The sequence below is a fragment of the Capra hircus genome, chromosome 8 (assembly GCF_001704415.2).
Source record: "Capra hircus breed San Clemente chromosome 8, ASM170441v1, whole genome shotgun sequence".
Classification (NCBI taxonomy): domain Eukaryota; kingdom Metazoa; phylum Chordata; class Mammalia; order Artiodactyla; family Bovidae; genus Capra; species Capra hircus.
The window spans coordinates 51,345,208-52,498,640 of NC_030815.1; the positions used below are offsets into that span (position 1 = coordinate 51,345,208).

Sequence of the window (1,153,433 nt, forward strand, 5' to 3'; positions counted from 1 at the left end):
CTGAGTATCTACTACATGTCAGAAACTGTACTTGACCTGGGGATACAGTGATGCACTAGATGGAGATAGTTCCTGCCCTCACATTCATGGTTTCTAGTGAAGGAAACTGGAGAATAATTGACATTTTATGTATCAACCCGATCAAGCATGAGCAACAAGAGAGGCACAGGGTGCTGAGAAGACATGTGGTAAGGATCTACCTCAGATTTGAAATCAGTGAGAGTTCCTGGAGTACAAATGTTTAAGTTTAGTCCTGAAGTTTATGGTAGACAGTCAAATATATGAGAGGGAAGTTGATGATAAACAGCAGCAGCTAGAATGCCCAAAGGTCAATAGAGAGCCTAATACATTTGAGAAATTGAAAATACTTCTGTGTGCCTTGAACAGAGTAAAGAAGTTTGGTTCTGGACAAGAGAATCATTTGCAGGGGCCAAACCACATTAAGGAGCATGGCCTTTAACCTGACGATCATGTGAGTCACTGAAGGGGTTTAAGTAAGAGTGATTTCACCAGATTCATGTTGAGGTAGGATCTATCTGGCTGTAGTATGGAGGGTCAGTTTAAGTAGATGCAAAAGATTGAGGCAGGGAAATCTAATAAATCAGAAGAAAATTGATGCAGGTCTGAGCTAGGATATTGGTACCAGAAATAGAAAGGTTAGAGATTTGGAAGATATTTAAGAGGTAAAATTAACAAAAATTGGTAATTGGACATAAAATAAGGGAACTGATACCGCAGGGACACTGGGTACACATTGGTTGCATTCGCTGAGAGGGAATGCAGGAAAGGCGAGTTATGAGATGGGCAGATGTTATTTTTTTGTATATGTCAAGTCTGACATGTATGTAGTACACCCGAAACTACATGGTCAATAGGCTTTTGAAGTCTGGGTTAGGGTGAGAAGATTTGGAGTATAGATTTGGGTGTCTTTAGTATTTAAAGAGTGGGTTAAGCTGTAAGATTGAATATGATCTCCCAGGCAGGATCCACAGAGTGGAAAATAGCAGAGGATCTAAAGAACGTGAAGATCGAAAGTGCAGGCAGAGGATGAGGAGCCACAGAATGAGACAGAATAAGCCACCAGGGGGAGGGCAGAGAAACAGAAGACTGTCTTGGAAGTAGAGGGATGATGGTTTCTTAAAAGGGGATTGATGATATTGTTAAATACCTTCAGGAAAGATAACGGCTATAAAAGTGTCATTGGCTTTAGCAACAAGTATTTGACCTTGAAGAGAATGGTTTTGATGGCCTAGAAAGAGGGCATGAGACAGATTGAAGTGAACCAGAAAGTAAATGGGAAGGAAGAAAATGGAGATGGACAGTGTTGACAACTCTAAAAATGTTGACTATAAAGGGAAGAACAGAAGAGAGTGAAAACTAAAAGGAGATGTGAGATCAATACAATTCAGACTCTACATATTTTGTGACATATTTTATGATATTTTATGACTCTGCTTTCATTTTTTCAAATCTTTTCTAGTTCTCTGGAAAGTTTGCAGGTCTATGCGATTTTGCAAATTTCTCATTATGATTGTTCCTGGTTGACTGATATTTTTTTCTCTTATTTTAAAAGTAATTTTAAAATTCTTGCTAACTTGTGGTATGATCCAGCTATTGCTGGTATATAAGAATCATACTGATTTCTTAGATAGATGAGATTAGTAAATATAATTATCTTGTTTCCACTCACTTTACTGAAATCTCATAACTATTTATTATTATATTAATAATATATTATTTTAATAGTTAAAATGGATTATGTTGCATTTTCTGCATATGTACATACTGATGTTTTATTTTTATTATTATTAGTATTGTATGCCATTTCCTTCCATGGTCTTTAAGGAAAGGGACTGTTGTAGAACATAAAATTAAAAGAGACCTTGGAAATCACCTAGACTGTTTTCATTTTTAAAGAACTAAGGCTGGGACTTCCCTGGCAGTCCAGTGGTTAAGAATTCTTGCTTCCACTGCAGGGGTCATGGCATGCCATGTGATATTGCCAAAAAAAAAAAGAACTGAAGTTAAGAGCAGTTAAGTCTCTACAGCCACTCATATGTTGTTCCTGGTCCTGTTACAACACCATAAAATAGATGTACATTCACTTTCCCCAGAAGACATCAGCTTTGGGATGGGGGAAGGAATATTAAAGGTTTATATCATATTAACTAGGGTAATAAAATATAACTAATTCAGTGGAATCTCCAGCAACATTTTCAGAAGCTAATTAAATTTTTCTCTTGCTGCTGGTGCCAAAATGTACTGCTTCATAGCCTGACTGGCTGGCTCATACTGCTTCTCCCATCTCGGCAAGACCACAGAGGTGGATTTGGGGCCATCACCGCTCTCAAGTTGCCACGTCTCACTGGAAGAAAGTGTTCTCTTCCTTTCTGCTGGTACTTACTACACTTTTCTCACTGGATTTATAAAAAGAATCATCCCCACCACCAACAAAGGTAGTCCAGCTTCCCAGGCCCTAGGCTGGAGGCCCTTTGAAAGGCTTCATGTTGCTATGGACTAAATGTTTGTGGCCCCCCAAATTCATGTTGAAGCACTAATCTGCAATGTGATCATCTTTGGAGATGGAGCCTGTGGGAGATAAATAGGTTTAGATGAATTCATGAAGGGTAGAGCCTCCATGATGAGGTTAGTGCCTTTATAAGAAGACACTAGAGAACTTTTGCTCTCTCCCTCCCTGCAAGGAAGGATATATATATATATATAGCAAGATGGCTGGCAGCTGTCTGCAAACTGGGAAGATGGCCGTCACCAGAGAGTGAGTTTGCCAGCTCCTTGATCTTGGACTTCTCTGCCACTCGAACTGTGGAGAATAAATACTTGATGTTTAAGGCATCCAGGGCAAGATATTTTGTTATAACAGTCCAGACAGCTATAGAAAGACACAGCTCTTACTTTAAATATTTAAAAACCAAATTTATTGAACAATAATTTATGTACAAAAAGGTGTCTAGGTATGTGACTGAATCTTGACAAACGTATGTCCTTCTGTAACCATTCCAGCCCAGCTGTAGAGCATTGCTGTTGCCCGCAAATTCCCGTGTGTCCCTTTGCTGTCAGCGCTCCCTCTCCAAGCCTCCACTGCATTCCAGAGAACTAGTGATATGCTTTCCGTTACTATATATTAATTTTTTCCGTTCTGTTGTTGTTCAGTCAGTAAGTTGTGTCTGACTCTTTTCACCCCATGAACTACAGGACACCAAGCTTCCCTGTTTTTCCCTGTCTCCCAGAGTTTGCTTAAACTCATGTCCACTGAGTCACTAATGCTGTCTAACTGTCTCATTCTCTGCCACCTGCTTCTCCTCTTGCCCTCAATATTTCCCAGCCTCAGGGTCTTTTCCAATGACCTGGCTCTTCGCATCAGGTGGCCAAAGTATTGGAGTTTCAGCTTCGGCATCAGTCCTTCCAATGAATACTCAGGGTTGACTTCCTTTAGGAGTGTTCATTCTCTAATCTCAAATAAATGATTTACAAGGTAAGTGATCTTTTTTGTTGGACTTCTTTTACTCAGAATGATGTTTCTGGTTTATTGAGATGAAATAGTAGTTACCTCCTTTTTATTTGTAATTATGAATACATCACACTTTATCCATTTCCCTGTTGATGGATGGACAGTGGCATTTTCTCAATTTTTGGCTATTATTTAGCATAGTTCCTATGGATAATTATTTATAAAACACTTGTTACAAGTAAGTACTCTGGACTAAAACTGCTGGGTGCAACTGCTGGTTGCACATTTCTCTGTCCCTTTCTTCTTCCAAATTGCTTGTGGAGTTTTATTTCTTCACGTAATTATGTCACATGTCACTGTCCATATTCTGAATGAATGTTGTTAGAGGGATGCAGATACAGAATTCTGAGAAATTTGGGTGGAAGTTATTCCTGCTATCATTGAATAAAACTTCCATTTTTCTAATCATATTTTTGCCTGAAGTTCTCTTTTGCCTGATATCAGTATTGCTCTTTTTGGTTAATGTTTTACCACTGTGTTCTACTATTCCTATCATTGTAAACATTTGTGTGTTGTCTTAAAAATATGTGACCACAATTAAAAACCACAAATTGTGCTATAATATTTGATGAAATTCTGAAATCTTCTTTCTTACCATCCACCAACCACAGTCCTTTAGAGACAAACATTTAAAATTTCAGCCTTCTGCTCCATATTTGCCTTTATATGTTAAAATAACATATTAAAAATATAAATTTTATTGCTGTATGTCTCAGGGAACTCAAACAGGGGCTCCATACCAACCTAGAGGGGTGGGATGGGGAGGGAGATGGGAGGGAGGTTCAAGAGGGAGGGAATATATGTATACCTATGGATGATTCATGTTGAGGTTTGACAGAAAGCAATGAAATTCTGTAAAGCAATTATCCTTCAATTAATACATAAATCAATTTTTAAAAATAAAATATAAAATTTAACTTTTTTCTTTCGGGGCCATATCTATCAAGTGTGGTAGATAAGAACCTATTCACTCACAGTCTGCTCCCCCATCCTCCTACCATGGACAGTCATGATTCTTGGTTAAATCATTATTCAGAGTTTTTATTTCATGAATATTTCATATTGTTTATGTCTGAAACATGATAATGTTGTACAGTTACATTTACCTTTATGCATAATGTTATTCTTTCCAGTATCAAGAGCTGGTTCACTTTGCCGTTTTCTTTAAAAACCTAATACAACTATTTTTTCCTCAAATTTTCAAGAGTGGTTACATTTATTAGATAATCCACCTATTCCATTTTCTTTCTTTGTGATGTGCTGTCTCTAGCCCTCTATTCTTCTACATTAATGTGGACTTTGGGGTCCAGACTGAATTGTCAGTGATCTTTTTTCTTCTTCTTCTAAGCCTTGAATTTAGCTTTTTGATTCATTTTCATGTTACTGTACCCTCCTCTTTCTTAACAGGATTTCTTTAGGCCCAATAGCCAGAGCATACCAATTTATACTCACTGGGTTAACCTCTAATTTCTGAAATAAGTACAAATCCTCCTCTTCCCCCTCCCACCCCAAACTGCAAGTGACAATGGAGAAAGGGTAAAAAAGCTGTTTAAGGATTTTAAGTATGGGAACAGTGTGTCAAAAATTCTCCTTTAAACCATTACTGGTTGCAAAGTAGAAAATGAGGGGACAGCCGTGGATGCAGCTACTGCCATCGCCCAGTCATGAGATGAGGTGCTCACTCAGAGTTTGGTGACAGAAATGCGGAAAACTGGACATATTGAAAAGATGTAGAAGGAGCAGCATGCCTAGGGCATGGTGACTGATGGTGATGGCAGGGTAGGAGAGGTCAAGGGTGCCCCCCAGGATTCTGGCCTTACGGGCAGCAGTGCCATTTCCTGCGGTGTGGAATACTAGAGGCCGTGACTGAGGAGGAGGAAGAGGACTTGGATGAAGAGGTGGCAGGTGGCAGTGACGTGGCACCTACAGTATACCAGCCATTTGTTGTGTGTATTTTCTAAAGGCGTGATAGTATTTTTTTAGTTTCAGCTAAAAGCTAAAGGTAGTTAACAGCTAAAAGCAGACTGGTTCTGGCAGAAGCAGGATGGAAAGGCCTATTGTCCTGCCTGCTTGGTTCCTGCGGGTGCCTATCAGTTAAACCCACTATTTCTCAAGGATCAAAATACTAGTATAATTGGTTACCTCAGTTAATTCCTTCTGTTGATTCCTTGGGATACCATTTTACATTGAATTTTTTTTCTTCATACTCTTTCCTTCCAAGTAGAAAAGATTGGCCTATTCCGTGAACAGATAAAGTTGGAAGCTGAGTGGAGCAGTTCCAAAATTAAAATGGAAAACAAACTGTGAAGGGGTGCAGAGCTTGAATTGAAAAAAACCAAAAAAGCCTAGAGAGAAAGATGTAAGAAGCCAACTGAAGGAGCCAACCAATTTCAGTAGAAAATTATTGGGATAGGAATATTTTTGAAGGACATGTGAGGATATTTTACCTTCACAGAACACAGTGCAAAAGGCTGCTGGGGAAAAAAAAAAAAGTGAAGGCCTGTTCAACAGGAGAAAGGAGACGGCTATGAAAAAAGGGACTGTTAGATGTTGTTAAATCTCTCACAGTCAGAGTGAAACAAATCAATGATTCTTAAGGCTTATGTCATCTGCATATCTGAGGTTATTGATATTTTTCCCAGCAATCTGGATTCCAGCTTGTGCTTCTTCCAGCCCAGCATTTCTCATGATGTACTCTGCATAGAAGTTAAATAAGCAGGGTGACAATATACAGCCCTGACGTACTCTTTTTCCTATTTGGAACAAGTCTGTTGTTCCACGTCCAGTTCTAACTGTTGCTTCCTGACCTGCATATAGGTTTCTCAAGAGGCAGGTCAGGTAGTCTGGTATTCCCATCTCTTTCAGAATTTTCCACAGTTTATTGTGATCCACGCAGTCATAGGCTTTGGCATAGTCAATCAAGCAGAAATAGATGTTTTTCTGGAATTCTCTTGCTTTTTCCATGATCCAGAGGATGTTGGCAATTTGATCTCTGGTTCCTCTGCCTTTTCTAAATCCAGCTTGAACATCTGGAAGTTCATGGTTCACGTATTGCTGAAGCCTGGCTTGGAGAATTTTGAGCATTACTTTACTAGCGTGTGAGATGAGCGCAATTGTGTGGTAGTTTGAGCCTTCTTTGGCATTGCCTTTCTTTGGGATTGGAATGAAAACTGACCTTTTCCAGACCTGTGGCCACTCCTGAGTTTTCCTTGCTGGCATATTGAGTGCAGCACTTTCACAGCATCATCTTTCAGGATTTGAAATAGCTCAATTGGAATTCCATCACCTCCACTAGCTTTGTTTGTAGTGATGCTTTCTAAGGCCCCTTGACTTCACATTCCAGCATGTCTGGCTCTAGGTGAGTGATCACACCATCATGATTATCTTGGTCATGAAGATCTTTTTTGTATAGTTCTTCTGTGTATTCTTGCCACTTTTTTTTAATATCTTCTGCTTCTGTCAGGTCCATACCATTTCTGTCCTTTATCAAGCCCATCTTTGCATGAAATGTTCCCTTGGTATCTCTAATTTTCTTAAAGAGATCTCTAGTCTTTCCCATTCTGTTGTTTTCCTCTATTTCTTTGCATCGATCATTGAGGAAGGCTTTTAAAATCTCTTCTTGCTATTCTTTGGAACTCTGCATTCAGATGCTTATATCTTTCCTTTTCTCCTTTGCTTTTTGCTTCTCTTCTTTTCATAGCTATTTGTAAGGCCTCTTCAGACAGAAAGTGAAGAGGAACTAAAAAGCCACTTGATGAAAGTGAAAGCAGAGAGTGAAAAAGTTGGCTTAAAGCTCAACATTCAGAAAACGAAGATCATGGCATCTGGTCCCATCACTTCATGGGAAATAGATGGGGAAACAGTGGAAAAAGTCTCAGACTTTATTTTTTGGGGCTCCAGAATCACTGCAGATGGTGACTGCAGCAATGAAATTAAAAGACGCTGACTCCTTGGAAGAAAATTTGTGACCACCCTAGACAGCATATTGAAAAGCAGAGACATTACTTTGCCAACAAAGGTCCGTCTAGTCAAGGCTATGGTTTTTCCAGTGGTCATGTATGGATGTGAGAGTTGAACTGTGAAGAAAGCTGAGTGCCAAAGATTTGATGCTTTTGAACTGTGGTGTTGGAGAAGATCTTGAGAGTTCCTTGGACTGCAAGGAGATCCAACCAGTCCATTCTGAAGGAGATCAGCCCTGGGATTTCTTTGGAGGGAATGATGCTGAAGCTGAAACTCCAGTACTTTGGCCACCTCATGCGAAGAGTTGACTCATTGGAAAAGACTCTGATGCTGGGAGGGATTGTGAGCAGGAGGAGAAGGGGACGACAGAGGATGAGATGGCTGGATGGCATCACTGACTCGATGGTCGTGAGTCTGAGTGAACTCCGGGAGTTGATGATGGACAGGGAGGCTGGGCGTGCTGCAATTCATGGGGTCACAAAGAGTCAGACACAACTGAGTGACCGAACTGAACTGAAGGCTTATGTGCCTGGGTCACGTAATCTTACAGCATTACATGTGCATATCCATGCACATGTGTGTGTATAATATATATATTCTGAGTTATAGCAGGTACCTTGAACCACAGGGAAGAAGACCAAGAAAGGAACTTCAGCATTGATCACAGAGGCATGATTAGTATCATTATAGAAATAGAACTGTGTAACAAAATGAACCAATTCCCCTGCTGAACCTTCATCATTGAGGAAAGATTGTAAAATAATGTTTTCTTCATTCTAAATTATATGTACACTAAATCACACACTTACTCATAAATTCAGGCTGCTTAGAGTCTGATAAATTTATAAGGCCTCTGATGCTGGGAGAGGTTGGAGGCAGGAGGAGAAGGGGATGACAGAGGATGAGACGGCTGGATGGCATCACAGACTCGATGGACATGAGTCTGAGTGAATTCCGGGAGATGGTGACGGACAGGGAGGCCTGGCGTGTTGCGATTCATGGGGTCGCAGAGTCAGACACGACTGAGCAACTGAACTGAACTGAACTGAACTGAACAGGCAATCTTGAAAGATGAATCTACTGCCACTAAATTTATACTTTGCACATGCATTTCTTTGCTATTGTTATTCATTTTATTATAATATTACCATTGAAACATATATTCCCTTTTCAATCCACTATATGTTAATGAAGATGATAGTCTTTTAAAGTGATGAAGAAAGAATAAAGTGCTACTCTCTCCTTTTCTCCAGATATGATGCAAAATAGTTTGTTGACCAGTCAAGAAAATCCTTAGAAACTATTCAGATTCATTTCTAACCAGGGACCGACTTTGTTGCAGGCACTGTGCAGGTGATACCATACATATTGTCTCATCCAGTAATGTGCTTTGGAATTAGACTCTTAAAGTCTGAGCAAACCCTGAAGTTTCTTTAGAACTCTTAGGGTTTTCAAGAGTTGAAAGTTTTGATTATGCACACAAGTTCAATGCTCACAACATTGAGGAAAATTGCACAACTGCAGTCAAACTAAGCTCTCTCTTATTAAGTCAGTCCATGATAACGGTGAAGAATAAATATACTCCACTATACCATCCAAATGCATTATCCACATGATATTAATAGCCATGGGTGCCTGTTCTCAAATATCAGAATGTTCAGTATAATAGAGACTAAATATTTGGAGGGTATAAAGGATTTTTATTTTGTTTTGGTGATAATAAGTTGTAAACAGATCGAAAAGATGAAGACATAAATTTGCTGAAATAATTCATTTATTTATGAGTTGGCTCTGGTGTTACTGCTGCCCCCAGGAGATATTGTATTAGTATGACTAGTTCTAAAGCCATAAAAAGCAACAAAGACAGCTGACAGATCACGACATTCATAGTCAAACATCTGGGCTCCAAGTTAGGCCCTGTCACTCAAAAACTCTGTGATGCTGACAAGTGTCAATTAATCTTGCCTTAAAACGGGAACAATAGCAACACCTGGCTGCTGCCTCACATGATCACTGTGAAGGGCAAAGAATCCAGAGTGCGCGCTTTGTGAATCGTACTCAGATGTGTGTTTCTTTGTCTTTTTCTCTCTCTTTTTAAGTAGAATGCTTTTTCTGAATTGTGACCACAGTGGCAAACTGATTTTATTGTTGAGTTGTCCACAATGTTAATTTGGAAATGAATATTCTAATCTTTTATGTTGAGTGTGAATTCATCTGAGAAGGCTCCTGGAAGGGAGGGAAGCGAAGTGGATTTTAGATTCTTAAAAAATGAAGGAAATACTGGTGATTGAGGCAAGTTGTTCCATAATTTGATACTGTATGTGTAAGTTTTGCTATAATGATTTATAGCAAAACTATAAATCCCCACAAGATGGGAAAATTTATGTTGGACACACTTGCAGCTTTATTTTCATATTCCAAAAAGGCCCTCTGGAGTCTGAGCAATGAGATGCTGAGACACATAAGAGAGATCATCGGTACTCCCTGATTTGTAATCTGGTTGGTTCCCTTGTGGGAATTTTCAGAAACCCTGAGCAGAGAGGCCATAATTCTGTCAACACCTCACACCCCAGGAGCAGGGGTTAGGACTTGATCCTTGGAAGCTGTGTAGTTAAACTTGCACCATGACACAGCGCTAGAACATGCGGGCTTGGTAGGATCTGGCCCCAATACCACAAAAGCCATTGTTCTGAAGAGCTGTCAGACACAGCCAGCTGCCCAGGAACCCTGACTGCAGATGCTGCACCAATGATGCTCAGGGGACGGCCCAGATCTCCAGGGAAGCTGGGAGCCAAAGAGTTCTTGCTAAATCACTAAACTGAAGGAGTGTTCTCAGCTCTATCCTAACACTTGTAACATATAGTTATATGAGGTTTTGAGTTTCTTAAAAATCTTCTACCACATGTCTGGGGAGATTGGAATGAATGAGAATTAAAATGTTGATATGACTTGATCAGAAGGCTGTGTGTATATGGGGGACTGTTCCTTGATGGATTGCTTTCACTGCCCACCCTTCTTTGCCCTGCTGCAGGCCTTGGGAGGCTGACCTGCAAGGGCTGTATCAACTGGCTCTCTTCCTGTCTGACTTCCAGTCTGATGGTCCAGTGGGAGCCCTAGGAGGCCAGCCTTGCAGGGAGGAGATCGGGTAGAGTGTTTCTCTAGTTATCTCTCTGCAGGGTGGCCAGTGGGAAGTTTTAGCTCCATTTAGGACCTGTGCCACACAGCCTTTTCAGACTTTGATTCCAATAGCCACGTTTCCCCCCAACACCTTCAAGCCTGCCTGGGGGAGTGACAGTACACTGTCATCACTGTCCTGGGTTATTGACTTCTTCCTTGTAGTTTCCCTGTTTCCTGCTTATACATAGGGAATAGTCCATTTATTAACTTTTCTACACATATCCCAGCTTCGAGGGTGTCATCTTTTTCCTGCCAAGGCCCTGATACACTAGGCAAGCCAGGATTACTTGTGGCCTACAAATGGTGCAAGCCTAAACTTTACATGCTAAACAGCTATTGAATAGAATGTCGTTCACTTACAGTGACATCATGGGCTCCTCTGTTTCTATTACTTTCGTGATAAAGGTTGATTTCTCTTAGTTCTGTCTTAAAATGTCATATCAAAAAGTGCCTGATTATGTGGTGAGGTCCAAGTCATTTATTGAAAGGAGACTGCCTAACCTGTAGCATGGTTTATTTGATATATTTATTTTGGGTGGAATAAAAAATGAGGTACTACTTTTGTTATTATGAAGAAATAAAATCCCTTTTCCCTCTCCTTTCCTTGTGTATACACTCCTTTCCTTATTAATGATCTGTTGTTTAGACCTATCATATGGGTCTGTCATTTGGAATACCATGTATGGGTACTCTGAAAAATAAGAAGGAAAAGAAAATCTAGCTCCTTTTCAATGTTTATCAGTATGAAACAGTATAATATTTTATATTTTTGATGACAGCATTATGTGGATGAACTTATACATTAATGTATTGTTCTAGTCAAATGATCTAGCCACTTAAGTTGCCTTATTTATGTTTATGATAATATCATATTTTAAAAGTTTAAGCACATACTGTAATTTCTTTTTAAAGTATTATTGTTGCATACTCCTGTCTTTTTAGAGATGCGTTAGTCTTGGACCTTAACTTCACTCCTCCAAATACTTCATGGGTAAAGACATTAAAATGATTATTTTATATCAGAGTTTGTTTTGAGAATATTGTCACACTCAGCTAGTAAAGAACCTGCCTGCAATGTGGGAGACTAGGTTCGATCCTTGGGTTGGGAAGATCCCCTGGAGAAGGGAACAGCTACCCACTGCAGTATTCTGGCCTGGAGAATTCTATAGACTGTATAGTCCATGGGGTCACAGAGAGTCGGACACGACTGGGCGACTTTCACACATTCGCACATGATGGTAGATTAGTGATCCAGGTGGTCTCTTCTAGCTTGTACCCTTCTCTCCTCTAGGAATAGCATTCTCCTTTTCCTGGGAATTGCTTTCCGCCCCATTATATCCATGTGGTTACTCAGAGGCTGCCTCCTTCTTCCATGACTATGATGCTATCTAACCATAAGGCCAGACAATGGTCATGGCCAAAGCTTAGCCAAAAGGAATTCTCCCCGGCACTTTTGTGTAAGGGAGAGAGAAGGATAGTCAGTTCTTCTCTGGAGATGTGAACCACAATTTATAAAACTCAGCCTTCCTTGGCAGCCACTTCTTTTCCATGTGAACGAAACCAATTATTGGCTGTTGGAATTATACTGAACACTCAGATAGTGAGGGAAAAAAGTGGGATCAGAGCGAGTCATTGTCACATTCAAATTCTCTGTTACAATTTTTCCAGAAACACAGGTGCATTTCCATTTTGCTCAAGTGCTGATTGTTGAGATACCCTTCAGTTCTATGAGATATAGTCAATATTATTCTTAAGAACTTCTGATTTGCCTAAGTTTGATAATGGTCTTTGTTAGGTACAATCAAAAGCATCTTGACCAGAACCAATGGCTATAAACATTCAATTCATTAAAAAATTTTTGAGGAGTTATTTTGAGCCAGAGTTGCCAAGGAAAGCAACGCTGTATACAACCTTGTCCATGTTCTCTTATGTGCTTACGTCACAGTAGGAGAGACGCGAATAATAAGGATGACAATAGCATTTATAGTACAACCACCGCAGTATTTTGAAGGTTCTCTATGGGTCTGCTAAGTATTTTACATGCATGATTTTATTTAATGCTCATAATAATTCTGTATGTGTGTGTGATAGCACCCTAATGATGTAATTAAGGTTTAGCAAGCTTGTGCCATATAGCAAGTAATGGTAGATGCAGAATTTGAACTCAGGACCTATTGGACTCCTTGGTCCTGGCTCTTTCTCACTACACCATACCTCTTATAAATAAGGAAATAAAAGTGTGATGTAAAGAGAAGTTCAGAAAAGACAAAGATGACATCATTTGGAAAGATCTGAGAAGTTTGATGGAGAAAGTAGCATTTATATGGGCTTCTAAAGTTAGTAATATGATATGATGGGGGCAGAAAACATAATTCCACACAATCCTGCATCTACGCTTTAAGTGTACTTACAACTGAGACTGGCACAAGGATAAAAATAAGAGATGGCATCAATTCAGTTCCCTCTTAGGCTACATCTTACACTTTGAGTGCTAGTTCTTTCTGCCATTCAAGCTTGCCGCCTGATGATTCTGCCAAGTGTAAGGACTTAACCAGCACTTCTGAAGATTCACAGCCGGGAGGATTTCATTTTGCAGGAACCAAATCTAAAAAAGAAGCAGTCTCGACTGAGCAGGTTCACAAAATAGTGAGCTTGGAGTGCACACGTGCTTCCTGGGCCAGTGAGATTTATGTGACTGCTAAAGCCTGCCTTGTGTTGCTGTTAGGCAACCTGTGTATTGGGTGTCTTCTTTCTCTTTTCCAGGCTCTTTGAAAGCAGGACCTGTTACATTCTCTCAACTCAGCACTGTGGCTTCCTTCTAGCTCAGAAATATGAGCAGCTGTTTGATTCACAGCAAAGATAACCACTGGAAATACCTCAGGGTTGTAAACCAGGGATAAAAGTGTTTTATGTCTATGCTGCCTCTTTTTTCATAGGGTAAAACTAATGATGTGGTCATTAATAACCAGTCTATCTCTATGAACTTTTTGGATAAAAGCGGTCTAGTGAGAACTCTCAGTGAATCTTCCTTGTAGTTATCTAGTACTCCTAGGCCAGTGAATTTCCAGTGTTTTATAGAGAACTTGGTGAAGAATACATGTTGAGTCTACAGTATGCCAGGCACTTAGTGAACCTATATATCACCTCTTAAGTCCTAAACTTTGCAATAACTCTACGCAAAATCCAAAATTCAGAGAAGTTAAATAGCTTGCTGAAGGTCACAGAGCCAGGAGGTAGCAGAGCTGAAATGTGAGTCATTTTCACATAATACGAAGCTGGTTACCTCACTTTAGCAAGTTGTCAGTAAGATCTTTTAATCATTTTGGCTGAGGATATTAAAATTTGGAAATTAGCTCATTTGTAAGGTCACATGGCAAATTGGGAGTTGACTTATCTATATCCAGTCACAGTAGTATGGTTGTACCAAATCAGACTTCTTAATGATGCTGAATATCAGATTCTGATCAGAAATAGAACATGCCGAGGTGAGAAAACCTACTATTTGGAAATAAACAAAGTCAAGCTTTTAGAAAAATGCCTGAGATTTCTGATTTAAAATGACTCGAGGATTGTTATTATTATTATTCTTACAGCTGGTTATCAGTGAGCTACTTCCAAACTTGGCCATTTGTTTTGAAGGTGTTAATGTCAGGCTCAAAATAAATCAATGCTGGGAACCTTCAAAAATAATTGATTGGGCAGATGATCTGTAGGCTTGTTGCACAGATACTCTGTAAAACACTGTGTCCTACTAGGAACTGGCAGAAAAGCAGCCTGCCAATGCTGCTTTTTTTGAAACTAGCCTAACGAGTTGAAGGGCAATAATCATGTGTTATTACACCATCTAGACCTGATGATCCTTCCGTTTATGACTTGTGGTTTTACTTTACATTGTTCTGTCACTGCACTTAAAAAACCACATGTTTACATCCATTAGGTAAGGTGTCCAAGGCACACAGTTAATGGTACTTTTATTTTGTATCTAATGGTAAAAAGAGAGTTCTTTGTTTAAACATAGTGAAGAAGTAAAAAGCTAAAGCTAAATAATCACCTTGGGACTGAGATGCAGGTGAATATATAGTAAAAATTGTAAACATCTGACTATCACAAGCCCTGTTCTTTCCTATGAGTTTCTAACTTTACTCATGTGGGAAAATATGCTATTTGGCCTCAGACTCTCTCCTTGTCAAGAGAACTTTTATGTCTTTAGCCTTAATAACTAAGAAATGTCAAATCTTATCAGACAGTGTTATATACCTCTAGAGTTAAAGCAACTCTATTGAAGAACCTTTTCTAAACTGGCTGCCATAGAAGTTTCCAGGGGGATCTTTAGTGAAACTGAGGCTCTTTTCACCACCTTTGTGTGAGTAATTAAGTCCTGGTAAAGCCTTGCAGATAAAATTGTAGGATTCTAGACTATCCCTTAGGAAAAAATATTTGCCTTTCTTTTTTCAATTAAGAAGTGTAGGTTCATCAGAGATGTGGTAACAAATAAATCCCCTAAATCTCTGTGGATTTACAAGGTAAAGTGGTTTCTTGCTGAGGTCTTTTTTAAATTTTTTTTTTTTTAACACAAAAAACATTTTGCACTGGGGTATAGCTGATTAACAATGCTGTGATGGTTTCAGGTGTCTCTGCTCCCCCAAACCTCCTCCCATCTGGGCTGGCACATATTGCTTGCTCAGGTTTTTATTTGCATCAAGTTGGATAGCTTTTCTGGGCAGCTTTTTTCCCCAAGTGATAATGCAGTTAATTGGGCTTCTTCCATTGGGCCTCCCTGGTGGCTCAGCAGTAAAGAATCTGCCTACAGTGTAGGAGATGCAGCTTTGATCCCGGGGTCAGGAAGATCCGCTGGAGAATGAAATGCACCCTACTCCAGCATCTCTGCCTAGGAAATCCCATTGCCTAGTGGGCTATCGTCCGCAGGGTTGCAAAAGAGTTGGACACGACTTAACAACTAAACAACAACAACCGTTGTGTATATGTACCCTCAGGGCATGTTCTGATTGCTGTTATATGGATGGGGAGAGACAGAGCTTAAAATCATGTGGGAAATCTTCAAGGCCAAGTCTGAAAGTGGCATACCTCATTTCTGCCCATGGTCCAGAGACTGTACTTTATATACAACCTAACTGCCGAAGAGCCTAGGAAATGTAAAGCCACCAATAGGGGAGGCAATTTTTCATTTTAGTGACTGTATTTTTTGAGGGTTGGGCTAAAAGAGTGAGGTTAGGGGTAGATAGGAGAAATCTTTTTCTTAGATTGGTGAAGATTTGCAGTAGTAAGAAGAACAATGTTAAACCTACTGATACTATTGGTTTTTTCCAAACAAACTCCTTGGCCATCTCAATACTAATATCACGACTCAGATTATAAAATTCAAACCAATGCTTTGGCCATTGGAGCCTTGCAATGCTGTTGGCTAGATTTCAAAAACTTTTTTTAAAGCTTTCAATATTGTCATAATCAAGCTGGTCAATGTAAGAAATATCTGGATAGTGTAACCATCGTGTATGTGCTTGGTCATAGCATATCATTCTATCTATCTATTTATTGATCTACCTACCTACCTACATATCTATCTAATCCTCTAACTAGAAAATAGAAGAAAACCAAAAAACAAGGACCTGTTGTATAACACAGGGAACTATATTCAATATCTTGTAATAACCTACAATGAAAAATAATCTGAAAACAAATATATGTAACTGAAACATTTTGGTGTATACCTGAAACTAAACAATATTATACATAAATTATACTTCAATAAAAAATAAATGAATGGCAGGAAAAAAAGCCATTTCTATGTGAAGCTTAGTGGTGGGCTAGTAAATATATTCTAGCTGTAAGTCTTACACATATGAATCCCACCTTTATAGGTTTGCTTGCTAAACTTGTGATCCCAAGCAGCCAAACAATTCACCTTTGGCTGGAAGAAATAGAAGGCTTAGGTATACATACTGTCACAAAGATGTTCTCATTAAATGTGATTGATTGATTGAGTGATAGACCAACCCACTCATTTTACAACTTTAACTGAGGGGCTACTGGTATTAAGTGATGTACCTTTGGGAGGATCAAGTAAGGATAAATATGACATGGCCTCATAGCATATAAAATGTATATCAAGTTATAAAGAAAAATGTTAACAATTGTAATAAGTATTTTAAACCAAATCGGTAATATTTTTTTCCTCTGAGATAAATTCTGACATACTTCTAAAATCCTATAGGATAACTTGAACATATCTCATCTTAACTGTACACACTTGACTGATAATCAAATCAGTTTTATTTCCAGAGTGGGCTTTATTAGAGCCCATCAATTTGTCAGGTTTTATTACCTCCCAATAGGTATTCAGTGATTTAAAGAAATGAATTGACAAGCTTCAGACCATTTCTAAGAGCACCAACTGCCAAGACTCCCCAAACTGCAGCAGGAGTTTCAACAGAGGAAAGAGAGAGTGAAAGGTGAATTGTTTCCATTGGAACATTTTGTCTTTGCAACTCAGGGTGATGTATTTAGGAGTAGGAAGCTATCAGCTCTTTCTGGAGGCACAGGAGCAAAGAAACCTTTGAATCCCTGGGCTTTCGCATCTGTCTTCTATGAGATGCCAAGTTATTCAGAGTGGTGTCAAATTGATCATCAATTTATAACCATTCTTGTTTGTTGTAACATATTCAGGCATTTAAAAAATGAGTTCTATTTTTTCCCTCTTGTTCATCATTTTTTTTTTCCATCATCTGTATTAGTCTACTAGGGCTGCCATAACAAAATACCACAGGTTGACTTAAACAACAGAAATGTCTCTTTTTCAGAGTTCTAGAGGCTGAGAAGTCTAAGATCAAGGTGCTAGAAGGGTGGTTCTCCTTCAGTGTCTCCTCAGCTTGTAAAGAGCTACTTTTTCACTGTGTCCTTGTAGCCTTTTCTCGTTGCCAGCACATCGCTGATGTCTCTCTTCTTGAAAGGACACAGGTCATATTGGATTAGGGCCCCCAACCTTATGACCTCATTTAACCTTAATTACCTTCTTAAAAAGCCCTATCTCAAATACAGTCACATGCAGGGTTGGGGCTTCAACATGTTAATTTGCGGATGAGGGAAGACCAAACAGCGTTTGTCTCTGTTTCTTTCTCTCAAACACTATCCCACTTCACCTTTTAGTTGTTGCTTCTGTTAATATGAAATTCTTTGGGATAGATTACAAATTTTTGAAACCAAAAATAGGAATGTCTATTCCCCTCTGTTGAACATTTCAGATTAATGATATGCATTTGGAAGGAAAGTTAACTGGAGGTGAGGGATAGCATGTCAGTCATGGTTAGAGGGTGCTAACGTGGTGCCTTTTCTTTCTACCCCTTCCCTTTACTGGGGGAGGGAAAATTTCATTTCACATAAAGAGCTAACGTAGACTAGTGGGATTTACACAAAAATTGCTAATGAAATGCTTCTTATTTGGCTTTTAATAAATGTTAATTCCTTTCGCTTTGCTTTCATTAACTTTGTCATTGAAAATAGATTTCTGAGAAGAAGTGCAACTACATTAGGAAAAATCATGTTTCCTAAAGCAGAAATGGGCATCATAATTGTCAATGACAAGCCAAGCACATTTCTAAACGGTCTCAGTTTTATCATAGATGCAGCTAAGTCGCTTTAGTCATGTCCGATTCTTTGCAACCCTATGGACCAGAGCCCATCAGGCTCCTCTGTCCATGGAATTCTCCAGGCCAAAATACTGGACTGGGTTGCTACTACCTCTTCCAGAGGATCTTCCCAACCCAGGGATTAAACCCAAGTCTTTAATGTTTCCTGCGTTGGCAGGGGGATACTTTACCACTAGCACCATCTGGGAATCCCCTGGAGAAGGGAATGGCTACCCACTCTAGTATTCTTGTCTGGAAAATTCTATGGACCGAGGAGCCTGGTGGGTGACAGGGGTCACAAAAGAGTCCGACACACCTGAGTGACTAACACTTTATCATGGGTGCCATGATCCTAACACATTCTGATATGGACAAAGCAAATATATCTCTTAATATTGCAGCAAGCCAGTGAGTGCTTCCACTCAGATTATATGATCCTATAATGATTCTATGTGATTTTTCTCTCTTATTTTTTTTTTTTGCATATTTCCTCAAGGCTCAAGTAAATATTTTCTCAGTCATATCTATTAGACTCATTGACAGCTTTCCTTTTTCCTTCCGATCTGCTGGTTAACCCAGTATTTCTCCATCTTTTTTCACCTCTTTGTTCTTCCTCCGTTATCACCAGCAGGAATTCAGAGATATAAAAAACTGCATGTATGCAACTTTGTAACAACTTCTTTTCCCTAGGTCATCAGCTCAGCTGCCCTAATTGTTTTTTAGTGTAGATAAGCTTATTTGTATGTTTTGTTTCAACATAGAAATCTAGCTTACAGCTAACTGGTTTTGCTAGATTGGAGGAATTACCATCTGAAAAATCGGAGGGAACCTAGGAAATTTATCTATTGACTATACTTTTAAAGGAGCAGTCCACAGGGGTAATTTATATTAAGGTAAAAGCAGCACGGGGCTGGCCTGGGATTTACAGGCACATTTGTTAAAAAGGAAGATACCATACATCCGACCGAAATGGAATGAATGCTTCAATGCTCATAGCGTTCTTTTCATTGGTAAACAATTTGAAAAATCCAGCAAGTGGGAAATGAAACACTGATTTGGTTTAAAATTGAAACATCTCAGATAAATTTAATACTTACCTTAAGGATTAAAGCTTTTTGTGTTCAGAATATAGACATTTGGGCTAGAGTAACAGGGGAGCACATTGTACTACAGACTTGGTTAGCTGACATATCTGTGCTCATGAAGTTTGTAATTCAGTGGGAAAGGAAAAGAAGTATTTGAAATACAATAACTTAGAATTTATAAAGCACATATGGATTTGTATACACTTATATCTCTTCAGGTAAGGCATGTTGGGTGGGGCTCACAAAGCAGAGTGGGAGCTGTCTTTCTTGGTACTGGATACTCATAAAGCTATGGGAATAGATATGTCTATCAAGCTCTCAAAACTAAGAGTGAACATCCTTAAGAGGGAAAGTTAAGTGGAACAGAGTGAGCAATAAGTTGGTAATAGGGAATTTTTGTTTAAAAGTTGCTTTAATGACAATCATTTGTTTTGTTTGAAGGGTAATTAGAAGGCTTTTTGACTTCAGGAGCCTTTTCCAACTAAGGTGGTTTACAGTCAAGTGTTGCTAGCAGTTGTGTGACTCAATAGATTTTCAGTTCACGTTAATTTTCATCCCCACTTCCCTTCCCCTTGGAGATCTTGATTTTAGAGAAGCCAGCAGATCTTGATTTTAGAGAAGCCAGCAGGGAAGGAACATAAACTGAGTTAATTTGCATTTTGACTAGTAGATCTTTTCTATTTCCCATTAAAAAAATATATAAATCACTAGTTTCATACACACATTGTAGATATGTGTTTATGTGTGTGTATTGCCAGTATATTAATGTGGAATTTTGATAATCTATATATTTAATTAAAATCAAAGAAATTAAAAATTTAAATAATAAACTGTATTTTCTAGGTGTAGGACCTAAAGCATAGGATTGGCAGAAGGGATTATAGGATCACAGAATGTCAGTCTGAAAGGGGACCTAGAAATCATTTGTCTATGTGATTCTTCCTCATCATTTTTCATTTGAAGAAACCAGGACTGATAAGGTGAACTGATTTGCCTTAACTTGTCCATGTCAGTGTGGCAAGTCTTTATTAGAAACAATGAAAAGTCATTTGTGGCTAGGTCTGAAGAAATAGGGGCTTCCCTGGTAAAGGTTCTGCCTGCAATGCTGGAGACCCAGGTTCCCCCTCTGGGTCAGGAAGATCCCCTGGAGGAGGGCGTGGCAACCCACTCTAGTACTCTTGCCTGGGGAATCCTATGGACAGAGCAGCCTGGTGGGCTCCATTCCATAGGATCGCACAGAGTTGGACATGACTGAAGTGACTAGGCAACAGCAGCAGCTGAAGAAATATTGATCTAATTAGATAATAGTCTTGAGGTAAAAATTCTTGTGAAGCTCGTACTAGTCAATGAGGTAATCCCTGCCCTGCCTTCTCTCCTGCCCTAAAAACTCAATTCTAGAAGAGAGTAGCAAAAACCTTTAAAGTAATAACTGACTACATTACTAGAAGAAAATGTCCCAACTTTTTTGGTTTATTTTGAAAGATGACTCTCATGTGAATGTGTAAGTTCTAGTCTGTGTGTGTGGGTTTATCTTTTGTTTGTTTTAATTAGGGACATTATTTGAATTTCATCTCATATAGGAGAATGGCCTTGAACCATGGACAAATATCATCATTGTTTTCCACAGCATGACCATCATGCAACCAAGAATCTATAGACTAAAGCAAACAAAACCCTTTTCTTCTTTTGTAAAACAGTAGAGAAACAAAATGTTGTTTTCTTTGATAATTTTAAACTATTTTAATTATATCCTTAGTAAGAAACTCCGAGTTAGAGATCTAAAGAAATGTTGAAAAAATTTTCTTGGTTTATTTATAATAATTAACTTTGAAAGTCTTCTTAGTGTATAATTTTCTAATTGTCTGCAAGTCAAAAACCTATTTATATGTAATTCAAGGAATGTATAATACCTTACTTTAACTTCATCTGGTAAAATCAGTAACATTTGTATTTCTACCTATAAAAATCAGTTCCATGAGTCTATCATAGTAAATGTATTTTGTCATTTATTCAACTAAATTTACCATTTTTAACTGAGCAGAGATAGCTAATTGCTTACCCAAAACCCATTTTTTTCTTCCTGGGCAATGTAGCAGCTGGAGAAAATGATGAGAAGAACAGTGATGTTTCTTCACCTGGATAATGTTATATAAGCTGAATTTTTCTGGAAAATGTCTTCAAAGTTTCTTATCCTTTTCTTGCAACCAGGTGCCTGGAATGTAGTCATGATAACTGGAGTTCAGCAGTTATCTTGAGACAGGAGGTACCAGTGCTGAGTACGGTAGATCTGAAACAGAGATGGAACTTGGTCCCTGATGATAGTCCTGGAGTATCTTTCTTTGCATTTCTTTTACATGAGAGAAAAATAAACCTATGTGTCTCTAAGCCACCATTACTTTGAAATTTCTATTCTACCCAATAAAATGTAATCTCTTCTTACATGCTAAGCTCAATTTCACCAGGGCTTTTTTTTTTTTTTTCTTACCGCCAGCTCAAGAGTTTTGTGGCTGTTACTTGCCATAAAAATATGCTCACTTAATCTACTATGTAACCCAATCTCTTCTGCTATACTTTTTGTCCATTGCTGCAACCATGCTAATCTGCTAAATGCTACCTCATCATGGCTTGTTTTCTATCTACTCGATATTTACTCTTGCAAATGATGTTTTAATTTTTTGTATTAGGCATATTCAAATTTAGATATAAAGTTTGCAAGAAAAAATTTCAAAAGAGAGAAAATACAATACCAGTTTATAGCTCACAAATGTAGAAGTTTCTTATTCCAAATTTTGCTCAAGGCGGAGTATGTTGAAGCCAGTGCAGCTGTGCCTGTGTTTTTTGAATGTTTGTAGTTTGTTATTTGCATATAGAAAAATGTAGTTAAAAATTAAAAAATAAGTGAAACTAAAGTGGAAATAAGAAGGGGAAAGATGAAATTTTAGAAGGCCCTTAATATTTTACTCTGGGGGGGCTAAGTCATTCTGTTAAAGGATGAGATAACAAGTATTTAAAAACAATAGGAATGAAAGAAGCTCTGAGAGAACAATGCGTGACCATGGCAACTCAGTTTTTAAGAGTGCTTAGTACACGGTAACGGAGAAGGCAAAGGCACCCCACTCCAGTACTCTTGCCTGGAAAATCCCATGGACAGAGGAGCCTGGTAGGCTGCAGTTCATGGGGTCACCAGGAGTCAGACACAACTGAGCGACGTCACTTTCCCTTTTCACTTTCATGCATTGGAGAAGGAAATGGCAACCAACTCCAGTGTTCTTGCCTGGAGAATCCCAGGGACAGGGGAGCCTGGTGGCCTGCCATCTCTGGGGTCGCACAGAGTCAGACACGACTGAAGCAACTTAGCAGCAGCAGCAGCAGTCCACTGTCAGTCTCTGAGTTATCAGAATTATGAAATCTCATTGGTTACTGAGAGCTTGGAAATGAGGCTTTAAGTAAAAATAAATTTGGAGTAGGGGAAGGGGAGGAGAATGGGTTTCTCAGCAAGAGATGTTTCTACTACTTAAAAATGTTCCCACTATTTAAAAATTGCATTTCTCATTTTACATATTTCAGTATATACAATTTGTAGACATATAATTCATGTGTTCAATAAGAATCACCTCTTCTACATCCTTGACTTTCATCAGGAATATATCCTTATTAAATACAGAGTGAAAGTGAAAGTTATTCAGTTGTGTCCAATTCTTTGCTATCCCATGAACTATAGCCCACCCGGCTCCTCTGTCCATGGAATTCTCCAGGCCAGAATACTGGAGTGGGTAGTCATTCCCTTCTCCAGGGAATCTTCCCAAACCAGGGATCGAACCCAGGTCTCCCACATTGCAGGCAGATTCTTTACCATCTGAGCCACCAAGGAAGCCCATTAGATACAGAGGGAGGTCCCCAGATCTTTTTTTTTTTTTTTTTCCTTTGCTATGCTGCACAGCTTGTGAGATCTTAGTTCCCTGACCAGGGATTGAACCAGGGATCTTGGCAGTGAAAGCACTGAGTGCTAACCCTTAAACCACCAGGGAACTCCCAGACCCCACATTTTGGTCTTATAAGCCTGTGGCCCCAAAGAAGGCAATATTTCATTTAATATCCACACTTGAATGATTTGGAGAACTTATCTGCCAACTTAGCTTAGGATCCTTATCTTTTTCCTAGGTTTTCTTTCCATTTGTCAAGGAATCCTAGCATCATTTATCAATCCTAGTTGCATGCTTACTGCATTTGGCAGGTGTGAGACTGCAAACCAGTCATATGAGGTCAGACTCTGAAACCCTTATAACTCTGGAAAACCCCCTTTGCTGGTTTCTATTTCTTCTAGAGCTGTTGCCTCAATCCTGTGGCAGAGGTGAGTGATGTTGACAGGCACACTGAATGCTGACAGGCCCCTGAAAGCATGCCTGGGCTTCCATCTTGCTGGCCAGTGAGGAAAAGATGAGGCTTGATTATATCACTGGCTCCAAGTCTGGCCTGTTCCTCTTCTACTGAGGTTGGTGATCTGCTTTCATTCCACCCAGCTGCAGACATCTGACAATTTGTTCAGCCTCAGGGACTTCTCAGATCTAAGGGTAGTTACTTCTGTCTTTGGTGTTCTGCTCAATCTAGATATCCTACAGCAAAACCATGCTGAATAATTCTAAGGGGCACACTTTTCTAGAATACCAGGGAATGATGTTGGATGGAGGAATGCAATGTGGTGTCTTAGTATGGGTGTCAGTTATAACTATCAGTGTCATACTGATACTTAATCCACACAAAGAGCATACCTAGAGTGCTATAAGGTCGAGAACTGAAAGGTCAAGAGAATATGGAAACCAAGGAGAAGAACTATAGTTACCCAGTTGGGCTGAATAAAGAAATAGGTCCTAGGGACTCAACCAATCTACCTGCCTTCTGGGAACTCCAGGAAGTTGAGCAATGCTGTGTTCAGTTGTGGAGGATGAGAGCAGAACCTGAAGTGATTACAAACTTTGTTGACAACCACATAGAGGAATATCTAGGCAGGAAGGGGCCCATTTTCTAGAAACCAAAATAACAGGCATTAGTAGATTATTGCTTTATTTGTGAGTGACTATTGATTATATGTTCTTTCAGCAAGGATTTAATGAATGCTTACAATTCTAGATACTGGGGATATGATGCTCAATATCCCCATGAGTTCCTTGCTGTCATGGAGCTGACATAGCAGTGAGTGAGGAAAGAAGATAAACATGGAAACAATTAATTTTAGACAGTTCTGAAAAAAACAAAATTAGGAGTGTATGCTTGAAATAGGTGCAAGTCTGCTTTTTATGGAGTGTTCAGGGAAAACTTCCTTGAAGGCTGACACTCAAGATGAGAACTAAATGACGAGCATGAGGCAGCCATTCATATGATGAGCACGAGGCAGCCATTCATATGATGAGCACGAGGCAGCCATTAATAGATTTGGGAAAGTGGCATTCCAGATTGGAGAAGCAGCTAGTGCAAAGGCCCTGTGTTAGAATAAGCTTGATGTCTCTCAAGGACAGCAAGGACAGTGTAACTGGAGTGCCTTGAAGGGAGGAGAGAGTTTTAGGAGAAGCTGGAGAGTCAAGAAGGTGCCAGGGTTTCTAGGTCTTTATAGGGAGACTTCAAGTTCCAATTTTATTCAAGTAAGAAGCCACAACATATACACACTATTATATATAAAATAGATAAACAGCAAGGGTGTACTATAGGGTACACCCTTGGGTATAGCACAGGGAACTATATTCAATATCCAATATCCTGCGAAAATTCATAATGGAAAAGAATCAGAAAAAAATTGTACACATATAAAACTGAATCACTTGGCTGTATACCTAAACTAACACAACATTGTAAATTAACTACACTTAAATTTTTTTTAAGGGTAAAAAAGAAATAAGAAACCACTAGAGGGCTTAGTGCAGACAGGTGATTTATATTTCAACATGATCACCATGGCTACCATCTGAGGCATGGACCATACTCAGGGAAATATGGAAGCAAGATCAGTTTGGAGATGTTATATCAGCCTATGTGAGAGAAGGGAGTGGTTTTGAGTAAGGCTGCATCAGTAGAAATATGGATCCTACTTAAACATGCTTGGTGTGAAACAGAGCTGTACAAAAATGACATTTGACCATGCTAAGTGTGGTTTTAGATGGTGTTTACTACAGATACAACATTTGCAAAATAAGAGGACATTGAAATAGAACTCTAGGACTATAGCTTTTAAGAAGGCCCCCCAAACCTAGGAGTAGTGACATGGATATGACATTGAAGACTGAGAGCCGAGCATTTAATCATCCGATTAATGTTTATGGGACAAAAAGCAAATTTTTGTGTTTTTCTCTTAATTTCATGAATTTGGCAGTCCTAACACCTTGTTAAGAGATAGAGAAGTCTCATTAATTTGCATAGGACTGAAAAAGAAAAACAGATTAATTAAATGTATTTTTACATGAGGATGTTCTGTAAGAGTAATTTAGTGTAGAGAGATTATTAAAGACTCACACAGCCAGAATATATGATCTGCATCAACCCAGTCATAAACTTCTGTCTCAGCTGAGATATTTTTCTGGTTGATTTTGCTTCATAGATTCTGTTCCACCTGTGGAGCCCTGTACAAAGGTCACAGGTGTGGAGCCTTGTACCAAGGCCACAGATTTGGAGCCCTGTACCAAGGTCATCTCAGGAACTGGCCAAACCCCATAGCAACAATTACTATGAGCCCCCTGACCCAAACCTGCCATCTTCCTGACCCCCATATTAGGTAAAAATACCCACTCTATTACCCACCATATAACATCCTAACCAATGAGCTAATGCCACTCTCCAGACAGGAATTTTCTTTGACCTGAGGCTGTAAAAATTGGCTACTAGTCCATGAAAACCCACTCCAGAGTTCTTGCCTGGAGAATCCCAGGGACAGGGGATCCTGGTGGGCTGCCGTCTATGGGGTCGCACAGAGTCGGACATGACTAAAGCGACTTAGCAGCAGCAGCAGAAGCCCATGAAAGGGATCAGCTATCCCTGAGTCGGCCTGCTGTTCTAACAGCATCTCCCACTCTAATAAACTCTATTTTCTCCTCATTCTGCCTTATGTCTGGAAATTCTTTTTCAATGCGCACAGACTACAACACCACCTTTCAAGTGGAAGTGATATATCATCTTACCTGAGTCCAGATAAACTGGTGTACTTAAAGAGAATAGCAGTGTAAAATTTCTGTAGGGAAAGAAATGTTATTTAGCAATTTTTCCTAGTGTTTCTCAGCATGTGAAAAGAAAGCTGAGTTATAATATGGATTATGTATGTATTAGAAATGCATATTAATCATTTTTTTGGATCAAAGTCATCAGTCCAGTTCAGTCGCTCAGTCATGTCTGACTCTGCAACCCTATGAATCGCAGCACGCCAGGCCTCCCTGTCCATCACCAACTTCCAGAGTTCACTCAGATTCACATCCATCGAGTCAGTGATGCCATCCAGCCATCTCATCTTCCATTGTCCCCTTTTCCTCCTGCCCCCAATCCCTCCCAGCATTAGAGTCTTTGCCAATGAGTCAACTCTTCCATTAGGTGACCAAAGTACTGGAGTTTCAGCTTTAGCATCATTCCTTCCAAAGAAATCCCAAGGCTGATCTCCTTCAGAATGGACTTATTGGATCTCCTTGCAGTCCAAGGGACTCTCAAGAGTCTTCTCCAACACCACAGTTCAAAAGCATCAATTATTCGGTGCTCAGCTTTCTTCACAGTCCAACTCTCACATGCATACATGACCACTGGAAAAACCATAGCCTTGACTAGATGGACCTTTGTTGGCAAAGTAATGTCTCTGCTTTTCAATATGCTATCTAGGTTGGTCATAACTTTTCTTCCAAGGAGTAAGTGTCTTTTAATTTCATGGCTGCAGTCACCATCTGAAGTGATTCTGGAGCCCAAAAAAATAAAGTCTGACACTGTTTCCACTGGTTCCCCATCTATTTCCCATGAAGTGATGGGACCAGATGCCATGATCTTCATTTTCTGAATGTTAAACTTTAAGCCAACTTTTTCACTCTCCTCTTTCACTTTCAAGAGACTTTTTAGTTCCTCTTCACTTTCTGCCATAAGGGTGGTGTTATCTCCATATCTGAGGTTATTGATATTTCTCCCAGCAATCTTGATTCCAGCTTGTGTTTCTTCCAGCCCAGCGTTTCTTACGATGTACTCTGCATAGAAGTTAAACAAGCAGGGTGACAACATACAGCCTTGACATACTCCTTTTCCTATTTGGAACCAGTCTGTGGTTCCAAACTGTTGCTTCCTGACCTGCATACAGATTTCTCAAGAGACAGGTCAGGTGGTCTGGTATTCCCATCTCTTTCAGAATTTTCCACAGTTTATTGTGATCCACACAGTCAAAGGCTTTGGCATAGTCAATCAAGCAGAAATAGATGTTTTTCTGGAACTCTCTTGCTTTTTCCATGATCCAGCAGATGCTGGCAATTTGATCTCTGGTTCCTCTGCCTTTTTTAAAATCAGCTTGAACATCTGGAATTTCACAGTTCACGTATTGCTGAAGCCTGACTTGGAGAATTTTGAGCATTACTTTACTAGCGTGTGAAATGAGTGCAATTGTGTGGTAGTTTGAGCCTTCTTTGGCATTGCCTTTCTTTGGGGTTGGAAAAAAAACCTGACCTTTTGCAGTCCTGTAGCCACTGCTAAGTTTTCCACATTTGCTGGCATATTGAGTGCAGCACTTTCACAGCATCATCTTTCAGGATTTGAAATAGCTCAACTGGAATTCCATCACCTCCACTAGCTTTGTTTGTAGTGATGCTTTCTAAGGCCCACTTGACTTTGGCTCTAGGTGAGTGATCACACCATCGTGATTATCCGGGTTGTGAAGATCTTTTTTTGTACCATTCTTTTGTGTATTCTTGCCACCTCTTCTTAATATCTTCTGCTTCTGTTAGGTCCATACCATTTCTGTCCTTTATTGAGCCCACCTTTGCATGAAATGTTCCCTTGGTATCTCTAATTTTCTTGAAGAGACCTCTAGTCTTTCCCTTTCTGTTGTTTTCAAAGTCATAGGTTGTTCTAAAACAGCATGTAATATCACTGAACGATCAGTTTATCAAACTCTATATTTTTTTTGAATAATCCACTTATTCAGTCCTTTTTCTTAAGAAACCACGTTTCCTTGTTATATTTCTTCTCAAAGATTTCTAAGCTACCAAGGAAAAGTAGCCAGTAGAGACATGGTTTATGCTTCAAATTCTCAAATATTTATATTCCTTGCTTTGGAAGGAGAAACTGGGATACCAAGAATTTGCTTTCCTTACCTTCTAAACTCAGAAATTTTGAGTTATATTTTCTTCAGTACACTCACATTTTACAATGAACTTCAATTAATCAAATTAATTAGAGAGGAAACAAAGAAACTGACATTTGTTGAATTCCTACTTAGTGCTAGGTATGTTTATATGTATCTTTAAATTTTTTTTAACTTTCTACTTTAAAATAAGGTAATTTCAAGCATAAAAAAGTTTAAAAAATAGTACAAAGGACGTCCAAATACCCTTCATCCAGATTCACCTAGCTTATCAAATTTGCTTTATCATTTTCTCTCTTTTATTTAATAATTTTTAAGTCAGTTGAAAGCAAATTGCACGCCTATCATTACTTTAGCCATCCCTAGTTTAATCTTCAATAGTTAAACTTTTCTTGTGATTTTCCTAAAGACAAGGATATTCAGAAAATTTGACATTGATTCAATATTTTCATTGAATTAAAAAGCTTTTAGTTTTAGAATAATTTTATAGAAAAGATGCAAGGATAACAAAAAATTCCTGCATCCCTCTCACTCATTTTCCCCTGTTAAAACAACTATTACTGTGGCTCATTTGTAACATCTACAGGACCAGCAATGGTACACTATTATTAACTGAACTCCACACCACTCTTACGGCAAAAAGTGAAGAGCTAAAGTGCCTCCTGATGAAAGTGAAAGAGGAGACTGAAAAAGTTGGCTTAAAGCTCAACATTCAGAAAACGAAGATCATGGCATCTGGTCCCATCACTTCATAGCAAATAGATGGAGAAACAGTGGAAACAGTGTCTGACTTTATTTTGGGGGGCTCCAAAATCACTGCAGATGTTGACTGCAGCCATGAAATTAAAAGATGCTACTCCTTGGAAGGAAAGTTATGACCAATCTGGATAGCATATTGAAAAGCAGAGACATTACTTTGTCAACAAAGATCCATCTAGTCAAGGCTATGGTTTTTCCAGTGGTCATGTATGGATGTGAGAGTTGGACTATAAAGAAAGCTGAGTGCTGAAGAATTGATGCTTTTGAACTGTGGTGTTGGAGAAGACTCCTGAGAGTCCCTTGGACTGCAAGGAGATCCAACCAATCCATCCTGAAGGAGATTAGTCCTGGGTGTTCATTGGAAGGACTGATGTTGAAGACGAAACTCCAGTACTTTGGCCACCTGATGCGAAGAGCTGACATATTTGAAATGACCCTGATGGTGGGAAAGTTTGAGGGCAGAAGGAGAAGGGGACAACAGGATGAGATGATTGGATGGCATCACCAACTCAATGGACATGGGTTTGGGTGGACTTCAGGAGTTGGTGATGGACAGGGAGGCTTGGCATGCTGTGGTCCATGCAGTCGCAAAGAGTTGGACATGACTGAATAACTGAACTGAGCACTTTATTCATATTTCACTAGCTTTTCTTTCCCTAATGTCCCTTTTCTTTTCCAGGATCGCTCTCAAAATACCACATCATGCCTCCTGAGCCTCTTACAAAATCAATGACAATTTCTCAGATTTACCTTGTTTTTGATGCACTTGACAGTTTTGAAGAGTATTGTCCTGTGTCCTTTTGATATATCCAATTATTTATTTTATTGAGTACTTTTTTGCTTTTTGGCACAAGAAGATGTTTTTGGTTCATTTTGTTACTTCCCTGGAATTTGCTATTTCTTCAAAAAGCCTTGTTCCCTTTAATAGAGATGGCATTCAGAAACTAACATGTGGACCGTACATAGGCTTATTGATGCTATCGTTGATTCTAGGCCTTTTCAGCAGAGATTTAGGAGATATAGATTAGATGTAGATTCATGTGGCTTCTTACAGATTTGATCCAGCTGAGTGGATTCTTCTTTGCCCTTCCCCATTTCATTTTGTATCTTTCTCCTTCTATGGAGATAATCTGGCAGTTCTAACATCAGCAGTACTTTCTCAATCATTTGTTCAGTTTGACAATGCACAAGAATTAGTTGCAAAATTTCTATACTAATGTCACTATAAAACACACACCTACAAAAGGAGTTCAAGATCTGATTATAATGTTATTTTCTCTCTAGGCTGAGAGTATACAGTTATATTATTAAGTTCAATAGGTACTTTAATTAGTTTTTTTCCTCTCTTGCAGTGTAGCTTCGTTGCTCATTTCAAATACAGCTGTGTTCATTTGTTGCTGTTTGCATTCAGTTTTAGTGTTTTTCTCCATATCTCTGTGGATTTCATTAAATCAATTAATTTACTTTCACTTTCTAGAACAAAGATTAGCAGACTTTTTCTGTAAAAGACCAGACGGTAAATATTTTAGGGTTTTTGGACCATACAGTCTTTGTTGCAACTACTCAAATCTGCTGGTTTTGCAAGAAAGCACCCATAGACCATAAGCAAATGGGCATTGTTAAGTTCCAATAAAATTTTGTTTATAGAAATAGACAATATAATGGATTTGGTCTGTGGGCTGTTGTTCTCCAGTTCTGTACTGGAACACTAAATGCTTTCCAAAGTTAAACTATGTTTTGTTTTGTTTTGGGTTTTTTTTGGAAGTATGCTTAGAGAGATATCACTCCTTCCCCTAACTCTTCCACCCAATGGCTTTTTATATTTTCCAAAGATGGTGACAACACTGTCTTCTATCCCACTTGGCCTTCTGCAATGCCACATTGCTATCCACTCATCAAGAAGTGGAATACACTTCTCTATCCCCTTGAATCTAGGTTGATTCCATGATTGCTTTGACCAGTATAAGATGGTGGAATGCTTATTCTGAGGGAACCCTGTCCCATGTAATGTATACCTTGAGACAACCTTATGTGATGAAGCTCAGGCTAGCCAAAGGAAGAGAAAACAATACTCCCAGTCTCCAGCTGTCCAGTCATCCACTTCTAGCTGCCAGATGTGTGAGTGAAGAAGCCATCTTAGATACAGCAGCTCCAGCAAATGCCACTGGAAGAACAGTCCAGACATATTGCCTCAGTGAGGTTCTCCTAGCCCTCTAGCTGTTCATGCCACCACAGGTGAGACCACAGATATTGTGGAAGAGAGATAAACTTGTTGCTGTCAATTCCTTGTAGGAGTTCTTGACTTTCAAAGCAAAAAGATGCTACTTTACATCTAATTTGGAGGCTCTTTGTTAAGAAGTAATAAATAACCTGGAACATACACTGTTGCTGGGAGCCAGTGTGAGGAACTCCGCCCATGGCAAAGGTCATGAAGAAGGAGGCTTCGACATACGCAAAGGTGGGATTGAGCCTCAGGAAACCCCCTGTTCCCGAGCATCTACCCCCAAAACCAGAGTCTGCCTACTTTACTTTATGCTCTCACCTATACCTCTGACTTTACGGGGGGCTGACCCCCATTACCTCTCTTGGAGAAGGAGTTAACTTACAGCCTCAAGTCAATAAAAATTCCTGGGTGTGACAAGAGTGTTTCAACTTACGAACTCCTCTGAAGGTTATCTAGCCTGCCTGTACAGGTTTGTCCGGCCACATGTGATTGTTTACAGCCTCCCAACCGTGAGAGGCATGAGATGTTTTAGACTTACTAAAGGCAGATTCTTTTGGGAAGTTAGAAATTATTGGTATAATAGGAATTATACTGGTGAAGGGTTTTTCGTTTGTTGTGCCAATAATTGCTGCTAATTCCCTGCCCTGGGTGTGACAAGGGTGTCTCAGGTCAAACCTCTCTGCTGACAGACTAGCTTGTATGACAACCTCTCAACCATAAACAGCACAGAGAGTTTGGAGTATTTTGAAAGTCTTAATTAGCATAGGGCTTTTCTCATTGTTGAGTCAATGATTGCCACCAGGCCTCCATATCCTTAGGCACCTGGGAATATATTAATGTACTTGGAATATAGAAAAGGAAATATAGTAGTTTTTGATGTTAGCAATACTAGATTTTTTGAATTAATGAATTTTCTCTTTTGTTATAGATCACTGTACTTTGTTATAAATCACTGTGTCCTTGTTATGCAAAAATGTGACTTTATCACTATCTTAAGACTAAATAGATCTTAAGGGGAACATTGGTGAAGGGTTTTCATTTGTTGGGCTGATGTTTGCTGCTGAATCTCCATATTCCCTGCCCTTATAATGAATATAACTAGCATATAGGAGAAATAAGTATCAACCTTTAAGATTAATCATGTTAACCTTAGGTTAAATAAATTCCTTTCTTAGTTGTAACCCACTACACCCTCGCCCTATAGGAATGCAACTTTATCTGCTACCTTCAGAGGGTGGCACCTGGTTTAAGAAAAAAACACCCTTGGAAAAAATAAGTTTTTTGGTTATCAGAAAGAAAGGATCATAAAATGTCAGCAGGCCTCATGGCCAGAAGATGATGTAAAACCCCTAAGACCTTTTTTTAATACATTTATGTGAAGCACCTGATTTTGATAAAGGTCAGGACTGCTGACCCCCGCATGAGTTTAAAATTTCCATTTATCTCTATGTGTAACAAAGGGTATAAAAGCAAACCTAAAAAATAAAGAAATCGGATCAGTTTCTGGAAATACTGATTCCCCCATGTCTTTCTTTCTTGCTCCCCATTTTTCTGGCTGAATTCCCATCTGGAGAGTGGGTGCCTGCCACATCTACTTACTTGCCCCGGCTTTTAAGTTCCACGCGAGAAGGAGCCCAAGGAGGGGCACCTTCCGATATTCAAGTGGAGCTTGTGGCCCAATGTAGATGGTGCAAATTCCTTGTCTTGAAATTTTATTGGTATCCCATGTAAACCAAGTTGTTCAGCCTCTTTTTCTTCACTAATATTTCCTACTACACTATCCATTTCTAATCTCTCTCTATATCTTTAATTAAGCAATTAATTCCTAGGACGCTGATTCTGTCTCCACCTTTGAATTACCCTGGATCCACTAGGGCTGGACCCCAGCACACTGTCCTACCTACACCACCACCACCACCATCAACTATACTAGGGCTGCCATGATATGGTCCCACAGACTGGGTGGCCCAAACAATAAACTTATTGTCTCAAAGTTGTGGAGGCTAGAAATTCAAAGTCACGGTGTAGGCAGAGTTGGATCCTTTTGAGAACTGTAAGAGAATGATCTGTTAAGGCATCTCTCCTTGGCATATAGATGGATGTCTTCTTTTCATGTCTCTTCCTACTGTCTACTCTCCATGTGTGTCTCTGTGTCTAAATTTCTCCTTTTTGTAAGCATACCAGACATACTGGATTAAGGCCCATCTTAGTGACTTCATTTTAACTTTGCAGATTACCTCTCCAAAGAGCTACATTCTGAGCTACTATAGATTAGATCTTCAGCATAAGGATTTTGGGGAAACACAGTTCAATTCATTATAATTACCACTGTAGATAACCAATTTCATTTATATCTTTTTAATCATCTTGTGTTGCTTTCTGCACAAACTAAGCAAGCATATATTTTTTTCTATTCCCTCTTTTTTAAAATACTTTCCACTTTGCTTTTTTCACTTAGTAGTCTGGCCTGGAAAACACCCCATACAATATGTGAATATTGTCTTCATTTTTTAAAACAGCTGCATAATACATCAAGTGTGTGGATATATATCATCCATACACCTGTGTATATATATCATTATTACTCAACATATCTCCTATTTGGATATTTAGGTACTTTCGAATATTGTGCAATTATGAATAATGTTGCAATGAATAATCATGTGCATATATCTATTTCCATACTGCTTAAGGTGTATCTTCAGAGTAAATTCAAAGTAACTGTATATGAAATTTCATACTTTTGGTAAATTATCTCCATAGAAATTGTGTAGTTTTTCATTTCTACTGTCAGTGCATAAAAGTAGTTATTATCTATAGCCTCTTCAATAGAATACATTGTCAATATTTAAAAATTTTGCCAATCTGATGGGTGAGGAATAATATTTAAGTATAGCTCAAATTTCTCTTATTATGAGTAAGTGTAAATATCTTTTCATATGTTAAAAAACCATTGTATTGTCATAGTTGTATCATTTTCATATTTTTCCTCATAATTTTTATATATTTGGTGTGTCTTTTTATGATATATATTTCAAACATTTTTTATACATTTGTCATTTTTCTTCTGACTTATTTGTAGATTTTTTTTTTTTTTGGCCATGCATTAGGAAATTTATGTTGTTAAGTTTGCCAATCTTTTATTATATCTGCACTTTGAGTCATGGTTAGAAAGCCTTTCCCCACACCAAAGTTATAGAGGAATCCACTTGTTTTGTTCTATTATAAAGATGTTTTTTGGTTTGGTTTGTTTGCTTAGTTTGCATTTAGATCTTCAATTAATTTGGATCCTATTCTTGCATATGATGTGAGGGAATAGATCTAATTTAAAGTTTAATCTTTTTCAAACGACTATCGCTTTGTCCCAACATTATTTTTTAAAAGTCTATATTTCACCTAGTGGCATGGACTATGATCTTTACTATACACTAGATTTCCATATGATGCTGAGTCTATTTCTAGACTTACATTTCTATTCCATTAGCCTGATCATCTTTCCTTGTCTCATTAATTATGGTGGCTTTATAATTTTTAATATCTGGTAGTGTACTTCTCTCTTTAGCTCTTCTTTTTTGGCACTTCGTAGTTGTATTATTGCATGTTTATTATTCAATATGAGCTTAATTATCAAGTTGTTCAATGCTGGAAGTAATCTTCTTGGTATTTTAAATCAGAGAGAATGGATATCTTGATGATGTTGAGAGGCCCAAAGGAGAACAATCTGGGAGGAATGATGGTTTTTATAGTTTTCTTAACATAGCTTTTGAACATTGTTTGTTAAGTTTATTTCTAGGTTTGTTGTTGTTTAAGTTCATTTTGTTGATACTGTAAATTGAATTTCTCTTTCATTAGTTATATCTAGATATTATTCATATATGGCCAAGCTATTAATTTTTAATGTTAATTTTATATCTTGCTTTTATTGTTTGAATCGGTTTCATTCTTGATTTTTTTTAGAGCTTTCCAGGTATATTATCATGCCATCTTCAAATACAGATCATTTATTTTTCATGATGGCTCTAATTGTTTTTTCTCGTCTGATTGCATTGATACTGATACCACATTAAATAGTTACAGAGTTAGTGTGCATTCTTGCCTTTTCCCTGTCCTTAACAGAAATGCTTCTATTGTTTTCCTATTAAGTTACATCCTTGATTTAGGATACATATGCATATATATACATGGATAAATAGGTAGATAAATAGCTTTGTGTGTGTGTGTGAATTATAAATATTTTAAGATTGAGTTTAATATTTGTCTTCAAGATGTGGATTTTCTTCAGTTGCTTCTTGGAGCACTGTCTTCTCTCTCTAGCCTCACTGCCCATATTTTCTGCTTTAGCCTGTTGCTATATGTAACTGCTATTTAATGTTTGATATAAATTGGTTAAATGTGAAGCAGGAAATGGCTTAGATTTTTGAGTGTATACCCCCAAACACTTACCCTAACGATTGCTTTGGAATTTTCTCTGCTTTCTTGTCTCCATTTTTTTTCAGGTTTGGAGCACTCTCCAACCGCTTTTACCCTCATGTATATTTTCCTTCTAAGCTATTGTAAAACTTTCTAAAGTATTTTTTGCCTAACTTTGTATCTGATTTTTGCTATCTTTCAGGAGTTCCTTCTTTCTATTTTTAGTTTTCTCAAACAGTTCTGAGTTTATTCTGTCAGTTTTAAATATCTTTTTTGTTATTTCCTGGGATTCAGCTAAAGAGGAGGAATCTATCTGGCATCTTGATTTAATGTCCTGTTTGTATATTTGATGTAGATTGACTAATGTGTCCCTCTTCACCCAGGACTTTTTTTGGTGTAACTCTGAAAGCCTTATATCATAGGAACCTTTTCATTCCCTGGAAAATAGAAACAGTGCATCACCATATTTCCACAAGACTTTGTAAAATTACTCTAATTTTCTATGTCTGACAGCTTCAACAATGTCTTCTCCCATACACTCATGAAAGGACAGTTCAGATCACTCATGGGATAAGCATGGTAAAAAGGTTCAGAGTTTTGGTGTGGGGAGGAGGAATGGAAAAATTTAGAAAGAGTATGGCTATCCATGAAGGATAATACATCATGAGGCTCAAAGCAGCTAAGATAGAATTATTGTCACTGGACATTGAAGAAAGGCGACTTCTGTTTCTGTTCTCATCAAAATAATGAGAAAAAATAAGCTTCATCCCACCCGCACACTAATTATGCCTTTTACTTGAATGTTTTATTAGTTGGTTGTGGGTCCACCACATTGTATATCAGGGGATGAATTTCTTTTGCTATTGTCAAATCAAGAGTCTTGAAACATTTTTGTGTACACAATAACTACAGATCCCAGAGAAGAATCCCATATAGATTATCATCTTTGTAATCTTCAACTCATTAAAACTATGGAAGTTGTACTTACTCTAGGTAACAAGGAGTAATTCATATAATTTTGGATCAAAATAGACAAAAGCAAAGAGAAAGTTGTCACCAACATGCAAATCAGGAATTAACTCTTCTCATCTAGTACTTATTTTTCTCTGCAGAATTAGGCTAATGTTGGACTTCCCTGGTGGCTCAGATGGTTAAGCGTCTGTCTACAATGTGGGAGACCAGGGTTCACTCCCTGGGTCGGGAAGGTCCCTGGAGAAGGAAATGGCAATCCACTCCAGTACTATTGCCTGGAAAATCCCATGGACAGAGGAGCCTGGTAGACTACAGTCCATGGAGTCGCAAAGAGTTGGACATGACTGAGCGATCTTCTTCTTCTCTACATGTATGATCACCAAATATTGTAGACAAATTATGCTTTAAATATTCTGTCCCATTGTCTACATACTGTGACTAACTGAAAAGCCAGAGTAGAGTCTGTGGTGGTAAAATTGTGAACCGTGCATAGTGTGTTGGGGCAAGTTCCTGCTTCTTGGAACAAGTTCTCCCTCTTAACTCCCATGTCTTCCTTCCCAGTTGCTTAACCTGAGTCACAGCCATCCCTTTGTTCCTTTCCACCATGACTTCTTGCTGAACTAGAGTCAGATAGTAAGACTTAAAGCCGTTCTGCAGTTCTTACAGGGTAACAGTGGCTCTGAAAGTAAAGAGCAAAAAAACAAACATGAGGATTCTGGGTTCAAAAAGAAAGGACAAGAATTATGTGGCTATTACAATATAGATATTGCATCCAGAGCTGCCATATATGGTTGTATAGCTTTGAGATATGTCTCATAGGACAAAATAAATGTAAAATTTTGTCTTTAAAATGTTGTAGCGGCTGGACAATTCTGATCAGCTGGATCAGTTTGGGGTTGTAGGGGAAGTATTTCTAGGCTGAGGAACCTAAAATGTGGTCAAGATGAAAGAATATATGAAATCAGAAAGTGGGAGTCAAGAACTGGCCTGGGTAAGGTACAAACACAGGTTGGAGGGTGGTTCAGGGTTTAGCTTATGTAGAATGTTTAAGAGGTAAAGTGTACTGATCTAATGCTGTGAAATGCTATTAAATGTATACTTCTAGTCTAGGGTCACAGCTCAGATTAAAATTTGTTAGCTCTTCTCATAATATGGGCACTGAAATGAAAGAGTTTATGTACCCTTTTCTTTGTGCCACTTAATATAAAGGAAAGATTTTATTCTATGGAAATCAAAGCCTAAAAATGAAAAGATCACTTGGAATTCTTATCTTACCTGTCTATTTTGATTCATTATATACTTTGGGGTAAGCTGCTATGCTTTCTTTTTTTTCCCCAGTTTATCTAATTGATAATACTACCTTTCTACTTTTCTCACCAAAATATAAGTAATCATTAAAGTGATGTTATAATCAGAAATATTACAGTAGCTACTATAATAGTGTTACAATGTTAAGTGCTTAGGGTATTAAGCAAGTTAACAATTGACTTTGTGCTTACAGATCAATCCCTAAAAATATGAAAAAGTTGACTGGAGGTGGAAACATATCCAGAAAGACATGTAAGATGAAAGTTAATATAGGTGAAAAGGTAATGGAACAAACACATAATGAACTTACCATGTGCCAGGAACTACTCTAAGCACTGTACATACATTAACAGGCTTTTAAAATATCATTTAGTGAAAGATTAAAGATTCATTTCAAAGAATGATGGGTAATAAAATCAAGTTATTCAGTAAAGTAAGACTACATAACTAAGAAGAAGAATCTCAGAGCACAGCTACATGTTGTGAGACTGGTTGTGTCTTGAGATATACTTGGAACGGTTCATAATCAGGGAATAAGAGAGAAAGGGAAATAATTCAATACAATGTGATCAATGCTGTAGCAGACTGTATAAGAGAAGAAGCACAGAGAATGACTGTTTCCCTACATGGGGGGTGGGGGGAAGCCTTACAGAGAAAATTGTCTGAGAGTAAATAAACAAAGGGCATCTTGAGCTTCCTTGAATTTGGCATAAAGAAACTAAGGAAAATGGAATCTCTTGGGGATATTCCTACTTAAAAGAGAAGTATTTTAAAGCCAATTTTCCTTGAACCACATGTCCAAATAAAATTACATTTTCATTTATCCATATAAAACATACTGACTGGTGTCTATTCAGTGCTGAGGGTTCTTGACTATTTGGCCAGTCCCTGGGAGTCTGCATACTTCTGCTCCCACCAGTTAAGTTGCATGCTTCTCAAAGTCAATTTATTTTCTTCTTTAACTTCCTATGGCTGTTGTACTTAGCAAATGATATAATGTGATTAAATATTTATGCCAGTTGTATTTATATAATTAGGACTTGAATTAAATATTAAATAAATCAATGAAGTGTAAGTTATAAAAAAGAAAAGTTATTATTCCTTTTGAAACAAAACTGAATGCTTTGGAGAGACTCCATAAAGGCCACTCACAAAATAAAGATATTCTAATGAATTATGTGTGGACAAGAGCTATTAAAGTTTAGAGAGGCAATTATAAAACTAGAAGGATCCTAAATTCAAATTGTGACAAAATTGACACACAGTCAGATTTTGTGTCCATAAGGATTTTCACTGAAGTGTCTTGCATCACTTTGAAGAAACTGATACAAAAGAGAGTAAGCAGTAGATTGGAAATAGTAGTCTATGCCTCGTGGATATGATTTATAGAAGAAAGAGCTGCAATTCCAATCACAAATTCTATACTCAAAGGAAAGACCATGACCCTATATCAAATGGTTGCCAATGAATATACATTTATATACTTTAAGTTCAAAGTAAGAAGTCTATAGTATTTGTGTATTTTTTAATAATTTTCAATTTAAAACTTTAAAAAATTACTCAACTAAAAACTGATTCCAACTATGCTTGAAAAGAGACTCCATATGTTTCCATGAAAGCCAGTTATTTCTATTCTTTAACCACAAGTGGCACTTTTGAGTGAATCATGGTAAATAGGAATAAATGATATAAGATGTTATGTGTGTGTTTGTGTCTGTGAGTGAATATTTATGATTAAGAAATTTGCTAAAAATCATAATTATGTTTCTGCCACTTTTGTATTCAAGCCTTACTCTTTGTAAAATTTTATTTTTTATTGAAATATAGTAAATTTACAACATTAACTTCTGCTGCACAGTGAAGTGAATCAGTTACGCATATACATATTCTTTATCATTATGGTTCATCCGGGATATTGCATTTAGTTTTTGTGCTATACAGTAGAATCTTGTTGTTTATCAATCCTACTAATATATGTAATAGTTTGCATCTTCTAACCCCAAGTTCACAATCCATCTTTCCCCCTTGCCCTCTGCTTTGGCAACCACAAATTTATCTGTGAGTCTGTTTCTGTTTTGTAGATAGGTTGATTTGTATTGTACTTTAGGTTCCATATGATGTAAGTGATATGATACTTGTCTTTCTCTTTCTGACTTACTTCACTTAATATGATAATCTCTAGTTGCATCCATGTTGCTGCCCAGTGGTGGGCAGCATTGTCATTATCTTGTTCTTTTTAATGACTGAGTAGTATACTATTGTATATATACAACACATCTCCTTTATCCATTCATCGGACTATGGACAGTTAGGTTGCTTCCATGTCTTGGCTATCGTGAAAAGTGCTGCTATGAACGTAGGGGTACACATATCTTTTTGAATTAAGTATTGTTCAGATATATGTCCAGGAGTGGAATTGCTGAATCATATGATATTTTTAGTTTTCTGAGGATCTTTCATATTGTTCTCCATAGTGAACTGTACATACTTTCATTCCATGAATGGTGTAGGGTGGTTCCCTTTTCTCCACACCCTCTCTAGCATTTATTATTTTTAGGCTTTTAGATAATGGCCATTCTGACCAGTGTGAGGTGGTATCTCATTGCAGTTTTGATTTGGATTTCTCTAATAATTAGTGACATTGAGCATATTTTCATGTGTCTGTTAGTCATGCATATATCTTCTTTGGAGAAATGTCTATTTAGGTCTTCTGCCCATTTTTTCAATTGGATTCTTTGTTGTTTTGTTGTTGAGCTATATAAGCTGTTTGTATATTTTGGAGGTTGATCTCTTGTTGATTGCACTGTTTGCAAATATTTTTTCCCATTGTATAGGTTGTCTATTTAGTTTATGGTTCCCTTTGCTATGAAAATCGTGTAAATTTGATTAGGTCCCATTTTCAAGTCTTACTCTTTTAACATTAACTTTTTAAAAGTTAGTTTGGGTAGGTTTGTTTTTGTATTTCAGTAATGACCACCCTTTGGCCCAGTGCAGTAACACCCCTGGGAAGGATTGGTGCAGGGAGACCGGTCTCAGGCTCCCTCAAAAGCAGAACTCTCTGTACACTGAGAAGCCCTTAGAAACCTCTCAAAAACATTTACATACTGCGTGAGAAACACAGCATGATTACGAGTGCATTTCCTTTAGGGATAAAAATGCCACGATTATTTAACCCCGCAGAAACATCTGTTCACCCTATCAGAAACCGCGTGGCCTCCTTGGGCCCCTTCCCCCGTGGAACTCCTTTCCTTCCTTCCTCAAGTCTCTGGAGGCCCTGCTACCTTCAGGTATCATCCTGTCTTCCAATACAGCAATCCCCACCAGATTCCGTTGCCTTCCCCTCAGGTTCCCCCAGCTAATTCCACTCCTACAAGACAGCCTGGATAGGGATGTATAACCAGTGCATAACAGCTTGTTTGGGACTAGAAGAAATTAAAACCATGAACAACCTTAGAGGCCAGTGGCCAGTACTTTCTAGAAATTGAAAAGAAAATGTTAGCTCTTCATTCCTGGGGTCCCCTATGCTGGGAGTCGGGCCAGCAATGAATAGCTTGGTAAATTGTTCTATGACAAATGTAAATTACCTAAACCAAGGTAGATAAGAAATCGACCTATAGAGGGAAATAACCGCATCCTTTCGCTGTAACCCTGTGGCTGAAGAACGGTCACATCCTCTAAACTCCATGATGATTAGCTCCCTCCCAAACCTCTCTAACAGAAGGAAGGAACAAAGTCTGAGGCTTAGTAAAGTGGGAGACAGCTGCCCTAAGTCCCCTAGGTGCCCTTTGGCCTTCCTAAAGAAACCCAAACCTGTTTTTGTGGCTGCAGAAAATAGCACTCAGGTTTCCATGGCTAGTGGAATTTTTAGATGAAAATTCTCAAAAGTCCTGTGAACAGCTAGGAATGAAAAGATCCTGATGGTGATGGGTATGCAAAGCCCCTCTCAACTGCCCTCCATACACCTGGCCATACTTTAGAAATCAAAACAGGCACTCGAGTAAAGTTGAAGCCGACACTTTCTTGTCAGAACCCAAGCCCCAGGGATAATGCAAACCTCAACCCAAATGAACACACAACAGAAGATGCCACTTTTCTGTTCGAAGGAACAAATATAACTGAGAAGGGAAACACAGATTACAAAAACCAGAGATTATCCTCATGTGAGGATGTGCCCTTGTAAAAATTAATGGAGGTGCTGAAGCTGGATGGAAACACTTCTTTGAGCAAAATTTTCTTCCCTCAAGTGGTTGAGGGAGAACTTTCTGGTTGACAATGAAACACACATTTCCAAAGATGGTGTCTTGAGGCTCCTTCCAAGTCTCCCTAGAGGCCAGTGTAGAGTGGGCAGCAAGCCATGAGAAGACTCAGCATGGGGACCCATCCCAGGCGGGTCTGCCTAACCTCTTGCCACATGGACTCTTGGGGAGCATCCAAGTTGCCTCTGGTCTCAGTTATATCTTTGACCCTTGAGAATTCATTCTCTGAGTCCTTCCTTGAGTGGCTTACCCAGTCAGTTGTCTGCTTCTCAGGGCAGCCCCAAGAACCATCACTAAGTAGAGTTTAGAACCCCTTGTGATTTTTTAAACTCTTCTGGAGGCCATGCCTGAGACCCTTCCACATGTCCTTCCTTGGAAGAATCTTTGCTGTGCCCCTCACACAGAAGCTTCCTGGGTTACAACTCAATCTCCACAAAATCCTTTTGCTCTGGCTCTTCCTTAAACTCAGAAGGGTTTGAGAGTATGTGTCTAGCTTTTGGCTTAGATGTCCCTAGGGGCACTGTGTCCAGGGATACAAGCATCCTATGAGCCAGGTTCCACCAATGTTAGATATGCCTTGGGGCTGGTGCATGGGGATGATCCAGAGAGATGATATGGGGTGGGAGGTGGGAGCGGGATTCAGGATTGGGAGCTTATATACACCCATGGTGGATTCATGTCAATGTATGGCAAAACCAATACAGTATTGTAAAGTAAAATAAAGTAAAAATAAAATTAAAAAATAATAATAATAAAAAAATAAAAAATAAAGGTGGTGTTCTAGGTGCTTCCCAATGCTACTTATGGCAAAATGTCCAGAATGATGGAAACTGGCGAAATGTCTGGAAGGTAAAGCAGTACTGAGGAAGCTTGGGAGTGGAAGGACCCAAAGATTTTGAGACTCTTGGACAAAAAGGAGTAAACTCCATGAACAATTTCTTTTGCAACAAGAACCAGTTAAGAGGTTCAATATTAGTGGGAGTGATAGACATACCTCACTTAGTGTTGGATGGAAGGCTACTCCACAGGTCTTAACCAGCAAGGGAGAAGAAAAGTAGGCTGAGTAAGAAAGAAAGAGGACTGAGGCTGGGCTTGGGCTGTAGCTGGGGCAGACATGGGGTGATAACTGGCAGGGTGTCAGTTGAGCTGTAGCATGACCATGGATGGGGCAGATTCCAGGCAAGGAAGGAGTGGGGATCTCTTAGCTGGTGTTAGGACCAAAGGCCATGAGATGATCCCATGAGTAAGAGAGAAGGGACTCTCATATGCAAGAACCACATATAGTGGTTACGATAGTGAGGACTATCATAGGCTCATTGTGCAGACAAGGGCACCCTAGAGACCTGGCTCCGTGTCTGCCACCCCGGGTGCCCATGGGTGTGGTGGGGCTGCCATGGCCTATGTGCTTGCTCTCACTTGCCCTCCTACTCTTGGAGGATTGGATGGACAACTGTGGTGTCCTGCTTGCCTATGAGTGACTCTAAGGTGTTCCAAGACTTCACTTAGCAGCCTTACCTCAGGAATTTTGGAAAGGGTCCCTTTTTGTTTTCTTCCCAAATCCAGAAATCCCCTCTTTTGATGTCTCTTCTCTCCAGGTGCTCTTTGACGTCAAGGAGAAGGAGAGAGTCCAGCAGTCTACGCGTGCTGCTCACAGGACCTCCTCCAAGAAAGGCCTCTGGTGAGATCAGGTCAGGGACCAAGTGATGTTTGCATCAGAATCTAAGTGTGCTTTGGTGCTAAAAAGGGCATATCCATTATTTTCCAGTTCATGTGATGCACCACACACAGTGCAAAATGTGCTGTTGTTCAGTCGCTAAGTCATGTCCGATTCTTCATGACCCCATGGATGTGTAGCCCACCAGGATCCTCTGTTCATGGGATTTCCCACGTAAGAATACTGGAGTGGGTTGTCATTTCCTTCTCCAGGGGATCTTTTCAATCCAGGGATCAAACTTATGTCTCCTGCATTGGCAGGTGGATTCTTTACCACTGAGCCACCAGGGAAGACACATAATAAGGAATGTCTAAAGAAACCAGGAAAGCAGTGAGTCCTTGGACTCATAAAAATAATCTAGTACTGCAAATGAATAGTAGCTTAAGATACTTTTTGGGAAGATATTATACTACTTAAGAAAAAATTCTAGGTGTATATTTGTTTTCTAAATAGTACTATTAAAATTTCTAACCTAGTTATATTGTTCTTCCTCCCACTCCTGCCCTTCATCTACTTAACCCTGCCCCCAGCCTCTGCCACTCCAAGTAAAAATTTTTTGTTGGGTCCTTTAGTATTTTCCAGAGTTTTTAATGTAAAAGTAGCAAATTCAAATACATTTTTTATCCTCTCTCCTTTTCTAGAAAAAACATATTCTATTTACTGTTTTGCATGCTACTTTTCCACTTGATAGAAGATATTAGAAATCTCTCCTTATTTTTTTGCGCTCTCATTCTTTTTTATTTTTTTAACCAACTTGCATAGTATTGATGGACATTTGTTTTTTTCCCCCGTCTTTTATATTATCAACAATGCTTCAGTGAGTAACTTTGCAAGGTTGCAAGTTTCCTTGTAGAATAAATTTTCATTAATGGCACTGCTGACTGAAAGGGTACATGCATTTATAATTTTTGTGGTTATTGCTGAAAGCCTTCCATATAGGTTATACAAAATTTATGTTCAGACCAGAAATATATATGCCGATTCCCCGCAGCCTTGCCAACAGAGTATGCCATCAAACTTTTTACATTTTTGCCAGTCTGAGAGGTAAATTACATATGAATGTATGTAATTGCTTATATATCAGTATTATCCTCCCCTCCCCTCAATACACACACACACACACACACACACACACACACACACACACACACACCTTTCCACTAAAGATTTCTGTTACATGAATAAGTGAAGAAGATCTCTGGTCTAAGATAGTGTAATATCTTGCTTTTTCAAGAGAAAATAAAAGCCTAACTGTCTGAAACCCACTCTTTGGAGACAAAGGGATAAATGACATGATCCACCCAGACCTAAGCACTGTGTCCTATAAATTCAGGAAGAAATAAAACACTACTGGAAAGTACCAGGTTGTAAATTGCCAAGAAAGAAAAATCTCCCATACGTAATTCTGCAACACTGTCCAGTTGCTTTGATGATAAATGTTTGATGTGAATCTGTTTTTGTCAACCGAGTTATACATTATAAAGTGAGGTGAATCAGTGTCATCAAAAAAGGTGGCATATTACAGTGATTTGAGGAAAGAGAGGCAATGTGGTTAGACAAACCAGAATGGATTTGTACATTTTCTGACTGTGGGCATAATTTGCATCTGTAATTTTATTCAGCAACTCCCAGATGGAGTATAAAGAGATTTCCGTTTTTGTTTATCTTGTCATAGATCATGCTTTTGCTTAAATTAGCCTACAAAAAGTTTTCTTCAGTATTTTGGTCCATCAACATGATCTGTAGTTTATAAACATGTAAGAAACTGCTGACATTTTATAAATGACACCTCCATTTAATTGCCCTCCACTTCCTACTGCATCCCACCACTCTAAGTGAAGGAGCATTTGTAATTTAAAATTAAATTCAGCAGCTTCCTACAGTAATCTTAGTCCCAAGTTTGCAAAGGCTTCCAACTCTATTGAAATTACTTTAATAATTAACCAGTATTGAAGTGAAGTCGCTCAGTGGTGTCCAACTCTTTGTGACCCCATGGACAGAAGAGCCTGTACCAGGTCTCCCACATTGCAGGCAAACACTTTACTATCTGAGCCACCAGGGAAGTTAAGCAAGTACAATGTATCAGGCTGGGCTTCCCTGGTGGATCACACTGTGAAGAATCTACCCACCAAAGAAGGAGACCCAGGTTCGATCCCTGGGTCTGGAAGATCCCCTGGAGAACGGAATGGCTACCCACTCTAGTAGTCTTGCCTGGAGAATCCCATGGACAGAGGAGCCTGGTGGACTACAATCCATGGGGTCGCAAAGAGTTGGACACAACTGAGTGACTAAGCACACACACAGAGACATGTTATCAGGCTATATACTTGTATAAAATTATTAATCCTTACAGTGATTTTATGAGATAGGTATTGTTATTTTCCATTTTAAAATGGGAAACTGAAGACCTGATAGGGTAAATAATTCACCCAATTAAGGATGGAGTCTGGTTTTGAATGCAGAGTTTTGCTCCAGAAAATGGAAATATATATATATATATATATAGATAGATAGATAGATAGATAGAGAGAGAGAGAGAGAGAGAGAGAGAGAGAGAGAGAGAGCATATTTCTTGATGTTAAGTTACTGCCTGATTTCATCCAAGGCTCATTTAGCTGACTCACATCTTTCCCCCCAACTCAAAAATTTCTAATAACTTTAGAGGTCCTAAAATAATAATGATGATAAAAATTTTACCTTGAACCTGACCACCACAAAATTTTTATCTCTTTTATATGTCCTCTTTTAGTCTTTGAACACATACATATTTCATGTAGTTGTAATTATAGCAATCATAGTAACTTTATATATTGCTTTTTCAATTAATAGTATATTGTAAGTATTTTCCACACTGTTACATGGTATTCATAATTATTTTTGATGATTTTATAATATTCTATGCAGTTAACCCACTAAATTGATTTGACTATTTCTCTGTTGTTGGAATCACAAGTTCATTTAAATTCTTCTACAGTCATAGGTCATACAGCAATAAATCACTGTATGCCTCACTTTGAATTACTTTCACACATAAATTCCTAGGAGTGGGTAAAAATGCATAAAAGACCATTTCAATTGTTGCTGTCTTGTCAGTGAATGAGCCTGCCTTTCTCCCCACAACCTCACCAGCAATGGTGATTAATTAATATTTTGAAACTGTTGGGTTAATTTAGCAGGTTGCAATAAAGGGTGAATTATTTATTTGTATTTCATTGGTAAGTTGAATGATAATTCACTTTAGAAACAATAAGAAGTACATTAAACAAATAAACAAACTAATCTTCTAATTTACATCACATGCTTTTTTTTTCTCCTACCTGAACACCAAACTAGGTCCTGAAATTACTGTGTTTGATCAGGGAGAAAACAGCCTTCTTAGCTTTCTGCTGTCATTAGAAAGTGATGCATTATGTTCTGACCTGGGTAACCTTGGTTCAGTGTCCTTGAAGGACCTGCATTATGTTTTCATTGCCAAGCTCTCAATGCACATTGAGTGACATCCTCTAGTGAAAGGAATTGAGGAAGTGGGTAAGAACAGTGAAAGATGTGGGTATAAGATGAAACTGGAGACTCATTATCCTTAACTCATTCTAGTAAGAAAAATGCAAACACAACTCCAAATTGCCACCAAAGTGAAAATCTACACTTTCCTCCATGAAAGACCATCTGCATTGATTTTTTTTTTTCTTGTACCATTAAAGGTCAGAATGAAAATACTTCATCCTTTAAGATTATCCCATAAATAGGCTAGTTTTTGCTGAGCATGAGAATTTTCTCCACTCAGCTCTAATATCTTATTTATCTCCTTCCCTCTACAAACACAAACAGCTTATGTGGTTATGAACAAGCCCACTACAAAGAAAAGACCATATGGGAGCTTTGGTACTATAACTCATAGGGACAAAATGGCTTGATGTACATTCCTTAGACACTGGAATTATTATATGAACCTGATAGTTTTGTCATTTTGCTCAACATACATCACATTTCCTGAATTCCCTTCTATACCAAAAGCATAAATAAGATGCAAAATGACACTACTGAATATTGCAAGGCCTTTTTAGGGTCTGCATTACATGGGAAGAAATGCACAGATGAAACCTGTATCAAGGATCATTTTTCTTTTTCACACATCAAAAAAAGACAGTCTCCAGAGCAGTTATTGTGGTGTGCAGTGCCATAATTTTTGTAATTAATGAGTAAGGCGTGAGGTCCAGAGAGAGTTCTTGGAAGTCTGAGTGCTTTGAGAACACACATGTGCCGTAACTCACTGCCTTAAATTTTTATAGGCCTTATACATTTCAAAAGTAATATACATGCTAGGGTCCAGAGACGATTTTTTTTTTCCTGTATGAATTCTTGTGTTTGTTGGTTGTAGTTTTAAAGAGTAGAGTTAGCCCAGAATAGCTTTTGTAGCAATAAAATGTGATTTTATTGAAGGTCTGCTTTATTGCTACTGAACACAATGCATTTGTTATCTGCTTTTATTTTCTCTGAAGAAAGTCTCAGTGAGAAAAGGAAACCTTTGCAAATCTCTGCATTCTAGAAGCTTACTTCAGTGCACTGATAGCACCATGGATAGCACATTCACATCCATGAAACACTCTGGAACCTTACAGTTGCCTCTTTCGGGTGAGTAATATTAACTCCCTCTTCCAAGTGAAGAGAGGATCCCTCAGGGATGCAACAGGGTCATCACAGTGCCCTGCTCTTAAACCCACAGCAGCATGGCTCCACTGGGAAAAAAATAGCATCTGAGATTTCAGACCAGATTTGGGTCAGAGGGTTAGAAATTATCCTCTCCACATTCCACAATCACTTGTTGCCTGAAGTAGGGCATGAATGCAGTGTCAGTTCTTGTAAACTTCAGTCTTCTGCTTGATAGGCATTTCCCAATCATTCCAAGTCTTTGTAGTTTCTCCTTCTTCCCACACTGAGACAACAGGAAACTGATCAAGGTTGCATACTAAGATGAAGGGCAAGTTTTAAACACTGTTTTTGCATAACTGAAGGCAAGTAGCCAAATAGGTGAAACTTACGTATTTTACAATTGCTGTTTAGTCACTAAGTCATGTCCAACTCTTGCGACCCTGTGGACTGTAGCCCACCAAGCTCCACTGTCCATGGGATTCTCTAGGCAAGAATACTGGAGTGAGTTGCGTGTCTTTCTCCAGTTGCCATTTCCTTCTCCTTTTACAGTGAAAATATGTAATTCCTAGGAAAATTTCCAAAGAGACAAAGACCAAGAAAGATTGGAATTTGCTCAAATCCTTGCAGCCGTAGGTCCATAAATTTGTGCAAAAAGCATACTTTGGAAGCTCATTCAAATACTCTACCGACAGAATAAAATTCACCATAATCTAGACCCTTTTAGGTCTGAGTAAACCTATATGCAGGTCAGGAAGCAACAGTTAGAACTGGACATGAAACAACGGACTGGTTGTTGCTGTACGTCAAGGCTGTATGTTGTCATCCTGCTTACTTATATGCAGAGTACATCATGAGAAATGCTGGACTGGAAGAAACACAAGCTGGAATCAAGATTGCCGGGAGAAATATCAATAACCTCAGATATGCAGATGACACCACCCTTATGGCAGAAAGGGAAGAGGAACTAAAAAGCCTCTTGATGAAAGTGAAAGAGGAGAGTGAAAAAGTTGGCTTAAAGCTCAACATTCAGAAAACGAAGATTATGGCACCTGGTCCCATCACTTCATGGGAAATAGATGGAGAAACAGTGGAAACAGTGTCAGACTTTATTTTTTTGAGCTCTAAAATCACTGCAGATGGTGACTGCAGCCATGAAATTAAAAGACGCTTACTTCTTGGAAGGAAAGTTATGACCAACCTAGATAGCATATTCAAAAGCAGAGACATTATTTTGCCAACAAAGGTCCATCTAGCCAAGGCTATGGTTTTTCCTGTGGTCATGTATGGATGTGAGAGTTGGACTGAAGAAAGCTGAGCACCGAATAATTGATGCTTTTGAACTGTGGTGTTGGAGAAGACTCTTGAGAGTCCCTTGGACTGCAAGGAAATCCAACCAGTCCATTCTGAAGGAGATCAGCCCTGGGATTTCTTTGGAGGGAATGATACTGAAGCTGAAACTCCAGTACTTTGGCCACCTCACGCGAAGAGTTGACTCATTGGAAAAGACTCTGATGCTGGGAGGGATTGGGGGCAGGATGAGAAGGGGATGGCAGAGGATGAGATGGCTGGATGGCATCACTGACTCGATGGACGTGAGTCTGAGTGAACTCTGGGAGTTGGTGATAGACAGGGAGGCCTGGCGTGCTGCGATTCATGGGGTCGCAAAGAGTCAGACACGACTGAGCATCTAAACTAAACTGAACTGAACTGAACTGAAAGATATGTATTTGCTAAGTTGCTACATGGACTCCATTATAAGGGAACTTGCTAGAAAGTAGCCCATTTGGATCTTCCTCATCCTCTTCCACCCCTAAGTAAGACTTCTACGCATACAGGATAAGACTTTTGGGAAATTTCTCTGCGCTATTTCTATTCATTTTTCTTTGCATAAAATGTACCGCAAAGGCCATGGAAACTGAAATGGCTGTCACTGAGTCTATATCGCCAACCTCAGTGTACAGTGTTTTGCCTGCTTTCAATGTCTCCGTTGTACCTTCTTCAGTGAAAGACAAAGGTGTGTCATTAGAGAAACACGTCTTGACAACTGGCAGTGGTAGAAATGTCCTTGGGAGAAGGAAACCGCAATAACATTTCACAACTAGCAGCAACTTCTGGCACTGTATAAGTTTAATTATAATCCTTTAAGGGCCCGTTTCATCTTCTGGTCTTACACAGCTTATTCTGCTCAGGCAAAAGGAAGGGGCAAGTTAGGTAATTATGTAGATGATAAAAAAGCTTTCTTCTACTCCTGCTTTCCTCCTTTAGGAAAAAAAAAGAGAAAAGTTGGTTTGTAAGTTTTCCTTTACACAAAGGTCTATACTGCTTGAACACCAGGTATATGTGTGTATAAATAATATGCATATGCATGTGTGTATATTCTCATATTCACAGAGCATGTCTAGTCCTATTTCTGATGTAATATTATGTATGCATGTGTACTAAGTTGCTTCTGTTGTGTCCAACTCCCTGCAACCCCATGGAATGTAGTCCACCAGTCTCATCTGTCCATGGGATTCTTTGGGCAAGAATACTGGATTGGGTTCCCATGCCCTCCTCCAGGAATATTAGGTATGGGTCTCTACATTTGTAATGCCCCCCTCACTTTCCACACTAATTTCCCTACAAATATAGGAAGAGTGGAGTTAGTGAGAATGTGCTCTGTCAGTAGTGCCTCCTAGAGTTGTAGCTGCAGCAATTTTTGTCCCCTCCTCCCCTAAGGCATTGTTTAAAACAACAGCACCTACTTCAGATATGGTGACTATGGAGGATTGATAAGCTATGTGAATAGAAGTCAGTTTCTTTTCCCAACTGTTTTGCATAAATAAGTATTAGCAGAGTTCATAGCTCCCTCATTCCTTTACTTAGGCTTTTAGAAGCTTAGCGCTGTAACTGACAAATCTGGAATATTTTGAGAAAGGAAAAAAAAACATGTTTGAATTTCAACAAAATAAGGAAGAAGGACTCCATCTTCGGGGTATATGGAAATACATACAGTATTTCCAGTAAGGAATTTTCTTCACATAATTGTGAATATTATTTTCTTTTTCTTACTTTCAGGTATTTTTAAACTGCTAAGGTGAATTTGTGTTTAAGAACCTTTACTTTTAACATCCCATAAATCATATTACATTATACAAAACTGGTTGGCATCGTTAAATAATAATCAACAATTATTATTGTTGGGAATGTCAGGCAGAAGCCTTCCAATCCAGGTTTTTACTCCCTGGGGGCTGTGTGGACTAGAAAAGGTAGTGGAAATGGAGAAAAAGCATCAAGATAAGTAGGAACAGTGAAGAAACATCCATGAGGTAATGGCATAGTCAAGGATTCGTAACTTGTATACCTTAATGAAATTTTCAGTAAAACAAAGTAACATAGGGTAATTTACCTTGAAAAGGCATGGCCTTAATCTATGGATGGTGTGGGAAAAGTCCCCTTAGCCCCTCTCTCTGTATATGGACCCCTGTAATCTGTCATAGACAATGTGATTGACCTGACAATTCAAGATAAATTAAACATCTATGACAGATTTTAAGTTTCTAGAACTTTTGAGGAGCCACTCTAAGTAGTGGAATCTAATCATTGGCAATTCATTTACACTGAATAACTCTGTGAATAGGGACCAATATAGTTTGACTATTAGGCATTTGAGATGATTTTTCACGGTTAACTCCTAGCATACTCTCTCCGGTGTATGGTAGATGTATACTCACAGGAAGCAATATCCACATAGGAAACCTAGGTTATCTTACTAATAGCTGGAAAAGTGCTCAGTGTCTTCTCCTTGCCTGACTTTTCTGGCAAGATGGACTGGAGTATGTGGCCCGTTCCAGGAGACTTGGTGTCTACTCTTCCAACCAGTGGCATAATCAAGGATGGAGAGTCTGTCAAGGAACAGGGTCTTCTGTATTCACCTCATGAAAAACGAAAGCTTAACATTCTCAACTACCACTCTGTTCTGGAGACTGGGAATATGTGGAATGCACATCTCTTATCCAGGCTGGGGATACAGGATGGAAGTTTCATCCACTGGTGTGCATGTTTTCCCCTAAATGTGCACCATATTAAGCTCTTTCCTAATTGCCTCAATGAGATGTTTCTGAGTCTGAACATTTTGACAATCACAGGTGTAGGAACCTGGGTCCAGAGAAAAAGTAAGTATGAAGATGCCTTCTGGACTCAGGTTCCTACACCTGTGATTCTCAAAATGGTTCCCAAACCAGCAACAACATCACCTAGAAATTTGTTAGGCATGCAAATTCTAGAGTTTACTCAGACTTATGAATCAGAAACATGGCATAGTCTGTTTCAACAAGCCTTGCAGGTGATACTGAAACTAAAGTTTGAGAAGCTCTGTTTTAGATGAGTGCTTCAGGAAATTAATGAGCATACAAAACTACTGGGTGTTGTGTTAAAATGCAGACTGAATCAACAAGAGGGGCTTGAGGCTCCTGGGTGATACCAGTGCTGCTGGCCTGGGTACCATACACTGAAAAGCAAGGGTCCAGGTGTCATTATTGCTATGGATATATGTACTTTGGAGAGTTTTAGCCTAGTGGTGAATGTCTTCCAGGCTTCTCAGGGTTCAGTGGTAAAGAATCTGCCAGTCAAACAGGAGATGCGGGTTTGATCTCTGGGTCAGGAAGATCCCTTGGAGAAGGAAATGGCAACCCACTCCAGTATTCTTACTTGGGAAATCCCATGGACAGAGGAGCCTGGCAGCTACAGTTCGTGTGGTTACAGAGTTGGACATGACTTGACAACTGAAATGAAAGTTGCTCAGTCATGTACGACTCTTTGAGACCCCATGGACTATACAATTCATGGAATTCTCCAGGCTAGAATACAGGAGTGGGTAGCCTTTCCCTTCTCCAGGGGATCTTCCCAACCACCAATAACAATGAAAGTCTTTCTTCTTTAAGATGGAAGAATTAACCTTTTTTTCCTCTGGGCATGTATAGAATTTGTCATATTCTGTAATTATTTGTTTGTTTCTTTCTCTTCCCCATTGGTCTATCAACTTATTGAGAGCAGGAAAAACGTCTATATTTGTAGCAACTTTAAGTGCTTGACATATGGAATACCTTGATTATGGATCATAGAGCCAAATTCTGATATCCGTGACTATGGCTTTATCCATATAGCCTAGCAATAAGCAATGTATTAAAACTTGTTGCAGATAGCTTGTGTGTTATTTATTTGCAACCTTATTACTGTTGTTTCCTGTCAGTTCTAGAGAGAATGGTAAAATCCATGAGCTGGAAATTCTTTAAGCACAGTCAGAATAAGGTGAACTTTTTATCTTCAGTGGCTTTGTGTCCAGTGAATAGTGGGAGTGAAGTGAAACTGATTTTGGTCTGATTCCTGGTGAACCAGGGGTTCTTAATGACTTTCCTCTTTGAGTTAGAGATTGTCAGACCCCAGGAGAAAAACAGAAGAGGTCGGCATTCTATCTGGAAAAAGACTGCTCTTACTTTACCATGACAGAAGCTGAAACTCTTTTCTCCCTCTTTTCAGAATAATATGGTCGATAGTGTGGATTATCTCTTTTTCAGTCTGTTTCTCTTTAGTCAGTATGTTCCTGATAAGAATAAAAATGTTTACCTAGCCTGTGAAAATATCTAGTATTTTATTTTAAAGAACCCTGGCTAGAGAGGTCACCTCTCCTTGTTGCATGTCTTTTATATGTTCATAGGAATATTCTCTAATAGCATGAAAATTGACATCACTGGCCCTGGGACAAGACTAGTGAAAGTGAAGTGAAGTGTAAGTCACTCAGTCATGTCTGACTCTTTGTGACTGCATGGACTATAGCCCGCCAGACTCCTCCATCCTTGGAATTCTCCAGGCAAGAATACTGCAGTGGGCTGCCATTTCCTTCTCCAGAGAATCTTCCCAACCCAGGGATTGAACCCAGGTCTCCTGCATTACAGGTAGATTCTTTGCTAACTGAGCCACCAGGGAAACCCCAGACAAGATTAGGGATAATCTGGTAATACCCAACTGAATTGATCATATCTTCACCCAGAAGAAATCCTACTTAGAAGGATTGGACTATGTGTCTTAGTAAAAAGCAAGTCCCACATTAAAATTGGCTAATAGGTAAGAATTCCATGAAGAATATAAGGCAAAACTAAGTGATCTAAACTTACCTGTCCTAATTTTACTGAATGTTAAAGACTTGAAATCACATCTTTGCTGATGCAGTCTTCTATTATATTTATCACAATTAGAGGTTTCAGTAGCGCTCAATACAGTTCTCCAAAATTAAAAGAGTTCCCAAAGTACTATTCACCCAAAAGCCTAAACACATCCTTCTTCCACAAACTACAGAAACCAGTAGGTCGTATTGCATTTTCATTAGATGTTTAATTATCATAGTCCTTCACAAAACATTTTATTTACAATTTCTAAATCATTTCACTTGGGATCACAGCCGTTAGTCTATTAGAAAGATTTTCAGTAGAGTCTGGTTTTAAATTAAGATCAGCTGGCTTTCACAGATCAAGGAGCAGGTAGGAAATCTATTGCGCCATGCAGACTACCAGGACTATAAATTGATTTGGAGCTCTGGCCCATAGAATGTTTACTCTCTAGGCAACTACCCAGAGACATCAGTAAAGAGGGCAATTCCCTTGTTTTGTAGTCATTATCTCTCATATCATAGCATTTCTGTTTCAAGTTTAAATTTTAAAATAAAAATTTTCTATTAATGAGAAAGAATCACCTGAAAAATCTTTATTACATTTGTCAAATGATATTTTGCTCTTGGGGAAATTATCAATCAAGATATGAACCTGAAAAAACATATCTAAAACTCATATTATCACTGGTTTCCTTTGTTTATCCTTAAAGCAAGCTGCTGAGAACTGAAGAGGTAAGCTTCCTTCTGAAGTTTTCAAGTAGGAAGGAGGGAAGTCTCTTATCTTCCTTTAAAAATTTGTGATAGTATCATATGTCATTAGGAAAATGCAAATTGAAACAATAATAAGATACTACTGCCTACCTATTAGAACAGTTAAAATATGGAGCACCGACAGCACCAAAGCTGGTGAGGATGTGCAGCAACAGGAACTCCCATTCATTGCTGGTGGGAATGCAAAATCGTACCAACATTTTGGAAGGCAGTTGGTTAGATTCTTAAAAAATCTAAACATACTCTTACCAGATGATCCAGCAATCATGCTTCTTGTTACTTACCCAAAAGAGTTGAAAACATGTCCGCACAAAAACATGCATGCAGCTGTCTATAACAGTTTTATTCGTAACTGCTGAAACTTGGAAGCAACCAAGATGTCCTTCAGTAGTTGAATGGATAAATAAATGGTATAGATTAATCAGTTTTACCCCTATCGTAGGAGATGTTGATAATATGGAAAGCTATGTCTGCGTAGGGACAGAGGTATACATAGGTTGAATATAGGTAGTCTCTGTACCTCTTCTCAATTTTTCTGTGATTCTAAGAAAATCAGACAATGGACTACTATTCAGCATTAAGAAGAAATGAACTGTCAAGCCATGAAGACATGGAGGAAATTTAAATGTGTATTACCAAATGAAAGAAGCTAAGCTGAAAAGTCTACATACTGTATGATTTCAAGTGTATGACATTCTAGGAAAGGCAAAACTATGGCTTGAGAGGGCAGGCTCAAGAGGGAGGCAATGTATGTATACTTATGGCTGATTCATGTTGTTGCATGGCAGAAACCAACACAACATTGAAAAGCAATTATCTTCCAATTAAAAATTTAAAAATGTTAAGGGACCGTGAAGACAGTATAAAAAGATCAGTGGTTGCCAAAGGGTAGGTAGAAGTGTTAGGAGGGGCAGGTGAATAGGAGGAGCACAGAGACTTTTTAGGGCAGTGAAACCACTTCCTATTATACTATAATAATGGTATATATTATTACACGTTTGTCCAGACATATTGATAGAATGTACAGCCTACAAGTGTGAACCCTAATGTAAACTATGGACTTCAAGTAACTTTGATTATGGTATAGATTAATCAGTTTTAGCCCTCTGGTGGGGGATGTTGTTAATATGGAAAGCTACGTCTGTGTGGGGTATACATAGGTATACATAGGGTGCATATAGGTATACGTAGGGTGCATACAGGTAGTCTCTGCACCTCTTCTCAATTTTTCTGTGATTCTAAGACTGCTGTAACAAAAAGTCACTTTTTTCTAATACAGCAATAAACACATCATTTATATTTTAAAAATCTATGATAGTTTAACTTATGGCCCAGAGAATGAAAAATGTATCTGATTATGAAATGAAAGGATTCTAACTACCGATACTGCATAGTCTTTGTATAATCAAAGTAGAGGGTGTTTAAGTTTTACGTCTTAAAAGTGATGGATCATGAAGAAAGGTTAATAGATTTTTCATTCTACCTCTTCCAGAACAGGGCTCAGGCCAGATTGCTAATTGTTTTCCAGGGTCAAATCAACAGAGGGCACTCAGTTTTGAAAGACATCATTCGTTCTTTCATTCTATACCATTTTTTGCTCAATATACAAAGGAAGGAACCCCATTTAGATGGCATAATGACATTCTGGTGGGTATTTAGAACCCATCTTGAAGCAGCTTCTTCTTTTCTTTTTTGAATACTGTATGTATTTATTTATTTGGCTGTGCTGGGTCTTAGCTGTGGCACATGGGATCCTCTGTTGTGGCATGCAACCTCTTAGTTGTGGTATGTGGGATCCAGTTCCCTGACCAGGGGTTGAACCCTCGCCCCTTGCATTGGGAGCATGGAGTCCTAGCTGCTGGACTGCCAGGGAAGTCCCAAACAGCCTCTTCTGTATGAGAGCACCTCTGCCAAAAGCCTATCCAGCCCACAGGAAAAACTAGGACAGTTATCAACTGCTTAAATTTGGGCAGGCCCTGATGATTTATTCTGATGCAACAAGCAGTAGAATCTAAACGAGGTATAGGAGGCAAAGGAAAAGAAAAGGAAAGGAAGTTTGGTGACTGCTTATACAAGGGCGGTCTCTCAGCACTAATGTGAGAAAAGGAAATGATATTTTTATTTTCATTAAGATGTAGCAAGCATCAATGTCAGAAAATAGATCCTCTTTCCCCATGGCTGGAAGCATATAGGAGCAGATGAGTGGGTGCATTCTTCTGGGCGCTGCTGGGGAGTTCACTAACCCAGATCTGTCACCCTGCATGTGAGCACAGGCCTGTAGGGAGGAGGAGAAGAGACTGAGGAGGACTGGGTGGATCCCTGTTCTAGCAGGCACTTGGCTCGTTCTGGAAGGCCCTTCCTTACTTCATTCCTCAAGTCTGTGTTGAATGCCTTCTCTGTACCAAGACACGGCAGCGCTCTCAGGTTCTTCCTAATCTAATGGAAGAAACAGATAAGCAAGCAGACAACTGCAATATGGTGCCGAAGAATCACATGTAAGGGTTGTAAGAGCGTCAAAAAGAGCATTTACTTCTGACTTGGTTGATTCAAGGAATGCTTTGTAGGGGAGGGTAACATCTAGGTTGATACTCAAAAGATGAATAGGCCAGGTGACACCCCAGTAGTGTGGACAAGAGAGAGGGGCAGGAGCAGACAGGAGGCAGCAGATGAAGGCACTGAAAGAGTTCACAGCATGTTCAGAGGCCTGGAGGAGAACAGGAACATTGTGTGTGTGACTGATGCATGTTCTGGACGGAGGAGATATGGGGCTGGATGGGGCTGAAGATACAAGAAAGGGAAGACGCTTATAAGTTACACTAAGAAGCGTGAATTGTATCAGAGAGTCTCAAAAGCTGTGCTCTGGACAGTTTTGGAACCTCTATAAATGTCCCAAAAGGTATAAAGTGGATTCCATGGGAGGAGAACTGGGATTCTGAGATCTTTGAATAATCATATAAAGACCATGTAGGGAAAGGAAGTAGGGTATATAGCAGCAGCCTTAACAGTGCGAGAAGGATAGTTCATTTGTTCCTTCAGATATTTACAGAAACATCATTATCCACTTGGTGATGGAAATTCAGAGACAAATCAAGGAGTGGTGCTTCCGCAGGATCTCACAGGGGGGTGCAATGTGATGAGAGGTGGGGCACGGTCATTGTAACACAGCAGGGTAAGTGCTGTGGTGACGACTTGTCAAAGGTCCTGGGGAATGCTGGGGGCAGGCAGTGAAAGCTCAGCCTGGCGGTGTGTGTGGTAGGTTAACTGGTGGCTCTCCCAAAAATATGTTCACCCAGAAGCTATGAATATGACCTTATTCGGAAAAAGGGTTTTTGCAGATGTAATTAGGGATCTCCAGATGAGATCATTTGAGATTGGGGTCTTAAATCCAAAGCAGTGTCTGTTAGAGATAAGAGAAGGAGAAGACAAAGACAGAGAAGAAAAGACCCTGTGCAAATGGAGGTGGAAATTCTAGTTTTGTTGCCAAAAGCTAAGGAATGTTTGCAGCCTCCAGAAGCTGGCAGAGGCAAGACAGAACTTCCCCCAAGTGCCTTCAGAGGGAGTATGGCTCTCCCAACACCTGGATTTCACACTTCTGATCTCTAGACCTGTGCAAGAAGAAATTTCTGTTGTTAGAAGCCGCTCAGTTGTTGGTCATTTATTACAGTAGCCCATGAAACTAATACCCAGTGGAAGCTATGCAACTTCTTGAAGAAAGCATGCCTGAATGAAGTCTTAAAGCCAGAGAGAGACAGCTGAAAGGATGTGAGTGGGACTAGGAGGATGGACAAGAGGTAGGGATGGAAGGACATGTGACATGGTGTTCAAGAAAGTGTCTTGAAAGATTGAAGGAGTGATCTTGAAAATGTACTTGTATCTAATTATCTCATGATTGATGTCACCAAGAAGAAAAGGGTTATTATACCTAGGCACATGCCTCAGAAGAGATTTCTGTGAACAAATAGTTTTGGAAAATGATGTATAGACTGCTCGTATTGTGAGACCCGAAGTTCACATAAACACATTGACACCTCAGGGAAATTCTGACTCTTTCCCCTAGAGCTTCCAACTTTGTGCTTGTGTGTATGAGTGTGAAACACCTATTAACAGCTCAAGGAAAATAGTGCTTCCAGAGGGCACTTAGGAAACAATAGTCCGGATAATGTTTGGAGTGTGTTAGGAAGACTCCTTTACCCTATGAAACCAAACTGTCAGGGCTCTTTTCCTTTTTTTTTTCTTTCAGGTAATTTTTTGGTAAATTTTGTAGTTGTGGGAGTTTTTTGCTGATTGTAATAACTGTGTATTTTCTAAAATTAACTTAATAATGACCACTTTTTATTTTTAGTATTTTTTGGTAGTTGTTGAAAGACTAATAATTTGCTTCCAGGAGTTTACCCTGTAGGCTAATGCCTCAGAAAGTTTGAAAAGCTGATTCTGCAAAATGGGTTAAATTGGAACTAGTGTGAGAGGCCATGCAATATCCTGAGAAGAGTGAAAGGCTCAACCTCAGCATGGCCATGTGGTGGATGATGGTGAGGATGCAGATGGAGAAAGTCTGGGCAGAGTAACAAAAGCCAATTCTGGTGTCTCAGGGTCTGGTAGCACCGAAACTTGTGTGTTCACTCAGGCACTGACTCACTTAGACTAAGTGTGGCTTGTCTTTGTAGCTCTTTCTCCCCTGCTCTTTCATTCTGATTTCTGGCCAAGCAGGCAACCCTCTTTGGGGTTCTGAGAGAGTAATCCCTGTGACTGGAGCAGGACAGGTGTCCGTGTTCTGGTCATCTGTGTTAGCTTCTCCTGGGATAACACATCTTTTCCTCAGGATAAGCAGAAGAAGATGAACGACTTTCAGAGGATGACATGTGCGGATAAGTTCTATTTGACCGAAGCAAGCTGCAAATGTGCAATGATTAAGCCAAAGATAACTGAAAATATTTTATTTAAATAATGGCAACAAAACCTCCAAACCAATCTGGGTCTGTAAACTACATTTTATGGTGGTAACTTAAATGACAATTAAATGATGCCAAACACTTCAGAGTCACTCCTGAGCACTCCTGGACCATGGTCCCTAATTTAGTTCACACTTGGGGTTTTGAAATCTTAACCAAAAGCAATTTACAGAAAAAGTTTTATGCCGTGACAAACATTTTAAAGCTATTAAAATTTGATTTGTCTTCTTTCTCTCTCTGTTTCTTTCTCTCGGCTTAGTTTTAGCTTTGTGCTTGTTTGTTTTATAGATTAGGCCTGATTTTAAAGTATCTGTAAATCTTTCCCTAAGTAAAGGACAGCTTGCCGATCTGTATGCAAATGATATACTTGCCTGCCTTAAAAATTTAAGATTGACTTTGAATTGACCCTGTGCTTTATCCCTCAGTGGAGAAAAATGAAAGGATATTTATAATACCTGTGGACATTGTGTATGATACCAGTGGGAGTTTTCTCCAACAATAGATGAATAGCAGAAACATGGGCAGAGTGAAATGTGGCAGATATATGCAAAAGGCAGATTGAAACTGATTTACATAGCTGGGTATTACTTACTGTAGTTCTCTACAGTTTCTGCCTCTCAGATACCCACACTACTATAATTTTTTGTAAAAATAAAGGATACAAAAAACTGAAAAAACACACATATGATCACCTACGAATTGAGTCCCCAAAAGTTTGTAATATACAAGTTTTATTTTTTCTTTCTAAATGTATCGTGATTTTGGTAACAACTAAAGCAGTTTCTTACAGTGACCTTTTTACCACCTGAGGGCAAGCCACAAAAATGTCATTTGTATTGGAAGCTCATATGCTTCAAAATACATACCCCACTGCACATCAGTTTTCACGATTAGCAAAGACATTCTATGTTTTATTTTTTGAATCTCTATTTTCACATTGCCTTAAAAATTAAAATAGACAGAGCAGAACATTGACCTGGGATGAAATATGGATTTTTTTACGCTTCTCTCAAACTCAAATTTTATTAAGGTTATTGAAAATAAGATCATTTCAAAACCAGAAAAACCAAAAGGATAAAATTGCATGAGATTAACATACCTATTCTTATCCTACAACAAATATATCTCAGTCCAAACCTCAGCGATTTCTTGGACCACACTTTCAAAGCTACATTTTTTAGTGTTTGGTTTTGATTTCCACAGTAGCACATTAACCATCCTGTGTTCTCCAATGAGAAGGTTGAAATCTCCCAGGTCACTTGGGCAGTGGCTGGAGCCAGAGTCTTCATATCCTAAGGATCATGAGTTGAGTCTCTTCCCTTAAAGTTTTGCATTCATGGGGTCACAGCGACATAACTGCAAGTGCTGCAACTGAGCGCCCCAAAGACGTGATTGTGAAGCAATGAAAGGCGATACTCTCCTTTCTTTGCCCCTCGTCCACCTTCATTGAAACCTCCTACCCATAGCCTGTTACGTCCAGGGCTCACGGATGCTTTTCTCTTTCCTTTAGTTACCAAGAAACTATCTGATATCAGTCTCCTTCACTGAGTGCCTAGCAATAGATGTTTGTTATTGAATGAATATTCCAGTTGGAGGAGATGAATTAGAAAGAAAGATTAAAGAGGATGAAATGGGTCATACAGTATAAATAGATCTTTCTGGCAACAAAATAAAATAAATCACACGTGTGTCTTCCAACTCCAGTCTTTTTTTCATAGGGTAAATAGGAAGAAATATGGCGAAGATGAGTTGACAACTATTTCAGGAGCAGAAGGAAAATGAGAGGTGGCAGGAGAGGGATAGAACCTTCTGGGAGAAATCAAATTATTCCAATACCTTCCCATGTGTTCTGGCCTGAGGTCATTATTGAGGGCAAAGGACCATTCAGAAGGGAAATTACTACGGCCTGATGATGTGTTCAATAGTAGGAAGGAAAGAAGTCAAAAGACCAAGTAGAAGTTAAACAGATATGTATATAATAGACACAGGAGTATAACAGGGCCCTAAAGTTTGTGGGAGAAAGTTCTGGGTTTGGCAGACCTGTTGCATTTCTTGCCAGCTCTGCAATGCATATAACAAAGCATGGAACCCTATTTCCTTAAGGTGAGGGCTCAACCTCATGGTTCCTAGATAGCTGGGTCTCAAATTACCCTTTCTCTCTGTCTTTTACCTCCTGGTGGTCCCTTGTGTGATAGGTAGGGGAGAAGAACAGGGAATCCTCAAAGAATGTGAGGTCACCTCCCTCTGTGGGAAAGAAAAACTTAGGATTCCTCTCTGAATGCTATGCCGAGTCAAGGAATGAGATTCCTTCATAGCTCCTTTTGGAGTAATCATCAACATACTCCCTGTCTCGTATGCCACCAGTTCTTTATTGGGAGAGGTCAGAGTTAAATAATATGTTGTCTTTACTGGAGGAATTTGAATTTTATGACATTTCTTTCCTTAGGCAGTGAGAAAGTTTGATCCTTGTTAATGGGAATTCTGTCATTATTCAGCTACAGAAAAAGAAAGTGTTATACCAAAGCATTCTTAGCCCTCCCCAAACAAAACGAGGTAGACAGCTTCCTATCCTGCTGGTGCAGAGAGTGGCTGCTGGGAACAGAAGTGCCAAGTTCAAACTAAAAGGGGTATAGACCTCCTACACTGTGACTCTGCATCTCTTATCTTCCAAGAAAGAGAGAAACACCCGGGAACCAGTCTGATGCTCACAGGCAGTCCTCAGTGTTAGAAGCTGGCCTGATACTCACAGCCAGATGAGCTGTTCTCCAGTTGGATATAAACAATCTCACATAATGGAAGCGTCAGGCAGGAGAACTCTTGGTCTGGAAAGATGAGAAAACTCGAGCCCACTTCATAATTTTTTTCAATAAATAAAATCACTGTGCAATCCGCAGAGTACCAAACATCCCCTTTTTTGGCTAATATGAAGGACTGCCCTTCTTTACCAACTGCATTTCACTTTAGACTGCTTTTCTTACAGATACAATTTATTGAGATAGCCTGTCATAAAATTGTTGCTTCTTTCAGACAGCCCTCAATCCAGAAAGCTCCTACTTCCTTAGTCCCAGCCTCAAAATACTATAAATCCTTTCTAATCCTCTCTTATTAAGATACCCATATTTCCTTATGGTAGGTACTCTTCTTTGCTAACAAATCCTCAATTTGTTCATCCACGGATGTGTACCTAGTGGCCTTTGGCTGGAGTGAACTGATACCTCACTCTTCCTGAAATGTAATAACCTTGTCTTCTGTTGGATCCTTCAGGACTTTGGTCACTGCTTTTCACACACCTGCTGCTAAAACACAAATCGAAAGAGTGACGTAGATTAGATTATAGATACATGAAAGTTAGGACTCACATTTGCAAATGAAAGAAAACCCAACCTGAAAACATACTAAGAAAAAAAAAAAGATGAGATCGTTATCTGTAGTGAATAATTCCAGGAATACATTGGGCTGCAAGAATGTCTGCATGGACATCCTGCCATTTGCAACATGGATGGACCTTACCTTGAGGACATTAGACTAAGTGAGATGTCAGTATTAACAAATACTGTATAATATCAATTCTATGTGGAATCTAAAAAAGCCAAATTTGTAAAAACAGAGTAAGGTGGTGGTTACCAGGGGATGGGAGGGAGGATAGGAGAGAGATTGTTTAAGGGTATAAATTGTAGCTAATAGTAAATAAGCCCTAGAGATCTAATGTGCAGTATAGTAAATATAGACCATAATATTATATTATAATCATCAAACTTTCTAAGACACTAGATCATAATTATTCCAACCACTGAAAAGCAATGATAATTATGGGATGTGGTAGAGGTGGTAATTATCACTACAATGGCAATCATACTACAATATATGAATGTATTGAATCAACATGTTATATATCCTAAAGTTTTACAATGTTATATGTCAAATATATTTTGAGAAAAGAGAAAGTCTGTATAGGAGATTGAAACAACATAATAAAAAAATTGTTTCTCACCATCTCTCATTCTTTTTTCTACTATATTGGAAATGTTCATCATTTTTGTTGGTTCTCATAAGCCTGTCACAATGTATCAGCAAAGTGCATTGTTTAGCTGGCCTAGCCTGGGTCATATGGTCCACCTCTGCATCTAGAAATGATCCCACCCAGGCCAAATGCAGCAAGAGCTTGAGATATGGGAACTGTCAGGCTGAAGTTCATTGCACATTAAGAATCTTATTGGCGGCAGGGATTTTAGAGGCAGCGACTGAAAGCTGGATCAAAGAGAGTTTGTGAAAGCATAGGTTTTAGAAGCTGTATAGATTAAAGAAATAGCTAAGTCTTGCCCATGCTTGCTGGTATAGCACTGCTTTAAATAATATTTTAGAACTGGATGGATGTTGATGGGAGAAATTAAAAAAAAAAAGAGTTCAGATGATATGTAGAAGCTAGGAGCAAGATTTTAGTGATTAAAATCACTAAAATTGATCCTTGAACAACATGGAGTTAGGGGTGTCCAGCCTCCACACAGTCAAAAGTCCACATTTAACTTGTAGTCAATACTCCCTGTGGATTCCACCAACTTTAGATCATGTATTACAATTTACTATTGAAAAAAATCCACATATAAGTGGACCCATGTAGTTCAAACTTGTGTTGTTCAAGGTTGTTCAATTGTATAATTATGTGGGGCTAGTGTTTTACATTAAGAAGTGAATACACACACAGTAAAACAGGCTCCGTGGAAGCAAGAATTAACCTAGTTTTCTTCTGCCTGGACAACTCTCCCTGTCACTCTTCCCTGCTTTCCTAGTCATCCTCAGGTCCCAGCTAAAGAACATGTCCTCTGAATAAGTCTTTCCCAGTCCTTTAAAGGTCAGATCCCATGTGCTATAAATTTCACAGCATCATTTCCTTAAAATAACAGGAGAGCAAGGTGTTTGCACCTAGTGTCTTATCTGGCACATATGAGGTATGCATTGGATATTGACTGATAAATTTATTAGCAAACACTCCAACAGGTGTTGGCTAATTTTAAAAGTATTTAAAAGCATACTAGAGTCTTTTAATATAGACTGTATTTTTGTCTTCTTAAGGGTAACAAAGGGTGAGCAGATACTCAGCCACATCTAAGGAGAGATCTAAAGTCTACATTGTGACCTGTGGACAGAGCAATGCCTTTTAGCCTTATAGTCTTGAGAACTGTTAACCAAATGATCACTTGAAGTTTTTGTTCTTGGCAACACCATGATGCTGCAGGAGACCTGAGTCCAAAGTTCACCTGTTTTATTTCAGGTCAATTGAGCAAGAAACAAGTGAGTATCATTGACCTAGCAACATACACCAATGGCTTCTCACATACACTAAAGGCTTTGGGGGGTTTGTTATCTCTATTTCTACTGACATGGTTCTTTATAACAAATGAACTAAGACATTTGTCTATGACAATGGTTTTCAAATTATCACTGGGGAAGCATCACATTTTGAATTTCCAAATGGTTGAGGAATACCTTTTTAAGGTTTCAGTAAAAGCAAATTGCTAATAACAGTAAACTAAAATAAACAAAGCACTTACCTAAGTTTTTATAAGTGAAAAAATTTGCTATGTCAAGTTGCTTAAAAATGTTTCTACACACTCTAAAATTTGCACTTTTCTTGTTTACCTTGGCAACCTTACCTAATCTACAACTGATATGTTGCTATTTGCAATTGCAGAGAAGTCTCAAGACACCAGTTCAGTTCACACATAATGAGTGTGGAGCTTCTAGTAAATTATCGTCTCTTTCTCACCAAATGAGTCTATAAAGGTCGGAAAGGCGGTATCAAAAGATATACTTTCCATTCATATACGGCAATTTGAGAAGGTAACAGTCTTGTTATAATTTGGGGTTCCACGTGAATAACATTTTTTCCTATCAAATATTAAAAATTCAGCAGAAACATGGAAGATACCTAAAAAGGAATGTGAAATGAGTGAAGCAGTTTTTTATTTGGCAATATTTTAAAACTCATTATATACTTTAAAGTGTATACTTCCTTAAAAATGGGGCTCCTTTTTCTATTACCCTGGAATTTAAATAAAAGAAGCAAGTCGAGTAAAGCACTATACCATATTGCCCTCTGACAACAAATTTCAGATCATAAGGATGGTAAATGTGGTGGTGTTAAAATGATTTTGTTAACTTGTGGCCAGTATGACAAGACTTTCGTTTCATACCGTTTGGTTTTATAGACAAAATATATTACTGGGATGAAATCAGATTTCCCTTGACAATCTGTAGGAGAAGGAAGGATCTATAGGAGAACTACATTATCATAATTGTGAGATTAAACACACACACACAAACAGCATCCAAGTTATTCAGCACTGGGACACTGTAAAACTTGATTATTACAAAGGTGGATTGGCATATTAATTAAAAATAAGACTGACATTTGAAGCATATTTTAGATTTCATGGCAAACTTCATCATTCTAAATATAGTTTCAGATAATTATGACACATTGATGCTAAGCTATTTTAGAATTCAAAACCTTTCCATCTTGGAATGGTTGCAGGAAATCAGGGTGTTTCATTAAGGGTGCAGAGAAAAGACAGTGGCTTTATATACCAGGTCTCTTCATATTCTGCTTTTAGCTTTAGCTTTCTGTGCAGGTTAAGTTGATAGAGTTATGCAAGGTGATGGCATTTTGAGTGCAAATGGGATTTGACATTTTGAGTATAAATAAGAATGGTTTGTCTTCTTGCAATATCAGTCACTTTTTGCCAGCAGTTAAAGTGAAACCCACAGAAATGTGGGGTTATTCATTTTCTTGTAAACACACCAAAGAATTTTATATTCAGTTACATTTCCATGAACATTATTTTTACCCCTTTCTTTTTCAATTTATTGCCTCATTACAGGGATTGATAATGATATTTCTTCTAAATGACTATTATAGACGTATTTTTTTTTCAACTATGGCTAGCAGCTGGAGATATAACTTTTATCTCCCCTTTAGGGGGCTTCTTCGGTGGCACTCTTAACTCTTCCTAAGTACATCAAACTTGAGAAACTACTATTCTTCCTCACTCGTTTTTCTTCTAGTGATTTTATTGAAGTGCAGAACAAACCATGTAAAATGCAATTTAGTTTTCTCTCTAATCCCAAAATATGAGGGGAGGAGTCAGGAGCAAACTTAGAAAGGAAGAATAAGATTTTTGAGCTGGAAGGAATGATTAAATAATGCCACCAAGACGTCCCAGCTCCTTTTACAGATAAGGAAAATGAAGGACAGACGTAATTTGAGTAAGCTTACCAACCTAGCTAATTATAGAACTGGCCGTATAACACAGGTCAAAACAAATGACTTGGATGTGTCATTTCACAATCCTGAGCTTCATTTTCTTCATTTGTAAAATCAAGCTGTTAGACAAGATAATCTCCAAAGTCCCTTCCAGCGCCAGTATTTCAAGGATTGTGTTGTCAGACATTTGGGTTTACGTCCTGACTTTGTCTCTTTAGTCCCTGTGTGATTAAGGGGAGGCTGCTTAAACTCTCTAAACCTCAGTTTTCTTGGTTTTACCATAGGGGTTAAATAATTAAGTCAACCCACATTTATTGAGTTTCTCTCTTGTGCTAGGCAATGCGGACACTGATGTGGATATGGCAGAAATGTTCCCTGCTCTTGTAGGGCATTCATCCATCAATTAATTCAATCATTCAAAAAGCATTCTTGAATACCTACCATTTATTGGACAGTTGACAGGTGCTGTAGATACCTGGGGATTAGATGATATTCCTAGAGTGAAGGCAGATGGCTAAAAAGTCTCAGCAGATAGCAATAGGTACTGTGATGGAAACAAATATGAAAGTGAGAGAAGGACAAGGCAGGACCTATGTCCTTTATAAGGAAGCCTTTCTTATAAAAGTAATATTTATGCTGAATCTTTTTTTATTAGTATGTATTTTAATTGGAGAGTAGTTGCCTTACAGTATTGTGTTGGCTTCTGCTATACATCAACATGAATCAGCTATAGATAGACATATGTCTCCTCCCTCTTGAACCTCCCTCTCACCTCCCACCTCATCCCACCCCTCCAGGTTGTCATAGAGCACCAGGTTTGATCTCCCTGTGTCATACAGCAAATTCCCACTGGCTATATATTTTACATATGTAATATATATGTTTCAATGCTACTCTCTCAATTAGTCCCTTCCTCCACTGTTGAAAGTTAAGTTGCTTAGTCGTGTCCGACTCTTTGCAACCCCATGGACTGTAGCCCACCAGGCTCCTCCATCCATGGGATTCTCCAGGCAAGAATCCTGGAGAGGGTTGCCATTTCCTTATGCTGAATCTTAAAGGAGAAAAAGAAACTATGTAGCGTGAAAGAGAATAACCTAAGTGCACCAGAGTAACAAAAAGAAAATCAGTGTAGCTGGTAGTAGTAAGATTAGATGACCATTGGAGAAACATTCAAAGGCCAGACATACAAAGACTTTATTTGAGATTGCTTATTCTTCAGTTCAGTTGCTTAGTCATGTCCAACTCTTTGTGACCCCATGGACCGCAACATGCCAGGCCTCCTTGTCCATCACCATCTCCCAGAGTTTACCCAAACTCATGTCCATTGAGTCAGTGATGCCATCCAACCATCTATTCCTCTGTCATCCCCTTCTCCTCCTGCCCCTAATCTTTCCCAGTATCAGGGTCTTTTCCAATGAGTCAACTCTTCACGTGAGGTGGCCAAAGTATTGCAGTTTCAGCTGAAGCTGAAACTACATCAGTCCTTCCAATGAACACCCAGGACTGATCTCCTTTAGGATGGACTGGTTGGATCTCCTTGCAGTCCAAGGGACTCTCAAGAGTCTTCTCCATCACCACAGTTCAAAAGCATCGATTGTTTGGTGTTCAGCTTTCTTTATAGTCCAGTTCTCACATTCATATATGACTACTGGAAAAGCCATAGTCTTGACTAGATGGACCTTTGTTGACAAAATAATGTCTCTGCTTTTTGATATGCTGCCTAACTTGGTCATAACTTTCTGTCCAAGGAGTAAGCATCTTTTAATTTCATGATTGCAGTCAGCATCTGCAGTGATTTTGGAGCCCCCCAAAATAGTCAGACATTGTTTTCCACTCTTTCCCTATCTATTTGCCATGAAGTGATGGGAGGATACCATGATCTTAGTTTTCTGAATGTTGAGCTTTAAGCCATCTTTTTCACTCTTCTCTTTCACTTTCATCAAGAGGCTCTTTAGTTCTTCTTCACTTTCTGCCATAAGGGTGGTGTCATCTGCATATCTGAGGTTATTGATATTTCTCCCAGCAATCTTGATTCCAGTTTGTGCTTCCTTCAGCCCAGCATTTCTCATGATGTACTCTACCTGTATTGCTTATTCTAAGTTTAGCTAAAAGCTACTGAAGACTTTTTGATAGTAATGGCAAGATAATGTACAGTCACTTCACCTAACATATTTAACATCTCTGTTTGGTGGAGCATGGATTGAGGGGTAGCGGTGAAGGAGAGCGGACCAGGCAGTAGCAAGTTGCAGTAGTTCAGGCAAGAGATCATGGCAGATAGACCCAGTGGAGGCAGAGGAAGTGGGAAGATGCAACTGACAGTGGAAACAGTCTAAGGTAGAGCACTCGGAATTTGCTAATGAATTTCATATGACAATTTTAGCAAATGGCCAAATTAAGGATGCCCTTAGTGTTGGGGACATAAGTTTAGGGATGAGAAACAGGAGTTCCATTTTGGACATTCTGTATTGGAATGCTGCTGAAGAAAGAAAGTAGAGCTGTCAAGTCATCAGTAAGACATGAGTCTAAAGCTCACAGAAGAGCACTGGACTGGAGAAAAATAAAAGTAGGCATCATAAGGAAAGGCCACAAGAATAGATGAGATCACTAGAGAGAAGAGAGACAAAAATGCTTTAGTTAGTTCTGAGCTTTAAGGACTCTTCCATTCGTCCATCATAAAAACAGATCCCCTACGAAAAACTGTCAGAAGCAGTCAGAGAGGGAAGAGGGCATAAAGGCATTATGCTGTTAGAAGCTCCCAAAGAAGAACAGTTCATGAATGAGGGGACTCAGCAGTGTTGAAAATTGCTAAAGGATAATGGAGATGAGAGAAAAACATCTACAGAAACAGGCCCATGATGTTTGCTGGTCAGTTTGTAAAAAGAAGATTGAGCTTCCTATCAGAGGAGAAATCCATTCTGCTGTGGGTTGAGCTGGGGTATGGAGGATGAGAGAGTGGAGACAGCACTTCTGAAAAGTTGGCCTAAGAAGGGAGCAAAAAATAAGTAGTAACTTGAGACAAACTTGGCGCCCGGAGTGTTTATTTTCCTTTTTGGAGATGGAGGTGTTGTACAGCATTGGCCTGCAGGTAATATTGGTATGTGGATAGTAAACAGCTGGTGAAGAGGGAGTGGGCACAGTCATGGGACAGAAGTCGATGTTATGAAACATAAAAGAGGGAACTGGAAAAAAGCAAAGTCTTTGAGAAGCTGAGGCAGGTTGGAGCTTGGAGCACAAGCAGGGGAGCTCAGTGCAGTGTTGATGATGGTGGTGGCTCTAAGGGGCTTTTCCTCGCCTCTGTACTGGCTCTGCCTGAGAAGAGGCTGCAGTTGGAGAGAGGAGTCCTGGGAGTGTAGAACAGCAGTGGGGTCACCACTTATCAGTGCCTTCCTAATGTAAAACAGCAAATTTAGGGGAAAACATTCTTGACAATAGAGACTTAATCACAGAGCAATCCTGGACAGGACAAAGAGGTTTGTAGGGACATTAGCAATGTCCTGTCTGCTCCCTACACTCTGCCACCTAAAACTATTTCCTCTCTTGAGCGCAAAGTGGAGAAAAATTTGGCAACACCTAACATCACTTCTCATGCACTTGCCTTTTTACAAAGCACTTTCCTACTGGAATTTTGTCCAGAAGATACACTCTATAAATATGAAAAACAAAAATGAAAACACATGCAGAAGATTCACCACTGAGGCATTATTCATTTAAACCCAATATTGGAAACATAAATGTTCATTCTTCAGAGACTAATTGAATAAACTATGATACAGTCACATAGTGCTGTAACTATGCTGTTTTGCAGTTGGGGAATATAATGAAGTGGTAAAGAGTGATGTCTAGGATATATTGATAAGTGAAATATAATATGAATTGTATATACATATACATAATTTTTTGATAAGAGATTGCCCCTGAAATGTAAGCCAGAAAGAAATGAAAATGATTATGGGAGGTGGGTAGGCATACAGGGATAGAAATGGGATAAAAATAGTATCTTTTTGAAAATAATTTTTATTTAGTTTTGACTTCTTAATTATGTAAATGTTAACAATTTTCTAAATGAAAAGCAAAATAGATTTGGATAGATAGATAAAGTATTTCCAATTCCAATTTTTGTCAATTTTTATTATAAATCCCTTCCTTTTATTCCTTTTATGATAAATCCTTTCCTTTTATTCCTATATTTATTCCTTTTATCCCAGTGCCTCAGCTCTGACCCTGATTTTGTCAGTTTAAAGATACTGGGTCAGTATTGTCCTGCATTGTACTGATTCTGAGAGCAATTTGATTATGTCCAGCTTGCAGGCTGCCATTCACTGCCATATTTCACTGTAAGTTAGTGACATTGCTGTCTTAAAACACACCGTTAAGTAGCTCTTAATACTCTCTCTTAAGTGGGACTCGACCTCCTAGACCCAAAGTCAAGCAATGTCATGGTCCTTCTGCCTCGAGTTTTGGGGGCAACCTGTCAAAGTGACCCTTGGAAAAACTTCCGGCTATTAGAAGGATAGGTAATTTTCTTAATCTGAAGACCTGTCTCCTTTTCCTGAGCACTGGAAATAGTGGGTCAGTGTGACAGCCTCCTCACTCATTCCAGAAGTAATTTTATCAATTTGACACTGTGACCTGGGGGGGTTGGGGTTAGGAGAGAGTAATAGGATTTAAACTCCAATTCTTTTCAGCTGCTGGCTAAGATTAGCAAATAGAGATAAATAGAACCCCTTTGCTATTTTTATGAATCACAGCTTTGATATAGGCTTAGATTTGAAACATCTGAAATTTCTCCAGAGATGACATATAAAAACTGCCAGTGGAAAGGTACAGAAAACCTATCTTTGGTTAAGGAATCTGGCTCAGTTTCTCTCCCAGACAGCATTTGGGGAAATGATCTCCATAAGGTTTTATTATTACTGATCACTCTATACTCCTTCTTGGGCATTTGTCAACAAATTGCTCCAATAAAAGCACTTGTAATAAATCCCATGTGCCCTGTGGATTCATCGCCTTGTAAGTACAATCCTTCTTGGAGATATTGCTGCTTGGTGGTTCAGTGACTTTGCAATTTAAACAGTAACTGGTAGAAGGAAGAAAACAGCCTCATCTTCCCAAAGTAATGATTTAAAGCTCCTGTGCTGAAGACGTGAGAGTTTCACGGCGCTGTTGTTTCTGTCTTATTTCTGTGTTCATTAGAGTGTGCTCAACTGAGGAGGGAATAGTTAAGTCTGAGAACTATCTCAAATCAAGCAAATGTGTTTATTCACATTGGAGAAGAAAAGACATAGGGGACACATGCTTAAAATAGTCAAACATTAGAAGGAAATATCATTTAGAGGAAACAGGCTGATTGCATTTCCAACAAGGCTGAACTGTAAGCATTGATGAGAAGATACAGGGAGCAGGTTTGAATTTAATAGAAAAATAAATTTTCTGACACTATCCAACGGTGGAACAGATTGCCCAGCACTAAAAATATCCAGGTAGAGGCTAAATAATTCTGTCAAGGTTATAATTTAATCTCCAACATCTCTGTCAATTTTAAGAGACAATTCACTCATTCCACATTCATTCACTCCTTCAAGTATTAATTATTATTGATGAACTGTTATGTAAACTAGGTTACTGCCTAGACATTGTAGAAGCAATGATGCATAACAAGAGATGTACCACTTAATGTCAAAATCTGGTAGAGAGAGACAATGACTGAGTAGTCATAAGTGCATGACGTTAAACTTGAGATGAGTGTCTTGAAGAGAAGGAATATGGTCCGATGACTGCATAGGACAAAGGAAACTTCCTGAGCTTAGTGGTGGTAGAGTGGGATTGTGAAGAAGGGCTTTCCTGCTGACGTCATGTGCAGGTGGAAAGTTGGGAGATGAGTAAGAGTAATTCTGGTATGGATGGAAGGAAGACAAAGGAAAAGATTTCCAAGGAGAATAAACAGCATTTGAAAAGTTTTGTGGAAGGAGAGATCATGGTATGTTTTTACCATTCTTTCCTGGTGGTTAGAATGACCTGAGGCTCTTGTTAAGTATAGCATTTCTAGCCCTTCCTCTTAAAGTATTATCTAGTGGGCTTGGAAATTAATTTAATTTATTCAATAACTTGAACGGTTCCTATCATCAGAGAAGTCTCAGACCTGATGTTAGAGGAACTTTTGAAGGCAAGTGTGGCTGAAGCCTAAAGCTTGTGGGGTTGTTGGATGAGAGCAGGACATGTCCACGTATGGGGCATTATCTTAAGAACAACAGGTAGATTTGTGGAATTGGTAACTGAAAACTGAGGGAAATTTTTCTTTTAGCTTCAGTTTCCTCTGTGATGGAAGGAAGAGAGATGGTTGGCCATACCCAGTAGCAGGAAGCTGTCAGGCATCATCACAGGTCTGAGGAAAACGTAGACGTGAGAGGGCCAGTTAGCTTAGCGAGATTGGTGGGACTGATGCACAGTGCTGAGGGCTTGCTTGGGGTTAGTGATTATGGATTTATAGTGGTGACAGTTTGCCTTGTTGTGTTTTTCTCCAGAAATTAATAAATGCCTAAGTGTTACCAGAGAGAAAACCCAGCAGCAGGGTTGATTCCAAGTTAAAAGTGACAAAATACAAAGATACAAAGGAGTTCAGGGTATCAATGTGTTTTCTTTAATAATTAATTTTTATTGAAATATAATCGATTTGCAGTGTTTCAGGTCACAGCCAAGTGATTCAGTTACGTTCTTTCACATTCTTTCCCACTTCGGTTATTGTAAGACATTAACTATAGCTCCCTGTGCTTTGTAGTGGGTCCCTGTTGTTTATTTCATATACAGGATCACGCATCTGTCAATGCCAAGTCCCTAATTTATCCCTCCTACTCTCTTCCCTTTGGGTAACCGTAGTTTGTTTTTATATCTGTGAAACTATTTCTGTTTTGTAAGTTCCTTTGTAGTTTTTTTTTTTAGATTCCACTTATAAATGATGTCATGTGATATTCACTTTTCTTCAGGTTTACTTCATTTTGTATGGTAATCTCAAGGTCCATCTGTGTTGCTATGAATGGCATTATTTCATTCTTCACCATGGCTGAGTAATATTCCACTGTATATGTGTACCGCTTCTTCTTTGTCCCTTCATCTGTTGATGGATGTCTAAGTTGCTTCCATGTCTTGGCTGTTATAAACAGTGGAACAATGAACATTGGAATGCATGCTCTTTTTGAATTCCAGTGTTCTCTGGATAAATGCCCTGGACTGAAATCACTGGATCTTATGTACCTCTATTTTTAGTTTTTTAAGGAACCTCCGTACTGTTCTCTATAGTAGCTGTACCAATTTGCATTCCTACCAGCAGTGTAGAAATGTTCTCTTTTCTCTACACCCACTCCAGCATTTATTATTTATGGACTTTTGGATAATGGCCACTCTGGTCAGTATGAATGAGAGTAATTTTGAAATGAATGATTATGGCATATAAACTGGATAAGGAAGAAAGTGAAGAAATTAAACAGGCTGAAGGATTGCTTAGCATATAGAGGTCAATATACCAGAGGTTCTGCTGAGTCCAAAGTGGAAATAGTTGAAAGTACAATGTCATAGTCAAAGGCATTTAATATAGCCAGGTTCATGATTTGGAGATGAACAGTCTTGTGTAACATTTATGTCCACAGTATTATGGGTTTGAGATAGATTTCTTAGGATTGAGTGCAGGAAAATTTTATTGGAAAAGAAGCGGCCACATATGCGTGAGAGAAAAGCCTCTCATCTCAGCTGCTATGATATAGGAAAATTAAGACTGAGGATTTTATTTCAAGACATGAACTGTTTTTGCTTTCACTCTACTAGTCAATGTCAGGGTGGCTATAGGTCAGGGAACTGTTTGATGATGATACTGTTTTAGATCATCATAAACCACAAAAACCTTAGGGATCAAGACAGCAATATCTCAGGGTTCAGAGTCAACAGAAATCAGGAGGACATAAGTACCTGAGAACAAAACATGGCAAGTGGTCAGAAGCTGGTGGGGATGATTAGCAACTGGAAGACCTATAGGCACTGAGTAAGAAGCAAAAAGATTGAAAAATAAGCAGAAAACCAAGCAAAATCAGAAACTGAAGTGAAGGCAAGCTAGGTGAGAAAGCAGAAGGAGCACACCTGTAGTGAAGAGTCACCCTGTTTTGACTCATCCTGGAGAAGGCAGTGGCACCCCACTCCAGTACTCTTGCCTAAAAAATCCCATGGATCGAGGAGCCTGATAGGCTGCAGTCCATGGGGTCGCTAAGAGTCAGACACGACTGAGCGACTTCACTTTCACTTTTCACTTTTATGCATTGGTGAAGGACATGGCAACCCACTTCAGTGTTCTTGCCTGGAGAATCCCAGGGATGGGGGAGCCTGGTGGGCTGCTGTCTATGGGGTTGCACAGAGTCAGACACGACGGAAGCGACTTAGCAGCAGCAGCAGAGCTGTGTTATGTCATCCCCATGGCCCTGGTGCAAACTGATCTAGGACAAGCCTGGCCTGCAGGTGGTAGTAAATGAAAACAGCCAGTGATAAGAAAATGTCCGGTTGAAACAAATGCTTGGAACACATGGTCCTTTGTCTTTGAAGATGGTCCTATTATACTTTAGACTCAAAATTGGGATTTTCAGCCAAAAACAATTTCTATTTTCTTTTCTCTGATGTTAGCTTATTAGCCTATTATCCTATATAGGCATTGAAAAATAGGACTGTAATGCTTCACAAGTCTAGAAATAACATTTCTTCAAAAATTCACCAGGTGGAGACTGAAAAATCTAGTGACCTTATCCCACTCTGGACCCGAATCAGTACATCTGAAGCTATAATGCTGCATTTTTAGATGATTCACCTTGAGGAAAAGTTGATGACAAAGGCTGATGAACAATTTTGCATTTTGACCCAGGCAAGAACGTGACTAAGCCTCAGAAAGTCTCACAGTAGATCATGTCTGCTGTGCCTCATCCTTCCTATAGGCCAAAGAGTCCCTGGGCCAGTGTGGTAAGCCTATCTCAAGAGGCAACCCTCTAAACCAGACTGATATCTGGGACCTTGGGATTCCTGTGTAAATGGCTTTGACCCAACTTTCAGAGCCTGGGTGAATCTATTGTTTCAGTCTTTGCTTCTAAAGACAAGAATGGCACCCCTGGTGGGTACACTCTGGACTAAGTAGTGACTGAAGGACACTGTTTGTGGAGGCTGTGGCTGGAGTTTATATACACCACTTGTGTGTCCACGTGGGAGAAAGCCAAGGATAGGAGGGAAGATGGCCAAAAGCCACAGGCCGGGAGCCATGGGCCATCTTTCCCTGCCCTGCCATGTTCTCAGACTTAGAATTCCAAATTCAGACCTGGCCTTTCAGGTTATTTTGAAGTTCTGTTTGTCACAGAAGAGTAGAACATGTTCTATTTAGCAGTCTGTTAGTTTGATGTATCCCTTTAAAATATTTAGACATATGTTACATGGGCCTTCATTTGTATTCTTCCTAAGCCCCAAATAATTGGGATAGACCTGGGTTGATGTGTGCAAATCACTCTAACTTTCAGTAGTTCTCCAATAAGGCATTGTCTTAGGCCTGTTTTTGTATTTGTCTCTCCTGGACATTTTGCTCCTTAAATCATCTCCTATTTATCTTTAAATTTCCCAGCATATAGCTTCCCTTTGCTGGAGCAGCCATGAAGAGACACCCCATATCCAAGGTGAGAGAAACCCCAGTAAGATAGTAGGCGCTGAGAGAAGGCATCAGAGCACAGACAGACTGAAACCACGATCACAGAAAATTAGCCAATCTGATCAGACTTAAATTGAAGAAAGTGGGGAAAACCACTAGACCATTCAGGTATGAGCTAAATCAAATCCCTTATGATTATACAGTAGAAGTGAGAAATAGATTTAAGGGACTAGATCTGATAGATAGAGTGCCTGATGAACTATGGACGGAGGTTCCTGACATTACAGAGGAGACAGGGATCAAGATCATCCCCAAGAAAAAGAAATGCAGAAAAGTAAAATGGCTGTCTGAGGGGGCCTTAAAAATAGCTGCGAAAAGAAGAGAAGTGAAAAGCAAAGCAAAAAAGGAAAGATATACCCATTTGAAAGCAGAGTTCCAAAGGACAGCAAGGAGAGATAAGAAAGCCTTCCTTAGTGATCAGTGCAAAGAAATAGAGGAAAATAATAGAATGGGAAAGACTAGAGACCTCTTCAGGAAAATCAGAGATACCAAGGGAACATTTCATGCAAAGATCAGCTCAACAAAGGACAGAAATGGTATGGACCTAACAGAAGCATCAGATAAGAAGAGGTGGCAAGAATACACAGAAGAACTGTACAAAAAAGATCTTCATGACCACCAGATAATCACAATGGTGTGATCACTAACCTAGAGCCAGACATCCTGGAATGTGAAGTTAAGTGGGCCTTAGGAGCACCACTACTAACAAAGCTAGTGGAGGTGATAGAATTCCAGTAGAGCTATTTCAAATCCTAAAAGATGATGCTGTGACAGTGCTGCACGCAATATGCCAGCAGACTTGGAAAACTTAGCAGTGGCCATGGGACTGAAAAAGGTCAGTTTTCATTCCAATCCCAAAGAAAGGCAATGCCAAAGAATGTTCAAACTACCACACATTGCACACATGCTAGCAAAGAAATGCTCAAAATTCTCCAAGCCAGGCTTCAGCAATATGTGAACTGCAAACTTCCAGATGTTCAAGCTGGTTTTAGAAAAGGCAGTGGAACCAGAGATCAAATTGCCAACATCTGTTGGATCATCGAAAAAGCAAGAGAGTTCCATAAAAACATCTATTTCTGCTTTATTGACTATACCAAAGCCTTTGACTGTGTGGATCACAATAAACTGTGGAAAATTCTGAAAGAAATGGGAATACCAGACCACCTGACCTGCCTCTGGAGAAATCTGTATGCAGGTCAGGAAGCAACAGTTAGAATTGGACATGGAACAACAGACTGGTTCCAAATAGGAAAAGGAGTACGTCAAGGCTGTATATTGTCACCCTGCTTATTTAACTTCTATGCAGAGTACATCATGAGAAACCCTGGGCTGGATGAAGCACAAGATGGAATCAAGATTGCCGAGAGAAATATCAATAACCTCAGAAATGCAGATGACACCACCCATATGGCAGAAAGTGAAGAAGAACTAAAGAGCCTCTTGATGAAAGTGAAAGAGGAGAGTGAAAAAGTTGGCTTAAAGCTCAACATTCAGAAAACTAACATCATGGCATCTGGTTCCATCACTTCATGGGAAATAGATGGGGAAACAGTGGAAATAGTGAGAGACTTTATTTTTCTGAGCTCCAAAATCACTGCAGGTGGTGACTTCAGCCATGAAATTAAAAGACGCTTACTCCTTGGAAGGAAAGTTATGGCCAACCTAGATAGCATATCAAAAAGCAGAGGCATTAATTTACCAACAAAGGTCCGTCTAGTCACGGCTATGGTTTTTCCAGTGGTCATGTATGGATGTGAGAGTTGGACTGTATAGAAAACTGAGTGCCGAGGAATTAATGCTTTTGAACTGTGGTGTTGGAGAAGACTCTTGAGAGTCCCTTGGACTGCAAGGAGATCCAGCCAGTCCATCCTAAAGGAGATCAGTCCTGGGTGTTCACTGGAAGGACTGATGCTAAAGCTGAAACTCCAATACTTTGGCCACCTGATGCGAAGAGCTGACTCATTTGAAAAGACCCTGATGCTGGGAAAGATTGAGGGCAGGAGGAGAAGGGGACAACAGAGGATAAGATGGTTGGATGGCATCACTGACTCAATGGACATGAGTTTGGGTAAACTCTGGGAGTTGATGATGGACAGGGAGGCCTGTCGTGTTGCATTCCATGGGGTTGCAAAGAGCCAGACACGACTGAATGACTGAACTGAACTGAACTGAACATATAGCTATTGCCTCTTGACACATAGTGTTTTCAATGTGATTCACCGCTTCATCCCCTTGTCCTGGAAACTGAAGAGAGAATTGCATCATGCATTGAGATTCTATGGTATAAAACAGAAATAAGTGCAAAAATGCAGAACCACAGAGATCAGGAATTCTCTGAGAATGAAATGCTACCTTTCTTGAAAATTTGTAGAACTTCCAGAGAAAGTTTTGAACTTCCATGGATTGTGGAAGGAGTAGGAGTTCGAGAGTCATATCTAGAAGGTGAGGTGTATTAACCATATCTTATACTTTCTGAATTTAGATGCTTTGACATCCCTCCTCACCTTGGAGGGACTGCCCCTCTCAGCGATGACCAGTTCCCAAAGAGTAAACAATTCACCCATAAGTATACCTTTGAAATGCAAATCATAGTTTTCCTTTGCCCCTCTGTTTCCTGACCAGCTTCCTTCTGTCTTCCTTCTGTGTCCCGCATGATGCGGTGTACCCTCTCTTCTTGGGATTTAGGAGTATACTATTAATCTTTCCTTTGGTAGTGTCTCCTGACCTATTGGCTCTACTGTATCAGTAATAACAAAACGTGGGGCAGCTAGTACCCTTGAACCTTCCCATTGCAACCCTTTCTCTGCTTTCAGTACCTCTCCTGACTTCCCTCTGGTATGGTACTTGTAACAATTTGTTTTTAATGCTGCTGTCCAGACTCCTAGTGAAAATTGCTCCTAGCTTGTAAAGAGGATTCAAGTGAAATTTGTTTGCAGAGAATTCACCTGGTTACCTAAATTTCTTTTTAATTTATTAGTGCTATTTACTTATAAAAATAATAAACATTATAAGAAAAAACTAGTATAAAAGTTTATAGAGTAAATGAGTTTAAAATATACATATAAAAACAAATGCAATGTTTATTACGTTATCACTGTACTTTAGGGTTCTTATTTGAAAGTAAAGAAGTCTACTCTTGCTAACTTAAAAGCAAAAGCAATTTACTGGAAAAAAAAAATTCAAGATACGATATCTGTAGATGGGGGACACAAAGAATGCCACTGATGTGCTAAAGCGTATTTCTTTCTTTAGGAAAATTGAAAAAATGTTGAAGAGCTAGGAATAGATATTTGGAAAGGACAGGAATCAGAGTCATTCTGTGCACTGTGGTAGCAGGAACCCCTGTTTTAAGTATGCATCAGCTCTGTTGAGATTCAGACTCCCAGGGAGATGTCAGATTGCTTAGCTTGAGTCACAAGCCTTCCTCTTGGCTGGGGTACCTTGATTGACAAAGGAGAGAGATGGTCTCTAGATAAAACATTACCAGAAACTGAGGGAATGGATTTATGCAGACTTCAGGTGTTCACTATAATTTTTCTCATGCCAACTGAAAAAAATGTAAGTTAAATTTCAAATGGCAAAATGAGGGCCATAGCCTGGGAGACAGCATTTAAGATAGCTCTAAGAAACTGCTCCAAAGAGAGGGAAGGTTAATATATATGTGATTTTGATAAAAGGGAATTAAATCATACAAACATACTCTTTTTTCAGAAGGTTACTCCTAGTCATGAGGAGCAGATGTCACTATGAAGGATTTTAGCGCTTTTCTAGATATAAGGCAATGCAAGAATTGGGCCCATAAAATCTAAAAATATCTATCTGAAGCCCTGTTCTGCTAGTTTTCCCCAGAACACAGTGTGCCTTATTCCTGACCTCCACCCTGAACTCCTTTCAGGAGTGTTGAAAGTCAGCAACTGCAGCAGTTCATGATTCAGTCTTTGTGGAGGTAGATCAGTTCAGTTCAGTCGCTCAGTCACGTCTGACTCTTTGCGACCCCATGAACCGCAGCACGCCAGGCCTCCCTGTCCATCACCAGCTCCTGGAATTTACCCAAACTCATGTCCATTGAGTCGGTGAGGCTATCTAACCATCTCATCCTCTGTCATCCACTTCTCTTCCTGCCTTCAATCTTTTCCAACATCAGGGACTTTTCAAACGAGTCAACTCTTCACATCAGAGGCATGTGGAGGTAGATGACAAGTGCCAATTTGTAGTTAGCACACACGTCTGTATGTCATGGGCCTTCATTTACAGCAGCACGTACAGATCTACTTTTTAAATAAGATGCAGTGTTTTCTGAGTATGGATGAAGTATCCAGAGGACAAAACTTTTTCTGCACAGAGAAGATTATCCTTGAGCTTCCTCTTATCAGATTAGATCAGCTGATTTTAAACCATAAGGGTTTTATTTGACTCCTTATTTTCATATGCCTTGCTGACCTCAAAGTTTCTAACGTGGCCCACACTGCTTAAACAGCATTGAAAGTTGACTCCTGTCCTAAAAACTACATTTTTATTTGGAGCCAACTTCTTGAAATAAAACTAAGCTTGCATCTGGGTGCACGGAGTGTCCATTTTGCATTCTAGGTACAGTTGCGAAGTGTTCAGTTTGCAAACATGCAGCTGCTAGCTATTTCCATAATAATAACTCCTATTTATTAATCATCTACCATGCACTGGGCACATTACCTACTTTATCTCTATTATTATAGCTACCACAGGAGCTAGGTGCTGCCAACCTCTAGCGACATACAATCTGAGGTTCAGCAGGTGTTAACTGTTTCCCCAAGGTCACGGAAGAGCAGAGCTGGAATTTGAAATCAGCTGCGGTGCATGGATGGAGAAAGTAATGGCACCCCACTCCAGTACTCTTGCCTGGAAAATCCCATGGATAGAGGAGCCTGGTAGGCTGCAGTCCATGGGGTTGCTAAGAGCCGGCACGATTGAGCGACTTCACTTTCACTTTTCACTTTCATGCACTGGAGAAGGAAATGGCAACCACTCCAGTACTCTTGCCTGGAGAATCCCAGGGATGGCGGGGCCTGGTGGGCTACTGTCTATGGGGTAGCACAGAGTCAGACACGACTGAAGCAACTTAGCAGCAGCAGCTGTGCATGGAAACCTAAACTCAGCAGTTCAGCTCAAGCTCCTTTCCTCAGATTCCTCTTAGTGTCTGTGGACATATCTACCTCCAAAGTTATACTGGAAATGCCTCTGAAAGTACAGATTATTTTAAATTCTTATTGTGTATCCCACAGCAGTCATCATGGTGCTTCACATAAAGTAAATACTCTTTTTCTCACTGATGTCTGCTCTATCCCTCCTTTCTCTTTACAAATACGTGTGTGCATATGCATACATACACACACAGATTGTTGGGGGAAAATGAGTTTTTTAAGATGATATAGCTAGCTATTGAATCTTTTCATTTTCTGATGAGCCAATTTCTAAAGTTAATTACTCAGCCATCTCTTCTTGTAGCAACTACCTAACTAAAAAGATTGAAAAGCTAAATAGCTCCTCTTTATAAAGCACAAGGAACCAAACTTTAAAATCTCTAAAGTAACTACAAATGCTCCTTCAATAGTTTATCCACTTTGCTCAGATTCAGAGGGAGAATAAATGAGCCTAAAAAGTCTTGAAAGACAAAAACATTTAATAAGTACAGAAAATAGATTTCAAGGAGCCAGCAAAATTCTAATCTATGCAAGCACAATAGGTTTGTGCAAATTAAAAATGAGGTGAGTGACCTTGGGAAGGAAGATAAGTGCTAGTAAAAGCCAAAACTTAAAAAAAAGTTGAAATACTCATGACTTCTCATCCTAAGATGAGAAGAAAGGAAGGCACTGTCATAGGGATGGTGAGGAGCCATGGGACTGAGGATCATTTGAGCAAAAGTATCCATAGGAAATTAGTGTACTTGAATTTACTTGTACTTGTACTTAAATATACTTGAATTCTAACTTATAATGCAATTTTCCTCTCTGAAATGAATTTGTTATTTTTTTTAAGAGCCAAAGATTGTCTAGGGAAATGGAAAATCAGAATTGAGGAAACTTTTTTTGATGACTCAGATCCCAAATTTCTGATAGTAAGATTAATGGGATTTGAATGTGTAAGGTAGAGAAAGGGAGATTGAATTATCCAACTCTCCATCTGAATTTGTTATAAAGATGGATCAGTGATAAATCCTATAGAAATAGGAGCATTTTAGTATTTCAGGGAGCAATTGATTGAATAATTTTTGTTAATCTAATTTTGAGTTCATGTATACATTTTAAATACCTGGTTTTCCTTGTTTATGGGGCTTAAGATAATTTATCTTTTTTCTTTTTTTCTTGGTGAAATAGAAAAGAATAGCTTTATTGCTTTGCCAGGTCAGAGAAGGTGATGGCACCCCATTCCAGTACTCTTGCCTAGAAAATCCCATGGATGGAGGAGCCTGGTGAGCTGCAGTCCATGGGGTCGCTAAGGGTCGGATACGACTGAGCAACTTCACTTTCACTTTTCACTTTCATGCACTGGGGAAGGAAATGGCAACCCACTCCATTGTTCTTGCCTGGGGAATCCCAGGGACAGGGGAGCCTGGTGGGCTGCCATCTATGGGATCGCACAGAGTCGGACACAACTGAAGCGACTTAGCAGCAGCAGCTTTGCCAGGCAGAGGGCCACAGCAGGCTAATAATGCCCTCAGAACTGTGTGTACCAACCTGGAAGGGGTAATGAGGAGTTTTTAGTAATGGTTCAGAGTCTGTGATCAACTTGTAGACATTCATCTATTTGGTTGGTGGTAAGGTAAGTGGGAGTCAGCATCATCAAGCTCCTGGTTCCAGTCAGTCTGGGGTCTATATGCTTGTGGGCAGCATACACTTAACTTCTCTTACCTGGTGGGGTTTCAGTACCTGTGAGCAACACAAAGATATTGTTATGAGTTTCCCTTGAGGGGGCCTAGGACTCTGCCCCAAGGCCGCACTATTTATTGTTTTTTGATTGTTCCTTCCTTGTTTCTGCATGCCCTCACTTCTCTCTGCATCCTCTCCCTTCCCTAGTCAGCAACTGTTTGAACCTGCCCCTGGAACTCAGGGGAGGTCACGAAGGCAGCCTATTTCCTGTAGTCACGAAATGGGAGACACAGAAAGGCTTTTGTGCCCAGGGGCCCCAGAGGGTCCTGCTCAGTTTCAACCCCTTTTTTCTTTGATACTCCTCAATCTTGAGGAGAACAGGTGTTGGACAAGAAGGGGAATAATCATTCTGAATAGACATGTTAATCATAAACTCAGCAGAGGAACTCAGTTTTAGGGGAACTCAGTTTCAATGTCCCATTTTCTTTCAACCTTCCTCAAATTTTTTAGAGAACGGGGTGACAACCTCTCTGTCTACTTCTGCTGAGATGGGGCATTGCTTGCTTGCTCATTAGTCGCTCAGTCGTGTCTGACTCTTTTGAGACCCCATGGGTAGCCCACCAGGCTCCTCTGTCCATGGGGAATTCTCCAGGCAAGAATATTGGAATGGGTTGCCATGCCCCCCTCCAGGGGATCTTCCCAACCCAGGGATCAAACCCAAGTCTCTCTCATTGCAGATTGATTATTTACCTTCTGAACCAACAGGGAAGCCCTGCCTCAATTTGGGAAACAGACACTTGAGTTCCAAGTCCTGGATCTGATTTTAGCATGAAAGATGGCTCTCAAACTATTCTGTCTGTAAAGACTCCCTGAGAAATTTCTTTAAACTGTGGATTCCTAGCCCCTCACTCCCACCTCAGTCTAAGTCACTTGGGTGGTGGTTTCATCCTGGACTCAGGGCTTTGAATATAATCCTAAGAGATTCAGATGTAGGATCCTAAAACTGTACTTTAAAAAAATATTGGTTTATCTAATAATGTCAATAATATGATTAATGAAACATCTAGATGTAAAGTATCATTAAACAGTCTTCCCGGGTGACTCAGTGGTAAAGAATTTGCCTGCCTATGCAGGAACCACAAGAGCTACAGGTTTGATCCCTGGGTTGAGAAGATCCCCTGAAGGAGGAAATGGCAAACCATTCCAGTATTCTTGCCTGGGAAATCCCATGGATAGAGGATCCTGGCGGGCTACAATCCATAGGGTCTCAAAGAGTCAGACAAATTGGTGTATTTTCCAATTCATTTTTGGTCTTTATAATTTGATTGTTAGATAGCCTAAATTCATGGATATGGTAAAATAAAGCAGAGGATATTCTAATACCATTTGATTATAATTCTTAGGGGGGAGTGATGGATCTTCAAACATAGTGTTCATGTTTGAATGGATATGAAGAACAAATCAAAGTAGGGTCAGAGAGCTGTGACCCACCTCTCCTGAAAGGGGGAAAAGGAGAGCTCCAACTATATCCCTTTTGGTCTTTTTCACATTCTAAAGAAGGCTGAGTGCCAAAGAACTGATCCTTTTGAACTGTGGTGTTGGAGAAGACTCTCGAGAGTCCCTTGAACTTTCAAGGATATCAAACCAGTCAATCCTAAAGGAAATCAACCCTGAATATTCATTGGAAGGACTGACGCTGAAGCAGAAACTCCAATATTTGGCCATCTAATACAAATAACTGACTCATTGGAAAAGACCCTGATGCTGAGAAAGATTGAAGGCAGGAGGAGAAGAGGATGACAGAGGATGAGATGGTTAGATGGCATCAACAACTCAATGAACATGAGTTTGAGCAAGCTCCAGGAGATGGTGAAGGGCAGGGAAGCCCCATGCATGGTGGGGTCTCAAAGAGTCAGACATGATTGAGTGACTGAACAACCACAGCAAACACTGACATGGTCAAAAGATTCTCAGAGTGTTGGTAGAAGTATGGTTTACTGGTAGACATTGCTTCAGTCTATTTACAAATAAGTGCATCTAGTTGTAAGGAGAACATTTCTTGTCTATGTGAAGGTAGTCACAAATTTATAGGCAATGGCTGAGAAACAGTAGCATTACGTGGACAGAATTAACACTTTAGAAATGGGATGTTAGGTTTATAAGATATAGTCTGAGTAGAAGGAGCAGAGTATTATGTAGCTGACTAGGGCTTCATTTGAAATCCATGACTGGAAACCCTAAATGGTTACTCTCTGGCAATCCTGTTACAATCCTTTCACCAAGTATGACAAGCTTAATGAACAGACGTTCTTCCATAAGGATGAAGCAGGAAATCTCTTTACTTTTCTCCTACTCAGAAGAATGACCAAAATTTGCAGAGGTAAATTCAAACTACAGGACGATCTTTATATTTTGGAAGAGAAGAAAGCCCCATGGATTCCTATAATTTTTACCATCCTTATAATGTGTTAATCCACTTAATAAAACTTTGTATTCTGTTCAGAAGGAGTCTCTAGTGGGAATATTCCTCAACTTTAGTACGGATTTTCTATATGAAGTCAATGTAAATATAAGTCACTGTAAGTCAAAATTAACCTTCTAAGCCACTAAAGTAAAAAAATTAATACTTAATACTGTATAATTTAATATAAATTATTTTATTTTGTTTTTTCATGGTGTATGATTCTTTTGTTTATTTTGTTGAAGTATTATTTATTTTCAGTGTGTTCATTTCTGCTGTTGATCAAAGTGATTCTGTTATACATATATATTCTTTTCATTCTTTTCATTATCTTGTTTATCACAGGATATTGAATATTGTTCCCTGTGCTATACAGTAGGACTCTGTTGTTTATCCACTGTATATATAATAGTTTGCATCTGTTGATCTCATATTCCCAATCTATCCCTCCCACGTACCCCTCCCACTTGGCAACCATAAATCTGTTTTTTAGTCTGTGAATCAGTTTTGTTTAGTAGACATGTTTATTTGTGCTGCATTTTAGATTCCATATAAAAGCAGTATCATATGGTATTTGTCTTTCTCTGACTTATTTTATTTAGCATTATAGCCTCTAGGTCCATCCATGTTGCTGCAAATAGCATTATTTCATTCTTTTTACGGCTGAGTAGTATTCTACTATATATATGTACCACATCTTCTTTATCCATTCATCTATTGATGGATTTCAGGTTGCTTCCATGTCTTAGTTGTTGTAAAATAATGTTGCAACATATGTTGGGATGCATGTATTTTTTCAAATTATAGTTTTCTTTTGATATACACCTAGAAAGCGTGATTGTTGATCATTTGGCAACTCTATTTTTAATTTTTTGAGGAACCTCCATACTGCTTTCCATAACAGGTACACCAATATAAATAATTTTAAATTAGGTAAAACCAGTTCACATGTAGTTCATGGTGGGTGAAATCAATGAGGTATAAAATTAGAAACTGATAGATTTATTTTATCAGCATGAATCAAACTGGTTTAAACTGAAAAAAAAAATTGGTCCAACTCATTTAAACTAACTCAAACTAGTTCTAACCAGTCTGCAAGATGATATTTTAACCTGCTCAGTTACTTAACTACCTCATCTCTCACAAAATTTTCACCTAGTCAATCTTACCTGAAATCTTGCCCTCATCAGAAGTTGTATAACCTCTGAAATTTCTGTTTCAAGTAATAAATCACTCTTGAATCATTGCGGTTTATTCTTCTGGTTGCTTCCTGTAGCTTCTTAACTATACCAGTTCTTCCCTCAATGAGTTTTTGCTCCATAATTCTACTCCCTTTACACTCTTCATCCCTCTGCTGTCTCTGTTTTCCTCCTCACTCAACTTGGATTCCATTCATAATTTACCATTGTAGTTGCTTTCTTGAAAATAACAATAGTTCACTTCTCACTCCCTTTTTATGTATTTGTACAGCAAAATTCTAAAATTGGTCAAATCAAATCATTCACTTCTTCTGTTCCTATTCTGGAGGAGCAAAGTACGTGGGGGAACTATCACAATGTAGCTGACTGGCTTCACTTGAAATCTATAATCAGTTCAGTTCAGTTCAGTCACTCAGTTGTGTCCGACTCTGCAACCCCATGTACCGCAACACGCCAAGCCTCCCTGTCCATCACTAACTCCCGGAGTTTACCCAAACTCATGTCCTTTTAGTCAGTGATACCATCCAACCATCTCAGCCTCTGTCGTCCACTTCTCATCTGCCTTCAATCTTTCCCAGCATCAGGGTCTTTTCAAATGAGTCAGCTCTTTGCATCAGGTGGCCAAAGTATTGGAGTTTCAGCTTCAACATCAGTCCTTCCAATGAACACTCAGGACTGATCTCCTTTAGGATGGACTGGTTGGATCTCCTTGCAGTCCAAAGACTCTCAACAGTCTTCTCCAACACCACAGTTCAAAAGCATCAATTCTTTGGCACTCAGCTTTCTTTATAGTCCGACTGTCACATCCATACATGACCGCTGGAAAAGCCATAGCCTTGACTAGACAGACCTTTGTTGGCAAAGTAATGTCTCTGCTTTTTAATATGCTGTCTAGGTTGGTCATAACATTCCTTCCAAGGAGCAAACGTCTTTTAATTTCATGGCTGCAGCCCCCCAAAATAAAGTCAGACACTGTTTCCACTGTCTCCCCCATTTATTTGCCACAAAGTGATGGGACCGGATTCCACGATCTTAGTTTTCTGAATGTTGAGCTTGAAGCCAACTTTTCCACTCTCCTCTTTCACTTTCATCAAGAGGCTCTTTAGTTCTTCTTCACTTTCTGCCATAAGGGTGGTGTCATCTGCATATCTGAGGTTATTGATATTTCTCCCAGAAATCTTGACTCCAGCTTGGGCTTCATCCAGTTCAGCATTTCTCATGATGTACTCTACATATAAGTTAAATAAGCAGGGTAACGATATACAGCCTTGACTACTCATTTTCCTATTTATAATAAGTAATCCAAAGTAAATACTGCCTAACAGTCCTGTTACAGTGCTTTTGCAAATATGGCAAACTTAACAAATGGGCTCTTCTCCATAGGGACAAAGCAGGAAAGCTGTTTCCTTTTCACCAGTCACTGCTTTCCAATCCAATAAGTAGGAGTTCTCTTCCTCACCTACTAACGGCCTCTCAAGCATATTTCATGCTTTCTGACCACTTTCAGCCTTAAACAAATCACATTCTCAGATCAAGAAAAAAAGTATAGCCCAGTCTCAATTACACCTTGGGCTTATCATTCAGTTAAAAGTTCCCCAGCTCTGGGTTGACCCATGGTTTGAAGATTTTCAGTGGAGCAGTAGAGCATAGTCTATATATTCAGTGTTTCTTCACCTTGCTCTTCCACTTCTTTAACCCCACCCCCTTGTTATGTTTCTGTTGAATCCTAGAGGGTCAAGATTAGGAAAGGATGAGTAAAAATGGAGAAAGACCTTTTCACTTAGCTAAGGTAATGAAAATTCTCTCTTGTCTGTCAATTAACCTCTGTCAGTTCAGGTATTCAAATGCTGGCTCTTGTGTTGTCTTTAGGGACTCCCTAACAGAGTTTTCAGTGACCTCCACCCCCAGCAGAGGGAATTTTTGCTTTACTAGTGTTATCAAAATCTTATGACCCGCCACTTCAGTTTCTGTACCCCAACAGCTCCACCAATACTGTGAAAAAATAAGCACCAGCAGCCTTTCAAATTTGGAGTTCCTTCAACCTTAAAGACAAAAAATTCCTTGGACAGAGATGCTATAAGAATATTCATTCTCACTCCCCTCTACGGCGACTAATTGTACCCTATAATAAACAGTACACATCCTAGGTCTGCTGGATCAGCACCTTGATCTGGGCTCTTTTCTTGTTCTCTTATTATGATCAGGTAAAAGCAGGGATCAAGTGTCTGTAGCTCTACATTTTTTTTCCCTTGAGACTCCCTCTAAAGACTCCCTTGGAGCCCTACCTACCTTCTACTGTTTAAAATTATCATTCAAAACTCTGTCTTTCCTCAAAACTCCCTTTCAAGCAATCTTCCTCTGTGAGTTCTAGCGTGTGTATGCTTAGTCGCCTCTAACTCTGTGACCCCATGGACTGTGGCCCACCAGACTCCTCTGTCTATGGGATTATCCCACCAAGAACACTGGAGTGGGTTGCTATTTCCTTCTCTATAGGGTATAGAATGTGATGATTACTAGGCCATTTTGCTATATGTTTGTAGATCCTTCATACAACCTGTCAACTCTGGGGCTTTAACTGAAATTCTGAAAATATCACATTCAGAATTCTTTTACATCTTTGATGTCTTTCTTTTAATCTTTGAGATGACTGTTTTATGGCTTCTTTCTCTTCATATCTGGCACTCATTTTCTCTCATTTCCTCTCAGCTGTTGACTTTGCCTCACACTTTGTGAAAGAACAAATATTGTGATAACGAAGGTAAAGAGGCAGATGTAGCTATATTCTCTATTTTCATTTTTGTTTCCAATAGTAAGTATTCCTTTCAACTAGAATTTATTGTGGTGAAATTTCTGAGGTTATCAGACTTGAGGGCAAGAACTTGTATAAAACTTGTCTTGGAAGACAAGAATAAAGGAGAGAATAACTGGGGCTTGAAACCTGGCCACCAAAATTTAGAGGACACAACTATTTAAACACAGATTTTAGAAATACTCCTCTATTGTAATAGAATGAAATTATGTACAACTTTATTTTATTTTTAGTTTTCATAAACATATTAACACTAGCAAATGTTTATTTATAGCCTCAAATACACAAGGACCTTTATCTGTTTTTTTTCTCCAAGAACAAACAACAGTAGCCCTTAACTCAATGAGTTGGAACAAAAAGGAAAATTTATGTCACATACAAGACATGTTGAGATAGGGTTGTTTAACCAAGAGCTCAATGATGTCAGGAAAGTTTCAGGTTCTTTCCACATACTGCAGTCTGTGGATGTTCGTTTTCCCCTCAGTCTAGCTTCTTGGTGGTAGTCTCAGTCCAAGCATCAAATTTCAACAAGTCAGTTTTGAGAGAAAAAAGAGGAAGCAATCTTCCAAGAATCTCCTTTCATATCTCAATGGACAGAACTGGACCATAAGACATCCTTTAACCCAGTCACTGGCTAGAGATCATAGGATTACCATGACTCATTAGAGTAATTAGGATTTACCCCTTGGTTAGAGATGGTCAAATTCCCTGTGGAGTAGAAATCTGAATTCTGTTTGTAAGGAAAGAGGGAAAGACAGAACCATTGCAGGTGTATAATGAATGTAAAAAGCGATGTCAAATTCCCTCAGCTCCTCTCCCATTCCTGCACAGTATTTAACAAATTCATTCTTTCAGCCGATATTTACTGAGCATACACAATCAGTCAGTTGCTGTTCTAGGTACTGGGGACACAGTAAGAAAGTTCTTCAATTTTTACATCTGGTGGTTACTCCATATGTCTAAATTGTGTTCTTATGATACAGTTTCTTGATATATCAAAACTAGAGCATTGCCTATTGAGTTCCTGTTATGAATCATGAGAATTTAGCTATCTTGTATCACTACTGACACCCTCTATGTCACTCCTACTCTTGTAGTCCCTCAGTGAATCTTCAAATAGGATTTTTAAAGCTGTTTCTTATTTCATAAATCACAGACAACCTCTCCCCCAACCCTCAACACTTAGCTAAAAGCACTTTAGCAACACAAATGTGAAATCTTTCTTCTATCTTTTCCTTTCTTGGAAAATATTTCAATGGCATTTTCAGTTGCTTTTATTTTCCACCTTTTGATGTCTTGGAGGTGGTACCCTTTTTCATATTACTTCTCTCTCAGTCACAGACCTACAGAGAGTGAGACTTGATACTCAGTTTCTTTGGGAATTCAGTAGCTGAGGGCAATGGCAAAATCTGAGGGAAGGCTCTCATTTATAGACAGTGTCTCTTGGTTCCCAAATTTGTAAGATAAGGTCACTTAGTCCTCCCTCCACGATCCTCATCCTCATTTTACCTTTTAGTCTTTATTAGCTATTGGGTTGGCCAAAAAGTTCATTTAGATGTTTCTGTAACACCTCACAGAAAAACTCAAACTTTTTGGCCAACCCGATATAATCTTTCTTTTAATATTGTCAATACTAATAATATTCAGATTTTATATCTTCTCCCTGGATTTACCCTTGTTGACTCTAAAAGTTGAAAATCAATACTGTATTTTGTTAACAAGGCTTTTACATTTTTATATTAAAAGTTTCTAAATATATTTGTTATTATAGTGCTACCAAAGTATGGTACAGCAATCTGCATTTTAAATCTTTTAATCTCATTGTCATAATTAATTTTATAAATAAACAGTCTGTGCTAAGGTTACGAAATAAGCTATGGTATTTTGTTTTAATTTTTAATACCTTATTTTGGTTTAATTTACATGCCATAAAATTCATTAACTTCAATACGAAACAATCAATGATTTGTGGTAAATCTAGAAAGTTGTGCAACAATATCATATTATGATTATGTAAATATTTTCTGTGCAGAGTCAAATAGTGTGCCCAGATTACATTTTTTCCTCCGTGAATCATACCAAAGAAATAAATCCTGTCAGGAGTTGAGATTGGATTTTTTTTTTCTTTCTCTCTTTTAAAAAAATAAGCCACCAATTATCTTATATTATCAAGTTATTCCAAGCTTTTAACCACATTGTATAATTCAGAAATTCCCAACAACCTTTTGGTTTTTTATAAAGGCTTCGTTTCATGGGTATGATTAATTACATCACTGGCCTTTACAACTGGTTTAACTTCCCAGCTCCTCTTTTCTTCCCAGATTTTGGAGGTGGAGGTGGGACTGAAACAGTGGAGTTGGAGGTGGGATGCTCAGTTGTGTCCGACTCTTTATGACCCCATGGGCTGCAGCATTCCAGACTTCCCTGTCTTTCACCATCTCCCCGAGTTTGCTCAAACTGAAAGTTCCAGCCCCCTACAAGGTTAGCTTTCCTGGCCACCAGCCCCATCCTAAAGTGGCTTCCCAAAATCAGTCCATTCACATAACAAGACACCTTTTCGTTTTCATCACTTAGAAAGGTTTTTAGGAGCTCTGTGCCAGGAACAGGGAAGGAGGCCAAGTGTGTACTGCTTTAAATCACAATATCACAAGTCTATCTTCAAATGACTTCCTAGAAATTATACTGGAAGACAAGCATTCTGAGTCTTCCATTTCTCTAAATATCTTTATTCTGCCTTCACACAGGATTGATAGTTTGGCTGAAGATAGTCTTCTCATAATTTTGACAACACTGCTTAGTTTTCTAGCATTCAGTAATTGATGAAAAACTGGTTCCACTATTCTATTTTCTGGTACATAACCTGAAAGCTTTTAGGGTCTTTAGTTTATCCTTGATCTTTTGAAATATCACAGTGGGGAGTCTGTAGAGCCATATCCATTCATTCAGTTGGGCACTCAAGGGACCTATTCATATAAATATCCATGTTCTTCTTTAGGTCCAAAAAATTTACTTCTGTTTTTCTGAAATTTTCCCTTCTGTTTTCTCTATTCTGTCTTCCTAAATTTTAAATCAGATCGATATCAGGCCTCCTAAATAAATCTTCACTTTCATCTTTCTTTACGCTTATATTTTTCTTTTCATGCTGTTCTTGGGTTTTAGTGAAGGACATAGTGAAGGACCAGGAAGCCTGGCGTGCTGCAGTTCGTGGGGTTGCAAAGAGTTGGACACGACTTAGTGAAAGAGCAACAGTAATATTTTTCTGCTTCTTCATCTCTTTGTCCTATATTTTTGGAAGTTTCCTCAACCTTTACTCAAACATGGCTATTAAAACCCCAGAGCAAAGTCCTCCTTACTCTGAAATTTGGGACTGTTCAAGTATAAAAGCTGGTTCCTTATTGTTCAACCTACAGCAAAACCTTCTAATTGGCAAACCCCACTCACATAAAACAGCTTCTGCTCAGCCTTTCTATCACCTATTTTTCTTGTTTGTTTTTAGATTTTCCTGAATGGTATTTTGATTATTTTTAATGATATTTTGATTATTTTTTAATTGAGCTATAGTTGATGTGTAATATATGTTACAGGTGTACAGTGTAGTGATTCACAATTTTTAAAATATTATATTCCATTTATAGTTATTATAAAGTATTGGTTGTATCGTCTGTATTGAACAATATGTCCTTGTAGCTTATTTTATACATAATAGTTTGTACCTCTCAACTCCCTACTCCAAAATTCCCCCTTCCTCATTGGTAACCACTAGTTTGTTATCTATTTCTGTGAGTCTGCTGCTTTTCTGTTATATTCACTACTTTGTGGTATTATTTAGATTACACACAGAAGTAATATTGTATAGTATTTATCTTCCACTGTCTTATTTCACTAAGCATAATACCCTTCAAGTCTATCCAGGCCATTGGCAAGGGCAAAATTTCATTCTTCTTTTTTTTAAGGCTGAGCAGTAGTCTATTGTTTGTGTATATCTCAATACTACTTTTTCTTTTATCCATTCATCTGTTGATGGACTGTTAGGTCATTTCCATATCTCATCAATTGTAAATAATGCTGCTTTGAACACTGAGGTGCATGTATCTATCTGAATTAGTGTTTTTGGTTTTTTCAGCTATGTACCCAGGAGTGGAATTGCTGGGTCATATGGCAGTTCTATTTTTAGTTGTTTGTTTGTTTGTTTGTTTTTAATTTTTGGCCATGATGGGTCTTCATTGCTGTATGTGAGCTTTCTCTAGTTATGATGAGCAGGGGCTACTCTCTGTTGTGGTGTGCCAGCTTTTCACTATGGTGGCCTCTCTTGTTGTGGAATAGGGGCTGTAGGCAAGCAGGCTTCAGGAGTTGTGGCCTGCGGGCTCAGTAGCTGTGGCTTGTGGGCTCTAAAGCACTGGCTCGGGAGTTGTGGTACTTGGGCCTGATTGCTCCGTGGCATGTGGGATCTACCCAGACCAGGGACTGAACCTGTGCCCCTGCGTTGTGATGTGGACTCCTAACCACTAGACCACCAAGGAAGCTCTATTTTTAATTTTTTGAGAAATTTCCATACTGTTTTCCATAATGGCTGCACCAAGACTATGAAGAAAGCTGAGCACCAAAGAATTGATGCTTTTGAACTGTGGTGTTGGAGAAGACTCTTGAGAGTCCCTTGGACTGCAAGGAGATCCAACCAGTCCATCCTAAGGGAGATCAGTCCTGGGTGTTCATTGGAAGGACTGATATTAAAGCTGAAACTCCAACACTTTGGCCACCTGATATGAAGAGCTGACTCATTTGAAAAGACCCTGATGATGGGAAAGATTGAAGGCAGGAGTAGAAGGGGATGACAGAGGATGAGATGGTTGGATGGCATCACCGACTCAATGGATTTGAGTTTGGGTAAACTCCAGGAGTTAGTGATGGACAGGGAGGCCTGGCGTGCTGCCGTCCATGGGGTCGCAAAGAGTCGGACACAACTGAGCAACTGAACTGAACTGAACTGAACCAACAGTATACTGGGATTCCTATTTCTTATTTATGTTCTTTTTGTTGATAGCTATTTTGACAGATCTGAGGTGATATCTCATTGTTGTTTTCATTTGCATTTCCCTAATGATTAGTGCTGTTGAGAGTCTTTTCATGTGACTATTGGGCATCTGCATTTCCTCTTTGAAAAAATGTCTATTCAAGTCTTCTGCCCATTTTTTGATTGGGTTATTTCTTTTGATATTGCATTGTGTGAACTGTTTGCATATGTTGGATTTTAACCTCTTGTTGGTTATATCATTTGCAAGTATTTTTACCCCCATTTGATAGTCTGGTTTTTTGTTTTGCTGATTTCCTTTGCTCAGCAAAAGCTCTCTTGACTGAGAACAGATGATCAAGAATCATCAAGTATTCATAGAAGGCTTGTAACATGAAATGTAAATAAGCTAACTAAAGTTAAACTATCGTAAACTATCAAAAAATTTGATTCCAATGAAAAGAGAGAGTTCTGAAATAAAAAGGGCACAAAAATAAAAACTAGAAAAAGTTAATTTTTTTTAGGGGTTCAGAAGAGTCTTTAAGATGTGTCACTTTGGCATGTGAATTATTTTGAGCAAAAAGCAATGGAGACCCTGTGGGGTTAAGAGAAACTACTGCCCCTCCCTTAACTATCTAGAGGAATTTAAGTTGGAAATTTTCCCCAGAAAAAGAGTTATTACTAGAGGGAAATTTTATCTGAGTGGTCCCATCTATATGGCAGGGTAAGATTCTAATTACCAAATATCTGTTCTTTTTATCATTCTGTCCTTCGAAGCCTCAGGCCCCTACTCCATTCCTTAGCTCAGGATGGCACAGAGACATAATTTTACCTTTCTGATTTTGAGCCTCTCATGTGTATGAACTCTCTGACCCTCTTGTGTATGTAGGGTTCACATACATACAAAATTAAATTTTATTTTTTCCTGTTAATTTGGGTCTTATCAACTTAATTCTTAGACCAGCCAGAAGAACATAAAAGTAGAGGAAAGTTTCTTCCATCCCAGCACTTTCTTGAAGAAATACCATTTTATTTAGCTCTACCTGGAGAAAGATAACAGGGTAGCAATTCATTGCATAGATTTTCGATATAATCTCCCCATTTGCTGCACTTTTTCACTTTTGAATCCATAGCCTCTTTGGAATTTTTGCCTGACTCCCTCTTTAGCTGAAGTTCCCACTGAAAGTATAATTTCCTCTATTTGTTTCCACTGGTTTTTGTTTCTTTTTTCTTTTTTAATTTAAATTTATTTACTTTAATTGGAGGCTAATTACTTTACAATATTGTATTAGTTTTGTTATACGTCAATATGAATCCGCCACGGGTGTACACATGTTCCCCATCCTGAACACCCCTCCCTCTTCCCTCCCCACACCATCCCTCTGGGTTGTCCCAGTGCACCAGCCCCAAGCATCCTGTATCCTGCATTGAACCTGGACTGGCGAGTCGTTTCACATACGATATTATACATGTTTCAATGTTATTCTCCCAAATCATACCACCCTTGCCCTCTCCCACAGAGTTCAAAAGACTGTTCTATACATCTGTGTCTCTTTTGCTGTCTCGCATACAGGGTTATTGTTACCATCTTTCTAAACTCCATATATATGTGTTAGTATACTGTATTGGTGTTTTTCTTTCTGGCTTACTTCACTCTGTATAATAGGCTCCAGTTTCATCCACCTCATTTTTGTTTCTTCAGAAGGTTTTAAAAACTCTCATCTATTAGTGTTGCCCCACATCTATTTCCTTTGTTATTAAGAAAAATATCTTTATGTATCTCTGCTATCATTTTATAGGGTATCTGAGAGAAGACATTGATGCTTTTGAACTGTGGTGTTGGAGAAGACACTTGAGAGTCCCTTGGACTGCAAGGAGATCCAACCACTCCATTTTAAAGAAGATCAGGCCTGGATGTTCATTGGAAGGACTGATACTAAAGCTGAAACTCCAATACTTTGGCCACCTCATGCAAAGAGCTGACTCATTGGAAAAGACTCTGATGCTGGGAGGGATTGGAGGCAGGAGGAGAAGGGGACGACAGAGGATGAGATGGCTGGACGGCATCACCGACTCAGTGGACATGGGTGAACTCCGGGAGTTGATGATGGACAGGGAGGCCTGGTATGCTGTGATTTATGGGGTCGCAAAGAGTCAGACACGACTGAGCGACTGAATTGAATTGAACTGAGAGAAGACAATATGTGTTCTGTTCGAGATCTTGAACAGTGAAACAAATTTCAACTTTCAACTTTTTTGAAATATTTTTCATTTCATTTACTGGCTGAAGGTGCATATGCTTCCCCAAAGAGACTGCCTACTTATCAAGAATTGATTAAAATATTATAGTATCAAATGTCCCATAAAGTTAATCATCTCCATCTATTAAATGCATCCTGAATTATGAAGTCATAAAGTTCATTTGTGTTGTTAATTCTGGTCAATGTTGCTAGTTACTACTCCAACCAGTTTTAGCACGCCAGCTAAGATTAGTCTAGGTGATGAGTGACTGTATTTGGCATGTACTTTACTCTTAAGAAAATTATAGCATAGAATATTCCTAAAAGGATTTTGTGAAAGAAATAAATATTTTTATATTGGGGTGACTTCCAGATTTCTGACAATGATAGACAGTGAGAGGGCTAGATCAACGATGTTAAAATTTTGTTTGTGAAACTTCTAAAAAGAGTTGAAACTTATTTTTGATAAATACCTCTTTTTATATTTTAAGTATGCAATTGTATTTGTCAAAAGAGAGAGCAAGTTTATTTAGAGATACACAATGTGTAGACAGAAAGCGGACCATCTCAGAAATTGAGAGCAACCTGTCAAAAGATTAAATAACTGCAAAAAGTACAAGTATCACATGTAAAATTAAACTATTACAACACTTTAAAATTTTATCCAGTAGAATCTAAATAGAATATGAATTTGTACCTATTTAAAAACACACAAGCAAGTTATCTTTAGTAGTATATTTTCATTACATTTCCCCTTCTGAATTTTATCCTAATGTAATATATATTTAGGTTTAACATTCTTTTTAAAAAAAAATTTTTTTTTTAAATTTTTGGGCACTCTGCTCAGCATGCAGACTCTTAGTTCCTTGACCAAGGATCAAACCAGTACCCTTGGCAGTGAGAGTGCAGAGTCATAACCACTGAACCACCAAGGAATTCCCTGGCTGGAAAGTCTTTGATAGTCTTTATTGATTAATTCTATGTAAAAATATATATGAAAGTAAATTGAAATAGCAATGTATTTCCTGCAACTCGAAGGCTCTAACAGTTAAGTTTACTTTCATTGATTTTCTGTTATAATCATTAGTAACAGCCAGTTGCACTCATCTCACACGCTAATAAAATAAATGCTTAAAATTCTCTAAGCCAGGCTTCAGTAATAGGTGACCATGAACTTCCAGATGTTCAAGCTGGTTTTAGAAAAGGCAGAGGAACCAGAGATCAAATTGCCAACATCCGCTGGATGATCAAAAAAGCAAGAGAGTTCCAGAAAAACATCTATTTCTGCTTTATTGACTATGCCAAAGCCTTTGACTGTGTGAATCACAATAAACTGTGGAAAATTCTGAAAGAAATGGGAATACCAGACCACCTGACCTGCCTCTTGAGAAACCTGTATGCAGGTCAGGAAGCAACAGTTAGAACTGGACATGGAACAACAGACTCGCTCCAAATAGGAAAAGGGGTACGTCAAGGCTGTATATTGTCACCCTACTTATTTAACTTATATGGAGAGTACATCATGAGAAAAGCTGGGCTGGATGAAGCACAAGCTGGAATCAAGATTTCCAGGAGAAATATCAATAAACTCAGATATGCAGATGACACCACCCATATGGCAGAAAGTGAAGAAGAACTAAAGAGCCTCTTGATGAAAGTGAAAGTGGAGAGTGAAAAAGTTGGCTTAAAGCTCAACATTCAGAAAACTAAGATCATGGCATCTGGTCCCATCACTTCATGGAAAATAGATGGGGAAACAGTGAGAGACTTTATTTTTCTGGGCTCCAAAATCACTGCAGACGGTGATTGCAGCCATGAAATTAAAAGACGTTTACTCCTTGGAAGGAAAGTTATCACCAACCTAGACAGCATATTAGAAAGCAGACATTACTTTGTCAACAAAGGTCCGTCTAGTCGGTTAAGTTCAGTTCAGTTGCTTAGTCGTGTCTGACTCTTTGTGACCCCATGAACCACAGATCGCCAGGCCTCCCTGTCCATCATCAACTCCCAGAGTCCACCCAAACCTATGTCCACTGAGCCTGTGATGCCATCCAACCATCTCATCCTCTGTCATCCCCTTCTCCTCTTGCCTTCAATCTTTCCCAGCAGAAGGTCTTTTCAAATGAGTCATCTCTTCACATCAGGTGGCCAAAGTAATGGAGTTTCAGCTTCAAAATCAGTCCTACCAATGAATACCCAGGACTGATCTCCTTTAGGATGGACTGGTTGGATCTCCTTGCATTCCAGGGGACTCTCAAGAGTCTTCTCCAACACCACAGTTCAAAAACACCAATTCTTCTGTGCTCACCTTTCTTTATAGTCCAACTCTCACATCCATACATGACTACTAGAAAAACCATAGCTTTGAGTAGACTGCATAGGGTACTGCTGAAGCCTAGTTTGGAGAATTTTGAGCATTACTTTACTAGCATTGTGCTGCTGCTGCTGCTAAGTCGCTTCAATCGTGTGTGACTCTGTGTGACCCCATAGGCAGCAGCCCACCAGCCTCCTCCATCCATGGGATTTTCCAGGTAAGAGTACTGGAGTAGGGTGCCATCACCTTCTCCGTTGCTAGCATGTGAGATGCGTTCAATTGTCTTGTAGTTTGAGCATTCTTTGGCATTGCCTTTCTTTAGGGTTGGAATGAAAACTGACCTTTTCCAGTCCTGTGGCCACTGCTGAGTTCCAAATTTCCCGGTTTATTGAGTGCAACACTTTCACAGTATCATCATCTAGGATTTGAAATAGCTCAACTGGAATTCCATCACCTCCACTAACTTTGTTCGTAATGATGCTTCCTAAGGCCCACTTGATTTCACATTCCAGGATGTCTGGCTCTAGGTGAGTGATCACACCATCATGATTATCTGGGTCGTGAAGATCTTTTTTGTACAGTTCTTCTGTGTATTCTTGCCACCTCTTCTTAATATCTTCTGCTTCTATTAGGTCCCTACCATTTCTGTTCTTTATTGAGCCCATGTTTGCATTAAATGTTTCCCTGGTATCTCTAATTTTCTGGAAGAGATCTCTAGTCTTTCCAGTTCTATTGTTTTTCTCTATTTCTTTGCATTGATCCTTGAGGAAGGCTTTCTTCTCTCTTCTTGCTATTCTTTGGAACTCTGCATTCAAATGGGTATATCTTTCCCTTTCTCCTTTGCTTTTTGCTTTCCTTCTTTCACAACTATTTGTAAGGCCTCCTCAGACAGCCATTTTCCTTTTGTGCTTTTCTTTTTCTTGGGGATGGTCTTGATTCCTGTCTCCTGCATAATGTCAGGAACCTCTGTCCATAGTTTATCAGGCACTCTGTCTGTCAATCTAGTCCCTTAAATCTGTTTCTCACATCCACTGTATAGTCATAAGGGATTCGAACTAGGTCATACCTAAATGGTTGGAGAAGGCAATGGCACCCCACTCCAGTACTCTTTCCTGGAAAACCCCATGGATGGAGGAGCCTGGTAGGCTGCAGTCCACGGGGTCGCTAAGAGTCGGACACGACTGAGTGACGTCACTTTCACTTTTCACTTTTATGCATTGGAGAAGGAAATGGCAACCCACTCCAGTGTTCTTGCCTGGAGAATCCCAGGGACGGGGGAGCCTGGTAAGAGGCCGTCTATGGGGTCACACAGAGTTGGACACAACTGAAGCGACGCAGCAGCAGCAGCAGCAGCATACCTAAACGGTCTAGTAGTTTTCCCTACTTTCTTCAATTTAAGTCTGAATTTGACAATAAGGAGTTCATGATCTGAGCCACAGTCAGCTCTCATTCTTGTTTTGCTTACTGTATAGAGCTTCTCCATCTTTGGCTGTAAAGAAATGTAATCAATCTGATTTCGGTATTGACCATCTGGTGATGTCCATGTATAGAGTCTTCTCTTGTGTTGTTGGAAAAGGGTGTTTGCTATGATCAGTGCATTCTCTTGGCATAACTCTATTAGTCTTTGCCCTGCTTCATTCTGTACTCCAAGGCCAAATTTGCCTTTTAGTCAAGGCTATGGTTTTTCCAGTGATCATGTATGGGTATGAGAGTTGGACCATAAAGAAAGCTGAGTGCCAAAGAACTGATGCTTTTGAACTCTGGTGTTGGAGAAGACTCTTGAGAGTCCCTTGGAATGCAAGGAGATCCAACCAGTCCATCCTAAAGGAGATCAGTCCTGGGTGTTCATTGGAAGGACTGATTTTGAAACTGAAACTCCAATACTTCGGCCACCTGATGCGAAGAGCTAATTCATTTGAAAAGGCACTGATGCTGGGAAAGGTTGAGGGCAGGAGGAGAAGGGGATGACAGAGGATGAGATGGTTAGATGGAATCACCGACTCAGTGCACATGGATTTGGTGGACCCCAGGAGTTGGTGATGGACAGAGAGGCCTGGTGATCTGTGGTTCATGGGATCTCAAAGAGTCAGACATGACTGAGCGACTGAACTGAACTGAACTGAACAGCCAGGTAACTCAAACCAGTATAAATGTATCACAAATTTTTAAATGTGTTAATTATAAAATGTGGAAGTGTATTGAAAATTAATCTTTTAATGAAATGGATACAGCCATTTTAAAAAAATTCACATTACCATGAATAAGTATTTCTCATTTCCAGAATGAGAAAAAGTTCAGTGTATTTTTTATTCTTGTTTTTACTTTTATAGATATAATCACTAAGGTTTTACCTACACACACACACACACACACACACACACACACACACACACGCCTATCATCTTTCTGTGCCAAAACAGCAGGCTTATACATTATCTGAAGATCTTGCAATCATAATAAATTACTATTGCCTTATAATAGTTCTGGAAGATTTTGAGTAAAGGTAAACTGACCGATGATTATGTTGGGGACAGTGGCTTTTATTGCTTTTAAATACAACTTACAGTAAAACTCACAGGAAAATACAATTTACATCTATGTAACTGAAATGAGAGTTCTGTTAAAAAAATTATACTTAGCCTTACAATGTGAGATATTCCCTGATATTTTCTCTTCTGTCCTCTATTTTTCTTGTCTACTAGATACAGTGTTGCTCAAGAATTACCAAATTTATTTCACAACCCACTGATGAGTAATGATCTGCAGTCTGAAAATCATTGCTATAGCTCAGTTCAGTTCAGTCACTCAGTTGTGTCCGACTCTTTGTGACCCCATTGACTGCAGCATGCCAGGCCTCCCTGTCTATTACCAACTCCCAGAGTTTACTCAAACTCACATCCATTGAGTCAGTGATATCTTCCAACCACCTAATTACCTGTTGTCCCCTTCTCTTCCTGCCTTCAATCTTTCCCAGCATCAGGGTCTTTTCAAATGAGTCATTTCTTCACGTCAGGTGGCCAAAGTATTGGAGTTTCAGGTTTAGCCTCAGTCCTTCCAATGAATATTCAGGAATATCTGTAGTCTGAAAATCTTTGCTCTAAGGTCCTCTGAAAAACAACATTATGTCTTTGTATTAAATATTTATTTTTAAACAATCTTGTAAAGAAAAGCAGTTATATTGAATTCATCTCTGCTTAGGAAAACCAAGCTGTTCATACACAAAGGGCAAGATTCCTTTGGTGGCAGCCAACCCCAATTGTAGGCACTGTGCCTAGAATGAAGTAGTTTCTGAAATGCTACAGAATAGCAGTAAATAAGAAAAAAAATAGCTTAATAGAGAATCAAAGGCCTCACAAGCCAACCTTTTAGATGATGTAAGCCTTCTGTTCTGGGATGATAGAAAAGAGGGCTGAATGGGAGTGGAGGAGGCAGGGAGGCTGGGAAGGAGCAAGATTTGAGAGAACAGATGATGTAAGTGGAAAGTTACTGGATCCTCTTCACACAAATGATCTTCCCAACAGAGTGCTAGATTATCTATGTGTTCCACACATCTTGTAACTGATAACTGTCCTCATTTGCCTTTTCTCTCTAAGAGAAGAAATGTGTGGAATTAAACAAAGGCATCAACTGCCTAAGAATGTGCTATTGGAGTTGGCTTGAGTCTGAGGATAATGAGAGAACAAACACATCATTAGGGTGCAATCCAAGCAACTCAAGAAAATGAACACAATAGCAAAGAGCTGTGAAAAGACTGCTGAAGACAAGAAATGCTTTTTTTTTTTTTAAAGGGAAAATATAAATTTCCAATTGTCCTATTACTCTAAGGAAATATTTTAAAGGGTTCTTTTTACAGTAAGTTAAAAAAAGTCAAAGACAAATGAAACAAAAATATCTCTGAGTTACACAGTGTTATCACTTCCAAATCAAATTACAAAACAAAAAATTAAACAAGATTTATTATCCAGAAATGTATTATGATTGAAAAAAATATCCAGAATACCTAGGACTCTGAACATTTCAAACACCCAAAGCTATCAATAGAGAATTTATTGGTGGGATTATTATTTAAAAAAAAAAAAAAACATTGTCCTGAAATCCACTGGCAAACCAACTGAAATGACCTTCAGTGGATTCCCAGATGGAACTACCTGGGAGAGCTTTGAGAGCATCAGAAAACACTGCCCAACCCAGACCAATTAAATCAGTGTCTGGGAATGAGACCCAGGCATCAGCACTGTTGAAAGCTAATATGCAGCCAAAGTTGAGAACCATGGCTCTAGACCCTTCCTATTCAGTGTCTTCTGTGGACCAACAGCAAGATTATCCCTTGGGAACTTCTTAGAAATTCAGAGCCTCAAGTCTTTCACCAGATTTACTGAGTCAGAATCTGCAGTTTAACAAGATTCTCAGATGATTCTAGTGCACATTAAATATTGAGAATCACAAATTTAAGATACATACTATTAAATTCTGCTGTTCACTGCTTCCTTAATACTGAACTGTTTCTTGAATGACGCTGATCTACATCATGGTATTTGAAGTGAGCCATGTGGCAGCCCTTGCCGTGTTTTACTACCTTTGACTTCTCTAATTACTCAGCGTTGGTGCCCTAATTCCTAAAACCGGAAAGACCAATTCCTGTCTTGATCCTAATTGTAAATAGCCTTGACCCTTCTTGGGTGGGATCTGAATCTTGCTAGTATCCAGTGTCTTTTGCTGAAAATCATATCCAGGACAAATTTTGGTATGCTAATCTTGTTTATTTAATTATTCTTTAGATTAGGCGTCTGAGTTAACACTCAGACCTTGCTCCTGCCTTCTCCCTCTCATGGTTTTCTTTTTCAGTTTCTGTTGCTAATTCTATTCAGAACCCTCCTCCGAATCCAAAAGAGTTATTGTAAGGGCAATTGGCCTTCCTTGCTTACTCTGTTTTTCAAAAATGTGTCTAGAATGCTGAATCCATATATACAACTGGATGATGATGCTACCCAACTGGTTCTGCTAGTACTGGCTTTTCCATGTATATGAACTTTCTGTGTCTTTTTTATTTTATTGGTCCACCAGGCTTCTGGAATGGACTGATGGCCATTAAAATAATTTCCAATATGACCTAGTCCCTTTGCAGTCCACCTGTAACTATAACATTGTTAATCAGCTATCAGTTCAGTTCAGTTCAGTTCAGTCGCTCAGTCGTGTCCGGCTCTTTGCGACCCCATGAATCGCAGCACACCAAGGCTCCGTGTCCATCACCAACTCCCAGAGTTCACTCAGACGCACATCCATCGAGTCGGTGATGCCATCCAGCCATCTCATCCTCTGTCGTCCCCTTCTCCTCCTGCCCCCAATCCCTCCCAGTATCAGAGTCTTTTCCAATGAGTCAACTCTTTGCATGAGGTGGCCAAAGTACTGGAGTTTCAGCTTTAGCATCATTCCTTCCAAAGAAATCCCAGGGCTGATCTCCTTCAGAATGGACTGGTTGGATCTCCTTGCAGTCCAAGTGATTCTCAAGAGTCTTCTCCCATACCAAATAAAAAGTTTAAAATAAATAAAATGCAAGGGCTCATCCAACTTAGACTCACACAGACTTCCAGTCTGATGAACTTTCTAGATTACTTTCTAGACTGATCTAATCTAGCCTAGACTATAAAAGGCCAATCTGGGTCCTGAGATTTAAACAAAGGGTTCTTAACAAGTTTCTCGTTGGAACATATGTTCGAGAACAACAGTGTAAAATAGATAACCAACAAGGACTGACTGTACGGGACAAGACTCTGCTCAATATTCTGTAGCAGCCTAATTAGGAAAAGAATTTGAGAAAGAATGAAAGTGAAAGTATAAATCACTCAGTCGTGTCTGACTCTTTGTGACTCCTTGGACTAGAGCCCCTCAGGCTCCTCTCTCCAGGGAATTCTCCAGGCAAGAAAACTGGAGTGGGTTGCCATTCCCTTCTACAGGGGATCTTCCTTATCCAGGGATCAAACCTGGGTCTCATGCATTGCAGGCAGATTCTTTACTGTTTGAGCCACCAAGAAAACCTGTGTATGTATAACTGAATCATTTTGTTGTACACCGGAAACTGGCTCAACATTGTTGACAAACTGTACTCCAATACAAAATAAAAAGTTAAGAAAAACAAACCAGAAAACAAACCAAAGAAAAACCAAAAAGAAGTAATGTATAGAGTAGAATTCTTCCTACATTCCACTGAAGATAAGCCCTATACAGTAATTCTTCAGTCCCTAGCCCTGCAACTGAATTTATATAAAGTCCCAGCTCTCGTCTTCCTTTTTTCTACCTATATTTGGTTGTATGTGAACCATAAAACTTCATGTCTCATATCCAACTGACTTCTAACATTGTGTATGTGGTAGATAATCAATATATAGTCATGTCAGGTTCCTAAGACTTATTATAAGGAAACCACAGAAGGTTTCTGTGTATAGGGACAAAGAAGGAAAAAAAAAAAATGAAAGAAGAAATGCAAAAAAGAACCTTTACTCAACCATAAAAGTCTTTTTTACTATGTTTCTGGTGAACCTCAACTTATTCCTGGACATATTGTTGGATGGTACTTGTGTAGACATACTCTGAGATCCTGGGGAAAACGTGTCTCCAGGCCCTAGAAGTGAAAGTCTCAAAGGATTCTATGATGACTTACTCCTGTAGTAATAGACTGAATTTAGGGACATGTGAAACTCTGGCTTGATGAAGAATTGATTTCTGAAAGGTAAGATGTGAAATCCCTCCAAAAATAAACATAAAGCTTCATATGGCATTCAGATCATAAGAACAAGATAAGTAGTTGGTTTAGAATCAGGAACTTTTAAGCTGAACAGCTGTAACCCATTTGGGCAGTCGTGCAAAACAGAAAGTTGGCAGACCAGATAGTCTTTTCAGACATTAAACACAAGATGCTTGGGGCCAAAAATTGTGATTAAGAAATCAAATGTTTTCTTTTTCTCCTTCCAACCTGTTCTCAGACTGTGGAAAGTTATGTGATTTTTCTTCTCTGACTCTCTGGTTGTAGTTATTGAGAACTGCCTATCTCTTCAGCCACTGAAGGTCAATTCACTTCAATTCAGTCCAATCCAATCCCATCCAGTCTAATCCAGTTCAACTTCATCTGTCTTTCTTTGGGGGAGACTTATATACACATAAAGAATTTAAGTGCCTTGAGGGCTGACATACCAGGTTGTCTGCAGCTCAGTTCATGAAATGTCTTGACTCTGGTACAATATCTATACCGCTCTGCTTCCACTGAGGACCTAGAAATATGGTTTCTAGACACTCTTCTGCATCTTGGATTCTGTCTCCTCTGTATTTCCCATTTGTCATTTGCTTTTGGGTTTTCTAATCATTTGGTCCTGACCTGTTGCATTTGTGTCTAACAGGCATAACTGACATACCAACTCCCTCCCAACTCTCCCTCTCTTTTTCCTGTGCCTGTCTGTCCCTCTGTCCTTCATTCCAATCTATCAGGCTTCATTTTTTTGTCCCACAGCTTGGCCTAGGAGAGACTACTTCCTTTCAAAGGGTTCCCTTTGAAGTACACATGCAGAAATACGCATGAACATCTGGTGTGAGCCTTTTGTTCAAATTCAACCCCTAGTGAAATATAGAGACAGATAGAAACCCTAAACAAAAGAGAAAGGCAAGATTAATGAGAACAAACACGGGAGAAATGCCTTCATGTCTAGAAAATGTTCGGAACCTGCTTTGGCCGCATTTGAACAGTTGTGTGTCTGGATTTCAGCCTCTTATTTTCTGGTGTACCTGGAATGGATTGAACTTCCAAGAGGCTTGGTGGCAGGATGTAGGGGGCTGTAGTGAAAAGGAGCTGCTGGCTTCTGACTCTCACGAGAAAAGGAGAGAAGTCAGAGCTTCTAGTCAGCATACAAACACCCACAATAGTCATATTGGTTGTTAAAATATGGGAATGGCAGGCTGCTAATTGGTAACCAGCCTCTGCACACATCTTCCACCTATTCTGTTCTTTGGTTTGGCTGCCAGACTACCCCCACAAGTTCTTCTCATGCATCCAGCAACAAAGAGGCCAACACTTTAATTTGTGGATCCTGGGCTCACCCCCTGATTAAATGTTGTAGAAAAGAAAAAACATTCCTGGATGATAACTCTTGACTCTGGGAGGAACTGAATGTTTGGAGCTTCTTTAGGAACCAAAAGAAAGGAAATAATTTTTTAGGATCATCCTAGGAAGTACTTGTAATGCCTCTTGAGCCCTGAGGCTGCCTAGATTCACCCAAGTCCTTTTCCTTCAACCATTCTCCTTATTGATTTGGTATTTGACTGTCTGATGACTTAGTCTTCCTTTTCCTCTGTCCCTCATCCATGGAGCAGGCTCCTTGGAGCCTGCTGTCTACATTAAGCACTACTTGAAACTCTTTTTCTTCTTATAATCACCTCGTCGTTTTTTTTCTGGACAGGAAGTAGTCGGTTCTAAATCTGATGAAGAGTTTCTTCCCAAATGTTCACTCCATAACCCCATGCAGCCATGTGCCAACTTCTCTGCTGCCGCCACCGGAGGCAATCAGGTAGCAGTGAAGCCCAGAACCTCCTGCCGTTATCCTCCCAGAGAGCATCATGGTAGAAGAGAGAGGAACCTATGGAATGAGATAGACCTGGGTTTGAAAGCCAACTTCTCTTTACTAACCAAGCAACTTGAACAAATGACTGATTTTTATGAGTATATTTTCATCTGCAAAATAAAGGTAGATATTACTTCTAAAGAATGAGAAAGAGGAATAAATGAAATGATGCTATTATTGTGATCTGTTTATTTTCTTGGTCTGTGCAGCATTTCTTTAGGGAACCACCCTTTCCTATTTTTATTCTACATAGTTTGGGAATAGAAATGCTCCCATGACACAGAGGACCAGAGTACTTGGCCACAGTGGTTGGTGCTGATATAGGAATATGACCCAAGTGTAGCCAATTAGTATTTTCCTTGAGAATTTGTTGAAGCAGTGTACAAAGAGGTAGGCTCCTTTCATGAGTACATTTTGAATAGACAGTAGAAGGAAAATAATTATCTTTTAAATTATTTGTATCCAGTGTATTGTGTATTTTGAGAATAATGATTACAACAGGGTTCTTCTACTTGTCATCTAGTTTTCATATACATAAAAGTTCTAACTCTACATATTTATTTCATATAAATATATGGTTTAGAGCATTAAAATAGTTATTGATAAAAGGTAGCTATTTTATTTAATCCTTAGATGAGCTTAAGAAAAAATGGAATTTTTTGGTTCATGTGTCATGGAGCTAAAATGGGGTGTTGAGGTAAAGAACTGGCCTTAGAGGCTCCAGGAAGTTTGAGAGTATTACCTCTGCTTCCCGGATAGCCATTGGCTTTATGATCACTACTGTAAATGAGTTATTAAATGGGAACAGGGACATGACCAGAGATAATTTTAGGTCTTCATAATTTCAGTTCAGTAACTCCTAAGAAAAGAGAAGACATCTTTTTCTTTCAGTGTCTTTGAAGGCAACTTCCCCAAAGCATAATTTCCTAAAACTCAGGTTGGTCTGACTTGAATCACTTGACTATTGCTGAAACCATCGTGCTGAGATATATATGTATATGCATGAATGGATGAGTGTGTTGTACTATGTAATTGACATCTTCAACAAAACCATTTGGATAGGGAGATAGCAATTCCTAAAGGAAAAGTAGATAGAGCTACAAAAGAATGGTGGGAAGGAATGCTTGAGTAAGCCAAAACAGTAAATGTCGGCTATGATATCATCATCATCATCTTCATTCTCATATTACCAACCACCATCATTATTATTCTTGCAGGAAGTGTATATGCAACAGTGATTCACTGTCAGACTGATATTCATAGGACCTTTGAAAGCAAAGGGAGAAGATGAGTGTAATAAAAGGTCCTTTGACGAAAGTGACCTGATATCTCTGGCAACAGAATGTATGGATTGTATTTCCTTATTAAGAGGAAAAAGCTAATTTATAGTAACAGATTGTCTATTTAAAATATTAGTGTCAGTAGGAGTTGAAAATAAGTTTTAGATATGCAGAAATTTTGTGGATCAAGTGCTCCTAGAAACAGTGTTCTCACCCAAAAGACACATCCCTGTAATACAGCCTCATGTACTTTGTGGCTTTTTGATGAATATGAATTCAATGTGATTCTTGAACCAGGGGAGCAAAGGCAGTATCTTTTAATAGTTATTTCCTGCATGTCACATCTTTGGTAATAAGGTGCCAACAGGGATATTTGTTGGAAAAGGAAATGACAACCCACTCCAGTATTCTTACCTGGAAAATCTCATGGACAGAGGAGCCTGGTGAGCTATGGTCCATGGGGTTGCAAAGAGTCAGACATGACTGAAGCGACTGAGTACACACACACACACACGCACACACACACACACACACACACACACACAGGGATATTTATGGCTGTGGTTTGTTAGGCTTATTCCATGTACAGTAGAAGACATGCTAAATATATTTCCCTATTTTCTGCAGCAATATTTATTTGACTATATTCTGTAATTGAATTTATTAAAAATTAAGAAAAAGTAAAATATTCTTAGTATAGCACATGAAGGTTGATGTGACAACCGGTTCTGTTAGTATATTGTGGATTTGGAAATTCGACAAATGCAGATGTATACTTAGGCGAATTCAAAAAGCACATTATCGAATTTCTACTTTATATAAATTAGAAAGTCATTTGGGGCTTTGTGGCTTTTGGTGATAAACTATATTAAATCAGCTTTGGAAGAAATAGAGTTTTATGAATTCTAAATTGTATGCATTTGGGCCTTCATCATGTCATATTAACATGCTATCCTTCTTACCAGACATCTAGCACTTAGTAGTATTCATATTCCTTACTAAAAAAAAAATCTAATTTTTTTCAAAACAGAATGAGAACCAGTAACACTACTAGAATTATGTTCTGATTTCAGAAATGGAATCGATATTGCCCATTTGACACTCCTCTTGTCTATCTTTGTTTGACTCTGTGTTAGGATCACCAGATTTAGCAAATAAAAATCTAGGGTGTCCAGTTAAATTTTAATTTCAGATAAACAATTTTAGTATAACTGTGTCCCATGCAATACTTAGGACATATTTATGCTAAAAATTGTTTGTTGTGTTTCTGAAACTCAAATCTAACTGGACATCCTAGATTTTTTTTTTATTTGCTAAGTCTGTCAACCTTACCCCAAAATGCATTGTTTGACTCCTCCATGATTGAGTGTCCTTCTATTATTTTTTATTGTCTTCCTGCTAAAATATGCACGAGGCAAAGGATCCTAAGCTCATTTTTCTAAGATATAAACCTGTAGGCAACCCTCATGGTCCATCTTAGCTTGCTGATATACCCAATAGAAGCATTCATCTGACTCAAAATTAGGCTTTATGGGAGGCAAATCTTTCCTGGTAGTCCCTCGAGGTTATAAAGTACATCACACAGTATATCGTCTTAGAGAATGTCTCCTGTCCCAGTCTTTCTCCAAAAGTGTTACTATGTGAGGAATTTTTTCCCACTCTCACTTTCTTTTCTCCCCAACTTCTTTATCAAACTCCCCTCTCTACTCTCACCCTCCATTGTGTTCAGTTACCTGATCTTCCTCAGGCTTCAGCCATTTGCGTTCACACTCATATCCCAGCAGGTTGAAGGAGCTGTTGTTCAGTCACCAAGTCATGTCCAACTCTCTGAGACCCCGTGAACTGCAGCACTCCATGCTTCCCTGTCCTTCATTACTGGAGAAAGGCAGAGGTAAAAGGAGGGAATGCCGTGGGTAAAAACTACTATAGATGAGATACTTGTAAATATCTTATTGACTTGGATTGAGTTGGATTAAATTTAATCTTCCTCTAACTTTTCTTCCAAAACTAAGATGGTCTAACTTTCTTAAAATAGACCCCCCGCTTAGCATTGTTTGCAATTATATCGTCCTTCAATGTTTTAAGTGATGACTTCTAGCATAAAATATAAAATAAGAATGCCCTTTTTCTTCTTTTTTTAGCTAGCAAGGTCATTATCACAAGCCCAGAAATTATTCCAGGCAGGCAGAATTCCATATTCTGCCCTCTCTCTGGATAAATTGAGCTTGTTTGCAGTAATTTCTCTGTATTTCCATACCCACACTTATTACAGCTGCCATCGTCCAGCAATATTTTTCCCCACTTATCATCATAATAGTTTATAAGTATTTGATGGGATTAAACAGAGCCAACCTAATTCTGTCACTTAAGCAGCCAAATTCATGAGCCCAGTCATCAATATATAGTGATACAATGTCCAGAAACTCATTCTTGCTGGCCATCATCTGTACAGTGTGTGGGTGGGTCAGCCTGGTTTTAAGTTTTGGGGTCAGGTAGATAACCTATACAGCAAAGCAAGTGAATTGTGATATTAATAGTTGAATCAGCTGAACCACTGAGCCACCAGGCTATACAATAGTTGAATCACTTTGCTAAAATCGTCCCCTGAATTTTTAAAGTTTTATATAATCAGTCCTTGGGAACAGTCAAGTGCATGCCTGAAAACAACTGTTTACCTTTTCACTTGCCCAGAATAAATAATGATTATTTTTTTAAAAAAATGATTATTTCTTGGTATGGAAAAAGAGGATTTGTTTACTTTATGTTGCTAACACTAGGACACCCACACCCCAACAACAATCAGGGAAATGTAGCTGGAAAAACATTTCTGAAAAGAAAAATAACAATAACAACAATGATAATAATTTAGTATTAGCAATGCATGTTCAGTTTGTGACCCTGTGGACTGCATACTGCCAGGTTCCTCTGTCCACGAGATTCTCCAGGCAAGAATACTGAAGTGGGTTGCCATGCTCTCTTCCAAGGGATCTTCCCAGTCCAGGGATTGAACCTTTATTTCCTTCATCTCCTGCACTGCAGGCAGATTCTTTACCACTGAGTCACTGGGGAAGCCCATTATTAGCAATAGTATATTCTATTTTTCAAATTATCTGCCTGATGCATTTGTACAAAGACAGTTTCAAAGCGTGATTTTAAAAACTATTGTACCGGGACTTCCCTGGTACTCCAGTGGTTAAGAATCTGCTCTGCAATGCAGGGGATGTGGGTTTGATCCCTGCTCTGGGAACAAAGATCCCACATGCTGCAGAGCAACTAACCCTATGTGCCGCAAGTACTGAAGCCCTGGAATCACAACTAGAGAGTCCATGAGCCACAAGTAAAGATCCCACATGATGCAAGGACGATCCTGTGTGCCATGACTAAGACCCAACACAGCCAAATAAATAAGTAAAATAATGTTTAAAAAATTAAAAATATTGTACTACTAAAAGCTTGATCATCCACACTTGGAGGATAAAAAAAGGTTATTAACTATAATTAAAGCAGAAAGAAAGCTATCCTGCCTCTTTATATGCAATTTCTCATTTTATAAATGATGTGCCTCTAACTTTGTAAATGAAACAGGAAGCATGTACAGAGTGAAAAAACACCCAGTTGAAAAATTGTTAATTTAGCCCAGTGATATTTAAAAATACAGTATAGGGCCAAAAAACTAATGGTTTCATATTATTTTGTGGACCCGTAGCATATTCGTGATCAACTGTTATCTGGATGACTCACAACTGGCTCTCCTATAGCTAAAAATTACCTTTTAAGCTGGAACACATATTTGCATGATGTAAAGATATTATGCGACTCTGATTTTATCTTTCTAACATGTTCTAGATTAACTGATAGAATACTGAGCCATACATGGATTCTATTGTTGGGGCTCACGTGCGTATAAAAAAAGCATTAAGTCAAAAATTTTAAAGCTGGATCCAAAAGAAAATGCACATATTGATTACAACTATGTAAAAGTATTATACACATTAGCAAAGAATAAAAATAGATTTGGAGGGTAATAATCTAAAGTTCACTAGGAGTGTGTGTATAACGTTTGATTTATAATAGTTAAGAAAATACAAAGCATCCTAGAAGGAAAAGTGCCAAGGCAACACTAGCTTTAAAATAAAGTTTTGTACTATTAAAACATGCATGTGTAGCCAAGATAATTTATTACTAGGGATGGATTAGAGATATAGTATTTTAGTCCTTAAAAAAAGCAATAGCACAAGATTAATATTTTAAAAATTTACTTAGAAACAAAACACTAGTGGCCTCCAGGATACCCTGTGCCAATTTTCCCCTCTGAACCATTTTTACAGACAACTTACAACCTCCCTAAATTATAGGTTTATGTGGAAAAATAGGGGGTTGTTGTATAATAAGGAAGCTGACAAATCTTTAACTCTAACAGTACTAGTTATTGCTACTGTAATTTATGCACAGATACTGATTCTAATTAAGTAATAGCAGAGGTTGCCTTTGAATTTATGAGGCTATAATCAGCTCCCTTGTGCTCAATAAATGCCACAGCTACAGTCTGTGGTGTTAATTTCACACTACAGTGGGAACTAGTGGTTGTTGCCAAATATACTCATAAGTCACAGGCAATTTGGATTATTACTGTAGTGTGTGCTGCATCAAGCAATGCACCACTCATAATCACTTTTTAAAGTCATTATTGAGTGTTTGTGTATGATAAGTCTTCTGACATTGACAAGGCAGAGTGCAGTAGCTTTTCTTTCCCGGAAATCATTTCCAGATAAAATAAATATGCTGAGTCCTCTGGAAAAATAATACTATAAGAAGCTCCCACTTCCTCAGCTCCCTAGCTATTTCTGATACATGAGAGCTGGGAACTTGGATTTTTTCCTATAAACTACCCTGCGTGTGATGTGCCCCAAAGGAGAGCACCTGATATGGGGTCACTTCCCTTTGGGAATTTCATGAATTCATGTGACAGGATTTCATAAGTGCCCTGAGCTGAGCTTGCTGGCAGAACTGCATTCTGTTCTTTTCCAATTTCCTGAAGCTGGTTGTGAACTAGAGACCCTCACTGTGAGCTGTAATGCTAGTTACTTTGCTCAAAACATCACAAAGAGGATGAGAAGTAAGCAAACCAGCACACATGAACACAGGATCTCCCTCTTTCTTTTGTTTACTTTCTCCCTTCTATTTTATCAGAGTTACTTTTGACAGCTGGCATTTATGAAGTTCCACCCAGGACTGTGTCACATTCCACATCTTATGCTTAAATCCACAACACTAGAGTGGCTCCTTATCATCCAACAGTCAATGGGTCCAAATGCCAGCTGCGGACAATAGGGGTCTTCTTTGTGACTGAGTACAGTTTTCATTAATCACAGGGACAGCATGTTCTGACTGGTGGCAGGGGCCAAGGTTTCTGTTTGGAATATGGTTGCATCATTTCCTGAGGAGTGCAGCAGGCTTCAGTGCAATCAACAACACAACAGGAGAACCATGTTTTCCTTTAAGGGGCAAGCACAGAAGTCAGGTGGCTCCCCAGGTGACGTTGTTTTAGACCTGCCAAAATCAAGATGCCAAGAGAGACTGAAAGCACTCAAGGAGTTTCACTGTCCCGTTGTATTCTTCCAAATAAAATGACAGAGAATATTAAGTATTTCCGGTATGGCTTTTCATTATTGGCCGAGAGAGGATTCTTTAGACATCTGAAAGACTAGGTTCCTGGAGTTGAAGCTGCTCCCTTGGTGATGGGCTATACAGAGCAGGGTGGCTTCAGCAACCTACAGCCAATATGCTGTGGAGATAATAGGTAATTATTATAGAAAAATGTGTGTGTGTGTGTGTTCTGATCCTTCTTGTTAACTGACATTCCAGGGGCAGAAATTGTGGTCTCATAGTGGCACGTGCTGGAGGAGGGCATGCCTGGAGAATCGCATGGACAGAGGAGGAGCATGGCAAGCTACAGTCCATAGTCAGAGTCAGACACAACGGGGCCAGGGGCAGAAATTGTGGTCTCATAGTGGCACGTGCTGGAGGAGGGCATGCCTGGAGAATCGCATGGACAGAGGAGGAGCATGGCAAGCTACAGTCCATAGTCAAGAGTCAGACACAACGGGGGCGACTTAGCAGCAATGGCGGTGGCACATAATCACGACTTTTCTTCACTTAACTTGTGACACAGGAGGACAAGTCTCTCTTCCAGTGTTGTATGGACACATGCAACAAAAAGTCAGGTCTGTTGCTCTATGAACAAAAAGGCTTTGGGGAGAAAAATTTCAATTGTACATTCTCCTCATTCTGTGCGGATGTACAACTTAGCTTTTGGGAAGGGAAATGGAGACCTTTAATAAACTCTACTTAACAACACAGTCATAGTCTGTTTGTGGTTGCCACAGTGGTGTACCATTCAGTCCCTTCTAGAGGAAAGCTCTTGAAAGCATTGTCAGCACCTCTGTGGATGGGCATGGTGCGGAGACTAGAGAAAGGCCGCTTCCGTGTGACACAGGACTCAGAGGAGCCGGATGTGCACAGGGGCACCTCACCAGCCTGACCACAACTTTTCCAGAGCTGCCTTATGTCTGAGGCTCATTCTGCTCAATCCACTTTCCTTCCCTCTCCTTTTTGCACAGTTATCAGACCTATATCATCACTTGAATTCTCTCTGCTGTCTAGTCCTTTTGCCGTACATGTCTGCAGATACCATCAAATGTCCGCTGGTTGAGAACTGTTAGAAAGTGAGAACACATCTGTAAGGAGAGCAAAGCACTTGCTCCCTTGGGCTCCTGGGTACTTAGGTTCACTGAGCAGTTTTTATATGTAATTGTCACTGTTTAGCTATCGGTTTCTCCCACAAAATTACAAGCTCCTCTTAAGGAACTGTCTTTTGTATTCATTATATTTTTCTAGTCATCTTTTGGTTCTATTTAAAGGGCGCTGACTTTTGTTGACTAAGGGAAGAGAGTGAAGGTAGCAGGAAGAGAGGGGCAGAGAGGGAAGGAGGACAAAAGCAAGCAGCTAGGCAGCCAAGGAGGCAGGAGAGAGTGACTGCAAGGTCCACCTTTCCTCTGTTGGCCAAAGAGGACTATGATGAGTTTATATACTTAAGCCTGTTCATTCCAAGTTCATTGCTTCCCATTTGGGCTTTTGTGCATTCTTTCTTTCCATGTTTTTGTTTGTTAAGGAACCACTCATTTATTATACTCCAAGTGTTGAAATCCTCCTTGGTTTTTGGACCTTCTCATGGTCTCGTCTGCCCACTTTGAGGCCGTTACCAGGCAACAGCTGGCAGCTCGTGGTCCCTCTCCAGTAGTTGACAGCAGTTAGCCATCAATAACGTGATCTCACACTCCAGGGCACCACTCCAGAGGGTGAGTACTTTTTGTTTTGGATTAACAACAACAACAAAAAAATTCTGCACAATGCTTGGTCCCAAATGGAAAGGTAGAGAGGAATGTGATCCATTAACTTGGATGATGTCATAATCCACAAGTGGCAGAAGAGTTGGAATTCCAGCCCTTTCCTTGCTCAGCTCTTCTGGGGTGATTAGCTCTGTTCCAAGACCTTCGGCAGGCCATCGTGTTGTGTTTCTCTAACAGTAAAATAGGCCTTGGAGACTTGGAAAAGAGTTCGCTTATTAAAATTATTTAAAACTCAGACTAGCAGGAATGAGAACGATGCTGGTAGGCAGAGCAAAATCATACTAGTGCCTGTTTGGGCTCATCTTGCTCTCAAAGCCTGTGTTCTTCTAGACAGCAGATGTGCATGTATTCAACAGAGAGGCAAAGGAACGCTCTGTCTAGGCATGACCCAGGTATCACAACCAATGCTCGAAGTCCTCCTAACCCACACACTGACTCCTTCTAAATTTGTTCTCTAGACAGAGGTTTGCCAAGCTTAAAAATTTTTTTCTTTTAACTTTTTAGAGTTCTTAGTCTTTCATATTTTTCATAGTCTTTGGAACAGCTAAAAATATCCTTTGTCATCTATCTTTGACATTAAATAACGCTTTGCCACTGTCAGCCAAATTGGAGTTTTATGGAATCCTAAATTTGTAAGGGATGAATAAATGATTAAACTCAGTAGTCCCCAAATTTTAGTGAATAAAACATTCACCATAGGAACTTATTAGAAATTCAGATTTTAATAAGGTCCAGGAATTTGGAAAGTTTTGGATAAAGTATAAGTTTCCTACAGCAAAATTCGTTTACTTAAAATGCACACTTTGATGAATTTTGGTAATAGTACACAGTTACATCACCTCCACTGCAATCACAATATAAAACAGTTGCATCACTCCCACAAAGTTGTGTTGTACCCCATTTGCAATCCATCTTTCTCCTCCCTTCCCCACAGCCTCCAGGCAACCATCAGTCTGCTTTCTTTTCTGTAACTTTGCCTATACTTCAATGTCATATAAATGTAATCATGTAGCATGGCATCTTTTGTGTTTAACTTTCTCCTTTAATATAAAGTATTTGAGGCTCATCTGGAAAGGTTTTAAGTTTAAATCTAGAAACTCTAGATGATTCTGTGCAGGGAGTTCCATGGTCATACGTTGAGAAGCACTCGTGTCTTCTGAACTTCATTTCATCAATGAGGAAACCGAGGTGTAAATGTAAGCGCATTGTCTGAAGTGAGATATTACTGATAAACCATTGGAATTCTGTCCTTGGAGAGACATCCTTGAGTCAATTTTCCTTGATCTCCCTGTGATAAGAGATTGGGTCCCTGAGCACCTTAACAATCATATAAAGTACTCTGCTTATTTTGGATTCACTTGACCAATGATATGAGATCCAGTGTATGAAAGTCCTTTGGATTTTCTTCTGGGTTACAGGCATGTTATTGCAGGTTATGAAAATCCTTTGGATTTTCTTCTGGGTTACAGGCCAGTTATTTCCAGGCCTTTCCTCAAATTAAGAAACATTTACTCAGAGACAGGTGATATAACAAAATCTTTCACAAATGTATGTTCAAGAATGTACTCTTTAACATTCTTAATTATAGTGTTTGCTTTTGTACATGGTAAAATGTGATGAATGAGACCCCTAACATGACATCAAGAAGCCTCCTCAGGTTCCTCCAAAGGAACTGTGTCTAACTGGCTGAATAGACTTCTTCCTCACCTGCCTATTCCATGCTTCCAGCTGGAAGCTGGTTGCATTGATCCTATAGATCTGGCAGAACAAGGTTTTTCCCCCACTTTTTTACTGGATCATGGTCACTTTGGGAATTTAATGAAAGACACAGAGCCTCTTGGGGGAAGAGGATGTTGAGGGACACACAGGCAGGTGATGTGGGACTAAGCAGAGGATCCAGGACCAGGCAAACCACAGTCAGGGAGCAGCCTGGGAAGGTCCTTGTGGGACTGGTTATAGCTCCCGAGGGCACACTAAGAATGTCACAGCTCCGCCAAGTCATCCCTGCTGACTGAGTCCTGTGATCTTCAGGCGTTCAGGTCTACCCCATGAAAACTACACTCAAGCTAATTTTATAGAAGAAGAAAATGAATTTCTGGAAAGACAGAAATCTGCCTGTAGCCAGTGCCTAGCTTAGTTATGCAGCCAGAATGGAACTCAGGTCACTATACTCTATCACCCATCCTGTGCTGTCTCTGCTATTTGCTCTAAAACTGAACATAGGAGAATGATGTTGAGAAGCGCATCAGCTAGTGACCATTTATAGGCAGAGCAAAAGTCTTCAAGGCCCTCACCATCTGATCATTTATCCACAGGACCATTTTAAAAGACTGATAATCATTTACAAGGCTATTTTCCTTTTTTTGGTTGTTTCTCTAAAAATTGGAAGTGAAACCAATGTCATAAAAATAATACAAATAATCTTCCTTCAAAAATTGCAAAAGAAGGGGGAAGCAACCAGAATATATCCTTTAAAGTAAGCAGACAATTCTAAAGATAATACTCTTGATTTTCATGCATAATATTCTTATATAAATGCTCAGTACTCTTGAGTGAGCATTTGTAACTTATGGATCCTGGAACAGAGTGCTCAGTCTTTGTCTTGAACGGACCTGTGATCTCCCATCACACCCCCAAGTTTGAGGTGAGATGGATAATCCTATGATGACTAGCTTCTGTAATCCTTGTTCAGAACTCCTGAGAGCTAAAAAATGTGAATGCCAAGAAAATAAACAAACTGAAAGCGTGAATTATCTTTAAATTATATATTCATATATATATATATTTGTACACTGCAACAAAAATAAAAAACCTTGAAAGAATTTCTAAACAACACACAACACATGCTAAATGTATTTTAAAAGTTATCAAAGTAATCAAGTTCCTCCACCGTTCTTAGTCTCTCTCTGCTGAATCTCTCTCTCAGTGATTGGCTATGATTGTGTTCTCCCTTTTACTTTGAGTCCTTTTCCTTCTCTTTTCACCTGCAAAACTCTAAATCAATTCATTTCAAGACTTAACTTCAGTACCTGCTACTATGACCTCCTAAGCTTGTTGTTCTGTTCAGTTCAGTTCAGTTCAGTCGCCCAGTCATGTCCGACTCTTTGCAACCCCATGAATCGCAGCGCGCCAGGCCTCCCTGTCCATCACCAACTCCCGGAGTTCACTCAGACTCACGGCCATCGAGTCCGTGATGCCATCCAGCCATCTCATCCTCTGTCGTCCCCTTCTGCTCCTGCCCCCAACCCCTTAAACATTAATTAAGACACATACCTCGTTGCATTATAATGTTTGTTTTCCTGTTTGTTTCCCTGTTAGGTTATGGGACTGTCTTGCTCATCTTTGTGTTCCCTGCACCTAGTGTAGTGCCTGGTGAACAACTGATACTCAGTCCAGCTAGACAATAGAATTAGCGAATGCCACTGCAACCCCTCCCCCCATTCCTTCTTATTGCTGGGTCTACCAACCTCTAGCTCACTTTCCTGTATTCATTGACAGTTTTACCATCTTGTATCTCTTATTCACTTCACTCCACTCCCTCAACTCTTACTATCATCCTTTGAGACTTCTATGTGGTCAATATATCCATCTTTAATATTAAATCAAATGGAGTTTTCATTTTGATTCTGCTTCATAAATTCATTTCCATGGCTCAAGAATGATTCTTCATTTTGCCAAAGTATTTCCCTACCAAAATAATAAATTTCAATATACTGTCTTGTGATCGCAATTTTGTATCCTTCCACTTTTATTCTTCTATTCTGTCCTACTCAATGAGATTTCAAAATGTTAGGGCTTCCAGTTCATTTCTCTGATTATTTTGGGCCCACCCTGACGTATGATTCCTTGTTTGCTATGTCCAAATTGTATGATTAGTCACTTCATTTATCACCTATAGCCTCACCTCCTTTCACCTTCTCTAATCCTATCCCAGAAATCTTTAGTCATATCTGCAGTGTAGTTACAGCCTTCTCATATTAGGACCACTGAATGCTGTTGGAGAATAATGTAACATGACTTTGTAAATTATTGCCAGTATGAATATTTGTATCCAATATGTCTTCTATGCTGCTCAAATTCTTAGGGAGCTGATGACTTTTAAAGTCTTGCTATTGTTGGCAAATTAACTTTCTATTTCAAGTACCTTTTCCATATAAGGCCAGAGCCTCTTGGCCTTACCTTTTCCAACCATTAACTTTGCCCCAGATGCACTACAGTGACCTTCTCTACATGGGCTCTGTCCAAGTAGAGCTTCACTTACTATCTGCATGTGGGCACAGTAACTCACCTTCCATCCTGGGGCTTCCCTGAGAAAATGCAAGGCACCCAGGTATTAGAAAACTAGCAGTGCAGACTTGATGGGGCAAAACTTTGACCAGTAGAGATAGGAGCTACTGGAAAAATTCTTTTCCATTCTCATTCCTTCCCTGGATTGTCCTACAGTCTTTCACAAAGCTTTCTTCATATCTACCTCTGTTAAAAAGCTCTACTTCAGTTAAAAAAAAATGCAAGAGAATCTGGTAAGACCATGGTTTTCAAAGTGTGGTTTCTGGCCCCCTGGGAATACCTGAGACTCTCCTAGGGTGTCCATAAGAGCAAATGTACTTTCATAATAACATTAAAGCATTATTTGTTTTTCTCACAAATTGATATTTGCACTAATGATGCAAAAGCAATAGTGGACAAACACTTTGATGCTTTAAAATGAATCGAGACAGTGACACTAAACTGGTACTTGTTGGATTCTTCACTTCCTCCTGTTCACAGTAAAGAAAATTTCAAGATCCTTGAAAATGTCCTTTTTGAAATAATAAAAATTATTAGTTTTAAATCTCAGTCCTTCAGTGTAGGTCTTTTTAATAGTCTGTGTGACCACATGAGAAGTAAACATAAAATACTGAAATATAGTTTTTATCTTTAGGAAATTGTATAATTATTGTGTGATTTCTCCTTTTGTGTCTGTTAGGGGGCTTCCCTGGTGGCTCAGAGATAAAGAATCTGCCTTCAGTGCAGGAAACACAGGAGACATGGGTTTGATCCCTGGGTTGGGAAGATCCTCTGGGGGAGGAAATGGCAACCCATTTCAGTATTCTTGCTGGGAAAATTCCACGGACAGAGGAGCCTGGTGGGATACAGTCCATAGAGTTGCGAAGAGTCAGACATGACTGAGGCAACTTAGCACACACACACATGATTGTTTTAAGTGGGGGGGTCTCTTAGCTTCAAACGCATTTTTAAAACCCAGCATTTGTACTCTCCTCTCCTCATCATTAGTATTCTTGATGTCATATCTTACGTCTGATTGTTTTGTGTATCTGTTAACTACTTATTGCAGATACAGGTGATTTTACCACTTTTGTCTTTTAACCTCCCTACTACCTTTGTGTGTGGATGATCTCCTACCTTTAGTATATGTTTGCCTTTGCCAGTGAGCTTTTTTCACTTTGTAATTGTCTTGTTTCTGGTTCTAGCTTTTTCACCTGGAGAATTCTCACTAGCATTTATTGTAAATCTGGTTGGGTGCTGAATTCTTTTAGATTTTGTTTGTCTGCAAAGCTTTTGATTTCTCCATCAAAATCTGAATGAGAGCCTTGTTGGGTAGGGTATTCTTGGTTGTAGGTTTTTCCCTTTAATCACTTTAAATATATCATGCCATGCATTTCTGGCTTGCAGAGTTTCTGCTGAAAAATCAGCTGATAGCTTTATGGGAGTTCCCTTGTTTGCTATTTGTTGCTTTTCCCTTCCTGATTTTAATATTCTCTCTTCATCTTTAATTTTTATCATTTGAGTTCATATTGTATGGGATTCTGTGTGCTCTCTGGACAAATATTTTCTCACCCTGACTCTTCTCCTTCTTAAACCCCTATAATTGAAATAGTAGTCCACTTGATGTTGTCCTAGAGGTCTCTTATATTGTCCTTATTTCCTTTCATACATTTTTCTTTCTGTTCAGCAGCAGTGATTTCCATTACTCTGTCTTCCAGCTTACTGACTCATTCTTCTGAATCATTTAGTCTACTGTTGACTGGGAAACTACTGCCTGAAACTACTATTGACTGGGAAACTCTAGCCTTCTAGTGTTTTTTTCATTTCAGTTATGTTGTTCTTCATCTCTATTTGGTTGCTCTTTATATTTTCTAACTCTGTTAAAAACTTCTATCTTCTTGCTCTGTGCTTCTATTCTTCTCTCCCAAGTTTTGTGGTCGTCTGAACTCCTTCTCAAGTGGATTGCCTGTGTCCATGTCACTTAGTTCTACTGGGATTTTATCTTGTTCCTTCCTCTGAAATATGTTCTTCTGCAGCCTCACTTTGTCTAAGTTTCTGTTTGCATGTTTATGTATGTAGTAGGTTAGTTACATTTCTTGACCTTGGAGAAGTAGCTTTCTGTAGGAGATGCCCTGTGTCCCAGCAATGTCTTCCCTTCTCATCACCTAAGTTTTAAGGTCTTAGGGTTCCGCCTAAGAAGGCTGCATGGGTCCTTCTGTTGTGGTGGGCTAACTATGTGGGCAGTCTGGTAGGCTTTGTTTGTCCCCCAGTCTGGTAGATGTTTGCCAGGCTCTGCCTTGTTGTGGATGCTGCTGGCTGCTGTTTAACGGGGCATAGTCATGAAGCAGCTGGCTGCACAACCCCAGGGGGATCTGGGGTTACCACTGGCTCATTGGTGGATGGAGTCAGGGTCCCAAAGACTCTGGAGCTACTGCCCACCCACTGGCAGGTGAAGTGAGGTCTTGGGGTTAGTGCTGGACTACTGGTAGACAGGTCTGGGTCCTGGAATCTGGGTGCAGGGCCCAGGTATCCTAGAGCTCATTTTAGATCACTGGTGGGGAGGCTGGTTCCTGGCACAGTTGGGTATGGGGTTCAGGGTATTTTGAAGCTTGTGTTGACCTGGTAGTGGACAGGGCCAGGGCCAGCTGGTCCCAGGGTAGAATCTGGCTTGCTATCTGTGGACTTGGTTCACAGGCTGTGGGATCATAGTTTTCTTGTTTTGGTATCTTCCCCCATGTTGGATGAGGCTGGTCTAGGGGTTAGTGCAGGCTTCCTGGAGGGAGAGGTCACTGCCTGCCCACTGGTGATGGAACTGGATCTCTGCCCTCAGGTGGGCAAGATTGTGCCTTGGGGAGTGTCTAGAGGTGGCTGAGTGCTCAGGAAGTCTTTAGGTAGTCTGTCTGATGTTGGGTGAACCTTTGTCCCCATCCAGTTACTTGTTTGGCCAGAGGCATCCCAGCACTGGTGCCTACAGGCTGTTGGGTGGGGCCAGTTCTTGGTGCTAATGAGCCAAGATGCTCATTGCCACCAGTCTCCGTGTTGACAAAGTAGAATGTTCCCAAATATGTCTGAAACCAGTGTCTGTTTCCTCAGGGTAAGCTGCAGTTGTCCCCCATCTCTCCAGAAGACTGTCCAAGACCAGCAGGTAAGTCTGGCCCAGGCTTCTATCAGATTATTGCTTTTTCCCTGGGTCCCACTGCATGTGAGATTTTGTGTGTGCCCTTTAAAATACAGTCTCTTTCTTCTCAAGCTGGCTTGAAACTCAACCTTGAAAAAAACTAAAATTATGGCATCCAGTCCTATTACTTTATGGCAAATAGAAGGGGAAAAAGTTCAAGCAGTGATGGATTTTATTTTGGAGCATTCCAAAATCACTGCTGACAGTGACTGCAGCCATGAAATTAAAAGACACTTGCTCCTTGGAAGGAAAGCTATGACAAACCTAGATAGCATATTAAAAAGGAGAGACATCACTTTCCTGACAAGGTCGGTATAATCAAAGCTACCTTTTTCCCAGTAGTCATGTACAGATGTGAGAGCTGGACCATAACAAAGGCTGAGCACTGAAAAATCAATGCTTTCTAATTGTGGTTCTGGAGAAGACTCTTGAGATCTCTTGGGTTGGAAAGAGATCAAACTAGTCAATACTAAAGGAAATCAACCCTAAATATTCATTGGAAGGACTGGTGCTGAAGTTAATGCTCCAATACTTTTGGCCACCTATTGCAAAGAACCTCCTCACTGGAAAAGACCCTGATGCTGGGAAAGATCGAAGGCAAGAGGAGAAGGGGATGGCAGAGGATGAGACAGTTAGATAGCATCACTGACTCAATGGACATAAATCTAAGCAAACTCCAGGAGATGGTAGAGGACAGAGGAGCCTGGTGAGCTACAGCTCACAGGGCCACAAAGAGTCAGATATGACTTATGACTGACCAACAATAAGTCTTTTTCCCATAGTACTTCAGGGCTCCCCAAATTAAGTCCTCCTGCACTCAAAGCCAAGTACCTTGGGAACTCAACTCCCCAGTGTAGGACACCCAGCCTGGAGAGCCTGAGAAGGGATTCAGAACTCTCACTCCTGTGGGTGAACCTCTGCATTACCATTGTTCTCCAGTTTGTGGGTTACCCACCCAGAAGTATGGGATTTGATTCTATCTCCAGTCTTCCCCTTTGGCTGTAGATCTTTTCTGGTAAGTTCTGGTCTTTTCACTGATGGTTGTTCTGCAGATAGTTGTGATTTTGGTGTTCTCATTAGTGAAGATAAGCTCAGGGTCTTTCTACTCCACCATCAAGGTCACTCTCTATTGTGCAGTTGTTGAACTGTAAGCTATACTAGTTGCTGTTTGTGAAATGCCATTTTTACTGGAATTACTGATGAACAGGTTGCACCAGGAAAGCCAGATGTAGACTTAAGTATCTGGCAAATATTTCCTAAAAATGAGGGAATGAGCCTGTCACAGAAAATAACTGAGTGTATCTGTTGCTAATGGTAAAATTCAAGCTTACAGGTGAAAATTAGGATTTTGGAAAACATAGCCACCTGTAAAATTTGAAAGCTTCCTCATATTTAAGGTTTTTTTTGAGACTGAATGTGATATTATCAATGTAATTTTTAAAAATATGCATTATGGGATGTGTCAACATTTGGAAGATCTGCATGACTTTGTGAACCAATGTTTTCCCAATAACCAATGCCTGATGTTAGAAAGTCATGCATAAATAAAAGATCCTTTCAAAATGAAAGACAGATCAATGAATTTATAATTTAACAGAGTATGTAAAGTTCATTGAAGTGGTTTTAGATCCCATATTGCAACTAACCTTTAAGAAGCTACAACTTGGCAAATTTTGATGCAGTATTTATAAGAATATACACAGTTATCTGAAAAGGATATTAAAATACTCCTCCCTCTCCAACTAAATATCTCTGTGAGGTCACATTTTCTTCATATACTTCAACTAAAACAACATAACTACAGGAGATTGAAGGTAGATATGGGAAACCAGCTGTCTTCTATTATGTTAGACATTTAAAAGATTTGTAAAAGTGCAAAACAACTCTACTTTTCTTACCAGTTTGTTATTAAAAAAATATACTTTGTTAAAAGATTTTTTTTTTTTTAAGCGCAAGTTAAATCATGACTTTCATACAGGCATAAAAATGAGCACAGGTTAAAGATTTTACTCTATTTGCTAATTGGTAAGGGAATCAGGCAGATACTATAAACAGTTCAAAAAAATAAGTTAAATTCAGATTTATATGGAATGAAGGTATATTAGTCAATTGTAAAGGAAGGAAAATGGGTTTTCCAGTCTAACCTTTATCAGACAGGATATAATTTGCAAGTCTATTAGTCATCTATAATTATAGAGTTATAAAATGGCTCATAAAAAAGGACAAGTTTAGAGTTTGGTAACCCGGAAAGGGTGTCTTCTACACAATACATAGTTTCACACTGAAATAAAATCTTCTCAACAAATTAATTTTTATGAAAAAAAATTAGTTGTGTTAACAAGAAATAGTATCATCCTGGATTAAAAACACTTTCCATTAGCTGACTTTTTAAACTTTAATGACTTCTACTCTATTTTCATGATCAGACCCTAAAACTTGTTGTTACCAGGAACTCCTTCCCTCCATCCACATCTCACATTTCTTGACACAGTCACAGGTTCTTTCAGTTCCCTCGATCTCACTGTCTGCTTTCCAGTCCCTTTATGAGCTCTGCTCCCTCTTTCCTTCAGCTGTTCTCACATCATTTTCAGTCCCATCATGACTATAAAGCAAGTTTCCTAAGTCACCCTCTTGCCAAAGTCTTCAGTTCTCTGTCTGCCTTTCATCTCCTACATCTGACAAACTCCTAATTTTATAGATCTCCAGTTGATTGCCTTTTCTGTCTCTACTCACAGGCTTCTCAGTGATACACATAAAGCTTGGTGCTCCTACAAATTCACCTTCTCTAATTCTGTGCAGTCTTCAAAGATGCCTTAAATTTATACATTTTATGAGTCATCTCTCTCCAGCTTTTTCCACATCTCTCCAGCCCACTCCACCACTCCTTTCTCCTCCTGTGCATCAGGAATGCATTTACCTCCTTCCTCATACACATACAATAAAAGGATGCCCTCTGGTGAGAACTCCCAACTTCCTGTCACTCCACCCCATGGCTGCATTCAAAAGTAGCTTGGCTTCCTCCTCTCAGATCGCAGTGCCAGAGTCAGGAAGTGTCCTTTCTAAAGCTAATCCCTATGTTTACAAGATGAAACAGACAGGAGCTGTGCCCCTAGTTGAAGGACGTAGCCAAATTCCAGTGACCCCACAGAGAAGGACTCAGGAAAAAAATACCTTGGTCTCACTTACTTTCTGTCTTTTTGTCTTGCAGTGCTTCCTATTGACTGAATCCAGCTGGAAGGAAGAGAGTAAGGGAGCCCACTGATACAATCCATAAAAAATTTCAACCTCCCAGGACCCAGGGTAGAGGGGACATGGTGGAGAGTAGATCTAAAAGCCGAAGGAAAATGTCCTCCTCTTTCAGATCTGGGAACCAAGAAGGATCTTTTAGCATTTTTTTACTCCACTGGAATACGATCTCCATGGCACACCCAGAGTTCCAGTCATTTAATGTGTATGTGTGGCCATGGGAGGAGGGGCAGGCGGAGCAGATTGGAGTGGACTCAGACCCCTCTTCTGTATTCTGCTGTACATCAGGTCCTTTAGCTGGAAAAGAGCTCACCATTCTATCAGTAATACCCCTAAGAGGGTGGCAGCAACCTCACACCTTTCCCCTCATGTGCCTGCTCAAATAGATCCTGTGGTGGACATTCTGTGGCTATGTCATATGTCCCTTTTCCTTAACTCCATTCTCAGTTTTTGGAGACATCTCCACTTCTCCACATGAAAAAATAACCCAGAGGACATCTCTCATGGTTTAGAAAACTCAAGCCAGGAGTTAAGTCAAAAATTAATAATTACCTAAGGGCCCTTGTTGAGATCACCTCTTCCTGTCACCTGCAGCGGGGAGCTGGGCTGAATGCACAACAGATGAGTTCAGAGAGAGATATAATGACCATTTGCCATACTTTCCTATGTGGCTGACTTCGCTCCTCCTAGCTCTTCCATACTTCAGATCCCTTTAAACAAAGCCCACTGTTGTAGCAAGAAATTGATTTTGATATTAAGCATGTATTGGGCATAAAAGTTAATCTGTGTTCAGTCATTGTGTGTAAGAAATTAAACCAGAAGATTTTCCTAGTTCTGAGCCTTGTCGCAAATAAATATGTGCAAGCTATGTTAATGCCATGCTTAAACACACTGTAATAGAACAAGGAAGATGAATATCTGCCCTTCTGCTTTAGATTTGAGGGCAGATTGGATGGGTCTGTGCCAGAGCTATCCTGATCAAGACTGCAAGCAAATCACCTTTGCTGAGATCAGACCTGATAATGGAAATGAATTCACCAAGCTAAAATGTGTTGAGCCTTACAACAGATTTCCTGATGCTCCTGTTTATATAGGCAGATTACCCAACCCCATGGTTCCTAGTCCACTGCACTTGCTGAGCCTCTGCCTGCTATTTTTGAACCACCGATTTATCACAATGAGAGTTTTATTTAAAAGGTACCCTCTGCTCTTCAGAGAACAAATATGAAAATCTGGTTTCTGAAGATATCAGAACCATTTATTTTTGAAGTTGGCAGCATCAGCTGTGAGCACTGCTCCAGGATGGGTCTCTTCTGTGGAAGGAGGAGTTATGTATTTTTCAGAACAAGATTTTCTCCTTTCATCCACAAGAAACAATGAAATATTAAATATGGTATAAAAAATTAAAGGATTTTGAAAGGGAAAGAGCAAGCAAACCACATACCCTTGACTGGCAACCACTGCAGGGAACCTCCCTGATAATAGGGGAGAGAAAGTGGTTGGCAACAGGGCTCTCTGATCCTTGCCTCTGTTCCCCAGCTTCCTGCAGATCAGGCTGCCCCATGCTGGGTGACAACACTGGCTTCTTCCTGGCCATAATGGGGACAGGAACAGATGGGACATCTTTGAGGTAGCTGTCCAAGCCCAGCCAAGGCCCACTATTGGAATACAAGAACAAATAATTGAAAAGTGAGAAAGTCAAGTGGCTAGCTCATCAACTGCTTCCTATTCACAAGTAGGAAGAGATGGCCTGGAATGAGAAAGAGTTGTTTAGGATTTGTAACTCAACCATTTACTCACTACCTGATCTTGGAAAAATTACTTATGTCCTCAGAAGTCCATTTCCTTTTCAAGGAAAAGAGAGACAATATGCACCACCTACCTGGAGGAATCAATTGCAATCACTAATGTAAAGCACCTGGGCTAGAGTAGGAACTTACCACAGTCATGGTAGCTGACACTTACACAGCACTGCTCCTGTGCCAGGCTCTCTCTCAAGCTCTTTATAGGCTAGCTCATTTAATCCTATAACATCTGTATGATATAGGTACAAAAGTTGTATAGATACAACTTTTTTTTAAATTGGAGAATAATTACTTTACAATACTGTGATTATTTTGTTATACATCAGTATGACTTAGTGATAGGTGTCCCCTCCATCCTGAACCCCCTTCCACCTCCCTCCCCACCCCATCCATCCAGGTTGTCACACAGCACCGACCTTGGGTGCCCTGTGTCATGCATAAAACTCACACTGGTTATCTATTTTACATATGGTCATGTTTCAGTGCTGTTTTCTTAAATCATCCCATGCTGTCCTCCCAACAAGTCCAAAAGTCTGTTCTTAGGTCTGTATCTCCTTTGCTGCCCCGTGTGTAGGATTGTTGTTACCATATTTCTAAATTTTTTGTATATGTATTAACATACAATGTTTGTCTTTCTCTTTCTGACTTACTTCACTTTGTATAATAGACCCCAGGTTCATCCACCTCATTAGAACTAACTCAAACGTATTCCTTGTTACAGTTGAGTAATATTCCATTGTGTATATGTACCACAACTTCCTTATCCATTTATCTGCCGATGGACATCTAGATTACTTCCATGTCTTAGCTATTAAATAGTGCTGCAATGAATATTGGGGTACATGTGCCTTTTTCAATTCTGGTTTCCTCAGAGTATATGCCCAGTACTGGGATTGCTATGTTGTATGGTAGTTTTATTCCTAGTTTTTAAAGTAATCTCCATACTGTTCTCCACAGTGGTTGTATCAGTTTGCATTCCCACCAACAGTGTCAGAGGGTTCCCTTTTCTCCATACCTTCTCCTGCATTTATTGTTTGTAGACTTTTTGATGATGGCCATTCTGACTGGTGTGAGATGATATCTCATTGTGGTTTTGATTTCCATTTCTCTATTAATGAGTAATGTTGCACATCTTCTCAAATGCTTGTTAGCCATCTGTATGTCTTCTTTGGAGAAATGTTTGTTTAGATCTTCTGCCCATTTTTTGATTGGGTTGTTCATTTTTTTGGCATTGAGCTGCATGAGCTGCTTATATATTTTGGAGATTAATTCTTTGTCAGTTGTTTCATTTGCTATTATTTTATCCCATTCTGAGGGCTGTCTTTCACTTTGCTTATAGTTTCCTTCATTGTGCAAAAGCTTTTAAGTTTAATTAGGTCCCATTTGCTTATTTTTATTTTCATTACTCGGAGGTAGATCATAGAGGATCTTGCTGTGATTTATGTCAGAGTGTTCTCCCTATGTTTTCCTCTAAGAGTTTTATAGTTTCTGGTCTTACATTTAGGTCTTTAATCCATTTCAGTTTATTTTTGTGCATGATGTTAGAAAGTATTCTAGTTTTTTTCTTTTATGTGTAGGTGAACAGTTTTCCCAGCACCCCATTAGATACAACTTAATCTCCATTTCACAGGTAAAGAAATTGAGGCACAGCAAGTTTAAGTAACTTGCCCTAAAACATACATTTGCTTATAAGATACAAACCCAGGCAGTCTGATCATGGTTCTTAGTCTCTAGACTTGTGCTCTTCACTTTAGAAGAGCCTTATATGGATTAATGTTAATGTCCCCCTACCCATAGTAATAGGCTTCCCTGATGGCTCAGTGGTAAAGAATCCACCTGCCAATGCAGGAGATGTGGGTTTGATCCCTGGGTCAGGAATATTCCTGGAGAAGGAAATGGCAACCCACTCCAGTATTCTTACCTGGGAAATCCCATGGACAGAGGAGCCTGGCAGGCTACAGTCCATGGGGTGGCAAAGAGTCAGACATGGCTTAGCAGCTCAACAACAACAACATAAAATGAATTTTGTTTCTGTTATTTTTGTTTAGACACGGCTCCCATGAATTTGAGAGGATATCATAGGACTTTGCACTTCTTTTTTGCAGTGAATGGCCTCTCTTTTTACTGTTTAAGAAATCCAGTACATGTCAGGTTGAGACTATTCAGTTTAAGCCTATGATGTTCCAAGAGAAACCCACTGATTCAGTTACAATGATGTACAACAGACAAGTGACTGGGTATTTAGGTAGTTTTAATTTTCATCAGGTTGTCAGGGAATTGTGGCAATGGTATAAAGCTGGAGAATCCAGACCATCAAGATGCAATCCTAAAGTTATGATTTTGATGATAAACTTAGTCATCAATTGCCAATCAGTAAGATTTACTTAGCAAAAATGAGTCACTGTCAATTTTATATATGAAAACAAAAGGATACCACGTTAAATCAGGATCTTGGCCTGTCCTGATTTATATATTAGTCTTGTTCTACATTAACTGATGTGTTTTTGTTAATGTGAGTGTGGAAGTCATCAATAGATATTTTTATAACTGATTGAGTTAACCTCAAGTCAACTTCCCAGGTGGCCAATGCAGGAGTTGCAAGAGACATGGGTTCAATCCCTGATCAGGAAGATCCCCTGGAGTAGGAAATGGCAACCCACTCCAATATTCTTGCCTGGAAAATTCCATGTCCAGAGGCGCTTGGTGGGCTACAGTCCAAGGGTTTGCAAAGAGTCAGGCACAACTAAGCGACTTAGCATGCAGTGCTAGTGTGCATGCATTGTGCACTGTATTGTGCAGACTCTGATTTTATTAAAACAGAAAGTTGAACTGAAAAAAAAAAAAGTACATGGAGAATAAATTTCATAAACAAATTTTACATTAATAGGAAATGTGCTGTTTTTTTTTAAAACATTTCATGAAATGAAAGCCTCCTCTGTGATGGAAATGTTTGGGTTAATGTATGTATTCAATAATTCAAGTTTTGGTATGGTGAGATTTCTAAATCTGAAATTATTTGTGCGTGTGTAAATGTGTATATAATCTGCAACAATGACACAGAACATAATCCTGAGCCCTTAAAGGGCATTGAGGTTTGAGAATGGGGTTCCCATGGGTGCCATGTTTGGTTTTTCCTTCAATATACACCTATAAGTTGTTGGCAGTAATTCAACAGTAATCAGACACCATCTGTGATTCCCTCTCTGTTTAATATCAAAATCTCACCCAATATAAATACCCTCCTTCCTCCCATCACCGTGCCTCTCTCTGCCTACCCCAACCCCCACCAAATCCTCCCAACAGACTTCAGGGCTGCTGTCTAATCAGTTTATTTCAGTGAAAGAGGCACACAAGTTACAAAATAATGGCAAGATGAATTTTCCAAATGTCTTAGTGTAAACCTTATAGTCATCTATCAGTAGTGATATGAGCATGAACTAAAGCATAAAAACATTGAATTCCTAAACTAGGTTTATCAGCAGTTCAGCCTGATAACAATTTTACGTTTCTAATTATAGCTGATGATGCAAACATCAGACTAACACTAAAAATACATAAGTTCAATGGTATTTGAGGGAGTATGAAGGGGATTTCTACCCACATATACTACAGCTTTCAGAAGATCTGGACTTTAGCTAATGTAATCATTCAGATAATATATGCACTTGTAGTGTCTTATTTACATAAAAGAAGGAAAGAGATGAGATGGAACTGGGACTTTATCAAAATGACTGCAAAGTAGGAGAGACTGAAATTGGTCTGCTGGACTTGAAACTAATTTGGGGTCTAAGAATATGTGCATCTGGCACCCAACTCTTAGAAAATGTTTATAAATTCTTCTCTGTGACAAATACAATTTATTTTCTTTAAATGTTGACTAGGTACACATTTTTCTGCTCAGTTGCAATGTCAACTGTGCACATCTGTATGAAGGAAAAGATAGTCCTTGGTGTTAAGTGATGGCTCCTTTGCCTTTCTCCTGGCAATGATGCAGCCAATGTACCCATTACTGCTTTCAGTCCCCTTTATTTTCTAGGCCCAAGGTGAGCTAAAGGAGAGAATTCACTCCAAACAAAGAATAAAATAGAAAGGAAGAACAGAGAGGATCTGAGTGTTCATTACCAATGAAGAAACAAGGCAAAGAAAGGTCACAGACTTACGTGAAATGTTCAGGATGTGGAAAGAGCCTGCAGAGTGGGCCTGTACTGTTGGCAAAGAAGGTCTTCATGGGGAGGGAGGCAGTAAGAATAGGCTTGGATTGGTATAAATTAGGTAAAGGAAGACAGAGAAGTGGGAATGATCAGCAAAGACATGGAGATTTGGAAAGATACTGAGTATAGACTTGAGAATTATCTCCACTGAAGGGTCACTTGATGCCTTAAAAAATGAGTTTGCTTTGGTAATATCTTTAACTCATTATATTTAACAGCTTATTGTGTTTTTCTGAATAGATCAATGTACTTTGGGGAAAAAAAAGGAAAGAATGTATATTCTAATTGAAGATACATTGAATATACATATTCACCTCCTCTCCTGTAGAGACTACATTGAAGTGAAGTCGCTCAGTCATGGCCGACTCTTTGTGACACCATGGACTGTAGCCTACCAAGCTCCTCCTTCCCTGGGATTCTCCAGGCAGGAATACTGGAGTGGGTTGCCATTTCCTTCTCCAGGAGATCTTCCCAACCCAGGGATCAAAGCCGAGTCTCCCGTATTGCAGGCAGATGCTTTACTATCCGAGCCACCAGGGAAGCTCTACATTGCAATGATAACAAAAGTTTTTAAAGGAATGGAAAGAGTGTAGAGAGGAGGAAGTGAGTAGATGAGGGACTTCAAGAAACTTGTAGACAATAGTGGTTGAAGTGGTTGAAGTGTTTAGGCAGATGAAACAAGAGTAGAAAAACCATATCCTAGAATGTGCTATGATGGTCTGAAGTACAGAAGAGCACTCACCTGTCTGGATGGGCTAAAGACTTGCAGCCACAGGAATGATAAGAAAGATGGGGTGAACAGAACATGTAAACAGGGGGAGGTTGTTTGAAAGTCTGTGTCTGGCAGCTCTGCTTGCTCCCTGACCACCACAGCAGAGCTGCAGGCCCCCTGGCCATTGTCTCCAGGATCCTTCTCCAAGGATACTAAGCCTGGGAAAGCCATGACCTCTTTTGAGAGTTTTGACTGTTCAACCAAAGACATTCTTCCTTCTGGTCTTTGTATACCACTGAAATATCAGGGAGCTCCATACCTACTTACCATAAAGTTGGTCTTTCCACATCCCCTTACCTTCTACACAGGTCTTCCAAGAAGACCCCCAGGCAAGAAAACAAATATTTCTACTAAACCGAGAAGGAAACATACACCTTCATTATTATATTAATAATAATATCTTCTCAGGAGGATCAAACACAAGGAAAACAAGTAGCCTGAAAGAGAAAGACCACAATTATTAGAGAAAATAGAAATAATTCAGAAAATAGAGAGGGACTTGTTCAAAATCCTCTGGTATTCTCAAAGAGATGTTAGAAGCTATTGTATCCTAAAATCAAATCAAATTGTTATGAAACAGGAACACAGGATAAGTAAGAGTGCTCAGAAATTAAACATAATTGCTGTAAGATAAAGCAGACAGAAATCTATAAAACAAAGCAAAAGGACAAAGAAATTATACAAAAATGAGTGTAAGAGACATTGCAGCTTAATTTTAAAAGTCCATCTTCTGACTCACTGAGGTTCAAGAACAGTAGATTGTAATAAAAGGAAGAGGTGAAAATTATTTTAAAAATTAGGAGAAAAATGACCCACAGATAAAGATAGACATGAGTATTCAGATTGAAAAGTCATACTGAGGGGCATATGGGATGAATACAAAAAAGACTCCTATCCAGAGACATCCTCATGGAACTTCAGAAAATGACGGTTAAAGAAAAGTTCTTAAAACTTCCAGAGAAAATAAATTTAAACTTTAAAGGAGTGAGAATCAGACTGGCACAAGACTTCTTATCATTACCTGTGGATATTAGAAGATAATGAGGAAAAGTTTTCAAAGTACTACAGGAAGGTGGTTCTCAACCTAGATATTTTTCTTTTTCTACAACAGTTGAGGTATAGTACCCATGGTGAGATGCACAGATCTTAAGTGTAGTGTATGTGTGCTAGGTCGCTTCAGTCACGTCCGACTCTTTGTGACTCTGTGGACTGCCACCTGTCAGGCTCTCCTGTCCATTGGATTCTCCAGGCAAGGGTACTAGAATGGGTTGCCATGCCCTCCTCCAGGGGATCTTCCTGACCCTTAAATCAAACCTGCATATCTTATGCCTCCTGAATTGGCAGGCAGGTTCTTTACCATTAGTGCCACCTGGGAAGTCCAGGTGTAGAGCCTGATAAATAACTGCACCATCCAGCTCAAGATGTAGACTATTTCCTTCCCCCCAGAAAGCTCCCTCATGTCTTCTCTCGATCAATACACATTACCTTCTCCCTCAAATAATCGATATTTGAATTCTAGCCCTGTATATTTGTTTCTGAGCATTCTATGATTTTACTCATAGAGGATATACAAGTATGTCTAGCTTCTTTTGACTGATAATTATTTTAATATCATCCAAGTTGTTGGGTGTGGTTTGTTCTTTTCTATTCCTGGTATGGTTTCTTTCTCCATTCTCCTTTTGGTAGGCATGGAGTTGTTTCTACTTTGAAGCTATTTTAATTACAGCTACTGCAATCATTCTTACAAAGTTTTTGTGAATTGTTTGATAATTTCTTTTGTGTGAATTTGAATTGCTGGGTTGGTAATATGTGTTTAATTTAGTAGAAACTGCTATAAAGTATTTCAAAGAGTTTTACCCTCTGATAAGCAATGTATTCAAAATTTCTGTTTAATTTATTTCTATTATTATTATTTAATAATTATTATTATTTAAATTTTATTATTTTATTTATATTAATTTATTTCTATTCAATGTATTCTGTAGTTTCTCTACATCTTAGCCAGTACTTGGTATTATAAATCTTTGTAACTTAAGCCATGTTGGTCAATGCAAAGTGATAGCTCACTATGAGTTTAATTTGATTTTCCCAGATGAGCATTAATACACAGCAATTTATTATCTACTTTTAGCCATTTGGTTATTTTATTTTATTTTTTTATTGAACAATAATTGCTTTATGGAATTTTGTTGTTTTCTGTCAAACCTCAACAAGAATCAGCCATAGGTACACATATATCCCCTCCCTTTTGAAACTCCCTCCCATCTGCCTCCCCATCCCACCCCTCTAGGTTGATACAGAGTCCCTGTTTGAGTTTTCTGAGCCATATAGAAATTCCCATTAGCTATCTATTTTACATATGGCAATGTAAATTTCCATGTTACTCTTTCCATACATCTGACCCTCTGCTACCCTCTCCCCATGACCGTAAGTCTATTCTCTATGTCTGCTTCTCCATTGCTGCCCTATAAATAAATTCTTCAGTACCATTTTTCTAGATTCCATATATGTGTTTTAGAATACGACATTTATCTTTCTCTCTCTGACTCACTTCACTTTGTATGATAGGGTCTAGGTTCATCCACCTCATCAGAACAGAATCAAATACATTCCCTTTTATGGCTGAGTAATAATCCATTGTTTATACGTACCACTACTTCTTTATCCATTCATCTGTTGATGGACATCTAGCTTGCTTCCATTTTCTAGCTATTCTAAATAATGCTGCAATGAACAATGGGATACATCTGTCTTTTTCAATTTTGGTTTCCCCAAGGGTATATACCTAGGAGTGGAATTGCTGGGTCATATGGTGGTTTTATTCCTAGTATTTTAAGGGCTCTCCACAACATCTTCCATAGTGGCAGTATCAATTTTTATTCCCAACAAGACTGCAAGGATGCTCCCTTTTCTCCACATCCTCTCCAGCATTTATTATTTGTAGACTTTTTGATGATGGCCATTCTGATAGGTGTGAGGTGATATCTCATTGTGGTTTTGATTTGCATTTCTCTAGTAACGAGCGAGGTTGAGCATCTTTCCATGTGTTTGTTAGCCATCTGTACATCTTCTTTGGAGAAATGTCTGTTTAGGTCTTTTTTCCACTTTTTGATTGGGTTGTCTGTTTTTCTGGCATTGAGTCATATGAGCTGTTTCTATAATTTAAAAATTAACCCTTTGTCAGTTGTTTTATTTGCTATTATTTTCTCCCATTCTGAGGGTTGTCTTTTCACCTTGCTTATGGTTTTGTTTGATTAAACCTAAAAGCTTTTAAGTTTAATCAGGTCCCACTTGTTTACTTTTCTTTTTATTTCTGTTACTCTAGGAGGTGGGTCATAGAGAATCTTGCTTTGATTTATGTCATCAAGTGTTCTGCCTATGTTTTCCTCTAAGAGTTTTATAGTTTCTGGTCTTACATTTAGGTCTTTAACCCATTCTGAGTTTATCTTTGTGTATGGTGTTGGCAAGTGTTCTAATTTCATTCTTTTACATGTAGCTGTCCAGTTTTCCCAGCACCATTTGTTGAAGAGGCTGTCTTTGCCCCATTGAATATTCTTGCATCCTTTGTCAAAAATAAGGTACTCACAGATGCATGGGTTTATATCTGGGCTTTTTATCTTGTTCCATTGGTCTATATTTCTACTTTAGTGCCAGTACCATATTGTCTTGATGACTGTAGCTTTGTAATATAATCTGAAGTCAGGAATGTTCATTCCTCCAGCTCCATTCTTTTTTCTCAAGACTGCTTTGGCTATTCGAGGTCTTTTGTGTTTCCATGTGAACTGTGAAATGTGAATTGTGTTTTTGTTCTAGTTCTGTGAAAAACACCCTTGGTAATTTGATAAGGATCTCATTGAATCTGTAGGTTGCATTTGATAGTATAGTCATTTTCACAATATTGATTCTTCAGATCTAGGAACAAGGAATATCTCTTTGTCTGTTTATGTGATCCTTGATTTCATTCATTAGTGTCATAATTTTCTGTGTACAGTTATTTTGTCTCCTTAGGTAAGTTTATTCCTAGATATTTAATCCTTTTTGTTGCAGTGATGAAAGGGATTGATTCCTTAATTTCTCTTTCTGATTTTTCATTGTTAGTATAGAGAAATGCAAGTGATTTCTGCGTATTGATTTTGTATCCTGTATCTTTCCTACATTCACTGAAGAGCTCTAGTAATTTTCTGATACTATCCTTAGGGTTTTCTATGTATAGTATCATGTCATCTGCAAACAGTGAGAGCTTTACTTCTTAATTTTCAATTTGGATTCCATTTATTTCTTTTTCTTCTCTGATTGCTGTAGCTAAGATTTCCAGAACTATGTTAAATAATAGTGGTGAAAGTGGATACCCTTGTCTTGTTCCTGATCTTAGCGGGGGATGCTTTCAGTTTCTCACCATTGAGAATAATGTTTGCTGTAGGCTTATCATATATGGCCTTTACTATATTGAAGTTGGTTCCTTCTATGCCCATTTTTCGGAGAAGGCAATGGCACCCCACTCCAGTACTCTTGCCTGGAAAATCCCATGGATGGAGGAGCCTGGTAAGCTGCAGTCCATGGGGTCACTAAGAGTCAGACATGACTGAGCGACTTCACTTTCACTTCTCACTTTCATGCATTGGAGAAGGAAATGGCAACCCACTCCAGTGTTCTTGCCTGGAGAATCCCAGGGACAGGGGATCCTGGTGGGCTACCATCTATGGGGTTGCACAGAGTTGGACACGATTGAAGCGACTTAGCAGCAGCAGCAGCAGCAGCAGCAGCAGCAGCATGCCCATTGTTTGAAGAGTTTAAATCATAAATAGGTGTTGAATTTTGTCAAAGACTTTCTCTGCATCTATTGAGATGATCATATGGTTTTTATCTTTCAATTTGTTAATATGGCATATCACATTGATTGATTTCCTATATTGAAGAATCCTTGCATCCCTGGAATAAACCCAACTTGATCATAGTATATGAGCTTTTTGAAGTGTTGCTGAATTCTGTTTGCTAAAATTCTGTTGAGAATTTTTGTATCTATGTTCATCAGTGATATTGACCTGCAGTTTTCTTTTTTGGTGTTGTCTTTGTCTGGTTTTGGTATCAGGGTGATGGTGGCCTTGTAGAATGAGTTTGGAAGTGTTCCTTCTACTGCAATTTTTTAAAAGAGTTTTAGAAGGATAGGCATTAGCTCTTCTCTAAATGTTTGATAGAATTCTCCTGTGAACCCATCTGGTCCTGGGCTTTTGTTTGGGGGAAGTTTTTTGATCACAGCTTCAATTTCAGTGCTTGTAATTGGGTTGTTCATAATTTCTATTTCTTCTTGGTTCAATTTTGGAAGATTGAACTTTTCTAAGAATCTGTCCATTTCTTCCAGGTTATTCATTTTATTGCCAGATAGTTGTTCATAATAGTCTCTTATAATCCTTTGTGTTTCTGGATTGTTTGTTGTAACCTCTCATTTTTCAATTCCAATTTTGTTGATTTCTCTCTTTTATTCTTGATGGGTCTGGCTAATTTGTCAATTTTGTTTATCTTCTCAAAGAACCAGTTTTTATTTTTATTTATCTTTACTATTGTTTCTTTCATTTCTCTTTCATTTATTTCTGCTCGGATCTGTATGATTTCTTTCCTTCTACTAATTTTGGGGTTCTTTTGTTCTTCTTTTTCCAGTTGTTTTAGGTGTAAAGTTAGGTTGTCCATTCAATTTTTTTCTTGTTTCTTGAGGTAGGATTGTGTTGCTATAAACTTCCCTCTTAGGACTGCTTTTGCTGCATCCCACAGGTTTTGAGTTGTGTTTTCATTGTCACTTGTTTCTTGAAATTTTTTGATTTCCCTTTTTATTTCTTTAGTAACCTGTTGGTTATTTAGAAACCTGTAGTTTAATCTTCATATGTTCGTGTTTCTTACAGTATTTTTCTTGTAATTGATATCTAGTCTCATAACGTTGTGGTCAGAGAAGATGCTTGATACAACTCCAATTTATCACATTTACTGGGGTTTGATTTGTGACCCAAGATGTGGTCTATCCTGGAGAATGTCCCACGTGCACTTGAGAAGGTGTATTCTTCTGCATTTGGATGGAATGTCCTGAAGATATCAATGAGGTCCATCTCATCTAGTGTATCATTTAAGACTTGTGTTTTTTTATTAATTTTCTGTTTTGATGATCTGTCCATTGGTGTTAGTGGGGTGTTAAAGTCTCCTACAATTATTGTGTTACTGTCAATTTCTCCTTTTATGTCTGTTAGTGTTTCTCTTATGCATTGAGGTGCTCCTCTGTTGGGTGCACAGATATTTACAATTTTTATGTCTTCCTCTTGGATTGATCCTTTTATCATTATGTAGTGTCCTTCCTTATCTCTTGTAATTTTCTTCATTTTAAGGTCTATTTTGTGTGATATGAGGATTGCTACTCCAGCAGTCTATTGCTTCCCATTTGCATGGAATATATTTTTCCATCCTCTCAGTTTCAATATTTGTGTTTAGGTCTGAAGTGGGTTTCTTGTAGACAGCATATATATGGGTCATGTTTTTGTATCCATTCAGCCAGTCTGTGTCTTTTGGTTGAAGCATTTAATTCATTTACATTTAAAGTAATTATTGATGTATATGTTCCTATTGCCATTTTCTTAATTGTTTGGGGTTGATTTTGTAGATCTTTTTCTTCTCTTGTATTTCTTGACTGTATAAGTATTTAACATTTGTTGTAAAGCTGGTTTGGTGGTACTGAATTCTCTTAACATTTGTCTGAAAAGCTTTTCATTTCTCCATCAATTTTGAATGAGATCCTTTCTGGGCCCAGTAATCTTGGTTGTAGATTTTCCCTTTAAGTACTTTAAATATATCCTGTCATTCCCTTCTGGGCTGCAGAGTGTCTGCTGAAGGATCAGCTCTTAAGCATATGGGGTTTCCTTTGTATGTTACTTGTTGCTTCTCCCTTGTTGCTTTTAATATTCTTTCTTTGTGTTTAGTCTTTGTTTAGTTTGATTAGTATGTGTCTTGGTGTGTTTCTCCTTGGGTTTATCCTGTATGGGACTCTTTGTGCCTCTCAGACTAGATTGGCTCTTTCCTTTTCCATGTTGGGGAAATCTTCAACTATAATCTCTTCAAAAAATGTCTCATACCCTTTCTTTTTCTTTTCTTCTTCTGGGACACCTATAATTCAAATGTTGGTGTGTTTGATATTGTCTCAGAGGTCTCTGAGACAATCCTCAATTCTTTTCATTCTTTTTACTTTATTCTGCTCTTCAGAAGTTATTTCCACCATTTTATCTTCCAGCTCACTGATTTGTTCTTCTGTTTCAGATATTCTGCTACTGATTCCTTCTAGAGTGTTTTTAATTTCACTAATTGTGTTGTTTGTCTGTATGCTTATTCTTTAATTCTTCTAGGACTTTGTTAATTGATTTTTGCATTTACTCTGTTTTGTTTTCAAGATTTTTGATCATCTTTTCTATTATTATTCTAAATTCTTTTACAGGTAGTTTGCCTATTTTCATTTATTTGGACTTCTTTGTTTCTAGTTTGTTCCTTCATTTGTGTAGTATTTCTATGCCTTTTTATTATTATTTTTTTTTACTTATTGTGTTTGAGGTTCACTTTTCCCAGGCTTCAATGTTGAATTCTTTCTTCCTTTTGATTTCTGCCCTCCTATGGTTTGTCCAGTGGTTTGTGTAAGCTTCATATAGTGTGAGATTTGTGCTGAGTTTTTGTTTGTTTGTTTTTCCTCTGATGGGCAAGGCTGAGTGAGGTGATACTCCTGTCTGCTGATGATTGGGTTTGTATTTTTGTTTTGTTGGTTGTTTAGATGAGGCTTCCTGCACAGGGTGCTACTAGTGGTTGGGTGATGCCATGTCTTCTATTCTAGTGGTTTCCTTTGTTTGAATTCTCACTATTTGATACTCCCTAGGGTTAGTTCTCTGGTAGTCTAGGGTCTTGGAGTCAGTGCTCCCATTCCAAAGGCTTAGGGCTTGATCCCTGGTCAGGAATGAAGATTCCACAAATGGTTTGTTATGGTGTTAAGTGAGATTAAAACAAATATCCAAAAATGAGAAACCAAAGATAAACCCCAGACAAATGGCTGTACAAAATCAGGCGAATAATAATCAAAATAATGGACTATACATGTATACATATATACCCATGAACAAAGTCAAAGTAGCCCAACAAAAATAAACTACAATAGGTTGGCCAGGCTAACAAAGGAAATAAAAAATTACATTTACCGGTTAAGAGCAAAACTAACTAAAGCGCAAACTAGAAAACAAAACTAAAGCAAAGTGCCAAGTGGGGAATAAAGCAATGAAAACAAAACTAACAAATATGTTGAGGGGAAAGGAAAGAAAGAAAAAGAAAGAATAGATATGCAGAGTTAAATAGAGGTAAATGAAGAAGATTTATATCTTCTTAAAGATTAACTGCAAGGGCAAAAGAGCAGTAGAAAAGGCAAAGAAAAGAATAAATGTAGAAAAAATATAATAGATTTTAAAATTAAAAGTTAAAATTTTGAAAAAGAAAAAAGAAAAAGTAGAAGAAAAAAGGAACAAAAACAAAAACTCCACAGAACTGCAAAAGCCCAACAGAGATACAGAGGTTTATAACAGCAATAAAAAGTGTGACTGAATATACACATATACATATACACCCATAAGCAAAGTGCAAACAGTCCAGCCAAAGTAAAGTATAATAGATTGACCCAGTGAACAAAGGACACCAAAAACTCTATCTACCAGTCAAAACTAACTAAAACGCAAACTGGAAAACAAAACTAAAGCAAGATGCCAATTGGGGAATAAAGCAATTAAAATAAAACTAACAAATATGTTGAGAGGAATGGAAATAAAGAAAAGAAAGAAAGAATATGCAAAGTTAAAGAGAGGTAGAGGAAGATTTATATACATTAAAGATTAGCTGCAAGGGGAAAAGAACAGTAGGAAAGGCAAAAAAGGAATAAGTGTAGAAAAAATATTATAGGTTTAAAAAAATTAAAATTATAAAAAAGAGGAAAGAAAGAAAACAGAAGAAGAAAGAAAAAAGGAAAAAAGGGAGAACTCCACAGAACTGCAAAGTCCCAACATAGAGGCAGAGGTTTATAACAACAGTAAAAAGTGTGCCTGAACATACACATACATATACACCCATAAACAGCATGAAAACAGTCTAACAAAAGTAAAGTACAATAGATTGACCCAGCAAACAAAGGACACCAAAAACTTATCTACCAGAACAAAACTAACTAAAACACAAACTGGAAAACAAAACTAAAGCAAGGTGCCAAGTGGGGAATAAAGCAATGAAATGAAAACTAACAAATATGTTGAGACAAAAGGAAGGAAAGAAAAGAAAGAAAGAATAGATATGCAAAGTTAAATAGAGGTAGATAAAGAAGATTTATATATATTAAAGATTAACTGCAAGGGGAAAAGAAGAATAGGAAAAGCAAGCAAAGGAATAAATGTAGAAAAATAATAATAGGTTTTAAAAAATTAAAATAAGAGAAAGGAAAACTCCCCAGAACTGCAAAAGCCCAACATAGAGGCAGGGGTTTATAACAATAAAAAATGTGACTGAGAAAAAAAAAGAGAAAAAGGTCAAAAGCTTAATTAGATTTCATAGTATAAATAAAATCGACAACTAAAACAGAGGGGAGAGAAAAAGAAAAAAAAAGTCCAAAAAGAATCTACAGAACAAGTCAAAACAAAAATAATTGCTTTTCTTGAGTCATTGCTGTCAGAGTCCTTTCCCTTGCTGAGAACCACAGTTAACCTCACCTCCCTAAGATGCCACATAATACCATGCTGATCTCTGGACCTGCTGTGGGGGCAGTTCGGATTCTAATCTGGTCCTACTCCTGTGTGTTCTTGCCTCCAATGTCCACAGCTATCACAACTAGTGTGTTTTCTTTTGTGGGAACTCTCAGTGACCTTTTATATATTCCATAGACACAGAGTCTGCCTAGTTGATCATGTGGATTTAATCTGCTGCTTGTACAGCTGCTGGGAAGGTTTTGGGTCTTCTTCCTTAGCCACACTGCCCCTGGGGTTCAACTGTGGTTTTATTTCCACCTCTGCATGTGGGTCATCCACTGGGGTTTGTTCCTGAAGCTGCCCTGAGGACTTGGGTTTGCCCCTGTGAGGGCCAGGTGTGGAGGTGGTGCAGCTGCCTAGGTCACAGAGTTCTGGCAGCACCAGGTACTCAGGTGAGTTGGCAGCTAGGGCAGCAGGAAATACAGTGCTCTAGAAGGGTATGGCAACCAGTATTGGCCAATACGCTCCAGTATTCTTGCCTGGAGAACCCCCCTCCCTGACAGAGAAGCCTGGCAGGGCACAGTCTACAGAGACACTACCAAAGAGACCCTGCATGCACAGACGGAAGACTTTTTTGCCTGTGGCAGCTCTGCCCCAGTGAGAGTTGAGCATGAAGGTGGCGCAGCTGCTTGGCTTGTGGGGACCCTGGCGGCACCAAGTGTGCAGGGACATGGACTGCCTCCACCGCAGGAGTTATTGCCCTATCAGAGTCTTTTTTTGAGCCTCTTGTAGCTGGCAGTCAGAATGCCTCTTCGGCCAGTCTTTCTCCGTAGCTCCGCCCATTCAAACTCTTAGAGGGCTCCCTTGCCTTTGATCCTTTTCTGTTTGGCTCCTTAGGCACATAGAGGGGCTGTCCCAACTGGGGTCCTACTCTGTTGTTCAGTGCCTCAGGCATTTGATGGGCCTATTGTTCAGCTGCCAATGCTGGCCTGTGTGGGGTAGGGGACGGGGAGAGGCTATGGTGATGGCTCTACACCCTACACATGACTCAGCAGTATTGCCTTGCTTTTCCCACCACAATCTCCTCCCTCACATCCCCTCAATCTGTCTCTCTGCGGTCAACTGCAGTCCTCGCCAGGGGATTGCTCCACAATCCCTAAACTCCAGCTCCCAGCTGCTGCAGTCTGGGGTATGTATGGCTGCGGCAAGGACATCTGATTCTCATTCCATTTAGGCTGCCACAGATCAGCTGTTTCACTTTCAGCCTTAAATGTTTCTCCTCTGACTCAGACAGTTGCCCCATGTGGTGATCGCTCCAGTTTTTCCCCCTAGTTCCTTCCTTCTACTGAGTTTTGCGTGGGTCTGTATATTCTTTTCCGCTGGTCAGGTACTCCTGTCTGCTCTCAGCTGGTGTTCTGCATGCACTTCTGTGTCTGAAGGTGTACTCCTGATGTATCCACAGAGAGAGATTTACTCCATGTCCACCTACTCTGCCATCTTGTTCACGCCTCTATTTTCTTTTGCAAAGTTCCTATGCAGGTATTGGCCCATTTTTAAAAATTGGGTTGTTTAATTTTTCTTATTGACTTTTAGAAATTCTTTATGAATTCTAGATCCTGGCTTTTGTCAGATATGTGTGTTGCAAATATTTCCTCCTAGTCCGTAGCTCACCTTTTTAATTCTTTATTTATCCTACAATTCTACACTTGGTCAAATTGTCCACTGTATATGAGAGTAAAAATAAAGACTTTTTTTAAGGTATACATGTCCCATTATCCCCTAATAGCCTTTCTTAGTAAGCTATTTTGGGATATCCTCTAAGAAGACAGGGGTGAAAAATAAAGAGGAATAGATAAGACCCAAGAAACAGTAGATCCAAGAAAAAATGATAAAAGCTATACAATGGGCTTAAGCATCAGTACTTCTGAGTGGAGCAGGAGAATGCAGAGATGTGGGAATTCACTTTTCCCCCCAGAATTCCCTCAGAATTCCCCCAGAATTTTCCCTGGGGGAAAAAGTGAACTCCATACACTGAACAGCATGACTGATAGTCTAGATAATCCTGAGGATAACGTGAAGGTGAGTTATTCTTCTATGAATAAGAAAAGAGAAAGCAATTACTAACTTTAGGAAAAACAAAAATCTAAGTAGGAAATTCTAGGTCAGATATTATAAAATAAAGTAAAATGTGTCATGATTTTTTTGGATGTGGGATGCCATGATTTTTAGCATTTAATTGATTTGTCATAAGAGTGGGAAATTTGTTTGATTTGAGTTATTAGGATAGAAATATTCTCCTTTAAATTGCTCAGGGTTATGTCATTAGACCTTTTAGAAAAAATATATAAGTCTAGCTTATTACTTGTCTTTGCAGTCATTCACATGTACATAGTTATGATAATGTAAGTCTATTAATAGATTTTTGACTTTTAGAATCAACCTATTTATGTTTGAAAAGAAGAATGGAAACATTAAAAATCCTGATAATATGCAAAATATAAGTTCAGCTATAGAAGAATTGGGCACCATTAGGCTGGATGGCATCACTGACTCGATGGATGAGTCTGAGTGAACTCCAGGAGTTGGTGATGGACAGGAAGGCCTGGCATGCTGCAGTTCATGGGGTCGCAAAGAGTCGGACACAACTGAGTGACTGAAATGAACTGAACTGAACTGAACTGAGTTAAAAATAAGGAGTTAGTTGAACAATGAAAAGCCTGTGCACTGTACTAGAGAGTAGACCATGCTAGCCACAACTAGAGAAAGTCCTCAAGGAGCAAGGAAGACCCAGTGCAGCCAAAAATAAATAGATAATAAAATTTTTTAAAAAATAAAGAGTTAGTTGAGACACTAAATAGGTGATAGAGCAGAAGTAGGAGACATAATGCAAGAATGTGGGTTCTTTGAAGACAAAGGTTTTTTTTTTTTCTTAGTAGGGAAATCTCTTTACTGTTGTACTTCTGGCACCTAGAACAATGCTCAACACATAATTTGCCCTTAACATAATGTGTTGAGTAAAATACATATTCAATGTAACAATTAGAAGAACAAAATATATGCAGCCTGCTACTTGATTTCCACCTCTTAATTCTTTCCTTAAGAAGGCCAGTTTTGAGGTTCCTGATCTCGGCCTCACCCCTGGAAAGAATGTTTCACATGTCTCTTAGTTTCTGTCACTGCAGCCCACTGCCCTTTCTATCTTAGGTTCTCGCATACAGCCCAGTTCAATTCAGGCTGGTTGGTAAGCAAAAGTTGGACAGATGTCACTGGCCTACTCCAGTTCTGTTTCCAAAGAGTTCAGGGGTAGTATCCAGGGGCTGGAAATATGCCCAGTGGGAAGCACAGGAGAATAGGGGCCTGCCATGTGTATGCAGGATGGAACATACACTTCTAAGGGACTAATGCTGAAAGGGTTTATATGACTGAATGAAACAAAGAAGACAACATCAGTTAAACCCACATCTTTGAGGGGCCAAACTATTTGCTGTCAAGAGTTAGGAAATGTATTAAATTGGATTGCCTTCAGTTTAGTTGCTCAGTCGTGTCCGACTTTTTGCGACCCCATGGAATGCAGGAGGCCAGGCTTCCCTGTCCATCACCAACTCCCAGAGCTTGTTCAAACTCATGACCATCAAATTGCTGATGCCATCCAACCATCTTATCTTCTGTCACCCCCTTCTCTTGCCTTCATTCTTTCCCAGCATCAGGGTTTTTCCCATGAGTCAGTTCTTTGCATCACCTGATGCGAAGTTTCAGCTTCAGGGTCTGACATTACGATGAATATTCAGGACTGACTTCCTTTAGGATTGACTAGTTTGATCTCCTTACAGTCCAAAGGACTCTCAGAGTCTTCTCCAACACTTCCATTCAAAAGCATCAATTCTTCAGTGCTCAGCCATCCTTATGGTCCAGCTCTCACATACGTACATGACTACTGGAAAAACCATAGCTTTGACCATACAAACCTTTGTTGGCAAAGTAATGTCTCTACTTTTTAATATGCTGTCTATGTTTGTCATAGCTTTTCTTCCAAGGAGCAAGCGTCTTTTAATTTCATGGCTGCAGTCACCATCTGCAGTGATTTTGGAGCCCAAGAAAATAAAGTCTGTCACTGTTTTCATTGTTTCCCTATCTATTTGCCATGAAGTGATGGGACCAGATGCCATGATCTTAGTTTTTTGAATGTTGAGTTTTAAAGCAACTTTTTCACTCTCCTCTTTCATTTTCATCAAGAGGCTCTTTAGTTCCTCTTTGCTTTCTGCCATAAGAGTGGTTTCATCTGCATATTTGAGGTTATTGATGTTTCAAAATACAAATTTTTGATTTGTACACATTTTTTATTGCCTTAACAAAGTATAGTAGACTGAGTGGCTTAAACAGCAGCATTCTCTGTTAAAAGAGAATTCTTCTTTTAAGGGGTACCTGAACTGAACCGAATCCCATCTTGGGGGTCCCACACTCACGACCTCATCTAAACCTCCCAAAGGCATCTGCTCCAAATACCATCATCTTTGAAGGTTAGGTGGAGAAGGCAATGGCACCCCACTCCAGTACTCTTGCCTGGCAAATCCCATAGATGGAGGAGCCTGGTAAGCTGCAGTCCATGGGGTCACTAAGAGTCGGACATGACTGAGCGACTTCACTTTCACTTTTCACTTTTATGCATTAGAGAAGGAAATGGCAACCCACTCCAGTGTTCTTGCTTGGAGAATCCCAGGGACGGGGGAACCTGGTGGGCTGCCATCTATGGGGTCATACAGAGTTGGACACGACTGAAGTGACTTAGTAGTAGTAGTAGTAGTAGTTGGAGGTTAGGACTTAAACACAGGACTCTTTAGAGGGACACCGATATTCAGGCCATAACACCTAGTAAATTTCAGTTTGATTTGGTTTTTGGTGCCCTTCATTTTCATTTTTATTTGAGAAAAGGAAGTTTGTTACACTGATCAATTTGGGACTTTAAGGACTAGATACATAAGGACAAAACACTGGAAAGTGTCAGAGAAATACAATGTTTGGGCAGGAAATCTCTGTGATTTCCCTTCATTTATAGAAGAAAAAGGAAATAGGATTTTTGAGGGATCTTAAGACTTGATAGAGATCTGGATGCTAATATGGTTAGAGAGAAAGATCAGAATCCACTTAAATCTCAGCCAGTGTCTTCTACAGTGTAAACTACTTCTCTCATTCTTGCCAGTGATCGACCATCTGTGGCCAGCAGTAAGGCATTTGATTTCTGTTGGCTAATTTTAAAAATCATGGCTTTTGTCATCTCCATCTAGAAAACCTTGAAAAATTATTTTTAGAATTTTAAGGAATGGCTGAGATAAATGAGCATCATTGAGAATGTTTAAAGATCATAATAAACTGGAGTAAGAGGGAAACTTCCCTTGATGAAAGATACAATCCCATAAACAGTAAAAGGAACAGGAGAAAGTCTCCCATTGGAATTCGTCTGTTGTGAATATTGGATACATACATTGTTTCTTAAATTGCTTTTAGTTTGGGGAGTCATTTAATAACATGCTACTACTTTTTAAATGTCTGGTTGAAACTAGTAAAATAACCATTTCATCAAGTTTTGTAAAAATTATTCATTTCATCAAATGCATTATCTTATTTTAATTTAACCTTTTTGGGTGAACCAAAAAAAAAAAAAGGCCATATAAGAAGCAAAATAAAAGGTTTATATAGGATATGCTTGAATATGCCTTAGGATTCTGAAAGAGTCTGCAAGAAAAAGGTAATAAGAACTGCCTCTAGGAGGGGGAGTAGACTGGAGAGAATGTTGGCGAGATCTACATTTCAGCACAAACCTTTTGCAGCTTTTGAATTTTGTACCATGTGCATAAATTACCATTTAAAAGCTTTAAGCATCAAATTTGCTTTTAAAAAATAAAGGCATTTGAGTTTTTACAGGTTAGATTTGGAGAACACAAGGAGCTGTCTTGCTGCTGCTTGGAATACAATGTCCTGAAATATCCTGGCCGAATATCTAGAGTCGGGCTGTGGCCTCCACGGTCACTGTACTGTTTTGCTTTGTTATTTACTGTAGCTGTGACGAGGTGGTGTGCAGAGCCCCAGAAGAGAAGCCTGCACCTTAGTCACTGGCAAAGTGCTGACTAGAGAAGTTTTGTTCTCTATCATGTTTTTACAATAAAAACTGGCTGCATGCTCCACTATCTTTTTTTTTGTTTTTCCCAAGTCCATACAAATGTCAAAATTGCATTCACATTTCCAACTATAAAGTTAACATGACCAGCAAAAGGGAAACTGTCCGCTTCCAGGACTTGACTTTACTAGGGATTTTTCAAGCATGAAGTTTTTAATAAGCCCTCTGCATGCAGTATTTCATTTCCTTCAGACGAGACACTACCTCACGGCCTCCACATGGCCTCCCCTTGGCTCTCAGCAGCTGCTCTCTGTGTGTAACCTGCCCAGGGGGCTGTCCAGCCTCCTCCCATGGAACATGGCATGTTTCTAAAGAGATGTAGCAGTTAAAAAATTTTTTAAGAGGTTTGTGTAGCTTCTTCACTCTAAAATCATGAAGTTGCATGTTTATGTGGTTATGGAGAGTACTAGGGACCTGAGCAAAAGCCACCAGTGCTTCAGGGACTACAGGTTTTTTGAAGAACGCTGATGGAGAGAGTTGTGAAGCTTTGGGACTTGCCACTCCTGGAATATCAAATATTTTCTCTTTCTTGCTTTCTTTTTTTTGGACCCCCGAAACAACATTTTTTTTTTTCTTCTTGGAATAAATATGGAATTTAGAGATGAACCTATAACCCTTTGGACATCAGTTTTTTATTAAGTGTTGAGTGGAGTAAGGTCAGCATTTCCAGAGAAAACTCGCCAAGAAAGGTGGTAAATCAGCATTTTTACAATCTACCATGAGAGTTTGAAAAAGCAAGAACTGAAATGACACTGCTGGGAATGACAGACTCTGCTATAATTGCGCACTGGGGCACATCCATATGGGAGGGAAGTTTTTATTTATTCTTCTAGTCATCTTTCCTCTGGTTGGTTGGGCTGGCACTGGGCTGTGTGCTGCCTGTATAACATCTAGGACTGATGCTCTCCAATGTACCATCCATGGAGTGAGGTCAAAGGCTATCATTTATACCTCCACTGGTACTGCTTCTTACTGTTTGATGGGGAAGCGGAGGATGAGAAGAATTTAGAAGCCATGGAGAGATGGGCTCACATGGGTGGGAACAATGAAGAAAATGTAGAGATGGTAGACCTAATACGGGCACTTTTATGTGTATTTTCGGAAAAGGCAATGGCAACCCACTCCAGTACTCTTGCCTGGAGAATCCCAGGGACGGAGGAGCCTGGTGGGCTGCTATCTATGGGGTCGCACAGAGTCGGACATGACTGAAGCGACTTAGCAGCAGCAGCAGCATGTGTATTTTTGGCCTTTGGCAAAATATCAGGCTTGGTGTCCACTTGGATGAGATCTAATTTTGGTTCTTTAAAATAAGCAACAAAATAGAAAGCTCAGGACATGGAGAACCTTAGCAGAGACCCTCTGACTATCCAGAGAGTTACCTACGTCTCTTTAATGGTTTATCTCTGCGCTCACAAGATTCTTTTCTTCGGTACCGTTATTTTCCTTTTATTTTTGATTGTCTAAGATGTGAGCCAACAACCTTCTTTTGAGGGAAGAGAGGATTATTTGTCAGCAAACTCATGTTTGCTTCAAAGTGAGGGTAAGTAAGAACAGAGGCTTATATGCTTATATTTTATATGCTTATATCTTTCTGGGGTTGGGAATGTGGAAGGCGAAATTGATTGGCAGTGCTGTCAAAAGCATATTGACTCTTTTTAATGTGGCTTCCCTGGGCAAGATTAAACAATAACAAAATCTTAGTGTGAATAGAAAAAACTTCTCTAGGGGAATTTGTAAGCATCATGCGTTCTGTTTATTGCAACAGTGTAAAATTTATCTTTCTGAGAAAGGTACATGAAGATCTCTGTGCGCTTTTACTTTAGTAAAAGAGAGAACAGTTACAATTTGCTAATCCCAATTGTTTCCCAAAAGAGGGAAAAAAATCACTCATTTTACAGCAAGTATCCCATATTTTATGGAATATAATATCACTGACTGCAAGAACCACTATTATTTTACAGATTGCTGAAGAAACAAAAAATACTATCAATTAAATTTACATAACATTTTTGTCTCACTTAGAGTTTTTATTTCCTTCTTATTGAATGTGCTGTTTTAGAGTTATTTAGACATAGATTATTATAATATAGAACTCAGGCTTTTTTTTCTTTTTTCAAAAGAAAAACAAACAAATTAAATTGGTTGAGATATTCCAAAAACTTCTTCACGTTTCAATGTTGTCTCTTCTACAAACTTTTTCACTCAAAGCAGTAGATACTGTGATTTTCCACATACTATTGTTACTGACCTGGGTCTTAGACTCTTTAATCAATAGAAATTGATAAGAGGTCAGATGAGAGATTCAGGCAAGGCTTTATTAGGATTAAGGCTGCAACACGGTGTGAAAACAAATGACAGGTACCCTTGCTCACTCTCTAAGCAGTGGCGAGTTTTTCCTTGAAAGGGGTAAGTGTAGGGGTGAGTCTGTGGGTTGGGTGGAGCGGTGGCTTGGGTGGTCTTCCCACCCCCTTGGTGATGCTGCATGCAGGGATCATGTACAGTACCCTGTTTTGCTCCCAACATATCAGAAGCGGCAGTTAGACTTTCGGCCTTTTTGCATCATGTTGTTCATAATTTGCCCTAACTGCTCATGCGTGCATTTGTGTTTAGTCCCTGATATGTGTGTGTGTTAGTCACTCAGTCGTGTCTGACTCTGCGACCCCATGGACTGTAGCTCTCCAGGCTCCTCTGTCCATGAAATTCTCCAGGCAAGAATACTGGAGTGGGTTGCCATTTCCTTCTCCAGGGGATCTTCCCGACCCAGGGATCAAATCCAGCTCTCCTGCATTGCAGGCAGATACTTTACCATCTGAGCTACAAGGGAAACCCTAGCCCCTAATAGCTTCTTTGTATTCTGTTGCTTGAGGAGATGTTTTTCCAGGTACAAGAACTGCAGCAAAGGGTTCCAGGTCCCAGGTCCCAGCCTGTCTCACTGTTATCTTCCATGGTGTCAGGAGGGTTGGTGATATCATATTTCTTTAAAACAATCCTTCATCTTTTCCACAAATTCCTTCAAAACCACTGATACCCACCTTACTACTTTGGATGTATTGTAACAACACACTGTGACAACCATATCCTGACTCTGCCTGTCCAACAGGGCTTAGGAGATGCCTGATTGTTGCAGAGAAGTAAAACATGCAGGAAAAAAAACCCTGTGATATAGAACTGACATCTCGCCTTACAAATTGGAGTTTGTTGGAGGTCTTCTGAGTATACACGATACTTTGGGAAGGACATGTAATGATCTTTTACATTTATATGCCATGATACCCCAGTCCAGTTGTAGGATTCATTCATTTATTCAACCATCCACCCATCCATCCATCTATGTACTCAGTTATAAAATACATTTATTGAAGGCCCAGGCATAATGCTTGATGCTGACAATACAATGATAATTGTAATATAGTAGGGTCCTGAACCTTAAGAAACTTGCAGAAAAATTCAGAAATAGACTTAAACACAATAGTTACAATATGATACTATTTGTGAAGCAACAGAAATATATGGCATCTGATCCCATCACTTCATGGGAAATAGATGGGGAAATAGTGGAGACAGTGTCAGACTTTATCTTTTCGGGCTCCAAAATCACTGCAGATGGTGATTGCAGCCATGAAATTAAAAGACGCTTACTCCTTGGAAGGAAAGTTATGACCAACCTAGATAGCATATTCAAAAGCAGAGACATTACTTGCCACCAAAGTCCATCTAGTCAAGGCAATGGTTTTTCCAGTAGTCATGTGTGGATGTGAGAGTTGGACTATGAAGAAAGCTGAGCTCCAAAGAATTGATGATTTGCACTGTAGTGTTGGAGAAGACTCTTGAGAGTCCCTTGGACTGCAAGAAGATCCATCCTAAAGGAGATCCTAAAGGAGATCAGTCCTGGGTGTTCATTGGAGGGACTGATGTTGAAGCTGAAACTCCAATACTTTGGCCACCTCGTGCGAAGAGTTGACTCATTGCAAAAGACCCTGATGGAGAAGAAGGGGCCGACAGAGGATGAGATGGCTGGATGGCATCATTGACTTGATGGACATGGGTTTGCTTAGACTCTGGGAGTTGGTGATGGACAGGGAGGGCCTGGCGTGCTGCAATTCATGGGGTCGCAAAGAGTCCAACGTGACTAAGCAACTGAACTGAACTGGTTACAAAAAAAATAAACAAACAAACTTCTTTGCTAGGGAAGGCTGAAGAGACCTAGACCTACTGTTTAGATGGAGCAGGGACATTTCTGGTCCCCAAAATAGCCTCACACATTTTTTAACCATACTACACTCAAGCAGAGAGCGTTGTCAAATGAAAAGCACTGCTGTCCACCTCTGACTGCTGTTGGGTTGTTTACGGTGTAAATGCCTATCACTCCATGGGCCTCTCAGGATTGGAGAGCTATAGTCTTAGACAGGGCGTGTGCTATAACTTCAGTAGCACACTAGTAGAAATTGGAGAGGAAGTTGGAAACATGTGGGCCAGAGCCAACAGGGCTAACCCAGGTGTGCAGCTGGCCACAAAGAAGCTAACCCATAGTACACATGACACTAAACCAGGGCTGTGGTCAACTTGGGGCTGACACTCAAGAGATGATCCTAACATTTCCTGGCAGACAACACTGTTATGTCTAGCCAACTGGCAATGTTTTCTTTGCAGTAAGATCCAATCAACTACTGCAATGGAAAAATAGGTTCTTCTGTTGAGCCAGGGAAGGAGTCACACTGCAGTTACAGAGGTTTCAACCTGGGAAAACTGGAACATGCTTATAAGATCAGGGTAGAAGCCAGTCTTGGGAAATCACAGGAAGATTTAGAGAGAAATGTTTTTCAATGGGCCTCTGAGCTCAATAGCTTACCCCAGGCACACAGACTTTATGCTCTAAGACTTATTCTACACTTGTTTCTCTGCATCCTGCCTCTTCCTTCCGGGGATAAGAGACCTCTAAGAGATTCCTCGAGCTACTCAGGATTGGCCCAGAAAATTCCTTGGATAAACCAACAGGGAGAAGGCCTTTATCACAGCTAATGGGGTATGACTCCCACATTTTTTTCTGAGGGAATTGAGATCTCTAGGTGATAAAGAACTGCCAACATTTATCCAACTAGGAGGTGGTGAAGGTGACAGCCTTTGCCTTGAACAGAAGCGTTTGGTTTCCAAAGTCCCTGAGGGGCATGTTGATAACCTAATAGGAATGGAGAGTCCTTCTCCCCTGGGCTTAGCCTCTGCACAAAGGAAAACGATTCCTGCCCATGCATCTTTTCCCCAGTTAGAGGACTCCAGAAGGAAATGTTAGTGGTTGCAACCAGATTTCCTTACCTGAGAGAAGGATTTCCTCTTTTTGTCCAAGCCTGACTTTCACTTGGTCACAGTTCACTAACGGGTGGGATCGTCACATTGAGAGCAGACAAGCATCTTCTGCTCAAAATGGCAGTTTTCTCAGAGCAGACCCTTAGCTCACACTTCTGCTTCCTGCATTCTTCCCTTGGGCCTTCTGTTCTCACACAGGAGGGCCACTTGGGCAGAACTCTTGACCCACCTTGCAGAGGCAGGCTCTACCAGGACCCTTTCTCCCCAGAGGAAGCCAAGGCCTCTTTCGTTTGCTCTCTTTCGTCTCATCTAACAGCTTCCTATCAGTTTGACAGCCCAGATAGTGGGGTCTGGGGAGCCTAGGCAGCTCAACAGTATGCACTGATGATAACTACATGATTTTTTTTTTAAACTTCTTTCTTGTTTCCTTATTACTGGCACTGGTGAGTGTGTTTTGAATTGACTTTCCAATGTGGTAGAAGTTACTAGGTGTTAAGAGACTGAGAGTTGCTTAAACCTCTTGGTCTTAGCCCTGCCACAGAGCCTTTTCTAGAGGGGTCTTGATTATTGAGTATTTTCTAAGATATTTGACATTTCTCACTTCTGCGTTCTGCGTTTAATACTTTTAGCATATAACCTGGAGAATAAAAGAAGCGAGAAACAGGATTTAAGCCCTAAAACCCAAATTCCACCTTGAACCCACAACAGCTTTGTCCATGATCAATGATAAGTACCAGTCAGTGATACGTGCTCAGTAAATGTTTAATTTTATAGAGAAATCAAGTGTCTGTACATCATTAGTATGCTTCATCACAGAAAATATTTTCACATTTTCTAATCAATTAGTCTAAGGACCTTTCTACCTTGTCCTAACAACTAAGAGCTGCCATTTAGCATATGCTAAATAAGCTTCCATATGAGGCAGTGACATTTCTAAATGAAGCCATAAACTATTATGAGTTATTTTCATTCACTAGCATCCAAGACAAACAGTGCATCTTATGCCTTTTGACAGCAATTGTTTGTTTGGAAGAATGTTTTCTAGGGTAATGCAGCATGAAAATAAAATTACTACAATCAGAAAGTTTTGCACACTAAAGAGGAGCAGACAATGTAGAATTGAAAGGAGGCAATGAGTCACACTGTAGGTTGGAAAACAATTCCTGAAACACTTGTGAAATGCCAGCTAAAGAGACATTCAGCTAAGGGATAACAGTTTTATCTAATCAGAATTTTTGGCATGATATGAAATTATTTTCTATGATTAGTGCTTCCTACATGACAGAAGTATCCTTTATATCCAAAATTATATTAAAAATGATGCAAAGAGTCAACTCATTAGAAAAGCCCTTGATGCTGGGAAAGATTGAAGGCAGGAGGAGAAGGGGATGACAGAGGATGAGATGGTTGGATGGCATCATCGACTCAATGGACACAAGTTTGAGCAAGCTCCTGAAGGAGAGGAAAGCCTGGCATGCTCTAGTCCATAGCGCAAAGTGTCAGACACAACCAAGCCACTGAACAACAAATATCAAAAATAAAATCATTTTAAAAAGGAAACAGAAATATTTCTTTCTGTGGCAGTGTCTTCCAAAGAGCGATAAAATGTTTCTTTAATTTAAAATAGTACCTTGAGTTAAAGTTTTAGAGCTAGAGAGAAAGATTTCTTCAGGTGATTTGCATTGTCTTCACAATGCAAAGTTGCTTAGCTAAATTTCTGTTTCTTAAGAATTGTGGTTAGTTGAAATCTATGAAGAAATTACTTTTGGTTTTTGTCAAGGTGATAATCAGTAACTGATTCGACTCAACTTAATTCTTTTGGCCCATTATGTGATGTTGTATAAATCCAAAATTAAGAGAAAAGAGATCAGGCCTGTGAAATGGCCACTGAATATTTAACTGGTTAATCTCCTTTGTGGTTTTGGATAAGTGAATTAAATTTACTGGGCCTTAATTTTCTTATTTGTAGAATTAAGGGAGTAAGCTAGAAGACCCCGTTGGAGGTCTCTCTGTTTTACTCCTCTTTCCTTACCTTCCTTTTACCACTTATTTTACTTGGGAAAAGAAGTCTGTATTTTATAATACTGCCAACCAGTTACAACTATTGCATTTACTCAGACATTTATTTCCAACCCTCTTATTTTATTGCTTCTATTTGTAGGAACAAAGAGATATAGACAAAATGCTTCATGTGTATGAAATAACTACAGCTGGTGCCTTACTCCTCTCTAACATGCTGTATGACTTTCAACAAGGAATTTGTGCTTTAGCATTGTGTACAGGCTTCCCTGGTAGCTTAGCGGTAAAGAGCCTGCCTGCCAATGCAGGAAACATAGATTCGATCCCTAGATTGGGAAGATCCCCTGGAGAAGGAAATGACAAGCCACTCCAATATTCTTGTCTGGAGAATCCCATGGACAGTAAAGCCTGGTGGACTATAGTCCATAGAGTCTCAAAGACTTTGACATGACTGAAACGACTTAGCACATACAAGAGCTACTAACATGCCGTTTGCACTAGATCATGGAGCAGAAAAAAGAAACTATGTATTATGGAAAATCCTGCTAATTTTATCAGACAATGTTGTGCCAACAAGAAAATAATACAAAACTGAGTTCTCAGACTGTTTGGCTGGGTTTGCTTATCTGAATGTATATTCTTTGAAATATCATTTCCAGGTTTATAGTTACTGCTGGAAAGCTTTCTAAGCAAGACGTATTTCTAGTTTGCACACTGTGGTAGCCATCCTCTACACAGTCCCCCAGTGATCCTTGCCTCCTCTGTTAAATAGGGTTGACCACTTCTAACTAATATGGTATTGTGTAAATGATGGCATGTGACTTCTGATGGTAGACAGTGAAAGACATATGGCTCCCACCTTGTATTCTTTGGAATTATTTTCTTGGAAGGAAGTCAACCACTGTGTCATGAAAACACTCCAGCAACTTTATATAAAATTACACATGGTGAGGAATTGCTGCTTCCTGCCAACAGCCAGCTCCAACTTGCCAGTGATTGAATGAGCCATCTTGGAATCAGATCCTCCAGTTTCAGTCCATCCTTCAGATGATTGCTCTTCCAATCATCGTATTTACAGCAGCCGTGAGACACCCTGATCCAGAACCACCCAGGGCCAGCTAAGTTACTCTGGAATTCTTGAACCACAAGAACTATGTAAAATAAATGTTTAGAGTTGTTTTAAGCTGCCACTTTTGGGGGCTTCCCTGGTGGCTGAGATGGTAAAGCTGCTTATGAGGGTCACTTGTTACTCAGCAATAAATAACTAACATACAAGTCAAAAGAAAAGTGTAATGGCTTCTTACTCATGTGTAGGAAAGAAAATGTTCTTTATTTTCTGTAACTCAACATAATCTCCATTTTAAACTTCATTATATCTGATTATGGGAAAAATGAACAACTCATTCTGAATAATTTAGTAACTTCAGATTTTAACACAGGTAATTCAGGATTTTTCCTCACTCCCCGTCTGGCTAGGAGTAGCACCTATGATCAGAGGAAAATAACTTACCTGATGTCATAGTATTAGAAGTACAGATGGAGCTCTTATCCCTTGTCTTTGCAAATGTCCTCAGTGCTCTCCACTAGAATATTAATGGCCTAACAGGTGATGTATTATAAAGGTGGACTTTTCAGTATTCTTTCTAGGTCAAATGCTTTTCCCTGTTTTATCATCTCTGATATTTCTTTACAATCCAAGGGAATTGTATAAGATACAGAAAAAAAATGATAAAGTCTCACCTTAAAATTCTATGGCTTATTGCGGAGGTAGAAGGCCAATGTTAATTTGAATGTGTGAAATGGAAGTCACTCAGTCCTGACCAACTCTTTGCAACCCCATGGACTATACAGTCCATGGAATTCTCCTTCTCTAGGCCAGAATACTGGACTGGGTAGTCTTTCCCTTCTCCAGGGGATCTTCCCAACCCATGGATCAAACCCAGGTCTCCCACATTGCAGGCAGATTCTTTACCAGCTGAGCCACAAGTGAAGTCCAAGAATAACTGGAGTGAGTAGCCTAGCCTTTCTGCAAGGAATCTTCCTGACCCAGGAATTGAACTGGGGTCTCCTGCATTGCAGGTAGATTCTTTACCAGCTCAGCTACCAGGGAAGTCCTTTGAAAGTCCTTTTGTTTTCTCTGTGTCATGAGTTATCCATGTAGTTTTAATACTTGAAAGCTTTCCTGGAAGGGCAGAAAGTAAAAGAAGTTACTTCGACATTGCTTGATTCTTTAAAGCGAATGATCATTTGGGGAGCTTTATAGTGGATGCCTCAAACTGTCTTCAATATTTTAAGATAATTTTTTTTTAACCTGCAACTCTTTGGAATAGCTGTCATGACTCTCTCCTCCGGTCAGATAGAAGTGAGTGTGTTGAATAAATGACTAATAAAACATGTCAGTGATGGAATGTGGGTTATTAGCATTCTGGACTGGAGTTGCCATCTAGTGAATCACATACTTAGGGGCAAGATTCTTTAAAAGAAATTACCTATGACAGTCCATCAGGACAGATGCTGCAAGGTGGCATGTCCCGTCACATGGTATGCCTCAGAAATGAACAAAATCGACCCTTATGTTACCTCTCGTTTGATGTTTTTCCCTTTGTTTCTTAGCCTTTGTTTCAGTACTAGAATTTAAATGACTTTCACCATGTTCTGTGCTCAGTGGCATCTCCAGGTTTAGGCTACTTCATCTAAGTAACAGCCTAAGACACGTTCCTGCCATACAACTCTCCTTCTATTTTTATCATAGCAAAAGCAATCCTCTTGTTAGCCTCTATAATTCTCATATAAGCTGAAGGATAAAAATAATACATTGGGAGGCCACTAGTAAGAGAAATTCTCTCCTTTTAGGAGATACAATTTCATGACCCAATTGTTCTTTTGATTTTTCTTGCCATTTCTTAAACCCCAGGTCAGCATTGCTTGTGAAATAACCTGAGTCCTTAGAATATATTACCATGCCATCAGTAGATGTGTATTTATTTTTCTACCTTACATGTTTTATTTGTTTTTTGGTTGCTTATCTATTTTGCTTTATCATTTTATAGTATTGATTTTTGATTCATTGCATGTCTTTTGGTATATGAAAGCAAGTCATAAAGGAATATCATAACACAGTACAAAAACTGATAACAGAACAATAATATGGAGTTCTGAAATAATGATTAAATCAAAGAAAGATGAAGAAAGACTGGTGTGATGGTAAGCACTATAACCAAGGTCTTAAAATGAGATGATTCCTGTTGTAGTTCATGTATAAAATCAATTTGAGAAACAAACATAAATTCTGATGTTTGAAGCAAGGTGAAAGGCAAGGTATATAAAGAGGACAGTGAGTGTAATTATTATAGTAACAAGTGACACACTGAATTGTAGGAACAGTCAATTACCTTGTCCCTTTGAATTTCCATTGCAGCATTAGGGACTCTCAGTGAAATGTATTCTTGGAGAGACAGGCTAGTCTATTTAAAGTCAAGAAATTCTATGCTGTGAACAAAGACATCTCATTCCCCAAAATAATTTTCACTTTTATACTTCAGAAGCTTAGAAATATTATCCTGCTTTGAAAATATTTTTATTCTCTGTTGGCCATTTCAGTATTGTTTGGAGATCTGTGGACTTGCTGTGTTACAGTGTCTGTGATGGACTCTGTAATCAGAGACTTTCTTTATCTTATAAACTATAGTCTTAAATGGACATTTCCTAACATCAAAATACACTTTGTTAACTCTCAGACAGGCAGTTTCTTAACATAGAAATGCACTCTGTCAACTCTTGTACATTCATCATCAATATCAAAAGTATCTGCTAAGTGGCTATTAAGTATTTATCACCAGAAATATGCTGTAGTGAACCAACAATACATTCTAACTGAAAAATACAGCCTAGTACATTGTTGATAACCATATTACTTTTCTGTGTGAACATAGAAATAAAAAGCCTATCAAAATACTATCAATCTAAAATCAGCAGCATATACAGAAGCAATTACATCACAGATATAACTAAGTTTATCTCAGGGATGCCAAGAGTGGTTCCACATTGGAAAATTATAAATGTAATTCATTATATTAATGAATTTTTAAAAAGCCATATACCAATTCCATTTAAACAGGAAAATCATTTGATAAAATATAACACCCATTCAAATTAAAAATAATTTAGTAATCTATGAATAGAAGAAAAGATTTTATCGTGATAAATATTATTTTAAAATATCTAGAGAAAACTTTATTCTTAATGGAAAACTATTGAAAGTATTCTCTTTAATGATAAAATTAAGATAAGGTGTTCACTTTACTGCATACAGTCAACTTTTATTGAAGGCTCTTATCAATTCCATAAGACACACACACACACACACACACACACACACACACAAACTAAAGGCATGGAGATTAGCAAGAGAGTAATAAAATGTTCATTATTTGAAGATTGCTGATTTATGTTATTTATTAGAACAAATAAGAGAAGAAAGCAAATTGAACATAGATTAAATCAATATACCAATATTAATTTCACTTTAAAATACTAGCTAAACTTTGTTATTTTTAAAACTGCATGATATTTAAAATGGCAATAAAAATATAAGAGCCTTGGAAGTAAATCTAACAAAAATTGTGCAGAACCTGGTTGGAGATATTATAAAACTTTATGGAGAAATGTTAAAGAACACTTAAATTGTGAAATTTATCAGGTATACATATAGGAAGATCCAATATCATAAAGATTTTAATTCTTCCCAATATGATCTATAAAAATGCATTCCAGTAAAAAAACAAAACAACCTCAATAGAATTTTTAAAGACATTCGAAAAGTTGCTTCTGAAACATATATGAAAGAACAAAATGCTAAGAATAGACAATGAGATAGTAGGATATGTCCCACCCACATCAATGCTCATTATAAAGCTTTACTAACTGTGACAGTGTGGTGTTGGTATGGTCTCTGTTAAAAATAGAAGAGGAAAGTCAACAAAATAGGCACATACATTTATCAATACACGATATATTACAGAGTTAGTGTCTTATAATGTTGCTCAGACAATTAGTTATCTATGTGGGAAAAAATTAAATTATGTCCCTACCATAATCATGAATTAAAGGCTTATATGTGAAAGGCAAAACTTTAGAGCATTTAGAAGAAATGACAGAAGAATATCTTTTTGGCAGTGAAATAAGGAAAAAATTTCTTCAATCAAGAGGCATGAAACATCAAAGAAAAGATTAATGTTTGCTTATATCAAAATTAAGAATTTCTGTCTTTCATATAGTAAAAGGCGAAAAAACTAACCACCCCTTCCCAAAAAAGAGGTGAGAAAATATTTGCAACAAATATAACAAGTATATAAGATCCATGTGTTAAAAAATAAAGAAAAAGAACTAAACAGATAAAAGGATAAACAGTATGAATAGGTATTTCCGAGAAGAAACCTGGGGCTTCCCTGGTAGCTCAGCTGGTAAAGAATCCGCCTGCAATACGGGAGACCTGGGTTTGATCTCTGGGTTCGGAAGATTGCCTGGAGGAGGTCGGACAACCCACTCTAGTATTCTTGCCTTGAGAATCCCCATGGACAGAGGAGCCTGGTGGGCTACAGTCCATGGGGTTGCAAAGAGTCGGACATGACTGATTAAGCACACACACACACACACACACCACACACACACACACACACAAAAGAAACCTGAATGTCCAACAAACATTTGAGAAGGTACCTAGCCTCATTAGCAACCAGGAAAATGTGAGTTGAGACCCCAGTCAAGTATTATTTTCCATCTATTAAAGTCTGAAATACCACGTGTTGACAAGAATATAACTAAACAGACACGTATATACTACTTCTTGTGTGCTCAGTTGTGTCCAACTCTTTGTAGCCCCTGGGCTGTAGGCCACCAGCCTCCTCTATCCATTGATTTCCCCAGCAAGAATACTGGAGTGGGTTTCTATTTCCTTCTCCAGATGATCTTCCTAGCCCAGGAGTCCAACCCACTTCTCCTGAGTCTCCTGCATTGCAGGAGGATTCTTTACCACTGAGCCACCAGGAAAGCCCCTTATGTATGCTAATAGAATGCAAACAAGCAAAAATTCTTTACAAAACAATGTATCGTTATCTTATAAAATAAATGTTTACAGGACCTGAAATCCAACAATTCTACTTCTAGTTGTATTCTCAGAGAAACTCTTGCACATGTGCACCATAATAGACTATGCCAAAGCCTTTGACTGTGTGGATGACAATAAACTGTGGAAAATTCTGAAAGAGATGGGAATACCAGACCACCTGACCTGCCTCTTGGGAAACCTATATGCAGGTCAGGAAGCAACAGTTAGAACTGGACATGGAACAACAGACTGGTTCCAAATAGGAAAAGGAGTACGTCAAGGCTGTATATTGTCACCCTGCTTATTTAACTTATATGCAGAGTGCATCATGAGAAATGCTGGGCTGGATGAAGCACAAGCTAGAATCAAGATTTCCGGGAGAAATATCAATAACTTCAGATATGCAGATGACACCACCCTTATGGCAGAAAGTGAAGAGAAACTAAAAAGCCTCTTGATGAAAGTGAAGAGTGAAAAAGTTGGCTTAAAGCTCAACATTCAGAAAACGAAGATCATGGCACCTGGTCCCATCACTTCATGGGAAATAGATGGGACACAGTGGAAACAGTGGCAGACTTTATTTTGGGGGGCTCCAAAATCACTGCAGATGGTGATTGCAGCCATGAAAGTAAAAGATGCTTACTCCTTGGAAGAAAAGTTATGAGTCACCTAGACAGCATATTCAAAAGCAGAGACATTACTTTGCCAACAAAGATCCGTCTAGTCAAGGCTATGGTTTTTCCAGTGGTCATGTGTCGATGTGAGAGTTGGACTGTGAAGAAAGCTGAGCGCCGAAGAATTGATGCTTTTGAACTGTGGTGTTGGAGAAGACTTGAAAGTCCCTTGGACTGCAAGGAGATCCAACCAGTCCATTATGAAGGAGATCAGCCCTGGGATTTCTTTGGAAGGAATGATGCTAAAGCTGAAACTGCAGTACTTTGGCCGCCTCATGCAAAGAGTTGACTCATTGGAAAAGACTCTGATGTTTAGAGGGATTGGGGCAGGAGGAGAAGGGGACGACAGAGGATGAGATGGCTGGATGGCATCACTGACTCGATGGATGTGAGTCTGAGTGAACTCCAGGAGATGGTGATAGACAGGGAGGCTTGGTGTGCTGTGATTCATGGGGTCACAAAGAGTCAGACACGACTGAGCGACAACTGAACTAAACCAAACCATAATAGAAATAAAAGTGTGTTCATTGCAGCACAGTCTGTAATAGGATAAACTGGAACCATCCCAAGTGCCTGTCTATGGGACTATGGAATTAGGTCATATTCACACAATGAAACGTTATGCCACAAAATGGATGAATCTTAAAAATCCAATAGTAAAAAGACAGGATGTATCTTTATGAACATTGAGGTACAAGTATCTCTCCAAATAGTTTTTGTTCTTTTCAGACATATACCTAGGAGTGGAATTGCTGGATCATACAGCAGTTCATAGGGGCTTCCCTGGTGGCTCAGATAGTAAAGAATCTGCCTGAAATGTGGAAGACCCAGGTTCGATCCCAGGGTTGGGAAGATCCCCTGGAGAAATGAATGGCTACCCACTCCAATATTCTTCCCTGGAGAATTCCATGGACAGAGGACCCTGGCGGGTATAGTCCATGGGGTTGCAAAGAGTTGGACACAACTGAGCAACTGAACACTTGAACAACATACACACATAGCAATTCTATGTTTAGTTCTTTTGAGAAACCTCCATACTGTTTTCCACAGTGGTTGCACCAATTTACATTCCCACCAACGGCATACAGATGTTCCCTTTTCTCCATGCCCTTTCTCAAACTTGTTATTTGTGTTCATTTTGATGCTAGCCATTCTGGCAGGTATCAGGTAATATCACATTGTTGTTTTGATTTGCATTTCCCTGATGACTAGTGATGTTGAGCACGTTTTCATGTGCCTATTACATCTGTATTTCCTCTTCAGAAAAATATCTGTTCAGGTCTTCTGTCCATTTTTTAAATCAGGTTTTTGTTCTTGTAATGTTGAGTTGTATGAGCTGTTCTGTATGCTTGATATTAACCCCATATTGGTCACATCATTTACAAATATTTTCCCCGATTCAGTAGGTTGTTTTTCTATTTTGTCAATGCTTCCTTTTGCTGTGCAAAAGCTTTTAAGTTTAAGTAGGTCCCACTCATTTATTTTTGCTTTTATTTCCTTTATTTTAGGAGATAAATCCAAAAAAAAATATGGCTACGAGACATTGGTGACCTGAAGGAGCAAGGTATGTGACTATTTTGGCAGGGATCCTTCTAGACAAAGGTTGATCAAGAACAGGGTACACGGATTGATCATAAGTGTTGGTCTGAGCAACAGAATGAATGGAGGTGACATTTAATGAGATGAAGATAGGTTTGGCCGGTTGAGTGGGACAGGAGACTATGGGAAATTAAGAGTTTGGTTTTAGTTGTGTTTAGCTTGAGATGTTCTTTAAGTCTCCAAACTGAAGGGCTGAGTAAACAATTGGGTAGATGAATTTAGAAGCCAAAGTGCATGTTGAGTTATATGGGGCTGCAGGTCAAAGCACATATGCAGTCATATTAAAAACAGGTTAAAATAACACTAAACATCCCTTCCTAACACAGTCCACTGATTTTTAAATGTAAAATAAATCACAAGAATTGTTTTCTTCCTGAGCAATTTACTCTTTCAGTTTGTGTCCAAGAAGAAAAGCTTCTGATTCAGAGCTGTGGTCTATCATCTTTCTACTGGTCATTTCAAACAGCAAAGCAAGGCTTGTCAATAAGGCTCAACTGAGCAGAGGCAAGGTCCTTTGTCTCACTAGTCTGGTGCTTGCTGGCCTGGTTGTGTGCAGCATCGTGCTGCACTCAGCATTTTTCAGGCATGAAGGCCATGTGGGTTGAAGAGCCACAGCACCATTGAAGCCAGTGCTTTGACAAGCAGATTTGCTCCTTCAGTGGGCTTTCAATGGAGGCAGTATAACAAGGAGGTCGTTCTACCAATTAGTGAATGACAATGGGCTGCAGGGCAAGCCATACCAAGACTCAGCAGCAGTTGTACCTAGAGACCAGAACATCCCATTTCCTCTTCCCCTGTGCCTCACATTCCTCGGATACCAATGTTTCATGTGGTTGTAAGTCCCCAGAAGCTCTTCCACAGCCCAGCAAGGCCTTCCTTCTTCCTCCTGTCTCTTGTGTCAACCATAGCTGACACTATGGTTGTGGGAGGGATCCACGGGTTTCAATTAGGCTCAGCATTGTGGTCTCTAGCCCAAATCTGCTCCCAAACAACAGCCAACACTTGAGATCTTGGGAATAACCAAGCAATGGGACTCACTTAATTCAGAATATGGGATAGTCTAGTTCTTTGTATCTAGAAAGTGAGCATTACTTCTTTATGCCTCCTAAAGATTCAAAGATATATGTCTCAAATATTTGTAATCACAAGGATGTTTAAATATATGAGATCAATGATAAGTACGCATGACTCCTTTGGAATCAAGAAGCTATACATTCTGTCCAGTGTGCAGAACTTATAAATAAAATTCAGATGTAAACTGAGGTTTCCATGACCCTGGAAGATCTCAGAGTTGACTCAAACTCAAATCCCCTCATTCTATGACCAGTGACAGTCCAAAGTCTTCCTTCATGATTTCAGTTAGTCCTAAAAAATTAAAATGCTTCTTGATCCCCTCTATCCTTTATGGTGTTGTTCAGTTGCTAAGTTGTATCTGACTGTTTGTTACTCCATGGACTGCAGCATGCCATGCTTCCCTGTACTTCACTATCTCCCAAAGTTTGCTCAATCTCGTGTCCACTGAGGCAATGATGCCATTCAACCATCTTGTCACTCCCTTCTCCTCTTGCCCTCAGTCTTTCCCTAAATCAAGTTCTTTTCTAATGAGTCAGCTCATCATGTCAGGTGGCCAAAGTACTGGAGCTTCAGCTTCACCATCAGTCCTTCCAGTGAATACTCAGGGTTGGTTTCCTTTAGGATTGACTGGTTTGATCTCCTTATAGTACAAGGTGCAGATGACACCACCCTTATGGCAGAAAGTGAAGAGGAACTAAAAAGCCTCTTGACGAAAGTGAAAGGGGAGAGTGAAAAAGTTGGCTTAAAGCTCAACATTCAGAAAACGAAGATCATGGCATCTGGTCCCATCACTTCATGGGAAATAGATGGGGAAACAGTGGAAAGTGTCAGACTTTATTTTTGGGGCTCCAAAATCACTGCAGATGGTGATTGCAGCCATGAAATTAAAAGATGCTTACTCCTTAGAAGAAAAGTTATGACCAACCTAGATAGCATATTGAAAAACAGAGACATTACTTTGCCAACAAAGGTCCGTCTAGTCAAGGCTATGGTTTTTCCAGTGGTCATATATGGATGTGAGAGTTGGACTGTGAAGAAAGCTGAGTGCCAAATATTTGATGCCTTTGGACTGTGGTATTGGAGAAGACTCTTGAGAGTCCTCAGTACTTTGGCCACCTCATGCGAAGAGTTGACTCATCGGAAAAGACTCTGATGCTGGGAGGGATTGGTGGCAGGAGGGGAAGGGGACGACCAAGGATGAGATGGCTGGATGGCATAACTGACTCGATGGTCATGAGTCTGAGTGAACTCCGGAAGTTGGTGATGGACAGGGAGGCCTGGTGTGCTGCGATTCATGGGGTAGCAAAGAGTCCGACACGACTGAGCGACTGAACTGAACTGATAGTCCAAGGGACTCTCAAGAGTCTTCTCCAGCACCGCAGTTTGAAAGCATCAATTCTTTCATGCTCTGCCTTCTTTATGGTTCAATTCTCACATCCATACATGACTATTATAACCCTTATATCTATACCCATCTGTGGTGTGTCTCCCTTCTCCCATATCCATCTATACTCCAAATTAAAACCTTATATTGATTTTCACATACAAAAAGATTCACTCCTGCATCTAGTGGGTTTGGTAACTTTCCTAAGAGTTTGAATGGGAACATGGAGGGGGTCTGTGGTACACTGTAGGACTTTGGTCATCTCTATAGCTTTATCCCTCTTCTCTTCTCCTTCTTCACCTCCAAGGTCACAGTCAGTCTTTACTATGTTCATAGCAAATTCTGGTTCTAACAAAAAGTATGGCCTCTCTGGACTCTTAGCACCTCCATTTACACAGTCCTTAATATAAATGCCTACCTTTTACTGACTTTGAATCTCACTGAACTCATTCATGATAGGTTCCCCAGAATGCTATGTTGATACGTAATCATCAAATACAAGTGGAGACCCAAGGACCACAGACACATGTGTTGTACATATCTCCTCTGCTCACACATGCTCCCTGTTTCATCAGACTTTACTTACAAAGCACAAGTTCAAAGATGACAAGTTATATAAGAATATCAAGATGGCAACAGCAATTTAATCAAGTGTGTGAAACCCTTCTGAGCATGGTGTTTGTAAGAGTGCACAAACTGTATGCCCCCAAAGCAGACCAGAAAGTGGATCTTCCTGTTCAAGTCAAGTCTTCACATTTCTGCAGTCCTGACTGATATCTAATAGAATGTTATGTGATAACAAACCAGAAATACTCAACTAAGCTTCTCCTGAATATCTGACCTGCAAGAACTGTGAGAGAGAATAAATATTTGTTACACAGGAACAGATAATGGATATACGAGTCTCCATAAAATGCACACTCATTGATTCTAATTCAGGGTCAGGTCATAAGCCAGGAATATGTATTTTAATAATAATCCCAACCATCAGGGAAGTACACATCAAAATCACAATGAGATACCAGTTCACACCCACTAAGCTGGCTGTATTCAAAAAGATAGATAAAAACAAGTGTTGGCAAGGATGAGCAGGAATTAGAATCTTCACACCCTGCTGGTGGGATGGAAAATGGTGTAGCCACTTTGGCAACAGTCTGGAAGTTCCTACAGTGTTGACATAGACTTGCCAGATGAGCCAGCAATTCCATTCCTAGATGTGTACCAAGAGAACTGAAAACACATGTCTATAAAAAACATTGTGCACAAATGTTTATGGCAGCCTTATTCATAATAGTCCCAATGTGAAAACAACCCAAATGTCTGTCAACTGATAAATGGGTTTTGTTTTTTTAACGTGAAGCACAGTTCAGCTGTAAAAAGAAATGCAGTGCTGGTACACGCTGCAATGAAGATAATCCTTGAAACCATCTGATAAAAGAAAGAACTGGGTCACAAAAGGTCACATGGTTTATAATGCCATTTATACAAGATACACCAAATAAGCAAATCCATAGAGACAGAAAGCAGATTGGTTGTCACCTAGAGCTGAGGAGCCTGGAGGGAAAAAGGTATGGTTTGTTCTGGGAATGATGGAAACCTCCACAATTGATTGTGTTGATGGTTGTGTAACTGTCAATATGGTAAGAGTCATTGAATTGCACACTTTAAGCATGTGAAAAGTGAATTATTTCTCAATAAAGCTGTTATACAAAATAATAATCCCCAGATGATTCTAATACCAGCAGTCCAATTTTCACACTTTTGATATGTAAGTCTAGTCTTTTAAAATTGATATTCATTTAAAATAAAAGCCTAACTATAATAAACTATAATAATAACTATCTAATAATAATAACTATATAACTATTATAATAACTATAATAATTCTTTATTGTTGTGTTCACCACTTACACCTTCCTAGAGAGAAAATAGGACACAAGTGAAGAAAAACTGGGGATAAGACAGATCTTTAACTTCAGTCTGAAATTACTTTTAAACTACCTAGCTTTCTTGGCAAAGAACAAAAATGATGACAGTAGCTGTAAGGATTGAAATGAACTCTTGAGAAGAGAACAAGTGTGTCAGTAAGACAAGAAAACATTAATAGTTCCTCTTTATAGGGTGTAAAGAGGAGCTTTAACTTCTCCACCAAGTGGCTTCTTTGCTTGTTCTCAAGACACTCTGGCTAGGCCTGGCCACCATGAGTGTCATTCATTTTGCTTTTTCTCTGAGGTTAGTTAGAGCCTCTTCTCTCAGCTGGGATGAGATGACAAGAAACAGGATGAACCTTATAATTTCAGTGAAAGCAGTTTTTAATTCTGATTTGATGTCTGTTGATGCCTAGCATTTTGCCTTTTCTCTATAAAGCTTGCAGACACAGTAATTATTTAATTGCTCCAGCTCTATCTGTCCTAGGCAGGGTTGGAGCTCTACTGAAGCCGGGGTTGAACTTGCAGAAAGGAAAGGGAAAGGCTCTCTGTGCCCCAGAACTTCTCTCTGGCAGTGCGCGCAGTCCTCTAGTTAATGGGAAAGGTGAAAAACTCCCTGATTTCCACCCTTAACCATAAAATCTGAATGCTCAAAAAAAAGTATGATCTTTTAAAAAATTTTGGCTTTTATATAATGTATAGAAACACTTACATGATAATAGATAGTAGATAAGTAGATAAATTTCTCATGTAACTCATTAACTGAGAATCATTTGCTAGGAATTCTAAATATCGAAGATGACCAATATCATTTGAGAGACTATGAAGTAGAGAAAAGCTGATTGCATGATTGTACTAGTTATATCAAAGATCAATTATGGATTTTTTAAGTTGATAATAAATGCTACTGTCTTCATGATTGAAATTTCATCTGAGAAGAAAAAAAAAAAAAAAGAAAAGAAAAAAAACAGAAAAAAACTTTGATTTCAGTCCTGAGCATCTCCCAGGGAGGGACTGTGAATTGTTTGTGTGTGTATGAAAGTCGCTCAGTTGTATCTGACTCTTTGAGACTCCGTGGACTATACAGTCCGTGGAAGTCTCCAGGCCAGAATACTGGAGTGAGTAGCCTTTCCCTTTTCCAGGGCATCTTCCCAAACCAGGGATCAAACCCCTGTCTCCCACATTGCAGGCAGTTTCTTTACCAGCTGAGCCACCAGGGAATTGTTTATGCTTCCACTAAGCCCAAAGGGCAGCACAATACCTGGAATATAGCTAGTGCTCAGTAAATGCTGGAGTTTACAGATTTACCTTGATAGCTTCCCTACTTCCCTTTGGACACCTCCCTCTTGCTTCCATCCATCCCAAATCAGGATTCTCCAAGTGTTCCAAGTCTGGCCTTGTGTGGCCTTGTCTCTACATAACCTCCTCCATGGCAGGATACCTTATAACAGGGCCTCACTGCATTTCATTGAGCACCGTGTGCTATGAATCGTGAGGCGGCAAAACCACTTTTTAGGAATGGTGAGAATTTACCAGTTTTTCAAACTCTGTTGCTGGGAGAGGGGTTATATCCATCCCCAAAGGGTTAAATCAGTTCCATCTAGCTGTAGAGCCATTAATTTGAGGAAAATTCTTCAGTCTTCCTAGTTCTGCTTCAGGAAGCAAACTCTAGAGCTCATGAAATAGTCTAGCGGGTTCGGGAGGGGAGGAATAGTGGGGCTGCAGAAAGAAAAGAGTCCCCACAAGCAGCACACAAAACCCTGGAACATATCCTGTTCATTGGCAAGATCTGAGTCAAGGGCAATGCAGAGGACTATGGGATTACATATAGCATTTCCCAATATGGTGGACCTCCCAGTCAATCTATTAATTTTAGTTGCCTGTGAGCCTGCAGGATGAATTTGCTTCTTAAAGACCTCTTGTCCCTCACGAGGAGGATTCCACAAATGGGCTTGTTATAGTTGAAAATTTTTACAAAGGTAATGGAGAGTGAGTAACAGTTAGTGGCTGAAATAGAATTTGTCAGCTGCCACCTTTTCTCTCTGCATCAATTTATTAATGAGATCCTCATTAGCCCTCATCAAATGGGAGAGACCTGAAGAGTGGCTGATTTTCTGGGATTCTCCTAAGTCTCTAAAACTGGAAAAATAAATTACCACTTCCTTAGTAGGAGAATCAAGTGGACTGATTGGAATGTTTAAAGTCATTTTCTTTTTTTTTTTTTTCTTTTCAGGAAAACATAGGGCAAATTTGCCACATAGTTCTAGAGATATCCTATTTAAATGAACAGAAAGAAATCAGCAGAGTTTAATAGAAAAAGATCAGCTTTGGTTTTAAAAACTTTTCAAAGAAAGCAAAAAGCACAACAAAATATGTTTTTAGTACCATTAGTTCCTACAGGTAAAAGATAATCCAGTCTTTGTACAGATTTCCATGTCATGCTTTGTACTGCGTGAGTCTGGCTTCAGTGTATTCTTTGTTTATTTTCTCAGAAGCCCTTGTCTCTAGTCTTTTACCTGGAGACTTGAAGAATTTACCTGATGTTGACTGAGGGAGTGATTCTTATGAAGCAAAACTGGAAATTTTAGACACAAAATGAATCTTTAAGGGCCAAGCTTCCCCTCCCTGAAGCTTGGTCTCCTCATTTATGAGACTGAAGAGTCATACTGTATTACTAGGTGACCTTTATATTCTAAGCCTAATGATGATGATAGAACTACACGTATTAGTTTAACTTTCCCAATTCACCTTTAACTTCCTTTTTATTCTTTCATTGGAGTACATAGTAAAGAATGTGGACTTTGAAGTCAGTAAACCTATGTTTAAATCCTCAGTTGGCTCTTTGCTAGCTGTATGACCACTAATGAATTATACAATCTTTCTGAGATTCAAATTGCCTCTTCTGCAAAATAGCAATACTAATAGGGGATGACGATTGAATAAAATGAGCTATATATGGTCATCTTATAGCATCCTCAGGGGATTAGTTCCAGACTTGCCTTGGATACCAAATTCCATGATGTTCAGTTAACATATTTGTGATTCTGCATCCATGGATTCAACAAACCTCTACTGGTGTAGTCACGTGGTACTTATTGAAGAATATCTGTGCATAAGTGGACCCGAGAGTTCAAACTCATGTTTTTAAGAGTCAAGTATACTGTGTTGTGGAGTGAATTCAACCTAAAATTCATATGTGAAAGTTCTAACCCCCTGTACCTCAGAGTGTAACCATGTTTGGAGATAAAAAGAGGTTAGTAAGTTCAGATAGGGCTCTTGTGGTGGGACCTTAATCTGATATGACTAGTGTTCTTATATGAAGAGGAAGAGACACCAAGGAAAGGGCCATGCAGACACAGCGAGAAAACAGCCATCTGTCAGCCAAGGAGAGAGCCCCCAGGATGAAGCAAATCTGTGAACACCTTGCTCCTCGACTTCAAGCTCCAGAACTGTGAGGAAATAGGTTTCTGTTGTCAGAGTCACCCAGTTTGTGCAATTCTGTTATGGCAGCCATAGCAAACTAATACAGCTTTTACAGTAGCTGTATAACAGTTCACTTTAAAACAAATAGTAGCAATTATTACTGTTCAACAAACCTTCGTTGAGTGCCTACACTGTGCTGGGCCCCTAAGAGTGGAGAGCTGGAGAAGTAATGGAAAACAAAGGCAGACTCTCAAGAAGCTCATAGTCTACAGAAAGATCATATATTAGCAATTCATACATGATAGTACGATTAATACTATAATGAAAGAATGTCCTTGCTTTCCAATTTTCCTCCTTTACTATGCAACTTCAATGTCATCCTTAATTTTATTAGAATGTCCCGCCAATCCTAATTACACTTTTCTCATTTCTTCTTTTCCTATTCAACTCTACATGTGCCTGAAGGGATTTTCTTGTTTTCTACTTGGGACTATCTGAATTCTCTATTCTGTACCTTCATCATTCCAATCCTTTTTTTTTTTTTTTTGTCATTTTTAGACCCATCACTAACTCATTTACTGGTTTCTGAGAGTTATCTTCTCAGTCAATTCCAATTGTTCTGAATAGCATCTGTACCTTTCAGTGTGATATAGCTAAGCAGTGGCTTTCCTGGCTCCTCAATTATATTAGGTTTCCATGACAACCTTAGCTTCCATTGATAGTTTTAACTTCTTTAGCTCTGAATTCCAAGTTGTTCCCTGCCCTGCTTTCCTCATTACTGTACTTGAGCACAATATTTTACTGTGGGTTGCTGTGTAATTCTTTTCTGCGTGGTTTTAAGCCAAAGGTGTTTTGAATACGCAGGTGAGGTTCTTTTTAGACACAAAATTAATTTTATCTAGTGTGGGTCATTTAGATTCTTGACAACTGTTGACAGATGTGCAGGGATGTGCTGACTGCAATTACCTACTCTTCAGCTTTTCTACCCTCACATGGTCACATTCACATTCAAAGATAATTGATGGGTGTGTCACCATGTTCATTAAAATTAGGACCCGTCTTGTCACTTAGAAAGGGCCTGACACATATCTAGGAACAAACCTCTAATTTGAGTATTTTATGACTTTTCTATAAGGGAATTATTGTGGATTGAGAAGCCCAGAATGTCTCTCATCTCAGAAACTTTTTTTCCCACTCTCTTTCTAAACTGTAGTATCAATTTTTAATTATTTCTCCTTCTGGGAAGTTGAGAATGATCTTTATTTAACGGTTTATTCAATAAGTCGCATATGGATTCTGCAGCATTTTTGCCTCTTTGGAGTTTTCACCTGTACTTTGTAGGATTAGGACCTGAAAATGTGGTGCAAATTGAAAAATCAAAAGAGCAACTGTGTCAATTTTAAGGATGAGCGGAGGAAAGCAACAACTGGAAAAACAACAAAGGGTCTTGAAGCATGTGCACATTGTCAAGAAATGTAAAAGGCTCGACTGGATTCCATCCAACAGTCACACAAAAGGTGTGAACTGCTAGAGGGGAGAGGGAGCTGAACAACTAGATCAGGGTTTGCAAGAAAGGGATTGTTAGTGGAAATTCCTCTTACAACTGCCGTTCATCACTTTTCATCTTAATTGAGGAATCATATGCTCTAGCCTTCTGGTGTCAACTACTGTGACCCTTTTCTCTCATTTGGCCTCATTCCAAGTGTCTACCATATTTCTCCATCTCTCTCTGTAGCCACCATGATACTCAGGCTTCTTATCTTCTCACTACTGCCTTCCTCCCTTTGCCTCTCAGCTTTCCCTACACTTCCTCTGTAGTATCACTAACTGAGATAATGCTTACTGCACTTAGAACAGTGCCTGGTACATAGTAAGTGTCATTAAAGTTACTATTAGTCATCATCTCCAGCCTAACCATCATTTCTTCTTTTATATTTTCTACATGACTGTGAATCTTGGTTAGTCTATACTCCAAACCCAAACTCTTGAGCTGAATATCTGAGGCTTACTGTTAATAGGCGTGTGTTTAAACATTTCTAAACACATTTAGAAATGTTTTACACATTTTGAATTTGTCACTACACATTTTGTCACAAAGAGTCAGACACGACTGAGTGACTGAACTGAACTGAACACATCTTTAAGGTCATTGCTCAGGGTTGTATCCCTTAACCCCATTAGATTAACATGTGGCTTCTGTTTAGGTCTTAATTCCCCCTGCTCTGGTAACATTTATGTCATCTAACATTTATGCATCATCATTTTATTCCTCTATTTTATTGCTCTGTGCACACTATGCAGTAGGTATTATCACCCTAATTTTAAGATTAAGAAATTTAGCCTTAGAGAAATTAAGCAATTTATTTAAAATGACATAGCTAGACCTGGTCTAACCAAAACTTGGACCGAAATCTATACAAACTGTTTGAACTTCCCCAGGTTTTCTTGACTAGTCTCAGTCTTCCTCTCTGCTAATCCTCTGACGCCATAATCTTACGTTGTTTTTTTTTTTTCCATGTTGGATGGTTTGCTATACTTATTATAATCTCCTCAATCATGTAGTCCCTTATGTGGTAGAGACTGGTGTATCTTTCTTTTAATTGTCATCTTTCATCAAAGAAGATTGTCATCTTTCTTTTAATTGTCTGGATTAGCACTTGGGGTGGAGGGACATGACCAGTGATTGGTATTAGGCTTTCAGCTCTTTTTTTTTTTTTTTTTCTGAACACTCAGCAAGAAGACTCCTGGTAAACTCAATGACTAAGTGTGGGGTGAAAATGCTTAAGTGCTGAGCCAAATTTTCTGTCTGGTGGAAATCACCTGTCATAGCTAAGTATGTTGCATTTTTACATAGCATATAAAAATATGCTATAATTCATCTAGTTTCCCTGAATTGTAGAGCAACATGGGACTGGAGACTGGAAGGAAGGTCTTTATAATGCATTACGTTCCCATGACTGTTACAGGGAACAGTCAACTTCTTTACAGATCTTCGTGAGAATGCAACTGAGGCTTCAGGACTAACTGGAGACTGTGAATTAAACAGCAGACCACTCAGGCATGGGCTTTGCTTCCTGCCATAAATTGAGCTTCTCTAAAATCTTACTTCTATGTAAATGTCACTAATCTAGGATATGCCAAAAATGTAACCTATAAGATGGGATATTCTATGTAGAGTTGGACTTGCTGTATTGTCAGCACAAGAAAGCAAATGAAAACTTGGGGCGTGAAGGTAATACATGCGAGTGAATGTACTAAAGAGATTTTAGTTTCGCACAAGGCTGAAGGGCAAACTTCACCCCTGCCACCTGAACAAGGATTTCCAGGTTTGTTGGTTTTGGTTCCCCCAGCATCCTATAGCAGGTCAGGAAAGACTGGCTGCGAGCTACTGGGAACAAGGCTCATTGCTCTGCTTACTCTTCAAGGGACAGAAAGAATTCTCACCAGCTTTGCACCTACCAGGTATGTCCTTTAAAAGGAAGAAAGAAGAGGTCAAGAATAAGCATTAAATCATCTTAAAATCACACCCCTTTCAAAGTGCAGGTTCTGATGTGATGATTAACTCCACTGGCGATCAATTTAAATGGACTCAACCAGACAGGAAAAGAGAATTTAGATGGAATCATTTAAACAGTAAAAATTTCAGGAGCTGCTATATGAATTTTAAAGGGAACTTGAATGCTTAATATCCTCAGAGCATTGCTTTGCTTTCTGCTGTTTTTGTCTTGGTCCTTTGGAAGATAAAGTGAATGCTTTGGTTAGGCTGAATGTGTTCTAGTCCCCTAAAAGTTGGGTTTTATCTTTGTATTGCATACTGCTGTGAATGAAAATAAGGAAATCTATCTTGCTTTTGTGACTACAAATCACGAAAAATGTTGGACTATGCACCTCATCAAGAAATATATATAATATGTATTTACTATGCCAGCTGCTTCTAACCAGCTACCCTGGGTGCTTACCTTACCCTCTTATAATGCTTTCTGTTCTCAGCTTTTAGTTTTTTCCTTTTGTAGGCTTATGTGGGATCTCTTGTGTTATTGGAATGTTTCTTTTTGTGTTTATTTCTAAAGGATTCATAAGTAGTGTGTGAGGTAAAATCAGAATACTAATGCTACTTATTCTATTTTTACTCACTCATAATTTTCTTTTAGGCTGAGCCTTTGTATTTTGATCAATTTTTGCTTTCAAATTCTCAGCTAAATCTATTCATCTCTTTTGTGCATGAATAGCTCTCTAGTGGGAGATGTAGCTACATACTTGAGAAGGACGAAAGCTTTTACACTTTTGGTACTTCGTGGTTTCGTGACTATGAGTAGTCCTAGTGGATCTGTCAAATCCTAAGGAACTTTTGTAGGTTGTATATTGCATGGACTGCAGCTCACCACTCTCCTCTGTCCATGGAATTCTCCAGGCAAAAATACTGGAGTGAATAGTCATTCCCTTCTCCAGGGAATCTTCCCAATCCAGTGACTGAACCTGGGTCTCCCACATTGCAGGCAGATTCTTCACCATCTCTGCTGCCAGAGAAGCCTCATACTGTTTTTAGGACACTGATTTCAAGTGAAGATATACTTGATCATTTTAACTCACGGTCTTCAAACTGCACTATAAAAATTTCATCATGACCCATTTATGTTTGTAAAAGACTGTGACACACCACATTTGGGATCTTAAATTGGCATCCTTGTGACATTTTATATCACTATTGCCATACTCCTAATTATCCTCCAAAACTAGTTTCTTTCATTATTTGTTCTTTGTTAAAGAAATACAGCAGAAAGTGAAGGAATTTTTATCAAACATCCCTCTTTTATTCGGTCAGATTTTCCAAGGGTCATTTTCTCCCCCTGTGGTTTTGGTTGCTCTTCACTTCAACTCTGAACGGTACCAAACTGAAACAAGGTCTTCCAGGCTAAGAATCCATAACTCACAACCAGTTGTACACATCTCCTAGTCAGGAGACAAATCTGTGAGAGATGAACGGTCCAGCAGAAGGACAATTACCATTGAACAAAAGGAAAAGGGAACTAAAGAGTCGCTATTATGGCAGCATTAGATATACTAAATGAAGTGAGCTGTCCTAGAAGCATAGATCTTCCCTGGCATTTCTCTTTGATGATTTATGATATGGTTACATTGAGTGTCCTTGTGGCCTCATATGCAGCAGACTTGACTTTGATTTTCTTTTTTTTGAGCTTCATTTCATTCCACAGAGCACAGTCAAAGAAAGCCAGAGAGGCATCTGTTCAATGCACTGTGCTCCATTTAAGCTAGCTCCCTTCCTGTTGACAGAGAAGAGGGAATTGGACTGGCAAATTTATCTGGTAGAACAATGATAAACAACACTAGACAATTATTGCCTTTACTGGAATATTCCTTAACTCCCAATATCACATGATACGTTTTCTTTCACATGCTATTTTCCCACACTTACAGAAATCAGACAACTATAATCTTTTTTTAAATTTCTTTCTCTCTTCAACTGAGCTAGATATTTTCAAATTCATCATTCAGTTCAGTTCAGTTCAGTCACTCAGTTGTGTCCGACTCTTTGTGACCCCATGAATCGCAGCACGCCAGGCTTCCCTGTCCATCACCAACTCCTGGAGTTTACCCAAACTCATGTCCATCGAGTCGATGATGCCATCCAGCCATCTCATCCTCTGTTTTGCCCTTCTCCTCCTGCCTCCAATCCCTCCCAGCATCAGAGTCTTTTCCAATGAGTCAGCTCTTCGCATGAGGTGGCCAAAGTATTGGAGTTTCAGCTTCAATACCAGTCCTTCCAATGAACACCCAAGACTAATCTCCTTTGGGATGGACTGGTTGGATCTCCTTGCAGTCCAAGGGACTCTCAAGAATCTTCTCCAACACCACAATTCAAAAGCATCAATTCTTCGGCGCTCAGCTTTCTTCACAGTCCAACTCTCATATCCATACATGACCACTGGAAAAACCATAGCCTTGACTAGATGGACCTTTGTTGGCAAACTAATGTCTCTGCTTTTGAATATGCTATCTAGGTTGGTCATAACTTTCCTTCCAAGGAGTAAGCATCTTTTAATTAGGTTATTTAAATTTCAATATTTCTTAGAGATATAATCACTAAATTCATTATAGAACCATACATATATCATATATGTAGTAACTGGCAAGATTAGAATTCAAGCTGGAAGTGTCAAGAATGAAACTCAAAAGCTATATACCTTCATTACATAATGCTAAAATCTTGCTGAGTTTCCCTATTTCATATACACCATTAATGAAAAAGAAGATATTTTCTATAACAATAACTCATCCTGGGCATTCTACCTTTAAAAGCTCAAATTCAAATTATATTTCTGCATTCTGGTCCTTACACTCATTCTGTTCCCAACTGTAGGATTGTAGTCAAGCATTAGGATAAAGGAGGTCATCTTAGGACAAAAAGAAAGGGACTGTGTTTATTTTAACTGATGTAGAAACATTTCATGTCCAATTATAAGCCATTATTTAAGCCAAACGGGAAAAATAGTTATTGTTTTGATGGCTTACTGTGACATTATGAAGGAAATCATCAAATCACATGACTCACAAAGAAAATGGCATTCTTTTACCAGATGGATGGTAGCAGCATATAATCAGAATTCTGAAATCAGATTTTTCTCTACTTTGGAATGAAATTATGGGTCTGAGTCACATTTGTTTTTAGTTTCATCTTTCAACTTCAAAGATTCTAGTCAGCGGTTTAACATCTAAAGTTTATGAGTTTCTTTTTCATTGAGTAAAAGAGAACATTTTAATTTGTTTATTGACAGTACTAACCCCTCCAATTAGTGTTATATTTGATACTTTAGCTGGATTTCCTTGTGTCTTAGACTGGATTCTTCCAGAAGCAGACTGGAGGAAGCATTTGAGCTCAAGTAGTTTATTTGGGAGATGATCCCAAAACACACCAGTAGAGAGGTAGAGAAGTGAAACAGGGAAGGAAATAAAGCCAGTAAAGTGTATGCTTATGAAACCAGTCACTACAGTGAGCAACCTGCAGAAGCCTTCAAGAACTATTTGTTACCAGTTAACAATGAGATAAATCCAAAAGATGATATAAAACATTTATAGACACTTAAGCAAGTTGACATTGTCATGAAATACACATTGATTTTTTATGATATTTTACAAAAATATTGGCAAGAGACAAACAAAAACTGGTACCTCACAAATCTAAGAGAATTCATTGCCAACAAAACTTCAATATAAGATGCTAAGAGAATTTCTTTAGTCTGAAGGGCAATGATATAAGGAAATGCATATCATTGAGAAGGAGTAGAGAATATCAGAGGGCTTCCCAGGTAGCTCGGTGGTAAAGAATCCATCTCCCAATGCAGGAGATGCAGGATCAATCCCTGAGTCAGGAAAATCCCCTGGAGAAAGAAACGGCAACACACTCCAGTACTATTGCTTGGGAAATTCCCATAGACAAAGGAGCCTGGCAGGCTACAGCCCATGGGGTCACAAAGAGTTGGACCTGACTTAGGGACTGAACAACAGCAACAAAGAAATGGTAAATATCTTGGTAAATGTAAAATATTGTTTGTATTTAATTTTGATAAACAAATGGACTATTTAAAACAAAATAGCAGAGCATTATCCTGTAATTTCAAAATGCATTTAACTTTAATATATATATATATCAAATATAGCACCAAGTTTGCCAAAATTGCCTATGTGATTTCAAAGTTTCTATGTATTAAGTAAAGTATTACAATGTTAACTTTATGTAGACTGTGAGAAGTTAAGGATGTATACTATTATTGCTGAAAAGACTACTAACAAATACAGAGCTGCAACTCTGATAATAAGTAAAATTTAAGGATTTATTAATAATCTCATTTACTAATGCCCCCAAGGTCCATCCATGTGGTCACAAATAGCAGAACTTCCTTCTGTCTCATGGCTGATTTCCTCCTTTTTCATAAACCAGCTGCTGGCTTTAAAAGGAAAATACGTGTTGAAACTTTCTAAAAATTGAGAGCACTATAGTAAAATGCCTAGAAAACCAGAGAAAAATATTCATGCAGTAATAATTTTGAAAGATTATTTAATAGCAGGATACATGTAATTCTACTTTGTTTTAGATATTTGCCCCAGATCTATAAAGTTTATTTATGAAGTCTTTGCAAAGTATCCCCCAGAGCAGAATTTTGTAAACATGGGACTAAAAGAATTTAATGTTATCTATACATTTTTAATTTTATTTGAGGAAAATGGAGTTGAATAAATAGCTAATATTTTGAGGTGATAAAGTGGTCTCGAGAGAGTTTTCCTGTCTTTGCATTCTGATTTAAAAGGTTCTAAATATAAACCTTAACAACACTCTTGGACATCAGCATAAGAAAGATAAAGTGAGTGTCTTTATTTAGTAACTACAGACCCACACTTTGAGTTAGAAAAACATCCTGATATACCGTAATTTATTTTGGGATTTTAAATTTAATATTAGATGCAAAATTAAAACAACATGTGCATGACATTCTGTTGTTCAGTTGCTCAGTTGTGTCGGACTCTTTGTGACCCCATGGACTGCAGCACACCAGGCTTCCCCATCTTTCACCATCTCCCAGAGCTTGCTTGAACTTGTGTCCATTGAATCTGTGATGCCATCCAACCATCTCATTCTCTGTTGTCCCCTTCTCCTCCTGCCTTCAATCTTTCCCAACATCAGGGTCTTTTCTAATGAGTTGACTCTTTGCATCAGGTGGCCAAAGTATTGGAGCATCACCTTCAACATCAGTCCTTCTGACGAAAATTCAGGGTTGATTTCCTTTAGGACTGACTGGTTTGATCTCCTCACAGTCCAATGGACTCTCAACAGTCTTCTCCAACACCACAGTTCAAAAGCATCAATTCTCCAGCACTCAGCCATCTTTATGGTTCCACTCTCTCATCCATATGTGACTACTGGAAAAACCATAGCCTTGACTAGATGGACATTTGTTGGCAAAATAATGTCTCTGCTTTTTAATATACTCTCTAGGTTGGGCATAGCGTTTCTTCCAAGTAGCAAGTGTCTTTTAATTTCATGGCTGCAGTCACTATCTGCAGTGACTTTGGAGCCCCCCAAAATAAAGTCTGTCACTGTTTCCAGTGTTTTCCCATCTATTTGCCATGAAGTGATGGAACTGGATGCCAGGATCTTAGTTTTTTGAATGTTGAGTTTTAAGCCAGGTTTTTAACCACATGTGCATCATATTATGTATGTTTACACAATGGATGCATAAGAAAGAACTTTCTTATAATATGAGATATCCAAATGTGGACATTGTTATGATTACCAGCTGTTTAAGGGTATGAGAGAAGGTTGTAGGATTTTAGACATCAGTATTTCTGGGGGCTCACTCAAATATAAAGTTAAAAAACTAAATGACTGTTAATTCTAAGTTTGCCTGACTCCAACATGGACCTTTTCACCATTACACTATGAATGTTTATTTCTCTGCTGCCTTCTGTGTCCTCTGCCCCCAGCACCTCTGCTCTTCATGTCTGGTTGTCTTTGTCGCTGCGAATATTTGATCATCTGTCCCTTGCTCTCCCTTTCATGTCTAGTGCTTTAAGTCTCCTGCTCAAGCCCCATGATGGACAAACAAATCCAGAAATGACCAGCAGAAGCAGCAGGAAGTAAGGGACATAGGAGGGGAGCAGTAAATAGAAGTAGCCCCTTTTAACTTCAAAGTGTATTGGACTAATCAAAATGAGATTAGAAAGGCTCTAGATGGAGCACCAGGATCTTGTAACTACATATCAGTAGTTAGTGAAAAGGGAGGAATCTGTCTCCTGCATGAAAGTAGTTGACTCCTGCAAGGCTTCTTCTGACCTTCCATTTGCCACCTTTGTACAGACGCTGGCAGCTCCCATGCTGCTTCCTGGTTGTCCAGCTTTATTCACTGACAAAATTTACATATCCTGTGTCCTGTTCCTTTATAATCCTTATGTCACATGTTAGCTATTTTGACAAACTGTTTTAGCAATGCATATGTATAGTTACCGTAGCATCCTTTCTCAGGAAACATGTTGGCCTCCCAGAAACAGGTCTTATTCTCTTCTCTCTGCTCTTTGGAGGTCAGGCCACTGAGGGAGGCATTTGGAAGCCCTCTGAGGAGCCTTGATTGCATTGCGTGGGCAGTTGCTGCTCCTGCCTACTTTTAGGTACCAATTTGAGGAGTATACACCTTCTCTGCCCATCACGGCTTCTTTTGAACAGTCCCAAATAACAGTGCTGTCCAGTATATGGGTGAGGGAAGGATCTGACTTGCCAAGGATGCCCTCCTCTGAGTGGTATTGACAGTGGGTGTGGTGGTGGAGGGGACCCATGAACCATGTGTGCTTCCTAAGAACTGCAAAACACAGCTCTACATCAGAGCACAAGATCTAAAGCTGGTAAAGGCAAAGCCTAGATTGCAAACCAAATTATCCACCTGGCGGTAGCAGCACATCTGGATTTATTTTCTCTATAACATTGGAAAAGCAGTAAGAGAAGGGTAGGAGGAGAGCAAAAGAGAATGAGTCTGGGAAGGGTCTTGGAAAAGCAAGAAAGGGTCATAAAAGAAGAGAGAAACTCTGCTGCTGCTGCTGCTGCCACTGCTAAGTCGCTTCAGTCGTGTCCAACTCTGCGACCCCAGAGACGGCAGCCCACCAGGCTCCCCTGTCCCTGGGATTCTCCAGGCAAGAACACTGGAGTGGGTTGCCATTGCCTTCTCCAATGCATGAAAGTGAAAGTGAAGTCGCTCAGTCGTGTGAGATTCCTAGCGACCCCATGGACTACAGCCTACCAGGCTCCTCTGTCCATGGGATTTGCCAGGCAAGAGTACTGGAGTGGGTTGCCATTGCCTTCTCCGAGAAACTCTCGGATATTCAGATTTTTCAACAGATCAGTAACAAGCATTATTTTAGACAGCAAATCTTGGCAACTAAATATCCTGCTAGTAAGTAATATTGATTTTTCAGCTTTACCAAAGAAATGGCATGCCCTCCAGTCCTCATGAGTGATAAAGCCAGGAGCAGGTGAAGACCTCTGTCATCCTATCTACAGGTGTGGGAGGTGGCAAAGCCACCAAGGCAGGGCAGCAGTCTCCAGGACTTTGCAAGCATAGCCCCTCCGGTATAAACAGGTTGGCTGTTTTCCCCTTATGTGCTAAGATAAAAATAAAACTACCTAACTCCCTCCTAGAGCCCCATGACCAGCTGCCTGCCATTTATTAGTGGGAAAGACTGGGTAGGAAAAATGACTTGTGCTTCCTGCGTTTTGATCAAAATGGACTGAATTTAGATTTTCAAGTTCAGCACTGTATAGTTACTTCCCTACAGAGAACTCTACTCCAGCCTCGCTTCTCCCTCCCCTCCTGTCTGTCTTCTCTGTGTTTCAAATGAAGAGATAGCATAGAAACACCACTAATGGATTTATGGGGCTGGCTATCACTATGACTTCAAGATGCAATTAATTTCCTGAAGCCCTGTGGTCTCCTGGGAGTGGGAAAGGCTGGTCAACCCGAAGAAACATAACAATCTTGTTTCCTTTTTTTTATTTTTATGGGACTGATGGAAACCTATTTCCTTAGCTTGGCTGAAGAGGAAGTCATTAATAACAAGGTTTCCCAATATGAGTTCTGTCTGTATCAGGTCAATATCGTCCAAATATTGTTAAGGCCTCCAAACCTACTGATGGCCTTCAGTCTGACAATGACACGGCTGGCAGTCAGCTTGTGGCTTTCAACCCGTTCACGAGTTGTGTGGAATCTGATTTCTACCTGGTTTCCCGCCCTCTCTCCTAGTCCCATCACCAACCCTCTTCTCCGTTAATCTGTTCACCAACCCTTAGGCATGTTGGAGGTAGTCCTGCCAGCCAACAGTTGTTCACAACGTCACTCCTATCTAGGCTGCCTTTTTCATTCTCTTCCGTCTGTCTTTCTGCTTCTCTGTCTCTGATGCTGTCTCTCTCCCTCTCCTCCCTTCTCTCTGTGTGTCCTCTGCTTCTTTCTGTTGTATTTACTGTTTAGGTCTTAGCTTGATTCTGTCTTTCCCTGTGAAGCCTTTCTTTCCCTCCCCCTCTTTAACTGTTTCCCCAAATGAGGCCCACATGCTCACAGCATCACTATGGAAGCTTTGTTAGAAGTGCAGATTCTCTGGCCCCACTCCAGATCTATTGAATCATATGCTGCAGTCTGAAAGAACCCCAGGAAATTCATATGAATATTAATTTTAAGAAACACCTATTGCCTAGTTCAGGTGGCATTTTATCAACTGTTTCCCCAAATAGATCCCAAGGTCTTGAAGAGATGTGGGTTCTAGCAATTCGTATCTCCAGTGCCATGCTCACAATGGCTAATGGTTCACTGTCATATAGTCACTCAACAAACATGCAGTGAGGCACTGAGCTTGGCTTCAAGGATATTAATATAATAGGATAACATTCTTTTAAGTTTCCAAGTGTATTTGTCCACCCAAGTTAAATTGTCCTGGGGTCTCTACACCAGTCAAAACAGCCAGCTTTAGTGATGTATAAGAAAAGTGGATTCCTCTTTTGCTAGAAAATTAGAATATTTTCTGTGAGCTTTGCAAGATGACCAGTTGGATTTTCTAAATTCCTTTATGTTCTCATTAGCACCTGAGGCTGGCTTAATCATGAAGCCCTTTTATAAGCTACGTGCTTAGCCACTCAGTCATATTCGACTCTTTGTGGCCCTATGGACTATAGCTTGCCAGGCTCCTCTGTTCATGGGGATTCCCCAAGCAAGAATACTGGAGTGGGTTGCCATGCCCTCCTCCAGGGGATCTTCCCAACCCAGGGATCAAACCCAGAAAATTCCAGGTATAAGGTAAGGTAAAGGGACACTTCTAGCTCCTACCAGTCTCAATGAATTATGGCAAGGAAAAATTGGAGGTAGTGAAACAGGTTGTGAGACATGTTGGCCTCAGTTCTATAGCAGGGAGGTAGTATAGATAAATCCAGGGGAAATCCAAGATCAGAGAGGCTTTTGTTCACTTCTCACTTGTGACCATGTAAGCAGGAGAGACCACAGTGTCACTTTGCTCTGCAGGGTCAGGAACAAAATAGAAATCTTAGCTTCCTTTAGGGAATCTACCACTTCAGGGCTAAGGAGGGTTGCACTGAGCAAATGGACATGAGGTATAAAGGAAACAGGCCTTGAGGTACATGAGCAGTGGACACAAAGAGGACACCCAAGGACAGGACTGAGGGATAAAAACCAATTAAAGATTTTAGTAGTCAAGAGTTGGTATATGTCTTAAAGTTAGGTTAACTCTTTACCTAAAATAGGAAGAATCCACAGGAAGTTTATAGGAAGAAACTCCCTGCTTTGTTGCTGGAGATTTTTATTCTGAACTTTGCCATCCTTGAGGAATAGAAACTGGTGTTTCCAAATCCCTCCATTCAGAGACATTGGTTTGGGCACTTGTCAATCACCTGAGGTTCTGGAATGGAAATTCAGTTACTATAATACCTCTTTAAGACCTTCCAGTGAAGAAGGTCTTATCTAGTAAGAACTTAACAAGCATGAAAAATGTATTTAGTCATTTAATGAAATATTTTTCTTTGTTCCTTTTAAAGATACAGTTAGCAGACAGTAAGGTTTAACAATTAATATTCTGTTAAATTAAAAATGTCATAAATCAGAAGAAATCTTATTTTTAAATGGATTATGCATACATATAGAAAAAAATGAAATGAGTAGATGTGGAATAAGAAAGAATGACATTTAAAATGCAGCCCCAAATTTTGGTTTGTGGACAAAAATTCAGATGTCTGAAATGTTTTATACAAACTTGGCTTAGTTCCTAAGAGACACAGAAAATTCAGATAACTCATGTTTAGCTTCTCTAGTGTTTGGGGAGGAACGAAGTCAACAGCAGATGCCTCAGTGGTGTCATATGATGAAAGCTGAGTTACATTTTCACAAGATGGCAGGTCTGTATACCTGAAATTAAACTGTTGAACCACGTCAAAGTCAAAAACCAATAATCCTACAAAACTGAAAATAAATTGCTGATCCTTTCTTATTTTCTCCTGAGAGACCCTATAACAAACCATTATCTTTTCCACCCATCTTCCCAATTTTTGCTCCTCTTATTTTCATAAATTAATAGAGGAACATATCATTGGTGTCTAAACTAATTTGGTTTTGTGGTTGCACAGAAGATTAAATAGTCAACTAACATAAGAGTGATTTGAAGGCCATCTCATCCCCTTTTGTATTCCTTGGTGAATCATTTGACAAGATGCCACCAAGGCAGCTCAGTTTAAAGAACAATATTAGTATGGACACAAAACCAAGAAGCTCAGAGACCACTATCAGCCAAAGTGTGTCTGCTTTTCAAACAGCGAACACATCCATTTCTAACAGTTCCTAATTGTGTGTGACGTGCTGATATGAGGTTTATTAATGGAAAAGGTGAATTTGACTGGCCTCCTAATATAATACACATAACCAATTATATAGAAATGTTTTCAAACAGCACTCCTGTTTTGTTGAGGATAGAAAAGGAAGAATGAAAATAATAGCTGGGGGATAAAGTACAGTGGGATAGTGAATAAGACAATGTCCTGAAACTAAAGAAAAGCAAATGCAGATAAAGCAGGGACTTCCCCTCCTCCCCTGCACTCCAAGCCATCAAGAGAGAACAGGGAAGATGGATAAGGGCTATTCCCAATATCAGGATCTACTTGATGATTTTAAAAAAATAACAACAACCAATAATTATATTAAAAGAAAAGAAAATCACAGAATGACACCAGTTAACAAATTAAAGATCAATACTCTGACCCACTATCTTATGGGATGTGTTAAATTTCAAAAAAGTACCGGACAATCTCTGATGTGGGTGGGGAGTGAATATTCTTGCCAATAGACCTCAAGTGGTGGCATTTCAATGTGATGATTTAAACACCCTCAGTTTTGTTTATTTTATTCAGTTGGAGAATCAAAAACTCCAGCTCATCAATGCTGAAAATATAACTGGATGTAGTGATGCTGAGTCACACAAACTAAACTCATGGAGGCTTTTATAACATGCACTGTGGTTTAGTCACTCAGTTATGTCACACTCTTTGCAACCTCATGAACTGTAGACCACTAGGCTCCTCTGTCCATGGGTTTCTCCTGGCAAGAACACTGGAATGGGTTGCCATGCCCTCCTCCAGGGGATCTTCCCAACCCAGGGATCAAACCCAGATCTCCTGCATTGCAGGCAGATTCTTTACCATTTGAGCCACCAGGGAAGTCCTATTTATAACATAATGAAAACTTAATATTTTACAAGGAACAACATAACTTGTATGAGGAGTAGATTATTCATCCTAACCTGGAAAGTCTATTTTCTTCCTATAGAAAAGTCATACAAAGAGGCAAATAAAATTCAAAAGGTTGCTTCACAAATATGGAATGAAAAAGTTTAATGTCACTAGAAATTTAGAGCCCAGAACTGAACTGAACATCTATATTCACAACAGGGATTAACTACAAAGTGGATCTCTTCTTGCCAAGATGCTGTACTTTTCTAGACATTACTATTCTGACTTTTTTTCTTTTCTGAGTCTCTTTTGTCTCTATATTATGCCTGCTGACTTTCCTCCCTATCCTTCTGATTGATATATTCTTTCTTTAGATATGATAATAACATCAATGCAGGATTATTACTTTTGTTGTCATCATGTTAGTCTGTTCTTTAGACTATTACTATTTTTTGAATTATGCTGAAGCAACTCATCACTCAAAGTATGGTTTAGGGACCAGCAGCATGGGTGTTGCCTGGAAGCTTGTTCAGTTCAGTTCAGTCACTCAGTCATGTCTAGCTCTTTGCAACCCCATGGATGGTAGCATGCCAGGCTTCCCTGTCTATCACCAACTCCCTGAGCTTGCTCAAACTCATTTCCATCGAATCGGTGATGCCATCCAACCATCTCATCCTCTGTCATCCCCTTCTCGTTCTGCCCTCAATCTTTCCCAGCATCATCATGGTCTTTTCAAATGAGTCAGCTCTTTGCATCAGGTGGCCAAAGTATTAGAGCTTCAGCTTCAACATTTGTCATTCCAATGAATATTCAGAACTGATTTCCTTTACACTTGCCTGGTTGGATCTCCTTGCTGTCCAAGGGACTCTCAACAGTCTTCTCCAACACCAATTCTTCAGTTCTCAACTTTCTTTATGATCCAACTCTCGCATACATACATGACTACCAGAAAAATCATAGCTTTGACTAGACAGACCTTTGTTGGCAAAGTACTGTCTCTGCTTTTTAATATGCTATCTAGGTTGGTCATAGCTTTTCTTCCAAAGAACAAGCATCTTTTAATTTCATGGCTGCATTCGTCATCTGCAGTGATTTTGGAGCCCAAGAAAATAAAGTCTGTCACTGTTTCCATTGTTCCCCCTCTATTTGCCATGAAGTGATGGGATTGGATCCCGTGATCTTAGTTTTTTGAATGTTCAGTTTTAAGTCAGCTTTTTCACTTTCCTCCTTCATCTTCATCAGAAGGCTCTTTAGTTCCTCTTTGCTTTCTGCCATAAGGGTGGTGTCATCTGCATATCTGAGGTTATTGATATTTCTCCCAGAAATCTTGAATCCAGCTTGTGCTTCATTCAGCCCAGGATTTTGTATGATGTACTCTGCATATGAGAGAAGGCAATGGCAACTCACTCCAGTACTCTTGCCTGGAAAATCCCATGGACGGAGGAGCCTGGTAGGCTGCAGTCCATGGGGTCGCTAAGAGTTGGACACGACTGAGCGACTTCACTTTCACTTTCATGCATTGGAGAAGGAAATGGCAATCCACTCCAGTGTTCTTGCCTGGAGAATCCCAGGGACAGGGGAGCCTGGTGGCCTACCGTCTGTGGGATCGCACAGAGTTGGACACGACTGAAGCAACTTAGCAGCAGCAGTAGCAGCAGCAACTCTGCATATAAGTGAAATAAGCTGGGTGACAGTATACAGCCTTGACATACTCCTTTCTCGGTTTGGAACCAGTCTGTTGTTCCATGTCTGTTTCTAACTGTTGCTTCTTGACCTGCATACAGATTTCTCAGGAGGCAGGTAAGGTTGGTATTCCCATCTCTTTAAGAATTTTCCACAGTTTGTTGTGATCCATACAGTCAAAGGCTTTGGTATAGACAATAAAGCAGAAGTAGATGTTTTTCTGGAACTCTTTTGCTTTTTCTATGATCCAATGGATGTTGGCAATTTGCCTTTTCTAAATCCAGATTGAACATCTATTGAAGCCTGGTTTGGAAAATTTTGAGCATTACTTTGCTAGCCTGTGAGATGAGTACAATTGTGTGGTAGTTTGAGCATTCTTTGGCATTGCCTTTCTTTGGAATTGGAATGAAAACTGACCTTTTCCAGTCCTGTGGCCACTGCTGAGTTTTCCAAATTTGCTGGTATATTGAGTGTAGCACTTTCACAGCATCATCTTTTAGGTTTTGAAATAGCTCAGCTGGAATTTTATCATCTCCACTAGCTTTATTTGTAGTGATGCTTCCTAAGGCCCATTTGATTTCAGACTCCAGTACGTCTGGGTCTAGGTGGGTGATCCCACCATTGTGATTATCCGGGTCATTAGGATCTTTTTGTATAGTTCTTCTGTGTATTCTTGCTTCTTCTTCTTTATCTCTTCTGCTTCTGTTAGGTCCATACCATTTCTGTCCTTTGTTAGAAGCTTGTTAGAAATGCAAAATCTTGGGCCCTACCCCATACCCACTGAATCAGATTGTGTATTTTAATAAGATCATCAGGGATTTTGATGTACATTAAAGAATGCACTTCCCATCCCTACCTCTCCTTCCATCTCTGTTTTTCTGCTTTTGCCTTTACAGTTGGGTTAACTCCAATTCAATATTGAAAATAATCTCAAATATAAACTCTTTTCTATGCTGGCCCAGTGTGTTTTGAGTTTATATCTTAGTCTCAAGGAATACCTTCATGTCAGATTTTGGGGACTACTTTACTATTGTACCCATAGAAAAAAGCTCTCTGAAAATAGGGCCTGACATTGAACCCAATAGCCTCAATGGTGTACTTGGAAGAAGCAGGCATACTTGAGACATAGCTCTACCATTGAGTGAATAAGCTAATTTCCAACTAAAATCTTCTTTGAGATGGTCAGGATTCTACCACTTGGAAGTTACAGGAAAGTGACAAAAATGGCTTAGGTCAATAGGAAAATTGTTAGCTCTCAAAATGTCCAGGGTTGGGGTTTGTGTCATTAATGATGCAGGAACCCAGAGCATCATGTTGCCAGGCTCTCACTCCCCACCACTCATGCTGGTCTTACTCCCTCTGAGGATGGTTGTCAGCACTTAGAGATTCAGCCCCAGAGTAGCTTACAGCCTGATTTGCAGGATATCGCAAGACAATTTCTGTTCCTAGGCTAGGGTTCAGATATATTCCTGATCAAAGTTAACGAATTCATTTACTGCTAGAGCCAACTATGGAAAGCTGAGGAAGGCAATTATTAAGAAGCTTAAGAAGGAGAAGAAGTAGAAGAAATGTAGGCTCAGAGGATCTGGGCTCCTTCCTCGTCCTGTATTACCTCCAGGAACTGGAGGACCTGCCTGGTACTGTCACAAGATTAGTGGCCGCCCAGAGAGACTGTCTCTTTTTCAATTAAGTGTTATCATGTTTACCTACTTCAGTTTATAATCTGTTCATTATTTAGGTTTCTTTTTCCAGTGAGAGTCAAAATGCATATAAGCTAATCTGGCGCTTCTAAATTGCTCACAGTATATTTAAGATTGAAAGCGAAAAGAATTCTTAACTTTATTCTAATCATCACATCATGGAACTTGCTCTATTGATGTTTGTGTGCGATTCCCAAAACATAATTTTTACATCTGTATGAAAACAAGAACAAACCACTTTGGGGGAGAAGCTTGTCAAGTTTAATCTTGTTTCATATTTGGAGTGATGTCTCATTTAGGGACTATGAACTTTACAGTACTATTTCTCCATTAAAAAAAAGCCTCATAAGGAATCATAATAAAAGCTCAAACTTTATGAATAAAATTAAAATTAATCATCCTTGGAAGGAATTACTTGGACTGCTTACTAATAAGAGCAAGTACAGAAAATGGATCCCACAGTGGCTAATGTTAATTCTTTTCTTCCTTTTTCTCCCCCTAATCAAATATAGCTTGCTTTTAAAAGTATTTGCCTAAGATTAAAACAGAAGTTTATACTCTGTGGTAGAGAAAAAAACAACAACCTTGATTTGGGAAGATTGAACATTCCTTAATTTGCTGAACTCATGCTGTGCTTAGTCATTTTTATGATTGTCTGTCCTACAATAGGATATGAATTCTTCAAGACAGAACTTAGAGACAATACAAGCATCAGCCTTTCATGAAGGACAGAAGTAGTGCATCTCAGCTGATCAAGACAAGATGCTGGGAAAGCTCATCATTTGAATAGCACTTTTAAAAAATGATAGGAACACAGGGTCATTCATGGGGGCAGATTGTCCCCCCAAAATAATGCTGAAGATGACTTATTTCCATAGGTGTGGGCAGAATGTCAGGGAAATGAGAGAAAGCATGGTGCCTTGAAGCTGATGACACTGGAGCATCTTTACTACTGCTAGATATAAAAAGATGGGGATCTAGAGACAGAGCTAAGTATGGCCAGAATGAGGTTGGGGCAAGTGAAATGCTTAAGGTGCAAAATTGAAAGAGAAACCCTCAGGGTCCCTTCTCTGGCTCTGCCTCTTCGCCCCTGCCACATTCCCACCCGAGTGGGCGAACATTAACCCTGGAGGTTTAATTTCCCTATAATTCTGGTTCTCTTACATCATTGCATATAGCCTTGAGGCAGAAAGTGGGAAGACTAGCTGAGGAAGCTTGTCATTTGTCACAGGATGCCACCACTGTATGAGTCTGTGCCCGCTCGCTAGAACAACTCCTGCAGGCAAAGTTAGCTGCAGGGACCTGACCCCAGGCCCCAAGGCTACACAGGACAAGTCCTAGGTGGAGGAGCACTGAGACACAGTCCCCAGTGTCCTACACCTTTGCTTTGCTTTTGACTCTCCCACCCCCATCCCATCAAGTCCAGACCTTTATCACCTTGGAGACAGGATTAGACACACTATTATGTCATGCATTTGAATATCTACTTTTCCAGTGGCAAAGATTAAAACCTTTTCTTTTAAGCTAATGTCTCTATCACAATTTATAACCTATATTATGAAGCTCAAAAGCTGAGCATTGTATATTTATTTCTCCTTGTATTTCTGCTAAGACAACTCTACCCTGAACTGGGGAATGTGGGGAAAAAAGAATTAGGATAGCAGAATATGGCAGCAAAAAGTATAGGCTAAAATTTCAAAACGTAATCTGCCTGCCACCTCCCCCCACAACCCTGTATTGAGTGGTAAAAATTATTCATTTTTGGATATCCCAGTCTTACCTCAAGGCATTGCTTACTCAAGAGGATGATGGCTTGACCTTCTCAATCTGTTCGCTTCCCCACAGCACCCTCAACCTCCTACCCCAGCAAAGGTCCTGATGTGATAAACTGATTCTGAAATTGTCCTAGTTGGGAATCTGGAGAAAGGGGAAAAGAGGAGCATGGAAAGAGGCATAGAGATGGAAGATTAGGAAGGGCTTGGGAGGAAGCTCAAGTGAGAAAAGCAACTGTGGCATGTGAAGGCAGTGTTCAGAGTGGGGAAAAAGACATAGGAGCTTTAAACAAGTATTACAGGTGTTATTGGAGAAGGCAATGGCACCCCACTCCAGTACTCTTGCCTGGAAAATCCCATGGACGGAGGAGCCTGGTAGGCTGCAGTCCATGGGGTCGCTGAGGGTCGGACACGACTGAGCGACTTCACTTTCACTTTTCACTTTCATGCATTGGAGAAGGAAATGGCAACCCACTCCAGTGTTCTTGCCTGGAGAATCCCAGGGACTGGGGAGCCTGGTGTGCTGCAGTCTATGGGGTCGCACAGAGTCGGACACGACTGAAGTGACTTAGCAGCACAGGTGTTATATATATATGTATCTGCTGGTGTTCAAGAGATACATAATAGAATTGAGTTATTTTTAAATTGCTTCTGATTACAAGGACCATGTTCTTTTAACTGTGACTTTTCTCTGGGACTGAAGAGAGTGACTCACATTAAATATCATTCATATCATTCCCTGAAAACACGTCCCTGCCACTCTCCCCTTTCTCTGTTCTTTCTCCTCCTAACCTCTCCCCTTCTTTCTCTCTCCTTATCAGTTGTATAAAGTGGGTTTATAGTTTTAAGGGCTATAAGGGCTGAGATATTATCTTACCCACAAATTTAGACCACCATGGTGATAAAAAGAAAATCATGATCTCAGGTATTTGATCTTCAGTTTTTGGCTTTTGAATAATATTATGTCATTTATTCTGTGCTGTATGTTACAGTCCTGATGTGCTCAGTTGCTCAGTCATGTCCAACTTTTTGTGACCCCATGGATTATATCCTGCCTGGCTTCTCTATCTGTGGGATTTTTTCAGGCAAGAATACTGGAGTGGGTTGCCATTTCCCACTCCAGGGGATCTTCCTAACCCAGAGATTGAACCCACATCTCTTGCGTCTCCTGCATTTGCAGGCAGATTCTTTCTCACTGTACCACCTGGGAATCCCATAGTCCTAATGAGTGTTGCTAAATCTTTCTTGATTCTACCTCATTCTCTCTGTCATGAGCCCATAAGCTCTAAGGGCCTGATTTTCTCCTGAACTTGTCTCCAGCCCAGTGTTGCAACTCTTCTCTTTTAGACTGCAGCCTTCAATTCTATTCGTATTAGTTTCCTAGGTTGGCCTTAAAAGTCATTACAAACTGGGTGATTTCAACAATAGAAACTTTGTCTTCCAAAGTTCTGGAGGCTAGAACTCTAAAATCACGGTGCTAGCAGGGCCGTGCTCCCTCTGAAGGCTTTGGGGAAGAAACCTTCCTACCTCTTCCCAGCTCCTGGTCGGTGCCCGCAATCCTTGGTGTTCCCTGGCTTGTGGCTGCTTACCATGCCTCCACCTGCGCATGGCCTTCTCTCCTCTGTTGTGTCTCCTTTGTATGTCCGTGCCTCTTCTGTTATAAGGACACCACTACAGCTGACCCTTGAGCAATGTAGGGGCTAGGAGCACAGACCTGTGCAGGTGAAAATCCACATATAACTTTACAGTCAACCCTCTATATCCATGATTCTGCATTGATTCAACCTACGACAGATGGTGTAGTGTTGTAGAATGTGTTTAGTGAAAGAAATCCATGTATAAGGGAACTCACGAAGTTCAAACCTGTGTTGTTCATCAACTGTCATTGGATTTAGCATCCATCACAATCGAGTATGAGCTTTCCAAATAGTAGGGTAGTAAAGAATCCGCCTGCCAATGAGGAGATGCAGGAGACTCAGGTTAGATCCCTGGGCCAGGATGATTCTCAGAGAAGGAAACGGCAACCCACTCCAATATCCTTGTCTGTGGAGTCCCATGGACAGAGGAGCCTTCTGGGCTATAGTCTATGGGGTTGCAAAGAGTCAGACATGACTGAACAACTGAACACGCACACAGGCACACACGTAAATCCAGGATGACTTCATTTTAACTTTGCTCATCACATCCAGGTTCCCAGGTGGCTGTGAATTTGGGAGGGCACTATTCAAGCCAGTACACAATTGAAGGCAGTGCACCAAGCACTTCCTCTGCACTTCAAGGCATCATGCCAACCCAAGACTGCCAGCCGAGTCTGTGGCCAGGGCTAGACACTGGACTTGGATTTGCATCCCAACCCTGTGGGTTGCAGCTATGAAAATGCAGCCTTGGGCATTCAGCTTGCTCTGACACTTCAGCTGTCACTTTTCCAGAAATAAATTCACCCCATAGGCTGTGGGGACATGTTTTTGCATGGGGAAAAATTGATTTGGTTGCAATGATGGGGTTTGAAGCTCACTGAGTGCAGCTAGCTATCCAGACAAGGCACATCAACTCGAATGCACAATTCAATTTATCCTTTCACAAAACACTTCAGAGAACAGGGACAGATATATTTTTTACAATGTTTAAACACTTCTCTAGTGCCAATAAAGGCAGAGCTTAGTTCTTGAGAGTCACTTTGACTTAGTGGTATCTTTCTGTGTTTATGGGCTGCCTTGTAATGCAGATTTATGGAACTAGAATGAACTCCAAGTCAAAGCCACAAAGAGGAGACCTTTCAGCAAAGGGCACAAGAAATTACCTCTTGCAATATGAGCTCCTGAATTGGAAAGTGCAACTAAAATCCAAGTTTTGAAAATTAATTTAAAAATTGAAAAAATAGAACAATACCTTTAGCATTTATTTATTAATATATATAAAGATTCACATCCTGTATCTACGGACTGTAGTCAGAGAGGCCTCTAGTTGCTGTGAGACTCCTTGACCACTGAATATTATTACAGCCTGGCTTGGGGCCTGAATTACTGATACTCTGTGTCTATGGGTGCCTTGCAAATCCGCTGGCAGATTGAGATGCCCAGTATAAACTGTGCTGGGTGATAACTGAAACCAGTCACTAGGAAGTAATTTTATAAAATTTAAGGTATATATACACGTACATGCATGCAGTTACTTCAATCATGTCTGACTCTTTGTGACCCTATGGGCTGTAGCTCACCAGGTTCCTCTGTCCATGGGATCTCCAGGCAAGAATACTGGAGTGGGTTGGCATTTCTTACTCCAGGGGATCTTCCTGACCCCGGGATCAAACCCACATCTCCTTACATCTCCTGCATTGGCAGGTGGGTTCTTTACCAGGTGGGCTTACCACTTGGGAAGCCCATATATATAATTTCTTAAAGGCCAAGAAGGTAATATAAATAAAAGAGCTTAGCTGGGCGAGGGCTGCAACCACTCAAGAGTGAGGCCCCTGCTACTAGAAGAAGCAGATACTTCAGTGGCTGTTGCTCCCTTAAAGGGTGAATTTCAGTGACAATACAGCAAGACATTCTTTAAGGAAAACAAAACATCCCAACTTTAATGTAAATTCCTACTTTTAAAAGATGTAGATGACTGGTTAAATTGGTTTGAAAACCCAATTCAAGTAAAATCATTGTTATCATTATCATCATCATGATTGAAGAAGCCTGGTTTCTGCAAGTATCCACTGATTTAAAGTTTCCACCACAAGATTAAAGAGGAAATACCCCTTTTTAGGGGAAATTTCTATCCTCAGCCATATTTTTAACAATAGGTCTGCATTTTTACATAAGAAGACTTGGGTTGTATTCACAACTCTGCTACCAGTGAACTCAAAACCCTCCAGTAAGTTATTTTCTGTACATCAGTTTCCTGACGTGAGACCAGATAACTTCTGAGTATTTCTGTTGTTCTCATTTATTCTGTGATTTTTGTGATGAAGCACCTTGAAGGCAAACATTGTATTCCTTTGTCCAGTGCATAGTGGCTGGCATGTGGTCAGCACTCAATAAGTATTGTTCAGTGCAGGACTAAATGCATGAGTGAGTGAATCAGTGTTATCCCCATTTTCAAGATGAGTAAAATGAGTCCCAAAGATGTTAATAAACTGTAGAAAATTCTGAAAGAGATGGGAATACCAGACCACCTGACCTGCCTCCTGAGAAATCTGTATGCAGGTCAGGAAGCAACAGTTAGAACTGGACATGGAACAACAGACTGGTTCCAAGTAGGAAAAGGAGTACGTCAAGGCTGTATATTGTCACCCTGCTTATTTAACTTATATATAGTGTACATCATGAGAAATGCTGGGCTGGAGGAAGCACAAGCTGGTATCAAGATTTCTGGGAGAAATATCAATAACCTCAGATATGCAGATGACACCACCTTTATGGCAGAAAACAAAGAAGAACTAAAGAGCCTCTTGATGAAAGTGAAAGAGGAGAGTGAAAAAGTTGGCTTAAAACTCAACATTCAGAAAACGAAGATCATGGCATCTAATCCCATCACTTCATGGCAAATAGATGGGGAATCAGTGGAAACAGTGGCAGACTTTATTTTGGGGGGGCTCCAAAATCACTGCAGATGGTGATTGTAGCCATGAAATTAAAAGACGCTTACTCCTTGGAAGGAAAGTTATGATCAACCTAGACAGCATATTCAAAAGCAGAGACATTACTTTGCCAACAAAAGTTCATCTACTCAAGGCTATGGTTTTTCCAGTAGTCGTGTATGAATATGAGAGTTGGACTATAAAGAAAGCTGAGTGCCAAAGAATTGATGCTTTTGAATTGTGGTGTTGGAGAAGACTCTTGAGAGTCCCTTGGACTGCAAGGAGATCCAACCAGTCCATCCTAAAGGAGATCAGTCCTGAGTGTTGATTGGAAGGACTGATGCTGAAGCTGAAACTCCACTACTTTGGCCACCTGATGTGAAGAGCTGACTCGTTTGGAAAGACCCTGATGCTGGGAAAGATTGAGGGCAGGAGGAGAAGGGGACAAGAGAGGATGAGATGGTTGTATGGCATCACTGACTCAATGGATGTGAGTTTGGATAAACTCTGGGAACTGGTGATGGACAGGGAGGCCTGGCATCCTGCAGTCCATGGGGTCGCAAAAAGTCGGACATGACTGAGCAACTGATCTAAACTGAAAGAGTTTACGTGATGCATCTAAGTTTGTACTGTAAAAACAGGCAGAGCCAGTATAGGGAGTTTTGGTCTTTCTGCCCTTGAGGTAGTGAAAGGTAAACCCTGAACACAAATGAGGACGTACCAACTGCAAACTCTCCCGAGATTATGTTGTCAGTCCAGCTGGGTCCATTTCCTTGCTACTGGTCACTTCTCTCTGCCCGTTTTTTTTTTTTTAATTATCATTTATATTTCATAAAGTCACCCTAATTTTAGTGTACAGTTGGAAAGTTTTGCGAACACATAAAATCATATAACCACAACCAAAATCAAGATATAGAGAAGTTCTGTCAAAATTACACATATATTGGGTGTACATAAAGTTGTCCTATGAGTGGTGTTTATTATTTTTCAGACATTTTCTTCTCTGTGTTTCATTTTGGACAGTTTCTATTCCTATATCTTTAAAATCACTGATATTTTCTTCTTCAGTACCTAGTGTATTTTAATTCCATCCTGTATATTTTTCATCTCAGATTCGTGTTGTTCACTCCTAGAAGTTCAATCTGGGTCTTTTTAAAAATATCTTCCATAACTCTCCTTACTGTGCTTATGTTTTTCTCTATTGTTGTCAACATATAAGTAACAGTCATGATTATTTTAATATACTTGGTCCTAATTCCATTGTCTTTGTTACTTAGGGGTCATTTTTAATAAGTTGATTTTCCTATTCATTGTGCATCATATTTTTCTGCTTCTTTTATGTCTGATAATTTTTGATTGGATGCCAGATGCCTTGAATTTTTCCTTGTTTGGTGCTTGGTATTATTTCAGTGAACTTTGTGCTGGGATCCAGGTAGGTTACTTGGAAATTCTAGGGTCTTTTTAAGGCCTTCTTTTCATTTTGTAAAGTGGGATTAGAGGAGCCTTATTGTAGTGTTAACTTTGCCCCAAGATGAAACTGACAGCCTGTTAAGTCCTTTGCCCAGCCCCCATGGGCTTCAGGGTTTGCCTGCTTGTGGGCAGGAATAGGAACTATCCCAGGCCTGTGTGAGCCCTGGTGCTGTCTCCGCCTGCTCCTTTTCTGGTAGTTCACTCCCTGGCCTCGGCTAGTTTCTCCACGCGTTTAAGAGGTGGTTAGTGTGCAGACCTCTGGAGCTCCTGCTCTGTGTACTTCTCCCTGCTCTAGCTGCCTGGGCCTTCAAAAGCTCCCATCTCCATCTCCCAAACTCAGGGAGACCTGGAGGACTTGCCTGGGTTTCCCTTTGCCATGATGAGGCCTGGGAACACTCTGCAAGCAGTAAGTGGGGTGAGAGCAGACCTCTTCCTACTGTGTCTCCTTTCTCAAAGGCCATTGCCCTGTACTGTTTGTTGTCAACTGCCTGAAAAAAAAATAAATCATTTATTTTCTGCTTGCCTATTTCTTTAAGAATGTGTTTTGGGGGAATATAAGTCCAGTCCTCACTGCACCACCTTGGCAGGAAGAAGCCATTGGCCTCTCCGATTTCCTCTCGTTCAGTCACTCGTGAGGTGGCTCTTTCAATGTCTTCTTCTTTAGTCCCTTAACAATGCCTGATTCAGCTTTCCTTCCTTGTCACGTTGTCTCTAGTTTGTAAGTAAATAGGCAATGGGAATAACTTTATTATTTTATTTCCAGTCAATAAGCATGGCTAACTCACTTTTTCAATTAATCTCTGTTGCTTGCAAATTGCTGCATCAGCCACTGCTTCAGTTTAGTATTGTTTCCTGGCACAAACACCCCTCTCCTGAGCTGCCGACCTGTCTGAGCTGTGTTCCCAGCATCTGAATTCACTCTAGACACCACCCCTAGTGTCTCCACTGTTCCACTCATCTCCAAGGTTTTTATGATGCTCATATTCATTCGGAAATTGTTGTGGAGCGTCCACTAGTCCAGCCCTGTGTTGGACTCTGGGAGAGCAGTGGTGGACAGAGACGCCACGGTTCCAGTCTTGGTGAACTTGATCACCTAATGGAGGGAATATATGTCAATCAAACATTCATATTTGTGAGAATACAACTCAGGAGCTATGAAAATGATGGATAAATTTGTCTTTTAAACATTCTTTAGAAAACCATAGCTGAGTAGCAGATATAGAGGGGAAGAAGCGATTGGTTTGATATAAAAATAGAAATTGCTTCAAAATAACCTAAATTGGACATCAAAGTCCATATCCGTGGGGTCCTCAAGGCTTGTTTACAACAAGCTATGAGTGAGAGGAAGCAAACCAGGACCTACAGAAGAGAGATCAGGTCAGAAACCCTACTGAGGGCACACCCGAGGAAGTAATGATACGGCAGTGAGGCAGCCAAACTCCATCCCACAGATGAGTTCATTTCAGTCTCACCCTCATCTCTGGGTACAGCAGAATGAAATAAAAGGAAAACAAGCTCCTCTGAGACTCCATTACTACAGCCTTCAATCACCTGATATTGAGGCTTGAATTTAAATGTGAAGACCAAAGAGTTTAAGGCCAAAATTGTAATTTAAGGTGTTCCTGATAGTTCATAGGGAAAATGAATGCAAATGACTATTTAACATAGAGCAAGATGATAAACTTCAGTCATAATAAAAATACACTGAGATAATACTTTGCAGCTACCAAACTGGTAAAAATACCAAAGTGTCTTGTTTTCTATTCCTGGGAGGTTGCAGAGGAAGACATTCTCGTTAACTACTGACGAGTCTTACAAAATGCTCCTACTTCCATGGAGGAGACTAGTAAAATCGCATACACATCCACCCTTGTACACATGGGTCCTGTTTCTAAGGATCTGTCCCAACAATCTGCCAAAAAAATCACAAGTTAATATCAGCAAGTGGCTAAAAATTGCAGCTCTATTTGTAACAGCAAAAAGCTCAAAACAATGCAAATGCTCATAGAGCAGGAGATGAATAAATTACTGTAATAAACTAAGAAGTTGATTATCAATAAAACACTCTGTTGTATACTGTTTGTGAGACATATTTCAGAAATAAAGGAACTTAAGATGATTGAAAGTAAAACGACAGAAAAATATATATAAAGCAAATGTAAACCACAAGAAGTGGGGGGGGATAAAAAAGTTTATTTTAGACAAAATAGAATTTGACAAGTTATTATAAGAGAGAAAGAAGATCAAAGCATATTAGTAAGTGGTAATTTCATCAGAGGATATATTTCTCACTTTGTCTGTACCTGTACTATAGCTTCAGTTCGTTTCAGTTCAGTTCAGTCACTCAGTCGTGTCCGACTCTTTGCGACCCCATGAATCGCAGCACGCCAGGCCTCCCTGTCCATCACCATCTCCCGGAGTTCACTCAAACTCACGTCCATCAAGTCAGTGATGCCATCCAGCCACCTCATCCTCTGTCGTCCCCTTCTCCTCCTGCCCCCAATCCCTCCCAGCATCAGAGTCTTTTCCAATGAATCAACTCTTCACATGAGGTGGCCAAAGTACTGGAGTTTCAGCTTTAGCATCATTCCTTCCAAAGAAATCCCAGGGCTGATCTCCTTCAGAATGGACTGGTTGGATCTCCTTACAGTCCAAGGGACTCTCAAGAGTCTTCTCCAACACCACAGTTCAAAAGCATCAATTCTTCAGCACTCAGCTTTTCTTCACAGTCCAACTCTCACATCCATACATGACCACAGGAAAAACCATAGCCTTCACTAGACAGACCTTAGTCGGCAAAGTGATGTCTCTGCTTTTGAATATACTATCTAGGTTGGTCATAACTTTTCCACCAGGGAGTAAGCATCTTTTAATTTCATGGCTGCAATCACCATCTGCAGTGATTTTGGAGCCCAAAATAATAAAGTCAGACACTGTTTCCACTATTTCCCCATCTATTTCCCATAAAGTGATGGGACCGGATGCCATGATCTTCGTTTTCTGAATTTTGAGCTTTAAGCCAACTTTTTCACTCTCCTCTTTCACTTTCATCAAGAGGCTCTTTAGTTCCTCTTCACTTTCTGCCATAAGGGTGGTGTCATCTGCATATCTGAGGTTATTGATATTTCTCCTGGCAATCTTGATTCCAGCTTGTGTTTCTTCCAGTCCAGCATTTCTCATGATGTATTCTGCATAGAAGTTAAGTAAGCAGGGTGACAATATATAGCCTTGACGTCCTCCTTTTCCTATTTGGAACCAGTCTGTTGTTCCATGTCCAGTTCTAACTGTTGCTTCCTGACCTGCATACAGGTTTCTCAGGAGGCAGGTCAGGTGGTCTGGTATTCCCATCTCTTTCAGAATTTTCCACAGTTTATTGTGATCCACACAGTCAAAGGCTTTGTCATAGTCAATAAAGCAGAAATAGATGTTTTTCTGGAACTCTCTTGCTTTTTCCATGATCCAGAGGATGTTGGCAATTTGATCTCTGATTCCTCTGCCTTTTCTAAAACCAGCTTGAACATCAGGGAGTTCATGGTTCACGTATTGCTGAAGCCTGGCTTGGAGAATTTTGAGCATTACTTTACTAGAGTGTGAGATGAGTGCAATTGTGTGGTAGTTCGAGCATTCTTTGGCATTGCCTTTCTTTGGGATTGGAATGAAAACTGACTTTCTCCAGTTCTGTGGCCACTGCTGAGTTTTCCAAATTTGCTGGCATATTGAGTGCAGCACTTTCACAGCATCATCTTTCAGGATTTGAAATAGCTCCACCGGAATTCCATCACCTCCACCAGCTTTGTTCGTAGTGATGCTTCCTAAGGCCCACTTGACTTCACATTCCAGGATGTCTGACTCTAGGTGAGTGATCACACCATCGTGATTATCTTGATTGTGAAGATCTTTTTTGTCTTGATTGTGAAGATCTTTTTTGTACAGTTCTTCTGTGTATTCTTGCCACCTCTTCTTAATATCTTCTGCTACTGTTAGGTCCATACTATTTCTGTCCTTTATCGAGCCTATCTTTGCATGAAATATTCCCTTGGTATCTCTAATATTCTTGAAGAGATCTCTAGTCTTTCCCATTCTGTTCTTTTCCTCTATTTCCTCTATTTCCACTGATCACTGAGGAAAGCTTTCTTATGTCTTCTTGCTATTCTTTGGAACTCTATATTCAGATGATTGTATCCTTCCTTTTCTCATTTGCTTTTCACTTCTCTTGTTTTCACAGCTGTTTGTAAGGCCTCCTCAGGCAGCCATTTTGCTTTTTTGCATTTCTTTTCCATGGGGATCGTCTTGATTCCTGTCTCCTGTACAATGTCACAAACCTCCGTCCATAGTTCATCAGGCACTCTATCTATATATAAAGCAAAACTTAACAGAACCCAAGAAGATATTGACAACTCCACTAGCTTAATAGAAGATTTTTAAGATTTGTAAATGCTAGTCAAGGAGAGAAAAATCATAAAGATCATAGAAGAGAGCTACTTTCCTCTAATATCTGGGGTTATTTCCCTTCTAAAAAAAAAATGTACTTCATATCGAAAGACTATATTTCCCAGTTCCCCTGACACCCAGGTATAGTTCTGTGACCAAGTTCTTGCTAAAGGAAAAAATATGAAAGTGACAAGTATACTGTGTGGATCATGCCTTTTTAAAGAAATTGGCTAGACTGGAAATATGAAGGTAAGAGCTAGAGATGGACCAGGAGATGGAGGTCATGTGTTGAGGGGGAAGAGCAACAGAGCAAAAGGAGTGTGGGCCCTGGACACTGTAAATGCTTGCATGGCTTATATCCTAACTGCCGTGTAAGAGGGAAGTAGACCCCTCTTTATCTTAAGCACAGTTTTTGTGGGTCTTTGATTCAAGAGCTACATCACAACAAATACAAAGTTAGTCCCTGGAGATGGAGCTACAGGAACAGAATCTGGGTGACATTTGCTTGGAAGACACCCTACAGGCTCTGAGAATGCAGACAGGGCAAGCTGGAAATCTGGAGGCCTGCACAAATCACTTGGTAAATCTGTCTCCTCTGATACTTTGGCAGGTCTTTCACATGCTGACACAGCCTTCCTTCTCAACTCCTTTATTTTGAATGACTTCAAGGTAGCTGCCAATAAGTTGAAGCAGAATAGGATTGGCAGAGCATGGAGATCATTAATAAAACTCCAGAAGTGAAAAACTGCTGAGATTAGTGCTTTTCAACCTTGTTCACTCAAGCACTCAAAATACACTTTAATATTTATGTAGACCATAGGGGTACATCAGTGAGGCTACTTACAGCCGGTGGTGACCAAGCTGCATGCTCTGGTCATCCCAAGTAGAGCCCAAAGGGAACAATATCCTGGATGTATTTGTGACCTATTTGTGGCTACATAGTATGCCGAGTGCACTGCTTGAAGAGTTCGGTTTTACATATGGTCTTAGGCTATGGCCATTCCAACGTGGAACTGACCAGAAGCAAGCCTAAGAAGCTTAAGGAAGTTTCAAGCCTAACTTAAAAGATCTGTCCTTGTTGACCTCTTAAAGTAGTTCTCAAGCCCCCAAGTCTGGAGAGGCTGGAAATGCCTGTAATGTGAATATCATTGCCTCACAAAAGAGGTGCACCTTCTCACAGCCTCTTCAATGTGCCAGAGGACAGGTAAGGGGCAGGAAAACTCCTTCTACTGGCAAATCCAAAGGACAAAGGGATTCCTGCCAGATCTGAAATGACGCTGCAACATGGGCTAAGCAAGAGTTTGCTCCCACTGTCAGGACAGCTAATCTTCACATGCCAGTAGCATTGAAATTTTCCTGTGAAGGAATGATTCCTGGGTGTTGCTAAAGTCCCCTTTTTTCAGTGAGGAGTTTTATTGCCAATATTCTATTCATACTCCACAACTGTGTAGGAGGCAGACAAGGGTGAGCATATAAACAGCCTTCATTGTAAGTGGCTGGGTCTTACAGAGGCAGGCCTGATGGAGTGACTAGGGCCTCTCCCAGCAATTCTGCACTTCTGCAGGGGATTGCAGGGACAGATTGTTATCTAGGGAGGAAAGGTTGCATTATGTGTAGTGAGAAGTATACACTGGCATGGTGGATAGGCATAATAATTATCATAACAGCCCAGAATTGCTTATGCTCAGACTGCTTTGGGAGAAAAATATACTTCTCCCTTAAGTCACAGACTTCTTGGGCCTGTGCTATTAATATATCTTAACCACTGGCATATAGCTTAACTACTAGAGGCACAGAGTAAATTTGAAAGCACAACCAAAAAAGCCAAAGGAAACATGCATAAGCATAGTCCTAGAAGCTACTTTTAGAATTATTTAAAAAAAAAAAAAAAAACTGAAACAATTCAAATATCCATCAAGAACAGAAAGGATAAATGTTATTTGTCAGACAGTAGAATATAAAGTAGTGGAGGAAAAAAAACAGGAATAAGCATGAGTCAACCATCACAAACATGATGTTTAATGAAATAAATCACAGAAAAATGCAGGCAGAATGATTCCAATTATGTAAAGTTTTAAATGATACAAAATCAGAGACTTATTGTTTAGGTATACATTCATAGGTGGTATATTCGACTCTTTGTGACCCCATGGACTGTAGCCTGCCAGGCTCCTCCATCCATGGGATTTTCCAGGCAAGAATACTGTAGTGGGTTGTCATTTCCTTTTCCAGTCAATCTTCCCAACCCAGGGATTGGACCTGGGTCTCCCGCATTGTAGGCAGACGCTTTATCCCTCTGAGCCATCAGGGAAGTTCATATTCATTATGGTGGCTGATTTTATGTGTCAATATGACTGGGCCACAGGATGCCCAGATTTTTGTTCAAATATTATTCTGGATGTCTCAGTGAGGGTGTTCTTGGATGAGATTAAACTTTGAATCAGTAAAGCAGATTTCTCTTCCTAATGTGTGTGAACCTCATCTAATCAGTTGAAGGCCTGAGTAGAACAAAAAAGACTAACTCTTCCTCAGCATGCATGCTGTCACTTTAGTTGTGTCCAGCTCTTTGCAACCCTATGAACTGTAGCCTTACAGACTTATCTGTCCATGGGATCCTCCAGACAAGAATACTGGAGTGGGTTGCCTTGCCCTCTTCCAGGGGATCTTCCCAACCCAGGGATTGAACTTGCCTCTCTCTGGCTTTAGCAGGTGGGTTCTTTACCACTAGCGCCACCTAGGAAGCCCCAACTCTCTCTCTTCTGCTAAGTCACTTCGGTTGTGTCCGACTCTCTGTGACCCCATAGAGAGCAGCCCACCAGGCTCCCCCATCCCTGGGATTTTCCAGGCAAGAACACTGGAGTGGGTTGCCATCTCCTTCTCCAATGCATGAAAGTGAAAAGTGAAAGTGAAGTTGCTCAGTCATGTCCGACCCTCAGTTACCCCATGGACTGCAGCCTTCCAGGCTCCTCCATCCATGGGATTTTCCAGGCAAGAGTACTGGAGTGGGGTGCCATTGCCTTCTCTGACTCTCTCTCTAATAAGAGGAAATTCTATCTGTGTGATTATGTTTGAACTGTGATATTTGCTTTTATCCTGCCTTTAGACTCAAACTGGAACATTGGGTCTCAAACCTACTGGCCTTCAGGCAGGAACTACACCATTGGCCTTCAGCCTTGGACTAGAACTCCACCAAGCCTCTCCTGGGTCTCCAGGTCGCCGACTTAGCCTGTGGATCGTGTGACTTGCCAGTGTCCATAATCACATGAGCCATTTCGTTATAATAAATAATTTTCCCAGGCTTCCCTGCTGGCTCAGTGGTGAGGAATCTGTCTGCCAATGCAGGAGACACAGGTTCCATCCCTGATCTAGAAAGATCCTACATGCTGTGGAGTAACTGAACTCATGTGCCACAATTATTGAGCCTGTGCTCTAGAGCCCAGGAGCTGCAACCACTGAGCCCACGTGTCACAACTGCTGAAGCCTGCTCACCCTAGAGCCTGTGCTTTACAACAAGAGAAGCCACTGCAATGAGAAGCCCACACACCTCAACTAGAGAGTAACCCCTGCTTGCCACAACTAGAGAAAAGCCTGCACACAACAACAAAGGCCCAGCACAGTCAAAAATTAACAAAATTTTTTTTGATTCTTAAAATTTTAAAAAATTGTTTAAAATTTAAATTGTTTCTTCTCCCTATAGAACCTTATACAACTGTTTGAAAGAATAAAGCAAGGATGATTAATAATAAATTGAAGGCAATGGTCACATCTGTTAGGGACAGGGAGGAAAATCCATTCAGAAGGGGACACACAGGAGACGCTAGTGATCATGACGATACTCTTTTGCTTCATCCGGAGTGGTGAACTTCATGGATGTTCACCTTATTATTAGCCTTTCAAATGTATTTTTATCGTATATTCTTTTTATATGGTATGTTTCACAGAAAAAAATGAAAACAAAAATTTTTTTATTAAAAAAAGTTGCAACTTTGAGAGTGCTGAGAAAGAGGTGAGAATGTCCATGGGTACCTACAGAAGGCTGGGCAGGGGTGGTGTCACTGATTGTTTCTGTAAGGACTTCTGGGTCGATAACTAACATTCATTTACTGACCGCATGAAGGACTTCCAAGTAAATACTTCTTTTTCAATATGCAATTGACAAAGGCAAGAAAAGGTCAGTTGCCTTTTAAAAGTGCCAGAGTCCCCTGGAAGCTCACTGGGACACCACTTTGTGCCCACACACACATTGAGATCATGTGACACCCACAAAGAGGCAGGTATTGGAAACACACCCCTCCCCTAATTTGGTTCTATGCTTCATTGGTTAATTCCACTGGGATTATCTCTAAGACGAAAACTCTTATTCCCTGAAAAACACAAATGGTCAAAAGAAAGCACACAGGAGATCGCTAAATTGAGTGTCAAGGGAAGTAAATTCAGTTCACTCGGTTTTTAAGTATACTAATGACTCATTCATGGAAAAGTTTAAAATCCCCAAATCATTTATCATGCCAGTGAGGAATGTGGAGCTGGATGCTCTCGTTTTAGCTGGATGCAAATTTTTCTTACACCTTACCTTGGAGTATGGAAACACCTACCCTTCATAGTGGAAGATGGTAGAAGGTGTATTTAACATGAAGAAATGTATTACAGACCAATCTATTTAAGTGAAAAGCATATTAGTAAAACAACAAAGAAAACAAGAAAAAGGCAATTGTGCTTTATGAGGCAATTGGAGTGGCTGTGTATATATGTATTCAGGGTTTCGAGAGCTGCTGAGATAGCAAAATAAGACTATCGTTTATTAAATGCCTACTAGGAGTTTTAGACACAGTGTCTCTTTTTTGTTGAAGTATAGTTGATTTACAATGTTGTGTCAGTTTCTGATTCAGTTATACATCTATATATTCTTTTTCATATTCTTTTTCATTATAGTTTATTATAAAACACTGAATGTAGCTCCCTATGCTCTACAGTAAGACCTTGTTGTTACCTGTTTTATGTAGAGTAGTATGTATATGCTAATCCCAAACTCCTAGTTTATCTCCTGCCCCTTTTCCCCTTTGATGACTGTAAGTTTGTTTTCTATGTTTGCTAGTTGTTTTTGCTTTGTGTATAAGCTCATTTGTATCATATTTTAGATTCTACACATAAGTGATATCATATGGTATTTGTCTTTCTCTTTCTGCCTTTTATCACTTAGTATGATAATCTCTAGATCCATCCATGTTACTGCAAAAGGCATTATTTCATTCTTTTTTACAGCTGAGTAATATTCCATTGTATTTATGTACCACATCTTTATCCATTCACCAGTCAGTGGACATTTAGATTGCTTTCATGCCTTATTTCTTACTTTTAATGAATACTCTATGGTATAAGCTTATTATCCCCACTTGACATAGGCAGGTTCAGCGTCTCTCCTGGAGCTGAGAAACATCCTTGGATTGAAGCAGAAAGTACAGAAAGATCTGCCAGCTCTTGCCCACCTTGGGGTAGAGCACTGAAGTGGTGTGATTCTGTCTTTCCTAAGGTTAAACAGGTAATGCCTGCCTATTCCTAAATAACTTGTGTAGTATCTTCAACAGTTTAAAGGGTTGGAACTCTCCTTGTTCTTCCCTCCTTCTTGTCTGCATGCCCTTTTTTTGCCTTTCCTCTTACCCCTTCTTTCTGTGCTCCATCCTCCTCTGTTGGGTCCTGCTTCTCCTTTGGGCCCTGATGTAGGCTTCTTGCTCTGGTTTCCATTGGTCATTTCTCTGGACCATCCTTTACCTTCCAAATGGAGTTTTCTGCAAGCCCTTATTTATGACCCTGGAAAGGATGGTCTAGTGTCAAGATTTTTGCTCCTTCCTCTCATTTCATTTGACAATGAACTATTGAGAATATCCCTAGAGATAAAGTGCAAACTCCTTAACTGGTTTATGTAGCACAAAAATTCATTTAGATATCACTTTATTGTCTTATGTTAAGTCTACTGCAGGAGGCTCAAAGAATGAAAAACTAAACATTCTTTCCACTTGTATCCTGGAAGGACAACCAAGCCTCTGTCTCCTGGACTTCTTGTCCTAGTAATGTGCTTGTGCTTAGCCTCTCCATCATGTCTGACTCTTTGTGAGCCTTTAGACTGTAGCCTTCCAGACTCCTCTGTCCATGAGATTTTTCAGGAAGAATACTGGAATGGGTTGGTTGCCATTTCCCTCTTCCAGGGGCTCTTTCTGACCCAGGGATCAAACCTGCATCTCCTGTGTTTTCTGCACTGCAGGTGGATTCTTTACCTGCTGAGCCATTGGGGAAGCCCCAGTGGAATAGTGAGGATTAATAATTCCTTTGTTTTTCCATAGTAGCACTAATGAATGCCTTTGTTTAGAAGGCCTAAGAAGGATAGAAAAAGATACTTTGATAAGAAAAGTCATGTGACCCAGTCCTAGAGGGAGAACCAATTCTTTGTTCCTGTGAAACCAGGAATACAGGTGAATTGTGGGTTTCATGGGAGAAGGCAATGGCACCCCACTCCAGCACTCTTGCCTGGAAAATCATGAGTGGTGGGACGAGGACTCTGCTTATATTTTTGGCTGTAGTAGATAGCAGGACCTCAGATATACATACATGCTGGGATGCTAGACCCTAAGGCCTACATTTTAGAATCCATGGAAAATGGATATCTCTGCACTGTTCATCATGGATGGAGTGATACTGCTGGCTTTCAGATGGAGGGAAGCCCCAGCCAGGGTACACTGGAGCAGCAGATAGGATAGAGGAAACATTACAGGTTCTCATCAGCTTTTCTGGAAAATGAATACTCCATAATCCCCAGAGGAAATGATCACAAAAAGGTAACTGAGAATAGATATCCTTCAATCCTCAGCAGAAGTAAATTGCCATTTGCTAAAATTAGAGATACATAACCTCTCCAGAGACTAGCACAAATTTATTTCTCCCCAGCGTTGCTTTACCCCTTTAACAAATTGTGTTTTGCCTTACTCTAGTTAAAAGTCTTTCAGTTTTTAAAATACACCATTAGTTCCTTTGCATCCAAAACTTTGTATTTGTCATTATATCTGCTTGAAATACTTCTGTTTCCTGTCTTCTCACCCCAACACATATACACACCCTTGCTGCTGCTGCTGCTGCTAAGTCACTTCAGTCGTGTCCAACTCTGTGTGACCCCATAGATGGCAGCCCACCAGTAGGTGAACAGAAATTTGGAATGGGACCATGTGACCCTAGGGTTGATGGTAAACCTGCCTATTTTGATTCATTCATGTAGCTGACTGAGGATTTGTACTAGTTTAGTTTGGTCACTGCTAAATACAGTACAGAAAACTCACACAGAAAAATGTAATTTTTGTGTAGCCCTGATTTAGAAAGGAACACAAGTGCTAGCAGAGTTAAAAGAGTCCTGCACAGAAATATGTTTCTAATCATAGCTGAAAAATACTAGGAACCTGAAGACTGTCATTTGCCTTTTATTATAAATCTGATGCACTAGCAAAGACCTTGAATTGTTGAGCTCTGGTTACAAATACATGAAATAGTCTTCTCTAAGGAAGTATTTACCTTTCTTTATATAACACTCATTATAAATTAATTCTCTCTGACAACTAACTAGGGAAATATTTTAATCTGAATAGACAAAAATCATACTCTTCTAAGAAGTCACTGAAAGGTCTGTGTTCTGTATTAAGGTTCAGGAGTGATTTGCAAACTAATGTTGTTTTGATGTGTCTAATATACAATATAGTTTCTGAGTTTACCTACGGAATTAGTCCCTCTTGGTACACATTACATAGGAAGCAGTCTTGAAGAATGATAGTGAAATTGAACCTTGTTTCATGTTTTGATTATCTGTATTATTATTACTTCCTCCCTTGAAAGACTTAAAAAAAAACAATTAAAATTTGGGGGGAGTAGAATGAAAGCAAATATTAGTCTGCTGTGCAGACATACAAGTATAAAAATAACACAAATGGTTCAAAGAAACCAAAGACAACTCTGCCCAGTGGGGGACGGGAAGGGTTGTCCTCTTGTCAGAAGCCTATAGATTAAGTTTGCTATATTAAAATCAAATAATACATATTTCAGTCTGAGAGATATTGAAAGTAGAATTATATGTCTGTGTTCCATACATAAAACATCAGCAAATAATTCAGTGGAGGCAGAACAGTTGTTTCTTTGGGTCAGGATTTTGCCAGCACATTTTGTAGCTTTGCAATTCTCTTGAGCAAAGTGATAAAGGTGATGAATGTCTATTTTGAATTAACTCCCGTTACAGTGAAGTGCCAGTTGATCCAAGCGCGTTCAGTCATGACGATTCAAATGTATCTCATTCTTTTTATAAAAATCTGAGCGATACCTTCTTGAAAAGCAAAAACAGACAAGAAGTACACCTCCCTGGAGATAAAGGATGGATGAGAATCATTGAATGGATTTGTGAAATGTCCCTGTCAGATTGCACTGGACGCTCTGCTATTGCTCAATTGCATGGTTGCTCCCCAGCCTTCCTCTGTGTTCTCAACACCAATTCTGTCCAAAGCTGAGTCTTTGGAACTCACCCAAAGAGAAAAGGCATGGCTTTTTATGTCTTCCTAAATCTATTTATGAAATAGTTGTGACCATTCTAAGTAGAATGTGAATATTACATTTTTGTGATAATACATTGAATCAGAAAATGATTCAAATCATGCCTGAAAGATCATCTTTACTGTAAGGAAATTCTGGCCATAGGAGGCGGCATAACCTGCCAGTCAGTAGAAAACCCTGAATTGGAACTTTGCATAATATATGATATAGAATAGCTACTCAATCAGTTTTAGCTGAATTGGATTGAATTGAAATATACTCTAGCTCATAATGCAACGAAGATGACTCATCACTTTACAGATGCTTAAGATAGCTCACAAAGTCATCTCTGGTTGAGAGTGAGAACTAACATTTCTTTAATTTATACTATGTGCCAAGCTTTATGCTAAGTGCTTTACATACATATTATTTTTACTGTTCAAACAGGTATATCTTTTGTCCTTCTTTTTGCTTCACACAAAGAGGCCAAGGATCAGGGAGATTAAGTAACCCAGCCAAAATTATCAAGCTATTGAACAAAAGAAAAAGTCCAACTTGGGACAATCTAACTCCGCAGCTTGTTTTTTTTTAAACCACTGTGTTATAACCAACTATTTTTACTGGCCAAGAAAAAGAATTGAAGGGCTCCAAGTGATGCCTGTCATGAAATACAGACTGTTGATACTAAGGGAGTTGAACTGAAAAATGCAGACAATAGTCTAATTTGACTTCTAATTCTGGTAACTTGGCAAACTAAACTATTCAGAAACTCTCATGTAACAACTACTTGGAGAGCTGGATGAATTATTTTCAAAGTGATATCCTTGAGGCACTTAGCAGGAAATCATACATACACATGTATGCTCATGCACATATCACACACATAAGAAGCATATAGCTACAAGCAAAGATGAAGGATTTGTATTTGGAAAAGGAACCTTGTTGAAATTTAATTCTCATTCAAAATTACAAAACATATTTGAAAAACTCCACTTGTGTCAGTTATCAAGCACAACAAATAGCAGTTTAATGGCTCCCCAAATGGGATAATCGAGCAATATTTTTTACACATACACGTTGTTGTTGTTTAGTTGCTAAGTTGTGTCCAACTCTTTGTGATCTCATGGACTGTAGCCTGCCCAGCTCCTCTGTCCATAGGATTTCCTAGCCAAGAATGCTGGAGTGGGTTGCCATTTCCTTCTCCAGGGAATCTTCCCAACTCAGGGATTGGACATGCGTTTCCTGTATTGTCAGGCGGATTCTTTACCACTGAGCCACCTGGGAAGCCCCATATACATACATATATACATATATATATATATATACACACACTCATGTATACATGCATATATGTATAAGACACATCTGAAATAATGTCAGAAATAGAACCCATTGGAAAATAACATAACACTGAAAGAAATAATAGGCAGATGTCAAGAAAAGAAAAATAAAACTTGAATTTATAAAAATGAAAAATATAGCAATTTAAATTAAAACCTCAATCTATAAGCTAATTAGCAGATCAGACCTGGTGGCAGAGATAACTGGTATGATTAAAGAGAAATCTGATCAATTTTCCAGACAGTAGCTCAGAGATCTGAAGAAATGAGACAAATAAAAGGAGAGTCTAAGCACCATTGAAGATATGGTGAGAAGATTAAACATTATCTAATAGGAGTTCAGACGGAAAGAAAAGAAAATGGTTGTTGGCAATGTTCAATATAATACAATATTCAATGATTGATGCCATTTGTAGAACAAGCAAAAGACACATCTTTTCAGGTGGAATGCATGCAAGTCTCAAAGAATTTATTTGGCCAAAGTTTTGACAGACTCTGTCTTCTATGCCAATATTCAAATCAACTGTAGAGTTATCTATTGTAAGGCAATAAATTAAAAATGCAGAAATCCAAGATAAAGTCATTAATAAAATGTTTTTTCAACAAGTCCATTTACCTCTGCTCAAAATAACTAATCATCAGATATTATTCTCATTGTTTCTAAATATTACTTTTATAGTTTCATAACCTTCTGTGGTTGGCATCTGTATCTTTAAATTGTTTCCTACTTTCATCCATGCAAAACTGCCATCATAGCAATGACAGATCAAAAGAAGTTTGTCTTCGGTAAAGCTCTGTGGACACAATCTAGCTAGTGCTTTTCCCAGAAAGACCACACATTTCCGAGAAAAACTAACAAAATTCATCAACATTTACAAGCTTTCTAACCCCTCAATGAGCAGGTATAGATGGAAAAGAGGAAAATTCAAACCAAGAGAAAACAGGTAAAGAAACCTAAGAAAAAACATCATTCAAAGAAAATACAAAGTAATATGGAAGAAATAAATTCAAGTATACCATTAATCACAGTAAATGCCAATGGGCTAAACTCACCAATTCAAAGATGGAGTCTCAGCTTGCTTTTTAAACAAGTACTGCTTTATTCTATTTAGAGAAGTCATCTAAAAACGTAAGATGACAAAAAGAAAAAACAAAAGGATGGAAAACATAAACCAGCCAAATACTAAGCAAATGTTATTATAGTGAGTAATGCTTAATACCTTCAGTTGAACATGGCCTAAGGGCAAAGACCATGTGGGCAACAGCTAGGATACACTAAGCATCAGAATTATCACATCAGTTTTCCTGGGATGTGACTATTTCATAATTCATGTACAATACAAGGAAGAAAAATAACCATTTTATTATTTTTTCAACTTATTTTTGAGTTGGAGCCTTAACTTATTTTTCAGTTTTCAAAATTTATGCTTTCAAGTATACATATGTTTATTATATGCTGTAAATTTCCTTCATATTGCTACATTCCATGAATATTAATACGCAGTGTTTTTATTGTTACTTACTTCTAAAATTTCAAATTTCCATTATGATTTCTTCTTTTGAGAGGTGAGAATTTCAATCTCCAAATATGTGAGTGTAGCTTTCTTTTCACTTTAAATCATGTTTTATGTTTAGGTATAAAGAACAGATAGTGACAACAGGGAAAAGTCGTTACTTGTGAAAATAATAATTTTTGAGTAAAGTCTATTGGACTAATTGAATCTTTTCTTAGATTTACTATATAAATACTTGAAAGGACATGAAAAGATGTGCAGCTAAGCAACCTAGCTGTCATTTTTATATACTTCAAAATGATTTAACCAGATGTCTATTTATAATGTTTCACTAATTGCAGTGAAACAATCCTTCTCCATCCCCACCCCTTACTGGTGCTCCTAAGAAACCAACCCAAAACACCAATTGACAGCTTGAAAGAATCCAGTGTTTCTGAAAGGACAGACTTTGAGGAGAGAAGCTTTGATGCATTCGGTTACTATCAGTGTCATTATTTGCTTTTATCACAGATTAGAGGAACTTTTGGAGAAGAAAATGGCAACCCACTCCAGTGTTCTTGCCTGGAAAATCCCAGGGATGGGGGAGACTGATGGGCTGCCCTCTATGGGGTCACAGAGGGTCAGACACGACTGAAGTGACTTAGCAGCAGCAGCAGCAGAGGAACTTTTTCATATTTATGAAATAAAGAACTATAAGCAAATCAAGAAATACATTTTATCCCAGCAGAGAGCTTATGATCCTTCATTCTACTTTTGGAAAACTTGAAACTCTTTTAAAAAATATATTTCTGTTGTTTATGGGGACCCAGTATAAGGAATTCTGTTAGACGGCCAGGACAGAGTAAGACAAGGACTTTTTATCCTAGAAATCATGGGGGGACCAAAGAGTTAGTGGTTAGAATTCAGAGAATTCAACTTGGCCATAGATAGATAGATCTAGATAGACACAGATATAGACAGATATCTAAAGATGTATATATATTTTAATTTCAGTAACCTTTAACTGAAATTTAATACATCCTTCAATTGAGAGTGTAGGTAACAAGCCACACAGTAGAATTGGCAATACCTGTCATTTTATGACCTGTAAAAATTATTTTTTGTGTCACATTACAATAATTGTTATAGATATCTTGAAATATTTACACTCATCACAACTTCAAAACTATGATAGTTATTACACCACTTAATGGAGAAGGAAATGGCAACCCACTCTAGTATTCTTGCCTGGAGAATCCCATGGACAGAGGAGCCTGGCAGGCTACAGTCTATGGAGTCACAAGAGTTGGACACGACTGAGTGACTAAGCACAGCACAGCACACCACTTAATAGTTCTTATTTTCTAATAATATATATACAAGTACATATAACAGCTATATCTTTTAAAATATAACTATTGAAAAATGTATCACATCTTTTGGAATCCTGTTTTATTTTATGTGTTAAAAAATAATTTTTTTTTTTTTTGAGAAGGGATCCATAGGCTTAATCAGACTGCTAGGGGTTCAAGGCATAGAAAAGATTAAGAACACCTAATGGGCACTATTGGACTTCCCAGGTGGTGCTAGTGGTAAAGAATCTGCCTGCCAATGCAGGAGATGCCAGAGAGGCAGGTTCAGTCCTTGAGTGGAGAAGATTCCATGGAGGAGGAAATGGCAAACCACTCCAGTGTTCTTGCCTGGAGAATTCCATGGACAGAGGAGCCAGGTAGGCTTCAGCCAATGGGTTCACAAAGAACTGGACACGACTAAGCACAGAGCACACAACAAGCACTATTACCCATTTCATACTTTGGGAGACTGAGACAAAGACAACTAAGCAATTTGCTCAGGATCAGAGTTTATAAGGCACAGTTCCAGGATAGGAACCCAGGTGATCTGGCCCCAGAGTTCACGCTTCTAACCAAGACCTTGTAGCTGCCTCTCTGAGCGCCTACAAGAGCTCCTCCACTAGCCTACAGGCATTCCCCAATCCCCACCACTGTCATCTAAGCCACGCATGCGTGTTTCACCTAGCCGCCAGGTGCGCTCAATTAAACCCTCAATTGGTGTCTTTTTTCTACTGTCCTGCTGGTTCTAATCTTGGCCTACCTCTTCCAGCCTCTCTCCTGTGTTTTCCAGCCACAGCGCTCTTTGAATTCTCTCTTCTTCTTCACCCTTCACTTCTTTCTCATCCTGTGACTTAGGCCCTCGTGTCACTGGTGCAGAGAGGGCTCCCACGGTGAATTTATCAAAGTAAGTTCTCTTCTTCGTTTACTTTGTATGTTAATCCTTTTTCAGTTCTGGATATTGCAAATATGTTCCCCAATTTGGGACTTATCTTTTGGCTTCCTTAATGGAATCATTCAGTGAGGAATGTTCTTAATTTTAATAAGTCAAGTTGAGCAGTCTTTTCCCAGATAGTTTGTGCTTTTTGTTTCTGAAGCAGTCAGATTATCTACCTCCCAGGTCATTGGGATATACTTTTGTTTTTCTTCCTAAAAGCTTAAAGTTTTGCCACTCACATTTAAGCTTTTGAACATTTACAGTTGACAGTTGGGTATTCAGTTTTGTTTTGTTTTGTTTTTCCATATGGAGCTGAAACAATTCTTTATAATCCTTTTGTTGTAGGATATTTTAATTACAGAATACTGTATTTCCTAAGGATAGAATTTGGACTGCTTAACAAAAAGAGAAGATCCTGATGGTCTCTGTGTAGAACTTGCTAGGATTTGTGGTGTGGAGGAATGAAGAAAGCATTTTTCTAGTTTATGCTAAGTATTTTCTAAAGAAAATTAAAACTGGCCAATTTTGTTTAAGTATTCAAATTTTAAATTCCTTAAGAAGGAAGAAATGGGATTATAGACTTGTCAGTCATCTCCATGTGTTTCGAATGCTATTTCTTGAGGTAGTCCTACCTAGCAGTAGGTTCAGCAACTTGGCCCTTAACATCCATCTAGAAGACATGAGGTCAGGGGGAATGCTTATACATACCTGTCTGCATACTTACGTGTCTTTGTGTGCTTGTGTTGGGATTTGCATATTTGCATATGTGTGAAGTAAAGGGAAAAACACAGCAATGGCAGTGTGGCATTTCATCCTGAATAACGTACCCTCCCCCAAGTACAATGAAAGGAGACAGAGGGAGGTAGAGTCCTGGTAACAACACGGGCTGGAGTTGTTGCTTTTATAAACTCATTCATTTAGCCAGGCACCTCTCTTACTCTTATCAGGTGTAGGAAAAAGAAGGGAAGCAGGAAGGAAGTGGGGAAATGGCAGAAACTTCTGTGGTGAGATTTGCATGTACAGCCTTAAAACTTTGTGAGTAATTCTTGGCACACAGCAAGACATGTCAGGGCCTGGTCTGTGGACTTGGAATCCCTATAGATGAATGAAAAGTCACAGCTGAACATCTGGAAAGATAACTGGTTCCTAAGAGTACATGATTATGACTGTAACTTCCCTATTGAAAGAGCAACAGCTTAAGTATTTTTTTTTCCCCCTTAATTGGGCTTTAATCTGAAAATGGCACAGCAAGACTTTATGTTTCAAAGGAAACACAGAGGGAAAAAAATCCTTTTCCAGACTTTTATAGAAGGATATTATATAAAATGAAACTGGATAATTGCCACTGATTCTCTTACTAGGGCACCCTAAGTACTGTGACTGGGTCTAATTCTCAATATATTTTTAGGACATAGTTAAGAGCTCAGAACCTGGAGCGAAACACCTAATCCTCCAGCCACAATTTATCACTTGTTTTTTCTTAAGTGACTGTATTTTTATGCCTAAATTCCTTTATCTGTACAAATGAGGAGAGAAAGTAAAAAAATAGTATCTACCTCATGGGTTTCTTCTAAGGGTTAGATGAATTAATATGTATTAAATGCTTGGTCAGAGCCTGATTGATAATATTATAGAATTGATAGACCCCCACTATCCCAAATTTCCTCTAGCAACTCTGTGTAACCACATGTGCTTGCCGATACAGCAAACTGAGTTAATATGAAATAAAATGCTAATTGGTTTGATTTTATCATTGCTACTTTACCTCCAGGGAAGAAACTTGACATTTTATTTCTCTAAAATGCCCCAGGATCTAGAGTTTGGTAGTTGGTGTTATTGTTCCTAGTTCTTCCATGTTTCTCCCAGTGAGTAGTTTACTTCCCTGCCCATCAGCTTGGCCATGTGATGTGTTTTGGATGATATATTTTGAGCAGAGTTGATATATGCCACTCCCAAAGAGAAACCTAAGGATCATTTCATAATATGGTCTTGCTTTCTTCCCATGAGGGCAGTTAAGGGCAGCTCCAACAACCTGAATCCACTAATGAAGAAGTTATGAATTAGAGTCATCTCCAGTTTGCAGCTGACATGAATATGAGCAGAAATAAACCTTTGTGTAAGGTTTAAATAAACCTTTATATAAGTCTCTTAAGAGTTTATTTCTGCAGTACAACTTACATAAACGGATATAAGGGAGATGGAGAAGTGTTTTAGTTTGGGTAGTAAAGGCAGAAACTGTCAGTCTGGGGGAGGGAGAAGTTGTCCAACACCAGAAAAGAGTATGTTTCCAGGGACCCACACCTACTTTCCCTACCATGCTACTTTTCTGCCTAGAAAAGAGGACTGATCTGAGGAAAACAAACAGCTTAATGCATATAAGTGGGAAGAAATGTTAGTTATATGAGCTTCTGCTGCTGCTGCTGCTAAGTCGCTTCAGTCGTGTCCAACTCTGTGCGACCCCAGAGACGGCAGCCCACTAGGCTCCTCGGTCCCTGGGATTCTCCAGGCAAGAATACTGGAGTGGGTTGCCATTTCCTTCTCCAATGCATGAAAGTGAAAAGTGAAAGTGAAATCGCTCAGTCGTGCCTAACTCTTAGCGACCCCATGGACTGCAGCCCAGCAGGCTCCTCCGTTCATGGGATTTTCCAGGCAAGAGTACTGGAGTGGGAGTGCCGTTGCCTAGCCTCCTCAAAAATGCCCTTGAATACACATCTTAAAGGGTTCAACCATGTTGGCTTTTCTACATGAGTATATCATAAGGACCACCATAAATTTAGGGGCTTCCCTGGTGACTCAGACGGTAAAGAATCTGCTTCCAACGCAGGAGATCCAGGTTTGATCCCTGGGTTGGGACGATCCTCTGGAGCGGGAATGACTACCTACTCCAGTATTCTTGCCTGGATAATTCCATGGACAGAGGAGCCTGGTGGTCCATGGGGCCACAAAGAGTCAGACACGGCTAACTAACACTTTCACCATGAATCTAAAGCTAATAGGGTCTCCCTGAAAGATATGGACTATGTAAGCCCCCACCCAGGGAATTTAGCCCAACCTGAATGGGATTGGGAACCTAGGAATGCCTGAAACTGAATTTCTCACCACCCTTACAAGATTAGAAACTTGAGATATATTTTGTGTACAGTTGTGGTAGTCATGAGTTTAGGCCTACTGTGTTTGCCTGTGTTAGGAGCTTCATTTGAAACACATGATTACTTTAGCAAACATGTTTCCTAAATATTGAAGCAATAACTGAATTAGGGACCTTTATGTTATAATCCCTATGGTGATGAATTTCTAACACGGATATTTATTACTTCTGTATGATTAACATACAATTACTGCTTTGTTGGCTGATATCTTTACCTCATCTACTTCTTCAGAGTTCTTTGAATTATTGACCTATATCCACCCAACTTTCCTCGTCCAAGGGGGTTGCTTTTTAACTTGAAACTTGGATTGTGTCCATGGGGTTCTTTTACTATTGTGCATGCTCTGTCTCCTCAGTTGTGACATACTCTGTGGACTGTGGCCCGCCAGGCTCCTTTGTCCATGGGATTCTCCAGGGAAAGAATACTGGAGCGGATTGCCATTTCTCCCAGGGACTCAACCCTTATCCCCTGTGTCTCCTGCATTGCAGGCATATTCTTTACCCACTGAGCCACCTGAGAAACCCTCTTTTACTATTAAATAACCCCAAATTCTTTTATTCTGTATAAAGCATTAAACTATTTGCTGTGTAGATAAAGTTATTCCTGGTAAGACAGGATGTTAATAGCAGAGTGCCAATGCAAAGTAAGCCCATTGGCAAGAGCCAGTTCCCATCAGCACAGAAACACACTACAATTTTTTCCAGCCTTTACTTCTCTGATCTTATTTTAAACTATGTTGTGACCTTGTTTTGGCTAAAAGCCATAGTACCATTTCTATAACTTTCCTTTCATTCAAATCTCCTTTAAAATTCTGTCAATTGTTATTTCCCATTCTTGTTTCTTTCTTAATTCCACTCCCATCTGGCTTTTACCTCTCACCTGACTCCACTCAAACTGTTCTTACCAAAAGTCACTGATGGTCTCCATATCATTTAATGTCCTAAGGCAGGGGTCCTCAAACTGAATCATCCTAAAACCATCACCTCCCTGATTTGTGGCAAAACTATCTTCTACAAAACCGGTCACTGGTGCCAAAAAGGTTGGGGACCACTGACTAAGGGACTCTCGGTCTTCATCTAATTTGATCATTAGAAACGTTTGGTATCTGATCACTTGACTCTTTCATAGCACATTTCCTTGGTTTTCTTTGTGTGGGTTCCTCCTCATCTTCATCTCTTGCTACTGGAATGCTCCAAGCTTTAATCCTTAGATCTTTTCTCTCTCCTTTTGGTGATCTTATCTATAATAATTTCATATAACTTCTTTATGCTGATGTCCAAATATGCATATTCAACCTAGATTCTCCCCTGCCTCTAGACTCATATATTTAGTCACCTTCTGAAAGTGAAAGTGAAAGTTGCTCAGTTGTGTCTGACTCTTTGCAACCCCATGGACAGTCCATGGAATTCTCCAGGCCAGAATACTGGAGTGGGTAGCCTTTCCCTTCAGGGGATCTTCCCAACCCATGGATCAAACCCAGGTCTCCCACATTGGAGGCAGATTCTTTACCAGATGAGCCACAAGGGAAGCCCTCAGGATCTTCAATTAGAAGTCTTACACCATCTCATTTTTCAAAAATCAAAATTGGGGTCCTTATCCTAAAATTGCCCACATCTGTATTCATTCTCATCTCAGAAAATGGAAATGCCCTCTTTCCATTCACTCAGACCAAATATCTTAAAGTTACTTCTATCTCACCCCTATCTCACCTCTATCTCACCCTGTATCCAAATCATCAGGAATTCTGGTGACTACCTTTAAAAGAGATTCAAGAATACAACCACTTTCCATCACCAGGGTGAGCCAGTCTACCGTCATCTTTGGCTTAGTGTATTATGGTAGCCTAACTTGTCTCCCTGCTTTCACATTTGCTCCTTGCTACGGTTGCTATCAGCAAGACGGCCAGAGTAGTCCTACTAAACTTGGCACAGATTATTTTGAAATTTCAAAGTGACTCCTTATTTCTTTCAGGATTTAATCTATGGTCCTTACAATGTACAGTAAGTCCCCTTGTACTCTCTCACCTCTCTGACTACATTTCCTTACCTATTTGCTGTTTTTTAAACACATTAGGCGCATTCTTCTTCAGGGCCTTTGCACAGACTGTTCCTGATGTTCGGAATGCCTTCCCACCCAGTATCTGCCTGGCTTACTCCACATGTACCTCAAGTAATGGCTTAAATGTGTTCTCACTGATGTCCAGTTGTTTAGTCGCTCAATCATGTCTGATTCTTTGTGATCCGCCAGGCTCCTCTGTCCATGGGATTTCCCAGGCAAGAATACTGGAGTGGGTTGCCGTTTGCTTCTCCAGGGGATCTTCCCAACCCAGGGTTCAAACCCAGGTCTCTTGCACTGGTAGGTGGATTCTTTACCACTGAACCACCTGGAAGGCCCATGTCCACTGATCCTCATAAATATAGAAACCTCCATCCAAAACTGTAGCCCTTCCTGGCACTCCTGGTTTCTCTTATCCTTTCTCTTTTTATTTAGCCAGAGTACTTAGCCCGTTCTGATATTGTCTTATTTATTATGTTTGTTTTTTGTTGTTTGTGTTCCTTTCTGGGAATGTGAGTGCAGGAAATTTTGTTGGTTTTGTTTGTCGAACACCAAGAGTAGTACCTGCTACATAGCAGATGCTCAATAAATATTTATTGAGTGAATAAATAGATGAAAGATGAAGTGCAGTACAGTGTGCTAGTGGTCACAGGCCAGAGCGAAAGCTCCATTCTGGTTTCACTGAGCTGTACTGAAGTGAGGTGGGTCCCTGTGGTTGTGTCAAGCATTGCATGATTCTGAAAGGGAGAACCTCCTTAAATTTTGCCCCCTACCAACTTCCCTACTCATCTCACACAGCACTGGCCCTGGCCAACCCTGGCAACATCTGTTTCTTTTTTTCAATTAATTCATTTATTTTGGCTGCCCTGGTTCTGCACTGCTGCACATGGCCTTCCTGTAGTTGTGGCAAGCGGAGGCTACTCCTTAGTTGCAGTGCTCAGGCTTCCCATTGCAGAGGCTTCTCTTGTTGCGGATCGTGGGCTCTGGAGTACACGCTCAGTAGTTGCTGCACACAGGCTTAGTTGTTCCACAGCATGTGGAATCTTCCCAGACCAGTGATCAAACCCATGTGCCCTGCATTGGCAGGCAAACTCCCAGCCACTGGACCACAGGAAGTCCAGCATCTGTTTCCAATTCTGAATAAAGAAGATGATAAGGAAACAACAAAGTATATCTGAGTGAATTTTAAATTTTGTCCCCCATAAATCCAAGCATATTTTTTCCTTTTTTTCATTGAGTGCCCTACTGATCACAACAGAAAAAAATGGGGGAGGAACTGTTTTCTTCTCAGGAATGCAGGTGTCTTCAGGAAGAGAACTGTGATTACCATATTTTTAAAGGTTATTTGAGTCCACTACAAAAAAAGCTGTGAAGTCATACATTCATCTTTGAAAAACATTGTAATATAATCATTTACTGCTACCAGTTAGACTTAATAATTAACTCTCAATTCAGTTCAGTTCAGTTATTAGCATTTTCCTTTTCAAATATGCAAACATGGTTTAGTTATCTGGGAAATTCTTCCTAGGCTTTAAGAGTTCATATTCAGAAGACTTGAGAGGCAGGGAGCTGCTGGAATGTCATTCACACATTCAGAAACCCTATGCTGCAGCTCTAACTGCCATAAACTCTTTTGTATTCAGATCATAATATTGCTGTCTGTTTAGATTTTTATATCGAATTCACAAAAAAGCCCCCCCAAAGGGGGCTTTTATAACCCAGTACCTCAACTGTATCCAAAATGCTACTCCTTACTTCCTGGTATAAAGATTTCCGAGGAGGAAAGGAACCATCCTAGATTTTTATTCATTCGTTTGCTTGTTTCCTGCTGTAGTAGCAATTGCAGAGATTTAGAACTTCAAAGAGAGAGCTTGCTCCTTAACCAAATTAAAAGTTGTTCTGACTGCTTTAATGTCAGGTTTTATCATTTTGCTTTTCTTTAAGTCACAGACTGAAATTGACATTTAAAGTGCCGCAGCATTATAATTAACATTAATTATAATGGCTATAGCCCAAGAGCCAGGAGGTGGTGTGGGGGGAAGCACAGTGGTCCCTCTTCAGGACACTCTTGTTAAAAGTGACCTGTTACACTCCTCCCTTGTGGCTATAGTTCAGTTTAATTCAACACTGAGCGGAAGGGGACACCTCTAATGTGAAGAGCTGTGAGCTTCTTTTTTGAACTGCTGCTGCTGCTGCTAAGTCGCTTCAATCGTGTCCCTCATTAATACGTAACCTAATCAGCTAAAAAATAAATCTTCCATGCTTTCTCTTGGCACCGCCTTTAACCACGCATGGAGTATTTCTGTCCTTTGCAAGTGACACACCAGAGGTGCAGGCTCTGAAAAAGACTGTGGGCAGTTGTTTTTGAAGTGTCTTTTTGGAGCAGGCCACAGAGAAAAATCCGGCAGGAGCATATGTTTGTAGATGCTTTTTATATCTCAAATGGAAAAAAAAAGGACGAAGGCACTGTAGGGATTGCAATTTACATTTGGATTACTTATTTATATGTTAAACACAGACTCCCTGGGAGGAGTGTTGCTTTTAATGCAGGCCAGGATAGCCAACCATAACCTGGTATTCCTTCCTTCTGTGCAGGCTTGGCCACTCATTCAACCAACTGTCAAGCAAGGGGTTTGCTTCCTACCTAACTGACTATTCCCAGGCTCCCCCAGACTTCTTCACTTTCTTAAGTGTGTGCTAATCTTACACATTTTCCTAAGATACAGGGTAAAATTTGCCTGGAATGAATAAAAATCTAGGATGGTTCCTTTCCTCCTTGGAAATCTTTATACCAAGAAGTAAGGAGTAGTAAAACAGAGGTAATGATAGCTCTTATCTCATATGGTTTGTCTTGGGACCAAATCTGTGTAAGGCATCTGACTCAGTGCTTGGTATATATTAGCCATTATTATTATTATTATATTTCTTATTGGCACCACAGAGTATATGCCTCCCAGGTAATTTTCATAAAGGAAAATATAAAATTCGAGTACATGCTAAAGACTTCCCAGGTTCTGCCCAGTCTGAGCCCACTGGAAAGTAGACACTGAAGCCAGGATATAGGTGGTGCAGGATCATAATGGAGGTTTTTATTCTTCAGTGTGTTAATGTGGCATATCACATTGATTTCTTCATGGATGTTGAACCATTCCTGCAGCACTAGAATAAATTACACTTGATCACAGTGTGTGATCCTTTTAAAGTATTGTTGAATTTGATTTGCTAATATTATGTTGAGGATGTGTATGCCTATGTTCATCAGTGAACCTGGCCTGTAATATTCTTTTTTAAGGTGTCCTTGTTTGGCTTTGGTATCAGAATGATGCTGGCCTTGTAGAATGAGTTTGGAAGCATTTCTTCTTTAATTTTTTGAAATAGTTTGAGAAGGATAGGTAATAATTCTTCTATAAAAGTTTGGTAGAATTCACTCATGAAGCCTTTGGCCTGAAATTTTGTTGATTGAGAATTTTTTGATGGCTGATTCAATTGATCTGTTCATATTTTCTGTTTCTTCCTGATTCAGTCTTGGGAGATTGTATGCATTTAGGAATTTATGGAATTCTGCTAGGTTGTCCAATTTATTGGTGTTTAATTATTTGTAGCAATCTGTTATGATCCTTTGCTTTGTGTGTGTGTGTGATGTCAGTTATAACATCTCTTTCATTTTTGGTTTTATTGTTTTAGGCCCTCTCTCTTTTTTTTTTGATGGCCCTAGCAAAAAGTTTATTACTTTCGTTTATCTTTTCAAAGAACTAGTTCTTAGTTTTATTGATCTGTTATATTGTTTTCTTAGTCTCTGTCTTGTTTATTTCTGCTCTGATCTTTATCATGTCTTTCCTTCTACCAGTTTGGGGTTTTGCGTGCTCTTCTTTCACTAGTTCTGTTAGGTGTCAGTTTGGTTTGTTCTTGTTTAGTTGCTAAGTTCTGTCTGACTCTTTTTGCCACTCCATGGACTGCAGCCTGCCAGGCTCCTCTGGGATTTTCCGGGCAAGAATACTGGAATGGGTTGCAATTTCCTTCTCCAGGCCCATGGATCGAACCTGCATCTCCTGCCTTAGCAGCCAGATTCTTTACCACTGAGCCACCAAGGAAGCTCTATATTTGGTTAATTATTTGCACTTTCTCTTATTTCCTGAGGTGGACTTGTACTGCTATAAAATTCCCTCTAAACGAAGATCATGGCATCCAGTCCCATCACTTCATGGGAAATAGATGGGGAAACAGTGGAAACAGTGTCAGACTTTATTTTTTGGGGCTTCAAAATCACTGCAGATGGTGATTGCAGCCATGAAATTAAAAGATGCTTGCTCCTTGGAAGAAAAGTTATGACCAACCTAGATAGCATATTCAAAAGCAGAGACATTACTTTGCTAACTAAGGTCCGTCTAGTCAAGGCTATGGTTTTTCCAGTAGTCATGTATGGATGTGAGAGTTGGACTGTGAAGAAGGCTGAGTGCCGAAGAATTGATGCTTTTGAACTGTGGTATTGGAGAAGACTCTTGAGAGTCCCTTGGACTGCAAAGGAGATCCAACCAGTCCATTCTGAAGGAGATCAGCCCTGGGATTTCTTTGGAAGGAATGATGCTAAAGCTGAAACTCCAGTACTTTGGCCACCTCATGCGAAGAGTTGACTCATTGGAAAAGACTCTGATGCTGAGAGGGATTGAGGGCAGGAGGAGAAGGGGATGACAGAGGATGAGATGGCTGGATGGCATCACAGACTCGATGGACATGAGTCTGAGTGAACTCCGGGAGTTGGTGATGGACAGGGAGGCCTGGCATGCTGCGATTCATGGGGTCACAAAGAGTCAGACACGACTGAGCGACAGAACTGAACTGAACTGATAATAGTATTTGCTGTGTCCCATAGATTTTGCATTGTTGTGTTTTCATTTTCATTTGTCTTCCAAGTATTTTTTTTATTATTTCTTTGCTTTCTTCAGTGACTCATTAGTTATTTAGTAGCATACTGTCTAGACTCCACATGTTTGTGGGTTTTTTTTTTTTTCAGTTTTTTTTTTCCTTGTAGTTGATTTGTAGTCTCATAGCATTGTGGTCAGAAAAGATGCTTGACATGATTTTAATTGAAGTTTACCAAGGTTTATTTTGTGATGTAGTATATGATCTATCCTGGAGAATATTCCATGTGCACTTGAAATGAATGTGTATTCTGCTGTTTTAAAGTGGAATATTTTCTCTGTCTCCGTCTCCCCCCACTTACATATATATATACACAGAGAGAGAGAGAGAGAGAGAGAGAGTTCGTCTGCTTTAATGTGTCATTTAAGACCAGCATTTTGTTATTGGTTTTCAGTCTGGATGAAGCATTCATTGATGTAAGTGGGATGCTAAAGTCTCCTACTAGTATTGTATTACTGTCAGTTTCTCCCTTTATGCTTGTTAACATTTGCTTTATGTATTTAGATGCTCCTATGTTGGGTGCATATATTTGTACAATTGTACTTTTTGTTGGATCAATTCTTTCATCATTATATAATGTCCTTTTTTTGTATCTTGTTACAGTTATTGTTTTAGTCTGTTTTGTCTAGGTATTGCTATCACAGCTTTCCTTTTTTCCCACTTGAATGGAGTACCTTTTTCCATTTTTCATTGTCAACTTCTTAACTTTAGATGTGAAGTGAATCTCTTGCGGCATTGTATGTACATTTTTAAATCCATTCAGCCATTCTATGTCTTTTGAGTTGAAGCATGCTTTTTCACTTACAATAATTACTGATGAGTATGTACCTATTTCCAGTAGTCGTGTATGAATGTGTGAGTTGACTATAAAGAAAGCTTAGTGCCAAAGAATTGATGCTTTTGAACTGTGGTATTGGAGAAGACTCTTGAGAGTCCCTTGGACTGCAAGGAGATCCAACCAGTTCATCCTAAAGAAGATCAGTCTTGAGTGTTTATTGGAAGGACTGATGTTGAAGCTGAAACTCCAATACTTTGGCCACCTGATGTGAAGAGCTGACTCATTTGAAAAGATCCTGATGCTGGGAAAGATTGAAAGTGAGAGGAGAAGGGGATGACAGGATGAGATGGTTGGATGGCATCACCGACTCAGTGGATATGAGTTTGGGTAAACTCTAGGAGTTGGTGATGGACAGGGAGGCCTGGTGTGCTGCGGTTCATGGGGTTGCAAAAAGTCGGACATGACTGAGCAACTGATCTGAACTGATGTACCTATTGCCAATTTGTTAACTGTTTTCTGGTTGTTTTGTAGTTCTCTTATTTTTTCCTCTTCTCTTGTAATTTGATGATTGTCTTTACTTTTCCTAACATTATACTTAGTCTCAGGAGCCTAATGCACATGTAGGCCTGTTTCATTTTTCAGCTGTTAATAACCAATAATGCCATTTCAAACTCCAATGCAGCTCTTTCCCTAGAGACACACCCAGAGTGCCCTGGTAAATGGGACCAGGAGAGATCCAAACAATATACTCAGGACCAACTCTTCTTGCATCAGCATGGGCCTTGTGATTACATCTAACTATTCAAATGAAACTTCCCCTTTCTAGATGATGAGTTAAATCTGCGACTGGGATGGCCTGTTTTTAGATGTAAAAACTATGCTGCTACTACAGCATCTTTCATTTGATTCTGCAGTTTTTTAAAAAGATGAAACATCTCTTATTAGTTGCAGCATAGAATTCTGGTGATGCCTGTTAAATGTATGGTCCCAGCTCAGAGACTCAGATATATACATGTATATATATACATATATATATAAAGCTACCTGTTATATATTCTACTTGGATATAACTTGAGCCCCTCAAAATCACTTCAACTTCCTAAAATATGCTTTTCTTCTATGTTTCCTACTCAAAAAATAGGAAATGCAATAATCACGTACTCAGTTCCTCAAGTCAGAAACTTTAACATTTTCCTTGGAGCTTTCTTTCCCCTTACTCCTATGTGTAATCACTCACCAAGTCAGATGTTTCTATTGAATAAACCTACGTCTCTCCATCCCCCCGCTACTGTTCTAGTCTAGTCCATATCTCATTTCAACTATGAAAAAAGCTTTCTAATAAAACTCTAGACATTCCTTCTTTCCATCATTCTTCATATTATAGCCAGTATGATGCATCTCAAACACACAAACCTAATCATATCTCTCTATACTGCTTATAATACTTTAATGTCCAGAATTCTGATGATCTGGCATTGCTTATCTTTTAAGGCTTTTTTCATCCCACTATCCCCCTGACAACCTGCTGTTTGTACACTAAATTTCTTTCAGTTCCATGTGTGATCCAGGCTCTGTTTCACTTATAGGATGTTACACAAATATCTCCTCTACCTGGAACATTCCCCCACCACTCTTCACCTGACCACTTCTATTCATCTTTGCTTCTCAGTTTAAATGGTAGTTGAAATCTGGCACTCAGATTTGAGTAATTTCCTTTCCTGTGTACTCATAGCTCCTTTATTTACAGTTATCACTTTACTCTTCTTCAACTCCCAATAGATTATAAATCCTGGGAGAAAAGATCCTGAGTTTGCATCACCTTGTAAAACTAGCTTCTAGTACAGTACCTACTATGTGATCAGAGTTCAACAAATATTTGTTGAATGAATGAATAAATGAATTGTGGGAAGCCTTTATACCCAGTTCATAACTCTCCTACTTCCATCATTATCAAATAAGCATCTAGGCAGTCAACAATAGAATCAAGTCAAGAGATGCCTAGGATGGAAACTGAGTTTCTAAATGTAGTTCTAGAAGAATTTACAGTTCTGTAGTTATCTTTTCTTTTTACTTTTTCTCTTTCTTGATGGTATTTAAAGATAACTCTATTTTTAATTGTATGCATAATCACTTTACATAAAATATTAATCCATTCACCCAAAATAATACTTGCTTTGTTTCTATACCTATTGCAGTTGTGATCATACTGTGTTGTTTTTAAAAACATTATTCATAAACAACATTTTAATGAACTGTGAACTGAAGTAACTCATATTTTGATTCCATTGTTAAAATTATCTCTAGGAATATTAAAGAAATTTTAACTGCAATTAATATGAGCTTGAATTTCCAAAGAAAAGTATTTTGCAGTTTATTGCTCTCAGCTGGGATTTTTACCAGATGGATAGTTGCCCAGATTTTCTGATCAGGAATGCCCTGGCACTTTTTAAGGCATCAGAGTCTCAGATCCCATCTCTGTTGCTATAGAGTCCTCACAGTGAAAGTGAAAGTCTCTCAGTCGTGTCTGACTCTGCAACCCTATGGGCTGTAGCTCACCAGGCTCCCTTGTCTATGGGGTTCTCCAGACAAAGATACTGGAGTGGATTGCCATGCCCTCCTCCAGGGGATCTTCCTGACCGAGGGATCGAACCTGCATGTCTTATGTCCCTTCTGCTTTGGCAAACAGGTTCTTTACTACTAGCGCCACCTGGGAGCCCAACAAGGGACACGGTATCCATAGTGCCTTCGCTTGTGTCATGAGATGCTAGAGCAGTAGAACAAACATCAGGCTAGGAGTTACTGAGACAAGAAGTCCAGTCCTCACTAACTTTTCCCAAACTCTGAGCCTGTAAGAAAGCTATTTAATGTCTCCAGGCCTCCAGTTTTCTTAACATAAAATGCTGATTCTTTTTCCTATGCTATTTACTCCAGAGGAATGTTGACCAAATTCAATGCCAAGATAAATATATATAACTGCTTTGAAATTTATACAGCCCTACACTGACATAGGCTTGATTAGTATCAGATGAAGGGTGCAAATTTATCATTTCTATGTGTATGGTTTAATCAATAGCATCACACTTTTGCTTCTTTTCCAGTTACAAAGTTAAACCAATTCTAGGTGATTTTGAGTGAAATTTTAAATCAGACAGTGGCAAAGCTTTCTATTTAGATAAAGTCTCAATTTTCTCTGTCTTATGAAAATAACATTTTGGCTAATCACTGGAATCTGCAGGAGGAGCAACAGCTCATAAAGGCAGTGTTTAGAAGATGGTCAGAGACAGGCTTGCATGCAGTCAGGAAATTCTATTTTTCACAGCTTTGATGTAGTTCTTATCCCAACTCTCTCAAACAGCTTTTCCAGCTTTTTGAAAGATTAACCATTTTAACTTAAGGAAAGTCTTTTAAAATACTAAAATTATTTAATTATTTGAGTAGTGTTTACCATTGTTTTCATATTTTTTATTTAATATACCAACACAGTGATGAATAGGGCCATTCTTATAGCTTTGTTTTACTCATGATTGTTTCTCAAGTTCTTATGCATGAAAACTTGGTCTGGGATCCTAAAGCTTGACTGACTCAATATCTATTCATGGTATTGAGTAAGTTAAAAAAAACATTTATCAAATATGTCATATTATATAACATATAGGTTGGGGCCGGGGAGAGAAAGATTGAGATAAAAATAATACCCTGATTGACTCTTAGTTCTCGCGGATACAATACATCATAGTGGAAAGAAAACAGGATTGAGAGTCAGATAGACAAGGTTTTGAAAGTGGAATCTGCCATTGCTAACTACAGTGATTTCAGGCAAGATTTCACATCTGTCAGTATCAGTATTCTCATCTGTAAAATACGGATAATAGTGCCTTGCTGGTAGAGTTTGGAGAGATACCATAGAGAAAGTACTGGCGTGAAGTAGGCGTTTACCAGAGAACATCTGTTTTATTTCTCCTGGCACTGGAGCAATAGTTTATGGCTTTCATTTACCCTCCACATTCTTTTCCTGTTATCAAGTGGCAACTTTCATTCAATGCTGATGTGTTGACAAGGTAGGTTTTTTTTTTCCTATTTCACATTTAAAACTTTTGTTTGGTATCCCAGCCCATTGCTCAGCTGTGATTGCATTGCCCTTCAGTTTATAGGAGAAAGGAGTTATAATACAGGTTAGAGAATAAAAAATAATAATAAGTGTCTGAAGCATGAGCAAGAAGCAAATATCAATACAGCCCAGTAGAAGTGAAGGTGAGGCTGGTGCTGAGAAATAGTCATTACCTCACTTCACAACATTAAATTTGTTGAGGGTCTGTTAGGTGTGTGGTACTGTTGCAACTGTTTTAAATGCTCTATTTCATTTTTAGCACTGCCCTCCTTCCATGTTCAGCACAACCATCCCTTTACTTTGTTTAGCTTGGTTCTTTATCTCTTGTACTTTCTTTCCTTGGTCTGAACATCCTTCTGTCTCTCCCTTCTTCCTACTCCATCTATTTAAATCCCCATTCATCCTCCGAGGCTATGGCTTCACTAACATCCTCAGTGAGAACGTTCTGTCTGCTTGAAACCCACCGAGGCATTCCTTCCTCTGCATGCCTCAGTTTCCATATTTGTGAAATGGAGGTAATAATAGAACCCATCACATAGAAGTATCATGAAGACTCTACTGCAGGGTTTATAAATTGCTTAGCAGAGTACCTGTCCTTTAAAAATGGAAGTGTTCTATTATTGATATTTTATCATCACCTGTAGCATCATCATCATTATCATTATTGCTTCTGAGTACCCATTAATTTTGCCTATGCTTTATATTTGATGTATGTTTTATTCTGCCTGATACTGGTGGAAGCTACAGTGTGTTTCCTCCAAAGAAATGTACATTGCTTGCAGAGAGCAAGGCTCTTCCCTAACTGTAGCCCCAGAGCCTTGCCCAGTGCCTGGTGAAGAGTGCAAATTTATGCTTCCTGGGGAGAAGTAGACAAATCCCTTGTTTCCAGAAAGAAAAATTTTAAGAACTTTTCCACAAAGAAAAATTCTCTGTGGTTTCGGTTTAGCAATTTTCATCATGAAAGCTGTCTCAAACATGCAGTGTGATTAAAAGAGGATTTTCTTTGTTGTCTTTTCTTTATTAAATGTTTAATGGTAAATTGGCATTTCCTTTTGCAAGGTAGTCCCTGAGGCCAAGGGTTTAAGGGAAAAAAAATGTGATTATGCAGATTTGGAGTAATGGGGCTCTTATACCCGGGGCCTGAGCCTTGGGAGTTGGTAAGGCCCACTAGAAGGCTCAGTCTGGCATTCAGGTCCCTGGAGAGTCATGTAGCTCGATACTGTCAGACTCGGAGCTTGATGCTGGGCTGAAGAGTCTTGGAAAAAAAGGCTTGCCTCGCCTCATTTCATTAAAACATCTCAGTCTTTGGAGTTTAAGTTATTTTTTAAAGTGATGGTGGTAGTTAGAGTAATATTTCATGTACTAGATTGTATTTCTCTGTGCAAGACTGGTTTACAGGGTTAGCAATTATAGTTTTATTACATTTAGGAGGAAGGGGCTGGATCGTTCTATGCTGGCCACTTCTCTTAGGTTTGAAGATTGAAGGTGGCAGAAGAATCCGTCTCTAGCTACAGGGATCTTGCTTCTATGAAGGCTACCAATGGAAGACCCTCTCCCCGAGGGGTTTGTTGTGGAAGTGGAGGCTGATCTACTGTCTGCATCTTAGGACTGTGTTCTTACATTTGGGAAGCTTTCTTTTTGTAGAGACTTCTAAAGATAAGGGCATTTTTTTAAATTGTACTTTTATGAATTGGAGTTTTGAAACCTAAATAAAAAAATGTAATCTCAAATTTTCAAGAAGTTAGGGGCTTGGATTTGCTCTTGAGGACAAATATTTCTTTCTGAAAGTCTATTTCTATTGACTTTTGGTGGTAAAAAGGAAAGCAAAGAAAAAAAGCAAAGAATCAAATCCATTAAAATATCAAATTTATCTTATTTGTGGTAAGTTTGATCTCTAGATAGCACTTCTTTTAGGATTATTTTTTCCAAAATTGTAGATTTCACTGCCTCTAAAAAATTGCTTTTAAAAATGGGTGTATGTATCTGATTTTCTCATTCAAGCAGTTATCCACACACAAATAGAATTAGAAACCAGAAAATAATAGAAAGTTCTGGGACATGATCTCATCTCATGCTGGTGGAAGATTTGATTGCTGACACCCAGCAAGAACCACGTTAAGGTTGTTGGTTGCAGCCATGGACTGAATTTCCTAGATATTGATGAAAATACTCTTCGTAGTTATTTGTGATTGACATAAAATCCTGAACAAGGTTGTAGGGCAAAACCAAGAGTAACTACCAACGACAGGAAATGCTTTTTTTTTTTTTTTTTCAATGAAAGTATCGAGCATTGCAAAAGCCAATCATCTCAGAAGGTGAGGGATGTGGGATACAAAGTGAAGACTCTGGGAAGCAGAGCTGGAGCCGGTGTCTGTGGCCTGTGATGCCACAGGGAGCAGGCATGGCTCATGTTCTCTTTTCTCTCTCTCTCTCTCCACCCCACCCGCTCTGTTCCAGGGAGTATGGCAGGCTTTCTCCATGTGGAAGCAGGCTCAGAGCTAGACCGTGACACATCCAGGGGATCATAAGGTAAGGAGTTGGGCCCTTGTGGCTATGAGATCAGTTATATCTAGTATTTGAGCTTGAGCATCTATGAAATGTAATCCCCTCTGGCTATACCCCAGTTTTCAGTCAAGTTCGCTAAAGGTTTTGGCCTGGTTTGGGCAGCATAGTATGGAACTAGCTGTGTCTGTGCTTAGCATTTTGATGAGGACAAAAGCGGTTTTCTTACCCTCACTTCCATTTCTTAAGTCCATCTTTTCTGAAATCATTATTGTGGCTTCTGTTCAAGGAAAAATTGACATCTTGAAAATTCCTGAGGTGACTGGGAGCAAAATAATTGGTCCAGGGCTGAGGAGTGAACAGTGATATGGAACCAGTCAGTGCTATGAAAACAACCTGTTTCCTAATCAGATGACAAGAAATCTTTACCAAATGGTCAAGAGAGAGATTTGCTCAGCTCAGTCACTGAATTATATTACCTGAGATGCTTTATCTGGCTATCAAAGGACTCTGCCTTGTTGCTTTGATTAATGATGAACCAGACAACAGAGATAATTTCTATCATATGTGTTTTATACTAAAACCACCCTCAATAATTTTGATAGAATTATTACTATGTTTCTAGGAAAATGCTAGGAGTTTTGTAAAGTAGGGTGAGATGGTAGTAGAGAAGAAAGAACATCCTTATTGTTTTAGAAAATTACTCAATCCTATAGCTGAAAACAAAGATGACTGAATGCTTCATGATAATTCAAGATAATTCCTCAAGTTTTGGCAATGAGAGATCATTTCACAGGTTTTATCAGGAGATGTCATTTCACCAGAAAGAGCACTCCCACCACAACCACAGTCAACAACCCAGTCAGTGTGCAGAATGGCTGGGGAGGTAAAACAGCTTTGGGAGAAAGTACAGTATCTCCTCTCTTCCCTCCTTCCCACAAGATGTGCAAGAATTCTCAACAACCACTGCTCCCCACCCCCAGCCCACATACATACACCACCTTAAAGATAAGGAAAAGGACACACAGGATAACTGAGTTTAAAGTTTGATAGTTGCTTCATGGAAGGAGTACATTCTTACTCCGTGATGGTGTGACTTCCTTACTAGTAGGACTACTAACCATTCCCAGAGCAGTGCAAAGGCCACTGTGGGGTGTGGAATGGCAGCATGGACAGAAAATGAGGAAGCAATACTACCTGCCAAGGTATTCTTGGGCTTCTATAACAAAATGCTGCCGACTGGTGACTTAAGCAACAAAAACATATTTTCTCACATTTCTGGAGTCCAAAAGTCCAAGGTCAGGGTATCAGCAAGGTTGGTTTCTCCTGGGATCTCCGTGGCTTGTTGAGGACTACATTCTTTCTGTGTCCTCATGTGGCCTTTCCGCCATGCATGAGCATTCCTGCTGTTCCTTCCTCTTCATAAAGCCCCACTCTCGTGACCTCATTTAACTTTTACTTACTTCTGTTTACTGTTCTATGGAGGTTTTGAGTACCCTGTAGCCTCCAGGCTCATTACCCCTTTAGGCTCCAATTCTGGAAGGAAAACAGATTTATCTTTTATCCTTCTCAAGAACATAATTTTGGGAGGATTGTTGTGAAGGACTCGATTGTGTTCCCCACAATTCATACATTGAATCCTTAACCTTCAGTGTGGCTGCCTTTGGAGATAGGACCTGCCTCAAAATTTTATACTCATACATTATATTTGGAATTTTAAATATATTTTTCTGCAGTGAATCTTTGGATATCATCAAATGAAAGTGCTGTTCATTTTCATTAAAGAGGATCAAGTAAATGGTTCATTTGGCATATCGTTAGCTTTCAGTTACAGGTGTCTTGTAAGAGAGGAGATTCTTGGGCCACCTGAATCTGTCATCTACTAATGATTTCATGACATTTATGCATCTGGGTTATAACTAGGGCTTGATGGAGGAAGAAGAAGAAGGAGGAGGACAGGGAGCAATGAGGTCACCTCACCCAGGTGCCAATATGGAACACCTCTCTGGCTAACATCAAATGGCAGATTATAAACGGGGGTACAGAACACTTATTTGGATTCATCTGACCTCTCATATTCTTAAGAATCATAACCTCTAAGAAAAGAGACATTATAATAACAAAAGCATAGTTTAAACAAAGTCATAGTAATAATTAGATTTTCAAGGTCATGCTGCCAGCCAAATGAAGGACTTGAAATGGATTTCAGACATCTGTGCAACTAGACTGATCACAATATCCTTGTTATTTACCTTCAAAAAATGTCCTACTGTGATGACTGAAGAAAGTGATAGAAACATGGGACGAATCATCAAAGGTTAAAAAAAAAGGCTGAGGGGGGGGAACATACAACATAAAAATCCTTCCAAATGTGACTGTGACAAAAAGACATCTCTGCAAGTCAATCTATAAAGCATCTGTGATAATTCAGAGAAATTATTTAGCACTCAGGAAAACACTACCATGGAATGATGGAGGGGTCTGGCAGGAGAAATTGTCAGATGATGGGCATCAATCACAGTTAAGTGTGGCGTCTCTGCTGATTACGTGTACCCTGCAGCGAGCCTGCCAAAACAGATCTCTGACACGGTGATGACACGCTGATAGGTGCCTGCGAGAGTGATTGATGGGATGGCCGCTAGCATCTGGGTCTTGAAGGAGCGTGTTGCCATCACTGAGTGTTTTGAATGCAGAGTAATGCTTTGTGATCCTGGCGTTACATCCTGGAAGCTCAGCATACACAATGAGAAAGAAGTGACTCCCTGTGGATTGGCTTTCTATGTGTATGAGCCTATCCTCATTATTTGCTAGAGAAACCAAAGGTTTGAAATGGCCCAAGACTGGCCTGAAGTATAGCAAGAATCTGCAAAGAAATGCCTTTAGAATTTTTTTCATCAAAGCATATGTTTATTGCATTTTCCTCATACTTTATAATGAACTCAAGAATAACACCAACAGCAGCTACCACATTTTGAGTCATTTATACCCTGTATACTTTATGCATTATTTCAGCTCTAACACTTGCTCTACCAAGTGAATATTGCTAAGCCCTCTATATAACTGTGGGACTTGAGGTCCAGAGAAGTTATGTCGTTGGACTGAAGTCATCCAGCCTGTAAGTCGCAGACTTCCTGCTTGAGTTCAGGAATGTCGGGCTCCAATGACTATTCTCTGCCCATTCTGTCGTATCAGTTCAGTTCAGTCACTCAGTCATGTCCGCCTCTTTGAAACCCCATGGACTGCAGCAGGCCTCCCAGTCTATCACCAACTCACGGAGTCCACTCAAACTCATGTCCATTGAGTCAGTGATGCCATCCAACCATCTCGTCCTCTGTCATCCCCTTCTCCTCCCACCTTCAATCTTTCCCATCATCAGGGTCTTTTCAAATGAGTCAGCTCTTCATTTTAGGTGGCCAGAGTGCTGGAGTTTCAGCTTCAACATCCATCCTTCCAATGAACACTCAGGACTGATCTCCTGTAGGATGGACTGATTGGATCTCTTTGCAGTCCAAGGGACTCTAAAGAGTCTTCTCCAATGCCACAGTTCAAAAGCATCAATTCTTTGGCGCTCAGCCTTCTTTATAGTCTCACATCCATACATGACCACTGGAAAAACTATAGCCTTGACTAGACCTTTGTTGGCATCTGTCATATCACCATCTCCCAAAAAACTGCTTACATAGTACTAGACGCTGGGTCTGTTAAGAGATTATATAACCACCAGATGAGAAGTGGTGCCTTAGTTTTGAACTCGTTGTTTAGAACAATTAGGTTTCCCATCGATAAGAAAACTCAGAAATAATAGTTCAATTATAATAGTTCAGTTATAACTTCAGCCCTTCCATCATGAGGCCAAACTTAATCAGCCCCTGTCCAAGTCCTACACGTGCAAGAAAAGTAAGTAACTGATAGCTTGCATACCTAGTAACTGCCTATCAGATTTATCATGATCTAGATCGCTGCTGCTGCTACTGCTAAGTCGCTTCAGTCATGTCCAACTCTGTGTGATCCCAGAGGTGGCAGCCCATCAGGCTCCCCCATCCCTGGGATTCTCCAGGCAAGAACACTAGAGTGGGTTGCCATTTCCTTCTCCAATGCATGAAAGTGAAAAGTGAGAGTGAAGCCGGTCAGTCGTGTCTGACTCTTAGCAACTCCATGGACTGCAGCCTACCAGGCTCCTCCATCCATGGGATTTTCCAGGCAAGAGTACTGGAGTGGGTTGCCATTGCCTTCTCCAGATCTAGATCACTACTGTCCAATAAAAATAGAATGCAAGCCAAAAATGCTAGTCCCGTAATATAATTAAAGATATATAATTCAATTTAAAATTTTCTAGTAGCCACATTTTAAGAAGAAACAGATGGAATTTAATAATAGATTTTATTTAACCCAATAGTTCAGAGGTTATCATTTCAAAGTATGATCAGTACTTTAAGAAATGATATTCTTTTTGGTACCATGTCTGAAATATGATGTACAGAATGTCTCAGTTTGGACCAGAAATGTTTCAAATGATTAATAGGCACATACTGAACAGTGTAGTTTTTGATAGTAAATGACTTGGCTTAATGGACCCAATGCCTTGAATTCAGACCAGATGTCTACTTTAGCTATAGACACATCTGTCTCATCTCTCTATCAACTGATTCATTTATATAATATTCATTTATACAAGAATGCGAGGGAGCTGACATTCCTCTTAATATCATCAACCTCACCTACCGGTCTGTAAATTCTTATCATCTCAAACTTTGAAACCTTGACTTTGACCTGAAGTTCAGACCCCTTCCTCTTCTGTCTTCTGGAGATTCTGCATGGCCTTGGGAAAATTGTTCACTTGCTTTTCACTAAATTATCCTTTTCAGGTAATGTTCACAAATCATAAGTAGACAGCCCAATGGATTCTCATTCAGAATTCAGATCATGAAATCCTAACATCCCAAAGCCCTCTTTCACCTTCTTATAGTCATCACCCCCTTCAAGATAACTACTATACTAATTTCTAACACAAAGATTAATTTTACCCATATTTTAAAACCTTTATTTTATTTTTGGCAGCACTGGGTCTGCATTGCTATGTAAAGGCTTTCTCTAGGTGTGGTGAGTAGAGGCTACTCTCCAGTTACAGTGTGTAGGCTTCTCTTTGAGGTGGCTTCTCTTGTTGCAGAGCTTAGACTCACATGCAGGCCTCAGAAGTTGTGCATGGGCTTCATTACCCCCGCAGCATCAGGAATCTTCCTGGACCGGGGCTTGAGCCTGTGCCTCCTACTTTGGCAGGTAGCTTCTTAACCACTGGACCACTAGGAAAGTACCATCTTGTGCATTTTTAGCATTGTATAAGTAGACTCTTCTAGGGCTTACTCTTTTCTATCAGCTTTCTTTCAGCCCCATTATATGTGCAAGAGTCATTGTGTTGTTGCATGTAGTTTATGAGATTTCATTTTCACTGATGTAAAGTATTCCATTGGATGACTGTATCACTGCCTATCCATCCACTCTACCATTGATAGATATTTGGGTTGTTCTAGTTTCTGACCATTACACATCATGCTACTATGAACTTTTTTTAAACATGTCATCTGGTAGAAAAAAAAATGAGTGTGTATGTATGTGTATGCATAATTGCTGAGTCATAGTAGATTGCACCTGTGGTAAGTAGAATAAAGCCCCCCCCCCCAAAGATATCAGGTCCTGCATCCTGGAACCTCTGAATTTTATGTTATAAGAAAAAGGATCTTTGCTGATATGATTGTTAAGTATCTTGAGATGGGGGGTTATCCTGCAGATCCTAAGTGTAATGACATGTTTCCTTACAAGAGGGAGGCAGAAGGAGACATCACACACACACACACACAGGAAAAGGAGATGAGAAGACAGAAGCAGAGAACTGGCATGACGCCACCACAAGGCAAAGAATGGGTTGGGTGAGGACTGTTCTCTCCCAGAGCCTCCAGAGGGAGCATAACCCTGCCAGCACCTTGCTCCCAGCCCAGTGGTCCTGATATCAGATGGCTGGCCTTCAGAACTGTGAGATAATTAATTTGTGCTGTTTTAAGTCACGCAGTTTGTGATCATTTATTATAAGACATTAACAGTGCTAATTCATTTTCCCAATTGATAGCTGTTTAGAAGAAAAATATCTTAGTTCTCAAATTACTAACAATATTAAAATGCAAAGTATAAACTCTAAAGAGCAAGTTTCAAAAAGAAAAGTCTACTCTTGCCATTACCATGTTTAAAAGAAAAAGTCATCATCCAGAGGGCTCAGAAAAAAAAATACTCTAAAAAAAATTTACTGAAAGACACAGATGAAAACTTTGATAAATTGTCTAGCATCCTTTGTAAAATACTAATATAAGCGCGGCAGAGAGGAGCTACCCACGTCCGAGGTCGGGGCAGCAGCCTAGAGTGACAGGCTGCGACGGCACAGGAAAGGCCGAGAGGAGCTACCCTGTGTCCAAGGTCAGGGGCAGCAGCTGCGAGGAGCTACCCTGCATCCGAGGTCAGGGGCGGCTGGGAGAAGCCATCTCGCACTGAGGCCAGGGGTGGTGACCCTGAGGAGCCACCCCGAGCCTGAGGCCAGGAGCGGCAGCTGGGAGGAGCCACCCACGCCCGAGGCCAGGGCCCGCAGCCCGGAGGAGCAACCCAGGGAGTGGTGGCTATGCAGGCCCAGGAGGGCCCAGAGGAGCTATCCCACATTGAAGGTCAGGAAGGTGGTGGTAAGGAGATACCCCTCATCCAAGGTAAGGAGCAGGGGCTATGCTTTGCTGGAGCAGCCATGAAGAGATACCCCCACGTCCAAGGTAAGAGAAATCCAAGTAAGATGGTAGGTGTTGCAAGAGGGCATCAGAGGGCAGACACACTGAAACCATACTCACAGAAAACTAGTCAATCTAATCACACTAGGACCACAGCCTTGTCTAACTCAATGAAACCAAGCCATGCCTGCGGGGCAACCCAAGATGGGCAGGTCATGGTGGAGAGGTCTGACAGAAGGTGGTCCACTGGAGAAGGGAATGGCAAGCCACTTCAGTATTCTTGCCTTGAGAACTGCATGAACAGTATGAAAAGGCAATATGATAGGGTACCAAAAGAGGAACTCCCCAGGTCATCAGGTGCCCAATATGCTACTGGAGATCAGAGGAGAAATAAATACAAAAAGAATGAAGGGATGGAGCCAAAGCAAAACAATACCCAGTTGTGGATGTGACTGGTGATAGAAGCAAGATCCAGTGCTGTAGAGAGCAATATTGCATAGGAACCTGGAATGTCAGGTCCATGAATCAAGGCAAATTGGAAGTGGTCAAACAAGAGATGGCAAGGGTGATCATCGACATTTTAGGAAATCAGTGAACTAAAATGGACCGGAATGGGTGAATTTAACTCAGATGACCATTATATCTACTACTGCGGGCAGGAATCCCTCAGAAGAAATGGAGTAGCCATCATGGTCAACAAAAGACCCTGAAATGCAGTACTTGGATGCAATCTCAAAAATGACAGAATGATCTCTGTTCGTCTCCAGGGCAAACGATTCAATATCACAGTTATCCAAGTCTATGCCCCAACCAGTAATGCTGAAGAAGCTGAAGTTGAGTGGTTTTATGAAGACTTACAAGACCTTTTAGAACTAACACCCAAAAAAGATGTCTGTTTCATTATAGGGGACTGGAATGCAAAAGTAGGAAGTCAAGAAACACCTGGAGTAACAGGCAAATTTGGCCTTGGAATGCGGAATGAAGCAAGGCAAACACTAATAGAGTTTTGCCAAGATAATGCACTGGTCATAGCAAATACCCTCTTCCAACAACACAAGAGAAGACTCTACACATGGACATCACCAGATGGTCAACACCGAAATCAGATTGATTGTCTTCTTTGCAGCCAAAGATGGAGAAGCTCTATACAGTCAACAAACACAAGACCAGGAGCTGACTGTGGCTCAGATCATGAACTCCTTATTACTAAATTCAGACTCAAATTGAAGAAAGTAGGGAAAACCGCTAGACCATTCAGGTATGACCTAAATGAAATCCCTTATTATACAGTGGAAGTGAGAAATAGATTTAAGGGCCTAGATATGATAGATAGAGTGCCTGAAGAACTATGGAATGAAGTTCATGACATTGTGCAGGAGACAGGGATCAAGACCATCCCCATGGAAAAGAAATGCAAAAAGCAAAATGGCTGTCTGGGGAGGCCTTACAAATAGCTGTGAAGAGAAGAGAGGTGAAAAGCAAAGGGGAAAAGGAAAGTTATAAGCATCTGAATGCAGAGTTCCAAAGAATATCAAGAAGATATAAAAAAGCCTTCTTCAGCGATCAATGTGAAGAAAGAGAGGAAAACAACAGATTGGTAAAGACTGGCAATCTCTTCAAGAAAATTAGAGATACCAAGGGAACATTTCATGCAAGGATGGGCTTGATAAAGGACAGAAATGGTCTGGACCTAACAGAAGCAAAAGATATTAAGAAGAGGTGGCAAGAATCCACGGAAGAACTGTACAAAAAAGATCTTCACGACCCAGATAATCATGATGATGTGATCACTAATCTAGAACCAGACATCTTGGAATGTGAAGTCAAGTGGGCCTTAGAAAGCATCACTACAAACAAAGCGAGTGGAGGTGATGGAATTCCAATTGAGCTGTTTCAAATCCTGAAAGATGATGCTGTGAAAGTGCTGCACTCAATATGCCAGCAAATTTGGAAAACTCAGCAGTGGCCACAGGACTGGAAAAGGTCAGTTTTCATTCCAATTCCAAAGAAAGGAAATGCCAAAGAATGCTCAAACTACTGCACAATTGCACTCATCTCACATGCTAGTAAAGTAATGCTCAAAATTCTCCAAGCCAGGCTTCAGCAATACGTGAACCGTGAACTCCCTGACTTTCAAGCTGGTTTAACAAAAGGCAGAGGAACGAGAGATCAAATTGCCAACATCCGCTGGATCATGCAAAAAGCAAGAGAGTTCCAGAGAAACATCTATTTCTGCTTTATTGACTGTGCCAAAGCCTTTGACTGTGTGGATCACAATAAACTGTGGAAAATTCTGAAAGAAATGGGAATACCAGACCACTTGACCTGCCTCCTGAGAAATCTGTATGCAGGTTAGGAAGCAACAGTTAGAACTGGACATGGAACAACAGACTGGTTCAAAATAGGAAATGGAGTACGTCAAGGCTGTATATTGTCACTCTGCTTATTTAAATTATATGCAGAGTACATCTTGAGAAATGCTGGACTGGAAGAAACACAAGCTGGAATCAAGATTGCTGGGAGAAATATCAATAACCTCAGATATGCAGATGACACCACCCTTATGGCAGAAAGTGAAGAGGAACTAAAGAGCCTCTTGATGAAAGTGAAAGAGGAGAGCAAAAAAGTTGGCTTAAAGCTCAAAATTCAGAAAACGAAGATCATGGCATCCGGTCCCATCACTTCATGGGAAATAGATGGGGACACAGTGGAAATAGTGTCAGACTTTATTTTGGGGGGCTCCAAAATCACCGCAGATGGTGACTGCAGCCATGAAATTAAAAGACGCTTACTCCTTGGAAGAAAAGTTATGACCAACCTAGGTAGCATATTCAAAAGCAGAGACATTACGTTGCCGACTAAGGTCCGTCTAGTCAAGGCTATGGTTTTTCCTGTGGTCATGTATGGATGTGAGAGTTGGACTGTGAAGAAGGCTGAGCACCGAAGAATTGATACTTTTGAACTGTGGTGTTGGAGAAGACTCTTGAGAGTCCCTTAGACTGCAAGGAGATCCAACCAGTCCATTTTGAAGGAGATCAGCCCTGGGATTTCTTTGGAAGGAATGATGCTAAAGCTGAAACTCCAGTACTTTGGCCACCTCATGAGAAAAGTTAACTCACTGAAAAAGACTTTGATGCTGGGAGGGATTGGGGGCAGGAGGAGAAGGGGACGACAGAGGATGAGATGGCTGGATGGCATCACAGACTCGATGGACGTTGAGTCTGAGTGAACTCCGGGAGATGGTGATGAACAGGGAGGCCTGGCGTGCTGTGATTCATGGTGTCACAAAGAGTCGGACACAACTGAGCGACTGAACTGAACTGAACTGAATAGGTATAAACTCTATTAAAAGAAAAACTAGACTAGGTAAAGAGAATCCAAATTGCTGCGTCTTAAAGAAAATAGCACAGGGCTATGTGGGAACTCTCTGTACTATCTTCACATTTTTTTCTGTAAATATTAAACTGTTCTAAAATAAAATGTTCAGTTAAAAAATCAGAAGAATAATAAACTCAGAATTCAAGATCAGGCTAACCTCCACTGAAGCCACTTTGTGGCTTCTCCTTGGCATATTTTAATGACCAGCATCACTATCCTTGCACTTTGGGACTGTTATTAAATAAAATAAGGGTGATTGGACACAAGCACTGAGATGCTGAGATAGTTGATCTGATAGCCAAGTCAGCCACTAAGTGACTAACACACCAGATAGGCAGAGCAAAGTGATAATTCCATGTTTTTGGCAGGATGAAGCGGGATGGCATGAGGTTTCATCACAATACTGAAAATGATGCACAAGTTAAAAGTTATGAATTGTGTATATCTGGAATTTTCTATTTAATATTTTCAGACTGCTCTTGGCCACAGGTAACTGAAACCACAGAAATTGAAACTGAGGGGGAAGGAAGGGCTACTGTAAAGAAATGAAGAGCTTAGAGCCTGGAATGAAGGTACTAGCAGAAAATACTTTCTTGTATTGAGGGAGCAACTATATATTGAACAAGCTCACTCTAGGCAAAACTAATTAAGAAACCTACTTCTGGATACAGACAGGAAAAGAGACACAGTATCTTACTGATACACAGACCAAATAAAAGAAAACATTTCTAACAAAGAAGCAGTAATCAATTTACCACAGAATTCTTTTCTGTAACATTACATTCCACATAAATCATGGAACAACACTTGGAGTTCTAGGAGAAATAATATGGCCCAATAATTATATAATTTTAAAATGCCATCCTTATACAGAGGTAATAGAAAGACATTCTCAGGTATTAAAAATCCCAGGAAATAAGCTGTCCACATCCTCATCTTGGAAAAATATATGTCTTACTTTAAGGAACTGAGAGGAAGCAGTACTAAGTACTCCAGGACTTGGAAAATCATAAACGGGCTGAGCAATATCCATATTTAAAATATTTCATAGTATTTTAAAGCTGTTTTAAAATGAAATGGGGAAACAGAAGATAATTATGAAAAGATATATAATGTATAGAACTAATTTCACAAGTATTATCTAGATCTTAAAACTAACATATATACAAACATGCATATCAGTGGCTCCTAGGAAACCTTCCTTCTGCCCGCCCTTATACCACCATTGACTAGAACCCTACTTGCTCCTCCCTGCCAGTACAGACAACCTCAGGAACATGCCTAAGAGACCGTAAGAAATAACCTTATTAAACTCCATTTTTCACCTGAGTCACTTTGAACAGAAGCTCAACACTTCGAGGTCATCTTTCTTTACCTTGACCCTCATCTCCGCCTGTACATTCCTTGCTCTGATCCAATCTCCTATTCTCCCCACCTTCACAAACCCTTACACTGTCTGCCAGTCCCAATATATTCAGCTCTTTTCTGAATGATTCTTGTATCTTTTTAGTCTGAGACCTGATTCTCTCCTCTGCCCGTTGTTTCCTGTCATCTGTCCCCAGAGTAGCTGTTTTCTCTTTACCACCTGTCAGGGCCACTAGAGTTAGGGCAGATATCCTCATTAGTACTCATTCCTTGAAGATGTTACAAGCTGGCTCACTGTCACTTCTTCCAAAATTCATCTTGTCATGATCATTGGTGATATTGATATCAATATCGTGTAAATCAAACCAATAGACTGTTCTTCAGTAAATGTTCTATCTCTGCCTTAGCTCATATGGTAACCATTAGGTACAAGTGCTGTTAAGCATTTGAAATGTGACTAGTGCAACTGAAGAACTGAAGTTTTACTTTCATTTAATTTTAATTAATTTAAATAACCACATGTGCTAGTGGCTACCATTGTGGGCAGCACAGACACCAGTGAAAATTTCAGTAGCCAGTACTCTCAGTTTTTCATCCTGTATTCTTCCAAGTAGCTTATCCTCACTGCTACGCCATATTTTACTAATAAGACAAAATACTGCCCTGATTAAATCAGCACTTAGGTGACTAAATGTAGCTGATGAAAAGCACACAATCATGCCAATCTGTCTCACTTTATATCCACCAGCTTCAAGAGGGCTTTTACCTATCACAGTTTTACTACATTTCTCTAGTCCATTCACGCTCACTCTCCTAGACAAATGTGCTATGTCCAGTCACACTCCTCTAACTCTGGACAGCTCATCTCACTGTGTCTTCTCTGCCAAAGATTTGGTTCCCATTTCACTAAGGAAACAGAATAAATGAGCACAGAGTTTCTATAATGCTTCCCCTGATGCATCTCCCAGCCTAGCTGCACCTGTCCCCAAATATTCTGCTTCTGTTTGTGTGGAAAGTGCAGTGGATTCCAGTCCCCTATAGCAATTAGGCCCCATATCTCCTGCATCATCAGTTTCCCCCTCTCTTCTACATATGCTTATCAATATGCAAACAGGCTACAATACCTCCCCATTAAAAAATAAAAGCTTTCTTTAACTTATTTGACTCATTTGACCCTTTAACTATAATCTCATTTCTCTCTTCTCCCTTACAGCAAGACATGGTGAAAAACTATCTCGTCCTCATTCAGCATGATTAATCATCAGTGTTAATATAGTTATTATTCCTTCATGCTGAGCTTTTTAAAAAAATCTATATTTATTTATGGCTTTCAATGTTAATGGACTGAATGTTCCAGTCAACAGCCATAGGGTAGATAACTGGATTTAAAAAAATAAATAAACAAGACACAACTATAGGTTGCTTACCAGAGACTCACTTAAGAGCTAATGACACATAAAGACTGAAAGTTAGGGGATAGAAAAGCTATTTCATGCAAATGGAAATGACAAGAAAGCGGAAGCAATAATACATCAGGCAAATAGTTTAATATTAATACAAAGTCTATTGTTGTCCAGTCGCTAAGTCATATCCAACTCTATGTGACCACATGGACTGCAGCATGCCAGGCTCCTCTGTCCTCCACTATCTCCCCAAGCTTGCTCAAATTCATGTTCATTGAGTCAGTGGTGCTGTCTAACCATCTCATCCTCTGCTATCACCTATTCTTTTTGCCTTCAATCTTTCCTGGCACCAGAGTCATTTCCAATGGGTTGACTCGGTATCAGTTGGGCACAGTATTGGAGCTTCAGCTTCAGCATGAGCCCCTCCAGTGAATATGAAGGGTTGATTTCCTTTAGGATTGACTGGTTTGATCTCCTTGAAGCCCAAGGGACTCTCAAGAGTCTTCTCCAGCACCACAATTCAGTGGCATTAATTTTTTGGCACTCACCCTTCTTTATGGTCCACCTCTCATAGATGTGCATGACTACTGGAAAAACCATAGTTTTGACTCTATGGCAAAGCGATGTCTCTGCTTTTTAATATGCTATCTAGTTTTGTCATAGTTTTTCTTCCAAGGAGCAAGAGTCTTTTCATTTCATGGCTGCAGTCACCATCGCAATCTGTCACTGCTTCCACTTTTTCCCCTTCTATTTGCCATGAAGTTATGGGACTGGATGCCATGATCTTCGGTTTTTGAATGTTGAGTTTTAAGCTAGCTTTTTCACTCTCCTCTTTCACACTCATCAAGAGGTTCTTTAGTTTCTCTTCACTTTTGGCCATTAGAGTGGTATCATCTGCATACCTGAGGTTGTAGATATTTCTCCTGCAATCTTGATTCCAGCTTGTGTTTCATCCAGCTTGGCATTTTGCATGATGTACTCTTATATATGTTAAATAAACAGGGTGACAATATATATCTTTGTTGTATCCCTTTCCCAACTTTGAACCAGTCCATTGTTTCATGTCCAGTTCTACCTGTTGCTTCTTTTTATTATTATTATTATTTTTACTTTATTTTACTTTACAATACTGTATTGGTTTTGCCATACATTGACATGAATCCCCCTTGGGTGTACATGAGTTCCCAATCCTGAACCCGCCTCCCACCTCCCACTCCCTATCATCTCTCTGGATAATCCCTGTGCACCAGCCCCAAGCATCCTGTATCCTGTATCGAACTGCTTCTTGACCAGCATACAGGTTTCTCAGAAGGCAGGTAAGGTGACCTGGTATTCTTATCTATTTAAGAATTTTCCACAGTTTGTTGTGATCCACAAAGTCAAAGACTTTAGGGTAGTCAATGAAGCAGAAGTAGATGCTTTTCTGGAACTCCCTTGCTTTCTCCATGATCCAGTGAATGTTGGCAATTTGATCTCCACTTCCTCTGCCTCCTCAAAATCCATGTTATTCTCTGGAAATACATCTGGAAGTTCTTGGTTTATGATCTGCTGAAGCCTAGCTTGAAGATTTTGAGCATTACCTTCTAGCATGTGAAATAAGCACAATTGTACAGTAGTTTGAACATTCTTTTGCATTGCTCTTCTTTGGGATTGGAATGAAAACTGGCCTCTTTCGGTCCTGTGGCCACTGCTGAGTTTTCCAATTTGCTGACATATCAAGTGCAGCACTTTAACAGCATTGTCTTTTAAGATTTGAAATAGCTCAGCTGGAATTCCATCACCTCCATTAACTTTGTTTGTACTAATGCTTCCTAAGGCCCACTTAACTTCACACTCCAGGATGTCTGGCTCTAAATGAGTGATCACACCATTGTGGTTATCTGTGTCATTAAGACCTTTTTTGTATAGTTCTTCTGTGTTTTCTTGTCACTTCTTAATTTCTTCTGCTTCTGTTGGGTCCTTATGGTTTCTGTCCTTTATCATGCCCATCCTTGCATGAACTGTTCCTTGATATCTCCAATTTTCTTGAAAAGATCTCTAGCTTCACTCACTCTATTGTTTTCCTCTATTTCTTTGTACTGTTTATTTAATAAGACCTTCTTATTTCTCCTTGCTATTCTCTGGAACCCTCCATTCAGTTGTGTATATCTTCCCCTTTCTCCCTTGCCTTTACTTTTCTTCTTTCCTCAGCTATTTATAAAGCCTTCTCAGACAACCACTTTGCCTTCTTGCATTTCTCTTTCTTTGGGATGGTGTGGATCACTACCTCCTGTATAGTGTTATAACCTTTCATCCATAGTTTTTCAGCCACTCTGTCTACCAGATCTAGTCCCTCGAATCTATTTGTCACCTCCACTGTATAACCATAGGGGATTATAACAAAAGGAAAAAGAGAGTATTATATAATGATAATGATAAAAGGATCAATATAAGAAGAGGCTATAGTACCCATTAACATAGATGCACCTAACATAGGCAGACATTAATATAAAAAGCAAATATTAACAGACAGGAAGGGAGAAACTGATAATAATAAAAGAACAGCAGAGGACTTTAACACTTCACTTATACCAATGGACAGATCATCCAGACAGAAAATCAATAAGAAAAGAGTAGTCTTAAATTATATATTAGACCAGTTAGGTTAATACATGTCTATTATATGACTTTTCTTCCAAAAACAGCAGAAAACACATCCAAGTGCACATGAAACATTCTCTGGGATAGATCCCATGCTGGGCTATAAAATAAGTCTCAACAAATTTAAGAGGATAAAAATTATATGAAGCATTTTTTTCTGGCTACCACAGGATGAAACTAGAAATCAACTAAGGAAGAAAAATGGGGGAAAAAACAAATACATGGAAACTAAACAACATGCTACTAGAGAACAAATGGGTTGATGAAAAATTAAAGAGGAGATCAAAAAATATGTTGAGACAAATGAAAATAAAAGCACAGTTTCCAAAAACTATGAGGCCTTTAATTAGCATAGAGAATGTAGCCAATATTTGATAATAACTTTAAATGAAGTATAATCTATAAAAAATTAATCATGGTACTGAACACCTGAAACCAATGTAACATTGTAAATCAACCATACTTCAATTTAAAAATTAAAAAGAAAGCTTATATGTGTTTATATACAGAATATTCAAAGAGAGAGAAGTAGAAATTTTATGGTAAATTTTTGACAACTATAACATCTATAAATGAAGACCATGGGCTTTGAAAATTCAAAAAAATAGAGGCAGTCCTAAGATGGCAGAGGAATAGGACGGGGAGACCACTTTCTTCCCCACAAATTCATCAAAACAACATTTCAACGCTGAGTAAATTCTACAAAACAACTTCTGAATGCTGGCAGAGGACATCAGGCACCCAGAAAAGCAGATCATTGTCTTCAAAAACAGGTAGGAAAAATATAAAAGACGGAAAAAAGAGACAAAGGAGGTAGGGAGGAAGCTCCATCCTGGGAAGGGAGTCCTGTCTCGGGAAGGGAGTCCGGTCTCGGGAAGGGAGTCTTAAAAAGAGAGAAGTTTCCAAACACCAGGAAACACTCTCACTGCTGAGTCTGTGGCGAGACTTGGAAGCACAGAGGGCAACATAACAGGGAAGAAAAATAAATAATTAAAACCAACAGATTATGAGCCCAATGGTAACTCCCCCAGCAGAGAAGCAGTGCAGATGCCTGCATCCACCACTAGCAAGTGGGGGCTGGGCAGGGAGGCGCAGGCTGCAGTGCTTTTTAAGAATTGGGCCAGAATGCCCCAGTTGTAACCAGAGCGAACTAACTTGGGCTAGCATACCAGACTGTGGGATAGCTGCCACGCAAAAAGCTCTAACATAAGACACTGCCAGGACTGCGCACAGAACAAAGGAAGAAACGGAAATAATCGGCTGCAGACCATCCCCCGCCAGTGACAGGCAGCCAGAGCCGTAAGGGCTGGAAGAGGGCAATCGCAGCCCCAGAGAGACTTTACCTACCAAACTGCAAGCAGGCTCCTTTGCTAACTAAGCCTTCTTGGGGTTCTGGACAGTCACCATCTGCCTGGCAAGGGGCGCCAGCGGTACACCCAGAAAACTGAGCAGCAGGGAAAGGCGATAAGTCGCAGCGACCGCGCTCGCCAAACACCGAGCTACTCGGTCCTGGGAAGGGCACAAAACGCAGGCCCAACCGAATCTGTGCCTCTGGGGTGAGGGCTACCTGAGAGCCGAGCCTGGGCGGCTTAGACCGGGGAGGTGCATGCAGCCTAGGGCCGGCCTCAGACGGTTCCCAGTGGACTAACGTAGAGCCTGAGTGGTGTGTGCCGTGTGAAGGGGCATGCCCAGTGGGGCTGAGACACTGCGAGCACACGCCAGTGTTATTTCTTTGCAGCATCCCTCCCTCCCCAGAGCGCGACTGAAGAAGTGAGCCTAAAAAAAAAGTGTCCACCACTGCCCCCATTGTGTCAGGGCAGAAATCAGACACTGAAGAGACCAGCAAACAGAAGAAACTAAACCGAGGGGACCACCTTGGAAGTGACCCCACACTGCCCACAACACCAGAGAAAGTCCAAGAAATATCTTTACTATTCTTACGACCATTCTCTTTTTTTTTTTTTTTTGATGTTGTTGTTTGACAGTTTTTTCTTCTTTTCTTTTTCTTCTCCTTTTTTTTAACTTTTAAAAATTTTTAAGTCCTCTATTTCTCCTTTAATTTTTATTTTTATAACCTACTATCACTATTCAAAAAAAAAAGACCCTATTTTTAAAGCAAATGCCGTATATATATATTTTTGCTGTTGTTGTTGTTTTTGTGGTTGTTGTTGTTGTTTTTTTAATAATTCTTGTGACTTTTTTTTTCTTCTTGTTCTTCTTCTTTTCTTTAATATTGCATTTTTGAAAATCCAACTCTACTCTAGATTTTTAATCTTTGCTTTTTGGTATTTGTTGTCAATTTTGTAAATTTAAAAACCCAATCTTCAATACCCAATTTCACCTGAAAGCAAGATTACTGGCTTGACCACTCTCCCCTCCTTTGGACTCTCCTTTTTCTCCACCAGGTTGTCTCTGTGTCCTCCCTCCCCCTTCTCTTCTCTACCCAACTCTGTGAGTCTCTGTGTTCCAGACGATGGAGAACACTTAGGTAACTGGTTACTGGCTGGATCTCTCTCTCTTCTTTTCATTTCCCTCTTTTATCCTCCTGGCCACCTCTGTCTACTTCCTCCCTCTCCTCTTCCCTGTATAACTCCATGAAGACCTCTGAGTGGTCCAGACTGAGGAGTGCACATAAGGAAGTGATTACTGGCTAGCTTGCTCTCTCCTCTTTTGATCCCACCTAAACTCATTCCAATCACCTCTAACCCCCCTCCCCCTTCTCTTCTCCATGTAACTCAGTGAGCCTCTATGGGTGTCCCTCATTGTGAAGAAACTTTTCATCTTTAACCTAGATGTTTTATCATCGGTGCTGTAGAGACAGAGAAGTATTGAGGCTACTGTAAAAATAAAACTGAAAACCAGAAGCAGGAGGCTTAAGGCCAAATCCTGAGAACATCAGAGAACTCCTGAATCCAGGGAACATTAATAGATAGGAGCTCATCAAACACCTCCATACCTACACTGAAACCAAGTACCACCCAAGGGCCAACAAGTTCCAGAGCAAGACATACCACGCAAATTCTCCAGCAACACAGGAACACACCCCTGAGCTTCAATATACAGCAGTTCAAGTTACTCCAAAACCATAGACATCTCATAACTCATTACTGGACACTTCATTGCACTCCAGAGAGAACATATCCAGCTCTATGAACCAGAACTCCGACACAAGCTTCGCTAACCAAGAAACCTTGACAAGCCACTGATACAACCCCACTGACAGTGAGAAAAGTCCACAATAAAGAGAACTACACAAATTCCCAGAATACAGAAAGCCCACCCCAAATGCAGTAATATAACCAAGATGAAGAGACAGAGGAATATACAGCAGGTAAAGGAACAGGAGAAATGCCCACCAAACCAAACAAAAGAGGGAGAGATAGGGAATCTACCTGAGAAAGAATTCCGAATAATGATAGTGAAAATGATCCAAAATCTTGAAATCAAAATGGAATCACAGATAAATAGTCTGGAGACAAGGACTGGGAAGATGCAAGAAAGGTTTAACAAGGACTTAGAAGAAATAAAAAAGAGTCAGTATATAATGAATAATGCAATAAATGAGATCAGAAACACTCTGGAGGCAACAGATAGTAGAATATTGGAGGCAGAAGATAGGATTAGTGAAATAGAAGATAGAATGGTAGAAATAAATAAATCAGAGAGGAAAAAATAAAAATGAATTAAAAGAAATGAGGACAATCTCAGAGACCTCCAGGACAATATGAAATGCTCCAACATTCAAATTATAGGAGACCCAGAAGAAGAAGACAAAAAGAAAGACCATGAGAAAATTCTTGAGGAGATAATAGTTGAAAACTTCCCTGAAATGGGGAAGGAAATAATCACCCAAGTCCAAGAAACCCAGAGAGTTCCAAACAGGATAAACCCAAGGCAAAGCACCGCAAGACACATATTAATCAAATTAACAAAGATCAAACACAAAGAACAAATATTAAAAGCAGCAAGGAAAAAACAATAAATAACACACAAGGGGATTCCCATAAGGATAACAGCTGATCTTTCAATAGAAACACTTCAGGCCAGGAGGGAATGGCAAGACATACTTAAAGTGATGAAAGAAAATAGCCTACAGCCCAGATTACTGTACCCAGCAAGGATCTCATTCAAATATGAAGGAGAAATCAAAAGCTTTCCAGACAAGCAAAAGCTGACAGAATTCAGCACCACCAAACCAGCTGTCACCTATGGACACCTTATCTTCAACAAAGGAGGCAAGAATATACAATGGATTAAAGACAATCTCTTTAACAAGAGGTGCTGGGAAAACTGGTCAACCACTTGTAAAAGAATGAAATGATCACTTTCTAACACCATACACAAAAATAAACTCAAAATGGATTAAATATCTAAATGTAAGACCAGAAACTATAAAACTCTTAGAGGAGAACATAGGCAAAACATTCTCCGACATAAATCACAGCAGGATCCTATATGATCCACTTCCCAGAATACTGGAAATAAAAGCAAAAATAAACAAATGGATCTAATTAAAACGAAAAGCTTCTCCACAACAAAGGAAACTATAAGCAAGGTGAAAAGACAGCCTTCTGAATGGGAGAAAATAATAGCAAATGAAGCAACTGACAAACAACTACCTCAAAAACATACAAGCAATTTATGCAGCTCAAGTCCAGAAAAATAAATGGCCAATCAAAAAATGGGCCAAAGAACTAAATAGACATTTCTCCAAGAAGACATATGGATGGCTAACAAACGCATGAAAAGATGCTCAACATCACTCATTATCAGAGAAATGCAAATCAAAACCATAATGAGGTACCATTTCACACCAGTCAGAATGGCAGCAATCCAAAAGTCTACAAGCAATAAAGGCTGGAGAGTGTGTGGAGAAAAGGGATCCCTCTTACACTGTTGGTGGGAATGCAAACTAGTACAGCCACTATGGAGAACAGTGTGGAGATTCCTTAAAAAATTGCAAATAGAACTGCCTTATGACCCAGCAATCCCACTGCTGGCCATATACACCAAAGATACCAGAATTGAAAGAGACAAGTGTACCCCAATGTTCACTGTAGCACTGTTTATAATAGCCAGGACATGGAAGCAACCTAGATGTCCATCAGCAGATGAATGGATAAGAAAGCAGTGGTACATATACACAATGGAGTATTACTCAGCCATCAAAAAGAATACATTTGAATCAGTTCTAATGAGGTGGATGAAACTGGAGCCTATTATACAGAGTGAAGTAAGCCAGAAAGAAAAACACCAATACAGTATACTAACATATATATATGGAATTTAGGAAGATGGTAATGATAACCCTCTATGTGAGACAGCAAAAGAGACACAGATGTATAGAACGGACTTTTAGACTCTGGGAGAGGGAGAGGGAGAGGGTGGGATGATTTGGGAGAATGGCATTGAAACATGTATACTATCAGGTAAGAAATGAATCGCCAGTCTATGTTCGATACAGGATACAGGATGCTTGGGGCTGGTGCACGGGGATGATCCAGAGAGATGATATGGGGTGGAAGGTGGGAAGGGGGTTCCGGATTGGGAATTCACATACACCTATGGCTGATTCATGTCAATGTATGGCAAAACCAATACAGAATTGTAAAGCAAAATAAAGTAAAAATAAAAATTTATTTAAAAAAAGAAAAGAAAATTAAAAAAATAAACCAGGCATTGAACGAAGAAGTCAGAAGAGATAAAGATATGGAAATTATAGAGTAATAACAAGCTTTAACGTATATCTGAGTTTCCAAAAAGAAAAAAACTGGAGAGGCACTAGTGAAGAGATAATATTATAACTGAAAGAAAGCTAGCTCAAAGAAGAACATAAGTTTTAGAGGAAAGCTACAGCAGATCCATAAAGACAAATCCAAATCGTAACAAAAACTATAAAGTATAAAAGGGAAGACACACAATAGCTATCACAAGTAAAAGGCCCATTATCTGTACAAATACAATAATCAGAAGAACATCATTCTTTCCATCAGTATAAATAAAAGTCAGAAGTAAAAGACCATCTCCACCAGCAATGCACAGAAGGCTCCAGTTTCTCCATATTCTTACCAATACCTATTTTGCTTTTCTATGTTATTAGTATAGCCATTCTAGTGGATGTAAAGTGATATCTCATTGTAGTTTTGATTCACATTCCCCTAATGACATGATGTTGAATACCTTTTTACGTGCTTATTAGACCATTTTAATATCTTCTTTGGAAAAATATTTATTCAAATTATTTTTCAAAAGATTTAAAAAAATTTTTTTGGTGTGAACCATTTTCAAATCTTTATTGAATTTGTTACAATATTGCTTCTGTTTTGGCTCTGATGCATGTGGGATCTTAGCTCCCCTACCAGGGATCCAACCCATACCTCCTGCACTGGAAGTCAAATTCAACCACTGGAAAACCACTGGAAAACCAGGGAAGTCCCTGTTGCCCACCTTAACTAAATTATTTCTCTGTTTATTATTTACTTCTAAAAGTTACATATACAAGTCTCTCACCAGACACATGGTTTGGTATGTTTGCTCCCATTCTGTGGGCTTTTCTTTTTACTTCTTGATATCATTTGAAGCACAAAGATTTCTAATTATAGTTTTAGTGGATTCCCTAGGATTTTCTAAATGCAGTGGGAAAAAAAAAGTCATGTCACCTACAGATAGAGTGAATTTCACTCCTTCCTTTCCAATCTGAAAGTTTTATTTCTTTTAGTTGATTAACTGCTCTTATTAGAACTTCTGATACTATACAGTGTCAAATAAAAGTGGTAAGAATGGATGTCCTTGTCTTGTTCCTCATTTTAGAGGGAACACACTCAGTTTTTCACCATTAATTGTGATATTAGTTGTAATTTTCATATATGATCTTCATGGTATTTATCAGGTTAAGGAAGTTCCTTTCTATTCCTAGTCTGGATTTTCACAAATGCTTTTCTTGCTTCTGTGTTATTTTTTCCTTTCATCTGATTATATGGTTTATTACATTGATTAATTTTTGTACATTAAGCCAACCTTACATTCCTGGGGTAAAGCTCATCTGATAATGGTGTATGATCCTTTTTACATGTTGCTGGATTCTTACCAAGATTTAGTTGCTTTTGTTGAATGAATATTTCCTCACTTGTTTTATGTCCTAAGAAAATGTTCAAGGACTTAAAATTTTTATATTTAAACTTTCAATAGTAAAATTGATATTTTGTTATTTTGCCAAGGATATGGTCCACCAAACTCTTTATTCTGTCACTGTGAAAGATTTCATTTCATTCTTTCCTATTGTCATATATCATTACATTGTATAAATGATATACTAAAACATTGTTTTCTACTGTCTATATTTGATTTGTTTCCAGTTGTCTTAGTTATTGTAAATTTTCTGTTCATTATCTATTGAAATAAATGTGTAAGAGTTCTTTTTTTATTAATTTATTTTTATTGAAGGATCATTGCTTTACAGAATTTTGCTGTTTTCTGTCAAACCTCAACATAAATCAGCCATAGGTATACATATATCCCATCCCTTTTGAACCTCCCTCCCATCTTCCTCCCCACCCCACCCCTCCCCTCTAGGTTGATACAGAGCCCCTGTTTGAGTTTCCTGAGTCATACAGTGAAGTCCCATTGGCTACCTATTTTACATGTGGTAATGTAAGTTTCCATGTTACTCTTTACATACATCTCACCCTCTCCTCCCCTCTCCACATGTCTGTAAGTCTATTCTCTATGTCTGTTTCTCCATTGTTGCCCTGTAAGTAAATTCTTCAGTACCATTTTTCTAGATTCCATATATATGTGCTAGAATACGATATTTATTTTTCTCTCTCTGATTCACTTCACTCTGTATAATAGATTCTAGGTTCATACACCTCATTAGAACTGACTCAAATGTGTTCCTTTTTGTAGCTGAGTAATATATTCCATTGTGTATATATACCACACTTCTTTATCCATTCACCTGTTGATGGACAGCTAGGTTGCTTCCATGTTCTAGCTATTGTAAATAGTGCTGCAATGAACAATGGAGTACATGTGTCTCTTTCAATTGTTGTTTCCCCAGGGCATATGCCAAGGAGGGGGATTGCTGGGTCATATGTTGGTTTTCGGATTTGACCATCTGGTGATGTCCATGTGTAGAGTCTTCTCTTCTGTTGTTGGAAGAGGGTGTTTGCTATGACCAGTGCATTTTCTCGGCAAAACTCTATTAGTCTTTGCCCTGCTTCATTCCGCATTCCAAGGCCAAATTTGCCTGTTACTCCAAGTGTTTCTTGACTTCCTACTTTTGCATTCCAGTCCCCTATAATGAAAAGAAGCTCTATACAGTGAACAAAAATAAGACCAGGAGCTGACTGTGACTCAGATCATGAACTCCTTATTACCAAATTCATACTTAAACTGAAGAAAGTAGGGAAAACCGCTAGACCATTCAGGTATGACCTAAATCAAATCCCTTATGATTATACAGTGGAAGTGAGAAATAGATTTAAGGGCCTAGATCTGATAGATAGAGTGCCTGATGAACTACGGAATGAAGTTCGTGACATTGTGCAGGAGACAGGGATCAAGACCATCCCCATGGAAAAGAAATGAAAGAAGCAAAGTGGCTGTCTGGAGACGCTTTACAAATAGCTGTGAAAAGCAGAGAAGTGAAAAGCAAAGGAGAAAAGGAAAGATATAAGCATCTAAACGCAGTGTTCCAAAGAATAGCAAGAAGAGATAAGAAAGCCTTCCTCAGCGATCAATGCAAAGAAATAGAGGAAAAGAACCGAATGGGAAAGACTAGACATCGCTTCAAAAAATTAGAGGTACCAAGGGAACATTTCATGCAAAGATGGGCTCTATAAAGGAAAGAAGTGGTATGGACCTAACAGAAGCAGAAGATATTAAGGAGAGGTAGCAAGAATACAGAGAAGAACTGCACAAAAAAAGATCTTCACGACCCAGATAATCACGATGGTGTGATCACTCATGTAGAGCCAGACATCCTGGAATGTGAATGAAGTGGGCCTTAGAAAGCATCACTATGAACAAAGCTAGTGGAGGTGATGGAATTCCAGTTGAGCTGTTTCAAATCCTGAAAGATGATGCTGTGAAAGTGCTGCACTCAATATGCCAGCAAATTTGGAAAACTCAGCAGTGGCCACAGGACTGGAAAAGGTCAGTTTTCATTCCAATTCCAAAGAAAGGAAATGCAAAAGAATGCTTAAACTACCACACTAATTGCACTCATCTCACATGCTAGTAAAGTAATGCTCAAAATTCTCCAAGCCAGGCTTCAGCAATACGTGAACTGTGAACTTCCTGATGTTCAAGCTGGTTTTAGAAAAGGCAGAGGAACCAGAGATCAAATTGCCAAAGCAAGAGAGTTCCAGAAAAGCATCTATTTCTTCTTTATTGACTATACCAAAGCCTTTGACTGTGTGGATCACAATAAACTGTGGAAAATTCTGAAAGAGATGGGCATAACAGACCACTTGACCAGCCTCTTGAGAAATCTGTATGCAGGCCAGGAAGCAACAGTTAGAACTGGACATGGAACAACAGGCTGGTTCCAAATAGGAAAAGGACTACGTCAAGGCTGTATATTGTCACCCTGCTTATTTAACTTCTATGCAGAGTACATCATGAGAAATGCTGGACTGGAAGAAACACAAGCTGGAATCAAGATTGCTGGGAGAAATAGCAGTAACCTCAGATGACACCACCCTTATGGCAGAAAGTGAAGAGGAACTAAAAAGCCTCTTGATGAAAGTGAAAGAGGAGAGCAAAAAAGTTGGCCTAAAGCTCAACATTCAGAAAACGAAGATCATGGCATCCAGTCCCATCACTCCATGGGAAATAGATGAGGAAACAGTAGAAACAGTGTCAGACTTTATTATTTTGGGCTCCAAAATCACTGCAGATGGTGATTGCAGCCATGAAATTAAAAGACGCTTACTCCTTGGAAGAAAAGTTATGAGTCACCTAGACAGCATATTCAAAAGCAGAGACATTACTTTGCCGACTAAGCTCCGTCTAGTCAAGGCTATGGTTTTTCCTGTGGTCATGTATGGATGTGAGAGTTGGACTGTGAAGAAGGCTGAGCACCAAAGAATTGATGTTTTTGAACTGTGGTGTTGGAGAAGACTCTTGAGTGTCCCTTGGACTGCAAGAGATCCAACCAGTCCATTCTGAAGGAGATCAACCCGGGGATTTCTTTGGAAGGAATGATGCTAAAGTTGAAACTCCAGTACTTTGGCCACCTCATGCGAAGATTGACTCATTGGAGAAGACTTTGATGCTGGGAGGGATTGGGGGCAGGAGGAGAAGGGGACGACCAAGGATGAGATGGCTGGATGGCATCACAGACTCAATGGACGTGAGTCTGAGTGAACTCCAGGAGATGGTGATGGACAGGGAGGCCTGGCGTGCTGCAATTCATGGGGTCGCAAAGAGTCAGACATGACTGAGCGACTGAGCTGAACTGAATACTCCATTGTGTATATGTACCACAGCTTTCTTATCCATCCATCTGCTGTTAGACGTCTAGGTTGCTTCCATGTCCTGGCTATTACAAACAGTGCTGCAATGAACATTGGGGTACACGTGTCTCTTTCAATTCTGGTTTCCTCAGTGGTATGCCCAGCGGTGGGATTGCTGGGTCATATGGCAGTTCTATTCTCAGTTTTTTAAGGAATCTCCACACTGTTCTCCATAGAGGCTGTACTAGTTTGCATTCCCACCAACACTGTAAGAGGGTTCCCTTTTTCTCCACACCATCTCCAGCATTTATCAGCATTTATTGTTTGTAGACTTTTTGATGAGGGCTGTTCTGACTGGTGTGAGGTGATATCTCATTGTAGTTTTGATTTGAATTTTTGGCCTGGTGTGCTGCGATTTATGGGGTTGCAGAGTCGGACACGACTGAGCGACTAAACTGAACTGAACTGAATAATGAGTGATGTTGAGCATGTTTTCATGTGTTTGTTGGCCATCTGTATGTCTTCTTTGGAGAAATGTCTAAGTCTTTTTCACACTTTTTGATTGGGTTGTCTTTTCATCTTGCTTATAGTTTCCTTTGCTGTGCAAAAGCTTTTAAGTTTAATCAGGTCCCACTTGTTTAATTTCATTTTTATTTCCTGTACTGTAGGAGATGGGTCAGAGAAGGAAATGGCAACCCACTCCAGGGTTCTTGCCTGGAGAATCCCAGGGATGGCAGAGCCTGGTGGGTTGCCATGTATAGGGTCACACAGAGTCAGAGAAGACTGAAGTGACTTAGCAGCAGCAGGAGATGGGTCATAGAGGATCTTACTTTGATTTAGATCATCACGTATTCTGCCTATGTTTTCCTATAAGAGTTTTACAGTTTCTGGTCTTACATTTAGATCTTTAATCAATTTTGAGTTTTTCTTTGTGTATGGTGTTAGGACATGTTCTAATTTTATTCTTTTACATGTAGCTGTCCAGTTTTCCCAGCACCATTTGTTGAAGAGGCTGTCTTTGCCCCATTATATATTCTTACCTCCTTTGCCAAAAATAAGGTACCCATAGGTGCATGGCTTTATTTCTGAGCTTTCTATCTTTTTCCATTGATCTATATTTCTGTTTTTGTACCAGTACCATACTGTCTTGATGATGGTAGCTTTGTTGTATAGTCTGAAGTCAGGAAGGTTGATTCCTCCAGCTCTATTCTTTTTTGTCAAGATGACTTTGGCTATTCGGGGTCTTTTGTGTTTATGAACCGTGAAATTTTTTCTAGTTATGTGAAAAATGTCATTGGTAATTTGATAGGGATCGCATTGAATCTGTAGATTGCATTTGGTAGCATAGTCATTTTCACAATATTGATTCTTCCTACCCAGGAACATGGAATATCTCTCCATCTGTTTGTGTGGTCTTTGATTTCTTTCATTAGTGTCCTATAATTTTCTGTGTACAGTTCTTTTGTCTCCTTAGGTAAGTTTATTCCTAGATATTTAATTCTTTTTGTTGCAATGGTGAATGCGATTGATTCCTTAATTTCTCTTTCTGACTTTTTATTTTTAATATAGAGAAATGCAAGTGATTTCTGTGTATTGATTTTGTATCCTGCAACTTTGCTAAATTCACTGATTAGCTCTAGTAATTTTCTTATACTATCTTTAGGGTTTCCATGTACAGTATCATGTCATCTGCAAACAGTGAGAGCTTTACTTCTTTTCTGATCTGGATTCCTTTTATTTCTTTTTCTTCTCTGATAGCTGTAGCTAGGACTTCCAGAACTCTGTTGAATAGTGGTGAAAGTGGACACCCTTGTCTTGTTCATGATCTTAGGGGGAATGCTTTGAATTTTTCACCATTGAGAAAAATGTTTGCTGTAGGTTTATCATATATGGCCTTTACTATGTTGAGGTAGGTTCCTTCTATGCCCATTTTTTGAAGAGTTTTAATCATAAATGAGTGCTGAATTTTGTCAAAGGCTTTATCTGCATCTATTGAGATGATCATATGATTTTTATCTTTCAATTTGTTAATATGGTGTATCACATTGATTGATTTGCCTATATTGAAGAATTCTTGCATTCCAGGAATAAACCCAACTTGATCATGGTGTATGAACTTTTTGATGTGTTGCTGAATTCTGTTTGCTAAAAGTTTGTTGAGGATTTTTACATCTATGTTCATCAGTGATATTGACCTACAGTTTTCTTTTTTTGTGTTGTCTTTGTCTGGTTTTGGTATCAGGGTGATGGTAGCCTCATAGAATGAGTTTGGAAGTGTTCCTTCCTGTGTAGTTTTTCAAAGAGTTTTAGAAACATAGGTATTATCTCTTCTCCAAATGTTTGATAGAATTCTCCTGTGAAGCCATCTGGTCCTGGGCTTTTGTTTTTGGGGAGATTTTTTTATCACAGTTTCAATTTCAGTGCTTATAATTCAGTGGTTGGGTTGTTCATAATTTCTATTTTTTCCTGGTTCAGTTTTGGAAGATAAGAATCTGTCCATTTCTTATGGATAATCTGTCCAGGTTATCAATTTTATTACCATATAGATGTTTATAATAGTCTCTTATAATCCTTTGTATTTCTGCATTGTCTGTTATGACCTCTCCTTTTTCATTTCTATTTTGTTGATTTGATTATTCTCTCTTATTCTTGATGAGTCTGGCTAAAGGTTTGTCAAATTTGTTTATCTTCTCAAAGAACCTGCTTTTAGTTTTATTAGTCTTTACTATTGTTTCTTTATTTCTGCTTGGATCTGTATGATTTCTTTCCTTCTACTAGTTTTGAGGTTCTTTTGTTCTTCTTTTTCCAGTTGTTTTAGGTGTAAATTTAGGTTGTTTATTCGATTTTTTTTTTTCTTGTTACTTGAGGTAGGATTGTATTGCTATAAACTTCCCTCTTAGGACTGCTTTTGCTGCATCCCACAGGTTTTGAGTTGTTGTGTTTTCATTGTCATTTGTTTCTAGAAATTTTTTGATTTCCCTTTTGATTTCTTTAGTAACCTGTTGGTTATTTAGAAACCTGTAATTTAATCTCTATATGTCTGTGTTTCTTACAGTATTTTCCTTGTAATTGGTATCTAGTCTGATAACACTGTGGTTGGAGAATAAGCTTGATATGATTTCAATTTTTTTAAATTTACTGAGGTTTGATTTGTGACCCAAGATGTGGTCTATCTTGGATAGTGTTCCATATGCACTTGAGAAGAGGGTATATTCTGCATTTGGGTGGACTGTCCTGAAGATATCAATGAGAGCCATCTCATCTAATGTATCATTTAAGACTTATGTTTCCTTATTAATTTACTGTTTTGATGGCTTTTCCATTGGTGTGAATGGAGTGTTAAGGTCTCCTACTATTATTGTCTTACTGTCAATTTCTCCTTTTATGTCTGCTAGTGTTTGTCTTATGTATTGAGGTGCTCCTATGTTGGGTGCATAGATATTTACAATTGCTATGTCTTCCTTTTGGATTGATCCTTTGATCATTATGTAGTGTCCTTCCTTATCTCTAGTAATCTTTTTTATTTTAAGGTCTATTTGTCTGATATGAGGATTGCTACTCCAGCTTTTTTTTTGCTTCCCATTTGCATGGAATATACTTTTCCATCTTCTCACTTTCAGTCTATATGTATCTTGAGGTCTGAAGTAGCTTTCTTGTGGACAGCACATATATGGATCTTGGTTTTTTATCCATTCAGCCAGTGTGTGACTTTTGACTGGAGCATTTAGTCCATTTACAGTTAAAGTAATTATTGATATATATGTTCCTATTGCAACTTTCTAATTGTTTGGGGTTGATTTTGTAGATCTTTTTCTTCTCTTGTATTTCTTAACTGTATAAGTATTTAACATTTGTCATAAAGCTGGTTTGGTGGTAATGAATTCTCTTAACCTTTGCTTGTCTGCTGCTGTTGCTGCTGCTAAGTCACTTCAGCCATATCCAACTCTGTGCGACCACATAGATGGCAGTCCACAGGCTCCCCTGTCTCTGGGATTCTCCAGGCAAGAATACTGGAGTGGGTTTCCATTTCCTTCTCCAATGCATAAAAGTAAAAAGTGAAAGTGAAGGCGCACAGTCGTGTCTGACTCTTTGAGATCCCATGGACTGTAGCCTACCAGGCTCCTCCATCCATGGGATTTTTCAGGCAAGAGTACTGGAGTGGGTTGCCATTGCCTTCTCCTTGTCTGAAAAGCTTTTTATTTCTCCATTAATTTTGAATGAGATCCTTCCTAGGTCTAGTAATCTTGGTTATAGATTTTTCCCTTTCAGCACTTTAAATATATCCTGCCATTCCCTTCCGGCCTGCAGAGTTTCTGCTGAAAGATCAACTGTTAAGCATATGGGGTTTCCCTTGTATGTTACTTGTTGCTTCTCCCTTGCTGCTTTTAATATTCTTTCTTTGTGTTTAGTCTTGTTTGATTAGTATGTGTCTTGGCATGTTTCTCCTTGGGTTTATCCTGTATGGGACTGTTTGTGCCTCTTAGACTTGATTGACTATTTCCTTTTCCATGGTGGGGAAATTTTCAACTATAATCTCTTCAAAAATTTTCTCATACCCTTTCTTTTTCTCTTCTTCTTCTGGGACCCCTATAATGCGAATGTTGTTGCATTTGATATGGTCCCAGAGTTCTTTGAGACTGTCCTCAGTTCTTTTCATTCTTTTCACTTTATTCTGTTATTCAGAAAGTATTTCCACCATTTTATCTTCCAGCTTACTGATTCGTTCTTCTGCTTCAGATATTCTGCTATTGATTCCTTCTAGAGTATTTTTAATTTCAGTAATTGTGTTGTTTGTCTCTGTGTGCTTATTCTTTAATTCTTCTAGGTCTTTGTTAATCGATTCTTGCATTTTCTCCATTTTGTTTTCAAGGTTTTTTTATCATCTTTACTACGATTATTCTGAATTCTTTTTCAGGTAATTTTCCTATTTCCTCTTCATTTATTTGAACTTCTGTGTGTCTAGTTTTTTCCTTCATTTGTTCAGTATTTCTCTGCGTTTTCATTTTTTTTTTTAAGTTATTGTGTTTGAGGTCTCCTTTCTCAGGCTTCAAGGAAAGTTGAATTCTTTCCTTTGAAGAGGTTGAATTCTTTCTTCCATTTGGTTTCCTTCCCCCTAAGGTTGGTCCAGTGGTTTGTGTGAGCTTCGTATAGAGTTAGATTTTTGCTGAGTTTTTGTTTATTTGTTTTTCCTCTGATGGGCAAGGTTGAGTGAGATGGTACTCCTGTCTGCTGATGATTGGATTTGTATTTTTGTTTTTTTGTTGTTGTTGTTTAGATGAGGCATTCTACACAGGGTGCTACTGTTGGTTGGGTGATGCAGGGTCCTGTATTCAAGTGGTTTCCTTTGTGTGAGTTCTCTCTATTTGATACTCCCTAAGGTTAGTTCTCTGGTAGTCTAGGGTCTTGGAGTCAGTGCTCCCACTCCAAAGGCTCAAGGTTTAATCTCTGGTCAGGAACGAAGATTCCACAAGTGGTTTATTATGGCATTAAGGGAGAGTAAAGTAAATATCCAAAAACGAGAAACCAAAGATGAACCCCAGACGAGCAGCAATTACCAAATCAGGCAAATGATAATTAAAATAATGAAATATGCACATATACATATATATCCATGAGCAAAGTGAAAACAGACCCCCAAAAAATAAAGTATAGTAGATTGATCTGGCAAACAAAGGAAGTCAAAAATTATATTTACCAGTTAAGAACAAAAGTAACTTAAGCACAAACTGGAAAACAAAACTAAAGAAAAGTGCCAAGTGGAGAACAAAGCAATGAAAACAACACTAACAAATATGTTGAAAGGAAAGGAGAAAAAGAAAAGAAAGAAATAATAGATATGCAAAGTTAAATAGATGTAGATAGAGAAGATTTATATACATTAAAGATTAACTGCAAGGTGAAAAGAACAGTAGGAAAAGCAAACAAAAGAATAAATGTTAAAAAAAATAATAATAGGTTTAAAAAGTTAAAAACTGAAATTTAAAAAAAAGAGAAAAAAAGAAAAAGGAAAACTCCACAGAACTGCAAAAGCCCAACACAGAGGCAGAGATTTATGACAAAAACAAAAAGTGTGACTGAGGAAAAAGAAAAAAAAAGAGAGAGAATGAGAGAAAAAATCCAAACAATCTACAGAACAAGTCAAAAAATAAGAATAATAATTGTTTTTCATGAGTCTCTGGTGTCAGTGTCCTTTGGTGTGCTAGAATCACAGTCCACCTTACCTCTCTAGGATGCCCTCCAACAGTGTACTGATCTCTGGACCTGCTGTGGGGGCTGCTCAGATTCTAATCTGGTCCTACTCCTGTGTGTTCTTGCCTCCAATATCCACAGCTATCAGAGCTAATGTGTTTCCTTTTGTGGAAGCTCTCAATGTCTTTTTATATATTCCATAGACACGGAGTCTGCTTAGTTGATCATGTGGATTTAATCTGCAGCTTGTATAACTAGTGGGAAGGTTTTGCATCTTTTTCCTTAGCCACACTGACCCTGGGTTTCAATTGTGGTTTTATTTCCTCCTCCATGTGTCGTCGCTGGGGTTTAGCTCCTGAGGCTAAACCTGTGAGGGCCAGGTGTGGAAGTGGTGCAGCTGCTTGGGTCACAGGGGTTCTGGCAGCACCAAGAGTTCTTTAGGATATATACACCCTTACTAGTTCTTGGGTATGTACAATTTAATTGGGTAATGTCATAGTACTCAACTGTAAGTTGTGGTAGTGAGACTTCTTGACATTACTGATCTTCCCAACAGTTGTCATATCTAAATTTTACCTATGTGTTGGGTATGAAATGGTGAGTGAAGTAGCTCAGTCGTGTCCGACTCTTTGTGACCCCATGGACTTTAGCCTACCAGGCTCCTCTGTCCATGGGATTTTCCAAGCAATAGTACTGGAGTGGATTGCCATTTCCTTCTCCAGGGGATCTTCCCGACCCAGGGATCAAACCCAGGTCTCCTGCATTTAAACAGATACTTTACCATCTGAGTCTGTAATAATTTTATTTTACATATTTGAATACTACTGACGTTAAGTATTTCTTTATACCTTTATTGTAAATAGCTTTCATTTGTTTTTATATCTACATATACTCATAATTTATTTTTCTATTGGATTATTTGGGTTTATTGATTTGCGTTTTCCAGTTTGGAAGTCTCATTTATGAAATCCTTTCCTACCCTAAAGTAACAAATATATGCTCACACATTTGCTTCTAAATATAAGCTTTAACATTTGGCTTTCAAATTAAAATCCTTAAGCCATCCAGAATTATTTTGGGGGCATGGTGTGAGTTAGGAATTAATTTCTTTTTTTGTTTGCTTGTTTTATGTTCCTCTTTATGGATAGTCAATTTTCTTAGTACAAGTTATTCAATATCACTCTTTTACCCACTTATCATACCCGATTGGTATATCTGTCTATCCTTAAACCAGTATAATACTATATGAATTATTATAACTTTTTAGTAAAGTCTTGATAATCTTGTAGGATAAGTTCCTAAGTCTGGTTTTTCTATAAAATTGATTTAGCTATCCAAATGAGATTTTTATAAATTATAAAATCATGTTGTCATATTCCAAGAAAAATCCTTTTATGATTCAAATTGCGGTGACTATAAAAAGTTTGGGATAATTGAATCTTCCTACATATTAATATGTTTCTCAACTTACATACTAAAAATATAATTTAGCAAAGTTTAAAATTTTATTTCTCTGCATTTGGAAATATTTGTATTGTTTCTTCATAAACATTTTGCGTTTCTATTCTTTTTCCAAGTTGTACCATTTTTAGTTCATATTCTAACTCTGGTAAAAGTTAAGAATATCATTGATTTTTACACACTGATCTTTTATCTATTAACTTTGCTAAACTCCCTCATTGAGTCTACTAATCAGTCTGTTTTGGTTTTCTCGGTAAACAATTATGCCATCTAGCCTTAAATTCACTTTTCTTTTTCATTCCGCGAGAGCCGGCTCACTGAGCGCGGCCGAGAGGAGCTACCCATGTCCGAGGTCAGGGGCAGAGGCCTAGAGTGACAGGCTGCGACGGCGCAGGAACGGCCGAGAGGAGCTACCCTGCGTCTGAGGTCAGTGGCGGCTGGGAGGAGACACCCCGCGTCCGAGGTCAGAGACGACGTCCCAGAGGAGCTACCCCACGTCTGAGGCCAGTGGCGGCCGGGAGGAGACACCCCGCGTCCCAGGTCAGGGGCGGCAGCTGGGAGGAGCCACGTGGCACCCAAGGCCAGGGGCGGTGACCCTGAGGAGCCACCCCAAGCCTGAGGCTAGGGATGGCAGCTGGAAGGAGCCACCCACGCCTGAGGGTAGGGCCACAGCCTGGAGGAGCAACCTGAGGAGTGCTGGCTGCGCAGGCGCAGGAGGGCCTAGAGGAGCTCTCCCATGTTGAAGGTCAGGAACTGCGGCGGTAAGGAGATACCCCTCATCCAAGGTAAGGAGCAGGTTGTGCTTTGCTGGAGCAGCCGTGAAGAGATACCCCCATGTCCAAGGTAAGAGAAATCCAAGTAAGATGGTAGGTGTTGCAAGAGGGCATACACACTGAAACCATACTCACAGAAAACTAGTCAATCTAATCACACTAGGACCACAGCCTTGTCTAACTCAATGAAACCAAGCCATGCCTGTGGGGCAACCCAAGATGGGCGGGTCATGGTGGAGAGGTCTGATAGAAGGTGGTCCACTGGAGAAGGGAATGGCAAGCCACTTCAGTATTCTTGCCTTGAGAACCCCATGAACAGGATGAAAAGGCAATATGATAGGATACCAAAAGAGGAACTCCCCAGGTCATTAGGTGCCCAATATGCTACTGGAGATCAGAGGAGAAATAAATACAGAAAGAACGAAGGGATGGAGCCAAAGCAAAAACAATACCCAGTTGTGGATGTGACTGGTGATAGAAGCAAGGTGTGATGCTGTAAAGAGCAATATTGCATAGGAACCTGGAATGTCAGGTCCATGAATCAAGGCAAATTGGAAGTGGTCAAACAAGAGATGGCAAGAGTGAAGGTCGACATTCTAGGAATCAGCGAACTCAAATGGACTGGAATGGGTGAATCTAACTCAGATGACCATTATATCTACTACTGAGGGCAGGAATCCCTCAGAAGAAATGGAGTAGCCATCATGGTCAAAAGAGTCTGAAATGCAGTACTTGGATGCAATCTCAAAAGTGACAGAATGATCTCTGTTCGTCTCCAGGGCAAACGATTCAATATCACAGTTATCCAAGTCTATGCCCGAACCAGTAATACTGAAGAAGCTGAAGTTGAACGGTTTTATGAAGACTTACAAGACCTTTTAGAACTAACACCCATAAAAGATGTCCTTTTCATTATAGCGGACTGGAAGGCAAAAGTAGGAAGTCAAGAAACACCTGGAGTAACAGGCAAATTTGGCCTTGGAATGTGGATTGAAGCAGGGCAAAGACTAATAGAGTTTTGCCAAGAAAATTCACTGGTCATAGCAAACACCCTCTTCCAACAACACAAGAGAAGACTCTACAGATGGACATCACCAAATGGTCAACACCAAAATCAGATTGATTATATTCTACGCAGCCAAAGATGGAGAAGCTCTATACAGTCAACAAACACAAGACCAGGAGCTGACTGTGGCTCAGATCAGAACTCCTTATTACCAAATTCAGACTTAAATTGAAGAAAGTAGGGAAAACCACTAGACCATTCAGGTATGACCTAAATCAAATCCCTTATGATTATACAGTGGAAGTGAGAAATAGATTTAAGGGCCTAGATCTGATAGATAGAGTGCCTGATGAACTATGGAATGCAGTTTGTGACATTGTGCAGGAGACAGGGATCAAGACCATCCCCAAGGAAAAGAAATGCAAAAAAGCAAAATGGCTGTCTTGGGAGGCCTTACAAATAGCTGTGAAGAGAAGAGAGGCGAAAAGCAAAGGAGAAAAGGAAAGATATAGGCATCTAAATGCAGAGTTCCAAAGAACAGCAAGAAGAGATAAGAAAGCCTTCTTCGGCAATCAATGCAAAGAAATAGAGGAAAACAACAGATTGGGAAAGACCAGAGATCTCTTCAAGAAAATTAGAGACACCAAGGGAACATTTCATGCCAAGATGGGCTCAATAAAGGACAGAAATTGTCTGGACCTAACAGAAGTGGAAGATATTAAGAAGAGTGGCAATATACACAGAAGAACTGTACAAAAAAGATCTTCACGACCCAGATAGTCATGATGATATGATCACAAAACTAGAACCAGACATCTTGGAATATGAATTAAAGTGGGCCTTAGAAAGCATCACTATGAACAAAGCGAGTGGAGGTGATGGAATTCCAATTGAGCTATTTCAAATCCTGAAAGATGATGCTGTGAAAGTGCTGCACTCAATATGCCAGCAAATTTGGAAAACTCAGCAGTGGCCACAGGACTGGAAAAGGTCAGTTTTCATTCCAATTCCAAAGAAAGGAAATGCAAAAGAATACTCAAACTACTGCACAATTGCACTCATCTCACATGCTAGTAAAGTCATGCTCAAAATTCTCCAAGCCAGGCTTCAGCAATACATGAACCGTTAACTCCCTGATGTTCAAGCTGGTTTTAGAAAAGGCAGAGGAACCAGAGATCAAATTGCCAACATCCGCTGGATCATGGAAAAAGCAAGGGAGTTCCAGAAAAACATCTATTTCTTCTTTATTGACTATGCCAAAGCCTTTGAGTGTGTGGATCACAATAAACTGGAAAATTCTGAAAGAGATGGGAATACCAGACCACCTGACCTGCCTCGTGAGAAGTATGTATGCAGGTCAGGAAGCAACAGTTAGAACTGGACATGGAACAACAGACTGGTTCCAAATAGGAAAAGGAGTATGTCAAGGCTGTATATTGTCACCTAGCTTATTTAACTTCTATGCAGAGTACATCATGAGAAACAGTGGACTGGAAGAAACACAAGCTGGAATCAAGATTGCCAGGAGAAATATCAATAACCTCAGATATGCAGATGACACCACCCTTATGACAGAAAGTGAAGAGGAACTAAAAAGCCTCTTGAGGAAAGTGAAAGAGGAGAGTGAAAAAGTTGGCTTAAAGCTCAACATTCAGAAATGAAGATCATGGCATCTGGTCCCATCACTTCATGGGAAATAGATGGGGAAACAGTGGAAACAGCATCAGACTTTATTTTTTGGGGCTCCAAAATCGCTGCAGCCATGAAATTAAAAGACGCTTACTCCTTGGAAGAAAAGTTATGACCAACCTAGATAGCATATTAAAAAAGCAGAGACATTACTTTGCCGACTAAGGTCCATCAAGTCAAGGCTATGGTTTTTCCTGTGGTCATGTATGGTTGTGAGAGTTGGACTGTGAAGAAGGATGAGCGCCAAAGAATTGATGCGTTTGAGTCTTCAATTGTTGGAGAAGACTCTTGAGAGTCCCTTGGACTGCAAGGAGATCCAACCAGTCCACTCTGAAGGAGATCAGCCCTGGGATTTCTTTGGAAGGAATGATGCTAATGCTGAAACTCCAGTACTTTGGCCACCTCATGAGAAGAGTTGACTCACTGGAAAAAACTCTGATTTTGGGAGGGATTGGGGGCAGAAGGAGAAGGGGACGACAGAGGATGAGATGGCTGGATGGCATCACGGACTCGATGGACGTGAGTCTGAGTGAACTCCGGGAGATGGTGATGAACAGGGAGGCCTGGCGTGCTGTGATTCATGGGGTCTCGAAGAGTCGGACACGACTGAGCAACTGAACTGAATTGAACTGAACTGATACTTTTTATTTCTTTTTCTCTCTCGTCTGTTGTGTTCATATGAAGTTGTGATCCTTTTCATTCTTCTTATTATTGTTTTGTATTCCCTTTTTTCTTGATTATTCTTATTAGTTAGTCAGCCTTACTGTACTTTTCCAAAAAATCTATTCTTTTCAAATATCTATTAGCTGTGCTGATCTTCTTTAGTCTGTCTTCTCTACTTCATTAATTTATGCCCTTATATTTATTATCTTCTTTATTCTACTTTTTTGGTGTTAGCTTTGTTGTTATTTCATAAGTTGAAAACTTGGCTCATTAATTTTCAGCCTTTCTTATTTTCTAATGTAAGCTTTTAAGACTATAAATTTTTTAAGTTCTGCTGTAATAACATCCTTCAAATTATTTGTAAATATTATTTTCATATTACTCACTTTTGATAATTTTATCTTCCATTGTGATTCATTTAAAAATTTTCTCATCACAAAAGGTGTTTAAAGTTGATTTGCCCTGAAAATCTTTTGCATTCAAAGAAAGCTCTTTCTAATCACTCATCAAGGATAACCTAGTAGGAAATTAATTTCCTTCATCCTTTAAGATCTCTGGTCTTCTCCCTCAGGGCTTCCCAGGTCGGGCTAGTGGTAAAGAACCTACCTGCCAGTGCAGGAGATGTAAGAGACATGGGTTCAATCCCTGGGTTGGGAAGATCCCTAGAGAAGAGGATGGCAATGGACTCCAGTTTTCTTGCTTGGAGAATCCTATGGATAGAGGAGCCTGGTAGCTACTGTCCATGGGGTCACAAACAGTTGAACATGACTGAAGCAACTCAGCACGCATGCATGCACTTCAGTGCTGCTTTCCTTGGCTTTTTCTGTCTCTCATTGACTGGATGAAATTAACACACCACTCTACTTCTGGCTTCTTCGATCCCCATCTCATTTTTGAGAGCGTCTGTAACCAAATGTCTTGAGGTCCTCACGCAGTCTCTGAACTTTCCTCCACTGGCCAGTATCTCCATCACAGTCAAAGGTGACAGGCCAGAGCCCTGCCTAAAAATCCTTGGGCTTAATCCTGATGAGTTTCAACCTTAATGGATTGTCAGTTCAGTCGCTCAGTCGTGTCCAACTCTTTGTGACCCCATGAATCGCAGCACGCCAGGCCTCCCTGTCCATCGCCATCTCCCAGAGTTCACTCAGACTCACGTCCATTGAGTCCGTGATGCCATCCAGCCATCTCATCCTCTGTCGTCCCCTTCTCCTCCTGCCCTCAATCCCTCCCAGCATCAGAGTCTTTTCCAATGAGTTAACTCTTCGCACGAGGTGGCCAAAGTACTGGAGTTTCAGCTTTAGCATCATTCCTTCCAAAGAAATCCCAGGGCTGATCTCCTTCAAAATGGACTGGTTGGATCTCCTTGCAGTCCAAGGGACTCTCAAGAGTCTTCTCCAACACCACAGTTCAAACGCATCAATTCTTTGGCGCTCATCCTTCTTCACAGTCCAACTCTCACATCCATACATGGCTACTGGAAAAACCATAGCCTTGACTAGACGGACCTTAGTCGGCAAAGTAATGTCTCTGCTTTTGAATATGCTATCTAGATTGGTCATAACTTTTCTTCCAAGGAGTAAGCGTCTTTTAATTTCATGGCTGCAATCACCATCTGCAGTGATTTTGGAGCCCCCAAAAATAAAGTCTGATACTGTTTCCACTGTTTCCCCATCTATTTCCCATGAAGTGATGGGACTGATGCCATGATCTTCGTTTTCTGAATGTTGAGCTTTAAGCCAACTTTTTCGCTCTCCTCTTTCACTTTCATCAAGAGGCTTTTTAATTCCTCTTCACTTTCTGCCATAAGGGTGGTGTCATCTGCATATCTAAGGTTATTGATATTTCTCCTGGCAATCTTGATTCCAGCTTGTGTTTCTTCCAGTCCAGCGTTTCTCATGATGTACTCTGCATAGAAGTTAAATAAGCAAGGTGACAATATACAGCCTTGATATACTCCTTTTCCTATTTGGAACTAGTCTGTTGTTCCATGTCCAGTTCTAACTGTTGCTTCCTGACCTGCATACAGATTTCTCAAGAGTAGCTCCAATCATTTTATGCTTTGAGTTTTTCATCCAGTTGTAACTTTGTCCATTCTCCTATCATGGCTCCTTGCCTTGGGTCCTAATTAGCTCAACCTAACTTACACCATGCTAGTTTCATAGATTGTTTCAAGTGCCCACTCACCCCTTTCCCTCCCCACTTCTCTACCTCCGTTTTATTCCTCCACACACATATGCTTTTCAGTTTAGCTGATTTTGCATGGCTGCTCACTGGCCACATGCTTTTTGTGTCTCCACCTTTAGCCTTGACCCTAGGTTTCCACACTTTGTTCCTTGCAGTTCTCCATACCCACAATCCTTTATTCTCTTATTCTTTGCCTTCATTTCTATTTTTTTATTGTAAATGGAAACTAAATGCTATAATATTTTTTAATTTTATTTTTATTTGGAGGATAATTACTTTACAATATTGTGTTGGTTTCTGCATACAGTAACATGAGTCAGCTGTAGGTATGCATATGTCCCCTACGTCTGCCCTCCCACCCCATCCCAACCCTCTGGGTTGTCAGAGGGCACCAGATTTGGTTTCCCTGCATCATATAGTAAATCCTATTATCTTTAAAAAAATTCTAGTTCTTACTATTAGGATATACTAAGCACTACTTAAACACTTTAAAAATTGTAATTTGGCTAATATTTATTACTCCTGAGGGATAGAGTCTGTTATTATCACTGTCATTTTATAACTGCAGTAACAGAGGCAAAGAAACTAAATAAGTCATTCAAGAAGAAACAGCTATTAAGTGGTGGCATTGAGGTTTGGACCCAGGTAGGCTGATTCTGACAAGTGCTACTCCACCATGCCCTTGCAAAGCCCTGTCTTGCCAGTACTCAGAATTGTTCTCTTTCTTCCCTAAGTTCCTACTGAACCATCTTTGTCCTGCTACCATGGCGTTTAAAGGAGATTGACTTTCTTACATGTTAATTTAGTGTGTATCTCCTCCTCCAGGTTCTGTGTTCCCCAGGGTAGAGAATATTCTTGTTTTTTCCATTCGCAGAACTGACTACCAGGTTGTTCAGAGTAACCCTTTAAAAAGTGCTTATTGAATAAGGAAGGTCTTTAATCAAGAGGCCACTCAGAATGCAGCAGTACAGGAGAAAGGGCAGAGAAACTTTGATCAGGAAAACTGAGTTAAAACTCTGGCTCTGGTGTTTGATGACTATATGATCTTAGGCAAGTTACTTTGCTTTTTTGCCCTTGATTCTCTTAATAGAAATAGGAATAAAGTCATCTAATTCATGTAACTTCAGTGTTTGATACAACATATATTTTACATGAATTATTATATTCTTCATCTATTATTCCCTTTTTTTAAACTACAGGTCCATGAGTCTCTCCATCTTTCCCTCTGAATTCTATACACCTCTGTCCTTTCACTTAGACTTCCTTCTTCACCTTTTTCTCTTATAACCTCATTGTATGTATGTGCTGTAAGTCCTTAAACTTTTGAGAAATAGCAACTATTTCTGTGTTGCCTGTTGTGCTGGACTGTGCTATTGTCAGCTTGGTTAGGTGAGAAGCTAGATCTCTTCTGTCTTGGTAGCTGGTTAGAGTTGGTCAAAGCAGGAACCTGGATGAGAATTGGGAGGCAAATTGAAGCAACAGTTATTGTTCTCAGTAAGTTTTTTCACATCAGACCCTGTTTTGGGAGGATGCAGTGAAGCCCAGCAGTCCTAGCCTGTCTCCAGTCTACTTTGCTCCACATGCAGTCATTTCCTGCCCGTGCTGGGCAGGCTGCTGAACAGAACGGCCCCAGATGCTCCATACAGAGGTGATGATGCTCCCCTTTCTCAGTGTCTCTTCAGCAACAGCATGTGCTCAACTTCTTGGATTTCCCTGCAAGCTCCAGACTGTTCACACATGCCAATGTCTAGGTGAACTGATTAGGGAGGGACTCAATGTCTAATATCCTAACTGCCCCTTTCCAGACCTTTGTTTCCCCAGTTCCCCTCATATTTTAGCAAAGTCTAGATATGCATGCACTATCTCCAGCTTATCTTGTGTGTATGAGAGAGAGACAGAGAAAGACAGAGAGAGAGAGACAGACCTGGCAGAGAATAGGTACCCAGTAAATGCTTGTTAAATTAATAAGTGAATGTAAGTATATATACTTATTTAATTCCACAATAAGATTGTTTGACCCCTAAGATTGAGGACTACATCTAATGGCTCTTTAAATATCTTTTACAGTTCTAAACTAGTATTTGTTAATTTTCGAAATAGCTATGGAAGAATCAGAAATAATGATGAACCCTGATAAAGAGATAGAAGGGACAGTTTGTAGACTTTCATGCCACATAGTTGAGTTCCAAGGGAATACAGCTAAATACTATAAAATAAAAGCGCAGGGTGACTCAGACCTTAAAAAATTTTAAATAAAAGCACAGGGTGACTCAGACCTTACAAAGCTAATGTGGGATACGATTAAGCAAAACAACAATTATCATGAAAGATTCTCCTTTACATGCGTTTTCCAAGTAATCTAGAAATAAATTTTAAGTGTGTTTCATATATAGATAGATTTCATGTCTTAAGAGTCAAATCATGTCCCCTTTTTCTTATATCTTTCTACTTCCAGTGAATAACCAAGAATTAAATCTGTAATAGGAAAATCTGGTACGTTGACTGAATATTATACGTGTTATAAATCTTTTGAAAATTCTACTCTAAGACTTCACTGTAGTCTTTCCTTTCCCTATTTTTTTCTTAGCTGTAATCATACCCACCCAAACGTTTGATCCCTGAACAAGTGTGATATGTTCAAGAGGTATACTTCATTAAGTGAGGATTTAACAGGAGCAATGGTGTGTAATTTTTCTTTTTGAACTACATAGAAAAGAGAAAGCCAAAACCTATGGTAATGTGACATTTAAGGTGCAAATTCAAACAAAAAAAAAAAGGAAATGCAAAAGTTATGGTTGTCATAGCAATTCTAGCTAAACCTCGGTATGCAAGTGTATTTCCTGAAACTCATTTACACTATAGAATCTTTTATGTTACATATTGTAGCATATATTTTAATGTTACATGGTTCACAATTCCTACTAGCATATGCATTTATATGAACACAAAACAAGCTCTTTTTTGTTTATGTGTTTTGCTATAGTAGTTCACATAGTAAAAGCTGAATCTAAAAACTGCTCCTAGAGTCATGCTAAAATTTTAAATTCTGGGTAGAGTTTGTTTGCTATGTCTTCCTTTCTCATCACCAGAACCTGATGTTCGGAGTAATGCATTCAACAACATATGAGATGATCTCATTTGGCTTCATCAGTATTCACATCAAAGTCCTCTTGACTTGAAAATGGCGCATTAAAAATTGTACAGAAGGCTGGATTCTTTAGTCCCCGTTGACTTCTTCATCATTTCTATGTCCCACATTACACATTGCATGCCAGGTGCCGTAAAGCTCTTTCAGCTTGGAAACCCTGATTTCTCCCAACTTAAAGACTTCTTTCTCAAAACAAAACAAAAAACAAAAAAAACACCCCATCACTTCTCCAACCACTGTTCCACTATCCCCAAATGAGTACTTTTGAAATCTCATTTATTTTTGTAAGACAAGACAAAAATTGAAGGATCCCTCAAGCAACGAATAATAGCATGCATATCCCATCTTTTTTTTTTCCCCACTAAAAGTTGTGTTTTACTTAGGGCAAAACTTGATAGAAAAGCCAAGATTTTTATGAATAACTTGAAGGCAAATTATTATAGCTCATACTTTTAGAGCTTCAAACCATCTCATCCAAGAAAGTATATAAATATGCAATTTTGGGTATGCTGTATCAAACAAATCTAAAAAGGAAAGGATTTTTTAATTTCCCTGTTATTTTTAAGCATCATTCCAGTTAAACATTCCCCTTTTCTAAAGGAAGACAGCAGGGCTGGGTGCTCTTAGCTTAAACCAAATCCAGCCACCCTGTGGTTGACCTTGGCGTCCTGTTTGTTCATATCACTTTTCTTAGTTTGTTACAGTGTTGTTTATTCATCTCTCTCCCAAGTAGAATTCAGGGTCCAGACCTTATCCTATTCCTCTATTTTACACACCATTACATTCCGCCACTTCCCAAAGTGAAGCACTGTACATAGTACATGCAGATATGTATCTGTGGAATGAGTTAATTAATGACTTATAGCCTACTAAGCCTCCATCTCACTGCCATGGATGCTATTATTAAATTCAGGGTAGGCACTCAGTAGATTTTTGGTGAAGAAAAGGGGAAGGAAAGAGGGAAAGAACACCTCTGGTAGAACTCTGAGGCAAGCTGAAAATTTCTTTTAAGACATCTAGGAGAGGAATATTGCTCCAAAGGAAATCACAGACGTCAGCGACCACCAGCATGTTTGTTATTTTAAGAATGTAATATATTTGGCATTGGATTCTGAGTCTCTGTTGCCTTATACCAAAATATTCACAGAAATGCCTAAATAAAATGTTTGCCTGTGGAGGGTTTTGCAAATCTCAACCCGTATTTGGCTGTCAGAACCCACTCAGATATTGAGAAATATCGTTCTCTTGTATTCAGGTGTTTGGCTGCATCAGAGCCATTCTGTTTTCATTTGCCCTGTGTTCTCACCTGGTAACACAGTCCACAGACTGAAAAAGCTCACCAGGCAGAGATCATAATGACTTAACATTGTTCAAAAGAGCCTTGGGCAAAAAGTCACCATTGCATAAATGCTCTGCAAGCATTTGAAAATCAGGAGATAAGGACATATTAGAAAAACAGTTTCACTTGGTATAGGACAGGGAGTCACAGTAGGACATGTATATGGCGGGGGGGGGGGGGGGGGAGGTGGTGAGTTTATTCTTCCTTTCAAAGGCATCCATGTGTAGTTTTTGCTCCACTCCAAGTCTGTGATCAATACATTGGATACTTTCAATATTCCTCTGTGGTTCTTTGTTCTTTATAAGTATTAACTCATTTGATTCATACAACATTATTACAACTATCCCGTGATACTATTATTTGCTTAGCCAATATCCATTTCCTCCCTTTCTTCCATGTAAATAATACTATAGTTTTGTTGGGGGGACAGTGTGGCCAGTTAAATTAGTAAAATCCTCAACCTTCCTCACATGGTAAATATGATGCAGTTCTGCCCAATGAGACAGAATTTTGAAATAGACCTGCATCATCAAATAATAAGATAGAACAAACCAAGACAAGACTCTTTTGCTTTTTGTCTTTCTGTTTTCCCCTCTTTAACATTCTGCCTAAAACATGAATATCTGTAGGTGTGGAAAACATCCTGAGATCTTGAGAATAAAAGTTATGTATTTGTTCCATACATTAAGGATGATGACAGAAAGCTAAGGAAAAAGTTTGATGGCCTCTTGGAGCCATTGTTGCAGCCCTGGACTGCCTACTCCTGACTTTGTTACCCTAGAAAAATAACTACTATTTGAATAAGCCATTGAACTCATATTTGTTTTGGGAAGCTGAATCTAGTCTCCACTAATAGAGGTAGGGACTATTTAAATCCCTATGTTTCTAGTGAGGAAACAAGGCACAGAGAGATTTAGTACCTTGGCCGTGTCTGCCAGGCAGGAAGTGGAGGGACTCGGATAAGCTCCCAAGCCAGTGGCTCCTGGACCTTTGCTTCCAGCATCCTGATCTGAATGTGCACCCTCTTTCCCTCCCTCTCTCTCTCAATTTGGTTCCTACAGATCCTCAGGACCTTTGTACATTCTTCAAACCCTGGACCAGTTGTCCTACTTCCCTGATTCCAACTAAGAAAAAGACAAAGTCAGTGTCTATGACAGGCTTCTTCCCAGGTTTCAGGCTTAAAATAGAGCTAATTCTTCTAGAAAGAAATTACTCATATTTTTTTCTCTGAGAAACACATGAAAGTTTTAAACACAATCCTAAACTAATAGGCTGCAAATCTGTCTTGCAGTGGGCTCATGAGGAATAAACTGCAAACTAATGAAAACCTCTTTCATTTCCATGGGTTAAATCACTGTCTATCATTAAGACAGTAGTTCCAAGAAGGCGCCTGGAGAGCTATGGCTTAGTCATCAATCTTCAGCCATCATGCTCTCAATCTTTTCTGTCCTAGCAAAGTTTCAGTGGATGTGCATAGGCTTTGCTCTTGATACAAATTGTTTTAATTGCTTATTAAAATTGGAAATGTACAAGCATGAAAAGAAAGAAGAATACAAATGTTGTGTTAGGAGCCTCTCTTCTAGGAAATCACCCAGCAAGTGGCATGCCCATGGAGGTCAAACTCTATCAAACAGAACGCAGAGGGAGAAATGGATAGTACATCTAAGATCTGGAAATAGGATGAATCCACCCACTGACCTTAAGAAATATTCCAGAGAATGGTCATTTGGCTATAGGAACGACAGCCTTTACACTGCAAATTACTTTTCTATTCAAATAGAAATTTTCTGAGCGCTAGGATTAAATTCTAGATGATTTTGTCAGAAAGACCTTAGAGCAGCGTTTCCCAGAGGGTAAAATGATCAAATTTAAGAAATACTATGCTTTGTAGACATTTACAATGTATATTAGCATATCAAAGAATTTGAAGGTTTCTGTAATACAGTGACAGGTTGGATATCATTCAATATACTTAAATACATTTGAGGGAAATATTGACTTATGCAGAAATTCAGAACATCACATCTTTACCTTATCAGGTTAATGCTTACATGGACACTAATAATCCTCTTCCACCACCAACCCCCCACCCCAGTCATAAAGCCCTTAGGTATGTGGGAAGTTTGAATTAATTATACATAGTTCTCTCATTTGCAGATCTGTATTCAAAAATCTGCCTATTTGCCAAAATTTACTAGTAACTCCCAAATTGATACTTATGGTGCTTTTGTGATCATTTGTAGATGTATGCAGAGAGGCAAAAAAAATGTCTCTCATTGCGTGTGTTCACAACTGAGGGGAGAAAGGCAAGGCTCTGCCTTCTCGTTTCAGCTCTCATACTGGAAACAAGTGGCTTTTCACAATACATTTAGTTCCACTTTTTTTTTTTTTTTTTGCTGATGAGTTGGCTGATTAAAATAGCCCCATGTGCAGTGCTGAAGTGTGGTCTAGTGTTCCTAAGACCAAGAAGGCTGTGATGTGCCTACAAAGAAAATATTCATGTCAGATATATTCAGACATGAGTTATAGTGCTGATGGCCAATATATAAGCTTGTGTATGTGTGTGTGTGTGTGTATATATATATATATGCTTATATACAGTGGTAACAGATCAATAATATATCTCAAATATGTGCATGCTAAGTTGCTTCAGTCATGTCCAACTCTTTGTGACTCCATGGACTATAGCCTGTCAGGCTCTTCTGTCCTTGGGATTCTCCAGGATTGCCATTTCCTACTCTAGGATATCTTCCCAATCAGGGATCGAACACTCGTCTCTTTTGTCTCCTGCATCGGGAGGTGTGTTCTTTACCACTAGCACCACTTGGGAAGCACATATCTTAAATAAGGTGTCTTTAATAGCAACACACATAAAACAAGGCTAAGTGTTGATTGATTGACAAAAGTGTTGTGACCAGAGGCTCACACAAATCTGGCGCTGCCTTTCTCCTACGAGCAGTGTTTCAGTTTCTGCCAACTCAGTGTTCAGGACAGCTTTATAGAACCTAACTACCACAAACAACAAGAATTGATTGCATTTTGTCAAATGTAATTTAAAAACTTTTTTCAATGTAAGAACAAGTAACTGATGAGAAAACTTTATATATGACGGTTCTCATCCTCAGGACGTTTTTATATAAGATGAGCAGGGATAGAAACAAAAATTATAAAACATTTACCGAGTGTTTGCTATGGCACTGTTTTAAATCCTTTATATGAATTATTTCAAAAAATCCTTAGAACAACCTGTGAAGCAGGAACAATTCCTTGTCCATATAGTATCTGAGGAAACAGACACAGGGAAGTTTAGCGACCTGACCGCAGGCAGGCAGGCAGGACTCAGTAGAGTGGGGATTTAACTCTGCCTGCTGAGTCAGGCTCGTCAACATGTGAACTCGGGCTGTGTGGAGAGGGGAAGGCAGCAAGATGCATTTTGATCCAGAACTCAGATAGAATGCATCAAAAACATTATGTTCAAAATGATACATGCCTGCTTGAGGGTGGTGAATAATGCTGGAAATGTGTGAACTGAAGAGATTCCACTGGTAGTCATGGCATCAAATGCTGGAGGATACTCTGGTTAAAGGTGCTGCTCTATATGTTTGGGCTCTGAAATTTAAAGTACTTTGATTTGGGGCAGATTTAGATCAGATGAACTCTGAAGCAATAGCAGGCCCTGTGGATGAAGGGCCACTGGCAAATCCTTCTTAATTGCTGCTACTGCTGCTCTCCCTCAGACACTTGGCCTGCAGGGAAGCTTGGTGGGAGACTCGTGGCAATCAGAGTGAGGGCGGAGGGGTAAAGAGTAAGGAGCAGAAAGGAATGTGCCTTGGAGTTGAGGGTTGGGGAGAGGTGGATAAACATGGAGAGAGAAAAAACTTTCTGAAATACTGAAGCTTTTTATAGGTGATTTAGAATCCCTTTCTCTCTCACCCTAGCAACTTCTATCTCTTCTTCAAATTTTAATGAAAACCTATGTGCTGACTGTCTTCAGGTGTCATCACCTGCCCAGCTCCATGGTTCTCCCTTTTCTGCTGGGCCTCTGCAGGCTGTGTTCACTTCCTGGCTGTTGCAATTGCCTGTGACTGGGCTCAGAGTGCAGAGAGGGTGGGAGGAGAGAGGGCTCAGAGCAGTTCCTCTCTACCCCTAGGGTTACCAAGTCATCCCAGTTTGCCTGGAACTTTCTGGTTTTAGCAGAGTCCCCCATCCTGGGAAAACCTTCAGTTCCAGGCACACTGGTCCACCCAGCCACCCCACCTACTCCTCTCTGCTGGGGCACCATATTCTCTGAGTGCCTGCATCCTTCCATGACCACAGCTCTTGTCAGAGGAACCCACCTCCATGCTTCCCTGTATCGTGTCTATCTGGGTTCTAGTCATTGCATTTCCTTACCTCACCTTTTTGACTTGCAGCTGGAATCTAGGTGCCACACTCCCCTTTGTTCATTCCCTAAACCCTGCCCATACTCTCACCTTCCTTTCATGAACATTTCTGTGTGAACTATCAAGAGTGAATTCTATTTCTATCATCACAATGAATGAGGCTACTCTCATGACCCTGTCCAGAAATCATATCCCATCTCCTTTCCATCCCCTCTCAGAGGCATGTCTCACACTGGATATGCCCCCTACCTTCTGCCTGGCAACACTTGTTTGCATGTATCTCTTTGTGGGTAGAGGCTGTGCCTGATACTCCTTTGTAGTCCTCCCAACACTTAGCGCAGAGCTGGACACTATGTGCCCAGTTGCTGGCTGGTGAGTGGGTTTCTGCACTGCTGCCTTGACTCCTGCACTGCTCTTTATTTTGCAGATTTGACTCAGTTTAGATGTTTTCTTCCAAATCCCTAATGTGGCACCAAACAAAGATATGAATTAAATTTTAAAAGGCTCTACTGATTGTTAGTGGACAGAATAATGGTCCTCCAAAGGTGTCACATCCTAATCCCAACCTGTGAAAATGTTGAGCTTTGTGGCAGAGGAAAATTAAGGTTGTTAATTAGGTGACCTTGAGATGAGGAAAGTATTCTGGGTAACACAGGTGGGCCTAATAAGGTCACATGGTCCTTCACAGTGAAAGAGAAGAGAAGCAGGAGAGGCAGTGTCGGAGGCGGAGTGAGGTTTGAAGATGCCACACTGCTGGCTTTGAAGATGGAGGAAGGGACCATGAGGCAAGAGATGTGGATGGCTTCTGGAAACTGGGAAAGCTAAGGAAACAGACTCCTCTCCTCTCGAGCCTCCAGAAAGAAAACTGACTAGCCAACACCTTGATTTCTGCACACTGAGACCCGTTTCAGACTTCTGACCTCCAGAACTGTAAGGTAATTAATTGGTATTATTTTAAGCCACTAAGTTTATGGTGATTTGTTACAGGATCAGTGGAAAACAGAGTCAGGAACCAAAAAGTAATTGTGTTCTTTTAATGCAGATATTTGTTTGATTTCATAGCCAAATCTTGTAGGATTTAAAAAAAAAAAAACCAAACTTTGTCATTCAATTCTTGTATTCAGCTCTACAGTGTGATTTTTAGAAGCATAAATTCATAGTCTTTTTTTTGGTGGGGATGAAGTTTAGAAACCTCTGGTGAATGTTAATATTGGGTCATCGGCTTTGTAGGAAATTGTAAACTACCTGCTCCTGGTTTTCTTATCCACAGTGGCCACCTTGGATCTCTCTTGCAAACCTTTCCTCTTTGCCCTCTGTGGTTTGCCTTCCTGTAGCTCATCCACAGTTAGTTGGTGAATTAATTCATTGGCTTACTCCATAAACCAGAGTTTCCAGACTGCAGGATGAAGTCCTGATCATACTCAGTAAAGCTTAACAGTACACACAATCCACTCATACTCACCTCCTCCATCCAAAGAAATTTTATCTTAGGATTTCTGGCCAGAGATATTGCTAAACATCCTTCAAAAAACAGTTATCTGCCCAAAATATCAGTGGTACTGAAGTTGAGAAACCCTGGTCTACATGGTTTATTACTTCCTCTGTTACCTACTTCATTCATCATTTTTTTAAAAAACAAACATTTGCTAAATAGCTACTGCACTCTTAACCCTATATAAGATTTGATTTTAGAGAACTTATAGCATTGTTGGTAAGGCATTCACATTAACTGTTGTAGTTAAGAGAGATGGTGTAATCACTAAAATATAAGCTCTATGAGGCCAGAGAGCTACTTTTTTTGACATATCCCTTGTGAATTATCAACAAATACTTGTTATTTGAATTAGGTACTTAATACAGAGAGAGATGCACAAGAGTCTAGGGAACCCAGAACTGGTTTGGGTTGTCTTGAACTAAGGTGATCAGAATAAGCATCCTGAAAAAGATTGTCCAAACAAAAGAGATGGGATGTGGTAGAGGAGGGGTAGGGATGGTCATGAGGGATAAAGACAGGTGATTTCAGAGAGATCAGTTTGGGTGTCATAAGACAAGATGCAGTCTCATTGTTACTGACCTTTTCACATATGTGTTCATGTCGTTATCTCCTGCTCCTGTTATAAGCAGATTGAGAGTTGGGATTGTGTCTAATCCTTTAGCAGAGTATCTCCCTTCTGTTCCTCTCCCTACTAGGACCAGAGCAATGTCTTTCACAAAGCAGGTGCTTAATAAGTGATTGTTTATTAACCAGTATAATTCACTATAGGAAGAGATAATAGCACCTCTGAATATATTATGGATAGCTTATTCTATGAAATAGATGAGTTCTGAAAAAATGCCCGCTAAATTTTGTAAATTTTAAATTCTAAGAAATATCCTAAAAAGTAATCATAATTTATTGGATAATGCACAATATTTTTGTGATGGTGAAATTTTTCCCAATGTCCTGGATCTGTTTTCTGTGTGTGATTTAGCTGTCTTGTGATTCCAGAACAATAAGCTTTAAGATGGAAAAGAAGCATGAGCAAAGCCTCAGTAGCCTGTGAGACAGTATTCAGCAGTGTAATCCATACCTGCATCTTGAGTTCCAGAAGGAAAGAAGGAGGCAACGTTGAGGAAATTATGGTTGACAGTTTTCCACATTTGAAGAAAACTAACCCACCATTCCAAGAATCTCAATGAACCTAAGCAGGATAAGCACACACATACAAAACCTACCTAGTATTAAAATCAAATTGTAGAAAAGCAGTAACAGAGTCTTGAGTATTCTGCTTTTAGCTGCTGGTCCTTCGTTTTCTTTCATTTGTTAAATGGGTATAATATCTGTCTTGACTTTTTTTTAAAATAGTAGAGCAGGTGTGTAAAGCAAACATGTTTTTAAGACCTCCATGACACAATGAATTTTATAAAAGTATTTATGTATTTATTTATTTGACTGTGCCAGATCTTAGTTGTGGCCCACAGAATCTTCCATCTTTGCTGTGGCATCTTTGATTTGTGGCACATGAACTCTGAGTTGTGGTATGCAGGATCTAGTTCCCTGACCAGGAATCAAACTCAAGCCCCCTACTCTGGGACTGCAGACTCTTAGCCACTGCACTACCTGAGAAGTCTCACCATGGTGATTCTTAACAAAGGCTCAGGAAGAGCCTGTATCGTAAGCTCAGCTTGGCCACTTAGGGAATCTCTAGCAGGTTACTTAAGCTCTCTGTACCTTGGTTTTCTCATTGGTAGGACAGGATTAAAACCGTCCTACCTATAGTAATATGAAGGCTAAATGAGGTGATGGCTACTTTGGCCACCTCATGCAAAGAGTTGACTCATTGGAAAAGACTCTGATGCTGGGAGGGATTGGGGGCAGGAGGAGAAGGGGACAACAGAGGTTGAGATAGATGGATGGCATCACTGAGTCGATGAACGTGAATCTGAGTGAACTCCGGGAGATGGTGATGGACAGGGAGCCCTGGCGTGCTGCGATTCATGGGGTCGCAAAGAGTCGGGCACAACTGAGTGACTGAACTGAACTGAACTGAAAATAGCTTAGTGTACTAGCACTAAAATGATGTCCTTATCCCCAAGTTACATTTGTAACTTCCCAACCTGTGAACCCTGCTCCAGGCTCCTTGGGTAGTGAAAGTGCAGTGTAAAGGATAGAATCAACCATCTACTTGGGGACGGAAACTGCAAAACCAGAATCTAGTTTCAGTTAGGATCTCCTAAAAAAATGATCTATTTCTGCAACCACCATATGTTTAAAAATAGAAGAGCCTTTTAATAAAAAGACTTCTCTTTTTCCCCTAAAGATTAGAAAAAAATTTTAAACTATAATTGTAATGCCAAAATAAAGAATAAAACAGTGTCCCTGAAACTTTTATAATCACTTTTGTCCCTGCCAGCTCTTGTGAGCTTCAGAATTGCAGGTTTGAGTTGCGTTCTCAGTCAGTATTCATCCATTAAGGTAAAAAGTCCCACATGAAAAAAACACACAGGGAGGAAGGAGATGGCGGAGGAATAGGACGGGGAGACCACTTTCTCCCTCACAGATTCATCAAAAGAACATTTCAATGCTGAATAAACTTCACAAAACAACTTCTGAATGCTGGCAGAGGACATCAGGCACCCAGAAAAGCAGATCATTGTCTTCTAAAACAGGTAGGAAAAATATAAAAGACAGAAAAAAGAGACAAAAGAGGTAGGGAGGGAGCTCCGTCATGGGAAGGGAGTCTTAAAAAGAGAGAAGTTTCCAAACACCAGGAAACACTCTCGTGGCCGAGTCTGTGGTGAGCCTTGGAAGCACAGAGGACAACATAACAGGGAGGAAAAATAAATAATTAAAAGCAACAGATTATGAGCCCAACGGTAACTCCCCCAGCAGGGAAGCAGTGCAGACGCCTGCATCCGCCACTAGCAAGTGGGGGCTGGGCAGGGAGGCACGGGCTGCAGTGCTTTTTAAGAATTTGGCTGGAACACCGCGATCATAACCAGAGTGAACTAACTTGGGCTAGCAAACCAGATTGTGGGATAGCTACCGTGTGAAAAGCTCTAACATAAGACACCGCCAGGACCTCGCACAGAACAAAGGATGGAACAGAATTAGCCTGCTGCAGACCATCCCCCTCTGGTGACAGGCAGCCAGAGCCAGAAGGGCCAGAAGGGCACAATCGCAGCCCCAGAAAAACTTTCAAACTGCAAGCAAGCTTCTTTGCTAACTAAGACTTCTCAGGGTTCTGGACAGTCATCTGCCTAATAAGGGGCGCCAGTTGTACACCCAGAAAACTGAGTAGCAGGGTCAGGAAAGGCAATAAGTCACAGCGACTGTGCTCACCAAACTCCCGAGCTGCTCGGACCTGGGAAGGGCACAAAATGCAGGCCCAATGGAGCCTGCATCTCTGAGGACTATGTGAGTGCCTGAGTTTGAGCGGCTTAGACCGCAGAGGTGCGTGCAGCTCAGGGCCAGCCTCAGAGGGTTCCCAGCGGAGCACCTAGAGCCTGAGCAGTGTGCGCCGTGAGTGGGGACAAGCCCAGAGGGGCTGAGACACTACAAACACACGCCACTGTTATTTGTTTGCAGCATCCCTCCCTCCCCACAGTGCGACTGAACAAGTGAGCCTAAAAAAAAAAAGTGTCCACCACCATCCCCCTTGTGTCAGGGAGGAAAACAGACACTAAAGAGACCAGCAAACAGAAGAAGCTAAAACAGAGCAAACCACCTTTGAAGTATAGATCTTAAGAAATATCAGCCAGACCAAGGAACTATCTGAAAATGAACTGACCCCACACTGCCCACAATACAACCAGAGAAGTCCCAGATTTACCTTTACTATTTTTACAATCATTCTTTTTTGTTGTTGTTGTTTTGGTTTTTTCTTCCTTTTTTTTAAATTTTATTTTAACATTTTTTAATTTTAAAGTTCTTAAAGCAAACACCATATATATATATATATATTTGTGTGTGTGTGTGTGGTAGTTGTTTTTTTAAAAATAATTCATGTGACTTTTTTTCTTTCTTCTTCTTCATCTTTTCTTTAATATTGTATATTTCAAAATCCATACTCTACTTTAGATTTTAAATTTTTGCTTTTTTGTATTTGTTATCAATTTTGTACCTTTAAAAACCCAATCTTCAGTACCCATTTTTACTTGAGAGTGAGATTACTGGCTTGACCACTCTCTCCTCCTTTGGACTCTCCTTTTTCTCCATCAGGTTGCCTCTGTCTCCTCCTTCCTCCTTCTCTTCTCTACCCAACTCCGTGAATCTCTGTGTGTTCCAGACGATGGAGAACACTTAGGGAACTGTTTACTGGCTGAATCTGTCTCTCTCCTTTTCATTTTCCTCTTTTACCTACCTGGCCACCTCTGTCTCCTTCTTCCCTCTCCTCTTCTCTGTATAACTCCGTGAACATCTCTGAGCGGTCCAGACAGTGGAGTGCACATAAGGAAGTGATTACTGCCTAGCTTGCTCTCTCCTCTTCTGATCCCACCTCATCTCATTCCAGTCACCTCTAACTCCCCCCTCCCTCTTCTCTTCTCCATGTAACTCAGTGAGCCTCTATGGGTGTCCCTCAATGTGAAGAAACTTTTCATTTCTAACCTAGATATTTTATTATTGGTGCTGTATAGATGGAGAAGTCTTGAGGCTACTGTAAAAATAAAACTGAAAACCAGAAGCAGGAGACTTAAGTCCAAATCCTGAGAACATCAGAGAACTCCTGACTCCAGGGAACATTAATAGATAGGAGCTCATCAAACGCCTCCATACCTACACTGAAACCAAGCACCACCCAAGGGCCAACAAGTTCCAGAGCAAGACATACCATGCAAATTCTCCAGCAACACAGGAACACACCCCTGAGCTTCAATATACAGGCAGCTCAAGTTACTCCAAAACCATAGACATCTCATAACTCATTACTGGACACTTCATAGCACTCCAGAGAGAAGAAATTCAGCTCCACCCACCAGAACTCTGACACAAGCTTCTGTAACCAAGAAACCTTGACAAGCCACTGATACAACCCCATCCACAGTGAGGAAAATCCATAATAAAGAGAACTCCAGAAATTGCCAGAATACAGAAAGGCCACCCCAAATGCAGTAATATAACCAAGATGAAGAGACAGAGGAATACCCAGCAGGTAAAGGAACAGGAGAAATGCCCACCAAACCAAACAAAAGAGGAAGAGATAGGGAATCTACCTGAGAAAGAATTCCAAATAATGATAGTGAAAATGATCCAAAACCTTGAAATCAAAATATAATCACAGATAAATAGTCTGGAGACAAGGACTGAGAAGATGCAAGAAAGGTTTAACAAGGACCTAGAAGAAATAAAAAAGAGTCAATATATAATGAATAATGCAATAAATGAGATCAGAAACACTCTGGAGGCAACAGATAGTAGAATATCGGAGGCAGAAGATAGGATTAGTGAAATAGAAGATAGAATGGTAGATATAAATGAATCAGAGAGGAAAAAAGAAAAACGAATTTTAAAAAGTGAGGACAATCTCACAGACTGCCAGGACAATATGAAATGCTCCAACATTCGAACTGTAGGAGTCCCAGAAGAAGAAGACAAAAAGAAAGACCATAAGAAAATTCTTGAGGAGATAATAGTTGAAAACTTCCCTGAAATGGGGAAGGAAATAATCACCCAAGTCCAAGAAACCCAGAGTCCCAAATAAGATAAACCCAAGGCGAAACACTGCAAGACACATATTAATCAAATTAACAAAGATCAAACATAAAGAACAAATATTCAAAGCAGCAAGGAAAAAACAACAAATAACACACAAGGGGATTCCCATAAGGATAACAGCTGATCTTTCAATAGAAACACTTCAGGCCAGGAGGGAATGGCAAGACATACTTAAAGTGATGAAAGAAAATAGCCTACAGCCCAGATTACTGTACCCAGCAAGGATCTCATTCAAATATGAAGGAGAAATCAAAAGCTTTCCAGACAAGCAAAAGCTGACAGAATTCAGTACCACCAAACCAGCTCTCCAAGAATTGCTAAAGGATATTCTCTAGACAGGAAACACAAAAAGGGTGTATAAACCTGAACCCAAAACAATACAGTAAATGGCAACGAGATCATACTTATCAATAATTACCTTAAACATAAATGGGTTGAATGCCCCCAACCAAAAGGCAAAGACTGGCTGAATGGATACAAAAACAAGACCCCTATATATGCTGTACAAGAGACCCACCTCAAAACAAGGGACACATACTGACTGAAAGTGAAGGGCTGGAAAAAGATATTCCATGCAAATAGAGACCAAAAGAAAGCAGGAGTAGCTATACCCATATCTGATAAAATAGACTTTAAAACAGAAGCTGTGAAAAGAGACAAGGCCACTACATAATGATTAAAGGATCAATCCAAGAAGAAGATATAACAATCATAAATATATATGCACCCAACATAGGAGCACCGCAATATGTAAGACAAAAGCTAACAAGTATGAAAGGGGAAATTAACAATAACACAATAATAGTGGGAGACTTTAATACCACACTCACACCTATGGACAGATGAACTAAACAGAAAATTAACAAAGAAACACAAACTTTAAATGATACAATAGACCAGTTGGACCTAATTGATATCTATAGGACATTTCACCCTAAAACAATGAATTTCAACTTTTTCTCAAGTGCTCACGGAACCTTCTGCAGGATAGATCACATCCTGGGCCATAAATCTAGCCTTGATAAATTAAAAAAAAAGAAATGATTCCAAGCATCTTTTCTGACCATAATGCATTAAGATTAGATCTCAATTACAGGAGAAAAACTGTTAAAAATACCAACATATGGAGGCTGAACAACACGCTTCTGAATAACCAACAAATCACAGAAGAAATAAAAAAGGAAATCAAAATATGTATAGAAACAAATGAAAATGAAAACACAACAACCCAAAACCTGTGGGACACTATAAAAGCAGTGTTAAGGGGAAAGTTCATAGCAATACAGGCATACCTCAAGAAACAAGAAAAAATTAAGATAAATAACCTAACTCTATACCTAAAGCAACTAGAAAAGGAAGAAATGGAGAACCCCAGAGTTAGTAGAAGGAAAGAAATCATAAAAATTAGGGCAGAAATAAATGCAAAAGAAACAAAAGAGACCATAGCAAAAATCAACAAAGCCAAAAGCTGGTTCTTGAAAAGGATAAATAAAATTGACAAACCATTAGCCAGACTCATCAAGAAGCAAAGAGAGAAAAATCAAATCAATAAAATTAGAAATGAAAATGGAGAGATCACAACAGACAACATAAACATACAAAGGATCATAAGAGACTACTATCAGCAATTATATGCCAATAAAATGGACAACGTGGAAGAAATGGACAAATTCTTAGAAAAGTACAACTTTCCAAAACTGAACCAGGAAGAAGTAGAAAATCTTAACAGACCCATCACAAGCACGGAAATTGAAACTGTAATCAGAAATCTTCCAGCAAACAAAAGCCCAGGTCCAGATGGCTTCACAGCTGAATTCTACCAAAAACTTAGAGAAGAGCTAACACCTATCCTACTCAAACTCTTCCAGAAAATTGCAGAGGAAGGTAAACTTCCAAACTCATTCTATGAGGCCACCATCACCCTAATTCCAAAACCTGAGAAAGATGCCACAAAAAGAGAAAACTGCAGGCCGATATCACTGATGAACATAGATGCAAAAATCCTTCACAAAATTCTAGCAATCAGAATCCAGCAACACATTAAAAAGATCATACACCATGACCAAGTGGGCTTTATCTGAGGGATGCAAGGATTCTTCAATATCTGCAAATCAATCAATGTAATTCACCACATTAACAAATTGAAAAATAAAAGCCATATGATTATCTCAATAGATGCAGAGAAAGCCTTTGACAAAATTCAACATCCATTTATGATAAAAACTCTCCAGAAAGCAGGAATAGAAGGAACATACCTCAACATAATAAAAGCTATATATGACAAACCCACAGCAAACATTCTTCTCAATGGTGAAAAATTGAAAGCATTTCCCCTAAAATCAAGAACAAGACAAGGGTGCCCACTTTCACTGCTGCTATTCAACATAGTTCTGGAAGTTTTGGCCACAGCAATCAGAGCAGGAAAAGAAATAAAAGGAATCCAGATTGGAAAAGAAGAAGTAAAACTCTCACTGTTTGCAGATGACATGATCATCTACATAGAAATCCCTAAAGACTCCACCAGAAAATTACTAGAACTAATCAATGAATATAGCAAAGTTGTGGGATATAAAATCAACACACAGAAATCCCTTGTGTTCTTATACACTAATAATGAGAAAGCAGAAAAAGAAATTAAGGAAAAATTCCATTCACCATTGCAATGAAAAGAATAAAATACTTGGGAATATATCTACCTAAAGAAACTAAAGACCTATATATAGAAAACTATAAAACACTGATGAAAGAAATCAAAGAGGACACTAATAGATGGAGAAATATACCATGTTCATGGATCAGAAGAATCAATATAGTGAAAATGAGTATACTACCCAAAGCAATCTACAGATTCAATGCAATCCCTATCAAGCTACCAGCGGTATTTTTCAGAGCTAGAACAAATAATTTCGCAATTTGTATGGAAATACAAAAAACCTCGTGCCGGGGGCCAGCGTGAGGAACTCCGCCCATGACAAAGGTCATGAGGAAGGAGGCTTGGCATATGCAAAGGTGTGATCAAGCCTCAAGAAACCCCCTGTTCCCGAGCATCCAACCCCAAAACCAGAGTCTGTTTTATGCTCTCACCTACACCTCTGACTTTACGGGGAGCTCTCCCCATCACCATTTCTCTCGGAGAAGGAGTAAATGTGCAGCTCCAAGGCAATAAAAATTCCTGGGCGTGACAAGAGTGTTTCAGCTTATGGACACCTCTGAAGTTTATCTAGTCCGCCTGTATAGGTTCGTCCGGCCACATGTGATTGTTTACAGCCTCCCAACCTGAGAGGCACGAGATGTTTTAGACTTACTAAAGGCAAATTCTTTTGGGGAGTTGGAAATTATTAGTATAGTCGGTTGGTTAGGAATTATATTGGTGAAGGGTTTTTCATTTGTTGTGTCAATAATTGCTGCTAATTCCCTGCTCTGGGTGGGACAAGGATGTCTCAGGTCAAACCTCTCTGCTGACAGACTAGCTTGTGTGACAGGATTATCCATACTCCTGCCACAAAATTGTTTACTACCTCTTAACCATAAACAGCACAGAGAGTTTTGGAGTATTTTGAGAGTCTTAATTAGCATAGGGCTTTTTCTTCTTGTTGAGTCAATGATTGCCTCCAGGCCTCCATATCCTTAGGCACCTGGGAATATATTAATCAATGTATTTGGACTATAGAAAAGGAAATAAAGTAGTTTTTAAGGTTAGCAATACTAGACTTTTTGAGTTAATGAATTTTCTCTCTTGTAATAGATCACTGTACTTTGTTATAAATCACTGTGTCCTTGCTATGTAAAAATGTAACTTTATCACAATCTCAAGACTAAATAGATCTTAAGGGGAATATTGGTGAAAGGATTTTCATTTGTTGGGCTGATGTTTGCTGCTAAATCTCCATGTTCCCTGCCCTTATAATGAATATAACTAGCATATAGGAGAAATAAGTATTAACCTTTAAGATTAATCATGTTAACCTTGGGTTAAATAGATTCCTTTCTTGATTGTAACTCACTACACCCTCACCCTATAGGAATGTAACTTTATTTGGAGGGTGGTGCCTGGTTTAAGAAAAACACCCTTGGAAAAAATAAGTTTTTTGGTTATCAGAAAGAAAGGATCATAAAATGTCAGTGGGTCTCATGGCCAGAAGATGATGTAATATTCCTAAGACCTTTTTTTACATTTATGTGAAGCATCTGATTTTGATAAAGGTCAGGACTGCTGACCCCCATGTGACTCTTTATCCTTCCCTATGTGTAACAAAAGGTATATAAACAAACCCAAAAATAAAGAAATCGGATCAGTTTCTGGAAAGACTGATTCCCCCATGTCGCTTCTTTCTTGCTCCCGTTTTTCTGGCTGAATTCCCATCTGGAGCATGGATGCTATTTCACATAGACCAAGTTATTCAGCCTCTTTTTCTACACTGTCTCCTACTACACTATCTGTTTCTAATCTCCCTCTATATCTGTAATTAAATATGTATTTTTCCAAAGACGCCGACTCCGTCCCCCCACCTTCGAATCACCCTGAATCCACCGGGACTGGACCCTAGCAACCTCGAATAGCCAACGCAATCTTGAGAAAGAAGAATGGAACTGGAGGAATCAACCTGCCTGACTTCAGGCTCTACTACAAAGCCACAGTCATCAAGACAGTATGGTACTGGCACAGAGACAGAAATATAGAACAATGGAACAAAATAGAAAGCCCAGAGATAAATCCACACACCTATGGACACCTTTCTTCAACAAAGGAGGCAAGAATATACAATGGGTTAAAGACACTCTCTTTAACAAGTGGTGCTGGGAAAACTGGTCAACCACTTGTAAATGAATGAAACTAGAACACTTTCTAACACCATTCACAAAAATAAACTCAAAATGGATTAAAGATCTAAATGTAACACCAGAAAGTATAAAACTCCTAGAGGAGAACATAGGCCAAACACTCTCCGACATAAATCACAGCAGGATCCTCTATGATCCACCTCCCAGAATACTGAAAATAAAAGCAAAAATAAACAAATGAGATCTAATTAAAATTAAAAGCTTCTGCACAACAAAGGAAACTATAAGCAAGGTGAAAAGACAGCCTTCTGAATGGGAGAAAATAATAGCAAATGAAGCAGCTGACAAACAACTAATCTCAAAAATATACAAGCAACTTATGCAGCTCAAGTCCAGAAAAATAAATGACCCAATCAAAAAATGGGCCAAAGAACTAAATAGACATTTCTCCAAAGAAGACATACGGATGGCTAACAAACGCATGAAAAGATGCTCAACATCACTCATTATCAGAGAAATGCAAATCAAGACCACAATGAGGTACCATTTCACACCAATCAGAATGGCTGTGACCGAAAAGTCCACAAGCAATAAATGCTGGAAAGGGTGTGGAGAAAAGGGAATCCTCTTACACTGTTGGTGGGAATGCAAACTAGTACAGCCACTATGGAGAACAGTGTGGAGATTCCTTAAAAAACTACAAATAAAACTGCCTCATGACCCAGCAATCCCACTGCTGGGCATAGACACTGAGGAAACCGGAATTGAAAGAGATACGTGTACCCCAATGTTCATTGCAGCACGGTTTATAATAGCCAGGACATGGAAGCAACCTAGATGTCCATCAGCAGATGAATGGATAAGAGAGCAGTGGTACATATACACAATGGAGTATTACTCAGCCATTAAAAAGAATAATTTGAATCAGTTCTAATGAGGTGGATGAAACTGGAGCCGATTATACAGAGTGAAGTAAGCCAGAAAGAAAAACACCAATACAGTATACTAACACATATATATGGAATTTAGAAAGATGGTAATGATAACCCTCTATGTGAGACAGCAAAAGAGACACAGATGTAAAGAACAGACTTTTGGATTCTGTGGGAGAGGGAGAGGGTGGGATGATTTGGGAGAATGGCATTGAAACATGTATACTATCAGGCAAGAAATGAATCGCTAGTCTAGGTTCGATACAGGATACAGGATGCTTGGGGCTGGTGCACAGGAATGACCGAGAGAGATAATATGGGGAGGGTGGTGGGAGGGGGGTTCAGGGTTGGGAACTCATGTACACCTGTGGTGGATTCATGTCAATGTGTGGCAAAACCAATATAGTATTGTAAAGAAAAAAAAATTTTTTTAATTAAAAAAATAAAAAATTTCCCCCTCCAAAAAAATAAATTAAATTAAATTAAAATTAAAAAAAAACAGATAAAAGAGAATCAACATCACTCTTTGCACAAGAAAAAATAATTGACAATTCACTTAAAGGAGATCTGTCCATCGTTCTTTAACTAAGATCCATCTTGCTTTGTTTGATTTGGCATCTTCAGTTCAGTTCATTTCAGTCGCTCAATCGTGTCTGATTCTTTGCGACCCCATGAATTGCAGCACACCAGGCCTCCCTGTCCATCACCAACTCCTAGAGTTCACTCAAACTCATGTCCATCGAGTCAGTGATGCCATCCAGCCATCTCATCCTCTGTCATCCCCTTCTCCTCCTGCCGTCAATCCCTCCCAGAGGGAGGGAGTATCAGAGACTTTTCCAATGAGTCAACTCTTCACATGAGGTGGCCAAAGTACTGGAGTTTCAGCTTTAACACCATTCCTTCCAAAGAACACCCAGGACTGGTCTCCTTCAGAATGGACTGGTTGGATCTCCTTGCAGTCCAAGGGACTCTCGTGAGTCTTCTCCAACACCACAGTTCAAAAGCATCAATTCTTCGGTGCATGGCTTTCTTCAAAGTCCAACTCTCACATCCATACATGACCACTGGAAAAACCATAGCCTTGACTAGACGGACCTTTGTTGGCAAAGTAATGTCTCTGCTTCTCAATATGCTAACTAGGTTGGTCATAACTTTCCTTCCAAGGAATAAGAATCTTAATAAAGCCTTTTTATCTTAAAAAGACAAGTGTCTAATTCAGTAAGACCTTGCTTAGGGTGTCATTTTGAACTTATGTCATTTCATATCATCATGGGGCAAAGAGGTCTAGATCGACATCTTGCCTCCCGCTGATTTTACTTACAACACGGAGAATCTCTTCTTGGAGGAATGAAAGTAAGTGCATTATAGACAACATGTAAATGAGAGAAGATTATTGCCTTTCCTGGTGAAATACAAATGAGTTTACTTTCAAAAATGCCCGTTTGAAACTGACTGCTCATGACTGTATGCAATTGACACTTGGAGTTATTCCATCTTCCCCTAAAGTATAGGCAAACTATCTTCATCACGGTTCTTTTGGTTGCAAGTAATTGACAGCAACTGAAGTTTACTTGAGGGGAAAAAATGCTCTTATTGGAACATTCCTAAGTTCCCTTACAGAATTCAGGAGGAAATGGGCTTACCAAGTACCTGCAGCCAGAACCTGAAAGGGAACAGGGATCCAGCCATCTCTCTCCCAGCTCTTTGTCTCTGCTTCTCTGTTATCTCTGTTCTTCTCTCTCTACTGAGAAGTTTTGGAGTTTTTTAAATTATACTTAATTTTTTCATTGCAGTAGAGTGGATTTATAATGTTGTATTAGTTTCAGGAATACAACAAAGTGATTCAACTGTGTGTGTGTGTGTGTGTGTGTGTATAATTTTAAGATTATTTTCCATGATAGTTTGCTATGAAATACTGAGTATAGTTCTCTGTGCTACACAGTAGGTCCTTGTTGGTTATCTGTTTATTATAGTAGTGTGTATCTGCTAATGCCAAACTCCTAATTTATTCCTCCTTACCTTCTCCTTTGGTAACCATAAGTTTGTTTTCTATAGCTGTGAATCTGTTTCTGTTTTTTAAGTAAGTTCATTTGTATCATATTTTAGATTTTGTAGGGAACTAGGTTTAAAGAAGGTTGAGAAGTGCTTGCAAACGAGACTCTCAACCAGGGCTGAACATTCTTGCAAACTAGATGTTCTGCCCAGTGTAGGGAACAAGGTATAAAGAAGGTTGAGAAGTGCTTGCAAACGAGACTCTCAACCAGGGCTGAACATTCTTGCAAACGAGATGTTCTGCCCAGTATAGGGAACTAGGTTTAAGGAAGGTTGAGAAGTGCTTGCAAACGAGACTCTCAACCAGGGCTGAACATTCTTGCAAACGAGATGTTCAGCTAAGAATCCTGTTTGTTCCCATGGGAAAAGAACATTGCTTGCACACAAGGATGTTTCTCTGATTCCCCAAAAGGAACAGACCCTGGGACAAAACGGATTCTAAGTTGATAAGGAAGTTCCCCAAAACAAAGTCTTAGCTGCAGTAAATAAGCCAAGGAAAAGGTTATCTCGCCCTGTGCCTGCGCACTGTATAGTCTCTGAATCGTAGTGCTTGGCAGCTTGCCCTGTAGGTTGTTGTGCAAGGGATATAAAATAAAGCAGCTGTAAGAAGCAAGTGTTAAAATATAAAGATTTAAACCACTCTGCAGTGTTGGTGTTTCATTCCGTCGCTGGCAGATTTCACATATAAGTGATATGATATTGAGGGCAGGAGGAGAAGGGGGCAACAGAAGATGAGATGGTTGGATGCTGTCACTGACTCAATGGACATAGATTTGAGCAAACTCTGGGAGATAGTGACGGGAAAGCCTGGCATGCTGCAGTCCATGGAGAGCACAAAGAGTCCAACACGACTGAGTGACTGAGCAACAAAAATATGATATTAATTTTTCTCTGACTTAATACACTTAGTATGATAATTTCTAAGTCCTTCCATATTGCTGCAAATGGCATCATTTCATTCTTTTTTAAAGCTGATTAACACTAAATTGTATTTATGTACCACATTTTCTTTATCCATTCATCCATTGACGGACACTTAAGTTGCTTTCATGTCTTGGCTGTTGTAAATAGTGCTACTATGAACATTGAAGTGCACGTATTATTTGTAATTTGTTTTTGTCTTTTCTGGATATATGCCCAGGAATGGGCTTGCTGGATCACATGGTAACTCTGTTTTTAGTTTAATGAGCCTCCATACTGTTATTTACTATGCAGTTTTTCACCATCTCCTTTCACAGGAGAAGGTGTCCAGCCTACAGCTCCCTCAGTTCCATTCATTTAATCATGTCCACAGGCTGAAATGAATGGATTATCTGTGACTCCCAACTCTTGAGTTCAGTTCAGTCACTCAGTTGTGTCCAACTCTTTGTGACCCCATGGACTGTAGCACACCCGGCTTTCCTGTCCATCACCAATTCCCAGAGCTTGCTCAAACTCATGTCCATAGAGTCGGTAATGCCATCCAACCATCTCATCCTCTGTCGTCCCCTTCTCATGCCTTCAATCTTCCCCAGCATCAGGGTTTTTTCCAATGAGTGGGTTCTTCGCATCAGGTGGCCAAAGGATTGGAGCTTCAGCTTCAGCATCAGTCCTTCCAATGAATATTCAGGACTGATTTCCTTTGGAATGGACTGGTTGGATCTCGTCGTAGTCCATGAGACTCTTAAGAGTTACTCTGAGTTACTATGAGCCAGACTTTCTCAGTGAGCTCAGATGGGATGTCCTCTGGTGGTCTAACAGGCACGGTCAGTGTGGGCACATAGTGTGGTGGATAGGACGACATGTGGCACAGACACGGATGTCTGCCTTCCATTTCTGTGAGGAGTTAGGGGCCATTGACTGAAAAAAATAATACACAACCTAAAAGTTGAGAAATGTGGGTTTTTTTGTAGACAAAACTGAGGACTTTAACCTGGGACATGGCCTGTCAGATAACTCTGAGGGACTGCTCCAAAGAGGGAGGAGACAGGATGCATAGGAGATTTTGCCACAAGGACCAGGTAGTTAAAACTTCAAAAGATTACTACTAAAGAAAACCAAACATCTCAAATTAGTAAATTTAGCAGTTTTCTGAGTATGGAAGATGCAAGAGTCTGGGCTCATTGAAATCTTTCCCTTGATTAGCACCTTGGCTGCCTGGGGCCTGTGTTCTGTTCTCGCCCATCCTGTGTCCCCTCAGGGTGCACCTCTGGGGGCAGCTGCAGTGGCCATGGGTGGCAGCAGGCAGCCTGTTTGTCTCCATCCTGAGTTCCCTCAGGGCTCACTGGGTTGGCTGCGGTGGCTTGATAGCTGCAACACCCTTTGTTTATTGATAGGGCAGCCAACATTTGTCACTCACAGGCAGTTTTCAGAGACAAGGGGAATATTTAGCAAATATCTGCACAAACATTAAAAGACTTGCCTTTTTTTTTTACATAATAATAGATATAGAAGATAATGTCTACTCAGTGAAGAATTCAACTCTTTTATTCCACCAAAATGTATGTAAGCAGACGGTCCCATGGTCAACACTGGCCCAGCCTGAGAGAGGCCTTGGTGTGGAGAAAGGTGACTTGAAAGAAGCCAGAGCTACAATTGTAAGGAAAACACAGCTTGCTGTCTCGAGGTCTCCTGACACTCCTCTTCCATGACCAAACAACAGAGTTTTTATAGGATTCTTTCTGCAGTTAGTGGGAATTTAAATTCAAACTTAAATATTAGCAAAGATAAAATTTTATCTAGAACTTTGCACTGTTTATTTTTTAAAGCATTAAAATTTATAGCTGAGTTGAAGTTGGCTAAAAGTGTAACAAAACATGGGTTAGTCCCTTGAGATAATACTTTGGGAATATACAAAGCAGTTGATAAAGCCTGAAGGCATTTTCCATCTTGATGTGTTGACTTGATGATGAATTTGAACCTTCACCACAGTCTATATCAGAATGTTGTTATATATTTTTTGAAATTATGTATCAACTGCCTCCCTCTGATTTTTTTCCCTCAACTCATTCAGAATAAACTTCCTCTTCAATTTCTTTGTAACTTCCCAGTTTCCTATGATGGACTCCAGGTCTCACAAAGTAGCTTTTAGAAATCATTTATGTTAAAAAATAATCCATTTGTTTTAGAGATGTAGGCTGAATTATATTAGGATAAAATTATATGATATGTGAGATTTGCCTTAAATCCTTCAGTAGAGAAAAACAATAAGGGTACTAATGAAGCTAATGTGATAAGGTCTATGTAATCAGTATATAACCATTTCCTGTACTATTTTCGCTGGTTTTGTGGGTATTTAAAATGTTTAGCAATAACAGCACATCTTAATAATACAAAACAACATGATCTAGTCCAGCCATTCTTCCGATGTTAGAATTTTTCCTTAATATTCCTGGCCATGTGTTTGTTGAGCTTCTGCTTAAAAATCATAAGATCAGGACAGAGACTTAAGGTCCACAAGACTAGAATAGTTACAGTCTGGTTAAGAAAAAGTTTGCAGACCTCCATTCTAAAGGATGCAAGATGACAGGAAACAGATCTTCTAAGGCAGTCCATTCATTTTGGGAAAATTGTTGACTATTTCACACTGAATTAACATTTATTTACCTGAATCAACTATTACCTCACACTTCTATGACCAACACTAGCAAAACAAAATTGTCTCATCAACATTTTCAGAACTCTAGAAATTAGCCAAAGTATTGTAACAATCTAGGGATAGTTTGAGAGACCGCCAAACATCAGTAACAGCAACAAGCTTTGTGGCATTTTAACTTGCTCTATTCCCATTCCCCACTCCGTGGTTTCACAGCAGCCTTGAAAACCAGCACGTCCACAATCACATGAAAACCAGCAGCTCAGCAGCCTCTGGAAATGACAGAAAGGGCAAAGCTCTTCTTCCAGAGAACGGTCATTCTTTGTTCTATCTAGCAGTTCCCTGGAAAACTTCACTTGAATGGCTTGTCTTTATTTCAGAGCTCTGTTCATTAACAGATTTTCCTCCAGTGGTATTTGCAGAAAAAAAAATGATATGTGTCAATAGTTTAATGATGAAACTGCCTGAGGTAGTGGTAACAGTTGGGGCAAATGGTAAGCTGACAAAAATAGTTAAAAGCTGCAAGATGAGATATCTATAAAGAGGTTTTGAGAGCTCCCACATATTCTGGGGTATCTAGAAGACCACACATGTGTAGGGATGTGTGCATGCCCAGGGCTATGTGTATACTTAGGAAAGACCTGAGAAAGCCTAAAGTACACATATATATGGCTGACTGTGAGAGCCATCTCAGTTATAAGTGAAGGAAAAGGCAGAGTGGCACCCTGAGCACTGAAGGCACACAACACACACCAAGAACATCTCAGCAATGGCTGGGAGACTTACTGGTTGCAGACATTTTAGGAAATCTCTGTCCACACATTAGCTGACCACTGAAGCAACCCAGTAGAGATTTTGGTGGCTGCAAAGGACAATAACTAGCCTAGAAAAGTCACTAAACAGCAACATCAGCAACAACAATGGTAACAAACTCTGGAGAAGAAGAATAATTTTCAGAATTGCCACTCTTTGTTGTTAAAAATATCCATTTTCAACAACAAATTTTGAGACATACAAACTGTCAACTTAAAGAAAAAAAATGCACATTACGAGAGTAGTGGGTTTAACTTTTATTCTGGGACCTTTCTCAGGACTACATCTTGGAAGACAGCCTCTTAGTAGCTTTGAGGGAACTGCTCCCAGAGTTAGGGGAGAAGGCAGTGTATGTCTGATTTTTCGCTAGAGAATCCATGCTGACAAGCAAACATCTTGAATAAAAGATGGCTGCTAGTCACAAAGAATAGTTATCTCAAGTTAATGACTTTAGTTCTTGTGTGTGTATATATGTATGTGCTGCGACTGGACTGGCTTCTTCTAATGGGCCATTACTACTCTTACTATTCTGCTATGGTCCAGGAAGTGGTTCTCCCTTGTTGTATCTTCTCATATCTAGAGTCATACTCTTATAATCATTTAACTCTTATATAGAACAGTGTATTTAGAGAATCTTTCAGGTCACTTAATCATCATTATTTTTGTTGAATGCTCAGTTACACATTGGGTAATATAAGAAACAAAAATCTTGCAAAATAGGCAAAATACAAGTAATAGTTACATTAATAAGGTCATAAGTAAGAATTTAAGTCAAGAACTTCAGAAACAAACCATATCCTTAAAGGATCACTAAGGCTAGAAAGATGATCACTTAAGGCAGAAACCTGATATTTTTCATGTGGGTCATTAAATGCATTATATTCCTTAGTATGACTTAATCATTTCCAACATAAGAGGGCATTTACATTTAAATAACTGGAGCTTGGTGTTACCTGTATAAATTCATCCCATAACTGAGGGAGAGTCCCTCCTGATAATTGGGAAGTTATGATTTTTGTTTTTACCAAAATTTAGCTCATTGCTCTGAACAAGCTTCAGTAACTTTTAAAGAAAATTTATTTTTATGACTAGGGTCAGAGAAAATATGATTGGCTGGCCAAATGAGAGAATCTCACCTAGTAATATCAATAGTAGTTTGAACAGAACTGTAATTCTGCTTCTCTAAAATAAATTTTCTAACAGTCATCTAATCAGAAGCTTGGAGAAGAGAAATCCACCAAGGTAAACCAGAAGTACTGATGGACATAAAAATAAATTTTCTTTATTACCACAAACTAACAAATTGAGTTAATTTTAAAAACCTGTATAAGGTCATGCCTATGATAGAAAAATATATGCTTTATGTACAAAAGTCCAAGAAATAAAAAAAACATAAATAATCATTCAGGTCAGGTCCAGCATCTTGGGATAGCTATCTATTAATATTTCTGATGTCATTTTATTCTGGTGTGAGTATTGTTTGTCCTCTGAGCATTGCTTTAAAGTAAGTTTGAAGTCCACAATTCTCTCTATAGATCAGTCAGGTGCAGGGGGCCTTTTAAGGTTGTTGTTCAGTTGCTCAGTCATATCCAACTCATTGTAATCCCATGGACTGCAGCACACCAGGATTTCCTGTCCTTCGCTATCTCCTGGAGTTTGCTCAAATTCATGTCCATTGAATCAGTGATGCCACCCAACCATCTCACCTTCTTTCATCCCCCTCTCCTCCCGCCTTCAATCTTTCCTAGCATCAGGGTCTTTTCCAATGGGTCAGCTCTTTGCATCAGGTGGCCACAAGTACTGGAGCTTTAGGATCAGTCCTTCCAGTGAATATTCAGTGTTGATTTCCTTTAGAATTGACTAGTTTCATCTCCTTGCTGTCCAAGGGACTCCCAAGAGTCTTCTCCAGCACCACAATTTGAAGGCATTAATTCTTTGGTGCTCAGCCTTCTTTATGATGCAACTCTCACATTCGTACATAACTGCTGGAAAAACCATAGCTTTGACTATACAGACCTTTGTCTGAGCTAGTTAGGAGTACCTAGTAAGGTCCCTTGGGGCTTCACCAGTGGCTCAGCAGTAGAGAATCCACCTGTAGTACAGGAAATACAGGAGACACAGGCTCAGCCCCAGCATTCTTGCCTGGAGAATCCCATGAACAGAGAAGCTGATGGGCTACAATCCATAGGACTGAAAATAGTCAGACATGACCGAAGTGATGGAGCACACATGAGCAATAAGGGCCCTTCTGTCTATGTAGGAGAGACTGCTTTATATGGGTCATTTTCAGCATATATAATCTCCTGGTTGTAGGTCATGATCTTCATCCAAAGATAGAGTACTGTGATAAACTTCAAAAACAAGCTTAGAATGTCCTTTTAATAATCTAATTAAACTTTTGCAGTAATGTAACATAGCAACAAAGAGCTATCTAGGAAGTGAGTCTTAGGCAACAACTCAAAGACAATTAACAACACTAGAACTTAACATTCACAAAAGTATATTATTCAAAGATAGTTTTTCTCTAAAAATCACTTTCATTCTTATCAAAGATAGCCAAATTAAGATATTCTCAAAGCAAGTCCAAATGGTGGCCCATAAAACAAATCTTACTAAATTTTAAAGGATGGGTAGCATAAAAAGCTATTCTCCAATCACAGTAGAATAAAATTAGAAACCAAATAGAAGAATATTTGATATATTCACAAACATATAGATATTAAACAACATACTCCCAATAATACATCAAAGAAATCACAAGGGGCATTTTGAAACATCTCGAGATGAATTAAAACTAAAACTCAACAAAACTTACAGGATACTCTAAAATAGTGTTTGGAGAAAATTTTATACCTGTAAACAGCTATACATTTTTAAAAGATATCAATAGCATTCTACCTGAAGAAACAAAGACTATTCTAAACACAAATTAACCAGAAGGAAGGAAATAATAGATTAGACTGGAAATTCATGAAACAGAGTAGGAAAACAGTAGAGAATATGGACAAAGCAAAAATTTGTTTTCAAACGTATAAGAAAAATTAATATAACTTCAGTCTTATCAAGCAAAAAATTACACATTACTAAAACTAGGAGTGGAAGAAGGGACATCCCTATGACTTTACAGAAATAAGAATTATTATAAGGGAATACTAGTATGTGTGTGTGTGTGTCTCACACAATCAGGCTGATAAGTCCCAAGATCTGTAGTCACAATCTAGAGACCAGCAGATCAAGTGATATAATTCTGGTCCAAGTCTGAAGACTTAAGAACCAGGAAAAGCAACGGTGTCCAAATTCTAGAAGGTTCAAGACCCAAAAATAGCTATTGTTTCAGCGTGAATCCAAAGGCAGGAAAGGATCAAAGCCATCAGAGAAGGTCAACCTTTATGTTATATTTTAAATTGGTTGATACTCAAAAAATGTTCTACAACAGACTACACAATGGGAGAAAATGTTTGCAAATCATAAGGGGTTAATACTCAAAATATATAAGGAACGCATACAACTGAATAGCAAAAAAACAAACAATCCAAATAAAAAATGGGCAGAAGAACTGAATAGATATTTCCCAAAGAAGACATGCAAATGGCCAACAGGTATTTGAAAAGGTCTTCAACATTACTAATCATCAGGGAACTGCAAATCAAAACCACAGTTAGATATCACCTCACACCTGTTGGAATGGCTATCATCAAAAAGACGAAAGATAACAAGTGTTGGCAAGGATGGAGAAAAGGACCCTGAGCACTGTTGGTAGGAATGTAATTTGATAAAGTCACTATGGAAAACAGTATGGCAGTTCCTCAAAAGCTTGAAATAAAGCTGCCATACAGTCAATCAATTCCATTTCTAAGTTTTTTATCTGAAGGAAATGAAAGCACTAAAGTTGAATGCATCGCCATGTTCATTGTGCAGTAATACAATGGCCCCAACATGGGAACAATTAAAGAATCCATGCGCACATACACACACACACACTAGGGAATTTGATTCAGCTATGAGAAATAAGGAAACCCTGCCATTTGTGACACCATTGGATGGACCTTCAGGGCATTATGCTAAGTGAAATAAGCCAAACAAAGACAAATACTACATGTTATCACCTCTATGTGAACTCTAAAAAAAAAGTCACACTCATCAAAACAGAATAGGAAAGTGGTTGCTTGGGATGGAGGGATGGGAGAATAGGGAGAAGTTGATAAAAGAGTACAAATTTATGAATAAATTCTAAGGATCTAATGTAAAACATATGGCTATTACTGATAACACTGTTACATAATTGAAGCTTGGTAGCAGTAGAATTTAAATGTTCCCATTAAAAAAAGTGAGACGATGGGTGTGTTAACCAACTAGATGTTGAGAATCCTTCCCCAGTATGTATCAAATCACCACAATGTACAATTTAAATATCTTATAATTGTATTTGTTATTTACACACCAAAGCTGAAAAAAAATCTCTACAAAGAGTTAGGTCCCATATGACTTCACTTGTAAATTTATGTTTGAAAAGAATGAACACTCACTTCCTCAAAAATCTAAACACAGAATTATCATATGACTGAGATTTTCCAATCCTATGTATATACTCATAGGAATTGAAGGCAAGAGCTCAAACAAATGCTTATATGCCATTTGTTTACAATGTTGTTTACAGCGGCCAAAAGGTAGAAACAACCCATGTCTCCGTTGACAGATGAATAAACAAAATGTGGTGTATGCATCCAAGGGAAGCATTATTCAGCCTTTAAAAGAAATCATGTTCTGATACATGCTACAATATAAATGAATTGTGAAGATATTATCTATGTGAAATAAGCCATTCACAGTAATAAAATAATACAAGGAGGAAATATTTCCCAACTCGTTCTACAAGGTGAGGGTTACTCTGGCACCCAAGCCAGAGAAATCACAAGAACAGTACAGATCAGTATTCCTTGCAAATATAGACGTAAATCTCCTCAGAAAAACATGAGCAAACCAAATCCAGCAACATTGAAAAAGAATTATACACCGAGACAAAGTGGGATTTATTTCAGGAATGAAATATGGGTTTTACATACAAAAATCAATATAATACACCATATTAATGGAAGGAGGAACAAAAACTACATGGTCATCTCACTTGATGCAGAAAAAAACATTTGACAAAATCCAATAACTTTTCATGATAAAAACACTCAAAAAATTAGGAATAGAAATAAATTTTGAAACTGAGAAATCTAAAAGCCCAGAGCTAGCATTATATACTTAATGATAAAATAATGAAAGTTTTTTTTCTCTAAGATCAAGAACAGGTCAAGGATGTCCAATCTTGCCACTTCTAGTCATCATTTTACTGGAGGTTCTAGCCAGCAGAATCAGGCAGAAAAAGAAATAAAAGGTATAAAAATGGGATGGGAAAATATATCTCTGCAAATGACATGATCCTGTATAGAAAATTATAACTGCAAAAAATGGTTAAAACTAATAGCAGTGTGGCAAGATCAATATGTAACAGCTATTTGTATTTCTGTACACTGGCAGTGAACAGTCTGAAAGTGAAATTAAGAAAGTAATTTCACTTATAGCATCAAAAAGAATAAAATATTTAGGAATAATTTTAACAACAAGAGTGTAAGACTTGTGTACTGAAATATATAAACCATCATTGAAAGAAATTTAAAAGATCTCCATAAGTTGAAAGACATCCTGTGTTCATGGTTTGAAGGACTTAATATTCTTAAAATGGCACTACTACCCCAAGTTGATCTACAGATTCAGTGCAATATGTCAAAATTCTAGGAGCTTTTTTGCTAAAGTAGTAATAGAAAAACTCATCCTAAAATTCATATGGAATCTGAAGGGATCCCAGAGAGTTGAAATAGTCATGAAAAAGAACAAACCTAGAGGTCTCTCACTTCCTGATTTTAAAACTTATTACAGAGCTACAGTAATCAAAACTATGTGGTACTGGAATGAAGACAGACACAGAGACCAATGAAACAGCTTGTATATAAACCCTCACATACACAATCAAAAGACATTTTTTTAAAATAAAAGTGCCATGACTATTCAATGGAGAAAGGACAGTCTCTTTAACAAATGGTGCTGTGCAAATGTGAAATGGATCCCCATCGCATACCATACACAAAAATTAGTTCAAAATGGATCATAAGGCTAAATGTCAGTGCCCAAACTCTAAAGCTATTAGGGGAAAAAAACCATAGCCATAAATCTTTATAGCTTTGGGTTGGGTAGTGGTTTCTTAGACATGCCACTGAAAGTACAAGCAACAAAAGAAAAAATAAGTTACGTTTTATCAAAGCTGAAAAATTTTGTACCTCAAAAGATATTATCAAAGAAGTGAAAATACAGCCTATGGAACTGAAGAGGGAAAAAAAAAAGATTTGCAAATCCCTTATCCCATTTGATAAGGGATTCAGATCCAGAATATATAAAGAATATTTGTACTTCTATGATAAAAAGTCAATCCAATTGAAAATGAGCAAAGGATCTGAATAGACATTATTACCCAAAAGATATAAATGGCTAAAAAGCACAAGAAAAATGCATAATGTTATTAGTTGTTGTTGTTCAGTTGCTAAGTTGCGTCCAACTCTTTGCTACCACAAGGACTGCAGCACTCCAGGCTTTCCTGTCCTCCACCATCTCCTGGAATTTGCTCATATTCATGTCCATTGAGTCTGTGATGCTATCCAACCATCTCATCCTCTGCTATCCCATTCTCCTCTTTCCCTCAATCTTTCCCAGTATCAGGGTACTTTCCAGTGAGTCCACACTTCGCATCAGGTGGCCAAAGTATTGGAGCTCCAGCTTCAGCATCAGTCCTTTCAATGAATATTCAGGATTGATTTCCGTTAGGATTGACTGGTTTGATCTCCTTGCTGTCCAAGAGCAGTATCGCATAGGAACCTGGAATATTAGGTCCATGAGTCAAGGCAAATTAGAAGTGATCAAACAGGAGATGGCAAGAGTGAACATCCTCATTTTAGAAATCAGCGAACTAAAATAGACTGGAATGGGTGAATTTAACTCAGATGACCATTATATCTACTACTGTGGGCAAGAATCCCTTAGAAGAAATGGAGTAGCCATCATAGTCAACAAAAGAGTCCAAAACCATACAATATCCCAGTAATCCAAGTCTGTGCCCCAACTAGTAACACTGAAGAAGCTGAAGTTGAATGATTCTAAAAAGACCTACAAGAACTTCTAGAACTAACACCCAAAAAAGATGTCCTTTTCATTATAGGGAACTGAAATGCAGAAGAAAGAAGTCAGGAAACACATGGAGTAACAGGCAAATTTGGCCTTGCAGTACAGAATGAAGCAGGGCAAAGGCTAATAGAGTTGCCAAGAGAACACGATGGTCATAGCCAACACCCTCTTCCAACAACACAAGAGAGGACTCTACACACCAGACATCACCAGATGGTCAACACCGAAATCAGATTGATTGTATTCTTTGCAGCCAAAGATGGAGAAGTTCTATGCAGTCAGCAAAAACAAGACCAGGAGCTGACTGTGGCTCAGATCATGAACTCTTTATTGCAAAATTCAGAATTAAATTGAAGAAAGTAGGGAAAACCACTAGACCATTCAAGTATGACCTAAATCAAATCCCTTATGATTATGCAGTGGAAGTGAGAAATAGATTCAAGGGATTAGATGTGATAGACAGAGTGCCTGAAGAACAATAAACAAAAGTTCATGACATTGTACAGGAGATAGGGATCAAGACAATCCGCCCAAAAAAGAAATGCAAAAAAGCAAAATGGCTGTGTGAGGAGGCCACACAAATAGCTGAGAAAAGAAGAGACGCAAAAACCAAAGGAGAAAAGGAAAGATATACCCATTTGAATGCAGAATTCCAAAGAATAGCACAGATAGATAAGAAAGACTTCCTCAGTGAACAATGCCAAAAAAATAGAGGAAAACAGTAGAAAGGGAAAGACTAGAGATCTCTTCAAAAAAACTAGAGGTACCAAAGGAACATTTCATGCAAAAATGGTCACAATAAAGGACAGAAATGGTATGGAGCTAACCAAAGCAGAAGATACTAAGAAGAGGTGGCAAGAATATACAGAAGAACTATACAAAAAAGATCTTCATGACCCAGATAATCATGATGGTATGATCACTCACCTAGAGCTAGACAACTTGGAATTTTGAAGTCAAGCAGTCCTTAGGAAGCATTACTATGAACAAAGCTAGTGGAAGTGATGGAATTACAGTTGAGCTATTTCAAATCCTAAAAGATGATGCTATGAAAGTATTGCACCACTCAATATGTCAGAAAATTTGGAAAACTCAGCAGTGGCCACAGGATGGGAAAAAGCCAGTTTTCATTCCAATCCCAAAGAAAGACAATGCCAAAGAATGCTCAAACTACTGCACAATTGCATTCATCTCATAGTTTAGTAAAGTAATGCTCAAAATTCTCCAAGCCAGACTTCAACGGTACATGAACCATGAACTTCCAGATGTTCAACCTGGTTTTAGGAAAGGCAGAGGACCATAGATCAAATTGCCAACATTTGATGGATTATCAAAAAAAAGAAGAGAGTTCCAGAAAAACATCTATTTCTGCTGTGTTGACTATATCAAAGCCTTTGTGTGGATCACCAAAAACTGGAAAATTCTGAAAGAGATGGGAATACCAGACCACATGACCTGCCTCTTGAGAAATGTGTATGCAGGTCAGGAAGCAACTGTTAGAACTGGACATGGAACAACGGACTGGTTCCAGATAGGGAAAAGAGTAAGTAAAGGCTGTATATTGTCACCCTGCTTATTTAACTTATATGCAGAATACATCATGAAAAATGCTGGGCTGGATAAGGCACAAGCTGGAATGAAGATTGCCAGGAGAAATATCAATAACCTCAGATATGCAAATAAGACCATCTTTATGACAGAAAGTGAAGAACTAAAGAGCCTCTTGATGAAAGTGAAAGAGGAGAGTGAAAAAGTTGGCTTAAAGCTCAACATTCAGAATGAGGATCACGGCATCTGGTCCCATCACTTCATGGCAAATAGATGGGAAAACAGTGGAAACAGTGAGAGACTTTTTTTGGGGGGGGGGGGAGCTCCAAAATCACTGCAGATCGTGACTGCAGGCATGAAATTAAAAGTTGCTTACTCCTTGGAAGAAAAGTTATGACCAACCTAGACAGCATATTAAAACAAATGCCAATATAGTAAAACATATGCCAATAAAGGTCCGTCTAGTCACGGCTATGGTTTTTCCAGTAGTCATGTATGGATGTGACAGTTGGACTATAAAGAAAGCTGAGCACCAAAGAATTAATGCTTTTGAACTGTGGTGTTGGAGAAGACTCTTGAGAGTCCCTTGGACTGCAAGGAGTCCAAACAGTCCATCCTAAAGGAAATTAGTCCTGAATATTCATTGGAAGGACTGATGTTGAAGCTGACACTCCAATACTTTGGCCACCTGATATGAAGAACTGACTCATTTGAAAAGACCCTGATGCTGGGAAAGATTGAGGGCAGGAGAAGGAGATGACAGAGGATGAAATGGTTGGATGGCATCACCGACTCAATGAACATGAGTTTGAGTGAACTCTGTGAGTTGGTGATGGACTGGGAGTCCTGCTGCAGTCCGTGGGGTCGCAAGGAGTCAGACATGACTGAGCAACTAACTGAACTGAACTGAACTGACCTGTCCATGAGACTCTTAAGTGTCTTCTCCAGCACCACAATTTGAAAGCATCAAATCTTTGGTGTTCAGCCTTCTTTATGGTCCAACCCGCACATCTCTACACAACCACTGGAAAAACCATAGCTTTGACTATACAGACCTTTGTCAAAAATGTGATGTCTCTGCTTTTTAATATGCTCTCTAGGTTTTGATTGTTTTTAATTTATTTTGATTAGAGGCTAATTACTTTACAATATTGTGGTGGGTTTTGCCATACATTCACATGAATCAGCCATGGGTATACATGTGTTCCCCATTCTGAACCCCCCTCCCACCTCCTTCCCCACCCTATCCTTCAGCATCATCCCTGTGCACCAGCCCTGAGCACCCTGTCTCATGCATTGAACCTGGACTGGCCATCTGTTTCACATATGATAATATACATGTTTCAATGCTATTCTGTCAAATAATCACACTCTCATGTTCTCCCACAAAGTCTAAAAGTCTGTTCTTTTCATCTGTGTCTCTTTTCCTATCTCTCATATAGGGTCATCATTACTATCTATAAATTCCATATATACATTAATATACTGTATTGGTGTTTTTCTTTCTAACTTACTTCACTCTATATAATAGGCTCCAGTTTCATCCGCCTCAATAGAACTGATTCAAATGCATTTTTAATAGCTGAGTAATATTCCATTGTGTATATGTACCACAGCTTTCTTATCCATTCATCTGCTGATGGACATCTAGGTTGCTTCCATGTCCTGGTTATTGTAAACAGTGCTGCGATGAACACTGGGGTACACGTGTCTCTTTCAATACTGCTTTCCTAAGTGTTTATGCCCAGCAGTGGGATTGTTGTTTCATATGGCAGTTCTGGTGTTTTAAGGAATCTCCACACTGTTCTCCATAGTGGCTGTACTAGTTTGCATTCCCACCAATGGTGTAAGAGGGTTCCTTTTTCTCCACACCCTCTCCAGCATTTATTGTTTGTAGGCTTTTTGATAGCAGCCATTCTGACTGGTGTGAGATGGTACCACATTGTGGTTGTGATTTGCATTTCTCTGATAATGAGTGATATTGAGCATCTTTTCATGTGTTTGTTAGCCATCTGTATGTCTTCTTTGGAGAAATGTCTATTTAGTTCTTTGGCCCATTTTTTGATTGGGTCACTTATTTTTCTGGAATTGAGCTGCAGGAGTTGCTTAAATATTTTTGAGGTTAATTCTTTGTCAGTTGCTTCATTTGCTATTATTTTTTCCCATTCTGAAGGCTGTCTTTTCACCTTCCTTATGTTTTCCTTTGTTGTGCAAAAGCTTTTAAGTTTAATTAGGTCCCATTTTATGTTTGCTTTTATTTCCATTACTCTGGGACATGGGTCATAGAGGATCCTGCTCTGATTTACGTCAGAGAGTGTTTTGCCTATGTTTTCCTCTAGGAGTTTTATCGTTTCTGATGTTACATTTAGATCTTTAATCCATTTGGAACTTATTTCTGTGTGTGGTGTTAGAAAGTGTTCAAGTTTCATTCTTTTACAAGTGGTTGACCAGTTTTCCCAGCACCACTTGTTAAAGAGATTGTCTTTTCTCCATTGTATAGTCTTGCCTCCTTTGTTGAAGATAAGGTGTCCATAGGTGTGTGGATTTATCTCTGGGCTTTCTATTTTGTTCCATTGATCTATATTTCTGTCTTTATGCCAGCACCATACTGTCTTGATGACTGTCGCTTTGTAGTATAGCCTGAAGGCAGGAAGATTGTTTCCTCCAGTTCCATTCTTCTTTCTCAAGATTGCTTTGGCTATTCCAGGTTTTTTGTATTTCCATACAAATTGTGAAATTATTTGTTCTAGTTCTCTGAAAAATATCATTGGTAGCTTGATAGGGATTGCACTGAATCTATAGATTGCTTTGTGTAGAGTACTCATTTTGACTATATTCTGATCCATGTACATGGTGTATTTCTCCATCTACTTGTATCATTGTTGATTTCTTTCATCAGTGTTTTACAGTTTTCTATATATAGGTCTTTTGTTTCTTTAAGTAGCTATATTCCTAAGTGTTTTATTCTTTTTGTTGCAATGGTAAATGGAATTATTTCCTTAATTCCTCTTTCAGTTTTCTCATTGTTAGTGATTAGGAATGCAAGGGATTTCTGTGTATTAATTTTATATCCTACAACTTTACTATATTCATTGATTAGGTCTAGTAATTTTCTGGTGTAGTCTTTAGGATTTTCTATGTAGAGGATCATGTCATCTGCAAATAGTGAGAGTTTTACTTCTTCTTTTCCAATTTGGATTCCTTTTATTTCTTTTTCTGCTCTCATTGCTGTTTCTAAAACTTCCAAAACTATGTTGAATAGTAGTGGTGAGAGTGGGCATTCTTGTCTTGTTCCTGACTTTAGGGGAAATGCTTTCAATTTTTCAACATTGAGGATAATGTTTGCTGTGGGTTTGTCATATATAGCTTTTATTATGTTGAGGTATGTTCCTTCTATGCCTGATTTCTGGAGGGTTTTTATAATAAATGGATGTTGAATTTTGTCAAAGGCTTTCTCTGCATCTATTGAGATAATCATATGGTTTTTATTTTTCAATTTGTTAATGTGGTGTATCACATTGATTGATTTGCAAATATTGAAGAATCCTCACATCCCTGGGATAAAGCCCATGTTGTCATGATGTATGATCTTTTTAATATGTTGTTGGATTCTGTTTGCTAGAATTTTGTTAAGGATTTTTGCATCTATGTTCATCAGTGTTATTGGCTTATAATTTTGTTTTTTGTGTTTTTTTGTGGAATCTTTGACCAGTTTTGGTATTAGGGTGATGGTGGCCTCATAGAATGAGTTTGGGTTTACCTTTCTCTGCAATTTTCTGGAAGAGTTTGAGTAGGATAGGTGTAGCTCTGCTTTAAATTTTTGGTAGAATTCAGCTCTGGTCTTGGGCTTTTGTTTGCTGGAAGATTTCTGATTACAGTTTCAATTTCTGTTTTTGTGATGGGTCTGTTAAGATTTTCTATTTCTATTTGTATACAGGTAATGATAACCCTGCATGCGAGACAGCAAAAGAGACACAGATGTATAGAACAGACTTTTGGACTGTGTGGGAGAGGGAGAGGGTGGGATGATTTGGGAGAATGGCATTGAAACATGTATACTATCATGTAAGAAATGAATCGCCAGTCTAGGTTCAATACAGGATACAGGATGCTTGGGGCTGGTGCACTGGGATGACCCAGAGAGATGATATGGGGAGGGTAGTGGGAGGGGAGTTCAGGATTGGGAACTCATGTACACTCGTGGCGGATTCAGGTCAATGTATGGCAAAACCAATACAGTATTGTAAAGTAAGAAAAATAAAAAATAAAGAGCAAAAAATAAAATAAAATAAAGTAGAAGTGAATCACTTGTTAAAGAATTAAATCTAACGAGAAAATAAGATTGTAAGAAAAAAAAAGATTTTCTATTTCTTCCTGGTTCAATTTTGGAAAGTTATACTTTTCTAAGAATTTGTCCATTTCTTCCAAGTTGTCCATTTTATTGGCATATAGTTGCTGAGAGTAGTCTCTTATGATCCTTTGTATTTCTGTGTTGTCTGTGATTTCTCCATTTTCATTTCTTATTTTGTTGATTTGATTCTTCTTTCTTTTTCTCTTGATGAGTCTGGCTAATGGTTTGTCTATTTTATTTATCTTCTCAAAGAACCAGCCTTTAGCTTTGTTGACTTTTGCTATAGTTTCCTTTTTTTTTTTTTTTTTTTACATTTATTTCTGCCCTAATTTTTATGATTTCTTTCCTTCTACTAACCCTGGGGTTCTTAATTTCTTCTTTTTCTATTTGCTTTAGGTTAGGTTATTTATTTGATTTTTCTCCTGTTTCTTGAGGTAGGCTTGTATTGCTATGAACCTTCCCCTTAACACTACTTTTACTGAATCCCATAGGTTTTCGGTTGTTGTGTTTTCACTTTCATTCATTTATATGCATATTTTTATTTCTTTTTTTATTTCTTCTGTGATTTGTTGGTTATTTAGAAGTGTGTTGTTTAGCCTCCATGTTTGTATTTTTAATAGTTTTTTCCTGTAGTTGACATCTAATCTTACCACACTGTGATCAGAAAAGATGCTTGAGACGATTTCAAGTTTTTTGAATTTACCAATGCTAGATTTACAGCCCAGGATGTGATCTATCCTGGAGAAGGTTCCATGTGCACTTGAGAAAAAGTTGAAATTCATTGTTTTAGGGTGAAATGTCCTATAGATATCAATTAGGTCTAGCTGGTCCATTGTATCATTTAAAGTTTGTGTTTCCTTGCTAATTTTCTGTTTAGTTGATCTATCCATAGGTGTGAGTGGGGTATTACAGTCTCCCACTATTATTGTGTTACTCTTTAATTTCCCCTTTCATACTTGTTAGCATTTGCCTTACATATTGCAGTGCTCCTATGTTGGGTGCATATATATTTATAACTGTTGTATCTTCTTCTTGGATTGATCCTTTGATCATTATGTAGTGTCCTTCTTTGTCTCTTTTCACAGCCTTTATTTCAAACTCTATTTTATCTGATATGAGTGTTGCTACTCCTGATTTCTTTTGGTCTCCATTTGCATGAAATATGTTTTTCCAGCCCTTCACTTTCAGTCTGCATGTGCCCCTTGTTTTGAAGTGGGTCTCTTGTGGACAATAATATGCTATCTAGGTTTGTCATAGCTTTTTTTCAATGACCAAGCATCTTTTAACTTCACGACTGCAGTCACTGTCTGCAGTGATTTTGGAGCCCAAGAAAATAAAGTCTGTCACTGTTTCCACTTTTTCCCCTTCTCTTTGCCATGAAATGATGGGATCAGATGCCATGATCTTTGTGTTTTAAATGTTGAGTTTTAAGCCAGCTTTTCCACTCTCCTCTTTCACCCTCATCAAGAGGCTCTTTAGATCTTCTTTGCTTTCTGCCATTAGAGCTGTATCATCTGCATATCTGAGGCTATAGATATTTCTCTCAGCCATCTTGATCCCAGCTTATGATTCATCCAGCCTGGCATTTCACATGATGTACTCTGCATATAAGTTAAATAAGCAAGATAACAATATACAGACTTGATGTACTCCTTTCCCAGTTTTGAACCAGTCCATTGTTTCATGTTGGGTTCTGTTGCTTCTTGACCTGCATGCAGGTTTTTCGGGAGACAGATAAGGTGATCGGGGATTCCCATCTTTCTAAGACTTTTCCACAGTTTGTTGTGATCCACACAGTCAAAGGCTTTAACATAGTCAATAAAGCAGAAGTAGATGTTTTTCTAGAATTACCTTGCTTTCTCTATGACCCAACTAATGTTGGCAATTTGATCTCTGGTTCCTCTATTTTTTCTAAACCCAGCCTTTACATCTGGGATTTCTTGCTTCATATACTATTGAAGCTGGGCTTGAAGGATTTTGAGCACACCTTGCTAGCACGTGGAATGGGCACAATTGTACAGTAGTTTGAACATTCTTTGGCATTGCTCTTCTTTGGGATTGGAATGAAAATTGACCTTTCCTGTCCTCTGGTCACTGCTGAATTTTCCAAATTTGCTGAGATATTGACTGCACTGCTTTAACAGCATCATCTTTTAGGATCTGAGATAACTCTGCTGGTATTCCATTACTTCTACTAGCTTTGTTTGTAGTAATGCTTCCTAAGGCCCACTTGGCTTCACACTCCAGGATATCTGACTCTAGCTGAGTGACCACATCATTATGGTTATCTGGGTCATTAAAACCTTTTGGGTTTAGTTCTTCTGTATTTTCTTTCCACCTCTTCTTAATATCTTCTGCTTCTGTTGGGTCTGTACTTTACATATAAATCAACTTTTAATACCTGATGGTAAGTCAAAAAAGGCAGATGCAAAAGGTCACATATTGTATGACTCCATTTTTATGAAAAGTCCGAAGTAAGCATGTTCATAGACACAAAAAGTAGGCTAAAGGGTCAGGAGAGAGGAAGTTTGGGGTAAATGAGGAAACCATAAATCATTTTCTTTTGGGGGTGATGCAAACATGCTAGAATTAGATGGTGCTGATGATTATACAACTTCATGAACACACTAGAGACAAATATGCATTATTTACCATTCATTAAATTAAAAACCCTGTCTCTCTACTGGGCATATCATTCTTCTCCCAGTAGGCAACTTTGTAGTTTAAGTGGCATATTTCAGTATTGGAAATTTGAGAACTCCTGGTCTGAATATACCCTCTAAGAAAGACACATTGCATAGGAGGTAGGAAAAAAGAATATCACTCACTTGGAAAGAATATTTATAAAAAGAGTAAGAAATTTTCCCTTCTTTAAGTCTATGAGAACTATTAAAGAACTAATTCTAAAAAGACATGTTAAGGTTCAGGGCACCTATGTACTGAGGCAAATAGACATCTTTCATAGTACTTGAGAATACTCATTTCCATATATAGCAAGCCAGGGAAATAAACACAGCTTTGATTTATTTTTCTAGGAAAAGAATGCAATATGGTGTAAGCACGTTTCTTGTTTTCCTTTTCCTGAAGAGAATGGTTCTGAGAAAACCACAATAAGTTAGAGAGAATCCTGGGAGCTGCTTTTCAACTTCTCCTATGGGGAGCTCCAGGGCTCATTGGAATGGAGGGATTCTTGCAGCCTCCTACCTGTGCTCTTTGAGATATAAGCCATTTCTTTCAGTTTCTCCAGTTATTGCTTTTTTCCACTACAAATTTAACAGATAAGCCTTGTCCAGTGAATTGCCATGTAGCTCACTGAGATAAAAATTAGAAACTTTGGAAACAGTATTAGATCTTGAATGTAATATACCCCAAACAGAATCATTGATTTCCAAGCTTTCCAAACCTGTTCTTCCCCTAGTTCTGTCCATCCCAGTAAATGGCATCACAAACCATCTAATTACTTAAGCTCAAAACCCAGGAGACTTCCTTATTCCTCCCTTCTTTTCACCTTCATCATCCAACCCATCATCAAGTCTTATTGGCTCTGTAACTCCAAAACATTGCTTTAACTCATTTACTTCTCTCTAAACCCACTGCTACTATCCAAGTCCAGCCATTATTTTCCCTAGTGAGGACCACTACATAGCCTCCTAACTGATCTTTCGTGCTCCACAGTCACCCTACCGCAAGCCACTCTCTCCTGAGCTACTAGATTGGTCTCAGCAGGAAATTCACTCTCCTATACAAACCCATCTCCTGACAAGTATCCCACTGGATATAAAAATAAAATCTAAGACACTTACAAAGCCCTGTTCTCTCAGACCCCTACCTCCCCTACTGACCTCCTCCTACTCTTGCTTCACTCACTAGACCACCGTCTTTTCCTCTAACAGGGCAAGTTCACCCCCACTTTAGACAGTTGCATGCCTGAAACATTCTGGTCATTTCAGGACCCAGCTTAAGAATCACTGCTTCAGAGTATCTTGAGCGATCTAATCTCATATATTTCCCCTTACTCAATTGTGTTTTAATCATAGCGCTTTATCTATGATTATTTACTATGTTCTTCATTTAAAATTTTTGTTCATATTTTTATCATCTCTGAAATATAAGCCCCACACAAGGTATATGCCCAGATGAGATTACTAAGGAGGATATTGAACATTTTGACAGTTTCTTCTATCACCACGGAGACAGAGACTATTAATGTATTTCAAGTAGATTTGCCACTTAAAAGGTGTTGGGTCGCTAATAATAACATCCTAATATATTATTATAGTTGATATTATGATTAAGGAAATAGACTCAGCACATCCCTAAATTGCTAGTCACATAGTGAGCCTGCTATGACAAGAAAGTAGCTGGTGCCTGACAGAAAGCCCCGTTCACTTGGATGGGCCAGTCTGTAGTAGCATTGACCCAAATGCAAAGGCTGAGTCCAAGATGAGCAACATACTACTGGAGACCAAGCATCTCAAAGTTCTTGCCAGACTGGGCTGTGTCAGGCAAGTGTCTGTACCAGCTTGCAGACCATGGTGTGGAGTCAGAGCAGTTCATGAAGTATTGGCTGAGTACCTAAAGTACACCAGACACTGTGCTACACATGGAAATACAGACCTAGCTAAGACATAAGGCTGGTGATGCTGAATTATGGTTCATTTATTAAAACCAGTGCTCATCTCTTATCATTTTTGAAGGTTAATTTCAAACCACTTTAATAATTTTACAAACACTAATTCATTTATTCTGTATGAAATTTCTGTGGTTATTAAATATTATCATCCCCATTTTTTTTTTAATTCAGAAAGTTATGCTACAGAGGGATTAAGTGACTAGACCAAGGGGACATACTTGGGAAGTGGTAAGCCTTGCTCAATACCATCAGCATCTGCATCTGACTCAATGCCCTGACTCTGCCCTGTGCAGTCAAATTCTGCACCTCCCCATGGATCTGATCTTACTCCTCTTGAAGTTGATCTCCTTGACTTGATATACATCTAACTTCCTCCTCTGCTTGTTGCTTTTGTTGACATCTCAACCTTCCCTTGATGGGAGTCTGAACCAACTCGTTCTCTGACTTATGAAAATATCACCCCCCACACACACAACTCCCAAGTCAAATTGTATGACAGAAGCTGCCTGTGGGCTATGAAGACTCTCCAGATGGGTTGGTTGTTTTGGATTTATCAGTTCAACAAAAATCAGGGACACTGTGATTCCTACATAGCTCAGAAAATGCATTCATATAGGAAACAAAGCCTCCACAACCACAGACAAGTATCTTGAGTCTCTACAAATAAGCTGCAATATAAATGCAAGATTGTTATATTTTCCAATGACTTAATTTGCCAAAGGGACACGAACAATGAACAACAGAGCTAAGAGCAGCACTGCAAATAGACAACACACTTTAAAATGTGGGCCTCTCATGGGGAAGTTGTAATTGTCATTTTCAATTTTATAATGCTCTTCCACCCTATTGCCCTCTAGTCTTTTTAATAAGGCATTTCTGTGTATGCATGGGTATGCATGTGTGTTTTCTTTTTACATCTGAAGGAAATGGCTATGTACAATTGTTTTTATTATAAATAGGAAAGTCCATCCACTAGTGATTACAAGCTCCACAATGAGTCATAAATATTAAATTTTGCTTGGAGCTTTTGGCACTCTGCAATGTTGTTTCTCAGACAATGTGCATATAACCTGAGTTCTTACTAGTTTATGAACCAAAGGTGAAGACCACAGTGACAGTTCATCCCTAGGTGCTTCTGGATAATAACCTCTTACTTTCGAAGGGGCAAACACTCAGAAAACTCCCTTTTCCCTTTATTATATTTTGCTGACAGGCCCAAAATAGGGGAGGTTATGGATTCACATGTAATTTTCCTTGTTGCCTGTCCCTCTGCTTGTGTTCATGTTCTAGCCAGACTCTTGCCATCCCTCTCTTCTGTTTCCTGGTCACTTGACCTCAAGTACATCCTGCATTCTCCTGGGGCTCCTTATGAGGAATCACTGACCTGACCTTTATTCCTGTGCCCTGGCATCCTGTACTGTCACTGCCGCTGCCACCACCACCCGGAGCTCTGTAACTGTCTGACCATGAATCTCGATCACCACATGTCACCTGCCATGATTCTCTCTGCTGCCCAGACTGTCAGACCACTCCTGTAGTGTTCCTGACTTGCTCTTCACCTCTGCACCTCATGTCTCCAGCTGACAGGGGAAACTGCTTGCTGCCTTATGTCTTACTGTTTGGAAAGTAAGAGAAGGGGGTCTTTCAGTGCAGTCATGTGAGCATCTGAATGTCGAGTTCTCATTGTTTTATTTTTCATCCTTCTCTTACCCTAAACACTTAGGTATCCCCAAGGTGCCTCGGGGTGGTTCAAATATAGCCTCACTTCATACCTTGAACCAGTGACCTCCTCAACTCACACCATACTGTTAAGCCTGGTGCAGCCTGTAATCTGTGCCGCCCAGTCATCTTCTGCAAGGTATCCAACATACCCGTCTATGTCCAAGTTTTTTCCTCAGCCCCAAGGAAGTGTCACAGCATTTAGCACTGTGTCACTCCCATTGGCCAACTTGTGACTGAGTGAGTTGAAAATGCACAGGCTTAAGAAATGGTTTTGATAGCAGGGACAAGGAAAGCTGGATCTGGAGTGGAGTAGCCAGTGCTGAGAGGCCAGAAAACAAGGGACTCAGTGCTTACTCCACCAGGCCATGGAGGATATTGGAGAAACAACTAGACTGGATATCAAACAGAAAACTGAAGGGCCAGACCACTGTAGGTCAAAAGCTTGGACAGCCAAGAGACTATAATGGCCCAAGTGCAAAGCCAATTGGAGGTATGAAGCCAACTCACGTGGTTGCACAGAGGAGCTATCAAAAAAAGCAAGAAAATCCACACACGGGACTAGCATCAGGATAAGAACAGCAACAGCAGTATCAAGGCGGGGGTCTGGAGACAGAGGCAGTCACCTTCTTCAAATTGAACCATCTCTAGTCCCTTGCTCAGTTGAAAGCTGATTGCAAGTCAGCATGGCCCAAAGACCTGAGGGGAATGATATCAAGATAGAAAAGGGCAGGAGAAAGGCAGTCATTTAGTTTCTTTAGAATAACCGTGACATCAAGGGGGATAGACAGCTCTGTGTGTACATGTTACAGAAACTCTACAAGCTCATGAGCAGCTTAGGTTCTGGGAAGATCTTAAACGCCAGGGATTTCCTAAACTATCCCAAAGTCCACTTGTCTACACATCCAAACGTACGATGTCCATGGGACCACTGATACCATCTGCTGGTGATGAACAGGGTAGATAAAATTTTTCCCTGGCTTGCCTCCTTAAAATTACAAAGTTGAACATATCTAAATAGACATGCATCTTTATAACCAAAAGCAGAGAGTAGATGGACAAAAACCTTGCATGGAAAATGAGGAATTTGGGTCTTCTGTCCCTCCTAAAGCCCTCATCTGCCCAAACCACCATCATTCAGTCCTTTAAATGCTAATTAAATTCAATAAGCATTTACTGAGGGCTCCTGGAGAGCCAGGGACAGTGTTAAGCAGCAGGAGAGATAAAGAAGAATGCCAATGCCTACTTTTGAAGAGCTTTTAATTTAGTCAGGGAACCAGTCAACTAATGACAAACAATCATATCTTCCAGGTACCCCAGTAGGATATAAAGGTCTTGAAGGATGACTTGGTTTGCAAATTTGAGAAAAGGTCTGTCTGAGGAAGCAATTGAAACAATGAATGAAAAATGCAAGGACAAAGGCTTTGGATAAAGGTGGCTGATTGAGTGCATGCATTTCATTCCACTCCCTTCTGAAGCCCTCTAAAATTTCACAGAGATTTTTAAGGCATTTACTCACAAGAACAAAATAATATGGGAGAGGAGACAACAGTCACAAAACTTTGGAATCTGGGAAGCAAATAAGGAAAGTAAAGAACGCTAAATCCTAAGCTGGCTATGGGGAAGCCAAAAAGAAAACTGACTTATTCCACAGAATATACCAAAGTCTCCAAGATTAAAAATTACCCCAGGTATCTCCAGCTGCTGCTGCTAAGTCGCTGCAGTCGTGTCCAACTCTGTGCGACCCCATAGATGGTCACCCACCAGACTCCTCTGTCCCTGGGATTCTCCAGGCAAGAATACTGGAGTGGGTTGTCATTTGCTTCTCCAGTATCTCCAGAAGTAGACCTTAGTTGTGGTGCTGAAAGCTAGAGATAAACCTGGTTAAGAAGGGTGAGGTCCTGACCCCTTTGCTCACTCTGTCCAGTTAAGGACTAACTCTTGCCCACCTTCTTCCTAGTAAACAGAAACCAGAGAATTTTTAACTAGAGGATACTAGAGATAGTCAAGGGTGAAAGTATGATATGTAAACAGGAGGAATGAATGAATATTATGTTGAAAAACCAAGCCTTCTTCTCTCAGTTAATTTCTAAAACACTGTCAGAAGGAAGGTCACTACAGGATAGTAGTGAGGCATAGGAGGGCTTTTCTGTGAAATCTTTCCAGTCCAAAGGAAATGAAGAGAGTGATATGGTACCTCTCTAGTCCTGTCCCCATACGGGGAGAGGCACACTGTACTAACCTCATAACCATGTTCAGAGTCCAGCCAGGCTATAGTGCTTCATTCTGAAAAAATGAGCACTCCGAGGTCTCTGCCCAAAGAAAGGAAAACATACGTCCTCACAAGTATACTTGTGGGTATTCATAGCAACATTATTTACAGTAAAAGAAAAAGGGAAAACAACACAAATATCCATCAGTGACTGAATGGGTAAATAAAATGTGGTACTTCCATACAATGGAGCAGTATTCAGCAATAAACAAATGAAGTACTGATACATGCCAACGTGGATGAACCTTGAAAACATTGTGCAAAGTGAGAGAAGCCAGTCACAGAAGGCCACATAATGCATAATTCCATTTATGTGAAATGTCCTGAATAGATAAATCCATAGAAACAAAGTAGATTAGAAGTTTTTAGGGACTGGAGGGACATGGGAATAAGAAGTGACTGATAATGGGTACAGGGTTTCTTCCTGGGATGATATAAATGTTCTATTATTTGATAGTGATGATGATTGTACAACTCTGTGAATAGACTAAAAACTACTGGATCATACCCTTTAAAAGGGTACATTTCTAGAACATGAATTATGTCTCAAAAAAAAACTGTTATAATAAACACACCTGCATAATCACATACATGCACAAAACCAAAGTTCACCAGACATCTGAGGAGGGATGTAACACAGAACTGTCCATTGGAAATATAATGCAAGCTACATATATACTTTTAAATTTTCTAGTAGCCACATTAAAATAAGTAAAAATTTAAAAATTAATTTTTATAATATATTTTATTTACCCCTAATATTATCATTTCAACATGTAACCAATAATATATATTAAATACATCCTTTCTTTCATTCCAATTTCTCAAAATCCAGAGTGTCTGTTATACTTACAGTACATCTTAGTTTAAACTAACCAAATTTCAGTTATCTAATAATCCATATATCTGGTGGCTACTATATTAGAGAACATGAATGAAAAATGAATGATCTGGACCAAAATAAACACAAAGGAAAGCAAAAACCAAATTTTTTTAAGAGAAAACAAACAACAGGGAGAGAAAAATTTTAGAAATAAGCTATCTGAGAATTCCCTGGTCATCCAGAGGTTAGGATTTGATGCTTTCACTGCAAGGGGGCCTAGGTTCAATACCTGAGGGGGAACTAAGATTCTGCAAGATAACTTGCATGATACAGCCAAAAAAGAGAAAGAAATAAGCTATTATTAATGTGCTCAGGGAATAAGAAAAGATTTGGACTCATTAACAAGAGTAGAATACTTAAAAAAAAAGAAAAGAAAAGAACAGAGGACAAAATAAAGACTATTAGAAATTAAAAGTATGATAGCAGAAACTAAGAATTAAATAGAGGTGTTTGAAGATAAAATTAGGGAAATTTCCCTTGGAGTAGAGCGAAAGGACAGAGAACTAGAAAATTAGAAAACTAGTCACAGAGAAGGGAGAAAATAATCAAAGGAATAGTTAAGAAATATTTCCAGAACTAAAGAACTAGCTTCCTGATTGAAAAGATCCCGTGATTACCCAGAAAAATAGATGAAAGGAGACTCACAATGAGACACATCAGTTGTGAAATTTTGGAACACTTGAAATTCAAAATGTTAGAGCTCTTTTTCCCTAGTGGCTCAGACAGTAATGAATCTGCCTGAAATGCACCAGACCTGGGTTCAATCCCTAGGTCAGAAAGATCCCCTGGCAAAGGGAATGATTATCCTCTCCAGTATTCTTGCCTGAAAAATTCCATGGACAGAGGAGTCTGGCTGCTACAGAGTCAGGCATGACTGAACAACTAACAACACTTTGAAATGAAAAGGAGATACTACAAGCTATCAAAAAGATAAAAATAAAGGTCACAAAAGACCAGGACTTCAGCTGGTTTGAGGACTTCTAAACAGCAATGTTGGAAGCTAGAAGACAATGGATTGAGTTCAGTTCAGCCGCTCAGTCGTGTCCAACTCTTGGCGACTCCATGAACTGCAGCACGCTAGGCCTCCCTGTCCATCACCAACTCCCAAAGTTTACCCAAACTCATGAGTCAGTGATGCCATCCAGCCATCTCATCCTCTGTCTTCCCCTTCTCCTCTGGCCTTCAATCTTACCCAACATCAGGATCTTTTCAATGAGTCAGCTCTTCGCATCAGGTGGCCAAAATATTGGAGTTTCAGTTTCAACATCAGTCCTTCCAATGAACGCCCAGGACCGATTTCCTTTAGGATGGACTGGTTGGACACCTTGCAGTCCAGAGGACTCTCAAGAGTCTTCTCCAACACCACAGTTTGAAAGCATCAATTCTTCTGTGCTCGGCTTTCTTTATAGTCCAACTGTCACATCCATACATGACTACTGGAAAAACCATAGCCTTGACTAGACGGACCTTTGTTGACAAAGTAATGTCTCTGCTTTTTAATATGCTGTCTAAATTGGTCATAACTTTCCTTCCAAGGAGTAAGCATCTTTTAATTTCATGGCTGCAGTGATCTGCAGTGATTTTGGAGCCCCAAGAAAGATTTGGGGGATGATTTCCAACCCCAAATTCTATATATGTATATTTAATCATTCTATTTATTACTTGTGTGTGTGTGTGTGTTGTGCTCAGTTGTGTCCAACTCTTTGCAACCCCATTGACTGTAGCCCACTAGGCTCCTCTGTCCATGGAAATTTCCAGGCAAGAATACTGGAGTGGGTTGCCATTTCCTCCTCCAGGGTATGTTCCTGACCCAGGGATCGAACCCACATTTCTTGAGTTCTTCGTCATTGGCAGGCAGATTCTTTACCACTGCACAACCTAGAAAGCCATTTATTAATTGAGATTTAACCCTCAATTTATTAGTTGTCATTTAACCTTTGGTGAGATTGAGGATTAAATGACATTGCAAGTACACAGTGCCTCAAAAAACTTAACATACCTGCCTCTTTTTCTATCAGGCATCTGAAAGATGAGTGCTATCAAAATTAATTGGAAAATCAAATTTATGCATACTCATATATACATTAAAAAGGAAGACTTAAAATTCAGACAGCATGGTAAGGAGAAGTTTAAGAAAGACCCCAGAATAGCAAATGTATACCAGACAGAGAAATTTGTCCAGATTAGAGCCCGTGAAGAGGTCCCATGAAAGTCATCTTTAACACAAAACTGGTAGAATAAGCAGTGTATCTGAAAGTCTTGAGAAGGAATTTGGAGAACTAGTGGAGAGTTTGGGATGAATTAATGATAAACAATAAAAAAATTAACAGAACACAATTACCAGTCCAAAACTTGCCCCCTCACCACCAAAAAATATATATGAAGTGGAACATAGATGAAATAAGAATGACCATGAGATTGTGAATATTGTAGTTGGGCACTGGGTACCTAGAAGTGTATCATGTAGGTCTGAATTTTTTTGTTTTTAATATTACAGCAGGCAAGTTTGGCCTTGGAGTACAAAATGAAGTGGGGAAAAGGCTAACAGAGTTTTGCCAAGAGAACTCACTGGTCATAGCAAACACTTTTTTCCAACAACATAAGAGAAGACTCTATACATGGACATCACAAGATGGTCAATAGCAAAATCAGATTGATTATATTCTTTGCTTCTTGGAGAAGCCCTATGCAGTCAGCAAAAACAAGACCAGGAGCTGACTGTGACTCAGATCATGAACTCCTTATTTTCAAATTCAGACTTAAATTGAAAAAAGCAGGGAAACCACTAGACCATCCAGGTACAACCTAAATCAAATCCCCTATACAGTGGAACTGACAAATAGATTCAAGGGATTAAATCTGACAGACAGAGTGCCTGAAGAACTATGGATGGAGGTTCGTGACATAGTACAGGAGGCAGTGATCAAGACCATCCCCAAGAAAAAGAAATGCAAAAAGGCAAAATGGTTGACTGAAGAGGCCATACAAATAGCTGAGAAAAGAAGAGAAGTAAAAGGCAAGGAGAAAAGGAAAGATATACCTTTGAATGCAGAATTCCAAAGAATAGCACAGAGACATAAGAAAGCCTTCCTCAGTAATCAATGCAAAAAAAATAGAGAAAAACAATAGATTGGGAAAGACTAGATATCTCTTCAAGAAAACTAGAGATACAAAGTTAATATTTCATGCAAAAATGGGCAGAATAAAGGACAAAAATATTACGGACCTAACCAAAGCAGAAGATATTAAGAAGAAGTGGCAAGAATACAAAGAAATATACAAAGAAGGTCTTCATGACCCAGATAACCATGATGTTGTGATCTCTCACCTAGAACCAGACATCCTGGAATGGGAAGTCAAGTGGGCCTTAGGAAGCATCACTATGAACAAAGCTAGTGGAGGTGATGGAATTACAGTTGAGCTATTTCAAATCCTAAAAGATGATGCTGAGAAAGTGCTGCACTCAATATGCCAGCAAATTTGGAAAACTCAGCAGTGGCCACAGGACTGGAAAAAGGCAGTTTTCATCCCAATCCCAAAGAAAGACAATGCCAAAGAATGCTCAAACTACTGCACAATTGCAGTCATCTCACACACCAGCAAATTAATGCTCAAAATTCTCCAAGCCAGGCTTCAACAGTACATGAACTATGAACTTCCAGATGTTCAAGCTGGATTTAGAAAAGGCAGAGGAACCAGAGATCAAATTGCCAACTCTGTTGGATCATCAAAGAAGCAAGAGAGTTCCCGAAAAACATCTACTTCTGCTTTATTGTCTATGATTAAAGAATTTGACTGTGTGGATCATAGCAAATACCAGACCACATTACCCGCCTCCTGAGAAATCTGTATACAGGTCAAGAAGCAACAGTTAGAACTGGACATGAAACAACAGACTTGTTCCAAATAGGGAAAGGAGTACATCAAGGTTGTATATTGTCACCCTGCTTATTTAACTTATTTGCAGAGTATATCATGTGAAATACTGGGCTGGATGAAGCACAAGCTGGAATCAAGATTTCTGGGAGAAATATCAATAACCTCAGATATGCAGATGATACCACCCTTATTGCAGAAGGAGAAGAGGAACTAAAGAGCTTCTTGATGAAAGTGAAAGAGGAGAGTGAAAAAGTTGGCTTAAAACTCAACATTCAGAAAACTAAGACCTTGACATCCAATCCTATCACTTCATGGCGAATAGATGGGGAAACAATGGAAACAGTGAAACACTATTTTCTTGGGCTCCAAAATTACTGCAGATGGTAACTGCTGGCATGAAATTAAAAGGTGCTTGCTCCTTGGAAGAAAAGCTATGACCAACCAAGACCACATATTAAAAAGCAGAGACATTACTTTGCCAGCAAAAGTGCATATAGTCAAAGCTATGGTTTTCCCAATAGTCATGTATGGATGTGAGAGTTGATCTATAAAGAAAGCTGAGTGTCGAAAAGTGATGCTTTTGAACTGTGGTGTTGGAAAAGACTGTTGAGAGTCCCTTGGACTGCAAGGAGATCCAACCAGTCTATCCTAAAGGAAATCAGTCCTGAATACTCATTGGAAGGACTGACACTAAAGCAGAAACTCCAATACTTTGGCTACCTGATGTGAAGAACTGACTCATTGGGAAAGACCCTGATGCTGGGAAAGATTGAAGGCAGGAGGAGAAGGGGACGACAGAGAATGAGATGGTTGGATGGCATCACTAACTCGATGGGCATGAGTTTGAGCAAGCTCTGGGAGTAGGTTATGGACAGAGAAGCCTGGCATCCTGCAGTCCATGGGGTCTCAAAGAGTTGGACATGACTGAGTGACTGAACTGAACTGAACTGATACTGTGTTCAGTAAACTGTATGGCTCAGGTGTAAAACATTTGTTAAACATAGTAATGTTATTGTTGGCTGTTGATATGATCAAAATTATATAACCTTATTGGGAAGGGGAGAAAATGAAACGCAGAAAGAGTGACTCATAAAACGGAGCTAATTCTTAATCTCCAGGGTGGGGATGGGGATAGGGTTCAATCAGTTGTCTTTAAACTTTAACTTGTTTAATGTCATTTGCTTGTTGTTCAGTTGTCCAGTCATGTCCAACTCTTTGAGAACCCTGTCCCTCACCATCTCCCATGAGAATCCTATCCCTCACCGTCTCCCGAAGTTTGCCCAAGTTTATGTCCATTGCATCAGTGATGTCTTCCAGCCATCTCATCCTCTGATGCCCTCTTCTCCTTCTGCCCTCAGTCTTTCCCATCATCAGGGACTTTTCCAAAGAGTCAGCTGTTCGTATCAGATGACCAAAATACTGAAGTTTCATCATCAGCATCAGTCCTTCTAATGAGTATTCAGGGTTGATTTCCCTTAAGATTGACTGGTTTGATCTCTCTGCTGTCCAGAGGATTTTCAGGAATCTTCTCCAGCACCACAGTTCGGTGCCCCACCTGATTTATGGTCCACCTGTCACAACCGTATGTGACCACTGGCAAGACCATAACCTTGACTATATGGACCTTTGTTGGCACAGTAACATCTCTGCTTTTCAACACATTGTCTAGGTTTGTCATAGCCTTCCTGCCAAGAAGCAACCATCTTCTGATTTCATGGTTGCAGTCACCATCCTCAGTGATTTTAGAGCCCAAGAAGGGGAATTCTGACACTACTCCACCTTTTCCCCCTCTATTTGCCTTGAAATAATGGGGGCAAATGCCATAATCTTAGGTGTTTTGGTATTTTAAGCTGGTTCTTTCACTCTCCTCCTTCACCCTCATCAAGAGGCTCTTTAGGTTCCTCTTCACTTTCTGCCATTAGAGTGGTATCATCTGCATGTCTGAGGTTGTTGTTCTCCCTTCTATCCTGATTCCAGCTTGTAACTCACCCAGCCTGGCATTTCTCATGATATGTTCAGTGTATAGATGAAACAAATAGAGTGACAGCAGACAGCCCTGTCGTACTCCTTTTTCAGTCTCGAACCAATCATTTTTTCCATACAGGGTTCTGACTGTTGCTTCTTGACCTGCATACAGGTTTCTCAGGAGACAGGTAAGATGCTCTGATATTCTCATCACTTTAACAGCATTCCACAGTTCATTATAATCCACATAGTCAAAGGCTTTGGCAAAGTCAATGAAACAGAAGTATATGTTTTTCTGGAATTCCCTGGCTTTCTCTGTGATCCAATGAATGTTGGCAATTTGATCTCTGCTTTCTCTTCCTTTTCTAAAACCCAGCTTGGACATCTGGAAGTCCTTGGTTCACATAATGCTGAAGACTAACATGCCAGATTTTGCTTGTTGCTCTTGATCTATTCAATGCCATTCCCTTGCAAACTAAATTTCTCAAACTCCCTTGCCAATTAGCTCAGGGCTAGACTCAGTCGATGAAAGGCAGCAGAATCAAGAAAGAAGCTAGGGCGTCCCTCCTCTAATATTCCTGTGAAGCTAGAAAGATCTCTGACAGTGGCTGCCTCGTCTCCATGGTTTCTCTCTCCCAAGCCAGACTAACACCTCTTTCCATGGCCCTAGCTCTCATCCTGGGATTCTAAATCAGTAACAAATGATTTTGGCAATCAATCATCCTTTTTAAAAGAATACATGAAAAAGTTTTACTTTACAAATTGAAAAATTTAATCATTGCTTTCTTTCCCTTTTGGGTTTTTCAAATTTTTATTCTACTTCCTTGATATGCTTTTATATAAATGAAATGTTGAGGGTCCTTTACTAATCATTGTACCAAACAAATGTAAATCAAAATCTATATATAACATTTTCCAATTGGTTTAATTTCCTATGACCTTAAGTCAGTGTGATCAAATTATTTCTGGAGTAAGTTGTCATTGCAATTATTATTGGTAAATATTTGATCTTAACTATTTTATAAAATTTAAAATAAAGTAATTAAAGTAATATATAATAAAGTAATAAGTATATACTTATTATATTATACTTATAATATAACTATATTATATTGTATTATAATATATAATAAAGTAATAAAGTAATTAAAATATAGGAAGTAGAATTTTAGTGCAAGTGCCTTTCCATGAGATAGTTTTATTTTTTTTCAATTAGTACATGCATCTATGGATGAAAATGGCTTATTGCCAAAATCAAATAAGGTTCATCACTGATTATCCATTAATTCTATAAGTGTAAGCCCTGAGAAACCATGTGCACACATATGGTATGAATATTATTTTTTCTTTTAAAAATAAATGTCACTTGATGTTTTAAAATTCCTTCCTGGTTATAAACTGAAATCCACATAGTGCTCTATCATCGAATTTTTTTTAAGATTATATCTATAATGTATCAGTTGACAATTTAATTTATTCTTCTTTGATTTTGTGGAATGTGAAGAATTGGAAGACAACTTGAATCACAAAAATTTTTTATGAGTTAGACATTTGAGCCATTAACTTTTTATATTTTAGGAAATATAGTCTTTATCCAAGCTTAGAAAGTTGTTATTAATTATACTTGCTACTGTTCAATTTATTTATTTTTTTTAAATTTTTTAAATTTTAAAATCTTTAATTCTTACATGCGTTCCCAAACATGAACCCCCCTCCCACCTTCCTCCCCACAACATCTCTCTGGGTCATCCCCATGCACCAGCCCCAAGTATGCTGCACCCTACGTCAGACATGGACTGGCGATTCAATTCTTACATGACAGTATACATGTTAGAATTCCCATTCTACCAAATCATTCCACCCTCTCCCTCTCCCTCTGAGTCCAAAAGTCCGTTATACACATCTGTGTCTTTTTTCCTGTCTTGCATACAGGGTCGTCATTGCCATCTTCCTAAATTCCATATATATGTGTTAGTATACTGTATTGGTGTTTTTCTTTCTGGCTCACTTCACTCTGTATAATCGGCTCCAGTTTCATCCATCTCATCAGAACTGCTTCAAATGAATTCTTTTTAATGGCTGAGTAATACTCCATTGTGTATATGTACCACTGCTTTCTTATCCATTCATCTGCTGATGGACATCTAGGTCGTTTCCATGTCCTGGCTATTATAAACAGTGCTGCGATGAACATTGGGGTACATGTGTCTCTTTCAATTCTGGTTTCTTCGGTGTGTATGCCCAGCAGTGGGATTGCTGGGTCATATGGTAGTTCTATTTGCAATTTTTTAAGGAATCTCCACACTGTTCTCCATAGTGGCTGTACTAGTTTGCATTCCCACCAACAGTGTAGGAGGGTTCCCTTTTCTCCACACCCTCTCCAGCATTTATTGCTTGCAGATTTTTGGATCGCAGCCATTCTGACTGGTGTGAAGTGGTACCTCATTGTGGTTTTGATTTGCATTTCTCTAATAATGAGTGATGTTGAGCATCTTTTCATGTGTTTGTTAGCCATCTGTATGTCTTCTTTGGAGAAATGTCTATTTAGTTCTTTGGCCCATTTTTTGATTGGGTCGTTTATTTTTCTGGAATTGAGCTGCATAAGTTGCTTGTATATTTTTGAGATTAGTTGTTTGTCAGTTGCTTCATTTGCTATTATTTTCTCCCATTCAGAAGGCTGTCTTTTCACCTTGCTTATAGTTTCCTTTGTTGTGCAGAAGCTTTTAATTTTAATTAGATCCCATTTGTTTATTTTTGCTTTTATTTCCAGAATTCTGGGAGGTGGATCATAGAGGATCCTGCTGTGATTTATGTCTGAGAGTGTTTTGCCTATGTTCTCCTCTAGGAGTTTTATAGTTTCTGATCTTACATTTAGATCTTTAATCCATTTTGAGTTTATTTTTGTGTACGGTGTTAGAAAGTGATCTAGTTTCATTCTTTTACAAGTGGTTGACCAGTTTTCCCAGCACCACTTGTTAAAGAGATTGTCTTTACTCCATTGTATATTCTTGCCTCCTTTGTCAAAGATAAGGTGTCCATATGTGTGTGGATTTATCTCTGGGCTTTCTATTTTGTTCCATTGATCTATATGTCTGTCTTTGTGCCAGTACCATACTGTCTTGATGACTGTGGCTTTGTAGTAGAGCCTGAAGTCAGGCAAGTTGATTCCTCCAGTTCCATTCTTCTTTCTCAAGATTGCTTTGGCAATTCGAGGTTTTTTGTATTTCCATACAAATCTTGAAATTATTTGTTCTAGTTCTGTGAAAAATGTGGCTGGTAGCTTGACAGGGATTGCATTGAATTTGTAAATTGCTTTGGGTAGTATACTCATTTTCACTATATTGATTCTTCCGATCCATGAACATGGTATATATCTCCATCTGTTAGTGTCCTCTTTGATTTCTTTCATCAGTGTTTTATAGTTTTCTATATATAGGTCTTTAGTTTCTTTAGGTAGATATATTCCCAAGTATTTTATTCTTTCCATTGCAATGGTGAATGGAATTGTTTCCTTAATTTCTTTTTCTACTTTCTCATTATTCGTGTATAGGAATGCAAGGGATTTCTGTGTGTAAATTTTATATCCTGCAACTTTACTATATTCATTGATTAGCTCTAGTAATTTTCTGGTGGAGTCTTTAGGGTTTTCCATGTAGAGGATCATGTCATCTGCAAACAGTGAGAGTTTTACTTCTTCTTTTCCAATTTGGATTCCTTTTATTTCTTTTTCTGCTCTGATTGTTGTGGCCAAAACTTCCAGAACTATGTTGAATAGTAGCGGTGAAAGTGGGCACCCTTGTCTTGTTCCTGACTTTAGGGGAAATGCTTTCAATTTCTCACCATTGAGGATAATGTTTGCTGTGGGTTTGTCATATATAGCTTTTATTATGTTGAGGTATGTTCCTTCTATTCCTGCTTTCTGGAGAGTTTTTATCATAAATGGATGTTGAATTTTGTCAAAGGCCTTCTCTGCATCTATTGAGATAATCATATGGTTTTTATTTTTCAATTTGTTAATGTGGTGAATTACATTGATTGATTTGCGGATACTGAAGAATCCTTGCATCCCTGGGATAAAGCCCACTTGGTCATGGTGTATGATCTTTTTAATGTGTTGTTGGATTCTGATTACTAGAATTTTGTTGAGGATTTTTGCATCTATGTTCATCAGTGATATTGGCCTGTAGTTTTCCTTTTTTGTGACATCTTTGTCAGGTTTTGGTATTAGGGTGATGGTGGCCTCATAGAATGAGTTTGGAAGTTTACCTTCCTCTGCAATTTTCTGGAAGAGTTTGAGGAGGATAGGTGTTAGCTCTTCTCGAAATTTTTGGTAGAATTCAGCTGTGAAGCCGTCTGGACCTGGGCTTTTTTTGCTGGAAGATTTCTGATTACCGTTTCAATTTCCGTGCTTGTGATGGGTCTGTTAAGATTTTCTATTTCTTCCTGGTTCAGTTTTGGAAAATTGTACTTTTCTAAGAATTTGTCCATTTCTTCCACGCTGTCCATTTTATTGGCATACAACTGCTGATAGTAGTCTCTTATGATCCTTTGTATTTCTGTGTTGTCTGTTGTGATCTCTCCATTTTCATTTCTAATTTTATTGATTTGATTTTTCTCTCTTTGCTTCTTGATGAGTCTGGCTAATGGTTTGTCAATTTTATTTATCCTTTCAAAGAACCAGCTTTTGGCTTTGTTGATTTTTGCTATGGTCTCTTTTGTTTCTTTTGCATTTATTTCTGCCCTAATTTTTAAGATTTCTTTCCTTCTACTAACTCTGGGGTTCTCCAACTCTTCCTTTTCTAGTTGCTTTAGTTGCAGAGTTAGGTTATTTATTTGACTTTTTTCTTGTTTCTTGAGGTATGCCTGTATTGCTATGATCTTTCCTCTTAGCACTGCTTTTATAGTGTCCCACAGGTTTTGGGTTGTTGTGTTTTCATTTTCATTAGTTTCTATGCATATTTTGATTTCTTTTTTGATTTCTTCTGTGATTTGTTGGTTATTCAGAAGTGTGTTGTTCAACCTCCATGTGTTGGAATTTTTAATAGTTTTTCTCCTGTAATTGAGATCTAATCTTAATGCATTATGGTCAGAAAAGATGCTTGGAATGATTTCGATTTTTTTGAATTTATCAAGTTTAGATTTATGGCCCAGGATGTGATCTATCCTGGAGAAGGTTCCATGAGCACTTGAAAAAAAAGTGAAATTCATTGTTTTGGGGTGAAATGTCCTATAGATATCAATTAGGTCTAACTGATCTAATGTATCATTTAAAGTTTGCGTTTCTTTGTTAATTTTCTGTTTAGTTGATCTGTCCATAGGTGTGAGTGGGGTATTAAAGTCTCCCACTATTATTGTGTTATTGTTGATTTCCCCTTTCATACTTGTTAGCATTTGTCTTACATATTGCAGGGCTCCTATATTGGGGGCATATATATTTATAATTGTTATATCTTCTGCTTGGATTGTTCCTTTGATCATTATGTAGTGGCCTTCTTTGTCTCTTTTCACAGCCTTTGTTTTAAAGTCTATTTTATCGAATATGAGTATTGCCACTCCTGCTTTCTTTTGGTCTCTATTTGCGTGGTATATCTTTTTCCAGCCCTTCACTTTCAGTCTGTATGTGTCCCTTGTTTTGAGGTGGGTCTCTTGTAAGCAGCATATAGAGGGGTCTTGTTTTTGTATCCATTCGGCCAATCTTTGTCTTTTGGTTGGGGCGTTCAACCCATTTACGTTTAAGGTAATTATTGATAAGTGTGATCCCGTTACCATTTACTTTATTGTTTTGGGTTCGGGTTTATACACCCTTTTCGTGTTTCCTGTCTAGAGAATATCCTTTAGAATTTGTTGGAGAGCTGGTTTGGTGGTGCTGAATTCTCTCAGCTTTTGCTTGTCTGTAAAGCTTTTGGTTTCTCCTTCGTATTTGAATGAGATCTTTGCTGGGTACAGTAATCTGGGCTGTAGGTTATTGTCTTTCATCACTTTTAAGTATGTCTTGCCATTCCCTCCTGGCCTGAAGAGTTTCTATTGAAAGATCAGCTGTTATCCTAATGGGAATCCCCTTGTGTGTTATTTGTTGTTTTTCCCTTGCTGCTTTTAATATTTGTTCTTTGTGCTTGATCTTTGTTAATTTGATTAATATGTGTCTTGGGGTGTTTTGCCTTGGGTTTATCCTATTTGGAACTCTCTGTGTTTCTTGGACTTGGGTGATTATTTCCTTCCCCATTTTAGGGAAGTTTTCAACTATTATCTCCTCAAGGATTGTCTCATGATCTTTCTTTCTGTCTTCTTCTTCTGGGACTCCTATAATTCGAATGTTGGAGCGTTTCATATTGTCCTGGAGGTCTCTGAGATTGTCCTCATTTCTTTTAATTCGTTTTTCTTGTTTCCTCTCTGATTCATTTATTTCTACCATTCTATCTTCTATTTCACTAATCCTATCTTCTGCCTCCGTTATTCTACTAATTGTTGCCTCCAGAGTGTTTCTGATCTCATTTATTGCATTATTCATTATATTTTGACTCTTTTTTATTTCTTCTAGGTCCTTGTTAAACCTTTCTTGCATCTTCTCAATCCTTGTCTCTAGCCTATTTATCTGTGATTCCATTTTGATTTCAAGATTTTGGATCATTTTCACTATCAATATTTGGAATTCCTTCTCCGGTAGATTCCCTACTTCTTCCACTTTTGTTTGGTTTGGTGGGCAACTCTCCTGTTCCTTTACCTGCTGTGTATTCCTCTGTCTCTTCATCTTGGTTATATTGCTGCGTTTGGGGTGGCCTTTTTATATTCTGGGAATTTGTGGAGTTCTCTTTATTATGGAGCTTCCTCACTTTGGGTGGGGTTCTATCAGTGGCTTGTCAAGGTTTCCTGGTTAGGGAGGCTTGTGTTGGAGTTTTGGTGGGTGGAGCTGGGTTTCTTCTCTCTGGAGTGCAATGGAGTGACCCGTAATGGGTTACGAGACATCAAAGGTTTTGGGATAATTTTGAGCTGCCTGTATATTGAAGCTCAGGGGAGTGTTCCTGTGTTGCTGGAGAATTTGCGTGGTATGTCTTGTTTTGGAATTTGTTGGCCCTTGGGTGGAGCTTGGTTTCAGTGTAGGTATGAAGGCATTAGATGGGCTCCTATTGCTTAATGTTCCCTGAATTCAAGAGTTCTCTAATGTTTTCAGGCTTTGGATTTAAGCCTCCTGCTTCTGGTTTTCAGTTTTATTTTTACAGTAGCCTCTAGACTTCTCCATCTATACAGCACCGATGATAAAACATCTAGGTTAAAGATGAAAAGTTTCTCCACATTGAGGGACACTCAGAGAGGTTCACTGAGTTATAAGGAGAAGAGAAGATGGAGGGGGTAGTTAGAGGTAACTGGAATGAGATGCGGTGAGATCAAAAGAGAAGAGAGCAAGCTAGCCAGTAGTCACTTCCTTATGTGCGCTCTATAGTCTGGACCGCTCAGAGGTATTTACAGAGTTATACGAGGAAGAGGAGAGGGAGGAAGTAGACAGAGGTGACCAGGAGGATCAGAGAGAGGAATGAGTAGGAGAGAGACAAATCCTGCCAGTAACCTGTTCCTTAGGTGTTCTCCACCGTCTGGAACACACAGAGATTCACAGAGTTGGATAGAGGAGAGATGGGGGAGAAAAGAGACAGAGGCCACCTGGTGGAGAAAAAGGAGAGTCCAGAGGAGGAGAGAGTGGTCAAGCCAGTAATCTCGCTCTCAGGTAAACTGGGATAGTGAAGTTTGGGTTTTTAAATGTACAAAATTGACCACAAAAACCTAAGAGCAAAGATTAAAAATCTGTTTTTGAAGACAATGATCTGCTTTTCTGGTTGCCTGATGTCCTCTGCCAGCCTACAGAAGTTGTTTTGTGAAGTTTGCTCAGCGTTGAAATGTTCTTTTGAGGAATTTGTGAGGGAGAAAGTGGTCTTCCCGTCCTATTCCTCCACCATCTTTCCCTCTCCCCCTCGCTACTGTTCAATTTAAAGGCATCATGATTAGCATAAAAAGAATTGAGGAAAAGCATAATATTGTGAACCATAGTATACTTTGCAGTTGTATTATTTTCTGATAAAATACTATTATTTAATCATAATTAAATATGCATTCATTAAAACCCTAGACCTACAGATTTTGCTTATGCAGGTTATCAGAATTCTTTACCATATAACTTAGTTAGGAAAGCTGATTCTTATTTTCTACCCATCAGCCATATAAATCTATCTTCCATCAGAAAAAGTCTTTTACTTGAAATAGCATATAGTTCAGAGAATATTTTTCTAGTACATATAAAACAATATACCACATTTTGCAAAATACATTATCAAAAATATTCAGGATTAAATTATTATAAATCTAATCTAATTAATACATCCATTCTACAATATGTTTTTAAGATAATAAATCAATGCCCTGTTACTCATTTTCTACCTAATGAAAATGTAAAATGTTTCTAAGATTTTGTTTTTATGAAGCAAGAAGTATGATTAAAAAGGAATGAAATTTAGCAAATATATTTTGATGCTTGGCTTTTAGGAGTAATAATTACATTTTAAATATCAGAAATAACTACATATTCATGAAACATTACAGTCAAATTTTACTTAGGTACTTAATGAAAAAGCATATTCTGCCAAAAATTGAATAATTGGCTAGCATTTCTTGTTAATTCAAAATGAAAATACTAAATATTTTATAAGATAAAATATTATTCTTGAAATAATATTTTGAAACATATTTTTTATAAAATAGTAATTACTATTAAATGATACATCAGAATTTTAAAGTGATTACACACAAGTTTCATCCATGGGTTTTACCCACTGTGTCTGAAACATTCGGATAGTACTGAGAAATATCCTAGTTTTATTTATTTATTTATTTATTAAAAATTTTTTTGATCATACCACATGACATGCAGAATCTTAGTTCCCCAACCAGGGATCCAACCCATGCTCCCTGCATTGGAAACATGAGTCTTAACCACTGGACTGCCAGGCAAGGCCTTATGTTATACTTAAAAGGATCTACCACACCAACCTATACTCAATATGCCAGCAAATTTGAAAACTCAACAGTGACCTCAGGACTGGAAAAGTTCAGTTTTCATTCCAATCCCAAAGAAGGGCAATAACAAAGAATGTTCAAACTACAGTACAATTGCTCTCATTTCACATGCTAGCAAGGCAATGCTCAAAATCCTTCTATCTAAGCTTCAACAGTATGTGAATTGAGAAATTCCATATACAGAAGTGGGAGTTAGAAAAGGCAGAAGAGCCAGAGATCAAGTTGCCAACATCTGCTGGATCATAGAAAAAGCAAGAGATCTCCAGAAAAACATATACTTCTGATTCATTAATGATGCTAAAACCTTTGTGTGGATCACAACAAGCTGTGGAAAATTCTTAGAGATGGGAATACCAGATCACCTTACCTGCCTCCTGAGAAACCTGTATGCTGGTCAAGAAGCAACAGTTGGTACAGGACATGGAACAACAGACTTGTTCCAAATAGGGAAAGAAGTACATCAAGGCTATATATTGTCACCTTGCTTATTTAACTCATATGCAGAGTACATCATGTGAAATGTGGGGCTGGATGAAGCACAAGCTGGAATCTAGATTGCAGCGAGAAATATCAATAACTTCAGATATGCAGATGGCATCACCCTTATGGCAGAAAGCAAAGAACTAAAAGAGCCTCTTGATGAAAGTGAAAGAGGAAAGTGAAAAAGCTGGCTTAAAACTCAGCATTCAAAAAACTAAGATCATGGCATCTGTCCCATCACTTCATGGCAAATAGATGGCGAAACCATGGAAACAGTGATAGACTTTAATTTCCTGGGCTCCAAAATCAGTGAAGATGGTGACTGCAGCCATGAAATTAAAAGACGCTTCCTCCTTGGAAGAAAAGCTATGACAAACCTAGACAATGTATTAAAAATATAAAGTGCAGAGACATTACTTTGCCAACAAAGATCCATATAGTCAAAACTATGGCTTTTCTAGTAGTTTTGTATGGATATGAGAGTTAGACCGTAAAGAAGGCTGAGTGCTAAAGAATTAATGCTTTCCAAAGAACTGTGGTGCTAGAGAAGATTCTTGAAAGTCCCTTGGACTGCAAGGAGATCAAACCAGTCAATCCTAAAGGAAATCAGTCCTGAATATTCATTGGAAAGATTGATGTTGAAGCTGGAGCTCCAATACTTTGGCCACCTGAAGTGAACAGCGGACTCATTGGAAAAGACCCTGATGCTGGGAAAGATTGAGGGCAGGATAAGAAAGGGATAACAGAACCTGAGATGGTCGAATGGCACCACCAACTCAGTGGACGTGAGTGTGAGCAAGCTCCAGGAAATGGTGAAAGACAGGGAAGCTGGCGTGATGCAGTCCATGGGGTCACAAAGAGAGGGACTCAACTTAGCAAATAAACACCACCACCTGTTTATACTGCTTCAGTTGTTGAAAGATGCTTTTTGTTCTCAGCTAGTTGTATGTGAGAATAAGTTTGCTGAGTAGCTGAAATGAATTTGTATTTTGATAATTTTTGAAACTGTTTCTGTGTTCTGTTATTTTCTACTTCTTTGCTTTGCTCTTGTGGGAACTTCCCTCAGTGTTATGAAGCCTCCATAGACAGGGACTTAAATAAATCTGTCATTACTGACATACTGTATCACATATCTGAATTCTGAATATGCCAGCAAGAACAAACGTACCCACTTTCCAAGAATAAGCTTCACCCCAAACTGCAGTTCAGTATGTATAAGAAAGGCTGTCCTACCAGGTAATGGGGGCTCGATCCATCATTAACAAGCCTTCTCCTTTAGATGGCACTGTTGAGATTTCTACCCACCAGGAAAGATTTTTCAATGAATGAAAAGAAATGCCTTTGTTTTGTCAACTGAGAGAAAAACCATTGTGACCTTAGACTCAGTTTCAGCTACTGAAATTTCAGGAAGCTGTGTATGTGGATGTTCAAAATCTAGAATTGAATATCTAAATCTGTGCCTGAAAAACCCTTGGAAAATCTTTGTTTGCCCCAATTTAAGGAATGCTGCTGCTGCTGCTGCTGCTGCTAAGTTGCTTCAGTCGTGTCCGACTCTGCAACCCCATAGACTGCAGCCCACCAGGCTCCTCCATCCCTGGGATTTTCCAGGCAAGAATACTTGAGTGGGTTGCCATTTCCTTCTCCATTGCATGCATGCTGGCCTAATCCATTTTCTCCTTGCAGTGTTTAGATTCAGCTGATGGTCGTCTGTGTGACTTTTGTGGTTTGTATGGGTGTGATATACTTATTAACTTGCCCAAGGATTCCTCTATGAGATCTCTATCCCTGAGGAATCTGGGAAGGTTTGAATCCAGAAATGACAGTGAATAGCTAGGTTTTCAGACTTGGTCTAATCTCTCTTCAAAGACCTGCTCCAGTCTCTACAGTGGTACAGGAAAGGGTGGGCCTTTTAAGCTCCTTGGGTCACAGCCACTTCCTGATTAGTGCAGGAGCTGAAAAATTGCTCATTGTGAAGTGCCAGGGTAACACTTCCTGGTTAACACAATTAGTAAACCCTCAGGGGAGATCATTGCAATGTTTTAACCACATCTTGTTCACTCTTCTGTGGACTTCATTTATATAATCAAAAAACATTATGTTTAATAGTGTTAGTGTAAGTTGTTTTAATTATTTTGTAATCTTGATCATAATTTTCAAACAATCAGAATTTCATTAATGAAATATCCTATATTTCATGTTTTCAATTTTAAATAGGAACATTTAACATGTTTCCATTCATTCATTCAGCAAATATCTATTCAAAACTTGTGTGTCAGGCAATTATAGTAAGTGAAGTGGATGCAAAGATGAAAAAAGACAAAATTGTAAACTACAGAGGTGGAGAATAGATTAGTGGTTGCCAGGGGACACGGACAGGGCAAGGAGGTGTGTGCCACTAAAAAGGGGTAACACAAGAGAGTTCCTCTGTGGTGATGGAACAGTTCTGAGTCCAAAGGTAGATGAAAAAAAGATGTCGAGAAATTTTTTCTTAAAGGGCCAGAGAGTCAATATTTTAAGGAAGTTATGCTTGGAGAAACAATCAATATTAGCATGAAAAAGTGATTGTCTTGTAGATGGTTCACTTTGAAAAACTTGAAGAACTACTTTTACAGCTCTGACAGAACCTCCAGATCTGAATCTACTATTTTAGGATGAAACTGGAAGCCCTAGCAACAGAGCAAAGGGATATACAAGTTTATGAGGAATATGGAGGACAAAGAAAAGAAGGGAGAACAGAAAGAGGGTGATTCCACATGCTCAGCAGAAGTGGACTCTGAAAAGACCGACACAGTAGGAAAAGCAATGATTTTACATTAGAGTTGGCAAAATATGACTCGGGCAAATCTGACTGACTGCTTGCTTTTGTAAGTAAAGTTCTTTTGGAACACAGCTCCATCTGTTCATTTCTGTATTGTCTATGCCTGTGTTAGCACCACCACAGCAGACTTAAGTACAGTTGGCTCTCAGGTATCTTAGGTATCCATAGGTTTGAATCCATATCCTTGGATTCAAACAACCTTGAATTGAAAATATCTTTTTAAAAAAATTCAGAAAGCTCTGAGAAGCAAAACTTGAAACTGCTGTGTACCAACAACTATCTGCATTGTATCTACATTTATTCAGTTCAGTTCAGTTGCTCGGGCATGTCCAACTCTTTGCAACCCCATGAGCTGCAGCACGCCAGGCCTCCCTGTCCAATACCAACTCCCTGAGCCTGCCCAAACTTATGTCCATTGAGTCAGTGATGCCATCCAACCATCTCACCCTCTGTCATCCCCTTCTCCTCCTGCCTTCAATCTTTCAGAGCATCAGGGTCTTTTCAAATGAGTCTGTTCTTCATATCAGATGACCAAAGCATTAGAGTTTCACCTTCAACATCAGGCCTTCCATGAACACCCAGGACTGATGTCCTTTAGGATGGTCTGGTTGGATCTCCTTGCAGTCCATGGGACTCTCAAGAATCTTCTCCAACACCACAGTTCAAAAGCATCAATTCTTTGGCACAGCTTTCTTTATAGTCCAACTGTCACATCCATACGTGACTACTGGAAAAACCATATCCTTGACTAGACAGACCTTTGTTGGCAAAGAAATGTCTCTGCTTTTGAATATGCTGTCTAGATTGATCATAACTTTCCTTCCAAGGAGTAAGCGTCTTTTAATTTCATGGCTGCAATCACCATCTGCCATGATTTTGGAGCCCAAAAACTGAAGTCTGACACTGTTTCCCCATCTATTTCCCATGAAGTGATGGGACCAGATGCCATGATCTTCGTTTTCTGAATGTTGAGCTTTAAGCCAACTTTTTCACTCTCCTCTTTCACTTTCATCAAGAGGCTCTTTAGTTCTTCTTCACTCTCTGACATAAGGGTGGTGACACCTGCATATCTGAGGTTATTGATATTTCTCCCAGAAATCTTGATTCCAGCTGTGCTTCCTCCAGCCCAGTGTTTCTCATGATGTACTCTGCATATAAGTTAAATAAGCAGGCTGACAATATACAGCCTTGACGTACTCCTTTTCCTATTTGGAACCAGTCTGTTGTTCCATGTCTAGTTCTAACTGTTGCTTCCTGACCTGCATACAGATATCTCAGGAGGCAGGTCAGGTGGTCTAGTATTCCCATCTCTTTCAGAATTTTCCACAGTTTATTGTGATCCACACGGTCAAAGGCTTTGGCATAGTCAACAAAGCAGATGTTTTTCTGGAACTCTCTTGCTTTTTTGATGATCCAGCGAATTTTGGCAATTTGATCTCTGGTTCCTCTGCCTTTTCTAAAACCAGCTTGAACATCTGGAAGTTCATGGTTCATGTATTACTGAAGCCTGGCTTGGAGAATATTGAGCATTACTTTACTAGCACGTGAGATGAGTGCAATTGTGCGGTAGTTTGAGCATTCTTTGGCATTGCCTTTCTTTGGGATTGGAATGAAAACTGACCTTTTCCAGTCCTGTGGCCATTGCTGAGTTTTCCAAATTTGCTGACATATGGAGCGCAGCACTTTCACAGCATTATCTTTTAGGATTTGAAATAGCTCAACTGTAATTCCGTCACCTCCACTAGCTTGGTTCATAGTGATGCTTCCTAAGGCCCCCTTGACTTCACATTCTAGGATGTCTGGCTCTGGGTCATGAAGACCTTTTGCGTACAATTCTTCTGTGTATTCTTGCCACCTCTTCTTAATATCTTCTGCTTCTGTCAGGTCCATACCATTTCTGTCCTTTATTGAGCCCATCTTTGCATGAAATGTTCCTCTGGTATCTCTAATTTTCTTAAAGAGATCTCTAGTCTTTTCAATTCTATTATTCTATTAGATATTATAAGTAATCCAGAGATGCCAAAGTACATGGGAGGGTGTGCTTAGATTACATGCAAATACTAAACTATCTTATATAAGAGACTTGAGCATCCAAGAATTTTATTATCTGCATGGTATCCTGGAACTAATTCACCTAGGATACCAAGGGACCATTGTAATTGTAACTGAGCCAATATGGTCCACAAAGCCTAAAATATTTACTGGGCTTGACAAAAAAGTTTCCTGATCCCTATTTTGCATTGACTTTGGACTCTGTGGCTTTCTTTCTGTCATTGTGTTATACCCACTCAGGTATCATAAACATAACTTGGGAGTTATTAATATATTGAGTTCATCATGCAGCAGAGTTCTCTATAGATGTTAACAAAATTTTGTGTAACTTCTATGTGAAATAGAGAATGAAAAAAGTAAATCTATGATTCAATTGAAAAAAAAGTAAGTTTTAGAAGAGAAAATGTAGCCTAAAGTCATATAAAATATAAATACACTCACAAGATAAAATACATATTTTTATATACTTACAGAACAGTGGTTATGATGGTGAGGGTATAGGGCATTATCACTTTCTGGTTTTCACATTTCAGTATTTATTTGGATTTTGTGCGAAGGATATTATTTAGTAATCAGAGGGGAAGAAAAGCTCCTGAGAAAATAAACAAGTAAGAACATAAAATATTACCAGTCCAGGTATATTCAAAGAAGAGGAGATTACTTCCAGCTAGTCGGAAGGAAGCAAACAGCATAATAAGATAATGCTAAATCCTAAAAGCAGTGTATTAGCAACAAGGCAACTGTCTGTGTTAGAATGGAAGGAGAAGGGTTGACTGGGCAGAGATTCCATGCTGTCAGGCCAGAGGGGAGGGAATATCACTATAAAGTCACACAAGGAAAACTAAAGAAAAATAAATTTCAAGATATGAGATTTTAAAATATTTTGAAGTATCAGGCAATTGTTATACAATATTGAACATGAGTAAAATTTGATAACTTTATTTAATCATTAATTTCTGAAATAAAGATGGCAGCTTATTCATTTTAATGAACTGACCTGGCTTCCAAGACAATATGTACAACATTTAATGTAAGTGGTGAATTATTATTCTCTTGACTATATTATCCTCCTCAATACCTCTCTGAGTAGAGTTTCTTACAATCCCCATAACAGATTATGGTTAAAGCCAAGAGGCTTGTTTCTTAAACCACTATTAATTTTTGTGTATGCTGCATTTACTTTTGCCGCCAATCTTAGTGAGCATTTTTTTCTATAAGAAAAACTTGTTCTTCTCTTTTATTAACCTATGAGTTTTGCTTTGAGATCAAAATTAGTTACTAAATTGCTGTCATAAATCAAAATTTCAGTTAGTTACATTGATTACAATTGTCTTCAGTGGGGAACTCTCCAGGTAACAAATGTCAGTCAGTCAATCAGTTCAGTCGCTCAGTTGTTTCTGACTCTTTGCGACCCCATGAATCGCAGCACGCCAGGGCTCCCTGTCCATCACCAACTCCCAGAGTTCACTCAGACTCACATCCATTGAGTCGGTGATGCCATCCAGCCATCTCATCCTGGGTCGTCCCCTTCTCCTCCTGCCCCCAATCCCTTCCAGCATCAGAGTCTTTTCCAATGAGTCAACACTTTGAGGTGGCCAAAGTATTGGAGTTTCAGCTTTAGCATCATTCCTTCCAAAGAAATCCCAGGGCTGATCTCCTTCAGAATGGACTGGTTGGATTTCCTTGCAGTCCAAGGGACTCTTTCCTTCCAAGGAGTAAGCGTCTTTTAATTTCATGACTGCAATCACCATCTGCAGATTTGGTCATAAAAGGTTGTAGCCTTGCACATATTTCCATGACAATAAATTAACAGACTGAAAGTACCTAACTGATTAGTAATATATGTAGAAAGAGACTACTCTATAAAAGAAATAGGTATTTTAATTTAGGTGAATTTCTTGATTTTAGGTAATAATGATTTTTTTACATTTTTTAACCACACTCCAATATAACTTCAAGACTGGTAAGCTGTGACCTTTGGAAATGTATACAAATATATACATGTCAAACAGAATTTCTTAAATTTAAAGTGAGAGACTGGCTAAAATTTCTATATATGAAGAAAAGTAGTAGAAGAGAAAGAAAATTAATTGGCCAAGAAATCAGAAAATCTCTCCTAGTTGCATAATCTTAGGCAAAACAATTTTCTGAACTTAAGTTTCTTACTGGAAAATAACTGAAAGATATAGTCCTCATGCTTCCTCACATGTGTGAGGGCCAAGACGGTAGTACATGTGGAAGTGAAGTGAAGTCGCTCAGCCGTGTCCAACTGTTTGCGACCCCGTGGACTGTAGCCTACCAGGCTCCTTCCTCCATGGGATTTTCCAGGCAAGAATACTGCAGTGGGTTGCCAGGAAGTGCTATGCAAATGTCAAACTACTGACGTCACGTGTCAAGTTGTTTCCTTCTGTTACATTCACTGTGCTGAGTGATAGTCAAAACAACTGTAGCAAAGAAAATTTCATACTATTCTCTAAAATACAGAAGCATAAAATTTCAGAGCTAGAAACCATCTTTGATATCATAGAGTTTGCTGTCTTAACTATTTGAAAATATTCCCCCACTCTCTGCCTCCAAGACACCCTGTCTTGATGTTCTTCCTACTGTTCTGACCATTCTTCCTCAGGCTTCATTGCCTGCACATCCTCCAAGTTCAGGCTTTTTAACATTAGAGTTCCTCCAGGCTCATCTCTTTGCTTCTTGTGTTATATTCTTTCCCTGAGCGCTGCCACCTACTTCCAGAGCTTCGATCTCTACTGATATGTAACTGTCTTCTAAGATTCAATTTCAAGTCACACCTCTCCCCAGTTTCTACCCAACTAGCCAGTTGTCTACTTGACACTTCTGTTGGAGGTTTCAATAAAATCTTTCTAAAACTGACCTCATATTCTGTTTTCTGTCCTGCCCCCCCAAACTTGGCCCTCTTCCAAAGTGCTTACCTCGGCACAATTCATGCCCATGTAACCTGTTCCACAAATGAGAACCTTGGGTATCATTGTTGTCATTTCTCTTTCTGTCACTTCCCATACCCAAGAATGTACTTCAGTCCTATAAATTTTGCCTTTAAAAAATATCAGGTCTATCTACATCTCTCCATCTAAATAACTAAATAACTTTGGGAAATACTGAGTTCAACAAAATCTATAGATAAAAATCTCACTTGTGAATGCCCCAGAGACTCTATTCAGTTAATATCTATTAAAAATCTCTTCACTTATCACTTTCCCCTGTTTTAGAAACTGACATTTTGGGCCCCAAAGTGAGGGTATTTCCCTGACATTTCCTTTGACAACTGTATGTAACTTTTAGCCTCTTAATCTGACTAGATACATAGATGACTATCTCTGGTCCAGGCCACCAACCACAGGGTCTTGGCTGGGACCCACTCAGTGCACATTGATGAGCCACCATAATTCCAAGTATCAGAGAGAAGATATGGGAAGGGAGCCTGCTACTTGTACCTTCCTCCTCAGAAGAACTTTGAACTTCTCATGTGAATTGGGCCATCTCTTTCTAGGACCAGCTTTGCATCCCAAGGACCAAGAAGAGTGGGAGTATTGATCAAGTAAGAACAGTTTTAACACTGTAGTTTGTAAAACTGAGTGGGTGCTTTGGTTCTGTGCTGAATAGTGAGGTCTGCCCCTGTGACCTGCTGTTTCCACCCTTCAACACAGGAGAGGCTCTAATTCTGTGTCTTCTTAAATCCTATTTAATCTCTGCCTTAACAGCTGTCTGGTTATTTGCCTCCAGGACTGTGAGGAGCCTTAAGTGAAACAGAGGAGTTTGCATAGTTTGTGATATGGAATAAGTGCTCCATAAAGAGGAACTATTATTATGACTGATTACTTTAATCTCCCTAATTACTTTTAAGCACCGTAAGGACAGGGACCAAGTCTTATGTTTCTTTGTATCCTCCTAGCAATTAGCGTAGTGTCTGGCTCATAGTTGGCTTAATAAATATTTATTGAAGAAATGAGGTTGCTTACTTCACAGGTTTTTTTGCCAGTCGATGGCCTTATGTTCCTTGGATCCCATTCAGCTAAAGAAATCATTGTAATATGAAGTAAATATTTGTTATTCTTAATACAAATTCCTCTGAAAAACCACCCTAAAGTATGCAGAAGAGGCAGAGTTTGAAAATTCCTCTTAGTTATGGCTACCATCTTGGAAGAGCAATTCCAAAACTGAATCAGACAGCTCCTTAGAAAGCAACCTATTTGTCTCCATTGTAGCATAAACTTGAAGTTAGTGCCTGGATGGAGTTTCAGTGAAACAGTTTCAACTCCAGCATCATCCAAAGAGGACTGGTACCTCTCCAGGCTACTTTTCCTCGCTGGGACTGGTACTCCTCCAGGCTACTTTTCCTCGCTGGTGAGTGATGCCTTGTCATCTGATTGGCATGAAAATCACAATCCAACTGTGGAGCCCAGGGCAAGTCTACTGTCAGCCAGCTCAGTTGTAAAGCTGGGAGTACAGGGACTGGGATGGCACAAGAGAAGTCGGATCCTTTGAAATAGGTTAGAGCTAGGAAACTCTCTCTTTAACTCTTTAAACCAGCACTATCCAGGAGAATATTTTACAATAATAGAAATGCTATACATCTATGCTGTATGATAGAGTAGCCACTATCTACATGTGACTATTACAAATGAAGAACTGAACTTTTTGTTTTATTTATTATTAATTAACTTTATTTATTTTTAAAAATTTTTGAAGTATAGTTGATTTGTGATATTGTGTTGATTTCTTACATAAAGCCAAATGATTCAGTTATACAAACATTTTTCGTATTCTTTTCCATTATGGTTTATCACAGAATATTAAATATAGTTGTCTGTGATTTACCATAGGACCTTGTTGTTTATATATTCTATATGTGATAGTTTGTATCTGCTAATTCCAAACTCCCAGTACTTCCTTTCTCACCGCCCCCAATGTGGCAACCACAAATCTGAACTCTGTATCTGAGTCTGTTTCTGTTTTGTAGATGTGTTCATATGTCTCATATTTTAGATTCTATATAAGTGATACCATATGGTATTCGTCTTTCTTTCTCTGGCTTACTTTGCTTAATATAGTAATCTCTAGGTCCAACCATGTTGTTACAAATGGCCTTATTTCATTATTTTTTTATGGCTGAGTAATATTCCAATGGGGAATATTCCACTGGGTTTCCCAGGTGGTGCTATTGATAAAGAACCTGCCTGCCAATGCAAGAGACTTAAGAGACACATGTTTGATCCCTGGGTTGGGAAGATCCCCTGGAGGAGGGCTTGGCAACCCACTCTAGTATTCTTGCCTGGAGAATTCCACAGACAGAGGAGCCTGGTAGGCTACAGTCCATTGGGTTGCAAAGAATTGGACACAACTGAAGTAGCACACAAATATTCCATTGTGCATATATACCACATCTTCTTTAGTCATTCATCTGTTGATGGATATTTAGGTTAGTTCAGTATCCTGGCTTATATGCAGAGTACATCATGAGAAATGCCAGGCTGGATGAAGCACAAGCTGGAATCAAGATTGCTGGGAGAAATATCAAAAACTTCAGATATGCAGATGATACCACCCTTATGGCAGAAAGTTAAGAGAAACTAAACAGCCTCTTGATGAAGGTGAAAGAGGAGAGTAAAAAAGCTGGCTTAAGCTCAACATTCAAAAAACTAAGATCATGGCATCCAGTCCCATCACTTCATGGGAAATAAATGGGGAAACAATGGAAACAGTGATAGACTTCACTTTCTTGGGCTCCAAAGTCACTGCTAATCGATTTCTTCTGAGGGATTCCTGCCCGCAATAGTATATATAATGGTCATCTGAGTTAAATTCACCCATTCCGGTCCATTTTAGTTCACTGATTCCTAGAATGTCGATGTTCACCCTTGCCATCTCTTGTTTGACCACTTCCAATTTGCCTTGATTCATGGACTTGAAATTCCAGGTTCCTATGCAATATTGCTCTTTACAGCATTGGATCTTGCTTCTATCACCAGTCACACCCACAACTGGGTATTGTTTTTGCTTTGGCTCCATCCCTTCATTCTTTCTGGAGTTATTTCTCCACTGATCTCCGATAGCATATTGGGCACATAATGACCTGGGGGGTTCCTCTTTTGGTATCCTATCATTTTGCCTTTTTATACTGTTCATGGGGTTCTCAAGGCAAGAATACTGAAGTGGTTTGCCATTCCCTTCTCCAGTGGACCACATTCTGTCAGATCTCTCCACCATGACCCGCCCATCTTGGGTTGCCCCGCAGGCATGGCTTGGTTTCATTGAGTTCGACAAGGCTGTGGTCCTAGTGTGATTAGACTGACTAGTTTTCTGTGAGTATGGTTTCAGTGTGTCTGCCCTCTAATGCCCTCTTGCAACACGTACCATCTTACTTGGGTTTCTCTTACCTTGGGCATGGGATATTTCTTCACGGCTGCTCCAACAAAGCACAGCAGCTGCTCCTTACCTTGACGAGGGGTATCTCCTTACCGCCGCCGTTCCTGACCTTCAACATGGTATAGCTCCTCTAGGCCCTCCTGTGCCTGAGCAGCCACCATTCCTTGGGTTGCTCCTCCTGGCTGCCGGCCCTAGCCTTGGGCATGGGTGGCTCCTCCCAGCTGCCGCCCCTGGCCTTGGGCTCGGGGTGGCTCCTCAGGGTCACTGCCCTGGCCTCGGGCGAGAGGTGGCTTCTCCTGGCCACCCCTGACCTCGGACGTGGGGTGTCTCCTCCGGGCCGCTGCCCCTGACCTCAGATGCGGGGTAGCTCCTCCAGGCTGCCACTGACCTCGGACGCAGGGTAGCTCCTCTTGGCCATTCCTGCGCCATTGCAGCCTGGCACTCGACCGCTGCCCCTGACCTCAGACGTGGGGTAGCTCCTCTCGGCCACGCTTGGGCATGGCATATCTCTTCACAGCTGCTCCAGCAAAGCACAGCTGCTGCTTCTTACCTTGGACAAGGGGTATCTCCTTACCCCCGCCATTCCTGACCTTCAATGTGGGATAGCTCCTCTAGGCCCTCCTGTGCCTGCACAGCCACCGCTCCTCGGGTTGCTTTTACAACTAACACCCAAAAAAGATGTCCTCTTCATTATAGGGGACTGGAATGCAAAAGTAGGAAGTCAAGAAACACCTGGAGTAACAGGCAAATTTGGCCTTGGAATGTGGAATGAAGCAGGGCAAAGGCTAATAGAGTTTTGCCAAGACAATGCACTGGTCATAGCAAACACCCTCTTCCAACAACGCAAGAGAAGACTCTACACATGGACATGACCAGATGGTCAACACCAAAATCAGATTGATTATATTCTTTGCAGCCAAAGATGGAGAAGCTCTATACAGTTAACAAAAACAAGACCAGGAGCTGACTGTGGCTCAGATCATGAACTCCTTATTGCCAAATTTAGACTTAAATTGAAGAAAGTAGGGAAAACCACTAGACCATCTAAGTATGACCTAAATCAAATCCCTTATGATTATACAGTGGAAGTGAGAAATAGATTTAAGGGCCTAGGTCTGATAGATAGAGTGCCTGATGAACTATGGACTAAGGTTCATGACATTGTACAGGAGACAGGGATCAAGACCATCCCCATGGAAAAGAAATGCAAAAAAGCAAAATGGCTGTCTGGGGAGGCCTTACAAATAGCTGTGAAAAGAAGAGAGGTGAAAAGCAAAGGAGCAAAGGAAAGATATAATCATCTGAATGCAGAGTTTCAAAGAATAGCAAGAAGAGATAAGAAAGCCTTCTTCAGCCATCAATGCAAAGAAATAAAGGAAAAGAACGAATGGGAAAGACTAGAGATCTCTTCAAGAAAATTAGAGATACCAAGGGAACATTTCATGCAAAGATGGGCTCGATAAAGGACAGAAATGGTATGGACCTAACAGAAGCAGAAGATATTAAGAAGAGGTGGCAAAAATACATGGACGAACTGTACAAAAAAGATCTTCATGACCCAGATAATCATGATGATGTGATCACTAATCTAGAGCCAGACATCCTGGAATGTGAAGTCAAGTGGGCCTTAGAAAGCATCACTATGAACAAAGCTAGTGGAGGTGATGGAATTCCAGTGGAGCTATTTCAAATCCTGAAAGATGATGCTGTGAAAGTGCTGCACTCAATATGCCAGCAAATTTGGAAAACTCAGCAGTGGCCACAGGACTGGAAAAGGTCACTTTTCATTCCAATTCCAAAGAAAGGCAATGCCAAAGAATCCTCAAACTACATGCTAGTAAAGTCATGCTCAAAATTCTCCAAAAGGCTTCAGCAATATGTGAACCGTGAACTCCCTGATGTTCAAGCTGGTTTAAGAAAAGGCAGAGGAACCAGAGATCAAATTGCCAACATCCGCTGGATCATGAAAAAAGCAAGAGAGTTCCAGAAAAACATCTATTTCTGCTTTATTGACTATGCCAAAGACTTTGACTGTGTGGATCACAATAAACTGTGGAAAATTCTGAAAGAGATGGGAATACCAGACCATCAGACCTGCCTCTTGAGAAATCTGTATGCAGGTCAGCAAGCAACAGTTAGAACTGGGCATGGAACAACAGACTGGTTCCAAATAGGAAAAGGAGTATGTCAAGGCTGTATATTGTCACCCTGCTTATTTAACTTCTATGCAGAGTACATCATGAGAAAAGCTGGACTGAAAGAAACAGAAGCTGGAATCAAGATTGCCGGGAGAAATATCAATAACCTCAGATATGCAGATGACACCACCCTTATGTCAGAAAGTGAGGAGGAACAAAAAAGCCTCTTGATGAAAGTGAAAGAGGAGAGTGAAAAAGTTGGCTTAAAGCTTAACATTCAGAAAACGAAGATCATGGCATCTGGTCCCATCACGTCATGGGAAATCGATGGGGAAACAGTAGAAACAGTGTCAGACTTTATTTTGGGGGGGCTCCAAAATCACTGTAGATGGTGACTGCAGCCATGAAATTAAAAGACGCTTACTCCTTGGAAGTACAGTTATGGCCAACCTAGATAGCATATACAAGCAGAGACATTACTTTGCCGATGAAGGTCTGTCTAGTCAAGGCTATGGTTTTTCCTGTGGTCATGTATGGATGTGAGAGTTGGACTGTGAAGAAGGCTGAGCGCTGAAGAATTCATGCTTTTGAAGTGTGGTGTTGGAGAAGACTCTTGAGAGTCCCTTGGACTGCAAGGAGATCCAACCAGTCCATTCTGAAGGAGATCAGCCCTGGGATTTCTTTGTAAGGAATGATGCTAAAGCTGAAACTCCAGTACTTTGGTCCCCTCATGCGAAGAGTTGGCTCATTGGAAAAGACTTTGATGCTGGGAAGGATTGGGGGCAGGAGGAGAAGGGGACGACAGAGGATGAGATGGCTGGATGGCATCACGGACTCGATGGGTGTAAGTCTGAGTGAACTCTGAGAGATGGTGATGGACAGGGAGCCCTGATGTGCTGCGATTTTTGGGGTTGCAAAGAGTCAAACACGACTGAGCAACTGAACTGAAATGAAAGTCACTGCAGATGGTGACTGTGGCCATGAAATTAAAAGACGCTTGCTTCTTGGAAGAAAAGCTATGACAAACCTAGATAGCATATTAAAAAGTAGAGACCTCACTTTGCCAACAAGTTATGTCTAGTCAAAGCTGTGTTTTTTCTAGTAGTCATGTTTGGATGCAAGAGTTGGACAATAAAGAAGGCTTCACACCAAAGAATTGGTGCTTTTGAACTTTGGTGTTGGAGAAGACTCTTGAGAGTCCCTCAGACTGCAGAGAGATCAAACCAGTCAATCCTAAAGGAAATCAATCCTGAATATTCATTGGAAGGATTGATGCTGAAGCTAAAGTTGCAATATTTTGGCCATCTGATGCAAGGAGCCAACTCATTAGAAAAAAACCCTGATGCTGAGAAGGATTGAAGGCAGGAGGAGAAGGGGACAACAGAGAACAAGATGTTTGAATGGCATCACCAACTCAGTAGACATGAGTTTGAACAAGCTCCGGGAGATGGTGAAGGACATCTGGGAAGCCTGGCGAGCTGCAGTCTATGGGGTCACAAAGAGTGAAACACAACTGAGTGACTGAATGGCCACAAATGTCCTGGCTATTGTAAACAGTGCTACTATGAACATTGGAGTGCTTTTTTTTTTTGAACTATAGTTTAGTTCCAGGAGTGGCCTTGCTGGAACTCTATTTTTAGTATTTTGCAGAACTCCATAGTATTCTCCATAGTGACTGCACCAATTTACATTCCCACCAACAATGCAAAAGAGTTCCCTTTTCTCTACACTTTCTCCAGTATTTGTTATTTGTAGACTTTTTAGTCATGGCTATTCTGACTGGTAGGCAGTGGTACCTCGCTATAGTTTTGATTTGCATTTCTCTAATATTAATTAACTTTAAATAGTCACATGAGGGTAGTAGCTATCAATTTGGACAGTGCAACCCTGAGCTATGGAATGCAGTCCTAGAATGGATAGTTAAACCAATGATGACTCTTTCTCTTATGCAAGGACTTCAGTTTCATAACCTGAAAAATGAAAGAAAACTAATCTGTTAAGTCACAAGATTTTTATGAGGATCAAAAGAGATAAGAAATGTGAAAGTACACAGTGATGATAAAAATAGAACCCTCTACCAATGCAAGACATTTTAATACGGTAAGTATTACATGGTAAGATAGATAATAGATAGACAGATAGATAGATAGGCAGACAAGCACATACATAGGAAGAGAGGGCAAAATGATGGTTGCCATTTTATAAATTCTGTCTTTCCTACAAGATGACTTCTTGCTTCCTGGAATCTTGTTTTAAAACATGGGAAGGGAAGGAATGAGTTCAGATTCTTCTCAACTGGTATACCTCTCAACATATTTTGAGAAGGGAGCTGACCTTGCAGCTGGAAGTTCTCTAAAATTCTAACGAGAGGTATTCTGTGCCCTATGGTTAGCTATGGGATCTGATTGCTAATTTCTGGGAATAGAGAAGGACCCCTTCAGAAACCTCACAGCAGCATGTTACACAAGGAAAGGGAAGAGGGAAAGGAGTGTGGGATGGAAAGAACCTGGGCTGGGGCTAGCATGATAGTTACAAGAGGTCGAGTGGGTACATGGAAGCTTAGTGACAATGTTAGAAACCTGGAATACTCAGAAACTAAAACAGGAGCTCTCACATCTGAAAAAATGTGCACTTTCATTTCAGTGAGTATTTACTGTGCACTTGAACTGCATGGATCAATAAAACAAAGATCCATGTCATACTCATACCCCAATAATCCAGTAAGGAAAAATCTTACAGTATTTTATCCAGAGCAGTTGCGCAATATGGAAGGGTGGCTGCTGAACTGAAATGTGGCTACTGACCTTCTGAAATGCAGCTAAAGTATAAGATACATACCCAGTTTCAAAGACTTAGTACAAAAGATCATGTAATATACCTCCTTAATATTTTTTAATATTGATTTCATGGTGAAGTAACATTTTCAGTATACTGCATTAATTATATTACCAAAATTATTTCCACCTGTTTCTTTTTACCTTTTTAGCCATGTGCTATGGAAAAATTGCAATTACATATATATATATATAGTTCACATTATACTTCTATTGAGTAGTATTGATTTTGAGTCAACCCAGCTAAAAGTGGTCTGAGGCTTGCTTGAACTCTTACTGTGAATATTTGCAAATAGTGTTGGGTACCAATATACCTGTGAGAAGAAGGATGAGCCCTGAAAAATATCTGCAGCAGGAGTTGTCAAGTGGAGCCTCTCTGAGAGGGAGATTTAATAAATGCCATCAAAAGACCCACATTTCATGAAGAAGTATATTCTTGTTGCAAAAGAACCCTCTCAGTCAAGTCTTTCCAGATTCCCTACAGTCTCTGAAATGGCATCTTTCCTAATGCCCCTTCCTCTAAGGCTAGACAGTTTCTTTGATCCATTGAAACATATATATATATATATATATATATACACACATACACATTATCTTTACACTTGAAATGTATGTATTCACACATGCAACTCACACAGATTGCATAGCCTTAATTTATAGACCATTTGGGAAAAAGCAAGCCTTGGGAACACTTGACACTTCTTTCTTGCTTGCTTGTTCCTGTAAGAATCTACATACAATTTTGTCTTCTCTTAGGAGGTTTCAATTCCAGTGAAAGGTCTCATGACTGGAGATTATTAGATAAAAGAAAGGCTCTCTGGGACTCCTGGTTTTTGAAGACAGCTTCATGTATTACTCTCATCTGACAACATTCTATATTCATATATGTCTATAAACTGACTGGAGATACTAACAATGACCGTTGTGCAGGAAGCAGTGATCCAAGCCTTCTTACCACCTTTACTTGTGTGCTTATGGGATAGATGAGTCTTTTATCAGGAGCTACTAACATAATCTTTGCTTTAACCATGGGATTCTTGAGGTCTAAAGAACTACTTCAGTGACCAAGTTTAATCATTTTGGAACATAGCACTCTATGTACATTCTCACGTTTATGTGTTATGTCCAAAGAACATATGCGTTTACAGAAGGCAGTCAACAAACCAATTTCATTTACAAAGAGAGGTTATGCATTCACACTGCTAACATGTTGATGTTAAGTGGAAAAGGGCTGTGGGTCAAGTAGTGCTGTATCTCTAAATGCACTAAATACAAAGAAATATTTTCCATTTTTCATCTTTGGAGGGAAGACTTCTCAAACTCAGATGCTATATTTTAATTTCCAATCATTCATTAGTGTAAACTACATAATATTTTCCAGTCCACATTATAAACATTTCCAAAAAAAGAGGACTTTCATAGTTATTACAGTTACCTGTTGCTACAGACTGAACTGTGAGCGCCCACTCCGAAATTCATATGTTGAAGCCCTAACAGCAATGCAGTGGTATTTAGAGATGGGGACTTTGGAAAGTAATTAGGGTTAGATAACATCATAAGGGTTGGATTCTTCACATGGCATGAGTGTCCTTTTAAGAAAAGACCCAGAGAGAGTGTCACTCCCTATATTTGTAAAGACCAGGTCATGGAAACATACAGAAAGATGGCAGCCAACTACAAGCCAGGAAGAGTCCTCCCCAGGAATTGAATTGATCAGACCCCTGATACTGGACTTTCTAGCCTTCAAAACTGGAGAAAATAAGTTTCTGTTGTTTAAGCCACTCAGCCAATGGAATCTTGGTCTCTCCATCCTCTTCTTCTTATTTCTATGAGTGGGTAATTGAGAGTTGGACTGTGAAGAAAGTTGAGCACCGAAGAATTGATGCTTTTGAAGTGTGGTGTTGGAGAAGACTCTTGAGAGTCCCTTGGACTGCAAGGAGATCCAACAAGTCCATCCTAAAGGAGATCAGTCCTGGGTGTTCATTGGAAGGAATGATGCTGAAGCTGAAACTCCAATACTTTGGCCACCTGATGCGAAGAGTTGATTCGTTGGGAAAGACCCTGATGCTGAGAGGGATTGGGGGCAGGAGGAGAAGGGGATGACAGAGGATGAGATGGCTGGATGGCATCACCAACTCTGTGGACATGAGTTTGAGTGAACTCCGGGCGTTGGTGATGGACAGGGAGGCCTGGCGTGCTGTGATTCATGGGGTCGTAAAGAGTCGGACACGACTGAGCGACTGAACTGAACTAAATCATCATCTGTGTTTCCTTCTGCACTGTATCAGAAAGAGATTTCCATGACAAACCTTGCCAACCAAAGGAATTCCAAGAATATTCAGGCAAATGGCTACTTTTGCTCCTAAAGATTCTTGTCACTCTTTCTCTTGAAATCAAACTGTTAAGTAAATAAGAAAGCCTGAAAAAGAATCTATTTGTTGTTCTTTCTGCTGTAACAAACTACCACAAACTAAGTACTTAAAACAACACAAATTTATTCTTGCATGTCAGATGTCCAAAATTAGTTTTATAGGATTAAAATCAAGGTGCCGGTGCGGTTGGTTCCTTCTGGAGTCTGTTCCTTACCTATTTCAGCTTCTGGAGGTTGCCTGTATTCCTTGGTATTACTTATCCTTCCTGGGCTTGCAGCCACGTAACTCTAATCTCTGACTTCCCTCATTACACCTCCTACTTCTGTAGTCCAACCATCTCTGTCCACCTTTTATAAGGATACTTGTGACTAGCTGGATCATTCAGGACAATCTCGCCATCACAAGACTAATCACATCTGCAAAATACCATTTGCTGTATAAGGTAACATTCACAGATTCTGGGGACTAGGATCTGGATACTCTAGGCTTTCCTGGGGGCTCAGTGGTAAAAAATACACGCTCCAATGCATGAAACATAGGTTCAATCCCTGGATCAGGAATATCCCCTGGAAAAGGAAATGGCAACCCACCCTATATTCTTGCCTGGGAAATCCCATGGACAGAGGAGCCTGGTGGGCTACATTGCATGGAGTCACAAAAGAGTATATCAGTCATGAGTTAGAAACTAAACAACAACTCTCTGGGAGCCATTTTTCAGCCTGCCACAAATAAATACCACCCCAAAAATGTCACCAATTTAATGGATATTATTACATAGCTTCTAACTTCCCATTTGATGATACAATTGTTGATCCATTTCTCTCTGTGCTATATAGAGAAGGTGGCAATTTGACAGAATTTGAAACTAGTAGCATGGACAGTTTCCAGAGCAAATGATGTTTTCTCCAGGAGTAATCTAATTTTCTCATGTACTGGGGTTTAATTTTTCAACAACCAGGCAAGGTGGCAAAAGCTGACATTCTTTCTCTTGCAAAATGCAACCAATGTTCCTCATTTGTGGGTGAAATGACTTTTTATTAGTAAAAAGGTACAAATTATCTTAATAAATTGGATAATTTTGCAAGTTGAGAAATGTCATGCCATTTGAGATGTTTTAGATATTCATATGAGAATGATAACATTGACTCAGGCAAACTTTAGCAGATGACTAGGAAAGAAGCCTGAGACTGCCTGAATATAAAGTATACCCATGGCTTTGAACATAACAGGAAAGCAATAAATATTTGCTTCATATAAAACTGGGGAGAAGTGTGTGACTCAGAAGTTTTCTAATGAATCTAGTCCTCTCATTTTATAGATGAAAAAAACAAAGTACAGAAAGTGCTCTAAGATCACAGACCTATAAAGGCCCCTTGGGTAATTTTAAGCTTTTGGAAATGTGATATGTGGTTAGATGTGCAACTATAGGAATGAGCAGGTCATTTTGCTGTTTGGAGATTTTACCTGTAACAACCATCCCCCTTAGGTGCCTCCAATGTAAGCTCTCTCACACACTTCTACCATGTTATCACCTGCACTGTCCTTCACATGTACCCTGACTCCTGTGGAGGAAAGGAGGGCAGGCAGCAGACAGACCATGGCGGGTGGAGGGAATAGCAGTCTGGCCAAGGAGAGAAGGGCAGCCTGGTCAAGTCTGTCACAGGTCCTGTCCAGTACTTTCGATCAAGTGTGAACTTTGCCAGTCAGCCTCCTCCTTCTAAAAACAAGATCAGAGACACTTCTCTCTGTGATGGGCCCAGGTCTCACTTGCTAGTCTATAGCATCACTAACAAAAGCAGAGCCACAGACTGCTTCCCAAACCAGTGCTTTGCAGAGGCAATCTGCATTTCTTGAGGCTCCTGGTTCACTAATAAATGAAGAGCTCTAAAGCAGAATCACAAAAATTGTAGGATATCCTATAATAGGCTGACATCAAAGTAATGGTTTAATATTTTTAAAAGGGTTATAATATTCTTATTTTCATGGGATAACTATGGGATATATCTTATCTATACATATGTAATTAAAATATATAAGATATAATTGTAAGATTCTTAACTTTACAAGGTAACTATAGCATATATTACATAGGATATGGAGAAGGCAATGGCAACCCACTCCAGTATTCTTACCTGGAAGATCCCATGGACAGGGGAGCCATAATATTACATTACATGTAATATAATATAATGTTATAATATAGTGAACTTTTTATTGACTTCAGGCAGTATATTCTGGAAGAGAGATTTATTTTATTTTACTTTATTTTATTGTTATTCATTCTAAGTATTATTTTTATTTCTTTTAAAATTGTATTGGAGTATAGTTGATTTACAATGTATTAGTTTCAGGTGTACAACAAAGTGAATCAGTATATTCATTCTTTTTTAGATTCTTTTCTCATATATGTTATCACAGAGTATTGAGTAGAGTTGCCTGTACTACACAGAGGTCCATGTTGATTATGTATCTTATATAGAGTAGGGTGTGTGCATTCATACCCAGCTCCTGATTTATCCTGCTCTCCTGCACCCCCCCCCCCACCACCACCACATTTCCCCTTTGGTAACTGTAAGTTTGTTTTTGACATCTGTAAGTATGTTTCTATTTTGTAAATAAATTCATTTGTTTCTTTTCTTTTTCTTTTTTTATTAGACTCCATATATGAATGATATCATATGATATTTGTCTTTCTCTGTCTGACTTATGTCACTTGGTCTGATGGTCTCCAGGTCCGTCCATCCACGTTGCTGCAAATGGCGTTGCTTCATTCTTTTTAATGGCTTAGTAATATTGTATATGTGTACCACATCTTCTTTATCCATTTCTCCAGTAATGGACATTTCCGTTGCTTCCATGTCTTGACTATTGTAAATAGTGCCTCAGTGAACATTGGGGTGCATGTATCCTTTCTGATTATGGTTTTCTCCAGATATATGCCCATGGGAATGGGTTTTCTAGATCATATGGTAGTTCTATTTTTAGTTTTTTAAGGCACCTCTGTACTGTTCCCCATAGTGGTTGTACCAATTTATATTCCCACCAACAGGGTAGAAGGGTTCCTTTTTCTCCACACTCTCTTCAGCATTTATCGTTTGTAGGCTTTTTTATAATGATCATTCTGGCTGGTATGAGGTGATATCTCATTGTAGTTTTGAATTGTATTTCCCTGATAATTAATGATGTTGAACATCTTTTCATGTGCTTCTTGGCCATCTGTATGTCTTCTCTGAAGAAATGTCCAATTAGATATTCTGCCCATTAAATTTTTTAAAATTTATTTATTTATAATTGGAGGATAATTACTTTACAATATAATGTTGGTTTCTTTCATACATCAACATGAATCAGCCATAGATATACTTATGTCCCCTCCCCCTCTCAAACCTACCACCAACCTTCCAACCCTTCTGCCCATGTTTTGATTTGTTTGTATATTTTGGAGATGAATCCCTTGTTAGTCATTTGCAAATATTTCCTCCAATTCTGTGGGTTATCTTTTCGTTTTGTTTATAGCTTCCTTTGCTGTGCAGAAGCTTTTAAATTTAATAAAGGCCCATTTTTTCAGCTTTATTTTCACTAGGAGGTGGATCAAAAAAATATTGCTGTGATTTATGTCAAAGAGTGTTCTACCAGTGTCTTCCTCTGAAAGTTTTATAGTGTCCAGTCTTACACTTAAGTTTTTGATCCATTTTGAGTTAATTTTTGTGTATGGTGTTAAAGAGTATGTTAATTTCATTCTTTTACATTGCTGTTCTGTTTTCCTAGCACCACTTATTGAAGAAACTGTATTTTTCCTGTTGTACATTCTTGCTTCCTTTACTTTAGATTAATTGACCAGAAGTGCATGAGTTTACTTCTGGGCTTTCTATCCTGTTCCATTGACCTATATTTCTATTTTTATGCCAGCTTTTTGGTACCATACTGACAGAGCATTAAAAAGCAGAGACTTTACTTTGCCAACAAAGGTCTGTATAGTCAAATATATAGTTCTTCCATTAGTCATGTATGAGTGTGACAGTTGGACCATAAAGAGGTTGAGCACTGAAGAATTGATGCTTTTGAGCTAAGGTGTTGGAGAAGACTCTTGAGAGCCCCTTGGACTGCAAGGAGATCCAACCAGTCCATCCTAAAGGAGATCAGTCCTGGGTGTTCATTGGAATGACTGATGCTGAAGCTGAAACTCCAGTACTTTGGCCACCTGATGCAAAGAGCTGACTCATTGGAAAAGACCCTGATACTGGGAAAGATCGAAGGTGGAAGGAGAAGGGTATGACAGAAGATGAGATGCTTGAATGGCATTACTGACTCAATGGACATGAGTTTGAGCAAGCTCCAGGAGTTGGTGATGGACAGGGAAGCCTGATGTGCTGTTGTCCATGAGGTCACAAAGAGTCACGACACAACTGAGTGACCTGACTGAACTGAAGTGTTACATTTTGATGACTGTAACTTTGTAGTATAGTCTGAAGTCAGGGAACCTGATTACACCAGCTCCAGTTTTCTTTCTCAGAATTGCTTTGGCTATTTGGTATCTTTTTTGTTTCCATGTAAGATCTGGGATTTGTTTTTTTCTAGTTCTGTGAAAAATGCCATTGGTAATTTGATAGGGATTACATTGAATCTGTAGATTGCCTTGGGCAGTATAGTCATTTCAACAATATTGATTCTTCTAATCCAAGAACATGGTATATCCTTCCATCTATTTGTGACATGAATTTCTTTCATCAGTATCTTATAGTTTTCAGATTAGAGATCCATAGGTAGGTTTTAATGCTCAAAATTCTCCAAGCCAGTCTTCAACAGTACATGAACTGTAAACTTCCAGATGTTCAAGCTGGTTTTAGAAAAGGCAGAGAAACCAGAGATCAAATTGTCAACATCCATTATTAAAAAAGCAAGAGAGTTCCAGAAAAACATCTATTTCTGCTTTATTGACTACACCAAAGCCTTTGACTGTGTGGATCACCACAGACTGTGAAAAATTCTTAAAGAGAAGGGAATACCAGACCACCTGAACCTGCCTCTTGAGAAATCTGTATGCAGGTCAGGAAGCAACAGTTAGAAGTGGACATGGAACAACAGATTGGTTCCAAATAGGAGAAGGAGCACATCAAGGCTGTATATTGTCACCCTGCTTATTTAACTTATATGCAGAGTACATCATGAGAAACGCTGGGCTGGAGGAAGCACAAGCTGGTGTCAACTGCATATCTGAGGTTGTTGATATTACTCCCGGCAGTCTTGATTCCAGCTAGTCAAGGCTATGGTTTTTCCAGTAGTCATGTATGGATGTAAGAGTTGGACTATAAAGAAGGCTGAGCACCAAAGAATTGATGCTTTTGAGCTGTGGTGTTGGAGAAGACTCTTGAGAGTCCCTTGGACTGCAAGGAGATCCAATCGGCCCATCCTAAAGGAAATCAGTCCTGAATATTCATTGGAAGGACTCATGTCGAAGCTGAAACTCCAATACTTTGACCACCTGATGTGAAGAACTGACTCATTAGAAAAAACCGTGATGTTGGGAAAGATTGAAGGCAGGAGGAGAAGGGGACAACAGAGGACAAGATGGTTGGATAGCATCACCAACTCAATGGACATGAGTTTGAGTAAACTCCAAGAGTTGGTGTTGGACAGGGAGGCCTGCAATGCTCCATGCAGTCCATGGGGTCACAAAGAGTCAAACACGATGGAGCAACTGAACTGAACTGAGGTAGGTTTATTCCATTCAAGAGACTGATATGTTGTGTCCACCAAAGAAGGAAATAAAAGGTCAGCATTGACCCCCTACAAAATCAAAAGCAATGCAAGAACTACAACTTACTTTCTAACATCAAGGCAGTCAATTCATGTTGGAATTCAGTCAGTTTATAGTCAACCTACAGATCGTAATCATGCTAGTAAGGAAAGCATGGGGGGTGGGTCAGAAAACCTGGGAGGGATGAGATGGAGGTGGAGTGAGAGATTTCTTGGCTCCACTAAGCTTTGTGAATTTAGACCAAACCAGTCTACCTCACCTTCTTTCCTTACACATCTGTTAAAGGGAAATGAATAGGATCAAGTAGCTGAGTCACGCTGCACATACTGAAGAATTCTGTAATGTTTTAAAAATGAATGTTAACCTCATTTTCCACTCACTGTAGTTGTAATTGTTTTAAATTTTGTTATTCTCTATGGAACTTTTGTAACCTAAGCCTGATTGATATTCATATGCTTTTTTTGGAATAAGATAAAATAAAGTTTAAAAATTTTTGAAGATACCATTTTTTATCCCTTAAGGTTAAGGGACCAACAATACAGGCTGCTATCCAGTGCAGTAGGAAGAGAGTGCAATTTGGGAGCTGAAAAGCTTTGGATTCAAATCCTTGTTTTGTCTGGTTAGGTAGCTCTAGACAACTCACCTTGAATCACAGCACCCATATTAGAGTGGCATTTTAAAGATTCATGAGGCAAGAAAGTATAAAATGCAGTCAGAACCTAGAAAATATTTCCCTCCCTGCTTAAAAATTTGATCTCACCCTCAAAAAAGCACAAATGACTCAGGGAGCTTCTTAAAACAATCATAGAAAAACAAACATGTGTTGCAACAGTGGCTTCAGAGCAGCATTCAATGTGCTGAATGCAAGCTAGAATGATGAAGGATGGGAGACGTTATGGAGCACAGCATTAACAGCTTTCAAGAAGGCTTTTCCCTTTTGGACAAAGCATTCTATCTCCCTTAATTTCATTATGTGCAACTGTGACTCTCCTTTAAAATATGCAGTAAACAAATTCTGGGTTCATTATTTTAGAAGAAAAAACTATACATCTCCAATATGGGGACTAAGAAAGATTTTTAAAGAAGTAGAAATACATTTTAAAATAAAGGAATTAGGAGCTTTCCCTCTTCCCACCCCAAGTGATACAAAACAGTATTTGTTAAATGTAGAATGAATGAGCCTCGCAGGCATTGCCAGCTAGTATGTATATTTCTTCTCAGATCTTTCAGATGATTCAAGGAAATGTTGTTGTTATTGTTCAGTCACTCATTTGTGTCTGACTCTGTGACCTCATGGACTACAGCATGCCAGGCTTCCCTGTCTTTTACCATCTCCCGGAGCTTGCTCAAACTCACGTCTATTGAGTCGGTGATGCCATCCAACCATCTTGCCCTCTGTTGTCCCCTTCTCCTCCTGCCTTCAATCTTTCCCAAAATCAGGGTCTTTTCTAATGAGTCAGTTCTTCTAATTCAGTTCAATTCAGTTCAGTTCAGTTGCTCAGTCATGTCTGACTCTTTGCGACCCCATGGACCGCAGCATGACAGGCCTCCCTGTCTGTCACCCACTCCTGGAGTTTACTCAAACTCATGTCCATTGAGTCGACAATGCCATCCAACCACCTCATCCTCTGTTGTCCCCTTCTCCTCCTACCCTCAATCTTTCCCAGCATCAGGGTCTTTTCCAATGACTCAATTCTTCACATCAGGTGGCCAAAGTATTGGAGTTTCAGCTTCAATATTAGTCCTTCCAATAAACACTCAGGACTGATCTCCTTTAGGGTGGACTGGTTTGATCTCCTTGCAGTCCAAGGACTCTCAAGAGTCTTCTCCAACACCACAGTTCAAACGCATCAATTCTTCTGTGCAGCTTTCTTTATAGTCCAACTCTCACATCCATCCATGACTACTGCAAAAACCATAGCCTTGACTAGACAGACCTTTGTTGGCAAAGTAACGTCTCTGTTTTTTAATGAGTTGTCTAGGTTAGTCATAGCTTTTCTTCCATGGAGGAAGCATCTTTTAATTTCATGGCTGCAGTCACCATCTGCAATGATTTTGGAGCCCAAGAAAATAAAGTCTGTCACTGTTTCCATCGTTTCCCCATCTATTTGCCAGGAGGTGATGGGACCAAATGCCATGATCTTAGTTTTTTTAATGTTGAGCTTTAAGTCAGCATTTTCAGTCTCTTCTTTCACCTTCATCAAGAGGCTCTTTAGTTCTTCTTGGCTTTCTGCCATAAGGGTGGTGTCATCTGCATATCTGAGGTTATTGATATTTCTCCCAGCAATCTTTAATTCCAGCTTGCGCTTCATCCAACCTGGAATTTCACATGATGTACTCTTCATATAAGGTAAATCAGCAGGGTGACAAGATATAGCCTTTTCATACTCCTTTACCAATTTTGAACCAGTCTGTTTTTCCATGTCCTCTTATAACAGTTGCTTCTTGACCTGCATACAGGTTTCACAGGAGACAGGTAAAGTGGTCTGGAATTCCCATCGCTTTAAGAATTTTTCACAGTTTGTTGTGATCCACACAGTCAAAGGCTTTAGCGTAGTCAATTTAGGAAATGTAAAACCAGGAAATGGGGTCAGGGGACCCAGGTGGTGGACATTGACATGTTATGTTTCACTGGGCCACAATTTTCTTAACCAGCCTTGACAATAAGGACTCTCCAACTTCTAGATTCAAAGACAGGTAGATCCTGTTTTCATCATTTTCTTTAAAAATTCTCTCTTTGGAGGGTCCTTCTCATATCTTCCCTTGATTACACCCAAGGAAGTCTTATTCTATGATTTAAACTCTGGCTTGGAAAGGAATTACCATCTGGGAGACCTTGGAAAATTATGTAGTCCTTCTTAGACTGTTTTATCACCTCTAATATAGCAGGAATAATATCACCTCTAATATAGGATCAGAGTTCACAGAGGAAGTATAAGGTTTAATAAGTTAGTTAATATAAAGCCCTACCTGTGTTGTGTTTAGTCACTTAGTCATATCCGGTCACTCTTTGCAACCCCATGGACTATAGCCCACCAGGCTCCCCTGTCTATGGGGCTTCTCCAGGCAAGAATACTGGAGTGGGTTGCCATGTGCTCCTCCAGGGGATCTTCCCAACCCATGGATTCAACCCAGGTCTCCCACAGTAAAGCCAGATTCTTTGTTGTCTGAGCCACCAGGGAAGCCCAAGTCCTACCTGATGCATGGAAAATAGTAAATAAATTTTAGCTATTGTTTATGATTAATATTGAGTTAGTTAAATTTGGCCATGGAATACAGAATGAAGCAGGGCAGAGGCTAATAGAGTTTTGCTAAGAGAACACACTGGTCATAGCAAACACCGTCTTCCAACAACACAAGAGAAGACTCTACACATGGACATCACTAGATGATCAACACCAAAATCAGATTGACTATATTCTTTGCAGCCAAAGATGGAGAAGCTCTATACAGTCAAGAAAAACAAGACCGGGAGCTGACTGTGGCTCAGATCATGAAATCCTGATTGCCAAATTCAGACTTAAATTGAAGAAAGTAGGGAAAACCACTAGACCATTCAGGTATGACCTAAATCAAATCCCTTATGATTATACAGTGAAAGTGAGAAATAGATTTAAGGGCCTAGATCTGATAGATAGAGTGTCTGATGAACTATGGACAGAGTTTCATGACACTGTACAGGAGACAGGGATCAAGACCATCCCCATGGAAAAGAAATGCAAAAAAGCAAAATGGCTGTCTGGAGAGGCCTTATAAATAGCTGTGAAAAGAAGAGAAGCAAAAACCAAAGGAGAAAAGGAAAGATATAAGCATCTGAATGCAGAGTTCCAAAGAATAGCAAGGAGAGATAAGAAAGCCTTCTTCAGCAATCAGTGCAAAGAAATAGAGGAAAAGAACGAATGGGAAAGACTAGAGATCTCTTAAAGAAAATTAGAGATGTTATGGGGAGGGAGGTGGGAGGGGGGTTCATGTTTGGGAACTCATGTAAGAATTAAAGATTTTAAAATTTAAAAAAATAAAAAAGAAAAAAAAAACAAAAACAAAAACATAGACACAAACAAAAGTAAAACTAATAGAAAAATAAATAAATACTGATTGTGCACAAATAAAAAAAAAAAAAGAAAAGAAAATTAGAGATACCAAGGGAACATTTCATGCAAAGATGGGCTAATAAAGGACAGAAATGGTATGGACCTAACAGAAGCAAACGATATTAAGAAGAGGTGGCAAGAATACACAGAAGAACTGTACAAAAAAGATCTTCACAACCCAGATAATCATGATGGTGTGACCACTCACCTAGAGCCAGACATCTTGGAATGTGAAGTCAAGTGGGCCTTAGAAAGCATCACTATGAACAAAGCTAGTAGAGGTGATGGAATTCCAGTTGAGCTATTTCAAATCCTGGGAGATGATGCTGTGAAAGTGCTGCGCTCAGTATGCCAGCAAACTTGGAAAACTCAGCCACATCTATTTCTGATTTATTGACTACGCCAAAGCCTTTGACTGTGTGGATCACAATAAACTGTGGAAAATTCTTCAAGAGATGGGAATACCAGATCACCTGACCTGCCTCTTGAGAAACCTATATGCAGATCAGGAAGCCACAGGACTGGAAAAGGTCAGTTTTCTTTCCAATCCCAAAGAAAGGCAATGCCAAAGAATGCTCAAACTACCGCACAACTGCACTCATCTCACACGCTAGTAAAGTAACGCTCAAAATTCTCCAAGTCAGGCTTCAGCAATATATGAACCATGAACTTCCAGATGTTCAAGCTGGATTTAGAAAAGGCAGAGGAACCAGAGATCAAATTGCTAACATCCCCTGGATCATGGAAAAAGCAAGAGAGTTCCAGAAAAACATCTATTTCTGCTTTATTGACTATCCCAAAGCCTTTGACTGTGTGGATCACAATAAACTGTGGAAAATTCTGAAACAGATGGGAATACCAGACCACCTGACCTGCCTCTTGAGAAATCTGAATGCAGGTCAGCAAGCAACAGTTAGAACTAGACATGGAACAACAGACTGCTTCCGAATAGGAAAAGTAGGACGTCAAGGCTGTATATTGTCAGCCTGCTTATTTAACTTATATGCAGAGTACATCATGAGAAATGCTGGACTGGAAGAAACACAAGCTGGAATCAAGATTGCTGGGAGAAATATCAATAACCTCAGATATGCAGATGACATCACCTTTATGGCAGAAAGTGAAGAGGAACAAAAGAGCCTCTTGAGGAAAGTGAAAGAGGAGAGCGAAAAAGTTGGCTTAAAGCTCAACATTCAGAAAATGCAGATCATGGCATCTGGTCCCATCTCTTCATGGGAAATAGATGGGGAAACAGTGGAAACAGTGTCAGACTTTATTTTGAGGGGCTCCAAAATCACAGCAGATGGTGACTGCAGCCATGAAATTAAAAGACGCTTACTCCTTGGAAGGAAAGTTATGACCAACCTAGATAGCATATTCAAAAGCAGAGACATTACTTCGCCAAGAAAGTCCATCTAGTCAAGGCTATTGTTTTTCCAGTGGTCATGTATGGATGTGAGAGTTGGACTGTGAAGAAGGCTGAGCACTGAAGAATTGATGCTTTTGAACTGTGGTGTTGGAGAAGACTCTTGAGAGTCGCTTGGACTGCAAGGAGATCCAACCAGTCCATCCTAAAGGAGATCAGTCCTGGGATTTCTTTGGAAGGACTAATGCTAAAGCTGAAACTCCAATACTTTGGTCACCTCATGTGAAGAGTTGACTCATTGGAAAAGATTCTAATACTGGGAAGGATTTGGGGCAGGAGGAAAAGGGGACAACAGAGGATGAGATGGCTGGATGGCATCACTGATTCGATGGACATGAGTTTGGGTGAACACCAGGAGTTAGTGATGGACAGGGAGGCTTGGCGTGCTGCAATTCATGGGGTTGCAAAGAGTAGGACATGACTAAGCGACTGAAATGAATTGATGAATAATATTATTTCTCCAAGTTATTTCTTGTAATTTCTCTTTTCTTATGACTTTATTAATACTTTCACAGCTTGACCAATGTGTTAGGAATATGAGGTAACATTTTTGTTTCTAACTTGAAAATAAAATATTTAAGTGTGTATTTTTTGAGCAGGGTTTCAGGAAATGCGTCTGTTACTTGTTACATTTGCCACCTTGACGGTTGAATTGGACCACATAAGAATGTATTTTGTACTACAGAGCACAGATGAGTGATCAGTTCTTTAGTATGTCAAGGTTCTGTTTCTAACCTTAGTTTTTTCAGTGGTATCACAGGCATCTGAAGAAAGGCTATTGTTTCTCCCACAAAGTAAGGTGGCCCAGCACCACCTGTCAATGACTTTAGCTTTCCAGCTATAAAAAATCTGATTTTACTGTTGCTGTAATAGACTTAAGGCCATGTGAAGTTGGCTTTGTCTTGAGTCTCAGAATGGTTGGAATGGATTTTTCTTTCACCCCCCAAAATTGCCAAACCAGAAAGTTTTCAACAATTCCCAAATTACTCTTTGGGGCGGGGCGGGGGTGGGGGGGGGAGGTGGGCAGGGGAGGGTAGTATTCAGTCTATCTCTCTTTGTGAAAATTGGCAGATCAAAAAGGAGGTACATGGCTTCTCTCTGCTTATTGGCCAAAAACTCTGATACCAGGTGGAGCTGGATGTGCTGCAAGATTCATTCTGCTTCCAAACTGCCAACCTTCAGAGGAAGGTCAACCTGAGCCTTTCCCAGACCCTCGAAGTTAGTCCCTCCTCCTTGATGAAGCCTTCTCTGTCTCATACTCAGTCTGCTGCTGCTGCTGCTAAGTCGCTTTAGTTGTGTCCAACTCTGTGCGACCCCATAGATGGCCTCCTGGCAGGCTCCCCCATCCCTGGGATTCTCTAGGCAAGAACACTGGAGTGGGTTGCCATGTCCTTCTCCAGTGCATGAAAGTGAAAAGTAAAAGTGAAGTCACTCAGTCATGTCCGACTCCTAGCAACCTCATGGACTGCAGCCTGCCAGGCTCCTCCATCCATGGGATTTTCCAGGCAAGAGTGCTGTAGTGGGGTGCCATTGCCTTCTCCAGATACTCAGTCTAGTCCTTACTTATTGTCTTTAATATTTGGTCTACATTGCTTATTAATTCCAACAACTAGTAAACTGTAGATTGTGGGCTGTGTTGATCACCATGGGTAACATGATCATGTCTCTCCCCATGGTGACCAGCACAGCCCTGAACCTGTAGTAAGTGCTCAAGCTGATCTATTCTGACATCACAGCTTATTGTTCAAAACTATGCACTTTCTCAGCCCAACCCACGTGTTTCCACCTGTGGAATCTCTGCTATGGTCTAGATGACAAACACTGTGATGGAGCCAGGAGACACAAGAGACTCGAGTCAAGAAGATCCCCTGGAAGAGGGCATGGCAACTCACTCCAGTATTCACTTCTTGCCTGGAGAATCCCATGGACAGAGGAGCCTGGAGGGCTATAGCCCACAGGGTCACAAAGAGTCAGACATGACTGAAGTGATTTAGCAGGCAAGTGAAGGGGTTAGGGGCAGGCTTATTCAACATTACAATCCCATAGCCCAGGACAGTGGTTGATACAGCAGGAATGCAATAAATAATTGTTAATTTGAATAGAATTCTCACCATTACCTTTACTTAAAGCTTTCCTTTCTCCTTCCAAAACACCACACTGAAAGGAACTTTCAATCAAAAGTAAAGGAACTTTACTTTTTCTTTCATTTGTTTCTGGACTTCCAAATGTGACAGAAATTTATCAGAATGTTAAGACTCAAGCCAACACTCTAGGTGAGGAATAGGCAGATGATAGTGTCAAATTCCACCTGCCACTGGTTTTTTAAAATAAAGTTTTACAGAAACACAGCCATGCCCATGAGTGTGTACCTATAGCTACTATTCTCCAGCAACTGTGACAGAGTTGAGCAGTTGCAATCATATGGCCTATAAAGCCAAAAACCTTTCCTATCTGGCAGTTCAGAGGAAAAGCTTGCCAACCCTTGATCATTTAAATTACAAAACCATAGTATTTCTTCTTGTGTATTAGTTATGAATGGAAAAGAAGCCTTGAAAATTCCCCAGTAAAGAAAATAATAATATTTAATAATAGTTTTATGATAATGGCTATACATTACATATCTACATATGTAAAACACATTTATAAAATTCTTTTATATATGTAATCTCATTTGATTCTATGAACATTTAGAAGAGGTAGACAGGGAAATTATATCCTTGTTTTACAAATGAGGAAATAAACTACTTGCTGTGGGGGATAAATTGTTTTTAAAAATTTGATTTCCAGTTGGGTCTTTCCCTAATACCCAGTCGTTGAACAAAAACAAAATAATAATAATTTCACCTTTTAACCTTATTCCTCTTTTACCACTAAGCTGGTGCCTGAAAATGTCCAGCGTTGAGCTTTGAAGAATGCTGCTTGATAAAACTCCCCATGCTGGAGGCACCATGGTTCTATTATACAGATAGAGTTTTACTGCATTTAAATTTTTCTGAACCCCGTAGTCTGAGAGAGCACTGCCTTTGCTGCAGAAAATACTTGCAGCATAAAAACAGGGTTGTAAAGACCTTTGTTTCCTAGAATAACATCTGTGTCTCAATATTCTTCTATCGGGAGAATAAGTAGTGCTGTGTTCTTCCATGTGCTTCTGTAAATGCACCCCAATTCAATATTTTGTTTCAGAAGGTTTCTGACTTTTGGTAACTTCATAGGTTCCTTAAGGGAATCCAAAAGTCCCCATGAGTTCACCCCTGTGGACTGGGGCCAGAGCAAAGTAATAACAAGTTTCATCAATCTCCTCTTCAGTAAGTCCTGAAAGTTTGAATGTTCCCATTTCAGGCACTGTCATTCTGCCTAACTACTTAATGGCTCCTACTGGTACCTTAACCAGGAAATTAGTTACTTAGCAGCAGTTATATAGATCTGTATGTGTGTATGTGTGCGTAATTAAGCCAACAAACAGAAGCTAAGCCATTTATTTGAGTAGGACTGTTATAAAGCACTCAGGCCGAAGGGAAAAAAACGAGAGATGGTATCTGGATAAAAAACAATGTAGAGCAAGTCCAACAGTTGTAGTTACAGAGATGAAGGACTTTTGAGGGCAAAGGAGTCAGAAAGTTCAGAGCAGGGCTCCTCAAATTTCATCATGCATCTGAATCACCGGGAGGGCCTGTAGTAAACAGATTGGTGGGCTCCACCCAGTTTCTGATTTAGTTGGTGATGCTGATGCCGCTGGTCCAGTGATCACACTTGAGAACCATGCCAAACTCTGAGCCAGTATTTCTCCAACTTTGATGTGACTGTGAATCTCTTGGGGATCTTGTAAAATACAGATTCTGATTCGGCAATTCTGGAGGAAAGAGGGCTGAAGCCCTATGTATCCAACAAGCTCCTAGGTGTTGCCAGTTCAGTATATCTGTGTACGTTTGATGTTGTGTACAATAAGGGATTCCAAACTGTTCCCTAGAATAGGAGACCTATTTTACAAATGGAAGTAAGCTTCTGAAGTTGCTGTGAAGTTACAGCTTGCTTAAAGACTTTAAGTTTGCATCAAATATTTTTTTCCTGAGTCTAATATCTATTTTTCTTGCTTTTATTCCTCTTTTCTTTCTTTCTACCTTTCCTCTTTCAAACTCGTTTACTCTCTCATCTTTACCTGTCAGCTGTGAATGTGTTACAGAGCTAAGGAGAGCTTAGTAGAGTGAAGACAGGTCTAAGGTTGGGTAACTTGTATTCTAGTTTGGTGTATGGTTCTGAAAGCTGTGGGGTGTTCAGCAGGTCATAGGATCTTTCTCAGCCTCAGGTTCCTCTACTTCAAAATGATGAGACTGTTCTAGATGATCTTTAAGGTCCTTGAAGCTCACAAAGACTTTGCTGTGTTCAATGCAGGCAAAAGCACACCAAAAAGCTATAGTACATGTGCTGCCACCTTTGGGTGGAAAACATAACTTTAACTGGACCAGACAAAACTTTGAAATGAAAGATATTATACTGAGACTCATGGCCTGCAGCCCCAATAACAATTAATGTTTCTTCCATATGATTTCAATTCATACTGACTTCCCTTTAACATAGAATTTCAGGTACAAACCAATATAAATTTGATTTTGATATCTTTTTGCCTTTTATATATATTGAAACTTCACAGCCTGATCAATGTTCTGTGAATTTTTTTTCATGTTGTGAAATTAACATAGTTGTAGAAAGTTTGAATTATGCTGGTTTATAATACATTCTAATTAAAATATTGGTTATTAAGTAACTGACAAACCCCAGAAGTGCACAGTAGAGGAACAGAACAAAAATGTTAGCTTTAGAGTACAATTAACCTGGATTTAAATTTTTGACTATTCTATTTTCCAAGTGTGTTTTTTTTTTTGGCAAGTCATTTAACTTCTCTGTGTTTGTTGTTGAGGGATCAAAATATTTACCTTGTAAAGTCTATGGCAAAGTTGCTGACACTTGTGAGTGTTTAGTATATTGGAGATATTAGCAAATGACCACTGCAAGGTAGTCTATGATGCTGAAAACCAAATGAGCTTTAAACCAGAACCATGTTTCATTCTTAGCTGTTCCACTTACCAGTTTCATGACCTGGCACAATTCACTGAACCTTTCTGAGCTGGTTTCCCCATTTGTATAATGGAAACCAAGACCTTCTGGAACTGATTAAGGATTACATGATATTGCTCTGGACCACATTTTGTCTGCCTCCACCCACTCCCTACCTCTAGTTCATATGTTTAAGCCCTTACCCCTGAGGTGACTGTACTTGGAGGTAGAGTCTTTTTAAAACAATATTTATTTATTCATTTATTTATTTGGCTGCCCTGGGTTTCAGTTGCAGCAGGCAGAATCTTTGACCTTCTTTATGATATGTGGGACCTGTAGTTGTGGGATGTGGAATCTTGTTCCCTGATCATGGATAGAACTCAGGCCCCCAGCATTGGGAGGGTGGAGTCTGAGGCACTGGACCACCAGGGAACTCCCTGGGGTAAAGTTAAATTTTTAGTAGGTAAAGTTAAGTGAGGTCATAAAGTTGGGGCCCTGACCCAATAGGATTAGTGTCGTTATAAGAAAAGATAATAGAAAGCATGCTGTCTCTCTCTTGCTCTCTCTTTCCCTCCCTTTCCTCTGTGCATTTGCACCAAGGAAAAACTCCTATGAGCAGACAGGAGGCAGCCATATGTAACCCAAGGGGAAAGTTTTCACCAGACATCAACCCTGCTCATGCATTGATTTTTTATTTCCAGTCTCCAGAACGATGAGAAAATAAACTTCTGTTGCTTAAGCTAGCCAGTCTTTGGTATTCTGTTATGGTGGCCCAACATATCAGACTAATACAGTATCATAATGAAATGTGTGCAAAACCTCACTAGGGCTTTAAAACATTCTCTTTCTCCTTTACTTTTCTCCCCTACTCAAATAAAGAGAACATTAAAATGATTAGGAATTTAACTCACTTCTGGACTAGCTTAGAATTAACCCAAAGTATTTTCCTCACCACTAGAAACATACTTCCGCTAGCATACTTTCTTTCAAGTGCCACAGTGACATATAACTAGATCCATTCTTTTGGCTTTCCTATTTGGAGACAACTGTGAAAGATGAAAAGATCTGTGCAAGGCAAATGAAGTTGTATATCTTCACCACTGACACCTGCAGATGGCACCCCAGAAATAGGTGACAGCTAATAACGGGGATCCTGCCATGAAAGCAAGCTATCAGTGTGAATAATAAACTGTTCTTTGTTCCTCACCCCCAGAGGCTCATGTCTTCTACTGGAATCAATACTAGAGCAGGTTAACTTGTTAGCTTGCATGTAGGGAAAATCTCAAACCCTAACAGTTCCTCGCACTTTTTTTATCCCTGAGAAACCAAGATCTTGTTTATTTTTAAGTATACTTCAAATATCTCTTCTTCATAAAGATGTCCTGGTTAGTTTTTGCTTGTATCTGTAAAATAGGAATAATAATAATATTTACCTATTTGGTTGTTGTACAGCTTAAATTAGCTGATATATATAAGCATAAGTTACTTTCTACTTTGTATGCTTCTAATTTATTTTCATATATTTTTCTTTCTTTTTACCTGTAGCTTCATTGGAAATAAATGCTCAAGTGGGTTAATTTCAATGGTCCTCAAACGCCTAGCACAAAGAAGACATCAACCGCAGTTCATTCATTCATGAGAAAACATATATTGATCACCTGCTTTGATCACCAAGTACTGTTCGTAGTGATATACTAAGAACTGTTGACACTAAATAGGAACAGAGGAAAAATACTAACCTTAAATTTATTTTTTCTCTTTTTAGAGGTATAAAAAGCAGGATTTGGGAATTGGACTTTGAGAAAAGCACTTACTTATAGAATTTGAGCCAGAATAGGAAATTGCTCTATCAGATAATGCTCAAGATTATTGCATGTAATGCTTCCTTAAAACAATCTAATTTTCGCCATTGTGGAGTATGGGTGGGGAAAAAATGGTGATGTAATTTCAAAGGTTTTTTCCACTGGTACACAGTTTGGTTGATTTAGGTAATCCCTGGTTTTCTCGATTATTTGAAAATTCTATAAATCTGCAATTTCCCTTATCCAAGCCTGTCTCCTACATACTGTCTTCAGTTCTTTGCATGTGGAGCATGAAATCAACTTTCTCCAGAAGGCAAGTCTCCCGGTTCAATTTGGTTGGGAGACTCCACCCATTGCCAGCTTTTGGCATCTGACACTGGTAGAAAAGGTCTCAGCATTGTAAGTGTAGGAAGGGTGGGGACATCTCAATGACCTCACTCTTTCACCAAATGAATGGGTTTCTCCTGATAATAACCAGTCTGAAACATGCCAGCTGAAAGGGTAGGGCCAACTTCTAAAAATCAGTAGTCCCACTATCATCCATTCAATCATGCCCACAGTCCCTTGAGAAAATCATTTTCCTAAACCATGGCTCAGCTGCTCTAAAACTATGCAAAGTACATTATCTCCTTGAGAGATGTCTGAAAAGATAGAAACATGTCATAGTTATAATCATATTTGCCACAATAAAAATAAGCATAGATACGTGTCAGAGGAGATAGTTTTTCTTCATCCTTGACACAGCTCTGTATTAAAGAGACAACAGCAGACATTGCCTTTGCATCCTCTTGCTGGATCTCTTTGCCAAATATAATTTTCTTCCTGTGTTTATTTTTTACTAATTCAAACAGTACAAAACATAAGCAGCAGAAACCTCAAATTTTACAAGTGCAAAGTAGTATAACAGCTACCCGGGGAGCCACGTGCCTTCTTATATCACGTGACCAAAGAAAAGCAAAGATGGCCTAAGTGTTGAGATCCTCATTTGTTTTCTCATCCTGAGACTCATCCTCACAAAAACTTCCAGGATTACGTTTCCAAACAAAGCCAACTTTTCCAACATGCCTGACATGTAGAGATACTATTACCTGAATCAAGCTGAAATGTATTTGTTACATTTGCAGGAAATAGAGTTTATTGGTATTATAACACATCTGGTTCTGGACTTAAGACAGACTTTGGGGGTCAGAAGGTGTCACCTTTAAACTCAATAACTCTGCTCTCTTGTTAAACCAAAGAAGTACAAGGGGCCTGCAGAGTTCCCGTGTCAGCATTTTCAAGGCGTTGCATTATCTACCTCAGTGAACAGTTGGGCACATACATAAATTAGTCAGTAGCAAGGAGCTTCCCTGCAGTCACCAAGCTCTATCTGTTTTCCAAAACTAAAGGGGTAACTTTCTGTTAACAAAAAGGATGTGCTCTACTGAAACATCTTTTTATTGACAGAAACCTGACAAATGAGTGCAAAAATAACACAGACAGCATAGAGCTGCATCCTAAAGCAAAATGATTTTTAGATTATTAAAATCATCCCTTTGTTTAGCTGGTTAGTGAATATTCATCTACTGATTAACCCTTTCTGAAGGGTAATGCAGGCTCTTCCAAATCTAGAAGTTTCAGAATCAAATGGCAGCCCTTTTAAGGGGGCTTCCCAAGGTAGGGAAGGAGCTTGGGGATGTAGAGTGAGAAGGCCACCTATGCATCTCTCTGGGCCACACCACCCCTGAGAATGTACTTGGGAGTGTCCCTCTAGGCTCAGAGGCCAAGTTTGTGTCCATCCTATCTTTACCTGCTTTTCATTCCTACAGCTCCTTTCATTGTGAACAAAGTCCTTCTTATCAGTTTGGAAAAAATGCAAATAGTTGTTTGATGGTTGCATGGGTGTTACTTTAAATGCAATCAGTTTGTCAGCCCACAGGTGATCAAGACATCTCCTTGGGTTGTCTTGGGTTAAGATTTTTCTTGGGTTAAGAGTGTTTCTAAAGCCAAGCTCTAGAGTTTAATTACTAGATACCCTGGCCACATGATGTTGCATGCTCTGAACTTCATTTTGCTTTCTACCAAAACATCTGCCCTCCCTCTAATGGGAAGAATGAAATAACGAGTGAGAGAACACTTTGGGAGCTGTCAAGTGTGCTGCAAACATGGGGATGAGGACAATGATAGTGATTACTACTAGTGTGTGGCTCCAGACACTTTACCCTCTTGGAGCTCAGCACCCTCTTACAAGGTGTGTTTGTTTCCCCAACTCCTCACTCCATCAGAATGTAAGTTCCAGAAAAGCAAGTTCTTTATTTTGTTGTAGTATCACCAGGTACCCAAGGAGTATTTGTTTAATAAATAGAAGAATGAATTAACGGTTCGTGTATGCTGCCAAGTTTTGTGTGTGTGTTTGCTTATTATTAGATAACAATAACATAAAGGAATTTCATTAGCCAAAATCCTTACCAAGATTCAGTTGAAAAACCTTGTGTGTGTGTGTGTGTGTGTGTGTGCACGCGCGCACGCACACATGCACGCGCTAAGTCACTTCAATCATGTCCAACTCTGCAACCCTATGGATTTTAGCCCGCCAGGCTCTTTTGTCCATGTGATTCTCCAGGCAGTTGTGTAACTCAATTTCTTTGAGTGCACTTTTCAAAAATTACTGTTTGTCATATTCTGTTTTTATTGGAGTAGAGATATTATGTAATATCTTAGAAACTATATAAAACTAGAAATGGTGAACAAAGACAAATACTGTGTTCCCATCTATGGGGGAGAAGTCAGAGGCCAGAGATGCGAAGTTTCTTGCTTCTGAGGTGCAATGGCAGCATCCATGGGCTGACGACTGTGTGCTTTGCCTCCAGGAAACACTACCTCCTCTTCTCTCAGCAGACAAATTGGGTGCTGGGTGTCCCCTGCCATTCTAACTTTTGCTGGATGAGGAGGGCTCTCTCTGTCAAGCTACTTAAGTGGATGTTGTCACATGACCAAGAATAAAGAGGAAAAGGAAATAAATGGGGGTTGGGGTCATATAGATGGAACATCAGCCAGTGAGAAGAAATAGATCAAAATGGGAAAAACTTAAATAACTTAGGAAACTAACAGAGTGGTCATGCATTCATTTAGGAAACACTGAGCCCCTACTATCTGCATGACTCTGGGGGAGCAAAGGTGATCGCCCAAGTTGATGTTTTGGTGGAGACTTCCTGTTGTCAAAGGAGCAAACCGAATTGAAAGATAAAAACTTACTTTAGCTTGGTTTTCTCATATCAAACAAAGTTGCAGCTCTAACCGGGTATGGAAGGTTTAAACTATTATATATATTATATAATAAATTAATAATTAATAATTTTATCACTATAATTAGCTATATGTATGTGTGTATGCTCAGTCTGACTCTTTGCTACCTCATGCACTGTAGCCTGCCAGGCTCCTCTGTCCATGGAATTTTTCAGGCAAAAATACTGGGGCAAGTTGCCATTCCCAACAGGGATTGAACCCACTTATCTTGTGCTTCTTGCACTGACAGGCAGATTCTTTACCACTGAGCCACCTGGGAAGCCCAGCTACATGTATTATATACATTTTTTGTTGCTCAGTTGTGTTCAACTCTTTGCACCCCGATGGACTGCAGCATGCCAAACTTCCTTGTCCTCTTCGATTTCCCAGAGTTTGATCAAACTCATGTTCCTTGAGTTGATGATGCCATCTAACCATCTCATCCTTTGTTGGCCCCTTTTCTTCCTGCCTTCAATCTTTCCCAACATCAGGGTCTTTTCCAGTGAGTTGACTCTTCACATCAGGTGGCCAAAGTATTGGAGATTCAGCTTCAGCATCAGTTCTTCAAATGAATATTCAGGGCTGATTTCTTTTAGGATTGACTGGTTTGATCTCCTTGCTGTCATATGTGTGTGTGTGTGTGTGTGTGTGTGTGTGTGTATCTTTATCTAGTCAACTGGATAACTCCACCTTATTTTAATGTATTTAAGACTAAATTTCCTCCCAAATCTCCACCTCTCATCTCTCGGCTTTGGATCTCTTTCTCACTCCATCTTCCACAATGCTGTCAGAGCAATCATTCTAAAATGCAGATATTACTACATATTACTTCTCTGCTCAAAGCCCCAAGTGGCTCACCTTGAATTTTAGGTTAACTTTCAATGGTAGTAGCAAGCAGGTGGAGAAGGCAATGGCATCCCACTCCAGCACTCTTGCCTGGAAAATCCCATGGACGGAGGAGCCTGGTAGGCTGCAGCCCATGGGGTCGCTAAGAGTCAGACATGACTGAGCAACTTCCCTTTCACTTTTCACTTTCATGCATTGGAGAAGGAAATAGCAACCCACTCCAGTGTTCTTGCCTAGAGAATTCCAGGGACGGCGGAGCCTGGTGGGCTGCTGTCTATGGGGTCGCACAGAGTTGGACACGACTGAAGCGACTTAGCAGCAGCAGCAGCAAGCAGGACCTTTCATTATATGGCCCCTGACAGCCTGTTGTAACTTTAAAAAAAAAATGTGTTTTTTTAATTTTTAATTTAATTGGGGGAAATTGGTATACAATGTGTTGGTTTCTACCATACAACACTGCAAATCAGTCATAATTCTATCACCTCCTGCTTGAGCCTGCCTTGCCTTATCTGCTGTCCTTTTTTTCCCTTCCCCTCCTCCTCTTCCCCAAAGCACACACATGCTCTTTGCTCTTTGATCCTCCCAAACTGATTTAGTCTGGTTCTCTGGAGGAGTCCTGCTATCTTATATTGGTGGGACTGAGCATATGCTGTTCCTGGGCCTGAAATATTCTCTGGTCTTTTTGTGTAATTCAGGTCAATCAGGCTTGTCTTTAAGGAGTCTGTATGGTCACAGAATCTTTGGAGATGTCCTCCAGTTTCTGGTAGAACTGTGTCCTAGAACTTACCTGGCACCCTCGTCTGTTTTCCCCACCAGATAATGAATTCCTTGAGGGAATGAATCATGTTTCAGTCAACTTTCAATCACTAAGCCTGGGAAATTAATGCATTTATAAATGAACAAATGTACAATAAAGAAACTTTTCTTGTTTATAAAGTTACCTATTAAAATCTTAGGAAAACTGGTTTTGACAGTGTTGTATAATTGTGTACATAATATAATTGGGGAAGCTGGGTAAAGTGTATGTGGGAATCCTTTGTACTATTTTTGCAGCATCCTGTGAGTCTTAAATTATTTGAAATATGAAGTATTTTTTTAATCTAAGGAAAAGAACAATCCATGTAGCAATTAATTTCCTATAAATTATTCAAAAATCAACATGCTTCTAAAAAATTAAAATCAGTTGTTCTATTTTCTCCTAAAGAAGAATGGATGGCGTCTTCCAAGAATTTCTTAGGAAAATGCAGAAGGCATATTTTGATTATGTCTCCTTCTTCTCCGCTCCCCACTACCAGTGTTTTGTTCAAAGACAGCCTGTGATACAAAAAGACTTCTCTCCCTTTTCATCTGAGAATAAGAACCAGGTTTTAAAAGTATGTGAACTCTAAACACTGATCATTGCAATGTGCTGTGCAAACAGTTGTCAGCAGCATGAACTCCAATGCTATCTAGAGGAGGGGAGTATTTGCAATTTTTCTTTGTATCACTCAGTGCCTGGCCCAAGCACTGCATCAGGGTCCCTGGCCAGACTTTACTTTGGGTTGGAAAAGGTTTTATTGGGATAACAGAGAAGGCACTCTGACTCTTTTAGGCTGAAAGCAGCAGGTCAGATTATACTTACGTGATAACTGGCTGAAGTTCATCATCACTGTCTTAGCTTACAACAAATACCATAGAATGGGTAGTTGAAATCACAAACATTCCTTTCTCATAGTTCTGGAGGCTGGGAAATCCAAGGTCAAGGTGCCTGCAGCTTCAGCGTCTTGTGAAGGCCTGCTTCTTAGTTTGCAGATGGCTGCCTTCTTGCTGTCAGTCCTGAACATTCACTGGAAGGACTGATGCTGAAGCTGAAACCCCAATACTTTGGCCACCTGATGCGAAGAGCCGACTCCTTGGAAAAGACTCTGATGCTGGGAAAGATTAAAGGTGGGAGGAGAAGGGGATGACAGAGGATGAGATGGTTGGATGGCATCACCCACTCAATAAAGATGAGTCTGGGTAAGCTCCAGGAGTTGGTGATGGACAGGGAGGCCTGGTGTGCTGCAGTCCCTGGGGTTGCAAAGAGTCAGACACGACTGAGTGACTGAACGGAACTGAACTAGCTAAGCACTGGTACTTAGGTTATTGGTATCATCCCAAAGGCTCCTACTGGCCCCCACTCTGCACACAGAGATGGGGTACACGCCTCTCCCACATGCTTCAACAGGACTAGGTACTTTCTTCTCTTATAGGATCTATAGCACATAAGAATTGTAGTTACAGGCTTGCCTGTCTGTCTTCTCCACACAGCTGTGATTACACTTCTTGAGAGAAGAGCCTGCACACTGTATCACTGATGCTCTCCAACATGGAAATAAACACCTGTTGAGAAAACAAAATGTTGTGGCAACAGGTAGGATTCGAGGGATCAGTCTCTTCTAAACCAACAATTCTGTGATCCTGAAATTTCCTGTTGATTTTATATTTCCCACTGAATTAAAGGAAACAATTTTTGTTGGCAGTATGAATCCAAAGTATACGTGAAACCAACAGAATGTTTAGCTAAAACAAAATCAAAGCTCAAATCAAAATAACCTCAGAAGACTATGCAAATTTGTATTCTTTCTCAAGAAGTACCCTTTGCTGTTGGCAGTATACAATGAGCAGTCTACCAGTCTGCTTCCCGGATGGCCTTGGATAATCACTTGTCGTTTCCCCATCTAGGATGATTCCACTCTTCTATATGATGAATAATCTCTGGCACTTTTTGGAAGAGGTGATTTCCCGAACTGAGTATACTCTGCATTGCTAGTATCTTTCTTTATCTCCCTCTTGAAGATGAAAGCTGCTTCTGTGACACGCATCTCCACTGAACAGATGTTCCAGTTGGCTTTACATAAATGAGTCATTCCCCCGAATCAAGACTTGTTCCCACCAGTGCAGTTAATGAATCTACCAGTTAATCAACAAATGTTTATTGAAGAGCAGGCACTGTTCCAAGCACTGAAAATACAGCAGGGAACAACACAGAGAGCCCTGCCTTCAAGGAGCTCACACAGGTCAGGAAATGTGATTGTAGCGATTGGCGGTAAACATACAAAATAAAATTATAATTTATAAAATATATCCAAGGTAATAGCAAAAGGATTTCCTGCCTAAAGGAAATAACAGGGTTTTGCTTTGTTGAGTCACTGGCTTAGAGCCAGAAAAAGCGCTAGTTGTAAGGATTATTATTGGAAAGAATTTGCTGTAATTAGGTAAACCAAGTACTATTAACTCTGACCTGCAGGGATATGGAAATAGAGAACTTCCTTTGAAATGGCATTGGCAGCTCTGGGATTTTGCCTATGGGCCATGGTGGGATTTCACATAGAACTCTTATTATGTGGCACAAAAGGAATTTTCCTCTTTCTCCTGTTTGTCTCCAAGGAACAATATGAGGTATTTAATGTATGTAATAAAGTAAACACTTGACTAGTTGCAGGAAAATTGGGGCACACTTGTTTTTCTGTCAGCCTGACTCAAGTCACTCATTAGTGGTCAATTCCATCATAGAACCAGAGGCACAGCATGTGTGAGAATTCATCACAGAATCAGAATGCAGAACTGATGTCTATTTGTCAAGTCACTCCGCTTCCTGCTGCCCTATGCACAGTCTTTGACTTTCCTGGGTGCCACCTGTCCTGTTACTCACACACTGTTCTTTATGTTGATTCATTCTTTTACTTCAAAAACAAATTTGATGCCTCCTGGATGGAAGAACCAGTATCATTGCCGTAAATAGAACACAGCCCTGAAAATCAATACAATAAATCAAGCAATACGATTGTATTCGAGCTAGATAATGCTGTCTAGTAAGGGCTCTGGCTTTTGAGGGCTTCTCTCTTTTTGTTAAAAAGAGAAATTGACAACTGTTAGAGGGGTTTTAGAGACATTCCAGTATGAGAACGAGGCATCTCCTTGAGACTGTGAGGAGGGATGGCCGAGAACTGAAAAGGGAATAACATTTCTTAGCGTGTGATCTAGCATAATTATCATGCCCATGCATAAGTGAAAGTCACATACTGTTCTAGGAACGGGAGACTCTCAACACTTTGGGAAACACAGGACTAGATGGCTGATGCTGAATGGCACCATACTCTGAGACACATGCTTGGTCGAGGCATGAGGAGAGATACCACGTGAAGCCCACCAAGAGTCAGCTAGTGCTTCCCTTTCTCCCAGCCCTAGCCAAAATATCACATCCCATTTTCTGCCCTCCACCTGTTGGAGGCAAGTCAAATGACTTCAGCCTGGAAATCTCTCTTTAACAACACTGCAAAATAGAGGAAAGAAGAAAAGGTAGATCAGTTACAGAACTCGCAGAAGGTGATGGCACCCCACTCAAGTACTCTTGCCTGGAAAATCCCATGGATGGAGGAGACTGGTAGGCTGCAGCCCATGGGGTCGCTAAGAGTCAGACATGACTGAGCAACTTCACTTTCACTTTTCACTTTCATGCATTGGAGAAGGAAATGGCAACCCACTCCAGTGTTCTTGCCTAGAGAATCCCGGGGACAGGGGAGCCTGGTGGGCTGCCATCTATGGGGTCGCACAGAGTTGGACACAACTGAAGCGACGCAGCAGCAGCAGCAGCAGCAGCAGCAGCAGCAGCAGCAGCAGCAGCAGCAGCAGCAGTTACAGAACTAGGCATCGGGGCGATCCAGGACAAATGGAGGAAACTCTTAGCTCCTCAACCAAGTGCGTACCCACATGTCCCCTGCTGTGCTGTGCTAAGTCACTTCAGTCAGGTCCCACTCTTTGGTGACCCTATGGACCATAGCCCTCTAGGCCCCTCTGTCCATGGGTTTCTCCAGGCAAGAATACTGGAGGGGGCTGCCATGCCCTCCTCCAGGGGATCTTCCCAACCCAGGGATCAAACCCTTGTCTCTTAGGTATCCTGCATTGGCAGGCAGATTCTTTACCATTAGTGCCATCTGGGAATCCCCAAATCAGGGTATTTGAAAACATCTCTTAGGGAGGCAGTATGATGAATCTTGATGGAATATGTCTCTTTTCACGGAAATATTTGGAATCTTATAAACAGCTCCTCCTATCACCCTCTGTGCCAGTCTATTCCCTGCCAGAAATATTTGTTGTCATTTACACACCTTAAGTCCCGTATTTAATACGCAGACACACAAAATTCTAATATAGGGTCAGGACACTCCCAAGATTTGCTGATTTGTGAAGAAGGAGAAAGCACTAAACAGGCCTGAAATTCTTAACAAAGCTGAGGAGGAAAGTTAGAATCATTCACCTTCATTAAATTGATAAATTCTCAATCTTTGTTTTTGTTTACTCTTACCCATCAGTCTAACTAATCTCCTTTTCTGCTTTGTTCAAGCAAGGAATTAGCCACAATTTAATCTAAGTTTAAAAATGTTAATGAGCCCTCGAACTTGTTTTAGCTGTTTACGAAAGACCATTTAGTTCGGGATGCTCAAATGTTACGGTTTACCTAAGTCTTTTCATTAAGACAATGCACAGAATTTCTATGATTTCAGAAAGAGAACTCCCTCTTGTGGCAAGAGCAGTTTTTGCAGCTAATTCTAGAGAATCTGAGTTCCTGATGCTAAAGAACTGGGTAAGACCTTAGAAATCCCCTTGTTTTACAGAGGAGGCAACTGAAACCCAAAGAGGACAAGAAGTAAGTTTTCAGTGTTTATATCTGGTTGGTGACTGAGCCAGATTGAGTATCCAGGTTTGCTGTCTACTAGTCAAGTGCTATTTGTCTATATTTCAGAAATCTCACTGATGTGATTTTTTTCCTCCCCAAGGTCCTGCTTTCTGCTGCCACTGAAAGCAGAACTGATAGAGATGTCCTCACGCTGAATAGGCAATGTTCTTTTCCACGTGAAAGCTGATTCTCGGTGAGCTTTCCCTATGACGCAATTAACCATTTCTCAACACTGGGCTGTAAGCTACATGCCTTACACCTGAGAGCAGTTAGGCCCAGAAGACAAGGATTCTGTTCATCTCTCTGGGGATAGCTGCCATCTAGCATCACTTAGCGGAGAAGGCAATGGCGCCCCACTCCAGTACTCTTGCCTGGCAAATCCCGTTGATGGAGGGGCCTGGTAGGCTGCAATCCATGGAGTCACGAAGAGTCGGACATGACTGAGAGATTTCACTTTCACTTTTCACTTTCCTGCATTGGAGAAGGAAATGGCAACCCACTCCAGTGTTCTTGCCTGGAGAATCCCAGGGACAGGGGAGCCTGGTGGGCTGCCGTCTATGGGGTCACACAGAGTCGGACACTACTGAAGCGACTTGCAGCAGCAGCAGCAGCAGCAGCAGCATCACTTAGACGCTGCTTCCTGTCTAATTATCTCTCATATGTTTTGGCTTGTTGGGGCAATGCTGTGCTGTGCTTAGTCTCTCAGTTGTGTCTGACTCTTTGCGACCCCATGGACTGTAGCCCTCCAGGCTCCTCTGTCCATGGGTATTCTCCAGGCAAGAAAACTGGAGTGGGTTGCCATGCCCTTCTCCAATGGATCTTCCCAACCCAGGGATCGAACCCAAATGGGTAGGGCCAAACACAGTACTGAGATATAGAAGGACACACTGACAACTGGCTTCCTATAAGGAGTAAAAATTTTAAGTACTAGAAATATGATGGAACTCTCTAAAGCCTTATTCCTCAAAATGTGTTCTGTGATCCAGTAGCAGCAATATCACCTTCCAGAAATACAGAATTGTGTTGTTAAAAAGCATAATCTGATTTAGTAGATGTAAGAGCTGAAATTCTGCATTTCTCACAAGCTCTCAGGTGATGTCAATACTGCTGGTTCATAAACAACACATTGATAGGCAAGGATCAAGAGTAAATTTAAGTTACCAAATTGCACAGTTCTGTTTCTTCTGTAACTGTTTATGACTTGAAAGTTACTTATCAAAGTGAAGATAATTACAAGCTCTTAGTCTCATAAGCTGGAGAAGGCAATGGCACCCCACTCCAGTACTCTTGCCTGGAAAATCCTATGGACGGAGGAGCCTGGTAGGCTGCAGCCCATGGGGTCGTAAGAGTCAGACACGACTGAGAGACTTCCCTTTCACTTTTCACTTTCATGCATTGGATAAGGAAATGGCAACCCACTCCAGTGTTCTTGCCTGGAGAGTCCCAGTGACAGCAGAGCCTGGTGGGCTGCCGTATTTGGGGTCACACAGAGTCGGGCACGACTGAAGCGACTTAGCAATCTCATAAGCTTGTGAAGGGAGCGCCACTGACACAGCCTAGCAAACTGTGCTTCACTCCACATTCATTCTTGGATTGCCAGAACACTTCTTAGACTGTTCAGGCTTCTTACCTCTAAGTCTATCATAGAACTTCAAATAGAGAGTTTCTGTTTAGAATATCGCCCAAGTCCAGCAGATCCACACACTGAGCCTCTGCTATCTATGAATAACTCAGTGGATTTCTATGAACCAAAAGATCTATTCCTAAAAAAATTCCCATAGAAACATACATCTGTGTTTGGCTGCTTTGACCATGAGGCAAGGAAAAGCCAGGAAGTGAGGGCATTTGAAAAAAGAACAAAGCAGCATCAGAGAGCCTTAAGGGATGCCAGGTTGGTGGGGCGGACTGGGGGGAGTATTAAAAAATAGAGACATTATCTTGCCAACAAAGGTCTGTCTAGTCAAAGACCTGGTTTTTCCAGTAGTTGTGTATGGATGTGAGAGTTGGACCATAAAGAAAGCTGTCAGCCAAAGAATTGATGCTTGTGAACTGTGGTCTTGGAGAAGACTCTTGAGCATCCCTTGGATTGCAAGGCAATCAAACCAGTCAACCCTAAAAGAAATCAACCTGAATGTTCATTGGAAGGATTGATGCTGAAGCTGAAACTCCAACACTTTGGCCACCTGATGCAAAGAACTGACTCCTTGGAAAAGATCCTGATGCTGGGAAAGATTGAAGGCAGGAGGAGAAGGGGATGACAGAGGATGAGATGGCTGGATGGCATCACTGACTCAATGGACATGAGTTTGGGTAGACTCTGGGAGTTGGTGATGGACAGGGAGGCCTGGCAGTGCCACAATCCCTGGGGTCGCAGAGTCAGATATGACTGAGCAATTGAATCGAACTGAACTGAACTGAGGAACGAAGCAGCTGAATAGTCTGAAAACTACCCCAATCGCACAGTGATTCTGGTGACATCTGAGAAAAATAACACTGATGGTTGTTGATGATTGCTTTGACTGATTTGTAGCATATAGATAAATGTTTCTCATAGTTGTAATATTTTGGGTACATTAATTATGCATCATAGCCTCAAGTTTCTCATCTATTATGGCTAGTAGAAATGATGAGACTTTTAGAAAAGCAGCTCTAGTCCAGTTTGGAATTGATTTTATAAATAATCACTCTTAGCAAAGCAAATATGAAGATTTCATGTCCCTGCTTGATACAGATGGGTAACTACTGAGACCAAGCAGCATTCTAGGGAGCCTCCAATGTTAGTTTGGTCAGAAGCCCTGAGAAACAGCCTCTGTATTGGAGATTTCCAGGAAGCTGGTTTACTGGGGAGCATGATACAGAACCATACCTGTGAGGAAGCTGGTTTTTCCAGAAAGGATTGGCTAGAGGGAAAATTGATCTACAGTGCTCAGCAGATCTCATGGGGAACTCTGAAGTAGGGACACCATTCAGATAGGCCCCAGGTTGAAGCTGGGGGCCATGCATCTTTACCTGTGTAGTCATTGGATAGGGACTGCTCCTGGGAGGAGTGCAAGCTTGGATGAGGTGCTTCTTTGGGTTGAGGCAAGTCCCAGGCAGGAATCAGGTATGAAGGGCGCCTACAGCTGTCAACAGTCTTAGAAAGGACATTCAGGGAATGAGAGCCTTTGTCTCTCCCCTCTCATAGAGGGGAACTATCTGGGTACCAAACCATAGCAGCCACTTCATTGACCAATTGCTCAATTTTCTCTTTTTGCTCCTCTATACCACTGATGTCTTGGGGCCGCTGGCTTTCAGTTTGGGAGTATTTGTCTAACAAAGCAGAATCATCTGGGGCAACTTTTAAAAGTATCAACACCCAATTCCTGCTCTCTGATTGAATTGATTTCAGTGGGAAGCCAGGCTTGATATCTCTCTATCTAATAGATCAGATAGTTATTCTTGAATCTGAAAGACGATAGTATCTCTTACCATGTACGTGCAGCATCTCAGGATTCCATTTGGCGGGCATGAGCCAAGGTTCTGAGCTGAGAATTCCAGCAACCACTGCTCCAAAGGGATTAATTAGAGATGTCAAATGCATTTAGGGGAATGAAACAGCCAACATAAACATATATACCACCACCTCAGTCATGCTGCCGCCTCCCAGGACTTTGCAGATGAGTCTTATTGGCTAGATTTTCGATGTTTAGAGCTTATAGTTTGTTTCTTTTTCTTTTTCTAGCTTGTAGTTTGTTTCTCTTTCTCCTTATTTTTGATTCAATGTCTGCCTTTGGGTCTTTGTATGAAGGAGACTTTATAGCTCTTACAGTCCCACCAGTTTGGGCTGAGGTACAGTAGTAGTTGCCTTTCAGAGAAGACCAAACTATCCATGAGCCTCGCTCAAATCATGTCCCCTAAAACATAATAGACATGTGATGTAAAATCAGAAGTTCCATCAAAGATGCCCTTCTCTAAGATGCTGTCATTATAAAGTCACTCTTCTGATGATGTGCTTTTGTATGTTATGTTTTGTGTTTGTGTTGTATGTATATACACATTTATTTGTATTATGGGAATTTTCAAATATAACAATGGAAATTTTCAAATAGAAATGTAGGAAGTATGACATATTTGATTCCTCTTTATTTATTACCTAGCTTCAATAGTTATTAATATTGTGGCCAATTTTTCCACTAATACCTACAATTTCTGCCACCCCCTTCTCCACTCCCACTCTAATAAAACCTGATTTGTCTTAGGCAAACCCCAGATATATTATTCCATTCACAGATAATTCAGAAGAGACATGCTCTTTAGTCCCCATCAATATTACTAATTTATCAGCACATCTCCTGGTATTGATGTGAGCCATCAGTCTAGATCAAGGATGGAAGACTCCAGAATTATTCATTCAACAGACAGATTAAGCACCCTATTACATGCTTGTTACTTGGAACAGAAAATAGTACTGGGAACGGTACTTGCCTTCAGGAGTTTTAAGTTCTTTGTGTGTGGTGCATATGTAGAGGAGTGGGGGGGGGTGTGGGTAGGTAGGTATTTGGAGGGGGAGGCAGGAAAGAAACACATAAAGTTGGCAACAGTGCAATTTGTGATTGTTGTAGACAGAGAGGCACAAGCTTTGGGAAGAGTTCTTTGCCAATATCTTGAGTGAATTTTTGAAGATTCATCACCAAATGATAACGTGAAGGTTAAAATATGTTCTGGGCAGTAGAAAAAACCATCTGAAACTCCCCACCTCTGCTGTCTGTTAAGTGCCTATCTGCCCAGCTTTGAAATTGCTCTGTCCAATCAGTTTTCCCAGAGGAGTCATTTAGCATCACTTAGACACTTGCTGGAATCAAGATTGCCGGGAGAAATATCAATAACCTCAGATATGCAGATGATACCATCCTTATGGCAGAAAGTGAAGAGGAACTAAAAAGCCTCTTGAGGAAAGTGAAAGTGGAGAGTGAAAAAGTTGGCTTAAAGCTCAACATTCAGAAAATGAAGATCATGGCATCTGGTCCCATCACTTCATGGGAAATAGATGGGGAAACAGTGGAAACAGTGTCAGACTTTATTTTGGGGGGCTCCAAAATCACTGCAAATGGTGGCTGCAGCCATGAAATTAAAAGACGCTTACTCCTTGGAAGGAAAGTTATGACCAACCTAGACAGCATATTCAAAAGCGGAGACATTACTTTGCCAACTAAGGTACATCTAGTCAAGGCTATGGTTTTTCCTGTGGTCATGTATGGATGTGAGAGTTGGACTGTGAAGAAGGCTGAGTGCCGAAGAATTGATGCTTTTGAACTGTGGTGTTGGAGAAGACTCTTGAGAGTCCTTGGACTGCAAGGAGATCCAACCAGTCCATTCTGAAGGAGATCAGCCCTGGAATTTCTTTGGAAGGAATGATGCTAAAGCTGAAACTCCAGTACTTTGGCCACCTCATGCAAAGAGTTGACTCATTGGAAAAGACCCTGATGCTGGGAGGGATTGGGGACAGGAGGAGAAGGGGACGACACAGGATGAGATGGCTGGATGACATCGCTGACTCAATGGACGTGAGTCTGAGTGAACTCCGGGAGTTGGTGATGGACAGGGAGGCCTGACGTGCTGTGATTTTTGGGGTTGCAAAGAGTCGGACACGACTGAGCGACTGAACTGAACTGAGACACTTGCTCATGGTCAGATTCTTATTCCAGACAGAACCTCCAAAATGAATCTAGTCACTAGGAGAGAGCAGGTCTATTCATCTATGACTGCTTTGACAGCTTGTACCAGCATTTTTGCCTTGGATCTCCTGTTGTTGTTTAGTCACTAAATCATGTCCGACTCTTTGAGGCTACTCTGTCCATGGGATTCTCCAGGCAAGAATACTGTAATGAGCTGCCATTCCCTTCTCCAGGGCATCTTCCTGACCCAGGTATCAGACCCACATGTCCTGCATTGGCAGGTGGATTCTTTACCACTGAGCCTCCAGGGAAGTCCCTGCATCCCTTGACCCACCTGGAGAAGTTTGGTCCAGCATGGAAAGAGATGTATATGGATCTGGGGGAATCAGAAGGCATCATCTACGGACAGTGACTTGGTGCCATCCTTTCTCTGTGCTACCCACAAGGTTGTTGGATTTGAAAGTTTGCAGCATAAAATGAAAAAGTAGATAAATGATATAGCCAGTGTGCTAACAAAATCAATGAAATCAACTCTGAAGTTTGAGTTATTCTTTTCTCACATGTGTTCCATTGAAAAACTGTTAAAATGTTTGCAGGGAGAAATTGAAATACCATTTTAGAGCATTCAGAAGTATTTTGTAATACATAGTTCATAGAACGTTTATAATATTCACTGCTAGTTCTTAGTAAGAAACCACTATGTGAAGTAACATATTAAATCTCTTTTCAGAAATTATTTTATTGAATCTTCACTACAGATTTATGAAGCAGGCCCTAGAATTATACCCTTTACAGATAAAGATACATACACACACACACACACAAAAGGTTTAAGGAACTTTCCCAATATCCTACAAGTGCTAAATCTGGTGTTTACACCCAGGTCATCTGCAGTATTTACACCATGTAGAATAGTTTCATTTATAGAGTTTTTGATATTTTATGACTTTCATGTATAGTCAGGCTATGTCATATGTTATTTTGAGACTATGAATCTTGTTTTGTGAAAATCACTGAACCAAGAAGATGTGCCTCTATGCAGATGTCAGCACAGTATTATCTATAATCTATAACATACTCCCCCAAGTTGGAAATGGCTTGTATTGTCCACAATAGAATAATGGTTATATGTGCATGGGCTTCCCTGGTGGCCCAGATGGTAAAGAATCTGCCTGCAGTGCAGGAGACCCTGGTTCAATCCCCTGCTTGGGAAGATCCCCTTGGAGAAGGGAATGGCTACCCACTTCAGTTTTCTTGCCTGGAAAATTCCAGGGATGGAGGAGCCTGGTGAGCTACAGTACGTGGGATCACAAAGAGTTGGACACAACTGAACAACTAACTGGGCTTCCCTGGTGGCTCAGAGGTTAAAGCGTCTGCCTGGAATGCGGGAGACCCAGGTTCCATCCCTGGGTCAGGAAGACCCCCTGGAGAAGGAAATGGCAACCCACTCCAGCACTCTTGCTTGGAGAATCCCACGGAGGGAGGAGCCTGGTAGGCTACAGTCCATGGGGTCTCAAAGAGTATGACGCTTTTTCACTTTCATATGTGCGTCTATACAATGTGTGTGTGCAGTATCTTCATTTGATACACTCTCTTGCAGCCATGAAAATACATATTTAAAAAATAAATAGGGAAATAGAGTCTATTTGGAATATATAAATGAAAATGAAACATTAAATTAGGATATAAAGTATATATGTATATGTACATATATTACTCATATACACGTTTAATTTGCTTAATGTATAATAAAAGAGAGAGAATGGAAGAGGAGAGAATAGAGGAGATTAAAAACAAAGGCCCAGATAATGATTAGAGGTTAAAAGTATTAGGGGAAGTTATGAAATATTTTTATTTATTTTATTGTTTTCTGCAGTTGTTTATACTCACCCAATCAAAAAAGAACTTTTTGTTTGTTCTTAAAGTACAGCTATCTTGAGCTTTGAGGAAATTAAACTTTTAGTTAAAGAATGTGTCATAATACAGCTAACCATGCAGTTTTACAATTGTACTTGTTTCCAGTGCTACTGTTATCCCATTTTATGTTGGCAGAAAGAGTCAATGAAAACTATAGTTAAATACTGTGATGACTATTTCTAGTCTTATCTTTGAAAGTGAAAGTTGCTCAGTCATGTCCCACCCTTTGCGACCCCATGGACTATACCGTCCATGGATTCTCCAGGCCAGAATACTGGAGTGGGTAGCTATTCCCTTCTCCAGGGGATCTTCCCAACCCAGAGATCAAACCCAAGTGTCCCACATTGCAGGTGGATTCTTTACCATATCTTTATCTCGACCCATTTCTAAATGCTTTTACCAGAAAACAGGGACATACCTTTATTATATCACCTTTCTTCAAGCCCTTGGAAACCTTTTTCTTCACTGGTATTTATCTGACACAGTAAGCAAAATGGTCATTTAGTCCATATTTGCAAAAAGATACATTAGGGAAAAAGATAATTAGAGTTTGCAAAATATCCTGTACTAAATAACCTACTGCAGTGTGGTGTTGCATAATTTTCTTCAATTTTACATGGAGTCATACTTCTTTCATGAATACTGCATGCTCAGAGTTGTCTTTTCTTTAAATAATGCACTAAAGAAATTAAATAATTAAAAATAAGTATTAAAGACTTTAAGCAGAAAAGGGGGGAAGAGTGAAAGGAAAAACATGAACATTTTTTAGACAAAATACTTGAACCCTTACTATATCTGATATTTAACGAGAAAACCCACATGATTGAGACCTGGAGGGAGAGGGGAAATGGCCATTCATTCTTTGTTAGAACAGGAAATTGGTGATTTTTGTTGATGGTCTCATTTGAGTAAGGCCTCTGGTGTTATTGATTAGATTGCAGAGTTTCAGGTAAATTTTAAATTACTTTATAGACCCACCAAGCATCCTTCACAATGGTTGAACTTATTGGAAACAAGCGTCTGTGCTCTGGTTACTGGAGAAGTCAAAAGCTGCATTTTGTGGATCATGTTAGCAGACTGGCAACCTTTATGGGGAAGGTTAATGATATTCCACTTTCCTGCCCCTGCCTGGTTTTCTCCATATGTTGAAGGCTAGGAGATTATTTTGAATGGATTTTAAATATCTCAGAGAACAGTGCACTTTCCCCTAATCTAATCAAGAGCTCAAATCCTCCTACTTTGCTCAGAAATTGACTTTAAATCTTAAGGGAAAACACAGAGCCATAAAGATTTTCATTGGTGGAAGAGGAATTCCTTCATATTTTTCATCCTGAAGAGTTAGAGAACTTTGATTAAAAGCATTAAAAAAAAATTCTTAAAAATTTAAGGTCCCTAAGATTTGGCACTGAGAAGTATACCAAATATTAAAATCATATGATATTTTCATTCTATTTAAATTCAACCCCCAACTCATCTTTTAAAATTTATCCCAAGCTCTATTTTCTCCATGAAAATTGTTGCCTAGACCACTTCAGCAGTATCTTCATCCCCTCACCTTCTTTATTAGTATCATCACTTAGCATTACAATTAGACACATTAAATGACAATATAATGGTTCAAGAGTTTCACCAGATGGCTTAAAGCCTTATGAAACAAACTGTGACTTCTGTTTTAGTCACTGATCATGGCACTTAGTCCAGGGTTAATAAATAATAAATAATAATTTTAAAGATCTTGTTGACTATTCAACAATTAATGAATTAGGAAGCATCTAATCTAGCAGATTAAAAGGAGCTTTGAGGAGCTGTACAAAATGAAAAATATTTGTAGGCAAAAATGAGCAAGTAAAAGGAAGTTATATTAGACCAAAAAAAAAAAAAAAAGCGGATTGATTATTGCAGAGTTACTTTACCTATAGGGGATGGGAGGGGCTTATCTGTTAGATTGCCTAACTGCTGTGATTAGATGATTCCTGATTGACTGCTTTAAGAGTCCATTTCTGGGAAAGTCAAAACTGTAAAAGTGAAGTCTCAGTCTGTTGATGTGGAGCTTGGCATAAGGGACTCCATTTTGGCCCTGTTATCTTTAATACTACTTTTGATGGATGGATGGATGGATGTGGTAATACTGGTAGTCAGAGAAGCAGATTTGGGGAATGCTATCAGAGTGGAGAGCAGACTCATTTACCATATTTATTGTCCCACTTCTCTTATTTACATTACACACACCTAATCCTTGTAAAGTCTCTCTGATTCTTGGAGTCCGGGAGATCCAAAAGGATCTAAAAAAAAACACATTAATGCAGCTAAAGAAAAAAAATCTAAAATACATACAGCCTTTATTCATGAAGATATTCTCTGTGGTATTATTTACAATGATGAAAAAATTGGAAACAATTTAAATGTCTTACAGTAGAGCTTAGTAAATTATGATACATCAACCCAATAGAATATGGTCATTAAAATGATAATTACAAAGACCACACAGGCATTTTTATAGTATATATTATGTAAAAAATGCAGAATATAAAAGTGTATGGGTGTTGTGTTTATAACTTAATAAAGATATAGTTGATTTCATACCAGTACTAGGAGAGAGTACATAAATATGAAAATAGCTATGTTTCAGTAGTGGACATATTATTAGATATTTTCTTTTTTTTTTCAAAATGTTCTAAACATATTCTCTTATTATTATTCATGAAGATCAGGGTGATGAAGGCAACATGTGATAAATAGACAAATTGATAGAAAACTTGGAACAAGGAAGATATGGGAAGAAAATGAGGATATAGGGTAAAGAAGTTAAATTTACTGCAAAGGGAAGGAGATTTAGTTAATGCTGCCTTCCTCCTGATAAAGCTTACTTGTGACATCTGCTACTTACCTGTATACTTTTGTGTGAAACTCTTTCTGTTGTTCTCAAAGTTCTATTGATAATTATGTGGAGTGTGTGTGTGTGTGTATGTGTGTGTGTGTGTATATGTGTGTGTGTGTGTGTGTGAGAGAGAGATGGGAGAACACAGTTTTTAAAATGGCTCTATTGAGGTATAATTGACATAAGGAGAAAGTCCAACTTTAAAAATGTACCTGGGCCATCAAGTAAGAACAGCTGTGATACTTGGAACACTTATAAAAGATGCCTGTAACTGAGAACGTTAAAACCATTCCTTATGGAGAGTGTCCATTGTAATGAATTTCAATGAGATTTCACAATCGCTTCTCCTAAAACTAGTGGAGTTTCATCATATGGGCACATTGCAATTAATCACATTCTGAGTTTGCAGGACCTGGAAACTTAGCAAATGAAAAGGAAAGCTCTGAATTCAATCAGAAAGGAGAAAAAGCACTTGAGACACAATGAATCCCACATCTGCTTTCTTCCTAGAAACTTTTGAAAGGGTGTTGATTTGGATATTCATCTGGGGACAGAGCTGAGAAATGATTGGACTTTGAGGTGAAGAAAGATGAGGGGAGGGGTAGCTGCTACTTGATGACCGACTTGGAAACCCCTGAAGGAAGCCCTTAGCTATGAGTGCTCCCGTCTCTCTCCTCAACCAACAACACAAAACTTTATACAGTGAGTGACTTGGTAAATGCACAGGAATAGGATGGAAGTATATATTTTAGGGGGCTTATCTTTGTAGAGACTTTGTTGCAACTCTGGTATGGTGGAATTAGCACAAACACATAATTCAGAAAACCTGAGTTCCAGGCCAAGTCCTATCACTCACTAGCTGTGTGCAGCTGAAAATATCACTTCAGCACCCTCTTTTCATATCTGTACAGTAACCCTGATGGTTGTGACAGTGTTAAAATAATGACGAAGTCTCCACTTATTTGGCATATCACTCCGAGGAGTAAATATAATAATAACCTGAAATTATGTTGGAAAGTTTAAAGAAATGCTCTCTCAGTGCTCTATCAGAAATAGTCCTCAAGAACACTTGGGGTCATTATTTATCCAATCAAGGAGGCGGGGTTTTGTACCTTGGCTATAGAGATTTCAGTTTCCTCTCTTTACTTTGATCCAGACGTTTTCAGGAAATTTTACTTTGAATTTGTAGAATGGAATAGCCCTGTTCCCACCGAGATTCCATTTGGCAGAGAGTTTATCATTAAACATATAGAAGGCATGACTAACACAGGAGAAATTGCAGCATCCAGGCCCAATATAAGTCAAAAGGCCATTGGATAATAGAATATTGATTAGATCATTTGTTTCAGAGTCATTAGTTTCCACACATAAATGAACCACTTCTGGAGCCTCACATCTTTCAAATCATGAGACTCCATCTGCTCAACCTAGAGCTCACCTCCACACAACACAGTTGGGCAGAAAAGGTGTTTTCCAAAATGTCCAGGGTATTAAATGCAAAATCAATTCCACGTGCATCCAATTGTTTCATCGAGTCAATGGTGTGGCCTTGAATATTTTGCTGACCTTTAGGTGATCAGCTTTATAGTTAAGTTTTTCGTCTAACATCTAGCATCCAGCTCCTTTGAGCCTAGAAATCTTAACTTCCACCATCCCTTAGAATTTTTTTCCCTAATAATGCTTAGCCCAGTTTTACAGAATGTCACTAAGTTTTGCATTGCTGACATTTTCTGCAAAATTCTTTTCATTTTTCATTTCACTGCCAAAATGTCAACATGCAAATATCCTATGAGTTTGCCAACTTGTATCTGTATGGACACACACAAAAAATGTACAACAAAGACTAGAATAAGAAATGATTAATGATACCAACTATATTGCCTGTTCTTTCTGCACAAGATTTAATCTATGTTCACCTCTCATGGCTCACTATGCCACCAGATCTCAAAACAATGCTCTAATTATTTTTTAAATAAATGAACAGCAGTACTAGAGAAGGATGTCCTCCTTATCCATACTCTGATTACAATGCATAGTATTTTCATAAAACTTAGTCTCATCTTCACCCACAGAAGCAGTGTTTAGCATTTATAAGCCTATTTATATTATAGCCTTATTTAACACATCTGTGAATCTGGTTTCCCTGTTTGTATTTGGAGAAAATTGAAGAGAAAAGCCTTCCTCAGGGTCTCCAGTGGTTTATGGAATTCTCAGTCCTTGATATTCTGGGAGAGCTAACTAAGTTATAGGACTTAAAAGGGTGGCACTGCCAGAGTTCAAATCATAGTCTGTTTCCCTTTTTTCAGTCAGTATCTGGTTTTACGCTATCACAGGAAACTTGTAAATAAAAAGCCAGGGAAATATTATACTTTTTAAAAATTGGAAAGCCCCCAAAAAGCTTCCTGTTGAATTGTATTTCTACTGCCTTTAGACAAAATTTTATCAATGAATTATTTGTAAGCATGGGATACCTTTTTGAAAATAGAACATTGCTGCCATTCTGTATACAGAACAGTAAAGAATAGTAGCTGCTTATTGGCATGATGTTTAAACGTTTTTTCTTCCAGGCAAACTATTGCAGTGAGGTTCAGCTCTGGAGTACCTTACTGAGAAATACTGTTACCATGCGTTTAAAGTACAACAAACTATGAACCTTTTTTTCATGCATTCCTAAAATCTGAAGTGGGTTTAGAGAAGGATGGTAGGGAGCAGAAGCTTTACAATTGTTATGTAATAACTACACCCAGAATACACTATCAGAAGAATGAAGTGACATCATGCATGTGGGTGCTGAGTGATCTAGATACACCATTTCTGGAAATGGTGAAATGTAACAAGCATAAAGGATGTACTCACACTAGGTATCTGTGAAATAATTTTGCCATAATTTAAAATTTTGTCATTTATTTATTTATTTTTGGCTATGCTGGGTCTTCATTGCTATGTGTGGCCTTTCTCTAGCTGTGGCAAGCAGTGGCTTATTCTCTAGTTACAGTGCTAAGGCTTCTTGTTGCAGTGGCTTCTTTTGTGGAACACAGGCTCTAGGTTATATGGGCTGGGCTTCAGAAGTTGTGGTGTCTGGGCTCAGTAGTTGTGGCCTATGGGCTTGTTTGCCCCACAGCATGTGGATCTTCCCAGACCAGGTATCGAATTGGTGTCCCCTGCAATTGCAAGGCAAATTCTTAACCACTCCACCACCAGGGAAGCCTGTTTTGTCATAATTTATCTTGCTTCAGATAAACAAGTTAGCCTTCCCAGATATATTTTGAATTACAATGCAGCATTTGGCATTACTGAATCAAATCTACACAGCCTAAACTTAAAAAATATTTTAATTCCAAGTGTCAGTTAAACTTGGTCTTTCTAAGCAAGATCAAGTTGAGTCAGTAGTTATTAAACCCTCGATTCTCTGAGGCTTAAGAGCCTTGGAGAAAGGGTGCAGTGGCATTACAAAATGTCTTGAAGAAAGGGTCCAATGCCATTACAAAAAGAGCAAGACTTGACTCCTGGGGAGGGGCTGCTACCATTGTCATAGGATTCATTCCTTTTGGTGGGTGAAGCTCCAAGACCCAAGTTTATTGCTTTGATTTATCCCACTTCTTCTCTACCTGCTTTTCCCTGAATTAGAGTCTAAGCTAGGGAGAGGAGAACATCACATCCATTCACCATATCTATCCTGATGGGTATACTGCTCTGAGATGAGGGATAGAACAGATAGTTGGTGTCACTTCTTCACTTCACTGAAGAAGGTCACCCACAACCTTTATACTTCGCTTCTGACTGGAAAGCTTTCTGAGAACTAGCCTGTTGGTGTAGGATTTGAATGTCCACAGATGAAGGCGCTATGTCAATCTAAGTCAACTTTAAGCAGCTCAAAGGAGCTAAAGCTTCCCGAAATCTACAAGATATAAGTCACCTGTCTGTATCCCACTATTTAAATATTATACAATAAAAGTAATATCAAGCCTTGAATTAACTTTTTTCCTGGGCTCATATGTGTCAAAGGTCATATTTTTAAATGGTGGTGGTTAAACATCCAAAGAATCTGAAATGTTAATTCAAGTTTCCATTCTTCTGATTGAATTTATAAACACAAATTTGCAAATTAGATTAGTGTTAATAGTGTGCCATGTAGCCCTTCCTTTATTTATATTATTCACCTATGTCTTAACTTATTTTTCCAGGATAGGATTAATGTCTTCCAAATTAGTTTTTTAAACATGAAAGCCGATGTAATTAAACATTTTCTTTTATTTTATATTGGAGTAGAGTTGATATTCCTGGCTTCCCAGGTGGTACAGTGATAAAGAATCTGCCTGGCAATGCAGGAGATGCGGGTTTGATTCCTAGATCAAGAAGATCCCCTGGAGTAGGAAATGGCAACACATTCCAGTATTCTTGCCTGGAAAATTCCATGAACAGAGCAGCCTGGCAGGCTACAGTCCGTGGGACTGCAAAGTGTCAGAAATGACTGAGCAACTGAGCAATACACACACACACACAGTTGATTTACAGCGTTGTGTTAGTTCAGGTGTACAGAAAAGTGATTTAGTTATACATATTCATATCATCTATTCTTTTTCAGATTCTTTCCCCACATTAGAGTATTGGCCTCAGTTTTCTTCTCTATTATATAAAAAAGTTAGAATCTACAATACCTAAGGTCTCTTTCAGTTTTGATATTCTGTGAATTAGATTAAGGCCTGAAATGTATTTGGCTCAGTGCCTGGCATATAACTAGTTCTTAATAAATGGTAGTAATAAGTACCATTTATTATTATTATCATTATGAAATTTGACAAATTTTCACTGCCAATTCTGAATTTGATCGACTAGAAAAGTGATTAGAATCCCCATAAATTTACTGACTCCTCTACTGGACAGTGAAATTTCTAGACAGTTTTCCCTCTTGGCAGCTCCAAACTGCCCATTACCAATTTATCACTGAGTCACAGAATCTCAGGTTGGAAGAGATCTTAAAGGTCATTTTCCAACAAAAGAGGTAGCAGAGGAAGAAATGAGATGTCTCAAAAGGCAGACTCCTCTCAGAATAATTCCCATTTGTAGAGTTTCAAGATGAGTCCCATGGAGTACTTTTTTCACTTCTCCTTGTACTAAACTGCCTGGGTTTCTCTTCATCACATTTCACTGAATTTTTCTGTTAAGAGCTGTGAAGGACCTTGGCAGAGAGGCCAGACACTAGTGGGGCCTCATTATCAAGTAATATGTTGCTAAGTATCAGGCAGAGTAGAACTTCAAACTGCCGGGTTTCCATATGGCATGTTACAGAGGGAGAGAGGAGGGTCAGATCATGAGAGCTCCTCTTAGCATACAAAAAGGAAGCATTTGGGGAAGACTTGGATTTCAGCTTTTTTTCCAATGTTAGTGCTGGTAGTACTCTAACCGCTACTATTTAGTGCCTTGTTCTTTTGGCTGCTGAGGCATTGAAAATAGGGCTGAGTTGGAGAACCAGCAGAGCTGAAGGTCATCAAAGAAGGTGATTTTCTTTTTTTGCTGCAGCTATTGATCCTTATTTGGAAGCTTCATTCTGGCCAACTGGCTCTAACAAGGAAGCTAATGAGTTCATTAAGGTAGACCCCAAAGCAGGAAGCAGTGTGTGCTTGTGCACCAGTAGGAGAGGGGCTTCTTTGGTATTATTTAGGTTTGAGAATCCTGCTCTCTGAGAAAACGCACATAACTGAAGTGGAACATAACCATGAAAGTGATGGACAACAAGATGAATGAATCTACATTCATACGCTTGTTTTGACAGATGAATGGGGGCTCCAAGTCTTTATTATTTTTTTAAAACAGAGCTGCAGTTTTCCCTTCTAAGTGTATATGCATCCAAATGGAAGAATATACCCTTTGAGTAAGCTAAGTGCTGGCCCAGGGATTGGTTTACAAAGCAGAAAAGTGATTTACCCATTTCCTACCTGCCTTTCTAATTCTCTCTCATGCTTGGTGCAGTGAATGCTGTGTGTGTGTGCCAGGCAGGGCACACTCACAGAAGGCAAGGGTGTTAGTGGAAAGAAAAAGAGAACACACAACATGGAGAAAAAAATGTCAATGAGTAATGTGCCCCTCTTAGGAAACACCCTCCAGGCCTCAGGAGACTTGGTGCAGAGGTGGCTCCCCATTATCTTCAGAAGGTGAAGCCCAGAGGCAATACAACCTACAAAGAGCAGCGTTTGGGGGCTGCCTTTGCTGTTCTAAATACTGACGCCAGAGTCCCAGAGAAACCTACAGCCCATCCTACAAACTCAAGTCGTGAGTAGTTTATATAGTCCCCACAGTGGCCACCCTCCTCTGGGTCATCACCAGACAGGGTCTCAGTCCCATCCAACAGCAAATGCCTTCCTTTCTGAAAGAAAAAAAGGCTGACTGGCATATATTGGATTTTGACGAGGTCTTCCCATCCCATGTGAAACCCATCAGTTTTCTAGAGGAACAATCCAATGTCCTTATGAATAGGATACAGGTGGTCTGGGTGGCAATTAACAGTGACCTAACAGATTGTAAACTTTCTAGGCTCCAGGCTGAAGAGGGAATGTGCAAAGGGACTAGCCAGTAAGGAGGCTGTATCAAAACTCTAAAGCCCAAACATAGTATTTATGCTTTACCATCTACAAACAACAGCAACAAACCACATTTACATTTACTCTAGAGTTGTTCAGAGTCTGAAATGCACTAGTCCTTGTTGACGCCCCCGTCCCCTATCTTCCCCTTCCTCCTCTTTTTCCGGTATCCAGCACAATGCCTGGCACATTCTAGGTGTTGAAAAGATATGTGTCTAACCAGTCAGATGAGTAAATAAGTAAAATACATGCCTTTCTGCAAATGATTTAGTTCTTCTGATCTTCCACTTCTTCAGTAGAGTGGGAATAAAGTCATTTGGTGGGTTTATTTTCAAGATTAAATATTTAATATGTCATACTTTATACGATGTGTAAAATCATAAAATGATACTTTTATGAATTTAACTATGAGTTTTATAAAATTTGCATGTTTTGATTCTGCAGCTCTGGTTCCGCTGAGTGGAGGAGGAAGAAAAGTGAAGCCCTAGGCAGATAACAGAATCATTACCCAAGGTGTGATGTGTTAATTACCTTCAAATACAGTTAACCACAGCCTGGTAAGAAAGACAATGGGGGATGGGAAGAGGAGAGAGCAAGGGTGAAGGGGGGAGAGCAGGGTGAATGGGGGGGGGGGGAAGGCGGGGGGTGGCGGGTTAGTGGTATAGTGAATACTTTAAAGGTCAACTGAATTATTTCATAAGGGGTATATTTTCTTTTCACAAGAAATCGTTCTGTGCCAGAAAAGGCGGGGAGGTTCTTCCCCAGAAGCGGGTAAATCCGAGCTTCTTCCTGCCTGCTGCAGTCACAGTGGAAGATACAGTAATGAAGGCGGCGTAGCCACACATTTATTTCATTCGAAATTCCTCTGTGGTCCTGTTTATATCGAACTCAGCACTGTTACAGGGCTGTTCTTGGAAAAGTTGCAAAACTTTTCCCTTGGTGGAGAAAAAGAAGTTCTCATCAGACTCAGTGGAACGAATGAATGAAGTTATTCCCTTGGCCCAACATCTCCTTCCACTTTCATACCAAATAGTCACAGAAACATCTTTCCCCAGTTCCGCGACTGGAATTTTACTCTCCCGTGGTGTTGCCTAGTATTGGAAGCACGGATTTCGAAAGTCAGCAGGCAGGCAACACTGCTTTGGAATTGCCAGTGATTGGCTTTTGTAAGAGTCGATGCGCCTTACCGCCCTGTGTGGTAGCTTCTCCCGGGAGCAGATTTTGTGAAATAAACAGTTGTTGAAAAGCATGAAGAATTAACGAAGTGAAAATCTCGGGCTATTTGTCCGGCAATTGACACGCAAGTGACCTCCTTAAATACTTACTTGTTTAAGGAGGTTCAGAGCTAGGATGAATGAATCTTGGGGGCGCTTGACCAGAACCAGCTTGTAAATCTCTTTAGTCTTTCGGGAAGTGGCGGTAAATTAATACAAATCCAGAAGGGAGAGGAGAGAAGAGGGTAAAACCCCCACCCCGGAGCTCTGCTCTCAGCCCTTTGGAAAGACTCGCTTTTGCTGCTCTGGACCCTGTAGGTTGCAACCCGAAGAACCCAGCGGCGCTAGGACCTGGTTGGCGCCTCACCGTGGCCGCTTTCGGGCGGGCGGAGGAGGGAGAGGAGGAGGGGGATGTGAGAAAGGAGGGGTATAGAGGGGGGCGGGGGAGTCATTTATGCAGAGCAGGCGCTGCTGCCATTGCCACTTACACTCCCAGCGCGCTGCTCGGAGCCGGAGGGAGCGCGGGGAGCGAGCTAGCGAGCGCTCGGAGCCCGGGCCAGCAGAGGGGGCGCCCAGCCGCTGCCTGCACCGCCGCCTCCGCCGCGCTCGGGGGCCCCGGGAGGAGCGAGGGCGAGTCGGAGAGTCCGGGAGCGGAGCCCGGCGAGACCCAACTGCGGGAGGGCGCCCGCCCCACTCAGCCGCGTCCTGCGCCGGAGCCGGGGAGCGCCGGCCGACCGCCCCGTGGGCCGTAGAGCTGGGAGCACAGGTCCCCGGAGCCCCAGGGATGGTCTAGGAGTGGGTGCGAGGCTCGCTGCTCAGCTCCCTGCTGGGGCTCGCCGCCTCCTGCCGATCTCCCAGGGCTGCGAGCCGCGGCGGCCGGGGGCTGCGCGCTCGGGCGGCCCAGGCCGAAGAAGTTAGTTGTGCGCTCAGCTTAGTGAGCGGAGCAAGCGAGCGATCGAAGCAGCAGCCAAGCGCCGGGGCCATGGGCTGGGGGAGCCGCTGCTGCTGCCCGGGACGGCTGGACCTGCTCTGCGTACTGGCGTTGCTCGGGGGCTGCCTGCTCCCCGTGTGCCGGACGCGCGTCTACACCAACCACTGGGCAGTCAAAATCGCCGGCGGCTTCCCGGAGGCCAACCGCATAGCCAGCAAGTACGGATTCATCAACATAGGACAGGTAACCACTGGCTGGCCGCGTTCTCGGCCCTGAAGCTGCGAGGGCGGGGGAATGGGGGGAGTCCCCCACGACCTCGCGCTTGTCCCCTCCTCGTCTGTCCCCTCCCCCTCTTCCAGATGTGTTCTTGCAGCTGTTGCCCTAACTCTTCTGCGATGCTCTCTCTCTCCTCTTACTCACTCACACACACATACATACACACACACATACACACACTCGCTCTCCAAAGTTGCTACGATTTGTGTTTTGTTTACTTGTTTCTTGCAAATCAGGAGGGACAGGTAGGGTCTCTCGAAGGATCACGAGTGTACATGAGTACACTTTTGCAGTGGAAAGCCTGGAGCAGTGGACTGTTCTAGTGGTTAAAGGGTAAGCACGCTCCTGGTGCCGGCTCCCTGTGGTTTCTGAGAGCCGGGATAAGGGGGGAGGCAAGGAAGGGAAAGCCTTTCCTGCTCGGACCTGAATTTAGCCCTGAAAAGAAGTTTCCTCTTTTAGGAGCCAGAGAACCTCTGGTCACTCAGTGAAGGCGCCAGAGGAGTGGAGGGCTGGAGCTAGACTCGAGAAAGGGGAGAGAGGAGGCGGCCGGACCCGGCGTGAGTGAAGACTTGTGGGGAGACCTCCTGGCTTCCCCTCTCAAACTGGATAAGCGTGGGGGCTTCTAGATGGAGAGCCGGAGCGGGAGGTGTCAAACTTCCAAGACCACTGACCTGGTTCTGCTTTGGAAAATAGCGGGTCTTCCTTCTGGGAGTTACGTGCGGGACCCGGAGGCGGCGGTGGCGCGGGGTTTTCGTGAGGTGCTTTGGGAGGAGTTGCCCAGCTGGGGACTCGGAATTGAGGGATGTTATGAGAATGATTGGAAGCACTACAGATTTGGACGTACCTCCGGGCTTGGCTTCCTCGCTCTCTTTCCTGCAAGAAATGGATGGAAGGGGCAGTGGAAGCAGGTCCCAGAAAGTGCTCCCCCATCCTTACATCCCTCCCACTCGCTTCCCCTGGCCTGGCTTGAGGAGTGGCGCTGGTCTGACTGATGAGACTCTAATGGGGGAGGGAGGCGAGGGTGATAGAGGCGCCCTCACAGCAGACCGCTGATGGGACTGCTCTGGCTGCACGCACCCCGCGTGCTCTGCCTGGATGAGGGGGGAAGAAGATGCCGGCTGGGTCCACTGGAGCAGGAGAGCACAGACTGTTGGTTTCTGATGCTATGGAACTCCACGGCTAGGAACACATCCTCCAGCATGGGTACTCTGGGCTGCCTGGGGGACACGGCATCCAGAGCAGGCAGAGCTGCTGTTACTGCATCTAGCAGGAGCATTGGGGCTTCGGAGGAGCAGGAGGGGGCCAGGTGGGGGGATCTTGCTGCTGTTTGAGGAGCCAGAGAGTGGACATATTCTGGAGAAACCAGTCTAGTGGAGGGCTGAGACCAAGGCAAGGTCTGTATTTCTCGTCCCCTGGGTCTAACACACATCGGATAGGAAGCCACAGCCAGCCAGATTTTTTTTGTCTGAGTGTTTGTCATTTTCGGGAGATTTTCATCCTAATGGCTTGTTGGGATTCTACCTGCTTCTTCTATCTTCTGGAAGAAAACATTAAGTCTATTCAAATCTTATTTACATGAGCTTGAAGTTGGGGGGTGCTGCATGTGACCTGGGGAATATAAAAGGAAAGGCTAATAATAAAAGTAGTCATGTTAATAATCTTTCCAGATGCATCTTTCAGGTTCAGCTAACACTGGGCATCTCCCATAAAAAAGGCATATTTGGAAGAATAGTTCTTGACCATACACTTACTTCATAATCCACAGAACAACCATTTTTGTTGGATATTACTTCACTTACAGCAACAGGGAAACCAATATTCTGGAGAAGTTACCCACACAGGTCACCTATCTAGACAGTAAAAGGGTGTGAATCAGATCTAGGACTGTGTGGTCCAGGCCTATGCCTGGGGGTGAGGATGAAAGGAAGGCAGAAGAAAGTAAAATCCCCATTTCCCTGAATTCTGATTTAGTGACTCAGTAGACGGAAAGCAAATATCCAGGCTTAATACACAGATACTTAATTTCAACTGACCTGGACTTCTTGAACCTAAGCAGCTTCAGGAATTATGAAAGTGGAAAAATCTATATCAAAATAAACTCATTAAATATAACTTACACATTTGGAACCTGGCAGAACTGGGGAGAAGAAATTGTCACAGAACTCATTTTTGAATAACCAAACATTGCAATATCCTGCAACCGTGTCTGACTTTTTACAAAGGGCTTTATAGTGAAAATCCGTGGATTTTCATTTAAAAGGTAATGCTAAGAAAATTTACATTCAAGTAACACCAAATGTGGTTTATTGTGGTTTTTACAATGCCAGTGAGGAAATTGAGAGCTTACAGGGGTGACAGAGGACTCCTTGAACTGATGCCCTAACCAGTGTAAAAACAATTCTTACAGTGAAAAGCATTTCCTCTGTAGATCAAAGGACTAAGTCTTGAAGGTGGTAAATTGAGTTCACACAGGCAATATCATTGCACTGTAAGGGCCATCCTTTTGTTGTTCTTTCTTTATATCAGTAAGCCAGCTGTGGTTCAGTTGAGGGCAGTAACTAATTTGCAAACGTCTCTAGAATGTGCCCCTGTTTTTAAGCATTTGGGCTTGGGGTCCCACCTCATGTGTCACAGATTGGAACTGAGGCCTTTTATTGTTTCTATAGTCATTTAATATCCTGGTAGTATTTTTGAGGTCTTTCTGTGTAATATTTTAGGTGAATAAGGTAGTGACTTTGTACCACAGTGAAAATCTGGTTTTGAATATCTGTTCAGTGTCATGTTTTGTGTAGCATCTTAGCATTTAAAAGCAACCATAGGTAAATTTCTGGCCTGGAGATTTCTACAGAAAACCTGGCCTGTCGTGTTCAAGAAAGATAGTATGTAGAGAGTCACACAGAAGTAATCAAACAGGCAAAAAGAACATGCTTGACATCCTGGAAGGGAACAATAATGAAGCTTCTCTTGGCTTTGGTTCTAGAGATAGCAGTTGTTTTGGTAGATTTTCACATAATGTTTGTATTTTGTGCATGGTTATGCCTCGAAACTCTAAAATGATGCTGTAACTAGTAGTAGTTTTCATGTCATTATATATCATATTTTGCTTGGCATTACAATCAGCTCGAGAAAGTCCTGCATTTCTTCTCCTCTAAGACCCAGCTCCAAGCCGTCTCAATATTTATCATAATGAGCACTGCTAGGCTGGCTAAGGGTAGGTACATCTGTCTGTTGGTCCACACGAGAGGGGAAAAAAGAGGCATAGTTTTTAGCTAGCACTGTAGTGGTGAGAGGATGAAAAAGACATGAAGGAATAAGACCCAACATGATGTTAATTGTGAACCTGTCTTTGGGTGCAGTCTACAAACCTGGAGGAAAACTTCTGGCTATTCAAACCCAGAGAGAAGGTCCTCTGTAAAGATTGTTTGCTCTGTGCACCAGCTGCATTTATCCTTCTGTGAAGTGCTTTTAATTCTTGATTCCAAACTGAGATTATCAGATTACCCTCCCTGCCCTCCCCCTAAAAAAAAAAAAAAAAAAAAAAAAAAGGCGTGACTTATCTTGAGCAAGATTCCAGAAAGATAAAGCCAGCTGAGAGTAATACTGGGGAGAATGTTTTACCTGGCAGTCCCATTGAGAGCAGAGACTTGGAAACTCTACAGATGCCACTTGCAAGGTCTAGGAAAGCAGGAAAGTCAGTGAACTTAGAGACCCCGTTCCTTCATCTGTAAAAGAATAAATGAGATAATAGAGGGAGTCGGCTCTGCACTGCTCAGCACATAGTTAAGTAGTTTTGGAAGGCTTGTTGAATCCGGATCTGAAATAAGTGAGATTCAGACTTTATTTAGGTATGATAATAGGAAGACATTTTTATGATGGAAAATGCAACACACTGAAGATCAGGAAAATATGTTTGATGACTGAGTCAAAAAAGCTAAATCAGAGTTCTATAGACAGGGAAACGGGTTTTCCATTTCAACTAACAATTTGAAATAGTTTAAAACAGTTTTCTGCTGGGTTCTAAACAATTCTGGCTGATTTCCCATGGCAGTGCTCCCCTCCCTGGTTGATCTTTGCTGTAATCCATTAAATAATGTAGGATAAGCTCACTGGACATGGAAGAAAGGGAGAAAAAATTATCTGAAGACTGATTATTTTATAAAGCACCTTGCCTTGGTACATTATGAGAGATCATATATGAATTCCTATTTCACTTAATTCTGAATGTGGTTTGCATGAGAAAGGTGACAAGAACCATTTTCCAAATCAGCAGGACAGGATGCTTTAGCAGGAAGAACCTTGTTCAGCAATGTCCTGAAGGTCTCTCACTTTCTTGGTTAGTTTTGACCTGTGAATAATGTGGGATGCTTGAGGTGCTGGTAAACAGTGGAGGGTGAGTGCCCAGTGCTCATGGATCGCTTCAGAAATAGGGGACAGGGCTAGTCTGGTGGGTTGTATGGGAGTGCACTGTGCTCCCCTAGTTAAATCCTTAGGCCTTTGTAAATGGATGTGGGAGTCCCAGAGTGATCGCTGTGTGATGCATTTGGCTTTGCACCAGGCAAGAACCTTGGCTCTGATTTCCACACCCAAGAACCTTAGCTCTGACCTCTGCTAGCCACCCTTACATGCTTGGTTCTCATGAGTGAGGGAACCTTTCAGGAGAAAAAGCCGTTCAGAGCACATGGCCTGCTGATGGTGGGTCTGTTGCTTTAACCTCATAGGCTAGGAATGGCTTGTATGTGGCCATTGGGATTTTCGGGGTCTATTTGAAATGAAACAATGCATTTTTGTGAGCCCCAAGGCAGTTGAATTTGCCTTATGACTATCTTTAATGAGTTTATATCCAAAGGTCCTAACCTTAAAGGTCAGCCAGAGAAGCAGGGTAGTGCGCTGGGAAAGTGTCCAGCCATGTCTGACTCTTTGGTTAAGGGAGGGAATCGTGACCCAGAAACATCCCCTGGGCAGGGAGGGGTATTTGTGTTGTCGGTTCAAGTTATGCGAAGCAGTGTCTGGGTTTTCCCCAAGGCTGAAGTATCTGCAGACATCTCTGTGCCTCGGGATTTGATCATTGGCTAATTCAGGTTGGATTAAATGACAAAGAAGCCGACTTTGGCTTCCTGGGTGGTAAAAATGAACACATATAGATGCTCATGTTATGAATATGCCACATATATGAATTTTTATATTAGGATTAAATTTGCACATAGTTTAGGGTTGCAAAGAGTCAGACATGACTGAGCTACTGAACTGACTAGAGTGCAATTGCGCGAGCAACATTCTCACTAGTTCAACAGATTACACCTCTCTACCTAAGTGTACCAAGAAGGAGCTATCCAGGCCAATAAACTCTTCTATTTGAGTTAACCCTAGGAGCAAAGAGAGATTAGAAAGTTCAGCCAGAGAAGCAGGGTAGTGCGCTGGGAAAGTGTCCAGCTAAACTAAAGTAAGTCAGGAGGTTTCAATGAAACTCTAGGGTTTTCCCTTTTATTTATCAACCTGACCCTCAAGTTGGGTACCTGAGCATCTGCCCCATCTACCTCTCAGGACTGCTGTGTTATCGAGTGCCCTAAGAACAAACATGAACATATAAATAAAGACAGACATAGAAAGTATCATATGATCTATAAGGGCTCCAAGGACATGGAGGCTGCTCCAGAGGAAAAGTAAGAGAATGCAGGAGTTACTAGGAGTTTCTCTAGTGGAGCACTGGTGAATTTCCAGGTTCTGGTAATTGCCCCTGGGGATCTACTGGAAACAGAAATGGTGAGGAGTCAGTGTGACATCTGACTCTCCATTGTTGTTGTTCAATCTCTCAGTCATGTCCAACTCTTTGAGACCCCGTAGACTGCAGCATGCTAGGCTTCCCTGTCCCCCACCATCTCCCGGACCTTGCTCAAACTCATGTTCATTGAGTCAGTGATGCCATCCAACCATCTTATCCTCTGTCATCCCCTCTCCTCCTGCCTTCAATCTTTCCCAGCATCCGGGTCTTTTCTAGTGAGTTGACTCTTCACAACAGGTGGCCAAAGTATTGGAACTTCAGAATCAGTCCTTCCAATGAATATTCAGGATTGATTTCCATTAGGATTGACTAGTTTGATCTCCTTGCAGTCCAGGGAGTCTTCTCCAACACCACAGTTCAAAAGCATCAATTCTTTGGTGCTCAGCCTTCTTTATGGTCCAGTTCTCACATCCACAGATGACTGCTGGAAAAACCAAAGCTTTGACTAGATGGGCCTTTGTTGGCAATGTCTGCTGTTTAATATGCTGTCTAGGTTTGTCATAGCTTTTCTTCCAAGGAACAAGTGTCTTTTAATTTAATGACTGCAGTCACCATCTGCAGTGATTTTGGAGCCCAAGAAAATAAAGTCTCTCACTGTTTGCATTGTTTCCCCATCTATTTGCCATGAAGTGATGGGACCATATGCCATGATCTTCATTTTTTGAATGTTGAGTTTTAAGCCAGCTTTTTCACTCTCCTCTTTCACCTTCAACAAGAGGCTCTTAATTCTTCTTCATTTACTGCCATAGCGGTGGTATCATCTGCATATCTGAGGTTACTGATATTTCTCTTGGCAATCTTGTTTCCAGCTTGTGCTTCATCCAGCCCAACATTTCTCATGGAAAGTCTCACATTTCCCCTGAGAGCCTTGGAGGGTGGTGCAGGGCTGGGACAGCTGACCAGAGCATCAAGCAGCCAGGGCTCCCCATCTCTTGGTTGAACAGCTTTGGTTTATAAGGCATATGCAATGTGGAGGTTGCATGATTTTTTATTTTTATATAGACAATCAAACATAGTCTTTTAAGTTTGACTCAAATATGAGTTATGTGTAGGAGAGTAGTGGGAAATAAAACTGAAGTATAGAGAGGCCCATAAAGAATACAGATGGGACTCTTTTGAGTACATGTGTGAAAAACCCAACTCATACTGCTCAAATAAAAACGATAAACAGGCAGATAAGGGAACAGGGAATCTGTTGGTTTAAACAGATCTACATGCCTTTATGTGAAGTTCTAAAGCCAGAAGCTGAAACTTTTTGCAGCCAAACCTCATCTCATCTGTACTTTCTTCATGGCAAAAACCTACCCTGACCTAAACTGACATCAAGTAGGACATTAATGTGTTTGATTGCAGAAGTCTATTACTGAGTTTGATTTTGAGGATGTTCTCCTTGATCCATATAGAGTGTGTATTACACTCCACTGTACTTTTCTCATCTGAAGAATTATGAATTTCTGAAACACATCAAGTTTCAGAAAAGTGATTATGGGTCTATCCAGCTGAAAAGTCAGAGGTAGTACTAACATTGGATTCTTATCTGTTTCCCTGTATTTGCTTCGTTTTCAATCAGGCCCTTTCCATGAGCAGTAGAGCTCTTTTGATTCTTAGTACCTCTCTTATGCAGTCTTGAAATTAACCCCTGAAAAAGATTGCAGTTCTTCCCAGTTGGGTCATATCCCTATTTTCAGGCCAGTCCCTTTGTTTGTGGGGGTGGTGGTGTTTTGGTGAGTTAGCTTGGGTCACTTGTCCTCCCTTGAAGTGAGGGAGATGTTGACATTGGGTGGGCACCCTACCAACTAAGGAAGGACAGTTTCCTAAAAGAAGAGAGGATGCCACCACTAGACTAAAGGAAAGGAGATGTAGAACAAGAAAAGTACCCACTACAAATCAGATTATATAAAGCCTTAAATGTCTAGGTTAGGGAGTTTCAACGTGATCAAGGAAGATAAAGAATTACATTGAAGTTCCCTGAGAAGGAGGCAACACCCTATTGATTCAAAACACATGAGAATCTACCATGTAATCCATAATATACTCTCTGCTCTCAGGGACCTAGGGTGTTTTTATCCATAACCACTGCTAAGGAAGGCAAGTACTGATGGAGTCTTAGGCAGTGCAGTATGGTTCAGCCTTGCCTGGTGGGGAATTCGCTGGTAGTCGTGTGCATAATGAACCGGAGGAGGCAGAGAAGGTATTGTGTTGGGCAAAGTTATTGTTATAAACACAGAACTTGGGAAAACTGAAAGAATAGATTCGGAAGCTCTAGTACAATTGGATTCAATATGGCTTAGTTACCCAGTGGAAGGGGACGATGAGACAGAGTGAGAAGATGAAGAGGAAAGAGTTTATAGCTTGGGACCAGGAACATGGGGGTCATCTGTGGAATGAGGACAGCCTCAGGAGCGTTTCGGGGAACCACATGGGAGGCCCAGCTGTAGCGTTGTCAGCAGGTAGAGAGCCATACAGATGGAAATATACAGTAGCCGGGAGAGAATTTAGGGCAGGAGAGAAGTGAGGACTGCCGCTCAGCCATCTCAGTATGAGTAAAGCTGTGAAAGGACGCAGGATGCTAAGATGTGAAGCAAACAAGATAGGGCTGAGAATACAACCCGAAGGAATGTCTCCATGTAGAGGGCAAGGGATAGAGGGAGTAGATGAAGAAGGTGGGGAGGCCCTGAAGACACAGTCATGAAGCCACAGAGAGCTACACTAGAGAAAATCTAGGTGATGAGAATTGGAACATGGTGCCCATGCTCTTAACACCAGTGCTTGACCGAATAGTGAGGGGACGTTTCACTGCTCATCTGCCCGCCCTCCTATGTCATCTCCCTTCATCTCTTTCTCATCAATGTCCTGGTGTATTTAGGATCATAGGTACAGAACTAAAAGGGTTTGAATCCTAATACTGCCACTTCCTAGCTGGGGCACCCTAGGCGAGCATCTTAAAGATGCTTAAAGAAGCACCCATCTGTCTTACTTTCTTCATGTGTGGAAAAGATCTAATAGTATTATTTCCCTCCTAGAATTGTTGTGAGGATTAGTTAAAAGTAGTTAGAATGGTGCCTGGCACATATTACATACCCAGTAAATCTCAATTGTCTTATCTTGTTTTTTTAAGCCAAGTTATGCTCAGTTTCTATACACTTACCATTATATTGTGAGGCTTTTCCAATGTTACTGAATACTTTTACAGACACTTTAATGGCCGCATAATTGAAGGTACCATACTAAGTTGCAGTTAGTGTGACCATACACCAGTCAGTCCTAACAGAAATCGGTCCTGAATATTCATTGGAAGGACTGATGCTGAAGCTGAAACTCCAATACTTTGACCACCTGATTCAAAGAACTGACTCATTTGAAAAGACCCTGATGCTGGGAAAGATTGAGGCAGGAGGAAAAGGGGATGACAGAGGATGAGATTGTTGGATGGCATCACCAACTCAAGGGACATGAGTTTGAGTAAGCTCTGGGAGTTGGTGATGGATAGGGAAGCCTGGCGTGCTACAGTCCATGGGGTCGCAAAGAGTTGGATATGACTGAGTGACTGAACTGAACTGATACCATATTTTGCAAGGGAGAGCACTGGTTTATGCCTGAAGTAAATCAGTTCACATCCATTCAGTATTTTTTTTAATATCCCCTTCACTTTCAAACGTATCTGAGTTTGGCAGAGAAATGATATGGTCAGGCTGATTGAATGTGTGTGTTTGTGTGTGGGTGTGTAATTGCATATCTGTTCTTCCACTAGCTGGGAAAGCCAGGCTGTGCCTCATTCCTATTTGTGTCCCCAGCACCAAGCACAGTGGGTGGCATAGGGGAAGCCCAGTGGGCACTTGGGGCAGCAAGCATAATGGATATACCTAGAGAGGAATGGATTTGGAAAGCAAGAGGAACATGGGTGCCTTGAGACTAAAGAGGAATGAAGGTGAATGGAGATTTAGAGAGTTCATGTTGGGGAGGAAAGGAAGCGAGCGTGTGTGGACAATGGCCTGGATCGCATTATCAGTTCGGAGGTGAAGGCCACTGGCAGAGAGAGGGGGAACTGGGCGAAATTAGTGGCCCAGTGCTTCAGTGTTTGGGAACATTGTTAGGAAATTCTAATAAGAGATAATGACCAATGCCAGTGAGAAGAGTTGCCAAATAGTGACGGCAATAGCTGCTTTTATGTGGTTATTGCTCAGTAAGTAGTGGTTAACAGAAAGAGTGAGAAAATGAACCAGCCTCCATTGTTTTGTGCTTTGGTCACTAATACTCAGGAACCTGAGGTTAGATAAAGACAAAACAGGGAGTTAGAATGTGTTAGGGTGAGGAAAAAAGGAACGAGAGACTGTGGGAAGCTGGGGGTGATGGGGATGAATGGTTCTTGAATGGAAAGGATTCCATCTTTGAAATGATAGACCACAGTGTCCAGGTTTTGAGGAGTGGTAAAGCCAAAATAGGACTGGCGAACCAAAGGAAGAGGGCAGTTATAAAGGCTGCAGTTCAACATGGAAATGGAAAGCCAGTTCGGTAAGAGGAGTAGAGGTGGAAAGATGGAAGCCATCCCAGAGGGTAATTTTGTTTGTATAGACTAGAGCTATGCTGCATAAAGTTAAGGTCCAGGGTGGGATGACCAGATAGAGAACAGGTGAAGGCCAGTGAATTGGATGGAATCAGGAAATGGTGAGACTGTGATATTAGCAGGGTTATCAGCTTGGTTAAGATAAGGTTTCCAAGTATTTCGTGCTGGTGTACCCACTAGGCAGATAAACATGAAGTCTGACCCATACTTCAATTCTCCTTTGGTAAATTTAGGTATTATCTCTACTTTACACATCTGTGCATTACTATTTGCACTGCAGGTCTTGTGTCAACTTGAGGGATAAAGACAGACACATGAGCGATTGCTTTCAATTCTCAAATGAACCTTCCCATATTTGATTTAAAACCTGAAGATTGTGTTGAGCACTGAATATGGAGGGAAGGTTGTAAACAGCGAATGTGAAGCCAGGAATAATATTTAAGGGTGATTTTAAAGTGTTTTGTATGATGTCCCATTTTATGTTTGCCTCTACCTTTTAGCTGTCATATAGACTACTTTCCATTAGAGTAAATAATTATACCTATAATTTATTTACATCATGTATTCTGCCCTTTACATAATTATATAATATAATGAAACTATGTATCTTTTATGTATTCTTAGTTTAACTTTACTGCCTTATAAGAATATGGATATATTTTGAAATGTGTTTTTAATCTTATTTATAATTTGCTCTCTGTATAATGTATAATATTTTTAGATTGCTCTCTACAATCTTAGATTAATCTTGTTTGCATTTATACGTGAATCAAATTGTTCGGTTAGGGTGAGCATCATACAAGAAGCATGAAGTTTCTAGTTGAATGTTCTGTGCATTATGCGTGCATGCTCAGTTGTGTCCGACTCTGTGACCCCAAGGACTGTAGCCCACGAGGCTCCTCTGTCCATGGGATTATCCCAGCAAAAATACCTGAGTGGGTTGCCATTTCCTCCTCCAGGAGATATTCCTAACCCAGGGACTGAACCCATGTCTCCTGTGGCTTTTGCATTTGCAGGCAGATTCTTTACTGCTGAGCCACCTGGGAAGCCCTGTCTGTGCATTATCTAAGGGGTTAATTCTGTCCTGGGCAAATTGCTTTGTGGATACCCTGCCATCATTGAAACTGGTTAAGATTTATTAAAAACAAGTCCTTCCCTGCTGCCTTTCCCAGTGTGCATATATGTGTACACACACACAAATATATATCTCATGTATATTTTCCCTGAGTACTTAAGGGCTGATATTTTTGTAATAAGTACTTAAGGCCTGGTATTTTTCTACTCTGAGAAGCTCTTACAGCTGTAAAAATATACCAGTTCTCTCCATATCAATGTTCCCAGGCTTGTACCTTGTTTTCACTAGTTGAAGTTTCTCAACCATAATAAAACTGGGCAGTGCTCACGAGTTTGAATGCAGTGCAGGCGGGGAAGACAGTTTCAGGACCTTTAGCCTTGTAAGTGCGTATCCATAACTACAAGTTTAGAAGTTTGCCGCTTACTCATCCTGGGCCTATTCTAGGTGCATTTAACTAATATGTTTTTTGTTTTTTTTTCCTCCTGTATGTGTGTGGGACCCATTCATCAATTTCAGCTTTTCAAGAGAAAACTAAATTGTAGGCCATTTAAGATTTATTATAGCCTAGTTTCCAGCAAAATCTTTTCTCTTTATTTTTTTTAACCTTGGGATGTCTTTCCACTTGTTTGGTGCTCATGAGCCGGTTTACCAAGTGCTGCATTGTTTGACTCACGATAGGATGATGTCATTGCTTCTGGGCTGGTTGGACAATGCTGAGAATCAGTAAACAAAACTCAGGGATGAAAACAGGTGACTTGAATTCTCCTCTAGGTCCTGCCCTGCCACAAATTTTCCACATACTTATGAAATGGTCACAGGTTGTTGTTGTTGTTTTTCCTATCTTAAAGGATTAGTTTTATTCATTGTTTTATTTTAAAAATAGTGATTGAAGGATACCATCAAGAAAGTCAAAAGACAACCCACAGAATAGGAGAAAATATTTGCAAATCACATCTGATGAGAGACTTGTATCCAGAATATATAAGGAGCACCTACAGTCAATACTAAAAGACAAATAACCCAGTTAAAAATGGGCACAAAAGATCTGAATAGACACATCTCCAATAAGCACATGAGAAGATGCTCAATATCATTAGTCATTAGGGAAATGCAAATCAAAACCACAATGAGATACTAATTCACATCATACTCAATTGGACTGCTATAATCAGAAAGACAGATAATCACAAGTGTTGGCAAGGATGTGGAAAAATTGGAACTCTCATATGCTATTGGTAGAAAAGCAAAGTGTTGCAACCACTGTAGGAAGACGATCTAGCAGTTCCTTAAAAGGTTAAATGTATTAGTAGAAGTACCATATGATCCAACAATTCCACCCCTAAATGTACATTCAGGGGAAATGAAACCTTTGTTCACACAAACACTTATAGACAAAAGTCCATGGCAGCATTATTCACTGGAGCCAGAAAAATGGAAACAACCCAAATGTCTATCAACTGATGAATGGACAAACAAAATATAGTGTTTCCTTATATGGAATATTCTGCAATAAAAATGAATGAAATACTAATACAGCTTCCCTGTTGGCTCATTGGGTAAAGAATCCACCTGCAATGTAGGAGACACAGGAGACGCAGGTTCGATCCCTGAATCTGGAAGATCCCCTGGAGTTGGAAATGGCAACCCACTCCAGTATTCCTGCCTGGGAAACCCCATAGACAGAGAAGCCTGGTAAGCTCCAGTCCATGGATTAGCAAGGAGTCTGATATGACTGAGCAACTAAGAACTAATACAGCTACAACGTGGATGAACCTTGAAAACATTTTCCCTGGCTGGGTGAAAAGAGCCAGTCACAAAAGGCCATGCATGTAGGATTCTGTTTATATGAAATGTCCAGAGCAGACAAATGTACAGAGAAAGAAAGATTAGTGGTCATCTAGAACTGGAGCAGTGAGGAATTGGTGGTGGGGGCGGGGGTACTACTAATGGGTTTGGGGTTTCTTCTGGGGTGATGAAAATGATCTGAAATTGAATGTGGTGATTTTTATACAGCTGTGTAACTGTACTAAAAATCATTGAATAGTATATTTTGATGAATGTATGGTATTTGAATTTTATCCCAGTAAAGCTGCTAAAAAATAATTATTGAGTACCTATTGTTTAACAGCCATTTGAATAGATCCAGTCCTACTATATCTGTCTTTAGTAAGACGTCTGCTCACATGGGAGACGGCAGTGGCACCCCACTCCAGTACTCTTGCCTGGGAAATCCCATGGATGGGAGGGGCCTGGTAGGCTGCAGTCCATGGCGTCACAAAGAGTCAGACACGACTGAGAGACTTCACTTTCACTTTTGACTTTCATGCATTGGAGAAGGAAATGGCAACCCACTCCAGTGTTCTTGCCTGGAGAATCCCAGGGACAGGAGCCTGGTGGGCTGCCATCTATGGGGTCACACAGAGTCAGACACGACTGATGTGACTTAACAGCAGCAGCTGCTCACATGGAGCTTATATTTAGTGGAAGGAGCCAACCTATGAGGCCATTATGAAATAAAGTAATTTCAAATGATAAGTTGCTATTGGAAAGCAGAATACATTGGTAGAGTCTCAAGTGCCTGAGGATGGGAGGACTCCTTTAGATAGGCTAGTTAGGGAGCCTCACTAAGTAGGGAGCACTTGAGCAGAGAGCTGAATAAGGAGCTGGCTACCTGGAGGGCTGGGGTGGGGTGAGGTCCACGCAGAGGCGACAACAGTGCAGAGTCCCTAGAGGAACAGAAGCCAGCTGGTGTAAATGAAGTCTAGTGACCAAGGATGGAGGGGTTGAGCTTGCGATCGAAGAGGATGGTCTTAAAGCTTAATTTTGACCATGCCGCTTACCTGTTCAGAAGTCACCGTTAGCCGCCATTTACCTTCTGCATTTAAACAGATTCTTCGTCTGTGCTTTTAAAGGCTCCTGTCTACTTGTCTCAAAATACTTTTCCCGTCCCCCCCCTTTTTTTTTTGCTCTGTCCCTTAACAAAGCCAAACTGGACTTCCCATTATTCCCCAGATCCTATATGTAATCCTTTCCTGTTTCTGTGCCAGTCTTTCCACCTGGACTATTCACCTGACTCCTTGCTCTTCTGGAAATTCTCTTCTTCAAGGTACATCTCAGATGTCACTTGCACAATACCTCACTCTGGAAATACAGGTAAAATACAGGTATAGGCATAGTCACTCTGATATTTCAGTTTGTTGATTCCAATTGTATTTTGCCCCAAATCCTAATAAGCTGAGTGTAGTTAAGTTTTTTCTTCTTTTTTCTCCTTGTAAAAGGCTTAATTATTCTGTAGCACATAGCATGGTGTTGGCTCTATATAAATAATCATTAAATATTGATCAAATCCTAAATTATATTATGAGCCAGCAATGTATATAAAATTAAATCTGAACGCTGGAGAAAAATGACAAAAAATTCTACTACCCAGTCAAAAGGGCAGGCTAACAGTGCATAGTAAATTCTATAGGGGAGTGTGATATAAAGGAGACATCCAGGATTGATGAGTCATGTGTGTGTGTATTCTAAAGTCCAGAGATTCCTGGGAAATAGCCTAATCCTTATCTTTGACTATTTCAGATCTTGGCATCGTCAACAGGGTTGTTCTTCCTGGCTTTAACTTCATGAGAATTCTTAGTGGGAGAGTCAGAGTACACAGTGTGACATCTTCCACCCCGAGAGCCAAGTCCCAGATCATCCTAGCACTGGGATGGCTTTTCCAAGGATCCCAGGGAACCCTGAGGGCTCTATTGTCTGTGCTCATCTCTTTGGGGGTAACAGTGCAAGCTTTGTGTCTTTTGGACTGGGAGGAATAACAGCACAGAGGGTCCCTCCAGTGATGGAATTGGTCAGTAGTAAGAGGAGGTTTCAGATGGCAGGCACATTTTAGTCTGTGTGGAATCGTGGGAGTAGCAAAAATAAGCAGATTTGGTGCACGTGACAGATCTTAAAGCTCTGTATAATATAAGCTGGGGAGTCTTGTGATAGTCAGAGGCCCATGGCTGGCCTACCTGGATCAGCCATGGGGAGCTTACCTGGATGGGCCATTTTGAAAGGCTGAAGTTCTCAAGTTAAATCTGCATGAGAGGAGGAATTAAGGCTCCAGGACAAACAGGCATAAATTAAGCCCTGCAGCTAGTCCTTAAGGAGTAGCTTCAGAAATATCCTTGGAGATAGGAAATAAACTCAGGACAAATAGAGAAACTATCCATTAGGAGTTAGCTCCACTTAATTATGAATGGAATGCTCTCTTGGGTGACATGGCCAGAAGCCAGTCTCTCAATCAAGATGGGTCTCCCCATCTAACCTTTTCACTTTGATCAGATCTAAGCCTCAAATAACCTGTCCCTTCAGGTTCTGGCAGATAGAGGAAGGTGAGTTATATTTTCTGGGTCAGATGAAAGGGAGATGGGAAAGCTGAGTGTTCTTGTGCTGTATACGGTTCTGGAGTGGAGCTGTTCCTTCCTCTCCATTGCGATGGATCTGCTGTGCGTGCGTGCATGTGTGCTAAATCGCTTCAGTCCTGTCCGACTCTTTGTGACCTTTTGGACTGTAGCCTGCCAGGCTCTTCTGTCCATGGGATTCTCCAGGCAAGAATACTAGAGTGGGTTGCCATGCCCTCCTCCCTGGGATCTTCCTGACCCAGGGACCAAACCCACGTCTCTTATGTCTCTTGCATTGGGAGGTGGGGTCCTTGCCAATAGCGCCACCTGAGCAGCCCCTGCTACATGTTAGCCCCCTGTTACTTCTTGTGGGGACCAGTCCTACCCTGTCCCTATGTCTTTCCATGCAAAACATGTCACATAAGGCTGTTTAATTTTTTCAGAAACCACCCTGGTCAAAGAAACTTCTTCCTCTTCCTCCTCTGCTCTTCACCCCTCTTCCCACCTCCCCCTCCCCTTACCACTCCCCTGCCCCTCTCTGCTGCCCTCCGCCCCTGCCATCTATTCTAAATATCATTCAGCCTAAATCTTTTGCCATTCTTTGCCATGCACTGCCATGCCCTGCTTTCCTGCCCCTGATCAGGTGGCTCCCACTGCCTGGACAGCCTCATGTCCAGTTCTTACTTGTTCAGCAAAGCCCTTCTCAGATGTCATTTCCTCAGATGAGACTGCCTGTGGATAAAACTTTTTTGGTTTAAACTCTCATTGAACTTGTAAGCTTCTTTTTCCTGGCATTTGACGTTTTCAGTTTGTATTCCGTTTATTTGTCTGTCTTCTCTCCTTTAATAGCTATTAATCCCCCTAAAGACAGGATTTTCTGTCTGGTTCATCTTTGTATCACATATGGTACCTAGAAGAGTGTGCTCTGCCATTCAGAGGGCCTTGGAAAAATATTCTGAAATGGAGAAATGGTTGTGAGTAAGTGAAGGTGAGAAGGAAACAGAAACCATAGCATCATTAGTACTAGCCCGTGAATATTTTTGGTTCTCCTCCTTGCCATGTGATAGGATTGTATTTCCCCATTTGGGGTGTGAGTGTGCACCTCTAACTTCTGTGGGCGAATGAAATGTGAGCAGAAGTGACACATATCCCCTCTTTAATTGTCTGTACTCTCCATCTGCCCCACTGTGACCTGCAAGCTCCAGGCGCTGGGTGCTCCACTGGCCTGGGTCCTTGCGGGCCGTGCTGAGCGGCGCTCCCAGCCAATGCACAATGGATGTGTAACATGAGCTAGAAACACGCTTTTGTTGTCACTGAGATTCATGGGTTCATTTGTTTCTGCTGGGGAACCTGGCCAGTTCCCACTAATACAAAAGTACAATAGCTTTCTCCTTAGCCTTGCACACAGTATACACGGAGATCTGTTATTGAAGAGGGAGAAAGATTATGTGATATGCTGGATAAGAACCCTGTGACTTAATAGGAAGACCTCAGGGATCTCAGGAATGCATTTTGCTCATTATGCAAGTGATAATTATATGTGTTAAAAAAAATCAGAAACCAGATATTAGGTATTTCCTAATGTGTGTATAGGATTCTGTTCCTTAGAGATTTGCATTTCCTGAAAGAAACCCTGAAGATCCGAGAGCTTAATTGCACCTCACTGCTTCTCTCCAGCCTTGCCAGCCGACTGGAGATTTGTTTCGTGAGTTCAGATATACATTCAAAAGACTAGGGAAAATTGAGGGTTATTTCCTTTTCCAAGGGGACAGAAACCATGTATTATAGTTTGTCTTATTTTTTTTGCCATCAAATGAAGATAAATGTTAGCTTTGTACCTCAATTAATTGTTTAATAGCGAACCTGCTTTCTGCTTGCCAACTGCACTTGTTTGTTTGTGCCTTGGCTAAGGACCACACCATACTCTCAGATTATAACACCACTGCTACAGAATCCACTTAAATTTGCCACTGCATTCCATGGGCCATTGTGTCTTCATTGTTAGTGAACTGGCCTCCCAAACATGTGGCTATCCATGTTCTTACTGATTTATGTGAGGTGGACATAGTGGAGAACATCTGAGATTTAAAATGTTATGACCTGAATTTCCAACTGTTGACACAAATCCAAAGCAGCAGATTTTTCTTCTTTGGCAAGACAGAATTGAAGCAACATGCAGTGATTTGGTTCGCCAATTTGTGAGCTGTTAAAAATCGGAATAACTGAAAATGAGGAGAGTAAGCGCTGCATAATGTGAAAAATATTCTAAAGGTCACATGGCTGTGCAGCCTTAGACAAGTTAAGCACCATGAAACTAGAACTATTTTGAATAAATTTGAAACTGCATGTGAATGAACATGTGGATATTTTTTTTCTCTGCTAAAATTTTGTTACCAAAGAGGTCAAAATCTTAGTTCAGTTCAGTTCAGTCGCTCAGTCATGTCTGACTCTTTGTGACCCCATGAACTGCAGCACACCAGGCCTCCCTGTCCATCACCAACTCCCGGAGTTCACTCAGACTCACGTCCATCGAGTCAGTGATGCCATCCAGCCATCTCATCCTCTGTCGTCCCCCTCTCCTCCTGCCCCCAATCCCTCCCAGCATCAGAGTCTTTTCCAATGAGTCAACTCTTCACATGAGGTGGCCAAAGTACTAGAGTTTCAGCTTCAGCATCATTCCTTCCAAAGAACACACAGGACTGATCTCCTTCAGGATGGACTGGCTGGATCCCCATTTAGTTCACCCTAAATCTGAAAATCGGAAGAGACAAAGGTTCTAATGAACTCAAGGAGGTCCTGATTCTGCCTTTTAGTCCTGCAGCAATGGAGCCATTTCTGGCCTTTTTTTTTCTTTCACTTGTGTTTTTTTTTTTTTTTTCCCCTTTGCCATCACTCTGTCCTTCAACAGTCACTGCAAATATCTTAAAATATTTACCCAATGCTAAGTACACTACTAAACCCTGGAAATGCAGCAGAGCACAAAAATCTCTACCTTCTTTGAAGTTACAAGGATTTACAAGCTTGCTTCAAAATAAATCACCCAAAACCCTATGGCTTAACATGATAGTCATTAACTACTATGAGGCTGTGAGTCGACTGTTAGATTTTTCAGCCAGTGTTGGGCCTTGCTGGTCTGGGATGGCTTCACTAATGTTCCAGTGGTTGGTCCTGGCTGCTGGCTTAGATTATGGGGGTAACTGGCCATGGATCTCTCATCTTCCAGCAAGCTGGTGGGGCTTCTTCCCATTGTGACAAGAAGGTATCTCAGTGGCCAGAGAGAAATCCTCAATGTGCAAGCTCTTCTCAAATTTTTGCTTGTGTCCCATATATGAACCTAGACAGTATATTAAAAACCAGAGACATTACTTTGCCAACAAAGGATCATCTAGTTAGAGCTGTGGTCTTTTTCAGTAGTCATGTACAGATATGAGAGTTGGACCATAAAGAAGGCTGAATGCTAAAGAATTGATGCTTTTGAACGGTGTTGGAGAAGACTTGAGAGTCCCTTGGACTTCAAGAAGATCAAATCAGTCAATCTTAAAGGAAATCAATCCTGAATATTCCTTGGAAGGAGTGATGCTGAAGCTCCAATACTTTGGCCACCTGTTGGGAAGAGATGCTGCTGCTAAGTTGCTTCAGTCCTGTCCGACTCTGTGCGACCCAATAGGTGGCAGCCCACCAGGCTCCTCTGCCCTTGGGATTCTCCAGGCAAGAACACTGGAGCAGGTTGCCATTTCCTTCTCCAATGCGTGCATGCATGCTAAGTCGCTTCAGTCATGTCCGACTCTGTGCGACCCTATGAACAGCAGCCCACCAGGCCCCTCTGACCAGGGGGTTCTCTAGGCAAGAATACTGGAGTGGGTTGCCATTGGGAAGAGATGACTCATTAACAACGACCCTGATACTGGTCTTTGCACTGGTCATAGCAAACACCCACTTCCAACAACACAAGAGAAGACTTCTACACACGGACATCACCAGATAGTCAACACCAAAATCAGATTAATTATATTCTTTGCAGCCAAAGATGGAGAAGCTCTATACAGTCAGCAAAAACAAGACTGGGACCTGACTGTGGCTCAGATCATTAACTCCTTATTGCCAAATTCAAACTGAAATTGAAGAAAATAGGGAAAACCACTGGACCATTCAGGTATGACCTAAATCAAATCCCTTACAGTTATACAGTGGAAGGGAGAAGTAGATTTAAGGGGCTAGATCTGGTAGAGAGACTGCCTAATGAACCATGGACAGAGGTTTGTGACATTGTACAGGAGATAGGAATCAAGACCATCCCCAAGAAAAAGAAATGCAAAAAAGCAAAATGGCTGTCTGAGGAGGCCTTAAAATAGCTGTGAAAAGAGAAGTGAAAAGCAAAGGAGAAAAGGAAAGATATAAGCATCTGAATGCAGAGTTCTAAAGAAAAGCAAAGAGAGATAAGAAATCCTTCCTCAGTGATCAATGCAAAGAAATAGAGGAAAACAATAGAATGGGAAAGACTAGAGATCTCTTCAAGAAAATTAGAGATACCAAGGGAACATTTCATGCAAAGATGGGCACAATAAAGGACAGAAATGGTATGGACCTAACAAAAGCAGAAGATATTAAGAAGAGGTGGCAAGAATACACAGAAGAACTGTACAAAAAAGATCTTCATGACCCAGATAATCACGATGGTGTGATCACTCACCTAGAGCCAGACATCCTGGAATGTGAAGTCAAGTGGGCCTTAGAAAGCATCACTACAAACAAAGCTAGTGGAGGTGATGGAATTCCAGTTGAGCTGTTTCAAATCCTGAAAGATGATGCTGTGAAAGTGCTGCACTCAATATGCCAGTAAATTTGGAAAACTCAGCAGTGGCCACAGGACTGGAAAAGGTCAGTTTTCATTCCAATCCCAAAGAAAGGCAATGCCAAAGAACGTTCAAACTACCGCACAATTGCACTCATCTCACACGCTAGTAAGATACTGCTCAAAATTCTCCAAGCCAGGCTTCAACAATACATGAACAGTGAACTTCCAGATGTTCAAGCTGGTTTTAGAAAGGGCAGAGGAATGAGAGATCAAATTGCCAACATCCACTGGATCATCAAAAAGCAAGAGACTTCCAGAAAAACATCTGTTTCTGCTTTATTGACTATGCCAAAGTCTTTGACTATGTGGATCACAATAAACTGTGGAAAATTCTGAAAGAGATGGGAATACCAGACCACCTGACCTGCCTCTTGAGAAATCTGTATGCAGGTCAGGAAGCAACAGTTAGAACTGGACATGGAACAACAGACTGGTTCCAAATAGGAAAAGGAGTACGTCAAGGCTGTATATTGTCACCCTGCTTATTTAACTTATATGCAGAGTACATCATGAGAAATTCTGGGCTGGATGAAGCACAAGCTGGAAACAAGATTGCCTGGAAAAATATCAATAATCTCACATATGCAGATGATACCACCCTTATGGCAGAAAGCGAAGAACTATAGAGCCTTTTGATGAAAGTGAAAGAGGAGAGTGAAAAAGTTGTCTTAAAACTCAGCATTCAGAAAACTAAGATCATGGCATCCAGTCTCATCACTTTGTGGCAAATAGATGGGGAAACAGTGGAAACAGTGGCAGACTTTATTTTTTTGTGGTCCAAAATCACTGCAGATGGTGACTGTAGCCATGAAATTAAAAAACGCTTACTCCTTGGAAGAAAAGCTATGACCAACCTAGACAGCATATTAAAAAGCAGAGACATTACTTTGCCAACCAAGGTCAGTCTAGTCAAGGCTATGGTTTTTCCAGTAGTCATGTATGGTGTGAAAGTTGGACTATAAAGAAGGCTGAACATCAAAGAATTGATGCTTTTGAACTGTGGTGTTGGAAAAGACTCTTGAGAGTCCCTTAGACTGCAAGGAGATCCAGTCAGTCCATCCTAAAGGAGATCAGTCCTGGGTGTTCATTGGGAGGACTGATGTTGAAGCTGAGGCTCCAATACTTTGGCCACCTGATGCAGAGAGCTGATTCATTAGAAAAGACCCTGATGCTGGGAAAGATTGAAGGTTGGAGGAGAAGGGGTCAACAGAGGATGAGATGGCTGGATGGCATCATCAACTCAATGGACGTGAGTTTGGGTGAACTCTGGGAGTTGGTGATGGACAGGGAGGCCTGAAATGCTGCAGTCCATGGGGTCACAAAGAGTCGGACACAACTGAGCAACTGAACTGAACTGGTACCAGGAAAGATTGAAAGCAGGAGGTGAAGAGGATGACAGGAGATGGTTGGATGGCATCACTGACTCAATGGACATGAGTTTGAACAAGCTCTGGGAGATGGTGAAGGACAGGGAAGCCTGGTGTACTGCAGTCCATGGGGTATCAAAGAGTCAGACAAGACTGAGTGAATGAGCAACAACAATAAAGTATATGGATATCTCCTAAGTCAAAGCAAGTCACATAACTAAGCCCAGCTTCAAGAGGCAGTGACATAAACTTCACAACTCCATAAGAAGAGAGGCAGAGTTTGTGGTCTATTTTGCAGTCTATCACAGGGAGACTGTTAATAAATAATTGAGTGATGAACCAAAAGTGTGTCGACTAGCGGTAAATCCAGTGGACAGAAAGCAGGGAAGGGGAAATGTCTGGAACAGTTTTTCAGTTGCAAACAGGACAACTGGAGAAGTTTTCATGGAGGAGGTGACATGGGTAAAGATCTGAAGAAGGTGAGCTAAAGAAATGGACTTTTCAGAAATGTGGAGGAGACGCATTCCAGTAGCGGAAGCAGCGAATGTTAAGGCCCTGAACAGGAGAGAGCTTGATAGAATGGAGGAATGGTAAGATGTTAAGGGAACAAGTCAGGTAACAGAGGGGCTGGAGAGGCAATAGGAATGGGAAAGAGAGGTGAGGGGGATTCTGTAGATCAGTGTTTCTCACATTTAAAAGAATATTTGAAGTACATTTGATTTATGGTGTTTCAGGTGTACATCAAAGTGATTCAGTTATGCATATATATATTCTTTTTCAGATTCTTTTCAGGGTAGGTTTTTACAAAGTATTGAATATACAGTTATCTGTGCTATATAACAGTAGGACCTTGTTGTTTATTTTATGACTTCACACATTTTAATATGCACAGAGTCACTTGGGGAACTGTGTCAAAATGGAGATTCTGATTAGGTCAGTGGGGCCAAAGGTTCTGTAGTTCTAACAAGCTCTCCAGCAACACCACTGCTACGGTTCCTGGGACCACACTTCAGCGCAAGCCTTAGGTCTCTGTAGGCCGTGCCCGTTAAGAACTGGACTTTCTCTGAGGGAAGAGGAAGGCCATTTGATAGTTTTGAGCAGAGGTGTAACCTGGTCTCAGTTATGTGCTGAGATATTAATTGTTTAGAATGTTGACATCCACAAAGTACAGGAGGTGGAAACATCGTGCCGTCTGATGTGCAGTGGAGCTTGGTCTGAATTTAGCCTGCTGAGACTTAATCATCTGAGTGTCCTTTCCTCTACAGGGCTGTTTTCTTCTTTGTTGGTGAACATGAAAGAGACCTGTCTCTGAACATCCTCTCCCCAACCCCACTCCCATATGGGATTTGCTCTAGAGTAAACTGGCTCTGTCTCCTTGTAGTCACCCAAGTCCTGATTAATAGAGTTGGGCTGGACTCAGCCTTTTCTATCCCCCAGCCTCAGGGACCCTGACTAAGTGGCTGTCAGTATCTGGCTCACATTCCAGCCACCTGGGAGCCTTTAACGATACCTTCAGTGCTTCTGATGAACGGACCTTGAGTGGGGTCTGGGCATCAGTCGTCTTGAATATGCAGCCAGGGTTGACAGCCACTGCTGTGCTCAGTTCTTCCTCAGCACCTGATGGCCTGGCTGTGTCCCCAGAGCTCAGAGCTTCTCCCTCCCCGAGGAGGCCACCTGCCCTCTACTCTTCGTCTCAGCCTTCTCTCTCTTCATTACCATCAAAACACAGGAAATATTAGCTCGTTTTCAACTCTGTTGTACTTTGACAATTTCAGCCTCAGTAGTCAAGTTTTGCTAAATTACAATCTATTTGCTTTTGGAGTGGGGTGGGGTCGTCTTTGGATAGCTACACGTATATAAATATTTGTTGATGTTGAGGTTCACAGATTTCTGCTTTTTGTGTGCAATTTCTGTTTAAAGGCCCTGGCCACATAATAAATCGTTAAGTGAACTCTAGGATCTTTACTCAGTGGATGGAATACCAGGATCATGGGCCTGAAAATCATCTGGCTCCTGGTTTCATGTTTATGAAATATCTCCCAAGTTGCTTATAGATGTAGTTTCATACCCTGAATACAATGTCTGCTTTCTTTCATCTTATGTCTCATTACTACATTTCACTATTTATAAGTACACTAGAAATGAATATACATTGTGCATTCTGAAACACTTGTGGACAGCAGATATATTTTTGTATTACACATAAGCACTTAAAGAAATATGCTGCTTACTTAAACATTTCTTTATTTTACAATCCACCAGGCAGTGCAAAATATAGAAGTGGCCTGGAGTCTATCTCAACCTTTGAGAGGTCCTTCTGAAAAAATTCTTTAGGAAAGTACTTTTATCTTTTTCCTTTTCATCTAGTCTGTAAGTATATAGGTCTTATTTGAAGGTCTTATTCTTCAATGGCTTTTTGTTTTCTAATCAGAGTAGGAAATAAAGAAAAATGAAAGGCCAGTGCAAAATATTATCTGAAACTTGTGTCACAAATTTGCTGTATCATCATGTACCCAGAATGGCTCGTCTGTGCGTTATTAACTTGTAACAGATTTACACTAATTATTAACTCAACCAGATGGGTTTACTCAAGTGTTATCATAAAGGGCTTTGTGATGTGAGAGTATGATCAAGTTCCATAACATTTATTGCTTGAGTTTTGCTGGATCCAGCATTCCATTAAGGCACCACCTTGTGCATTATCACATCAGATTTGGCTATTCCTTGTTGGAAAGAAAGGGTGTGTGGGGGGGTGTTTTAATTAATGGTAATTTGTCTTGAAAGACAAATGCCACTTCCAACAATCTGTGGCTTTGGAAGATTCCTGATAATGTCTCCTAAAATGTAAATGCCCCATTAGGTAGCAAGACTCATCAGGTTTCAGAGTTGCTAGCAATTGTGTCACCTAGATCTTCGTTATAAAGATGGAGAATCTGAGGCCTCAAGAGAAGAGGTATAGTTAGAGCAATGAATGGGCATTTAGCAGACCTGAGTTATAGTATCTTTGAGCTCTGATTTTAAAAGTGTCTCCTGAGAACTGTCTTATTAATAATATAGAGAAGCTTTTCTGGTCATCTTAATCCTTTATAGGAAGGACATATATTTCTTTAATAAGTATTGCTAATAATTTTTGTATTTATCAAGACCTATGTTACTTTAGGAGATCTGTGAGTGAGGAAAATTTGTCAAAGGTATTTGCATAGATAGGTTTGTGGTGTATGAAAAATTATCTCTATTTTGGAGGCAATATTCTTTTCCCTATTTCTGTGAAAAATCTCACATTTTATACCTTTTGTTGTTTAACTACATTGAAAAGAAATGTTAGATTTTTTTTTCTCCTGATTTTGGTACATCGAAAGGTCATTTTTATGGCAGTGGCTGTTTAGTAATGAGGTAAATGATTATCTAATGGCTGAAGCATGAACACCTTGCTTGATCTCTTGAACCAGAGAGCTGTTTTCTGGGGAAGGTCACAAGGCCCATTTTCAGAAAGGTAGGAGTAGTGGTCACTTTTACAAATAGGAATATGACCATGTTATAATGGGGGTGCTTGTTCCCATGATTGTAACCTGACCTGGGTTTGTTAATCTGTATGATGAGGGGTAAATTGTTGTAGCCATTACACTGAGCACATACACATTCCCTTTATGGGTTTATGGAAGTTAGGCAGTAACTAAAATAACAGAATAGAGACATTTCAGTATATCATTGTAAGAATTCAAATTAATATGATACATTTGAGATATGGGAGTAAATGCTTGTGACTGTCCAAACCATTCTCTGCCCTGGGTCTTTATAACTTTAGTTTATTGCAGCTTTAAACCTATTTCACAATTTAGCTACAAAATGCTGGCATGTTTGAACCAAGAGGGAGGAAAACTTGTGAAGCCCTGTTTTTCTGCTAAATTGCCTGCCTCTGAGTGATGCAAACATTGCAATCAGGCAATATCCAGTGTTTGGAGTATTAAAATAATTCATTGGTTAATTTTTAGTCTTGGGAACACCTCACAAAATTAATATATATTAAATTCCCTTACTTTTTTTTTAATTTGTCCAGATATGAGGTATTTGTCCAGGTACGTCTGTGTCTTCTGTTACTGCAAAAAAACTGTAAACATGGCAATGATTCTTTCGGTGAAACACTGTATTGGGTTTATCTTTTATGTCAACAGTAAGTACTTAGGACTGACAGAAGGGAAATACTTACCTCCCGAGAACATTTTCTTAAACATCACTTCTGACTTTCTATTTTATAGATACAAACATTTACTTGGTAGGCATAATGGTTATTTAAACCCTCATTTTGGGTTTATTTGACATATATTTAAGATCAAACAAGCTGCTGAGATAAAGGTCAATGGACTTTTTATGTTAAGAAAAAAAAAATTAAAACTTCAGCTGGCTCAGGAATTGCTGAGATAAAGATATTAATCCTACAGTTAATCAGGTAGGAGTTGAAGCTTTAAAAATAATTGAAAATAGGGCTCCAAGCACAGATTATGATTTTTTTAAAGTCTATTTAGGATTTATATTGAATAGTGAAACTAGCCCTGAGCTTAGTGTCAGAAAAATCTTGTTTCTGTTACCACTCATAGTATACAGTTGGGTAAATTGCTGGATTTAGCTGGGCTTCAGTTTTATTATTTGGAAAATTGGGGTAATAATTCTTCACTTATTTCACAGTACTTATTCATTTTATAAATGCTTAATGGGCAACCACTCTGTGCCAGGTACAGCCAATGGAGCAATATTTAAAAACAGTAAGAAAACAGTTTAATCAGGTAGAGAGTACCTGAAGAAGATTAGAGAACACTTTTTCCGAGGAAGTGATATTTGAGTTAAGATGTAAAAGATGAGAAGGAATTAGGTAATGGGAAATTGGAAAAAAGGGAATGCTAATTCAAATGGGACTACAAGTGTCCTGAGAAAGGTGGCCAGTGGGATTGGAGCATAGTGAATGAAAGGGAAAAGTGTTAGAAGATGACAATAGAAAGATACATAGGAGCCAGATCTGGTAAGCCAGATCTCCTTGTGGGCCAGATTACCAATTTTTAATTTTATTATAAAAGTAACAGGAAGTAGTTGGCTAGTTTTACAAAGCAGCATGGAATTAATTACTCATATAGAACAATGTAAAGAAGAGATGGAAATTAATATTGCCATTTTCTGGGATAAAACAAGACAAAAACCTGATGAATTATTAATCCTGTTTACAAAAGTGCAAAATTCTTAAACTGGGCAATGCTGCTAAAACATGCAGATCACCCAAAACCCTGGCATTACAAAGAAAATTTATATTGGAATACAGCTGATTAATAATGTTGTGATAGTTACAGGTGAAGAGCAAAGGGATTTAGCCATACATACATGTGCATCCATTCTTCCTCAGACTCCCCTCCCATCCAGGCTACCACATAACATTGAGCAGAGTTCCCTGTGGTATACAATAGGCCCTTGTTGGTTATCCATTTTAAATATAGCAGTGTGTACATATCGATCCCAAACTCCCTAACTATCTCTTTCTCCCATTCTTCCCTCCTGGCAACCATAAGTTTGTTCTCTTAAGTCTGTGAACACTGGTATTTCTTGCAAGTATTTTGGGCCAAGTTTATGCATGGATGTGAGGGGCAGCAGACCTGCCTTGTTGGTATTTTGCTTGAACTGATGTTCAGATGTTGTTGCCTCTGAGTATTTATCCACAGGAACTTCCCTGGTGGCTCAGATGGTAAAGAATCTGCCTGTAATACAGGAGTCCTGGATTTGATCCCTGGGTTGGGAAGATCCCCTGGAGAAGGGAATTTATCCACAGAACTAGATGTCACCTGGGAACTGGCATTGGATTAAATATCTGCCCCCCATGATTGAAAGAGTAGGTATTCCATTTGTGCGCAATCTTGAAGTCATAGCCCTTGGATATCGTAGACAGATAGTGTCAATAAAGCAGGACTCCAGAGGAGATATTGATAATGCAAATAAAGCCTTGTATATCTGATTGTATAATTATGATGATATTTGGGGCTACTTTATACATCTTCTCAGTGCTTGATAAACTCTCAGATGGATGAAAATAACATTTTTCTACTAAGACATCTGTTGAAATATCAAAACAGTTTACTTGAAAAGAGGAAGAAAAACATGTTCTGATCTTTACGGCTTGAGATGGTTATTGAAAATTTAGAAATCATTATTGATCCTCTACACAGAAAGCGGAAACTAAGAAGATAGAGTCCACATTAAGTAGAATATGGCAAGACAATGGTTATTGTGAGACAACTTTTAATTTTTAATAGTTTCAATTATTAGTACATATATCACTTGTGAAGTTTTAGTTCTGAAACTTTATTCACTTGGTTATGGAATGAACTGATCCATCACAGATAACTATACCTCTCTTAGTACTATGAACATTATTAATGTTTTTAATTATCTCCTAGAATTGAGTTTGCATAAAATTCTACTTGAAATCCAATTTTATTTAAAATATAGATTGGCCTCATAGCATTTTAAAAGGGTAAAGCCTATAATTAAAACCCTAAAACTATATAGATTGTATGGGAATATGGTGGGGGTAGGTTTGTACTTCACCTTGGCTGCACAGGTGAAGATAGCAACATACTCATGTCCTTTTCTAGATGTTTTTTTCATCAGTCATTCATGATGGCCATGTCCTCACCTCTTGAACTTAGAGTTGGCCAAGAGGGAAATGACTGGATTCTGATTCAGGTTGGGGTTGGGCACGGGAGTGTACACTTTTCCTAAGCTCCTGGGTGCTGTCAGTACTACTGATGCCTCTAATCCTGGGGCCATACCTTGAGAACCACCAATTTATAGATTTTTGCTTATTATCAAGGCAGTTATGTTAGATGTCATTAACAACATTTAGGAGACTGAGTCATTTATGCTTTTTCATTTTTGTTTCAAAATCACCAGCCATATTTTCATAGTTGACAGTAGCTTCATGTGACCCCATTCTTTAGCATAATCAGTTGTATTTTGTTGTGACTCAGGTGGTCATGTTCATGGAAAACAGTCCTTTACTAAGAAATGTTGCAAGACTTCATTCTTTTGATAAGAAGAAAGCTTTACATATTGTGAATGGTTCTCAGGGTTTCTCTTTGCACTGTGTAATTCCAAGTGTTGAAGTGGTTGCTATGGCTTTAGGGAAGCTCTTTAATTGAATAAAGCCAATTTGGTAATATATTTTAATCCAAACAACTCCTTACTTTTTGCTTTTCCATTTACATCACCTTTCCAACTAATTCACTTTTACTCCTGGACCTTTCCCTATACACATTTTTGGGGATCAGGTTTATTTGAGGTATTATTTGCATACATTAAAAATCTCTATATAGTTCTGTGCTGCTGCTGCTACTGCTAAGTTGCTTCAGTCGTGTCCGACTCTGTGCGACCCCATAGACGGCAGCTCACTAGGCTCCTCTGTCCCTGGGATTCTCCAGGCAAGAATACTGGAGTGGGTTGCCATTTTCTTCTCCAGTTCATGAAAGTGAAAAGTGAAAGTGAATTCTCTCAGTCGTGTCCGACTCTTAGCGACCCCATGGACTGCAGCCCACCAGGCTCCTCCATCCATGGGATTTTCCAGGCGTATAGTCATGTGATCACCTACAAAATAAAGGTACAGAACAATTCTGTCACCTCAGAAGAACTCTCTAGTGCTCCTTTGTAATCAGCCTCTTACTGCTGCTTTGCTTAGTCTCTCAGTTCTATCAGACTCTTTGCAACCGCATGGACTGCAGTCCACCAGGCTCCTCTGTCCATGGGGATTCTCCAGTCAAGAATACTGGAGTGGGTTGCCATGCCCTCCTCCAGGGGATCTTCCCAACCCAGGAATCAAACCAAAGTTTCCTGCATTGCAGACAGATTCTTTACCAGCTGAGCTACCAGGGAAGCCCATCAGTCTCTTGCTGCATTCCAATTCTTGGCAACCACTAATATATTTTCTGGTCGATATTACCTCTTCCACAATGTCATATTAGTGGAATATGCATTTTTATACAACATTTTGAACCTAGTTTCTTTCCCTTGTTATAATGCATGTGAGATTCATTCCTAATTAATTAATGAGTAAACACATTCCTTTTAATCATTGAGTAGTATTCCATTGTGGGTATACCAGTTTGTGTATTCATTCCCCAGTTGTAGGACAATGGGTTGTTTCCAGTTGTTTATGGAAAGATCCCCTGGAGGAGGGCATGGCAACCCACTCCAGTTGGTGATTATGAGTAGAGCTGCTGTAAATACTGATGTACAAGTTTTTGTATGAACGTAAATTCTTATTTTTTTTGGAGAACATATTTAGGAGGGGAATTTTTGGGTCATGTCATACGTGAATATTTACTTTTATAGGAAACTGCCAAACAATTTTCCAAATATTCCCAACACTGTGTGACCTTCCATTGACCTGCATCCTCACCATCATTTGGTTTTGCTGTTTTTTTCTTTTATTTAATCCATTCTAATAGGGCTTCCCTTATAGCTCAGTTGGGACAGAATCTGCCTGCAATGCAGGAGACCCAGGTTTGATTCCTGAGTCAGGAAGATCCCCTGGAGAAGGAAATGGCAGCGCACTCCAGTATTCTTGCCTGGAGAATCTCATGGACAGAGAAGCCTGGCAGGCTATAGTCCATGGGGTCGCAAGAGTCAGACATGACTTAGCGATTAAACCACCACCACCAATAGTTATGCATCTGTGACATCTTTAATACAAGTGGCCAATAGCTGTGTCCAGTGGCAGAGCCTCAAGAGCTATAAAAATGGGACCCAACCTCACATCTACTTAGATGGAGAAGTGAACACCTGACTGGACACCTCTCCCACCTCTCTCATCCGTCATTGTGCCACAGATGCTATTGCCTACCCCCTGCTCTGGGTTCTGTGTTTAAGGTCACTTTCCTGCAAGTGTTAACATGGCCAGTCTCCGTGGACCAAGATAGGGACAAAAGAACAGGGCGTCTCTGAACAGCCATTAGAAACAGACAGAGCTTCTCCTCCTAAGAAGGTTTTTTAGCTGAGGGTGATGAGACCATCAACTGTCTTAAGCACACATTGTTTCTGTCACGTGTTCTTAATGCTCACAGCTTTTCCCTCAGAGTCTTCCCTTTTACGAATACACTGTGTCATTTAAAATTCTGTAGAGCTCAACATAGCTTCTGTTTACCGGTATGATAAAATATAGGAAATTCTGAATCTGGTTATACTAAATACATTTTTCTAAAAACATTTTTTTGGGGGAAGATGGCTTCTGAAATAATTAAAAGGATGAATAAAAGAACAAAACATACCAGTTACATTAGTGCTAAAATCAAATTGATTAGATACTTTCTCATTGAAACTTACTTTAATTAATTAGATAGGAATAATTGAACAAAGATGATAGAATTCAGAGTAAATTGTCCTATTTCTGCAGAATTAGATGAATAGATTAGAACAGTGGTTGTTCACCTGTAGAATCATTTAGAATGCTTTTTCAAAGAAAATACTCATGCCCTGGCTTTAACTCATATCCTTATATCGGAATCTCTGGGCTAGATGGAGAGGGAAACTAATATTTAGTATTTTTTTTTAGCCTCCATATAATTCTAATGTATAGCAAGGGTTAAGAATCATTGAATATAAAGAGAAAATTTAGTGTTCCTGGTGTAATTCTAGAAATGTGGCCACCTATCAGAATGTGTTTGTTTCCATGTTGTATGTGGAAATGCTTTCAAGTTGCAAAGGTGATCGGTAATGAAACGAATAATGTAGGCTGTGTGTGCTCTTTCTCTCTCAGCCTCTCTTGGACTCTCTACTTTGTGTGTATGTGTGTCTGTTTACAAGCAGGTGGAATAGATTAAATATTAAACAATAATTTCTTGTAGTTTCTCCAGAAATTACTTACATATGGGTTTTTAAAAACTTTTCAAAAGAATAGCTGACTATAAACAGCAATCATAAATGTTTTTATCTGAGGAATATAGTATGAGGATTATATTACATTAAGGGCATAATTATTCATTTTGGAAAAAAATGGATAGAAGAAAGTAAAAGCCTAACACCATTTACAGTTCATTCTTACATAACTGTTATAAACATATTATACATTGAATGTGAAATCCCATTCTTATCTATAATAGACTAATATAACAAATTATTTCAGTGCTCTTGGGAGAAATATTCTGATTCAATAGAGAAGATGTAAATTTCAAACTTGCAATTGACACAGTGCTGTTGTCTGAGTCAAGTCAGAATGTTACCTGCATCTTAACAGGGTCTTTGTTTTGTTCACTCTATCTTCAGTATCTATGGATCAGTGCTTGACCTAGAGCGTGCTCTCAGTAAAGAACCAGATGTTTAGGCACACTGTGAATATATAAAGCAAAATATAGAAAATGACATTCTATATTCAACAGAAATGTAAATTTCTATCATTTACATTTAAGAAGTTAAAATATAGACTGGAGGAGAACCAAGTTAAAAAGGGCATCTGAGGAGTTTTCAGTTGGCTAAGTGCATTCTGCTAAAAATATTTCAATTCTAAGCTACTTCTAATAGCAGGACATCACCCAGGGAGGTCGTAGGATCATGATTCCATTCTGGCTCTACCATACCTAGAGTTGAGATGTGTTATGTTCTGGGCTCCAGGTTTTCTGGGGAAGCATAGCAGATGTTTGCATGTCTAGGGGAAGCAACTTTGCGACAGCTTGTCCCATGAGGAAAAAAAAAAGGAAAAACTCGGATGTTCAGCCAAGAACAGGGAAGACCCAGTGGGGACGTGTTGGTTGTCTGGCACACACAAGAAGGCTGACCCTATGGGTTGCCATCACAAGCTAGAACCAGGAGTGAGGAGTGGATTTAGACTGATTTTCTGGAATAACTTTGTAACAAATGTGCTGCCCCAGAAAATGCAATGCTCTGTGTTTAAAGGTTGAAGAATAGATTCCTGCAGTGGAGGAAAGGCAGATCAAAATTCTGTATAAGTTTTTTCCAACTCTGTTACTCTGATTTGTTTTGAGGTAGATCTCCTGTCCTATGTGAATAGTGGGGTAGATTGTAGTTTTCTCACTTGAACCTGGGAAAATCTGGTGCTTACTCTATTTTCTCTGTCTTAAATTTCCCTGGTGAAACTGTCATACCTGTTTCTTGCTTGCTTGGTATTTGTAGTCAAGATGTTTTTGATCATCCACTTTTATGATGAACTATAGGGACATAGATTCTGCTATGCTGTGCTGATCAGATAGCTTTAGAATAAAATAATGAGGCCTCATCTTGGTGAGGGCAAAAGGGTAGGATAAGGAGTGGGTATTTGAGTGTATACACTGAACCGAATGTGGTGATAGAAAAAACCCTTTGAATAAATTTTAAATAAAAATCAAAGTGCTGTGACTAGAAAAAGCTTAGATTTTTTGAGATCAGACTCAGACATTTTCTCACTTGGGCATGTTACTTAGCTCCTCCCAGGTTTGGATTGTTTTCTTCTCCATAAAATTAGAATAATTCTCCTTCTTTTGCAGGGCTGTTGGAAAGATTGGATATTATGTAGGAAAGCATCAGCAGGTGGTAGCTATTGTTGTTAGTAGTATTAATTACATAATGGTTTTGGAAAAACAAGTGACTTCCTCCTCTTTTGCTGGGCAGGTTGCTTTATCTTACTTTTCAGTTTGTTTTGAAGATTAAGCAAGAGAGTGCTAACAAAGATGCTGAGCAGAGTACAGGGCTGATACTCATCACTATCTGGCTTCCCTGGTGGCTCAGATGGTAAAGCTTCTGCCTGCAATGCAGGAGACCGGCGTTCGATCCCTGGGTCGGGAAGTTCTCCTTGAGAAGGAAATGGCAACCCACTCCAATACTCTTCCCTGGAAAATTCCATGGACAGAGGAGCCTGGTAGGCTATAGTCCATGGGGTCGCAAAGAGTCGGATACGACTAAGCGACTTCACTTTCACTTTCACAGCTACAGAGAGAAAAATTGATAACTGAATACCGAGAGTCTTGAAAATAATGAAAAATAAACAAACTCCAAATACAAATAGTCTAGTTTCATTTTCTTTGCTTCTCATGCATGTCTACTGAGATACTAGTTATATGTTGTATTAGTTTCTTATTGCTGCTGTAACAAGTGATCACAAACTTAATGGCTTAAAACAACATAAAATTATCTTTCAGTTCTTAAGGTCAGAGGTTCTAACCTAAAGTGAGGATGTCATCAGAGTTGTCTTCCTTCTGGAGATTCTAGACAAGATGAGATTCTAGACTCATCTCTTTGCCTTTTCCTTCTAGAAGCCACTTGAATTCCTTGACTCATCTGTCACCCCTTCATCATCAGAGCCAGCAACATAGCATCTTCAAATCTCTAAGTCTCTTTGACCTCTTTTTCTTTCTCCCTGTCTCCCCATCTCTGATCTCTGTTTCCATCTCTCTGTCTCTGACCTATGCTTCTGCCATCACTTCTCTCTGACTTTGCCACCTCCTTCTTATAAGAACCCTTCTGATCTCTTTGGGCCTACCCAGATAAGCCAGGATAATCTCCCTATCTCTAAACTCTTAATTTAATCACAGCTGCATTGTCCTTTTTGCCATAGAGGGTGACATAGCCACCGGTTCTGAGGATTAGGATATGAACATTTTTAGGAGACCATTATTGAGCCTGCCACGTGTATGCATGTTTTCGAAAGTTGCTCTAAAATCATAGAGGTAATAGATTTTCGCTTGAGTATCCTGATTTTAAAAAAATGATTGTAATGCTTTTGCTCTGATTTCATGTATTCTAATATGGTTCTCTGAAGATCTGAGTGATTGACTTGAAACTTCAAGTCTAAGGAAGACATTTTTCATATCGTTTTGGGGCATTTCATGCCCCAAGGTGCTTGGTACCAGGTATTATACTTATTTAGCTTAGAATGCCCCTTGAATCTCAAGGTGAAGGTGTGCCTTAAAGATACTTTCTCACCTACATGAAGACACTGTTGTAAGTGTCTTGAGGTCAGTGGTAGAATAGGAACTAGAGACCAGGTTTCCTGTCTGCATAGAGGACAGGGATGGGCTCTCATTACTCTCAGGGATGCTTTTCAACACTTTCTTTTCTGTATCTGCTCAAAGTAGACAGAAATGTCCCTAAAAACATCCCCTCTGCATATAACTCTTAGGAGCACCATCTTATGGGTAATTGTTTTAAATTTCCCCTTAGAAACCTTTTATTTTAAACACCTTTTAGAGTAGTTAACATATGCCGTGGAGTTAGGCTATCTGGAGTCAACCTGAGCTTGGCCCTTTCCTAACTCTGTGGCTCTAGGCAAGTTCTTAAATTTTGTGAGCTTATGCTTTTGTGCATATGAAACGGAAACCATGAAACCTACCTCATACTGTTGTGAGGATACAGGGCAATGATACTGGGCAGCTCGTTTGTACTTCATAAATATTAGCAGTTCATCAGATTTCTGAAGTTACTTTCCTTCTAATTTAACATTTAATGAATTCAACAGCCTTGTTATATATACCACTTTGGTTCAGTGATTCTAAGAGGCCATTGATTATGATAAAATAAGAGAGGGAAATATAAAGGTAGATTTTGGTGATCATGTGGTTGTTCATAATAAATTATTAATTTTTGAACATTTGCTTATGATAATGTCATTCATTCAACATTTAATAAGAGTAAATTCTGTGTTATGTTATGTGTTAATGTTATCACAGAAAGGATTATAAAGAGATTTGCAAGAAGCCTTCCATAAGGTTTAGAGACATGCTCACTGTTGCTTTGATTACTTCAAGAGCATGGGCCATTCATTCATTCAATTATTTATTGGGATACAGGACACTGCTAATAAGAGCTAGGGCTGATCCAGCAGTGAGTAAAACAAAAATGCACATTCTGTGAAGCTAGCATTCTAGTAGAGGAAGACCAACAATACATGGGACAAACACAGAGAATATATAATGTTAAGAGGTGATAAGTGTGAAGGGAAAGATTAAATCAGGGAAGGGACAATGGGGTATGCTGAAGAGGGAGATGGTAATTTCAAGTGGGATGGTCTCAGAAATCCTCCCTATGAAGCAGGCATTTTAGCAAACACTTGAAAGAAGAGAAGATGTGAGTCATAGAGATTTCTAGAAGAGCATTTTTTGGCAGAGGAAAAGCAGGTGTAAAGGCCCTAAAGTTGGAGAGTTCTTGGTGACTTTGGAGAAAGCAATCCTGGCCACCTTCTCTTTCAGTCTCCTTTGAATGTTACAGAGTCTGGAACACAGAAGGCAAATAATAACAATGGTTTGAATACTTTCAGGGAAGTACAAAGGAGTCACCACAGTCAACATTTTAATGAAGGGAAATCAGTGTACCCTGGCACTGCTTCTGGAGCTTTCTGTCTGAATGGAATTTAGCAAGCAGGAGTTTCAAACATTAATTGTGGGTATTAGAAAGATGTTGACCTGCAAGAATAATAATCTTACTGACTTGGTTTCTCCTCACCTCACCTGAGAGGATGGGAGAAAATCTGGACTGAAGAGCCCTATGTCACTGGGTTCTTGTATTTCCCAGTCTCTGAATCATTCTACAGATGGGAAAGAGAACCAGAAGTCATTAGAGGAGCTACAACTTTTGAATTTACCATTAAGTGAAGTGAAGTCGCTCAGTCGTGTCCGATTATTTGCAACCCCATGGACTGTAGCCTACCAGGCTTCTCCGTCCATTGGATTTTCCAGGCAAGGGTACTGGAGTGGGTTGCCATTTCCTTCTCCAGGGGATCTTCCTGACCCAGGAATTGAACCCAGGTTTCCTGCATTGCAGGCAGACGCTTTACCCTCTGAGCCACCAGGGAAGCCCCACCATTATTCACCATTATTGAGGTATAATTTATCCCTAGGGCAGCCATTTTTAGGTGAGATTAGATGAGCTTTGACAAAGGTACATACCCCGAGGTGTGCTGATAAACACTAAACAAGTGACTTTCAGAGAAAAAAAGAAATCTTAATTGTAACCTTTACCAGTTTTTCCTGATGTGCTAAAAACTTCTGCCATTGTTGATGTCAGGTCATCAATGTGATGTCCCTGAAGAATGTGTTGGAAAAAGATGCATTTGGATTTTACAAATCATCATTGAGCTAGTTCCAGCGTGCAGGAGCACTTATCACTGATGGAATTACCACCACAGTCATGATACAGAAATTCCCCAGACTCCGAAGTTTCTCCAGGGTTTCCCCAAGGTTATCACTGATCTGTTTGTTGTCATGATAGAGTAACTGTCCTAGAATTTACCAGTGGAATCATACAGTATGTACTCTTGGTGGCAGCATGCTATTTTGACCTTCATCCATGTTGCTGCATGCATCATCAGAAGTTTGTTCCTTCTTATTGCTGGGCATTCCACTGTATAGATATACCATAGTTTATTTATCCATTCACTGGTTGATGGATATTTGCGTTGCTTCAAGTTTGGGGCTGTTATTAAGAAAGCTGCTATAAACATCTGTATGTGAGTTTCTGTCTGGAAATAGGTCTTCATTTCTCTTTCGTAAATACTATAAATGAAATAGCTGGATCAGTAGTACGATATATGTTTCATAAGAAATGACCACATGATTTTCCAAAGATGTTGAACCATTTTCTCCTCCCACTAGCAATGTATAAGAGTTCTGATGCTCTGCAATCTCATTAAAAATTTATATTGTCTGCCTTTTAAATTTTAGCCATTTTGGTATGTGTATAGTGCTGGTATCATTTTAATTTTCTTTTGAGCATCTTTTCACATGCTTAGTGGCCATTTGTATATCTTTTGTGAAATGTCTGTTCAAACTTTTGCTCATTAAAAAAAAATCTAATTGTAGACTGGTGGTTAAAAAAAAACACACATCAAAAAAGAGTACAGAATTTGGGGATATACGTAAGTTGGAAAGGATGGGAAGGAAAATAAGGCAAACAAGCAGCCTTAAGGAGCTACCGGTTCATCGAGGTGCCCGTGATCTTGGCACTTCATAACCAAGGTGACCGACTCTCCCAGTTTCACTGAGACTGACCCAATTTAAGCACTGAAGAGTCCTGTGTCCCTAGAAACATGTCTGTACTGAGCAAATGGCATGATTGGGCACCCTATAGAACTATCTATAAGAAATTTGCAAACTCTGTGTGTGTAATGACTATAAGTCATTAGGCTAGTGAGGGTTTTAGCTGCCAGCACAAGTGAGTCTGTTAGTAGTGAATGAATTCTGACAGGCCACAAGCTCCTCATCAGGGGTAAAGCCAGTGTATAATATGGGTCTTCTGGCTTCCAGCTCTCTGCTCAGAAGTTAACAGCTCACCTGTGACATAGGAATTTAGGAACACTGGAAAAGTTCTCTCCTACTGGTAGAAAAAGAGGGGGGGCGGGGAAGCCTCCAATGATTCTTTTTTTGACAATGATTTTTTTTTTTTTAATTGCAAGCACTGTGAACTCACTTATTTGGCTTATGTTTTAATGTTCTGATCAAATGCACTTGTCCATGGAAGAACCAAGACAGTGTCTTACTAGTCATTTACACCTTAGTAGAAAGAGTTTATAAAAAGCCTTTCCTAAGAACATAATCTAGTTTGAGTAAAAGTAGTGATAGGAAAATTCTGAGTGCAAGGATGAAGGGCTACGACTAAGGAAGAAAAAGCACAAATGCTTGACAGAATTGTGAATGAGAGATGAAATTCATCAACTTAGTGTTGTGTATAAGAGTTGTGTGGCTAGGCAAGGAAGAGAGTAGCTATATAAAAGAGGAGTTTAAAAAAATCAAATGGGAAGGAATTATTCTCGTTCCTCTATGTGGTATTAAGGAAAAGTGTGAGCTTTGATCTGCTATTGATCATATACTTCATCTACTCCTTTAGTTCTTGATTTACTTATAAGATGTCCCAGTGTTAGTTATGTATTGTTCCTTGTTTTAGCCCTTGTTGCTATTGCATAACATATAAACACAGTCATGTTTTGTTTTACATTTCCCCAGAGGATCTAAATGAAATTCCTGCTTATAGATAACATTACTGCTGTGTTTTCATACACTGTCTTTCTTTGAATCACTTCCAACATGTTATGACATTTTTCTTCTTAGTGTTTATTAAATGCCCTCAACATGCACAATGCTGTTGAAAGAATATAAAAGACACAATTCTTGCCGATAAGAGGCATATTACTAGATGAGAGGCATAATGATGCTTTTAGGTGTTTTTATATATAGATATTATTTTTATATTTATCTTAAACATATAAGAAAGATATGAAAATATTTAATATAGATTACTTTTTTTTGGATGAGGTAGAATAATTGAACTAATGCACACTGCTCCTTAGCTCTGGGCTTGCCAAAAAATGTAGATGTCTCACCTACCACCTTCAGAACCATAATCCCAGCAGATTTGGGACTTCAGTTAGGGTAGAAATAACGCCCCCCCCCGCTTTTTTTTTCTTTTTGGGGGGACTTAATTTAATAGCTCTGATTCTCATACTGAAGATTTTGAATCAGATATAGCTCTAACATCTATAGCTTTAGCAATATAAGTATTCTGATTTTCACATCATTCATTCAAGAGTCTTTTCCCTCCTGAGAACACACTGTGTGTTGAGCCATGTACCGGGAACTGGGAACAAACAGAGGCACCTCTACCTCGTAGGAACTTACAGGCATGCAGGTGGGGACACAGATATTCAAAGAATAATTGCACTAATCCAGGTATGACTAAAGGTATATAATCTTAGGATGCTGTGAGATGATGTAATAAAGGAAGCTGACCAGGTCCGGGAGTTTGCAGGCTTCCTTCTTGTGGTGAGACCTAAAGGGTAAGGAAGAGAAAGCAAGGTGGGGGCTGCTGGTAGGGAAGGGTGCAACAGGGAGAGGGTCCTGGAACTGAAGGAATTGCCCGCAAATGTGACTTGACGCGAGGCAAGAGGGAGGCAGCACGTGATCCCACAGGCCCTGCAGGTCGAAGGTGGATCATGCTCTACTCCATGAGTCAAGTAAAGCATGTAGACTGCTTCCTGGTACAGCATAAATGTTGATGTTATTATTATTTACTTTAAAAACTGTATTATTAAATAATATTAAATCTTACTATTTATTTTAAGAGCAAAGGGGAGCCATTCAAGGATTTGGATCAGGGGTATGACATATGACAGCCAAATGTACATTTTATACCTAACTCTGGCCACTATATAGAAACACTGGAGAGAGGAGTTTGGTGCGAGCAGCTGTGAGAAGCCTAGAAACCAGTGTAGCTATTTAACAGACAGGATATCAGAGTGGACACTGTAGCCTGGAGCTTGGTTTTTCCTGTAGCTCATGACTTCAGAGGTACATAACTTGGAGGGTCTCTAAGTCACGTGAGATTGTATATGCGTAAAATTACTTTTTCAGAAGTTGTCGTCTATCCAATTTGGAATGTTCAGTGGAGCCAACTGCTGAATCCAGTGCTTGGTCTGTTTTGGAAGACATTCACTATTGACTATTAAATAGCTTGGAGAATTCATCAGGAAAGCCAAGTTTCAGAAAAGGCTCCCAAAGCCACTACAGAATGGGCCCCCACCAGAGCAGCTGCTTCTGCTTCAGTGAGGCAGCTGAGGAAGGAGGAAGCTACCCTATGATACCCGTGTAGTTCTTCTCAAATCTCTTTCCAACTGACTGACAAAACAGGATGTGCAAATCAATGCCCAGAAAGCTAGCAACCAGGTACTAAGACCTCTACCACCACCATCATTAAAAAACATAAATGTCTCCAAGAGCATGCCTCACAATGCCATAGTCTGCCTTTTTTTGGTAGAACCTTAATCACATTCAGAACTCTGGTTGCAAAGAATTTAGCTCTGCAGTATAGGAAGACTCACTAGAAGGATGTTGGAACGCATCTTGTGAGCCCATCCGTGAGATGCACCATGAAACTTAACTAAATTCACCCCGATGTGAGACAGTCAATAAAGGTGTACATTTTATCACCTCACAATACCAGCTGTGTGCATTTGGACACTACTAGAGCCTCGACAGCCTCCTTTATCAAATTGGAGATAATGATATTTGTCTTCAAAAGCTCTTGGGGAGATGAAGTTAAATAACATGACATTGGCTCTACATGAAAGTGAAAGTGAAGTTGCTCAGTCGACTCCGACAGGCATTCGGTAATTGAAGCATCAGCCAATCAGTGAACGCCATTCTGCAACCTATAGAGCAGTGGTCCCCAAGCTCGATGGCAACAGGACCTGGTTTCGTGGAAGACAATTTTTCCATGGACTAGGGGGTGGTGATGGTTTCAGAATGCTTCAAGAGCATTGTATTTACTGTGCACTTTGTTTCTATTATTACATCAGCTCCACCTCAGATCATCAGGCATTAGATCCCAAAGGTTGGGGACCCCTGCTATTGAGGAAATGGAATCCCTTAAAGATGGATATTAAATAAAGATTACTGCTAAAAAGACTTATGGCCCAAATAGATGTGGCTCCCTGTATCAGTCCTATGGGATTCGATGAGCATATTTTCCCCTGGAAAAGTAGATGGCATTTGGTTGTGTACTGTTTCAGATATTTGTTTGTGTTAAGTTTAAAAAAAAATAATGCATCCACATAAATAATGAAATGAAAATCCTTCTTCTTCAGTTTGTCAAGTTTCCTTCTTGAAATACCCCATTCATATAAACACACATGTCCTCTAGATTCTTCCTTTTTCTCCTGAAAAAATTGGGTCATAATATATGCCTCTCTGCACCTATATTTATTTATTTACCCCCTACCTTGAAGATCAATCCATTTCAGTTCACGTAGAACCAATCACCCATCGATGGCAGCCAGCTGATTGCCTTCTTTTGCTTTTACAAAATTTGCTCTGCCGAATAGCCATTCTTGTTCATAAGTGACTATTATATCTGTAGAATTAATTTTAAGATGTAGAAAGCCTAAGTCAAAAGTTAAGTACTGTGTATAGTTTTATTGATATGACCAAATGACTCTCCAAACACTTGTACCAGAGCTTTACCGATCCTGTATAAGCTGCATTTGTGCCTACATCCTTGTCAACAGTGTATCATCAACCCTTTTGATTTTTGCCAGTGAAATAAGGGAGGTATATCTACCAGAGTAGATTAAGAGGAATCCTGACCAAGAGACAGAGGTGAGGGATTAATTTGAAGATAAGAGGTGAGAGAAGGTAGGATTTAAATATAAATTTACAAAGGAAACTCATAACCTTCTGCCGCTTACTGCGTGACAGGCAGTGACCTGTCGAGGCAATGTACCTGCTGTTACATTCTATCTTTATAGCCATGTGAACTCATAAACACTGTCATCTCCCATTTCACTCTGATGCCCAATTTCTGTGCACTACACTTCCTGTGTCCTTATTTCACAGTTGAGGAAACTAAGGCCCAAAGAGGTTAAGTGATGTATCCCAGATTTCAGCGGAGTTAAGTCGAGATAAGGGTTCCACTTTCCAGCTCCATGTACGTACTGCATTAGGCCAGGATTCTGGCCTGAACCATTGAAGCCGCAAAGGATCTGAATATATTTTCAGGGTGTATTTCATCCATGGTTTAATAGTTGAGTTGAATTCAATCGTTTCCTATAGTGGAAGAAATTCTGTAATAGTTGAGTGGACATGATCTTAAACACACTGATATTTTTCATGTTAGTAATAAATTCTTCCTCAGAGATTCTCTGTTCCTTTTCACAAAAACTACTGTATTTACCCAAGGAGCATTCTTGACAGAAGCTCCATGAGATGAAAGCTCTAAGCTTCTTGGGATTTTAAGATTTTCTGATAAAGGATTAAGCAGCTCCTCCTGAATTCTACCCTTAGTCCGTTGGAATTTTAAAATTGGCCTGTAAATCCTTCTTAAAACACCCTTAGAGACTGGGACTGGCAGCTGTGCCCTCTTCCTTATTGTTTTCTATTACTTCAGAGATCAGGATCACTGAGATTAGAAGTTTTAGCTAGAATTTCCTCATTTCCCACTTGTTTGCAGAGTCCAGGATCTCTTCTGTGTATATCTGGGCAGTTTCCACTTGAGTCAGAAGTGGGAGACTACAGACATTCATATTTAATGAAGATAAGAAACATTTAATTAAAGCATGAAGTCCCAGTGAGGAGATGATTCTTAAATGGCACAGAAATTTGTTTAATCATCCCTATTGGAAGGGTGGGATGATGTTTGAGAATGTGATGAAAAGATGGGAAAAAAAATAAACCCTTTATCTGAAAAAAGTAAGCTGAGCCAATGACTTCTGTTTTTTTAAATTAAGAAGGCCTAACTTTGGAATTGTCCTAATTGGAAAATATCTTGATCATAGTCATTCTTTTACAGTAGAGCAGTGGAGAAATAGACCCTTAATATATTTGCCCAAAAGCAAGGAAAGTATAAGTGTTAAAGAATGGAATCTGAGAGCCGTAGTGATCTTAGACATGAACTAGCCTGAAGTCCAGTTTTATAGACAATGAAACTGAGGCATAGTAAGTATATGCAGTTTATTCACAAAGACATTTTTGGTGACTGTAAGCCAAATCTAGAACCAAGCTCTCCTGCATTAGCTCGTTGCATGATTTAATGTCCATTATGTGATCCATATTTCATGATCTACTGAAAGAATATGATTGTTTGGGATTGTGGTTTTTTTTTTTTTAGAATGTACAGGGATTTATTTTTACAGCTATCCTAAACCTAATTGTTTTTAACTAAAGAAAGGGGTGCATAAATGAGAAGACAAATCTGTTAAAGAAATGGTAAAGATAAGGGCAATTAAGCTATTTTCACACAGGAAGCTTAGCTGATAAGACATGTAATCTTTTGTTTTAGAAATTCTGCTTTTAGTTTTGCAACACATGAATAAGGGCTATGTATTTATACTGTCTACTGAAGTCAGGAAACAAACTAGGTAGTGTTTTCTTTGTAAATGATAAACTGCTTAGGACTTGTTTCAAATTAATGATATAAGTAATCTAACAAGGTCTTTCATTGTACATTTATCAGAGCAAACAAAATGCAATGTGTTTTTATAACCAGATAGCTATTCGATTTTTTTTTTTCTTTCCCACATTTGGATATAGATTGATATAGAATTACTTAAAATGCTGCATATAAATTAAACATTAAAAAAGAGATAGGGAGAGCCTAGGCTGCCCCATTATAATCTTTAGTTCTGCAGTCACTGCCTCAAGGACACTCATTTCATATCACATGTCCTTCTTTTGAAAAGTGATCACCAAGGTTCAAGTAACATTTAAGCGTGGCCAGCAACTGCATAATTTATGGGTTTTTTTTTTTTTTTTTTTTTGGTATAGTGTTCTTATTTTAATGAAAAACAAGAAAACGAAGATTTTTTCATACATTAACTCTCTTTTGTTCCTTCCCTCCTACCTTTTGCAGATCGGGGCCCTGAAGGATTACTACCACTTCTATCACAGCAGGACGATTAAAAGGTCAGTTCTCTCAAGCAGAGGAACCCACAGTTTCATTTCAATGGAACCAAAGGTAAGAAGAACCAGCTGGGTGGGGACCAAGAGATAGATCTTCTGCATTTTTCATTGGTAATCTCACACTAGGAGCTGGTAACTAGCACGAAGGCTTAAATTTCAAGAGCAGTCATACTCTCCAGTATCTTTATTTCCTTTTCAGACCAAAAATAGGCAATGGTTTGATTTCTTATTGAAGTGCCTGTATCATCCTAGTTGTAGAACAGCCCAGGGCTATCAGAAGTAGGAGTTGTCACAGAGAAATGAAAAGAGAGTATATGTGAGGGCAGATAGGGATGTATTCAGAAATAGTGAAGTGTTAAGGAGACCATACCTTCTGCGTATTTGCATACAAATCTGAAGTTCTATCTGAGCTCCATACTGGGTCTCTTCCAGAAGCTTCAGGTCACCGTGATCCTTGCAGTTTCAGTTGGCATTAATAGAGCCAGTCCATTGGGACCCCAAAGACCAGACCATGGCCTAGACCATGTCTGAGACAGGAGGAATTCTGCACACAGAATGGATAGAAGCTGGCTACCTCTCTTGGGGGCTCATCAGAGATCTTTCTTACATGTTGTCTTGACCCCAATCCTTTGGGGCTGCACAGAAAGCATAATCCTAGGAGAAGCTCGGAGGACATCTGTGTCTATGTCTAGATTCTCATAGTCCATGTTGGTGGCAGTTCAGCTTTGAAATGAGAGATAGTAAGTGGTGGTGTTGTATTAGGGGCAGACAGGCTAGTTAACTGGCAACTAAAGCTCTGGGGATGAGTTAACTGTCTGTCCTTATTAAGTTGGAGGAAGGGATTGTCTCTGACAGAGAACCGCTTGGCCTCCCAGATATGGCGAGTAAGGAGGAAGAGAGGACACGGTACCAACCTGGTCATCTGTGGGTTCATATTTGTTGTTTACTCATTAGGAAGCGTTACTTTTTCCTCATTATGATTAGGGTTTACTGTATGAGCTCATTTTCAAATAAATTGGTCAGCAAGTCCCTACCAGTGAGCATAACAATCTCACCTAGAGATTCCTCGAAAATTATATTCCTTATTAAAGCAACAAGATCCCTATTTGAATTAATATGCAAATCAGGTTTGCAGTTTGGAGTCCTGCCCTCGGTTATGTGCCACAGCTTGCCTTGTTTATTTTTTTTCTGGAATATTATCACACAGTTGTCATGATTGTAAAATTATATCTTGGTGGTTAGAAAAAACACTTTTGTCATAGGGCCCAATTTTCCGTGGGTTAGAGGAACATCCCCTGATACTTAATACTCTGGCAGCCTGTGGATTATATAAATATATATATTTCCCCTTCATCTCTATTCAGAATTAAATGTTACTGGAAAAGCAATCTGTTAGGACGTTCTTGAATTAGCAAAGTTTTTGAAGCAGAGTCACGTTTTTCATCTGTTAACTTTTCCAAAGCTTTCTTGAACTTCAATAATTTAAATGATTTTAATTTCAGACCTCATGTGCATAGTCAATGTGAATTTGAAAATCCAAGTACTAATTGGTTTGGGAGGTTAGAACAGAAGAAAACATAGAGCTGTTTCCATCCTTAATGTTTCTTGGGGACGCTCAGTCTTCCCTTCCTATGTCAATGTATCAGATTGCACGTGCAGGACCCAACCGAGACCTCGGATGCTGGAACGCACAGTGCTCAGTGTGTTCATCCTTCCCCACCCAGCGCAGAGAAGCAGGGCTGGTTCATGCCAGCCTCAGGGTACATGCTCAGTTCCTCCTCCTCCTCAGTGCAAGGAACAGCCCAGGGTGGCACTGTACCTTCCTCCTCATTCTGACACCCCTGCCCCTCTTTCCCACCCAGCTGTTTATACAAGAGATGCCACAATTCTACCAACTTTGCAGATGGAGGGCCCCAGATGGGCAACTGTCCACAGTTTTTTTCAGATATTTCTTAAAGTCCGATCATTCCTTCAACTGGTCATTTCTTGAGCCTCTGGGATATGCCAGCCCCTGTGTTAGGCTTTGAGGATTTGTGGGTAGGGTGGTCCCCTTAGCAAGCTTGCTGCAGCCTCCCACAGTAGCTTTCAAATGTAGCTTTTTTAAATTACAAGATGTTACAGTGCTTCTCAGTGTTGGGGATGGAGGAGCAAAGGAGATGGCGTCTACTATATTCTTCCTCCTTCTCAGTTTCCTCCTCAAAAAGCTCAGGGCTGCTTAGGTTAAGTTTCCTTTTTAATTGGAAAAAAAAAAAGAAAGAAAAAAAAACACCTTTATTACAGAGAAGTTGCAAAAGCATTATGAAGAATTCCTATGTTTGCTTTCCAGAGTCCCCAAATGTTAGCATTTTTTTACATTTTATCATGCTTACTTGATCATTTTCTCTCTCTCCTCTCTATACACATGCAGGCACAAGTATGTATATAAATTTCTTTTTGAAAATTTGGGTGCAAATTGCAGACACAATGCCCCTTTAAATACTTCACTGTGTATTTACTAAAACCATGGACATTTTTGACACATAACCAGGTGTACATTGGCTCACATTTTGGTAAAATCTGTATATTAACATTGATTCAGTATTACTATCTCATTTACAGATTTTATTCATATCTTGCCAGTTGTCTCTTTTCTAAGCCAGGAGCACATCAGTTGTCATGTTCCCCAAGCCCCTTCGGTATAAACACTGTCATACTTTCATCTTTTTGTTTTCTTTCTCCTTCCTTTCCCTTCTCTTCCCCTCTCTTTTCTTTCACGATCTAGAAATTTTGCAGAGTACTGACCAATTATTTTGGCGAATCTCTCAAGTTGGGCTTGTCTGATTGTTTGTGATTAGATTCAGGCTTGGTAAGAACCCGAGAAGTGCTGTGTTCTTCCCAGTGTATCAGATCAGGAGGTACATGACATTGATGTGTTTCATTTTCCTTGATTTTAATTTCGGTTACTTGATGAAGGTGGTGTCTGCCAGTTTTTTTTTTTTTTAAATTTTCCTCCCACTTAATTAATAACTGTTTTGTGGGGAAAGATTTGGAGACTATGTAAATTTCTATTGGCTGACTTTATATTTTTTCACTCCCAGCAGACCTCATGGGGAGTATAAAGTGGCAGTGTGACTTGCTTTCTAGGCAGATCTCCTTTTCTTTAATCTTGGGTGTGTGTGTGGTGGATGCTTTGTGTGCCAGAGTTGGAAGCACTTTTATGATGAGGGGATGGACCATGTGAAATGGCTTGGTGGAAAACATTGGTGATGCGTGAAGTTATTTTTGTTCATCATCGTCTCCAGAATAGGAAAACACACATGGGTGAATTGCAAGGAATACATTCACTCAACAGATCCTAGCTTTTATTTGCTGGAGTAAATTGCATGGCTCTTTCTGCTCCCTGCTATCGTTTTTACTTAGAGGGTTCTAAAGAAGGATATGCAAAAGTAGCAATGTTGTTAAGAATAACCCTCTTGGTGCTAAGAAAATGCTGTGGTCAGTTGGGGCACATGAGCACAGAGGACAAGAATAGACTGGATTCCCATATGTTAACAGTATGTTATGATTAGCTTTCAAATGACAGGGATCCACAGACTTCTAAGATAGCATCGCTATACAATAATAATACAGTTCGGAGAAAAGTGTTGGTACAGTGTTACAGCAGTTGGTAGGGTGAGTCTTATAATGTTCTTGACTCACCAACTTTTCTCCAAGAGACCTAGGTTAAATTTGAGAAACAGCAGTCTTGACTTAACATTCCCAGAAGCCTCTCATTAATCTGCTTAGAAATCTTTGCCAGCCCTGTGGCATTTTGGTCAAAGAGGGCGTTATCTACAGGAGCTCTTGTGAATAAAAGTTCTTTACAGCTCTTTAGCTGCCCATGCAGATACAGGCGGGGGCAGAGGAGATACTTTTCTTCCATTCTTCTCCTCCTTCCCCAGAACAGAATGTCAGAATCCTACATTTCCCATTAGAGCAGGCTTTTAAAAACAAAAAATATAAACTGTTACTCAGTGAGCCCCCATGACCTCTCCGTGTATAGTTAATATACAAACACAACTTCTGCCTTTGCCCATTAGATTTTATCTTGAAGATATTGGCCTTTCAATCTCTTATCTTTTCTAATCCCTTTTCTGTCTTCAAATATAAAGATCAATTTTTATCCAAATCTAGGATAGTATTACCTTCTGCTCTGGTCTCAGGGATGAGCAACTTATCCTGTCTTATTTTTTCCTAAAGTTCATCTTATCAACCCATGGTGTTGCATGGGTGTTGTATGGCTGTGTATCTCAAATACAGAAAAGCTGTTAACATCGTTTTATTTATTGTGCAGTCATAGGCTCCCTGGAGAAGGCAATGGCAGCCCACTCCAGTACTCTTGCCTGGAAAATCCCATGGATGGAGGAGCCTGGTAGGCTGCAGCCCATGGGGTCACGAAGAGTCAGACATGACTGAGCGACTTCCCTTTCACTTTTCACTTTCATGCATTGGAGAAGCAAATGGCAACCCACTCCAGTGTTCTTGCCTGGAGAATCCCAGAGACGGGGGAGCCTCGTGGGCTGCCGTCTATGGGGTCACACAGAGTTGGACACGACTGAAGCGACCTAGCAGCAGCAGCAGCATCGGCTCTTTAGAGTAAGATTTCTCTCTCTTTTATTCAATAGCTTTCATACCCTCCATCATATTTGTATGAGGATCATTTTCAGATCTGTTAAACATGCCCAATGACAGAAAGCTGAGTAATGGACAAGGCAAACATTTCTATAATTGAAGAGATTTAACGTGTTGAGCTAAAATCTGCTTGCCTGTAACTTCTACCTGTAGGATCTACTTTTACCTTCTAGATGTATACATTACAGTTCTTTATATATTTGGAGCCCATCACTTAGTCATACAGAACTGCAATTGGTCCTCTGTCGGTGTGGCCCAGAATTAAGTTCAAAACTTTAGTTTACAGAGAAATTGCTCATTTGTTACATTTATACATAAGCCATTTCCTCTGAAGGGAATTTTAGAACAGGGCATTCGAACTTTGTACAATGACAGCTAAAGGAGTGTAGGAAAAAGACAGACAAGAAGGGAGAATGAAGTAATTAGAGATAGTTGGCAAGATCAGATGAAATCAAAACTGTGAAGGAAGAAAGGTAAGCTCAAATTCCTTGGTAATCCTGGTTGGCACCCATTGTATCCAGGATTTGATTTACAGATGATAGGAATTTTTCTTTTGGCCTCAAGGGTGAAGACCATGTAATGTCCCAGTTCATCTCACTACCCTCTTCCCCTCTTAGTGTCTATATGCTTGTTCTCTGGGTCTATGTCTCTATTTCTGTTTTGCAGACAAGGTCATCTATACCATTTTTCTAGATTCCACATATATGCATTAATATATGATATTGGTTTTGCTCTTTCTGACTTATTTCACCCTGTATGACAGTTTCTAGGTCAATCCACATCTTTGCAAATGACCCAGTTCTATTCCTTCTTATGGCTGAGGAATATGCCATTGTGTGTGTGTGTGTATCTATCTATCTATATATATATATACACACTGTTGATACCGTGTATAAACTAGATAGCTCATGAGAACCTACTGTATAGCTCAGGGGGCTGTACGCAGTGCTCTCTGGTGACCTAAATGGAAAGGAAATCCAGAAAAGAGGCAATGTATGTATACATGGCCTTCCCAGGTGGCACTAGAGGTAAAGAACCCATTTGCCAATGCAGGAGACATAAGAGATGCAGGTTTGATCCCTGGATTGGGAAGATCCCATAGACGAGGGCATGGCAACCCCCTCCAGTATCCTTGCCTGGAGAATCCATGGATAGAGGAGCCTGGTGGGCTACAGTCCATGGGGTTGCAAAGAGTTGGATGCAGTTGAACGACTTAGCACTTTTCCACATGTATACATAAAGCTGATACACTTTGCTGTACAGCAGAAATGAATACAACATTGTAAAGCAGTTGAGCGTGTGTATGTGCTATATTCCAATAAAAACTAATTTTAAAAAGGCCATGTGATGAAGTAAAGTGAGAGTACAGGAGTACTTTGTTGTACATAGTGGTCATGTTCCTGAAAAGTTGTATACATCTATTTATCAGGCAAACCCCATTTCCCATGGATTCACTTTATAATTTCAGAATCAGTTTATCTTCACTGTAGATTGACATATCACTGATCTATGGAGACGACCAGCACATTAGTTTAGTCTTTTTCTTAACTCTGAAGCAAACCATTTAGAAGTTGTTTGCACACACCTGATCTGCCCAGGGGATCTTTGAAAGTAAAGAAACCTTATTCAGTTAGAAATAGATGCTCAGGAGTGTCTGCGCTCCATCTTGCCCTATTCCCAGGCATGAACTGCAGCTTTGCCTCTTCCACATTCCTTCTACCCCGAGCACAAGTGCTTCCTATTCCGGCTGCTGCCCCAGTTCCTCTCACCTCACATGCCCTCATTGCAATTGGGGTTCCCCTGGACTGCTTTCTCTGGTAGGTTAGTTTTCTGCTTTCTGGTCTGAAATTGATGCTAACTTCATAATTTCACTTTGTTCTGTGAAGTGCAGTTTTATAACAACATTCCTGGGCTTGTGCTCAGTGACTTGTGCTCAGTGACTGGGCTTGTGGGAAGATTCTGGGGTATGTTCATTTGGACGAGAGGGGCAGTCTTCTCTGGGGCAGGAACCCAAGGCTGTGTGTTCTCAGCATGTGTCATAACCCTGATGACTACACACTTGCCTCGCAGGATCTCACCAGTGAATAAAGGTAGTTACCAGATATCTTGAGAATGCCTTGTGTTCTTCTGGAAGCAGTGTGGGCTTGGGTCTGATGATAAGCAGAGAGGATGTGGATGTAGTGCTCAACAGGCATGTTGGGGGGCTCTCTTGTTCTGGATGACCTTCTTTAACCACCTTTCACCAGTTATGAAATGTGACTGCTATAGCAAAGTCCTGGCTTCAGCTTTTGATAGCATTTCTGTGCCTTTGCAAACCCTGCTAGATTGTGTAGACTCCTGGGAGAAGCATTTCAGCTGTAAGTTTGCAACCTGTGATGCAGGTATAATGGCAGGATGGCTGGGAGTGTAGCAGAGGCAGAAGGAGTGTGTGGGTACAGATGCCACTAAATCCTCCGCCTTCCCTTCTTTTCTGTCTTGTTTTCACACTCCTAGATGTCTGAATGATCAGAAACCAGAGAGTCAGATTGTATACGGCTAGGTTCTCTGATGGGAGAGTTTGGGTCATGACCCAAATCCCTTATAGACAGGAGTGAATTCAAAAAGTAGTTTTTAAAGCTACTTTGGAAAAGTTGCCGAATCTTTATTAGAGAGCACTTGGCAGCCTTTCATTTTGAAAGTTATAAACTCACATGCCCACAGTGGATTGGAGATAAGAAATAAGTATGATGGGCCAGATGGAAAATCAGTGGGCATAGGACAGAGGGGAGAGCCCTTGCCACGTGTGTGGGAGTAGCCACTGCCCAGCAGCATCATGTTAGTGAGCTGGCTTGGGCCTGCCACTTCAGAACCGGCAAGTCTGGACTTTCACAGGACATTTCTCAATTTGAAATGTTGGCCAATGATTTGAAAGTTTAAACATATGCATGGGGCCAACAAAAATGCATCTGAAGGGTACCCCAGGTTGTCATCCCCGAGATGGGCAAGGTGGGAAGGCAGGTGTCAGCACCTTCATAATTTGGCCTCGGTCTTACCCTGACCTGAACGCTGGTTTCAGTGTGTCAGTCACACTCCCCTGGGCGGATCAAGCATGATTTTTCTCTATGTCTTAGTCTCCAAACCAAAATATCAAGATTTTTAAGGATAAATAATAGGCTCAGGGCTCTTGAGTTTTGAGGAAGAGGCTGCTGCAGGTGAGGACATGGTGGTGGTGGTGGTGTGGGGAATGTTCACTCTAGCTCTTCTTATGTTTTTAACCAGTTTTCCACTGACAACAGTCTCAACAGGAAATGAAGCCTGGAGGAAACAGGATAAGTTGAAGAAAAGAACAAACAACAAATAAAGTCATGACCATGTAAACATAGGAAGAGGAATTAGGACAGGGGTAGGGTAGATTATGGATTTTTGCCACTTCAGTCACTTGAAGGAGAAGTCAGATGTAAAATCTTTAGTATTTTCGTAGTTTATTTAGTATTTCTAAGGTATGAGCTTCTTATTTAACTTCTATGCAGAGTACATCATGAGAAACGCTGGGCTGGAAAAAGCAGAAGCTGGAATCAAGATTGCCGGGAGAAATATCAATAACCTCAGATATGCAGATGACACCACCCTTATGGCAGAAAGTGAAGAGGAGCTAAAAAGCCTCTTGATGAAAGTGAAAGTGAAGAGTGAAAAAGTTGACTTAAAGCTCAACATTCAGAAAACGAAGATCATGGTATCTGGTCCCATCACTTCATGGGAAATAGATGGGGACACAGTGGAAACAGTGTCAGACTTTATTTTGGGGGGCTCTAAAATCACTGCAGATGGTGATTGCAGCCATTAAATTAAAAGACGCTTACTCCTTGGAAGAAAAGTTATGACCAACCTAGATAGCATATTCAAAAGCAGAGACATTACTTTGCCAACAAAGGTCCGTCTAGTCAAGGCTATGGTTTTCCCAGTGGTCATGTATGGATGTGAGAGTTGGACTGTGAAGAAAGCTGAGCACTGAAGAACTGATGCTTTTGAACTGTGGTGTTGGAGAAGACTCTTGAGAGTCCCTTGGACTGCAAGGAGATCCAACCAGTCCATTCTGAAGGAGATCAACCCTGGGATTTCTTTGGAAGAAATGATGCTAAAGCTGAAACTCCAGTACTTTGGCCACCTCATGCGAAGAGTTGACTCATTGGAAAAGACTCTGATTCTGGGAGGGACTGGGGGCAGGAGGAGAAGGGTACGACAGAGGATGAGATGGCTGGATGGCATCACTGACTCGATGGACGTGAGTCTGAGTGAACTCTGGGAGTTGGTGATGGACAGGGAGGCCTGGCATGCTGCAATTCATGGGGTCACAAAGAGTCGGACACGACTGAGCAACTGAACTGAACTGAACTGACTGAAGGTATAAGCTTCTACAACAGCGGGTGATGAAATGAAAATGGAATGAAAACAACATTCTGAATTTCTAGATAGGTCTGGTCTTAGTTCAGGTTGCTTAGGACAAGATATCATAGACTAGGTAGCTTGCAAGCAACAGAAATTTATTTCCTCTTGTCTTAGAGGCTGGGAAGTTCAAGGTGATGAACTTGATCAAGTTCAAGATCAAGGTGATCGCAGATTTCTTGTCTGGCGAGAGCCCACTTCCTGGTTCATAGACAGTCATCCTCTTACTGTAATATCACCTGGCAGAAGAGGCAAGGGAGCACTCTGGGATCTCTTTTATAATAGCACTAATCCCATTTATAGGAGCTCCACCCTCATGACCTAATTACGTTCCAAAGACCAGACCTCTAGATGCCATCACGTTGAGTATTAGGTTTCAACATATGAATTTTGCAGAAACACAAACATTTGGTCTGTAACATGTCTTAAGAAGGGAACTTTAGAGCCACAGATTCTGTTGAACTCTTGGGCAACTTAGGATATAATAAGTAAGCAATAAGTGAAAACAGCAAAAAAACAACAAAAGCCAGCAACAACAACAAAACTCAAAGCTGTTTTGTCTGACTTTGAAGAGAAACATACTGATTTATATATTTATTTTAATGAATGTGAGAGTAAATAAGAGATCCAACTAAAACATCACCATTGAAAAGGCATGATTTGTTAAAAAGCGCTTGTAAATTTTGTTTCTGTGCTCAATTCTACCAAATGCCAATCAATTCTTATGACATAAAAAAGAGGCAATATGGTACAGCAGAAAGAAGCTTTGGATCCTTATTCTTGCTCTGATCTCTGGGGAGTGAGCACTTAATTTCCTCTGACCATTGATTCTCCCCTCATTTGAAGACTCATCATTGTTCATGCGTGTACTCAGGGAAATATTGATGTATAGTACAGTATAACGATTTGTACATATAAGAAAAGATCAAAAGCATAGGTTAAATTCTTATAATAAAATAGTAAGTTCTCCATTAAAATGATGTTATAAATCTATACATACTGGTAAAGAAAAATCTTGAAAATGATATGTAAAGTAAAAAAAATAAAAACTGTATAGAAGAGCCTATCCTGTTTATGTTTTATGTTTAAAAACAAAAAGACCAGTGTATATGTGTGTGTAGTTATATGCAGCATAGGTTTGGAAGGAAACACAAACATGTAAAAATAACTCTTAATTACCTTTCCACACTGTTTGACGTTTAAAAAAATGTTTCTACTGGCCCTGTTTTTGTTGATATCAACAATGCTTTGATATTTCATGTATGTGAGTTCGTTTCTTTTCTCATCTGCCTGTATCTTTCACTTGATGTGGTGATTGATCATTTGCTCCTTCTTGAAAAACAGCTCTTTCTGGGTGGTTCTCCACCACCTCACCTATAAATTTTAGAGAGCTCAGGGCTCAGCTTTATGCTGGTGTCCTTGCTTCTAATTTATATCTCCTTCTCTCACCTCCCTGACATCTCCAATTAGATATCTAGTAAGCATCAAAACCATTCTATGACATATACAATACTTTTAATTTCCATCCATCACCATGGCACTTTTCCTTTTAAGTAAATGGCACCGTAATTTATCTAGATATCCTAGCCAAAAATAGAACAATCTATTCTTGATTCTCTCCCTTTTCCTCGTTTCCCCTCATGGAACCAGTAAGAGATCCTGCTGGCTCCACCACTAAAATTTATCTTGAAGCTGGGAATCTGGGCTTTCCTCTCCTGCACTGCCACCAGCCTGGTTAACCCACCCTCATCTTTAACTTGGACCCCAGCAATTGCTTCCACATCCACTGCTGTTCTTCTGCAGTCATTCTCCACAGAAAGTAAACTTCTCAAACTGTACAGAGATCAAGTCTTGTAAAGAGTTTCCATGGACTTTGGAGTAAAATCCTTTTTCTTAATCATCCTTCAGGGCCATCATGATCTGGCCTCTTCCTACCTCCATGAGCTAGGCTTTGAAATGCCTCTTTCTTGTTTATCACTTGCAGTCACATTGACCTCTTTCTGTAAACACCAAACTCTTTCCCTTTGGCTGGAACAAATTTCCTTTGGTCTTTGCATAAAGGTTTCTTCTCCCCATTCACATATCAAAGCAAATGTCACCTACTTTGAAGGACCTTCAGGAGTCATCCTTGCTAATATACATCCTTAAGCTCATCTGCCCAGCTCCTGTCTCGCTTGACATATTAATTTCCTCTTTGATACCTGTCTGAATTTGAAACCATATTGTTTCTTTATTTGATTATTGCGGGTTTTCCCTTCCAGGATAAGATTCAGTAAAGGTAGGAGCCCCATCTAATTAACTGTAGTATACCCTTGACCTGGAATAATATCTGGCACATAAGGACCCATCAATAGGAGAATAAATGAATGAATAAATGATATTTACAAATTAACTTTTACAGGAAAATAAATGATGGAGGAAATAATAAAGGGGCTATAACTTTCTCTCAATTTGCTTAGACCTCATCATTTTATGGTGACATACACAGTACTATCTCATTTTTGGGCAGCCAGTTGGAGAAACTGTTTCATAAAATGAAAGAAGTATTGAATAGAGTTGGGATATTTGGATTCTGGTCTTAGCAGTTCTCCTAGCTCAACTTGCTATTAGCAGATCACTCCTCACTGGGCTTATTTCACTTGTAAAATCATGGAGCAGGTGATCTATTTTCTGACTTTCATTCTGAGCCATTAATTAACATCTTGAACCGATGTCACTTGTGATCTTGCTGTTGGTCCACATTGCCTATCAAATGTTCCCTTTTCATATTCCTGTTCTAATGTCTTTCCAAACTTCCTCCTTCTCTTTCTCCCAATACTTAGAATAGTTCTTAGCACATTCAGCTCTCCCCCTGGACCCTGTTCTACCCAAAAGAGTGAATTTTGCAATTAGACTCGAGGATAACCTGGTTAGTCTTGAGACAGATACAGACCTTACCTATTCAGCAATGCATATGATAAATGAGGAACAGGTAACATTGCTTCTTTGTTTTCACAGTATCTGTCTCTCACTGATACAAAAGTATGATAAAAAGAATGGTAGTTATTATTACTGATGTTCATGAATTCCAAAAGGCAGTTTTGTATAGCAAGACATAGTTAACACAAGTTCTTCTAAGGAATTTAATATTTTATGTGGTTTTTAGAGAAATACCTTCTGAATGGACAACAAAAGGGAACAAATTTTTAAAAGCTTGCCATGGAAATTAGAAATATATTGGGAGGGTAGTGAGAATGGTAGGTAGGAAGTAGAAATAGAAGAGGCCAAAAATAAAATCAGATTGAATAAGGGTGGGTACAATTCATGGACACTGTTGGTGGGATGTAGGTTCTTCTTTAATCTGTTGACAAAGCTAAACAAGTGTTTTCAGGTTTGAGTTTTCAAGCCTAGGCAGTGATCCTACACCCCAGAAATAAAAAGGGCAAAAGGCGAGCAGAGTGAGCAGATGAAGGGCATGACTGTGTCTTAGCGCAAATTTACTTGGCTCAGCTTGGCTCAGGTCAGCTCAGCTCAAGCTGTCAGCCTTTGCTCTAGACAGAATGTTCCAGTAATGTCCCTCAAGATATGGACAAGCTTTGCAGACTTACTTTTTGGACCAGCAGGAAGCCCCTTTTCAAGATCCATCTATTCACTAGAGAATATGAGAAAGATGGAAACTCCATGGAGACTTAGGGGAAAATATGGGGTCATTACTCAATACGGGGAAAACTGAATTCTCCCAGAAATGAGATAGCCTGCGAGGACTGTCTGGAGTTCAGCCATTCTTTCATTTACTTTCTCCAGGTATAATTTTGAGAGCTTATCTTGTGCAAAATACTGAGCTAGACACCAGAGCTTTTTCCCTGTAGAGCTTACCCATGGAGCTTGCTGCTGCTGCTGCTGCTGCTAAGTCGCTTCAGTCGTGTCCAACTCTGTGTGACCCCATAGACGGCAGCCCACCAGGCTTCCCCATCCCTGGGATTCTCCAGGCAAGAACACTGGAGTGCGCTGCCATCACCCTCTCCAACCCATGGAGCTTACCGTCTAGTAAACCTAAAGTCCAGGCTGGAAGCCAGAAAACCCAGTTCTCAGCATTAGTTCCTATCCTCAAATAATTCTGACAACACTGGAAAACTGAGACTTTTGAAAGCATCAATTAATACTTTTGGGGTTTTGGTTTTATTTTTTTTGGCCACACTATGTGGCATATCAGGTCCTAGTTCCATGTGGGATCCTTGTTACCTGACCAGGGCTCAAACCTGTGCCCCCTTACATTGGAAGCACAGTGTCTTCACCACTGGACCACCAGGGAAGTTCCCCTTAATAAAGTTTTAAAAGCTTTCCACGAACACTTTCAAGTTTCTATTTATATTTAGGCTTCCAAATAACAGAATATATTCTTAATACTAGCATGTCCCAAATATTGTATGGGCCATACTTCTATTAAAATAATATGTTTTCACCTGAAGTGGAAAGTTAACTGAGTATTCTCTGTTATTATTTTGTATGTCTGACAATTCTAATTTATAGGCAAATCGTTTTGAGATTACAGTTATGAAAAAGCATACTGATACTGAGACATTAGTACATGTAACTACCGTAAGGCACAGCTAAGGGTAAAAATGGATCAAAACCGCCTTCTACCACGACCACAGTAAATCAGGAGATTTCCCATGTTTCCTATGTCATGAAGTGTTCATTATCATTATATAAGAGCCTGCTTAGAATAACCATTATTTATTTACCATATATGTATGTTGGGACATTTAGATTGATTCCCTAGCTTATAGTAAAGCCATTAAATTTGCCCTGTCCCCACCCATGATAATTGCTTCTTTGTTGTTTGGTAGAAAATCTCTTTCAGCCCCTAGTAAAACATTTTACAAACTGTTCTTCTTGATTCCAAGAGACAAAGCCAATTTTCTCTGTGGCTGAGCTCTGTATATCTGACCTCTGTGTGTGTGGGCGGGGGAGGGGGGTGGGGTGGGGGTGGGGGGGGTGGGTGGGGTGGGGGGGGTGGGGGGGGGGCGGGTCACTACAGCTAACCTGAAAGCAGCCACAACAAGGGTATTTGAAATGAAAGCATCTATTTATCAGCCTTCTGACCAGCTGTGCAGATTTGTAGATTTTAAAGCAGTGTCATTAAAATGGTGCCCCTTCATAAGAGAAAGTTCCAACTCCTTAGACATGAGTTCTAACCAGTAGTTGTTATTAACTGATAGGAACAGGTTCGGAGAAGGCAATGGCAGCCCATTCCAGTACTGTTGCCTGGAAAATCCCATGGATGGAGGAACCTTGTGGGCTGCAGTCCATGGGGTCGCTAAGAGTCAGATATGACTGAGAGACTTCACTTTGACTTTTCACTTTAATGCATTGGAGAAGGAAATGGCAACCCACTCCAGTGTTCTTGCATGGAGAATCCCAGGGATGGCAGAGCCTGGTGGGCTGCCGTCTATGGGGTTGCACAGAGTTGGACACAACTGAAGCGACTTAGCAGCAGCAGCAGTAGCAGGAGGAACAGGTTGGAAGTCCAGCCTAGAACAGAACCTGAGACTGCTAAATTACCCCCGAGAGGGCAAAGGCTCCGGTGTGGCTCTAAAGGAAGATAACAAGATGAATCACTAGTACAGAGAGCTGGACTTTTCCAGTTCCTTGACTCGCCAGCTCCACCTTTGCAGGGCATTGCGATTATCTCACTGGGAATAAAATTTAGAATGTTCCTCCCTTTTGCATCAGTTCTAGCATCCTGTATATGAGTTAATAACAGTGGTAGGGAATTAGGAAGCCATTCTTTAAGAGTCAATTTTCTCTTATCAGAAGTGTAAGCAGAGCCCATGTTTACCCATATGTGTCTAATTCAAATTTATAGTTGAGCAAACTGTGAAGTGACAGGCACAGCTCTCTGCATTTGTGGCATAATTTACAAGTTTTTAATCTGATATGTTACATGACTAGAAAGAATACTCATGGGGAAAATGGTACCTAACAGCTTTTTAAGCTGGGATAATTTTTATTAAATCCTTTAAAATCTTCACTGTGTTATGTATATATTTTAATTCTTCATAATTGGTTTTCCCCATTTCATTATGATTTTCAGACATACAGCAAAATTAAAGAATTTAAAATGATCACCATTATACTTGCTGTTTAGAGTCCACCATTAGCATTTACATGCTTTTTTTTATCTCCTATCTATGTACCTATCCATCTTTACTCATCTATTAATCCATTTAATTTGCATATCTATGCACCTGTCTGTGATCATTTATCCATTTATCCATCTGGTTTTTGATGTATTTAAAAATAAATTGCAAGCATCAGTCCATTCCCTTTCAAGCACTTCAGCATGCATGCCATTAATGTATTTGCTTTCTGGGATTTGTTTTTTTTTTAATATAAACTTCATGTACAGTGAAACTCACAAATGTTAAATGTACACAGTCTTGGAGACCTGACAAATGCATACATATGTGCAGCCTAAAACCCGTTTAGGATCTAGATTGTTCCCATCACCCCCCAAGCCTCTTCCCCAGTCACTAGTCTCCCTCCCGAAGAAAATCACTGTTTAATTTTTTCCTACCATAAATTGCTTTTTTAAAATTAAGGTCTAATTTACAGAGTAGAATCTGTCCTTTTTAGTGTACAGTTCTGTTAATTTTGATAAATGTAGACAGCTGTGTAACCACCACCACAATACACAGATCAGTCCCATCACCACTAGAAATCCTTCTGCATCGTTTACAGTCATCCCCCTTCCTCCACACCCAGCTTCTGGCAACCACTGATCTGTTTTCCATCCCTATAGTTTTGCCTTTTCTAGAATGTCATATGAATGGGTTAAAGTAGTTTGTAGCCTTTGAGTCTGGATTCTTTCACCTAGTATAATGCATTTGAGATTTCATGCACAAGGTTGTGTGTGTATCAGTGGTTTGTTCCTTTTTATTGCTGAAAGAAAAGTGTTAGTCACTCAGTCATGTCCAACTCTTTGAGATCCCACAGACTGTAGCCCACCAGGCTTCTCTGTCCATGTAATTCTCAAGGCAAGAATACTGGAATGTGTTGCCATTTTCTTCCCAAGGGGATATTCTCAACGCAGGGCTCAAACCCAGGTCTCCTACATTGCAAGCAAATTCTTGACTATCTGAGCCACCAGGGAAGCCCTGTTATTGTTGAGTAGTGTTCTATTGTGTGGCTAGACCACAGTTTATCCATTCACTGGTTGAAGGACATTTGGATCATATCAGATTTTGGCAATATGTATAAAGCTGCTATACACCAAGTGTAATAGATTTTGAAGTCTGCTATGAGGTGGATTTGCCCTACTCAGGTTTTGGTGTTTATTTGTAAATTCCCAGTCCTCTATCAGACGTGGGACAAATGCATAATCAGGAGTTGCTAGAAGTGTGAATTATATGATCTGGAAAAAAAGTGTTTAGTTATTTCACTCATATGAAATTTGCAGCTTGTAAATCCAAGTTGTCAGTATGTGTTACATGACATTTTTCATTTTGACTTTGGAAGCCTGAAAAAAATATCATTAACTGTTTGAATTTCATAGTTTAAACTGTCTGTCTTATGGGTGATTTTTTTCAGTTGGGTTTGGAGCATTTTTCTCTCCTTGGCAGGACAAATATTTTGATTTTCTAGCCTCATTTCAGAAGCAAGTATGTATAATTCACCCTGATGTACTGAGTACCAAGGGCAAAGATTTGATGGTAAAGGAGCAAGAAAAGTGAGATTGGGAAGAAAGGATATGGGAGAGGGGAGGGCTCCACAGAGCAGTAAGAACCACCAATAAATATTTCATTGGGTTGCTATGTGGCAGCGGTTACACCAGGTCAAGTTGCCTAACAGTAAGTCTGCTTGATGCCGGTTTTTAGTGAGCCGAGAGACTGATGAAGGGATAAATTTCACCATAAGATTGTGCTTTTGTTTTGGTCAGACATCCAGTGCCAAATGTGAGAAGCTGCCAGGTGCCTACTGGGATGAAACCTGCTTGTCTCTTCTTGCTTCTTGCATTTTCTGTGAAAGCAGAAATAATTTGGTCGTTTTACTTACGTGTGTGTGTGTGTGTGCGTTCATAATAGAGTTGGAAATAGCCAAACAAAGAGCTTGCTTTGTTCATTTGCTCAATATTCACTAGAAACGTATTAGGCAGCTATCAAATCCCCACACTTTTGATAAGTCAGAATAATCAGACCTTAGTAAAAGAAAAAGATTTCTATGTAGTTTTGTCATTATTGTAAGAATTAAAGCAGAAGTGAAATTAGGCTTATTTGCCTCAGTAAAATCCTGTGGGGATGATAGGCTTCCCTCTTTTCTCTGAGCTAAAAGTCAAGAAGGAAACAGTGATATAGAAAACTTTGGACTTAGCATTGCACCAAAAGGTGCTAAACAGATAAACTTCAAATAGGAATAAAAGGATAGGAGGCCATCTGAATTAATAATTAATAAGATTAATAATTGGTAATTGTGTGACTAAACAGTACATGGAAACAGAGAAAACCGAGTGATTTTGAATATACTTGGAATTTTGTTTCTAGAAACAGGCATGTTCACCCCCCGCCGCATGTGTGGTTTGTTCAGGATTTCTGAGACTCATCAGGGAAGCACTTTTTCTTTATAGGTATATTATCGTTAAGATTAAGTTCATCAGTCATTTTAACACTCAAGGAACATCAGTAATCTGTCTTTGTGTCTGTAGACCTGGATGCAGCTTATGAATTTACAAGTGTACAAGTTGGCTAATGATTCTCCTAGGAGGGAGGTGAAGTGCATCCTTGTCTAGCTCCCTCTCCTTCTTCTCCTGCTCAAGAAAGCTGATGTCTCACCAGGAAGACTCTGTGGTACTTTATCCTTATTATAATGATAGCTGTGTTACAAAGTTATTGAGTTACAGTGCCATGGCTTCTTTCAAGATCAAATTTATTCATAATTGCAGCTGTTACAATGGCAATTTGTTACACTTAAAATGCTTGGCTCTCCAAACACCACTATTAAGGCGAGTGAAGAGGGAGTTTGGCTGCCTGGATCAAGTGGATTTAGACCTGAGGAAAACCAAAGGAAAATTAATACATACATATCCCATGGAAACCTCCAACCACTCAAGTCAGCCGACAGACAGGAGCATGGCCTGAAAAACTGTCTTACTCTTTCGCTGTAGGGCTTTCTCAACAGGAGACCAAGTCTGTGCAGCGCTTGCCAGCGAGAAAGGAAAATGATAAAAAAGCATGCTAAGACCTTCCTTACTAGTGGTGGCATACAGGTCTCTACTGCTGTCTGTTGACATTCTATCTAAACTATGAAACATCTTTCTTTTCTTGAATACACATCTTTCTCAAAAACTGTTTTGGAAATGTTTTCTGATTGACACTAAATATTGACTACATCCTAATAAAAACTCCATTTGTGTGGATCACAGTCATTCAAAATAGATACTTTGAAAGAAAAATTAGCATTCATCAAGCCCCTACTATATGCTGAATCCCTGTGCTATGCAATTGATTAATGTTGTCATTTAATGTTTTAGACAAACTTTGGAAGAAGGGCATTTCTTTCCAGGACAAAGACTCAGAGAGGTTAGGTGGTTTTGTCAAAGCGTGTGCTGTTTTCACTCCACCATGCTTACTCCTGCCTTTGACAAAGATAAAAAGCAGGAGAGTAAGAAATAGCAGTTAAGAAAGTTTAACATTACTTAGGCTGAAAAATCAGCTTCCCTTCTCCCAACTCTTTAAATCCCCTCTCACCAACACTTTAGTCATTTCTAATGATTTAAGTAATTTTAAATAACTTAAAACACTTAAACTTCAGTTTTAAACAGTAACTTCCAATTAATTCAGTTACACTTAACTGACGTCGGGAAACTACTGTTATGTCTAAAAGTAAGAAAAAAATCATCATAAATACTGATAGCCTGCTTATTCTGTGTCAGGCTCTGTAGTAGTAGCTCTATATTAATATATACTAACTTGGTGCTTTGCAACTATTTTTTCTTGTTATTGTCCTCCTCAGGGGTGAAATTCAATTAACCTTACTAATTTGAATTTGAATTAACTTCAATTTTACTATAATGAGAAACATTAAATAAGTTTTTTTTAAACATTAAGTTAAGGAGTAAGTTTTTGTCAGGCAGAGTTGAGCTGAGAGCACCACAAACCGTTCTAATGTCTAAGATCTTTCACCCTCCAACAATAGACCTCTTGGTGAGAATACATATACTAACTCAAATCATTTGATGCTAACCCTAAGAGAGAAGTCAGCCCTAAGAGTGAGGTCCTGTGATTAGTTTACCCACTTTACAGATGAGAAAACAAAGACCTTGAAAGGTTAAGTAAATTGTTTAAGAAGCTAAAGTTTCCAGGCTGTACCGTCTTAACCGTTTTGTGCTGTGTTGCTTCTGACTCTTTAGTCATTCATACCAGTAGATGCCTTTCTATAAATACATTTCACACTGTCTCAAACAGTAATCTTTGTTAGCAACGTGGTTGAGTCTGTCTGAGTCTGTCCTGTTTGTTACCTCCTAGTTAACATACATTTGAGTTCTGGCTTTGGCATACTTTGTTGATCTCAGCCTGAGCCCTTTACTCTGTCCCCTGTCTCAACACTTTACTCTTTTATCAACTTTAATCCTTTAGATAACCTACTACTGAACTCAGCAAGCAATCCATATATTCCAAAGTGCATGCATGTCCTGAGTCACTTCCCAGATAATTTCCCATTGCAGCATAAATGGTGGGTGGCTGTTCAACATCTCATCACACTTTTGAAAATCTATTAATATCATTTAAATGTTTCTTTGAAATAATTCTAGATTCATGGACAAAACAGTGAGTCAGATGGACCACCACCTGTGAAACCTAAGAGATTAATAGAAAGATTTGTATGTAACTTAAGGTGCAAAATAGACAGAAATATTGAAATGATAGCTGGAAGGCACTGCTGCCTGAAGATCAATTAGAGACAAAGATAAAATATTTTGGAACCTGGGCAGGATTATAAAACAGATATAGTTTTTCCCTGGTGACTTGCCTCTCACTGAAGTCTTCTCTCTCCCCTGTATCTTTACATTTCTAGTTCTCAGCATTCTCAATATTCTCTTCTTCAGCAGTTCTGAGACTGACTCTCAAAGCCTTTAATTCACAACAAGTTATAAAAGACCAATAATTGCTTCAAGTAGTATTCCTTCCCAGAGGATTTGCAGTTTGGCAGAAATTGAAGCTTAGACGTTAAGGGTGACAGTTTCAACTCAGGGTGAGGAAATTCACAGGAGAGCTTTACTGATGTGCTCCTGGAAGCCTCCCCAGATGGCTGTAGAGTACAGACTCACCCATAGGCCTGTCTCTCAGGTTCCAAATTGAATTGAGGTGTTGGTTTCATGGGATTTCCTATGTATCCACCTTTTCTAAGATGTGAACTCCGTGCTAAGTGAAGCCCACCTTCTCTTGGCTATTGTGTCTTGTTATGAAACCATGTCTTGACTCAGTCCTGAGAGAAGGCTATGGGCCCAGTGATGAGTGAGATGGCTTCGGCTCTTGGCTCCTCCCGGTGGCCATGTGGGTGGTCTTGCTTGCCTTAGTTTCTCCATCTGTTTTAGTGGAAAGGATCTTAACATTGTAGGAGATCCCAGAACGGAATGTGCTGTGTAAACACAAGGCAATGTTGTTACAATAAATAGCAAATTAGTGACTCTAGCTTAAATTTCCTACGCTTGAGGACTTGTGGGTGGACCAAAGAATCAGAAATTGTCACTAGGAAAAAAAAAATTTCCTTCCTCCTATTTTCTGACAAAAACAGAATTTGAGAATTTTGGCAACCATCTGTTGAGAGACTCAATTCTGCCTCTCCCAGTGGAAGGCTGGAATTGGGGCTGCAGTGGAGTCTGGCATTCTCTTAATGAGCTGGCTTGTTGAGATCTGCCTCAAGTGCTCTAAACTGTGTCTCTAGCTTTTTGGTTTTCTAATTTTTACAAATCTCATTTTTTTTTTAAATTTAAAATATCCTGTTGAAATATGTTGCTGTATTAAGATTGACATTTCCTGTTAGGCGCAAAGAGATAAGAATGTCTCTGTTATGGTAGTCTAGCTTCCTTATGAGACAATCGGACACATAGAAAGTGATGCTTGCTGGTGTTGAATGGCATTACTGTTTTAGGTGATTCTGTTCTGAGAGATTCTGTTTCCATTTCACATCCCTCCCCCACCCCTCCAAGGATCCATAAGTGGGCGAACAGATCCTCCTTTCTCACCTGAGAGGGATAGTTTAAGAAACAGAGAAAAGGACAGCAGCTTTCTGCCCTGAATCCCGGATCTTAAGATTTGTGCCATGCAGTGTGCCATTTATTGGGAGTAATAATATCTGTCTTGTCTACCTAACTAGTCGTCTTGAAGCTCCAATGACATTTGAAGATTTTTTGTAAACTTGGAAAGATCTGTAAAAGTGACACATGAGCGATAGCAAGTGTAAGATTGAAATTGGAGTAAACCTAGCTAACTTTTTATGATGCCTGGGTGAGAACGGCCCCTGAGTTTATTGGGCCAAGAATAAACTCAGCCTTTGACCCAGTTCAGGCTCAACCGTGGTCAGGACTTGACTTTTTGAGCTCCTGTCCCAGTTGGAACAGAGTGGAGTTCAGGAGTGGAGAATGAAGCAATTTTATTAGGACATTCTACTCTGTGTATTCCACAGTGGTTTGTCCAACCTGACTGTAAACAGCAGCTGGAAGACATTCTGCTGAATCCCCCTGTGTATCCATGGTTTGTGCAGCTTGGAGTTCAGGGGAAAGTCTTGAGCTGTAGAGGCTTAAAAAAAGCCAAAAAGCTGTTTGCAGAAATAAGGCCACTACCTATGCGAGATTCGTGAACTTAAAACACTTTGGGACTCAGTTTATTCTGTGTGGCAGGGTTGTTTTAGAGGTTAATTGAGATAATGCACATGGAATTTTCTTTCCATGGAAGACTAGGCCCTTGATTTGAAGTCAGAAAAAAACATTTCTGTTTTTATTCTTCATTAACAGTGAATATTTGGGCAAATAATTTTTAGCTCTATGGGCAAAGGTTTCCTTCTCTATGAAATGGAAATTATGATAAGAACTCATATAAAGGTTACAGAGGTTGATTTATGCAGAAGACATGTTATAAAATTGAAAACAGTGTATTCATTCATTTATTCATTCAGTCAACACTACGCATCTACTTTGAATTTTTGCCCATAAAGAGTTAGCAATCTAGAGGCAGACAGACAGAGAAACTGGCAATTACAGCACAATGGAAGTGTGCCCACGATGGAAGTGTGCCCACGATGGAAGTGTGCCCATGACATGGAGGGAACATTGAGGAAAAAAGTGTAATTATTTGAGGAATCTGGAATATCTTCCTAGAGCAGTGGTGACCCATAAACCAAACTTTATGGAATAGAAGTTGGGCTGCAGGCAAGAAAACTGCCAGGGACAAGGGTTTCTAAAGGAGAAGACTGGCGAGGCTTTCTGGCCTGTGGCAGGAAATGGTGGTACGTTCACTTTGGCTGGAGCGGAGGGGTGTATGTGTGCCAGGAGGTAGGTAAGATGGGGAGGTACAGAGGAGGAGTCTGATAAGGAGGAACCCTAGGAACCAGGTCTTGATGCCTGCCTAGGTCATACCCAAGCGTGTAGGCTTCAGCTTGCATGTGTTGGAGTGTCATGTCCTACAGGTGAGACTACAGAATAGCATGGACTTATTCAAGGAGGATGCTGGAGAGCTGCCGTGAGCTGCGCATGCAGTCTGATACTCCTCATCACCCCTTCCAAGATGAGAGAAGGATGGCAGTGAGCTTCTCACCTAAGCAGTCCACCACATTCCAGGGTGGCTGTGCTTGGGGCCAGCTCTGGGGCTCTGGCAAAAGTAGAGATGTTTGCCAGGTTAAGCTTAAGAAACCTTCTGAGAGTCAACTCACATTGGTCTCATCTGCAACAATAAACATTCAAGTTGAAAAAACATTTACTGGGCACTACTGTGTACACGGCTCAACACTGTGCTAGGTGCAAGGGAGAAATAAAGACAAGTAATGATAGTAGCTGCCTCTCATCAAGCCCTCGGTGTGGCTTTGGCACGGCTGTATGTGCTCTACTTGGGTTAACTCCTTTAAACACTCCTCTGAGATGGTATTGTAATCCCTTTTTGTCATAGCTCAGAATGAGCAGTGTTGCATATACACCTAGTCTGTAGAGGAGCTGGGCTCTCAGACTCAGGTGCCCAGGACCAAGAATCCATGCTCCAGTGCCTGCTTGTGGCATGTGATGGAGACAGATGTATACATGACTAAATGAATGGAAGATGGAGACTTGAGAGTAAAGAAAATTGTGGGAAATGATGTAGACTAGAATTAGGTTCCTTTTCCAACTAGGAAATGAAAATAAAATGTTTATTACAGGATATTAAATAAAACATAAAAAATTAAAAAATCTTTCTTTTGCTTACATTTCTTAAACCCTAAGTTAAAAGAATCAATCAGGGCAGATGTCAGATTCTAACAGGCTTATGAATTGAAGGAGAAATGAAAGAATGGGGAGGAATAAGATTAGTTTGAAAGAACCAAAGATAAGGGAAACTAAACAGGCTAGACTTTGGAAGGAGTGAGAAGTCTGAGAAAGCTCTGTGGGCAGCTAATCATTGAAAGGAAGTGGGGGTGGGGGAAGCAAAGCCATAGAGACACTGTCACAGAAAAAACTAATTTGTAATATTCAGGGAAAACAAGGCACGGGATCATGGGGGAAAAAACGATTAAGGAGAGAGCAAAACGATATTTGAAATACTGAAGATTGCCAATTCGATCTTGTTGGTCTAAAGTTGAGTTTATTCATTTTATTTATCGCAAGTTTGCCTTTGTTTGTTACTGCCCCAGATCATGTGCGTGGAAGAGGAAGGACAGAGTGAGCATCGGGCATCCTCAGGACTCCCGCCATGCTGTTTGCTTATATCTAACAGCTGTTTTCCAAGTGCATGCTAGCACCTCAGATCTCCGTGAGGTTCCATGATGAATTCTAATCTTCCAGAATTTTGAGAGTGAAAAGGGGTGCAGATGACACCAGGACAACAGGCTTGAACTGCAGATGTCCTGGTCCAACAGAGACATCTGATCACTCTGTCCATGATGATTAAGGCTCTCCACGGGCTTATTTTATTGACTGCCTTATAAATCAAACTGAAAAAAAAAAAAATCAAACTGCAATCTGCATCCAGTCACAATGAACAGTGGAATGGTAGAGTGCTGAAGGACTGGGTCAGGCAGCAAGTACCAGCAAGGACATTTTCTTGCTAATCTAAGAGAAGAGCTCTGTCTTGGTCCCTGATTCCACCAGTTACTGTCGCCCCAACTGAACTGAGTCTTATGTGATTGGACTGAGCCCGAAGTTTAGGTTTCTGTGACTATGTAGCCTTATGTCCCTGACAAGGCACAGATGGTGGGGCTGATGTACCACTTCAGGGAAATGATTCAGGGTTGCACTGACTTGATACAAAGTGACTTAGCTCCAGAGAACATCCAAGAGATTTAGAGCTTTTTAGTCAACTAGTGACATTTTCTTAACAGTTTAATTGAGCAATTGGTTGATATTTTACAATTCATTCTCTCATTAAATCATTTAAATGAGTCTCCAGAATGGCAGCCACAGGTGGCCACTGTGTACTTGGCATGTAGCTAGGACAGCAGGGTGTGTGCTCAGCCCTGTCCAACTCTTTGCAACTCCGTGGACTATAGCCCGCCAGGCTCCTCTGTCCAGGGGATTCTCTAGGCAAGAATACTGGGGTAGGTTGCCAAGCCCCTCTCCAGAAGACCTTCCCAACCCAGGGTTCTAACCTGCATCTCAAGTCTCTTGCATTTACAAGCAGGTTCTTTACCACTAGCACCACCTGGGAAGCCCATAGCTAGTACAGCTGTGGACCTCAGTTTTTAAATGTGCTTAATTAACTTTAAAGTTTAAAACTTATCCTTGATCCAGTTTTTGGAAACTGGATTTAGGTATCTTTGATACAATTTGGGTATGTGAATCTACTATTTCTCCTGCCAATTTTATGGCATCTAAGTACAGACCAAGTATTACCAATGAAAATGTGATGTCCTAATTGAGATTTGTTGTAAGGGTAAAGTACATACCTGATTTTAGAGACTTAGAACCAGAAAACAGAATGTATCTCATTAGTATATTAAATGTGTCTCATTCGTATATTAAAATAGCTTGTTAATAATTTCTTACATTGCTTACATGATGAAATGATAATATTTTGGAGTAGTGTTAAAATTATTAACATTCATTTCACGTGTTTCTTTTTGCCTTTTAATCGGTGGGGCCTCTAGCAAATTTAAAACGATGCACATGGTTGCTTTCTCCTTTTAATGAATAGCTCTGATTCAGGTGTTGATTACCTGCAGTGTCTCCAGCTCTGAGCTTACCACAAACAGGCTTGGAAGCAGCGAGGTTCCTGCCCTGGTAGAGCCTAGGGTGCCTGTACGGAGGGCGGAAAATAAACAGATACAGACAAAAAAGCAGCATGATCCAGATTGTGGTGCTGCAAAGCAGTTCTGCAGGATGATGTTGGACTGATTGGTGGAGGGAGGCCACATTTAGAGAGTGTGGTCGCGGAAAGCCTCCTGGGATACAGGGATGAATTGGCCTGAGACCTTGGAGGATGAGGAATTGCTGGGCGGATCATAGGTTTCTTTGAAGAGAAGATCTTTGAGCTGAGCCCTGAAGGGTGGGTAAACTGTGCTTCTTTAGTTCATTCAGAAAGACTTCTTGGGCTACTGGGTCAAAAGGAGGATGTCGAGAAAGCGCCTGGCTTGAGACCAGGCTTGGCAACTCGGAAGGCTCAGCTCCAGCTGGGCCAGGGGCCAGGCCATCAGCCAGCACATGAGAGAGTCTGTTGGCAGATTCACCCTCCTGCAGCCAGCGGGGTGTTCAAGCTAGGAATGTGACAGGGTGGCCCTTCCATAAGACTCCAGACGCTTTCAGTTTTGACAGCCGGGTAGTCACAGCAGAATACGCAGTAGATTTTTGTGGTTTGTGCCTGGCTCGGTTGTTCGCCTAACCTTGGAAAGGGGTGGAACGCACTGGGATTGATAGTTATTGTCCTCTGCTCTCTGAAGTCTCGGACTGAGAACCCGCATTTGTGATGGACGCACAGAGTAGGCCCATCTGTAAAGAGTGGCTCTGTCTGCGGGTTCCATGGAACTGGTAAGACATCACCCCCAGCTGGGTGGTTCAGATTGAAATGGGACCAACAAAAATGATGAGTGGCGCCAGAGTCCTTATTGGGCCTCTCCAGGGACTCAGCACTGGGCCTGTCTTGCTTCTTAAGAAACGGTGTATGTCATGATCAATCGCATGGGATTTTGAGGCAGGTCTTGTCTCAATCCTGCCTTGCCAGTCCCTAGCTGTGAGAACATGGGCAGAAAGCTAAACCTGTCAGAGTCTCAGCTTCCTCTTTGCTGATCACACCCTTTACATAATGCTAACTGACCTCCTAGGGCTGTTATGGGGATTAAGCAGCCACCAGGGAAGTCCCAAGATGTATACATACAGTCTCGCTTATAGAAAGTGCCTGATAAATTATGGCTATTATTATTATTGGTATCATTTTCATTATTCTCATTTTTCTTTCTTTTATTCATTTTAAATAGCATATAACAGCAGAGTTAAAGGATCAGCTCAGGCTCATGGCTCACTGGTTAGTCTTTTGGGGATACTTTATCTGACAATCAAGAGATCACTACTAATACCACTCTGGGGGGAAATAACGTAGTCTTGGCTCTCATAGGCTGCAGGCTCTGGCAAATCTATGGAAATCACAGCTTTCCTTTGACATTATTCTCACATTTCGAGTTCTAACAATTTACAGTGAAAATCTAAGGAGCTTTTGTGTCTAAAATAAGCAACTTGGAAGTAGAATTACAGGGAGGCATCTTCACCTGAATCATTTTGTTGGCAATGATTGCCCCGCTGCATTCTGACATTTAGTGTTTGTGAGGTTCTCAGCCAATTCAGAGTCGTGGACTCCGTGCCAGGCAAGGAAGTGCAGGTAGTATCAGAGTGTTCAAGTTCATTTTTACTTTTGGCTAAGGAATAATTGAATGATGGCTTACAATGTAGCAGAAAAGCATGGACAGAGCTGTGTGTTTGCATCCCAGCTCTGCGTGATCTCATGGGTAACCTTGAACTTTGCTTAGCTCTTTGAATCTCGGTTTCTTTATCTGGGAAATGGAGAGAACATCCAACCTTTTGTTGGAGATTAGAGATGGCCTAGGTAGAGTACCCGGAACTAGATAGTGCAGTTCTTGGTGAGCAGAGCTGTTGGCGCTGGCGACTGAATTGTTCTGTCTTAAGAGAGCACATTTACATGTGGAGGGTTGAGATGGCTCAGGCCAGGATACTGGGAAAATGTAAATTCCACGCTTAGGTAGATCATATCATAACAGGGTAAAAGTTCTTTGGCCAGAATACAAACAAGTGAGTGTTCCAAGAGTTTCTTATATTACCATTTTTTCTTTCTTCTTTTTTTAATTTTTACCTCAAGACAGTGAATATTTACATTGCTTGACTAACATGTTTGGAACTTTGAGAATACTCTTAGAACTCTCTTCTTGACATTATCTCAATGTACTTGAATATTTTTACACACATCTTGGCTTAGAATCAATGAAATAAAACGTGTTTAAAACACAGTTGTAAAAAAGGCCAACAGTGGGATGAGTTATGGGGTGGTCAGCTCAACCAGAGAGTGGCTGCCTGCACCAAGCAAGGCTTCCTTCATACCTGGGTTGTTTGTCCGTCGTATATTTGATGGTTACTAGGTGTGTGTCGTGCGTGTTTTACATATGACTGAGGGAATGAAGTCCACAAATGCCAATGCATGACTAATAACAGCATAATTTCAGTTTGATGAGGGCCATTATTAATTCATGGTTCATTTCCAGTTCACATGTTAAGTCCTCCCTTCATATCTGCTCTATATGTTTACAAGGCTATTTCCTTGTAGGCTCACATTTTTTCTTTAAACTTTTTGTTTTGTATTGGGTTATAGCTGATGAACAATGTTGTGACAGTTTCAGGGGAACTATGAGGGGACTCAGCTGTACATGTACATGTATCCATTCTCCCTCAAACTCCCCTCCTATCCAGGCTTAGGCTCACATTTTTTCTTTTTTTTTAATATTTGGTCTTTTTTTTCTAGGCTCATATTTTAAGTCAGTTTATTTTCAAACTTCAGAAAGCCAAGTTTTCTCTAAATAGCACCTTTGTCTCTTCCTGCCCATGTAGAGGGGTCATTATCTGTATTGATTCTGTTGCACATAAAAGCCAAGTATCAAGTATTGGACTGTGTAATGGTGGTCAAAGGGCAGGCCTCAGAGAAGGAAGAAAGACCTTCCTTATCACAAATAAACTCTAACCTCACTTGGATTCAAGTTCCTCATTTGTAAAATGAAAGGTTTGAGCTAGATAATTTCTAAGAGCCAAAAGGCAAAGAATCCATGGCCGAACATGAGTCTGCTAACTAATCATGCCATGGGCCTGGATTCTATGTTCATTGGTGATTTTTTTTGGTGAGGGTGTGTGCCCCTTTCTTAGGTGTATATAGCAAAGACTAATAGATGCAGAAAGCTAGCTAGCGTTTTGCTTGTTTAGTCACTGATTCCAGAATAGGAAGGGATTCTTGGGAAGAACAATATCCTGAGCTCTGCACCTGCCACCCGAGGGCCACAGGTTCCCAGCAGTGATGGGGTTTGTAGTCAGGAAGTAGACACCAGCCTGTGAGCGCATTAGCGAAAGGCAGCCGAGCATGGATGACACGCACGGCACCATGTGGAGATGCACCAACAAGGAGCCTGTCCCTGCCCACAAGGGGCTTTGCCCTGTAATGCCAGCTTGACTGCTTTTGCCTCTCAGCCCCTGTATCAGTAAGTGCATCTGGAAGTTAGCTCCAGGGTTAATGCCTCAGATGCATATCAGCTTGTACCGAGGCCGGGCTGGAAGGGGCCCTGGAGGTAGGTCAGAGAAAGGAGAAATCTCCGCAGAAGTCCTGACAAGAGTCAGTTTCAGTGGGTTGTTTATTGCCTAGGAACTGGCCAAAATGCCTCTCAGAGATTGCTTAGACTGGTGGTTGGGAAATCCAAACTCTGACAGTTTCATCCTTTTCTTAATGTGAGGTAGCTTGAGAGTGAAAAATGACTTCATGGTTGTCACCGGCAGTGCTTCCCTGGCCAATTTTTTTTTAGTAGCCACTTACAAATAGAGTATTTATTGGATAGTCCACCCCAAAAGAGAGTGACTTACCACCCCAACCTGTGGGAATGTGCTCTTGGAAAAAGTCTCTCTTCTTGTTATATAGTCCTATGAACTTCAATTAAATTCAGTAACTCCATGTTTGAACTCCCAGAGTGTCCTGCTAGTATGTCAATAAACATATTTGACAGTTTGGTCTCAAGATGGTGAGGGGATTGGAAAGGTACTATTTTCTACAAATACCTACTGCTATGTGCCTTGGCTCTCTGCAAGTCAAGGTGACCTAAATTAAATAGATCAGCTCACTTGGGCAAGGATGTATAGAAAGTGTTGCTCTTTAAAATTAAATCTAGAGCCATTTTGTTTTGGAAAACTAGTTCTGCCTCTTCATGGCTTCTGGTTCTTTCCACGCAGGGCACAGTCAGCCTCAGTAAACAGAGCGTCTAGGAGGAAGGAGGTAATCCATTCCTCTGGAGCCTCACTGCCAATACAAGGTGATAGTTTTTAGCCAACGCCTGGAAGGAGCCATGATGTGCCTTAGATGTTCAATTTTCGCCAATACTCCTTTGGGTGAGGGTTCCTATTTTCTCTGTCATTGGTCCACTTCACAAGACATAGTGTAGCAGAAAGAGTGTACTGCAGCTTTCTAGATGCCAACATAGAACATTTTAGAACAAGGGACCAAGGAGAATCCTCTTTTACTAAGACATACACTCCTTGGTGTTGTAATAACTGCACCCCCTGAGCTGTAGTCTCCTAGAGGGTAGACCAGCCTGGTCCTTAATTGCCAGCAATTAACTAAATTGTCTTGCCTACTCTGGGAAATCAGAGGCCTGTGGGTGGATTCACTGATGAAACACCAATGCCTGGCATCTGGTAGGTGCTCAGAAAAGGGGTCCCCAAATGGGTTGGTATGACAACTTAATAGCAAGGACCACCAGTGTCAAACAAACATGAGGTCAGTCTCAGGAACTAGGCCAGCTGAGTCAAGGCCTCAAATGCCAGTGCAAGTATTTTACAAAGTTCTGTTCTATTCTTTCTGTGTTTACAGGCAAATTGATTCATTTAGCAATCACTTTCAGTAAGTCCTTTGTCAGCCAGGTAATCTGCTAAATGCCAAGGACGCTGACATGAGAAGTACAGTCTCTTCCTTCTAGGAATGTAAGCTTTCATCGGGAAACCCAACAAATCAATAGTTCAAAGGTTTGTAATAATGGTTGTAGTAGAGATAAATGTAGGTTTCTCAGAATACACCAGAGGAGGAAAGACACCTTCACCAAGAAGATGTTAGGATGAAAGAATTTACCCACTGGGGTCCTCTGGCAAGTTTGGAAGAGGAGAGAAATGAGGACCAAATGTTATAGAAATCCAACCAGGAAATTATTAGGGAGTTCAGTGAGAAAGATATGAGACAATGAGGATCTGAGTTAGGGTGATGGCTGTGGAAATGCTGAAAAGTGGTCAGATCTGATCCATCAATGGTGAGGAACATTTGATACGGTTTGTGGGATCTTTTTGTGACCTTCTTTATCGTGAGCTTGTTTATTTATATTATCTTAGAAGTCATCATATACCTTACTTCTTTTCTAAACTTTGCTTTGGTAAACTCTAAGACATATGCGTTCATTAGAATTGTTCCTTGGAAGGTCTGGAAACCCACCTGAATGGGGAAACATCATGACTGCCCTCAGTGGAATTCTGGCATCAATGTCGCTTTCCTTGTGTCTAGTCTTCAATCCCAGGCTACTGCTGATTAGTCCATAAGGAGAAAATAGTTGGGAAGTTTGTGTGCACACACAGACAAAAAGAAAAAGAAAAAAACAAAAATCTTAATTCTCAGAGGTTAATGCAGATTGTCCTCATGCTAGACAAAAAGTAGGTCTAAAAATTTTAGAGGTTCAGTGGAATTTTACTCACCAGGTGGTATCTCGGAACTGGTGAGGGTCTCTTTTCTGGTGTGAAGTAAATACTTCATTCAAGAAATGGCCTGGTGGGGAGGAAGGGATATCCCTTGGCCCTACTGTTTAACCCCACCTCCTCGGCCTTGGAGGTTACTCTCTGAACCCCTAAGGCCGGCTCACTCTTCTGGCCTAACCCCTTGAGCTTGTAGAGAGAGAAATTGAAACCAAAGAGGGAACAAGGCTGGACTACAGACCTCCTGATTTCCAGTCCAGTGTGCCTGTATAAAACTTTGACCTTCAGTGTCACATTCTGGTCTTTGGGGACTGAACTCAATCTTGCAGCCTTTGGGCTAATGAGAACAGTAAATCCTTGGTGGGCATAGTTGGGCACACCAGCACATTGCCATGGCTGCGTGGTGGGTAGTCTGGTGGCAGGAACTGTGCTAAGTATCTGACATGAATCACTTCCTTTAGTCTTCAGTTTCATTTGTCTGCCCCATTTCACATTCAGAGGTTAAGTAACTTGTCCAAGGTCAGCGTGCTTTGCAGTGGATGGGCAAGCATTCTCAAACACAGGTTGCCTGGACTTCAGAATCCTCGCTTTTAATTAGTGACCATCGTGTTTTCTTTTGTCTCATCTTGTCCGTTCAGTGTAGTTCAGAGGAGCTGGGTAACCAAGGATTAATTGCAGTGAGTTAGTGGGTTTTTATTTTTTGTTGTTGTTGTTGTTTTTTAATTTGGGAAATATTTAGACGTTGAACTTCATGGACTCTTAAGTTACAAGTCAGAAGGTGCCCTTGAGGGGAAAAAGGATTTCTTTCATCACTGCCAGGGCTGTGCTGAGAATTCTTTTCCTGATTGAGATTTCTATTTTTCATTCATCAGACAATTCTCTCCTGCCATTTGCAGACTGAGTGTCTTAACCATCTTAAAATGCTTCCAGCTGAGTAATGGAGGAGCTCTGCAAAATTCCTTACATTGATGATAAAAACTCCAGCATTATGCCATTTCTTGTCTTACTTTCTTCTTTCTCTCACCTTTCACCCACTAAAACTTCTAATAAAGTGATCAGATTTAACTAATCTTCAGGCATAGAAATGTTATAATGACACAAATGGGAGGAAAAAGTTATGTTCCCTCAGCCTTCTCCATCAGCTGAGAAGAGATTGCAGAGGGGAGCCACTGTGTTCTATAGAAAGAAACTTGGGCACAGATTTACTTGATCAGGATTCTTGTTTCAGGTGTCTTACAATTCTGTGACTTGATCAAATCACTTAATCTCCTTGTGCCAGGGGCTCCCCACTGGGGAAAGGATGATCATGGGACAGTTTCATGGTGTTAAAGAAACAATAGGTGGATTTGATTTTACACAAAACCTGAAAAAATTCAGTTTTACTTTCAAAAGCAGTAACCAGTGAGTTCTTTACCCATTGGAAATCCAAGTACTGGAAAAAACCACCACTACTACCACCACCTGTGTGATTTCTTCCTTTGCCCAGCAGCAGTGACCTCATTGGTCTATTTTGAGCCTAAATCCAGGGGCTCTGATCTGAAAATGACAAAAGAGCATTTCCCTCCTCTTGCCAGAGACCCCTGTCCTACGAGAACTTGCTTTTTGGCTTTCTCTAACACACTGGGGGCTGAAAAGTGACTGACCTACCCTTTATTCCTTTCCTGAAAGAGTAATTAAAACAGTCATTCATTCTGTAAATCCTTTCGGGGTGCCTGCTCCAGACAAGGCGTGGCATAGCTGCTATGGGGGCTGAGAAAGCCTCAGATGCTGCTTTCAGTCCCCCGAACCTTCATGAATTCTAGCTATCATCTTCAAGCCTGTTGCTTTGGTTTTCCTCCTCTGCCTTCCTTTCCCTAGATTCTGTGCTACCAAGTGTTACAATGAACCAAGTCTCTAGGAAGTAGACTCAGCAAGTGCTACAGTTTTGATGGCCCTTTCTCAAGTAGCCAAGACTCAGTGGGAACTATGGTCCAGGCCAGGCTCTCACTCCATTTCTGAGAGCCTGAATGTGCCATAGTGGGACACGTTGGAGGAGGAGAGTGAGGCATAGAATTGCTGACAGTGCCCGGGTGCAATAAGGGCATCGCAGCCCCATGAACACTGACACATCCGACTGGATAAGCTATCCAAAAGACACAGCAGGGAAAAAGGAAGCTTGATGGGGAGAGCTGCAGCTCCTGGGTCTTCCCACTGAACAAGTGTCAGATTTGATGACAGTGATGGGAACGTGCTTTCTCTCTCCTCCCCTGAGCCTCAGCCCCAGGGCTCCCATAATTGACTGTGGAGGGTATGAGTTACGAGTTCTGGGAGAGGGAGGCCCAGTGGAGTGACTTGGCACTCCTCCGCGGTGACACAGAAGCCGCCAGGAAGCTGGGAGCCAGGCACTGCCTGGCCTTCAGGGAGGGCAGGCGGAAGCTCCGTTGGGTGCACTCACTCATCAGGCCCTGCTCCAGACTTTTATATGCTCTGACCTGCAAGTTTGGTCAAGTACCACCTTGCTGGAAGCCTTGTCAGTGGTTTCTGAGGTGAAAGAACAGCAGTGAAATTGAGAAAACATTTGGTTTGCCTCAGGCAACTGAATTTAGGTGAGAAAATGCCAATCCCATTCCCGTTGGCCCAGGGATTTTGGACCATATTTTTCCCGGAGGCTGAAAGGCATGCTTTTCCCCCATCCTGACCAGAGTAGCTGTTTGCTGAATATTTCAGAGGGTGATGATGGTGTTTAAGAGCTGCCGCAATTCCAGTGTTTTTGTTGCAAAACATCCCTGCCCTCCCTGCCAAATGTAAGGTTAGAGTTCAGGGAGAGAAAGGGAAAAGAGTGGAAACCCAAGTCAGACACCTTCCCGAAAGGCCCACCTTTCTCATTTCTCTCGACCTTTTGGGGACCCAGCAGGGGGCTTTTCATCCAGACCTCTCCTCATCAGAGATGTCCTACTGCTCGCTGACTTAACACATTTTGAGCTCATTTTAGGTTTAAAAATGTCATGTAGCCTCAAAAGAGCATAGAACACTTGTGCAGACTTCGTGCATTCACTCCTGAAGTTGTACGTTTATCTTTTGGCAACAGGAGCAAGAGAAGACATTGATTTTTAGCCCAACCCCATTTGATTCGTAGCGCTCAAGCTTACGAACCTAACAAGCAGTAGTTTCTTGATTTCCAGGATTTGAGACCTTAACAATAAAGAGGTTTACAGATGCTGGAAAGATTAAAAAACAGAAGCTACCAAAGTATTGAGAAGACCTCAAATTGAAAAAAGAATAAAATGGATGAAATTAAAACTTCACATACCCAATTCTGATTTTTTATGTACTCACCCCTCCCCCTCAGGTTTTTTCCACTGTGATCAACTCATAACATTAGGGTCCATGGAAATTAGAAACAAAAGCTATTGCCATTTATATTTAAATAGCTTAGAAAATAAGACAATGTGTGCAGTGGAGCTGAATTAGTCACTGGAGAAGTGTTTCTCCTCGTATGACTATAACTTTCACAGTCATTGCTCGTGAGCTATGGAATTAAGTGGTACGTTATATAAAGAAGTAAGATGCTGACACACTTTTGATATTTAGCATATCACCCCATGTCTTTTGCTTGGAGAAATAATGAGAATGACTGCCCTTTCCTTTGCCAGCCTTTGCCTCTTTTTATATTAATCTCAGTTGAACTGAAGAATTTCTCCACTCTGTACAAAATAATGCTCGTCTTTGTATTCACTTGATATACAACTTGAGGGCATCCAATTTTTGCAAATACAGATCTGGGAATATCTTGAATGATTTATACACAGAGTAGCAGGATTGGTCAAAGAGAATCAGAATCTATTAAGTGATTAACACTTTGTTTTAAGGTAAAATTGTCATTTTGGTAGTTATCTAAAACTTCAGCTCTATTAAGGGCAGAATGAGGTATAATTTTAAATGCTCAATGGATTTTTATTAATTATCTTGCCTTGGCTTTCAAATTGCTTAGAGGACAATTATTCAAAAGGCAAATACATGTAGAATGAAGTCATGCCATGATGTTTTTAACGCTGGGATAATCTTGGTCCCAGAGTGAAGCTGGAGGAAATTCTGTGTTGTCCCAATTTAATCCCTGCCTTAAGATTGCATTTAATCAAAAGTGTGAATTTAACTCCAGGTGGCATGCAGACAGTAGAATTAGTTTTAGGTACTTTAGAATTCCATTTCCTTTTAATACTTTTAAGCAGTCAAAATTGTTTTTGAATTTCCTCTCATTGCTTGTACTAAGTGTCCTAAAGTTTACAATAGAAGAACCTGAAACCCAACTTAAAAAATGTGAGATTCTTTGCCATTTAAGTATCTAGTGAGTTTATATCACTGGCTTTTCTTTCTACCACCGCTAGCCCATGTGCTAGGTGCATCTGTGTGCTTGCATACACAAACACACGCTTTTCTTCTTCTTTTTTTTTTTTTTAATAAAAATTGAATTCTGTTTTTATGCACTGGAAAGCAATTTGGCATGCCTAGGAATAGGGAGTTATTTTTTTCCCAAGAGGACAAATTACACTGGTCTCAAAAGACAGATATCTTATATTTGAATCAAATATAATGTGTCATGCCCTCAAGGGATTTTAATAAGTTTAGAAAGTGACACATCAATGGGAAAAAGAACCTAAAATCTTCTGAGATTATCTTTCCTGGAAAGGTAAAGCAAAATATATATTGGGTTGGCTAAAAAGTTCATTCGAGTTTTTCCTTAACTTTTTGGCCAACAACAATTTGTTTTTATTGAACATATGGGGAAAACTATCGCTTGTGGGTATTATTACTAGTGCCTAGGATGGGCGGTCTTGAGTTTAGAAGGTAAGTGTTCCTTAAAGGAATATGCCCCAGCTTGTTTTTATCTTATCTTTGGCACCTTTTCTTATCTTTGGCACCTTTTCTCATTTTGCTTTGAGCTGGTTTCAGTCATTTTCTTGTTCTTATATTCCCCCTCTGTAACTGCTTTTAAAATCATGCTTCTACTGTGTGCTTTGCTTGTGGACAAGTTGTTGACCATTTAAATATTGGAGATGCTCTTTACTAATCTGGGAGAATGCTTCCTTTAGCGTTGTGGGATTCATTGACTTTATTTAACCCTGGGCCCTTGTAGTTTATGAAAGACTGCTAGTTTCTGCGATAATATTCCAGATCCTTGTCCTGTGTCAACCACTACTTCATTCACGTATGTTTATCCATTTTAATTTAGACACTGTCTTTTGTTCTTCCAAGACTTAGATTGGTGTTGTGGAAGAAATGGTCCCATCTCAGAAGATAAAAGTCTGTACAGCAATAGATTTCAAGTTGGGGATTAAGCCAAGAAAGGTTCCGTGATACCTTAAAGTAGGATTATTATCCTACTTTAAGAAAGTACCATCCTATTCATTGCTAGTAAAATGGAAACCCTTGTGCTATCATCTTCCTTTTGTTGAACTATGAAATACCGTATTACGTTTGATAGAGTTAAGCATATTCCCTTCTTAGCACTTTCTCCTGTTTAAAATTTCCTGAAATTTTTTAAATAGCTAGGAGACCTAAACATACCTAATAGAAAATGTATTAATTCAATGTAAAAATATTATCTCTCCCTCTACACCTATTTATTGAGGGCCTATTGTCAAGCATTGCCCTTGATACTAGGAATACAAAAACTTAGTTTCTTTCTTTCAAGAAAGTGGGGGAAAAACATGCAATTCAAATTCAAGGTATTAAGTCCTGTATGAGCCTGCATGCATTTATATAGCACAATATATTTGGAGCTTCACAGCAATAATGTTATTTACAGATGAGAATATGGAAAGTTAAGATGTACATGGTTTGCTCAAGGCAGCCAGGCTAGTGATTGGTGACATTCTATCAAGAACTCAGGCAGCGCACCTCCCCAGTTCATTATTCTGCACTGCCTGTCTGTGACGTAGTCTAGCCTAACTCTGTCTGTTTGGTTGTATGAAGAATACATGCTAGATACTTTTACATATAGCTCCAGAAATAGCCTCCTTGCTTTTTTAATATAAACTTATTTAACGTGAAATTGTTTTGCAAAATTTGTTCCAATTTGCTGTTCTTTTTTTCATGGAGTTGCAGAGGTGGTAATTGATATGTCCTAGATAGCTGGATTAACTATATCTTCTGTTTTCTAATACAGTGTTCCATACCTGCTGTTACACTAAATAGCGTTTTATGCCCTTTGTTGTTGTTGTTCAGTCACTAAGTTGTATCTGACTCTTTGCAACCCCATGGACTGCAGCATGTCAGACTTCCCTGTCCTTCACTATCTTGCAGAGTTTGCTCAAACTCATGTCCATTGATTCAGTGATGCCATCCAACCATCTCATTCTCTGTCACCTCTTCTCCTGCCGTCAATCTTTCCCAGCATCAGAGTCTTTTCAGTGAGTCAGCTTTTCACATCAGGTGGCCAAAGTATTGGAGTTTCAGCATCGGTCCTTCTAATGTATATTCAGAGATAATTTCCTTTAGGATTGACTGGTTTGATCTCCTTGCCATCCAAGGGACTCTCAAGAGTTTTCTCCAGCACCACAGTTCAAAAGCATCAATTCTTCAGTGCTCAGCCTTCTTTGTGGTCCAACACATCTGTACGTGACTATGGAAAAACCATAGCTTTGACTATATGGACCTTTGTTGGCAAAGTGATGTCTCTGTTTTTTAATATGCTTTCTAGCTTTGTCACAGCTTTTCTTCCAAGGAGTAAGTGTCTTTTATGTCATTACCCTTTTCTTATGCTTGAATGCTTCATACTTAGTTTCCTTTCTGTCCTAGGAGTCATTTTATAATTTCTCTTCTATTTAGATGACATTGAACCTGTGGTTTTTATATCAGTATAACTGAAAGAACAGAGTCTTCCTCAAAGCTCCTTACTGGACCAGTTTGTAGTGGCTAGAATCGCAAGAGCATTGTCAAGATGGTGTTCTGCCCAAGGCCTCATGCTTTAGAGGGCCTTATGCTTTAGAGGGCCTCGTTCAACGTTTTTTTCAGCTGAGTTTTTGTCCCTATCAGCTGAGGAGTTGTTGGGGTCTGGAAAACATGCCCACCCTGAACCTGTGTCTTCTTGACCATTTTCCCTGGTAAGCTGGAGCCCAGAGTTAGTTGACCAGATGACTGGGAACCAATTTGCATGACCTGTGTCAATCTTTTTCCTTATCCATCCACTGGAGGGCGAAATGCACTCCTGGTATATCCACCTCTAGGCCTCGAGGGATTGCCATAGGCATCTGTGGCCCATGGGTAAGCCAAAATAGAGATGCATAGTGTTTTAGGACCTTTGCATTAGTTATTCACATCTTCCTTGAGACATTTATATGACTAACTTCTTCTTATTCAGGATTCTGTTAAAATATCACATCTTTCAAAGAGGCCTTTCTTGACTGTCTTACCTAAATAGCTCCCTCCTCCATAATCACTCTGGACTACCTTATGTTATTTACTTTTTGCACAATTTAACATTATGAAAATCTATTATATAATCTTTTATTTATTTACATTATTATGGTCTAACTTCCAGTAGAATGGAAAGTGCCTGAAGGCAGGAAATTGGTTATTTTGCTCACTGCCACTCTGTAGCATACAAAACAATGTCTGCCACATAGTAGGTACTCAATATAATATTTTTGGAGTGAATAGATGAATGAAAGAAAACGCCGTGAAGGTGGGGAATAAATTTTACTGCTTTAATTGGATGTAACCATTTTCATTTTCCCCTCTCACATGTCATTTTATCAGGAATGGGGAGGGAAAAAAAAAACCAGATAACAGTTTAGGAAATTAAAAGTGTGCAAATAAGAGTGGAATAATTTGAGGGAATAAACGTGACTTTAATTCTATCAAAATAAATGATACAGTTACAAACATAAGGCCATGAGTTTTTCACAAAATGAAATAAAGCATGATTAAATTAATGACACATTAAAAAATTTGGGATTCTCTTGGAGAAAGCCAGCTAATTATAGAGTTTTAGGACGGTTGAGGTTTTTTACTGTGGCCTCTGTTGTCTTCTTTTACCCTGTTCTAAACATATGTGCAATGTTTATTTCACAACTTTCTTCTCAGTTACCTTTCAAAACTGTATGATTCCTCATAGTCCTGACTAGACGATTCTCTAAGCTTCTGATGCCTATAGTCATTAAATAGGATTCAGTGTGCCTATCTCAAAGAAATCAAGTGAAAATTCTCCTACAGGTAAACAGTAATGCTTATTTTGTTACAAATATAGTTCTTTTAAATAGTAGAATTTGATTATGGTTTTTTCAACAAAAAGAGTGACTCACATCAAATAACAGTGTCAGTATTTAGTAACACCTTGATTATTTGTTAGTGACTAGATAGAAGACGGAGAAGGCAATGGCACCCCACTCCAGTACTCTTGCCTGGAAAATCCCATGGACGGAGGAGCCTGGTAGGCTGCAGTCCATGGGGTCTCGAGTTGGCCACGACTGAGCGACTTCCCTTTCACTTTTCACTTTCATGCACTGGAGAAGGAAATGGCAACCCACCCCAGTGTTCTTGCCTGGAGAATCCCAGGGATGGGGGAGCCTGGTGGGCTGCCGTCTATGGCGTCGCACAGAGTCGGACACAACTGAAGCGACTTAGCAGCAGCAGCAGCAACAGATAGAGGAAGATTTAAAGACTGGAGCATCCTTACCTGAATGCAGACTTTCACTGAATTCTCTGATTCTTTCTCTAATTAACTCTGATTTCTTAATCAGTATTTGAGAAAACTTTGGGGATATGTTGGCTTCAGATTTTAAGGTTTGAAGTAGCTTGTCAGTGCTAAATCGTCTCCATCAGTCCCTTATTTCCAAAGGAAAAAAGTGCATAGTCAATATTCCCTTAAGTAGGACTTTTTGTTTGTTTGTTTTCAAAGTCAGAAGAAAACCGAGGAGAGAAATCCCTTTGTGCTCCGTTTCCCTGTTTTGTCAAAGGTAATAAAAATTGTGAAATATGGAAGCACACATATTTGTTTCCTGGTATCTGCTTCATCGAGTCATAAAAGTAGCAATATAATTTACTGTATTCCTTCCTAAATATTCATCTTGCATTTGCAGAGAATGACTTAAGGTCATCTGTCCACAGGAGCACCTGCCTCACCTCTGTATTGCATTTAACACGAACTTTTTATTCTCAGTCAAATCAGAGATAGACCACATACGCAGATAAACATTTCAAAGCCAGAAGAGAGAGAGTAGAGAGCGTATTTAGTCTGTCTTCTATTATTACAGATAAAAGAGGCCCACAAAGATTTTGCAAGGTCACACAGGTGGCTGGTGGCGAATCTGAGATTATAAACCAAGTTACCCAAATTCCAACCCATCTTTTCTTATTTACCCATCTTTTCTCAATATTGACTGTGTTATAACATACATTAAAACCACCTAAGGTACTTTTTATATACTATGTTTATCATTATTGCTTTTAAAATATGTTATAATTTAGACATTTGTTACATTTGATATTATAGGATTATATAATAGTAACCAGTGGAACATGTTAAAGGAAATTTAAAATCATTTGTATAGATAACATACTTACATAGGTCAAAAGTAACAAGATATTAAAGGGTCAGCAGTAAATGGTTCCCCTCCTGTTCCTAGATCTCAACCCAACCACCTAGTTCAACCCCCACCCACCAATCCCCAACAGGCCAGGAAAGCAGCCAGTGTTATCGGAGTTCTCTGTGTATAGCAATGACCTCAGAGAGGGGCAAAAATTGTATCTTTTATAGTCTGTGGTACTTTCCTTTTTTTTTTTTCCCATCTTAGGCTACATCATGGGGACTATTCTCTATCAAGACATAAAGCCCATTTCATTATCTTTTATGGTTGCATTGTACTCCACTATGTTGATGTGTTGTTATTTAGTTAATTAATCTCTGTCAGTATCTATTCAGGTTGTTTACTACTTCAGTTATTACTAGAAGTGCTTCAGTAAATAGCCTTGCATTTTGACTTGTGTTAATAAAAATGGAGGGCAACAGAAATTAATGTAACATTGTAAATGAACTATACTTAAATAAAATATTTTTTTTAATGTAAGGTAAATTTCTAAAAACTAAATGACGTCTTCTTAGGATTTTTGTAGGTCATGTCCGGTTCCTCTCCACAGAGTTGGATAGATTTACATTCCCATCCCATTATGTGAGGATGACCGTTTTGCATTCCTCACTGGTAAAATGTCTTCGGTGTTTAGAATGTCTGTATCCAAAAGGTGAGATGTGAAAAGCTTTACCTTGGTGTGGGTTTGATTTGCTTTTTTGTGTTTATATTCCTGAGGTTAGGCATGTTTCTATATGGTAAAGAAACTTGGCTTACATTTTCAGCTATTATTGTGCTATTCTCTTTACCTGTTTTCCTATTGCTTTTTCCTCTTACTGAGTGTAGGAACTCTTTATATCTCAGGGAAAGAGCATTTTATCTACGGTTGTTGTTGCTGTTGTTCAGTCGCTCAGTTGTGTCCAGCTCTTTGCGAGCCCATGGGCTGCAGCACGCCAGGCTTCCCTGTCCTTTACTGTCTCCTGGAGCTTGCTCAAACTCATGTCCATTGAGTCAGTGATGCCATTCAACCATCTCGTCCTCTGTCATCCCCTTCTTTGCCTGCCTTCAATCTTTCCCAGCATCAGGATGTTTTCTAAAGAGTCAGCTCTTCCAAACAAGTAGCCAAAGTATTGGAGCTTCAGCTTCCGCATCAGTCTTTCCAATGAATATTCAGAGTTGACTTCCTTTAGGATTATCTGATTTGATCTCTTGCAGCCTCACTAGTCTTCTCCAGCACAACAGTTTAAAGGCATCAATTCTTTGATGATCACCCTTCTTTATGGTCTAACTCTTACATCCATACATGACTGCTGAAAAATCATAGCTTTGATTAGATGGACCTTTGTCAGCAAATTAACATCTTTGCTGTTTAATATGCTGTCTAGGTTTGTCATAGCTTTTCTTCCAAGGAGTAAATGTCTTTTAATTTCATGGCTGCAGTCACCATCTGCAGTTATTTTGGAGTCCAAGAAAGTAAAGTCTGTCGCTGTTTCCACTGTTTCCCCATCTATTTGCCATGAAGTGATGGGACCAGATGCCATGATCTTAGTGTTTTGAATGTGGAGTTTTTCTGTGTGTGTGTTTTTAAATGTTTATTTTTGGCTGTGCTGGGTCTCATTGCTCCAGGTGCAGTGAACAGGGGCTACTCTCTAGTTGTGATCCATGGGCTTTTAATTGTGGTGGTAACTTTTGTTGCGGAGCATGGGCTCTTGGGCCTGGGGGCTTCAGTAGGTGTAGCTCATGGGCTCGGTAGTTGTGGTGCCTGAGCTTAGTTGCTCTTGGCAATTGGGATCTTCCCAATCAGAAATCAAACTCACGTCTCCTACATTGGCAGGTGTAGTCTTTACCACTGAGCCACCAGGGAAGCCCAAATGTTGAGTTTTAAGTCAGCTTTTTCACTCCTCTTTCACCTTCACCAAGAGGCTCTTTAGTTCCTCTTTGCTATATGTTTCTCTAATTTGCCTTTACCTTGTTTATGAAGTAATTTTTGCCATGCCATATTTATGCTTTATTTAGTTGAATTTATCAATTTTTCCAAATCACTTTTTTGATTTGTATTGCATGTAAACAAACATCATTCACTCTCAGGTTATTTCTTAAAATCTCCTAAAAAAAATGTGCTTCTTATGGTACTTTTATGGGATTATTTGTTTACTTTTAATATGATTCATTTGGAAGTGATCCTAATGATTAAGATGTGGGAATGGTTTAAATCTTATTTTTCCCCCAGTTGTTTGGTGTTTCAGCATCATTTATAAAGTAGTCTGTTTTTCCCCATTGATTTATGATAGCAACCTTATGACTTAATCTAGTCTTGCATATTTTCGGTCAGTTTGTTGACTTTCCGTCCTATTCAATTGATATAGATATTTATGTCGGTAGTTATTTCAGTCATTAGCTTTAATATCTAAAGGGAAGATTTTTCCTCACTGTGGGATGCATTTTTAAAGTGACACTACATATTTTTTCAGTTTCAGTTTTGAGGTATAACTCAAAACTGAAGCACTACATATTTTTTCAGTTTCAGTCAATGAGGCATAATTGACTTTTAAAACTATAAAATTGTACATCATTGTGATTTGATATATTTGATCTATTGAAAGAATTTCTCCCTTCTAGTTATTAATAATTAACACATCCATCACTGCCCATATTTATCTTTCTTTGGTGAGAACATTTAAGTTCTACTTTCTCTTTTAACAAATTTCTATTATACAATATAGTGTTATCAGCAGTAGTCACCATATTATTCCTTAGACCCTCAGACCTTATTCATCTTACAACTGAAAGTTTATATCTTTTACCAGCTTCTCCCTATTTCCCCCATTACCCCCAGCCCCTGGCAGCCACCTTTTCTATATTTTTTATGAATTTGACTCTTTTTTTTAGATTCCACATGTAAGTAATACATGCATTTGTCTTTCTTGTAATACCACCATTGATTTTCTGTTTATGTTTTGTGATTAGCTATATAATGGGCTTCCCAGGTGGCACTAGTGGTAAAGAATCCACCTGCCAATGCAGGAGATGCAAGAGACATGGCTTTGATCCCTGGGTCAGGAATATAACCTGGAGTAGGAAATGGTACTCCACTCCAGTATTCTTGCCTGGAAAATTCCATGGACAGAGGAGCCAGGAGGGCTACAGTCCATGGGGTCGCAGAGTCAGACATGACTGAGCACACACATACTGCTTAGATAACACAGATTCATAGGATAACATCCTTTTCTCTGATTGGTGACAGATTTCCTTCCTCCTGTATATAGTATCAGAAAGTTGGTAAATTCCAAAATCATGAGATATGCATTCAGCTGAGACTGTAGGTAGGCTTCCCGTAATCATCCATTAGCGTGCTTCGCTTGACATGTAAAACTAACAAAAGCAAACATGTTTCAACAAAGATCCTGGAGTGGCAAATGTCCACTGTTCATGTGGATCATCTTGGCAGTAAGCTCTGAATATAGGGAGGGAGTGTCCTTAACACCATGTACCACACATGTGGTGAAATTGGGAGGCTAGACTGATTTCACAGGACTGAAGTTTGAAGTTTTTTTTAACTCTGAATTTAATGTAGATTCATAATATATAGGAAATAGAACATTTAGAAATTAAACCAGTGAGGGAAAGCACACTGTTTTCCTTTTTTCCTGGGCTGGCTGTAGTTTTATGAAAATAAATTTCTAAGTGGCTTTTCTTTGCGTTGGGCTTCTTGTCAAGAGGTGAAACCTGTATAATGCATTACGTCTGAGTTTTTTTTTTTTTTTAAGGTCTCAAGGACAGACATATGGATAATGGTTTAAAAATATAACTATGGTCTTTCCAGTCATAGAAATCTTCTGCCCCAAAATGTAGGGCTCAGGACTCATAAAGCACCAAAGCAAAATACATGGTATTTGACACTAAAAAAAACCCAACTGTGCTTTTCTTGAGTTTTGCAGCCCTATGATCAGGCAGAGTGACTTAGAGTCAAATGTAGGTGCCAGCTTGCTGTGTTACCTTCTAGCCACTGAGCCCTGTAACTAAGCATTTTTGTTTCGTAAAATTACAGAAGAGATCGTGCTTGGTGAGATAGTTTGTTCTATTTTCGTACCTGTAGTTCATCTAGGAAAATGACTGTCACTTGCTTGTCTCAGATGCTTATCCTATTTATCCATTTCTCTGTGTGTGTGTACATAAGGAGAAATACATACTTACAGTGTCATTGTAGAGACAGCTATTCACCCCTACCCCACTGTAGACTTGTCCTGAGCTCGAGTCATTTCACACGAGATTTAATGTCTGATTTGTAAACACATAGACATTGGCAGTTCAGAATTTATGGAGGCTCTCTTAGGAAAGACCACCAGCAATATAGGGTTAGTTTGAAAACCATTCTGTCCAAATGGATCTTACCAATTGTTCAAATATGAACTAGTTCAATGTTATTGGGTAAATCTTATAGACAGGACTATAAGAATTATAAATATAATTTGCATAGTCAAAATTTTCATGAATGATCTATTTAGTATAGTGATAGATCCTCCATCAGATGTCATTTATGAAGATAACAACATTTTTATGAAGTGAACAACTGTAGAATAATTGCTAAATATTCTTTGGTAAAATTAAGTCCTTCAGAGGCAAAGATTATTCTTAGTCATCTTTGTATTCCCAGCCCAATGTCTGGTATTGAATAGGCACTTACTTCATATTGAATGAATAAATGAGTGAAAGAAACTCATTCCTTAGATTGTCTGAAATAGATTAAAATGTTTCCTTGAAATAGACAAAATACATGCATGCCCATGCTTGCTGCTCTACTTTAAGAAGGAAGTTGATTTTGTTCTGTGTTTTTAGAAACATGGTCACTTTGGAAATTAGTCTCTTCATTAAAAATTTATACACATTTTTAATGACAATAGTTTCAATGTGATTTCTGAACAGCAGTCTCTTGAAATAAAGCAAAAACAAAATCGCTGTTAGCTTGCCTTGAAACTAGTTCAATAGTTTAAAGAAATAATTTGTAATACCTTTTATTTGGGCTTCCCTAGTGGCTTAGAGTGTAAAGAATCTGTCTGCAATACAGGAGACCCGGGTTTGATCCCTGGGTCAGGAAGATCCCCTGGAGAAGAGAACAGCAATCCATGCCAGTATTCTTGCCTGGAAAAATTCCAGGGACAGAGGAGTCTACCAGGCTACAGCTCAAGGGGTTGCAAAGAATCGTACACGACTGAGCAGCTAACACCACACATCTTTTATTTAGTGTATACACGTGCGTCTGTGTGTTATGTGCATGTATGTAAGTGATGCAGAATGATTCAGTGCCAGAGAGTCACTTGGTCTAGATTAATTAAAACAGTAACAGAAAACTTTCATTTTCCAGAATATTATTTTCGTTTATTGACTTTGTACTCATAATTTTGCTTAAATAACCTATCAGAGAAGGTACTTATATGATGTTGAGCTGTTGATCCTAATCATAAATCGATCTTATATTTATTTGGGAGGCTATGTGATTCTGTTTGCCTTGTTAGTGATATAACTAAGAATTCACTATTTAAGTTCATCTTGCACACCAGATTGTTATTCAGTCACTAAGTCATGTCTGACCTTTTGCAGCCCAACGGACTGTAGCCTGTCAGGCTTCTCTGTTCATGGAGTTTTTCAGGCAAGAATAATGGAGTGGGTTACTATTTCCTTCTCCAGGGGATCTTCTCAACCCAGAGACCGAACCCACATCTCCTGCGTCTCCTGCATTAACAGGTGGAGTCTTTACCACTGAGCCACCAGGGAAGCCCTCTGATATTTTGTTGAATAATATTTTCCAATATGAGAATTGTAGAAATTTATTAGTTGGGCTTTTGGCCTTAGTATCCCTGGGTTGGGAATATCCCCTGGAGGAGGAAATGGCAACCAAATCCAGTGTTCTTGCCTGGAAAATCCCATGGACAGAGCCTGGTGGGCTACAGTCCATGGGGTCACAAAAGAGTCGGACACAACGACTAAACAACAACAAACCTTGTTTATAGCCATGCATTTTGAGTGTATTCATTTCTCCTTTAATATTTCTTCTCCTCCAGTAATGTTTGAAATAGGAAGGAGAGGTTTTAAAGTCATTATTGAATGGTATGGGTATAGAATCACAGTAGTGGACAATAACATCTCCATCGCTCTGTCTTTGATTCCTTTATGGAGAATACAGTTAAATGGTGGAAGGAAGCATTTTAGAATAGTATGACTAAATTAGCTATGGAAAGAAGAAATCAACAAAAGAGAATTTAGGAACAAATTGTAGAATGCCACCTGGGCTGATATTACATTTGAGATGCTCTGTTCAAAATGAAATATGCTCATTTTTATGTTGCCATAATGATTTCCTATGTTTTAAAATATCCCTATTCATACCCATATCATTTAGGTTACAAATCTGTATCTAACTCAAAAATTCCCTAATGTTTAAGCATAAGTTGAGGCTAAATGTTAAGACCTTCTCAAACGTAGAGGTTTTGAATTTTGGAGCTGGCAGAGAACCTGAGACTCAGGAAATTGAGTGACGATTCCCACTTTATGCCAGAAACAGGCCTAGTGGGGCTTTGATTTTCTGATTACCCAAATAGTGCTTTTCCCACCACTCTGTTGTGGATAGCCATTTAAAAAAATTTTGTGATCCTAGAGCATTTGATCCCTGGATAGTTTGATGTGTAATCCTAGAACACTGAAATTTTTTATATAAAATTTGGCCTATGGGCCAAATCCAGCCTCCCATGTGTTTTTATTTACTGTTTTATTGGAACATCAGTTAAGTCGCTCAGTCGTGTCTGACTCTTTGTGACCCCATGAATCACAGCATGCCAGGCCTCCCTGTCTATCACCAACTCCCAGGGTCCACCTAAACCCATGTCCATTGAGTCAGTGAGGCCATCAACCATCTCATCCTCATCATCCCTTCTCCTCCTGCCCTCAATCTTTCCCAGCATCAGGGTCTTTTCCAATGAGTCAGCTCTTCACATCAGGTGGCCAAAGTACTGGAGTTTCAGCTTCAAAATCAGTCCTACCAATGAACACCCAGGACTGATCTCTTTTAGGATGGGCTAGTTGGATATCCTTGCAGTCCTAAGGACTCTCAATAATCTTCTCCAACACCACAGTTCAAAAGCATCAATTCTTCTGTGCTCAGCTTTCTTTATAGTCCAACTCTCACATCCATACATAACTATTGGAAAAACCATAGCTTTGACTAGACAGACCTTTGTTGACAAAGTAATGTCTCTGCTTTTTAATATGCTATCTAGGTTGGTCATAGCTTTCCTCCCAAGGAGTAAGCATCTTTTAACATAGTTACACCCATTTATTTATTTACTGTCTATGGTGCTACAGTGGCAGAATGAGTAGTTATAGCAGAGATTGTATTACCTGCAGAGCTGAAGATATTTATTATCTGGACCTTCAGAGAAGAAATTTGCCAGCCATTAGTCAGGATGAATAAATCAGTTTTTAAAACTAACACTATTGATTTAAAATAAATTGGGAGTTAAATGTGCTTTCTGAAAGAGTTTTAAGGGGTTGGCACATTGTTGAGAAATATGAATGATCTTTCATAAAAGAATGCAAAACCTACCTGCCTTAAAAAATAGAACCAGGGTTTCTAGGGACTCTTGAAGCTCCTGGACTTAGATTCTAGTCTCCAGAATGAAACCTGTGACTGACATAGCATGGGGACTGTCTCAGACTGTCATTGTTGTTGTGCTAACCTGGATGGAACTTGAACACTCACCAAATGTCCTTCTTGGCAGGTGGAGTGGATCCAACAACAAGTGGTGAAAAAACGGACCAAGAGGGATTATGACTTCAGCCGCACCCAGTCCACTTACTTCAATGATCCCAAGTGGCCAAGCATGTGGTATATGGTGAGTTCGGCTGCCCAGGGCCAGTGGCATCCTGTTGTGTGTTCAGCAATGTTGGGACCAGGAAGACAGAGAAACAATGAGCAGGGACTTTTTCCTGTTTCAGGACCCACCATTGGAGGTGGGTTATTGGCCTGTGCTATTTTCTGGATCTTTTTTGAAGTTAACTCTCTGGTTCTAAGAGGAAAGAGGGAAATTCTGATCCTGAAGGTGTTTCTCTTTGAGATCTTACTCTCTGTAGTAGCTTTGTAAGTTTGGGTCAGAAGATGGGAAAATAATACAAAGGGCAGACACCCTGAGACTTAGCAATAGTTGTGTTCAGCTCTGGTACACATCAACTCTACTCTGAAACCAGTCTGGTTAATGAATACTGACTCTTGGAAATCACTGAAATTACTTTGTTGGTAGGTAACAGATTCCTAACTTGAGATATCTAAATGTACCTTCTCACTTTGGGTAACAATTTTCAAAAACTAGACTAGCAAAAAAATAGTTGAAAAGTGTTTGACTTGTAGCTAGTTCAGTGGTTCAAGCCCACTCCAGTATTCTTGCCTGAAAAATCCTATGGACAGAGGAATTTACCTGGTGGACTACGGTCCAAAGAGTCACAAAGAATCAATCTTATGTGACTGAGCATGCACACAGTGGTTCAAGCAAAAACTTTCAGCAAGGGAAACTTAATGTGTTGGGAAGGATGATCTAGAAATTCGCTTGATGTTGCCTCCTTTGAAACTTTACTTCTCAAATATGTTTTATGTTTGTGATCCCTGAAAAATTGACTAGAATATGATACTTTATCATGAAATTTATATGTTATCAATTTGCTCTATAATCTGCAAAAGGACCTTAACTTTTTAAAAACTTTTTGAAAATCTTTATTATAAATTATTGCCAGAATTATCCCCCCCAGTCTACCTTATTTTTTGCAGTCCCTGACCCTGCTTTTCTATACATCCATTGCATTCCAAACATGTGTCTCATGCTTTTCTGCCTCCTTGCATTTCATTCCTTCTTTCCAGAGTGGCCTTCTGTCCTGTCCCGCCTCCTCAGGTCAGAATTCTCCATCCCTCAGAGCGCACACCTGAGGCTGACTGTTTCATGTCTCCCGTGTCCTCATCTGTCGCTGTTTGTCCTTCTTCTGCTCTCCTGGGCCCGCTGTCTCTGCCATTCGTGACATCCTCCCCTTGGCGCTTTGTTTTATAGTTTTCATTGTATTTTAAAATCTCCTCTGTTACTTTGTGTTTGGGGGTCACTTACATCCTCCCATCTGAGAATGTAGCCTAGCACCTAGCAACACTAGGAATCTGTGTTCATTTGGAGATGGGTGAATGTGGCTGGCATTTCTCCCAGTTTCCCTCCTCTTAGTCTTACCCAGAAGTGGAAGGTTGTGGAAAGATTTTGGACCCCAACCAGAGTTTTACACAGAAAGCTCTTTCATGCATAAGGGGAAATAAAGGAGCCATAAAGCTAAGTTCAAAGGGAGATGAGACTCAAAACAGCATTTGAGTAGAAATCACCTGAGGGGACCCTGATGCTGGGAAAGATTGAAAGCAAAAGGAGAAGGGGGCGGCAGAAGATGAGATGGTTAGATAGCATTACCAACTTAATAGACGTGAGTTTGAGCAAACTCTGGGAGATAGTGGAGGACAGGGGAGCCTGGCATGCTACAATCCACGGGGTCACAAATACTCAGACATGACTTAGTGACTAAACAACAACAATGAGGGGACAGTGAGACACTTGCCAGCTTATTAGCTCCAAGACCAAGAAAGAATGAACCACAAGGGAAGGCATTCGAGGGAGTGTTAGCAGGAGCTCAGGAGCATTTGTCTATGCTGACAAGATGATAAGGATGTAATAGGATTAAGAAGTAGAATGGAAGCAACATCCCCTTAGCACCTCTCTTCTAAAGGCCCAGGGGCAGTGAGACCCTCTTTGACTTGCATTTCTTTTTTGCAAGAAAGAACCACATTGCTATCTGCACATGTCCCAGTGGACAGTGCAGGTGGACCACAGCTCTCCCTGACCCTCTCATCACTCCAGCAGGGCAGGTTGAGCTGTTGCAGGAGCCATGGTCGAGCTGACTCCAAAGATTTCAGTGTGTATAGGGGAAGATCTCCTTACACCCGAGAACCTCTGCCGTTTCTTCGGAAATTCTCTTTTTGATGTGAAGAAAGGTTAAGACGGAAGAGCTTTTGTTTGGCCCTTTAAAATACTGGATGTTTTTCAACACATACTTGATGGTAATGATTCAAATAGATCACGTTCGTTGAGCACTTAGCACATGCCAGGCAAGGTGCTTATACTTTAATGTTTTTATAATGTAGTTTAAACAGATGTGTGTTTAATACTGGCCCTGTGTTATAAGAGTTAGGAATCCAAGGCTCATAAAATTTAGATCATTCGCCTAAGATCACCCAACCAGAAAGTGATGAAACAGAGATGCCAAACCAGGCAGGTTGATGCGAGTCCCCAGGATGAACATGGCATCGTATCCCCACCCTTCTACTATTAGCAAACAACTGTAAGCGAGACACTACAGCCCTCCAGGAACTTCTAATCTGTCCATGGAGAAATGACTGAAGTTCAAGGAAGAATCATGGGTGCCATGTAGGATGGGCTAAGTGTCTTGGGAGCAGCCAAAGCACTTCAAAGCTTCCTATTAACTACATATTTTTTCCCTAATGAAAGCAATGGGAAATTGGTTACACACCTATGTTTATGTTGCTAGTACTGACGGAATTGAAGTCAGAACTTCAAGTCTGCAAACGTGGATTCAGTTCCCCATTACTTCGCTTATATGGCCATGGTTGAATCACTTAAACTCTTGTCAACTAGAAAATAAGAGTGTCTAGCTCTTAAGTTGAGTCAGTGACTGCTGTGTAACAAATCACAGAACTTAGTTTTTAAGAACAAGATCTTCTGAGTTCTGTGGGTCAGGCATGCAGAGAGGGCCCAGTGCTGATGACTTCTCTGTTCAGTGATGTCTGGGGCTTCAGTTGGAAGACTCAGAATTGTGACTGGAGTTGGAGGATCCACTGACAAGTTCACATGGCTGGTTCTTCTCCACCTGGGCCTCACTAGAGCGCTGCTTGAGTGGCTCCTTGACATGGCTCTATCCTCCCCCAGGGCAAACGATTTAAGAGGTTGTATCAGAGGGGGTGATGTCTTTTTATGATCTAATCTCAGAAGTTACTTCTGTAATTTTCTGTTGACCACATGTTTGAACTCTAATTCAGTGTAAGAGGGGACTACATAATGGTGTGTGTGCTAGGAGGCCAGAATGGTTAGGAAGCTGCTTACCATAATTAAATGAAATACTACGTGGGAAACCTTTAGCACAGTGCCTGGCAGTAGAAGACTCTTTAAAATAAATTATAATTGTTGTTCTTCTTTTGAATTACAATACATGCTATCTTCCTTTTATCCGTTTTCATTGCTACAGTTGAAAAAGGGTATGATCATATGTGCAGTGGACATCCTTCAGAGCGCTCAGAGATGTGTCATTGACACTGTTGAGATACAGTGCTGATTTCCTCCGTCCTTTTTCTGAGCCTGGGGCCCTGCTGCAGTGTTTTTTGAGGGTTACTTGGCAAACCTCCATAGGGTCCTGCCTTCGGCTCGTTAGCCTAGGCCTGGTCCTGTCAGTCTATATTTATCACAGGAGAACAGAGATTAAAGAATGGCATGAAGTGTGCCTGAGTGTCTCTTTTAATTAATTTAAAAGCTTTACCCCTGTCGCTCCTCCCCTTGGAAACTGGTATGTGAAACCATTATGTCCAGCCTTGAGGCCTGGGTAGTATATTCAGGGAAAGGTGCATTTACAAGAGTTTGTTATGGAGACAATGGCTGGCTAATTACTCCTCTGACCTGAAACGCTGTGCTCAGGCTTCCAGGAGCTGGCAGGGTCCAGTCCTAGAAACAGAACTCGCTTCTCATTGCATTGACAGACTCCAGCATCTCCTCTTTGTGAGCATGGTGGGAAGTGCTGAGGATTTAGGAAAACACGATCTGTACTTCCTTCAAAGATCAGTAAGGCAGAAGAGGAACATGTAAGTGCCAATGAGTTTGCTGGACCAACAATTCTGCCCTGCAGGTGTCTCTGGGATCATGTGCATACACCCAGCTCCATGGGCTTTGGGTTCTAGTTTTTGCTTATAGATTTGCTTCTTCTGTTAAAATGTCTTGAGTAGTAATGGATGCCCAAGCTTGGGTCCCCCTATAAGAGATTTTTATTTTTGGTATAGAGGAGGGCTCAGGCAGCAAGATTTCATAAGAATCCCCTGGTAAGTCTAGTAGGCAGCCAGGAATTCCGAGTTATTTATTCACTGCTCACATCTGGGATAAATGCTCAATGAATGCTGATGAAATACATAGATGAGTAAACTGGATATCAATGATCATCTTCATAGTTGAGAAAATAATCATCTTTGTCAAACATTTTGCCAAACTTTCACGTGTATTATCTTACTGCCAGTATTCCAGTGAGTTGGGACCTATTATTGTCTTTATTTTAGGGCTTCCTAGGTGGCACAAGAGGTGGAGAACCTGCCTGCCAATGCAGGTGACGCAAGAGATGTGGGTTTGATCCCTGGGTTGGGAAGATCCCCTGGAGGAGGGCATGAAAACCCACTCCAGTATTCTTGGCTGGAGAATCCTGTGGACAGAGGAGCCTGGCAGGCTACAGTCCACAGGGCCGCATAGTGTCAGACATAACTGAAGTGACTTAGCACACACACATGGATTGTCTTCATTTTACACTGAAGAAATTACAGAAGAGACAAGTAAGTTGTCCAGACTCACACTGTTTACCAGTGGGCAGATCCTGTTATTTGAACCCAGTCACTCTGACTTCAGAGGCTACACTTCCAACAATTGTGCCACTGGACTTCGTACTAATGGCATCACAAATCACCTGGAAGGATTACTGCCCACCCCTCTCAGGCCCCCCAATGGAAATTTGGGAATTTGCATTTCTAACAAGCTAGGGAAGGTGATGGAATTTTAGTTGAGCTATAAAGCAGAGACATTACGTTGTCAACAAAGGTCTGTCTAGTCAAGGCTATGGTTTTCCCAGTAGTCATGTATGGATGTGAGAGTTCGACTGTAAAGAAAGCTGAGCACCAATGAATTGATGCATTTGAACTGTGGTGTTGGAGAAGACTCTTGAGAGTCCCTTGGACTGCAAGAAGATCCAACCAGTCCATCCTAAAGGAGATCCATCAGTCCTGGGTGTTCATTGGAGGGACTGAGGTTAAAGCTGAAACTCCAATACTTTGGCCACCTCATGCGAAGAGTTGACTCATTGGAAAAGACCCTGGTGGAGGAGAAGGGGCTGACAGAGGATGAGATGGCTGGATGGCATCACCGACTCAGTGAACATGAGTTTGGGTAGACTCCGGCAATTGGTGATGGATAGGGAGGCCTGGTGTGCTGTGGTTCATGGGGTCGCAAAGAGTTGGACACGACTGAGCAACTAAACTGAACTGCAATCTTAAAAGATGATGCTGTGAAAGTGCTGCACTCAATATGCCAGCAAATCTGGAAAACTCATCAGTGGCCACAGGCCTGGAAAAGGTCAGTTTTCACTCCAATCCTAAAGAAAGGCAATGCCAAAGAATGTTTAAACTACCGCACAATTGCGCTTATCTCACACTCTAGCAAAGTAACACTCAAAACTCTCCACGCCAGACTTCAACAATACACGAACTGTGAACTTCCAGATATTCAAGCTGGATTTAGAAGAACCAGAGATCAAATTGCCAACATCTGCTGCATCATCGAAAAAGCAAGAGAGTTCCAGAAAAATGTCTATTTCTGCTTTATTGACTGTGCCAAAGCCTTTGACTGTGTGGATCACAATAAACTGTGGAAAATTCTGAAACAGATTGGAAAGCAGACCACCTGACCTGCCTCCTGTGAAATCTGTATGCAGGTCAGGAAGCAACAGTTAGAACTGGACATGGAACAACAGACTGGTTCCAAATCGGGAAAGGCTGTATGTTGTCCCCCTGCCTATTTAACATATATGCAGAGTACATCATGAGAAACGCTGGGCTGGAAGAAGCACAAGCTGGAATCAAGATTGCTGGGAGAAATATCAATAACCTCAGATATGCAGATGACACCACCCTTATGACAGAAAGCAAAGAAGAACTAAAGAGCCTCTTGATAAAAGTGAAAGAAAGTGAAAAAGTTGGCTTAAAGCTCAACATTCAGAAAACTAAGATCATAACATCCAGTCCCATTACTTTATGGCAAACAGATGGGGAAACAGTGAGAGAATTTGTTTTCTTGGGCTCCAAAATCACTGCAGATGGTGACTGCAGCCATGAAATTAAAAGACGCTTGCTCCTTGGAAGAAACGCTATGACCGACCTAGACAGCATATTAAAAAGCAGAGACATTACTTTACCAACAAAGGTCTGTCAAGTCAAAGCTATGGTTTTTCCAGTGGTCATGTATGGATGTGAGAGTTGGACTATAAAGAAAGCTGAGTACTGAAGAATTGATGCTTTTGAACTGTGGTGTTGGAAAAGACTCTTGAGAGTCCCTTGGACTGCAAGGAAATCCAACTAGTCAATTCTACAGGAAATCAGCTCTGAATGTTCATTGGAGGGACTGATGCTGAAGCTGAAATTCCAATACTTTGGCCACCTGATGTGAAGAGCTGATTCATTGGAAAAGACCCTGATGCTGGGAAAGATTGAAGGCAGGAGGAGAAGGGGACAATAGAGTACAGGATGGTTGGATGGCATTACCAACTCAATGGACACGAGTTTGAGTAGGCTTCAGAAGTTGGTGATGGACAGGGAAGCCTGGTGTGCTGCAGTCCACGGGGTCGCAAAGAGTTGGACATAGCTGAGCGACTGAACTGAACAAGTTCCGAATTGATGCTGATTTTATTTGACTCTCAGGACCACTTAGAGCTCTCCTTGCTCTAGCATATTTTCACCACGGGGTTTATGTGAACACAGCTGGCCTCCACCTCCCCATTATCAGTTGGAAGAAGAAGAGCTTTCAAAAAACCTAAGAGATACTTTAAAGTGCCCTTGGTCAATTTAGCTTGTTTCTCTTGATCTTATACATTTTTCTTACTGACAAAATTTTCTATCTGAGAAGCCAACAGCTTTAATATAAAAATATTTTCACTTTACTGGCACTGATTGAAAAGTGCCCTTGCCTAAAACAGTCTTTCAAGATGTTCCACAGACAAAGGATATCTGATGGGAAAGATTGTGAGAATCTGACCAAGTGTTCATGAACTTGGTGCAATAGAAATGTTTTTAACATACAAAGCTGGTATAATGGGCCATTTTGATCCCCTGAATAAAATTCACTTTGATTCTAGAAAGAGCTTGGCTAAGTAAGATGCCCCTTCAAGAATCTGAGAATGCCAATTGAGCAAATTCAGGGAGTTAAATATTTTTTGTTACAAAATATTTAAGACATACAGAAATTTGAAAGAGAACCATAAATGCCAGTCCACCCACCCCCAATCTAAAGAGTAGAATGTTATCTATACAGTTGAAGTCCCTTGTGAGCCATGTCTTTATAGTGTCTGTTGATCCCTTACAGAGTTATGACAGATGCTGCATTTGAAATACTGGAGGAGATGGGAATTCTCCTTTGTTGGCAGGATGGTTCTCTTTATGGGAGGGATTATTCAATTTATAGTAGGTTTTATATTTTCTGAAATCATCCTAAAGCATTTATACATGAAATTTGTACTCAGGCTATTGACAATGAGTCCCAAGAAGGCAACTTGGAAGTGAAACTTGGAGGAAGCTATAAGTTTAGCCAAATAGCTCTTTTATTCCTTTAGTCATGTAAATATTTTATTTCCTTAGGAACATGTTATAGCATTGTACAGTATTTCTTGTCTAACTGTTAAGAACTAATACTGATTTTGAAGAAGCCCATAGTGAAGTATTAAAAAAATTTTTTTTTCCTGCCTTACAGAAGGCAAGCTCAATTTCAAAGGGAAAAGTAAAGAAAGCCCTGTGAAATCTTGCTATTTGACTCTCAAACTGGAGTAGTTGAGTATGACTGGCATCCTTAACACATAATTTTTTGTGATGAATATTGGGTGGCCTACTTAATATGCATTTTTAAAGCCAGGATTTAACAAATGGGCTCACTTTTTGATGCACTACCTCAAATTTCATGAAAACTCTCTGGGTGGTTTTTTTTTTTTTTAAGGGAAAAAAATCATATTTGTCGATCAGCAGAGTGAAAATTAACTGAGTTCGGCTGTGCGTGTGAGGCATATCTGCCAGAAACTATGAACTAGCTAGGATAGTAATTGTGAAAAATGATTGTAAGCCACATGGTTCTTTCTCAGCCAACTGGATGGTATTCAGTTCTCTAAGAGTGTGAGGCATTGCTGTTTCTGTGGTTGGCACACATTTTCCTAATGACTTATACTGTCATTTGACTCTAATAAAATCTGGTGGGGTTTGTGGCATTATTGTCCTGGCAGCTTGGAGATCATCCTTTTATGGCACCCCATTTAGCTGTTTTAATTGAAATTGCAACATGGTGTAAATCTGCAACCATGTGGCCCATCTTGACGCAAGCAGGAGGCCTTCTGAGAAAGGACAGACTCCAGCCAGGCAGCAAATGATTTCCTGGTAAGAACTACTGGGGGTTGAGATGTGGTTTTGGTGCACTGATGTTTTGCTTCAGACTGACTCTGTGTCCTGTGGAAAGGTATTTTAGCTCTCTCACCCTTAGCTCATCTGAACAAATGAGGAATCTGTACTAGATGCTTTCCTGAGGTCATTCCTGCTTGAGCCTCCTCTAGGTCCACACTGCAAGTTGAACTAGAGATTGAATCTTAGGGAGACATATACCACTACATCTTGATTTCCAGCTCAGACCTACCCTGTTCCTGACTGGTGTATCCCATGCTTTTGTTTCATTACTGCTTCAATCTCAGCATGTCCCCTTGTTGGGGTCCCTGAGACCACCCCCAGATTTGATGATTCACTGGGAGGAGTCACATAATTCAGCAAAGAGTCATACAGCTATGATTTATTTCAGTGAAAGGATATAATGTGAAATCAGCAAAATGAAAAGCCACATGGGGCAAAGTCTAGGGGAAACCAGGCTGAAGCTTCCAAGAGACTTCTCTCAGTGGAGAAACAGGGAAAGCACTTAATTCCTCCAGCATGAATTGTACCGTGTGTGACATGTTGGCTGCCAGGGAGCTCGTGAGGGACTTGGTGCTCAGGGTTTTTACTGGGAGTTGGTCGTGTTGGTACCCAGGGCCTTCTATGTACCCAAATTCCATTCTCTCGGAGGCATTCAGCACAACCATATTGTTTGTGTAACCAGCTTGACACAGTGAGACAGTTTTACGAAGGAATGGTGAAAACTCTCCCCAACCCCAAAGTCCCCGATGCCCACCAAGAGTCTTCGGGGAGCCAAACACATGAGTGACTGAGTTGGAACTATGCTCCTCCCTCCTTTATTAGAACTTTGTGTTCACTGAATGAATGAATTATCGCCGAAGAAAAATGCTCATAAGTGATAATTCCAAGAAAAAGCAAACTTGAATCATAAGTGTAAATCCATATTTGTTTTACAGCCTGAGAAGTCCCTTCATGAAGGATAATGAAATCATATGAAGTCATCATTATTATCGTGAGTTAATTAGCAAGTTCCAATGACAGTTCTGCTGTTGGTACCCTCAATGGACTACCCTCAACTGACTAGACAAACTGACTGTGAGATGGTTGTGGTGGAAGTCAGTATATTAGAGGTATTAGTGTTAGGCACTCAATCATGTCTGACTCTTTGTGACCCCATGGACTGTAGCCCACCAGGCTCCTGTGTCCATGGAATTCCCCAGGCAAGAATTCTAGAGTGGGTAGCCATTCCCTTCTCCAGGGGATCTTCCCTATCCAGGGATCAAACCTGGGTCTCCTGCATTGCAGGAAGATTCTTTACTGTCTGAGTCACCAGGAAATACATTAGAGGTATTAAGTTAACCTATAATTAACTAGTTAGAGTAATTTTAGAAGAGGCCAGTAAAAAATCACTTCGGATAATATTCATTCTAGCCTGGGGCAAATTATTACAACCTTTATTAATTTCCTTGAGCAAAATATAACTTATTCCATACTGGTAGTTCATCTTCTCAGCTTTACTTACAAAGAGTAAAAGTATGTCCATAGTCCGATCCTTTGGCCCTGATTCTAATATGATGAAGGTCTGTTAACAGAAACAGAGTTGGTTTTATCAAGATTTTAGTAAGATTTTTCTTTAATTAGTAACTCATTTTCTGTTGGAGAGCTGATAGGATTGACCCTTGAGCTCACTTAATCTGTCGTTGTCTTAACATGTTGATTCAAGTTCCTTTATGAAAGTTTCTCTGAATTCCTCATTTCTTATTTACTTCTCATCCTGTATTGGGATTAGTTCTAGTGATCAAGACACATTTTTTGGCTTATTTTTTATACATTTCTCTGCCAATAAATAGGGTTCTCTTAGTAAGTACTTCATAAATATTTATAGATATAAAATGAGGAGAGAGTTGGTCATTTAGACATCTTCATTTTCCAGATTCACAGAACTGAGTTGGCTCTTCCTGAAAGATGATGGTGCATATTCAAATATCCTGTGTTGAGAATTCAAATTCTAAAGTTGTCTGAGACAGCGGCATCTGAAATGCTGTTTTTCCCTTAATTTTGGTTGGCAGTGAGCTTGACTGGGAAATTAATGGAGTAAAAGAAATAATTCTTAGCAATCCAATGATGAGAAGAATAAGAAAGAAGAAAATGCCTAAATTGTCTGGGGAAGAGAAAGTACTAGTCATCGTTTATTGAATGCACTTCCCTGTGTGTGTGTGTGTGTGTGTGTGTGTGTGTGTTTTCCCCAGTTTCTCAAATGTTTAAAAAAAAATTCCTTTGTAGATTATCTCAGCCTTGGGTATGGGATTGTAGGCCAGTGATAGACAATCTGGTATGCAAATCGTATGGACACCAAGAACTGCACCATACCAGATGAAGTGAAAGTATCCTGAGGCAAGTAGGATAAAACTTTAAGTTCCAGAAATAGGATTTGATCACTTAATTGAATAGGTCAGAATCAGATTGGGTTCACAATGCAAAAATGCTATTCTTGCTGGCAGACAATGTGCACAAAATACAAAATGCATTCACTGATTGTTCTTTCCTTGATTAAAAGGAGAAGAACCTGATAAGAAACCTAGTTTCTTCCCTTACGTTAAGAAAAACAAAAAACTATTCCATTTGGATGATATCTATTCAGATATTTAGTACAACATTTACGGAATAATCTCAAAGACTGCTTGGAAGAAATGTAGCTTTGGAGGGCTTTCTTTTCTCTCTCAGTTTTCTGATGAGGTGAATTTTGTCTCTTGTAAAAAGCCTCCCAGAATAGATGTTCTGATCCAGACATACCAAATTAGCATGTCTGAAGCAAAGAAAAGAAAATTATGCCCAGGTAACAAGACTGTGTTCTCCTAATGATCTCTTTGCATGGTTTCCTGAAGATTAGTTAAATTAGTGTCTTAAAAACTTGATGTCTGGGTTTACTACCTAGTGATAGAGAAACCATCCTTATGCTTTAGTGAACTCAAATTCAGCAGTAGTAGGTTAAACATAGCAGGTATACATATTTTTTTGAAATCATTCCTCTTCTGCTAACATGTTTTATTTGACTATTCTCATTGCGCTTTCATGCCTGCTCTGTGGCCCAGGCCCTTCTGTTTCACATCCATGAACTATATACACAAGCACCCAGAAACAGTGCTGTGTATGTTTCTGCAGTTAGCATCTTGAATCAGGAGATCTTTAAGAAAAAGATATTAAAAAAGAAAAAGAAACCCTCTCTTGTAGACCACCAGATTGGGATGGGCCTAAATAATAACTTCATCCAAGCCCTCAGCTCATGCTCAGTCCCACCTTGTGTATTTTCAGTTATCAGAAAAATACGCTACTTGGGCAGCCCTTTCTTTCCATAATGAACAGTTCAGTTCAAAAACACCTCCTTGCAGTTTATCAGAAACGTGGGTCCTTGTCACGCCACACACACCCGATGGTTTAGATTCCAGATTGAGGATTACATCTGATCTCTGATTCACCAGCTCTCACTACAGATATTACAGAAACTTTTTGAAATTTTGAAACAAAAGTAGAGATAAAATAGAATGAACACTCCTTTCCCATTACCAACTTCAAGTAGTTACCAACTCAAGGCCAGTATTCATTCATTTATTGCCCCCTCACTCTGATTATCTCAAGGCAAATCACACATTTCATTTCATTTCAGCCTTGAGTATTGTAGTATTGGGTTGGTCAAAATATTTGTTTCGGTTTTTCCATAAGATATTACAGAAAAAACCGAATGAACATTCTAGTCAACCCAATATGTATCTCTGTAAGGAAAAAAATTAACAAGAAAGCCATAATATAAATATCACATATAAAAAATTAATGATAGCTTCTTTATATTATCAAATATCCAGCACATTTTCAAATTATCCCTATTGGCTCATAATCTTTTCTTTCTAATTTGAGTCAAGATCCAAATAAGTCTCATATGGTGATTGGTTGTAGACCTCTTCAATCTCTTTTATCCTGTAGATCTTTATTTTTTCCTTTGAAAATGTTCTGTTTAAGAATCTAGGTTATTTAGAGCTTCATGTGGTCTAGATTTTACTAACTGCATTCTAGTCCCAATATCATCAATAAATTAGTAGGTAGTAAAAACTAGAGGCATGATCAGATTCAAGTTCAATTTTTATTTTGCTAAGTGTGTGACCACTTACTATCTAGTTGTTATGTGTATGCAGATATGTTGAATCAGGAGGTACAACATATCTGCTTGTCACTCTGTGATATTACAAAGGATCTACCCTTGTGTGAAAGTGAAAATCACTCAGTCATGTCTGACTCTTTGAGACCCCATGGACTGTGCAGTCTATGAAATTCTCTAGGCCAGAATACCACAGTGGGTAGCTTTTCCCTTCTCCAAGGGATCTTCCCAACCCAGTTCTCCCATATTGCAGGCGGATTCTTTACCAGCTGAGCCACAAGGGAAGCCCAAGAATACTGGAGCGGGTAGCCTATCCCTTCTCCAGTGGATCCTGACCCAGGAATCAAACCAGGGTATCCTGCATTGCAGGCAGATTCTTTACCAACTGAGCCATGAGGGAAGCCCAGACTGGAGTGGGTTGCCATGCCCTTCTCCAGGGGATCTTTCCAATCCAGGAATTGAACCTAGGTCTCCTTCATTGCAGGCGGATTGTTTACCATCTGAGCCATGAGGAAAACCCAAAAATACTGGAGTGGGTAGTCTGTCCCTTTTCCAGGAGATCTTCCCAACCCAGGAATCGAACAAGGGTCTCCTGCATTGCAGGCGGATTCTTTACCAGCTGAACTACAAGGGAAGCCCACCATTGTATAGATCCTTTAATTATTCATTGGGATTTGCAAAGTAGTATCTTCTCTATCTGATTTCTTCTTCACTTACTGGCAGAAATACTTGAATAGAGAGAAACTTTGCTGTACATTACTTGGTACAGTGAGGTACAGTCCCTACAGGGACGATGTTTACTAGGGATTACTTCTTTAGCATTCACTGAATGCTACCAATGAGTTTTTTTCCACTTGCTTCATTACAAGTTCATGGATTTAAATATATTTGATGTATTTTATTTCATTGAAATTATAAATCTTATTCTTAAATTGACCCATCTTTGGTCAGTGAGAAATTTATCTCATAAGTCTTTTGATATGACTTCAGCATTCTATTTTTCTGGCTTGACAAGCTATTCCATACTCTTGTCTATTTTTTGTTCCAGATATGGAATCAGCCATTTCCCCAAAGACCCCCTAGTTCCCTTTTCTTAAAAATTGATAACTATTATATGAATGCTGAGACTTGTTACTATTGGGTTATTCTTCAGGCCTTTTTATTGAACAGAGTTGGAAATATGCATTTTACATATAAAATGCACAATGAATTTATATAGATATTTCCAGTCTAGAATAAATTCAGCAGAGTTATTTACCTTCATCAGTCTTACATCTGTAGAAAATCTCAGTGATGCCAACAGAATTCCTCCTTGGTTTTATCTCCCACTATTTGCACCAGTAGCTCAGATTAACAGTACCTCAGATCAACAGATTAACCAGAACTATGGTCACTATAGATGATGAAAACTACGCACGTGTCACATGATCAGATTACTCGTTTGAAATTACTTTGAAATGTTTCTCTTTCCATGAAAAGCTTAAGTGACTCTCATGGTGATCCAGAATCTTCTCAAGATTAACCATCCTCGGTTCCTTAAAAATAAAATCCTTATATTACATGTTATGTGGTTTCAAGTCTATTCTACCATCATAGTTGCTGTTTTATCAGCATGTTTTAGTTTATTTCACATTCTGTGCTGTTGATGACAGATAAAAGACATTACAGAGATAAGCAGTCTTCTGGCTTGTGTGAGAACATATAGATGCAGAGGAGCCAAATCATCTGTGCTAGCAACCTGGAAATTCATATTCTGTTTTGGAGGGATGACATTAATGCTACTAGGTCTGTGCACCATAGCATATGATCATTTCTTCTGTGCCAGTTTAGAAAAGAATGTGTTAAACTTGCCATTCTTTATTGATACAAAAGATGAGATAAAGCAGGACTAGAAACATTTCTAATTGTGAAAGTTTGTCCAAGAAAATGAAAGATTAAAGACATCTGTAATGATCAAACTGGATGCATTCTGGACACGTAAAAGAAATGTGCAGTGAACAAATCATTTAAACTAGTTGTACACACTAATGAACATTGAATTAGTTCTATCCTCCCAGGACTTAAGAACTAGGAGTTACCACAGATTGCTCAATAAAAGCATTAATTCAACATGTAACAGGAGGGAAAATGTCAGAAAGCAACAGGGAGTGTAATTCCCACGGAAAAAAAGTAAATTGGTAATGATTTTATTTATTTAGCAACATGTATTGAGCTCCTCCTACGTATCAGGCATAATTCAAACTGCTGGAGATACAAACATAAAAAGATTGTGTCATAGGCAAGCTAGGAAATAGCTAACTTTCTGTAATATCTAACAGTGTATTTAAGAATTTTGACATTGAGTTATAATCTTTGGTTTGAGTACCTGGACCTCAAACTCCTAACATGAAAATTGAAGTGATATTGAAATTAAATGGTGATACATGACAGGATTTCTTGCCAGGTAAATGAATGATTTCCACACAGTTATTACAAAAATTATTTCCCATGGAACATTACTTCTAAGGATTGCTCATAGGTGTCTCCAAAGTCAGGTGATTTGGCACATGCTGATATGAACAGACTTAAAAAGTTTTTTTAATTGCTGGACTTTTCAGAGCCTTTATTATCTTTGTGAATTGATATGGGGGATATAAATGGAAACTAATAGTTGATCCATTTGTCCAAGAGAATACATCTTTAAGTGAAATATTGTTTCAATTGACATTGAGTTGTAAGTGATCAGAAAATTCAGTCCAAAGTGGAAGAAGGAAAAGTAAACAGTGGGCAAGTGGAGGGAATTTATTGGCTCATGTAGCTCCAGATGGGCATGCCAGACTTGATCCAGGAGGTACAGCAGGTCTCCATGAACCCAGTTCTTTCTGCCACTCAGGGTAGCTCTGATCTCTCCAAATAGTGGTTTCATTCTCAAACAAGCTTTCCATTCATGGTTGTAAGATAACAGCCGGCAGTAGTTTCTAGTTGAAATCTAATGGGTTAAAAAAAAAAAGCCTTGCCTTTAGTATGCTGAGAAAAATCCTCCTTCCCTAGTCTATTCTTGCTTTCTGAACACTGAACCTCATCTGTGTGTTGAATACCTTTGGAATGAAGTGATTTTTAGGGAGAGTGCGTACTAAGAGGTAGCTGGAATCCATAGAACAGCATGAGGCTTGGGAATGGAGGTCACCCCAACAGAAACCAAGGGGTATGGGTGAGCATCCTTGGCACGCAGGTTCCTTGGCAGAGTGAGTGAAGACAGCTGTTGAGAAGCCCTCACCAGACAGCCTGAAGAAGAGGTAGTTGGCTCACCGCCTCAGCAAGGGAAATGGGTGGTGTCCAAGGCCAGGGTAGCGGGTGGTCTGTAGACACTGGCTTGGCTTCCACTTGGCTCCTAGTGTGACTAGATGGCAACTGCCTCTTGCTGTGTCCTCTTGAAGTCTGTCATTATGGCGTGAGCTCTGTGCTCTATGCCCTTGGGAAACTAACATTTTGATTTTTTTTTTACTTGTGCCAGAAATTTTTTCACCCCAGTGTTTTGTTTTGATAAATTTGAAATCTACAGACTGATGGAAGGAATAGTAGGAACACATACATTCTGTTCACCTAGATTTAACCAAAATTGATATTTTGCCTCTTTGCACACACACAGTTTACCCCCTGAATATTGAAAAAAATTGCAGACACTGTAAAAATACACCTCTAAATATTTCAGGATGCCTCTCCTAAGAATGGTATTTTTCTGTATAACAAAGTACCATTCTTACTTCTAAGAAAGTTAACAATGGTCTTACCCAATTTACTGTCCATATTCAAACTTCCCCACTGGTCACAAAAATATTTATAATAGATTTGTGTCTTTTGATTCAGAACCTAGAATCCTACATTGACATTCGTCCCATCTTTTTATCTCCTTTAATTTAGAAGAGTCTGCCTACTGGGTGGTGGGGTGGGGAGGTGGGGGGAGAGTTGTGAGGAGTGGTTTTTCATGTTCATGATTTTAATGAGTCCAGGCTGGTAGTTTGTAAAACAACTCACTCTTTGGGTTTGTTTTTTCAGGACTTGAGAGGGATTAAACATTTCTGGTGCAAGAACTACCCAGATGAGATTATACATTTTCTGTGATGGAGGTAGATTGTTAGAAGTCTCGTTTTTAGTGATGTTAAATTTTTTTCCTTGGTTGGTTGAGGTATCTACTAGATTTCTCCATTGTAAAGGAGAATTAATTAGCTTTCTAATTAATAAGAAATTTGGGATGTAATAGTTTGAGTCTCGTGAATTATCTTGTTTCCTGTCAACTCTCCCCCAAGGTTTTGGCATCTATTGATGATGCTTGCCTAAATTAATCATTAGATCGGTGATTACAAGATGATGATTATCTAATTCTGCAATCCCTACTTCACTCCTCTTATCTTTTAATACCTTATGAGCTCATGAATTCTTTTAAACTGTTATGATTCATTACTGACATTATTTGTTTTTTGATCCTTACATTGCCCCAAGCTTGGTGAGTGGGCAGCTTTTCACATTGCCCCTGAGTCCTTTTGAGAAGACCGCAATCACTTTTTTAGTGCTTAGGGCCTCCTCCTCAATGGCACAACAAAGTGTTCACCTTGTATTTTCTCTACCTCAGACCTAGAAATAATCAATTGCTCCAAGTAGATGCTTTCTTTTATTGAGGAGTGATACTTAAAAGTCAGGATTCTGGTAGCAAGGGCATCCTTGGTTGTAGGTGCTATTTCAGTGGACAGTGACGAGGGTTGAATATCTATTAGTGTTACCTCCAGTTCTAATCCCATAATATGGCTTCATCCTCCTGCTGTTGTTCTTGAGTTACTAAGTCATGTCTCTTTGCAATCCCGTGGACTGCAGCCTGCCAGGCTTCCCTGTCCTTCACCATCTCCTGGAGTTTGCTCAGATGCATGTCCATTGACTTGGTGATGGTATCTAAGCATCTCATCTTCTGCCACCCTCTTCTCCTTTGGCCTTCCATCTTTCACAGCATCAGGGCCTTTTCCAACGAGTTGGCTCTTTTCACCAAGTGGCCAAAGTATCGGAGCTTCAGCTTCAATATCAGTCCTTCCAATGAATATTCAGGACTGATTTCCTTTAGGATTGACTAGTTTGAGCTCCTTGCAGTTCAAGGGAATATCAAGTATACTCCAGCACCACAATTTGAAGACATCAAGTTTTCAGCACTCAACCTTCTTTATGGTCCAACTCTCACATCCACACATGACTACTGGAAAAACTATAGCTTTGATTATATGGACCTTGGTCGGCAAAGTGATGTCTCTGCTTTTTAATAAACTGTTTAAGGTTTGTCATAGCTTTCCTTCCAAGGAGCAAGCATCTTTTAATTTCATGGCTGCGGTCACCATCCACATTGATTTTGGAGCCCAAGAAAATAAAATCAGTCACTGTTTCTACTTTTTCACCATCCATTTGCCATGAAGTGATGGGACCAGATGCCATGATCTTAGTTTTTTGAATGTTGAGTTTTAAGTCAGCTTTTTCACTCTCTTCTTTCACCCTCATCAAGAGGCTCTTTAGTTCCTGCTTTGCTTACTGCCATTAGAGTAGTCTCATCTGTTTATCTGAAGTTGTTGCTATTTCTCCAGGCCATCTTGATTCCAGGTCTTGATTCTTCCAGCCTGATATTTCACATGATGTACTCTGCTAGAATTTTTCAGTTCATGTACTGCTGAAGCCTAGCTTGAAGGATTTTGAGCATAACCTTACTAGCATGTGAAATGAGTGCAATTGTATGGTAGTTTGTATGTTCTTTGGCACTGCCCTTCTTTAGGATTGGAATGAAAACTGTCCTTTTCCAGTCCTGTGGCCATTGCTGAGTTTTCCAGATTTGCTGAACATATTGAGTGCAGCACTTTAACAGCATCATCTTTTAGAATTTGAAATAGCTCAGCTGGATGGAATTGCATCATCTCCACTAGCTTTGTTTGTAGTAATTCTTCCTAAGGTTCACTTGATTTCACACTCCAGGATGTCAGGCTCTAGGAGAGTGACCACACTATCGTGATTATCTGGATCATTAAGACCTTTTTTGTACAGTTCTTCTGTGTATTCTTGCCATCTCTTTTTAATCTCTTCTGCTTCTAAGGACCTAAGGAATGTTAGGTCCTTACCATTTCTGTCCTATATCATGCCCATCCTTTCATGAAATGTTCCTTTGTTATCTCTAATTTTGTTGAAGAGATCTCTAATCTTTCCCATTCTATTGTTTTCCTCTACTTGTTTGCACTGTTCATTTAAGAAGGCTTTCTTATCTCTTCTTGGCTATCCTCTGAAACTCTGCATTCATTTGGGTATGTCTTTCCCTTTCTCCCTTGCCTTTTGCTTCTCTTCTTTCCTCAGCTCTTTGTAAAGCCACCTCAGACAACCACTTTGCCTTCTTGCATTTCTTTTGCTTTAGGATGGTTTTGGTCATTTCCTCATGTACAATGTTATCCATGTCCATCCATAGTTCTTCAGACACTGTCTACCAGCGCTCATTCCTTGAATCTATTCATCGCCTCCACTGTATAATCATAAGAGAATTTATTTAGGGCATACCTGAATGGCCTACTGGTTTTCCCTACTTTCTTCAATTTAAGTCTGAAATTTTGCAATAAGGAGTTCATGATCTGAGCCACAGTCAGCTCCCGGTCTTGTTTTTGCTGATTGTATAGAGCTTCTCCATCTTTGGCTGCAAAGAATATAATCAGTCTGATTTTATTATTGACCATCTGGTGATATCCATGAGTTATCTTCTGTGTTACTGAAAGAGGTGTTTGCTATGACTAGAGTGTTCTCTTGGCAAAACTCTGTTAGCCTTTGTCCTGCTTCATTTTGTATACCAAGGCCAAACTTATCTGTTGCTTCAGATATTGCTTGACTGCCTACTTCTGCATTCCAATCTCCTACGATGAAAAGTGCATCTTTTTTTTTTTTTTTTGGTGTTAGTTCTAAAAGATCTTGTAGGTCTTCGTAGAAACTGTTCAACTTTAGTTTCTTCAGCATCAACAGTTGAAGCATAGACTGGATTATTGTGATGTTGAATGGTTTGCCTTGGAAATGAAGCGAGATCATTCTGTCATTTTTGAGATTGCTACCAAGTACTGCATTTTGGATTCTTTTGTTGGCTATGAGGGCTACTCTATTTCTTCTAAGGGATTCTTGTCCACAGTAGTAGATACAATAGTCATCTGAATTAAATTTACCCATTCCCATCCATGTTAGTTCACTGATTCCTCCTCTTAGCCCATTTCATATTTCTCTATCCCCTCCCTCCACAACCAGTGAGAACCATACTTCTCATCAATATCACTAATGTAGTACTGCATTTACAAAAATGTATTGGAATTACAATACCAATACCACCACCATCCACAAACCTACTCTGGTGAAATTCAAGATTTCTTTTTATTTTTAAAATGTATCCCACTGAGGCAATACAGTCAGACTACTTGAATCGAAAGTTGCTTTAATAAATGCATTTTCTTGAATCAAAAGTTACTTTAATAAATGTATTTTCTTCTACGATTATGTCATTATCAATACACAGATTAGTTTGTTTCTGTCCTGTTCCGTTTTAGAGCTCCCTCTCCCATCATTATATATTTAACTCTTATTTAATTTTATTTTGGAATATGTAAAACATATATATCAAAGTGAGATACATAAAATAGTATAAATGCATTTTTTCTTTTTTGCCTTTATCACTTAATATACCCTGGAAATTACTCCTTGTTAGTTCATAGAGATCCTTATTCTTTGTTTACTGCTGTGTTCTGGTAGACTTACCATAATTTATTTGATTAGACATCAATGAATGTACAGTTAGCTTGTTTTCAAAATTTTGTTTTTACAAATAACTTCTCATTGAATAACCTTTTGCTATGTTTTTATGTTGTTGGAGGTGTATTTTTAGAGTAAATTCCTAACTGTGGGATTGCTCAGTCAAAAGGTAGATGCATATATATTTTTAATATTAGATCCCCCTCTGTAGGGGCTAGGGCCAGTTTATATTCCCATCAGCCACACTCAAGAGGACCTTCTCCCCTCACCTTGCTTGTTGTCAGTTGCTTCTTTTTTGGCTAGTTTGATATGTGAGAAATTATATTTCTGTGTGTTTTAGCTGATGTCAGAATCACAGTGCCTGCTTTTGTATCATTGGCATTCAAATAACCCTTTATTCCTGGGCATTTGAATTACTCTATTTTAGGAGTTAGATTCTGCCTTGTGAGCCAGACTTAATGCATATTTTGGAGAGACTTAAGATCATTTACATTTATAGATATAATTAAAAAGTCTCAATTCTGTCATGTTATTGTCACATTATGCTACATATGATTTGTATTGTGTTACATTTACTGTGTTTCATTATGTGGTCTGTTTTGGCTTTATTAAAATAACTTCTGGCTTTTGGGAGGATTTATATCATTACTTGAGTGACCATTAAAAATAACTTAAATCCTCTCAGTTTCTTTTTTCTCACTTAGGCTTCTATATTTGATATATCAACTTTAAAACATATCCTTTAACTCTTACCTCACTGACTATTCATTAGCTCATTCTATTTTATCATTTCTATTTCTTTTCCCCTTCCATTTTAAGTTCATTTTTCTTACTTTGTCAGAACACATACCTTATACTTAACTCTTCTTCCATCCTTGTTCCCACCTTTGCTTTTATTCTTAAATTTACAATTAAATATAAATTTCATGTGCCCTCTCAGTTATCTTGCAGGTCATATCTTGATTGGATAGGTATCCCTGGTGGCTAAGTCAGTAAAGAATCCACCTGCAGTTCAGGAGACCTGGGATCAATCTCTGGATCAGAAAGATCCCCTGGAGAAGGAAATGGCAACTCACTCCAATATTCTTGTCTGGGAAATCCCATGGACAGAAGAGCCTGGAGGGCTATAGCTTATGGGGTCACAAGAGTCAGACATGACCTAGTAACTAAGCCACAATTTGCCTGAATAAAGCGCATTCTCTATCAGACTACCTAGGAGGGGCTTGCAATAGTGGTTTTCCCTGAGATCTTCTGATGTGAAGAACTGACTCATTTGAAAAGACCCTGATGCTGAGAATGATTGAAGGCAGGAGAAGAAGGGGACAACAGAATATAAGATGGTTGGATGGCGTTACTGACCCAATGGACATGAGTAAGCTCCAGGAGCTGGTGATGGACAGGGAAGCCTGGAGTGCTGCAGTCCATGAGGTCGCAAAGAGTCAGACACAACTGAGCAACTGAACTGAACTGAGATCTTAATTGTATTAATGTAATTGTAAAGCCTTGATACTTGAAGGATATCTTGGTTGATTTTTCTTTCCTTGAAAGTAACTCCTTTTTTTTTCAATCAATTTTCTTTAAAGAGTACTGTTAAAAATTAGATCTTTATGCCTATTTTATTAGTTACTTGCTCTTGAGTCATTTTGACTTCTACTTTTTTTGTCCTTTTCATATATTTTACCTTTTCTCAGTGTTCCTGATTATACTTTCAGTTGAATCAACTCTCTCAATTGTTAATTTCTTCTTTATTTGCAAGATTAGTCAACTCTAGTTTCACAACTATGTTTTCTGTCCATATATATTTTTAACTGCTTTATATGAGCTATAATTTCATATCTACAGATTTTGATTTTAGTGTATTTCACTTTGCTTCAGGTGTTATGTTGCAGTTTTTTTCCTTGTGTATTTTTGAGCAGAATTTCTATAAACTGGAGTACTTAGATTCACTATATATTATATTCTGGTAAAAATATTTAATAAATATTTTTATACTGGTTTCCATTCACTTTGAAATGTTTTATTTTCTTAGCCCATTAGTGGCAGTTGTATATAGAAAGCTGTGGGAATTTGGATGACTTGTTAATAAGTTCCAGAGTTCAGTAGTGCTAGTATTTTGGTAAAGTTTATTTGTTTTGATCAATGTTTTTGGAGGGAGTTGAAGGAAGATAGTTTGTCTTGATTTTGTGATTTTCTTTTTATTTTGTTTCTTTACTTCTACTGTTCATCTCTTTCTTATATCCTTCTCTATCACCTCTTCAAGGAATGTTCCTTTCAAGTTGCCTCCTCTCCCCAGAATCTCTGTTCCTTTGCACTATGTGATTATTTTATCTGTTTTATCACCACTGGGATTCTGCTCTCTCTTTCTCTGCTCAGTCTTCTCCTGACTTTTTTTTTGCCCCATGTCATCTCCAGAGCTGCTTCTGTAGGATTTGTGTATTTTTATCCCATTAATTTGTAACTTGAGGTTTGTTATATTCTTTTTCTCCCAGCTACAATGTAGATATATTATCAGTATTTTAATATTTTCTATTTGATCTATATTTGTGTATGTCTGTGTGTTTTTTTTTTTGTTTGTTTGTTTGTTTTTGTCAGAAATTGAGATTTAGGTGGTTTTCATTATCCTACTGGAGCCAGGATTAGATTCTTCAGTCTATACTGGATATGAAGAACAGGGAACACTGCATATTTCCTTCTCTTTAAATCTCTACTATAGCAATCTTAATTCTTCCTTAAGAAACATAGATGCAGTTGGCTAAACTACAAGACAAATTATTATCATTTTATAAAGAAGTTGTTGTTCTGGTGCCCAGTTGTGTCCAGCTCTTTGCAACACCATGGACAGCAGCATGCCAGGCCTCCCTGTCCCTCACCATCCCCTGGAGTTTGCCCAAGTTCATGTTCATTGCATTGGTGATGCCATCCAGCCATCTCATCCTCTGATGCCCTTTTCTCCTTCTGCCCTCTTTCCTAGCATGAGGGATTTTTCCAGTGAGTCATCTGTTCACATCAGATGACCAAAATACTGTAACTTATGCTTCAGCATCAGTCCTTCCAGTGAATAGGCAGGGTTGATCTCCCTTAAGATTAACTGGCATGATCTCCTTGCTGTCCAAGGGACTTTCAGGAGTCTTCTCCCACACCACAGTTTGAAGGTATCAATTCTTTGGCGTTCTGCCTTCTTTACAGTCCACCTCTGAGTGACCACTGGGAAGAACCATAGCCTTGACTACATGAACCTTTGTTGGCAGAGTAATGTCTCTGCTTTTGAACATACTGTCTAGGTTTGTCATTGCTTTCCTCCCAAGAAACAATAGTCTTCTGACTTCAGGGCTGCAGTCATCGTCCACAGTGATTTTGGAGTCCAAGAAGAGGAAATCTGTCCCTACTTCCACTTTTCCCCCTTCTATTTGCCATGCAGTAATGGGTCCAGAGAGGGCATAAGAGGGCAGACACACTGAAACTATACTCACAGAAAACTAGTCAATCTAATCACACGGACCACAGCCTTGTCTAACTCAATGAAACTAAGCCATGCCCGTGGGGCTACCCAAGACGGGCGGGTTATGGTGGAGAGGTCTGACAGAATGTGGTCCACTGGAGAAGGAAATGGCAAACCACTTTAGTATTCTTGCTTTGAGAATCCCATGAACAGTATGAAAAGGCAGAAAGATAGGATACTGAAAGAGGAACTCCCCAGTTCAGTAGGTGCCCAACACGCTACTGGAGATCAGTGGGGAAATAACTCCAGAAAGAATGAAGGGATGGAGCCAAAGCAAAAACAATATCCAGTTGTGGATGTGACTGGTGGTAGAAGCAAGATCCGATGCTGTAAAGAGTGATATTGCATAGGAACCTGGAATGTCAGGTCCATGAATCAAGGCAAATTGGAAGTGGTCAAACAGGAGATGGCAAGAGTGAACGTCGACCTTCTAGGAATCAGCAAACTAAAATGGACTGGAGTGGGTGAATTTAACTCGGATGACCATTATATCTACTACTGCGGGCAGAAATCCCTCAGAAGAAATGGAGTAGCCATCATGGTCAACAAAAGAGTCCGAAATGCAGTACTCGGATGCAATCTCAAAAACGACAGAATGATCTCTCTCCGTTTTCAAGACAAAGCACTCAATATCACAGTTATCCAAGTCTATGCCCCAACCAGTAACACTGAAGAAGCTGAAGTTGAACGGTTTTATGAAGACTTACAAGACCTTTTAGAACTAACACCCCAAAAAGATGTCCTTTTCATTATAGGGGTCTGGAATGCAAAAGTAGGAAGTCAAGAAACATCTGGAGTAGCAGGCAAATTTGGCCTTGAAATACAGAATGAAGCAGGGCAAAGGCTAATAGAGTTTTGCCAAGAGAATGCACTGGTCATAACAAACACCCTCTTCCACCAACACAAGAGAAAGCTCTACACATGGACATCACCAGATGGTCAACACCGAAATCAGATTGATTATATTCTTTGCAGCCAAAGATGGAAAAACTCTATACAGTAAACAAAAACAAGACCAGGAGCTGACTGTGGCTCAGATCATGAACTCCTTATTGCCAAATTTAGACTTAAATTGAAGAAAGTAGGGAAAACCACTAGACCATTCAGGTATGACCTAAATAAAATCTCTTATGATTATACAGTGGAAATGAGAAATAGATTTAAAAGCTAGATCTGATAGATAGAGTGCCTGATGAACTATGGACTAAGGTTCGTGACATTGTACATGAGACAGGGATCAAGACCATCCCCATGGAAAAGAAATGCCAAAAAGCAAAATGGCTGTCTGGGGAGGCCTTACAAATAGCTATGAAAGAAGAGAAGTAAAAAGCAAAGGAGAAAAGGAAAGATATAAGCATCTGAATGCAGGGTTCCAAAGAATAGCAAGAGATAAGAAAGCCTTCCTCAGCGATCAATGCAAAGAAATAGAGGAAAACAACAGAATGGGAAAGAATAGAGATCTCTTCAACAAACTTAGAGATATGAAGGGAACATTTCATGCACAGATGGGCTCGATAAAGGACAGAAATGTTATGGACAGGAGATATTAAGAAGAGGTGGCAAGAATACACAGAAGAACTTTACAAAAAAGATCTTCACGACCAAGATAATCACGATGGTGTGATCATTCACCTAGAGCTAGACATCCTGGAATGTGAAGTCAAGTGGGCCTTAGGAAACATCAATACGAACAGAGCTAGTGGAGGTGATGGAATTTCAGTTGACCTATTTCAAATCCTGAAAGATGATGCTGTGAAAGTGCTACACTCAATATGCCAGCAAACTTGCAAAACTCAACAGTGGCCACAGGACTGGAAAAGGTCAGTTTTCATTCCAATCCCAAAGAAAGGCAATGCCAAAGAATGCTCAAACTACCACACAATTGTACTCATCTTACATGCTAGTAAAGTCATGCTCAAAATTCTCCAAGCCAGGCTTTAGCAATATGTAAACCATAAACTTCCAGATGTTCAAGCTGGTTTTAGAAAAGGCAGAGGAACCAGAGATCAAATTGCCAACATCTGCTAGATCATTGAAAAAGCAAGAGAGTTCCAGAAAAACATCTACTTCTGCTTTATTGACTATGCCAAAGCCTTTGACTATTTGGATCACAATAAACTGTGGAAAATTCTTTAAGAGATGGGAATACCAGACCACCTGACCTGCCTTTTGAGAAACCTGTATGCAGGTCAGGAAGCAACAGTTAGAACTGGACATGGAACAACAGACTGGTTCCAAATAGGAAAAGGAGTACGTCAAGGCTGTATATTGTCACCCTGCTTATTTAACTTATATGCAGAGTACATCATGAGAAACACTGGGCTGGAAGAAGCACAAGCTGGAATCAAGATTGCTGGGAGAAATATCAGTCACCTCAGATATGCAGATGACACCACCCTTATGGCAGAAAATGAAGAGGAGCTAAAAAGCCTCTTGATGAAAGTGAAAGAGGAGAGTGAAAAAGTTGTCTTAAAGCTCAACATTCACAAAACGAGATCATGGCATCTGGTCCCATCACTTCATGGGAAATTGATGGGGAATAAGTGGAAACTGTGTCAGACTTTATTTTGGGGGGCTCCAAAATCACTGCAGATGGTGACTGCAGCCATGAAATTAAAAGACGCTTACTCCTTGGAAGAAAAGCTATGACCAACCTAGATAGCATATTCAAAAGCAGAGACATTAGTTTGCCAACAAAGGTCTGTCTAGTCAAGGCTTTGGTTTTTTCAGTAGTCACGTATGGATGTGAGAGTTGGACTGTGAAGGAAGCTGAGCGCCGAAGAATTGATGCTTTTGAAGTGTGGTGTTGGAGAAGACTCTTGAGAGTCCCTTGGACTGCAAGGAGTTCCAGCCAGTCCATTCTAAAGGAGATCAGTCCTGGGTGTTCTTTGGAAGGAATGATGCTGAAGCTGAAACTCCAGTTCTTTGGCCACCTCATGCGAAGAGCTGACTCATTGGAAAAGATCCTGATGCTGGGAGGGATTGAGGGCAGGAGGAGAAGGGGACGACTGAGGATGAGATGGCTGCATGGCATCACTGACTCGATGGACGTGAATCTGAGTGAACTCCGGGAGTTGGTGATGGATAGGGAGGCTTGGCGTGCTGCAGTTCATGGGGTCGCAAACAGTCAGACACGACTGAGGGTCTGAACTGAACTGAATGGGGCCAGATGCCACGATCTTAGTTTTTTTAATATTTAATCTTAAGCTGGCTCTTGCACTCATCCTTCACCTTCATCAAGAAGCTCTATAGTTCCTCTTTGCTGATAAAGTTACCTTTTGTTAGATTAGTGGTACCAAGGATTGCCAGAGTTAATAAATATAAATACAAAGTGTCCAGTTAAATTTGAATTTCAGATCAACAATAAATTTTTACTGTTTGTCAAGTAAACATCTACTAATATCGAGAGGCTTCTTCCTCTGTGAAGAAAAGCCTTTTTGTGACTTCTTCCCTCCTTCCTTCATTCCCAGTTGGGATGCTGGTAAGGAATATACTAAGGGAGTGGTGGAAATTATCTTGCAACCAAGGGGCACTTTCAGAGGACAGAGGTCAGCTAAGCATGGCGGCTGAGCAAATACAAAGAATCTGGTTCTTTAATGATGTCATTAAGCTATTGCTCCAAACTCGAAATCCCTGCTTCCTGATTTCTTAAGTGATAATTAATTAGCTTTGTGACTGTGGTTCACTGGGCTTTCTTTTCTGTAGCTAAAAACATCCCAGACTGACACAGACCCTTTCTCACCGAAAAGTAACTTTAGGATTTATAGATTAAACCAATCTTTTTAAAGGTAGTTTTTTTTGTTTTGTTTTGTTTTTGCCTGTTTGCTCTAGTCTTTTGGATACAGTCATCTGTCACTTAGTAGTTCATTGTGTGCTTTCTTCCCTTTTACTGAAGATAAGGTGCTGCTGGATGAATGGAAAGTGGGTGGGTTTTCCTGCCATGGTGGATGAGCAGCTCTTTGGATCTGTTCAACATGAATTCTCCACCTTTCAACATCTTTCTCTACTTTTTTCTCTACTTTTTCCACTTTGGAAATCCCTCTCCAAAGGTGTAAACATACCACTGTCAGATGTGGGAATGTTTTGGGCCATGATTGTCTGTGAAGTGTTTATATTAGTTACTCATGAAGAGCTTGCTAATTAGATAGGAAGGACCACAGATGCTGGAAAACTATGTTCTAAAATATGTATGTAGTCCTGTGAATGTGTCTGTGGAATGCTGAAACGCTAGTGTTGGATTTAATTGTATTAACATTACTGCTTTCATTACCGAATGGAAAGCAATGCGACTTGTGTTACAAGAGTCCTATTCCAGTTTACCCTGAATATGCCATTATAAGAGCTACTATAAAGTTCAGCTATTGTACAGCTACTTTTCTGGAATTGTTGTTTTTCTTTAACAGAAGGAATTCTGTAGGATACTTTTAAAGCTAGTTGCTTGGTTAAATTCTTTAAAGGAGTCAACATTTTTTATTAATAAAGAAAACGTTAGCAATTACGCTTATTAGTGTAGGATACAAATGACTTAGTTTTCTCACTCATTATACTTTAGGCTCTGGAGAGTCTCACCAGTCGAAGAGGCAATCTTCTCTGTAGGTTCCTTTATTGAGTAGCTAATCAAATGCATTATGGAATCCTTAATCTTTTCTGAAGCATCTGTACTTGTCTAGAAGAAGCACTAGACATATTTGTCTGTCAAGCAAAATGTTTCATTGTCCTTTCAAGTCACTTTGTAGATTTTATACTCATTTACATCTTCAAGTGGACAGTGAAAGCAAAGATGTCAGGGAGATTCCGATGATGATTTTTACTTAGTCTAGAAGGACCGATATTAAAGCAGGCTTTTTAGTAGCAATCTGAATTGATTTGGCTGATTGTCAGAGGTGAGGTTTTTTTTTTGCTTTGCAACATAGATTTATTTTTCTGTAGATGCATCACAGTAGTAGCTTGTGTCATACTCTTTATTGTTATAGGTTTATCTTAGAAAATGTTTTGATTTTACTTTGTTTTTGAAATGTGATAATATTTTTTGTTTTACTTTTTAAACTTTAAATGACAATAGGCCTGAAATTTCAGTTTTGCTCTAACTTTCTTTTCTAAGGCTAGGATTTATTGTCTGATACCTATTAACTGGAAAATTGTAAAGAACTTAAGGCATAAATTTGGTAACACATTTCATTTGTTGCTATCCAAGTTCTCTTTTTTATTTTCTTTATGTTGTTCAGTTGCTCAGTTGTGTCCAACTCTTTGCAACCCAATGGACTGCAGCATGCCAGGCTTCCCTATCCTTCACCATCTCCCAGAGCTTGCTCAAACTCATGTCCATTGAGTTGATGATGCCATCCAATCAGCTCATCCTCTGTCATCCCCTTTTCCTCCTGCTTTCAATCCTTCCCAACATCAGGGTCTTTTCTAATGAGTCAACTCCTCACATCTATTACCATAATCTCTAATTATATTGTTTATCTCATTTGTCTATGATCTGTCTACTCTAACTTGAATGTAAACTTTTTGAAGGCTACACCATGTGTTTTCTCATTCCCTGATGTAAGCTCAGCATCTAGAAATCATTTAATTAGCACTGGAAAATTAAAAACAAACTAATAAAACATAAGTGAATGAATGAAATGTTTTGACAGTTAACCAATTAGAGAAATGTTAATGGGTCTGCCATTCATCTAGCTATTATGGGACAAAATCATTATATAATAGAGATAAGTCCTTCAGAAGGACTTGCAGATAACTCAGCTGGGACAAGTGTGAATTAATTACTGAATCTTACACAGAAGGTTGAAAATTCTCCAGCTGTTCATGTGAATGAATGAGCCATCTTAAACTTCCATGTCAGTCAAGACTTCACATGCTTGTAGCCTCAGTGAACATCTGACTGCAACAACATGGAGACCCCAAGGGAGAGCCACCCAACTGAGCCCTGCCAACCCACTGAACTATGCACCGTAATAATTATTTCAGCCATTCAATTTTGGGGTTGTTGGTTTGTGCTATACAGGAAAAAAGAAAAAGTTAATATAAACCATATTTGTGGATACTAAGGAATTTCTCTCCTAGCAGTACAATTATTTTTTGATTCATTATAAATATCAGATCTCGTCTTTGATTCTATAAAAACATATAGACTAGATTATATCTGAAGAATTACTGTTATCAGGAAAAAGGAAAGATTCATGGGTGCCTAAGTGGGCTATTGTATTGACAGGAAAGCAAAAGTGAACTCAAATTTTGTCTGCAACTAATCGTGATCATGTGAGCTTTGACCACCCTGCCTCTCATGATATAATCACTTAATTTTAAGAATAAGAATTTTGACGCACTAATAATATTACTCCTCTTCTCAGTGTTTCTATACCACAATTATTATAGATTCCTTATAGAACTAATATATTTGAGATAATGACGTGTTATACAGCGTAGTGAAAATTCTTCAAAACCTTCAGGAAATTGAGTCAGTAATCTCATATATCCAGAGAGAAGCAAACCTAAAATCTTAAAAGACTTTGAAATTCCATATCCATTAATTTATATATATAAGTCCAACAGACTAACACACCTTTTTTGTCCTTTTCAAGTATCTGCTTTCATCTCCTTTCTTGAGGCAAAAATTAAGGAAACCACTATTTAAGACCAGATTTATGCTGCTCTCTATGTTAACTTTAAATACATAGAGAGACTGAAGTTTATGTTCTATTAGGAAAGTTCAGGTGGTTCTTCTGGAAAAGGATGAGTTGTCTAATAGCTCTGGACATCACTTGACTATGCGTAGCTTCACTGTCATACAGATTTGACCCTCTCTTCCTCTTCCATCCTTCTCTATCATCTCCCTTATTATCTTTCATTTCTTGACTTGGTCTTGATTGAAAATATCCTTTTGAAGAATCAACTTAGGGACGTGGAAGTGTTCATAAGCTCTGCAGGATCCTGGGAAGGTACACCTTCTTCAATAGAAATTTGGAAAAAAAAAGAACATTAAAATATAATAAGCCTTGGAAGGTAAACCTGCATCTATTGTCTGTTTGCTTCACTGTCTATCCACTCTTATCCCTCTGTTTGTCCAGTCATCTTCCATCCATCCATCTAAGAGAAAATGATTATGTGGTCAAAACCTGATGGCAGAATGCTTGAAGGTTTGGGAAGTTCTTGAATAGGTTTATAGTAGTTCTTCATTATTTTTCTAACTGTAAAATGTATTTTTTTTCCTCACCTGAAAAATAGCTGCCTCCACTATTATGTTTCAGAAGAATATTGCCATTTATGAAACAATAGAAATGAAGAAATATGACATATTAGGGTGTTTGAAGATATCCCATATCTTCAAATGATATTCAGATTTTTCCTCCTTGACCTTAAAGGTCTCTAATATTATTATTATTTTTTAATGTTGTCTGTCATTTCTTTTCAAAACTTCTGCAAAAACTTCTTTGAAAACTTCCATTGAAAAATAGAAATAATGGAGCAACTGCATTCTAAAGTCAGTTGCTGACCAGCTATCCGAAGTAAGCTGCATCCTACTCATTGTAAAGAAAAGGCAAGGTCCTCCAGTCTATTGGCTTTTCTTCCTGAGATCTGGAAAAAAGAAGAGACAGGAGTTTCTGAGTAAGATTTCTACATAAAGGAGACAAGAGAGTAAGAGAGTTCTATGCAAGCAGAATTTTGTAAACTATGTAAACAAAGAAGTTACATTTTAGAAATGAATGCGGTTTGTTATTTGCTAATGTTTGCATAATTATTAAATCATGCTGAGTTGCTTCTCAAATTCATTTTCTTGAACTCCAGTGTAGGAATTATTTCTTGGCTTTATAGACTCTTGAGGAAAAGATTTCAATTGATATTATCCCTAAGCAAAGACAACTGACTAATTTACTAATTGCACAGTTTGGACAAAGAATAGCGTTTATGAATATTTGGTGCTTGATTCATAATCAGGAAAGTCGTTTGGTAACACCAAACGTCTCCTCAACTCATAGACGAATTTACTGCATGACGTAGAAGAAAAATAGTATTAAAATTAAGCCATTGACTGGATACCAGAGAAGGGTCAAGAAGTGTTTACTTTAAAGCATCATACCCTGTACTGTGCCAGAGGAAACAGACTTGCATCCCCAAATTCCTCTCTGGCCAGGAAAAACTTCCAAACAGCCTGTAAGGGGATAATGGTTCATGTATCACAGTGTTGTGTCTCTTCTGACATCTGCCAAGAGTGTTGAACATCATTAGTGGGGCATTAGTATACTCAGTACCCCCAAATGAATGTCCTTTTTTATCGGAATGTAATTGTTAGTTTCTGCTGTACAACAGTGTGAATCAGTCATATGCATACATATGTCCCTTCCCTCTTAAATCTCCCGTTCCCCACCCCATCCCACCCCTCTCAGTCATCACAGAGCACTGAGCTGCCATACTGCTATGCTGCAGCTGCCCACTAGCTAGCTATTTCACACGTGGTAGTGTACATATGTCAAAGCTACTATCTCGATTCATCCCGCTCCCTCCTTTCCCCCATCCCTGAGTCCATAAATCTGTTCCCTCCATCTGCATCTCTATTCCCGCTCTGCAAATAGGTTCATCAGTACCATTTTTCTAGATTTCATATAGACGTGTTAACATATATTAGTGTATCCCAAGGGCTTCCCTGTTGGCTCAGATGGTAAAGAATCCGCCGGCAGTGCAGGAGACCTGGGTTCGATCCCTGGGTTGGGAAGATCCCCTGGAGAAGGGATTCCAGCATTCTGGCCTGGAGAATTCCATGGACTGTATAGTCCATGGGGTCACAAAGAGTCGGACATGAGCAACTTTCAGTTACATATACAATATTTGTTTTTCTCTTTCTGACTTATTTCACTCTGTATGACAGGTTCTAGGTTCAGCCGCATCATGGGTGACTCAAGTTTGTTGCTTTTTATGAATGAAGAAATATTTCATTGATGGTCCTTTTTTCCTGTATAATTCCTGGTGAAGGCTTTAGTCCTTGCACATTTTCTATTATTTCTTGAATCTTTTGGTATTGTTTAAATCTTTTGTTGGTAAAGTTGAATAAGTAGGTGCCCTATTATGAGCCATGAGCAAAAGAAAAGATTTCTAGATCTTATCTGAACCTTTTCTATTATCTCCATTTATGTCTTACCTATGTAAATTTTCTTCTGCATTTTATTTCAGAATTGACTTCTGCTTTCTCCATTGAATATCAATTTATAAATTGTTGAGTATTTTTACTATGAACTCCAAAGGTTATTAAAATTTGTAATAATGACTTCATTACTACAAGTAGCTTGAAATTTCATTGAGAAGATAAAACCTATATAAAATTAGAAATTGCTGATATGAGGGCTGCAGGGGATGAGCAGGAAAATACTGAGTTTCCCGTGAAGGGAATTAATCCCAGGGAACTTGGAATTTGCTTTCAGATTGTATATTTGATACATTAAGTCTTCTTACTGTGCTTCCTCCTCAACTACAAAACCAATTCTTTTTCCCTTCTAGATAAGCTATCAATAGTTCACCTTGATTTGCTGATTTCTCCCCCTTTCTCTCTGGCTTGGCTTAGTTTCCTCAGACTTATAACTTTATGTGTTAGTTAGTTTTTGCTGTATAAAGACCACTCCCAGAATTTTGTAGTTTAAGGCAACAGCTGTTTGTTAGATTTATGATTCTGAATGTCTGAAATTTGGGCTGAATTTGACTCATGGATGCATCTGTGAGCCATTCTAGGTCAGCTGGGGGCTAACTTGTTTGGTGTGAGTTTAGCCGGGACAGTTTTATCTGTTCCATATAGTCTCCCGGCTTCTAGCAGGCTACTTTGGCTTGTACACATGGCAGCCAGGAAGAATTACAAGTGAAAGGGTGTAAGAAGTATAGAAATGGAGCGGTTACTTCTGCTACACTCTTCTGGCCAAAGCAGGTCACCAGGCCCACCCAGAATCAGAAGGCAAAGAAAAACCCTCTTGCTTCATGAGGAGATCATGTGCTATAGGCTCAGGGAGTAGTGGAAATTGGGTCCATGTTTGCTGTCAGCCACAGGTGGTGATGACCTTGAATTTGCTAAGACCGTCAAATTTATACACTATATATATATGGCCCTTAGGGAATTTGCACTTTGAGGCAACAAATGGCACTAGACAGTGTATGTTCATTGCCAGCTTGTGAAGTGGCTCAGAGGCCAAGATGTTAGTGCTTTATAGATGTGAAATAAATTTGAGGTGGGAAATGACAGTACGATGCCAATATTTTAGGAAGAATTCACTTGTGGATCTGGGCAGAAAGGAAATTTAGATCCACATATCCAATCACTATAGGCTCCTCCTGTCGGATGTTATTTAAATTTCCATGTTTCTGAAACTGAACTCACTATTTTCATTCTCCAGCCAAATTTTCCCCTCTTCCTGTGTTTCTTTTCTCAATAAGTGATCATTTGCTCTGTAGTCCAAGCCAGATATTTGATCTTTGTTGATTCCTCTCTCTTCTCTCACCGTATTCATTCACTGCTGTTATCAACAAATCTGTAGATTGCCTGCTGTATATCAAATACTATGGTTCCTACGGTCCCACTAATCTAGACCTCTGTCATCTCTCAATCACTAGTTCTGTCTTCAGGTTTGGTCTCGATGCTTTCCTATATGTTCGAGAAGACCCATAATGACTTCTTAAAACTCAATCTGTTCTTTCAGTTGGTATATAATTATTGAACTTCTGTGTGTTAGACAATGCAAATACAGAAATAAACAAGGCAAAGTGACTGGCTTCATGGAGTTTACAATCCAGTGTGGGAGACAAACAGTAAAGTGTCAAATTGATAGATAATATGGTCGTCAGGAGTGCTATGAAGAAAAGGAAATCAGAGTCAAGGGCAGAGAATGACACAGAATGCTATCTCAGATAGGTTTACTAGGAAGAGCCTCTCTTAGGAGGTGATATTTGGGCACAAGAGAGAGAGCCTCGTGGATTCTGAGGAAGAGCATCCACATGTGGGAGAATAGTAAGTGTCAAGGCCCTGAGATGTGAGTAGGGTTGGAGAGGGAGAGGATAGTGTGGTGGGATGGAATGAATGGGAATGAGGGGGGTGGACCAGAAGGTCAGGGAGATGGCTCCAAATCAGGTCACGAGCACTTTATAGGCTGTAGAATAGACAGGGAGTATACTGGAAGTGTGAGGTAAAGTCACTGGGAATTATTGGAATATTTATTGAGAATAACTCTGACAAAATTTGTAAAGATCACTATTACTACTGTATGCAAAATAGACCTTAAAGGAATAAGAGATGATAGTAGCTAAAGTTGGTTTGTAGCCATGAAAATGGTGGGAAGAGGTCAGGGTCTGTAGCTGTTGGGAAGGATTTGCTGATGGGTGTTTATAGAGAAGGAGAGCAGCTGTTGTAGGGGAGACCGAGAAGCCTGGGCCTCAGCAGCTTTGGAGAGGTCGGAGAGGGTGGAGATCCAGTGTTTTTCTTGAGAATTAAGTTTGAGATGCACTTTAGGCATCCAAACCATGTCAATCCCTACCTTACAACTCTTGAATGGTCTTTTCATCAAATTATGATAAAGTTCAAAAATTAGGGGTGGGGTGGGGCACATGGCTTGTAGGGACGTTTACAGTCTAGCCTCTCCAGTTTCATCTCTTTCCATTTTTCTCATCTCCCCCCCACCTCTCACATCCGTATCCTTCAGCAGTACTGAATTTTTTTCCATTCTTTGAGCATTCCAGTCTCTCTTTGATTATTCTATACCCTCATAAAAAATAGACACATCCACTTTCTAAAAATTTATTTTTAATTGGAGGATAACTGCTTTACAAAGTTGTGCTTGTTTCTGCCACACAATGTGAAGTAGCCATAAGTATATACATGTTCCCTCCCTCTTGAACCTCCCTCCCTTCCTACCCCTCTAGATTGTCACAGAGCATCGGGTTCCGCTCCGTGAACACATTCTCCTTGTCCCTTGCTTGCCCTCTGGCTAGTCAACTCATATTTGGGGGCTTAAATGTCATTTTCTCTCAGAAGTGGTTGCAGCCTTCCCACACATTCCCCTGACTGGGTTCCATGTCCCCACAATACCCTGAGAACTCCTGTTACAATACTTGTGTTGTTTTTGGAAAAAAAGGAAAGAAAAGTAAGCTCCGTGTTTGTCTGTCATACAAACTGGACTTCAAGGACTTGAGTGTAGTAATGTTTCTTTGGCCAAATAGTGGCCAGAATGTAGTAGATGATTGATAAAACTGTTTTAATGCCAGGAGGATAGATTGAAAATCTAAACTGGGTTAAAGATTAAAAGTAGTGGATCAGAACCAATGACCTGAACTGCAAAGTGCTGTGAAAATCAAAGGAAACAGGAGAGGAGGAGGTGTGGTTCAAGATCCAGATTTCCAGATCTGAAACCTGGATCTGATTTTATAATCTGAGTTACTTGAGAATAGTGAGAACCATAGCACATGCAGAGGACCATATATGTAAAGGTAAGCTCGGTCTTAGTGTTGCAAAAATATCCAGGAAGTTTCAGAGACTGGTTACCCTTTATCATCACAGTCAGGTCATGTAGCTGAAACCAGTTCTCCAAACACTAAGACAAAACATGTTGAAATTCCTTAAAGAAAACAAGATTTGTGATTGTTATTGTTGTTGGCTTATTGTTTTTGCTTTCTTAAATGTTTTCAATACTGAAAGTTTCTAATTCAAGATGTATCAGGCTTGGAAAGATTCAAAGAGTATCACAAAATTTACAAATGAGAGAAAGCTTGTCCGCTAAACTAAATTCATAGATCATCCAGTTACTCTTTGGCTGCTCTTTGAAATTCATTTTCTTTTCTTCTAAAGACTAACTTTTAAAGGGAAGTTTTAACTTCACAGCAAATGGAGAGGAAGGTACACAGATTTCCCATATACCACCTACCCCAACACATACCAGAGAAGGCAATGACATCCCACTCCAGTACTCTTGCCTGGAAAATCCCATGGATGGAGGAGCCTGGAAGGTTGCAGTGCATGGGGTCGCTGAGGGTTGGACACGACTGAGCGACTTCACTTTCCCTTTTCACTTTCATGCACTGGAGAAGGAAATGGCAACCCACTCCAGTGTTCTTGCCTGGAGAATCCCAGGGACGGGGAAGCCTGGTGGGCTGCTGTCTCTGGGATCACACAGAGTCGGACGCAACTGAAGCTACTTAGCAGCAGCAGCAGCAGCCGACACATACACAGCCTCCCTCAATATCAACATCTGCCTCTAGAGTGATACATTTGTTACTGAATGAACAGTTGATGAACCTGCATTGAGACGTCATATACCCTAGATCTGTAGTTTACATTAAGATTCACTCTTAGTGTTGTTCACTGACAGATGTACAGTGACATGTATTCATCATTATAGTTTCATACAGAGCACTTCCAGTGCCCTAAAAATCCTTTGTGCTCTCGTTTGTCCCCTGATTCTCAGTCCCTATCAAACACTGATCTTTTTACTTCCTCCATAGTTTTGCCTTTTCCAGAATGCCATATAGTTGGAAGCATACATTTTTTTAGCCTTTTCAGATTGACTTATTTTACTCAGTAATATGCATTTAAATTTCCTCCTAGTCTTTTCATGGCTTGCTAGCACATCTCTTTTTAAGCACCAAGTAATATTTCATTTTCTATTAGGCCTCAGTTTATCTATCTATTCATCCTCAGACATCTTGGTTGCTGCCAAGTTTGGGCAGTTGTGAATAAAGCTGCCATAGTATCCCTTTGCAGGTTTTTATGTGCAACTAAATTTTCAGCTGCTGTAGGTAAATGCCAAGGAACACAATTGCTGAATCCATATGGTTAAGACTATGTTTAGTTTTCTAAGAAACTTCCAAGCAATCTTCTGAAGTGCATATATGATTTTAATTTCTACCAGCAATGAATGAGAGAGTTCCTGTTGCTCTACATCTTCACCAACATTTGATGGTATCAGTGTTCTGGATTTTAGCTTTCATTCCAATTCCAAAGAAAGGCAATGCCAAAGAATGCTCAAACTACCACACAGTTGCACTCATCTCACATGCTAGTAAAGTCATGCTCAAAATTCTCCAAGCCAGGCTTCAGCAATACATGAACCATGAACTTCCTGATGTTCAAGCTGGTTTTAGAAAAGGCAGAGGAACCAGAGATCAAATTGCCAACATCCTCTGGATCATGGAAAAAGCAAGAGAGTTCCAGAAAAAACATCTATTTCTGCTTTACTGACTATGCCAAAGCCTTTGACTGTGTGGATCACAATAAACTGTGGAAAATTCTGAAAGAGATGGGAATATAAGACCACCTGACCTGCCTCTTGAGAAACCTGTATGCAGGTCAGGAAGCAACAGTTGGAACTGGACATGGAACAATAGACTGGTTCCAAATAGGAAAAGGAGTATGTCAAGGCTGTATATTGTACCCCTGCTCATTTAACTTCTATGCAAAGTATATCATGAGAAACGCTGGACTGGAAGAAACACAAGCTGGAATCAAGATTGCCGGGAGAAATATCAATAACCTCAGATATGCAGATGACACCACCTGCTGGCGACGGAATGAAACACCAACACTGCAGAGTGGTTTGAATCTTTGTATTTTAACACTTGCTTCTTACAGCTGCTTTATTTTATATCCCTTGCACAACAACATACAGGGCAAGCTGCCAAGCACTATGATTCAGAAACTATACAGTGCGCAGGCGCAGGCGAGATAACCTTTACCTTGACTTATTTACTGCAGCTAAGACTTTGTTTTGGGGAACTTCCTTATCAACTTAGAATCCGTTTTATCCCTGGGTCTGTTCCTTTTGAGGAATCAGAGAAATATCCTTATGTGCAAGAAATGTTCTTTTCCCATGGGAACAAACAGAGGATTCTTAGTTGAACATCTCGTTTGCAAGAATGTTCAGCCCTGGTTGAGAGTCTCGTTTGCAAGCACTTCTCAACCTTCCTTATACCTTGTTCCCTACAACCACCCTTATGGCAGAAAGTGAAAAGGAACTAAAAAGCCTCTTGATGAAAGTGAAAGTGGAGAGTGAAAAAGTTGGCCTAAAGTTCAACATTCAGAAAACAAAGATCATGGCATCCGGTCCCATCACTTCATGGGAAATAGATGGGGAAACAGTGTCAGACTTTATTTTTGGGGGCTCCAAAATCACTGCAGATGGTGACTGCAGCCATGAAATTAAAAGACGCTTACTCCTTGGAAGAAAAGTTATGACCAACCTAGATAGTATATTCAAAAGCAGAGACATCACTTTTCCGACTAAGGTTTGTCTAGTGAAGGCTATGGTTTTTCCTGTGGTCATGGATGGATGTGAGAGTTGGACTGTGAAGAAGGCTGAGCACCGAAGAATTGATGCTTTTGAACTGTGGTGTTGGAGAAGACTCTTGAGAGTCCCTTGGACTGCAAGGAGATCCAACCAGTCCATTCTGAAGGAGATCATCCCTGGGATTTCTTTGGAAGGAATGATGCTAAAGCTGAAGCTCCAGTACTTTGGTCACCTCATGCAAAGAGTTGACTCATTGGAAAAGACTCTGATGCTGGGAGGGATTGGGGGCAGGAGGAGAAGGGAACGACAGGGGATGAGATGGCTGAATGGCCTCACTGACTCGATGGATGGGAGTCTGAGTGAACTCCAGGAGATGGTGATGGACAGGGAGGCCTGGTGTGCTGTGATTCATGGGGTCGCAGAGAGTCGGACACGACTGAGAGGCTGAACTGAACTGAACTGAATAGGTGTTTTAATCTGCATTTCTCTGCTGACATATGATTTGGAACATCTTTTCATATGCTTATTTACTTTATGTATATCATCTTTTTCAGTGAGGTGTCTATGAAGGTCCCTGGCTCATTTTTTGAGTTTTTTTTCTTCCTGTTGAGTTTGAGAGTACTGTGTACATTTTGAACAACAGTCCTTTTGCAGCTATTTTTTCCTGTCCTATGGCTTGTCCTCTCCTTCTCTTGACATTGTCTTTCATGGAGCAGAAGTTTCCATCTCTTCAGTAATTTCTTTCCTGCATTATGTCCTTAGTGTTGTATCTAAAAAGTCATCAACATACACAAGATCATCTGGATTTTTCTCCTATGTTATTTTCTGGGATTTTGTTTTAGTTTTGCATTTCATATTAAAGTCTATGAACTATTTTGAGTTAATTCTCACAAAAGATGTGATTCTTTTTTTTAAATTTTATTTATTCATTTATTTGGATGTGGTAGGTCTTTGTTACTCCTCACAGGCTTTCTGTGTCTTCTGCAACATGTGGGCTACTCACTGTGGTGCCTTCTCTTGGAGAAGGCAATGGCAAACCACTCCAGTACTCTTGCCTGGAAAATTCCACGGACAGAGGAGCCTGGTAGGCTACAGTCCACGGGGTTGCAAAGAGTCGGGCACGACTGAACGACTTCCCTTTCACTTTCTCTTGTTGCAGATCACCGCCTTATAGGGTGCCCAGGCTTCAGTAGTGACACATGGAATCTAGAACTTGGGCTCAGTAGCAGTTGGCATGTGGGCTTAGTTGCTTCGTGGCATGTGGGATCTTCCCAGACTAGAGCTTGAACCCATGTCCCCTGCATTGGCAAGTGGATTCTTAACCCCTGGATCACCAAGGAAGTCCCCCCACTTTTGTTTTTATTGCATGTGAATGTCTAGTTGTTTCATCACCATTTGTTGAAGGGATTATCTTAAGTCCATTATATTGCCTTTGCTCCTTTGTCAAAGATCCACTGACTATGCTGCCTCAGTTTTTTGATTCTCTTTTATGAGTGGAATTTTAGGACCTAGGTTTTTTCATTATCCTCTACTTGGCATATTTTATACAACATTTCTTCTAATTTTTTCTATTAAAAATTTTTTTTGGTATTAAGTGGGACACTCTTAAAATTTTGTGAGTGAGATATAATTTTCCACCAGTTACATTGTGTTGGCCAAAAAGTTCATTTGGTCAACCCATATTATGTGTGCTTAGTCACTAAGTCATGTCCAACTCTTTGTAACCCCATGGACTGTAGCCTGCCAGGCTCCTCTGTCCTTGGAATTCTCCAGGTCAGAATACTGGAGTGGGTAGCTGTTCTCTTCTCCAGGGGATCTTCCCAACCCAGGGATCGAATCCAGGTCTCCCACATTGCAGGCAGATCCTTACTGTCTGAGCCACCAGGGAAGCCCCAACCCATATTATGGTAGATGTAATTCATGGTTCCAGCAGAGTTGGCATACTAGTGTAAATATGTGAAGTAAAACATGATGATTCATAGGGGGTCATTTGACCAATGTACTAGAAAATAGTTGGACACCATTCTCTCTTCCTACAGCCCATTTGTAATCTCCAACCACCAGCTGAGGCCCCAGCCACAAATAAAAGCTATTCAGATCATCTTAGCTATCCTTACAAGGATCAATTGCCCTTTCAAGTTTGCCTAACCTAAACTCAAAATAATGAAGAGAATCATCATTTCATAGTAATCTATTTCTCCGTAGACCATAGGACTGCTTGGTTTTGAATCCTAATTCTGCTATTGACCAGCTGTTTGACCTCTAGAAGGTTAAGGGCTGATTAAGTCATGTGTTCTTTAGCTGTTAAAAGGAGATAATAAAAGTACCTCCCTCCAGCTGTTCTGAGTCTTACATAAAGCTAGTTCATATAAAGGGATTAGTACAATGCTTGGTTATGCTAAGAATCTAGATGTCAGTTCTATGTCCACTTAAGGGAGTAATGATTCTATTTTTGTTCCATTTCTTAGAACTCTTGGACTCCAGATTTTACAAAGAATTCCAGGCATATTTACACCTTAATAAGTTAACTAGATATGTTTCTGAGTTTGTCTATAAAATAGATTTTTAAATTTTATTTTAATTATTTTTATTGAAGTATAGTTGATTTACAATGTTGTGTTAGTTTCTGGTATTCAGAATATATATTTTCTTTTTTTTCCAGATTATTTTCCATTATCGATCATTATAAGACATTGAACATTGTGTCCTATGCTATACAGTAGGACCTTGTTGTTTATTTTATATAGATTAGTGTGTATCTGTTAATCCCAAGATCCTAATTTATCCCTTCCTCGCTTCCTCCATTTGGTAACCATAAATTTATTTCCTGAGTCTTTGAGTCTGTTTCTTAAAGCAGATATTTATATTTAATTCTACTCTCTTATTATCATTGTATAGTCAGAGATGCAGTCTTATGAACCACTGTATCAATGACAATGAACAACAGATGTTTTCAATGTTAACAGGCTATTGGCAGCATATAAATTGGCAGTTCATTAGAGACCTTAAGAACCTGGAAAAGTTTAAAAACAATGACATTGAGGGTTCCTCCCCACTCCCTAGTATGAAGAAAATGATGGTGAGAGCATAACAAAGGTGTTTATTTTGGGTACAAACTGTTCTTTCATTGAGCAAACACTGTGATATGTTTATAAAGATGCAAGAGAAATGAACACACCCAGAGTGGTTTATAAGCAAAATAGCTCATAGCCCTGGTATGGAAGAGGCTGTTTCTAGAACTCACAGAACAATAGCTCTAAAATTTCATTCCTGAAAAGAATAAAAGGTTTTATGGATAAGAGACCTAGATAGTAACCATTGTTTCTACAGATAATTGCTGCTTTGTGTCCTTTCTAAATACTTTGTCATCTATGTGTAGACCATCATTGAAACACAAGACATTTTTCAAAGCTGAAGGTACATAAATTTACTGTGAATATTTATCGTACCTATACAGCGCAAATATGTGTTTTTCATCAGCTTCAAATAAGCTGGAAGTTTCGGACCCGTCCCTTTTGTGAATACCAGTCTGCTGCTGCTGAGTCGCTTCAGTCGTGTCCGACTCTGTGCGACCCCATAGACGGCAGCCCACCAGGCTCCCCCGTCCCTGGGATTCTCCAGGCAAGAACACTGGAGTAGGTTGCCATTTCCTTCTCCAATGCATGAAAGTGAAAAGTCAAAGTGAAGTCGCTCAGTCGTGTCCAACTCTTAGCGACCCCATGGACTGCAGCCTACCAGGCTCCTCTGTCAATGGGATTTCCCAGGCAAGAGCACTGGAGTGGGGTGCCATTGCCTTCTCCAGAATACCAGTCTAGGGACTGCGTATGTGGTAACAGAATTCCAGAAACTAGTTTTATTAGTTCCACCAGTTTTCAACATGGCAAACTGAGTATGAGGAAGTCATAGTTAATATGTGCTCCTTTGGCCTTTGGGTGATGCTCTAACATAGACTGCTGTCAAATAAATAGAGTCCAATTTAAAGACCATTTTGATCAGGCGGTTAAGGAAATGATTAATTCCTTTTCACTGGGGCCATGTTGACTGGCATCGGTATTCTCTTCAGTCTTGCTCTTGGGGTACCTTGGGCATATGAAACAACATTAGAAACATGTTCGGAAGCCTGGAACACTTGAAATAGGTATTAAAAATCTAAAGGTCACATTCAGGTTAGAGGGTCCTGATTTAAGGGTCCACTACTAATCTTATGATTTGCAGAAACACCCCTGGCTCTCATTATCTTTTTTTCTTTGACATTTCAGCCACCTGAAATAGTAAATTATCCATATGAAAGAATCAATTGGATATTTCCCCTCCTTCCTCTTTCTCCTGTATCATGTTGGCAGATGAAAAGAAAAAGTGGTACAAAAATATTTAATGGTGAAATCAGATTCAACAGAAGCAGAGGTGGAAGAAAGAAACCTAATTGCTCCACTTTGAACACACATGTTTTCCATACACGGCTGGTTTTCTTCAATTTTCATAATTGCAATTTCAGGCAGCATCCTTCCACTCCAGGATGGTCATCCCATGTGTGGGTGACCCATTTCCTGTGCACTTCCTTCCTCCAGCCCACTTCTTGGCCACATTAACATTACTTCATGTCACAAATGATACCACAGGTGGCCAGAACAGGTTTTGAAAAGGAAAAAATGAAATAGAAACCTGTCAGAGTTGCTTTCTGTTAAATTAAAATATTTGATGAGGTGCGGCCCAAACTGTTGGCCAGAATGAGACTTCCGAAAAACACTGGCATTTTGGAAACCTGCACTATTTCTTTCGTGATCTATTAACCAAGCATTAGCTGGCTGGGCTATCTCTGACGAGGTCAGAGGAGCAAGCATTTGGCAGTTGTGAACTTGGATATAAAGTGAGAATATGCCCTCACTTTTGGGGTGTAATTGATCAGCTAATATTGACTGAAATCCTAGATTAGAATTGGTTTCCTGCATAGTCTTCTAGGAGCTTACAGTCAAAGGAGACAAAATTTTCATACAAGTTTCAACAGTCAACCATAGTGCAGCAGAATTCAGCGTGTAGGGGTTAGATTGTGTAGAACAAAATATATGTACGTGTCTGCCTGTCTCCATTCCTAAGAGAAGAGATAGCCAACTAGGCTGAAGAATGAGGGAAAGCTTTGTGAGAGGAAGTTGTTCCCAAGCTGTACTCCAAACACTGGGGAGCAGGGGGAGAATGGAATTTAGGTCAGTGTGTGCAGGGCCTCAAGTGCCATAAGGAATCAAGAAAGTAACAGAAAGTTGCAAATGTTGATAAAATATATAAGCCTCTATTTTCAACAAAATTGATATTATCTGCGTTGAAAGATGGGTATACCATTTGTTAGAATCAATCCATAAAACTACTCAAGTGTGTTTATAATGTTCAACAAAAGGCAGTCTCCTTTGGAGAATAAATTAACAAATTCATGTCAGGAGATACTAGAGGTATCTGCCGCTTGTAACCATGTGACATTGAGGGATGAAATTCAGAAAGAGGTGAGCTTCCATTTTGTTTTTCAGTCGCTGAGTCATGTCCGACTGTTTGTCACCCCATGGACTGCAGCACACCAGGCTTCCCTGTCCTTCGCTATCTCCCAGAGTTTGCTCAAACTCATGTCCATTGAGTTGATGAGGCCATTTCATCCTCTGTCACCCCCTTCTCCTCCTGCCTTCAGTCTTTACCAGCATCAGTCTTTTCCAATGAATTGACTCTTCGCCTCAGGTGGCCAAAGTATTGGAGCTTCAGCGTTAGTCCTTCCAGTGAATATTCAGGGTTGACTTCCTTTAGGATTGACTGGTTTGATCTCCTTGCTGTCTAAGGGACTCTTAAGGACTTTCATTTAGGTTGTATTTAAAATAGAAATCGAGTCATGGCTACAAAGCTCAGGATGACCTGACTTCTGTTATCCCTTCTAACCTGCTACCTCTGTGCCATTTCCTCTCACATCCACTAATCTTGCCTGGAAAATCCCATGGACAGAGGAGCTTGGTGAGCCGCAGTCCATGGGGTTGCAAAGAGTTGGACATGACTGAACTACTAAGCACAAGCACTACCAAGACGAGCTCTGAGCTCTTGGGCAAGCCAGCTCTTTCTCTTCAGACATATCTCAACTCACATTTCACTTTCTCAAAAGCTGGGGTCTTTTTTTGACCATCCTTCCGAGAGAGGTGTGTACTCAGTCCCCTCAGTATTGACTGCCATACTACCCTCTTTAATTCCTTTAAAACATAAGGAGTGCTACAAATGGTCTTCTTTGTTTTCTTTAGCATCTGTGTTTCCCGTTTAGAGAGGTCACGAGGACAGGGGACCTCATTGTCCTTGTTCACTGCTATTCCCCTGCGTGCAATAAGAGCTCAGTAAAGTATGTGTTAGATGAATCCGTGTCAGTGGGGTCGTCATTATGCCTCGAGCCTACAGAGCACACGTTCTCCTCCCCTCCTGAAGTGCTGAACGGTTACAAAGCCGGAGGAAGATAGTGAATGGTGTGGACCTGGGGTGGCTTGCGTTGCCATGGCAGTAGGCTAGAGTGGCACATCCCTTTTCCTTTGTTCCTCTAACTGAGCCTTAAGAACCTGGAAAACAATACCACTCAGAGGGATATTTCACAGAGATGGACTTTGAAGGAATAATTGTGTGGGTTGGATGAATGCTAGTCAATTATATTGGGAAGAACTGCTGGTTTAATTCATCTCTTGATGTGTTTGTATGTTGTAGCCATTGTGGAATGAAATCACTACACATAATGAGCTGAGGTTCACTGGCTCTCCAGCCTGCCCTTCAAAGCCCTCGCACACATTTTCCTGTGTCTGTCCCCCGTCTGGACTGTGCACTCTTCTTCCCTCCCTTCTCAAAGTAGTGCTGAATGACTCTGTTCACCCCCTGCAAATTATGGTGCAATGCTCATTGTTAATTTACTGAAAGAAGTTTGAGGAGATTGTTATTTTTTTCTTTTTTATGGGTTTCTCACAGCAGTGGCACACCTCTGGCTGACACTGTACAGAAGCTGCTGAGGTTTTTCTCATTTGTAGCCAGGCTCTACTAGGTGCCTGGTTAAGAAATTATAATGTTCTTCTGTTATCTAGTTTGGGTTTATAAATGAAATGCTACAAGTCCTTTTTTATGTGTCATTAATAAATGCTAACAATAAAATGGTGCACTCATTGCTCTGCTATTGAGATACTTTATCATGTTTTTCCAAAGGATCTATGGTGTTAGAGCAGGGCAGAACTGGCAGAAGAGATTTCTGTTTCACTTGCCTTACCCACATCTCTTCTTCCTCCCTTCCCCTGTTGTCATGTTGGAGATCTGTGCTTCTGCTTGAACAGGCAATCCGCCAAATTAATGTATTGCCTTAAGTAGGTAATTCTCCCGTCTCCTCTCTGTGTTTGTAATCTGCAATGTCCAATTCTCCGTCTTCCTCCTTTAGCACTGCAGTGACAACACTCATCCCTGCCAGTCAGACATGAACATTGAAGGAGCCTGGAAGAGAGGCTACACGGGAAAGAACATCGTGGTCACTATCCTGGACGATGGCATTGAGAGGACCCATCCAGATCTGATGCAAAACTATGTGAGTGTTTACTGTGGTCAGAATTCCTTCCCTCCTGGAAAACAATGGAACTCATGTGAGGATGTTCAAAATGGGGGAAAGCATGGAGATTTCCCAGGTGGCTCAGGGGTGAATATTCCACCTGCCAATGCAGGAGATGCAGGTGCCATCCCTGGGTTAGGAAGATGCCCTAGAGAAGGAAATGGTAACCAACTCCAGTATTCTTGCCTGGAAGTCCCATGGACAGAGGAGCCTGACAGTCCACGGTCCATCTACAGTCCGTGGGGTCACAAAAGAGTCAGACACAACTTAGTGACTAAACAACAGCAAAAGGAGGAAAGTCACTGAAAAATAGCTGTTAGGTATTGCTCCCATCTTACAGGAGATTCACTCTCAGAGGACAGGAATCAGGAGATAATGCTATCCACTTTTGTGTGCCTTTGATGTTGTGATGACAAAAAGCAGGTGATAAGGTAGCAGAGACCCCAGCTGCTGCTGCCAGCAGCTGCTCCTCTCAACAGTTCATCCATGCAGCTAGAGAACTCTCCTACTTCCCTTTATGGAGAAGGTGCACTTATAACTATTCTCAAGGTGTTCTGTGAGTCTCTTTCTCTCTCTGCCTCTCTCCTTTTAAAGAACAGTAATGAATATTCTCCCCATAGTCCTCAGGAATCAGTCAATTCCCTTGTTTAAGAAAGAACCATGATTCCAGGACTCAGAACATACAGTAAGCCTGAGATCACAGAGCAAGTGAAAGGGCTGAGACTCAGTACTTTCACTGAAAACCGCAGTCCCGATGCCCAGTGCTCAGTGGACACAGGTCGGTTTCTGTCCCTGGGGCCTCTCTGTCCCCTTTACCACTGTGTTATTTCCTGCCTGGAAATAGGTCAGTGACCCCTCTGTCCCCTATTCTCCAAACATGTCCCTTCCACCAGCTTCTCCTCCCTAAGTTTGGTTAGAAGTCTGTAAGTATCTCCCAATATGCCATTCTCTGCTACAAATGTGTGTTTCCTGTTACCTCAGTGTTCTCCTTAAAATATTTATTTTGTTACTGAAGAGCCTCCAGTGACTCCCTAGTATCTGCAAATGTAACTCTCTGATTGCTGTCAGGACCCTGCAGAAACTCCTGGTGGAGCCCACGCACACCAGTGCCTTCCACATTGCCTTCTGATCTCTTTCCTGTTGACAACTATTTCCGCTGGAACACTGGTATTGCTGCAAACCCATCAAGACTTCAGTCACTTTTGCCCATGTCCCTCTCTATACTTCATGACTTCTTTTAATTCCAAAACTTTGGTTATGTGAGTTTCCCTATATTGTTTTCATGTTGTTATTGAAAAAAAAAGATTGAAGTTGGTGATTTTCTATCAGCTTACAAATTTCTTTTCACAGCCTTGAAAAGACAAGCAGCTCTAAATCATGGTGAAATCAGGACTCATATTCACCCTTAAGGAGGAAAGTCAGGGGCCAGGGTTTGCCCTGTGTTTACAGAAGAGCCCCACAGAAAATTCTAAGCTATAACTCAGAGGACTACACCTCCTCAGATTTTTTTTTTTTCTTCTCTCCTATTGGGTTGGGCAAAAGTTTCCTCAAGTTTTCATGTAATATTGTATTGAAAAACCTGAATGAACTTTTGGGTCAACCCAATATATTCATGGTCATTAAAGGAGCAACGTCAGCAAGCCCAGCCTATCTCATTATGCCCTGAGCTGGTGGGAGTCCTGAGAGAGGCTGGGCCTATAGGTTTCCTAAACCAGCAGTACAGAGGATTCACCATTCTCACAGGGCTGCTGCTTTCTGTCCCCATTGCTCCTCAGTAACTGGTGGACACAGCAGCAGCCCTGAGGAACCTTGTAGTGGATGCCCTCAGAACAGACATGGCCTTTTCTTTAAGGTTGAGATTCCAAGAAAAGAATATAACGTCCTCTTGAAATCTGCTATTTCTCTCACCGTTATCTTCAGCCTGGGAAGGCTTGGTTTCTCCTCACAATGGAATCACCAGCTCTGTTTGTCTCTGTGACCACCTCTCCTCTGCCCTTTCTCTTAAATATCGTTTCAGCTTCACATGAAACCATTTAGGTAGAAATGTCCATATATTTTCCTTTTTTTTTTGTGGTGGTGTGGTGATTATTGTTTTTTTTTTTTAAATTTTTTTATTTTTACTTTATTTTATTCTACAATACTGTATTGCTTTTGCCATACATTGACATGAATCCACCATGGGTGTATACAAGCTCCCAGTCCTGAATCCCCCTCCCACCTCTCACCCCATATCATCTCTCTGGATCATCCCCATGCACCAGCCCCAAGCATCCATTTTCTTCAGTGTTTCTTTTTCATTTGCTTAATATCACTTATTGCATGACCCTTAATCTCAAATTAGTTTGCCTTCTGTCAGTCAAACTTGAAAGGATTCTCTTTATCTTTGCAGATAAGATACTTCTAAGCCACTTCCTAGACACAGCAGAAACTACCACTGGCTCACACAGCCACCTCAATTCCTAACCTATGAAGACCTTCCTTCCCTCAGGATCACCCAATATCACCTGATACTTTATGAACGTTAACTTCTTTTCCTCTCAGTATTCAATCCTTTTTGTTTCAAAAATTCAGCCAAGAAACTTCACAAATCAATTTCTACAATGAAATATTGAAAGTTTCTCCTAAATTAGATGATTTTCCTTAAGGTTGAAAGAGAGAGAGGAGGAACTGCAAATTCATTTAGTTCTCATTTGAACCAAACATTTGAGTGGCTGCCCTTACCCTGCCTCCAAGCACACACAGGTAAACTTCCGTCTCTTCACAGAACAGACTTTTAGAACTTACAAAGGAACTTCAGTTCAGACTCCTCATTTACAGGGTATACACTGAGGCCTGAGCACTAAAATGAGTTAGCCCAGGTCATATAAAGAATAGAACTATGGCTGTCCATGATAAGAAAGACTTCTTATCATATGCAATGCAGTTTTTATAGAGCCTTCCTATTCTCCACTGCATTGAAATGCATCTGATTAAATACAAAGAGCCATAACCTGAATGTGATTGCATTCTTTACCTTTTTCATTTGTTTTCCTCCCTTGAAAGAAAATTCTCTAGAATTTACCTGTACAGTTAGTAGTACTGGTGCCCTTTTGGTTCTCCTAAAGTTAGAGCTGGTGAAAGTAGAGAAGCGCGCATTGGATTGGATGGGATGCCTGGGTTCCAGTTTTCATTCCATAGGCGATTCGTTTCATGCCTTTGGCCAAGTCACATAACCTGTCTCAGGCCTCTGTTTTCTTATGAGTAAAATTAGATGATATCACCCTTCGTGCTTGAATGAACACTAATTTGGGCTGCTTTGTATGTTTCTCTGTATGGGAAGCAGGGCTTACTATCTTTCTATGTCATGTGTATTTTACTTACTTCCCCCAAACATTTCAAACTCCCTCTACCTATAAGTCATTTTTAGAAACGAGAGTCTTTGATAAGAAAGCAGAAAGCAAAGAGCTTTACTTTCACTAAAACTGATAACAGAAATCATAAAGCATAAGAAAATTCAAAACATCTTAAATTAGTTCTGTCTACCATGATATAAATTTGAATGATGGAATAATCCACAAATTTTTTCTTAGAAATTTGAATATTTTTCACAATTATTTAAAAAATCAAATAAATGCAGCTTTGGTATCAGAGAAACTTCTGTTTCATTTGAACCCTTGACATAAAGTAAAACTTTATTATTTTGGTTGAGGCCATTGGGTATAAATAAGAAGTCTTGAATTGTAGACCCTTTCATAGTAGATAAAACATCTGAAACCAGACAAATATTGCCTCATAGAGGTCCCAAGATAACCTGATACAGTAGAGTTCTAATACTCATTTTTAATTGACTTGCCAGTTATTTGTGAATGATCTTTGTCTCCAGAAATCTCTGAATTGTGATAATGTATTTGCACACTCAAGAAATGAAGTAAGGAATAGAGAGTCTATGAAGAATAAATCACTTTGCTTCTAGGTGGTCTAGTAGTACTTTGCAGAGTAGGTGGTGAAGGGTCAGTGTGAGGTATGGGGGAACAGTGGCAAGGATGGACTGAGCACGTCTTTGGTCTGTAGAGAGTATTTCTTCACCTTTATGGGACAAAATATGACACTGATTGTTATCGAACAAGGCATTCTGACACCACTGGACCATGAGTGTTTTATTTAATCTAATTACTCTCTTGCAGAAATGTGTTTAAGGAGTCATGAGCCTTCAGGTCCATGGCTAATTAATGAACATCTGTATCCTTTCTCTCCCTCCTCTGTGACCCAGGATGCTCTGGCAAGCTGTGACGTGAATGGGAATGACCTAGACCCCATGCCCCGTTACGATGCAAGCAACGAGAACAAGTAAGACCCCGGTGGGGTGGCTGGTGTGTGGCCCGTACAGAGCTTTGTTTTCTGCTCTTGCCAAGGGAAATCTTTCCTTGGAAATCTTTGGTAACAAATGATCCCTACTTTGCTATAAGATAAACAAGTGTCTTTCTGCTAAAGCTTCTGGATATAAAACTGGGTGGTCCCCACGGTAAGAATGGTTGCAAAAAGAACCCAGGGGAATAACTTGAGGATGTGCCTGGGGAATATTGCTCCTCATGTGGTCACTGGCCCATGACCCACTTGTTTAGGAATAGGGATAATCAAGGGAGAGGGAAAACAAAGTGTCCCCTGGACTTTACTCTGTCCAGTTCAACATGTTGAATTGAATGTTGTACCTGAGGTCTCTGCCAGGGCTTTCCTGTTTCCTTCTTTTTTCTCTCTTCTACTCTGCAGTGATTATATTCTTTACTAACATCCCTGCAATACCTATATGATTTTTCATGTATGGAACACATTATCACTCTTATTCTCCAAGTCGAGCCCATGTAGCCACATTTACGCTTTCCAGTTAGTACAGAAGTTTTTTGGAAAGCAAATGAAATGCACAATCATTTCTTGCTTGTGATGACCCAGGTATTTTTCAAAGATTAGTAAAATGTTTTTAATCTCTAGATCACATTAAATTTTGGGCTTTTATTTCAAAGTTTTTTCAGGATAATGTTGTGATTTAAATACTGTCATCTGAATTTTTACTTACCTGTTTTTGTTTGGGATCACAGAAGCTGTAAAGAGAGGTGTTTTGTTCATTTATTATGTACAGTTTCTACCCTGCATTTTTCCTAAGGGGAAATTTTCTCACCTGGTATTGTTTGATTAAGTCGATAAATTTAGATAAAATCATGCAGCCTGGATAATTGTGACTGTGCATGTGGTGTTCCCCTCCCCCTTCTTAACCATTTACAAAGAAGCCTTGAAAAAGTTACTGTGAAAAATATGCTATTTGATAATATTAGCAATTGAATCAATGTTATAAATCAGATTCAGTGGTGAAAGCATTAATATACAAATTGATGTAGATAGAATTTTCCAGAACTTTTGAAACAAAAAAGGAAGGGCCCTAAAGTAAACCGGATAGTTTTCTATCAAGCCTGGTCATTACTGCCTAGATTACACTGTTTAAAGTTATAATCAATAATTTGAGACAACGTGAGCTAATTTACTTAACCTAATTTGCAAACTAACACGAAACACTGAAAAGAAACTTGAAGCGTCCGTATTTAAAAGGTCATCTGTGATAAATTTCACTCTCTAGTGCAATCTACTCTAGTGCAACATATATGCTCCTAAAAATACTCCTAAAACACAGAATAATAGGAAAATGTAGTTGGAGCTCACACTCAGAAACTTCATCAGTGACATGCACAGAAAAATGGTAGGCACCTATTAAAAATAATAGCCCAGTTTTATTCATTTTGAGTGATTAAGAAATACATAAAACTAATCAATGTGGCACTTTATCTTATATAAAAATTCTCCCAGCAGTACTTGGATGTGAAGCAAAAAGAAAAAGGCTCAGATAGGTCAAGTGGACAAGGGTTAAACAGGTAGTAAGAGATGGAGACATTAGGAAGCAAAGAATCCAACTCAAGTGGTTTACAAGCTCTTGCTCTGTATATTAAACATAAGGCTAAGTTCTTAAGGTAATGAAAAGGAAAATGATCCAAGTACCTTTCATTTAAATGAGTTGTGACTAGAGATAATTGGTTTCAATAACAGTAAGTTTGAGAGAATGAAAGATTGAATTATTGACCAAAATAGTTTGATAATACAGAGTGCTGAGCTGACCTTTGACATCTTGTCATAAAGAAGGCTAAAAAGTATGTGCCAGTCTGGTGCTTCAAAATAGAAAGAATATAATTCAGAGAGCTAGGTTGGGTTCAGAGTCCCTTTCCATCAGTGTTATACTTAATCTGTGGTCTTATCATTATGAAATTTAATTTTAACTAGTTTGTTTATAATATAATTCTGTTGTGACACTGACTTCTTAAGCTGCACTGTTTTATTTTTATACAATTTATAGAAGTTATACTCCATTTACAGTTATTACAAAATATTTATTATGAAGTATTTCCTGTGTTTTATAAAACATCTTTGTAGCTTATTTTACACCCAGTAGTTTGAACCTCCCACTCCCCTACCCCTATCCTGCCCCTCCTGTCACTTTATCTTGAATAAGACCTGAAATTATCTTATGGAAGTGTGTGACCATGGCGTCTGCTTCTACTCACATGCTTGCCACTCTGTGTGCAAGAGAAAAAGGAAGGAAAAATGAGATAAAGATGAAAAATTTGAAGAACAGAAAATAGGAAAATAATGAAATAGGCTGGGAGGAAGGAGTACAATTCAGCAGAGTGGAGGATACCCTCCAGGTTGGTCTTTGGAAGATGTGGTGAGTTTTGTATCAAAACTCAGTGGTAATGGCTATTCTCCTAAGCTGTATTAGTCCTGTGAGTAACAGTGCTGACCACAAAGTGTGTGTGTGAAGACAATTCTTTGAGCGTTGGCTTCAGTGGCTTTTTTACTGGCCGTCTTTTAAAAACTGTATCCTTTGTGAGGACACCTTTCAAACTTGGTTGCTTGCCAAGACCTTTGCTCAAGAGGAGTAGCTACCTTCCTGGTCACACTGGTATATCCTAGTGTGTGCTGTTTTGACCCGTTCTAAGTAGTGCTCTTGAGTGTAGTGTGGGTATGAGTGCTAGAGGACACAGGCAAGTTCTGGATGTGTGCTTAGGTTTGTAGCCTTGACAGTGAAATGGGACATTTTCCAGAGTGCAGCACCAGCACTCCTACTTCTGTTTTATGAAAATCATCAGTCACCTGGGGCATCAGATGGCCCTATCAATCCATGCACATCCAAGACACATGTGTGCATGCTTGGTTGTGTCTGACTCGTTCGCGACCCCATGGACTGTAGCCTGTGAGGCTCCTTTGCCCATGGAATTTTCCAGGAAACAGTACTGGAATGGGTTGTCATTTCTTATTCCAGGGGATCTTCCTGATCCAGGGATCAAACCCACGTCTCTTGTGTCTCCTACATTGGCAGGCAGATTCTCTATCACTGCCCACTTGGGAAGCTCGCTGCTACTGCTGCTGTTAAGTCGCTTCAGTCGTGTCCAACTCTGTGCGACCCCATAGACAGCAGCCCACCAGGCTCCCCTGTCCCTGGGATTCTCCAGGCAAGAACACTGGAGTGAGTTGCCATTGCCTTCTCTAGGGAAGCTCACTAGTGCTGCCCAATTTTTCTTGGCTAACCACAGCATGTATCAGGTTGGCCAAACCCAAATGAACTTCTTGGCCAAATTTAGGCATTTAGGGTTAAAATATCATCTCTGTTCATTAGACCATAATTATAAATATAATTGATGGATCTGTCTTTTAAGAGTGGGTCCTTACATAGATAATTCTGTATTAGTAGAAGTCACTTGACATCAGAAAATAAAGAGTGGTTTGTAGTTTGAGACTTGACTTTTAGCTTTGGTTCACACTAATAGCTTTATAGTCTTTCAGTTCAGTCACTCAGTCGTGTCCGACTCTGCAACCCCATGAACCACAGCACTCCAGGCCTCCCTGTCCATCACCAGCTCCCGGAGTCCACCCAAACCCATGTCCATCGAGTCGGTGATGTCATCCAACCATGTCATTCTCTGTCGTCCCCTTTTCCTCCTGCCTTCAATCTTTCCCAGCATCAGGGTCTTTTCCGAATGAGTCAGCTCTTCACATCAGGTGGCCAAAGTACTGGAGTTTCAGCTTCAACATCAGTCCTTCCAATGAACACCCAGGACTGATCTCCTTTAGGATGAACTGGGTGGATATCCTTGCAGTCCAAGGGACTCTCAACAGTCTTCTCTAACACTTTAGGCTTAACTATTCTGAGCTTTAGTATTTTTAGAAATCTCTGAAATGGGCATAATAATACCTCCAAAGATTAGCAAGAAAATATGTAAAACAGCAGGTGTAGGGCTGCTGTATAATAGGTGCTAGTTATAACTTCTTATAACTATTCAGTTCCTACCTCCAGTTCTCAATAAATAATTAGTTAAGATGATAATTGCCTTAAAATACATGTGCATATGAACATTACAAATTTCAATTAAGACTTGGAAGCCTTTGTTTATTTCCATGGTCAGAGGTTTAGATGTGCTTTATGCTTCTATTGGGGCTGGGAACCGTGACTCATTTGGTAGACAGTAAATCTGCTTTTTTGAAAAAATAATATTTATTTGTTTGTCTGTGCTGAGTCTTTTCTTCATTGCAGTATGCAGAATCTTTTGTTGAAGCATGTGGGATATAGCTCTCTGACCAGTGAATGAACCCTGCTCCCTATATTGGGAGCACAGAATCTTAGCCACTTGACCACCAGTTAGGAGGAATATTAATCTAGGGCAGTGCTACTCAGTGTGGTCTGTGGGTGGGTGCAGGACCATGAACTATTCGCTGATGGGGAGCGTTACCGTAGAGAGCTTGTGTGTGCATGCTCAGTCACTAAGTCATGTGTGACTCCTTTGTGGCCCCATGGATTGTAACCAGCCAGACTCCCCTGTCCATGGGATTTCCCAGGCAAGAATACTGGAGTGGGTTGCCATTTCCTTTCCAGGGGATCATCCCCACCCAGGGATTGAACCCACATCTCTTGCATCTCCTGTGTTGACAAGCAGATTCTTTACTACTGAGCCACCTGGGACCACGGAAATAGCCAAATCTGCTTCTCTTTAATTCCATCCAATATTCCATTTCCCTTTACTGGATCATGGTGCCTTAAATTTAAAGTGAAGCTATGTTTTTTCCAGTAGTTATGTATGGATGTGAGAGCTGGACTGTAAGAAAGCTGAGCACTGAAGAACTGATGCTTTTGAACATGTTGGAGAAGACTCTTGAGAGTCCCTTGGACTGCAAGGAGATCCAACCAGTCCATCCTAAAGGAAATCAGTCCTGAATATTCATTGGAAGGACTGATGCTAAAGCTGAAACTCCAATACTTTGGCCACCTTATGCAAAGAACTGGCTCATTTAAAAAGACCCTGATTCTGTGGCTGCGATCCAAAAATCTGCAAGCAATAAATGCTGGAGAGGGTGTGGAGAAAAGGGAACCCTCCTACACTGTTGGTGGGAATGCAAACTAGTACAGCCACTATGGAGAACAGTGTGGAGATTCCTTAAAAAATTGCAAATAGAACTACCTTATGACCCAGCAATCCCACTGCTGGGCATACACACCAAGGAAACCAGAATTGAAAGAGACACATGTACCCCAATGTTCATCGCAGCACTGTTTATAATAGCCAGGACATGGAAACAACCTAGATGTCCATCAGCAGATGAATGGATAAGAAAGCTGTGGTACTTATACACAATGGAGTATTACTCAGCCATTAAAAAGAATTCATTTGAATCAGTTCTGATGAGATGGATGAAACTGGAGCCGATTATACAGAGTGAAGTAAGCCAGAAAGAAAAACACCAATACAGTATACTAACACATATATATGGAATTTAGAAAGATGGCAATGACGACCCTGTATGCAAGACAGGAAAAAAGACACAGATGTGTATAACGGACTTTTGGACTCAGAGGGAGAGGGAGAGGGTGGGATGATTTGGGAGAATGGCATTCTAGCATGTATACTATCATGTAAGAATTGAATCACCAGTCTATGTCTGACGCAGGATACAGCATGCTTGGGGCTGGTGTATGGGGATGACCCAGAGAGATGTTATGGGGAGGGAGGTGGGGGGGGATTCATGTTTGGGAACGCATGTAAGAATTAAAGATTTTAAAATTAAAAAAATTAAAAACTAAAAAAAAAAAAAAAAAGAGAAAGGCAAAAATAAATAAATAAGGGGAAAAAAAAAAAAAAAGACCCTGATTCTGGAAAAGATTGAATGTGGGAGAAAGGGATGACAGAAGATGAGATGGTTGGATGGCATCACTGACTCAGTGGACATGAGTTTGAATAAACTGGGAGTTAGTGATGGACAGGGAGGCCTGGTGTGCTGCAGTCTATGGGAGTCACAAAGAGTCGGACACAACTGAGCAACTGAACTGAACTGAATGAGGGGGAGGAATTTCTAAACATCACCTGAATGCAGTTGAAGCGTATGTTGTACAAGTACCTTCTCATTGTACAATCTGACTGGTAGGCTTCAGAGAATATTTGGAACTATTTGACACCTAGCTGTGTTTTTTCATACTGTTCGTGGGGTTCTCAAGGCAAGAATACTGAAGTGGTTTGCCATTCCCTTCTCCAGTGGACCACATTCTGTCAGACCTCTCCACCATGACCCCTCCATCTTGGATGGCCCCACAGGGCATGGCTTAGTTTGAGTTAGACAAGGCTGTGGTCCTAGTGTGATTAGATTGAGTAGTTTTCTGTGATTATGGTTTCAGTGTGTCTGCCCTCTGATGCCCTCTTGCAACACCTACTGTCTTACCTGGGTTTCTCTTACCTTGGACGTGGGGTATCTCTTCACGGCTGCTCCAGCAAAGCGGAGCCACTGCTCCTTACCTTGGACGAGGAGTATCTCCTCACCGCCGCCCCTCCTGACCTTGAACATGGAGTAGCTCCTCTCGGCCCTCCTGCGCCCACGCAGCCACCGCTCCTTGGACGTGGGGTAGCTCCTCCCAGTCACCACCCCTGACCTCGGACGCAGGGTATCTCCTCTTGGCCTCTGCCTCTGACCTTGGACGTGGGGTAGCTCCTCTTGGCTGCCACCCGTCGGGCATGGGGTCCTCTCAGCTTCTGCCCCTGACCTCGGATGTGGGGTAGCTCCTCTCCGCCGCACTTGTGCTTTTGGGCTCCAAAATCACTGCAGATGGTGACTGCAGCCATGAAATTAAAAGACGCTTACTCCTTGGAAGAACAGTTATGAGCCACCTAGATAGCATATTGAAAAGCAGAGACATACTTTGCCAACAAAGGTCCGTCTAGTCAAGGCTATGGTTTTTCCAGTAGTCATGTATGCATGTGAGAGTTGGACTGTGAAGAAAGCTGAGCACTGAAGAATTGATGCTTTTGAACTGTGGTGTTGGAGAAGACTCCTGAGAGTCCCTTGGACTGCAAGGAGATCCAACCAGTCCATTCTGAAGGAGATCAGCCCTGGGATTTCTTTAGAAGAAATGATGCTAAAGCTGAAACGCCAGTACTTTGGCCACCTCATGCAAAGAGTCGACTCATTGGAGAAGACTCTGATGCTGGGAGGGATTTGGGGCAGGAGGAGAAGGGGATGACAGAGGATGAGATGGCTGGATGGCATCACTGACTCGATGGACATGAGTTTGAGTGAACTCCGGGAGTTGGTAATGGACAGGGAGGCCTGGCGTGCTGCGATTCATGGGGTTGCAAAGAGTTGGACACGACTGAGCGACTGAACTGAACTGAACTGTGTTTGTTCATTCATTCAGTGGGTAATCATTGAAACACTACCTGTTGAGTGGTTCTGTTACATGCTTAGGGGATACAATGATGCAGTAATATAAGCTACTATCTAATTAGGAAATGACTTAGAATCTGTAACCTGAAGAGTTTTAGTCCTATCATTGGCTCTTCCTATCTGTGCTGTGGAGCCTGAGGGTGTGGAGCACTGACTGTACTGTGTCATTTTATACAAAGGACTTGAGCATCCTTGGAGTTTGGTATCTGCAGGGGAGTCCCTGAAACCAATGTCCAGAGGATACCAAAAGATGACTGTACTAACAGACAATGTACCCTCAAAACTACGTGCAAATCATCTCTCTCAGATTTACCTGATTAAATTTCTAACACTAAAGCTTTGAGGTAAAGAAAATCACCTCTGAAGTAACAAAGTTATCAAAGTCCTTTTCTTATCACTTTTTTCAAGTCCCCAAACAGTGGTGTGTCAAACCTAAATAACAGATACTAAAGAAATAGCATGATTGAGAGAGACCATAAAACCTGTTCTCGCATTTCACTTTCCCTCCATTCATATTAACTTGCAGAATAAAGCTGACTGCATTGTTCTAGGCTTAAAATAGAAAATGCCTCCCTATAAATGAAACAGTCTCCTGCCATTTCACGCCACTACTCCCATTTCTGATAAATGAATTATGGATGTCTGAGTTAGATTTTTCCTTCCCTAGGTTGCTTCTTTTTAAATGTTCCCTCTGCTTAAGAGTCATAGCAACATATTTAGTGGGAGATGAGACCACACGTTGAATCTTGAATATGTGCTTTGTGAGCCCAGAATCTAATTTCCTTTCAAAACAAACCAATGCATAGGTTAAAGACTCATTTTCCAAAAGGAATGGAGTTTTCGTCTTTGTCCCTTATCTCTATTCCCAGGAAGGTTTAGCCAGGGTGGATGGAAGTACATTTCTTCTGGTTCTTTAGTGTTCTTTTCACACATCATTTCTGGTTTTAAGAATGTCACCGTATTGTGTGGCCTTTTCGTTCTCATCCCTGCAGATGAGGACTGTTGTCAGGAGATGGTATTCAAAAGCAGACCTGGTGAATGTAGGCCATGCTGTCTACTGTTACAGCAACCATTTTATCTCGGCACTGGAGAGAAGACCATGCTTGCAATCTACAATCTTAGCCCGTAAGATCGTTTCTTGATACCCAGGATTTAGCCACATATGTTCAGATAAAATTATCCTGTAGCTAACTAGGTCAGACAAAAACCTACCCAGCAGCAGTGGGGCCATTAACAGAGGCTGATTGGTTTTTTCCAAATATTTTTGAACAATTTCCTCTCATCCTTTCACAAAATAACGCTGTGATATACTATGTGGGATTCCCTTGTAGCACAGCCGGTAAAGAATCCGCCTGCAATGCAGGAGGCCCCGGTTCGATTCCTGGATCAGAATGATCCGCTGGAGAAGTGATAGGCTACCCACTCAGTATTCTTGGGCTTCCCTGGTGGCTCAGCTGGTAAAGAATCTGCCTGCAATGTGGTAGACCTGGGTTCGATCCCTGGGTTAGGAAGATCCCGTAGAGAAGAGAACAGCTACCCACTCCAGCATTCTGACCTGGAGAATTCCATGGACTGTACAGTCTATGGGGTTGCAAAGAGTCAGACACGACTGAGAAACTTTCACTTTCATACTACTATATGGAGAAGGAAATGGCAACCCATTCCAATATTCTTGCCCGGGAAAGCCCATGGACAAGAGGAGACTGGTGGGCTACAGTCCATGGGGTCACAAAAGAGTCAGACATGACTTAGAGACTAAACAACAAAAATCACAACAATCCTACTATATACTTGATCAATAATTAGCACATGAATTCACGTAAGTGAAGTCGCTCAGTCACGTCCAACTGTTTGCAACCCTGGGGACTATAGCCTACCAGGCTCTTCCATCCATGGGATTTTCCAAGCAAGAATACTGAAGTGGGTTGCCATTTCCTTCTCCAGGAATTTATGTAATGTTGACTACAAATGTACATACCAGAGTCCAGATGTGTTCAAAAGAGATGGTTGTGAAAAATAACCTTGATACTTTCCAAATACATCTATAGATTTTTTGTCCATGAAAGAACCTACAACAAACATTGTATAAAATTTGTTTCTATCACATAGGTTCATGATGCAGTGTGTTGAAATAAGTAACATTTGGGACCATCTTCTAGATTCTGGGAAGTGGTCCATGTCTGGGGCCTCACAGAAAACTGATTAACAGTAGGAAACGTCTGCTCTCAGACCAGAAGCCAGCCTTCCCATCCCTTCCCTCACCAGCCATTAGTCACAAGTCCTGACCATCCTCACCATTTAAGTCCACCTCTTTATAGCTCTCCAAAGACTGATGCTTGTCTCCCCTGTCCATCCATCCACACTAGCCTTCTGTTAGTCTAATCCCTTCTTCTCACCTGCATCCTTGGAAAATCTCCTAGATGGTCTCCCTGTCTCCAGTCTCACCTCATCCTGCTGCCCAAGTGATATTTTAGAACCAAAATAAGAATACTAAAAATTCTTTTAGATAATCAAAAATAGTATTAGTCATTCAGTCACATCCAACTCTTTGCAACCCCATAGACTGTGGCCCACCAGGTTCCTCTGTCTGTGGAATTCTCCAAGCAAGAATACTGGAGTGGTTAGCCATTCCCTTCTCCAGGGGATCTTCTTGACTCAGGGATCTAACCGGGTGTCCTACTTTGCAGGCAGGTTCTTTACCATCTGAGCTGCCAGGGAGATTTAGTATCTTCAAATTTTATTAAAATGCAAGATCCTTCATGACCCGCCTCTTCCCTCATTATTAAGTCTGTTCTGCTGTGTGTGTCCACCCCTCCCCTCTCTTTATCAACCCTGCAGGACTTGCACAGTTCCCTGAAGGCGCCACACTCATTCAGCCTTCCACCATCTGCATCCGTGTAATTCCTCCTTTCCCTTCCACTCGCATCACTTCTCCTGGAAAGCCTTCTTTCACCTCCTGCATCCGAGTTGGATGCCCTCCAGTGAGTTTTCACAGCATCTGTGAACTTATTTCTTTTAGTGAATAAAACCTTTGCTATTGTAAATGGGGTCACACATACCAAGATAGGGAATAGAGAGGCAAAAACAGATTCTGAGATGAGTTCCAATTTAGTTTGGGATATGAAATGTCTGTTTGGTCGTGCGAAAGTATCAGCCTTGACTGGCTCGTCTAGATGAATTAGCAAGGTGTATCCCAAAGTAGTAACTATTGAGGGGTGTTATATATAATGAACCTTGTGTTGGATAGCTTTTATCCTCCACCCAGAAAGCTGACCTCTGAGGACTGCATTAAGGGGCTCCCTTGCCCTCTGGCTTTCCACTGGGTTTGGCCAGTGGAACGTTCAAGAGCAGGACATCAGTGGGATGCTGAAGAGTAAAGAAAGGGTATTTACTTTCTGCTCCCTCCTTGCCGAGCCCTTGGGGGTTAGCTGTGTCCCAGGTGATCATATTTCCCCTTAGGTGGCCCTAAGGCTGACTTCCTAAGAACTGCCTTTTGTGGGTTCAGTGACCACTTCCCGAAAGTTCTTAGATCCAGGGATTTCCCAGTGTTGCTAGTCTAGAATGTTGTATTCTTCCTCATGGATTTTTCCCAAATCCTGTCTGCTTCTCTATATAAGTCCCTCGAATGTACTTTTTAACACTAAGATATAAGTCCCTGGAACAAATTTTTATACCCAATATTAAAGAGCTCAGATACCTCTAAGAAAGAAGCTAACTATGCCCATAAGAGTTGTCTTGGTGGCCATTTATTTATTCTTTAATGAGAGCTGAGTAAATACAGAAAGTGGTTGTCCAACCTCAAATTCCTGTAAGCCTAACACCTGAAGTGTATTTCTTTTATAAACTACTGTAAGCCTAACACCTGAAGTGTATTTCTTTTATAAACTACTGTATGAATGATTCCAGGGCTCATAAGCATGATTAAACGGCACAGTTTTCAGGCCCTGTGTTCCCTGTCAGTTTTAGTGTGTTCTCTTCAAGGACCTGGGGACATAGTCTCTCGGGGCTCACAGTACTAGTTCTGATAAAGCGTCTGATTGATGCTATAGGTTACAATGAAGTTTGGGTTTAATTTATGCTTAACAGTGCACTATTGACATGAATAATTGATAGTGGCTTCCATTTAAATTTCTTATTTAAGAAACAAACTCACAAATTCCTAAAGCCTCTAAAGCAGATGGAAATTGCAGTAAGAGAAAGAGATAAGAATCCTTTTTAAATAATGGATTAAGCATTTGAGCAGGGTTTCCAGACAGGTATATTTATTTATCTTTCTCTTTTCATTTTCTCCTCTAACCTCCACCTTGGATCCTTCTATTTCTCGTTTCCTTATATCCAGAAATATGTACAATTGAGAGCACAGAGACCTTGAGAGGTCAGTGCTAGCACTGTGTTATTTGTATTATTATAACAGAGAGGTGGAGAAGGCGTCCAGCACCATTCATGTGTGATCAACCAGTGTCCACAGGCTGAGCAGGAAACAAACTGAAGAGAAAAACACTGTTGTTTTGTTTATTTTACTCCGTATATAGATACCGGAAGAAGAATATGCTGAAAATATAATCAAACTGCAAACTAAGGGCTTATTTTAATATTAAGATATTATTAATATTTAGATATTCGTTGCTTTCTTATTCAAATAAAATGCCTCCTAAGATAAGGGACTGAAGTTAGAATTTTGTTTCTACAAGCTAAAGGAGATGTTATGATTTTTTGTTTTAGCAATTCAGTTAATTACATTAGAAGCCTATTGTTCCAGTGAAGATAAATAAATGTGTGTGTGTGTAATATCCATGTAGCTGTCCTTTTCCATTATAATCCTTAATAAAAGGTAGAGAGGTAGAAAATATGTCTTAGATCAAGACATACATGCTGATTTTTCTTCTCATAAAATAGGTCACCAAAGAAGGCAAGGTGATAGAAAACTGTCCTGATTTTGGGTGAGATCTGGTTAACAGTCTCCACCTTGCTGTTCATTTTATCTGTGACTCTGGAGAAGCATTCTTGGCAAAGCCTCCCCCTGCCACATCAAGATCTCTGTGACCCTGTTTGACTTAAACAAAAACAAATAATCTATATGTCTGTGGGGTTGCTACTCAGCTGCATTTGAAATCAGTGTAAACAGCTGCTAATACAGTGAGCACGTCAGCGGGTCCTCTCATTTACTGCTCACAACAACCCACTATCGGAGACAGAGACTGGAGAGGTGAATTAAAGAGGCTATTGTCACCATGTGGCAGAATCGCAATTTGAACTCATTTGTTTCCATGCCATCTATTCACCCGCATAGTTAATTAACCTGTGGTCAAGCAGATGAGAAATTAATTCCTATGCTGATCACATGCTTCAGTAAGTTTACTACCTTGAAAGAACTGCAATTACCAGAATGCCTTACTGCTGCATTCAGTAAAGAACCAAGAGCCTGGCTTTACCAAGTGCTGGTGCTTACAGCCTTGCTTCTCCAGAGAGAGGAGGTTGGTCCACAAAGATTGCCAACACCTTATGTATCCATGACTTTGACCAAATAACAAAAAGTCCTTTATTACAGAAAATGACTGTGCAGGTCTGACTTCACAGTGGCATTTATTCTGTGGAAATCAATGAAGGCCACCCAAATTATACTCCAAAAATCTTTATAGATTTTGGTTTTTCTTTTTAAATGATGGCTTCAGCTATGGTCTGATCAGAGGGTACCATGTGGAAATTAGAGCTTGGGTCTCTGCTCTTAAATAATTCTACTAGTATATATTAATAGCTTTTAAACATTTTGAATGATTATCAGGTTGGTCATATTGTTAATGTAAATAAATGTTTTGGTAAACTATATAAAATTGCCACAGATATGGATTCTGTGAATATTATTAAGAGTGATAAAAGAGTAATAAGATAAAGTTTTAGGCTGATTCTCAGGTGGCAGGTAGTTAATTTTCTCTGTATGGATATAGGGACTGTTTGAAGTTGGAATCACAAAACCTAAGAGACCCTTTCCCAATGTTTTTACACGTAATTGACAGCCCTTGAGAGTGCTCTGGAAACGTGGATTGTGAAAGAATCTCTTTAGGAGGAAGAAACTGAGACCAGTAAGAGCCAGTGGGAATCAGAAACCTTCTTCTGTGTGGAGAAGGCTTAGAGTATAGAAGGCATAGAGTCTTAAAGATGTGTCCTGCTTTGGAAAATTGTGACTTATCTTGCCTATAGAATACCCAAAATGACTTAAAGAAATTGAGAAAAACAGTTGACTACTCGTGATTTTCTAGCAGATCTCCCTGAATTCCCACTTTCTCTGCCTCATGTTCTCATCACAAGCTGCCATCTCATGAATTTCAGAAAAGACTGACCTTTGCTAGAAGAGTTTACCTCTTTCTATTTTTAGATATCCCTACACCATCTGCATATCATTTACATATACTAGTAAGTGCATTTAAATTTGCATGAATTGCAGATAAAATACCTGTGGCTAGATCCTGGGCTGAGAGTAGCTGACTACTAAAGATTTTGTATGACCTTTATGCTCTTGGTTGATTTTCCCTCTTCCTGAGGTTGATTCTCACTCAGTCACCTCCCTCCCACACCTGTCCTGATTACCAAATATAGACTTTTATTTTCTCCCCAACCCTCTAGCATCTCCCCTTCTCATATCACAGATCTCTCTCTCCCCCCAGCGCCCCCCGCCCCACCCCGATTCTGGTTGCTTAACCTTCCCGTAGGCTCTGGCATTATATTGCCATTATGCAGAAGAACCTGGTCTTGGCACCAGTTTATATAGTTTGTACTGGTGAATCTGGCTAGAACTTGAGTGATTCAGCAGTTTTAGCTGGCACTTGTGTTGTTAATTTCATTGGCTGAAATTGACAATTTTCATACAATTGATACAATTTACATTCATACAACGTTCATAAAATTCATACAATTTAATTCCTTCCTAAAGGAACGACAGATCCCTTTCATGCTTCTCAAAGGAAAAAGGAGTATTTGAAACAAAAGCCCTTGATTATTTTTTTCTTTCTCTTATCCACCCATCTCACACATCACATAAGGAGTGTTGTGGGAGACTGGGTAATGGAGCATCTGAGAAAGAACTGGGATTTGAATGGAAAAGAATTAGAGGTCTTGATTTGATTGAAATTTAATTCAAAGGGAACAAAAGGAGTCCCTAAGTGAAGGACAATCTCAGAAGTAGCTCCATGAACAACCATGCATTTGCCTCATCTCATCATCTGCACTTTGAAGCATTACCATTTATGGGACAATAGAGGCCCCAGTTATTGTGGCAGCAGTTCTCCCTGATACAGAGATGCCATAGCAACTGTGGCTTAATTTTTCAGTGTGCTAAATTTGTATCAAATTGCTCTACAGAGAGTAATGCTGGTGGCATTATAATGGTAGAACCACATTCTACAACATGGAAGTATGGGGACGAGACCCATTTTGCTGGTGTTCATTCATGTTTAGGAGTGTTTACTCATATTTGTTGAAATGTTTGTAACTCAAATGCAAATCTGAGCAGTTATTCAGGTATGCCATTACAAGTTCAGATTTTATGATCGTATGTACTGTTTTTATATCAGTTGATGCCATTTATTATCATCCAATTTTCTAATAATGTTTCTATGAGCTTCTGTTAGAATCTCCTTTGTAAAACTTATTTCAACTGAAAGGTCTACTAGCCCTTGCTTAATTCATCCTGGTTGAAACAAAATACCCACAACAACTTCATATCTGTTAATGTTTTTCCTTGTTTCTTATTAGGGAAATGTTTTTTCTGATGCTCAGAAAATAGACTTTGTTAACAATGGTACTCATCTTAAATTCACATGTTTTTAAATGCAGAAGCTCTGTAATCTTTATGAATATAATACACATAGATTACCCACACATGTATTTGTAGTAAGCCAGAACAATGTGATTGGAGGAGGGAGGCCCAAGTAACTGTTAGATAAGTTGCTAAATAAAATTGAATAATCCTTTTATACACTGAGAGGATATTTTGAGCCATACCCTCCAAAAGCATACCTGTCCTGATACATGGACAAACATGTATCATACCTGAAAATTCATGGCTAAGTAATTATGATAATTTTTGAAACCCAGTATATACAACCTGCTTGTTTGGTTTTCCTGTGAACAGTTCTGTAGCTTTGATGAGCTTGGTACATGATTTAGGTGGGGGAGCGGGGAACAACTTTGTCCTGTAAAGAAACCTTGGCTGTTTTTCCCTTGGGCTATAAACTCAGCAAAGTCTAAATAGAGTTCATCGGGGTCAGTATATGTTTTCCAAGAGAGATAAGAAAAAAGAGCAGATTTTCTGATTCCCTCACCTGGCATTAGTCCTTCCAAGACATTTCAGATTTCATCTTCTCAAATACAGTGGCACATCTACCAAGGATAATAATTTATTTAGAACTTTACAGCTCACAAAGCATTTTTACATATACTTTCATTTGACTTGTAAAAATCCATATCAGATAGGTAGTAGGTAGTCTTTGGGGCCCCCAGTATCTGCGTTGTTTTTTATGTGTAAGGAATGTTCTGTCTTTTAAATCTTGATGGAGAGCCAAGACTGCTCTCCAGTATAGTGGCTAGAATTGCCAGATTCAGTAGGGACTTGCTCATCCTCCCCTGCTCTAGTCTTGGTCAGAGGCCATGTAGTCTAGATGCTAAAGGTCAGTAGCACATGTGCAAGCTGGCGAAAGAAAAGGCCAGGTAAGCCCTCCTTCACTTGCTCGTGTTCTTTCTCTACAGCTTCTCTTTCTCCCAGCAGGTCCTTCCTCATAGAACAGCCAGGTGTTTTTCTTGATCCTTCGCCTCCATCTTGTTAATTCTATGCTCCTAACCATTCTGATTCTCAGCTTCACAGTGGCTTTTGAACAAACTGCTTTTCTGCTTAACTCAGTTGCAGCAAAGAAACTGAAATGAAGTAACACTGGTGTCCCTGTTTTTCCAGGTGAGGAAAATAAAATTCAAGGCAGGTTCACATAGCTTATGAAAGTGAATCTTCCAAATTTGTGCTGTTTGTATCACATCATGCACTTTAATTTGGAACATGATACTAGGTGCTATTTTTGAATACAGTGTTGATAAATAATGAACACTTTTAGTTCATGGCAATAATTGGAGTTATTTTTGAGAATCTAGTGCTTATATTATGACATATAGTTTCATTCAGAGAAGACCTTCTGAATACTTACTAGGAGAATAGCACTTAAAAATCAAACTAGTGATATACTTAAAAGTATGTAGAAATTTAAGATTTAATCCACCATTTAACTAATACAGTGATCGGTTACTAAACTGATACAGTAAAAACAAGCCATTAGGCAAGATGCAATTTGGAGACATTTTGTTTTTTGTGTTTCATGGAAGCCTGGAGTCTGTTGATCCATCTTAATAGGCTGTCAATCAGGAGGCTGTGTGGAATGGGTATAGTTCCTTCTTCCTCGACTAAACCACTCTCCTTTTTAAAAACCTCATTAAAATCTATTTTACTGGTAGTTTTACTCCTAAAGAGCTTCCCTGGTGTCTCAGTGGTAAAGAATCTACCTGCCAATGCAGGAGACACAGGTTCGATCTCCCCTGGAGAAGGAAATGGCAAGCCACTCCAGTATTCTTGCCTGGGAAATCCCATGGACAGAGGAACCTGACGAGCTGCAGTCCAGGAAGTGGCAAAAGAGTGGGAGACAACTTAGCAACTAAACAGCAACATTCCTCCTAAAATCAGATTTGAAATTAAGCGTTCTATTTATAGAGAACCAAATAAACCGTTGTAAACCAGTGCTACAGACCAGAGGAATAAGGTTTAGAAGAGCTGTCACTGGAGGTAGGTAGACATTATAGTGAAGTCTTCTGGAGCTGTGGCGTTTGACCTGAGTCTTGAAAAATGACTGATGAGAGGGAATAATCATTACAAAGAGACTGTGTGGTGGCTGGAAGTGCCTTGGTATTAGTGAGCTCCTTGCAAGGTTTGAAATAAAAAGCATCTTCCTATTTACCCATTTTGTTTTTTATTCTCTTTTGTTAAGAGAAGCCATAAATTTCCTATTTTTCCTAGAGCCTCTTATCTAAATTACAAATCTGAACATGTTTTTACTCTTTCTTCAAGCCCTTTGTGACCAAGTCCAAACTCTTTAGATATATGCAAAGAATTCATAATGTGTCCTCTATTTTTAACTTATATTGCATTATGCTCCAGTTTTAACTAATTTTTTTTACAGCTCTCTGAAAATAGCATGCTTCATTTGTGTTGGACACTGGTGAATAATAGACATGCAATAAGTGATTATCATTCTGCCGTGCTTTGTAGTTGTTAACTATAAGGTGTAACCTTGATATGCATTATAATTATTACTAATTTAACACAATTGAAAGCTGAGTTTCCCTATATCTCTGCTCTGTGGCAAGATCATTGCCCCTTTTTTTCCCTGAGAAAACCAGGGGAGGAAAAAAGACCATGAAATGTGGTGAAGAATTTAAAACCAGTGCCAGAAATAAAAGATTTAAATTTATTTTAATTTGCCCTTAATCTAATGTTCCAAGTTATTGAGTAAATTGCCCTAACAGCCATTTTTGTTTCTATTTGTATTTATTGTTCAGCTGCTAAGCCCTGTCCAACTCTTTGTAATCCCATTGACCCCAAGCATGCCAGGTTTTCTTGTCTTTCACTATCTCCTGGAGTTTGCTCAAACTCATGTCCATTGAGTCAGTGATGCCATCCAACCATCTCGTCCTATGTCATCCCCTTCTCCTCCTGCCCTCAATCTTCTCCTACCTTACGTGACTATAAATAACTAACAGTTTCAGTAACAGGAGGAGATCTTCCCTTTATATGCATACTTGTTAGTATTTTCCTTAGATTAAAATTAAGGAGCTTCATTTCAACTCTGAATAGCAGAGTAAAATTTACATGGAAAGAAAATATTGCAAGTTATGTGGAGCCATGTTCATTAGTATCAATTGATCATTAATTCTTAGCCATCAGAAAAATTATAAATTAATTAAACTTTTATTTGTTGTTTTTTTTTTTTCTTTCAGATATTATGTGCTGGCTTTTCTTTAAACAGGGAGGTAAATCAAGTAGTATAAGCCTAAAAAATTGTTTTCACAGAGTAATTTTAGTATGAAATGGTAAAAATAGACCATGCACATTTATTACTGATTAATGGAACTTTTGAGATAATTCCTTTAGAGATTTGAAATCTAGTGAAAATCTATCTTTCCATCTCATTACACTTAAATATCTTTCTTCTTATTGTGTTCTCATTTATGAACTACAATGTTGATATGAAAAATTACGGTCAAACTGCTTAAATATTTAGCATACCTTGGAAAGAAGCAAATCAGAAATAATTGGACCAACTTAAGGAATAGCTTCAGATTTAGCATTTAGCTGAAAAATTAAAAATAATAATCATACATGAGTTCTTCATAATCAAAAAATAATAATGATTGAGGTCAGACATTTCCAATTATGTTTATCTTTTACTGATATGAGAAGATTAGAATTAATCTAGAGATTAGGAATTAAGACATGGTGATGTTTTTGAACCAGGAATACAAGCTGGAATTAGGGAATGGTGTCTAAGCAGAGTGACCGTGAATGAAAAGTCTGACATGGGGAGACACACTAGATGGTTACAGGAATAACTTGGGACGAATCTTTTTGCCAGCGGGGGACTTAATTGTCTCATATATAAAATGGAGACAAAAATAGCTCCTTGAATTTTTCTGTGAGAATTACAGTTAAAGCATTCTTAATGTTCAGGATTCTATAGGCCCTACTGGCCCATGTGATAATGCAGGGTATTAGCGCTGCTTTAGAGGTTTTATCATCAGGAACACTTAGCAATGTAGCTGTGAATGAAATGAATCATTGACACTTTTCCTCCTATTTCTCCAGGGGAAATCACTTCTACCCAGTTTGGAATGTTTATATTCTAAAAGTGGAAACAGTGGGAGTGGTATATGGATTTTAGTGGGACCAGGAGAGGGTGCAAGTCTGAAATTCTCTTGGAAAAACTAAATGGATCCCAGAGCTTAAGGAGTTCATCTACACTCTGTAACAACTGGTTGTTTCAAGAGTCTTTTCAAAGTCAGATTTTCATAGTCGAGTGTCAATAAAAGATTGACTGTCCCTTCTGAATCTGTTCAAGAAAACTGATCAGAGTCAAGCCATTCTATGGAAATCACCACATTTCTTGCCTCATGTGTTTGCTAAGAGGACATAGAAGAAGAGGAGCATGATCATAAATTTTGAAAGGCATTCTTAGGTTTACTTAATTGCTGTAAGTTTATCTTGATTTTTTTAAAAAACCCTTAAAAGATCATTTAATTTTGCATTTTATTATATGATTTATTTATTGGATTTACAGCAATCTTTCCTTCAAAGAATGACCCAAAAAACTCCTATGAATACAATCAATACTGTGATTATGAAAAGAATTATGACAGAACAGTGGTGAACACGCATCTCGGTGTATTCCTGAGATTACAATATGCTCTCCATCCAAGGCAAGAGAAAAGTTTTAAAACAGTGATTATTTCAACATTCTTGTTCAAAAATTTGATCTACCTTGTTTTCACCAGTTGGTGACTGGTTTCCATGGAAATGGAAATGGAATAAGCATTCCTCGTTTTAGATTCTCAGCTGCCCCATGCCAACTGAGAGCTGTAAATGCCATTTGGTTAACAGCAAGGATCCAGAATTCTTCCATTTTAAAGTGGCAGAGAGAGAGGAATAGGAAATGTTTGCCAAGTCATTTTGCTTTTCTGTCTTTGAAAAGGACGCAGTTTTATGATTGTCTGAGCTATTGACTGATGGTTATCGAACACATACTTCGTCCAAGAGTGCCTCTTCTGACTAATCTGTTTAAATCTCTTTTCCACCCTTCACAAAGTTTCTTACCTCATTGAGATTTAATTGGCCTGTGATTGCCTTCCTGGTTGTCCACCTGCTGTCCCAGTGATGGTCACTGAACAGAAAAGTGTTGTCAGAAATGTTGGAAAGAGGCAGTTGAGTGATTTCAATGACCTGAGACTTGAAAGGGAAAAAAAATCTGTTGAAAAAGGGAGTAGATGGGGGCAAGTTAGAAAATGATTACTCTTGAGAGAATGTTTGTTAGTTTTGCCACAAAGATTTCCTATTTCTGAGATTGTCACCTCCAGCCACTACATTTTCTAGAACTATTCTGTAGGGAAGATAATGAAGAATACTATAAATAAATGCTTTAACCCCAAATATCTTTCTCAATACAATTGTTTTCTTTTATCTTGGTTTTTTTTCTTTTTGAGTCTGAAGAGTTGAATAGATCTGAATGCTAGAAAATAACCTAGTAGTAGCATTAACACATACTGTTTTCTTTTATATTCTAAGATGTTTAGATACTAGACCAAGAAGTTCTTAAATGTCATCCAGTGGAGTTCTATGAACTCACTTCTTGTGGGACGTAAAGAGTGTCACAGTGTCTAACTTTAATAAAGAAAACCAGACATAATGACATCCAGCCACAGACCTTCCCTGTGTCCGTCAGTGTGGTCTCACACCTAAGCCAAAGCAAGTAATGTGTGAACTAAGGAAATAAGAACCTCACCCCAAACTTAAACTGCATGACTGCTTCGAGGGAAATCTTACTGTTGTTGATCATGCGATTTAGGGCCTGGCATTTTCTATTATCACATTGTATTCATGGGGGAGTAGCCTTCTTATGACTCAAACTCTGTGACTGCTTCTGCACTCTCAAGAGAGGAGAGCAAGTTCCTTATTCTCTTACTTAATCTGCAGCCTTCCTGGTTTGGAGAAGCTGTGCATGAGGGACTCAATACTGAAATAAATGGGTGTTGGGAGGAGAAAATGTTAAAAATGAATCTCCTTAAATTGGGGCCAGAGTCTTGTAATGAACGATACAAATGGTGTTTTATTTTAAACAATAAAACTAAAATGATGAAATACCTGTAGTTTATTATCTAACAGAACAGGCAGCTATAGCCATTCTTACATCAAACAAAAATGAATCATGTTTAAAGTTGTAGTTTTTATGTAATATTATGAAATTTGAATTTTAGTAGAGTAATAAACAGACTCAGTTTATAAAAATCTTTATCGTTTTTTCCAAGGGCCATTTGGAATCATTTTATTGACAAATCATTCTCATTTAAAGCCACTGTCACGTCGCCAGCCTTGTTCCATTTTCACTAAATCTCGCTCTTCTGGATCCTCTTTCAACAAAAGCTTTCAGAGTGATTAAAGCTATTCTTGAATATTATTTTCATTGATTGTATGAAATCCCGTGTCTTTTGCAAGTTCATTAGGCAGTTGTTTGCTTGATTTGCCTTGTACTGTTTGCATTTTATATTTACGCAGAGATAAAAAGTTTCTAGGGCTGCTGTCTATGGGGTCACACAGAGTCAGACACGACTGAAGCAACTTAGCAGCAGTAGCGGCAGCAGCACTGAAAAGGGTGGGGCTGCTTGAGTCCTCAGTGATTTTATTAGAGGTAGGATCATTCGCGAATATCATTTTTACTTGCTTAGTTAGGAATCCTAATCATTATGATACCCAGTTTAAAAAGAACCTGTGGCAGTGATCCAAATAGCTTCAAACATGTACTTGTGAGCATTCCTCTCAGAAAGTCTCAAGTCATCGTGACTTTATTGGCTCTGCTGAGTGTGTGTGTGCCTAAAGATAGATACATGTTTTTCCATAAATTGATTATGCATTTGCTGTTGTGGAAACACTAGGACTTGATGTCAGGAGATCTGGGTTCAAGTTCTTTTGCAGTAAACTGGCTGGATTACCTTGGTGAAGTCACTTAGCCCATAGCAATCTCCATTTCCTTCCCTCTAAGAGGGATAAAAGTATATTCAGTGCAAGATTATCAAAGAAATAAAATTAAATTAAATTTATGAGAATTTAGGTGAGATTATCTAATAATAAATAAGTGAACCTTGCCGTTTGTTGATTTGATGTCTAAACTGCAAATTACATTAAGCATTCTTTCAAATGGAAATTAACCATTGGATATGAATGATACATAATAGCTACTGAGTTGATGAATTTACATTAAAAAATATTCAGTGTTAGTATCAAATCATAGGAAGGGGAGGTAGAAAACATAGAAGCATGTGTTTTTGGTTACCAAAAAGACATAAATGACTATGGCTGTATTTACCCTGCATACCTAGAAGCCAGAAATTTATCAAACTGTACAATATAGGTAAATCTGTTAATTTTCTAGCTAAGAATATTTTTTACATTTTCAAAGGGTTAAAAAATAAAAAGGATATGTGACAGAGACTGTATGTGGCCCTATAAAGCCTGAGAGATTTACTATTTGACCCATTACAGAAAATGTTTGCCAACCCCTGCTCATAAACTCATGCAAATACTATCATAATAAAGACCCATTCCTTATGTTGTTTCTAAATGAAGTATTATTTCTGTGCTAAAATGCTGAACTGATAATTAGGAATTATGATAAATTATATGTTTTGGAGGGAGGCATTCCTTAATTGTTGGTTTCATACCTCCATAATGTTGAGAACCTTCCAATATGTAAGGAAATGATTCTGATGGACTCTACAGAGAGAACCAAGGATAGCTGTCAATAAACAGAAGGGCTGGCAGGTGCTTGGCAGAGCTGAGCTGAAATGATGATCACCCAGTGAATAGAAGGTGTTTGAGTTACTTATCTATACTTTAGGACCTCTTTCTCAAGTTCAGAGGGACCCTGGGACTAAGCGCCACCCAGCTCCTTGGATCTTGGGGCCATGGTTTACCTACTGTATTGCAAACAAATCTACAATAGTCAACTATTTTAGATTATTATTCCCTGCAAAGTACAACTCACATCTTTAAAAGTGTTTTGACAGTTCATTCATGATATTGAAGCAGTTTCAAGCAAATTGAAGTCAAATATTTATAAGATCACATTTCTCCATCAGTTAATTGTTAATAGATTTTGAGCAAAACAAATATTTTTAGCCTATTTCATGATGTATGTACCGCTGAATATACCACCAAATGGTATCTTTACCTGAATATTTTAGCAAAAGCAAATAGAAGCAGAATGTTAAATAGTTTACTGCTAAATGAACAGAGACTTGTGAATTACTACCTATTATTCAGGATTTCTAAGCCAACTGAATTCATTGGAAATACATTATATCATGGCTATTTTTCCCACTATTTGAATCCTTAGTGACTAGTACATTCCTTAGGATGTATTAGGTACTCAATAAATATTTGCTGAATGAATGACACAGAAAAGTTAATTAATTATGAACCAGGACATGGGAGTTGTCTCATTACACACACTTAACTAGGTCATTATAATATTTATAAAATGAGAATTTACCTATATACAAGACCATGGGTAAAACTGAAATATTCTCCGTGTAAGGTACCTTCTAGCATCCTGGTCTCTTATTTTTGCTACTTTAGAAATATTTATATGGAGTGGTTTTCAGTATACATTTGTAGAAGAGAAGTATGTATGGAAAGAAATAGACCAGAAAAATCAAAATTATAATTTGATACAGGTCATTATTTCTTTCATTATCTTTATAGATCTTTTTCCAGTCTCCCGGTATACACACTCAGTATATTCTTCATATTTCATGCTTTCATGAGTTCTAATTATGAAATTTTCTTATAATTATGAGGATGCAGAATTACAGGAAAAGTCATTTCAGGTGTAAGGAAGAGACAGTTGTTTAGGCTGCATACCAAGCATTTTCATAAACACCAACCTGAAGTCAGAACTCCTGGAGCCGAAATTTCTGTAACACCTTATACATAAACCTTGATTAGTGTGTACCTCAATACTTGGTAATTATTTGCATACATTTTACAGCACCCCTGTCAGTGATCGTAGTTCATTGGTTAGTTGAAATCCCAGGACTCTTTAGGCCACAAGTGGTAATTAGATGGATAGAAATATAATGTTTTAGTAAGGCAGTATCAGCTTTATTTCTTAAGGAGGAGTGCTCACAGTTCCAGGACTATTTTTTACTCTTCCCCTGTCCCCCCACCATGACCCAAGTGACACCCAAGTGACACTGCTGGTATGCTAGAAAGAAAAGTGTCAGAGTCCCTTTGCCCTAGAAGCCTCGTGCTCTTAGGAACAGTATTTCTTGCCGTTGCCTATGAACAAAGCTTGCAGGGCCACACAGGGAAGGTCACACTCAGGTTCCAGAGTCCTTTCTCAGAAGCCCAAAGCCACGACTCCTCACCATGTGTTTCTTGTTCTGGCCACAGACCTCCCAGTTGTGGTCACTCACTAATTAAAGTTCAGTGTTTTGTTTTGTTTTTAACCATAAAGGGTATTGTTTGGTAGCTGACATTCCACCTTTTTCAGATACCAAGGGAAATAGAGCTAGAATCTCAAAGTAATTTTTCCATAGATAAGGAGAAAATCTTTTGTTAATCCTTTACTCAGACTTTTTACCAAGCCTTTGAGTGCCATAGCTTTGGATGCTTCAACTCTATATGCCCCTTGTTAAGAAGATGTCTGGGACATAGGATGTAGATTGTCTGGGCTTGAGAAAGGGAGAAGGGACAAATGGAAGGAAAGAGGAAGGAAAAGCTGGGAGGGAGTGATATTGTTAACTAAAAGAATTCTTGGTAAGTGCTTGAATAGTTTTCAAAAAAATAAAAATAAAATAGCATTCCTGACAGAGTTCATTGCTTACCTAAAAAGAAACTTCACATTTCCCTGTGCTGGAATTGTAGGTAGTAATTATCCTAGTAAAGCAGACAGATGTCCAGTAGAAAAGATGGGCATCATGTTGTCCCTCCAGCTCCAGGGACGGGTTGGAGCCTCCAGATCCATATTTATGAACTTTAAAGAGAAGACACTTGACTCTCAGCTCACTAAAACATCTAAAGAGAATCAACAGGAATGACTAATTTCTGAATATTTGTAGTCAAAGAGTAAGGGAGATAATATCTCAGGTGCCCATTTGTGGTGAAAAATGATATCAGACTGTTTCCAAAGCTTTGACTACAGGGAGTAAAAACTAGTTTGTGTAATTTTCAGAGACCGAACAGAACCCTCTGATAAGAGCTTAAGGAGCTGGAAGAGCAGGGTGGTGGGCTCTTAATAGATCCAGTGGGGAAGGAATAGCATCACAGAATTACTAGGGGATGTAGACAGGCATCGGAGAAGGCAATGGCACCCCACTCCAGTACTCTTGCCTGGAAAATCCCAGGGACGGGGGAGCCTGGTAGGCTGCCGTCTATGGGGTCGCACAGAGTTGGACACAACTGAAATGGCTTAGCAGTAGCATAGACAAGCATGGCAATGTGCATTCATAGAAATAAGCTCAAGTAACATGTGGAAATTAGTACATCAAAATAGTAATCAATAAAGCAAAAAAGAGTTGAAAAGCATGATGGGGTAAATTTATAACATTAACCAGGGAGCCAAGTAAAAGGGCCTAATTTAATCATCATGATTCATGAATTTCATCAAAGGTATCTCTCATACCCAGTCCTTTGACATTGTCATTGATGTATAAGATAAGGGTAGGAAGAGAGGTAAGCTGATGAAAAGCCTACCTTTTGGTCAGACACTATATATAAAAATGTATAAAAATGCCTACTGTAGGCTTTTTTAAAAAATTGAAGTATTGTTGTTTTTGGACTTCCCAGGTGGCTCAGTGGTAAAGATTCTGCCTACCCAGTGGGAGATGTGGGTTTGATCCCTGGGCTGGGAAGATTCCCTAGAAAAGGAAATGGCAACTCACTCCAGTATTCTTGCCTGGGAAATCCCATGGATGGGGAGCCTGGCAGGCTACAGTCCACGGGATCACAAAAAAGTCAGACATGGCTTACTAACTAAACAACAAACAGACAATGGTTGATTTACAATGTTATGTTAGTTTCAGGTATACAGCCAAGTGAGAGAGAGAGGCACACAGACGCAGACACACACACACACACACATACACACAGACACAGACACAGACACAGATGCACACACAGACACACACACACACACAGTGTTGGTCCCTGAGTCGTATTCAACTCTTTGTAACCCCATGGACTGTAGCCCACCAGGCTCTTCTGTCATGGAATTCTCCAAGCAAGAATGCTGGAATGAGCAGCCATTCTCTTCTCAAGGAGATCCTCCTGACCCAGGGATCAAACCTGTGTCTCCTGCATTGCAAGCAGATTCTTTACAGTCTGAGCTGCCAGAAAAGCCCACATATATATACACAAACAACTTTTTACTCCATGTAGTGTGTCTGTGTTGCAGATTCTTTCCCCTTATAGATGATCACAAAATACTGAATATAGTTCCCTTTGCTATACAGTAGGGTTATCTGTTATAGAAGTATGTGTGAGTTAACCTGCTGTGGGTTTTATTTTACTTCATCATTCCATACAACGTTATAGTTGGGAAAGCAACAGAAGTGAGGTCAAGAACTAGGTTTTCTAATAAACCAAGCTATTTATTCTTTCCTTTAAATGTGAGCTAGTATGTTTAACAGTGAATTTATTTATCAATGAATAAGTAATTTTCCTAGGCTGGGGAAGTTAAGGAGGAAGGAAAATGGCAGAGGTGAGAAAAAAATTCTAAAACAGTTTGACCACTTGAGATTTATTTATTTTCAGTATTTTAGGTTCTGACTGATATCTTCTTGGATTACAATCAATATTATAATAACTGTACAAATTCTTCAAACCTACAATGATTTTTAAACTTTAAAGTAATTATAAACTCACAGCAAGTTTAAAAAATAGTAGAGATCCCCCATATCCTTCACCTAAATTCCCCAGTGGTAGCAACATGTGTAATTATAGCAAAATATCAAAGCCAGGAAAATTACATTAATGCAATTTACACATGTTATTCATATTTTCCAAGTATTTAGGTGTATTCACGTGTATATGTGTCATATTGACAATAATTTTAACCATCCATGAGAAATACTCTGTACCTTTTTTTAAATACTTATTAGTCATTTGCATATTATATTTCTGATGCTAATTCTTAGTAGTATTCTGTTACTACATAATGCTCTAATACTGTATTTTTTCATTTTCTTTCCTTGCCTGCAACATATCTATTAGGCTTTGGAGCAATTGATGAATGCTTTTATTAATCTCTTCAAATATTGTATATATTACTCCTGAAAGCCAAAAGGAGGATTCCTAATGTGTGTTGCTAGGTATAAAAACTGTCATAATTTAAGTTCATGTTTAAATTTCTTTGCATATTAGGCTATCAAAAGGCCTGTGAATATAATCATATCTTATGTGCCCTTCACTGTCTTAATTCAGGCTACTCTAACAGAGTAGGCTGGGTGGCTTAGACAACAAACGTTGATTTTTCACAGTTCTGGAGGCTGAGAATTCTGATATTGAGGTGCTGGCAGATTTGGCTTTTGGCTTGTAGATGGCTGCCTTCTTCCATGGCAGAGGGAGAGAAGTCAGTGCTCTTGTGTCTTTTCCTATACAGGCGTTCTTTCCATCGTGAGACTACCGTACATCACCTAGTTGTCTCCACAAGGCCGCATCTCCAAATATCATCACACTGGTATTAGGGCTTCCATATGTGGCTTGGGATAGGATGGACAGAAACATTCAATCCATAGCAGTTATTGTGAATGCATTTTCTTGAATTTCTTCCTAGTATATTTAAAAAAATTTAGTATTATGGAAGCCCCAGCAACTATGTTTAACTGTCATCACATCAGAAACTATTATCTTAATAGTTTCACAAAAATGAATCATCAGAAATTTGACTTGTGGCTTTTTTCCTCCCTAAAAATGTTCATTTACCCTTTCCCCCCTCCCCCCCACCTCCCTGCTGCCAACATGTTCCTTAAGCTTTTTGCTGGAGATAGACTGAAAACCTATGTTTTCCCATTCTTCTGAAGTTTTCATTTTTAAGATTCCGAGAATTTGCTCCTTATAACTCAAGATGAATAATTTAGTTTGAAGATTCTATAAAATATATTGTCAAATATGCTGTCATCACTACTAACGAGGAAGTAGTTGCCTCTACCTCACAGAATAAGCAGGGTAGTGGCAAGGAAGTCCAGAAATCTTGGCCATCATTCAAAGGCTTAGGAATATGGGCCCCTGTGAGCCTTACTGCAAGAGTAAAAAGCATTAATTTATCTATGCCCAGGAGACCCAGATCTAGTCATTGCCCCATCACAGTTTATACCTACTAATCACTATATGATTGACTACATTTCTTGCCATAAGAGAAGTAGTGTCTGTTTTGCTTGCTTTGCAGAGTTGAAGTGAGAACCAGATGAGGTTAAAATACTTTGAGAAGTGGAGAGAGTGATATAAACAAAGTGGTAATATTATCAAGAGCTACACAAGCAGTCAGAAAGAAAGGCTCTGCATGATATATTGGAGAATACCTCAAACATATCACTATTCTTACTCTCCTGTGCCTTTCTAAGGGGGCTTTGAAGTAAGCTCAGATGGAAGGTTTTCACTCAGATTTAAACAAAATCAAAACATGCCAAGGTGAATGGACACATCAGATGTCAAAGGGACTAGAAACAGTGGGGGCAGGAGCCTGGAGACAGAATCCATGAACAGCCGAAGATATTTGTTCTAAGAAAGAAAAGACATAGAAAGTAGTCTTTCTCCAACTTGCCATTGCTTGATTCCATACAAGTATAATTTCAAGCAATGTAGTGGTCACTAACCGGAGACCTCATGCATGTGTCCTGATGTTTGTGATTCATTGCTGAACTTGTTCACATCTTACCTTCAGATTCATGGTAAATCTCAAATGAACTAATGTTTCCATCCCTACTAATGCATATGAAATTAAAAAAAAGTTTATAAGGCAGTGTGACTAGAGCAGGAGAAAGCAAACGAAAGTGAAGGCAGTACTACTATGTAGCAAGATGTAATGGACCCCACAAATTTATGTTCTAGCCTCACTTTACTTGTATGAGTTCACAATATTAGAGAAATGACTTAACAGGCACTCTCTGATCTGATTTTCCATCTTTTCAAACAGATAGCCAAGGTAAAATTTCTTGAGACCTATAATTACAGTGGTTTCTTGTTGGGAATATGTAATGTAGCAGATGAGAAAACTTATATTTCTGAGTAAGAAAAAGGGAAAGGACAAAGACAGATGTGATTTTTAAATCAAGATGCTCCTTAAGAGCCAAAATCGTTTATTCAAGCAAAGACTCCATAATACATAATGTTACATAACACAACATTTTACACTTACTAGGGCAGACATAATGACATCCTTAAGGGATTCGGAGAACTGATGCATTTTTAATTCCTAGTTTCTCTGCATGTATTTTATTTTAGATGCTATTCAATTTAAGTCCTTGAATTATATATCCTTATAATTTACGTAATTGGGTCATCTTTTAGAGGTCTCAGAAAATATGTTTCTTAGTAATATTGTGAACATATGTAATAAAGTTAAACAGGTGACTCATTTTCTTTCCAAAGAACATTGTATGGGACTTGGATAGTAAAAGTTTTATTTAGGTACATGTGCGTCCAAGCTTAATCTAATGAGTATATTGTTTTGTAGACTAAAATCTACCAAGACTTTCTTCTTATGCTAAAAATACTTTAAATGATCACACTCAGTCATGTCTGAATAAAACTACATCTGAAAAATGGAGTTTTATTTGTTTTGTGACTTTCATATTTACTGACATCATGAATATACTTTTTGTTGACCACCCTTTGTTTTTTGGGAGAAGGAAGAAATTGAGTCATGATCACATACTTGAATAGGTCATGATGATATATCCATTGTTCTATGATCTATTTAAAATCCATGTCAAAACAGAGTCTAACTAAGATATAAAAATAAAAATGATGACTAGTACTTTACTTGGAATAATGATCATTGTCATCTGAAGAGTGGGCTATTTAAATGTAGTTGAGCTGCAATTTGGACCCTCAATTACAGTATGCTGAAATATATGATTTAACTGATATTTAAAATATATGTGTCAGCAGTAGAGTATAACTTGCCTGTCTCCTCAAAATAGTCCACATATCATGATGTAGAGCCTTGTACAGAAGAAATGTTTTTATAAGGAAAATACTCACTGTGTTCTTCACTTACAAACATTCACTGTACATGAATGATGCACATAATATGTACAGGGCTTTTAGAAATACAAGTTACTTCTATTTTTTTAGTGATATGGTAGAACAGATATTTGGAGAAGGCAATGGCACCCCACTGTAGTACTCTTGCCTGAAAAATCCCATGGACGGAGGAGCCTGGTGGGCTGCAGTCCATGGGGTCACTAAGAGTCGGACACGACTGAGCGAATTCACTTTCACTTTTCACTTTCATGCACTGGAGAAGGAAATGGCAACCCACTCCAGTGTTCTTGCCTGGAGAATCCCAGGGACGGGGGAGCCTGGTGGGCTGCCGTCTACGGGGTGTCACAGAGTTGGACACGACTGAAGTGACTTGGCAGCAGCAGCAGCAGAACAGATATTCAATTAAATCTTTCCTCCCACAGTATATCTAAAACTCATGAGAAAATATTAAAGAACTTTTTAGTGCATGGTTGAGCTATGGAGTGCTAGGGTATTTCTCTGGGAAACCTCAAATCTACAAACTAGGTGGGCAACACCAAGCATTTCCCAAGGTAACTAACCAATCCCAACCAGCCTGGAACTGAATTTTAAAAGTCCAGAGATAGCAGGAGACAAGGCTTTGGTCCAAAGGGCTGAGACCTGCATAAAGTGGAACCCCTGAGGTACTGTCTTCAGTGCAATAAACATAGAAAAAGAAATCCTACATGGCAAGTGGAAGGATGTATTTGACTTTCTCTCCCTGGTTAATACATGGGACAAAGGGATAAATAAGTAACTGCTTTTGAGAATAACTCACAGTTCTTGTGGAATTTGCACCTGTAATCCACCTTACTCGTATGTCCCATGTTTTTAATTTGGTGGAACAGGTCCTGGTTGGTGTGGCCCAAGGCATGTGTTAGAAGTGAATTTAAATGAGTTTTAAATGAGTTTTCCATACCATCCTCAAAGAATTCACAAAGATAAAAGCCTAAACAGCACAGTCTTCTAAATGGACAGTTCACTAACTGCATGGAGTAAACACTGCCATAAAGACAAGCCAGTAAAAAACGCAAATAGTAGAAATAGATTCACCTATTTAGAATTATTATTTATATATAATTTATTTGTATCAACAAATAAATATTGAAAAGCATTTGTAAGAAAAATTGACTATCCAAATTAACCAGGGGGATTTGAAAAAAGAACTTCAAAAATACAGTGTATAGTATCTGAAAAGAATAATTCAGTGAATGGATTAAGTATCAGGTTAGTCATGGCTAAAGACAGGATAAGTGAAATATAGAACTGAGCAAGTTACAGAGAACACAGCCAAGAGAGCAATGTATTTGGGAAGCCTGAAGGTGAGATCAAGATTTAAAAAATGTGAAAAGGTCTAATATGTGCTTAATTGGAATTCTGTTAAGAACCATAGAATGATATAAAGGCATACATCAAGGTACTAGCTTATAATGGTACTAGCTGAGACTTCTGAAAATTTAAATGTTAAACTACAGGTTTAGGAATTCCAAGAAAGAGGTTTTTAAAATCCACACATACAATGTCTTAATGAACCTGCAGAATAGAAAAGGCAAAGATCTGAAAAGCATCCGGAGAATTAGATTGCCAGATGGCTGACTTCTCACCAGAAACAAGGGAAGATAAAAAATGGTAGAATGGCATCTTTGAAGTGCTATTAGTCTAGAATTCTCTACCCATTGAAAAAATGCTTCTCTACCTTTTGGCTAAGATCGAGTGTAGTATCTGTTCTTACTATTTTAATTATACCCACTGAAATTAGTTTTTAAGAAGAGCAGTGAAAGTCATTTTCTGAGGCTATCAAAAGCCACTCTGATGGGTACATTTATAGAATGTTCTTCAGAAAGAAATCAGTGGTCCCAGAAGGAAATAAGTGCTACAAAAATAAACAAAGCAAGACATGTAAATCTAAACAAACATTGATTGTTCAAAGTAGAACAGTAGTGGGTGATTTCTAGTGTTAAAAAAAAAATCCAATATGTAACTATAATTATGGGAGGATCATCATGTCAAGAGCTGTTTAATCAGAGTTAAAACATTCTGACATCTGTACTGTTTGGGAAAAGCTGAAAAAAGTATCAGTAACTTTGTGATCTTAGGTATCCATGATCAAATATCTAGGATAAGCACTAAATAATAGAATGTATAACATCCAAACTAGTACAGGGGAAAAACACAGAAATGATTATGTGTATATGAATACTTAGATAATATAAATGGACTAACTCTTGAGTCAAAAACAAAGATTGCCAGGGTTTAAAAAAATTATATTTATGAGGTATAACTAATATATAGAATATTTGAAAGTAAAAGGATCAAGTGGTTTATAGTTTAAATACCAGATATCTATAATTTTATTTAAGAAACATAAATTGTTATTACATTCATAAACAATTTGTTTCACTAGAAAGATTTGACAGTTCCATTCTAAAGGCAATAAAAATCGATAGAACCACAAAGAATATTAACAAATCCTTAAAATAATGAACAAGCTTGACATGATGGACTTATCTAGAATAATTGGAAAATATATATCTTTTCAACCACATAGAACATTTATAAAAATTGATCACATACTTCACCATTTGTGTTCTCACAAAATTCAAATGATTGCTTCATAAAAATTATTTTATCATAAGTTAATGAAGTTATTGATTATAAAAAAAATAACAGCTGCAAACATTCAAAAAAATTTAAATCATACTTCTCAATAACCCATGGGCCTAAGAATAAACCAGGGCAGAAATTAAAAACAGATGTCCTTATGCTCCTGTAGAACTTGTATTAATTAATAATAGATGCAATGTAGTATTAAAAACAGTAAGCTCATAAAGGGAATTTGACATTTGAATAAAAATAACCTACACCAGGATGTAATATGCAACAAGAGGCTAATAAAAAATCATAGTAAATAATTGCTATGCTCAGGGGAAAATGAGTAGTTTAGCAAGGGAGTTCCAGAAGAAGTATTTTTTTAAAAAGAGATTGTTTTTTCTAATGATTAAAGTGGTATAACCCAGTATCAGGGAGCAAAATAATTATGAGTATATCAAGATTAAATATTGTGTGTGACAACCTAAAAATTCCATAAACAAGATTTTCATGTTCCAAATAAAACATTTGGAAACATATTTATAACAGATATGATGGAAAGGCAATGAGTGATTTGGGCAAAAAGCATGAAGAGGTTATTCACAAGGCAAGACATAGAAATAGCTAATAAATATTTGAAAAGATGCATAGCAACAAATGTAATCATAAGGGATAAAGAGGGAAGTGACGATGAGATAATATTTTTCAACTCAGTTTGGCAAGGATGAAAAAGATTGAAAAACTCATATATAGGGCTTTATGTATGCAGAGGTTTGTCTAGATATTTTCTCCATTCTTCCTTTTGTCATCCAACTTGGCCTGTGGCCTATCTTTTCTTTTTGTCATGCATAACAATTTGGTATTTTGTAGTAATATTTATCAGTCTTGCCGTTTTTATGAGGTTCAGTTATACTACTTTCATCTTCTGTTGACATTATGACAGTATATTCTGTACTCTTGGATGCAGTAATTCCACTTCTAGAAATTTATCCCAAGATATTTAAAATGTATATACAAGCTATTATTTTTATATTTTATTAATACTAGTGAAAAATGGGTAAATTTCTAGGAATAAAATTATGATGCATGTGTGTATATGTACACACACACATATATATAGGTATATGTAGATATGCTTATGCCATTTTATATAAATTTAAAAGATTATAAAGAATAATTGTAACCATTTTAATGATATATAGATTAATATTTATGTAGAAGGAGATAGATGACATTCAGTTCAGTTCAGTTGCTCAGTTGTGTCCGACTCTTTGCGACCCCATGGACCTCAGCACACCAGGCCTCCCTGTCCATCACCAACTCCCGGAGTTCACCCAAACTCATGTGCATCGAGTTGGTGATGCCATGCAGCCATCTCATCCTCTGTTGTCCCCTTCTCCTCCTGCCCCCAATCCCTCCCAGCATCAGGGTCTTTATCAATGAGTCAACTCTTCGCATGAGGTGGCCAAAGTATTGAGTTTCAGCCTCAGCATCAGTCCTTCCAATGAACACCCAGGACTGATCTCCTTTACGATGGACTGGTTGGATCTCCTTGCAGTCCAAGGGAGTCTTCTCCAGCACCGCAGTTCAAAAGCATCAATTCTTCGGCGCTCAGCTTTCTTCGCAGTCCAACTCTCACATCCATACATGACCACTGGGAAAACCATAGCCGTGACTAGACGGACCTTTGTTGGCAAAGTAATATCTTTGCTTTTTAATGTGCTATCTCGGTTGGTCATAACTTTGCTTCCAAGGAGTAAGCGTCTTTTAATTTCATGGCTGCAATCACCATCTGCAGTGATTTTGGAGCCCAAAAAAATAGTCTGACACTGTTTTCACTGGTTCCCCATCTATTTCCTAAGTGGTGAAAGCAGTATATCTCTTGTATAAATTGATGTGTGCCTATCAGTTGTAAGCAGCAACCTGTTTATAGTTGCACAGACAGTAGTTATATCCCATGATGACAGTGTAGAATATACTGTAAAATAAATAGTACTAAAACAGAATTTGGAGTCCTGAGTTTTAGTCACTGTTGAGCTATTTTTGACGGATCTCTTTGTGTCTCAGGGCCTCCTTAACTCATTTCTCAAAATGTAGGAAAGAAGGTGAGCTTTGGATTTCATCATCATAGAACTACACCACAATGGTTGTCACCCGCTTCCTGCACCCAGGGCAGGCATTAGTCATCAGTCTTCACCTTCTTTCTCTAGGCTCAACCATGCCTTAGAATTATTCTCAGCACATACTCTATTAGGCCACCATTTTTAAAGAGCTTGTCCTTTGCACTTGACACTTCTTTGCAATCCTTGGATAAGATCTTAGAAGTCCTTTCAGCTAAATGATTTTTGTGCTCAAAGAACTGTTACCATGGTAAAAATTAACAGAATATCTTTCAGAAAAATTTTGTACTTTACTATCAGTCACATCTTCAAAAAGCAAGAAAAAAGGTGAAAAGAAACAGGTGAAATAGGTTTTGATAATATATTGTATTAAGTATGATATTTTGACATGTAATTGATATGAAATAAGTGCTAATGCATTATTTTATGGTGTCTTTTCACTCAAGGTCTTTGAAATTCTGTGTTTATTTACAGCAGTCCCATTTTAGATGATAAATTTTCATTGGAGATTCTTGATGTGTATCTAAATTTCCAGTCTACAAAGTACTTCTTTTTATTCACATTCTTGAGTTTTCTAATAATTGAGTACTAGTTTTTAAATTTAACTAAAATTAAAATTAATATGCAGTCACACTTGCCACATTTCAGGTATCCATTAGACTATGCGGCTAGTGGTTACCATGTTGGATGTTGAAAGTTCAGAAAATACAAAGAAACATACAATTTGATTTTAGCCTTCAAGGGGATTTTCTAGTTGAGAGAGCAAAATATCAAAAAATAAGCGTATAAAAATATAACTCAAAATAGAATATAATTAAGTGCTAAAAGTTTGCTATGGACAGACTAAGTGCCACATGGGTAGGAAGTTCCAGAAACACCCACAGCTTGCTACATTCTTCACCACTTTGAGGTCTGAGTGGTGGCAAGGACTTGCTGAGGTTGGGAGAATAAAGTGTGTGTGTGTGTTCTCCCTACAGGCATGGGACCCGCTGTGCTGGAGAAGTGGCCGCCGCAGCAAACAACTCTCACTGTACAGTCGGCATTGCTTTCAACGCCAAAATCGGAGGTATGGGACCCAGACTCCTGTGGATGCAGAAATGAGCCAAGAGTTCTGCTAACTCATTTTCAGAACCTTTTTGAACTAAAGACAAGCATATGTTTGCATAACAGTGTTCAACTACTTCCAACAGCAAAATGACTGTGTTAACCTGTGTTATTAAAACAAAGACTTTGAAGCAGCCCCCTGAAGTGTTGCAAACACAGAAATCTTTCTTTAAATAAAAATGAAAGAAGATTTTTCAGTAGCAAAAATGGGGTCATTAGCATCTATATGGAACTGTAAAATTGGTACCTAGGTCAGGAAGAACTAAAAAGAGAAACACCAGGCCAGAATATCTCTACAGAAAAAAGCATTTTGAAATTCTGTCAAACAGAAAATATTTGTTTTTCTTTCCCTTAGGCTTTACAAAAAGTTTCTTTCAATTTCAGTTTAAATAGTAAGATCTCCTTTTGAAAGAATATGGTAATACTATTACCATTAGTAATTGCAGATTATTGGAAAAGACTTTGATGCTGGGAGGGATTGGGGGCAGGAGAAGAAGGAGATGACCGAGGATGAGATGGCTGGATGGCATCACTGACTCGATGGACGTGAGTCTAAGTGAACTCTGGGAGCTGGTGATGGACAGGGAGGCCTGGCGTGCTGCGATTCATGGGGTCCCAAAGAGTCGAACACGACTGAGTGACTGAACTGAACTGAACACACACACACAAACTCAAATATACGTATACTTACTACAGGGACCTAACCCAAGCAGTATACATTCAGATATTAATAGAAGCAAGCTCTCACTTTCCCATGTACAATCATCTTTGTTAGTATACCCTGGTGCCAAAGCCACACACACATGGGAAGAAAACATTGTAAGAGATGTGTAGATCCTGTTGGCTTTGGAAGTGTTCCCCTAGGCATCACCTGAAGAATTTCTTAAGATGAAGTTCCTGGAATTAGGCTGACATCCTCATTTCCAACATAATATTTGTCTCCACGTGGTGAAAATGAAAGTGTTAGTTACTCAGTCATGTCCAACCCTTTGTGACCCTATGGACTATAGCCCACCAGGCTCCTCTGTCCATGGGATTCTCTAGGCAAAAATACTGGAGTGGATTGCCATTTCCTTCTCCAAGGAGACACTCTGAGGTCCCTGTCATTACTCTTCAGAGCTAACCCAGCACTTCTGACCTTGAGGGAATGAAGGCATGAACTTCTGAACCTCACAGATAAGCTACTCACCTAGCTGATAAGAACTCTAAAAAATGAATGTATGGCAATGCCTGACAAATGTTCAGTCATCCTGAAAACAAGAACCTTCTAAATTATAAATGTAACCCCTCCAGATCCAAGGCATTTAAGTCTTGCACTTAGTTAAATGAAATAAGTAACCATTCATCTTTAAACTTGCAAAAATAAAATTCTTATCAATTTCTGGTGAGAAAATTAATATTACCCTGTAGATACAATTTTATCAAGCATGTTTTCATGGACTTCACATGAATTTCATGATGTAGAAACCAAATTCAGATGTGTAGACACTCCCATGTTTAGACATACTGGTTAGATTATTTCAGACCTCCCTGTAGTGGTGAAATAGTTCAGTTTTATGCTTTTAAATAGAAAGTAAGAGTATGAAGTAGTTCATCTTACTTGGTGAAAACTATGCAGATGAGTTTTGAATATTCATGTCAAATCAAAACAAACTGATAGTTGCTGAGGACCCAGTGTGTGCAGAGCATCTGGCTGGGTAGTTTTCTCCCACAGAGTAAACTGCTGAAGAGTTTTCAAAGTATCTTTTCCATTCTGGTAATTTTTAAAGGGGTATGTTCAAAACCTTTGTTTTTTACATCACCTATTTTTCATGCACATGTGCTCAGTTGGGTCCAACTCTGTGACTGGATGGTCTGTAGCCTGCCAGACTCCTCTGTCCATGGGATTTTCCAGGCAACAATACTGGAATGGGTTGCCATTTCCTCTCCCAAGGGATCTTCCTGAACCAGGGATCGAACCCCTGTCTCCTGTATCCCCTGTATTGGCAGGTGAATTCTCTACCACAGAGCCCCTGGGAAACCCACCTGTTTATATATAATACATCTCCTTAAAAAATATGCAAGTCTAGAGGAAAAGATAGTCATGAGATAGAGCAGCCAAAATCTTTAGGGATGTTTTGGGGAGATTTAAGGTTGAGTGGGTGTTTATTTCTTCCCTTTTTTGGAAATAATATTAAAGGATAGTGTCTTATCTGTCATGTAATTTTAAATGGTTTAACTTAGTATTTATATTTTTAGGTGAAGAAAATGTGGCAAAATGTTAACAGTTGTTGAGCCCTGGTTATATCTGGGTTCATTGTCATTCTTTGTGTTTTTCTATGTTTGTAATTTTAAGTTAAACATTTTTAAAAGCACAAAAAATATATATGTCCTTCAAGAATATTTTTTATATTCTACCGGTTCCTCAAGCCACATTGCCTCTAAAGCTGCCTGATTTAGAGTTTTATTATTTAATCCTCATTTATTGGTAACCAATAAAACTTGAAATCCTACTAGATAACAACATTTTCCTAAGGAGTAAATTTGGGCTATAAAGATACAATTTTAAAATACTATGATGTCTCAGTGATGGTATATAGCTTCAGCTGAAGGAAAGATATGTTTACTTAACAATTAGATGTTTCATTGCTATTGAGAGTCTATAAAATTAAAAGAAGAAAGAAAGCTTTGACATAAAATTTATGTTTAAGATTTTAGTCTATTTTAGCAAATTAAGGTTAATAATAAATTCCTATCTGTCTGGTGGGAATACTTACATGAAGATTAATGACTAAACATTGCCAAAACCCTTTGAGAATTATTTGATGTGTTACATGCACAGAGGGCATTCTCATTTATTATTTGACTTAATAAATAACTTGGCAAAGAAGTAGTATATTAAGTTCACATCAGTATTTCAGATTAGGAGATAATATTAAATATGGAGGAAATTGGAGCACTCCAACTTGGCAGCTCTCCAAATTTTCGAAGACTGCTTAGGTTAGAATGTTTCAGACCAATTATGAGTACAAGGAACCTAATGAAGAAAAGTTTAGGGAAGATGGATTGCTTGAGGCTCTCTTTATCAAGCACTCATTTAAGGCAGGGATAAAGAGAAGGGAGAGAATGTGGAAACATAGAAAAAGAGAACAGTTGGTAAAGAAGTTTTGATCTTTTACATGCAATATAGTTTCCGTTTAAAAATGCTGCAATTGAAATATATCTTGGTCTGTTTGGAGAAAGCTTCTAATAGAGTTGCTTCTCCTTTCTGTCTTGAAGGAGTTCGAATGCTGGATGGAGATGTCACGGATATGGTTGAAGCAAAATCCGTTAGCTTCAATCCCCAGCATGTGCACATTTATAGTGCAAGCTGGGGTCCAGATGATGATGGCAAGACTGTGGACGGACCAGCGCCACTCACTCGGCAAGCCTTCGAAAACGGTGTTAGAATGGTAGGTTTTTTTCGTTTTAATTTTATTGGAGTATTGTTTATTTACAATGCTATGTTAGTTCCAGGTGTGCAGCAAAGTGATTCAGTGAAACATGTACATGTATTCATTCCTTTTCAGATTCTTTTCTCATGTAAGTTATCCCAGAATACTGAGTAGAGTTCCCTGGTAACCATAAGTTTGTTTTCAGTATCTGTAAGTCTGTTTCTCTTTTGTCAATAAGCTCATTAGTTTCATTTTTTTAAATGAGATTCCACATATGAGTGAGATTATATGATACTTGTCTTTCTCTGACTTGTTTCATTTAGTATGATAATCTCTAGGTCTATCCCTGTTGTTGCAAATGGCATTATTTCATTTTTTCTGATGGTTCAGTAATATTCTATTATGTATATGTACCACATTTTCTTTATCCTTTCCTTTGTTGGTGGACATTTAGCTTGTTTCTGTGTCTTGGCTATTGTAAACAGTGCTGCGGTGAGTACCGGGATGCACATATCCTTTCAGATTATATTTTTCTCCAGATAGTTTTTCCCAGGAGAGGGATTGCTGGATCATATGATAGTTCAGCATTTAGTTGTTTTGGGAACCTCCATGATCTTATCCACAGTGGTTGTGTCAATTTATATTCCCACCCACAGTGTGGGGGGTTCTCTCTTTTCCACACCCTCTCCATAATTTATTGATTGTAGACTTTAAAAAAAAATAATTTATTTTTATTGAAGGATAATTGCTTTACAGAATTTTGTTGTTTTCTCTCAAACCTCAACATGAATCAGCCCTGCTGCTGCTGCTAAGTCGCTTCAGTCGTGTGTGACTCTGTGTGACCCCATAGACGGCAGCCCACCAGGCTCCCCCGTCCCTGGAATTCCCCAGGCAAGAACACTGGAGTGGGTTGCCATTTCCTTCTCCAATCCATGAAAGTGAAAAGTGAAAGTAAAGTCGCTCAGTCGTGTCCTACTCTTAGCGACCCCATGGACTGCAGCCTACCAGGCTCCTCCATCCATGGGATTTTCCAGGCAAGAGTACTGGAGTGGGGTGCCATGTATACATATATCCCCTCCCTTTTGAAATGCCCTCCCATCTCTCTCCCCATCCCACCCCTCTAGGTTGATACAGAGCCCCTATTTGAGTTTCCTGGGCCATACAGCAAATTCCCGTTGGCTGCTGGTTTACATATAGTAATTTAAGTTTCCATGTTGTTCTTTACATACATCCCACCCTCTCCTGCCCTCTCCCCATGTCCATAAGTCTATTCTCTATGTCTGTTTCTCCACTGCTACCCTGTAAGTAAATTCTTCAGTACCATTTTTCTAGATTTTACAATATTTATCATTCTCTTTCTGACTTCACTCTGTATAATAGGTTCTAGGTTCATCCACCTCATTAGAACTGACTCAAAGGCATTCCTTTTTATGGCTGAGTAATATTCCATTGTGTATATATACGTGTGTGTGTGTATATATATATATATTCCACAACTTCTTTAACCATTCTTCTGTCAATGGACGTCTAGGTTGCTTCCATGTTCTAGCTATTGTAAAGAGTGCTGCAATGAACAATGGGATGCATGTATCTTTTTCAGTTTTGGTTTCCTCAGGGTATATGCCTAGGAGTGGGATTGCTGAGTCATATGATGGTTTTATTCCTAGTTTTATTCATATGATGAATTTCATATGGTCATAAGGTGGTTTTATTCCTTGGAAAGGAAAGAAAGAATAGATATGCAAAGTTAAATAGAGATACATAAAGAAGATTTCTATATATTAAAGATTAACTGCAAGGAGGAAAGAACAGTAGGAAAGGCAAAAAAAGGAATAAATGTAGAAAAAATATAATAGGTTTAAAAAAAATTAAAAGTTAAAATTATAAAGAAGAGAAAAGAAAAAAAGGAGAAGAAAAAAGGGAAAACTCCACAGAACTACAAAAGCCCAGCGTAGAGGCAGAGGTTTATGACAACAGTAAAAAGTGTCAATGAATATACACATATACATATACACCCATAACCAAATCAAAACAGTCCAACAATAATAGAGTACAATAGATTGACCCAGTGAACAAAGGAAACCGAAAATTATATCTATCAGTTAAGAACAAAACTAACTAAAGCACAAGCTGGAAAACAAAACTAAAGCAAGGTGCCAACTGGGGAATAAAACAATGAAAATAAAACTAACAAATATGTTCAGAGGAAAGGAAAGAAAAAAAAGAAAGAATAGATATGCAAAGTTAAATAGAGGTAGATAGAGAATATTTATATACATTAAAGATTAGCTGCCAGGGGAAAAGAACAGTAGGAAAAACAAAAGAAGGAATAAATGTAGGAAAAAATAATAGGTTTGAAAATATTAAAATTAAAAGAAGAGAAAAGAAAAAAAGGGAAAAATACACAGAACTGCAAAAGCCCAATGTAGAGGCAGAGGTTTATGACAACAATTAAAAACATGACTGAGAAAAAAAAAAATCTCAAAAGCTTAATTAGATTTTATAATGCCATTAAAATTGACAACTACAGCAAAGTGGGAAAAGGAAAGGAAAGAAGAAAAAAATTTCCGAAAGAATCTACAGAACAAGTGGAAACATAGGAATAATAAATGTTTTTCTTGAGTCACTGCTGTCAGAGTCCTTTCCTTGCTGGGAGTCTCAGTCCATCTCACCTCCCTAGGATGCCCTCCAACACTGTGCTGATCTCTGGACCTGTTGTGGGGGCAGCTCAGACTAATCTGATCCTACTCCTGTGTGTTCTTGCCTCCAATCTCTATTGCTGTCAGAACTAGGGTATTTTCTTTTGTGGGAGCTCTCAATGTCCTTTTATAAATTCCATAGACACAGAGCCTGCCCAGTTGATCATGTGGACTTAATCTACAGCTTGTATAGCTGGTAGGAAGGTTTGGGGTCTTCTTCCTTAGCCACACTGCCCCTAGATTTCAATTGTGGTTTTATTTCCACCTCTGCATGTGGGTTGTCCACTGGGGTTTGCTCCTGGGGCTGCCCTGGAAGACTTGGGTTTGCCCCTGTGAGGCCAGGTGTGGAGGTGGTGCAGCTGCTTGGGTCCCAGGAGTTCTGGCAGCACCAGGTACTCAGGGAAATTGGTGGCTAGGGCAGCAGGAAATATAGTGCTCTAGAAGAGTATGCATATTCAAAAGCAGAGACATTTGCCGACAAAGGTCCGTCTAGTCAGGCTATGGTTTTTCCAGTGGTCATGTATGGATATGAGAGTTGGACTATAAAGAAAGCTGAGCACAGAAGAATTGATGCTTTTGAACTGTGGTGTTAGAGAAGACTCTTGAGAGTCCCTTGGATTGCGAGGAGATCCAACCAGTCCATCCTAAAGGAGATCAGTTCTGGGTGTTCATTGGAAGGACTAATGTTGAAGCTGAAACTCCAATACTTTGGCCACCTCATGCAAAGAGCTGACTCATTTGAAAAGACCCTGATGCTGGGAGGGATTAGGGGCAGGAGGAGAAGGGGACGGTGGAGGATAAGATAGTTGGATGGCATCACCAACTCAATGGACATGGGTTTGGGTGGACTGCAGGAGTTGGTGATGGACAGGGAGACCTGGCTTGCTGCAGTTCATGGGGTCACAAAGAGTCAGACACGACTGAGCAACTGAACTGAACTGAACTAAGAAGGGTATGGCAACCAGTATTGGCCAATACACTCCAGTATTCTTGTCTGGAGAACCTCCCTGACAGAAAAGACTGGCAGACCACAGTCTACGGGGATGCAAACAGTTGGACACAACTGAAGCTACCCTGCACGTATAGATGCAAGATTTTTTTGCCTGTGGCAGCTCTGCCCCAGTGAGAGTTGAGCATGAAGGTGGCGCAGCTGCTTGGCTTGCGGGAACCCTGGCGATGGAAAGTGTGCAGGGACACAGACTGCCTCTGTCCCAGGAATTATGGCCCTATCTGAATCTTTTTTCGAGCCTCTTGTAGCTGGGGATCAGAAGGCTTCTTTGGCCAGTCTTCTCTGTAGCTCTGCCTGTTCAGGCACTTAGAGAGCTCCCTTTCCTGGGGTCTTTCTCTGTTGTTCAGAGCCTCAGGCACATAGAGAGGCCCCCGTGGCTGGGATCCTACTCTGTAGATCGGTGCGTCAGGCATTTAAAGTTGAACCCTGGATGGGGTCCTATTCTGTAGTTTGGTGCATCAGTCACTAAAAGGAGTCCCCTGGGTGAGGTCCTACTCTAGTTCAGTGCATCATGCATTTGATGGGCCAGCGTCTCAATTGTTCAGCTGGGGATGCTGGTGAGTCAGGAGAGAGGCTATGGTGATGGCTCCATCCCCTACAGTATCACCTTGCTTCCATGGCTGCCTGGCTTTCCTCCACAGGCATTTCGCACCACAGTCTCCTCCCTCACATCTCCTCAATCTGTCTCTCCACAGTTAACAGCAGTCCTTGCCCTGGGATTGCTCCACAATCCCTAAATTCCAGCTCCTAGCCGCTGTGCCTTCCAGAGGACCCGCATCCCTGTCCAGGATATGTATGGCTGCGGCAAGGACTGTCTGATTCTCATTCCATTTAGGCTGCCACAGATCAGCTGTTTCACTCTCGGCCTTAAATGTTTCTCCTCTGACTCAGACAGTTGCCCCACTGTGGGGATCAGACCCCTGCTTCAGTTCCCCCACCCATCAAGGGCAGGTCCAGTCCCACTAACACTCTTGTTTTTCCCCCTAGTTCCTTTGTCCTACCGAGTTTTGCCTGGTTCTATACATTCTCTTCCACTGATCAGGTACTCCTGTCTATTCTTAACTGGTGTTCTGTGTGCAGTTCTGTGTCTGAAAGCACATCCCTGATCTATCTGTGGAGAGAGAGATGCTCCACGTTCACCTACTCCTCTGCCATCTCGTTCTCCTGTTTGTAGACTTTTTAATGGTGGCATTGTGAATGGTTTGAGGTGATACCTCATTCTCTGACAATCAGTGATGTTGAGCATCTTTTGATGTGCTTTTTGGCCATCTGTATGTCTTCTTTGGAGAAATGTCTTTTTTAGATCTTCTGCTTATTTGTTGATTGGTTTGTTTGGGTTTTTTTTTTTTACATAGAGCTGCATGAGCTCTTTGTGTATTTTTAAAAGACCTCAGTTCAAACTGTGTTGCTTGGTGATCATGAAGCCACTTCTGAAATGGGTTTCCAGTTCTCCCAACTAGAGGAATGGATGGAGCTCTACACTGAGTCAGTAGACAGGATTGCATGTCATATCTGTTCTGCAAATAAGCTAAGGGTTAAAGAGTTGCCTCTGATAAGAAAAGAAGTATATTTAGATGCTTAGATTTGTTCAAGGGAAATATTTATTAATATGAATGTTAGCATCATCATTGTTATTGTTCAGTTGCTTAAGTTGTGTACGACTCAGTGACCCCATGGATTGCAGCACACCAGGCTCCCTGTCCTTCTTTATCTCCTGCAATTTGCTTGGGTTAATGTCCATTGAATCAGTGATGCCATCCAACTATCTCATCCTCTGTTGCCCCCTTCTACTTTTCCCCTCAATCTTTCTCAGCGTCAGAGACTTGAGTCAGCTCTTCATATCAAGTGGCCAAAATACTGGAGCTTCAGCTTCAGGATCAGTCCTTCCAATGAATATTCAGGGTTGATTTCCTTTCGGATTGACTGGTTTGATCTCTTTGCTGCCCAAGAGACTCTCAAGAGTCTTCTCCAGCACCACAGTTTGAAAGCCTCAATTCTTCAGCACTCAGCCTTCTTCATGGTCCAACCTTCCTATCTGTACCTGATACTGCAAACACCATAGTTTTGACTATATAGACCTTTGTTGGTAAAATGATGTTTCTGCTTTTTCATATACTGTCTAGATTTGTCATAGCTTTTCTTCCAAGGGGCAAGGGTCTTATAATACTGTGGCTGCAGTCACCATATGCAGTGATTCTGGAGCCCAAGAAAATAAAATCTGTCACTGTTTACACTGTTGCCCCATCTATTTGCAGTGAAGTGATGGGACAAGATGCTATAATCTTCATTTTTGAATGTTGAATTATAAGGCAGTTTTTTGACTCTTCTCCTTGACTTTCATCAAGAGACTCTAATTTCTCTTCACTTTCTGCCATTAGAGTGGCATCATTGGAATATTTGAGGTTGATGATATTTCTCCTGGCAATCTTGATTCCAGCTTGTGAGTCATCCAGCTTGGCATTCTGCATGGTGTACTCTGCATTAAAAAAAAAAAAAATAGTTAGATAAACACAGTGACAATATACAGCCTTGACGTACTCCTTTGCCAATTTTGAAACTGTCCATTGTTCCAAGTCTGGTTCTAACTTGTTGCTTTTTGACCTGGATACATGTTTCTCAGGGGGAAGGTAATTTGGTTGGTATTCCCATCGCTATAAGAATTGTTCACAGATTGTTGAGATCCACACAGTCAAAGGCTTTAGTGTAGTCAATGAAGCAGAAGTAGATGTGTTTTTGGAATTCTCTTGCTTTCTCTATGATCCAGTAGATGTCAGCATTTTGATCTCTGGTTCCTCTGCCTTTTCTAAATCCATCTTGTACATCTGGTAGTTCTTGGTTCACATACTGCTGAAGCCTAGCTTGAAAGATTTTTAGCATAATATTGCTAGCATGTGAAATGAGTGCAATTGTGTGGTAGTTTGAACATTCTTTGGCATTCCCTTCCTTTGGGATTATAATGAAAACGTTTTTCAGTCCTGTGGCCACTGCTGAGTTTTGCATATTTGTTGGCATATTGAGTTCAGCACTTTGAAAGCATCATCTTTTAGGATTTGAAATAGCTCAACTGGAATTCTGTCACCTCTGCTAGCTTTGTTTGTAGCAATGTTTCTTAAGGCCCAGTTGACTTCACACTCCAGGATGACTGGCTCTAGGTGAGTGACCACACCATTGTGGTTATCTGGATCATTAAGACCTTTTTTGTATAGTTCTTCTGTGTATTCTTGCCCCCTCTTCTTCTTATCTTCTGCTTCTGTTAGGTCCTTGCCATTTCTCTTCCTTATTGTGCCTATCTTAGTCTTAGATGTTCCCTGATATCTCTGATTTTCTTGAAGAGATCTTTAGTCTTTCCCATTCTATTGTTTTCCTCTCTTTGTTTACATTGTTCACTTAGAGAGCTTATTTATCTCATCTTACTATTCTCTGGAACTCTGCATTCAGTTGGGTGTATCTTTCCCTGTCTCCTTTGCCTTTCATTTCTCTTCTTTTCTCAGCGATTTGTAAGGCCTCCTCAGACAACCACTTTGCCTTCTTACATTTTTTTTTCTTGGGGATGGTTTTTGTCACCACCTCCTGTACAATGTTATGAACCTCTGTCCATAGTTCTTCAGGTACTCTATCAGATCTAATCACTTGGAATCAATTCATCACCTCCACTGTATAATCATACTGGATTTGACTTAGGTCGTACCTGAATGGCCTAGTTGTTTTCCCTACTTTCTTCGATTTAAGCCTGAATTTTGCTCTAAGGAGCTCTTCATCTGAGCCACAGTCAACATCAGGTCTTATTTTTGCCAACTGTGTAGTAGTACTCATCAATATGTTAATTTTTAATTTGGATAAATTCTTGAAACCATGAGATTGAGAATTAGAGATGTTGAAACCCTCCAGGTGGTGTTGATGGATTGTCCCACAACACCCTTCTGTGCATATCCCTTGGGTTGTCCTCTCCTTCTATCCAAGGACAGATCTTTACCTCTTTCCCAGAACAAAATTATTTTTATTCTCTTCCCACAGTCCCTAACTGGGCAGCTTAACTCATCATCATTTTCTTGATTTCACTAAAGAATTCACTAACCACGCCTCCCCTAATTCTAATGAAACTAGAACCATAAAATTTAATATAATACAATATCTGTTTCAAATTATAGATCTTAAGAAATACTGTCTTATTTAAATTAAATGAAGATTAAGGGATAGATACTTGTAATATTCCATCAAAACCAACTCCTTTCTCTTTCTCACTTGTGAATAGACCATTGGGTAACTTAAAGCATACATTTTTTTACTTTATTTTTTAAAAAATTATTGAAGTATAGTTGATAAATAATATTATAGAAGTTGCAAGTATATAGTATAGTGATTCACAGCTTTTAAAGGTTATACTTATTAATGGCTATTGCGAAATATTGACTATCTTCCCCATGTTGTGCAAACTATCCTTGTAGCTTATTTTATCCTTAATAGTTTGTACCTTTTAATTCCTTTCCCCTGTATTGCCCCTCCTCTCTTCTCTCTCCTGACTGGTAACCACTAGTTTGTTCTCTATATGTGTGAGTTTAAAGCACACATTTTAATCATGTTCATGTTAGGCAATTGTTGACCTGGGCCTGACATCTTTTGGCTTCCTCATCTCTGTTTACTCTTTTGGAATTTCATCATTCACCACTCTTTTATTGCTATTATTGAAATATATTTGATTTACCATGTTGTGTTATTTGAGTGTACAGCAAAGTGATTCAACTGCATATATATTTTTTAGTTTATCTCCTATTATAGATTATTACAAGATATTGAACATAGTTTCCCATGCCATATAGTAAATCCTTATTGCTTACCTATTTTATGTATAGTAGTCTACTAATGGGCTTCCCTGGTGGTAGAGTGCTAAAAAATCCGCCTGCCAATGCAGGAGATGTGAGTTCAATCTCTGGGTCAGGAAGGTCCCCTGGAGAAGGAAATGGCAACCCACTCCAGTATCGTTGCCTGGGAAATCCAATGGACAGAGCGGCCTGGTGGGCTACAGTCCATGGGGTCACAGAAGAGTCAGATATGATTTAGCAACTAAACAACACCAGCAAGTGTATTTATCTCGTACTCCTGATTTATCCCTCCCCCTCCCTCTCCCTTTTGGTCACCATAGGTTTGTTTTCTGTGTCCGTGAAGCATACTCCACTCTCACTGGCCAGTAGCACGTAGTGCTTTCTCTGCAGTATGTGGTCCTTCCCTCTCTCTGATGACCTACAGCTATACAGACAAATCCTATCTGACCATCGAACTGCAGCTAAGCTGTTACCTCTTCCCAGAAGCCTTCTCAGGGCCCAAACTAGAGTTAAGTATATGTGATCTCTACCCTGTTTTCGCTGTACTTTGTGTTCTTCCTGGTGGTTTGTATAGTCTTTATTGTGTTGCACTCTGTACCAGATAGTTTTGCATGTATCTTTCTCACTAAATAATAAGTTCTTGAAGAGCAGAGCTTGTACTCTATGTACCTTTATGGGCTTTCCAAACCCAGAAGAAAGAAAGTGAAGCCACTCAGTCCTGTCTGACTCTTTGCGACCCCATGCACGGTAGCCTACCAGGTTCCTCCGTCCATGGGATTTTCCAGGCAAGAATACTGGAGTGGGTTGCCATTTCCCATAAAGTACATTGAATTCTAGTGAATACTCAGTGAATGTTGAATCTAATTTAATCACTGAGAATTATGTTAACCATCAGTTCAGTTCAGTTCAGTTCAGTCGCTCAGTCGTGTCCAACTCTTTGCGATTCTATGAATTGCAGCATGCCAGGCCTCCCTGTCCATCACCAACTCCCGGAGTTCACTCAAACTCATGTCCATTGAATCAGTGATGCCATCCAGCCATCTCATCCTCTGTCATCCCCTTCTCCTCCTGCCCCCAATCCCTCCCAGCATCCGAGTCTTTTCCAATGAGTCAACTCTTCGCATGAGGTGGCCAAAGTACTGGAGTTTCAGCTTCAGCATCATTCCCTCCAAAGAAATCCCAGGGCTGATCTCCTTCAGAATGGACTGATTGGATCTCCTTGCAGTCCAAGGGACTCTCAAGAGTCTTCTCCAACACCACAGTTCAAAAGCATCAATTCTTCGGTGCTCAGCTTTCTTCACAGTTCGACTCTCACATGCATACATGACTACTGGAAAAACAAAAGCCTTGACTAGACGGACCTTTGTTGGCAAAGTTATGTCTCTGCTTTTGAATATGCTGTCTAGGTTGGTCATAGCTTTTCTTCCAAGGAGTAAGCGTCTTTTAATTTCATGGCTGCAATCACCATCTGCAGTGATTTTGGAGCCCCAAAAATAAAGTCTGACACTGTTTCCACTGTTTCCCCATCTATTTGCCATGAAATGATGGGACCAGATACCATGATCTTCATTTTCTGAATGTTGAGCTTTAAGCCAACTTTTTCACTCTCCTCTTTCTCTTTCATCAAGAGGCTTTTTAATTCCTCTTCACTTTCTGCCATAAGGGTGGTGTCATCTGCATTTCTGACGTTATTGATATTTCTCTCGGCAATCTTGATTCCAGCTTGTGCTTCTTCCAGCCCAGCATTTCTCATGATGTACTCTGCATAGAAGTTAAATAAGCAGGCTGACAATATATAGCCTTGATGTACTCCTTTTCCTATTTGGAACCAGTCTGTTTTTCCATGTCCAGTTCTAACTGTTGCTTTCTGACCTGCATATATGTTTCTCAAGAGGCAGGTCAGGTGGTCTGGTATTCCCATCTCTTTCAGAATTTTCCACAGTTGATTGTGATCCACACAGTCAGAGGCTTTGGCATAGTCAATAAAGCAGAAGTAGATGTTTTTCTGCAACTCTCTTGCTTTTTCGATGATCCAGCGGATGTTGGCAATTTGATCTCTGGTTCCTCTGCCTTTTCTAAAACCAGCTTGAACATCTGAACCACAGGGTTGTTATAAATGCAGCCCTAATTTGTAGCAGTGAAGTGCATGCAGTTAATATGGCCGCTCGAGTACAAATAATAATCATTCTTTCACCTTTGTGGGACTGGTGTTAGGGTTTTAATCAGAAGACTGGACTAAGACATTTCCTGGTTATTCTGAAACAGCCTGGAGGAAGAGCTTCTGTACTTGTTCTGTATGCACTTTCTAAATGTAGTTCAGGTTTGGTTCAGAAATTCCTAGCTCTGTCAATTTTCAGCTACATTAGAACCCTTTGAAACAATAGGATAATGTTCTAAGTTGTTACATAGGCTTTTCATTTCAGAGTTACCAGAACACCAAATAAATGTACTCTAAGTAATCTGGTGATATTATTACCAAAGTTCTGGACTATACATTATTATTCTCTGTGTATATCATTAATGAAATGGTTATTCAAGTTAAATAAGTCATGTTTGGTTCATATTTCATTTTCAACTGTTTCTGTCTAGCATTTAACACAATAAAGAACAATCTGAAATTTCTCATTAAAATGGATCTATTTATGTCAGTAATGCACAAAGCCTCATGAATATGTCCATATATGGAGAGAATGTCCTGTATTCAATAGCTATCATTGAATCACATGGTGTGGACCGATAGTTTTCAATTTTATTTTTGCTAGTGAATCTTTCATTCATTGAAAGTCTTAACTGGAAGGCTAATATAAAAAACAAACACAAATGTGGTATGTTGACTGAAGAAGAAAAGAGCTAAGATTATAAACAAGATGATCTGAGAAAACTAGCAAACATGTAAGAAGATTATATTTAGAAATGAATAATTTGAAAAAATTATTCTATGCTTATCATTACTTATAAAAGTAACCCATGCCTGTTACGATGATCATTACTGTAACAATCAAATTAAAATAGATTTCCTATCCAAGTAGAACACTATTGCTAAGAGTATGGGCTGCATCTTTCCATAGTCTGTCCACATTCATATGCCAAATGGGGGTCATATGTCTGTACATGTTGCTGTTTTCACCTAACAGTGCAGCATGGGTATCCATCTGAGGCATTCCGTAGGATAGGACTCATTTATTTTCATTTTTTAAAATTTTTGGAGTATGGAAATCCCATAGTTGATTCTACTTTCCATAGAGGATCTTTCAAGGTTTTAATCTGGAAAAACAAGGACTTTAGTTTTAAAACAAACCATTTATTATACTTTTAGAGTTAAGATAGTAACAAAAGAAATAGTTCTTATAAAGAACAAATTATTCTAACTCTCAGCATTGCATATCTAATTATGGAAAGGTAGTAGTGACTCATTTAAATGTGATAAGATCAGCATGAAAGGGTTTTCTTGTGTTTAATACACATGGGGCTTGGGACTTAGGCTAGCATTGAGTCTAGGATTTGTCATTTACTGTTCTCTCACCTGATTTACATCAAATTACCTCTCTGCTTCCATTTCTTCATCTACAGTATGGCAAAAATGGCATTTACTTACAAAGATGTTATGAGTAGTAAGTGAGATGATAATGCATATAGAGCAATTGACACAATGCCTGGAACATAACAGGTGCTCAAGAAATACCATAAATATGTTTTTTTTTTCAAGAAGGAGATCTTATCCTTCCATAAGACTTTGTATATATTTTCAATCCCCCATTCTTCTCTCCCATATCATTTCCACACTGTGGAGTTCTAGATGATTCTGTTTAGTTACTTATAATGGTAGATTAAAATAATATGATAAAAGTCAGTATAGACTTTTTGAGTTCTGTAATGCCATTTATTTTGTTCTTCCTATGTCTATACTCACCTTCAATTTTACTTGCCTTATATTAGCTCATCTTTAATTTCATTAAGATAGCCTATCAGTATACAGATTCCTTTCAGTTATCTATGATTGTGTCTTGAATTATTTCCCAAAGGCTGTTTCTCTAAATATCTGTGACTATATAATTTATTACTTTGAAAGTCATATATTAGATAGTCTTTTCCAAGTAAAAGAACTCATTCATTCTTCCATTATCAGGCATCAAATGAAATAGTAAAATTTATATTCTTTGAGATTATTTTAATTTGTGCTCTTTATATAACATTGTCAAATATATGGAAAATAATTGGATAATTACTTTATGTAAAATTAGATTAGAGAGCACAATAACAAAAGAAATAAGTGATATATTGGCTGAGTTATTTAAGGAATGAGGGAATAAATGAGTAATAAAATAATTCCTTCAAGGAACCAGTTGAAAACCCATGTGGCAATTTAAAGTCACTGTAACTTATTACAGTTTTACCTACATCATCCACAAAGTACAGGAATTGGGATTTCTTCTTTTTATTAAGCTTAGTGAACTTCCACACTGTAGGTAAAAGAGAGAAGAAGACATCTAAGTTTTTTATGTAATGCCTAAAAGTTGCCCCAAACTATCAAGACTATTGAACTAAGGCTAAGAGTGATGAATGGAGTTAAACTGATGACTAGGGGTGGGGGGCTGGGGAAGCATGTTTTAGTTAGGGAGAACAGGGAGTCATCTTTGAGGAGGAGGCAATATATGAATGGAGACCTGCATGATAAGAAGCCAGTCAGGTCAATAGATGTAAAAGGAATATTCTCTGCAGAAGGGACAGCAAGAGCAAAAAAGCCCTCTGAGTGGAGAATGATTCAGGTGTATTTCCATAACAGAATGTTTATTTGGGTGTTGGGAGCAACAGGAACAGATAGCAGGCAGTAGGAGGCTGCCGCAGATGTAGGCAGGAGGCAGCTCAGCAGGGCCTCGTAAACCATGGAGGGCATTTGCCTTTTAATCCCATAGAGAAAGCCAGTGGAGGTTTTCAGCAGAGTAGCAGCCTGATGGAATACACAATTTGAAAACATCACTGCTGTGTAGAGAATGGACTGCAGGTGGGGTGAGGGATGGAAAGGCAAGAGAGGAAGGTTGAAATGGTCCAAGAAGGAGTTGTTAATGAGGCAGGCTACGATGACAGCAATACCAAGACACCTGGAGAGCCTGGTGGCAGGAGAGAAGACTAAGGATCAAGAAGGATTTTTCACAAAGGAAATAAATTTTGCTCAGGGAGTCCAGGTATTGATTGCATTCTTTACTTCTGCTTGCTAATCAAAAAATATAGCAAATATTGAATTTCAGAGTGCTCTCTGTTTGTTTAAGTATTTGACCTGGTAAAATGGAACAGTTTTCAAAGACTTTAACAAAATCAAAATTGATTCACTTTATCACCCCTTTAGAATTAATGTGCCAAAATTACTTAAGAGAAACCATGTCACAGGTGACAACTTACTCTTTCTCTTAAAGATGTTAGTAGCACTTTATTTGATGCTAAGGGGCTATAAAATTAAATGTAAGAATTAGAGTTATATGATTTGGGCTGCATGAAAATAATAATAATAGTAATATATTTAACATTTGCCAGTCTATTATACTTTACACACTCTCCTAAGCCCTAAAATAGATAGCTTTTAATCTTAACAATAATCTCATAAGATATATATTCTTCTCAATTTTGTAGAACGTAGATAGCATAGCTAAAGATGTCAGAATGCAGGCTTCGATGAACTAATAATTTTGCTGTTAAAGTGCTGCACTCAGTATGTCAGCAAATTTGGAAAACTCACCAGCGGCCACAGGACAGAGAAAGGTCAATTCTCATTCCAATCCCAAAGAAGGGCAAATGCCAAAGAATGTACAAACTACCATACAGTTGCACTCATTTCACATGGGAGCAAAGTTATGTTCAAAATCCATCAAGAGAGGCTTCAGCAGTATGTAAACTGAGAACTTCCAGATAAACAAGCTGGGTTTAGGAAAGGCAGAGGAACCAGAGATGAAATTACCAACTTCCTTGGATCATAGAGAAAGCCAGGGAATTTGAGAAAACATCTACTGCTCTTTCATTGACTGCACTAAAGGCTTTGACTCTGTGGATCACAACAAACTGTGGAAAATTCTTAGAGAGATGGGAATACCAGACCACCGTACCTATCTCCTGAGACACTTGTGTGCAGGTCAAGAAGCAACAGTTAGAACTGAACATGCAACAGTGGACTGGTTCAAGAATGCAAAAGGAGAATGTCAAGGCTATGTATTGTCACCCTGCTTTTTCACTTATATGCAGAGTATATCATGCAAAATACCAGGCTGGATAAATCACAAGCTGGACCCAAGATTGCTGGGAGAAATATCAACAACCTCAGATATGCAGATGGTATCACTGTAATGGCAGAAAGCTAAGAGGAGCTAAAGAGCCTCTTGCTGGGGGTGACAGAGGAGAGTGAAAAAGCTGGCTTGAAACTGAACATTCAAAAAACTAAGATCATGGCATCCAGTCCCAGCAGTTCATGGCAAACAGAAGGGGGAAAAGTGGAAACAATGACACATTTTATTTTCTTGGGCTCCAAAATCACTGTGGATACCTAGACAAAGTATTAAAAAGCAGAGACATGGCTTTGTTCCATGGACTCCAAGGAGATTAAACCAGTCAGTCCTAAAGGAAATCAACCCTTAATTTTCATTGGAAGGATAGATGCTAAAGCTCCAATACTTTGGCCACCTGACGCAAAGAGCTGAATCATTGGGAAAGACCCTGATGCTGGGAAAGATTGAAGGCAAAAGGAGAAGGGAGCGACAGAGGATGAGATGGTTAGATAGCATCGCTGACTCGAACATGAATTTGAGCAAATTCTGGGAGATAGTAAAGGATAAGGAAGCCTGGCATGCTGCAGTTCATGGGGTCACAAAGAGTCAGATGCAATTTAGTGACTGAACAACAATAAAGAAGTTAGAATGTGGGCCTCAACAAACTAATTTTTTTTGTGTCATTTTTATACTGCTTGATGCATCTAACCTCCCTTCACCTGTGACCACATATTCAAGCTTTTCTCCTGTTACCATGGCAAATTAACTGCTCTTCTGCCTTAGTCTGCTTCCTGTATTTCTTCACTGAACCCCATTCCTTCTCACCTCATCAATGACGGGGCTCAGTCAATTATCTTTTCTTTCATCTTCAGAATTTCTCTCTTAACTTTATTATTGCCACCCGCATTCATTCATACTGCTAAAAAGAAAGAAAGGAAAAGCCACCTCTGGTCTACTTGTGTTTACGTGTGTGTTCAGTCGCTCAGTCGTGTCCAACTCTGTGACCCATGTACGGCAGCCCATCAGGCTCCTCTGTCCATGGAATTCTACAGACAATAATATGGGAGTGGGTAGCAATTCCTTTCTTCAGGGGATCTTCCCAACCCAGAGATCAAACCCATGTCTCCTGCACTGCAGGTGGATTCTTCACCGTCTAAGCCACCAGGGAAACCCTTCCAATTATTCCCTTTTTTTTCACTTTAAAACAAAATTCCTTGAAACTGTAGTCATACTTGCCCTCTACGACCTCATTTTTCCTGTTATCTGGGAAGCCATGGCATCTGGACTCTGCCCCATCCTTCCACTAAAGCTGTTCTTGTCAAGTCAGTTCATTCACTCAGTTCTGTCCAACTCTTTGTGACCCCATGGACCGCAGCATGCCAGGCCTCCCTGTCTATCACCAACGCCCGGAGTTTACCTAAACTCATGTCCTTTGAGTCAGTGATGCCATCCAACCATCTTATCCTCTGTCATCCCCTTCTCCACTTGCCTCCAATCTTTCCCAGCATCAGGGTCTTTTCAAATGAGTCAGCTCTTCGCATCAGGTGGCCAAAGTATTGGAATTTCAGCTTCAGCATCAGTCCTTCCAATGAACATTCAGGACTGATTTCCTTTAGGATGGACTGGTTTGATCTCCTTGCTGTCCAAGGGACTCTCAAGAGTCTTCTCCAACACCACAGTTCAAAAGCATCAATTCTTTGGCACTCAACTTTCTTTATAGTCCAACTGTCACATCCATACAGACTAGTGGAAAAACCATAGCCTTGACTAGGTGGACCTTTGTTGACAAAGTAATGTCTCTGCTTTTTAATATGCTCTCTAGGTTTGTTATAGCTTTTCTTCCAAGGAGCAAGCATCTTAATTTCATGGTTGCAGTCACCATCTTCAGTGATTTTGGAGCCCAAGAAATTAAAGTCTGTCACTGTTTCCATTGTTTCTCCATCTATTTGCCATGGAGTCATGGGACCATAGGCCATGATCTTCGTGTTTTGAATGTTGAGCCAGCTTTTTCACTCTCCTCGTCAAGGTCACAGTTAAACCCAGTACTCTTCCCTGAGTTCTTATCTAATGTTCTGACAAGGAGGCCTGCCTGGTTCTTTCCATCCACAGTATAACACACATGCACTCCAGGCCATCAGAACCCCTTCTTGGCAATTTTTATTCTTCCTTCCGTGTAATAGATTTACTTACTATGTTGATGTCTCTTCCATAAAGATCCAGAGTTTGACTGTTTTGTTCTGTAGTATATCTCAAGTACCCAAAACAGTGTCTTGCACTCAGTAGGAGTTTAGTGAATGAATGTATGAATGACTTCCATGGCCACTTGCTGCATATATTGAGTTTTTTGCTTAAGGATGACCCTTGCATTGTTTTTGGTTAATATTTTGGAAGTTAGTTATTATACGTGATATAGTCTAGAGATTACTGGACCCAGACTCTGCATTCAGACTCTCTAGTGAGTTCTGATACCTTGCCCTTTTCAAGTCAGTTAGCCTCTCTGAGTATCAGTTTGTTCCTCTATACAATGGAGCTAAATGCTAGTAATTACTTTGTAGAACTATTATGAGGATTATAGGATTAATGCCTGTAAACTACTCAGCAGAGTTCTGGAACATAAGAGTCTCTAAATTATGTTATGAATCTTAATCGTTAGCATTAGTAAAATGGCAAGAGTAATAAAAGTAAAATACCAATTAATCATGTGAAAGACTATAAAAAGTTTTTATTGTTCCAAATTTCTGGATTTAATCAATTTCATATTGCTGAATGATCCTTAGGGAAGGTAAATATATAATCCTGAGATTGTTATTAGGGAGTGACCAAAATAAATGGAAGAAAATGGGAGGGTATTTTCTAAAGCTTTTCTAAAAAACACCAATAAAATGCTAAAAAGGGGGACCAATAGAGGGATTTTGCTATCAAATACACTTGAGAAATACCACTTACTATATGCTTTCTTTATAAATTTAAAAGCATATTAAAAGCTTTGAGAAGTCCTCCAATAGAAAGATATGTTTGTTTATTTAATCAATGTTCTAAACTCTAACCACAAGGAAGCTTTTCTTTTCATGACCTCTTTTGACTTGCTATTAAATTTCATTGTAAATTCTTTAGAACTGCTTTGTGAAAATTCAACTAATCTTATTAGACATTTAGAGTTAGAATGTTAGAATGGAAATAATTTTAGTGATTGAGTTGCTTTTACCAACACTTATGTATGTATTTACTTTATGTTATTGCCATTTACCCAGTCTCCCTTCCTGAAACTTGTCATTTCCTCTTTCCTTCATTCTAGTCATGTAATAAGTCTTTCTTTCCTGTCCTACTTCTGAAAAGTCCGTGGAATCTGGCCTCTTGTCCTTAGAACCAACATTTCTCCCACAGGCTTTGGCAATAGCATGATTTCAAAACTTCCATCCTCCCAGCTTGAGCGTCAACTTTCAATTCAGCATGAACACTGAAGCCAAAGTACTTTTACACGTACATCTTTACATTTGTCTTTATAAAACTCATCACTTCTCCCTGTGACCAACAAGGAACATTCTAAGCTTCTTAGGAGGGCACATAGGGTCTCTTTCAATTTTTTCAGGAGTCCCAGAATCAAAATCTTGAGAAAGGATCGTTTTAAAAATTAGCTCTCATTCAAATGGATACTATTTCACTTACCAAGGGATCCTGTGATTTGGCTCCTTGGTATGACTGGCAAAGACTCCTCTCAGGGAAAACTCTTGGCTTCATCTGCCCAGACAGTTCTAAATAAGAAATGATTTTATAAAATGAGTGAGTTGATTGACAGTGTTTCAGGGATAGGTGACCAAAGATTTGTGTCAGAATAAGGAGCTAATTGCCTAAAGTTGTCTTCAATTGACTATTCATTCATTTATTTCTTACTGTATTCAGGAAACACTCACTGGTGCTTTGGCTCCAAGCACTTTGCTAGGTGCTAGTGAAAGGTGAATAACAGTCAGGACTTGTCTTTGGGGAACTCAGCATATAATGATGAATAAAGGTTCTAAATTAAGTGCCAACAGACTCCCGGATCTATTAAACAATAAGGACAGGATAAAAACACCTAATAAAACTTAGTGCCTTGCAGTCATCTTTTTTGCTCTATTTGGGTTATTAAACTATAACAATACATTTGATATTCATCAGCAGGCATCTAATGCATTGACAGTTTTGCAATTTCCTGGCAACTGTTTATAATAATAGCCTTTAGAAAACAAGCAAGAAAGCCTAGAATTAAATCTTTTTCTTTTCCCATAATCAGAAAACCTTATATTGGGGTTACCAGTACTTCCCTGATTATTTTACTCAAGAACTGTTTCTTCATTTTTCACTATATATCAAGCGCTGATTTGACATTTAGCTTAATGTTTCATCTGGAGAAATCATGTACTTCACTGTAGATATTGTAGAAGCGTGACTTACAGTGTTTGCTTTGCCATTTTCCCTACACAAGTATACTTTCAATTCCAGGTTCTTTTTATTTGAGCTTTTTAGGCTTTGGGATTATCAATTAAAACACTCCAATGATTTCATACAGAACCAGTGTCAAGGATGAGGAACACAAGTAGGTGAAATCAGCGTCAGTGGTCTCTAGTCTCCCTGTTGGACCAGTGGCCTTCATCCCATCCTCACTCTGCTCTCAGGAGTCCAGAGGGAAACCAGGCCATTTGATGAACATCTGTTGGCATATGTCAGGTTGTTGAGTCTCTTACGAAGTCTCTGATTAGTATATCTCCTTTCTATCATCAATTTTGCTTTCAATTCACCAGCATTTACAACTGAGTGAATATTTGGAATACTTGCTGAAAGCACAAGCTTGCTTTATTATCACACATTGTCTCATTTACACACATGTGCACACACACACATTTCTTCACCCTTAAAGGAATATGTTCACCAGAACAGGAGAGAAGAGATATAATGAGCTTATATAATAAAGCAGTAATAATCGCTCAGTTGTGTCTGACTCTTTGTGACCCCATGGAGTATACAGTCCATGGAATTCTCCAGGCCAGAATACTGGAGTGGGTAGCCGTTCCCTTCTACAGGGGATCTTCCAAACACAGGGACTGAACCCAGGTCTCCTGAATTGCAAGTGGATTCTTTAGCAGCTGAGCCACCAGGGAAGCCCAATAATCATAATAAAATTAATCAATTCCTCTTGGAAAGGATATGTTTTTATCCAATACACACCCAGCTGTAGCAGACTTGGTACCAGTTTGCATTTTAATAAATGACAGATTGCTGTGAAATTAGTTGGCAAATGATGAAAAACTTTGAAATAAAATATGGGTAGGCAAAGACAGACAGGGGAGCTTTTTTTATATCGGTTCCACTTCAGGAAAATTGACTTTAACTGGAGTTTGTTTTAAAAATCCTCCCCTAGAATTGAACTACATCCTGATGGAATTCTGTGTTTTTAGAACATTAACAGAGCTAAGAAGTTACTTGCCAAATGGGCCCAGAAGATCATTATCCATTTTAGAAACAGAGATATGTTTTCATAAATACATAGGTGGTTTCACATTCTGTAGTTGAAAATTATCTGGTATCTGAGTATCAGATTCAGATTGCTGTATCATTGTGAATTGTGCTGCATTTATACTGAAAGGAGCACATGTTTATCCTTCCTTGTATAATGCACATGTCACGTATCTTTTGTCACCTTGTTTCTAGTTTAGAGATTTGTTATTAATACTGTGAGTAGTTTTTATTAACTTTTGCAAATTCCATTCTGATTCCCTTCATTCTTCTCATGGATTAACCAGATATCAAGAACAGTCCTCTTTTTTAGTTTGTTTTGTTCTATTTTTAGTGACTACTGGGCCGCCTGGGGAATAAATGAAGTCCTTATCACAGAAGTCATTCTAGTATAGTCTGGATGTCTGTGTTATAGGGAAGATACAACGTTATACAAGGATTAGATTGGGTCAAGTTCAGGTTCATACCAATTCTGAGCCTCTGTGATTCTAAACAGAGATTTGAGAAAGCTGATGGGGAGGACAGATACATCAGTTTCCTTCAACAAAACATGTCAGCAATCAGAAAAGACAGGCCACCATGTAACAGACAAGGATAAATTGAACTGAGTTGATAATATCAAATGATTTAGAAGTATATGTGACTTCCACTGAAGACTTTTTTTCACTTTCCCTGAGCCTATGTTCCTCGTCTTTAAGATGAAAACAACCAAATTTAATATTCAGGATTGTAAACATTATTATGATTATTACCTCTGATGGCCTCTTGAGTTAGGCATAGAGATAATCCTCATGGAACATCCCCCAGTTTATAGATTTGGAAACTAAGTCTTGGCAAAGTAGGTAACCTGGCCATTAAGAAGCACGACTGTGAGTTGGACTCAAGCCACAAATCCGGTTCTCTTGGTCCCCATGCTCTGTGTGATGTCTGCTTTTATGAACGCGTCTCCTGGGCCTGTCTCTGCATACCCAGCTCTCAGTGAGCAGTAGCTTTAATTCTGGTTGTGAAAGTGAACACTGCAACAGGGATCTCTCTCTCCTCTGAACTCCTGGTGAATTTATCATTTGGGCAACTGATTTGCCATAGCCTACACTTCCCTATGACATCCCTGGTGGCTCAGACGGTAAAGCGTCTGTCTACAATGCAGGAGACCTGGGTTCGATCCCTGGGTTGGGAAGTTCCCTGGAGAAGGAAAAGGCAACCCACTCCAGTACTCTTGACTAGAAAATCCCATTGACAGAGGAGCCTGGTGTCCATGGGGTCACAAAGAGTCGGACACGACTGAGCGACTTCACTCACTCACTCACTCACTCTTCAGTATATTGTCTCTTCCCTTCATCCCTGGATGCAGCCCATGATGATGTAGAAAGTATTGGCTTTAAAGTCACAAAGACCAGAGTTGAAATCTCAGTTTGGTTTCTCTCTAGAGTCCTGAAAAGTTACTAAGTTATCAGAGTTTACATTTCCATGAGGCAAAGCTATGATGACACTCACTTTATGGAGCCATCATGAAAACTGACTGCGGCCCCACATACACGCCTGTCAGACCAACTGCTGGTCTTCTCCCCAGAGGAAGGCCAACATTTGGTGCATCTTTAAGGACCCTAGAGTATCTTTCACAATCTTGTGAATGATATAGGTGTAATATCAGTCGTAATTTTTTTCAGAAGTATGATTTGCTTTCATTTGAATCAGTATTATTATGGGAAGAAAATTAAAGGACCGATTTACACCCTTTCAGAAATGTTATGCTACCCCAGAGAAGGTCAAAGTCATTCCTTCATGGAGTACAGGCCTGTGACATCAAGCTCACGGTGGGCTTTAGAGAAGGGCAGCTTTGCTCACCCCTTCAAAGCTGAACTGGGGGTTGAAACTAGCCAGCAGGAGATATTCACTTCTCCAGAGCTGCCTGAGAGAAGGCGATCAGTTTTTCATTATTACTGGATCATCCTCTATCATTCTTTCCAAATGCCCTTTCAACCATTTACAATAAACTCTTTTCATTGTTGTTGCTGAGTTGCGAAGTCATGTCCGAAACTTTGCAACTCCATGGACTGCAGCACGCCAGGCTCCCTCATCTTCCACTATCTCCTGAAGTTTGCTCAAACTTGAGTTCATTGAGTCAATAATGCTATCCAACCATCTCATCCTCTGTCGTCCCCTTCTCCTCCTGCCCTCCATCTTCCCTAGCATCAGGGTCTTTACCAATGAGTCAGCTCTTCACATCAGGTGGCCAAAGTATTGGAGTTTCAGCTTCAACATCAGTCCTTCCAATGAATATTAAACTTTGATTTCCTTTTCAGACTGACTGGTTTGATCTTGTATTCCAAAGGACTCTTAAGAGGCTTTTCCAGCACTACAATTCCTGTTGATAATAAATGTTCTCATTCTCTGTGAAAAGAAGTTTTCAAGTTCAACTCCTTCAGTATAATTGAAAGGTGATGATATCTTTCTGGGCATTTTCAAAATAGAGAATTAATGTTAGTATTGAAAATATCCTTCTCCATTTCATAAGTCTGGCTCTCCGCGAAGTCTGAGCATGGCACTGCACTTGCTTTGTGATGACCCAGGATGGAGAATCCTTTGGGAGGTGTGTCTCTTTTTCCCTCAAGAGGGGAGTGCTGGGACGGTGAATGTACCCAGAATAGCTATGTTTGTGCTGTTCATTCTTGTGATTATTTCTGAGGGCAGAGGTTCACATGTACTTTTTCAGTTGCTTGGAATGAGAAACTGACAAACCCAGATTGCCTGCCCCTCCCCTACGACCAGTGGTCGCCTTCCCCAGGCCCTGAGGGAATCACTGGAACAGGGCTTGGGGCTTGCAGGACTGTGGAAGTGGCTAGAGTTAATAATGGTGATAAACCTGAGTATTACTTAGGCTCCCATGAGTCAAATGAGGAAGACAGGAGCTGAGAAAAAAAAAAAGGCCATTGATCAGTCTGAATTGACCATAGTTAAAACATGAAAGGCAGACAATTAGAGATTGTTGACTTGGTGAGTGAGATAAAGAAGGAAAAGAAGGATTTTGGGGTTTGTTTCTGTTTGTTTTTTTTTTTTTTTTCCTCTCCTCTAATGCACCATTGCTAAGCAGTGTTTCTCTAAACTATGTTGTTAAGCATTTTTAGCAATACCTAGTGTCAGTAAGAGTCAGTGCAGGACAGCATTGGTCGAGGTGGGACTGGATTACTTGGTCCTCGCCCTGCCACTGACTGGCTCTGCTCACTTTATTCCCTTAATTTCCTTATGTAGCAATGTAAAAATTTACTGTATGAACCTTATGTGTCCAGTTTTAAATAATATTCATAGCACATTCTTGGGCTCCACGTTTTAATTATGTGGAGTTTTTAAATGTACAGAAAATCCACAGGTTAACAGAAATAGAATTCCTTGCTTGAAAGCATACTTATTTCCATTAGTAAACACACCTGGTTTTTATTTACTCCTAGATCTTCTACTATCCTTTCTCCCTGAAAGACTGATTTTCTTCTTCCAGTTAAAAATAAACAAGGGTAAATAAATCTACCCTGATGTCATACTATTCTCGGGACCCAAGGGTCACACCATTGTGCACTTGGTGATAAAGTGCAGAAGCTGTATTGTGTGTCCAAGTCCTCGGTCAGCCCTTCGAAGAAAGGGCAGCTCTGATAACAGGATTGATTCTACACGTCTTCAGTGAGCTGATGCTTTACTGAATTTATATTCTGGCAGATATGGTGAATAAGCAATTCAGTGTGTTTTGTTTTGTTTTCTTTTATATGTACTTGGTGAATATAATAGTAGCTTTTTATCAGGAATCTGAGACTGGAAGAATTCTGTATTTGCAGCATTGATTGATTATTCTTTACACTAGTCTTTGACTATATAACTGTAGGTGTCCTTTTAGAAAACTGAGCTAAAGTCCCCTTGAGGTTCCCTGAACTCAATGCATCATGCTGCTCCTTCATGTACTTGAACACAAAGAATATGGTGGAAGACCCTAAATATAGATACTTAAGTAGAATTTAAAATGGTGGCATTTTACCAGAAATGCTTGCAGTTCTCGTCACCAGCATCTGATACTACAGTCATCACCATCAGGCTTTCTATTTTTTTGAAAGGAAAGTCAACTGCACGTGGTATGCTCAGGAATCATATAAAATGGATTTTCTTTTGTGCATGGTAAAACATATGTGATCGCTAATAACTATAACTGTTGTTTAGTTACTAAGTCATGCCGACTCTTTTGAGACCGCTGGGCTATACGTGGGATTTTCCAGGCAAGAATACTGGAGTGGGTTGCCATTTCCTTCCCGAGGGGATCTTCCCCACCCAGGAATTGAACCCATGGTTCCTGCTTTGTCTCCTGCTCTGCAGGCGGGTTCTTTACCACTGAGCTCAGGTTCAATTCCTGGGTGGGGAAGATCCCCTGAAATAGGAAGTGGCAACCCACTCCAGTACTCTTGCCTGGAAAATCCCATGAACAGCCCAAGGGTCACAAAAGAGTCGGACATGCCTAAGTGACTAAACAACAGCAACAATAACTGCATCTGATATTTTCAGTGTGTTATTAAAGAGCCAATAGGACATTTTAAAATGCTTAATATATGTGGCTTAGTGACCTACGCAGCAAATCAGAATATGGAAAACTGATGTGGGGTAGAAAAGATGGGTGAGGTTGAGACGGAGAAGAAGAGAGGGCAATGAAGTGCTATCACTTGAGAAAAGGGAGAAAAGACAGAATTGCAGAGAAATAGGTTATCATTCACAAAGCCTTCCTTAACTGCATTTGTGTTTTCAGACTTTTTCTCCCATCCACCATTGTTTGATAGGCTAAGTAGCATAAAAATGAGACTGGTAAAGACACTCCCACAGAGTGTTTTTGTAAGTCAGTCTGTGAATATTTAGATGGTCCTTCCACCAAATCCAATTTCCTGCTACAGGAGCAGTTCTGGAAGTGGACACATGAAAGCAGGGATGGAGAGATTGAGAACAGCAGCGGAGCAGGCTCTGGAGCCACGGAGGGCTGAGCCCCGCGGGTGCCGGTGGAGAACACTCTGTTGTTTGTTGGCTGCCTGTTGAAATTGTCTTTGGGAAGCTGTTGCTGTCCATTTTTAAGCTTTTTTTAATCCTAGAATTTTTGCTTGGAAACAAGTGGGTAGCAGCCTGAGTCTTGCTGAGACTGCCCTCAGAATTACCAGATAAACCACAGTTAATGACAGTGTTTTATTTTGCTTTTTGTCTGCAACTCATGGCATGTGGGATTTTAGTTCCTTGACCAGGGATCACACCTGCACCCCTGGAGTGGAAGAATACTGTCTTAGTCACTGGATCGCCAGGGAAGTCTGACAGTTTCGTTTTGAAATGCTTAGAGTCAGTCCTCTGTTTACCTTAATAATCCTGAGAACATGATAACTAAACATTCTGAACACAGAGCCAGAACCGAGAGAAACCTGTATACTCTGCACGTCGGGCACTCCACCATAATGGAGTAGATCGTAAAATCAGTCTGGTGTGCTTCTTTCCCAGGGGAGGATGCTGTGGCTGGCACAAGTAGTGCCTCAGCATAGGATTGCTCCCAACAAAAGCAGCACTTAATCCCTAGATTCCTCACTGTCAGAGGCCACATCTCCTTCTTTTACTCATTTAAAGACACCTCATATGTATCTGCCTCATTTAATTCCCTTGGACATTTGTGGGGCTTGACCCACTTTATTCCCTGGGTCTTATTCCATCTCATATGATTAATTTCCCCATCCTCATCTTGTCCAGATTCACTGATTGAAGAAACAAGTCTCAGGCTTTAGTCTTTCCCAAAGACGTCTACTCACGCATCTATCCCATGACTATGTCCTCTTGGTATCTTCCCAGAGAAGGCTTCCTCCCACCAAGTTACATCACTGTAGTCTCCAAGGCACCAGAAGCTGTGTTCTCCTGATTTGTTTTGAATTGTGGGTTAGATTTCTTTTCAGGTAACATTTAAGAAAACTTCATTTTCCTGTGACTCATCTGTCCTTGTGATGATCGTGACTCAAAGATTTATTAAGTATGACTTTAAAATGCAATATGTATATATTTTAAATTCTGAAACAAGCATCTTCTTTGCTGTTGCTACTCTGTTGCCTTTACATCATGATTCTAGACCAAAACTAAGTTTTTCAGTGAACCTAGCTCTGTTAAGGAACAGGATTTATTTTGGAAATGTTTGTCAGAATACTTTCGAGCTTTCAAAAAGATGAACAGTTCTCTCTTCATATCTGAGGGACTGAACAGTCATAGGTGTCCTTGACTTTCTCCAGCCCTCTTCCAACCTGAAACCCCTTCCTGGTGAATCATGGATGGAAGAGCTTCCGTAGAGGGCTGCAGTCTCACTAATGTGCAAAGATCAGAAAAGGGCAAGCAGCAGAGCACTGAGTGGCTTTGGTAAAATTGGGTATCAGGCTGTACTTGGAAGACATGGCCCTTAAATGAGAGTTCCTCCTCCTGCAGTTGTTTTATTGTCTGTCTCTTCTTGTCAACAGATATGTTAGGTTCTGATCAGACTTAATCTCCCTTTCCTGTCTCCATTCTGCTCTCCTTACATTATAGTGTGCCCATTACTTAATGTTACTCATGTTTTTATCTGTAAAAATGCGTACCTAACTGGCTTGAAATTAACTGATAGATGCGAAAGCATCCAGCACAGTGTCCTGCCACGTCTCTGTATTGCCAGAAGCCTCTGGTCATTTGGTCATGCTCCTGAAGAATGCAGTTGACCCTTGAACAACACAGGTCCACTTTGACATGGATGTTTTTTCAATAGTAAATACTATAGTATTTACTAATGTAAATACTATATGGTAAAGAGACCCAGATTTGATCCAGAAACATATACACAATTAGATATACAATGAAAGAGAATATTTAACATTTGGTCAAATGGGTCCTCCGTGGATTTTACAGTGTATTTCACTGTAAATTTACTATCTTTTGACTTGGCACTCATATTGGGGGACTTTTTTTCTCTCATTCAGAGTTACCAGTTGTAATCATAATGCTTTACCACAGTATAAAATAATGTTATTTCCTATGCTTTGGGAAAATATGTCTCAATATTTTTTTCTCTTTAATATCTTCTGCCCACCTTCCCTTCTCCTTACATCCCACATTAAGAGTTAATTCTTAAATTACTCTGAATTTCGGAGAAATGTCCAGATTTCTTTTTACCCCATGTGTTTTGGTTTTCCAAATATTGCACACTAATGAAAATTCCCTGTGCATCTGTAGTAAATAAACCTTTGAATTACTAATTGTTTCAGATTAGCCCCCTAGATCTTTAGCAGCTGTCTTTATGGCATTTTCAGCCCACAAATTCAGTCTGTTTATTTCTGGGACTTTAATCATCGGCCATACACACAGGCAGAGGTCTGGTTGCCTTGTAGACAACGTGGGGGCAGCGTCTGTACATGCTGTAGCCTGGGGGCAGGGAGGGGGGTCTACTCATCCTTTATCTCCTCCTCTCACCTTGTGTCATTCACTGCCAGACTGCCAGCAGAGAATGCCACAGCCTGGTGGGCTGAAACAGCACAAATGGATGTTCTCACAATCTGGAGGCTAGAAATCTGGAAGCCCATGATCAGGGTGCTGGCAGAGTTCGTTCTGGGAATGCCTCTCTCCTCAGCTTGCAAACAGCTGCCTTCTTGCTGTGCTGTTAGGAGGTCTTTCCTCTTTTGACACTCTTTGGTTGTCTCATCTTCTTAAAAGGACACCATCCTGTCTGACTGTGGCCCACTCTTCTGGCCTCATTTAACATTAATTACTTCTTTGAAGGCTCTTGTTTCAAATACAGTCTCCTCAGGGATTAGAGCATCAACATATGAATTTGAGAGGCCACAATCCAGACCCTAGCACAGCTTAAAGAGGAAACTACATCTTCCAATAGACCCTCCAGCTCTCCTCTCCCCTTCTCTCCACAAGCTTCCTGCTCTGGGATACTGATCATTATGGGCTCCAGGTCCTCTGGCTTCTGGTGGCATCCACCCAATGGGTACATTAGTGGAAAATGGAGGAGAGGGAGGAAGAGACGGGTCTTGCTCAATGCGTAGTCCCCTGGGCTCCTTCCCTGCAGGACCAACATGGGCTGGCACACCCCCTGACCAGTTTTCAGCTCTGTTTAACCCCACAGTCTCCAGTTTCTGTGACTCCCTCTCTCTCACTCGCTTCAGGCCTGGGGATGTGGTAGTGAGGTGATTACAGACTCCATAACCTCCTCCTCGGGAGTTTTTGCCTTTACCATGCTCAGTTGGGTTTAAGCTTTGGGTCTGGCATTAGAGAGCATTTCTGAGTCCCAATTTGCTCATCCTTTAAAAAAAAAATTGATGCAGACTTGAACTGTGCAGAATTATTGTGTACAATAATAATAAAGAGCAGAGACATTACACTGTCAGCAAAGGTCCATCTAGTCAAAGCTATGGTTTTTCCAGTAGTCATGTATGGGTGTGAGAGTTGGACTATAAAGCTCAGTGTCAAAGAATTGATGATTTTGAACTGTGGTGTTGGAGAAGACTCTTGAGAGTCCCTTGGACTGCAAGGAGATCCAACTAGTCCATCCTAAAGGAAATCAGTCCTGAATATTCATTGGAAGGACTGATGCTGAAGCTGAAACTCCAATACTTTGGCCACCTGATGGGAACACTTGAAAAGACCCTGATGCTGGGAAAGATTGAAGGCAGGAGGAGAAGGGGACGACTGAGAATGAGATGGTTGGATGGCATCACCAACTCAATGGACATGAGTTTGAGTAAACTCTGGGAGCTGGTGATGAACAGGGAGGCCTGGAGTGCTGCAGTCCATGGAGTCACAAAGAGTCGAATACGACTGAGCAACTGAACTGAACTGATTGTGTACAAACAGAAAAATGTTTGTGCCATGCTTAATGTATAGAAAGCCTCTGTAAATGTTAGCCTCTGTGGTTTTTAGGGCACAATGAACCTTCTATGTGTAAAATTCCTCTTGATCATAAAACAGACATTATCTCTTAAGAATTAGCCCTGGATTTTTGGTCTTAATGGAGAAATAAATGTGTTTTTTTCTGTTTATAAAAATCCTACATGGTCACAGTAGGATGGTATTAATAAAATAAAATTCCTTTCTAATCTTATTGAGCAGGAGAAATTCTATTACATTGTCACCTGATGGTAGCTTTAAGCATATCACTGTATTGCACATTAACTTCATTACATACACAAGCACATATACTTCTAAACTGAGATTGTACTATATCATTTTGTATACTACATTTGATATTACAACACAAAGGTGTCTTTCAGATTTTGTCTTACAAAATATTTTTTTTTAATTTTTTGAATCACGTAATAACAATGCTTTTTATTTTATTAGTTCTTTTCAATTGGAGTAAATCGAATATGTTTTAAAAGATGTTTTCGTTGAAGTTTATACATAAGCACACAGTCATAATTTTATATAGATATATAAATGTGATTGTGCCATATGTGCTTTTCCAGCATTTTGTGGGTTTTAAGCCATCATCTGTTATGGGGCTTTTTAAACCAGGTAAGTTTTGGCATCATCTCAAGCATTCTGTTTGGTCAGGTAAAGCTTCCACGTGACCCTGCCTTTTCCTGATGACAGAGCTCCTCAGTGTGTGATGGAAAGGACAGATGTTGGTGATGAAATGGGACCTTCTTCTTCTTCTCTGGCTGTGATGTAATGTATCTGAGATACAGATACGGGTCAGTCACCAGAGTTTCTCAATCTTGCCATCCACATCACAGTGAGGAGTAATTCCCTCTAGAGAATTAAAAGCATTGAACAAAATCTTTCATTTATGATATCTGGGTGATTTTTGCATCTTTCTCTATGTTTCATGAATATTCGGATGGGAAATTGAAGGATGGTAAACCAGGCCCAGCTGTCTAGTGGCAGTAATGTCCAGAAGTCTCTCCCCCCTCTCTTCATGAATTTTTCCCATTCCTCTGTAGTCATATTGCATTTTTCCACATTGAAGGACAGAAAGAAATCTATGCTCAGGTCAAGTCAAATCCTGTCATAAATATTCTATTCCTTGAAAATCCAAGGTCAGGGAGAGTTTATCAGAGATACTCCAGATTCTTTGTTGTCTCTTTTTCTTTGGCTCTTTTTCTAGAAATTCCAGGACAATACACTAAATACTCTGAGACCACAAGACTTGGGGCCTGGAAAGAAATTTAACCATCACTAGCTTTGTGACTTTGGTTCTCAGTTCCTAATTACAAACTAGCTTCCCACGTCGCACTAGTGGTAAAGAATCTGCCTGCCAGGGCAGGAAATATAAGAGATACAGGTTTGATCCCTGGGTTGGGAAGATCCCCTGGAGAAGGAAATGGCCACCCACTCCAATATTCTTGCCTAGGAAACCCCATGGACAGAGGAAGCAGGCAGGCTACAGTCCATGGAGTCACAGAGTCAGACACAACTTAGAACACACTATTGTATTCCTAATTACAAAATGACAGATTTGGCCTAGGTTCCTCCAGCATGCCTTATAGATTCGATATGGTAAAATTTCTGAAGGATTCCGCTATAACTGTTCCGAGAGATCTTCAATTTGGCTTCTTTTTCTCTTTTCTCTGGAAGATCTCATCTTATATAGAAAAATAGTCAATACATCTATGTTCTTTGCTTCTTCTCCTTCCTTATGTTATGACCCTAGGAAAGTCTTTAAGTTTATGCCAAGTTTTGTAAGAAAAACCAAAAACTTCTTGCATCTGGTTGAAGAAGATATCCACAAGCAAATATGTTTGGAAATTACAAGTCATGCCACCCTTTTAGGGCTTTGCCATGTGTGGTCACTCACCTAAAGACTCTTCGAAATTCTGCAAAAAGGAAACCTGTTTAATTTGCTTAATTCAGTTTCCCAAAGATATCTGATCTTGAAATTCTTATATTTCTGGTAGCATCTATTAACATCCCTCATAATTAATGTCCCTGCCATACACAGAGGAGATCGCTCTAGAATGAAATTCTGCCCTTTATTGACAGTGTGATCTCAGAGTAAATACATTACATTACTTTTGGACACCTCACATTACTCATATATCAAATGAGGGTACATAATAGCACCCACTTCATGTGGACGTAGATTTATAAGAATATCATATGACTATAAAATGGGACTAATAATATGCCACCTCTGAGGTCTGGCTGGCTGGGTTCAAATTTTGTCCTACCATTTACTGGCTTTTGACCTTAACATTATTTCTGTATCTCAATTCTTTATCTCGATGAGGGGGACAAACTTTATACCATTCTCACAGTCACTGGAGGAATTCAGTCCAATTCATGTAAAATATTTAGAATGGTGCTTGGCCCACTGTAGGTTTCTAGCAAATGTTAGCCCTTATTATTGTCATTGTTGGTGCTCTTATTACTTCTATGACTATCTCAGGTAAAGGGATTATTTTTGTTTCTTTGTTTAATCCGGATATAGTTGACATTAGTTTCAAGTATTCAACATTAATGATTCAATATTTGTATATAATTGTGAAGTGACCACCACAGTGAGTCTGGTTGACATCCATCACCATACATAGTTGCAGTATTTTTCTTTGTGATAAGAAATTTTAAGATCTACTTTCTTAGCAACTTTCAAATGTACAATATAATAGTATTAACTATAGTCATCAGACTGTACATTGCATTTGGATTATTTCATTAAAAGCAACCCCTCTAACCTCAGAAAGCAGCTCAGATCCATCATATTATTAATAGAGGATCATGTGCTGTGCTCAGTCATTTCAGTCATGTCCAACAGTTTGCGGCCTATGGACTGTAGCCAGCCGGGCTCTTCTGTCCATGGGATTCTCCAGGCAAAAATACTGGAGTGCCCACTCAGGGGATCTTCCCTACCCAGGAACTGAACCCATATCTCTGGGGTCGCCTGTATTGCAGGCAGGTTCTTTATCCACTGAGCCACCTGGGAAGTATTGTACCCCTCCTGCAAATGCTTACTTCTGCTGTGTTGATATTGATCTTGTCTTCATGCGGAATCTGTGACCTATTTCTGTTTGTGCACAGGGGCGGAGAGGCCTCGGCTCAGTTTTTGTCTGGGCGTCAGGAAATGGCGGAAGGAGCAAAGACCACTGCTCCTGTGACGGCTACACCAACAGCATCTATACTATCTCCATCAGCAGCACAGCTGAAAGTGGAAAGAAGCCTTGGTACCTGGAAGAGTGTTCATCCACACTGGCCACAACCTACAGCAGTGGAGAGTCCTATGATAAGAAAATAGTATGTACCATTTGCTTCTCTGGCATGATTGGTTTATTTATCTTGAAATGCAAAGGGAGAATGCATACATTTATATGCACAAGTAATATATGGAAATAGAATGTTAAATTAGCTAATCGCTTCCCTGGTGGCTCAGACGGTAAAGAGTCTGCCTGCAGTGCAGGAGACCCAGGTTCAATCCCTGGGTCAGGAAGACCCCCTGGAGAAGGAGATGGCAACCCACTCCAGTATTCTTGCCTAGAAAATCCCATGGATGGAGGAGCCTGGCAGGCTATAGTACATGGGGTCGCAAAGAGTCAGCTGTGACTGAGTGACTTCACTTTCGTTTTCTTTCAACACAAGTATTAGTAAATGTAACCATTCTGTTACCAAGTCATTAAAAAAGCCTTTCTGGGTCATTTACATTCCAGCATTAAATGTGACTTTAGACATGATTAGGCCTCAGTTTTCTCAAAGACAAATGAGTGGAGCACATTCACCCTGTGAGTTAGTGGTAGAAAAGAGACTGGGTGGAATTCTCAGCCCCGTTCCCTATTACTCTGTCCCCATACTGTCTTTGAATTTCAGTTTCAGATCTTTGGTTTCAAAGTAGATACAACGAATTCAGTGTGACCTAAACCTCTGTCAAAAGTGTTTCTCAAACACCAGCACAAAGTTTGCCTGAACAAAAAACACAGTACTGTTGTGTGATCTGCTTACCAAGATGCCCTCCTTATTATGCAGATGGTAAAATGGTTAAGAGTTCATGTTTGCAGAACCAGCCTGCTTAGGTTGCATTCACTGTTGAACCGTTTGCTAGCTGGGATCTTTGGACAAATTACTTAATTTTTCTGTCTCAACATCCTTAACTGTCAAATGGGGACATTTAATACTATGTAGTTCCAAGATTTATTTCAGCGATTATGGGGAAGTAGATAAAAAGTGCTTTGTACATTGATCCATTGGTGCTCAAGAAAGATCTGACTTTTGGGATGCCCCCACTCAGTGCAGCCGACTCTGAATTTCAGACACCTTTGCACTTCTTTTCCCGATCATGATTTTGCAAAATGTCTCAGGATTTGTCTTTTAAAGTGAAGCTGAGCTGCTATATCTGAATCTTTTTAGCATTTAGCCAACACCCTGCTTTTAGATCCCAGGATTCATATAGGTTTGGGTCACTCTGCTATGCTCCCTCTGCCTTTATACAGTGCTGGAAATAGAGGTGATAAGGTACTATGTCCTCACGTAATTCTTCATCCATATCCATTTGGTTCCTCTTGATTCCTGATTATTATATGCTTCATATTTGATTTCTCAGCTACCTTCTCCTATCCTCTTATTTTATTTATTTGTTTGGTTGAGTTGGGTCTTATTTGTGGCATGAAGGGTCTTCATTGCATCATCCAGGATCTTTCCTTGTGGCACATGGACTCTCTAGTTGCGGCACACAGGCTTAGTTTCCCCGTGGCATATGGGATCTCAGTTCCCCAGTCAGGGATCAAGCCCACGTCCCCTACATTGCAAGGTGGATTCTTAACCACAGGACAACCAGGGGAGTCCCCTTTTACTATCTGCTTTAGTTACATTTTCAGATTGATTTAAATAAAAGCCGCCTACCAATATGGATATAATACCTTCTTTCTCTAATACCTTCATAACAATTGGATTAAACATATTCATATAAATTCCCCTGAAAGTACTTCCATCATTCATCAGTAAACATATTCCACAATACAAAGTAAAATATGAAAGGAGAAAATACAGAGATGATAAGTTTTGAAGTATCATGACTTTTTTCATGGGAAATGATGCTCTATGATATTTTACCTTCATAATGGAAATGCTTTCATCTAGGAATGTTTCTTTGGCTTCCAAATTTGCTTATCTCTCAGAACTCATTGGAGGAGGCAATGGCACCCCACTCCAGAACTCTTGCCTGGAAAATCCCATGGACGGAGGAGCCTGGTAAGCTGCAGTCCATGGGGTCGCTAAGAGTCAGACACGACTGAGCAACTTCCCTTTTACTTTTCACTTTCATGCATTGGAGAAGGAAATGGCAACCCACTCCAGTGTTCTTGCCTGGAGAATCCCAGGGATGGGGGAGCCTGGTGGGCTTCCGTCTATAGGGTCGCAGAGTCAGACACGACTGAAGCGACTTAGCAGCAGCAGCAGCAGAACTCATAGTCAAGGCCCACTAATACTGAGTGACATCTATCAGTTCTGCATTGTGGAAATCCTGATGAAACTCTCTGGAATAAGAATTGTCTTCTCAAACTTCTAGAGTCTGAATGCATCTTAAGGTATCTTACCATTGCCTCAAAGTTAACATGCCTATCTAGTGCTATTATTTCCTGCGGGACGGTTGTGAGAAAGGTGTTTTTAAGTTCCATAAATACCTTCCTTAAGAGAAGCTTATAGTCCAGTGGGCAAAATATCCAGGAAGAAGGAAGGGTTGCCTGGGTCCAGGTGGAAGAGCACAGTGTAGATAGAGGGACCTCGGAATCACTCCCCAGAAATTTACTGCTTACACTTGACCTCCTAGGGCCTTTCATCCCTATCTCCTGTGATTGTGTTGCAGCTGCTATGTGTCCCATTGACTGGGTGGCCATTTGGGATTCTCCTACGGATGGACAAATCAATCATTCTGTGATGAAAGATAGGGCTTAAGAGAAAAAATGGACACCATGAAATAACATCGATATCCTAGATTCAGGTCGTATTTCACTTTTCCCTAGTTGCTGCTACTGATATCAAAACCTTTACTGACTTACTCAGTGTATAAATTTATCTATGTAACTTTTACTTGGCTCCACCTTTTGTTTAACCTCTCCCATTCTCATGGCAGCCATTTGTTAGTAATTCTTCTGTAGCCCATTCTCAGAATTTCTTATTTTGCCTGAATCTCCAAATTACTCTTCATTGGACAGGAGTGCTGTAGCTGTTTCAAATTATAATCTCTAGCTGCAGACAGACCACTCAGTGCCTAAGTAACTTCTGGAATCTTGGTCCCCTTATCTGTAAAATGGAGGTAAAGCCAGTACCAATATCATGCATGTTCATGAAGATAACAAGATACTGAGCACAAGATAATTGCACAGCTCCTACGGCAGCGAGCCACCTAGTAAGTGGCTGGGATCCTTGTTCCCTAAGTCAGTGTAGCTTTCTGCATCATGGGAGCTTAGGCCAGTCATTTTTCCAGATGTTGTTAATGGAGGTGCTTCATTTTTCCAATCTGTAGAACCATGATCTGCTCTATCCACCCCATAAAGAAAGGCGCTTTGAAGGTGAACATGTTGACTAACAGTTTGAACATGAGTTGGCAGCAGCATCAGCCTTCTATGGTCCAGCTGCCCCTTTCCCTTCTAGATGTCAGAATGACAGATAATCCAGCTCTGCACTTGGGACCTGTTCTCCACCAGGCTTTGAACAAGCTGCCTATGGTCCCTCAGAGATACCCGCATCCCGTTAGTGGCATCTGTGATTGAGTGTTACAGGAACAGTGTCTCCCTTTGTTCTGGGGCTCCCCTCCCCAGGCCGTCCATTTCCTTTTGTAATTTGTACCTTCTCAAGAAGACCACAGTTGTCATTTTTCATTCATAGAGCACCTTTGTGAGTTGAACTGAGGCAGACACTGAGGATCCAGGAGAGAGAAGACGTCTCACTGCTTCTGGGAAAGCACTTTTGTTAAATAAATTTTGCTTGTCTTTTTAATGGTGTTCAAGCAGGAAAACCTTGCCCTGAGTTTCAGAATGTAGCCCAGTCTCTATCCCGTTTTCCTGCCATCATTATCGATACCGTTGTGGACCTTAGTATTCCACTCATGCTTTAATAGATTGAGATCAGTGTTGGCCTTGAACCTTATTACAGCAAACGAACCATCCAAAGTATCAAGATTACTCTGATAAGAATCTCCCCTATATGCGAAATAGAAATCAGTGGAAATGACTGGCTATTATGAAATAATATGTTTTTCTTAATAACACCATATCCATTTTATTCCATGCTGGGCATGTAGTACTTTTATGATTATATTGACATGTTGTAAATGTAACATTTTGCCCTTCTAATGTATACCTGGCAGTATGCTGTGCACATTCAATGTACCATCTCTTTGTATCCTCAAAACCCTATGCAGGAAATCAGATATTGTACCCATTTTACTGATGAGGAAAGTAAAGATTAAGAGAAACACAGCTATTAAGTAGTAGAGTCTGAATTCCAACCAAATTTGGGTTGAACCCCCCAGCCCACCTTGTGACCAATGTGCTCTCATGTCCAGTCCAAGGACGTCCAGCATGGGGCTATATGAAAGAATGGCATTGTTCTTGCCTGTTTGAGGTTCTGTTCACAGTGATCAAAAAAATGAAAGTTTGTGGAATATATAGGCATCCATTGTTTTTCACTACTTGGCCCACTATTTTTTCCAATATGGAAATTAATCTTAATTTTTCAATTTAGTACATTTACTTTCATTTATATTCTTGGCAACAGTATATTCAAGTTCTATACACTGTGAATTCAATGAACAATTTGTTTCATAGTCCTTTGTATCAGCGTGGTCCAGTAGAACTTTCTGCTATAATGGAAAGGTTCTCCATTTGTGCTGCCAAACTGGTAGTCACTAGACATATGTAGTTATTGTGAAATGTGGCCAGTCCAATGAAGGAACTTTAATTTTAATTTGTTAAGTTTTAACTGATTTAAAATTAAATATCCACATGGGACTAGTGGTAATTACATCAAGCAGCATATTTTTATTTTTATGGCTCACTAATTTTGAATTTCATGCCTTTGACCTCTTCTTAACTGCCTCAGACAATCAGTCCTCTTGCAAAACACCTAAGCCCTTTGCCAGTCTGAGTTGCTAATTCCTATGGCCTGGCATTGAGCTCCCCAAAGTTACTATGCCTTTTGTGTGATTTCAAACCAGAACCCTCACCCTCTCATGTGAGACATGACATCTGGCAGGAATAGTTTCCCCAGAAAGCACTTCTTTTATGCCTCTTCTCAAATTTTTCTTCAGGAGAACTGTTCCTCCTCACCATCCCTTGAAGGAATGGTGCGACCCTCCCCTACACTCTACTCTTTTATCCTGTTCAATTTTCTTTCCAGTGTCCTTAGAGCTACTTAATGTGATGTTACGCATTTGCTTATTGACTATACATTTTCCATACCAGACTGGAAACCACTTGAGGTTGAAGACTTTATTTTGTACCTTCCCAGAACCTGAGCTCCATAAATGTTCGGGCATAACTGACTCTCAGACACTGGAAAAGATAGAAGCATCACAGGGGTTTCATATTGTGACAGGAGACAGGTGGGTGTTCTCTCTCTTTCAGAGAATCTCCTTCTACCGGTAGAAAGGTTGGTGAAAGGCAAAGGGTATTTGACGATATATTTCACATAGGAAATTTCCTACAGGAATCTTGCTACATAAAACTGTACATCCAACCATTCTTAGTGTCAAGGAGCGTTAAAGGTCCTGTCTTTATATAACCCTTCACTACCTCCTGAATTTCTCCCAAGTTCTTTGTTAGAGATAAAGCTTTCCTCTTCCCCCAGTCATTCCATCATTAAATTATCTGCTTCTTTTGGAACTAGTTCAGCCTTTTACCTTTTTTTTTTCTCTAGTTATTTGTCTCAGTGTTTGGAATATGGAGGCCATTGTATTCCTCCTCAGAGGAGTTTTGTGAGCCAAGATTTAGAGAATGTATGCTCTGCTCAGCCCTCTTCTGATGTCATTTTATTCATTTGTGTTCATGTCAAACTTGCTGCCTGGGGTATCTCAGGGTTGGCCTGAAAGACCAATTCCACGTGGAAGAATTATCTTATTGCTTTTAATATTCCTAAGCAACTACACATTTCCTTTTTGCAGAAAGTACCCTCTCTCACTACCCAATTCATTATTCAGAAGCAGTCATTACTATCATCTTTCTGTTTCTCCTTTTGATTTGGGAAATGTCATGATTTTTCATGAGTCAAAGCTAGCAAATCCAGATGTGTTTAGTTTGTATGGATATTTGATCCATGTTCTCTCAAGAATGTTAAATAGAAGGAGGGAAAAATTTACTCCTGAAAAGTTCTAATGTTGATTGTGGCCTGAGGGAGAATGGAGATGCCCACCTGCTGACAGGGAAGGAGCCCAGGGGTGGTTCCCCTGAGATTGCCAGTGATAGTCTGAAACTGCCACCTTTGCTCTGATCGGTGACTACACTCCATAGCTCAACTTTGTATTTTGCTACCATTTCAGGATTTAACACTTCACCCCTTACCTAGCTCTTTAGTGACTGCATGTCCTTGGGCTCATGAGTCTTTCTGAGCCTCCATTTCCTTAGTTAATAAATAGTGTATTTCCCTTGTAGAATTCTTGAGGGATCAAAGGTAATTTTACATACACCGATGTGTGCATACACCTACACACCTGTTGTTCACTGCCCTCTCTCTCTGCACTTGCTGCACTTGCTGTGTTAGTCACTTTCAAAGCAGGGCATTTAGTGTTAGCTGTGCATCTAGTAAGAGGAAGGGTTCTGCTGTAGCCCCGGAACTGTGTATACACACATACACACATAATTTTTGTAGGCTGCTTATAAGTTTATATGAGTCTTATTTAGAAACCGATTAAAAAAAAAAACCTTGAAGTCTCTCCTAACAAGTGGGAGAGTTTAAAATATAGAAGAAAATGAGCATAAAGTAGCTTGACACTAGTAATTCAACATAGCCAATACTGCACCTTTGCTCTGTACTCAGCACTGAGCTGGACATTATAGAGATCCAAAAAATAAAAATAAAAAAGATATAAGATGACATCCTTCTTTAGTAATAGCAATCTCACATATATAAGCAAAACCTTACGTTTGCACTCTACAGTTACAGATTCTCATTGCAGCATGGGAGTGGAATTTTGTGTGGCCTTGTCAGTCATGAGTGAATTCTACACCAGTCTTTGTGACTTCAGTGAACACAGAAAGCTTTTAGCTGGTCTTCAGTTCCTTTTTATTTTGCTGGCTTAATAAGTCAGCATCTCCTCTTTTATTCATTAGCATATTTAAGGTTTTGTTTCTGTCCTCGAAGCACATTTCTAATCTAAATCCAAATCAACACCAGAAATAAATTCAACCTAACAGAATCATTTCATGTTTTAAAAATATCTCTTCAGCTGTTCTTTTAACAGATATGAAACAATATGGCACCTTCAAAATAAAACAGATCACAGGGTCTCAGGGAGATAGAAACTCTTAACTGTAGGGTTGCTGTAAAGAATTGTCATTTATGGCCAGACTCAATCTGAACTGAGATTCCCTGGAGAATTACATCAACAAGCTAGAATAAAAGATCCAATCAGCCCAAGTAATGAAATGTGAAATATTAGGAAGTTTAAGAGCTTAGGATGAGAAAAAGGGATGGTTCTTCTCAGAGGGAGCCTGACTCGACCTGAACAATACCCACCCCTTTTCACCAGATCAGGACGACATCCCTAACTTTGCAGAGTCCAAAAGCCATCTGCTACCCATCCTGGGACAGGCTGAAAATCTAATTTGCTGATCAAGACAGCTTTGATCTGGCATGGGGCCCAGTGTCATCTCCTGTTTCCTTCACTCTGATGGACAGAAATGATATTTTCTTGAGCAATATGAGAAGTTCTGTGGAGAAAAATCCTGTTTCTGATTTGGGTAGTGAATTTAGGGAATTTGGAGCATGCAAGATGCGCCAGCGGGACCAAAACCAAATCTGAGACACTCTCTGAAATGGAATCGAAACTTAAAGTGCTTTGTTGTTCTGTTTTCACATATCACATCTCTGAACTCTCAGCCCCGTGATGTGGGCTGACCCTTGAATGCAGCTCCTCCTTTAAATTACACTGTCAGAACTTGTATGTTCTGCATTGTGATTAATGGGGTTACCCCATGTGGTTCCAGTTTGGGGAACATCGTTTTTCTTCAAGATTGCTTCTTGGTGGTCTTTGCCTTTTCCTTCTGAAGATGGACATAAAAATATCCTGATACTGTGGCTTCTCTTAATGATGAAAACCCTGCCTTAGATCATTTTGGTAATTTACACCTAAATATCTCCACCACTGACAGTAACTTCCTCTTGAAATGACCCAGATGGAATTTTCACTTAAAGCAGGATGAGAAGGGAGTGAGGATGTTTTTGTTTCTTTTTTCTTCATTCCTTTTAACCTCCCTTCTTTCCATCACCTTCCTGTTTTAATCCCTTAACACTGCTACTCACTGCTCAAGTTTCATTTAGTGAAACTGATTGGGAGAAAAATATAAAAGCACAACAATGATGTTGTCGAATTCTACAAACCTATATTAATAGCATTTAACAGTAAATTGGTGTTTATATATAAAGGTACTGGGTAGCTTTTCATTTACGTACATATCATGTGTGTCTATGCCTGCTGACTCTATTTGGATGGGGCATATGGCAAATCCAACATTATAAAATTTTTATTGTTCACGTTTGAGATTGGCTGGAGGTGGTTATTTTTTAGATTCAAAAACACTACATACACACACTTGGAGTGTTTATTCTGGATTTGTTTCTGTGCATTGAAAGCGGTGCATTCTGATGCAGCTGAAGAATAAGCAAAGTGAGCCAAGTGGGAAAACATCATGAAAAATCTTGAATTCAGGCACAAGTCATTGAAAAAAAATAGAACTTGGCAAAGGAATGTGGCCATGAGGGTGAGGTAAAATGAGAAGAATGCAGGCAAGGCCATCTCTCAACAGCAGTGTATCTAGAGACCTGGAAAAAGGCTGCGTCTGTGGTGTTTATGCATTGACTTAGGGACCAGGCCTTTGGAAAATAAGGCTGCAGATTCAACCATATATTCGAATGAAATAGAAATCACTTGTTGATAGTGCATCAGTCCCACTTCTGGGTATATATCCAAAAGAATTGAAAACAGGATCTGGAAGAGACATTTACAAACCCATGTTTATTGCAGCATTATTCACAATAAGCAAGAGCTGGAAGCAACACATCCATTCATCTGTCATTTGCCCATTGACAGATAAATCAATAAAGAAAATTACTATATAACACAATGGAGTAATACAGTGGACTATTATGCAGCCTAAAAAGAAGGAAATCCTGCCATTGTCTACAATATGGATGAGCCTTGAGGACATTATTCTGAGTGAAATAAGCCAGTCACACACACTCACACAAAAAATGCTGGGTAATTCCACTGACATGAGGTACCTAGAGCAGTGACAGGCATAGAAGCAGACAGTAGAGTGGTGGTTGCCAGGGAGAGGGGGTGGGGAGTTGTTTAATGGGTAAAAGTTCAGTCCTGCAAGATGAAAATATCATAGGGCTCTAGAATTGCACAACAGTGTGCATGTAATTAGCAATACTGTACTATACATTGTTAAAAATTATTAAAAGAGTAAATCTGTGTGTTTTTTTACCCACACTCCCCACAAAAAGAAATACCTTTTTAAAGTCAACAACTGAATATCTCAGAAGTTGCTTTTTTAATTTTTAAAAATTTTATTATTGGCGTATCATAGCTTTAAGGGCTTCCAGGTGGTTCAGTGGTAAAGAATCCTCTTGACAATGCAGGAGACGTGGGTTTGATCCCTGGGTTAGTAAGATCCCCTGGAAAAGAAAATGGCAACCCATTCCAGTACTCTTTCCTAGAAAATTTCATAGACAGAGGAGCCTGAAGGGCTGTAGTCCATGGGATCTCAAGTAAGTCAGATGTAACTTGGAACTAAACAAATAACAACATCGTTGCTTTATAATGTTGGGTTGGTTTTTGCTGTACAGCAAAATGAATCAGCTGTAAGTTACATATAACTCCTCCCTCTTCAGCCTCCCTCCCACCCTACCCCCAAACCACCCTCCTAGGTCATCACAGCACTGGACTGAGCTTCCTGTGCTATGCAGCAGCTTTCCACTAGCTATTTTACATGTTCGTGTATATATTTTAATGCTTCTCTCCCAGTTCATCCCACCCTCCTCTCCCCACATCATGTCCCAGTATCCCTTCTCTACATCACATCTCTTTTCTTGCTCTGCAAACAGGTTCATCTGTACCATGTTGCTAGATTTCATGTCTATACTTTCAGTTTAGTCGCTCAGTCGTGTCTGACTCTTTGTGACCCCGTGGACTGCAGCACACCAGGCTTCCCTGTCCGTCACCAACTCCTGGAGCTTGCTCAAACTCATGTCCATCGAGTCGGTGATGCCATCCAACCAACTCATCCTTTGTCGTCCCCTTCTCCTCCTGCCTTCAATCTTTCCCAGCATCAGGGTCTTTTTAAACAAGTCAGTTCTTTGCAACAGGTAGCCAAAGTATTGGAGTTTCAGCTTCAGCATCTGCCCTTCCAATGAGTATTCAGGATTGATTTCCTTTAGGACTGACTGGTTGTATCACCTTGCAGTCCAAGAGACTTTCAAGAGTCTTCTCCACACCACAGTTCAAAAGCATTAATTCTTCAGTGCTCAGCTTTCTTTATAGTCCAACTCTCACATCCATATATTATGCATTATGCAAATGTATACAGTATTTTTAATGTGCATGCATTTTTATTTTTAATGTATGTGTATTTTTTTTCTCTTTTTGACTTACTTCACTGTGTATGACACTTTTTAGGTCCATCCACATCACTACAAATGACCCAATTTCATTCATTTTTGTGACTAAGTAATATTCCATTGCATACATATACCATATCTTCTTTACCCATTCACCTGTCGATGAACATTTAGGTTCTTCTGTGTCCCGGCCATTGTAAATAGCTCTGCAGTGAACATTGGTGTACATGTGTCTCTTTGAATTGTGACTTTCTCAGGGTAGATGCCAAGTAGTGGAATTGCTGACTCACATGGTAGTTCTAGTTTTAGATTTTTAAGGAACCTTCATACTGTCCTCATAGTAGCAGCATCAATTTACCTTCCCACCAACAGTGCAAGAGGGTTTCTTAATGGAGAAACAGGTAGGGCTCTCTTTACCCAGCTATCTCTTGAACATCTACAATGTGGAGGCTCCATGGATGGCTGGCTAATCAAATCTGTGAATCTAGAAACAACACTCCCTGCTTGCCAAACACACTGTTGGGCTCTTGCCCAGCAATCAGTTAGTCCAAAGAAGAGTACAAGACTCTTCTCTCCTCTACTGCCACCATATCTATGTGGTTATCTATATTTTTGTTCTTTCTCCTACTTCTTTTGTATCAGCACCTCTCTAGGATGGCTAAGCTGGTAACATTGTGTGCATGCATAAGTCACTTCAGTCATGTCCAACTCTGCAACTCTATGGACTGTAGCCCTCCAGGCTTCTCTGTCCATGGAATTCTCCAGGCAAGAATACTGGAGTGGGTTGCCATTTCTTCCTTCAGGGTATCTTCCCGAGTCAGGGATTGAAGCTGTGTCTCTTAAGTCTCCTGCATTGGCAGGCGGATTCTTTACCACTATTTGCCACCTTGGAAGCCCAAGCTGGTAATATTAGAGGTGTCAAAAGGCATTAGGAACAGACAGTGAGCACTGATGGTGTCGTGTGAAATGAAATCACCAAGATGTCCATCTCGTTTTATAACTGATAATTAAAGAGTCCCTTCAGACATCCTCACACGACACCAAGGAAACTTTTAGAGGAGGATTCATGTCTAAGGAGTTACGCATTAGTTTCTTTTGGTGATGATCAAGTTTCTTTCCAAGTCAGCTTATCTGCATACTTCTCTTGAAGGTTGCACCGTAGAAAAACAGGGCTTTGTTTTTGCCACCTCTGTCTCCCTGTACCTTTCTGCTGATCTTTCACCTGTTTTCCTTTCTTCTTAATTTTTCTTATAATTTTATTTGTTTACCTGTGGCTGTGCTGGGTCTTCATTCCGCGCGGGTTTTTCTCTAGCTGCAGCAAGCAGGGCTATCTCTGGTTTCAGTGCCCAGGCTTCTCATTATGGTGCCTTCTCTTGTTGGGGAGCACAGGCTCTACGGTGCATGAGCTTCAGTAGTTGTGACAGAAGGACTCAGTAGTTGTGGCTCCTGGGCTGTAGAGCACAGGCTTAGCTGCTCTGCACCATGTGGAATCTTCCCAGATCAGGGATGGAACCCATGTCTCCTGCATTGGCAGGCACATTCTTTACCACTGAGCCACCAGGTATGTCCTTACTTCAGTTTTCTTATCTGTAAAAGATGGGCGATGTACTTATCTTGATGCCTGAGAAAGCTTTACCAATGTCTTTCAATAGCTGCGATGTGAGTCCTAGTAAGTTCATCTCATAAGCCTTATACCTTCCCAACAGGAGGGCTGTTAGTCCCAAGGGGGGAGCGCAAAAATGGATTCTTATCAGGGAGGAAGGATTTTTAAATCTTAGCTGTTATAATGGTTTGCAAAATCTTTTACCCTTATGCTTCCTTTTGCTGGTTATGAAGAATCTGCATTTTATTTTTCTTCCTTCAGGAAATGATCATGAGACACAGGTTGAGAAACCCTGCCCTTGCTGATGGGCATGTTATTCAACCACAGCTAAAGTGAACTGGTTTCAATCCAAGAGGAGACAATGATCTGATTCTTACATTTTGGTTTTCAAAAAAATGGAAAATGGCTAATCTCCTATAGTTTTCAAGCATGTACTTAGGGCTGTTAATTTCACATCAATTGCACTGGCTTCAACCTTGTTTTTAGTGTTTGTGTTAAATGTGTCAGGATTTAAATCTTGGTTCATCCAAGTCACATTTCTGTGTATCCTAGAAATGAGTCTTTAAGCAAACGTTCCTTCTAAAACAGAACAAATCTTTTGCTTGCACCTGCAGCTTTTCCAAGGTGATAGTTCCAGGAGGGCAGGAACAAGACCCTGTACTTTTATTCCTTACGCTGATCATGTTTAACTCAGTGTCTGGTGATTGGCTCAACATGTTTGATTATTTAAAATGTTGGGGTAATAAAAGTACATTGATGTTAGCTAAAGCTGGGACCAGAGTGAGGCAAGTGAGGTGGCTAGGTGTAGATTTTAAGGATAAACTTGCACAATCTATGTGTTTCAGGCCAAAGGCTCACCTTAGTCTTGACCCCGGTTGTAACGCAAGTGGAATCCAATTTCCAGACCCTTCCCTTTGCAAAGTTGATTTACACAGGCAATTCTCTGGAAGTGATACGGTCACAGGAGCACAGGAACCAGGAATTTAAAACAACTATTTCAACACCCCTCCATTCCAGTTTTATGAGTAAATTTCTTTCTACTTGCATGTGACTCACATTGACTCCAGAGCCCTAAATTTTCCACTTCTGTCTTCTAGATCACTACGGATCTGAGGCAGCGTTGCACGGACAACCACACAGGGACATCAGCCTCAGCCCCCATGGCTGCAGGCATCATCGCATTGGCCCTGGAAGCCAAGTAAGCCTTTACCTCCATTTGTCTCCACTGGTGACAGCCCCTCAGCTCAAGGGCACTTTATCCCTTTGTTAGTATATAATCCCTAGCACAACCCAGAATATAATCTTCACAATTCCACCTTTAAAACTTCAAAGAATAGGGCTTAACAAACGGTTCCCCTATATCAAGGGAAAAGGCAACTTTTGGGGTTATCTTCTTAAAAAATCAAACAGTGTAATTACTTTATTCTGGAGTCATAGTGTAAGCTTGCCAGTTGGCTGTGACTCTTCTTGCCTTGTTGAGGTTTTTATTCTAGTCTGGGAATGTTCTGTGAGTCTCAGAACGCTTAGGTCTGCCTACTTCTGGGCCCTTTCCCTGCAGGTCAGCAATGCAGCTCAGATTCCATGACAATAGAATCATCACAGACTCACTCTGGGGAATAACATATGTCAAGGGTCATATGATGGGAGCCCAGGAAGAAAGGCAACCCACTTACCATAAAGCTCTGTTTAATGTAGTCAAATCTGGTGTTTCAAAGATCCCTTTGAAAGTCCCCCTCAGGTTATTTTAGGTTCTTGGATTAGATTTGTATGGTGGTAGTTTTTGTCTCTTCTTTCTCTAAGCACCGATAGTTCAGTTTGTTTTAACTATTTGAAAACCCAGTAGAGATCGACACTTTCTTATCCTCAATTTCAAAAGCCAAAACGCGCCCAAAACTGACAGTAGTTTTTGCAAATCTAACACCAAAACTCATTTGATGGCAAAGCTTGCCCTAAACTAATTTGAGGCTGTTCACAGTTTTTCTTTATTGTGAAAATTCACACATTTCCCTGCAGAAACGTTAATGTATTTGATTATGAGGTGCTGGCTTGGACCTCACTGGAACTAAGGATACCGTACCTGAAAAATCTTGAATTCCAATCACATCTGGTCCAAGAATTTTGTAGAAGGGATTGTGGACCTGCACACTGAGGCCATCGTACAAGAGGGTCATGACAAAAAAGAACTGAAATAATGACGCTAAGTGTTTCTCCAAAAATAGCTCTGCACCACTGCCCTAGGGAGGACTGGAAAGATTCTTTCATCTAAATCTGCTGTAGAACAATAGCAGGTGACAGGAAAAGAATAGAAGAATCATGACGAGACTTGGGCATTAATAACAGTACAGTTTCATTCTCAGTACACAGATGGCTTCCCAACATTTACAGCTGATTCTTTGTAAGGCAGAACAGCCTCTGTAAGGCAGTTGGGCCTCAGTGTAATGTGGATTCAGTCAATTGCTAAGTCATGTGTAATTCCTTGGACTGAGACAGGCAGAAGAACACAGACTCTAGCACATTTGAGCTGTTGTGACAAAATACCATAAGCTGAGTAGCTTATGAACAACACTTATTTCTCACAGCTCGAGAAGCTGGAACATCCAAGATCAAGGTGCCAGCAGATTCAGTGTCTGGCATGGACCCACTTCCTATTTGGCCTTACATGGTAGAAGGGGAGGGCAAGGGAGATCTCTGAAATCTCTTACAAGAGCACTGGTCCCATTCAAGAGGGCTCCAACCTTGTCACCTGATCACCTCCCAAAGGCCCCACCTCCTAATCCTATCACATTGGGTGTTAGGTGTCAACATATGGATTCTGAGGGGACACAGCTATTCAGACCACAGCAGGTACCCTATCTTTAGGTGGCCTCCTGCCCCTTAGCATTGACATTGAATGTTTGGATTTTTTGGACAGTGTTAACTAAGTGTTAAATCATCTCAACGTATTATATCTTTTAAAGTGTTTAAAGTTTAGCAAGGAACTGGCACTTATCCTGTTCTCACTTTATAACCTTTCTCTGGACTGTTGTGACAGCAGATTAAGTGTCTGCGTTTCTAATTTGGTGACTAAATTGGATTTTAAAGAATATATCATCTTCATTCTGAAATTCTGGGTTGTTTCTCTGGAATATTTTTCTGTCCACAAAACACTGAAAGAAAATCAGGAATTCTTCCTGCATCTCTCTGTTCCCCCTGTACCCCACCAAAAAGAGATAAATAATCTCAAATGTAGCAACCAAGTACTATAACTGTGGAAATAGAACACATGCTACTTAGTTACTTGAAATATTACTATAACACTAGTTTTTTCAGCAATAATTCCTTTAACCACTATTCAAGCTCAAATGAAAAATCCTTAATTTTATGCTTCAAACAACACACTCAGTTGGATAAGGTTGCTTTGGGTCCAGGGAACATGCTGGAAAGCTGCCTCTTTTCTTTTCCTTTGCATTTTGAGCAAATTTTGAGTATTTTTTTAAGATTGATTTTTGCCAAAACTGTGATGGGTGGAAGAAAGTTTGTAAAAACATAGCTTTGGTAGAAAATCCACTATATTTTAAGCTTTTTAATGGTCTAGTCCAGTGATTTGTCCACAGTATATAGTAAATAACCTGATCATATGAGAAAGAATAAATCTTTCCATACATCTCCATCAGTTTGTTCTACAGGCCAATCTCTGCTTGTAAGTGAAGCTGAATGTTAGGGAAAAGAGATCTGAGTACCTAAAGAGTGGGTCAAACATGGATAAACTAGCTCCAATAAGCAATAGGCCTCCCACAGGAGAAAAAGGATCTAAAACTAAGAAATTGTAGTGAGGAACTCAAGTAACGTACCATGGTTGCAGTTGTTCTAAAGCTAAGTTTAACCCTGGTAAGTGTACGTCACCCAACCACTCAGCCTGTACCACTAGTACTTCTTAGCAACACTTCAACATTGGTAATATTTTGAGATACAGCCTTTACTATCACATGTTGAAGAGCCTGATAGTAGTTCCCCCTTATCCATGTTCCAAGTTAAAGGCATGTAGATGCCTTTGACTACTGATAGTACCAAGTCCTATAGTACTATGTTTTTTCCATGAGTACAGATCTGTAACAAAGTTTAATTTATAAGTTAGGCACAGTAAGAAGCGAACAACAATAACTGCAAATAGAGTAATTATAATAAAACACTGTACTAACAGTTATATGAATGTGGTCTCTTTCAAAGTATCTTATAGAACCATAGAACTGTACTTACTTTTCTTGTGATGATGTGAGATGATGAGATGCCTCCATGTTGAGAGGAAGTGAAGTGAATGGCACAGGCATACTGTTGCCCTTCTGATGGTGCATAAGAAGGAGGGTCATCTTTGAGTAATCTGGATCATCACCCCATGGTTGGGGATCCCAGGTGGGATGGAGCTGGACTGTATGAAATTTCATCACACTACTCAGAATGGTGTGCAGTTTAAACTTATGAATTGTTTCTGAAATTTTCCACTTAATATTTTTGGACCAGGCTTGATGGGTCATTGAAACCACAGAAAGAGAAAACAAGGATTGGGGTGGGGAGGGGGACCACTATACTCCCTTATAAAAAGAGGGAAGAGAGAGACCACAGAGCTGGGCAGAATTCTGCCCCAGAACTCTGGCCAACACTTCAGATACACACCCCCTGCTCAGGTCTGTCTGATGAGTCCCTGGATGAGGTCGAGTGTTCTGGTGAAAAACTGCAGGCATAGACTGCCAGTCCCCATTCAGCTGCATGTCTTAGCTCTTCCTGTCTGACGAGGAGAAATGCATCATTTCTCACAGTGTCACTAGTTCCAGTAGTATTTACTTGGGGAGAACTCTCACCTCCCAGCTTCCCTACAACCTGCTTCCTTTACATCCGCAAGTGCTTGCCTGCATCAGTAGGACTGTGGCTCTTACTCTGGATGCTACTCCAACCATTGACCCCTTTGCCTTCTGGATCTTCTTGTTGCCCTAAGGTGGGAGCTTTTCTGAAAAATCTTAGGAAACTAAGGGAAGAGAAAATAAATATAAGACATGGAGACAAATAAGTTAAAAGTGTTCTGATCTCTTATCAGAATGCAAAAAAGTTTGATCATTAACTCTGCTGTAATAGGACTTGTAGGCCATCCTTATCCTATAGGGTTTGTAAGAACATGTGTTGCAACAGTCTCCACTGTAACACACCCCTGTACCCTGCGGTAAAAGTGTACCACTCCTCAGACTGGAAGGATTCTTCAGTTCCTCCAGAAAGCTGTCTCCCTTCCTTTTTGGCCCTGAGTCTGAGCCTCTTTAAGCTCTACAGCCACCTCTGACAGTCTGATCATAACTTTACCTCTCTAATTACTAGGCAACTTCCCCCTGTTCCCAAGGATGCTCCCTGGCTGAAAGAAGCTCTAAATATTTTCCCTTCTAAAAATAATGACTAATTTCAGAATAAGAGAAAATACTAGTTTCTTAAAAGAAAGGAGAGAAAATGGTTTCTGTGTTGGGGTACCCTCATCACACATGTATTGATTCAGAGATTTATAGCATTTCTCTAATTTGGATTTGTGGATTTGGAAGTAATTTTCTTGGTGGTTTTTTTCTTTTTTTTTGAGTGAATCAGTTCAGTTCAGTTGCTCAGTCGTGTCTGACTTTTTGCGACCCCATGAATCGCAGCACGCCAGGCCTCCCTGTCCATCACCAACTCCCGGGAGTTCACTCAGACTCATGTTCATCGAGTCAGTGATGCCATCCAGCCATCTCATCCTCTGTCATCCCCTTCTCCTCCTGCCCCCAATCCCTCCCAGCATCAGAGTCTTTTCCAATGAGTCAACTCTTTGCATGAGGTGGCCAAAGTACTGGAGTTTCAACTTCAGCATCATTCCTTCCAAAGAAATCCCAGGGCTGATCTCCTTCAGAATGGACTGATTGGATCTCCTTGCAGTCCAAGGGACTCTCAAGAGTCGTCTCCAACACCACAGTTCAAAAGCATCAATTCTTTGGTGCTCAGCCTTCTTCACAGTCCAACTCTCACATCCATACATGACCCCTGGGAAAACTATAGCCTTGACTAGATGGACCTTTGTTGGCAAAGTGATGTCTCTGCTTTTGAATATGCTGTCTAGGTTGGTCATAACTTTTCTTCCAAGGAGTAAGCGTCTTTTAATTTCATGGCTGCAGTCACCATCTGCAGTGATTTTGGAGCCCCCCAAAAATAAAGTCTGACACTGTTTCTACTGTTTCCCCATCTATTTCCCATAAAGTGATGGGACCAGATTCCATGATCTTCATTTTCTGAATGTTGAGCTTTAAGCCAACTTTTTCACTTTTGGCTTTAAACCAAATTTTTCAAGTGAATAGGGGATATGTAATCAGTGATTACAAGTAAACTAATTATCATTTGGGTCATCGCTACTTAAAATGATGTCTTTTTAAATAGTGTAACTGAAAACATGTAAGTAAAATGTGTCCTGGAAGCAGGTTTCTTTATTTTTTATTGAAGTGTAGTTGATTTATAATTTTCTGTTAATTGCTGCTGTACAACAAAGTGGCTCAGTTATATATATGTGTATACATATATATACACACAGATTATTTTTGAAATATTATTTTCCATTATGCTTAATCATAGGATGCTGAACATAGTTGTTCTCTGTGCTGTACAGTAGGACCTTGTTTATCCATTCCATGTACAATAATTTAGGTTTGCTCACCCCAGCTCCCACTCATCCTTCCCCCAAACCCCTCCACCATGGCAACCACTAGTCTTTTCTCTGACTGTTGAGTCTGTTTCATAGATAAGTTCATTTGTGCCGTATTTTAGATTCCACATGGAAGTGATATCATATGGTACTTGTCTTTCTCTTTCTGACTTATTTCACTTAAGAATAATAATCTAGTTGTATCAGTGTCACTGCAAATGACTTTATTTCGTTCTTCTTTACGGCTGAGTAGTATTTCATTGTATACGTATGTATACCACCTCTTCCTGATCCACTCATCTGTTGATGGATATTTAGGTTGTTTACATGTCTTAACTGTTGTGCATAGTGCTGCTCTGAACATAAAGGTACGTGTATCTGTTTAGTTTAGAGTTTTGTTTGGATATATGCCCAGGAGTGAGATTTCTGGATCATATGGGCATTCTGTTTTTAGTTTTCTGAGGAACCTGAGAGCAGGTTTCTTAAATGAAGAAAGTAGTGAAACATGACTAATAGTTTTGAGTGAACAACCTAGAAAAACATCAAGTCACATTTGTAAGGTGCTTTGTATCTCAGTGCTAGTATATATTACCAGTATTCCAGACAAGTAGAAAGAAAAAAATATGTTGCTAGCAAATGATGTTTTATATAAAATGGTTTATAAAATAGAGTTGAAATAACTGACATTCATAAAAACATAGTGTTCACAATCATAAACTCTGTTTTACTGAAAGTTTTCCTGCCTTGAGTCTGCAACTATTAGCAGAGGAAAGCCATTTTCCCTAGAATGTTTTATATGTTAAATTATCAGCATTAGCTCAAGAAATTCAAAATTTAAGTTCACCAAAAAAACGTTTTGCCTTGAATTGCAAGTGATCTCTCATTGGAAATGTGAATAATGTGAACTCAGCAAAGTAGAAATGTTGCACAGTGAATGGTAAATAAAAGGGACTGAGTTGGGTAGAAACATCTGAAATTATTTAGGACTGATACAAGGAATCTGCCATGAATTCTTGTTTTAAGTGACCTAAAGCCTTTGCCTCAGATTTCATATCTCAGGGACCAGAGGGGGAGTGCCCTGAGAACATATAATATATCTAGATCTAAGTAAATAAATTGGGGTGGTACCTACTATTCTGTTCTACTCTGTATTCTATGTTTTCCATTCTATACATATGTCTATTCAATATCTGCATGTATGTATTCTGTGTATACTAAAAATAGACCTGGTACATTGAATGGTAGCTCTCCTTGGTATGTGCTAATTTGCTTCTTTCCTGTCTAACTCTTTGTGACCCTATGGATCATAGTGCGCCAGGCTCCTCTGCCCATGGGATTCTCCAGGCAAGAATACTGGAGGGAGTTGCTATGCCTTCCTCCAGAGGATCTTTGCAACCCAGGGTCTCTTATGTCTCCTGCATTGGCAGGCGGGTTCTTCACTACTAGAACCACCTGGGAAGCCTCCTGCCCTTGGTATGCTCCATATATGCATGCATGCATACACACACATTCCTAGGTAGGCTTATCTACTTTCTGTTTATCTGTCTGTTCTTTCTTATTTCAGTTGTGCTATGACTGTTGGTTTATAGAATATACCATATAGATATATCTAGAACAAGACTGTAGGATATATAAAGGAAGAATATAGTTCTAGATAACTAAGACAGTTTCTGTTCTTGTACAGAAGATGTTTTCGTATGTATTAGCTTCCAAACAAGGCTTAAATTCCTTGAGAGTAAAGATTGTACTTTACAGTCTTTATTAATGTATATGTAATCAACATCTATTGTATACTAAAAATAATTTTTAAAGCATCATGATAGGAGCTAAGTGAATTAGGCAGGGCATAATTTAAATATTTGTAAAATATGTCACTTGTCCTGAGAGGATCTTTTAATCTCATTAGGGGTGCAAATGGACACTAACATTCATATCTAAACAGTTTAAGAAAGTCATTGAAGTAGTTTTGGTGGAAAGGTGGTAGAGGGTACAGGATTTGGATGAAAATCTATATCAGACTTGATGATCCAAACTGGAACCTTGGTGTCATGACACCTTACGTACAATATTTTGAACAAGGTAGATTCTAAATAAACATTAAATATCCATGTATTTCAACTTTCTTATTTTTTGTACAAAGGAAATGAAGTTAACGGAATTGCTCAATTTGATATATTTTTACTTTACAGTTTCTCTCCTTGATGCTGCCTAGCAATGTCTCCCATCAGTTCAGTTCAGTTCAGTCGCTCAGTGGTGTCCGACTCTTTGCGACCCCATGCACTGCTCCAATTCATCCTACCCAGTTTACTAATGGTACCTTAGACCTGGGCTTAATCTGGGTGAAAGGGATAATGTGAGACATAGAAAGATCTACATGCAAAGAATTAAAGATGTGTTGGACCACAGGATGATTCACACCATATGCTGTTGGTTTCAAAATACTATCCCCAACATTCTTTTCTTAGGTAATTGAACCTACCATCTGCATTTCTTATAAGCCCCAAATGTCCATCTGTATAAATTTTATGCAGTTCCCATTCATCAGCCACTTCATGTCTGTTTTACCTTTCATTGTGATCTCTCTCTTACTCGTGTGTACTTCCAATGCAGGAAAAATATGGGCCACTGCCAAAAAAATTTGAAATGCAATTATTTTGAGAAGTTAATACATAAGACAATTGAAAAGGAGTCTGGAGTTTTTAAAAAACAAGTTAAAGTAACTCATTTAGGGGTTCAAAGTTCTCAAACCAACCGTCTTGAAGGGAGACCACATAGAAAGTATCTGATAGGCATAAACATTTCTAAATATTGGAGTTAGCATCTTAGGCCTGATACCTTGTAAACTGTTCTTATCTTCTTTGTTTTGTTTTAATTAGAACCACATTTCAGGATAAAATGTTCCATTAACAATTCTCCCAAGGGCCACATTCAGTTGTATGAAATGTTGCAGTGGGCGGAGAGCATGAATGCATTTGGTGATTGAGGTAAAATAACAGTGGATATACCAGTTCTTTCCTTTTAGGAGAGTTTTATTTATTTCAACAAGAACTTAGCACGTGCACAGATATGAGTTTACAGGCCTGTATGCCCAGAATCTGTATAATTACAGGGTAAAGAAGGCGGTATTACACATGCCCTTCCTTTCACATACTCTTAATGTTTCTCCTGTATTGTAGTGTTGTAGTTCTGGCATTGAACTGAGCTGAGATTTCTGGCATGAATGGCTGGGCTATATTCTGCAACAGGGGGACAGAAAATTAAAACGTAGTCAAGGAGGAGGGCTGAAAAAAGGGGTTTGTGAAGTAAAAACAGCACATATTTCCATGTGAGGCTGAGCAGACAGAAAAGGGATGTACTGCACTGGGTTGTTCCCTATAGTGAAATAATTGTAACCAGACCCACAGAGCAGTTACCACGGGCCTTCTGCCAGGACTGTGCTTGAAAATAGCTTTGTTATGTCTACACACACACAGACAGTACACTATCCTCTAGCACTTTTCAAGTTCAAATATTGTAGAGCCAATTTTCATTGAACTCAACTTTGTACCTTAACTGATGGTCAGTGGTTTAAAACAATGGACCTTTCAAAGTTATCCTTTACTGCTAGAAAGGTCCTGGTCATTAGGCTCATTCACCTTGTATTCTGTTGAGATTTAGCCAGTGTTTTCCATCTCCTTCCTAAGATAAGGAAACTAAAAAACTTGATGGATGATTGAGTTGCTCAGAGACTCAACTGAGAACAGAGAAGCTATCAGGTTATTATTCGCTGAAAGTATGTTGCTCTTAATACTGTAATAATAAAGATTATTTCTTATAAGAAAGGTTATTTCTTAATAATAGTTCTCAGTCTTGTTGCAATCCCCAGAGTTTTTCACATATAGCTGATCAAATGTCATTTTCAAGTGTCATATATAGAAATGTCTCATGTTCTAAATATTCAAATTGTGATTTAACCTAAGCAGTAATGCTGAAAGATTGGGAGTGGGAAAGGTCTTTACAGTGTCCTCTGGGATTTGACTGATTTGATAGCACTGATAGAATTATCTGTGATATGTGATCCTCTCTACCACCTTGACAGAAATCTGTCTGAAAGGACACTATATCTGAGAATTTCATAAGTAATGACACCACTCTGAAAAAAACACATGTTAGGAAGTTTTTCCCAGTTTAGGTCCACACAAAAAAAGAGGGGGTATAGAAGAAAGGAGTTTGGAAGGAAATTTCTCATTTTTCTTATCTCTAAAAGTTGTATAAAGAGACGATGGGTATTGGTAACTCGACACAAGGACATCACCAAATGGTCAACACTGAAATCAGATTGATATATTCTTTACAGCCAAAGATGGAGAAGCTCTATACAGTCAGGAAAAACAAGACCAGGAGCTGACTGTGGCTCAGATCATGAACTCCTTATTGCCAAATTCAGATTTAAATTGAAGAAAGTAGGGAAAACCACTAGACCATTCAGGTATAACCTAAATCAAATCCCTTACCACTATAGAGTGGAAGTGAGAAATAGATTTAAGGGACTAGTTCTGATAGATAGAGTGGCTGATGAACTATGGTCAGAGGTTCGTGATAGTGATCAAGACCATCCCCAAGAAAAAGAAATGCAAAAAAGCAAAATGGCTGTCTGAGGAGTCCTTATAAATAGCTGTGAAAAGAAGAGAAGTGAACAGCAAAGAAGAAAAGGAAAGATATACCCATTTGAATGCAGAGTTCCAAAGAATAGCAAGCAGATAAGAAAGCCTTCCTCAGTGATCAATGCAAAGAAATAGAGGAAAACAATAGAATGGGAAAGACTAGAGATCTCTTCAAGAAAATTAGAGATACCAAAGGAACTTTTCATGCAAAGATGGGCACAATAAAGGACAAAATGGTATGGACCTATCAGAAGCAGAAGATATTAAGAAAAGGTGGCAAGAACACAGAAAAACTGTACAAAAATGATCTTCATGACCCAGATAATCACGATGGTGTGATCACTCACCTAGAGCCAGACATCCTGGAATGTGAAGTCAAGTGGGCCTTAGGAAGCATCACTACGAACCAAGCTAGTGGAGGTGATGGAATTCCAGTTGAGCTGTTTCAAATCCTGAAAGATGATGCTGTGAAAGTGCTGCACTCAATAGCCAGCAAATTTGGAAAACTCAGCAGTGGCCACAGGACTGGAAAAGGTCAGTTTTCATTCAAATCCCAAAGAAGGGCAATGCAAAAGAAGGTTCAAACTACCGCACAATTGCGCTCTTCTCACATGCTAGTAAAGAAATGCTCAAAATTTTCCAAGCCAGATTTCAGCAATACATGAACCGTGAACTTCCAGATATTCAAGCTGGTTTTAGAAAAGAGAGACGAATGAGAGATCAAATTGCCAACATCCGCTGGATCATCAAAAAAGCTAAAGAGTTCCAGAAAAAAAACAAACATCTATTTTTGCTTTATTGACTATGCCAAAGCCTTTGACTGTGTGGATCACAATAAACTGTGGAAAATTCTGAAAGAGATGGGAATACCAGACCACCTGACCTGTCTCCTAAGATATCTGTATGCAGGTCAGGAAAAAACTATTAGAACTGGACATGGAACAACACACTATTTCCGGACCGTTTCCAAACTGGAAAAGGAGTACATCAAGGCTGTATATTGTCACCCTACTTATTTAACTTATATGCAGAGTACATATATGAGTTTCTCATATGGGCTGGATGAAGCACAAGCTTCAAGATTGCTGGGAGAAATATCAATAACCTCCAATATGCAGATGACACCACTCATTGCAGAAAGTGAAGAACTAAAGAGTCTCTTGATGAAAGTGAAAGAGGAGAGTGAAAAAGTCAGCTTAAAGCTCAACATTCAGAAAACTAAGATCATGGCATCCAGTCCCATGATGGGAAATAGATGGGGAAACAGTGGAAACAGTGTCAGACTTTATATTTTGCGCTCCAAAATCACTGAAGATGGTGATTGCAGCCATGAAATTAAAAGACACTTACTCCTTGGAAGGAAAGTTATGACCAACCAAGACAGCATATTAAAAAGCAGCAACATTACTTTGTCAACAAAGGTCCGTCTGTCTAGTCAAGGCTATGGTTTTTCCAGTAATCATGTATGGATGTGAGAATTGGACTATATAGAAAGCTCAGCACCAAAGAATTAATGCTTTTGAACTGTGGTGTTGGAGACTCTTGAGAGTCCCTTGGACTGCAAGGAGATCCAACCAGTCCATCCTAAAGGAGATCAGTCCTGAATGTTCATTGGAAGGACTGATGTTGAAGCTGAAACTCCAATACTTTGGCCACCTGATGCGAAAAGCTGACTCATTTGAAAAGACCTTGATACTGGGAAAGATAGAAGGCGGGAGGAGAAGGGGATGACAGAGGATGAGATGGTTGGATGGCATCACCGACTCAATGGACATGAGTCTGAGTAAACTCCGGAAGTTGATGCTGGACAACTCCTGGCATGCTGCAGTCCATGGGGTCGCAAAGAGTCGGACACAACTGAGCGACTGAAATGAACTGAACTAAACATAGACCTTAGATAGAATCATTCATTCATTCATTCAACAAACATGTATTAATGGTCTGCTGGTTATCTGTTCTATGCTAGGGGTTGTTAATTGACTGGTAGATTGACAGAGGTGGAACTTTCATCCTATTTGATGAGGCAGTCTATTAAAAAAACAAAAGCAAATCATAAGCACTAAGAAAAACAGGGTAGGATAACAGAGAATAACAGATATTTTTGCATACAGTGGTTAAGGACAGATTACTGGGAGGAAGCCACATTGCAGCTGATTCCTGAAACAGAAGAAGCCTGTCTTGTAAAGAACTGGCCTGTGCATTTCAGGGAGAGGGAGGAGCCAGCTGGGAAGACCATGTGTCTAGAACAAGGTTTCTAGTTTTTAGTTCAGTTCAGTTCAGTCGCTTAGTCGTGCCTGACTCTTTGCGACCCCATGAATCGAAGCACGCCAGGCCTCCCTGTCCAAGTTTTTAGTAGTAAGATCTATATGGCTAGTTTGAGGAGAGGGTTAGAAAAGTCCAGTTTACATATGGCATCATAGTAGGTAACCATGATAGAGATCTATGGAGTGTTCTAAGGAGGCAGACTTAAACTTTGATTAAATTTTTTAAAGGTCGTTCCAGATTCTCCTTGGAGAAGTCCTAGTGTGGGAACAAGACAGGTACACCATTTTGGAAGTTAGAGCCATGGTTCAGGAGAGGGTAGGATAGCCTGTTCTAGGTGATGGTAACACAGACAGAGAGAATTGGATAGATCTGCTGTACACTTTGCAGGTACAGCAAACAGAGAGGGAATTAGATCATGTGTTTGGGAAAGGAAAACCTCAAGTCTGAGTTCTAGTTTCTCAGCTGAGCTCTTGGGTGGATTACATACCATTTATTGAAACAAATACCCTTTACTCTTCATATAGGATCCTGAGAATTAGAAGAAGCAGAAATGCCCAATGGAATAAGATCCCTAGGTTTACAGGTCTTGTGACAACAAGACCTGTAGCAAATTTCTCCTGCAATTATTGACTGTGCTTTGGTGTATCAGCTCCCTCAAAGTTTATTAATTAATCCTCAGGAAATACTTCACTGAGACCATGATGGCTATAAATGTCTAAGAAATTTTACCTTTTAAAAAAGAGAAAGAAAATTAAAGAGAATAGATTTATTTACATTATAAATTGCTCATCTGCTGCCATATTCTTTAATATAAATAGGGTGTTAATAGCAAATTACTTTTTATGCATACCATAAAATTGCTTAGCAAGCCTACTGATGTATTATTGGGTTTATAAGAAGTATGTAAAATTCAGTATTTATATTTAGTCTCATGAGGGTTTGTGGATTATATCCATTGCCAGGAAATTTTTGTTCTTGATAGTGTCTATGGTAACACTCCAAATACTAGCAAATATAATTTAACTTGCTAGGAATAAAAGAAGCTGACTTTTTTCTTGGGGTCATTATAGTTTCACATCATAATCTGGTACTTAATCACTTGAATCAAAGCATATTTCAGTACATTCTGCAAAATGACTTATTGTCATTATGGCTTCCTCAAATACCACTATCTTTGTATTTGAAGTTTGTCAGCTCTATATTGAAACCCAGTTAAAATTCAAATCTACTTTTATACCAAGTGTTCTTGGGCTGCATTTTGAATCAATCTTGCCTATGCCCACATTGTCTTGACCTACAATTTTTTACTTCTCAGACATTTTTGTGTCATTTTTTTCAGAAGAGCATACTTGTTCCTAGTGACACTAGCATCTAGTTTTTGCATTTAAGTGATAACTGCAGGTGGTGACTGCAGCCATGAAATTAAAAGATGCTTAGTCCTTGGAAGGAAAGTTATGACCAATCTAGACAGCATATTCAAAAGCAGAGACAGTACTTTGTCAACAAACGTCTGTCTAGTCAAGGCTATGGTTTTCCCAGTAGTCATGTATGGATGTGAGAGTTGGACTATAAAGAAAGCTCAACACTGAAGAACTGATGCTTTTGAACTGTGGTGTTGGAGAAGACTCTTGAGAATCCCTTGGACTGCAAGGAGATCCAACCAGTCCATCCTAAAGGAGATCAGTCCTGGGTGTACATTGGAAGAACTGATGTTGAAGCTGAAACTCCAACACTTTGGCCACCTGATGCGAAGAACTGACTCATTTGAAAAGACCCTGATGCTGGGAAAGATTGAGGGCAAGAGGAGACGGGGACGACAGAGGATGAGATGGTTGGATGGCATCACCGACTCGATGGACATGGGTTTGGGTGAACTCTGGGAGTTGGTGATGGACAGGGAGGCCTGGCATGCTGCAGTCCATGGGGTCACAAAGAGTCAGACACAATTGAGCAACTGAACTGAACTGAACTGGTTTCAGCAGACTTTCTCTCTTTGTAAAGAATTTTAATTATAATACACTTTGCCATCAATATGAGAGACAAATAAATAAGAGAAATACACATGACAGATTGGAAGGCATGTCATTTCACTAACATATAGGATTTATTCATCCTGACATCAACAAGTCATTTGTAGCATTTGATATGTCAAAAGTTCAAAGCAACAAGTTTGTAGTGAAATAAACTATGATACCTGAAATGAAGCGTACATAAAACTTTTGTTGTTAGAAGATTAGTTTCTTATCATCTTGGATTAAATGTTCATTTCTCTCTGCATTCTGATTCCGAATCTTATTGAGTAACCATATGTGTGAGATGAAGTAAAGTTTTATGTTCTTTGAATATTATAGGAAAAAAAACCTAGTAGGCCTGCAAAAGTTGGTACTCCCATCATAGCCAATAAAGATCATAGCACATCTGACTGTGACATACTGTGTATAGGCAAAAGATTCTTCTTGCCACTGGCCCCAACTGAGTGTGGAAGTAGTGCATACAAATACAAGAAAGTAAAATAAAAGTAGCTGTCAGCTTTTATTGGATTCTTAGTCTGTGCCAAATATTGTGCTCAGTATTGTCATTGGTCATCTCATTTAATCCTCAAAGCAGTGCTTACAAGGTAGACAATATCACAGTATTTCAGATGTGGAAACTGAGGCCTAGAAACTTGCACAGGTAAGAAGTTGAACTCAAAGTAGTGTGACACCAGAGGCCCCCATTACATTACATCATCTATCTATTTTAAGAGCCATAATAAGACATGATTTATAAATGGCTGCTCTGAAGCATAAGAGCTGAGAGTTTGGAGAAGGGTGATGAAATTTTGAACACGGATGATTTAGGAAAATTTTACAAAAGAAGACGGACTTGATCTATACTTTGAAAAAAATTTTTTTGTAGTGGATTCACAGTGTTGTGCTAATTTCTGCTATACAGCTAAGTGATTAAGTTATACATATATATGCATTTTTCATATTCTTTTCTATTATCGTTTGTCACAGGATATTGAATATAGTTCCCAATGCTATACAGTAGGAACCTGTTTATCTGAAGAAAGTTTTCTCAGCTTTAATGTGCATGTGAGTCATATGGAATCTTGTTCAAAAATGCAGATTCCAAAGTCCTCAAAATACTTCGGGTGATTCAATTGCAAGTGACCCATGGATCATAAGAGCACCCCCACCTGACTGTAAGCTCTCTTGAAACTGGGTATGCTGCTGTAGCCCCAGCAAGAAGATCTGTGTCTGACACATGGCAGGCAATCAAATACTTATATAATGAAGAAATGAAGGGAGGGAATGGAGGAAGCAGGCTAGGAGGAACCTCTCCCTTGGGTCTCTCGAAAGTATAGAAAAATATCTATTCAAGTAGCTGGAGTCAGTGGGGTGTAATGACAAGTTTAGCCTTAACTCTCTTTTTGTTGTTGTTTAGTCATGTCCAGCTCTTTCTGACCCCATGGAGTGTAGCCTACTGAGTTTCTCTGTCCATGGGATTTCCCAGACAAGAATACTGGAGTGGGTTGCCATTTCCTTCTCCAAGGGACCTTCTTGACCCAGGGATGGAACTGACATGTCCTGCATTGGCAGGTGGATTCTTTATCACTGAGCTATCTTGGAAGCCCCATTCTTAACTCTAAGTATTGATTAATTCATTTAAGAAAATTATTGTTGTTCAGTCCCTCAGTCATGTCTGATTCTGCAACCCCATGGAGTGCAACGCACCAGGCCTTCCTGTCCTTCATTGTCTCCCAGTTTGCTCAGACTCATGTCCTTTGAGTCAATGATGCCATCCAACCATCTCATCCTCTGTCTCCCCCTTCTCAATCTTTCCCAGTATTAGGGTCTTTTCCAGTGAGTCAGCTCTTTGCATCAGGTGGAAAAGTATTAGAGCTTTGGCTTTAGCATCAATCCTTCCAATGAAAATTCTGGATTGATTTCCTTTAGGATTGACTGGTTTGATCTCCTTGCTGTCCAAGGGATTCTCAAGAGTCTTCTCCAATACCACAGTTTGAAAGCATCAATTCTTTGGTGCTGAGCTTTCTTTATGGTCCAACTCTCACATCCATACATGACTACCACAAAAAAAAAAACATAGCTTGGACTATACATACGTTTGTCATTAAAGTAATGTCTCTGCTTTTCAATATGCTGTATAGGTTTGTCATAGCTTTTCTTCCAAGGAGCAAGTGTCTTTTAATTTCTGCAGTCACTGCAGTCACTATCTGCAGTGATTGTGAACCCCAAGAAAATAAAATCTGTTACTGTTTCCATTTTTTCCCCATCTACTTATATGCAGAGTACATCATGAGAAACGCTGGGCTGGAAGAAGCACAAGCTGGAATCAAGATTGCCAGAAGAAATATCAATAACCTTAGATATACAGATGACACCACCCTTATGGCAGAAAGTAAAGAGGAACGAAAAGGCCTCTTGATGAAAGAGAAAGTGGAGAGTGAAAAAGTTGGCTTAAAGCTCAACATTCAGAAAACAAAGATCATGGCATCTGGTCCCATCACTTCATGGGAAACAGATGAGGAAACAGTGGAAACAGTGTCAGACTTTATTTTTTGGGGTTCCAAAATCATTGCACATGGTGACTGCAGCTATGAAATTAAAAGACGCTTACTCCTTGGAAGAAAAGTTATGACCAACCTAGATAGCATATTCAAAAGCAGAGACATTACTTTGCCAACAAAGGTCCATCTAGTCAAGGTTATGGTTTTTCCTGTGGTCATGTATGGATGTGAGAGTTGGACTGTGAAGAAAGCTGAGTGCCGAAGAATTGATGCTTTTGAACTGTGGTGTTGGAGAAGACTCTTGAGAGTCCCTTGGACTGCAAGGAGATCCAACCAGTCCATTCTGAAGGAGATCAACCCTGGGATTTCTTTGGAAGGAATGATGCTGAAGCTGAAACTCCAATACTCTGGCCACCTCATGCAAAGAGTTGACTCATTGGAAAAGACTCTGATGCTGGGAGGGATTGGGGACAGGAGGAGAAGGGGACGACAGAGGATGAGATGGCTGGATGACATCACTGACTCAATGGACATGAGTCTGAGTGAACTCCAGGAGTTGGTGATGGACAGGGAGGCCTGGCGTGCTGCGATTCATGGGGTTGCAAAGAGTCGGACACAACTGAGCAACTGAACTGAACTGACTGATTGGGCATTAAGTAATGGGACTCGATGCCATGGTGATAGTTTTTTAAATGTTGAGTTTTAAGCCAGGTTTTTCACTCTCTTCTTTTACCTTCATCAAGAGACTCTCTAGTTCCTCTTCACTTTCTGCCATAAGGATGGTGTCATCTGCATATCTGAGGTTATTGATATTTTTCCCAGCAATCTTGATTTCAAGTTCATCCAGCCCAGCAGTTCACATGATGTACTCTGCATATAAGTTAAATAAGCAGGGTGACAACATACAGCTTTGATGTACTCCTTTCCCAATTTTGAACCAGTTCATGGTTCCGTGACTCTAACTGTTGCTTCTTGACCTGCATACAGATTTCTCAGAAGGCAGGTAAGGTGGTTTGGTATTCCCATCTCTTTAAGAATTTTCCACAGTTTGTTCTGATCCACACAGTCAACGGCTTTAGTGTAGTCAGTGAAGCAGCAGTAGATGTTTTTGTGGAATTCCCTTGCTTTCTCTATGACCCAGTGGATGTTGCAATTTGACCTCTGGTTCCTCTGCCTTTTCTAAATCCAGCTTGAACATCTTGAAGTTCTCGGTTCATGTACTGTTGAAAGTCTAGCCTGAAGGATTTTGAGCATTACCTTGCTAGCATGTGAAATGAGTGCAGTTGTGCAGTAGTATGAACATTCTTTGGCTTTGCTGTTCTTTGGGATTGGAATGAAAATTGACCTTTTCCTGTCCTGTGGCCACTGCTGAGTTTTCCAAACGTGTTGGCATATTGAGTGGAACATGTTAACAGCATCATCTCTTAGGATTTGAAATAGCTCACCTAGAATTCTATCACTTCTACTAGCTTTGTTCGTGGTGATGCTTCCTAAGGTCTACTTGACTTCACACTCCAGGATATCTGGCTCTAAGTGAATGATCACACCGTCGTGGTTACCTGGTCATTAAGAACTTTTTTGTATAGTTCTTCTGTGTATTCTTGCCACTTCTTTTTAATATCTTCTGCTTCTCTGAGATCCATACCATTTCTGTCCTTTATCTTTGCATGAAATGTTCACTGGTATCTCTAAATTTCATGAAGGAATCTCTAGTCCTTCCCATCGTATTATTTTCCTCTATTTCTTTGCATTGTTCACTTAAGAAGGGTTTCTTATCTCTCCTTGCTATTCTTTGGAACTCTGCATTGAATTGGGTATATCTTTCCTTTTCTCCTTGCCTTTAGCTTCTCTTCATTTCTCAGCTATTTGTAAGGCCTCCTCAGACAACCACTTTGCCTTTTTGCATTTGTTTTTCTTGCAGATGTCTTGATCACCACCCCCTATACAATGTCATGAACCTCTGTCCATAGTTCTTCAGGCACTCTGTCTATCAGATCTAATCCCTTGAATCTATTTGTCACTTCCACTGTATAATCATAACAGATTTGATTTAGGTCAAACCTGACTGGCCTAGTGGTTTTCCTTACTTTCTTCAGTTTAAGTCTGAATTTGGCAATAAAGAGTTCATGATCTGAGCCACAGTCAGCTCCTGATGTTGTTTTTGCTGACTGTGTAGAGCTTCTCCATTTTTGGCTGCAGAGAATATAATCAATCTGATTTCGGTGTTGACCATCTGGTGAGGCCCATGTGTAGAGTCATCTCTTGTGTTGTTGGAAGAGAGTATTTGCTATGAGCAGTGCATTCTCTTGGCAAAATTCTGTTAGCCTTTGCCCTGCTTCATTTTGTACTCCAAGGTCAAATTTGCCTGTTACTCCAGGTATCTCTTGACTTCCTACTATTGCATTCCACTCCCCTCCCCTATGGTGAAAAGGACATCTTCTTTTGGCATTAATTCTGGAAGGTCTTGTAGGTTGTCATAGATCCATTTATTGACAAATTCCTTCGCTTCTTATCTTGCTCCCACCTCCTCCCTGCTCTCAGGAATTTTGCTCTATTGTTGAGCTCATCTCTGTATTTAAAGTCCCTGTCTCTCTCCTGAGTTTTTTCTTCAGTATTTTAAATGTGTCCAAGCCTCTTCCATTTTTAAGGTCTTTCTCAATCTCTGCCTTTCCCCTAGTTTTTACCTTGTTATTCCTCACTTTGACAGCAAAAAAAAAAAAAAAAAAGTTTATTGTGTCATACTTGTTACCATCACTTCTTTATTTTGAAATAAGCATTTTTTTCACATTTCTGAAATTGTATTGCATCTTACAGTCATAGTTATAATCTTTAGCACCATAGTCACAATATGTGCCTGGTAATATGCTTGGAACTAGAGGATACCTATAAGCAAAACACATATGTTCCATGCCAGAGATACCAGGCATGGTAGAGCAGATTGAGTACAAGTGTATGGGATCCTTTGGACCTGGCTCCTGTAAAGCATACATTCCATTGATTAAAGACAATTACACTAACATTAAGTGCTATGAAAGAAAAAATAAAACATAATACTGTGACAGAAAATAGAGTAAGAGTAGAAAAAGATCAGTAATAGCAAATAAAGATAAGGCAAGGCCATCAAAGACAAGGGTCCTTAAAGTGATCCAACTTATACCTGTGTTTTGTGAGTTTTATTGAGTTATTGTTTGATTGCAGAATTAACCAGGTTTCACCTTTTTTCATGCAATGGTGCTGCAGTCATGACCAAGAAGGCAACAGAAGGCCAAATAAAAGGGAGAAAAGCCTGTATGATCTATAATTTTTTTAAATTCCTACAACCAAACTTAAATACATGCCTGTATATGAAACTGGTGAGTATCACTTCAAAGATTACAATTGTTCATCCAGTCAGAAAGAATGCAGCAAAAATCTTAATATTTGTCTTTGATGTGTACCACCAGTATATCTGAAAAACGTGGTCCACAATTGAGGAATTTGGGGAAGAAAAAGGAGAATTTGAGTGAAATTTAAGATAGGCTTTCAGAAGAGTCTGCTTGTTATTTAGCTGTTGGAAACCTTTACAGCTGACTTGAAAGACTGTTGTAGAGAGCTTCCTGGAGAGAGCATGTTATGGAAGTGATCATATTAGTCATGCTGAATTTTTATTCATTGCTCTGAATTTTGGTGCCATTGGAGTTGACATCTCATAGCCTCATTTTCCATAACAGATGTATTCAATTTTATAATTTTCATTGTGCTAAAACTCTCAATTACATGTGATACCATACCTGGAACATAAAATAATTGTTATCAGTTTGTGTGAGACATCATAACATTGGAAGGTTGCCCAGAGACCATCTGGTCTGTAGAGATGCTGTTTAGTGAGAGCGTTTGAAGATCACTAGGCAAAGGAGAAGATTAGTAATGTAATGTAGCTTATTTTAAAAATGAAGTTGTGTTTTTTTTAGTTAAAAACTGTTTAAGTGATTTATTAGGGAATTATGTACTATTTTTATATAAAGGTTTCTTAATTATGAGAAATAAATAAGGCTCTCTCTATTTGGCAAAATTAGAAGTTATCAGTCATCCACTGATTCCTCTGCCACTAACTTCTTCGAAGCAAATAAATATTTAACATTGAAAGATCCTAGGAAGAGCAACACCATAGCCACTAATATTATCAGCAGTAGGACCATTTTTATAACTAGATTATCACTAAAATAATACATACTCTTTGTTAAAAAAAGAATATAAATCTGCATGTTGCTTTTCTTCAGATTTTGTTGTGTATTTTGTCATCTCTTCGTTAACTTTTTTACCATACTTTTCAACCAAATAATGCTTTCTCGATTGTGTAATCAAGGAAGATTCAGATTTCAAGTTTCTGTGGGTCGTGTCTTCTCCTGTTGGAAACTGGGTATTAGAAATTCCTAAATTTTAAGAATTAATATTCAAATGGAATTTCAGAAATGTATTTCATTGTCAGTCAGAAGGGTAGGAATGCTATGAATTCTCTATATATCACCTAATCTTTCATGTTATTAATACTTTTCTTACAGTAATCTCAATATGTTACCCCCAACCATAGTTATTACAAATATTTTATTGATTTGTCATTTGCTTTTGAATTTTCTTCATACTGTTTTGACATAGACAGTCTATATCTTTATTTTTTAGCTATTATTTAGTCAAATATTTGTGTTCTCTATAAGTTCTTCAGTTCATCACACCTCATCTTTTGGTACCTCCTGGAGAATTTTCTGTATGCTGATGAAAGCTAGGTATGCTTTCCGCGTGCTGCTGCTGCTGCTAAGTCGCTTCAGTAGTGTCTGACTCTGTGTGACCCCACGGAATAAGCCCAAACATACATAGCAGGGGATTTGCTGTCGCACAGGTTCATCTAGTACCCCAGGTTAATAACTCTTAGGTTAGTCCTTTCCCATCTCAAAATCTATTAATTAACAATTTCCATTTGCATCTAGTGTTTTCTTGATGCAATTCAATGTTAAAATCTAATCAGTTTTTTCATTTTTCAGTGTTAGTATCTAATCAACTGGAGCTTATTTTGGTGTTCAGTGTGAAAATCTAGATTGAATTTTTATAGAGTTCTCCATTTGCCCAATGTCATTTGTTAAGTAATCTACCTCCTCACAAAACAATTTGTTTCCCATTCAAATTGCTGCATTTATGAAGGCCTGTTTTAGAGTTCCCTTTTCTATTATTCTGACAATTTTTTTGACATTATAGTATCACCTTACGTTTTTTTAAGTTTCACAAGTTTATAGCTGAATTGTATCAACCTACAAAAATTTTCCAATCACCTTTTATTTTTACCCTATTTTTAAAAATTATTTATCTTTAATTAGAGGGTAATATCTCTATAATATTGTGTTTGTTTCTGCCATATACCAATTGGAATCAGCTATAGGTATACACAGGTACCCTCCCTCTTGAACCCACCTCCCACCTCCCACGCCATCCCACTAGCCCTCTAGGTGCACAGAGCGTCAGATTTAAGCTCCCTGCGTCATACAGCAAATTCCCACCAGCTGTCTCATTTTACACATGAGAATGCGCATGTTTCAGTGCTCCTCTTGCCGTTCTTCTCACCCTCTCCTTCCTTTCCTGTATCCATCAGTCCATTCTCTCTATCTACATCTCTATCTCTGCCTTGCAGACAGTTCATCAGTACCATCTTTCTAGATTCCATATATATGCGTTAATATACAATATCTATCTTTCTCTTTCTGACTTATTTCATGCTGTATAATAGGTTCTAGGTTCATCTACCTCATTAGAACTTACTCAAATGTGTCCCTTTTTGTGGTTGAGTAACATTCCATTGTGTATATATACCACAAATTTTTATCCATTCATCTGTCAATAAACTCTAGGTTGCTTCCATGTCCTCAGTTCAGTTCAGTTCAGTCGCTCAGTCATGTCCGACTCTTTGTGACCCCATGAACCGCAGCACGCCAGGCCTCTCTGTCCATCACCACTCCTGGAGTCCACCCAAACCCATATCCATTGAGTCGGTGATGCCATCCAACCATCTCATCCTCTGTCATCCCCTTCTCCTCCTACCCTCAATCTTTCCCAGCATCAGGATCTTTTCAAATGAGTCAGCTCTTCGCATCAGGTGGCCAAAGTATTGGAGTTTCAGCTTCAACATCTGTCCTTCCAATGAACACCCAGGACTGATCTCCTTTAGGATGGACTGCTTGGACCTCCTTACAGTCCAAGGGACTCTCAAAGATCTTCTTCAACACCACAGTTCAAAAGCATCAATTCTTCAGCGCTCAGCTTTCTTTATAGTGCAACTCTCACATCCATACAAGACCCCTGGAAAAACCATAGCCTTGACAAAACAGACCTTTGCTGACAAAGTAATGTCTCTGCTTTTTGATATGCTGTCTAGATTGGTCATAACTTTTCTTCCAAGGAATAAACATCTTTTACTTTTATGGCTGCGATCACCATCTGCAGTGATTTTGAAGCCCCCAAAAAATAAAGTTAGCCACTGTTTCCCCATCTATTTGCCATGAAGTGATGGGACCAGATGCCGTGATCTTCATTTTCTGAAAGTTGAGCTTTAAACCAACTTTTTCACTCTCCTCTTTCACTTTCATCAAGAGGCTCTTTAGCTCTTCTTCACTTTCTGCCATGAGAGTGGTGTCATCTACATATCTGAAGTTATTGATATTTCTCCTGGCAATCTTATTTCCATCTTGTGCTTCTTCCAGTCCAGCATTTCTCATGATGTACTCTGCATATAAGTTAAATAAGCAGGGTGACAATATACAGCCTTGACGTAGTCCTTTTCCTATTTGGAACCAGTCTGTTGTTCCATGTCCAGTTCTAACTGTTGCTTCCTGACCTGCATACAGATATCTCAGGAGGCAGGTCAGGTGGTCTGGTATTCCCATCTCTTTGAGAATTTTCCACAGTTTATTGCGATCCACACAGTCAAAGGCTTTGGCATAGTCAGTAAAGCAGATATAGATGTTTTTCTGGAACTCTCTTGCTCTTTCCATGATCCAGCGGATGTTGGCAATTTGAGCTCTGGTTCCTCTGCCTTTTCTAAAACCAGCTTGAGCATCTGGAAGTTCACGGTTCACATATTGCTGAAATCTGGCTTGGAGAATTTTGAGCATTACTTTACTAGCGTGTGAGATGAGTGCAATTGTGCGGTAGTTTGAGCATTCTTTGGCATTGCCTTTCTTAGGGATTGGAATGAAAACTGACCTTTTCCAGTCCTGTGGCCACTGCTGAGTTTTCCAAATTTGCTGGCATATTGAGTGCAGCACTTTCACAGCATCATCTTTCAGGATTTGAAATAGCTCAACTGGAATTCCATCACCTCCACTAGCTTGGTTCATAGTGATGCTTCCTAAGGCCCACTTGACTTCACATTCCAGGATGTCTGGCTCTAGGTGAGTGATCACACCATTGTGATAATCTGGATGGTGAAGATCTTTTTTGTACAGTTCTTCTGTGTATTCTTGCCACCTCTTCTTAATATCTTCTGCTTCTATTAGGTCCATACGGTTTCTGTCTTTTATCGAGCCCATCTTTGCATGAAATGTTCCCCTGGTATCTCTAATTTTCTTGAAGAGATCTCTATTCTTTCCCATTCTGTTGTTTTCCCCTATTTCTTTGCATTGATCACTGAGGAAGGCTTTCTTATCTCTCTTTGCTATTCTTTGGAACTCTGCATTCACATGGGTATATCTTTCCTTTTCCATGTCCTACTATTGTAAATAGTGCTGCAGTGAACATTGTGTGCATGTGTCTTTTTCAGTTATGGTTTCCTTAGGGTATATGCCCAGTAGTGGAATCATTAGGCCATATGGTAGTTTTATTCCTCTTTTTTTAAGGAATCTCCATACTGTTCTCCATAGTGTGTGTTTGTCACCCTGCTTTTTGACCATTATTATTCTGTTCATCTTTCCAGATAAAATTTAGCATCATTTTGCTCTGTTCCAAAAACAGTACCAGTGATAATTTATGAAAGTTACATGAAGCCTAATCTCTTTATAGAAGTTGATTTTCCAAAGTTTTAGACTTGTCTTTAGTTCCATACTTTGAGAATTAGATATTTTTAGAATAGTCAGTATTTGCTTTTGCTATTACCATATGCTGGAGAAGGAAATGACAACCCACTCCAGTACTCTTGCCTGGAAAATCCCATGGATGGAGGAGCCTGGTAGGCTACAGTCCATGGGGTCACAAAGAGTCGGACACGACCGAAAGACTTCACTCTCACTCTCATTATGCCTTTAATTGATGGTTGCTTACAGAGCTATTATTTTTCTGTGTTTCTTATCTCTTCCCTCTTTAATTACATTACACTGTAACTGATTACCTTGCGGTGTTTTTTTTTAATACATAGCATCTGATAGTAATAATTACCTCTGTTCATTTAAATATTTTTGATGTTTGTTCTTATTGTATAAATTGGCCACTGTAAGTTCAGTTCTTGGAGTCAGGTTGATTGCGGTTCCAAACCCGTCTCTACACCAGTTTTACCTGTGTAGCCTTGAGCAAGTGAAAACTAAGTTTCTTAACCTTCAGTTTCAGTTTCTTCATCTGAAACTCGAGTTAATAACCTAGAATCACCAGATTGTGACTAGAATTAAATAAATTTAGGTATATGGAAGCTGATACCATGACAATATTTCTATTAACTAACCATCTGAAGTGTTAAATATCAAGAATGACAGGAGGCTTTCATGTCTTGGTCCTGATTTTCACTAGATTTTGGGAGGTATTTTTACTTACCTTTTTTTTTTCACTTTTTATTGATGTTTGTTTGTGATAAGTCAGAAAAAGAAAGCCAATTGTATAGCAGCACAGCATTATAAAGATTTTGTTAAGAATGGAATTTCAATTTTTTCCTCAGTATCTGTTGAGATTAATATATAGTGTCTCATCTAGAATTGTTCATGTGACTTACTAGGATAATAGATTTCTTAATATATTTTATTCTTATATTCATGAATTAAATTAGTTCTTTAATATGCTACTGGTTTGGCTTTACAATATTTTATGCTTTTGTGTGTATTTTTCTTTGTAGAAATTTATAATTTCTTTTAATGAATAATGTGTGTGTGTTCTTGGTAGCAGCTTGGTAATAATAATCGTGTACTTGTGGCAGATAAACAGAACCTTTTAAAGTATTCTTTTTTTTTTTTTATTCCTCTTGTTAAAGGTAACATAGGTAATAAATGAAGAGCCAGACTTCCTAACCCCGATTTATTTGACCTTGAAGCTGGCCTCTGTCTCTGCCAGTTTTTGATACCAAGCAATGTAAAATTCACAAGATAAATTGTGCAATTTTGCAATATTTTTTCCTCTGGAGACACTTAGGATTGCTGTCCTTATAAGTTTAAAGGAAATCATCTGGCTCTAGAGCCTCTTTGAAAGGCATGTCTCTGGTAAATTTTCTCAATTTTAATTTCTTCATTTATATTCTCCAGAGTGATGTCCATTTTATATGAGTTTTTAAAAATTTTAGCCAATGATATATAGATAGATGGAGAATTATGTATATCAAGACGATCCCCTGGAGCAGGGCATGACAACCCACTCTGGCATTCTTGCCTGGAGAATCCTATAAATGGAGGAGCCTGGTGGGCTACAGTACAAAGGACTGCGAAGAGCTGGACACAACTGAAGGACAGAGCATGCATGCACACATGCGCACATATATCTGTGAGTGTGCATATATATATGTAAAGCTGCAATTGAATTGTATGTGATACCAGTATGTGTATGTATAGATAGATAGATAGACAGATAGATAGATAGATAGACAGACAGATAGACTGTATATTGTCGACTGAAAAAGCACAGTCTAAAACTTGAGAGTTAATGTTTTATTCAGTGGACAAAACTGAGGACATAAACGCAGGACATGGCATCCCAGATAGCTCTGAAAGACTGCTCCAAAGAGGCAAGGTGGGGAGCCAGGATATAGTTGGAACACCAAATAATTATTACTAATTAAAGAAAATCAGATATTTCAAGTTCAGGAATTTAGTGCTTTTTATATATGAGAAGATGCAAGCGTCTGGGCTCCCTGAAATCATTCCTTTGATATGTACCTCGGCTACCTGAGGGCAGAAAGGGGAGGGGGTTGCTGCAGGGTCTGTTGATGATGGACACTGTGTTTCTGTCCTGAATTCCCTCAGGGCTTACCATGGGGGTGGCTGTAATGTGATGGCTTGATGGCTGCAATATCCTTTGATTACTGATTTGTTGTGGTTTAGTCATTAAGTCCCGTATGACTGTTTTGCTGCAGTGTGGACCATAGCCTCCCAGGCTCCTCTGTCCATTGGATTTCCCAGGCAAGAATACTAGAGTGGATTGCCATTTCCCTCTCCAGGGCATCTTCCCAACCCAGGGATTGAACCTGCGTCTCCTGCATTGGCAAGTGGATTCTTTACCACTGAGCCACGAGAGAAGCCTGTGATTACTGACTGATATGGCAGGCAATAATTTTTGTTCTCAACATTATTATATTTGTTGTTCAGTCACTAAGTCATGTTTGACTCTTTGCAACCCCATGGACTGCAGCACGTCAGGCTTCCCTGTCCTTCACTGTTTCCCAAAGTGTGCTCAAACTCATGTCAATTAAGTCAGTGATGCCATCCAATCATCTCATCCTTTGTCACCCTCTTCTCTTGCCCTCAGTCTTTCCCAGCATCAGGGTTTTTCCCACTGAGTTGCTCTTTACAGCAGGTGGCCAAAGTATTGGAGCTTCAGCTTCAGTCCTTCCAATGAATATTCAGTACTGATTTCCTTTAGGATTGACTGGTTTGATATTTTTGCTGTCCAAGGGACTCTCAAGAGTCGTCTTCTCTAGCACCACAATGCAAAAGCATCAGTACTTCAGTGCTCAGCTTTCTTTATAGTCCAACTCTCACATCTGTGCATGACTACTGGAAAAATCATAACTTTGACTAGATGGACCTTTGTCATCAAAGTGATGTCTCTGCTTTTTAATACACTTTCTAGGTTTGTCATAGCTTTTCTTCCAAGGAGCAAGTGTCTTTTAATTTCATGGCTGCAGCTACTGTCCACAGTGATTTTGGAGCCTGGGAAAATAAAATCTGTCACTGTTTCCACTTTTTTCCCCATTTATTTGCCATGAACTGATGGGACTGGATGACATGATCTCAGTATTATGAATGTTGAGTTTCAAGCCAGCTTTTTCACTCTCCTTTCATCCTCACCAAGAGACTCTTTAGTTCCTTGTCGCTTTCTGCTATTAGAGTGGTATTATCTGCATATCTGAAGTTGTTAATATTTCTTCTGCAATCTTGAGTCCAGCTTGTGAGCCATCAAACTCAGCATTTCACATGATGTACTCTGCATATTATGTTATACTTATGTATATGCTATAGTTAAAAGTTATGACCAACCTAGACAGCATATTAAAAAGTAGAGACATTACTTTGCCAACAGAGGTCTGTCTAGTCGAGGCTATGGTTTTTCCAGTTCTCATGTATGGATGTGAGAACTGGACTATAAAGAAAGCTAAGCACCGAAGAATTGATGCTTTTGAACTGTGGTGTTGGAAAAGACTCTTGAGAGTCCCTTGGACTGCAAGGAGATCCAACCAATCCATCCTGAAGGAAATCAGTCCTGGGTGTTCATTGGAAGGACTGATGTTGAAGCTGAAACTCCAATAGTTTGGCCACCTGATGTGAAGAACTGACTCATTTGAAAAGATCCTGATGCTGGGAAAGATTGAAAGCAAGAGGAGAAGGGGAATACAGAGCATGAGATGGTTGGATGGCATCACCAACTCAATGGACATAAATTTGAGTAAACTCTGGGAGTTGGTGATGGACAGGGAGGCCTGTCGTGTGCTGCAGTCCATGGGATCTCAAAGAGTCAGACATGACTGAGAGACTGAACTGAACTCTGCATAGAATATACAGAGTGACATAAATATGCAGAGACATAAATATGCAGAGACATAAATATGCAGAGTGACAATATACAGCCTTGAGGTACTCCCTTTACAATTTTGAACCGCTCCATTGTTCCATGTCAAATTTGAACTGTTGCTTCTTGTCCTGCATACAGAAAGCCATCTCCTTGCATCTTCCCTTTTGTCCTTGCATGGGGGTTATCTTTTTTGTTGTTTTCCAACATCCCCCTGTCAATGGTGTTCAACAGCTAGTTGTGATTTTGGTGTTATCGCAATAGAAGATATTTATTATATAGAATCATATTAATATGCATATACACATGTATTCAGAGAAGGCAATGGCACCCCACTCCAGTACTCTTGCCTGGAAAATCCCATGGACAGAGGACCCTGGTAGGCTGCAGTCCATGGGGTCGCTGAGGGTCGGACACGACTGAATGACTTTAGTTTCACTTTTCACTTTCATGCATTGGAGAAGGAAATGGCAACCCACTCCAGTGTTCTTGCCTGGAGAATCCCAGGGACAGGGGAGCCTGGTGGGCTGCCGTCTATGGGGTCGCACAGAGTCGGACATGACTGAAGTGACTTAGCATACACATATATTATTTTCTTTATTAGATGTTTGTGTTCTTGTTTTTTAAAAGGTCAGTACTTAGATTTACTTTTCAGTAATGCTCTTTTTCTTTGGTTGCATTTTTATTTTGTTGTTGTTTCTTGTTTTCCTTAAGATCACTCTTTGTTATTTTATGAATCTTACTGGTTGAATCGTGGTTCATTTATTTTTCCTTTTACATTAATACAATTTTTAGAAATGGACATTTACCTCTGAACATACTTTTGGCTGCATGTCATTATTTTCTAAGAACGTCTTCCTGTTTGATAGAATGACAGTTGAGAATAGTAGTGTTAATCGTTTAACAAACTGTTTCTATTGAGATTTACTATTGACTTTTTTTTCACTGCATTGTGGTCAGATAATAAAGTCAGATAAACAATGGCAGTGTTTTAAGAAGTATTGTTTTTTCATCAGGCCAGTCGTTGAGATGGCCTAGTGTATGTTCAGTTTTTCTTCCAAAACTCCTTAGGTAATCCATGAATTCTGAAGTGTGTTAATATAAAATAGTAGTCACAACCTAGAAGTTGAGAGTTACGTTTTATTTGGTGGGAGTCTAGGAGGTGCAACTCTTGTTATTTCCTGAAACATATTGTGTCCTTTCAGCTTCTCTTGGACATCTTTAATCAGGTGTGATTTTGATTCCTGATAGAGTCTGCCGTAGGCCTTCAAAGATTGCAGTCTAAGAGACCTGGCTTCAAAGTCCCGTTCTGGTTGTCACTGTTACGATTTTGAGAAAGATATTCAACTATTTGAAACCCTAATTCCTATAGGTTAGCCAAAACATTTGGGTTTTTCAGTAACATCTGTAAAAATGGAGAAATGATACCGTCTACCTCGTGGAGTTGTTATGTATGCATTAAGTGAACTAATGTATACAAAATACACAGCAGAACATCTGATGAATAAACAGTAAAGACGAGTAGATGTCAGTTCTCAGAGGAAGACAAAGCTAGTTTCCTGATGCAGGTTTCTGTTTTCTGTCTTTTGAATCTATCATTTGTTTCTTTCCTTGTCATCCTTTCACTATTTTCCTTAAAAAAAAAAAAAGAATTGTGGAAAATTCTTACATTCATATCCCACATCATTATTTCAGTTCTCCACATCAGCTCCCCAATATCCATACCTGTATCAAGTTGTTCCCTCCAATGCAAACTCCGCTTTTGCTAATACCACTTTATACTCTTTTGTAATCTTTCTCTCAGCTTCTGTTTTGACATCTCAGCTTCCTTTTCTTTCCTGTCCTTTACATTCTCCTCTTATGTTTCTTTTACCTTTAAATTTTTTACTTCCTTACTTTCTTTGTTTCCATTCTTTGCTTTAATTTTTTTTTTCCTCAATGAGAAACTCTGGCTTCAAAAAGGGTATTATGCTGAACTGCTCTGGCTAGCATCCAGACATGGATCTAATCCAATCTGCCATTAAATTGTGGGATGAGGGACAAAATCCTCAGTCAGCTCTGAGATGCTGGCAGAGATCCATTCAAAGTAAGGCTGCTGACTGAGCACAGGATCATTTCCTACCCCTACTATCAAACTGAAGGCTTGCTAGCCAGTCAGCACTGTTACGCTGACTCTACCCCTTGTGGCCCCTCATCCAGCACAAGACATGGTGGTGGAATAGGTCAGATCTAGAGCTCTGGAGTTAGACTGCCTGTAGCCAATTTCAGCTCTTGCTAACCATGTGACCCTGAACAGGACTGTTAAACTTTCTTTATTTGGATGCCTTTATTTCAGCAATAAAAGTAGTACCTGTCTCATAATGGTACCTGTGAGAAAGAAATGAAAAATAAATATTGAGTACTTTTCACAATGTTCCTGGTACATAGTGAGTGCTCAATAAATGCTGTCTAATATTCCATAGTTTTGGAGATATATATTTTAGGAATTTTATTTAGTAGCTAAGTGTGGCTAGTATAACAGGATATCCTCAAGTCAAGATGTTGGTTTAGAAGCTCAAGGCTACCAAGGCCAAATCTGTATTATCTCTTGACCTTCCCTTAATGACTGCTGCAGTGCCAGCCACCATGTCTGCATTCAAGTAAAAAGAGGAAGGAAAGAGAGAAGGAGGATCAGGCATTGCCTGCAGCAGGAAAGCAGAGACTATCTCAGAAATGCTCAATAGACTCCCACTTATGTTTTATTAGTCAGAGGTCTGTCTTTCCTCACTGGAAAGATTTTGGCATCCCACCATATAGAGGAGTGGAAACAATAAAAAAGAAAGTTGAAATTTATCCTTTATTTTCTGTCATAGTTTCTGGGAATTTGAGACACTGATAATAAAGACAGGAGAGATATCAGAGTTAGTACATGGACTGCCTTAAAATTTAAAAAAGAGTACTTGTATAGTAGGGAATTACCTACCTGATTTTTCAGTCCATTAATATCTTGGTTCTTGAGACACTGATAATAAAGACAGGAGAGATATCAGAGTTAGTACATGGACTGCCTTGAAATTTAAAAAAGAGTACTTGTATAGTAGGGAATTACCTACCTGATTTTTCAGTCCATTAATATCTTGGTTCTTTAATTCGGGAGACAGATAGGAAGACAGGGCTGAGGTTTGAGGAATTTGTTACTTTTTGCTCATCTACTTTCCCTTAGGTGACAAGTCAACTTTGTTTTCTTAATGTGAAGTATGGGAAAGTTAAAACATTATTTTTTTCAATCCAATCATGTCTGCCAAGATTGTTATTTGAAATACCTCAAAATTATTTTAGTAGATTTCTGTTCATCTTAGTTGATCTTTTCCTTGGTGTGTGTGTGTAGCATGAAATTTTTGAAAAATATTTTCTGTTCCTATTGAAGTCTAATAATTAGAAAAATTGTTAGGAGTTGACATAATAAACCAAGAGTGTCTAAAATAGAATAACATTTACTTAAAATTCTAGAATCCAAAATGCTTAGTAATTTTAAGTTCAAAATTAAAGCTGAATGTTGAAAGCCTCCATTTAAAAACATAGTTTGTCAAAAAGCATAAAAAAATGATCATTTTAATTTTGTGTTTAACAGGAAAAAATAATGAGAGAAAAATTCTATGATTTAAAATAATAGTAATAACAGAGATGCAATGAATATTTTTGCTGCCTATCCATGGGTTCACCTGCTGGCTTTTGAGGTGAGAACTCTTCAAATCCTTGAACTGCATAGAAAAGTTTCAAAAACACTTCAGTCTGGCAGTTCAGTTAAGCGAATAAGTATGTCCAGTCTTCATTCTAACATCTGGTACTTAAAAAGCACTAGGATATCAAATCAAAGAACATTTTTACCATTTTCTACAATGTCACATCAGTGTCCAGCCATCAAAAGAGATCTTTCCGCAAATAGGATTCTTTACAAACACAATGGGTACAAGCAGTTCTTTCCCAACCAGTCAGCTTGCTGCCTCCAACATCAGTTTTTAAAACCAGAACTTTTGTCACATCTTAGCATTATTATTTCACTAAACAGAAATATGTCAAGGTGTTGAAAATGCTATTTTGCTCAACTATTATAGAAACTAAAAACATAATATTAAAATTTAGGAGCATAAAGGAAAGTGTTAGTTGCTCAGTCATGTCCAACTCTTTGCAACCCGATGGATAGAGGAAAACAGCTTAATTGAATGGAAGTTCATCAAATGTTAGTATGAATTCAAAAAGTGGTCCTTCGAAATTTTTCTAAGATGATAAGCTGTTCCTCCCAAATAATCATAACAACTATAGTTTTTGAGAGCCTGTTATATGCCAGGCACTTCATATTCACTACTTCAAATTCTTGCAACCAAGAATTTGAGGTGGTGAATTTGTTTCTGCATTTCAGGTGGGAAACTGAGTCCAGAAGGTTTTAGTAAATGATCTAGGGTGACAGACCTATTAAGCAGTAGATCATCATTAACTACAAGTCTTTCTGTCTCCAAAACACATGTGTCAATATTGAGATTGGTATAAATCTCATGTGATTGAAAGCTATGTTCATATTATTTTGAGAACAAATTTAAATGAGAAATACATAATGGGAGTCATAGTGTCTTCCAATGGGACAGGATCAATTAGCTTAGACTAAATGTATTTATTTATGCCCAGCGCTGGATAGCCTACAAAATTAGCAGAGAGGAAGGAGTGAGCTGTGTCCTCCAGCTTCTGTCCCAGACTAGAGTTTCTCCTAGCTTCACCAGGATAAACTTAGGGAGAAAGTTTTAATACCAATATATTCTGTCCACTTCAAACAATTTCGAAGTTTGGTGACAAAAATGAGAGTCATATCTAGATTCCCGATTGTGGTTGCATAGAGAGGCCTTTTTTTTTTTTTTTTTTTTCCTTTTTTGATTGAAGCAGAGTTGATTAACAATGTTGTATTAGTTTCAGGTGTATAGCAAAGTGATTCAGTTATAATAGTGTGTATATGTTTATCCAACACTCTTAATTTATGGCCCCCTCCCCACCCACGCCTTTCCCCTTTGGTAACCATAAGTTTGTTTTCTATGTCTGTGGGTCTTTTTCTGTTTTGCAAGTTCATTTGCATCATTTTTTTTAAAATTCTTGTATATAAGTGATATTATGTGATATTTGTCTTTCTCTGTCTGACTTCACTTGTATGATAATCTCTAGGTTCATCAGTGTCACTGCAAAATGGCATTATTTATTTCATTCTTTTTTATGGACATGTAATATTCCATTGTGTGTGTGTGTACACATATATACATTTTCTTTGGTCAGTGGACACTTAGGTTGCTTCTATGTTTTGGCTATTGTGACTAGTGCTGCTATGAATGTAGGGGTACATGTAGCTTTTTGAATCTGAGTTTTCTCCAGATATATGTCCATGAGTGCACTTACTAGATCATATGGGAACTCTATTTTTAGTTGTTTAAGAGTTTCCTTATTATTTTCCATAGTGGCTGTACCAATTTACATTCCCACCAACTGGGTAAGACGGTTCCTTTTAGGAGAGAGGCCTTTAGAATGGCCAGAATTTGTGATCTCAGGGTAATATTTTTGGAGAAAATTGAGGGTACCACAGAGCAGATGGAAAGAAAGTTCCATGACTATGAATTGATTTCAGTGCATGTGATCTCAGCTTAGAGTACCTGTGCCTGACCTCTCATCAGATTTTATTCCATAAGCATTTACATAACAAAGCACTTCAAGGAAACGATTATTGAGCTTATAAACGAAACATCTTTGCAAGGCTACAGGAAACTTAATCGATGTCTTTTAGGTGTAATGACAAATCCTACAGATAAGCCAGGATCTAAAATGGAAAGAAAGCACTTCAGTTTAAATGACAGAATTTTTCTTTGTAAATTAGGGCTGTCTTAAATATGTTTAGACACCGACTTTCCAACAAAAGTTTTACTTAGTTGATCTCGCACGAGTTTTTTTTCTTTTTTCTGCTTTGGTTCAGGTGTGGATGGATCAGAAGCAGGGGTCCAAGTGATACCAATACAAGTCATATTTCTAAATCTTGAGGTATTATTGATTGTGTTTTCTGTTACTACAACCCAACATTAGGCCTAGAACTTTTGAATAAATTTAGAACACAAAACAAGTACACGCCTTTTAGTGATATATTCCTGCTCACAGTGGGACTCACCACCTGTTGATCCCCTTGGAGTCTTCATTACCTGACAAAAGAAGATTGGTGCCCTTTGTTAAAAGTTCTGTTGAATCATTGTTGGCACACATAGGCTGCAGTCAGAGTAATGTTTTTCCCAATCTCTGCATGCTTTAAACACTTACAACCCAACATTAGGCCTAGAACTTTTGAATAAATTTAGAACACAAAACAAGTACACGCCTTTTAGTGATATATTCCTGCTCACAGTGGGACTCACCACCTGTTGATCCCCTTGGAGTCTTCATTACCTGACAAAAGAAGATTGGTGCCCTTTGTTGAAAGTTCTGTTGAATCATTGTTGGCACACATAGGCTGCAGTCAGAGTAATGTTTTTCCCAGTCTCTGCATGCTTTAAACACTTCTGCCACATCTTGGTTATTCTAACTCACAATAAATCCTTTTGCATAATTGCAGACTTATTTAGCATCTGTACAATGACATTCATTTTTGGCTACTTATTCCCATTTTTCTTTTACACAATCTTAGGAAACATAAAAAGAGACTGCTTTGGTCTCAGATTTTGGGTTGACTATTTAGTAAGTCGGATATTTGATGATGGTGATTGCTCACGCTGTTTCCTGATAGGTCTGGTCCACGTGATCTCTCATCATTGCATTAGATGGACTCACTCTTGTGTTTAAAGAAGACTGTCCTGTTTAGGGTCTTCCCAGGTGGTGCTAGTAGTAAAGAACCTACATGCCAATGCAGGAGACATAAGAGATGCAGGTTCAATCCCTGCATTGGAAAGATCTGGAAGAGGGCATGGCAACCCGTGCCAGCATTCTTGCCTGGAGAATCCCATGGACAGAGGAGCCTGGCGGGCTACAGTCCATGGGGTCGCAAAGAGTCAGATATGACTGAAGCAACTTAGCACACACATGCACATCCTGTTCAGAAACGGTTTTCATTATTTGCATTTGCTGTTGCTCCTCTTATTGATCTAGTCTCTTTCTGTAATAAGATGTGCATTGGTTGTTCTTTTTATCAGTTGTCCTTAAACTGCCTCTAATGATAGATCCATCTAGGGGTTTGAGGGAAAGGTGAGTTGTTATTTCTTTTTAATAAATGCAGGTGAATCAGTCATTTGGGTTTTAAAATTAGTTCTTATTTTTAAGGACCACCAAGTACAGATTTATTCACATGTTTGCAGAATTATCTGGGAAAACTCTTGGGGAGAGATTTTTTTTTTTTAATGCTTGCAGTTCCACTTAGACCCACTCCAGTGTTCTTGCCTGGAGAATCCCAGGGACGGGGGAGCCTGGTGGGCTGCCATCTATGGGATCGCATAGAGTCGGACATGACTGAAGTGACTTAGCCACAGAAACAGTTGCACTTAGACGTCCTATGAGGAGCACTAGACAGAATGTCTCTACCAGGATTTGTCCTACTTCTTCTAAACCTGTTGTTGGGCCCACGAAATACTTTGAACAGCTCAGAACAAAAATGCAGCACAAACACCAGGTAATGATAGTGTTGTTCCCCATCCTGTTTTTGCAGCTGGCCACTGGAAGTGTTTGGGATGAGGTTCAGCCGAGGCTCCCTAACTGGAGAGGAGTTACCTAACCAGGCTTTAAACCACATCAAAGTGTGAGTGTGTCAGGCAAGGCAACCGGTTCATAACAAATGTTGAGGAATGATAGGATGTTATGACATCTAGTATAAAATATTATTTTAGAAAAGGAATATGGCTTTTCCTAGCTCAGTATCTTTCTGTTTACCTTTGATAAAGTGTGGCAAAGTTAGGCCTTTGGAACCTGAAAACTCAATGCAGGCTCAAGAATCTCCTGAATTCAGTGGCAAATAAAACATAGCCAACTGGGTTGAGATTGACAGAGTGGAAACAAAATTGTGCGGCCATGAGGACAGGATGTGCCGTCTTTGGCTTCCTTACCCAGCTGTTAGAGAACCACCTGAAAACCCACTGTGTGTGCTTTGGTTTCAGCTTCATGGATCTATCTGTAGATGGTATTAAATAGCAATTGACTGCACACTCTGCAGCCGAGTGCAGCTGGTTGGAACTGTAGCTCTACCACAACCTACCTGTATGTATGTCCTTGAGTTACTATGTGGAACTCAGTCTCACTTTTGTCATCTGTGAAATGGGAATCAAAACTTTACCTCTATCATATGCTTTTTTAAGATTACACAGTACATGTACACATACAGCATTGAGTACCTGCCCCTGGCCAAGTGTTCAGTAAATGTTGGGTACTATTTTGAAGTCATCAAAGGTTGCAAAAATCCCTTACAGGGAAAGATGACACATACAGGACTCCTCAGAAAATCACGTAGTCTTGAAAGGTCATCACTAGTTAGCCACATTTTGCAGGCATTTATACATGTGACCTTTATGTGTATATTGTTGGCCAAGGGTAATTGTTAATGATTCTAAGAAGAAACCCAAGGGGTATGCGGCATAACTCTCGGTGGTGTTTCTTTTTTTTTTCCTGGTGGCCTACTATGAGATTGGTGGTCACTGGGCTCAGAGTTGAGAGGTACCACTCTTTTTCTCCAGGTTGGTTAGACTTTGGGCTTTTTTTATTGTTATTTGCCCTAAAGCTTTCGAGGCTTTGGCTGTGAGAGGCATGCTGGTTGTCAGAGGCCAGTGGAGTGTGAGTCCTGGGTAATTGGCAGAATAGGGTAAGTTTCAGGGGGCCCTCTGTTACTGTCAGGTACTGTGGTATTCACGGTACAGGGCAGCCTGCTTTAGCTCTGTATGTGGCTTATTCCATGTTTGATGACTTCTTCACTCCTACATCATCCCTGTGAGCATGAAACAAGTAGGTCATAAAATGTGACTCAGACTTTCTCATAAATAAGAGTTCTCTCAGGATACTAGTCACTTAACCTGTGGCTATTTCCCGAGCTGATCAATTACCCTCCCAGGTAGGAACACCACTGCTTCAAAAACACATTGGTTTCCCCTATTATCTTTCTCACTTTATTTTGGTGAAATTGAGGAAATTTTGAAATTAAATCATTTCTGAAGTTGTGCATTATCAAATGTCACAGTAAAATTATGTGAATGCCTCCTTATTTCCACGTGTAGTTTCAATTTCCTGAAGCTAATTTCTCCCTTCTAATTATGAGCACTCCAAGAAGAATTAGTTTTTGCAACTCAGCATGAGAGCAAGTAACTCTTATTTCTTCAGGCTGAATTGAATGCAGGAGACTTCCTGAATGTGCCTGAATACAAGTGCCTAAGGTAGAAGATAAGTGTTTCCTGTTCTGTTATTATTATTCTATTTTTAATGCTAAGGGTCACTGGGGAAATGATTTCCCAATGGTCAGAACTGTGTGCTTGATATTTCTAAAGGAATTTTACCCTGGTGATAGGTAACAAGAAAACTTGTGTGATTTCTTTTTTTTTATCCCCAGAAGGGCAACATTTATGTGAAAGTTTCAACTGTGTGTTAAATGTTATTTTAAAATTACAAGGTTGATTTAGATATATTTATCAAATCCAAGTGTACTTTTAGGTATCTTACTGTTTGCTCATGAAAAAAATAAAAGCATACATGTTCACTTAAGTGGATTTTGCTTTCCCATAAATAAGTAACTAGAATGTCTTTCCACACTGAACTTTTTGTTGTTCTTTTCGCCCCTCACCCAAATAACTAGACTGGAAAAGGGAAAGGAGAGTAACATTGCATTTCAGGCAGAACTAAAACATCTTATGTTGAGAGTAGTGTTCAGAATTATCCATGGACTCATTCTTCTAATTTTCCTGACTGTAACGCATTGAATGTACCAAGGGTTTTTGTTGTTGTTGTGTTTTTGTGGATTCAGTATTAGTTAGCTAAGAACCAAATATGCTAACTGTTTTAGAACCAGAATTCTTCTGCTTCCTGGGATCCGGCACACAACCTCCCTCCCTTTCTTGAGAGTTGTTGTACCTTGTCTGGTTCTAAAGTTGGTTCCTAACAAATATTGTATCAAGACAAAGCAAAAACAAGTCTGCTTTCATTGTTCTCATATCTTTAAAACTCATGTGCCTGGGTTTTAATTCCTTGGTGTAAGTTCTTTTGTTAATGCAGTCTTACAAAATAGTCGGGATCCTATCTTGTTCCCTATGGAAACCTTGGAAATGACAGTAATCTCTCTCTCTCATTTTTCATCTGAGAACATAACAAAAAGGTATAAGAACTCTGTAGTACTTTTCTATCCCCATCTCCTTTATTTTCAGATCATTAAATAGGAACTATGACTATTAATTTTAGCAAAATGATGTACTGTCTACCACTTCTAATGGCTTATTATGCACCAGGAACTAGGTTAAATACTTGGCATGACAGTTGACTCTTGAACAATATAGATTTGAACTGCACAGTTCTGTTTATATGCAGATTTTTTTTTCACTAATTGTGTACCACACAGCCTGCTGTTGGTTGGATATATGGATGCAGAACCATGGGTATGGAGACCCAGCTATAAGTTATATTCAGACTTTTGACTGTTCAGGGACTGGTACCCCTAACCTCCACATTGATCAAAGGGCAACCATACTTTGATTCAGTTGGTACAACAAAGTAGATGTTAGCATCCACATTCTAAGTGGGGAAACTGACTCTTTGAAAAGTCAATTTCACATAGATAGAAAATGAAGGAGCCAGAAAAAGGTCGCTGGGCCCCCTCTCATTAGGAGGCCACCCTCAAAAACATGGATGTGGTGAGTATGATAAGAAAATGTAGTATCAAGTGAAGCAGTGTGCAGTTTCATCAGTGAAAGTTAGCTGTAAAGATAGCGGGCTCTCTGTCTGCATGGAGACATACCAGAGTACATACATGCCCATATGAGGGGGTGCAGAGATTACCACCTGCCCCTGTCATATCTCAAGGGAGGTAGCGAGTCATTCTCTCTCCTCCTCCAAATGTTCTGACCCATCCCTTGCAAATATCCTTTCTAAAATGAAGGTGGTAGATGAGAAGCAAAGAAAATAACCACACAAGCTGCATGATAAGTTGCCATATTTCCAAGTTAGGAAAAGAAAAGAGTCATAGCTCACATTCAAGATTGAATTGAATAAGTATCCTGATTAGAATTTCTTGCAGGCACTGAGTCAAATGCTCTCTAGGAAATAACATGTTCTTTGAAAGAGAAGGAAAGACTGTGAATATGTACTCAGATTTGTTTTCTGTGTGTTTATTAGTTTTGTAGTTCTTTGATGAAAGTATCTTCCATTCAGTAGTGTCTGTGATCTTCTGTGCCAGCAGCCATAATATATATTCAATAATTTAATAACTGTTTATTGCAAATTAAAATCACTCCCATAGCTGTCTGTGCCTTGGTGCCCAGCGTTGGGCTCTGTACCACATCCTCTTTCCTTCAGAACACTGAAAATGGAGACTCAGTTTCAATTCAGACTTTTTTCATATCCCACACATCCATCCAGAATGGTTAACATTGCTAAGTTCTTTGTTAAATTACAAGTCTACTGCCTGGCTAAATAAGTGAACAAGCAATGTTCAAGAGCCCTTCAGTTTTGGCTTTAGCTTGGTGTAATTTTCTAACGATGATGCAAGATCCTGCACACAGGATGACAGGGCCAGAATTGGGAGCCTTTTTAAGGAAACTGAATATCCTCACCCTTTTAAAACCTTACATACTAGTATCACACTATTTCTCAAATTAAAGGTTACATTTTCTGCCTCCCTAAGACTAACGTCACCTCTCCAAGTGGAAAACAAGAGCGGCATTTGGCATTCGCTTATCCCAGACCCAAATCGCTGACCCTTTGTTTTTAGTACTTTGCCCTTTTGCTTTTGCTTTTTTAATTTGCTTGTGACTCTCTGCTTCCCCCATCTTTTTTTTTTTGGTACAATGATTCTTACCTTGTCTTTCCCCAGTCCGTTTCTGACCTGGAGAGACGTGCAGCATGTTATTGTCAGGACTTCCCGTGCAGGACATTTGAACGCTAATGACTGGAAAACCAATGCTGCTGGTTTTAAGGGTGAGAACTTCTTTCATCTTCTGTCACAGGCAAAATATTTTTATTTTCCCCCATTTTAAATGGAGAGCAGGAAACAGAACCCCTCCCCAGAAACTTTACATTTTGTACTGACACAGGAAGAGGTTGATCTCTTAGCAAAAAAATTAAAAAGGCAGATTCCTCTTTTAGAAAAAATTAAAACAACATATCTATGGCAGATTTCCTTGGCTTCCCATATCATAGGTCAGATTTTTTAAAGGTAACCATCTCCCAAGTATTGTCGACCTATGAGGCTCCTCGTTAGCTTACTATTTGCTGTCCTTGATTATCTGAGTGATATTTGTAACAATGAATTTAAAAATTCCTTACCTTCTGGAGTGATTACTTCCAGTTAATAACAGCTGGTATCTTTTGTTCCTTTGAGGGTAGCACTGTTAGTTGGTAGGCTATGCTTTCTATATATTTTGTTTTTGTTTTCCCCCAAACTTCCACAAATAGGAAAACAGGCCTAATTCTATGATATTACTTTACATAAACTAATAAATTCTTCTGAAGCATCATAATGCAGTCTTATGCAAGTGTACACAGGCTATAATAAGTGCTAACTGTTTTTCCCATGGCTGATAAGGATTATAGCTCCCTCAAACTATCTTACTAACAGTAACTATTTTGTTTGTTGTCATCCGTAACATATGCTATAATCAAAAGAAAATAATTATATAAAATGGATGTCCTACAGTTTAGTATCTTTACTCAGGTTTCAGATAACCTAAATTTTAAACCATTGATTTAAGTTATAACAAAGATTACTTTTTGTCATATCTGCAGACTTACATTTATTCCCAAATAATATTTGTATCATTATATATCCCTATAGATGAAAAACAGTATTCCATAACAGAAGGAAAAAATTGCAGTTCTGGTCCTCAGATCATTGGTAATAAGCTGAATAATCCTGGGCAAGTCCTTTAATTTTTCCAGGCCCTAACTTCCCCAGCTTAGTTTAGAAGCTAAATAATATTAACTACATAGAATATCTTATGTATGAAATCCATATATCCATAGTGTATTATACTCAATGTATATAAATATTCATGCCGAAAATGTAACGTGTAATTTTAAAAATTATTTGCAAGGAGCTTATTGGAGTCTCATGCTTCGCCAAAACCTTTCAATATGCCAGTTAACCAGTGCCATATAAGAGAGTTCTTTGACTAACATCTTCACTGAAGACTTCACTTTTAGAAAAGATAAAGACTAGCCCTCTTCTTTTGAGTATTATCAAATACCTTTCCATGCTTGTAAACTATTTAATGCAGCAGTGTTCAATGAGCTTTTAATTGAAAGCATTGTAAATACTAGTTGGGATCATATTTTCTGAAGCCCAAATCAAGACACAGTCCCAAAATAGTAAATGCTATGTGCAGCATAAAAAAAACATTTGAAAGTTCAGTTGTTCGAGAAAATCCAGGATGTAATTTGCCATATGTATGTTTCCTTTTGATTAGCTTCCACATGCTTCCAACCCCTACTATAAATTCAGGCAGTCAAGGGGTTGAGTTTGGGGAGCAAGATGAGGTGGGGGAAGGGATGAAAACATAACCTTGGTTGGTTCAACACTGCAATGAACTTCTTAGTAGAAGGTTCATAGACTAAGTACATTGACCTCCATGAAGCTGAGGAATCAACTTTAACCCAAATAAAAGTCTTAGTTTTACTTATTCCTTCTTGGCAACTTAAAAAGAGCAAATGGTTCTAATAAAAAACGCAACTCTTTTGAAAACCTCTGTTGGTTTTGGAGAGGGGGAAGCGGAGGCTTTAGAGTGAATCTCACCAGATCCAAACCTGAGTCTGAAGGGGGCTATCCACTGCTTCTGGCAGGGGGCAAAGAGCGTTTCACTATTGCACGTGGCAATATTTAGTATACTATTTCACTCTTCTCTTAGATTACTGCCAAGAGTAACAATTAAAGTTCGCTTTTTCATAGATGAATTACCCTGAATGGTCTGGACTCCCAGCGGAATTGTTTTGTAATTTTGTTGATGGTGAGCCCCATATTTCATCTAAACATGATCATAAGAAGAAGAATTTTTGACATTTTCTTCCCTTCTCTAAGCATTCTCATCCCCTCCCTAGAATCCCACAAATAAAAGCAATGAAGGCAGAGGCTAGCAGGAGAGGAGTCGTGCTCTGGCAGGCAAGGGTTGGGGAATGCAGGTCACTAGGACTGGATAAAGATGGGCTGACTTTATGGAATAAGAACTGAATGAACAAAAAATAGGGAAGGCTTGGAAAATGTTCATGCAATGAGAGCTCATATTTTAAATTAGGTCAGCCAGCTTTTGCAGGCCTTACTTAGAGGGAACACACGGCCAAGTGTTTCTCCTTAGGCAACAGAAGTTGCCTGCAAACAGAAGCCTGCAACCCTGGGTGTGCTCCCTTACCACTGGGCTTGGTCCTAATGCTGAGTGAGATGTAGGTACGAAACAAATCTGAAAACACCTGCACTTCCCTGGGCTTGCTCCTATGGCCTCATGTTGAGTGATTTAACTTGTATGAAGAGTAGGGTATTGGGTTTGTTTGTTTTTTTAATCACTAGAATTTCATAAACTGGTTGGCAGGTACTCTTCTGCAATGGGGCTGTCAGGATTAATGTCCAGATTTCCTCTTTCTCACCTGGTAAAGCAGACAGCTCAGTCTAGCAACCAGTTGGATTTGGGGGTCTCGCCATCAATAGACTTGATAGTCAGTTCTCACTGGTAACTTGGGAGAAGCCAGCACCCTACAGATCAGTCTTTCCCCAAACCCTGCCAAGTGCCTTTCATACAGCATCCTTACATATCTTTGAACCTACCCACGTGTGGTCCATCTAAATTAGAGAACAGACCCAGATACTATCAGATCTAGACTGATGTGGGTCTCTGTTCAAGGCGGACTTGATCCACTCTTACCTACATGTGTTATGGGCCTGGATTCCTAGCCCCTGGAAGGACATTCCTTCCAGAATCAACTGCTGGCTTCCATTAACTGGCATGGACAGATTGCATTCAGGCAAGGAAGTTGCCTAGGGAGGACTGACTCCTCTGTGCGTTTCTCTGAGAACAGAGTTACAGATAAGCTGGATGCAGAGAACTTTCTTCCCCTTTCTCTGCACTCTCCTTACAGTGAGATCAATTTATAAACAGTCCTGCCGTGAGATCCGTTCACAGTGAAGGCAGCCCCAAACCTGGAAGCCACTCATCAACATTTTTATGTTATGGTAGCTTAACTTTTAACAATGTTAACTGAACTAAGATGATTCTATCTTGCTGCTTATTTATAATAATAATAATAATCTAATATAGATAAAATACCTTTTGTAGAAGATCTGTTTTTTAAAATAAACATAATTCAAGGAATACATACCTATGAAAACTAACTGGATGTTGTTTTGATATGTTCCTCCTGTGAATAATCCTACCTAAGTTTCAGATAATACCTTTTGATTTTAAACCTCTTCCAAGATAGTTTAATAATAAATGGAATAAATATGATGCATCTATCAAATAATCTGAGATTATGCATGAAAATAGGAAAGTATTTGCATGAAACCACATCAACAGATGTGTTATCTGCCACTAGAGAACTAAAATCCAAATTCCAGTATCTTTGCTACTGACCAACATTTACAATGCCTGGAGACAACTTTGGCATTCAATTATTTGTTTGGGAGTTTCTTTAGTATTGCTTTCTCCTTTTTTCCCTTTGCTCTTATGAAATGTCTTTTCTATTTTTTTTTCTTTCTGCTCTTTTTAATAACCCCCTCGTGCTCCTTAAAATGTGCAAATCAACCATTGAAGTGAGGGTTTTGCCATCTGGGTGATTTTCTTCAAGGAATTTAATTTACGTAGTCTCCTGATTTGGCAACCTGCTCCAGTACCCTTGCCTGGAAAATCCGATGGACAGAGAAACCTGTTAGGCTACAGTCCATGGGGTCGCAAAGAGTCGGACACGACTGAGCGACTTCACTTTCTTTCTTTTCCTGATTTACTTATTCACAAATATTTCCTGCACACTGTCAGCAGGCCAGCCCAACACATGATGAAGCACACCCAAAGAGCAGACGCAGAAGGAAATGTCCAGGTCCTATGACTTTGCCTCCTGTGATCTGGCTGCAGTGTGATTTACCTACAGAAACAGAAGTTTACGCTGTAATTTTTTCTCCCTCCAGTCAAATCCAATCAGTCTTTCAGGCTCATGTTTATAAAAGTGTCAGTGATCCTTCTCTCACCATCTAAAATGCAGCCCAGCCTGAGCAGCAGAAGGCTAATGAAAGAATCTCTCCTGTGGCATGCCACATACATTTTGACGAGTTCTGTTTTTACAAAGAAGGTGTATGGATCCTAGGGCCCTAGAGAGGGCTTGCTTGAATTCTGCATTCTTCTAGAATCCATGGCTCAGGGCCTTTCAGGAAGAACCCCTCCCTCTTTCTGCTTAAATTTGAGGACCCTACCTATTTCCTACCCATCTCTTCCCCCAGTCTCCTGGGCTGTGCTCACTGAATCTTTCCCCCGCGTCCATAAGGCTGGTTTGCTGATGCAGCTATGAGAAGTCTAATTGAATGCATGCAACATCAATGCTATAGTTTTTTTTTTCAAAGTGTCTGTATTTCGATATGATAACTTGATATTATACAGTTAAACTCTCTTAAATCTAGGAACAGGAATAGACGTCAGATAATAAATTAGGAACTTCTGTCATCTTTACTAGGCGAAAGAAAGAAAAAAATGTCATTGAAAATCAAAATGACAACTAAGTGAGCGAGGTTACCACGCCTTCCATTTCACTGCCCTCCCAGACTATGTAAGTCTCTTTATTTCTACCAGCATGTTGCTGAAACCTCCTCATCCCCCACTGACTCTTTCTTTGACCACAACTAAACTACTAGATTTTTAAATTTTTATTTCTAACTGATTTCCCACTGGGGAAAACAATTGACAGTCTAACATGACTTCTTAGCCTCAAAGGCCCTTAACTTTTAATAACCTTTATTACTTTTAATTGCCATCATTTTATTTCTACTGGTAGGGCTAGTAATTTTAAGATGTTCCAATATATTTTTAATACCTACTTGTCTTGCTTTCAGTTTGTAACACTTATTTAAAAAGAATTTAGAAGTGCTGAAACCATTAAGCATGCCATGTGTTGATTTGAAACGAAAGGTTTTGAAATGTGTGGGTTTTTTTTTTTTTTTGCGTATATAAATGATATCTGATGTGTTACCATTTGAAAGAGTAAAGCTATATTGTTATCATATTATTTCACTGTACAAATAACATTTTATCTTTGCCACCTAGCATGCTGATGTGATGTTGGTAGCTATGTTTAAAGTCCATAATGTACCTTAATTGGAAATGTGCACATCAAGTTTTCAAAAAAAGGTCAAAGTGAAATGTTATTCATCTGGTCAGTGTCGAGAGGGGGGGATATTCAAGTCAGATGCTTGACTTCGGTCCCAATCCTGTTTTCAGAAATAAAGCATTTAGTTCTTTTAAAATGCCGAGAGGTATATAAATACATTTGATCCTACCTAATAAAATTTGCTCCCTAGAAATGCTACCTGAGTTTCTTTCACGATTCTGAGTTTTATTCCATTGTACTCTATGAACTCGTATTTATTTAATATATTAACTTAAAACCTTTCATTTTGCATTTATTGATCATTGAATATATGAGCTTACCTTCTTGCTCATTTATAAAAAAGATATGAATCACACATAATTTAGGGATTTTACTTTTATTCTTTTGTCTCTCGGATGATGTACCTAAATATCTACCTGGGAACAGCAATATAGGACCCCTGACAGCCATCTGCCTGATCACTGCTCAATCTGGAGTCTTGTATTCACAGTGCTCACTTGCCCCATCAGAGTGTTCTATTCATACATACTAAATATGTGAGATTTAAAAATATTTTCTGCTAATGAAAATGCAAACAAAATGTTGTTTTCTCATTGCTGGTCTTTGAATGGTAGTGTTAGGTTTGTTAGACTTTGGGGATAATTTTGTTTTATACCCCTGCACACAGAAGTTTTAAATGTATGTGGTTTCACACTTAAAATCCTTCTTCAAAATAGAATTAAAATGATGGTTGTACTACATGACTGTTTCCTCTTTACCAGATATAATTAGTTAATGAAGGGAATTATGTTTAGAGTAGTTTTGTGGTTTTGCCACAGTCTTAAGAACCTTATTCTAGTAGAGAGTCTGTTATTGATATTTTCTTTGGCCTTTGAAGAAACCAATTAAAGTTTTTGTATCTTGGGTTTTTAGAATGTGGGTAACAAAATACCAAACATAATGAGAAGGCTGAGTTGAATGAAAAGTGCTTTGAAATTGGAAAATACCAAACATAAAAAGAGCCTTGACAAAGATAAGACTCTTCAAGTGTATTTTCATATGTCACAGCTTTCTACTGCAAAATAAGGATAAAGATACAGAACTACGTTGTGAATTCGAATCCTGTTTTAGGGGTGAAGTTAATTAAATTATCTGAGTCAGCAAGACAAAATGCATTAAGGCTTTTGTAATGAAATTAGCACAATAGGTCTTCCTTTTATTCCGTAATTGCATATCAATGACTATACTATAATCATATATAAACACAGCTCTACTGTTTTGCAAATTAATTTTCATGTTTAAATATCACCTTGACGTCAACCTACTAAATCCTGAAAATTTGTTGTAGCATAGGAACTAATGACAGAAATCTGAACTAATTCTAGTTATAAATGTCCTGTCAACTCTTTAGCCATTAATGTACAGTATAAAAGCTACAAGCATAAGATTTGATTTTTTAACAATATGCAAAATTTGTATACTTAAGAGACAGTTGTTGTCTCTTTTTGTGTTATCACCTGATGAAACCCAATTTTGCTAATTCCAATCAGGCTGGACTTAGGTATTTTTAAAACTCTTCTTTCAGCAAATGAGTTTGGCTATCCTTCATGTTAACAAAGCTTAATATTTTGTGGTTACAATTGATATTTTAGACAAAGATAAAAATCATCAAGCTGTAAACTTGGTAATTACAGGGAGTGATCAACCAGGGCCAGTGCTATTTCAGACCAAAAGTGTGTTGTTAACCATGAAGTAAGGAAATGGATTCATATGAATCACTAATAATTGGATTCTGAATCCAGTTCTAAAATAAGATGCCTGAAAGACTTAAGCCAAGGCTGTCTTATCGAAAAACACTTAGCTACACATACATGCACATTCTCTTACAGAGATTTTTAAAATTCAACAGTGATTTTCTTATGTTAATTTAAAACAAAAAAAAAAACTCACTTAGCATAGTAGTTTGGAGCATGGGCTCCAAAGTCAAATAACCTGGGATTGAATCCCAGCTTTATAAACAAATAAACAGTACATCTGGAAATCCGCATACATTCTTAACTTTATTGGAGTGAGTTTACATATTATAAGAAGTACTATTTTAAATGTATAGATGTATACATCTATATAACCATCACCACAGCCAAGGTGTAAAACATTCCCATCACCCCAAAAATTTCTTTTGCATTCTTTCTTATACCCCCCACCTCCTCAATCCCACCCTGTGCAACCAGATATATTTGCTATTACTATAGATTAGATTGTCTTTTGTAGACTTTCATACAGATAGGATTATTTGAAACTGGCTTCTTTCTCTCCATATATTTTTTTGAGGTTCATCCATATCATTAAGTATATGAGGGGTTTATTCTATTTATTACTGACCTATATTCTATTGTAAGAATGTACCACAATTTGTATTATCATTCACTATTTCATAGATGATTTTAATTTTTATTTTTTATTGGGATATATTTGATCTATAATATTATGCAAACACCAGGTATATGACATAGTGATTCACAACTTTTAAAAGTTGTACTCCATTTATAGTTATAAAATATTGGCTATATTCCCTGTGTTGTACAATATAGCTTATTTATTTTGTATGTAGTATCTCACCTCTTCCTGTTTCCCTCTCCCCACTGATAGCTGTGAGTTTGTTCTCTGTATCTGTGAATGTTTCTTTTTTGTGATATCCACTAGTTTGTTTTAGTTTTTAAGTTCTACATATATGTGGTATCACACCGTATTTGTCTTTCTCTCTAACTTATTTTACTTGCATAATTCCCTCCTGGTCCATCCATATTGTTGCAAATGCAAACTTCTATGCTTTTTTACGGCTGAGTAGTGTTCTGTTGTGTATATATACCATGTCTACTTAATCTATTCATCTGTTGATGGACCCTTAGGTTGCTTCCATATCTTACTAATTATAAATAATGTTACTGTGAACATTGGGGTGCATGTACCTTTCCAAATTAGTGCTTTGGTTTCTTTGGATATGTACTCAAGGGTGGAATTAGTGGATCATGTGGTTCTCGTTTCAGTTTTTTTGAGAAACCTCCATACTCTTCTCCATAGTGGCTACACCAATTTACATTTCTGCTAACAGTGCACGAAGATTCCCCTTTCCATGGATAATTTTACTGTTTCTCATTTGGGGGTGTTTTGAGTAAAGCTGGTATGAATATTCATGGACAAGCTTCTGTGTGGACAAATTACAACTTTTTAAACTTTACATACTAGGCAAAAGACCTAATTTAAGGAGAGACTTTGAGGAGTAAGGGGATGGTCCAAAAGACTAACCAGATGTAAAGAACATTTCAGGCCAGGTATATAGCACATGCTAAGACTCTATCAAGGAAAAGCTGGAAGACCATTCATCCTAGCTACAGTGTGTGGCAAAGGGAATAAGAAGGAAAACAGTACCATATACAGAGTTGAGCACAGCTCTTCCTTCTTGGTAGACACTCAGGGAACTTGATCATCTACATGTTATGCATCTTTCTCATACAACATTTAATATTGAATTAATAAATGGTTAATATTGGTAGAAATTTGTAGGATAAAAATGGAGCATGCATTTTATATATATATGTATATATATGCACACACACACGCACACAGAATGTAGCTTAGGAATGAAACTAGCTCTACTCTCCCTTGCAAATATGCCTTTCACTACTATATTCACATATTTCTTGTAATTCTGCCCCCCTCTCTGTAGTCTATTTTATCTGATTTGGGTTCTTGTTTCCATTTGCCAAGATTTTAGTTGATGGTTCTGGATGAAGGATTAATTTCCTTATTTGTGTTCTCTGCTTTTCTGGAAGACTACTTGGATTTCAAGAAACAATAGGTAGACTCAGAAGTTTTGGAAAAAAGCATAATCTGCTGATCATGAGTGATTTGAGTTAATAGTATGTATATAACCTAGATGAGAGGCATAGATGAGTATAAAGAGACTGTTGAACTCTCAGTTTGAGAGCTACTCCTGGGAACCAAAACTTGTATGAAATAGTTTATAAAGCAGTTAGTTTAAATAGATGCATTATTTTTTCTTTGTATCTCTTGGAGGATTTGGGGATTAAAACTGGAGGAAACAGCTGTGCTAAAAGCATTGGTCAGGATAAGGGAGGAGAGAGCGAGCCCAGTATGCAAAAAGGGTAGGTGTCATGTGATGAGAGAAGTAATTTAAAAGAAACTGAAGACAAAGCTACCTGAATCTTAGAGTAAAAAGTTCTTATTTGATTTGAAAAACATTTTGGAGCCACTGCAGTGATTTGAGAAAGTGAGCTGGATAACAGTAATGACTTTCAAGAAAGTCAGTTCCAGTTGCTTTGATGTCAAAGTTTTCTTTTTTAAGCTGATTGTGTAAATCTGTGGGTCCTATAATATGTGCTGCCAAATGACATGGACAGAAGAAACTGACTTGCTACAATGGGTGAAAATGCTCTTGCCATGATGTTTTCTCTCATGTTAGCATGCAATTGTACATTCCTCACCTCAAAGGTTGTGACATTCAGTGGAATTTTTTATCATCTCTTGGTCTCCTAAATGAGGAGAGTTATACAGGTGGTATGTATAATCATCTTTGCTAAATTCTTTTTTTTTAAGTAAAGACAAAGAAATGCTTTTAGAAATGGCTCTTTAATAAACCCAGGGCAAAGGGTGTGGTGAAGAGACTGCTTCTTGAAAAGTGTCAGGCCAAAACCTGTACTTTAAGAAGACTTCACAAATTTCCTTCAAACCAGTCTTTTTGTTGCTTATTATTGTTCACCATGACCTTCAGAAAGCCACTTAACTTCCAATATTTGAATTATTTTCACATAGAGCTGTAGTCTTTGAATTTGCCATGTCAGTTTGCAGACATTTAAAGAAAGCCAGTGACACAATTCTGGTTAGCTTCTGGAGTCACTGTGAGACTCTTGCAGGTAAAGTGACAGATTCATTTACAGTTTATAAGTGACTTTTTCCCTTTCTTAAGTTTTACATTAGTATTCTTTTTCTTAGCTGTGAAGCAAACTTAGAATCATCTGTAGTCCTAGGAAGCTGCATACATTTTTTGAGCCTGCCAGAGGCTATGGTGTCAATGCTTTCTTAATATACTCTATGGGATGGTTTTGTCTGGAAATCCTTTGCTTTTCTTTATATGTTTTGCCCTCAGAATTGTCTTTAGAACCAAGGTAAAAGATATGTGTCCAGCTTTGTTCCAGAGTTCAATATTGTGCATCTTACAAGCCTAAACCTTGCACTAAACTCCAGCTACATATGACTAAACAATCAGAGGATATACCTAAAAATGCATGATGTCTACGATTACATGTTAGGGTGTAGCATAGTTTTTTGTACAGATTATTTAACTGAACTAGGGAATCAAATAAGGAAATTGAGTGGAGATTGAAATCTAGCCTATAATGGACTCAACAAGTCATGTGCCCCAGAGTGGGATGTTGTTGTTTAGTTGCAAAGGTGTGTCTGACTCTTTTGTATCCCACCAGGCTCCTCTCTGCATGGGATTTTCCAGGCAAGAATACTGGAGTGGGTTTTCACTTCCTTCTCCAGGGGACCTTTCTGATCCAGGGATCAAACCTGTGTCTCCTGCATCGACAGGTGGATGCTTTACCACTGAGCCAGTGGGAAAGCCCCCAGAGTGGGATGACGTTCCCGTAAAGCAAGAGGCATCTAATTCACAGGAGTCCCATGTAGGCAACCATGTTGCATGAAATTTGGTTGTAATTTCTCCCACAATTGTCAAAAAGGCATGGGTATCTTTCAAAAGGTATCTCTCCAGAGATGGTTTTGATCATTTTAACCTTCATCTATTGCTTCAAGCTTGACATTCACAGGACCTTCATTTGCAACGTTATTGCAGTCAGATAGAGTTTCCCAATATCTTTTTCATCATCCCCAGCTTCTAGACATAGTTTGATGTAAAATCTTAGAATTTTAAATGAATGAGTTTAAGCACAAATCTATTTTTCTCTTCTTATTCTTTCTCCATTCTGCCTGATTCTTTGACCAAAAATGATTGAAGCTTCATGCATTCAAATGTATGCTTATTTCATGTGGAGTCAGTAGGAGACTCTTATGTGGGGTGATTAAAAATTGACATATGCAGGATACATGAGCACAGGCAGAAGGCAGTGGCGAAAAAGCTATATGAGATGCTTTCATGATTATCAACAAGCTGTCTTATAAGGTACTCCCAAACAGACCTTTTCTACAAAGGAATAGAGCTTTAAATGTGAGAGAGAGAGAGAGAGATGTGATGGAGGTACACAGGAGGAACTCTGTCATTGAAATTAGTCCTTGCCTATCAGTTTTGGACTGTGGCATCAGCTTTCTCAGAACAGACTACGGCACCAATTCCCTGACCCCCATGAGGGACAGGAGGCTCTAACTTGCTGTGACCACGCTGAGACCATGCCAAATGGGCAGTGTTCCAGCTGTGAAGATTGGTTCAAGATCAATGTACATGCTGTGCCATGCTAAGTTGCTTCAGTTGTGTCTGACTCTGTTGAGACCCTATGGACTTCCCGCCAGATTCCTCTGTCTGTGGGATTCTCCAGGCAAGAATACTGGAGTGGATTGCCATGCCCTCCTCCAGAGGATCTTCCTGACCCAAGGATTGAACCCATATCTCTTAAGTCTCCTGCATTGTCAGGCGGGTTCTTTACCACTTGCACTGCATAGAAAGCCCTCAAGATCAATAAGTTAAGCCAAATGAACGAGAGGAAAGGGGGCCTTATTACATCTTTTTAAACTTTAGTAAAGATGGTTTTGCCTATCCTTTTTTTCTACCCATGGAGATCTTTATATCCATGCTAGTGTCTACAATATAAACCAGACCCAAGGATTCAAAAAGAAATCCTGAAAATTAATCCCTCGCTAGTTTTATGCGTAACTTCCTAGGGCCACTGCATCTAGGAAGATACAGTTACACACACCAGGCGTTCACTTTGTGGAATCCATCTGGATACATCTTCTGTGACATAAATAGATCCAGACTTTTTTTCTTAGAATCTCAGTTCAACTCTTTACACATGTTCACATCTTGCTAGCCTTAGGCATTTCAAAGCAATTAAACTTCCATCACACATCCCAGTAATAGTTTCAACAGGCTTCATTTTATGATGTTCTACCAGAAGCCATGGTACACCCTGAAGTTTCCAGAGTCATCTTTGAAAGAGCCAAAAAAAGAGGGTATTGTGATCACTGCTGGATGTTAACAAATGGGAAGCTGCTCTTTGCCACCCAGTGCCATTTGTTCATCTGTGCATGCCTAGTTAGCTGTAATAAAAAAAAAAATGGCCTCAGCATGAATATAAAATAAAGTAACTTTGCCATATTAATAATATTTTCTCACTCAGGAAAAACGCCTGATAGAAATGACTGAAGAAGGTCATTTCTCAGCAAGAATAAGGGCTCTGGGCCAGTTAACTTTTCTTCCAAACTTCACATATATCTTTTTCTGCACATACTATTTTAATGAGTTTTGAAGAAGAGAGCCGTTTTTAATGCAGTTGATTTGCAGAAAGCAGAGAGGATAAAAATGTTCCAGTGTTCATTTGTGATGTATAGATAAAATCCCAAAATGTCCCCCCCCAACCTTTGTTGTCTTATTCTGAGAATTTATGATTGATTTGAGTACTTTCATTGAAAGAAATACTATGTGTCTTTTGTATAATGGTGATCACTGAGTATGTATATAATAGATGAAGATTTTGAATACTTGGGATCAAGTCCCAGTGAGTTTAAGAGTTTTGTTTTTGTTTTTTTTTAATGTTCATGAGACTTAGTATTTTCAACTGTGAATTGTGAATAATCAGTTTAGTTCAGTTGCTCGGTCGTATCCGACTCTTTGCGACCCCATGAATTGCAGCACGCCAGGCCTCCATGTCCATCACCAACTCCCAGAGTTCACTCAGACTCACGTCCATGGAGTCAGTGATGCCATCCAGCCATCTCATCCTCGGTCGTCCCATTCTCCTCCTGCCCCCAATCCCTCCCAGCATCAGAGTCTTTTCCAATGAGTCAACTCTTCGCATGAGGTGGCTAAAGTACTGGAGTTTCAGCTTTAGCATCATTCCTTCCAAAGAAATCCCAGGGTTGATCTCCTTCAGAATGGACTGGTTGGATGTCCTTGTAGTCCAAGGGACTCTCAAGAGTCTTCTCCAACACCACAGTTCAAAAGCATCAATTCTTCAGTTCTCAGCCTTCTTCACAGTCCAACTCTCACATCCATACATGACCACAGGAAAAACCATAGCCTTGACTAGACAGACCTTAGTCAGCAAAGTAATGTCTCTGCTTTTGAATATGCTATCTAGGTTGGTCATAACTTTCCTTCCAAGAAGTAAACGTCTTTTAATTTCATGGATGCAATCACCATCTGCAGTGATTTTGGAGCCCCCAAAAATAAAGTCTGCCACTGTTTCCACTGTTTCCCCATCTATTTGCCATGAAGTGATGGGACAAGATGCCCTGATCTTTGTTTTCTGAATGTTGAGCTTTAAGCCAACGTTTTTACTCTCCTCTTTCACTTTCATCAAGAGGCTTTTTAGTTCCTCTTCACTTTCTGCCATAAGGGTGGTGTCATCTGCATATCTGAAGTTATTGATATTTCTCCTGGCAATCTTGATTCCAGCTTGTGTTTCTTCCAGTCCAGAGTTTTTCATGATGTACTCTTCATATAAGTTAAATAAGCAGGGTGACCATATACAGCCTTGACGTACTCCTTTTCCTATTTGGAACCAGTCTGTTGTTCCATGTCCAGTTCTCACTGTTGCTTCCTGACCTGCATACAGATTTCTCAAGAGGCAGGTCAGGTGGTCTGGTATTCCCATCTCTCAGAATTTTCCACAGTTTATTGTGGTCCACACAGTCAAAGGCTTTGTCATAGTCAACAAAACAGAAATAGATGTTTTTCTGGAACTCTCTTGCTTTTTCCATGATCCATTGGAGGTTGGCAGTTTGATCTCTGGTTCCTCTGCCTTTTCTAAAGCCAGCTTGGACATCAGGAAGTTCACAGTTCACATATTGCTGAAGCCTGGCTTGGAAAATTTTGAGCATTACTTTACTAGCATGTGAGATGAGTGCAATTGTGCGGTAGTTTGAACCTTCTTTGGCATTGCCTTTCTTTGGGATTGGAATGAAAACTGACCTTTTCCAGTCCTGTGGCCACTGCTGAGTTTTCCAAATTTGCTGGCATATTGAGTGCAGCACTTTCACAGCATCATCTTTCAGGATTTGAAATAGCTCAACTGGAATTCCATGACCTCCACTAGCTTTGTCGGTAGTGATGCTTTCTAAGGCCCACTTGACTTCACATTCCAGGATGTCTAGCTCTAGATGAGTGATCACACCATTGTGATTATCTGGGTCATGAAGATCTTTTTTGTACAGTTCTTCTGTGTATTCTTGCCACCTCTTCTTAATATCTTCTGCTTCTGTTAGGTCCATACCATTTCTGTCCTTTATCGAGCCCATCTTTGCATGAAACGTTCCCTTGGTATCTCTAATTTTCTTGAAGAGATCTTGCTAATAGGATTATTTTAAAGATTTCATTAGCTAATGTATTTAAAAGGTGCATGTATGAGATATGTTTACTGCCCATATGAAACTTCTGGGCCTCTTCTTTTGGGAAGCATACTTGAAACATGCTTGATAAGTGCACTTCAGTTATAGAGGCAGTAGGGTTAAGAGATAGCTACCTCACTGCATTTTCTATTTTCAACATTGTGATTGACCATGATTTTGTATCTCAATCAAACGCTGATTCTATCCTAACAATGTAGAGAACTTAACTCTTCAGGTGATGTGCATCCAAAGAAGAAAATACCTACACAAACCTGTGCTTGAACAATGAGGGATCTGCATCTATAGATTAATTAGAACTTCACCGTGTAAAAGTTTTATAAGAGAAGCAAAAACATTTCTGGTAGGTAGCCCACATGAAAAGATATTGACATGATCTTCTGTGTAAGCAGCTTACTTCTGGCATGAGGGCAGGATATTTGTAAACCATGCCTGCAGAGACTCAAGCGCTGTGTTAGAGATGTTAGCCTGATTATCCAGGCTTTATCATTGGTAAACTAGGTTTCCTGGAAAGATACTAATTGTAGTAGCTTCAAGAAGTGGCTGTCAAAGTGGGGTCCCTGAACCAACAATATCAGCATTACCCAGGAACTTGGTAAAAATGCAAATCTGAACCTTGCCTTGAAACTACTAATCAGTGGGGTTGCACAGTGTGTGCCCTAACAAGTCCTCTGGGTGATGTACGTGTAGGTTTGGGAAACACCAACCCAAGTTATCCACTGTATGTAATGAATTAATTTCTCTCTTAGTCAACTTCGAGTGTTGCTAATTGAAATAGTATCCTCAGAAGAAATGAACAAAATTTCTCTCATGATTTTTTTCTGTAGCTTGGATAAGGAATCCCGTGTGTGAAAGATGCTCCATAAAAAAGCTCGTCTCTTGTCATTCTCTTACTGCATGCATGTACTCCCAGCTGCACGTATTCTCCTTTTGGTCAATTGGATGATCACGTTCTCTTTTCAAACTTTGTATCTCCCATTTCAGGGGAGGGGGGACCTTTTACATTATCCTCCTGTGCTAGTTCTGTGCTTTCTTACACAGTTAAAAATTCCTAACAAGTAGTGTGATTTAGGGGCTTCCCTAGTGGCTCAGATAGTCAGGAGTCCACCTGCCATGCAGGGGACCAGGATTCGATCTCTGTGTTGGGAAGATCCCATAAAGAAGGGACTGGCAACCCACTCCAGTACTCTTGCCTGGAGAATCCCATGGACACACAGTCCATAGGATTGCAAAGGTCAGACACAACTGAGTGACTAACACATCAGTCTGATTTGGCTGCTTCCGTTTCCTTTCTCCTGCAGTCTTGTTTCCACTTCCGCCTTTGAAGTGCAGTTACTCTTTAAGATGTTCAACCATTTCCTGCTTGCCAGATCAGAAGGATCCTTGTTTTTCTCCAGGGTTTCATGCTTTTGATGTACACAGTCCAGAACTACTTGTCCTTGCCTTTCGTGCTGCAGAGATACAGCCCCGTTCTTCTTTGATACTCTCCTGAGTCCTTTCTCTCCCTTTCCCTGGGCCATTCCCTAAGGACTGTTGCTTTGAGAGATCTAGAGGGAGAACACCTTGGCTCTCTTTCCTCCTCCACTCCTCTCTGCCTTCTTCTTTCCTCCCTTTCACATTCTCTTAATTCCACATTCACATCCCTGCCTTCCATTCAATGACAAGGACCACCTCTTGACTAATGATTCCCAGTTCTACCATCTTCCACATTGACTTCATCCATTACCAACCTAGAATCTCTGCACAAGGCTCTCCTGTGTCATTTAAAACTCAGAACTTCTAAAATAGAACTATCAGTCGTCTTTTATGAAGCAATATCTCCCCCAAGGTTACCTCTATCCTCAGGGAACATCCTTCTCTAGATCACCCCATTCACTCTGATCCTGTTCACTCTGACTGAGCATCCTACAGTGTGAGATGTGAAATTTCTTTGCTCCTTTCTTATGTGATTTCCTATTTCATTCACCTCTTCCATAACTTTCGTTATGGTCTCCCATGCCTGCACCATTGAAATAACTAGTTCCCTGCCTCAGTCCTTCTGCTATTTCATACCCCACGCATCAATGCCAGATCAGTCTTTCTAAAATATTAATTAAATAAATGTCATTTTTTGATTGCTGGCTACTTCATTACCTGCAGATTAAATCCATTCATGGGATTTCAGACCCACATAGCTTTCTTCAGGAGACACCATTCCAAATATCCCTGTCTCATTATTTACTCCATGAATTATACCTCCATGAATCCAAATCTTACTTCAGGACATAACCATCTCAAGTATTATTTCTTTTAAGAGAATATGCGTCTTCTATAATGGCCTATTTTTCTGAGTTTTACAGAAATTTCCCTTACTATTGTTCCTTATTTGAGTTTTATGTAAATGAAAAGGAATTTTCATGAGAAGCCTTATATAGCACTTGAAACTTATAAGTGTTAGCTTTCTTCCCAATCAGAAGGTGACATTCCTAGCTGCAAGGAATACATTCTTCTGTGTATCACTCTTTGTGATACACACCCATCATATCAACAGGAGGTAATGGCATCATATCAGGTGAGCCATGGATGTTTGGTGTAGTTGGATAAAATAATCATATCTTTGCAACCTCTATTAACTACTGAGTATGAAAATATACTCACTTGAAATATAAACATCAGTCAGATTTTCTATTCCTTTATGCAAATTTAAGGAAAAGGCAAACATAAAGGAAAGTTAAATGAAGAGTTATCTATAAATAATATGCAAATAATTCAAAAGTAAGAATTTTTGACTGCTGGCTCATTAAGATCCCAGTCTGGTAATTGTTTGTCCAGGTTATGTGCCAAGAAGATCTAGGCTGGGGAGCTAACATATGGTCAGTCTAATCTTCAGTTAGCTTTCACCCAGAAGCCCTTGCGGGACATTTTTATTCTGTTCTCATCTCTGTATAAGCATTCATAGTTTCCTAAAAACAAGCCCAGTTGTGATCTGTGTATGCCTAGGAATACATGGCTAAGTTTCCCCAAGGTAGTAAAATAGTTTTCCTACCTCCAGTCAAGAAATACTAGTCAAGTGCCTTAAACAAATTACACTCCTATTATAGTCGCTTTGGAAGCAAACAAAGGAAGAATGGCCAGAGAAGAAGAGAAAATAATTTGACATGTTTATCTTTTCTTAAATCCCCTTAAGAGAAGACAGGCGTATCTTCTTAACTCTGTAAATTTTAAAAGATAACAGTAAATATGTATCTTAAATATGCATATGTAATAAACTGCATGCATATGTACCAAGTATAATGAAGTACATTGTACATGGAGGAGGAGAACTCGGCAGTGGTTTCCTAAACTCTTTTTACTTCATCTCTGTAATGATGAGCCTGCCTGACTACCTACAGCTGCTGACCAAAGATATCCCGAGGGGCACTTTGAAGTGCAGACCCTGCAGACAGCCAAGTATCAGTGTCTGGAAACCTTCCACATGCAATTCCTTGATAGTGCTGGTGATGGCTGGCATCTTTGGATCTGGCTGCAGTTGTTAGTAGAGCCTACAATTTAAGGAAAAGCAAAGGAAAACTAAAAACAAACCATGCAAAGTAAGGCAATAAGGCAGGTGCTGGCTGTGGGGTTTTTCCTGCCCCCGGGGAGTCTGCATTTTGCTGGAGGAGGCAGAAGAAAGCACTGCAGCTCTAGTTCTGATTTCTCTAAGCTTATGTGCTTTTCATGCTGCAATTTAAAGGGTACATAATAAAGAGATAGATGTCTGAGAAAGGGAGTAGGAAAAGGGAAGAAAAGGCTAATTCTGCAAGCGTCCTGTTTTCATTTGTCAAGCTGTTTGGGTGTAGAAATGCTGACATAGACGGAAGAGTATTACTTCTGCTTCTTCATGCTTATGAATCTTACATTTTATGTTTTCCTATTTAGCTGTTTACTTCTACTTTAAAAGAAGCAGTACTTAAGCATTTACATTATTCATGTGCAATGGGGTGCGTTTCACGCCCTCTGCCTGGTTTGATTAGTAGGCGCGGGAGGTGCAGGGTCCCTGGTGGGAGCAGTTATTTCAGAACAGGTGGTTCAGCACATTGAGGATCAAAGAACCCAAAGGTGCGAGGACTCCAGGAGCCACAGGAGCTCTTTGATCCCAGTCGAAGTTCAACCCCACCCTGCAGATCAGCAGCCCTGCTCAAGCCAGGAACTTGCATGTGCCTAACTATCTCTCAGTCTGGTGGTTTCCCCTTAGGTAGAAGAACAGCAGCCTGACTGATGGCAGAAGATACCCCACAGTCACGGTTGGCATCCAGTTCCCCCACAGTCCACTCTCTCCCCCTTACTTCTGGCCACGTAGACTGCTAATGCCCATCCCCTGCTGACCACTCTCCCCACACGCCAGGGCTGCCGTTTTGCTCACTGCCCCAAAGAACGGTACACAGACCTGATGATTCTTTAATCAGGAGGCTCTGTTCTGGTCCCAGCTGTCCTCCCTGCATCTCCACCTTGCTGAATCCAGCGAGAGTTCCAAAGCCCAGTCCAGATATCACCTTCTCCTCCATGTCATCTTCCCAACTCCAAATTTCAGCTAACATTCATTGAGTACTTTCCATAGGGCAGGCTCTATTGATAGCTTTTTATCCATTATCTTTTTTTTCTTTTAACTGATTTCTTTTCTTGACTTTTGAAGTCTTTTGTACACACTTACAGTGATTACACAGTTACCACTTTTGTTTCTTAGTGAAATCATAGAGCTATTCTTGTCTCATCCCCTGGCAGTCTGAGAACTCATAGCATTTTCTGTTTTTTTCAGAGCCTCATGGTGTTGACTATAGTAGGTGCTCCAAACCACACAAGTTGTATCATAATTAATGTGATAAATTCTTAGCTTATATCAGTGAAGTGTATTGAAACTGTCCCTTTCTAACAATTGAGTAATCGAATCTAATTTATCAACCACATTTTATATTTTGATGATTGAATACATCTCAACAAATACAAAGTTCAGTATCCTGTACAGCTGCCTCCTAGTTACTAGGCTGTTGATAGTAAAAGATGTGAAAGTGCCACTCCATACTCCCTCACTTCCACATGCAGTAGCTCCTCACCTGGTTTGCCCATGAATAAGGAGTTTCTCCAGGACATAGGATTTCCGCGCTCAAACCAGGACAACGTTGGGTAAACCTAGACGTTTAGTCAAACTAGTCATAAGAAATGATTTCCCCAATGGAAGAAATTGACTGTACTTTTATACTAAATGCTCAGGAATGGATAGCTGTCACTTAGTTGTGTCTTTTGCAGTCACAGGCAAAATTTTAAATCTCTCATAGCCATTTTTGTTGTCGTTTGCCCTTCTGGTTGCTACATAGCATTGTCTGTATATCTGACAGCTGGTAGCAAAAAGCCTTATTACTTCAGGGAGCGCAAAAAAGTTAAAAATCAAACAAACAAACTTGTTCCAATCAATTCCTTTATTATATCAGACAGGGCTTTACTAATAAGCCATTTAGAGTTATCATGAAATAGCCAATCAGTGTGATATTTCTTTTTAAAGGGTTTAAAATAGCTGGCATCAGTAAGGATATATCGAATTCCCTGGTTATAACTTCCTGTGCCCCCAAATTCCAATTTTTATTTTCCTACTAAGTTTTCTATCTTTTCTTTAGAATTGACTTTTTTAGGTCTCATAGCTAGTACTGCTGTCTAAATCAACTGTATCTGCTTTTGAACTATGCAATTATTTACTTGTGTATTTAATGACTAGCTCCTCTTGGCATTTCTAGTCTCATCAGAAAATGAAAATATACCTCCCGGGAACATCGTCCATCTTCCTCTCTTTGCTTGTCCACCTGACTAGTCCAAGCAGGGAAACCTTTGGATTACTTGGAATAAAAACTAGTTATACTTCTGGCACAAGGCAGTTCCACTTTTTGGAACTTCTCTGCATAAACAGTCATGGCATCTAATGGAACAAATATACTATTAAGCAAGTTTTTCAAATTCCTTTTATTAAGTTTGTTCAACCACATTCTTCAAAGAGTTAGATTTAGCTTCTGAAATACCTATCATAGCTGTGCTTCAGGCTATTTAGTCTATACACATGCTTTATTCCCTCGATGTCTTTCTAAATATGGAATCCATAGAATTTTGCATTTGGCACAGTGCCTGCATGGAGAGATTCCACTTGATCCTCATAAAATTATTTTCAGGCTCAGGTCATGGCATGAGAAATGTGCATAGATAAAACTATTTTAGTTATGGAATGCTCATATCACAACCAGTGATGGCATATTATATACAGGTAATTGTAAAATTTCTGAAAGTGGGAATATTGGCTCTACACTAGGACACATTTTTAGTTATTAATGATGAGTTTATAGGAGTCTGTAACAAAAAGAATAGGCCTCCTAATTCCCCCTTACAATTCTCCTGTAAACATTTTATGCCACTTGGTGAATTAAGTACAGTTTCTCAGATCAGTTACATTCATTTACTTCACAAATACATTTGGAGCCTCTTCTCTAAGCCAGATGCTCTGCAGTCACGGAAGAGAAATCATACCCCATGCGGCGTGGTAACAATGGTAACAGTGTGATGAGCGAGATGTGACTCAAATGGTCAGCAAAACAGAAACAAACAAAATAAAACACGTGTTCTGAGTTTATAAGTTAATTTTAGAGTGTGAAACTTCATGTCATATAAAAAATTATTACATGTCACTTATATCTCATAAAACTAGTAGAGCTTTCAAAGCATTTAATGGCTATTTTCCCTGTTAACACCATGTTTTGAAGGAGTTTATCTGCCCAGCGCATTTATTGTGTAATTATTTTCTCTTTGGTATTTACCAAAAATCAAACAAATAACTGCCATTCAGAAGAGAGTTGACACATTGCCGGCACTGCCCCCCTCCTCCCAAAAAAAGAAAAAATAAATTTATTTCATTTTTTTCCTTCAGCTGTGTATCATGATTGTGGACAGATTCTCAATTTCAGTATATTAAAATATTTTAAAATGCTGCAAGTCTCCATTAGTGATTCGGTGGCCTTCACTGATCTAGTCTAATTTCCTTATTCATTAATATTCTAGTAATAAACATTTTTTTCTGTGACTCGCCAGTCTGTAGTTTAATTGGAGCTACTCAGCCTCTGTTCTGAACACCTCCTTTGAGTATTGCATGAACAGACCTTTTCTCTGGAGGGTAGGAACTGAGTCGGAAAAGGAAACAATTTACAGCCTTCATAAAGACTCAAGGTGCTTTTCTACTTAACTCAAGTGGTTGTTTAACAGGCATGAAGTGTTTGTTGTATTTGACAGCTCTGCGTGTTAATTTATTCTAAAGGTTGTTAAGTTGACAATTATTGGGGGTGGGGAGGTGAGGAAGGGCAGTGTGCAAAGCTGAGCTGGGGCCAAGACACCCATTTTGCAGACTATTCAAAATCCTTACCCTCCCCAAACCCACCCCCTCACCCTCTTCCCCACCCCCTTCATATCAATTAAATCTCTCATTTCCCTGAACTGAGATTAAATTATAAATTATACTGGTTTAAAATCACTTGACAGTGGCTTGGAGATATTTGGGTACCATGAAGAGTTAGAGAGCCTCGCATTGCGTCTTCGTCAATAATTTCAATTCCTCCAGAGCAAGAAAATACCTTTGAATATCCATGGTGACATGATATAGACTGTGGTTAAGTGATAAGTGATAACATAGGATTTCAATGAAATTTAACAAAAGAGCTCCACAATTTGGTTTCTTTAATCCCAAATTTGACATTTCTCTTCTATTATATGTGTGTTACTCTGTATCTTTTCAAATTAAGGAGGCAAACTTGCCTCATGTAATATTATGTAACTAAATCTAAATAGACTTGTTAATAACAGTTACCGATTTGTGATGAGGTTATTGATGAGTTTTATTTATTCTTTTCTGGATGTAGTTCCAAGTTTTTACAATGAACATATATTATTTTTTAATTAAGAAAAATATCACTTATAATAAAAGTTTCAAAAGTACCTGTATAAAAATTCTACATATATCTTTGCCATAGCAAAGTATGACTTTGTGTTTAAAGATATAAAAGAGTTTAATGCAAGGTGGAGATTTTATGTATTCAACTGAGATTTTTAAGTATTTTTACAAAGAGTTGCAAATGTAGATATCACTGTATCATCATTAAATTTTCCTATATATAAGTAAAGTTTCTGAGAAAGTTAGGTCAAATTTATCTATTGATCTAATAGATATTCTCATTGAGAACTAAAAGTTTACAACATCCAAGGATAAGAAGGTGTCATGAAAGTTTAGAAGCCTCCAAATATTTCATGCATAAACTCTAATAAGTTTTTCATATGCTTAAAGGAAAGGTAATGATTTATGTCTTCTAGGATTTTCAACCAAAAAACTAGATATGTCAGAAAATTGGTATTTCTTGTGTGTTAGTTCTGACTGCACTAAGAGAAGTTGTGTACACTTCTCTTTAAACCTACTAATTATTTTATCTTACAAACGGGATAGTGTTATCACTTGAATACAAGTGGTTTACAAGCGGAGCCTGGTAGTAAATCTTTGTGGGTTAGAATTTGGCTCAACCACTGAACTGCTAGTCAGTCTCAGCCAAATTTCTTTCTCCTCTTCCGTGAGTGACAATAGTAATAGCACTAACATCTTAAGATTGTTAGGAGGATTAAATGCAAAAATATGGGCTAATACTTGCCATGTAATAACAGTTCATAATTATAATACGTATTCAGTGAACAATACGCATTGATCTTATTTTCTTCTTTTGATTATTTACTTGTTTTATTTGTTTTTTAATTGTTGCTAGAAGGAAAGCTTGGCTCCCATTGGGTTGTGTCTGGCTTTTCTACAGAGTGAAAGTATAAGTCAACATATATAGCATAGGTTGCTGCCAACCATGGTAAAGCTGACCGACTTCTTGCCTTCTGTAGTGAGCCATCTCTATGGATTTGGACTGATGGATGCAGAGGCCATGGTGATGGAGGCGGAGAAGTGGACCACTGTTCCCCAGCAGCACGTGTGTGTGGAGAGCACAGACCGACAAATCAAGTAATGCTTGCTGCCAGCAGACAGCATGACCGTTCCCTAAAAGAGCGCTGGCCCACGCAGATGTCTCGAGACAGCCCTGTGTTGCACATAAAAACTAGTAGTTTCTGTAGTTTTTTCTAATGTGATTATAAAATCTTAATAGAATGTCTAAGACCCTAAACTGTTAAATCCATCCTAGTATAACCTTCCATGCCCTACTCCAGAGGATCTTTTCAACCTAAGGATAGAACCCAGGTCTCCCACATTGCAGGTAGATTTTTCACCATCTGAGCCACCAGGAAAGCCCGCTAGCATAAGCCAAGGATCCTTTAAAAAAAGCATATTTTATAAGGGGATGGGAGAACCCTTACAGGTGGATATTCTTCAAGTTTCTACTCTGTAAGTATTTCTGTTTGATGGTAGAAGTATTTCCCATAAGTTGGTATACCCCCCAAACTACACCTTATGATCTGGAAACTTAGCTACTTACCATGTAGTTCTCTGAGAGTGATGCAGGATGCACAGTAAGTGAGACTGCACTTTACTCAGATTCCAGGGCCTAGTGTCCTGTTTCAGTCACACAAACCTGGAGACTGTGCAACAGGATTTACCAAGTGATACTGAAGTCTCTCCTAGGCACTGAATTTGAAGAATTGGGATTTATTATAGTGATTTTATTAGTATTTTGCTTTTGGCTTTCTTTTTATAGAGAGTTAGCTGAGAAAAATACTTATGAACTTTGGTTTGTAATAAGAACAGAGCCATTATAATTCTTGAGGAAATTGTTAGGAAGCAGAAACAAATGGACTAAATTTTTTTCTCATTCTACCCATTTGTGGCAAAGACTATGAAAAAAATAAACAAAGGAGTAAAACGTTAACCAGTATTTATTGAGTTCTTACAATAGGTCAAGCCCTAGCAACTTAATGTGTGTTTTCTTCTTAAAACTTGATAAAAAAAAAATGGGTTTTATTCCCTTTTGACAAATGAAGAAATGAGATCAAATGAAACAATTGTTTATTTCTACACAATTTCATTTACCAATTCTGCATCTATTTTTCTTTCATTTATTGAATAGCAAGAATGGGACTAGTGGCACATGCAGCTGGGAGGAGTCCAGATCTCCTCCTGCATGGGCTGCACCTCTGTGCCCTTTCTGCCAGATACCCAGGACCCTCAGAGCCCAGTGAAGAGGCTCAGACCCAGCTGACCAGAGGCACCCAGAACCATGTCAGAACTTTGAACCATGTCAGAACCAGCTGTCACCCACCAGTCTTCCCAGCCTGACTTCAAGATGCTGAGCCTGAAGCTTCTGAGGCTGTTCAGCATGGAACATATGCCCCAGCGATCAAGCCCGGAGCCTTTGGAATAGGAGCACTGACTCCAAGACTAGGCAGTATCAAATAGTGAGAACTCATACAAAGGAAACCACTTGAATACAAGACCCTGCACCACCCAACCACCAGTAGCACCCTGTGCAGGATACCTTATCTAGACAACAAACAAAACAAAAATACAAACCCAATCATCAGCAGACAGGATTGCCACCTCACTCAACCTTGCCCATCAGAGGAAAAACAAACAAAAAAACAAAAACTCTGCACAAATCTTACCCTATACAAAGCTCACACAAACCACTGGACCAATTTTAGGAGGACAGAAACCAAAAGAAAGAAAGAATTCAACTTTCATCAAGGAAAGAATTCAAATTTCCTTGAAGCCTGGGAAAGGAGACCTCAAACAATAACTAAAAAAAAATAATGGAAGGGCAGAGAAATACTGCACAAATGAAGAAACAAACTAGAAACATAGAAGTCCAAATAAATGAAGAGGAAATAGGGAAACTACCTGAAAAAGAATTCAGAATAATGATAGTAAAGATGATAAAAAACCTTGAAAACAAAATGGAGAAAACGCAAGAATCATTTAACAAAAACCTAGAAGAATTAAAAAATAAACATACAGAGACAAACAACACAATTACTGAAATTAAAAATACTCTAGAAGGAATCAATAGCAGAGTATCTGAAGCAGAAGAATGAATCAGTGAACTGGAAGATAAATTGGTGGAAATAACTTCTGAAGAACAGAATAAAGTAAAAAGAATGAAAAGAGCTGAGAACAGTCTCAGAGACCTCTGGGACCATATCAAACATACCAACATTCAAATTATAAGGGTCCCAGAAGAAGAAGAGAAAAAGAAAAGGTCTGAGAAAATTTTTGAAGAGATTATAGTAAAAATTTCCCCAACATGGAAAAGGAAATAGTCAATCAAGTCCAAGGGGCACAAAGAGTCCCAGATAGGATAAACCCAAGGAGAAACATGCCAAGACATATACTAATCAAACTGACAAGACTAAACACAAATAAAGATTATTAAAAGCAGCAAGGGAGAAGCAACAAGTAACATACAAGGGAAACTGCATATGCTTAACAGCTGATCTTTCAATGAAAACTCTGCAGGCCAGAAGGGAATGGTAGGATATATTTAAAGTACTTGAAAGGGAAAAATCTACAACCAAGATTACTGGACCTGGCAAGGATCTCATTCAAAAATGATGGAGAAATAAAAAGCTTTTCAGACAAGCAAAAAGTTAAGAGAATTCAGTACCACCAAACAAGTCAGTTAAACGGACTTTTTTTATGGTCAAGAAATACAACAGAAAAAAAGATCTACAAAATCAACCCCAAACAATTAAGAAAATGGCAATAGGAACATATATATCAATAATTACTTTAAATGGATTAAATGCTCCAACCAAAAGATACAGACTAGCTGAGTGGATACAAAAACAAGACCCATATATATGCTGTCTACAAGAAACCCACTTCAGACCTCAAGACACATATAGACTGAAAGAGAGAGGATGGAAAAATATATTCCATGCAAACGGGAAGCAAAAGAAAGCTGGAGCAGGAATCCTCATATCAGACCAAATAGACCTTAAAATAAAGAAGATTACAAGAGATAAGAAAGGATACTACATAATGATCAAGGGATCAATCCAAGAGGAAGACATAACAATTGTAAACATCTGTGCACCCAACATAGGAGCACCTGAATACATAAGAGGAATACTAACAGTATAAAAGGAGAAATTGACAGTAACACAATAATAGTAGGAGACTTTAACACCCCACTCACACCAATGGACAGAACATCAAAACAGAAAATTAATAAGGAAACACAAGTCTTAAATGATATATCAGATGAGATGGATATCATTGATATCTTCAGGACATTCCATCCAAATGCAGAAGAATACACCTTCATCTCAAGGGCACATGGAACATTCTCCAGAATAGACCATATCTTGGGTCACAAATCAAACCTCAGTAAATTTAAGAACACTGAAATTGTACCAAGCATCTTCTCCAACCACAATGCTATAAGACTAGATATCAATTACAAGAAGAAAAGTGTATGAAACAGAAACACATGGAAATTAAACAACACGTTTCTAAATAACCAACAGGTTACTGAAGAAATCAAAAGGAAATCAAAACATTTCTAGAAACAAATGACAATGAAAAGACGACAACTCAAAACCTATGGGGTGCAGCAAAAGCAGTTCTAAGAGGGAAGTTTACAGCAATACAGTTCTACCTCAAGAAACAAACAAACAAAAAAAAAACATCAAGTAGACAACCTAACTTTACAACTAAAACAACTGGAAAAAGAAAAATTTAAAAACCCCAAAATTAGTAGAAGGAAAGAAATCATAAAGATCCAAGCAGAAATAAATGAAGAAGAAACAATAGTAAAGATTATTAAAACTAAATGTGGTTCTTTGTGAAGATAAACAAAATTGGCAAACCTTTAGCCAGACTCATCAAGAAAAAGAGAGAAGAATTAAATCCACAAAATTAGAAATGAAAAAGGGGAGGTTACAACAGACAGTGCAAAAATACAAAGGATTATAAGAGACTATTATGAACAACTATATGGCAATAAAACAGATAACCTGGAAGAAATGGACAGATTCTTAGAAAGGTTCAGTCTTACTGAACCAGGAAGAAATAGAAATTATGAACAACCCAATTACAAGCACTGAAATTGAAGCTGTGATCAAAAAACTCCCAAAAAACAAAAGGCCAGGACCAGATGGCTTTACAGGAGAATTCTATCAAACATTTACAGAAGAGATAATGCCTATCCTTCTAAAACTCTTTCAAACATTGCAGAGGAAGGAACACTTCTAAACTCATTCTACGCAGCCACCATCACCCTGATAACAAAACCAGACAAAGACAACACTAAAAAAGAAAACTACAGGTCAGTATCACTGATGAACATAGATACAAAAATCCTCAACAAAATTTTAGCAAACAGAATTCAGCAACATATCAAAAAGCTCATATACCATGATCAAGTTGGGTTTATTTCCAGGATACAAGGATTCTTCAATATATGCAAATCATTCAGTGTGATACACCATATTAACAAATTGAAAGATAAAAACCATATGATCATCTCAATAGATGCCGAAAAAGCCTTTGACAAAATTCAGCACGCATTTATGATGAAAACTCATCAAAGAATGGGCATAGAAGGAACCTACCTCAACACAGTAAAGGTCATATATGATAAGCTTACAGAAAACATTATTCTCAATGGTGAAAAACTGAAAGCATTCCCCCTAAGATCAGGAACAAGACAAAGGTGTCCACTTTCACCACTATTATTCAACATAGTTCTGGAAGTCCTAGCTACAGCAATCAGAGAAGAAAAAGAAATAAATGGAATCCATATTGGAAATGAATACGTAACACTCTCACTGTTTTCAGATGACATAATACTTTACATAGAAAACCCTAAAGATAGTATCAGAAAATTACTAGAGCTAATCATTGAATTTAGCAAAGTTGCAGGATACAAAGTCAATACACAGAAATCACTTGCATTTCTCTATACTAACAATGAAAAGTCAGAAAGAGAAATTAAGGAATCAATACCATTCACCATTGCAACAAAAAGAATTAAATATCTAGGAATAAACTTACCTAAGGAGACAAAAGAACTGTACACAGAAAATTATAGGACACTAATGAAAGAAATCAAAGACCACATAAACAGATGGAGAGATAGTCCATGTTCCTGGGTAGGAGGAATCAATATTGTGAAAATGACTATGCTACCAAATGCAATCTACAGATTCAATGCGACCCCTATCAAATTACCAATGACATTTTTCACAGAACTAGAACAAAAAATTTCACAATTCATATAGAAACACAAAAGATCCCAAATAGCCAAAGCAGTCTTGAGAAAGAAGAATGGACCTGGAGGAATCAACCTTTCTGACTTCATATTATACTACAAAGCTACAGTCATCAAGACAGTTTGGGACTGGCACAAAAACAGAAATATAGACCAATGTAACAAGATAGAAAGCCCAGAAATAAACCCATGCACTTATGGGTACCTTATTTTTGACAAAGGAGGCAAGAATACACAAGGGGGCAAAGACAGCCTCTTCAATAAATAGTATTGGGAAAACTAGACAACTACATGTAAAAAAATGAAATTAGAACACTTGCTAACACCATACACAAAGATAAACTCAAAATGGATTAAAGACCTAAATGTAAAACTAGAAACTATAAAACTCTTAGAGGAAAACATAGGCAGAATACTCAATGACCTAAATCAAAGCAAGATCCTCTATGACCCACCTCCTAGAGTAATGGAAATAAAAACAAAAGTAAACAAGTGGGACCTGATTAAACTTAAAAGCTTTTGCACAGCAAAGGAAACTATAAGCAAGGTGAAAAGACAATCTTCAGAAAGGGAGGAAATAATAGCAAATGAAACAACTGACAAAGGATTAATTTCCAAAATATACAAGCAGCTCATACAACTCAATACCAGAAATACAAACAACCCAATCAAAAAGTGGGAAAAAAAAAGACCTAACAGACATTTCTCCAAAGAAGATATACAGATGGCTAACAAACACATGAAAAGATGCTCAACATCGTTCATTATTAGAGAAATGCAAATCAAAACTACAATGAGATATCACTTCACACCGGTCAGAATGGCAATCATCAAAAAGGCTACAAACAATAAGTCCTGGAGAGGGTGTGGAGAAAAGGGAACTCTCTTGCACTGTTGGTAGGAATATAAATTGATACAGCCACTATGGAAGACAATACGGAGATTCCTTAAAAAACTAGGCATAAAACCACCATTTGACCCAGCAATCCCACTCCTAGGCATATACCCTGGGGAAACCATAATTGAAAGAGACACATATATACCATTGTTCATTGCAGCACTATTTACAATAGCTAGAACATGGAAGCAACCTAGATGTCCATTGACAGATGAATGGATAAAGAAGTTCTGGTACATATACACAATGAAATATTACTCAGCCATAAAAAGGAATGCATTTGAATCAGTTCTAATGAAATGGATGAACCTAGAACCTATTATACAGAGTGAAATGAGTCAGAAAGAGAAAGACAGATACTGTATTCTAACGCATATATACAGAATCTAGAAAAATGGTACTGAAAATATTTACAGGGAAACATTGGAGAAACAGACGTAGAGAATAGTCATATGGACATAGGGAGAGGGGAGAAGAGGGTGAGATATATGGAAAGAGTAACATATTACATATTACCATATGTAAAATGATAGCCAGCGGGAATTTGCTGTATGGCTCAGGAAATCAAACACGGACTCTGTATCAACCTAGATGGGTGGGATGGTGAGGGAGATGGAAGGGAGTTTCCAAAGGGAGGAGATTTATGTATATCTATGGTTGACTCATGTTGAGGTTTGACAGAAAAAAGCAAAATTCTTTAAAGCAATTATCCTTTGATACAATATAAATTGAAAAAAGAAGATTGGGGCTAGATATTAGGGATAGAAACAGGAATAAGAAATGCTTCCACATTTATAGAGCTTACAGTCTATTGGGGAAGTCAAACCAAAATAATACAATAAATAGATAATTACAAGTTATAATAAGTGAAATAAAAAGGGTAGAAAATGAAAGGTAGGGAACATGATTTTCCTATGGTTCAATGATGGGCTTAGAGAGTGAAATTTAAGCTTTGATCATGAAAGAAGAAGAGTCAGCCATAGGAACAACAATAAAAAAGCACTAGACTCAGAGTAGCGTATGCAATGTCCCTGAGCTGGGAAACTTGAATTATCCCAGAACTCAACCAGTGCTGGTGTGGCTGGAACCCAGTCTTCAGACGGCAGAGAGGTACAGGAGGAAGTTTGGGAAGAAGACAGGACTTCTAGGCAAGAGGAAAACTGGGCTCTTAGGTTATAGAGCAAGAAAATGGTAGACCAGGGATTTGAACCAAGGTCATAGTAGTCCCCAAGTCCCCTATACTAGTGGTACACAAAGTGGATTCCATAGCTCAGTAATGTCACTGTTACTGGGAGAACTTGCTGGAAATGCTCATTCGTGACCCACCCCAGGAACTCCAGTTCCAGAGCCTAGTAATCTGTTTTAACAAGATTGATATCCACTACCTTCATGAAGATCAAAGACACCTTAAATTCTCCACTCCTCTCATTTGCATCTTTCTCACAGTCCAATCAGGATTACTCCTTTAAGCGACCTAATCATTTGCACGCAGGACTGGTCCTTTAGCATGCGGCACCCACTGCTTATCTTACATCATGTAGTCCTGCCAGGCCTGCAGGTTCACTCAGTTGAGCTCTGCTGTGCACTTTGCTTAAACTTCTTCTCTCTGTTGCAGGACAATTCGCCCCAACAGTGCAGTGCGCTCCATCTACAAAGCTTCGGGCTGCTCCGACAACCCCAACCATCACGTCAACTACCTGGAGCATGTAGTCGTGCGCATCACCATCACCCACCCCAGGAGGGGAGACCTGGCCATCTACCTGACCTCACCCTCAGGAACCAGGTCCCAGCTTTTGGCCAACAGGTACAGTCATGGCCCCTGACCATCAGTGAGCACTCAGCTGCTCATTAAGCTGGAAAAAGAATGAAGAATCAGCAGTTCTTCTCCTTTTTCTTTTCTTTTTTGACTTTTTACAAAGTTGAAGATTGTGCATGTACAAATATTATAAAATCATGATTTTGTATATAATTTTTAAATATTACTTTCCGTTAACAGTTTTTACAAAATATGGACTCTATTCCCTGTGTGGTTACAATACATCCATGAGCCTGTCTTATACCCAATAATTTGTACCTCCCACTCCGCCACCTGTATATCACCTCTCCCAACCCCATCCACTAATTTTGTCTCTATATCTGTCTGCTACTTTTTTGTTATATTCACTAGTTTATTGTAGTTTTAAATTCCACATGTAAGATATACAGTGTTTGTCTTTCTCTGACTTATTTCACTTAGTATAATGCTCTCCAAGTTCATCCATGTTGCTGCAAATGACAAAAACTGTTTTTATGCCTGAGTAGTATTCCATGCATATATGTATGTATGTGTGTATCTATATAGAGATGTATGTATATATAGATATATGTGCTCAATCGTAGCTTACTCTTTGCAACCCCATGGACTATAGCCCACCAGACTCCTCTGTCCATGGAATTTTCCAGGCAAGAATATTGGAGTGGGTTGCCATTTCCTTCTCCAATATATATGTATACATACACATACACACAGACACACACACACACTCTTATACCACAGCTTCTTTATTCATTCATCTTTCAATGGACACTTAGGTTGCTTCCATATCTCAGCTGTTGTAAATAATCTGCTATGCACATTGGGGTCTGCTTATCTTCTTGAATAACAACATGATTAAAAAATAGGCAGAAGAACTGAACAGACATTTTTCCAAAGAGGAAATGTAGATGGCCAACAGGTACGTGAAAAGATGCTCAACGTCACTAATCATCAGGAGAAATGCAAATCAAAACCACAATGAGTTATCACCTGACACCTGTCAGAATTGCTATCATTAAAAAGAATACAAACAACAAATGTTGGCAAGGATGTGGGGTAAAAGAAATTCTTGTACACTGTTGGTGGGAATCTCAATTGGTGCAGCAACTGGAAAACAGTATGGAAGGTCTTCAAAAAACTAAAAATAGAACTACCATATGACCTAGCAATTCCACTCCTGGGTGTAGATTTAAATAAAAAAAAAAAAGAAAATTAAAAATATACAGCTATTCTTTAATTTCTTACTACTCTAAGAACTTCAGTGAGGGGTGCCACATAGATGTCATGATGAGATGGTCATAGCTCTCACTGCCCACACATAAATAGAGTAATGAGCTGCCTAGAATCTATTGGCATGAAACAGTGTAACACTTTAGATGTGTATAATATTAAAAGGATGCCACAGAAAAGTTAAAGGCCACCTGTTGTTCTTTATCCTATAAAAGAAATGCAGAACACTGACTCTTTAGGCCTCTGAGATGGTATTCCTGGCCCCTAAATGTCTGCTGGCATTTGTTGCAGATTGACTGAATGCTCTTGCCTGAGCACTTTCCAAAGTTAAAGGAAATTCTATTTGTTTTAAAAAAGATTTTGGCATATTTTTTTCTACAAAGATTCAGTTAGTAAATGTTTCAAGCTTTGCAGGTCATGTGTCTGTTACCACTCCTCAACTCTGCCATTAGAGTGCAAAAGTCATTGTAAACAACATAAATGAATGTGCATGGCTGTGTTCCAATAAATCTTTATTTATACAAACAGGCCAAGGGCCAGATTTAGTTTGAGGGCCGGCATTAGTTTCCTAACCACTATTTAAAGGTTGGCCCTTTAGTCTTTATGGGCCAAGGGAACACTCACTTTCTCTTTGTAGCTTCTTCCATTCTCTCCACTCCCTTCAAACATTTCTCCAGCAGGTAATTGTATTTCCAGGATCCTGTTGAAAGGCCAGAATGTTCTAGCACAAGTCTTTTGCTCCATTGGCTTTTTGAGTAGTTGGGATCATGGGTGGGAGATACTTGTCAGCAAGTGGGACCAGATGGGGAAAGGCGAGGTTTTCTTATACACCCCATTCCCATTATGGTTCCAAACTACAAGCCACAGTGAGAAGCCTAAAAGTTTCTTTAATTTGATGTTTTACTTCAAGAGGAACATTTAATAGGAGCAAAAATCTTACTGTCAAAGGCCTATACAGTCCAAATGAAAGTCAAACTTTTATGTCGACAAGGCCACCTGTCCACATGCCAGGTGTCTGCGGCAGTAGTGATCTCTGGTAGGACACTGACAACAGCCCAGACGAGCTGAGGGGCCAAGTCCAGTGCAGGCCTGCAGAGCCGAAAGTGAGACTGAGGAACTCTCAGTGGCTTTTCAAAATCTCCAAATTCATCTGCTGTAGGACAGTAAGAAAAAGAGAAAGCAAGAACATTTCTAGAGTCTCTCATTGCATTTTATTTCTGTTCTTGGAAGTCTTCTTGTGTTCGTCCCTAAAACCTAACAGCCTTCATTAGAGCATGAGGTAACCTGGGCTTCATATTCTATGAAGTGAAACTTTGCCAGGATCAGTATATGCAGCTGTGAGAAACTGAAGGATGCTTTGGCATCTAGTCGCTGGACATGCCCTCCTCCCTGTGCAGTCAGGGATCGCAGCTGCTGCCAGGTCTTGCTACTACCTGCCTGAGGCTTCTCTTCAGCAAGCGAGGCCTTCGGATGCACAATTCTATGATTAAGGGACATCATGCCAGTTGTTGTTACTGAAGCCAGGGAAGACCTTGTTCTTGATTTCTTTTTTCTTTTCTTGACTGCTGTTCATGTGCATTGAATTTGGAGTATCCAGGTGACCCCAATGAAGTACAAAGGTTGGCTTCACACATGTGTAACTTTTCTCCCTGGAGCCCTCTCCATTGTAGAAAAACCGTCCACCCACAGTTGTTTTCTTGGAAAAGTCAGTCCCTTCAGCCTTTCTGGGATCTTCTGCGTATTTCAATATTTCTTGTTGGCTTCCCTGGAAATGACTTCAGTGAGGAAACTTGTGAGCAGAGGAGCAAAAGATTCCAAGACAGGCATTTGGTGAATTACAGTGTCACTGGCTCCAGTTCCTCGTGAATTCTTCAACAGCAGGCATCCGCTTTACTCTTTGCAAAGTGCTGAGCCCCAAAGTGCTGCCTGACTTGTGTCAAAGAAAAGTAACAGGCATTTCCGATGCTCGGTGACCCATCCTATGGTTCCCTTTAGTCTGTCCCACAGGGGCCCCCTGGGAATAAGGTCTGCATGCAGAGTACATCTTCTTGGTCCAGAGCATTTCTTTAAGTGCTGCTCTTTTGTCTCTTCCATCTCAGAGCTGAAAATAAGTAGCCACCCCCCCCAAAAATGGCAGATAAAACGGAGTGGAGGGAGGAGACTGGAGATAAGGGATGTAAAAGGATGTCATGAATTCATTTGCCCACAGTTCCCCAAAACACTGCTATGAACATCTGACCTTTTAAATGTAAAACAGCTGCACTTGGTCCCCAAACCAGTCTGGCCACCTTCCAGGGCCTGGCTCCCCCATGCTTTTTGTCCTTGACACTAGTAGAATCCTTCCTACTGAGGTAGCTAAGGCAAGATGGTTTCTTTTAGCATTTTTTTCCTTCTGGCATATTCCAAAACTTTAATTTTATAAGAGGAAATCTCTCTTCAGAACTTCCCAGGCTCTGACCTCCTGGCAAAGAGGCCTCTGTGTCCTCTCACCTTGGCCCTGTTTCAAAGCACACTCCCAGGAGTGGGATCTGAGGGCAAGAAGCATCAACAAGGGATGGGCAGGTGGTGAGGGGAAGGTCTGCTTTGCTCCTGGTGGCCTTCAAGTTGGCCTGCTGGCCTGGGCACTATACCTGTCCTCAAGGAAAAGGTGACCAGGTCAGGGTTTAGAAGGAATTTATGTGTCAGAGATTTTTTAAATTGAAGTGTAGTTGATTCACAATGTTGTGTTAATTTCTGCTGTACACAACAGTGATTCAGTTATATATACACACACACATATGTACACATTCTTTTTTATATTCTTTTCCATTATGTTTTATCATAGGATATTGCATATAGTTCCTTATGCTATACAGTTGGACTTTGTCATTTATCCATTCCATATGTAATAGTTTGCATCTGCTAATCCCAAATCCCCCTTTCCACTGGGCAGTCTATGTCTATTTCTGTTGCATAGATAGGTTCATTTTTGTCATATTTTAGACTCCACATATAAGTATATCGTACGGTATCTGCCTTTCTCTTTGTGACTTAACTTCACTTAGTATGATAATCTCTAGGTCCATCCATGTTGCTGCAAATGACATCATTTTGCTCTTCTTCACGGCTGACTGGGCTTCCACTGTATATATGTACCACAGCTTCTTGACTCATTCATCTGGCAATGGACATACAGGTTTTTCCCATGTCTTGGCAATTGTGGATAGTGGTGCTACAAGCATAGGGATGTGCATGATCTTTTTGAAGTATAGTTTTTTTCTGGATATAACTGTAGTTTTTTCCAGGCATGGAATTGCTAGATCATATTGTAATTGTATTTTTAGTTTCAGGAGCCTGCATACTGTTTTCCACAGTGGCTGTATGAACTTGCATTCCCACCAATAGTATACGGGGGTTCCCTTTTCTCCACACACTCTGTAGCATTTATTTTAGACTTTTTAATGATGGCCGTTCTGAGTGATGTGAGGTGATAACCTCATTGTTGTTTAGCTTCGCATTTCTCTATTAGTGATGGTAAGCATCTTTTCATCTGCCTGTTGGCCATCTGTATGTCTTCTTTGGAGAAATGTCTATTTAGGTCTTCTATCCATTTTTCAATTAGGTTGTTTTTTGTTGTTGTTGAATTTATGAGCTGTTAACATATGTTGGAAATTAAGCCCTTTTGGTCACATCATTTGCAAATATTTTCTCCCATTCTGTAGGTTGTCTTTTCATTTTGTTTATAGTTTCCTTTCCTGTGCAAAAGCTTGTAAATTTGACTAGGTCCCATTTGTTTATTTTTATTTCTACTGCCATGGGAGACTGACCTAAGAAAACATTGGTATGGTTTATGTCAGAGAATGTTTTGCCTATGTTCTCTTCTAGGAATTTTATGATGTCACATCTTATGTTTAAGTCTTTAGGCCATTTTGAGTTTATTTCTGTGTATGATGAGAGGATGTGTTATAACTTCATTGATTTTTACATGCAGTTGTCCAGCTTTTCCAATCCCACTTGTGGAAGAGATTTTTTTTTCCATTGTATATTTTTGCCTCTTTTGTCAAAGATTAATTGACTGTAGATGTGTGGGTTTATTTTCTGGGCTCTCTATTCTAGTCTGTTGATACATATGTCTGTTTTTGTGCCTATACTACACTGTTTTGATTACTGTAGTTTTGTAGTATTGTCTGAAGTCTGGAAGGGTTATGCCTTCTGCCTTGTTCTTTTTCTCTTTGGCATTTCAGGGCCTTTTATGGTTCCATACAAATTTTAGGATTATTTGTTCCGGTTCTGTGAAAAAAATATCATGGGTAATTTGATAGAAAGTGAAGTCATTCAGTTGTGTCTGAGTCTTTGCATACCCATGGACTATAGGCCGCCAGCTCCTCTACCCATGCAATTCTCCAGGCAAGGATACTGGAGTGGGTAGCCATTCCATTCTCCAGGAGAATCGTCCCAACTCAGGGTTCTAACCCCGGTCTCCTGCATTGCGGGCAGATTCTTTGCTGTCTGAGCCACCATTTGATTGGGACCATATAAAACCTGTAGATTGCTTTGGAGAATATGGTCATTTTAACAATATTAATTCTTCTAATCCAAAAGGTGGGATATCTTTCTATTTCTTTGACTCATCTTCAATTCCCTTTATTAATGTTTTATAATTCTCAGTATTTGAGTCTTTTACCTCCTTGGTCAAGTTTATTCCTAAGTATTTTATTTGTGTGTCAGAGATTATTATTGGGGACAATAAGTAGTTCCCTTATTAGACACTCATCTTTCTTCCAGAGAAGTCAGTATTTCTGAGGAGGACCATGTAAAACAAAGAACACTGTGCAGTTAAAAGACAGGAATCCTGAAAGGCTTAGAACACAAAGTTTTCCTCGTGGGGTCATCTGGGATGAAGAGTTAGAGCTCTGGTGGCTGAGTCATCCCTATTTGACCTCTCCTGTTTGTCCATGAGGCACGACTCTTGACAGTGGACTGGGCATTGGCCTCTGTGAGAAGGATGGATACTGAGGTCCAGCTCAGACTCAGAATCCAAGGCTCACTCAGTAGCATCTCCCCTTAATGATGATATGCATCTCCCCTTAACTAGACATGCAGACGAGGAGAATAAGCTAGGAAGGAAGCTGAGGGGACAGCAACCCTCCTCCCTTATTACCTTCATTTTGGTATTGACAAAACCCGTGTCCTAGTCTTGGGACCAGAAACTGCTATCCATAACGGTAAATTCCAAAAACAAAGAGGCCACGGTTAGCATTCCAAAAGTCCTTACTTTCCTCGACATTTCAGAAAGGAGTGTCTGCAGTGTTGCTCAGCCCTTCATCATGGAAATTCCTCAGGAACGGATTTTTTTGCAGTCGCTGAACATGTTGCCCTTGTGGGCCGTCTGGAGCCCCTCAGTGCCTCCCCATCCTGGCTGCTGGGCACTTGCTAGAGCTCCTGTGGAGAACAGCTGTTCCAGGAAGCAGGGTTTACCCGAGCATCTGCAGGTGCTGAGCCCTGGAAGGCACTCGGCAGCCTTCACAGCTAGTCCAACTAGAGCTGCGTGCCCCATCAGCCCAGCAGGCAAGCCCTGGCACCACCCTTAGCAGGTCAGGTGGAGGATTTAGTGGGTTGACAGAGCCATCTCGGAGTGGACAGTTAGTGCCTTCTCTTCCCTTTGTTTCCTCCTGCCCTCCCACCCTCTGTTCCTCCTCCTGGCCTGTCCACCCTGCCTAACAAAAAATCAAACCAAATAATCAGCACAAATGCTTTACTTCTAGGGAGACCGTGGGGATCTGGCATGAGTAGGGGAACCTAGGTGGGCTTAGATCCCTTTATGATAGATACAAGAGCAACTATATTTCATCATTGTTGCACTGAGCTTCTTTTTATTTTTTAAATTTATTTTTAATTGGAAGATAATTGCTTTACAATGTTGTGTTGATTTCTGCTGTGCAACAGTGTGAGTCAGCCATGTGTATACATATATGCCCTCCTTCTTGAGCCCCCTTCCCACCACCGTATCCCACCCCTCTAGGCCATCACAGAGCACTGAGCTGGGCTCCGTGTGCTCTACAGCTGCTTCCCACTAGCTATCTCTTTTACACATGGTAGCGTAGGAATGTCAGTGCTCCTCTCTCAATTCATCCCGCCCTCTCCTTCCCCGCTGTGTCCACAAGTCCATTCCTAAAGCAACTTTAGATGCTACCCCTTATATGACCACATGTTCAACTTCTGCCTACAAATTTTCCAACAGAAAGCCTGTCCCATCACATTCTTCCTTCAACTGCATTTGTCACAATTATAAAAACCTTGCTTTTTTTCTTCCCTAAATACCCGCAATACTTTCTTCAACTCATTGAGTTTTAGACTTAGTTTAGCTAGATTGGCTCTCTGTTCTAGATTTTGGCCTCTGACTGAAAGCTGAAACTTTGCCTTTCTTTCTAAATTTGATTACAGATGTGTATCTCTGGTTCTAATTATGGTCTTAAGTGGAAAGAAGGTATACTTTCTCATCTGCACAACCTATAGTTTCTACAATTAACTGTGTTTAACTGTTGTGTTTCTACCTGAATATTTTTGTCACTGCCCAAATGTTCAATGACTGACTACTGACATTTTGCAAAGTCATGCTATATAAATGCAGGTATGACTTGCCAAAATTACACTTTTGCTGTGGAAGTTTCACATTACACAAGGCCTCACCATGAGAAAAAGCTTCTTTCTTTATTCAAAAGACAGTACAGCCTTTGGAGTTAGAGCTGGGGTGATCTTGATGTCACCCGTTTTTATGTTCAACTTTGGAAAAGTGATTTTTTTCATCTAGAAAACAGACGTAGTTGTATCTGCCTCACAAGTCTGTTACAAGTAGTAAATAAGATAATACAGTAAGCTCCTAGTATAGTAAGCACTTGTAAGTGCGAACCCTTATTCACACAGTGCTTTTCAAAACACCTTGCAAATGACTATCACACAGAGATGACTGGATCCTTCTCCCACAGAGACTGATTCTAAAGGTCCGGGAGAGGCTCATGGATCTGCGTTTCTCATAAGCTCACAGGTGATGCTGAAGCTTCCTGACCTGTCTGCAGATCACGTTTTTAAATAGCACTGATTTAAAAGATCACCCAGCTTTTTCAAACACATTCTTCTTATTTTCATGTCACCAAAAGACTTGTGAGCAATATGCTGCTGGGTGCTGTGAAAGTCACTTACAAAGGCATTTATAATGTAAACCAGATATTTAGATAAAGTGAAAAGTGAAAGTGAAGATGCTCAGTTGTGTCCGACTCTTTGCAACCCCGTGGACTGTAGCCCACCAGGCTCCTCCAGCCATGGGATTCTCCAGGCAAGAATACCGGAGTGGGGTGCCATTTCCTTCTCCAGGGGATCTTCCTGACCCAGGGATCAAACCCAGGTCTCCCGCATTGCAGGCAGACACTTTAACTCTGAGCCACCAGGGAAGCCACATTTAGATAAAGCCTACTATTAAAGAATAAATCTTCAAGATGATTAAGTGAGTACTTATTTACAAGTACTTATCATGTACCCACAAGGATGAATGCCTTTCGGGGTTGGTAAGTTAGTAATAGTGTACATGTTGAAAGTTTATTTTGAAACTCGTGTTTTCAGGTATTCCAAACTTCTAGAACCAGTACCTTTCTCTCGACGTTTCTTAAATGATTTAGGAGAGAGCAAAAAACTTAATAGTGTGTTTTAAATACCCTATTTCATAAGCAAATTGTTTAAAACTTACGAAAGGCAAACATCTAAAGAAAATCAAAAGTTCAGTTTCAACTGAGCCAAATAAGTGCTTTACGCATTCTATCAGCTTTATGTTAAATTGTGATGAAACACTAAAAAAAAAAAAAGAAAAGAAAAAAGAGAACTTCCCAAAATATTCGATTAATGTCTAATTCTGTAGTGAACACAAACACCGTCTAGGAAGTCGTGGATAATTCTGAAATTAATATCCATTTACATTTGGGAAATAATAATATGATAACACATAGCTGTCAGTAGTTATAAAATGTCTTATTATGTAGTTGCCATAACATTATAGAAGTACGTGGTAGCCCTGACACCTTGACTGACTCTTTTATAGCCCTGAAGCCTTGACTGACTCTTTTAAGTGAAAGGGGAGGAAAAAAGCTTCCAGTAATTATATGAGTTATTTCCTGAGTTAAGTAACCCTCAAAAGGATGTACTACATTTAATGGCAGTCCTTTCTACCAGGTTTCATCCAAGCAATTTATTTGAAAGCCGCTCACAGGGATAGGGCTGTGGGGCACCGTTTTAATAACTGGCTACATAATTTGTGCCACCGCATGTGTATATCATTTCAGCGAGCACATGATTATGAAGTCAAATTGGCAGAACAGGGTTTCACTGCAATAGGAGATATGGACACGGGCATGGAGTTAATCTAGTCCAGCTTTCAGCACACTGGCCTTGCTTTATTAACATTTGATCCACACTAATAATGCCGACATGTGTCTGTTTTCTTCACTGTTGGCAGAGCACAGACATTCAGACAGAGCACTGGACCTCTTAGCTGATAAACAACCACACAATTAGAATCTCTATAGTGGTGTCCAGTGGTTTGACACTTGGTTTGAGCAAGTATATTCTTTGCAACACGAATCTCATCTGCTACCTACGTTACCTTTTGTTATATGCAGACAACACAAGGTTTTTAAACAGCACAGTACTAAAGATAGGGAATAGATTAAGTATTGAATTGGAATAAAAATAAAAGGGTGGGATTAGAAAAGTCACTGCCCAGCTAGTTGAAACAACAGCAATCAGTGTCTATTTCTCTCCTCATCAACTCTTTTAGCAAAACGCAGTGATCGTGTTTGGCTGCATTTTAATTCCTCTCCTCAACTTTTATGTCCACATGAAATTAATGAGCATTCCAGCCCTGCATAAAATGAAGAGACCAGGGTGGGAACCATTTAGCCAGAGAGACAAAGCCCGTTTATATTTGGGCTTTAAGACACTTTTGTGAGTAGTGAATTATGGACAGTTCTTCTGGGTACTAGTTTACATTTAATTTTCATTCCAAATGTGATTTTTAAATGATTGATAGCAGTGGAATGATTTTCAAAGTTGGAGAGGAAAGGGTGTAAGGGAAGAAACGTAGGGTCTGCTAATCCAGCAGTCAAATAACTGCCCCGTGAGTAATTAAGAGTTGGCTGAGGTTGTGGAAACAAGGCTGCCCCTCATGTGATGGCAGCCTCCAGTCTCCTTTGTAGTTCCTGGACCCGAGGCAGTGAGCCAAGTGTTCTGTCTAAACTGTTTGGGAATTGCTTTTAGGTTCAGCACTCTTGGAAAGGTATTCCGTGACAAGTTGTTGTTTCAGTGCCCTCAAATGGCACAACAGCCTCAATGAACTGGAACCTAAATTGGAACTGAGAAGGGCTGAGAAGTGGTTCTAGACCAATTTTCTGCCTCCATCCATTTCTGTGTCAACATGTTCGCTTCAGTAACGTCTCTCAGGCAGGAAGGGTTATTTGAAAACATTCCTTCTTCTCTACCTGTGTGTCTCCATTGCAGCCAACACACACTTTCTGGGTTTTGCATGAAGGACTCAATATGTAAGTCAGTTGTTTAATGGCCCAGCAATTTCTTCCTGGCCAAGTCCAGTTTCAAGCATCAACTTGTAAAACAAGCCCTATGGTGATAGGGCATGCATTGTAGGATCTCCTGGATGTATGTACCACCCACGATCTGTTGAAGATCATTTACAATGGAAAGACACTCATGTAAGGAACCACCATTTCCATCTCTGTTAGCATGAGGGAAAGCTGCCTGCTCCAACAAGGTCCTCGTTGAAATGCCACACCCCTCTGTACAGATAGTGTACAGATATTATAAAAAAAGGTCTCCTTCATTATGAATGGAGGCAGTGATTTTCAAAACTTATATGAAGAAGTCACAAAACACATATGAATATTCGAAAGATCTGTAATGTTCTCTAGCAAAGACATCTGTTCAACTTTAACTCAGCCTTCTCAATTTTCTGGACATGGGACACTGAGAATGCTGCTAAAATATTTTTTTCTTCTTTCAAGAGCTCAGGAACATGTAACAGGTGATTTTCCTGTTTATTGTTCTTCTCCAAGTGTCAGCCACTTACCTTACACAGTCCCTATTTACACCATCCAACCCTTCTGTTTGAGAAGCCAGCTGATATTTTAGAGGGAGCCTCAAACACATTTATATAACACACACACACACACAAAAAGAAAATCAGAGTTGTTATGTATTAGTTACAATGAGATTAAACTGGTTTTTAGAACGGCATATTTTTCTCCCAATGGGAAGAACCACAAGTTCAAATTAGAGCCACCAGTTTCCTTGGTGAACATGAAATTAAAGCAAGGAGAGTTAAATAGCTATCAGGATCCAGTTGTCATGACTTTTGTATTTATCTGCTCTGAAGGATAGATAATATCCTAGTAACTGGATATGGTTCAAGCAGAAAAAGATTTCATACAGGGAATTAGGAACTTAGAAAATTATTGGACAGATTGGAAGGACAGAATCTAGGCTGCAGTTCCAGGCATGACTTCCTGAACTGGATAATATTAATGGGCATGGTCTTTTCATTTAGGGGTAATTTCCATATAATCCACTTTCAATGTAAATAATTGCATAAGTTTTGATAAATATATACTTGCATAACTATACATTAGTTTCAAGATATAAAACTATTCCTCCACTCCCAAAACTTCTATCATGCCCCTGCCTCCTCCCTCCTGGCCTGTGGCAACCACTGATCTGTTTCTGTTTAAGTAGTGTTTTCTATAATGTCATATGCAATTGAATCAGAGAGTACATAATCTTTTGTGTCTGACTTTTTCCACTTAGCTTATTGCCTTTGAAATTCATTCATGTTGTTGCAGTTATTAATCGTTCAAATTTGTATTATGAGGTAGTGTTTCCTTGTATGAATATAGCATAATTTATTTATGCATTCCCCAGATGATGAACATCTGAGTTGCTGATAGTTTTTGACAATTATGAATAATGCTGCTGTGAACATTCATGTGGAGTTCTTTGTGTGGACACATGTCTTTACTCCTCTTGGGAGGATAGCTTAGTCATATGGTAAGAGCTGCCTAACTGTTGTCCAGAGCAGCTGCACCATTTTGCCTATCTATCTGCAGTGGAAGAAAGCTTCAGTTGCTCCACATCTGCAGCTCTTGGTACTACCAGGCCTGTGGGTAGAGTTTTAGCCTTGGTTCCCTGATACCCACGTCATTATCCCTCCCAGATTTGTTACTGCATGGCAAGTCCCATGCCTGTTTCCCAATAATTGTGTGTGTGTGTATTTGGGTCTACTAATCGGTGATGCCTAGGATGAAGACAGTCTCCAGTACTGAACTGAACATGTGATGGATACAGGGAGGTCATTGATCATGGTCTTGACTGGACCCTCACTGGATTTTAAACAACACACAAAACAATGTTTTATGGCTCTCTCTCAGGCTTTTTGATCATTCCATGGAAGGATTTAAAAATTGGGAATTCATGACCATTCATTGCTGGGGAGAACAAGCTGCTGGTGACTGGATTCTGGAAGTTTATGACACTCCCTCTCAGCTGAGGAACTTCAAGACTCCAGGTAAGAACTCTCTTAATATAATTTGATTTACTGTACAGAAAAACGGTGTATATTCTGGCCAATAAATGTGTTTCACATTCATATATCAATGTGAATCCTTTATCATATGATTCTATGCCTTGAGTTGTCCTCCTGTACTCCAATTCTTGAGATTACCATTAGAAAAGTAATAATTTAGGAAAAGAATTCAAGAAAAGACCTTTAAATATAAAGACAAGATAAAACATGACAGCTATTGATTGATATTTCAGAATTATGATCCATGTCTCTAACCACCTTCCATTACTTTATCAAAAAACAAGCCAGCCTTGTCCACGTGCAGTGGGTTAAATTGCATAGTTGTAAGATCAGACAGGTTTCCTTCAATATCTTTTTTCTGAGTTTGCTTTAAATTTAATTTTCAGTGCAGACAAGACCTTGAGCTTGGCCTATGCCAGCTAAACTGGTTGCCACTAAAGAAAATGAGTGATAGCATTCTGCCCTGCATGAGACCAAGAGCTAAGTAAAGAGCAAACTTTCCTGATTTGTGAAACATGGTGATGAATGATGTCAACAGAATTCTTTTCAGGTCATCTCAGGCTGTGTTGCCACACATGGCCTGTTTCCCTCTTCCTGCTGATGTATGAACCTTATTTGTAACATAAAATAAGGAAAAGTACAAATGCAGCGTGAGATGGGAGACTGAACAGTTTTTCGCAGCACCCTGTGTTCAATACCAGTAAGCCAAGTCTATGCCCCAACCAGTAATGCTGAAGAAGCGGAAGTTGAATATTTCTATGAAGACCTACAAGACCTTCTAGAACTAACACCCGAAAAAGATGTTCTTTTCATTACAGGGACTGGAATGCAAAAGTAGGAAGTGAAGAGATACCTAGAGTAACAGGCAAATTTGGCCTTGCAGTACAAAATGAAGCAAGGCAAAGGCTAACAGAGTTGTGCTAAGAGAACGCACTGGTCATAGCAAACACCCTCTTCCAACAACACAAGAGATGACTCTACACATGGGCCTCACCAGATGGTCAATACCAAATCAGATTGATTATATTCTTTGCAGTCAGAGATGGAGAAGCTCTATACAGTCAGCAAAACCACCACCAGGAGCTGACTGTGGCTCAGACCATGAACTCCTTATTGCCAAATTCAGACTTAAATTGAAGAAAGTAGGAAAAACCACTAGGCCATTCAGGTATGACCTAAATCAAATCCCTTATGATTATTGGTGGAAGTGACAAATAGATTCAAGGGATTAGATCTGATAGAGTACCTGAAGAACTATAGATTGAGGTTCGTGACATTGTACAGGAGGCAGTGTTCAAGACCATCCCCAAGAAAAAGAAATGCAAAAAGGCAAAATGGTTGTCTGAAGAGGCCTTACAAATAGCTGAGAAAAGAAAAGAAGCAAAAGGCAAAGAAGAAAAGGAAAGATACACCCATTTGAATGCAGAGTTCCAAAGAATAGCAAGGAGAGATAAGAAAGCCTTCCTCAGTGATCAAAGCAAAGAAATAGAGGAAAACAATAGACTGGAAAAGACCTGAGATCTCTTCAAGAAAATTAGAGATACCAAGGAACATTTCATGCAAAGATGGGCACAGTAAAGGATAGAAATGGTATGGACCTAACAGAAGCAGAAGATATTAAGAGGTGGTAAGAATCCACAGAAGAACTATACAAAAAAGATCTTCACGACCCAGATAATCACAATAGTGTGATCACTCACCTTGAGCCAGACATCCTGGAATGCGAAGTCAAATGGGCCTTAGGAAGCATCACTGCAAACAAAGCTAATGGAGGTGATGGAATCCCAGTTGAGCTATTTCAAACCCTAGAAGATGATGCTGTGAAAGTGCTGCACTCCATATGCCAGCAAATTTGGAAAACTCAGCAGTGGCCACAGGACTGGAAAAGGTCAGTTTTTATTCCAATCCCAAAGAAAGGCAATGCCAAAGAATGTTCAAACTACCACACAATTGCACTCATCTCACACACTAGCAAAGTAATTCTCCAAGCCAGGCTTCAACAGTGCGTGAACTTCCAGATGCTCAAGCTGGTTTTAGAAAAGGCAGAGGAACCAGAGCTCAAATTGCCAACATCCACTGGATCATCGAAAAAGCAAGAGAGTTCCAGAAAAACATCAAATTCTGTTTTATTGACTGCACCAAAGCCTTTGACTGTGTGGATCATGACAAACTGTGGAAAATTGTGAAAGAGATGGGAATACCAGATCACCTGACCTGCCTCCTGCAAAACCTGTAAGCAGGTCAAGAGGCAACAGTTAGAACTGGACATGGAACAACACACTGGTTCCAAACCAGGAAAGGAGTACGTCAAGGCTGTATATTGTCGCCCTGCTTATTTAATTTATAATGCAGAGTACATCATGAGGAATGCCAGGCTGGATGAAACACAAACTGGAATCAAGATTGCTGGGAGAAATATCAATAACCTCAGATATGCAGATAACACCACCCTTATGGCAGAAAGCAAAGAACTAAAGAGCTTCTTGATGAAAGTGGAAGAAAAGAGTGAAAAAGCTGACTTAAAACTCAACATTCAGAAAGCTAAGATCATGACATCTGGTCCCATCACTTCATGGCAAATAGATGGGAAACAATGGAAACAGTGAGAGACTTTATTTTCTGGAGCTGCAGAATCACTGCAGATGGTGACTGCAGCCATGAAATTAAAAGGCACTTCCTGCTCCTTGGAAGAAAAGCTATGACCAACCTAGACAATATACTAAAAAGCAGAGACATTACTTTGCCAACAAAGGTCTGTGTAGTCAAAGCTATGGTTTTTCTAGTAGTCATGTATGAATATGAGTTGGACTATAAAGAAAGCTGAACACCGAAGAATTGATGCTTTTGAACTGTGGTATTGGAGAATACTCTAGAGAGTCCCCTGGACTGCAAAGAGATCCAACCAGTCCATCCTAAAAGAAATCAGTCCCGAATATTCATTGGAAGGACTGATGCTGAAGCTGAAACTCTAATACTTTGGCCACCTGATACAAAGAACTGACTCATTTGAAAAGACCCTGATGCTGGGAAAGATTGAAGGCGGGAGGAGAAGGGGACGACAAAGGATGAGATAGTTGGATGGCATCACCAACTCAATGGACATGAGTTTGAGTAACCTCTGGGAATTGGTGATGGATAGGGAAGCCTGGTGTGTGCAGTCCATGGGATCGCAGAGTCAGACATGACTGAATGACTGAACTTTGTTGCCTGTGGTGGAGCCCTGAGTAGTACTTGCCTAGTAACAGATGCTCTCTCTGTTTGATAACTACCCAAGTTCCCGCCCAGCTGCGGCCACATCTTCCATCATCTAATAAGTTGTTGCCTCTTAATCCTTTGTCTAGTCCATCTGCAGAAGAACAAGGCTTGAGAGCCATTATAGGACTGGTGTACAATTCTAAGTCCTCTTTTGATCGGAACAGATTAACCCAAGCATTCTGTAGTTAACTGTAATGGTATATATCATTTGGGTACCATGGGTTGTATAGGACAAAAGAAGCAATCAGTAAAGTGAAGAGTGAAGTGTACATCTTTTTTTATTTGTTTTTAATTTATTATTTATTTTACTCTGTTGGATCTTAGTGGAGTATGCAGGATCTTTAGCTGCAGCATGTGGAATCAAATCCAGGCCCCCTGCATTGAGAGCGCAGAGTCTTAGCCACTGGACCACCAAGGCAGTCCCCCCGATGCATACATTTGCCACACTTTTGCCACACCAGTCAGGGGAAGTTGTTCATTCTGAGAGATCCATTTTTAGGGCACACAGTGTAGCCATCTCTTTTCCTTTATTCCATGATGTGGTTTATCTGTGTTGCCACAGTGGTCCCAGACTCAGCGGATTCAAAACCATCATGGTAGCAAGGTCACAATGAATCAGGATAAAAGTTTTGTGAAAGCATATCTGAGCCCAGCACACCTCCAGCAGCCACCATATATGTAATAATTGCCAAGGTCTGACTCAGAAATCAGATGTTTGTCAACAAGGCAGGGGTGGTAGAAAACATCTGAATAAACTAGATCCTAGTTACTGGAAAGCTTTCACTTGTTCCTAATCTCAGTTCCCAGGACCTTCCCCTCTCCTTCCCTCTTCTCTTCAAACCATGCTTCTTGCTCATGCCGTGGAGATGCACTGTGTCAGGGCACTCAGGGGCAATAGCAGGCATGGCAGCTGGACTGGGCTGCCCTGACCAAAGGGCAGCTCCCACTGGATCCATCAGCATGTGTCACTCTTACGTCTCAAGAGATCTAAGCGAAATAAACACTGTCTGGATGTGGCAGTTGTGTACCAAGAAAGGTGCAGCCTACAGACATGAGGGGTGCATTATCTATTGAGAATTTGAGGCAGTTATGTATAAAAGTAACTCTTTAATATCACCATTCTAATGCATCTCAGTGATAAAATGCTCCTCCCCACAAGCAGACTGCCCCTGGGGGCACACTGATGACAGACCTGGGGTTTGCATGCACAGGTGTGAGGCTATTAATCTCTCTCTGCCCTCAAGGAGTTCAGAGTCTGTCCAGAGTTTATTGTGATTACCTGTGTTAAAAGGTCTCTGCAGTAGCTCTGATCATCTAGAGCTGTCTATTTCGTATCATTGACTTCTCCTTATACTGTTTAAATGTTTAACCCCAGTCACCTCCAGTCATCTTAAGAGATGTTCCTTTGTGCCAGAAGAGATACCCTAATGCTATATAACCTGGGGTCAGAAGGCTTTAATAGAAACACATGGTCTTCAGGTATCCTTTCTTCAACTAACCTTTCAGGTCAGGATTAGATGCAATTTTGAAAAGGGACTTTCACTTTTTTCTGTCTCTGTCATTGTTACTATGGCATACAGTCCTCCAATTAATGTGCGATTTCTTTAGTAATTCAGTTGCAGATGTAGACTCTTCTAGCCCAATTAAATAGTAGAATCATTCCCAAATATATGTATATGGCTCCAAACTGAGTTTACATTTATTTATTTTTTCTTCCCACTTATTATTAAAACATAGTAAGGTTTTTGGAGGATTTTTTTCTTATTTTTGTTCCATTGCATATTAAATCTATCTTTGATTTTTACCTTTGGCAGATTGCATTTGAGTGTTAGCAAACAGAATGGATTTTCTCTTATTCTGCATTTATATTGCTATTTCTTCACAAGTTATTGCCATTTCCACTGCAAAATCTCCTACAGAATTTAGCAAATGGAAAAAGTAGTAGGGGAGGAAAAAGATGACAGCCCAAATATGGCAGCATTTGATGTGAATTGCGGCAGAGATCCTAAGGAAATAAAATTACATAATAAGTGAAAAATAAAAAGATAAATTGCCCAGCAAGGGTATCCCCAGAGGGCTTATGATGTACTTCAGAAATGGGACCAAGGGAAATAATCAGTTATGAGTCAGCACTCTCTAAACACTTACAAGGGTAAATTTTTAGATCCAAGATGATCTTAAGTTAAATGGACCAGGTTTTAGAGTGACTGATGGATTGGGTTTCCCATACTGTCTTTGTATCATGTGCTCCAATTATGCACTTGAGAGATGCTGTAAGGAAAAGAGGTTCTCTTTTTGCATTGCCACCTAAAGGCAGTCAGATAGGTCATTAATTTCAGGCAGTCATTCATTTCTTGACAGCACTTAATGTCTACCACTTGAAATCCTGAGACTGAATAACACCCTAATTAAGATTAGCATAGTCATTAACAAGTGAGTCCAAAGAAAAGCTGTCAGAGGGCAAACCAAATAGAAACCAGCCTGCTGGTCCAGTGCAAATGTCAGAAAACAATGAATGTGGTCCAGAATACATTTATTTTTAAACTTCATATTCTTATACTCCCAGAAATGACCAGGAAGACAGAATTATGTAACAGTTTAAGAATGTACAGCATGCTTGGGGCTGGTGCATGGGGATGACCCACAGAGATGTTATGGGGAGGGAGGTGGGAGGGGGGTTCATGTTTGGGAACGCATGTAAGAATTAAAGATTTTAAAATTAAAAAAATAAAAAAGTAAGATTTGGATACAGATTTTTTTTTAATTGAGGGGTAATTGACATATTAGTTTTAGTTGTACAATTTTATATTTGTATATATTGCAAAACAATAACCACAATAAGTCTAGTGAACACCCATCACCTCACATAATTTCTTTCCTGTGATGAGACCTTTTCAGATACACTGTTTTAATGACTTTGTTGTATACAATACATTATTATTAAATATACTCAACCAATCTGTACCTTATATCCCCAGGACTTAATAATTTTTAACTGGAAGTTTGTACCATTTGATCTCTTTCATCTATTTCATCCACTCCTATACACCTCCTGCCTCTGGCAACCACCAGTCTGTTCCGTGTATCTGTGTTCAATCTTCTATTTTTTAAATTTTTTTAAGACTCCATATATAAGAGATCATATAGTATCTGTCATTTTCTATCTGACTTCACTTAGCAAGGTCCACCCATGTTTTCCCAAGTGGAAAGATTCCCTTTTATGGCCAAGTATTATCTATATACATTTATATGTGTCTATATTTGTGTGTGTGTATATCCATTCATCTATCATTGGACATGTGGGCTGCCTTCTTTTTTAGGCTATCTAAATAATACTGCAGTGAACATGTGGGTACATATAACTTTTAAGAGATTTTTTTTTTTCCCCAGAAGTGGAATTTCTGGACCACATGGTAGTTCTATTTTTTAATTTTTTGAGGAAATCCCATAATTTTTCCAGAGTGGCTGAAAATTTACATTCCCACCAAGAGTGCATAAGGATTACCTTTTCTCCACTTCCTCACCAATATTTGCTATTTCTTGTCTTTTTGATAATAGCCATTCTAACAGGTGTAAAATAATAGCTTTCATTGTGGTTTTAATTTGCATTTCTTGGATGATTAGTGATGAGCACCTCTTCATGCTGGCCATCTGTATGTACTCTTTTGAAAAATGTTTATTTAGATCCTCTTCCCACGTTTTAATCAGATTACTTTTCTGCTGTTGAGTTGTATGAGATTTTTATATGTTTTGGATATTTGCCCTTTATCAGATATATGATTTGCAAATATTTTCCACAAGTTACATTTTCATTTAATGAATGATCTCCTTTGCTGTGCAGAAGCTCTATAGTTTGATATAGTCCCATGTGTTTATTTTTGCATTTGTTCCCTTTGCTTTTGTTGTCAAATACAAAAAATAATTCCCAAGATCAGTGTCAAGGAGTGTGCCACTGGTTTCCTTCCAGAAGGTCTTACATTCAGATCTTTAAGCCATTACAAGTTAGTTTTTGTGCATGGTGTTAGATAGCAGTCCAGTTTTTCTAACGGTTTGTTGAAGACTACCTTTTCTCTATTGCATCAATGTATTCCTTTCTCCTTTGTCATAAATTGACTATATACATGTGCGTCTCTGTTTCATTCATTTATCTGTTTTTATGTCAATACCATTACAATTTGATTGTTATACCTTTGTAATATAGTTTGAAATCAGGGAGCATGATAACTCCAGCTTTGTTCTTTCTCAAGATTGCTTTGGCTCTTTTGGGTCTTTGGGTTCCATAAAAATTTTAGGATTCTTTGTTCTATTTCTGTGAAAAATGCCTTTTGAATTTTCCTAAGGATTACACTGAATCTGTAGATTGCTTTAGGTAGTAGGGACATTTTCATAATATTTCTATAATTCATTAACATGGAATATCTTTCCATTTATTCATGTCAATTTATCAATTTCTTACAGTTTCCAATGTACAGATATCTCACCTTCTTGGTTATATTTATTCCTAGGTATTTTGTTCTTTTGATGCAATTGTAAATAGGATTGCTTTCTCTGATAGTCTCATTTGTGTAAAGAAATGCAACAGATTTTTGTACATCAATTTTGTATCTTGAAACTTCTTTGACTTTGTTGCTTGGTTCTAAGTTTTCTGGTAGAGTCTTTAGGGGTTTCTATATGTAATATGTCATCTACAAATGTTTTACTTCTTCCTCTCTAACTTATATGCCTTTTCTTTTTCTTGCCTACATCCTTGTTCCTGATCTTTACTATGTTGACAAATGTTCCCTCTAGAACCACTTTGTCGAAAGTCTTTTTCATAAATGGATGTTGAATTCTGTCAATGCTTTTTTGCATATTGAGATAATTATGAGTTTTAAGCCTTCATTTTGTTGCTGTGGAAAATGAGAGTGATTGATTCTCAGATGTTGAAACAAGCTTTCATCCCTGAAATCCCATTTGATTATGATGTATTTATTATCCTTCTAATGTATTGATGTATTCAGTTTGCTAATATTTTGTTAAGGATTTTTGCATCTATATTTACATCTAGTTTTGATATCAGAGTAACATGTATGCTCAACTCAGTCACATCCTATTCTTTGCGACCACATGGACTATAGCCCTTCAGGCTCCTATGGCCATAGAATTTTTCAGGCAAGAATACTGAGTGGATTGCCATTTTTTACTCAAGGGAATCTTCCCAACCCAGTGATCAAACCCTTGGCAGGCAGATTCTTTACCACTGTGCCCCCTGGGAACCCATCGGAGTAATAATACTGACTTCATAAAATGAGTTTTGAAGTATTCCTTCCTCTTCTATTTTTTGGAATAATTTGAGAAGGATCGGGCTCCCCAGGTGGTGCTAGTAGTAAGAACTTGCCTGCCAATGCAGGAGACCTAAGAGACACAGGTTCGATCCCTGAGTTGGGAAGATCCATGGGAGGAGAGCATGGCAACCTGTTCCAGTATTCTTGCCTGGTGAATTCCATGGATAGAGGAGATTGGCAGGCTACAGTCCATAGGGTCACACAGAGTTAGACATGATTAAAGCAACTTTGCATGCACGCACAAGAAGGATTGGTATTAATTTTTATTTAACTGTTTGGTAGAATCCACTAGTGAAGGTGTCTAATCCTGGACATGCCTTTGTTAGGAAGTTCTTGATTACTGAGTCAGTCTCTTTACAATAATTGGTCTATTCAGATTTCAATTTCTTCATGATTCAGTCTTACTAGAACATATATTTCTAGGAATTCATTCATTTCCTATAGGTCTTCCAGTTTGTTAGTATATAAGTTCTGATAGTAGTCTTATGAGCCTTTTAAATTTTGTATTAATTAAAATGTCTCCTTTTTAATTTCTGGTTTGTGGCTTTTCTCTCTTCTTGGTGAATCTGCCTAAAGGTTTATCAATTTTATTCATAGTCTTAGGGGATGTGTGAACCTAAGCCCCACTAACCAGCAGAGCCAGCAAGCTAGAGGTGTCCCCTGGGTGCCAGCTGAAGGTACAAGCCCCTTTCTTTTTGGTACCAACAAGATGGAGAGGCCAAGGGAGAACACACAGATGGCTCCCATGAGCCTCCATCTTTGGAGAGTATTCAGTGGGTCCTTATCTGTATATTAAATTACATGTCTGCCCCTCAGCCTGTGCTTTAAGATAAGCAAATAAGCCTGTTTCACAGAATGTCTGGGTGCTTTGCAGTCAACCACCTCTGTATAATACCCAAGGGTGAGAGCCCACGCTGGTGAACTCTTTAGTGGACCCAAGCCCCGCTGGCTTTCAGAGATACATGGTCTGGGGGCTCGAGTGCAGGTCTTAAAAGTTGTGATACCCAATGCGGGGGTCAAACTTTTCACTCCTTGGGGGAGAAGCTGGGGGTACTGCATCCCCTCCTGGTTGGTTGCGGCACAGAAGGTGGAGTTTATGGTGAGATGAGTCTAAACCTCTCCTACCCATTTTGACATGCGGTTTCCTCATTTTCCTGATGAGTAGGAGGAGCCACTCCCAGGCGGTGCAGTGGTAAAGAATCTGCCTGCAATGCAGGAGACCTGGGTTCAATCCCTGGGTCAGGAAGATCCCCTGGAGGAGGCAATGGCAACCCACTCCAGTATTCTGGCCTGGAGGATCCCATGGACAGAGGAGCCTGGCAGGCTATAGTCCATGGTGTTGCAGAGTCAGACACAACTGAGCACACACACAGGAGCCACTCAGCTGCATTTTTTTTTTTTTCTGGAGGAAACTGTTCCACGTGTGGCTGTAGATTCACGGAGTGTATGAGAAGCAGTGAGTTCAGGACCTTCCTATATTACTCTTACATCAGAACCCCCAAATGGGTCTTAATATCAGTCCGTCCTCTTACTGCTTTGGGGAAACTTTATCAGCCTCTGTGCCTCCGTCTTCTCATCTATATAGTGAAAATATCTATTTCCCACTTGAGACCACTGAATAGAATAAAATGTACTTAGCATATAGTCAGCACTTATAAAAAATAAGCATTAATTTGATGGGGATAATAGATGCTAACAGATAAATTATCAGACATCTGAAGTTCATCACTCTCTGGACTGTGACAGAGCCCAACCCCAACCTTACCTAGATTCTCTGTATTATGCCAAGGTAAGGAGGAGATCTAAGGTGTGTGGGGGTAGGGGGGAAGTATCCTGCCTTCCTGCCAGCATATTTCCATGTTTTTGATGATTCTGTCTTGATCACTTTTACTTAAGATTCATATTAAAAAGAACTATATTAAGTCAGGGGAACATGTTTTCTGTTTACTTTTTGCATTAAAGATTTTAGTTTTATAAAGCTGAGAAATGAATGACTAAATAAGGATTAGGCAAATGTTCCTTGAGAGCCTGCCATCCAGAGGAGGTAAAGCACTTCCCTCGTGCCCCGAGGTGCCCTTGGCCAGGAAACGCTCTGACAGTGCCACCCAGTAGAACATGCTGCCAGTAGTGAAAATGTTTCCTATAGCTGTGCTGTCTCCCGTGGTGCCACTAGTCATATATGCTTACTGAGCACTTGAAATGTGGTCTGACTGAAGAACTGAGGTTTTAAATTTTAGTTACACAGAAACAGCCAAATGGGTCAAGTGGCTGTCATTGGACAGCACAGGTCTATCAGTTAATATAGTGATGTATTCTTAAGACTGACTGATCATTTGAATTGGGTGAAACAAAGTAGTTGTTATAATCTTTTTATTTTTGATAAACAAGTCAGAGAATGTTGATCCTGCTTTTAAATGTAAATAAGACCTTTATACCTAGAAAAAGAAAGCCTTCTGTAAGATTCTAGGATTCTCTTAAATACTCATAATTTGAAATTCAGCCCTTGATCCAGCAATCTGAGATGGTTGTATCTCACAAAAAAAAAAAAAAAGATTAAATTAGGATGTATCCTGCAATTGTTTCTCAGGAAATACATGGTGTGTGAATTATTAAATAGTTAATTCTGCAAGCAATGGAAAATGCATTTCTAGCCCTGTCTGTGATGCAATGATTCATATGAATCTGTTTCCCACGGTTCTATTCTTCTACTGCTTTTTCTTCAGTTAGAAGGAATGAAAGAAATTGTAAAGCTCTAGAGAGAGTGTTTGCTCATGATCTACTTTTATTATTGTTTCCCAAGGTAAATTGAAAGAATGGTCTCTGGTCCTCTATGGCACGTCTGTGCAGCCATACTCACCCACCAATGAGTTTCCTAAAGTGGAACGTGTCCGGTATAGCCGAGTCGAAGACCCCACCGACGACTATGGGACGGAGGATTATGCAGGTGAGCTGGCTTCCAGTGAGAAGGCAGGCTAAGGAAAAAAACTCATGCATCATTCCCCCAAGGAGACACACTTGTACTCATATTGTGATCTATTTTAATCCATCTTCCTTTCTATCCCTTAAACATATTTGTATGTGTACATTCATATATTCAAATATCCATGTTTTTTCTTCAAAACGAAAATCACACTGCATGTAGAACGTTCATATCCTTTTTTTCCCATTAAAGGTATTATTAAGAGCATATTTCCCTATTGTCAAATATCCTTAGAACACGTATTTAAAAGACAGCATAATCGTCCATCCCGTGATTGTATTATATTTAACCCATAATCTGAGATATGTAGTTTGCTTTACATTATATTTTATGCTATTTTAAATAAGAGCTCAATGAATATCATTATCAGTTTTTGACTATATCATCTTTGACTATTTCTTTAGAGTTCTAAGAATTACCGCATCAAAGGGAACCGTCAGTTTTAGGGCCTGGCTATGTTGCTTCCCAGACAACATGTACCAGTCTACACCACGACCAGTGCATGGTTACTGCCCTCATTCCTGCCAGCCTCGAGCGGAAAGAGAAAAGCAAAAGAACAGATTTAAATGTTTATAGCTCTGACTCCTAGTAAATCTAAACATTTAGTAAAGCTAACCATTTTTTTCTTTTGTAGTTCTCTGAATTGTGTCTTTTACTCACTTTCAATTCAAAGTGGCAGCATTTTTCTTATTTATAAAAACTCATTGTGTGTTATTGACTCTCACATTGTCTCATATTTGCTGAAAACCATCTCTCTGTTATCACCTGCTTCCAAAATGCAGTTTTTGTTTGGAGGGCAGAGTTTATAGTTTCATATAACATTTATAATTTCTTTAATACAGAATGTTTATTCTTTAAAAATAAATATCCAAATGCATATTTTTGTAATCTGATTTTGCATTTGGCCATTAACTCATCTAGAACTTACTTTGATTTACAACATACAGTGTAAAGTGAAGTTTTGTCTTTATCCTCCAAACAGACTGATGACTGAATTGCCATCCCTACTTTTATTAGATTGTTTCCTTTATAACAGCACAGCAATTTCTTATACCAGGTCTCTTCTGGTATCACTTTTTCTGATTTATCAATCTAATAATACTTAATCTAGTAGCACCCACACTATATTTTAATATGCTGAACATCTACTTACTCTCATAGCAATTCTTAAGTCCCTCTTTAAAAATCTCATTGAAATTTATTTTTATTTTTTATTTTATTTTTTTACAATGTTACATATTTACCCCAGAATTTTTAAGATTTACTTTCATAGCAATTTACTTACAGATTTGTAATGCAATATTATTAACTATAGTCACCATGGTATAATAGTGGCACATTACATTTTTCTTTTTTGTTTGTTTTTTCATTTGTTTCTTTTTTTAACATTTTTTTTTTTTTTTTACTATATTTTACTTTACAGTACTGTATTGGTTTTGCCATACATCAACATGAATCTTCCACAGGTGTTTGAATTTACATGCAATCTCATGGGAAGAATTCTTTTTACAGTTTACAGTCTTTCCATCCAAATAAGACTTTTTTTACTGAAATCTTTTAATTTTATGAAGTGTTTTTCTTGGTAGTGTTATTTCTACATATTTTGGGTCTAGTTACTACTGTAATGGGAAATATCCCATATTTTCTAACTACTGTATTCTGGTATCAGAGATATCTATTGGCTATTGTATGTTTATCTTACATCTGACCATTTCGCTTACCTTTATTAATTTGTGTATTTTAGAGTTGATTTTCTGGAGCAGTTAGGTACTGTAGCCGTATCATCTGCAAATGATCTTTTCTCTTTCCCAGTGTATTTCTGAGTCCTGTCTTATTGTATTGTTTGCCGCTTCCAGCAGCATTCAGTTCTTCTGGGATGTAACACTTAGAGAAAAAGGCTTTCCCTAATGGAGAACTGTTTTTAAATAGCAGTTGATTGTACCTTTAGACCAGAACCATCTTGTCTTCCTGCAGCTAAGCTCTCTGAGATTCTTTTTCATTAATCACTTTAACAGAGTATTTAAAATATGCATTTGGTTCCTTTTATTCTGAACAGGTAGTATCCCAGTGTCAATAGAGAATTCAGACCAATCCAGAGCTGGATTGTGTTCAACTTTTGCTCTGAGTTTATAACATTACTGTTCATGTTACAACTGGCAAACCATTTATTTTGTCTTTTCTGATAGGAGAAAGTATATCTAAAAACATAAATGGAGCATAATAATAATATATTACTATGTGTCTTATGGTATGTTTCCCATTCAAATTTTGGTAATCTTAAAATTCTAAACAGTTACATACATTTTGTGGTTTTTCTCACTGCATCTCCAAAATGTCCACATTGGCACTTGTGAGAAAACAAAGACAATTATTTATTATTACCCAGGAACCTAAAATGCTAAACTGCATCTGGGATAGTTTAGGATTATGAAACAGCATGTGACCCTGCCATACAGAGTCCTTTGGTACATATCAAGAATAAATGGTGACCCTGCCATACAGAGTCCTTTGGTACGTATCAAGAATAAATGGTTTGGGTTTGTCTTTTTTTTTTTAATTGTAGAAATCATCTGGTGAAAATTTAGGGCCACCCAATAACTCCTTTTCTTTGGCGCTGTGATTTTCACTTTCCTTAAGTAGTCAGCCTTTGAAAGGGTCAGATGGCATTCTCATAACCAGGTCCCTGTACTGTTTCATCAAATTCCAGGCACTGTGGGACCCACGGCTGGCTGAACTTCAACTCTTAGGCAGGAGAAGCATTCTCTCCTCATGGACTACAGTAGTCAGCTAAAATGTTCCAAGTTGTAATAGCTGTGGAACTTAATTTCAAGATCAGTTTTATTGGGAAAATAGAGATAAACAGTGTCAAATGACTCAGGATTAAGCAGCAATATACGTCAAGTCTGTAGCATTTTATTTTTGTTTTTGTTTTTGTTTTTGTTTTTGTTTTATTTGATATATTGTGATGCATTTTATTTTTTTTTAATTTTTTTATTTTTTTTTAAAATTTTAAAATCTTTAATTCTTGACTCATTTCTATTCAGAGCCAAAGGTCATGGCTTACCCTTAGTAGGAGACCCGAACTAAGAAGCAAGACCTCTGTTGACCCCAACTCTCCTAGCTGTATGATCAACTAGGCACACCACTATAACTCTTGGAAAATCATTTTTGTCTGTAAAATGAGGGTGTATGGCTACTAGATCTTTCTCCAGGTCATTCCTCCCCTACTTCTGCCATTTTATGTTTGAATTTAGTAACTGTAGAACATAGTCCTACAATGACTAAAGGAAACCAAATTTCAACAAAAGTAAGACCTTTTGATTAAAATAAGCATGGCTCAAGACAATTCTGGTACCCTCAACTGACTTTTTGTGCTCTCTAGTTAAAATCATGTAAGTTTTCAGTGGGATAGCTTGAAGATTATGAGACCAAATGTCTCAAACTATGGAAAACAAAAAAAGGGAGTCATAGAAGTAAGTTATCTATAACTAGCCCATGTCATTAGAAAAATCTCTTTTCATCAATCACAAAATAGTTCTTTTTAGCATTTTTTTTCCTGCCTGTGCATTCTTTCTAGTTCTTCACCAAAGAATACACAGCAAGAGAGATGAGGAAGCTTCATCCTTGGTCTGGAATTCTTTAAGCTTGCTTGCACCTTTTAAACTTATGTGTCACTTTCTTTTGTTGACTTGCCCATAGGCCTATGGGTAGGATGCAATTTTAAATCTATTATCTGTGCCTGTAGTACCTGCTTTGTAATCCAAGATGAGATGCTGATAAAATTGTGCCAGACGCCATAATGATGTTTCTTTCTGGCTCCAGAATCTCAGAGGTACTCAGTGGCTTTAATGACCTTGGATGAGAGAGGCAGTCTGGTCAGGACATTGAATAACAGCCCTCTTTTCTTTTCTGCCAACAGTGTAAAATTCTCATTTTTCTATGAATCCAACATTTTTATTATTATGCATATTTAATTGCAATCAGTTTTTGTTTTCTTTTTAGTTTCTGCAGTGATTTTGTTCTTTGAATTCTGGATTATTTGTCATTTCCCACAAAGCAACTATGTGTGTACTTTGAAGACAAGGTCCCGACTAGGAGTTACATGCTTGATACTTAGGTAATTGAGGTCCCCCCCCAGAAAAGCAAGAATTCATCTCTGGGCTTATAGCCACATTAAACATTATTCCATCTCACTGCATTAGAAACTCTTAAGAAAAACTCTCACTGCATAAGGGGGAGAAAAAGCCTATTTTTATCCCAAATTCAAGTTAACGCTTACTTGCTTAAAATCACTTTTTCTAAGTGTTGTTCTGATTTCTTTTGGAGGTCCCTGTGACCCTGAGTGCAGTGAGGTGGGCTGTGATGGGCCAGGACCCGACCACTGTAATGACTGTTTGCACTACTACTACAAGCTGAAAAACAACACCAGGTGAGATGCCCCAACAGGATACCTGAAGCCCGCCCCCTGGTGGCAGTTCCTGGGAGCTCCCACAGTTCACCAGGGGCAGGATGTTCCACGGTCTCCCACCAGAACCGAAGCCCAGATGCTGCTGCACAGGCCCCTACACCTTGCTGCATCATTTGAATAGTGAAACTGATACTGAATTACAAAACACTCGATTTTGATCGGCTAGGAAACTGCAGAGGTCTTTTCTCACATTTCAACGATGATGGGGACAGACTAGTTATGCACATGCCTGATCTTCCCTTCTAGACCTTTCCATCCCACTGATGTTTGATGCCCCAAAGCTGCACTTTCCCTCCAGGAAATGGATGATTTTCTGAAATCCTCAAAGTGTAAGCTTTCCATATGGCAAAGCTGCTGGTCCCAGTGCATTCTCACTGCTCTGCTCTGGATAGTAAGGTGGGCCTGCTTGAACCCATGCTTCTGAGCCCCTGGCTTCTGCCTCGAGCAGATATGTATCCACAGGGAAGGCTGTGGAACACACTGCTCATCAGAAGCCATGTTCTTCCAGGCTGTTTCCCACATCCCTAACACCTCCCTATCCTGTTTCAGAAGGAAACTCACTCTGGGAAGCTGACCTGGTATCCACACTCCAGTCAGGCAGGAGGGTCATGCTGGAATTTCAGTTCCTTAAATGGAATATAAAGCAAAAATTAAATTTAAAAAGAATTTTTAATTAAAAATCAATTTCTTAAAAGGAAAAGTCCTTGGCTACCCCAGCCCCTCTCATTATCTCCTAGACTGGCAAATGCCTGACATTTAATTAGTACTCAGTAAGTACTTGTTTTAAATAAATAAATAAAGCCCAGATCTTCAGTTATGGGCAAACAAATAAGTTTGTTTTTTTTTTTATCATAAACAGCATTAAATTTTCAAATACATTTTTTTTCTTGGCTATGCCACACAGCTTGGAGGATTCTCAGTACCCCAACAAGGGACTGAACCCAAGCCATATCAGAGAAAGCCCAGGATCCTAATCACTAAGCCAGGAGGGAACTCCCTAAATATATTAGACAATGGCATACACACCCCAGAATTCATATAACAATATACAACAATAGAAGTTAATCCTTTATATAGGGATTTTTGCATAAAATCATGGTTCACATGTCTTCCCTTCAACCCAACAGACAACCCTCCTGTTGAGACTCAGTTTCTAACCATCATCCCCTTTAAAGAGCTAGACCCGAACTGGAAGACAGTTTGGACCAAGACATTCCTTGCTTGGTGGACTTGGTATTAGGCAACTGCAGTGCTGTGTCAGCACCCTACATACGAGAAGGCTTTAACCAACAGAATTTGGCCCTTTGGATGTGGTATTTCCGTCACAGTTTAAAAAGGATTTTGAGAATGATGACAGCTGTGTGCTCAGCACCTTACTCACTCAGGACTGAATCTCTGGTGACACGGCTCTTCTTTATCATTCTACAATGCAGAATCTGTGTCTCCAGCTGCCCTCCTGGCCACTACCACGCTGATAAGAAGCGATGCAGAAAGTGTGCCCCCAACTGCGAGTCCTGCTTTGGAAGCCACGGGGACCAGTGCCTGTCCTGTAAATATGGATACTTCCTGAATGAAGAAACCAACAGCTGTGTCACTCATTGCCCTGATGGATCATATCAGGACACCAGTGAGTTGATTCTCAAATTTGGCTTTTAGAGAGGAAATATAAGGTTTTCACTTGCACGACCTTGGGAGGGATAGTCCCCCTCATGAAATCTAGGCCCTTTTTTAATATCAAAAAAGAGCTAGTCAATTTTTAGGAGAACACTAGAATATTTTGTAAAAATGAACTTATAGAAAATTTTGCAAAAAATATTTTGTGTAAAAATGCCTGTACCTAACTCCTTCAAGGGGTGCTCTGCCTCAACCTCAGATTCACTGACTTGCTAGGAGGACCCACAAGACTCAGTATATAATTATACTCAAAAACTCATAGTTGTAACTTGAGTAATAAATACAGAGTAGAATCAGCAAAGGGGAAAGGCATATAGGACAAAGTCTGGAGGAAACTAGGTACAAGCTTCCAAGAGTTTTCTTCCAGTGGAGTAACACAGGATACATTCCATTCCCCATCAGAAATCTGTGATTATGTGTGAATGTCAGCTACCAGGGAACCTACCTAGAGTTTCAGCACCCAGAGTTGTAACTGGGATCTGGTCATGAAAGCTCCTCTGATGGCTCAGTAGTGAAGAATCCACTTGCCAATGCAGTTGGCAACCAATGGGTTTGATCCCTGGGTTGTGAAGATTCCCTGGAGAAGTAAATGGTAATCCACTCCAATATTCTTACCTGGGAAATCCCATGGACAGAGGAGTCTGGCGAGCTACCGTCCATGGCGTCTCAAAAGAGTCCGACCTGACTTAGTGACTGAACAAAACCATGAAGGCACCCTGTGCCTGTAACATACCAACCTTCCAGACTCTGCAAAGGAAAGCAGATGTTCAATAAAAACCATGTTGTTTCTACAAACAGTTTAGGCGCCATGAGCCACTTGAGTCAGGGTAGTGGGAAACTTCATGAAATCCAGCTTCCCAGATGTCAGCCATGGACCAACCTTACAAGGATAGCAGCCAGGCCTGTTTTTTCCTGCACACTAAGCAATGGAAACAGACTTTTATGATATCAGTAAGGTTAAAAACATGACTTCCATGTAAATAGAGACTGGAAATTTATCAGAGAGTTATTTAACCCATCAATAAAGGAACCTCAAGGTGATAAGTAGGTTTAAAGACTATCAGGTATCACAGTCCACCAGGAAAGGCAAATGAACTCCATTTGCTGAGTTAGAGAAAAAACTGAATAAATTTCATACATGGGAATACAATTAGAATTTTGGAGGGTTCTTTTGTCAAACGGGCAGAACTCCCTTGCAACTTTTATCAAACAAAAATTTATAAATTAACATGTAACTTCACAGAATGTGGACTCTAATCAAATGTCATTAGTGAACAGACAAGGCACACTCCCTAGAGAATCCAGTAATCCTCGGGCACACGCCTTTTTAGACAGTGCTCTATTATAGCCCTGGTAAGGACTGCAGCCATGACATTAAAAGACGCTTACTCCTTGGAAGAAAAGTTATGACCAACCTAGATAGCATATTGAAAAGCAGAGACTTTACTTTGACAACAAAGGTCCATCTAGTCAAGGCTATGGTTTTTCCAGTGGTCATGTATGGATGTGAGAGTTGGACTGTGAAGAAAGCTGAGCACTGAAGAATTGATGCTTTTGAACTGTGGTGTTGGAGAAGACTCCTGAGAGTCCCTTGGACTGCAAGGAGATCCAACAATTCCATTCTGAAGGAGATCAGATTTCTTTGGAAGGAATGATGCTAAAGCTGAAACTCCAGTACTTTGGCCACCTCATGCGAAGAGTTGACTCATTGGACAAGACTCTGATGCTGGGAGGGACTGGGGGCAAGAGGAGAAGGGGACGACAGAGGATGAGATGGCTGGATGGCATCACTGACTCGATGGACGTGAGTCTGAGTGAACTCCGGGAGTTGGTGATGGACAGGGAGGCCTGGCGTGCTGCGATTCATGGGGTCGCAAAGAGTCGGACGTGACTGAGCGACTGAACTGAACTGAAGGACTGCAGGAATTTTTTGCTTTACTTCTGAGCGCTGGATAATTTATCTGAATGAGAGTGTCACACCACAGTATGACAGTGAAATTTCTTGTTTCTATCCAACCTAAGAAAAAAGAAAACCCAACTTTAAAGGAACAAGAGTTTTGGGGTTTTTTTTTCAAAAGCAGCAAGAATTTTGAAGTGGATACCCTTTCTCCTTAAGAAGTTTTTTAATTCAAACACAGGCAGCACTTCTCTATGAGGGAGATGGGGCTTTTGACTTACCTTTAGAGCAATGGGGTGGGGTTCCAGCTGTAGTTTTTATTTTCCCTCAAGTTTGGAACATGACTTGCATGGGCAAAGGAGAAAAAGAATGCGGAGCAGACCTAAGGGATCAAAAGTGAGTAGTATTCCTTGAAGAAAAAATTCAACATTCTGTCAAGAAGGCTGAACCTTGGAAAAGATGCCCAGCCCCAAGGAGTGGTTGTGAACCAGCTCTTCTCCCATCATGTGCCCTGGGGGGCACACCTGAGCCACCACCACTGCCAAGAACCCCAGGACCAGGCACACCCTATATCAAGAGGATGATGACCAGCACACACTGAGGAAAGAGGCAACGGGCATCAGTACTAAAGCAGCCCTTGCACCAAATATGTTAAACCCACACAAGCTACACATGAACTCCCCCACATATAAACAGCCCTCCAAGACCACGATAGGTAATTCTTTTTCCTAAACTCACAAGGTAAGAGGAGTAAAATGAAGGAGAGGAACTACTCTGAGTTAAAAGACCAAGAGAATTCCCCTGAAAGAACAATGAAACAGACCTTTTCAGCCTAATAGACACCAATTTTTGAAAGGAGATAATGAAAATACTGAAGGAATTAAGAAAGGCTATTGACAGAAATGCAGAATACTGTAAAAAGGAACTAGGAACTATAAAGAAAAATTAGAAAAACTCATTTACAGAGATGAAAGCTGAGCTGATGGCAATGAACAGCAGAATGAACATTAAACAAGAATGAATAAGTGATCTGGAAGACTGGATTATTTCCATCATCCTATCAGGACAGCAGACAGAAAGCCAAATGAAAAAAAAACAACTAGAAACAATACAAGAGATGTATGGGATAGTATAAAACATGCCAATGTACACATGATAGGGATTCCAGAAGGGGGAGAAAAAGAAAAGGGGATAGAAAATGCATTTTAAGAAATTATGGCAGAAAACTTCCCAAACCTAAAGGAAACAGGTAACAAGGTGCAGGAAGCACAGAGAGTTCGAAATACGATAAACCCAAACGGATCTATACCTAGACATAATAAAAATGGCAAAAGTTAAAGAGAGGATTCTAAAAGCAACAAGAGAAAAACAGAGCTAATGACAAGAAAACCCCCATAAGGCTGTCAGCTCATTTCTCTGCAGAAATGTTACAGGCCAGGAGGGAGTGGCAAGATATAGTCAAAGTCCTGAAAGGGAAAAACCTGCAACCTAGGATACTCTACCCAGCAAGATTACCATTTAGAATAGAGAGAGAAAGAATTTCTCAGATAAAAATCAAAAGAATACAACAATACTAAACCTATCCTAGGACTTCCCTGGTAGCTCAGACAGTAAAGTATCTGCCTACAATGCAGGAGACCCAGTTTCAATCCCTGGGTGGGGAAGATCCCCTGGAGAAAGAAATGGCAACCCACTCCAGTATTCTTGCCTGGAAAATCCCACGGACAGAGGAGCCTGGTAGGCTTCAGTCCATGGGGTCGCAAAGATTCGGACATGAATGAGCGACTTCACTTTCTTTCAAACCTATGCTAAAGGAAATATTAAGGTCTTCTCCAAATAGAAAAGAAATAATCTATAGGTAAGAGAAAAATCACAGCTGGAAAGTAAAGTGATAGTTCCCTAGTCGTGTCTGACTCTTTGTGATCCCATGGACTATACAGTCCATGGAATTCTCTAGGCCAGAATACTGGAGTGGGTAGCCTTTCCCTTTTCCAGGAGACCAGGAACCCAGGTCTCCTGCATTCCAGGTGAATTTTTTACCAGCTGAGCCACCAGGGAAGCCCATGAATACTGGAGTGGGTAGCCTATCCCTTCTCCAGCAGAGCTTTCCAACCCAGGAATCAAACCGGGGTCTCCTGCATTGCAGGGGGATTCTTTATCAACTGAGCTATCAGGAAAAAAACCAGGGCTGCCATTTTGCACACAAACTGATGAGCCAGTACATAGATTTAAAATTAAATCAAAAAATTTCTATGAAAGTTAACGACAATTACAATGAATAGCAAAAGGATGAACATGAACGTTTTGCTGAAAGTTTTACCTCATTTTCAGTTCGAAGGATTAGTTAACAAAAGCAACCACTCATTGCACACCCGATGAACAATATTAATATATTTTAATAGAAGATTATTTGACTTAATTTCAATTGTATAGTCATTAAAAGAAAAGAAATAAAAGCAATATAGAGAAGTAACAACATACATTATCTCCAAATTGGGCCAACAACCTACATCTAGACTTGAATAGTGCCTTAAAGTCCTGAATGACAGCAATCTGGAGTCCCAGTTGGGAAACGGTCCTAGGAAGTGTATACACTCCATGGGTTAAGACTTGAAATTGCAGTTTGGGGAGCCCCTGCTTATAATCCCAGGCCAAAAACTGATATAGTCATCACTTTGTATGAAAAACTGAAGCCCTGGTTTTTTCCTTTAACTTTTACAATGCTGTTTGTTTCTCCTTGTGAGTCATAAGACTTGTTAGACCTTGGAGAGAGGAGGAGGCTGGCCAGGCCCTCAAGGGCTTAAGAAAATTTCAAGACCCACTAAACTTTCTTATGTAACGTGCCCCTTAACTTTCCAGCAACAAGTGGTGTACTTATAGGCAGGCACATAGTCCTGGCAGGGTCAGAAGTCAGAGGCCTGCTCTCCTGCTTCTGAAGCCTGAACAAGACTACCTCTATTTTAATTTCACTAACAATGAAGATATAAAAGAGGACATCAAAGTTACAAAATGTGGAGAAGAGTAAGAATGTGTAGATTTTTTACTTCTAGAATGTGTTTGAGCCTATATGACTACCAGTCTAAGGCAAGTAGATATAGGAAGGGGTTAACATAATTGAAAAACAGGATAACCACAAATCAAAAACATACAATAGATTCACAGAAACCAAAGAGAAGAGAACATTAAGTATAATACAAAAGAAAAACTGCAACAACAAAAAAAGATAAAGTGACAAAGAAGAAATTTAAAATCAATGAGAATGCAAGGTTTAAAATGGCAATAAATACATATCTATCAATAATTACCTTAAGTGTCAATGGTCTAAATTCTCTAATCAAAATACACAGAGTGGCAACTTGATTAAAAAAATACAAGAGACTACAATATGCTGCTTATAAGAGACCCATTTTTAGGGCAAAAGACACACAAAGATTGAAAATGAGGGGATGGAAAAAGATATTTCATGCAGATGCAAATGAAAAGAAAGCAGGGGTCATAATACTCTTATTAGATGAAATAAACTTTAAAACAAAGGCCACAAAGAAAAATAAAAAAGGATACTATATACACCACAACAAATTAAAGAATAAAAACCATATGATCATCTCAATAGATGCAGAAACAGCTTCTGACAAAATTCAATATCCATTTATGATAAAAATTCTCCAGAAAGTAAGCATTGAGAGAATATATGTCAACATAATAAAGGCCATATGTGACAGACCTACAGCTAACATCATACTCAACAGTGAAAAGCTGAAAGCATTTTCCCTTAGATCAGGAACAAGACAAGCAGGTCCACTTTTATTCAACATAGTTTTGGAAGTCCTAGCCATGGCAATCAGAAAAGAAACGTAAGTAAAAGAAGTGGAAAAGAAATAAAACTGTCACTGTTTGCAAATGACATGATACTATACATAGAAAATCCTAAAGATGCTACCAGAAAACCACTGGAACTCATCAATAAATTCAGGACGTTGCAGGATACAGAATTAGTACACAGAGATTTGTTACATTTCTATACATTAACAACAAAAACCAGAAAGTAAAATTAAGAAAACAATCCTATTTACTCATATCAAAAACAATAAAATACCTAGGAGTAAACCTAAGGAAAGTATGCTATAAGCTATAAGACACTGATGAAAAAAATCAAAGATGACAAACATTGAAATATACCATGTTCTTGGATTGGAAGAATCAATATTGTCAAAATGACTGTACTACCCAAGGCAAGCTACAGATTCAATCAAATTACCAATGGCATTTTGCACAGAACTAGAACAACAACAACAAAAAAAAATCATAAGATTTGTTTAGAGATACAGAAGACCCTGAACAGCCAAAGCAATCTTGAGAAAGGAAATCGGAGCTGGAGGAATCAGGCTTCTTGACTTAAGACTATATAACAAATCTATAGTCATCAAAACAGTGTAATACTGACACAAAAAGAGAAATATAGATCAATGGAAGAGGATAAAAAGCCCAGAAATAAACCCACATACCTATGGCCAATTAATCTACAACAAAGGAGGCAAGACTGCACAATGGACAAAAGATTTTTCAATAAATGGTGCTGGGAATACACCATACACAAAAATAAAACTCAAAATGGATTAAAGACCTAAATGTAAGACTAAGTACTATTAATATAAAACTCTTAGAGGAAAACACAGGCAGAACATTCTTGGGACATAAATCACTGCAATATCTTTTCTGATCCATCTCCCAGATGGAAGTAAAAAACCAACAAATGTTACCTAATTAAACTCAAAAGTGCTTGCACAGTGAAGGAACCCTAAACAAAATGAAAAGACAGCTCACAGAATGATTAAAAAAAAAAAAATGCAACCAAAAAGGGATTAGTCTCCAAAATTTACAAATGGGCAGGAGACCTAAGTAGACACTCCTCCAAAGAAGATATACAGATGGCCAAGGAGCACATAAAAAGATGTTTAACATCACTATTAGAGAGATACAAATCAAGACTACAAAGACATATCACCTCACACCAGTCAGAATGGCCATGATCAAAAAAAATCTATAGACAATAAATGCTGCAGAGGGTGTGGAAAAAAGAGAACTCTCCTACATTGTTGGTGGGAATGTAAATTGTTAGAGCCTCTATGGAGAACAGAATGGCAGTTCCTTAAAAAACTAAAAATACAGCTACCATATGATCCAGCAACCCTACTCTTGTGCATATATTCACAGAAAAACATGGTTTGAGAGAGTACATGCACCCCAGTGTTCACTGCAGTACTGTTTACAATAACCAAGATATGGAAGAAACCTAAATGTCAATCAAAAGATGAGAGGAGAGAGATGTGCTACATATAAACAATGGAATATCCCTTAGTCATTTAAAGCAATGAAATAATATGATTTGCACCAACATGGATAGACCTGGAGATTATCATACTAAGTGAAGCAATACAGAGACAAATACCATATGATATCATTCATATGCAGAATCTAGAAGAAATGATGCAAATGAGCTTATTTACACAACATAAACAGACTCACAGACTTAGAGAATGAATGTATGGTTACCAGAGGGAAGGTTGAAGGCCAGAGATAGATTGGGAGTTTGGGATTGACATGTACGTACTACCATATTTAAAATAGATAATCAACAAGCACAGGGAACTCTGCTCAATATTCTGTAATAACCTAAATGGGAAAAGAACTTGAAAAAGAATAGATACATGTACATGTATAACTGAATCACTTTGTTGTGCACCTGAAACTAACACATTATTAACCAACTTCAATATTGTGCTCCAATATAAGATAAATTTTTTAAAAAGCTTCCTTACCATTTAAAAAAAATAACAAGAAAAATCTCACATACACACTTTCATCTACCTCTTAATAAAATTAGAAAAAGAAGAACAGGGACTTCCCTGGTGGTGCTGTAGATGGGAGTCCCCCTGCCAATGCAGAGGACACAGGTTTGATTCCTGGCCCAGATGGATTCCACAGGCCATGGAGCAACTAGGCCCATGCACCACAACTACTGAGCCCATGTGCCGCAGCTGTGGCTAAATCCCATGTGCCTAGAGTCTACGTTCTGCAACAAGAGACATTCCACAATGAGAAACCTGCGCACCACAATAAAGAGTAGCATCCACTTACTGCAACTAGAGAAAGCCCACACAAGGCAACCAAGACCCAGCACAGCCAAAAAAAATTTAAGAAAAAGAACAAACAAAATCTAAAGTCAGCAAAGGAAGGAAATAATAAAGATCAGAGAAGAAATAAAACAGATTTTTTTAAAAAAAATAGAAAAAAGTCAATAAAACCAAGACCTGGTTCTTTGAAAGAATAAACAGGATTGACAAACCTCAGACCAGGCTCATCAAAAAGAAAAGAGAGATAACCCAAATAAACAAAATAAATGAAAAAGGAAACATAACAACTGATACAGAAATTCAAAAAACCATAAGGGAGTGCTATGAACACTTATATGCCAACAAATTTGACAATCCAGAAGTGGACACATTTCTGGAAACAAACATCCTACTAAAACTGAATAAAATAGAAAGATAATTTGAAAAGACCAATCACTAGAACCAAAACAGAATCTAATTTAAAAACTCTCAACAATGTATGGCGACCAATGGAAGGATGGGGGGAGTGGGATGAATTAGGAGATTGGGATTAACATATATATGCTGCTATGTATAAAATAGACAACTAATGAGTACTTACTGCATACCACGGGGAACTCTACTCAATGCTCTGTGGTGACCTAAATGGGAAGGAAATTCAAAAAGGGGGATATATGCATACGTATAGCTGATTCACTTTGCTGTATAGCAGAAACTAACACTACATTGTAAAGCAACTATACTCTCATAAAAATTAATTTTAAAAAATTGAGTAACCACTGGAGTAAAAAAAAAAACAAAAAACCTCTCTACAAAGAAAAGTCTAGAACCAGATGACTTTACAGGTGAATTCTACCAAACATACAAACAGGAACTTATACTGATCCTTCTCAAGCTCTTCTAGAAAACTGAAGAGCAGAGAACACTCTCAAAGCCATTCTTTGAAGCTATCACCTTCATACCAAAACCAGACAAAGACACCACCAGAAAAGAAATTTATAAACCAGTATCTCTGATGAATATAGATGCAAAAATTCTCAACAAAATATTAGCAACTGAATGTAACAACACATAAAAAAGATCATACACCACGACCAGTGGGATTCATCTGAAGTTCACAAGGATGGTTCCACATATGCAAATCAATGTGTAATATACCAAATAAACAAAAGACAAAAAACACACGATCATCTGAATAGATGCAGAAAAAGCATCTCACAAAATTCAACATCCATTCATGATAAAAACCCTTACCAAAGTGGGTACAGAGAGAACATATCTCAACATAATAAAAGCTACTTAATGACAAACCCATAGCCAATATAATACTCGATGGTAAAAAGCTGAAAGCCTTCCTGCTAAATTCAGGTACAAGACAAGGATGCCTACTCTTACCTTTTCTAGTCAACATACTAGGAAGTCCTAGTCACAGCAATCACACAAGAAATAAAAGGCATTCAAATTTGAAAGGAAGAGGTAAAATGCAGATGATGATACTATACATATATAAAACCCTGAAGACTTCACACAAAAACTACTAGAACTGATGAATGAATTCAGCAAGGTAGCAGGACATAAGATTAACATATAGAAATCAGTTGCACTTCTTTATACCAAAAATGAAATAAGAAAGAGAATGTAAAAAAAAGAAAAAAAACTTTTAAAAATTTCACCCCCAAAATAAAAGACTTAGGATTAAACCTGACCAAGGAGGTGAAAGACCTATTTGCTGAGAATTATAAAACATTAATAGAAGAAACCAAAGATGATTCAAAGAAATGAAAGATACCTCATGCTCTTGGGTTGGAATAATTAATATTGTTAAAATGGTCATACTTACCAAAGCAATCTGTAGGTTTAATGTGATCCCTAAATTACCAAAAGGTCCAATACTTTGACCACCTGATGTGAACAGCTGACTCATTGGAAAAGACCCTGATGCTGGGAAAGATTGAGGGCAAAAGGAGAAGGGAGTGACAAAGGATGAGATGGTTGGATGGCATCATCGATTCAATGGACATGAGTTTGAGTAAACTCTGGGAGATAGTGAAGAACAGAAAAGCCTGGTGTGCTGCAGTCCATGGGGTCACATAGAGTCAGATATGACTGAGCTACTGAACAACAAATCAGGTTACCCATAACATTAGGTCTCCTGCATTGCAGACAGATTCTTTACCAACTGAGCTACCAGGGAAGCCCAGAACTAGAACAGACAATCCTAAAATTCATATAAAACCATAAAAGACCCAGAATTGCCAAAACAATCCTGAAGAAAAGAACAAATCAAGAGGTATAACCCTCCAGACTTCAGACAATACTACAAAGCTACAGTAATCAAAACATGATATTGCCACCAAAACAGACATATGGATCAACAGAACAGAATAGAGATCCCAGAAATAAACCCACACACCTATCATCAATTAATTAATCTTCAGAGGAGATACATATATTCAGTGGAATGAAACAATCTCTTCAGCAAGTGGTGCTGGGAAAGTTGGACAGCTGCATATAAACCAATGAAGTTAGAATACACCATTACATCATACATAAAAATAAACACAAAACGGCTTGAATACTCAAACATAAGATGTAATACCATAAAGCTCCTAGAAGAGAACACAGGCAAAATATTCTCCGATATAAATTATACCACTGTTTCCTTAGGCTCCCAAGACAATAGAAATAAAAACAAAAATAAGCAGGACCTAATCAAATTTACAAGCTTTTGCACAGTGAAGGAAACCATAAACAAAATGAAAAAGCAACCTACAGAATGGGAGAAAATACCTACAAATGATCCGACCAACAAGGGATTAATTTCCAAAATATACAAACAGCTTGTACAACTCAACAATAGCAACAAAAAATCCAACTGAAAAATAGGCAAAAGACCTAAATACACATTTCTCCAAAGAAGAAATACAGATAGCCAATAGGCATTGAAAAGATGCTCAACATGGCTAGTTATTAGAGAAATGCAACTCAAAACTACAGTGAGGTACACCTCACAATGGTCAGAATAACCATCATTAAAAATTCTGCAAAAGCAATGCTGGAGACGATGTGGAGAAAAGAGAACCCACCTACACTGTTGGTAGGAATGTAAGTTGATGAGCCACTGTGGAAAACATTATAGAGGTTCCTTATAAAACTAAAAATACAACTATCATATGATCTAGCAATCCCATTCCTGGGCATATATCCAGACAAAAGTGTAATTCAAAAAGATACATATACCCCTATGTGAATAGCACTACTCACAACAGCAAAGGCATGGAAACAACCTAAATGTCCATTGACAGATGAATGGATAAAGAAGATATGGTGTGTATACACACGCACACACACACTCACACACAATGGACAGTTCTCAGCCATAGAAACAAATGAAATAATGCCATTTGTAGCAACATGAATGCATCTAAAGATTATCATACTAAGTGAAAAAGTCAGAAAGAGAAAGATAAATACCATATTATAACACTTACATGTGGATTCTAAATAGGACATAAATAACTTATTTATGAAACAAACAGAACCATGGACAAAGAGAACAGACTGGTGGTTGCCAAGGAGGAAGGGGCTGGAGAAGAGATAGACTGAGAGTTTGAGGTTAGCAGATGTAAGCTTTTATGCACAGAATGGATAAACAACAAGGTCGTACTGTATAGCACACAGAACTATATTCAATATCTTATGATAAACCACATTGGAAAAAGAAACTTCAAAAAGAATGTGTATAAAATGTATAATTGAATCACTATGTGTACAGCAGTAATAAACACTGTAAATCAACTATACTTTAAAAAGGTTTTAAAGGGATCAGAAACAAACAGAAACAGTATTCCTTGAGGAAAAAAAAATCAAAATTCTATCAAGAAGACTGAGCCTTGGAAAAGAAATCTAGGTGGTACCTGATAGGAAAATGATCACTGAGACAATCAGTTCTTTTGCCAGAGCCTGGAAGGTAGATAATTAAAGAAGGCTATTTAAAATATTACTTCACTGATACACCTGAAGAAGGGAAAGGCTACCCATTCCAGTATCTGGCCTAGAGAATTCCATGGACTGCATAGTCCATGGGGTTGCAGACAGTCACAGATGATTGAGCAGTTTTCAGTTCACTCACTGATACAAGTGGTCTGTGCATTTCTGTCCTTCGAGGCAATTGCCTTTTGTTTTAATTTCCTCCTTTAATAAGTCCACTTACATATAGCATAGTGATATGTATGTGACTAGCAATAATTACTGCCAACATATCTACAGTTCCCTTGAATAAGGTCATTAACTCCTCAAGAGCAGCTCAGTGGTAGTCATCGTTGTAATATTTAGTTAACAAATGAGCAGAGATTGTGAACTTGTCCACTAGAAATGCTAAGAGCAGAATGCCACTCTAGGTCCTCTGGCTTCAGGTCCTATGCCATGTCCAGCATTCTCGATGACCCTATGATGGGGAGGTCACAGACAGTAAAGAACTTTGTATTTCATGCCGAGGAGCTCAGAATTCTGCTAGACCTCTAGGAGGTCCTTAGAGGGATCCGATGAAGCAGTGCTTCCCTGCGGAACCCTGAAGAACACCAGTGTTTAAAGAGCAGACAGAAGCCTATGGACAAAGCCTCTTTCAGTTCTATATATACCTGAAGTTAGGATCCACTGGCATCTCAGAGAAGGGATCAAAGTCTCCAGAAAAATTTCACCTGAGGTAAAAGGCCTTACTTACTATAACATCACCATTTTCCACTACAGGATAGTAACGTACTTGCCATCCCCCCTCAACCCTCCCCCCACCTCAGTGTTTGGTATTAAACAAGAAAGCCAGTATTTACAGTGTATTTGTTCATTCAAATATGTTTTTGTTCTCCAGAAATGTAAGTGCTGTCTGAAATATAGTAACATTTATATTGATTCCACAGCTTCTATAAACTTCAAAACAATAAAACAATGCAAGCAATAATCAACCCTTACTTGGCAATCTTAAAAGTCGTTCATCGGAGTAGTCATTAAAGCTGTGAGCATGCGGTCTACCGTTCCATGCTTCAGCTGCTAGTGTTGCCTCTCTGAACTTACTAGTGATGTGCCCCAGCTTCATTAGTGAGATTTTCACTGTTGGAAGTTAGGAAACTCTGCTTGGGAAAGAGAATAGGAAGAAGAAAAAAACCAATAAACTATTTAAGAATTAAGTGGGCTGTAGCTTTCTTGTCTACAAACTGGTAGATATTACTAAGGTATTTCCCAATGCTATATATTCCTACCTGTATTTGATTTGCTGAGAAGTGATAGGAAATGTTGAGTCTGGGGCTTTTCCTACAATTTCCTCCTATTCAAGGCCATGTATACTATAGCATACATTAGCAAACATTAGAACATATGCTTTTATGAAATCCAGCTGACCAACTGATTTATAACCTTGTTCTTTTTTTTTTTTTAACAGAGAAAAATCTTTGCCGGAAGTGCAATGAAAACTGCAAGACATGTACTGAATCTGACAACTGTACAGAATGCAGGGAGGGGTTAAGGTAAGAGAGTTAAAGATTTCACCAAGTAACACAGCCCAAAGACTTCTCAATAAAATTGAAAGAAAAAAAGTAAATAGGTACCTCTCTTATAAGTCACCCTTGGTTTGACTCCCATTCAGACACTTGATTGCTATTTGCATTATCTCTATCATTTTATGTGAAAATTTGGATGCTACTTTGGCTTCGGAAGGTTTATAAGCCAAATAAAATTCTCTTTAGAAAAGATGGCTCAACTACAAGTAAATAAATGGCCATTTGAGAGGCTTTCTTTGGGCTTTTTGGCCGGCAGTGTATCAGTCAAGGATTACTGCGTAGGTAACATCAATGAACTATATTTAATCCCCCTGATTCATTCCTTTGATGGTCGAAACTATTCCCTTATCTTTATTATTTCTCTCCATATAGCCAATCATTGTCTTATCTTAAGCACCTCAGGCTGGTTCCATTATGCCGTGGTTTGCACATAGATTTAATACCAGGGGATGTCATCCTTGAATGGATGAGACTTGCTCATTACTAAAGTCAGACAGTTGATAGATTCTTTGAGAGAATAACACCCAGATCAAGTGAAGTAGGTATTCTTTATATCCTTAGAGAAGGTCAGATCATCCCATGCTGAGTGAGGGGCTGGACTCTGGCTTTATTACATAAAGCTAGAATTCTGCTCCATTCCATCCCTTTTAAGAGTTCCCTGATGGCTCAGAGGGTAAAGCATCTGTCTGCAACGCAGGAGACCTGGGTTCAATCCCTGGGCTGGGAAGATCCCCTGGAGAAGGAAAAGGCAACCTACTCCAGTATTCTTGGAGAATCCCTGGATGGAGGAGCCTCATAGGCTACAGTCCACCAGGTTGCAAAGAGTCGGACACAACTGAGCAACTTCACTTAGTACCTCTATTTCCACTTTTGATCAAAGGCAAAATAATCAGGGTCCAGGCATTCTAGGCAGGCAATCCTTTACATTAATTAATAGGGGAATGTCATTTTTATTTCAATTAATTGATTATTTGTGGCTTTTTTTCCCCCATAAATGCATTCAGTGTCCATTTGTTTTGCACCTTTCATCTCAAGACTTTAGTTTTGATAATTATCAGTCTAGTCAGCATCCTACTACTTTTTGGAGAAGGAGCAGACTGTTATAATTTTTAAAAAGGGAAGATAAATGTGGGCTTAATCTTTCTCTGCCATTTGTTAGCTGTGTGATCTTGGTCAAGTCTGTTCACTCCTCTGAGCTTCAGTTTTCTCATCTATAAAAGGGTGATACTAACCTCAAAATTGCTGGATTATGGTAAGGATTAATTGTGATAACATCTATAAAGCACTTATTCCAATATCTGACACTGAATTGGCCCATGAAAAATAAAAGCTCAAGATTATTTTCTATATTGCTTAGAGAACATTTTATGGAGTAAAAAATGTGAAATGAGAGCCATACATATTAATTTTAAATACGTAAGTAGCCACATTAAAAGGAGTAAAAAGATACAGGTGAAATTTATTTTAATGAAATCTTTAACCAAATATATCCAAAATATTATTTCAACATGTAATCAATATAAGACAATATGAAAGATAATCAGTGAGATATTCTATATTTTGTTTGTAGTGCACAGTCTTCAAAAGCTGGTGTGTATTTCACCCTTAAAGCATATCTCAATTAACACAGTAATTTGGGGGGAAATACTTGATCTGTATATAGATTTTATAAAACTTTAGTTGAAGTAGATTTTAGATAGCCAAGTTGTTCTGCACTTATTTAAATGTTTCCTGATAACTGAATCAAGTGCCAATTTGTAAGATTTAGAGTGAAATGAACAAAAATAAAATGTTAAATTCTGTGCCCTGGCCACCCTAGCCACATTTCAAGTGCTCTTGAGCCCACAGGTGCTAGAGCATATGGGACAGCACACATCTAACTCAGCTGGCTCACCCCAGCATGAACCCAGTACCAGGTCTGCTTACCGCGCCACCCCTGGAGTTTGGAAGTGGCAGAGTGCATCACGGTTCCCAGGTGCTCTGCTGCACGCCCCACTTAGCACACTCCCTCCTCACACACTGCACCCTCTGTCTACAGCTGAGCAAGTACCAACCTCGGAAGTAATTTCCTTCGTTAGAAAAACAAGGCAGCTTTAAAAAAAAAAAAAAAACCTTTGATAAGTTTATCAGTGGTTCTGTTTCCTCCCACAAACGGAGTCATTTGATGCACTGTCCCCTTTTTCCAGCTCTACCAAAAAGAAAGGGATTTTCTTTTATTGGCTTTTTAAATGACACCTCTCTGGCCAGAAGAGAAGATCTATGAATGAAATACACTTTCTGTCTTTTTGAGGCTCCCTGTGTTTTTCTTAGGGGCTTCTAGGGTTGACCATTGTGCCTCAAAATACCTGTAAATTTTTAAATAGTGGCTAAGCAAACAACCTAGATAGCATATTCAAAAGCAGAGACATTACTTTGCCGACTAAGGTCCGTCTAGTCAAGGCTATGGTTTTTCCAGTAGTCATGTATGGATGTGAGAGTTGGACTGTGAAGAAGGCTGAGCACTGAAGAATTGATGCTTTTGAACTGTGGTGTTGGAGAAGAGTCTTGAGAGTCCCTTGGACAGCAAGGAGATCCAACCAGTCCATTCTGAAGGAGATCAACCCAGGATTTCTTTGGAAGGAATGATGCTAAAGCTGAAACTCCAATCCTTTGGCCACCTCATGCAAAGAGTTGACTCATTGGAGAAGACTTTGATGCTGGGAGCGATTGGGGGCAGGAGGAGAAGGGGACAACTGAGGATGAGATGGCTGGATGGCATCACTGACTTGGTGAATGTGCATCTGAGTGGACTCCGGGAGTTGGTGATGGACAGGGAGGCCTGGCATGCTGCGATTCATGGGGCCGCAAAGAGTGGGACACGACTGAGCGACTGAACTGAACTGAATTGAAGCAAACAGAAAAATATCTATGCATAAAATACTAGAAGGATATGGATTAAAATGTGAACAGGACTGTTTGGGATTATTTTTCATACTTTAAAGAGAAAAATAAATATATAAAAATATTTATATACATATATTATAAAAAATAAAGGGAAAACTAAATGTTAGTTTTTAATAGTATGATCCATATATAAAGCATAGTCAAGTAACATGTGAATTGCAGCAATGTAGAGAAATGTATTTTCTATAAGAACACAGAAAGCATTTGACCCTGTTGCTTAGATACCCATTTTCTAGAACTGTCTACTGGGTGACATGGGATTATGGTAACAGTCTCACTACTGAGTTATTCCATGAGTAATGTTTGTATATTAAATGCTATAAATTTTAGACATTTGTTTTTAAGAATCAATCTGTAGGCTATAAAAAACCTTAAAGGTGATTAAAAATTAGAAGAAAAAAAATACACATTCCTCATTCAACATTCTAGCAACATATTAGGTAATGCCTAAGAGTGCTATTTAGAGAAAACATAGCACAGATAACCAAAAATACTAAATAATAATGTAACTAAGAAAAGTTGAGATGTTTGGTGAAGCAGCAATATAAATAAATAATTTTGCCAAATATTTCATTAGAGTTTAAAATTAATAAATGAAGCCATAGAAGCAAAAGTATGTTAGGATTCTCTTGTTTTGGTCCAAGAACTAAAATCAGAAGCACTTACAATTTTAAAAAGGCTATTCCTGGGAGTTTGAGCTGAGGGTTGGGCAGGATAGTTGTACCCTTCTATTCAGGTGTAATTCATTTTGCCATGTACTCCTACAACATATACAGTTACAGGACAACATTTAAGTTTATTGTGGAGTAGGTCTAGGAGGTCTGGGATTGATAGGCATATTGTTAGGTAAGGTGATTGTTTTGGTCCATAAAATACTTGTAAAAACCTCCAGGTTGTAAAATGTTGAGTGAAGAAAAAATGTGTCAGCCAGCCTAATAATTAAGAGGAATGTCCTCTAAACTTGCAGCACATGTATAGGCTACAGACTTATTACAGGCACAGAGAAGCATTCTAGGTATCGGGAGGAGAAAAAAAGAGGGTACAGGGGCTATTTCTCCTGCTTGGAAGTTCTCCCAAGTCCACTGACCTCTGGGGGAAACTATATGTTTTGCATACGGCCTTGGGGAGTCATGACCTCTTTGCCTGACCACAGCCGTCTGTGTTTCCAGCCTGCAGGGGTCCCGGTGTGCCGTCACCTGTGAGGACGGATGGTACTTCAACGGCCAAGACTGTCAGCCCTGCCACCGCTTCTGCGCCACCTGTGCTGGTACCTCCCCCCCAACTCCTCTTATTTATTCCTCTAGCTCTGGTTTGGCTTTCATTTGTCTGTCTTTATCCATCAGTCATGCACACCCTCTTGGTAATCTTTTTTAATTAGACTTACTTTTCTAGCTTTACTGAGGCATAACTGACAAACATTATATACTTTAAGATGTATGTGTGATGTTTTGATATATATAATACAAGGTAATTAACATATTCATCACCTCACATAATTTGTGTGTGGTGAGAACACTTAAGATCAACTCTCTTAGTTGAGTTTTGAGTATACAATACAGTATTAACTATAGTTACCATGGCGTACGTTAGATTTCCAGAACTTATTCATCCTGCATAACTGAAACTGTACCTCCTTTGCCTTCAAAAGAGGTTTGATGTTTTTTTGGCAAATGGGTTCAATCTAAAACTGAAGCCTTTTCCCCCCAGAGAACATAAGGAAAAGTACAAATGTTACATTTCTCAAAACTGCAACCTATTAATGCCATTTTCACCAATTATGCAAAAAGCAGCCCGCTGTGCAACCTTTTCTGAGGCTTTGTTTCTGTTTCCTGCATTTGTCTTGCTTTTAAGGAGCCGGCGCTGACGGGTGTATTAACTGCACAGGGGGCTACTTCATGGAGGAGCGGAGATGCGTGCAGAGCTGTAGTATCAGCTACTACTTTGACCACTCTTTAGAAAATGGATACAAATCCTGCAAAAAGTAAGTGGATCCCCCCCCCCTTTAAGCTCCAGTGTTTGGCAACTGGATTCCTTATTTCACTGACTTCATAAACAATATGAAACGTATAATTATTAATGAAAAATAAGGTACAAACATTTACACTTACACTCTGCAGCTTTAAACCCAGCTGATTTTTGTGTGTGTGCCTCAGGAGCACTTTAAAACCTCTAAAGTTATATTTCTGTTTCAAGTGCATGCTCTCTCCTCTTTAAAATCAGTCTACCTGCTAGGTTTTCTTTAATGTTGTCAATTAAAGCAATTCATTTAACAAAATATTTTTGTGGCATCTTCAAAGGGAGAATTAAATTTAAGATGTTAAGAGATTGATAGTAAACACATCTTTTCCTGTGCCTGATGTGTGAAAGGATGATACATTGTACATTCTCCCCATAGATGTGACGCCAGCTGTTTGACGTGCAATGGTCCAGGGATCAAGAACTGTACGAGCTGTCCCAGTGGGTATCTCTTAGACTTAGGAATGTGTCAGATGGGGGCCATCTGCAAGGACGGTGAGTACAACTGCTTATTTTGATCTGAGATCCATGTGATCCTTCCATGTTAAGGTCTAATATATATTTCCACTTGAAAATATTAACTATCAAGCATGTCTCAGGTAAGACATGCTGATGTCTTGTTGGTGTTCCTTGAACTTATACCCTCAACGGGTTTAGTTTTCTGGTTGTTTTAACTGCAAAAAGAACTAAAGCATCCATTTACGAAGATGGCACTAGTTAATTTTTCTTAATTAGTAGACCTTGTTCTTGAAAACTTTAGAGCTTTGGGTTCAGAACAAAATTCAGCAGAAAGTAAAGAGAATTCCCATATATCCTCTGACCACACTGACCACACATACACATATACTCACTATCAGTATCCCTCACCAGAATGATATGTTTGTTACAGTTGATGAACCAACAGTGACAAATTGTTGTCACCAAAATCTACAGTTTACATTAGAGTCCACTTTTGGTGTTCTGAGTTTGGACAAATGTATAAAGACAAGTATCCACCACCGTATCCACCACAGTACCACACCACCACAAGTATCCATCATGCAGATCACCCTTCACTACCCTGAAAATCCTCCATGCTCTGCCTATCCCTTCCTTCTTCCCTCCCCCTGGAAACCACTAATTTTTTTTCACTGTCATCATAGATTTGACTTTTCCAGAGTGGCATATAGTTGGAATCATACAAACACTAACTAGAAAAGGCTACATATTGTATTGTTTTCCAGTCTTCCATCATATGTACTTTTTGCTAGATTTTTAAAATACCACATAGAGTTTTGTACCTTGCTTTCTGCTCTAAGCATTAGATAAATGCTATGCTATGTTTTTACAAAATCTTCAGAAACTTCACTTTTAATAACAGCTGAACAGTCTGTCTTGTGGATATGCCACAGTTTACTGCCACTCTCCTCTCATTTGGATTGTTTGTAATTGTGATATGTAAATAACAATCAAAAGGCATCTGAATCTTTTATTAAGCCATGCTGCTGCTGCTGCTGCTAAGTCGCTTCAGTCGTGTCTGACTCTGTGCAACCTCAGAGATGGCAGCCCACCAGGCTCCCCCATCCCTGGGATTCTCCAGGCAAGAACACTGGAGTGGGTTGCCATGTCCTTCTCCAATGCATGAAAGTGAAAAGTGAAAGGGAAGTCGCTCAGTCATGTCTGACTCTTTGCAACCCCATGGACTGCAGCCCACCAGGCTCCTCCGTCCATGGGATTTTCCAGGCAAGAGTACTGGAGTGGGGTGCCATTGCCTTCTCCGATTAAGCTATGATAGATAGGCATTTATCTAATGATAAAACAATTACAGATCGGTTCTAATGCTAATATTGGTCTATTTTTCTTTTCATTGCACCAGTAGTTCTCAAGCAAAAGTCCAGGACCCCACACCTTCCCCCAAGATTCATTTAAATTGGTCTTGGGGTAAAGCACTGATAGCTTTAGAAGCTTCTGAAGTGTTTTTAATGTGCAGCCATTCCCTCTGATAATTTGGCAAATGCCAAGTTCTCTCATTTTCTAGCTTCCGCCATTTCCCTATCCATGAAATGAATGAGTTTAAATTATTCCAGCCCCAATATTTTACAAGCTTTGACTCTAGATATAATTCGTGCAGAGAGGACTCTTAAATTTGTGCCCAGACTTTATGTACATGTGCATCTCAACAATGTAGAAATAAAATGTTTGAACCATCATTGTTCTAAACATCTTGGACTGTTAGGGAAATAGGAAAATAAAAAACGATGCATTTGGAACAGTTTTCCCTGATAAAATCATTTCCCTGGGTTTAATCTTTGTGTTCCTTTGAATGGTTCCTCTTCTGGAAATTTCACAAGAGGCAGAAGAGTGCTATGGCTGGGAGAATGTAGATTCAGAAGTCAGAATGCATCATTCTTATCTAGACTCCAGACCTTGGACAGGTTATGAGTTTTTTGGGGGCCTCACTGCCCTCATCTATAAAAATAAAAAGGATAATACTGCTGCCCTCATATGGTTATCTGATAACTTCCCATTAGGAATCTCAAACAACAAAGATATCTGAGCATGTGATGGCACCAATAGGGAAATCATTTATGCTCTCATATCCACAGAGCGTCTAAGTGACTTTGCATCTTCATAGCTCTTCTAATGTCTGATTGACCTGGCAGGGGGAGGCAGACCTGCTCAGGCTCTGCATTCAGCCTTTCATGGCCAGGGCTAATTCTCACCACACAACACTCAGGTAAGAAGACTGGGAGTGATAGCACCCCAGATACCATGTAAGTATTACTTTCTAGTTATCAGCCAGTGATCCTTACCCTCACGTTAAAAGCTGATCCCCCTCTATCTGAATATGATCAGAATTTTTCTTAGTTAGTAACTGAAAAACCAAGCAAGATTTTTAAGCCATTGACCCAAAAGATGCACTATGACTTGAAAGGTTCACCTTGTACTTGGTAACAGGCATTTCAAGGTTTATGATCTTTAACTGCTTTCCCTAAACCATGGTAAGCACGGGATCATTTATGCCAGTGGCACTTTGGTAAAACTGGAGTGTCAGGATTGTGGGCAAAAGTGGAAAACGAAGAACCATGATTTGTGATGAGTCCCTTTTCAGGTAGGTTAAAGAATGAGATCATGGACGGCTCACTAGGCTTTTCAAATCACATGGCAATCACCATGTGCTGTTAGGGATGTGTTATTATTTTCTTTCAACTGTCATATTTCAGTGATTCTAAGACACACTTTTTTATTATATTTTAATAGCTCTGGAATCAGATGCATCTTATATAATTCGTGGCAGCTTACAACTGCTTTGATCCACAGGTTGATGTGATGTAGCTGTCATCGCCTGTGACAGTCAGTCACAGACCTATCTAGTCAACTGAGGCACATGATCACTCCTACTTATGTGGCATTTAATTGCACTTCAAAACATTAACTATGTCTCAATATTCAAAGGAAGGGTTATTACTTAAGCCCAGAAAGAAAAACAGCATGTTATGCAAATACTTTAATAAGCATAAAACAAATATGCTAATTGACAAAAGGTTATTGTGTCACCATTTAATAAGAATTTTTCTTGGCAGTACTTAAAAAAGTGGTGTATCTGAAATCCAGTGTCTTAGACTCAATGAAATATAGTATAAATGACTGTATATGCTCTTCTGTAGGTAATTCCAGAAAGAAGAATCCTCGCTTGTATTATTATTGATTTCTAATTTATTCTTTTTATAATCTTTTTTTCTTTTCATAAATGGATACCAATCACATTTACCGCTGGACTGCAAAACAATGCTTCTTGAAAAACAATGCTGTTGACTGAAATCACTCTGGGTGGACCAAATTTTCCTCCTGTTGACTGCTCCTGAATGATCCCTTCCAATCCCCCCAATCTGCCTCTCTGGCCAATCACAACCTTCTTCCATGTGTGTCCATCATGCTGCTCTCGTCCTCAACTTCCCCTGTCTCTTGCTGAATTCCTGGAAAAGCAACGGAAGAGTCCTGGGCGGAAGGAGGCTTCTGTATGCTAGTGAAAAAGAACAATCTGTGCCAACGGAAGGTTCTTCAACAACTGTGCTGCAAAACATGTACATTCCAAGGCTGAGCTGCCATCCTAGATTTCTTTGTTCCTGTAGACTTATAGATTACTCCATATTATTATTAAAAAGAAAAAAACAAGCAAAAAAAAAAAAAAAGCAAGCCACCTCTCTCTTTCTTGCTCTCTTTTTCTCTCTTGCTCCAATTTGTGCAGGGAGATGGTGAACTGTTTTGTCAGAACTTAAATGGAAAAAGAAATAAACCTACAACAAGCCTACCTTTTATAACTGGGTGTTTAGTGCTAAACAGCCAGAACCACAGAGACAGTATTGTATGACCAAAGCATCTGATGCCAAAATTTGACGTTAAAGTAATGATTTGATTTCCTGCCCTGTTTTTGAAGGTCCATTTTGTTTTTTGTTTTTCTTTTTTTTTTTCCTTTTGCATTTACTTGCTTGCTTCTCCCTTTGAGACGCCTAAAAATCCCTTTCAAAAACATCACAAGAGCAGACGTAGATCAAAATGAAACAGAAAGCTCTTGCATTCATCATTTTTCATGCTTGAGTCCACTGTTGGGGGAAATGGCAGAAAACTGGACCTAAGGGCATTAAGAACATCCCACAGAGTTGTGTTCAGTGTCATTTGTCTTGGTTTTTCACAGCTGGCCATTGATACTTTCCACACATAATTTACTTCATGCATTATGTGCTGGTTTTGGCATTATGCCCACTTGATAAGTCTGCTCCACTGGTTTCATCAGATAGACTTGCTGCTACTGGCTTTTCCATGGTAGATTCGGTTATTTTACATACAGCTGGTCAAATGGGATTGCTCTGCATAGTCAAACTGGTGATGGACAGAATGCAAAGATTCACAGAATAGCTGAGACTGATCCAGCTCCCCCCAAATCCAGAGTGTTCACTCGTAAACCCTGCACATGCTCTTGGTGCTATTCAGCCATTACCCCATAGCATTTTTTTAAGGCCATCAGAAATTCCATGTATTGTAGGGGAAAGTGTTTTGGATATGATGAAGGAAATTTCTTCCTAGAGTCAAAAGTTTCTAAAAGGTCCTGTATTTTTTAAGAAATGGAATTTATTTAAATAATATTTAAGCCTGTGCCCAAGTTGGCGGGGTAACATTTTTCAATGGTGCTTATTAGAAGTGTTTTTTCATCTTATCATTTTAAGAAAATAAAACTGGAAATGGAATATGGGCAGCATGATTGTACCCTCCTGGTTCTGTTCTTTCCCCACTCCTCTGTCGCTCTATAACCATGCTGATACACCTGTCCACTGAATGTCAATGAGACCATCTGTTTTCCTGGAAATATACTCACTGGTTTTCTATGAGTCCCCAAACACATCCTGGAATCTAGCAGACTGACTTATGTGAATACTCTTTGGATCAGTGGTCAGAAATGAGGAAGCTTGATAGATCTTTTTATAACTCTTGAGTTTCTTTAGGAGAGCAGAGACTAATATCAAGTTTCTTCATGTTTCATGTCAAAGCTCCATTGGTGACCTCATTTGCTTTCAGAGTGACCAGCCATCTTGTAGGCTTTAGGCTTTGGAGAGCCTCACTTCCAAGATGAGAGGAGGAATGATATCAATATAGGTTATCCTGGGAAATGGATGCTAACTAAGGTCCCCATCCAAGAAGCAAGCTAGTAAAAAGGCCTAACTTGAAATTTTGTATTCCAAGACATCAAAGTTAACATTTAACCCAAGGTAAATAATGAGTACAAAGTCTAATGACCCTTTTAATAGCACTGCAGTGATCCTAAGTCATGTAATGATTCATATATAACTAGGGGATCAACTGATTTTGTTGAGTAATTTTTCCTCTTCATAACACTGCAGGCCCTTCTGACCTAAAGAAAGCAAGTTAGTGCTGGGTCTGGCATGTAGAGTCTTACATTTAAAGTCGTAGTCTCTTAAGTGGACAAAAGTAAATGAGAGCCTGTCAAGTAGATGGTGAAACCAGATCTGCCTGCAGAAGAATCCATTTAACTGAACCCACCCATAATATTTGAGGCACAAAGTTACTATGAAGGGAAAAATAAAAATGATGTCTGTGTTCTTAGAGAAATAACCATCAATCTGACAGTCAAAACCATTGGGGTCCACCAACACGTGTTCCATTTCTCACTGACCATGCAGGCACACATTGTGGAAATACTGGTTTAACTACTAGTGGTTACTGCCTCGTTTATCTACAGAATATTATTAACTAGAACATAATGCTTTCAAAGTTTAAGTTAATGTTATATATTATGTATAAATATATATATTCATAATGAGATATATGTAATGGATAGTACAAAGTTTGGAGACTTAACAAATACTCTAACCTAGAGCCAGAAGTCCTATTTTCTGTTTTCTTTCGTCTTTTCATTAGTGATCCATTGTTAAATCCAAATTCACTTTTACTGAAAAATACTGTACATGTGTAAAATGTTCAGTTGTTTTTTTGTAAAATATAGTAGAATGGTTGTAATTGATACTGGCCAAAATCAATGTTATTCCATATTTTATTTTTTCTATTAAATTAACCTAAGTTCCTGTTTATTTGATCTGTTCATAACCATGTGCAAACATCTCTGAAAGGGTGAGGTCATGAGAAACTTCTGTTTCCATACAGAAGCTGAATATGGAAGAAAGGGTGGTGAATGGAGCATACAAATAAGATTGGGAAGAAAGGGTGAACAGAGATGGGAACTGAAAAAAGGAGAATGTAACATCAATAGAAGAAAGGAACAATTTAGGTTTGGTCATGAATGACTGTTAAATCCCATTTTTAGTAAGCAGGTTGTGAAAAAATCTACAAAAGCTTGGTGCAGTTGCTACTGCATTGTACAGGTGCAATGTCCAGTGAAAGAGCCATCTGGACCTGCTCTCTCCCTGGCTTCCCCCAGGGCATGGACTACTGCACGCCTACCTGTGGGTGTATGAAAGGGTGGGGACCATGGTGCTGGGCACAAAGAGGTGGGGAGTGTGAAAGACGTTATAGAAGATGGCCTTATTCAGTTGGCTGATATCCTGTGCATCATTATCCCTGGCTGTAGCACATCCCTGTGGCTGTATCCCTAGATGCCTAGAAGATGACTCTGTCTAAGACTAGTCTCTAGTACTTGCTACAGGGTAGAACTGTACAGTTAGCAAATAAACAACCGTGGACCATAGACCTTTGTGAACCCAGCTTGTGATGGTCACTAGCCCTGAAGGTTCAATGCCCTGCCTTTTGCAAAAAGAAATGAGAAATCAACAGAAGTGACACACATATTGAGCTCTGATTAGGTTTAAAGCTTTGGGGATACAAAAAGGTATAAGAAAGAGCTTCTGTTGCCATGAAGTCCCATTACGGAGATGGGGAGAAACTAATTTTATTGACCATTTACAATGTGCTGTACAATATGGGAATACAGAGTGTGTGTGTGTGTGTGTGTGTGTGTAGATATATTGGGTTGGCCAAAAAGTTCATTCAAGTTTCCCCTAAGATGGTACAGAAAAACCTGAAAAAGCTTTTTGGCCAACCCAATTAATATACTCTTTTAAGTCTCACAAAAATTCTAGAACAGAAATACAAGTAGTATCCTCTGTTTACAAATGAGAAAGCTGAGGCATATGGACTTGAAATAAATTCATTGGGATTGCAAAACCAGACTTAGAATAATAAAAATAAAATTCAACAGTAAGACCATTAATCCTAAGGAGTGACTTCTAAATCTCAGATGAGTAAGTGAAGTTCAGACAGGTAGAAATCCCTTTGAATTGGATTAGTCAGGTGTTTCTTAGAGCAGTTTAGACTGGTATTGGATCTTGGAGGATGGCAGAGGCCTAACTAAGCAGATGGAACTAAAGCAGGAGGAGCATCACCAGCAAATCTGCTGCCCAAGAGTTGTTCAGGGAAGCAAGTCGATTGTTCTAATGGTTTTAACTAATTACCCCATTGCTACAAAGAACAGTAATTCAAGATGTGATGGATCAGTCAAGAAGAATCGACATTTTTACATTTTCCATATGATGGATAGTATGCCCATTCTTTTCAATTTCCATACCCATGGGAGACCTTGGTATTCATTAATATCCATCCCTGGACTGATCAGCACTCTCTCATCTTTCAGCCAATATTAGAGCTCCATCATCATGCTACTCATCTCTTCTATCAGACTCCTCATTTCCACACAGCAATCTACTCTTCATTTTGAGGAATTTGCAAACTGAGTGCTTCCCAGAGAAGGGAAAGTAACGGTTGTAGTAACTGCTAAGTTAAAATTTCTCCATCAAGTGATCAACACTATAGGCACATCTGAGTATGTAAGTATTTAACATCCCCCAAAGATCATGCAGCTTAAATGTAAGTGGGCATGCATTCTTAACTGCTTTCATATGATCATTCAGCTTCACACAAGGGGCAGTGACAGACAGCAATTTGACAATCAGAGAAAACTGGAGGCAATTTTCTAATACAAAATGGGAGGGGAACACAAAGGGCAGCTGCAGTTCGACCTCACCTGTCCCAAGCTGGACCTGGGCTCCAAACTCAGTACGTGTCAATGACAAGTATAAACCATTTCTCTTCCCTGGTTGATGTCCATTTCCAAAGTTATTTTTGTTAAAACCCATAAAATCTGAAATTCTTGGTGGAATATTTTGGAGCCACTGACAAATTTAGCAAGGCATAGCCAAGATGGACTTAATTTCACTATGGCTCGTGGAGCAATTTGGCAATAGCATTGGGGCTATAAACCATAAAATCATGTCTCCTCTTCATCATGAGAGGCAAAGATCTGGCCCAAAGTCAATTCTTGGGCAAGAAGGATACAGCTGTGTAGCATCACTGAGTCTCCTAGGGCAAGTCTGGGACCTGGGAACTCCAGCTATTCCTTCCTACCTTCTTCCTATAAGAGACTTAGAAAGATGTTTAACTGTCTTATTGCTGAAGGATTTTCTTGCAAGATTTTTTTCTCTAAAGGGCCATTGTTGAGTCCCTCACCACAATAATTGTTGCAACTCTTGGCTTTTTCCAGGTCAGACGTCAGGCAACAAAAGATATTTTGCATCTCCACTTCTAGAAATTTACAGAAACGTTCCCTGAGGTCTGAATTGTAAGATACTTTTTAGACAAGAATATACTACAAGAATACAGTGTTTTTAAGCCAGGAGAGTTGTACTACAATGGCATTATTTAATTTTGCCCCGACAAAAATCAGAGCGACCTACAGAAACTAACTTTCTGTTGCAAAATTCACAACTATCAAGGATATGGATTAAAATCAAGCCCAGGAAATGACGTTTCTGTACAACACTGCCTCCCTTTTATGAGTGCCAAGGAGAAAACAAGTCCATGTTACATACATTGCAAGACAGGGGTAAGAGCCTTTTCCCAAGTGTGGATAGAAAGCACACTATATTCCTAGACTTGGCTTTTTCTCCTTATTAATCCAAGTAAATTGCTTCCATAAACAAACTTTGAGTTTCTTTCTATATACTAAGCACTGAGGTCCTTCGTGCCCTCTTCAAGCTTATGGTCTAGTGGTAAACAAACCAAATTACATGGTTATAACATGAAGCTCCTGAAAGGCCTTTTAAAAAGCATCACAATATTGCTGGGAGTTGAAAAGAGCAAGCACACTCACTCTACTAATTAAGGGTTAAATGTACCATGGCTCACATGATAAGCTTTCCAAGGGCATCCAAAAATAACATGAAACATTCAAAACAGATTTGCCTTTAAAATGTGCAAAATCAAATGATATTTTAATTAAATATCTACAAAATGCAACATATCAAACTAGTCAACTGCAGCTCAACACTTAAGGAATCACATAATTAATGTGGGATAAAGGTGAATTTTAATATTTGATATGATGTGGTACTCACAGAGACAGGAGAACCTAGGATCTGTTGGGTTTCTAATGTAACCCTGCAGAGGAGGGACAAATTCACTCCTCATGTAGGGGGAGGATATATTTATACATAATTCTGATGTCTTCTCTCAAGATTCCCACCTGTAGATCCAAATAGCTACCTGCCATTTCCCTTCAGATGGCTAACAGGCATCTCAAAATTAACATGTCCAAAATAGACTTTAGACTTGCTAATCCCCTAAACATTATCACAGATTGTCTCCCATCTCAGCATATGGTATTAAAATACATCTAAAAATCCATCCATCCACCAGTTGCTCAAACCTAAACCCTAGGATTTCTCTTTTTGCTACCCTCAAACCCAATCCATTGGCAAGATCCCACTGACCTCCATAATATATCCCAAGTGACTTCTCCCCACTCTGTAGCTGTAATTCTGGATCAAAACACCATCCTCTCTACCCTAAACTACTGCCAGAGCCTCCTAATCAGGCTCTCTGCTTCTCCCCCCATCCATGCTCCACGCAGATGGCAGAGTGCTATTATAAACAAAAATCTGATTTCACCTCTCCCTATTCACTCAGAATAAAATCTGAACTCCTTACCTGAGACTTTTCTGATACCTTGTCATGCTCTCTTGTTCATATTCTAATCATACCATTCTTTTTGTTCTCCAAACAAAACTAGCGTATTTGTGCATCCAGAACCCTGCTCTTCACATGGCTGATATCTTCTCATCCTACAGATCTTAGTTCAAAAACAGCTCTCTCAGAAGCAGCTCCTTCTACCATTCACCCCACACCTGCCCACCTTTTTGGTCTAGCACCACAAACATGACATTCTACAGTTCATTGGCTCGTTCATTGTCAGTCTCTCCCTCAGCACCACAGGAGCTGAGGTTTTTCCATCTTGTCCACAGTGGACAAGATGTCTAACACAGTGCCTTGGACAGTGTCTAACACAGTGCCTTGCTTAGTAAATATTTGTGGAATGAATGAATAAGAAGACTTCAGTGAGAAGTTTCATTAGACATGAGTCTTGAGATAAACAGGAATTTGTAAGTTAAAGAAGGTGAGGATGTCGGAGAAGGATTCTTGAGAGAGAGAACTGGTACAAAGGGACAAAACCATCAAAGCGCTTGTGGACTGAGAGGCAGAGAGTGGGCAAGGTGAGCAAGTGAAGGAAGGGAATGGGAAGACCCCAGAGTTCAACTCACAAAGGGCCTGGGATGGGCTACTGCCCTCTTCAACCTCTTTATTTTCTGAATCATCAGCCTTTCTTTTCAGAGAGGCTAACTGACTTACTTAAGGACCCCATGAAGTCAACTTGTGGCTTCCTGCCAACAAATGCATGAAGCATTTGTTCAGGCAGAATGCTGAGAAGGTTGTATTTGCTTCAGTACCCAAGGGATTGATGGCTGCATTGAGCCAACTAAATCAAAGGACAGGGTACTAAGCAGAGCTCAACTATCAGATTAGCTCACATGAGAGGAAGCAGCCCATAGCTTCTCTTCACTGGGATGTCCATGACTAGAGCAAGAAATCTGGCAAAGCCTGTTTGCAAGACTAGGAGACAATGACTGGCTCATAATCTTCTTTTCCTTCTAAAAGAAAACCCTTTGTCCTCTAAACTGTCATTACCAGAGAAGAGTAAAAGGAAAGAATTAATAATATGTGAGGGACTACCCTTCATAACAACAGAACAACAGAAAGAGTAACTCCCATATATGGAATGCTACCTATGTACTAAGCACTGTGCTCAATTCTTTATATGAGCTATCTCATTCAATATTGCCAATAGCCTGATTTTATTCTCTCTACAAATGAGAATGCAGATGAGGTAAATGCTTTAAGCACCCTAGTGGTTAAATAGAAGATCTGGGATTAATTTAAATCCAGATGATCTGATATCAAAGTCTCCAAGAAAAATATAAGAGCCAAGGAAGTTGTCTGTTGAAACAAGCTTCAGGCTGTGATCATGACGCTTACATCAGGATTATATAGGTCACCTGACAATGTCTGGTCCAAGGTCCATGCTGTCTTGTGACTACAGCAATCTCTACCCAGGACTACTGAGCATGGCCACATAGTGTTTTGTGGGATCAAGCTAGGAGTGTATTTCAATATCACTATGAGAATTAGTAGTGACCAATGGGCCATGTGGGCAAAGGAGATCAGATAGGACCTAAAGGAAAAGGAAATGAGGCAGTGACTAATAAGAAATGAGCACGTGATGTCCCTTTCATGCTAATTTCTCCTTGTCCTGGAAGTCATCATTTGCATTCTCTAGCCTCAAAGAAATGAAGAAGAAACAACAGAGATACAGGGAACACAGAAACATTAGAGTGCTGAAAACCATCACAAAATACAAATTCCAAGAGCTCCTTTGACAAATCCATTAAAAAAAATTCTTTCCAGGTGAGATTCAACAGCATTTTCTTGACACAAATCCATAACTATTGCAACATAATAAAATCTAAACTATCAAGAAAATGTAAGTTTTATTATGTACAGAAATGTAATCTTTAACTGACTTGTATCATTAGAAGCTAGGAGAGATAAGAAAGCCTTCCTCAGTGATCAATGCAAAGAAATAGTGAAAACAATAGAATGGGAAAGACTAGAGATCTCTTCAAGAAAATTAGAGATCCAAAGGGAACTTTTCATGCAAAGATGGGCACAGTAAAGGACAGAAATGGTATGGACCTAACAGAAGCAGAAGATATTAAGAAGAGGTGGCAAGAATACACAGAAGAACTATACAAAAAAGATCTTCACAAACCAGATAATCATAATGGTGTGATCACTCACCTAGAGCCAGACATCCTGGAACGTGAAGTCAAGTGGGCCTTTGGAAGCATCACTACAAACAAAGCTAATGGAGGTGATGGAATTCCAGTTGAGCTATTTTAAATCCTAAAAGATGATGCTGTGAAAGTGCTGCACTCCATATGCTAGCAAATTTGGAAAACTCAGCAGTGGCCACAGGACTGGAAAAAGTCAGTTTTCACTGCAATCCCAAAGAAAGGCAATGCCAAAGAATTTTCAAACTACCACACAATTGCACTCATCTCATATGCTAGCAAAGTAATGCTCAAGATTCTCCAAGCCAGGCTTCAACAGTACATGAACCGTGAACTACCAGATGTTCAAGTTGGATTTAGAAAAGGCAGAGGAACCAGAGACCAAATTGCCAACATCCACTGGATCATCGAAAAAGCAAGAGAGTTCAAGAAAAATACCTTCTGCTTTATTGACTATGCCAAAGCCTTGGACTGTATGGATCACAACAAACTGTGGAAAATTCTGAAAGAGATGGGAATACCAGAGCACCTGACCTGCCTCCTGAGAAATCTATATGCAGGTAAGGAAACAACAGTTAGAACTGGACATGGAACAACAGATTTGTTCCAAATTGGTAACGGAGTACATCAAGGCTGTATAGTCATGCTGCTTATTTAACTTGTATGCAGAGTACCTCATGAGAAACGCTGGACTGGATGAAGCACTAGCTGGAATCAAGACTGCCAGGAGAAATATCAATAACCTCAGATATGCAGATGACACCACACTTATGACAGAAATTGAAGAACTAAAGAGCCTCTTGATGAAAGTGAAAAAGGAGAGTGAAAACGTTGGCTTAAAACTCAACATTCAGAAAACAAAGATCATGGCATCTGGTCCCATCACTTCATGGAAAATAGATGGGGAAAACAGTGAAACAGTGACAGACTTTATATTTGGGGGCTCCAAAATCACTGCAGATGGTAACTGCAGCCGTGAAATTAAAAGGCGCTTGCTCCTTGGAAGAAAAGTTATGACCAACCTAGATAGCACATTAAACAGCAGAGACATAACTTTGCCAACATAGGTCCGTCTAGTCAAAGCTATGGTTTTTCCAGTAGTCATGAATGGACGTGAGAGTTGGACTATAAAGAAAGCTGAGCACTGAAGAATTGATGTTTTTGAACTGTGGCTTTGGAGAAGACTCTTGAGAGTCCCTTGGACTCCAAGGAGATCCAACCAGTCCATCCTAAAGGAAATTAGTCCTGAATATTCATTGGAAGGACTAATCCTGAAGCTGAAACTCCAATACTTTGGCCACCTGATGCAAAGAGCTGACTCACTGGAAAAGACCCGGATGCTGGGAAAGATTGAGAGTGGGAGAAGGGGACGGTAGAGGATAAGATGGCATCACTGACTCAATGGACATGAGTTTGAGTAAACTCCAGGAGCTGGTGATGGACAGGGAGGCCTGGTGTGCTGCAGTCCATGGGGTCACAAAGAGTCAGACATGACTGAGTGACTAAACAGAATTGAACAGAATCACCTTGATCATCTTCCCTTGAGCAGTCCCATATCTGATTCGTCAGCAAATCAAGACAGTTCTACCTCCAAAATATCTGTTAGATCCATTTTCTGTCCTTCACCTGCCACCATCCTTGTCAACAACACCTTGGGTCAAGCTGCTTCCCACCTCCTTGCTGAACGCACCCCTTATATCCATGCTCCATATGTCCTCATCTTCTTCCTCTAATCTCTACACAGAATAGATTATGCTGGAGTGCTATTTCTCTAAATTCAAAGCTCATATGAGATTCAACTGTTTAAACCCCTCATGGCTTCCCATTTCACCTAAGATAAAGCTGAAATTCCTTTCCATGTTAATCAGGCTACTGTCAATCTGACCACTCCACGTCTCTAACCTCATCTCATGCCATTCTCTCCCTCCCTTCATATTTTGCAGCAACACTAACTTTCCCTGACTCCTCTACTGCCTTGACCCTATAACTTTCCCACATGACATGCCCCCTACTCTAATACTATTCCATCCCTAATTATCTACATCCAGCTAAATCTTATCTGGATCTCAGTTTAAATGACACTTAATTTCCTGATCCTTACAAACAAGATTAGATCTCTTTACTATAAGGTTTCATGGAAGCCTCTACTTTTATATCAATTATACTATTAATATATATTTAGTTGTATGAATATTTGATGTATGTATTCTCAGTACAAAGTTTGTCCCACAGGGACAAAGTCAGCAAATGTCTTACAACTCACGTGTTAGTGTAGGTTGCTCAGTCATGTCCAACTCTTTGTGACTCCATGGACTGTAGCCTGCCAGGCTTCTCTGTCCATGGAATTCTCCAGGCAAGAATACTGGAGTAGGGTGCCATTTCCTTCTCCAGGGGATATTTCCAACCAAGGGATCAAACCTGGGTCTCCCACACTATAGGCAGATTCTTTACCACCTGAGCCATGAGGGCAGCTTACATCTCATGACTCTAGCAAAACGTGTCTCATAGACACTTGATAACTCTTTGATCAGTAGATAAGTTAATAAATGAATAATTAAGTAAATAACTGAATAAATGACAGGGAAGAAATAGCCCTGGCCCAGACATCAGTACAACTAAATTCTAATCTTGAGTCCATATAATTTGAGTATAGCCCCTTATGTGTCCACCCCAATTTCCACTGAGATGTGTCCACCCATCTATAGCATCATACCTATGAACCTTTTAAGCCCATGTATTCCATAGAAGGGAAAATCCCAGTGATATTCTATCACTAGCCCTAAAACACACCACACACAAAACCTTTATCACAAACTTACTAAAGCTAATGTTTTAGGATCTTTCCACTAACGTGCACAGCTGGTAGTTAGTGTGGTGGCAGAGTTATAAAGTGTCCCCCCAAGATTACCATCCATTCATTGCTGTGAAGAGATTTTACAGATAGAATACTATCAACTGACTTTAAAATACGGAGATGATTCCTGAATTATCCATATGGGCCCAAGGTACACATCAGAGGGATGGAGTAGAAGAAGGCAGAGAAGGCATGAGGCAAAAGAAGGGATCACAGAGAGAGTCAAGACAAGAGAAGGATTTGACCCACAGCAACTGGCTTTGAAGAAGCAGGAAGGGGGCCATGAGCGAAGAAATGCATGCAGTCTCTAGAAACTGAGAACTATCCCCAACTTACAGGTTGTTAAGTAAATAGAGACCTCAGTTCTGAACTTCTGTCATCAGCCTGAATAAACTTGGAGCAGATTCATTCCTGAGCCTCCAGAAATAATGTAGCCTTATGACACATTAATTCCAACCTTGTAAAACTAGGAGCAGAGAAGCAGCTGAGCCATACTGAAACCAGACTACTAACCTACAGAATGGTGAGAAGATAAAGTTTTGTTGAGCCACAAAGGTAATGGTTACCTGTTACAGCAGCAATGGAAACTAATACATATTAGCTTATTTTCATAACTGTGACCTGAAGAACATGCTTCTAATTAAATACATATGTAAGGGCCTACTATAATCTTCTGAAGAGATGAAAAGTGGGTGCTATCTTTTGATTTTCCCTCCGCATGCTACAAAGCACCAGTATCTCCCCAAGGGGAGCTTTTATGTCTGGTTCCCCAGTTTTTGTGGCTGCAACCCAAGGGATACTTCTTGATTACCTAGCTCTGGTGGCCAGCAAAGCTTGCATTCCTGGGTCCTATGGAATTGCAACCAACAGTTTGTGGCTGACCACCATCTCAAGGGAATCTGTGCAGAGAGAAGACTGAAATGTATCCTCAGTCTCTTTGTGAAAGAAACCTATCTGCTTGCTTGGAGCTTTGGGCCTGATAGCAGGCTTCTGGTTTGGCACCCTCTACAGTTCTACTAAAATGCAGTCCTGGGACAGAAGCCAGTGGATGACATCTTTGTATTCCCCTTCCATCTCACTTCAGGTGGCTGGTATCTCCCAGAAAGGATCTTGTACACTTGTCTAGCACCCTGATTTTTGTGACTACCTTGCAGGAGACACTTCTAGATCACCTGGCTCTGGCAGCCAGCAGGATTTATACTTGTGGTCTCACAGAACTCTGTGTGTTTGTATACATTAAAAGCTGCTGCCTGCGGGTCTGGCTTCCAGTCAACCTGAATCTAGGTGCTGACTGAGATCTTCCCCTTTGGGAAATTGAAAGTTTTTAGCACAGTTCAACTACTGGGACCCACTAAAATAAAATCATGAAGATGTGAGAAACAACCAAGATCTAAGACAGGGTTGAATGACAAAGTTCATCCCCTACACAAAGTTCCTCCTTCAAGACTGAGAAAAGTGGCTGTTTAATCTTATGCATAAAAACAAACACAGAGAGTCAAGGAAGATGAAAAAACAGAGGAAAATGTTCCAAATGAAAGAACAAGGAATAAACCTCAGAAAAAGTCCTTAATGAGATGAAGGTAAATGATTGACCTGATAAAGAGTTTAAAATAATGGTCATAAATATGCTCACTAAACTTGGAGGAAAATGGATGCACACAGTGAGAACTTCAACAAAGAAAGGAAGCATAAGACTACCAAACACAAGTCATGGAGCTGAAGAATACTACTTAACTGAAAAACACAAAAGAGGGGTACAACAGCAGACAAGACGGAGCAGGAGAAAAGGCCAGTGAGCTCAAAGACAGGGCAGTGGGACTCATCCAAACAAAGAATCAAAAAAAGAAAGAGTGTGAAAAAAAGTGAAAATAGCTTAAAAGACCCATGAGACACCATCAAGCTGATCACTATTCACATTATAGGGGCCCCAGGAGGAGAAGAGAAAGAGAAAAAAGAGCAGATGTGTTTGCAGAAATAATGACTGAAAACTCCTGTAACCTGGGGAAAGAGACATTCAGATCCAGGAAGTCCAGAGAGTTCCAATCCAGATGAATCCAAAGAGACACCTACACCAAGATACATGAAAATTAAAGTATCAAAAATTAAAGACAAGGAGATAATCTTAAAAGCAGCAAGAGAAAAACAGCTTGTTATGTAAAGGGAATCCCTTTAAGATCAGCAGCAGCTTCTTAGCAGAAACTTTGTGGACCAGAAGGGACTGGCACGTACTAGCCAAAGTCCTGAAAGAAAAAAACTTCCAATCAAAAATACTCTATCCAGAAAAGCTGTCATTCAGAACTGAAGGAGAGTTTTCCAGACAACATAAAGGAGTTGATCACCTCTAAACTGGCCTTATAAGAAGTGTTAAAGGGACCTCTTTAGGCTGAAAAGAAAGAGTACTAGTTAGTAACAGGAAAACCTAACCTCACTGGTAAAGATAAAAATACAGTAAAATTTAGAATAATCAACTGTTATAGAGATGGTGAATTAATCACTTATAAAGTTAGTAAGAAGGTTAAAAGAAAAAGTAAAAAAAAATCTATAACTAAACTAGTAAAGGGATACACAGGATAAAAAGATGTAAATTGTGACATCAAAACAAATCGTTGGGAGGGAGTAAAAATGTAAAACTTTAGAATGCATTAAAATGTTAGTTATTATCAATTTAAAATAGACAGTTATAACTTCAAGCTTCCCTGGTGGCTCAGTTGGTAAAGAATCCGCCTGCAATGCAGGAGACCTGGGTTGGATCCCTGGGTCAGGAAGATCCCCTGGAAAAGGAATGACAACCCACTCCAGTACTCCCTTGCCTGGAGAATTCCATAAACAGAGGAGCTGGGCAGGTTCTACTCCATGGGATTGCAAAGAGTCGGACACAACTGCATGACTTTCACTTTTTCACTTTCGTAAGTATAATTTGTTATAGGTAAGTTTCATGGCAGCCACTATGAAAGCAAAAATCTATAGCAGTACACAAAAGATTTAAAATATAAAAAAAGAAAGGCAACCATACCACTACTGAAAATCATCAAATTACAAAGAGAGCAAAAGAAGAAACAGAGAAACTACAAAAGAGCCGAAAAGCAACTAACAGAATTGCAAAAGTACATACCTATCAATAATTACTTTAAATGTATGTGGACTAAATTCTATCAAAAGACAGAATGACTGAATGGATTTTAAAAACTGAGACCCATCTATATGCTGCCAAATGAGACTCCCCTCAGTTGTAAAAGTACACAAAGACTGAAAGTGAAGGAATTGAAAAAGATATTCTATGCAAATGGAAACCAAAGAAAGCCAAGGTAGCTATACTTGAGAATAAACAGACTTTTTTTTTTTTTTTTTTTTTTGGTCATGCAACATGGCATTCAGGATCTTAGTTCCCTGACCAGAATTGAACCTAGGCCCACTAGTGAAACCCAAGCCCTCACCACTGGACTGTGAGGGAATTCACAAGATTAAATAGACTGTAAAACAAAGAATATAATAAGAAACAAAGATGAGCATTGCATAACAATAAAGGGATTAATCCTACAAGAGGATATATCATTTTAAATATTTATGCACCCAACACAGGAACACCTAAATATACAGAGCAAATATTAAAGATCTAAAGAGAGAAAATAGACAGTAACACAATAATAGTATGGGACTTTAATACCTCACTTATATCAATGTATAGGTCATCCAGACAGGAAAACAATAAGGAAACACTGGTATTAAACACCACATTAGGCCAGATAGACTTAAAGGATACACAGAACATTTCATAACAGATACACAGAATATTTCATCAAAAAAAAAAAAAAACCACACAGAATACACATTCTTCTCAAGCACACATGGAACATTCCCCAGGACACATCATGTGATAGGCCACAAAATTAGTCTTAAATAGTTAAGACTGAAATCATATCAAGTATCATTTTTAATCACAATGGCATTAAACTAGAAACCAATTATAAGAAGAAAACTGGAAAATTTACAAATATACAGAGATTGAACAACATGCTGCTGAAAATCAATGGGTCAAAAAAGAAAGAGAGAAATTAAAAAAAATATCTTGCGCAAATGAAAATGGAAACACAAGATACCAAAATTTATGGGATGCCATAAAAGCAGTTCTTGGAAACTTGCTCATAATGATAAATGCCTTCATCAAGAAACAGAAAAATCTCAAACGACCTAATTTTACACCTCAAAGCACTAAGAAGAACAAATAAAGCCCAAAGTTAATAGAGGAAAGAAAGCAAAGATTCAAGCAGAAATAAATGAAATAGAAACTAAAAGTACAGTGAAAAGGATCAATAAGAGCTTTAAAAAAAATTTTGACTTTTAGACTCACAAAAGAAAAGGGAGGACTCAACATCAGAAATTAAAAAAGGTCTTACAACTGATATCACAGAAATACAGAGAACAATAAGAGACAGTTGTAAACAATTACATGCCAACAAGTTGGACAACCTAGAAGAAATGGATAACTTTCTGGAAACACACAACCTACCATTACCAAATTATGAAGAAACAGAAAATAAGAGATCAATTACTATTAAAGAGACTGAGTCAGTAATCAAAAACCTTCCTACAAAGAAAACTCCAGGCCCATATGACTTCACTGGTGAATTCTAACAAACATTAAAAGAAAAATTAATACAATACTTCTCAAACACTTCCAAAAACATTGAAAAAGAGGGAAAACTTCCAAATTAGTTTTATGAGACCAGCATCACCCTGATACCAAAACCAGACAAGGATATCACAAGAAAAGAAAATTACAGGCTAATATTCCTAATAAAATAGATGCAAAGGTCCTCAATAAAATATTAGCAAACTGAATTCAATAACACATTGAAAGCATAATGCACCATGATCAAGAAATGTTTATTCCAGGAATGGAAGGATGTGTCAACATCCACAAATCTATCAATTTGAGTCACTACATCAACAAACTGAAAGTTGCTCAGTCATGTCCAACTCTTTGCGACCCCATGGACTATAGAGTCCAAGGAATTCTCCAGGCCAGAATATTGAATTGGGTAGCCTTTCCCTTCTCTAGGGGATCTTCCCAACCCAGGGATCGAACCCAGGTCTCCTGCATTGCAGGCACATTCTTTACCAGCTGAGCCACAAGGGAAGCCCAAGAATACTGGAGTGGGTAGCCCTTCCCTTCTCCAGCAGATCTTCCCGACCCAGGAGTCAAACCAGGGTCTCCTGCATTGCAAGCAGATTCTTTACCAACTGAGCTATTAGGGAAGCCCTAACAAAGTGAAAGATAAAAATCATATGATCATCTTGATAGATTCAGAAAAAGCTTCTGACAAAATTCAATATCCATTTATTATTTTTCAAAAACTCTCCAAAGAGCAGGTATAGAGAGAATGTACCTCAACATTATAAGACCACATATGACAAGCCCATAGCTAACATCATACACAATGATGAAAGCTGAAAGAATTTCTTCTAAGATTGGGATGCCCACTCTTGCCACATAGCACTGGAAATTCTAGCCAGAGAATCAGGCAAGAAAAAATAGTAAAAAGCATTCAAATTGGAAAGGAAGAAGTAAAACTGTCACTATTTGAAGATGGTGTATATAGAAAACCCTACAGACTCTATCAAAAAATGATTAACAAGCAAATTTAGTAAAGTTGAAAGATACAAAATCAATATACAAAAATTTGTTCCATCTCTTTAATAATGAACAATCAGAAAGAGAAACTGAGAAAATAATCCCATTTACAACTGCATCAAAAAAAAAATTTAGTAATAAATTTAACCAAGGATGTGGGAGATCTATACACTGAAAACTCATGAAAAAGAAATTGAAGAAGTCTAGTAAATGGAAAGATATTCAGTATCATGAAAACACTAATTATTTGTTAAATGTCCATACTAACCAAAGCAATCTATAGATTCAATGCAATCCCCAAAGTTACAATAGCAATTTTCACAGAAACAGAACAAACAATCCTAAAATTTGTAGGAACCATGAAAGATCCCAACTAGTCAAAGGAATCTTGAGAAATAACAACACTAGATGCATATCATTCTCTCATTTCAAATTATATTACAAAACTATAATAATCAAAACAATATGGTGCTATCGGCATAAAACCAGGCACACAGATCAATGGAACAGAACAGAGAGCTTAGAACTAGACCCATTCATACACGGTCAACTATAACAAAGAAGCCAAGGATATACAACAGTCTTTTCAAGTGATGGTTTGGGTAAACTGGGCTGCACAAAAGAATGAAACTGGACCACTATCTAATATCATACACAAACCTCACTTAAAATGTATAGAAGATTTGAACGTAAGATATTAAACCATAAAACTACCAGAAGAAAGCATAGGTGGTAAGCTCCTTGTCATCTGTCTTGGTGATAATTTTTTAGTCAGGTAGCAAAAACAAGTGGAACTACATCAAACTAAATAGATCTGCATGGCTAAGAAAACCATCAACAAAATTAAAAAGGAACCTTCTGCAAAATCATATATCTGATAAGTTAATATCCAAAATATATAAAGAACTCACACAACTGTAAAACAACAACAACAAAACCCACAATCTGTTTAAAAATGAGCAGAAGATCTGAAAAGACATTTTCCCAAAGGAGACATACAGACAGTCAACAAGCACATCAAAAGGTGCTCAACATCACTAATTATCAGGGAAATGAAAGTCAAAACCACAATGAGATATCACCTCACCCCTGTTAGAATGGCAATTTTTATCAAAAAGACAAGAAATTATGAGTGTTGGTGAGAATACAGATAAAGGGGAACCCTAGTACACTGTTGGCAACAATGTAAATGAATGCAGCCATTATGAATAACAGTATGGAGTTGTCTTAAGAAATTAAAAATAGAATTATCATATGATCCTGTCCATGGGGTCGCAAAGAGTCAGACACAACTGAATGACTAACAGTTTCACTTTCCATCATATGATCCAGCAATTCCACTTCTGGGCATATAACTGAAGGAAATGAAATCACTATCTCAAAGACATATGTGGAGCCCCGTGTTAACTGCAGCATTATTTACAGTAGTCAACATATGGAAACAACTTAAGTATCCACTGATGGATGAAAGGATAAAAGAACCATGATGTATTCAGTTCAGTTCAGTTCAGTCGCTCAGTCGTGTCCGACTCTTTGTGACCCCATGAATCACAGCATGCCAGGCCTCCCTGTCCATCACCAACTCCCGGAGTTGACTGCTGCTGCTACTGCTGCTAAGTCGCTTCAGTCGTGCCCGACTCTGTGCGACCCCACAGACGGCAGCCCACCAGGCTCCACCATCCCTGGGATTCTCCGGGCAAGAACACTGGAGTGGGTTACCATTGCCTTCTCCAATGCATGAAAGTGAAAAGTGAAAGTGAAGTCGCTCAGTCATGTCCGACTCTTCGCAACCTCTGGACTGCAGCCTACCAGGCTCCTCCATCCATGGGATTTTCCAGGCAAGAGTACTGGAGTGGGGTGCCCTTGTATTCACCAAAGAAGAAAATCTTGCCATTTGCCAATAACATGAATGGACCTTGAGGGCACTAAGTGAAATAAGTTAGACAAAGAAAGACAAAACTGTATGATCTCATTTACATGTAGAATCTTTATATATGTATAGGTATATGTGTGTGTGTGTGTATATATAAGTAAGTGTAAGTAAGTGTAGTCACATAGTCGTGTCCGACTCTTTGCGACCCCATGGACTATAGCCCACCAGGCTCCTCCGTCCATGGGATTCTCCAGGCAAGAATACTGGAATGGGTTGCCATTTCCTTCTCCAGGGGATCTTCCTGACCCAGGGATCGAACCTGGGTCTTTCGCATCACAGGCAGATGCTTTACCCTCTGAGCCACCAGGGAAGCCCATATATATATATATATATATACATATATATATATATATATATATATATATACACACACAGATTATATACAGAGAACAGATCAGTGATTGCCAGAAGTTGGCTGGGGGTTGGGGGTTGTGAAACAGGTTAACAGGGTCAAAAGGTACAAATTTCCAGTTACAAGATATATGTTATGGCAATGTCATGTACAGTGTGGTGACTATAGTTAATAACACTGTATTGCATATTTGAAAGTTGCTAAGAAAACAGATCTTAGATTACTTTTCAGTATATAGAAATATGAAATCATTGTCATATACTTGAAACTAATGTTCAATGTCAATTATACCTCAAAAATAGAATAATATTCATTTTAAAAAAAGCTAATATGATTAGAATAAAACCATGCAACCAGAATATATATTTTTGCAAAATCTTCAGATAATCTATAAACACAAAGCTTAAAATGCACTGCCACAGATGGACACTTCTTTCCAGAGTGTGAGAAGTGTACGCTTGATTTATTGAGAGCCACTTCTACAAACTTCATAGTGTTAAAGGATGCACACTGAGGAATTAGGCAGCTGGTTCTTGCTGCTGCTGCTGCTAAGTCACTTTAGTCGTGTCCAACTCTGTGCGACCCCATAGACAGCAGCCCACCAGGCTCCCCCGTCCCTGGGATTCTCCAGGCAAGAACACTGGAGTGGGTTGCCATTGCCTTCTCCAATGCATGAAAGTGAAAAGTGAAAGTGAAGTCGCTCAGTCGTGTCCAACTCTTCGAGACCCCATGGACTGCAGCCTACCAGGCTCCTCCGTCCACGGGATTTTCCAGGCAAGAGTACTGGAGTGGGGTGCCATTGCCTTCTCCGAGCTGGTCCTTGACTCGCCATTAATCATCAGAAATGAGGCAAGTTAACAGCAGTTTAGGTTAAACAGTCAACTAGAGGGCAGCTAGAGGGTTCTGATCCCCAGTCTGATCAGGGAGACTGAAAGACTCAGCTATTTGAGCTGTGAATTGGAAATTTGTTTACAGGCTCCCAACAGTGGGTCTCAGCAGTTGATGCAGCAACAAAGTCTGTCCACAGCTACTTTAACAATCCAGTCAGTTCACCATTAAGCTCTGCCTTGATAGCATTTGTACTCCCAGAGATAAAGGACTCTGTCCTTGTGACCATTTTCCACATCTGTCCTCCTAAATGAGTTGCATGATCAGTTACATTTTTGGCAAGCAGGCAAGTGCAAGACTTATCCTCCTCCAATTCCCTTACTACAGTTTCAAAATTATCACCGGCTTACTGATAACCTACTTTAGGTCAGGCACAGCACTAGGGCCTTCTGCGTTCATCACTTGGCAACTCAGTGCAGTTGTCCCCACTTCAAGGTGAGGAATCAGAAGATTCGAGTGGCTGATTGCTCTCTCAAGGATATGTAATTAGCCAGGTCTGTTCCTAGTCCAGTGCTCTTTCGCCAACAGCTACCCCTATCTGCTCCTCTTCTTTCCACACCCCAGCCTTCCAAAGTCCTCCTATTCAGATGGCATATCTTCTACCACCTCCACCCACTTATGCATATTTGAGTAGTCACTAGGTTGAACCTTATATATTATACTATTAAATCCCCAAGCATCTCTAAGCTATGAGCCATGCCATACAAGGGCACCCAAGGCAGATGGGTCATAGTGAAGAGTTCTGACACAACATGGTCCATTGGAGGAGGAAAATGGCAACTCACTCCAGTAGTCTTGTCTGGAGAACCCCATGAACAGTATGAAAAGGCAAAAAGATATGACATTGGAAGATGAGTCCTCACAGGTCAGAAGGTGTCCAATATGCTACTGTGGAAGAGCAGAGGGCAATAGCTAATAACTCCAGAAAGAATGAAGTGGCTGGGCCAAAGTAGAAACAATGCTCAGTTGTGGCTGCATCTGGTGGTGAAAGTAAGGTCTAATGCTGTAAAGAACAATATTACATAGGAATCTGGAATGTTAGGTCCATGAATCAAGGTACATTGGATGTGGTCAAGCAGGAGATGGCAAGACTGAACACTCACATCTTAGGAGTAAGTGAATGAAAATGGACGGAAGTGGCAAATTTAATTCAGATGACCATTATATCTACAACTGTGGGCAAGAATCCCTTAGAAGAAATGGAGTAGCCTTCACAGTCAACAAAAGACTCCAAAGTGCAGTACTTGGGGTACAATCTTGAATATGACAGAATGATCTCGGCTCGTTTCCAAGGCAAACCATTCAACATCACAGTAATCCAAGTTTATACCCTAACCACTCATGCTGAAGAAAGTGAAGTTGACCTACAACACCTTCTAGAACTAACACCAAAAAAAAAAAGTCCTTTGCATCATAGGGGATTGGGATGCAAAAGTAAGAGTCAAGAGATACCCTGAGTAACAGGCAAGTTTGGCCTTGGAGTACAAATGAAGCAAAACAAAGACTAACAGAGTTTGTCAAGAGAACACACTAACCAAGGCAAACACCCTTTTACAACAACAAAAGAGATGACTCTACACATGGACATCACCAGATGGTCAATACCAGAATCAGACTGGTTATGTTTTTTGCAGACAAAGATGGAGAAACTCTACACAGTCAGCAAAAACAGGACCTGGAGCTGACTGCGGCTCAGATCATCAGCTCCTTACTGCAAAATTCAGGCTTAAATTGAAGAAAGGAAGAGAAACCACTAGACCTTTGGGTATGATGTAAATCAAATCCCTTATGGTTAAACAGTGGAGGTGATGAATAGATTCAAGGGATTAAATTGGGAAGACAGAGTGCTTGAAGAATTAGGACAGAGGTTCAGAACATTGTACAGGAGTCAGTGACTAAAACCATCCCAAAGCAAAAGAAATGCAAGAAGGCAAAGTGGTTGTCTGAGGAGGCTTTACAAACAGCTGAGAAAAGAGAAGTGAAAGGCAAGGGACAAAGGAAAAGATATACCTAAGTGAATGCAGAACTCCAGAGAACAGCAAGGAGATAAGAAGGCCTTCCTCAATGAACACTGCAAAGAAATAGAGGAAAACAAAAGAATGGAAAAGACTAGAGATCTCTTCAAGAAAATTAGAGATATGAAGGCAACATTTCATGCAAGGATGGGCACAATAAAGGACAAACAGTAAGGGCCTAATAGAAGCAGAAGAGATTAAGAAGAGGTGGCAAGAATACACAGAAGAACTATATGAAAAAGATCTTAGTGACTTGGATACATGATGTGGTCACTCAGCTACAGCCAGACATCCTAGACTGTGAAGTCAAGTGGGCCATAGGAAGTATCACTACAAACAAAGTTAGTGGAGGTGATGGAATTCCAGCTGAACTATTTCAAATCCTAAAAATGATGCTGTTAACATCCTGCACTCAATATGCCAGCAAATTTGGAGAACTCAGCAATGGCCATGGAACTGGAAAAGGTCAGTTTTCATTCCAATCCCAAGGAAGGGAAATGCCAAAGAATGTTCAAACTACCGTACAGTTGTGCTCATTTCACATGCTAGCAAGGTAATGCTCAAAATCTTTCAAGCTAGAATTTAGCAGTACAGAAACAGAGAACTTCCAAATTTGCAAGCTGGGTTCCAAAGAGGTAGAGGAACCAGACATCAAGTTGCCAACATCTGTAGGATCATAGAAAAAGAAAGGGAATTCCAGAAAAACATCTACTTCTGCTTCACTGACTACGCTAAAGCCTTTGACTGTGTGGATCAGAACAAGCTGCGGAAATTTCTTAAAGAGATAGGAATACCAGATCACCTTACCTGTCTTCTGAGAAACCTGTATGCAGGTCAAGAAGCAACAGTTAGAACTGGATATGGAACAATGGACTGGTTCAAAATTGAGAAAGGAGTGCATCAAGGCTGCATATTGTCACCCTGCTTATTTAACCTACATGCAGAGTACCTCATAAGAAATGCCAGGCTGGATGAATCACAAGCTGGAATCAAGACTGCCAGAAGAAATATCAACAACCTCATATATGCAGATGATACCACACTAATGGCAGAAAGTGAAAAGGAACTAAAGAGCCTCTTGATAAGGGTGAAAGAAGACAGTGTAAAACCTTGAAACTCAACATTAAAAAAATAAGATCATGGCATCTGGTCCCATCACTTCATGGCAAATAGAGGGGGGGTAAAGTGGAAACAATGATAGACTTTATTTTCTTGGGTGCCAAAAATATCACAGTGATGGCAGCCATGAAATTAACAAGACACTTGCTCCTTGGAAGGAAAGCTATGTCAAACCTAGACAGCATATTAAAAAGCAGAGACATCACTTTGCTGACAAATGTCCATAAGTCAAAGCTATGGTTTTTCTAGTAGTCATGTACAGATGTGAGAGTCAGACCATAAAGCAGGCTGAGCCCCGAAGAATTGATGCCTTTGAACTGTGGTGCCAGAGAAGACTCTTGAGAGTCCCTTGGACTGCAAGGAGATCAAACCACTCAATCCTAAAGGAAATAAACCTTGAATAGTCACTGGAAGAACTGATGCTGAAGCTCCAATAATTTGGCCACCTGATGTGAAGACTCAACTCACTGGAAAAGACCCTGATGCTGGGAAAGACTGAGGGCAGGAGAAGGAGGCAACAGAAGATGAGATGGTTAGACAGCATCACCAACTCTATGGCATGAATCTGAGCAAACTCCAGGAGATAGTGGAGGATAGAGAAGCCTGGTGTGCTGCAGTCCATGGGGTCACAAAGAATCAGACATGACTAAGCAACTGAACAACAATCCATCTCTAAATAAGTTCCAATACATCCTTTTCAGGATACGGATAGTTTAATATCATAATTACAATCACAGAATATGAAGGAAAGATGCCTGGATTCACACCTTGGCTCTGTTACTTACTAGGTATGAGATCTTAGTAAAAACCCACTTCATCTCTTGTGTCTCTCTCTCCCCACTTATAAAATGAGGATAATAATCATCTCTCCCCCCTCTAGAGATGTTATTAGTTATTGTGAGGACTGAAACACTTAAAATGGTTAAAGCACTTGTGCTTATATACATTAGACACAATATGTGTTGGTTGTTATTTTTACCTGAGCCAGAAACTTTGGATACATCCTTGATGCCTCTTGCCTACATCTGACCCATCTCTAAACCTAGGTAACTTACCTCCTGACTACCTCCTGAGTCTGTCCTCTTCCCTCCATTTCTACCACTGAGGTTAGCTACCAAAATCATTTGACAAAAGCAATCTGCAAACTATTCTCCCACATCCTCTCCAGTTGTTGCTTTACAAAGAAACCTAAGTGACATTTAAAATATTCAAATCTTGCTGAAACTTTCTGATGTTTAGGTATATTAGGGGTCTTTCAAGAGGGATGGTATGGGGAGGGAGGTGGGAGGGGGGTTCAGGAGTGGGAACTTATGCACACCCATGGCGGGTTCATGTTGATGTATGGCAAAACCAATACAGTATTGTAAAGTAAAAAAAAATAATAATAAAGTTAGAAAAATAAAATAAAATTTAAGGTGCAAAAAAAAAATCCCGAAAGTTCTGCCCCCCACCCCAATTTCTTCTCTCTCTCTCTCTCCCTGTCTCAATGTCTCCCTGTCTCCCACCTTTCACTCTGGCCTCCTTTCAGCTCCTCATGCTGGCCAGTCTTCCCCTGATGCGGAATCTTTCCAGATGCGTCTCCCACTCCCTTCCTCCATGTCCATCACCTCCTCCCTCAGCACTGCTGCAGTCACAATATCACATTTGCTTTTGTGATTATTTGACTGACAGCTGTCTACCACTCCAGAACCCAGTTGCTCTCTGAAAGCAGGGAGAGCATTTGCCTTTCCTCACTATTGCATCTCTGTGCTTAGCACTGTTACTGGCATATAATATTTTGCTCAATAAACTTTGTTTTAATTAATGAACAAAAACACTGTGGCACAACTGTACAGGCAGGACCAGTAAGGGCTGATGTGTCTCATGGATTCACTCCTGCTTGGAGGAAGGGAGGGTGAGGATTAAATTTTGTTAGCTTCAAAACTTCAAGTCGGAGAAGGAAATGGCAACCTACTCCAGTTGTCTTGCCTGGGAAATCCCATGGACAGAGGAGCCTGGTGGGCTCCAGTCCATGGGCTCTCAAAGAGTCAGACAAAACTGAGGAAGTAGCAGGCACTCACAAGGCCCCAGAGCTTTTGACAGCAGAGCCAGAACTGTGGTTGAGGACTCCTAGCTCCCAGGCGTCTTGATCCTGGCTTCTCTCACCAGATACGAATATGGAAAACTAGAATCTAAAATATGCCTGAGGGCTTTCCTAGTGGCTCAGTGGTAAAGAATCCCCACATGCCAATGCAGGGGATGCGACTTCCATCCTTGGTCTGGGAAGACCCCACATGGCACACAGCAGCTAAGCCTGCTCATCATAACCACTGAGCCTGTGCTCTAGAGCCTGGGAGCTGCAACTACTGAAGTCTGTGGGCACTAGAGTCCATGCTCTGGAACAAGAGAAACCACCACAGTGAGAAGCCTACACACCACAACTAGAGAGTAGTCCCTGCTTGCCACAACTACAGAAAAGCCCACATGGCAAGGAAGGGCCTGCACAGCCATAAATAAAGTCATCAAACAAACAAACTTCAAGTCATTGGCTGGATAACTTGAGTAGATGCAACCTTTGCCTGCATGTCACAAACTACGTTTGAAGCAGCTGAGCCAGCACAAGGGGCGCAACCAGAAGTTGGTTTAGCAAAGGTATCATCTCAAAATATGCTGTGCTTAGTCGCTCAGTCATGTCCAACTGTCTGTGACCCCATGGACTAGGGCCCGCCAGGCTCCTCTGTTCATGAGAATTCTCCAGGCAAGAATACTGGAGTGGGTTGCCACACCCTCCTGCAGGGGATCTTCCTGACCCAGAAATCGAACTGGGGTCTCCTGCATTGCAGGCAGATTCTTTACCAGCTGAGCTACCAGGGAAGTCCATCCTTTCAAAATACACAGATCTTAAGGGTTACATAAAAAACAGAAGCTGAAAAATAGGCTTTCTACATTCTCACTACTTGAAACCTATTATTTCTTTAGGAACTACTCTCTAGAAAGATCTTAACCCCACCAAAAAAATATATATATATACATGTCAGTTTGCTACTATCTCACTACTATGTGAGACCTTATTTCCTTCCTAGCTCTATGGGAGTAAAACACCATGATCCAGACCTGTAAAGTAAAGACCCACCTATGCTGTTCCTACAGAATACAGTCTGAGGAAGTGGCCAGACATTTGCAGACCACAGAGGGCTTCTTAGGGTTGGCAATTTTCTGTTTGATATCTATGTCAGAAAGGAAGCCAACTAATAGGTATATCATTTGGGAATGTTCAAGCTCACTAAACTCTTTTTTTCGTTTTCTTGCAAACATCATTTTATTTTCTTTTTATTTTTTAAATAACACATTTACAGGGGACTTCGCAAATACAGAGCAAAATTACATATAGTCTTACTATACATTGCAATTATTTTTAAGTAGATAAATTAAGATTTGTAGTTGGAGTTTCAATATCAAACTCTCAAAAAATAATAGAATAGATAGAAAAGTAGGATACAGTAGACCTGAAAAGCGCTATGAACCAATTCAACATAATTAAGACTTATACAATTTTTACACAATATCAGGGTGCAAATTCTATTCAACTTCCCATAGAATATAAACCAGGAGACACTGGAACATATCCAGACACATAAAACAAAGGGCAAAAATTTCATGGTGTAAAGGTATTGAAAATACAGAGCCTGTTGTCTTACTGTGGGATTATATTAGACATCAATATCAAAAGATATCTGAAAATAACCTACATATTTTCAAGTGCAATGTGACATTTACCAAGAGAGAACTTTGACTTAGCCATTAAAAGCCTCAATAAAGTTAAAAGACTGAAAAAGAGTGTGATTGCAGAGAAGCATTTCAAAATGAGAAATTAATATCAAAATGAAAGATTAATGTCAAAGATACTTTAAAAACATCGTGTATTTGGAAATTAAATGTCTACTTTTAAATGATAGGTGTATCTAAGAAGCCATAACAAGGAAAATTATAAAACACTGGCAACAGAGTAAAATGAAGAGAATTTATCAGAATTTGTTGCATGCAGCTGAAGCTGCTAGATGCAATTAAATGCAATGTGAATCTTGAATAAGGTATGAAAACAAATAATGGACACCAGCATAAGATTCTGTGAAATTTGAACAAAATCTCTACTTTAGTTAATAATACTGTATCAATTTTTTATAACACATGATATTTCTTTATATTCTCAGGATTGGATTACAAGTTTCAAGCCTCATTCAAAAAAAATGTTTTTAATCACTAAGCTAATAAGCTTTCTAGACTTTTAGCATAATACTAGATGCCAGAATAAATAGAACTATATCAAAGTTTTGAGTGAATATAAATTAGAATTCTAGCATTCTATTCATACTTAGACAAACAAGTAGAACCAAAATGTCAAAATTTTTAGCTAGGCAAAAATTTGTAAGTTTTAAAAATATGTATTATATTATACATATGTATTATATTATACATATACATATGCCATTTACATATGGTGCTCAGTTATATCCAACTCTTTGCAACCCTTTGTACTGCAGTTTGCCAGGCTCCTCTGTCCATGGGATTTTTCAGGCAAGGATACTGAAGTGGGTTGCCATTTTCTCCTCTAGGGGATCTTCCCAACCCAGGGATCGAACCTAGGACTCCTGTGTCTCCTGCATGGCAGGCAGACTCTTTACTGCTGAGCCACTGGAGAAGCCCCCAGTTTATATATATATACACAAAAACTTTTCTGCTACACTTGGTAAAGGCCTGAGAAAGAAAAAAAAAAAAAAGAAACTGGAAACATAAACTAAACGAAATGGGCAAGCTCACTAAATTCTTCATGAAACTGAGAGAGTATGAAGGTCAGGCTTCCTCCAGAATCTAATTCAGGCCCTGCCCCGTTTTGTGACATGTGTTCTCTGGGCTTCTGATCATTATAGTTTGGACTTCCGGTTTCATAAGCTCTAAGAACACACAGGTCACATCTAGTATTGAGCATTCCGGATGCAAGTAGGTGCTTTAAAAATGTTGATAATGATGTCAACAGATGCAACATCACTGTCTTGGTGTTGTCTTAGGGTAATTGTACAGATATTTATCTGTATCTAAAGGTTTCGGAGGGCTTCCCCGGTGGCTCAGATGGTAAAGAATCTGCCTGCAATGTGGGAGACCGGGGTTCGATCCCTGGGTCGGGATAATCCCCTGGAGAAAGGAATGTCAACTGACTCCAGTATTCTTGCCTGGAGAATCCCATGGACAGAGGAGCCTGGTGGGCTATAGTCCATGGGGTCACAGAGAATTGGACATGACTGAGTGACTATACTTTCACTTTCACAATGGTTACAAACAGCAAATACTCTTCAGGCAGTAAACAGAATTTCTGACTCTGTGCTGGATTCCCCCTCTTCTCTCTTATATCCACTACTGGAAGACTTTACATCAATCTCTGCAACAGTCTGGTATATCCTTGTACCGTTCACACTGGCCACTTTCTTCCACTTGTGCTAAATACTAACTCAGAGTAGCAAGCAAGATGGTGATTGTCCTTCCAAAAGACTCGAAGAAGAACAGCAGGGAGCACCTGTTCTCCAACTTGAACAGATACCAGAATCACCTGAAGAGCTTGTTCAAACACAGATTACTGCTGCCCCACCCCAGGGTCTCTGATTCAGTAGCTTTAAGGTGGAAGCTGAGAATTAACATTTCTAATAATGTAATAATTGCATTTCTAATCATGTAAAACCAGGTGATGCTGACGCTGCTAGTCCCACCCTGAGAACCACTGGCACTGATGTAAGTTACAGACCTAGTCATTAGACCAGAGAGATCTAGATTCAAGCTGGATTCAAGTCCCAGCTTGACCATTTATTGTGTACCCATGGATGCATTACTGAATCCCTCTAATGCTCACTTTGTTCATTAAAAGAAAAAAGCAATAATAGCACCAGATAATAATAACACAAGATAATGCATGGTGATAGACAAGGGTGCATACAAACCACCCCCCTCCTCTACAGAGAAGGAACCCCTTTCCCTATCCCATGCTCTGCCCTCCCTCAAGGATACAGGATGCTCTCTATGACTCTCCCTGGCAGGGCTGCTGTGGGTCATTAGGGTGGTGGGCAGGGCACAGTGAATTCAGCCTCCGCCTGCCTCTCTCCAGAAGCATCCTATCTACAAGGGTTCCTCAGCCCACCTCACAGAGAGAGAAGCAGGCAACTGTGTTGGCACTTCTGCAAGATCAGTATCCCCCACATGGCTTGCTGCCCTGAGACTGACAGGTTATTAATTCATCCCCAGCCACACAGCACCAATGGGGAACTCCAGAGTTTGGACAATACATCATCAGACTCTTCTACCATCAACGTGCCCTTGGAATTTTGGTGTATCCATTTCCTATGGCTGCTACAACAAATGACCACAACTTGGTAGCTTAAAAGACACACATTCATTCTTATTAGCATTTATCTAACATTAACTAATTGAACTATTCATTTACTCACCTTTTTACTAAATATTAACACTATGTGCCAAGTACTGTCTAGACACAGGGAATAGAATGAATGAGGAGCCCTGCCTTTACAGCTTTATACTGCAATGGTGGCTCAGTCAGTAAAGGATCTGCCTGCAGTACTGGAGACCAGGGTTCAATCCCGGGGTTGGGAAGATACCCCTGGAGAAGGAAATGGCAACCCACTCCAGTATTATTGCCTGCAAAATCCCATGGACAGAGGAGCCTGGTGGGCTACAGTCCATGGGTTACAACAGTCAGATATGACTTAGTGACTAAACCACCACCAGAAACAGAAAACGCTAGAGAGAAAGTAACCTGACCTAGCAACATAGACTATGAAGAAAAAAAAACAACCCAGAGAGGAAATACTATCCATGCATATAGTAGAGAGAGTTGTCAGTCCTCTGGGCAGGAGGTTAGGGGTGGAAGGACAGAGTTGGAGAAAGGGGCTCGGAAGTGCCAGGAGCTTTTCTGGCCTAGAGTCTTGGGTTCAATAAGCTGGGGAGCAGAGAGAGAGATGAGCTAATGGTGCAGACCAGGGCCCAGCTGTGAATGGCCCCAAGTGCCCTGTAAAGGATCTAGACAGCATCAGGTGCTCTGGAGAGCCACTGAAAAGTTTAAGCAGCCCTCCCTCAATATCCCATCCCCCAGAAGCAACCAGGGCTCCAAACAGGAAATCGTGGATGCTCTGGCCGCCTTTTCCACATCTAAGCATCAAACTTTGCAGACTTCGCTGTGAAGTGGTACTGGTTTCTTTAAGCACCTCCTGCCTTTTCTTCCTCACTGAGACCCTTTGTGATTTATACTTTAAGAATTTTACTTTTAAAGCCTCCTCATATAGTGAGCCATCATCTCCCTCAGACTCCCTGTCAATTTCATTTTTAAAGTACTTTCTCTTAAAAATACTGTTAAACCCTTTGGATCACATTTAACCCCCTACTCTTTATGGTTCTTTTTATGAGGAAGTCCAAAAGACAGATCTACGATATTAACTATTAGTGCCTTAGGTAGCTCACAGTGATTCTGAATGCTCAGGCAGTTATTCTTTTTTCCAGCCCAGGTGGTTTCTCTGAAAAGTGGGTTGATGAAAAGTGTGATGTGAATTGAGTTGGGAATGCCTGCTTGCCTGATGTGGGGTCCCTGTCTGCTTCATCCCTCCACTTTACCTCCTGAAACATAACACTCCTACTTAGCATGCTTTTGTCAACCAGTATCATTCTCTCTGCAAACTTCAATAAATTGGCAGTACATTTCTGTGCTGGAAAGACATTTTGCATTAAAAATTGAACTCACATTGGGCAATCTGCCTGGGGACCACATGTCTAGGAAAGCAGTCATTTTTAACTACGGATATTACAAGTCTAGATAGAATAGGGCTAGTGTATTCTGAAGTGCAACTGTCTAGCCTACTGGAAGCAAAATTACTGTACTGCATGTTGGTAATTAACCTTGTCAACTAACTTTAGGAACAACTCCAGTTTAATGCCTATACTCACATCTTGGGTTCTATAGCTGTTGTTTCTGGATCTCATTATATTCTATTTGCAACCTGCATCCCTTGCCAGCACTCCCCAATTTGCTTGCCCTATTTGCCTTGTTTTCCCTGTAGCATTGATTAGCTTCTAATTAGACAAAGTTTACTAGCTCATTGTACTTGTGGTTTACTCTCTAACTCCTGTGTTTGAACCAGGGAAGAGACTTGTGTCTAGCCCACCACTGTGTCCCAAATCACTGGAAGCATGCCTGGCATGCAGTAGGTGATCAAAAATTATGTTAAGTGAATGAATGCATACATTTCCACGGAGCTATCTACTACCAGGTGACTTTTTGGCATTCCTGACTCCAAATAGATTATTTACCAAAATGTTTTGACAAGTTTCACTGTTTAGTTAATGAGTCATGTTCAACTCTTTGTGACCCCATGGAGCTCTAGAATTTTAATATGTGAGCTAAGTTGAATGTCACTATCAACAGCCTTCTGGTATCAAGTCCTTTGCCAACCAAGAAAAAGCACGGCTTCTGTCATCTCTGGGTATTGCTTTGACTTTATTTCTCTCTACAGTTTTCCCAAATGATTATTTCTTTTCCCCTCAGCATAGCTGAATATGGACACGCAACAGGCAAACTGAGTGATTTGGGGCAAACTGTGTAGCTCTTATTTTCAGCTTTTTCATCTGTAAAAAAGGAATCTCCTAAGTGAATATCAGCTTGCCTGATAGTTAACTGATGAAACTTTCTTGAGAGAGATAACACTTTTCCAACTGCTCGCTCTCCTGAACACAAATAATATCAAACTCATGCTCTCCCCTTCCCAGGCACTTAGCCAGATTGATTAGCCTTGATTATAAGGACATTGCTCACTGCACCTTCCACAAGCATAGCCTCTGCCAGTGTGATGTGCTTTTAACCTACTAATGCAATAGTTCACTTACCTGAGACTCGTCACTGATTGAAAAGCATGTTATAGGATGGGCATGAAACACAGGTAAGCATCTGAAATCACTATGATAAGAGCCCTTTGTAACAACTGACCTTCCTTCTTCATGGGTTTTATATTTGAATGTCTACAGATGTTTGACTTTTCTGCCAAACAACCATCCGGCCAAGAACAGGATGGCCCCTCCACCGGAATGTGTAGGTGATGACATTTCTTTCATATCTTGGCATCTAAACATGACACTCTATCTGGTAATAATGTACTGAGCTCCTGATTGCTTATGGCATGGCTCTTGGCAGAATGGGCTGTGAACGCCTGCACTATATTTTACTCCATCAACTCTTGTTATACGTGTGTCGGACAGGGAACACAGATGCTCAATGTTGAGCAGATCCAGAAAACAACCACTGTCAAAATCCTGCCTGGGGCATCTGTATAAACACACAGCACCATCCCGGGAGTTGTGCATTTTCAAAACATCTGCCAGTTCATCCCAACCAGCTTCCCTCACATTCTCAGGCCCTATCAATGCTACCACCACTTCTTTAATCCCTAAAGTTCAAGTCCATGGATTTGATTTCTTGTTCTCAGCTCATCTCCTGTGTGCTGGAGCCATCATTTATCAATAATCAGTAATTGTATTTATTCAATGCTTATTATATGTCAGGCAGACTCCGTGCTAAGTGCTTCTGAGTCCTTTATCAAATAGTTGTCACAACAACTCTATACAGTAGGGCTATTTGTATTCCATTTTGCAGCTATGGAAACGAGGTTAGAAGTAGAGCCCAGATCCCACAGCTAGAAAGCGGCAGAGTCAGAATATGAATCCAGCTTCGTCTGTCACTAAACTACTGTATTCCCTCCTGTGGAGCATTAATCATCATATCTTCCCCTTCTTTATAAGGCATTTTAAAGTTTCCAAAACATTGTCACAAGGCATATCACTTGATCCTCCAAATAAAACAGAGAACCAGGCAGGATATGTTTTAACCCCACTGTCACAGAAGTAACTAAAGCTCAGCAATTACCTGATTTACTCAAAGCTACATGTGCCTGAGTCTTGGACTCAAATCTGATTCTTTTCACTCTTCTCATAAATATGTTTTTGGAAATGACCAATATGTGAAATTTACTCAGAAGCCATTTTGGCCTACTAACTACAAAGACATTTCTGACAGGATTTTCCAAAAATGGAGGAGAAAGAGTTCTCCCTTTTCCTTTTCATTCAAACACTGGGCAGTCATTGGACTGGAAACCACTGAGACGATTAACCCTGATCCCTAAGGGAGGGGGAGTAGTGAGAGCAGAAAAGCTCCAAAATCCTCCTCTCCCTGAGAGCCTGTGACTCTGTTTTCTCGAACCACCTTATCATCATGATTTGGGGTGCAATAGCTCCAACTCCCTCATTCCAGGACTTCTGAAACAACTTCAGAGCTGACTTTTCAGACCGTGCCCCCCAGTTCAGTCAGTCTCCCCTGAACAGGGTGATCATCCACCAAATTTATTCTCATCAGTGACACTATTGCTAGATCTTCCACAGCTCACTTTGGCCAACCACACCCATTTGATACACCTCTGTCTGATGTTCCATGGTCTGTATCCTCTATCCAAACTCAGTTTTAGCTTCAGTCAATCCAAACATTTTCCTGAGTCACAGAGACATCATGCCTCATCCAGTCTCCCAATCCTTTGCTTTCTAAGTGTTCCCCTCCTGAAATATGCTCCATTTCCCCCATATTTTTCAGGCCCAAGTCACTGATTTCAGTACAACAAACAAATATTTATTGAATTTCTCCCCCCAAAACACAAAACAAGTCTAGGACCTATCTTCTACTCATGCGGTAAAGCTACGAGGACCCAAAACTAAACAAGAAATCGCCCTGTCTTCAGGGAAGGGTACAATGAGAACCAGATGCCCTGGGCAACCATTAAGTTTTGAACACTTGATTCTACACAACTTAGCAACTAAACAGCAGCAGCAGCGTAGCTCTTTCATGCTATTGTACAGCAGAAATGGACACAATAGTGAAAAGCAATTATACTCCAATTTAAAAATTAAAAAAAAGAATAGTGCACGTTGCACAACTGAGGTGCCTAGGATTACATATTGTGAACTTATCCCCATACAAACACACACAAACACCCGACCAGTTATTCGAATTTCCAGTATTGTGGAAAAGGCACATGAGAAGTGAGCAGGGCCTGGGTTAAAAACCATCTCCACTATCTTCTGGGGAAAGGAGTGCTGGAAAACCAGGATTAAAGAAGCAGAGTTTGGAATCTAACCTCTTGGATTTAAGTCCCAGCTCTGCCACCAGCTCGGTGACTGTAACAGGTCACTTCATATCTCATTGCCTCAACTTTCTCAACAGAAAAATGAGGATTATTAAAAAAAAAAAAAAATATCAGCTGTACAGAGTTCTCCTTTCCCCGTGGGGTTATTATAAGGACTGATTTAATACATGCCAAGTGCTCAGGACAATTCCAAGCATTCGGCCATCAGTGAGTAAGTGTGAGCTATTTGGATTATCACTAATTCAGTGATCTTCGACAGATTAAATTTCCTGAGCCTCAGTTTCCTCATCTTCAAAATGAGAGCAGTGCTTACCTCTACAAGTTGGCTCTGAGAATTAAATGTGGAACCATCGAGAAAGCACCCAGCAGCTATCCCAGAAAAGGTCCCCTTATATCTGATCCAGGACCTGGACTTCTAATCCCCAAAACACACATGACATCCTTCTCCTGTCTCTGCTCCTCTTAACAGTTCTGCCTGCCCATCATTCATGCTACCGTAGTAAGCACTTGTATTTATCCCATAGAAAATGCTGGCCTCTTACAAATTCATCTTTAGGAAATTACAACCTAAATTACACTCAACGATTGCATAACCAAAAGACCGATCAAGTTCCCGAGCCCACGGGAAGCTCTTCCACAGCCCATCCCTGCCCATTTTGGCGAACAGTGAGCGGCAGAGAGAGGAACCAGCCCTCTCCTGCTCTGGGAGGACTAGGGGCCTCAGGCACATTGCACCGTGTAAAATCTGGTTAAGATGAATATCAAGAGCAGCCTTGAAAGCAAAAAGGAGTCAAAGCAGGTCAGACAGCCGCCAGAGGGAGTTTGGGAAGGGGAGGAGAGCCTGACTCATCAGCTCTGCCTGTGGGGATCTCAGGGAGTTTATAGGGAGCGCCAGGCTTCTAGGAGTCCTGGATGACGAGCCCCACCTCTCTGCTGCTGGCTGTAGACTTGAAGGCAGGGGCTGGTCCCAGAGGGCCCAGGACCCACTATGGGGTCTGTTCCCCCACAGTGATGCTGAAGAGCCCCTCCCCTAGCCAGGACAGTGATGTAAGTAAAGCAGGAAGATGCAGTGGCCCCTGGGGAGACGCTAAGGGTCTGCTTTGAGGTGGGCTTGGCTGTGAAGAATGGCAGTCAGGCCCAGGGGAGGAGAAGTTCCAGCACGTGTGCAAGTTTACACAGGAGAGAGCCCTGGGATTCACAGCTAGGACAGCTGGTTCCAACTCATATAAGCACTTCACCTGTTCCAGCCTCTCTCCTCTCTCAGTGAGGAAAGGCCAGTGCACAGTCATCCAGGGGCTCAATGGGAAGGAGAGGAATCCTGAAGAGTGGAGAGGGAGGCTAGAGCATTCTACGGTGGTGCCAAGTGAGCTCCTACTCCTGGATCCCATGCTCTGGGCAGAGGCTAAAGCTCTAATCAGACACAAACCATGCAGAAGGAGGCTGGTGGGCAGGGACGCACCTGAGACTCTTCCTTCTGACACCCAGGGAGTCTGAGGCCCCTTGCCTCACAACACAAACTCCCCCACCCATCCCCCTGGCCACACACCGAGCACACAACACTCACAACCTACAACACCGCCCCCACTTCCACTGTCGTCTGCTTATGTGTGCCAGCGTCACTGAGACAGAGAGGGAACACTGTAATCTGTCCCAATGACAGCCAAGGAAAGAAGCTAGGGCCTGTCCTGGCTGTCCAACTGCAGTGCCCACCCCAGCATGCGGCACAGAATCCCACGCTCTGTGCCTGACTCAGTGAGACTCTGCTTGGAAAAAGCCTCATGTGCCTTCCCGAACTTCTATCTCAGCAGCCTGAAAAGGGCATAGTCACGGCCTCAGAAGTTTCCACAGCTAAATGCAGGGAAAGCTGCCTGCTCTGATAGAGGGAGGCTGGCTCCAAGGGGCTGCTAATTATGTATGAAGATGACCTTGCCTGCATGAGGTACGTGAGGTGTGCAAGTTGTGTCTTGCAGCTGAATTGCTTTGAGATGGGATTGTTCTCCATATACAGGTTGCTAATTTCAGTTGCCTCATTGCCACGGGCCTATGCAGGCAATATGTTCAAGTCCCCTCAAGGGTAGTGAAGAAGGCACAATTTGGGATCTAGTGAGAGCAGGATATATGAGTGATGGTCAGAGAGTTAACATTTTGATGCTTAAATTCCCAATTAAGTTGATAGCTCCTGCCCTGGCTCATACATGGTAAAGAATGTGCCTGCAATGCAGACTCGAGTTCAATCTCTGGGTCAAGAAGATCCCCTGGAGAAAAGAGTGGCTACCTACTCCAGTGTTCTTTCCTGGAGAATGCCATGGACAGAGGAGCCAGGCAGGGTCGCAAAGAGTCGGACACAACTGAGCGACTAACACTTTCACTTCACCCCACCTTATTAATTTGAGGTTTAATGAGATAACACACCAGAGTACTTGATAACTGCAGCTACCATTCTTTTATCCACTATGCAAGGCACTTTCAGGTCCGTTTTCTCATCTGATCCCCACCACATTCTGTGAGAAAGAAAATATTATCCACAGTACACAGAAGAGGAATGTCAGGGAAATATGTGACTTGATTAATGTCAGGCAGCTGGAGAAGGAAGCCAAAATCAAACCCAGGTGGTGGGGATAACTCTGAAATTTGTGCATTACCCAAGACAATTCTTCCTCCTACGCTGGCACTCCACTGTAGGCACAATGCAGACTTTGGTTCCCTGTCTTATTTCCACACTTGAGTCTTTTCAAAAGCACAATCTGGTTACTGTCAACAAAACATATCGCAGCCTGACTCATCAAATGTTTCCCCAGTCACTAAGGGACTGAGGTGTTCTGGGTGCCATGCTCCACTCAGACACGTCACTAGGCAAACCAAACCATCTCTTAGAAGGCAGCATCCCCTGCCCGAGGATGGGGAGAGTTAATGATGACCCAGTGAAAGACTAAGTTGTCAATTACCAGCTCAGGTGCAGATGGAGCCCTAGGCCTTGGAAGGCAACTTCCTTCTCTTTCCAGAAGCTTCTCTTTCTCTTAATTAGCAATTAGTCTGCAACTTAGGTTAGCAGGCAGGGCTTGAAGAAAGACTAAGGAAGGGAAAGGAAAGATTAAGGAAGGAAAAGGAAAGATTAAGGAAGGGAGAGGAAAGATTAAGAGAGGAAGAGGAAAGACAAAGACGGTACTTTGGATGTGTTACTGCAGAGCAAGATTAGAAGGATAATTTGAGGATGTTCCTTCCCAGGGGCACTGGCACTGGGGAAGGGACAGTAGTGGTGCCTTGATGGGCTTAAGAGCATGGGTTTGGGCTTTTATGTTCATTTTATTTTTTAATTTTTTAAAAATTTTTACATAATTTTTAAAGGTGACTTTGCATTTGCAGCTATTACAAAATATTGGCTATAGTCCCCATGTTGTAAAATACATCCTTGAGCCTATCTTGCATCCAGTACTTTGTAACACCCACTCTCCCAACACTGCACTGCCCCTCCCGCCTCCATTGGTAACCACTAGTTTGTTCTCTGCATCCATGAGTCTGTTTCTTTTTTGTTATATTCACTAGTTTAGATTCTACATATAAGAGATATCATACAGTACTTGTCTTTCTGTCTGACTTATTTCACTTAGTATAATAACCTCCTGGTCCATCCATGTTGTTGAAAATGGTAAAATTTTATTCTCTTTTTATGGAATAGTAGTAGTGTTTTATACACTCACATATATATACACCATGTATCCAATCATCTGTTGATGGACACTTAGGTTACTTCCATATCTTGGCAATTGTAAACAATGTTGCTATGAACATTGGGCTGCATTATCTATTCACATTGGCATTTGGGGGAGGTTTTTGGATAGGTACTCAGGAGTAAAATTGCAGGGTCATACGGTAGTCCTATTTTTCAGTTTTTTGAGAAACCTCCATACTGTTTTCCACAATGGGTGCACCAACTTACGTTTTAAAAAAAAAAAAAAAAAAGGAGCAAGTTTTTTAACCAATAAAATAACCTACAACCAATAAAAGCAGTTATTTAGGGAGGCTCTCTGGGTCACTATAGCAAAGACAGTGGATGATAACAAGTCTCGTCTTGTGCTTGTGTTCAGGACTCCCACCATCACAGAAAACACTTAGATTGTATTAAGATCCTTGGGAAAGACTTTGGGTTCAACCAATTCATGGGCTAGGACCTTTGTTTAGTTCAAAAGTGTCAGGAAGGCTCTGTGGGCCACAACCCTGCTAGTTTCACCTGCCATCTTCATCAGGTCTGAAGTGCAGGGAAATGGTACAGTCCTTAAGGCCTCATAGCACCCATGATCACTCACTGGCTTATAGGAAGCTCTAGTCAACAACCTCTCCTTTCAAGTCACTCATTGCCTCAATAAGCATCACCCAAGCGTGACCTGCCTCAAGTAATCAGCTATGTTTTCCAAAATGTAAACAAGTCATTCTCCCAAATTATGGTCACTTACTTCCAGCACTGGGTATTGAACCTCACATAACCTCTTACCAGGAACATATCAGAATCTGTATGGTTTCTCCCATGAGTGGTCTCTCTGGTACAAATGGTGGGAACACTGAGCACTAGGGGTAAAACCTTACCTCTGAGGAAGAGAGGGATGGAGTGCCCAGAAGAACCTGCAGTGAGTCTAGGTTCACTTACAGGAGAGCAGATAGCATCACCACAGTTTGTACACCTCCAATGGGCGAAAAAATGGCTCCTACCCACTAAACCCTGCTTGTGGGAAAGTGCTCACAGTTTCCCTCATCCACAGATTTAACAATAGGCTCTGTACATTTATTTTGTTTAATTACAGATAATAATCACACTCATACCTCTTGTGTTCTCTTGTGCCTAATTCTAAAATCAACTGTTCAGTGTCTTTTTAATTTCAGCTTCCCTAACTAAGACTTAAGAGTGATTTTTCACTAACATAAAGGCAATGCAAAATTATCTTAATTGAGAAAAAGATATATAGACACCAGTCCATCTATACTAAATTTTCATATAAATTGAGGGACCAGAGAGAGGTTACTATAATTCTGATTGTAAGCTATTTCTTAGGAGGTAGTTTATTTTGGTTTTGGACAGCAGTTAAGTATAGAAAAATCCCTTTGCAGAGCTCCAATCAATTATTTTATTCATTAAAAAAAAAGTGGGGGTTTCCCTTAAAAGCTTCTATCCTAGTAGAGAGAATAAGCTGTTTGTAAGATCTCTATTCAATAAACAGAATTGTCTTTTAATAAATGGTGGCCATCGTATCAGAGAAAATAAATGTGGAGGGTATATTCAATCCTGAGTAAATCTGCTTAGTGCACCATGCCTGCTCAAAGTTCATTTGTTTACATAGTGAATTCCTTTTTGATACCCTTACCTCATCAAGTGGTTTAGAGCAGACATGTGCTCTGTTCTTTCTCTTCATAAATAGCAAAGCTACTTGGAACTCCAAAAGTGGAAATGAGTTTGTACCAGGGAAATCTTGCAGAAAGAGCATGGGCTCAGACACATCTGGGTCACAACCCAACACTGTGACTGATGTAGTTGAATGAATTTTTTAATTCTCTGAGCCTCAGTTTCTCATTTATAAAACAGACTGTTGTTTGGCTTAAACATTATTGGCTTAGAACACTATTTCTAACATGGTAGGTGTCAGAGAATGGGAGTTTGTGTGATTGCTACATCACCACTCTATTCAGGTATGTTGGCCAAGACTTCACACTGGATACATTTTTTTTAGGTTCCCACTAGTTATCTATTTTATATAATACAAAGCAGTGTATATATGTCAATCCCAATTTCCTAATTCATCCCAACCATCCCCTTCCCCACTTGGTATCTGGATATTTGTTCTCTACATTTGTGTCTCTATTTCTGCTTTGCAAACAAGTTCATCTGTATCATTTTTCTAGATTTTACACATAAGTGATATCAGATGATACTTGTTTTTTCCCTTCTGATTTCACTCTGTATGACAGTCTTTAGGTCTATCCATGTCTCTGCAAATGGAACAATTGTCATTCCTTTTCATGGCTGAGTAATATTCCATTGTATATATGTATCTTCTTTATCCATTCCTCTGTTGATGGACATTTAGGTTGCTTCCATGACCTGGCTATTGTAAATAGTGCTGCAATGAACACTGGGGTGCATACACTGGATACATTTTTTTTTTAAGAAGGCTGTGGTCAGGGTCCAAACAACAACAGTGGAAAAACTCAAAGGATCAATGCTTGATTCCTTACTCTTCATTCAGCATGCAGGTTGAAGGAAACTAAACATTTGCAACATGTTAGATCCACATTTTATGATCTATCCTTTCTGCAGGAGTGCCAGGATATGTGGGGGGTGGGTACCAGACTAACCTTTCAGAGCATCTGCACAAACCACACAGAAGAACACTAGTGCCTGAGAATGAAAATGCAATGAGGTCACCAAAGATAAGTTTCATCACTTAGAAAAGCCTATGGGGGAGTACAAGGGGGACTCATTGGCAGGACAGGAGAGAGCAGCAGGGGCCCCAGACACCTCCAGGCTGTGAAAACACCTTTCCTTTGAGTCGCTTGATGCTCACTCTATCTTTGTGAATCCTAATGGAAAGGAGACAGTGTGCCAGCTTCCAGCCTTCTCCACTTCCTCACTTACCTCCTTTAGTATAAGGGGTCTTCCAACACTCAGTGGAACAAACTCTCTCTCCAAGATGGTTGGTGCTTTTCAAATGCATCTCCACAGGCTGATAAGCCTGAGATTTTGGTTAAAATTAAGTATTTCCCTGCTAAGAAATAAACTCTTTGTGTAGACTTTGTGTATGTGGCAAAATGTACATAATATAAAATTTATCATTTTAATAACCAACAAAGACCTACTGTATAGCACAGGGAACTCTGCTCAACGTTATGTGGCAGCCTGGACAGGAGGGAAGTTTCAGGGAGAATGGATACATGTATCTGTATGGCTGAGTCCCTTCACTGTTCACCTGAAACTATCACAACATTGTTAATTGGCTATGCCCCAATACAAAATGAAAATTTTAAAAATAAAATTTACCTTTTTAACCATTATTAATGTACAGACCTACAGCATTAATTACTATTCCCACTGTAGTGCAACCCTTACCACCAAGGATACATCACAAGAACTTTTTCATATTCCCCAGCTGAAATTCTGTACCCTTTAGGTAGTTAACTCCCCCATTGTATTTCCCCAGCTCCTGGCAACTTCCCTTTTACTTTCTGTTCCTCTGAAGCTGATGACTCTAGGTACCTCATATAAATGGAATCATGTGATATTTGTCCTTTTGTGACCGATTTATTTCACTTAGCATATGTCTTCAAGGTTCATCCATGTTGTAGCATGTATAAGAAATTTCCTTCCTGTTTAAGGATGAATAATTGTGTAGACTTTTAAGTGAAGATATTACAGTCTCAGTTGATGGCCTCATATTTTGAGTCTTGCTATAAAACTCTACACTTAATGAGTCCTTAAAACCTGAACTATTTCATTAGTATATAACTTACAACTAGTTGAAAGTATTACTGAGCATATTTATTTAAGCTGGTGAAATGCAATAATATAGATTTTTTTTTCATGAAAACTATCTTCACACAGTGGTATCTTAAGTTGAAAACTAGTTATTGACATCCCTGCAGAGAAATAGTATTATTTGATTAGCACTTCTGGTTGTAGAGACATTCAGGAAGGTCACATTCTATGGTTTCTGGTATCTGAGTGCTAAGGCACTTAAACAGAGGTCTACAGATGACTCAGGTACCCCAAGAAAGAAAGCTGAGCGCAGAAGAATTGTTGCTTTTGAACTGTGGTGTTGGAGAAGACTCTTGAGAGTCCCTTGGACTGCAAGGAGATCCAACCAGTCCATCCTAAAGGAGATCAGTCCTGGGTGTTCATTGGAGGGACTGATGTTGAAACTGAAACTCCAATACTTTGGCCACCTGATGCGGAGAGCTGACTCATTTGAAGAGACCCTGATGCTGGGAAAGATTGAGGGCAGGAGGAGAAGGGGACGACAGAGGATGAGATGGTTGGATGGTATCACCAACACAATGGACATGGGTTTGGGTGGACTCCGGGAGTTGGTGATGGACAGGGAGGCCTGGCGTACTGCGGTTCATGGGGACAAAATGAGTCAGACATGACTGAGCGACTGAACTGAACTGAACTGAAGTTTGCTCACTGAAATACCTGGATCAAAACCCAAATGACTCATTTCTTATCCAATGTCCCTCCTGATTTTCTCTAATTAATCACCCTTGATAAAAAGTTGTTTTAAACTCACATTATAATCTACTTATATGTTTATTAATTTACTTAATTTATATATTTGCTTAAATATTACAATAAATTTGGCTCCAATCATTAAAGAAATATTGCAAGGTACAAAAGAAAGCACAGCATTTCCACGGGAGACAAGAAGCTCTTCTGGCCCATGTAAGCCTAAAAAATATTGTCATGTGAGTCTTGACCAAGTTTAGTGTCTGTGGAGGAGGTAATCAATGTTCACCTATTCTGGATGATTTCATAAAGTTTATTTATAACTTAGACTTGTTGAAACAAACACATTCTGCAATGTCATCAAGAGGTAGAATGGGCAGGCTAAGCCTCTTTTACAAACATTAATTTTTAAGCTGTGTCTACAGAGACATCATTCCCAACCAGGAGACCCTACTGTCTCAGTGTCCTTTGAATTATTAGAAGATGAGAAAGAAACTAAAAGGAGAGTGAAAAAATTTTTGATGACAGAAGAAAGATAATTTGGACATGATAATAATGAATGAAGACACCAGAAGGAAGAGCTTGTAGGATGAGGTGGAGAACAAAAATACTGACCCCTGAAGTCTGTGCTAAAAGTGACTTTTCCTAAGAATTTTGTATATCACGCCTGTCATAAACATTCAGCTTCATTGTGCAATGAAGACAGATGACAAGAATTTATTGTTCCAACAACCAAAAAAAAAAAAAAAGTGACTGCGTTGTTGGAATCTGGGATTATTATTATTATTATTATTTTTTTGGTTTCAAATGTGCAGTGGAACTTTTGTGCCTCCAAGGGCTGGGGGTAGTAGTTTATGTAACTAATCGGACATCTACATAAATATGAAAAATGGGGCAGGTTCCTCTCTTCTCATCTGTTCTAAAGCCAGAACTTGCTCTCAAGTTAAGAGGCGTGCAGACAGGAGAGAGATGAACAGTTTAGCTGTCCTACGCTGACTCTCTTACATAAGCTTCTGGGTTATGAGGTTTTCTCCATTTAGCTTCTAAATGGTAGGAGGGAAAAGGCTTGAAGAGTCACTTATTAGGGAAGAAAAATGCTTGGGAAGGTTGGTTTTAGGTTGGGGAGAACTTTTACAGATCAGAGGATGAAGACGTGAAGAAAACACTAAAGAAAGACTGGTGGGGAAATACTCTGAGGAAGGACTAAGAGCATTAGAGGGAGAGTTGACAATGGCCAGGAAAAAAGAAAAGTAACTTCCTCAAAGACAGGGGACAAGTGAACAGTCAATAACACAGGAATTCTGACACTGAAAAAGAAAAAAAAAGATGCCAGGGATACTCAGTATCTTAACAGCAAATTAGGTAGTGACGTCACATTCTGAGAAACAGTGAGGATAAAATGGGTGGGACTTGGGTCTTGGAAAGGTTGGCCTAGTCCAAATAAGGAATGCAAGAGGGAACTAGACGGATGAATGAAAAAGATGACCAAGCAGCCTAGGGCTCCACCTAGGGTACGCTAGATTCATAGTGGGGCATAAGAAGGTTGTGTTTGGTGTGTGTACTTGAAATTTCACTCGAGATGGGGCAATTCCAAGTGATGATTATATCTAAGCTGGCATTCTGTGAACACCAACAGAGGCCATAATAGGTGAGCAGATCAAGAAGTACAAGTCCAAGCTGTCAGTGCCACCTACTGGCTTACGGAAGCCAAAGAAGAGGCAAATCAGATACAGAGTAGAATTTTAAATTTTCACAGTAATAACTGGATAACCCTTGCTTGACCTAGCCATGCATCACCTGTAATACAAAGGAGATTCTGGGTATAGATATGGGACAACTCTCAGAACCAGCTAAGTAGCATTCGATTTAGCAGAGCAAGGTGTATTTAGTTTAAAATCCTACCCTAGCATTGCCTCTGATATATCATGGAGGTTAAGGTAGATGGATACTAGGAGCTGGGAGACCCACATCACTGTGTCAGTTCCTACAGACATGGGTGCTAAGGCACAGAGACGGTCTTGACCTCTAGGTCTAGCAGAGTCTAGCATATGCCCTTGCTTTTTTGTTTAAGACCTTAACCTAGACTGTGCAAAAAGTCAAAGGCATGTGGCCAGCATTTGTATTATAACTATCTCTACAAATCATTCTACCCAAATATCTTTGCAAACCCAAGAAAAGGGCCTTTTAAATTTTGTGTATCTAAATCTCACTGAGTACCTGGCACACAGAAGTTCAAAAAATATCCATGGAATGAATGAATGAGTGAGCTGTGTTCTCCATGATCCTACATTTCTCTAGAATACACTTTCTTTGGGTTTAGGAGTCTCGGTGACTATCTCTCATTCCTGTTTCACTCAGCACACATCTTTTGAAAGACACATAGCTGTCATCGAACTCTGTAAATACGGATCATTTTCATTGGCCATGTAGGCATGATCTGCTTCTTCCTACCTGGTCCACCCTGGGTCCTCCTCTGCTCTTTATCATGCTGATGCCTGGGCTGAAAATCACATTGCTCAACTGACTGTGCCTCCCTCAGCAAAAATGGAAGAGATTTCAGCAAGGGCAATAACAAAGAGGGGGAATGGGGGAGTCTGAATAAATAAAAAGGCTGCAGAAATACAATGCCTGTATTGTAATTGAGTGAGACAGTCCCATCTTGAAACCAACACTCCTACTAAACAGAAATCTCAGCTTTTTCTGCCTCAGGATGCTGATTACCAAAAGTACAACTAGTCCTCTAAGACCTTTGAGTGAATTAGTACAGGGTGCTCCCTACAGAGGCAGAGGCTGCCCACACCAGAGTGCCTGGCTTGGTGAGATGAACCTGGGGGGAGGAGAGGTTTTTTGCCTCAACTAGATGATTTGGGCTTTTAGCGCAGTGAACAACCTCTGCATTCTTCGGCCCCTCTGGTTCCTCACTTTCTAGGGGCTAGGACTTCTGGGAATCACTCCTGGGCTAAGAACCACAGTCCCATCCTAAAAATTACACTTGTCTGGTCCACACTGCATCCCGGCAATGAAGAAAAGAATCCAAGATATGCAGGGTGGGCCACTGTTAGATTCTTGCTCTGCTCTGAGTATATATTCTTCCCCATTAATTACCAAAACAAATAGACTTAGTCTCTGTGAAAGGCTTTTTCTGCTATGTAAAGGCAAATTCTAGCTGCCTCTTCATTTTCACTTCTGTGGTTTAGTGCTAGCAAGTGGAAGATTTATGCAGGTAAGGTCTGCCTTACCCACCTCTGCTAGTTCAGTAAAGCTATGGGGAAAGGCAGAGGGGTGGACTTCACTCCACTCCTCATCAGTAAGGTTCAAGTTTCCAGGGCTTTTTGCAAGGCAACTGCAATAAACCAGGCCGTGAACCTTGGAGTTTGAGTTAGACCATTTGACTTAACCAGGGGCAAGTCTTGCCCCATCCCTCTTCTGGCTGGATGGATCTCAAACCGACAACATTCAACAGGCTTACAGGGCTGAGGTGAGGTAGGGGGGCAAGTGAAGGTTGTGACTCGACTGAAATCTGAAACTATATTTCCTGGGTGTAATCAGTTTCCACATCATACAAAGTGGGTCTTCGGATCTGACTGAGACATTTTTTCACTTTTTTTTTCTTTTTAAGACAATGACACTGTAGAGTGAATAAAGGGTTGAATTCAATGAATGGAGACCCATTATCGGATTATCACCAGCAATAAGGCTGGCTTCTCTCCACTGCCTTTGCCATGTGAAAAAATTTTTAAATGTCCCCAGGTTTGTGAAACATGGAACGTTCAACGTGGGAAGGGCTCATATGGGTTTTTCTTTGGGAAAGATGAACTTCTCTGGCTATCTTCTTATTGTTACTCTCTCAGGGTGAGATGCAACTCACATCTGTCCAATGTCAGCCAAGATTCAATTGGCATTTCTGACTAGTAATCAGAATCAACCCCTCACCCTGGAGCAGTGGGACAAGATCTGGGCAGGTTACGCCTGTGGCTTGACTTCAACCAGGATTATACCTGGGGTCTCTGTGGGCCAGGAGCCCTTAGGTTTTAACAGGAAAGTTAGTAGGAACTCAGTGTCCTGTGGGACACCCCGCCTCAGCCTCTTTCTACTTAAATAACACATATAACACTTATATAACACATCTGTAACACATGTTGACTAGATTCAGAATTATGTCACTGCCTTGTAACTTTCTGACGTTCTAACTTCTGGGACCCTTGGGAGAGTAACAGTTGTAACTATAAAGGAAATCAACTCTGAATATTCATTGGAAGGACTGGTGCTGAAGTTGAAGCTCCAATACTTTGGCCACCTGATGCAAAGAGCTGACTCATTGGGAAAGACTCTGATACTGGGAAAGATAGAAGGCAAGAGGAGAAGGGGACAACAGAGGATGAGATGGTTGGATGGCATCACTGACTCAATGGACATGAGTTTGAGCAAACTCAGGGAGAGAGTGAAGGACAGGGAAGCCTGGCATGGTGCAGTTCACAGGGCTGCAAAGAGTCAGACATGACTTAACAACTGAACAACAGCAACATAAGGTCAGGATTTAGGACTGGTTGCTGAGCCATTCAAGGTCTCTTCTCTCTGAATTGTCTCCACTGTTTTTGCACAGCCACAGAGGGAACTGGCTGCTCTCAAGTAGAAATAAGATAAACAACTAGACTTTGTTCCCCAGGAGAATACATCGATGAGCACGGCCACTGCCAGATCTGCGAAGCCTCGTGTGCCCAGTGCCGAGGACCAACCCAGGAAGACTGCACAGGCTGCCCTGCCACAAGGTGAGTGACCTTCCTCAGTATCTCCTGGGGTTGCAAGCTCATGAGAGGCAGGATGAAGAGAAGAGGTACTTACCACCTGGAGGCACCCCTTGGGCATACAAAAAAAAGGAATCAGCTTCCTTCCCCTGACATAGAAAACCACCGTGGTCTGGCCACAGCTCACCTCTGTTGCATCCTCTTGCCATGGTACCCCATAACCACCATAAGAATAGGTTCCCTAGACACTAGATAAGCCTTCCCATCAATGAAGGTGGTGATGGCTTTGATGCCTAGAATCTCATCCCTTTCTGCACACCCATCCTTCAACCATCATCTCCATCTGCTGATAAAATATCTACTCACTTTTCTAGAGTCAATTCAAGGGTGAACTGTTCTATGAAAGCATTTGTTACCTCTTTCCAATAGAATTAAACCTCACCTTTATGTCCCCTATACTCTGTACAAACTTCCATGATTGCACTTGTGACATTTTAAGAAACTGATTCACAAATCTATTTGTTAGACTGTAAGCCCCTTAAAATGCTCATCTTTGTACCTCCATTATCTATCACAGTGCTAAGAAACTAGTAGGTACTCAGTCAATGTTTGGTAACTGAACGAATGAGGAAAATAGCAAATCTCTGAATGGGACAAGCATCTTTGCTAATCACTGAGAATCTCTAGTGAAGAGAGTTGGGAGCACACTGTATTTTTTAATCAATATTCCTCTATTAATAAATTCTAGTATGTAATATTTGTTGGTCTCATCACTGCTCTGATAAATGCAAAGGAAGCAGGGTCTCTCCCAAGATCAATATAATGAGGCTGCTCCAGTGGCAAGAAAATCTCTAGCATGGACATCCCCTCGGCCATGCGCAAGAGTTATTTCATCTAATTCTTTGTCTGGACTCTAATACCCTGAGCAGGAACTGTTGTGTATTTGTCTCTTTATTCTCTAGTGATCAGCACACAGTAATAAATCAATAAATAGAAGTTTTACCAAACCTGATAAAGTATATAACTAACATCATGAGCTTGGCTCTCCAAATAGCTCCCTCAGAAAGAAGAAAAGAAAGAGGGAGGGAGGGAGAAAAGGAAAGGAGGGAGGGAGGGAGGAAAAGAAAGAAAAAAGAAAGGAAGAAATAAAGGAGGGAAGGAGGAAAAGAAGGAAACAAAAGAAGGGTCTTCCTAGGAATTCTTAATGCTGTGATAACATTTGCCAAGTGTCTCTTTAAGAAACCTATGCCTCTTGAATTTGTGTTAAGTCAGCTTCGAGGCATATTATTAGACACAGACACCATTTTGAAAATACATTCTGTTTCTCTGTTTCTCCTTTAAGTCCTCGCCATATCAAAATCAAACCCTACACCATGTTTGAACATCTTTGAACCAAGGGAACTTGTTAGTATTTGTTTAATAAGGCAGCTACCATCATCCAGTGTACCCTGCAGAAGTCATGACTGCCCCAGGCTCACCAGAAGTGAGAAAAAGTTCAACTACCATCAATGGCCATTTAAAAAAATCTAAGCTCATTGGTACAAGAAGATCAGAGGTCTCCTGGGCCATTTGGATAGTCTGGATTCAGCAGCCCATGGTTTAGCTTTTGAAGATAGAAAAGCAAGTGTGTAGATCTCAGAAACTATTTTGAAAGATAGAGTCATTGACTTGTTTGTTCTCAAAAGGGCAGCAAGCTATTTTCTTTAGGTGTTCTCCAAAGTATTTCCTTGACTGGAATCAGGTCTATTCAAGGCAATCTTCAGCACTTGCTTTATGTCCAGTTTTGAGTTAGGTGCAAGGTCCATAAAAATTTTTTTTAATAGGTGACTTGGGGGTGGTGGGTCAAAGTCAAGGGCTGATGCCCTCAGGGACCAGAACACTGGGACAGCTTTTATACCCTAGGCCTGAAGCAAAACTTGTAGCCTTAGAAGAAAAGAGGCTTGATAGAAACTGGAGCTGGAGGGGACATAACCACTCCAGAAACATGCAAGGAGGAACCTGAGTTGTGGCTCCAGAAGGAATAATTACCATAACCTCTCTCCTCCCATCCTCAGATCTCCTGCTGGTGTTTCCTTTCCTTGTCTGAAGCACCCGAATCCCAAAGGGAAATACCACTTACAAGTGAGGAAAGTGAGCTTAGGAATGCAGTCTCTAGTGGGCACTAGTAGGGCACAGCAGGTCAGAGAATGGCAGAAAATGGACATGGGGTGGCAGAAAGGTAGGGCAAACAGGACTACTGGGCCCTCTGAGTTTCCTTCTATTCTTATGCTCTTGGAGGATCTCTAGTACTGACAGAATAAAGGTCATCCCTAAAGGAGTTTTTATCTGGGAAAGAAACGTTAACTTAGAAGTTTTCTTAATATGAGAGAGAAGTAAATCAGTGGGAATGCAGATGAAACAAGATTGCTCATGTGCTGATAACTGGTGAAGCTGAAAGAACCTGGGTGAGGGGCAGTTTCTGTTATGTCTTATTTATTTTACATGTTTAAGTTTTTCCATAATAAAAATTTAAAAAATAATTTAACTCTGAAGTTGTTTTACAGGAAATTGAAAAGTCCTTTCTTTATCTTCTAGTTTTCCCTTTGGTGGTGGTGGTGGTTTAGTCACTTGTTGAGTCCAACTTTTGTGACCCCATGGACCATATACAGCCCACCAGGATCCTCTGTCCATGGGATTTCCCAGGCAAGAATACTGGACTGGGTTGCCATTACATTTTCTACAAACCTTTGGGTTTATTTTGCTCCTTCGAGATAATTAAAAACTTGGGGTACAGTCTTTGTCACTGCTATATAACATGTCTCAGATTGGCCAAAATGTTTGTTGGGGTTTTTCCAGAACATCTTACGGAAAATCTGAATGAACTTTCTGGCCAGTTCAATCGCTCTATAATGTCATGGTCCTCACTGCCCAGGATAATTTTCCAACCCAGTCCTCAAGGAATTGCAGAGTCCATGAACTAATTAAAAACATGTAAAAGTTTTCTGACCCACCCTCAAACGTTTTATTTGATCTGTTTCCATAATTCAGGGGGAAAAAAACCTTTTGTCAGATTTCATTCTGTTACACTGCCAAGAAATTACAGTAAATATTCTTGTGACGGTTTTAGTTAGGCAAACCAACAGTCAACACGGAGGTCCAGCTAACCCTAACTTGCATCTTTTCTACACACACACACACACACACACACAGACTGGGGTCTCTGGAACATTTAGTGCCAATGTTGAGAACTTCACCTCTGGCAGCTCTTCAAGCATTTGGTTTTACCACCTTCTTCCTTTCCATGAGGCCTGTTAGACTCAGAATGGTTCACTGCTAATGAAAAGGCCAAGAGCACGTGTGACCTGGGGACCGTAGGGCTTCCCCAGTACAGATGAGCTTGCTTGGGTGTCTCAGAAATCCACAAACTGGATGACTGGTGTCCCAGAGATGGCTGGAGTTGGCTTTAAAGAAAATTTTCATCGGCCCCATGAAGCCCAGACTAAGATGATCTCTTTTCCCCCACTAGGGAAGATCTGTTGGTATCTGTGGGAATCTGTGTCACTTGAGATGGGCTTTTTCTTCAAGTTCCTTAACAATTTTTCTTAAGGAAGTTGGGGTAGGCGGGTTTGCAGGAGATGATGTAATTCAGTCCTTCACTCAAGCACAACTAGTTTCCTTATCATTCAATCTTTATAAAGAATTATGTTCTTACAAAAACTGAGTAGGTCACTTGTGCTTTCTTCAAGGTAGGGATAGAGGGAGGTGGCTTAAGGCACAATTATTTGCTTAGTACTGTCTTAAACTCAGGCTCTCGAGTAAATATAGACAGCCCTTCCCCTGTGTAAACATGGCACCACTACACCCTTTGATTCACTGCCACACCCACTCAAGTTTCTGAATGGTTTTAAAAGGTTCCAACCATTGGCAGTATTAGATCACTCTCTCAAGAGAAATAATTGCCCCCAAAACCAATCTGTCATCTCTTCCCACAAAGAGTAAAATGATGATGTACTTTCCATCTTCTTCTCAATTTAGCAAGAAAAGGAACCTTCACAAATAAACATGCCCCATTCTCCTTCTTAGTGAAGAACAAAGTAGTTCACTTGTTTAAAAACCTCAGAAAGCTTTTACACAGTTTTTTCATAAAGGGAGGTTTCTTTCATGTTTCTTTTTTTTTTTAACTAGCCACATTCAAATTATTCCTTGACAAATCCTCTAGCTCAGAGACCAGAGCCAGGGTGGGGTCAGGATTTCCCAGCTAGCATTAGTGCCATCAGCTGAACGTCTGGCCTAAGAGCACAGTCTTCCCATTACAGGTCGTGGTGCAGGAGATCTCTTCTGACATGGACAGCCAGATGCGTATGCATGTCTTTTTTAGGGCTGGGACTCCACACCCTGCAGTGGGCCAAAAGTATTATTCACGCCATTGTGCTGGGTAGGGTGACCAGAACCTGAGGGGCTGAGGATCCAAGAACAAGGCGGCCTTCTTGTGTGGTTGGCCTGAATTCCATTCTATTTCCAAGCAGATGCAAATGACACAGACTTTCAGGGATGAGGTAGACGATTCCAAGCAACACATACTCAGGATGCCTTGTCCCCACCACAGTTTCCTTCAAACCCAGGACTGAAATGCCAGTCCTCCATGTAGGGCTGATTCTAGCTATGGAAACAGAAGAAGTTTGACAAACCACTGCCACCCCAGGAATGAGTTGTGACATCATTCTGGGTGGAGAGAGGAAGAACCCCTAGCAGTGTTTTCAGGCCTTCAGCTCTCCTGGATGTGGATACAAGCATCACGCCCTCCGGGGAGCATGTGTGTGCTACTACTCAGACACCTTCATGACTGACACAGTGACTACTGCTGTAAGAAAGATCTCTGAGACCCTGGTTTGCACCACCTGTATGACTTAGGTAGAGGTCATTTAGCAAGTTCCACAGTAACCTAGACCACCGCTGAGAAGTTTTCAAAGTAAATTCCCTAGACCAACACCATGGACACGATCCAAGAACTTGTCAAAGATGCAGATTCTTGGCTCTCTCCCCCGAGGAATGACTGAATCCGAAACTCTGGGGTTGGAGCTCCCCAGCTCACTTCATCCATCCACATTACTCATGTGACTTGCACTTAGACGTTGTGTATTTTTTTCTGAGCAAAATCTTAGACATTGTGTATTTTTTTTTTCCTGAGCAAAATTCTTGGATACAATTTACTTCATCACATGGGATTACTTTGCAAGGGAAAGAAGAAAGAAAACTTTGAAAATATTAACCATGACATTATGATATATATATTGCATGTGTATAAAACCAAAGGTTTTAGAAGCCCACATACTAACTTATCTGTGGTGCCCTTGTAGGTGATGGCAAACATGGTCAGAAAATAGAGACTGTGGTACCCTATACACCAGGAAACACTAGCAAAAATGACACTCAAAACCAGAGTTCATTGATTACTTGCCATACGTGTAGGTCAAGTTTATAAGTAGTACCTAAACTATAGGATAGTGCTGCTTCAAGAGCCCTTGGACTTGACATTTCCTTGCAAAGTGTGGGCACACTGATAACTAAAGAAAGATACTTTCTCCAAAGCCTCTGGATTCAAAGACCACTAAAATGCCTTGAAAGTTCAAAGACTCCCATCTCAGTGTTGACTGGCTGGAGCCTACAGTGCAGGTTTAATCCCCAGGGCACTGGTTAATTTGTTTGAAACAAGAATCAAGGTTACATCCACAGCCAGTTCCTGGCATGCCTGCTGTTGGGTCCAATCTTTGGCCAAGGATGGGTACATGACTAATGCTCCCCATGTTCTAAGATGATCAGTCCCAGGCATCACCCTTGTTTCTGGAACAATGAAACAAAGTCTGTGCAGCAAAACACAAACACCACATGTTCTAATACTTAACGCCATCCCACAAAGCCACCCTTACAAACTAAAAGTCTGCTTGCCTCTAGGATTTTTGATGATGGCCGCTGCGTTTTGAACTGTTCCTTGGGCAAATTTGAATTCAGGAACCAATGTCATCCATGTCATTTCACCTGCCAAGAATGCCAAGGAGATGAGCCTTCCAACTGCACTTCCTGTGGAGTAGGTGAGGGAGTCTGGTTGCTCATTTCTTCCCCTTACTTCAACTTGCTCTCCCACTGGACATTACTTTGTTTGACTCAGAAGCCTCATCTCTGGGGAAGAGGCAGGTGAGATTAGACAGCTGTTCATTAAAGAGTGTGTACAACCTTGCAGTTTCTGCTTACTGTCAGAACATAAGTTCACACTGCTAGAGACACAGACCTACTTCCCCTGAGGAGGTGAGAGAGAAGCTAAGAGATGTTTTTCCAGAGAAGGAGAAAGTAAGGGCATGCAAACACAATGAGAGGCATGAGCTAGACAGCAAAGCTAAGCTTCACTGAAGTGAAAGTGAAAAGCTAGGAAATTAAGACAGACACATTCAGTCTTCAGGAGAAACAGCCTAAGAGAGGCTGTGTCAGGGTCCCCTCAGCCCTGAGTGACACCATTTAGAAGCTGTCAGAGCCCTGTGGGATGGCAGGGTAATCTTTTCCAAACACAAATATGACCTTTACTGTCCCAGACCTTCACAATTCTAAAGCTTCTGGTGTCAATAAATTATATTCTATGGTCACTCTGGTCCTCTGCAGTTTGACCCTTGACTGTTCTCTAGTCTCCCTACTGCTGCTGGTAAGTCGCTTCAGTCGTGTCCAACTCTGTGCGACCCCACAGACGGCAGCCCACCAGGCTCCCCCGTCCCTCAGATTCTCCAGGCAAGAACACTGGAGTGGGTTGCCATTTCCTTCTCCAGTGCATGAAAGTGAAAAGTAAAAGTGAAGTCACTCAGTTGTGTCCGACTCCTAGCAACCCCATGGACCACAGCCTACCAGGCTCCTCTGTCCATGGGATTTGCCAGGCAAGAGTACTGGAGTAGGTTGCCATTGCCTTCTCCGTCCCTACATATGCCTGTTCCCAAATTTGACTTCATGAGGGACTGATTTATATTTTATATAATTAAATTTACTTATCTTTAATTGAAGGATAATTGCTTTACAATATTGTGTTGGTTTCTGCCAAACATCAATATAAATCAGCCATAGGTATATCTATGTCCCCTCCCTCCTTGAACCTCCCTCCCAATTTCTTCCCCATCCTAGGTTGTTACAGAGCTCTGGTTTGAGTTTCCCGAGTCATACAACAAATTCCCACTGGCTATCTATTTTACATATGGTAATGAATATGTTTCCATGTTACTCTCTCCATACATTCCACTCTCTCCTTCCTCCCACTCGCCATATCCGTAAGTCTGTTCTCTATGTCTGTGTCTCCACCGCTGTCCTGCAAATAGGTTCAGGGACTGATTTATATTTTATTTGCCCTACACTTAAAAAATTTGAATGAAATTGGGAAATTAAAAAAATTTTTTCTCTTGAAAACCTGGAAGATTTGGCAACAGTGCGCCTTCTGGTCCTCAGATGATTGACTAGAGACCTCCAGGCTGCTCTCTATTTGCCATAGTCCCCACCCCTCCCAGCTGTCTCACTGATCCTGAGGCTGTCAGTTACCACCATCATGACATTTACATGGTTTTACTGGTGGGGAAGAATTATTTAGCTTTATTCTTGCTTGTCATAAAACAAAGAAAAATGAAGAATAAATCAATAGTTTCACGCATTTGCAGAAAAATGAGGGAGAACACATATCTTTGTGTAAATTAAAATGATTTCTTTGTGTTTAAACAAAGTATATCTGTCCAATTTTACCTCTACCCTGCTTATTCTGTTTCCTTTCTCACCTGTAAGATGGTGATCATGGCTGCCTCCTTTAGGATTATTATGAAAATGAGACAAAATAATAAAGCACTTAGAACAAGGTGAACTGCACAGGAACACACAAAAAATATTAATAATGATTATTATTACTACTACTATTACTACTGATATTGTTTGTACCACTTACTTCTATGGGCATTTCAGTCTCTAGCCGAGTTAGTTTTCTGTACAGCAGAAATTAAACACAACTTTTTTTTCACATTTGTTAATATCACCACTGATCTCATCAGAAAAGTTTTTGAGGACTGAAGAACTATCAGGCTCAAAAGTGCATGCAATAAACCCAACATTTAAATCAACTAGACTTCAATAAAAATTTTTTAAATGTATTGTGCCACTCCTGTGTATAAGTTATTCTACATAGGTGCCATGGAAGATACAGTAAATGATAGCATGATACTCACATTCAAGTTAACAATCTAAAAAACAAGTTTGAAAAAAAAATAAATAAAAAACAAGTTTGTCTTCGTGTGTTATAAAATGAGAAGATATTAAAGACTGAATGAATGGCAGTAACCCTACCACATGTCACTACTTTCAGCTGTAGTGAGCAAAAGAGGCTTCCTGAAGAGGAGATGGTTGGCCAGGTTCTGATTAGCAGAGTTTTCCGCCTGTTAAGAGTGCTATATCCCAAGACCATGTATTAGGGCAGCTAATCCATGATTCAGTGCTACAGAAGATAGATGATGGAATGGATGCAGTTCTGTATCAAGAGGCTTTATTCAAAGGCTGAAATTCCTCTGGCTAAGGAGCCCCATCCACACGCATAAGCCTCTCCCAACTCTTTGTAGAAACTTTACCTCTTGCTGAATTGTAACTTTGTTAAAGTTAGGCCTGAATCCTTTTGGAAAGGCAGAAGGCTAGCTCTATTGATGAAAATAAACTCTCACCCCAGTTTATCCTCTACCAAACTGAACCCAAAGCTAAATTCTACCAATTATACAGTAGCTGCAGTAAGCAAATTGTTGAAGTAAACTTTATAAAGTTTATTTTCAGAGTCCCCAGCCTTTCCTTCTTCCTTCCCAGCAATCCTGTTCCCATCCTGCCTGCAATCTTCGACCTTCTTTTCCTCTGGCAAACATCCAATGACTTCACATTGGTCCACCCTCCCTTCTAACAAAATCAGCTGCCAAGAAATACTCTGAAAATAATTAATTACTCTTCAGTATAAATGAAAGCCAACCTGAACCTCTCTGGGAGTTTTTCGCTTTTTAACTTTCGTCTCACATTGCTGATGTGAAAGGTTTTGGCACCTAACAAAAATATCAGCCCTTCTACTATCAGAACCAGCTTCTCCTACATATCATTACAGGAACTTAAATTCTGAGATTCTGGGCAAGTAGCCAAAATTTTATGTATGATATGCAAATCATTGAGGTATCCAAATTATCACCCAAAGCTAAGTGAGCTGCCATGCTGTCAAGCTATTAGAAATATGATCAAATCTTGGCATAATCCTGACCCAAGCAGGTGAGGAAAGCCTGCCATTTTGAAGGTGCCTAAGTGACTTCCTTTTGCACAGTCCGTGTATTTTAAACAAGACCCTTTAAATCTCTGTCCTTTAAGCCCAAATTATAATACCCAAAGGGGTTCAAATAACAAAGCCATATCTGAACAATCAAAATGGAATTGAATAACATTTCTTCTAATATCTGAAATCATCATTTATTTCTAAGATTGTTGATCCAGTTGGATATGTTTGGAAAAACAGGAATGTTGACAAATATGAATTCACTCATTCATTCAATCATTCAATAAATATATATTTAAAACTCATAACCATATGCCAAGCTGTCCCCAAGCCTCTGGATCCTGAGGTGACATCAAGGGAAGGTGCAGGGGATGGACAGGAGGGTGGAGGATAGGGTGGGCTTGTCACTGCTAGCCTTCACATCTTACTACCTATGTGTGGGAAGGCTGGCACTCTGTAAAGCAGGATCTTTTCTCAATGAGTTATGGTGGACTGAAAAGAACACAACTTGGAAAGTTGACCTTTGGGTGGTCTCTTGAGATTCCAGGTCCCACCAGATTAGGATTCTGTGCTCCAAACCTTGATCTGTAGCTGTAGAATCACCAAATGCTCGTTGCATCCTCCCAAACACTCCTTTCCTTTAGAGGATAACGTTCTTCCAGGTCTAACTTGGAAACTGCAAACACTTTTCTTTTTTAACCACCTCTTTGGAGGCTCTCTTTATATATCTTGTTCTGTAAGGACCAGCAAATTTCTGGCATGAAACTGCCATCAGAAAAAAAGGGCGCTTCTGAGTTCATAATTCAAGGGTGTGGTTTTAAAATTGTATTATGATAGTTTGCAACCATTTCTCTAGTAGCAACATTGGATTCTCCACAGGAGCAAATTCCCAGTCTCATACTGGGGGTACTGCTGATTCTTTCCTTGTAGAGTCCAATGTTGGCAGGACTTCCAGGAATTCATGCAAATGAGTCAAAGAGGGGTGTTTGGTTGAGAGCTTCAGTAGGCTGTCAATACAGGAGTTGGTAGTTGTGCAAAAATTCAGTCCTTATACAATTAAGACAAGCATGTGATTTTGATAACAGAATTCAAAATCATTCTAAAAGATAGCACTATCATAGAAATGCATCAAGCACTTGTTTATTCTCATGGGATCTTTATAGTCACCAACTCTGAGAGCTTCCACTGACACCAAAAGGAGTTCAAGGAAATCTTTTCAACTAAAAGTTCAAAGAGACTGCATTTTTCATTCAATCTATTCTTATCTCCTTGATCTGCTGGGAGTAAAAGCACTTGGTCACATCTTTCAAACAAAATGTCTTCAGCTATTGTTATCTTCATAGCTAATTTTGTTCATTTTCCCTCCTTTCATTTTGCTCCTTTCTCTTTAGATAAGCATGGCAGAGAGCGGTTCCTGTACTGGGGAGAGTGTCGAGAGAGCTGCCCCCCAGGCTACTACCCTGACGAGGGCCACACCTGCCAGCCCTGCCCAGACAACTGTGAGCTCTGTCACAGCACACACATCTGCACACGATGTGTGCACGGCTACTTCCTGGTGCCCTCCAATCACACCTGCCAGAAGTTAGAATGTGGACAAGGTAAAGCTGCCTTGGAGCCACTGCAGACAAAAGGGGCTGTACCCTGGATGCCCCAGAGACTTGAATATCTACCTGGTGCAATGGTCACACCTGGATGATTTCCCACGAATCTACACCACAAGTGGGGACAGTGATACCTACCCTGCTCTCTTTCCCCAAGCGTTTGCTTAGACACAATCCAAGGACTAAGGAATGCAGCTAATCACATACATAGAAGGTGAACTCCAGTGGAGGGTTTATGGGAAAGGTAAAATGGGAGAGAAAATCAGATTAGAATTCAAATGTCCTGGCCAACAATACTCTCCTTCCCAATCACTAGTTATGAGATCCTGGGCAAAATCAATCTATTTCTCCACGCCTTGGTTTCTTCATTTGTGAGAGGAAGAGCATAGCATGCTCTGTGCTTGCTTGCTGGCAGGAGCCAGTGAGAGTCAGCCTACTTAAAATGACCTGGAAATATAAAAATGTTCTGGGAATATATGTGTTACTGTTATTGTTCAATTCCTACTTACACTGCAAGAAGGGAATTAAAAAGCAATACATATAGATTTTGCTCTTGTTAATGTAAAATGATGCAGACTTTCTCTGCTGTATAAGAATTATGCCTGGTCTGGTACTGAGCGAGCTTTAGCACATTTCTAGAATAATGAAGACCTCTTTCTTTTTTCTTCTTAATGCTTACTAAGGTTGCTGTATGTGTGCTAAGTCACTTCAGTCATGTCCAACTCTTTGTGACCCTATGGACTGTACCCCACACCAGGCTCCTCTGTTCAGGGGATTTTCCAAGCAAGAATACTGGAGTGGGCTGCCATGCTCTCCTCCAGTGGATCTTCCCAACCCAGGAATCAAACCTGTGTCTTTTAAGTCTACTGCATTGCAAGGCAGGTTCTTTACCACTAGTGTCATCTGGGAAGTCCTACTAAGGTAGTATAGAATTTAAAACTTTTTAAAAAGTATTTACGACAACAGACATAAGGAGATAGAGCTTCATCATTTTATATACCCAACCACATTTTCAAAACAGAACTTACTTCTTTAATAGATACAGCACACCAACTTGACTTCAAAACTAGTTGCATGGCATACAGTCTAACTCTGTTCTACTTATAGCCGATCAAGCTAATCCAATCTACTAAGTATTTTTAAATTAATAGAAGGAGATAAAAAACGTGGGTGACGTACTTATCTCCAAAGCACGGTTTGGAGTTTCATAACTGCTCTACAATTTGCTTGAAAATAAGCTACACACCAACATATTTTTATAGCAATTATTTGTGTTTCCATTCAGTGAAAGTAAAGTGAAATTGTGCTTTATTTCTCTTTATATTGTGTAGGTGAAATCCAAGATCCAGACTATGAAGAATGTGTGCCTTGTGAAGAAGGGTGTCTGGGATGCAGCTTAGGTATGTCATCGTCCCTTTTGCTTAGAGTTGAAACAACTGTGTCCTTCACACATCCTCTCCTGTCATTCCTTCAACAGGGACTCTCGTCATTGTTGTCATCATCAATATCCATTATGTAGGCTAACTCTGACACAAACGCGGTTACCGGGAGAGATACTCCCTTTTGAGGCAATGGATAGGTCACTTGTCTTCATGAAACTCAACTTTAGGAAAGGACAATCATGCAAGAAGGAAGTAGCATTTAGGGTCAAGAGATTTAAAGATAAAATACTAATTTTTTAGAAAGCAAAAACAGATCTAAACTAAGTAATGAAAGTATTAAAATCTAAAAGATGAGCAATTCCCAGTGTTTCTTATGAAGAGACAAGAGGTGGTCTTTCTTGCAGGGAACAAGGATAAATGTTTTGACAATCTTAATTTCACTTTTTTGCCCATTTCGGACCATATTTGCCCTTACCCAGCTCATTTGCTCATTTTCCCAGCTAAATTTTGTGGTCTCTTTTTACACCTTTGCTATCGTGTATTGTGTGTCCATGCTAACATCTTTATGCATCATGGATAGAGGGGTGTGTGCCTGTGTGTGTGCACGTATGTTTGTGTGTGTGTGTACATGCATGGGCATGTGTGTAAAATCTCAAACCTATGCTTTTGACTCTTAAAAGTTTAAAGGGATGGATGAATGTGTGTGGACTTATTTAGGATCAGTGAGAATCTTGGCATGGGGATGGGAACGGTGACAACCGTGCATTGCACCACCCCTCCCCTACTTGATTCAGTTAAAGATGAAACTGAGCCATCTTCCCTGGGAAAGAAATTCCATAGAAGACCCCAGCCATCTAGAGACTCAAAGTCCAAAAGAATCAATCTGAAAAAAAAAAAAGAGGTACATTAGATAGTTTGATTCACTTTACAAAGTGCTGTTAAAAGACTACATTTACTCCTTTAAGAAACTTTAATTGTCTACTGTGTGCAGAGTGTTGGCCATGGCAGAGGGAATTCAAAGGCCATATGATGGAGATTCTGCTGTAAGGACCCCTCTGGCTGCTATAAGTGGCACACCTGGAACCATGTCTTTTACAGGTCAACCTGCCAGAGTAGAGAGAGCTGCACAGTGTGGTAGGATTACAGGAGAGGGAGGCATAGAGAGACGCAGAGCAATCTGCTACTTTCTAATTTGAAAATTTCTCTTAATTTATAAAAATCTCTGAATGTTGGACCTTGTTTATTCTGGGACTGCCTTAGCTGAAATCAATCATCTTATTTCTGAGGCTTTCATTTATCTTTCCAATTGAATTCTTTTTTCTTGTCTTTCCTTGTTGGCAGGTCAATGATCACACCTTTTACTGATGATTTATGTAATATTTGGTGTGTACATATCTTTCTGCTTAGAGAGTAATCAGTACTTGCAAACAAAACTCTGTGCCTTATATACTCTGCTCCCACTAGAACCAGCAGCATGTCTAAGGTATAATAAAAGCACAATAAATGTGCAAAGCCTTGAGAGTTTCCCAAATTCAAAATGGAGATGCATGGTTCAGAACACAAAGGGATTTAGATATATTTTCTCTAGTCAAATTGTGTTCATGGGCCTTTCTTCAGGCAAAAACCGCATTTTACATAATACCATTTTATTCTAAGAGGATTTAATGCCAAATTCTTTGTCTTTCTAACCAATACCTTAAATGGAAATTTTAAATAAGATAAATCTACATAAGTGTCCTATATTATATCTCTTCATTAATTGAGAGGATGAGCAAATAGAATCATTTTTACACTTGACACTTAACTATAACCTAAGATGTGGGGCCCATACCTACATCACCACTGACTTAATGATTGATTTTCATCAAATTGTATAAGATCTCTTTACTTCCTTATCTTATTAGTAAAATAGAGGTTAATGTGCCTTTATCTTGGCTCAGAAATGGACGATGAAAACTGGTTAATATCTGCTTACTAAAATAGTGGTAGTTCCTACTCTCGGGGGGAAATATACATGAATTTGAAAATTTTTAAGTAACCGCAAAAAGAAAAAAAAGACTATTTAAACTAAGTGCCAATTAAGGGGATAAATATATGTACCAAGTGAATTTAGCAAAGCAGGAAACCCCCAGGCACTCAAGTGATTAAGGAAGGCTTCCAAGAAAATGGGACTTGACATAAGTCTTAAGAATTTCCATGGAATTAAGATGGATAAAAGAACAGGGTTGCACCATGGAGGGGCTTTAGAACTGCAAGAAAAAAGGTTTGGAGGGAAGAATTTCTACCGTGGATTAGACACTGAGTGTACTAATTTTGCAGAAGGAACATAAGACTATAAATATAAGGGAATAAGCAAAGAGAAGTTTAGAGAAGTGGATGAAAACCATAACTTGAATTCTGGACTCATAAGTTTAAAAGTGTCCTGTGGCTAAAAGGGAATAATTTGAAGGTTCTTACAGGAAAAAAAAATGCTTTTTAAAGAGGTGTTTTAAGAAGATTAATTTTGTAACTATGATAATTATTAATATGTTCAGGGTAGCTGACAGAGAGTGAGGCTGTAGGCAGAGAAACCAGCTAGATGACTATTTCAGATTTCTAGGTATGAAGTAAGAGGAGCCAGAAAATTATGAAGAGAGAGACAGGTTTTAAAAATCACATGAAACAAATGGCCCTTAAGCATAAGACAAGATCCTTCGGTCATTATGTGAGAAATGCAAATTAAAACTACTGTAACATACTATTTCTCACCTATCAGATTGGCAAGATTTCAAAAGCTTATAACACACTGTACACGCAAGGCTATAAGAAGGCAGTCTTACTTGTGACTGATGGTACAACTACTGTTGAACAGCTGGCAGTACATAACACAATCACATATGAACTAATCCCTTGACCCCCTGACACTACTTCTAGGAATCTGTCCTGAGGATATGCATCCACAAACTCAAAACAGCATACTCGCAATGTTATTCACTGTGGTATTATTTGTGGTATAGTTTAGTGTTAGTCACTCAGTAGTACCTGACTCTGCGACCCCATGAATTGTAGACCTCCAAGCTCCTCTGTCAATAGAATTCTCCAGGCAAGAATACCAGAGTTGCCATTCCTTTCTCCAGGGGATCTTCCTGACCCAAGCATCAAACCTGAGTCTCCTGCATTGCAGGCAAATTCTTTACCATTTGAGCCACCAGGGAAGCCTATTTTTGTGGTATAAACATTTTATAAACTATTTTAAATGGCATAAATGCCTTTTGGTGGAAGAAATTCATTGAATCAACTAATGGACACATACTAATAGAAACTGAATGAACTAATGGACATTGAATCAACTAAATGACATGTACTCTTTTATCCAACCATAAAAGAGAAAGCATCTCTATGAACTGATAGTGATTTTACAATATACTGTTAAGCAGAAGGCAAAGTACAAAAGAACATACATAGCATGCCATCTTTTTGGTAAGAAAAGATAGTTAAATAAGATATTTGTGTGTGTATATACATTTTTTTACTTAGTTTAAGAAACACAGAAAAGATAAATCAGAAAGTAATGAAAATGCTTGTGTGTGTATGCTCAGTCATGTCCAATTCTTTGTGATCCCATGATGGTAGCCCACCAGGCTCCTCTGTCCATGGAATTTTCCAGGCAAGAATACTGCATTGGATTGCCATTTCCCACACCAGGGGATCTTCCTGACCCAGGGATCCAACCATGTCTCTTGCACCTCCTGCATTAGCAGGCAGATTCTTTACTATTGCACCACCTGAGAAGCCATGAAAATGCTTACCCATAGAGAAAAGGGTAAAGGGAATGGGCGTGAGACTTCTCTAAGTATACCTTTTTACATGCTCTTGATTTGAACCATGTAAGTGGGTTACATATTCATACAAATGACTTAGTAATTAGTGTGAATGGGCTCCCAGTGGCCAATTTGGGACAATCTGAACATAAAAAAAATGATGATAAAGAATTACAATTCAAGAAGTAAAAATCCAGGGGCTTCGCTAGTGGCTCAGTGGTAAAGAATCTGCCTGCCAATGCAGGAGACATGGGGTTCAATCCCTGGTCCAGGAAGATCCCACGTGCTGCGGAGCAACTAAGCCTGTACACCACAACTACTGAGCCTGCACCGACGCCCACAAGCCCTAGCGCCTGTGCTCCACAGCAAGAGAAGCCACTGCAATAAGAAGCCCACGCACCACAACTAGAGAAAAGCCCAAGCAGCAACGAAGACCCAGTACAGCCAAAAATAAATAAATAACAATCCATCCATCAAGAACGGTATTTTAAAAACAGCAACGAAGAGGAGAGGACAAAACCTGAATAAAGCAGAAAGCTCTTCTTTACAGTAAATTTTCACCTGGTATATATGCGGGAAAGTAATTAGAAAATTCTCATTTTACACCCCCTACTGTACTGACTCAAGGGAGAACCATCAGTGGATGCTAAAGTTATTAGGTGGAAAATTGTTCTGGAACAGAATAATCACACAGATTCAAAGTACTTCCATAACTACTAGTTAATCACAATAGAGAGATTTGCTGGTTACCAACTTAACCAAGCTATTGCACTAAACATCACCATCACTGGGTCCATATAACCTAACACCATGTGTCTCCTGATATGATACATTAATAAGTACACAATATCACCTAGTAGACCTGCTAAAAGTGTCTAGACCAACAATTCTCAGCTAGAGGTGACTGTGACCCCAGGGGACATTTGTTAATGTTTTGAGACTTTTGATTTTCATGACTAAGGAGCTAGGAATTAAATGTCATCATGTTTACAACTTATTTCCAAATGGTTCAGGGGGAAAAAAGGATCGAGGTGAAGCACACAAAATTGTTTTTTGTACTATTTCAGGCTTTCTGCAGATGTGAAAAAATATTTAAAAGTTGGGAGGGAAAAAAGCACTTCATGCTCTGTCAGCCTAGAAGCAACATCTCAGTAGCAACAAGCACATCTAGTGCCCAGATCTTGATTCCTAACATTATTCTTCAATAAAAGTTACCAGGGCTCCTTGGTGAACTGGCTGATTGTAGGACTGGGAGAGGAAATGCACAAGATGAGGGGCAGCCTCTTGTAGTGACAGAAGGTAAGAACGCACTCAAAGAAAAACCCCACCATGATGGGGTGGGATGAGGAGACATCTGAAAGAGCTGCCAGTAGCTGAAGCAGGAACAATCTGAGCAATAACATAAATAAAGTCATATTGGCTTATAGCCTAAAGCATAAAATAAGAATCCAAGGGACTTCCCTGGCAGTCCAGTGGTTAAGACACTGAGCTTCCAATGTAGGGTGTGTGGGTTTGATTCCTGGCTGGGGAACTGAGATCCCACATGCCTTGAGGCATAGCCAAAAAAATTAAATTAAAGAAATAAGAATCCATGAGCTCATAAGATACAAATAAATAAATGGTAGAATAAATAAGTAAATGAAAGAAAGGAGACACACCTTCAGTGCAAAAAAAATTCCAAATAACTACCTAGGACTCCTCCCTCTAGGAAGCAGAGCATAACTCCCTACTCCTGAAGTATAGGTCACATGTAGTGATTTCTCTCCAGGAGGGAAGCATGAAAGGGAGGAAGAGAGAAGAGCCTCACAGTGCAGGAAACTGACAAGTTCTACCTTACCCATATGATCAAGGTCAACATCAGCAGTGGCGTATCAGATTAATAGGCAGGTACCCTTGATGTAATAAGATCAGAATGGCACTTTGCCTCTGCAGTTTTCCATGCGAAAACCCATGTGTGTGTGTGTGTGTGTGTGTGTGTGTGTGCTTAGTCACTCAATCGTGTCCAACTCTTTGTGACCCCATGGACTGTAGCCCACCAGGCTCCTCTGTACATGGGGATTCTCCAGGCAAGAATACTGGAGTGGGTTGCCATGCCCTCCTCCAGGGTCCCAACCCAAGGATCAAACCCAGGTCTCCCGCATTGTAGGCAGATTCTTTACCATCTGAGCCACCAGGGAAGCCCATGTATACTGGAGTGGGTAGCTATCCCTTCTCCAGGGGATCTTCCTGACCCAGGAATCGAACCAGGGTCTCCTGCATTGCAGGAGGATTCTTCACCAGTTGAGTCACCAGGGAAGCCCCCTCAAAACTCATAAGGCCAGTCTAGTCATGAGGAAAACATCAAACAAATCTCAATAGTGGGATATTTCATGAAATACCTGACTAGTACCCCTCAACACTGTTAAGGTGGTAAAACAAAGCCCAGGAAATTGTCATAGTCAAGAGGAGCCTAAGGAAACATGAGGGCTAAATATAATATGGTATCCTAGATGGGATCATGGGACAGAAAAAGACAACAGGGAAAAACTAGGGAAATCTGAGTCTATTATGGATTTCAGTAAATAATAATCTCATCGTCCTCATCATAAAGGGCATAAGGTACTATCCAGGGTGTTGGAAATATTCTCTGTCTTGACTGTCAGGGGTGATTACATGACTGCATGTTTGTCAAAATTCATAGAACTGCACACTTGAAAGGAGCAAATGTTACACAATAAAAATTGTATTTCAATACATGCGACTTAGAAAGAAAAGGATAACATTACAATGGGCCTACCAAGGCCCCTCTTTCCCATTCCCACATAGTAAAACCATGACAGTCAACTAATTACTAGCATTTATTGAACACTTACTTGTGTTCTAAGAAGCAAATGTAATTATCATTCTCATTTTTCAGATGAGGAGATTAAGCTCAGAACAGTTAAGCAACTTATGCAAGATAACAGGGATGGGGACCATAGGACCAGGACTTGATTCTGGATAGCTCAAGATCAAAAGCCATGTGCTTTACAACCACTCTGTCCGTACCATCTAATGTTCTTTCCTTCTGATTCTACAGCAAAGAGTCTTATGCTTTATGGGATTATAAAAAGATTTTTTAAAGATCCTTATATCTGCCCCTTTCCTCAGTTCTACACACAATAGTGATTCTTTGTTTGGCTACAACTTTATGTAGATGCCATAACTAAATTTACCAAATCATGAAACTATTCATAATAGTCATGTAGATTAATCTGGGATCCCAGTTCACCTGAGGCCGTTAGCCTTCAGGACCTGCATCTGGAATGTTCTGAGGTGGGGTACAGAAGACACTGCAATCCTTTAGAGTTAGTGGCACATTTTTGTTTAGCCCTGGATTCCTCTCTGTCACTTGACATCCCTTCAGTTCATTCGCTTTCACAGTAATTCTCTTGCTTTCTGGAAAGTAGGTTCCGTCACAAGAGACAAACTTCTCTTCTCCACGTGAAGATGAGGTGTGCTCTCTCCCCCGACCCATGTTTAATTCAAGCTTCAGATCTAGGAATTACGAGAACCAACCTCACTTCCTTCTGCTACTCTATTTTCTATTAAGGAGTGAGACCTCGTTCATAGAGGAAATAATATCAAGACATTTGAGACATGAAGCTCACATTTTAGTTTTCCAGTGGAGCAGACATACAGGGTTTTTCAAATTAAACATCGTGGTCACAGATCACTCTTTGAATTTTACCCAGATCTCCCTTTGGACCTTTTCCGCAAAGTTGCGGGGGAACAAGAACAGTGTCAAACAGTTTGGGCACCTTTCAAAGAAAAGGCTTTGCAGAATAAAATGTACACTAGGCTGGTGTCTCCTTTAAATTGGAAAGAAGTTGCTGACGGTAAAAGTGAAACAAAGGGCCTTCTAGTGACCTATTGCATTACTCTCTGTCTGACCAACCTTAGTGCATGACCCAGGTGGTTTGCTACTATCATTTTCCATGGATAGATGGGGAGGGGCAGTTCAAAATGCCTCTTTTCTTTAAAAGGCCAACACAAGCCATCTTCAGAGAAAGGACTGGAATCTAAATGCACTGTCATCAGTTCGCTGAAGAAAAGAGAAATGAGCAAGCTCCATTAGACAGTCCAGACAGTACTGTCTTAAAGTGTGTGTGTGTGTGTGTGTATATATATATATATATATAAAATTTATTAGAGCCTCCTTCTCCCCTCATTTTCGAAGTGCTACCTTATTTCAAAGGTGGTGGGTTAGAGAGAAAGAAACCTTAAGAAAAGAGAACCCACTGTTGAAAGAATTTGCATAAGTTTTGCAGTTTCATGGTTCCTTATTTATCTTAGCTTTCTTGATGAATTCACTTAGCAAATATTTATTGCATACTTTTGTGCTTTCCCATTATTTACTCCACAAATAATCGGACTGTTTAACCTAGTATTTATCTAGCGTCATCATTCATTCACCAGGCACTCTGCTGAACGCTTAATGAAGATGATGTGTTTTCACATCTATAATCCAGTGGCTTTTACAGATAGAGAAACTGAGGATTAAAGAACTGCCAAAACTTGATCGATTTTATACATATGGGAAGTGAAAGAGGAGTGAAGCTGTCAGTTTCAAGCAATCTTGTGTATGATTTTGCTTACTCTTTTTCACAGAGGAAGCACTTGGCTTTGAAGCTGTTTGTCCTAAGTATCCACTATGATAGGCAAGGCTGTGCTATGATAACAGATGATCCCCAAATCTCAAGAACTTAAGTTAATAAACAACAAAAGTTTACTTCTCACTCATGCTATATCTCCACCATGGGTCAGCTGAGAACTCTGCTCTTCGTGGTCCTCAGTCCAGGCCCCAGGGTGATGGAGCAGTCATTAATTACCTTGTTGTGGCAGAAGCAAAGTATTGGGTTGGCCAAAAAGTTTTAAGACAATATGGAAAAGCCTGAACGAACTTTGTGGCCAACCTGATACAATGGCTCTTAAAAGTTTCCCCAGGATTAACACTTGTAACTCCTGCTCCCATATTTTTTGGTCAAAGCAAGTCATATGGTTCTGCCTGAGCCTGCAGACTGGGGGAGATACAGTCTTGCCAGGTGCCCACGAAAGAGAAACTAATACTGTGAAAACCCTAAGGACATTCTCACAAGATAATGACTAAGACTGTTACTGTATATGCTGAGGTCTCACCTCATATATTTGTGCATGAAATAGCCCCAAACCTGCACCCCATCTGCGTCACTGATTTCTCTTTTCTGCAGCTCTGAATCTTACCCAAGATAACTGCCACTATCTACCTTGGCAGTGTCTGACTTTTTCCTTCTTTCAAGAAAAAAACTCTTCTGAAAAAGGTGGTAATTTTTTTTTTCAACTGATGGAGTTTTCCAAAGTATTCTACTATCTCACTTCTCTCTGATCCCTTGGCAACAGAAGAGCCAAAAAGAGGACCCGTGATAAATGACATGATAGGTAACGTGTCAGCTGAAGGACCTTGATCTTTTTTACCTTGCACTTTTAAATCCCTGTTATGAGAATAATAAGATGCTGGTATCTCTTGCCTTCATCTGCTGCCCAAGAAATGTGCCATATGAGACCAGTCTTGGAAATGTGGACAACTTCTCTCCATTTGTTGGAATTTAGTTCAAGAAACATTTACTGAGCACCTATATTTGGCTAAGCCTGGGGATACAGTGTTAGCGTTAGTCACTCAGTCGTGTCCAACTCTTTGTAACCCCATGGACTGCAGCCCACCATGCACAAGTGAAAAATATGCTCTCTGCTCTCAAAGGGCTCATGTGGAAATGGAAGGCTTGGTGATTCTCAGGCCTGGGTGCTTCTGAGAATCACCCAGGGTGGTGGGGGGAGGTGGTGGGAATGGAAAAATGCAGTGCTGAGACCCATTTCCAAGGTCTCTGATTTCATTGGTCTGGAGTGAAGTTCAGACACCCATATTTTTTTAAACTCTTGGACTGATTCTAATGTGCAATCAGAATTAATTTAAGATTAGAATATAAAAAGATAACTTCACTATCATATTTAAAACACTTTGTTGAGGACAGAAGCTAAAGCGCAGTCGGATACATTCTATCAACTACAACTTATAGTCCATTCCATATGGGGTGCTCAACTAGGTAGGCACTTTACAAACATGATCTCTGTTCCCCAATACAACCCTCTCTGTTCGAAATCCTCATCCCCACTTTACAGATGAAAAAACCAAGGCCCAGAGAGTATGCAACTTGCCTACAGTCACATAAGTAGCAAGTTTCAGAACCAAATTTAAACTTAGGACTCTCTGGCTCCAAACAAACAGAATATTCAAATATATGCTCTTTTTCCAGAGCAGACTGCACTCATACATCATTTTCCTAGAGAATGTAAATGAAGGTTGTTAAGTCAATCTGCCATATTTGTTTCACTCTGGCCTATATTCTCCTGCTACTTACTTGTGTTTCCTGAAGTTTCCCCCTTCTCCTCCTACATTCATGTTCACATTCTTATGGCAATGAGGGAGAAGAAAATAGTGGGAAGATATCCTAAGTTCAATGCTAGAGCGACTAGCTCATCATTGGCTCTTTACACTATTTTCCCCCAGAGCCGGGTATAATCAAAGTTCCTCCTACTTGTTGTGTAACTGACCTGTGAAGTCAAGCTGCAAGCCAAGGCTGTCTGAATCACGTATGCTTGCAGAGAAGAGCTGAGCCAATTACTTCCAAAACAAACCTAGTTAAACAAAAGCACAGAGTGTGGCTGAGCACAACACACAGGCTGGAGGGGTTCAGAAGACTGGCTGCCATTTCTGAAAGCACCATGGTGTCTGCAACATTAAACTGCCAGGAGTTAGGGGCAAAGAACACTTGGGCTGGGTGGGGATGGATTTCACTTTAACAGAGCTCTCTAGAAACCAATGAGAGTACCTCTTCTGTATTGGAAACACAAACTGGAAAAATGTTGCCACATTACTTTTTGTAGTGAAAGGTATTTCTGAATATTGATACTCAGAAATCCCTCAGTAACCAAGAGTTCAGTTTATGTCTATCTGCTAATTTTAAAACAAAAGTAAAAGTGAGACCACCAATAGTGACTGGAATCTTGGATGGTTAGATCTTACTTGATTTTGTGGAATTGTGGAAAATGGAGTCTATAATCATAGCATCTGTCTCCATCCTTCCCCTACCACAGATGAAAATCTTTGTGGTACACTTTTCATTTCCTAACTCCATCCTGTTTTGTAAAGGAAAACATACATAAGTTGCCTTCCTTCTACCTTCTAATACAGCTCTAGAGATTATAATGAAAACTAGAAAAATGATCGTATTTTGGGCTCCCTAAGGGAGTGAAACCAAGATGCTCTATTATTAATACCAAAATAGAATGCAATTTGCTTTCTCTCCATTTCCATACTTTTTCTTTCCTATCATTTCTGCCATCGTCAAGAGGTCTGTTGCTATACCTGAGGCCGTATGTCTAACTTGCGTGGCATCATGTCATAAGCACTTAGCATAGTGTTTGTCACCAGGTAAGTACTCAGTAAATACCCGTGATTTTTGTGCTTACCAGGAGCTGTCCTCTTCTGACCCCCAAGGCTCCATCTTCCAGGCACTGCTACAGTGCCATTTCACAGTCCTTTGCCAGATGGTAAGAAGAGCTTTCAGCTCCACTGGCAGGGGAGGAAAAAAATTGATTGAAGTCACAGAGCGGACACCAGAATTGAGAGAAGTTGAGTGTGGGTGAGGCAGGAGCATCTGCATGTTGATACCCAGCTGCTCCTCAGGCAGATCTCCAGCTAAGACTCAGGCCAACAATGAGTGTCAGTAAATTGCCTCTGCACCTCCTGGGTCTGAAATTCCAGCCTTCCAACAGTCAACAGGAGGGTAATTTGATAGTAGTCCAGATTCATCCTTTCCATGAAGTCTCCCTGCAACTCCCAACAGAGGAACCTTGGCTGTAGCCTAACACTCAGCCTCAGCTCAGCGTCTAGCACAGTGGGCCAGCCCAGGGCACAAGAAGCAGAATGGGGACAAAATGGCCAAGCAAGCCAGAGACAGCCAAGGGTGCAGGGACAGGGCCCAGGCAGCACAGATCCTCATTTCTCACTCCTTGGCCAAGTACCCAAAGTTGAAGTACTAGAAGGCAGGGGATAACCATGCCAATATCTCCCAACATTAGTCCTGTCCTCACTGGTGATGTTACCAGGTCAATCAAACCTTTTTTCCTCCCTCTGGTGCCTATAGCCATCTGTAGCTGCCAACTTGTTTTTTAAATGTTTTCCATTAAGACAGTGTGTTTTGTCTATAAACTATCTACCCCTAGGTGAGACAACTAGATAATGTTTTGTTATGAACTAAGCAAGCAACCCAGGGATATTTCCCTCCCAGCCCCTTCCTTGTTCCATGTCCACCAGGAACTGGGAGGCCCATGAGAGCACTGAGAGAGAGGAGCATTTCTGCCTGACAAGTCCCCATCCAATCAGCTCATCAGGATCAGAGAAAATCCTAGGATACACATGGCATTACCTCCAGACTAATGGCAAAACATGTAAACTGATCTGGAGATGCAAAAGGTGGAATATTCGACCAGAAAAGTTTCTCAATCTCTCCAACCTCTAATTTGGACCAGAAAGAACTGACAGCTTGATTTATCATCATGATAGAACTTAATGCCCTAAAATAATTGCTAGAAACCTGGATGCTCCACTAGAAAAATAAATCAACCTAAAAATGTAGTCTCCATATGACCATGTCCCCAACATTTCAGGATGACATCGAACCATTGGGTGAGGTCTGGAGGTGAGTGTAAAAAGAGAAAAGAGGTCGTTCAGAAGGTGTGTTTATTGGAAAGCCTGGTACAATCATGCTAGCTGCCCACACCAATTGTAAAAGTGCAGATTTATTATGTTTAGCAGAAATGCAGTCTGTACATCTGAAATATTATCCAAATGACCTGGCTTCAACTTAGAAATCTTCTATGAGTTGAAACAAGTGAATTAGGGAGGCTATTGCTTTTAGCACTGAAGGGTCTGTGGGAGGTGAGTCAAGAACCATTTATAGTAGTGATAAAACACTATATTTAAGGCTATAAAAATTTGGCATACAAGGTCTCAGTTCAGAAGTAAAATTGTTTTATGTGTTCAGCAAAAGAGCAACTGAAAAGTTTTACAAACGGGAAGTTTGACCTACTGAGATTTCAAAATATAAAATCTGTCAATTATTTCTGGGGACTGGGTATCATAATTAACCCCCACCTTGAATGTTAAAATGCAAATCAGAACCATGAAATCAGTAACTGCTTACCCTGACCATGGCATTACCCAGAGCCCTTGTCTGACTGTCACGTTATGTGCCCAGTGTGCATTAATGGGATGGGCCACCTGGGAACTTAGCAAGAAATCAGGAAAAAGCATTGGAACCCTGTCCAGTGAACAGAAACCTCATCTGATAGGGCGTAACACTTCTGCTCAGCCAAGAAGCCAGGGATCCTTTAATGGGGATTCTAAGCCTGATTCAAGTTAGAATTAGTAGAAAACACGGGGCAACTGACAGATGTGTTTTTAAATCCAAAGAGCCTTACTAATTTTAGCCTCCTCCACGACTCTGACCTCAACACTGCCTCTCTCCCCTCATCCTCACTCTCTAGCTACATTGGGGGCTCCCGCTCATGATTGTTTCTGGCCCATTCTTGATCCCAGGCCCTGCCCTAGCTGTGGTTTCCTCCACTAGAATACTTTAGATATTAACCTGGCTGGCTCCTTCCTGTCATCACATCTCAGTTTAAACATCACCTCTAAGAGGCTTCCCTTCAGCACTCAACCTAAAGCCAGCCTTTCCTTCTGTCTCTCTCTCGCTCTGTCTCTTTCTCCTCCCTGCCCCCACCCCTCACCTCCATTCTCATCCTCAACAAACACATAGGCACATGAATTACCTTTTTTTTTAATGTTGGCAGATCACATGTAATGATCTCTTATTTCAATTTTGTATGTAGTTTTAAAACTTGTTTGCTGTATTTCATTAACATGTAACTGCCTGTCAGGCAGGCAGGGACTTTATTTTCTTTGCTATCCTTTCATCAGTTTCTGAATCCTGCCCACTCTGAGTAGATGCTCAATCCACACTTTTATAACAAACAGAAAAGCAGATTCCTAACAAGTAAACCAATGGTACAGGTTTGAAAGGGCCCTTGTGGGGAGTGGAAGAGCCAACCTCCAGCCCCAGAGCACACTATGCCGGCCAAGTTACTACACACTTGTCTATGGGCCTCACATGCTTGTCTGGACGCAGAGACTGGACTGTGAGTGGTCAGCCTCCTATTCTGTGAAGCCTTTCTCTATCCCACTGTCCACTTCTCCCAATTTAGCCAGAGCAGCTTTGCTTTCCTCTTTTTTTTTATGAATTCGATTTTCATAAGTTCCCATTTGATGAAGGATTCTGCTGCTAAAATAAAAATGTTAATCCTCCAGATTAGATAAACCCTTTGGCTTGAAATTAATCCAGGCTCAGCCTCTTTAGCAGTTGTCTGATTCTGGGAAAAGCATTTAACTTCTCTAAACTTCAGTATCATCATACATACTGGGGGCAATTTCGGTACCTACCTGGCAGCATTGCTGGGAGTCAATCCCTCTTTCGGGGAGTAACAGCTCCCCGAAAGATATCCACACCCTAATCCCTGAATCCTATGAATATGTTGCCTTCTGAAGCAGAAGGGACTTTGAAGATGTGATTAATGTTAAAGATTTTAAGATGGGGATATTATCCTAGATTATCCATATGGGCAAAACCTAAGCACATGAGTCCTTAAAAGCGGAGAACCTTTCTGTCTACAGTCGGAGAGAGATGAGAGAGAAGGGGAGAGCCATCACTGCTGGCTCTGAAGCTAGTTGAAGCCCCCCGACCCCCACTCAAGCCGAGGGATGTAGGTGGTCTCTCAAAGCTGGATACAACCGTCAGAGATAGCCAGTAAGGAGATGGATCTCAGTCCTACAACTGTGAAGAACTGAATTCTGCCAACGACGCAGATGAGTAAGGAATTGGATTCTCTATGTAGAGCCCCCAGAAAGGAGCCAGCCCTGCCACAGCTCTGATTTTAGCCGAGACCCATATTAGCTTTTAACCCACAGCACAGTAAAATAATCAGTCTGTAATGTTTTCAGCTGGCTACAGTAATGCATTATGACAGCAATAGAAACCTAATACACCATTTGAAATATATAATTAATTAGGTACTTCGCATATGGTAAGGGCTCAGTAAATGCTGACATTTCTTATAGGTATTATTAACGGCATAATTACTAATACTGTTTTATTATCTCTTCCTGCCTGGATGTTGAGCTCTGAATTCTGAAACCCCTTGTCCTGCCTTTCTTGGAACATCATCTTTGTAGCTGTTTTATGGGAACTGTTTACCAGTTTCAGGGGCTGAGTGGTGTGCTGGATTGCAGCTCAAGGAAATTTCTTGAGATGCAAAAAGCAGCAGTGCAAATTAACGTCACTAAAGAGGGGCAGACGGATGGATGGATGTTGTATATTTCTGGATAGGATGGCTTGAGAAGGACATTGCATGACTTATGCAATAGTTTGGCTGAGAACATTTAACCTGAATCTAACCAATAAGAAATATTAGGCAAAAGCAAAATGAGAAACATGCTATTAAAAAAGGAACTGCTGCCTTTCAAAAATGTGTCACAAAGGACAAAGAACACCAAGGAGTTGCTCCAGATTATAAAAGAGACAAGATAACTAAATGCAATGTGTAATTCCAGATCAGATCCCCACTGGCCATGACAGAGTCAACTGAAAAAAACTGGAATATAGAGGGTAGATCAGTGTATTTATCAATGATAAATTTCTTGAAGTTAATGACTATACTGTGGTTATATAAGAGAATGTATTTATTCTTAAAGAAATACACACTGAAATATTTAGAGATAAGGGCCACAATGTACGCATTTTATTTTCAGTAGTTCAGGGGAAAATATATGTAACCATTCCCTTCTCCAGGGGATCTTCCCAACCCAGGGACTGAACTTGAGTCTCTCACATTGCGTGCAGATTCGTAACTGTCTGAGCCACCAAGGAAACCCATGTATACATGCATGCAAACACACACATATGTTTCTAATGTATGTGTATATTTGTAAGGTATATATGTGGGTATATATATATATGTGTATATATATACATATATGTAAATCCAAGTGAGTAAATTATACACCAATCAGAGTGTAAACAACAGATAAATCTGAGTAAAGGATAAATGGTTTTAGTCTTGCAACTTTTTTGTAAGTTTGAAATTACAGGCATATCCTGGAAATATTGTGGGTTTAGTTCTAGATCACCACAGTAAAGCACATAGCACAAAACAGCAACTCAACAAAATTTGTTTCTCTTCACCCAGTACAATGCTATGTTTACACTGTACTTAGTCTATTAAGTGTGCAATGGTATATCTAAACAAACAATATAAGTACCTTAATTTCAAAATGCATTATAACTACAAAATGCTAACCTTCATCTGAGCTTTCAGCAAGTCATAATCTTTTGCTGGTAGAGGGTCTTATTTTAATGTTAATGGAGGCTGACTGATCAGGGTGGGGATTGCTGAAGGTTGGGATGGCTTTGGCAGTTTCTTAAAGTTAGACAACAGTAAAGTCTGACACATTGAATGACTCTTCCTTTCACAAATGATTTCTCTGAAGCAGGCAATGCCATCAATGTGTTGATGGCATTTTAACACTGTAAAACTTTTTGCAAAATTGGAGTCAATCCTCTAAAACCCTGCCACTGCTTTATCAACTAAGTTTATGTAATATTCTAAACCTTTTGCTGTCATTTCAACAGTCTTCATAGCATCTCTATCAGGAGTAGATTCCATTTCAAGAAACTACTTTCTTTGCTCATCCATAAAAAGCAACTCTTCATGTGTTCAAATCTCATCACGAGATTGCAGTAAATCAGCCACATCTTCAGGCTCTAGCTTGAGTTCTAGCTCTCTTGCTATTTATACCACATGCATGCATGCTAAGTCACTTTGGTCGTGTCTGACTCTTGGCAACCCTATGGACTGTAGCCCACCAGGCTCCTCTGTCCACAGGAGTCTCCAGGCAAGAATACTGGAGTGGGTTCCCACGCCCTCCCCCTGACCCAGGGAACAAACCCACATCTCCTGCGTTGCAGGCAGACTCTTAACTACTGAGCCACCTGAGAAGCCCTATCCTCCACTGAAGTCTTGAACCCCTCAAAGTCATTCATAAAGGTTGAAATCAATTTCTTCCAAACTCCTATAAGTGCTGATATTTTGACCTCTTCCCATGAATCACAAGTGTTCTTAATGGCATCTAAAATGGTGAATCCTGTACAGAAAGTTTTCAATTGACTTTTCCAATTGACTTTACCCTGATCCTCAGAGGAATCACTATGGCAGCAACAGCCTTATGAGATCTCTTAAATAATAAGACTTGAAAGTCAAAATGACTCCCTGATCAATGGGGTGCAGTAAGGATGTTGTGTTATCAAGCAAGAAAACAACATTAATCTTATTGAACATCTCCATCAGAGCTCTTTAGTGACCAGATACATTGTCTGTGAATACAGTACTCTTTTTTGTGATCAGATTTCAACAGTGGTCTTAAGATACTCAGACAGTAAAGAATTTGCCTGCATTGCTGGAGACCTGGGTTCAATTTCTGGGTTAGGAAGATCCCCTGAAGGAGGGCATGGCAACCTACTCCAGTATTCTTGCCTGGAGAATCCCCATGGAAAGAGGAGCCTGGTGGGCTACAGTCCATGGGGTCACAAAGAGTCGGACACGACTGAGCAACTAAGCACAGCAAGTCATGTTGTAAATAGATGTGCTGTCATCCAGGCTTTGCTGTTCCATTTTATACAGAACAGGCAGAATAGAGTTAGCATAATTCTTAAGGCCCCTAAAATTCTCAAAACGGTAAATGAGTATTGGCTTCAACTTCAACTCACCAATTACATTAGCCCATAACAAGAGAGTCAGCCTGTCCTTGATGCTCTGAAGCCAGGCAGTGACATCTCTTCTAGCTACGAAAGTCCTAAATGGTACCATCCAACAGAAGTCTGGTTTGTCTACATTAAAAATCTGTTGTTTAATGAAGCCACCTTCATAAATGGTCTTAATTAAACCTGGATAACTTGCTGCAGCTTCTAGGTCAACACTTGCTGTTTCACTTTGCACTTTTATGTTATAAAGATGGCTTCTGAAACTTCATGAATCAACCTATGCTAGTTTCAACCTTTTCTCTCTGTAGCTTCCTGACCTCTCTCAGCCTTTGTAGAACTGAAGAGACTCAGGGCCTTGTTTTGGATTAGGCTTTGGCTTAAGGGAAATTTTTGACTGGTTTTCTCTTCTATCCAGGCCACTCAACCTTTCTCCACATTAGCAATAGGGCTGTTTCGCTTTACCACTTGTGTGCTCACTGGTGTAGCACTCTTAATTTCCTGCAAGAACTTTTCCTTTGCATTCACATCTTGGCTGACTAGTTGGCACAAGAAGCCTAGCTTTCAGCCTACCTCAGCTTTTGACCTGCATTCTTCACTAAGCATAATGACTTCTAACTTTTGATTTAAAGTGAAAGACGTGTGAGTCTTGCTTTCACTTGAACACTTAGAGGCCACTGTAGGATTATTTTTGTGTTGTTGTTCAGTTGCTCAGTCATGTCCGACTTTTTGCAACCCCAATTGGCCTAATTTCAATACTGTGTCTCAGGAAACAGGGAGAAACATACAATAATAAAGAAAAAGCTGGAAATAATATGAGAATTACCAAAATATGACAGAGACATGAAGTGAGCAAATGCTGTTGGGACAATGGTGCCAATAGTCTTGCTCAATACAGGGTTGCCACAACCTTCAATTTGTAAAATACGCAATATCTGTGAAGTGCAATGAAATGAGGTAAGCCTGTAAAATGTTAAAAGAAAAGCAATCCCAGTTTGCAAACCTGTAAAGGGAAGCAATGGGTAGCTCTTGGTGTCCATTAAAGGCAAGCCATATGTTTTCTTCTGATTTGTCATTCCATCAGATACCCTATCTCGTCATGCCTGTCTGTGTTCCAGGCATTTAGAATGCACAGCTTCCCCAACCAGCATCAGGACAGAAAATTTTCTCAAACTTTCCATTATATGTATTAAACATAAGTCTTAGTCAGAGAAAACACAATTTTCAAATAATCCACTAGTTTTAGACACAATAGTTCTTAGACCCTGAAGTGCTTGCCGCCTGCTTAGAAATATCCATACAGAAGGCTAAGTAAATGCACTGCCTCAAAAAGGTGGCACAGCTTCCAGCCAAAATGTCAGATGAATGAAATAATCAGTTCATCATAAAAAATAATTACATGTATCTACTGCACATAGACAGAATTATTGACAATAATGCACCTATAGGAGGGATCATGGTGGGCTGGGTAAATCACAGGTGCCTCCAAATAATTCTAAATGTTTGCCTATTTAATTCTCATTGCACTATAAGCCCTTTCATCTTTGGCAGTGTTGGTAAAGAATGTCGGTGTTGGGGGCGGTGTGCTTATGGAGACTGAATCCTCTTCCCTTCTATTCACACACCAAAATACATGAGGTTTTGAGCCTTCTGAGGTCAAGCCAGCCCCACTTCCCTCAGTGCCAAGTTTCTTTAGAAAACACTGGAGATTCCTAAAATGTATCAAAGCTTTGGAAAATTGCTCTCATAACCGACAAGAAACACAAATGTGCTCAGGCACCCACGTGTGCATCCATCATTTGACAACTTCTTATTCAAAACTGTCTCAAGACCCAGGAATGAAAATAGCAATGGCTCTCCTACCAGGTCAGTGGCTTCTCTCAAAGGGAAGAAAGAAATGCTGAGCATCTCATCCATGTCATTTGTGACCATTAGAAAGACTGTGGGATGCGCTTCCATTTAATCCCTTTGGACTAATAACACAGCCCATCTGGAGCATAAAAACTCCGAGCCTAGAGAAAAGAGACAGCACAGATGAGCAGTTTCCACACTCTTTCTCCATTCAGAGGTGCTAATAAGGAAAGATGCCGAATTACTATGATTGCCCATGACTTGAAAATAGCTTATCACCTGCCAATATGAATGAAGGCCCCTGGAGGGCTGAGGAATGGCAGAAAGAATAATGGCCTTAGAGACAGAATCTTTGTGGAGACTGAGAGAGGAATCTCAGCTGACTGCAAAAGGGCCTGCCTTATAAAACAGAGCTCTTTTTCTAAGAGAACCCTGAAAACTAGTCCTGGGGTGTTCCCATGCCATGGAGAAAGAAAATAGAAGAGCATTCACAGAATAATCAGGCCCGTAAAATAAGAAATGAAGGGAAGACATCGCCAGCAATTACCTCAAAGAATCCTACAAGATAGACAGCCAATCAAAGATATTTCATGGTGGGGCCAATCTCTCCGCAAATTCGACAGACAATTGTTAGCCTGCTCTCTACTTCGTGTGTTATTGTGCAGAATTAATGACACTGTGAAATCCCTCTTGTTTTCAGACCTAAGTGCTACTGGAATTCTGTTAGAGCAGTCACATGAGATTCATTAAGACGAGTTTGGCTTTGTAGAGATTGGGCATTCGGCTATTTCACAGACTCTTTTCTCTGTCATCACAAAGCCCCTGTGTTAGGGCCACTGTGGCTCCACAGTCCTGCATCTCCATCCCTGCGAGGCCCCGCAAGCCATCCTATCTCAGGGTGGCTTGCCTCGTTAGCAGGTGCTATGTTTTTATTTTTATTATGATAATGGATTCATTCCCCATGGACTGTTGGATTAAGCATAGCCACAGCCTGAGTTCTCTTTTATGGTCAACTTTTCATTTTATTTACTGCAGCACAAAACAACTAGGATTTGTTTAGTAATCTCTGTTCTCTTTGGGAAAGGCTACAAGGAGAAAGGGCTCTCAAAAACCTGAAGAGTATTACCTTTTCATTCAGTAATTTATTTCCCACCCTCACAAAACCTATATACATGCTTGTGGGTACATTCATATGCACACACATGTGTGTTTGGGGAACCCCCCACCATACACCATAGACACATCAGTGTTCTAATGTGTGATTGGGGGGTGGAGAGACAAACTCTGTGCTGGAAACAGGACATGTGCCCTTCATGAACAAGTGGGGAAGCAAATACATAAAAATGTTTCTGCTCTTTCACTACCTTCTCTAGATAAATCAGTGCTGTGCTCATAGTGCTGCTTCTAACTTTCTTTCCACTCTTTTCTAATCCTAGTCCTGCTCTCAATTCAGTACACTTAAGAAACCCTGAAAAACTATCCCTTTTGGAGAGTGTGCTCAGAGGGTCTCTCCCTTCTCACCCCACCCATCCCATACATATACACATGCACACGCTCAGCTCCAGTACTTTGTTCCTCTACACCCACAAACAAATGCCCTGCTTACTCCAAATAACATGCAGAGTGTTATTCAAAAAGCTCACGCTGACAAGATTTGTTACAGCATTGCCGCTTGCAGGTGATCACGTGTGGATTTGTGTAGTTCTTAAAGTGCCATAGATTTGTGTATCTCCTGTGAACTCCATTCTACCCGAGATACACTATAAAATGTAGTTTTGATCATCAAAGAACTTGAAGCCCTGGGCTAGTGGTCAGTACCCGAGATACACTATAAAATGTAGTTTTGATCATCAAAGAACTTGAAGCCCTGGGCTAGTGGTCAGTAAATCTACATTGAAAGCTCAAACTGACACTAATTAGCTTCTTGCTTAGGTCAAGCCCTGAAAAGTGTAGGTTTCAGTTTTTTTTAATCTGTACAAATGCGGGAGGGGTAGAAACTGAACAAGATCAAGGGCCTAACTTCAAATCCCTGCAGATGCCAGGCAGGAACCACAGTTGGGTGGGCCAGCTGGGGAGCTCAGGCCTAGGGCCAGGGGTCCAACAATCCAGATGAGTCATTTGCTGCTCAGCTATCTGTTGTTGCTGGTAGAACTTGAGCGTAATCCAGACTGTCATGAGAAATCTTTTGATTTCTTTAGACGTAGTAGAGGTCAACCCTGTGCTGGTCCACCAAACATTTCTGCAAACCAGACTCCAGTTAAGCAGCTTCTGAACTACATGCCCTCCAAGGTCCTCTGGCCCTATTTTGTATAATGTTTAGAATCATCCAGCAACTGGCATGCAAATCAAGTATTCAGAAGAATGTATGGACACTGGGGAACCCAGTCACTGAATCCCTCAGATCACTGAACAATGATGAACTATGGTCATCGCTCACTCAACACTGTTTCAGCAGGTCCAAGTGTTTGTGGTGAAAATCAATATGGGATTGATGACTTTTGAGAAGGAGGAGGGGCTTAAAAGGAACATTAAAGGAAACAAAACTCCACTTTTAACTGTACATGTACTTGTGGCCGACAGTCTACACAACGAAGAGGAAGTAGGTCTCTATACAGTCTACCACACAACTCTAGAGACTCAGCAAAACCTCCCAGGGCTGTAAAATCAAAGCACAGAAGTACAGAAAAAAGGAGCAATCAAAACATACCCAGTACTCCACAGAAGCCGTCATATAACACGAGAGAGAAAATGTGTAGAGACGAAGAAGACATTGAACACAGAAAAACTCGCAGATCAAGGGAAACATTTTTGAAGAAAACTATTTCCAAATTCTGTGAAGTTTTCAAAAGGTAAAGTAAGAAGCAAAGGCTCCAAACCCAGGGGGAAGGATAGATTCTCTGGCTGGTGCCACCTGATTAACGAGCAGAAAGTGATCCAGTTGCTATAGCGACTTGAAGATACACAAAAGAAAACATCACTTCTTTAAAATATTCCTGATGATGAATAGGCAGAGTCTTTCAAAATATCTTCTTAGAAATGAAAGAGGCTCCTTTTTGTTTTTTTTTCTTTAAGAGCCTATCACAGAGGATGGTGCTTAGATTTTTTTTTCTTTTTCCCTCCAGATAACAGAACTTGTTTACACAAGCTCTAGTTTGCTTACACAAACGAGCAATTTGGGCAAAAAGTAATGACCAGAAAATATGTCTGTTGGAGAGTAAATTTTGTTTTTCAGCAGTTTTGTTTCTGTTTAGGCAGCAAGGGAGAACAACGTATGTTGTCTTGTTTTTCCTTTTTTTATAACGATATATTTAGCTGGAGAATTTCTGTGGATGCTGAGGTTGTGAAGTGCACCTAAACAGAGTCAGGAAATGAAAGGTTATGCTTTCTGTAACCTTCTCTTGCCTGAATAGAGAGGTAATAAAACATATGATTTAGGGGGGACTGCACACCCAGTCCCTCTGCCTTCTCCAGCTTGGCTCCCGCAGCCCTGGACACTTATTTAGGATCCAAAGGATTGCTCTGTTTTGCTCCAGGCAGTTTAACTTTGGCAAAGTATCCTGAATAGATTGGAGATTCCAAGCAAAGTCTGGACATGAAAACTGCAATGATGAAATATCCTGGGGACCCCTTCTGTAGAGGGAGGAAGGCTCTTAGTTACATGATGTGGGTAGACTTAGTGCAAAGTCCAGCTAAAGTGTCCCAAGGCTGTGCCTGGACAGACATTCACTAGCTGACAATGTGTTGTGGGCTTTTAATAATGGATAGACGAATCAGCAGTCTTGAATAGCACAGTAAGCCTGCATATTAAGATCTTTTAGAGTGAGTGTGGGAATATTTTTAAACAAGGATATATAATCTTAAATAGAGGCAGTGTGGAAGAGATAGAAAAGTCCCTTGGAATTCATAGGACCAGAAGTTTCAAAATGTTCATTTGTTCTGTATGATCTTGAACAAGTGGCTGAGATTCCTTGGGGCTCAGTTTACTCATCCTTAAAATGAACGGCTTGATATATATATAACTATGGCTGATTCATGTTGATTTCTGACAGAAAACAACAAAATTCTGTAAAGCAATTATCCTTCAATTAAAAAAATAAATTTCTAAAAAATAAAAAAAATTGGAAAAAAAAATTAGGTGCTTGGACCACCTTCAATTCAGCCAATATATCAAGCACCTTCTACATGTCATCAGCTTCCACCTGTGTCAACGACCTCTACTCCTGAGTATATGGTTCCAAATAGAGTACCACTCAGCTGCTAAAGCCCAAATTCCCAGAAACTATTATTTCTCCTCCTCTTTCTGGGCTTTATTACAAATAGCTCTCCCCACAATTCAGAACCAGGTAAGCATTAAGATTTGGTGGGGGGTGGAATACAGAAACAGATCAAAGTGGAGAATACGTGTAAGATCTATAAAAAGTGAGCTTCCTAACACTCCACTACCCCCATTAAACTTCCTATTTCAAGCATGCTGAGTCCCTTCTCCCAAACTCCTCAATCATGTGAGACAGAGCATTCCTCTTCCTCTTAAAAAGAAATAGGTGAATTACCAAGAAGAACTAGTAGCGATTTTTCCGATATTTTAAAGAAGAAGGCAGAAACACAGAGAAAAAATGATGGCCACTAAACACTAATATCACAGCATTCATTTCCAAGGGCTACTATAATGAAGAATTACAAATTAAACTGGCTTAAAACAACAGATAGCATATTGAAAAGCAGAGATACTACTTTGCCAACAAAGGTCCATCTAGTTAAGGCTATGGTTTTCCCTGTGGTCACATATGGATGCAAGAGTTGGACTGTGAAGAAAGCTGAGCACCGAAGAATCGCTGCTTTTGAACTGTGGTGTTGGAGAAGACTCTTGAGAGTCCCTTGGACTGTAAGGAGATCCAACCAGTCCATTCTGAAGGAGATGAACCCTGGGTGTTCTTTGGAAGGAATGATGCTAAAGCTGAAACTCCAGTACTTTGGCCACCTCATGTGAAGAGCCGACTCATTGGAAAAGACTCTGATGCTGGGAGGGATTGGAGGCAGGAGGGAAAGGGGACGACAGAGGATGAGATGGCTGGATGGCATCACCGACTCGATGGACATGAGTTTGAGTGAACTCCGGGAGATAGTGATGGACAGGGAGGCCTGGAGTTCTGCGATTTATGGGGTCACAAAGAGTCAGACAGGACTGAGAGACTGAACTGAACTGAAAACAACAGAAATGTATATTTCTCACAGTTTTGGAAGCTGGAAGTCCAAAATCATGGAGTCAGCACAAGTGACTCCTTTTGGAGGCTCCAAGCGAGGTTCTTTTCTCACCTCTTCCTGGCTTCTGGTGGTTTCTAGTCATCCTTGCCTTCCTTGGCTTACAACTACAATACTCTAATCTCTTCCTCCGTGATCTCATTAACATTTTCCTTCTGAAACTGTATGTCTGTCTTCACATGCCTTCTTATATAAATATAAATCACTGGATTTAGGGGCTACTCTAATCTAGTGTATGACCCCGAAATCCAATGACTTGGGCCACCCTAATCTACTGTGAGGCTTCCTTGGTGGCTCAGATGGTAAAGACCCTGCCTACAAAGCAGGAGACTCAGGTTCAATCCCTGGGTTGCTACGGAAGATCCCCCAGAGAAGGGAATGGCAACCCACTCCAGTATTCTTGCCTGGAGAATTCCATGGACAGAGGAGCCTGGTGGGCTACATTCCATGGTGTTGTAAAGAGTCGGATAGGACTGAGTGACCTACAAGTAGGACCTCATCTTAATTTTGTTATATCTGCAAAGAATTTATTTCCAAGTAAGGTCACATTCACAGGCACCAGGGGTTAGTATGTGAGCACATTGTTTGGGGAACATAATTCAACCCAAACAGCCACCAAGTCATTTCTACTTTCTAAACATTGTTCATTCTGTCCACTTCAACCCACATCCACTACTATAGTTCAGGTCATAAACATAGTTCATCTGGATATTGCAATAGTCTTTTTAACTGGTCTCCCTAATTCTAATCTTTTTTCTATTCTTTCACTTCTGAATGTCATGCTCTATCCCGCAAAATGGCATGCTTTCTAAAACTTACAACGTGTTGTGACAACTGCCTACAAATCTAACGTGATTTCCTACAGCTCTGTGTAAAACCTCTATTCCTGAGCATGACATAAAAACTTTGTAATTTAGCCACTGGTTTCTTCCATCTTCTCGCTCCTCTCTCTTCGTGCTTCCTTGAGTCCTAACATCTACTCTACAGGAGCTACCTCAAATTCTTCGGAAACCACTTTTGTACTTTCCCCATTCTTTAATTTAAAAATCTGTATGTTTTTAAGGTGAGGGCATCTATGCTATATTCTAACAAGGTTTTTGCCACTCTCTATGGTTTCTTCATGGAAAATCTCATGAACTCATTTACTAAAGGAATTATCTCCATAAATTCAGCTCTTTCTACCTCTAGGCTTTTCCACATTAAAAAGTTTCCACCCTCTCTCCCCAACAAACTCATTTTTCAGATCTCATCTAAGCTTTCACTTCCTCAAGGAACAGCCCCCCAACACACACACAAACACACACTTTTTTTTTTCATAAATTGTTCACAGTTCTGTTAGTAACACTGATCACATAGCATTCTACAATATCTTTTTACTTGCTGCATTGATCCATAGACCATAAGTGCCATATTGTATCAGAAATTAGTCATCATTATAGCCACAGCATATAGTAGAACCCAAAATATACTTGCAAAAGGAATAAATTAATCCTGGGCATAACATTAGGGACTAGGGTTGCAGAGATGAGTAAGATACATTCCCTGAATATGGCAGATCATTAATAATTCACAACACCCCCACTGGATAAGAGTGGCAGCATAAACACAAAATTCACTGGAAACTCAGAAAAAGACTCATTCTTTTGGAAGAAGCAGAGTATTCAAAAGAAACAAACAAAAATCCCTCATATTCTTCTAACATTTAAGCTGGGCTTTGAGCCTAAGTTCTCTGCTGGCTCTTATATTTTATTATTCCAAGTCTTTCATCACAATTTCAGAGAACTTCCTACAACTCTTTTAGTGTCTTTCTGAAATGACTGATATTCTTTCATCCACCAAAATTTCACATCTGCTTCTCAAGGTATTTTCCTTCTCTTTATTAAGTCTCTTGATTCTTCCCCACAGTCTAAGAGCTGTTCATTTTCTTGGTTATTCTATTTTAGTATGATAGGTCTTCTTTCAGATCAAAGATATATGTTTATGCCATTTCTTGGGACTAATGCCTAGTTCAGTTCAGTTCAGTTGCTCAGTCATGTCCGATTCTTTGTGATCCCATGAATTGCAGCACGCCAGGCCTCCCTGTCCATCACCAACTCCAGGAGTTCACTCAAACTCATGTCCATCGAGTTGGTAATGCCATCCAGCCATCTCATCCTCTGTTGTCCCCTTCTCCTCCTGCCCCCAATCCCTCCCAGCATCAAGGTCTTTTCCAATGAGTCAACTCTTCACATGAGATGGCCAAAGGATTGGAGTTTCAGCTTTAACATCAGTCCTTCCAAAGACCACCCAGGACTGATTTCCTTTAGGATGGACTGGTTGGATCTCCTTACAGTCCAAGGGACTCTCAAGAGTCTTCTCCAACACCACAGTTCAAAAGCATCAATTCTTCAGCACTCAGCCTTCTTCACAGTCCAACTCTCACATCCATACATGACTACTGGAAAAACCATAGCCTTGACTAGACGGACCTTTGTTGGCAAAGTAATGTCTCTGCTTTTCAATATGCTATCTAGGTTGGTCATAACTTTCCTTCCAAGGAGTAAGCGTGTTTTAATTTCATGGCTGCAATCACCATCTGCAGTGATTTTGGAGCCCCCCAAATAAAGTCTGACACTGTTTCCACTGTTTCCCCATCTATTTCCCACAAAGGGATGGGACCAGATGCCATGATCTTCGTTTTCTGAATGTTGAGCTTTAAGCCAACTTTTTCACTCTCCACTTTCACTTTCATCAAGAGGCTCTTTAGTTCCTCTTCACTTTCTGCCATAAGGGTGGTGTCATCTGCATATCTGAGGTTATTGATTTTTCTCCCGGCAATCTTGATTCCAGCTTGTGTTTCTTCCAGCCCAGCCTAGTTATCTTTTAACAACTCTGGAAAATTTTCAGGTATTCTATTCTCTTTGAACATTGCCTCTTTCATATTCTACCATCTCTTTTTGGAACTTAACATATATTAGACCTTCTCATTTTAACCTCCACTCTCTCTCATTGCTCTTTCCTGTTTGCTTTTTTGTCTCTCTGGACTGAATTTTCTTTTGTTGTATTTGTGTTTGAGTTTACTAGTTTTCCTCTTATGCCTAATCTACTTAATCTATCCACTGAGTTTTAAATTTGAACTTTTATGTCTTTCACTTACAGAGTTTACATATGGTTCTTTTCAACTGTTTGGTTACTTTTCTACTCTCAAGATGCTCTTTCATTTCTCTGAAATATTAAATTTTTATTTTTATGTCAGATAATTTGAAGATCTGTAGTCTCTGTGGGTCTGATTCTGCTGTCTATTATTTCTGCTGACTTTCATTCAGAGCACCTGATTTCCTTATGACTTATGTTTTTAAATTGTGACCATTCTCCTTTAATGTTAGAGTATTTCTTTTTTTAACCAATTCAACATAATTGAGATTTATACAATTTTCACATAACAGTAGAGTACAAAATTCTATTCAAGTTCCCATATACTATAAACCCGGAGACACTGGAACATATTCAGGGATACAAAACAAAGTGCAAAAATGTCATGGTCTAAAAGTACTGAAATCATACAGAGTCTATCCTCTTACCACTATGGAATTACATTTGAAATCAATGTCAAAAGAAGTCTGAGCTATACCCCAATACAAAATGTTTTTGACTTTAAAAAATTAAAATTAAGAAACATACTACAGATGCTAGTGGTAATAAAAATGTTATCAGTTCAGTTCAGTTGCTCAGTCGTGTCCGACTCTGCCACCCCATGAATCGCAGCATGCCAGGCCTCCCTGTCCGTTATACTAAAATGTAAAAAAAAAAAAAAGGTATCTTGAAAAGAACCCATATATTTTCAAGTGCAATGGGCAATTTACCAAGAGAGATCTTTGACTTAGTACTAAAAGCCTCAATAAAGTTAAAAAACTGAAAAAACACAAAGGGTAATTGTAGAAAAGAAAGAATTTAAATGAGAAATTAATATCAAAATGAGAGATTAACATCAAGGATGAATGTGAGAATACTCTGAGATCCGGGTTAAGATTACATTTCTCTAGAAAGGATTAGCATTTGCCTCTACCAATTGCTTTGGGATACTACCTACCTGGGTCTAGTTTAAGTTTTCCTTATGAGATACTTTAGAACACACAGATAACATGAATTCTGATTAAAAACCTATGCAAGAGCCCATGTAAGATGCACCATAATTAAAAACCTATGTAAAATCAAGTTCCCAGAAGAGGTTTGTTGTCATTGTTGTTTTAATCTACCCAATGCCAAACGCAGGACCAGGATGGTTTGGTTGTTGTTCCATGGTTGTTGCCTCTTCTCCAGGCAACTTTATTTTTTTATTCAGCCTTACACTGAAACTGTAGTCCTTAGGTTCTCATTTTAGCTGTATATTTTATCTGGCAACCCTAACAATAATAAGAATACTCTGAATTTTTCCATTCAAAAAGAGAGAGAAAAGCCTATTTAAAGGAGAAGAGAGGAGAATCACAACTTAGTTTCTTTCAGGCCCTAAACAAATATTTCTGTGGTGCTCTAGATTAAAGGTTTTTACATGTTTTACATTTTTCTACATCATGATGTCTTCTCTAGCCAGCTTTGTTACTTGCTGCCCCCTCACCAGATTGCAAGCTCCTTGAGAGCACGGGTTGCCTTTCTTATCTGCATATACTCTGTACAACATGAAAAGCAGTGCATGAATTGCTTTCAGTTACATGTTTATTGCTCCTAAGTTATTTCATTGCTGAATTCTCCTTTTCCATCCATCTAGGTGCTCCAGCAAGAGTCAGGGAGTCATCTGACTTCCTTATCTCTCACATCTTACATCTATTCTCTTCAATTTTATCTTCTCAATTTCTCTTAAATCTGACTTTTCTTCATGACTGCATCTATAGTATTAGTTTATCCCTAATCATTTTCCCTCTACTATATTCCTTAAAAGGGTTTTTCTCAATGTGTTACATGCAACAGTAGTTTTGCTATCTACAATTTAATAAAGGTAATCATGTCTACGGTAAAATAAGTTACTTCCTAATACAGCACCTCATGTCTTCCCATAACTCTTAATTAGAATGCAAACCAGTTACCTTGGTCTATAAGACTATATTTTATCTGGTCCTGCCCTGGACCCTGGCCTCATATCCTGACTCTCTCCCTTTCTCTTTATTCTCTTCAGCCCCACTGGCCTTCTTGACATTCCATAAACAGATCAAACTTTCTTGGTCTCTGTCTGGAATATTCTACCCTCAGAACTACACAGGGCTAAGTCTGTGTTATCATTCTGATCTCTATTCAAACATCAGTTCTTGAAAGGCTCTTTCCCATCTAGCCTAAGTTAAAGCCTACCTTCTCCATTATAGTCTCATCACTTCTAACCCTTTATCTGAATGTATTATTTATGTTTTTCTTCTTCATTCAATGCCTATTTCTGGAGTATGTGCTATGTACCAGGCAATGCTATTGATATTAAGGTACAGAAAAATAAAACCAAACAAAACAAGCTGTCTTCATGGAGCCTGAACTTTAGTGGCTAATGCTACTACCGCTAAGTCACTTCAGTCGTGTCTGACTCTGTGCGACCCCATAGACGGCAGCCCACCAGGCTCCCCCGTCCCTGGGATTCTCCAGGCAAGAACACTGGAGTGGGTTGCCATTTCCTTCTCCAATGCGTGAAAGTGAAAAGTGGAAGTGAAGTTGCTCAGTCGTGTCCGACCCTCAGCGACCCCATGGACTGCAGCCTTCCAGGCTCCTCCGTCCATGGGATTTTCCAGGCAAGAGTACTGGAGTGGGGTGGCTACTTAATACATTTATTGAAAAAATATATTTTTTATTTAGATTCTAAAAATGATCTAATTTTTCTTTTATCATCTGTCTTCCCCCTAAAATGTAAGTCCTAGAATGAGTGAATAAGTGAAAGAACCTACAGCTGTAGTGAGCAATCCTCACGTGAACTCAGCTGTGTATACTCAGCCATCACTTTTACCTGCTAGTTGGTTTAGAAAAGGATGAAAATCCATAAACAGCTCGACTATTATGCTATTCCATTGTTGGAATCAGGAGGCTTGGTAAAGACTAAAATCCAACATAGAACAGAGCCCTCTTTAGCCAACATTTGTAGACAATGATTTAGATTATTTATTCATGTCTCTTCTACTACTGTGTCCCTTCAGTGGGTTGTGCCCCACTGTCAGCTGCACTACTTGCATTACTGCCAATTCAAATATTTATTCATTGTCCTTGGACACCATTGAGGACAAAACGGTTGAAAATAATCAACAGTCCCCCTAAACAAATACTTTGTATCCCAGCACCACTGAACCTTCCAGAAAAATCTTCTGCTTTGACAAAGCTGTCAGAGGGTCCATTTCGTATTTGAGTGTTCACTATTTGAAGCAATTATAAGTGCAAAGCATATTTGAATTATGTACTTTCTAGTGCTATTTGGGGCTTATAATTAGTTGCATTCTTTTGGCATATAAATCTCTTAACCCAGTTCATTTTCCTGGGGTTGGGTGAGGAATGTCACTGACTTGCCTACAGATTTGTACAGCACTGTGCAGTAACGAAGTACATATTTACTCTCAGAGAATATGCATTATTGACAACGTGCTTAATTGTTTCCCTAAACAATTTAAGTACTGGCTGCTTATAATGCTGTTTCCTCAAAGGAAGCAGCAGAGCACCTCAGTAGGAGGTGACATCCTACTGATGCTCCGAGAAGGCTGCAGCTGCTCATAAAGGGGTGGTTTTAAAATGGCTGGCCCAAGGGACAGCCCTAGTCCACTTACAGAGTCTGAGACAGAGCCAAGAACAACCCCATTTCCTTGTCAACTACCTTCTTTACAGAATCCTATCAGAAAAACAATTCATATTAAAAGTAAATTTTTACAAGGGAGTTTGTACAAACATCTGCCACTGTTTTAACTGCACCCCATGGAAGAACGTCAGTCCTGTCCCAGTGATGTAGAATTAGAGAATGCTGAGAAGCAACATGGAAAGATGAAAGAACAGAAGTGGGCAGGAAAGGGACAAAAAGTGAAGAGCAGAACCAAAAGGCCAGCTTCCTCAGGGGAGATCTGTGGGCAGACAGTGTTTCCAGACACATGGCCCAAAGGACGCCAGAGACTCATAACCTAAGCACTTTCTTTCTTCCCTTAATAGCATTTCTGATTCTAACAAATTCCATGACACACTCTTATTAGGAAAATAGAAACATACACAGACACACAAACGAAATCACAGATGACTACTATTAACATTTTAGCTTTTTCTTCTGATTTTTTATAAAGTTGTATCTATACATACATATAGATGGATAGATTATACATGTACCTAGATATGGATTATCATCCTATTTCACCTAGCCTATCATGAAAATGTTTTCATATCTCTAAACACTCACGAAAAACAAAATTTGAATGGTTTTGTACTAGCCCATCTTATACAAATATGCCATTTTTTTAAACTTGTTCCCAACAGATGAACTTTTAGGCTGTCTTTTGCAGGGACAAGAGAACTGGTTATTTTCATCTAGAGAAATAAATGTGTGTACTAAATCTATAGAGGGTGGTGGAAAGGTAGAGAAAGTGGCACCCAGCACCATCATTGAAGCATGTTCATTCATATCTGTATTTTCAACTTTTCCTTCAACCCAAAAGTACTAGATGAACAAGTTGATTAGAATTATATAGTCTGTCTATAAATACGGGCTGGAAGTAAAGAGTAGGCAGTCCTTAGACATATGCATATGAGTGAACCCATCGGAAAGCCATTCCTTTCAATTATAACTTTAAAGAACCAAATGTAAGACACATTTTGGGGAGTTTAATATATGAATTCATTAGCTCAGATATGGAGAAGGCAATGGCACCCCACTCCAGTACTCTTGCCTGGAAAATCCCATGGGCAGAGGAGACTGGTAGGCTGCAGTTCATGGAGCTGCTGCAAGTCGGATACGACTGAGTGACTTCACTTTCACTTTTCACTTTCATGCACTGGAGAAGGAAATGGCAACCCACTCCAGCATTCTTGCCTGGAGAATCCCAGGGACAGGGGAGCCTGGTGGGCTGCCGTCTATGGGGTCGCACAGAGTCGGACACGACTGAAGTGACTTAGCAACAGCAGCAGCACCTCAGATATGGCTTTTGGTTAGGTCTGGCCTGACTGAGTGGTCTCTAAAGTATGCAAGACAATCCATTAGGGCTATAGAAAAATACAGAATTTGTATTCAGAATTATGTTATCCTTTTAAATCTTCTACTTTGGCATGCCTTTCTGACATACGTAAAATATTCATGCACCATACATATAAATAATTTAGACAGACATATATGCATTGCAGGCACATGCTAATTTTTTTAAACATTTCAAAAAATATGGAGATTACTGCTTTTGATTTGTGTTGTTACAGAGCTTTGGAAAGTTATTGGGACTAGAAACCTATAAAATAGGGGGGGGAGCATCAGTCTGGTCTAATGCTTTGCCTGAATGTAAGAGGCACTGGGAAGGCAGGTAAAGCCCCAGATTTTCTCAAGCCTGAGATAATAGGTGACTGGACCCAAGAAGGTGACTGAGTCCAAAAGTTGGAATCATCTGAGAAAAGCAAGCAAGCATCCAGGGTATGTTGAATTACAATGAGGTGGGCACTGTTTCATGGTACCTTTACAGACGTGGTCTAAGAGGCGACAGTAGAAGGACCCTAATGAATCTAGGCCACCCGAGAAGAGACTGAGGTTTAGGAGCCTCCCAAGACTGCGAGTTTAAAACACCCATTAGTCTAGAATCCTAGGCAGTAACCTAGTAGGTCTTTGCAGTGATGGGACAGGGGTCAGATAGGTTTCAATAGCCAGTAGAAGATAGAGGCCTGGCTAGCATAGGGTGTGGATAAAAGTCCTAGGACCCTGAAAATGAATTTTGAGAAAAACAACCATAACTAAGTTGGGAGTACCTTGACATTAACTTTTCCCTACAGTTCTGCAGAGAGTCAATTCTGCCTAAACAATCTCTCTAACTCCTGGCTAATTCTGGCATATCTAGATATTACATGATATTAATAAAAGGCTATTCTTAGGATACCAAGTTTCCTCTGCCTCCCTCAGATGAAAAATAAACACACAACAAGCAACAAGTTTAGAAAAAGCAAACTAGAATCATTTTAACTTGTATGTATTTTTAATTTTGTGGCTCAAAGTTTATGTAAACCATAAAAATAAATTATTTTTCTCTGGACATTTTTAAATGTTCAGCTCCATCTCAAGTTTAAAATACTCCTTTTCCAATATAGTTGGTAATTAAGAACTACTAACTCCTGATGTGGCCTGATCCACCCAACTCAGTGGTAAAGGCTATAGGTATTACTGAGAATATAATAAACTGGCAGAGAACGTAAGCTGACCACTGAAGGGGACGCTGACAGCAGGAGTCAATGTCTCCACAAGGACAGTGCACTCATGCTGGGTTCCAGCTCTGCTGGTCTCCAAGGAAACTATGGAAAAGGGATGCAGAGAATCACGCAGCTCTCTCCAGACAGAGTGGACACTGAAGTCCTACCTGTCCCAGCCCATCCGGTAAAAATGAGACAATAAAACAAATTTTTCCAAGAAGGGACGTCTTGACAAGGCATCTGCTCACACATTCTCCTTAGCTGGGATGTGAGCAGCTGAAGGTCAGTGGCTATTTCTAAAGACTTTTTTCCAAAAGTAGAAGGCTCTCACTGTAAATTCTGTCTGAACTTGCCCCATCCCTCCTCAAAATATGCTCTCTCAGCTCAAGTTTGATGAGATCAAATAACCGGATCTATTTAAATACCCTACTCTGGACAACATCTTCCAAGACAGTTAACAATTCTAGCTTGTTTAGACTCTTCAACCGCCACCCCCCCCCCCACACACACACACACACAGTCAGGAAAATGTATCTTTCTTCCTTAAGCCCTCCTTACCATCCAAATGCCAACTTGATGTAGAGTCAACTTCCAGGTTTGGGATTGTTACCTTACCTTAATCCCATAGCAGCTGCCTCCCAGTGGTCAAGCTAAATCCATTTAGGTTATATCTGACTTGTGAATCTTCTGGGGTAGAAAATTTTTTTCAACAATTCTTATGCTTTAGAACTGGTAATAATGAGCAAGACTAATGGGCATTCATAAGCTGTTATAAGACAGAGTTCTTGTTCTATGCATTATTCATTTATGCAAACTGTTGTAAAGGTACCAAATTCACTGTGCAACTGGGCTGGAAAAGTCCCTAGACTGGAGATTACATTGGTATGCATATTTCTGAGGCTTGGTTCTGTTTCACATTTTCATCAGTGACCTGTTTAAGGGAGCAGAGAGCAAACTCATTAAGTTCCTAGATGGGAGGGATGGCCAGAACATTAGAGAACAGGATTAGAATTTCCTCAGCCCTTGCCAAATTAACAAAACTGTCAGAGTCAAATATGTTCATTGAGGACAGGCGGGGAAGAGGAAAGCTACCCAAATGCAAGCCGAGTAGTAGCAATTTCTTTAGGAGCATGACTAAAAAGAATGCAGATGCAAACACAGACTCATAGTGGGAAATACTTACCCAATATAACCACTAGTGCTCACTGGGACCTTTGCACCCTCTTAAAATGGACTCAGATCCCCAGTCAAAGGATTGTAGAAGCAAAAAGCCCAGTCCTGAGAATTCCACAAATTCCAGTGAGCTTTTCCTTTCCATGATGACACAATTCGCCTGGTTTATGGTTCACTTTACTGTCCTGCTCAGGTCACCCGACAGCAAACCATGCTGACCCAGACACAAAAACTATTTCCCGCCTATGAGCAAATCATGGCCTCCTGCAGAAGGGCCTGGCTATCTCCTTGATTGTCTTGGCTCTTGTTTAATCATTCTGATTAAACTTGTATCCCAAGTGGCTTAACAAGATATTTTCCTAAATATAGACAGCTCTTTAGAGGAACTCTGGGACAAGCTGTTAAGATAATAATGTTTACATCCATGTTATCTAACAGAGGTGAGCATGACCAAGTCATGAGCCAACAGTGCTACAGCCAGGGGCTAGCACATGTAAAGTGACAGACAGTAAATACTTTCTAACTCTGTTTCAACCACTCTGAGGCTGTGGCATGGAAGAATTCACACACAATATGCAAACAAAAGGGGCCCCCCTGAGTAGGCCATAGATTGCCTACTCCTGCTAGACTTAGCTTCAGAATATTTGACTTTGGGGGAAGTTTAGCAACAGTCTTATCCAACAGAATCATTTTATACCTGCAGAAATCAGCACCCAGAAAGTAGAGTGATACTTATGCAAGTTCATAAAACAGTTGAGCCAGGGTGAAAACTTCAAATTAAACACAGGTAGCCCAGATCTTAGGCCAGTGCCCTTTCCACGGTATCATCACTAGACTGTTTCCAGAAGGTTCTAGGGATCCCTGCTTACATAGTAGAACCTCTTCTAGAAACTTTTCCACGGATTTTCAGCACATGCATCAGTTGCAGTATGCGTGATACACAGCAGCATTTAGGAGGAGCCAAGATGAAAATCTGACTCAGATGAAGCTGACTCTGCCATCAAGGAGCAGACTTCTCAAAAACCAGAATAAAATCTAAATTAGATCAGAAAGGAAAACCAAGCACAAAGTTCAAAGGACATAATTTTATTGGGTTGGCCCAAAAGTTCGTTTGGGTTTTTCCATAACATCTCAAATGAACTTTTGGGCCAATCCAATATTTAATTTAAATAAAGTTAGTTCAGTTCAGTTCAGTCACTCAGTTGTGTCCAACTCTTCGCGAACCCATGAATCGCAGCACGCCAGGCCTCCCTGTCCATCACCAACTCCTGGAGTTCACCCAAACTCATGTCCATCGAGTCAGTGATGCCATCCAGCCATCTCATCCTCTGTTGTCCCCTTCTCCTACTGTCCCCAATCCCTCCCAACATAAGGGTCTTTTCCAATGAGTCAACTCTTCACATGAGGTGGCCAAAGTTTTGGAGTTTCAGCTTCAACATCAGTCCTTCCAAAGAACACTCAGGACTGATCTCCTTTAGGATGGACTGGTTGGATCTCCCTGCAGTCCAAGGAACTCTCAAGAGTCTTCTCCAACACCACAGTTCAAAAGCATCAATTCTTCGGTGTTCAGCTTTCTTCACAGTCCAACTTTCACATCCATACATGACCACAGGAAAAACCATAGCCTTGACTAGACGGACATAAATCCTCATATATTCATTTCAAAAAGGAGCAACTGTTTTCTATCTCCTTTTAGAATGAAAAGAACAGAGTATAAGATCACAGAAAGAACTTACTGGAAGTAACTCTGTCACTCACAAGAACTGCAGGCCAGAGGAAGTCACCAAATTGTCTTAATAACTGGATCTTGGAGTTGGGATCTTTCAGGGAGGGACAGGAGAGAGAAAGAGTCTAAGTTAGTGATTCGCAAAGTCCTTTCTTTCTCATTAAGTTGCCTGAAAGTTGTAGGAAAGAGTCCTCTGAGCCAACAGGGACACAATGAATCACTGTACTTAATGCGAACAGGACAGTTTCTTTAAGAGGGTGGTAAAGAGCAGAACAAAAGGATATATTGTATTAGAAAAATAAATAAATACTTATCCAGATTTCAAAGAAGCCTCCCAGATGAGACTCCCTCACATTGCCATTAAGGGGTGACTCAATGAAAATCCACCATTCAGGTCGGAAGCTTGCAGTCCCTTCCAAATGTGTGTGTGGACACACCTGAAGCCTTTACCTAGGTTGTGGTCAGGAGCTTCTTTATGTAGATCATTCATGATCAGCAATTTGAAGACCCAGTAGCTTGGACCTATTCCTCCTTGAAAGTCAGGGCCAAGTTTTTATGAGAAATCTTATTTTACTAGCTTTAATAAAGATAAATCGTAGTGTACATCTTGTTACTAATTTAAAAATGGTGCAATCTACTCAAACATCATTTCTAGACAGTACATTTTGTAAAACCATCCCATAAGCATGTGTTTCAAGCCATAACTTTTTTAAAACTCAGTTTTTCAAATGATGAACTTGATGATTATTATTTTTATTATTATAATTTTTTTCCAGATGATCCAGGAACCTGCACATCATGCGCTACAGGGTACTACATGTAAGTCTGGTCTTTTTTTTTTTTTTTCCCATGGCACTAACTTTTTCTGCAGTTTAAGCATTAGTGACTTAATCTTAAATCCAGTGATTAAAGCAAAGAGGCCCTGAAGCCTGAAGCAACTCTCTCTTGTCAGGCTATTAATGAAAAATTCTTGGATTTAGCAATAAGAGCCCAGCTGTTTTCTTGCCTCGAAAGGAGGTCCTCTCTCTCTTGGTCCTGGAAGTCACCCAGCCTGACACTGGTGTCTAGGAATCTTGCCATGAGTTACCAAGATTCAGACCTTGCTGTTTATGGACAGACTTTAATAATACACTCGACCCCAAGCAAGTTGTTTCCAAATGTCTGCGTGGAGACCTCATTCTAAAGGGCAGTCAGACAGTCCAGGGTGAACCCAGGTGTTTGTTAAGCTCTTAATCCCCCTACAGGCAATGAGAAATGAAGACCACTAGGTTAAATGAAATGCAAATAACCATCACCCCCAAAGTTCTCTGATACAAATCCACAAATCAAGGATGTTATGTCTCAGTATCACCTCCCCCTCCTATTCTTGTCTCCCTTCCAGGATACATTGGTGCCTATCTTGGAAGAAAAACTAAGAAAAGAAGGGAGACAAGGCTCTTTGGGGTGGTCTATGTTTGGTTCACCTCCACTTTGGTGGGCTGACTCCTTCTGTCAACACCTGGCCTCTCTCCTCCATCAGATTCCAAGAACTCAAAATGTGGTGGCGGGTAGAAAGAGGTTAAAAGGGGTGAGGACAATGGGAGAGAAGGGAAACCCAACAAGCTGAGACATACTAAAAATAATCTATTAACCTCAGCATTACTTAAACTTATGGTTTTAATTCAACTTTTCCAGAATTGCCTAATATTCTCTACATTGACTATGTCTCTACATCCTCTTGATTGAATGATTTAAACTACTGTCCCGTTTAAATAGGGGTCTAGACTTGATTATTATAAGGTAGACCAGATGACACTCAAGGAGCAGCCAGTACTTTGCCAGCACATTCATAGCTGGTATGTGGCCCACCACACGAACCCGCAGCAGACAAGAAGAGCAGAAATGCAAGCATTTATGGCAAGGTCACATGGTTGGAGGTACAGAATGTTCCTCTAAGAGCCAAGAAAGGAGATCTCAGACTTAAAAAAAAAAAAATAGCAACCATGCAGAAGCAGGTGAGTGATTCTCTTTGTCCCTATTACAGCTCTGCATCCCTCCACCTTGGGTTTGCCTGGTGGCTCAGACAGTAAAGAATCCACCTGCAATGCAGGAGACACGGTCAACCCCTGGGTAGGGAAGGTCCCCTGAAGCAAATAGCAACCCATTCCAGTCTTCTTGCCTGGGAAGAACTTCATGGACAGAGGAGTCTAGAGGGCTACAGTCCACGGAGTCACAAAACAGTTGGACACAACTTAGTGACTGAACAACAACCAACACCCCTCCAGCCTAGCTCTACCCTGCCTGCCTTCTTCACTTTGATACCAGAACACACCCCTTCATCTGCACCTACATCCTGTGTCACCTGAGAGCTGTTTCCTCTGTTGGACTTTGGAGCCCACCTCTCCACTTCAGCAGTGCACACTAATGAACACATTTCATAAAACCCCTTGAGACACAAATACACCGAAAGAACATGGCCAGCATCATTAAGCATAAAATATCAGACATTTGTTTCCAGAAATACATATTATAGCCCTTTATGATATGCAGTCATTTCTAATACAGCTAATTAAACACTGCACAATAGATGTTGTTAAGGAAGAAATTCAAAGCTTCCCTGTGATATCTTTTTGACAGTGCGAAATTCATCAGAGGGCAAAGGTCAACTTCACTCCACTCCCCCTTCAAATAAACCTCAATGGAGTCTGAATTACAACGTTTTACTGTAGAACAAGAATAAGAAATGATCTATATAAAACGATAAACACAGAAAAGCTTGGGCACTTTACTGGTAATATCAATAATCTGATAATAGACATCATGGACTCCTGAGACTACTTGAACTCAACACTGACCTGTTTCAGACCTAGTGAGTGCCAGGTGGCAAAAGCACACAAGTTGTCTGTTCAAACAGACCTTGGGTAGAATCCCAGTCCCCCCTCTTACCTATGTGACTTACCTATGTAATTCTAAGGGAATTATAGTTCCCTTATCTGGAAATTAAAGATATGTAACAGCTACCATATGGGGATTGTGCAGAGGTTTAAGTGAGCTAATACCTGACACAGAATCAGTACTCCATGAATAAATATACCCTTCTCCTTCTTCCTAGGCCCTTCCCTGCAGTCCCAATAAAGGGTGCTTGAAGTTTAGAGGGAGGTGGTTAATGACACACACACACAATAGACCAAGTTTTCTCCCTTGAACTCAAATATGGACACCTGTTACAAACAATGTGTAATACAGATGGAGAGATAAATTAGGAGTTTGGCATTAACATACACAAATTACTGTATATAGGGGCTTCCCAGGTGGTGCTAGTGGTAAAGAATCTGCCTGCCAATGCAGGAGATGCAAGAGACACAGTTCTGATCCCTGGGTCGGGAAGATCTCCTATAGGAGGGAGTGGCAACCCACTCTAGTATTCTTGCCTGGAGAACCCCTGGACAGAGGAGCCTGGTGGGCTACAGTCCCATGGGGCTGCAAAGAGTCAGACACGACTGAGGGACTGGGCACACACACACACTACTATATATAAAATAGAAAACAAGGACCTACTGTATAGCAAACACCTACTCAACACCTCGTAATAACCTATAATGAAAAGGAATCTTAAAAAGAACATAAATGTAAAACTGAATCTAAAGGAGAAGATATATGTGTGTGTATGTATGTATATATATATATATATATATATACTGAATCACTTTGCTGTATACTTGAAACACAATATAGTAAATTAAGTAGACCTCAATTTAAAAATGATGTGTAATATATGTATAAATAATTTACAAGAATGCACTGTACACGCGGGAAACATAGTTAACATTTTATAACTGTAAATGTAATATAATCTTTAAAAATTCTGAATCACTATGTGGTACACTTGAAACATATATTGTACATCAACTATTCCTCAATAAAAAATTTAATGATGCACAATATTTGGAAATTGCTAAGAAAATAGATCCTGAAAGTTCCTATCACAAGAAAAAAAATTCTGTAACTACGATAACAGAGGTTAACTAGACTTACTGTGGTGGTCATTTTGCAATATACAAATACTGAATTATTATGTTGTACATCTGGAACTAATGTAATGTTTATGTCACTTATATTTTAAGTTATTAAGGGAGAAAAGATTATAACTTCAAAAGAAATGATGTGTAGACACATAAGGAGATTACATTATGGTGATAAAGAGAAATATTAATATGTTAACATAGCTCAAGGAAGAAACTGCCTCTTATCTCCCCAGGTTCAAAGACCACTGTTATAAAACCTGTCCTGAGAAGACCTACAGGGAAGAATTTGAATGCAAAGCGTGTGATACCAACTGTGGCAACTGTGACCAGAATGAATGTTACTGGTGTGAAGAGGGCTTCTTCCTCTTGGGTAAGCCTAAAAATAGTTGCTCAGTTGTGTCCAACTCTTTGCAACCCTATGGATGGCAGCCTGCCATGCTCCTGTATCCATGGAATTCTCCAGGCAAAAATAGTGGAGTGGGTTGTCATTCCCTTCTCCAGGGGATCTTCCCCAGCCAGGGATTGAACCCGGGTCTCCTGCATTTCAGGCAGATTCTTTACCCTCTGAGCCACCAGGGAAGCCCCAAGCTTGAAGATAGGCATGGTACAAAGTGAGAACAAGGCTCCAATGCTCTATTCGGAAACAAGAGAGCTTGTCTGATAGGTTTTAGAGTCTTCCTGTGCCTCTTGTCCAAGGAGGAATTTTACTTTGGTTTGAAAATAAACATTAGTCAGGACTACTTCCTTCTGCTTTTATTACTGAAGCATATTTCCTACTTCACTAATTACTCTCAAGCATCTCCAAGCTGACAGAAAGCAGAGTGAGTGGAGGGGAGGGACAGACACTGAAGAGAAATAAATGCTTTGGAACTGAAGTCACCTGGAACATTCAGAACATGATTCTTTCCTTGAGACTTTATTCATGTTCTATAGTCCCTGCACTGTAAAAGTCAAATAAGATTTTAGTCTCAGATTTAAATCAATTCATTGACTTTGATGGAAATGAATGGTTGGGAAGGAAATACACTGTGAGTCTTCCAATTGGGAGAGACAGTGGGGCAGACACAGTGACCTTCAGGGGTTCTGTATGTGTGGAGATCATTTTATCTGCAATTTTTCAAGGTCTTGAGAACATAAAGTCTTTATGCTCCCAACCCTTGATAGCCAACTTAAATTTTCAGTTGAAAGAGGACTTAAAGTGCTGGATTTATTAAGACACGATTCTTGGGTTGAAATACGCGAATGTCATCACGGTTTCTTTAAAAATTAAAAAATGTTCTTCAGCCTCCCTTTGGCCTGTTTAGAACTTGGCCCTGCGCAGAGCACCCGGCTCAGCCAGCCAGGCTTCCACTTCAGGCTTCCTGCCTTATATTCTCACGTAGGGGGCAGCTGTGTGAGGAACTGTGGTCCTGGCTTCTACGGCGATCCAGAGATGGGAGACTGTGAGCCCTGCCACCAAGCCTGTGAAACCTGCACCGGCCTTGGCCACAACCAATGCAGCAGCTGCCAAGAAGGCCTGCAGCTGCTGCGGGGGACATGTGTGCGTCACGACCAGACCCAGGAGGAAGGCAGCTTCTGGAACGGTATGTGCCCCCCAAGAGGGATCGCAGGTGTCCAGCTGTCTCCTCCCCCTCCCCCCACTCCAATCCCTTGCTTTCAGGATACCCAAGAGATGCAGGCTAGGCAGTGAAACAAAAGTGTGGCATCCCGGAGCCTCTGTGATACTCACCACAGGAGGGTGTGGCTGGCATTTGGTCAGGAGCTGCTGCCGTTTAGTCGCTCAGTCGTGTTTGACTCTTTGCAGCCCCAAGGATTGCAGGCCACAGGCTCCTCTGTGGGATTTCCCAGGCAAGAATACTGGAGTGGGTTGACATTTCTTCCCCCAGGGGATCTTCCCCACCCAGGGATCAAACCCAGGATTCCTGAATTGCAGGCAGATTCTTTACCACTGAGTCACCTGGGAAGCCCTTGGTCAGGCGGGAAACACCAAAGGGCAACTGACAACTGATCTGGCCACTTGTGTTTCTAGCTGGGTGGAGTGGGCTGCGGAGCACACAAAGAGAGAAAGAAAAATGACTACCATTTTCTCAAAGATTTCAGAATAGCTTCGATGGCATTCATATATCTCTTTATAAAAAAGAGAAAAGAAAATCACTAGTGGGACAGCCTGTCCGGTTAGACAAGGAAGTGCTTAGTCAGTAAGTTGTGTCTGACTCTTTGAGACTCCATGGGCTGTATCCCACCAGGCTCCTTCGTCCATGGAATTTTACAGGCATGAGTACTGGAGTGGGTTGCCATTTCCTACTTCAGGGAATCTTCCTGGCCCAGGGATCAAACCCAGCTCTCTTGTATCTACTGCACTGCCAGGTGGATTCCTTATCACTGTGCCACCTGAGAAGCCTCTAGACAAAAAAGAATCACTGTAAAGCATGGGAACTTCAGCTAAAATGGCTGGTCTTTCTGGCTGGATTATTAGAATTTGCCATCATTCAAGTTTACCTTTTAAAATTTATGCTCTCTAGTTGCAGATGTGGGAAGCAGGTGGGCTTGAAAGGGGGCAGGAAGGAGAAAAAGTGTGGGAGCTTGGAGTCTAACAGTAAAGACCTACATGTATTCATTCCCACCTGAGTCTTCAGAAGTGGCCGCCAGACCCAGAAGCCTTGGTCACGGGCTTCCTGGTAAGGTAATTACAACCTTGCAGTGGCCTCTCCATGTCTGAGGTGGTTAAAAAACAAAATCCTCCTCCCGCTGGAAAAATCTGACTCACATTCCATGCAGAGACGCCGATGAAAACAAGAGATGCTCTCTGTCTTGATTTCAAGGCAAGGATTTGTTTAAAAAGGTCATTTCAGTGCAGAAGCAACAGCAGCTGAAAGCAGGTCTGCTTGGGATGAGTCTTGTAAGAGCTGGAGGGAGGGATGATCTGGGGCAGGAGAAAAGCCTCTTGCTAAGTCTCAGAGGAAGGATGTCCTCAGCTGCTGTCTACAATGACAGTGTCACCTACGTGACTTAACGCAAGAGGCAGCTCAGACACCATCACAAACCCAGCAGCCAAAGGCCACCAAGAATGCGGGCTGATTTCAGAGACAGAGCTGGAAAGAAAATCATTCATTCCAGATTGGGATATCTTCTGTGAATTATAGCTGAACCAAAATGCTAAAAACGAGTTTGTCTGGCATGCAGGCATTTAAGAGGTGGTGCAAGCCAAGAGGAAAATAGTCTGTGCTGTGTTTCTAGCTCAGAACATCTGTATTTTATCTGGCGTCCAGATGATGAAAAGGTTCAGGGAGCCAAGAGCCAGAGCAGACTCGATTCCCCAAATGATTACACATCCCTTTCAACTGGACTACGCACTCTGCAAGCAGAAATCAAGGCTTCACTGCTTCCCACTTTGCGAGGCACCACATCTACCCCTCTGCCTTTTCTACTATCAAAATGCAATATTTGTGAAGCGAGAAAGGAATTAGTCCATTTGGGGAGATAGCACTAATGAGGGATTCTCATGGCCGGAGAAGTCAATGACATAGCAGAACTTTTCCACACCTACAATCCAGGAATAATACATGCATGCAGACTATGAACAATAAGAAAAAAACTGTGTCTTCACTGAGCAAGGTGAGGCCACAGCTCAGCTTCCCCAGCATGGTTTAGGAACCACTGAAATGGACGGTAAATGGCAACGTACTCCACAAGGCCCTGAGTATATTTAAACCAATGCCTACATTTTTCCTCCTGATTTTTTTTCCTTAAGAAACAAGGCTAAGGTTGTAATAGGAGAGTAGAGGATTCCAGAGAACAAGCACTATTAGCTGCACCTTTAAGATGATAGAAAGAAGACTGCGGTCATCCTTGGTCAACTTAGAGGGAGCCCAGACAAACCAGAGTGCTCATGAGAGAATGGAGCCATCCAGCTGGTACCAGCGAGGTGCTGTGTTGTTTTTGTCGTTTCAAACACAGACTCAGATACACGTAGGACAGAGCAGATGGGACAAACTTAATCCCATTTCTTCACCCACACTACTGCCAGAGGAAACAATAAGATCATGCTTACATCCAAAAGCTAAAACCACCCCACTGTCTATGTCAGCATGTGTTGGAGAAACAACGCCTTGAAATAAAAATCCAACTAGAGTCCACTGGACTTCTCTTTTAATAAGGTGGCTCCTCATAATGAGAGTGCTGATGACGACAGGTCATCACCCTTTGTCAAAGCCCTTTGAGGGCTTCCCTGGTGGTCCAGTGCTTAAGAATGCACCTTGCAAAGCAAGGGATACCTGTTTTATCCCTGGTCTAGGAAGATCCCACAATCCCACATGCTGCACAGCAACTAAACGCTGTGACTGCTGAAGCCCACGTGCCTAGAGCCCATGCTCGACATAAGAGCAGCCACCACAATGAGAAGTCTGGTCACCACAATGAAGAGAAGCCCCTGCTCAGCCCAACTAAAGAATGCCCATGTGAAGCAACGAAGACCCATCACAGCCCCACACCCCAAAAAAGTTAAATAAATAAATCTTTAAAAAAAAATTACCAACTGAGCAGGAATGCCTCCTACCCTGGTCTAAGATGGAGATTTACCTACACATCAGACCACAGCTAGAAAATCCTCAGCCAAGACTAAGTCATCTCCAAAGGTTCTTCTTGCCACCAAAAAGTCCCTGCACAAAAGCACAGATCATCCCCAGATTGCCCGTCTCAGTCACTAATATATTTGTGAGGACTATTTAGTCCAATGTCCCTGTGTGGCAATGACCAATGTCAAACAGACTGCTGCCAATGGCATCAGCAGGGCCTCAGGCATCATGCAGACCCACTGTTAGTGGAAATGCTCAGGTGTGGCAGGCCACGGGCTTTGAAAGACAACGATAGCTTCAGCTGGTTTCCTAAAACCATTGTTGGGAGTGGAAACAGTTTATTACTGTTAAATCACTTGGGTTTTCTTAAGTGGTTTCCCCCCTGGTGGTGCTGGAAAGTCCTCAGAATAATTCCTGCACATTTCCCCTACCCACCTATTTCCATCATTGATTAAAACCATGCTTGTAGCAGGTTCCAATTACATATTCCAATGGTAGTCAAATCTACAAAGCGCAGACATGGTAAATTAAATTTTTATCTTTGACCACATCCTAACAATTTATCACTAGTCTGTCTTTTGATTTTAATTCCTATGCTCTGAGAAAGACTGAAATCCCAGAGTCAGTTATAAACCCTGGAAGCCACACGTGTGAAAAAAAATTCTCAACAGTGGGGAGATATGTTACTTCATAGTAAGTGAACTTCAGACAATTTTTTTAAAAAAACCATAAAAATCTGATTTTTTTTTTTAGAAGAACTTTGTGTATAGTTGCCTCACTTACAACTGGGGACACAATATTTACTTAACTAATCAATCATAACTCAGAGTGCAGAAAATCATGGCTGGGCAGCTAAGTGAACTTCTGGCCTAGTGATATGAAGGAGCCATCTGTATCTGCTTACACTGATTATTAAACATCCAGGAATTTTATGAGTGGATTATTAAACAATTGGCAGCTTGAAATCAGCTATGGCAGGAATATTTACACCACTGAAATTGGTAAACATGACAAATCAAGTCTTTGTTGCTGTTTTGTTTTCCAAAGAACCATTTTACCAGTACATCACTGCTTTGACCTCTACCAAACTATTTTGAAACTAAATGAATTACTAAAACATCTAAGGAAGATAGAGTTTAGAATTCAGCACACCTGAATTCAATTCCCGGCTCTATTCTTTACCAGCTCTGTGACCTTGAGCAAGGTATTCATCCTCTCCGAACCTCAGTTTTCTCACCTATAAAATGAGAACATGAAATGTCTCATACAAGGTCATTTTGAGAATTAAACAGAAGAATATATATGAAACCCCCAGCACATAGTATGATGCAAAAAACGTCAATCTATTTGCTAACCCTTTAACCTAATCCAGTTTCAACCCACGAAACACTAGTTTACTTTCAAAACTGCCTTCTTGAGCTTATGAAATAAATCAATTTGGAGGCCTAAGGAGTAATATATGTCTGTTAAAAAAAAAAAAAAAAAAGAGTCCCAGAAAGAAGTGCAAATGATAGTCAGCTGGGATGCCTAATAGCCAAGTTGAATCCTGACTTAACCAAGAATGTGTACAAAGATGTTGACAGCAGTTTTAGTTATAATCTAAAAAAAGAAGAGAGCAATCTAAAAACATAACGAAGAAAAACATTAAGTGAATTAAGATTCATGCAAAAACACCAATCAAAAAAATATTTTTACAAAGAATTTTCATGGCAAAAGAAAATTCCTATAAGATTCATTACATTAATGAAAAATGTAAGATCAGTACTATATATGCAAAAGATGTCAATGATTACATCTATATACACATATGTAATTATACTCATGCATTCAATACAAAGATGGGAAATCTAAATGCCAAAGTATACAGAGCAGACATTTCTGAGTGGTAAGATTAAGGGTCAAGCTTTGTCTTCTTCATCCTTTTTGCATTAAAAAAATAAAACATTTCTTTTTTTTTTTAATAAAAAAAGTACCTGTGTCCACTGCAAGCCCATCTTTGGTGAAGAGCCTGCTGCAGGAGCGACGAAGGTGGAAGTTTCAAATCAAAAGAGGTAACAGGGAAATAGGGAGGAGAAGATGATCAAGCATACCAGGAGAGTCTCTGTGATGTAAAAACCGACCTAAGAAATCAGGCAGTGAGGAACAAGCAGGGATGCAGAAGTCATGAGAAAAATGGAGAGAGGATGGGACCTGCGATTAAAATATAAGTGGGTATCCAAAGGGAAAGACTGGCAGGAATTTCAGCAGTGGAGACTTCAAGAACATATAAGGACATCCCTGAGGCACAAAGTGGTTATTCTTGAGAAAAGTTATCAAGAAAAGCCTCTGTCCTTGCAGGTCTTTAAGAAAAGCAACTTTTGCCTTCCTAGTCACTGCAGCCTTGTTTGAAATAACAAAGGTTGGAAAAAACTAAACAGCTACCAACAAGAGTAGAAAAATGAAACACGACACAGCCACACAGTGGGATACTATGGAGCCATCAAAAAGAATGAGGAGAGTCTTTACATACTGATAAACAATGGTCTCTGAAATACAGAACTACAAAAAAAAAAAAGAGAGAGAGAGAGAGAAGATGATAAACACTGCAAATAGTCTGTATAAAAAGGGTGGAGGGGGGTGGTAAGAGAGACTTTACACTATATACCTTGCCTACATTGTGAACCTGTGAGTATTGTTAATTTAACCTAAAACATTTCAAGTAAGAAGAACCCATACTTTATTAGTCATATTTGAAGGATATACGTTATATTTTCATGGTCAAGGTGATTTTTTTGTTTTTGCAGGGGAGGGGGTGAAGTTCTGTTCAGGCTAGAATTTCTGGAGTAGAAAAAAGAGAAACTGAACAAAGTCAAAAATTTTACTTGTTGAGATCTAATCTTTTCTGATAAAAGAGCTCTCGCTGGGGACCTTTATCCCTTGCCCAAGCCTGACTGCTAACGGTGTGTGCAGAGCACCCTCTAGTCGAGATGTGAGGACATTACAGAATTTTATACCAAGTGTATTGGAATGATATATCAAGCTATCAAAAGGTAAGATATGTATGTGTAATTATAAGCGTATGTATACTATGTGTAAATATATACATTATATTTTTTAAATGTGAGAAAATTAAAACAACTAACTTTTAACATATAACATTTTAGCACAAAAATGATAAAATCAAAACAAAATCAGTGCATGGCCTGGGTGTATAAAGATCTTCAAGGTGCTCAATATCAGATTAATATTTAGTTATTATTCCTTGAGTAACTGCTCTCATCAAGGAAGCATCTTTTTCTCCCAGCTTAACTGAGATGTAACTGACATATAACATTATATAGGTTTATCATGTATAAAATGATGACTTGATGCATGTGTATACTGCAAAATGATTACAATAAGGTTAGTTAACACATCCATCATCATCGCTTTTGTGAAAATCCAGGGACTAGCATTGCTCCGCTAGCTGAACTCTTAACAGAACTCCCCAGCAGAGTACGTTAGTTAATTGGTCTACCAGAAAATCAGTACAAAATTTTCTCTCACAGTTGGAAAGAAATTGCCACTCAGCATGGCAGCATGGACAATCGTTTACGTTCACAGACCTCTATCTCTGGCTATCTATTGCCTACTTAGCTATCAAGCTTTCTCTGCAGCAAGGCTCAGCAGTGTATTGACTGGGAGTGCCATCAGAGGAACCAAGTACCGGTTCCTGGTACCACTCCAAGAATGGAACAGAGGAAAGTGAACGGGAAATGAAACAGAAGCCTGAGAAATGGGGTGGAATGATAGCAAACAAATGAAGCAGAAGGAACCACCATTTACTGAGCCACTGCGTGCATACTTTACACGTTATCTTACTCAGGTTTCACAAGAGTCCTGTAAGGGAAGAATCACTTGCTCTCATTTTAGAGATGTGGAAAGTATTGTAAGACTGGAAGAGTTTAATTACTGTATCCATGGTTACCCTACCCAGAAAAAGCACACCTGGGATCTGAAGGCAGGTGTGACTAGACTCTGCCAGACTCTCAGGAAGAGAAGGAAGGAAGTGGCAGGCGAGAGAGGAAGGAAGGGAGAAAGGAAGACAGGGAGGAAAGAAGGAAAAGGGGGAGGAAGGAAGGGAGGAGAGTGGTAAGATGCCAACAATAACCCTGACTGAACTTCAGGGCCATTTGTGTGACATTTTCTGAGCTAGAACTTCTTTTTCTAAATTTCCCCTGTATGAGTCACGCTGATTCCTGAGCGATTACTGGAATTCAGTCGAGATCTCTATGTGTACTGAGTGAGCGACGTCACTGAGGCTGTTTTCTTTGTTACACAACTATCCCGTTGAGTTGCTGCTGCCTTCCTGACAAAACCTGCCCAGCGAATGGTTGTGGGGGAAGAAAGGAGAAGCAGCTCACATGTTTCTCAGATTAATGGCTATTAACCTGGGATGACCTTCCTGTCACTGACCAGCCAGCAAGCTCTCCGATGGCTACTGATGTTCAATGATGATTTTGGACAAATTTAAAAGATCAATTTAGGCTGCGTCCCACAATGGCTACTATGAAGAACAGAGAGACCTCAAACACTGACCAATTTATGAAATCTGGTCCTAAAGAACAAAAAAAGAGGGGGCACAACGAATTCTCAGTTATCATTCTGGAGTAAAGAAAAGTGATCATCAAAGAATCTCGGAGAAATAAGTGATTACCTTTGACACAAAAACTCCAGCACACATACACACAACCACACGTTTACAAAATATAAAATAAGTAACATCTGTTAGTTCAACTATCCCCCCTATATTTATGGCTATCCTGTCACTGGAAATTTGCACAGAAAGTCTTGACATCAATTGTCAATGAAGGAGTAAGGAAAATAAAATAAATGAAGTCCACTTGGTCCGCAATGGGTGGTGCCAACATTTAACTACTATCAAGTTGAAGGGTCTATTTAGGGTGAAAAGGGAAATGAGATTACTCATGAGATTTTCCCAACAATGCTACGCACCTGTTCAAAAGAGGCAGACTTCTTGTTTCTTTCCTTATACAGACCTTTTGAGAAGACACCAGTCATGTCACTCTTCTTGTAAAACCTGCCATGGATCGGCAACCCTGTGCACTTCGTGTCCGAAAGGTGAGTGTGGCATGCTGCAGGAGGAAGCAGCGGCCAAGCCAATTCAGTTATTTGTCAGCATCTCGTGATATGGTCCCATCACATGTTGCTGTCACAGTAGGAACTCTGGAGAAACACAGGGACCCAAACACTGCCCTATAATAAAAACTAGTTTTCAAGGGACCAGAACAAAAAAGAAAAGAAATGGTTCTTATCCAAAGTACGATTAAGTTAGTGATCAATTTGGCCACAGAGTTTGCTAGGGTCTCTGGCTGCCTGACATTTCTAAAGGTTCCATTGTTCTTTTAAAGTGCATTAGCTGAAACAAAAGAACTAAGGTAGAGAATCTACAAGGGGACGAAGTGTCTACCTGGTATTTTTCTTCATTTTTGGCACTGAATTTAGGTGAGGGGGAAAAAGCACAACAGCAGCTCAACAAATTAATGGCTTCATCATCTATAAAATCAAGTCAGAAATAACTTTCCTGAATTAAGGTGATAGTTTATCAACATGGCACACTAGAAACTAAGAATGTTCTACTCCCATTAAAGCGATCATTATGTTAGAATGTGCAATCTGCTACCAATTCTACTTCTACAATATATAAAAGTAAACAACAACAAAAACTGACAACTTTCTTGGAATTTTGGAGTTCAGGGTGATTTCTGGGTTGTTTTAATGATGATGCATCTGATTTTTTTCAATTAAAACTCAATAGATGGATTGTCCATTAAAGGTGGAGTTGGGTGGAAGGGTTGCTACTGCGTCAGTGTCCCAACAGATATGCTTTGAGATGCAGAGCAGACTCCATTGAACTGTGTATACATAATTGCCTCACACCAGGAAGACAAAGGTCTTAATAGACAGACCACTTGGGCAAAGGGAAGCCCCATGGTAACCCGCAGCAATACCAATAGGAAAGTCAGAGAAACAAGCCAAAAGTCTTCTGTTGTCAATTTTGTTTCTAGAGTTTTAACTCATCTTGGAAGACTTCAGTTCAGTTCAGTCGTTCAGTTGTGTCTGACTCTTTGCGACCCCATGAATCGCAGCACGCCAGGCCTCCCCGTCCATCACCAACTCCCAGAGTTCACCCAAACTCATGTCCATCGAGTTGGTGATGCCATCCAGCCATCTCACCCTCTGTCATCCCCTTCTCCTCCTACCCCCAATCCCTCCCAGCATCAGGGTCTTTTCCAGTGAGTCAGCTCTTCACATGAGGTGGCCAAAGGATTGGAGTATCAGCTTCAGCATCAGTCCTTCCAAAGAACACCCAGGACTGATTTCCTTTAGGATGGACTGGTTGGATCTCCTTGCAGTCCAAGGGACTCTCAAGAGTTTTCTCCAACACCACAGTTCAAAAGCATCAATTATTCTGCGCTCAGCTTTCTTCACATTCCAACTCTCACATCCATACATGACCACTGGAAAAACCATAGCCTTGACTAGATGGACCTTTATTGGCAAAGTAATGTCTCTGCTTTTTAATATGCTGTCTAGGTTGGTCATAACATGCCTTCCAAGGAGTAAGCATCTTTTAATTTCATGTCTGCAATCACCATCTGCATCACTAAAAGATGTCTTGGTAATCCTGAAATAAGTGTTCTGGATACTTGGGTCTTTGTTGTTGCTGTTTAGTTGCTAAATTGTATATGACCCCATAGACTATAGCCCGCCAAGTTCTTCTGTTCATGAGACTTTCCAGGCAAGATACTGGAGTGGGTTGTCATTTCCTTCTCTAGGGGATCTTCCCAACCCAGGGATCAAACCTGCATCTCCTGAGCAGTTAAAAAAGCTGTTGGGAGTGTCAATTCTCTGCTTGGGTGCATGTACTGTTAGAGGAGACACCTGATGATCATCTGACCTGTCTTCTTCCCTGGGACTCCAGGCACCTATCTGCTGGCTCAGACCTGCGTTCCATCCTGTCCCCAAGGCATGTGGCCCTCGGTGAGGAGCGGCAGCTGCGAGAACTGCACAGAGGACTGTGCCTCTTGCTCCAAAGTCAATCTTTGCCAAAAGTGCCAAACACGGCCAGACCACCCCCTCTTCCTCCACCAAGGCAGGTGCTTCACCAGATGCCCTGAGTAAGTTTTCCTCTTCCTTTCGCTTGCTACTCTGTGTTCCTTCTCCTGCAACACTGGGGGCAATTCCTCCCTATTCACCAAAGACCTCTTTTCTTCCCTAGTTACAGCACCTATGTCCTCCTCCCTGCCTAACTGGCTGACATCACTCTCAGCCACAGCAGCCAAAGCTTACTTAAGGCCAGATGCGTGCTTCTCCCTTGTGACCACAAGATGTATATATTTTTACTCTCGTAAAAATATGTTTTTTATTTTACCTCGTATTTATGATCAAATAGTTGTCAGGGTTTTTTCCCCCCCATGACAAAAGTGAGGTTGTGATAAGCTGTGGAATGCACGAATCTCTTCTACATGTTGAAAGAGAGGTATGAATCACAGATAATAAATAGAGAGTAATGCCTGCTTAGTTATTTATTGATTCCTTATGGCTTCCTCAGTCCCCTGGCTTACAATTCCTTTACTCTTCCTATCAATGGTCCTGGCTCCAGGATTTACCTAAGTGGGAAGTGGGGATAGCAAGTGGAAAAGTTTATCAGGAAAATTTCAATAACAAGAAACAAAACTGTCAAGGGCCTGACACAAAATATGGGGTTTATTTATGCATACAATGCAAAGTTTGGAAGTATAGCATTTATTATTTTGGTGGCCAATGCTTCATTAGAAACCCACAATCTTTCCATTGTGCTCTAGTATCTTCCATAGCTTGTCCTCCCCAGAGTTCATATCGCCTGCCCATCCCCAACATCATCATCCCACGCTGCCTTTCTTCTTGTTTATCTCTTTTTAAGAGGAAACAAAACTTCCTCAGACTTCCCTTCACATCTCATCAGCCAGAATGCATCACTAACACCTTCCTAAGCTGATCCCTGGCAAGGAGAATGGAAATATAAGGACTGACGTAGGCTGAATGAGATTCGCCCCTGAAACCCCACAAAAATCACAACACTGACAGCCAGGAAGAGTGGAGAGAAGGAGGCAAGAAATGGGTTTGAGAAAGCAGCCAACAACATCTAAAGGAACTAGAAATTTTATCTGCCTGCTGCTTAAAAGAATTTCATGATAAAAACAACTCCTATTTTCTAATGACCTGTTTATATCCATTACTGAGATTGATCCTATAGCATACAAATATCAGTCAAGGAACTGACCCTCAAGAAGCATCCAATCTACTGTAGAAGCCAAACATATCCAATTCAATTCTACAGATACCTTTTGGGTGTTAAGAATTGATACTAGAAGCTAAGCTAACCTCAAGTGAAGGGAGTCTGAGTTTGCAACAGGCTTATAATCCAGTAAGGAAGATTTACATCAATCAATGTCATACTTCTCAGGTCCTTAATACACAAAGAGCTAAGAGATTCCAAGGGAAAAGAAATCATTTAAAAACAGATACTTACTGAGATCTTGCAATATCTAGGCATTGTGCTAAGAGTTTCAAACATACCATCCCCTTTATTTTTTCCAATAAATATGGTACTACACAATCCACAGTTGGCTGAACCCACAGATGCAGAACCACAGATATAGAGGGCGAACAGTGAAAGTGAAAGAGGAGAGTGAGAAAGCCGGCTTAAAGCTCAACATTCAGAAAACGAAGATCATGGCATCTGGTCCCATCACTTCATGAGAAATAGATGGGGAAACAGTGGAAACAGTGTCAGACAGACTCTTGAGAGTCCCTTGGACTGTAAGGAGATCCAACCGGTCCATTCTGAAGGAGATCAGCCCTGGGATTTCTTTGGAAGGAATGATGCTAAAGCTGAAACTCCAGTACTTTGGCCACCTCATGCGAAGAGTTGACTCATTGGAAAAGACTCTGATGCTGGGAGGGATGGGGGGCAGGAGGAGAAGGGGATGACAGAGGATGAGATGGCTGGATGGCATCACCGACTCGATGGACATGAGTCTGAGTGAACTCCAGGAGTTGGTGATGGATGGGGAGGCCTGGCGTGCTGCGATTCATGGGGTCGCAAAGAGTCAGACACGACTGAGCGACAGAACTGAACTGAAGTGATGGGACTTAAGTGTCCATGTATTTTGGCACTCAAGTCAGGTCCTGGACCAATCTCCTACAGATATGGAGGGACGCTATACCATTATTTCCCTCACTTCACAGATGAAAAAAAGGGTGGCCTGCCCAAAGTCACGCTGCTAATACACGGCACAGTCAGGATTTCAAACCAAATCTCTCTAACACTGAAATCCATGTGCTTAACCACTACACGATGTCACCTTCTCATTCAATCAGGGTTTCTTTTTTCTTTATAACAGCTTTGTTGAGATATAACTGACATGCCACACCATTTACCCACATAAAGTATAAAATTCAATGATTTTTAGTATATTGAGAGATTTGTGCAACTATCACCACAATTGATTTAAAAATCTTTCCATCACCCCCAAAAGAAACTCTGTACCCTTTCAGCAGTTATTCCTAATTTCCCACAGCCCTAAGCAACCACTAATTTACCTTGTCTCTAGAGATTTGCCTATTGAACATTTTATATAAATAATACAGACTTGACTTTTTGTAACTGACTTATTTTATTCAGCATAATATTTTCAAGTTGCCTCCCCAGTTGGGTATTTGAAAAGAGGCTTACTAGTGAAAGGGTCAGGGTAAGAAAACCCAGCAGGGAGAAGAGATTTTTTTTCCTCCAAATGCACACACATGGATACATGGCAGCCTTTTTCCTTTTTTTGAGCAACAGGGAAGCTACTAAACTGACCTGAAAATCCTGCAGACTATGGAATCACAAGTATATGTTTTCCTGTCTTGAGTAGGGTGGTCTGATTACCATGGGATTCCCCCATCTTTATTTTTACCGAAAAAACAGGGGAGATAAAGTCTGAGGGACATATAATACCCGGCTTGGCTTGGCAGCTTTGTTTCTCTTTGTGCAAAATTGCCTGTTTGGATGTATTCCATGGCCACACCATGAAAAGATTGCTCTACTAAAGCATCGTTCTTTTTAATAGAAGCAATTAGGCCCTTCAAACACTGGAGTTTCTCTCCTTTTATCAGCTGAGGGTCAGAAGTAGGAGCCAAGTGCAATGGGCATCCTATGACTATCTCAAGTGGTGAGAGTTTCAAAAGGGGTGGATATGAGATTCAGAAGTACGAATGGCAATGCTTTTGACCAAGGTATTTGGAAAATGTCAGTTGCTCAGTCACGTCTATCTCTTTGAAACCCCATGGACTGTAGCCTGCCAGTCTCCTCTGTCGGTGGGATTTTCCAGGCAAGAATACTGAAGTGGGTAGCCATTCCCTTCTCCATGGAATCCTCCTGGCTCAGGGATCGAATCTGGGTCTCCCGCATTGCAAGCAGATTCTTTACCATCTGAGCCACCAGGGAAGCCCTAAGGTATTGAGAGGGCCTCTACAAATTTTGCCAACTGAGTCTTAATAATGTCATTAGTGCATTAGATTAAACCAGAGGATTGAGGGTAATTAAGCAAGTGAAGTTGTAAAACTGGCCATACAGTGTAGACCTAAGTACATGGCCAATAAAGTAGGTTCCTCAATCACAATAAGTTCCAGGTAAGGATAATCTTTTCTAAAGGGATTTATTTTAGTCACAGAAAAGGCAGTAGCCTGCCTGCAAGGGAAGGCTTCAATCCAATGTGAAAACATACAGACTATGGCTAAAGCCTATTTACATCCATTAGACAGGGGAAGTTTTACGTAATCCATTTGCCAGACCTCAAGTGGTCTGGGCAGTATAAAATGTCAGGGAACAGTAGGAAGAGGCTTCCCTGGGTTGTAGTTTGGATAAGCAGGACAAGTAAGGTAAATATTTTTTGTTAATGTTTCCCCATTAATACTGATTCATGAAGCCTACCATTTCATCACAGACTGAAGGCTTACTGCATGTAACCAGCGGTGGGGAGTGGGACTTTCAGAATCTCCAGTAGGACTGGCTTGTTATATGGTCCAAACGAGAGCTTTCTCTTTTTATCCAACTAACAACTGTTGAATTTCCAAACTTGTTTTTCTTTTTCTGAGGCCAGCTGTTGGACCTTTCTAGCCAGTTTTTCTAAATCATTTGGGAAAAGATATTATAAAATATCATTTAGCTGCCACTGGTCCCTTTAAGAGCAGCATTCCTTGCAGAAATATCAACAAGATGGTTTCCCTTAGCTTCCAGAGAGTCAAGTGAGAAGCCCCAAAACCATAATAGCTAAAGTGATGGGCAAAAAGTATATTCACTAATTATTACACATAGGGGGCATTTTAAGTTTTATTTCCATTGCTTCCCCAACATTCCAAAACCATGAGATACTCTAAAAGCAATTTAAATAGTGGCAGTTTTGTCCTTGGCTAAAGTACAAACCTGTAAAAGAGCATATGATTCAGCCTGTTCAGTTAAAGTAGCCATAGCTAAAGATGCTGCTTCAACAACATCAAAAAGAGTGGTAATAACATACCCAGTACACTATTTACTATTGTCGCCTTGTTAAATGAGACCATCAATAAAGCAGGAGAAGTCAGTGTTGCCCAGCGGAGTCTCCTGAAGATCAGTATGAGGCATCAGAAGGCAGTCCTCAGCACTAAGCAGAGGTGAGCTACTTCATCGGCTACAGAAGGGAGAAGAGTAGTCGGGTTATGGTTATTCTAACATAAAAGAATTAGGTGAGGAGCAGTTAACAAAAAGATTTCATAGAAACCGTCTGGCTGAGAAATGTTGAATGTGATGAGAATTCAGGAGAATCTCTACTGCACGAGGAACAAAAATGGCTAAATGGGATTCCACAACAATTTTCTCAGTGGCCTCAACTGAAAGGGTAGTGGCTATAATGAACGGGTAGTGGCTATAATGACTCTAAGGCAAGAGGGGTATCCCCATTCCACAGGGTCCAGTTGCTGACTACAAGTACCCTGTGGGGTCAGAGGTGGTCCCCGTGTTCTAGGTGTTTACTCCAAGGGCATTCACAACCTTTTCATATGCAAAAACTGTATATGTCATTAAACGTCTAGAGCCTTTTAAAAATATTTTAACTGTTACATTTTAAACTGTTTTTAAATGAAAACCATATTAAATGGGATAAAAAGCATTTTCTACTCTAACATCAAAAAAAGAACAAAAATTAAGAGATAAAATAGAAAATCAGAAGATGACTAAACTATATACAAATTAAAAAGTTGTTTTCAAACACCCTAAATTCACAAGGATAATCCCTACCCCTTTCATTTAATTTTTTTAAAACCTCTTTTTTTTTTAGCGCCTTCCCCAGGAAATCTGATGAATTCATTTTAGTTGACAACAGCCATAGTCCTTGCATTTTCAGCCCTAATTCTTGACTGCCAGGTGTGAATCAACTCCCTAGCCGGAAAGCTTCTCTAGTGGCTCCCTCTTCTTCCCACAGGGGCTTCTACGCAGATGACGATACTTGTGAGCACTGCAGCTCTTCCTGCAGAACTTGTGAAGGAAATGCCACCAACTGTCAGTCCTGCGAAGGAGGCCTTGTCCTAGACCAGGGGGTGTGCCGGGAAACCTGCCCCGAGAGGCATGTGGCCATGGAAGGGGTGTGCAAGCGCTGCCCAGAGATGTGTCAGGACTGCATCCATGAGAAAACATGCAAAGGTACCTGGGAGCCTCACGGGGGAGAGGGCGGGGACCCACTACCTGAGAGTGGGAAGTCCAACAAGATCTGGGGGAAACCATCTCCACGCCTTTACTGAAACTGACCTCTATAGGGGTCACTGAGAAAACTGAGGATGACATAAAGCCTTTCCATGATGGATTCTGCAAATTAAGATAGACAATAGCCCATTTTTTACAAGACAGATAAGAGCCCATTTTTTAACAAGATTTCTCCCACACATATGTCGTGGGCAGTTAGGGTGTGACAAGCACTGTCCCAAGTGGTAGAGATACAGATAAGAACCCAAAGTTTCTGCTGCTCTGATCACAAAATCTCATGGGAGAGACTAATATTAACAAAACACGGAGGTGGCTGGAGAATTTCAGCTGTTATAAAAGATACAAAAGTAAGGATCAGGCAACTGTAAGACTCGGAGAGTAGCCCTCTGGCTAGGAACTTTCTCTGAGATTATCTCCTGAGAAAGGCTGTCTAATTTCCCCTGCAGAATAAGATAGATTCATTTAAATGTTCAATCTGTCCAATCCAAAGGATTTGGTGTTACCTAAGCGCTTTCTGAAATTCCCCCACGAATAAGAGAACAGGCACAAAGAAACTAACAATGCATTCTTCGTATGGATTACTGAACTGAACTGAACTGAACCATGTATATTTCATTAGTTTACCCTATCAGTGAATGGAAAATTAACTATTCCACTAATTCTGAAACTGCTTTCTGTATTAAATAGAACCAGAAGTGTTCAATAGATCTGTTAATGCTTTCTGGGCTTTCAGGACAATACATCCAGCATCTCAGCCCTGACTCATCTTCCCTGTGATTTTTTGCAACTGAAGCAGCAGATCACTTTAGGATTTGCACCCAGGACCATCTAACTGGGCCACCATAAGTGGTCTCCTTTCCCAGGGCAGGGCTTGTGAGACAAGGATGACATGCCCTGGCAGAAGGTTGGGTGGGTGAGGTAGGTAGGTGGGGTGTGTGTGTGTGTGTGTGTGTGTGTGTGTGTGTGTGTGTGTGTGTGCGCGCGCGCGTTCAGTCATATCTGATTTTTGAGACCCCATGGACTGTAGCCCACCAGGCTCCTCTGTATATGGGATTCTCCAGGCAAGGTTACTGGAGCAGTTTACCATTTCCTTCTCCAGGAAATCTTTCCAACCCAGATATTTAACCCACGTATCTCCTGTGTCTCCTGCATTGGCAGGCAAATTCTTTGCCACTTGCATCACCTGGGAAGCCGCTGGGAGGATGGGGGTGAGGCAAATGTACCCTGGAGTCAAATGGGTCAAAGTGGCAGGGGATGGACTAGCCCACTGCAGAACAAATGAATTCCTTTCTGCTGCTTCCCGCTCTCCCAGAGTGCATGCCTGAGTTCTTCCTGCACAAGGATGCGTGCCACCAGTCCTGTCCCAGCCACTTCTACGCAGACAGGCGCCACTGTGTTCCCTGCCATGAAGACTGTCTGGAGTGCAGTGGCCCCTCAGCAGATGACTGTGACCTCTGTGCCGAGGCATCCTTGGTTCTCTACGATGGGCAGTGTTTAGATGAGTGTCCAGAAGGAACTTACTTGGAAAAAGAGACTAAAGTCTGCAAAGGTAAAGATTTTGGGCTGTGTCGCTGAGCACCACGTCCCAGGGAACCCACGAGGATGATGGGTTTCTGCTGAGAGAAAGCAGGTCTGAGGTTTGTACAGTTCCAGCCCCAGAGCTGTGGTCTCAACTCTATACCTGCTCTAGTTTATTATTTATTTTTAAATGAATCTTTCCTTAGCTTCATGATGTAACTTATTAGCACTGAATCATGTTGATCCCTCCTCACAACGGTAGCTGATCAAAAGGGATTCTCGGGTGAAGATTTACAACAGAGATGATGAGCCTTTGAAAGTCATCCAAATTATAGAAATTTTTTCTTAAAATGTTAATTCATTAGAGGTTCATAGCAGTGCAAAGAAAGCCGTGCCACGGAGGGTTTTCTCCATAATTTTTGTCTCCCTAAAGCCCACTCCCCCTCATCATCACCTGCAGGCAGCCTCTACTGCCTGGGGTCCTCTATTCCACCTCCCATTTGGCATTTCAACCCCTATAGGTACAAGAAAGGATCTGTTATTAATTATGCCTCCTTATGTTTTAACTAGGCATGAATTCTTTGCTTCCTATTAGTTGTCAGGAAATAGAAAAATTAATTAAATATACTGTCCACCACTAGAGGAATTCTCAAGCAAGTAAGAGAAGCATTCTGATTGAAAGGACTTTCCTTTTCCCCCCAGTTTTATTGAGATATAATTGACATATATAGCCTTGTATAAGTTTAAGGTGTATGATGTGATGATTTGATATATGTATATATTGATAAATGGTGACCACAATAAGGTTGACCAGCTAATACAGCCATAGTTTTGTTTTTTGGGGTTTTGTTTTTTTTTTACCGGTAAGAACACTTAAGCTCTACTCTTAGCAACTTTCAAGTATACAATATACCATTGTTAACTACAATCACAGGATTCATTGCAATGAGGCAATTAGTGGCAATTTAGTTCCTTGAAAGAAGTGAAAGTGTTAGTCACTCAGCCCAGTCCAACTCTTTGTGACCCCATTGATCCCAGCACACTCCTCTGTCCATGGAATTCTTCAGGCAAGAATACTGGAGTGAGTTGCCATTTCCTTCTCCAGGAGAGCTTCTCAACCCAAGGATCGAATCCAGGTCTTCTGCATTGCAGGCAGATTCATTATCATCTGAGCCACCAGGGAAATCAGCTTAGCTCCTGATGTTGCCATTAAGCAAACATGAGTTGGTCATCAAGGGGCAGGCCCCCTAACCACAGTGAGAGCTCGAGGATGAACTTACGTGGCAGGAGAACCTCTTGGCCATCCACATCCTAGAACGTATTCAGGAAATGTGTTTGGTCAAATGTGAAGATGTAGTACGTTCCTACAGCCTTTCTGATCTAACCTTACGATCTGGATATACCTTTCTGGTGTGTTTTACATAAAGCCGTATTTAGTGACAATGTTCCCCCCTTTTGTGAAAGCACATGAAGATAAGCGGCTGTACCTGTGTAGCCAACCTTATCATGGTCACTATTCTGCAATATATGCATATATCAAATCATCACATTGTACACCTTAAACTTACACAATGATGTATGCCATTCTTATGTCTAAAAACTGATGGAAAGGGGCCGGGAGCGAGCACATGAGGAGGCTGCAAACCTATGGGTCAGTTTCTACAAGAAGGTTAAAGACTCTGCCAGAGGCCACCTGCCTGCACTAGGGTAGGAACTGAGGATCGCCTGGGCCTTTCTCTGGTGTTCAATAATAAAAGTAATCTGCCATATAGATAACTTTACAAGTTTCGAGTTCATGTTCTTAATCTTCCTGATTTAATTTTCTTACTGAGAAAGCCCTCTGGTTCTCATCCCTGGTTGCCCATTAGAACCACCAGAGGAGCTTTAAAAAATACAGATGACTGAACTCGGGCCAGCTCAGCTATTGGAAATTAACCTGTTATATTCCAGGCCCTCTAATGGGCACTCTGCTTTTCAAAATGACTATAAAAGAGGTTTATGTTTTTTTTTAATCAAGAGGTATTTACGATACACACTGGCAATTGTTATGTTAGAAATAAGCTCAAACTACTAGGAGGTCAGCAGAGGACCACAGAGGAGGAGTTACAGTGGCGAGAAGCCCACAGACTAGGGTGTGACTTTGCTGCCACAGAACTGCTGGTTATTATCATGCTGCAGTTTGGGTAATTATGGCAGCTCTTACTAACATTTCGGAGGTGGCTGCTGCAGGAAGGGACTGCCTGGGGATTACAGAGAAAGTGAACCAGACATTTTTTTTTTTCTCGTCTTGCAACAAGAATGCTCCACCCTAGAGCCCAACTCCTGGCCCCACACCCTTGACACAGAACCCTAGAAATCTCTGAGCAAGGACGGTGAGCACACTTTTCAAGGAACTGATTCCCTCAAGGGGTGACCTGACCCTCTCTCCCTTGTGTGCTGTCCCCACCCCACCTGCAGACTGTCTCAAGTCCTGCCGCACCTGCTCGTCCTCGGGGGCCTGCACGACGTGTCAGGAAGGCCTGAGGGTGAGCAACCACGGGACCTGTGTGCCTCACACTGAATGCACCGCCATGGAGTACTGGGACATGGAGGCACAGACATGCAAGGCCTGTCATGCCAGGTGCTTCCACTGCACGGGGCCCTCAGAGTACCAGTGTCAGACCTGCCTGCGGGACAGCCTCTTGCTCAGTGAGTAACTTCTCCTCTGAGGAGAGCTTGTCTTCCCCTCCATCTGGGAGACTACCTTGTACAATGCCTGGTGCCCTGCAGGAATTGGTGTCTTTTTTTTTTTCAATTTTTCACACTGTATTTGGAAATTTTGAAGCCTACAGAAAAGATGCAAGAGGGAGAATAGTACAAAGAGCTCTGCACACGTGCCCTGTACCAACTGACCCCCGCTGGCCTTACATATGCTTCCTCTCACTCACTCACCTTGCTATAGAAAACATTGAGGACTTCAGTCTTCCTTATCCATCTGTCTTAGCTCCGCTTTCACATATCTCAGTAAACCTTCTTCCCAGCAGTTGCTGCTTCTTGAGACCATTCCAGATCCCCTGTCTCATCCCAATGCCCAAAGCTTCTTTTCTAATAATCCCCAATCTAGAGTGTTACCAGAGACCACCTCAGGTGACTTCATACAGACAGAAGATATCGTATCACTACAAAGTGATCTTCTAACTAGAGATATAAATTAGACTAGAACCAAGATTTCAGTGTTTGTGGTCCCTGCCAAAGCTGGATGCACGATGTCAAAGACCTGGTCTTCTCATATTCTCCCACCCTGCCCCTTACCACCACCCCATCAGGGTGAGGCTACTTATACACTAGATAACTCCTCTGGAGGTTGTGGTAGTCTGAATAAAGTGAAAGTGAAGTCGCTCAGTCGTGTCCGACTCTTTGCGACCCCATGGACTAGTAGCCTACCAGGCTTCTCCCTCCATGGGATTCTCCAGGGAAGAGTACTGGAGTGGGTTGCCATTTCCTTCTCCAGGGGATCTTCCTGACCCAGGGATCAAACCCGGGTCTCCTGCATTCCAGGCAGATGCTTTAACCTCTTGAGCCACCGGCCTAAAAATGTATACAACCTAATCCTCAGACCCCATGAATATGTTATTTTACATGGCAAAAAATATTTGCAGATGTGATTAATCAATTCAATAGGATTATTCTGTATTATCACAAGGGTCCTTATAAGACGGAGGCAGGACAAATCAGAGTCAGTAGTTGAAGTCTATGCGACATCAGACCATTCGAGCATTGAGAAGAAACTGGAGAAGGCTACAAGCCAAGGCAGGCAGATGACCTTTAGAAGCTAGAAAAAGCAAAGAAACAGATCTTCCCTCAGAGTCTCTAAAAGGAACACAATCCCCTAGACCCACGTTAGACTTCTGACTTCCAGAATAATAAATTTGCACTATTCTAAGCCTACACATTTGTGGTAAGAGGAACCTAATACACAGGTGCTTCAACTTAGGGGGATTCAGGCCTCCCCCCTAGTTAACTAGATAACATTAGCTAGACAATAAACCACTGTGAACATTCATCTTTAACAGAATAGCCACTGAACCAAAACTGGCATTGTGCTGGGTGCTGGAAAAGCAGAGATGAATGACATGACCGCTGTCCCTAGCAGCTCAGAGTCTCCAGGACAGAGTTTGGGTGGATCGATAGCACTAACAGCAACGCTAATATCATTTAGGGGTTTTTGGTTGTTGTTCCCACCAGTGCCTGTGCAAATGCTGATTGAAGTCACAGAGACAAACCGGCTTCTGGTCTAGAGGTTTGTGACCAGTGGCTCATATTAATAAGGCAGGGGAGCCTGGCTTCTGTTCTATGAGGTTAAGCAGAAGTCAGGGAAGAAGGTGCCTCTAAGACTGCATGTTAAACTGTGAAGCCAGAAAGTCTCATGTTCTAACTTTATCATGAATCCACCCTTGCCTTCCACCCCCTAAATACTGTCAAGGAAGGTGAAAAGGCAAGAATCAAGACTCCATCGGGATGGGTGGAGGAAGGCCTGGGGTTATGTGGGACTGAACAACAAACCTCCTACTCCTCTTGCTGAGCAGAGGATTCATGGTTAGAATCTAATTCTTTAAATACACGGGCAAAAAGAGAGTCTCACTGCCCAGAGAACTTCGTGTCTCAATGGTAATGTTGTATGTCTGTCCTGCTACCACTGAGGAAACAAAGTTTAAAATTTCATTTTAATTCACTTGTATTTCAAGAGTCACACTGTCTGGATAGCACAGCAAGGCTGAGGGTGAAGTCTCATAGTTTAGGCTGAAAATAGTTGGAACTGTAAGAACTTGTCATGGCACTGGCCCTGCACTTTGTTCTCTTCGCTGGAGCCCTGATTCCTGCCGCCCCAGTGCCCCTGCCCCAAATGTTCTCCCCATCCTGGGAGACCCATAACTTCCTCCTGCACCCTCTGACGACAGTGGTTTCTGTCCTGCCCACCACAATCCATCCACTGTGACTTCTGTTTTTCCTCAACTCCTAATGACCCATGGTTGATTCGTGGACATTCATCTTAGCTCCTTAGATATCCATCAGCCCACAGGGTCACTGTCTCATTCCTCCTGCATCCCCTCTCATTGCCCCCAATCCCGGTAAACAGTGGGGAGCATATAGAGTTTTGGAAGACCCATGTCATGCTGGACATCAAGTCAGACTCTTTCCTCCCTTGGCAGACACAACCTGCGTGCAGGACTGCCCCGAAGGCTACTACGCTGATGAGGACAGCCACCGGTGTGCCCCCTGCCACAGCTCTTGTAGGACATGTGAAGGACGACACAGCATGCAATGCCTCTCCTGCCAGCCAGGCTGGTTCCAGCTGGGACAGGAGTGCCTGACCCAGTGCAGAGAAGGGTAAGGTGCTCAACACACTAGCCCATAACCACTCCAGATCTCACTGTTGGCAAACCCATTCTGCGTATGAGGAAGCTAACTCTTGGAACACTTAGATAGCCAGACTGAAGTCTTACTGCCAGTAAGAAACAAAGATGAGAGTCCAACCCAAATGTAATTGCTCTCTAGAGGATTTCAGCCAGTTCACAGTAATGGAAGAGGAAACAGGAAAGGCAGAGGGACCCAATGAGATAACACACAGAGTCAGACTGTCAAGTCAGACCCATGTGCCAAACATCACCAATTGGAAGGACACAAAAATTACAAGGCAGAGGTGATTCTTCTCTTAGAGAAGTCCATGACCATGAAGGTAGGTTCTTTCTCCTCTGGATCTGTTCTGATCATATTTAATATACGAGGTCTAAGCAATGGACATGGAGCATTGATTTTTATAAAGGGCACAATTTCCATTAAATATCTCCACTTTTACCCCACTAATTCTCCAACCTGCCATGCCCCCATTAATCCACAAACTGCAGGTTTCGCTACCATAAGCAACCTAGATACACAGATGTGTCCTTTTAAAAGCATCTCACAGATAAGAGCTCTCCATCCTATGCTTATTCTGCTAGGAAACACTGTGAGTGTGTTTATCAGAAGGTCTGGTTACCAGCACATTCGGAAGAGGATTTGACTGGGTCATCTCTTCTGCCACCAGGCATCCCCAGAAAAAAATAAAGACTGATTACAGGTCTAGTGTTAACTCTTCCTCCCCAGCCAGTAACCTAAAGCATTGAGAGTTTCCAGACCCAAATTGCAGGCCTATAATCTTGGACTTTCCCCAGATACTCTTGACCAAATGCGCACATCTCTTATCTTCAGTTCGGCAGCAATTACTGCTTGTATCATTGTCTTGCGTTTTGATTCACCTCATTCATTCAACACATGCTTAATAAAGAGTTAAGGTGAGTAATACAAAGACTTTGTAAGAGCCTATTCTTCTTATATATCTCTTTCCCAGAAAATCACTGGCTCCTGGAAGAAAAACACATCTTACTTTTCACACAAGTTTCTACAACACTCAGCACAGAGCCACACACATTAACAGCTCTCAAAAAACACCAGTCACATGAATCAATAAAGAAAGGTTCCTGCCAGACTAGAGAGGGAATGAGATGGCCTGGCTCAGACCTTCATCTTTATCTTAGTATGTGCTTGAAAAATCTGGATGCTATATAAAGAATCTCCATCTTCCTCAAATCAAATCATTAGATACTCTTATGCAGACACACACACATACACACACACAGAAATCTAAAAAGATTGCAGAACATGCAATTAAGAAAACAATTACTCCATAGTAAGTGAAGTTCCCTTTTGGAAGTGAGGTAAAGGTTGTCATAAATCCCTTAAATGGGGAATAAATAGGGTATTAATTAGATATAAGTGGCTATTTTATTGAAATAGTTCCTTTCATAAAATCACTGATCCACATGCATAAACTTTGTATGTTAAATCCCCTTGGGAAGGCAGGTGTATACTCTTCTGTACCCTGACCCCACGCACATCATTATTTTGGTGTTTAACCTCAGAACGTTTTTAAGGCCCAGTTACTGTTTGTAATTATACACGAGATCCTCTTCCAGGCTATGAGGTTCAAGTGATTTCATAGTCACCTCATGCAAAAAAAAAGGGAGGGGGGCATCCCTGATGACTCAGACACTAAAGAATCTGCCTGCAATGCAAGAGACCCAGGTTCAATTCCTGGATTAGGAAGATTCCCTGGAGAAGGGAATGACAATCCACTCCAGTATTCTTGCCTGGAGAATTCCATGGATAGAGGAGCCTGGCTGATTACAGTCCTTGAGATCTCAAAGAGTCAGACTTGACTGAGCAACTGAACAACAACTTGGTGTGATCTGTGCTAGGTCCTTCCAGGTGTGTCATCTAACTTAATCCCCACAAATAGCAGAGAGGGACTGTAATGTCCAATTTATGGATAAGAAACTGAGATTCAATAGATGTATTAGTATAATTGGTAATGAATCTAATAAGTAGATTCTAAAAGCACTCAGTTTGTAACCATGATTTTTCCCACCACACCCAACCTCTGAGCAAGCTTAGTACTGATCCTTTGCTTCTCTCCTTGGTTCAGATATTATGCAGAAAACTCCACAGGACAGTGCAAGAGGTGCAGCAGGAGCTGCAAAGCCTGCCAGGGCCCACAGCCCACAGACTGCCTGTCCTGCGATCCATTCTTCTTTCTGCTCCGCTCCAAAGGACAGTGTCATCGCACCTGTCCAGAGCATCACTACGTGGAGCAAAGCACCCAGACCTGTGAGAGATGCCACCCAACCTGTGATAAATGCAAAGGTGAGGGCCCATCTAATCATTTTGCACATGTGAATGGAAAAATGCAAAGTTTTTCTTTCTGCTTTGTCCTTCTCTCCTTTCATCACCTTTGGAGGTTCCTCTTGCTTGCCAACCTCACAGCCCATCCTCTCTAAGATCAGCACCCAGTGCTCTCTTTCAGCTTCTGCACATCAGCCCTCTACCCCTAACTGCTCCTGTACCACACTGCTGCCTCATCAGATCCTCCCATCCTTCAAGGCCCAGATACAGACATCATCCCCTACAGCAAGTGTTTTCCACCTACTGCCTTCCTTCTCTGCCTGACTAACTTGGAATCTGCCAGGCAGAATTAATTTCATTATTTCAACAACTATGTTGGCCTAAAATTGTTCCAAGCTCCATCTTCTTCTCCAGAGACCTACTTGTCTGTCTCAGAGATTCTTAGAATCAACATGTCCCAGAGTAAATACAATCTGGGTTTCCTCTGATATTCACTCCTTCTGTTAATGGATCCACTGTCCAACCAATTGCCCAGGTCTGATATCTTGAAGTTATCTTTCATTTCACTCCTGTACACTCACATACCCTCCAATAATGGTAAACTTCAAGGGCTATTTATTCTCCCCACTAAACATTTCTCTGCTCAGATTTCTTTCTCAATTCCTACTATCCTGATTCTTTATTCTTAGCATCTTAGATGATTTTCTGAAATAGTCGGCATACCACCCCAACTCTGGTCTTGCTACTCCATACCCAGGTCATCCTGCACAATAAGTAATGCCAGAGCAATCTTTCTAAAATTCAACTTTGCTCATTTTTCTCCATAGTCTGACATAGAATATTATGGTGAATTCCTCTCAACATTTAAGAAATAAATACCTCCTATGATGTTTTTATTCTTAAAATATATTAGATTAATATTGATGGCTGGTAGGATACATTCCAATCATCTTGGCTATTAACTTGCTCTTTTTCTATATAAATTTTATAATCAGTCACATATCATTTAAAGAATCCCTTGGATATTAATGCATTGCACTGAAATCCATCTTTACAATCTGGAGTCATCACGCTTATGAACATGGTATAGCCATCTCTCCAATCTATGCACTCACTCTTTTTCCTGATACTTTAAATAAATGTTTGCTATCTTTAAAAAGTAACTGAATTCTTTCCTCAGTCAGTCCTCTTAGTTTATGGTCTCAACTCTCCTTCCATATACCTTGAACCTGGAACCACCCAGAACCACTCAGCACTTTTATTCCTCCATGACTTTTATCTGTGCATTTCTTCCTCCTGGAGAACAACACTATTAACTCTCAAGTTAAAGACCCAGGTTGAATGCAGTCTTCTCTGTGAAGCTTTACTTAGTCTTCCCAGAAATCTTTCTTCTTGCTAATTTTACAGTCACAGCTGTTTTTACATTACATTTCAATTAAACATGTCCATCTCTCTCACTAATTGTAAGACCCTCAAAGCAAGGACTGGACCACATTCATTTTATAGCCCCTATTTCTAGTCTAGAGTATCATACATAGTAAGTTTTCATTAAGTGTTTACCAAATGGATGAATGAATAGAAAACAAATAAATTCTAATCTCTTTTTGCAAATCAAAAAATGTCAGGCACTCTGCAACCAACCAGTCCTCTGTTAAGCTCTCAGACTGATCTTTCTACCTGACTAATACTGTAGGACGTCTCTCTGCTAATAAGACTCTCCATTGATTTCAGGGTAGAATCTTAACTTAGTAGCTTTGCATAGGAAGTTCTTCATAATGAGACTCTGCTCATAGTCACCTCTCACCCCTCCTCCTCCTCCACCATCCTCTTATCCAAGCACAATTATTTACTGTAAACCTGAGCCAACCATGCTGCTTCTCCTTCTGGAGTACTTCTCCAGCCTGTTTTGTCTGGCTACCTCTTTTCCACCCATTAGAGTCAGCATTGTCTCTAGAAAGCCTCCTGCAACCCGTCTCCACTTATCTGTGTTTGATAAGTACTCTATAATCATTCACCTTTTTATTTATGCAACACTTATCAAGCAGTATGACCCAGACAATATCAATACAACTGTGAACAGGAAAAACAAGATCCCTGCGGTCAAAAGGGCATATTTTATAATTGCTTGCTTACTTTTTTGTCTCTCTTCCTCTAGACTGAGATCCTCAAAGGCACACAGTAATGCGTCTTGCTTACCTTGGCATCTTTAGCACTTGGCACAGTCACAGGAATGGGTGGCAGTGACAGCGGGTTACTTCAAGGGCTCCTGCGGGTGATGGTGGGGACCTCAAGCTAGGGCAGCAGAGGTCTGGTTTGCAGGAAGAGCCCCGCACCTGCCCAAGGCCCAGGTTATGGTAGCAGCTACAAATGTCCGTTTAGTCAAGGCTATGGTTTTTCCAGTGGTCATGTATGGATGTGAAAGTTGGACTGTGAAGAAAGCTGAGCACCAAAGAATTGATGCTTTTGAACTGTGGTGTTGGAGAAGACTCTTGAGAGTCTCTTGGACTGCAAGGAGATCCAACCCATCCATTCCAAAGGAGATCAGTCCTGGGTGTTCATTGGAAGGAATGCTGCTAAAGTTGAAACTCCAATACTTTGGCCACCTGATGTGAAATGTTGACTCATTGGAAAAGACTCATGCTGGGAGAGATTGGCGGCAGGAGGAGAAGGAGACGACAAAGGATAAGATGGCTGCATGGCATCACCGACTCGATGGACTTGAGTTTGGGTGAACTCTGGGAGTTGATGGTGGACAGGGAGGCCTGGAGTGCTGCAATTCATGGGGTCGCAGAGTCAGACACGACTGAGTGACTGAACTGAACTGACCGCAGTCCTCAACACACCTAAGGCAGGGGAGCTCTGCGCTTGGTACAATCTCTACCTCAATCCATCACGACCATCAGGATGCCCGCCCCCGCAGCTGAGGCAGACAAGAAGTCCATCTCCAACGAGGAAGTGATGGAGACGCTGGAGGGCATGGCACGCGCACCGGCTTGCCAAGAGCACCACAGGCCTCCTCCACTTCAAGGGTGAGGTGGAGACTAGACTAGTCAGTTCTTTCCTGACCCGCCTCCAGGGCAAGACCATTCAGCTCAGCAGCTTCGCTGACGTCCTCAAGGTGAGCACGGCAGAGTTCAAAATGGATTTCACCACCCGCCACTATGGGACTCCTTCACCTGTGATGGAAGGAGTGAACAAAACGCTGCCGCGATAGGCCAAACCAGAAGCTGAGCGAGGAGGTTCTGCTCGAGGAGTCTAAGTCTGAAGAAATACGGCAGGTGACCCCGGCTGGCAGGAGATGACCGACCCGAACTTCCACACATTCAGTCTGGGGGACACTGGACCTCTGGGGTCCAGCACGACGGGTCTTCCGAGCCGCGGGCGCCTTGCGCGGGGTGACACGTACACAGGCGAGGCTTACAAAGCCGTGGTTTGCGGCCTCCAGGTTTCTTTTGATTAGACCAAACACCTGAGTGAGGCCTCAATTAAGAACTGGTTTCTCAAGCGGCAGAAGTTTGTGCAGCTGAAACAGCAAACAGAAGAAGAGCGCCAGAGAGGCGGAGGCACAGGAGGAGCAGAGCAAAGGAAAACAGAAAGAACTAGAGGAATTGGAGAGAAAGCATAGAAGCTTCCGCAAGAGGGCACTAAAGCAGAAGGGCTGGGAATTGCATCAGAATCTAGAAGATGCAAGTAAAGGAGCAAAATGCTGCGAGGAACACACCCACACACACCCACACCCACACCCACACCCACACCCACACCCACCCACACACACCCACACCCACACCCACACCCACACCCACACACACCCGCGCACGCGCGAAACCACAGCCGGTCAGGAGGAATCTGCAGCCCATAATGCTAATTGCGGGGCGGCTATCGCCCCGCGTGGCGCTCACGGTCTCCATCTCCAGCCTGGGACCGCCTCTTCCAGCTAAGATGTAACCTGTGGGGCTTTTTTTGAAACTTCCAGCCACAGCCACAACCACCCTCCTCCTTCCCTGGTTGCAACCATAACACCCGCCCCCGCACCCCCCACCATTGTCTTAACACGAAGAGGGGAAAAACTTGGTGAGAAGGCTCAATACAGTTTTTGTATTATTTTAAAGTAACTCTAAGTAACATAAACATTACATTACTCATAGCTGCTGCTGCTGAGTCGCTTCAGTCGTGTCCGACTCTGTGCGACCCCATAGATGGAAGCCCACCAGGCTCCCCGGTCCCTAGGATTCTCCAGGCAAGAACACTGGAGTGGGTTGCCATTTCCTTCTCCAATGCGTGAAAGTGAAAAGTGAAAGGGAAGTCACTCAGTTGTGTCCGACTCTTAGCGACCCCATGGACTGCAGCCTACCAGGCTCCGCCATCCATGGGATTTTCCAGGCAAGAGTACTGGAGTGGGGTGCCATCGCCTTCTCTGTTACTCATAGCTGCTGCTGTTGCTACTGCTGCTGCTAGGTCGCTTCAGTCGTGTCCGACTCTGTGCGACCCCATAGACAGCAGCCCACTAGGCTCCTCTGTCCCTGGGATTCTCATAGCTAGAAAGTGCCTATAGGCTAGTGGAAAACGTCAACTATCCTGGGAATGGTCATGTGCTTTTCATAGTAGTCCTAGAATTTCTTTTATGTATCTCACAGCATGGTGTGTCACCTCTGACCAATAGAAAGATAATCTAAGGCAGATATATCTTAGTATTTTTCATAGTTACATTTTTAAAAATGAATAAAATTAATATATTAATCAACATAAAAATATTTAACATATCAAGATGAAAATTATTTAGATTATACTTTCTTTCTTTTGTACTGAGTCTCAAAAATCTGATGTTTATTTTATATTTATGCACAACTCAAATTGGAGTAGCTACATTACAAGTGTTCAATAGTCACTGTATGGCTGCTGCTGCTGCCAAGTTACGGGACAGCAGCCCACCAGCTCCTCTGTCCCTGGGAATCTCCAGGCAAGAATACTGGAGTGGGTTGCCATTTCCTTCTCTAACTGTATGGCTAGGAGCTACCATATTGGACAGCTTATTTCTAATTTACAACAGCGGTTTCAGATTGTGTTTTAGTAGTAGGCCATCTTCTTCAGATGAAACCTTTGGCTGAATCATATTATGTAAATAATCAGGGCTGCTGCTGCTGCTCAGATTGAAGCAGAACAGGATATCAGAGGCCCATCTGATGCCCCCATTTGTCCCCTCCCAAGCACTTCCTGGCAGTTCTTGAGGTAGCTCCATGAATCAATAGCATACAGTGGTACCCATTCTTCACTCATCTACAACTGATTTTAATCTTTCAAAGCATTACCTTTCAAACAAACTGCATTTAAATAATCATTAATTTGTGTTCTCCCCACCCCGCCCCCATTTCAGAGGCATGTATAGTTGCCACTCAGAACTTTTAATCAGGATCAGATAACAAACAAGAGATTACAGTGAATTGGGGGTAAAGTGGGAGAGTAGTGGGAACTTTGCATTGTCATTGGCCCTGTGATAGTAAATATTGATGTTCTATGAGGTTTTTTGGAAAGTTGAAGGTAGTGCCTCTGCTGCCACTGTTACTAGATATGAGGGGCTTTCATTCCATCTAGGATTGCCAGATAAAACACTGTATTTTAATTTCCTACATATAAAAACACAAGTCTCAACTCCCTAGTTCAGTGCAGTGCTACTTGGGGGAGGAGAAACATTTGTTAATAGTTTCTAACCAGGATCAGGCCACCATCATTAGGTAAGTTAATGTTTCTTAACATCAGTCAATCAAAACAGGGCAACACCAGCTTTTTAAGAATTTTGTGGGGATTGGAAAAATTTTTAGTGATGTCAGCACAGTTTGGAAAAACTATAAATTTATTTACTTGTATTTGGGATTTCCTGAGTGAATTAATGATATGGTTTGGAGCATTCCCAGGCTCAAAAATTCACCAATACCTTCAGATAATGGAATACTTGTCAGTATTAAAGAGAGATGAGCTATCAAGCCATAAAAAGATACAGAGGAAACTTAAATACCTATTAGTGAAAGAGGCAGCTCTGAAAAGGCTTCATACTGTATGATTTCAACTATGTGATACTGTGGAAATGGTGTCGTTTCGGGGGGTGGGGGGGTGGGGGGTGTGGGATAGGGAGAGATGAATAGACAGAGCACAGAGGATTTTTAGGGTAGTGAAAATATTCTGTATGATACTAAAATGATGGATACATATAATTATAACCTTGTCTAAACCCATAGAATAGTCAACACAAAGAAGGAACCCCAACATAAACTACAGACTTAGGGTGATTATAATATGTCAAAGAAGGTTTATCTTTGTTTAAAAAAAAATTCCATTCTGGTGAGTCATGTTAATAATGGGGAAGGCTATGCATGTGTGAAGGCAGGAGATATACAGGAAATCCTTGTACCTCTCTGTCAAAAATTTTGTTGTAAACCTAAAACTGCTCTAAATGAATAATAATAGTAAAGTCTTAAAGATAAAGTTCATCAACACAGCCTCCCTGAGACTGTATTCCAGGGATGGCGGGACATAGCTGGCTGAATCTTAAAGCCACCCTGAGTGTTTGTGCCTCCCCTCTTGTATTTGACATGAACCCCAAGTATTCCTGGTCAATGCTTTCTATCTTTGATGTTCATTTCTTCTGCCATCCTTTCTTCACCTACCACACACATCCTTTACTGGTTAATGAATCTTTGTGCTGCCTTCTGATTTTGCAATATAGAGACTGCAAAATTTGGGGACAAGCTTTCTCCTGGGTTGTAAACTGGGTGAAAGAACAAAGGATGAATTATTTCCTTCTTAAAGTATTAGCTGTCAGACTAAGAAATGAGGGTGCATAAAGGGTCCAGGGGAAATTTCCCACGCTAAATAAGTAACTTACCAAGTAGATCGTGTTTCATTCACATTTGACTGCCCAATAACGCTGTTACAAAATACTTAAAAGAACTAAAGGGGTTGGAGAAGGACAATCTACTAAGGACCAGTATGAATCTTTTATGCACCAGGTTTCTTTATAATTAGCTCTTTCCTTGCCTTCATGCATTTCACTTTGTATTTATCCTCCACACAAAATTGTTTTAATAAAAATCCAGGGTGGTTAACCAAAGCCTCCTAACTCTCTCCCAAGTTGCCTCTCTCTTCCAGTGTGGAATGACACCACAGACAGACCCTGGGGCGGTTCTGTATTATTGAATTCATCCCGTGGGGGTCAGTCCAAGGGAGAGCAGATGGTAAGCTGTTCTGAATTTTAGGGAAATACCAAAGCTGTCTTTATAGGTCCCAAGGTTCCTACAGATCCTTCAAAGCAATGATAAATGAAAGGTGTTAAACTTGAAAAAAGAATAGAAAACATTCTGGAAATTAACAAACTACCTTTTGCAAAAGACACAGAGTATCCTAAGTATGCAGATTTTGCAACAAATCAGCATTGGAGATGTAAATGGAGTCCTGGCTTGTCACCCAGAGGTGACAGGTATTACCTTTGGGAATTTCCCAGAATCCAAGCCAAATTTCTCCTGGCCTCCTGGGAAAATGTAAGCAAACTTACAACACAAATTTTGTAACCTAACCTTTTACACCTTTTTTTCCCCCTCTGTTAATTTCTGCTACCTTTAATTTCTCTTCATAAAGGAAAAAAACCCACAGTTTTTTATTTCAAATTGGAATAAGACACTGAAGATATATTTTAGAAAACTGGCGAGGGGGAAGGAAAGAAGTAGAAGATTGATTCTTTCATCAGAGACCACAATTGTGTTCCGGAACATATAGGAAATTCTGTGTGAAGCTGGAGGGAATAGAGAAACAGAATGGCTTTGAATTTATATCACTATAGGCAGCCCCCAATCTAAGAAGTTTGGTAATAAAGATTTATTATCTGAGCTGTTGTTCAGAAGTCAGAATTCATTTTTTCATAGAAACATTATAAATGATAGTTCATAGATATTTCATAGATCAAATATGAAAAGTAGATTGAAATCCATAGTGAATTTAAGATGAGGACTCAAGGTTCCACTTCAAGTTCAACTAACCACCCTTTACAATATTTTTCTAATGGAAAGCTCTATAGATCACGTTCTAGCTCATGGTATCAGGCACATTCCATGCCTCATCTATCTCCCTGCTCCTGCTTCTCTTTCTAATGCAGTGAACTAGAGCTCAGCTCTCCTGTTCCCAAACTCTCTCGAGAATTTATCCCTTGCTAATTGCATAGAAAGAAATGCTTGGCTTAGTCATTCTTTGGGTCTCTGAATTAGGAGAGAAGTGTACTACCTCCACAGGCAGCAGACTTCCTCTACTTGGTTCATGTGTGAAGGCAAGTAGTATGATCAAAGAGCACTGCACTGTCAGTCAACAAACCTGGTCTAACTCTTGGCTCAACCATTCTCCATGTAACCTCAACTGATGAATTCATGTGTCTGGGCATTAGTTTACATTTATTGAAAAATTAAATAAATAGGATGTCAAATTTATGAGAAGAGAGTTGACTGCTTTCTAGAGAATTTCAAAGGAACCTATCATGACAATGCTCAAAATTAAGAACTACTGGACAAAATGATCTGCTAAATTCTTTTAGCCCCAGCATTTTAAATGGCAAGTCTGGTGTTGTTTCTTAATTAGGAATGGCCCATTCGTGATTTACTTATAAAGTTTTGGAGCCCTCCAAATCATTCTCATCCTCTCTACTAGTTAAACAATAAGCAGAATGATAAAAACTATTACAAACTTTCTACATGATTTGCCATTCTCTGAAAATCTTTTCTTTTGCTGTAACAAAATATCTGTCATCTCCTAACCCATAATTTCCAAACTGAGAGTTTATGTTGATTAGACTAACTGGATAATTTTTAGGTCTTTACTTGGTATCTCATAGACTTTGTTTTTCCATATCCTCAATCAATTCACCTTTCTACTTCAAATTATTTGACATGTTCCTTGCTCCTGTTTCAGATCCAAGACAGAGGCTGAAATCGAAGGTCAGTCTCATAACTTGGAATCTTTTTTTTTTTTTCTTTCAGGAAAAGGATCATTGGACTGCTTATCCTGTGTGTGGAGTTACCACCTGATGGGAGGACTCTGTACCTCGGATTGTCTTGTGGGGGAGTACAGAGTGGGAGAGGTACAGAGCTGGGTGTGGTATGCCTTCAACTATTGCTGCAGAGGGACGTGAGCTAGTTTCTGCTTGTCATTTTGGGAAAAGTCCAAAAAAATCATAAAATTGCTACACACACTATAGCTCAGGTTTAATATTTGTAAGTCTTCTACCATTGCATTGTGGAATAATGGTACTACCCATCTGTAACCTTAATTCCAATCAAAGGAGCTGAAAAGACCTGGGAGAAATAATGGGAAGTTATTTAATGAGGACAACAATATATTGCTCACAACCCTAGAAGTTTCAGGTCTACATAGGAATATTATGCCAGAAATAAGAATTGTCTTCTCTTCTCCCCCTCTGCTGGCTAACCTGAAACATCTGAAGAATGTTAGAACTACACAACCAATGTTGGTCCTTCACCTCCTCCCTTCACAGACTATCAAGAGAGAGACGTTTCATTTGCCAGCCTAGAAACCATGGATTCTGAGTCCGCTTTTTTAAAAAATTTATTTATTTTTTACTGAAGGATAATTGCTTTACAGAATTTTGCTGTTTTCTGTCAAACCTCAACATGAATCAGCCTTAGGTATACCTGAGTCCACTAACTTCGTGATTGTGTTTCCAAACTTTAGAAATTAAGTAAATGGTAAAACACACATGACCCAGCATATTCACATATGCCACTCTCTTTAATTCGGATGAGTACACTTTGGAGAAACTGAGAATCTAAGAGGTTAAATGCAGTACACTGATAAAGATTATACAACTAGTAAATAACGAAGTTGGGATTAAACCCAGGGGTTCTGACTCCTAATCCCAGGATTTGATGACATCTCAGCTGAGAAAGCATCTTATCAGCACCTGGAACTTGTCAAGCAGTGGCAATTTCCATTCCTTCTTTTTCTGCCTTCCAAAGTGCAGAAGTGAAATAAGAAGGTATGTTCCCTCATCCACATTTTCAGCACCAGTGAAATGAAGCAGCCTATTGGGAGCGAAGTCACTTTATCTAATCTCTCAACAATCTTTCCATGATATTTCACTGTGTTAGCTACACAGTCACAATTTATATTATCCTAGGGCAGAGGCTGTGAAAAGAAGGGAAACAAAGGAGAAAAGGAAAGATATACCCATTTGAATGCAGAGTTCCAAAGAATAGCAAGAAGAGATAAGAAAGCCTTCCTCAGCAATCAATGCAAAGAAAACAATAAAATGGGAAAGACTAGGGATCTCTTCAAGAAATTAGAGATACCAAGGGAACATTTAATGCAAAGATGGGCTCAATAAAGGACAGGAATGGTAGGGACCTAACAGAAGCAGAAGATATTAAGAAGAGATGGCAAAAATACACAGAAGAACTGTACAAAAAAGATCCTCATGACCCAGATAATCATGATGGTGTGATCACTCACCTAGAGCCTGAGATCCTGGAGTGTGAAGTCAAGTGGGCCTTAGGAAACATCACTACAAACAAATCTAGTGGAGGTGATGGAATTCCAGTAGAGCTATTTCAAATCCTGAAAGATGATGCTGTGAAAGTGCTGCACTCAATATGCCAGCAAATTTGGAAAACTCAGCAGTGGCCACAGGACTGGAAAAGGTCAGTGTTCATTCCAATCCCAAAGAAAGGCAAAGCCAAAGAATGCTCAAACTGCTGCACAACTGCACTCATCTCACACGCTAGCTAAGTAGTTCTCCAAGCCAGGCTTCAGCAATACGTGAATCGTGAACTTCCAGATGTTCACACTGGTTTTAGAAAAGGCAGAGGAACCAGAGATCAAATTGCCAACATCCGCTGGATCATGGAAAAAGCAAGAGAGTTCCAGAAAAACATCTATTTCTGCTTTATTGACTATGCCAAAGCCTTTGACTATGTGGATCACAATAAACTATGGAAAATTCTTAAAGAGATGGGAATACTAGACCACCTGACCTGCCTCTTGAGAAACCTGTATGCAGGTCAGGAAGCAACAGTTAGAACTGGACATGGAACAACAGACTGGTTCCAAATAAGAAAAGGAGTACATCAAGGCTGTATATTGTCACCCTACTTATTTAACTTATATGCAGAGTACATCATGAGAAATGCTGGGCTGGATGAAGCACAAGCTGGAATCAAGATTGCCAGGAGAAATATCAATAACCTCAGATATGCAGATGACACCACCCTTATGGCAGAAAGTGAAGAACTAAAGAGCCTCTTGATGAAAGTGAAAGAGGAGAGTGAAAAAGTTGGCTTAAAGCTCAACATTCAGAAAACTAAGATCACAGTATCTGGTCCCAACACTTCATAGCAAATAGATGGGGAAACAGTGGAAACAGTGGCTGACTTTATTTTGAGGGGCTCCAAAATTACTGCAGATGTTGATTGCAGCCATGAAATTAAAAGATGCTTACTCCTTGGAAGGAAAGTTATGACCAGCCTAGACAGCATATTAAAAAGCAGAGACATTACTTTGCCAACAAAGGTCCATCTAGTCAAGGCTATGGTTTTTCCAGTGGTCATGTATGGATGTGAGACTATAAAGAAAGCTGAGCGCAGAAGAATTGATGCGTTTGAACTGTGGTGTTGGAGAAGACTCTTGAGAGTCCCTTGGACTGCAAGGAGATCCAACCAGTCCATCCCAAAGGAGATCAGTCCTGGGTGTTCATTGGAAGAACTGATGTTGAAGCTGAAGCTCCAATACTTTGGCCACCTGATGCGAAGAGCTGACTCATTTGAAAAGACCCTGATGCTAGGAAAGATTGAGGGCAGGAGGAGAAGGGGACGACAGAGGATGAGATGGTTGGATGACATCACTGACTCGATGGACATGGGTTTGGGTGTACTCTGGGAGTTGGTGATGGACAGGAAGGCCTGGCATGCTGCGGTTCATGGGGTCACACAGAGTCAGACATGACTGAGCAACTGAACTGAACTGAGGGAAGAGGCATACAAGAATCTTAATAGCCACAGAGGCAGGGCAGATCATGTAAATGAGTGAAGAGTGTTGGGTCAAAAAAAAAAAAAGAAACAAAACAGGGCAAACTTGACCATAGGCAGAATATTACATTGCATCTCTGTGTTGGTGACATCAGAGCACATTCTGAGGATTGTATCAAATAGGAGAGCATAAAAAGGGGCCACAGCCACTCAACTCCATCTGTGATATGGGAGTGATGAATCCAGTGTTGATAAGTCTGATAGTTTTGAAAGAGAAACTCAGAACTGACTTATGTGTGAAATATCCCAGTTTTGAAATGTAGGCAATGAGTTCAAATTTTTTTAAGCCATGAAATCCGATTGAGTATGGACCAAACAAAACTTGTCCTTGACCAGGTACAGCACATGACTGTCAGGGTGTGACCTGAGCTATTCTAGAAGCTTGTTCTCTCACTATTATTACCAACAGATCTCAAAGGAAAAGCTCAACACTGGCTCCCTCGAGTGCAGACAGCTGGTTTTTTCTTTTACCCAAAAGAGTTAAAATGGACCCAGAGCAAATCACCTCTCTGCTATCCCCAACCTGCTTCCTTCCTTTATCCAGAGGAGAGGGAACCCCCATCTGGGAACTCTCAGTGCCTTGTTAATTTCTCCACACTCAAAAGGAATCTGATTGTTCTTAACAGGGGGAGAAATTTAACTGTGAAAAGTGCCACGAGAGCTGCATAGAATGCAAGGGACCTGGCAGCAGGAACTGTACCGTGTGTCCTGCCAACCTGGTGCTGCACATGGACGACAGCCGCTGCCTGCGTTGCTGCAATGCCTCCGATCCCACCAATGCCCACGAGTGCTGTGACTGCCGTGACACCAAAGGTGAGGGGAGGGGCAGAGTTTTGCAGAACCAGAGGAAAGGCATGTCCCCAGGATTCTCACAGGAGCATGAGGGAGAGAGGGATGGGACGTTTCAAAGGATCAATAGAACTACCGTTTTTTCTAATGACTTTTTAAATATATTTTTTAATTGAAGTACAGTTGATTTATAATGCTAGTTTCTGGTGTACAGCAAAGTGATTCAGTTATATATGTGTGTTTATGCATGCTCAGATGCTTCAGTCGTGTCCAATTCTTTGCGATGCCATGGACTGTAGCCCACTAGACTCCTCTGTCCATGGAATATTCCAGATAAGAATACTAGAACAGGTTACCATGCCCTCCTCCAGGAGATCATTCTGACCCAGAGATTGAACCCATGTCTCCTGCATTGCAGGCAGATTCTTTACCACTGAGCCATGAGGGAAGATATATGTTATATATATATATATTTATTTATTTATTTATTTATATATAATATATAGTCTTTCATATTTTTCCAGTATGGCTTATTATAAGATAAACCTACCTTTTTATTGAGTGCTTACTATATGTCTAGTATATTTGGAACTTTCTGTCCACTATTTAAGTAGATATTATCAATCCCATTTGACTGATGAGAAGACTTGGGTTCAAAGGGTTTGATTAGTGTGCCCAAGTGTTTCTCTGGTGGCTCCGACAGTAAAGAATATGTCTGCAATGAAGGAGATCTCGGTTTTATCCCTGGGTCGAGAAGATCCCCCTGAAGGAGGGAATGGCAACCCACTCCAGTAGTCTTGCCTGGAGAATTCCGTGGACAGAGGAGTCCATACCAATGTGAAAAGGCTCACGTGAAATTAGAGTATGGATCATATGGACTCAAAGCCAGCATTCTCTCCACTCCTGTGCTGCCTCCCAGATTCAAACTCAAGCAGGTCTAAAGTTTCATCTTTATAAATTTATAAACTTTATTCCTTTGGGGGGGGTTGTCCTTTCTTAGGAAAAAAAGGAAAAGAATCACCTATCACAGAAACTGATGCTAATATTATATTGATTCTGTTGAAAAATCATTCTGTGGAAGTCAGTTCAAATCCAGGGCTCCCATTAGAGACTTAAGACATTTTATAAATGAGTTTTTATTTAAGGCTTTCTTACAAAACCCAATTTACCAATTCCAACCCCCCAACTGTCTCCCCACCCCAACCCCGCTTGTATAGATACTTGGTTCTCATTGGCTATAAGCTTAGAAAGGCCCCAAATGGAGTGATATCATCTAAAAAGAAAAATATAAATTCTTATTTATTTTAATTGGAAGCTAATTACTTTACAATATTGCAGTGGTTTTTGCCATACATTGACATGAATCAGCCATCGGTTTATATGTGTTCCCCATCCTGAACCACCCCCCAAGCCCCCCTCCCCATCCTATCCCTCTGGGTCATCCCAGTGCACCAACCCTGAGCACCCTGTCTCATGCATCGAACCTGGACTGGCAATCTATTTCACATATGATAATATACATGTTTCAATGCCATTCTCCCAAATCATCCCACCCTCTCCCTCTCCCAGAGTCCAAAAGGCTGTTATATACATCTGTGTCTCTTTTGCTGTCTTGCATACAGGGTTATCGTAACCATCTTTCTAAATTCCATATATATGTGTTAGTATACTTTATTGGTGTTTCTCTTTCTGGCTTACTTCACTCTGTATAATAGGCTCCAGTTTCAAGCCGAGGGATAGGATGGGGAGGGAGGTGGGAGGGGGGTTCAGGATTGGGAACACGTGTACACCTGTTGCAGATTCATGTTGATGTATGGCAAAACCAATACAGTATTATAAAGCAAAATAAAATAAAAATAAAAAGTAAACTGTGAAAAAAAAATAGGCTCCAGTTTCATCCACCTCATTAGAACTGATTCAAATGCATTCTTTTTAATGGCTGAGTAATATTCCATTGTATATATGTACCACAGCTTTCTTATCCACTCGTCTGTGGATGGACATCTAGGTTGCTTCCATGTCCTAGCTATTGTAAACAGTGCTGCAATGAACATTGGGGTACACGTGTCACTCTCAATTCTGGTTTCCTCAGTGTGTATGCCCAGCAGTGGGATTCCTGTGTCATACGGCAGTTCTATTTCCAGTTTTTTAAGGAATCTCCACACTGTTCTCCATAGTGGCTGTACTAGTTTGCATTCCCACCAACAGTGTAAGAGGGTTCTCTTTTCTCTACACCCTCTCCAGCATTTATTGTTTGTAGATTTTTGGATAGCAGCCATTCTGACCAGCGTGAAATGGTACCTCACTGTGGTTTTGATGTGCATTTCTCTGATAATGAGTGATGTTGAGCATCTTTTCATGTGTTTGTAAGCCATCTGTATGTCGTCTTTGGAGAAATATCTGTTTATTTCTTTGGCCCATTGTTTGATTGGGTCATTTATTTTTCTGGAATTGAGCTGCAGGAGTTGCTTGTATATTTTTCAGATTAATTATTTGTCAGTTGATTGCTATTATTTTCTCCCATTCTGAAGGCTGTCTTTTCACTTTGCTTATAGTTTCCTTCATTGTGCAAAAGCTTTTAAGTTTAATTAGGTCCCATTTGTTTATTTTTGCTTTTATTTCCATTACTCTGGGACGTGGGTCATAGAGGATCCTGCTGTGATTTGTGTCGGAGAGTGTTTTGCCTGTGTTTTCCTCTAGGAGTTTTATAATTTCTGGTGTTACGTTTAGATCTTTAATCCATTTTGAGTTTATTTTTGTGTATGATGTTAGAAACTGTTCTAGTTTCATTCTTTTAGAAGTGGTTGACCAGTTTTTGCAGCACCATTTGTTAAGTTAAAGAGATCATCTTTTCTCCATTGTATATTCTTGCCTCCTTTGTCAAAGATAAGGTGTCTGTGGGTGCATGGATTTATCTCTGGGCTTTCTATTTTGTTCCATTGATCTATATTTCTGTCTTTGTGCCAGTACCATACTGTCTTGATGACTGTAGCTTTGTAGTATAGCCTGAAGTCAGGCAGGTTGATTCCTCCAGTTCCAGTCTTCTAAAAAGAAAACTATAAATTCTTAAAACATTCTACAGTGCAAAAGCATATCATTTCTTTGGGGCTCAGCTACATCATGGCTTGACCAAAAAAGAGACATCAAATTTATGGGAGCCTGTCCATTTATTTAAAAAGTAAATCCCAGACCCCAAACCACTACTAGCCTTTTCTGTTTTATTTTTTATCAACCTTTTCACTTACTTCTAAACATCCTCTTTCCAAAAACTAATTATTTCCTCCTTTCAGCAATCCTGCCTCCATGAGCAGCTGGTTTCCCCAGCTATTCACACACATCCACATGCCTAATATTCATTCTGTGTTGGCTAAGAATAATAACCCTCATTACATTGATGGCTTTAAATGAAACCAGAAGTGTGTGCATGTTGGATGTAGAGTTTCAGCAAGCCTTTTACAACTAAGAACTACTTATTCAGCTTTCTTGGGCTTTCTGTAGCTCTTGAAGATTAAATACTCAGAAGACTACATACTCTTGATTACCTGCTCATTCTTTACTGAGACACACGGCTCCTTCAAAGAAGAACCCATATCACAGAGGCTGACCCTAACTCTCCAAACCTAAGACTGGAGGATAGTAAGACAGGCTTGCATATGATACCCTATTAATTGAAACAACCTCACAAGGTCTTTTATTGAGTCTCCTGTCTCAGCATTTATCACGAAGTACCACATACAGAGGGCTTCCCAGGTGGCTCCAGTGGTAAAGAATCTGCTTGCCAATGCAGGAGACACAAGAGACATGGGCTCAGTCCCTAGGTCAGGAAGATCCCCTGGAGCAGGGCATGGTAACCCACTCCAGGTTTCTTGCCTGGAGAATGCCATGGACACAAGAGCTTGGCAGGCTATGATCCATAAGGTCACAAAGCCAACCACGGCTTAGCATGCACACACCACACACAGGTTGCAGTCCTTATTGCTAGTTGCTTATCCTTCCCTCTAGTGCTTTAATATTTCCTCCAGTGGAAAAATTCTGTTCTAGTATATTAATGACAAAAGTAGTCATGACAGTATTGTTACTTTAGGAGATGAAATTCTGTTTGATGGGCAAAATCCCACAAGGATGAAAGTTAGGATAAAAAAAAAAAAAGTGTTCATCACTAACAAAAAGAGAAGGAAAAAAACACATAGTGGTGATGAATCACACCAAATTGGCCAATATATATTAAGCAAAAGTAATTAACCCTAAAATAACTGCCACAGTATTATATTCATTAAGCTAGTGTATATAATATACCTAGAATCTCATAAAACATCCTGAGGGCAGAACTAGTTGGTTCAAAAAATATTTATGGAGAATGTACTGTTGTATTTCAACTTGTACATCCGGTAAAGCCTGCTAGTTTTTCTTTCTAGTTCTTTCATACTCTCACTCTCCCATTTGGTGGGTTAAAGAATAGAAAAAAAATATTAGGTAAATCATACCACCTGAATAAATGAGCGAAAATGAGTTCATCACTGAGTTAGGAAACTGTTTTGTTTGCTGCATGTTCTCAATTAAGTCATCAAAACCAAGAATGATGAATGAGAGAGAGACAGAGCTCTCAGCTTCAGAGATCTTAGTTATTATAATAGAAGAAATCTATCTCTCAATTTGGCAGTCAGAATTTAAAGATGAGGGGAAAAAAGAATTTAAAGATGGTAGTTTTCTTCCTGCCAGATAAGGTCCACAGGATGTTAGGAAGTAAAACAACAACAACAACAAATACATTGCCAGTGTTTTGCCCCACTGTCTCCAGACAGTAGCCTAAAGTAAGGATTCCTGGGTTTGAATTCTGATCACTCCACCAACAACTCCTAACCTCTGATGATGTGGTAATTCACTTTCTCTCTATGGGTCTCAGTTTCCTCAACTATCAATCAACAGAAAGACCTGTGATTTCTACGGCCCCACATAGGAATGAGTCAATGCTTTTATAAATAATCTGTTCCTGTCTTTGAATGATGGGACAGTCCTGTTGAATCAGGTTTAAATGTAAACCTGATTTAAAGCTGGGGAAAAGACTCAGTCTTAGAAAAAGCTAAAGTTGAAACAGAAATAGAGCATTTTACAATAACTGAAACCTGGTCCAAAATGGAATATTTCTCTCAAGAAGGAAATAGAAGAATCGATTTAGTAAGGTTGGACACTTGATGACTGACCCATGAGGTATGGGTATGATGGGGGACTCCCTTTGGTCCTCAGACTGACCTCCACCCTAGAAGAGTTTGTTGGTATCATCTGGGATAGGCTGAAACTCTCCTGGAGTACACACAGCAATTCTGTAGAGGGATGTGCTCTCTAAGGAAATCAAAGACAGTGGTTCTACTATTTTAGATTCGAAAGATAAAGGTGAAACCCTTTACTTCAGAAGCTAATTTTCACCATTCCATTTCTTCTCTTCCACTCTTCCCCTCTGTCCTCTTCCTTTGGGATCATCTTCCAACAGATGAGTGTATCCTTCGAGCAAGTGAAGTTGAGCCTGCAGCTGAGCATTCCAAGACAGCCCTGTTGATCACTTCCTCCATTATGCTGGTGCTTCTGCTCGGGGCAGCTGTGATTGTCTGGAGGAAATCTCGGAGCAGAGCCAAGTCAACAGAAAAAGCTGGCTATGCAAAGCTGGCTGAACCTAGCGTGTCTTACTCCTCCTATAAGAGCAGCCATCGTGAGAGCTTTGAAGAGGATCAAGTGATTGAGTACAGAGACCGGGACTATGATGAGGATGATGATGATGACATTGTCTACATGGGCCAAGATGGCACTGTCTACCGGAAATTTAAGTATGGGCTTCTGGATGATGACAGTGAAGATGACCTGGAATACGATGATGAGAGCTACTCCTACCAGTAAACAGAGGTCACGCACACCCCACCACATTCCACTCATGGGCATGCATATGAGCATTACAGTGTTGGATTTTATCCCGACATACCAGGCTGACATGAGGGTGCTTGTCTTCTTAACCAAGAGTCCAACTAGAGTATATGAGAATGCTGAAATATTTTGTTCTTCTTTTGGATGGTTAAACTCAATTAACTATAATTATTCAACCATGACTGAGGGACAAGGATAAAATTCGGAGTAATTGTTCTCAAAACAATATCTCAAGACACAAAACATAAGAAGTTTTAAAAAAAAATAGTGAAATTTTTGTGCAAACTGTTTCATGTTTTTCTAATTAAAAAAAAAGAAATAGACCTATAGTAATTCTGTTTCTCAGCTGTATTGTAGAGATATTTGCTACCTTTTTGATTTCTGCTATTTCTGTAATTGATTTGTGGGGGATGAGGAGACAAAAGAACTGTTTGTCTTAGGGGATTTTCCTCCCCTTTTAGTTCTCTTGGGGCAGAGATTTGTTCCTTAAGGGACCACTAAAGAAAGTTCTCCTTCTCATGCCATTTACACCAATTACTCCAGCTCACCCCTCAGTAATACAGACCACCTCTGCTGAGGCTGATCAGGATCTATTTATAGACAGGAGGAAAGACATGAGAGCTTGCTTCATAGCCAAGGAAGCATGTGTCCTCCATGCCCTGGTTCCTGTGCAGGAGTCCATAGTCATGATGATTCTAGAGCAAGCTCAGGCAGGAGATTGGTGGCAGCAAGCCCAGGAGGAAAGACATCACTGTTTCTAAGAATGTCAGTCTTACACGCTCATGATTTTTCTAAGGGTGTTTCTGGTTAGAAACATCAGCTAAAACATCAAGTAATAAAAGAAAATTGGTAATGTTAACCTAACATAAAATGGTATAAAATGACAGAAACTTCAGATACTCTTTTTTAAAAAAAGACTTTAGCTACTAAATTAAAGAGCTTTTATGAACAGCCCATCACAGAACTGTGGGCTCTTCAAAGAAAAAGTTAGGATGGAGTCTAACATGGAAATTCTCAACATCCTGCTCACCAGCTTAATCCAGCTGCTGATCAGCCTTCCAACACTCTTCATCTCTATGATTTTTGTTTCTAGATGCCCTAGGCATCTCTTTTTCCATCCTCCTGTCCAGTACACTCTTGGATTTGCACACACAGGACAGTTTTTCTGCATGCAATACAGAGAAGAGCTCCTGCTAAGTGAAATTAAGTAAGCAGGGTTTTATGGATTTCCTTGTCAAAACAGAAGTGATAGGCAGTCTTGGGAGTGAACCACCAGGAAGAGATATTTTCAGATAATGAGGACAATCACACAAAAAAATAAATGTATTTCACACTATGTACTAGGTACCGAGCTAGACAATTCCTTTTAAAAACTCACCCCATTTAATATCACTGTAACTTCTTGAGGTTGGTACCATTATTACTCTTTTTTTAAATGGGAAAGCCAAAGCTTATGAAAAGTTAAATAGCCCAAGGTCACAGAAAGCTTATCAAGATTCAAGAAAAAAAGGATGACTCTAAAGTGTGTGTTCCTAAGAACTATGCTACACTGACACGAAGCAGAAAAAGAAGCATCCTAAATCTAATAAAGGCCTGTCTTACTTTATAATATGGCAATGCTATTATCTTTCCTGAATGTGTACATTTTTTAAAAAAAAAAACATATCACTGACACAGGAAATCTTTGTAAAGAAGTCTTCAGTTTACTGAAGGCCTCTGCGTTTCTTTAAGGGAAAGCTCTTAAAACAAATATTGGCAAACTTTCTCTGAAAAGAGCCAGATAGTAAATACTTTAGGCTTTGCACAACTATCAACCCTGCCATTGTGGCATGCATGCAGCCAACCCACAACAAATGGGTGGGCTGTGCTCCAAGAAATCTTTATTTATGGACACTGAAATTTGGATTTAAGATAATTTTCACATATCATAAAATAGTATTCTTCTTTTGATTTTTTTCCTCAGTCACTTAAAAATGTGAAAAACCATTCTTGCCTCAAGGCAGTACAGAAACAGATGATGGGCCAGATTTGGTCAAGAGATTGTAATTTGCTGACAGAAATTCCTAAGAGACCATGTATATCACAGACACATATGATATGCTCCAAAAAATTTTGACCATTTAAAATCACCCCCTGAAAACCTATATGAACCCTTTATAGATCCTTTCCCAAACCTTAGAAACAAATAGAAATGCATATAAGATAGCCATCTCATCATGGAGAATGAAACGGCAATCCACTCCAGTATTCTTGCCCAGGAAATCTCATGGACAGAGGAACCTGGTGGACTATAGTCAGTGGGGTTGCAAAGAGTCAGACAGGACTGAGTGACTGAGCATGCACACACCAGCAATTTTATCAATGGAAGAATTCTTCATCTCTTGTTGTGTAATTGGAGTGTAGCCTATGGAAATAAGTAATTTTGTTTATACTGTGTTGTGTGTCTTCCCTGATAACTCAAAACTCTGATAAACTGAGTCTGACATTTCTTTGTGTAGCCTGGAAATCGTTTTCCAAGAAAATTCTGTCTTTAGGATACACAATTAAGCATTAAATGAGGTCAAGATGACCTTGAAAACTAAGAAAAATTGTGTCATTACTCCATGTGATCGTAAAAAGAAGCCTCAAACTATATATGGGTACTTTGACATCTTTCCTTCTTTGTTCACAGTTAGGCCATATTATTCTCAGACTTCTTTGGAATATTCCACTAACAACTATCTAAAGAGATAAATATGTGGTTGGAAAACAAAGTCACCTTTTGATTTTCTGTTTGCTAACAACTTCAAAATATTGAGAATCTTCATAGACTGGAAATACACCAAGAGGCTGGGCAAGAGCTTGAAAGTTCTAGTTCATAGAAAGTAATTTTAAAATTTAAAATGAAATCAAAACCAGATAATGCTATAGCGGCTAGCTTATTAATGAATTACCTCTGAGGAGATCAGTCCTGGGTGTTCATTGGAAGGACTGATGTTGAAGCTGAAACTCTAATACTTTGGCCACCTGATGTGAAGAGCTGACTCATTGGAAAAGACCCTGATGCTGGGAAAGATTGAGGGCAGGAGGAGAAGGGGACAACAAAGGATGAGATGGTTGGATGGCATCACCGACTCAATGGACGTGGGTTTGGGTGGACTCCGGGAGTTGGTGATGGACAGGGAGGCCTGGCGTGCTGCGGTTCATGGGGTCACAAAGAGTCAGACACGACTGAGCGACTGAACTGAACTGAGTTTTTATATGATTAGTATCATGCTTTACCAAGTAAGAGTACAAAGCAATGAAAGTGCTTCTTTCCCCTTCCTTTTATCTTTCTACTTCCAATGACTGAGTTAGTTATATCAATGATAAACCTTCTTAAAAATCAAATCCAATCTGTCAGTCCCATCATCACTGGCTCAATAAGGCTCTTAGTCTCTCTCATCTGGACCCTTACTATAAAACTTCTCCTGACTTATTACTGAACTTCAGTCTCTTTCTCCCAATTTATCTACCCTGCAATCAGTGATCATTTCTAAGTTCTATCAGATCATCACATTCAGGGCTCAGCATCACCTACCTTGATTATAACATTCAAAATTTTGCAAGATGTGACGACTGCCTCTATCTCCAATCTTAACATCCATCAGTTCTTGGCCCCTCCTCATTTCCTAGCTTCTCTACTTACACTCAATAGTACTGAATTACTTCTAAGGTCTCTGGGGTATATCTTGTTATCTCACATCCTTGGGCATACATTGTTCACTCTCCTTGGAATATTCTACCCCCACCCCTACTTTGACCTGGGAAATTTCTAACCATTCTTTAAAAATTGTATTACCTTACAACCTCTCTTGGGAGCCCTTCCCTGACCTTCTTGAAGAAGGTTAATTACTTTATCACTTCTCTGCTACCTAGATCAGAGAAGGCAATGGCACCCCACTCCAGTTCTCTCGCCTGGAAAATCCCATGGATGGAGGAGTCTGGTGGGCTACAGTCCATGGGGTAGCTAAGAGTTGGACACGACTGAGCGACTTCACTTTCACGCATTAGAGAAGGAAATGGGAACCCACTCCAGTTCTCTTGCCTGGAGAATCCCAGCAACGGGGGAGCCTGGTGGGCTGCCGTCTATGGGGTCGCACAGAGTCGGACATGACTGAAGCGACTTAGCAGCAGCAGCAGCTACCTAGATACTATGTGCAAATAGTAGTGTGCTTTCATATCATACTCTGTTATAACTGTTTCATTTACATTTATATCTACTCAGAGGCTGGATATATCTATCCACTAAGACACTGGGTACTTCTTGAGGCAACTACTATTTCCTTTCCAGAACCTAGCAGTGTCCAGCATTTGATAAACAACCAACAAATATTGATGGAATTGAATGTTAAGAAGACAGGACTCATAAATATGAAGTTATCAGGCAATGATATAGACATATATTATGCAGTCCGTTCCTATTTAGTCTTGAGTGTAAATGATAAGGCAGGTGGTGCAGGTGATTCTGTCAGTTAAATATGAAAAGTATGAGATAAACACAAATTAGACCTTGTTAGGGGTGGCTTCATGGGAAAAGGACTCATGCTTGGATTTGATTTGAAATAGAAAAGAGGATGCAGAGTGTATTCCTCAAGGAAGGCAGTGGAGTTAATAAGTTGTTGACCTGGCTTTTACTATAATTATAATGTTTATTCACTAAGTGTGTATTAAGAATTTACCACATTCTAGGCACTGTTTTGGAAATAACAGTGAGTGAAATCAAATCTTGGACTTTAGGAATTTTCAGTCTAGTGGGGAGAAATAAATAATAACACAACTACCTTCTATGTGCCAGCCACTGTCTTGGGCCCTTTTCTCATATGACCTCATTCAATCCTTACAGTACAAATGCTGTAGAATAGGAATGTGCTCCCTCTTTACAGATGAGTGCCATCAGACGGGGTGTGAGTGGTCCAGCTGGGATGTCACCTAGAACTTTAGTCCATCTTCCTTCTGCTGTACCACCCTACTTCTAAGGGAAGAAAGAATATGGCCTTTGTCAGTAATCCCTGGATTTCATTTGGGGCTTTTTTTTTTAGCTATGGAATTCGAATCATCAGAAAGTGATGCCAGGGAAGCACCCATGGGATCCTGCAGTTCAGGTGCCTAATTTCACCTAGAGGCATAGTGTTGAGGGATAATGAGGCAAAGAATTTTAGGTAATTGTGCACATTAACTGTGTATAAGTCAAACTATTAAAAAGTATTCATGAAAAAATAAAATACAATTTTAAAAGATAAAAGGTATTCATGAGAGATTCTACCATATAAAAGAAAAAAAATTTCAAATATTAAGAATTTCCAAACATGGAACTCAGAGGGCATCAAGTGGGAGAGAAGACTGCTATTAGAGAAACTGGAGATAACGATTTTAGGTGTGCTGAACACAAACACTTGACATTGGAGTAGACCTTTTAAGATCTGTTCAGAGTTAAGGAGGTCTACTTCAGAGCTCATGAAAAAAGAAGCTGCTTAGGGTACTACCCAGTTGAAGACTGAAGTTCAGATGCCGTCAACTGAAATAAAGAGTAGCCTGCATTTTACACTGAAATGTAAGAACTGTAAATAGATTGTGTTTCCGAAGGAAATATATGAATTTTATCAGTGAATGCTTAGCATAGACTCTGGGTCTAACTAATCACCACACAGAAACAACATCTGATACTGAAGAAGTGAGATAAAAATTTGAGGCTGTATTTGGAATTTCACTTTTAAAGCCTCCTATGTCTACCTTGGGAGAGTGAAAAAGGTGGCTTAAAATTCAACATTCAGAAAACTAAGATCATGGCATTTGGTCCCATCACTTCATGGCAAATAGGGGAACAACGGAAATAGTGACAGACTTTATTTTCTTGGGCTCCACAATCACTGCAGATGGTGACTGTAGCCATGAAATTAAAAGACACTCCATAGAAGAAAAGCTATGACAAACCTAGACAACATATTAAAAACCAGAGACATTACTTTGCCAACAAAGGTCCATCTAGTCAAAGCTATGGTTTTTCCAGTAGTCATAAATGGATGTGAGAGTTGGACCATTAAAAAAAACTGAGTGCCGAAGAATTGATGATTTTGAACTGTGGTGTTGGAGAAGACTCTCAAGAATCCTTTGGACAACAAGGAGATCAAACCAGTCAATCCTAAAGGAAATCAACCTGAATATTCATTGGAAGGACTGATGCCGAAGCTGAAGCTCCAATATTTTGGCCACCTGATGTGAAGAACTGACTCACTGGAAAAGACCCTGATGCTGGGAAAGACTAAGGGCAGGAGGAGAAGGGGATGACAAAGGATGAGATGACTTGATGGACGTGAGTTTGAGTGAGCTGCGGGAGTTGGCGTTGAACAAGGAAGCCTGTTTTTAAAAGTCATAAGGTAAAGAAAGAGTTGAGGAATGAAGTCTGTTTTACTCACTTATGCAGTCTTAGTTACCAACACTAGGTAGAAAGTCCATTCATTTATTTATAGGAATGAAAATCATTGCATATGTATGAGTGCCTTTGGAGCTAAGGGTAGAAGCTAGAACAAGGTCTGCAACCATGCTTAACTGTAAAGAAGGCTTGAAAACAAGTATTTGGTATAAGGATATGAGATTACCATGACGAGTTTAGTACAATCATGACTAATCTTCTAGGGCTTTGCCACTAGAATGAAAACTTTTTCTATCATCCAGAAAGAGGAAGGTAGGACAGAGTAGCTGTTAGGTAGCCTGATAAGAAGGCCTCTCTAACAAAAGCGCTCATTGATAAGAACTGATCCCAGCCAGCCAGGGAAATGATATAAGCCTTGGTAAAATATTAAGTGAAAAAGAAATATGTTTGTACAACTGAGAATTATAACTAATACTGGAGCAGAACCAGATTGAGGTCAGGAGCATTATCATCCCTCTGACTAAGTTATTGTTATCCAGGAAGGCTCTTTGTTTTCCAGGAGTGTGATTCTGGGCCTGATAAGCTGATCCTTGAACAATCTGGGTTTGAATAGCCTGGGCTCACTTACAAGCAGATATTTTTCAACAGTAAATACTATAGTATTGCTGTGTTTGGTTGAATCCTCAGATGTGGAGGAACCACAGATCTGGAGGACCAACTATAAATTATACCCAGATTAAACCCTAATGTTGTTTAAGGGTCAACTATCAATTCTGCTGTATCCTTTAGGCTTTTAGTTTTAAATGATAGAAAAGTCAACCCAAACTGGCCTAAATACAAAAGGAATTTATCGGCTCATTTAATCAAAAAGGTCTAGGGCTAAGGGTGAAATCAGGTACTGCTGGAAATGGGGCTCAGACAATGGCATCAGGTACAGGTTTCTCTCCATCTCTTGCGTGTGTTTTGCTCTATTGGCTCCCTCCTCCTTGGAAGTCTCCCTCACACTGACAGGATGAGGGCCTGCAATATCAGACTTGGTCCACTTCCAGTAGGAAAAAGGCCCTACCTCTGATCACATCTCAGGAAAACTTCTGTGCTATCTCATTGGCTCAGAAACGGCATTTGCTAGTTTCCAGGTATAAATACTCCACCTGTGGCCAATTTTAAGCTTCAGATGTGATGTCAATTAATGTGCAGTTGGAAGAAATGCTTAAAGGTCAACATTCAGAAAACTAAGATCATAACATCCGGTCCCATCACTTCATGGCAGATAAATGGGGAAACAGTGGCTGACTTTATTTTTCTGGGCTCCAAAATCACTGCAGATGGTGATTGCAGCCATGAAATTAAAAGACGCTTACTCCTTGGAAAGAAAGTTAGGACCAACCTAGACAGCATATTAAAAAGCAGACATTACTTTGCCAACAAATGTCCATCTAGTCAAGGTTATGGTTTTTTCAGTGGTCATGTACGGATGTGAGAGTTGGACTATAAAGAAAGCTGAGCACCGAAGAAGTGATGCTTTTGAACTGTGGTGTTGGAGAAGACTCTTGAGAGTCCCTTGGACTGCAAGGAGATCCAACCAGTCCATCCTAAGGGGGATCAGTCCTGGGTGTTCATTGGAAGGACTGATGTTGAAGCTGAAACTCCAATAACTTGGCCACCTGATGTGAAGAGCTGACTCATTTGAAAAGACCCTGATGCTGGGAAAGATTGAGGGCAGGAGAAGAAGGGGACAACAGAGGATGAGATTGTTGGATGGCATCATCGACTCGATGGACATGGGTTTGGGCGGACTCCAGGAGTTGGTGATGGATAGGGAGACCTGGCATGGGGTCGCAACAGTCAGACACGACTGAGCAACTGGACTGAACTGGAAGAAATGTAAAGAGGGAAAGCATTATATAGCATTTCTATTGCACAGATGCATCAGATTCAATAACCTCAAGAACACAGCTAATAGTAGAATGTAAGATAATTAGAAAGTTATCAGGTTTGCTTATTTTTTATCTGAGGGTTTTTTTGTTGACCACAGCTTTAGTAGAAAGTCTTACAACTTAATTGTTTTAGGAATAGCTGTGTCTGAGAGTCTACCAACTGATTCACAAGATTCCTGACAAATTAATAACTGGGTTTCTAATCTGGAACAAGACAGCTTCAGCATTCCACTCTTCTACTCTTTTTAAAGTAGAATCTTTTCTATGATTTTTTTTTCTTTCTCTCAATAATAAATATCTCATCAAGAATTTTCTGTCTTTTTTTCCCCACAAGTTCCCCCACTCTAATACTCAGAAGAAAAAAAATAGTAATAATAGTGATAGTATAACTGTTATTATGCTCATTTCCACCAGCAATCAAAGAAAAGCAAATTTAATCAATAATGTCACAGCAAAAACTTTTAAATATAGCATGTAATTCTGAAGTTCTGTCCACTGCCAGCGATAGTGACATGGACAATTTCATGTATTACTTGGTATAGGGTATGCCAATATATCATTTTTTTATTCCTGCATCACAAACTGCCACAAATTTAGCATCTTAAGATAACAGGCAGGAATTCCCTGGTGGTCCAGTGATTAAGAATCCCCTTGCAGTGATTAAAAGTGCAGGGGACATCGGTTCAATTCCCAGTCCGGGAGGATCCCATCTGCTATGGAGCAACTAAGCCCACTTGCCCTAGAGCCTGTGCTCTGTAACAAGAGAAGCCTTTACAATGAGAAGGGATGCACTGCAACTAGAGAATAGCCCCCACTGGCTGCAGATGGAAAACAAAAACCTGTGCAGCAGCGAAGACCCAGCAGAGCCAAAAATAAATATTTTTTAAAATTAGCATCCATTTATCATCTCATAATTTTATAAGTCAGAAGTCCAGGTGGGCTTGACTGGGTTCTCTCCCTGAGTCTAACAAGGTCAAAATCAAGGTGTCAGCCAGGCTGGCTCTTACCTGGAGGCTCTGGAAAAAAACTGTTTCCCAGGTACTCAGATTGCTGGCAGAATCCACTTTCTTGTGGCTGTAGAATTGAGGTTTCTGCTTTCTTTTCTTGGAGAAGGAAATGGGAACCCACTCCAGTGTTCTTGCCTGGAGAATCGCAGGGATGCGGGAGCCAGAGGTTACTCGGCTCCCAGAGGTAACTCTCTGGGCTTATGCACGCCCTCACAGTGGGGCCCCCTTCAAAGCCAACATCCATGCATTGAATCCTTCTCATGATCTGAATCTGATGATCCCTCTCATACCATCTGGAGAAAACTTTGCATTTAAAATCCTCCTGTGATTCCTCAATTAGGCCCACCTGGAGAACCTCCCTTTGGCTTTAGTGTAACATAATCACAGGCATGATTTCTCATTGTATTCAAGGTCCTTGGGATTACAGTGAGAAATCTTGAGGCCTTTAGGTGTTATTTTAGGATTCCTAATACTATAACAAATAAAATTCTTTTACAAATCAATTTAACAAAATATGTTAGTCATTTCAATGTGTGTTCTATTTGAATTCACCAATTCCCTGCTAGGAAATATTATAAACAGAACCAAAGCATTAAAAAATCATCTTTGTTTATAATTTAAAACTACTTTACAGAATTACCAACATTCATTGGATCATCAAAAAAGCAACAGAGTTCAAGAAAAACATCTATTTCTGCTTTATTGACTATGCCAAAGCCTTTGACTATGTGGATCACAATAAACTGTAGAAACTTCTGAAAGAGATGGGAATACCAGACCACCTGACCTGCCTCTTGAGAAATCTATATTCAGGTCAGGAAGCAACAGTTAGAACTGGACATGGAACAACAGACTGGTTCCAAATAGGAAAAGGAGGATGTCAAGGCTGTATATTGTCACCCTGCTTATTTAACTTATATGCAGAGTACATCATAAGAAACACTGGGCTGGATGAAGCACAAGATGGAATCAAGATTGCCAGGAGAAATATCGATAACCTCAGATATGCAGATGACACCACCCTTATGGCAGAAAGTGAAGAAAAACTAAAAAGCCTCTTGATGAAAGTGAAAGAGGAGAGTGAAAAAGTTGGCTTAAAGCTCAACATTCAGAAAACTATGATCATGGCATCTGGTCCCATCACTTCATGGGAAATAGATGGGGAAACAGTGGAAACAGTGGCTGACTTTATTTTTTGGGGCTCCAAAATCACTGCAGATGGTGATTGCAGCCATGAAATTAAAAGACGCTTACTCCTTGGAAGGAAAGTTAGGACCAACCTAGACAGCATATTAAAAAGCAGAGACATTGCTTTGCCAACAAAGGTCCATCTAGTCAAGGCTATAGTTTTTCCAGTAGTCATGTACAGATGTAAGAGTTGGACTGTGAAGAAAGCTAAGCGCCGAAAATTGATGCTTTTGAACTGTGATGTTGGAGAAGACTCTTGAGAGTCCCTTGGACTGCAAGGAGATCCAACCAGTCCAACCTAAAGGAGATCAGTCCTGGGTGTTCATTGGAAGGACTGATGTTAAAACTGAAACTCCAATGATGCCACCTGATGTGAAGAACTGACTCATTTGAAAAGACCCTGATGCGGGGAAAGATTGAGGGCAGGAGGAGAAGGGGACAACAGAGGATGAGATGGTTAGATGGCATCACTGACTCAATGGACATGAGTTTGGGTAAACTCCAGAAGTTGGTGATGGACAAGGAGGCCTGGGGTGGGGTCCCAAAGAGTCAGACATGACTGAGTGACTGAACTGAAGTTTACAAAGACTATACAAAATACCCTAAAATAGTTACATATAATAAGCAAGGTATAGAAGTTCATGTATACTACCCTTCATGTGTATGTCTGAAATTAAAAAGCTATGTGGATTATGCAAGCTGAATTGTAAAAAGCAAAGATAAACAACATTATCTGTCCCCTAAGAGCTTAATACTGAGATGAAAAAACAAATACATGTACAAATAACCACAAAATGAGGGAGAATGAGAGCAATACAACAATTCCGGTGGGGGCGGGGGAGGGGGCGGGAAACACAACAAAACCATTGGAACACAGAGACTGTTAGATAAAGCAAATTGATGCACCTAAAACTTTTCTGGGGAGAAATACTGAGGAAACACTCATTCTTCACTAAAGTGATGCATTCTGGTTAAAGGACCATATACATATTTCATAACTGGCCAAATGCTTGACATTTAATGAAACCTGTTTCTCCTCACACAACTTACCACTCTCTACAAACCAACTAGCAGAAGAGTTTCTTAATAGAAATCCTGTTTATACTGTTACTATCCAAGAGAAGCCATGTTTCTGCAATAAAACCCTCCTTTCTCCCCAAGTCTTAAAAACCTCAAATGTTAAGGTTTTAGCTACAAAGCCACAGGTGATCTTAGTCATGTGCTGAGAACATTGGAAAAGGAAAGACAACAGGAATTTAGACCCTCTCTAGGTCACTTTCACTTTGAATCCATGTAGAAAAACCCTTAGATACAGGATTGGAACATGGCCTGAGAAGAAAGTCAGAAAAGCTGGTGCATCTGAACTGTGGAGGTGTAAACACAGGAAAGCCTCCTTTGCCCCAAAGGGCTGAGCTGAGGATGAACATGTAGGCATCACACTGCTCCACTCAGCCAGTCAGCAGTGGGCTGGACTTCAGCCATCAGGTTGGAGAGGGAGCTGTGCACACAGGACAGGCAGGCAGGAGATCACCAAGTCAGACAACTCGGGGGAAGTAAAACTCTCGTCTGGGTGCTGCAAGACCGTCAAAAGGTGGTGGTTGGCCTGGGTTCCAGATCCCCGGTCTCAGGCCGGCAGCCTTATAAATTGGCTTCAGAAGTATTTTTAGTATCGATCTGTTCCTGAAACAAAAGAACACAGAAACCTAATCAAATTGCAAATCAAGAAGTACTGGGCAAGGATAGAATTGACAAAGGCCAGACTTTGTGATACTTATTGCTAGGCTGAAAGGGATCAGAAGAGATCTTTGTGACGGATGCTCCAGGATTATCTAAGAACAATATCCCTCTCTCCCCCTCCCTCCCTTTTGGCCTGGGATTGAAATTTTCATCCCCGTGATCCTTTTGGCCAAACTCCATGAGTCCTTTACTGCCTTTGCACATGCTTTGCAGCACAGCTGTATAACATGTGGATAATTTCTCTGTCCTGTTTTTCTGTTGATTTGCAATTTTAAACAGCTGTTTGCTGTTTCCCTGTCGAATCAATTTCATCCATTGTAGGTGGATTTCTGTTGGCCTTAAATAGACCTGCCTGCTAACACTTGCACATGAGCATTAAAGGAGATAAGACCTGTGAATATCTATGGTAAACGCTAAGGTGCTATACCAATATTATTTCCCCTGTTCATCTGTAGTCCATCCTAGGCAGGCATGCCGCTTACACTGTGAAACTGGGAGAAATCAAACAATATTCTTGGGGAATTCCCTGGTGGTCCAGTGGTTAGGACTACTGTTTCCGTTTCAGGGTGCCATGGGTTAGATCCCTGATTGGGGAACTAAGATCCCACAAGTGCACTTAAGAAAGAAAGAAAGAAACCCAAAAAACAAAAGAGAAAAACAAGTTGGCCAACCATTTGGGTGTGGTTTCTCAGAAAAACTAACTGGGTCAGTCAGAGGCAGCTATGTAAGTTGTGGGACCCAGAATAAAAATTGAGAATTTTAAGATGGTGGCAGCAGAGCATTGAAACTAGGCCTGGGGCCCTTGCAAGCATCAGGCCCTGTTCATCTTCTCAGGTTGCACAACCATGAAACTAAACATGACTTCAGTATATTCAAAGCAATGTGAGGCTTGCAAAATGCATCCACTAATGTAAATGGGTCCAAGTACTTAGATACCAAAAGTGGTAACTTTGGGGAAAGGGGATGAGAAGGTCTTTAAGATCTACAAAGCATGTAGCGATAAAGACAACACTAAGGAAGAGTTCAAGATATTGGAAGAGGAGGGATTTCTTTTCAGGAAAAAAAGCTAAATCGAAAGACAACTGATCTTCCAGTCAGGATAACTTCATTTCCACCGTAGCTCTATGAGATGTTGATTGAGTCTTTGGAGGTGATGTCACAGCCTGTGCTTTGTGTATTGTAAGCTTGTAAACTGCGAAACAAAGTGTAAACTTTTACCATTGCCATTTTAAAGGGTAGTTCTTGGTCCTTTTACAAAAGACAGACACACATTCTGAGTTGGTTGCCACCTAGATGCAGCTGTATACTCCTTCCAAGGCAACAGATAGAGAGGATTTTGTGTGTGTGCTAAGTCGCTTCAGTCATGTTTGACTCTTTGCAACCCCGTGAACTAGCCCGCCAGGCTCCTCTGTCCATGGGGATTCTTCAGGCAAGAATATTGGAGTGGGTTGCCATGCCCTCCTCCAGGGCATCTTCCCAACCCAGGGATTGAACCTGTGTCTCTAATGTCTCCTGCATTGGCAGATGGGTTCTTTACCACTAGCATCACCTAGGAAGCTCCAGGAAGGACTTTATAGTCTCCCAAATCAGCCTCTTCCTCTGTCTCTCTCCCTTTTTTTCTAGCTTCCACTGCCTCTGAGCTAAAAAGAAAAGCAAACCACCTTATCAGTTTGTTGATTTTATGTGTAACCTGCGTGGACGTCTTTGCCCTGCTCCAAAGGACAGTTAGGGCGGGAAGAAGGGCTGGACATAGTTACCCAGCCTGACCTTCCTTGGGTTGTGACATCAGAGCTCTGTTTACCTAGTTGAAGGGCTGGGAATATTGGAATGGAGGGAGGAGACTGCATGCATGATTCAGGAGGCTATACCAGCTCTTATTTTCCTGCTGACTTGTCAGCTGTTCTGAGCAGCAAAGAGAGATGAAATTTGTAAACTTCTTCTCTGTCATGTGGCTTCATCTGTTCCCTTTCTCATTTCTTTTCTGAAAACCATTTTCAATAAACACAGTGAAGTAGACAACAGAGGATGTCTAGGAGAGCAAACTCATGTTTCCTCAAGGGTAGATCTTTGGCATCTACAGAAAAGTCTCCGGTGCTGCTGTTCTTTGCTCCACATCTTGAAGGTACTGGAAAAAATAAAGGGACGTGATGCTCCCTTATTTACTGCATCTGGGTGAGGTAGAAAGTTCATGATTCCTGTCACAGAATACATTCAACATATGGGCTTTGAAGGAGGCGCTAGTGGTGAAGAACCCACCTGCCAATGCAGGAATGTAAAAGACACGGGTTCAGTCCCTAGGTGGGAAAGATCCCCTGGAGGAGGGCATGGCAACCCACTCCAGTATTCTTGTCTGGAGAATCCCATGGACAGAGGAGCCTGGTGGGGCTGCAGTCCATAGGGTGACAAATAGTCAGACATGACTGAGGCAACTTAGCACACACACACCCATTTATCTACCGTGGACCAAAAATATACCAGGCACCACACGGGGCTGATGGAGATCAAGTCAAATAAACTGCAATTTCTTTGGGAAACTGTATGTTCTTCAAACATTGTCTTATTCTACTTTGTATCCTTAATGCACAAAAGAGTTCTAAAATGCAGTAATTGCTCCATAAATATTTGTGGAGGGCCTCTGTGCTCACAGAAGTCATTGTCTTTAGCTAAACAATACTAGACACTCTGCATATAATCTAGGAAAGAGTTTGCAGTGTCCTTAAAGTTACAATGTTATCTTTGGCCAGAGGAGAAAATAACCACTTTACAACAATAATTAGCATTTATCAAGTAAACACTTTTTCAAGTACTGTGGGAACCACTACTCATGGATCAACTGGTTTAATCCTTTTGTCATAATAACTCCATGAGGTAAGCGCTTTTGTTATCCTTGTTTTGTGGGTAAGACTCTAAACCAGAAAAAGGTAAAATAACTTGTCCAAGTTTGAATAGAATCTGGCTCCACAGGCCTTGTTTCTAATCTCTAAAACTAGAGCTGCCTATTCCTTCCAGAACCAAGCACAAGAAAAGCAAATTAAAACAGGGGCTTTGGAACGTCTTTTGACTATGATCCACAATTTAAAAAAATTTTTTTATACCAATACCTGTATAAAACTGAAGCAAAAGTTTCAAGAAAAGATCAGTTCAGTTCAGTCACTCAGTCATGTCCAACCCTTTGCGATCCCATGAATCGCAGCACACCAGGCCTCCCTGTCCATCACCAAATCCCGGAATTCACTCAGACTCACGTCCATCAAGTCCGTGATACCATCCAGCCATCTCATCCTCAGTTGTCCCCTTCTCCTCCTGCCCCCAATCCCTCCCAGCATCAGTCTTTTCCAATGAGTCAACTCTTCACATCAGGTGGCCAAAGTACTGGAGTTTCAGCTTTAGCATCATTCCTTCCAAAGAAACCCCAGAGTTGATCTCCTTCAGAATGGACTGGTTGGATGTCCTTGCAGTCCAAGGGACTCTCAAGAGTCTTCTCCAACACCACAGTTCAAAAGCATCAATTCTTCAGCACTCAGCCTTCTTCACAGTCCAATTCTTACATCCATACATGACTACTGGAAAAACCATAGCCTTGACTAGACGGATCTTAGTTGGCAAAGTAATGTCTCTGCTTTTGAATATGCTGTCTAGGTTGGTCATTTTTACTTCCAAGGAGTAAGTGTCTTTTAATTTCATGGCGGCAGTCACCATGATTTTGGAGTCCAAAAATATAAAGTCTGACACTGTTTCCACTGTTTCCCCATCTATTTCCCATGAAGTGATGGGACCAGATGCCATGATCTTCGTTTTCTGAATGTTGAGCTTTAAGCCAACTTTTTCACTCTCCTCTTTCACTTTCATCAAGAGACTTTTTAGCTCCTCTTCACTTTCTGCCATAAGGGTGGTGTCATCTGCATATCTGAGGTTATTATTTCTCCCGGCAATCTTAATTCCAGCTTGTGCTTCTTCCAGTCCAGCGTTTCTCATGATGTACTCTGCATATAAGTTAAATAAGCAGAGTGACAATATACAGCCTTGACATCCTCCTTTTCCTATTTGGAACCAGTCTATTGTTCCATGTCCAGTTCTAACTGTTGCCTCCTGACCTGCATACAGATTTTTCAAGAGGCAGGTTTGGTGGTCTGGTATTCCCATCTCTTTCAGAAGTTTCCACAGTTTATTGTGATCCCCAAATTACATTTTTTCCATCATATTCTATTTTTTTTTGAAGCTTACTACCATCAATTAATTTGATTTCATAATGCATACCTTAAAAAACCCTGGGTGAGGGAAAAGAATTAAAGATTACCTGACTGACTCTGAGCTTGCTGTACTTAAAATGGATTCTCTGAAATTTCTCTCTTGGGCCAAATATACTGCAATGTTTGTTGTGCATCCAAGCCCCTTTTAGGCCCCTTGGAGCCTGAGCCTGAGGAAGGAAGGAAATCCTTCCTCTGCTCATCTTCTGTGTTACATCATTGCTCCAGGCTGCCATCTTGGGTAGAGTCTCGTTTAGATGTGGTTCCAGCCAACAAAGGTCCATACAGTCAGAGCTATGATTTTTCTGGTAGTCGAGGACAGATGTGAGAGCTGGACCATAAACAAGGCTGAGTTATGAAGAACTGATGCTTTTGAATTGTGGTGCTGGAGAAGATTCTTGAGAGTCTGTTGGACAGCAAGGAGGTCAAACCAGTCCATCCTAAAGGAAATCAGCCCTGAATATTCACCAGAAGGACTGATGCTGAAGCTGAAGCTCCGATACTTTGGCTGCCTGAGGTCAAGAGCCAACTCATTGGAAAAGACCCTGATGCTGGGAAAGATTGAGGGCAGGAGGAGAAAGGGGCAACAGAGGATGAGATGGTTGGATGGCACCACCAACTCAATGGACATGACCTTGAGCAAGCTCCGGGAGATAGTGAAGGACAGGGAAGCCTGGCATGCTGCAGTCCATGGGATCATAGAGTCGGACATGACTGAGCAACTGAACACAACAACCAGCCATATCTGCATTTCTGGTCCATGGGAAGCAGGCACCTTTGCTCCTTACCCTCTCCTCTCCATTGAGGATGAAAGTGCCCCCTTCTCTCTGCCCTGTTGGCTAAGGCCAATCCAGCTACAGCTTCTCATACAATTTTTATGTTCCACTTCCTGACTGAGGGCCCACAGGCTCTCCGTTGAATACACTTGATGGGGCTACAGATAGAGTATACTGCTATTTATCTCCAAAGGAACGTTCCCTCTTCCCCTCTTCAACTCCACTCCCCCATAAGTAGAAGACGGGTGGTGGGCAGAACAGTTTCACATTCTTTTAGCATGGCCTAGATTTCCTAGGATTTAGTATTGAAATATGGGGGACTTAGCATCATCTATTACAGAGATTTTCTCCTTGGCAAGCTCTTCCAAAAGCAGGATGAAAAGAAAGGCTTCATATTCACATCATTTTACAGATGGATGGGATATGGGTAAGCGGAGGGAAAGGAAGAGAATGATCAGAGGCTTGGCATCTGGGATAAGCAGAGTCTAGGGATTACTAGGGAACATGAGCTTGCCGTGGAGGGTCCACATGTGATGGAATGAAGACTTATGTGTTTGTGAACTTGTTGCCTTTTTACTACCTCAACTAAAAGGTTGATCTCAGCATTGCTAGCTCTATCCTGTGTCTAAAACTCTCCAGCTAGTAGAGGAAAGAGCCAAGCAAAGACTAAGCTGCCATGTCATGCAAAAACTGCAAACTCACAGGGAGCTCAGCTCAGTGCTTTGTGACGACTTACAGGAGTGGGATGGGAGTGGAGGGAGGAGGGAGGCTCAAGAGGGAGAGGATAGATGTATACATATAGCTGATTCAGGGGCTTCCTCGATACCTGAGCAGTAAAGAATCTGCCAGCAATGCAGGAGACCGAGGAGATGTGGGTTGGATGCCTGGGTTGGGAAGATACCATGGAGGAGGAAATGGCAACCCACTCCAGGATTATTGCCTGAAAAACCCCATGGACAAAGGAGCCTGGTGGGCTCCAAACTGTCACAAAGAGTCAGATATAACTGAATGGCTAAGTATGAGCATGATAGCTGACTCATGACGTCGTACCACAGAAACTGACATAACATTGTAAGGCAATTATACTCCAATTTAAACAATAACTTATTTTAAATAAAGCTGCTAGCTGATGGGCCTGGGGATTGTCCTCACCTACCACTCTACCATCCATCACTCCCAGACTCCCATATACTCAACTCCTTCAGGACTGGGAGGCTAAGCCTGAGTCTATAAGACTTATTCCCACCTGTAATGGATGAAGACCTGGGTTCCACACTCAGCTCTGAAATTTTCTGCCAACGCAGTTCAAGTGGGTCTGAGTTTGCTTTTGACTTCCAATTTCTTCATCTGAAGTGTAGTTAACAATTACACCTAGCAGGATGTCTCAGACTTCTTGTGAGGAACAATGAAGTGATGTGAGTAAAGACACATTGAAGTTCCTGGTGGTACAATCGCTGCAGTTTACCACCAGGCAATAGATAAGATGGAGAGAATGTAACCACTCCCATCTTGAATCTCTATAGTGGAACATGGGGACCTTACTCTTCTTTTGAGTGTTCAATGTGTGCTTAGTTATCTATGCTTGACTTTTAAAAGTATATTCTTACAAAGAACATGATCTCCTTTGTGTACTTAAATTGTTGCAGTGATATTTCACTTTAGCCATAACTTTGCAAGACTGTTTTGAAAGAAATGAAGAAAGTAAAGTTTCAAAAGGGGCAGAGAATCCAAGATAACACTGCCTTCTATCTTCTAGAACTTCAAAAAAGTATTCAAACAAAAGCAATAGGAAACAACACAGAATAGGCCGAGCTGGTTAGACGAAGAGCTAGGGGGAAATCCTGTTTTTGAAATATGGTGGAAATCTCAGAATATTAGTATTACATTTTGTCAGATTCAGGAGATAGATGTGAAAAAAAAAAAACAACAACACTTCATTTGATAGAAATACTGTCATGGATGGGAAGCCTTTAATTCATTTGAAATATAAGCTAATCTGTAAGAAAAAAAACTCCCTGGACAACGGTAGAAAATATTTGAAGGCTCAGTTCAGTTCAGTTCAGTTCATTTCAGTCTCTCAGTCGTGTCCTACTCTTTGCGACCCCACGAATCGCAGCACACCAGGCCTCCCTGTCCATCACCAAATCCCGGAGTCACTCAGACTCACATCCATCGAGTCAGTGATGCCATTCAGCCATCTTATCCTCGGTCATCCCCTTCTTCTCCTGCCCCCAATCCCTCCCAGCATCAGTCTTTTCCAATGAGTCAACTCTTCACATGAGGTGGCCAAAGTACTGGAGTTTCAGCTTTAGCATCATTCCTTCCAAAGAAATCCCAGGGCTGATCTCCTTCAGAATGGACTGGTTGGATGTCCTTGCAGTCCAAGGGACTCTCAAGAGTCTTCTCCAACACCACAGTTCAAAAGCATCAATTCTTCAGCGCTCAGCCCTCTTCACAGTCCAACTCTCACATCCATACATGACCACTGGAAAAACCATAGCCTTGACTAGATGGACCTTAGTCAGCAAAGTAATGTCTCTGCTTTTGAATATGCTATCTAGGTTGGTCACAACTTTTCTTCCAAGGAGTAAACGTCTTTTTATTTCATGGCTGCAATCACCATCTGCAGTGATTTTGGAGCCCAAAAAGATAAAGTCTGACACTGTTTCCACTGTTTCCCCATCTATTTCCCATGAAGTGATGGAACCAGATGCCATGATCTTCATTTTCTGAATGTTGAGCTTTAAGCCAACTTTTTCACTCTCCTCTTTCACTTTCATCAAGAGGCTTTTTAGTTCCTCTTCACTTGCTGCCATAAGGGTAGTGTCATCTGCATATCTGAGGTGATTGATATTTCTTCCAGCAATCTTAATTCCAGCTTGTGTTTCTTCCAGTCCAGCGTTTCTCATGATGTACTCTGCATATAAATTAAATAAGCAGGGTGACAATATACAGCCTTGACGTACTCCTTTTCCTCTTTGGAACCAGTCTATTGTTCCATGTCCAGTTCTAACTGTTGCTTCCTGATCTGCATACAGATTTCTCAAGGCAGGTCAGGTGGTCTGGTATTCCCATCTCTTTCAGAATTTTCTACAGTTTATTGTGATCCACACACAGTCAAAGGCTTTGGCATAGTCAATAAAGCAGAAATAGATGTTTTCCTGGAACTCTCTTGCTTTTTCCATAATCCAGCGGATGTTGGCAATTTGATCTCTGGTTCCTCTGCCTTTTCTAAAACCAGATTGAATATCTGGAAGTTCACTGCTCACATATTGCTGAAGCCTGGTTTGGAGAATTTTGAGCATTACTTTACTAGCATGTGAGATGAGTACAATTGTGCGGTAGTTTGAGCATTCTTTGGCATTGCCTTTCTTTGGAATTGGAATGAAAACTGACCTTTTCTAGCCCTGTGGCCACTGCTGAGTTTTCCAAATTTGCTGGCATATTGAGTGCAGCGATTCACAGCATTATCTTTCAGGATTTGAAATAGCTCTACTGGAATTCCATCACCTCCACTAGCTTTGTTCGTAGTGATGCTTTCCGAGGCCCACTTGACTTCACATTCCAGGATGTCTGGCTCTAGATGAGTGATCACACCATCGTGATTATCCTGGTCATGAAGATCTTTTTTGTACAGTTCTTCTGTGTATTCTTGCCACCTCTTCTTAATATCTTCTGCTTCTGTTAGGTCCATACCATTTCTGTCCTTTATCGAGCCCATCTTTGCATGAAGTGTTCCCTTGGTATCTCTAATTTTCTTGAAGAGATCTCTAGTCTTTCCCATTCTATTGTTTTCCTCTATTTCTTTGCATTGATCGCTGAAGAATGCTTTCTTCTCTCTCCTTGCTATTCTTTGGAACTCTGCATTCAGATGCTTATATCTTTTTCTTTCGCCTTGGCCTTTCACTTCTCTTCTTTTCACAGCTATTTGTAAGGCTTCCCCAGACAGCCATTTTGCTTTTTTGCATTTCTTTTCCATGGGGATGGTCTTGATCCCTGTCTCCTGTACAATGTCACAAACCTCATTCCATAGTTCATCAGGCACTCTATCTATCAGATCTAGACCCTTAAATCTATTTCTCACTTCCACTGTATAATCATAAGGGATTTGATTTAGGTCATACCTGAATGGTTTAGTGGTTTTCCCTATTTTCTTCAATTTAAGTCTGAATTTGGCAATAAGGAGTTCATGATCTGAGCCACAGTCAGCTCCTGGTCTTGTTTTTGTTCACTGTATAGAGCTTCTCCATCTTTTGCTGCAGAGAATATAACCAATCTGATTTCGGTGTTGACCATCTGGTGATGTCCAAGTGTAGAGTCTTTTCTTGTGTTGTTGGAAGAGGGTGTTTGCTATGACCAGTGCATTTTCTTGGCAAAACTCTATTAGTCTTTGCCCTGCTTCATTCCGCATTCCAAGGCCAAATTTGCCTGTTACTCCAGGTGTTTCTTGACTTCCTACTTTTGCATTCCAGTCCCCTATAATGAAAAGGACATCTTTTTGGGGTGTTAGTTCTAAAAGGTCTTGTAGGTCTTCATAGAACCATTCAACTTCAGCTTCTTCAGCATTACTGGTTGGGGCATAGACTTGGATTATGGTGATATTGAATGGTTTGCCTTGGAAACGAACAGAGATCATTCTATCGTTTTTGAGATTGCATCCAAGTACTGCATTTTGGACTCTTTTGTTGACCATGATGGCTACTCCATTTCTTCTGAGGGATTCCTGCCCGCAGTAGTAGATATAATGGTCATCTGAGTTAAATTCACCCATTCCAGTCCATTTTAGTTTGCTGATTCCTAGAATATCAATGTTCACTCTTGCCATCTCTTGTTTGACTACTTCCAATTTGCCTTGATTCATGGACCTGACATTCCAGGTTCCTATGCACTCTTGCTCTTTACAGCATCAGACCTTGCTTCTATCACCAGTCACATCCACAGCTGGGTATTGTTTTTGCTTTGGCTCCATCCCTTCATTCTTTCTGGAGTTATTTCTCCACTGACCTCCAGTAGCATATTGGGCACCTAATGACCTGGGGAGTACCTCTTTCAGTATCCTATCATTTTGCCTTTTCATACTGTTCATGGGGTTCTCAAGGCAAGAATACTGAAGTGGTTTGCCATTCCCTTCTCCAGTGGACCACATTCTGTCAGCTCTCTCCACCATGATCTGACCGTCTTGGTTTGCCCTGCGGGCATGGTTTAGTTTCATTGAGTTAGACAAGGCTGTTGTCCTAGTGTGATTAGAATGACTAGTTTTCTGTGAATATGGTTTCAGTGTGTCTGCCTTCTGATGCCCGCTTGAGACATCTACCATCTTACTTGGGTTTCTCTTACCTTGGGCGTGGGGTATCTCTTCACGGCTGCTCCAGCAAAGCACAGCTGCTGCTCCTTACCTTGGATGAGGGGTATCTCTTCCCGCCACCCTTCCTGACCTTCAATGTGGGATGGCTCCTCTAGGCCCTCCTGTGCCTGCAGAGCCACCACTCCTTGGGCGTGGGGTAGCTCCTCTCGGCCGCCACCCCTGGCCTCGGATGCGGGGTAGCTGTTGGCCGCGCTTAGTGCACCGGCCGCCGCCGCCTGCACTTAGAGCAATTCAAAAAGAGACCTGAGATTAACCTGGAATTCCCATGTGTGACTCCTAGTTAGAAGCAGGTATTTTGTTTACAATGGAGCCAAGGCAGAACCTACACCAGGAATCCTCTCAAAGCCCCAGAAAGAGCAGCTCTTCAGGATTTATATCCATCTGCTTCCAGAAAAGTGCTTGCAATACTGTCTTTTACACAAGTGAAATCATTGACATGAAAATCGAGGACGTGAACCCTGAGGGAGGAGGGTGCGAGTAGGTTAATCCATCCAAGCAGAAGTTAAATATTTCTTAGCAATGGAGGCCTTTAATCAATCGTAGTTTCCATCAGACAGTTGAGAGTGCTGCCTTAAAATAAGGAGAGCGGAAAGGGGCAGAGGTCCCCTGGCTTGCCCATTGCCCAGGGCACTTCCACTAGGCTCTGCAGCTCTTTGGAGAACATTTTGAAAATTAGGGTTCTAGACAATTATAGGTACTGTGATTGAACACTAGCCCCGGGCTAGTTGCCTGCAACTCAAGATAAAAAGAGAGATACTGTGGATCACTTTGTCTTCTTTCAATAAAACAAAAGTTTTCATCAGTCTCTCTGAAACATTCTAATTTAATATAAAGAATGCTGTTCAGAGTGGCTGAAGGAGAGGATGGATGGCATATACTAAGATCATTTCCTTCAGAATTAATGCCCAGTATCAGAAGCTTCCCAGGTGGCGCTGCTGGTAAAGAACCTGCCTGCCAATGCAGGAGATGCAGGTTCAATCCCTGGGTTGGGAAGATTCCTGGAGAAGGGCAAGGCAACCCACTCCAGTATAATTGCCTGGAGAATTCCATGGACAGAGGAGCCTGACAGGCTACAGTCCATGGGGTTGCAAAGAGTTGGACATGACTGGGCACATACATGCACAGCATCAGACCCCTTCTGATAAATATATATATTATATATATATGGTAAATATATTAGGGAATTTATTTCCCACTGTGTGAACCTTGCTAGAAAAGTTCCTCTCAGAGAAGCTGAAATAGCCAGTACTCAGTTTTCCAGCCCGTTTTGCAGCTAACACCTGGGCATGTGGCCAAAGCTTGGCCTATCTGATCCTAATCATATTAAACATTGGTTTCTTGGGCAACAGAGCCAGGCAGTGGTGTGGAGGGCATGGGTCTGCTGGTGTTTGATGGGAAGTTGTGGCCTCCCTACTTAGCAGCAGTGGCACTTGCCAGGGTCCAGCCCCAGTGGATCCAGGGAATTCAAGGCGGGGAAGGAGTCGGCGTCCTAGGAAAGGACTTAGATTTAATTAGATTTAATTAGAGATAGAAAGAGAGATTAGGAAAGAATAGTGTAGTAGGAAAATTAGTGGAGAAAAGAGGCTGAATAAATTGGTTTATGCGGAAAACCAATAAAACTCCGAGACAAGGAGTTTGCATCACCTAGGTAGGCCACCGGTGCCTGCTTGAATAGCGGAGGGTGCCCCACCTTGGGGTCCCTCTCGCGTGGGTCTTAGAAGTCAGGGAAAAATTAGTATGCTTGGTGAGACTCCATGCTCCAGATGGGAATTCAGCCAGAAAAGGAGAACAAGAAAAGACCACACAGGGGAAAACAGTCTTTCCAGGAACTGGTCCGTTTCTTTATTTTCCAGGTCCACTTTTATACTTTTAGTTATACATAGAGATAAATGCAAGAAACAGAGTCACACAGGGTCAGCTGCTCCAACCCTTATCTAAAGACAGTGTTCTCAGTATATCTTTGTTCTTACAAGGGTCTTACATTTGTTTACAATATCTTCTGGTCTGGAGACTGATCAACATTTTATGGCCCCACCTTACTTTCTATTGATAAAGGTTAGTCAATCAGAAAACTTGTTTCTCCTTAAGATCTACTAAGTCTTAAGATAGTGATAAAGTTACATTCTTACATAGCAAGGACACAATGATTTATAACAAAGAAAGAGGAGTACAGTGATCTATAACAAGGAGAAATTCATTAACTCAAAAGTCTAGTATTGCTAACATCAAAACTACTATATTTCCTTTTCTACATTCCAATTACATCGATTAACAATGCTCAAAATTCTCCAAGCCAGGCTTCAGCAATACGTGAACTGTGAACTTCCTGATGTTCAAGCTGGTTTTAGAAAAGGCAGAGGAACCAGAGATCAAGTTGCCAACATCCGCTGGATCATGGAAAAAGCAAGAGAGTTCCAGAAAAGCATCTATTTCTGCTTTATTGACTATGCCAAAGCTTTTGACTGTGTGGATCACAATAAACTGTGGAAAATTCTGAAAGAGATGGGGATACCAGACCACCTGACCTGCCTTGAGAAATCTGTATGCAGGCCAGAAAGCAACATTTAGAACTGGACATGGAACAACAGACTGGTTCCAAATAAGAAAAGGAGTACGTCAAGGCTGTATATTGTCACCCTGCTTATTAACTTATATGCAGAGTACATCATGAGAAACGCTGGACTGGAAGAAACACAAGCTGGAATCAAGATTGCCGGGAGAAATATCAATAACCTCAGATATGCAGATGACACTACCCTAATGACAGAAACTGAAGAAGAACTAAAAAGCCTCTTGATGAAAGTGAAAGAGGAGAGTGAAAAAGTTGCCTTAAAGCTCAACATTCAGAAAATGAAGATCATGGTATCCAGTCCTATCACTCCGTAGGAAATAGATGGGGAAACAGTGGAAACAGTGTCAGACTTTATTTTGGGGGGCTCCAAAATCACTGCAGATGGTGACTGCAGCCATGAAATTAAAGGACGCTTACTCCTTGGAAGAAAAGTTATGACCAACCTAGATAGCATATTCAAAAGCAGAGACATTACTTTGCCGACTACAGTCCGTCTAGTCAAGGCTATGGTTTTTCCAGTGGTCATGTATGGATGTGAGAATTGGACTGTGAAGAAGGCTGAGCACCGAAGAATTGATGCGTTTTAACTGTGGTGTTGGAGAAGACTCTTGAGGGTCCCTTGGACTGAAGGAGATCCAACCAGTCCATTCTGAAGGAGATCAACCCTGGGATTTCTTTGGAAGGAATGATGCTAAAGCTGAAACTCCAGTACTTTGGCCACCTCACGTGATGAGTTGACTCATTGGAGAAGACTCTGATGCTGGGAGGGATTGGGGGCAGGAGGAGAAGGGGATGACAGAGGATGAGATGGCTGGATGGCATCACTGACTCTATGGACGCGAGTCTGAGTGAACTCTGAGAGTTGGTGATGGACAGGGAGGCCTGGCGTGCTGCGATTTATGGGGTCGCAAAGAGTCAGACATGACTGAGCGACGAACTGAACTGAACATACTCCCAGGTGCCTAGGGATATGGAGGCCTGGCGGCAATCATTAACTCAGCAATGAAACCCTTCATCAACATGGTTTTTATCTTTAGAAAAACCCTATGCTAATTAAGACTTTCAAAATACTCCAAACTTTCTGTGCTGTTTATGGTTGAGAGGTTGTAAACAATCATGTACTTAGTAGCAAGAGTGTGGATAATCCTGTCACACAAGCTATTCTGCCAGCAGAGAGGTTTGACCTGAGACACTCCTTTTATATGTAGGGGACTATTATCTGGAGCTCTAAGTTAATTTTCCAGAGAAAGGTGGTCGGGGATAGCCCCTGTTAATGTCAGAATAGTAGCTGAAAGCAGAATGCAGTAGGGCAGGCAGACTCTGGTTTGGGGCAGATGCACGAGCAGATCCAGCAAGGCTCCCTTAAGGCCCGACTCACCTTTGCCTGTCGGGCCCTTTAACCTCATGACCTTTGCCACGGGCAGGACTCCTTGTGTGGCTCCTGGCAGGCACTGTTCTCAGTGAACCAGCTCTCTGTGGTCATTCTGGCCCTGCTTTGAGGTCCCCTTTGCTCAGAGGTCCCCTTTTCCCACACAGTTTCCAGCTTTCCCATCTATTCCCTGAGCTACCCATCATCCTTCCAGTAAATTCCTTTCTAGCCTAAATCAGCCAGAATCCATTTGCTACTTACAGATTCCCAGCTGAGCTGGTAACTATGAGGCTGTCTGCCATGGGAAATATAAAAGATGAAACAGTGCTGTGCTTAGTTGCTCAGTGGTGTCCACTTCTTTGTGACCCCATGGACTGTGGCCCACCAGGCTCCTCTGTCCTTGGGGATTCTCCAGGCAAGAATGCTGGCGTATTCTTGCCTGCATGGGACTGCCATGCAAGGGATCTTGCCAACCCAGGTCTTTCGCAGTACAGGAGGATTCTTTACCTTCTGGGCCACCACGGCCTGTTCAAACTCAACCTCTGCTATCCCAGAGTAAAGAGTCTGTGGCCAAAATGCAGAGAGGCACAAAAGAATTAAATTAGGTTTGCATTACCCAACAACCTAGGTTTTAGAAATTTAAAGGTAAGTTAAGTTTTCTGGGACTTCCCTGATGGTCCCGTGGTTAAGATCCCACACTTCCGCTGCAAGTTTCGCTGGTTGGGGAACGAAGATCCTGCAAGCCATGTGGCCAAAAATTTTGGGGGTCCTTTTGACCTCTGTATCTGCCTTTTGATCTCTGTATCTGCCTTTGACCTCTGTATCTGCCTTTTGGCGTCTGTATCTGCCTTTTGGCCATGGTTGCTGACTTTACAACCTAACCTCTTCGTAAGATGAGGCGCCTCTCTGCACAGCAATGGTAAGCACACAAGACTCTTAAATGTACAGGGACTAGCAACAACCCCTTTCCTGCACACCCTTCAGCAGCTCTGCCCTCCCCATTGTCCTGAGTAACCCAGGTAACTAGTACTGGTTTAGAACATTAATCTTAATAACTTCTATTAAGACTAATACCCTAGGAGTCATTTCATGTGTGTGTGTGTACTTGCTTAATCACTCAGTCATCTCTGACTCCTTGGAACCACATAGACTGTAGCCCACCAGGTTCCTCTGTCCCTGTGATTCTCTAGGCATCAATATTAGAGAGGGTAGCCATTCCCTTCTCCAGGGGATCTTCCTGACCCTGGGATCGAACACTGGCCTCCTGCTTTGCAGGTGGATTCTTTACAGTCTGAGCCATCAGGGAAGCCCTGGGGGCATTTCATATCTAGTTTCAAAGAGAAAAGTTACAAACTTTACAGATGATGCCTTTGTATCTTCTTTGCTCTCAATTCAACTGCTCACACCTGTTTCCATTAGAGATAGAGAAAAGAGAAAAGAAGGGGGAAGACAGAGACGGGAGGAGAGCCTGAACAAGAGGTAAAGGAAGAAGGAGAGAGGGGAGGGAAGAGGTCATCTACTTTGTTTCACATCAGGGTTTCTGGCTTAGTTTGTTCAGGCTACTATGCAAAATATCATAGACTGGATGACTCAGGGACAACAGAAATATATTTCTCACAGTTCTGAAGTCTGGAAGTCTGAGATCGTAGAGCCAGTGTGGTCCAGTCCTCCTGTGAGACCCTCTTCCAGTTTGCAGACTGTCCACTTCTCATTATATCCTCACATAGTGGAAAGACAGTGAGAGAGCTCACTGGGGTCTTTTTTTTTCCTTGTTTTGGGGGAGGGTGCTGCAATGGATCTTCCTTATTGCATGTGGGCTTTCTCTAATTGACTTCCCTGGTGGCTCAGATGGTAAAGCGTCTGTCTACAATGCGGGAGACCCGGGTTCGATCCCTGGGTTGGGAAGATCCCCTGGAGAAGGAAATGGCAATCCACTCCAGGACTATTGCCTGGAAAATCCCATGGACAGAGGAGCCTGGTAGGCTACAGTCCACGGGGTCGCAAAGGGTCGGACACGACTGAGCGACTTCACTTCACTTCACTTTCTCTAGTTGTGACGAATAGGGGCTACTCTGCAGTTGCAGTGTGGAGACTTTGCAGGGGCTTCTCGTTGCAGAGCATGGATCAGCTCAAGAGCACAAGCTCAATAGCTGTGGTGCATGCATGGGCTTAGTTGCCCTGAGGCAATGTGAAATCTTCCCAGACCAGGGATTTACGTTAATCTGTGTTTTTATTTGCCAGTATAACTTAACCACAGTGATCTGCAAAATTTTTGATCTAAAAAATAACATTTTGCATCACAATCCAACATACACACACACATATATAATATATATATACACATATAAAAGTGAAACAAAAGTTTTGCCAAAAACATCTACCCTGCATATTAATTTTTTGAGGCCCCTCCCTGTTTTTTAAGCAGTTTTAGGTTTACAACAAAATTGACAGGAAGGAACAGAAATTCCCGTTATACTCCCTCCCCTCACATGCATAGCCATTATCAACAGGGTGGTACTTTCTTTTTTAAACCAAGGATGAACTGCATTAACACATCAAAGCTTAGGTCATTGATCTTTCTTTTCTTTGTATTTAAAGCTGTAATATTTTGATAGCATTAGTTACATCCTATAAACTTTTGTATGTTGCATACCATCATTCAACATAGCTCTCCACTGTGTTATTTTTAAAATACTGATTTTTCTCCATTATGTTGTGATGTGTTCATTCACCCATCCTTAGAAATGTTGAGATGTTTTATATATCTTGTACAACAGCTGCAGCTGAGGTCATCACCTGACAATTTTGATAATACAGTCATTTCCCAAGACCCATCAAGTTGCTGCACAGCTGAAACAGATTTGAACCTCTTGCCTGCACTGGGCTTTTCACTGTGGCATGCAGGCTTCTCTAGCTGCAGTATGCACACTCAGTAGTTGTGGCACTTGGGCTGAGTTGCAGTATGTGGGATTTTGGTTCACTGACCAAGGATTGAACCTGGGCCCCCTGCATTGGGATCGCAGGGCCTTATTCACCGGACCACCAAGGAAGTCCCCAGAAGACAGGAGACTTTACCTTGAATCTTTCTGTATTTTTAATGATGGCAATTTCCCAAGATATAGCAGATTTGGTTTACTATTCCAAATTCTACTTGGCCCTTGCTATGGTCAGGGAACCAAAATGGGGATTCCTTCAGTTGTCAGGTATGTATGTCTATCCCAAATGCATACTCAGAAACAGGGGAGGTAAGCAGACTGTAGGTCCAAGGGCTGAGTTACCTGTAACACAAGCTTGGGCTCAACCTCCATGTATGACTTGACCCAAAAGGAAGCCAGCTTCAAAGAAATGTTAAGTCCCAGCCACATCACAAAGAGCATGAGAGGTGAATTTGGAGTGTACATACAATATATCAGACTCAGATCTCATAGCTCAGTGTCTATGCTGTACTTAATCTGTCTGCTGAGCTTTAAATTTCAATTATTTTTTCATCAATATAAATTCTACTTTGACAATTCTTAAATCTGCCTGGCTTTTATAGAACTTTATTTCCCCATTTTTGACACTCTTCTTTAACAATGATTTCAAGTTCAGTATCTGATAATCCCTATATTCATCATCTTTGTAGAGTTTATTTTGTAACTTTGTTTTTGCAAACTCTTGCTTATGATGGCATCTCTTTCTACAAGGTAGATTTATTTCCTAGTTCAGTTCCTGAAGGTCAGATTGGTTCTCCTTTATCAGCTCCTGTCCGTTTTCCAAGGAAGAGAAGGAAAGGAAAAGGCTAGCACTTTCACCAGGGAAAGCGGAGCTGTCCTCATAAATTCCAAGTAGACTACTGCTTACATTTCCCTGATCAGAACCATGTTAACAGCCCTAACTGCAAGCCTTTAAGCCTTCATAATTGACAGCACTGGTGATCAAGTGTTGAAAGAGCATCTGTGAATTTCTGCATATAGTAGAGATAGACAAGAGTCCCAGTTCACTGCTGTGGGGTTAGTGGCAAGCCATGAGAGTTACAGAATCGTTCTGAAGCAGGAGATATAGAAAGATACTCAGACCTGTTTGAGTGCGTGCGTGCTCAGTCGCATCAGACTTTCCAACCCCACAGACTGTAGCCCACTAGGCTCCTCTGTCCATGGGATTTTCTAGGCAAGAATACTGGAGTGGGTTGCCATTTCCTCTTCCAAGGGATCTTTCCAACCCAGGATTGAACTCATGTCTCCTGCACTGCAGGTAGATTCTTTACTGCTGAGCCCTCAGGGAAGCATCCAGACCTACTTACAGGGCCCCTTAAAGGCAAGGCCTCTGGTTGTAGAGCCACTGCTGCTCGCCAGGTTCTCCCTGTAACTGTTGCCTGTAAGTCACTATTCAGGGCATCTAACCTCAAATATGCAGATGACACCACCCTTATGGCAGAAAGTGAAGAGGAACTAAAAAGCCTCTTGATGAAAGTGAAAGTGGAGAGTGAAAAAGTTGGCTTAAAGCTCAACATTCAGAAAATGAAGACCATGGCATCTGGTCCCATCACTTCATGGGAAATAGATGGGGAAACAGTGGAAACAATGTCAGACTTTATTTTGGGGGGCTCCAAAATCACTGCAGATGGTGACTGCAGCCGTGAAATTAAAAGACGCTTCCTCCTTGGAAGAAAAGTTATGATGGCATATTCAAAAGCAGAGACATTATTTTGCTGACTAAGGTCCGTCTAGTCAAGGCTATGGTTTTTCCAGTAGTCATGTATAGATGTGAGAGTTGGACTGTGAAGGCTGAGCGCCGAAGAATTGATGCTTTTGAACTGTGGTGTTGGAGAAGACTCTTGAGAGTCCCTTGGACTGCAAGGAGATCAACCCTGGGATTTCTTTGGAAGGAATGATGCTAAAGCTGAAACTCCAGTACTGTGGCCACCTCATGCAAAGAGTTGACTCATTGGAAAAAACTCTGATGCTGGGAGGGATTGAGGGCAGGAGAAGGGGACGACAGACAATGAGATGGCTGGATGGCATCACAGACTCGATGGACAGGAGTCTGAGTGAACTCCGGGAGTTGGTGATGGACAGGGAGGCCTGGCGTGCTGCGATTCATGGGGTCACAAAGAGTCGGACACAACTGAGCAACTGAACTGAACTGAACAACCTTACAGTAACCAATAACCATCAACCAACAGATCAGGAATTCACACAGACAAAGTAAAAGATTCAAACTGACACAGAGAAAAAGAAGAAACATCACTTGGTCAAGATTTATTTCAAGGCCTGAAAACACTGACTAATTGAAAAAGGCCCTACTGCAATTTCTTATAATGTATAAATACTTAATATAAAATTTTAAAAAAAGTAGACACTATTAACTAACTTCTAAACCACACACTATATGATTTTCAAAAGCAAGTTATTTAACAAGACATAAGGTGATAATATCAAACAATTTTCACACTTAATGAAGACATAACCAGCAGCAAGCTATTCAACCACAAATGTTTTTTACACTTTCCATGTTGTTTTTAACTGTGTTTCAAAGAGTCATTGATAATCAAGGCTTCTATCAAGTACAGGATTTCTAACATTAAATTACATCTAAGTATTTCTATAAAGAAACGAAAAAGACACAGACTACATTGTTTGCCATAAATTCATACATCAAAATGAAAAACAATCCAACTGCTTTTACTCATGGTTCTCCCTTCTCCAACATTAGCTTTAGATGTTTCTCCAAATATTATATAAACAGCTTTGTTCTAATTAGTTCTCTCATTTATGCAGATTAGGAGAAAATGATTTTATAATGAGTTATCTTTAAAATTACCATTTAGATACTTATGCCCCCAACCCCCTCCCCAAACCTTGTGTTAAAGTGGACCATATTACAATGTGCTACAAAAACCAAAATAATCTGTAGTCTCAACTTCCTAAATATCCCAAATATCTGTTTTGGTTCTGCTAATATAAACAGAAGTCTTGAGTGGCTAAAAATCATTTCCTAGTAGTCAGCAGGAGGAAGAAATGCATAGCATGAACATTATTTAACTGAAACTTTATTACTTATGCCTTCCCCCCAACCACAAGCACTCTTTAGCCTTAAATTACATTGTGTGCACACAACTACAACAGTTTATATTTGCTCAGGAACATATAATCACATTAAAAATGAGTAACTTTCTACTTCATAGTGCTTTTAAGTAAGTTTTTTTCTCTGGTGGAGGGGAAATAAGTATCTTATGTTAAGAAACTGGTATATATAAATGAACGGCTTTGTGTTCATTTAAACTTTGAGAAAACCTAGAGATGAAGTTTGGGGGTGTTTTTTCTTAAATGCAAGAGAGATGCAACTTCACCACTGTTCATATAGTGAAGGGGTGGAATGGCAGATACAGAGGCAGATGAAACTCTACATTTTGTAAATGGAAAAACTGATGTTGACTATTGGTTACAGGAAACAAAGGTTAAAGAAAAATGATGAAGAATATCTACTCTTAAAAAGAAAGAAGTGCTATACAACACAAAAATGAGACCTAGAGATAAGAAAAACACTCATTTTACTGTTTTAAAAGAAAAACAAATAAAAGGCAGGGAGTCTAGACTAATTAGAACTGAGGCAGCTGCAACGAAAAATGGAACACAGTACAATGATTTGAGGCCTTAAAGGAAATGACTAATTAAAGTGAAATTTCACCAGTCTTCATGTCTTTAATAATACATAAATGCCCAAAATATAAAAAATATGAAGTCTGGATTTTCCCCTTAAGTTTATAATAAACTGTCAAACCTCTGCTTAATACAGTTACTTTTATAAGCTTTCTGATCAGCAGAGCATGCTATACAAGTACACAGATGCTAGAATTTTACCATGAGAATTATTGTTCTCATCTCAAACTAATGACCTGCCTGTTACCCATATTTATACATATTTCATTTCCATTATAAGACACTTAAGACCTTTCTAGTGGTATATTTTAATCAACATACAACATAAAAATCTTGATTATTTTTAAAATAAACTTTTTTAGTACTGTGACATGATGGGTTTAATTGAACAGTTGGAACATAGTATGGTAACTACATTGCACTATTTAAACTAATTCACAGCTGTAGGAAAATGTTTGTTTTTTAAAATATAACCAAGATAAGACTGCAGAGTTATGAGCAGTAAAATATTAGAAAACAGTGAATGAATAAATAAGGTGATTTTTCCATCAGTGGCCATTCATTATCTTGCTTTTAGGAACCTGGAAGAATTTGTCTTCTTTGAGTTTCAAATGTTCTGGTAAATCTAGTCGTTTCTTAGCTTCTTCGATATCACCTTGAATTGCTGAAATAAGTGACTCTGCGGAGAGAATATACCAGGTAAAGATAATGAAAAACTGCTGCTGTGCTTTTTACTACTTCTTTGTTCAGCTTCTCCTTAAATCTTAGAAGCTGGCAGTGTCCCTGGCACAGGGTAGATGCCCAGTAATGTCTGTTTCATCCTTTCTTCTAGACTTAAGTAAAAGTCAATGGTACATAAAGGATGTCCCTAATCGTCTTGCAATTACTTAGAGAAAGGCATTAGCAAAAAGGTACAAGTCATATATTAAATGAAAGAAACAAACACTATCAATTCTCTTCAGTATTTACACTTGTAAAAGAAACTCTACATTAGAATTAAAACTATCACACTACAATGAGATACTCAGCACCAATTAGTTTAAATGTTCTGATTTACTGTTTCGTACATTTCAAGTACTGCTAAGCACCCATTATTCACAATATCAATTCCTACTTGTTCTTAAAATACAAAAGGAAATATATTTCATTAACTTCATACTGTTGGAGAGAGAGAGTCAGTTTGAATCTAGATTGCATCACTTACTATGTTACCCCAGGCAAACTACTTAACCTTTCTAACAATTTCCTCACCTGCAAAATAGACTACGTAATACTTCATGTGGTTGTTATGGGGATAAAGTGAGTTGATTCATGTAAGGCTCTTAAAACAAGGCCTGGCATATTACATGCTCAAATACAATCTGTCCTGCCGTGATTATTATTAGGAGAAGCAGTAAAAGGGGCTGCAGCAATATCTAAGAAGATCTAAAAAAGAACTTACCTAAAGAATCAAAGTCCTTTTCTGGTCTGAGGTAGCCAACGATGGCCACTTTGAGGATTTCCCCATAGAAGTCCTCTTTGAAAGTATGCATGATATGAGTTTCCTACAGTTAAAAGATGTTAAAATTGAATATATCTTTATTTTTATGGTGGGGTCACTGAAATGAAAGAATCAACCTTCCTTAAATTTTTAAAGACAGGTTAAAATATACATGCAGTTTTTCCTAAACTCTTCCATTGCTCCTGTTCTTGACCCTGTCCTTACAGGCAAACATTATAACTGAGTAAGGTAGATGCTATCCCACAAATCCGGTGTGATTTGCTGTTTTTAGAAAAAGTTAACATGCAACAAAATGAGACTCTTATTAAGAGGGAAAAACTGAACAAATACACCAAAGAGGCAATAAGCAAAGAAACTCTTCCTCAAAAGACACCATTCCATTAATCAAATTAAAAAAAAAAAAAAAGCAACACAGTAGACATTTGTCATACATAGTTCCAACAAAAGAACTGGATCCAGAATATATTAAGAACTTCTTTCAGTCATTAAGACAGACAATCCCATTTTTTAAAAAAGGAGTAAATAAAGACTTTAACAGGTACATCATGTACATCTGTTATCAGCAAAGAAAAGGAAAAAGGAAAACTCTAAAATGAACCTCCTACCAATGGAAAACTGAATTTCTCCTAACTACAGAAGGCACTCCTTAACTGGCTCTGTAATAACAGTTCTGTTATCTGGGTAGCTAAATAAGAAAAAAATTAGTCATGGGATAGCCTCCCCTCCCTTTCATTTCCTCCCTCACTCCACAGAAAAATATTTTGTGTTCTTTCATCAATTCTTTTCTTTATCTACGCCAACACACCCTTAATCCTGAAAAATAAGAGGACCATTGAGCATAATGGTCAGTAGTCCTGAACCACTTCTACTGCTTACACCAGTACTTTTTCAGTCAGCTTTTCAACTGTGACACATTTCTATAAACCCTTCAAAGAGAATGAAATTTAGATGACCAAAAGATTCAGCCATATCTAGAAGATTAAGCACTTAAGCTGTGTAAATTTGATGATAAGAACAGGAAAATATGTATACCCTCAAAGGGGGTTGAAAGAGGAGAAAAAGCATCATTCTGCAATTTTATCAGAAAGCACCATTCAGAGAGTAAGCAGTTCTCCCTTACCAGTTCACCTAAGCGTGCTCAGTCGCTGAAGTCATTCCCGACTCTTCGTGACCCCATGGACTACAGCCTGCCATTCTCCTCTGTCCAAGGGATTATCCAGGCAAGAATACTGGAGTGGGTTGCCATTTCCTCCTCCAGGGAATCTTCCCAACTCAGGGACTGAACCTGGGTATCCTGCATTGCAGGTAGATTCTTTACCACTGTGCCTCCTAGAAAGCCCTAACAGAGTGAGCAATTAAAGGGTAAATGACCTACATTAACTGTGGCAAACTCAACTTTATTTCACTTTTGTTTCTAGTAAGGGTAAATACACAGGCAGTTATAAAAAATTTAATTACTGTAGTTTTGGTTTGTGATTCCACTTTCTATTTTCTCCATAATTTATAAAATTTACTAATCTATGTTATTGGGTACACAATGATGTTATCTGTGAGTTTTGGTATACTACCAATTTGGTATAAATTCAAAATGGATTTTTATAACTTTAGGATGTTAAATGCAGTCCCCATGGTAACCACAAAGAAAATATCTATAGAAAATATACAGAAGGAACTAAGAAGGGATCAACATGTGTTACAAAAAAAATCAGCTAAAACAAGTCAGTAATCGAAGAACCAATGGACAAAAAAGCTGGAAGGAATAAAAAAAAAAAAACAAACAAGTAAAATAGCAGAAGTCCCTCCTTACTAGTAATTACTTTAAATGTAAATGGATTAAACTCTCCAACCAAAAGTCAGAGATTAGCAGAATAGTTAAAAATACAAAATCCAACTATACCCTCTTTATAAGAGACTCACTTTAGATCCAAAGACACAAACAGCTTGAAAGTGAAAGGATGGAAAAGTTATTCCATTCAAATAGTAACTAAACACTTCACTTTTAAACCCTTCTGATACACTGCCAAAATTCTAGAATCTGGATTACTGTTGAGATTACCACTGATGAGTTCTACCTGCATATTACTCTAAATCATCTTCTCATCCTCATTTATGGAGTGAAATACAATTCTTACCATGGATTTTTTAGTATTCTTGTAGTATGGGTTCCATCCTATGCTCACCACCATCTTATGGACATCTCCGTTTCCAACACTGGCCCAACCATAATAAATGCCAGTAGATATATCAGCTGGAAGATTATCTACTACTTGTTCAGAAAAGTTAGCTAAATAGAAGAAAATATGCTGTTTAGCATTTCATATTCAATATTTATAAAAGTCACATGCAAGCCTAGTCTAAATCATAAAACAAGATTCCTAGGACTCCGACTAAGACTATTAATACCATCATTTCATACTCTGGCTAGGATTTCTTTCTCTTCTTCATACCAACTGGTTAGAAAAAAGTACCAGAGTATAAGTGTGTAAGGTACCAGGTTAGTTATCTAAGTGTATCAAAAAATGTAAAGTCTCACAGTAGGAGAAGAAAATAAATACATGAACAGCTGGATTTTTAGCCCTGGTCTTTCTTAAAGAGGCTCAGAATCTCTTGAAAAGATTCCTATTATTTGAAATACACAAGCCTAGGCCCTAAGCTCAAAGACTACTTCAACAGGCTTAAGGGCAGTCCGGGAATGTACTTTTAAGGATGATTAAGCATACCTTCAGGTCCTGACTACGAGAACTAAGGTAGAAAGATCAAAATGATACCAGATTCTCATTCAAGTCCCTGTGTCGTCATTTGGACACAATTTACTAACGTATTTAAAGAAAGAAAACCATATTGCTGGCTTAAGAATTTAGCCTATCTGGCCCACATTTTCTAAAGGGCAAAACAGGCACCACGCTTGGCGGCTTGATCACAGTTGAACTGGGAGGTGGGAAAGGGGGATCCTGAAACTCAGCTTCAGCTTTCTGAGGTCACCACCCCACAAGCCGGGTGAGCTCTGAGCCACGAGCAAGGACGCGCTCCATCAGCCCGACCAAAGGTCTTCTGCCTCACAAAGCGGGACCTGGGTGGAGGAAAGTGTCATCTCTGCCCGTAGTCCCACGACCCAGCTTGGAGCTCCCCAGGCTGACGTCCCAGCTCCGCTCCCAGGTGACCCAGCCAAGGGCGGGTGGGGGGACTCCGCGCTCTCCTGCGCTCACCTGTAGGGATGCCCAACTGCTTCGAGCCGCGGCCGAAGCCCCGCACCACTTGGCCGCGGCAGAAATATGGCAGGTGCCTCATGACGCCGTCCGCTTCAGGTTCCGGCTGCGGCCGCGACCGCGAGTCCGGCGGGGCCGCCGTGGAGGCGGTGCCCGGACCCCCCGGACCAGCCGGGGGACACGTGAGGGAGCTCGGCCGGCCCGCCGGGCGGGCGAGCGGACGGGCGCACAACGGCCGAGCGGTACGGACTACACGCCGCCGCGAGAGCCTCACGCCCGCTGACCCAACAGAAGATGCCGGATGACTCAGAGGCTGCGTGTGGGCTCCGGGAAGCCGGCGACCGCGGAAGTAAGTACGGGTGTGGGGCGAGGAGCGCGGTGGGGGCGGGCCGGCGCGGGAGGCACCCCAGCCCACCGAGTGCCGCGGGCCTCCGCACACTGCTCCAGCTGAGGGCCCCGGCGCCCGTTCGGCTTCCGTAGCCCCGCCCCCAGACGTAGCCCCGCCCCCAGCCGTAGCTGGGGAGACGCTGCTTTGCCCTTCCTTAGGTGGTGTATCCCTGGCGTTGGGATCTGAGGCAGAGATGGATTTTTTTCAGCCTGAGGGCTGTGAAAAGCACTATTCTCGGACACTCCTAAGTGTTTCTTCCCCCCTTTTCCTTTTCATTATGATTTGACGCCAAAGAGAAACTTTCTTTAGCGCCTTGACAACTGCTAGATTGCTCTTCATTCATCAATCAGTCGCTCTTTAAACACTTTATAAACCTCAAAGATTTCAACTCGGAAATCACCTCTTCATTGGGGTTTTCACGACTACCTACCGGAAGTGATCCTCTACTCTAGACCACTTGTCCACGATCTGAAGTTATATTAGCATGTAAGCTCCAAGGAGCGTGCCCTGATCTGTAAACCTGCAATCCCAGAGACGAGCGGAAGGTTACAGCGATGCAGTTTTTTTGATAAGGACAGAGCTGTCTACCCACTCTCCCTCTTTATCTCCTGGTCTCTCTGAGGAACTTTAAAAGCTTGATACAAGGCTTGATCTCTGCCGAACTGCAATTTTCTGGGCCTTCAGACTCTCGGAACTGTAAACTTTACCTCTGGAAATAGTTTCTGGGTTGCTCACAAGACACATCCTCTTGTTCTTGAGATAGAAGTTTTAATTGTTCTCTTACTTTTCCCTACAAACGTGTGAAATTCTGTCCAAACTTTATAGTCATTTTCATTTTACCTTACATGTATGTAACTGATAGTGCTTGCCTTGTGTTCCAATTATCTTCTCCCTATATTGGTACTGAGAAATGGGCTATTGCCCGCCAAATCAGTAAACAAAGGGTGTCACATCATTAGAGATTACAGCTCTCCAAAGTGAGCTGGTGAGCCCTGAGGGAACTCTGGAAGGAAAGATACTTGCCATCTAGTAACCATCAGACTGTAGCCACTACCTACTGGTGAGCGCTGACGGAATGCAGGATGTGAGACTATAGCATATTGGCCCCAGATAGCTGAAGTGCGTATCAAAGGAATGATTTCAGTGAGCTCAGACTCTTGCATAGTCTCATACATAGAAAAGCACTGAATTTATGAACTTGAGATACCTGGTTTTCCTTCATTAACAATAATCTTTTGACCTTTGCAGTGACTGCCCGTTGTTGCAAAACTTCTGTATAACCTTGACTCCCCTACCCCTCGCTTCCACAGAGCAGTTCTCTCAGGGTTACTTGAGATGCTGCCTTTTGGTCTTGAAGTCCTAAAAATTCCCACCAAACATAACATAACTCAGGTTTTAGGTTGTGAATATTTTTTAAGTTGACAGTACCAGAGGGGTCTTTGTTGGTATCACTGTTTTATTTCCCTAACACTAGCATAGCACCTTTGTTGTTTATTCAGTCACTCAGTTGTGTCCGACTCTTTGTGACTCTGTGGACTGCAGCATGCTAGGCTTCCCTGCCCTTCACCATCTCCTGGAGTTTGCTTAAACTCATGTCCACTGAGTCAATAATGCCATTCAAACATCTCATCCTCTGTTGTCCCTTTCTCCTCTTCCTGCATAGCACCTGGTTTATAGCAAACATTTTGTTAAGTATCTGCAGAAGGAATGAATTGATGAGCCCAGTGTTCACCAAGCACAATACAGGGTGATTGGGGAACAAAGGTGTCTGAGACAAAGACTTGGCCCTCAGAAGACTCAGTTTAGTGGGGGAGACCTATTGGGAAGCCTGATAACATAGCATTCTGTGCTGTGAATAGGCCAATGAAGTCCTGATAAAGTGCTTGGAAAGTTGCTAGAGGGAGAAGCCTACATATAAAAGGCATTTTGTGCAGTTAACGGTGAAGTGCGTAGGAGCTAGAGCCAGATAAGCCAGGGTTTGAATGCAGGCTCTGCCTCATTTAATTGCTGGGTGACTTTGGGCAAAATACTCTGTCTGAGTCTCAGTGTTCTTATCAACTAAATGAGAATATTAATAATTTTGTGGGTTTTAAGTGAGATAATGTATGCACTGCACTTAACAAATTGCCTGGCCTAACAGCAACAATGGCAGGAGCATCTTTATCAGTGATACACTATATAAGAAAAGCCTAGAAATACAGCAGCTCAGGCAACTCAATACCAGAAAAACAAACAACCCAATCAAAAAGTGGGCAGAAGACCTAAGCAGACATTTCTCCAAAGAAGACATACAAATGGCTAATAAACACATGAAAAGATACTCAACATCGCTCATTATCAGAGAAATGCAAGTCAAAGCTACAATGAAATATCACCTCATGTCGGTCAAAATGGCCATCACCAAAACGCCTGCAACAATAAATGCTGGAGAAGGTGTGGAGAAAAGGGAATTTTCCTGTACTGTTGGTGGGAATGTAAATTGATATAGCCACTATGGAAGACAGTATGGAGATTCCTTTAAAAATTAGAAATAAAACTACCATACACCCCAACAATTCCACTACTGGGCATGCAACCTGAGAAAACCATAATTGAAAAAGACACATGTAGCCCAATGTTCATTGCAGCACTATTTGCAATAGCTAGGACCTGGAGGCAACCTAGGTCTCCATCAACAGATGAATGGATAGATATGAATGGTACATATATACAGTGGAATATTCAGTTCAGTTCAGTTGCTCAGTTGTGTCCGACTCTTTGTGACCCCATGAATCTCAGCACATCAGGCCTCTCTGTCCATCACCAACTCATGGAGTTCACCCAAACCCATGTCCAGTGAGTCAGTGATGCCATCCAACCATCTCATCCTCTGTCGTCCCCTTCTCCTCCTGCCCTCAATCTTTCCCAGAATCAGGGTCTTTTCAAATGAGTCAGCTCTTCACATCAGGTGGCCAAAGTATTGGAGTTTCAGCTTCAGCATCAGTCCTTTCAATGAATATTCAGGACTGATTTCCTTTAGGATGGACTGGTTGGATCTCCTTGTAGTCCAAGGGACTCTCAAGAGTCTTCTCCAACACCACAGTTCAAAAGCATCAATTCTTCTGCACTCAGCTTTCTTTATAGTCCAACTCTCACATCCGTACATGACCACTGGAAAACCCATAGCCTTGACTAGACAGACCTTTGTTGACAAAGAAATGTCTCTGCTATTCAATATGCTGTCTAAGTTGGTCCTAACTTTCCTTCCAAGGAGTAAGCGTCTTTTAATTTCATGGCTGCAATTACCATCTGCAGTGATTTTGGAGCCCAGAAAAATAAAATCAGCCACTGTTTCCCCATCTATTTGCCATGAAGTGATGGGACCAGATGCCATGATCTTAGTTTTCTGAATGTTGAGCTTTAAGCCAGCTTTTTCACTCTCCTCTTTCACCTTCATCAAGAGGCTCTTTAGTTCTTCTTCACTTTCTGCCATAAGGGTGTCATCTGCATATCTGAGGTTATTGATATTTTTACTCAACCATAAACGAATGCATTTGAGTCAGTTCTAATAAGGTAGGTTAACCTAGAGCCTAGTATACAGAATACAGTAAGTCAGAAAGAGGAAAACAAGTATGGTATATTAGCACATATATATGGAATCTAAAAGATGATACTGATGAACAGATCTGCAGGGCAGCAATGGAGATACAGACATAGAGAACAGATTTGTGGACACAGTCGGGGAAGGACAGGGTGGGACAAATGGAGAGAGTAGTATGGAAACAGATACATTACCATATGTAAAATAGATAGCCAGTGGGAATTTGCTGTATGACTCCAGAAACTCAAACTGGGTCTCTGTGACTACTACAGTGATAGGATGGGATGGAACGTGGGCAAGAAGTTCAAAAGGGAGGGGACATATGTATGCCTATGGCTGATTCATGTTGATGCATGTAGAAACCAGCGCAATGTTAGTAAGGCAATTATCCTTCAGTTAAAAATAAATTAATTAAAAAAAGAAAAGCCTAGAGATCAGAGCCTGAGAAAGCATATATGATGGGTCCTATTCTTCAACATTACAAGAAGTGTGACAATTAAGTGAAGTAAAATAATTAAATGAGTCAGGTTAAATGAGGTGGCGTGGTCTTAAGAATGAAATGGGTAATAAGTACTTCAGACAGTATTTCACGTAACCCTCATATCAGCTTTGGAGTAAAGCATTAATGGAGTAAAGACAATCTCTTTAACAAGTGGTGCTGGGAAAACTGGTCAACCACTTGTAAAAGAATGAAACTAGATCACTTTCTAACACTGTACACAAAAATAAACTCAAAATGGATTAAAGATCTAAATGTAAGATCAGAAACTATAAAACTCTTAGAGGAGAACATAGGCAAAACACTCTCAGACATAAATCACAGCAGGATCCCCTATGATCCACCTCCCAGAATTCTGGAAATAAAAGCAAAAATAAACAAATGGGATCTAATTAAAATTAAAAGCTTCTGCACAACAAAGGAAACTATAAGCAAGGTGAAAAGACAGCCTTCTGAATGGGAGAAAATAATAGCAAATGAAGCAACTGACAAACAACTAATCTCAAAAATATACAAGCAACTTCTGCAGCTCAATTCCAGAAAAATAAACGACCCAATCAAAAAATGGGCCAATGAACTAAATAGACATTTCTCCAAAGAAGACATACAGATGGCTAACAAACACATGAAAAGATGCTCAACATCACTCATTATTAGAGAAATGCAAATCAAAACCACAATGAGGTACCACTTCACACCAGTCAGAATGGCTGCGATCCAAACATCTGTAAGCAATAAATGCTGGAGAGGGTGTGGAGAAAAGGGAACCCTCCTACACTGTTGGTGGGAATGCAAACTAGTACAGCCACTATGGAGAACAGTGTGGAGATTCCTCAAAAAATTGCAAATAGAACTACCTTATGACCCAGCAATCCCACTGCTGGGCATACACACTGAGGAAACCAGAATTGAAAGAGACACATGTACCCCAATGTTCATCGCAGCACTGTTTATAATAGCCAGGACATGGAAACAAGCTAGATGTCCATCAGCAGATGAATGGATAAGCAAGCTGTGGTACATATACACAATGGAGTATTACTCAGCCGTTAAAAAGAATTCATTTGAATCAGTTCTGATGAGATGGATGAAACTGGAGCCAATTATACAGAGTGAAGTAAGCCAGAAAGAAAAACACCAATACAGTATACTAACACATATATATGGAATTTAGGAAGATGGCAATGACGACCCTGTATGCAAGACAGGAAAAAAGACACAGATGTGTATAACGGACTTTTGGACTCAGAGGGAGAGGGAGAGGGTGGGATGATTTGGTAGAATGGGAATTCTAACATGTATACTGTCATGTAAGAATTGAATCGCCAGTCCATGTCTGACGTAGGGTGCAGCATGCTTGGGGCTGGTGCATGGGGATGACCCAGAGAGATGTTGTGGGGAGGGAGGTGGGAGGGGGGTTCATGTTTGGGAACGCATGTAAGAATTAAAGATTTTAAAATTTAAAAAATAAAAATAAAAAAATAAAAAGAGGGAAAGGGAGACTTGGAGAATTTCTAAGATGAGACATTTGGGCTCCAATTTTTTAAACTGTTGACATGTCAATTACTATGCCTAAATATTGTGGTATCAGCACAGGATATGAAAAGCAAAAGTAACTCTTTTCCACTGCTACTCAATAGCCCTCAATGGCTCCCTGGTACAACAGAATGAAATAGCCTTTCAAGGGTCCCCTTCAATTTACCATCTGGGTTTTATCTCTAAGGACTCCCCTCAAGTACTTTACAGACTAGTCTAGTCAGAGACACCCCTGCACACACACACCCCACGTCAGTGGCCAAAGAATATGCTTGAAACAACTCTGGTGATTATTCTGTAGCCTAAAGCAGCCATCTCCAACCTTTTTGGCACCAGGGACTGGTTTTGTGGAAGAAACAGTTTCCACAGCCCGGGGATAGGGAGATGGTTTCAGGATGATTCCGCACATTACACTACCTGTGCACTTGGTTTCTATTATCATTACATAAGCTCCACCTCAGACCATCAGGCATTAGATCACGGAGGTTGGGGACCCCTGACCTAACGGATTTATTGCTTTTCCCACTCTTTTGACTATAAAAATATGCTACAGCATTTTCAGATGTAAATCTAGAGTGTGTGTGTCTGTGTGTCTTTATGAAGCTCCAAACCTTTAACCAAAGAAATATTAGAAATATGCTTTTAGATTTGCCCTATGACCTGCGCTGGCAGCATCATTTCCTCTGCCAATAGGCAAAAAGCGTACTTCTCTGCTGTTGAGTTTACTTCCAACAGGAAGAAAGAGCACAGTGGGGAATCAAGTGGGAGCAGAACTAGACAGACTTGTGAAGGAAAAAGAGAGGGCCCACCATAATTAAACAATAAACAATTAAAAATGAATTTGAAGAACTCTTAAAACTCAGCAATAAGAAAACAAACAACCCAGTTTTTAAAAATAGACAAATAGTCTGGACAGACACCTCACCAAAGAATGTGTAAAGATGTCAAGTACATATTTGAAGACATGCAACATCATATGTCATTAATGAATTACAAATTAAAACAACAGTGAGATACCACTACCCATTAGAATGGCTAAAACCCCAAACAGGGACAATACTAAATGCTGACAAGGTTGTGGAACTTCAGGAACTTTCATTCATTGCTGCTAGGAAAGCAAAATGGTACAGCCACTTTGGAAGACAGTTTGGCAGTTTCTTACAAAGGTGAACATATTCTTCCTGTATGATCCAACAGTTTTGGTATTTATCCAATGAGTTGAAAACTTATATCCACACAAACCCTGCACATTTATGTTTATATGTTTATAGTAGCTTCGTTCAGAATTGCAAAACTTAGAAGTATAAAAAATTAAACAGAAACCTCAAATAGAGTTGGAAGACCATAACAGGGAAGGAACCCTATCTCTGGGCAGATAGCAGAGCTTAACAGGAAGACTCCTTCCCTGGAAAGAACTCAGCCAAAAAAAAGCCATAGACTCTTTATTTGCTATATAGGCTTCCCTGGTGGCTTGGACGGTAAAGAATCTCTCTGCAATGCAGGAGACCCGGTTCAATCCCTGGGTAGGGAAGATCCCCTGGAGAAGGGAATGGCAACCCACTCCGTTATTCTTGCCTGGAGAATTTCATGGACAGAGGAGTCTAGTGAGCTACAATCCATGTGGTTGCAAAGAGTTGGACATGACTGAGTGCCTAACACTTTTATTTTTCCAAAATTCCTCTTCCTCTCTATAAAAGCATTCTCCTTCCCTTTCTATGTAGGGGACTTGTACATGATTTACAATGGTTGCTAACCCCAAAGACAATTCTCTGCTAATCCCAAATAGACCCATCTTTGCTGGAGAAGTATCTAGTAATCTATTCATTTCAAGTCAACATTTTTATGACTAGCAGGAGACCACGAAAGAATTTTGATGGGGCTTCTCTGGCCATCCAGCGGTTAAGAATCTGCCTGCCAAATGCAGGGGACACAGGTTCAATCCCTGGCCTGGGAAGATCCCACATGCCACAGGGCAACTAACCCCAGGCATCACAACTACTGAGTCTGTGCTGTAGAGCCCTTGAACTCAGCTACTGAGCTCGTGTGCAGCAGCAGCTGAAGCCTGTGTGTCCCAGAGCCTGTGCTGTGCAAAAAGAGATGCGCTCACACCAAAACGAAGAGTAGCCCAGGCCACAACTAGAGGAAGCCTGTGCACAGCAAGGAAGACCCAGTGCAGCCCCCAGAAAAAGACTCCTGATAGCTCTGGGGCTGGTGAGCACACAGTTGTGATGACCATAGTTGAGCCAGTGCCACTCACTGCTTTCTCACAGGCCCTCGAGTTGAAGGTTTTTCTCCTGGATCTGAGTTTGTGCCCTCTTTGCTTTACTCGGGTTTTACCTCTCCAAGTTTTACTCAGGATATATTCAAAGGTTTCTCTGTTCTGGTTAAGGCCTTGTTCTATATTAGAGTATTCATTTGGCACTTTTCTCTGACTTTGTGATCAAACTGATTCACTGAAACTGGCTAGTCCTGGCCATTCATCGAGATCAGGGGTCGTTTCTCTGAAACTGTTTCTGAAGAATGGCCAGGATTTTTCAGATTTGACCTATTCCTTTGGAATGGCTGTCTTCTGGAGATGACTGAAAAAAAGTCTTTGGCCTGGCTCCCACCAAACCAACCTGTCTTCTTAAAACTGGCTGGGGTTAGCTTGCAAGCTATTTAAATTGAGCCATTTATGCTGTAAGTTGCTTAAGTCATTTGAGAATTGTCCTTTGTTCTAAAGGAAAAATCTCTAGGATGGGAGTTTCCAGTTATGTAAGTATTTTGAGGGCAGCTACACATAGGGACTCAGGCCAATTTTATGTTTAAAATCCATGGCCCTTCTTCATGCATATTTCTAACTAAATGGACCAATATGACCAAAGGCAATTTAGAGTATCAGTGACCACTATAGGGAATTTTTGAAATCTCCAAAGTTAATTTTCTTAAAATTGAACTGGAGTACAATAACTCAAAAATTTCCAGAGTTCAGTGGAACATTTATTTCAAAGCATCCCAACATTATCAGTAAATTAAAATTACTCTCTGCAAAATAAGTGTTTAAGATTAACTGAGGCAAGCTGGTGGTCCAGTGGTTAGGACCACTTCTGCCTTAACTTCTATGCCAACTACCTCTCCACTCTACCCTAAAATCCCCCATGCTGATTCTCTTGTCAAATTTCTCCTTTTCTCTGAAACTTTCCTACCCCCTTTACCTCCAGAACTCCCACGTATACAGGAGTTATCCATGTTTGTAAACTTCTGTTTGTTTTTCTCATTTTAATCTGCCTTTTATTACAGAGGGGTCTCTGCCAAGAACCTGAATGTAAACAGAAAATTATTATTTCTCCTCTATACCTGTTGATGTGCTATAGCGAATTTATTATAATTGGGTGTTGGGCTGCCTCCAACAGGCCTGCAAGCCCTGTATTTGCCCAGCTTCAAGACCAAGGAAAGAGTCTGGAATCATCCTCAGAGACTCAGTGGTTTAATGGATGGGGAAAACTTGCATGACTAAAGCAAGGTCCTGGAGCGGCCAGCACCCCAGCCTTCACTCCTTGTGGGGAGAGGGAGGTTACCAGTTATAGGGGGAACTGATAACAGTTGGTTCATTGTTTACCAGGGAAACCAGCGGTGGGGTACACCCCTCACAGCCCCTTTGATCTCCTAGTGGAGATATTCAACCTAAAGCTATTGAAACAATCACTGGCCAGAACCTAAATATAAAAAGGCCTGTCGCGTGAGTGGGGTATATGTGAAGCAGGCACTGGTTGAGCAGGAAACGTAGAAACCAAGAGAACAACCATCTTGAGTGCCCTGATCATACATAAAGGGGCTGGCTGAGGTGTAAATGTCTTCAGAATGCCATTCTTGAAAACAGACATGTAAGATCTCACATGAAACCCCAATATAAAAGAGAAATGAAGCAAAAAAAAGTATCACCCCAGTGTATTTTGTAGTTTAAATGTAGAAAATTCACTTTCTATAGTATCAGTCCAGTTCAGTCGCTTAGGCCTGTCCAACTCTGCGACGCCATGGACTGCAGCATGCCAGGCTTCCTGGTCCATCACTAACTCCCGGAGTTTACTAAAACTCATGTCCATTGAGTTGATGATGCCATCCAACCATCTCATTCTCTGTTGTCCCCTTCTTTCCCTGCCCTCAGTCTTTCCCAGCAGCCAGGTCTTTTCAAATGAGTCAGCTCTTCACATCAGGTGGCCAAAGTATTAGAGTTTCAGCTTCAACATCAGTCCTTCCAATGAATATTCAAGACTGATTTCCTTTAAGATGGACTGGTTGGATCTCCTTGCAGTCCAAGGGACTCTCAAGAGTTTTCTCCAACACCACAGTTCAAAAGCATCAATTATTCTGCGCTCAGCTTTCTTCACATTCCAACTCTCACATCCATACATGACCACTGGAAAAACCATAGCCTTGGCTAGATGGACCTTTATTGGCAAAGTAATGTCTCTGCTTTTTAATATGCTGTCTAGGTTGGTCCTAACTTTCCTTCCAAGGAGTAAGCGTCTTTTAATTTCATGGCTACAGTCACCATCTGCAGTGATTTTGGAGCCCCAAAAAATAAAGTCTGACACTGTTTCCACTGTTTCCCCATCTATTTGCCATGAAGTGATGGGACTGGATGCCATGATCTTAGTTTTCTGAATGTTGAGCTTTAAGCCAGATTTTTGCCAGCTGGCAATCTTGATTCCAGCTTGTGCTTCATCCAGCCCAGTGTTTCTCATGATGTACTCTGCATATAAGTTAAATAAGCAGGGTGACAATATACAGCTTTGACACACTCCTTTTCCTATTTGGAACCTGTCTGTTGTTCCACGTCCAGTCTGCCTATTGCTTCCTGACCTGCTTAGAGATTTCTCAAGAGGCAAGTCAGGTGGTCTGGTATTCCCATCTCTTTCAGAATTTTCCACAGTTTATTGTGATCCACACAGTCAGAGGCTTTGGCATAGTCAATAAAGCAGAAATAGATATTTTCCTGGAACTCTCTTGCTTTTTGATGATCCAGTAGATGTTAGAAATTTGATCTCTGGTTCCTCTGCCTTTTCTAAAACCAGCTTGAACATCTGGAAGTTCATGGTTCACATACTGTGGAAGCCTGGCTTGGAGAATTTTGAGGATTACTTTGCTAGCGTGTAAGATGAGTACAATTGTGCGGTAGTTTGAGCATTCTTTGGCATTGTCTTTCTTTGGGATTGGAATGAAAACTGACTTTTTTCCAGTCCTGTGGCCACTGGTGAGTTTTCCAAATTTGCTGGTTTATGGAGTGCAGCACTTTCACAGCATCATCTTTTAGGGTTTGAAACAGCTCAGCTGGAATTTCATCACCTCTGCTAGCTTTGCTCGTAGCTATGCTTTCTAAGGCCTGCTTGACTTCACATTCCAGAATATCTGGCTCTAGGTCAGTGATCACACCATCGTGATATCTGGGTTGTGAAGATCTTTTTTGTACAGTTTTTCTGTGTATTCTTGCCACCTCTTTTTAATATCTTCTGCTTCTGTTAGGCCCATACCATTTCTGTCCTTTACTGAGCCCATCTTTGCCTGAAATGTTCCCTTGGTATCTCTAAAAATTTTTTGAAATGATCTCTGGTCTTTCCCATTCTATTGTTTTCCTCTCTGTTTCCCATTCTATTGGTTTCCTCTGATCACTAAGGAAGGCTTTCTTCTCTCTCCTTGCTATTCTTTGGAACTCTGCATTCAATGGGTATATCTTTCCTTTTCTCTGCTTTTTGCTTCTCTTTTTTTCATAGCTATTTGTAAGGCCTCCCCAGACAGCCATTTTGCTTTTTTGCATTTCTTTTTCTTAGGGATGGTATTAATCCCTGTCTCCTGTAAAATGTCACAAACCTCTGTCTATAGTTCATCAGGCACTCTGTCTATCAGATCTAGTCCCTTAAATCTATTTCTCACTTCTGCTGTATAATTGTAAGGGATTTGATTTAGGTCATACCTGAATGGTCTAATGGTTTCCCTACTTTCTCCAATTTAAGTCAGAATTTGGCAATAAAGAGTTTATGATCTGTGCCACAGTCAGCTCCTGGTCTTGTTTTTGCTGACTGTATAGAGCTTCTCCATCTTTGGCTACAAAGAATATAATTAATCTGATTTTGGTGTTGACCATCTGGTGATGTCCATGTGTAGAGTTCTCTCTTGTGTTGTTGGAAGAGGGTGTTTGCTATGTCCAGTGAGTTCTCTTGACAAAACTCTATTAGCCTTTGCCCTGCTTCATTCCGTACTCCAAGGCCAAATTTGCCTGTTACTCCAGGTACCTCTTGACTTCCTACTTTTGCATTCCAGTCCCCTATAATGAAAAGAACATCTTTTTGGGGTGTTAGTTCTAAAAGGTCTTGTAGGTCTTCACAGAACCACTCAACTTCAGCTTCTTCAGCATTACTGGTCGGGGGATAGACTTGGATTGCTGTGATATTGAATGGTTTGCCTTGAAAATGAACAGAGATCAGTCATTTTTGAGATTGCATCCAAGTACTGCATTTCACACTCTTTTGTTGACTGTGATGGCTACTCTATTTCTTCTAAGGGATTCTTGCCCACAGTAGTAGATATAATGGTCATCTGAGTTAAATTCACCCTTTCCAGTCCATTTGAGTTCACTGATTCCTAAAATATCAATGTTCACTCTTGCCATCTCCTGTTTGACCGATTTTATATTGTAAGTTTTTTCAGTGAGGAAACATTAATGCATTGACAATCTCGAATATCTCCAAATTTGGTTCATATTACTGTATACATTTTTATAACATGCTACATCCAGAAAGTATCAATATGTTATAAGAAAAATATTATATGAACTAAGTTCATAAATATATATTATAATAAAACTAAAACACACAGCTTGAAATTTATTAATCTTGTCTAACAGTATTATTTTGCAGAAAAGGGGACAGACCAAGAGCCTGAAACTTGCTAAATCCAGAAGAACATGAAGAATCTCTAGAATTCTGTGGAGCCATCCACCTCTGATGGCTATGGACCTAAGATCACCCTTTCTGAGGGAGTCTACTGTCTCCAGTAGACTTGGAGACATTCTTCTATATTCAACCATCCTATAATAACCCATGATGAAACACATGTTGTGGTTGATGGTGATGCCCCTCACACATGGAGACAGAGAGTTGTCAATAGTACTAACAGATAATTGCTATCACCTTCAGAATGCAATGGCTTCTCTGGTGGCTCAGACAGTAAAGAATCCGCCTACAATGCAGAAGACCAGGGTTTGATCCCGGGGTTGGGAAGATCCCCTGGAGAAGGGAATGGCCACCCACTCCAGTATTTTGCCTGGAGAATTGCATGCACAGACCATGGAGTCACAAATAGTTGGACACAACTGAGCAACCAACACTTCCACTTTCACACAGAATGTAAAGAAAATTTCATCAACTTTCTGCCCAAATAGAATTAATAATATTTCTGGAAGATAAGAGCCTAATATCAGGCTGGGCAGCAGCTGACCTTAAAAATCAGATTTTAAAAAATTCATTCATTCATTCACTCTTTCATTGTGCTGCTTCAGGAGAGCATCTTCCAAGTCAAGATTGGGATAATTACTAATTTTTTTCATATATTTGAAAAAATATACTCACTAGGGAAAGATTGAGGGCAGGAGGAGAATGGGACGACAGAGGATGAAATGATTGACTGGCATCACCGACTCAATGGACGTGAGTTTGGGTAAACTCTGGGAGTTGGATGCCTGGTGTGCTGCGGTTTATGGGGTTGCAAAGAGTCAGACACGACTGAGCAACTGAACTGAATAGTCAGGCATCCACTTTCTTTATGCTTTTCTGAGTTTTCGCACTGAACCATTATTGCTTATATAATTGGAAAAATCATAAAAATACAATGTTAAATTCTCATCATGGGGAAAAAAAATCCTACAATCGTTCCATTCCATGTGCATCCACAAGGTGGCACATTACCACTTTGTTTTTTATTATTTCTCTGATACTTGCAATTAGAAATGCCAGCAGAAATTCAAAAGTGAAGTAATCGTGTTCATTTCAGACACTACTAGTCACAGGAGAATTCTACCCTCAGCAGAAGACTTTGACTTCCTGTCCCCTGCACTTGGATTTGGTTCTTTGTTAAGGAAGGACCTTTGAACTCTCCTCAATCATGAGGGTATTTGAGAATCAATTGTTCTAATTTGAAAAGTTTATAAGTTTTGAAGCTCCATTTGAATTCACTAAGAAGAATAACATGGAAGAGAAGCCAGAATTATTCATTGGCAGAATACAGGCTTCTTTCCCATTAAAAAGAAATGTTTTAAATTATATATTTGGTGTGACTATGATATAGGAGAAAATGAAATTGTTAGTTGCTCAATCATGTCCGAGTCTTTGCAACCCATGGACTATAGCTCACCAGGCTCCTCAGTCTATGGGATTCTTCAGGCAAGAATACTGGAGTGGGTTGCCAAGCCTTTCTCCAGGGGATCTTCTGGACCCAGGGATCGAACCCATGTCTCCTGCGCTGCAGGCAGATTCTGTACCATCTGAGCCATCAGAGAAGCCCTGGGGTAAAAGAGATGCTAAAATTTCTAGAAAGAAAGGTAAGAAAAAATTTCTGGGGCACTGGAATATTTTCAGAATAATTAGTAAATACTTCTCAGATTGTGGAGATACATTTTCACTTCTTTTCAGAAAACTTCCTTTTTTTTTTTTTTTCTGCAGCACAGATTGTGGGATCTGAGCTCCCCATAGCCCTGGCAGTGGAAGCATGGAATCCTAATTCCACTGGACCTCCAGGGAATTCCTAGAAAACTTTCTTTTTTAAGGCAGGATTTACTCATCATAAACATGGCCATTCTATCTCCAATGAGAGCCCCCTATCTTGATTTCTCTCAACTTCATGATAGCTTCACCATGTGACAATCAAGTTAAAAATATCAATGTTACGAAGCCTAATTACATATTTAATTATTTAAGTTAGTCTCTAAAATTACTGGTGTTTCCTTTTTCACAGTTAAGATATGAAATTCCTAAATCTGCCTATGAAATTTCTAAATCTGCCATTTTTTTTCTTCCCAGTATGAAACATTTCTATACAGAAAATTTCTCTAATTCACCGTGTTGTTTTCATCATGGACTATGGCTATACTTTGAAGACAAAGGAGCATACCTACGCAGGGTGATTCAGATTGAAAAGTGGTCACCAGCTGAATAAAAGATAGCATGGTAGTTTTTAAATGTTCACAAATTCTTTGCCACTCCTTCGATGGAGAGGCAGAAGCCATTTCCCCTCCCTATAAACTGGCCTGAATCTGTAATTTTGACAAGTAGAATTAGGCAGAAGTGATGCTCTGTAGCTTCACAGAATAGATGCAAAGAAATCTACAGCATTCACTTCACATGCTTTGAATGTTCTATTAGAAGCTACCCGTATCAAGAGTACAGCAGCCTCCTTGCCAGTGAGAGAGCTGTATGAAGAGAGACCTTAATACATCATGGACATTTCAGCCACAGCTGAGATCCCAGAAGAAGAAATATCCAGTTAAGCCCCAGGCAACCCAAAGAATCATGAAAAGTAAACAATGTTGGGATTTGATGATGGTCCAGTGGTTGACTCTGTGCTTCCATTGCAGTGCATGTAGATTTGATTCTGGTCAGGGACCTAAGATCTCATATGTGTTGATGAGGCCATAAATCAATAATTTTTTCAAGTGTTTTGTCATTAAGTTTTGGGTAATTTGTTCTGCAGGAATAGATAGCCTAACCAGCTAGTGAACTCTGTTTTGCCAGCATTGGTGGTTGTTGTTGTTTTTCTTTTAGTTAGACTTTAATTTTAAGACTTTTTTTTTTGGTTTTAGTTTCATAGCAAATTTGAGCAGTTTTCATACATCCCTGATTCCCTGTGTGCACAGCTTCCCCTCAATCAACATCCGTCACCAGAGTGGTCCAGTTCTTAAAATGGATGAACGTGCACTGACATAATTTTCACACAAAGTTCATGTTGCTTTCAGGTTCACTCTTGGCATTTTCCATTCTGTGCTTTTTAACAAATGTGTAATGATGTGTTATCTACCATTTTATTGTCATACAGAATAGTTTCACTGCCCCAAATCCTCTGTGCTCTATCTATTCATTCCTCCCTATATTGTGCTTCCTGGCAACTCATCTTTTTAAACAACATTTTGTAAAATGTACTTCTTTTTGGCTGTGCTGGGTTTTGGTTTCTGTGCTCAGGCTTTGTCTAGCTGCAGCAAGCAGCGGGGGCCTCTCTAGTTCCTGTGCGCGGGCTCCTCAGTGTGGTGGCTTCTCTTGTCGCAGAGCAAAGGGGCTCTAGAGTATGGGCTCAGCAGTTGGGGCACACAGGCTTAGTGGCCCCGTGGTATGTGGAATCTTCCCAGAGCAGGAATCGAATCCAAGTCCCCTGCACTGGCAGATGGATCCTTAACCAATGGACCACCAGGGAAGTCTGCAATTGATTTTTTTTTTTAATATAATCTCCATGGCTTGCCTTTTCCAGATGTCATATAGTTGAAATTATATAGTATGCAGTCTCTTTAGATTACTGTAAACTCTTTCCTCACCTGTCACTCTGCCTCTCATTGAATGCTTTCTGTGTCAAGGCAGGAGAACCCATGCTCTACTGGGTCCTGAGACATGTTCGGTGGTTCCAAAATCACATTTTCCTTTTGTTTATAGGAATACTGGATCATGAAAGGGAATGTAGGTTCTGGTCTGGCATGCATATAGTTTAGAAGTCACCACTCCATTTGACCAACAAGTAAAAATGTGAACAAACTGAAGAATAAACAAGTCTTCTTAGACCTGTCAGAAAACTGAGTTCACAGGGCAAATGACTGCTCCCCAAAATGGAAAGAGAAATTAGGGAGATACAACTCAGTGGAGCAGAAACCTTCATGGAATTATTGCCAGGTTAGGAAAATCTGAGCTGTAATTGGTGAATTAATGGATGTTCAATGCTTACAAGTCTGCCTGGAGCTCTACTAGGAAGGTGCTCACAGTAAATACCAGAGGAAAATCTCCTTGGGCTTTCAGCAGGGTGAAGGGAAAGTAACCATTTCAAACACAACATAGCGTTTCGTTCTTCTGAGAAATTCTGCCCTTCAGGGAAACGACTTTATCAAAGGCCTAACTTATTGAGTTTTATCAGAGTCTAACTGATCTGAGTGAAAGAAAATACTCAGCTCCATCCCCCTCCAGACATCCTGCCCGACCTAAGGTTGGGAAAAAACTAAGAGGCACCTGTGAAGGTCACGTGCCATTGGTACTGGCTCATCAAGAGACCAGAGACCTAAGCAAAGGGCTTCCCCTTCCCCGCAGTTTGCTGTCACAGCACTAAAGGCTCATCTAAGTTGTTGTTTAGTCACTAAATCATGTCTGACTCTTTTGCAACCCCATGGACTATAGCAGCCGGGCTCCTCTGACCGTGGTATTTCCCAGGCAAGAAGACTGGAGTGGGTTGCCATTTACTTCTCCAGGGATTCTGCCTGACCCAGGGATCGGACCCACATCTCCTGCATTGGCAGGTGGGTTCTTTACCCCTGAGCCACCTGGGAAGCCCAAAGGCTTATTTATAGCAGTTGTTAAAATTCAGTGTACCAAACTTGACTTTCAACAAAAAACTTGCAGTGTATACTAAAAGGCAAAAAACACAGTTGGGAGAACTAGACCAAGCATCAGAACCAGACCCAGATAAAGCAGAAATGTTAGAATTCTCTCACTGTGAATCTATCCATAAAACAACTACCATTCATATGCTAGGGGCTGTAATAGAAATAGTAGACAGCATGCAAGAATAGGCAGGCAATGTAAGAAGACAGATGGAAATTCTGAAAATAAAAAGAAATGCTAGAGCTCAAGAAAAACTGTAACAGAAATAAAGAATGCCTTTGATGGGTTGAGGAAAGAATCTCTGTGCTTGAAGATATGTGGAAGCTTTAAAAACTGAGAAGTAAAGAGAAAAAGGCCTGAAAAAATTGGAACAGAACATCCAAGGGAAGTGAGACAACTAAAAAGGTGTAATATGTGCCTAATGAGGCTAACAGGAGGAGAAGAAAGAAAGGAACAGAAGAGCTATATGAAGCAATAGTGATTGAGTTTCCCCCAGTTAATGTTAGACGCCAAACCACAGACCCAGGAAGCTGAGACCATCAGGCAAGGTAAATGTCAAAAGAACTAGGTCATGTTCAAGTTGCAGAAAATCAAAGACAAAGAAGAAATTTCAAAGAAGCCAGAGGGAAAAACATCTTACCAATAGAGGAGAAAAAATAAAAATTACATCCCACTTCTCCTCAGAGGCATACAACCTGGAAGGGAGTGAAATGAAATACTTAAAGTGCTGAGAGAAAAAAAGTCCACTAATCAATTAATTGAGTGATTAAAATGAGGTTGCAGGATACATGGTGCATATACCAAAACAAAGGAGAGTTTGAAATAAAAAACACATTACCCTTTATGTTAGCATCACCAAAAATGAAAGGCTTAGATATAGATCCAACAAAATACGTTAACTCAAAATGAGCTATAGACCTAAATGTAAGAAAGCAAAACTGTAAAATTCCTATAACAGAGGAGAAATGACCTTGCATATGGTGATGACTTTAACACAGCGCCAAAGATGTGATTCATAAAATATACAATTGATAAGCTGCTGCTGCTGCTGCTAAGTCGCTTCAGTCATGTCCGACTCTGTGTGACCCCATAGACGGCAGCCCACCAGGCTCCCCTGTCCCTGGGATTCTCCAGGCAAGAACACTGGAGTGGGTTGCCATTTCCTTCTCCAATGCATAAAAGTGAAAAGTGAAAGTGAAGTCACTCAGTCGTGTCCGACTCTTAGTGACCCCATGGACTGCAGCCTACCAGGCTCCTCCATCCCTAGGATTTTCCAGGCAAGACCACAATTGGTAAGCTAGATTTCATTAAAATTAAAAACTTCTGTTCTTTGAAAGACATTGTCAAGAGAGTAAGAAGGCAAACCACAGACTAGGAGAAAATATTTCCTAAAGACGTAACTGATAGAGAACTATTATTTACAACAAAGAGTTCAAAGTCAGCGATAAGAAAATTAACAGTGTCTTTAAAAATGGGCAAAAGATCAAAATGGATACATCATCAAAGATATATACAGGTGGCAAAGAAGCACATAAAAAATGCTCACGTCGTATGTCATCAGGGAAATGCAGATTAAGATAAAAAACGAGATACTATCACACAAAAGTTAGTATGGCCAAACTCCAAAACACTGATAACATCAAATGCTGCTGGGGATGGGGAGCAATAAGACTTTCTTTTTCATCGCTTATGGGAATGCAAAATGGTACAGACACTTTGAAGGACAGTTTGTCAGTTTCCTACAAAACTAAATATACTTCTACCATGTGATTCAGCAATCACACTCCTCGGTATTTACTCCAAAGGAGTTGAAAATTTGTTTCCATACAGAAAACAACACATGGATGTTATAGCATCTTTATTCATAATAGCCAAAATTTGGAAGCAACCAAGGTGTCCTTTACTAGGAAAATGGATAAATTAACTATGGCACATCCAGACAATGGAATACTGTACAGCATTAAAAAAAAAAAAAAAAAAGCTATCAAGTCATAAGAATACATGGAGGAAAGTTAAACGCATATTACTAAGTGAAAGAAACCGTTTTAGTTTTGGATACTTGTGAGAGATACAAGGAAGCGGGTAAGGGATTGCTGCACTGAGAGCTTAGTGGGCTACATTTTTGTAATCAAAGGAAGAGTGGGGAGGGAAGAAAGCCACCTTCTTCCTCTTTCTTGAGTAGACGCTAAGCTTCTGTCATCACTTCTTCCTCCACGTTGGGCAGGGGAGTTTTTGACCCTGTGTGGCCCAAGCAGAACTGTCATGATGCTACGGAAATAAGCAAAAAGGCAGTAACATATACTAAAATGTAGTAAGTCATCTCAGGTTTCAGTATGTCACCTTTTCCCTATATTTCTGTTTCATACATGTGGAAAAATCTCCCAAAGAATCACCTGATGTGAAGAACTGACTCATTGGAAAACCCCGATGCTGTGAAAGATTGAAGGCAGGAGAAGGGAGCGACTGAGGATGAGATGGTTGGATGGCCTCACCAACTCAAAGGACATGAATCTGAGCAAGCTCCGGGAGTTGGTGAAGAACAGGGAAGCCTGGCGTGATGCAGTCCATGGGGTCACAAAGAGTCAAATACGACTGAGTGACTGAACTGAGCTGAAAGGATCACTAGCTTGCTGAGCCCAATGGGCAGGATATAGGTAGGTATCGTTCCATCACTGTCCTATGGTCTGGGGCATGTCTCATGCTACTGTTGCATGGTTTTGTTGTTAAGCAAATCTGCTTGGTTTTGTTGCTAGGCAAGCCTGTTTGGTTTTGTTGTTAAGTAAGGGTAATTTCTTGGGTGATCATTAACATACAAGGGCTCCCGTATTTTTTTCTTTCTGATCCCCTAGGGGGATTAATTGTTTAATCACCTACTTTGTCCCTTTCCTCTGTTCTCATCAGTTGGTGGCTAAAGTAGTGTTAATCAGATAATAAGACTGTTGAATATTAACATCACTGTGCAAGGCAGTGCAGGAAAGAGAGTACTAAATATATATTATAGAAAGTATCTCTTAAAGATTTCATCATCTACTTTTCCTCCACCTCTAGCCAGTATAATTGTGATGCTGATGTGAAAAAAAAATGTGTTTATCAAAGCTTTGTCTAGTTCTTCTTGGCCCATCTTTCATTCCAAAACACAGAGTAGTCTATTGTAGTAGATGGGACCAAAGATGATCAGGTAAGAAAAATTCTACATGGGTCTGAGAATGACAACACGTGTTTAAAATCATGGTTTAAAAATAGAGTATAGGGAGGAGGGAGGATTTATGAATAGGTTTATTTGAAGATGGCTATTGCAGTCCTCTGGGAAGCCACCACTTTCAAAGAGAATCAATACACTACTGATACTATGTAAATAGATGACTGATGGGAGCATACTGCATAGTACAGCAAACTCTACTTAATGCACTGAGGTGCCCTAAATGGAAGAAAAATCCAAAAAGAAGGGGATATATATACATGTACAGCTGATTCATTTTCCTATGCAGTAGAAGCTAACACAAGAGTATAAAGCAACTATACCACAGTAGAAATTAATTAATAATAATTTTTTTAAAAACCAAAGGGAATGGGGTGGTGGCAGTAAGAAGCCTTAAGTTAGTTTTGGAGTTTGTTAATGCATCACTGAACAAATCACTGAACTAAGAATGTGTCCTGTGTTAGCTGCACCTGGGCTGAGTGTTCATCCAGGAGCAGGAAAGTAAAGCCTGTTGAATTAATGCCAAATGGACAAGAGGAAGAAAATATAAAGTTTAATCACACCCCTGTGTAACCAAGGTGTCACATACATACATAATGCTTAGATATGTATAGAATTCCTTACTTAAGAAGCTGATTGTCCTTACTCAAGAAGCTGAGGTGGGGGTGGGGAGGAGTTAATAGAGGTGGGAAAGAGAATGTTCACTCAACATGTGTTTCTTATCAAAGCTAATTTAAAAAACTAATTACTTTTAAAACTTTATCATTAAAAATAAGCTATGTTAAGAATGTATTTAAATATATAATACATGAAAGTAAACATTCTGTAATATAAAAATTTGCCCACTGTTACAGAGTTTTGTGTAAGTTCCTCAAACTGCTCTTTATGTTACAGCTAATATCACAGGGTAGGTTGTTATCGGGTAAACAATGAAGTGATAGCTAATTCTTTTAGTTTCTACTTTGCAGTCAATAAAAAACATACTTGTTTTAAAAAATGCCAATACTGCATTGTCCAGAAAAAAAATGTAACAGGTTTATTTATAATTGTTATAAAGCTGACCTGCTAAAACTTATTCATGAAGCATTTTAGAGGTTTTTCGTTTGTTTTTTTTTAATTAATTTTTATTGGATAGTTGTTCCCAACGTTGTGTTAGTTTTGGTTGTACAGCAAAGTAAACCAGCTATATATATATATATATATATATATATATATATTTTTTTTTTTTTTTGGATTTCCTTCCCATTTAGGTTCCCACAGAGCACTGAGTAGAGTTCTCTGACCTATACAGAACTTCTCGTTAGTTATCTATTTAATAATTCCATGGACTGTGTAGTCCATGAGGTCACAAAGAGTTGGACATGGCTGAGCGACTTTTACTTCTTCTTCTTCTGTCAATAGTGTCTATATATGTCAATCCCAATCTCCCAATTCATCCTAATCCCCCATATATGGATCAGGACCGGCCTGACCCATGTTACAGATCAAAACCTAAGTCAGTCTGCACTTTATGAGAAACTCCAATCAAGGAGATCTAACATCCCCCAGTCACAATCGTCCAGCTCAGCTCATCCTAGGAAATAAGACCTGCCAGCCTTGCAAGGAAATCACAGATCTCCTAGCCACTCATGTCCACTTCTGCATTGTCTCTATGAATGTTCTATAAAATTTGCTCTCACTCAAAATCCCTCCAGAAGCATTCCACTGTTTATGAGGCACTGTATTCCCCACAATCCATGGATTATTTTCCCTTGAATAAAAGACATCAACCTCATTACTGAATTGTGCTGTTTTTGTCATTTGACAGAAGTGAGCTAAGCTTTTTGAATGAAATTGGAATAGTGCTATATTTAGCAAAACAATATTGCGCAGATCAGTGCACCAATTCCACTGTTTTTCTACTTTATAGCTAGGAAATCTCTGATTTGAAAATACTCATTACATTATTATTAGATGTTTAGTTGAGAACTTGATCCTTCTTATCTCATTTGATTCCATCAAGCTGTTCTCATTCCTCTCTAGGCATATAATGTGACTCACTGGTTCCAAAATAAAAACTCAAATCCATAGGAAAATTGCATTAGCTTCCCTGTGTTACTGGAATGAATAAGCGCTCCCTAAATCTGATGTCTTAAAAAAATATGTTAAATAATGATATCAAAAGGTCATTTTGATGTAAAATTTATTTATATTATAAAAAGTTTACTTCTCTGAATTTATGATGTTTACTACAAACATGAGAAGAATGTGGTTAAATTTCTCTTATAGCCTTTGGGCTTTTCTTAGAAGGTTAAGCAGTTTTTAATGAAATGGAAATATTGGTTTTGAAAAGAAATAGTAGAAGGTAACTCTAACAGTATTTGAGTGGGGAAAATAGATATGAAAGATAATTTAATAGTTGTGCTTTAGAAAAGTATTTCTCTTTATCCTCCTCAAGACAAAGGACAAACAGAAAAAAACTTAAAAGATTTTGCATTTATCTTTTTATGTGATTTCCTATGTTCTGCCCTCAAATCAAGTTTATTCAGTGTTTTGAACTCTGTTGCCAAGCTTACCCTTTGCATCTTGGTAATTAATAGTAAGAACTGGAGCAACAGCCACACCCTTGCATTTAACTGAAGCAAGCCTTACAGGGCTTGTTTTCTGTTCGTTTGCACTCAAAGGTAGAACTTTATTTTTAAGTGTTGAAGACAATGAGAATGCTTCTTTTATGAGATTTAACAGTTTAGAAGCTATGAACCACGTATGATCACAAATTTGTCTTTTATCTGCTTTATATCTAAACAATGATATAAGAAACAATTTTCTTTGGAATCAATTATAAAGTTATTTAGAAGTTCCTGAAATTATTTGCCTGAATAGGTACTAGTAAAATACAAGGAATCCTCCCTTGACTCCCCCTCTTCAGACTAGGAAGACAGCGCAAGAAGCATATGGATGAAAAATGTCATCTCAGCAGCAGAGGAAGAAGCGTGACAGATATTTGACAAAATGGGTCATCATTTTTTTTTACCCATTTCAGTGTTTATCAGAGTGTACTTCTCTGGCACCTAATTGAATCTCAGCAAGATTATAGCAAATCTCACTCACTTTTCACCTGTATGATGGCTTTATTAGTTGGTGTGCAGACAGTATAATCTCAGTAATCCCCCTCTCTCCATTCTCTGTGCAGAATCCCTTACAGCCCCACCGCGATCTTCATCAGCTTTTTCACATGATTATTGGCAGAGTTGTTATCTACATATTTGTTGAATGAATGAAAGAAAAAAGAAATTGTTTAACATGTAAATCAATTTTTTCCATCTGGAGCAGTTGGTACATCCTATTTTTACACTCTGGCTTGCATTTATTCCAAATGTAGTTGGGCCCTAACATAAAAATTACTGTTTAAAAATAACTTCAAAGAGAACTCATTTAAATATATTATACACACACAAGGTATAGAATTGAAAAGGTACAAATATATGATATAGAATGAGAAGTAAGTTCCCACTACTGCCACCTCTCTCTGTCTTATCTCTAGCAACAAAGTTTTCCTTTTCCAGGTCACCACAGTAACCCATTTCAAAAACCCTTATGAATGAAAGAATGGCTAGATTTGTTCCCCGAAATGACATGGCCCTTGCAGTTCTGCAACAAGAAAGAAACGGAGAATATCGCAGATGCTTTTCATGCCTCCAGGCAGTGAGAATTCTACAGCTCTTCTAAGAATAACATACACTATAATACAGTCGAGTGAAATCCATAGAGGTGAGTCAATGGGATGCTAATGGTAAACTTTCCAGTGTGGAATGGGCAAGGAGTTTATTGAGACAGAATACTGTTTTGATTTCTGAAATAATTCAAAGGTTGGCTTTTGCTCAAATCAGACAGAGTTGGTTCATAGTGAAATTTACCTTATTAGAACTATGCTTTGACATTTTTCTATCTACCTTGCATTCACTACTATGTAGTAGAGATTTCAAAGAGTGGTTTACCTTTGAATAAAAGCATAGCGTTGACTGTTTAAACATTGTCTGAACTGTGATACTTTCTAAGGAGCCACCAAGGCTGGGGGAAGAATTGAAGAGTGTGTTTTTCCCTAGTGAAATGGATATTCATCCTCACTGATAGAAAAAAAAAAATTAGTCTTTATTCTCTTATTGACTGTTATGAAAAGTCTTCAGTAATTCAATACTTAGAGCTCCTTCTTTTTTTCAAGAGCTAAACCGAACCTATAAATGGAAGCATTTGTACACTAATCTGAGTAAAATAGAATTAGGAGATGAACAGTAGCTAATCTCTTTGTGTACCCTGTTCAAAATGAAAAGGAACGAAGTTATATATTGACATCAGGGCAAACATGATTCATTTACCCCACCTCAGGCAACAGTAAAAATGAAATCAGTCAACCTACAACTAAAATCAACAGACAGATACACTTTTCCAGAACTTCCACTGAAAAAATCATATTGAACCACCACATAAGTTTATATGTAAAGCATTACCAAAAGGCTAAGAAAAGACAGTAGTTTTATTTTTATTTTGCTTTTAAAATACTTAATATTTACCAAAAATAAAGACTACTAAGTTTAGGCAGATGGCTATTTTAGGAAAAATTGTTAGTTCTACATTCCATAATGTACCCTAAATGAATTGCATCTGGATTAAATACTTATATGTAAAAAATGCTTACGTGTTTACAAACCATAAAAACCAGCCATAAAAGTAATATAAATTATAGGTAAAATTTATCTATGAATTACAAGTAAAAGCTTTTTAATGTGTGTTAAATATATAGTCGCCTCTTTCCATAGCTGCAGTTTCTATATCCATGGAGTTAACTGCAGATTGAAAATATTCAGGAAGAAAAAATCTGAAAATTTCTAAAAAACAAAACTTGAACTTGCCCTTTGCTAGCAACTGTATTCTATGCATTTACATTATATTTACAACTATTTACATGTAATTTGGGCTTCCCAGGTGGTGCTAGTGGTAAAGAACCCGCCTGCCAATGTGAGACGTAAGAGATTCAGGTTCAATCCCTAAATTGGGAAGATTCCCTAGAGAAGGGCATAGCAGCCCACTCCAGTACTCTTGCCTGGACAATCCTATGGACAGCAAAGGCTGGCGGGCTAAGGTCCACAGGGTCGCAAAGAGTCGGACTTGAGTAAAGTGACTTAGCACTCATGCATATGTAATTTACATTTTGTTAGGTATTATAATTAATTTAGAGATGATTTTAAATATATGGGAGGATGTGCAAAGGTTATATGCAAATATTATGATATTTTACATAAAAAAGGTGAACTTCCTTAGATTTTGAGATCCCCACCACTATTCTTGAGAAATGGTATTCTAAGTGAATGCCAAGGAAAAACTGTATAAAAATGAAGCTTTGGGGACTCTTAATGCAGAAAACTATAAAAGAAAAGACTGTTTCATTTGACTATATAAAACTTCTGAATGGGAACAAAATTCTTCTACCTGGAAACAAGATCCTGTCAAATAACTGAAGAAAACTGGGAAAAAATATAGTTGAAAAAACTTTCTAGGCATGAGGTACTATGTCTGCAAGCTGAAACTTAAATAATTTTTCTGTCCTTATAAATGTTCTGCCTGAAATGACTAGTCAACCACTTTGGTTGTTATTTATTCAGTTCCTTATTCCTTCTCAGTCCAAACAAGATTTGACTGTGTGACTCCTGCCCATCAGATATTATCCATCTTTCCTCTTTCTTCTTAATTCTTTATGTTAAAAAGGCTCCTGTCTTCTGCCTCGTCTTGCAGTTCTTTAAATGGAGATCATCCACTTCAGGAAATATTAAATAAAGTTTGTTTGTATCACCTAAATTGTCTTCTCTAATCAATTTTTAAAACAACATGCAACTTTTGTGACAAGTAGTTTAATATATAATAAATTCTTATAAATCAATAAGCAAAAGTTCCTGTTCACTTCAGTTCAGTTCAGTCGCTCAGTCGTGTCTGACTCTTTGCGACCCCATGAATCGCAGCACGCAAGGCCTCCCTGTCTATCACCAACTCCCGGAGTTCACTCAAACTCACGTCCATCGAGTTGGTGACGCCATCCAGCCATCTCATCCTCTGTCATCCCCTTCTCCTCCTGCCCCCAATCCCTCCCAGCATCAGTGTCTTTTCCAATGAGTCAACTCTTCACAGGAGGTGGCCAAAGTACTGGAGTTTCAGCTTTAGCATCATTCCTTCCAAAGAAATCCCAGGGATGATCTCTTTCAGAATGGACTGGTTGGATCTCCTTGCAGTCCAAGGGACTCTCAAGAGTCTTCTCCAACACCACAGTTCAAAAGCATCAATTCTTTGGCACTCAGCTTTCTTCACAGTCCAACTCTCGCATCCACACATGACTACTGGAAAAACCATAGCCTTAACTAGACGGACCTTTGTTGGCAAAGTAATGTCTCTGCTTTTGAATATGCTATCTAGGTTGGTCATAACTTTTCTTCCAAGGAGTGAGCGTCTTTTAATTTCATGGCTGCAATCACCATCTGCAGTGATTTTGGAGCCCAAAAAATAAAGTCTGACAGTTTCCACTGTTGCCCCATCTATTTCCCATGAAGTGATGGGACCAAATGCCGTGATCTTAGTTTTCTGAATGTTGAGCTTTAAGCCAACTTTTTCACTGTCCTCTTTCACTTTCATCAAGAGGCTTTTTAGTTCCTCTTCACTTTCTGCCATAAGGGTGGTGTTCCTGTAAGAGAATGCAATAAAAGGACAAAGGACACAAGTATAAAATTTTTCAATGGAACAATTCAGTTGGTTACTAAACCTATGAAAAAACACTCACTATCTATTATGGACTGAATTGTGTTATCCTCAAACTCATGTATGGATGACCTAAGCCTCAATACCTCAGAATATGACTATTTGGAGATAAGGTCTTTAGAAAGATAATTATGTTAAAATGATGCTGTTAGGTACTTCTCTGCTGGTCCAGTGGTTAAGAATCCACCTTGTAATACAGGGGACATGGATCCCTGGTTGGGGAACTTAGATCCCACATACCATGGAGCAACTCAGCCCACACACCACAGCTACTGAGCTCATGTGCCCCAACTCAATACAGCCAAACAAAAAAAAATTTTTTTTTAATGATGTTGTTAGAGTAAGTCTTCATCCAATGAGACTAATATCCTTATACGACAAAATTTGAACACAGGCACACAGGTAAGGAAGACCACGTGAAGACACAGGGTGAAGACAGCCATCTATAAGAGGAGGGAGGCCTCAGAAGAAAACAACCATGCTAACACTTCTGAGACTTCCAGCCTCCAGAATTGTGTGAAAATACATTTCTGTTGTATAAGCCACCTAGTCTGTGGTACTTTGTTGTGGCAGCCCTATTATATTTTTTTATTGGAATATAATTGCATTACAAAGTTGTGTTAGTTTCCGCTGCACAGCATGGTGAATCAGTCACATATGTACACACAATCCTCCCCTCTTGAGCCCTCCCCCCACCTCTCGAGGTCATGACGGAGCACCAGGCTGAGTTCCCTGTGCTGCGCGGCAGCTTCCCGCTAGCCGTCCATACCCACGATACTGTGTGTGTACACCGATGCTGCTCTGTCGGTCTCTCCTCCCTCGCCTTCCCCCGCTGCATTCACTAGTCTGTGCTCTCTGTCTGCATCTCTATTCCTGCCCTGCAAATAGTTTTGTCTGTACCATTTTTCTAGAGATGAGAGGGTGTGGAGAAAAGGGAATCCCCTTACATTGCTGGTGGGAATGTAAATTGGTATAGCCACTGTGGAGAACATAATGGAGATTCCTTAAAAAACTAAACATTGAACTGCCATATGACCCAGAAATCCCACTATTGGGCATATACCCTAAAAAACCATAACTTGAAAAGATGCATGTAACCCAGATTTCACTGCAGTGCTATTTCCAATAGCCAGGGCATGGAAGCCACCTAGACGTCCATTGACAGATGAATGGATAAAGATGTGGTACATGCATACAAGGGAATATTACCCAGCCCCAAAGAGGAATGAAATTGAGTCTGTTTTAGTGATATGGATGAACCTAGAGCCTACCATACAGAGTGAAGTAAGTCAGAAGGAGGGAAATAACTTCTCATGTTAAAATATTTTGGTAAAATCCCAAACAGAATTAACACCAACTGGGTGTACGACAATTTAGTTCTGACACTAACCACACAGAGTAGCATCAGATTTCACAAATTAAAGACTTTGTGGTTCACAAGACAGCCCTCATTTCAGATGCCAGCCCTAAGTAAAGTCCCTAAGCCACCTATACTTCTGATCTACTGTCTGTAGACTTAGGAGTTCCCATGACTCAGTTAGGTTCAATAATTCACTAGATTGATTCATAAAACTCAAGAAAGTGCTATACTTATTTTTATAGTTTTATTATAAAGGATACACATAGAGTGAGGTCTGGGAGGGAACACAAAGATCCTTGCCCTCTTTTTGGAGAAACAGGCATGTCACCCTGTCTGCACATCAATGTGCATCTATTCACCAAATATGAAAATCCAATCACCTTCCATGTCTAGAATTTTTATTGGGATTTCAATACGGAGGCATGACTGGTTTAGTCATTGCCTACATAAGTGAACTCAATCTGCAGCCATCTATAAGCTTCAGGAGGTTGGGCCAGTAGCAATACAAATCATCTCTTTAGCATAACAAAGATACCTTTTTCATTGAGAAAATTCCAAGGTTTGTAGACGCTCTGTGCCAGAAACCTGAGATGAAGACACAAAAAATTCTTTATTATGGAACATAAAATATAGTTCAGTTCAGTTGCTCAGTCATGTCCGACTCTTTGCGACCCCATGAATTGCAGTACGCAAGGCCTCCCTGTCCATCACCATCTCCCAAAATTCACTCAAACTCACGTCCATCGAGTTGGTGATACCATCCAGCCATCTCATCCTCTGTCGTCCCCTTTTCCTCCTGCCCTCAATCCCTCCCAGCATCAGAGTCTTTTCCAATGAGTCAACTCTTTGCATGAGGTGGCCAAAGTACTGGAGTTTCAGCTTTAGCATCATTCCTTCCAAAGAACACCCAGGGCTGATCTCCTTCAGAATGGACTGGTTGGATCTCCTTGCAGTCCAAGGGACTCTCTCATCCATACATGACCACTGGAAAAACCATAGCCTTGACTAGACGGACCTTTGTTGGCAAAGTAATGTCTCTGCTTTTGAGTATGCTATCTAGGTTGGTCATAACTTTTCTTCCAAGGAGTAAGCGTCTTTTAATTTATAGTACATCAGTCCAAAAAAACATGTGGGCAATCACAGTTAAAATGGTCTGTTGAAAATGCTGGGCTCCCCAACTGGCACAATGGTAAAGAATCCACCTGCCAATGCAGGTGATGCACGAGACCCGGGTTCAATCCCTGGGTTGGGAAGATCCCCTGGAGAAGGAAATGGCAACCCACTCCAGTATTCTTGCCTGGGAAATCCCATGGACAGAGGAGCCTGGTGAGCTACACTCCATGGGATCATGAACAGCTGGACACAACTGAGTGACTACACACACACACACACACACACACACACATTGAAAATACCAGCAATTGAATTTAGAAGTGTTTACTATCTAGTTAGTTTAATATTACCAGACAGGATGATTTGAGATAAATTTGGAACAACCCAGGGTTCCAGCCCTTCTATATTCTAGTGGCTGTGACTATTCAGTAAGTCTTCAGTTTCCAGACTTTCAGTAAAATTCCTTTCACCTGGGATTTCTCTGGTGGTTCAGTGGTTAAGAATCTACCTTGTAATGTAGGGGACATGGGGAACTAAGATCCCACATACCACAGAGCAACTAAGCCAGCGTACCACAACAAAATATCCAACATGCCAGGACTAAGCCCTGATAGAGTCAAATAAATATATAAATACATTTTTTAAAAACTCCTTACATCTCTCAATTGTTGTGAAGGGCCTCTGAGCTCATGTCTCTGAAAGAATCTGTAGAGTAATATCAAAACAATGATTATCATCGTGTATGATTCAGAGGTTAAGACTCTACTCTTCCCATCTTGGGGGCATGGGTTCAATCCATGATTGAGGAAGTTCCACATGCCAGAAATAAATTAACAAATAAAACAGCTATAATGTCAGGCGATAAGCTGGGCAAGAAGGAGTTTTCTGAGCTATAGGTCAGGGTCATGTTCATGACGCATTGGTTTAGAGTTCAGCCTTAAGAAAAGTATATTAACCAGCTTGGGATGCCATGGCAAGATACTACCGACTAGGTGACTTAACAGAAATTTATATCTTCACAGTTTGGAGGCTAGGTGTACAAGATCAAGGTCATGGCAGGGTTGGTTTCTGATGAGATCTCTTTTTCTGGATTGTAGACAGCTATTTTCTTACTGTGTTCTCACATGATCTTTCCTCTGTGTATATACTTCCCTGGGAAAGCATATTTACTTTAATGAACACAAACTGAATAGCCTAGAGTTCCAATTAATGGATTTTCAGGAAGTTCTTAGGACAAACAATAATCTCTTTTTGGCATTTCATCTTTCTGAGTAAGAGTTTCCTAGAATAGGAACGTCAAATAAAGTTGTGTATATGTAGACAGGAAGTTATTTCAATGTCTCAAAAGAAACCTCTTTTAACATCTTTCAAAACGATACTGATGAACCTATTTGTAGGGCAGGAATAGAGACAGACACAGATGCGGAGAACAGACTTGTGGACTCAGAGCGGGAACGAGAGGGTGGGATGAACTGGGAGAGGAGCAGTGACATGCATACACTACCGTGCGTGAAATAGCTAGCTAGTGGGAAGCTGCCTACAGCACAGGGAAGTCAACTTGGTGCTCTGTGATGACCTAGATGGGTGGGATCATGGGGTGGGAGGAAGGCTCAAGAAGGAGGGGATGTATGTATACTTATAGCTGATTCATGTTGTACATCAGAAATGAACACAACATTGTAAAGCAATTATACTCCAAATAAAAATAATTTTTAAAAAACTTCCTTCAATCCAGCGTTTCCCCAACTCAACTTTATCACTCTCCTCTCATAAAACCTGTTAAAATGTCAAGAAACAGATCATAATAAACACTTTACTAGGAAATACATTTCTATGAGAACATGAGCAACCAGAGATTCTCAAAGGGTGGTCCCCAGACCAGCAGTGTCAGCATCACCTGCGAACCTGTTAGAAATGTCCTTATCTACTAAATCAGAAACTCTGGGGGTGGAGTCAGCAATCCACCCTCCTTGGGACTCTGATGCATTGCTAGGGTTTAAAAAACACTGCTGTAAGCCTCCTTATAACCCTTCTTTTTATTTTTCTGCCCAGTGCAGAATGGAGACAGGTGGGTGCCTTAGCAGACTAATACCTTTGATTCCTTCCAGGAGACAGGCTTTAAATATTTGTCTGCATGTTCTTAGCAGAGATGGGAGCAAACCACTTTTTTGTAAAAGGTGACAGCCTGTTTCTTTATACTGTGACTCATACTTTGATCTTTCTTGTCTCTTCTGAGATCTTTGAAAACAGTATTCTCTCTGCACCGGGACTAGTGCATTAGTGAGGAAAATAAAATGAACTCAAGATGTTGGAGGAGAGCCCCAGGAGAGGGGCTGAATAGCGTGGTCTCAGGGTTTTGCTTTTGAAAATATTAATTCTGGGGACTTCCCTGGTGGTCCAGTGGTTAACAATCCACCTTGCAGTGCTGGGGACCCAGGTTTGATCCCTGACAGGGGAGCAAAGATCCCACATGCTATAAGGCAACTAAGCCCGTGCACCGCAACTAAGACCCGACACAGCCAAATAAATAAATAAACATTTTTGAAAAGCTAATTCTGCCAACGTTCCCCACCCCACCTCCATCTCTTCCCATCCCCTACTTGAGATAGCTCTTCTCCCATATCTCTCTTCTTGGCTTGGCAACTTTTGGGAGGTCTTTCCCTTCCAGTTCCTGACTCCATGCATTCTCTTTGACATTTTCTTCTAAGTTCAGTTCAATGCCCATAAAAGTTTCAAAAGTCTTTATCCCACCTCCACCTGCAAGCTAATACTATCTTCAAGGAAACTGGAGGAACTAAGACCAAAAGCTTTGTTTGCCTTGTGAACAAGAGCTTCCTCAGCTCCTAGGCTTCACCAAAGCTGTCCTGAGCAAGGGTGACATCACTTGATGTTTCCCTACATTGGCAGAGAAAACCTGAATTAAAACCATATCATGTTTCCAGTTTGTTCCAGTCAGATGCCAGAGTCTCCTTTCATATGGCTGTTCAAACCTGGGTGAGGCCCCCTTAGTGTGGGTCGGGTCCTGCCCCCACTGTTCGGCCTCCCTCCTGGTTACAGGGAGCCAAGCCCAGTGGGCAGAATGAAGGTTGTGTCCACAGGGTGTCACTGAGGGACTCTGTCTAAGAAGCGCACATCTGAAAGAGGCCAGTTTATAGCTTCTGGGGTGCAGTGTTATCTGCTTTCAGACTTAATTGCACATTAGAATCATCTGGGGAGCATTATAGATATTGACACCCTGGCCATACTCTACATCAGTTAAATCAGAATCTTTGGTACAGACCTAGGCACCAGAAAACTCCCTGAGTAATTCCAAAATACAGCCAATTTGAGAGCCACTGGACCAGACTGTATACACTACGAAAGCACTTCACATGGCTAAATTAGTTATACTGTCGTCACTTGCTGTTTCACAGATGGGAAATGTGATACATAAAGGGAATTGTGACTCATAAGGAAGGCCACAAATGAACTGTTACAGAGGTTATAGAGGTGTCACTGCTCTCATCAAGGACTGAGACTTGGTAAACGCTGTATTACTGTTTGAGGTTTCCTGGGACCAAAAAGGGTTTGGAGAATCTATCAGTAAGTGAAGGATGAAGGCAATTTGAATGGAATCATCATGCATTAATTTCTGAATTAAGGTTTTCTGTGTGAGAAACCAGAACCCTGAAGAAGTAAAGTGATCATGAATTTTTAAAATTAACAGTATGGTTTTGGTTTTAATATAAAATCTGACTAAGAACTGCGGGAAATGCTCACGTGTGGTCAGAATCAACATCAAAATACTTTAACTGTGTTCCATAGCAATTCACACCATGTGTTTCTGGAGATACTTCTGTTCATCAGCTCTGACTCAAAACAAATATCAAAAATATCAGACCAAAGGACTTGTCAGGCCACAGAATCCATGTCCTGGATGATTACAGAATATTTAAATTACAATGAGGGGAAAAATGAGAGGAAAGGAATTGATAGGGACAGAGCTTTTATTCTGAAAATTAGAGTTTTAAATTTCATTTCTTTCTTTCTTTTTTTTTTTTTTTTCCTCAGCAGGCAGATCTTAATTACTCAACCAGGGATTGAACCCATGCCCCACTGCAGTGGAAATGTGGAGTCTTAACTAGTGGACTGCCAAAGGAAGTCCCTAGTTTCATATTTTTAATAATCCTTTTCTCTGCTTGAGAGCTGGTTATAAATTGCTAATCTCATCATTAGCATCTAGTGTGAAAGTTGTTCAGTCTATGTCCGACTCTCTGCAACCTCATGGACTGTGGCCTGTCAGGCTCCTCTGTCCATGGGATTCTCCAGGCAAGAATACTGGAGTGGGCAGCCATTCCCTTCTCCAGGGATCCTCCCAGCTCAACCTCATCATAACCAGTAGCTGAATCGGTCAAAAGAAGGGCCAGGATTACTTTTAGCAGAACTGTGTTTTGGCTGCTTCTGTGACTTTTCTATTTTGCTTTCCAGACATGAACGATTTCTGCACTGGGGTGAGCAGGACAGAAAACATCACTGGAAAGAAGCCCTTTGATTTTGGATCATCAGGGTGGAAAACTCCATCAACCTCCCTGAAGATTTGTCTCACCTCGAGATTATATAGAATATTCTGCAACTATTAATATGTGAATGGAAGGTCAACACTCTCCTAGAGGACTTGTTACAGTAGAGTTCTCTCACCAGCCTGTGGATGAAACCTGAAATTCTTCTACCATAAATTCAAACTTTAGAATAAAATGCCATCCCTCTCATGGAAGATCTTGAGAGTTCCACAGTGACCATTATCTTCCCCTTTTTCTTGACAGATAAAGCAGAGGATGCCCAGTTAAATCTGAATTTCAAATAAATAATGAATAATGTTTGGTATAAATATTTCTCAAATATTATATCCCTATGCTAAAAAAAACCACAACACACATTTTTTTCCTAGGTCAGAAAATCAGATTTAACAAGGCATCCTGTAGATTTATTTACTAAACCTGGAACCCTTCTGCTAACCAAATGGAAATTCTCTTTCAGGCAGCAGTATGCCCATCAGCAGACATTAGGTCATGATTGGTCTAAAGTAATCATTTCCTCATTCTCCCAGACTTTCTTGCAGTTGGGGGTATAGTGTCTTGGTCATTGAGACATTAAGGGAAGTCTGTGCATATGTGCAGGATATGGTTTGAAAATACTTTTTTCTCTTTTGCAAGAGTGACTAGTGGTTCCATCTTTGCTATGTTCCTCCTTCTTGACTAGAATGTGGATATGGTACTGAGAGGGGCTTCCCCAGTGGCTCGGTGGTAAAGAATCCACCTGCCAATGCAGGAGATGTGGGTTCAGTCCCTGGGTTGGGAAGATCCCCTGGAGAAGGAAATGGCGACCCACTCCAGTATTCTTGCCTGGGAAATTCCATGGCCAGAGGAGCCTGGTGGGCTATACAGCCCATGGGGTCGTAAAAGAGTCAGACATGACTTAGTTACCAAACAACAATTCCTTTCATCTTCCCTTGCTTGGAACAATAGTGCAACTAATTGAGACATTATGCTATTGACTTGTGAAATTATCGTAATTTTCACACTGGACCTGTGTTAAATAAAATATTAACAAAGACAATCTCATATAACTTGCTGCCTCTCCCTGCCTGCACCCCTCTCCCCCAAACAAGACAGTGAGATCATAATAAAGGAGTGTAGGGACAAAAGAGAAGAGATCTGAAGCCTGTCTTTAGGCTTCGCAGTGTTAAAAGGCCTGGGAGATGAAGGGAGATGAAAAAGAACCAGTAGGCTTAGAAGGAGTGACAGGAGGAAAAGAGAGCATTCAGTGCCCAGTTGAAGAAAGCTTTTCAAGGACAAAGTGATGATTTGTCTGAAATGCTGCCAAGATGACGAATAAGATGAGTTCAGATAAATGCCTGCTGGATAACATGGAGTTGAATTTGACAAGGGTGATGTCCCTGGGGGCACAGGAGGAAACCCTGGATTAGAGAGGGTTTAACAGACACGAACAATCAGGTTCTTCCAGAAACTCCCTTTGCCATGCTCAAAGGGAGGTTTATGTCCCCAGACCCTATGTTCTGTTCTAGAACTCTCATCTAGAATCCTGCACAGGGGAAGGTATAGAATAATGACAGCTTCCTGACTGGTCACGGTGGTCTGCTTTCTGTAAGGCAGAGGGGGTAAACTAATGCAAAGGGTGCCACACCCAATCATTTATGTGTTGTCTTGGGTAGAGACAAGAGAGCCCATAGTGCTTTAAATATTTACTAGCTCTCTGTCCTTTTCCAGAAAAGTTTGCCATGCTTTGCTGGAAATAGGGAGAAAGAGAGAATGAATTAAGGCAGTGAGTAAAGGATGAAAGGGTTTAAGAAAAGGTTTTTGTTTTGTTTTGCTTTAAAAAAGAATGAAATAGGACTTCCCTCATGGTCTCAGTTCAGTTGCTCAGTTGTGTCTGACTCTTGCAACCCCATGGACTGCAGCACTCCAACTTTCCTGTCCACCACCAACTCCCAGAACTTGCTCCAACTCATGTCCATTGAGTCTATGATGCCATCCAACCATCTCATCCTCTGTTGTCCTATTCTCCTCCCACCTTCAATCTTTCCCAGCATCAGGGTCTTTTCCATTGAGTCAGCTCTTCTCATCAGGTGGCCAAAGTATTGGAATTTCAGCTCAGCATTAGTCCTTCCAATGAATATTCAGGGATGATTTCCTTTAGGGCCGGCTGGTTTGATCTCCTTGCAGTGCAAGGGACTCTCAAGAGTCTTCTCCAACACCACAGTTCAAAAGCATCAATTCTTCGGTGCTCAGCTTCCTTATAGTCCAACTCTCACATCCACACATAACTACTAGAAAAACCATAACTTTGACTAGATGGATCTGTCTGCAAAGTAATGTCTCTTTTTTTTTTTTTTTGTCTCTACTTTTTAATATGCAGTCTAGTCATAGCTTTTCTTTCAAGTAGCAAGCATCTTAATTTTATGGCTACAGTCACCAGCTGCAGTGATTTTTGGAGCCCAGAGAAATAAAGTCTGTCACTGCTTCCATTTGCCATGAAGTGATGGGACCGGATGCCATGATATTAGTGTTTTGAATGCTGAGCTTTAAGCCAGGTTTTTCAATCTCCTCTTTCACTTTCATCAAGAGCGCTCTTTAGTTCCTCTTCACTTTCTGCCATAAGGGTGATATCATCTGCATATCTGAGGTTATTGAGATTTCTCCCGGCAATCTTGATTCCAGCTTGTGCTTCATCCAGCCTGGCATTTCACATGATGTACTCAGCATATAAGTTAAATAAGCAGGGTGACAATATGCAGACTTGATGTACTCCTTTCCTGATTTGGAACCAGTCTGTTGTTCCATGTCCTGTTCTAATTGTTGCTTCTTGACCTGCATACAGATTTCTCAGGAGGCAGGTAAGGTGGTCTAATATTCCCAGCTCTTGAAGAATTTTCCACACTTTGTTGTGATCCACAGAGTCAAAGGCTTTGGGATAGTAAATAAAGCAGAAGTAGATGTTTTTCTGGAATTCTCTTGCTTTTTCTGTGATTCAACAGATGTTGGCAATTTGATCTCTGGTTCCTCTGCCTTTTCAAAATCCAGCTTGAACATCTGGCAGTTCATGGTTCACGTATTGTTGAAGCCTGGCTTGGAGGATTTTGAGCATTACTTTGCTAGCATGTGACATGAGTGCAATTGTGCGTTAGTTTGAACCTTCTTTGGCATTGCCTTTCTTCGGGATTGGAATGAAAACTGAGATTTTCCAGTCCTGTGGCCACCGCTGAGTTTTCCAAATTTGCTGGCATAAGTGCAGCACTTTCACAGCGTCATCTTTTAGGATTTGAAATAGCTCAACTGGAATTCCATCACCTCCACTAGCTTTGTTCATAGCGATGCTTCCTAAGGACCACTTGACTTCCCTGATGGTCTAATGGTTAAGAATCTGCCTGCCAATTCAGGGACATGGGTTCAGTCCCTGGTTCGGGATGATCCCACATGCCAAGGGGCAACTAGGCCCGAGAACCACAACTACTGAGTCTGCAAGCCCTAGAGCCCGAACTCCACAATGAGAAGCCCCTGCAATGAGAAGCCTGAACACCACAACCCAAGAGTAGCCTCCGCTGGCCACAACTAGAGATAGCCCAAGTACAGCAAACGAAGACCCAGCAGAGCCAAAATAAATAAATAAAAGAAGAATGAAATAACATTTGTGTATGCTGAAAAGATTCAGGAGAAAGAATAAAAATTGATGTTGCAGAAAAAAAAAAATTGCTGGGAAGTTTTCTCAAGTATCAGAGAAGGATAGGGATCTGGTGCCCAAGCAGAAGAGTTGGCCTTGGTAGCACGAGAGACTTATATGTCTTTCACTGTTATTCTCTGAAAAGATGTGCAGTCTCACAGACGTGAGGAGACATTCTCCACGGCAATCACACGGCTCACCTGATTTGTTTCCTTTTTTGAGGGAATCACTGTCCTGTGCTGCCTGATGCCCAATTTCTTAAAACCATTATTTCAAACATGATTTTGATATATTTTGTACGATTTCTTATTTGCTTCAGATGGGAAGTGTTAGAACATAAAACCCAACTGAGTAAGTTTAAAACTTTTATTGGCTTTATTAAATATTCTAGAAATAGGATTCCAATCTAGCAGATAAGAAAGGAGCTCCAAGGAGCTGTACAAAATGAGAGACTTTCATAGGAGATAGGGACAGGTAGTTATACTAGGCAAAAAAAAAAAATTCAAATTGGTTATTGCAATGTTACTTTCCCTATAGGGGATGGCAGAGACCAATGAGGCAGATTGCCTAACACTGAACAGGTGATTCCTGTTTGATTGGTTGAAATTTCTGTTTTTGGGAGAGCAAAAATTATAGTTAAGCCTTGGTTTGGTGACATGGAGCTTAATATAAGCGATTCAATTTTGAGCCTATTGTCTTGTTTTTAACATGTAAATCAGCTCCCTCCTTCCATTTCTAGTTGAATTCTATCAAGCCCTTTATTTTAGATAAAATTAGCTAGCTGTAGTGAATTTTCCAAGTTTATTATATTCAATACACATAAAAACTGGAGTTGTTTTTCCTCATATTTCTCAACTATTTTATGTTTATACATCTGGCTTTGCATACTACCAGCAGAGGGCACTTTAGTCATATTTCAACCACTTACAAGTCAGAATTAAACAATTCTATCTTTGGGATGTTCCCGCTAATATAGAGAGAGAATTCTAGTCCTCAGTTTAAAATACTCTGTGAGCCCACCTGGCTCTTCTGTTTCCCTTAGCATGTCAGCCCACTCTTCCTGGTGTCCAGGCTGTGCCTAGTCGCTCAGTTATGTCCGACTCTTTGAGAACCCATGGACTATACAGTCCATGGAATTCTCCAGGCCAGAATATTGGAGTGGGTAGTCTTTCCCTTCTCCAGGGGATCTTCCCAACCTAGAGACAGAACCCAGTTCTCCTGCATTGCAGGCAGATTCTTTACCAGCTGAGCCACCAGGGAAACCCGAGCCACCAGGAAAGCATAGTGTTAATTTGTTTTTCCTCCACTGCCTCCAACTCTTCCCCTTCCTTTGCTATACTACTGCTGCTGCTGCTAAGTCACTTCAATTGTGGTCGACTCTGTGCAAGCCCATAGACGGCAGCCCACCAGGCTCCCCCGTCCCTGGGATTCTCCAGGCAAGAACACTGGAGTGGGTTGCCATTTCCTTCTCCAATGCATGAAAGTGAAAAGTGAAAGTGAAGTTGCTCAGTCGTATCTGACTCTTAGCGACCCCATGGACTGCAGCCTACCAGGCTCCTCCATCCAGGGGAGTTTCCAGGCAAGAGTACTGGAGTGGGTTGCCATTTCCTTCTCCATTTGCTATACTAATGCTTCCTAAATGTGAAACTTCCTTGAAGCTTTTCTTAAGTACTCTCGTCTCTTCCTAGGTGGCTTCTAGATGGGAAACACCTGAAGTCCAGGTATATTTCTAGGAGCCTAGAGAGCCTCTGTTCTTTGAGATCCATCATCATTGCAAACTCAGTGTGTCCAGATCCTGCTCAACAAATCTCTCTCCTTTCTCCTTATACCTTCTAGTTTTCTTAAACAGATTTTTTTAAAAATCAGTATTATTGAAGTATAGTTAATACATGAAGAGGAGCTTTCACTTTTCACTGTCATGCAGTGGAGAAGGAAATGGCAACCCACTCCAGTGTTCTTGCCTGGAGAACCCCAGGGACTGAGGAGCCTGGTAGGCTGCCATCTCTGGGGTTGCACAGAGTCGGACACAACTGAAGCGATTTAGCAGCAGCAGAATATGCCATGCCCAGATATGCCTCTTTGGCATAAGGATTATCTTGGGTTGGTTATTTTTAAGAAACAAGAGACACAGGTGAAGTTCTGAGAACAGAGTAGAAGCTACCCTATTGTATGGGATATTTACATTTATAAGGGGAATCTCCATTTGAAAGGGTATCTTCCTCACCATACCAGGAATAGGAGGATGACTAAAGCTCTAGAAATCCTAGAAACTACTGTTCTTTAAAAATAACCAGTTTACAGTAATCAATATGCATAATTTGGGGGTAGTATATTTTGTTTCTCATCAGTACTACTTTCAAAACTTTAAGGAAGTTTCACAATTCAAAAGCTAAATTGAGAGATTGTTCCAAGTCTTATTGAACTAGTCTGTCTTGATAGTAAATCCACTCAGTTAAAAGAGTTGTGTCTCATTTCAGGAGGTAAATGATGCTCCTTTCAGGTCTGTACTACATGAATCAGGGATTTAATAAGAGGCATTTCTATGGAAGGCATCCCTGGTGACTCAGCAGTAAAAGAATCCTCATACCAACGTAGGAGATGTAGGTTTGATGCCTGGGTCAGGAAGAATCCCTGGAGAAGGACATGGGAACCCACTCCAGTATTCTTGCCTGGGAAATCCCATGAACAGAGGAGTGTGGCAGGCTATAGTTCGTGGGGTCACCAAGAGTCGGACCATGACTGAGCAACTAAGCACGCATGAATCCACAAACATGTGCTACTGAAACATAATTTTTCCCTCTAAAATCACCTAAGTTGGGCTTCTCTGCTGGCTCAGTAGTAAAGAATCTGTCTGCCAATGCAGGAGCTGTGAGTTCAATCCCTGGGTTGGAAAGATCTCTGGGAGAAGGAAATGGCAACCCACTGCAGTATTCTTACCATACTAAAACCTGGAGTTCTAAAAATGTAGAAATCTTTTGGTTTCCATCTTAGTTGGAAATGCGCTAATCTTTCAGTTCCTCTCTAAATTTAATAGGATCTTCTGAAGGTGGAGATAAAGGGGCTTCATAAATCAGAAGATCTGCTGCTGGTCAGGAGACGTGAATGCACTGCCGTGGAGGTCCAGGATACATCAGCAAAGGACATTTCATCGGAAGGCCTGAAGAAGAGCCTCATAGAGCCCTGCCAAGTAGGGGGAATTATAAGAGACAGCAAAGGGAGCCCTACTGCCTGTACCAGGTGCTTCTGCTAAATTCAGTTCCTAACTTTTGGCATTTTTATGAGTAACCTGTACACTCTGGGCCTAGAGATTGCCTGGCATGCTCTCCATAAATCTTTTTCTTTTTTTTCTCCATAAATCTTATAGGGAACAAGAAGCTAAAGCAGGTAGATGGGTCTGGATTTTGAGAAGGAGAATTTACATTGGATGTAGATATTAATTCTGTCCTTTCTTCTTGTTAAGGGACATAATTTCTGTCCCTTCTTCTTGTTAAGGGAGTCCTTGTGGCTAGCATTATATTTCCCTGTCTTCTTTTCAATTTGATATTTCCATCGGTATCCATCAGACAATTATTTAGAATGAGAGTGTTCTAAAGACTTTTTCTCTGTTGCGCACTAAGTCACTTCCATCGTGTCTGACTCCTTGCAAGCCTAGCCTGGACCATAGACTGCTAGGCTACTCTGCCCATGGGAGTCTCCAGGCAAGAGACTGGAATGGGCTGCTGTGCCCTCTGCCATCTTCTCTTTTAAACATAGCCATTCAAGGGATCCATCACATAGCCACCGACAAGTTGCATCTAATGTTAGCCTCAATAGCGACTCAAACAAATGAGCCTTTTCATGGTTTAACCAAGGCTGCAAGAGGTAGTCCACAAGACAGCAGAAAAGATGCAGCTCTCAAAAGATGCGGAAGATCCCCTCCCTTAGAAAGATCTAGCTGCAGATGGGGTGCGATCCATATTTCTGTCTGGTTAAATCAGTAAAAAACAGTGTTTCCTGGCATGCTGAGAATTCTCACCCTCTGCACACTTGTCTCAGAGGTCCTGGGGTCCCTCAGCTGCAGCAGCCCTGCAGTGGGCAGAGTCCCATCTGCATTGCCACCTATAGAGGTAGAAAAGTTGTTCCTTCTTCCCTTCCAGGTTCTTTGGCTGGTCTAACAATTAAATCAATACAAGACAGGTTAATAGAAAATCCAGCAAAATTTAATAACGTGTACACCGACTGAGTGACTGAGCACATACCTCCTTATATACATGGCAGAAACCCAGGAAAACTGAGTAACTCTCTGAAATGGCTAAAGCTGCCATCTGAAATACCATAGGCAGCTAAGACAAAAGATGATAGTGGTGGGGAATCAGTCATGGGAGGTTACCAGGAAAAGCACAGGAAACAAGTGTAAGATTGTTATGCAGATTTAAGTCCTCATCTTCTGATTGGCAAGAGTTTTCTAGAAATTTGGATATCCTTATCTTCCTGGTACAGAGAGGGAGACACCCTTTACAAATGAAGATTTCCCTGATAAATGTAAATATTTCTTACAGGAGGGCAACTGCCACTCAGTTTTCAGAGTTTCACCTATGTCTGCTTTTATAGAAAAAATAACCAGCTTAAAATAATCAATATGCCAACAAGGCATACCTTGGGGTGGTATATTTTGTATCCCTTCAGATTTAAGATGAGTGAATATTAATCATGGCTGAGCAACCCAGAGGCAATCATGAACCTCTTCAGCAAGGCAAGTCAGGGACTAAGAAATAATTTCTTGAGGTCTCTTATTGGTTTTGTTCCTGCCAAATCAGTTGAACCATTTGTGGAGAGATAGTAGCATAAGTCAGGCTCTAAAAAGAGATATACTTACAATGAAAAAAAGAAATGTTAACGGTCTAAGAGATCTTTAGATTATGTAAGAACTGGTCATTGTTTCTGAAAACTAAAGTGCCAGTGCCCTTAGCAGTGTTATCTACGGTCTTGATTGCCTCTCACAGAAGGGCATGTACGACGTGAGCGTTATTTTGTCGGACTTCCTGGTGGCCCAACCAGGGGTTTGTGTGGGAAGACTCCAGCGCGTGTATGCATGGACTGTGGTGACGATGAGTCTTTCACGGTTGTATAAAGTTATTGGGTTTCAGTTCCCACCATTTCCTCAGATCCTAGAGAAAAAGTCCAGCTATGAGGCAATCCTTAGACAATCCAAAAGATTGTTATGCAAATTTAAGTCCCCATGCTGTTAAAGTGCTGCACTCAATATGCCAGCAAATTTGAAAAACTCAGCAGTGGTCACAGGACTGGAAAATGTCAGTTTTCATTCCATTCCAGAGAAGGGCAATGCTGAAGAAAGTTCAAACTAATGCACAATTGCACTCATTTCACATGCTAGCAAAGTAATGCTCAAAATTCTCCAAGCCAGGCTTCAACAGTACGTAAACCAAGAACTTCCAGATGTTCAAGCTGGATTTAGAAAAGGCAGATGAACCAGAGATCAAATTGCCAACATCTGTTGGACAATAGAAAAAGCAAGAGAATTCCAGAAAAACATCTACTTCTGCTTCATTGACTAGGCTAAAGCCTTTGATTGTGTGGATCACAACCAACTGGAAAATTCTTCAAGAGCTAGGAATACCAGACCGCCTTACCTGCCTCCTGAAAAACCTGTATGCAGGTCAAAAGGCAACAGTTAGAACCAGACATGGAACAATAGACTAGTTCAAAACTAGGAAAGGAGTACAGCAAGACTGTATATTGTCATCACCCTGGTTATTTAACTTATATGCTGAGTACATCATGCGAAATGCTGAGCTGGATGAAGCACAAACTGGAATCAAGATTGCCGGGAGAAATATCAATAACCTCAGATATGCAGATGACACCACTCTTATGGCAGAAAGCAACAAGTAACTAGTCTCTTGATGTTGATGAAGGTGAAAGAGGAGAGCAAAAAAGTTGACTTAAAGATCAACATTCAAAAATCTGAGATCATGGCCTCTGGTCCCATCACTTCATGGCAAATAGATGGGGAAACAATGGAAACAGTGACAGACTATTTTCTTAAGCTCTAAAATCACTGCAGATGGTGACTGCAGCCATGAAATTAAAAGACGCTTGCTCCTTGGAAGAAAAGTTATGACAAACCTAAAAATCAGAGATACTATTTTGCCTACAAAGGTCTGTCTAGTCAAAGCTATGGTTTTTCCAGTAGTCATGTATGGATGTGAGAGTTGGACTATAAAGGAGGCTGAGCACCAAAGAACTGATGCTTTTGAACTGTGGTGTTGGAGAAGACTCTTGAGAGTCCCTTGGAGTGCAAAGAGATCAAACCAGTCAATCATAAAGGAAATCAGCCCTAAATATGCATTGGAAGGACTGATGGTGAAGCTGAAACTCCAATACTTTGGCCACCTGATGTGAAGAGCCAACTCATTAGAAAACACTCTGCTGCTGGGAAAGAGTGAAGGCAGAAGGAGAAGGGGACAACAAACGATGAGATGATTGGATGGCATCAGCAACTCAATGGACATGAGTTTGAGCAAGCTCCAGGAGATGGTGAAGGACAGGAAAGCCTGGCATGCTGCAGTTGATGGGGTTGCAAAGAGTTTCAGACTGAGTGACTGAAAAACAACAAAAGGCAGAGTCCTGATAACAATCTGGGCAGTCAGGTTTTAGTTCTTGGTCAAGAGGGAGGGAGAAAAACAGGAAACATTAGTCTGGAAGTTGTAACCAGATGTTACATGAAACTGGAAGAATTGAAAACTTGCAAGGGCTGACAATTTGTACTAGGTGACAGGATCTAGTCCAAGTCACAGGTAAGGAATGAAATTGGCTTTTCCATAGCAATAAAGAAACAAATGAAATTCCTACCTGACAAATGAGTTTGCACATCCATCAGTGACCTGTAATTTACAAAGACATGCAAAATAGCTCAAAAACAATGAATAGAACCAGAATTTGATCACTCCAGAGGATGTGCTATTGTTTTCTATGAAACATGAAATTTCTATGTTCCTTCCTCTTTTGATGAAAAATAGCCTTAAAGAAAGATTATTCTTTATCACAAAATAAGACTGGACTCATTAAGATTGACCTGATAATGTACAGGGGTGCAGCAAAAATGCTAATTTAACATATAAACCTTTTAAAGTTTGCTTTACTGGAATTTTTTCATAGGGAATTTCAGGTTGGACTTGTACAGACATCTGAAGGTTAGGAACCCAACTCATGAACTTGCCATCACATTTCACCTGCAGTATCTACAGATTTGGGTAAATCCCTCTCCTCTCTATGTCCCCAAAATTTTCTAAGATTCCTGGACCTCTCAAAGTGACCTTTCTTGCCCACCTGTAGGGCTGGAAACCTGTAAGCCAGGTACCAGGCCAGTTTTTCTAAAGGGGCTTAGTAAGACTTGGCTCTAGAATAAAGTCAACATTAGCTTCTTGAAAGTGAACAAAAATAAGTGAGCATCATTCTCAAATGTGACATTCCAGCCAAAGCCTTGGTTTTATCATATCCTATTAACAAAGAGGAGTCTTACTGAACCTATGCAAATAATTGTATTGCCATGAAAATAAGAATGTTCAATAAGAGATTCTTAATTCTGAGGGAGAAAGCAGGGAAAAGAAAGATAGATTTCTTTCTTTTTTCTAAATTTTATTTTTATATATTTACTTAATATTTTGGCCATGCTGCATGGCATGTGGGATCCTAGTTTCCTGACCAGAGATCAAACCCCTGTCCCCTGCATTGGCAGTGTGTAGACTTAACCATTAGACCACCAGAAAAGTCCCTAAATTTCATTTCTGTTTATAAAAATGTAGTCTACTAAATTGTGAAGAAGGCTGAGTGATGAAGAATTGATGCTTTTGAGCTGTGGTGTTGAAGAAGACTCTTGAGAGTCCCTTGGACTGCAAGGAGATCCAACCAGTCCATTCTGAAGGAGATCAACCCTAGGATTTCTTTGGAAGGAATGATGCTAAAGCTGAAGCTCCAGTACTTTGGCCACCTCATGCGAAGAGTTGACTCACTGGAAAAGACTTTGATGCTGGGAGGGATTGGGGGCAGGAGAAGAAGGGGATGACAGACGATGAGATGGCTGGATGGCATCAAAGACTCGATGGACGTGAGTCTGAGTGAACTCTGGGGGTTGGTGATGGACAGGGAGGCCTGGCGTGCTGCGACTCATGGGGTCGCAAAGAGTCAGACATGACTGAGCGACTGAACTGAACTGAACTGAGAGATAGCTTAAGGGAAAAGAGAAAGAGGTTCTATATATCCAGAAAAAATAGATTAGGGAATCCATAACATTTCAAATAAAACTCAGAATCATCTTTTATCAGATCTTCATTCAGTCTTAAGTAATTAATGTTCTGATTGATCTTGGTTTGCAATCTCATGAGTACATCTGCTTCTCTAGAGTTCTGGAAATCTCGACTCATTCCACTAGTATATCCTCAAAGCTACTTAAGTGATACCATTGGAGGTCTGTGCCCAGGAGTGCTCAGTTGGCAGAGTTCTTTTCCATGGGTCTCTGGGATAGTCCTTCTTGCAGAAGACAAAACACTCTGACCTGTAGCTGATTTGTAGGCACATTTAAAGAAGCATCAGAGTAAAACAAAAAGAACTATCTGTGGATAATGAAACACTTAGAATGACCAGGGTTAACTTATAACTGATAATTTTCAAAAGTGGAAGATCTGATGAGAATTCATGGCAAAAAATTATTCAAGAAGCAAGAAAATTTGTTTATGCGGCATGCAAGAATGAAGTCAATCCAAAAACCAAAGGGGTTTTACCTGAAAATAGGGTTTGCCTCTTGGTGGATGTGGAGCCAAAAGATATAATCAAGCCCAAGAGCAGAAGGAAGGATTTATTACTTGCAAAAAGTAAGGAGAAAACCCGAGGATGTTTCCCAAAGCAGTGTCTCCCTGAACAGTAAAAGTGGGAGGGCTTCCCTGGTGGCTCAGTGGTAAAGAATCCACCTGCCAATGCCAGAGATATGGGTTCTATCGTTGATCTGGGAAGGTCCCACATGCCGGGCAGTAACTAAGTCCATGCACCACAACTATTGAGCCTGTGCTCTGGAGCCCGGAAGCCTCAACTACTGAGCCCATGTGCTTCAACTACTGAACTCCACACGCCCTGGAGCCTGCACTCCCCAACGAGAGGAGCCACCACAATGAGAAACCCTCACAGAGCAGCTAGAGGGTAGGGCCCATTCACTACAACTAGAGAAATGCCTGCCCATCAACAAAGACCCAGCGCAACCAAAAATAAACTTTAAAAAAATCAGGAAAGTTTTAAGTTAAGGGTGCAGGCATATTCATGAAGGGTCTTGAACACAGGAAAATTCGGCATACAGTGGGGTAAAGGTTGACAGAGTCCAGGCTCCAGTTGATGGAGATCTAGGAAAGTCAGTGAAGTCAAAGGTAACATTTCTTCAGTTCCAGTTAGCCCCTAGTGTTCCAGGGCGTTGGGTTCCACAGAACTCCTCAAGAATGTCTTTCAGACTAATCTTTACCTTCAAAAAAGAACTGGAAGTCTTTACAACTGATACATTATCTTCGATATGTCAAGAGAGCTATGTCTGGTTCTCTTCTTCCAGGGAACCTCTATGCTATCTGCCTGCAGTAGCAATAGAAGATTTTAAAAGTAAATATAGGAGGTAACATGGCTCTAAAGAACCATGGCTCTTTCAAAAAGTGAATAAACTTTGTTTTTCTTTTAAATAATTAAGAACATGATAAAATCAACCCAAGGCACAGGAAGTTACTATGATAAGATCTGAAATGTCTGTCTTCTAGGCAAAATTACTTTCCCTGTCTTAAAAAAAATATATCTTGTAGATCTTACATAAAAAGTTGTCTCTTTCTGGTAGTATTTCTCCAAGTAGAGTCTCACCCACTGTTATGGGCTGAATTCAGTTCAATTCAGTCACTCAGTCATGTCCGACTCTTTGCGACCCCAAGAATTGCAGCCTGCCAGGCCTCCGTGTCCATCACCAACTTCCGGAGTCCACCCAAACTCATGTCCATTGAGTTGGTGATGCCATCTAACCATCTCATACTCTGTTGTCCCCTTCTCCTCCTGCCTTCAATCTTTCCCAACATCAGGGTCTTTTCAAATGAGTCAGCTGTTTGCATCAGGTGGCCAAAATATTGGAGATTCAGCTTCAACATGAGTCCTTCCAATGAACACCCAGGACTGATTTCCTTTAGGATGGACTGGTTGATCTCCTTGCAGTCCAAGGGACTCCCAAGTTCAAAAGTGTCAATTCTTCGGCACTCAGCTTTCTTTATAGTCCAACTCTCCCATCCATACATGACTACTGGAAAAACCATAGCCTTGACTAGACGGACCTTTGTTGGCAAAGTAATGTCTCTGCCTTTTAATATGCTGTCTAGGTTGGTCATAGCTTTCCTTCCAAGGAGGAAGCGTCTTTTAATTTCATGGCTGCAGCCACCATCTGCAGTGATCTTGCTGCTGCTGCTGCTGCTAAGTCGTGTCAGTCGTGTCCGACTCAGCGACCCCATGGACTGCAGCCTACCAGGCTCCTCCATCCATGGGCGTTTCCAGGCAAGAGTACTGGAGTGGGGCCCCCCAAAATAAAATCAGCCACTGTTTCCACTGTTTCCCCATCTATTTGCCATGAAGTGATGGGACCAGATGCCACGAATTATGGGCTGAATTATGTTCTTTTAAAATTCATACAGTTTGGACCTAACACCTGCTGCTGCTACTGCTGCTAAGTTGCTTCAGTCGTGTCTGACTCTGTGCGACCCCAAAGATGGCAGCCCACCAGGCTCCCCCATCCCTGGGATCCCCACGTATGACTGTATTTGGAGACAGGGTCTTCAAATAGTAAGTTAAATGAGGTCATTAGAGTAGGTCCTAATCCGATACAAACAGGATCCCTATAGGAAGTGAAAGTGAAGTGAAGTCGCTCAGTCGTGTCCGACTCTGCGACCCGTGGACTGTAGCCCACCAAGCTCCTCAATCCATGGGATTCTCCAGGCAAGAATACTGGAGTGGGTTGCCATTTATAGGGAAAAGACAATCATCTACAAGCTAAGGACAGAGGTCTCAGAAGATATCAACTTTGCTAACACTTTGATTTGAGTCAAGCCTAAGGGCCTCCAGCCTCCAGAATGGTAAGAAAATAAAGTGCTGTTGGTTAAGCCAGTTAGTCTCTGATACTTGGTTAGTGTAGCCTTAGAAAACTATTTAATAATACACTTGCAGAGAGAACTATGATGTAAATAACTGTAAACTCTTATATATTGCCATATTGTAGCTGCCCCGCCAAGCTAAAGAATATACATTCAAAACTTTTTCCTGTGCCATATGTTTCCTTTGATCCCTGGGTCACGAATACCCTCTGGAGGAGGGCATGGCAACCCACTCCAGTATTCTTGCCTGGAGAGGAGGAGCCTAGCGGGCTACAGTCCATAGGGTCACAAAGAATCGAACAGCACTTAGTGACTACACCACTACCACAAACATGTAGTAGACGTTGTTGTTTTTCAGTCGCCCAGTCACGTCCAACTCTTTGCAACCCGATGGACTACAGCAAGCCAGGCCTCCCTGTCCCTTACCATCTCCTGAAGTTCGCCCAAGTTCACATCCATTGTGATGCCATCCAGCCATCTCATCCTCTGATGCCCTCTTATTCTTCTGCTCTCAACCTTTCCCAGCATCAGGGACTTTTCCAATAATGTTAGCTTATTAGTTAGCAAATCTAGATAATTTTAGGAAGAATGTGTCCAAATAGAATAAAAATGTGTGCTTTTTTATGCTTGATGATGATAGCTCAGAAGACAAGTTTTTATTAAAAACTTTTATTAAACCGACAATATCAGGCTAGTGTCATTTTCCAAATATTTACCTAAATTACGAGAACCTGAATTCTTTAAATATTTGGGATAGTTTCTGCGGAAGTACTTTGAAAGTACTCTTACTGAGTATTAAAATTTCATTTTAGAAGTATTAGGAATAAATATATTAGAAGTTCAATTTCTTTAATTTCTGGGAATTTTAGGAATATTTAATTTCCCTAAGCTCTAACTTATTTCTGTGTCAGTCAGAACTGAGGACATTTTAAGGGATTTTATCATCTAATTTGTTAATACCATCTGTATTTAGGAAAGCAGCATATGTATAAACATATATGGAGTTTCCAGGTGGCACTATTGTTAAAGAATCCACCTACAAAGCAGGAGACACAAGAGATGCGGGTTTGATTTCTGGGTCAGGAAGAACCCCTGGAGGGTAACCCACTCCAAGATTCTTGTCTAGAGAAAGCCACAGACAAGCTATGGGCTTGTAGTCCATAATGGGCTACAGTCCATAGCATCACAAATAATTGGACATGACCAAAGCAACTGAGCACATAGCTAACACACATAATACATATATTCTTATATGTATGTACACACATACACCCAAATAGAGACAGGCACAAATAGAAAGTTTACAGCTTCAATGTCAAAATTGCAACTCATTGGTTCGTATAGATAGATGTGCGGCTCTCATCTTTTTCCCACCTCTACATTTTTACCACAGTTGTGTTTCTAGCCAAGCATTACTTGTTCAATATGAGGCTTAAGCATCACCATGCATATTGGTAGAGCAGACCTTTAAGATTTCCTCTGCCCTGATGTGTAATCTTATGGAGTCTGTGGACTAATTTGGGGAAAGGGACCAAGGAAAGATAAAGTGGTCATCTGTGTGCCTCCAAAGCCCACATGAGTAGCTAAAATATCCAGTCTGTTTCCAATGACTTTTTTTCAGGCAAGTGTTACCGCTGGGCTCCCTGAGGCCCTCAAGAGGCCCTGATGGGAGGAGGGTGTACTTTAAGGCCTGACGTTTCCTGTGCCGCCTTGATACTCAAGGGTCTCACCCTGAGTGCCCCTGCTCTTGTCTCCACTCAGCTAGCTCCCCTGTCAGCCAGACCAGATGCTCTCCTGACTCCTCAGGGAAGAGTCTTACCTCCCTGCCAACCCACACAGTTAAATAAGACATCACTTATTCCCACGGAAACCAAGGCTCGCCATCACTTGTGTCTCTGCCACAGAGCCCGCCTCCCACAGGCCCTGCTGATTCACTCTGATGTTGAGTGTGACTCCCAGGTGGTCCTGAGTGACATGTGGTATCCTCCTCCCCGAGCTGAGCCTATCAATAAACTTCTATCAGTCTCACCTGTCTAACATCAGGTGTTGTTTCTTTGACCATCTGGTTCTGTTTAGGGCAGGAGATCCTTCACCAATGGAGTGAAGAGGAGGTGAGCAGAACAGAAGGGGCCCAGCTCTTAAGAGGTAAGGATTTGAGGGGCTGCGATGGGAAGGGAGGGGTTCCACAGTGTGGATGGGGTTGGGGGAGATATGGGCATTGAAGGGGGACAGATCAAAGGATTCAAGGCAGCTGAAGAGAAGGTTCTGATGATAAAAGGGAATGGGGGAATGATGGGAAGGGAGAGTTTGGCGAGATCCCATGTTTGCCAAAGAAGCCTCTGAAGTTCTAAATTGCTTTTGGTAAAGGTTGTCATTTTTGAAGATATTACACTGAATTGTGACAAGCAAAGACTCTCTTTTTGTTGGAAAGAAAAAGAGTAACTGCTTACTGTGATTCAACCCACAGTTGGTTCAGGTCAATGTATGGCAAAAACCACTACAATATTGTAAAGTAATTAGCCTCCAATTAAAATAAAGAAATTAATTAAAAACAGACCAACAAACAAGAGGGGCTTCCCGGTGGCACTAGTGGTAAAGAACCCACCTACCAGTGCAGGAGACAAAAGAGGCATGGATTCAATTCCTGGGTCAGGAAGCTCCCCTTAAGGAAAGGGCAGCCCGCTCCAGCATTCTTGCACGGAGAATCCCATGGACAGAGGAGCCTGGTGGGCTACAGTACATGGGGTTGGAAAGAATTGGACACAACTGAAGCGACTTAGCATGCACAACAAAGAAATCCAGAGCACTCGTTCAAGACCTGAATTTACCAAAGTTTCCAGAACTCACCAAAGTTTCCTCGAATCTCTGAACTGTTACCTTGTTAGGTAGAGGTCCATAGTTTTTGAGCCAAGTCATAGCACCAGAAAACTGTCAAACAGAAACCAATCCCAGGTTTGGTGAGGGGAGACTTGATTCAAAAGCATTATTGCAATTCAGAGAAGGGGTTTATTGCACTAGGGGGAGGGGAGATTATAATGGAGAGTACTCCATTTGTAAGCTCTACAAGCTTTTGAAAGGTCAGGCAGCAAAGAGCCTTTCTTTCATGGGAGAGTCAACAAGGCTAGAATGAAAGAGTGAGAGGAACAGCTGGCTTGACCAGGCAACTGACCAGGAAAAGTTTTCCTTGAGGTCAGGAAAGGAAGGGGCTCCCCCTCCATCCCCCCATGTCCATCAGGTGTCATGCAGGCTCTTCACTCCCCAGCCAGGGATGTAACCCTTGTCCTTCCAGTGGAAGCATGGAGTCCTAACTCCTGCACCTCCAGGGAATTCCCAGTAAGAGGCTTCTTGGTAGGGGCAATTAGGGTTCTTTCCTGCCTCTCAATGTTAGCTTAGGCAGAGGGTCAATGAAAGATAGAAAAACTGGGGAAAGAAGAAAGCCTAACTAAACTCAAGTGGGCAGGCATTTTGTCCAGATAGGTAAGCAGGAAAAACAGTTCAGCTACAGATTTTAGGAGACAAAGAAGGGAATTTGGAGGATTCTGTGTCTGGTCTTATCATAGGGAGTTCTGGGTGAGTTTTATCTAAGTTACTTGAGGAAAGGTGGTGGTGCTTTGCAGTAAGCTATTTCCTGAAACACAAAAGGGTATGGGGATGATGGTTTGTTTTCTTTTTAAACCTCCACTGTCTTTCGAGAGCACAGGGTTTAAGTTAACTTTAATACTGTCTCCTTATTTGAATTGTGCTTTCAATCAGTTTAATTATATTTTAAAAAATGTATCAGAAGTGTCATCACTGTAACAGCTCTGTTTATAAGCACTTCCCTGCATCTATAATATTAGAATAGTTAAAACTTGTAATTATGAGTTTACTCCTCATGCTGGTTATTAAGATGTGGCTCAGTCAGGGGACTTGGGTTCGATCCCTGGGTCAGGAAGATCCCCTGGAGAAGGAAATGGCATTTCACTCCAGTATTCTTGCCTGGGAAATCCAAGGTACAGAGGAACCTAGTGGGCTACAGTCCATGGGGTCGCAAGAGTTGGACATGACTGAGCGGCTAAACCTACCAACCTACCTACCTACCCTGCATCTATAACATTAGAATAGTTGAAACTTGTAGTTATGAGTTTACTCCTCATGCTGGTTATTAAGGTGTTATCTTGTGACTCAAGCCGATTCTTCTGTACTCTTCTGTGATGTTGTGGGTGTAGCAAAGCCAAAGACTTTTCCTTTAAGGTTTTGCCAATAGGGGGCGCTCGAGCAGAGCAGTGAGCTGGTGGAGGGAGAAGGGATTTGCTCCTTGATGTTTGGTTAGTGGGGAAAAACAATTCAGGTAATCATTCCCACCAGTGCCACCAAGCAGTGGCTCTTTTACCTGGCTGCGGCAGTTGGTTCCAATTTTCCAATTTTCCAATGTTTAGTCTACCCTCTCTTCCGGCCTCAACACTTGCCTTCAGAAGTAGCATGTCCAGCTGGGTACTCCCCTCCTCAACCTCAGAGGTCTGAGTGCTGCTCCTCAGGGGCATTATCCCAGCTCTCAGTTTCTTCCTATTTCACGTTTTATTTTGTATTGGAGTCTAGCTGATCAACAGCGTTGTGATAGTTTCAGGTGCACAGCAAAGGGACTCAGCCATATATACACGTGTCCATTCTTCCCCAGACTCCCCTCCCATCTGGGCTGCCACATAACGTTGTTCCAGCTGTTAGTTTCTGATAACCCCACACTTCTCTCTCCAGCTCCACCAGTGGCAGCTGCTCCCCTCAGTTACGGGCATCTCTTTGTTACTGCCTATGTTTCCCTTTCTGCTTTTTCAATCCTCCATTGTATGTTTAATTCTTTAAATTCTTAAGTTCTCTATAAAAATAACTGCTATAACCTCTAAGAGATCCAGAAATACTTTCTGAACTTGTATAGATTTATGATGGATTATAAATTATTGTGATAATTAAGAATAAGTGGGTTATATCCATAGGACATATGCCACATCCAACTGACAAAAAAGATATATTCTAAAAGTTAATTTATAAATTCACTGTCTGGATCTTGAAATGAATTTTCCTAACAAAAGAATACTACACATTAAGTCAGATGATCAATTCATCAATGTTTACAATATAACTGAACAAACTATACAAATTGTGTTAGGCGACAGAACTAGCGTTGCTTGGCAATATATATTCAAAGTTGCAACTATAATGCTAGTGAAACCAAGCCCCCTAAAAAGGGGTTCGCTTGTCAAGTTTATGACTAACCTCTCTATTCAAAACTTTATGCTCTTTCTTGTCATGCCCCTGTTTCCCTCAAGATCAAAGAGTATCGAGCAAAGAGGGGATTGAAGCAGATCACCACCCTGTGGGACCTTCCCAGGTACAGAACCCCTCCATGTTGCTTCTTTCTTGTTTGTAGAAAAGGCTTTAGTCCTGTATGCCAAAGGGCAGACTCAAGCAGTTATCAATTAAGAAAGTGAGGAAATGCAGAAACAGAGGGAAAGTAGGCAAAAGACAACAGTGGAACACTAAAACATGCAACAATAAAGTCCTAGTTCCTCCTCCAGGGATACAAAGAACAACCTAACACATATCTTTGAGTTGTCAAGAACCTAAGGCCCCCACCCACCCAGGTGCAGGATGCTGCTGACAAGCTGACCAGAAACAGTAGACCCCAGACTGCTGGGAACCAGAATGTTGACGATAAAGATTCTGCAAACAGCACCACTGACCAATCAGAGAAAAGTCCATGAGCTGCAACCCTCACCCAAAATGGTCTCTTTAAAAGCCCTGCCCTGAAGGCTGTCAGGGAGTCTGAGACTTTTGATCATGGGCTGCCAGTTTTCCTTGCTTGGCGCCCTGCAAATAAATGCTGTGCATTCCTTCACCAAAATTGGTCTCAGTAAATTGATTTTGCTGCAAAATAGCTGAGTAGACCCAAGTTTGGTTCAGTAACATTAGCAACAAATTGTATTCACTCTTTTAATTAAAACTGTTTAAATACTTTTATAAAGAATATATCCAAAATACTGTCATTTCAATCTATAATTAATATTTTTAAATACATTTAAATGAGATACTAAAATTTTTTTTTCATATTAAGACTTCAAAATTGGCTGTGTATCTTACACTTCACTGAGAAAGGCCTGGTAAAATTGAGTAATTTTCCCACTTGGTTTAAGCCCTCACCTTAAATACCATCTTCAGCTAAAGATGAAAGAAGATGTGGGTGGGGTGGGGTGGGGTATAGTCACTTTAGATAGTCATCAAAAATAAGAAAGCACAGTGAACAAAAGGAGTGTTGTAATGCTTTGATAAGAATTTTTAGAGGTTTGTCATTCTCCCTCTTCCCAGTAGGGCTTCCTTGGTGTCTCAGAGGGTAAAGAATCCTCCTGCAATACAGGAGACCTGGGTTCGATCCCTGGGTTGGGAAGTTCTCCTGGAGATGGGAATGGCAACCCACTCCAGTATTCTGGCCTGGAGAAGCCCATGGACAGAGGAACCTGCTGGGCTACAGTCCATGGGGTTGCAAAGAGTTGGACACGACTGAGCAACTAACACTTCCACACTACCTCTTCCTAGTACAGGGAGAGAGACACCCTTACAAAGTTGTCATATATGATTTCTCTTATATATAAAAATATCTTCACACAAGAGTAACTTTAACTTGGTTTCAGAGCTTTTCTTGTGTTTAAAATTTCTTAAAAATAACGAGTTTAAAATGACTCTTAAGACAAAGGGACATGTTTTGGGGTGGCATATTCTGCTCCCCTAAATAGGAATACTAAGTATTGATAATTAAAAAAAAAAAAAAACTGAAAATATTCTTGCTGAAAGCACAGTAAGAAAAAAACTGGTCAAGTGAGGATGGAGGAAACATGTTTAATCTAGTGGAAGTGACAGGCTTAGTTTCAAACACTGAATTAATAAAATTTATGAATTTAATTTCATAATGCAGTATTAGAGTTTTAGTATAATTGATTTCACAATGGGTTGACTTAAGAAATTTAAAATTATCACTGTCTTTTAGTTAAAAAGGTCATCTGGATTAGCAATAGATTGAAAAAAGAGTTGCAATTACTTTTTCTCTAATTCTGACCAATGTGTACATGCCGTGTATATCTGCAGAAGATATTTTGGGTTCAGACTTTTGTTTCCATGATAAAAACATAAACCATGGCTTAGAGGTTCATGAACAAGGAGCTCCCTTTCCTTGTTCTAGGTCTTGCACATAATGCATTTTAAGAAGATTCCTAAACAAAATTAAAGCAAGACTTATTTGTGGTGAAATAAGTCAGCATCATCAACCTTCAGGTCTAAGGGCTCTGCGATCTAAATGCTCCTGGGCAGTATACCATGTTTCAGTATTTATGGAACAGTTCAAAGATATTGTGTGTGTATTTGTTGTTGAGGAAAAGGGACCTTGCCCCAGGGCTGCTGTTGATGGTTTCTCCCTAGTCTTAATAACTGCTTGAATCTGCTCAGTGGAACTTAGGGAAGGTCATGGAGGCTGAATGGAGGCTGTTTCCTATAATCAAAGAACTGGGGGACATGAAAGGCCTTGTGTTCAGGAGACCCACAGGACTCTGTAGACAACTCTCATCACGGAAAACAAACAAACCCAATGGTTACATCTAATTTTAACACAATATAAAGACCTCCGGAATTTTTTTTTTTTCCTTTGGTTATAAACCCTATTTTTAAAATCAGAAAAGACAGCGCTTCCCGCGGTTCCTGCCTCCCAGGAAGGGGCAATAAAATTCTGAAGACCCCACTCAAGTGCTCAGTCCCTAAGCGGTTCTCCCAACTAAGAACCCAAGTCAACCTAAGGAAGGAGAAAGAGGAAGCACGCAGAGTCAAGCACTTCCACCAGACAACGAAATGCCCAGAGGGCGCCCTGACTTGGGCCAGAAGGCCCACGGCAGCAGAGGTCTGCAAAGCAGGGATGCGCTGGGCGGGGCCCAGAGGGGCGGGCCCAGGGGCGTGGCGCACGGGCGCGAGGGTGGGCGGCCCGAGACCCGGCCGCGCGGTCCTCCGGCGCCAAGAGCTCAGTCAGCCTAGCGCGGAGCAGCGCCGGGCGAGAGCGTCCCCGTGCTGCCCAGCACCCTCCAGCGTCTTCCGGGCCAGGCGCTCGCTGCAGGTAACCAACGCCCCACCAGATCTCCTGCTCGGCTGCCTGGCTGGAGGGGAGGAAACGGGAAGGATAGGCGGGAAGGAGGAAGCCGCCACTTAGCCAGGGCCCGGCTGCAGCGAGTGGGGTCAGCTCCTCCGGGGAAAGAGGACGCGGAGCCGGGGCAGGAGAAAGAGGATGCGCGGTGGGAATCCGCTTCCAGCTTGTGCGTCCGGGACCCGGGGTGGTGCAGAGCGCCCTGCCTCGACCCAACTCTTCCGTCCGGTTCGGGGAGCCTGGGGCTAGGACTTTGGTGCCCAGTATCACCTGGAAGCCACTTGTTTCTTCTGTCTTTCCCCCTGGTTCACGTAGCGAGTAGTAGCTTAGGAATCGGGAGTTGGCGGCTGCGGGCATGGAGAGGCCGGGCGCGAACAGTTGCTCACTGTTGTGCTTTGGGGGCCAGAGACTAACTTCGCACAATGCTAACCGTGTCCCTGCGGAGAGGTATTTATTACCCCCATTTTACTGATAAAGAAAGAAGCCTGCGCCGGGATGTTAAATGACTCACCCTGGGGGCTAACCACTGGAAAAGAGACGCTGCTCTAGGGGCTCCAAAGCCCCCACGCGTTTCCTCCCCTTCCTGTTTGCTCTGCCTGGTTCACGCCGCGTCTGGAACGCGGGCTGCTACTGCTGGCTCTGTGGTGACACAGGTGATTGTTCTTGAATGCATTATATTCCCTTCCTAGGTTCTTTTTGGTTTTGTGTTGTTAGCGCTCAATTTCTGATTCAGATGTTTCCAATTTTTGTTGATTAGCTTTTTGGAGTGGAAGAAGCTCTCCCTCACAGCTCTTTTCCGCCCTGCCTTGCAGCTCTGTTCCTGGATGCCGAGCAAAACACAGGCACCCCAGCCTGCTACACACTTCTCATCTTTTTCGGTGGATGATAGGTCGCCCGTGCATCCAGGCTGGGCCTTGCGGGCTGCCCGGTTGGAGGTGAGTCTTGTCATCTGGCATCCTACACACTTGTTGGCTTTGTTATTTCGTTCTAGGGGGAAGAGAGTCTTCATTTTACGAGTAGTAGGACAGGAGGCAAATTGAGGGGATATACAGTGTTCAGAGAAAGTATGGTGCCTGGAGATGAGAACAAGGCCACAGCTTTTTGTGGTCTGCATTTGGTGAGGGCTAGGTGAGCATCTGCCCAGACACTTACTTGTAAGCTTCTCTGGGCATCCTGCCTCCCTTTTAGAGCTGTTCTGAAGGGCAGATTTGTTTTACAGAGGGGAGGAAGAGGGCTGAATGGTTTTTAAAGATTAGTGTAAATGACCTACTAGGAACCCAGGCAGTTCCAACCCCGCTGCCCGGGATTAAGGAAAATGGCTTTCTGCTGTGGCTTAATTAAGCCTTCATGGATTTTTAGCAGGCCTTCAAGATGGTCCTTCAGGGAAACTTTGGAGTTCTCAGACACTGTTCCATGTTTAAAAATAAGGTAACAGACGGTGAATTTACTTTTACAGAGTTTTATTGGTAGATAAAAGAAGTTGATTTTTTTCCCCCTTCCATCTCATGGTGAGGGTTGGAAGGTTCTAATCAGTGCCTCTCGGCCTTTCCTTCAGCCTGATGTTGGAAAGGAACTTCTCAGCCTTGGCCGTAAACACGTATTGGATTTCATTCTTCATTAAATATAGTTCATCCTCGATTAACTATAGGACAGCTTCCAGTCACTAGTTACTTCTTATTTATTACTTTTGGCCATGGTGGGTCTTTGTTGCTGCAGGGACCTCCTCTGGTTGGCACCAGCAGGGGCTTCTCATTGGTTGCAGTGTGTGAGCTTCTCATTTTGGGAGCTTCTCTTGCTGAGGAGCATTTGCTTCAGTGGTTGCGGCATGTGGGCTCAGCAGTTGTGGCACAACGGGCTTAGTTGCTCTGAGGCATGTGGGATCCTCTGGACCCGGAGGCCGACCCGTGTCCCCTGCGTTGGCAGGCGGATTCTTAACCACTGGACAACCAAAGTCCTCTAGTTCTTTTCCGTTTGCAGTTTTGTTGCTTAACACTAAGAACTGTTTCTCTTGAGAACTATGAACTATCTCCTGGTGAGCTACAGTCCAGATTGTCGAATCAGAGGTGAGTTAGTGACTGAGCACCAGCAGGATCAACTCTACAAAATGAAATCTAGGGACTTCCCTGGTGGTCCAGTGGTTATGTCTCTGTGAGTTTCCATTGCAGGGGCCACTGGTTCAATCCCTGATATGGAAACAAAGATCTCCACATGTTGCTTGGTTTGGCCAGAAAAAAAAAATCACTACAGATCTACAGGAACTAAATAGGTAATTCATGAGGAGAGCTAAATGGACTGTAATTGGTTCCAGGTGACCTGCCAACACCTGGGCAGGTATCAGCCATTCTCTCCCTCTAATCGAACAGGAATTCTAGCCCAGTGTGACCAGAGCTTCCCTACCCAATAATTGAACAAACTTTATTTAAAAAAAAAATGTAAAAAGTGATTTTAAATATTGGCTTTTTTCTTTCTTAAAACACAAGAAATCAAATCAAATTTGGTTTATTCATTGTGTTTTCAAATCTCTTATAAACTGGTATACCTGGTGATCACATTCTCAAGTGAATGAACAATTCTGACCTATGACATATATGTTGTACATTTTTCTGAAATGAGATGGCAGGAAACAAATTAATACTATTGAAAGTGATCTCTTCTCAGTCTCAACTTCTGTTTTCTGTGACATGTAGATTAGGTCACCTGCACCGACAAAAGTAGTCTTTTTATGGGCCAACCAAGGAATTGTGTTACTGTTTATTTATAGTTCTAGTTCAAGCTGTCAGCTGCCTTACTCCCTGTCTTAAAAAGGGAGTTCCCAAATGACTGTTCTTATAAATCTGGTGTTTCCTCCTGGGGTCTGTCTGTATTTTTAAACACACTGGCTTTGACACAGGAGACATGGTTTAAGGTTGTCATATGTCCTTGTTGCCTGTATGTGGCAAATACATGTATGCTTAGACCAGAGTTCCTTCACTATGGCACTTCTGACATATTGGGCCAGATAATTTCCTGTTGGGATTGTCCTGTGCATTGTAAGCTGTGTAGCAGTGTTCCTGGCTCAACCCACTGGATGCCACTGGTCCCCTCTGTCTAGTTATAACAACTGAAAATATCTCCAGACATTGTTAGATGTCCCCTGGGGAGTATAGTCACCTAGTTGACCAAAAAAAAAAAGAGTGACTATTTAAAATGCTTTAGACATTTATTAACTAAACTGAATACTGAACATAATTTAAACTTCTAATGACTAGAGAAGCTATCTAACACTTTAAATATTTTTATGATAAAGATGACTGAATCAGTGTTCTTTCTGAATGGCCTTGTATAGCTTGCAAGACTTTGCCTCCAAAGAAATTTTAAGTGTTTGATGTGGCTGTCAAATTTCTAAAGTTTAAAATGTGGAAGCTAAAAAGGAATCCTACAGCAGTTTTCATTTTTCTCATTTTAATTGCTTGATGTCTTTCCATTGTTTTTTAAGGTGATGGAGTATCAGTGGATGATGGTTGTTGATTTGAAAAAATCAACACAGTCTCTCGTATAAGAATGTCAAAAGTCTAAGCAAAAATTTAATAATGAGACTTGGTGTAAATTATGTGTAAAGTAGAATTTAGTTTTAAAAGAAATTAATTTTTTTTTGCCTAACATCAATAACTAGGAAAACTGTGTGTTTCTGTAGTCTGAGAAATACTAATTTTATGGAAGAGAATTATAAGTAATATATGATTTTACTTACCAGAAGAAAAAAATGTCCTGCAAATATAATCCTCGTGTATAATCCTGCAGGTGTAACATAGGCCTTATGGAGGTTGAAAACATTGCCTTGGTTGTAAAAGATGCATTCTTAGCTAGGGACTGGCTATTCATTGGGCCCCTTGCAGAAATCAGACTAACTTATAAGGTTCTAGGCTGGCTACAGAGTTTGTCGGGCCCCTTCTTTAAACATTATGAATTTTAAGATGGCAGCAGACAACTGAGCATTAAGCAGAGCATAGGGTCCTGGTAGCTTAAAAGAGGATTATAATCACAAATACAAATTCAGAGAACTGCTCCTGCTACCATTAAGCACCCAGAATTTCTGATTCATTGATTGTACTAATATTTCCAATCAGGAGTCTATGTGTATTTGATAATCAGTGCAGTAAATTTACTAAGAACTTCCTCCCATGATGAATTTTTCTTTTGCTAAAGAGGGAGCCAGATTATTTGGGAGGGTCCTGTGAACTTGAATGACCTGCTTACTTATTGAACCACTATTTACTCTTTGAATCTAGGCATTGTCAGCTCTGGCCTACAGCTGTGAATGGGATAGAAGTTCTCTACCTTTACGAACCATTTAGTCTACTGTTTCAAGGACAGGGGGACAGAAAGCACATAGTCACATAGGCAATTACAGTCCTAAGTAAAGCACAAGTGTCTGGAGACTATTTAACCTGGAGACCTAACCCAGATTAGGGGAGGGGATTTCTCAGGATAGGTCTTTCTGAAAAGAGGTACTTAAAATGAGGCCTTAAAAATGAGTAGAAGTCAGGTGAAATAGGGTTTAGTGTTCCAGGCTGAAATGGTTAAGACCAAAGAAGGAATGTAGCTTGGGATGAGGCCTCTTGGGTCATCTTTTGGACTTTGCACTTTAATGAAAAGGTAGAGGGAACTCACTGAAAACTTTTAAATAAGAGATAGGATGATTAGATTTGGGTTTTAAAAATGATCATCCTCACTGCTGTGTTTGGAGGGGTAGGCCCTATTGGCATATATGGTGTCTGTGCAAACCAGGAAAAGACTCCCTTCTGGGTGGACCAATTAGAAAAGATGTACTGCTTGTCCCACTAGGTCAGCTCAGAGGCAGTCCCCTGAGCCAGTCACTTAGTGTGGGCACAGCCTGTCCACACGCTGGGGAGGGGGAGAATGGGGTGTGGCCTGATAGTGCAAAGGCTTTTGCAGTCACCCAGGGGTAGAGAGGGGAGTAGATGGGGGATGGATGGAGAGCATGAGAGAGATAATGAGTTTGTTCCCTGGTGGCTCAGACGGTAAAGCGTCTGTCTACAATGCAGGAGACCTGGGTTCGATCCTTGGGTCAGGAAGATCCCCTGGAGAAAGAAATGGCAATCCACTCCAGTACTATTGCCTGGAACATCCCATGGACAGAGGAGCTTGGTAGGGTACAGTCCATGGGATCGCAAAGAGTTGGACACGACTAAGCGACTTCACTCAAGAAGGTAGTTGCTGTTTGGGTATAGATGTTGGAGAGAAGCTATCAAAAATGATTTAAAAGTTGAGCATAAATACCTGAGTGGGATAGGATGGTGAAACCATTTTCAGTTGAAGGGGACTAAGGGAGGAGTGGGTTTGGCACAGGTGGGGGAGGGAAAGTAATTCCACTTGAGCCTGTTTGCTTTTGAGGCATTCCAGGTGAAGTCAGGGAGTAGGCAGAAGGAACTCCTGAAAGAGATCTGGGATGGAAATACATATTTCGAGGCCGTTGCAAATAAATAGTCCTTGCACATCCCTGGTGGCTCAGGCAGTAAAGAATTTGCCTGCAGTGTGGGAGACCAGGGTTCGATCCCTCGGTTGAGAAGATCCTCTGGTGGAGGGCGTGGCAACCCACTCCAGTATTCTTGCCTGGAGAATCCTGTGGACAGAGGAACCTGCTGGGCTACAGTCCATGGGGTCACAAAGAATTGGACACGACTGAGTGACTAAGCACAGCACACACCATATGAAAAAGATTTCTAGAACACTGCTAGCTCAGTTCCTAAGAGGAAGAGATGCTTTAAAAAGATCACCCAAAGAGGGGGTGTAGAATGAGAAGGGGAGGGGGCTGGCCTTGGAGAGTTTGATCATTGTGCTCAGAGGAGGAAGAGAAGCTGGTTAAGAGTTAGCTCAGTCACTCTGTTGTGTCCAACTCTTTGTGACCCCATGGGCTGCAGCATGCCAGGCTTCCCTGTCCATCACCAGTTTCCGGAGCTTGCTCATGTCCATTGAGTGGGTGATGCCATCCAACCATCTCAACCTCTGTCATCCCCTTCTCCTCCTGCCTTCAATCTTTTCCAGCATCAGGGTCTTTTCCACTGAGTCCGTTCTTCGCATCAGGTGGCCAAAGTATCGGAGTTTCAGCTTCAGCATCAGTCCTTCTAATGAATATTCAGGGCTGATTTCCTTTAGGATGGACTGGTTGGATCTCCTTGCAGTCCAAGGGACTCTCAAGAGTCTTCTCCAACATCACAGTTCAAAAGCATCAATTCTTTGGTGCTCAGTTTTCTTTATAGTCCAACTCTCACATCCATATATGACTACTGGAAAAACCGTAACTTTGACTAGATGGACCTTTGTTGGCTAAGTAATGTCTCTTTAATATGCTCTCTAGATTGGTCATAGTTTTTCTTCTAAGGAGCAAGTGTCTTAATTTTATGGCTGCAGTCACCATCTGCAGTGATTTTGGAGCCCCCCAAAATAAAGTCAGTCACTGTTTCCATTGTTTCCCCATCTGTTTGCCATGAGATGATGGGACTGGATGCCATGATCTTAGTTTTTTTAATGTTGAGTTTTAAGCCAGCTTTTTTACTCTCCTCTTTCATCTTCATCAAGAGGCTCTTTAGTTCCTCTTCAGTTTCTGCCATAAGTGTGGTATTATCTGCATATCTGAGGTTATTGATAAATTTCTCCTGGCAATCTTGATTCCAGCTTGTGTTTCATCCAGCTTGGCATTTCTCATGATGTACTCTGCATATAAGTTATAAATAAGCAGGGTGACAATATACAGCCTTGACATACTCCTTTTCCTATTTGGAACCAGTCTGTTGTTCCATGTCTAGTTCTAACTGTTGCTTCTTTACCTGCATACAGGTTTTGCAGGAGGCAGGTCAGGTGGTCTGGTATTCCCATCTTTTTAAGAATTTTCCACAGATTGTTGTGTTCCACACAGTCAAAGACTTTAGCATAATCAATAAAGCAGAAGTAGATGTTTTTCTGGAATTCTCTTGCTTTTTCTCTGATCCAGTAGATGTTGGCAATTGATCTCTGTTTCTTCTCCCTTTTCTAAAACCAGCTGGAACATCTGGAAGTTCACGGTTCACGTATTGTTGAAACCTGGCTTGGAGAATTTTGAGCATTACTTTACTAGCATGTGAGATGAGTGCAATTGTGCAGTAGTTTGAACATTCTTTGGCATTGCCCTTCTTTGGGACTGGAATGAAAACTGACCTTTTCCAGCAGTCCTGTGGCCACTGCTGAGTTTTCCTAATTTGCTGGCATAATAAGTGCAGCACTTTCACAGCATCATCTTTCTGGATTTGAAATAGCTCAATTGGAATTCCATCACCTCCACTATCTTTGTTTGTAGTGATGCTTTCTAAGGTCCACTGGACTTCGCATTCCAGGATGTCTGGCTCTAGGTGAGTGATCACACCATCGTGGTATTCTAGGTCATGAAGATCTTTTTTGTATAGTTCTTCTGTGTATTCTTGCCACTTAATATCTTCTGCTTCTGTTAGGTCCCTACCATTTCTGTCCTTAATTGAGCCCATCTTTGCATGTAATGTTCCCTTGGTATCTTTAATTTTCTTGAAGTGATCTCTAGTCTTTCCCATTCTGTTGTTTTCCTCTGTTTCTTCCTTTGATCACTGAGGAAGGATTAGTGATATCTCTCCTTGCTGTTCTTTGAAACTCTGCATTCAGATGGGTAGATCTTTCCTTTTCTCCTTTGCCTTTCACTTCTTTTCTCAGCTATTTGTAAGGTCTCCTCAGACAACCATTTTGCCTTTTTGCATTTCTTTTTCTTGGGGATGGCCTTGATCACTGCCTTCTGTACAATGTTGTGAACCTCCGACCATAGTTTTCCGGCACTCTGTCTATCAGATCTAGTCCCTTGATCTATTTGTCACTTCCACTGTATAATCAAGGGTCACCAGAAAGACCAAGTAATTAGAAGGGTGCGACTTTTCAGCCCCACAGGCTGACCTCTTGAAAAGGAAAGAGGTGCTAGGGATTGAGTTACACAGACACTTGAAGAAGCTGTTGGGAGACCTTCTGGGTTGATGGGCACATCAAGGTGCTAATAGAGGCAGCCTATCCAGAGAAGAAGCCAGGAAGCTTGGCACCCCTCCCCCATACTTTACCCTCTGTATCTCTTCCATTTGACTGTTCATAAGTCGTATTCTTTCTAATAAACTGTAGTAGTAAGTAGAATGTTTTCTGGAATCTTACCTGTGCAAGCAAATTTTCACACCTTGGGATTCATGAGAAGCCCTGAATTCACAGAACCCCCATATTTATAATTTGTCTGGGCACCCCATTTGCAGCTGATGCCCACAGAAGGCATTCTTGTGGGACTAAGCCCTTATATATGGGATCTGGGCTAACTCCAGCTAGTTTATGACAGAATTGAACTGAATATTTGGGTACCCATTTGGTGTCAGAATTGGCTGGTGTCTGGAGGAAAAAAAAATCCCCATGTTTGGTGTCAGAAGTGTTTTAAAAACAGCTCAGCCCTATACACCTGAAATAGCCTCTCACTGTCTTTTCTTGAAATCACCTTTGACCTTATACTTGATGACTGAAGGCGTCACCTGAGAGCTTACTTTTGATGAACATCAAGGCCCCTGGGTGGGTGCCGGGAAGGCTTCTGGAAGGGAAGGGTATTCCCTATTCCTTTGTCAGTTTGCAGGTGTGTGTCTAGGTTCTCAGTGTTGACTATACAATAGGAACACCTGGCAGCTTTAAAAATTCCTGGCACTGAAGTCAAACTCCTGACTCATGGAATCTCTCGGGTAAGGGGATTGGTATTCTTTGAAAGCTCCCAGTGGTTCTAATGTGTGTACAGCCAAGGCTGAGAGCCGCTCACTGGGATACCAGACCAGTTAAAGCCATTTGCCCCATTGAGCTCCAGCCCATTGCCTGGAATTTGCCTGTTGTGTATGAACAGTTAGGTCCAGACCCTTATGAATGAAATAGGTTAGCGCCCAAAGGAGGCGAATGACAATTCTATGAGATGTTGAAGGAACATATGAAACCTTCTATTTATAATTTTGTAAACATTTAAGAAATAAGTCAAGCTATGTTATCTCTAGTCTCTGTAGTGTGGTGCCTTCTAGATTTGGTGTCTTGTATGGGGAGTGTGATTTTCTCAGGAGGAAGAGGTGAGGAATCCTCACCGGACCCCTAAGCGTATTGGAAAGTGTTGCAATTTGCCAGTGACAGTATCGTGGAGTTATGAGGTTTTATGAACACAAAGGCTTTAAATCATGGCACCTCTCAAACAGTGAATGGAGACTTACCTGTGAGTGGGTTACAGGTATCCTGAGATTCATTCTCTGTCACCCATCTCCCTTCAGCCAGGGGGCTGAAGTTGAGCAGTCACCTTCTTGGATATGTGTCCTAAAAGCATCACAGCTTCAGATGGCAGATGCTTTATCATCCATTGTAATGCTCTGGGCAGGGGAAGTGACCATCTTTCCACCACTTATCTTCCCTGGTTCTCTTGCAGGCACACATCTAAGAGTAATTGAGTTTACCAGTGTCTGCGTTTTTCTTTAGCAAAAGACAAGGTTTCCAAATTGCCCCTTCCCAATTTTGCTGTGCCTATCAGTAGTTGCGATTGTCTTCCCGGGTGACTCAGTGGTAAAGAATCTGCCTGCCAGCGCAGGAGCCACAGGAGACTCTTTCCCTGGGTCGGAAAGATCCCCTGGACAAGGAGATGGCAACCCACTCCAGTATTCTTGCCTGGAGGATCACATGGACAGAGGAGCCTGGTGGGCTACAGTACATAGAATCACAAAAGAATGGGATGTGACTGAGCATGCGCGCACGTGCACGCACACACACCCCCCCACCCACACACACCCCCACGCACACCCCCCCCCGCCGCCCATGCATCAGTAGTTGTTGTTACCTTGTAGAGCAGGAACAATCCAAGATAAACGTGAAGTTCACTCAAGGAGAGGGAGAGTGACCACATTTCAAAAGTAATTTCTGCTACGGAGGCATTTGGAAATAACCATTTGGAAGTGTTTGCATTGAATGTGGACCTGTTGCCAAGAAATGTGGTAGGTTTATGAGTCATCGGAACCTGGGAGTTGGAGGAAAGTGGCACATGTATGTAAGTCCCTTTGCTGTCTACCTGAAACATCGCAGTGTTGTTAATTGGCTATAATATAAAATAAAAAGGTTTTAAAAAGCCAAAACTCTCCCCCTCCACAAAGAAAAAGATTGGAAGCAAAATTGTCTACCTGTTAAAGTGTTTTAGGTGAAGAGTGTCAGTAAGTTTTGAATCTATTTGTTGAATTTATAAAAATGTGACACCTGACTAATTTACAAGAACAATTGATTGACACTTACCAGCTGAATCTCATCCAGGACCTTTGTGCAACTGGTGGATAGACAGAGAAGTTTAAGTATCAAGATTTAGGAAGGAGAGCTAAGAGTGTTCTTCTGTTTTTCCAATGTATCCTTGTCACCCTAGATGGCCATTAGAGCAAAACGCTACAGGACACTGAGCTTGGAAGCAGTCATTCAAGCGCTTGATGGCAAAGTAATTAACTGGGGTTTTCAAAGATAACCATATTTAATTTTTTGCTTCCATTACAAATATTAGTTACAAATTTGTAGTAAGAAGTTTTTTGCCTTAATTAAGCTGAACTGAACTGAATTAACTGTTTTCATCTTTTTATTTTGTAATGCACATCATTTAAAGATGTGTACAGATAGATGTGTACATTTAAAGATATGTACAGTAGTACTTGTAATTTTGAAAGAAATATGCATATATTGAATGTACTTACTGAAAGCTTTTACTCTTAGTTGTTCATAGTAAAAATTTTGCAAGCTTATCATTAAAAACTTTGAGCCAAACTGCTGTCTCCCCCACCCTCTGCCCCACAGTAGTCTGGAAACTTGCTTCCTTGTAAACTTTAATCTAAAACTTCCTCTTCCCCATGCTCCTGTAGTTCATTCAGTGGGAAATGAAATTGTTATAAGAGTAAAAATAAATGTTCACACTCTGGAAAGTATTGAATACTGTCTTCTCTTGAAATGTGTACATAAACTTCCTTTCAACAAGCCAGTTTGAACACTTTAAGATACAAACACAAAAAGCCACGGAATTTGCAGAAATCTTGTCATCAGTTCTTTGCGTTGGGACAGGTAACTGCTCTCAGTCATGTGGCTGTCCATCCTTTCATTCACTAACTATGTCAGTGCTGTTGTCCATGAACCCGCACAAGCCGGTTTGGGTAGTTTTGGCAAGCAGAGATTGGTGGAGGGCTGCAGATCTTCAGGCAGGTGAAGGTTAAAAAGCCAGTCTCAGGTCAGCTATGTCCTGTGTTGGGGCTCTGATTGCCCCTCCCAGGAAACTTTGACTTGAGGCACAGGGAATCAAACATTCCAGGAGTCAGCTGACTGTTAGATTCAGCTGACAAATGTGTTGGAGTCAAGGAATCGCGAATTTTGTGGAATCAGCAGCTGGACTCAGGAGTGCGCCCTAGGCACAGTCCAGGCTGCTTGACTTGTCAGGCTTCTGTGTCCTTTTGGTGTAAGCATAGGACATGCCTCTAGACTGTCCCAATCCATCCACATAGACGGAGCACCCTGATCTCATCTGGTTAAGATTGTTAAGATTCCAAGTTCTGATTGCAGAGGGCACAGGTTCTAGCCCCAGTGGGGGAACTAAGATGGGGCACACTGCACAGCCTGGGCAAACAAAAAACAAAAAGCCAAGATTTTCAAACACATGCACAAATCAAGATGAGTGCCTTTGAGTATCCATGAAACGAAGCAGGGCCCTGTGGGGCCCGCCCAAGGACAGAGCCTTTGAGTGCCCCTTGCAGAAACCAGTACTCGAGAAACCAAGCACCCCACTTGGAGAGTTGGAGAACTCAGATTTATTATGCCAGTGGGCCCAGAAGAGTTGACACTCCAAGTTCTGATCCCTGAACAGAGGTTTTGTACATGGACAGGCATGATTAAGCAGGTTTGTGGGTTTGCAGGGGCAGGACAATTGCAAAGAGCAGGACAAGAGTGAGGGAGGTAAGCCCCAGTGCCTAGTATTGTGAGTTCCCACCTTCTGAGACCTACGTAATCCAGACTTTGCAAGGACCAAGCTGAGTTACAGAGGCAAAAGGAGCAGGAGGTTATTCAAAATTTTAACTTTTCCTCTTCATTCCCCTTTCTTGATGCTCCTATCACTCATTGTAGAAAGCATTATCTCATGTTTTGGTAGGATATTCAGAGCTTCCCATCATTTGAGGGGCTATATTGAGCTATTAACCATTTGTAACTTTATGGATTTAATCTGAGAGGTTATGAACTGGGTAATGAACAAGGGCCAAACAAGAGCACCACAAAGAACATGAAGAGAGGACCTGTTAAAGGGAGAAGCCACGATGCCCAGCTCCAGATATTGCTCCAATTATTGTTCCAGTATTTCCCCAGGAATTAGCTAGTTTCTCTCCCCTTCTTATGATTTGTTCCCTTAGCTATTGGACTATGTCCCTGATTATTTCTGAATGGTTTACATAAAAGCAGCATCTTTCATTCAAGAAGAGGCAGAGTCCTCTCTTTTCAGCTGTCAGTAGGTCTAGCCCTCTCCTACTCTGTAAAACCATCTCAGCCAGGGAGTCTAGTTGGTCCTGTAATGAAGAGCAGCAATAATACTGATCAGGGATAGAGGCCAGGGTTGACAATGAAAATCCATTAATATTTCGATAGCTGGATCCTCAAGCTTCCATCATGCGTTGGTCAGTCAGCTGCCAGAGTGTGACTGGAGCAAGGCTGAAGAATCCTCAGGCTTTTGCTGTGTGTTGACTAGTCAGCTTCCAGAGTGACTAAAGCAGGGCTCAGCGTCCTGCGTGGGTGAGTGTTGTTGTCTTGGGAACCGGACCTTGAGGTTTTTGGGGTCCCGAACTGCTTTCCAGGTGTCATCACAGGAAGTCACTGCCTTCTTGACTCTGGTGTGGTGGATCCAAAGGATGACACCTATAACTTTAACAGCAGTAGAGGTTGCCAGGATGACCCTGTGAGGGCCTGTCCAAACTGGCTGAAGTGTTTGTTTTGTTTTTAATCTAACCCATACCCATCTAACCCATTGATGAACCCAACTGCCCAGAGGAATGGGTGTCCTTTCTAAGGTTTCTTGGATGATATGGCAGAAGACTTTTCCAGGGCCTGGAGGTGTCAGGACATTTCCAGGTCAGTTAGTTGTTGGTGGTCTCCCTTGAGCTTTTTATTTTTTTTATCACTGGAATGGTCTCCCATATAAGATCTCAAAGGGAGAGTAGCCTGAGGACCTCGGGATGCATTTATGGAGGGCGATGAGTCCACAGAATGATAAGGCAGCTTGTTCCAGCATTGTCTGGGTGTTGGCTGGGGGATATTTTTGTTGTACTACTACTTGGCGAAACAAGCTTAAGAAAGTTAAAGATATATGGCCCAAAGATTAATAGAAGTAGGAAAGCTGTGGTGGGGCTATCCAGGAGAACCAGGTCCAGACATTGGTTCATGACAGTAGTGTTTCTCTAGGTATGAGAAGATGCAAGAATTTGGACTCATAAAAAATGTCTCCCTGATAATATTTGCATATCTGAAGGCCTGTTTTTCTGGGTTTTTCCCAGAGCACAGAGTGCCTTATTTTTTGTCTCCACCCTGAACTCCCTTCAAGGGGGTGTTGGAGGTCAGCATCTTGTAGTGGTCGTGATTTAATCTTTGTAGAGGCAGCTGGCAAGGGCCACCTTCCAGTCAGCAGGGCCCCTTCATAGCCACATATTTGACCGTGTTTGGGGGGCATTTCATGGTCATTATGTCCCACAGTGCTGGGAAGGCTCATTCCCAGGTCTAACAAAGATTCCATTGACCTGCCACTCAATGTGTTGTCACTAGACGAGGCCTTGTAAGTAGCCAAAGTCTCTGAACCATACCTGTCTTAGTAGCCTTTTGGTCCAGGAAAATATTTCCTCTTGTTGCTTCTTCCTATATCTAGAGTTACATTATTACAGCTACTGCTCTCATATGGAACTCTGTATCAGCATTTTATCACAGGCTCAGTCACACATTTGATATCATAAATAATCTTCTGAAAGAAGCTACATAGAAAATAATATAGCTAGCAGTTATTAGTAAGGTCACAAGCAAGAATTTAAGTCAAGAACTTTAATTGGGTGTAGCCCGGTATACCCCAGGTCATCTGACTCAGTTAAATGATTATAGCCAAGTTTTCATCTTCTGATTGTACATCATGAAGCATCTGACCTTTATCCAAAGATTTGTTATTGAGATAAGCTTTGAAAACAATTTTAGAGTGTCCTTTTTAATAACTTAATTAAACCTTTTAGCAATATAACAAGGAACTATCTCAGAAGTTAAGTCTTAGTAAGCATAGACCTTAATTAACAAAACTAGAACTTAATATTCAGTGAAATATATATATATATATATTTTTTGAGAGCTCATTTTGAAGGCCTTAACACCGTAGCCAGGGAAGGCTTTAACCCATCAAATAAAAATGAGGTCTGTCAGGGAGCTGGGAAAAGGCAAGCGGCTGTCTTGGATTTCCCATATCCCTGGCTCTTTGATTTTTAGCTGTTGTTTATCCATTTTTAATTTCTTGATTTAGGAGCAGACTATAGCCATGTTTTAAGGACATCAGGATAGCAAAATTCTTACTGTGAGGGGTTATTTTTTTGTAGAAGCAGAATGAACTTTGTCTACATGTACCATAATCTTAAATAATTTTATTTACTTTACCAAAGTAACAAAAAGATTTTAAAAACAAATATAAATCACTTAAAGGCAAAGAAATTCATAGTCTTTTATCAAAATCTGCATTCTAAGTAAACTTTGTTCTCCGAACAGAGGACCAAATTCCAGTCTGGTACCAGCTTACTGTTAATAACAAAATTTGTTTATCTGTTTAATCTTAGAAAGTCTTTTCCATATATCTTGAAGAACTAGCAGTATTCTTTTAAAGGCATGAGAGTAAAACCGTAGAAGACATGTTTAAAATCTTATTCTTTTGTAATTGGCAAAGAAACCTGGTCATTGTTGTGATATGTAACACTTTAATATGATAACTAGAATTATAATTGACCATATTTTATCAGGGCATATCAGATCTATATGAATTTCACACAATTTTAGGATATTTATATTAGTAACATCAACCGTGCAGTATAACCTAAAAAGATTTTTCACCCCTTTAACAGTACTTCCCATGTAATTTAACATGTCCAGTGAACCCAGGCAGCTTAATAGCTCTTTGGGATGTCTCAGGGGCCCTCTGAAGCATCTCAAAGTTAGCTGGAAGTCAAGTTATTTAGGAAGTTTTGTCAATAAATATCACAAGGGCTTATAACAGTCAGACAGGATCATATAAGTCACTGTGAAATAAAAGTTATTTACTTAGCCAAAGTTAACAGAAGATTTCAAAGGTAAATATAGAACAGATCAATTAAGAGGTAAAGAAAATTAAATCTATAATTAAAAGCAGTTCAACATCTGAAGAAAGTATGTCCTCTTAACAGAGAGAAAGGCTGAATTTAAGTTTTTACACCAGCTTACTTTAAACTCATTTAGGTAAATTTAGTTAAATTTATTTTAAACTTAATTCTAACCATGCACAATTTTCCACAAACTTTTTAATCACTTTCTGTAACAGCCACCTATAAATCAGACCTACTTTCTTTTCCCTTTATAAAATGTAATTTTGTTTTTTATATCTTCTTTATTAAAAACATACATCTACTTCCTTATTAGATTAGCAAACAAACATCAATACTAGATATTTATTTATTTTTTAATACAGATATTTAATATTGAATATTTCCCAGTTTACATGAACCTGAATTTTATTTAGGTTAATTTTTCTTGTATTTAGAATTGTTTGATTTCTAAGCACTTTTCTTTAGGCCAATTAAATTAGAACTCATTTACAACTTCAACAATATTATCAGAGAAAAACAAAAGACATACACTGAGACATACATAAATATAGACAGACAGAGATCTTATAGTTTTCTGTTTGAGATTTAAAATACCTCTTTGACTCCCCCTTTTTTTTTTTTTCTTTGCTTGAAGTTCTAATTTGCCCAAGACTGAGGTGTCAGGCAAAGTTGGCTGTGTGTTTCAAGGACATGGAAAGGGTTAACTTCAAGCTTTTCCCTAGGCAGGCCTTTCAACAAGCTAGTTGTTTTTAATTGCATATACAAGAAGAATCGGTTTTGCAGTTTCCAAAAAGAAAAAAAGTTTCTCTCACTCCATTCAGTCAGCAGTTACGCACTCACAATCATTCAGAGTCTATCCCAATGCCTCCCTTCTCCCAAGTCCCCAGGTTTCCTTAACTGCTGCTCCCTTCCTGGGAGCTCCCAGGTGGTGATCAGTTTCCTCTTCCACCCACTGGGATAGGCCTGACTGGGGAGGGGCCCCGGGGCCTTAGCTGATCCTGTGGCCATTCCTGGTGAGTTAGTCCGTCCCTCCAGTGAGCCCGGTCGGGGCTCGATTGTCCAGAGAGTCGAAACACCAGTCCAAAAGAGAACTCAGAATACTGTCCAGTGGTGTCCTGCTCGTTCACCTCAGGGTTCCTTTGCTCCAGCCTGGCCGAGCCACCAGTCCAACAGCTCAAGGGGCCGGCGTGATTGGAATCTCGCTGGGGCCGCCAGAAATGTTGCAGAAACCGGTATTCAAGAAACCAAGCACCGCCCTTGGAGAGTTGGAGAACTCAGGTTTATTATGCTGGTAGACCCAGAGGAGTTAACACTCCAAGCTCTGAGCTCTGAAAGAGTTTTTACACATGGACAGGTGTGATTAAGTAAGTTCGTGGGTTTGCATGGGCTGGGGGATTGCAAAGAGCAGGACAGGGGCGAGTGAGATAAGCTCCGGTTCCTAGTATTGTGAGTCCCCACTTTCTGAGACCTACATGATCTGGACTTTGCAAGGAGCAGGCTGAGTTACAGAGGCAGAAGGAATAGGAGGTTATGTAAAATTCTAACTTTTCCTCTTCACCCCGACTTGTTGCTTTTAGGAAAAAGATTTTAGCCTCCTAGACCTTCCCTGAGTTCCAAAGGGCAGATTCAGTTACTCATTAGAGGAGTGAGGGTAAGCAGAAACAAAGGGGAAGCAGTCAAGAGACAATGGTGCAGCCATCCCAGTTCCTCGAGGGGATTTCTGAGCTCTTCTTCAGTAACACGGCCTCACACGCAGGCGAAGGGTGATAAACTTCAGGCTGAGAACAGGTCTGTGGGCCCCAGACTGGTTAGAGCCAGGAGGCTGATGATTGAGACTGTTGGAACAGCACCCCGTTTCTTCCTCATCCCCAGCCGATCGGAGGAAGGTTACATACCCTGCAGACCTATCCCCAAATTTTGCCTATAAAAACTTCCCTCCAAACCATTGAGGAGTTCAGGGTTTTTTGAGCATTGGCAGCCCCAGACTTACAATAAGGATGCATTTTCCTTCACCATAGCCCAGTGTCAGTAGATTGGCACAGATGTGTGGACCTGAGTTTGGTTCTATAACATCCTTAGATGTTTCTGGTCACTTTTGAGGATTGTCCTCTGGGCTAAATTGGACCCATTAGCAAAGGGCCCAGTGTTTGATGGTAGATGTGATTTTGGAACTTGGTGAAAGTCAGCCTTACAAGGAAGCTTGACCATGCTCCTTATTAATACTATTGAGGGTGAGGTGGGATGGGGAGTTTAAAAATATAGTGTAATGTAAGAAACATACACTAGATTTCTTGTTGGACTCATACAAAGATTTTTTTTTCCTGTTTTTGGTTGTGAAATTTGACCTGTATTGAAAACAGATGGGAAAAAAAAGAAAGACGTTCAATGGCCATTGACCACATAGGAATCAGATTTCCCTTCTGAACCTCTGTGGATAGCCCCCTCCTATCCCCCAACTCTCCTCTCCCACCAAACTGGGTTGAGGGAAAGCAGTAGAGTGTGAAAAGGCACATTCTGACACGGTGAAGTTCAGAGTGAACACCCAGCTTTCCTCTCATTGTTGACCCTTAGAAAAGTCGCTTGTTTCCCTGTGGCCCAGCTTGTTTAGTTAAAGAGGAGGGTGGGACTTGGAACTAGCTGAATTTTTTCCTTATGGGCTGGTAATCTGGGGCTCTAAAGTTTGTTCTTGGTCAAATAAGTTTCGGAAATGCTGAATACTCTTGTCCCTTGACCCTGTCTTTAGACATTCATGGTAAGCATTGCCATCTTAAGAGCCATAAGGAAGAAGCCCAGCAATGCAGCATTTTGTCTAACTTTGTTTCTGACCACATTTCTCAATTTTTTGGACCACAGAATCTACCCCACCTTCACAGCATAGTAACTGCCCCCAGAGCTGGTGTTTCTAGCAGGAATAGATGAAATCTCAAGTTTCTCTCAGCTTTACAATGGATGCATTGTTTCCAAAATAGTTCTTTTACTATATTTTTTTTAGCCAAGCCTATAATTTCCCCCAGAAGGCTCAGCAAATAACCTTTGTGTGAATTCTTTGAGATTAGGGAGATGCATTTTCCTCAGAACCTGTATAATAGGTTTTGTGTAATAGCTTTTTGTATAATATAGTGTTTTGTATAATAGCTCCTGTGGAGTTAAATTAAGTGTATTTAGGTATTTGTTAATAAACTTCAAATACAGTTTCTTATTTGGGGGCCTCTGAAAAAAGTTACAAGTTTCCCTGATGGCCCAGCGGATAAAGAATCCACTTGCAACGCAGGAGACACAGGCAACGCAGATTCGATCCCTGGGTTAGATTTGAGTTAAAGATCTGAACAGTGTTCAGGTGAGGAAATATAAACAATCATAATAAACTGCTAATGTTCATTGAAGGTTCATTATATAGCAAAGTTCAGTTCAGTTCAGTTGCTCAGTTGTGTCCGACTCTTTGCAACCCCATGGACTGCAGCACGCCAGGCCTCCCTGTCCATCACCAACTCCCAGAGTTTACTCAAATTCATGTCCATTGAGTCGGTGATGCCATCCAACCATCTCATCCTCTGTCGTCCCCTTCTCCTCCCGCCTTCAATCTTTCCTAGCATCAGGGTCTTTTCAAATGAGTCAGTTCTTCGCATCAGGTGGCCAAAGTATTGGAATTTCAGCTTCAACATCAGTCCTTCCAATGAATATTCAGGACTGAATTCCTTTAAGTTGGACTGGTTGGATCTCCTTGCAGTCCAAGGGACTCTCAAGAGTCTTCTCCAACACCACAGTTCAAAAGCATCAATTCTTTGGTGCTCAGCTTTCTTTATAGTTCAACTCTCACATCCACATATGACTACTGGTAAAACCATAGCCTTGACTAGACGGACCTTTGTAGGCAAAATAATGTTTGCTTTTTAATATGCTGTCTAGATTTGTCATAACTTTTCTTCCATGGATTAAGTGTCTTTTAATTTCATGGCTGCAGTCACCATGTGCAGTGATTTTGGAGCTCCCCAAAATAAAGTCTGTCATTGTTTGCACTGTTTCCCCATCTATTTGCCATGAAGTGATGGGACCAGATGCCATGATCTTAGTTTTCTGAATGTTCAGCTTTAAGCCAACTTTTTCACTCTCCTCTTTCACTTTCATCAAGAGGCTTTTTAGTTCTTCTTCACTTTCTGTCATAAGGGTGGTGTCATCTGCATATCTGAGGTTATTGATATTTCTCCCGGCAATCTTGATTCCAGCTTGTGCTTCATCCAGCCCAGCGTTTCTCATGATGTACTCTGCATAGAAGTTAAATAAGCAGGGTGACAATATACAGCCTTGACATACTCCTTTTTCTATTTGGAACCAGTCTGTTGTTCCATGTCCAGTTCTAACTATTGCTTCCTGACCTGCATACAGATTTCTCAAGAGGCAGGTCAGGTGGTCTGGTATTCCCAGCTCTTAAAGAATTTTCCACAGTTTGTGATGATCCACGCCATCAAAGGCTTTGGTGTAGTCAATAAAGCAGAAATAGATGTTTTTCTTGAACTCTCTTGCTTTTTCGATGATCCAGTGGATGTTGGCAATTTGATCTCTGGTTCCTCTACCTTTTCTAAAACCGGCTTGCACATCTGGAAGTTCACGGTTCACGTATTGCTGAAGCCTGCCTTGGAGAATTTTGAGCATTACTTGTATCAAATATAGTGTAAGCATATTACCAGTTGGCTCACTTACTCTCTTTAAAAACTAATGTATGTAGGATCCTTAACCCAATTAAATTGCTTAAAATTATTATTATTTTAACCAGTGAAGGAGCTGAAACTTGGAGCAGTTAAGGGCTTAAGAAAGTCTGAGTTGGTAGATGATTGTGTCCAGTTTTTTAACTGGATAGTCTGGCTCTAGAGTAGAAATCATTGCTACCAGACTCCTTTCTCTCACATGTAGACAGACTCATATGGAGCCACTAGCAATGAAAGAAATACAAAATGAAGCCTCTCTGCTGTATCATTTTACAGTTGGAATAGGTCAAAAATAATTACACAGTATATGAATATGTACTACATAATTAAGAAAATTATAGTTAATATAGAGACAATGATATTCAGATATTAGGGTACTCAGTTTAAGTAAATACTATAGTCTATTTGAAAGAGCATCAAGAGCCATAGAAATTGATAAGTTTTGATCTAAGAGTCTCCTGGAACTCCAAGGAAAAGCTAAGAGAAAACAAAGATATAAGTATATTCATACACGTCCATAGCTCATCTCTGAATGCCAGTTCATCTCAAACACCATTTTTTCTGTCATTACATAGAGAATTCCTTCACTCTTGGGCAATAATTTCAAATTCAACAACTGGACCTGAATGTCATTTAGATAAAATGATAGATAAAGGTTGCCCCTCAAGTTTATGAAGCTTCTTAAAGGGAACATTGGCTCAGCTCACATATGTGTGTCTGAGGGTTGAAGAAGTTGTTCTGCTGTACCTTTGGTCTCAAGTCTTTAGGAGCAGATTGTGTCATAGTTACTCCTGAGGGACGACTTGGAAGGTTCTGGGGCTCCTTGTAAGGTGAGGAGGTAGGGCAAGGTATAATTGAAAGCTGTTAATAACTGGATCCAGTGTGGTTCTTGGCTAGAAAGTCAGACTGTTCTGCTGCCTCTCCTCTCTCCCCAGAGTCAGTGGTGGGTTGAGCCCCACCTCACCTCTTTCCTGCTGGTTAGCTGGAGCAGATCACCAGTAGATGGTCATCAGAGCAGTGAATGCCTCAGTTTCTGTAACTGTTACAGAGAAAACGTATGTAAAAAGAACTTGCCTAACATTTCCTTAAAATTTTTAAAATGTCCTTAATTCTGCAATCACTTCATTTGTATGAGCACCATCAACTTAGTATCAGTCTTTAAGGAAATTACTGCAGTCCCTGGGGTTGCAAAGAGTCAGACCTGACTCGGTCACTGAGCAACAACAACAAAGGAAATTATAAACAAGAAGCCACCATAGTAACGAACACACAGTGTGTAAATGCATCAAATGCCTGTCATTTTCAAAGTTGTCCATGTGGGAAGAAAAGTAAGATCTCACACTTGTGGAAATACATTCTAATTAAGATTTTGTCTTGCAGTGGGACTTCCCTACCATTCTGTGCTCTCTTGACTCTCAACTCAGTCGAAACTCAGCCTTCTCACACCTGGTCCTGTCCATCATCCATCTGCTGAAGAACAGCAGAATGCCTTATCACTCAGGTGTAGGTTCCCCTCACTGAACTCATCTGCCCTTGTGCACAGGTGAGGAGACTGAAGTGCAGAAAGGTTAAGAAAGGTAGGTCAATCCTGAAGATAGGATGGGAGCCACCCCGCATGAGGCCAGTCCTTTGGGGTTTGTTTGTACATGTTCATTTTGTGAGATCCAACACAGAGTGCTTTGAATTCATGTTACACTCACTGACAGACTATAATTTGGAGCATTTAAGTCCTGTACTTTAGTCTTATCTGGAAAAGACTGAGGTAGAAGGCCCAGTTAACAAGAAGCATCCAAGATACCACCCTACCTTTTTTGGAGTGGATTTTTCAATATTTAGACTTGTTTGTTTTGTTCATTCTTTGAGTCCTTACTGGTTGCATAAGCCTATGCAAGGCCCACGAGGCAGTGTGAGTAGGGTTGGGGAGGGATGGTGGGGTGGTGGTGGGAATGAAGAGTGAGGCTAGATTACTGATTACTAGGAGCTGACCAAGCAGGTGCCTGGGTCAGTTCAGAGATGGGGATCTGTGGAAATAAGTGACCAATGATGGTGATAACCCTTGTTTACTGACAAACTGATGCATACTAATTACCATGTTAGTTGCTTTATGGGTTGTTTTTGTTTTTTGAATCACCACCAACCAAATAGGGGATTATAAGCTTCATTTTTCAGATGAGGAAACTAAGGCTCAGAGAAATTAGGTAGCTTACTGAAGCTACTCCTTAGGACTTGGCATAGTTAGCATTTATTCTCAACTGTGTTTGACTTCACACCGCTGTTTTCCTCTGTGGCTTCCTATAGTGAATAATATTGGATTTCAAAGAAGGGGGCAATCACTGTGGTTCAGAAAAGGGACCGTGTGCAAGAGGTGGAGTTGGATTTTAACATGTTGAAGGAAACTGGGGAAAGAGAGCACTTCTCATCCCTGCTGATGGTTAATTGTTTATTTTTCTGTATGGACTGAGAATATTTGCTCTGACGATTTTGCTTAGCAAGCCGAAAATCCAGACAGGTGGTATGATCTGGAAATTTGGGAATTCTTCTAAAAGCAAGACAGAATCTAGTATTTTAGAATTAGAATTTTTGGAACCCAGGAAGTGTTTAAACCCGAGAGTATTTACAATTGAGATTTCAAAAAATTCGGGACCTGTGGGCTTCATGATGATTGGGTGGGACAGAAACCAGAGCCACTGGTAAGATGTTCCTGCTTAAGAATTGTTCTTGCTGGGCGACCTTGCCAGCCGTGTGCACTCTGTATGCTGATTTTTTCATCTTTAAAATTATTTAGTAAAAGTAGGGAAAATGAACCTTAAGATACGTTTGAAATCTAAAATTTTATTTCTATGAAACTGCTTTATTCAGTGCTCTCTTCAGTATTATAAACCACCCACTATTCATTTTTTTAAAAAGGAAAGAAAAAAGAAGTTTATTACTCTTCAGTCTGGAATTTTGAAGTGAACAATGAGACCCTTTATACTTATTTTGGCATGTAGTGGTGAGGAGGGTGAAGATTCCTTCACAAAACAAACTCTGTGTGTGTGTATGTCTGTGTATAAATAGATATATCTCTATTCAACTCTGATGAGGTCCACCTCTGTGAATGAACTTAGTACCACAGAGGATAGGTTTTTTGCATTTCACATTTAGCTGTTACTTGTACTTGAAGGAAATTGGGGTAATACTTTAGCCTCGTATGCAATAAGAAACACACTGGTCTTTGAGAGACAGCCAGACAGATGATCTTTGTTCTTTATCTCCAAGTTTTCATGGCATGAGACTTGGAAAGGTCTGTCTTTGTGTGTTCAAACCACCTGGGGTCACTCCTGCCTATACTCCTAACAAATTTCTCTTACTTGAAAAAGCCTCTTCTAAGTAACATTTTTGCCTAAATGTACACACCTACTGTAAAAGGTGTCAAGGTACAAGCCAGGGGCATCTTTTTAAAAATCATAACAGAGCTTAAAAAAAAAAAAACCCTCAAGTATAAAACTGTGTCACGAATGGAGTCAGGGGAAATTCAGTGGCATCAAGTATATTCAGAGTGTTGTACACCCATCTGCATTGTCCATTTCTAGAACTCATCATCCCAAACAAACTCTGTACTTACTGAACAATAACTTCTCCTCTCCACCCCCCCCCCCCCACTGCTGTAGTGACCTCTATTTTACTTTCCACCTCTATGAATTTACTCTAGGTACCCCTTATAAGTGGAAGTATACAGTAATGTGTTTCTTTGACTGGCTTATTCATTTAACAAAGATGAACGTAGCATGTGTCAGATTTTGATTCCTTCTGAAGGCTGAAGAATATTCCACATACACACACACCCCCCTCGTTTTATCATTTGCTTTTCCTAATTGCTAATATAATGCACTAATTTTGATATTTTAGTACAGTCATGGACATTCTTTTGGCTTTTAAGGAAATGGATACAACTTGTATGGGTAAACCTATGTATACTTCTACCACTAAATTGTAAATTTGAAGAGAAGTTGAATGAAGGATATTGAGAAACTATTGGTACCAACTGTGGTGGGATTAATGGGACTTTTTTTGCTGTGGAAAACACATAGTAGGCCTCAGGGGACACGTGATTGTAGAATCCTGTCTGAGTTGACCAGCTGTATTTCCCTGCACTCATTTCCTCGTGAGCTGGAGCCAGTGTCTTCAAGCTCTGCTGCTTTAGCCACAGGCCCCACTCTGGTGGCCAAAGGACACAGACAACAGAGTGGGAAGGGGGGCCCTCAGTTCATTCATTTTGATTTTGTCTGGTGCTGCTGGTGCCCTATTTCTTTTTTGACTCCATGAATGTGTAACTCTAGGTTCTTAGAGAAAAGGACAAACCCAGGGCATTTATTAAGTTTTGTTTCACTCTTTCAAGCTGTCATTGAGTATGTAAAGAGAGATCCAGATGAAGAACATTCAGAGGGTGTGTGTATAATAAAGGGTGTATGAGGAAAAGAAAGCGTTCAGAGAACACACAGAGTAAGTCTGCTCTGTGATCTCTGTGTACTTATTGTTTGCCGTATATTCACAAAGGATATTTTCAGAACAGTATCTTGGTTCTTCCCAGGTTTCCTTCCTTTCTGGGGTTGAGCATTTTCATTATTACTGAGCAAAGCTCATTTGATGGATGGGATGGGAAGCCAGTCCAGGGAGGACAGAGCTGTGTTCCTGGAGCCAGGCTACCACCACTGCTCCTTCTGTGCTGGGCTTCTCCACAGCCTTCTGGGCTGCTTCTCAGAAGGGCTTTTTATTATGAGTGAGAGTTTTAATCATTTGGGGTGGGTATGTGTCCCCTGTTTATCATCACTCTTCTGATTTCTTCGCTGAAACCTGGCCTTTAGTTTCCACAAACGTGCTTAAACATCTACTCATTGTTGTGGTTCACTATAACTGAGAAACAGACTTAGTGTTATAATAGAATTTAAAAGAAGGTCCCTAGGGTTAAGGATGGAGAAGGCAATGGCACCCCACTCCAGTACTCTTGCCTGGAAAATCCCATGGACGGAGGGGCCTGGTGGGCTGCAGTCCATGAGGTCGCTAAGAGTCGGACACGACTGAGCGACTTCACTTTCACGTATTGGAGAAGGAAATGGCAACCCACTCCAGTGTTCTTGCCTGGAGAATCCCAGGGACAGGGGAGCCTGGTGGGCTGCTGTCTATGGGGTCGCACAGAGTCGGACACGACTGAAGCGACCTAGCAGCGGCAGCAGCAGGGTTAAGGAACCTGAGTGGTAAACAGCTATTATTTCTTACCTTCCTCTTCTTGTTAAAGCTGCTTCTGTTACACATCACTATCTGGTCTTCCTTTCCGGCTTCCTTTGCTTCAGGCTTTCACTCCGTCAGCAAAATATTCTCTCTTATTTCCTAGTGTCTAAATCCTACCCATTTTCAGGATTCAGGTGGGTTGCAATCGAGGAAGCCTCTGTGGATCCTTTCTTTTCCTCTAGATGGACTTTAAGCTTTCCCCTCTGAAATAGTGCAGACTGGGGTGTATTTCATGGGTCCTGCCAAGCCTGTGTGCAGAAATGGTAGGTTTTAGTTATTGTTTTAGGCCATCAGCTGCCTAGCCTCAGGGGAGAAAGTGATGGCAATTGAGAAGATGAATACTATTTCCAGGCATGAATGAAATGCAAGAGTTAGTTATTTAAATGACATTTTGTCATATAGTAGTGTAATGAGTAAATGGAAAACATTTTCTGTAGAACTTTTCATGTCATTAATTCAGGCATGCACGCTCTGTTACTCAGCCGTGTCCAACACTTTTGTGATGCTATGGACTGCAGCCTGCCAGGCTCCTTTGTCCATGTAATTTTCCAGGCAAGAATACTGGAGTGGGTTGCCGTTTCATACTTCTAATTCAGGCATGGAGAACCTTTTATTGATTTTTCTTCTGTAAATGACCACATAGATGAAACCTAGTTTTACTTAGTTTCATCTCATTTAAAATTAGGGACAGTTCTTTGAGACTTCCATTAATTATATTTACTATGTACTTTAAAATTTTGTATAATTATTAAATATGTTTTGATGTGAGATTAAATAGTTAATGAATATATAAAAAGAAGGCAAAAATGGAAGAAAAGTTTTAATAATTGTTCTATTTACCAAGACTTGAGAATATTAATTTATACCAGTTATCTTTAAAAACTCATTGACTATCATTATAGCTCTTAATTTTATCACCACCTTTAAGACTAGAAAAATGTAGCTTTTATGTTAATCAAAGTTTATAAATGCACATTGTTTGAAAAAGCATATTTCCCCAAGAGTGTAACATCAAAGCTCTTAGACCTATCAAAGGTCTTAGATTTTACCCTACTTGAAAGCTAGCAAGTCTGTCAGTTTTCATGGATGCTTGCAGAAGACCTAAGACTCCTGGGCCAAACACAATGCATAGTTTACTATCTATAGCAATAACAGAGCAGAGTATCAGCATTTTTCATGTAGGTTCCTAAGTCCTAGTTCCCGCAGGGCAGTATGAACACAGCCAGGTGATAGTCTGCACAGAGAGTGGCTTGCATTACAGGGAAGGAACCCTGAGCTTAGGGAACCCGCATCTTTTATGGTGGGCCATTGAACATGCTTTCCCTTTGCTCCGAGAGATAGTGCATTTATTATCCCAACAGTAAGCACACTGGCCCTTTGCTAGTGAGGGAAGCACTGTCTGTCTTTCAAGGCTGTTCACTGCACAAATAGCTTTAAAAAAACAGTCCAGAATGAAAAGGCAGTTAGTACCGCATTTGCAAGATGTGCAGAAATATGAGGGACCCATGGACAGCTGTCTCTTAACAAAAAGTTGTAGTTATGAAAAATAATCCTTTCCCAGTGCCCCCAAAACTTCCTACTCCCTAGAACCCCAGTGTCCAATAAAATAGGATGTGAGCCACGTTTAATTTTTTCTTTCTTCCTGTCTTTTTAATACGTAACTCTTTTTTTTTTTTTCTATTGCCCTCATGGCTTACAGGATCTTAGTTTCCCAACCAGGGATTGAACCCATGCTCCCTGCAGTGAAAGTGCAGAGTCCTAAACACTGGACTGCCAGGGAATTTCCCCAAATAGTTTTGATTTGAGTTTAGTTGAATTCAAGGATGCAGAACTGACAGATACAGAGTCCGTAGATGTGGAGTGCCAGCTGCATAATATAAACTTGGGGGGTTAGATTGTGTAGGTTTGAATGTTAGCTATTCCACTTACTAGCTTTGTGACCGATACTCTGATTTATAATCAATGTATATTTGTTAATCTGGTCCATTTCTGGCACAGAGCTCCTGTGAAACCCTTGGAATGTCCTAAGTGATGAGAGCAACAAAAATTGTCTGTTGTGTTGATGAGGTGACCCTTGGATCCTACCTGAAGATGGGGGCTGGTTGCAGGAGGACCAACCAAGTGATTAGAGGGTTGGAACTTTCAGTCCCACCCCTTATATCCCTACCTCCCATCTCTGGGGAGGAGAGAGGATCTGGAGGTTGGGTTCCCCCGATGGCCAGTGATTTAATCAACCATGTTCATGTAATGAAACGTCCATAGAAACCCAAGGCCGCTTGGTGCAAGTGTGGAGATTTGTGGAGCGGGGCTCTCAGAGCATGGCAGCGCTGCCTCTTTTCCCCATACCATGCCCTGTGCATCTCTTTCATCTGGATGTTCACCTGTATCCTTTATCATGTCTTTTTTATAATAAACCAGTAATCTACTTAGTAAAATGTTTCTTTGAGTTCTGTGAGATGCTCTAGCAAATTAATTGAGCCTGGAGGAGGGGATTGTGGGAATTTCTGATTTTATAGTCTGAAGGTCAGACTTGGCGAGACTGAACTCTTAAACCATGAAATGGACACTGTCTCTGGTTAGATAGTGTCAGAATTCAGCTGACTTGTAAGACACCTGGTTGGTGTCTAGAGAATTGCTTGTTGGTATATTCCCCTTCAGTGGAATTTGGATAAGAACTCCTTTAGTAACCTTGGTAGCTATTTAACCTCTTTCTGCCTCAGTGTCCTCATCTGGAAAATAGTGTCTTCTGTTTAGAGTTATCCTGAAGATCCTACGAGTTGTTTAGGTAAATCCTTTAGAAGAGCTCCTGGCACATTTTAAGCATTCCAAAATAGTGATACTCTTTTTATAATTACTGATGGGCTTTGTCTTTTGGTGGTGTGCTTCTTGCAATAGCCTGCTGAGAAGTTACATGTAACTTTGCATGTATGAAAATGCCTTTATTCTATGTTACATTGACAAACAGCCTGGCAGGTTATATAGAATTCTAGGTTGAAAATAGGTATACATGTCACCTCCCTCTTGAACTTCCCTTCCACCTCCCATTCCTTTTCACCCCTCTTCCCTTCATTTTCATCTTTCTCAGTGGAATGCCTGTTATTTGAATGTTGGACTTTCTGTATCAATTTTCTCATTTTCCATTTATCTTTCTGCTCTCCTGTCTTGGGGCTTTCCTTAACTTTAATTTCCAATTCTTCAATTGAATTTTTAATTTTAGCTATCATACTTTTGATTCCGAGAGCTCATTTTTATTCTCTGTTCCATTTTCATAGTCTCTTGTTCATGTTTCATGATTGCAATAGTTTCTCTTATGTCTTTGCTGATAAAAACCCTAGGATTTTTTCATCATCACAGTTTTCATCTCTTGATCTTAATTTCTCCATGTGACAGAATATTTAATGGGTACAAATTCCTCCCATTGCAGTATCCGTGCCCCCTTGCAATGTGATTTTGCTTCCCTTCCCATCCAGAAGTAAAACCTTATTTCCTCTGGGATCATGGCAGGCCTCGTGACTTTCTCTAATGGAATATAACAGATGTGATGTTGTGTATATTCTGCTGCTTAGCCCTTATGAGGCTTTGGAGCTGCTGGGCTCTCTTGGTATGCTGTCCTGAGGTGCCAGGTAAGGAATCTCGTCTAGCCTATACGTGATGAGAGGCACCCCAGCTAAAATCGAGTACTGCATGCAGATGTGAATGAGCTATATGGAACCCTCCAATCTGGACAGTCCTCTGTCTGCTTGTAGCTGCCTAGGTGAGCCCAGGTAACACCAGAAGGATTGCCCACCAATTCCAAAAGTAGTGAGAGATAATAAGTTGTTTTTATTTTCTGTCACTAAGGATTGTGATTGATTATATGGAAATAGTTAACCTGATAACCTCCTCTGTTTTTTTCTGATCTCTTCTGTGTCATGAGCTTTTCTTGGATATCAAGTAGTTTTCTATTCTCTGAGGCTGAAGCCTGGGAGGTGTGTATGCCGGCCTGCCAGTATTCTGGAAATGAGGACTTTTGACTTAATTCCCTCGTTTTCAGGTTGGTACTCCTGCCCTCATTTGTGCCTTGTGCCCTCCAGGTCAGATATTCTATTTCATATTTTCCAAAGTTTTCTGGTGGGGTCAGGAAGGATGTTCGCTGGATTATGAAGAATAGAGGGAAGGGTCTGGGAGTCTTAAGAGTCTTTTAAGTAGATTTTCACTCAGTGGAGTTTTACTCCACTTCGTGCTGCTTCCAGAGGAGTTTGTGTTGCCAACTCTGGAGTGTTTGGAGGGGAGGGATCGATGGCTGGTAGTGGGAGGGGAGGGCTTGGGGGACTGTGCTATAGATTGAGTGCTTCTCAGCTTTCTCTGCTGCCTGCTTCAAGGGTCAGCTTTCTGATCTCTCCCAAGTCAGCTATCACTCAGTCCCTCTTGCAAAATTTTGGTGCCATTTCTTCAAGTTTTTTGAGGGGTTTAGTCATTTATTGGGGCTTCCTTGGTGGCTCATATGATAAAGAATCTGCCTTAATTTTGGAGACCTGGGTTCAATGTCTGGGTTGGGAAGATCCCCGAGAGTAGGAAATGGCAACCCACTCCAGTATTCTTGCCTGGAGAATTCCATGGACAGGGGAGCCTGGTGGGCTACAGTCCATGGGGTCGCAAACAGTTGGGCACTACTGAGCAACTAACACACAGACACAATCATTTATTATCATTTCATCTTTAAACAGTATGTTCTTTAGGCTGTACTCTCTAAGACAGGATAGTCCTTGCTGCAAGTGTAGAGAACTGGAGACAGAACTCTTCTCTGATATTCCAAAGGGAGAAAGGATAGGTGTTTAATTTCTAGCAGAGGGACTAGCTCACTTGAGAGAGAATTTATTCATTCAGCAAACATAACTTAGTGATTCTCTGTGCCACCTTCCGTGCCTGATTCTAGGATATGAGGCTCTGAAGAAGGGAGACATGGGCCCTCTTTCCGTTTCCTCACATCATCTGGCTTTAATTCGTGTAGAAAGCACCCTTTCCCAAGGGGCATAGGAAATGTGGTCCAGTCCTATAGAAGGTCCCCTAGTGCCCTTGTTTCCTTAGCTGGATCCTGAGAAAACTCGAGGATGGATTCTAGGAGGCAGCAGCCTGAACTGTGGAGCTTGGAGCTGAGGTCCAGGGACCCAGAGAGCTTCTCCAGGTCAGTTTGGAGGGGCAGGCACTGTGGGGTCTCAGGAGTTCGTTTTAACATGAACTCTCAGAGAAGCTAGGGAGCTCACCACAGTGAGTCACAGCCAATAGCCAGAGAGCGGAGACCACCCTCCAGGCAGTGCACAGCTGGAGGAGACAGAGATCAGGTGCCCCCAGGTGACTCGAGAGCATGGGGGTGCATGGGGCAAAAAGAACTGCAGTTGGCAAGTCCTCTGCCTTGGGATCTTGCCTGCTTCCCACTCCTTCCCTTGGCCATGCTTCGGGGTGGCATTTAGGCACCCTGGCTTGCGTCCCAGTCCTCTGAGATCTTACATGACCTTGGCATCAATCACAGTAGTGGGTATTTAGCTCCTGTCACAGCCTCCAGAGACCTCAAGAACAATGGGACTTGGAGCGTCTGCGAAATTGAGCTCCAGAGGAGTATCCAGTGGAGCTCGAGAGTGACTGAGCCTAGACTGAAAGCTTCCTGCTGCAGAAGGATGATGGGTCATGGACCCTGACGTATCCATCAGCTATGCGCTTATGCAGACACACAGATGTGTGCACATACTTAGTGTGGACACACACGTGTGTGTGTGTGTACTTTTTTTGTGAAATATTTCCACTACTTAAAAAAATGGTACAATAGGCAACAGGCAGAATTATTCTTATCTATAATAGTTTTATTTGGACTTAAACCAGAATTAACTTTGGTGGAAATTGTTGAAAAAAGAGTTTACCTTTTAAAATTCTACTCCTTTCTTCCATTATAGTTGACAGTTACGTCTGTCAGCTTTAACCTTCATAAAGGTTAACAAAGCTAACCAATGCAGAGTTCTTATTATCTTTTTATTTTTTCTCACTTTTTTGAACTTAATATTTAAAAAAAATGTATTTGACTGCACTGGGTCTTAGTTGTGTCACACAGGAATCTTTGTTGCGGCATGCAGGATCTTTAGTTGCGGCACGCAGGATCTAGTTCCCTGACCAGCGATTGAATCCCAGTGCCCCCCTGCCCCAGTGTTGAGAGCATGGAGTCATAGCCACTGAACTACCAGGGAAGTCCCTAATTTAATTTTTTAATTGAAATATAGTTGATGTGTGATATTATATAAGTTACAGGTGTGCAATATAGTGATCCACAATTTTTAAAGGTTATGCTCTATTTAAAGTTATTATAAGATATTGGCTGTATTCCCAGTGTTGTACAGTGTATCCTTGTAGCTTACTTTTTACATAAGCGTTTGTACTTCTTAATCCCTTGGGGATTCCCAAGTGGCTCAGTGATAAAAAATCTACCTGTCAAGAGGGAGCTGCAGGAATGTGGGTTCAATCCCTAGGTTGGGAAGATACCCTGGAGGAGGAAATGGCAACCCACTCCAGTATTGAGGGGAGAATCCCATGGGCCCCAGGAGCATCATGGGCTACAGTCCATGGGGTTGCAGAGAGTCAGACATGACTGAATGAGCTTGCATGCATCTCTTAATCCTTACTCCTATGATGGCTCTCCCCTCTTCCCACTGGTAACCACTTATTTGTTGTCTGTATTTGTGAGTTTCTTTTTTGTTATATTCACTAGCTTGTTGCATTTTTTAGATTCCACATATAAGTGATGTCAGTATTTGTCTTCAACTTATTTCACTTAGCATGATGCCATCCAAGTCCGTCCATGTTGTTGCTAATGGCAGGGTTTCATTCTTTTTTATGGCTGAGAAATACACAAACACACCCCCACATCTTTATCTATTATCTGTTGGTGGACACCGTCTCTGTCTAGGAGTCACAGGTGTAATTAGAGGCTGAACAAGAAGATTCTGCTCATTTATGTATGTGAATTGTCATATAAATATGATAAATCCTTTTGCTTCCAAGTTCTGAATATGTTATATCATATTAATTTATAGTGAAACATATATTATTCCCCTTTCCCTCCCTCTTCCTGCTTTGCCTTTCTTTTTATTATTAAAAAGAAATTAAGAATATATCCTAGCCACATTTAGCTCACTCTTTTACACATTTTTTTCATTGTCTTCTTTATTTTTTAGTTTATACATCTGAACCATGTGTTTATTTTCTTTTTGGCTGTTCTAGGTGATGGACAGGGAGGCTTGGCGTGCTGCAGTTCATGGGGTCGCAAAGTGTCAGACAAGACTGAGCAACTGAACTGAACTGAGGTCTTCATTGCTGTGAGCAGGCTTTCTCTAGTTGTGGCAAGGAGAGGCTACTGTTTGTTGTGGTGTGAGGGCTTCTCATTGCAGTGGTTTCTCTAGTTGTGGAGCACAGGCTTCAATAGTTGCAGCATGCAGGCTTAGTTGCCCTGAGGCATGTGGAATTTTCCCAGACCGGGGCATTGAACACCCGTGTCCCCTACATTGGCAGGCGGATTCTTGTCCATTGCACCGCAAGAGAAGTCCTTGTTGTCTTATTTATATGGTGATAGTTCTCTAAATTAAACTAACGTGTGATTGAGATGAATATCATCTTTTAGAATTGGGTTCATTTTAAAATACAGAGGCATGTGCTAGTGATATCTAGTAGATTTTAATTTTTAAATGCCATTATAGCACTTTTTTTTTCTTTTACATTGTGAAATCTTCTAATGTTTCTTACTTATTCCAAGCTGAAATCAGGATTTGATGCTCAGTGAGTTTTGGACTTCTCTTACATGCCTCTCCTTATCTGTTTATCACTGTGTAAACAAGCCTGCACTGAGTGGTACCCTTTCCCTCTACTTTATGTTTTTGATTAGCTCCTTACCATTTTGAGATGTTGAAGACCAAGAGCACTTGGGAGAAGAATAAAATTAGAAGGAGGCCTTTGCTTGGAACAGCAGTGTAATTCTAAACACCCAGCTGTGGCCAGTTATGTGATACTGGGCAAAGTACACAACCCCTATGTTTCAGCACCCATCTCTCCCATTGCTCTGTGCTCCTAATATTGTTCTGTTGAATCTCAAGTGAAAAACAGTGTTTACATTATTAAGACTGGTGCTTTTCTGAGCCAACCCATGGACTGTATTGTGATGTTATTTTTCATCATTGTGCGATTCTAATTTCTTTGGGGTCAATAATAATTATCTCCCTATCCCCCTTTGCTTGCTTTCTTTTCAAAATAGTTATTACAGATTCACGCCCCAAACTCTGCCAGTTGTTTAAATGGGCTTTCAGTACGGTTATTCCCATCAGTTATTCCATCCATCTCATTGTCTTTCCATTCAGCATCTCTCCCACAGCCGTATGCTATGTTTGTCTGTTGGCCTGTTACACACAGCCTAAGGTGTTCCTTTACTATCAGCCTGGTATTTCCTTTCTTTCCTTCTGGTGTTGTGATACAGTTTTTGATTTTCACGTTGTCCTCCTCCTTGGCTTACATCATAGTTTTGATGGAGCTCATCAAAGTTCATTTCAGCTTCCTGAAAAAGGATTGAGAAGGGTAAATATTTTGAAGCTTTTCTCTTAATATGTAAAATGTTTTTATTTTACCCTTAATTTACATGGTAGTTCATCTAGTTCGAAGAATTCTCATCTGGAATTTAATTTCTTTTAGCACTTTGGAGGCATTGCTCCATTATCATCTGGCTTCTTGTTTGGCTTTTATGAAATATGAAGACATTCTGCTTCTGAATCTTTTTCATGTGGTTTATCTCCACTCCCCCACCCCAGAAACCTACACGATACTCTTTTTCTCCAGTGTGCTGACATTTAGTGTTTAATAAGTACGTCTTGAAAGGGAAAGTCACTCAGTCATGTCTGACTGTTTGTGACTCCATGGACTATTGAGAATTCTCTAGGTCAGAATCCTGGAGTGGGTAGCCTGTACCTTCTCCAGGGCATCTTTCCAGCTCAGGGATCGAACCCAGGTCTCCTGCATTGCAGGTGGATTCTTTTACCAGCTGAGCCACAAGGGAAGCCCAAGAATACTAGAGTAGGTAGCCTATCCCTTCTCCAGTGGATCTTCCTGACCCAGGAATTGAACTGGGGTCTCCTGCATTGCAGGTGGATTCTTTACCAATGAGCTGCCAGGGAAGCCCTGAACTATGAGTTCAGTTCAGTTGCTCAGTCATGTCTGACTCTTTGTGACCCCATGGGTTGCAGCACGCCAGGCTTCCCTGTCCATCATCAACTCCTGGAGCTTACTCAGACTCATGTCCATCGAGTCAGTGATGCCATCCAACCATCTCATCCTCTGTTGTCCCCTTCTTTGCCCTCTATCTTTCCCAGTATCAGGGTCTTTTCCAGTGAGTCAGTTCTCATCAGGTGGCCAGAGTAATGGAGCTTCAGCTTCAGCATCAGTCCTTCCAGTGAATATTCAGGGTTGATTTTCTTTAGGATTGACTGGTTTGATCTCCTTGCAGTACTCTCAAGAGTCTTCTCCAACACCATAGTTTGAAAGCGTCAGTTCTTCAGCTCAGCCTTCTTTATGGTCCAACTCTTACATCTATACATGACTGCTGGAAAAACCATAGCCTTGACTAGACGAACCTTTGTTGGCAAAGTAATGTCTCTGCTTTTTAACATGCTGTCTAGGTTGGTCATAGCTTTTCTCTAATGAGCAAGCGTCTTTTAATTTCATGGCTGCAGTCACTGTCTGCAGTGATTTTGGAGCCCAAGAAAATAGTCTCTCACTGTTTTCATTGTTTTCCCATCTATTTGCCATGAAGTGATAGGACTGGATGCCATGATCTTAGTTTTTTGAGTGTTGTTTTAAGCCAACTTTTTCACTGTCCTCTTTCACCTTCATCAAGAGTTTCTTTAGTTCCTCTTCACTTTCTGCCATAAGGGTGGTGTCATCTGCACATCTGAGGTTATTTGATATTTCTGCTGGCAATCTTGATTCCAGCTTGTGCTTCATCCAGCCCAGCATTTCTCATGATGTACTGTGCATAGAAGTTAACTAAGCAGGGTGACCATATACAGCCTTGAGGTAATAGTAGTAATGTCAGTTGCTCATTACTGACCGACTCTTTGCCACCCCATGAACTCTAGCCCACCAGGCTCCTCTCTCCATTGGATTCTGCAGGCAAGAATACTGGGGTAGATTGTGATTCCCTTCTCCAGAGGATCTTCCTGACCCAGGGATCAAACCCAGGTCTCCTGCATTTCAGTCAGATTCTTTACCATCTGAGGTACAAGGAAGTCAAACCAGTTGTTCCGTATCCGGTTCTGTTGCTTCTTGACCTGCGTACAGATTTCTTAGGAGGCAGATAAGGTGGTTTGGCATTCCCATCTCTAAGAATTTTCCATGATTTGTTGTGATCCTCACAGTCAAAGCGTAATGAAGCAGAAGTAGATGTTTTCCTGGAATTCTCTTGCTTTTTCTGTGATCCACCAGATGTTGGCAATTTGATCTCTAGTTCCTCTGCCTTTTCTAAATCCAGCTTGAACTTCTGGAAGTTCTTGGTTCATATATTGTTGAAGCCTAACTTGGAGATTTTGAGCATGACCTCGATAGCATGTGAAATGAGTGCAATTGTGCAGTAGCTTGAACATTCTTTGGCATTGCCCCTTTTTGGGATTGGAATGAAAACTGACCTTTTCCAGTCCTGTGGCCATGCTGAGTTCTCCAAATTTGGTGGCATATTGAGTGCAGCACTTTAATAGAATCATCTTTTAGGATTTGAAATAGCTCAACTGGAATTCCATCACCCCTGCTAGCTTTGTTTGTAGTGATGCTTTCTAAGGCCCACTAGACTTCACACTCCAGGATGTCTGGCTCTAGGCAAGTGATCACACCATCATGGTTATCCAGATCATTAAGATCTCTCTTTGTATAGTTCTTCTGTTTATTCTTGCCGCATCTTCTTAATATCTTCTGCCTCTGTTAGGTCCATACTGTTTCTGTCCTTTATTGTGCCCATCTTTGCGTGACATGTTTCCTTGGTATCTCTAATTTTCTTGATGAGATCTCTGGTCTTTCCCATTCTATTGTTTTCCTTTATTTCTTTGCGTTGTTCACTTAAGAAGGTTTTCTTAAGTTTCCTTACTTTGTGATTCTTTGGAACTCTGCCTTCAGATGGGTGTATCTTTCCATTTTTCCTTTGCCTTTCACTTCTCTTCTTTTCTCAGCTATTTGTAAGGCCTCCTCAGACAACCATTTTGCCTTTTTTGCATTTCTTTTTCTTGTGGATAGTTTTGATCACTACCTCCTGTACAGTGTCATGAACCTCCGTCCATAATTCTTCAGGCTGTCTATCAGATCTAATCCGTTGAATCTCTTTGTCACTTCTACTCTGTAATCATAAGGGATTTGATTTAAGTCATATCTGAATGGCCTAGTGGTTTTCTCTACTTTCTTCAATTTAAAGTCTGAGTTTTACAATAAGGAGTTCATGATCTGAGCCATAGGCCACTCCTGGTCTTGTTTTTGCTGACTGTATAGAGCTTCTCCATCTTCGACTACAAGGAATATGATCAGTCTGATTTCAGTATTGACCATCTGGTGATGTCCATGTGTAGAGTCTTCTCTTGTGTTGTTGTAAGAGGGTGTTTGCTATGACCACTGCATTCTCTTGGCAAAATTCTCTTAGTCTTTGTCCTGCTTCATTTTGTACTCCAAGTCCAAACTTCCCTGTTACTCCAGGTATCTCTTGACTTCTTTTGCATTCCAGTCCCCTATGATGAAAAGGACATCATTTTTTGGTGTTAGTTCTAGAAGGTCTTGTAGGTCATCATAGAACCGTTTAGCTTCTTCGGCATTAGTGGTTGGGGCATAATAGTTGGGGATGTCTTAATGGTTAAGATGCTTAAGTATTTTAACAGTATCTCTCAATGTTTGCTTTCCATTAAAGATTTGGAGTGGGGTAATAGACAAGACAGTTGAAAGAAGATGAGATAAGCGGCTAATTCATCTGTAGGATTGTCTTCAGTGGGCCAGTGAGCACTGGAAATTCTCACAGCAGGCATAGAGTATGTTGACTTTTCCAATCATATAGGACTATTAAGCTGTTCCTTGGCACACATTTTGGGAAGTGCTACCAGAGTTTTCTTTTAAAAAGTTCAACCTAAATTGCAGGATGTCTTCAAACCTTTAAAATGTTTATCCACAAATAGACTTAAAAAAAACAAAAAAGACTGGAGAGAAGAAAATTTTAAAAGAGAGACATCAAGTAGTCATCATTTTGAAGAAAAAAGTGAATATGTCAAATTAGTAGACCAGTATGCTTTATGAGAGTATGTGTATACTTACGTGGGCGTTATGTATCTCTTCAAAAATTTTTCCTTTTGTTTCACTTTTTTTTTTTTTTTAAAAAAAGACTCATGGGACATAACACCACTACTGGATGCCTGGTACATTTAAGAAACCTGACTGCGTGAGAAGCACTCTACATGGGCACAGAATGTTACCTGGAATCCGAGAACTAAATGATCCTGACTTTTCTTGATTTTAAATGGTAAAGTCTAAGTACTTTTTGTAATATTATTCTGTACTAATAATGGTCGATTATTTTTATTTGTATTATCAATATTCACAGATTATTTCCTAATTAAACATTTAAAAATTCTAGTGCTAATTCTGGTGTTAAAAATTTTTCGAATCTCTGTAAATTTGGTTTTGAGAGAGTTGATAGTATTTGACTTTCTTTGTTAGAACCAGTTGCCAAGTAATAAAATTGACTTTTGAGAATGAAACAGCATCTGTATGTTTGTAAACATTTTCCATAATAAAAGTGGGTTGGGCTCCTGGAATTTGAATACAGACAAAGAGTCTTTCATAAGTTACAGTTTGCATACGAGTGTTGTTTTTCAGCAAGGCTTAATTATTATAACCTGTTATAACCAGTGCAGGAAATACAAAGCTGTTTCTCTATTTTGGGTCATGTATATTTTCTCTTCCTGTGGTGCCTGGTATGGAACTGAACAAAGTGAGATCAACCCAAAACAGTTTCAAATCTGACCTGGTTTCACCTGAACTTTTCTGTTCCACTTTGAAAATCCAGTTGACCTGCTTTTCCTTCAGAGATTCTTAGCATCCACAGTCATTTCTGAACATCTCCTTCAGTGGACCCCACTACTAAGTTGATGAAGAGTAGAATGGATTTGAACTCTTCAAATATTTGGGGCTGCTGATGCCAACTGATGGACACTAATGGATGTGTCTGGAGAAACCCTGATTAGTAACAATTTCAAGGCAAGGGGTGCTAATTACCACTGGCCCAGGATCAAAAACTCACCAACTGAGACTTCCCTGGTGGTCCAATGGTTAAGACTTCGTGCTTCCACTCAGGGGGTGCAGTTCAATCTAAGATCCCACATGCTGTGCAATACAGCCAAAGAAAACAAAGAGCAACAATAACCCCTCCCTCCCCTGCAGAGTGAACACCAAAACTCGCCCTATGGAGAATTCAGTAATTACAGCTTAGGTCTTCAACTGTATTTTGCACCTCAATATACCTGAGAGGCAAAGTGTTGATTATAGGATATTCTAGCATATCCTTGTACTCAACTTTTTAAAAAAGATAATCTGGCATTAATACTAGAGATTATGGGTATCCTTTAACACTTTTCTCGGATTGACCCACTTTGTTTTTGTCTTCTGACCTCGTAGCAAAGAGGACAGTTTTTGAACCTGATGAGAAGATGTCATAAAAGATTCTATTTATATATGTGTGTGTACCCTTTCTATTTTTCTCTTAGTGCTATCATCCATTTCAAGATGCCTTTGCACTTTTGATAAATGCAAACTGACAAATCTCCAGACCACGACAGAGAGGAAATCAGTACTGCTTGAAGCCTGAAAGACTACTCTTAATAAAGCCAAGTCCCCAGTTGTTGAAATGCTGAGGAAGTTGTGGAGGAGGAAACTTTTTTCTTATCCCACTAAATACTTCTTCTTATTTCTTGCTTTTTCGGTGGTCACATTCACTGTTTTAAGAATTCATCAAAAGCCTGAATTTGTAAATTTTAGACATTTGGAGCTGTTTGAAGAGAATCCTAGTAGCAATGTTAATTGCACCAAAATTCTACAGGGTGATGTAGATGAAATCCAAAAGGTAAAGCTTGAGAGTCTAACAGTGAAATTTAAAAAGCGCACTCGATGGACAAACGATGACTATATAAACATGACTGGTGACTGCGCTTCTTTCATCAAGAAGCGCAAATATATTATAGAACCACTTAGTAAAGAAGAGGCGGAATTTCCAATAGCATATTCTATAGTGGTTCATCACAAAATTGAAATGCTTGACAGGCTCCTGAGGGCCATCTATATGCCTCAGAATTTCTATTGTATTCACGTGGATAGAAAATCAGAGAAATCCTTTTTGGCTGCAGCTGTTGGCATCGCATCCTGCTTCAGTAATGTCTTTGTCGCCAGTCAGCTGGAGAGCGTGGTGTATGCGTCCTGGAGCCGGGTTCAGGCTGACCTTAACTGCATGCAGGACCTCTACCGGATAAATGCAGGCTGGAAGTACTTGATAAATCTCTGCGGTATGGATTTTCCTATTAAAACCAACCTGGAAATTGTCAGGAAGCTCAAGCTGTTGATGGGCGAGAACAACCTAGAAACGGAGAGAATGCCATCCCATAAGAAAGAAAGGTGGAAAAAGCATTATGAAGTCGTGAATGGAAAGCTGACAAACATGGGGACTGACAAAATACATCCACCTCTTGAAACACCTCTGTTTTCAGGCAGTGCCTATTTCGTGGTCAGTAGGGAGTATGTGGAGTACGTGCTCCAGAACCAAAATATCCAAAAGTTTATGGAGTGGGCAAAAGACACATACAGCCCAGATGAGTATCTCTGGGCCACTATTCAGAGGATCCCCGAAGTCCCAGGGTCATTGTCCTTAAGCCAAAAGTATGACATGTCTGACATGCAAGCGATTGCCAGATTTGTTAAATGGCAGTACTTTGAAGGAGACGTTTCCAAGGGCGCCCCCTACCCGCCGTGCAGCGGCGTCCACGTGCGCTCTGTGTGCGTTTTCGGAGCTGGTGATTTGAACTGGCTGTTGCACGTGCACCACTTGTTTGCCAACAAATTCGACACGGACATCGACCTCTTTGCCATCCAGTGTTTGGATGAGCATCTGAGGCATAAAGCCCTGGAGACGTTAAAACCCTAAATGTTGTAGGCGGTTTTAGAAATATTAATAAGGAGGCAGGAGATCTACCCCCATTTGATTCTTGCGCCTCCAGAATCCAACTGGATTCTTCAAGCCAGAGAAGCAACATGGTTTCTGCGGAGCAGGGTCAGTTAGAAAGGCTGTGTCCTTAAGCTTGGACTTACAGTTAATGAGACACTGAGGCAGGTTGCAAGGCATTGTAGGGGAAGGTAGCTGGGGAAGAGGCTGAAGGCAAGCTAGCCTTTTAAAGAGCTCAGGGACTTTAAACTCTTTTAAGATTTAACTTGTGCCAAAATTACTTGGAGAGCTTTAAATATGAGGGGTTTTCCTGATTTGAATAGATTTATAGCAATAACCCAATCGGGATATAATTTATCTTGTAGATTATGTTTGTTGAAAAAGAAATTTGACTTTATTCTAAATGATCTTGTAAATGATTGACTTTCTACTGTTACTTTGAGCTATGTTGTGTATCTATATATGCCATCTCAGGGAACTTGAAAAAAATGGGCTTGACTGAATGTGAATATTTCTCATTTTTGTTTTTAACAATGTATATGTGTTTTTAAAAGACAAAAAGAGACAGTTTCTAGTTTAGTTGATTCTGTGAATCATCTTAGGTTACTTAAGAAGTTAAGGTATCTTGGGTTGTTATAGTGTCTACAGAGTAACACCCAATTTTTTCAAATATGTCTGTCTCCTCCTCCTCCAGTCTCCCCACACTCTGCTATCCAGATGTATATAAACTAGTTTTCATAGTGACCCATATTACAGCCTCAGTTCTCTTATGTTTGGTAGTAATTGGCCTGTAGAACTAAGAAAGGGTGAAGAGTCATATGAGTGTTAAAAAGCAGCAATCTGTACTATCCCCAGAAATTAAGGATATTGCTGTTTGGATCAGCTTGTGTCCATGCTCCAGACTCTTGCATCCAGGTGCCACTTCTGTCACCCTTTGAAAGGAACTGGCTTCCCCCACTTCTTATTTCTTCAAGTTACCGGCCCAGTGGTTAGTCCTTAGCTCTTGCATTGTAAGTTCCCTTCTCTCTCAGAACCTATGAGGAGGGGAAAGATGTGCTGTTGTACCACCTGGTGTGCTTGAAGGCCTGGGAATCCTAAAGAGGAACACTAGGTTTGAGACAGATTGTCTCAGTATTGATATTATTTTTAGCATATAGTTTTTACTCTTTTAGCATATACTTTTCACCAAAAGACAGATTTGTGGTTGCTATTGCTATCTCATATCTAAAAGTAAATGAAGATTTTTTAAAAAGCACCAACTTGCACTTTTTCTAAGGTGATAGCATTCAGCCAAAGATCTAATAGGACATAGGAAGTTTTTATCATTACCTGAGGTGTCAAAAAAGAATTAAATTCACGAACTTGATTGTTAAAGCTTAGCCAACTTAAATAGTATATGGGAAGTTCATAATATCACACAGTGTTCAGGCATTCAGCTGAGAAAACATTTTATTCCATAGAGTTAAGAAAGTTTTATCTTACAGAGAGATTTGTTATACCAACCCTCCTGAATGAAAGTTTCACACTTTGGGAGACTATCATTTGTAAACATGCAAGTCAGTGGATTGCTGTGGTTTGCATGATTTAACATGGCAGCCAGTGTTGGACCAAGAAAAATATACCCACAGTGGAAATTCAAGACGTGATGTCAATGAGGGCATTATATGCATAGCGTTCTGTCTCTGTTGACTTCTAAACCAACTTGTTCTTTTAATGCATGTCGCGTGTCTCTCTCATGCTCTCTTTTAGAAGAAAAGTTTTATCTGTGAGTTGTGCCTTTAAAAAAAAACAACTCTAAAACTCGTGATTTTCGGTGACATACTTCATGTCTATGTCTTGTGTTTTCTTAACTTCTTTCGTGGTGTCTTCACTACTATACTATAGACATTTTCAGGGTTGTTTTGTTTTGTTTTGTTTTGTTTTTTTGAATATTTGCAAAGTTATAGGAAAGTTAAAAGTAATGGTACAGTGAACATTATATAACCTTCACCTGGAGTCATTGGTTGTTAGCTTTGTGCCCATGTGCTTTCAATTGTATGGATTTTTAAATTTAACAAAATTGAAAATTGAAAGTTAAAGTTTATAAATATCTAAAGTTATCATTCATAGCACTGCTTTTATTGTAGTGTGACTAAATCTTATGAACATTTAAACTGGCAGCTTTGAGGGATTTTTTTTCTCCCCATAGACATAAAAGCAATGATTTTAGAATCCATTTCCCAAAGCCCCACAGTAAAACTGTGGACCCACCATCTTTTATGAAACTCTGGTAACTTTTCTTTCTAGAGAGTTTACTTACTTATATGTGTCTGAATATTACCCTATTGCTACTAGCTTTACAGGGATTATATAGCCATTAGGACTCTTAATTTTATGCTTTTCAACATAAATGAAATTCATACTAGTGGGACAAACAACTGGAAGAGTCAAGAAGATGGTTTCAAAAGGAAACCCATACTGCATTCAGGAGGAGCAGAAATGTAAGTTCTTTGGGAAAGATAAATTAAATTCCTATATTTCAGTTATTAAACACTAATTTCTTTTACTGTCATTTAAGGTCTTGTATAGGGAATTATTAGAAATTGTGTTCCCAAGTCCTTAAACGTACAGAAACTGCAGTTTTTTAATGGAAGTATTCTAGTTAATGAAGTGCTGATCAAGATTCATGTTAAGAATAAGAGTTAACAAAAATGGTTCTTCCTTGACAGGCGATTACCTAGGCTTTTCTCAGACCGTGGTAAGCCACCACTCAGCCTTGAAAATCAACTACTATTGTCTCTAAACATGTGTTGATATTTGTGTCATTCAAGTACAATTTACTTAAAGAACGTACATGGATGTTTTTGTAGTCATTTAGGGGAGGAAGAAGCCATGTTTTACTTAATTTCACCAGCAGAGTAAACTGACCTGAACTTTTTTAGTTGGCTTAGAAAAGTAAAAATCATTTCTCATTATGGTAAAAATAAATCAGTAAATGCAAGACTTTTTGACACGTGTGGTTACTGTGGGTTTTACTCTTTTGAATATGAGTGTAACTGAATGCATTTGGAAGTAGTCATTTCACCATTAAAATCAGCTATTCAGAAACTGGTGCCTTATCTCCACAGTTCAGTTCAGTTCAGTCGCTCAGTCGTGTCCGATTCTTTGCGACCCCATGAATCGCAGCACGCCAGGCCTCCCTGTCCATCACCAACTCCCGGAGTTCACTCAGATTCACATCCACCGAGTCAGTGATGCCATCCAGCCATCTCATCCTCTGTCGTCCCCTTCTCCTCCTGCCCCCAATCCCTCCCAGCAAGTTAGTCTTATTTTGTTAGCTACATAAGTTACTATTTTTTTGATTAGCTACAAGCACCCCAATATTAAATTTAGTAGTTGGATCTGATAGTTTGTAACCAACAAGTGTTTTGTGTGAGTAGTTATTCAAAACATAAAAATTTATTCTTTAGGCAGAAATGTCTGAGAGAGAGGGTATTGTCATGGTAAAAAGTGTAACAGTTTATGCCAAGAGCTAGACAGGGAACTTTAGAAGAATGCAGTTTAATAGCCAGTGTTGCTTTCTGGGCCTCACTAGCTTCAGTTTATATCTGCTGAGGAAGCTTATGTCTGCTGAGGAACAGTGACCATAAATACTAACAGGTTGTTATTTGTGGTCTGAATGTGGAGAGCACACCAGAGGGAAAAGGGAAGTCCCCCCGCTTCCCGAGTATTGAGTGCCAGCTCCAGATGTCTCCTCACCTGATCTGGTAAACCCTTCTGTGTGCTCTTCATGAGTGTCCCTCAGTCATGTCTGACTCTTGGTGACCCCATGAACTGTAGCCCACCAGGCTTCTCTGCCCATGGAATACTCCAGCCAAGAATACTGGAGTGGGTTGTCATTCCCTTCTCCAGGGAATCTTCCTGACACCAGAATCAAACTTGGGGTCTTCCTGCATTGTAGGCAGATTCTTTACTGTCTGAGCTACCAGGCTGACTCTGGGTGCTCTTTAGCCCCACTTTATTTTATTTATTTAATTGGAGTGTAATTTCTTTACAATGGTTGTGTTAGTTTCTGCTGTACAATGAAGTGAATCAGCTACATGTATACATAATCTTTAGCCTTGTTTTAGATGAAACAGACTCTACAGTGTGGCACAATTGATTAACCTCAGCTCTTGCTTGAGAGCTTTATGTATCATTTTTAAGTCTGCTTGTCAAGGATTTAATTTTAATATATGCTTAAAGTTCTCAGAGCTTGTCATCAGAATATTGATTTACTATTTTTCAGTGTAATAAAAGCCAAACTAGAAATGAGTTATAAGTATTGGGAAAGAAAAGGCTGTTTTCATTAGTGCAGATGATAGTCCAAGTTGAATGCTCAGGAATCTGGACTTGAAATTAATAAGACATTAGCAAATACTGCCACACATGCAAAAACCAGTTTTTCCATATTTAAGCAAAAAAAAAAAAAGTTGTTTTAAGATGTAAGGGAAATAGGTTATCTTTGATCATGGCAAGAAGCTCTGTAAAATGTATAGACAAACCTAAGATATGTGTGGGACCTGATGAATAAAATACTTCAGTAGAGTAAAAAAATTTTTGCTCCTAGCTGGTAAATATTTTAAATATGTCCCTTCTGCCCAGATTAATTCATCATTCAAATATAAGGGCAGTGTCATATTCTCAAAGGGTTGGTAAAATTGTTCTGAATTTCATCCAGAAGGAAAAAATGTGCAAGAATAGCTAAGAATGCTTTGAAAGGGATTAATGAAGTCAACTAATACTATATATAAAGCCATATTTTAAAGATAAATGTTAAGAGAGTATTATAAGTTATAATTAAACTCTCAGACTGAAAACAGTAATAGCCCAGAAATAGATGCTGGTATGTATAAACCATTGCATAGCAACCATCAGAACATGGTGAGGAAGAGGGGACAGGGATAAACTTACTCAATAAGTACCTATTTGGAAAACATTAAATTATAACTTTGTAATGTGCACCAAAATCCAGATGGATTAAGGATGAAAATAAATTGGAGGAACTTGTTGGTGAATGTCTTTGCATGTAAGGGAATTTTCCAGATAAAAACAATGAGATTCATTAAGGAACAGACAATAGATTTAATTCAAAGTATGTATTTCCCAAATATGAGAAGGCAAAAAACAATCAGACTCAGAAAATTTGCCAACAAATTTTGAAAGAGGGAAGTATGGAAGTTATTTTTGCTAATATTATTTTAAAAACAGCTTTTTGAGATATAATTCATATACCATACAATTCACCCATTTAAAGTTTCCAGTTTAGTGGGTTTTAGTATAACATTAGTCAATTTTAGAACATTTCCATCACTCCAGAAAGAAACTCTGTACCCTTTAGTTGTTACTCACCATTACCTCTCAACTCCTTATATTAATATATATTTTAAAAGTATTAAGATGCCAAGAGTAAAATGAACGAGTGCTAGTGCTAAGTCACTTCAGTCATGTTCGACTCTTTGCAACCCTATGGACTGTAGCCCACCAGTCTCCTCTGTCCATGGATTCACCAGGCAAAAATGCTGGAATGGGTGGTTATTTCCTTCTCCAGTGGAACTTCCCGACCCAGGGATTGAACCCAGGTCTCCTGCATTGCACGCAGATTCTTTACCATCTGAACTACAGGGAAGTACTCACAGAAGATGAAATAAGAATACAAATTGCTAATATGAAAACCTGAAATTCAATAAGCTAAAACCAATTCCTGTGCATCAGTTTTGGTTTTATTTGTTTTATGAGACTATATTGAGGAACGCATGCACTTACTGCAGGAAGAGCGTTAAAACCTATCATTCAGTGTCTTCAAAAACACTCAAATTCTTTGATCAATCATTCACTTCTTGGAAAATATCCTGGGCTAATAACCAGAGATCTGGATCCACATTTAAACCCAGTTTTTATCAGCTCTTTATTTATGGTGAAATGTAAAAACACATAAATCTCCAGTGATAGAGGAAAATTATATACTTTACAAAACCTATGTTGGGAATATGAAATATTCTTACAGTATACCTATGCCATGGAAAATTACTGTAGGTTAAATGAAGTAAAAAAACTGAACAGGACCTATAATGTGATCTCAATTATGTTTAAAAAAAAAAATGATGCTGAACGGAAAGGAGCATTCAAAATTTCCCTGAAATATCACATCTTGATATTTTGAGAACTATTCCTTCCAGCTGTATAAAATTGATGCTTGCCAAATATTTATTTGGAGCATTTTCCACATATGCTTTGCCTTAGGGAGTCTTACTGAGACTCCTTACCCCTGGCCTTTACTTGCTGGATTGGGGGAAAGGAGCCCTGATTTCCTGGAGCAATCCTCTTTTACCTACAGAAATGTTTTTAGATTTAAGCTTTGGTGATTTTCAGTGTGTCCCGAGTCCTTATACTCTAGGCAACCCTGTAAGATACTCCAGTTGTATATCCTGGGTGGAGAGAACTTTTTCCAGAAGAATCATTGAACCAGTCTCAAAGGACTGTCAACCTGACTTCAGGATCCCAGGTGCTCTATAGATGGAATTTCATTTTCTGATCCCAGATGTTAATTGCTTGCTAGGTGAGGATAGTTTGGTTCCTTTAGCTGCATACCAATGGCAAAACAAATGTTCTTCAGCAGGAGGACAGGAAAAAATTCAGATGGGTAGCGTGGGAGTCACTTGGATGAGCAATCTTGGTACAGAAGGAGGATCTTGTTAACTCCATAGTTTTCTTGCATTTCATGTGAAGGCTTCACTACCTTTAAGATTAGCTAAGAAACAAAACCCAATGCTTTCTTTAAAAAACACGCACTTTTTTTTTTTTTTTTTTTTAAGATTTACTTCTGCAGAGCTAATCAAGAGCTTAAACATTACTTACTGGCTATTTACAGTTTACTTTCTTTGTCAAACTTACTAGTAAACTCTCACTGACCCAGTCAGAGTTCCTTCATTTAACTTTATTCAAAGGAGACAGGTTTTCCCTTGGGGAAATTTTCCCTACCTCTCTTTCTAAAGGAAAATGCCCCTTCAAATGTGTTCCCTGAAACCCATTGAGAGAATAATGACAACAACTAATATTTGTTGAGCATTTCCTTTCTGCATGTTCTAAGCACTTTTTAATACTTCTCACTTCACAACAACCTTGGGAACTACTACTGGCCCAATTTAGAAAGAGGGTAAAGAAGTATGTGAATCTGTAACAGATGGCACATCTTAAAAAAAAAAAAAAAAAAAGATTTTCTTCTGGTCTGTTCATCTCCTTTCTATCTCAGCTCTCCCACCCATTCCCCAGACTCTGTGCTGCTCTGAGCGTAGTACTTTAAAAAAGAGATGCAAAGGATGGAGACAAAAAGAACCATTGACTCTTGCTGAAATTATTCCCAAAAGACTGTGTGGGAGTGAGGCAGGAGGTAGATGCCCCGCCTCTCCACGCCCCCTCCCCCTACCCAGGGTAAAGTAATTGGAGAGTCATTCCCTATTGACTGAAACTGAGTCAAGAATAGCAGGACAATTGAGGGAGGAGTTTGAGCCCTGCCAAAACCACATATTTCTTGTTCAGGAGACCGACTTGACCACATATGCACAGAATAGGTTCCTTGGAGGCCAAAGGGGAAGAAGCAATGTCAAGGGACGCTCTACCCTGATGCCTTTGCAGTAGCATCCATCTTGGCTAACAGATGTGTGCACACACATGGGAGGATCCTGAGATATGTCAAATATGGACTGTGAACCAGGCAAATCAAAATGATTGGCCAAATGAAACCCAGAAGAAATACTCCATAAAAGTAATTCAAACTGCCACAAGGGTGTGACTCAAGGACTCTCCCTCTGAGTCGGCTCCTGTGCCTATCTACATGTACTGTCCTCTTTCGTCTTAACCGCTTTACTACCGCCACTACTTTCTGTCTTTGTGGGAATTCTTTTCTGCAAAGCTGAAGGGTCAGGGCCCTTGTGACTGACCACTAGTCTAGTGGCGAGGATCTGGTGCTTTCACTGCTGTGACCCAGCCCAGCCTCTGGCTGGGAACCCAAGCCCTGCTCCAAACTGTTGCAGACCAAGGCTACCTGAGATCAGGAGCAGAGGAGTGTGGTGAACTTCATTTTGATGAGGGCGATTGAAAGGGAGAGATGGGCCAGAAATCCTGAGCCCTTACAGTCTTCAAGGCAGAAGAAAGGGTGGGGGAGAGGAGTCTTGAAGCCACAAAGGGGAGTAGTTTTAACAAGTGCCATCCGTCTTCACGCTTGAAGGTATGGGAGGTTGGACAGGGAGATATTTGGGCATAAAATATATGACAAGTGCCAACCTCCAGTTTCCAGAGACTAGTCTTCATTTAAGTATACTTTCCCTGTAGTCAGTGTTGCTTCTCTAATAAGTATACCTTCAAACAAAGAAAGAAGGGTGGCCTGGGGAAGGTGAGAAGTTTTGTTTGGCTGAGCTGTATTTGCTTGCTTTTGCGTTGCTGAGGGAATTATGTAAGTGCGTGGATTTTGCTAAGGAATGTGAGGGGAGGAGTTATCAGCTGGAAAGACCAGAAAGGACTATTGAGGGGCAGGGTAGTGGGTCAGCCTACTGAGAGGAACTTGAGGGCAGAGGGAGATTGCGAAGGGAGCCTTCACCTTTTCCTTGATGGTCAGGTAATCTGTCATCCTGATCTGCCCAGGTAGGGGGTGGTGGGCGAGGAGGAGGTTCTTGGGACCTCAGACATCCATTGCTAACACCAGGAGGAGGTGTTCACCCTTTGTCTTTCCACCCAAGTCTTCAGGAAAATCTACATCAGTGAGAATGGATTTTATGCTTTCTGAGCATTAGCAATTTAGAAATTGGCCTTTGTGTTCAGTTGTTTAGACAAATCCAACTCTTTGTGATCCCATGGACTGTAGCACGCCAGGCTTACCTGTCCCTCACCAATACCTGGAGTTGGCCCAAGTTGATGTCCATTGAATTGGTGATGCCATCCAACCATCTCATCCTCTGTTGCCTTCTTCTTCTGACTTCAATCTTTCCCAGCCTCAGAGTCTTTTCACATCAAGTGGCCAAAGTATTAGAGCTTCAGCTTCAGCATCAGTCCTTCCAATGAATATTCAGGGTTGGTTTCCTTTAAGATTGACTTTGCTGTTTGATTAGTTGATAAGTTTGATCATCTTACTGTCCAAGGGACTCTCAAGTGTCTTCTCCAACACTGAAACTCGAAAGCATCAATTCCTCGGCGCTCTGCCTTCTTTATGGTCCAGCTGTCACATCCGCACATGAGAGAGCCCGTAGGCAGGCACAAGAAAGAGCAGAGGGCCCACAAGCAGGCCCAGCCACATACAGGTGGAGTTTCTCATAGAGGAGAGAATTCTATCCAAGCGGAGCTTGGAGATGGTGTCCATTTAGGGAACCTGACAAGCCTCAGCTAAACTGTTTGCATCCAGGCATTCCCACCTCTGATGGGGCCTTTGGGGTTACATCTTGTTGAATGGGTAGAAATCAGAATACGCCCAACAAAACTGATTCTGATAGGTGTCAATGCACATACCAGATAGTACCCACCAAACTGCAGGTTCTACTTGAGAAAACCCTTCTATGACCTACCCAGTCACTCAATTTTCGTCCTGAAGTGTCCTCTCTCTCCACAGCCTATCCCTAAGGTTTCTCAATAATGCTTCATTCAGTCGCTCCTCTCTTGCCATCTTCAGTCTCTCATCCTCTCTCACCTGCAGGATCACTACTTGCCAGGCTGCCTGTTCTTGAATGCTGGCTTCCTGAAAATGTCACAAACAGTCTGGTCGTAAGATAGAGCAGAGCCTCTTGCTGATGGCCAGTAAAGGAAGGCTCCATCTCCAGGCTCCTGGTAGCATCTAGAGGGAGGAGGGCTTAGCCCAGCTATTTCAGAGGTTTTGAATTCTGCTTGGTGGGTCTGATGATGTGGGGTCTTGGATAATGACAGTGAAGAGTAGGGTAGGATTGGAGGAAGCAGCGAAGGTGACGATTTTGAGGGAAAGGGTTTAAACAGACCTGGGGTATAAACCGTCATTTGATGCTTTTTATTTATTGCAAAATTCATTGGTCTTAGAGGATGTTCCTGCAGTGAAAAATGAAGCTATTTGCCACTTCTACCTTTCAGGACAAGTGTCTTCTGGAATAATAATTTTGTGTTGATGAAGACCATGTGGGAGCAGATGAATTTGCTTCTCACCACCTTCACTCTGACCTCTCACTCTTCTGATAACAGCAGCAGTAACAACAACAACAATAACAAAATTTATTAGCACATTTAATCTTCACAACAGTCTTATGGTATGCACACAATTGTCCACATTCTACAAATGTAGGAACAAAGTAGCTCAGAGAGGTCAAGTTACTTGACCAAGTCACATATCACCTCCACCATCAGAGTGATTTGTCAGAAGTGAAAATTTGGTAATTTCGCATTCTTAAACTTTTCATTGACTACCTGTTGCCTAAAAGATAAGTCCTGATTTCTTCAAATGGTGCAAAGGCCCTCCCTGATCTGGCCTCTGTGTACCTCTCCAGTTCTCCTCTCTGTACATGATGCTCTTGTTTGGATCACATGTGGTTTCTGAACACGCCTGTGTGCTCAGTCAGTCAGCTGTGTCTGACTTTGTGACCCCATGGACTGTAGCTTGCCAGACTCCTCTCCGTGGAATTTTCCAGGCAGGAATACTGGAATGAGTTGCCATTTCCTACTTCAGGGGACCTTCCTGACCCAGGGATCGAACCCGTATCTCTTGCCTCTCCTTCATTGGCAGGCAGATTCTTTACCACTGCACCACCTGGGAAGCCTTGGTTTTCTGAACACATGATACTATTTTATGTCTCTTCGAATAGGTCTCATCTGGGTTTTTTTGTCCCCCTCAATTTCCAAGTGAAACCAATCTGAAAAGGTTATATATCCTGAATGATTAAGCAAAACTATGGAGACCGTCCAACCAGTCCATTCTGAAGGAGATCAGCCCTGGGATTTCTTTGGAAGGAATGATGCTAAAGCTGAAACTCCAGTACTTTGGCCACCTCATGTAAAGAGTTGCCTCATTGGAAAAGACTCTGATGCTGGGAGGAATTGGGAGCAGGAGGAAAAGGGGACGACAGAGGGTGAGATGGCTGGATGGCATCACCGACTCGATGGACATGAGTTTGAATGAACTCCAGGAGTTGGTGATGGATGGGGAGGCCTGGCGTGCTGCGATTCATGGGGTCGCAAAGAGTCGGACACGACTGAGCAACTGAACTGAACTGATGGAGACTGTAAAAAAAATTCAGTGGTTGTTAAGGATGGGGAGGGGAGGAATAAACAGAGCAAAGAGGATTGTTAGAGCAGTGAAACTATTTTCTGCATGATACTGAAATAGTGGATACCTGTCATTATACACTTGTCAAAATCCACACAATGGACAATACTAAAAGGGAACTCTAATACAAACTATGGATTTTGGGTGAAGATGATATGTCAAGGTTCGTTCATCTCTTATAACAAATCAACCACTCTGGTTTGGGGTGTTGATAGTAGGGAAGGATAGGGGTGTAACGAGGGGACAGGAAACATAGGAAAACTCTGCCCTTTCCACTCAATTTTGCCGTGAACTTAAAATTTACTCTAAAAAAATAGTCTATTTGGGGGCTTCTCTGATGGCTCAGTAGTAAAGAATTTGCCTGCCAATGTAGGAGATACTGGTTCAATGCCTGGTCCAGGAAGATCCCATATTCATTGTGAAACAAAACCGTACTGAAAATGAAATGCTGCACCTGAGTTCAAGTATTCTGCCCTGCCTGCAAGTATTTCTGTTCCAGGAATACGATCTTTAGTAATCTGTTGTTCTTTGCTCACTGCCTGAACATGTGACCGAGGGAGCTGGAGAGCAGGTCTGATCTCGTGTGCTATCACAGAGTTTGCATCTTGGGCAGGTCAAGTTTCCCTTCATTCCCCGGAGGAATAAGAGGGAGGTGGAGGCACAGGGCATGGTCATGGGCCCCTGGATGTACTTCCCCTCACCCCAGACCCTTTATGGAAACTCACAAACAGGGTCAGGGTACACCTGTTTCCTATGATGCTGGACTGCTCTTTGTATGATATGCAAAGAAGGAAATAGGGATGGGTAATACACATAGGAAAGATAGATGTCTGAAAACTTGTAGAGAAAAATACACATGGCTTCTTGGTTTAGGATGAGTAACAATAAACCAGTAAGACAGGAGAGAGAAACACCTTCCCCAGGCATCTTTCCACACAACTACTCCATAGTGGGGACTCAGATGGTAAAGAATCTGCCTGCAGTGCAGGATACCCAGGTTTGATCCCTGGGTTGGGAAGATCCCCTGGAGAAGGAAATGGCACCCCACTCCAGTATTCTTGCCTGGAGAATTCCATGGTCAGAGGAGCCTAGTGGGCTATAGCCCATGGCCTCACAGAGAGTCAGACCTGATTGAGCATGGTAGGCATGCTCTTGGAGGGTATTGTGACTCAAAACTGCTGTGTCATTTCAACAGTAAAATATGGCAGGAGTGCAGTGTCCAGGGGTGAGAAATTGCCTACTGTGATCATTACATCCATGCTGGTAAGAAGATTTGCCTCATCCTGGGCATGATTGACATTTGGGGACAGGTCATTCTTTATTTGGGGGGTGGAGTCTGTTCTGTGCATTGTATAATATTTAGCAGCATCCCCGTCCCCTACGCTCTAGATGCCCGTAGCAACTGAAATGGCTTTAGATTTGCCAAATATCCCCCGGACATTTGGCAAGCAAAATCGCCATTGTTTTGAGAACCACTGATTTATAGGAAGAATTCAGTTCCCCTCACAGCTTGGGAAGAGTGACTATTATGTGAAAAATCACTGAGTAGTTATTAGAGTCAGTCTAGTGGACAGATATTCATGGCTGCTGCCCGTTTGATGCTTACATTTGGGGGATGAGAAGGTGGATAGATGGGTGGAGGGTGTCTCAATAGGTACTCCATTTATAGTTGTTATAAAATTGGCTCCCTTTCCTGTGTTGTACAATATATCCTTATATCTTACTTACTTTTGGAGGGTTTAGAGTTTCTTGACTCTGGGTAACATGACCACAAATTTCTTTGTCTTTCACCCTCACAGCAATGCCACTCCCTCTGCTTAAACAAAACAACTATCGTCTCATGAACCCACAAATTTAGCTACTTCTCCACCTTTCCCATAGCTTCATTATGCACTGCAGGTGTTAGCATTTTCCCGAGAGGCCTTACACAGAGATCAGCACATTTGCTCTTCCTGTTTTGGATGTTGATTCATTAATATTGAACTCATGGCCAACAGCACTTGTATCTGAACCAAGCTCCTGTCACCCATGCTTCTCTGTAAGGCACATACAGCTTTCTGGTGCTAAGGAATGCTAGATGACATTTCAGCTCTGCTGGAGGGACTGCGCGGGTTGAGGGAAGGGAGGTGGTGCTGAACAAAAAGCACAAAAATGCAAAAATCAGGCCACTAATTAGACCGCAAAAAGGACTATCTAATTTTTTCAGAGAGTCTGTGGAAAAAGTATGAAAGCCTAAACGAGAAAACAGAGCCTTACCTTTTTCTCCCTCAGCCAGGAAGGTGCATATGGGATGACAGACTTTTTACCTCTTTGTATTTGTTGTCGAGTGATCATAAAAGTGCCATGAGTGATGCTTTTGGGATCATTAATGCATTTTAGTTAGTATATGAATTTGCAAATACAGAATCCGCAAATAATGAGAATTGGCAGTATCTATATTTTTAACAAGTTCTCTGTGGTACTGTGATACACAGCCAAATTGAGGAACCTCTGAATTACATAATTTGTGAATGTGATGTAGTGCTTTTATTTGTGACAGTACAAAACTTATAAAAATTTAGAAATACATTTAGATTTAATGTCCTGCCCTAATTTAAGAAAATGTTAAAAGCTATGCCTATGCCTTGTGATACAACTGTGGCTGTTACCATTGGTTGAACTTCCCTTGAGGAAATCATTTTTATTCTTTTAACCATAGATAAGCAGAGAGATTTTTAAAAAATTGATGTGATGGAAGTATACAAAAATTTAAGTTACCACTGCAGAATTAAGATAGGAAAGTACAACTGGAATAATCTTTCACTTTTTAAAATCAGCTGAGCCTAAAGGAGCAAAGATCAGTGTATGGTGAATGTTTCTCTTTATATTTGATGCTCAGGAGAAATGAGATACTATTCTTTGATTTTTTCCCCCTAAATTGAAAAGAAAGTATCAAAAGATTCCTTGAACATGACGTCTCCCTCTGCTTCTTTCAGCACTACCATGATCGCAATCACTTTTCCTACCAATTGCTGTGTTTTGTCTCTCCTGCAGAATGTAAATACACTAGGGACTGTGTTTGTCTTATTTACAACCATGTCCCTGATACCTAGTGCATAGTAAATGTTCAAAAAAGTGTGGTTGAATGCATGTATTTTGAATGAGAAGGCAAAGGGGAAAGTGAATACTTACTGAGAACTTACCATATGTTAAGCAAATTACTGTTCCATTTGTTCCTCACAAACCTTTATCATAAATATTTTGCATCCCATTCTATAGATGAGAAAATCAAGGCTCAGAGAGGCTTTGGAGGAAATCTGTGTCACCCCATCAGACATTATTAGTTGCTAGCTTAGCTTGCATCTCCCCTTCTTCCTTGCTGGTAGAGCCTGAATTATGTTGAGTATATTGCACACTGCCTTACCCCTAACCCTCACATGCTTTAGAGGAAGGCATTCCTAGCCCACATTCCAAGTGTACGTCCTGACTAATTTAAGACAATCACGGTGAAGTTGGTCCTTTTTTAAGTGATTAATTTGGGGTTTGACATGTGACTCAGTTCAAACTAATGCTGGGGTTTGGATGTCCTGAAAAAGATTTAGAATTCCTAAGGGGACATTAAAAAATGTAGAATCTCTGGATTTGATGTTTCCTGGGTATGACGCCTGGAATAAATACAGTCATCTTGTGAACTGAAATAGCAAAGTGGAGAAGCTGAAGAACCAGTGTCTATGATGACATGAATAAGCCTTTGAGTTAACTAACCTCAAAGTCACTCCACCCCTGGACTTGTCAGATTGGAAAAATCCATTTCTGTATTGTTTCAGGCATTTTGAGTCAAGGTGGTGTTTTCAGATGAAGACACCCAGATTGACATGAATAGGTAGCTGGGAGTAGCAGGTCCAGATTTTTCCCTACATCTCACTCAGATGTCTGTGTACTTTCCACTCCACTGTCTTTCAGAAAGTGAAATTGTTTAAAACAAAGGCCAGAAATTTCTTGAGTCCCAAGGGGAGCTGAATAATGGGCATTGTAGTAAACCACTCAGCTTGTCCACTGTAGTTCATTCTTCATACATTTGACAATAGAATTGTTCACTGTACAGGTCTATGTGAAGTAAGTGCTATGTGGTGCTTAAGTATATGTATGTATTTTTAATTTGGTTTTGGCCCTGCTGGGTCTTTGTTGCTACTTCCTCTTTTCTCTAGTGACGGTAAGCGGGGGCTACTCTCAGTTGTGCTGCGTGGACTTCTCATTCCAGTGGATTCTCCTGTTGAGGAGCATGGCCTCGAGGGCACATGGGCTTCAGTAGTTGCAGCGTGTGGGCTCAGTATTGTGGCGCACAGGCTCAGTAGTTGTGATGCACGGGTTGAGTTGCTCTGTGGCACGTGGGATCTTTCCAGACCAGGGATTGAGTGCATATCTCCTGCAGGTGGAATCTTTACCACTGGGCCACCGGGGAAGCCCTTCAGTATATCTAACTTTTATTTTCTTCTGTAATTGCCCCTATCTATTCGTATGAACCCTAAGTTCTCTGAGGGCAGCATCTGTGCCTTGTTTTTCCATAAGTGTGTACTTGTCGGTTTCTTTTTTCATTCTGATGGGTAGATATGCAAAGTGAATTAACTACCAGTAAAGGATGAAATTCTAGCTCTCATAACCAAACCTCAAGAAGGGTGGAGCGGGCCTCATGCATGAGTGAACCCCAGAGTGGTCTGTAACTCATACACGGATCAGGGCGCGACAGCCCAGGAGGCTTTGCTCGGAACTCGAAGCCTCCAGGTTCCCTTACTTGGCCATTTCCACATCAGAGGCGCACAGCTCCTGCCACACGAGGAAGGTGAGACTGTGTTTTGGCTTCTGAAGAAGCCCCCTGGGGAAGGCCTTGTGCCGCATGCGCCTTCCTGGACCAGTCACTGTGGCTGGGTACCGTGATTGGCACACCCTGAGCTCTGTGTCCACACCTGGGTTCAGAGGGGCTGGATATCTTAAAGGAAAGCATTTAGGACAGAAAGGAAAAGAGCTACCTCATCCTCCCTGGGCTTCTTTCCAGGCTGCTTGGTTAGTGTTGGGTAAATAGTGGTCAGTATAAATACCTAGGGAACTTGCGAACACAAACTTGTCTCTTACTGGTCCCAAATGAACACACAGACACACAGTGCCCCCTTACACGCTTCTTCCCAGTTTCAGAACTCCATGCAGACATTATGGGAAAGGTTTCTGCACCCATATTTTAGAGTTGAGACCCTTTTACTCCCAAGCCTTGATGGTGACTTTAATGACTGCCAGATAGCATGAACCTTTCTCCGTGCCCCTCCTTCCCACTGCCACCCCCCAACCTCCCGAAGGAATGTAGCAGAGAGAGAATTCAACTCACACACATCAGCCATCTCAAAAGCACACAGCCTCAGCTCCAGTAACATGCCTTTACCTGCCTGCTTTGGGATTGAGAATTCTCACTTTTAAAGCATTTAGCCCCCAACCTTCCCTCTCAGCTCATGCATGCTCAGTCGCTTCAGTCATGTCCAACTTTTTGCGACCCTATGGTGAGGCTCCTCTGTCCATGGGATTCTCCAGGCAAGAATACTGGAGTGGGTTGCCATTTCCTTCTCCACGGATCTTCTCAACCCAGGGATCGACCCTTGTCTCTTACATCTCCTGCACTGGTAGGCTGGCTCTTTACCACTAGTGCCACCTGGGAAGATTACTCCCCTCATAGGCCACTCAAACCTATTCAGCCTCCAGGGTGGAGAAGGGAGCGCAGTGATCACTGAGCAACTTGGATCCCCCAGGGACCCAGGCTGAACAGGATGATTTCCCAGGGGGCATTGCTCTTCCAGCTGACCTGTCCTCATGCCAAATGCAGGCGAGCCAGGGAAGGGAGGAAACCATCCTGCCTTTCTTTTCTTGTTCACAAACTATTAATACTGTGAATAGTGACATGTTGGAAACTGAAAGTGCTTAGTCCAGTTTCCATGTGGGTCTGTCAGCCCAGATAACGATGTGAGAATGCTCAGGGCAGCCCAGACAGTTTTGATTCTGAGCTGATAAAGGAGAGTTTTGGTTTGTTTATCTAGTTTATGCAAGGATCACGTGGAAGTTTTATAGCTGAAAAAATGCTTAGTATTAATTTAAAATATGTTAGTGTTGATTTCTTCACTGAAATGCCTGCATCATTTAAGCAGGAGAGAATAGTACCTTTATTGACATGGAAATCATCTTTGACATAAAAAGTGACTCAGCAAATGGATTTTCTGCATCTCTCAATGAAAAACAAACCAAAGAATTCGAAAGAGTAAGAGTATTTGCACCCTACCTTTTTTCCCCTCTGTATTAGCTTCCCCTTTGTATTGTATTGCTGTTGTAACAAATAATCACAAACTTAGTGGCTTAAAATAACACAAGTGTATTCCCTTATGGTTCTGGAAGCCAAAAATCTGCAACCAGTTTCATTAAGCTGAAGTCAAGGTGTCAACGGGGCTGTTTTCTGCAGAGTCTCGAGAGGGGAGTTTGGCTTCCATCACGTTTCTGCCTGGGCTGTGTTCCCTGCATTCTTTGGCTCCCAGCCATCTTCACAACCAGCAAAGAAGCATCCTCAGATCTGCTTCTCTGATGATTTCCTCTGCGTCCTTCTTGGAAGGGCCTTATGAGCACATCAAGCCCACCCAGGGTAATCTGAGACAATCCCCCACACCAAGGCCTTTAATTTACTCACATCTGCAGTGTCATTTGCTGTGAAGATAGCACATTTGCGGGATCAGGAGATGAGAATGAGGACATCTTTGAGAGCTGTTATTCATGATTCATCCTAGTACACCCTTTTTACTAAATTAACAGTATAAATCAAGGGAGAAATGATGAATCAAGGGGCTATTTATTTTATTTTATTTTTTTTATTTATTTTTTTTTTAGTTTTTTATTTTTTAAATTTTAAAATCTTTAATTCTTACATGCGTTCCCAAACATGAACCCCCCTCCCACTTCCCTCCCCATAACATCTCTCTGGGTCATTCCCATGCTATTTATTTTAGATTAGTGAAAAATTACTGGAAACATGTAACACATCAGATGCTCCTTGTTGAGCTCCAAAAATTTTTCTTTAAAAAATTTTGTTGCCTCAAGCCTGGGGCTGGTGCAGTGGAATGACCCAGAGAGATGATATGGGGAGGGTGGTGGGAGGGGGGTTCAGGGTTGGGAACTCATGTACACCTGTGGTGGATTCATGTCAATGTATGGCAAAACCAATACAGTATTGTAAAGTAAAAAAATTAAAAAAAAAAACAAAGAGTTAAAAACATTTTTTGAAGTATTGATAACAATGTATAATAAAATATACATACCTTCAGTATCTTTGCCTATGTGTGTGTATTTGTAAAACCATACCCAGATCAGTATATCAAACAAGTCTAGCACCTCTGAAGTCTCCCTCACACCCTTGCCAGTCAGTAACGACCCCCCGACCTTAGTAACCTCTGTTCTGATGGCAGCCACTACAGATTTGTTTTTACCTGTTCTTCAACATACAAACGTATGAATTCTTTGGTATTTTGCTTCTTTTGCTCAATACAGTGTCTTTGGAATATATGCATGTTGATGTAGCGGTAGTTTATTCTTTAAAAAAAAAATTGCTGTGAATGCCATAATATTTGTGTATCCTTTGAATGAATATCCAACTTTTTATGCATTCTCCCTTTAATGGACATTTGGCTTGTTTCCATTTGGGCACCATAATGAATAAATCTGCTATAAGCATGTTTGTAAATGTTGAGAAGTTTTTAATGGTTAAAAAAAGAAACCATGTCCTCAGGCACTATGGAAGACTTTGAAATTTGGCTCATCTGTTAAGATTTGGATCAAATATGTCCCCCGAACCAAGAAGTTTTCTTCCACCCCAGTGAGTATCAGTGATTTTGACCTCTGCCCACCCATGTCCATATTTGGTATTCCTCCATTATCTCATCTGGAAAAGGAAATGACAATGAACAATTTTGGAGGTTCCCTTTGAGAAAAAATTGTTGCATATATACTTCTCTGTAAACGTATATGCTTATGTTTGCTTATGCAAAAGGAATTGTTCTACGTACTTTGTTTCACTTATCGACAACTTTGTTTATAGCTGGATATCAGTATAAAGCATCATTGTTTTTGTTTTTTAGAAGTTTCTTCCTTTATTTACTTTTGGCTGTACTGGGTCTCTGTTGCTGCATGTAGCAGAGTTGTGGCAGATGGAGGCTACTCTCTGTTGCTGTGCACGGGCTTCTGATTGCGGTGGCTTCTCTTCTTGTGGGGCACAGGCTCTAGGCGCACAGCCTTCAGTAGGTGTAGCATGCAGGCTAGTTGTGGCGCACAGGCTTAGCTGTTCCAAGGCATGTCGAATCTTCTGGAGCAGGGATCGAACCCATGTCCTCTGCATTGGCAGGCAGATTCCTATCCACCATACCACTAGGGAAGGCCCAGCATCATTGTTTTTAAAGATTATATATATAGCACAGATGAAGTATAGTTTATTTAAAGAGACTCTCCATTTAAAGGACATTTAGATTGTTTTCAGTCTTTTTCTGTAATAAATGATGTTTCAGTGAGTATACGTTTTCGGAAACAGTTTAAAGCATCTCCATAGGAGTCCTGGCAATAATATTATAGGCTTAATAATTCCTACTTTTTAAATCTTAAAAATGCCACATTATTTTCCAAAAATTTGTACTGTTTTGACCTCTTAACAGAAATATTTGAAAATACCTGTTTCTGGTATTCTAGCCAGCCTTGAGCATCATCATACTTTAAATATTTGCTATCTGCTAGAGGAGAAACTAATGATGCTTTAATTTGCATTTTTGGAGGATAATAGGTAAAAAAATTTTTCTTTTGGTTTTATTGAGCTATAATTGACCCAGAGCCCTGTGTAAGTGGGGCTTCCCAGGTGGTAAAGTGGTCAAAAATCTGCCTGCAATGCAGGAGACACAGGAGACCTGGGTTCAATCCCTGGGTTGGGAGGGTCCCCTGGAGTAGGAAATGGCAGTCCACTCCAGTATTCTTGCCTGGGAAATTCCATAGACAGAGGAGCCTGGAGGGCTACAAACCATGGGATTGCAATGAGTTGGACACTGACTGAACAACTGAACACGCATGCCTGCACTACGTAAATAGTGATTTTGACTTCCATACTTCATGGAGTGATTACTACAATAAGGAATACTCATCATCTTACATAGATACAAAATAAAAATGTGATACACACATATTCGTATACAAACATACACAAATAATGAAATATTACTCAGCCATAAAAAGAAAATCTTGCCCCTTATGGATGAACCTAGAGGGTATTTATGCTAAGTGAAGTAAGTCAGAGAAAAACAAATACCATATTATTTCACTTATATGTGAAATCTAACAAACAAACATAACAAAACAGAAATAGAATCATAGATATAGAGAACATTAAGTGGTTGCCAGAGGGGAGGAGTTGGGAGAATGAGCCAAATAAATGAGGCAGATTGAGAGATACACACTTTCAATTCTAAAATAAATGAGTCATGGGATGAAATATACAAGGTGGGGAATAAAGTCAATAAAAGTGTAACATCTTTGTACGGTGACAGGTGGTAACTACACTCATCATGGTGATCATTTTGTAATTTTCAATAGTAATAGTATGATATCTTTGTGTGGTGACAGATGGTACCTAAATTTATCTGGTAATCTTTTTGTAATATATGGAAATGTCAAATCACTATGTTGTACACCAGAAGCTAACATCATGTTGAGTTGTATTTCTTTATGAAGTATGACTTAAGTTTCTTTTACTTTATATTACTTCTGTAAACTCTACTCATAACTTCTCACCCTTTAAAACATTTTTTTTTTGGCTGTGCTGGGTCTTTGTTGCCAGGCCGGCTTTTCCCTAGCTGCTCTCTCCTTGTGGTGCATGGGCTTCTCATTGCAGTGGCTTCTCTTGACATGGAGCGTGGGCTCTGGGGCCCATGGGCTTCAGTAGCTGTGGTGTGCGTGCTCAGTGGTTGGGGCTTTTGGGCTCTGGAGCACAGGTTCGGTAGTTGTGGCACATCAGTTTAGTTGTTATGAGTTTAGGTTATAAGTTTGATTGTCAGGTGGATTCTTTACCACTGAACCACTAGGGAAGTCCCACTTCTGATCTTTTTAAAATCAGATTGCTTCATACACATTTTATTTTATTTATGAGATCTAGTTTTGAGATGTACTAAAATCGCTATTTATTGAAGTGCTGACTCATTGGAAAAACCCTGATACTGGGAAAGATTGAGGGCAGGAGGAGAAGGGACGACAGAGGATGAGATGGTTGGATGGCATCACTGACTCAATGGACATGGGTTTGGGTGAACTCCAGGAGCTGGTGATGGACAGGGAGGCCTGGTGTGCTGCGGTTCATGGGGTCACAAAGAGTTAGGCAGGGCTGAGAGACTAAACTGAACTGATAGAATTGAAACTTGCTCAAAATCTGAAAAGTCTCAAAGCAATGCATTTTAAGCCACTTTTCCTTTTTTTTTTTTTTTTAAAGCTTTAATGTAATTGAAACCTTTCAGTCATATGAAGGTCATTAAATTTTTTGACACACACTCATTTTGTTGTAATCGCTGTCAAAATCACTTTTCATCTTTCTTCTCTTTTCTGGCTTAAAAAATTTTTTATTCATTAACTCATGCCATCTCATACAGCAGTGTTCTACTTGTAACAGGGCTATCAGGAATGGACTGAAGTTAGCCAAAGAGTTCTCTGGGCAGGTTTCTCTATCTGCAGTTTCATTAATCCTGTAACCACTGTAAACTTGACCTTCTATCATGGGCTCTAAGTAATTGTAAACCAGGAGCCTTTTACTCTTTCTTCCTCTCTCACTTCATGGTAGTGAGAATTCTTCCCAGTATTTTACCTTTTTTGTATCTCGGTGTTAAGGAAACTGATTTTTTCGTAAAAACAAGCACAGGTTTCACTATAAGGATGTTGCTCTCAGCATCATTTGGATTTGAAATAATCTAAATATTCAAATAAAGGGCAACAGCTAAATAAATTCATTCATCCATATAATGAAATGTTAAAAAGTCATTAATGTGATGATGTAGACCACAGTCTTCAAATTGTACTTCCCAGAACAGTAGCATCAGCATCAATTGTTAGACATGCAAATTCTTGTCCCCTCTCCCCAGCTACTAAAGTGGAGACTAGGTGATTGCATGGGTGAAGACCAAACAGCTTGTATTGTATGGCTCTCTTCAAGAGTATGCTCCAGTATGAGAAACACTGGATTTGTAAAGATGTCCAGACTGTAAAGTGTTGACAATGGTTCTCACTGAGTAGGGAGATTCCAAGTGACTTGATCTTTTAAAAACATTTTATTTGTGCTTTCAAACATTTCTTCAGTGAATACAAATTACTTACCTAATTTTAAGATAGAGTAAAATAAATATTCTCCATTCAGATAGATTTGGCAGATAAGAGGGACCAATCTGTACCCCCAAGTTTCACTCTCCACTTGGGAAATGTCTTTATTCTTGCTGCCATCAGCAGACTGGTAACTGGAGAGCAGCGTTTCCTTCTAAATCTCTCAAGCAGACAGCAACAAAATTGCTTTGACTTCCTTAGTATGGCTGGAATTTTAAAAAACATCTTGCCAAACATACTCAAAGATAACCAAAGATGAATAAGCCAGAAAATATGAGAAACACAAACTTCAGATCCTAGCACAGTTACCTGCTCCTTTTCCTGTTTCATATTTGGCATGAGATGTTTCTGTATTCTGGCTATGAAGGCAGGTTATCCCCATAAACACTTCCTCATCCAGAGTTCTTCTGAAGCTACAGACCCAGCTTCACATCTGAAGGCTACATTTTCTTCCAAGTGGCTGGTGGGACTCATGTCAGGCATGATGGATAAGCCTGTGCCTCACGCACGACTCTGAGTTATTATTTGTGTGTAGGGTGTGGACTCTACACACGTGAATACGCAATTGCTCTGTAACAGGTGTAACTTCACAGTCACATCAGTCCACAAAATTCAGAGGCACAAGAATATAACCTGAATTTGAAGTAAGTCAGCTGTATGTAGAAGATCTTGGCTCCATTTTCTATCTGGCAGAAACATTTAATTTTGTTAATCTTGTGAATTAATTTCTTCATTCTATTAACAGCTCAGGTTCTTAGCTTTTTGGATTCTTCAAAGTTAAACAACTATCCCATTAGGGGGAATGCTCTTTTCCCAGGGTTTTTCTTCCTCGTTGCCTTCCCTCTCAATTAGTTCTAAATTCCTGGGTTCTTAAGCCACTGCCAATAATTGAGAGGGAGGAAGGAGTCATCTTGCTTCTGAGTCTTTCTCTCTCTTGGTCCTCTGCTTTCCTTTGGCCCCCAGTGTTTACTTGGCATTTGTGTGATACCCAGGGTGTCCAAAGTCATGGCAGATCTGTATGTGTGGATCACAGCATTGGAACCCATGGGGATGCCACAGTCTTACAGAAGTTATGATTTGTTTAAAAATACTCAGCATAAACATTGTGATATTTCTGTATCTGTTTTTAGGTTAAGCCCAAACCCAAGAAGTAGTACAGCATGCATAGTCAAAGAGTGATTAGCTAGGATTAAATAAAAAGAGGCTACAGTCCAGAAATGGTGGTTCTGTCAAAACAATACTTTGCTAATCAGCATAGTGAATGTTAGAAAGGGGATTTTATTGGAGAAACTAGTGGCTTAATTTATTAATAAACATAATTACTTAGCATGATGATTCTTAGAAATGAAGTCTCAGTGGTGACATTAAAGGTATTCAAAATATGACAATTGGTTAAAAATACCTTAGAGAGGCTCCATAGTCTTGTATGAACAGAGTGTAACATTTAGGGAAACGTAAAATCTGGCATGATCTCTGCTTGGTCCTTTGCCCAGCTATTGGTGTAGGAGGATTTCTGAATGATGCCAATTAGGAGGTGTAGACTCCTGATTCCGAAGCATCTGCCACCTGTGAACATTTCCTGCAGTGCGGTTGGATCACTGAAAGGGTACAGAGCTAGAATATTATTAACAGGAAAGTGTCAACTCTTTGATGACCTCTGATGAATATGCGTGTAACAGACAGCTCTATGGGTGGCAGAATTTGAGTTGTGGTTTCTTTCTCTGTAACCTGATAGATGATGAGGATGTGAATAAATCCCACTCCCTCAAACTTCTAGTATTTTCTAATAAAAACAAACTAAAACATTTATAGATGCAGGAGTCTCCCTGTTCTGGGTGGACACAGCATAGTTTTAACACAGTATCAGGATCAGTTCAGTTCAGTTCAGTCACTCAGTCGTGTCCAACTCTGCGACCCCATGAATTGCAGCACGCCAGGCCTCCCTCTCCATCAGCAACTCCCAGAGTCCACCCAGACTCACGTCCATTGAGTCAGTGATGCCATCCAGCCATCTCATCCTCCGTCGTCCCCTTCTCCTCCTGCCCCCAATCCCTCCCAGCATCAGAGGCTTTCCAATGAGTCAACTCTTCTCATGAGGTGGCCAAAATACTTGAGTTTCAGCTTTAGCATCATTCCTTCCAAAAAAATCCCAGGGCTGATCTCCTTCAGAATGGACTGGTTGGATCTCCTTGCAGTCCAAAGGACTCTCAAGAGTCTTCTCCAACAACACAGTTCAAAAGCATCAATTCTTCAACACTCAGCTTTCTTCACAGTCCAACTCTCACATCCATACATGACCACTGGAAAAACCATAGCCTTGACTAGACGGACCTTAGTCGGCAAAGTAATGTCTCTGCTTTTGAATATGCTATCTAGGTTGGTCATAAGTTTTCTTCCAAGGAGTAAGCGTCTTTTAATTTCATGGCTGCAATCACCATCTGCAGTGATTTTGGAGCCCAAAAAATAAAGTCTGACACTGTTTCCACTGTTTCCCCATCTATTTCCCATGAAGTGATAGGACCAGATGCCATGATCTTCGTTTTCTGAATGTTGAGCTTTAAGCCAACTTTTTCACTCTCCTCTTTCACTTTCATCAAGAGGCTTTTTAGTTCCTCTTCACTTTCTGCCATAAGCGTGGTGTCATCTGCATATCTGAGGTGATTGATATTTCTCCCGGCAATCTTGATTCCAGTTGTGTTTCTTCCAGTCCAGTGTTTCTCATGATGTACTCTGCATATAAGTTAAATAAGCAGGGTGACAATATACAGCCTTGACGCACTCCTTTTCCTATTTGGCATTATAGTGCTGTTGGGCACAGAATGGGTTGAGGTTTTGGAAACAGGACCTAGAAAGAAAAGCTGAAGGACGTGCCCAATAAAGGAACATTGTTGGGGTATCTCCTGGGTGGCTTCCCGCAGTGAAAGTTAATGAAGGGGCTGCACAAGCACTATTCACAATAGCAGGACATGGAAGCAACCTAAATGTCCATCAGTAGAGGAATGGAAAAAGAAGATGTGGTACATATATGCAATGGAATAGTACTCAGCCATAAAAAGGAATGAAATATTGCCATTTGCAGCAATATGGATGGACCTAGAGAGTGTCATACTGAGTGAAGTAAGTCAAAGACAAATATATGATATCGCTTATATGTGGCTTCTAAAATAATGGTACAAATGGACTTATTTATAAAACAGAAAGAGAGTCACAGATGTAGAGAACAAACTTTGGGTTACCAGGTAGGGGGCTAGGAGGAGAGGGTTAGATTGGGAGACTGGACTGACATATACACACTATATATAAAATAGACAACAAATAAGGCCTTACCGTATAGCGCAGGGAGCTCTACTCCATCCTCTGTAGTGGCCTATATGGGCAAAGAATCTAAAAATGAGTGGATATATGTATACATATAACTGATGCATTTACTTGTACACCTGAAATGAATACGATATTGTAAAACAACTATAACCCAAGAAAATTTTAAAAAAAGGGAGGGGGCAGCACAAAGGGATCTAGCCTTTTCCCTGAGCAAGTGGAAGGGGTCTCTTGAAAGAGGGAAACTTGAGTATGTGTGGCTCTGTGGATGGGGCCCACCCAGCCGGCAAAATGTGAGCATGATCAGTGTTAATGCAATGGAAGACATTAGGGTTATGTTTTCTTAGGCCTTTGAGCCAACATGTTAGTAACCACCAGCACTGTTATTAAGACTGCCATGGCCCCTCAGCACATTTGCCTTTGTGGGTTCCTTCCTCCATGAGAAACTGTTTTTAAACAATTACACTTTACAGCTGCATTAGTATAAAGATGAATATAATCCAAGCTGGGTTTATTGTAATATATGTATATTTTTCTTTTGATTTTGAAATAAATCATTTTTGTGGGTCTCTAAAAGCATCGTGTGCCCTGGGCACTTTGCCAGCTGTGACTAATGGATACGTTGTTCCTGGTAACCACTTCCCTCTGTTTTTTTCCAGCAGTTTTCTCCTCTCCTCTCACTTACAGCCCCTTCTGACTACTTTGTTGATCTCTATCCAAATCAGACTTTTTACTGACACTGGAAAGTTGCCCTGTAAATGGGCTATGTTTAATCATTTGCCAGCTATTTCAATTAAAAAAGCACTCATTAAGTTATTAACTTGTTGTTTTCTAAAATGGATTTACTATTTTGGAAAAATTTTTATCAACTATACACTCAACACAAATTTTTTTAAAAGCAGAGAGCTGTAGTTTTCTATGGGTACATGTGCCTCAACCCTAAAAACTTTTAGTTTTTTTCCCCAAATCCCAAATCCAGTTTTTTTGTGTGGGTTCAGGAATCAGGGAATGCAGGGCTCTGATATCCAGAAAACACCGAATTCAACTGAGTCAGTGTACTTAACTTTCCTGCCAGCCCACCCTTAGGCAACCCCTTGTATTAGTTTCTCCTTGATGGGAAGGTGCTGCCAAAAAGTTGGCTCTCAGATGAAAAATGAAACAAAACAAAACCCCAGCTTGTTCCCCGAAAAGAACTATTATATTTCCTTAGATTTCTATATTTGTCCTCTGCTCTCCATGTTGCTGACATTATACCATGTGTGTGTGCGCTCAGTCATTCAGTCTGACTCTGTGAACCCAAGAACTGTAGCCTGCCAGGCTCCTGGTCCATGGGAGTTTCCCAGGCAAAAATACTGGAGAGTTACCATTTCCTCCTCCAAGGGATCTTCTTGACCCAGGAATCGAACCTATGTCTCCTGCATTGGCAGGCAGATTCTTTACCACTGAGCCACCAGGGAAGCCCTGGAAAGAGGTTAAATGGATAGGATTGACTTCTTTAGGAGAGGCGGAATGATAACCCATCTGCAGATCTCAGGCAGATTGAATGTAAAAACCAAAAGTAGAAGTATATTCTTATTGTCCGCTGGAATATCAAGGATGAACCAGAAAAGAAACCCAACTACTGATATAAGATGTAGGGTGATATGTAGAAAGTGAACTGAGTATCTATGAGCCTTCCAAGAACTTTTAAATGCATCATCATCCCTTTTCTAGTGATCGTTTGGCCCTAACTTGCCTCTCCAGTTGGATGTCTCACATGTTGTTCCCTGTGCGTTATGCTCCAGCCACCTCAAAGTTTTCATTATTCCTTGAGCATTAGAATATGCTCGCTTTCAACTCAGCAGCATGAGTCCCTAGAGGGTGCCCTCTCCCCTGACGTTTACTCCCTTATCCTACCGCCTCCTCCTCTTCCTTCCAGATGGCTTGCATGACTCTCCAGCCTCTGTGATCCCATGGGAATTGGTTCACTCTTCTATTTCAGGACCCACCAAAGAAGATGGCACTTTATCTGTTCAGAAGTCCTGTCTCTGTTTACCTGCATAGAGGGCATGCCTGGGATACAAGACTGTCAGTGTTAAAACCTGATAGTCCCAGATAAATGAGCATAGTTTTTTACTGTGTACATAGCAGTTAATACTTTGGCCACCTGCTGTGAAGAGCTGACTCATTGGAAAAGACCCTGATGCTGGGAAAGATTGAAGGCAGGAGGAGAAGGGGACAACAGAGGGTGAGATAGTTGGATGGCATCACTGACTCAATGGACATGAGTTTGAGCAAGCTCTGGGAGATGGTGAAGGACAGGTTAGTCTGGCATGCTGCAGTTCAAGGGGTTGCAAAGAGTCTGATGTGACTTTGCAAGTGAGCAACAACAACAACACAGCAGTCATGAACTTTTCATGAAAAAAAAATAATTTGAGGATTAAAAAGAAAGATTTGTTGGCAAAATCAAGCCAACAAAGAATCAAAATTAAGTGGCCATAAATATGATAGGCTTTGTAAAAGAAATGGTAATAAGCAAAGACTATATTTGTATTTAAAATGAAACCACTGTGAATGTTATAAGCCAGCATGTCTTATAAGTTTTATTAATTTTAACAAGGTACTATAATCATGCAAATAACAAATGTTGAAAAGTAGAGAGAGAGAGGGAGTCAGGAGGTCCTGTATTGTGCTAATTTATCTTTCATGATAGGAACTTGATTCTGTTTGAAATTGAAACAAGTCGGGGAAAAAAAATGACAAAGGAAAAAACCCACGGTGACCTCTACCTTCTTAATGGCTTTACATCATTAAAGCTTTACTGAGCCTCAAAAGGATCTTTGGGCAATGAACGTACCTCATTGTAAGGAAACATTTATTTGAAGTTACACTTTAATTCCTTTTTCTCCTTTTACAGAAGTATTAAATTTTAAAATGTTGTCTTAAAACTAGCATTTATAGTACAGGCATACCTCATTTTATTGTGCTTCATAGATATTGCATTTTTTGAAATAGATTGAATGTTTCTTGCAACCTGGCATCAAGCATGTCCGTTGGCACTTTTTCTTAGAAGAGCATTTGCTCACATTGTGTCTCTGTGTCACAGTTTGGTAATTCTCATAATATTTCAAACTTTTCATTGTTATTATATTTGTCATAGTGATCTGTGATCAGTAATTTTTGATACCGTTGTAACTGTTTTGGCGTGAGTGAACATACCCATATAAGATGGTGAACTTAATAAATGTTATCTGACTGCGTTATCGACTGCCCTTTCCCCATCTCTCTCCCTCTCCTCTGGCCTATTACCTGACACACAACACTGAAATTAGGCCGATAACTTCTCAGTGGCCTCCAAGTGTTCAAGTAAAAGGAACAGTCAGGTGTCTTTCACTTTAAAGCAAAAAGCTAGAGATGATTAAGCTTAGTGAGGAAGGCATGAAAAGCAGAGATAGGCAAGCTTCCTGCACCAAACAGCCGAGTAGTGAATGCAAAGGAAACATTCTTGCAGATTAAAAGTGTTACTCCAGAGTTAAGGAAGTGAAACAGCCTTATTGCTAGTATGGAGAAAGTTCTGATGGTCTGGATAGAAGATCAAACCAGCCACAACATTCCCTTCAGCCAAAACCTAATCCAGAGCAAGGCCCTAACTCTCTTCAATTCTGTGAGAGTTCAGAGAGGTGAGGAAGCAGCAGAAGAAAAGCTTGAAGTTAGCAGAGGTTAGTTTATGAGGTTAAAAAAAAAAGCCATATCCATAACATAAAAGTGCAAGGTGAAGCAGCGGGTGCCAATGTAGAAGCTATAGCAAGTTAACGAGAAGATCTAGCTAAGATAATGAAGGTGACTGAATAACAGATTTTCATTGTAGACTTCTGTTGGAAGAAGGTGCCATCTAGGATTTTCATAGCTAGAGAAGAAAAGTCAGTGCCTGGCTTCAAAGGATAGACTGAATCTCTTGTTAGGAGTGAAGGGAATTGGTGACTTGAGGTTGAAGTCAGTGCTCATTTACCATTCTGAAAATCTGAGGACCCTTCCTAAGTCAGTTCAGTTGCTCAGTTATGTCCAACTGGTTGCAACCCCATGGATTACAGCACGCCAGGCTTCCCTGTCCATCACCAACTTCCGGAGCTTATTCAAATTCATGTCCATAGAGTCGGTGATGCCATCCAACCATCTCATCCTCTGTCGTCCCCTTCTCCTCCTGCCTTCAGTCTTTCCCAGCATCAGGGTCTTTTCCCATGAGTCAGTTCTTTGCATCAGGCAGCCAAAGGAGTGGAGTTTTAGCTTCAGCATCAGTCCTTCCAGTGAATATTCAGGACTGATCTCCTTCAGGGTGGCCTGATTTGATCTCCTTTCAGGCCAAGGGACTCTCAAGAGTCTTCTCCAATGCCACAGTTCAAAAGCATCAATTCTTTGGTGCTCAGCAGAGTCCAACTCTCACATCCATACATGACTACTGGAAAAACCATAACTTTGACTAGACGGACCTTAGTTGGCAAAGTAATGTCTCTGCTTTTCAATATGCTGTCTAGGTTGGTCATAGCTTTTCTTCCAAGGAGTAAGCGTCTTTTACTTTCATGGCTACAATCACCATCTGCAGTGATTTTGGAGCCCCCCAAAATAAAGTTGTCACTGTTTTTCATTGTTTTCCCATCTATTTGCCATGAAGTGATGGGACCAGATGCTATGATCTTAGTTTTCTGAATGTTGAGTTTTAAGCCAACTTTTTCACTCTCCTCTTTCACTTTCATCAAGAAGCTCTTTAGTTCTTCGCTTTCTGCCATAAGAGTGGTGTCATCTGCATATCTGAAGTTACTGATATTTCTCCTGGCAGTCTTGATTCCAGATTATGCTTCATCCAGCCCAACATTTCTCATGATGTACTCTGCATATAAGTTAAATAAGCAGGGTGACAATATGCAGCCTTGGTGTACTCCTTTTCCTATTTGGAACCAGTCTGTTGTTCCATGTCCTGTTCTAACCTTTGCTTCCTGACCTGCATACAGGTTTCTCAAGAGGCAGGTCAGGCGGTCTGGTATTCCCATCTCTTTCAGAATTTTCCACAGTTTATTGTGATCCCCACAGTCAAAGGCTTTGGTGTAGTCAATAAAGCAGAAGTAGATGTTTTTCTTGAACTCTCTTGCTTTTTTGATGATCCAGTGGATGTTGGCAATTTGATCTCTGGTTCCTCTGCCTTTTCTAAAGCCAGCTTGAACATCTGGAAGTTCATGGTTCACGTACTGTTGAAGCCTGGTTTGTGTGTGTGATGAGTGCAGTTGTGTGGTTGTTTGAGTATTCTTTGGCATTCCCTTGCTTTGGGATTGGAATGAAAGCAGAACTTTTCCAGTCCTGTGGCCACTTATGAATTATGAGGACCCTTATGAATTATGTTAAATCTGCTCTGCCTGTGCTCTATAAAAGGAACAACAAAGCCTGAGTAGCAGCGCATTGTTTACAGCATGGTTGACTGAATGTTTTAACCCACTGTGGACACTTACAGCTTGGAAAGAGATTTCTTTCAAAGCATTACTGCTCTTTGACAAGGTGTCTGGTCACCCACGAGCTCTGATGGAGACATAAAATGAGATTAATGTTGTTCTCATGCCTGCTAAGTCATCCATTCTGTAGCCCATGGAGCAAGGAGTCATTTTGATTTTCAGGTCTTATTGTTGAAGAAATATACTTCATGAGGCTATGTCTGCTATATATAGATAATGATTCCTCTGATGCACCTGGGCAAAGTCAGTTGAAAACCACTGGAAAGGATTCATCATTCTAGAAGCCATTAAAAACACCTGTTTACAACCTCCAGACATTCTTTTGATTTACTGGAGAATATATAACTCCATTGCTAACACTAGCAAGTGGGTACTCTTTCTACCCCCTTCTGATGCCTATGTCAGAAGCTTTCTCTATCTCCTTTATACTTTAGTAAAACTTTATTACACATAAAAATTTTTTTTAATAAAAAAAATAAAAACACCTATGATTCATGGGAAGAAGTCAAAATACCAGCATTAACAGAAGTTTCAGTTCAGTTCAGTCGCTAGTCATGTCCAACTCTTTGCAACCCCATGAATCGCAGCACACCAGGCCTCCCTCTTCATCACCAACTCCCGGAGTTCACTCAGACTCACGTCCATCGAGTCAGTGATGCCATCCAGCCATCTCATCCTCTGTCGTCCCCTTCTCCTCCTGCCTCCAATCCCTCCCAGCATCAGGGTCTTTTCCAATGAGTCAACTCTTCACATGAGGTGGCCAAACTACTGGAGTTTCAGCTTTAGCATCATTCCTTCCAAAGAAACCCCAGGGCTGATCTCCTTCAGAATGGACTGGTTGGATCTCCTTGCAGTCCAAGGGACTCTCAAGAGTCTTTTCCAATAACACAGTTCAAAAGCATCAGTTCTTTGGTGCTCAGCCTTCTTCACAGTCCAACTCTCACATCCATACATGACCACTGGAAAAACCATAGCCTTGACTAGACAGTCTTTAGTCGGCAAAGTAATATCTCTGCTTTTGAATATGCTATCTAGGTTGATCATAACTTTTCTTCCAAGGAGTAAGTGTCTTTTAATTTCATGGCTGCAGTCACCATCTGCAGTGATTTTGGAGCCCAAAAAATAAAGTCTGACACTGTTTCCACTGTTTCCCCATCTATTTCCCATGAAGTGATGGGACTGGATGCCATGATCTTCGTTTTCTGAATGTTGAGCTTTAAGCCAACTTTTTCACTCTCCTCTTTCACTTTCATCAAGAGGCTTTTTAGTTCCTCTTCTCTTTCTGCCATAAGGATGGTGTCATCTGCATATCTGAAGTTATTGATATTTCTCCCGGCAATCTTGATTCCAGCTTGTGCTTCATCCAGCCCAGCATTTCTCATAATGTACTGTGCATATAAGTTAAATAAGCAGGGTGACAATATACAGCCTTGATGTACTCCTTTTCCTATTTGGAACCAGCCTGTTGTTCCATGTCCTATTCTAACTGTTGCTTCCTGACCTGCATACAGGTTTCTCAAGAGGCAGGTCAGATGGTCTGGTATTCCCATCTCTTGAAGAATTTTCCACAGTTTATTGTGATCCACACAGTCAAAGGCTTTAGCATAGTCAATAAGGCAGAAATAGATATTTTTCTGGAACTCTCTTGCTTTTTCCATGATCCAACGGATGTTGGCAATTTGATCTCTGGTTCCTCTGCCTTTTCTAAAACCAGCTTGAACATCTGGAAATTCACAGTTCACATATTGCTGAAACCTGGCTTGGACAATTTTGAGCATTACTTTACTAGCATGTGAGATGAGTGCAATTGTGCAGTAGTTTGAGCATTCTTTGGCATTGCCTTTCTTTAATTCCAACCCTCATGGTTGATTTTGAGGGGTTCAAGACTTCAGTGGAGGAAGTAATTGCAGATGTAGTGGAAATAGCAAGAGAGCTGGAAGTGGAAGTGGCTGAGACAGTAAAGAATCTGCCTGCCAATGAAGGAGACCCAGGTTCCATCCCTGGGTTGGGAAGATCCCTTGGAGAAGGGCATGGCCACCCACTCCAGTATTCTTGACTGGAGAATTCCATGGACAAAGGAGCCTGGTGGGATATAGTCCATGGGGTCACAGAGCTGGACTTGGCTGAGCAACTAATACACACACACACACACACACACACACACACACACACATAGAAGTAGAAGTGGAGTCTAGAGATGGGACTGAATTGCTTCAGTCTCATGATAAAACTTGAATGGATGAGGAGTTGCTTCAAATGGATAAGCAAAGAAGGTAGTTTCTTGAGGTGAATCTACTCTTGGTGAAGACCCTGTGAAGATTGTTGAAATGACAAACATTTAAAATATTATATAAACTTAGTTGATAAAGCAACCTCAAGGTTTGAAAGGATTGATGCCAATTTTGAAAGAAGTTCTGTCATGGATAAAATGCTATCAAACAGCTTTGCCTGCTACAGAGAAGTTGTTCCTGAGAGGAAGAGTCAATGGTGTGGCAAGCTTCATTGTCTTCTTTCAAGAAATTGCCACAGTCACCCCAGCCTTTATCAGTCGCCATCCTAATTAGTCTGCAGCCATTGACATTGACCCTCCACCAGCCAAAAGATTATGACTCACTAAAAGCTTAGAGTATGGTTAGCATTTTTTAGCAGTATAGTATTTTTAAATTAATATATTCACATAGTCTTTTTAGATGTAATGTATTACATGCTTCAGTTCAGTTCAGTCTCTCAGTCGTGTCCAACTCTTTGCAACCCCATGAATTGCAGCACGCCAGGTCTCCCTGTCCATCACCAACTCCTGGAGTTCACACGCTTAGTGGACTACAATATAGAGTAAATATGACTTTCATATGCACTAAGAACCAAAAAATTCATGTGACTTCCTTTATTGTGATGTTTGCTTTGTTGTAGTGGTCTGGAAACAGACCTACAATATCAGAGTGACATCTGTATGTGCTTTTATTCTTTTGTCTGTATTTCTCTCTCTAATTGCCTAGCTGGCCATACAGAAGTTTTGAGGGTCAGTACTCCAGTACTCTTGCCTGGAAAATCCCATGGATGGAGGAGCCTGGTGGGCTGTAGTCCACAGGGTCACTAGGAGTTGGACACGACTGAGCGACTTCATTTTCGCTTTTCACTTTCATGCATTGGAGAAGGAAATGGCAACCCACTCCAGTGTTCTTGCATGGAGAATCCCAAGGACGGGAGAGCCTGGTGGGCTGCCATCTCTGGGGTTGCACAGAGTTGGACACGATTGAAGCAACTTTGCAGCAGCAGCAGCAGCAGCAGCAGCAGATATCTATTGAGATTTCTTGTTGTGAGGCATTTGGATTTGGGATGAAGAGAAATAGAAATTCTTCTTTGTGCTTTTTTAAATTAAAAAACTGTAATGGTTAATTTTATGTGTCCGCTTGGCTGGACTACAGTAGTCAGGTATTTGGTCAACAATTATTCTAGATACCTCTGTGAATGTATTTTTTTAGATGATATTAACATTTAAATCAGTAGACTTTGAGTAAAGGAGATTAACCTCAATATTGTGGGTGGGCCTCATCCAGTCAATTGGAAGCCTCAATAAAAAAGCCTGACCTCCCTCTCAAAGGAGGGAGTTATGCCAGAAGACTGACTTTGGACATAAATGCCAATTCTTCCTCGGGTCTCCAGCCTGCTGGCATAAATTTTGGATTTGCCAGTCTCCCTAATTATGTGTGCCAATTGCTTAAAATAAGTTTCTCTCTTCTCTCCAGCTCTGTCTATCTGTACATACATCCTACTGGTCTATTTCTGAGCACCAAAGAATTGATGCTTTTGAACTGTGGTGTTAGAGAAGACTCTTGAGAGTCCCTTGGACTGCAAGGAGATCCAACCAGTCCATTCTGAAGGAGATCAGCCCTGGGGTTTCTTTGGAAGGAGTGATGCTAAAGCTGAAACTCCCAATACTTTGGCCACCTCATGCGAAGAGTTGACTCACTGGAAAAGACTCTGATGTTGGGAGGGATTAGGGGCAGGAGGAGAAGGGGATGACAGAGGATGAGATGGCTGGATGTCATCACCAACTCGATGGACGTAAGTTTGAGTGAACTCTGGGAGCTGGTGATGGACAGGGAGTCCTGGCGTGCTGCGATTCATGGGGTTGCAAAGAGTCGGACACGACTGAGCAACTGAACTGAACTGGTCTGATTCCCTAAAGAATCCTGACTAATCCCTGCACCTAACACACATGTATAATATCTCTAAAAATAATAATATAATTACTTCTTTTTATAAAAAGTTAAGCTTCCATATGAGAAAATAGGTCCAGAAGCATTTGGGAAAATGTCCAAGGGGACTTACATAGACTCCTTCTACATTAGTTAGAGATGAATCTGAGGTGAAGACCTGTGAATGACCGACTCAGGAGCTTACCCTTCTTTCCAGTGTATGATCAGTTTAATTACCTACTAAATTATGATATAGAAACAAATACTTGGAGAATACAGAATGTGAGATAGATCTTGATGAGTTTTTAGAATGACCAGGAGGAAAAGAGATGATGAAGCATTTTTAAGGCAGTGAAGAGTGTTTTTTAAAGCTTTAGAGGAGAGCATGAGTAAAATGCATCTCTGAGATTGGGTCATTGTGGGACAGATATTAAGTGAAAAAAAGTCAAGGCATGAAGCAGTAGGAATGTTACTGTTTTTATATAAATGTGTATGTATAAAATTTGTATATATGTGTAGTCAGTTATAAAAATATATGCACATGTGTATAATAATATATGCATATCTGCTTGTGGGCATATATTCATAAGGCTATATAAGGAAAACTTACCTGCATTTCCAGAAAGAAAGAGTAGCCATCATGCTCCCAAGACCTGAGTCCCTTATTCCTGAGGAACAAATACACCTGTGTTACTAAAAAACAATGCTCCATTAAAGTGATTCAGGACAGGCTTCACAAGAACTGTTAACTGTACTTTGTGGAAGAATAGGGAGGGAGAGTTTATTTATTTATGTATTTTCAATTGTGTTGCCTTCACATTTTAAAAATCATATGCATGAGTTACCTTTTGTAATAACAATTGTAAAAACTAGTTTAAAAGAAAAAGGAAAAGGTGCTTATTAATGCCACTGAACTATATACTTAAAAATGGTTAAAAAGGTAAATATTATGCATATTTTAACATGAAAGGAAGGGAAAAAGAAAGAGAAAGAGTAAAAGAGGGGTAGGAAGGAAAGGGAAGGATATCATCCATTGATAAATATGGGACTAAAAACGAATGTGTAAAAATTGTTCTACTTTTACTGAAATTGTTCAGTCTTTGATGTGACATGTGCTAAAAAGAAAAAGCATGCTACTTGGGCAGCTCTAAAATTATCCCCCTAAGCAGTGAAAAAAGCAACATTTGGGAACAATAGTTTTGATCACATTCCCTCTTCCAGGTTGGCTGTGTGCTCAGGCTAAGGGTGGCCCCAACTGTGGCCGTGGGACCCACCTTCACACAGAACAGCTCTGGATTTGACCTTCAGCAAGCTGCTTCCAGGAGCTGCCAAGCCCATGGCACAATTGTCTGGAGCTGTGCCCACATTGTTACTTCACTCACTTTCCCATTAAAAATAGAGACAAAATAAAAACATCCCAGACCCCTGTGTTCCTTGGGTTAGAACTGGCCCAGCAAACTTCTCCTGGCCAGATGCCCACCAGTGGAGGGGAGGGGGGAGAGGACAGGGTCCTCATACTAGGCCATGGAGGGAAGGGATGCTGGGTGTACTGCAGCTAGGCTGGACAGAGATGTCTTGGGAAGCTGGGTCCCCATCCCAAGAGTCAGCTGGCTGAAACCTCTGAGGGTTTCACCCTGAGGGGCCCTGCCTGACTGACTCTTGCCTCCCTTCTGGCCTCCTTTCCTGGCCCCCCTCTGTCAGACAGACAGGATACCTTCGCCCAGCCTTGCTGCTCCCCCATGGGGGGAGACCAAGACCTGAGGCAGATATTTTGACATAATATTTTAATAAAAATTGTAAAGTATACATAACATAAAACGTACCATTCTAATAATTTTTAAATATACAATTCAGTGGCATTGAGTACATTCGCAGTGTTGTGCTTGACACAGCCTTTTGGTGCAGGGACCATTGGAAGACAGTCCACTTGATGCTGTTGTTTTTCCCCAGCTTTGTTTTAAACACTTCAGAAGAATAGGACAGTGAATAGCCATTCACCTAGATTCACCATTTGTTTGTATTTTTTAAAATCTCAAATATTTTATTTATAAATAATATTGTTCTAGAGAGAATTTAAGGAAACTGAAAAGCAGCATGGCGTGACAAAAATAGATTCTTCATTTAACATTTTCTTTGATTTTCCTCTCTCTCTCAGTGTACACTAGTTTGATTTTTTGCCGAATCATCTGAGATTCAGTTACAGACGTCATGATAACAAGTCACCGTTAAAATTTTCTCCATGTACCCCATAAACAGAGGTCATTTCTTTTCAAGGCATACAAACTGTTGTGTGTTGTTGTTTTTTTAAATTCAGGATCCAAAGATCACATTGTATTTGATCATCATGTTTCCTCAGTATCCTTGAATCTAGAACACATACCTATTTTTTTGTTTGTATGTGTGTCTTTCTTGACATTGTTGCTTCTGAAGAGCCCAGGCCAGTTGTTTTACAGAGTATTTGTTGATTTGGTTTGGCTGTTTATTTCCTTGTGTTTGGATTCACGGTGAGTCTTGCTGATAGGAGGGTTGTTATTTCAACACCACCTAGGATACTGCAGCTCAGTTCTGGTGCTAACACCTGGAGTCAGCACAGATCCCACAATCTTCTGCTGTCAGCTCTAAGTTCAGGGGATCCCCAGGCTACCCATCCACTGACGAGCTGCAAATTCAGAGGTTCTAATTACACCCCGCCTTGAGTTCACTAATTTATTAGAACGACTCACAGAATTAATAAAAATGCTATTGTAGAGGAGGAAAAATACATCTCCATCTACTCTTCTAGGTTCTTGGCTATAAGACAGGCTAGCAAGAGAAAAATAAAAGTTTGATAATATGTATACCTCCTGTATACATGAGAGAGATCCAGGAAAACTAACTCCCCCAAATGGCCCAAGATACCACCTTAAATACCATCTCCAGTTAAAGACAAAACCAGATATTTGAGGGCATGGGGACACCAGTTATGGAAGCTTACCAGGCAAAGCATAGTAAACAAGGGTGTGTTATTGCAGATTTAAGCCCATGCCTTCTCCACTGATAAGAATTTCTAGAGTTTTAGTCATCCTCTTCCTGGTACAGAGAGGGAGACACCTTTACACGTGGAAGTTTCCCTCATAATTGTACGTGTCCCTTACAAAAGGTAACATCTATTTGGTTTTCAGAGTTTCTCTCATGTCTGCTGGTTTTTTTGTTTGTTTGTTTTAAGGCCATCTCAATGTAATTCTAATGCCAAACAAATATATTTTGGGGTGGCACTTCCCTGGTGGCTCAGCCAGTTGGGAAGATCCCCTGGAGAAGGGAATGGTAACCCACTCCAGTATTCTTGCCTGGAAAATGCCATGGACAGTGGAGCCTGGTGGGCTATAGTCCATGGGATTGCAAAGACTCGGACATGACTGAGTGACTAACAGCAACAAGGTTCTGCTTCCCTTCTCTATACTGATTATTTTATTATAAAGAATACAACCTAGGAACAATCAATGAGAAGACATATAGGCTGAGGTCTGGCAGAGCAGAGTTTCTGTGTCCTGTTCCTATGGAATGAGAACATATCACCTTCCTGGGACATTAATGTGTTCACCAACCAAGAAGGTCCACTGAGCTACAGTGTCTAGAGTTTTATTGTATTAACGTGATTGGTTGAGTCATTGGCCATATGGTTGAACTCGTCTACAGCCCCTACCCCTTCTCCAGAAACTGGGCGGGCACAAAGACCCGACCCTCTAATCTTGTGATTGGTAACCACCCCTCATCCTCAAGCTGGGCACCCACATGAGTCATTTTCTTAACATAAACTCAGGTGTGATCCAAGGGGCTGATAGGAAACAAAGGTACTTCTTTCACTCAGGAAATTTCAAGAGTTTTAGAAATTCTGTACCAGGAACCAGGGATAAAGACCAGACAAATTCTTTATTATATAACAGCTATATAGGTCATTTTGTGTCCTTCTCGGTATATTATATTGTGATACACATAATATCACTTTGTTCCATCATTACTGATAACAGACTTGGTAATATGTGCCACATTTCTCCATTATAAAGATACTTTAGCCTTTGTAATTAGGTAATATTTTGTGTGAAATTCTGAATATTTAATTTCCCAAAATCTTTTCATGAAGAAGTTTTAACATTTAATGACCATTGGCTATATCAGCTATTGCAAAATGGTTACTTTCTGACAATTCTTTCAAATTAATTAATTAATATATTTGGCTGCACTGAGTCTTAGTTGTGGCATTTGGGATCCAGTTCCTTGACCAGGGATTGAGCCCTGACCCCCTGCCTTGCAAGTGCAGAGTCCTAGCCACTGGACCACCAGGAAAGTTCCCAAATGGTTACTTTCTAATTCAATAATGTCATCTACATTTATTGTTGTTCAGTTGCTAAGTCATGTCTGACTCTTTGTGACCCCATGGACTGCAGCACATCAGGGTTCCCTGTTCTTCACCATCTCCCAGAGTTTGCTCAAACTCATGTCCACTGAGTCAATGATGCCATCCAACCATCTCATCCTCTGTCACCCCCTTCTCCTCCTGCCCTCAATCTTTCCCAGCACCAGGGTCTTTTGCAATGAGTCAGCTCTTTGCATCAGGTGGCCAAAGTATTGGAGTTTCAGCATCAGTCCTTCCAATGAATATTCAGGACTGATTTCCTTTAGGACTGACTGGTTTGATCTCCTTGCTGTCCAAGGAACTCTCAAGAGTCCTCCAGCACCACAATTTGAAAGCATCAATTCTTCAGCACTCAGCACTTTTTGTGGCCCAAGTCTCACATTTGTGCATGACTCCTGGAAAAACCATAGTTTCACTATACAAGCCTTTGTCAGCAAAGTGATGTCTCTGCTTTTTAATAGGCTGTATAGGTTTGTCATAGCTTTTCTCCCAAGGAGCAAGCATCTTTTAATTTTGTGGCTGCAGTCAGCAGCCACAGTGAGTTTGGAGCCCAAGAAAATAAAATCTGTCACTGATGACACTTTTTCCCTTTCTATTTACCTTGAAGTGATGTGACCGGATGCCATCATCTTAGTTTTTGAATGTTGAGTTTTAAGCCAGCTTTTTCACTCACCTCTTCACCCACATCAAGAGGCTTTTTAGTTCCTCTTTGCTTTCTGCCATTAGAGTGGTATCATCTGCATATCTGAAGTTGTTATTTCTCCTGGCAGTCTTGATTCCAGCTTATGATTCACCCAGCCTGGCATTTCACATGATATACTCTGCATAGAAGTTAAATAAGCAGAAATACAGCCTTGCTGAATTCTTTTCTCAGTTTAGAACCAGTCTGTTGTTCCATCTCTGGTTCTAACTGTTGCTTCTTGATCTGCATACAGGTTTCTCAGGAGGCAGGTAAGGTGGTCTGGTATGCCTGTCTGTCTGAGAATTTTCCACAGTTTGTTGTGATTCAGACAGTCAAAGGTTTTAGTGTATGTAGTCAATGAAACCAAAGTAGATGTTTTCCTGAAATTCCCTAGCTTTTGTGGGATCCAGCGTTTGTTGGCAGTTTGATCTCTGGTTCCTCTGCCTTTTCAAAATCTAGACTGTACATGTGGAAGTTCCCGATTCACGTACTATTGAAGCCTAACTTGAAGGATTTTGAGTATTACCTTGCTAGCATGTGAAATGAGGGCAACTCTATGATAGTCTGCACATTCTTTGGCATTGCCTTTCTTTGGGATTGGAATGAAAACTGACCTTTTCTAGTCTTATGATCGTTGTTTTCCAAATTTGCTGGCATATGGAGTGCAGCACTTTCACAGCATCATCTTTTAGGATTTGAAATAGCTCAGCTGGAATTCCATCACCTCCACTAGCTTTGTTCATAGTAATGCTTCCTCAGGCCCTCTTGACTTCATACTCCAGAGTGTCTGGCTCTAGGTGAGCGACAACACAATCGTGGTTATCTGGGTCATTAAGACCTTTTTTGTATAGTTCTTCCATGTATTCCTGCCACTTCTAGCTGGCATTTTTTTCTGTAAAGAAGAGCTTTCACTTTGCCCTCTGGTACTCCATTTAAGTTTTTAATAAAGTATCTTTATGAACTCATAGGTTTTATTACACACAGGTTTTTATTTTTATGCTCAAATTATCCTAGATTTGAATAATGAGTCTCTTCGTGCTCATTCCTGTATCCTCTTTTGAGTTCTTACTCTGTGTTGATGAGGTTATTATGATTTTGTTATGAATTGATGCAGCTTAATAAATAACTAAAACAGCCATTGATTATCATGTAGGAGATGAGTCAGTCTTCCTCTCTCACAGGGACTTTTTTCATCACTGACCCCACCTCACGTGATGTGACTGAACTGGGGTGAAGGATGGGAGGGCAGTAAATACCCATGGAAAGATCACAAGTAGAGGAGAACAAGGTCACCACACTGTCTGGCTCAGAAAAGGCTGTCAAGCCCAGTGATGACTTTGAGAATTCACTTTAGCTTCGTGGACTGCACATCAATTAAATAATCATATGTGTCCTTAACAATGGCAGTTCACTTTCTATTAGTATGCATGTACACATGCCAAGTATGTGTACTTTTTATTGCAGCCTTACTTATAATGCATGTCAGATGTATACTCAGCTCTGCAGAGAAATGTTTCAAGGGTAAAAAGGAGAGAAGGAAATTATGGCTAAAAATGATAACATTCTGATAAGAAAAAAAGAATGTTCAACTAAATTTCTTATGATTTTCTTTTAGCTAAGTAATGTCTAAAATTGTTTATAGGCTTTTGTAAATAATTGTTTTGAGGGAAAAATAACCTACTTAAAAATTTTATTGGAGTATAGTTGATTTACAATGTTGTGTTAGTTTCAGGTATATAGCAAATTGAATGAGGTATACATATATCCACTTTTTTTTTAAGACTCTTTCCCATATAGACCATTATAGAGTATTAAGCAGAGTTCCCCATGTAATACAACAGGTTCTTTTTAGTTATCTATTTTAAATAGTATGCATATGTCAACCCCAATCTCCCAATTTGTCCCATCATGCCTTTATCCCCTGGTAACAATAAGTTTGTTTTCTACATCTGTGACTTTACTTATGTTTTATAAATAAGTTCATGTTTACCTTTTTTTTTTAGGTTCCACATATGAGTGATATTGTATGATATCTGTTTTCTGTGTCTGACTTACTTCCCTCATAAGACAATCTCTGGGTCCATCCACATTGCTGCTGCAAATGGCATTATTCGGTTCTTTTTTATGGCTAATATTCCATTGTATATATGTAGCATATATTTTTTGTCCATTCCTTTGTTGATAGACATTTAGGTTGCTTCCAAGTCCAGGCTATTGTAAATAGTGCTGCAGTGAGCCCTGAGGTACAGGTATCTTTTTGAATTGTGGTTTTCCACAGATATATGCCAAGGAGCAGCATTACTGGGTTACAAACAACCTACTTTGAGAAGAAGCTGATTTTAGAATCTATTAGATTAAAAAAAAAATTCAAACTATTCTTTGAAAGTACTGTATGTTCATTCATAAATAACTCAAACAACACAGAACATAATAAGGTGGGAAATAAGCATTTCAGTTCCTAAGTGAAAAATTATGCAAGGGAAGGCACTTAGAGATGGATTTCTCAACTTCAGCACAAGTGACCTTTGGGACTGGATAATTTTTTGTGGTGGGGGCTGCCAACTGCATTGTGGGACACGGAGCAACAGCCCTGGCCTCTACTCACCAGATGCTGATAGAACTCCCTACCTCCAGTAGTAACAACCAGAATGCCTCCAGATTTTGCCACCTGTCCCCTGGGGGACAAAACTCCCTCACTGAGAACCAAAGTTAGGTAAAGATGTTCTATTGGACACATACCTGGTAATAAGAAGAGTGATTTTAAAATCAAGATACCTTTTTCCAAAGCTCCAGTTTCAAAGTGAAAGAAGTGAAGTCGCTCAGGCAGAGAAGGAAATTATGGCTAAAAATGATAACATTCTGATAAGAAAAAAAAAGAATGTTCAACTAAATTTCTTATGATTTTCTTTTAGCTAAGTAATGTCTAGAATTGTTTATAGGCTTTTATAAATAATTGTTTTGAGGGAAAAAATAACCTACTTAAAAAAATTTTATTGGAGTATAGTTGATTTACAATGTTGTGTTAGTTTCAGGTATATAGCAAATTGAATGAGGTATTCATATATCCAGTTTTTTAGGCATTGCAGGCAGACGCTTTACCCTCTGAGCCACCAGGGAAGCCCAGTTTCAAAATACTCCCTAAATGAAAAGAGCCATGTCAAAACATCTTTGCTTCATCCTAGTCATGGTTATTATGGGTCACTTGTACCAAAGTAGCCTTCCCTCTATTTTTTCACTTCCCACTCTATTTACATTTTAAAATTAAGTTCATGAGTACATAAACTCCCACCTTTGGCCTTGATGACTCCTTCCTCAGATCTCAGCCTGAGTGTACCTTCCTGGGGCATTCTTGGGATGTTCAAGGTGATTTCCATACTTTTTTATATGTTCCCACAACATCCTGTCCTTACTTTTGTTTATAACACTTGTCACATTTGGAATTACCTGTTTAATTTCTATTTGTCCTGTCCGGCTCACTGCCAGTGTTGTTACTACAACCCATAGTGTCTGACATTAAGGATATGCCAAGGAAATATACTGAAATTTATTTTCTCTTTGGTTCCAAAATTATTCATTCTTAAATTCATATGTTACATTCTTTTTTCTTTTTTTTTAATCATGATGAATGTACTTTAACTATGGTGAAAAAGAGTTAAGGTGCTTGAGGTACTTGTGAAGAGAAATAGATAACCATGGGTCAGGGTTGACTGCCTCCTTCCAGTCTGTGGCACCAGCCAATCCCAACACATATTTCACTTACTTTCCTTTTCAGAAGTCACAGGATAGTCTTATACAATGCTAAATAAAGAACATGATTTAGGAATTCTTTATAGGGTGGGATGATTTGGAAGAATGGCATTGAAACATGTATAATATCATATATGAAACGAATCGCCAGTCCAGGTTCGATGCATGATACTGGATGCTTGGGGCTGGTGCACTGGGGGACGACCCAGAGGGATGGTACGGGGAGGGAGGAGGGTGGGGGGTTCAGGATGGGGAACACGTGTATACCCGTGGCGGATTCATATTGATGTATGGCAAAACCAATACAATATTGTAAAGTAATTAACCTCCAATTAAAATAAATAAATTTATATATTTTTAAAAAAAGAATTCTTTATATAAGTTGAGGAGATGTAACTGTCAAAGCTCATGTGTTTTGTTCCTTGCAGAAATGGTAATATACAAGGGTGGCTTGGCCTGCAGAAGCTTGAAGCAGGGTTCCGGTTCCCGGTCAGGAATAGAGATCAGGCCTTGGCAGTGAGAGCATGGAATCCTAGTCACTAGACCTCCAGGGACTAGTGGCCAGTGACAAGACTCTGCCCATCATCTGTGTAGAAATAAATTTTCACACAGAGATGGAAAGTAGAGAAACAAGGAAAGTGTTAATTAGGAGGAAAAAGAATATGTATGGATAGACACACAGGTTCAGAGAGAGTCGCACACTCATAGGTTGAATCACTTTTAGGGAGTATTTATTCCAGATTTCCTTTGGCCAGTCATCTTGCTTTGCCCAGTTCTGAGTCTTTATTTTAGGTCATACCTGAATGGTCTAATGGTTTTCCCTACTTTCTTCAATTTAAGTCTGAATTTGGCAACAAGGAGTTCATGATCTGAGCCACAGTCAGCTCCCAGTCTTGTTTTTGCTGACTGTATAGAGCTTCTCCATCTTTGGCTGCAAAGAATATAATCAGTCTGATTTCAGTGTTGACCATCTGGTGATGTCCATGTGTAGAGTCTTCTCTTGTGTTGTTAGAAGAGGATATTTGCATGTGTTCCCTTGGCAAAACTCTATTCTTGCCCTGCTCCATTCCATATTCCAAGGCCAAATTTGCCTGTTACTCCATGTGTTTCTTCACTTCCTATTTTTGCATTCCAGTCCCCTATAATGAAAAGGACATCTTTTTTGGATGTTAGTTCTAAAAGGTCTTATAGGTCTTCATAGAACCATTCAACTTCAGCTTCTTCAGTGTTACTGTTTGGGGCATAGGATTGGATCACTGTGATATTGAATGGTTTGCCTTGGAAACAAACAGAGATCATTCTGTCATTTTTGAAATTGCATCCAAGTACTGCATTTTGACTCTTGAGAGTCCCTAGGACTGCAAGGAGATCCGACCAGTCCATTCTAAAAGAGATCAGCCCCGGGTGTTCTTTGGAAGGAATGATGCTAAAGCTGAAACTCCAGTACTTTGGCCACCTCCTGTGAAGAGTTGACTCATTGGAAAAGACACTGATGCTGGGAGGGATTGGGGGCAGGAGGAGAAGGGGACAACAGAGGATGAGATGGCTGGATGGCATCACTGACTCGATAGATGTGAGTCTGAGTGAACTCCAGGACTTGGTGATGGACAGGGAGGCCTGGCGTGCTTATGATTCATGGGGTCGCAAAGAGTTGGACACAACTGAGCAACTGAACTGAACTGCATTTTGAACTCTTTTGTTGACCATGTTGGCTACTCCATTTTGTCTAAGCGATTCCTGCCCACAGTAGTAGATATAATGGTCATCTGAGTTAAATTCACCCATTCCAGTCCATTTTAGTTCGCTGATTCCTAGAATGTCGACGTTCACTCTTGCCATCTCCTGTTTGACCACTTACAATTTGCCTTGATTCATGGACCTAACATTCCAGGTTCCTATGCAATATTGCTCTTTACAACATTGGACCTTGCTTCTACCACCAGTCATATCCACAACTGGGTATTGTTTTTGCTTTGGCTCCATCCCTTCATTCTTCCTGGAGTTATTTTTCCACTGATCTCCTGTAGCATATTGGGCACCTACCGATCTGGGGGGTTCCTCTTTCAGTATCTTATCATTTTGCCTTTTCATACTGTTTATGGGGTTCTCAAGGCAAGAATACTGAAGTGGTTTACCATTCCTTTCTCCAGTGGACCACATGCTGTCAGACCTCTCCACCATCATCTGCCCATCTTGGGTGGCCCCACACGGCATGGCTCAGTTTCAGAGTTAGACAAGGCTGCGGTCTGTGTGATCAGATTGGCTAGTTTTCTGTGATTGCGGTTTCAGTGTGTCTGCCCTCTGATGCCCTCTCGCAACACCTACCATCTTACTTGGGTTTCTCTTACCTTGGATGTGGGGTATCTCTTCACGGCTGCTCCAGCAAAGTGCAGCCAGTGCTCCTTACTTTGGATGAGGTCACCCCTCCTGACCTTGAATGTGGGGTAGCTCCTCTCAGCCCTTCTGCGCCCATGCAGCCACCACTCCCTGGACGTGGGGTTGCTCAGCACAAGAGCAAAGTGGTGATTGCAGCCATGAAATTAAAAGACGGTTACTCCTTGGAAGGAAAGTTATGACCAACCTAGATAGCATATTCAAAAGCAGAGATATTACTTTGCCAACAAAGGTCCATCTAGTCAAGGCTATGGTTTTTCCAGTAGTCATGTATGGATGTGAGAGTTTGACTGTGAAGAGAGCTGAGTGCTGAAGAATTGATGCTTTTGAACTGTGGTGTTGGAGACTCTTGAGAGTCCCTTGGACTGCAAGGAGAGCCAACCAGTTCATTCTAAAGGAGATCAGTCCTGGGTGTTCATTGGAAGGACTGATGCTGAAGCTGAAACTCCAGTACTTTGGCCACCTCATGTGAAGAGTTGACTCACTGGAAAAGACCCTGATGCCAGGAGGGATTGGGGACAGGAGGAGAAGGGGACAATAGAGGATGAGATAGCTGGATGGCATCTCCAACTTGATGCACATGAGTTTGGGTGAACTCTGGGGGTTGGTGATGGCAGGGAGGCCTGGCGTGCTGTGATTCATAGGGTCACAAAGAATCAGACACTACTGAGTGACTGAACTGACTGACTGATTGAGGCTGTATTTGGTATGTCTCAAGGTCTTCCCATGTGCGTGGGCGTATCTCTTAGCCAAGATGGATTCTAGAAATACCCATTGCTAGACTGGGTATTGATATCACTTACTATGGGGTGGTGCCCCCTCCCTTTTTGTCCTCCAAGGAGTCTTTCTGCACATGTGGAGTCAGGAATGTCTCCTTGACTTCTAGAATGAGGAATTTGTGGTCTCTCTATCTCTTATCTGGCCAGGGCCCAGCCTCCTCTCTCCTGCTATTCCGTAGTATCTGTCCACAGGGGACAAATTCCAGTTGCTCAGCCTGGGGCCCATCTATCTCCTACCTCCATCTGGAACGTAGACTCAAATTACTCAAAACATTCAAAAGATTCCTAAACTCCCATTTTTTTTTTAATGATGGAGATGATGCAAGATTTGAAACAAAGTTATTGAGACTTTCTGTGCAGGATATTTTTGGCTTCAAATAACAGAGAACCCAATTCAAAATGGATTAAGCAAAGAAAATTATCACTATTTTATATAATAAGATTCAAGGTGGGTTGGTTTCAGGTTTGGGTAAACAGTTAGCTCAATAACATCTTTGAATCCCCGACGTCTTTCATTTCTTCCATCTCCCACATGCCTGTGTCAGTTTTATCTTCATTCTGGCTCAGCCATGGTAACAAAATGGCTGTCCTACTTCCACAAGTCACATCTAGCCCTCCACTGAGCAAAAAGAAACCATGTCTTCCTTTGTGTTTCTTTCAAAATATTTAAATTTACATAAAATTCACTATTTATCGTGCAGTTCTTTGAGTTCTGACAAACACATACTCGCATCGTCACTCCCGCAGTCAAGGTCAAGAACACTTTCATTAAGTCCCACTTCTCTGTGTGTGTGCTGTCCCCATCCCTAAATCTGGCAACGACTGATATCTTCTTTGTCCTGGCTATTCTAATACGTGTGGTGATGTATCCTTATGGCTTTTATTTGCATTCCCATAAAGCAGCAGTTAGAACTGGACATGGAATAACAGACTGGTTCCAAATAGGAAAAGGAGTACGCCAAGGCTGTATACTGTCACCCTGCTTATTTAACTTCTATGCAGAGTACATCATGAGAAACGCTGGGATGGAAGAAGCACAAGCTGGAATCAAGATTGCCAGGAGAAATATCAATAACCTCAGATATGCAGATGACACCACCCTTACGGCAGAAAAGTGAAGAGGAACTAAAAAGCCTCTTGATGAAAGTGAAAGAGGAGAGTGAAAGGTTGGCTTAAAGCTCAACATTCAGAAAACGAAGATCAGGGCATCTGGTCCCATCACTTCATGGGAAATAGATGGGGAAACAGTGGAAACAGTGTCAGACTTTATTTTTGGGGCTCCAAAATCACTGCAGATGGTGACTGCAGCCATGAAATTAAAAGACCCTTACTTCTTGGAAGGAAAGTTATGACCAACCTAGGTAGCATATTCAAAAGCAGAGACATTACTTTGCCGACTAAAGTCTGTCTAGTCAAGGCTATGGTTTTTCCAGTAGTCATGTATGGATGTGAGAGTTGGACTATGAAGAAAGCTGAGTGCCGAAGAATTGATGCTTTTGAACTGTGGTGTTGGAGAAGACTCTTGAGAGTCCCTTGGACTGCAAGGAGGTCCAACCAGTCCATCCTAAAGGAGATCAGCCCCGGGTGTTCTTTGGAAGGAATGATGCTAAAGCTGAAGCTCCAGTACTTTGGCCACCTCATGCGAAGAGTTGACTCATTGGAAAAGATTCTGATGCTGGGAGGGATTTGGGGCAGGAGGAAAAGGGGACAACAGAGGATGAGATGGCTGGATGGCATCACGTACTCGATGGATGTGAGTCTGAGTGAACTCCTGGAGTTGGTGATGGACAGGGAGGCCTGGTGTGCTGCGGTCCATGGGGTTGCAGAGTCGGAAACAACTGAGCAACTGAACTGAAAGCACGATGATTTTAGAACTTTTAATGTGCTTATTTGCCATCTGTATATCCTCTATAGTGAAGATTCTGTTCAAATCTTTTGTCCACGTTTTTATGTTTTTATTCTTACTATTGAGTTTTGAGAGTTCTTTATATATTCTAGCTAGAAGTTCTTTCTTGTGTATGTTTTGCCAGTATATCCTCCAAAGCCTGTGGATTGTCTTTCCATTCTTCTACTGCTCTGTTTTGTGAAGCAAAAGATTTTAATTGTGATGAAGTCCAATTTACCAATTTTCTCTTTCAGTGATTATAGTTTTAATGTCATATCTAACAAGTCTTTGTATAACCCAGGCTTACAAAGATATTTTTCTATGTTCTAAAAGTTCTATCAGTTAGTCAGTTCAGCTGCTCAGTCATGTCCAGCTCTTTATGACCCCATGGACCGTAGCACGCCAAGCCTCCCTGTCCATCACCAACTTCCAGAGTCCACCCAAACTCATGTCCATTGAGTCAGTGATGCCATCCAACCATCTCATCTTCCGTCGTCCCCTTCTCCTCCTGTTCTCAATCTTTCCCACATCAGGGTCTTTTCCAATGAGTCAGCCCTTCTCATCAGGTGGCCAAAGTATTGGAGTTTCAGCTTCAACATCAGTCCTTCCAATACTGAGGACTGAACACTCAGAACTGATTTCCCTCAGGATGGACGGGTTGGCTCTCCTTGCAGTCCAAGGGACTCAAGAGTCTTCTCCAACACCACAGTTCAAAAGCATCAATTCTTCGGCACTCAGCTTTCTTCATAGTCCAACTCTCACATCTGTACATGACTACTGGAAAAACCATAGCCTTGACTAGATGGACCCTTTTTGGCAAAGTAATATCTCTGCTTTTGAATATGCTATCTAGGTTGGTCATAATTTTCCTTCCAAGGAGTAAGCATCTTTTAATTTCATGGCTGCAGTCACTATCTGCAGTGATTTTGGAGCCCAAAAAAATAAAGTCTGACACTGTTTCCACTGTTTCCCCATCTATTTGCCATGAAGTGACTGGACCAGATGCCATGATCTTAGGAAAGGTATACGTCAAGGCTGTACACTGTCACCCTGCTTATTTAACTTATATGCAGAGGACATCATGAAAAACACTGGGCTGGATAAAGCAGTAGCTGGAAACAAGATTGCCAGGAGAAATATCAGAAACCTCAAATATGTAGATGACACCACCCTTATGGCAGAAAGTGAAGAAGAACTAAAGAGCCTCTGATGAAAGTGAAAGAGGAGAGTGAAAAAAAGTTCTATAGTTTCCCGTTTATATTTGGGATCCACTTTAAGTTATTTTTTGTACAAAGTGAGAGGCACAGATTGAGGTTCTTTTTTTTTTTAATATAGGGATGTCCAATTTTTTAACACCATTTGTTGAAAACACTGTCTTTTCATTTTTGAATTGCCTGTGTCCCTTGATCAAAATTATTTGACTTTGTGTGGGTTAGTTTCTGAACTCTCTATTCTGTTTGCCTGAGTGTCGGTTCTTTCACCAATGCCAAATTTTCTTGATTACTGTAGCTTTATAATGGTAAATCTTAAAATCAAGTAGTATGAGTCTGTTATCTTTTAGAGTCAGCTTCTCAGTCTTCACGAAAGAAGAAAAATCTTTCTTTCTGAGACTTAAGACTGTATTGAAGCTATAGATCAATTTGGAGAGAATTGACATTTTAACAATATTTAGTTCTTCTAATCCATGGACTCAGTATAATGCATACTTTCGGAATTAATGCACTCTTAATTCACACTATGAGTGAGGAAATTTTTCAAGAAAAAATCCTGGAAGACTTCATCTTGTCTCATGAACTTGAGTGGGTCACTAAGCCCAAAGCCAGTCATTGTCAAGAGGAGTAGGATTGACATGACAGGCTTAGACCAGTGTTTTGAAATTTGCCTCAGGACTTATTAGTGGGTTCAGAAGTCACATTTAGTGGGTCAGAGTTATCATTTGAAAAATAAATATAATTAAAGAAGCATAGCAAAGCGTAATGCACATTATAAAAATAGATATTCTATTAAGCTTTCTTTTCAATTTTCTATAAAATCACATAGAATGCATATGTGTCCTGGGTTGCCGTGTGATATTTGTTTCTTACTCTGAGTCACAGTCTAAAAAGTTTGCAGTGTCAGATTCAGTCTTGAGCTGGGAATAGAGCCACCCTCTCTGGCGGATAGAGATCTAAGCAAGATACAGATCTCTTAGTTAGGAATGGAGGAAGACTAAATATTATTAAATAGCAAGCAGCAGAGCTTGTTATATCTCTTGACATTTTTTTCTTTGATGATGAATTCTTTGTTTGGGGTTCTAGTTAATGAAAACATGCCATTTTGCCCAAGTAACACAGATATTCATGTAAACATAAATGAATGAAGTAACACAGATATTCATGTAAACATAAATCTTCTGTTGCTCTCCAATTAGAGGCACTAAAAGAAAACCTGTTGGTTTTTCTTTTGGTTTTCTTTCAGTGGAAACAGGAACAGAAATCTTTGCTGATAACTACTTAGGAAAAAGAAATCAGTTCTGTATTTCAGATGGACATTAGTATATAATTAATCTGACAAAGAGAATGCCTATGCTCACCAACACAATATCACCACACTGACACTATTTAAAATTTTACATACTGTGCTCGGTCCCAGCTAATTCATTATGTCAGCCATAAACCAAAGGTCTCTAAATGTAGTTTGGTGGATTCTCAGAGTTAAAATCTTTGAAGATAAGAAAGGAATTTTGTTGCCAGATACTGTTTCTTGGCACTTGCCCTGTTTCACCAGATTCTTAAACCTCCAAAGCAATTTACAAACTCAGTTTCTGTCAACTCACAATTCATAATTGTGGTTCAGGAGTCACTTCTAACTGTCAGAAAATGAAGACATTTCACACACCTTAGAAAGAGAAATTGCATTTTAAAAGTTTACCTAAAGTAAACATAGAGGTTAATGTCAATTCAGCTGGTCTGTGGGGTTGTGTGGTCTCTTGACACATGACGAGGGTCTTGCCTTCTGCCCTGTGTTGCTTTTTATGCAGGAATGTCCCGAGTGATATACTTTTCAGGTCCTCATGAAATAACAATATACTGGATTTGATTAGACAATTCCCCAGATGATGTAATATCAAATTGATCTGTTTCTAACTTGGTTAGAGGTTTCTGCTGCAAAACCTTCTTTTTCCCTTGGTTGTTTTCTTTATTGAAAAATTCATGGGACTCAGACAACCACCCCATTAAAGTGTAGAGTAACCTATGTGTAGAGTAACCCTTTAGGTACATTCTTTACATCATACCTACTTATTAGGAGCCAGTTACATTTTTTTTGGCTGAGAATCAGATTACTCAACTGGTAGGTATAAAGGCATGTTTGTTTCACAACTACAGCAAGAATATTTGAAGAAGTAGTGAGGGGGGCGGGGGTACAACCCACAACAAAAAGACCAACTCTACAATCTGTTTTTTAGCTTAGAATAAAAATCCCCCTTTTCTATGTCCAGAGTTGTTTCTATGCCAGCTGACTTCTGGAAACTTACACACAAACATTTACTTAAACTTAAGGTCATGCCACAAGTTAGTAGAAACTGGGAAATTTCAACTTTGATGGACACAGCTGCTAACTAAGCATTTGCTGGATTTTATAGCAAGTCTGAGAGGCATATCATTTCAAATGACTTAAAACACAGCATAAGAACATTATAAAAATATATAGTGTTTCTCTTCTAGATTGCCCTATATGTTTGAGACATTTGAATAACTTTGTATAACTGTGGTTAAATTTCATGATGTTGAAACCAATTCCCCTAGAAACCAAGTTCCCCTACTGGGCTTCTGATGAACCTCTGTATTCAAAACTTTATTACCTTTCTTGTCCTGCCCCTGTTGCCCTCAGGGTTGAGGATTATCAAGGAAAGCAGGGCACTGAAATCAAGCAGGGTTTAAAAGGTATAAAAGCTGCTTAGTGTCCCCAGTTTCTTGTTTGTTTAAAAAAAAAAAAAGGCTTTAGTCTTCTTGATCTTCCCAAGTTCCAAAGAGCAGGTTCAAGCAGTTGATGGTTAGAACAATAGAGTGGCATATATTTTGTTCCTCCTGAAGGGATATGCATGGCAATCTGATGTATATCTTGAGTTGTTCTGCAGAAGCCAAGACCCCAGCCCATGGTAGGAAATGCTATCTTCAAGCCACAAGCACATAGATCCCAAACTGGTTGGAACCAGAAAGTTGATGATTGAGATTCCCAAAAGATCACTGATATCTTGCCACTCATAAATCAGAAAGTCACAAACTGATCCCCCACCCTAAGAACCTCTCCCCTAACACTTAAAAAATTTTTTTTTATTTTATATTGGAGTTAATTTACGATGTTGTGTTAGTTTCATGTGTACAGCCAAGTGATTCATTTATATCTATACACATGTATCCTTTTTTTCAAATTCTTTTCCCATATAGGTTATCACAAGATATTGAGTAGAGTTCTCTGTGCTATACAGTAAATCCTTGTCTTAGTAATCCCTTCCCGGAAAGCCACTGGGAAGTTCAGGTCTTTTGAGCATGAGCTGCCCATTTTCCTGGCTTTGTTATTGTTGTTCAGTCACTCACTCATGTCTGACTTTTTGCGACCCCGCGGACTACACCACACCAGGCTTCCCCGTCCTTCACCATCTCACAGAGCTTGCTCAAACTCATGTCCATTGAGTCAGTGATGCCATCCAACCATCTCATCCTCTGTCGTCCCCTTTTCCTTGGGCCTTCAATCTTTCCCAGCATCAGTCTTTTCTAACGAATCGGATCTTCGCATCAGGTGGCCAAAATATCGAAGCATCAGCCTCAGTATCAGTCCCTCCACTGAATATTCAGGGTTGATTTCCTTTAGGATTGATTGGTTTGGTCTCCTTGCTATCCAAGAGACTCTCAAGAGTCTTCTCCAACACCACAGTTCAAAAGCATCAATTCTTCGGCGCTCAGCTCTCTTTATGGTCCAACTCTCACATCCTTACATGACTATTGGAAAAACCATACCTTTGACTAGATGGGCCTTTGTTGGCAAAGTAATGTCTCTGCTTTTTAATATGCTGTCTAAGTTGGTCATAGCTTTTCTTCCAAGGAGCAAGTGTCTTTTACTTTCATGGCTGCAGTCACCATCTGCAGTGATTTTGGAGCCCAAGAAAATAAAGTCTGTCACTTTTTCCATTGTTTCCTCATTTATTTGCCATGAAGTGATGGGGCCGGATGCCATGATCTTAGTTTTTTTTAAATGTTGAATTTTAAGCCTTGTTTTGCACCCTGCAAATAAAGCCTTCAGTTCAGTTCAGTTCAGTTCAGTTCATTCGCTCAGTCGTGTCCAACTGTTTGTGACCCCATGAATTGCAGCACGCCAGGCCTCCCTGTCCATCACCAACTCCCAGAGTTCACTCAGACTCGCGTCCATCGAGTCAGTGATGCCATCCAGCCATCTCATCCTCTGTTACTTTGCTGCAAACACCTGCTGTCAGCGTTGACTTTTTGCATGATGGGCACACAGGCCCCTACTTGGTAACAGAATCTTCACCCCAGACAATTTAAACTCCTTTCCAACTTCCTCTGCTCCACTGTTATTTTTCTACCCTGGTGGGAGATTTGAAGCATGGCCTCAGTGTACCTGGGGTTCAGACGTTGGAGAATTCTTCCAGCCTAGTTCCAGTAAGTACCTATGCCTTTAAAATCACAGGACCATAGACACTAAATCTGAAATACTATTGTTTGTTAGAGTTAAAGACATTTTAAGGAGTATTTGGCTTCACTGAAGGAGGAACTTGGGCACCAAGGAAATGGATTGGGGCCGGGAAATACATACCTAGTAATAATAGCTACAATTTATCTTCTGCTTACCATGTCCCCAGCACCTGTTATTTCACTTTAATCTTTACCTGTGAGGTAAGTATTTTTTATCCTTCCAAGAGTTTAAGTAAATTGACCAACATCACACATCAGGTATATTCTTTATCTTAGCCTTCTCAAGAACAGGGAAATTTTGTTGTTCATTATATCTTTGAAATGTAAAACAAAGCTTGGCATGCAGTAGGTGCTCGTTAAATATTTACTGAGTGAATGAATAAACAAAAGAATGTAATAATCAAAGTGAAAAGGGTAGGATTAAAACGTGGGTGTTTCAGACCTTGCTGTCTATTGTCTTACTCTATCTTTACCACATTCCATAGCGTTCTCATGGGGTAGGAGTGGATGTCCTTCCAGCATGATGGTTTTTGTGCTGAAGGCTCCCTCCTACGGGCTCCTCTCCCAGTGGGTGAGGCTGTTGAGGCCCGTGGACAGTAGCTTGCGCCTGCCGACTCTGATTTTTGTCTAGGGCATCCTCCAGGTATTCTGTCCTGGAAAGCCTTGTGTTGCCACCTCTGAGTCTTCTAGTGTAGAGAAGACAGTAAATTGGGCATTGTGGCACAGGGAAACAAGCTGGGTGGTGAGAGTGGATAGAAGACTCAGCCCCAAACTGAGGCAAACCCACAGATCACGCAAACTTTTGAAATGACATGAACATATAGATTTCCTTTTTCTTGTGCAACTGCTATTTGTCAGCACTTCTCTCTGTTTGCTGAGAACTAGTGGGTGGGAGGACAAGGGCAAATCATACAGTGCAAATGAAGACGTTAACTCTCAGATGGCCTGAATGACTCTTTTGTCAAAGCAGAAGATGGGAACTTCCCTGGTGGTCCAGTAGCTAGGGCTCCACAGTCCCAGTGCAGAGGGCCCAGGTTCAATTCCTGGTCAGGGAACTAGATCCCACATGCTGCAGCTAAGTCCTGGTATGGCCAAATAAATAAATAAAGATAAAATTAAATATATATATATTTTAAAAAGCAGATATAATGCTACTAACGGTTATCCTTGTAGTTGGAAGAGACAATATTATTTGTGTTGTTGTTGATAGGATTGGGAAAAGCAAAGAACCATGGTGTCTACTTCTGTTTGAGACTTCTGAACCCAGTCAGGTGACTTTTTAGTCCTTTGTGTCAGGTGGGATCTTAGTTCCCTCACCAGGGATCATACCTTAGTTCCCCTGCAATGGAAGCTTGGAGTCTTAACAGGACCACCAGTGAAGTCTCAAGTCCTGTGTTTAGAATTCCATGGAGCAGAATGTGCAGATTTCTTTAAATTGGCTGAGATTTTCTTTCTTAAGGCAAAACATAAAGGTGAAGTGGAAGAGAAAGTGCGGCAGAGTAGAGAGTGTCTGAGCCCAAGGGGGCTTGGTATTGTGACTTGGGCAATGGTATCATGGGTGTAAAGGAAAAATCAAAGATCTGGATGTAGGTTGTGTAAAAAAGAAAACAGAAACAGCTGCCGGATGCGATGGAAAGTAAATAAGCTTTGGTGGAACAGAGAGCTGTGTTTGAATTTCTACTTTATCAAGTACTGGTTTTTTAATTTAGAGTAAATGCCTCCATCCCTGAGCAGAACTCCTAACTGCCAATTTGGTGCCTCAGAAAACTGATATAAATGGTGTCTGAATTGCTGTTGTCATTGATGTGTGGCTCGTTGGTGGATTTGACTAATAATACACCTTCATTCTAGCTTCCTATTTTCAAGAGTTATTCTTACTTAATATATGTTCTGCTCTCTCGTTCCCTGCTGCTGAAGCAATGTGGATGATGACAAAGAAGCATATGAACTAGTTTTTAGTGGCACGATTATTATTTAAAATGTTTCTCCTTCTAATTCTGATTGTTCAGAATTAGACTGCTTTAGCCACCCTTCTGGCATTACTTATTTTCCTGTGATACTCAACTTCTTCTGTATAATGGAGAATATCCTTTATCTTGCTTGATATGCATTAGGTTCTAAATAAACAGCTATAATAATGATGATAATTCTAACAAGGATTCTGTGAGACTGAAGTCCTTCAAAAGCAGAACTTACTAACCTACTTATAGAAAGGACAGGTGCTGCTGATTGCTGTAGAGAGAGCTTTCTTGAACAACACAATTGAAAATAGGGTTGCCTTCTATAACCAATTCAGTGGTGTTGGAAAGTTTTACTGCTTTCTGGACAATTTTCGTTTTCTTTTGGATATAGCAAGTTTTCACCCCCAAACACAGTAGCTATAGAGTCTATAAGAACTATTAATTTGACGTTATAGTTTTGGGCAAAGCCATGCTCACCAATTCACTTGACACAACAGTTTCTACTAAGAGAACATCATTGTGTGCCATGTGTGAACAAACTCATATATTTTGTTTTGCGTATGTGAGGTGGGCAAGAAGGATGAATGGGGAGCATCTTCTTAGACTCTTCATGCCTGTTATGCATGTATATTATTAGCATATGTTTCAAAGCAGTCTCTAAATTGTTTTTCCATGTTACAATCTTAAGTGCATCTGAGTGTAAGATATCTATAAGCCACAGAAGTTGAAAACAGTGTAAAACAGACAAAACATACATCCCAAAGGACGTTTCCCATTTACCTTCTTCTACCACCCACCATCCATTCTCAAGACTGTTTTTCCTCTGTTGATCACTAGAGTAGTTTATGTTTTCACTAGTTTACGTTTTATGATTCGTCTTTATTTACTTTCAACTTATCCTGTGTTATTTAAACTTATCTCCAATTGTTTATTTTCTATATTTGGAAATCACTGAAGTATCTTGTTTGGGTTATTTAAGCTAAAATACATCATAATTCTTCTCATTAAAATTCATGGAAATTTTTTTTTCATACAATAGTTTTGAGAGCATCAGGGTTTACAGGATGAGTTAAATTTATGAGGTGAAGAATAGATTGGAGAGTTAAACAAAAAGGTTTGTATTCTGTATTGATATGTCCTAGCAGCTCTTAAGTGCTGAAAGCGTTTATAAAGGGAGAGGAGAAAAAGACCGTAGAGTGGTTACTTGAGTTTTTGACAAGACATAGTAGTACATGATAATCTTGGACAAGGGCAAAAACGCTCTTTGGGTTTTCCTCCTACCCAATTCATGCTCCGTTCCTTCTCAATCTCTTGTATTGTGTCTTCTTGATTTTCTTGACCTCTCAATGTGAGGGTCCCAGATAGTGATATGCTGGTAAATGTTTAATATCTGACTCCATGGGGGGAAAAAAGCCTTGATTGTGGTGTTTGCCAATTTTCATGGTGCAAATACCGCCATGATGGCTGATGTCAAGCTATTTGCATCATGTTATGGAATGGGGATCTGGGAAGAGATGCACTTAATCAACTCTCACCAGCAGCTCACCCCTGGCTCTAGAATTTAATCAAACTCTTTTTGGTAGTCATCTCCTAGGTGATCTCCCCACATTCCATGTCTTTAAATGCCACCCCCATGCTGATGAATTCTAAATTAGATCTTATACCCAGTTTATCCGTTTGCACATATTCATATCCAGCTGCCAACTTGACGTCTTCATTTGGATGTCTAATAGGCATGTGAAGTTTAACAAGAATAAAACTGCACACTTGATTTCATCCCCACTTCCCTTCACATCTTCTACCATCTCAGCATGGCATCCTCGTTCACCTGGTCACTCAGTTCTAAACCCTCAGAATCATTCCTAACTCTTTCTGTCTCTTACACATCACATGCAACTCATCGGCAGAGCTTGTTAGCTACGTTTTTAAAATTCTTTCCAGATCACACTGTTGTGCGTCCATCTCCAGTCCCTGCCCTGTTACATAAGCTTGCTTTCTCTCTATGGTGGCATCCTTGCCTCCACTCTATCCCTCTGCAGGCGGTTCTCTACATGCAGCCAGAGTAAGTCTTTATGATAGAAATCATATTTGGTCATTCCCTTGCTTAACCCCCCCCCCCCAATTAGCTTATCATATTGGAATAAAACTCAAACCCTGCCAGCTCCCATAAGGCTTTACTGCTTTCTCTGGCCCTTACTACCTCTCCAGTCTCAGCTCTCTTGACTCTGCCTTTTGCTTGGGCTTTCTAGCTCCACTGGTCTGCTTGCCCTTGTGAATACACCAAGCTTGTTCCAGCTCCAGATATTCTTATTTCTGTACCCTTTGTGTGGAAATCTCTCCCCGAAGCCCTATCCCATATCTTCACATAGTCAGTCCGCTTCATTTAGAGTCTTACTCAAATGTTACCTCATAAGTGAAGACTTCCTTGATGACCACATCACAAAGAGTCCCTTTCAATCCCATCTACCAACCCTGTAACCACTCTATCTTCTTTCCATATTTGTTTTCCTTAGGGCACGATCACTATCTAATTTACATTACTTACAGATTTGTTTCCATGAAAGCTAGATTTGTCTTATTGCGTGCTGTATTTCCAGCACTATGAAGGTGGCATGCACAGAGTAGGTGCTTAATAAATACTAGATGAATGAATAGATGCAATGAGAAATGAAGCCATCTATTTCCACACAGCTTGCTGTCTGTATCAGGGGTTGCAGACTTTTCCCGTAAAAAGCCAAACAGTAACTATTTCAGACTTGATGGCCATACAATCTACATCACAGTATTTGAACTGTGTTTGTAGTGTGAAAACAGCCACAGACAGTACTTAAAGGAATGAACGTGGCTGTATTCCAATAAAACGTTATTTTCAAAAACAGGTCACAGACCGGATTTGATCTAGATGACCGTGGCTATAAAATTCTGCTATCTTCATTAACATGACCTTGCTTTTCCACTGTCTTCATCATCATGACTTTTCTATTCCAGGAAATTCTTGCTCAAGATAATAAAAGTTGCAAATAGCTTTGGAAAGACTCAATTGAGTGAACATTCAACTGCTGAGCTTTTCGTTGAATAGCATCATATGCTGGTTTTCTAGGACTCTTCAAAATGTATTGCAAAACCCTCACACTGCTGTGTCTCCCAGTCCTAAACTATTATATCACAATCCTGCATTGAAAGACCTGACTTCAGTCGGACCTCAACACTTCATAAATATTAAGTACTTTAACTTGATTCTCCCAACCCTGAGATGCTGCTAAGACTCTATCAAGGTGGCAGTCTTCCTGAATACAGTAAAAAATAACTTCACAGCTATTTGCTGGCATTTTCAAGGAGTAGTCATAATGAAAGATAATCAAAGGAGGTTATTATATTATTTCTGCTATCATAATTTCTTGGCCCCAAATTAAAGGACATATTCATTCATTCAGTCATTCAATAAATATGTATCAAGATCTTATTACACATCTGCCTTATACCAGCCATTCCTGATATAAGTGTATAAATACAAATCAGACAACTGTGCTCTGTGTAAATATGATAGAAAAAGATAGTCTTTTCCTCTACTGATTTGATGCCTTTCATGCTTAGATTTTTGAAATTTAGAAAGTTGTATCACCAGGGATTTTGACAGAGAAAGAAATTTTACCCATTAAAATTGAGGACTTCTTGGTTTGCCCTCAGCTTTTCACGTCTCTTTTTATCCAGTCTCTTGAGTTCACTCATCCAGGAGTCTGCAACTCACAGTGCATATGGCCAAAAGTTTTCTGGAGGAATGCCAAGCATGGCTGAAGCATCAGCTTTCTGACTACTTGGGGGAAAAGTGGCCTCCATTGCCATCATCGTTCATAAAAACTCTGGAATTTATTTCACAAAGAGCTCATTGAGAGCTGACAGACCTGCTTCAGCCATTCCTTTATTCCCATGGAGAAAGCGTCAGAAAAACCAGCTGACTGGTTTGTGCCAGTTCTGCGCAGGCATTGTTGGAGAGTCTGGGCCTTGTGGGTAATCGGTGGGCCTGGCTGCCCTGATGGGTGGAGGTGTCAGAGAAGCCCGGAGAGCAGCCCAAGACTCGGAGTCAGGGCCTGACTCTGCCAACTGAGCAGTCACTGAGCCACCCAGAGCCTCTATGTCCTCATCTTGGAAAGGCAAATGGGAAAAAAGAGCAGCACATCACAGGAAGCTGTTGTTCATCCGCTGAGAGAGTGGAGCCTAGATTGTTGTGTAAACCTGACTCTCCTCACAAATGCCCATCATTATTATTTCATTAAGGCAGTGGTTAGAGCTGGCATTTTAGTAAGTCTACAAAATCTGCCTCCCCCCATAAGTGTCTTCCTTGCAGTGCCAGAATTTCTGTGAACAGAAAAAAAATTATTTCTGAGAACAACAAAAAAAAAACCAATCTTTTTTTTTGTTGTTCTCTTCTTGTTTAGACTTTTTGAAAATGCAGGCACCTTCCAGAAGGCATAATACATCAAAGCAACCCAGACCGAAACTCACGGGGCTTCTCGAATGTTTTCTTTCTCTCAGGAGGGATCAGATAGCTACAGATGGATAACGAAGACAGGGATTACTAAAAAGTCGGGAAAAGTCATTTAAAAAGGAGGAATAACCTGCTGAATAACAGAACTGTAATCGCCTTGCAGATTATGAGCACCAGTGATTTTTGAGGTGAAATGTTAGGTAGGTTCCTTTTACATAAAACAGAAAAACAAAACAAAGCTAGAGTGGGAGTTTCACACATTATCACAGCCTCTTGCTCATGCCTCCACAACCCTCAAAGGCCCTCTGGAGTTTCAAGGCTGTGAGGAGCAGAATTGGAAAACCTCTGCTCCTTGGCCTCCACCTTGTCTAGCAGAGGACAGTGCCTCCCAGAAGAGAGATGGACAGCCAGCCATTCTCCTAATGTAGGGCTCAGGGCTGTACCTAAACACAAAATAATAATGATGAACATTTGATGTCTTACGATATGCCAGGCTTTTACCTTAATTGTGCAATTTAATCTCTAAAACAACCTTGAGCACCAGATACTCTTTTCCTTCCAGTTTTACGGATAAGGAAATGGAGGCTTAGTATGAAACAGTAAGAACTCAGGCTGAGGCATGTGTGACTCTAGGGCTGATGTTCTGCACTACATTGAACTCCGTATTTCCTCCCATCATATTGTTTCCCTGAAGAATATTTTTGTCTCTTTCTGACCCTTGTCACCACAAATGTCATCTAGAATGTCTATAGATTCTAGACGTGATTTCAATAGAGATTTGTCTGCAACACATGATGTCTTCAGTCTGGATTTATGTTTTGGAAGGAGAGAGAGTTTGACTCAAAATAGAAAGTTCTTTTTTGGGTGTAACAAGTAAGTGAGTCTACAGGCTTAGGCACAAGCTGAGGTTCTATTTTCCTCACATTTTGCCAACTTTGGGTCATTATTTTCTTTCTTTTCAAGTTTAGCATAAGCGTACTGAATAAAAGAAGAGGGGAAAAGTTGACATATTGCAGCAAACAAAACACCCAACCTTAAAATCTAAAATTCAGATGGGAGAATCATTCTGCAAAGCAAAATAACATTAGGTTCATTAAAAACAACCCCCAAACTTAGCTCATCATGGAAACTTTTAGGTGATCTCTAGCAGAGAGAAAGAGAAAGAAACCAAATGAATAAGGACATTCTTCTTTCAGTTTAAACAGCGTCAGACAGAAGCGAAAAAATATTTGATTCTCTTACTGGCAAGAACAGATAACCATTTTCGTATTAGTCACCAGCAAAGTCATCATTCACTTGGTTCTGACAGCTATGAAATTATAAAAATAATAGTATTTTAGAGCTCTGAAAATTCTGCCCAAGGATGAACCAACCTCTCTTAGAGATAGGATGATGGAAAAATGGAGCAACTGACGGCCAAGCAGTGCACCCTGGTTTTAATGGGTTATTTGTCTCATTCCTGTCCATTTGCAAGAGCTCTTTGTATGGTAGAAACCCTAATACCTGGTGTTGGCATTACTCATTTCTTTGAACCGTATTTTTTGTCAGTTGGTTTTTACCTGGCACATTTTCCAGATTTGAGTTTTTCATTTATGTTTAAGTATGTCTGAGTCTTTAAAAATGTGTTTTGGGATTCCAGTCCCAGTTAAGATATTCCTCATCTCTACATGGTATATGCCCTACGTTTTCTTATACTATTTTGTTTGTTTGTTTGTTTTTTAATTTGCATTTAAGGCTTCCTTCTTTATGTAATTTATACAACTTTGTATTTAATTTTGTTGTGTTAATAAGTTTGGGATCTCTTCCAAGGCAGTTTTTAGTCATAATGATGATGGTGAGCATCCCTATATAGTTTCTGTTTAATTGAAATGGTTTTAGCATTTTGCACATTAGGATATTATCTGCCATCAGTTTGATAAATAACCTTTACATATTAACTAATTTCTTTAATTCTTATTTTACTCATGGGAATGGCTGCCACTTTACTAAATACATTTTAAACATCTAAAAATATGATCATACGGTTTTCTGCCTTCAAAGGACTGGTATAATAGATTGTGTTTAAACTTCCTGTTACTGAACCACCCTTGACTTCGTGGAAGAAGGCATGATTTGGTTTTTATTTGTTTTTTGGTATATGACTAATTCTACCTGTTAATGTTTTATTTAGATTTTGCAAGTCTATACTTGAAATATTCTTTAATTTTCAGTTTTATCTTTATCAGCTTTAAGTTTATTTTGACTTTATAAAATGAATTGGAGTCTTTGTATCCTTTTCTATGGCTCAGAGTAGTTTAAATAAAATTAATATTTACTTTAAGGATTAGATAAAATTCAGTTAGAAATTCATGCCTGGTAAGTTTTTAAACATTTGTATTTCCCTTCTCTTTCCCACCCAACTTTAACTACCTAGATTTTTCTGATATAATTTAGTGTTTTAATTTTATGTTGTCACTTGAATTATTCTTATGAATCTTTTAAATCTTTCAAGAACCTCATTTGAACTTACCTATCTCTACTTAAGAGTCTATTGTTTGATATATGTGTATACATACATGTATAAAAACGCATTGCTTACCAGTTACTCTTCTTTTTTTATTAATACCTTTTTCCATATTGAGACTTATATTCTGATTTATTTGATGTTTGTTTAGTCTTTTTCTGAGTATTTTCCTCGGAGTACCTCAGAGGTATGCTGATGTGCTCTCTGAAAGCTTGCCTGTCCTTCCTCATATATATTTTCTTTCACTCTCACAGTCTAATGAGATAATGCCTGGGTATGGAATTTCTCTCAGTACTATATAATGATACTTTATTGTTTTCTGGCTTCCAGCTTTGTGGTCTAATGTGGTACCTGTTCTGATTATTTTCCCAGTGTAAGTAATGTGTTCATTCTACCTGGAAGCTTGCAAAATCTTCTCTTTATCCTTAGAATTCAAGACTTTCATTGAAATTTGGCTAAAGTATGTCTTTTCTCACAATGCTGCCTTTCTTTAATGACTAATAATGTTGAACATCTCTTTATACATATATCGACTATTTGTATATCTTTGAAGAAATGTTTACTCAAGTGGTATATTTTTAATTGGGTTATTTGTCTTTTTATTGTCGCTATTGTGTGCTATGGAGAAGGCAATGGCACCCTACTCCAGCACTCTTGCCTGGAAAATCTCATGGATGTAGGAGCCTGGTGGGCTGCAGTCCATGGGGTCGCTAAGAGTTGGACACGACTGAACGACTTCACTTTCACTTTTCACTTTTCACTTTTCACTTTCATGCATTGGAGAAGGAAATGGCAACCCACTTCAGTGCTCTTGCCTGAAGAATCCCGGGGACGGGGGAGCCTGGTGGGCTTCCGTCTCTGGGGTCGCACAGAGTCGGACACGACTGAAGCGACTTAGCAGGTTGCGTGCTATATGCTTGTGTTGGATATTTGAACCCATGACTTTCTAGTGTTTTCTGGATTTCATTTTTCATCAGTGATCACATTAGCAACAGTAATGAAGTGAAGAGGAACTAAAAAGCCTCTTGATGAAAGTGAAAGAGGAGAGTGAAAAAGTTGACTTAAAGCTCAACATTCAGGAAACGAAGATCATGGCATCTGGTCCCATCATTTCATGGCAAACAGATGGGGAAACAGTGGAAACAGTGTCAGACTTTATTTTGGGGGGCTCCAAAATCACTGCAGATGGTGACTGCAGCCATGAAATGAAAAGACGCTTCCTCCTTGGAAGAAAAGTTATGACCAACCTAGATAGCATATTCAAAAGCAGAGACATTACTTTGTCAACAAAGGTCCATTTAGTCAAGGCTATGGTTTTGCCAGTAGTCATGTATGGATGTGAGAGTTGGACTGTAAAGAAAGCTGAGCACTGAAGAATGGCTGGATGGCATCACCGACTCGATGGACGTGAGTCTGAGTGAACTCTGGGAGTTGGTGATGGACAGGGAGGCCTGACGTGCTGCAGTTCATGGGGTCTCAAAGAGTCGGACACGACTGAGTGACTGAACTGAACTGAACTGAACTGAAGGAATGAGTGCTATATAGATAAGAAGAGATTTAAGGCTGGAAAATGAGAATGAAAAAGCAAAGGAGGCTGAGAGAAGGCAGTCTGTGAGATGTGAGGAGAATTGAGAGAGATGGGTGACCTAAAGCCCAGTGAAGACAGCACCTCCAAAAGGAGGGAATGCTCAGTTTGGTCAGGGGCAGCTGAGATGGAGTAAGTTGAATTGGAGAAGGGACCATTGGATTTGCTGATAGGGAAGTCACTGGTGGAGCTGATGAAAACTGCTTGGCTGCAGGGGTGGTGATGAAAGCTTGACTGGTGTTGATTCAAGAGAGAAGTGAATAAGGGATTAAGCATTTTTTCTATTATTATTATTGGCACTTCAAATAAAAAGGTTGTTATATTTCTTAATACTGAAACCTAATCATACCCTGGTTGGTAACTTCTGCTAATTTAAAATTAAAAACTATGAATAAAACAAACAAACAAATAAACCAGCTATTGAAGACACCCACGAACACACTTCACAGAACCAAGTACAAAACATACTGTGATCCTCTGGGATTCCTTTCGGAATATTTGTGTAGAAAAGTGGGCAGTTTTAGTGGGAAGGACAGCAGAGAAATGGGGCAGAGAAATGAGGAAGTGAACAGAGAATCTTTCTTCTATGAATTGGGGGAATATTACAGCAGAGGCAGTGAAGAGAAAAGAAATTGATGCTGCAACAGCAAGATGGAGCCAAGTTCCGGAGCAACACCATTGTGTAGCTGAGAAATCTAGCCACAAGTGGCAGGGCTGACCTCAGTTAAGGGACCCACGTTTCAGCCAGACAAACCAAAAGAAAGGAAGTGCATTCATGTAGCAAGGTGGGGACCTTGTGAAGGCCTGGGTGGGGATGTGTTCTTGTGCTTTGTCCAGTTTGGACTCAGCGATGTCCTTCCGCTTATTTACTGGTTTTGTTTGCTCTGAAATTATTTCACTTAGGGAACAGAGTGCTTTGAGTGCTACACTTGAATCTAAGCACTTTAAACTGTTTTCATGTTTAAGATATGATCTTCCTTCTATAGCAGTGCTGTTTCTCTAGGTATGTCTTCTGCTTGTTCGTGTCCATCTTCATCTCTCTTACTGTTGGTCTCTTCAGATGGGTTGTATTTTTCTGTGCTGCTTGTTGGGGATGAGCTCTAGTAGTCTGAGTATCCCCAGTTGCATACAAGAAAGCCTGATCTCTGTTCCGTGGTTGTTTCAATGCAGGCAGGTGCCAGTTCCTGCTGAGGAACCCAGAGGAAACTTCTTTAACTCCTTTCATCTTCTTACATCTGCTCAGACTTGGGAGCAGAGAAAACCCAGCCCACGCATGGCCTGACTTTTCAGCATCTTGTGCCTCAGGATGAGTGGACACATTCATGTGGGCAAGTTTCAGTCCCCCGCCAGGCTCTGGTCAGGATCCCCTTTCTGATCCTCACCTGGTGCTCTTGCACTGTGGTCCAGGCAGTTGTCCTCTGATGGTGGTGAAACACCCGCATGTATTCCTTCTCCCAGCCCCTAAAAGTTGCTTGCACCTCGTATGCTAGAGACTCCTGCAGCCGTTTCACTGAGGAGGGTCAGAAGGCAGGGAGCTCCCTTATTGCTTGTCAGTCGCTTCAGTGGTCTACAACCCTTTCACAGTGGGTAGATTATTCCCCACGTGCCAAGCACTGTGCCCATTTCTTGCAGTTTGTCCTGCAGAACATTAGCTGGGCCATTAACAGGGTACTAATAGCTGTGTTATGGGAAAGCTGACTTTATACTTCATTGGTTCAAAGAAAAATGAAAGAAGTTAACTGCAGGACCTCTTCTCTACTTTCCAGTACTAACGGGAGCACTGCAACAGCTTGTCACAGTTCTGACCAGTCTCAGTACTTTTTGACCGTGAATCCTTTTCTTGAGGTATAGTTAAGAGAATACATCACGGGATGATTGCTGCTGAAACACGCTTCAGAAAATGTGACGTTTAGGGGTGAACTAGACAAGCACACGTGTATTAAATGCCATACTCCAGACCAGCCTCTTTATCATGCATTTTGTGTACATGACCCCCCTGCTTCTTGACCTCAGTCCTGCGAGGCAGACAGCGCTAGGACGTTGAAACTCCAAATAATGGCAGAGTTAGGATCTGACCTTGTTCTGTGATACCATCACTTCACCACTTCTCCAACAACCTTTTGAAAATTGCTCAAAGAACTTTCAAAATCACTTAAGCACAGCGTAGCACTGTAAGTAAACCACTTCAGAAACCTGCTCCAGAGAGAGCATATGGTTTCTGGACTGCCATAGAAGAACTGTCTCTTTTGTTGTTTCTTTTCCCAGAATTTAGAGGAGAGGTTCAAAATGTTTCAGAGTTCTTCAGTGTTTTCTGTTGGAACCGTGCCCAAGCAATTCATATTAGGGTAACACTGGCTCCTGTAACAAAGATAAACAAGAATGGGTAGTAACTTAAACACAGTAAAATTTCACTTCTCATTCATTTACAGTCCAGAATGGAGTTTCTGGTTGTCAGGGGAAGGTGTTGCTCTCTGCAGACTTGTGGGACTTCATCAAATGTTGGCTTTTTCATTTTCAAAATATTATGTCTCAAACTACGCTGTCGAGATGGTGTATTGCAGTCTCAGGGAGCACCAGTGGTGCACACAGCCACTCACATTCTACTTGCTAGAACTCAGTTACAGAACATATCTAACTGCAGGGGTGCAGGGAAATATCCAGCTGTGTGCTCAGGAAGCAAAGAAAACTTATTCTTCTGGACAGCTAGTGGATTCTGCCACACCAACCCCTGAGAAAGATATCAATATTTTTTATTAAAAGTGTTTATTAATATTTTATTTAAAAGATATTAATACCACAATTCAAAAGCATAAGTTCTTCAGCACTCAGCCTTCTTTATAGTCCAATTCTCATATCTATACGTAACTACCGGAAAAACTATAGCTTTGACTATACAGACCTATGTCAGCAAAGTGATGTCTCTGCGTTTTAATATGCTGTCTAGGTTTGACATAGCTTTCCTTCCAGGGAGCAAGTCTTTTAATCTGATGGCTTCAGTCACCGTCTGCTGTGATTTTGGAGCCCAAGAAAAGAAAATCTGTCACTGCTTCCACTTTTTCCCCTTCTATTTGCCATGAAGTTATGGGACTATGCCATGATCTTAGTTTCTTTAATGCTGAGTTTTAAGCCAGCTTTTTCACTCTCCTCTGTCACCCTCATCAAGAGGCTCTTTAGTTCTTCTTCACTTTGGCCATTAGAGTGGTATCAGCTGCATGTCTGAGGTTATTGATATTTTTCCCAGCAATTTTGATACCAGCTTGTGCTTTATCCAGCCCAGAATTTTGCATGATGTGCTCTGCGTATAAGTTAAATAAGCAGGGTGACAATGTACAGCCTTGTCATATTCCTTCCCCAATTTTGAACCAGTCAGTTGTTTCATGTCTGCTTCTTACTGTTGCTTTTTGACCTGCGTACAGATTTTAGGAGGTAGGGGTCACTAAGAGTCAGACACAACTGAGCAACTTCACTTTCAATTTTCACTTTCATGCATTGGAGGAGGAAATGGCAACCCACTCCAGTGTTCTTGCCTGGAGAATCCCAGGGAGGAAGAGCCTGGTGGGCCACTGTCCATGGGGTCGCTAAGAGTTGGACACAACTGAGCGACTTCACTTTCAATTTTCACTTTCATGCATCGGAGGAGGAAATGGCAACCCACTCCAGTGTTCTTGCCTGGAGAATCCCAGGGACGGAGGAGCCTGGTGGGCTGCTGTCAGTGGGGTCACACAGAGTCGGACACGACTGAAATGACTTAGCAGCAGCAGCAGCAGCAGCAGCAGGTAAGGTGAGTATCTCTTTAATATCAGCCAATAATAATTGTAATGATGATGATTTAAAAATCAAAAAGTACTTATAATTTGATGTTATTTACCAAGTGCATGAAATGTGCAATATACCAAACTGTTTTACATTTGTTATCTTCACTCCTCTCGTAAATCCTAAGCTAAGGGAGGATATTAACCCTATTTGATACAGAAGGAAACGGGCTTAGAGCAGTTCAGAAAATAACCCAGAATCAGATTGAGTGGCAGGGGCCAGGTCAGGAACTTGGTCAGTCAGCTTCAAAGGCTGTGCGTAATCTCTGTGCTGTGTTCTACATTCAGAAAACAGTTGTATGCTAGGGTTACAGCTGTGGGAAGATGGCGCATAAAAAGATTCACAGGAGCGTATGAAGTGCATACTAGTCATTGTGTCTGTGGTGTAGTTTGTATTTTTCTCTATTTTCTAAAACTATGCTGGAAGAAACTTTTTCCTACTTCAAATGACCTTTTCATTGGGATGCCATTTTTCTTTGAATTAAAGGAGAAGATTAATTTTACCAATTAAAATGTGGAATTTATAAAAACAGTTAAGTCAAATCACCTTCTTGGTAATATTGGGAGGGGGAATGTGACCTTTCCTTTTTCCTGGAACCTGCTTTTGTATAGTCTCTCTGGGGCTTGTCTGTGGTTATGGAATAAGAAAAGCTTCTGGATTGTTTTGTTTGGAATGGGCGTAGCTTTACCTTGTTCCACCTGAGTGGATACCTTACTGTAAAGGGCATTCTGTTTGCTGGGAAAGGCATCCACGTGGGAATCTTACAGCTTAACATTTTCCTGTCATCATAGTGTTGCATCTCTGGATGTTATATAGTCTTTCCTTTCTTCTGTTGCTGTTGTTCTTATTAACACTGACAACTAATTTTGGTTTAAAATGCATTTTATTTTAAACAATCTCAAACTCACAGAAACTGCAAGAACTATACAAAGAATTTTTTTTCCCTTGCACCATAAGATGCTAAGTTGACTATGTGGCACAGTATCCTTCTCCTTCACCATTGTGTCAGTAGGTATTTCTTAACAACAAAGATCCTTTTACAAAAGTGCAAATACATTCATTAAGAGCTGCAGATCAACATTGTTACATTACAACTCCAGACCCCACTGAAGTGTTTACCTTCTTGAGTACATTATAGCAAAAGAACCCACTTCAGAACCCTTTGTTGCATTTAGTTATCAGTCTCTTTCATCTTCTCAAGACCCATTAAAAAAAAAATAAAAGTAGAGTTGATTTAAAATGTTGTGTTAGTTTCAGGTATACTGCAAAGTGATTCAGTCTTTTATATATATATTATTTTATAACATATATTATTTTATTCTTGTATAATATATATATTCTTGTATAGTATATATTATATATATTCTTTTCCAGATTCTTTGCCAATAGATTTTTATAAGATATTGAATGTAGCTCCCTGTGCTATCTAGTAGGTCCTCATTGTTTTGTTGTTTATCCATTGTATATATAGTAGTGTATATGTTAATCCCAGACTCCTAATTTAACCCTCTCTCCCTCCTTTCCCCTTTGGTAATCATAAGTTTGTTTTCTATGTCTATGAGTCTATTTGTGTTTTGAAAATAAATTCATTTGTATCACTTTTTTTAGATTCTGCCTAAAGTGATATCATATATTTGTCTTTCTCTCTCTACCTTTCTTCACTTAGTAAGATAATCTAAGAAGGTCCATCCATGTTGCTGCAAATGGCCTTATTTCATTCTTTTTTATAGTTGAGTAATATTCCATTGTGTATATGTACCACAAGTTCTTTATCCATTTGTCTGTTGATGGACATTTAGGTGCATGTATCTAGGCCCATTGTTTTATGGACATCACTCAATCTGGGTCCTTCTGATACAAAATTTAGTATATGCATCTTTGACAGGAATTTTTCAAGTGCTGCTTTATTCTCATTGCATCCAATCAGGAGTATACAACTTCTGTTTTCTCTGTTACCAATGATATTAATTTTGATCACTTGACTGAGGTAGTGTCTGCCTCCATTTCCACTAGGAAGTTACTCTTTTCCTGCTGTCATTAATATATATTTTGTTGGGAAGTTTCTGTGTAATTCTGTGTAAATATCCCATTCTTCATTAAACTTTCACTGTATCTGTCTATTTATATTGCTTAGGTCTCATGGTTTTCTATTTTATTCAAGAAGTTATCATCCATTATAATGATGATATATCTCCATGTTGAAGCTAGCATCTGTGTTATTTTGATATGTCCCTATTATTTCCTTGCTTTCTGGTTCAAAGTTCATCCTCTAAATTCCTTTCCTCAGTCCTGCAATCAGCCATTTTCTCAGGAAGTAGAGGATGATTTCAAGAGTATAAGATCTAGACTGTGTTGATTGCTATTAAAGGCTGTCTTAGCAGGGTATATGTGTATACCTATATAAATTTTTATGTACATATATTTCATAACTTTGTCTGAAAATGGGCTTCCCTGATGATTCAGACACTCAAGAATCTGCCTGCAATATGGGAGACCTGGGTCAATCCCTGGGTTGAGAAGATCCCCTGGAGAAGGGAATGGCAACCCACTCCAGTATCCTTGCCTGGAGAATTCCATGGACAGAGGAGCCTGGTGGGCTATAATTCATGGAGTCACAAGGAGTTGGACATGACTCACATATACACACATAAATATGAAAATAAATAAATAAAATATTTTATATATATTTACACACATTTTCACCTATATTTGTATGTTTATTGATTATAGGGGAACAAAAATTGCCATCTCAGACTGTCTCTCTGCTATGTAGATTATTTGGAACTGAAAACAATCAAGGCCCAAAAGACTCAGAAAGAAACTTTGACCTTTCCGTTAGTTGCCTAAAAGAAAGTAGATAGAGAACCTGTTCCAGGAAAGGAACTAGCACCATAGATAACTATGGTATGAACTGTGTGTGTCATGCAGGGAGGGTCCAACTGAAGTCTGTTAAAATTCCTCACTGTGTCTCATGGTCTCTGCAAAACACAGAAAACATTTGTTTACCAAACACTTGCTTTTCCATCTTCATGTGCATTACCTTCCTTCCTGCTGAAATCCCAAACCCTCAACATCTTCTTTTGTCCTTAGCTGAAAATGCTATTTCAGGTGAGGGTTTCAGCCATTTTGGTGAGTTACTCAGTTCTTCTGGCTCTCTCCCATGTGTACATGTTATTAAACTTTTATGTGATTTCTCCTGTTAATGTCTCCTATGAATTTTAAAAATAATTTTATTCATTTACTTTGGCCGTGCTGGATTTTCATTGCTGTGTAGGCTTCTCGTCGCAGCAGCAATGCTCAAAAAGATGCCGTGTAAATCTAAGGGCTTGTGGTTTATACTGGCCAAATATGCCATTATAGTACACAGTCTTTGGGACTAAATTTCATTTCATTTTTAAAACTTTATTTTATTTTGGCTGTCCTGCGTCTTTGTCGCCGCACGGGCTTTTCTGTAGCTGCGGTGAGCAGGGGCTGCTCTCTGGTTGCCTGGGCTTCTCGTTGTGGCGGCTTCTCTTGTGGCAGAGCACGGGCTGCAAGGTGCATGGGCCTCAGTACTTGTGGCGTGTGGGCCTAGTCGTTACGACTCCCAGGCTCTGGAGCACAGGCTCAATAGTTGTGGCACAGGGACCTAGTTGTTCTGGAGCGTGTGGATCTTCCTGGACCAGGAATCAAACTCATGTCTCCTACCTACAGATCCTTCACCACTGAGCCACCAGGGAAGCCCCATTTTTCTCTTGTTAATCTGTCCTTTAGTGCAGGAGGTTTCTCAGACAAGGACTTAAAAGAGTAGAGGAAAAATCCGCCTCCCCTCTACTCGCTGACGCTTCTCACCCTATTTGGACTCTACGTCTATACTAAGCCGTCTTTGCAGAGCAGTGCTGTCTTCACTGTGCTGGGAATCCCATACCCAGCATGGGCGTCTCTTACACAAGGGCCCCCTTGGCTACCTAGGCCCTGATACAACCTGTGCTTCACTCTCCCAAAGGAGAGTCACTGAGTTCTAGCTAGCCACGCTGCTCTGGGCCACCACCACCTCTTCTAGAACTGGTCTTCAACCTTCTCCGCCTCACTGATTGGCTTTAGGGCTGTATTGTTCTACTGGGAAAGGGGGAAAGAAGAGGAAGAATAAGAAGAGAAACTGTCTTTCTTAGCCTGCAGTATTGTGGTGTGTGTGTGTGTGTGTGTGTGTGTATTTGGTGCTTCTGATGACCAAAATATCTTTCTCAAATATATTTCGTCTTCATCCATGGTTCCTGGCTCACAGCTGCCTGAATCCTTGTAATTTCCCAAGCAACAAGAGTAATGGGACCATTACTTTTATATTGCTCTCTTGTTCTCAGTTCCTGAAATCTGTTATAACAAATCCCTTTCCACCACAACTGGGCTTGTGTTAACTTTTGGAAAGCACCTAAGGCTGGGGCACTGGCAGAAGAAGAATCAACTATGACTCGAGGGTTAGATCTTTCAGTCCAACCCCCTGATTTCTGAGGAGGGCAGAGGGACTGGAGATTGAATCTGTCACCTATGACCAATGATTTGATCTATGACACCTATGTAGTGAAGCCTCCATAGAAACCTGAAAGAAGTAGGTTCGGAGAGCTTCTAGGTTGCTGAACCAGATACCTCTATATGCCACTGTGCCAGACCCCAGACTCTGCAAGGACAGAGGCTCCTCTGTTTGCGACCTCACCCTTGTATCACTTTCTCTGGTTGTTGATTTGTGTCCTTTGATATCTTCTATTATAAACTTGGATCTAATAAATAAATAAGATTGATTTCCTAAGTCCTGTCAGCCTTTCTAGCAAATGAATCAGACCCAAGGAGTGGATGGTGGGACCTCCAATTGAGAACCAGTGGCTCAGAAGCACAGGTAGCGACTTGGGCTTGTGATTGGCATCTGAGAGGATAGTCTTGTGGAACTGAGCCCTTATTCTGTGGTATCTCATGCTGTCTCTAGGTAGATAGTGTCAGAATTGAATTGAATTGTAGAACACCCAGCTGGTGTCTGTGAATTGCTTGGTGTTATGGGCACAATCCCCCCACACATTGGAATTAAGTTCAGAAACCTCACAGCCCTCAATCATCACTATGACAAACCCCAGGTCGACTCGTCAGATTCTATGCTTCTGATCAAGTTTATTTTGGAGACCATCTCTGGGCACAGAGTTGAAAATCTGAGTGATTAAGAGCTTCAGCAGACAAGGCACCAGGCTAGATTTTAGGAGGCCTGGCCTTTAGTCCTGAGTCTGCACTTTATCAAGGGTGGGAATCCTGTTCCACCTCTAGCCCTTTGTATAAATGGGGTGATAAAGAAGCAAAATGATCGATAGGTAAGATGCCCAGTAGGAACCCTTTTTCTGCACATATGAAGTAGAAATAGTGGTGTGAATATGAATTGAGGTAAGACATTCTGAAATGTTTTGAAAACTCTAGAAACCTATGCATATATGACATTTTTTATAAGAAAAATATTTCATCAGGAAACACTAATTTAATACAAAAGTTTTAGCAGGGCAATATCCCATTTTCTTTGATATACCCAAATATGCAGAGCTGGAAATGTGTGCTGGGGAAATAAAATATAGGACTCTGGGGCAGCATGTGCTAGATCTTGCTGAAACCAGAAACTTGTAAGTTTTTGGAAGAGCTTTGAAGAACTTCCAGTTTAATTCAGTTTGCATATTTATCAGTTGTTTTATTATAATCTTTCTAAGAGTGAGATTATTTTCTTCAATGATACTTCAGTCCCCTAGTTTACTTCCCCGTCTCTTCTGTGGAAATTTCCTGTGTACTGATACTGTTGTAGTTGCCTCTAAAACTTCCTTTTTCATTACTGTTTACCATGTGTGTGGTGTGTAATTGAACTATCTTGTTTCAACAAAAGAAGCCAACTCAATGGGGGTCTCTGAAAATTCCTTAATCCCCAAAGCTTCCATTTATGCAAAAAGAATGAATTTAAGAATATTATGAACAGAACCCCTCTCTGGCATTTTTATAAGTGATTCTAATACATATTTAAATTACTTTTCACTTAGTTTTGAATGCTAGGATGATGAATTAATACATACAACTAAATCAGAAAAGGGCCCTGAGGCCACCAACCCATATGGATTACAAGTAAAGACTGGCTTCTAATGTTACTTTCTGTTAGAGGGGTTTGGGTTTTATTTTTTTAAGATTCTATAAAAACCCCAAGAAAAATTAAGTACTGTTCAAAAGAAGAAATGTGGGCAAATTTTAGGAAGGGCAGAGTTGAGAAATCCCCTCATTTGAGAAAGCTAAAGACAGCATAAACATTGCAAGGAAGTGGTCAGCTCTAGCAGAGAGTGGGCAGCAAGATTGAAAGGAGATGAAAACCACTGACTCATGGGCTTCCCTTTCATTTGGTGGGCTATCAAGTGTCATTACATATTTTTAGTTATTTCTGTAGGTATGTTGTAACTACAAGGTATTTCTTAGCTCAGCAGATAAGAGCCATGTAGGTAACTGAGCTGGAAAGTGAATGGGAGGAGGAACAGACTCTCTACAGGGTGACTCAGAGTGTCTCACTATATGGCACTGGTTTCAGCTGGATTGGATGACCTCTGAACATTAAGCTAATTTCATGTATATTTCTTCATTCATCCATTCATTCCTTTAGGGAGTAGTTATTACATACATAGGGTCGTCAGGTGATTTAAACCAAAAATACCAGACACACAATAAAAATGTATAGACTAAGTTTTTTTTGTTTTGTTTTGTTTTGTTTTTAAAGAAAGCAACACCTAAACTTCCAATAATATTGAAAACGTATTAGTTAGAGATGGTGGCCTGGACACATATATTTATCTTGGTTTTCTTGAAAGACTCCATTAAAAATAGCAGTGAACTTTACTTCAAAGCACAGATGCATCAGAACAGAGAGTAGAAGAAACCACAGGAAGGAAGGCAAGATGGAAAGCCAGGAGATGAGTGGAAACTGATGTAGCCAACTCAAAGAAGTGAAATCCTAAGCGGACTGTGGTGGGAAGGGGTATCCTCCATTCATTTGGCACCACAGGTCCCAGAAATGCTCAGAAATCCGTGACACCAGGTCTCTCTAAAATGGGGGAAAAAACAGGTTGAAAATGTTTTTGAGAAGCTGTTAGACCCCCCAGCTCCCTTCTCAATGTCCTACAGACAAGGGTTGCTTCCCCACCCTTGCACAGGATGGAAAGTTCATCTAAAGAGCTGAGCGGCCACAGTGGCCACTCAGCACATTGTGGTTTTCTGAGCGCTTGAAATGTGGCTCTTCTGAATCAAGGTGTGCTATACGTGTGAAATATACACCGGATTTGAAGACTTAGCACAATAAAAAAGAATGTGAAATAACCTCTTGATATTTAAAAATATATATTGATTCCACATTGAAGCAATAGTGCTTTTGATATGTTGGGTTACATAAGAAAACATATGATTAAATTCATTTTCTTCTTTTTAAAGCATTTTTTTCAATATGCTGAGAGAAAATTTAAGGTGATTTCCATGGCTCCCAGTATGTTTCTGTTGGACAGCATTGCTCTAGAGTGTGTGAACCAAGGGGGACTCTGGAGCAAGGGCACAGTCAAGGAGTTCCCATACTGAAAACAGGATGGCCAAGTGAAAGCTAACACGAAATAGTCAGACCCCAGTCTCTTCCCTCACTCAGATCCCAGAATGGCAACTGGTCTGCTAACCTCAGGTTGAAGAGGGGAACACTCAGCCCAGGACAGCCTAGGAGAAGACCTACAGAGCCCCAGGCAAACCCTGGCAGACCCTGCTATCTCCCAATGTTCACTTCTGTGCATGAAGATGGGTTCCTGCAAATGCCTGCAACTCTCCTGGGGAGAATGTGCTTCTCAGCCTGCACATCTCAGCCAGAAATGCTGGAACTGATGTCCTTGCATTTGGTGGATAAAAAGCCCAGTTGCCTGGCTCTTTCACTGGGTAGACAACCCTGAGCTGCAGGACCCATGAGGACTCAAATTTCACAGAGCATTAAGTTTGCTCACCCTGGATGGCCTTTTTCTTCTCTTGTCTCACTTCTCTGCCTTGTTGCTCAGTCCCTCAGTCTTGTCCAACTGTGACCCCATGAACTGCAGCACACCAGGCTTCCCTGCCCTTCACTGTCTCCTGGAGTTTGCTCAAACTCATATCCATTGAGTCAGTGATGCAATCCAACCATCTCATCCTCTGTCACCCCCCTTCTCCTCCTGCCCTCAGCCTTTCCCAGCATCAGGGTCTTTTCCAGTGAGTCAGCTCTTTGCATCAGGTGGCCAAAGTATTAGAGCTTCAGCTTCAGCATCAGTCCTTCCAATGAATATTCAGGGTTTATTTCCTTTCAATTAACTGATTTGATCTCCTTGCTGTCCAAAGGACTCTCAAGAGTCTTCTCCAGCTCCACAGTTCAAAAGCATCAATTCTTCAGTGCTCAGCCTTCTTTATGGTCCAACTCTCACATCCTTATATGACTACTGGAAAAACCATAGCTTTGACTAAATGGACCTTTGTTGGCTAAGTGATGTCTCTGCTTTTTAATACATTGTCTAAATTTATCATAGTGTTTCTTCCAAGAAACAAGTGTCTTTTAATTTTGTAACTATAGTCACCATCTGCAGTGATTTTGGAGCCCAAGAAAATAAGATCTGTCACTGCTTCTACTTTTCCCCCATCTATTTGCCATGGAGTGATGAAACTGGATGCCATGATCTTAATTTTTTGAATGTTCCTGTGATTACCTTGAAATTAATTTGCTATACTCAGCTCCTTGTCCCTGGGTCTGTTTTATGGGTACCTAAACTAAGACCCTGGAAGCAACAGTCAGAACTGGACATGGAACAACAGACTGGTTCCAAATAGGAAAAGGAGTACGTCAAGGCTGTATATTGTCACCCTGCTTATTTAACTTATATGCAGAGTACATCATGAGAAACGCTGGGCTGGAAGAAGCACAAGCTGGAATCAAGATTGCCGGGAGAAATATCAATGACCTCAGATATGCAGATGACACCACCCTTATGGCAGAAAGTGAAGAGCAGCTAAAAAGCCTCTAGATGAAAGTGAAGAGGAGAGTGAAACAGTTAGCTTAAAGCTCAGCATTCAGAAAATGAAGATCATGGCATCTGGTCCCATCACTTCATGGGAAATAGATGGGGAAACAGTGGAAACAGTGTCAGACTTTATTTTGGGGGACTCCAAAATCACTGCAGATGGTGACTGCAGCCATGAAATTAAAAGACGCTTACTCCTTGGAAGAAAGTTATGACCAACCTAGACAGCATGTTGAAAAGCAGAGACATTACTTTGCCAACAAAGGTCTGTCTTAGTCAAGGCTATGGTTTTTCCAGTAGTCATGTATGGATGTGAGAGTTGGACTGTGAAGAAAGCTGAGTGCTGAAGAATTGATGCTTTTGAACTGTGTTGTTGGAGAAGACTCTTGAGAGTCCCTTGGACTGCAAGGAGATCCAACCAGTCCATTCTAAAGGCGATCAGTCCTGGGTGTTCATTGGAAGGACTGATGCTAAAGCTGAAACTCCAGTACTTTGGCCACCTTATGCGAAGAGTTGACTCATTGGAAAAGACTCTGATGCTGGGAGGGATTGGGGGCAGGAGGAGAAGGGGACGACCCAAGATGAGATGGCTGGATGGCATCACTGACTCGATGGACGTGAGTCTGAGTGAACTCCGGGAGTTGGTGATGGACAGGGAGGCCTGGCGTGCTGCGACTCATGGGGTTGCAAAGAGTCGGACACGACTGAGTGACTGAACTGAACTGAACTGAAACTAAGACCCATTCTGAGAGTGCATGTTCTTGTAGGAAAATAGCCCAGCTGTGTCTCTCTGCCGGGAGCTGCTGTGGATAGACCTCAGCCAAGCTCTCAGCTCTTTCCAGAGCCTACTTTTAAATATGAGCAGGAAGCCTGAGCCACCAGACATTAAAGGGAATCCTCTAATGATTCAGAGAGCAAAACAACATTTTTTTTAAAATTACAGTCTATATTATGGCTAATTTTTCTGCCCTGCTTATGCATGGAAGTAGTATTTTGCCATAAGAATAAGACCAAATGCACAAAATGGGTGTGTGTGTGTGTGTGTGTGTGTGTGTGCCTGTTTCACTAAACAGAAAGCTGAAATACTGGGCTGTCTGGCTACTACCTACGCTAGATGCCACTCAGTGAGTACTGGATACAGGGATTAGTGCCAGTCCCTGCTGTTGTAAGGAGATACAGTCCAAAGGAAAAGTCAGCCAAGAGGGGAAATGCTTATTGTGCAGCAGTAAAGAACAGGATAGACTCTGCCCAGTGGGGTAAGGGTGTCCAAGTGGCCCTAAAACAAACAGGCTGGGAGAGAGCATGAGGAAACATGTGCAGAGGGCCAGCTGGATGCTGCTGAAGGAAGGACATTTCCAGCAAGAACAGCGGATGGGACCATGAGAGGGAAACCAAAATATCCTGAGATGGCTGCACTAAAGGGTGTGAGCAGGAAAGGGTCCAGGAGTGGGGCTGGAAGGGTGCCCAGGCCAGGCTTATCTTGCCAGTGAGGTGGGATGATTTTCTACAGGAGCCCAGGCATCATTGAAAGACTCAGGGCAGCTTCACCTAAAGAAGGATATCTTCAGAGGTCTCCATAGTCCATGTAAAGAAAAGGCAAACCACCACTGCCTACCTCTGTGTCTTCTTTAAAAAACTGAAGTATAGTTAATTTATAGTGTTGTTAGCTTCAAGTAAACAGCAAAGTGATTGTGTGTGTGTATATATATATATACACACGATTGTGTATGTGTATATATATATACACACACACACCACACACACATACTTTTCCAGATTCTTTTCCATTGTGGGTTATTACACAATATTGAATATAGTTCCCTGTGCTTTATAGTAGGTTTTTGCTGTTTACATCTTTTACACAGAGTAGTGTGTGTATATGTTAATCTCATTCTGATATGAAGTGTGGTTGTTTTTCCATCTGTTTGAAAAATAGCAACGTAAGTGCTCAAGGCCTTCAGAATTCTTGTATGTGCTAAGTCACTTTGATCATGTCCGACTCTTTTGATCCTGTAGACTGTAGCCCTCCAGGCCTTCCAGGCACCTCTCTCCGGGGGATTCTCCAGGCAAGAATACCGGAGTGAGTTGCCATGCCCTCCTGTAAGGGATCTTCCTGACCCAGGGATTGAACCCGTATCTTTTATGTCTCCTGCATTGGCAGACAGGTTCTTTACCACTAGCGCCACCTGGGAAGCTCATATATAGTAGTGTGTATATGTTAATCCCAAATTCTTCATTTGTCACCATCCCCTGCCCCTTACTATCCCCTTTGGTAACCGTAATATTGTTCTATGTGTGTGAGTCTATTTCTGTTTTGTAAATAAGTTCATTTGTATCATTTTCTTTTAGATTGTATGTATAAGTGATATGATATTTATCTTTCTCTGTCTGACTTCATTCTCTTAAGATATCAGGGTCCATCCATGTTGCTGCAAATGGCATTATTTCATTCTTTTTATGGCTGAGAAATATTCCGTTATATATATATATATATATAAATCTCACATATTCTTTATCAATTCATCTGCTGATGGACATTTAGGCTGTTCCCATGTCTTGACTATTGTGAACAGTGCTGCTATGAACCTTGGGGTACATGTGTCATTTTGAATTATGGTTTTCTCTGGTATATGCCCAGGAGTGAGATTGCTGAATCAGATGGTAGTTCCAGTTGTTGTTGTTGTTGTTGTTTTTCAAGCAACGCCCCCATACTGTTCTCCATAGTGGCTACACCGATTTACATTCCCACTAATAGACAGCATATTCAAAAGCAGAGACATTACTTTGCCAACAAAGGTCCGTCTATTCAAGGCTATGGTTTTTCCAGTAGTCATGTATGGATGTGAGAGTTGGACTGTGAAGAAGGCTGAGAGCTGAAGAATTGATGCTTTTGAACTGTGGTGTTGGAGAAGACTCTTGAGAGTCCCTTGGACTACAAGGAGGTCCAACCAGTCCATTCTGAAGGAGATCAGCCCCAGGATTTCTTTGGATGGAATATGCTAAAACTGAAACTCCAGTATTTTGGCCACCTCATGCGAAGTGTTGACTCATTGGAAAAGACTCTGATGCTGGGAGGGATTGGGGGCAGGAGGAGAAGGGAATGACCCAGGATGAGATGGCTGGATGGCATCACTGACTCAATGGACATGAGTCTGCGTGAACTCCGGGAGTTGGTGATGGACAGGGAGGCCTGGCTTGCTGCGATTCATGGGGTCACAAAGAGTCAGACATAACTGAGCGAATGAACTGAACTGAACTGAATGGTGTGAGAGGGTTCCCTTCTTTCCACACCGTCTCCAGCATTTGGTATTTGTAGACTTATTAAGTGGTGGCCATTCTGACTGGTATGCGGTGATAACCTCAATTTAGTTTTGATTTTCATTTCTCTAATAATTAGCAGTGCTGAGCATCTTTTCATGTGCCTGCTGGCCATCTGTATGTCTTTGGAGATCTGTATGTTTTGAAAGTGAAAGTGCTTGGGCCTGTGGCGCCATGTGCAAGAGGAAGATGGGGTGGGTGCTTGGCAGTTGTGTGGAGTCTGCTCTTTGTGCTTAAGCGCCCCTCATCCCATGACTGAAAGCCATGTTTTTGTTCCTCTCACTCAGCATCTCCATTTGGCCCAGAGTCTGTCACCAAGGAGCTAAATGACAGGTCTTCCTCCTCCTGAGACCATTCTGTCTGGGTCCCCCTTCCAGTGAGGAGTCAGTGGATCAAAAGCTCTGGTCCTGGCTAACGTAGAATTATTCCCAAGTTATACAACATCTTAAACCAGTTATACAAGAAGCGTTTCTAGAAAGCACTAAGAATGGATCTGGGGGAAGAACACCTGATTCCTCACAGGGTGACAGGGGAGAGGTGTGCTGGTGGAGGTCCTCGTGGCATCCCTAGATCTTCACCCAGACACGGGGCATCTGGAGAGGCGTAGACCGGAGAAGGAAGGGAGCTGCCACACAGCCCTGAAAACCAACTGCAGCAGTAGGGCTTTTTGCCATTATAGAGCCAAAGAATGGTTGTGGCTGTTAGCATAAAACTTAACCTACAAAAACAGGTGATGGTGGGCAAAATATGGCCTATGGCCACTTTTTGTCAACTCTGGTAGAGAGGTTAAAAAAAAAATCAAGTCTATGGGGAGACACATAAACTTGAACTCTAATCCTAGCTCTAATGGCTACTAGATATATGGTCTTTAAAAACATTACTTATGTATCTATTATTTTTATTTTTGGCTGCTCTGGGTCTTCGTTGCTGCGAGGACTTTCTTTAGTTGTGCTGAGCGGGGACTACTATGAAGTTATGATGTGTGGGCTTCTCACTGAGACATCCTCTCTTGCTGTGGACCATGGATGGGCTCTAGGGCATGTGGGCTTCGGTAGTTGTGGCATATGGGCCCAGTAGTTGTCATTCCCCAGCTGTAGAGCACAGGCTCAATAGTTGTGGTGCACCAGCTTATTTGCTCCATAGCGTGTGGGATCTTCCCAGATCAGGGATCAAACCCATGTCCCCAGCACTGGCAGGCAGATTCCTTACTATACTGAGCCACCAGGGAAGCTCTAGATAAGTGGTCTTCTGGAGGTTAGTTGACCTCTCCAATTCTCATTTCCTCGAATGTAAAATGGGATAGTAATACTCACAGCTAGTATAGTAACAAGGCTAAGATTCTACATATAAAGACCTTAGCACTATACCTGGCTACATAGGCACCCAACAAATATTAGTCCCTCTTCTCTATTTGACTTTTCCTTAGGCTGGCTATTTAAAACATTTAAAACATATGGGTGTCATTCAATACCCATTGATCCTTGGTTGTTTGAGTGATCAAATGGCAGATCCCAGAGAGGCAGGTTGTATGTCAGGATATTTTGGGGTCCCGTATTTCTTGGATGAAATATCCCTGGGATGTTTGTGTAAAGTTTGGAAGTCATTAAAGGGATTTGAAAATTTATTTTCTCAGTTAGTTGCAGGCAAAATAAACTGACTGGCTAATTGAAACAAAAAGGTAATTTACTGAAACAATATGGTGTAGCTCAGAAGGTCCAAGAGAAACTGGGAAATTAGATTTAAAACTGATGAGTCAGCTAAAAGGAGCCTTGAAGTGTGAAAAAGTGAAAGTGTTAGTCACTCAGTCATGTCTGACTCTTTGTTACCCATGGACTTTAGCCCACTAGGCTCCTCTGTCCATGGAATTCTCCAGGCAAGAATACTGGAGTAGGTTGCCATTTCCTCCTCCAGGGGATCTTCTCGACCCAGGGATTGAGCCCGGGTTTCCTGCATTGCTGGACGATTCTTTACCATCTGAGCCACCATGGAGGCCCCTAGAGGGAGACTTAGAAGCAGACGTGCCTAATTGCTAGAAAACTTTGTTTCTTTTATATTGAAATATTTAGCTTAACATTCAAAGTTCTGTAGAAAGTTTGAATTGGATGAGCTTGGTTCTATGTCTGCTCTTTCATGATACGAGAAAGGAAAGAGGAAGGATATGGGACCAAGATCCTTCAGGGGCCCATTGACTTCCTCAGTTGAAGAGTCAGCACCTGGTTGAGTAAACTAGATTGTGACTACAAAAAGCTCTTATGAAGAGAAAGTTCTCAGACTCAAAAGAAGGCATCAAGACTGTTGGGCTGAAAGGCCTGCGCCTTGTTTATCTGCTGTGGATTTTTCAACTTTGGCACTATTGACGTTTGGAGCAGAATCATTCTTTGTTGTGGAGAGCTGTCTTGCAGAATGCATAGCAGTGTCCTGGTCTCTACTGAGTAGATGCCAGTAGCAGCACTTCCTCCCCTTCCATATCTTTGGGGTGGGGGTGGGGGCAAAAATCACCCCAGGTTGAGAACTAGAGGACTGCTTCATATCCCAGGGGCCCTCTGAATGTTATGCCTTCTTAGGTCTTATATAGCCATCCCTCAAGGACGTGGTCAACCTTGAGGACAGATTCAATTAGTACTTGGGATCCACTCTACTTTTTGAGGGGATCCTACATTATTCATTTACCACAAAATATTTTCATGAACTTTTCGATATGACCCTTTCTAAACAGCCTGAGATTCAGATTAAGCTTGCCTCGCCAGTGGTCTAGACCCTCAAAAGTGAATACATGAATAAGTTAACAAATAAATTTTAGAATGGAAAAGAAACATGCATCTGATTTTATTCTTCCTCCACAGTGGCTATAGTAGTTCTTTCTTCTTGTGTCATCCCAGCTCCAATGTCTATTTTTCCTTTCTGATTTCTTTCGAGGCATTACCTCTTCCTCTTCCACAAATCATGCAGTGGTGGTAGGACATGGAAACCCAGTCCTGCTTTCCTAGTAAGGAAGCCCGAGATCCCTGGGGAATTCTCTCTCTCACATTGCTATACCTCCTAGCAACTTCTAACTCAGCCTCAACCAGTTGGAATTTTTCTCACAGGAGTTTGAGGGCTGAGGGGCAAGGAAGGGGGAAGAGGGAAGAGGAATGGATAGTTGTGGAATGTGGGTTTCCAAAGAGATTAAGAGCATCTGGTCCATCGTCTACATTGTTTCTGAGAAAGCAGATGGGCTCAGCACCATGAACTACTATCAGGAAAGAGGGGACTGATGGAGCCTTTGGGGAAGAAAAAAGAGATAGACATGGGTAGAAGAGGGAGCAGGAAATCATGCAAGGAGGAAGAGAAGCTGTTGCTCATGAAGGCGGTGGTGTGGATCCACCTGCTTATGACCCAGGCCTGTAGCTTGCCCCCCAGACCTTGGATTACTTACATGGAGAGTGAGTAACTCAGGGCCTCACCAGCTCATGAGGACCCTTGCACTATGTTCTTTGTAAACATGTGAGGCTGTGATTCTGGGCAGTAGCTTCCCTTTAAAAACAATAACTACCACTATCACTGCGGCTGTTTGTTATTAAGCTCCATGTAATCTGTTCAACAATTGCATCTATTTTCATTGGTTCCTCCCAGAAAGTCAATGAGAGGTGATAGTATTGTCCCCATCTTATGGATGCAGATATCAAGGTTCAGAGAAGTTAACTTGCCCAAAGGCAATCACAAGATTTGAACCAAGGTCTGACTCACTGGAGGGCCTGCACTGCAGACGGTGGGGACTTCCATCCTAGAACCTGCTAGCTCCAGATCCTGGAAAATGGAGGACAGAAAATGAGAGTTCCCCACTTCTGAGTCCAGCTCAGATCCACTCGTATTTCTCTGCCTACAGCTTTTGAAGCAGAACTTAACTATTTAAACTTGACTTTAGTCTGGCTTTGGAAGTGCAGTTGTCTCCTGATCCAGATATCCAGCTCTCCATCTGGTGAATTAACTTGCTTTCCATCTCCTCCTCTCCCCGGTCTATGGGTTAGCAGGCTACTTGATAGCATCTTGGCCACAGAATCAGTGTATAAGGAAAGAAAACGAAGGAAAACTTAGCTCAACTCTTGTTACCTGAGGCGGCAGCTGAAACCAATGCCCACAAAGGGGTTTTGTATTTCCCATGAATTTAAAATGTCCCTGTCACTCATGCTACTAAATGTCCCGAGGTGGTGATCCAAAAGAGAATGCAACCATTGTGCCAGCAGGAAAGTGTATAAGGAAATAGTTCATAGCACACGTATACAGCAAAAATCCAGCGCCAAGGAGCTGTTTCTTTGTTGCTCCTGCCTTGGTTGGGGTGGGGGGAGGGGAGGAGTGGCACTGTTGAAAAGCCCAAGGCCTTCGGGAGTCCAGGGAATGCTCCCCACTCTCTCTGTGGGTCCAGATCTTGCCCCCTCACTGCCTCTGTGCTGCTTCCTCACTCCTAACCCTAGGGTGGGAGTGCGACCTTTCTGTTTGCCTTTTCCAGTTCTGGTCAGGGAACACTCAAGCTGGGTTTTTGAATTCAGGTGTCTAGATGTCAGAAAGGTACTGAAAGATTATGAGCAGCTACTGAGCCAATATTGGCTTCTGACAAGCTTGGCCATTGGAGGATATTTTCTGGTGGGCTTAACTATGAAGTTCTGGGGGATCAGAGGCCATTCCTGTCAAAGGAATAACGGGTATCTTCAAAACTTCTCTTTTTTTCTCTTCTCTTTTCTCTTTCTCCTTTTGTGATTCTTTTTAAAAACAAAACAAAACTGCTCTCCCACACAGATGGAGAGGAGCCACTGTTGTGTAAGAAAATCCCATATTGGTTTACGACGCAGAAGTGCAGTGAAGCTCTGCTCCTAAGCCGACGGGTGATTCCATTTTAGCTGAAGAGTGATTCTATTTTATTTCTGAGGTTGAAAGTGAAACAAGAAGATAAAGCTTCCTAATTCTAGTTTAAGTTCTTTTTAAAAAAGTATTATTTTTAGAAATGCCTTCAGTGTTAAAGAGAATTACATTTTCCACTCTCTTCTCTCCCTTTCTTCTTTTAAAGATTTTCTGAAGGTTGTTACTATCTCTCTGATTTTTGATCATGGGGAAAAAGAGAAGTATAGTAAATTCTCATGCACTGTAGGAAAATTTAAAAATAGCAAAGGTAGGGAAATAAGTGGAATGAAATAGCAAACATGGGAGAAAACAGGATTTTCACTTTTGAATTCTCAATAATAAAGACATCTCAGCTACACACTAAGATATAAATTAATAAGGCTTTCATCTTTTGGGAGAGTGCCACCTCTGGCTCAGCCCCTGAAATATGATTTTGTGGTTTCTTTCTTGCCTCAGGGATTCATGAAAGTACACAGGTCTTAGATGAAGGCAGATGAAACCTGGGGTTTCAGCAGAGCCTCATACATAAGTTTTCAGAAGAGCTAGCCGACCATCAGGCTGATAACATCCTGTGGGAGCTGCAGGTTGGCCTAGAGGGGAGAGAACAGAGGGATGGGATGGGGCAGACCAGAGAAAACATTTCCACTCACCTAGCCAGGCCATGAGGTCAGCATGCAGCCAGAGAGACAGAGTCTTCTAGACTAGGTTTGCACACACCCACAGACCACCTGAGGATCTTACTGAGGTGCAGATGGAGTCAGTAAGTTTGGGGGAAGCCTGAGAACCTGCGTTTCTAGCAAGCTCCCAGCCAAAGCCAGCATCATGAGCTGAAACCTGTGCAGTCTCGCAAGGCCCTGTGCTCAGAAGGGAGCTGAGCTTGGTTTCATGGTCTACTGTCACCCTCTTGAAAGTGTTAATAGTCTTCAATATGAGCTTGTGTTTTGAAGGTAAAGCTGGACGGTCCAGTGTGGCCTGTGTGTGAATGGAGCAGATGCGTGCAGTGCAGTATGAATATGCTTGTCCCCTGTCTCTTGCTATGACACCATTGGGTACTGCAATGGGAAATGACCCATGACTATGAATTCTGGTGGGAGGTCCGCAGGTCTCAAAGCAAGTAGAGGGGAATGTGTTATGTCAGACTTAGGAAGGTTAGGAGCACTGACAGGCTTGGAAACAGAGTGTGCTGTGAACCAGATAGAAGGAAATGGTGTGCTAAGACACATGAATAACCAAGGAACCATTTCATACCCTTTTATGTTGCTTCTCTTTATTAAGCCAGCCACGTATGCTAAAAATGATGCTGCAGAAAGAAAGGAAAGTTTCATTTCCTTTCACTCCTTCCTTATTTGTCAGGAAAGAGAAGGTACAGATTGTTCATAGAATATGTGCTTATTAAGAGGTAGAATAACCGTTGATATATTCAGTGTTTTCACTGTTCTGTGAAGAACAAATTCATCTGTGTGTACAATTACAATATACAAATTGTATGATTCCATATATGAATTTATCTTTACTTTTCCATTTAAAACTGGCATTACATGGGAAAAGGACAAATGGGAAATCCATGCTAGAAATGTAAAATCTTAAAGTGTCTGTACTTAGAATGATATTAAATAGCAAATATAAGACACTGCAACAATTTGAGGGGTTGTGGAGGAAAGAAAAAACTGTATCTTCAGTACCTGTCATGGTATGTTTTTCCTGCTTTTTTAACAAAGGGCTCACATTTTGATTTTGTACTGAGCCACACGTATTATAGAGCTGGCCCTGCCCTTAAGTGATGCTCATGTTCCAGGCCACATTTTGAGACAGGTTTCAAAGCCAGGCAGCTCTGGGTTCAATTGCAGATACTACCACCTGCTAGTTGTTTCTGTGATCTTAGGGATTCCTTAATACATAAAAGAGAGGGAAACATTATCTTTATGTCTTAATAATTGTCTAATCTGATATGTGATATTTTTGCTCATATACTTTAGTTTCCTTATCTTATAGAATGTGGATGGTAGTTCCTCCCAGCCAGAAATTCAAAAGGCAACCCCCTCCTCTAAACTTTCTTGCTCTCTGCAGATGCTGGAGCTGAACCAGTGATCCATCCCTCCTCTGCTGTAGTTAGAGGTTGACCTGGACGGCCAGGGAACCAATGTTCCACGTCTTCTTTATCCATTCATCTGTCAGTGGACATTTAGGTTGCTCCCATGTCTTGCCTATTGTGAATGGTGCTGCTATGAACATAGTGGGGTGCTTGTATCTTTTTGAATTATAGTTTCGTATGGATATATGACCAGGAGTGGGATTGGCGGATCAAATGGTAATTTTATTTTTAGTTTTCCGAGGAACCTACATACTGTTTTCCCTAGTGACTCTCCCAACTTACATTTCTACCAACAATGTAGGAAGATTCTCTTTTCTCCACACCCTCTCCAGCATTTGTTATTTGTAGACTTTTTAAATAATGAGCATTCTGACTGGTGTGAGATGATACCTCATTGAGTTTTGATTTGCATTCCTCTAATAATTAGGAATATTGAGCATCTTTTCATAAGCCTATTGGTCTTCTTTGGAGAAGTCTAGGTCTTCTGCCCGTTTTTGGATTGGGTTGTTTGTGTTTTTGCTGTTGTTGAACTGTATGAGCTGCTTGTATACTTTGGAAATTAAGTCCTTGTCTATCACATTATTTACAAACATTTTTTCACATTCTGTCTTTTCATTTTGTTTGTGGTATCCTTTTCTGTGCAAAAGCTTGTAAGTTTAATTAAATACCATTGGTTTATTTTTGTTTTTTATTTCTGTTACCTTGAGAGACTAATCTGAGAAAACATTGGTACAATTTATTACAAAGAATATATTGCCTATGATCTCTTCTAGGAGTTTTATGATGTCACGTTTTATGTTTAAGTCTTTAAGCCATTTTGAGTTGATTTTGATGTATGTTGTGTGGCTGTGTTCTAACTTCATTGATTTACATGTGGCTGTCCAACTTTCCCAACACCACTTGTGGTAGAGACTTTTTCCCATTGTATATTCTTGCCTCCTTTGTAGAAAATTAATTGACCATAAGTGCAGGGGATTATTTCTGGGTTGTCTATTCCATTCCATTTATGCATATTTTTGGTTTTGTTTCAATACCATACTGTTTTGATTTTTGTAGCTTTGTAATATTATCTGAAGTCTGAGAGGATTATGCCTCCTGCTGTGTTTTTTTCTCCCCCCTCAGGATTGTTTTGGCAATTCTGGACCTTTTCTAGTTTCATGTGAATTTTAGGATTATTTATTCTAGTTCTATGAAAAATGTCCTGGGTAATTTGACAGGGATCACCTTAAATCTGTAGATTGCTTTGGGTTGTTTGACAATTTTAACAATATTAATTCTTCCAATCAAAGGGCATGGAATATACTTCCATTTCTTTGAATCATCTTCAGTTTCCTTTATTAATATTTTATAGTGCTCAGTGTATGTCTTTCACCTCCTTGGTCAGGTTCATTCCTAAGTATTTTATTTTTTGGAGTTCAATTTGAAAAGATACTGTTTGTTTGCATTCCTTTTCTGGTATTTCATTGTTAGTGTAAAGAAGTACAACTGATTTCTGTATGTTAATCTTGTATCCTGCTACTTTGCTAAATTTATCAGTTCTAGTAGTTTTTGTGTGAAACCTTTAGGTTTTCTATCTATAGTATCATGTCATCTGCATATAAGAACAATTTTACCTTTTCCCTGCAATTTGGATACCTTTTATTTATTTATTTTTCTTTTCTGATTGCTATGACTGGGACTTCCAATAAATACTGTGTTGAATAGAAGAGGTGAGAGTGGGCATCCTTGTCTTGCTCCAGATTTTAGTGGAAAGGCTTTCAACTTTTCACCATTATATTCATTTTACTTTAGTGCAGTATTCTACTTATTCCACATATAACACCGATTATAACAGGGTCCAACTTTACCAACTGGTGATCTTTACTAATTCCACAGTCTTCAAGTTTGAAGTTTTCCCAGGATTTTTTGAAAATTCCCAGGAAATTACATTTATATCCTCTTCTGTCCTCAAGGACAACTTCTGCATGTGACCTTTTTTGACCTTACATCAAGCTAGCTACAGGACTCTTTGTAAGTTTACCCCAAAGAATTCACTTCTACGCAAAGTGCTCTTTCTTTTCTTTTTTAATTTAAATTTATTTAGTTTAATTGGAGGCTAATTACTTTACAATATTGTATTGGTTTCGCCATACATCAACAAGAATCTGCCACAGGTGTACATGTGTTCCCAATCCTGAACCCCTCTCCCACCTTCCTCCCCGTACCATCCCTCTGGGTCATCCCAATGCACCAGCCCCAAGCATCCTGTATCCTGCATCGAACCTGGACTGGTGATTCGTTTCTTATATGATATTATACATGTTTCGATGCCATTCTCTCCAAATCTCCCAAATCTCCCACCCTGTTCTATACATCTGTGTAGAAACTGTCAGGGTAACAAAGACAGTAACAAAGAGGTGTGAGCCCTCCCCACAATCAAAATTTAAACTCTCTGTCAGTGATTGTATTGCAGATTCTCTCTTGGGCTCAGTGCTGTGAATTCTATCTCACCACCACTCCCATTCCTCTTTTATTTTTTACAGCACAATTTATTTCTCCCAAATCACTATCAACCTGTACATCTGTGCTATCCTAATATGACACGTGAGACCTTCTTTTATCATAATCAGTCTTCTTAAGAGAGTAATTGCAGCTGTATGTAGAAATATCTTTTGTTTTTATTCACACTATGGTTGCTTCCTCTATAAAGGGTTTCCTAAATCTTCCCTCCTACTTTCCAGCGTCTCAAAAAAATCCCTATTGATTATACCATTTCTATTAACCTGTTAATACTTCTAACATGTAACTAACGAGGTTACATATTTGATGGTATATACGACTAAGGTCTGTCTAGTCAAGGCTATGGTTTTTCCAGTAGTCATGTATGGATGTGAGAGTTGGACTGTGAAGAAGGCTGAGCGCCGAAGAACTGATGCTTTTGACTGTGGTGTTGGAGAAGACTCTTGAGAGTCCCTTGGACTGCAAGGACATCCAACCAGTCCATTCTGAAGGAGATCAGCCCTGGGATTTCTTTGGAAGGAATGATGCTAAAGCTGAAACTCCAGTACTTTGGCCACCTCATGCGAAGAGTTGACTCATTGGAAAAGACTCTGATGCTGGGAGGGATTGGAGGCAGAAGGAGAAGGGGACGACCGAGGATGAGATGGCTGGATGGTATCACAGACTCGATGGATGTGAGTCTGTGTGAACTCCGGGAGTTGGTGATGGACAGAGAGGCCTGGCGTGCTGCGATTCATGGGGTCGCAAAGAGTCAGACACAACTGAGCGGCTGAACTGAACTGAACTCTGTCTTTCTCTGTGTCCCTCTCTGGCTTTTTCCCTCCATTTAGCTTTGTCTATAACAGGTTTGGCATTCATCTGTGGCCTGGCTCAGGAGAACTGCTCTTGTGTGTCTCTTCTCATCTCTTCCCTACTCTTCTTACAGTGACTTCTGGGAACTTGGGGTTGGACAGGCTCTGGGCAGGGAAGGAGTGGGAATCCCTTAGCCTTTGTTAGGACTGAGGGGCCATGAGATGTCCCCCTGAGTAACACAGAAGGGACTCCAGTGGGAAAGAACTGCCAAAGAGGGACTCCAGTGGGAAAGAACCACCAAAGACCAGGACAGTTGTCACCCAGACTCACTGAGCAGACAAGGACAGCCTGGAAGAACTGGCTCCTTGCCTGCTGCCTTTGCAGCCTATGGGTGGGATACTTGTTTCCCTTCATTGGTCCCAAAGGGCTGGATGACATGACTGTGGTGTCCTGTTGTCAACAAGTGTCTCTCAGATGTTCCCAGACCTTAATGGGTGGTCTGACCTCAGCCCGACCTTGTCTCATTCTCCTACATTTGGAAATTGTCTCCATTGATGACTCTTCTCTCCAGGTGCTCCTGTTCATCAAGGTGGAGGAGAAAGTCTAGAAGCTTCCTCATGCTGCTTGCAGGGCCGCCTCAAGAAAGGCTCTGGTGAATGGAGAGAAACAAGCTCCTGTTGGAGGAAGAGGCAGTGGATAAGGGGTGGACCACATCTATGCCTCCAGGGAAGGCTGAACATCACACCCATGACTGTAGGGACAGAGGAAGCCACCTGGGACTGTCTGGGGAGGATTGAAATCAAGTCCCATTGAGTCTAAGTTAAACTGAGGCTGTCAGAACTGAAGCGGAGAGGGTAGGGGTGTAGATGACAGCTGGGTGAGTCAGCACTTTGTGGGGTTGGAGAATCTTTCCCTAATTTAGCCTCCTATGGGGTCCCTTTGTTTCGGTCTTCACCCCATATCACCTGGGCTCTTATTTCCCAGCTTGGAAACATGCCTGAAAGTGGCTGACCTGAACCAGGACTCACTGTCTCTGTGGAAATGGTAATTAATCTCTTCCCTTCCTTCCTGTATCCTTCTTCCCAGCACAGCTTGTGCTACCCAGGGCCTCTGTACAATCCAGTAGAACCTGGGTGAACAGAGGAGAGAGACTCCCAGGGAGGACAGGGTGGAAGGATGCCTTGGGGTGAGTGTGAAGGACTGTAATGACATGGGGACATGGAGCATGTGACTTTGGCTACTGTCTTGTCCCCTGCAGTGCTTCTGGCTGCAGGTGGTCCTTTCTGTTTCCATTGGCCACCTTGGTAACTCCCTGTTGAAGGCAGCTTTCTGCAGACTTCCCATCAAGCTCACTGCAGCCAAGGGTGCCGCCCAACACCCAGGGGAGCTAAACTTCCTGTGTTATGGAAACTGGTGGACGACACCGCTCCCGATGGGTCCCCCTAGGACACCCAGCTTCCTCTCTAACCTTGACATTCTCATCTCCGGCCACCACCCTCTTATGTTGTGCCCACCCCATCAGTGTCCTTTTCTTCACCCTCACCAAAGCGGGGTCTCTCTGCCACTGTGTTTCAATTTTTTTGTGGTCTGTTTCCTACTCTGATGACATGTCCTTTCCTATCTAGCCACAAATCATTCAGACACTACATTGTGTTACCCAGTTAAACTTGGTTCCTGACCTGGTCTTCTCATCTTACTTCATCTTATCAGTTTATCAATTTCCCATCTAAAAAACTTTTTTAAAAAACACAGTTCTATTTATTATTCAGCAAGCAGCAGGAGGGCAAGGGGAAGGGGCCAGCATGGACAGCCTCCCAATATCGCCGTGGGTTTCCATTTGTTTCCCCAACCTGGAGGGCTGAGAGACTCTTGACTGTAGAAGAACATGAACCCAGCTGCTGACCCTTGGGCAAAACAAATGACCCTGGCCTAAGTACCAACTCATGAACCCGACCCCAGGCCTATCTCACTAGGGCTGCTGAGGCCTCTTGGAGCCAGGCTGGCTAAAGTCTGGGGTTCTGATTCCAGGTTGTGGGCAGGTGGACTTAGGTCTCAAGCTCCGGGCCAAGCCAAAGGCCAGCCTTCAGGTCCATAGCCTGAATGTGGCACAAACAAGCCACTGGGGCTATCTGGTATACTAACACTGCCGTTTATGCTCCAGAGGAGTGGAGAAGTTAGGGCAGTACAGCTCATCCTGGCTCCCCCAGGCTATTCACCTACGCTGGCTTCTGGAAAATGCCCCTAGAAAAGCAACCTTTAGTTCCTGTCAGATGGGGCAGGCTTGGAGAGCAAACTAGCTTAAGGTATAGAAAAATGCATTTCTGCTTTAGATAATCTAGTCTATAATACTGCACATCCATCATTTCACTTGTCTTTTAGGATGTTTTACAAGTTTGAGTTGAAAACTGGGCATAATGTACTAAGTAAAAGGACCTGAATTAGGATTTATGTGGATCTGGCCAGGCATTAGGCTGTGTTTACTGTTTGCTGTAGCTGTGAGAGGCTCCTTGTCCACTGAGATCCTTATTTTTGTCTCCTTCATTGTCCCTGAGTTTCCCTAGAGACTTAACTCTTTCCTGAGACACACAGTTCTTCCCGTTGTGTTCCCCTATCGCACAGGAGCCCTGTGATGCGAGGGGGTGGGGTGGGGTGGATGAGGGGAGGGAGGAAGCGCTCTGTGCTCCTGTGATTAGGTCTCAGTCTTCATGAGCCTGTGCTGACCTTCGCCAGTGCTTCTCAGTTTCATTTTGTTTTCCTCTGTTAGCTGAGACAGGAAGGCTTAGAGGGGACTGGATTTGAATATCTTCCATCTCCAGGCTCTGGTAAAATCCCAGTAGGTTAGGGTCTAGTAAAAGTCTTAAAGGCAGTGCTGTGTAGAACATGTTCTGGGCATAAATAAAAACAGCCATTTTCCCTTCCTGCTGGAAGCACTAGGGAATTTTTCTCTGATCTTCACTGTGAAAAGTTAGTGGGGCTTCTGGACATCAAACACTTACAAAAGGTGAGGATCTCTAACTCTCAAGACTTGTTCACACTGAGTCTCCAGCAATTTGTTAGTTATATTTAGGTTTCCCTACCTGGGTTCTGGTTCCCTCCAAGGTTTCTGCTCTTGGATTTCTGTTCCAAAAATATGATGATTTTCTGTATCTGTTTGTTGGTCTCTTCAGTTTGGGGGGGGCGCAGATGTTTGGCCTGTGACCTCAGTTCTTTGGGGAGATAAGGGTTACTAGTCTGCAGTTTGCTCATCTTTTTCTGTGTGTTTGTAGACAGGAGAGACAACTCCCAAGTTCCTTACATTCTGGACTAGAAACCAGAAGTGTTCTCATTTAATCTGATTTTTTTCAGTTGAAGTTCAGAGATGTTTGGTCACCCACCCGTTAGGTAGAAGAGCCAGGACTGGAGAACTCAGGGGATGTGACTCGTGTCGGTGATCTTTCTCATATACCAGATGCTCACCGAAGGTGAGGCAGTGGCTTAAAACACCTCAGACCCTGGCCCTGAGGAAGTCATTACTGGATCCCAATCTTTGCTTCTCTCCGCAATCAGGATTTCCATCCTCCAGGGGTTAGTACAAACCCTGTCGCAGGTGGCAAGGCAGAAGCATCCAGGAGAGATGCCTCAGTCTCATTCTGCTTCCAGCACTGGATTTCCCTTCCCTATCCTGATTGTCGCCCACGTGGATAAGCAAGAGGACTCATACAAGCAGGAAAGCTGTTGACTGAATAATAGTGGAGCGCTAAGAACATATTTGACCAGAAAACCTTTTCAGATGTATTCTGCCCACATTCGGGGCTACTAGTGTGGTGCCAATCTAGGCTCCATGATTAGTCTTGTATAGGGTTGGGATTCTGCAGGAACCCCTGACATTGAGCACCAAGGGAGCTGGGGAGCCTACACAGCCAGCCTGCCCCACACCCTGTGCATGAATGCTCTGATTCCCTGGTGGTGGAGACCATGGCTGAGTCCCATAATCCCACCTCCTGGACCCATAGTTTCTCCCTCTGTGTCCAGAGTTGTCTAAGGGGCTCCTGTTCCTGGAGGCAGTCTTCATGGCAGGCTTTCATTCTCAGAACTGCTCTGGAATCTTCCCATTTAGGACAGGGTTCTCTTTTAGGGACAGGAGTTCTAGCCTTTGAGGACTTTTATCTAGAAATTCCATTAACCCTGAGCACCTAGACGGAAACTTGTTATTTTCTCACAGACACAGGAATAGGTCTGGGTTTGCTGACGGATCCCAGTGGGCGGCTGAAGGGGCTTGTAGCCCCTGCCTCCCTGCCCTTCCCCTGAGCCTCAGGCTCTTGTTTCTTCCTTTCATTGGAGGGGCTTAGAAGCATACTGATTATCTTCACTGTGGGATGAAGTTTGGACTGTTGATGCCAGAAGGTGGTAATTTCCCTTGGTAGAGCTTCTTGTTAGCCCTCTTGTATCACTTCAAGTAATTTGCTTGTGGTTGTCATGGGGTAAGTTACCAAGCTATTTATTGCTGTGCCCTAGTCCCTGTCTGAATAGACTTTCAAAGAAAGGCAAAGGTAAATTCATTTGCTTTTCTAGCCAATTCTAGACATCTGATCCTGAAAGTGGCATATTAGTAATACGATACTGTGTACCAAATTATCTCAAATCACAGTAAGTCTCAAAATAAGCACCATTTCTGATCTCACAGTTTCTGTCAGTCAGGAGTCAGCTGCATAGCTGGCTCAGGGTCCCTCTTGAGGCTGCACTCCAGGCTTTGGCCAGGGTTATAGTCATCTCAAGGCGAATCTTGGGGAGAATCCATCTGCTTCCAAGTTCATTCACGTGGCTTTTGGCAGGCCTTGGGTTCTCTCTGGCCGTGGTCCTAGATATTAGTTCCTTGCCACGTGGGATCCTCTTTGGGGAAGTTCATAGTTTGTCCTCTGGCTTCCCTCAGAGCATTGAGGGAGAGTAAGATCAAACAAGACCAGATGGTCCTGTTGTTTTATAAGCTAATTTTGGAGGCGTCATTCTATCACTTCTGCTGTATTCTGTTTGTCAGGAGTGAGTCACTAGGTCTAGCCCACACTTAAGGGGAGAGGATTACACAGAGGTGTGAGGACCAGGAGGTGGGGACCACGGGGAGTCCTCTTGGTGGCTGCCTACCACCGGTTGTTAATTTCTTTGTGTGTTTCCCTGCCCAGATCAGAAGTTACAGGGCATCTGTTATAGAATGTGATCCAGGCTCTTGTGTGGGAGGTGAATTTAGCCGGGTGTTCCTCAGCGGGCAGAGATGACCTGGAGATAGAGTCACTGGGTTGAAAGAGAGGGAATTGCCCAAGATTAACAGTGGCTCCAGGGGCTTGAGGAAAAGTGGGTGGAGGAATCTACAAGCATCAGTGTCTTGTATGCACGTGTCCTAGCAGCCAGTAGGACTCCTGATGGATGAGCTGACATACTTGCTACGGCTCTGTGATCGGCACTTCAGTCTCAGGAGCTGCGTGAAATTTGCTTAATCCCCTAGATGACAAAGAGGTTGTGGAGCCACCTGCCTGTGTGTAGAATGCATGGTCTTGGATAACAAACATCCCAGTAGCAACCATGGTATACCAAAGAATAGTCTTTCCTAGGTAATTTTTTGACAGACTGTAACACTCAAGAGTTAAAGAACACCCAATAATGACTGATATTGGGAGGGTTCATGTTGTAGTAATGAACAGTACTAGATAGAATTTAATTTAGGAAAAGTTATGTGATATTTCTTTTGCTTTAACATTTGTAAAAGTATATTACATTTGGGTTTATTATGTACTTAATCTTGACAACTCTTTGTACGTATTGCTTATTCTTTTGATAGAAGGGAAATTGAAGCACAGAGAAGTGAATATGAATATACATTTAGGGGGCTAGCATAGAAGGAGAAGCCAGGACTGGAGAACTCTATTGTGAGGAATCCATTTACTTGGCTTAAACTAACCAAAGAATGGAAGTATATTGACCATAACTGAGAAGTCTGGGATTAGGGCTGTAGTCAGGCAGCAGGTATGCAGGGTGCAATTCAAGTCATCAGGATGCCATTGTCCTCTCTTGTCTGTCTCCATCCTCATGTACTTCTGCCTTTCAGGCTTTCTGTAATACCAGGACACCTGGCAGCAGGTTCAGACCATAAACCTTCCAGGATCAAGTGCCCCTGGAAATGCAGTGGCTCCTACAAAAGTCCCAGCCAAGTCTGACTGTGTCTTTCAGCCTCCAGTTGGGGGACACATTTGTGTCTGCATCTCTCACTGAGAGAATGCAATGCTCCTTTTGACTTGGCCTGGGGCACATGCCCATCTTGGACAATGGGTTTGTGGAGGGACGGTTCGTTCTGTACATCAACCGAGACTGAGCAATGGAAGTCATTTCCCCAGAAACGAGCATTATTTAGTAGAGATACATACAGTTGACTTCTTCCAGTAGAAATGATAACTCCAAACATGGCATTTTGTTGTGTCATTGGATAGTAACTGATTAAGAATCTATTAGAAAATAAATTTGGTCATTCCTGATATGCTATATACATTCAGTTCAGTACAATTCAGTCACTCAGTCGTGTCTGACTCTTTGTGACCCCATGAACTGCAGCACGCCAGGCCTCCCTGTCCATCACCAATTCCTGGAGTCTACCCAAACCCATGTCCATCAAGTCGATGATGCCATCCAACCGTCTCATCCTCTGTTTTCCCCTTCTCCTCCTGCCTTCAATCTTTCCCAGCATCAGGGTCTTTTCAAATGAGTCAACTCTTCGCATCAGGTGGCCAAAGTATTGGAGTTTCAGCTTCAACATCAGTCCTTCTAATGAACACCCAGGACTGATCTCCTTTAGGATGGACTGGTTGGATTTCCTTGCAGTCCAAGGGACTCTCAAGAGTCTTCTCCAACACCACAGTTCAAAAGCATCAATCCTTCACTGTTCAGCTTTCTTTATAGTCCACCTCTCACATCCATACAAGATTACTGGAAAAACCATAGCCTTGACGAGATGGACCTTTGTTGACAAAGTAATGTCTCTGCTTTTGAATATGCTGCACAGGTCGGTCGTAACTTTCCTTCCAAGGAGCAAGTGTCTTTTAATTTCATGGGTGCAATCACTATCTGCAGTGATTTTGGGGCCCAAAAAATAATGTCAGTCACTGCTTCCCTATCTAATTGCCATGAAGTGATGGGACCGGATGCCATGATCTTAGTTTTCTGAATGTTAAGCTTTAAGCCAACTTTTTCACTCTCCTCTTTCACTTTCATCAAGAGGCTCTTTAGTTCCTCTTCACTTTCTGTCATAAGGGTGGTGTCATCTGCATATCTGAGGTTATTGATATTTCTCCTGGCAATCTTGATTCCAGCTTGTGCTTCTTCCAGTCCAGGGTTTCTCATGATGTACTCTGCATATAAGTTAAATAAGCAGGGTGACAATATACAGCCTTGACGTACTCCTTTTCCTATTTGGAACCAGTCTGTTGTTCCATGTCCAGTTCTAACTGTTGCTTCCTGACCTGCATATGGATTTCTCAAGAGGCAGGTCAGGTGGTCTGGTATTCCCAACTCTTGAAGAATTTTCCACAGTTTATTGTGATCCACATAGTCAAAGGCTTTGGCATAGTCAATAAAGCAGAAATAGATGTTTTTCTGGAACTCCCTTGCTTTTTCTTGCTATATACATTACTGGTTTTTAATCCATTTTCATCAGTCTTAACATCTTGTTTAATAATTAATGTAATTAATTAATGAGTTGAATAAATCTTTGCCACCTATTCACTTTATAGTTCTGTGAAAGTCAAGCTTTTAACTTTAAAATATTATATTTTAACAAGCAGGAGACTACTTTGTTCTTTTTATTTATGATTCTCATTTTTCTTTAAAAACCATCTGGGTAATATATCCTCATGAGAGTTGTAGCTTTAAATCTGTCTGACTTTTTAAACAACTTGCCATTGAGGGGAGTCAGACTTGTGAGTGGATACCCCAGCCTCCGGCCAAGCTGCCCTGGCAGAAGCTATGTGGAACGGGGATAAGCCATCCCTACAAAGTCCTACCCAAATTGTAGATTAATGAGCAAAGTGAGTAAATTATCATTTTGAAGTCATTTGTAATATAAAATAAATGATACATGGGACATTCCTTTAATTTTGGGAGGAGGAAGATTAAAAATATAGCAGGAGTTTCTGTTTGTGCTTCCATTACTTATTCCTTATGTGAGATCTAATTTCCACGTCATCTAGGGGTAAAAAGGCATTTCTTCATCAAAGGCTGTTATGACAGTGACTCTTGGCCTCTTAGATCTTCTCACACTGGAGAGAAAAGAAAAGGAAAGATGGAAGCCACATACAGATTATAAAGAAAGTAAATATTAATACTGTCAAGTGCTGTGGGCTTCTCTGGTGGCTCAGATGGTAAACAAATCCTCCTACCTTGTGGGAGACCTGGCTTGGGTCCCTGGGTTGAGAAGATGCCCTGGAGGAGGGCATGGCAACCCACTCCAGTATTCTTGCCTGGAGAATCCCCATGGACAGAGGAGCCTGGCGGGCTATAGCCAATGGGGTCACAAAGACCTGGACATGACTGAGCGACTAAGCACAGCACATCAAGTGCTGAGCCTGTGGGTCACTTTCTTTCCTGCTTGAGTGATGCTTCTTTACTCACACCACATTCTCTAAACTTTGGGCCAGTGGGTAGACCCTTGGCTCCTGTTCTTGGTTTGGAGAAAGTCTTTTCCTACATAGTATTTTTCATTTATGAGGCATCTCTACTTATTTAAGGTGGAGACTGGGAGTGAGGCTCCTTTTTCTTCTGAGCCCATTGGTCATTCCAGCGTTCCTCAGGAGTGAGAGTGTCAACATTCCTCATGACCTTAGAGAGAGCTGCATTTTCAGAAGGCTGGCCTTTGGTGTCTCCAACCTTCTCATGAGCTTGAAGACTTCTTCTCATCTCTTTAGTATGAGATGGAAGTGGGCCAGATCAGTCCTTAAGTGTATCCTTTCTTTATTCTTCATGACTGTCAATCCATTGAATTAATATATCTGCAAACCAGACTCTAGGTCATTCTGTCCATAACATTATTAACTAGTCAATCAGAAAAACAGGAAGTTGACAGCTTTTTGAGATGGACTTGCATTCTATCACAGCATTGCATTCTTTCCATTCTATATATAATGGATTGTTGGGTGCCCTGTATAGCCTGGAAGGAGGGATAGGTGCAGGGAGAGAAAGAGGCTTGTAGTCAGGGTTTTTAGGCTTTATCAGAGGTCAAAGAAGCATAGCGTGTTGAACTTATAAGTCTGATCTACAATCCAGAGACATATCCATGCCTTTAGGAGCTGGGAGCCCCATCGTGGCCTGCTTCTTTCAGAGAACCTCAGGGACAAAATGTGGGGGTAGATAGTAGGGCAACTGACTGAGTTTATTGGTGAAACATTTCTTGATTTGATCCTTACAGCTACAGGAATAGTGCCTGAGCGTCTTTAGGGCAGTGTGGCCTAGGACAGGTTATTAAATGCCAAGTGTATTAAAAAAAATTCTCAGATTTTCAAACTAAAACACCATCTCTTGCAAATCAGTAGGTAGAAAAATAAGTATCTCAACTTAAAAAAATGGGTAAAGGATATAAACAGTCAATCCACAGAAGAAGAATTACAGATAACAGGAGATATATATATAAAGGAGTTCAGTTTTACTAGTTTCAATAAAATGCAATAAAAAACAATGGTATCAAAAAAAAAAGAAAAAAATGGTAACTTTTTTTTTTGCTTTCAGAATGGTCAAAATTAAAAACATATCAAAGCCTAATATCAACAAGTATTGACAAAGATTTTTTTTCCTTGACTAGATTCTAGCCAGGCTTCTCTGAGACCTCTTCTTGACTGGCTCTCAACCTTGGCCTATGAAAACTACAAATTATCAACACAAATGGTTTTGTCAACCCCTCTGTCCCCACATTAAAAGACTTCAGCACTGACACAATTTCTAACTGCTCCAGGTCACATCCCTAGGATGACCCAAGTTCCTCTTAAATTGCCTGCTTGAGTAAAGTCAAGGCTGTCAAAAGAGTTTTCTGTTGGTTCTAGCCAACACCTGACTCTTGACCCTTGCACCCCCTTTCTTGGAGCATTTAGTGAAATGGCCTTACAACTGTGAATCCTTCCTGTGTCCCTTTGAGATATATCCTATCCCCTACAATTCAAGAGTGTCTTTCTAAAGGGCCTGAAAGCCATTCCACTAAAATGCATTCATCAGGAAGGCTGGGGCCTGCTTCCCAGGCTCTGTGAAGGGGGTGACTCCTCATTTCAGTGGCTGCCAGCTGTCAAACAGAGCTGCCATAATCAGCACTGACACTGACCCACTCTATGATTTCTCACTTCCCTTACTCTGTTGGGCCCCAGTTCACCTTCCTCTCTTCTCCTTCCTTTTCTCTTTAAAACACCCAGTTACCTCTGTACTGATCAAAGCTGACTTCAGTTTACACCGAACCACCTTCCCCACTGCAATAACATATTACTTGTTAAAATCTGTCCTAGCCATTTTAACTAACATCTAGTTCTGTTAACCTCTGACAGCATGTGGAGAAATGCAGTGTCTCACACAGTGACAGTCTAAATTAATGTAATTATTCCTTAGGTGGTTTAGCAGTGTTTGTCAACAATTTAAATTTTTTTCAGCTGAGGTATACTACTTCTAGGAAATTATCAAAAAGAATTTTGGACATGGAGAGATAATCAGAACACAAACTCTGCCTCTCTTTCTTTCTACATACATAAAAAATTTATGATGATATATATGGAAAGATTTTCCAGATAAATGCATTATAAGGTATTAATAAACAGTGATGTGATTGAATGGTAAGACTGGTTGATTTTACCCTCTACTCTATATTTTCTATATTGTTTATTTTTCAATAAGCATGTATCTTTCCTGAAACAGAAAATGAAGCTATTTTATTCTGTATGTTAAGAAAATCAATTAGAACAAGAGGTATCAGTGACCAGCATCAGGAAAATTCAAATATGCAAGGACCATTGGTCTGTGTTTTTGTTCCAGTGCTGATTCACCAGCTGTGTGATCTTGAGTACGTCACATAAACATCGAGTTCCTACCAGAATGTTAATTTGTGCTTGCGTTCCAGTGGTAATACCAGGAGAGACCGTTTTCCTTTCCTATTCTTCTGTATTTTCCAGTTTTTAGAAAATGATCATGAATTACTTTTAATGATGGCAAATAACCAATATGAAACTATACAAAATTCATTCATTCTCTTTAAAAGAAAATGGTGCTAACCAGTATGGACATTTGGAAAGTATTATTCTGGTGAGGAAATAATTTTAAACAAAAGGTACAGATGTTTTTATTTATTTATTTAGCTGCACCAGGTCTTCACTGTGGCATAAAGGACCTTTTAGTTGTAGCACGCGCACTCTTAAGTTGTGGCATGTGGGATCTAGTTCCTTCCCTGACCAGGGATGGATGGATGCCAAAGATGAATAACTTGAATCCAACAGGGAAACCCAAATCAGGACCCTCTGCTTTGGGAGCAAGGAGTCTTAGCCAATGGACCACCAGGGAAGTCCCCACAGATGTTTTTTTATATTGGAAATTCCTTCTCTATTGAGTTTTCAAATAGGAAAGCCGTTTTATGAGTCTCTTTGGAGAAGGAAATGGCAACCCACTCCAGTATTCTTGCCTAGAGAATCCCATGGATGGAAAGGCTTGGTGGGCTACGGTCCACGGGTCGCAAACAGTCGGATATGACTGAGCGACTTCACTTTCACTTCCACTTTGCTCAAAAAAAGTACTTTTTTTCCTTTCACAATTAATAAGTATTGGGGAGTTGCTGTGAGTGGATGTACCTATCTTGTTGTTCAGTATGATGTAAATTCATGGAATCTTATTCAACAGATTATAATCTATAAGCATGATTATTTGATCCTCAAACTGTCCCAAATCTGACCAGTGGGAGCCCCTTCAAGCTCTGTATTTTTTTGACACATCCCCATCAAAAGCCATATAGACAGAATCTTCTTCAAGTGTTCAAATGAATATCATCAGGATACAATGAGAAAAATACAAATCAGTTCTGAGTTATAAATGCCAAAGAAGATGAATAACCTGAATCCAACAAAGAATCCCAAATCAAGACACATTCTATACAATACTGTGAGAGATAAGTGTCAGTGTTTTTCAAAACCAGTCTTTCCAGTCAAAGAAAGACTAAAGAATTGATTGAAGGAAACTAGAGAGATGTGGCAACTAAATACCACGTGTGGTTCTGAACTGGTATGGAGACCAGCTCAACAACCAGGGTTTACGAAAGTGTGATACGGCGAGAGAATGAGAAAAGAGACACAAGAATTCAGAAAAGCGAGGACCAGCGGACCAACGCCGCTCCAAGGTGAAGGTGCCAAAGCTGAATCCAAGCCAGCTTTATTATACTTTCAGCTGTGAATGAAAGAATATGCAGGGAGTTAAACTATAACTCATGTGGACTTCAGGGCCAAAGAACAAAATGATCATTAACCATTGAGTAATTAGGAAACAGTAATCAATAACAAATCAGTAACTAAGACTAATATTCTTATCTATAGATTTTCTACCAGATACGTAAAACATGTGACTCTGAGACGCCAGTTGAGAAACAGTCACCGACCCCAGGATCATATCTTGTTTTCAGGATTATGTACTGTTCCTTCCTTCTGGACTTGTTCCAAGAGTCTCATACCTTATAGCATCCAGTTTATCAATAATTATAAATTTGTCTTGCGGCCCTTGCTGGGGCCTGCTTTTCTTTTATTCTTCCTGTCTCTTACAAACTGGATCCTTTTACTTTAAAGGATAAATTTGAACAGGTGAAACTTGAATGGCATCTGTGGATTAGATGGTAGTAATGTTTCAATGTTAATTTCCTGGCTTTAATAGTTGTATTAGGTTATGAGAAGAATGTCCTCGATAGTAGGAAATATACTAAACATCTAGCGGTGAGGAGGCATTATGTAGACAGCTTATTCTCAAATATTTCAGGAAAAGTAATTTTTTTCTTCTGTTCTTGCAAGTTTGAGATTGTTTCCAAATAAAAAGTAAAAACAAGAAGTAAACTGAGCAAAAATAAGAGATGGAAAAGTTGGAAGGAGCTAGAGGGAGAGTAAGGCAGAAGTGGCATAAAATGGCTATATCTGAGAGAAGAGGAAGAGGATTAAAGAGAATTAGTCTATTGAAAAAAGGAGGTGGGAGAGGAAACAAGAGGCTAACATGGTTGACAGAAAGTAAAGGTGGGGTTGGCACTGGTTTTGGAGGAGTTGGCAAGTTAACAGACAAAAGATTGGGTGAGTGCGAAGGTGAAGAACAGGGTGGGGGAAAACTAATATTTATTGAATGCCTTCTATTATTAAGTATTAGGCTGGACATTTAAATCCCATTTAGCTCTTACATAAGTTTGTAAGATAAGAGTTTTATCCACATTTTAAAAATGAATAAACTAAGGTTCAAAGAAGTTGAGTAGTCCAAAATAATATAACTGGTAACAGAAGCAGGATTTAAATCCCAGTATGTGTAATTTCAGTGAGAATGGGATAGTAGAGGAATGGTCCTAACAGGTCATAGAAGAGGAATAATTTAATTTTTTCCCCAGAGAATGGAGGGAGCCCAAAGACTGAGTGAGAAAATGACGGTGGGGGTTTGGAGGTTGGGACTGAAACTGGATCTTGAATAATTTGAAAAGATGTGCTAGCTGAAGTCACTGGGGGAAGGG

General features: G+C 40.1%; 3 protein-coding genes across 8 annotated transcripts; 2 read left to right on the top strand and 1 right to left on the bottom strand.

The window, feature by feature from the left end:
• Window positions 408,420-913,946, top strand: PCSK5 (proprotein convertase subtilisin/kexin type 5). Of its 3 annotated transcripts, XM_013965990.2 has the most exons (38): window positions 408,446-409,138; window positions 453,541-453,645; window positions 502,121-502,234; window positions 548,964-549,107; window positions 553,378-553,454; window positions 589,676-589,764; window positions 593,061-593,233; window positions 625,515-625,727; window positions 638,958-639,058; window positions 679,938-680,041; window positions 703,913-704,030; window positions 711,744-711,932; window positions 724,613-724,749; window positions 736,147-736,290; window positions 740,653-740,755; window positions 742,228-742,421; window positions 755,913-755,997; window positions 760,143-760,240; window positions 760,825-760,954; window positions 761,369-761,484; window positions 812,557-812,659; window positions 818,567-818,703; window positions 823,310-823,516; window positions 824,851-824,919; window positions 862,766-862,808; window positions 866,227-866,363; window positions 867,376-867,576; window positions 872,538-872,618; window positions 875,584-875,667; window positions 877,532-877,727; window positions 883,092-883,309; window positions 884,682-884,918; window positions 887,345-887,575; window positions 890,077-890,254; window positions 892,389-892,606; window positions 901,597-901,697; window positions 905,283-905,469; window positions 910,934-913,946. In XM_013965990.2, the coding sequence occupies exons 1-38, from the start codon at window positions 408,947-408,949 to the stop codon at window positions 911,332-911,334; spliced, it is 5,655 nt and encodes a 1,884-aa protein (XP_013821444.2). In that variant the 5' UTR covers window positions 408,446-408,946; the 3' UTR covers window positions 911,335-913,946. The 3 variants fall into 3 exon arrangements, with proteins under 3 accessions (XP_005683846.1, XP_013821444.2, XP_005683845.2); XM_005683788.3 differs by lacking the exon at window positions 872,538-872,618; XM_005683789.3 differs by lacking the exons at window positions 812,557-812,659; window positions 818,567-818,703; window positions 823,310-823,516; ... (13 more) ...; window positions 905,283-905,469; window positions 910,934-913,946 and adding an exon at window positions 764,955-767,573 and having other exon boundaries at window positions 408,420-409,138.
• On the bottom strand, window positions 943,160-949,775 carry RFK (riboflavin kinase). The gene is made up of 4 exons (XM_013965991.2): window positions 949,296-949,775; window positions 948,222-948,373; window positions 946,030-946,132; window positions 943,160-945,267 (listed from the first exon to the last, which is right to left on the bottom strand). Exons 1-4 carry the CDS (start codon window positions 949,375-949,377, stop codon window positions 945,137-945,139), a joined length of 468 nt encoding a protein of 155 aa, XP_013821445.1. The 5' UTR covers window positions 949,378-949,775; the 3' UTR covers window positions 943,160-945,136.
• On the top strand, window positions 1,006,578-1,050,586 carry GCNT1 (glucosaminyl (N-acetyl) transferase 1, core 2). Of its 4 annotated transcripts, none has more exons than XM_018052087.1 (5): window positions 1,006,578-1,006,845; window positions 1,007,685-1,007,807; window positions 1,008,232-1,008,300; window positions 1,044,669-1,044,806; window positions 1,046,050-1,050,586. In XM_018052087.1, exon 5 carries the CDS (start codon window positions 1,046,190-1,046,192, stop codon window positions 1,047,474-1,047,476), a length of 1,287 nt encoding a protein of 428 aa, XP_017907576.1. In that variant the 5' UTR covers window positions 1,006,578-1,006,845; window positions 1,007,685-1,007,807; window positions 1,008,232-1,008,300; window positions 1,044,669-1,044,806; window positions 1,046,050-1,046,189; the 3' UTR covers window positions 1,047,477-1,050,586. The 4 variants fall into 4 exon arrangements, with proteins under 4 accessions (XP_017907576.1, XP_017907575.1, XP_017907577.1 ...); XM_018052086.1 differs by lacking the exon at window positions 1,008,232-1,008,300 and adding an exon at window positions 1,028,375-1,028,537; XM_018052088.1 differs by lacking the exon at window positions 1,008,232-1,008,300 and having other exon boundaries at window positions 1,007,630-1,007,807.

Bases quoted from the DNA above. Each gene is read 5' to 3' on its own strand.
- GCNT1 (XM_018052088.1), top strand. From the start codon at position 1,046,190: ATGCTGAGGAAGTTGTGGAGGAGGAAACTTTTTTCTTATCCCACTAAA.
- PCSK5 (XM_013965990.2), top strand. From the start codon at position 408,947: ATGGGCTGGGGGAGCCGCTGCTGCTGCCCGGGACGGCTGGACCTGCTC. The intron at 502,235-548,963 runs GTGAGTTCGGCT...TTCCTCCTTTAG, and splicing joins GGCCAAGCATGTGGTATATG to CACTGCAGTGACAACACTCA. The intron at 812,660-818,566 runs GTGAGTGACCTT...GCTTGCCTCTAG, and splicing joins ACAGGCTGCCCTGCCACAAG to GATTTTTGATGATGGCCGCT.
- RFK (XM_013965991.2), bottom strand. From the start codon at position 949,377: ATGAGGCACCTGCCATATTTCTGCCGCGGCCAAGTGGTGCGGGGCTTC. The intron at 946,133-948,221 runs GTAAGAATTGTA...TTTTAACTGTAG, and splicing joins AGAATACTAAAAAATCCATG to GAAACTCATATCATGCATAC. The intron at 945,268-946,029 runs GTAAGTTCTTTT...TTCTCTCCGCAG, and splicing joins AAAGGACTTTGATTCTTTAG to AGTCACTTATTTCAGCAATT.